The sequence below is a fragment of the Pleurodeles waltl genome, chromosome 8 (assembly GCF_031143425.1).
Source record: "Pleurodeles waltl isolate 20211129_DDA chromosome 8, aPleWal1.hap1.20221129, whole genome shotgun sequence".
Classification (NCBI taxonomy): domain Eukaryota; kingdom Metazoa; phylum Chordata; class Amphibia; order Caudata; family Salamandridae; genus Pleurodeles; species Pleurodeles waltl.
The window spans coordinates 736,485,998-737,600,752 of NC_090447.1; the positions used below are offsets into that span (position 1 = coordinate 736,485,998).

Sequence of the window (1,114,755 nt, forward strand, 5' to 3'; positions counted from 1 at the left end):
TTGGTAGAGGAAGAAATAGAGAAAATGCTATACATGGAAATTATAGAGCCATCAAGGAGTCCCTGGTGCTCCCCGGTGGTATTAGTCCCCAAACCTGATGGGTCAGTCCGTTTCTGCATTGACTTTCGACAAGTCAACGCCATATCCCTTTTTGACACATATCCCCTTCCCAGGGTAGACGAACTCCTATAAAGACTCGGGAAAGCCAAATATATGTCCACCCTCGATTTAACAAAGGGCTATTGGCAAATTCCATTAGCAGCAGCAGACAAAGAAAAAACAGCTTTCTCCACATCCTCGGGGCTTTACCACTTTAACGTCCTCCCTTTTGGATTACATGGTGCCCCAGCCACCTTTTAACGTCTTATGGATTCCCTGTTAAGACGACACACCAGATATGCAGCCGCATATCTGGATGGTATTGTAATATATAACGAAACCTGGGAGGACCATCTGAGTCATCTACATAAAATATTTTCTGGCGGGACTCACAGCTAATCCCACTAAAAGTCGCCTAGCTTATACCAATATCTCCTACTTAGGATATCACATAGGAGGTGGGGTAATAAAAACACAGATGAATAAAGTGGAAGCCATTACTCGTGTAAAAACCCCTACTACCAAGAAAGAAATACGCTCCTTTCTAGGGCTGATCGGTTACTATTGGAAGTTCATACCCCATTATTCAACTCTGGCTGCTACCTTAACAGACCTCTTAAAAAAGGGACAGCCCACAAAAATAGCAAGGTTGACCCCATCCCAACACCATAGTTATATAACTCTACAAAAACGTCTCACGACCAAACCAATTTTGTGCTGTCCTGACTTCAGTCAGCCCTTCCATTTACAAACTGATGCATCGGATGTAGGCCTGGGTGCGGTTTTATTTCAAAAAGTTGATGATGGAACAAGTCACCCCATTGTTTTCATTAGTCGTAAGCTCCTGCCCAGGGAAAAATGCCACCCAATTATAGAAAGAGAATGCTTGGCCATCAAGTGGGCCATAGAAAGCCTACAATACTGCCTTCTCGGATGCCCTTTGTGCTGTATACTGATCACGCTCCTCTTACGTGGCTATTGCGACATAAAGATACCAACAACCGTATATTAAGATGGTTCATAGAACTCCAACCTTTTTCCTTTCAGTTATGCCACCTTCGAGGGGAGCTAATGGGCCAGGCCGACTACTTGTCCCGTTATCCGATTGCTCTGGGACTCGAACAGCCCCAATCGTGGGGAGGGACATGTAACCGGGCGTCCATCGCCGCGGTTACGAACTGTAGCCCGAGCCGGCAGAATCGTACCCCGGGGGCACTCTCTGGGGAATCGCCCACCCGGAAGTATTATCCGCCCCGGATATTCAGGACATGGAGACGGCGAATATGAGAGAGGAGAAGCCAGAGGGAGCGCACGCTGACGAGTCGGAGGAAGAAACGCGCGACGGGAGGGAGAACGAGCGGAGAACAGAGTCGGAAGCAGAAGGAGGAACCAAATCGGAGGAGGAGGACGATCGCAAGGACGCGGGAGAAGGAAGAAGGAAACCAGACTCAGCGGGAAGCCTGGAAGATCCAGAGGAGATACGATCAACACCTCCACGTCCCTGGAGGGGCGTGGCTTACACAGGTACGATCGTACCTTAGGGTAAATCTCTTACCCGAGTGGATGCGGGGTGGGGGTGGGAGAGAGAGAACCGGGAAGGGACTGGGAGGAAGGAATTAAAGGAAGTAGAAACGTTCAGAACATAATTACTTTTGGCACAAGGGGTGTTGGTGAAGATAACCACCCTCCTATAGGAGAAAGAGAGAGAGAGTCTTATGTTCACATTATAATCCAAATAATATTGAATGTTTGAAACTGAATTGTTACTTGCTGGTCACATGGCACAGTTCTTCTGGGAGTGCTTTGTTAGGTCATGCCTAGACAGCGCTTGCACTGCCACATAGTGACCTGTTGTAGATGGTTTGTGAGAATTGGCTCCACCCACTCACTGTGATTTGTACATGCCAGTGTCCTTTAAAAATCCCTGCTTGCTTTTGGGTAATCTTTCTCTTTGTCCCACCTTTTTTAGGCCGCACATAGTAGCGCACATGCGCTGCTTTTTGACCTGTTGTCATCTGTTCTGTGGGTTTTAACCACGCCCACCTCATGCCCATCACTTCCATTCGTTCCTGGGCCTGCCTGTCATAAATCCCTTGATGTCATTGGTAAATGCTTTATCTTTGTCCTGCCTTTGGGCTGGTTGTGTTACGGTCTTGCATGATTGCCGATATAATTCCCTGTGGGTGAATTACTTTTTTTTTTGTCTTTCCCCTTCGCTCATGGTGGCCACGGCGCTGACAGAGCGAAGTCAGTCGGTGCGAACCTGTGAACAGTTGTTCTATCGGGATAGCACCTGTACCAACGCGATGTTTCCTGTTTCTAGCAGGAAATGCATTTCAAGATAGCCATTCAAGGGCTGGGGTGGGATTTTCCTAACTTGTATGAACGGAAGACATTGTCTTTATCGCACACGAGCCTGTCTACTTTCTAATTTCAAAAAGCAAAACTGGCATGACAGCATCAGTGCACACTGTTCTTTGTGGGAGACGCAAAGGAGGCTGTTTGGGGGAGGGGTGTCACCTGGTTGCACAGTGAGACTCCAGGAGCCTCATGGACTTATTGACAGTGTCCAACTGCAGCCGAGACTGCAAGTTTAGTCACTTGCGTGCAGACTTCCCCATGTAGACAGAATATTCTCAGCCAGTCTGAAAATCTTTATTCAGATCTTAATCCATAAAAGAGCATATGTACAAAGTTAATAGGTTAAAAAGATAAGAAAAAAAAATCAATAAATAGCAGAGGAATATGTGTACATAAAATGATAAGTACAATAATTGGAGCCTCTAAAAATGTGCATACCTGATCAAATAGTCATTTGGTCAACTAAAATATTATTTGTAGAACTGTACATCATTAAATAGCAAATGGGATATATGTACATAAGAAGATCAGTACAATAATTGGAACCTATTAAAATTTGCATACCTGATAGACATTTGGTCATCTAAAATATTGTTTGCCGAGCTGTGCAAATTTGTAGCAAGGTGCTTAGCAGTTAGAATCAAGATATTTCCTTTCTTTTATCGCTGCAGCAATAAAGCGATAAATAGCTATACAGATCATATCAGACTGGAGTAACTGCAGATGAAAAATAGTTTCTTTACACCTCCTGATATTTAGTGATTTAAGAAGTGGCATTAAAAAAACCTTCCTCTGCTCTTTGTACAGCTTACAAAATAAAAATTTATGCATTTGCGATTGTTCTGAACTCATATAACATGGACAGGGTACTAGGTTCCTATTGCGGTGCACCTTAGGGGGATAAGCCACTAGAAAGTTGGCCAGGCCCAGACGAAACCTTGTCAAAAAAAATCTATGGTGCCGCGGGACAGTTAAAAGATAAGGTTCAATTTTAGATGTAGTACATAAGGGTTGATAAGCTGTCACCATGCCTTTCCCCAGATCGTGCCTCTCTCTATCAGTAGCCAATTTCTCTTGGAATTCATTTTTTTTACTACTGAGATGTTTTGCTTGCCTATGGCCCCAGGGCTAAAAAAATAAGTCTGATCTGTTAAGGCTGCTCAGGGACTCTTTAATGTACATAACCCAGGGACATCTCTGTACTCCATCCAGCCTCATGTAGTCCATAAGCGGTGTCTGAGTGAGAGCTGCTTCCGGCCTAGTCCAATCAGACATCCAGAGGGCTAAAGGGGCTAACATAATCAAGTCCTGCAGAAAAGGGAGACCTAATTCTGCATGTGGAATTATAGCGGGAACACTCTGTAAAAGTGAGAGTAGACTTCTCAGAAATGTATTTTTCTCTTATTTGCAGAGACGATGCGCCCGTATAGCCCCGTACCCCAGCTCCATATCTGACAATCGAAGTAGGCCTTGCCTTATAGATGGTGGTAATGGGCTTTAATGGTGCGTAGCCTAGTTTGATGATTAATTTGCATAGAGCTGACACTGCTTGGTTGTATTGTGTGACCCTGATTTCTCTGAGGTGCTTCCAGTTAGACCCATTGTTAAAGGGAATCCCAAAATATGTGAAGGTATTCACACTGCTCAGTTGGATACCTTCAATATAAAACTGAGGGGCCCTACTTCTTTGGCGGCCACTAATCATAGTGTATGATTTTGTTTTATTTGTGGACAATCTCAATGCCGCCAAGAAATCCACAATACTGCTTAATAGTTTTTGGAGGCCCCTCCCAGTCCATGCCATCTGAACACAATCATTGGTGTACATTAATACCAGTTGTGGTCTGTCGGCGATCTTAGGGGGATCTGCCTTTTCGTCAATCAGAGCTCCCTCTATACCATTTACATAAAACATAAAAAGGAAGGGTGCAAGAACACAACCCTGCCTTACCCCTTTCCTAACCTTAAAGGGGCTGGTACATTGTTCCTCTTGCCCAAACCTGACATTAGCTTCCACATCATTGTGGAGTTGGGCCAACAGGGACACTATCTTTGGATTAGCACCTTTATCTGTTGGCATCGCTCATAATTTGCTTCTGTCCACATTGTCAAAAGCTGCAGTGAAATCCATAAATGCCAAATAAAGACACCCTTGCTTCGCCCCCACATACTTTTCTCTAATCAGGTGGAGGTTCAAACATTGGTTGACTTTCCCCATTGCCTTCCTGAAGCCAAACTGAGAGTTGGAGATGATGTTATTGTCTAGAGCCCAGGCTTCCAAATGGTCCAGGAGGGTTCTCCCAAAAATATTTGCGTTGGCATCAATCAGCGAAATTGGACGATAACAAGCAGGGTCACTCTGGTCTCCCTTCTTAAAGATCGTTACAATAATGGCACTAGACCATGATGGAGGGAGGACAGACGCTGATGCAGCTCTGAAAATGTTTACCAAAATTGGCACCCAAAGATCAATGTTGTACTTAAAGAGATCAGCTGGGACCCCATCTGGCCCTGGGGCCTTATCTAGCAATGAGCCCTTAATAGCTAGTATGACATTGTTCAGGTGAATGTCCAGTTCCTCAATGCCAGGCATGGCAGGCACATTTACGATGGTCGTTTCGCAGTCATCCGAATGACCTTCATACAGCTTTGTAAAAGGACTGACCCATCTCTGCTCTGGGGTGTGTACCTCAACACCTTTGTTTGTGTCTGAGCTAAAAAAAAAAAGGGGTATTGACAACTTTCCAAAATTCTGCCCCATCATTAATAGCTGAGGCAATGGTCAATTTCTCCCATGCTTCTTCTCTGCATGAGATTTTGAATGGGTGTAAGTGGTTGATTTATCGAACCATTTTACAAATTTGCTTTTGGGAAATTGGGTAGGTAGAGTTAAATGTGTCCTAACTGCCATGCAGATGTCTGCGAAAGCTCCCAGGATCTGAGACGGGGGTAACTCCGTGTTTAGACAGGTTTCAAAGGTGTCCAAGTTTTTCCCCACAACCCTACTTAGGAGAGTTTCTTTGTCTACTTTTTGCCATTTACATAGCGCACCTTTATTCCTATGGTGTTCCAAAGGGCTTCCCATTTTCTGCAGAATTGTCTTTTTGAAACCATATTGGAACTATAGGACCAGTGGATAATGATCACTGAGGCCACTTGGTACAACCTTAAAAGCACCCAGTTTGTCCCGCCAGGACCTTGACATCATTAAGTGATCAATTACAGACCCACCACCCCTCCCAATAAAAATAATGTCAGGGGGTGTAAAGGTCGGTGAGATGCCACTTGCCAACACTAAATCATGAGCCCTCATAAGATTTAACTTGTCCCCCCAGGGGTTGTGGGTAAAGTGGAAATAGTTGCAATCATCTTCATCATTTAATCCACAGATCCTATCGTCCCCTGTGGAACAAAGGGAGACATTGAAATCCCCACCCCATATAATTATAAAATCCTTACCAAGCAGCAAACCATTTCCTCAATGGCCTTCTCTAGGGCGTGTAAAATCTCAGCGTTAGATCTCACAAAATTAATATGGTAAAAATACTAATGGGCTGCCCTTCATAGACAGCAACACTGGTAGTAAGGGGAGTCAGTCCTACATTTAGTTACCTTAGCGCCTGAGATGATGTTGACCAGCGCCATCAACCCCCCATTGCTGCACCTGACAGGTTTTCATGTAGCCAGGGTTGTGACTGACTGAAACCCATTGGTATGAATCGCTCTATTGGCCCATGTTTCTTGGAGGCAAACCACATGCTTGTTTTCTAACAAGGCAAGCCAATCGTTATTGTGGTATTTTTCCCCAATGCCCACTACGTTCCAAAAGAGTGTCTGCCAGTGCTGTGTGGAAAATCTTTCAGCCCCCACATGCTTCAAAATAGAATTGTGCCCCTGTATATCAGAACTCTCAACTTCCAAATTCTGGTTTGAGAGCATTTTCCTCCCTGCATTTGTGTTCACCCACGCTCTCACTAGCGTGACTATTTTGGGGGTGACTGCAGTCATGATTGGCTGTGTCTGCATTTGTCATTTGTGTCAGAGTGAGCGAGTAGGTCAAAGTCGAAGGCCTGTTACTCTCTCTCAGTCAATCAACTTCATCTAGATAATAGCCCAGAGAACTATGGGGGTCATTCTGACCCCCGTGGGCGGCGGTCGCCGCCCGCCTGGAGGGAGCCGCCATATGGCCGCTCCGCGGTCGAAAGACCGCGGAGGCCATTCTGGCTTTCCCGCTGGGCTGGCGGGCGACCGCCAGAAGGCCGCCCGCCAGCCCAGCGGGAAACCCCTCCCCACGAGGAAGCCGGCTCCGAATGGAGCCGGCGGAGTGGGTATGTGCGACGGGTGCAGTGGCACCCGTCGCGTATTTCAGTGTCTGCAAAGCAGACACTGAAATACAAAGTGGGGCCCTCTTACGGGGGCCCCTGCAGTGCCCATGCCATTGGCATGGGCACTGCAGGGGCCCCCAGGGGCCCCACGACACTCCTCACCGCCAGGAACAGGATGGCGGTGAGGGGGTCGGAATCTCCCATGGCGGCGCAGCAAGCTGCGCCGCCAAGGGGGATTCCCAGGGCAGCGGAAAACCGGCGGGAGACCGCCGGTTTTCTTCTTCTGACCTCGGCCAAACCGCCGCGGTCAGAATGCCCTGCGGGGCACCGCCAGCCTGTTGGCGGTGCTCCCGCATCCCCGGCCCCGGCGGTCCTTGACCGCCGGGGTCGGAATGACCCCCTATATCTGTTCTGAGTGGGGACAGAACATTTGGGGGCATTACCAGGGTTGCTGCCGACGCCATTGGGTGGCTGATGAAAATAGCTCAGCAGTACAGCCTGGATGTTGACATTACTTTCCTGCGCAATTTCACACTACTTGAGTATCCATTCTACCTCCTTACATTTTTTTAATTTACTACCACACAATCACCTGGGAGGCTTTTCTTACTGTTACCCAGCCAAAGTACCCTCCTTAATCCAATAATACCACTTCAAAGGCCCTCACTGTTCCACCCCCCCATGTTTTATTTAGCCAATGGACTACTTTATTTTTAAGTTGATCATCCTGCTCGTTAGTATTGAGTGACAGGGGTGGGACATTTTTCAGCACAATTACGTAGGGGCTACTTTGAGGTGGAAGTTGCAGAGTTTGTAGGTTCTTTCCTTTAGGTGAATTATATGCTTTAAACTCCATCAGCCCTGTACTCCGAGGGACCTGTCCTCTCCCATTTTTCCCTAGAGGTGCAGATAAGGATTTAGCTGGAATTCTACTGCTATTGGCGGGCCAGTCCATAGAGGCATTTATCAGCTTATTCGGACCTCCTGATCTAGGATAATGGCCCTTATGATGTACCGCAGCACAATGTTCTGCTGCTGTGCCTGGGAGACAGATCACTGTATCCGGCTCCGTGGTTGGGGTAAGGGCTGGGCTACACTTTGTAGATTCTAGTAAGTGTTTTAGGGAGGAGTCCATACTCTGCAACAGGTTTACTACAGGTTTAAGGGCTTTCTCTAACATGGAATCCATGTAGGCTTTGTCCCCACGTTCGGCCTCAGGATCTTTGGGACCCACATGTTCCACCCTCTGTTTTTTCCCAGCTATAGATGGCTTACAGACCAGGGAATTGCCCCACTTAGACCCGCTGGATTTGGAGGCTTTTGACTTGGACATGCTCGAATTCCCAGGGGTGGACCTCTTCCGTTTTATAGGGGGAGCAGCAGTATCTTCCACACAAACAATGGCGTCTTTATCTATGATGGACATGTCATCTTCTCTACCAGAGGAGATGTTAAGTTCGTCCTGCAAGATGCACCCCTTTTGTATGCTTGTTATCTTGCGCCCATTCTTTGGCCTACTAGACTCCAGGAGGGTCCCGCCCTCCTCTCCTCCCATAGATACAATGTTACTTGACTTGGACATGGGAGGTGGCGAAGAAACAGGTGTTTTCCTTGATACCTCCAGTCTTTCTTCGACCGATTAAATTTTGGTGTTTAATGCGGACATGGCCGTAGTAATGTACAAAACTATGGAAGCTGTAGGGTTAGTATCTTTCGAGGAAGTAATAGCGTTCACTTTTCTGTTGCCCATTTTAACTTGAGTGCACTAGAACCCTGAGGAAGAAAACAGCAATACGATGTAAAGTAATGTAGAACACCAACGGGCCTGCTTGATGATAGATGTTAAGGGGGTGACCAAGCCCAGCCTCCTTCTGGCTCTGACAGGCGTGGACCGGCCTGCCCTTGGCCCAGGCTTTGCCCATGCCGCGGTGTCTCCCTGGCGCTTTATAGTGCTTGCTGGCAGGTGAGTGGGGGCAGCTGGAGCTGGAAATGGCCGCCTCTTAGAGCCCAAAGCAGTCTGGGACTCATAGTCCCCCTTTCAATGTTCACCGCGATCCGCCCTGTGGTGTCCCTCTGGCGCTTTATAGTGATTGCTGGCAGGTGAGTGGGGGCAGCTGGAAATGTCTGCCTCCTGGGGCCCAAAGCAGTCTGGGGCTCGTAGTCCCCCTTTCAATGGTCAGCGTGTCCCCAGAATATTCCATATACAACCATGCAGCACAGGCAGCAGGAGAGATGAGCTATGATAAATTCAGAAAAGTCAGTAAAAAGTATGGGCACCCCCAGTGCTGCCGCAGTGTGCAATGGGAACTTATTAGTAAATCTCAGCCGCCTGTGCCACCCACCCTTCACCCCTGAGAGAACCCACTAGAAATGTTTCCTGTTCGCTTTGCACCAGGTCCTCCCCATTTCCCTACCCCAACCATACAGCGCTTTTCCTTTTCAGGCCCAAGTCACAGCAAGTCTATTACCTGCAATATTGTTATGTTTTTTTTTTTCTGTTTTGCTTCATGTACTGTTGACACCTATGTAAATGCACAGACTTGTTTTAAGGAAGACTTTGGCACACCCAGTGCTTAAAGGTGGCCAGTAATATTCCCGCTCAGCAAGTAGTGCCTGAATAACTCCACAATGTGCTCTTCGCTGGGATCCACTGATTGCTACTATTTTTTGTTCTGAGATTTGTTTGTAGTGATTGCTACTGTAGAAATTCCTGTGTATCGACTTGACTGGCAGAACGAAAATGTCAATTTGTCTGCCTTTTTTCCGTTTCATATATAATGAAGATGACCGCTGTTAGTGTAACCCTGTCTGACGCACATCGACATATGAAGGCGACAGCCTAAAGTTAGCCCTGCACGGTTAGGAGTTTAGGGGCTGCAGACCCACGCAGATGTCAGCGGCACATTTGAGATATTTACTTGTGTTATCGTTATGAAATAAGCGTTGGTAAAGTTAAGTTACTATAGAAACTTTAGGTATTCTTCACAGATTTGTTAGAAAGCAGAGCCTGGTTTGCTGTTAAAGGTGCAAAGAACACCCGAAGAACATATATTACTATTAATGCTATTAAATATATAAGACCCGCATCTTTAGAATTCTTAGGGATAAGCATGCTGGCCGTATAGCCACTCTCATTCCGGCATTCAAACATTTGAAGTTCTTTGGTATGAGGCAAAGCTGCTTTCAAGACAGTATTTCTTTCAGATGTTGTAGGTAAGAAACCGTTTGCCATGTTCTTTCTTTATCCATGGCCGTTCACATTCCAGAGCCTGCCTTGAATGTGCTGTTATATGCAAGGACACTGGAATTATTTGGCATAAAAAGACCAAATTATGAGGCACGGTTGACCAGTTTATGGGGCAAGAAAAGTCCAATTATCAGTTTACAACACCAGTAGCTCTAACTCAAGCAAATGCGAGACCTATTGCATTGCAAATGCTTGTTCTTTTTGATCTCTTCCCAGGGAATTGGACCAACACTGCTCACCATTTTAAGCTGTGTTCAGGGACTACTTTCATTTTAGGAACTGAAGAGGAGTGCTGTCTTTCTGAGGTCTGCTGTAAACGTGTCACATTTGTTATTTTATTGCTGCTTATCTGCACAGTGCCTGCTTCACAGCCGTCATGCTTCAGGTTTCATTATTGCAGGCGCGACTAAATTTTAGCTACATGGGCGCTACTGTAGAGCTTGTTGGTTGAGTTCCTAGGCCGCGCCCATCTTTACTGCGCCTCCTGCTCCGTTTGTTCCACCCCCTCTCTCCCACCCAGCATTCATGTATTGTATTGTATTGTAATCGTATTTATATAGCGCTTACTACCCCTGACGAGGCGTCAAAGCGCTTTTCGATGAGTAGCACGCTACTCCGGAACCCAACAAGAATTAGTGATGGATTAGTATCGTTAAATAATGAGTACAGTTTTAGTATTATTATGAGTTGTCATCTCAGCCGAGCCCCAGTATGATTCCTGTACACTCAGACAATCTCCCAATCTCCTCCTTATGTCATTCATGAGAGCTGGAACTCCCTGAGTGGGCTGACCTTAGGAGAGGGAGCAGAGACACCAAGAGGCAGCAGGAGACAAACTCCAGTGCTGCCCGGCACGGGCTGCGTTGAAACATATGAAGTACATCAGTTGTCCTGCTCCAGTTGAGTGTTACTGGTCCTGGGTCGCACTAAGGTGGGACACAAGTTTGCTTGTAAACAAGTTATCAGGGCGCGCGCTTGGAATCCAGAGGAGAGCCTGCCACAGAAATGTGTTGTATCCTTCACATGGAGAGTTTTGAATGATGCTTAAAGATATGTCTGTATAATAGAACTATTCTGGTAACTAGAGCAAAATTCCATACCATGTCAACATAAATTAACTCTGCGACTGTGCAGGTGTACGTGTTGAATAAGGAATCTAGGATGCCATGAGGATGCTAGTGAAATACTTCACCTGAATATATTAGTTTTATCGGATTTTGCTGCTGTGTTTGGTTCTGTACCCGGAATCACTCTTTTGTTTTCTTTATTGCGATAGCTTCTTTAAAAGTAGAATTTATAAATTAATAAATAGGAACTGCGCAAGAGAGAACTCTGGGGAGAGCTATAACCGTCACCACTGTTAGAATATTTTTCTCCGGTAAATAATCTGCAATATCCATGTATTTCTTAATGAGTTTACTTGAAGAATCTCCAGAGCGTCGCCTTTAGGATAAGGATTCCCATCCAACTGCCCTCAATGGAAAACATAACATTCTGATTACATATCCAGTATTCAGGTACGGAAAGTCACATGCAGAACACTCCTCACTACAGAGCGCTGTATATGGGGTGTTTTGGTTTCTTCTATGCACACTATAGAATAAGTGGCTTCTAAGTCCATGTAGAGGAACATCAAACATCAGCATAAACAGTTTCTTACTATCACCATGAGATTACGTGCATAAAATCAGCAATACGTCATAAAAAGAATCAAAAGAAAATGATAAATCCACTTAAAATATACACATGTAATGTATAACCACACAGAACAGTTTTTCCCAACACACTGCAATAGTAAGAACCTAGGTGGCATGCAGGCAAAATAGAATATTCAGCAGCAGGGCTAGCAACAAAAACATGGCCTCAGTGGCTACTGTTTAATAGCATTATGAGAAGATTGCACAAAATGGACATGTCTCTAGAAGTGTGGGAAAGGACTTCAATAACTTCAAAGGATTTAGATCCAATAAGGAAACATTATCTATCTCCTTGGGCCACAGATGTCAAATGAGGAAACTTTAGAACGTCTTGGTCTAAGGCTGCATAGCCACCTCTTGAACTGTGACGTAGAGCAGTAAGTTGCACTAACTCCGAAATGTTAGGTTTGGACTATTGTTCAAATATTACATTTAAGGCTAATGCCTGCTTGTCAACCTCCCTTGTGCCATGAGAAATCTTAAAAACAATTTCTTTGTAAGGTGGCCAGGCCATAGGTTTAAACTCTGCAACACTCCGCTCTACACCACGCCACTCTACTCTACTCTGCACCACTCTAGTCCACTGCACTCTACACCACACTACTCTGCACCACTCTACGCCACTACACTCTATGCCACTCTACCCTACTCTTCACCACTGCACTGTATGCCACTGTATTCTATGCCCGTGCACTCTGCCACTCTCCTGTGCACCGCTGCACTCTACGATGCACCACTCTAATCAATGCCACTGCATTCTACGATCCTGCATTGTATGCCTCTAAATTCTGTACAACTGCACTCTGTGTCTCTATACTTTGCAACACTGTCAGTGCACTCTACACTAGTCCAATCTACGCCACTACACTCTACTGCACTGCACTCTACTCTTTTTTGAGAGTTTGAGAGATCAAGTTAGTTTGAGAGCCATAATTCTCAATAAACTGGCAATAGAAATTTGCCAACCCAAGGAAGCATTCCTTAATAGAGAAAAGAGAATTGAATTAAATAATGGCAGCCCTGTCTTGGGGTCCATGGCAATTCCTATTGTATTTAGATGGGTATCCCAAATATTCCACTTCAGGCTGATCAAATTCACAGTTTTCAGGCTTGCAGAACAGAATATTTTGGCGTTGTCTGTCAAAGGCTTGACAAAAATGATTGTGGAGGGAGGAGGAATCAGATGAATAATCTAGAATATCATCTAAATATGTTTTACAACACTCTGGTTTAACTGGTCTGCAGATACATGATCTATGAAGCGCTGGAAAATGGATGGAGCCTTGCTTAACCCAAAAGTCATAAAGAAATATTTGAAATGGGGGAGGTTCGGAAAGTGGTCTTCCACCCATCTCCTCCTTTGTGACGAAGTAGATGGTAGGCTCCCCGAAGTTCTAACCTGGTGAATATTTGGGCTTCTCTGACAGACTTTAAAATATCCATATTAAGAGGTAAGGGATACCGTTTTTTTATTGTTGCTTTATTTAATCCTCTGAAATCAATACATGGTTGTAGATCATTGGTTTTCTTGGGTACGAAAAAGAGAGAAGCTCCAGCAGGAGAGGAAGAGCATGTGATGAGTCAGTTTTGAATATACTCCTCGAGATACTGCCTAAGGATCTCCTTTTCGATTTCAGAAAGTGAATCAGTTCTTCCAAATGGGACCCTGGCACCAGGTTCAGGGTGTCTAGAGCAGTCAACTTAACAGTGAGGAGGTAAGGAGACTTTCTTAGGTTTCTGAAGTATACCCACATACTTCTGATAAAATGAACTGGGACTCCCTGTATGACGTTAATGGTACAGCATTCGGTTTCCTTGGTCTTGGAAGTTTCCTTAGGAGTCTAGTAGTCTTCTGTGGCGTAATAAAAATGAAGACTAAATTGAGAAGATAATGATATGGTTCGGGTCTCCCGATTGATGTATGGATTGTGTCTGATCAGGCAATAAAGTCCTAGGATCATAACGTGGTTGGGAGAGGTGATGAGGTCAAAAGATAGGATTGCTTGATGTTTTCCAAAGGTCAGCCTTAAAGGAGTTCTTAGACCTGGCATCCTTGGTGTGGTCTGCCCTGTCTTTTTGGCCTCTGCTTCCTATGTTTTGACTGTGTGCGCTGGGCTCTGTTTTAGCTGTTTTTGGTACTCTGGGCACTTTACCACTGCTGACCAGTGCTGAAGTGCAAGTGCTCCTGTGTAAAATGTATGTGTAATTGTTTTTTTCATGATTGGCACATTTGATTTACTAGTAAGTCCCTAGTAAAGTGGAGTAGAGGTGCCCAGGCCCTGTTAATCAAATGCTACTAGTGGGCCTACAGTACTGGTCGTGCCACCCATATTGGTAGCCCTGTAAACATGGCTCAGACCTGCCACTGTAGTGTCTGTGTGCGCAGTTTTAACCTGCCAATTCAACTTGGCAAGTGTATTCACTTGCCAAGTCCGAACTTTCAGTTTTTATACATGTAAGGCACCCCTAAGGAAGGCCCTAGGTAGCCCTATGGGCAGGGTGCAGTGTATGTTAAAGGTGGGACATGTACTGATGTGTTTTACTGTCCTAACAGTGGAATACCTCCAAATGTGTTTTTCACTGTTGCCAGGCCTATCTCTCTCTCTCTCATAGGTTAACATGGGAGCTGCCTTTAAATATTTTTAAAGTGCAGATTCCCTTTGAAAAGAGATGGAAATGTGGAGTTTGGTGTCTCTGAACCCACAATTTAAAAATGCATCTGCTAGTGAAGCTGGTTTTTAGATTGTTAGTTTGAAAATGGGACTTTTAGAAAGTAGGCATTTTCTTGCTTAAACCATTCTGTGACTCTGCCTGTTTGTGGATTCCCTGTCCGGGTCAGTTTAACAGTTGGGCTGCTTGTAAATCTCCTCTAGACAGTTACACAAAGGGAGCTGGGGTGTAGCCTGCATATCCTGGGCCAGAGTGGAGGGAGGGGTGGTCACTTACACCTGAATGGGCTGTGCCTTACCTCACAGAATGCAGTCTCCAACCGCCTGGTATGTGTCTGGTGCCTAGCCTGGGCAAGGCAGGATCTTGTGAACAACAGAGACTTTCCTTTGAAGTTTGTCTACTTCAAAGGCAGAAAGGGTTATAAGTAGTGGACCCAACACCCCAGACTTTTAGATCACTTTGGGAACCAAGAGGAACCTCTGCCAAAGAGAAGAGCTGAAGAGCTGAGGAGAAGTGCTGCCCCTGCCTGTGACTGTTCTTTGTTGTGCTATCCTGCAGTTGCTGCTTCTGCCTTTGAAAGGGGACAAAGACTGGACTTTGTTGTGCATTCCTGCTTGTGAAGAATCTCCAAGGGTTTGAAGTGAGCTTGTCTCCGGTTTTGAAGTCTCAGGGCCATTAAAGACTTCCTCTGCCAGCACCTGGACTTTCTGCTGAGACTCCTGCCCTGTCAAGTGATGCCCTATCCAGTCCCTGGGCCCTTGAAAGGTGAAGTTGGCAGAAAAAGAGCTGAAATCCACGCATAGAAGGCTGTGTGGGGAAATGTTTGTCATACCATCTGCAGCGCTGCTCATAAACGACGCGCCACCTGATGTGCAGCTAAAATCGACGCTCCACCTGCATCGGGCTGGGAGATCAACGCATCGTGGGTGGAGAAACGATACAACACCCGCTTGTGGCTACTGATAACAATGCAAATCCCGTGCAGCGCGGTTTTCTAACACTGTGCGACCGGATTTCTCACACATCGTCCCTGGGCGTCAAAGGTATTGGGAATCTGCGCGGATCAGAGGTGCCCTGTCTGGAAATCGACGCATCGCTCTCTTGCAAAGGAGAAAAACAACACATCGCCTACCGGAACGGAGAAGAAATGACACACACCCTGGCTTGCGAGTAAGGAATCGACGCATCGCTGACTTTTCCAATGCACACTCGCCCCTGCAGCTTTATTTTTTACGCAAACCAGATAGTTTGTGTAAAATCAACATTTCCATTGTTTTCTATGGCGTAAGACTCTTATTCTTTTGAAAATTCACATTTTGTCTTGGGTATGTTGGATGTTTGTTGTTTTGGTCTTGTTTGATTTAGATAAATATTACCTGTTTTTTTAAACTGGTGTGGTATCCAATTTGTAGTGTTTCACTGTATTACTGTGTGTGTGTTGGTACAAATACTTTACACATTGCTTCAGAGATAAGCCTGACTGCTTGTGCCAAGCTACCAAGGGGTTAAGCAGGGGTTATCTAAATGTGCTTCTCCATTACCCGAACTAGAGTAAGGGTCCCTGCTTGGACAGAGTGCAAACTGACTGCCAAGACTCCCTTGCTAGCAGGAGTGGTCATCCCTTTAGCTGGCCCAGACACCAGTGGTGTTCAATCTATTGTATGGGTCAGTTCAGGGCATTCGTTGGAGACTTGGGATATTTGTTTTTCTTGTGCCTATTTTTCATCCAGGTACAACCCGCGTGCCCCATTGTTCAATAAGGCAAACACCTTGTTGTTCTGTCCATTAGGAAGTTTTAGAAACACGGGCAAGAGGAACAGGGCAGTAACCAGTTCTCTGGAAGAACAAATACAAGGGTTTTATGACTTTCTCATCCTCTCCACATCTGTGGATGTGTTGGACAATTGTGGATTAGATGATAACAGCCGCAGTACAAACATAGGGGGTGATTCTAACCCTGGCGGTCGGTGTTAAAGCGGCGGCCAACCCGCCAACAGGCTGGCGGTAAAAAATATGGAATTCTGACCCTGGCGGAACCGCCAACACAGACAGCCACTTTAACACTCCGACCGCCACGGCGGTACAAACAAACAGCGCGGCGGTCACCGCCAACAGCCAGGCGGCAGACAATGTACCGCCCACACTATCACAACTCACCAATCCGCCACCTTTTCCGGGGCGGGAGCACCGCCGATAAAAACACGGCGGAAACAGACTACGAACGGGAAAACGCTCACCACTACGCACTCCAGGAGGAAGGAGGACAGCATGGAACCCGAATTAAACATCCTACCTGCTCTCGTCTACCTTCTCCTCTACCACGAGTACGAAGTCCGGCGCAGACGACAACGGTGAGTACTGCACCTACGACACACGGGAGGGGGGAGGACGAAAGGTTACGGGCACACACATATGCGACCCTCCCCCCCCCAACTATGTACACACCAATGCAGAGCAACAAGTCACAGTGACACCACCCAAACACCCCTGAAAAATGCTAGGACATAATCAAATTTGGAATAAATATTTATGTACCAAAAAGCTCCTGAAAATTATCGTACAACCATGAAAGATATTCACAAGAAAACAAATGACATACACATCAGTGTATAACTGAAGTAACAAGTCCTGCACATCCTACGAATTCATCATGTCCGTGGGCCAAAGTTTTGAGAAACAAGGGCAAAGCCCACACAGGAGACCTGAGTCCTTTGGAGAGAACACTGCAGGGGCATCAGATGTAAAAACTACAGGCACCTCAGGGGGAAGGGAAGGGGGGGCACCACAGCCACATGAGTCCACGACGCCAGATCCACGAGGAGCCACCATGCCCACTGTACCATCCTGGGGAGTGCAAAGCCACAGTCTCTCAATGTCTCTACAGTGGGTGGGCTGCCCACTGTACCATCCTGGGGAGTGCAAAGCCACAGTCTCTCAATGTCTCTACAGTGGGTGGGCTGCCCACTGTACCATCCTGGGGAGTGCAAAGCCACAGTCTCTCAATGTCTCTACAGTGGGTGGGCTGCCCACTGTACCATCCTGGCGAGTGCAAAGCCACAGTCTCTCAATGTCTCTACAGTGGGTGGGCTGCCCACTGTACCATCCTGGGGAGTGCAAAGCCACAGTCTCTCAATGTCATTACAGTGGGTGGGCTGCCCACTGTACCATCCTGGGGAGTGCAAAGCCACAGTCTCTCAATGTCTCTACAGTGGGTGGGCTGCCCACTGTACCATCCTGGGGAGTGCAAAGCCACAGTCCATCAGGTGGATGACAGTCTCCACTGGTCAAGGAGGAGGCATGGTGGGCACAGTGAACCATAAACAGTGATTGAGACGGCGGTGCCCAGCGGAGCGGTGCTTGAGATGAAGGGCCCAGCGGAGCGGTGCTTGAGATGAAGGGCCCAGCGGAGCGGTGCTTGAGACGGCGGGGCCCAGCGGAGCAGTGCTTGAGAAGAAGGGCCCAGCGGAGCGGTGCTTGAGACGGCGGGGCCCAGCGGAGCGGTGCTTGAGAAGAAGGGCCCAGCGGAGCGGTGCTTGACAGGAAGGGCCCAGCGGAGCGGTGCTTGAGAAGAAGGGCCCAGCGGAGCGGTGCTTGAGAAGAAGGGCCCAGCGGAGCGGTGATTGAGACGGCGGGGCCCAGCGGAGCGGTGCTTGAGAAGAAGGGCCCAGCGGAGTGGTGCTTGACAGGAAGGGCCCAGCGGAGCGGTGCTTGAGAAGAAGGGCCCAGCGGAGCGGTGCTTGAGACGGCGGGGCCCAGCGGAGCGGTGCTTGAGAAGAAGGGCCCAGCGGAGCGGTGCTTGACAGGAAGGGCCCAGCGGAGCGGTGCTTGAGAAGAAGGGCCCAGAGGAGCGGTGCTTGAGAAGAAGGGCCCAGCGGAGCGGTGCTTGAGACGGCGGGGCCCTCTTCAGCGGTGCCTATCCTCACGGCGGGGCCCTGTTCAGCGGTGCTCCTCTCCACGGCGGGCCCTGTTCAGCGGTGCTCTTCTCCACGGCGGGCCCTGTTCAGCGGTGCCTATCTTCACGGTGGGCCCTGTTCAGCGGTGCTCTTCTGCACCGCGGGCCCTGTTCAGCGGTGCCTATCTTCACGGCGGGGCCCTGTTCAGCGGTGCTCTTCTCCACGGCGGGCCCTGTTCAGCAGTGCCTATCTTCACGGCGGGGCCCTGTTCAGCGGTGCTCTTCTGCACGGCGGGCCCTGTTCAGCGGTGCTATTCTGCACCGCGGGCCCTGTTCAGCGGTGCTCTTCTCCACGGCGGGCCCTGTTCAGCGGTGCTCTTCTCCACGGCGGGCCCTGTTCAGCGGTGCTCTTCTGCACCGCGGGCCCTGTTCAGCGGTGCTCCTCTCCACGGCGGGCCCTGTTCAGCGGTGCTCCTCTCCACGGCGGGCCCTGTTCAGCGGTGCTCTTCTCCACGGCGGGCCCTGTTCAGCGCTGCTCTTCTCCACGGCGGGCCCTGTTCAGCGGAGCTCTTCTGCACCGCGGGCCCTGTTCAGCGGTGCTCTTCTGCACCGCGGGCCCTGTTCAGCGGTGCTCTTCTCCACGGCGGGCCCTGTTCAGCAGTGCTCTTCTGCACCGCGGGCCCTGTTCAGCGGTGCTCCTCTCCACGGCGGGCCCTGTTCAGCGGTGCTCCTCTCCACGGCGGGCCCTGTTCAGCGGTGCTCTTCTGCACCGCGGGCCCTGTTCAGCGGTGCTCATCCAGCAGGTCAAGGGAGCTAGACCTGGCCTGGACTCCCTGCTCAGTCGCCCTCGGACCGTGACGTTTCCGGACCCTTCGGGGACGGACTCCTGGCCTCCTTAGTGTCCTCCTTCCCAGCTGGGATGTGACATGTGGGGTCCACCTTCTCCGCGCTCCTGCTGCCCTTCCGCTCCTTTGATGGGGCTCTCGGGCCCTTGCCTCCCCTAGATGGTGTGGGTGGTGAAGTGGCCGCACATTGCTCCTTGGGGGCAGCCCTGTCGGTCCTCGCACGGCGGCCCTTCTTTTTGCGGGTCCTCTTGCCGGGGGGGGGGGCTGGACGTGTCCTTGCTGCTGATCGATGTGTCACTGCTGGCAAAGGGTGGGCTCCAGAACCCATGCACAACAGTGACACCCGAAGCTGGGCTGGTGGTGGCTGCGGTGCTCTTGGGACTCTTTGCAGATGGAGGGGGGAGCTCATCGGAGGGAAAGAGGTCAAGATTAGCCATGAAAAGTTTTTTAGGGCCAAGGTAAAGGGTAGGAGAAGTGGAGATGGAAGTGGAGGAAGAGGAGGTGGTTGTAGGAGAGTCAGGTGTGCTGTCATTGGGTGAAGGTGCTGTAGGCTGTCGTGAGGTGGATGGCTGTTGGGTGGGTGGCTGCCTGCGTTTGTGTGTCTTGGAAGAGGGGGTGACAGACACAGTGGGAGAGGACACAGGGGACGTGTAAATGGCAGTGGGGGTGGTGACTGCACGAGTGTGGACTGTACTGGAGGGTGAGGTGGTGATGGAAGCACTGGCTGATGTTGGGGTGCATGCAGGTGTGAGTGTAGACGTCACAGGGAGGGAGGAGGGAGACGAGGAGGAGGGGGACACAGAGGTGGTTGTGACTGTTGGAATGTCTGCATCTGGGTGTTGCTTGGGTGAGTGTTTGTGGGATCTGTGGTGCTTGTGTTTGGATGAGCTGCTCTTGGGTGTTGAGGTGTGTGCAGGCTGGTCTGATGGTGTGGATGGGATAGGCTGAGGAACAGGAGACAGAGAAAGGCTGGAGGCAGTAAGAAGAGGGAGGCTGGAAACAGGGACAATGGCTGCCGTCAGTGCTGAGGCCAGAGCAGTGAACGCTCGTTGATGGGCAGCCTGACCCGAATGAATGCCCTCCAGGTACGCATTGCTCTGTTGCACCTCCCTTTGCACACCCTGGATGGCATTCAAAAGGGTCGTCTGCCCAACAATGAGCGTCCTTACCAGGTCAATGAGCTCCGCACTGAGGGCAGCAGGGGCAACAGGGGCAGGGGCTGAGGTGCCTGGGGCGAAGGAGACGCGCGCCTTCCTGGGCGAACGGGCACGGAGCGAAGACTGAGGGGCTGCTGGGAGGGCGGGGCTGGTACGCTGGGTGGCGGCTGTACCTGTAGAGGCGGGGGGCATGGATGTTGCCGCCACCGCTAGGGAGCTCCCATCCGAGGATGTGTCGCTGTCGCTGCTCTCACCAGCGGTCCCCGTCGTGGTGCTCCCCTCGCCCTCCGGATCACTGGTGCCCTCGGTGTCTGTTCCTGGGCCCACCGGGGCCTTGTGTCCTGCAGCTCCCTCGTGCTCCGATGCCAAATCTCCTCCGCCTGATAATGCTAATGCACACATGCACAAGAAGATGAAGAGAAAGGGTGGGGGGAGGAAAAAGAAGACCAGGTTGAGTGCATGCAATGTCAACACCGTTGGCGGAGAGGACAGACACAGGAGCCTAATGCACTAAGCCGCGCATTTGGGGTACACTACTCAGTACTACTGACTAGGACAACAGGCCAAGAGACGTCAAACGCGCACATGGGAGATGCTGGACCTTCAATGGCTGTACTTGTCACCCTACAGAGGTGGGGGCCGGGGGCACAGGGCCATGCCTAAGGGAGAGGACTACACTACAGAAAGCGCCCTGGCCTAATGTCACCCACAGCCCTCCTCCCCCACCCAGACGCCTCCACTGCGCAGAAAGATAGGAGAATGTGCTGATACTCACCCCCTTGTGTCTGCTGTGATGTCTTAAAGCGCCCATCCAATTCAGGGTAGGCCACCGCCAGGATCCGGGACATCAGGGGGGTCATGGTGCGACTGGCACCCCTCCTAGGTTGGGAGGCCATCCCCAGCAGTGTTTCTGCGGTCTTCCTTGTTCCGCGGCGGATGTCCTCCCACCTCTTGCGGCAGTGGGTGCCCGTCTGTTGTGGACCCCCAAGTTCCGGACTTCCTTGGCGATGGCACGCCAAATCTCGATCTTCTGATGGGCGCTGACCTATTTGACATGTACAGGGTGGAAAGGAGGAAATCATCAATGACCTACATGTTAGATGTGATTGGCCCCCCCCATGCTCTCATCTGTCGGGCGTTGCACTCCTCATTCGCCCCCCACCCCACCAACTTACATCCACCCCAATCCACACAGGCATAGCCCATTCCATGTGCACCCGGTGTACTCACTTGTTGGTCTGGAGGACTGTAGAGTAGCGCATACTCGGGGAGGACCCCATCCACGAGCTTCTCCAACTCTTCAGACGTGAAGGCAGGGGCCCTTTCCCCAGTCGCAGCAGCCATTGTATCTTCCAGACCGAGGTCACAGCAGCACTTGCAGTATAGGTCCTCTCCTGTGGATGATCAGGTCTCGAGTGATTAATCAGATAGAAAATGGCGGTCACGCCCGCGGCGGTGCGTACCGCGGCGCACATCGTCATTGGCTCCTGAAACCCATAGGGTTCAATGTTAACCAATGCGGCTTTGCGCCGCGGTCTTCGACCGCCTACCGCCACGGTGTGCCCCGCCAGCGCATTGACCTCACATCCCATTGTCCCACTTCACAGGTCAGGCAGCCGCCATTTCAAGGGCCTACCTGGCTTAATTTTGACTGCGACACACAGGCCTAGGCCTTGCATTGCCACACATACACGCCTTTCAACCCATTGCCATTCTTTAACTGTGCAAGCTGTCTGTACGTACCTGTGGTTTGCCTGACTCTGTGCTCCATGTTGTCCTTCCTAGGCACCGTCCGCTGGGACTTGCGAGGAGAAGGACGAATCCTCGCGTGTACCGACCGCTGGTGGACCTGTCGACAATGGAAGAACGCCATATAATACTTCGATACAGACTTGACCGTGCCACTATCCATGAACTGTGTGCCCAGCTGGAGCCAGCCCTGATGTCCCCCATCCGCCAACCCACAGGGATTCCCCCTCTGGTGCAGGTTTTGTCAGTCCTCCATTTTTTGGCAACTGGGTCATTCCAGACCACAGTGGCCATGTCATCTGGAATGTCTCAGCCTATGTTTTCAAAGATTTTGAGCAGAGTGTTGTCTGCCCTGATGAAACTCATGCGGAGCTACATCATTTTCCCAGAGGAGGGTGACTTGCCTACAGTGAAGGGTGATTTCTATGCCCTTGGACATATCCCCAACATCATTGGTGCCATTGATGGGACCCATGTGGCTTTGGTACCCCCAAAAGACGATGAGCAGGTGTACAGAAACAGAAAAAGTTATCATTCGATGAATGTCCAGGTGGTCTGTTTGGCTGACCAGTACATCTCCCATGCAAATGCCAAGTTCCCAGGGTCAGTGCATGATGTGTATGTGATGCGAAATAGCAGCATCCCCTATGTGATGGAGCAGCTACAGAGACAACGTGTGTGGCTAATAGGTGACTCTGGTTACCCCAACCTGCCTTGGCTACTGACCCCAGTGAGGAATCCCCGGACCAGGGCAGAGGAACGGTACAATGAGGCCCATGGGCGAACTAGGAGGATCATCGAAAGGACCTTTGGCCTCCTGAAGGCCAGGTTTAGGTGCCTGCATATGACTGGGGGATCCCTGATGTACTCACCAAAGAAGGTGTGCCACATCATCGTGGCCTGCTGTATGCTTCACAATCTGGCATTGCGACGTCAGGTTCCTTTCCTGCAGGAGGATGGTGCAGATGGTGGTGTTGAAGCAGCTGTGGAGCCTGCGGAGAGTGAAGAGGAGGAAGACTCAGAGGACGACACAGATAACAGGGACAGAGTAATAGAACAGTATTTCCAGTAGCACACAGGTAATAATCACCCATGCCATTTTACATTTCCTGAAAGCCTCCTGCATCTCAACTTTGTCGATTTCCCCCCAGACCTATAAACATGATGTTTGATTTTCCCTTCCCTTTTCTGTGCTGTATGAGCCACTGCGTGACCTCGGCTTGGTTGGCCCATGGACTAATGCTAAGTTACCTCGGTATGTGTAATTCACAATGTTAATAATACGTAATTGATATGTAATGTGTCATACATTTGTAAATAAGACAGGCTGAGTCCTGATTGATTTCAGTGCAATGTGTGATTTATTATTAGTGCATAGATATTGGTACATGATAGTGAAACAGTGATGGGTGGGGGTGGAGTAATGTCCATGGCGGAGTCCAGTTCTCAGTCTCACAGGTGCATTGTCCATATGCCTGTGGCAGGATGGAGCAGGGGCAGTTCAAGGTTTGACAGGGTGGCAATGTGGAACAGTGGGAGGACTTCAGGGGGTATGTGATGCTGGCGGGGGACTTGACATCCTACTCTGTCGGTTTTTTTGATCTCAGGCTCCTTTTGCGAGGCGGTTGTTGTTCAGCAGGAGGTGGGGTTCTGGTGGGCTGTCGTTGTGGTGGGGCCTCCTGTCCACTAGCGCCGGCGGAGGTGGTAGGCTGTTCCTGTTCCTGGCTAGTGACAGGGGCCCTGTGTGATGCCACATGGTCCCGAAACATGTCCTCTATACGGTTCAGGGCCTGGACTATGCTCCCCATAGCGGTTGAGATGTTGCTGAGTTGGTCGCTGAACCCCATGTAGCGTTGCTCCTGCTGTGCCTGGATCTCCTGGAACCTGGCCAGTACCGTCGCCATCGTCTCTTGTGAGTGGTGGTAGGCTGCCATGATGGTGGTGAGGGCCTCTTGGAGAGTGGGTTCCCTGTGCCTCTCCTCCCCCCCCTGTCGCACAGCAGCCCTCCGAGTTGCCCTGTTTCCCTGGGCCTCTGTCCCCTGGACGGTGTGCCCACTCCCACTGCCCCCAGGTCCCTGTTGTTGTTGGGTTGGTGGGTTACCCTGGGGGCCCTGTAGTGGTAGACACACCGCTGCTTGACCTGTCCTAGAGACAGAGGCATGGGCCCGCTGGGTGGGAGCTGTGCTGTTGTTCCCAGAGGGGGTTGGGTCTGCAGTGGCCTGTGTCTGGGTGAGGGGAACCGACTGCCCAGAGGTCCCCGATGGTCCGGGCTGGTAGTCAGGTTCCAGGTCGACAGAGCTGCTGTCATCACTAGGGGCCTGTTCCGGGGGTGGGATGGACATTTCTGGTCCCTCCTGACCGGTGTGTTGTCGTTCGGGTCCTGCATGGGGTAAGAGGGTATGGTTATTGTTTCTGTGTGTGCATTAGCTTGCGTTTTATGGGTGCCCTTGTCCCCCAGTGCTGGCATTCCCTTGGGGGAGGTGTTGTGAGGGTGTTTTGTGGGGGGGGTGATGGGTATGTGCAGTGGTCATGCTTAGGTGATGGGTGTCCATAGTTTGGGGGTGGCATGCAGGGTTTGGTGTTGGGTGGGTTGTGCTGGGGAGACATTCTCAGGGAGGATGTGTGCTGGGGGGTTGGGGGTGAGGGTGGGGGTTAGCATGCTGGGGGGGGGGGGGGTGAAGTGGTTGGCCTTGTACTTACCAGAGTCCATTCCTCCGTGTACTCCAGCGAGGCCATCAGGATGCAGGATGTTGAGTACCTCTTGCTCCCATGTTGTGAATTCGGGTGGAGTGGGTGGGGGTCCCCCGCCAGTCTTCTGCACTGTGATGTTGTGTCGCGAGACCATCGAGCGCACCTTCCCCCGTAGGTCGTTCCATCGTTTGCGGATGTCCTCTCGATTTCTGGGATGCTGTCCCACCGCGTTGACCCTGTCCACGATCCGCTGCCAGAGCTCCGCCTTCCTTGCTATGGTGGTGTGCTAGACCTGTGAGCCGAAGAGCTGGGGTTCCACTCTTATGATCTCCTCCACCATGACCCGGAGTTCTTGGTCCGAAAAGCGTGGGTGCCTTTGTGGTGCCATGGGGTGGTGTGTATGAGGTGTGGGGTGGTGTATGTGATTATGTGTGTGTTGGTGTGTGGTGCTTTGTGCTTCTATGTGGTGTGTGTGATGTTGCGGTGTGCCTCTGTGTGTCTGGCTCTCTATTCTCTGATGTGTCTCTCTCTCTCCTTCGTCTTTGGTTTTTGTTGGTAGGGGTTTGTGGGTGATGTGGGTGTGTGTTTTATATGGTATTGGATGTGTGGGAGTGGTGTGTGTATGTGTTTCAGGTGTGTGCCTTTCAAATTGTCCAATGTGGTAGGGGTTTGTAAAGGTGTGTGTATTTTGACCGCGGCGGTGTGTACCGCCAATGGAATACCGCGGTTGAATGACCGCCGCGTCGATTTGCGGGTCATAATGGGTTGGGCGTATTTCTGTTGGCGTGGCGGTGGAGGTTTGGTCTTCTCCAGTTTACCTCTGGCCGCTGATGTGGCGGACTGCAGTGGAGGGCGGATTTTCGGAGGTTTTGCAGTTGTGGGTCAGAATGTCCGTGGCGGCTGACCGCGGCCGCGGCGGTATTGTGGCGGCCTTCTGACCGGCGGTAAGCGGCTTTTACCCCTGAGGTCAGAATGACCCCCATAATCCTTGCTTTTCTCAATTTTCCAGGTCTGCCTTATACAATGCTCCGCAAGCTAGCCCGACCTGCATAGGCTCCTTCTCTTAAGATGAAGGATTCTCAGGATCAGGCGTGTCAATCTTTCGACCACTGAGACACATTATTCCTGGGGTTCGCTGAACTTTGGCCCTGCGCCTTTCAAATGTGTGTTCATTGATTAGGTGTTCAATGAACAGTGTATGGTCCATTAATTCTGCTATTGTGTCTGCCCAGGCGAATGTACCAGTTCATCTTTCATTTCCTCAAGAAGGCACCGGTAAAAGAGAGTAACTAGAGTCCTTTCCACCCATGTGGTCTCAGCTTCTAAGTGGCGGAAGCGAGTGATGTATTTTAGGACGCCTTGATTACCCTGCAGAATGTCACAAAGAGCTTCTTCAGCTGAAGTCTCTAAAACAGGTCTTTCAAACTTTCATTTAAAGGCAGTGAGAAAGGTTGCATAGTCAGAAAGGCTCGAGTCTTTTGCAGCTACCAAAGAGGTTGCCCATGCTAATGCCGGGCCTTATAGGGCGCTGATTGGAAACTCCACTTTGGCTCTATCCAGAGTAAACTGGCTCGGATGGAAGGCGAAGAATACTACATGGAGTCCAGAAATTCTTTTAATTTGTTTAGATCTCCAGAAAAACAAAGGGTTGCTAGAAAAATGGATAGCACGTCAGATGTTCAGGCAGTAAGCACTTGTAGGGCCAAGTTTTCATTTCACTGTAATTGCAGTTCTTGAGTTTGTTGTTGAACTGTCTGAACCAAAGTTTGTGCTGGAAATAATTCTTGTGAAGCTTCTATGCTTCAGTGGTTCAAGCTGGAAATTGGGTGCTGCAATCTATCAGCTTCCTTGGCAGGCAGATTTTTATTTGAAGCCTTGGAGCTATGGGAAAATCAGCAAGTCTGGGTTTTGACTGTCCTAGTCTGCTAAAGGTAGGGACAACCCCTTCTGATAGCTGCGATGCTGTCGACAATGGAACGTCTAAGCAGATAGTGCCCTCCAGAAAGAGCCCCCAAGAGGAAAATCCTGAATACAAAAAACCTGATGTCGATCAGAGACTCTTGGAAGGCTGATGAGGACTTGTACTGATGGCAGACTACAGCACGGCTCAAGGCTTAGATAAGGCTAGTTGAAATGCCAGAACCAGGAAACTAGAAGGGTTCAGAAGGGAAGCAGGAGGAGGGAGGAGACACCAGCAGGAGCGAGGAGTGTTGCAATGCAAAGAAGAAAGACAGTTTTGCTCCTTATATACAAAAACAGGAAGTGACATAGAGGAAGAAGAAAGACAGTTCTGTTCCTTATATACAAAAACAGGAAGTGACATAGAGGAAGAAGTGAAGCCGCCTTGATGGATTGGAAAATGCTGGCAGGATATAGCCCACATTATGGAGAGGTTAAGTAACAACTCTCCTTCAGGAATTCTGGGAAGAAGAAACTATAGAGAGCAAATATATGGCCCCCAAGGAGAGGAATGCAGACAAGCGAGGCGAAGAATTGTCCTCCTTGGCACCTTGCAGGATTCCCCAGGGTGCAGGTTAGTGTTTAAGGGCATCCTGCTGTATAATGCTGATGCCAGGGAGGCAGTGCAGTGAGCCACGGCTCGTGATGCGACGTGTGGCGTGACATCGACTGCGGTTAAAAGTGTGAGGCTGTGAAACAGACACACCCATGGCAGTGCTGAATGGATGCCCAACGTGCAAAGACCCAAGGGCACATACATAGTGCATGAACCTGCAAACCAGGTTCATGGGATTGGACTAATTTCACATTCATTTCATAGCACGGCCCCACGTATTTTTTTTTTCCCCTGTTTTAGCTACTACCTGCTTTGTATGAAGAATGGCCTGTGTTTCCTCTTTACACTATCCTTGGTATATATGATTGTTTGCTGTAAAATCTGTCAGATGAGACCCAAGTGGATGCGTTGGAATGTTGTATACTGCAAAAAAATATTTGTCTGTCTTAAGGAAACTCTACTTGCATGTCTGCTCTCTACAACCTTCTCTCTTTGTCTCGCTCTCTACTAGCCCTTCTTTACAAACAGCGCAGAGTCAATCTATAGTCCACGGTTTTGCCCCTCCTAAATTTAGAGATGAAATACGCAGCAATAGGTGCCCCAAAAACACTGCCCGAGGAGGGTGGGCGCCATTTGTGACCAGGGAGGCTAGTCTTTGATCTACCTGGTGTTTCCTGGCCCAAAGAGTACTTGTTTGAAGCCATCTCCCCGTTCACTGCAGGAGATCTATTGCCCTTCCTTTCTAAGGACACTACTTGCTCGTGGGCATCTGAAATTCTGAGTTACAAGCCAGATCCTGCTGATAGTCCATCTCAAAAACATCTGCACTCGCCCTTTTAGACTACCAGTGTGTTTTCCAGCAGCCCCATTTGAGATAGCTTTGAAACATTCCTCTTTTGGAAAAAAACTAACATTCTGATAAGTTGCACATAAGCTTGCACCAGACTCATAAGCATTTTAAATATAAACATGACGTAGGGTCTTGTTACTTACATTTGCACTGGGGATATATTAACTAGTTTCATAATGCAATCCTTAACCTGGAATCTATTATGAGGCTAAAGGTTTGGCTCTGATTTGCAGTGTATGAGAATGCCAAAAATGAGGCCCAATTGCATGGAGCTGATTGTACCTACTGTAATCCCCATTGAGTTGAGCTCGTGGATGTTCTTATGGACATGCATAAATCTAGTTTCAATAAGCAAGTGAATTACTCCTAATGGAAACACACAGGCGAAACACTATATGTATTGTTGGGGTTACTCAAGAGCACACTGTGCTTGGGAACGACATGGGGCGGGTGGCAGAGAAGCTTACGAGGGGGACAGCGGGAATAAAAATGCACACTACTCATGGAGTGCTTCAGGAAAATGGTAAAAAGAGTCCTTGAAAAGTAAGCACTCATGGAAGAAACTAAGAAGCCAATCAGAACGGTGGTAAAAAGGCTATGCTCCACAGGAAGGACAAAAATATGCTGGAGGGGCTAAAACATCTAGAGCTAGCAAGTAGAAAAAAGCAATTGTGGGTGACAAAACAAAAAAACAATGGTAAGCGGTGGACAGAAAGCATTCCTAGGTAGGCTTTCAAAATGTCCCCAATATGCCTTTGCAGTCAGACGGCTGCACTGTTTGGTAGTCTTCGAATTAAAAAGTAGTATGAAAGATTTCTTTTTCAAGCTGGGTTATGAGGGGAGCAGCTCCAGGGTAGGGTCATGGTCAGCGTGGAGGACTGGGCTGAATGGAGGGGGGAACAACATGGAGTGCCGGGCTAAAGGGGGGGAGTAACGTGGAGGGTGCAAGTGTGGGGTGGCGGGTGGTGGGCGGAAGATACATGGAGTGTGGGGGAGGAGAGGCAAAGGACGATAGAGGAGGAAGGTGCGGGTGGGGAAAGCAACACGGATGACTAGGAGGGAGAAGCAACAGGCAGGTGAGAGAACAACTTAGAGTGGGCAGGGGAAAAGCACACAGATGTGAAAACAGTGGTGGGGGAGTGCATGAGGATAAGCACAACATGCAGGGGCAGGGAGGACTACACACAAGTAATAAACAGGAAATGGAGGTTGGGAAAAGTACACAACTTGAAGCACTCCAATTGAGTGTGTAACAGATAAGAAATAGATAGTGCTTGAAAAGCAAGCAGTGGAACCGTAGAAGCTAGCCAGTCATCAGAGATGGTAAACTAGCTATGGTCCATGGCAGGGACAAATGCAAGACTGATAAGCTGGGGCGTGAATGAGAAACAGGAAAATGAGTGACCGGAAAGCCAACCAGTTGTAAGCAACGGATAGGCTCCAAGATCATGTATGTTCCTGGGAAGCCCACAGTATGTTTCGTAACAGACAGGGCATGCTTTGGCTTGTAGACTCGACCTAAAAAATAATTTGGTCTTAGAATAAACACAGTGCAGTTTTCTGATCAAGGCTATGCCCACTGATGTACTGAAATCACTGTTTGTGAAAAGTGAAAGCATGCTCCCTTTTTAGTGCTTAAATCGATCTTTCAATAACCTGTTTTCATTACTTTAACGAAAAAAACTATACCCACATGATTATATTGGTTTAACATAGTTGATTGTGATAGAAGAATAGCCTTCTGTATATCTGTGTTACGTTGACTCATTTTAATATAAAAACAAAACACTTGGAATTTTTTTTTTAACATAATGAGCTTTTTACTTTCCTCCCCAGGAAGGTGACACTGGTAATGGTGGGACTTGATAATGTTGGCAAAACTGCGACAGTTAAAGGAATCCAAGGAGGTAAGAGCTTCCCACAATAACATTTTCCAATTTAGAAGATCAGAAATCTCCTGCAGTTCTCAGTCAGTTTATTTGCTGGCGAAATTAGGTACTGCAGTTTTTTCTGTGTGTTTTTAAAATCCATAGTCAGTTTAGGTTTCCCACATTAGCAAGGGTAATCCGTGAACATTCTGCATGAATTACTCTCCACGAGTCCGCTTTTCACAAACCATATTGACAAGAACCATTTTACTAACCCCACTTATCGACATGACTTATGAACCTCCCTCCACTCTAACGATAACTATTTGAACACATTTCTTGTAATCTTTCCTTTTTTTCTTTAACCAAAACAAAATTATATCTGTAAACTTACCATTAGCTTGTATACTAACTAGGATGATGCTTCCTCTTGGCGAAGTGGAGGACATGTATTTGGTGCATGTCATTGTGGAGTTTGGTCCCGGAATATGTACACCTGAACCTTGATCGTAGTACCACAGTTGAAGCACTAAGCATTGCTTTCTTTTGTTAGTGACTTCCTTTGGGTTCTGGTGTTTGGTTGTTCCACTTGCCCAATGAGTTACAAAGCATTTGTGGGGAATTTCAAGCCCAGTTTTCAGGAGCCATAAATTCCCATTGTTTAGACCTCTGCCTATCCATTGCAAAAATGTATAGTTTCTTTCTGAATCACAAAAGCACTAGTTTTATGAGAGAGAAACAGGTGATCAGCCTAGATTTCTGTTCATGTGCCAGTTTCAGCTAAACCTGTCTGTGGTTTTTCCTGAAGATGGAAAGACTGCTGGAATAGAGATAATGATGTGTTTTTTCAAAATGTTTTGTGTTCTTTTTTTCTCCTTATGTAGAAAAAAATGCATGTGAAACAAATAACTTTTCTGGCAAAGTCTTGAAAATGGGGACAATAGTGCATTGCTCATATTTTACAACTCCACTTTAGAACTACTTTAATTAGGTATATTTCGAGGTACTGTAAGTGTGCCGAAGATCATTGCAAATGTGTTTCAGAACTCATCAGTATTTTCAGTATGTAGGTGTAAAACACTTGCACTGGCCATTCGCCTGTGGCAACCCATTCTTTCTCTGTAAATCAAATGAACGACTGTGGGGAAATGTGCAAATCTTGAGGAATGTGTGCTTTTTTAAGTGAAATCTCTGAATGGACATATCAGCATGTCCTGATTCTTTTAGTTGAGCGTCACATTATCGCAGATAACCCTTCTCACTGACTCCACAGTTTAGAATTCCAGACAAGACATCCGACTAGATCCAGAAAATGTCTCCCCTCAGGAATGACTTTCTTATGGCTCTTGGCGGACGCATTACGGCTCCAGTTGCAGATCTGCTTGGTTTTAGCTCTGATCTCTCTAGGTTGTGTACTCTGGTCCCCATCTTGGACATGTGTAGCAATTTCTGAGAAGTACAGCATTCCCTCTGATAGTATCCACCATATGGCTCATAACATTAGTTTGCAACATAAAGAAAGGTCTGCGTATCCCTTGTTCTCTACAATCAGTAATCATGCAAAGATACCGCCGAAAGCACACCACTAGTGAGAAAAGAATGCCCTGTCACTAAACTGGTCCGGGAGATTTGCTTACGGCTTTCCCCCCCGATTCTCCTAATACCAAAGGTACTGGGGAAGGCCAGGAGACCAGGAACAAACCTCATCCTTATAGCCCCTCAATGGGCCAGACAAACATGGTACTCGGATCTACAAGAAACAGAGGATAAAGATCAAAACGGTGGCGTACCCGGAGTTGGATGGGCGCTTGAGCCCTGAACAGACTATACAACAGCACCCCTCCTATGTTGGAAGGCCATCCCCAGCTCAGCCTCCGCCGTCTTCTTGCTCCAGCGGCGAATGTCCTCCCATCTTTTACGGCAGTGGGTGCTCCGTCTGTGGTAGACCCCCAGGGTCCGGACGTCCTTGGCGATGGCACGCCAAATTTATTTTTTCTGGTGGGCGCTGCCCACATGATTTGTACAGGGGGAAGAGAAACTTATTACCAACTGCACCGTCACAGTCATTGGCCCCCATCCCTACCATTGGCATGTGGCACATGCACTCACTGTCGTTTCATGCACGTCGCACTCTCCCCCTTCCTTCTTACATCCACCCCTCTCCATACAGGCATAGCCCATACAGCATGCTCCCAGTGTACTTACCTGTTTGTCTGGAGGACCGTAGAGTAGCGTGTACTGGGGAAGGACCCCATCCACGAGTTTCTCCAATTCCTCCGATGTGAAGGCAGGGGCCCTTTCCCCAGACACTCGAGCCATTGTCTCTTCCAGACTGAGGTCACAGCAGCACTTGCAGTGTAGGTCCTCTCCTGTTGAAGATCAGGTATCGAGTGACTGAGCAGATAGAAAATGGCGGTCACGTCCGCGGCGGTCCGTACCGTCACCACCGGCGTACATCGTCATTGGCTCCTGGGACCCATAGGGTCCAATGTTAACCAATGCAGCATTGCGCAGCGGTCTTCGACCGCCTACCGCAACGGTGTACAACGCCAGCGCAGTTACCTCACATCCCATTGTCCCACTTTAGAGGTCAGGCAGCCGCCATTTCAGGGGACCACATGGCTTTATTTGTAACTGCGTCACACATACATAGGCCTAGACTCTACACACATACAGGCCCCTTTTCGGATTATGAATCGTGTTCTGTGTAAGCTGTGGGTACGTACCTCTGAGTCGGTTGACTCTGTGCTCGCTGTTGTCCTTCATAGGCACCGTCCGCTGGGACATGTGTGGAGATGGTGGCATCCTCCGGTGTACAGACCGCTGGTGGACCTATCAACAATGGAGGAAAGACATGTGATCATCACATACAGGCTTGACCGTGCCACAATCCTGGAACTGTGTACCCAGCTGGAGCCAGACCTGATGTCAGCTATCCGCCATCCCACAGGAATCCCCCCTCAAGTGCAGGTGCTGTCAGTGCTCCATTTCCTTGCAAGTGGGTCATTTCAAACAACTGTGGCCATTGCATCAGGGATGTCCCAGCCTATGTTTTCCAACGTGTTGTCCAGACTGTTGTCTGCCCTGCTGAAACACATGTGGAGCTACATCGTTTTCCCTCAGGTGGAGGATTTGCCTACAGTGAAAGGTGATTTCTATGCCCTGGGATATATCCCCAACATCATAGGTGCCATTGATGGGACACATGTGGCTTTGGTCCCCCACAGGAGTGAACAGGTGTACAGAAACGGAAGAGTTATCATTCCATGAATGTGCAGATGGTATGTTTGGCCGACCGGTACATCTCCCATGTTAATGCCAAGTTCCCTGGCTCAGTGCATGATGCCTTCATCCTGTGGAATAGCAGCATCCCTTATGTGATGGGTCAACTCCAGAGGAACCGTGTGTGGCTATTAGGTGAGCACCTGGAAGCAAGTCAGTGGGAATGGTTGTCTGGGTCTGGGGATATCCCTACAGGTTAGTGTGTGTCTAACAGTTGTCCCTCGCCAGTTGCAGGTGACTCTGGTTACCCCAACCCTTCATGGCTACTGACCCCAGTGAGGAATCCCAGGACAAGGGCAGAGGAACGCTACAATGAGGCCCATGGGCGAACACAGCGGATAATCGAGCGGACCTTCGGCCTCCTGAAGGCCAGGTTCCGGTGCCTCCATATGACAGGTGGATCCCTATTCTACTTACCAAAGAAGGTGTGCCAGATCATCGTGGCCTGCTGTATGCTTCACAACTTAGCTTTGCGACAACAGGTGCCTTTTCTGCAGGAGGATGGTTCAGATGGCGGTGTTGTTGCAGCTGTGGAGCCTGTGGACAGTGAAGACGAGGAAGCAGAAGAAGAGGACATCGACAACAGGGACTCGGTGATCCTGCAATATTTCCAGTCAGACACAGGTAAGAATACAAACCTGCCTACTACATGTACTTTAACATTACTACCTCTCTACTGTCTGTCGTTTTCACCCAGTGTATGGTCACTGAGTTGTCACTTTCCCTTACGATTTCACAGATGTGGGTCCCACTGTGTGACATCTGCTTTGATTCCTCATGGACTAGAGCTGTGTGACATAGGTATGTTGACATTACACATGTAAGAAGTTTTTGCCACAGTAATTGATAATACACTAATTCGAAATTACAGACTGACTCCAGATTGTTTTGTGCTTCAAGGGTGTTTATTTAAGTGCTCAATATTGGAGGGGGTTGCAAAATGGGGAGGGGTGATGTTGGAGGTATGTCCATGGCAGAGTCCAGTCTATTGGTCTCACAGGTGCATTGCCCAAATGGGCATAGGAAGTGGAGCTGGGGCAGTTTGAGGATGGACAGGGTGACAAAGTGGGGCAAAAAGATGACATTCATGGTGGTCTCATTTCTTGGCTGGGGTCTTGGTATCGTTCTCTGTCTTTGTCCTGGATCTCAGGAACCGTTTGCAGGGTGGTTCTCCCTCTGCAGGGGGTGAGGTGCTGGTGTGGTGGTCCTGTGGCGGTGCCTCCTGTCCACTAGCGCCGGTGGAGGTGGTGGGCAGTTCATCGTCCAGGCTAGTGTCAGGGGCCCCTTGTTGTACCAAAGTGTCCCTCCTGGTGTTGAGTACTTCCTTCAGCACCCCTACAATGGTGCCCAGGGTTGAATTGATGGCTCTGAGTTCCTCCCTCAAGCCCAAATACTGTTCCTCCTGCAGCCACTGGGTCTCCTGAAACTTGGCCAGTACCTGGGAATGGTGGTAGACTCCCATGATGTTGGAGAGGGCATTGTGGAGAGTGGGTTCCCTTGGCCTGTCCTCCCCCTGTCGCACAGCAGCCCTCCCAGTTCCCCTGTGTTCCTGTGCCTCTGTCCCCTGGACCGTGTGCCCACTACCACTGCCCACAGGTCCCTGTTGTTGTTGGGGTGGTGGGTTAGCCTAGGTTCCCTGTAGTGGTGGACACACTGCTGATTGACGTGTCCTGGGGACAGAGGCATGGACCCGCTGGGTGGGTGCTGTGCTGGTGTTTCCAGAGGGGGGAAGCTCTGTAGTGGCCTGTGACTGTGTGATGGGAACCGACTGTCCAGAGGTCCCCGATGGGCCGGGCTGGTCATCTAAATCCAGTTGGACAGAGCTGCTGTCATCACTGTGGGCCTCGTCTGTTGGTGGTGTGGACATGTCTGGACCCTCCTGTGCGGTGACGTTGGGTAGGGGTCCTGCAGGGGTGTAAAAGCATGATTATTGCATCTGTGTGTGCCATGGTGTGCAATGTGTGGTTGACCGTGTACCCCAGTGCTTGCATTCCTGTGTGGGACCTTTTGTGAGGATGGTTTAGGGGGTGTATGGGTTTGTGCAGTGGGCATGCTTTGGTGTTGGTTGTCCATGCTTTGTTGTTGCATGTAGGGTTTGGTGTTGGGATGTGTGGTTTGTGATATTGGGACATTTGTGAGGAGTTGGAGTGATGGGGTGAGGGCGAGGGTGGGGGTATGTGATGGCATGCAGGTTGGGTGGGGGGATGAAATAGTGAGAGATTTGACTTACCAGAGTCCATTCCTCCTGCTACTCCTGCGAGGCCCTCAGGATGCAGAATCGACAAGTCCTGCTCCTCCCATGTTGTTAGTTGTGGGGGAGGAGGTGGGGGTCCGCCGCCAGTCCTCTGAACCGCAAGGTGGTATCTTGAGACCACGGAACGCACCTTCCCCCGCAGGTCGTTTCACCTCTTCCTGATGTCATCTCTATTTCTTGGGTGCTGTCCCACTGCGTTGACCCTGTCCACTATTCTTCGCCATAGCTCCATCTTCCTAGCAATGGAGGTGTGCTGCACCTGTAATCCGAATAGCTGTGGCTCTACCCGGATGATTTCCTCCGCCATGACCCTGAGCTCGTCCTCCGAGAACCTAGGGTGTCTTTGCCGTGCCATGGGGTGGTGTGGGTGATGTGTGGGGTGGTGTGTGTGGTGATAAGTGTGCTGATATGTAGTGGTGTGTATCACTGACCTTTGGTGGGGCGGACTTGTGTGGGTGTCAGAATTTTGGCGGATTCCGTGCTGTGGGTCATAATAGCTGTGGCGGATTTCCGCGGGCGCGGCGGTGTGTTGGCAGTGTTCCGCACGGCGGTAAGCGGCTTTTACCGCCAATGTTGTAATGACTTCCTTAGTTCTTTCTGCCTCAGCTCCTTCACATCCCTTCTTCTCAGCAGGGTCTTTCTCGCTGAGGGGCACTTACAGTTCCCATCCTGAGTAGTTGGTCAGCTCCTTACCTCAAAGCAAGGTCACAGTAGCCTCTCCTGGCAGGCTTAGTAGGATTCCTCAGGTTGCTGGTCTCAAATCTGGCTAGGAGAGTTGGAGGGAGTTTCCCCTACCCTGGAGCACTGGTGTGTTAACCCCAGATTCTGTTAGAGAAACTTGACACACTGGCTGGAAGTTTAAATCCCATTTTCTTTTACCAAACTTGCACACAGTATAGTGTATTCTAAGAGTCAACTCTGAGACCAGCTCTGGCCATTATGCTTATCCACTCAGACTGGTCCAGTCATGGCCTTTGTTTTCAGGGACAAGCAGCAGGATGGGTTGGGGTGGGAGATACCCTAAAACAGGGGTACAAAACAAAGGATGGTTAACCCACTCAATTACCTGTTAACCCATGGAACATCGCCTTTCAGTGAACAATTGGTCAGGAGAAACTCCCCACCTTTCAGTGAAGCCCTCCTTGTCCTTTTCTCCACACCCGAAACTCTGACTCCCTACAAAGGAGCTCTGCAATCTCCACTGCTGTCTGCACCCCCTTCAACCATCCCTCTAAGGAACCACTTGTTTGTATGAAAAGCAACATAATTCTAGTGTGTCTATAACCACCTGTGATGCACACGCTTCACACACATCATCTTCACACAGGTGTAATATATCCCTATCTGACACCCATGCCCTAAAAGGATGGACGAAAGAGCTGGTATTAGGGAATTGGCAGGTCAATTTAAAACTGCGGGAGAGGCCAGTAAACACCCCTTCCTGTCAGAGGCAAGTAAAAAAGACATATATTGTGACTAGAGTTTTATCATTACCACTGCTGACATTTGTAAACAGCTTAGCAAACTGACAGTAGTCACGCTTGGCAAGTTGCATGAACATGGGGTGCCTCTCCAGACCACAGACCCCCCCACTCTGAGTTGCAATCCGTGTCAGAAGAAAAGGCGTCCAGCACACATATATGGTTGTCCAGTGGGCTAAGAGAAGACAACAACAATCTACAGTGCTTGTTATGATGACCCAGAGACAGGGGCACATGCTCTGCAGGGCCACAGAGAGGACCTTCCTTAGTCCTGTAAATGGACGTGCCAGTTTTCAAACATTGCATAATTATATTTTGTTTGGAAGAATGCCAAACCGTCCGTTTCACACTTTTGAGTCGTTCATGGTTGCCCCCAGTAGATGAGAGGAAGAATGGAAGGGTATTGTTTTCCCTGGTCTTACATGATACCTAGATATTTGTTTTTAGGGGCAAGGTTTGAGAACTGCCACAGCTGTTTCTCAGACCTCATTATGCCAGCCAGAGCAGACTTGATCAGTTCCCCTAAGCTAGTTGCTTGAAAGTCCCTTTCAGCCAATCACATTACAGCTCCTCTCAGCCAGTGCGATTGTTGAGGTTTAAGAACTTGCTTCTGAGCTTCTTGATCTTCATAGTGGTAGAGGGAATTATGATTTTGCAGCATGAATCCTTTCTGGAGTGACATGCAGTTCATTATTCCACCATCTAGTGGTTGGGTCCGGAATCGTCTTTTCTTATCCTTTTTTTCCTCCGCTTTGGGAGTCATCAACCACCATTTGGTGGTATGTTTAGCCCAACTGTGATGTCAGACTGCGCCCTGAATGTTCCTGTGCATAGTCGCCATCTTCGGATTCTTTTTTCCGCCATTGAGTCTGGAAGCAGCAGAGGAGATTTGAAGGTTTAAAAAAAAATCGAACATTTTGGAAGAAGACCAACCGATTGACCAAAGACTGCAAGAGAAACGACAAAGAGAGTGGAAGGGATCCTTCTCTCTTCCACACAATGGGAGATCCCGTCGTACGAGCCACATGGTTCGAGAATAAAGGCAGGTAGGGGTCATATAAAATAACCCCTTTAAATTCTGCCCCAATTGCCATTTCAAGATTCCCCAGAGTGACCCCCCACGAGGTCTGAAATCGCTGTCTCCTGAAGGACCACAGAGGCGAGGACTAAAAGACCTGTGCTGCGTTCGTACCCAAAACACTAAAGGTACGCCCAAGATAGAGGCCAGAACACTACACCACTATGGCAGCATTCAGAAGGCCCAGGTTTCTCTGAAGGACCTTCGCCTGTCCAGTGACGAGGAAAATGTCGAAGAAGCTGAGACGGCTCACAGAAGGGAGTCTGACGTTGAGATCTATAAGGTCTAGAAGAGGCAGGCAGCGGAAAGGGAAGAGAAGGACGCCGAAAAGAGAAAGCCTAAGGTAACAAAACCTTCAAAAGGCTCTGACCCAAAACCCTTGGACATAGAGTCCTACAAGGCCATCTCGGCGTCAAAACATTCCTCTATCGAAGGTCAGCCGAAACCCAAATAGCCATACAGATTCAGACAGAGGGATTCCCAATGGAGGCAAGATACCATTGAAACTCTTGACAACTTCATCTACTCAAGAGGGGGCGAGAGGGAAGACCAAGGCTCCGGAGTTGGTAAATCCGTTGACGGCAAAAGAGAGACCTTCATCTAATGGGCAAAAAAACACTGAAGGTCAAAAGAAAAAAAAAGAAGGCTCAATGCTGAAATAGCCCCACTCCTGCAAAGGAAGAATAAGTTTGATGACTCTTTAAGAATGTTCGGATCCCGGCCAAGCCTTCGACATCCACCAAGACCAAGGATGATCAGTCTACCTTGGATGCCCCTGCAACACCAGAACCTCATGAAGAGGTTCAGGAAGAGTTCTATGAAATCAAGAAGGCTGAAGAGACAACAGGCTTCAAGGAAGAATCTTGGCACAATCTCATAGCAGAGTCCCCAGAAAAAGGTGTGAACAACTATCCTGTTTTTTCCTTGAAGCATTAATGCCATCCAACAAGGGGAATCTTTATTTACCCATGCTCCCTAGCATATTGGACCAGGGGAAGGAGGCATTCCAGGAACCAGCATCTGAAAGTCCAGGATGCACCCAGAGTAGATAAGAAATGTAAACCATCTACTCAAGATCCTAAGTGCATCCAGGGTAATGCTCCTGTAGATTCAATCATTGTTGCAACTGCCAGCAAGAGAAACAATGCACATACCTCCACAGGCCCACCACCTGAAAAGGAAAGTAAGAATCTGGACCTGGTGGGAAGGAAAATGGAGAGGGAGGCTGCAACCCAGTGGCAGATTGCCAGTTCAAACGCCCAGTTGGCACCAGCAATGGAATGAGATGGAGTCCCTTACACAACACCTCCCAAAGGAGTACAAGAAGAGGGCTAAGGCAGTGATGCAAGAGGGGAAAGCCCCTGCCTGAAATCATCCTTGGACGCAGCAGACACTGCCATCAGGCAGATGTGTACGGGCACCACTTTAAGGAGACATGCCTGGCTCAGTGTCTGGATTCAAGCCAGAGGTACAAGCATCTATAATTAACATGCCATTCACTGGGGAAGCCCTGTTCGGACAGGTGGTGGATGAGTCCCTACAACAACTCAAGAAAGTTAACCAGACGGCAAAGGCAATGGGGCACTACAATTAAGGGGTTCCTTCAGAAGAGAAGGAACAGCACCCCGAAGGCCCACTAAAAGGACACCATTCACAATGGGCCAACATCAACAGGAGACACAGGACAGCTCACTCCAAGCCACACAGCAAACATTGTACCAGCAGTGGTAACACCCTAGTATGCAGCCCTTTCGTGGACAAAGAAGGGGAAGAGGTCAGACCCCCAGAGGAGGAGGAACAACAAGCAAGTGACTTGGTCAGCAGCAATATATACCACCACAAAACACCATTGGGGGCAGAATAGGAGATTACCCGCAGGAGTGGGAAAATTAACCTCAGACAGTCGGGTTTGGAACATAATGCGTCAAGGATACTGCATAGCACTAATCAAGGAGCTGCCACAAATTCCCCCAAAACTAAGGAGGTTTCAAGGTCAAGACATCATTCAGCTCAGAAAAGATATCAAATAACTTTTTTCAAAGAAAGCCATAGAAAGAGTTCCACCAAAGGGGGCAAACAAGGGAAATTGCTCACCTTATTTCCAGGGCCCAAAACAAGATCAAACCCAGAGACCAATTCTGGACCTCAGATTCATAAACAAGTTCATTCATACACAACACTTCAAGATTACAACTTTCCAAGGAGTAATACCACTCCCAAAGAAAGGAGATTATATGGCCACCGTAGATCTAAAGAACGCCTACCTACACATACCTATTAACAAAAAACAAAATATACCTCAGATTTGTATTAGACAAGGTACATTACCAGGTCAGAGTGCTACCATTTGCCATAAAGTCAGCCCCAGGGGTTTTCACAAAGTGCCTCGCAGTAGTAGCAGCACACCTAAGAAGAAAAGGTATCCAAGTCGACCCATACTTGGACAATTGACCGGTAAAGTAACAGTCAAAACAAAAATTCTAAAAAGGCATATTCAAATGGTGATCGCCACACTGCAACAATTGGGCTTCACAATAAACCCAACAAAAAGTCATCAACACATCTGGAACAGGTAAAGGTGTTCCTGGAAGCAACCTTAAACCCAAAAACAGCACATGCATATCCAGTACTAAAGAGAGCAAAAGTGATCACAAAGCAGTCTCACCTCTACCAGAGGGGCTGATCTCTTACAGTGAGGACTGTCATGAAACTAATGGGCATGATGGCATCATGCACACTACTCATAAAACATGCAAGACTGCACATGTGACCCTTATACGAATGGCTCTGCAACAAATGGTCACAAGCCACTGGGGCTCTGTCTGACGTCGCAGAGGGAATGGACGTACCACCAAATGGTGATCGACAACATCCACAGAAAAAAAGTAGGAAAAGAAAAGACAATTACGGACCTAACCACTAGATGGCGGAATAATGAACAGCATGTGAATCCAGAAAACTCTTGAAGCTGCAAAATTACTCCTACTGGTAAGTAACCATTTCGTTAGGTCTTATTTGAGCAAAGGCAGTTATGTACCTCCAGTTTGGGACTCAGATGGTTCAAGAACTAAACTGTCAATGTAACACTATTTTTACTCTTCCATTTATATTTCAAAAACTAAAATCTAGATGGGCACCACATTGCAAAAGGATTTGAAGTTGGGTTAGCCATTCCTTCGTACCAAGTTTGGTGCCAGTCTGACAAATTGTTTTTGCTGTGTGCATGAAAAAATGCCTTATGGCAATTCGGAAAGGAAACACAATTTAATGCACCCCCACACTCCTTAATTTTGCCGTGTTTGATCAATCTGCATGTAGCATGGGAAAATAATTTTAAGGAGGCCAGATACTACTGTGCACATACCTTGTGCAGATTAATCAAACAGTACCTTCATAATGATATTCCTTACAATAAACAAGAACTACAGAGTTCTTATAGTCAAATCTGTGATATGAATTTACGCATTTCCCATAGACTGGAAATATCTTGGATAGGGAGGGCTGATAGAAAAATGGCTCTAGTCTTTCCTAGAAGGAAGTACCTAAAAAGTAAAGATGGACTGGTATTTTGAAAAACAGTTGATCTGAACGTTTGGGTCTTGTTCCCATCTTCACACGGCTTATATGATAGCATTTGCTTAGGGCTTCAGAGCAGATTATCGGGTGTCTCGGATGTATGCCACTCAGCAATTGTTGCATTTGGAGAAGTGGAGAAAGTTCTTAAGACGTTTATAGACATTACTGCAATATTAAATAGAGAAAACTAGCCATAATATAGCACCTTGTTTTTTTTAATCCCTGATGGTCAGGATTACTGGGACACTCACTTCTCATCTTTCCAAAGATAAATATCCCTTGAGTATGGTTCGACCTAGACCTCTCTTTCCAAATACATTTGCAGAAATGTTGAGAGTAACATGCAATAACCAGTTAAAACTGACTGAAACCATTTTCCTCAACATCAATCAGGGACATGTCATCAAAGAAAATGTTTTATTTGGGCTGCAACTTTATATTGTCATTATCTTTTAGAGTGTAAAAAACATAGATATAACACACCAGAGTTAAAAAAAATTCTGGCTTCCAGTGGGAAGTAGATAGATGTCAGTCTATTCTATATTTTTGTACAAAGCTTACCAGGCAGTGTTTTAACAAACAACAGACCTATTTTTCCAAGATATACACATGCATATGTACCTATAACCGCTTTGACCTAAGAACTTTAAAAGAGGGGAGTGTACCCTGGATCTCAAGGGAACATACCTTTGGAATACATTTCCGAAAGAGATTTAGGCTTGATTGGGGAAAATACTTTTCAGTTAGGTCATCATTGGAGGCCATGATGTATCACTTAATCTGACAGTTTGGTAATTCCGTCAGCCAAGAGAACGCTCTCCCATTGCTGTTTAGTGTGTCTGAAGACTGTCTTTTGGAGGCATAAAGCATTGATCATAAGTGTCTGTTAGCATAACATAGTTGATCATTAGGGAGTTCAGGAAGGGGCATAATAATGGATAATTTATTCTAATGGTGAATCCTTTGCTTGTAGACCTTTCTTTTCATTTTCCTAGGGTATTCCTAGACATGTCCCTATCAGATTACATACTCTAGTAACCTCAATGGTGTTAAACATTGAAGATCACATATTACTCTGGGGTATGGTAGGAGAATTTGTCAAAAGATGCCCTAGTGCCTGCCAGTTAATTGGGAGTAGGGGTGCAGGGGCTACATAGGGGTGCCTTAGATTATAGTGGTGACTAGGTGGATGTGATGAACAGAGGAAAAGGGTGAAGGAGACATGAGAGGTAGGATAATGTCAGATTTTTACAAGCACAGCTTAAAGAGCAGTGTGCAAATGAACATGGCTTGCTAATAAGATTAAAGTGCAGTCTGTCACTTCTCCTGTATGAAGTCTACCCTACAGGATGTGTAACATCTTAAATGAGAAAAAGGCTGGAATGTTAATAGGCGGAATGTCAGTGGACAGCAGCATCCAACAAAAAGACTATCTAATGTATCTTCATTCCTGGAGAATGAATCTCAGTGTGCGGATAATGAAGTTCCAAGAGATGCCTTTGTATATCCGGATTGTACGGTTGTTAAACTTTTTAAACCCAAAGAAGTTTGGTCTCTGCCCTAAACTTCAAATTTTGTGACATACATACAGTGTTTTTCAAATCTCTCTTCACTATCTTTGATGTCTACCCATAAGGAGTTATTCTGCTGTCTTGCTTAATCCTTTTTATGCTTTATTTAACCTTTTCAGTAAAACAACTTAAAGTGATCTGCGACATTGTACAACGCAAAAACCAGTAACACATACTGTATGCACGAGTGACAGTGTGGTATCGTGGAGGATTTCAAGGACAATGCACAAAACAATACAGTCCGTTATTAGATGGGGAAAGGCAATCAAGGCTGACAGTGCAATGGATGTAATAGGTTTATTTCTCCAAGGGTAACACTTTAGCAAGCTGCTGGGACATTAAATTAATTGACTAGTAAATGTAGTAAGCCTTGTTCTCCCTCAGGCTAGAGGCATTACTGCTCACTACAGTTTGTGTAATGAAGTCCAAAGAGCCGGGATTTCTTTAGCCTCTGCCATAGGAGGCATAAGGGAGGACCATGATGTGGTGTTTTCACTATATACTGTAACATTACAGCCAGTTCTGGGGTTTGGGGGGGTGTAACGGTGTGGCTTACCGCCAAAGATGGCGGTCTCACTTTGGTAGCACTCCGGTGCTGAGACCCGGAATCTACAACCATTTGCACACTTATGCGGCACTAAACCAGCCTGGAACAGTTCTGCCTGCTGCTCACCTTCCCTGGCCCTAATCTCCAGGCCTGATTGCCACAGGGGAGGTGTGCTGTGGAGTGCCTGGCCAGGGCCAACGGCAGGCGATCTGACCCCCATATCATGAGGCCCTCCGGTCGAGTGGACTGCCTTATCATGCGACGCTGCACATTGGGGGGCTAGATGATGCTCCAACTGCCTGACCAGGAGTAGGCCTGAGCCTTGCAGAGCGGTGGCCTGGCTACTTGCTCCGGGACAGAGGTACGTGACTGCGAAGGGGGAGCCTGATGACAACAGCTGGCCATGCCTCACTGCCGCTGCAAGGCCACGGCTGCCTGCTGCATGGTTTGCCCTGAAGTGTCCCCGCCTACTGCCACTCAATACATCGAAAATTGGCTGAAGACTAAAGTGGCAACTTGTGGTCTATCATAACTTCATGGTCAAGAGGGCGCACAGAGTCCCGATACAGCACCATTCCCCTGCGCCACCCAATCGTGGCCTGCATACTCAACTTCAGAGACCACAATGTCATCCTCTAGCGTGCCAGGGAGAACTCGCCCATCACCATAGACAGTGCTCCAATCCTTCTTTTCCCAGGCTATACAGTACACTAGCACTTTAGTGCCAGCGCACCTCCTTCTAGGTGATTAAAAGGTAGTTGAGGGCAGCGGAGGGCCTAGTGTATTTGCTCATGTTTCCGGCCAGTTTGAAGATAATCCATAACCAATGCTCCTGTCATGACCACACAAACTTGCCAAGTCAAATCAAAGAAGTGCATGAGAAAAGCAAAGAGATATCCTCAGTGGAGACAGCAAAGCCCAAACTGGAAGAAGGTTTGCAGAGTAATCTTGCGCATATTTCAAAGGAAGAATCAAGAAGAGAAGATCCAAGATGGCCGCTGTGAGTCCTGAAGGTTAGTTACAGTTCTAGTCTTGCAATCGGTTGGTTGCTAGGTTACGAGCTCTCCAGCTGGAAGCCTTGCACTTCAACTGAGGTCTGACAGGAATCAGCTGTGTGGAGAGAGAGCGCGCTTCAGAACAGAAACTCCTGTGAGGTAAAATTACATTTGAAGATTATATTACAGAAAACTGATAAATATTGTCAAGGTTTATTGGAAGAGTTTGATAGTAGACCATTCCCGTGGAAGTCAGCAAGGCTACAGAATTATTGTATGAATTAACCTTATGTTTACAAGGTTCTTGTTTAAGATATTAAAGTCAAAGAAAAAACGAACTTTAAAAGAGCAAGTATCTACAAATGTCAAGGTTATAAACAAAGGCCAAGTTTAAAGGAGAAACGAACTGTTAACAAATAAGCATTTACAAATTCAATGGTAATAAACCAAAATAGAGTTTAAAAGAGAAACAAACTTAAATAAACAAGCATTTACAACTACAAGTTATCAACAAATGTCGAAGTAAGAAAGGAGAAACGAACTTTAATAAACAAGCATTCACAAATACAAGTATTGACAGAAGTCACAATAAGACAGGAGAAATTAAATAACATCAGCTGATTTGAAGAACGCATTATCACCAACTATATATATATATTTAGCAACATAAAACCAATCTCTAACAAAGGTCGAGAAGTTCTTCCAGAATCAGTAATAAGCATTTTTTTAAGAAGAGCTATCATTTATAGAGAGAAGCAAGGCTACGGAGAACTCAGGATGAGTGAAGAAATAATAGAATTAAAGAGAATTAAGGCGGTCATTCTGACCGCAGCGGGCGGCGGTAGCCGCCCGCCATGCGGTCACCGCCATCTGTCCGCAGCGCGGTCAAAAGACCGTGGCGGCCATTCTGGCTTTCCCGCTGGGCCGGCGGGCACCCACCAAAGGAGCGCCCGCCGGCCCAGCGGGAAAGGCCCTGCAACACAGAGGCCGGCTCCGAATGGAGCCGGCGGTGTTGCAGGGGTGCGACGGGTGCAGTTGCACCCGTCGCAATTTTCACTGTCTGCTAAGCAGACAGTGAAAATCATGCTGGGACCCTGTTAGGGGGCCCCTGCACTGTCCATGCCAGTGGCATAGGCAGTGCAGGGGCCCCAGGGGCCCCACGACACCCGTTCCCGCCATCCTGTTCCTGGCGGTAAAAACCGCCAGAAACAGGGTGGCGGGAAGGGGGTCGGAAAGCGCCGCCATGGAGATTCAGCCCAGAGAGTGGAAATCCGGCGGGAAACCGCAGGATCCCCTTTTCTGACCGCGGCTTTACCGCTGCGGTCGGAATGGGCAGGGAAGCACCGCCAGCCTGTTGGCGGTGCTTCCGTGGTCCTCCACCCTGGCGGTCGATGACCGCCAGGGTTGGAATGACCCCCTAAGTGTTGAGAGTAGAAAGTGAAAAACTGATGTTGTATGTCCCTAGTAATTGCGACTGTGACTCTTGCAGGTGCTGTATCCAATCTTAGATGTGAAGAGGCAGACTGAGTACTGGCGTTCATCATCTCTGTGGCAGTCTCTCTACCATCCCATTCCCCTTTCCCCCTCCGGGGTACTCAGCACGAAGGATTAATATTCGTTGTGAGTAGCTCGGGTCGGGACTGAGGAGTTATCTTCTGCTTCTGAGGAAATCGAATTGAAGTATCCTGACAGCTCCTGAAACACCGGAGTCTGCATGGAATTGGCTGGAGCAGCAGTTTCTCAGCTCCCAAAGATCTGCTGTGTCTGGGCTTCCGGCACCGAAGCCTTGGAGTTTTTCTCAATGGCATTGTCGTGAGGCAGCCCCCCTTGTGCCATCAGGGGCTGACGAGTTCCTGCAACAGGCACTCTAGGGTAGAAGAGATGTGCTTGCCTCAGCAACCTCTGCTTGGCTCCAGTTCCTCGGTGGATAAAGCCACTGACTCGGACTCCAGTACCAGTGTAGCACTCTTCCTTCGGTCACAACACAAACAGCTGATGAGATCTTTTGATGTACACTGTGAGGTGTGGCTCATTGCACCACGAACAGTATGCTTTGCAGGGTTTGTTGTGCTACTGCCCACCTTCTCAACTCCCCTCCCCAACTGATCGAGTCACCCTTTGGCAGGCTATAATGAACCTTGATGGGATGGTGTGGAAGGAGGGAGTGGGGAGCTATTGGCGACAGTTGTGCCCCTTCTTCATTGTGATGCCCTACTGAAGGCTCCCTGTCTTGTTATTGTCCCATGGGTCGGGCCCGGATGCTGCTATATTAAGATGTGGGGCCCTATTCGTTTTTGGGAGCAATCCCCAATTGGAAACATACTCTTTTGACACCCCATGATGTTTGTTGCCCTTTTTCTCACAAACTTGCACCACAATATAGAGACTGAAGCTACGAATTTGAAGAGGTGAAGCTGTCCTTACTTGGCTCATTTTTCATTTGAACAGGTGTTCAGGCCAATAACCTCTGTGGCTTTTGCACACCTCACAATCCTTTTATAATGTTTCACCTGTTTTGGTCGAATAATTGTTTTTTGCTAGACATAGTGTTGGAGGATTGTTAGAATGTTATTATCATCATCACTTAACTGTTGTTTATAGATTGTTATAATGCTGTGTGCAAGATTTAGGTGACTATTGTATGTTACCTAGTACTGTGTCAGCGGTCAAGTACAGCTATAATGTAATAACTTGGAATGTCAGGGGCGTCTGATCTGTTGTGAAACGTTACCATATTCTGGTCCAGCTCAGACATCGTAAAGCCCAAATAGTTTACTTGTAGGATATGCATTGTTCTGCTGCTAAGGCTGTGAGGTAGTGCAAGAGGTGGAGGGGACAATTGTTTGCTACATTGTATTCAGCATTTGCATGGGGTGCAGGTGGTGCAGGGTAGCGTCTATGCCCTCAGTACGCAGCTGGATGTATTTTTGGTGCATTTATCCTCTGTTATAACTGATTGGGTACAGTATCCTTGGGTGATGGTGGGACTTTAGTTCTGTTCTTAATATTAATTTAGATTGTGCCCACCCTCCCCTCCCTGGCACAGGTTCTGACAAGCGGGCCAAGGCCCTGCAAGGATGGATCATGGGATGGTCCATGTGTGATGCCTGATCAGAAACACCAGAATGCACAAGTACTCCTTCTATTCACCCCTCTTAAATTAATTCATTGCACGCATAGACAGGATCCTTTGCACCACATCCCTACAGGCAAATGTCACCTATGTAGCATTTCTGGGTAAGACGCTGTCAGACCATAACCTCTTGGAGCTTATGTCATCTTGAGGCTGTGGTCCAAACCCATGCCCACATGGCGGCTACAGCCCCAGCTGCTGGAATATGTTTAGAGACACATTAGCCACCCTGATTGACACATACTTTGCTGAAAACACAAACACAGACTTCTCCCCAATGGTGGAATGAGAAGCGTTTAAGGTAGTGATGAGAGGTGTGTTCATTAACGCCATTGTATGGGCCCGCCTTCTTCTCATTGAAAATCTTTTAGGCCCACTAGAACAGGCTGCGGCAAAGGATGATGCCCATAGACAGCAGTTGCGTGAGGTAAGAATAAATTATGCTGAACTCCTAAAAAGACTCTGGATTATCAGTTGTGCTATGTACATACAAAAGACTCACCCTGAAGACGATGAGGCTGGTGCACTGCTCGGTCGGATGATCAGAACGCCCCCACTGCCAGCCCCTGTCTTATCAGTGTCTATGCTAGTCAACCCGCATCACAACCCAACTGGACATTAGTGAAGCCTTAAATCCCTTCTACACCGCTCTATACATGCTCCCCTTCCTGACCCTGCCAACATTAACACATTCCTAGAGGGACTGCGTCTACCTATTATATCTGTTAACGACCGTGAGGCACTAGGCGCTCCGCACGCGACAGGTGAAATACAACTCCCTTTGACAATCTCGCTAGTAATAAGATGCCAGGTTCTGACAGACACCTGTTCAATTTTTCACCACATTCGCAAATTGCCTAGTGCCACAGCTACAATGGCTTTATAAAGCATCACTCTAAGCTGGAACACTGCCCCCCACTACAAGCAAGGCGATTGTCACCTCCCTGCTGAAGCCACGCCGCGACCCAGAGGATAATGACCTCTTACAGGCTGTTATCCTTGTTGAACACTGAATACAAAATCTTGAGCAAAGTACTGGCGAGACGCCTGCTTCCTTTGCTCCCACAGTTACAAATCCAGACCAGTGCAGATTTGCCCCGCACCATAACACCTCACTCAACATTTGCCTTGTATACCAAATCATACATAGGACCAATATCCAGTGGCCCGGTGTCTCTCCTTAGACCTCCAACAGACATTCAATATGCTTGGGTGGGATTTTATGTTCACAGCCCTTGCACGGTATAATATCCTGCTTCCTACATTCAATGGGTCCAACTACTGTACATGGCCCCCACTGCATAGGCCAAGACGGGCTTGCATGTCTCACCGTTTTCTCCCATGTCCTGCGGCACCAGACAGGGTTGCCCGCTCTCACCGCTTTTTTTGTGTGCTGGTGCTAGAGCCATTGGCACAGAGCATAAGACAATCAACATTGGGATGAGGGATCCTGCAGGGACCTATAACACATGCTGAATTGTTATACGCAGATGACATGATATTATTAATCTGCAACCTTTGGACAGACTTGAAGCCTATGTCCAAGGTGATTCACTGGTTTGGTAATTTGTCCGGCCTTTGGGTGAACTAGGGCAAGTCCCATGCTTTCTCCTTTGCAGATACCACTGAGGAGGTTAGACTTCCCTTTGACTCTGATAATTTACAGATAGCCCACTAAACGTACTTGGGTATACAGATATATTGTGATCCTAAAGACCTTGGATAGCAATCTTTTGAGGAATATTTACTTGTTGAAATCTCAAATTGAATTCTGGGTCACCCTGCCCCTGTCTGCCGTGGGATGGCTGACTCTTGCCAAAATAGTCATGCTACCCCGACCGTTGTACTGTTTTGTTAACCTGCCAATGTTTATCCCTGCATCGGTCTTTGCACTACTCGGCTCCTTATTAATTGACCTGATGTGGGGTATCAAGAGATGCAGAATTGGCCAGCCTAAGATTCTGTTGCTGCCTGGCAGTGGGGGAAGGGGAGCCCTGGACTTTAAAGCCTATTGCTTGGCGAGTCAGCTGCAATGGTTGTCTTAATGGTTGGCAGGCCATTACCTGAATGAAATAGGCTATACACCACACATGCTTAAACTTGGTAAATTACAACGCCTACTCGTTCCAGGGATAAGACCACGCTTCCCACAGCCCCTGTTACTTCGTATACCTCTTATATACTGGGAAATTGCTCTACATTACTCGGCCTCACTCCCACTCTAGGCCCTGAGTGTCCAACTCCGAGGCCTCCCCACTTCATTAGGCACATTGACACCTGTTAGATTAGCACATGGGAGCAGGCTAGGGTTCAGACGTTTGGAGACCTCTTTGTGGATTGCCATCTGATGACTCACCAGGACATTGCACAGGCTCATTGTCAACCGGAGACGTTCTTTTTGACACATGCTAGTATCCTCCATTATGTTCGTGTACAGTGGGCAGCACTAGGATCCGAAATGGAGACACATGAGTTTATACATGCGATGCATGTCATAGGGCACAGTCGGCACTTGGTGAAATGGCTGCACAGGGGCTTGCGCTCCCATCTTGCTGCCCCATTAACCACTCTGCACTCCAGTGAGAGGAAGGCCTGTCTCGAGTCCGCCATGATAAAGAATGGCAGTTCATCACTGAGTACCCCTGCAGTTTTTCCCTCAACTCCTGTTTCAAATTTATCCCATTCGCTATTCTGCATAGAGCTTATCTCACACCACATAAATTAGATTCTATGTTTTCCACTGTCTCCTCTCATTGTCCCCACTGCTAAACACAAGAAGCGGATTTACTCCATCTGTTCTGGGCCTGTCCCTCATTGTCTCCTTAGTTAGGGGGGCTTCGGAAAAACTTGGCAGACCGCTTTAGGTCTGAACACTGGGGCCCCATCAAACTCTGTCTGCTGGGCTTATACCCGAGGTCGAAAGGTTCCATGGTCATGGCACAATTCGTCCATCTAGCATTAATATTGGCGAAGCATCTCGTGACAAGGCGATGGAAGTCCCCCACTGCTCCCCATGTCTTCCAGTGGAGAGAAGACGTGATTCGTTCAGGCACGGCGGAGAGTTGTGCACTGCATATAGAAGAGTTGTGAACTTCGCAAGCACCTCATTGTCATGTAGTGGGACATTATTCTTAAGTCTTTCAAATCCCAAGAAGAAAACATTGAATAGACTCTCTGCCCTTCCCCTTTTAAGCAACTCTCAGTCAGCCTCCAGTGCATCTTACACTGGGCCTGCCTCTCTCACACTGCTGTGCCACGGTGGACCATCAACACTCCTGAGGGGCCCACTAATGTTGTCTGCACCACTCCTTTATTCACCATTGTTTGGCTGAATCTCGGCACAATAACGTGACATACACCCTGTACGATTTGCAATGTCTCATTACGTGTATTCCACTCCCACACCAATATCTCTGACCTTTGCAATGAACAACCGCATGACACAGTACTATGAGAGTGGGGGGGAATGGAGAGAGGGGAGGTTTCATGTTGCATTTGCATGGATATGTGTTTTTCCTGTGGTGAGAAGGTACTACTTCTTGCCATAGCTGTCGGCCTTCCATTTATTTGGTATACATACCATTATGTTAATCGTGTTAAATGAAAGATTTTTGTCCTTCCCATTACTGGATGCATAAACCATTATACAAGGCCCAACCCCTGCACAAAATATATCCACTTGTCTGAATAAATACACATATTGTTTTGTGTATCCTTCTCCGCTGTCTCGATAAAATGCAATAAAGTTTGTGTTTTTTAAAAAAAATCACACACCCAGTTTCTCACTTTTGTGGGGTCAGTGCCACCTGTTGCCAGTCTAATACCATGACAAGTGCTACAAGGTTCCTGGCTGGCTTAGGGATGAGGAGAACCTAACCAGTGAATGTAGTCAGAGGTGAACAGGTTGTGTCCACTGACAGGAAGGAAGCGGCGATCAGTGTCTGAAAGTCATGAATTCCAAGGCCAAGCCAGTTTCATGGAGTCAGCAGTATGAGAATGATACTTGGGGTACATCAGGCTGACTGATGCATCAAGCTCATCTAGCTGGCCATATTGTGATGCACAAGGCTGAAATCTATAATGTAACTATCTATATTTACTTTCCCTCTGTGGGGCCCATATCAATGGCCACACCCCACTGCCTCCTCATGGAGTTCAGTGCAAGTCCTGTCATTAAGTGTCATTGTCTTACGACTCAACATGCTGTCTTGAGTCTAGGAAGTATATTATCTGTTTCTGTAATACAGTTTAGTCAGCACATGCCAATGTATATGAAGTTGCCTGCCTACACCAGCCAAGTGAGATGTGTACGAAGAATAGAGAAAACATCCGTATTTAATATGATAGGAATGCTGACCAAGAGGTTATCGAACACTTGGGCGACTTCTTTCCCTTCCTACCCTAGGCCTCATGCACAGCCCTTGATACTGCCTGTTTTCTGTCTGTCTGAACAGACTTATGGCTTTCCAGACATGGTCCGGTCTAAGCAGAAGGTCATTGTGGAGGATGTTTCCTTCTTTGGTTCTCCATCCTCAATTTCAAGGTGATCAGTATAGGAAAAGGTGCAGAAGACATTGTGACGCAAAGGGCTAATTAGCTTGAACAGTGTAGATGAGCGTGATGCCTGCTGAAGCCAGAGCAACGTGGAAAAGTTCACGATGTTCGCTTTCAAGCTTGTTTTTTTTTTTACGACATTCCATAGATAAACTTATTCGCAGCTGCTTGTGTAAGAAACAGGTTGTAGAGGAGATTCAGTCTCAACCTTGAGAACGAGACCACAGTAAAAAGATGGAATGAAAACAATGGCCAGGGAATGGCAGAGCAGCCAGGAGACATGTGCTGATAACATAGCTAGAAAATGCTGGAAGGGAATAGAATCCAAGCTTCAGGTTATTTAAGCACTGAAAGGCGGGTGAGGGAATTGAAGCTCGCAGATGGAGTTGTGAAAACTGTCATGTTCAGACCCAGTGCTGCCTCCCCGTTGTGCTGTTCAGAGACCGTGACGCTCGAGGGGGAGAGAGGTCCAGGTAGGCGGTAGAGGGCTTCCCAGCATTTTGTGGACTAAGTTAAGTTCCACCCAGGGATGAAAGGCCTTTGTTTCTCTGCTCTGTTATTATGATTGATTATTATGCTTGCACTGTGTTTATAATCTGAAGCATTCAGCTCGTTTATATTTTGCTTTCTGAACATCGTAGTGTGAGCCTGCTGCAGTAATTGAAACATGCATTTTGGTATGCAGTTAAGCAGAGCTAATCTGAAGAATTCAGCTTGTTTATATTTTGCTTTCTGAACATCGTAGTGTGAGCCTGCTGCAGTAATTGAAACATGCATTTTGGTGTGCAGCAAGTCAAAGCTTATCTGAAGTATTCAACTCGTTTATATTTTACTTCCTGAACATCGTGGTGTGACACATTTTGGTATACAGTTATTCCAAGCTTACATCGGTCAATTAACTCTTTGCTCATATATATATACATAGATGCTCTTTGTAGTGTACTCATATATATATATAGATGCTCTTCATTGCTATTTTTATCCTGCCATTGTTGATGTGCTAAATATATACATTTCCCTGAAATTCTAGTGAAGCTAAATTGTATTCATAATTGGCGTGTGGTCCTTCATTGAGCGTCCTTATTGACTCATACCGAACAGGTGTCAACCAATCACCTGGATAAGACATTTTGGTACCAGGAGTGGGGTATAAGTCAATAATGCCTCTTTGGGGACATAACAAAAGTGAGGCAGAGAGAGGAAGGCAGCATGGGGCAGAAGCCAGATCCATTCCCGGGTGGTTAGCAACTGACCCGTTCTCTGGAGTGGCAGGACTCCTGAACCGGTGGGCAGCGCCGGTGTTATGGGAGGCATTAGATGAGGAAGTGACTCCTCTCTTAGTGGAAGATGCGGTTGAGAGTGTGAAGCTAAGAGGGGCGAAGCTGGAGCCGAAAGCAGCAGGGCAAGTGGGATGGCTTTTCCTGTCTGCGCTCCGTACGGAATACAGGAAAACATTAACACAAGATGCAGAGATAAGAAAACTGCGGGATGAGGTTGCAGCCTTGCAGGAAAGGCAGTTACTTATGAAAGAAACTATAGAAAGTGCAGTGACTCGGGGTGATCAAATGGAGGCAAGGTGCACCACATTAGCAGTATGAGTAGCAAAACAGAAGAGTAGGCAGAATCCTAAAATATCCTCAGCTGTGCAAGTGAGGGCATTGGTACGCAAAGAAAACTGGGATCCTTATACTTGGGATGGAACAGTCTCGGATAATGATGATGACTGGAATTGGGAGGCTGAGGCGGGAGTATGTGTAGCAGAACTAGTTGGGTTTTAAAGTGGAGAAGGACGTGTAGGTGAAATTGAAGGTGAAAGGGGAAGTGTAATGGAGGTTCGCCCACTTGTGCAAAATAAATCAAAGGGAGTGAATGGTGGGCAAATACAGAATTCTCGTTTGGTAAGAGATTATACACAGAGTGAGTTGTTGGAGATAACTCGTATGTTTAGGCAGATGCCTGCAGAGCCTTTTTTAAATGGTTGGTGAGATTGTGGGACACTGGAGCAGATGGTACATATTTGTCACCAACTGAACTTTTGAAAATGGGATCAGTAACTACACATGCCATGTTAGGGCAACGGTTACGAGGTGCACAGGGGCAACAAGCTTTCTCTCTAATGGGTTGGTTGATGTAAGGAGTGAAGCAATTGTACCCAACTGCTATAGATGTGGAAGAGAGTTGGGGCCCTTGGCATTCGATTTCAGAGGCAAATGAACAACTGCGAGAAATGGGGATGCAGAACGCAGTGTATTCCCAACAGTTTGTAGGACCTGATGTTGAACCCGTGACAGCAGGGATCAGGGCACGGTTAATTAGAAATGCCCCTCCGCATATGAAAGGTGCCTTGTTGGCTCTTCTAGGACCCGCTCAGGGAAGACCAGTGGGGGATGTGGTGTTATTAATGGCACAATTGGAAGGGCTTGACAGACAAAAATCAGCAAGAGCAGTGGGGCAGGACAATAAGTATAAGGGAGGAGAATCTACAATAAAAGTGACCAGACGACAAATGTGGATAGATTTGTTGAATGCTGGGGTGAAGAAAGAGGAGATATAGAGGAAGCCTACCCCTTATCTGCTTAATAAATGGAAAACATTGCAGCGTAGACAGAAAGAGAAGGAGGCATTTAATGAGAAGCAGCCTTCAGCACCACCCATGGAAGAGTCTGAGAAGAAAAAAAACAGAATCAGGGAAAAATAGGAAGGTGCCTGTCTCAACTCTAGATCCCGACTTGTTCAGCGTTGGCTGGGAAGTCCCAGACCCCTTATTATGAAGGTCAGGCCAAACCCCGGGGGTCAGAGCAGTGCAAGAGGTAAGCTCCGGGGACAGGCGGCCATATGTACCTCTCATCATTTATTGGCACAAAGGAACACAACATGTTATGGTACTGCTCGATACAGGTGCGGAAGTAACTTTGATAATTGGAAACCCTAAGAGGCTGCCAGGAAAGGGTGTGATCATTAATGGTTACGGGGGTGCAGAGACAGAGGCCAAACCTGTTAAGCTCAAATTGTCAATTTGTAAAGGACCCCCATTAATGGCAGAAGGAGTAATAGCCAAAGTACCAGAATACATTATTGGCATGGATTTGTCACTAGGCAAAGCTATTGATACGCAATGGGGAACATTTACTTTTGGTGTGAGGAGCGTACCTGTAAAGAAATCTAGGACAGTTCTGGCTGGGCATGCAAAGTGGAGTCCATTACATGTGCCTCCTCCAAAGGAGCCGGTGTGCATTAAACAGTACCGCATACCCGGAGGTCATAAAGAGATTTCAGAAACCATTCAGGGGCTGCTAGATACAGGCGTGTTAAGGCCGGCTATAAGCCCATTTAACTCTCCCATATGGCCCGTGAAGAAACCAGATGATACCTATCGAATGACTGTCGACTATCGACAACTGAATAAAGTGGCTCCACCCTTGGCAGCCACAGTCCCAGACATCATCACACTGGTGGAACAGTTGAGTAAAGATGTGGGGTAATGGCATGCCGTGATTGATTTAGCAAACGCCTTCTTTTCAATTGATATTGATGAGGCCAGTCAAGACCAATTTGCAATAAGCTGGCAGGACAGACAATTCACATTCAGGAAGTTGCCCCAGGGGTACGTGCATAGTCCCACATTGTGTCATGGGCTAATAGCCAGAGATTCAGCCAACTTCTCGGCAGGAAACACCCGACTTGCACATTACATTGATGACATCATGATCACTGGGGAAACTAAAGAGCAAGTCTCATACACACTGGAAAGGTTAATTGAATACTTACAGCAGAGGGGATGGGCTATTAACCCGAAAAAGGTCCAAGGCCCGGCACAAGAGGTGAAATTACTGGGCGCTATTTGGTCAGGACCGGTAAAAAGAATACAGCAGAAAGTGATTGATACGGTACAGCAGCTAAAGATTCCTACAACTAAGGCAGAAGCACAACGATGTATTAGTTTGATGGGATTCTGGAGACAACATATCCTTCACTTAGGATTAATACTGAGACCATTACATCAAGTCACACGTAAAAAGCACCCTTTCCAATGGGGACCAATAACACGGGTCCCCTTACTAGGCTGGATAAGAGAAGGAGGGGTTGGCACTAAAGTAGGCAGGGCGCAGGAGTCTACCATCGTAAAGTGGAAATGGAATCTGCAGCAGAGGGCAAAACCGGGGCCAGCAGGAGTGTCGAAGTTACAAGAGAGATATGCTGGGGGCAGTGGACTTACAGGCAATGTTCCCCTCACCAGAGCCATCTGAAATGGAAACCTCTCCATTTAAAACAGCCCCACCTTTTGAACAACTCACTGAAGAAGAACAGCAAAATGCATGGTTCACAGATGGCACCGCCCGGTACCAGCAAGGAAAAAGGCAATGGCAAGCAGTAGCATTCCAGCCTGCTACAGAAACGCTGTTGCTGCGAGGAGGAGATAATGGATCAAGCCAGCTTAAAGAACTACAGGGGGTAGCAGAAGTGATCGAACAGGCCCCCATTGGAGAGAAAACATTTGTGCACACTGACAGCTGGGCCACTTACCAAGGCCTAGGAAGCTGGGCCCCGACTTGGCGCAAGGATGGATGGAAAATCAAAGGCACCCCATTTGGGGAGGCGAGCAGCTATGGGAAGAGATGTGAGAGAAAGGGCAAAAATGTCAAATCTATGTGGGACATGTGGATGCCCATTGCCCATCGGACACCTCACTTGCATCTCTATTCAATAACACCGCAGATCAGATGGCCAAAATACGAACAGTGGTCATCAATGAGGAGGCTGAAGCTGCTCTAGCAAACTGGGCCCATGCAACATCTGGACATCTTGGAGAGAATGGCACTTATGCCTGGGCATAGCAGCGACAGATTCCAGTTACTAAAGAACAGGTGCAACAAGCAGTAAAGGAGTGCCCCACATGCAACCAGATAAGACAAATGCCCCTGCAAAAGAAGCCTAGCGGCCATATCAGAAGAGGAACTGCAGCTGCTACAGTGTGGCAACTGGACTATATCGGGCCGCTACCAAAGGAAGGAGGAAAACGCTATGTATTGACCATGGTGGACACCTACTCTGGCCTTATGTTGGGTATGCCCTGTAAGTCTGCAGATCAGAAGTCCACTTTGCGAGGGCTAAACTACCTGATAAAACATTATGGGGTACCTGATGAAAGCCAAACAGATAGGGGCACACACTTTTCAGGGAAAACAGTGCAGGATTGGGCGCAGGAACAGGGAATTCGGTGGATTTTACACCTTAGTTATTATCCACAAGCTGCAGACATGATTGAGAGATATAACGGATTGTTGAAAGAACAGCTAAAAAAGTTATCAGCACATCAGACTCTAAAAGGATGGAGTAGTAATTTAGACAAAGTAACAATTGTAATATCAATCCTACATTCCCAAGAAATAAGAAATCTGTCACAAGTGCACAGCGTGATTTTGTCTACGGTATATTTTTCTAAGGTGGTACTATTAACACTATTTAGGAGATATCATTCGATGTTATATAAAGATCACTTGCATGGTTCCCAATATTGGAGATAAGGTATGACACCATGATTAATATTTTATTTATATCTGTTACTGACATTATCATTGAGTTACGGATTGGCTAATGATAGGCAATATTATTGTAGGAGGTCCTGAGGAAGTCAAGGGGGACACCCCGGATGAAACACGTGTTGACCTGTGATCTATTTGATCTGTGACCTTTTTCCTGTGATCTATTCGATCTGTGACCTATTGGGATAATTACGCAATCCACAGGAAGACTAACCAGTAACCTGTATGGACATTTGCCTGATTTTTTTGGATGATTTTCACAATAAAGACTACTAATGAAGATTTGAACTGATGGTGTGGATCAAATGGAGAATTAGAGACTGGGATAAATAAGAGGAATCTGTAAACAACTGGGATCAAATATTTTGAACAAACTGTGGGTTCTGGGTGAATGAATGTTTAATTAATATATAATATTCCCAAAGATTTGCCTTGGGAATGTAGGATTGATATTACAATTGTTACTTTTTCAGTACAAATTGTTGTAAGAGATCTTCACGTGTGCCATAACTTAATGTATATGTTTTATATAACAAAAAATGTTTTGTTATCGAGTGAGGTTTTTGTTGAGGGTGGAACCTTGTTCTGAGCACCGTGTATAATAGAATTTTTGCTGTGATACATATATAGATAGGGAACTTAAGAGCGCCAGTTCACTCTCAAAATTCACCCCCTTAAAACTTACGTGTAGTAATTTAGACAAAGCCTTGTTCGAACAATAGACCAGTTGGGCAGCAGACTCCTTTCATTCGGATGACAGGGCATGATAAAGAAATCTCCCATACAATGATTGTCTGGAAAACAGTCCCTCGAGCTTGATTACCTTTACAGGCTACCTCTGGCAGTATAGGACTGGACCTGTTTTCTCCAGAGGATGGAGAAATACCCGTAGGACAGGTGAAGACTGTTCCCCTAGGAATAGGAGTAAGAGTACCACCTGGAACATATGGTAGAATTGCCCCTCGATCCAGCCTAGCCATCAAGGGAGTGTCGGTGCTAGGGGGAGTCATAGACCCAGATTTTAGAGGAGAGGTTAAAGTAGTATTACTGAACCAAGGAGATGCTACTGTATCATATCAAGCACATGACAGACTTGCTCAATTGATTTGTGAACAAGCGTATACCCCCCACATTGAAGAAAGATCTGCCCCCCGATAACAACCAGAGAGGTGAGGGAGGATTTGTAAGCACAGGAAGAAGAGTATGGGTGCATCATCCAGGGTACAAGCCAGAGGCAGGAGAGATATTGAGTCAAGGGGTGGGGAGTACGTATATTGTACTTTTGAAGCACTCTAATGTACCTGTATTTGTACCTGCAGTGAGACTTACCCCGCGTAAATGATGACATCTGCATCGATGACGTGGTTCCTGTTTGCGGTCATGATTATGACCGGAAGAAGTGTATGGGTCCGACCGAATGTAGCAGAGAATGTCGTTACGGACCTTCATGTCACTTGTGCACCTCAAGCCGCTAACGTAACTAATGACCAGGGAAATGTTTCACTTTCAACGTGAAGGTACCTGGAGGCAAGTGGATGGCTGCCAATGCTGTAACCTGGAAGGTAACTGGACAGCAAATCCGACATGCCAACGGACTGAACGAGTTGCAGGGGATGCCAGCAACAGTACAGGCTTTGAATTATACGCTAAACATGATATGTAAATATTGTGATACCATTGTACCTTTTACAACAGCACAGGTATATCCGTGTAAACCCTTTGATTGTTCCAACAAACAAAATATTTTACCAGGACATATGGTGGTTGTTACAATGAACAATGGAACCAAAGGAGTTCGATACTCCAAACCACCCGCCTTCATGTTTTATGTAGCCGAAAGACGCATGGTTAGCAACTTAGGCAACGTTTCCATAGTTCGATATAGAATAGGATGTAAGCAAGCTTTGCATGCAAGCACAATTAACCATATTGTGTTACAGATAACTATTGCCAAGGGGAATGTCTCTAAGTATGATCCATTATGCACACCATGGACACTACAGTTATGGCCCTTGCCGAAGTTACGCATTAGAAGAGATCTAGGATCCTTGATAGCCAGGGCCACCGGAATTGGGGTAGGGGCCCTGAATGCTTTTGATATTGAAGCCATTAGGAATAAGCTATCTTCTACAGGATATAGTACAGGGGAGGCCATAAAAGTAATTTCACAATGGGGGCCCACACACTCACAAGAAGTATGGAAGGTTCTGCGTGGGTTGTATCGTGATTGGCAATGGCATAACTTCACTTATGAACAATTTGGAAAAAGCTTTCAAAGCACGCAAACAGTGTCCAAAGGCATTCAGTGCATACTATGGCAAAGCATTGTTAATCAACAGTATGTAGACTTCAAAGCGGAATGGGGACAGCTTCAGGGTGAATATTGGAGACAACAATTGCATTTGCCTGAGGAAATATGGGTAAAGCCCATGCAGTTTCATTGTGAGGGAGAAATGTGTTATGCTCATTTTGATATAGCTAGAAGTGACCTTCCTCCTGAAATATGGTGCCCCTTTATATTGCTCCCTGTAGTGATAGGTAAAGAATGGTGGATACCTCACACTTCACAAAAAGTGGATTGATCAAACAAATCACACCGTAGATCCCACTAGATGTGAAGATTAGTCTAAGGGGTGGGTATGTACCCACACTGGACGGGTGCTAGATCCATACCTTCACCCAATACCAGCAGAATGTGAATGGTTACCTTATCCTAATAATGGCACAGACTTATATCAGATAGGAACAGAGAGTATATGTTACTTTACTAATCATCCCTTACTTATTAACGGATTTGTATAAACCACCGGAGAGCAGGTAATGTGTATGTGCAATATTACCAGCATTATTAACATAAGTACTCACATCCTATACCGACCGACTAAGTTCACCACAACCACATTACAGACGCAAATGCAAGCACAGTTAGAATGGAACATCCCGCTTGTTGTGAAGCTGCCTAGACTAGAGGCAATCAGGCGCTACGCACAAATCACATTTGCTAAATTCGACATGGCGGCTAAATATACCAAGGATACCGCCATAGAGATGACCATAGATGCCAAAAAGCTTATGCACACTGCTTCACGCATCCAGCAAGTAACTGAGCACCATTGGTATGACATCTTCTTAGGTTGGGCACCAGGAGCTACGAAGATGCTAAATATAGTGTTACATCCTCTAATTTGGTTATTGATTGTCTGTGTCACGCTAATGATTATACTATGTAGACTATATGTACGCACAAACCAGCTTTATACTAAGATGCAGGCGATTAGAATAATGCTAACAAGTATTCGTAGCAACCTAGCTAGTGAAGCGTCAAAATAAATGATTCTTGTTTCGCATGCATCGCGCTCATCTAAGGGGTGGAGTGCTCAGTATAGGGAAAGGTGCGGAAGACATTGTGACGCGAAGGGTTAATTAGCTTGAACAGTGTAGATGAGCGTGATGCCTGCTGAAGCCAGAGCAACGTGGAAAAGTTCACGATGTTCGCTTTCAAGCTTGTTTTTTTACGACATTCCATAGATAAACTTATTCGCAGGTGCATGTGTAAGAAACAGGTTGTGAAGGAGATTCAGTCTCAACCTTGAGAACAAGACCACAGTAAAAAGAAAATGAAAACAATGGCCAGGGAATGGCAGAGCAGCCAAGAGATATTTGCTGATAACATAGCTAGAAAATGCTGGAAGATAGAATCCAAGCTTCAGGTTATTTAAGCACTGAAAGGCAGGTGAGGGAATTGAAGCTCGCAGATGGAGTTGTGAAAACTGTCATCTTCAGACCCAGTGCTGCCTCCCTGTTGTGCTGTTCAGAGACCGTGACGCTCGAGGGGGAGAGAGGTCCAACCAGGCGGTAGAGGGCTTCCCAGCATTTCGTGGACTAAGTTAAGTTCCACCCAGGGATGAAAGGCCTTTGTTTCTCTGCTCTATTATTATGATTGATTATTATGCTTGCACTGTGTTTATAATCTGAAGTATTCAGCTCGTTTATATTTTGCTTTCTGAACATCATAGTGTGAGCCTGCTGCAGTAATTGAAACATGCATTTTGGTATGCAGTTAAGCAAAGATAATCTGAAGAATTCAGCTCGTTTATATTTTGCTTTCTGAACATCGTAGTATGAGCCTGCTGCAGTAATTGAAAAATGCATTTGGTATGTAGCAAATCAAAGCTTATCTGAAGTATTCAACTTGTTTATATTTTACTTCCTGAACATCATAGTGTGACACATTTTGGTATACAGTTATTCCAAGCTTATATCTGTCAATGAAGTCTTTGCTCATATATATACATAGATGCTCTTTGTAGTGTACTCATATATATAGATGCTCTTCATTGCTATTTTTATTCTGCCATTGTTGATGTGCTAAATGTATACATTTCCCTGAAATTCTAGTAAAGCTAAATTGTATTCATAATTGGCGTGTGGTCCTTCATTGAGTGTCCTTATTGACTTATACCGAACAGGTGTCAACCAATCACCTGGATAAGACACAAGGGCTGTTCATGGATGGGTTGCGGGGGTTAGGGAATATTGTTGTTGCTCCTGAGTAGTCTACCCCTGGTGCCTTGCTGGGAGTTTGGTTGGGTGTGGATGAAGTATTTTCCCCCGTTTGGGTGCTGGCATACTTGGTTCCAGTTTGAAAGGCAGTATGATGTTTGGCCTGGCTCTTAAGTGTGTCAGACCATGTTGGATTGGCCCACTGTACCTGACAAAGCATGCTACCATGGCGATTATAGTTTTCTGGGATATGCTATGGCCAGGAAATCAGTGAGCAGACTGAGTGAAGTGTAGCTGTCCCCTAAATATGGTGGTGCCCATCACGGGTTAAGGGCTAGCTACAGGCTCTAGTGGATTTGTTATTTGTACTTTCTAAAAGCTGTTACTGAGTCTATGGAGGGGAAGAGCGCTGGCAAATTAATTTGTGATGCTTCTTCTGATTTTGAGGGCGGGAGAGTGCTCTTCTGCTGGCACCCGGATGGCAGAGACATTAGCAAATTTAATGACCAAAGAAAGGCCAGGGAAACAGAACTTGTTGAATTCTCCTGTCTCCTCCCCATCATCCTAGACATCCTCAGAATATGAGGAATAATGTGTTACTTTGATGTTGCTTGATCATAGAGGTTGCCTGGTGGACAAAGAGGGATCTTTCTGCAGTCTTTGTGTAGGTTTTCATTACTATGTAGCAGTAGGATGACCCAGTTTGCATCCTACGCCAGAGTCTCTGCCTATATGGTAATGTATGAAAAGCACCCACATTTGTCATAGTCTCACAGGTAAGTTCATGTCACCACTGAACGTGGAGGGTGCCTATCTCCACATTCCTTTGTGGTCTGTCTTCCAAATAGGCATCTGTCTCTTTGGTCTGTAATCTTCCCAAAGGTGTTCTCAACATTGCTTTCCCTGGTGGTCGGTGACCTACAGGACAAACAGGGTGCAACCTGAATATTGAAACAACTGCATGTATCTGGTAGCGCAAGACCGGGACAGAGTCAAACGTTAAGGCTGACCACAATGGCGTGGGGAAAGATACACAAGGTGGATTGGGCCTGGTTTCGACTTACCTTTGGATTTAAAGAAAATTTGAATAAAAGTTCCTGAGAAGGTAAAGTTCAGAGGGGCATAGCAGCTGGTGGTGTCCGAGGAGGAGGCGTTGCCATTGGGGAGCCACTAAATGAAGTGGTGGTGAAGATTCTACCCTCTAAGTTGCTGCTGCAGAGAAGAACATAGCAGGAGCTACTGTGGAGTCAGGCAGACATGGCAATGCACTTTGGGTAGACCAGTGAGCAGGTAAGTCCAAGCCTTATGTTGGTTCTCGGGCCACTTTCTTCTGAAAACATTTTTAAGTCTCAGCTTTCAGGGTTAGGCAGGAGCAGCACCTTTACACCACAACCAAGTGTCCAGGATTTGGGGGGGAGCACCACTTGAAGGGTGGGTGGGGGTTGTTGTGATCCACTCCAGCAGAGGCCAGGTGCAGGATTCAATGTCTCTGGAGCTTATGTCCCTGTAGCTCACACAGGAGGACAGCCAACTAGCCCTTGGAGTTACTCTGATAGTCCTGGGTTCCAGCAGCAAGGCAGGCTTCAAGCAGCAGGACTGTCCGCTGAGGGCCAAGTATTGTATTGTATTGTATTGTATTGTATTGTATTGTAATAGTATTTATATAGCACTTACTATCCCTGATGAGGCGTCGAAGTGCTTTTCAGCGAGTAGCACGCTGCTCCGGAACCCAACAAGAATTAGTGATGGATTAGTATTGGGAAATATGAGCACAGTTTTAGTATTATTATGAGTTAATTTGAGCCCCGGATATGAGAGTTTGTTAGTTAGATTGACTGAAGTAATGGAGGGGTGGAGGAGGAAAGAATCCAGAAGTGTTAATTGGGAGTGTATGGTAATAGGATTTAGGCTTGGGATGAGTAAAGGAGGATGGAGGAGGGAAGAGTCTGTGGAAGGGGTTACGGAGATCATAGTAGCAGGGTGAGATAAATGAGGGTGAATTTAGTAGGGTTGTTTGGGAGGTCATGGTAGTAAAGTGAGGTTTGGTGAGTTAGATGTGGAGGGAAGAGCTTAGGCAAAGTTGTTTAGGAGATTAAAGTAGTAGGATGGATTTGGGATGAGTGAGAGTGGGAATGGAGGATAGATTGATAGAGACATGACATATGATGATGGGTAGATAAGTGTGATATAAGATGAGAGCAGGGATTTATAGATATCTACATCTAGTACATGAGAGCTCTTTTAACATTAGGGTGTGTAGAGCTCTTTCAGCAACTGAATCTGGTTGTGGAAAGAAGACTGGCAATTCCACTGACTGATTGATATGAAAAGGCGAAACTACCTTCTCTAGGAATTTTGTATTAATTCTAAGAACTAATTTGCCTTTATGGATTTGAAAGAAAGGTTCTTCTAAAGTGAACGCCTGAATCTCAATAACTCTTCTCAAAGAAGTTACTGCTTCTAAGAAAGCAACCTCCATGTGCGAAACTGTAGAGTACAAGAATGCATGGGTTCAAATGGTGGGCCCTTAAGTCTTGTGGGTACAATGTTAAGATTCCATGCAGAAGCTGGAGAAACTTTAGGTGGAATGACTATCTTAAGGCACACGATAAAATATTTTATAACGGGAATTCTAAAAATGGAAATATGCTGTCTATTTTGAAGGGAACCAGCTACAGCTGTTAAATGAAGTCTAACAGAGGAGTATGCTAGAATTGCTTTTTGTAAGTGCAACAAAGAGCAGACAATAGCTTGTACTGAAGCCTTAGGTGGATCAATATTTTGGGGTTCACAATAATACACAAAATGTTTCCATTTGGCAGCATAACATTGTCTAGTTGTGGGTTTGTATGCTTCCTTTACAATATTCAAACTTTCAGGTGGAAGCTGTAGGTAACCAAACTCTGTGACTTCAGGAGCCATACCGCAAGATTGAGTGTGTTGGGAGTTGGTTGTCTGATTTGGCCTCTCTTTTGGGTCAACATATCTGGTCTGTTTGGCAGTTTGTGATGTGCTACCACAGACAGATCCAGTCATCCATAGAGCATTGCCCTTGGATTGGGGGTGTGGGTACCTGGATGCTAAGTTTGGCATTTTGAGTTTTCTTTGGTGGCAAAAAGGTCTATGTGTGAGTTTCCCCACATTTTAAAGTATTTGTGAATTACTTGTGGGTGAATTTCCCATTCATGGCCTTGTTGCTTCGCCCTGTTTAATAGGTCCGCTTTTTGACTGTCCATCGGTGGGAGATAGTCTGCCACTAATGGAATGTGACTGTGAATCGCCCACTTCCAAATGGTCTGGGCTAAAAGGGACAATTGAGATGAGTTGTCCATCCCTGTTTTTTGCAACTAATACATTGTCATATTGTCTGTAGTAGTGACACTACTTTGTGAGTAGTTTCTGTCACAAGAGCTTTCAGTGCTAGGAATACGGCTAGTAATTCCCAGTAATTTATATGATAAGTCTGTTAGTTGGAGTCCCATTCCCCTTGTATGGTGAGGCTGTTGAGATGATCTCACAAACCTATCTGTAATGCATCTGTTGTGATAGTGGTCTGAATCACAGGGTCCTGAAAGGGCTGCCCTTTTGAGAGGTTGGTGTGATTTCACCATTGCAGGGAGCGATGAGTCTGGTGGTCCAACAACACTAGGGGCCTCATGTACGTACCTTGTTTCTCGTCCCAAACGGCACGATTCACAGAATCAGGCAGTTTGTGATGAGAAAAAAGCCTTTTGGTATGTACAGACCCATATTTGCGATTCGGTAATCTATTTACCGAATCGCAAAAAGGGTTTGCAAGTCACAATTAAGAAGGGGCGTTCCCTTCCTAATTGCGAGTCACAGTCTGATGTATGATTGTTTTGTGACTGCATTCTCAAATTGGTGCTAACCCATTTGCAAAAAGGAAGGGGCACCCATAGGACCCCTTCCCCTTTGTGAATGCATGCAAAAAAAAAAATTCAGAGCAGGCAGTGGTCCTTTTTCATTTTTGTTTTCGAAATGCATTCCGTTTTCCTTTAAGAAAAACGGGCTGCATTTAAAAATAAAATAAAAAATACCTCTTTATTTAAAGGCAGTCACAGACATGGTGGTCTGCTGTCCCCAGCAGGCCACCATCCCTGTGAGTACCGCCATTCCCAATGGGGTCACAAATTGCGACCCACCTCGTGAATATTCATGAGGTAGGTCAAATGCGACCCCATTGCGAATCGCAAACAGTGTCATTGACAATGTTGTACATCAGGTTTTGCGGCTCGCAAAGTGCGAGTTGCTAAGTCTCGCAATTTGCGAGTCACAAAACCCGATCTTCGTACATGTGGCCCTAGATCCTGAAGTTGATCCTGTGACTGAGACCACTGTTGGGAAAGGCATTTCAGTAGTGGCCATGTGTGCAGTCTTGTTTGGGAACTATGGCTATACACGAAGTCATCATTCCTAATAGTTTCCTCACTGACTTTACTGTAGAAATGTCTGGTTGTATTGTAGTTGAGATATTAAATTGTGAAATGGTTGTAGGTGGATTTTGATGTAATTGATTGTGAATCCAAAACTGTGTAGGAGATCTATGGTAAACTGAGTGTGTTGTTGACAAACATGGATTGTCCTGGCTTTTATGAGCCAGTCGTCTAGATATGGGAATACATGTATGTGTTGACTCCTGGGGAATGCTGCAACTACAGCTAAACATCTGGTGAACACCATTGGTGCTGTTGTTACTCCAAATGGTAGTACTTTGAATTGGTAGTATTTTCCTGCAGTGACAAACTTTAGATATTTGCGATGTGCTGGATGTATGGGAATGTGGAAATAGGCATCCTTGAGGTCTAATGCTGTCATGTAATCCCGATTTTGTAGTAGGGGAATTACATCTTGTAAAGTGACCATATGGAAGTGTTCTGCTCTGAAAGGATGTATAGATTGAGAGGCCTGAGATCTAGAATTGGTCTTAATTTGCCATCTTTCTTTGGGATCAGAAAGTATAGTGAATATACCCCTGATCCCTGTTGGGATATAGAGAGTATCTCTATGGCTCCTTTGATTAGTAGTGATGGTACCTCCTCTTACAGTAGAGTGAGATGTTCCTGAGAGAGTCTGTGTGAACGAGGGGGAATGTTTGGTGGAGTGGAAATGAGTTCCAGACAATAACCATGTTGGATAATGGACAGAAACCACTGGTATGTGGAGATGTTGTGCCACTGTCCCACATGAGATGCATGCGCTGTGGGAATGGTGAGTATGTCACTGTTCAGTTGAGGTAGAACCACCTCTGGAAGTAGATAGTTTGTCTCTTTCTCTATTGTTGGATCCTCTATAGGAACCCCTGAATGATCCTCTTGTGTAGAATTGTGAGGTCTGTTATTGTTGGGAAGTTGATGATTCTGTGGCTGAAGGTTTGATGCCACTTCGAAACTGTGGCCAACGAAAATTTCCTCTGGTGGGTGTGGTGTATAATGCACCCATTGCCTTAGCCGTCTCAGAATCTTTCTTAAGTTTCTCTATAGTTGTGTCAAGTTCTGGGCCGCATAGATGTTTTTTGTCAAAAGGCATATTTGAGATAGCTTGCTGTATTTCAGGTTTGAACCCTGAACATCTTAACCAAGCATGTCTTCTGATGACTACACTGGTGTTGACTCCTCTTGCTGCGTTATGAGCCGCATCTGTAGCACATCTAATAGCGTTATTAGCTATTGCTTGCCCGTCTGTGACACTTTGTTGTCCCTGTTTCTGATGCTCTGGTGGAAGATACTGCAACAGATCTTCCATCTCGTCCCAGCAGGCCATATCATATAAAGCAAAGAGGGTTTGTGAGTTGGCTGTCCTCCAGTGATTTGCAGCTTGTGAGACTACCCTTTTACCTGCTGCATCTAGCTTTTTGCTCTCCTTATGTGGAGGAGGAGGGGCATCTCCTGTTGACTGACTGTTGTCCCTTTTCTTTGCTGCACTAACCTTTACTGAATCAAGTGGTAACTGAGTCCTGATAAAAACTGAGTCTGAGGGTGCCGGTTTATATCTGTTATCCACTCTAGGAGTGATAATTCTGGCCTTCACTGGTTCTTTGAAAATGTCAAATGAATGTCTGAGCGTTCCTGGGAGCATTGCGAGACACTGATATTCCTTGTGTGTAGACATTAATGTGTCAAAAAGGAAATCTTCCTCTCTATGATCTGTATGTATCTGCACATTATGGTAGGCAGCTGCTCTGGCTATGTCCTGGTTATGTGCGGTAGTGTCTTCTGGTGGAGAAGGTCTAGCAGGATATAAGTCTGGATCATTTGAAAGAATAGGATCAGGACAATATAGATCCCAGGGATCTGTTCCTGCTGAACATCGCTAAGATTATCCCTGCGTGGTGATGCTGAGGATGTCTGAGGTGAAAACTGCCTCTCATATGTGAGTGATGTGTGGAAGGAAGAACAGGAGAATGTGGTGGTGAAGGCTATTTTTGTTGTAAAGCCTTTTCTCTCTGCTTTTTTAGACCTTTTTTGGTGAAGGTCCAGCATCTAAGGCCTCATGAAAAGTTAATTTCCTCTTAATAGGCACTGGAGGAGAAGCAATTATACTTCTTGTATCTTTCTGAATATGCAATTTTCACAGTTTAGCTTCCATTACTTCTAAAATGGGTTAAATATCCGATGATTCTTGTGTAGAAGTAGTAGGTTTACTAGTTATGGCTTTGGACTCTGAAGGTTTAGACACCAATGCCTTCATTACAGCCCTGGCGGTCGGTGTTAAAGCGGCGGTAATACCACCAACAGGCCAGTGGAAAGAAAAATGGGATTACGACCGTGGCGGAAACTGCCAACATAGACAGCCACTTTAATACTCCGACCACCACGGCGGTACAAACAAACAGCGCGGCAGACACCGTCAACAGACAGGCGGGAGACAATGTACCGCCCACCCTATCACAACACGCCTATCCGCCACCTTTTCCGGGGCGGAACCAACGTGAATAAAAAAAAGGCGGAAACAGTAGAAAGAAGGGAAAACACTCACCTCTCCACACCCCACGAGGAACCAGGACGCCATAGAGCCCGAATTGCAGATACTGCTGGCAGTGGTCTGCCTGCTCCTCTATCAGGAGCTCCAATGACGCGGCGACGATCACGGTGAGTACTGCACCTACAACACAGGGGAGGGGGGAGGGAAAAGAGAGTGACACACACACACAACACGCAATACCCCCACCCCCACCCTCACCCACAAAACCATACACACAAACACATGTTGCAACATCACACATACACCTCCCCAACCCCCTGGAAGAACGCAAGGACAAAAGGAAATGATTTTAACAAATGTAATCATGTGAAATATCATTATCAAAATGCAAAATCCAGTATATACAATTATGTACACCAAATACACAAGTCCGGATAGTGCACCAATCATTGTCCGTGGACCACTGGGCCCAAAATGCATGGGCGAGGCCCACACTAGATAACTGACTCTAAACGGAGAGAACACTGGAGGGGCATCACATAGAAAATAAGAGTAAGCCTCATGCAGCAAGGCAGTCCTCCAGCGGTCGAACGCAGTCCTTCTGAAGTCTTCCACAGGTCCAGGAGTGTACTGAAGAGTTGCTCTGAGGATCCAATATTTACACCTGGTGCCAGCCTTTGGGGGAATCTTCTAAGCTGCCCACTCATCTAGCTATGAAAAGTTCTTCCCTTCCCCTGCTAAGACGTCAAGAAATCTGGGAAGACAAAGGACTGGTGATGAGTTTCTTTGCGTGTGCTGGAGGCAAGCCCTTTGAAATGTAAATTGGACAGGGAACCTTCCCACCCATCTGTCCTGGCAGGATTGCCCATCCTGCCAACACCTTGTCCCTCTGTGGCTCACTGTATTAAGAGTAATACGCAGAGCCCAGCACCTAATTGATTCATACTCATGTGGCCCAGGACATTGGCAGCAGGCACCAAATTGTTAGGGCAAGAAAATGCTAACTTTCTAAAATTGTCATTTTCAGAATTGTGACTTAAAATTCGACTTTACCATTAGAGAGGATTTTAAATTACAGTTCATTTGAGCCCAAATATGATACTTCTACCTGCTCCCAGTCAAACGTTAGCACTTATTAAATGTAGTCAGGTAACCGAGTGTTATCTAATGGGAATGATAGGCCTTTGAGTAGTGAAAATGAATTTAGGAATTTTTCACTACCAGGACATGTAAAACTTATAAACATATCCTACTTTTTAAATACATTGCACCCTGCCCTGTGGGCTTTTTATGCCCTTCCTTAGTGATGACTCATATGTATTAGAAAGGAAGGTTTATTTTGGCAGTTTTAAAACTGCACTACGGGCTGCAAAGGCAGGCCTGAAACATGTTTAAATTGCTACTTAAATGGGTGGCAGAATGAGTGCTGCATGCCGACTAGTAGCATTTAATTTACAGGCACTGGGTACATGTGGTACCATATACTAGGGACTTATAAGTAACTAAATATGCCAATCAGGCGTAAGCCAGTTGCACCATTTTTAAAGAAGCAACCACTTTAGCACTTGTTAGCCGTTGTAAAGTGCACAAAGTCCTAATGCCAACAAAAGGGAAATTCAGAAAACAGAAGGGGTGAAGGCAAAACGTTTGGGGGAAGGCTACACCAGGAATGAGAGGTATAACCTATGGTTATTATACGTAGTTTAGAGGGTGAATTGCTAGAGTCTCCCCTTGGGGGGCGGGGTGGGGGAAGCTTCAAAACCTCCAAAGCAGGGAGCCTCTGATTATCTCCTTGACCACCACTTTGGAGTAGTATGATACATAATTTTTTTATCTTTTGGGCCATTCTTATGCATTCTGGTTATGAGAGTCTGCCTGTATTGTTAATTTGGATTGGTTACTGAAAATTGGAAATGTTTTAGACATATTTTATAAGTCACAACACTCTATGATGTGTTTTCCTAAGTAATTTTTAAATAAGTTTATAAGAAAGTGCAAGTTTACGTTATAGGTTCTGCACCTTTTCCCTGCTTACTATGTGGAATAAAGGTTTGGTGGGCTACAGGAGCTGTGTAAATGGCAGGGAATGTACTTACCCTTAGTTTATACATTCTGGAACAATGAGACTTTGTGACAAAAAGGGTGAAAGTTCACAATCTGAATCCTAATTTGTATGTTTATTGATTCATGATGCAAAATGTCTAGTTGAGTGGTCAGTGAGATTTGTACTAAAGCTAATCCGAACGAGTGAAGGGAAGTACTTCTGGATGTAACCAGTACCAATATCTCTTGGATAAAAAGCTGGAAGTCTTGTTGTTAAAACAAAACTTATTTTCTAGACATCAACATTTCGAATGTGGCTTTACTGAAATGCTTATTTGATGGTAGTGTTCATTGTTTCTGTTATATCTCTCTCAAAAGTTTTAGAGATACATTCTATGAAGCAATGTTTCACAGTCTTTGTAGAAATGATAGCTGTGACAGAATTGAATTGATGCACTTAAGACAATATAGGGTTCTCCGGACAACGGCTTTCGATCTGCAAAGCTGCACTTAGTAGACCACTACATCACTGAATAAATTCCAAGCAAGACATCTTGAGTTGCATCATCCAACACCCCAAGTATTTAATGTCCAGCGATTGCCAGACCTTACTATGACACGCTGTTCGAGAGTTAATGTGTCTACTGTTTCCCCCTCTGTGTTTGCAGAAAAGAAAACCAACATTCCCCACTGCCCTACAGGAGTCTTTTGCCCTTTGTGTGCAAAATACCATTAAAAGCACAAAGGAATCTAAACCAGCATATTCCTAGCAATTTGTGGAGATTTTACGTTACACTGGAAATAGAGTACTGCCCAAATGGCTAGATGATTTACAAAAATGTTATTAAATGCTAATAAAAACATATTTGCAAAATGAACTCTTCATATTGGAAAATTATTCTAAAATCAAGTGATTCAAAAGATGACAGTGATCTGTAACATGGTCAACTGCCATTGTAACTTGTTTTCTTATAACAAGCCAAATATATGGATTGGATCATCATTGTGTGTTTCATATGATAATTAAGAGCATTTCTCGAGGAATCTCTGAAAAGAAATGGGCGAAACCAAAAAGTTCAATGAACTGTGTGTGTTTTTTTCTGGTAAAGGTTACCCTTTGTCAAATATGTAACATACACACAAGTTGTACCCTACATTGACTGTGGTATAGTACCTACTGTTCTGCCAACATTTCTCATTTTAAACTTAAGATGATTAAATATAAAGTTGGTCGTCATTATCTGAAATTCCTTATTTTCTTCAGTTATGAGGATATATTAAAGTAGTCCGTAAACAATTAAATCATTGACCGTTATTTACCCATTTTCTTCCTATTTTGTTGCTGGGAGGAAACTTTGTCAATCTAAACATTTTTAAACTCTTCCCAATGAAAATTCTTAGGGGGTCATTCTGACGCTGGCGGTTCGAGACCGCCAGGGCCATTCTGACCGCAAGCACCGCCAACAGGCTGGCGGTGCTTTTTTCCCCATTCCGACCGCGGCGGTAAAGCCGTGGTCGGACCGCCGGGGCCGGCGGTTTTCCGCCATTTCTGCCCCGGCGGCTATAATCCGCCAGGGCAGCGCTGCTTGCAGCGCTGCCCTGGGGATTATGACCCCCTTACCGCCAGCCTGTTTCTGCCGGTTTTCACCGCCAGGAAGAGGCTGGTGGTAAGGGGTGTCTTGGGGCCCCCTAACAGGGCCCCGGCAAGCTTTTCACTGTCTGCCTGGCAGACAGTGAAAAGCGCGACGGGTGCAACTGCACCCGTCGCACGGCCGCATTGGCGGCCCATGGCGGTTTCCGCCTGGCGGGCGGCAGTAGCCGCCCGCCAAGGTCGGAATGACCCCCTTAATGTCTTTTGTTTGTTTTCCTTTAGTTGGCTGGGGAACCCCCAAAGTTACTAGACTTCCAAAACTTGACCCACTTGGTGACAGACGTCATAATGGTAATTCTCAGAAGAGCATTTTTCATTGTTTCTTTGCATGCCTAACACATTTCATCCATCTCAACCTTTGGCCCTTTTCACTTCCACTCCCTATCATGTTTTGCTTGGCATTAATCCAGCCTCTACCTCTCAACTTTTCCCTCCACTTTTTTATGAGCTATTTACTGCTTGTGAGTTTTACACCGTTTTACATTAACACTGAAAGGCATGTCAAATGTTTATTTTTGGATGGGCACAGTGAAGTGTCACAAAGCATAGCACTTTAGTTTGAACTCAGAGTAGAAAAGTACTAACAATGCATATGGTATCCTTTTCATAAAGGCACAAAGATCACAAAATAATCTAACCAGAGGGGAAAACGGTTAGATCTCTAAGCTGTCCAAGGAAGGGAGGATGTCACCCAAGAGTAACTGTTATTTTGACATGGGGGATTTCATAGTTCGCAAAAGCATTTACATTCAGAATTCATTTTCGTTTAATAATGCGTTCTTCTGTTTTAGGAAGCTTTTGAATAGTTCTATCCACCTACTGGAAAGTTGTTTTAGGTCTGACTGGCTAGTGCAGCCTACCTGTTGCTATCAATTATTTAAAATGTACATATGTAAGCTTTGGTTCTGTTAAAGAATTCTCTCTCACCACATGCTCTTGGCTGTTCGGTGTATCATTATGCCTCCTGTGAAGTACTTGCATTGCAATGCATGAAGTACTATTTTACACGAAAGTAAACTGAATCATCACGCATTAAATTGTCATGTCATCCATTATAGAAATCCAGTCTCTTTTTGTTTTTGCTTTCTATTTTTACTGGAGGAGGCTTCTTTAATATTTTGTTCAGGACTTGCATAATGCCCACTGGATGTATACACTAATAAACAAATAGTAGTGGCAATGCCCATATGTCTGACTTTAATATGCCAACACAGGCATGCACAAATATGGTTTGCAATCTTTGCCTATTAAAGCCAGACCTCAAGTATTTGCTAATACTGGTTTTTATGTTTTTCAAGTGGCAGAGTTAATTAATTGAGTCTACCTAATGGCGACGTATAGTCATAATCTACATTAAGGATATTTTATTAGTTAGGAAGGGTCTTATGGCCAGTAATCATGAGTGGTGCGCCGTGATCCTGCCAATAAAAATAATAGAAATATCCCCAACACTGAATCTCTTAAAGCAAACACTGGGTTTCATTTGATGTAAATTGGAGCATGTTTTGCCTGCATTTATGTAACATTTTAAACTGCATTAGTATATTGTGCTCAAATGTAGGTGCCGTGAGAACCCATCACTTATACATGCAAGATGTTCACACACTTGAAAATAATTTGCTACTCATGGAGCTGTGTGTATCCGGAAATCATTCCAAATAAGGTGTATCTTGAATTAGTTAAAACTGTGATTGTTAGGTCCAGTGCACTCTGACATGTTGTAATCTATCTGTGGGCTTTAAACCACGCCCACTGCACGCCCATCACTATCACTCGTTCATGGGCTTGCCTTTAAAAAATCCTTTATCATTGGTAAATGCTTTACGTTCGTCCCTCCTTGGGGCAGTTTTGTAACTGCCTTAGCCATCGACTCTGGTACATGGATAATTGCACGTTTGCCAATACGTTTGACTGCGAGCGAACTTCTTTTTCTTTTTGTGCCTCTCCTTCACGCTCATGGCAGCCATGCCGCTTTGAATTGGCTTGCTTAGGTCAACTGTTTTACTTATCATTTTCAGTTTATGTGGCAAGTATAGTTCAGTTAGGGATTTACAACTCTAATAGCTCTAACTCGAGCAAACGCGAGACCCATTGCATTGGCTTGTTTTTGACTGTAAAAAGTCCTAATGTTTTTTCTTTAAATGTGTCTAGAATTTTAATGCATTTGGTTGTAAATATAGGTCCCTAAAGATGTGCGAGATAATCCTCAAATGTTTGTGTACTATTTCAAATTTTTGTACTAAATAATAGTCAATGATTCCTGATGCATTGCCCTTAAAAAAGTCATATTTTCCTATGATAGTATTTAAACGCTCTACTTTAGTACCAATGATTTCAAGGGATTGGGACACAGAGATACAGTCCTTGTTTCTTGGAAGCATCTAACCTGCCTGCACCAGGAATACAGAGACGGGGAACCTTAAGAGTCAAACAAAACCCTCTTAATATACAGAGGTAGCTAGACAGACACACAGACAATAAGGTTGTGAGATACGCAACCCCACACACACACACTCTGCCTCTCTCTGAGACAGAGAGGCAGTCACCTAGCTGAGACTCACAAATTATGGGGTTTGGAGACAGACTGTGGAGCAGAGAGAGACAACCCTCTACACACACTCAAATAGTGAGACAGATGTTATTTATATGCACACGGAGGTTAAGAAGACCTATACATTAATGGTATAAAGCCATGAACATTGGTAGGTCTCGTTTGGGTGGATCGAGTCGACAGCATTCCTTGGTGATTTATAAAGATGGAAAACCCATCACTTCTTGACCAAAGGAGGATGTACGGAGTCATTGATTCATATGGTTATCCTCATCCAAATATGCTTGCATGTGCAGTCACTGTGTGCTGGTGCTTGTACTTCCAGTGCGCCCTCCTGGTGTCCCCACCCCCTTTGGCAAGCACCCCGTCAATATTCTGTTTTTATCAGGGGAGGTAAAAACCCATATATCACACTTTCATTACCTAATAAGGTGGGATTGTGTTCACTGGCTTAAGTGAGGTGATTTCGTACTTTTCTTGAAAACACAAATAGGACTCTAAATACCTCCTTGATGTTGATGTTCAGTTTATCACAATAATTGCACACTCTGCCATTCAAATTCAAGCAAGAGTGCCCAAAGCGTTCTCCGCTTGCACTCATGTATGCGTTGAAACCAAACCCTCACTCTTCCTGGTCGCATTTTTGCAGGTGCCTTATGGACCACAACACTGGTGCAGTAGACTAAAGATTTGGATACTGTTACTACTGGAGAGAAGTCCACAGAGAGAGCAAATTTGTGCATTTATGTCTGCATTTATGTCTGCATTCATGATTGTGTCTGTGGCCCAAGCATTGGACGCATAACTAGCTACTATCTTTATCACCTTTGTCAAACATTTTGGACTGAAATTGGCACAGTTCTGTGCCCTCTATAGAATACTAAATACATTAAAACATGCACACAAAACTGATTGGCCCAGGAACGTCTGACCGACTGAAGCAGTCACACAGGCAAACTCTACAGATCAGGACTGCAGCTCTGGACATCTAGACCCTACCTCCTGGGTTTGGCGAGCCCCAGGGCTTGTCTCATAACAGTTGATGGCCTGCATTCCATGCTTGGATGCCTCGTTTTTCTTAAAACCCAACCTCCTTAGCAAAATAAGTGACTGGCAGTAACCTAGTTCATACATCTTTGGGCTCTCTTTGTGACTTTGTGCTCTTCGGATAAATGTATTGATTGCTCTCCTTGGCATTCTGATCACTCTCGTGTCTGCCCACATGAAGTTCAGATCTGGAGACACCCGATTGTTAACAAAATTTGGACTCTGCTGCTAATTCAGTGGACTGCCACTCGCGTGACTGGCGAGGCCTCCTTCTGGCAAGTTGCTCCTCTGGAAGCCTTGTATGTTTTGTCTGTTTTGTCTCCCTTGTGCCACCCTGGGGGCCTGATTTAATAGGCGCAGATCTCCTGCACCATATTATAGTGTTGAGTGATCTGCTTTTGCCTCAGGAAACCGAGGCTGGGCACAAATCGCAACACAGCCTTGCATCGTGATGCCGCAGGCCGTGGTGGGCCCTGGATATGGATTAAGTTTCGGAATCAAGACTGAGCAATTCTGTTTAAGATAATTTGTGCCCGGCTAGTACTGGTGAATTTGACCCTATTGTGCATTTCTAAAGTGCAGATAGGGACAACTGGACAGTGCCTGAGTAAGCAGCAGTAACTGTAGCTCCCTATAGTTGGTGCCTCATATCACTGACAAAACCACCAATTGCTACCAAAATGCATCGTCTCTTCCTTGTTTCCAATTTTTAATGAGCAGAAAGAAAGAAAAAGGACACAGAAGACCAATTAGAATCGTATGCAGACACACTGACAGAACTATTACACAAAAAATGGTAAAAATTGCAAAAACTTAAAAAGCCCAACAAAAACAGAAAAGCAAAGTATTATTTAAAAAAATGCTCAAAAGGTGTAAGATTTCAATTAAAGAAAGATTTCACAACAAATAACGTACTCAATAGTATAGAGCCAAGTGTTATACCTTGGACAAATTAAGTACAGGGCTCAGAGTCAATATCGTTCCATCTTCTGCTGCTCCTGAAAAGCCTTGTGACAAGTTAATCTTTTACGCTGCTGAACTTAGATCTGCACTTTTGATGTCTGTGGAAACAGTACCACAACACCTAGCCCTGTAGGTCCGGCACCAGATTTGAATGACGAGTTAATGAATAGAGCAGTCGAATTTAGTAATTCCCCAAACTTTTTGACAATTACTGAAATTACGGATCATTCTCAAAAGATAATAGCCCCCTTAACAGATAAAGGATCCTTGGTCCACACTTACTCACAGTTACTGTCACTCTCTTCATCAAAAATAAAGTTTCATTTCCAAAAAAACAGGACTTTTCAACTGTTAAGGTCGCATTTTGGTTCAGTTTGATACCAATAATAATTATGAAGGAATGTGATGTTCTTCATATAAATGGTTATGACATACCTTTTAAATGTCATCTAAATTCTCCAAAAAGCAAGTTTAGTCAAGAACCGGACATGGAGCCTAATTATAGGGCCCCGCGAACAAATTCAATGAATTGTACAACTATTAAAGGATTCTCTAACTCTTTTATCATGAAAGTTAATGAAGATACCACACAAATTAGAGCCCAAGATCAATTCTCTTCTGCTCTTACAAAAAAAAGTTCTCTTGGTCTTGACTCTGTGAGATGATTAACAAAAACAAACCAAATAAAGTTTTCAAATTACTTTTTTAGCAACTATTTGTCACTAGTCTCCTGGAACTTTGCAGGCCTACGTGAAGGGAAAATTAATTTATACCGGATTTAAAGCCTTCGATTACCTGTTTACAGGAGACCTGGTTTACTAAAGACAAATTGCCATACACTCTTGTTATGTAATATGTGTTCTAGCACAGATGGCTATTAATGGGTATGCTGAAGGTGGTGTTTCTATTCTGCTTTATAGACTACTACCAGGACTTTGAGATTTTACATCCAAAAACATACAATGTATCCTCATTAATCTGCTTAAAGCAGAAAACCATCAAGGACATACTCTCCTTTAATTTAATTTGCATGTTCCTCCAGAACAGTAAAACGTTCAAAGCTCTCAAAAGAATTTTAGAGCATGAGCAGCGTTTTCAAATACTAATGATGTGTGATTTCACTGCCAAGATCTCATATCCCTTGCTAAGCTCATATAGAACTAAATATATTGAAGAATAGAATATACCAGAATATACCTTCTTAATTAATCATAAGGCGGATAGGCAAGGAGGATTGCTTGTTGAATCACTCTCTTGCATCAATGGAGTGATAATAAATGGAAGAGTTGATCAGGACATTCTAGCATCACCCACAGGAAGAGGCATCTCAGGATCCTCAATTATAGACTAATGATTTGTTTTGTAGTTTTTCAAAAGCCCAAGTTCATTTTTTTCAAGTTAATAATCATACGATTATTCATATCATCCTTGAGTTACAGCTCCAACAAATTTTGAATTGGTCGCTGAATGCAGGTGATGGCAAAGTAACTGATTCAAAACAAAGCAGTTACTGCCAGCCTGAGTAATCCAATAACTACCTCCTGGGAACTTTGTATAAATAAGGAGGAAAATTTAATTACAGTGTATGAGGGTAAAGTTTTGGATGTCATTAATGAGATGCGGATTGTGGGGGTCATTCTGAGCTTGGCGGGCGGCGGGAGCCGCCCGCCAAGCGGGAACCGTCAGAATACCGCTGCGCGGTCAAAAGACCGCCGCAGTAATTCTGAGTTTCCCGCTGGGCTGGCGGGCGACCGCCAGAAGGCCGCCCGCCAGCCCAGCGGGAAACCCCCTTCCATGAGGATGCCGGCTCCGAATGGAGCCGGCGGAGTGGAAGGGGTGCGACGGGTGCAGTTGCACCCGTCGCGATTTTCAGTGTCTGCTTGGCAGACACTGAAAATCTTGGTGGGACCCTGTTAGGGGGCCCCTGCAGTGCCCATGCCATTGGCATGGGCACTGCAGGGGCCCCCAGGGGCCCCACGACACCCGTTACCACCAGCCAGGTTCTGGCGGTCAAAACCGCCAGAACCAGGCTGGCGGTAAGGGGGCAGCGCCGCCATGGAGGATTCCCCAGGGCAGCGGGAAACCGGCGGGGCACCGCCGGTTTCCCGTTTCTGACCGCGGCTGTACCGCCGCGGTCAGAATGCCCATGGGAGCACCGCCAGCCTGTTGGCGGTGCTCCCGCGGTCGTTGGCTCTGGCGGTCCATGACCGCCAGGGTCAGAATGACCCCCTGTGTCAGCAAGCCATTGAAAAAGAAAGTAAAATTGTCAAAAGATCTCTTAGATGGGAACATTTCCGCAGTAATAAATAAACGTATACAGCAACAACTTTTTGAATACTCTGATCTTGGATATAAAGAAATTCAAGCTCAGCGTAAAAAAAGAAAAAATGTTTTTTCTGCCCTAACATGGAAAGTAGATGATCAGAACTGGTCCGATCTTCATCAAGCAGCTCTTAACAAAAATTCCAAGTTATTCTGGAACCTAATCCCGTCACACAGTGGAACCAATAAAGCACCAACCACTGTTTTGATTCAGTTTTGATAGGCTCCATTTCTAAGCTTTAAACTGGCAACACAGTTACAGAACCCAATGAGGTGGCTGTAGCATTGTTGCAAAGTTCAGTAAATTCTTCTGAGGAGTTAATGCCTCCAACAAGAAACCAGATAGAGGCATTCATAAACAGAGCAATATCCTCTGCAGCAGTGGTCCAGGCCAAATTCCATTAAAAAGCATGAGTGGACCCTGAGGCATTGGGCAAATATCGAACTCCGTTATTTGTGTATTGTTATAAATCAGACCAAATTACTTATCCTTGGAGAGGGGGCTTTGTGATCCCAGTGGAGAAGAAAAGCTCACTCTTAATCCCGAGTAGCCATTGTCCTTCTCAATGGCACAGGAAAGATTTTTGAAACCAGCATTCTGGAGCACCTACAGAACTGGGTCTAAATTACAGGAATAATCCCCCCTGAACAAGCCGGTTTTAGACCCAAACACTCTGTTACAAGCATCGCTCTTGTTCATACTTTGATAATTTGTAGTAACAAAATTGCAGATTCTGTACACTGTTTTATTTACTTTTTCAAAAACATTTGATAGAGTGGACAGGCCTGCTCAATAGAAGAGATTGGCCACGTTGGGTAGCCCTTCAGATTTCCTAAGATTGATCATGACACTAGATTCCTCCAAATGGTGTAGAATTCTGATGGGCAGGAATAAAGGCTTAACCCCTAAATTTCAAAGAAAGGATGGTTGAAACAAGATTGCATATTGGCTCCTCTTCTCTTTGCTATTTTTCTTTAGGGTTTATCTGCCCAATTTGTAAATATTAGGAAGTTTCAACCAAATATCACATCATTAAATGGCCATGTGTTGATGTACGCAGATGATGTAATAATTTTTCGTCTTACTTCATTTGGTCTCCCACGCAACTTGAATGCTTTAAATGCGTATGCAGGAAAAACACTAAAATGTTGGTCTTTAAGGCAAAAAAAACATTGTTGTCCCTTCCATTTGAATCTGGGTCGAGTTTGTCTAGAAATTGTAAAAGCATATACATATCTGGGTAGGGTTCTCAGAATCTAGACATCAAGCTGCACTTCTTTCATCTAGGGAACAAAGCTTCAGCTGAAATTACGGATCATTCTCAAAAGATAATAGCCCCCTTAACAGATAAAGGATCCTTGGTCCACACTTACTCACAGTTACAGTCACTCTCTTCATCAAAAATAAAGTTTCATTTCCAAAAAAACAGGACTTTTCAATTGTTAAGGTCGCATTTTGGTTCAGTTTGATACCAATAATAATTATGAAGGAATGTGATGTTCTTCATATAAATGGTTATGACATACCTTTTAAATGTCATCTAAATTCTCCAAAAAGCAAGTTTAGTCAAGAACCGGACATGGAGCCTAATTATAGGGCCCCGCGAACAAATTCAATGAATTGTACAACTATTAAAGGATTCTCTAACTCTTTTATCATGAAAGTTAATGAAGATACCACACAAATTAGAGCCCAAGATCAATTCTCTTCTGCTCTTACAAAAAAAAGTTCTCTTGGTCTTGACTCTGTGAGATGATTAACAAAAAGAAACCAAATAAAGTTTTCAAATAACTTTTTTAGCAACTATTTGTCACTAGTCTCCTGGAATTTTGCAGGCCTACGTGAAGGGAAAATTAATTTATACCGGATTTAAAGCCTTCGATTACCTGTTTACAGGAGACCTGGTTTACTAAAGACAAATTGCCATACACTCTTGTTATGTAATATGTGTTCTAGCACAGATGGCTATTAATGGGTATGCTGAAGGTGGTGTTTCTATTCTGCTTTCTATAGACTACTACCAGGACTTTGACATTTTACATCCAAAAACATACAATGTATCCTCATTAATCTGCTTAAAGCAGAAAACCATCAAGGACATACTCTCCTTTAATTTAATTTGCATGTTCCTCCAGAACAGTAAAACGTTCAAAACTCTCAAAAGAATTTTAGAGCATGAGCAGCGTTTTCAAATACTAATGATGTGTGATTTCACTGCCAAGATCTCATATCCCTTGCTAAGCTCATATAGAACTAAATATCTTGAAGAATAGAACATACCAGAATATACCTTCTTAATTAATCATAAGGCAGATAGGCAAGGAAGATTGCTTGTTGAATCACTCTCTTGCATCAATGGAGTGATAATAAATGGAAGAGTTGATCAGGACATTCTAGCATCACCCACAGGAAGAGGCATCTCAGGATCCTCAGTTATAGACTAATGATTTGTTTTGTAGTTTTTCAAAAGCCCATGTTAATTTTTTTCAAGTTAATAATCATACGATTATTCATATCATCCTTGAGTTACAGCTCCAACAAATTTTGAATTGGTCGCTGAATGCAGGTGATGGCAAAGTAACTGATTCAAAACAAAGCAGTTACTGCCAGCCTGAGTAATCCAATAACTACCTCCTGGGAACTTTGTATAAATAAGGAGGAAAATTTAATTACAGTGTATGAGGGTAAAGTTTTGGATGTCATTAACGAGATGCGGATTGTGTCAGCAAGCCATTGAAAAAGAAAGTAAAATTGTCAAAAGATCTCTTAGATGGGAACATTTCCGCAGTAATAAATAAACGTATACAGCAACAACTTATTGAATACTCTGATCTTGGATATAAAGAATTTCAAGCTCAGTGTAAAAAAAGAAAAAAAAATTTTTCTGCCCTAACATGGAAAGTAGATGATCAGAACTGGTCCGATCTTCATCAAGCAGCTCTTAACAAAAATTCCAAGTTATTCTGGAACCTAATCACGTCACACAGTGGAACCAATAAAGCACCAACCACTGTTTTGATTCAGTTTTGATAGGCTCCATATCTAAGCTTTAAACTGGCAACACAGTTACAGAACCCAATGAGGTGGCTGTAGCATTGTTGCAAAGTTCATTAAATTCTTCTTGGAGTTAATGCCTCCACCAAGAAACCAGATAGAGGCATTCATAAACAGAGCAAGATCCTCTGCAGCAGTGGTCCAGGCCAAATTCCATTAAAAATCATGAGTGGACCCTGAGGCATTGGGCAAATATCGAACTCCGTTATTTGTGTATTGTTATAAATCAGACCAAATTACTTATCCTTGGAGAGGGGGCTTTGTGATCCCAGTGGAGAAGAAAAGCTCACTCTCAATCCCAAGTAGCCATTGTCCTTCTCAATGGCACAGGAAAGATTTTTGAAACCAGCATTCTGGAGCATCTACAGAACTGGGTCTAAATTACAGGAATAATCCCCCCTGAACAAGCCGGTTTTAGACCCAAACACTCTGTTACAAGCATCTCTCTTGTTCATACTTTGGTAATTTGTAGTAACAAAATTGCAGATTCTGTAGACTGTTTTATTGACTTTTTCAAAAGCATTTGATAGAGTGGACAGGCCTGCTCAATAGAAGAGATTGGCCACGTTGGGTAGCCCTTCAGATTTCCTAAGATTGATCATGACACTAGATTCCTCCAAATGGTGTAGAATTCTGATGGGTGGGAAGAAAGGCTTAACCCCTAAATTTCAAAGAAAGGATGCTTGAAACAAGATTGCATATTGGCTCCTCTTCTCTTTGCTATTTTTCTTTAGGGTTTATCTGCCCAATTTGTAAATATTAGGAAGTTTCAACCAAATATCACATCATTAAATGGCCATGTGTTGATGTACGCAGATGATGTAATCATTTTTCGTCTTATTTCATTTGGTCTCCCACGCAACTTGAATGCTTTAAATGCGTATGCAGGAAAAACACTAAAATGTTGGTCTTTAAGGCAAAAAAACATTGTTGTCCCTTCCATTTGAATCTGGGTCGAGTTTGTCTAGAAATTGTAAAAGCATATACATATCTGGGTAGGGTTCTCAGAATCTAGACATCAATCTGCACTTCTTTCATCTAGGGAACAAAGCTTCAGCTCATGAAAGAGCATTAAACAAATTTTATAATTCTTCAGGAAAGAGACATTTCAAATATTTACTCGAAATTTATAAAGTAAAAAACCTGCCGGCACTTACAGCTGCACTTGAGTATATTCCCATTGATAAATGATCATTCCTGAACTTACATAAAGGCAAGATTCTCCATAAATTGTCTGCAGAAACCCAAGCAATTCCTGTTCAGGCTTTGGAATTTGCACTTGCCAGCTTTTTTGCATTAGCAATGGCAAGTAGTTAATTGGACCTTCTGCGTAGTCCATGCATCAGATGGTACTCTGAGGGAATCGCTGAAGCAGGAAACGTTTACAGCATCTAAGAAGAACTATTTTTTAAATATAAATCTTAGGATTGTTTTAGAAAAACTGAAATGTAAGAGGCTATACTTGAAATCATGGACCCCGGCACAAATGAGAATGTTTTTTAAAGATGCAATCCCTGGATTATTATTCTTCTGATATCACCCACTGTATGAACCTAAAGCTGTGTAAAGCTCTCTCGGATACTGTAGGCTATGTAAAACTACAAAAGTATTTATTTTGCCCCTGGATCACTGTGTAAGGTGAGCAATTCTCGTGCTAACACTGTTGTAACCGGTCGTCTCCCGACGCCGGTTTTCATGAAGACGCGGATACTGACAAAGAATACCCCGGAGCCGCCCGAGGATCTCTGGACGTCATGACGTCAAACGTCATGTCCGTCAGAGAGGAAACCGGAAGAAAAACCGCCGACAAAGAGAAAGGAAAGAACGCCAAGGGGGACGCGAACAGAAACGCTGACCGAGGCGCGAGAGACGCGGCGGAGAGAATCCTGGGGAAAACCTCACGGGAAGGAGCCGAACGGGAAGACGCGCGTCCAAACGAGGCGCGTTCCCAACCGACGGGCGAGCCCCGCCGACAAAGAGAGACACTGAGGGAGCCTCCCGCCCCTGGTCCACCAAAGTCGGGAGACTACCAGGAAGCCGTCCGCGTCCCAGGAGGGGCGTGGCCTCCCGAGGTACGATCACCCCGTAAATGGGAGAGGGGTGCCGGGTGGTTCTTAGGGCTTTGGGGAAATAAGGGAAAAGGGCTCAGCTCCCCTAAGGGAGGGGAAATAGTGTGAAACGGGAGATAATCCAACCTCTAACAGCACCGAACCCCATACCTAATTACCGCTTAACAGGTAGAGGAAAAGGGACATCCACAAGCCTACCGCGATATAGAGAAGGCACGAATAAAGTAGACCCCTCACTCCTACACTCCCGCCAACCCTCACCAACCTACTAAACCTAAACAACCCTTTACAAATATTTAATCTCCACTTACCTGTATTCTTTTCTTCTTTATTTTGGGAGCCTGGGCCGCTGACATACGGGAAGATCGGAACTCCTTAAGCTGGACCAGACACCACCCCGAACCTTATCAGAAGCCTAAAGGAGAAGATAAAACAAAAAGGGGACTTTTATTAATTTTTGGTTGAAAGACTATATCAACCCTGTCATTTGGTGAAGATGATGAATTCACCCTAGACCCGGACCGAAATAAAACTCCTTAAACCCTTGAGCACGCGTCTGTCGCCTTAATCCAATATCCCTTCAACCCGGGATAAAGAACCCATCACAGTGGTGTCAGAAGTGGGATATTGGACCAGGCGACAGACAGTCCCTGACCATGGAGGAGAAACCCACGATATCGGATATGATGCAGCAGCTGGCTGAGGGGCAGAGGCACCTACAAATAGTGTGGGAAGAACAACAGAAGGAGGCTAAAGTGGAGAGGGAGGCCCTACAAAGCGCGCTCAAAAGTCAGGCCACTATCATGGCCAACAATCAATTGGTTCATGAGACTGCCATCAAAAACCTCACGGATACCATTGCTGCTACCCGGGTACATCCGAATGTGCCCAGTTCGGTCTTGCAACGGTACCAGGAAGGTGAAGACCCGGATGCCTTCTTCACCAATTTTGAGCGAGTTGCCACTTCTGCTACCTGGCCCCCGGAACGATGGGGTCAATATATTGCCCCATTATTAACAGGAACCCTACAAGCGGCTTATCAAGCCGTGAACCCCGGCGGAATAACTCCCTATCCGGACATTAAAAAGAGCATCCTAGAACGGGTGGGGTTTGATTCAGAACATTACAGAGTTCGGTTTAGAAAAGCCAAGTGGGGGCCTTCCGAGAACCCCCGAGCCCTGTACTTCCGGATCAAAGATTTGGGCCTCAAATGGTTAGGTCCCATTGGAACCAATAGGGAAGACATCATTGAGGTCGTCCTTTTGGAACAATATTTAGACGCCCTACCCCCCAACACACGTCACTGGATCAAACAACATCCGAATCCAGACACTAACACCACCATCGAGCTAGCCTGTGCCTTTCACCGCTCCCTCGAGTTCAAAACCCTCCCCCCTAGGTCAACGCCTAGCCCCGTTCGTCCCAGTCCCGGTTCATCCTTAGCAGTGGGTCGAAGATCCAACGATGATGTGGGGAAGATGCGAGGATTGGAGAAGCCGTATGTTCAACAACCACAGTGTTTTAGTTGTGGTGAATGGGGACACATAGCCCGGGTTTGCCCCCTAAAAACAGATAAACCCGAACCAATGGAGATAGGAATTACTAGGGGAAGAGTCTTTTATACCGGGGGAAAGGACACCCCCTATAAAAAGAAACTTGTTATTAATGGAAGGCCCACCCTAGCCCTCATTGATTCAGGATGTAGTCAGTCCGTAATCCAGGCTGACTTACTTGACAACCCTACCTTTCCTACAGGTCTTACGGTGTCCATCTGCTGTATTCATGGCGAAACCAAGGAATATCCTCTAAGCTGGACAACTCTATCGTGGGAGGGAAAGGAAAATCCCATAAGGATGGGGGTAGTGGAACAGCTAGTGGAAGAAGCTATAATTGGAACCATTTAACACACATAGGTAGAATCTTTACCGCATTACGAAAGACTGGGCTGACAGCCAATCCATCTAAGAGTCGACTGGCCTTTACTGATATCTCTTACCTGGGCTATCACATAGGGAAAGGTGTACTAAGGCCCCAAATGAATAAAATTGAAGCCATTCTACGCATCAATGCTCCCACCTCGAAAAAGGAGGTCCGTTCCTTTTTAGGCCTGGTAGGATACTACCGACGGTTTATACCCCATTATTCCACCTTGGCCGCCCCCCTGACCAACCTTCTGAGAAAAGGACAACCCAAAACCATCACTAAATTAACCCCGGGGCAATATCGTAGTTATCGTACCTTACAGAGATGCCTCAATACCCAACCAATCTTGAAATGTCCTGAGTTCAATAAGCCCTTCCATCTCCAAACGGATGCCTCCGACGTAGGATTGGGGGCCGTACTTTTTCAGAAAGATGAAGCCGAAGTAAATCATCCCGTGGTCTTTATTAGCCGTAAATTGTTTCCCAGAGAACAGAGATATCCCATTGTCGAGCGTGAGTGTCTTGCCATTAAATGGGCAATCGAGAGCCTACAATATTACCTTCTGGGAAGGTCCTTCCTATTGTACACGGATCATGCTCCCCTTACCTGGCTCTCGAGGTATAAAAACACCAACAATCGTATCCTGAGATGGTTTATCGAGCTTCAACCTTTCTCCTTTCAGGTTTGCCACCTCCCTGGAGATCTTATGGGTCAAGCCGACTATTTATCGAGATTCCCGGGACCTGTGAGGCTCGAACAGCCCCATCCAAGTGAGGGGATGTGTAACCGGTCGTCTCCCGACGCCGGTTTTCATGAAGACGCGGATACTGACAAAGAATACCCCGGAGCCGCCCGAGGATCTCTGGACGTCATGACGTCAAACGTCATGTCCGTCAGAGAGGAAACCGGAAGAAAAACCGCCGACAAAGAGAAAGGAAAGAACGCCAAGGGGGACGCGAACAGAAACGCTGACCGAGGCGCGAGAGACGCGGCGGAGAGAATCCTGGGGAAAACCTCACGGGAAGGAGCCGAACGGGAAGACGCGCGTCCAAACGAGGCGCGTTCCCAACCGACGGGCGAGCCCCGCCGACAAAGAGAGACACTGAGGGAGCCTCCCGCCCCTGGTCCACCAAAGTCGGGAGACTACCAGGAAGCCGGCCGCGTCCCAGGAGGGGCGTGGCCTCCCGAGGTACGATCACCCCGTAAATGGGAGAGGGGTGCCGGGTGGTTCTTAGGGCTTTGGGGAAATAAGGGAAAAGGGCTCAGCTCCCCTAAGGGAGGGGAAATAGTGTGAAACGGGAGATAATCCAACCTCTAACAGCACCGAACCCCATACCTAATTACCGCTTAACAGGTAGAGGAAAAGGGACTTCCACAAGCCTACCGCGATATAGAGAAGGCACGAATAAAGTAGACCCCTCACTCCTACACTCCCGCCAACCCTCACCAACCTACTAAACCTAAACAACCCTTTACAAATATTTAATCTCCACTTACCTGTATTCTTTTCTTCTTTATTTTGGGAGCCTGGGCCGCTGACATACGGGAAGATCGGAACTCCTTAAGCTGGACCAGACACCACCCCGAACCTTATCAGAAGCCTAAAGGAGAAGATAAAACAAAAAGGGGACTTTTATTAATTTTTGGTTGAAAGACTATATCAACCCTGTCATTTGGTGAAGATGATGAATTCACCCTAGACCCGGACCGAAATAAAACTCCTTAAACCCTTGAGCACGCGCCTGTCGCCTTAATCCAATATCCCTTCAACCCGGGATAAAGAACCCATCACAGTGGTGTCAGAAGTGGGATATTGGACCAGGCGACAGACAGTCCCTGACCATGGAGGAGAAACCCACGATATCGGATATGATGCAGCAGCTGGCCGAGGGGCAGAGGCACCTACAAATAGTGTGGGAAGAACAACAGAAGGAGGCTAAAGTGGAGAGGGAGGCCCTACAAAGCGCGCTCAAAAGTCAGGCCACTATCATGGCCAACAATCAATTGGTTCATGAGACTGCCATCAAAAACCTCACGGATACCATTGCTGCTACCCGGGTACATCCGAATGTGCCCAGTTCGGTCTTGCAACGGTACCAGGAAGGTGAAGACCCGGATGCCTTCTTCACCAATTTTGAGCGAGTTGCCACTTCTGCTACCTGGCCCCCGGAACGATGGGGTCAATATATTGCCCCATTATTAACAGGAACCCTACAAGCGGCTTATCAAGCCGTGAACCCCGGCGGAATAACTCCCTATCCGGACATTAAAAAGAGCATCCTAGAACGGGTGGGGTTTGATTCAGAACATTACAGAGTTCGGTTTAGAAAAGCCAAGTGGGGGCCTTCCGAGAACCCCCGAGCCCTGTACTTCCGGATCAAAGATTTGGGCCTCAAATGGTTAGGTCCCATTGGAACCAATAGGGAAGACATCATTGAGGTCGTCCTTTTGGAACAATATTTAGACGCCCTACCCCCCAACACACGTCACTGGATCAAACAACATCCGAATCCAGACACTAACACCACCATCGAGCTAGCCTGTGCCTTTCACCGCTCCCTCGAGTTCAAAACCCTCCCCCCTAGGTCAACGCCTAGCCCCGTTCGTCCCAGTCCCGGTTCATCCTTAGCAGTGGGTCGAAGATCCAACGATGATGTGGGGAAGATGCGAGGATTGGAGAAGCCGTATGTTCAACAACCACAGTGTTTTAGTTGTGGTGAATGGGGACACATAGCCCGGGTTTGCCCCCTAAAAACAGATAAACCCGAACCAATGGAGATAGGAATTACTAGGGGAAGAGTCTTTTATACCGGGGGAAAGGACACCCCCTATAAAAAGAAACTTGTTATTAATGGAAGGCCCACCCTAGCCCTCATTGATTCAGGATGTAGTCAGTCCGTAATCCGGGCTGACTTACTTGACAACCCTACCTTTCCTACAGGTCTTACGGTGTCCATCTGCTGTATTCATGGCGAAACCAAGGAATATCCTCTAAGCTGGACAACTCTATCGTGGGAGGGAAAGGAAAATCCCATAAGGATGGGGGTAGTGGAACAGCTAGTGGAAGAAGCTATAATTGGAACCATTTAACACACATAGGTAGAATCTTTACCGCATTACGAAAGACTGGGCTGACAGCCAATCCATCTAAGAGTCGACTGGCCTTTACTGATATCTCTTACCTGGGCTATCACATAGGGAAAGGTGTACTAAGGCCCCAAATGAATAAAATTGAAGCCATTCTACGCATCAATGCTCCCACCTCGAAAAAGGAGGTCCGTTCCTTTTTAGGCCTGGTAGGATACTACCGACGGTTTATACCCCATTATTCCACCTTGGCCGCCCCCCTGACCGACCTTCTGAGAAAAGGACAACCCAAAACCATCACTAAATTAACCCCGGGGCAATATCGTAGTTATCGTACCTTACAGAGATGCCTCACTACCCAACCAATCTTGAAATGTCCTGAGTTCAATAAGCCCTTCCATCTCCAAACGGATGCCTCCGACGTAGGATTGGGGGCCGTACTTTTTCAGAAAGATGAAGCCGAAGTAAATCATCCCGTGGTCTTTATTAGCCGTAAATTGTTTCCCAGAGAACAGAGATATCCCATTGTCGAGCGTGAGTGTCTTGCCATTAAATGGGCAATCGAGAGCCTACAATATTACCTTCTGGGAAGGTCCTTCCTATTGTACACGGATCATGCTCCCCTTACCTGGCTCTCGAGGTATAAAAACACCAACAATCGTATCCTGAGATGGTTTATCGAGCTTCAACCTTTCTCCTTTCAGGTTTGCCACCTCCCTGGAGATCTTATGGGTCAAGCCGACTATTTATCGAGATTCCCGGGACCTGTGAGGCTCGAACAGCCCCATCCAAGTGAGGGGATGTGTAACCGGTCGTCTCCCGACGCCGGTTTTCATGAAGACGCGGATACTGACAAAGAATACCCCGGAGCCGCCCGAGGATCTCTGGACGTCATGACGTCAAACGTCATGTCCGTCAGAGAGGAAACCGGAAGAAAAACCGCCGACAAAGAGAAAGGAAAGAACGCCAAGGGGGACGCGAACAGAAACGCTGACCGAGGCGCGAGAGACGCGGCGGAGAGAATCCTGGGGAAAACCTCACGGGAAGGAGCCGAACGGGAAGACGCGCGTCCAAACGAGGCGCGTTCCCAACCGACGGGCGAGCCCCGCCGACAAAGAGAGACACTGAGGGAGCCTCCCGCCCCTGGTCCACCAAAGTCGGGAGACTACCAGGAAGCCGGCCGCGTCCCAGGAGGGGCGTGGCCTCCCGAGGTACGATCACCCCGTAAATGGGAGAGGGGTGCCGGGTGGTTCTTAGGGCTTTGGGGAAATAAGGGAAAAGGGCTCAGCTCCCCTAAGGGAGGGGAAATAGTGTGAAACGGGAGATAATCCAACCTCTAACAGCACCGAACCCCATACCTAATTACCGCTTAACAGGTAGAGGAAAAGGGACTTCCACAAGCCTACCGCGATATAGAGAAGGCACGAATAAAGTAGACCCCTCACTCCTACACTCCCGCCAACCCTCACCAACCTACTAAACCTAAACAACCCTTTACAAATATTTAATCTCCACTTACCTGTATTCTTTTCTTCTTTATTTTGGGAGCCTGGGCCGCTGACATACGGGAAGATCGGAACTCCTTAAGCTGGACCAGACACCACCCCGAACCTTATCAGAAGCCTAAAGGAGAAGATAAAACAAAAAGGGGACTTTTATTAATTTTTGGTTGAAAGACTATATCAACCCTGTCATTTGGTGAAGATGATGAATTCACCCTAGACCCGGACCGAAATAAAACTCCTTAAACCCTTGAGCACGCGCCTGTCGCCTTAATCCAATATCCCTTCAACCCGGGATAAAGAACCCATCACAGTGGTGTCAGAAGTGGGATATTGGACCAGGCGACAGACAGTCCCTGACCATGGAGGAGAAACCCACGATATCGGATATGATGCAGCAGCTGGCCGAGGGGCAGAGGCACCTACAAATAGTGTGGGAAGAACAACAGAAGGAGGCTAAAGTGGAGAGGGAGGCCCTACAAAGCGCGCTCAAAAGTCAGGCCACTATCATGGCCAACAATCAATTGGTTCATGAGACTGCCATCAAAAACCTCACGGATACCATTGCTGCTACCCGGGTACATCCGAATGTGCCCAGTTCGGTCTTGCAACGGTACCAGGAAGGTGAAGACCCGGATGCCTTCTTCACCAATTTTGAGCGAGTTGCCACTTCTGCTACCTGGCCCCCGGAACGATGGGGTCAATATATTGCCCCATTATTAACAGGAACCCTACAAGCGGCTTATCAAGCCGTGAACCCCGGCGGAATAACTCCCTATCCGGACATTAAAAAGAGCATCCTAGAACGGGTGGGGTTTGATTCAGAACATTACAGAGTTCGGTTTAGAAAAGCCAAGTGGGGGCCTTCCGAGAACCCCCGAGCCCTGTACTTCCGGATCAAAGATTTGGGCCTCAAATGGTTAGGTCCCATTGGAACCAATAGGGAAGACATCATTGAGGTCGTCCTTTTGGAACAATATTTAGACGCCCTACCCCCCAACACACGTCACTGGATCAAACAACATCCGAATCCAGACACTAACACCACCATCGAGCTAGCCTGTGCCTTTCACCGCTCCCTCGAGTTCAAAACCCTCCCCCCTAGGTCAACGCCTAGCCCCGTTCGTCCCAGTCCCGGTTCATCCTTAGCAGTGGGTCGAAGATCCAACGATGATGTGGGGAAGATGCGAGGATTGGAGAAGCCGTATGTTCAACAACCACAGTGTTTTAGTTGTGGTGAATGGGGACACATAGCCCGGGTTTGCCCCCTAAAAACAGATAAACCCGAACCAATGGAGATAGGAATTACTAGGGGAAGAGTCTTTTATACCGGGGGAAAGGACACCCCCTATAAAAAGAAACTTGTTATTAATGGAAGGCCCACCCTAGCCCTCATTGATTCAGGATGTAGTCAGTCCGTAATCCGGGCTGACTTACTTGACAACCCTACCTTTCCTACAGGTCTTACGGTGTCCATCTGCTGTATTCATGGCGAAACCAAGGAATATCCTCTAAGCTGGACAACTCTATCGTGGGAGGGAAAGGAAAATCCCATAAGGATGGGGGTAGTGGAACAGCTAGTGGAAGAAGCTATAATTGGAACCATTTAACACACATAGGTAGAATCTTTACCGCATTACGAAAGACTGGGCTGACAGCCAATCCATCTAAGAGTCGACTGGCCTTTACTGATATCTCTTACCTGGGCTATCACATAGGGAAAGGTGTACTAAGGCCCCAAATGAATAAAATTGAAGCCATTCTACGCATCAATGCTCCCACCTCGAAAAAGGAGGTCCGTTCCTTTTTAGGCCTGGTAGGATACTACCGACGGTTTATACCCCATTATTCCACCTTGGCCGCCCCCCTGACCGACCTTCTGAGAAAAGGACAACCCAAAACCATCACTAAATTAACCCCGGGGCAATATCGTAGTTATCGTACCTTACAGAGATGCCTCACTACCCAACCAATCTTGAAATGTCCTGAGTTCAATAAGCCCTTCCATCTCCAAACGGATGCCTCCGACGTAGGATTGGGGGCCGTACTTTTTCAGAAAGATGAAGCCGAAGTAAATCATCCCGTGGTCTTTATTAGCCGTAAATTGTTTCCCAGAGAACAGAGATATCCCATTGTCAAGCGTGAGTGTCTTGCCATTAAATGGGCAATCGAGAGCCTACAATATTACCTTCTGGGAAGGTCCTTCCTATTGTACACGGATCATGCTCCCCTTACCTGGCTCTCGAGGTATAAAAACACCAACAATCGTATCCTGAGATGGTTTATCGAGCTTCAACCTTTCTCCTTTCAGGTTTGCCACCTCCCTGGAGATCTTATGGGTCAAGCTGACTATTTATCGAGATTCCCGGGACCTGTGAGGCTCGAACAGCCCCATCCAAGTGAGGGGATGTGTAACCGGTCGTCTCCCGACGCCGGTTTTCATGAAGACGCGGATACTGACAAAGAATACCCCGGAGCCGCCCGAGGATCTCTGGACGTCATGACGTCAAACGTCATGTCCGTCAGAGAGGAAACCGGAAGAAAAACCGCCGACAAAGAGAAAGGAAAGAACGCCAAGGGGGACGCGAACAGAAACGCTGACCGAGGCGCGAGAGACGCGGCGGAGAGAATCCTGGGGAAAACCTCACGGGAAGGAGCCGAACGGGAAGACGCGCGTCCAAACGAGGCGCGTTCCCAACCGACGGGCGAGCCCCGCCGACAAAGAGAGACACTGAGGGAGCCTCCCGCCCCTGGTCCACCAAAGTCGGGAGACTACCAGGAAGCCGGCCGCGTCCCAGGAGGGGCGTGGCCTCCCGAGGTACGATCACCCCGTAAATGGGAGAGGGGTGCCGGGTGGTTCTTAGGGCTTTGGGGAAATAAGGGAAAAGGGCTCAGCTCCCCTAAGGGAGGGGAAATAGTGTGAAACGGGAGATAATCCAACCTCTAACAGCACCGAACCCCATACCTAATTACCGCTTAACAGGTAGAGGAAAAGGGACTTCCACAAGCCTACCGCGATATAGAGAAGGCACGAATAAAGTAGACCCCTCACTCCTACACTCCCGCCAACCCTCACCAACCTACTAAACCTAAACAACCCTTTACAAATATTTAATCTCCACTTACCTGTATTCTTTTCTTCTTTATTTTGGGAGCCTGGGCCGCTGACATACGGGAAGATCGGAACTCCTTAAGCTGGACCAGACACCACCCCGAACCTTATCAGAAGCCTAAAGGAGAAGATAAAACAAAAAGGGGACTTTTATTAATTTTTGGTTGAAAGACTATATCAACCCTGTCATTTGGTGAAGATGATGAATTCACCCTAGACCCGGACCGAAATAAAACTCCTTAAACCCTTGAGCACGCGTCTGTCGCCTTAATCCAATATCCCTTCAACCCGGGATAAAGAACCCATCACAACTGTATTCTACCATTGACTGCTTTTAAATGACATGGGTGTAATTCTAAACATGAGACCAAGTTTATGCGTCTCTTTCAGGGAGGGACCCAGGACTTAAGACACTCACTTTATATTTATTCTGCATTTGCAAAAGCACATAAATGTTACTTAATTCCTTTGTATTTTTAATTTAAAATAACAAGCACTGAATAGCTGATTAACTTAGTCATGTTTTCCATGAATGAGTATGTGTGCTACAAGCTTTTTAAATTTTTTAAATCGTTCTTTTTTTTAAAAACGTTTATTTATGATGTCGGGATTGAATTGATGATATAGAGTTTTTATCATTTTATACTGTTGAGGTCAGTCAATTAATGCATATTTATCGACTACATCTAATATTGAGAGATGAGATCTATATCTATATCTATATCCATATCTATATATGGTAAATTACTTGGGCATGAACGTGATTGGTCTGGGTGTTTTAGGGTAACAGACTTGTAGAGTTGATTGGTGACTATCTTGGCTGTTATTTTGACTTAAGCACTCAAAAGCAAAATTGGCGTATTTGAGTAGCAGTACTCTTGTGGTTACTCTGGTGGCTTGACTATGTCAACTCTGTCTCTCTAACCGTTTAGTCCAGGTGTTTTCCCTGCTTTCATTTGCATGAGTGAGTCGACCAGTTCCTCCTCCCTTAGGGATTCTTCTAACATGTCTTAGTCTTATGTAGACAGCTTTTGTGCAGATAGATCAGTCACAAAGCTGTGCATTTCATCAGTATTGTCACTTTTCATCTTGTTCTGTATATGGTTTGTAGCTACTGCTCAAAGAATTAAAAGGGTTCAATTTTTCCCTGCACTATGCACCATGTTGCTATCCCCAGCTCCATATCCCTTGTGTATTTTATTTAGTCTAAGTAGTTTGCTCAGAAGGTATGGGCTTACCATCTACCAATGTACTGTATTTCTCCCTTTTGACAATCACCTGGTGTTAGACCTCCTCCCTTGGGTCCCTAGAATTCCTCACTGAATCTAGGGGTGATCGGGGTGCAGGGGTGATGAGAAGGGGTGTGGACATCAGCAAGTAGTCTAGTCTTGCATAAGAGTATTGCACATTCCAGAAAAAGGAGTATTGTGAATCTTTCGAGTGTGAGTCTCCCCAGATATCTCTTGTTACATTCACTGTCACAGACTGGTTTAATTTGGATTTTCCCGCCCTCACCCTACCTGCCAAGGTTGATCTGTCCATGTTTTCATCCACAAGTAGGTTGCAGTCTCCATTCTACACAGTTACTGGTATTGCACCCAACTGCCCCAGTCTTTTCTTGAATGGACGTCTGTAATTGAGGGGAGGAGAAGAGGGAGGTATACTGATATGAGCACTAACTTTTCGCCGTCCCTGTTTCCCATATTTGCAGGATAGCATCCCTGTGGAGCTATTCAAGTTTGTTCTAATAGGGAAGTGTTTTCCTAATGCCTTCCTTCTGAGCCAACAGTGAGTTATGAATAGCCAGGTAATTGTATCTGCTTCTGCTAGAAAATCTGCAGTTATTGGGCACAAGATGATTTTCCTGTAGAGACACATCTGGTGCATGCCTATTAAGGAACTGGAGTTGTAATTTCTTTTTAAGCTACTGGCAAAGCCCACTTTTTCATTCCAGGTGCTTCAGCTAATTATAATTCTAGGTAAAGTGCTGCATACGGGTTGACAAAATCTCTAGCTCTATAATGGTGCAATACCACAGGAGTCATAAGATAACTGTCATTTCTATTACAAATACCTTACAAACAAATGACCCTAACTTCCTGCACCCAATAATGTTGTGCGGCCTACAACACACTGCATGACAACCATAAGGCTTTATTTCTCTAAACGTTTTGATTCATCTGAAGTTAGTCCAAAAAATAACACAATCATTGGTACCGTTGATGAACTTAAACCTATTCAGCAGCTAATGCTTCTATATCTTATTCCTTCCTCTCTAGGGCATGAGCTGGCAGCAGTCCTCAGACTTCTATTTTCCTCTCATTTGCTTGTCATTTTGCTAGAATATCAATCAATCAATCAAGAATTTGTAAAGCGCACTACTCACCCATGAGGGTCTCAAGGTGCTGAGGAAGGGAGGGGGGAGGAAGGAGGGGGCTGCTACTGCTCGAACAGCCAGGTCTTGAGAAGTTTCCTGAAGGTAAGGAGGTATTTGGTCTGGCGCAGGTGGGTGGGAAGAGTGTTCAACGTTTTGGTGGCGAGGTGCGAGAATGATCTACCGCCGGTTGTAGTTCTGCGGACGAGTGGGACGGTTGTGAAGGCGAAGTCAGTTGGGCAGCGATGCCGGGTCAGAGTGTAGAAGGAGAGTCGTCTGTTGAGGTATTCTGGTTAGTGTTGTGCAGTGCTTCATGAGCGTGAGTGAGGAGTTTAAAGGTGATTCTCTTGTTGACTGGGAGCCAGTGCAGCTTTTTCAGGTGGTCTGTGATGTGGCAGTGGCGGGGATGTCCAGGATGAGACGTGCAGAGGCGTTCTCGATGCGTTGCAGCCTCTTCTGGAGTTTGGTCGTGGTTCCTTTGCAGAGGGCATTGCCGTAGTCCAGCTTGCTGCTTACGAGGGCTTGGGTGACTGTTCTTCTGGTTTTAGTGGGTATCCATTTGTAGACCTTTCGGAGCATGCGGAGCGTGTTGAAGCAGGAGGAGGAGATGGCGTTGACTTCATGGATAGAGAGGGGTCCAAGATGAATCCAAGGTTGCATGCATGGTCGGTGGGAGTTGGAGTGGTTCCGAGAGTGGCAGGCCACCAGGAGTCATCCCATGTGGAGGGGGTGGAGCCGAAGATGAGGACTTCCGTCTCTTGTCGGAATTGAGTTTGAGGCAGCTGCTGTTCATCCATTCGGCGATGGCCTTCATTCCTTCGTGGAGGTAGGTCTTGGCGGAGTCCTTGGTGAGGGAGAGGATCAGCTGGGTGTCGTCAGCGATGAGATGATGTTGAGGGATCGGGCGATGTTAGCAAGCGGGCCATGTAGACGTTGAAGAGGGTCGGGCTGAGGGTCGAGCCCTGGGGTGCGCTGCAGATGATTTTGGTGGCCTCCGAGCGGAATGGGGAGAGGTGGACTCTCTGGGTTCTGCCGGTGAGAAAGGAGGTGACCCAGTCCAGGGCTCTGTTGAGGATTCCAGAATTGCTGAGGCGTGAGCGTAGGGTGTGGTGGCAGACGGTGTAGAGCACGGCCGAGAGGTCCAGCAGGATGAGGGCCACGGTTTCGCAGCTGTCCAGTATGGTTCTGATGTCATTGGTGGCGGCGATGAGGGCGGTTTCAGTGCTGTGGTTGCAAATGAGCTTCTCAGTTTAACGAGCAAACTGTAGCTCTCATATGGCCGATTTACCAGGTCCATTTGCAGGTGTATCTCGCTTCTGATATTCTCACCATGCATCAGCATCTGAATGCCTCTCCTTCTCCATCTGATCTACTTGACTGCTTCTGTTGGTCTTTCTCCTTGGTAGGTGACAATATAGGCACTAGCTTGCCCAGGTCCTTTCATGTGTCTTTGATTATATCTGTGTTGTTCTTTTTGTGGTTCCTTGCCTGAGGGCTTTGCTTCGAGTTGCCCCCCATATTTTGTGCTATTTGAGAAAATGGTGGAGTTTTCCTTCAGCTACAATGCACAGTTTGGCCAAAAACATCCTCACATGTTTGATACGGTCTACCAAGTTCTCTTTTCACTGCTTGCTGCAGTACTGCTGTAGTAGAGTCTGTAAACAAGTGAATCTTAGAGATAGCTCTGGCTCCTTGGAGGATTGCATCATTATCTCTATAGCTAATATTCAAGCCATGATCGCCCTGGGAGGTGCACCCTGTGGCGGCACTGATATTCTGTTGACCCTCTCTACTGAGAAGAAGTCTCTTAATGAACAGGTCTTCAGCAAACAGTTCAATGCTTTTTCTTGTTCTCTTTTATAGTCTCCTACAATCTGTACCTTGTTGCTTTTTGAATGCCCCTTGGCAGCCTGCTGGATTTAGACTGATTGTTTTCTGGGCACAGTAGCTTTCAGTGTTTTTATGTCATTTGCCGCTTTGTCTGTTTTTTGACTGCTCGTAATCTTTTGCAGATTTTGTCTTAGTCTGCACAAAGGAGGTCTTTATTCTATTACAGTGACATCCATTTTCTATTCTAGTGCACTCCACAGACAGCCGACTAATGCAAATCAGGATGGTGTATATTTGATGGGTACTGTTGGGCTGCCTGTCAAGTATTAAACATCTGGGATTTCCTAGTGCAGCTGTTAGCCATGCCTCCCGATCAGATTAAGAAAAAGACAGCCTTCCAATAAGATTGGGATACTGCATACCTCTTAGCTCCATTGTTCTCAACCACCTGCAGAAGCAGCAGGTAAAGAAAAACAAGGCAGCTGATGGAAGCCCAGGCTGTAGGGGGGTTGCACAAATATTGTTAAGAAGGTGGGCTGCAGAGTTGCGGTATACACTGCGAGATTGGCGATAATTGGCTGAGGTTTACATAATGTTCTATTTCGCTTTGTCTGATCCCATTGTGATCAATTAGTTTGTATAGATTTTAAAGATGTATGGTCCTGAATTATATTCAGATACTCTCTCGTCACCTTAGACTACTCCTCAGCCACCAGACTGGATCTGGAAACATCATAGCAGTGCCTCTGTGTGCTGTTATGTGGTGTAGTGCGTCTCTCTGAAGACTCCACACCGCCTCTGAATTGACAAAGCAGAGCTGCATAAAAACGCCATCCCTGCACACTGACATCATTTCCATTCTGTGGCTTCCAATGTGGATCTTAACCTCTGCTCTGAGTATTCAGTTTTCCAACGTCTTCAAAACAATTTCACCAGTGTGCTATGGAGTGATGTCAACACAAAAGTGTGATGGATGGAGTGCTGAAACTTTTCAAACACTCACCCCCAGTCAAAGATCTGGGTTTAATCCATCGTTCTTTTGCTCACCATGTCACCCAAGTTTGGACCCAGCAATATGCAAATCAGTCTTGACACTGTTCCTTATGGGAACAGTCCAGCCCGAACTGCCAGTCAAGGCCCTCCCTAGACTGGAAACAAGCATCCTTGGACCGGTTTCAGGTTATCACCCTTTATCAGCCAGTCTAGTTTGAATCCAGTGGCAGGGTGAACACGGGACCCACGTCTGGGCATACCCTTCCCACTTAGGCCAACTTTAGCAACACAAAAGGATGACGGACAGAGTGCTGAATCTTTTCAAACACTTTCCCCAGTCATAGATCTGGGTTTAATCCATTGTTCTATTGCTCACCATGCCATCCCAGTTTGGACCCAGCCATATGCAAATTAGTCTTGACTAGGGAGTGATGTCCACACCCAAAACAACAGCCATGCATGACTGCAGTAAAGTGGATGGCATTGAGAGGATGCCGGCATCAGAAGTAGGCAATATTTGTTAATCCTGCTACTTTGTATTGCTAAAGGGCAGAGGCCTTTGTCCTATTTTAGATATTCACCCTCTCAATGCCTTGCTGCGGAAATGACATATTCATGATGCTCACTCTGGCCTAGGTCTGGTCCTCCTTTTATTCTAGAGACTGGATGCTAGCTTTGGACCTGCAAAACATTCATTTCCACATGCCTGTCATGCAGGCCCACAGGCACACTATCTGCAGTTCGTGGTGGGCAGGATCATTTGCAGTTTGCTGTGCTGACTTTAGGCCTTACCATTGCTCCTCTGGTCTTCTCAAAAGTAATGAGGGAGGTTGCAGCACATCTTTGGAGGTCAGTGTTTCCAGTCCTCCCCAGCCTTGGCAAATAGCTGCTGAAGGTGGGCTTTTCCCAGGCAATAGTCACCCTCCTCCATACAACAGAGAACCTCCTCTTTTCATTGAGGTTCAATATAAACGTGCCTACGTCACACCTGACTCCTACACAGTTGCTCCCCTTCATCTGAACCATTCTGGATACAGTACAGTTTTGTGCCTTTCCCCTAGGAATGGGGAATCCAGGATATTCGGGCTATGATCCCAGTGTTTCAGCCTTTGTCCTGGATCACAGTGAGGATGACTCTCAGGCTGCTGGGACTGAGTGCCTCCGGAATCCATTTGGTCAAGCACGCCAGGTGGCATGTGCAGTCTCTTCAAGGGGCACAGTATCAGGGTGACCTCTCCTATCATGTCCAGATTTTGGAGGAGATTGCAAAGACTTGCAGTAGTGGGTGCTGGACCATGATTGGGTTAGCAGCAGACCCCTCACCCTACCCCACCCAGAGCGAACAGTGGTGACTAATACATGTCTTCTGGGTTGTCACAGCCACTTGTGAAAGGTGGACACCAGAGGCATCTGGTATCTGCTGGAGTCCCAGCTCCACATCAACCTTTTGGAGTTGCGGGCCATCCTCTTGGGATTGAATGCCTTCCTACCATCTATCAAAGAGAGGGTGGTGCAGGTGCTCACGGATAACACTGCCTTGTGGCATTACAACAAACCAGGGCCCATATTTATACTTTTTTAGCACCGCAATTGCGCCGCTTTTTGACGCAAAAACGATGCAAACATACAAAATACAATTGTACAATTGTATTTTGTAAGTTTGCGTCGTTTTTGCGTCAGAAAGCGGCGCAAATGCGGCGCTAAAAAAGTATAAATATGGGCCCTGGTTTGTTGTAATGCCACAAAGCAGTGTTATCTGTGAGCACCGCATTTGCGCCGCTTTTTTACGCAAAAACAGCGCAAACTTACAAAATACAATTGTATTTTGTAAGTTTGCGCCATTTTTGCGTCAAAAAGCAGCGCCAATGCGGCGCTAAAAAAGTATAAATATGGGCCTAGGTGCTATCTGATCATTGACCCTATGGCAGGAGGTGCTACATCTCTGGAAGATGCTGGAAAACCAGGGTATATACTTTGTGGGTTACCACCTAGAGTAATCTCTGCCAGGGTGGACGAATTCAGTTGCTGACGCCTAGTGAATGACAGATGGCACTTAGACTCGGAGGTGGTGAAGTTCTCTTCAGCAAATGGGGAGAACCTTGGCTTGAACTTTTCACCACCGCAGAGAACTTGCATTGCTGGCACTTTTGCGTGTTCGAGTTTCCAAGGCATCTTTCCCTCAGGGGTGCGTTCCAGCTAGAGTGGAACTCTGGGCTCCTGTATGCCTTTTCACAAATACCTTCCCTGCCCCGAGTTCTGAAAAGGTTCAGGCATGTCAGGCACGACTGGGCCCAAGTCATCCTCATGCCAGCAGGATGGGCAATGAGAGTGTTGTATCTAGAACTCTGGGCGTGAGCATCTGTCTGGCAATAGGGCTGCCGCTTTGGGAGGATCTTCTGTCAATGCAGCAGGGAATGGTTCTGTACCCAGGCCTGCGCAATCTTCACTTCCATGCTTGGAGATTGAGAGGCTATAGCTTACTTCCTTCGATCTCCTTCCAGAGGTTGTGGATGTCATCATAAAAAAGAGGCATCCCTTGACAAAATCAGTATAAGCCTGCCTTTGGGACATGTTTGTGCTTTTGCACGGTATTCAACAGATTGACCCACTTCAAGTCAGGTTATCTGACGTATTACTCTTTGTGTTGTACCTAGCCCATCAAGGATCTTCTTTGAGCACAGTTAAATGGTTTCTTTGCTCCACCTCACCCCTCTAGGGAGGAGGAGAGGCTCCTTCAGCTGGATCCTAAAAGGGCTCTTAGCTGTTATATGGATCGTACTAAGGAACATCGTGTGGACGATCAGGTGTGGAGTTCGCTAGAGCGAAGAAGGGCAAGGCAGGGCAGAAGAGGTCCATCTCTCGGTGGGTCATGCTCAGCTTTTGGCCATGAAGCAGCACCTGGAATTTTTTGCGATCTTATTCCACCAGAGCCAAAGCTGCTACCACTGCATTGATGCATAGAGTTCCTGTTCTGGATATTTGCTAGGCTGCTTGATGGGCGTCAGTCCGTACGTTCACGAAGCAAGATTGGCTGGATGGTTTGGTACTTCAAGATGGGCATTTTGTCTGCTCTGTACTGCAGGACTTCTTGGTTTCAGCCAATTTAAAGACCAACCACCAGAGAGGTACTGCTTTGGCATCTATCCAGAATCCTTCCAATTTTTTTAACTGGGCTCTTTTCTACCTAAAATGCTCCCAAGTATAGAGATCTGCTCGCTAATCAAAGCCAGTTTGTTTGTTGGGCTGTCCATCTGGGGGGCACAGGCAGCCTAGAAAGCAACTAACGTCAGCTCTTGCAAATTAGCCTATATGTGGATCTGTGTTTCTGGAGCGGAATAACGTAAGCATAGAGCCCCACGAAGCATCCTGTGTCTTGTAGTACTGTTAAAAAAAAAGAAGTTTCCAGATCCAGACTGAAGCCTGGGGAGTACTCAAAAGGTGAGAAATCAATCAATCATTCAATCAGTTGACTTGTAGAGTGTAGCTTGTCACCCTTGAGGGTATCCAGGCGCTGGTAGGGTCCAGAGTCTCAGTCAAAGAGACAGGTTTTCAGCATCCTACAGAACTCCTGCAGAGTAGGGGAGGTCCTGAGGTGCAGGGGGAGACCATTCCAGACTTTGGTTGCAAAGTGGAAAGAGCGCCCTCCTGCTCCGCTGCGTTATATGCGGGAGGTATGAACCAACGCAAGGGAGGCAAAGGGGAGGTGTCTGGGGGGTTTGTGGAATCTCAGTTGCTGGTCGTTGTATGGGGGTCCAGAGCCGTGCCGGGCCTTGAATGCATGGGCGAGGTGCTTGGATTGACATCTTTTCTGAACCGGGTGCCAGTGGAGTTTTTTGAGGTAGGGAGTGATGTGGGTGTGAGGAAGGAGATCCAGGATGAGTCTTGCTGTGGCATTCTCGATGGTCTGTTTCATTAAACTAGGTGGCCCTTGTTTCCCACGTACTGGGTGTTTTTGTAGTCCACTTGACTGATGATGATGGTTTTGGGGAAGCAACTTGAAAACCTTACGTAACATGTGCAGGATAAAGAAGCAGGAAGATGACATTGCGTTGATTTGGGACTTCATATTGAGTTTGCTATCGAGGATGATACTGAGTTTTCTGGCATGCTCAGCTGGGGTTGAGTGGGCCCCAGTTCCGTGGGCACCAGAAGGCATCCCAGGGTGAGTTGTCGGTGCAGAAGATCAAGACTTCATTCATGTCTGTGTTGAACTTGAGGCAGTTATTTCTCATCCAAATGGCGACACTGGTCATGCATTGGTAGAAGATGGTTCTGGCCGCAGTGGAGTTTTCGGAATGGGAGAGGATGAGTTGTATGCCATCGGTGTAGGACATAATGTTAAGTCTGTGGGAGCTGACTATGTTGGCAAGCGGGGGACATGTAGACATTGAAAAGGGTGGAGCAGAGTGATGATCCTTAAGGGACTCTCCAGAAAATTGGTTGGAATTGGGAGGTGAAGGGTGGAAGGTAGACTCGTGTTCTGTTGGTGAGGAAGGAGGCGATCCCTCTGAGGGCGTTTACTTAGATGCCTATGTTATGAAGTCTGGCAATGACCATGTCGTGGGAACAGTGTTGAAGGCTGCTGAGAGATCTAGAAGGATGTGGGCAACTGTCTCTCCTATGTCGAGGAGGGTCCAGATGTTGTCTGTGGCGTGATCAGGACTATCTCAGTGCTGTGGTTGCTGCAGAATCCAGATTGGTGATTGTGTTCCAGGTAGATGGTGAGTTGTCAGTTGATGGCCCTGGCGGGTAGAGGGAGCAGGGAGATGGGTCTACAGTTGCTGACTTTGTTGGGGTCTGATGAATGTTTCTACAGCAGGGGTTTGATTTCTGCCTGCTTCCAGTATTGAGGAAAGGTGACAGGATATTGTCACCCTTAACTTCACCCTAATCTTCAAAAACGGGGCTTCTCATGTTTTTCAGTCTAAAAACTGCTATGATAAAGAAGTCATTTTTTAAAGTTTTTAGAGCATGCCAGATGATGGCATTTGTCTTTCTGTTTCCATCATTGACCCATGGATTGTACTTAACCCTTTCTGTGCCGCGGACGTAATTGTTACGTCCTGCGGCATAGTGCTGCTGTGCCCAGGACGTAACCATTACGTCCTAGGCACACAGCCCAGAGGGAGCGCTAGCGCTCCCTCTGTGGGGTTCCCACCACCCCCCAAGTCAGGGATGGAAGGGGATGCCCTTCCCCTTCCACCCCCGGCCCCCACACCCCCCCCTGTGACGTCAGCTGGCGAGCGCGCACTGATTGTCACAATGCCTCTTCCTTCGCGCTGGAAGCTCAGCTTCCAGAGCGATGATCGAAGAGAAATGCAAAGCATCACGTGGAGGAGGCAGAGAGGCTTCAAAGGGAAGGAAATGTATTTTCTTCCCTTTGAAGTCTCTCTCTGCGTTTTGGCAGCCGGATTGAAAGCAATCCGGCTGTCAAAACGCCCACTAGACACCAGGGATGTCTTTTTTTAAAAGGAAACTGACATAAGGGAGCGACCCCTTGGGCAAGGGTCGCTCCCAGTGGGGACATTTTTTTAAGGCCTTTTCTGCCCCCCTGATCAGCCTATTATTAGGCCGATCTGCCCCCAGGGGGGGCAGAAACCTCTAGGCACCAGGGATAAAAAAAAAAATGTTGTTTATTTTTTTGTTTTAGGTGTGGGGAGTGACCCCTTAGGCAAGGGTCACTCCCATAGGGGGGAAATTATATTTAGGCCATTTCTGCCCCCCTCTGGGGCAGATTGGCCTATTTTTATGAGGCCAATCTGCCCCCAAGGGGGGCAGAAACCACTAGACACCAGGGAGGTTTTTTTTTGTTCGTGAATTTCACGTAAGGGGAGCGGCCCCTTTGGCAAGGGTCGTTCCCCTGGGGGGAAAATTTATTTTAGGCCATTTCTGCCCCCCCTGGGGGCAAATCGGCCGATTTTAGGTGAATCTGCCCCCAAGGGGGGCAGAAACCACTAGGCACTGGGGATCTTTTTTTTTGCGCCGTCACGCAAGGGTAGCGACCCCGTAGGCAAGGGTCTCTCCCCGGGGGGGGGCAAATTTATTTTAGGCCATTTCTGCCCCCCCCCTGGGGCCGGCTGAGCTAGAGGCCAAAATCCACAGGTAGTCACTTTGCAAAAAACACCTCTGTTTTCTGGGAAAATGTGCTGGTTTGCTAGGTTTCCCCAGTTGCCGGCTGAGCTAGAGGCCAAAATCCACAGGTAGGCACTGTTTTCTGTGAAAAAATGTGATGTGTCCACATTGTGTTTTGGGTCATTTCCTTTCGTGGGCGCTAGGCCTACCCACACAAGTGAGGTACCATTTTTATCGGGATACTTGGGGGAACGCTGGGTGGAAGGAAATTTGTGGCTCCTCTCAGATTCCAGAACTTTCTGTCACCGAAATGTGAGGAAAATTTGTTTTTTTAGCCAAATTTTGAGGTTTGCAAAGGATTCTGGGTAACAGAACCTGGTCAGAGCCCCACAAGTCACCCCATCTTGGATTCCCCTAGGTCTCTAGTTTTAAAAAATGCACAGGTTTGGTAGGTTTCCCTAGGTGCCGGCTGAGCTAGGGGCCAAAATCTACAGGAAGGCACTTTGAAAAAACACAACTGTTTTCTGTAAAAAAAAATTAGATGTGTCCACGTTGTGTTTTGGGCCATTTCCTTTTGTGGGCGCCAGGCCTACCCACACAAGTGAGGTACCATTTTTATCGGGAGACTTGAGGGAACGCTGGGTGGAAGGAAATTTGTGGCTCCTCTTAGATTCCAGAACTTTCTGTCACCGAAATATGAGGAAAATTTGTTTTTTTAGCCAAATTGTGAGGTTTGCAAAGGATTCTGGGTAACAGAACCTGGTCAGAGCCCCACAAGTCACCACATCTTGGATTCCCCTAGGTCTCTAGTTTTCACAAATGCACAGGTTTGGTAGGTTTCCCTAGGTGCCGGCTGAGCTACGGGCCAAAATCTACAGGTAGGCACTTTGCAAAAAACACCTCTGTTTTCTGTAAAAAAAATGGGATGTGTCCACGTTGTGTTTTGGGCCATTTCCTTTTGTGGGCGCTAGACCTACCCACACAAGTGAAGTACCATTTTTATCGTGAGACTTGGGAAAACGCTGGGTGGAAGGAAATTTGTGGCTCCTCTCAGATTCCAGAACTTTCTGTCACCGAAATGTGAGGAAAATGTGTTTTTGTAGCCAAATTTTGAGGTTTGCAAAGGATTCTGGGTAACAGAACCTGGTCAGAGCCCCACAAGTCACCACATCTTGGATTCCCCTAGGTCTCTAGTTTTCACAAATGCACAGGTTTGGTAGGTTTCCCTAGGTGCCGGCTGAACTAGGGGCCAAAATCTACAGGTAGGCACTTTGCAAAAAACACCTCTGTTTTCTGTAAAAAAATGGGATGTGTCCACGTTGTGTTTTGGGCCATTTCCTTTTGTGGGCGCTAGGCCTACCCACACAAGTGAAGTACCATTTTTATTGTGAGACTTGGGGAAACGCTGGGTGGAAGGAAATTTGTGGCTCCTCTCAGATTCCAGAACTTTCTGTCACCGAAATGTGAGGAAAATGTGTTTTTGTAGCCAAATTTTGAGGTTTGCAAAGGATTCTGGGTAACAGAACCTGGTCAGAGCCCCACAAGTCACCACATCTTGGATTCCCCTAGGTCTCTAGTTTTCACAAATGCACAGGTTTGGTAGGTTTCCCTAGGTGCCGGCTGAACTAGGGGCCAAAATCTACAGGTAGGCACTTTGCAAAAAACACCTCTGTTTTCTGTAAAAAAATGGGATGTGTCCACGTTGTGTTTTGGGCCATTTCCTTTTGTGGGCGCTAGGCCTACCCACACAAGTGAAGTACCATTTTTATTGTGAGACTTGGGGAAACGCTGGGTGGAAGGAAATTTGTGGCTCCTCTCAGATTCCAGAACTTTCTGTCACCGAAATGTGAGGAAAATGTGTTTTTGGTAGCCAAATTTTGAGGTTTGCAAAGGATTCTGGGTAACAGAACCTGGTGAGAGCCCCACAAGTCACCCCATCTTGGATTCCCCTAGGTCTCTAGTTTTCAAAAATGCACAGATTTGGTAGGTTTCCCTAGGTGTCGGCTGAGCTAGAGGCCATAATCTACAGGTAGGCACTATGCAAAAAACACCTCTGTTTTCTGTCAAAAAATGGGATGTGTCCACGTTGTGTTTTGGGGCATTTCCTGTCGCGGGCGCTAGGCCTACCCACACAAGTGAGGTATCATTTTTATCGGGAGACTTGGGGGAACATAGAATAGCAAAACAAGTGTTATTGCCGATTGTCTTTCTCTACATTTTTTCCTTCCAAATATAAGAGAGTGTGTAAAAAAGACGTCTATTTGAGAAATGCCCTGTAATTCACATGCTAGTATGGACACCTCGGAATTCAGAGATGTGCAAATAACCACTGCTCCTCAACACCTTATCTTGTGCCTATTTTGGAAATACAAAGGTTTTCTTGATAGCTATTTTTTTACTCTTTATATTTCAGCAAATGAATTGCTGTATACCCGGTATAGAATGAAAACCCAAGGCAGGGAGCAGGTCATTTATTGGCTCTGGGTACCTAGAGTTCTTGATGAACCTACAAGCCCTATATATCCCCGCAACCAGAGGCGTCCAGCAGACGTAACGGTATATTGCTTTAAAAAATCTGACATTGCAGGAAAAAGTTAGAGAGTAAAACGTGGAGAAAAAAAGCAGATTTTTTCACCTCAATTTAAAAAAAAAAAAAAATCAGTTGTTATTTTCTGTAGGAAACCCTTGTAGGATCTACACAAATTACCCCTTGCTGAATTCAGAATTTTGTCTACTTTTCAGAAATGTTTCGGTTTCTGGGATCCAGCATTGGTTTCATGCCCATTTCTGTCACTGACTGGAAGGAGGCTGAAAGCACAAAAAATCATAAAAATGGGGCATGTCCCAGTAAAATGGCAAAATTGTGTTGGGTTTTCTGATTCAAGTCTGCCTGTTCCTGAAAGCTGGGAAGCTGGTGATTTTAGCACCGCAAACCCTTTGTTGATGCCATTTTCAGGGGAAAAACCACAAGCCTTCTTCTGCAGCCCCTTTTTCCCATTTGTTTTTAAAAAACGAAGTTTTCACTGTATTTTGGCTAATTTCTTGGCCTCCTTCTGGGGAACCCACAAAGTCTGGGTACCTCTAGAATTCCTAGGATGTTGTAAAAAAAAGGACGTAAATTTGGCGTGGGTAGCTTATGTGAACAAAAAGTTATGAGGGCCTAAGCACGAACTGCCCCAAATAGCCAAAAAAAAGGCTCGGCACAGGAGGGGGAAAAGGCCTGGCAGCGAAGGGGTTAAATTGTCTGCCAAAACGATATAATATGAGATTTTCTTAAATGCATCCACAAATAGCCCAAGACATCTAGTAATAGTGAAAGGTTGCTTCTCTTTGTGCTTAGTGTTGGTTGTGTCTTGATGCTAAGGAATGACACACTGGTCTTGCTATCTTGATGTGAATTATAATCATGGTTTGACAAAGCACTTGATTTCCGAGGACCGCTATAAACAAGTGAATAGAGAATACAAATCAGACTGACCTTCGAGGTTTGGTAGGGGTTGTGATTTTAGCATATCGTTAAAGAACGTTTAGTTTAGCATTGCAGATTGCAAAGTGCTTTTCAACTGTTCTTGTAATCAGAAAGAAATAAGTTGATGAAACAGCACTTGGCAACAAATCAGTTCCACTACGGGCATTTCTTCATTATGACGGAACAGCACAATATTGTAGGTGGTGGACCCTTTTTCAATTGGTATACATTTTCAGAAAATCTTAAATGTACAAACCTGGCAAAACCAAATCATTCATGTTCATATTTGTGTTTGATTATCATTGTGTTGACAGACATTTTTCTTTTCAAATGTATTTTTGTCATCCTTCTTGTGTTCAATTTTAGGCTGTGTACTTGTGTATCTTGACGTGGTTACTCTGTTGGACCTAGAGGTTTGAGTTTACTTTGTGCAGTATTCTGATTATACCATTTTTTTCAGGCACGTCTATTGTTTGCCATCTGCACATTGTCTATCCCTGTTTTTAGGTTGAAGCCTGCCAGACAGTGCAGCTGTTGGATTGCAAAAGACTTAATGGGGATATATCAGTAGTTGACCTGGAAAGGAATCCTGCCCATTTGTTCCCACTGGCATGGCTAAAATCATTGGCAAAGCCAATAGGTCCCAAAGGCGAGGTCTAGTGGCTTTGCTAATGTTTGTTTTTCTATGCACTGTTCCTCTTTCTTTTTTGGTTATGTACAGCATGACTGTCTTTTTTCTCATGCACCTGGTGTAACCTCATGATGTTTGATTCAACGCCAGCACTTTTGTCGCTATTTTTTTAAATTATAAAAAACGTTATCACAGAAAACCTTAAAAACTACAACCAAAGGTGCACCAGACACAGCTGTTTGTTTTACTAAACTCAAGGCTGAGGTGTGTTTTGTAGGGCCTTTGTGGGGGTTGGATTAAATGCGCTAAGTTAGCTCATATACTACATAGAAATGCCAGATATGAATTTCCTCTGCCTAAAGCTCAGTCAGTACAGATGTAATGTCTGAGGTGAAGCTAACCAATGTTTTCACATTTCACCATTCATGTTTTTAAATACTGCTTGCTTTCTTTCTTTAAACTGAATGTTTCTGGATTTTTGTGACCACTTCCATGTCTACTATGCATTGTTTTATGTATGCATTACTAACCCTTTCTTTTTTATATAACCCCTTCATTGTTTGTCTTCAAAAGATTTTTATGGGAAGCCGCTGCCTACACTTGCCCTACGACAGCGACCCAACAGTGATGCTCAGGATGTGATCTCCTAACAAGACGCTCAGTTGTAGTCTTACAAAATATTTCCTTAAAAAAAACAAAAAGAAGCCATCAACTGTGGTGAGCTGGAAGTGACTACCAATATATAAAACTTCTGTGTAATCCGGGGCACCAACTTTATTGAGAAATTCCATGGTAGCCATCCAATGCCTTGAATGAGTCACTGAAGCTAATCCTGACAAACCGACATGGCCTTCTAGATAAGAAGTTAAGACCTGTTTTACCCACCAGTATATGCAGTCACAACAGCGAGATTTGCAGACTAATCCTTCCGTCCGACCATGTTTCGGATGTGTATATCAAATCAGTATTTTTATAGACCACCATTGAGTGGCTTTTGGAATCTACTTGCACTTGCAGAAAATGGTATCCAAGTGTGGCTGAAGAGTTAATAATATGTTGTTTGTTTTTCATTATATTTTTTACTCTAGTCCTACCTCCCCTTGTGGAAATGTAAATAATGTAACTACGTTGTCCAGATAAATGAACTGGTGTGAGCAAATTTATACAGAAATTAACTGTACATCTTGAATAGATCCTATTTATGTTTATGCTTCTGTTTGTTTCTTCTGACTCATATCAGCTTTTTCTCTCAATGTCATCATTGCCCATGTGAAATGTGTTCCCATCAAGATTTGTTTTAGATTCCTCTTCATGATGTGGATTTCTTTAAGATATTTCACAAAATATATACCGTGACATTTTTAATTGATGTGACATTTCACTTTCTTGTATTTTTTAATTTGTCATTTTTAATGCACTTTACAATTAGTTTAGTTCATTGCAACTAGCGCCACTACATTTTTGTCAGAGGTAAACTCTGCAGTGGTCCTCAGAACGGACCCAGTTTTACTGAAAAAGAGAGCAACAAAGGAAGGACAGTGGACCTGGCTCTGTAATTTAATATTAAACAATGCGATAACACAGTTTCTTTTATTCCACCTTATTACACGGACACTTTGAAAGGAGCTAGACAATGTTATTGGTACACTTGTGACAAATGGACTGCAGTGTTGCAAACCTTGCTCTGGTACCCTGTTTAGCAAGGCTATTATTATTATTTTTAAACAGAATGTTTTTAATATGCGAATACAATTTCTGCCTCACTCATAGTCAATTGAATGAGCTTTCATATGAATTTATGAAATGACTAGTCAGTCCTCCAAAGTGCTACCCTTTTCCTAATTACATTCTCACCTTGAACCCTGGTATCTTTCCAGTTGGAGCGAAGCTGTGAAAAGGTGCGGTTCGAGGGCGTGGGTAGAGGAAGAATAAAGTCACAGTTGCTGGATTCTTCTTTTACTGTGTAGAACACAGTGTCACATTGCTCTGTTTCATTATTATTATTAATGAATGGGGAATGTTAATACTTAAATACAGATTGATAGAAATGTAATCCATAACAGAGGGTTACGTGGAGCTTTGACTTATGTTGTAGCTAGAACGGGTGAACAGGGGTTATATCTCCTCAGATGCACAGAACTCTTCGTGGATTACTGGAATGCTGTGCGAAAGTGGAGCTTTGTTTCTGGGATACTAGTGAATCTTCCTCACCACCACTGTCCTGACTTTATTGGTCTCTAAGCCTTCCTTTGTTGGGCAAATACGATTTAATAAATAGTTTGAGGAGGTAGCCAGAATGTGTCACATGTGGAAAAAAATAGCTTTTGCGGGTACATATAAAATATTTGTTTTTTGTTGTTGTTGTGTGAATCTAAAATCATTTTGCACCAAGTTTCTCATAATGTCTTAATTTGAATATCATCTAGAATAGTGATAGTATAAAACATTATAAAGAGAAAATGTACTTACCTTATTTTGGATGAAAAAGCATTGGTTCGGTTTAATTGTACATGGGTAATTTAAACAGTGATTGCCTGTTAAACTTCTCAGGCTTGTCAAACCAAGGCTGCTTGCAGCATCGTGTTTGAGTAAAGGTTTCACTCTGATATTCCATACAGTAAGAGCAATCAATAAATATAAGTTTTCTTTTTACACTCTTAATCAAGATTGAGTGAAGAAATTGTAAACTGTGAAACAGATCAAACTAAATTGCTTTTACCTTTAGCATACACATCTGTTTTTAACCAACGTTTGGGAATTAGAATTTTAAGTTTTCTACATGCTCACTACATTCTTGTACATGCTGGAGCATTGGGCCCTGTTTTTACCATTCCTCCTGCGATAGATCTTTGTAGTAAGCCTGAGTGGTAAAGGAGAATTATCCAGTATTGGATCTTTCATAAATTCACATGCTTGAATCATCCCCGTTGTCGAAGTGGGAGTCGGACGGTACATAAAAAGCAATAAGCACCCAAAAAATAAAAATAAAAATTCATAGGCTATAATGGTAACCCAACTCACTTTTATAGCCTATCTCAGTCCTTTTGTGAAAAGGGACCAAACCTGGCTGCTGGCCAATCAGGCACCAGCACCCTCTAGAATACTCTCCAGAGAGGCTCTTTCCCTCATATTTTCTACCGCACCATAAGGGTAGACTTTTAACATGGCTACAGGCAAAATCCTGTACTTCAGGTGAGGAGAGTGAGTCAGAGAGGCCACATAAAAGGTCCAGATCTGAGGACCTGGGTCAGGCTGAAAGATCCAGAAAGCATTAAAAAATGCATCATAAGGAAGGTGCAAAAGGCGTACAGGGTCAATTTCATCTGAGCCATCCTCTCCTCGACGAAAGAAGGAGTCATCTCCTTCATCTGAGCCTTCTACCTCTAGAAAGGTATCTATAAAAATCAAGTTGACGACAACAACACAGTCGACGACATTGACGACAACAACGGTGTTCACATCTACCGTCTCCACCAACTCATCCACCAGACAGTCATCGGCGACGACTACGTTGACGTCAGTATTAAAGGCTCCTTTAACTTCCATTAAACCACCGTCAACGAAGCCTCCAGAAAAGACTTTGTCGCTCAATCCAACGTTGATGCCATCGTGGACGAAAACATCGTCGTCGATGACATCGTCTACGACAGTCCTGTTGACTGCAACACCGCCCACGAGAGCTCCGTCAGCTACATCACCGTCGTCAAAGACACCGTTGATGAGGCCGTTGTCGACGAGAGCACTGTCGACCACACCACCGTCGACAAGACTGTCGTTGATAGAAAACTAATCCACAATATCAGTGCTGTCGACAGGACCATCATCGTCGATGCCAATGGTGGCTGTGAGTCAAACGGATGTTATTCCTAGTTCTTCTGGGTCTCCTGAGCTTCACGCCACAGTTAAAATCACAACAATGTCCAGATCGATGATCTATCCTCTAGATACTTCACCAAGTAAGGTGACAACTTTGCTACTTAGTCATTTGCTGGACTGGGAAGAGTCAGATGAGAGTCCATTTGGGGATGTACACAGCCCATCCCAATTGCACGTCAAATATCAGGAAGAGGATGATGATGATGAGTACGATCAATATCAGCCTTATTACTTTCATCAGGGATGCTATTATCAACCTCCGCCTCAACCAAGAGACACTGTCCAGATGCCTGCCTCCTTGATCCAGGACTTGCAGTCAGTGTTGCAGGATTATAGGAGGAGGTTCCCAGTTGCAGCGGAGGAACAACCGCCGCCTCCAAATTCTCCTGTTACACCAAGGAGTGTACCTCCACCTCCAGGTACTCCTAGAATGACTCCACAATCGGTGTTAGCCGCTCCACCTAGAGATGAGGTTTCGACATCTGGGGAAGAAGAAGAAGGTGAAATATCAACACCACAGTATCCTAGTGAGGAATGGGATGACTATCTTGCCCCTACTCCTTCTCCACCACCTCCTCGTCCTTCAGATTCTCCACCGGAGGATATAGGTGTTTTTCACAATTTAATGGATAGAGCGGCCACGCGTTTCCACTTGCCAACATCGATCTCGCAGTCTGAATGCTTCCTCCATGACTTTAAAGAACAAGCAAGGAAGTCGGTGAGGGCCATCCCTATCATTGACTTCATATGGAGTGAGGGGGTCAAGATCATGAAGAACCCGGGAACAGTTCCACCAGTGCCACAGAAGCTCGACAAGAAATATAAGGCAACCCAGGACTCTCCGACATGTTTGACTGGCCAACCAAAACCAGACTCTGTCATTTCTCAAGCTGCTCAAAGGCGTTCTAAGAACCCTTCAGCGCATATATCTACTCCTCCGGATAGAGAAGGAAGAAGATTAGATAATGTGGGCAAGAGATTCTCGTCCATGTCGGCCATAACTGTTCGGGCAGCAAATTCCCTAGATATTTTGGGTCATTATGATCGACAAATGTGGTCGGATATGCAGGCTTTCATGGACCTCATTCCGGAGAGCAAACAAGCAGAGGCACGAAAGATCCTTCAAGAAGGAGAGCGTACGTCTGAAGAGATAAATGACTGCGCCCTGGATATAGCCTCCACTGGCTTTTGCCAATTGGCGGGAGCTGCAGTATTACGCTGCCAGGGTTGGTTGAAAGCTACCTCTTTCAGACCAGAGGTACACTCCAGAATTGTTGACATGCCCTACAACGGAGAAACTCTCTTCGGCAAGCATGTAGACGACGCATTGCAGGCCATCAAGACTGACACAGATACTGATCGGTCCCTGGGTACTTTGCAATACCGGAAGCAGCCCTTTTGGGGTGCAAGGGGAAGGGGAGTTACGACATTTTGAGGTTCCTACCACAGGCAGTACCAGCAGCCTCAATTTAGACTGGCCTATCAGGAACACTATAGGCAACAATTGGAATTCTGACCCTGGCGGGAACCGCCAACACAGCCCGCCTCTTTAACACTCCGACCGCCACGGCGGGACAGACAAACAGCGAGGAGGTCACCGCCAACAGGCAGGCGGCAGACAATGTACCGCCCACCCAATCACAACTCACCAACCCGCCACCTTTTCCGGGGCGGGAGCCCCGCCAATAAAAACACGGCGGAAACAGACTACGAACGGGAAAACGCTCACCTCTATACACTCCACGAGGACGGAGGACAGCATGGAGCCCGAATTGAACATCCTACCTGCTCTCGTCTACCTGCTCATCTACCACGAGTACGAACTCCGGTGCAGACGACAACGGTGAGTACCGCACCTACGACACAGAGGAGGGGGGGAGGAGGAAGGGTTACGGGCACACACATACGCATTACACCCACCCCCCAACTATCTACACACCAATGCAGAGCACCAAGTCAAAGTGACCCCACCCAAACCCCCCGGAATAACAAAAAGATAAGATTAAAGTGAGAAACAACATTTATGTAAAAAATAGGTTCATTGAAGTCATGGTAAAATAGGAAAATGAAATAAAAAAATCCAAGTGTAAACATTGCGTAACCGATAAATAGAGGCAAAAAGTCCCGCACAGTCATTGAAATAGCAAATGTCCGTGGGCCAAAGTGTATCATCACATGGGCAAAGCCCACACAGGAGACCTGAGTCCGTTGGAGAGAACACTGCAGGGGCATCAGATGATAAAACTACAGGCACCTCAGGGGGAAGGGAAGGGGGGGCACCTCAGCCACATGAGTCCACAACGCCAGATCCAAGAAGGGGCCACCATGCCCACTGTTCAATCCTGGGGAGTGCAAAGCCACAGTCTCTCAAGTCTCTACAGTGGGTGGCTTGCCCACTGTCATATCCTGGGGAGTGCAAAGCCACAGTCTCTCAAGTCTCACAAGTGTGTGGCTTGCCCACTGTCACATCCTGGGGAGTGCAAAGCCACAGTCCATCAAGTGGATAACAGTCTCCACAGGCAATGGAGGAGGCAGGGTGGCCCGAGTGCAGCGTGAACATTAGCACGACACAGAACCGGCACTGTCAATGGGCCAGCGGTGCTTGAGACGGCGGGGCCCAGCGGAGTGGTGCTTGAGACGGCGGGGCCCAGCGGAGCGGTGCTTGACAGGAAGGGCCCAGCGGAGCGGTGCTTGACAGCAAGGGCCCAGCAGAGCGGTGCTTGAGACGGCGGGGCCCAGCGGAGCGGTGCTTGAGATGAAGGGCCCAGCGGAGCGGTGCTTGACAGGAAGGGCCCAGCGGAGCGGTGCTTGAGATGAAGGGCCCAGCGGAGCGGTGCTTGAGACGGCGGGGCCCAGCGGAGCGGTGCTTGACAGGAAGGGCCCAGCGGAGCGGTGCTTGAGATGAAGGGCCCAGCGGAGCGGTGCTTGAGACGGCGGGGCCCAGCGGAGCGGTGCTTGACAGGAAGGGCCCAGCGGAGCGGTGCTTGAGATGAAGGGCCCAGCGGAGCGGTGCTTGAGATGAAGGGCCCAGCGGAGCGGTGCTTGAGACGGCGGTGCCCAGCGGAGCGGTGCTTGACAGGAAGGGCCCAGCGGAGCGGTGCTTGAGACGGCGGGGCCCAGCGGAGCGGTGCTTGACAGGAAGGGCCCAGCGGAGCGGTGCTTGACAGGAAGGGCCCAGCGGAGCGGTGCTTGAGATGAAGGGCCCAGCGGAGCGGTGCTTGAGACAGCGGGGCCCAGCGGAGCGGTGCTTGACAGGAAGGGCCCAGCGGAGCGGTGCTTGAGACGGCGGGGCCCAGCGGAGCGGTGCTTGACAGGAAGGGCCCAGCGGAGCGGTGCTTGACAGAAAGGGCCCAGCGGAGTGGTGCTTGAGATGAAGGGCCCAGCGGAGCGGTGCTTGAGACGGCGGGGCCCAGCGGAGCGGTGCTTGAGATGAAGGGCCCAGCGGAGCGGTGCTTGAGATGGCGGGGCCCAGCGGAGCGGTGCTTGACAAGAAGGGCCCAGCGGAGCAGTGCTTGACAAGAAGGGCCCAGTGGAGCGGTGCTTGAGACGGCGGGGCCCAGCGGAGTGGTGCTTGACAGGAAGGGCCCAGCGGAGCGGTGCTTGAGACGGCGGGGCCCAGCGGAGCGGTGCTTGACAGGAAGGGCCCAGCGGAGCGGTGCTTGATAGGAAGGGCCCAGCGGAGCGGTGCTTGAGATGAAGGGCCCCTGTTCAGCGGTGCTCCTCCCGGCGGTGCCCTGTTCAGCGGTGTCTTTCTGGACGGCGGGGCCCTGTTCAGCGGTGCCTTTCTGCACGGCGGGGCCCTGTTCAGCGGTGCCTTTCTGCACGGCGGGGCCCTGTTCAGCGGTGCCTTTCTGCACGGCGGGGCCCTGTTCAGCGGTGCCTTTCTGCACGGCGGGGCCCTGTTCAGCGGTGCCTTTCTGGACGGCGGGGCCCTGTTCAGCGGTGCCTTTCTGGACGGCGGGGCCCTGTTCAGCGGTGCCTTTCTGCACGGCGGGGCCCTGTTCAGCGGTGCCTTTCTGCACGGCGGGCCCCTGTTCAGGGGTGCCTTTCTGCACGGCGGGGCCCTGTTCAGCGGTGCCTTTCTGGACGGCGGGGCCCTGTTCAGCGGTGCCTTCCTGCACGGCGGGGCCCTGTTCAGCGGTGCTTGTTCTGTAAGTCAAGGGAGTCAGACCTGGCCACGACTCCCTGCTCAGTCGCCCTCCGACCGTGCATTTGCTGGACCCTTCGGTGACGGTGTGCTGGGCCCTTGGGTGTCCTCCCTCACACCCGGGATGGGGCTTGTGGGGCCCTCCTGGTCCGCGCTCCTGCTGGCTGACTTCTCCGCCCTGCTGCCCTTGCCCTCCTTCGATCTGGCTCTCGGGCCCTTGCCTCCCCTGGATGTTGTGGCAGGTGAAGTGGCAGAACTTTGGTCCTTGGGGGCAGCCGTGTCAGTCGTCCCGCGACGGCCCCTTACTTTACGGGTCCTCTTTCCAGGGGGGGGGCTGGCTGTCCCCTTGCTGCTGACCGATGTATCACTGCTGGCAAAGGGGGGACTCCAAAAGCCATGCACTACGGTGACCCTTGAAGCCGGGCTGGTGGTGGCTGAGGTGCTCCTGGGACTCTTAGCAGATGGAGGGGGGGGGTCAGGGGAGGGAAAGAGGTCAAGAGTGGAAAGGTAAAGTTTTTTAGGACCAGGGTAAAGGGTAGGTGTAGTGGTTATGGGAGTGGAGGAAGAGGAGGTGGTTGTAGGAGAGTCAGGTGTGCTGTCCTTGGGTGAAGGTGCATGGGCTGGAGGCTGTCGTGAGGTGCTTGGCTGTTGGGTGGGTGGCTGCCTGCGTTTGTGTGTCTTGGAAGAGGGGGTGACAGACACAGTCGGAGAGGACACAGGGGACGTGTAAATGGCAGTGGGGGTGGTGACCGCACGTGTGCGGACTATACTGGAGGGTGTGCTGGTGATGGAAGTACTGGCTGTTGGTGGTGTGCATGCAGGTGTGAGTAGAGACGTCACAGGGAGGGAGGAGGGAGACAAGGAGGTGGGGGACACAGAGGTGGTAGTGGCTGTTGGCATGTCTGCATCTGGGTGTTGCTTGGGTGAATGTTTGTGTGATCTGTGGTGCTTATGTCTGGATGAGCTGCCCTTGGGTGTTGAGGTGTGTGCAGGCTAGTCTGATGGTGTGGATGGGATAGGCAGAGGAACAGGAGACAAAGACAGGCTGGAGGCAGTTAGAAGCGGGAGGCTGGAAACAGGGACAATGGCTGCCGTCAGTGCTGAGGCCAGAGCATTGAACGATCGTTGATGGGTAGCCTGACCTGAATGAATGCCCTCCAGGTATGCATTGCTACGATGCACCTCCCTCTCTACCCCCTGGATGGCATTCAAAAGGGTAGACTGCCCAACAATGATGGTCTGTAGGAGGTCAATGATCTCCTCACTGAGGGCAGCAGGGGTAACAGGGGCAGGACCTGAGGTGCCTGGGGCGAAGGAGACGTCCGCCTTCTTGGGCGAGCGGGCACGGAGCGAAGGCTGAGGGGCTGCTGGGAGGGCGGAGCTGGTGCGCGGGGTGGCGGCTGTACCTGTAGAGGCGGGGGGCACGGATGTTGCCGCCACCGCTAGGGAGCTCCCATCCGAGGACGTGTCGGTGTCGCTGGTGTCACCACAGCTCCCCGTTGTGAAGCTCCCCTCGCCCTCCGTATCACTGGTGGCCTCGGTGTCTGTGCCATGGCCCACCGGGGCCTGGTGAGTTGCAGCTCCCTCGTGCTCCGGTGCCAATTCTCCTCCGCCTGATGATGCTAATGCACACATGCACAAGAAGATAAAGAAAAAGGGTGGGGGGAGACATAAAAACTGGTTGAGTGCATGCATTGTCAACACCGTTGGCGGAGAGGACAGACACAAGAGCCTCATGCACTAAGCCGCGCAATCGGGGTACACTACTCCGTACTTGTGACTAGGCCAACAGGTCTAGGGACAACAAACGCGCACATGGGTGATGCAGGTCCATGGATAGCTGTACTTGTCACCCTACAGAGGTGGGGGGCGGGGGCACAGGGACTTGGCTAAAGCAGAGGACTACACGACAGAAAGCGCCCTGGCCTAATGTCACCCACAGCCCTCTTCCCCCACCCAGGCAGCTCCACTACGCGTAAAGATAGCTGAATGTGCTGGTACTCACCCCCTTGTGTCTGCTGTGATGTCCTCACGCACCCATCCAAATCGGGGTATCCCACTGCCAGGATCCGGGACATCAGGGGGGTCAGGGTACGACTGGCACCCCTCCTAGGTTGGGAGGCCATCCCCAGCAGTGACTCGGCGGTCTTCCTGGTCCCACGGCGGATGTCCTCCCACCTCTTGCGGCAGTGGGTGCCCCGTCTGTTGTGGACCCCCAGGGCCCGGACTTCCTTGGCGATGGCACGCCAAATGTCGACTTTCTGATGGGCGCTGACCTATTTGACATGTACAGGGTGGGAATTGAAATATCATCAATTTTCCGCATGATAGATGCAATTGGCCCCCCCACCCCAACCTTGCCATGTGGCACATGCTCTCATCTGTCGTGCCTTGCACTCGTCATTGTCTCCCCACCCCACCATCTCACATCCACCATACACAACCCAGGCATAGCCCATTCAACGTGCACACAGTGTACTTACCTGTTGGTCTGGAGGACCGAAGAGTCGCGCATACTGGGGCAGGACCCCATCCACAAGTTTCTCCAACTCTTCTGTAGTGAAGGCAGGGGCCCTTTCCCCAGTCGCAGCAGCCATTGTATCTCCCAGACCGAGGTCACAGCAGCACTTGCAGTATAGGTCCTTTCCTGTGGATGATCAGGTCTCGAGTGATTAACCAGATAGAAAATGGCGGTCACGGCCGCGGCAGCGCGTACCGCCACGGTGCGTTCCGCGACCGCGGGCGCAGTTAGTCATTGGCTCGTGAAACCCATAGTGTTCGATGTTAACCAATGCGGCTTTGCGCCGCGGTCTTCGACCGCCTACCGCCACGGTGTGTCACGCCAGCGCATTGACCTCACATCCCACTGTCACACTTCTCAGGTCCGGCAGCCACCATTACAAGGACCCACAGGGCTTAATTACTACTGCGTCACACAGGCCTAGGCCTTGCATTGCCACTCATACAAGCCATTCAATGCATTGAGAATCGTGTACTGTGCAAGCTGTAGTTACGTACCTGTGGGTTGCTTGACTCTGTGCTCCATGTTGTCCTTCCTAGGCACCGTCCGCTGGGACTTGCGAGGAGAAGGATGAATCCTCCCGTGTACTGACCGCTGGTGGACCTGTCGACAATGGAGGAACGTCATATAATACTTCGCTACCGACTTAAACGAGACACTATACATGAACTGTGTGCCCAGCTGGAGCCAGCACTGATGTCCCCCATCCGCCAACCCACAGGAATTCCCCCTCTGGTGCAGGTTCTGTCAGTCCTCCATTTTTTGGCAAGTGGGTCTTTTCAGACAACTGTGGCCAAGTCATCAGGGATGTCTCAGCCTATGTTTTCTAAGATTTTGTCCAGAGTGTTGTCTGCCCTGACGAAATACATGCGGAGCTACATTATTTTCCCTGAGGAGGGTGATTTGGCCACTGTGAAGGCTGACTTCTATGCCCTTGGACATATCCCCAACATCATTGGTGCCATTGATGGGACCCATGTGGCCTTAGTACCCCCAAAAGACGACCAGCAGGTGTACAGAAACAGGAAAAGTTACCATTCGATGAATGTCCAGGTGGTCTGTTTGGCTGACCAGTACATCTCCCATGTAAATGCCAAGTTCCCTGGGTCAGTGCATGACGCGTATGTTATGCGAAATAGCAGCATCCCTTATGTGATGGAACAGCTACAGAGACACCGTGTGTGGCTAATAGGTGACTCTGGTTACCCCAACCTGCCTTGGCTACTGACCCCAGTGAGGAATCCCCGGACCAGGGCAGAGGAACGGTACAATGAGGCCCATGGGCGATCTAGGAGGATCATAGAAAGGACCTTCGGCCTCCTGAAGGCCAGGTTTAGGTGCCTGCATATGACAGGGGGATCCCTAATGTACTCACCCAAGAAGGTGTGCCAGATCATCGTAGCCTGCTGTATGCTTCACAATCTTGCATTGCGACACCAGGTGCCTTTTCTGCAGGAGGATGGTCCAGATGGTGGTGTTGTGGCAGCTGTGGAGCCTGTGGAGAGTGAAGAGGAGGAAGACGACGGGGACGACACGGACAACAGGGACACAGTCATTCAACAGTATTTTCAGTAGCACCCAGGTAAGAATCCCCCACGCCATTTTACATTTACTTCTGGCCTCCTGCATCTCTACTTTCTGTGTTTCCCCCCAGTTCCTTTCAACTGAATTGTGACTTTCCCTTGGCTTTTCAGAGCTGTATGACCCACTGCGTGACTTCTGGTTTGTTCGGCCATGGAGTAAAGCACATTGACATTGGTGTGTTGTCATCACAATGTAACTGAACAATTTTGAACCGTTATGTGTAATACATTTGTTAAGAATACAAGCAGACTCCTGAGTGTTTTAAGTGCAATTAGTGATTTATTTAAAGTGCTACATATAGGTCTATGATAGTAAAACGGTGATGGGTGGGGGTGGAGTGATGTCCATGGCAGAGTCCAGTTCTCGGTCGCACAGGTGCATTGTCCATATGCCTGTGGAAGGATGGAGCAGGGGCAGTTCAAGGTTGGACAGGGTGACGATGTGGGACAGTGGAATGACATCCGGGGGTATCTTAGGCTGGCGGGGGTCTTGGCATCCTACTCTGTCTTCCTTTGTGATCTCAGGCTCCTCTTGCGGGGTGGTTGATCTTCAGCAGGAGGTGGGGTTCTGGTGGCCCGTCGTTGTGTGGGGGCCTCCTGTCCACTAGCGCCGGCGGAGGTGGTAGGCTGTTCCTGGTCCGGGCTGGTGACAGGGGCCCTTTGGGGTGCCACATGGTCCCGCAATGTGGTGACTATTAGGTTCAGGGCCTGGACGATGTTCCTGAGCTCCTCTCTGTACCCCATGTACCGTTCCTCCTGCTGTGCCTGGATCTCCTGGAACCTGGCCAGTACCGTCGCCATCGTCTCCTGGGAGCGGTGGTATGCTCCCATGATGGTGGTGAGGGCCTCTTGGAGAGTCGGTTCCCTGGGCCTGTCCTCCCCCCCCTGTCGCACTGCAGCCCTCCCAGTTGCCCTGTTTCCCCGGGCCTCTGTCCCCTGGACGGTGTGCCCACTACCACTGCCCCCAGGTCCCTGTTGTTGTTGGGGTGTTGGGTCAGCCTGGGTGCCCTGTAGTGGCGGACACACCGCTGATTGACCTGTCCTGGAGACAGAGGCATGGGCCCGCTGGGTGGGAGCTGTGCTGATATTCCCAGAGGGGGTTAGGTCTGCTGTGGCCTGTGTCTGTGTGTGGGGAACCGACTGTCCAGAGGTCCCCGATGGTCCGGGCTGGTCGTCAGGTTCCAGGTCGACAGAGCTGCTGTCCTCACTGCGGGCCTGTTCTGGGGGTGGGATGGACATATCTGGACCCTCCTGGCCGGTGTGTTGGCGTTCGGGCCCTGCAGGGGTGAAAGAGTATAGTTATTGCTTCTGTGTGTTCCATGGCGTGCGATTTGTGGGTGCCCTTGTCCCCCAGTGCTGGCATTCCCTTGTGGCAGGAGTTGTGAGGGTGGTTTGTGGGGGGTATGGGTATGTGCAGTGGTCATGCATAGGTGATGGTTGTCCATGGTTTGTGTTGGCATTCAGGGTTTGGTTTTGGGTTGGGTGGGTTGTGCTGGTGAGACATTGGCAGGGAGGATGTGTGCTGGGGGGTTGGGGGTGAGGGTGGGGGAGTGGGTTGGCATGCTGGTGGTTGGGGAGGGGGGGGAGTAGTTGAGACTAGACTTACCAGAGTCCATTCCTCCGCCTACTCCAGCGAGGCCCGCAGGATGCAGGATGTTAAGGACCTCTTGCTCCCATGCTGTGAATTCGGGAGGGGTGGGTGGTGGTCCGCCGCCAGTCCTCTGCACAGCGATGTTGTGTCTGGAGACCATCGACCGTACCTTCCCCCGTAGGTCGTTCCAGCGCTTTCTGATGTCTTCCCGGTTTCTGGGATGCTGTCCCACAGCGTTGACCCTGTCGACGATCCTCTGCCATAGCTCTGCCTTCCTGGCTATTGTGGTGTGTTGCACCTGTGTGCCGAAGAGCTGGGGCTCTACCCTTATGATTTCCTCCACCATGACCCGGAGTTCTTGGTCCGAAAACCTTGGGTGTCTTTGGGGTGCCATGGGGTGGTGTGGATGAGGTGTGGGGTGGTGTTTGTGGTGATGTGAGTGGTGGTGTGTGGTAATGTGTGCGTAGATGTGCTGTGGTTGATGATGTTGGGTTCCTGTGTGTGTTGGGGTTTTCGGTTGCTGTTCTCTCTCTCTCTCTCTCTCTCCCTCTCTCTCTCTCTCTCGCCTTCTCTCCAATTTCCAACTAGTGGGGGTTTGTTGGTGATGTGGGTGTGTGTTTTATAGTTGCTTGGATGTGTGGGGGTGATGTTTGTATGTGTATCAGGTGTGTGTATTTCAAATTGTCCAATGTGGCTGGGTTTTGGAGCTGGGTGTGTATTTTGACCGCGGCGGTGTGTACCGCCAATGGAATACTGCGGTTGAATGACCGCCGCGTGGATTCGTGGGTCGTAATGGCATGGGCCTGTTTGTGTTGGCGTGGCGGTGGAGGTTTGGTCATCTCCAGTTTATCGCTGCCCGCTGATGAGGCGGCCTTCCGTGGATGTCGGGTTTTTGGCGGCTTGCCAGTTGTGGGTCAGAATGACCGTGGCGGGTTACCGCGGCCGCGGCGGTAGAATGGCGGTCTTCTGACCGGCGGTAAGTGCCTTTTACCGCCGAGGTCAGAATGACCCCCAGAGTTCCCAAACCTGTGATCAACCTTGAAAACAATGATTCTTATCAGAAACCGGCTACCTTTCCCCAATATTTACAGAACCATCAAATGGGAGCAAACATCTCCAGTTACCTCCAGAATTGGAAAAGCATAACATCGGACAAATGGGTGCTGGATATAGTGGCTCGAGGTCATACTTTAGAATTTATACAAAAACCAGCACACCATCCGCCAGGAAGTTCCAAACCGCTCCATCTTCGCCTGCTTCAGCAGGAAGTGTTCCTGGTGCTCGCCAAGGGAGCAATGGAGGAGGTTCCGGTTCCGCAAAGAGGACTCTGGTTCTATTCCCAGTTCTTTCTAATAAGGAAGAGGTCAGGGGAATGGAGACCGAGCCTAGATCTCAGGAAGCTGAACAAGTTCCTACGGAAACAAGCCTTTCGTATGATCACACTGGCGGATATCCTACACCTTTTGAATCCTGGAGACTACATGACAACAATGGATCTCCAGGATGCTTATTTCCACATACTGATACATGTAAAACATCGCAGGTATCTCAGCTTTACTCAGGCCGGTGCCCATTATCAATTCAAGGTTCTCCCATTCGGCCTGAAGTCAGCTCAACGAATTTTCACAAAATGTCTTGCCCACGTACCAGATTTTCTCCACAACAGGGGTTTTCAGGTGATCCCATACCTGGGCGACTGGCTGATAAAAGCTCCTTCATCACAACTAGCGTCCAGGCTACAAACACCTGCCTAGAATTATTTCACAGTTTGGGACTAGCAGTGAATTTCCAGAAGTCAGTCACTCTGCCCACATGCAAGATAGACTTTTTGGGTGCAGAACTCGACACCATAGAAAACAAGGCATACCTCATTCCGGCCCAACAGCAGAAACTAGCCAACTTGGCTGTCAGCATCTCAAGAAGAAGGTCCGTTTCAGTGCGACTGTTCAAGTCGCTCCTAGGCATGATTTCCTCATCCATCATCCTAGTTCATCTAGCAAGGTTGAGAATGAGACCTTTGCAGGAGGAGTTACAGCTCCAATGGACCCAGTCGCAAGGATCCTTCGAGGAATTGCTAAATGTTACACCAAGGATAGTGGGGGCTTTGCGATGGTGGTCTCAGGTCAACCATCTCTCTTAAGGGCTCACTTTTCTCACGCCAATGACAGACTTTATCATCACGACAGACGCTTCCTTGGAAGGTTGGGGAGGTCATTTACAGGACATGCGCATTCAGGGAAGATGGTCAGATGCGCAGAGAGGAATGCACATAAATCTGTTGGAATTAAAAGCAGTCTGTCTTACGCTCAAAACGTTCCTTCTGCGCATTGCAGGGTCATCTGTGTTGGTCCGGACGGACAACACAACAAGCATGTTCTATATCAACAAGCAGGGAGGAACAAGATCCCTTTCCCTCTCAAGGGAAGCTCAATCTGTTTGAGACTGGGTCACGCTGCACAACATTTGCCTCAGGGTAGAGCGTCTGCCAGGTGTCAACAACGTCCTGGCAGACTCTCTCAGCAGGACTGACGACAACTGCCACGAATGGGAACTCAACCAGAGAGTACTGGACAACATCCTCCAATGCTGGGGACGCCCGACCCTGGATTTGTTTGCCACCAATCAGAACGCCAAATGCCAATTCTGCGCCAGTCGATACCCACTCCCGTGTTGTGAGGAAATGCTCTTTCGATGAGATGGTCCGGGATCTTTGCGTATGCTTTTCCACCCATCCCATTGATCCCCAGACTCTTGAGGAAGATGAAGTCGGAGGGCTGCAAGATCATACTCATAGCGCCCAGGTGGCCCAGGCAATATTGGTACACTGAGCTTCTACTCCTGCCCATGGCCAATTCCATGCGCCTTCCCGGCGACCACGACCTTCTCACGAAGACTCAAGGTCAAATTCTTCATCTGGATCCAGCATCTCCGCAATTGCACGCTTGGCTCCTGAGTTCCGTGAGTTCCAGGGTATGAACATTGACGAAGAATGCAGACTGATTTTATCTAGGGCACGAGCAGACAGTACAAATAAGACGTACAATCTCAAATGGAAGAGATTTTGTGTCTGGTGTTTGCAGAACAAGTTCCATCCTTTAAAGATTGAGCTGGAGCAAATTCTCTCATATCTCCTCACCCTGTCAAAGGCTGGGCTATGTCACGCATCCGTTAAGATCCATTTGACAGCTATAGCTTCCTATGGGCGCTCAGCTGATATGCCATGACTTGGCTCATCCAGAATTATTAAACAGTTCATGAAAGGCCTCTTCCGCACTTTTCCTCCAGTGCGTCCACCTCCACCAGAGTGGCATAACTCTGCCTAAGCTCTTCCCTCCGCTTCCACATCTAACTCACCAAACCTCACTCTACTACCATGACCTCCCAAACAACCCTACTAAATTCACCCTCATTTATCTCACCCTGCTACTATGATCTCCCTAACCCTTCCACAGACTCTTGCCTCCTCCATCCCCCTTTACTCATACCAAACCTTTGGGATGAGTAAATGAGGGATATACTCCCAATTAACACTTCTGGATTTCTTTCCTCCTCCACCGCTCCATTACTCCAGTCAATCTAACTAACAAACTCTCATATCCGTGGCTCAAATTAACTCATAATAATAATAGTAAAACTGTACTCATATTTCCCGATACTAATCCATCACTAATTCTAATTCTTGTTGGGTTCTGGAGTAGTGTGCTACTCCCCGAAAAGCGCTTCGAAGCCTCATCAGGGGTAGTAAGCGCTATATAAATACTATTACAATTACAATTACAACCTGAATGTAGTCCTGTCCCAGCTAATGAAAGCTCCTTTTGAACCCATTCACAGAGCGGAACTCAAATACATCACATTGAAGGTGGCAACTCTGCTTGCTCTTACTTCCATCAGAAGAGTCAGCGATATACAGGCCTTTACTATTAAGGAACCTTTTCTGGTTTTCTCAGATGACTTTGTCCTTCTTAGGACTAACCTCAGGTACATTCCTTAAGTGCCCTCATCATTTCACCTGAATGAGCCAGCAATACTAAGAACTTTTTTCCCAAATCCGTCGACAATCGCAGAAAAGACTCTGCATTCCTTGGACATCAAGAGATGCCTGAAATGTTACCTTCAAAGTACCAAGCAGCTTAGAAAGACAGGTCAACTGTTGGTATCTTATGCTCATGGACGGCAAGGGGCAGAGGTCACTAAGGCCACCATAGCCCGGTGGTTTGCATCTACAATTCAGTTTTGCCACACGAAAGCAGGAAAACCGTTGACTAAGCGCCAGAGAGCACACTCCACAAGAGCAGTTTCCACATCGGCTGCTCTGTTCCAGGGCATTACTCTGGATAAAATATGTCAGGCTGCGACGTGGAAAACTACACACTCCTTTACGCAGCATTACTGTTTGGAATCATCACAAAGAACTGACTCTTTAGTTAGACAGGCTGTCTTACGTCATCTCTTTCACAAAAAGTGGGATCTTTCCTATAACATGTAGACAGAATTCTATATGCAGTGGTCTATAGTTGCTATGCAATATGTATATTTGTTTTATGCTCATAATACAAGATTTATAAGCTTGTTATTTGGTAATATGTTTTAGACGATTTCTATGCTCGCACCCACCATCCACGGCGGCCATGACGTTTATTAAGAGTACTGCTAGCTATTAAGATTCAAGCATGTGAATTTATGAAAGATCCAATACTGGATAAGAAAACAAGTTAGTATCTGTAACTACAGTTATCCAGTACTGGTATCTTTCATAGATTCACATGCGAATCACCCTCCTGCCCTTAGACGCTTGCATATCCTTCTCAGGTCACGGCCTCTCTGGAGAGTATTCTAGAGGGTGCTGGTGTCTGATTGGCCAGCAGCCAGGTTTGGGTCCTTTTCACAAAAGGACTGAGATAGGCTATAAGAGTGAGTTGGGTTACCATTTTTTGGTGCTTATTGCTTTTTATGTACCGTGGGACTTCCACTTCGATGACGGGGATGATTCAAGCATGTGAATTTATGAAAGATACCAACACTGGAAAACTTTAGTTACAGGTAAGTAACTTGTTTTCTTAGTTTCCGTTCACAATTCAATTAACAGTGTAACCCATTTAGTCCCATATTAAGGACCAAGAAATGGTAAATAAAGTTACATTAATTTTATTACAGATTAAGGGCCAAACTAATGTAGATGAATCTCAAAAACATACTATGTAAGTAGGGGATCACCAAAAGTGAACCAAAATGTTGGATAAGATTAAATCGCAATAGCATAAGGCATACAAGAATTTCAGTTGGAACACCACAAAAGATGAGAAATACAATCTGGTGATCAGTGTACAAGTTTCAATCCTCTTGTCTATGCCTGAATAAATCTAAAGTAGTCTAAAATAGTCCTAAACCAAGTTAAAGTCAGGAAACTCTAGCTATATCTTGGAAAATAGGAAGGTGTCAGCATAGTGGAGATCTCAGTAGATGTTCTTCAATCAAGGTGTTGCATAACATGAAGGCGCACAAAGAGAATAAGGGCAGAAAGCTCCTTACCTTTACCTCAGAGTCCAAGGAAAATCTGCTATCTTGACTTCCAGTCTGAATACCAGCTAAGCCCACAGAACCTTCGAGAATTCCACGTCATCAACACCAGTAATTTTCCGTCTTCCCACAGTTGAACTTTGCAACTTCATTTGACTCTCCCATCCCACAGTTTGAACATCAGGATGACCTCAAGTGCCTTCCTGCTCCTGATACGACATGAATGGGAGTCGTCGTCTTAGTTTGTTAGCGCCTCTTGTCCTTTCCAAAGTTTCCTCCCAGACCTAACTATCTCTAATACACAACATGGCTTTCACTAACAGTGAAATCATATGAATACACCTGCAAGCAAAAGAACATTGCAGCGCAAGGAAAACTTTATGTTGAAGATTAACCGCAAGAAACCAGATGCTTTAAGGCCTTTGGTCAAGCTAACATAGCAAAACAGTCAGTGCACATTTGGAATGCACGATCATGAGTGCACTTTACAATTACAGAATAAATGCAAACATTTGTAATGAAAAAATTAGCACATGAAAGAAACTTTAATAAAGCAACATAATTCAAAATGCACAAATGTGAATGAGAGCTACACAATTTCATGTTAGTTAAACATTAAAACCTGCATATGTGTAACTCTAGTTTTCTACAGTGAACACACCTTTCAGTAATACGTTTTGGTGATTCGCTTTACATTAATAATGAAGGGCACACAGAATATATGACCTCATTACAAATTTACATGATTTCTGTAACGTACAGGAGTGAAACCAAAACTACGCTTCTCCAATCCCCCCTCTGATGGCGAAACAAGCCATAACAATCAAGATAAGATCTTATCAGATGGACCAGTTAAAACCTTGTAGTTCATCATTTTTCCTCTAGACTCCTCCAGACTTTCCATGTTATCATAATATCTACACTGGTTCTCCTCTAACTCCCCATTCGCCCTCATGCGTTGCTCACTTCATGTGTTGATTAAGCTAACACCCTCTATTTAGAAGTTACAGAAGGGTTGGTGAACAACCTGCAGGTGGTCCAAATTGTGGTGTCTTGGTTTCTTTTGCATATTCGCAGGCGTTCTTCCACTCGTCAGCTCTGAAAGCTCTCCACTGGCTGCCTGTCAGGAAATTTATTTTATTTAAAGCACTGGCTCTGGTTCATAGGGCTGTGTACCTGTCCAGCCCTGGATATCTTGCAAAGGGATTTGTACCGTATTTTCCTACTGCAATGGTGCTTTCTGCCTTGGCCTCACTTTTGTTGATTCCACGCTTTATATGGGTTTGAAGGGGAGGTAAAGCTTTCTCCTTTCTGACGGCTAAAGCTTGGAACCGTCTTCCACGTGATTGGCGTCTGATTCCCCTGGAGACCGCATTCTGCAGAAAACTTAAAACCTGACTTTTCTTCTGGGAGATAGTAAGGCTTGTGCTTGGAGGCATATGCCTAAGGGCTTCTCCATTTTAGCGCGTGACACTGCTTAGAGTAGCTGCGCGCTTCATAAAGCCCTCAATCATTTATTCATTCATTCTCCTCCTTTTCATTTCCTGTCTGACTTTCACTCTTGTGTCTTAAAGGCCACAACTAAAGATATTGCATAAACAGAAATTATCAACAATGGTCTCAAGATGTAACCCACTATTCCACTTCCTAGGTTTCCAAACCATATGCCAACTGTGGCAATCCCATTTCCAATTGCTCCACAAACACCTGTTGCTTCCAGCCCTTCCTTCAACCCAAACGCTGCCTTTCTTGGCAAGCAGAATGTGTAATGCAAGAGAAGTCTGCAAAATCATTGATATTAGTGCTACCATTTCAGTAACTACTACCAATAAGGCTCCTCCTAGAATAGTGGACAGTTTATCTACTATGCTAGACGGCTTTCTGATCATCAAATCATTTAAAGTCACCCCTGCAGATGGAATCATTGCTCGAAAAATATCTCCTATCACTTCTCAAGCCCTAACACTTTGTCCAGCTCTTGAATTCATTTCTCACACAGGATTATTGAAATGCTCTACATGTAATATTTTCGGAAAGACTACCCCTAAATAGCATACACTATACCATGCCATAGGCAATTCAAAATATGCCTGACCTCCACAAATAAAATAAACTCCCGGGATAATGAGGTCTTCTCCATCTAAAATCAGCTTCCCGTTCCTCTAACTTCAAATGTGTGATCACGTTCACAAATATAGTAACAACTGTAGATGTATCTGTAAGTATGCATAATCTCCCCTTATGCTTCTCATCTAAGATCAGCGCTTGATGATTCCCTGCCTATTGGGGCTCAATTTCTACCTTGGTTCATTTATGCTGAGTCTTAACGTCTTTGTCCGCTTTTGATTTAGACTGAAAAATGTCCTTGCATTCGTAATGGAAAGTTTCAATTCTATTAAGGACATGGAGGCAACAGTTATTCTCTACTATCTCTCTTTATTTTACCCCAGCAGACTTCAACATACTTGTATAAAACTACCCTTCCCAGCAAACCAATGGAAAGGAATTACAAACCACTTTGAACCAATGAAAAGTCTCTCTCCTTTCCCTCATAACAAGCATCTACAGATGTTGCTTCCCCTTCTTTTACTGTGAAAAGTAAAAGTCCCAAACAAGTACCTTATTCTCCCTTAATGGAATTGGAACCCGGAAAAATAAACATGCGCTGAGACTAGCATCCAAGGTATATTATCTCCATTCCAGAAAAGAACAGACAGTATCAAGTAACACTATAAATACTGTGGCTTCACCATCATAGTGGAAACATAAAACGGGAAGATTACTCTTATCAAACAAACTCAGTTTATACTAATACCTTACGTCAAATTTACTCCTTATTCAGTGTAGCATATTTAACTCACCCCCACCCCCCCAAAAAAGAAGATGGTCTGGGTAGTGTCCTCAGAAACTATGGTGGAAATAATCCTTGCCTCTGTGTCCTTAAAAGAATAGAAACTTCACGTTATGAATGCTAGGAAATTTTTCATTCTATGTCACGACTGGAGGCGAGGGTTATGCTTGTTCAAAGCTTGTCCACTACCAAGGAGGCCATATCCAAGACAGGCTTGAAGTAAAACCTCTTAAAGATGGAGTCCGGCAACCAATCGGACACATTAAGTCCTCCAATCGAGCAACCAGAGTTAATGCCTTTGAGTCCATGGCCCCTCTAACCGAATGAGCACCGAATTGTGACATATCAATACCCACTTCCTGCACGATCCAGCGGACCCATCGGGCAATAGTTGGAGAAGAGATAGCTTTGAAAGTTTTCTTGAGGGATGTTAACAACTGTCTTTCCCCAGGAGAGCAGAACACTTCTGTCTTTCTCTCATAGGCCTTCAGGCATTGCACTACACACAGCTTTGGTGATCTATCGAATGTCGGGCAAGAGAGCACCTGGGAATTAGATTTTGTTTGGCGCCAAATGTGGAAGGTCACTCCTTCCGGGGTAAAAACTTATGATATCCAGAGCTCAGACATCCAAGACTCTACGGCAAGAAATCAGACATAGCAGCATGGCTAGTTTGCCAGAGACCTCTTTTCAAGATAAAAATTAGTTTAGCTGCTATGACTTAAAAAGATATAAGTCCTGATTGACGTCCCATAAAACTGAGTATCTAGGCTCTGGTGGTAACACAAGAGTGATTCCTCTCATTAGCTTGTATACCAGAGGATGTGCACCTACCTGATAGCCTTGAACCGGAATATACCTGCCCAGATGGCTGGCCTAGAAGTATTCACAGTCCTATAAGTGAGGCCCTGTGATGCCAGAGATGCCCAAAAATTCATAACTTGGACAGCATCGGACCCCACTGGATCACTACTTTTTTATACTCACCTACGAACCCATCACAACCACCTGAATTTATATCATTTGGGGGTACTGTTAGCCCATGCTGTGACCAACATCCTTTCAGCTTCCTCTGAAAGTCCTGGGACTTGCCATCTTTCCCTGTAATCCTTCAGGTCATGAGATGTAACTTGCCTTGTAGGACTAGCAAGTGAGGAATCCCTAGACGGTCTCGAAGGAGATCTGGAGCGTGGTGTATAGGGATTGGAAAGTCCCAAGAAAGTTGCAGACTAACTGGATACCACACTTGCGATCTCTAAAAGGGTGCGATGAGGACTAGCTCTGTTGTCTCCGCACCTGAGTAGAAAATCTCATGATCATCGCGAAGGAGGGGAAAGCATACCCTCGTTCTGCTGTCCAATCCTGCAAAAAGGCATCCGTCGCCAGAGGATCTCGTTTCCAGCTAAAATACCTGTCTTTCTGGTGAACCAGTTGTGAATCGAAAAGGTTCACTGTGAACGGACTTCACCGATTTCCGATCGTCCTGAAAATATGAGGCTCCAGTTGCCATAGGCTTCTGTCTAACCATTCCTTTGAGCACCAGTCCGCTACTTTGTTGGATACTCCCAGAAGGTACTCCGCCGTGACCAATATGTTGTTGGAGAGGCAAAATGTCCAGAACTCCTCGGCCAGGTACGCCAGAATATTTGATCTGGGACCTCCAAGATGATTGATGTACTGGATGGCCAACACATTGTCCGTCTTTAGGAGGACACAGCAATTCACCTTCTCCTTGGTCTAACATTGGACCACAAAAGATCCTGCCATTAGTTTCAGGCAATTTATGTGGAGCCGTTGTTCCTCTGTGGACCAATTTCCTTCTGTGAAGGAGTCCCCGAAAATGTGTTCCCCAACCGGATTTGCTGTCATTGAATTTGAGACAATATCCGGGGTGGAACTGAAGATGGCTCTGCCGTCACACTTTTCCATGTAGGCAAGCCACCACACCATATATCTTTCTGGATTGCCTCTATCACAGGGATGTGTTCAGAATACTGCAGCCCCCTGCGGAGAGCAAAAGTCCTGAGCCTCTGTAGGGCTCTGTAATGCAATAGGCCTGGGAATACTGCTTGGATGGAAGATGATAGGAGTCCTACCACCCTGGCTACCAAGCCGCAGCGAAATCGGTGGCTTGGGGAAGGGTCAGTTTGAGTTCTCTCTTAGTCTTTGCCATCTTCCAAGATGGCAAACTGAGGGTCGTGTCAGTTGAGTAGATGATGAAACCCAAGAAGGCTGTGTGTCTGGGCGGGGGGGGGGGCAAAAGGAATTTCTTCTTGTTTATGACAAAACCCAAGCTTTCCAGCAGGTGAATCGTTTGCAGTTGCTCCTGCCACCTGATGGGACATTGATTCATGAGCAGGAGGTCGTCCAAATAAAAGATCATCCAGATACCTTGAGCGCTGAGGAATTCCATCGCTGGTTTGAGCACCTTGGCGAAACATCACAGTGCCGAACAGAGGCCGAAAGGCAGAGTTTTGAACTTGTAGACCTGACCCCGCCATAGGAACTGTAGGAATCTGTGATGGGTTGCAAAAATGGCAACCTTTAGATAGATGTCTTTGAGATATTGATGCACCAACCAATCTTCCAGTTGTAGCAGATCTCGTAGAAGATGGATACCTTCTGTCTTGAAATGGTGGAACACTGCCCAGTAGTTGAATTCTTTGAAGTTTATCACGGACCGTTGACCTCCATCCTGTTTCTCCACCCAAAATATTTTCCTGAGGAAACCCCTTCAAAGGAGAGGAGACGGGGTGATAGCGTCTGTGTGCAGCAAGTCTTCACTTTTTGATCTATCAAGAGGTTTTGGGCATCAGGAAAAAACAACAGGCGCAGTCAGACTGGGGAGACATAGAACTCGATGTGAAACCCCTGTACTGTCTGTAGGACTCATGAATCTGAGATCAACACTTCCCAATTGTGTATGAACAGCCGACCTCTCATTTTTTGTCGGGAAGAAGGGCAAACTCACCTGATAGAGCTCCATGAAACTGTTCTCTGGTGGAGGAGTTGTTTGAGCCCCAACGTCTTTGGCCTCTCCTTAAGATGTAGAATTACCCTTGGCGGGACTGGTCTTGCCAACGATTCTTGTGAAATCCTTGGCCTCGGGGAGGCATGTGTGCAGAAGCAGCCGGTTGAGCGCACCCAGCCACGCCTGATCCTAACAAAAATTCAAGGGTGGAAAATCTTATTAATGGAGGCCTGTGGAGGGACATGTTTGTGAAAACTAACTTTCCCAAATCCTTAATAAAAATGATTCCCCAAACAGTCCCCCTTGTGCCACCCGCCCCTGCCTCTGTAGGAGTTAGGCCCCCCAGCTCTTGGTCTACTTTTATTAGAAGGGTGCAGTTCTTCTCAATGGACAGTGCACAGTTTGCATTGCCCAGAAATATTCTTGCTCATGGTGCCCCCTCCGAGAGGCCCTCTGGCGAGATGGGGTTGCCTGATGACTGCCTTCTCCGCCAGGTCAAGAATTTTGGTCAAAGGTCCTATGACATTGAGGAGTGGGCCCTTGCAGGCATTCCAGGACCCTTCTATGCCCTTTTTAGGGTCACAAATATATTTTGCCAAAAATGTGGCCATTCTGGCATTGATGTCTGGAGTGAAGGCCACTTTTTCTGCCAGGTAAGGATGCGGACATTCTACCTGGAGATTGAGGCACACCTTCTTTTTCACAGGCTTCCGGAGACAGTCCACCGCATATTTGGCTACCTTAGCGGAAGGAGACCATTCCGCTGACCTGGGATAGATGAGATCATCTGGATCCAGCATATCCAATTGACCATCAAGGTCTTTATGCAATGGGATGGGAGTAGCATTAGGGGATGGGCACCATGGTCTTGAAGGGCAAACCTCATCGTTGGAGGCCACATGGAAGTCATTTTCATCCCCTTCCAGGAAGGAGGGGGTGGTTAGGTCACCTGGTGTGGAGCCCAACAGTGCCCCTGGTTTGTCATCAAGGTCGGAAAGGGGGGCCCTGGAAATAAAGGTCTTTTTGAGGCCCTCCACTGCACTTAGATCGACCTTGGCATCTGTGTTGCGCATGAGCGGAAGCTGGGTACCCTGGTCAGGTGTTGTGAGGGACCCCCTGTGGTGTGGTGGATCCATTGACACATGTAGAGACACTGGGCAGGAATAAGGGATTCTAATTATGCACCTCTTAAGTGGTGCGATCGCTGAGGAGACTGTCTGCTTTATAGAGGCATCTGCTTGTGATTTCTAGCTGCAGATTTCTTACCTTTGAATTCTCCCCAGGCGTCACTGGATCAGGAAGATTTTTGTAAGCAGTATCCCTGCATGCCAATAGGTGGCGTCGACTGGCTCTGTGTCAAGCGGCAGAGTCTGCGATGGAAATTAGGTTGCGGGTCCTATGTAGACACCACAGAGACGTGCCAATGTCAGTTCTTTTCTTTCTGCGCTAGCCAGCGTTGATCCGAAGGGAGCTACCCCTCAGTTGTTTTTTGACTGGCTTTTTCTTTCTACTTTTTCGAGATATTTGCTCCTGCTCTGTTGAGGGACGTCTTCTAGGAAGGCAGGTTTCAAGCCCTGTGGATCCTGGCATCGGGCGATGTACGTGACAGATCCTCACCTTGTGTGTTTGTGGTATTGGAGCGTGACCATGATCCGAAGTGTTGCTACAAGTGCTGGGTCATGCATCCTACAGCTTTGAGGGAGTGGTCCCAGAAGCTGAAAGGCGGCCCGGCATGCGACTCTGTGCAAGTCAAGGACTCAGTTCACAGGAAAGTCCTGGGACCGTCGCAGAGTCCGGAGTCATTGTCCTTCCATTCAAGGTCCTTGGGGCGATTGGGCGATCCAAGCGCTCTTCGACTTCTCCTTGTCCTTTCGCCAATGAGATGAGGGAGCATCAGTGCTCTGGGCCACATTCTGCAGAACCTCTGCTTGCGGCAACTCCACACCTCTCAGAGTTTCTGAGAGCCAGAGAAACCGTTGCCCAAGTTGAAGAATTTTATGAGGCCATGCGCCTTATTTTTAGGCACTCCGAACCTGCTGCAGCACCTTTGTGCCCCAAGGGGTCTGAGGGGGCCTCTTTGGGTTCTGTGCCGGTGGCTCGGGCCCTGGCACTGCGGGGCTCACATGGATCCTGTTCTGGATCTGGTCCGGCTCCGGTCATACCACCTCGACCTTCCCCAATACTTCCGGCACCGCCCGTGCCCACCAGCAGCACCATCCCCATTGTAATCCCCAACTCAGACACACCACTGGATGGGCGCCACCCTACACCGACAGGAGATGTCTCCTCGCTTGGATCCTGAGCCCTATTTCTCTGGGCTAGGCCTCAGGGGTGAATGGGAGATGCGCGGACCCTTTAGAATGCCAGCCCTATGACTCTCAAACAGACTGGTGTGAGGACTTCGGTGAAGCCAGCGGACTGGACACTTCTTCAGATACTGGCATGCTTTCTCACCCTACTTTGGCTACGGAGGAAGGAGCTTCTTAGGCTATGGTGGTGAGGAGGGCAGCTGAAGTCCTGAACCTTTAACTACCCTTGGTGGCCATCAAGACTAATCTCTTGACAGGAGTGCTGCAGCCGGGAGCTTCCACCTCAGAAACCCTGTTCCTGTTCAATGATGCCTTCACTGACTTCCTACTGGGTACGTTGTCCAAACCCAGCACAGGGGCTCCTGTGAATAGGACAATTACCCACCGCCTTCACCCCACACCTCGGGACCCAAGTTTCCGAAGCCACACCCCACTCCTGAGAGTATGTTGGTCCAGGCCTCTACCTCCCAAGGCGTGTTCTCTACCACTCCCATGGATAGGGTATCTGAAAGGTTGGATTCATTTGGAAAGAAGATGTTTTCTTCTGCCAGCCTTGCGGTCAGTGAGCACCACATGCCTTTTAGGTCATTATTCCCACCCGCTGAGGGATACGGTTGTGCAAGGGCTGCCACAGGTACTGGGAGAAGCCTGGGCTCTACTCTCAGGCCGATGGGAGAGACACAGCAAAGTTCACAATTCATTGCAGACTTGAAAACAACTAACTCGCTAAGCAGAGCCTGTAAGGAAATGCCTCCTTGGCATGGTTACCCCCTGACTTTTTGCCTTTGCTGATGCCAAGTTATGATTTGAAAGTGTGCTGAGGCCTACTAACCAGGCCCCAGCACCAGTGTTCTTTCCCTAACCTGTACCTTTGTCTCCACAATTGGCACACCACTGGCATCCAGGTAGGTCCCTTGTAACTGGTACCCCTGGTACCAAGGGCCCTGATGCCAGGGAAGGTCTCTAAGGGCTGCAGCATGTCTTATGCCACCCTGGGGACCCCTCACTCAGCACATGCACACTGCTTGCCAGCTTGTGTGTGCTGGTGGGGAGAAAATGACTAAGTCGACATGGCACTCCCCTCAGGGTGCCATGCCAACCTCACACTGCCTCTGGCATAGATAAGTCACCCCTCTAGCAGGCCTTACAGCCCTAAGGCAGGGTGCACTATACCACAGGTGAGGGTATAGGTGCATGAGTACTATGCCCCTACAGTGTCTAAGCAAAACCTTAGACATTGTAAGTGCAGGGTAGCCATAAGAGTATATGGGCTGGGAGTCTGTCATACACGAACTCCACAGCACCATAATGGCTACACTGAAAACTGGGAAGTTTGGTATCAAACTTCTCAGCACAATAAATGCACACTGATGCCAGTGTACATTTTATTGTGAAATACCCCCAGAGGGCATCTTAGAGATGCCCCCTAATAACATACCCGACTTCCAGTGTGGGCTGACTAGTTCTTGCCAGCCTGCCACACACCAGACATGTTGCTGGCAACATGGAGAGAGTGCCTTTGTCACTCTGTGGCCAAGAACAAAGCCTGTACTTGGTGGAGGTGCTTCTCACCTCCCCCTGCAGGAACTGTAACACCTGGCGGTGAGCCTCAAAGGCCCATCCTCTTTGTTACAGAGCCACAGGGCATCCCAGCTAGTGGAGATGCCCGCCCCTCCGGTCACTGCCCCCACTTTTGGTGGAAAGGCTGGAGGAGATAATGAGAAAAACAAGGAGGAGTCACTGGCCAGTCAGGACAACCCCTAAGGTGTCCTGAGCTGAGGTGACTCTGACTTTTAGAAATCCTCCATCTTGCGGATGGAGGATTCCCCCAAAAGGATTAGGGATGTGCCCCCCTCCCCATCGGGAGGAGGCACAAAGAGGGTGTAGCCACCCTCAGGGCTAGTAGCCATTGGCTACTAACCTCCCAGACCTAAACACACCCCTAAATTGAGTATTTAGGGGCCCTCAGAACCTAGGAAGATAGATTCCTGCAACCTGAAGACGAAGAAGGACTGCTGACCTGAAGCCCTGCAGAGAAGACGGAGACACCAACTGCTTTGGCCCCAGCCCTACCGGCCTGTCTCCCCACTTTGAGAAAAACTGCAACAGCGACGCGTCCCTCAGGGTCCAGCGACCTCTGAAGCCTCAGAGAACTACCCTGCATCTAAAAGGACCAAGAAACTCCCGAGGACAGCGGCCCTGTTCACCAAGACTGCAAACTTTGCAACAAAGAAGCAACTTTTAAAGACCACACGTTTCCCGCCGGAAGCGTGAGACTTTCCACTCTGCACCCGACGCCCCCGGCTCGACCTGCAGAAAACCAACACTACAGGGAGGACTCCCCGGTGACTGCGAGCCCATGAATAGCCAGAGTTGAGCCCCCACAGCGACGCCTGCAGAGGGAATCCAGAGGCTACCCTGACCGCAACTGCCTGCTTCAAGGAACCCGACGCCTGGTAAAGACACTGCACCCGCAGCCCCCAGGACCTGAAGGAACCGAACTCCAGTGCAGGAGCGACCCCCAGGCGGCCCTTTTCCTAGCCCAGGTGGTGGCTACCCCGAGGAGCCCCCCCCTTGCCTGCCCGCATTGCTGAAGAGACCCCGGGGTCTCCCCATTGAATCCTATTGCGGACCCGACGCCTGTTTGCACTCTGCACCCTGCCGCCCTGTGCCGCTGAGGGTGTACTTTCTGTGCCTGATTGTGTCCCCTCCGGTGCCCTACAAAACCCCCCTGGTCTGCCCTCCGAAGTCGCGGGTACTTACCTGCTGGCAGACTGGAACCGGGGCACCCCTATTTCCATTGAAGCCTATGTGTTTTGGGCACCACTTTGACCTCTGCACCTGACCGGCCCTGAGCTGCTGGTGTGGTAACTTTGGGGTTGCCTTGAACCCCCAACGGTGGGCTACCTTGGACCCAACTTTGAACCCTGTAAGTGCTTTACTTACCTGTGAACCTAACAAATACTTACTTCCCCCAGGAACTGTTGATTTTTGCACTGTCTAATTTTAAAATAGCTTATTGCAATTTTTGCCAAAACTGTACATGCTATTGTGATGATTCAAAGTTCCTAAGATACCTGAGTGAAATACCTTTCATTTAAAGTATTGTTTGTAAATCTTGAACCTGTGGTTCTTAAAATAAACTAAGAAAATATATTTTTCTATATAAAAACCTATTGGCCTGGATTTGTCTTTGAGTGTGTGTTCCTCATTTATTGCCTGTGTGTGTACAACAAATGCTTAACACTACCCTCTGATAAGCCTACTGCTCGACCACACTACCACAATATAGAGCATTAGAATGATCTCTTTTTGCCACTATCTTACCTCTAAGGGGAACCGTTGGACTCTGTGCACACCATTTCTTACTTTGAAATAGTACATACAGAGCCAACTTCCTACAGAGCTGTTTCCACTACAGTGGCCCTGAGGTGCCAAGCCTGCTGAGGGTGTCTGGCTTTTCAGAGGATGTCCAGGCTTCTTTGATGGAGATCAGGCAGACTCTGCACTAGAGTGCTTCAAGGATAGCCGGACTACGGGCAGGTCCTTGGAAATCACAGCACACTCCTCCCCCACCACCTCCCCGCCCCCACCATCCCCGCTGCTATCCATCCCCTCCCTTCCCTCAATCTGCCTTTCGCCCCTTTTGTGGCTATGGAAGGTGTTCAACCTCGCCAATTCCCAGCCAGCCACAGTGCCGTGCAAGCTAGCCAGCCTCTACGTGGCCGTGGGTGCGTGTCCAACCAACCTCGTGGGTCAGGTGGCCAGTGGTTTGATTGGCCCGCCACCCCCTTCTGCAGAAGCCTCCAGGCCCTCCTAGTCTGGGTCACCCCTTCCGTGAAGGCTGTGGTTGCTATTCCTGCTGATTTCTGGTCCCCAAAATGGACAAGGGCCTTCACCCTATACTAGACCTTTGTCCCCTCAACCTCTTCCTGTAGAAGAAGTAGCTGAAGATGCTCACATTGGCTCAGGTCTTGTCTTCCCTGGACCCAGGAGACTGGATGGTAGCGTTGGAATTGTAGAATGCCTACTTTCATATCCCCATCCTGCCTGCCAACAGACGTTACTTGCAGTTCATGGTAGGCCACAAGCAATTTCAGTTCACTGTGTTCCCTTTTTGCCTTACCAGAGACCTTCGGGTGTTCACCAAGGTAGTGACAGTGGTTACAGCTCACTTGCGGAGATAAAGGGTTTCAGTCTTCCCCTAGCTTGATGAATGGCTGTTGAAGGCACGCTATTCTGGAAAAGGTGCAGTTACGGGCTTATCCTCCCAAGCGGCAAGTCCAGGATATTCAGGCTATGAGACAGATGTTTCTGCTTCTAGCCTGGATTTCGGTGAGAGTGACTGAGGCTGCTTGACCTCATGGCTTCCTGCATGTGACATCCCAGATGGCATATGCGGGCTCTGCAGTGGGACCTGAAGTTCCAGTGGGTGCAGCATCAGAGAAATCTCTCCAACATGGTCCAGAACTCAGAGGGAACTGCAAAAGATCTGCAGTGGTTGTTAACGAATCGCACTTGGGCACGAGGCAGATCCCTCTCCATTCCCCAGCCACATCTGTCAGAAGTGCCCGCTGTGACAGACAGCAGTGGCTGTGGCAGACACTGAAAATCGCGACGGGTGCAACTGCACCCGTCGCACACCAGCAACTCCATTCGGAGCCGGCTTCCTCGTTGCTGGTGCTTTCCCGCTGGGCGGGCGGGCGGCCTTTTGGCAGTGGCCCGCCCGCCCAGCGGGAAAGTCAGAATCACTGCGGCGGTCATTTGACCGCGCTGCGGTGTTCTGGCGGGGGAACTTTGGCGGGCGGCCTCCGCCGCCCGCCGAAGTTAGAATGACCCCCATAGTCTCTACTAGATAAGGCGTTACCGAAGGTAAGTAACTTGTTCATCTATTACCTTGCAGAATTTGTCATCAAGAGGGAGCATCACTAGGGACCCCTCTTCAATGTATTCAATCTCCATTTGTCTTTGCAACCTTTATTTGTCGTTATGTGATAAACCCTCTTTGGGGATACAATATGGTACTGGGTGACACCAGTTTGTATGGGTGCACTAGAAAGCACGCAATGGTACTTTCTCTAGGGCCACCCAACACTCGGTATTAAATTTGGAAGGGCCTAAATATCCTTGCCTGGGTCTGTAACGCCACGCCTCGTCGCAGCGTCTCTTTTTCCTACCGCGGTCGAATCGTGCTGCTGATTGTCAGAGCGCTGTTCCCTGCGTTTTCTTGCCATTTTGGCAACGCGTGCCGGGAAGCGTGTTTTGCGCTCCCGGTCGCGTCGCCCTTACCATATTTAGGGCGTTGTCTTCTCTCCTGTCGGTTGTGGTCTTTTTTCTGGTCTTTTTCTTGTCTTTTTCTTGCTTTCTGTGTACTGCATTCCTTAGTGTTCCTGCTGGTGTCCATGTTGTCTTCTTCCTGTTTTCATTTCCCACCATGCTCTTTTTCTTATATTCTATATCCTTTTTTCCTGTTATTTTCTATGGGCTTTTCCCAATTCAAGATGGTGTTGTTTTCATTTCCTGTGATGTCACTTCCTCTTTTCCAGTATATAAGCCACTCAGTCTTGCTCTACCTTGCGTTGCAAACACTTCCCTTTGGTAGTGCTCTTCGCTCCTGTTCGTTGTTCCTGTTTTCGCTTTTGGAGAATTTTTGCCTTGTTTTTCCTGTTTTCAAGTCCTGTTTTTTCTTCTTTTTCAGGAGTTGCTGTTTGAGGTTCTTTCCCCATTTCTTGGGGTGTTTCCTCTGGGACTCCTTCTGGAGGGTACGGTCTGCTTAGGCGTTCTCTGTCAAGCGGCACTGTGGCTACTAGAAAGGGTCGCCCCTATATGGGATTATCCGGAACCTGCAGAAGACCAGGTGTTTTCTCCAATCCTGCATCCAGAGGTGAGAAGCCTAGTGCAGTTCGTGATAGGGTTGTGCTCACTAGTGGTAGTAATTACTGTGAGTGCTTCACGTATAGCTGAAAAAACATGCTAGTATAGACCCATTTATGAACAGGCAACTTGCCACTCTGATTAAAAAAGAAAAAAAAAAAAAAACTCAGGGTGCTTTTGGCCTTCAGATAGCCCGGTGATGGAAAATGACATGGCACAGCGTCCGTGGGAATAACGGCTCATCGGAATAATCTCAGAGACGCGTAGCATAGAGATGTGACTAGCGCATGTGCGCCCTCTAGTGGGTCATTTTGTCTACTGTACTCATGCAGTTTTGGGCAGAGTAAATACGAGAACAACTGGCCGCAAAAGGAGCGCTGAAAACGTGTTTCCACTGCAGAAACACCCTGCAAGCAGTAATCAACAATCAAAATACTAAAAAAAACACTGCAAACCATGTGAGAATCAAAATGCACAATATGATAGAAAAGTATGGAAAAACACTTACCTGCCTGCTGCAGCAGGAAAGAAGGAGGAAGTGACATTGGGAGACACTTATTATGAGGGAAAGGAGAGAGACAGTTTATTGGTTCAAGGTTGTTTGTAGTTCCTTTCCTGCGGTTTGCTGGGAAAGGTAGTTGTATATAAGTATGTTGAAATCTGCTGGAGTAAAATAAAGAGAGAAAGTAGAGCATAATATTCACCTCCGACCCTGACAAAGAATCCAAATCTCTCCTTCTATTTTTAAATAAATTCAAAAATGTATTTTTAACATCTGTCAAACTACAGGTGAAATTATTTGGATGTGCATCTACAGTATCTAATGCTGTGAAGGACTAAAATAACCATATCCCTATGTCTTTGGGTGCAGGGTGTCTATTCAAATGCTCCAATGTGGGGATCTTTGAAAGGACTGAATCATAATTTGAAAAATAATATTAGAAATGTTCTGTTCCATTAAACAACTCAGGAAGAGACTAAAGTGACATCATAAGTCAAAGAAATTTGATGGTATGTGATACCTTCTGCAGCTTATGCAGGCAACTGAGTGCATACATAGCAGTACCTCACCTCCATTGTGTCAGTGTATTCATAAAGCAAGTTAAAAAACATTTGAAGAAAAATCTCCTCTGGATGCATCTACATGTAATACTTTATCACCTAGTGTGTATAAACTATTACCTTCAGGGTTCAGGGCAAAGGGGGTTCACTAGGTGGTGGTTTAACTACTGTGGAAGATGTAGGTGAGGATAATTCTACAAGGAGAACAATTAGCACTATAACTACAACAATAAGTGTGCCTAATATAATGTACCTACGTCTGTACTGATTTGCACTATGATTAGTGGCTTCAATCACTTTGCTAAAATTAGACAGTTGAATGGCATATAGCAGCAGCAACAGAGTCTTCTCTGTCAATCTCCACTTGTGCGAACTGCAAAACAAAGTCCATGCAATGATTTTATTTACAAGATGTTTGTGAGTCTTCCTCAGCCCTACTATGTGTTCTGGTGCAGGACAACTTTACACTTCTTCAGCAGACTTGGTACTCTTACTTAATTCCCTGACATAGCTACTGCAAATGTCTCTAAGAAAGGCACAGTTCAAAACCACTAATTATCACATCTAGAATTAAATATCTTAGTCTGTCCAACAGCAAAGAAAATTCAAAGTGTAATTCAAGCAAAATGTTCAGTTCAGGAGGTTCAGATGGATCTGAACTTTTATCCCAAAATTCCAAAACCTCGCACCATCATTGACAGCAATGCATGTCCATTCATTTTGATCTCCTTGGTGCAAGCCCTTTGTCCTCACTTTCACTCTGGCCAGAATTCTTGGTGTCCTCTGGGAGAGTTTGAGGTACACGTTCCTTGGGCAAACTCAGTCTCTCCCTTTCTTGTCTCCTGGACCAGCGGTCTCCAGCTCCCACTTGCGCCCTCACAGCACTAGATCCTTTGTCAGAGTCTAAACCTGACTCGTTCACCGCTACAGGATGAGACTCTTCCATCTCAGTTTGGACTGCTGATCTCTCCAGACCCTCCTCAGACCGAGCATGTGCTGTTTCAGGCTATCCTTGGTCTCCGACATCTTGACTAACTTGCTCATGCTGTCTGTCACAGCGGGCACTTCTGAGAGAGGTACTGTCACATCAAGAGGACACAACGCGGCAAGTATGGAAAACGTGTATCCAGTTGGGGAGACCTCCACATTTGACAGCAGTAGTTATTACCAGAATGACTTGGTATGGTTCAAGCCAATGAGGTTACAAACACGTTTTCCTCATGTGTTTCTTCACCAAGACCCAGTCGCTGGAACTGAGGTCCATGACACTGCTCCTGATGTGGTGGGGCTGTGGCCGCTCAAACCTGTTGAAACACAGAACACACCATGTCCGCTAGTCTTTTGCAGTAATCAAGAACCAAGTTATCTGTAATGTTCACAAGCGGAATTGCGGGTATAGCTGGCAGTCTCATTGCTCTGCCCATGATTAATGACTCATGGGGGGACAGTCCTGCCTTCTGATCAGGGACACTGAAGAGAATCATTAATACAAGAGCCAAAGCCTCAGGCCATTTCAAAGATGTCAAAACACACACTTTAGCTAGTCTGGATTTCATTATGCTGTTCACTTGCTCCACAATGCCAGGAGCTTTTGGTCGATGGCTGCAATGCAGTCTCTGCTCCACTTGTAATGCTGCACACAATAGTTTCAGGACCTCATTGTTAAAGTGGGTCCCTCAGTCTGACTCTAGAGAAGTCGGGAAACCGAACCAGGCAATAAGTTCCCTCAGTAACAATTTAGCTACTGTGAGACTGTCATTTCGTCTGGTCAGGTGAGCTTCAACCCAACACGAGATGATGTATACAACCGCCAGGACATATCTTAGTCTGTCGAAGACAGGCATCTCGATGAAGTCCAGCTGCATCCAGTTGAAGGGACCTCCTGTTCTTTCTCTGTGACTCAGTGTTACTGTTGTTATCTTTCCTGCATTGTTCTGCTGTCACACAGCACATCTGTGACACAACGCTTCAGCGATCAATCTGAACCTAGGATTAAACCTAGTCTGCCTGAACATTCCAAACCATGGCGTGTCTCCCTACATATGTAGGATTGTGGAAATGTCTAGCCATTGGGATCAACAAATTATTTGGCAACTCAGGTCTCTCATCCACTGAAACTCAAATGTCATAATCTCTCTTAACGTAACCTTCTCTAACCCAACTTTGTTGTTCTTCCTCTGATATCTTTTCTTGAAGCCTCTTTACCTCCTCCCATGTATCTGCAGTTGTTAAGAAAAGGTTGCAATTGGTCTCATCTGTCCCCTCATTCCTGTACTCTCCATTAAAGGTACAGACATTGTGAGCGCAATACTTTGCAACTTCATCAGCCTACCTTTTGCCTAATGTTATAGTCATCTCCGCTGCGGTGTGCTGAACACTTTACCACAGCAATTTGGGCATGCATTTACAGCACTCCAAGGAGATTTCTTATTTGCTCACTGTTACGGATGGGGGATCCTGAAAAAGTCATAAAATCCCCCTGGGACCATAAAGGTCCGAAATCATGAACAACACTGAAGCCGCACTGACTGTCAGTATAAATCATCACCTTCAGCTAGTCTGAGACACAGTAGGCTCTGGTAAGAGCTATCAGTCCAGCCACTTGTACTGAAAATATTCCTTGAAGCCAGGAAGCTTAGACACCTCCGGACTGTACAAATTGCGTAGGCAGCTCTGAAACTTCCTCCATAGGTCATAAACACGAGTCATCCACAAACAAAATCAGATTCGGGTAGTGGCTCATTTTGTATGTCTGGTCTTGGCTTAGTGCATAGTTCAGTGACACAGAGACAGTCATGCTCCACCTCACAATCACTATGATCATTTTCTGGTGTAGGTAGCAAAGTAGCAGGATTCAGAACAGCACCACACTTTAGAGTGACATTTTCAGCTGCAACGATAACCTGTTCATAGTAAGGCAGTTATTGGTTAAGTACTGTGTTCTAGTTCTTGTTACCAACAATTCAACAGAATGGGGAACAAAAACAGCTGAGTGACCAATAAAAATATTTTCATACCTAACAATGTTGACAGTGGTCAATGTCATTACTGTGAGGTAGCCTGGCAGTGCAGATGCCATGGGGTCAAGAGTAGTAGAGAAGTAGGCAACTGACCTTTGGGGTGTTTCTGTGTAACTGTGCAAGCACTGAGATAGCCCAGCCCTCCCTCTCACTGCAGAAAAGTGCAAAGGACTTATTATACTCAGGCATTCACAGTGCTGGGGACTTTCAGCCCTACAAAGGCAGTCAAGTAATCATTATCCCAGAGTCCCGGATGAGAGACATCCTTGTGTGTCAGCCTCTGTAAATGCTTGGCCACTGGGGAAAAGTTGGGTATTCACTAGCGACAGTCGCCCACCATTCCCAGAAACATTCTGAGTTCTCCGGCGGATTCATTTTTCAGAATTGCAGAAATTCTCTCTTATGACACTTTCCTCCCTCCTTTATGATGTACAAGGTACTGGACCTCTTCCTCATAGATTGCACCTTTTCTTGGGGAGACTTTCTGTCCATTCTTAGCCATGTGGTTCAGCAATGCAATGGTGTGTTGCTTGCAAGCTTCTTGTGTATTTGACGCCACCAACAGGTCGTCAGTGTACTTAACCAAGAATGAATTACAGGGCATAACTAGGGACTACAGATTCTTTTTAAATCATCTGGTTAAAAATTGAGGGGTCTCTTTATATCCTTGTGGGATTCAGCACCATGCCAAAACATGGTTTTCAAACCAAGATGCGAAGAGAAACTGTCCCCATGCAATGGTATAGAAAAGAAAGCCTGACACAAATCAATGACGATGAACCACTCAGCCTCGCATGGAATCTAGGATAAAATCACAGCTGGATTCGGTATCACTGGGCATCAAAGAACAACAATATAGTTCCCCTTTTGTAAATCCTGAACAATGCGGCACTTACCGCCAGACTTCGCAAGCCCATAATGGGTGAATTACTTGGACTCCCCATTATCTCCTTCAAAATGCCTTGCTGTATCATGGACTCAGTTACTGGACAATACCAGCAATCATTTGAAGAGTTATGTTATATTGTGATGTTCTTGGATGATCAGTGCTTGGTTGCACTGTAATACGGATGGGTTCAACACCTTTTATTAAACCTATGTCTTATCCTAAAAAATCCCGAACCTCATACTTAACTGTTTCTCCAAGGTTTGGTGGCCGGTCATGATAGTGAACAACAAAGCATAAAGACCATCACTCGCCAGTTTGAAGGCAATGTCTTCATCGTGAGTTTGCACTTCCACACCTTTCGACGCGCTGTAAGTGACACAAGCTTGTAAAGAAGGTCTTTTCCCATAAGACACACTAGGCTGGAATCACACGCCACAAATTGGTGATTCTCTTCAAAGGACCCTATCTTCACAGGTACTTCTGCTGTTATTGGGGTTGTCATTTGCTTATTCGAAACTTCTATAACTTGGATCATTTTTCCAGAGAGGGGCAAGTTTAGAACTTCCACTGTTCTCATAATAGAACAGGTAGCACCACTGTCGCCCTAAGATGACATGGGGAGGCCATTCACCTCACCATCCACCAATGGGCCTCTGGTCTACCTCCAAGACTGTGCCATGTACACAATCTTCCTCCCCATCAGGCACCGTTAGAGTAACTGATTGAAGCCATAATTCTGGAATGCGTCAAACACAGGATATGGAAGGCATTTCTGACTCGTTTTTGGAACTTGATTAGAGTGAAGTTTAGGGCCATTATGTAATGAAGTCAGGAGCCTGGATACAAGCATGTAGGTCCTTTATTAGGAGTATCTTATCCACAACCACAGGAAAACACCTTCTGTCTAACAGCTCTCCTCCTGTCTAACCGCCCTCCTCAAGAATCCACTACAGAACATCCACTCTTAAACACTCTAATCTGATGTCAAAGTGACATCAGCCCCAGACATAGATTTCTTCCATTCTGCCATCTACCATACACCTTCCCCATTAAAATGACAAAAATATTACAGTAAAGAAAACAATAAATTTAAAAAACAACTGTTACAAAAGAGTACATCCAAAAGTTTAAATCTGTGAACTTTTCTTTGAAATTACCACCCGATTGAGATTCCATACTCTCCCATCTCTGAACTTTACAGCATTTCTAAACAGTTTTATGACTTCAAATGGACCCATAAATTTGCTTCCACTTTTACACAACGTTGGTTGCTTAATTAAAACTTCATCCCCCACTTTCACATAAATTTCACACGTGTTCTTCTTATCATCATAATATTCCTTCCTCCTCTGTACACATTTATTTTCATGCTCATCCCTCTCTCTCATGTCATCCCACAACACACAGTCATCCTTTCCCCAACTTACCCAACCTGGTGCTAACAAAGTATTGGCTTTACGTCATCTAAATAGTTCAAAAGGGACTTTAACAGTCGTAGTATGGGGAGAAAACCTATATGCATGCAGAAAACTTTTTAGACCCTCCTTCCAATTCCTGTTTGCCACAACCTCCAATTGTATGCACTCCTTTACACTTTTATTAAATCTCTCGACTGTACCATTTCCTTCCGGATGATATAGTGAACACTTCTTATGTCGGATCCCTCTTTCTTTAAGATAGGATTCCATTTCCCTTGACACAAACTGTGGACCATTATCAGTCACAATAGCACTAGGATAACCTTCACGATTTAAAATCTCACTTAGAAAATCTAGTATTTTTTTAGTTTCCATACTACAGCTGATGCATAATTCAGCCCATCTAGAAAATTGATCGACTAAAACCAAAATATAGTTACATCCACCTCTCGCATGAATGGGTCCAACCACGTCAACAGCTACAACCTCTCATGGTTTGTGCGACATCTCTCTAACCCCCATAGGCGGTACTCTGGCTTTGTAGACTTTATCACTATTGCAACAATCTGGACAATCTCTGATCTATCTTTCAATCATGAGATCCATGCCTGGCCACCAGTAATTAAGACGGATTCTGGCTTTGGTTTTGCCCATTCTTTGGTGCCCCTTGTGTCCCAAATCCATTATTTTCTCTCTCAATATAGCAGGAACTACCAATCTGGTACCACGCAAAAGCACACCAGCCTCTATAGATAATTCCTCTTTCACTTTCCAAAATCCTCCTAACTCATTATCACTTTTGGCACTCAAACTCCATCTCTCACTGACCTCTTTGCACACCCGTTGCAACACAGAATCCTCTACAACTGCATTTACCCATACCTCTCGACTTACAACTCCTTCCGTTATACTGCACACACTTATTTCACTTTCCAGATTCTTCTCCAAACACACTTCCATTTCTGTACTAAGTCTAGACAAACAGTCAGCCATCCTGTTATCAGGTCCTGGAACATAAAATACTCTGAATTCAAAATCTTGCAGACCAACAACCCACCTACTAATTCTACTGGAAATAGTATCAAGACCCTTACTCATGAGCACTTCCACTTAAGGTTTATGATCAGTGAAAACTCGAAATTCCTTCCCCATAGGAAATTTCTTAATTTGTGAACAGTCCAATACACACTCAAAGCTTCCTTCTCAATCGTGGAATAGTTGGTCACAGCCCCTCGCAAAGTCCTAGAGCAATATACTATTGATTTGAGAACCCTCTCATCTGTTTCTTGCAACAAAACTGCACCTAAACCTTTCATACTGGCATCCGTCATAATGACACTTTGTTTTTCCGGATCAAATGAATTCAAACTCTCAGCACTTGACAAATCCCTTTTTATACTCTCAAATTCTTCCTTACATTCTTCATTCCACACAAATTCACTACCTTTCTTCAGCAATCTACGCATGTGCACCGTTTTAGATGCTACATTTAGTAAAAACTTGGCATGGAATTCTACCATTCCAAGAAAGGACAACAGTTCCTCTTTCTTTTCCAGATCGCGCAGATTTAAAATGTTTGTTACTAGACTTTCTTTCGGACACACACCCTTTGAAGTTATTTTGTGACCCAGATATTCAATTTCGGTTCTGCAGAAGGAACGTTTTTTAAGCTTGAGAGTTAAACCATGCTCCCTCAAAATGGTAAGAACTCTCCTAACACTCATCTCATTTTCTGCCTCCGTTTGTCCATGTATTAGAATGTCATCTTGGAAACACTTTACCTCCGGCTCTGAACCAAACAAGTTGTACATTATGCATTGAAACACTGCCGATGCAGACACCAAACCAAACAGCATTCTTTTAAATCTGAAGGTCCCAAAAGGCATGATAAATGTTGTATAGTCTCTAGAGTCATTATGTAGCATGACTTGATGGTAAGCCGAAGTTGAGTCTAACTTGCTGAAAAACTTTGACCCATGCAATAAGGTGACCATCTCAGTTATGTTTGGCAGAGGAAATTGATCACTGACCACGCACTTGTTTAAATTTCTCAAATCCACACACAACCTGATTTCTCCTGTTTGTTTGCGTGCCACAACAATGGGAGAAACCCACTCGGATGATTCCACTGGTTCAATTATTTCTTCGTCACACAACCTCCGTATTTCTCTTTCAACATCATCCTTCATCGAGATGGGGATTTGGCGTACTTTGGCCACCATTGGTACCGATCCTTCTTTAATCTTTAAACAATGGATATATTTTTTTAAACAACCCAAATTGTCACTGAACACTTCGCTGTATTCTTTAACAAATCCAGGTGGATCCTCTAAACTACCACCATTGATTGAAACTGCACAAACATTTTGACATTTTGCAATGAACTCTTCTTTAATCATAGCAGGTGTGGGAGAATTGGGATCTAGAATGATATTTAGATCCCTTTGACCACCGAAGGCCCCCAGAATGACATCCGGCTCCTTTAAGTCAACTTTGTGCTAAAATGTTCATCAAAGAAGTCACTTGATACTAAAGTTAACCATGCTCCCAAATCAATTAATACTTCACTGCTCACTCCTAAAATGGTAACTATATCCTGTGGGTAACTGTTTTTCTGAGCGTTGGTAGAGACTGACAGTATACAATCCTCAATGACATTTACTGATGTTTGACTTTTTGTTCATTTGCAACATTTGGCGAAATGTCCCTTTTTATTGCACAGTCTACAGGTCATATTTACGGCAGGACATTTCTTATAGGATGCATAATGCCCATTGTTGCCACACCGAAAGCACCTTGCATCCTTGAATTTGGACCATTATTCCTATGTGGCTCTGTCCTCGCCTTTATCACAGTCTCCTTCTTTCTTTACAATGTCTTTTTTCGCAGTAATCTTATTTATCGCCACATTTCTCCCTCTTTCTAATTCTTCAACACAAGCTAAAGTGTGTTCCACACTTTTAGCTAGCAAGATAAGTTCATGCAAAGGCGGGTCATCCTTGCTCCACAATTCCTGTCTTACTTTATCACTCGAACATCTCAACTTAAACTGGTCTCTAATGCGCTCATCAATCATGCTTCCAAATTTGCACGTAGAAGGTAGTTTCCTTAAAGCCGTGATATATTCTTCGATAGTTTCCCCTGGCTTTTGTTCTCTCATGCCAAAATGGTACCTCTCTAATATGGTGCTGATTTTAGGTAGGAAATGCAGATTTAACTTTTTTAAACACATTTCAAATTCATTTAAATCTGTACCTTCATCTCCTGCATCCGGTAAAGTCTCAAAAATGTCCTGACCTTCACACCCTAAACAGTGCATAAGTAAGGCTGTTTTCCTTTCATTGGATAAGTTGGTGCCACAAACTCTAGAATAATGAAGAAACGTCTTTTTCCATTTGAACCACTTGATAGGTGGTTCCCTTTGTACAGTGAGAAAAAAAGGTGGAGGAGAAATATTCTGCATACTGTGTTACTTTTAAGAATCTTTTGTATATTTGATTAATCCGCTTTAATAAACTTCCAGTTTATTCCAGTTATGTGAACAGATAACAGTTTCACTTTTGTAGTCTCTCCTTATTATTATGAAAAAAAAATACACCTTCAGGGTGTTTTTGTTGGGGGATTCCCCTTTTGTTAAAAAAAAATTTTTTTAGTTTAATAACACAATCAAGTCTTCTTGGAAAGTGCAAAGAGAAAAACTCCTCAGCGCGGAGCAGGAAATCCACCTCAGCGCGGAGGTAAGCGAGAAAAGCAAAGGTGTGTGTTGAAACTGATGTACGCGCGAAAGTCGCGTGTAATTTTTCAGTTTTAAAACAGAAGCGCATGCAAAGGCACTCGGCACGGTTTAATGAAGGCTATTACGAAGAAGACTGGTGAGATCCTCTGGTCAGTGCAGTGGAGGCACGCGCGCAGGAGCACGCGTCTGTCTACACCAGACTCGTGCGATCCTCCTGACAGAGCGATGGAAGCACACGCGCAGCGGCACGCATCAGTTCTCACCGGAGTGCATTTTGAAAGTAAACGCACGGTAAAGAAAGTCTATGAAAATAACTTCCCCAAATGGAAATAGCTTAAAATAATTGTAGGTAGAGCTCACGAGTCTACGCAGAAGGTTCACCGTATTAGAAAAAGCAGTCCTTTAAACAGTGAAAGCAGGAAGTTCACAACAGGGAAATAGCAAACCTTGAAAGTTCCGATGAACACATCCAATATCCTTGTGTTAAGATACTCCTTAGCGGTCACTTCGTCGCCAAATGTAATGAAGCCAGGAGCCTGGATACAAACATGTAGGTCCTTTATAAGGAGTATCTTATCCACAACCGCAGGAAAACACCTTCTGTCTAACAGCTCTCCTCCTGTCTAACCGCCCTCCTCAAGAATCCACTACAGAACATCCACTCTTAACCACTCTAATCTGATGTCAAAGTGACATCAGCCCAAGACATAGATTCCTTCCATTCTGCCATCTACCACACATTAGCATTTCGCGGTGCCATCAGAGGTTGTGGAACCAGCATCACTGGAGCTTGTGGCACATTAAAATTCTGCACTCTGTCTCTGCACATTCTTTGACTGTATGGGGGTTATTATTCTGGGGCTGGGCAAATCCTGAATTTTGGACCTGATTAGCTGGATTAAGATGGCATTCCCGATTCCAAAGCCTAAACTTATTGCAATAGTGACAAGGGTTGTTCTTCTTCAAACTGACTGCATCCATTCCAATACTTGGATTAATCTGGACACCTCAACTCCTGCCTTGCATCACTGGAGCTCCCTGCTGATACACTCCTTGCATAGGACTGACATTCCCTACAAAGGCTGATTCTGACTGCTTCTCTGAACAGTTTTAATTTGTGCAACCATCAACTTCTCCTTCATATTCTTCTGCATCATTTCTATTTCTGCATCACTGCAATACTTCTCATATCTCAGGATCTCATCAACTGATTTATTTTGCCAACAAATCAAATGCTGCTGAATTATTGTGCTAATTCCAGATCTGAATCCTGTCACAAACATCAACACCCATATCCTTGGGCTCGAGTCTCCATTCCACTGTACCGCTTGAACACCTGCAACAATCGCTCATAATAAGCATCAATCGACTCTGGGTTCTTGAGTCATTCTTTCAATCTTAACCCATGCAATATCTTTGGGTGACACCTTCGATTTCAGAAATGTCATCACCTGCTGATACTTTTTCATCACTAAAGGTGATAGGCCTTTTGTCACTGGGTTTCTCCTCTGCTCTTTTTCAGGCTATGCTGTGGCTATTTTACATTCTGCCCACAAGTCACTTGGAAACACAATATTGAATAAAGTATTCACACCAACCCACAAAAGTTGTGAAATCTTCACAAATCACTCAACCTGCTTGTACCATTCCACCGGCTTTTCTCTCAGTTTTGGAAAATCATTAATGAATAATGCAAGATCACTCCTCCTCCACAGCACATGGATGTAACCTCCACTGGGTACTTCCCTCAATGGGAATTTGAAAGCACCCGGTCCCTCTTCTAAAGGAAGTCTCTTCGTTTTTTTCTTTCTTGCCCACTTACTTTACAAATTATCTACCTCATTCCATTCCCGAATATTTTGAATCAGTACTTTAATCTGTATTTTCATTCCTGAAGTTCTCATACAGACCATGTCCTCCTCAGAACATACACAGTAGCTCATCTGCAAAGCTTTGGTCTTATTTATATAATCCTCATATTTTTGGGCTAACTGGGATAGTCTGTGGTAAACTTGTCCTGCACATCAGTTGACATCCTTGCACATGAATATAAGTTAATTTTCTTGATAGGAACATAAACGAGCCAATTCAAGATTTCCACTTATTTCATCCAGTTTCAATTTGGCCATAACCCCCAAATGTTCTCTCTCTGGTGACTGAATCACTCCTTGACTCCACTCAGAGCTTTGGCCATCACTCAAAAGAGTATTAAAAACCTTCACCCACTTGTCTGTTTCCTTAGCAGTGAAACTACATTGCACTACAGGGGCATTTGTGATTTTATTTCCAACTGATCAGTTTCTTCAACAAGCCAATTAGCTCTTTTTTACTTTTTCATCACTCTGAGGATGGTAAAAAGATTTCAGATGTTTGATGCCATTCATCTCAAGAAATCTGATAATTTGTGCGAAATAAACTGTACCCCATTATCACTGACTAACTCTTGTGGGAAACCTTTGTGGCAAAATATTTAAGGAAATCAACTATCTCTTTGATGTTGAGCTCAGAAACAAACTTCACCATGATGCATTTGGAAAAGTAGACAATTAATACTTTAGTATAGCTCATGTTAAGAGGAGGCAAACCAAAAGGGCCAAATAAGATAATTCATAGTTTAACGCATGAACCATCTGGCTGTGACACAGATGTCTAGGGGTATTGGCATGTCTTGATGGTTTTCTCAGGAACACTGCGCAGCGCACACCTCCCAACATGCATCTCTACATCAAGATCCATAGATGGCCACTCATAAGCAATGCCAAGGTTTTTTTGTGCCTATCATACCCAGATGTCCCTCATGAGGTAGGATGATAAACTGCTGTGTAAGAATTATTGGGTACTAACTTATCTCATTGTAATGACACTTTGGAGGTTATTACAACTTTGGAGGAGGTGTTAATCCGTCCCAAAAGTGACGGTAAAGTGACGGGTATACCACCAGCCGTATTACGAGTCCATTATATCCTATGGAACTCGTAATACGGTTGGTGGTATATCCGTCACTTTACCGTCACTTTTGGGACGGATTAACACCTCCTCCAAAGTTGTAATAACCCCCTTTGTCTTCTACAGAAAGGTCATCTTTCACTTTTCAAAAAGGTTGGAAACTAGTGTCTTTCCCACAGGGCCGCCCCTTTACCACATTCTCTTTAACCTTTTTTGAGCACAGTGCATGCTCCGTAGATTTAATCCAACATTTTCTTGAGACCATAAATGCAGAATGACTGTCAGACAACCAGGCCACTATCAAATTGTTCTCTTCATTCCATACATTCTCATTTTCATCCTCTTCACATGGAACACGGGACACAAAATCTACAGGGACGTGCTCTTGCCCAGTAATGAACTGACTGAACTTTGAACTGATATTCTTATAATTCTTACCCATTCCTCTTCCTTCTAATAGCCTAATGATTTGTGGTGTGTGCAATTCAACAATTCTTTACTCCTAAGAAAACGTTTGAATTTGTTAACTACCCAGACACAACCCAAAAGTTGCGCTCAATTATAGAGTCCTTGGTTTCAGCACCCTTGAGTCTATGTGATGCAAAAGCAATGGTTTTGTTGGTATCAGCTGTGACTTAACTCAACACCTCAGATCAGTTTTGCTGGCATCAATAGTGACAATACAAGGAAAGTGTTCATAGAAGAATTTGAGAGACAGTGCTTTTTCTAATTCATTTTTTAACTCCTTCATGCTTCTTTCCCACGCTAATTGCTCCACATGAACTCAACTTTTTCTTTTAACAATTGCCACAGTGGTTTAGTTTTATCAGCTTAATTCTTAATAAATTTAAAGTGATATTCATACAGATGGTTGCAAGCTCATCCTTATTGTGGTAGAAGGTGATTTGGATGTTGCAGACACAAGGGAAGGTTTGAAAACATAAACACATGTTCTACCAGGAAAATCTTCAAGTGAATGTTATTTATATGGCTATGGGATTCACAAGAAAGAATTTGCAAGAAAAAGTTTTTTTAGTAAACCACTATCAAAATATTGTTGAGCACAGCAAATAGATACAACTGTAGATACTTGAACATAGGATATATTTTAAGCGTATTCGTGTACGGAGACTAATCTGTTGACTAATGCACAGTGGTTCCTCTAGGGCCCAGCTCCTTTTTTTTTTGGTGTGCCATACACGGCCCATGGTGGGAGACGTGACAAGGCACTTTGCTTCTTTGATGTAGAGTCTTTGTGTTTTTCTTGGATTTGGTGCCCAGCCACGTATTGTGTATTCCAGAGGCACTTATTCTGAGCTGGGGTGGTGAGTTAAGCAATGCACGTAGCCCTTATAAATGAAGCGTTGTCATGCATTCGAGTAGTCCATAGAAACATACACACACTGGTTTCCTTATAAGTGGAATAGTTGCACTTTGGCTCCTTCTTTGTTTTGAGTCATGTTCCTTTTTTTTACAGTGTGCGGTGGCCTTTTCTTCTAACTATTAGTATTAGTGGGATGTTTACTCTTTAAGTGTACGTGTGGTACACGCATGACACTGGGTAGCATGTCTCCTGGTTCTGTAATCTGTTGAATGCTCTTAGGCTTTTTGTGATGCATTACCTATATGCATAATGTGCACCACAGGCTCACTCCTTGTAAGCAGGTTTGGCATGCTATCATTAGTTTTCTGCACCTCTCTGAGATCATGACCATAGTTTGCTGGGCTCTTCGATGCATGTGGAGGAATGGAATTGTCTACTCTCTTCTACACTGGAGGTTATCCTTGTTTAGCCAGGCTTCAAATTAGGGGATCCCGCTGGTTGTACTCTGTGTTTTCCTTTCTTTTTCTCAGTCTTCTTCTTCTTTCCTTGAGGGAGTTTTCTGCATTTTGCATATTCGTATAGGTTTTTATGTATTCTTTCTTCTATAGGCACATCATGCATACATCAAGACTTTGAAGGATCTAATTTACTGTGAGCAAGACTGGCTGTGGTCCGGTAAGACATCTATTGTTGTTATGGCTCATTAGTCAGTCCTAGATGCCTATTTGAGACTGATTCTGGCTTATCTGTTTTGCCCATCTGTGCCTTGCTGTCATTACTTTGTCCTGATGAAGACCACGGACAATTTATTCCACTAGAAGTCGAAACATCGCCTTATATTTTGTTAATCCCTGTTGATTCAGGATTGGACATTAGAATGATTTATGCATTCATCCATTTTTTTAATGATTTTCATGAAGTTCCATTTATAGGCTTGACTTAATTTGTCTGCATATATTGACTATACTTAAGTTTTTTCACTTTTGATGTTTTCTTTGTTTTGGAACATTGGTTTCACTATTCACTGCTCTACCACTTGGACCACCATTTTGTTTGACAGATCAGTTTCTGTACACGAATACACTTAAAATATATACTATGTTCAAGCATCTACAGTTGTGTGTATTTGCTATGAGCAACAATATTGTGATGGCGTTTTCCTAAAAAAACAAAAACAAAAAAAAATCTTGAAAATGTTTTTTGTGACTCTCATAACTGTGTAAATAACAGTCACTTGATGATTTTCCTGGCAGAACGCTTGTTTATGTTTTGATTGTACTACCATTGTTCTCTGGATTACAGGTTGCCCCATTGTTCATGGCTGCACACCATTACTCTTCGGAAAATAGTGAATGCAGAGCTGAGGCCAAAAGGCATCCTGCAGAATTGATAAATCCCATTGCCCCGAGTTGTTACTTATGTAGTGTATTTTCTTCTGTTGTTTTTACAATAAAATAGATTATAAGCTGAGCAGTGTAGAAAGAATCCTGGCCTTGCTGCTCACTGTGACCATGTCATGGATAAGATGCAGTGGTTGGCAATCTGCTACCTTGCAACAATTTAGCTGTCGAAGGTCGATGCATAGTCTGACTTTTCCCGCCTTCTTTTTGGCGACAACTATTCAGAGGTGTAAATCGGTTCAATAACACCTTCCTTGCACCATGCATCCAACATGGTCTTGATTTGTGAAGGAGCAGAAAGGGATATGTTACATATTTATTGTCTGACAGACAGTGCATTTTCCTTCAAGACAATCTTGTACTTAAAGTTTTATAAAAACCTGGATTGTTGCTGAAGACATTTTTTAATTCTTCAAATTGGGTCATGACATCAAAATCATTGACATTGAAAATATATGGTGCTTTGCAAGGGATGATTAACATCTTCAAGTTTGGTTGCTCATCCCAGCCTAAAATAGTGGCCTCATAGTTAACCTCAAATACCTTAGAGCAGGGGTCATCAAACCGGGTGGTGGTGCGGGCCCCCCTTGGGGGCCTCACATGATCCCATGGGGTAGGGGTGCCAGGCTCTGGCCAAAAGAAGCATTATGTTGATAACAGGGCTTTGTTTTAAGCTGAAAAAAATGAGCAGCAGTAAACTGCTCTTTAAGGCCCCATCACTAGCATGTTTTGTCATTTATATCCAAGCTGGGAGTATGTGTCAAAACGGAAGGGACTCCAATTACTCTTCAAAACCCCCACCCTCAGTAGTCACACTGTGGATACTTTTACACATTAGTAAGGCCTGCCTGACCGGAATAGCATGTCTGGCATCATGTATTTGATTGTATTTTTAAAACAGTAACAGAACTAAACGGAACAGTTTAAATAAGTCTAGACATATTTAAACATTGCCACATTGCCAATTTAATAGAATTAATTGTGAAAGATTAGGAGGGATACAATCATTTTTTTTTTCTTACTGGGGTGGGTGGCGGGGAAGCCCGGCTTTAAAAAAAAAGAAGACCACTGCCTTAGAGACAACATGTATTTTAATGTCAGTTAGGCTTGGAACACCCCCTCGTGTTTGATCTTGTGACAGCCACAGGCTCCAGGAATGGCTGCTGCTGTGGAACATACTAGGCAACATCACTGCAAGTTAAGAATAATGATGAACAGATTTGAAAAAGAGAAAAAAGGGAAACAATATACTGGCAGTGTTTTTAAGGCACCTTGACAGAGGTTGGCAGGCTTGAGGTAATGAGCTATGGTTGGTTACATGTGGATTTGTGTAAAGTATCAGAAGTGGAATGGAAGTCTTTGGTATATATAATAGAATAATGTTAAAAGCTATTTTCAGCACATGTGAACACAAAGGAAATGCCTCCCGTAAGTTCTGTTGTGGGTAATGAGGTGCGACAGCAGCTGTTTGACTTCCTTGAAGGGAAACAATTCCCTCACAGGACGGTAGCTCACGATCCGGAGCGTCGTTGAGGTTAAGGATCTGCCTGTAGGTGTGGCAAGCGCAGGGAGACATTTTATTGTTTTTAAAACAAAGCCATGAGAAAAAGATCCACATTACACTTCTGTTACAATATATAGGGGGTCATTCTAACTCTGGCAGGCGGCGGAGGCCGCCCGCCAGAGTTCCCCCGACAGAACACCGCTCCGCGGTCTGAAGACCGCCGCGGTGATTCTGTGTTTCCCGCTGGGCTGGCGGGCGACCGCCAGAAGGCCGCCCGCCAGCCCAGCGGGAAACCCCTTCCCACGAGGAAGGCGGCTCCGAATGGAGCCGGCGGAGTGGGAAGGTGTGACGGGTGCAGTTGCACCCGTCGCGAATTTCAGTGTCTGCTGAGCAGACACTGAAATTCTTTGTGGGGCCCTCTTACGGGGGCCCCTGCAGTGCCCATGCCATTGGCATGGGCACTGCAGGGGCCCCCAGGGGCCCCACGACACCCCTCACCGCCATCCTGTTCCTGGCGGTCGAAACCGCCAGGAACAGGATGGCAGTGAGGGGGGCGGAATCCCCATGGCGGCGCAGCAAGCTGCGCCGCCATGGCGGATTCCCATGGGCAGCGGAAAGTCGGCGGTACACCGCCGACTTTCCGTTTCTGCCCGCGGCTGTACCGCCGCGGTCAGAATGCCCGGCGGTGCACCGCCAGCCTGTTGGGGGTGCTACCGCCGACCCCGGCCCCGGCGGTCCTTGACCGCTGGGGTCGGAATGACCCCCATAGTGTATTGGGGATGCTTATAAGGACACCACCCATACAAATTAAGAGAGACCATACAATAGAAAAACAATATAACATGCCAGGTTGTACTAAGCAAACAGGGTGGTGATGAATCAGCATTTAAACTATAAAGGGAGAGTGATGTAAATCTCTGTAGCTCCAAGAGAGCCGATGAAACATAACAGAAGCATACAATAGTATCTATAAGTCATATCATGAGGAGGAAAAAGGTAAAGAGAAAGGAAAAATAAGAGCCCCTAATAAAAGCGAGAGAGGAATAGTGGAGGATAGAGAGAGAAAAGATATCTGTACTACAATACTCAAATAAGACCACCATTGACTAAATCCAGTAATAACGGGAACAGTGGATGTCAACAAACAGCAATTGCACCATTTGTGTAAGTCACCTTATTGTACAGATTATTGTACAGGAGAGCACCTAAGGTACTTTGCTTTTCTGTAAATATTTATCGGAGAAGCCCAAAAGGCGTTTAGATCTAGAAGCACTGTGCTATTTTGCATACAAAATGTTATCAGCACCTCAGAATGAGCACAGTATATTTCACCATTTCTCAAAGGAGCTCACAGAAGTTAATTTCCAATCTCTTAGTATTGCCTTAGTAGTAGTAGTAGTAGTAGTACAAAATCTTTATTCGACTTTCACCAAGTCACAAAAGACATAACAGTCATAAAAAGATCTCTGGTTATGATACATGTGTTTCAATAAAGAATAAAAGTCAAATAGGTAAAACGATAAAAATGTAGTAAAAAGCAGACAACAATGAAAGAAACCTATCACAGTAGATTATGTTTTGAACGCCTCCCCCATGGATTTCCTTATCTTTAATACCGAACATAAAAAATTCGCTAAAATTCCGCACGTCTCTAAGGAAGATAGTGATTGGAGACAGGCGTAGGCTGTGCGACATTGGGGGAGATTAATTTTCCTTAAAAGTGGAACAACTAAACGTTTCCTCTGGTAGGTGTAAAAATTACAAAATAAAACCACATGTATTGTGGATTGCGGTGTTTTTGCATCACAGGGGCATGGTTTTAACAAGATGGACCAATCATTCATAGTTGGAAATGAAACTAGGCGATGAAACGTATCTAGCCTAAGTCTAGTAAGCACATAACGGTGGCGAGGGGGTACCATATTTGCCAAGTAAGGCTGCATGCCCTCCGCCGTCAAAATTATTTGGTTTTGAATGACTGAAGTTTTTTTCGATTCCACACCCCAGCGTATATCTTCTAGATATTTTAATGCCAGTTTACTCAGGTCCTTCCTAGATATCTTCTGCAACGAGGCTGGATTTGAGTAGTAGTCTTTGTTGCCCAATTTTTCAAAAAAGGTCATGATGTATTTTAACCATGGTACCCTTGATGTGTATAATGACTTCGTGCAGTCGGTAAAAATGGCCTTATTTAAACTGGTGTGTTCCGAGGTCCAGACTTTATGCCATAATAGCAATGGCTGTATCTTTATCAGGTCTGCAATAAAAGGAACCCCAAGTTCCGAGTGCGTAACGTACGATGAGGTGCCTTTTGGTACCCTCAACAGATGTCGTAGGAAATCATTCTCCACAGTCTGAACTAGATCGCAGTTTGTATGACCCCAAATTCCTGCCCCGTACGTAACAGCTGGAATACACTTGGCTTTGTAGATCTTTACCATGTTAGGTGGTGTAATCCCCCCAAGCCTTTTGGAGAAGAGTCGTAGTGCCATCGTTGTTTTGATCAAGTGCACTCTCTTCATCTTCCTGCAGTTGGCCCAGGAACCCGACTTATCAAGCGTTATGCCCAGGTATGAAAAGGATTGTGCGGTTTCAACCTTGCTATCTGCAATAGTGATGTTATAAGACTTGCCCTGCTTCCCACCGCAGTTCATGATGAAAGTTTAGGAGCGGTTGACAGTAAGACCCAGCTGTGTCATGTATGTGATACAGGTTGTTAAGAGTTTCTGGAGAGCTATTGGGGTCCTAGCCATTAGTACTGCGTCATCTGCATATAGTAATGCCGGAACAGGTCGGTTATCTATTTGGGGTAGATCTTTACATTTAGTGGCCAGTTCTTTGTCTAAGTTGTTTATGTACATTGAGAACAGGAACGTAGCAAGAACGCAGCCTTGGCGCACTCCTCTGTATAGACCAAAGGGGCGAGTGCATTCCCCTTTTAGGCCGTACCTCACTCTTGCTCTGCTCCCTGTGTACATATCACGAATAAATTGGATTATGGCCGGTTCCACCCCCATGCTGTTTAAAATATCCCATAATTTATCATGGATTACACAGTCAAAGGCTGATGATAAGTCAATGAAGGCCAGGTACAGGTTGCCTGCTCTGATCTTAGTATACTTTGCAATAATATGACTTAGATTTAGACTTTGTTCCACTGTTCCGATTCCTTTGCGGAATCCATACTGGACCGGGGTTAGAACATTATTTTCCTCTGCCCATGTTTGTAGCCTGTTCAGAATTATTCTCCCTGCTATTTTAGCTGTTGTGTCCAGCAGGGAGATTGGCCTGTAACAGGCTGGATTGAGGCTGTCACCCTTTTTATATATTGGGATTATGTTAGAGTCTCTCCAAGATGGTAGGGGTCCGCATGTGCAGATAGCCCTTAATGTCTGCGTCAGTACAGGCCCCCACAGCTCCATATTGGTCTTGAATATATCGATCGGAACGCCATCAGGGCCTGGCGCTTTCCCTGATTTACTTTCTATTATAGCTTCCTCTACCTCTTGAAGGCTAAATTGGGGGGTTATGACTAAGCACGGACTTTCCTGTGCATCATGGTCGTGAGTATGGTCTAGTGTATCACTCATCAGGGAATATATATTAGAGAAATGTGCTACCCAGTCTTCTTCGGAGATAGCAATTTCCATCCTAGGAATGTCACTGTCCCCTAGCATGGGGAAATTTATTGTCTGCCAGAAGAGTATGTTGTCTTTCTTACGACTTGCTATATGGAGGGTTTCCCACAAGTTTGTTTTTATAGTCAGTTTCCTTTTCTTTATTGCTGTCCTATATTCCTGTCTGCGTTTGCGTATGTCACTCCAGCACCTTTTTGGGGCATTTAGGGCCTTTTTCAGTCTCTTATGTGCTTGGGTGCAATTATGGTCAAACCATCCGCACATCCTTTTTTTCTCTACCTTACTACTTTTAATGGTGAGGGCTTCTTTTTATGGTTTGTGTAATCGTTATAAATGCACTTAGACATTGCCCTGGATGTGGGTTCTCTCTTAGACAGTCTGCAAAAGCCTGTTTACATTGGCGTATTACCAGTTTCAGTAAAGACTTGGGGTCTGTCTGGGCCCACTTCATAGTATATCCATTGCGCGGTGCCAGTTCAATATCATCTGCCAGTATAATACTATCTTCCCTAGCTACTAAGAGGGGAGATATTAAGAGATTCATACTCTGAGGATAGTGATCGCTAATTGCGATGTCATGCAATGAGTAATTTGTAAGATAGTGAGCAAAGTGACTAGACATTAGGACATAATCGATCACTGTGTTTGCGCCCCTTCCATTATATGTTGGTTTAAACTGTGGATCGGCCAAAACTAATTCATTTACAAAGGAGAGGTTATAGGTTTGAGCCAGTAAATTCATTTCCTCTCCTTGAGCATTATGAGAGAAGTGGAGGCTTGTACCTATGCGTTCCGAGTCCCAACCACATAGCGTATCTGAAATTTCTTCACACGGATGGATGTTAAAATCACCTTCCCATATCAATAGTATCTCTCGATTGTTTTTTCGAAATATTTTTTTTAGGTCGTTTTCCATTCCCACTAAAATATTGGAGAACTCTCCTGGAACAGCGTTATTATAAAAATTGATGATGACTCAGTGGGTGTTGTGGTCCAGGTTACTCTCAATCAATTGGTAATATGAACTCGTAAATTGCATCTCTAAATTCTGTAGGGGTACTTTGTTGGAAATATATGTGCATAGTCCCCCTTTGGGTCTACCGTGCCTTGACTGCTCGGCAGGAGTATGAAATGTTTTATAGCCATTTATATGGGCGGGAGTTAGGAGCCAGGTTTATTGTAGGCAAGCACATGAGTAATCTGCTAAAAAGTTGGCCCAAATCTCGTTGGCTAAGCCTGCAATATTCCAGAATAGTAAAGCTAGTTCCGGTTTCTGGTTAGGGTACTGCTTAGGGTTACAGTGCTGATCCTCTGGGGGGGAATGGGGGCAATGCTGTTGGTTGAGTTTAATATACGTTTGGGATCATCGTCCTGGCTTAGATAAGGTAAACTCTAATTTCTTGCAGGAACCTTAGTGTGTGATCTGGCTTCCTTATGTAGGTCCGTCCCTGGTATATAAATTGTTTTGGCTACTCTTTCAGGGATAGCTGACTGCTTCATATCCAGTCAATCTATATTTTCCAATGTTGAAAGGGGGTAAAATCTATTGCATGTTATGGATAAGTCTGGGCTGACTGAAGATGCTACAGCTCGCTGTGGGTGGATGGAGTTATTTTCCCTAGGTCTTTGATAGAAATAACCCAGGGGTAGTAGCGAGATTCCTTGTGGGGTGACTTGTCTGGCTCCTAAGACATGGATAATTCTATGCACTAGGTTTGGTGAGCCAAAAGAAAGGACCACCCAGTCTCCAGTTAGTACTTTCATGCTGTTCCCTATCCATTTAATTCTTCTGACCATTTTTATGTCATCAAAAAGGGTCCTCACTGAGCCAGGGCCCATTCGTGTCCCGATTCAATTGAGGGCCTTGTTTCTCAAGCCCGAACATGTTTCATGTTGTTGATCGTCTATCGGTGGAACATTAGCCAAGACCACAACATATGGTGTGGCCTCCGGGGGGAGATGTAGCAAGTCACTAGGGAGGAAGATGTGATTCAGGGGTTTGTTCCTACTAGTTGTATTTCTCCCTGGATTTGAGTGGTGATAGGTAGTTGCTACCCTATGCGTAGCACTACTAGTTGTCTTGCAAAGTGTGGGGTTTGGAATTTTGTTGTCAGGAGAAGGATTATGTGGTGTAGTAGGTAGGGAGGAGGGTTGGATAGAGTGATACAGCGAGGGAGGTATTGGTTGAATATGACGTTCGGTCTGAGGTTGAATATTTTGGTGTGAACTGATTGGCCTATTGTATGGAATAGGGTGTCTGGTGTTCTCGCGTTCTGGGGACCGCGATGTACTTCTGTGGTCCTTGCTTTGAGTATGCGTGTGTTCCTGTTGTAAGGATTTTATTATTACAAGACCTGCCTCAAGCCTAGACTCCACCCCCTTTAGGCGCTCCGACATAGAGTCCAAAGTGTCCCCGATGGATGATTTCAAATAATTCACTGTCTCGTGAAGATTTATAAGGAGAGACCAAACAGTGTCTCCAGCTGAGGTTAGGGGTTTCTTCCGCATTGATTTTCTTGAATATTTATTAATTGGGGTAGTTCTTAGGTCTATCACTGGCATTGTTTTTGCGGTCTTGTCCACCAGAGTTGCCTCTGGTTTTCTTGGTCGCTTGGCGACAGGGGATATTTCATCCATGGAGTAAATTAGGTTCGAAGAGTCTTTAACACATCCATTTGTAAGCCTTACTGTTGAAAGACCATCCCCCTGTTCACTAGATGGGGAATTGTGTTGCGATGGTGCGGTCCCTAGTGATTCATGGGAGCACTCTTTAGATGATGACATTTTGCCTTCAACGGTAGCGATTTGCTTATCTATCATTCACATCGCCCCAGAGATATATTTTAATATGGATGAACTATCTTTTAAAATTGGATTGTTTAGTTTTGAGTGTTTCCTTTTACCCATGCTTGTAAAATGTAATGTAATTTATTTAATTAATTTAATGGCCTGATTACTCACGGGGCTATATTTAAATATATAAAAATTATTTCTTCAATACTAAAATGTTTAAAACAAGGGGGAACAGGCAAAGCACCAGCACAGTACCTTCAGGCAACCAAACGCATGTAAGGTGCCTAGTCCTGGAGTCCAGAAGGTTTTTTGGAAAAATTTCAGGGGGGGGGGCCCTGCCCTGCCTCTTCCTGGCAATGACGGGCAAGGACGGGCCCGCCCTTGGCCCGGGCTTTGCCCGGGCGCCGCCCGCGCGCGTCCCGTGCGGCAGGAGCGCGAGTAAGATTTAAAGGGCTCCTGCCCTCCACACGATGTCCTGCAATCAACGTGCTTCCCGCGACGGCGGGAGCACGAGTAAGATTTAAAGGTCTCCTGCCCTCCACACGATGTCCTGCAATCAACGCGCTTCCCGCGACGGCGAGTAAGATTTAAAGGGCTCCTGCCCTCCACCCGATGTCCTGCAATCAACGCGCTTCCCCTTGCCTTAGTACCCAACAACAGCAATAGGTTAAGAAAAATTGAGTTCCGGTCACTGAAACCGGATGATTGAGGTTTTGTGTGCAAGCCAAGGTCAATGGTCAAAAAATTGATCTCAAAGGATTTCCATTATGTCTTGAATCAATGATTGCATTTTATTACATAATGGGTGGGCCATCTTAACGGCAAAAAATATATGTACTAAGGGCCCCACATCCTCCTCACATCTCCAGCAAACATCTGTCGTACTTAAGCCAATCTTGCGTAATCTATGTGGAATCCAATGTCTCTTAAGTACAAACCAATTTCTGGTCTGAGCTACAGCCTGTATGATTTTTGCAATAAAGGGAGATTGGCAGATTTTTCTCCATGTGACCTCTGGGATGTTCGAGGGTTGCAAAGCCTCATTGTAAGTATCGCATTTCTCAGTAAGTGTTCTCAGCAGATAGTTTTTGGGAGATCCTAGAATGGCCACCTCTTGTAAAATTACCTAGTATACCTTGTAGGTCAGGTGGGTGAGGAGACTTCAGTATACTAATTATGCTTTTCAATCTCAATTTATGGAAATTGATATCTGGTAAGTCGAATGTCATACGTAGGGTTGAGAATGGAATAGGGTGTAGTCAAGTACCTAAATCTCCTAGAGAGTTTATACCCTTCTTCACCCACAATTCCCGAAACAGTCTTCCCATCTAATTTGATCTTATGATTATGCCACGAGAAGGCCAAAGTTCAGCCAGTCATTTGTTTGTCTAACTGCCTATCAAGCATTAGTGGAGTAGATCGTGTATCCATTATGCATTTTTCAATGCTCCAAAGGAAGTCTGGCTAAGTTGTGAACAGAAAAGGTGGTGCTGAGAGGTAGAAGATATGTTAGATGGGCCCCTATATTAACCCAGGGTGGAGGACAAGTTGCATGTATCCAGGTCCACCAGATACCTTGAGTGATATCATGGGTAATCAGGAAGATTCAAGCCCCCAGAGGTTTTATTCAAACTTCACTGGATTCATGGAAATCCGTGCTTTCTTGTCCTTCCATAAAAATTTGGATACATAATTATCCATGGATTTAAAAAAAGAGGGGGAAAGGGTGACTGTGAGAATACTGCTGATAAAATTGACCGATGGTGCTGTCATTGTTTGAACTGTGTCCACCCGACCCCACCAGGTAATATGTTTGGGAGACCATGTGTTGAGCAGGTCCTTTATTTTGGTAAGGGTTTTGCGTTCATTAAGAGAGATGGTGTGTTTGAGACCTTTACCAAACCAAATGCCTAGGTATTTGAAGGCTTCTGGTTGCCACTCCAAGCCCAAGTCACCAATCACTGATGGAGTGCAGTGGACATTTAAGGGGCAGACCTTGGATTTGTCCCTGTTTAAGGAGCAGCCCACCACTAGTGAGTAGCTCTCAATCTCCTTCATAAGGAGGGGAATGGTGCATGCTGCCTCCTCAGTGAACAATAGAATGTCATCTCCAGAAGCTGCAACCACCTGTCTAATCTGAAATTGATACCTCTAATGTCTGGGTTATCCCTTAGTGAGGAGATATGGACTTAGTGACCAGTAGAAACAGGAGGGGGAGAAAGCCAACAGCCCTTTCAAGTACCTTGGGACAAAAAAAAAGATTCAGATAGATGGCCATTGACCCCGACCTTTGCTGTCGGATTGGAATAAAGCACCATGGTCATACACATAAAATTATCCCCCAAATGGTATTTGTATACAGCTGCTTGGAAAAATTACCAGCAGACCTTGTTGAAGGCCTTTTCTGCATCTAGTGTTAGTGCAGCTGTCGGTGTGTGGGTGAGTTTTGCTTTTTCCAAAATATTCTAATATTGTCTGAGGCGAGTCTACCTTTTAAAAACCCAGTTTACGAGGTAGCGATAAGATTCAATATCACTGGCTCTAGTCTACGGGCTATAACCTTCACATATATTTTACAATCAAGGTTGATGAGGAAAATCGGTCTATAGTTCGGAATGGCCACAATTCAGTAGCGGAGCCCGGAACAGAGCCTGATCTCACATAATGTTGAAACACTGCATGTAAAGGCTTTGCCACTTTCTCCGCATCTAGTTTATAGTATCTACCATAGTATCCATCCGGACCGGGTGCTTTCCCAAGTCTAATACTTTGCATAGTAGATATAATTTCACTTTCCACAAAAGGTGCATTAAGAGTAAGAGTGCCTTGTTGGGAGACCTGAGAAAGGTTACATGAGCCAAGTTATTCATTGGTTATGGATAGATTAGAATTTAGTGTTCTGAAAGCATCAAGGATACACTGTGTTGAGGATAAAACCTCCCCCACAGAGTTACTTATAGCAGGTATGAAAGATTTGTTCTTTGTATAATTCAGGTAGTTTGTCAAGGATTTGCCGGCTTTTTTTCTATTGCATAATTTCCTGACAGTGGATTCCATGTCCCATTTACGGGCTCTTTTACTTAAAATGTTATTGTACTCTTATTCTAAGCTACGTAATTTAGATAACATTTCTGAGCCCCTGGATTGTCTAAGCTATTTGTCCTAACCCTGAATGACCACTTCTAACTGAGATAGTGGTTTGGATACCGATTTGCTTTTTTGAGTGCCATTAGATGAATCATGTGACCTCTAAGTATGTCTTTGAGTGCATCCCATTTCATGGAATGGGAATGTCAGCAATGTGGTTTTCTTCCAATAAGTGATCATTAGCCGCCACAATTTCCTCCCTACTGTTATCATCATCAAGAAGATCATTATTTAGGCGCCAGTGTCTGGGAGGGGAGAGGAGAGGTCGTTTAGGTCCAAAGATATACATGCATGTGGTGATATAACTCTCAGTTCTATTTTGGGGGAGTGAGACATGGGGAGCAAGCATTTACTGACCAATATGTAGTCGATCCTGGAGAAGGAGTGGTGTTGGGAAGAGCAGAATGTGAAATTGCTGCCTGAAGGGTTATAAAACCTCCATATGTCAGTTAAATTATTATTTTTGCAGCAAATTCTCATTTGTTTGTGAGCATTATTGCCCATAAACTTAAGCAATGATATTCTATTAAGATTGCCATCCATTGTAAGAATGAAGTCTCCCCCCAATATCGTCTAAAGTTGACAATTAGATCTGTCAATTGCATATTCAGGTCCTTCCAAAACTCCACTGCATTGTCGTTGGGTGCGAAGATATTGACAACATAAGAGTTCTAAATCTGTCTTCCATACCCTAGATATAAGTCATCTGCCATGTTGGTCATGTGTATGGCATGTCACTGCAATGTCGGATTTTTTAGATATTAAGGTGAGAACCCTATTCTTTTTCTGTATTGCCAGAGAAATGGCAATCACCGCAATCCATGTACTGTAAAATTTTACATCCTGAATGGACTTCATATGTGTTTTCTTGTAATAAAATGATATCCCCTTTCAGCTTATTAAAATAGTCTGTGATCTTTCTACGTTTAACCAGGTGGTTAGGGCCCTTGTTGTTTATTGAGAGTATTTTAATAGGTAAAGACACTATAGTAGTGTGTATTGTGGCAGTAGAATGGAGTAGATAGCTGAGGTAGGTATAGGTAGGGAGGACTCCCGTGATTGGCTTTGTTTACGAGTATGAAAGAAGGTAAGTGTATAGAAGTATGAATAACAAGTACATGAGTGTATTATGTAGGCTCTGTAGAAGACAGAGAGAGGGCTGTTGCCTGGAGTAGAATTGTAGTGCAGTGGTCCTGTCAAGTAGTATGGGAGAAGAGGCTAAGAATAGAAACAAGAAAGAGAAAAAGAAAAAATACCAAAGTAAAAAGAAAGTAACATTATCCAAAGAAAATCCCTAAACAATACCCTCCTTCCACCCCTGCCCTGCAATGTGGCTACAGTGCATCTCCCCATCAATTATCTAAGTAGGACTTGACAGGCCAAAGGCCAACAGAGAGAGAAAGAAAAGAAACAAACAACCTCCCTCTGATCCTCTTGAAAAAGGAAAAAACATAGGCAACCCAGATACAGAGGATCACAGCATTACATAACATTTGATCGTAGAGGGTAATCGATAACAGTAATCTGTAGAGAGTAACCATAAACCTAAACCTGAACAGTTTGGATATAGATTGAGATGAAATCCAGATGTGCAAAGCCCTTGTAGGGAAGGTTTGTATAATGAAATATGAGCTTGCTGGACACTGCGCCTGAGTCAATTATACACATGTACTGTCAGCAGTATGGAGTCAACAATAGACAAATACAGAGAGATTCCCATAGAGGGAGTGCGGGAGAGATGTAGCAGACCATAATTCATTTAATTGTTGTGACATTGTGTGTACCTGGATGAGGCGAGCAGTCAGGATAAATTCCAGCAATAATACCATCGGCCTAGATAGAAACAGCGTAGTTTGTAGTGACAAGATAGATATAACCTCCAGCAATCAAAAAGGCCAACCAAATCAGAAAAAAGAACAGCAGAACGAACTTGGCCAAGTGATCATGTTACCATGCCTGATAGGATTGAAGAGTCCAGGAATGATTGCAGATCAATAGGATCCGTGAATATCATTATTTTCCCCTTAACGACAATGCAAAACTTTGCACATCCCACAAATGCAACAGGGATAGCAATGTCCTTCAACGATTGGCGAAGTGCTAGGAAGCCTTTCCTAATGGATACTATTTCCTTGGAGTAGTCCTTTGCAATGTTTAGCCTCGAGCCATTCCACTGTATGTGTTGGACCTTCCTAATGTGAGCGAGAATCACTTCACTGTGGTGGTATCGTAGACGTCTGAATATCATTGTCCTTGGATTGCAAGCCAGGTTCGCAGGGTTGTTCCATGGTTTTCCCATTGGGACTCTGTGTGCCCTCTCCATTTCGAAGTCCTTATCAAATATAATCCTAAAGTGGTTCTGCTTTGGCCCTTTTAAGTGTTGCTTTGGAGTTAGCATCTTTGGTGTCTAAGTGTCCTTGCCCTTGTGGTCTGCCATTGTAGGAGAACGTGGGATTGGGGGCCATGTATATGTTACAGTAGGCTGGGCTGGAAGAAACAGAGGTGCTCTGATTTGAACTATTGTATGGTGGATCTAGTCACAGCCCACCTGTGTTGGAGGTGGTACAGACAAATGGTATATTATCTCACACCACAAAGCTGGTAATCTGTAATGGGCAAGACAGAATGATATTGTAAGGCTGCAGACACTATCAGTAGGCAAACACAGGACTCAATGGTAATGGTCACACAGGGCCTGTTAGAGCAAAATAGAAGGCCGCTATATATCAGGGCGCCTGGATAAGCAGAGCCGACAACTGCAACAATCGCTGGTGAGCGTGATTCTTTGTTGCATCATGATGTGGACTGTAATTAATCTTGTGGCTGGGAAGCGGTGCACACACAGCAAGCATCAGCAGAAATCGGCACAGGTGGGGCGCATGGCGGGATAGGCAGTGCAGGTACCTTTCTAATGGGCAAACGGTCCCCACAGGGTGAGAGATACAGGTTATGGGTACCCAAGACCTGTTTGATCAAAATAGACTGCCACCGTGTATCTGGGCGTCTGGATGCAACTGGAACATTCGCTAGTGAGTGATTCTTCGCTGCGGCATACCCGTTGACTGTAATTAGCTTTGTGGCTGGGAAGCGGTGCAGCCAGCACACATGGATCAAGATCGGCATCAGAGGGCCACGTGGTGGGAAAGGGAGCGGGGGTGCATTGAAGTAGCAAAAAGTTCCCCTGCATGGTGAGTAAATTAGGATAGGGGCCCCAACAAGCCCTACTACCTTTCATGTTACTGCCCCCTACCGGCAAACGTACCGCGTACTGTGGGGCTGCAGCTGGACGCCATTTTGGGTTTTCTCCTAGCGGCGCTGCCACCTGAGAGAGCCAATGAATTCTCCTGAATCCCTGAGGCACCTCCATTTACAGGCACTTGAAATGAAATGAAATGTAATTAATGGAACTTATAGAGTGCATACTGTAGCTCTGGAATTGAGCATCTTGGTGCTGGGCATGGGGCTGACAAAAAAGCTATGACCAAAAATGTAAGGAAGAATTTCCATCACAGCATGACAGATGGAGTCCAGGGCATCAAAAAGCCAGGTTTTCAGATGTTTGAATAAGGCTTCATTATCTATGAAAAGAGGAAGTTCGGCAGTTGATTCTAAGCTTTGGCCCCAAGAACCGAAAAGGATTTCTCCCCACGCTATTTCAATCTAAAAGAAGGGGACTTTAAAAGATTTGCATAGGAAGATCTCTGGAGCCTTTGTGTTTTGTGGTGAGTGAAGCTGCCCGTTAGATATTTGGTCCACTAGAGTTAAATGCCCTACAAACCAATAGGAGGATCTTAAAGAGGACCCTCTTACCAAAAGGAAACTAGTGGAATGTTTTTAGTGTGCTGCAGGCAGAGCTTCATTTTGGAATTTTCAGACCTAGTCTAGCAACTGCGTGTTAAACCATTTGAAGCTTGTGCAGTAACTGCTTAGAATCGCCTGCATAAAGACTGTTGCAGTAGTCTAATCTAGAGGTTATTAAAGCAAAGGCAACCATTTTCCTAGCAGTAAGAGGGAAGAAATCAAAACAAATTTTTGAGCAATCTTATCATCTTAAAACATGTGCCAGCTACTGCCACAGCTTGTGGATGGAAAGAAAGGGTGGTATCAAACCAACCCCCACATTTTTGGCAACCTCCACAGTGGTTGGGGGAGGAGGGACTAAATTGGTTCACCAGTGGGTAGACGAAGGACTAAATTGGTTCACCAGTGGGTGGACGAAAACAAAATAGGTCTTACCGAATAGGAGAATTTCAGTTTTATCTGAATTACATTTGAGATGATTAGTTAGCATTGAAAGGATGGCACTGGTGAGGCACTTTTGAAAATTGTGCACATAGCCAAAGGAGTCATCGGCGTAGGAAGTAGTGGCTATGCCAAAAGAGATCATCCGAGAAATAAGAGGAGCCATGTAAATGTTAAACATTGCAGGGCTCAAAGAAGAGCCCTGTGGGACTCCAGAAACCACAGTTCTTTTCCCTGAGAGAAAATTCCCTAGGAAGACAATTTGTCATCTGTCTATTAAAGATTTCTACCAGAAAAGTGCCTTGTGTGAGATCCTACAGTCTTGAATCCGTTGGAGAAGTACGGGGTGGGAAATGATGTCAAAAGATTCAATGAGATCAAAAATGCATTAAACCCTCATCCAAAGTCATTTTAATCGTTCTGATACCTCCAACAGGGCTGTCTGTGTTGAATATTTTGGTCTGACACCAGATTGTTGAGGGTCCAATAAGTTCAAGTTGTCCGGATATGAAGTAAGTTGACCATTGAAAATCCTTTCTAACATTTTGGTTAGAGTGGGCAGTAGTGAAATAGACCCAAGACTGGATAGCATAGTAGGAGCTGCTAAAGGCTTCTTTTGTAAGGGTTTCACCACTGCTAATTTCCAAGTTTTAGGGACTTTTGCTGTTGATAAAGCTAGGTTAAGAATTTGATTGATGACGTGGTCCTGAAGCATGTGCTTCCCAGGGAACGATGAGTGCTTGGTGAATGGGAGAAGATGCACTGGATCCCCCTATCTGAGGGTTGGAAGCAGGGCAGTTGGCTCAGGCTGCCATCGTGCTTGGGCTGAGACCACACCCCTCCTCGGAGGTCATAGTTCTTACTCTGCAGTGATGCACTAGAAGGGGCTGTCGAAAGGAGACCAACAGCTCTGGAAGGTGGAGCAGTACTCAAGGTGTAAGGTGTGCACAGCCAGTCTCAGGCTCACTGCAATATTTGTAGACTGCGAAGTTTTCAGCTCCACTTCCCTCATCAGTGCTCAAGGAATCTGGACAGGCCCCAGGAGAAGATCAATCCCATAATTGTCCCCAATTAAAGTTTCCTGTAGTTATGAGGCACAAGTAAGTTGAAACACTTTATTCCTCAAACATTGCTCAAAATGAATGCAACAACTGTCATAAAGAACAAGTTACTTACCATCGGTAATGCCTTACTGCTTGAGACTCTTAAGTAAGCTGCAGATTCCTTACCTTAGAAGTATCCTCAGTTGTCCGACTGGATCTGGAATTTTTTAAGCAATACCCATGCAGGCCAGTAGGGGGCGTTGTTTGGCTTGACATGGGCATCATCCACACCAAAAGTGACATACACAGTGATGTCAGTTCATTTTCGCAACTTTCCACGCCAACCACCAAGACTGACCACTGGTGTGAGTTTCTATGACCCTTGAAGGGGAAGCCCTTTAAGCAGATGGCAGAGCACAGAGCATTACTGAGAAATCTGCGGCTAGATAGCGCCTCTACCAGATTAGGCTTTACTCAAAGTGAGTAATTTGTTCATCTGATAGCAACTTCAATATGCAGATTCCTTACTTTAGAATAGATACCCAAGCAATGCTGCCCCACCAGGGCAGGCCTGAGAACCCAGTTTAGACCAGGAAGTCCTGCAGGACTGAACAGGCAAAATGTCCATCCTGACAGACCAGACTGTCCAGGCGTCCTCAGAGGTGGTGAATAGATCTAACCTAGACTCTCCACACTCTTGGAAGTAACAGACCTTGTACCACTTCTGGATGGAGACACCATTTTTGATCCACTAGCCATCAACTGCTGAGTTTATCTGTCCTAGCATTCAGAGAGCCTGCCAGGTGTTGAATCACCAGGGAAATGCTCTGGTGTTCCAGGCATGTCCAGAGACGCACAGCCTCCTGACAAAGGTCCACGATCCCACCCCACCCTGCTTGTTATAGTACCACATGGTGTTGGTGTTGTCCGTGAATACCTTCAATAGCCTGCCCTAGATGGAGGGTAGAAAGGTCTTCAATGCCAAGCGAATCGCCCGAACCTCCAACACGTTTATGTAGAGTCTGGATTATGCCAGAGACCAGAGTCCTTAAGGTCATTTGTGGCTGAGGAAAGGAGAAGGGTCTGCCGCAGACCCAATCATGATTCTTCAGCCACCATTGCACATCTGTTGCAGTTCCCTCTGAGATCCAGAACTTGTCAGAGAGATTTCCTTGATGCTGTGCCCATTGGAACTTTAAGTCCCACTGCAAAGTCCTCATATGCCAGCGGTCATGCTTTACTAGTAGGATGCAGGAGTCTACTGGACGTAGGAGCCTCAGAATCTATCTCAAAGAAACCCAGGATAGAGGCCGAAAACATTGGATAGCCTGAATATTCTGGACTCGCCATTCGGGAGGATAAGCCGGAAACTTCTCTGTCTCTAGAACAGCTCAGATGAAAGGGAGTGCCTGAGATGGAATCAAGTGACACTTCAGCACATTCATAGTGAACATCAGCGAGTGCAGGAGATTTGATGTAGTCTGTAGGTGAGACACAACTGTCTGGGGTAAGCCTGTCTTCAACAGCCAATTGTTGAGGCATGGGAAGACTGGAACCCCAGAACTCCACAGATGTTCTGCAACCACCACCATCACCTTGGTGAACACCTGAGTGGTGCTGCTGAAGCCAAAGGGGAGCAAGGCGAATTGAAAATGCTCCTGGCCCACCATGAACCACCTGTAACATCTGTGGATGGGCAGCACAGGGATGTGAAAATATGTGTCCTGAAAGTCCAACACCACAATCCAGTCTCCAGATCCAGAGCAGACAGAACATGAGCATTTTGAATTTCTCTTATTTGAGGAAGAGATTGAGAAGGTGCAGGTCTAGTATCGGACAAAGGCCTCCATCCTACTTGGACACCAGAAAACAGTAGGAATAGCAACCTACTTCTGATGCCGGCACCCTCTGTATGGCTCTCTTGGCTGAGTAAGGAAAGATGATCTTCAGTCAACTGGTGGTAAGTGGGTGACATGGGTGGAGGGATAGCCACAAAAGAGATGTTGTAGCCCCTTTATACAATTTTTAGTACCCAACGGTCTGATGTTATTGACCTCCAGTGAAGCAGGTGATTGAGTATCCTGCCCCCCCTGGATGCTCATGATGGTAGGAGGACAAACTAAAGGAGCTTGGAGGCTGCGGCTGCTGCAGGAGTGGTGGACTGGCATGACCTCTGGCTACTTGTCCCACGTGGTCTATGGGAACCGAGTTCTTGGCCACGTAAGGGTGTGGAAGCTTTCCGGCCGTGGTGGCTGAGAGTGTATTGATGAGGCGGGAAATCCCTTCTGTGGCCATGAAAGGGGCCAAAGGCAGTCTGGGGGGTGGCGAGCGTCCATAAAGAGACCCAAGGATATGGCCATCACCCTGGTGTCCTTAAATCTCTCTATCGTTGAATCTGTCTTCTCTATGAAGAGACGAGCCATCAAAGGCCATGTCCATAATTGATGTTTGGACATCTGCGGAAAATCCAATAGTCCTCAGCCAGGTGTGGCACCGAAGGACCACTGATGAAGAAATTGTTCTGCCCAGTGAGTCGATCATGTCCAGACCACAGTGAATGGTGAACTTTGCTGCATCCCTCCTGTCGGCAATAGCCTGAGCGAATATGGCATAGGCCTCCTCTGAGATCATAGTTAGCACTTGTGCAACTGAGTCCCAGATCATGTGGGAGTAACGAACGAAGAGGCACGCAGTGTTCACATACCGCAGAGCTAGGCTTGCGGAAGAGAAAATTCTCTTTGTAAAGGTATCCAGTCTCTTTGAGTCCCAGTCCGGTGGAGTGGAAGGGAACGCAACAGGGTTGATCCTGGAAGTAGAGGTCTCTGTCTCATTGGTGGTACAACTCCAGATCAAGCATCGGATCCAAGGGGCCCGACTGGTGCTGAGAGCGTAATTGTCGGTGGGAATGCTATAGGGGTCCCTCCTGAACCCATGGGTGCGAGAGGGACTGAAGGCGCTCCAAATGGGTCGGGCTGCTCAAAAATGAGGTGCATGGTCTCAAAGAACTCTATTAGTTGGGCAGGGATCGCTCCAGCTCTGAGCAAACCTGGGAAAGTGCAGAGCTGACTATGATTGGGGCTCTGTGGAGGCGCAGGGCCTAAAGTCCTGACACTTTATTGTCTTGTCCACGAATTTGGACGGACGTGAAGAAGTTCATGACTTATTCAACTTCTCAGATTTCTTTTTCATGTACGATTTACCCAATGACTACTTCGACCATGACGACGATCGCAAGCGGTCCCAGGATGATTCAAGCGACCAGGATCTTAACTGTTGAGGAGTCATCTGATATCAGGCAGTGAGGAGCCTGAGGTAGTACTCCCTCAGCGCCTTTGGGTGAATGTCATGACAATACTCACAGGCCTTCAAGTTCTGGTCTTTCTCGAGGCACCATAGACTGACCAGGTAGTGGTCTGTCACAGACATCTGTCTGTGACAGTCAACATATGGTTTGAAACCAGCAGGTTCCTTGTGGGGCATCCTGTCACACATGGAGAAACAATTTCTCTAAAAAAATGTTTGACAAAAAGTCGGAAAAGGGCAGTCAAAAAGTGATAAAGGGTAGCTCTCCGAGGATCTCCATTATCTGGAGCAGAAAGGAAAGAACGGACGTCAACGCGCCGAGGTGGCACCTACATGGGTGCCGCGTACGTCACTTCTGGCGAGGCCGATGCAGAGCTGAATGACGCCACCTACCAGTGTACAGAGATACTGCTAAAAAAATAAACGGATCCAGTCTGATGTTTGAGGATAATTTTAAGGTAAGGAATCTGTGGCTAGAAGTCTCTATCAGATACATTCAGTTAGAATGTTGAAAGGGACCCCTGCACAAAAAAATGGGGTCAAACGGGAAGGACTCAGGATGGATAAGGCATAAGGGATAATACATATAACAAATAACTACATATGAAAATAGTTTCAGATGCTACAGCAGTCTACCCTATTTCAAGGTCTACTGAGTATATTTTCCATACTGTAATGTTGGAGATAACTGAGCAACCTTACCAAATGACTTAACACAGATTGTTTAGAAATAAATATACAAGCATCATTTTGAATGGATGTTTTTCCCCCTATTGATTCTTTGAAACCTCAAAACCTTTTTTCATGCAGTCACAACACACAATAAGCACTGGGTAGGAAAACAAGTAGGTTGTAGCCTTGATGGATATGCTTTAAAGTCTGGGGCATAAGTAAAAAAATAATAGATTAATTTCTTTAACGCAAAGTCGTAAAATGTCTCTAATGGTGGAGAAACCTTTTAGGTTTAATTTCACAGCTGATAGACCAGTCTTGGATGTCTGACGGCAAGTAAGTGTAAATACACATGAAGAAAAAGAACAGAAAATTGGCATTAAATGTGCCTTAAATCTCAGGGTCCAAGCTGTTCTTGAAACCTAACAAGGCTTTTGTCAGGTCTGTTCTGAACTTCAGGAAGTCTTCTTCCATTCCCCAGTGCCTGAGGAAGGGAATTCAAGAGGCAGGGTCCATTGTGAGGGGAGAGCTGTCACCTAATCATTTAGGTTTGAGTGACTGAATTAGCCAAGAGGTTTGAAGAGGATCGTGGCAAGTGCATGAATTGATAGTACAGTAGAATTCACAGTATTTTAAAATAAGCTCTCTCTTTAGTCTGGAGCAAACGTAGTGGACAGTGTGTGGTGGCAGTGTGGTTTAGGCAATAAATTAATCTTGCTGCATGAATCTGATAGAGACTTCTAGCTTCAGATTCCTTAACTGTGAGTTCTCCCCAGGCATCAGACTGGATCTGGAAGATTTTAGTGTGCAATACCCCTGTGCACCAGTAGGTGGCGCTGATCAGCTCTGCGTCAGTGGTAGGTGTTGTCCTTGCTGGAAAAGGACTCACAGGTCCTTTATAGGCGCCACCCAGGCTCACCGACGTCAGTTATTTTCTTTCCGTACCAGCCAGCGCTCATCCAAAGAGAGTTACCCCTCAGTCATTTTTTTTAATGGTCTTTTTTGACATGTTGTCAAGCTTTTTTTGAGAACTTTCTTCTGATGTTTCGAGGATGTCTTCTAGGAAGACAGGTTTCAAGCCCTGCAGATCCTGTCATCGGACAATATCTGATGCGCACCTCAAGTGTTTCTGGTGTTTGGAGCGCGACCATGACCCAAAGTTATGCTCTGAGTGCCATGCCATGCATCCAAAGTCTTTGAGGAGGTGGTCCCTAAGCTGATGGGGGGCCAGCACGTGACTCCATGCAGGTTGAGATCTCAGTCGAGAGGAAGGTACCGGTCTTGCAGTCCGAAGTCATCGTTGTTCCGTTTAAAGTCCTCTGGCAATCAGGTAAGTCAAAGCACAATCCAAGAAGTCAAAGCACTCTGTGACTGCTCTTCGTTTCTCGGCCAATGAGACAAGGGAGTACATACACTCTAGGACCCGTTCTGCGAACCTGTGCCTGGGTCAACACCGCATCTCCCCATATTTGAGGGAACCGGAGGGACCCCTGCCCAACTCAGAGTTTTATGAGGCCATGTGCCTCATTTTTGGGCAGTCTGACCCTGCTGGGGTGCCTTTGAGCCCTGTGGAGTCAGCGAGGTCCTCTTTGAGATCCATGCCAGCGTCTCCCATCCTGGCCCCCAGGGGCTCTTAAGGATTGAGTCCTAGATCTGGACTGGCACCGGTCATACCACCTCAACTGACACCAACGCTCCCAGTGCCGCCCATGCCCACCAGCAGCGCAGTCCACCTTGTAATCCCCAACCTTTTAAACAGAGCCGGATAAGCGTCACACAATGTCGACTCTGGCGCTGGCAGAAGCTTTACCTCCTCGCTCGGATCCTGGGCTCTATTTCTCTTGGCTAGGCCTTGGGATGAATGGGAAGGGTCACTGGACCCTTTAGAATACCAGCCTTACAAATCTGAAGTGGACTGGCATGAGGACTTTGTAGGAGGCTGGCCTGGCTTGTAGTGGGTACCAAGGGGTACTTACACCTTGCACCAGGTCCAGGTATCCCTTATTAGTGTAGAGGGGTGTCTAGCAGCTTAGGCTGATAGAAAAGGTAGCTTAGCAGAGCAGCTTAGGCTGAACTAGGAGACGAGTGAACGTCCTACAGTACCACTAGTGTCATATGCACAATATCATAAGAAAACACAATACACAGATATACTAAAAATAAAGGTACTTTATTTTTATGACAATATGCCAAAGTATCTCAGTGAGTACCCTCAGTATGAGGATAGCAAATATACACAAGATATATGTACACAATACCAAAATATGCAGTAATAGCAATAGAAAACAGTGCAAACAATGTATAGTCACAATAGAATGCAATGGGGGCACATAGGGATAGGGGCAACACAAACTATACACTCTAGAAGTGGAATGCGAACCACGAATGGACCCCAAACCTATGTGACCTTGTAGAGGGTCGCTGGGACTGTATGAAAACAGTAAGGGTTAGAAAAATAGCCCACCCCAAGACCCTGAAAAGTGGGTGCAAAGTGCACCTAAGTTCCCCAAAGAGCACAGAAGTCGTGATAGGGGAATTCTGCAAGGAAGACCAACACCAGCAATGCAACAACGATGGATTTCCAGACGAGAGTACCTGTGGAACAAGGGGACCAAGTCCAAGAGTCACGATCAAGTCGGGAGTGGGCAGATGCCCAGGAAATGCCAGCTGTGGGTGCAAAGAAGCTGCCACCGGATAGTAGAAGCTGTGGATTCTGCAAGAACGACAAGGGCTAGAAACTTCCCCTTTGGAGGATGGATGTCCCACGTCGTGAAGAGTTGTGCAGAGGTGTTTCCGTGCAGAAAGACCGCAAACAAGCCTTGCTAGCTGCAAGGGTTGCGGTTAAGGTTTTTGGATGCTGCTGTGGCCCAGGAGGGACCAGGATGTCGCCAATTGCGTGAGGAGACAGAGGGGGCGCCCAGCAAGACAAGGAGCCCACTCAGAAGCAAGCAGCACCTGCAGAAGTGCCGGAACAGGCACTACAAAGTGGAGTGAACCGGAGCTCACCCAAAGTCACAAAAGAAGGTCCCACGACGCCGGAGGATCACTCAGGAGGTCGTGCACTGCAGGTTAGAGTGCTGAGGACCCAGGCTTGGCTGTGCACAAAGGAAATGCTGGAAGAGGGCACAGGAGCCGGAGCAGCTGCAAATCACGCGGTTCCCAGCAATGCAGTCTAGCGTGGGGAGGCAAGGACTTACCTCCACCAAACTTGGACTGAAGAGTCACTAGACTGTGGGAGTCACTTGGACAGAGTTGCTGAGTTCAAGGGACCTCGCTCGTTGTGCTGAGAGGAGACCCATAGGACCGGTGATGCAGTTCTTTGGTGCCTGCGGTTGCAGGGGGAAGATTCCGTCGACCCACAGGAGATTTCTTCGGAGCATCTAGTGCAGAGAGGAGGCAGACTACCCCCACAGCATGCACCACCAGGAAAACAGTCGAGAAGGCAGCAGGAACATCGTTACAAGGTCGCAGTAGTCGTCTTTGCTACTTTGTTGCAGTTTTGCAGGCTTCCAGCACGGTCAGCATTCGATTCCTTGGCAGAAGGTGAAGAGAGAGATGCAGAGGAACTCTGATGAGCTCTTGCATTCTTTATCTAAAGAATTCCCCAAAGCAGAGACCCTAAATAGCCAGAAAAGGAGGTTTGGCTACTTAGGAGAGAGGATAGGCTAGCAACACCTGGAGGAGCCTATCAGAAGGAGTCTCTGACATCACCTGCTGGCCCTGGCCACTCAGAGCAGTCCAGTGTGCCAGCAGCACCTCTATTTCCAAGATGGCAGAGGTCTGGAGCACACTGGAGGAGCTCTGGGCACCTCCCAGGGGAGGTGCAGGTCAGGGGAGTGACCCCTTTCCTTTGTCCAGTTGCGCGCCAGAGCAGGGCTGGGGGATCTCTGAACCGGTGTAGACTGGCTTATGCAGAGATGGGCACCATCTGTGCCCATCAAAGCATTTCCAGAGGCTGGGGGAGGCTACTCCTCCCCAGCCCTGACACCTTATTCCAAAGGGAGAGGGTGTAACACCCTCTCTCTGAGGAAGTTCTTTGTTCTGCCTTCCTGGGCCAAGCCTGGCTGGACCCCAGGAGGGCAGAAACCTGTCTGAGGGGTTGGCAGCAGCAGCAGCTGCAGTGAAACCCCGGGAAAGGTAGTTTGGCAGTACCCGGGTTTGTGCTAGAGACCCGTGGGATCATGGGATTGTCTCACCAATGCCAGGATGGCATTGGGGGGGGTCAATTCCATGATCTTAGACATGTTACATGGCCATATTCGGAGTTACCATTGTGAAGCTATACATAGGTAGTGACCTATGTATAGTGCACGCGTGTAATGGTGTCCCCGCACTCACAAAGTCCGGGGAATTTGCCCTGAACAATGTGGGGGCACCTTGGCTAGTGCCAGGGTGCCCACACACTAAGTAACTGAGCACCCAACCTTTACCAGGTAAAGGTTAGACATATAGGTGACTTATAAGTTACTTAAGTGCAGTGGTAACGTGGACATTATTTCACTCAGGCTGCAGTGGCAGGCCTGTGTAAGAATTGTCAGAGCTCCCTATGGGTGGCACAAGAAATGCTGCAGCCCATAGGGATCTCCTGGAACCCCAATACCCTGGGTACCTCAGTACCATCTACTGGGGAATTATAAGGGTGTTCCAGTATGCCAATGTAAATTGGTGAAATTGGTCACTAGCCTGTTAGTGACAATTTGGAAAGAAATGAGAGAGCATAACCACTGAGGTTCTGGATAGCAGAGCCTCAGTGAGACAGTTAGTCATGACACAGGTAACACATACAGGGCACACTTATGAGCACTGGGGCCCTGGCTGGCAGGGACCCAGTGACACATACAACTAAAACAACATATATACAGTGAAATATGGGGGTAACATGCCAGGCAAGATGGTACTTTCCTACAGACTAGAGTGAAGCCAGCAAACTGAACACTTCTCCAGATATTGGCATGCTTCCTCCCCCTGCCGTGGCTATGGAGGAGGGAGCTTCTTATGCTATGGTCATGGTCATTGACCTTCAACTGCCCTCAGTGGCCATCAAGACTAATCTCTTGACAGAGGTGCTGCAACCATGAGCCTCCATCTCAGAACCCCTGATCCCGTTCAATGATGCTCTCACTGATGTCCTACTGGGTACCTGGTCCAAGTCTAGCATAGGGGCTCCTGTGAACAGGACGACTGCCTGCTGCCATCGCCCTGCACCCAGAAACATACATTTACTGACTCAGCACCCCACTCCTGAGAGTTTGGTGGTCCAAGCCTCTACCTCCCAAGGTGCGTTCCCTACTGCTCCCCCAGACTGGGAGTCCAAATGCTGTGTTTTCTTCTGCCAGCCTTGCATTACGGTCAGTGATCACTGCATGCCTTTTGGGCCTTTACTCCCACACACTATGGCATATGATTGCGTAAGTGTTGTCAGAGGTCCCAGAGGAGGCCCGGGCTGTATATCTCAGGCTGTTGCCGATTGGAGAGACCCAGCAAAGTTCACAATTCGTTGCGGTCTTGACACCACCGAGTCACTAGGCAGCGCAGTATCAATGACAATGGCCCCTAGGTGCCAAACTTAGCTGAGGACGTCTGGCGTTTCGGGGGATGTCCAGGCTTCTTTGATGGACATGCCCTTGGATGGCACCCGTCTCTTCGGAGACAAGGCAGACTCTGCGCTTGAGCACTTCAAGGATTCTCGTGCTACCACCAGGTCGCAACATCCTCTCATCCCCCTCCCCCAAATCTGCCTTTCGTCTCTTTTGTGGCTATGGAAGGGGTTACCTACCACACCAATTCCAGTCCATCCACCTTGCCACGCATACTACCCAGTCTCTGCATGGCTGAGGCCGTGGGACAAAGCAGCCTTGTGGGCCAGGTAGCCAGTTCTTTGGTCAGTTTGCTGCTTGCCCCCCCCCCCACAGCTGCCTTTAAACCATCCTAGTCTGCCTCCCCCACCGAGGACCAGTTGTGACAGAATTCGTCATCACCTGCCCCACTGGCAATCCAGCACTTCAGACCGGTGGGTCTTGCAGATAGTCCGAAGGGTGCTACTCCCTCCCCTTCGAGATTACCCTCCCATCCGTCAAGTACAAAAGAGGGCCCCTGTGAAAGTTTGGGGTGGACCCTATCTGGAGGAAAAATTATATGCATAAACAAAAGGCCGCCTCACTATTTAATTTGAAAAAATACAATATTACAAAAAAAAATTATAATGAGCCCAAGAATAAGATCCAATACATCTCTTTATTTGAAAATAATATACATCCATATATCTACACCAAAATTTATATATATTTTCTTCCTTTTTAATTAGCCAAATGACACACAATCAACAAGAATAACTAAATATAATGGAAAAAATAACAGAAAAAATAAAACACATAAACCCCCCCTTAAAGCAATGAAACATACCACTTGTACCTGTCACATCACTCAATTTCTATTCATACCCAATCAGCCTTTTCTCACACTGAAATCAAACATCCTTAATGTTCCCTACCATTCAAGCATAAGTACAGCTCACCTGCTTAGGGTGGATTCCCTATATATACTGAAAGTGAATTTTAATAACTTATCAACTTCTAAAATCAAGCATTCTCATCTCTGGGTCAAAATACATACATTTGATGTTACTCATAAACAGCTATCACAGTTTTCCTCCCCCAGTTTCATTGATGCACAGTATGATATTATCTGTCCCTCTATGGTTCCAATACACATTCCATGCTTTTCAAATCCTTTAAAGCCAAATAGAAACATCACCGACGCGCATTTCGGTTTATCTCCAACATAAGAACCACCTTCATCAGGGTGCTTCCAAAACGATGTAAGATGCTCTAGGAGGGGCGGGCAGAATTATTATTTTTATATAAATCTAATTCATCTGGAACAAAGTATCCCAATGTTTCTGAAAGAGAGGTAAAGAAAAAGGCTCAAATTAAAATCACTAAAAACCTCATGGGTTCCAAGTATATTATTACGACAAACACCATCACCATAAGATGTACACATCCACCAGGTATCCACTGCGAAAATAAATATAGAAAAAATGACTACGAGAGGAAAATAACACCCAGTGTTGTGACAAAGGGTCATGTGAGGACAGCAGCAGACTGACCCAGTCCATAGAGTCCACCACCATAATAAAGGCAACCTGATAGAAATCACCAGTGTACCACTGTGATAGATAGAAGTAAGACTGAACCTACACACACACCATAGAAGATAGAAAGCCTCTCTAATGTAATACAGGCAAACTGGCACAATTGCCTTAAAATCCACTATACAGATTATAGACTCCGAAGACTAGAACAGACCATATGTTGGACAATATGGAGGCAAAAACTGAGTGCAGAAGGTCCCTTCTGGATTCACCCGATATGTGAAGGTCCATCCCTAAAGCAATCAATAGACAAGGGTACACAAACCAATCAAAGATGATCCAATATAAAAGGGTATAATGTATAACCCTATCAAAAGACCCCTCCAATACTTACTCCTGTGGCAATACAGGGCTTTCGTATGAACAGAATAGACTGTTCCTAACATAAAGTGTCTCGTTCCTATACTTTGGGCATCACTCCTTAAGGGCAGTGCCCAGATAAACAGAACCTAAAAAGGAAAAAGCGATTATGCAAGTGAATATATATAAACCTGCCATGCTAAAGGGAACCAAAATGAACTATCGTAAGTATCTAAACTAGGGACTGAAAACTATTATAATGAGATAAGATTTTACATCCCAATCTACAGACTCAACCAAATAGACAGCAAGATGTACAACAGTCTTTCCGCAAGGGTGAGGCAATACGTACATATATACTTCAAAGATAATCATGGTCTCATAGAGGACATAGAGGAGTCTCCATATTACGTAAACTTGAACTCCTGAATCCTTCAGAAATAGGATCCATAGTGACAAAACTTGAATACTTGGCATATTACAGAAGCTGAAACAATACATATATATACCACAAAGATAATCACAAGCTAATAAGGAGATCCCCATATTACATTTTGCATGAACACAACTCCAGACTGTCTCCGAATAGGATCTCTGAATGGCTAAAATTAAATATTAGAAATATTACGGAGGCCTCAGAGATGCCTTACCTCATGAAATGATATAAGGGCCCCGCCGCTGATGTCACCACAGTCAGATGCTTTGCTAACGGAGAGAGAGGAAAAACGCTGATAGAGCCCACCATTATGTACAAAACGGGCACTAAAGAAGAGCTGGAAGTGTTGTAACACCAAAAAGCACGGAGAGGAAAATGATCCAACCCAGAGGTGCCGTCTTTAAAGGGATTCTGATAATAGACAATCTTATATATACACAGGTCAGAAAGCACTCTGCCATAATGTGAGGGCATACTGCTCAAGCTGGGGCAATAACAATGATTAACCCTAACCTCCTGCCCTCCAGTATTGTTAACGCGTCCCTCTATGTCAATTTTATACACATTAGGACTCGTTTTAGGCCGATGAATCTTTTGACCCAGTGGTGAGACACCGTAAAACGAGATAACTAATCAATATGTCAAGTAATATATCAATGAGGTCACCGATATTTATTACCACAATACACTTTACTTTGGATAAAGACATTAATCAAATTGTCGACGCAACCATGACCTTTCAGCCATGAATAACCACACCTTGTGATAGCATTTTATGAGTTTTATTCCCTATTGGTTACAATCTACTAGCAAAGTGTCAATCTCAAAACCAAGAAACATATAAGCATAGTCACAATATGGCAACTATAATAAGACTTCAATAATGCAAAGATCATGAATAAAAGGGCATAACATACAGTAAAACATAGATCAGAACACATAGAATATCATATCAGTCTTAGTTCAGCTTGGTATAATGTCAGTCACGTCAGTTTGTGTCAGTCAGGGTGATCCACCTATCCTAGCCTCTAAATAGCATCACCATGTGGGACTTCATGCAAAACAATTTAGAACACCAATTTGGAAAACATCTAACTAAGGTCTCTAATCAAAACACAGCAGTTGGTACCTAGAAAGGAAAAGCAAGTAGACAAATTACAATAGCATTGTCATAATTACCCTCCAGGGATTGAGTCAGCATACAGGATCGGTCTTCGTCTTCAGGACATCAGTCGTATCGCCATCAGTCTAACTTAGTCTTGTGGAGAGGGGACACTTTCCCTCATAAGGAGGAGAAGTATAAAAACAGTCTATGAGTGAGGATAATTTATTAAGTCTCAAAGTCACCAAACAGAGTGACAGAGTTTCTGGATAAAATCGATAGCATTTCCTACCTAATTCTCTCGTCCTTTCTGTGTCATGAGCTTTTATCCCTTTTTCGCAATATCTTCCCCCAAAATTCTATTGGACATTTGCTATACCCCACTGTCTTTAACCTATCAAATTATACATTAGGTAATCCAAATTGTCACCCCACGATAATTTATAACACTTTGATTGGTCTTCACAATTGACTTCTTCGTAGGTGGCACATCCGGGGGTTACTTCATCCTTTGGCACGTTTTTCGGGTCATGAACTTCTTTATCCACGGTTAAACGTCCTTGAATATTTCACTGGTACACTTTTTGTTTCAAATATGTATAAAACTTATACTAAGGCAGCTAGCATGCGGATGGGAACAGGGCAAATCTTGCAACATAAAACAAAGGAAAAGAACAAATGCTGGGTCATGGCCCTCTACGAGTCAGCGCACTGAAAAACAGAAAAATATGCTTTAATATGAGAGCTACACAGCTAAAAATCCTTACCTCATGCTAACTTATGGCCAATGGGTTTTAGTACAAATGCAATACTCGTAAGTGTTAATATATTCAAATAATCATGGTGCAAGCAATTATTTCTTACAGTCGACATTAGTTTATGTGCACAGTAGTAACTTCACACTTATAATCATGTTGAGAATGCACTTAAGCAACTAATATTTATGATCGTTTTTCATATGCAGCATTGTTAGGTATTTATATAAGCATTTTACATTTAGTATATGTAATATCTAAACTACGCTCTCTCAGTCCCTCCTCTGATGACGCTCGTCATCACACAAACCTTTCCCTCTGACCTTTCATTTTCTAATTTTCAATTTTTCACCTTGAGCATAATACGCATTTCAACATCTTGCCCTTTATGTGAACTTTCCCAAATTTAATTGAACATTTTCTCTCTTTCACTTTCTTCATTTTTCCTTGTTCTCTTAGTCCAATTTCTTTTGATTTTGTCATTAATTTTGCATGCCCCCGATAATCCTAATAGACAGACCAAAAGAATTATTAGACCCATCAATATTTTTGCAAGTACCCCATTCCAAATGTTGGTAAACCAACTCCCAACTCTGGCAATTCCCTTTCCAAATTCCTCCCAAACACCAAGTTCCTTTAAGTCCTTCAAATCTATACTATCTCTAGTAAGGTTAGTAAGCATACTTCTAATTTTCTTACTATTATCTGGAATGAATGAACAACAATGACGCTCATTGAGCATCTTGCAGACTCCTCCACTCTTAGCCAAAAGAATGTCTAAAGCAAGCTGATTTTGAAGAGTCATAGCTCTTTCTGCAGCAAGTTCAGTATCCATCAGGAGTATAGCCCCTGTAAAATTTGTCAACATGTTGTCCACTATAGTAGACAACTTTTGAATCTTCATAGAGTTTAGAATAACCCCTACTGATGGGATTATGGCTCCAAATATATCACCAATGACAGCCGCCACTGATTCTCGTTTTTGTCTGGGATGTTGTAATTCAGACGTCTTAGGTATCTGTTTTAAGTCATCAATTTGGTAAATCTTTGGGAATACTATTCCCAAATAACATGTCCCATACCATCCCTTAGGGAGACGGTAATAAGCGTTTAACCCACAGATGTAATAGATCCCAGGAATCGCTGGATCTTGTCCATTTAGCATAAAGGTCCATTTACTCTGAAACAAAAACACATGCCTGCATTCACTTGTTCCCACAAACAAATTATCCTGCTCAGATTTTGGCCTATATATACAAAGCCTACCTACATGTAATGCATCTATAGCTAATTTACCTTGTGTCTTGATTGCAGTGTAAGCATAATCATTTGCATATGTGTGTTTCTCTAATCCTTTTTCTAATCTTTCTTTTAATGCTTTGTGTCTATCATCTGTATGATCTAAAAAGCTTTTCTCTACAGGCGATAATAAGCAAGTTAAATTATTGCGATGGGCATAGGCAGTCCCAAATGTAAGCGTCGGCTCAAAGAATCCCCTAACTATTTTTATATCATGTTCCTTAGCTAACTTATTTAAAAATTCAATCACAGGCACAAAAGAGAACACAACATCCAAGTTCGAATAGAAATATTGCACATGCTCTTGATTATAGAATCTTGTTAATAGCAAACTACAACTAATGCCATAAGTAAGAGGGAGGCTATGATATGTAACTCCCTCCTGTACAGATGAAGGAATTTTAGTACATACGTAACAATCTTTCGCATCCATAGTTTCCACATACTCATTTAGTAAGCGATAGAAGACATTAGTAGAAAGTTCCCCTTTTGCATTAGTTCCCTCATGCATATGTCTTGCATCTTGTTCAAATCTCTCCCATGGTGTTAATGTGGTAGTTTCAGGCTTTGAAGTGGTATTAATAGTTTCTTTCTCTATCCAAGGCATTCCTATAATCACTCCCACAATTATCACTGCACACACAACACCTATTATAAGACCTAGCCAACCACACACTTTACTTCCCTTGCTACTATTTCTATTGTAAGCCATGTTTGTATAGAATCAGATAATGGAGCAACAATCAACTAGAGGATAGTTCAAACTCTCTGGCTTTCGGTGTTTATTTACAGCGTCTTCACTCACTCCAGGACCTCTTTTTGTCAAATCCAGTTAGCAGCTTGTCGTAATCAGGTTTATCAATAATCAAATCTGGTTCTAGTGTCACTTTAGGTAATTTATAAAGTCTCTTTCTTTTCTTTTTTTTTTTTTTTCAATTTCAATTTCAGATTTTTTTATCCAAGATTTCCTCAGATTCGTTCAAGAACCGTAGTATTGGCCTGGTACTTCTTGATCAAAACAGAAAGCTAGGAATTCTTGTTGCCATTCTGATGTTGTAGCATATGACCATTCAGGACCTGTATATCTTCTGTTTGCGATTCTTTTTCGTTTCAGTCTTCGTTCACCCTGTTGTTCTCCTTCACTCAATTCTTCCACTCAAGAGGTATTGTTCTCTTCTATTATTGTGTCATTTGATACGTCTCTTATTTTGAACAGTGGTTTATTAGGCCAATTGTCTCCTTTATGTGTTTTCTCTTGATGTGTTCTTTCAGAACCTTGGACAGCACCCTCCTCTTGTGAAATGGGGTTTCTTTTGATGGACCTGCAGCTGGCTCAGGTGATTCTGATATGTTCTGATTTCTCTCTACAATTTCTCCTTCTTCTTCTTCTTCTGGTTCGGTACCGGGTTCGAGTTCTAACCTGTACTTGTCTACTTCTGGGAAAACATCTTCTTGATTTAATTCTCCTGCTGCCTCTACTGAGATTGGCACTCTATGACCTCTCTCGAACTCATTGACTATTTGAGGGACAAGGCTGTTCTCAGTGGGCTCCCCAGTAATCTCAGTTCCTTCTTGACTGTTTCCTAGTCCTGAGACTTCTCCCTCTAAAGTTGTTGTGCCGGGAACTTCAAGTTCCTCTTCAACAGGACACGCTACCCTTTTTGTGTGACTAGCATGCATCCAGTTGGGAACTCCGGCACACTTTACAGCAGTAGTAGTCGTCAAGATTACTTGATATGGTCCCTTCCAACGTGGTTCTAGACACGATTTTCTCACGTGCTTCTTGACAACCACCCAGTCACCAGCTTGTAGAGAATGGCCTGGATCGCCAATCGGTGGCAATGTATTAGCTTCCACCTGGTGAGAGAAAGAGCGAATCACATCAGCCAAACCTTTGCAGTAATCCAACACCATATCATCTGTAATATTCACTAGCGCATTTGCAGGTACTGCTGGTAATCTCATAGCTCTACCCATAAGGATTTCATGGGGGGATAGTCCCGTTTTCTTGTCTGGGGTGTTTCTCATTGACATCAGCACTAGAGGCAAGGCATCTGGCCACTTCATGTTAGTTGCTGCACACATTTATGCTATTCTCGATTTCAAAGTACCATTCATCGGTTCTACTAGTCCTGATGCTTCGGGCGGTAGCTACAATGCAGCTTTTGCTCGATGTCCAGTGCAGCACACAAGAGTTTAATCACCTCATTGTCGAAGTGTCTACCCCAATCTGATTCTATAGAAACCGGAAACCCGAATCTTGGTATCAGCTCTTTAAGTAGTAGTTTTGCAACTGTAAGACTGTCATTTCTACGTGTGGCATATGCCTCGATCCAATGACTGAAAACACACACGATCACCAACACATACTTCAGTCCTCCACAAACAGGCATTTCAATGAAATCCATTTGCATCTTGTTAAATGGACCTCCAGCTCTCCCAATGTGGCTCAAAGTTACCATGGTTCCTTTTCCTGCATTCATCTGTTGACAGATGATGCACCTGTGACAAGTGATTTCTGCGGCATGTCTGAATTTCGGGTTAAACCAGTCAATTTTGAATGATCTAATCATAGCATCCCTTCCCAAGTGAGCCTGCCCATGATAAAGCCTGGCAAATTGGGATAGAAGGCTGTTTGGCAAAACTAGTTTCCCTTCTTCTGAGACCCATAGATCATCTGCACTTTGTACACATTGCATTCTTTGCCAAGAGCGTTTTTCTTCCTTGCTTGCACGGCTCTGTAATGTGTTTAACTCATATAATGTGTCAACCACCCGCAATGCAAAGTTCAAACATGTGTCATTCTCAGTTTGTGGTAACAATTCCCATTGCTCCTTGAACGATATACAGTTCAATGCGCAAAATCGTGCGACTTGATCTGCATAACCGTTTCCCATGGACACAAAGGCCCTCATTCCGACCCTGGCGGTTTCAAACCGCCAGGGTGGAGGACCGCGGGAGCACCGCCGACAGGCCGGCGGTGCTCCAATGGGCATTCCGACCGCGGCGGTAAAGCCGCGGTCGGACCGGCAACACTGGCGGTCTCCCGCCAGTGTACCGCCGCCCATAGGAATCCTCCAAGGCGGCGCAGCTAGCTGCGCCGCCGAGGGGATTCCGACCCCCCCTACCGCCATCCAGTTCCCGGCGGTTCTCCCGCCGGGAACCGGATGGCGGTAGGGGGGGTCGCGGGGCCCCTGGGGGCCCCTGCAGTGCCCATGCCACTGGCATGGGCACTGCAGGGGCCCCCATAAGAGGGCCCCTAAATGTCTTTCACTGTCTGCTTTGCAGACAGTGAAATACGCGACGGGTGCAACTGCACCCGTCGCACAGCTTCCACTCCGCCGGCTCGATTCCGAGCCGGCTTCATCGGGGAAGCCTCTTTCCCGCTGGGCTGGCGGGCGGCCTGAAGGCGGCCGCCCGCCAGCCCAGCGGGAAAGTCAGAATCACCGCTGCGGTCTTTCGACCGCGGAACGGTATTCTGGCGGCCCCCGACAGGCCGGCGGCGACCGCCGCCGGCCAATGTCGGAATGAGGGCCAAAGTCTTGTGATCTAAGATGAGCACTGCATTTCACCACGGCAATTTCAAGAGGTAACTGAATTGCATGTAACAAATCCCTTATTTGTTCGCCATTTTTCACAGGAGAACCAGATGAGGTCATAAAACCTCTCTGTGACCAAAGTTGGCCGAAATCATGTACAATTCCGAATCCGTATCTGCTGTCAGTATAGCTAGTGTCTTTCAAATTAACAGCTGCGTGGCATGCCTTAGTAAGGGCAATCAATTCTGCCACTTGTGCAGAAAACACCTTTTCGAGCCAGGAAGCTCCAACGATACCAGTTATGGTACATACTGCATAGCCAGCTCTCAGTGTCCCAGTAGAATCTCTTAGACAGGACCCATCAACGAACATAATACAATCATTTTCTTTTAGCTGAGTGTCCTGTATGTCTGGACGGGGTTTGGTACACAGCTCCGTCACTTCAAGACAATCATGTTCAAATTCTTCCTCATTTTTGGTTTCAGTATTCTCATTAGGAAGTAATGTTGCTGGGTTCAATACACTGCACCTCTTAAGTGTTACATTTGGTGACCCCAGTTTGATCGTCTCATACCTAGTGAGACGTGCATTAGTCATGTGCTGAGTCTTAGTTCGAGTCAACAGAATTTCGACTGAGTGTGGAACCATTACTGTTAGAGGGTATCCCATGACTATGCCATCACATTGTGTAAGGCTCTGACCAACTGCTGCGACGGCACGCAAACAACCCGGTAAGGCTGCTGCGACAGGGTCCAAGGTAGCTGAAAAATATGCTACAGGGCGATTTGCATCTCCGTGGACCTGTGTTAAGACAGACCAAGAACAGGCATCACGTTCATGACAAAACAACAGAAAAGGTTTTTGTAATCTGGCATTCCTAGTGCTGGTGCCCTGCACATGCATTCTCTCAATCCATAAATGACTCAAGCTCTTCTTTTGACAAAGTTATAGCATATGGCTCATCCTTGATTTCTTTCCCTGTCAGTTTTATTAATGGCTTTGAAATGATCGAGAAGTTGGGTATCCACTGGCGACAGTAGCCCACCATTCCCAAGAACATCCTGACATCTCTTTTTGTCGTTGGGGGGTTCATTTGCAAGACAGCTGTTATTCTTTCCTTTGATATTCTTCTGGAACCCTTCTCAATCAAATGTCCTAAGTATTTCACTTCCTTCTGACAGTATTGTAGCTTTCTGGGTGACACCTTGTGTCCATTCTTTCCCAGATGATTCAGTAATGCATTAGTATCGTATTTACAACTGTCCCTTGTTTTGGACGCAATTAGCAAATCGTCAATGTACTGCACAAGAGTTGAATTAAAAGGCAGCACCAGTGGCTCCAAATCTTTCTTCAATATCTGATTGAAGATGGACGGTGACTCAGAAAACCCCTGAGGAATTCTGCACCAACTGTACACTTTATCCAGGAATTTGAAACTGAACAAAAATTGGCTATCCTCATGAAGAGGTACTGAAAAGAAGGCTTGTGATAGGTCTACTACGGTAAACCATTCAGCATCACAGGGGTCCTGAAACATGATTACTGCTGGGTTGGGCACCACAGGGCAACATTTTATCACAATTTCGTTTATTTTTCTCAAATCCTGCACAATTTGAACTTTTCCACAGGGCTTCTTTAAACCCATTATTGGAGAGTTGCAAGGACTGCTCAAGACCTCTTTCAGAACTCCCTGCCTGAGGAAGTCTGCGATTATTTGTGACACTTCAATAAGAACATCTTGGGTCATATGGTATTGTGGCACTTGAGGAAACACTGCATCTGGTTTTATCTGAACTTTAACCGGTTCCACTCCTTTTATTAGTCCTACCTCTTTCCCGGTCAAATCCCACACCTTCTCTGTTACTGTCCCTTGTAGTTCGACAGGTAAGTCGATCAAGGTATGCATTGGGAATAAAGTAATCAGAGGGTATTCTTCATTTGTTCTCGTTTCTTCCTCTAAAAACTGAGTTTCATCTCCTTCCTCGTCACTATTTGTCTTTACTTCAATTCCGTCATTGGAACAAGTAATCGAACATTTTTTTTTTTTACACAAGTCTCTTCCCAGTAGGGATACTGGACTTGAGTCACAGACTACGAACCTATGTAGCCCCTGGAAGTTACCGATCTCAACTTGCACTGGATCTATAATCGGGTTAGTCAAATACTGATTTGCTACTCCAACCACTCTTATGGTACGCCCTGACAGAGGTAATCTTGGAACTTCTGCGCTTCTGACTGTGGAACGTGTGGCTCCTGTGTCAACCAAAAATTAAACCTTGTACCCCATCACCTTTCCTTCTACATATGGGCCCCTCTGATCCACCTCTAAGGATGCTGCGAGCCTGCACTCTTCACTATCTGAGCTATCATCTGACCAATCTTCATTCATGCCATTTTCACCTCGTAATGAGAACTGTTGTACAGTATTGTTTTGGTATGTTACCTGGCCTGTGACCTGCTGAGGAAGCATCACCTGTTGCTGTCCCATCGGAGCCATTGGTAATTGCATTTGCTGTCTAGGCACCATAGGAGTCTGCTGCTGTACTGGCTGTAATTGTACTGACTGAAAACGCAGCATTTGCATCTGCTGCATGGGCTGTACCCCTTGCAATTGCACCAGATTGTTCTGGAAGTTCGGGTTCTGATGTCTTATTTTCGGACCTCGTGAATTTTGTAAAACACCAACATTAGTACCTTGCTGAACACCATCCTGCACCATATACGGGCACTCCCGTTTCCAGTGCCCCACACCCCGCACGCATGACATGGTGACATCTTTTTCGCCCCTTGTACGTCATTTTGAACCATAACAGTATTCAAGTCTGAACCCCGATTCACAAACCCTCGACCTCTCGGCTGTGTCTGAAACACACCATTCATTTGCGGTTGTTGCTGTATCATCTGTTGAAATCCATTTCCCTGTATTCCTGCCTATGCAGCCCTTATCTGCATTACCATCACCTTTTCTTTCAACTTTTTCTGCTTCAACTCAATCTCGTCGCTGCAATATTTCGCATACTGCAGCACCTCATCAATCGGCTTAGCTTGCCAACAGATCAAATGATTCTTAATCATCTGGCTAACCTCCGGTCGCAGCCCTTCAACAAAATTAAACACAAGATGGTTCATATCCTTTGGTTCAATTGTCTCAGTACCACTGTAGTGTTTGAATGCCTTCAACAATCTTTCATAATATGCATGTATATATTCTTTAACCTCCTGAGATGTCCAGTCGATTTTCTGCCAATCAGTTACTTTTGGCGACACCTTTTGTTTAAAAAACTCAATCACTTTATGATAGTACTTCATCACCTCTTCTGAAGGTGCCCCAGTCACCTTATCCCTTGCTGGTTCCTTTGTCGGCCAATCAACACCTCTCTTACATTCAAGCCACAAATCGGGCGGAACAATGATCTCAAACAAAGTATTCAAGTCTTCCCAGAGACATTTCGCGAGTTTCACAAACCTGTCTGTCTGCTGATACCACTCGATCGGTTTCTCTCTCAGTCTGGGGTAATCGTTAGTAAAGGATAGAAAATCTCCTCTGGTCCATGGCACATGAACTAGAACACCGCCAGCTGTTTCTCTCATAGGCAATATTTTTACGGATTCCAAATCAGGTGAAGCCTTAGCTTGATTGGATCCTGGGCTATCTCCCTTTCCTTTGTCTCTTTTCTTGGCCCATCTGCCTTCCCACTTCTCCAGTGCCCCCCAAATTTGTGCGCTCTGCAACAACTCTCTCAAGTGTGCTTTCATTCCCGCAGACCTCATGTGTTCAAAATCTTTTGGGTCGAAATCTAATCTATAACTTCTTTTCAAATGTTTGGTGTTTGCGATATCGATATTGTATTTGTCTGCCAAATTCGCTAATCTTTGATGTACCCTGCCTACTTCTTTGGTAATCTTAGGGCGTAAGTTTCTCAATTCTGCCTCCGTGTATGATTCTAATCTATTTACTCCCATTGTACCTTCCACTAACTCAGCAGCTTCCGCCCCCAGTCTCACGAACTTCAGGTATTCATCTTGTTTTTCTTTCTCTGGTTCGATGGTAACCGCTGCAGTCTTTTGCGAGGTATAAGTCTTTTCTAACCATTCGTTTAATTGTTGGACTGTAAAACCCTGCAGCGAAATGTTCCCTGCATGTATCATTGGGGAATGTGAAGTGTTCGTACTCATTGTTTGTGGAGTTAGAACTCCTAACCCTGCTTGACGCATGGCTTCGAGGGGTGCTCCTACCGGACTAAGGTCCATCAAGGGCCTGGGCTGTTCAATAACTTGTTCTCCGGGGGCCATTATCTGTGGAGTTCCCATAGACCCTCCTCTTATCGCCTCCTGAGTCATCACTCCCTGATCACGCATACCTGTTTTGTCTTGTGCATATAATGGTACCGGTGGACCGACAGTAATTGGTAATGATATAGCAGCAGGTGTCTGACTCGGGCCCAAACTCCGTGGAGCAGTAACTCCATATGTCTGTTCTAAGGTACCCGGAACAGGTACTAATGGCGGTTCGGTCACTGGGTTATACCCTGGTATCAGCTGTGGCTGTGGTTGCGAAAGCAACTTCGGAGTTGATTCAACCTGTATTAACTTTGGTTTTGTATATATCGGGTCTGGCGGCACTATTAAATTTGTAGTTGTTTCGAGTACTGGGACATCTGGGTAGATTCTCTGTATCTGCGGTGGAGGCTGCAACTGTATCGGCATGTCTGGTGCAGTGGGTACATTGACACCATTCTGTATCGAGACAGTATCATTAGTCTGTACCGTATCAGTAACTCCCTTCTCCAGCATCTGGTTCCCAGGGTCTGTGCTAGCACTTGGAGCACTGTCGCTCACCGCATAAGGTGGCGGGCGATCATGTAACAGCCTGTCCAAAAATTCCTCATCATCTGAATCATCTTCCTCTTCCCAAGATCTTTTATTCTCTTTAGATTTGCCTGAATCTTTGTCTGTTTTACAGGTGGCTTTCTTTCCCTGTGTCTCTTCTCCCTGTGATATTGCTGGGAATAATTTTATTCCATCGACAATCCCCCTTCTCCACATTTTGTTCTCGCTATCCCATCTAGCCTCTGCATAAGATTTTTCTGCCCTTCTCAATCTTCTCTGAAACTTTTCTTGCCTCTGTTTAAGAGCCATTAGATCCCAAACTGCTAATGCTTCATACTATGCTGGTCTCGGAGGTGGTTTCTGTGTACTTAACATCCACCTCAAGTTTTCAAGAATCCTCGTATTGAACGTTCCATATTCTGGAAACGCTAAACATCCCTCCTTCTCTGTTAACTTGAGCCATTGTTTCATCCATAAACAAGGTGCGACACCCTTCTCTTCCATGACTATATAGGATGGAGTACCCTCGGGTGGTGTAGGCTCCCCATCAGTTGCAACAATATATACACCTCCTTTCAGAGCGCTCTTGAACGCTTTAACAAAATTCATTTTGCGATTTTCTTTTGTTTTGTATTTAATCAGAATTGACTTAGTTCCCAGGACACTCTTCACCCGCCTTTCTCAACCTATTGCCTCTCGGGGAAGGCAGCCAATCCGTGTGCGACCCCTCTCGACGACTGACCTATCTCAGCGCGGCACCACTGACGTCACACTCACATACACACTGCAGCTGACAAAGTCTTGTGGCTCGTCCGCTCCTCACTAAATCCATACAAACCCACACAAACTAATGCAATTATTGTGAGCACCTTAAATGACAACAAAAATCTGCCGGTTTACTACAGGAAAGGTAACACATTTGCTTTAGAACTTTACAGAGATTTCACTCGAAGCCTCGGCCGCTACTCTCTCCTTATCAGTTCCCGCATACGCAAGCAGAATTCGACCCGCAAACTCTACTCTCGACTTGTCAATGACTCCTTCTAGTGCACTTTAGAATGTGTCAAATCTCCATCAAAGGTTTCATACACACATTATGACTCAAACTTGACTTGTCAACTGCACCCGATTGACCTATTAAACCGCACAGATTACAACATAAACCACATCTGTCTTCATACTCCGGAGTCTTAGACCTCAACAGGTCCGTACATAAACAACCAACCACGTGGATAATTTTGAGCACCAAGCGCCACACTCATATGAAGTACGCTGACTTCCCTACTTTCATACTGTGGAGTACGCCCACTCCTACTAAACATTTATTTTGACCTAATTACACACGATCCTTCGCAATCATCTGCAAAAACGCATAAGCCAAGCAAGCGCAAAAACCCTAAACACATACAGTATGGCGCCGAGAACATTCCCAACTCACTTAGGCAGGCTCCGAGATCCCGGGAAAGTCATGGTGAACTTAGAAACCCATTATACCTCCAATTTGCATTCTCACAGAAAAACAAATTAAACAATGAATCTCCGTCCTAGGGCCCCCAAGGGCCAAACCATCGCTCTGCTACCAGAACTGTTAACGCGTCCCTCTATGTCAATTTTATACACATTAGGACTCATTTTAGGCCGATGAATCTTTTGACCCAGTGGTGAGACACCGTAAAACGAGATAACAAATCAATATGTCAAGTAATATATCAATGAGGTCTCCGATATTTATTACCACAATACACTTTACTCTGGATAAAGACATTATTCAAATTGTTGACGCAACCATGACCTTTCAGCCATGAATAACCACACCTTGTGATAGCATTTTATGAGTTTTATTCCCTATTGGTTACAATCTACTAGCAAAGTGTCAATCTCAAAACCAAGAAACATATAAGCATAGTCACAATATGGCAACTATAATAAGACTTCAATAATACAAAGATCATGAATAAAAGGGCATAACATACAGTAAAACATAGATCAGAACACATAGAATATCACATAAGTCTTAGTTCAGCATGGTATAATGTCAGTCACGTCAGTTTGTGTCAGTCAGGGTGATCCACCTATCCGAGCCTCTAATTAGCATCAGCATGTGGGACTTCATGCAAAACAATTTAGAACACCAATTTGGAAAACATCTAACTAAGGTCTCTAATCAAAACACAGCAGTTGGTACCTAGCAAGTAGACAAATTACAATAGCATTGCCATAATTACCCTCCAGGGATTGAGTCAGCATACAGGATCGGTCTTCGTCTTCAGGACATCAGTCGTATCGCCATCAGTCTAACCTAGTCTTGTGGAGAGGGGACACTTTCCCTCATAAGGAGGAGAAGTATAAAAACAGTCTATGAGTGAGGATAATTTATTAAGTCTCAAAGTCACCAAAACAGAGTGACAGAGTTTCTGGATCAAATCGATAGCATTCCCTACCTAATTCTCTCATCCTTTCTGTGTCATGAGCTTTTATCCCTTTTTCGCAATACCTTCCCCCAAAATTCTATTGGACATTTGCTATACCCCACTATCTTTAACCTATCAAATTATACATTAGGTAATCCAAATTGTCACCCCACGATAATTTATAACACTTTGATTGGTCTTCACAATTGACGTCTTCGTAGGTGGCACATCCGGGGGTTACTTCATCCTTTGGCACGTTTTTCGGGTCATGAGCTTCTTTATCCACGATTAAACGTCCTTGAATATTTCACTGGTACACTTTTTGTTTCAAATATGTATAAAACTTATACTAAGGCAGCTAGCATGCGGATGGGAACAGGGCAAATCTTGCAACATAAAACAAAGGAAAAGAACAAATGCTGGGTCATGGCCCTCTACGAGTCAGCACACTGAAAACCAGAAAAATATGCTTTAATATGAGAGCTACACAGCTAAAAATCCTTACCTCACGCTAACTTATGGCCTATGGGTTTTAGTACAAATGCAATACTTGTAAGTGTTAATATATTCAAATAATCATGGTGCAAGCAATTATTTCTTACAGTCGACATTAGTTTATGTGCACAGTAGTATCTTCACACTTATAATCATGTTGAGAATACACTTAAGCAACTAATATTTATGATCGTTTTCATATGCAGCATTGTTAGGTATTTATATAAGCATTTTACATTTAGTATATGTAATATCTAAACTACGCTCTCTCAGTATCCATTATATACAAATCGCACACCAACGTGTAGCCGGAGATGTCATAACGCCAGGGTCCATGGAAAGGAAGCACAGGGAGGAACAATAACAAAATCGGGAGATGTAAAAACTGTACTAAATTGCAGGATTTGAACAGGAATGCAGAAGCTTTACAACAGAAATTAATGGCACATGGGTATCCCTTATAAGGAACTCTTACAAACGAGACAGGACAGAAGAAGAGAAGAGGAAGAAAAACGGGTTTGTATGGTACAGCACTCAAATTTGAACCATAAGGTCAGGCAGACAGTGAATACACATTGGCGTAGTTTAAACACAGATAATGCTATGCCACAGTTGCAGAAACCCATGTTTGATTTTAAGCGAAATCGCAACTTACGGAGTCTTCTGGTAAGTCTGGTCTACCCAAGAGTAATGCATTCAGTCAACATCCATCATTGGCCAGAATCCTGTCCGTGGGAATCACTATTGTGGTTTGTGTCAGGCCTATGGAGGAGCGATTGTGGCTAGCACGTTGCAATGGGGGAAAAAGATCACTTTATCTGACATGACCAATTGTAGAACAGCGAATGTAGACTATCTTATCAGCTGCTCATGTGGATTGGGCTATGTAGGAGAGGCTGGCCGTGAATTTAGAGTACGTTTCACAGAGCATAAATCAGCTATTCATAACAACAGAGTAGGAGCACCATTAGCTGAGCACTGAAAGTTGAGGAAGCATACAGAACAAGACTTGACCTGGACAACTTTGGAGAAGGTGAAAATAACAAAGGAACAGGATGAAACCAAAATCAGAAGGAAAAGAGGTGTTCTAGATGTTTACCTTGAACACAGGCAGACATGGGTTGAATGAGTTTATCCTTTGGGAGAACCGAGGTCAAACAGGATTACTTTAGAAGCCATCCTGTAGTCATTGGATGATCATCCAACTACTTCAGAAGTCATTTTCATGTCATCAGACATCATCAAGCTCTTGAAGTCATCAGCAACCTTTAGAAACTAGACCTGATGATTTGAGGATGACATGAAAATGACTACCTGATTACTTTACAAGGTGGGATTTTTCCTGAGGACTTCAGGATGATTTGAAACTGAGTTTCTGATTACTTCACAAAACAAGACTGCTACTGATTACTGGAGGATGAGTAACTGATTACATAAGTTTGCTAATGCATGCAGAAAGGAATATCAGTTGTTAGTTTGCAAGGCACTACATCGGGAGTCATTACATCGGCGTAAGTACATCAGGAGTTCATTTACTATCGAGGCTGTTACAAAGAAAGTGACTTCATTTTGCATCTGTAAAGGTATTTTTTAATTGATCTCTATTTATGTAAAGCATTATTTCATGCATTAATTCCACCTACTTCCTAATACATGTAAATATATATATATAGATAGTGTAGGAGGCTGGACTGGCTTGTAGTGAGTACCAAGGGGTACTTACACCTTGCACCAGGCCCAGGTATCCCTTATTAGTGTATAGGGTGTCTAGCAGCTTAGGCTGATAGATAATGGTAGCTTAGCAGAGCAGCTTAGGCTGAACTAGGAGACGAGTGAAGCTCCTACAGTACCACTAGTGTCATATGCACAATATCATAAGAAAACACAATACACAGATATACTAAAAATAAAGGTACTTTATTTTTATGACAATATGCCAAAGTATCTCAGTGAGTACCCTCAGTATGAGGATAGCAAATATACACAAGATATATGTACACAATACCAAAAATATGCAGTATAGTATTAGAAAACAGTGCAAACAATGTATAGTTACAATAGGATGCAATGGGGACACATAGGGATGGGGCAACACAAACCATATACTCCAAAAGTGGAATGCGAACCACGAATGGACCCCAAACCTATGTGACCTTGTAGAGGGTCGCTGGGACTGTAAGAAAACAGTGAGGGTTAGAAAAATAGCCCACCCCAAAACCCTGAAAAGTGAGTGCAAAGTGCACTAAAGTTCCCCAAAGAGCACAGAAGTCGTGATAGGGGAATTCTGCAGGAAAGACCAAAACCAGCAATGCAACAACAATGGAGTTCCAGACGAGGGTACCTGTGGAACAAGGGGACCAAGTCCAAAAGTCACGACCAAGTCGAGAGTGGGCAGATAACGAGGAAATGCCAGCTGTGGGTGCAAAGAAGCCGCTACTAGGCAGTAGAAGCTGAGGATTCTGCAGGAACGACAAGGGCTAGAAACTTCCCCTTTGGAGGATAGATGTCCCACGCCGTGGAGAGTCGTGCAGAAGTGTTTTCCTGAAGAAAGACCACAAACAAGCCTTGCTAGCTGCAAGTCGTGCGGTTAGGGTTTTTGGATGCTGCTGTGGCCCAGGAGGGACCAGGATGTTGCTAATTGCGTCAGGGGACAGAGGGGGCGCCCAGCAAGATAGGAAGCCCTCTCAGAAGCAGGCAGCGCCCGTAGAAGTGCCGGAACAGGCACTACAAAGAGGAGTGAACCGGTGCTCACCCGAAGTTGCACAAAGGAGTCCCACGCCACCGGAGGACAACTTAGAAGGTCATGCAATGCAGGTTAGAGTGCCGTGGACCCAGGCTTGGCTGTGCACAAAGGATTTCCGCCGGAAGTGCACAGAGGCTGGAGTAGCTGCAAAAGACGCGGTTCCCAGCAATGCAGTCTGGCGTGGGGAGGCAAGGACTTACCTCCACCAAACTTGGACTGAAGAGTCACTGGACTGTGGGAGTCACTTGGACAGAGTTGCTGGATTCAAGGGACCTCGCTCGTTGTGCTGAGAGGAGACCCAGGGGACCGGTGATGCAGTTCTTTGGTGCCTGCGGTTGCAGGGGGACGATTCCGTCGACCCACGGGAGATTTCTTCGGAGCTTCTAGTGCAGAGAGGAGGCAGACTACCCCCACAGCATGCACCACCAGGAAAGCAGTCGAGAAGGCGGCAGGATCAGCGTTACAGAGTTGCAGTAGTCGTCTTCGCTACTTTGTTGCAGTTTTGCAGGCTTCCAGCGAGGTCAGAAGTCGATTCCTTGGCAAAAGGTGAAGAGAGAGATGCAGAGGAACTCTGATGAGCTCTTGCATTCGTTATCTAAGGAAATCCCCAAAGCAGAGACCCTAAATAGCCAGAAAAGAGGGTTTGGCTACTTAGGAGAGAAGATAGGCTAGCAACACCTGAAGGAGCCTATCAGAAGGAGTCTCTGACGTCACCTGCTGGCCCTGGCCACTCAGAGCAGTCCAGTGTGCCAGCAGCACCTCTGTTTCCAAGATGGCAGAGGTCTGGAGCACACTGGAGGAGCTCTGGGCACCTCCCAGGGGAGGTGCAGGTCAGGGGAGTGATCACTCCCCTTTCCTTTGTCCAGTTTCGCGCCAGAGCAGGGCTGAGGGGTCCCTGAACCGGTGTAGCCTGGCTTATGCAGAAATGGGCACCATGTGTGCCCATGAAAGCATTCCCAGAGGCTGGGGGAGGCTACTCCTCCCCTGCCTTCACACCAGTTTCCAAAGGGAGAGGGTGTAACACCCTCTCTCTGAGGAAGTCCTTGGTTCTGCCTTCCTGGGCCAAGCCTGGCTGGAGCCCAGGAGGGCAGAAACCTGTCTGAGGGGTTGGCAGCAGCAGCAGGTGCAGTGAAACCCCAGGAAAGGCAGTTTGTCAGTACCCGGATCTGTGCTAGAGACCCGTGGGATCATGGGATTGTGCCAACAATGCCAGGATGGCATAGAGGGGGCAATTCCATGATCATAGACATGTTACATGGCCATATTCGGAGTTACCATTGTAAAGCTACACATAGGTAGTGACCTATATGTAGTGCACGCGTGTAATGGTGTCCCCGCACTCACAAAGTCCGGGGAATTTGCCCTGAACAATGTGGGGGCACCTTGGCTAGTGCCAGGGTGCCCACACACTAAGTAACTTAGCACCCAACCTTTACCAGGTAAAGGTTAGACATATAGGTGACTTATAAGTTACTTAAGTGCAGTGTAAAATGGCTGTGAAATAACGTGGACGTTATTTCACTCAGGCTGCAGTGGCAGGCCTGTGTAAGAATTGTCAGAGCTCCCTATGGGTGGCAAAAGAAATGCTGCAGCCCATAGGGATCTCCTGGAACCCCAATACCCTGGGTACCTCAGTACCACATACTAGGGAATTATAAGGGTGTTCCAGTATGCCAATGTAAATTGGTAAAATTGGTCACTAGCCTGTTAGTGACAATTTGAAAGAAATGAGAGAGCATAACCACTGAGGCTCTGATTAGCAGATCCTCAGTGAGACAGTTAGTCATAACACAGGTAACACATACAGGGCACACTTATGAGCACTGGGGCCCTGGCTGGCAGGGTCCCAGTGACACATACAACTAAAACAACATATATACAGTGAAATATGGTGGTAACATGCCAGGCAAGATGGTACTTTTCTACAGATAGTATTAAGTATTGTATAATAGTAATATAAAATATTAGAATATAAAAGAATAAATATATAATATAAAATAATAGTTTACCCATATCAGATGCCTTTGTCTTCTTCACGACCATGACAGTCAAATGTTGCAGGAGTATACTAGCCTAGTTTACAGAGGGACGCCCCCAGGACAGCAAAGCAAACAACTCCAACCATCACATTTGTAGCAAAGTAGCCCCTGTCTTAACTCAGTAGTTCTTCTGCACTTCAATGCAAGACAAAAGCATTATTTTTTGTTAAATAACATTTTGGATAGGGCCTGCTAAATAGGATGTTTATGAATTTTACTCTTAAGAAACATTAGTATTTTTTGAAGTGTTTGGATCGCTCTAGCAAAGTGTGAAAAAATAACAAACTATCAAAATAATAATGTCACATAATGTGCGGATTAATTTGTCTTTTGTAGCCACCTAATATAGTCAACCTTGCCAAAGTTTGTTTTTCCATTATTGTATAATTCAACTGGCTTTTATAATATCTCATATAAGTGGCGTTACAGTTAAAAAAAAAATACAAGTCCATGATAATATGAGTGGATATTATAAAGGAACTTAATTCGAAGTGAAGCTTTGAAAGAAATTTGAGGTTCGAATCCTGACCTCTACTCAGTATCCCGTGATTATTAACTTCCATGTACCTAAAAAAAAAAAGAGAAACTTCTGGCTCCCGTGTGTAAAAATATCTCATTGTCACGAAGAGCGCTCTGATGCCTTTGGGGCAAGTTTGCGCTTTATAAAACTGCACTTAAATGTTTAATGTGCAAAACAAATTAAAATGTGTGCAGCGTCCTTATTGCTTGTACAATAGTTTCCTCCATTACGAAAAAAATAAAATTGGTGTGCAAAATGCAAAAAGTTGTCATTACCAGTGCTTGATGGCCGCCAAGTTGATGACTACATAATGGGTTTGTTGTAGTCCTTTTTCTGTTTCTTCTATCCGAATTTATTCCTTCTGCATCCGAACGGAAACGGAAGTATACTTGTAGTGTGCCCAATCCGAAGGGAAGGGGGAAGAGATGCTGCTGCTTCAGGTAATACGTGGATTCGGTGCTGAGCTCACTAGAGAGGCGAAACATTATTCCATTTCGTTCAGTATTTTTCGAAGGAGTGAGGAGACATGGAAAGTGAGGGGGTTTGAATTCCGGTCTCTTGTCGCCCCTTAAGGTTCTCTGCTAGTGCTGCGCTTTCTTTGAAAGTCGTGAGCCCGCCTTTTAAGTGCAGTCCAAGCACGTAGTGCTGATCAATTTGTGGCAAAAGCGATGTTAGTACTTAATTGTTTAGGAACGGTTGTATTTTGTAAAATTTGTTTATGTAATATTTAGTTGTTCATAATGTAGTACGAATGGCACTGTGAGGACTAGCGATCGCACCTCATACTGCTTGCATCGGTACAATATTTGTGTTGAAATAATGAAAGACGCACTTTGTCAGCCCCGTTTTCGGATGGAAACTCGAGGGGAAGGTCCCGATGAGCATGTTTTTCTTCTCTTTGTCTTAAAGTTTTGGGTCTTCGATTCCCCCTGCAATTAAATGGATTTCTGTTGCGATGTTAAAACAACTATCTTTTTTATGGTGTGCTTAAAGGACGCCCATGGGCTTTCGTAAATTTGGGGCTTTGTTTTGGACCCTGCACACGAACTGGGAAATTAGGCACATCGATTAAGGCGCAGAAGTTAAGACACTGAAGGGGAACCGAGCTAGAGCTGAGAAGGTATGACCTGGCTCTTAGAATCAATGCACAAACCGAGCATGGAAATTCTTGTTTATCTAAATCACGCAGCAAATATCACCCTAGGACATGATACCATATCTTTAAGACCGTTAACATATGAAAACGTTTCACACTGGAATATCAGTTGATATCACTGCATTGATAAGTATTTATTACAATGGCGTGCTGAGCAACATTTTTGCCACCTCTCTGATAACACAACGTTGTTTGAGTGCTAACAGACAAGTCCATTGGCATATGTACCCTATCTGTGACCTACATTCTTATTATAAGAGCAACAACTTGGTTAAATCAAACATTACATATTTTTTTTACAGAACACATCCTGAACTCAGCTATTTGAAGGTTCTCTCTCTCTCTTATATTTAGTAATAAACAGAAAGATGTCTAAAAAAAGAGAAATAAGTATTTGCCTGGGATCACACAATTTGGTCAAGCATGGAAGCCGGGATTAGTCCCAGTTTCCTAATTTCACACTGAGCAATTCAGCCATGATGTCTTTTTTCCCATTAAAATGAATGCATTGCCTTCAATTGTTGCCAGTGATAGGGGCTCGTATGACAGTCAGAAACCACTTTTTTTGGCAGTTTTATATAGAGAAAAGCAAACCGTTCCCAAGGAGACAGGATTACTTCAAAACACACAGACCACGTTACACTTTTTTTCTGTCAACACGGGGACATTTGGAATGATTCGCTGTTTTTTTTAATCCAGGCTGAGATTCGAATCTGGTTCCCAGGGGGTGTAGCTTCCATTAGTGCAACTGCACCGGGGCACATAGGCCTGAGTAATAACATCACAGGAAATCACTTAAAATTGGACTGAGAAAAAAAAAACAAGCATTTTCAATGCACCGGGTCTCGCATTTGTTCAAGTTAGAGCTATTAGCGTTGTAAAGCAAAAAAAAAAACGGTGTAAAATGCTGCGCGATCATGCTGCGTATAAAATAAACAGCTAAAGTCCGGACTCCAGGCTGAAAACATTGAGTTTCTTATGTTTTTGGTGCTTTACCGGTGCTGTGTAGGTGGGCTAAACACTGGGAAAGGCATGGCATATGCATGCCTTTCACAAATGAAAGCAAGTGGATTTTAAAAGGCAAGCCCACGAACCAATATAAGTGACTGACATGGCATGGGCGTGGTTTAAAGCCCAAAGAGAGATTACAAAATGGATGGAGCACTTTGTGCTCGCCCATAATGAGTGTTGCCTCTGATCCCGGGGTCTGACATTCAAATTTCCCATTTGCAAAATGTTTTGGTATTTTAAATTATGATCTGCTTTGTATATCTTATTACTGTGTTGGTGTCCATAGGTATCCGTAGGTACTCTTTGTCCCTACTTGGGTGGTATGCCTTTACTTTATGGCAGTGTGCTTTCTAACTTATCTTTGTATAAAGATGTGGATCAGCAGAACCCTTTAAAGAAGACGTTTCCGATTTGGTTATTATTCCCCTGCTTGCTTCCTTTCCATGCACCCTGGCATTATGACATCTCCGGCTACACTTTGGGTTGCGATATGTATATAATGGAGGGCAGGCGATTCGGGCTATTCGTAGGTGCTCGTTGTTACTGCCGGACTCGAGCAGTATGCCCTCACATTATGGCAGAGGGCTTTCTGACTTGTGTATGTATAAGATTGTCTATTAGCAGAATCCCTTTAAAGATGGCGCCTCTGGTTTGGCCAATTTTCCTCTCCGTGCTTTTTGGCGTTACAACGCTTCTGGCTCTTCTTTGGTGCCCGTTTTGTATATAATGGCACGCTCTATGTGCGTTTCTCCTCTTGCGCCGTTAGCAGAGAGACTTTGACTGGTGATATCATCGGTCGGGCCCTGTAACATTTCATCAGGTAAGGCATCACTGAGGTAGGTTATGCCTCAATAATATTTCTAATGTTTAATTTTAGCCGATCGGAGATCCTATTTTGAGAAGGTCAGGAGTTGTGTTGACACTGAGGGGCATATTTATGAGCCCCTAGCATCGTGGCGCTATGCCCTGTACTGTATTTACAAGGTAGTATTAAGCCACTTTTTGTGGCTTAACGCCACCTTGTAAATACGACTCCTTCACACACAACCATTTGCGTGGAAGGGGCGTGCAATGGGTGTTGCTACAGCAACACCCATTGCATTTTGACGCTGCCTCAGAGTTGCGAGTTTTCAAAACCTGAGCCAGCATTAAAATCTGACGCCACCGCAGGGTTGGTGTTATCAAGGCGCAACGGGGAGGAATACTTTTATTCCTCCTCGTTTTTGCTTTGTCTATGTGCATGCATAGAAAGAGCAAAATGTCAGACATGATTGTTTATGTGCTGGAAGGCGTCTCTTCCTGCACATAACCAATCATTTGAAAATTACGCTTTGGCACTTGTGTGCTGTATTCTGTGAGGGCCAAATTGCCATTACTGATTGTTTTTATCCAGGTGTACCTTCCTGCATATAAACAATCTCACCCCTCAATGCAGACATTTTTGCTCCAAAGAGAGCTCAGAGGACTACTGCATAACCGGGGCAGGTTTGCCTTAACTCACAGCTCCCCAGATGTGAGGGTATGTCACCTAGAGTCTCATTTAAAGAAAGAACTGCCTGACATGTCCTGGTGTCCTGCTGAGTAAGATGGAAGGAGCAAGCCAGTCACACAGGAGGAGGAGAAGCTGATCAATGGTTGTGACATGGTGCAATTGACCCTGGTGCTATTAGTCAATCCCTCAGAGACTCAAAGTCCATATGATTGGCATCATGGAGATAGACCAGTCCTAGAATTCCTCAGAGGAATCGCACCACTCCTGAAGCATTCTCAAGTGGTCTCCACTGTTGTCCTTCCCTTCGGTGCAGCTGTGACACTTGTCCAAATGTCCTCAGTTGGCTTGCCTGACTGAAGCCAGAATCTGCATTGCCGCATGACACATTCTATGTGCTTGTCAATGTGGATTGCGTGACTGCTGCACAGTGGTAACTGTGCCCATACTATCCAGCCACCCTGAAGAAGACTACAGAAGCATGATACCCAACCTAGATCCCCCCTCACCGCTTTGACTGATTGGCAACTACTGACACAGAGACTGCTGAGCAACCTGTTGTGCTTCGAAGCACAAGGTTATTGCCATAAAGCACTGTTTGTCAAAGTATTGCCCGACAACTGTGGTACTGAATAACCAAACGCTTGATTGGACTTATGTCACCTGTACCCCAAAAGCATCTAGAAGCTGTGACGTCACCACGCGACCCCCATGCCTGGGAAATAGGACTGCAATGATGCCCTTCCAAGGGAAGCCCCAACTTGACTACCGTTGAGATTGAAAAGAGTGGAAGACTATGGCCAGGCAAGACTGCACAGCCTGCTTGATGCTGAAGGTCAGCGAAGCCCAAAATAAGCCACTGCCCTCAAACAGCCAGATAGGCCTGCATCACTTAGCTCAACTGTTGCTAACCCCTGTGAACCACCTGGCTGCCTCAACCCTCTAACACCCAACAGAAGATATCTGAAAAACTTTTTAGGCTACCTCACCCAATGAGATACTGCGTGGTAAGAGAGGAGGAGAGTAGAACCAGCCCTGGGACAGTAGATGCAAATGGCCTAGTAGACCCTGATTGCTCCATGGCCCACAAATGGGGTTTGACAATCTGAATCACATGCTTAAACAAAAATCAATGACAACTTTTTAAAGTCTGCCTCTGTGCCACACAAATATCTTTTATTGCTTTGCATGTGGAATCTTCACTCAAACCCTCTCAGACCTTTTTTGAGTAGCCCAATCTTTGCTCTTATTTGTCTTGCTACCATGATGATGCCTTCACAACCATTAGGCAACAACATGGCCCTCTTTATTAAAAACAAATCAATTCAAATGATGATGTTATTGTGTACACACCCACACCCACACATTAGTCAGGTTTACAAGATAGGCATCATCATTACACTCATGCAAAAAAAGCCAGCCTGGATCCTAACGTGATAAAGATGGAGCTCTATCACCCTTCTTCCAGCCTTTTCTAACATATTGGAGCAGTTTCGAGCTGGATGGCTGGCCAAGTTGCTTCAACATCTTGAATTTCTTGACTTATATCTGCAATTAGAGAAGGCTTGAGCACCGAGAAGCTTTAGTTGATAACACTTGAATTCCTTCACTCTATTTGTGCTCCGGGTACCCTTTCTGGCCTTCTAATTGTGGATCACTCATTAGCAGGGACACTCTATTCTCATTAACCAATTAAAAGGGATAGTCCTTGTTGGACCAGCATGGTTGGTTGGGCTGGGCTGTTTTTCATACTTTCTCTCAGACCCAATATAATATTCTTAATGCTACGATTTCGATTTGAAGAGAGGGTAGTGAACTGAGGAGTGCCACAAGGGTCAACCTTTTTTTTATATCTATGCCCAGCCCCATGGAGAGCTGATTCAAAACTTTGGCTTCTAATTAGTATTCTGGTGATTACGTCCAAATTTTGATCATGTTCCATAAAACGTACTGTGGCCCTGTGACCCAAAATCAGATTCTGCACTGGACCAAGGCTACTGTTGTGACTTCGGTGCTGCCTAAAATTAGTAGGACTCCTTCCTGTAGTAACAATTTTCCATGCAAAGTGTAGGAAGCAGGCACCCTCAAGAAATGTTGCAAGTGAGGTAAGACCCCAATGTGTCTTGAATAATTAGACTATTGTATGAGCACTCTTTCAGAACTATTTTTAAGAGTTATGGCTTTTTAGCCTATATAGTTAGAAAATATGTTTTAAAAATATGTTTTAAATGCACTTGGGACAGTCTTCCGAGCGTTTATTCAGGCTCCCCGTGATGAATCTTGGTATCGGGCCCAGCACTGTCAGGCTGAGGTCCTGAAGCAGCCCTCTGGATGATCATTTAGGCTCCCCCCCCCCCCCCCCCTCTTTGGAACAGTATACTGCTGGGCCTGTGAAGAGCGGGGCTCGGGGGCGATCCTGTGGCAGTTCTCAGGACCCAGATTCAGGCTCTGCCATGTTGAGCAGTGCTGCCGAGCCCACGGGGAAGTCAGACGCACAACCCGGTGATTCGACAGGTGGCGTCGGTGCTCACTACAGGCCATGGCTCCGCCCCCTCACTCAGGCCCGAGTGAAAGTGCCAACTCATAGTCGGCATAAGCTCACTGTTACTGGGTGAGGTGCCGTCTCTCCACCAGGTCGGCGACTCCAATCGGGGTGGATAGGGCTCCACCACCAGTCCTCAGGGGCAGGAAAGGGGGATGGCTGCTTCCCTGCCGGCGTAGGGAGCTCGCAGTTCAAACGGCCATCCGTTTTCGTGGCGAAACCACTCCCTCATTAATAGCTTTTAGATTTTTGTGAATATGCTCTTGTTAAAGGTTGTCCAGTATTTCAACTGCTTGAGATTCAAGGACCCTAGTTTTCACATTGAGTATTCAAGGTAGTGAATTTTGCATATTCTTCTGTTTTGATGCCAGTTTTTGGTGTGTGCATGTTTTGTAGCGAAACGCTATGTTCTACTTTTGGATCTTGTGTGGTCTTTTTTTTTTCTTTTTTTTTACATGTTATATTTATCACTAAATATTATTGTTTTCTTAGGTTTGTTTCTCCATATTGTGAAGCATTCTTTCACAATACATAATAATGCATGCATATCTACCGAACCTCTTTGCCTAAATTTAACAATCTAAAAGTAAGCAACAATAGTATATTTATTAAATGGTACAATTTAACTTCAGCTGCACATAAAGTAAGAAAAAAATGCTACTATTCCAAGTTGGCTTATCATTGCAAAAATATCTTTTTGCAATTTTCCCAATATGGTGGTTTTTAGTGCTCTCTATACTCAATTAAAATGGAGGATGTATTCCAAATTGTGTTTGATACTTTTCGCAGTATTGATGTTTCCATTGGTAACATGTTTATGTAATTAAATATACATTTTGCTTTGTATTTGCTTAATGTGTCATTTTATGTAGGTTAAAGAGAAGCCCACTGTCGCAGCTTCGTAATACCTGGTGGTGTCTTTCTTGATTATTAGGTGTGCATTCACCAAGAAAATTGTTGGAAAAGCTACAAATTCAAAATCTCATTTGCAGATGAACCTCGGGGTGTATTATGTTCTGCAAGTGCTAAGCATAATATGCTTACACTGTCAGTGGTAATAATTTCATTTGTTAATATGGTATCTAGTGTTCCTGCTGGTAGGCTGTGTGATCTATCAGAAGGATGGTTCTACATGACTCCCTTACGGCCATTGTCTGATCGCACAACATCATCTCCTATGATGACAACACTCCGCTTGTCCTATCACTCTCTGCCGACCCCGCCACTGCCAAGACGAATTTCCACAACTGCATAAAGAACTTCTCAGTATGGAGGAAGGACAACTGCTTAAAGCTGAACACAGACAAGACGGAAGTTCTCAACTGCAGCAAAAACACCGTCCTCTGGAATGATTCCTGGTGGCTGTTGAAATTCGGCCCCACCCTCACGCTGAAAGACCATGCCCACAACCTCAGCATCATCCTAGGCAGCGAGCTCTGTGGGACGTCATGTCAACTCGGTCTCCTCAGACTGCTTCCACAGGCTTTGCATTCTCCGGAAAATTTTCAAGTGGCTCCTCATCAACACAAGAAAGACAGTTACTCTTGCCCTCATTACCATCCGTCTTCACTATGGCAACGCACTCTATGCAGGCCCCACCACCGAACTCGCGCAAAGGCTCCAATCAAGAACGTTGCCACCAAAGTGTTTCTCAACCTGCCCAAGAGCCACATCTCCCAACACCTGAAAGACCTCCACTGGATCCCAGTCCAGAATAGATGCCACTTTAAGCTCGTCACCCATGCCTACAAAGCCCTCCATGACCCAGGACCCACCTACCCGAACCAATGTCTGCACTTCCACCAGCCCTGCAAGAACCTCCGCTCTGCACACCTGACCTTCGCACGCGCTGCTGCCACACCAGAGGTCGGTCCATCTCCCCTCTCCCCGCTAAGGCCTAGAACGCTCTCCCCCTCCACCGCCATACCCCTCCACCACTGACTGAATTCAGAAAGGGCTCAAGACCTGGCTCATCGAATGAGACCCGCTCCAAGTGCCTGGATACCATCAAGGGTGACAAGCCGCACTCTACAAATACTCCATTGATTGATCTCTAGTTTGTGAAGGTTCACTATTAATTATTAGTCCATATTCTTGAAACATTTTGCTACTTATTGCTAGCCACAGTGCTGCATTTTTGACTTGATTCGGTTTTAAATTTTCGGAACTGTGTAAAGATTTATAAAACAATATTCTCTTTAATCTAATAAGAATTTTTTAATTAGAAATTTGGCTGGGTAATAGTTAACAATTGTCATAACATCAGCGGATGCATTGACTACTGCCCCAGATAATGATAGCTTTGGTGCCTGTGGTTATCTAATTTGTATTAATGGTATTCTAGGTGAAACTAATCTCTATTCTAAATCTTGCAAAAGTAGTTGTGGTGGAATGTTTAGAAATTTCATCCAATTCCGAAAAAAAGTGGGTGGTGTTTTATTTTTGTAATGTAAGTATAGCAAGCGTCACATATATATATATAATTTTTTTTTTGTTTTAATTTGTGTTATATTTCATTGTATAAAACATTGGATATGTTATAAAAATGTGTGATTTTTTTTTTTTTTTTTTTTTTTTACAGGATTGTTTATGCCATAATCAATTACAAATGGTACTAATGTATTTTGGTCCATGTAACTTTTCTTTGTGATAGTGAATAAATATGTGATATGTGTATGTGATCTAATGTTGTAATAATAGTTTTTTTGTTGTGAATGTTGAAATGTTTATTTTTTCTGAACCGTCTCTGTTCAGCAACTATTTCTTCTTCTTAGAAGTGAATGACATAATTTTGTTGATTGTGAATGTGTGTAATGTTTGATATGCTGTGTGTTAATGTATGTTATAGATGTTGCTTGTGATGATAGTGGCAAAGTGATTTATGTTTTTATAGGTAGACTTGAATTAGAAGGTATTAATGTTTGTTGAACAGGTGTGAATGTAATGCTAATTGCATTGCAGTATGTGGATGTTTCATATGTGAATCCGTTTTTTTGTTGTGCTATTTGCCAGTGTCTTCTGTATTTTAGCATTGATGCTTGGAATGTTTATTCTGATTGTATTAAGTTAAATGGAAATAATTCATCAGCAGTATCATTTTAATTTGGAACTTTAATATCATAGTCTAGTTGTTTAATCTAGTGTATTAGTGCCTCAAAAGTTGCTATTTCAACTGTAATACATGCTCCATTGGAAGGAGGCATTCATTTTTGGTGTCACTCATGTAAATTAAAATGTAGGAAAATGTGTAAATATAGACATTGTATTTTCATACATACATTGTATTATCCCTGTTTGTAAATTTACTGTTGCGTTTAAGGCAGTCGTAATATGTCTGGGTACATTGGGCCAGCACAATCTATGATGTGGCCATAACATGGTTTTCCTAGTTTGAATGAGTAGATCTTATTATGTTGTATATAAGAAGGTAAATCATCGGGATTCATATATATTTTATTATTAATAGAATGCATTTTTGATATGTTATCTCCTAGTGCCATAATGTAATGTAGACTGTTTTGTTCCCAAGTATTAGCTGGTTTATAGTAGTTATGTAAGACAGTCAAACTACAGTTTGGTAGCCATTGTTTGCATTTGGAAATTTTGCTAATTGTTTTAGGGTCCTCGTGATATTTCGCTTGTAGGATTGTATTTTTATTATTATTTTGTTTTGTATAAAGATAGTATATTAATAGTCTTTTAATGATCTTTTTGTTTTCTGAAAAATATAAGGTTTATTGTAGTATTTACATAATACATGAATTTGATCGAATGTAGGTGTTTGTACAGAATAAGAAAGTGTTAGATTACTCAACTTTTACTATGTGTATAGGGTTAACCATAAGTAATATATATATATATATATATATATATATATATATATATATATATATATATATATTTATGTACATATCTATTTCTCATTTTCTTTATATATCTATGTACCTTCCATATTACCTCACTATTTATATTATCCAGTGTTGGTTGCTACTGGCTGGTTATAGTTAAGGCTTTGTTTCCATAGAAATGGCCTCTTTGGCGCCGCTTGCAGAATCTTCACAAACCCTACTAAAATTGCTCTTTTGTTTTTTTTTTATCACAGCTCCTTCCTGAAAAGTTTCAGTTGCCAAGGAAGGGGCTGAGAAAAAGGGGGGGGGGGGGGGGGGGGTCCAAAAAGGCATTTTCACCGTGGCATTCCCCTGGAATTTTTGAAAAGTGCTACAGTCAAATTGGCTGAACAGAATTACACCAAATTAGGCACACTGCTAGCTCCCCGCCTGCTAGAGTGAGGGCGACAGCATTGATCCCACCTGGTGAGAGCAGAAAAGCTCCTGGCAGGCGGGATCACAGATCTTTTTCCCTGCCTGCACTGTGATGGGCATGGAACTGAGGTCTGCTCCCCGCAGGAGCAGCAGAAAAGCTGCTCCCACCATGGGAGCAAACAAGAGAAGACAGCTCCCCCAGCACCAAAAAGGGTGAGCTTGCAGGGCACAGGGCCATGGGCCTCCCTGTCTCCTGGACCCCCTGGCAGTGCAGGAGTGGGTTACACATGGCGCCGTTATATATCTACACACAGACGCCAGTGTGGGAGAGGGAGCCAGGGCATAGCAGTGCATAAGAAATTAAATGAGCGGAGTAGCCGCTCATTTCATATTCACTAGCACCCCATAATGCCCTGCAAGGGCTTTAAACAGTTATTTTTGGTTCCTGGTGGTGTCCCAAAAAGGGACTAAGGTATCTCCAATCATTTCTTTAAGGGTTTAAAGGGCTGCAGTACGTCTCCTGGGTCATTAAATCGATGACACCAGAATAGCTTGCCATATTCTATATATTATTGTAAAAAAGACTCGAAGACTTGCTTTTTTCAATAAAGTTTTATTAAAATATTTTTAGGACAATAACTTTTGAAAAAAAAATTCTATGTGACAATTAAAAAAATATACATTTGAATATAGTTCTTGGTGAGCTTATAACAGAAACAGTAGGTATGCTTTGCATATATTGATGTGATGACCTCATACAAAAGACAATAGGTCTGTCTTACTTAAAATTACATCCTTTATATGTTTACATCACACAAAAACACCCTCTAAAATTTTACAGCTCACAGTCAGCCATGCACTCCCACGTGGGTTGAGTGCCTAGGGCCAAGCCCTGCGGCCCTCCCCAGGCATTCAATGGACATCTTACTGCACATTTAAAAAACAAAATAGAAACTGAGAAAACAAAGGTTAAAGTGATACAAAAGTTATGAATCGTACTTATATCTTATCTCAAAAATGCCTTAGAAATTCACTGAAAAAAACAAAGGTTAAAGTGATGGTATAGTATTGTGAAAATGGCAGTTTAAACATACTGTTTCAAACTAATAAAACCACTTCTTACCTCACCATGTACTACCAGTTACCTTCCATATAATCTCACTCATGATAATGTTCTATGACATCATTGATAACATAACTGCAACATCTGAAATAACTTCATGGATGGCAACGCTGTGCATAGTGAGGGCACAAGTTATAGTTATTTTAGGGCACGAGTTATAAGTACTTGAGATAACTAATTGGTGACTTCAGTGGTTTGTTAGTTTGAAACGGTATATTAAAACTGCCATTTTCACCTAAGTATAATGTCACGTTAACCTTACTATCTTATTATAATTATAGTTATGATGTTTGTAGCTGAAAGGATGGGAATTTTGTAGAAATGCTGGCGCACATGGTGTTGAGCTGTGAAACTTTTTTTTCACAAAGATTTATTGTTTATATTGTTGTTCTTAGCTATATGTACATGTTAAAATGATTGTAATGATGTGCAACATTTGCTGAGACAGTGAGGAGGAATTCTAGTAAATAGTATCATAATTTGTGTTGTTTAATTTTCCTTTCGTTTGTGCATAATATTGGTAACTGTGCTGCTTATTTGTGTTCTTTGATGCTGCATACATTTAGTGGGCCTGGCTATAGTCCTACAGTTTTGGGAGTGCTGTGAGAAAAAACTTGCATTTTAAATGTACCAAAAATATAGTATTTAGTAATTAGAGAGAGAAATGTAGGAAGATTTAGAACTGTCAAATCTTTCAAATATTACAATTTGTATGTGATTATCCGTATAATGTTGTGAACCATAAATTCTTCATGTTGTCATGTGTTTATAGTTTCATTGTTTATGATAGAATACTTACATGTAACCAGTAATGTATATCAATTGTAATGCTTTTCTGCAAAGAAGGCATGTATTAAGTATAAATGTTATTAATTAATGATAAGTGTATTCTGTAAGTATTTATAATTATTTGAAAGTGGTAGATATGAGAAGCTAGCTCACCAAAACACTTGAATTTATTTGTGGAATAAATTTACCACAAGCAAATATTTGTATTGTTCTTAAATGTAAACATAACATTTGTCAATAATATTGGGCACAAGGTATCTTTGGATTTTGCTATATTGTATTCAAAGGATTAATATTATACATGTATAATGGTAACTTCTGAGCTGTACTTTCAGTTAGCGATGTTGAAGATTAAATTAGTGTCACTTTGGTCAATATATTTTTATACAATATGTAGGAAAGTTAGACTTGTTAAAAATATCAGTCTTAATTTAAATTTCGCAAAAATAATTTAAACTAACGTCACAAAATGGTATTTAAAATTGATACATTTGCTAAGGGTATTGGAGATAAAGAGAGGCGGGAGCACGGAGGGGGATGAACATAAATTAGAGCTTAATGGACACATGAATTAAGCCATTGTGTGGAAAAGATTATATAAGTAATTGGGTTAATGTGAAGGAGTTAATATCAAAAATAAACATAATCCTGACAAAGTTAATTGACCAGTGTTAAAGAAGGTGGAAGGATGCAGGTGTTGATGGTAGAAATAGAGTAAGATTAAAGAAGAGAAACTGTCTGAAAATGTTCTAAACTTGAAGTGGAAGGAGCACTTATTGTTGGTGTACAGATATGAACTGTTAAAGGCGAACTTATGCCTTTGCTGGGCTCCCATGGCAAAAAAGAAATTAAGGCATTACCTTGTCCCCCTCCACAAACCTAACAGCCATGGAGACCTGGGTGCTCTGAGTGTAGTGAAGAAGCAAGCCAGACGCATAAGATGAGGAATGCTGTGTGCTACTCAGAGGAAGGGGAGAACTAACCGTCTGCCTTGATGTCAAAATCGATTTTTTTATTTTTGTTTTGTTGCAACTAATTGTGTATATGATTGAATATGAACTCTGGAATATAAACCCATGTTATGTTAAGTAAACAGGTTATGTTCGGGGAAAAGGGTCTAAAAGTACATGTGCAAGGGTTATTAAAACAAAGGACTGGGGCACTGTGGTAATGGATCGCAAAACCAACACAGAGGACATAGACCTAAAAGGGGATGCTTTGAAAATTGGGCTGGAAGGCCACAGCCATGAACAGCCTGTGTGTGTAAGTTAAAATGGTACACAGCCTAGTGTAAAGGCACACTACTCAAAACAAGCATGATCTTGAGAAAGTGAATGGTCATGTGTCAAAGCAAGAAGAATGACTAGGGCTTTGAGGGAAGAAATGGTGTACAAATAAAGAAGAGAAAGAGCCCAGCTATATTTGTAAAAAATTAACGTCTAAGGATCACACAGTCAGCATATGTGGTTAACTTATAAATATGCTTTGATGACTGCCATCCTTGGCTAATGTTGGACACCAATGACCTAAAGGAAGTGAAGATATTAATTTTCCCGATCAATCCTCCTAATAGCCATGGAAAGCATAGTGTTCTGATTGTAGTGAAGAAGCAGCCCAGATGCAATAGATGAGGAACGCTGTGTGATACGCAGGAGAAGTATAAATGGCAGTATGCCTTGATTTAGGAATTTAGAAATGCTTTATTTTTGGTTAACTTTAGAAAATTGGTTTGCTCTTGAGAATAAACCGTGGAATGCAAAGGAATTTTATGTGAAGTAAACATGCAGTCAATGTTATTGGCTAAGGATTCAAAAGTAGGCTTGCGTGGGTAATTTAAAAATGGACACTGGACTAGATGGGGATGAGTAGAAGATAGAGCTTAAGGGACATAGGGGGTCATTCTGACCCTGGCGTCGACCACGGGAGCACCGCCAACAGGCTGGCGGTGCTCCCACGAGCATTCTGACCGCGGCGGTTCAGCCGCGGTCAGAAGCGGAAAGTCGGCGGTCCCCCGCCGACTTTCCGCTGCTCGGGGGAATCCTCCATGGCGGCGGAGTTCATGGCGGGAAACCCGCCATGAACAGGATGGCGGTAGGGGGTGCCGCGGGGCCCCTGGGGGCCCCTGCAGTGCCCATGCCAATGGCATGGGCACTGCAGGGGCCCCCGTAAGAGGGCCCCGCAAAGTATTTCAGTGTCTGCTTTGCAGACACTGAAATACGCGACGGGTGCAACTGCACCCGTTGCACCCCTGCAACTACGCCGGCTCAATTCTGAGCCGGCGTCCTCGTTGCAGGGGCATTTCCTCTGGGCCGGCGGGCTCTCTTTTGGAGAGCGCCCGCCGGCCCAGAGGAAATGTTTGAATGGCCGCCGCGGTCTTTTGACCGCGGTGCGGTCATTTGGCGGCGGTACCTTGGCGGACGGCCTCCGCCGTCCGCCAAGGTCAGAATCAGGGCCATAGTCATGGAGTCGTTGTTTGTGGACAAGATGGTAAACACATACAGGTTAAAGGAAAGGAGTAATATTAAAAACAAACATAATCCTGTGAAGTACATTGGCTGGTGTTAAAGGAGGAGGAAGGACGCACCCGTTGAGGGTCGAACTGAGGAAGAATAAAGAAGAGAAACAGGCTCAAAATATTCCAATAAGTGAAGTGTAAGGTCTGTGAACCGCATGTGTTCTCAACTTATAATATGACCTACTCATGTTGGTCGTAGACCTACATTGGACATTACCTTGTCCTGTCTACGCTCGTAATAGCCCTGGAGATTGAAGTGTTCTGAGTACAGCGAAGGAGCAGCCTAGAGGCATTGGATGAAGAATGCTGTGTGCTATGCAGAGGCGGGAGATAACTGAAAATCTGCATTGGTCACAATTGTTTTCTTTGTGTTTTATTGTAAAACATTGGGTTTGTGCTTGAGAAGGAACTGTGGAATGCAACCACATATTATTTAAAGTTAACTTGTACGTTATTTTTTGGGAGAAGGATCGAAAAGTATGGGTGCAAAGGTAATGAAAACAAAGGACAGGGACTTGGAGGCAAAAAGATAGCAAAAACAACTCAAAGACATGGACATAAATGAAATGGGGATGCCTTGAAATTCTAGCTGAAAGGACACCGGCATAGATGTGTGTGTAAAACATTTTAAAAAAATAGTATTTGTCGTACTATAAAGGAACAATATTCTAATCAAACATTGAGAAAGTGGATGACTGTGTGTGTCAAAGCAAGAGGATGGAAGCTTGTGTTGAGGTAAGAAATATAACAGGAATACGTAAAAAAAAAAAAAAAGGCCAAAAACTTTAAAAAAACAAAATGGAATAACATAGTGCATATCTGGTTCACTTATAATTATGTTTTTCGCAATAGCCCTAGTGGGGCAACTTTGACACCTATGACATAAAGGAACTCAACATATTATCTTTCCCCAGTCTATGATGCTAATAGGCCACCAGCATTCGATGTGCAATGTTGTGTGTTATGCATAAGCGGGAGAGAAATTGCTGTCCATATTGGTCACAAAATGTATGTTTTTTTTCCTTTTATTTTTTTTACTTTTCAAAAGTTGTATTTGCACCTGCAGTTAAATAGTGTAATGCAAACCCATTTTATGTGAAGTAAATATGACCTACATGTGAATGGCCTAGCTTAGTATGAGAAGAGGGTGTTAAATAATTGTTGGTTACATTCAAGCGAAATATGAACGGCAAAAAAGGACATGAAAGCTAAATAAAAAAATTGAAACTGCTCATACTTACCAAATTTACTGAGTGGATTCGAGGTTGTAGGTTTTAGAAGGAGAGCGAGGTTTAGTTTGCGAAGCATAGTAAATGGTGTCAGTGTGTTTTTTTTATATATATTTGTAGGCTATAGAAATAAGGATAAATGTAGTATGTAGTTCTAAACAACAATGGAGAGGTAAGCCTGATGAATAAGGACGTACTAATGACAGTTTGTAGTTCACTGGCTGTACGGAAAGGGTAAACAAAAACAGTTGCTGACATTGGTTATCTGAATTGAACAAATTGCGGTTTGTTCAAAGCTGGAATATAGTGTTAGAGTACATGTATGTGCTATGGCATAAACTTTTTACGTTAGTCCTTGAATGTTTTTTGACAACATATTTATTGTGATGTTTAAAGGTATTTGGAGGTAATGTCTGTTGGTGTTCTAGAAGGTGCCAAGTGTGTGTGCAAATAAACCTAAAGAGAGAATAGAATGTGAGCTGCATAATGTTTCCTAAGAAGAAAATATTTATAGTATTGGTGCAGTAGATTTCAATGTTTAAGGTGTTAATTTTGTACACTGCTGGGTTATAAAGGTGGTTGTGTTTGTCTTTAACCCTTAAAACGTGGGTTCCTGAATGCCAGAAAACTCCTAATCGGCTAGAAGATGTATTTTTTTTTTTCTTCAAATGAAAAGACCACTATGGAAAAGTGCCCAGTAGAACAAAATTAATTTGAAAGTAAATAGTATTACAGTGACAAAAGATAGGAAAATGAAGTAAGGGACTAATGGTTAACCCAGTAGTGTGTAACTGAAATAGAAACATATTTGTAAAATGTGTTATTCAAACATGAAGAACATGCAAAGCAAGTCAAAAATTTGTACATGTAACTATACAATCAAACAAACAGCAATGTTATTTATTGACTTGTTATGTAGTGATCACATTGGTATGTGACCAGTTTAAGAAATATTTCAAATGTTCTCCTACCAAAGGAGAGAAGGATGACATTTATTCACAGTGGCGGCCAGTTGGAGCTCAAAGCAACTTTAGCAGTGTATTTAGCACCGCAGTGTATTTAGCACGTTTGTGAACTTTCTTCCACTCACCAAGGTGAAATTAGCAATCAAAGAAAATAAGAAAAAATATCATCCTTCCTTACAGTGTTTTAGTGTTCTAATTGTAGTGTATAGTTTTAAGCTGTTGTCAGTTTAGCTAAAGTGATGGGAGACTCCACTGTGTGTAACCTTTGAAAAATTCAAATTTGGGTATAACGAAGAATTTTAAAGTAATTTTATATAGTTGAAGAGCTACTTCTTTTGCCTTCAAAGAAGGTGCCAAAGCAAGATATGTTGTTAGAAGTACAAGTGTGACAAGGACTTTCCATGAGAGGATTCAGAACAACCAAAATGGCGCATCAAAGGAGAATAATGGTGTGGACTTTATTTTGATGTGTACTCTGTATCTAATAGGAGAAATAGTGTCTAGGAAATCTATGTTTGTGAAATAGTAGTAGTTTAATATAAATTGGAAAATAAATGCAACATATTTATAACAAATTAGTTGTATAAACCATTTCTGGCCCTTGCTAATTAAGTGTGTTACCCAAACAGGTAGGCCGGCCATACAAGCATTGTGGCTGTAAAGCAAGGGGACTGGAAATTTAACATGAAGGACAGGGGCATGTAGGTAATGTACGGGGGGAAGGAAGTAGGCAGAATAATGTAAAAAAATAAATACAGAAATTAAACCTATTGAGAAGAAAGAACATGTGAATGTTCAAAAGGCAGATTTTGTTGATGGGGTAGAGGGAACAAATAGAGGACACATTGAGAAACAATCAGGCCACAAAAGTCTAACGTTTTAGATACAGAGGCGCCCAGCAGAAAATGAAAGCAAGCATAGCAGTGTAAGTAGCCAGGATGTATGTGTGAACCCCCTTTCAACCTTTTAGGGTGGTGCTTGCAATTGAAAGGAAAACTGTGTGAAAATTACAGTGCAGTGTTAATGACTGTTATAAGTGAACTTATAGTCATTGTTTACAGCAATGTCTGTAACCCTTTTAATTTCACAGCTTTACTTTAATAAATTATAATAAAAAAAGTGCTTAATTGACTTGAACAGTTAACTGTTTTGATTCAAGAGAGTCATAAAGCAACATATGTTTGTAGCTGTAAATCTGTCTCAAATGGTTTCCCTGAGAGGATTAAGGACAAGCCTGGTGAGTGAGTGGTAGTTAAATTAAATGTTTACTGTTTAACTTAAGTGAGGATTACTGTGTAGGGAATGAATGGTTGTGAAAGTAGGATTACAAGTATAGTTAGCAACTCAAATGTGTGTAAATCAAGTGTGGCATTGTTAAGAAATTTAATGTTTCATTAAATTTACAACTGTAGCTGTGATAGCTAAAGGGAAAGTGCAAGGCTTTTTAGAACGTTTGAAAACAAGAGAACAGAGTGTGGAATTAAAGCAGACAGTATGTAAATATACCCTGTAAGCTATGCAATGGGGAAGAAAGAAAAAGTAGACGTAGGGGAATATGCATTCAAAATAAATAATCGGCCAGGCAGAGAGAGTCTGTAAAAGAACACATAAACAGCATGGCTAAAAAAATATCAATCATTGTCAGTCAACAGGTTTCACCTACATGAGTGCTATTTGCTTTGTCAAGTTTTATCCGTGTATTTAGCCATGGAGCATTGCTTAAATTTTGACAAAAAAAGTGCTATGACTCATTGCATCCCTGCATTTCTTTCCTGTGCCGATGGGAGTGTGTAAGCTTCAATGCCACCGGAAGGGGTGCGAAGAACCGGGGCAAGCAACAACACTGGAACGGTGGGGAGGGGGGGTACTTATCAGTGGTATGGAGAAAAGGGTTTGTGGGAGCAAGGTAAACAACAACAGATTGCTAGAGGATGTTGGAGGGAGGGGATTAAGCAACCATGGAATGCAAGATGTGGTGGAAGAGAGGGACGCAAAAAGAAACAGAACATGTGGACATGGTGCAAAGGATGGTAGCAAGCAATAAAGGAACCCAGGAAGGGGTGTGATCAAGGAGAGCAATGAAAAACAAAACTTGGCGAGTGTGTGCTGGGCCCAGTTGCAAGCAAGCACACCGGAACGCAGAAGAGCCATGGAAGGAGTGGGCAAGCATAAAGAGGGATAATTGAGGAAATACATCCTAAAGGACACAAACATGAAAGAGACCTGAAGGAAGAAGAAAGTAAACAAAATAGGCAGTCTAAAGCAAAGGGGGTAATGTCCAAAATAAAGATAATCCTGAGTATGCGGGTGGGTGAATGTGCAAAATATGCACCCACAGGGAGCATTTCCTGAAAACTAAGGACTCTGCTATGAAAATACATAGTAAGGATGTGTGTCTTTAAAGGGGCATACTTGTAAAGAGGCAACATAACAGACAACATGAAGGTATTTGCTGTCATTGCTTCCACAAATTTGAGAGCATGTGTGACTGACAGTACTGTAAATGCTTTTTCTTTTGCAACGTTCAGCAAAATGTTAAATTATAATGTGATTTGTTGCAGTAAAGTCATTTGTTGTGTAACATTAACTTTGATCTCTCGCATCACATTAACATGGCATGTTGTAACTTTTTACAGCCAGATGTCTTTACTACAGGATAAAGATAAAAAAGAATGTCTATTTGCATACATATTTGTGCACTGGAAGGAATGGTTTACTTGAAGCTCATCACTGTGTTGAAATGACACTAATGTAATCCCTTGGAAGCAGAAACACAAAGTGTGATTATCATCTTAAAATGAAATATCTTTTGGTGCTTGTTTTTATTTGTCATCTAGCCTCCCTCCCCAATATATCCACACATGCAACTACATCCATTAAACCAAGCTTCTAACCTTGTGTATACATCCATTGATCTGATCCATCCTTTCTCACAAACATCTATACATCCACCATGCATGTTCATGTGCTGTTTGAGGATACCTATATATGTGTTGTTTGTATGTCTAATTGTGAGAAATTATGTTGTAGGTCAAGGAAGATGAACCCCTACTCAAGCAGCAGGCACATATCTGGTCAGAATGAAGCACAAAAAGTGACTAAATTAACCTGTGCTTACCCCTCTGGTAGCTTGGCACAAAATCAGTCGGAATTAACTTAGAGACAATGTGTAAAGTATTTATGCATCAAATAAACAATACTAAAGTGAAAACACAACACAAGAATAATCCCACACCAATTTAGAAAAAGAGTAAAATTTAATAAATGATGTGACCTCAAAACAACAAAAATACAATCACTAGATCCGGAGATATGCATTTTCAAAGATTTCAGGTATAGGGCCTAAAGACACTAAGCTACACTTGCAGCTGTCTGGTCGTGCAAGACCATGTAAAAGTAACAAGTTCAAACTGACTGTGATGAAGCACGGGCTGGATACAGGGACTGGGTTAAACCCTCTAAAAAAGTTACCTTCTAAAGTTGAGCATGAAGAATTCCGTTTATGGTAGAGGGGGCTGCGAGGAGCCGGGAAAGTGTGGTGGATGGTCATTGCTGTAGCACAAAGATTAGTCATGGCGTTGCGGGCAGCTGCCTTCTTGTGTTAGTACCTTGCTAGGTGCCCTATTCTTGAAACTTACATCAGACTTTCTTGCTCACTAGTATACTCGACCTTGTTTATACTGCCTTTAATCACAAATAAACTGAGATTGCTCCCTGTCCTTAATTTAATCTTGATGCTTATCTAAAAAAACGTCCTCTAAGATAGCATAGTTTTTCTTGGTGTAAGTTTCAAGAAAGGGGTGCTTAAAATCACCAAATGAGTGCCGGTAAGTAAAAAAAAATATAACCAACGGGTGCTGTACCCATGAGAAGACTAGATAGGCGAAGGATGGCCACAATGCGTGGGGCAACTATATGCATCCCACGAAAACCCCCACATTTGGAGTCGAGCGGTCTAGGTAGACCACCACTGTCAGGAAGGAGAAAGGGCTTCTTCCTGACATATTCTTCTCACGGGGACGGCACCCGTGAGTATATATTTGATTACCAACACTCATTTACTGATTCTAAGCACCAATTCACTCGGAGCCCCTAGTTGTCCAGGCTATCCCTTAGTCCTGATGAGGCCCTCATATTTCTTGATTGGTCGAAACGTCATCAACACTGTTTGGAAACAAACCCTCTGATACACCATTAGACTGTGTAGTTAGGCAACTGTTCCTAATCTAATAAGACATCTTTGCTTGGTTGTTTGCATACCAACCTACCTACAATTTTCACTTTGGTTGTAATTGTTGGTCGTGGAGGGCTCACTTTGTACACATTTTATTTCAAACATTGACTACGTAATGCAAATGTAATGATTTATGATGTAAATAAACTTGCGTTGATACACTGGAAACCAACTATCCGAAATGTCATGATATTATACTACAATGGATGCAGTGATTTTTGCTGTCTATATTCAAGAATTTTGTATAGAGATAATTGCAGTAATTTTCGCTGTATTTATGATGTAAATAAATGTGCACTGCTACATTGGAAACTTTTTATCCGAGTTGTCATGATATTATACTACAATGGTTGCAGTAATTTCTGTTGTCTATGTATATCCCAAAATTTAGCTTAGAATGAATTGAAGTAACTTTTGCTGTGTGTATCCAAGAATTTTCTATAGAATTACTTTCAGGGGATCCATTGTTGTAATTTGTGCTTGTGCTCTCAGGCTTGTGTGAACAATTGGGTTGCTCTTGTTGTGTGAAATAAATGGTTGGCCTGAGAGGCATTGCCTGGGGCAAGCTTCCTCTGGCCCCAATGGATGAACAAGGATGCCCTTTGAGGTGTGATCGGGGTGCCCGAGAGCACAAAGCACACTCCACTTTTGCTCAGGGTGGCTGGTACCTTTGAACTGGATACTAACACTGAAGACGTGGGGGAATGGCATATTTGCCAGATGTACAGCTGTTGTGTTTGTCAGCCTTTGCTAAGGTCGGGCTCTCTGAATACCGCTTGCAGTGGTGGTGTGCTTCGGTGCTTGCACTGGACAGTTGTTAACAGATGGGATTGCCACCTTGTTCGAAGACCTCCCGGATGCCTAAGATATAACTGTGGGGTCTTTTTTCACCCTTGAGGTGCTTAAACAAGCTATTGTAGCGAAGTGGGGGACCGGGTCTGCCGCTGACCCTAAGCTGCAGGTACTGCTGACATGTAGCCCCAAGCGCCCACTCATAACTAATGTTTACATAGTGATGGGCAAGGCAGTGGGCCTGACGCGGCTCAACCTGAAAGATAAATGGAGTCACAACTTGCAAATTGCTCTTACTGGGGCAAGATCCTGGGATATATCCTGCGGGTCCTGAGGAATGCATGCTCAAAATGACTATGTGCATCACACATCTTACCCCCGGTACACCTCCATAGGTTGTTAACTTGAGTTGTCCCATTACTTCCAAGGTGTGAAACTGAATCTCAAACTTCTACGTACAGAAGATTGCCAAGATCTGCAACATATTCGACCCGCAGCATACCGATATGAACGCCCAGCAAGGACACCTCCCTCATCCCCAAACAGCAGTTAAGCAAATAGAAGCCCCTTTCAAAGACACTGCTTCCCTGATGAATACCAACTACTCAGGATCCCCCTCAGACCAATGCGCCCGCTTCATATACAACCTTGACAGAACCATCATCGCCCCTGCACGTACTGCTATCATCAGCACCTCTGTAACGACTGCCACCTTCCCATCTTGCTGAAAAAAATGCAGAAGTTAATGCCCTATTGAAGAAACCAGTAGCAGACCCCTACACCCTCAGTAGCTGCAGACCCATCTCGCTCCTGTCTTTTCCAGCTGAAGTAATGGTGAAAGCTATCAATACCCAACTCGCAGACCACCTAGATGGCTCTGTCTGGCTTTTGCAAAAACCACGGCACAGGTCTCATTGCGGCCACCGATGTAACCATAACTCCACTTTAATTGCAATGTTTTTTTTTTTGTTTTTTTTTGTTTTTGTTTTTTAATGTGAATTTCTTTTTTCATGCGTATGTTGAGGTATTATTACCAACGCTAACCATAACTTCATTCAGCCATTGTTTTTTTTTTTTTTCAGTGAAGTTTTGAAAGTTTTTTTTTTTTTTTTTTTTTTTTCCCCATCTACAACACCCGAGCTCTGTGTCCCTAACCCTCTACGGGCAGCCGTTCCAAGCTGTGCTTTTTAGCTGTCTGTAGTGGGGGTTGGCCACAGGCTCTGGGCCCAACCAGGCCCTAACACCAGCTCTCCACGGGTGGTCAACAACCAGAGTGCAAAGCCTTTGTCTCTGCCCACTGTGAGTTGGCCAGCCGTGCCCTATATCCAGCAATCTGTAGTTGACCAACCGTAACTGCTCAAGGCTGAAGGGCGTGCATGTAAGATTGGCCTAAGGGCGTGCCTTCAGGGCACAAACTACTACCTTTTGCAGGGGGGCAGCCACTGCTGTACACAGCCTTTAGCCTAGCTCCACCCTGCCCAGCACCCTTCTCATCACGGGTGGCCACCGTCCACAGTGCACAAGCTTTGGCAATGTTCCATGGGACTGGTCAAAGAGCCTTCTTTCTGGCCAGACACCGGACCCAATTATCTGTAGGCAGCCAAGCTGTGATGAGCATGACCTTTGGGGGTTGACTTTGTGTCCTGAGCCCAGCTGCAACGTGACCACCATGCCCAGGTTGACCTCTTGAGCGTCCACCTGTTGTCTGTACACTGAAACCCTCCCCACCCCCCCACCAAGGTATTGGATGGTGTAAGTAGCTACTAGTATGCCAAAGAGGTTTACATATCTGAGAGGGCGGCCACAACCCAGTCCGATAGCAGAAAAAGGCATACATTTGTTACATTCATGCACTGACCCAATAAGTTGTCAAACGGCACCAGTGTCCGCATGATGCATGGCACCATGGTGGTGGTGCCATGTAGGTGTATCAGTACATTGTCTGTATAGAGGGATATTACGTGCTATAATGTTAGTCTGTTCCTGATTTGCTGAGGGGGTACTTTGATCTGCCAGTTGAGGAATCATGTTAATTACTCAGCTAGAAATGCCTGTTCAAAAACTGCTTTCCAGTTTCTGAGCCAGCGACTTGGTCTTTCCTTTGCTGTTTGCAGTGCCCACATTACTGGTGCACAGCTGCTTATTGACCTGTGCAGTGGTGTGCATGACAGTCACCAAAGATGCTGGAAAGTTTAGGCTTGCATGTAGGTTGTAATAGGGTTCTTTGTACTAAACTCTCCCACTCCTCATCACTACCGGTGATTACATCTGTCTCATCATGGACAATGGGGATGCTGCAGCAATCATTCTACTAAACCTCTCGGCAGCATTCAACACCATCTCCAATCTCATCCTCATGCAACACCTCCACAAGGATGGAATTCATAGCCTGCCACTATGGTGGATCACTTCCTTGGGATGCACCCAAGTGGTCAGCCTAGCCCCTTACTTACCTGGTACCTCTAGCTTGCTCTGCAGAATCCCACTAATCTCTTCCCTGAGCAACACACTATCCATCATCTACCTGACTGTCTTGCCACCATTATTCTGTCCCATGGATTCATCCTCATTTTCTCTGGAGACAACACACAGCTACTTCCACTGCTGACTTTGCTGGCTGCGCATCCTGAGTTGCCGACTGGATGAAAAGAAACTGCCTAAACTCAATAGTGACAAAACAGAGGTGATCCTTTTCGGCAAAGACACCTCTCGCTGGTCCCCATACTGGTTGCCCACCAAGCTAGTCCTGACTCCCTGCCCATCCAGTGCTGCCAGAAACCTGCTCATCAAGATTGATAGCCGAATCTCCATGACCAGTTAAGTCAAAACCGTTGTTTCCACCTAATTCCACACTCTCAAAACACTCAGGAAATGTCTTCAAATGGCACCTTCTGGACACCCGCAGATCCGGCACACATGCACTCATCACCAGCATGCTCAACGATGTCAACGCCCTCTACATTGGCATCACTGCTCAACTCACCAAAAAAGACTACACGTTATACAGAGCACAGCCACAAGACTCACAATGAAACTGCCGCACTGAACTACCAAAACACCACAAAGACCTCCACCGGCTTCATTAAAAAACAAAAAAAAGCTCACTTTTCAAATTCATATACATTTACATAGCACTACTCAACCAAGGTCCAGCATACCTCAACAACTGAATCCTGTACACACCTGGGCCAGATACCTCTGCTGGCTAACCTACTCCTCACCCTAGTCCCCGCATCCGTTAGGCCAGAGCCAGAAATAAAGCTTTCTCCTAAAGCCTGGAACAAACTCCCCTACCACACCATAGCTGCCAGTTCCATCCTTGAATTTCAGAAGAAATGAAATTGAAAATATGTCTCTTCCAGTTGTCCCCCATACAGGCCAGCCCCACACCCTTTACATGTGCAAGAATACCTTTCTGGGTGATATGTGCACCCTACAAATAGAAATAGCATAGCAGCAGTGCAGTGGACTGCTGTGCCTAGTTTTATGACAGAAGATACTCTGAGTAGGAGTGCTGGAGGCCACAATATGATATGCTTGTTACAGATCGTTAGGAACAGTTCAAAAGTGCAAAGGATGTAAGCCTGGGATTGGCAACTACAAGAGCCAAACAAAAGGGAATGTTGGAGTGCATGGATTGATATAAACTCAAGTTAAACTGCAGTAGTATTGGAACTGAATGTAGAGGATTTGCACTATATATTTAAACACAGTAATGAAACGCATTCAAAGCTAGCTGGCTTGCCTCTAACGAAAACAGCTCGCAATTAATTTGAGCATGAAAAATAAGGGAATTGCTTGTTAGGTATTGTAGATAAGACATAAACTACACATGACATAGGTTCCCATATCTGCAGTAAATCAATACTTTTGTGTAACCTGTGCATGGACCTTTTTCTAGCATCAGCAATTATTGTTACATCGTTACTTTTTACGTCTTTTCACAGCAAGCTTTAAAACGTCACTTCCAGTTTTGTTGTTAATTTGAGCCTTTCATACTTCATGTCCGTTTAACAAATTGGCCCCTTTGCTGCCAGTCAGTCAAAAATTATTTATTCAGATCTTTTGTAGCTATCCATATAGAGCATATGTACAGAGTTAATTAGTTAAAATGATAAGACATCAATAAATAGCAATAGAACATACGTGCATAAGATGATCACAAAAAAAAACCCAACAAATAAAATTTACAGTAATTGGAACCATTTAAAATTTGCATGCCTGGTCATATAGTCAATAGGTCATCAAAAATGTATTTTGCCCAGCTGTGCAAAATTATAGCAAAAGTGCATAGCAGTTAGATTCAAGATTTTTCCTTTCTTTTATCGCCGCAGCAAAAAAACGATAAATAACCATATAGATCATATCAGAAAGGAGTAACTGCAAATGAAAAATAGCTTCCTTACACATCCTGTTATTTAGTGATTTAAGAATCGGCATTAAAAAAAACCTTCATCTGCTCTTTGTACAGCTTACAGAATAATAACATATGTATTTGTGATTGTTCCGAATGCATATCACATGGACAGGGTATTAGGTCCCTATTGTGGTACACCTTGGGGGGGGGGAGATAAGCCACTAAAAAATGGGCCAGGCCCAAACAAAACCTTGTCAGGAAAAATCTATGGTGCTGCGGGACAGTTAAAAGATAGGGTTCAATTTTATATGGGGTACATGAGGGAAGATAAATCATGCCTCTCTCTGTTGTTAGCCAGTTTCTCTTGGAATTCGTTTTTTACTTCTGGGATGTCCTGCTTGACTATGGCCCTAGGGTTAAAAAATAAGTCTGATCTGTTAAGGCTGCTCAGGGACTCTTTAATGTACATAACCCAGGTGCATCTCTGTACTCCATCCAGTCTCATACAATCCATACGCAGTGTCTGTATGAGAGCTGCTTCCGGCCTAGTCCAAACAGACATCCAGAGGGCTAAAGGGGCTAACTTAGTCAAGACCTCCAGAAAAGGAAGACCTAACTCTGCGTTTGGAATTATATCTGGAACACTCTGAGAGAGTGAAAGTAGACTTCTCAGAAATTTGTTTTTTCTTATTTGCAGAGATGGTGCGCCTGTGTAGCCCCATACCCCAGCTCCATATCTGACAATTGAAGTAGGCCTTGCCTTATAAATGGTGGTAATGGGCGTTAGTGGTGCACAACCTAGTTTAATAATGAATTTGTGTAGAGCTGAAACTGCTTGATTGTATTGTATAATCCTGTTTTCTCTAAGGTGCTTCCAGTTAGACCCATTATCAAAGGGAATCCCCAAGTACTTGAAGGTATTCACACTGCTCAGTTGGATACCTTCAATATAAAACTGAGGGGCTCTAGTTCTTGGACAGCCACAAATCATAGTATATGATTTTGTTTTATTAGTGGACAGTCCCAACACCGCCATAAAGTCAACAAATCTGTTTGAAAGTTTTGGAGGCCCTTCCCAGTCCGTGCCATCAGAACACAGTCGTCGGCATACATTAGTACCGGTTGTGGTCTGTTGGCGATCTTAGTGGAATCTGCTTTTTCGGCAATCAGAGCTTCCTCTAGGCCATTTATATAAAACGTAAAAAGGAAGGGTGCGAGAACACAGCCCTGTCTTACCCCTTTTCTGACCTTAAAGTGGCTGGTGCATTGCCCCTCTTGCCCAAATCTGACCTTAGCTTCCACGTCATTGTGAAGTTGGGCCAACAGGGACACTATCTTTGGATTTGCACCTTTATTGGTTAGCATTGCCCATAATTTGCTTCTGTCCACGTTGTCAAAAGCTGCAGTTAGATCCATAAATGCCAAATAAAGACACCCTTGCTTCGCCCCCACATACTTTTCTCTAATCAAGAGGAGGTTCAAACATTGGTCAACTGTCCCCACCGCCTTCCTGAAGCCAATCTGACTCAGAAATTATGTTATTGTCAAGAGCCCAGGCTTCCAAATGGTCCAGGAGGATTCTCCCAAAGATCTTTGCGGTGGCATCAGTTAGAGAGATTGGACGGTAACGAACAGGGTCATTCCGGTCCCCCCCCCCCTTTTTAAAAATTGGGACAATGATGGCACTACACCATGATGGAGGAAGGACAGGGGTTGACGCATCTCTGAAAACGTTTACCAAACTTGGTGCCTAAAGATCAATGTTATACTTTAAGAGATCAGCTGGGACGCCGCCTGGCCCTGGAGCCTTATCTGACAATGAGCCATTTATTGACAGTATGACATAGTTAAGGTGTATATCTAATTCCTCAATGCCAGACGTGGCAGGGCCATTTACAACAGTCACTTCACAGTCATCCGAACGACCTTCATACAGCTTTGTAAAATGACTGACCCAGCTCTGCTCTGGAATGTGTACCTCAACACCTTTGTTTAAATCAGAGCTATATAAAAAAAGGGGGTATTGACAATTTCCATAATTGAGCCCCTTCGTTAGTTGTTGAGGCAATGGTCAATTTCTCCCATGCCTCTTCTCTAATCACTTTCTAGCTGAAACTGCCTTGTACTAAGCCCTGCATCTCGTGACTTCTGATTTGTTTCTCGGTGTGGATTTTAACACCCGTATGAGATTGGAACGGGCGTGAGTGGTTGATTTATCAAACCACTTTACAAGTTTAGTTTTGGCAGATTGAGTTAGAAGAGTTAGATGTACCCTAACTGCCATGCAGATGTCTGCAAAAGCTCCCATGACCTTAGATGGGGGTAGCTCGGTGTTTAGGCAGGTTTCAGAGGTGACCACATTTTTGCCCACAACCCTACTCAAGAGAGTTTCTTTGTCCACTTTTTGCCATTTACATAACACACCTTTAGTCTGATGGTATTCCACAGGGCCTCCCATTTTCTGCAAACTTCTCTTGAAACCATATTGGAATGATAGGACCAGCGGATTATGATCGCTGAGGCCACTCGATACACCCTGCAAAGCACCCAGTTTGTCCTGCCAGGACCTTGACATCATTAAGTGATCAATTTCAGACACCCCTCCCCACCCTCCAGTAAAGGTGATATCGGGGAGAGTAAAGGTCGGTGAGATGCCACTTGCCAGTATTAAATCATTAGTCCTGATAAGGTTATTTAGCTTGTCCCCACAGGGGTTATTGGTAAAGTGGAAATAGTTGCAATCATCTTCATTGTATAATCCACAGATCCTATCGTCCCCTATGGAGCAAAGGGAGACATTAAAATCCCCACCCCATATAATTATAAAATCCTTATCCAAGTAACATATCATTTCCTCAATGGCCTTCCCTAGGGCTTGTAAAATCTCAACATTAGATCTCCCAAAATTGTTGTGGTAAAAGTTAACTAAGAGCATTAACAGGGCTATCCTTCATAGACAGCAACACTAATTGATAGTAAGAGGAGTCAGTTCTGCATTTAGTTACTTTGGCGCCTGAGGTGATGTTAATCAGCATCATCAATCCCCCCACTGCTGCGCCCAACAGGTTTTTGCCTTGCCAGCGTCGTGACTGACTGAAATCCATTGATATGGATCGCTCTATTGGCCCATGATTCTTGGAGGCAAACCACCTTCTATCAAAGCAAGCCAATCATTGTTGTGGTATTTTTCCCCAATAACTGCTACGTTCCAAAAAATCTTGCCAGTGCTGTGTGGAAGACCCTTCAGCCCTCACAGGCTGCACAATAGAATTTTGCGCCTGTATAACAAAGCTCTCATATTCTGAGTTCTGGTGGGGAGGTCTTTCCTTACTGAATTTATTATCTCCCACACCCTCACTAGTGGCACTATTTTGTGGGTGACTGCAGTCATGCTCGGCTATATCAGCATTCATCATTTGTGTCAGGGTCGAAAGCTCATCACTCTTTGAGTCAATCAACTTCATCTAGATAGTGGCCAAGAGAACTATATTGATTCTGGGTGGGGACAGAAAATTTAGAAATATTACCAGGTTGGCTACAGTCGACTATGGGTGGCTGGTAGAAGGAGCCCAGGGGTACAGCCTGGATGTTGACATTACACATTTCACACTGGTTCAGTATCCATCCTACCTGCTGTGGATTTTTTACATTTACTACCACACAATCACCAGAGAGGCATTTCTTACTGTTACCCAGTCAATGTACCCTCCTTACTCCAATGATACTACTCCAGAGACACTGTTTTCCCCCCCAGTATTTTGTTTAGCCAATGGACTACTTTGTTTTTGAGTTGATAGTCCTGCTCATTAGTTTTGTGTGACAGTGGTGGGACATTTTTTAACACAATTACGTAAGGGGTGCATTGAGGTGGAAGTTGCTGGATTTTTAGGTTCTTTCACTTAGGTGAGTTATGTGCTTTAAACCACATCAGCCCTGTACTCCCAGGGGCCTGTCCTCTCCCAAATTTAGAGGAGCAGATAAGGATTTAACTGGGATTTCACCGCTATTGGCGAGCCACTCCATAGGGGTGTTTTTCAGCTTGTTCGGTCCTCCTGATCTAAGATGATGGACCTTATGATGTGCCACAGCACAGTGTTCTGCTGGGCCTGGGGGGCGAGGACAGATCACTGTCTGGCTCCATGTTTGGGGTAAGGAGTAGGCTATACTTTGTGGATTCTAGTAAGTATTTTAGTGAGGAGTCAGTACTATGCAACAAGTTCACTAGACGTTTAAGGGCTTTCTCTAACATGGTGTCTATGTAAGCTTTGTCCCCACAGTTGGTCTCAGGATTTTGGGGGACCCACAGGCTCCACCAACTGTCTTTTCCTAGCTACAGTTGGCTTACAGACCAGGGAATTGCCCCACTTAGGCCCGTTACTTTTAGAGGCTTTCGGCATAGACATGCCCAAATTCCCAGGGGTGGGCTTCTTCCATTTTATAGGGGGAGAAGCAATATCTTCCACACATACATGGTGTCTTTATCTTTAGCGGACAGGTAGTCTTCTCTACCAGAGGAGATGTTTAGTTCGCCCTGCAGGACACACCCCCTTTGAATGCTCGAAATCTTGCACCCCTTCTTTACCTTACTAGCCTCCAGGAGGGTCCCGCCCTCCTCCCCTCCCGTAGTTGAGGTGTTACTTGTTTTGGACATGGGAGGGGGCGAGGAAACAAGTGATTTCCTTGTTACCCCCAATCTCTCTTCAACCGATCCGATTTTGGTATTTAATGCAGGCATGGCTGTGGTAAGGTATGATACTATGGAGTCTGTGGGGTTAGTATCTTTAGAGGAGGTTATAGCGCTCACCCTTTTTTTGCCCATTTTGACTTGTGCGCAATAACAGCCAGAGGGGGAGAATACAGGGGTAAGAGGGCTTGAAAAATCCACAGAAAACTAGATCACGAAACTGGGCCCGGCCCAGCCCAGCCTCCGGGCGTGGACTGGCCTGCCTTTGCCCGGGTGTGTCCCACGCTGCGAAGTAACCCCACGTGCTTTATAGCGCTCGTTCTGGTCAAGTGGGTGCAGGTGCTGGAGAAAATGGCTGCCTTCTGGGGCCACAAAGCAGTCTGGGATATGTAGTCCCTTGTCGAAGCTGCTAGCGCATCCCCCCTTTACTGGCTTGTAATCCTTTAGTGTCCGCAAGGGATGCCTTGTTTTAATTTAGATGGCTTCTGCAAGTTTAGCAACTTTGTTCTCACTCCCTTCCCCTCTACCCCAAGAGGTGGTAACCAATTTGGATTTATGCTGCCATCTTCTTTCACATCCCAAAGTTAGTCTCCTCCTTTTCCCTCCTCCCCACTCGCAGAATACCTCTCACTAATGTCCAAAAGCCCTAATTCTCTGCCCCTGCAGGATTTTACAGTTATTCTTTAGCTATGTTTGTGAATAAGTCATTATGTGTGTAGGTATTCAGGACCTGCATATCACAAACCTAGCTGAAAAGCAGTGCAATGCTGTACAGGGTCCAAGATAACAACACAGCCAACACTAGAGTGATAGCTGGGTTCTGCGAGTGGACATGGACTGTTACTTCGTTTTGATATAGTGTGCTTTAAATAGATGTGCTTTGAACTCTTTCCTAAATTGAAGCAGGGTTAGTGCAGCCCTGATCAATATAGGGATGTTGTTCCAGATCCCTAATGTGTAGATAGAGAAGGGCTGTTGTCTTGCTTTTGCTTCTTTCCATCCTGGACTCCAGTTTGATTGTGACTTGGTTGTGTGGGTGGCGAGAGCCACAGGTTGGGGAGTGCTTGCAGCCACATAGGTGGGGGTACCCCTTTTTGATTTTCAAGTAGTTGGCACATTGCAATATGTTAGAAATTAGGTTATTGAGGGGTAAGTCCCACCTGAAGTAATAATCACAATGCTTGTCAGAGTGAAGTCACTAAATGGACTTGAGCTCAACCTCCTGGCAGCTATGGCTCAGAGCAGACAGGCTATTCTTAGAGGCAAAGTACTTATACAGCTCTAAAAGAGTAATAAAGTTGAAATTCAAAACGAATAAAAATCACAAAATGAATTAAAAAAATAGAGTAAAATTGAATAAACAAAATGTCAGCAAACTGACACAAACCAAATAAAGGGAACCTGAGATATGAGTACTCGAAATGTTAAGTAGATATAGTGCTAAGAAGTGAAAATGCCAACTATAGTCCGTGGCCGTGGTAGAGCAGGACCTAGACACAGTTTGACGCTAAGCACAATGGAATGCAGCTTAGATTCACTAACAAGGTTTGTCCTGGTCAAATATCTTATCCTCTGCCTTTAGTCCTTCAAGTCCCATCTCTGTGAGAGCAAGGTTTCCTCTGTTTCCCTGCCTGCAACTCTTCGGGCAGGGGAACAGGAAACTTCAGCTCACAGTGAGGGAGAGCTGCTTGACAGGCACCCCAAGACACACCAGGAGCCCTGGGGGTGGCGGTCCCCAGGACCATCAGTGGCTCTCCAAGGGCTGCAAGGGGGCCGGGCTGTCCCTCCGCAATGTAATTGAATAGAACCCCGGAGCTGTGAGGGAGGTGCGCAGCCCCCCCTTTTTGTTTTTGACTAAAGCCCCAGGGAGGTGGCGGTCCTCAGGGCTGGGGGGGGAGGGAGGGGCAGGCGGCCCCCGCATTGATAATTTCAAAACCCCCGGGGGCCCGCACTTGTTTTTTTGCGACTTCTGCTGAAAATAAATATAAATGCTTTTTTGCTCGGGAGGGGGGTGTTCCCTCTGACACCCCAGCACCAGAGCTAAGGGCTCAGGGTGTCTCTACCCTGGCCCTTTTCGTGTTTTTTTCATCTTTGTTTTCCAACATGACTGCCAACACTTCCTTGTTGAAGTGTTGCCAGCGAATCAGATCTCAGCATCATCGGAATCGGAAGTGTTCGCGGAGCCTTCGCGTCCCTGTATATACAATTTTTTTTTTCTTTATATATTTCAAAAACTACTGAACGGATTTACACCAAATAACAAAGAGGGCGCTTTCTAGAGCAAGAGCTACCTTTGTATCAAATTTGGTGTTTTACCGTCCAGTGGTATGGGCTGTAGACCTGTTCAAAATCCCTATGGGAAATAACATTAGAAACACACCTTTTTTTTTTTTTTAACCCCCTTTTTCTCAGCCCCCGCTTGACAGATCACCCCGAAACTTTCCAGACAGCAGTTAACATGAGCGTTAAATTTCTTTGGAAAAGATATAGGTAAGTAACTGCTTTTCTATAGAAACTAGGTCCTAACTAGAATTAATATTAATATAAATAAATATATATATATATATATATATAATGTCTCTGACTAATTCACTTACCTATGGTGTTACTTTAACCATTGTTTTATATATACATACATATATATACACACACACACACACACATATATATATATATATATATATATATATATATATATACACACATATACACACGTGTGTGTGTATATATATTAAAGTTTACAGGCGGTAGGTGTATAGGGTGGTAAGTATATTTTTGGTGTTTGGTGTTGGGCAGAGCTGTAGAGTGGTAGCAGGATTTTTAGTGTTTAGGGGTGGCTAGGGGTATAGGATGGTAAGGGTATTTTTAGGATTAAGGGCTGTGTAGGGTTATAGGTTAGTAAAGGTAATTAAAAAGAAGAGGTTTGGTTGGTTAATAACTTTGGAGCCATTTGACGAATCCTAACAAAACTTTCCCAAAAAAGTGCTCTTGTTTACCTAGTTTGTGCATGGAAAGTTTTGGGGTTATATGTCAAGTGGGGGCCGAGAAAAAGGGTGTCCCAAATCTAAAAATCCCCATGCATTTTCCATATATTGTTTAAAACGCACTACTGCAAAAACTGCTGAATGGAATTACCCCAAATTTGGCAGAAAGCTAGATTCTGGTCTGGAAAGGTTGGTTTTGTAGGTTTCTCCTGCACAGCCCTTGCGCTGTGCTTGTGAAACCTATTTATTCAATATAAATCATAAAAGGGTCTTACATCCCGCCCCTTGCATTTAATTGGTTCCTTGCTTGCCACTTACTTTTCCTCCGTTTCGGTTGGTTGTAGCATAGTATTTCCTGTTGTTCCCCATTTGTTTTTTTAACATATAGGTTTTTATTCACATTTAATCAACATCCAGTTACATCATGGAAGACCAGTAAGATGAAACAGTAGCATGGTAATACAATAGTACAATCAGACAACATTATACTTGCAGCAGACTCCTGATTCCCCAGAATGTTTGTCCCTATCCCATCCACATCGAGCCAGTCATTCATGATCGTATTAACATACATTGTCAGTAATTTCCCTTTTAATGTTGTGACTTGGATCCATTTTACCGTCCCTTCCCCCCGGTCGGGCGCAAACTCACTCTCACTATTCAGATCACGGGGTGCTCTTTGGGGGAGGGGGGTCTAGCAAGGTAGAGATCATCGCAGCCCAGGCCCACAGATCTTCTAATAGTTTATCATCTCTCTGGGATTTGCACATATTGCTTTCTTCAGCAGTCGCTCATTCAGCCATATCCCTTTTCCAGTCAGTGTGTTTAGGGCAGATGGGGACAGCCAATAGATGGCTAGCCTACGTTTCACCAGCGTGAGCCCAAGAATAAGAAACCATCTACTTAACTTATTTTTCTTTTCAATAGGGACCCTTCCCAGCATGCACTGTCCTATTTCTGAGGGTGTGTCACATCCTGTAGCATCTTTTAGTGAGGTGAGCACCGCTTCCCAGTATCCCCGCAGGTTAGGACATTCCCATATCATATGGATGAAACCTGCTTTTACATACTGGCATCTGGGGCATGTTGCAGGACGATTTGGGTAAATGGTGTGTAGCGTACTCAGAGTGAGATACACCTGATAAACTACATTATATTGCATCACCTTAAAGCGGGCATTAGAGGATGCTGTTTTGACCCGTTCATATATGGTCACCTAGTCCTTAGCCTGTAGGGGAGCACCCAATATATCATGCCATCTAGCTTGCACCGGGAGCTCAGTACATGGCAAGTCCTCCTCAAGGCTCTATATAAATGTGAGATCAGTCTGTGGCCCCTCCCAGTGTCAGTAGGACTACTAGAGTACGAGACTCAGATGGGGCCTCAGGAAAAGATTGCCAGATACCACAGGCCATAGCTGCTATTTTGGAGTACTTAAGGAATTGTCCCTCACTTAAGCCAAAAGGGGTCCATCGAATCTGCAAGTGTGATAAAACATTCATCCAGATACAAGTCCTGCAGGGTTTCACATCCTCCCTCTCACCACCTGCTTATGGACATTGACCGTGCAATCACCGAAAAGGGTCAAAGGACCCAAACTGGCATATCAAAAGCGAACAGGGCCCTCCGCAAAACCATCTTGATCACCCTCTTCCAGGATCTGCACACCAGCCTCACTATCACCGGCACCGATGTCGGAGCCTTGGCTCCCATCAACAGCAACTCTGGGAGGGAATTAGTGCCACAACGATTGCGTAGCAATCTGGTTTCCCAGATTTCACCCTAGGCCACCCAATGTACTGCATGTTGCAGTTGGGCTGCAAGATAGTACAGTTCCAGGTTAGGCAGTTTGAGTACACCCCGCCCCAAGTGTGATGGAGGGTGGATAAGCTCACTCGTTTTCCCCCCAAGGCCCACAGTAGTTCTGTGATTAGTCAGTCAAGTTCCTGAAACACTATCCTGGGAATTTCGTACAAGGTGACCTGGAAGACGCATAGGCAATGGTGGTAATATGATCATTTTTACTATGGCTATTTCCCCCATCAATGACAGTTGTAGGGAGTTCCAAAACTTTTTGGATGATTTCAATCTTTCCATTACTCTCCCCATATTAGCCGCCCTGAATTCAGCCTCGCCATGTGTCAGTCTAATCCCCCAAGTAACTAATAGTACCCGTCTCCCATATAAGGGTGTGGAGGAAGGGTCTCTGCGGGCACACCCACCAGTCCTCCCACTGGGAACAGTCTGGATTTAGTGTGATTAACTGAGAATCAAGATCTAATCGTCAGCGTACAGGGAGACCACGTGTGTTTCCCCCCATTTATATAAATCAGCCTTGAATGGCAGCCCTGAGCATCCACGCCAGCGGCTCCTTTGCGATTGCAAAAAGTAGAGGAGACGGGGCCACCCTGCCTAGTCCTGCAGTGCAGCGAGAACTATAGCAACAACATGCCTCCCACCCTCACTTTCGCTCTGGGTTGTGCATATAACAGAAGAACTCATTTCAGGGATTTAGCACCAATGCCTATCCGGCAAAGTACCTCCCACAAGTATTCCCATGAGAAGGAGTCAAATGCATGCTCTATGTCAAGTAGATCCAATGCATAAAGGCCAAGGGGTGCCATATCAGCGATTCGGCCTATATTACAGAGGGTATTTCTCCCAGGAATAAAGCTGCATTGGTCCTCATAAATAAGGCAGGACAAATATGGCAGAAGTCGTGTTCCAAGGACCTTGCTCAAGATCTTTACATTGCCATTCAACATGGAATGGGGACGGTAGATGGTAACTTCCTTAACATCTTTATCGGGCTTAAGTAGCATGACAAAGATGGCGTCCCACATAGAGGCTGGGGGAACCCCCCTTCCCACAGGCTTCAACATAACCTTCAAGGAGCTTCTCACATACTGTACCCGCCCTACATTGGTAAAACTCCACAGGCAAACCATTGCCTTCAGTAGCCTTTGCTGTTCTTAACGTCCTAAGAGCCACCGCTTTCTTGAGTTTGGTTAGAGGGGCATCCAAAACATCTCTCTCTTCTCTTGTGAGGGCCGTAATTTCCAAGTGGGGGAGCATTTAAAGCTTGTAAGTGAGTCTCAAGTGCCTCAGCTATGAGACTTGTGCACCATCTATAGAAGGGATCCACGATAAAACTGTGAGATTGATTTGTACTCAAGGAGGCCTCCTTGAGTACAAATCAATCTCGCAGTTTTATCGTGGATCCCTTCTATAGATGGTGCACAAGTCTCATAACGGAGAAGAGTAGCAAGCAATCTGCTCGCCTTATTACCCTCCACATGAAGGTCTGCCTAAAGCTGGTTCAGACAAATTTATCAAGCTGATCCCATGTCTCCAGAAGTTTGTGCCTACATTTGTTCTATTCCCAAACCCCTGTGGTTGGTCCACTGACTAGGCCTCAAGGCCACTCAATTTCAGTTCCAGGGCATCAAACGACCAACATAGTTGCTGTCTTACCCCAAAAGTAATTTTCAAGCATTCCCCATGGAGCACCACTTTCATGGCGTCCCACTCTATTGCTCTTGGTGACGCCCTACCCCAGTTATCAGTGAATTAGTGATCAACCACCTCCTTTACAGACTCATTGAAGGTGAGGTCAGCCAGGGCCTCCTCCGGCACCTCCCAGGTCATTCGGAAGGAAACCAGCAACGGGGAGTGATCATATATATAACGTGCAACAAAAGAAGTAGCCTCCACACACTGAAACAATGCCCCCGATGTCAAACACTAGTCCAGATGACTATAAGTGCCTGACACCGGCACATAGCAGGAGTATGCTTCATCATTAGGGTGCCTAACTCTCCTGACATCTATGAAACCCAAACTCCGCAGAACCTCCCCCAGGGAACTCAGCATCCCTGGCTTAGTATCTGTCCTAGGTGGGAGATGATCAACCTCCCCATCCAGTACCCAATTTAAATCCCGAGCCAAAAGGACGTCCGTGCCGAGGTGTGCTGCCGCCACATATATTATATTGCCAGAAAGGCCCCATCGTCCATGTTTAGTGCACAGACATTGATCAAACGTATATCTACCATCCAAGGCTCCGGAAATGATAGTGTACCTCTCATTAGGATCCAAGGCGACTCCCTTAGCCACAAAGGGAACACCAGGGGACAACCACGTCAAAACTCCCCTCGTGCACCTACAGTAGGAGGTCGCAAAAGTCTGACCCCTCCTCTGCGTCTCAGGCTAGTAATACAGTCTCCCCATGTATGAGTCTGTTGCAGAAATGCTGCTGTCACCCCATATCGTCGGAGGTAGGAGTACACACGTTGTCGTTTGTCAGACTGACCCAGTCCCCTCACATTCCAGGACACAAACTTCCACTTGGAGGCCATGTGTCTTGGTCATCTGAACTGGCATTAACTTTCACTTCTTGCCACCTATTCCAGTATCCCCACTCCACAGTCTCTCGTCAAGCAATTGAGCTAAAAAACAAGCATCCATGCATTTTGATGCCTATACCTATAAAACAGTTAAACCACAACACCCATCAAGCTTAACAGTTAACAATGCCCCTCATCCCCACCAGGCAATGAGCCCAACCAACTGTGGCCTCCAATATCAGGTCACCTACGCAGTCCCACCACCTCACCCCTCCCCCGGAGGCTGAAGCCTCAATTGTAGCATCTTGCTGTGAGTTTTGTATCCCCTGATTGGCGAGGCCAGAGGCGCTCTAACCACAGGAAGTGAGACCGTCTCCCACAGTGAACTCCCACCAGCAATCAGCCCATCAGACCCCATTGCAACAAGAATATGCAGTAATGCTAAAAATATATGATGTAATAGAAAACAGGGTGGGAATTAAACTAATGAAATCATAATGGCATGCTACCCATCAATAACCTGTTGAAGAAGAAAGTCTAGTCATGCACGGGTGGAGCTATAATACCATACCACATATTTTGTGGTCCATTATCGGTATATCAAACTGCACAGTAAGGAACCCTAGCCACTACGCCACTCCCACCTTCCAGCATTGCTCAATCAGTGCCATCAGTTCGGTAATCATCACCTTCCCTGTGCGTCTGGAAGCATTCATGAGAGTCTGGTACACGGTTCAGGTCTGTTAGTGTGCTACCAGGGCAGACATGTATCTTTCCAGTTGGGCCAGAATCCAAGCTACATCCAGAGTCTGTGCTAGGCTTCCATTTCATCTTGCTCTATGGGGTGCTCCAGAAGCACCCAATTTGCCTGCGCTGGGCTGTTTGCCTGATACATGGCCCAAGGAATCAACCCAGTCATTAGCCTCCTCTGGGGTAACAAAAAAGTAGGTTTCTCTAGAAACAAAGGATATATCAAATGCCCAGGTCTCAAAGTTGTTTTTTGGTCACCATATAATCCTTACGAAGATCCTGTAATTTCCTGGTGTAGTCTGGAAAAATCATGATGTTATTGTTCTCAATTGTGGTAGCCCCCTTCACTTGTAGATGCTGCAGGATTGCATCCCTATCATGAAAGTTGAAAAGACGAGTGATGATGGCCCGGGGCAGCGCCCCTCTGCTAGGCACCCGAATCACTATACGGTGTGCTCGCTGTATGGTGAGAAACTTGGAGAGGCGTCGGGGCTTCAGTGCCTTAGTTATCCAGTCCTCAAGGGATAACTCAGTTGATTATCCCTCTGCTCTTTCCAGAAAGCCCACAAATGTTATTCCCCCACAAAGATTATTCCCCCGGGACTGAACTTCCAGGTCCTCCATCCGATCATCTAGGTGACTCATGAGTGCCTTAAGTTTTGTTACCGTTGTCTGAAGTGTGGCCACTTCCTGCTGGAGCTCGGTAACCTGCCCCTCCGTTTCTGTGACCCTTTCAGACATTTTCCTGACATCCATTCGAAGTAGGCCCATCTCCAGTGCCACGGTGTATATTTTGTCCAACATGAGTTCATGCGACCCCTTAATTTCCATCAGTAGATCAATCATGGTAGGGGGCTTAGTATCTCCTGGGTGAGGCCGTACAGATTGCTTACCCCCATTACCCTCAAGTGGCAGGGGGAGAGCATACTGGTCTATTTTGTTTGCCTGTACTTGCTTCTGAGGTTTGTCCTTCAACATAATTGTGAACCAGGGAGCACAGGTCAAGGCTTTTCAGCAGCCATCCCTGTGAACCAGCTGATGGGAGAGCTGCACAGTGTCCGTCCCTCCCTCAATCCTACGTGGGCTTCGTCTCAGCCGTGGGGCCAGGATTTCTCTTTCATAAAAGCCCCCAGTATCACCTCAACACATCCGTGGACCAGCGGGTAGAGGATGTTTCGGGCAGAAGGGTCTTTTACAGTGGATGAGGCCTCATGCCACTATGTAGGGCACAAGATATCAAGACCCTGTCCAAAGATCTCAGTCCAGGCCCGCTAGCAATTATTTTTCAGATGAGCAGGCCCACTACACTGATCTCCTCAGTTTGACCAGCTTCAAGTACATGTGCTCACATACCCTCACCGTAGGTCATCGCTCTGGGTATCAGGGGCATACTGAGGTGGCACCAAATTTCTGCCCGGACCGCAGCATTCCCGGAGCCAGTGGCAGCGCTGCACCTCCTTCAGACCAGCCGTGCAGTGTGCCTCCACAGGGAGCATAGAGCTCGCCCCTGTCCGCAATCTCCCCTTGCCGATCCAGCCACAGGCACCGTGAGCCACTGGTGAGGTGTTTCAGCAAGGCCTCTGGCGATAGCCAGCAAAGGCATCACACCTTACTACCGGTCCCAAGGGCAGCCGCAGTACAGATACTCAGTGGCAGTCCTCCGTCTCAGGTTCACGATGTCATGATGGTTTGACGCCATGGCGTTGGTAGTGAGCCCCGCAGGCCCAAATGGGCCTCTATCCTCCAGCCACACATGAGGTTGCAGCAATCCCGGATCAAATGGCAGTCCGGCCAGCAGTTGTTCACTTTATGTGATACGGGGGGCATTGAGAGGCTAGATTCTGTGTGGATGCCTAAGTTTAGGGGCATAGAAGCAGGAAAAACAACAGATTATGTTGGGGCAAGCAGGGAACTCTATGGAGACGTTACTGCTTGGCCAGCATGCCCGGCCACGCCTCCTATGTTTCCTCTTATCAGTGTCCCGAGGCCCAAGTACTCCTTTTCATTTGCCAAACTTCTTTGTGAGGCTGCTATCTTGATGTCGACAAAGGTCAGCGTTCTGGTGTTTTTGTTCTCCAGTGTGCACCTCAGCTGCACAGCACTTCCTGTTTGTTCAACCCTCGTAATCTCCCCATGGCTGCACAACAGTAAAAGCCTCAGTGAAACCAAGAGTTGCATGCTCCGATCGCAGTGGCACGCACCAGTCCCCCCAGGGCAACACTCAGTCACAGGAACGTTTCATCAATGTTCTGCAATGATTACGAAGAAAATGCTACTTCCCATGGTAAACAAAGCTTCAGACAGCTCGACTCGGGATTGCTTTGTCCTTATTAAATAGGGTACATATACTGATTAGCATGCTTTAAAAACAATAAGCACTGCATCAGATGTAGAGCACTTAAAATACAAACAAGTATTCTGGAATATTTACATCGATACAGCTTTCTAGTATTGAATGTTTCACAAGGGCTCAGTACTTTTAAATATTTAATTTTAGTCGAACATGAAATTGCCTCGTGAAGTGAATGAGAAGTCACACATGCCGAACCACTAACCCCGTATATTATGGTGTGCCTGAATGTTGTCTTAACGTTTCATCAATGTCCTACAGTGGTTATGAAGGAAATGCTACTTCCAGCAGTCAACAAAGCTTCAGACAGCTCTACTTGGGATTGCATTGTCCTTACTAAATAGAGTACATGTACAGATTAGCATGTTTTAACAAGCATTGGCAATAACGAAAACACTATACCATGGCCAGCATTGACCACATTAAAGTTTAGAGGTGACCATTTTTTTTTTTTACTTTGACATGCTGTGCAGCAGCTAGTGCTGCTGTGTGACATGTCTAAAAACACTGACAAAACCAATAAATTTTGTAGAGGCAAAACCTATTCCCTTTGCCAATGCTTGTTATAATCTGCCGGAAATCCATTAAGTAGTATTGTAGATAATAAGCTTCAAAACTGGATGGTTGGGTTCAAGAGACTCTCACGTGCAATGGCTCCCCTGAGCCTTACATGGCCTGGGGACTCCATCCTCCAGGTGTGGGTCTTTACTGTGTCCCAGGGAGCCTACCCTCGGGACACAGTGGTTTTCCCTGCCCATAGAAGCGCAGGCAGGTAAAGAAGCAGGCTCCCACCCAGTTTGAAAATGCTCCCGCCAGGTGAGAGCACACTTTAGTTTCCCTGTCCGCACCCTTATGGACAGGGAAACTCTGATTGCTCCCACCTAGAAGGAGAAAGGAGAAGCACTTGCATCTACCTGGCGGGAGCAATGTTGGCTGGGGCCGCGGTGATCAGGGCTCCCCGCCCAGCTATATCATTATTTTTTGTGGGTGCCTCAGGAGGGCACTGAGGCACCCACTTAAAGGGAAAAAGCCCAGAGGGATGGGGTCCCTAGGGCGTATTAGGACTCGCGGAGGGGGGGCACATGCTCCCTTCCCTATAATTAATTTATGGCCCTGGGGGGTGGGTTCCCCAGGCCGTATTGTTCTTGGGGAGGGGGGCTGCTTACCCCCATCCCTTAATAAACTTATTTTTGGCCTTGGGGGGATGGAGTGCCCATTTGGGCCCCGGGAAGGGGCTGCACCCCCCCTCCCCTATAATCAGTTTATGGCTTTAGAGGTTGAGGTCCCCGGGGCCCCTAGGGGCAATGGGAGAGGGACTACATGCCCCACTCCACTAATGCAAATGTTTTTGGCCCCAGTGGATGGGGCCTCCAGGCCACCCAAGGCTTGGGGAGGCAGTCAGTACACCCCTCTACCGTATAATTAGTCTTTGGGCAATATAAATGTATTCAGCCCTGGGGATTGGGTCCCCGGGGCCTCTAGAGGCTTGGGGAACGGGGGCGGTCCCACCTCCCCCAGTAGTATATATTTATTGGCCCCTGGGGATGGAGCCCCTGTGACCAACCCTGGGTTTGGGAGGGGGTCACACCCCCTCCCCTTTTTAAAAAGAGAAGGCCCTGGGCATACACAGTTTTCTCTACAATAATTTTACTGCAAATATTGCAGAGATATTATAAATTATGTCATATAAGACGTCATGACTGATGTAATATGTGGGGTAATGAGCAGTGCATGGCGAGGCCACCAGTTATAGTTACCTTAGGGCTTGAGTTATAATTTCTTGAGATACCTATAACTATTGAATTTCTTTGGTTTTGTACATGTACAGTCTGAACCTAACTACAGCGTCCATGTAACCTTTGTTTTTTTTAGTGAATTTCTAAGGTTCTTTAAAGTTTATTTCCTAACTATAGCGTCCTTGTAACTTTTTTGTTTTTTTTTGTTTTTTATGAATATATATTCACTGAAAAAAAACTAAAGTTACAGGGACATTATAGTTAGAAAATAAAATGTAAAGAACCTTAGAAATTTATAGCTATGCTCACATTTTATAAGTACAAAACCATAGTCACCTGTTATAGAGTTATCTCAAGTAACTATCAATCGTGTCCTAAGGTAACTATAACTCGTGCCTCCACCATGCACAGTTTTTTTCATCACAAATTTTACTGCAAATATTACATTGATATTATCATTCGTGTTATCAAAGATGTCATGAGTGCTGTATTTTGTGGGGTAATTAGCAGTGCATGGCGAGGGCATGACTTACAGTTACCTTAAGGCCCGAGATACAGTTATTTGAGATAACTCTAACTTTAACAGGTGAATTTCTGTGGTTTTGGCTGTTTAAAATGTGAGCCAAACTATAACCTCCCTGTAATCTTTTTTTTTTTTTTTAACATTATATAATTTTTATTACTATATGTTAATCCAACCACAGTGGGAATTGGCCGCAGCCTATCTCTCGGTGTGAAAATAGGTGTGAGAGGGTGTATCTGGAAGTGAAAGCGGTGCGTCAGTGTCCTAGTGTGTCTGTGAGTGGGTTCATCAGTGTGTGTGAGTGTATCTGTGAGTGGGTGCATGAGGGTTTCAGTGGGTCTGTGAGTGGGTGCGTTAGTCTGTGTGGGTGGGAGAAAGAGATTGAAAGAGAGAAATTGAGAGCAAGAGAATGCGAGGGAGAGAGACAGTTTTTTAGGCTTTGATTAATGATATTCTTAGAATTAGATATTTCTGGACAAACTGATTTTTTTTTTATTTGTCAATTAAAAAGAGTGAGATGATCGTTGACTATGAACCATAAACTTTTGAAGTTTAAAAGAAATTAAAGAAGGAAAATGACCAAAGACACACCTGAAGTAGAACCCTCAAATTTCAGTGTGAAGATCTGTGACCTTACCCTTTATGCCATTGGTGACTCCTTACTGTGATGCTTCCAGAAATACCTTGGCCAGTCAACCCATGCAAGTGATTGGAAAGAAACGTGAATGTTCCATCACTAGGAAGGTTTAACAGTCAAAACACTAGTAAATAAACACACACATACTGCCAAACGATACTAGGACTTGAACCGTCAGCCTACTGAGTGACAGCACAAGACCTTGACCATTAGGCCGGAAGTGGCTCTGTTCTGCTCTGCATCCAAATGTAACCATAACATTCGTACCAAACATCTTGTTAGCTAACTCTTTTTGAAGTCATTGTATGAAGATACCATTGCAATAAAAATCTCTCTTCCATCCCTTTATGGGATGGAAGAGAGAGAGAGAGAGTGACAGGACCATAGGGGCGCCACAAGGCCCCGGTGGTCCTAGCTGGCTCCCCTCATCCTATGGGAGCCAACATTGCTCCCACTTACAGGGAGCTGATTTAAATAGCAGCTCCCTACTTGCAGGAGCAATGTTTTCACCTATTTCCCTGCATGCATATTTGTGTGTCAGCCTAACAGGGAGCTGATTTAAATAGTCGCTCCTACTTGCAGGAGCAATGTTTTCATCTCTTTCCCTGCATGCATATTTGCGTGCAGGGAAACAGAGGAAAATTCTGCTTTCTGCAAGCACGAGCTGGGTGACAGCACCTGCTTGCAGAATGCAGACTTTGTTTGCTTTTGCTTCCTGGTACCTGTCAACTCCCACCAAGCAAAAGCAAACAGCTATGTCCTAGGTAGCAGTTGTCGGGGCTGCGAGGAAGGGGAGAACACCCCCCCCAACACACACACACACACACATTTAATTTGTAATTGTGCCCCAGGAAGGTGGCAGACCCTGGGGTGCTGGGTGCCCCTCCCCCTTTCAAAATTTTAGTGCCCCCAGGATTTGGACTACCCGGAGGGCTTCACTGAAACTAGCACATGAGCCCACGATTGTTTTGTTTTTTTCAATTTTCAGCGGATCCAGCCACAAATTTTTGAAAAAATGCTTTTTTGCTCTGCGCGGTCCCTCTGGGGCCCCAGCACCAGAGCTAAGGGGTCAGGGTGTTCTTACTCTGGCCCCTTTGTTCTATTTTTAAGTCTTTTTTTCAGGGACGTGGCTAAAGCTGAGTTTCAACATGGCTGCCAACACTTCCTGGTTGAAATCTTGGCAGCCAGTCAGATGTCAGCACTAGATTGGGGAGGTTCGCAGAGCCTTATTGTCCCTATATATATATATATATACAAATTTGTTTTTCCTTTAATTACTCAAAAACTACTGAATGGATTTACACTACATAACAAAAAGGGCGCTTTCTGGATCAAGAGCTACCTTTCTGCCAAATTTGGTGTAATTCCATCCAGTGGTCGGGTGCTATTCCTGTTCAAAATCCCTATGGAAAAATGCATGGGGATAAAGCATTTTGGGACACCCCCATTTTCTCTACCTCTTCTTGACAGACGCTGAAGTGAGCATCATATTTACTTGGAAAATGTTGTGAAGATTCATCAAACTGCACCAAAGTAATTAGCAAAACAAAAAATGCTTTTTCTATAGAAACTAGGTCCTAGCTATAACTACCTAGTGGCGACCTCCACTAGGCAATGTATCTATATATTAAATAATATATATATATATAAATATATATATATATAACTATATTTCAACTAACTATAACTTGTGCACTAAGGTAGCCATAACTTGCGCCCTTGCACTGCTAATTACCCCAGATATTACGGCAATCATGACATCTTTTATAATATCACTGTAACATTTGTTTTTAAATTATTAATTAAAAACCTGTGCATGGCAAGGGCGCAAGTTATCGTTATCTTAATGCGTGAGCTATAGTTACTTAAAATAACTCTAACTATAACTGGTGAATCTCTAAGGTTTTGTATGAGTAAATTGAGAACCTAAATTTAACGTCCCTGTAACTTTTTTTTTTTTTTAAGTGAATTTCTATGTTTTTTTAAATTCTGTTTCCTTACTAACCTCCTGTAATCTGTTTTTTTAGCTACTAGTAGTCGCCACTAGGTGGTTACAGTTAGGTCTACTTTTCATTAGGAAGAGCGTTTTTTAGTTTGCTATTAACTTTGTCCCCATTTGATTAATTTTCCACACAAGTTGTTTGGTTCTGCAGAAAATGTTTTCAACAGGAGTAAGATTCTACATAACTTTTGTAAGCAGTCTTGAGTATTTGACAGTTTCTACGTAACTTAAAAGACTATGCGCACCAGGTACTAAACTATATACATTTGCTTGAGAAGGTGGGCTATCTATAAAGTTTTCACCACAGCATAAAGAGTGCAGGTAGTAGGATCTGTAGCACCTTTGGAGCTTGGTTATTTTTGAGCAAATAGTGTATTTTCACAACTGTTGATTAGAGTGTGCACTGTTATTAGTAGTTACATTTTAATACTCTGGGGTGTGTTTCTTATGAAAGGTTCATTCTTTGCAAACCGTATGGTATAAATTAAACTCTCTCCATAGAGTAAGCACTGTTTACAGTACCCATTTCTCTACTGATATCAACTTCATTTCTCATAGGTTGGGTGAGTTTCAGGTGTTTGATATAGGTAAAAGCTGTCCGTAGTAGGTCATTTGTTTTGGAACTGACATTGACTATTTTTAAGAACTCGGCTTTCTTTGAATAGGTGTATATAGATTAAACACCATACTCAATGAGGGTTTCACATATATATATGTGATTGATAGTTCCCATTAACAATGCTAGCTGTAAAGTGTATGGTAAAGGCTCAATGCTGCACATAATGCATGCTTTTTACACCTAAGGGAGTTCTATCTGTGATAGAAGGAATGGTGGCAGATATTCTCCTAAGCTATTTTGTACTTACTGGCAGGCCTCAAATTCCATTGTAATTTATAGACCAATATGAAGGAATGTGAAGCTTGGATGATGTTATCAGTGATGCCATCTGAGATGTCATTAGGGATGTCATAAATGATGCCATACAACATGTCATGGGTGATATTAAATATGAGATCTAACTGTAACGGTTGAATTTCAGTGTTTTTTTTAAAGTTCAAAACCTTAATGTCTCTTATCTTCACTTACCTATAGTGTTACTTTAACCATTGTGTATGTATGTGTATGTGTATATGTATGTGTGTGTGTGTGTGTAATATATATATATATATATATATATATATACATACATATGGTAAAAGATGCAAGATAAAGGCATCCCTGGTAAAGGCATGCATTGTAAAATCCACAATGAATGGATGGATTTAAAGGGCTTCCAAAATTCGGATTACTACCCTCACAATGACGATCATTCAAACACCCAACCCCAGCTTAATTCACAATATTTCTTTGTAAATACACCGAGATCTCAGGCTCAACGCCCCCAAGAATGTCACTGATTAAGCTATGCCCCTCAATGCACCCCCCAGCTGATGCATGCCCCATTGAGAAGGTGTAGCAAATTTGCTGACAGCCACAATGTAGTGCTTCCCAGAGCCTGCACCCCCTCCCAATCCCCGTTGAGACCCACTGTCTTTTTAAATGAATTAATTTGTTCTCTCTCTCGCCTGCCCCCACACTGTGAAAGTGCATATGCAAAATCATATTTTTTTCTAGCATTGGATCGTGGCTATGTATACAGCAATGTTATAAACGTGCTTTGCAATGACCCCCAATAAACTGGTGAGTCTGCAAAGGAACTTTTACCTAGAAAGGCTGGGGTGGTACAAAGTGTTAATAATGCGAAAAATAATGCATATGTTCCATACAACACATTTGTGCATATTAAGGATCATACAAAGGACCCACTCCTACATTCAATTAAGTTTTAACACCACAATGTCGGAGAGTATTCTCCAGTTAGAGAAGGAGCACTGTGCACTCTAATCCAGAATATAAAGTTATGGTGAATAGGCCAGAATTGGCAGCAGCAGTTATCACCAATATTAGCAGGAATTACAAGCATATTTAGAAGCTGTCAGGTAAAAGAGGGAATAACCAGTTGTATCATTGTTATAAAACATTGATGTAGTCTTTTACGAACATTACTGTTTTTTTGGTATAAATTGGTTACCATACATTTCTTGCAATCCTTAGCATTATAGTCGGTTCATAATGATCCCCTATGATAAGTCTATGACCTGCATGTTTGAAGAGCTATCTTCCCTATTGTCAGTGCATAACTTGTATAAACAAATAGGTGCAGGAGCCCAGTGTTTTTCTTAGGAACGTTTGGGCTAATTTTCATTCCACCTCATGTCTGGTTTCTGCCACCAGCTATCATTTCTTTATTCTCGCTCCTGTATGTTCTTTTTCATCCCTGCTTTCTCTCTTTGTCACTGTTTTCTAACATTTCCCTTCCTTCTTCTCCCCCATTTTTCTGCTGTTTTTCTCATGCCCATGGTCAAAGTCTGATGATGAAGAATTAGCCCTGGTCAACAAAAATGAGTGGCACACTATACACTATGTACATGTGAAGCATGAATGCAGCATGTCTAAAATGAATGCCGCAGGTGTACAGTTTAGTAGAGTCTGAGGTGAACAATGAGTGAGAAGCCCAGAAGTAAGCTAAACAGTGTGTCTTTGATCAGGAAGGAAAGATTAAGTAAGCAGATGTGTCTTATGCCTAGTTTAGTGATAACTCCTTCAGAATTGTGATTTGTGTATTTCTACAGGGGACTGGCTTGTTTGAACGAGTATGTAATGTCTGGAAGTTTCCAGAGAGAGTTAGAATTGGAGCCCATCTGACAGGAGACAGGATTAAGGTGCGAATGGGGAGCTTCCTGCGGTACAGCCCTTCAGTACCTGGTCCTAATAAATTTTGATTGGGTGGCGGATAACACAGAACTCGATTTGGAAGAATACCAGACTGGAATGGACCCAGCTCGTAGAATACCAACCAGGCCTTTGGAAACCCAATGGCTAAATGGTGTGGCACTAGGTGAAATTCAAGTCACCAGGAAGAAGATCCACCAAGGCCATACATGTTGGATCCTATCCTCAACGAATGGCAGGGCACTGTTAAAACAGGGGAGTTCCAAAATTCAGAACCTTTGATTTTTATATATGTAGTTAATGGGTAATGTTCTGGGAGTCGCCATTTTAGAACCCCAACACAATCTGGCTAGTTTGTGACTCTGGGCACAATGTTGATTTACTGTCCATGGTGTATAACCTACTCATAACATTGAGCTCCAGATAGTGACTGAAGTGTCATGCTTTTTGGAAGGGAGCTGTACGCATAGGCTTCGTCTTCTGTGGGAAATAGAATCACTTAGGAGGGAGTGAGCTTACACCTACTCACAAACGAGCAGGTGAAGGGCACATCTGAGTTATAGACTTACAAACGAGGTGGTGCCCTAGTCCATGGTGAGGAAATAATTCAGCAGTGTGAACTCACATTAGGATGAGCTGAACCACTATGGCTATTATGAGATGTACCAAACAAATATGTGTTTCCTGAGTGATTGTCTTTAGGTTTACATAGCTTTCTGGAGAGCCTCACTGTTGATGACAGTTGTGCTGCCTATGTCCTGCTGCAACATGGCTAGTACAACTAAACTTCATGATATGGCACTCAGCCAGTTAAGTACATTTGCTCATTGCATCACTGTGACACTTTGGCTATAGAATATCTTTGGCTCCAATGACCAGGATGGATGCACCAAGTATGTTCATGAGTATGCCCTTGATTTCCGTCCCTGAACTGCACAGGAGACCAGAACCTGAGCTAGCTACAGTATAAATTTGTGTCAAACCGAAAAGGGGGTAGCTATTGCAAAAGTTGGAAATCAAGGACTTCAGGTTCAAGAGACAACTCTTTTAAACCAAATCCTGACCGACTGAATGTACACGAATGAAGTATGTTAAAGCACCTGCTGGTTCCCTTCTTATAACACTATTACTAGTAAGTGGTGTCATTGTTCAGTTCTCTGGATACACTGATTATGATGGGCACTGTGTGATATGAGGCAGCACATTTGATTTCAACTGGACATTGCTTCAAATTCACACGTACTAAAATCTGCACCTCAGAACATTGGCTCTGGATTACAGCTTTGTGCATATTGAAAAAGGTCTATTTGACCTGGATGCATCATGTCAGAAATCATACCAAGGCAGAAATGGAGAGGTGCCCGACCAGCAGGGCCCTTGATAAATCATGTGAAACGTTGAATGTGGCTGTTAGTTAATTCTGCAGAGCGAATGGGTGGGAGAGTATCAGACACAGCTTGATCAATCTAAAGCAGCTGGAAAGCTTTAGTAGCAATGTGTGCACCTCTCCGTGAAAGGAATGGTGGTGTTCTGAGCCAACTTATGGACAGCCATGGTGCTAGCAGGCTGCAAGTGAAGTGAACAAACCTTTTTGGGGGGGAGCTGCCCTCGGACGTCAGCCCGCGGGTGGCGTGGCAGGAAAGGAGATGAGCTTAGAGATGATGGAAAGTCCACACCCAACAACGGCGGGTGGCAGTCAAAGTTGCTTACCGTGGGATGCCTTACGGTGGGGTAAGACAGTCAGTGGTGTGGGGGTACCCGAAACATGGCACTCGCAGCCCAGGTTCGCCAGAGTGCAGGACACAACGAACAGTCAAAGGTAGGGAGTTAAGTCTACAAAGGGTTAACGGAGTACCCCCACAATCAGAGTAATAATGCCAGCTCAAAGCCTCCATTTCCTCCTAAACTGTTATAATGATTTACAGCATGAAGATTTATGACTACCAGGCTATGATATGTTATGATGCAAATGATTTAGGACTTGATTTATAGCTCATAACTGACCATGTGTCTTCAACTGTCAAGTGATTTATAATATGCCTGTCACAAAAGGTTTATGGCTCCCAATAAAGGTTATGACGGGGCTCATGCTGTGAATGAATGTATAATAAGCTGTGGCCAATGCTTCCAACCTACAAAAGGTATGAGTTTCATTCATTTGATATGGAGTGGTCCATTTTTGTTGATGTGGTTGTGGTCCATAGAAGAGATGCAGGAGGGAGGCGACCTAGGCAGCGGAGTGAGGACAACAGAAACAAAGCTCCTATAGAAATTCGATTAGGTCCTTTCGCTGAGAGGGGCTGCTGATTAGTCTTCTTGTAGCACTACAACTTGGTGAGTGGTAGTAGGGGAAAGGGGATGCAGTCTTTGTTGTTCAGAGCAAGGGCCTTTTAGGTAAAACCACCCTTTTGTCTCCTTCCTGGTCACTGTCTTTGTGGCTGTTCATAGCGCTGTGCAGACAGTCGATACCGCTTTTTGCCTCTGTTGTAGGTGCTCCAGGTTGGACACTGGCCTGGTGAGTGTTGTGACTTTTAAGAGTAGCACGGCTGTAGTGTGCGGAACGAAAAGACACACTCGGACAGCGTAAGTCGGGTAATCAACTCTTGGCTCCAAAACGCGTTCACTTTATTGCCTTCGCTCCTTACGTCAGGAGCAAACCAAAACCGCCCGAACACAAGGGGGGGTTTAAATCATTATTTATGCAGTACAAAAAGACACCCCTGCTGAAATGAAACAAATGGTCAAACATAACATTCCTCCTCAACCTTAAAGAAGAATAACATAAAATTCAGACGCACCTAATTTGGATATGAAAACAGGATCATCACCCCATGAGGAATGCATAGCAAAACATTGCTAAAATACCTCCTCAAATATTTATCTACTTTCACACATAGTCTTTCAGCTTCAGAGTGGCAGAGGGTCAAGGATGCAGATTGTATCGGTCCAAACCTCTCCTCTTCACAGTGTCAGTTACGGGACTACCTGAGGGAAGATTGAGTCACCAGTTATTCATCACCCACCCCATCCATTCTGATAGGTGTTCCGATGGCACCTGTGAATCACCTGGGGACCTCACTGGTCCTCTGACATTCCTCTGAGGGTACAGCCAACTCCTGTCGAACACAGTACAACTAGGACAAAGTTACACTCGCCTCCGCAGTTCTGCGAGATAGATTTTGTTTTAACAAATGCCACTTCCTATTACTGACACACGATATCACCAGCTGTAGAGCCTCATCAGCTTGGGTAGCTTCTTGAATTCCTTTAATGGATATAGAAAGTGGTCTCGATCTCTCCACCACTAGCCTCACGTACTCCTCGTCATCATCTGCCTCATCATCTTCCTGGGCCGTGACTGGTCTAGCATGCCTTGAGAGGTAGTCTGCTGGATTTTGTGCGCCAGGTCTGTATACCACAGAGAACTGGTATTCCTGCAATTGGAGAATCCACTTCTCTATCCGGGGTGGTGGTTGAGAAGCAGATTTGTTAAAGAGTGGTATAAGTGGCTTATGGTCCGTGTGTACGACAAACAGATGACCATATATGTACAGGTGAAAATGACGACAGCCCCAGTGTATGTCTGTCGCCTCTTTTTCTATGTGTGAATAGCGCTGCTCCGTTGCTATTAAAGCCCTGCTGGCATAAGCCACCGGGGCCCACTCTCCATCATCTCCTTTTTGAGATAGAATGTCTCCAAGTCCGACTGGGCTGGCATCTACAGATATCTCAGTGTCTTTGGATGATTCGAAGTATACTAGTGTGGTATCAGCTGACAATGCTTGTTTTGTTGCATGGAAAACAGCGTCATGATCGAATTCCACTCCCACATGGTGTGGGCCTTCGTGAGTTCCCTCAAAGGAGCCGTGAGGGATGTCAGATTGGGAATGAACCTTTTGCAGTAGGTAACCATCCCTAAAAAGCTGCGGACACCTGTAACTGATGCGGGAGCGGGTGCTGATCAAATGTCTGCCACCTTTTCAGGATCAGGCCGAACCCCTTTTTCAGAAAAAAGATATCCAAAATACGCAATGTCCTGTTTAAGAAATTCACATTTCTCCCGATGTAGTGTCAGCCCATTTTGGTGCAGCCTGTGGAAGGTGGCGCAGAGTCTCTTGAGGTGCCCCTCAACCGTGAGAGCATGCACCAGTATGTTGTCACTCACGTTGATGACACCTTCAAGTCCAGCCAACACCCCCGTATAGTGTCCTGGAATACCTCAGCAGCGCTAGCAATACCAAAACGAAGACACTTATATTGTTTCAGCCCCACATGTGTGGAAAAAGTTATTGCTCTGGATTCCGGCGCAAGGCATCAGTTGGTGATATCCTGCACGAAGAGCCATCTTGGAAAACCACTGCGATCCGCTGACTTCCGCTACAATATCATCCACAGTGGGGGTGAGATGACGCTCTCTTTGAATAGCCACATTTGGAAACCGCATGTCAACACAAATGTGCACCTCGCCCGGTTGCTTTGGCTTGCGACTGATGACAATAGTTGAAACCCAGGGGGTTGGCCCTTTGACCCGCTCAATGATGTCTGCCTCTTTCAACTTTTTTAGTTTAACTTCCGCTTGAGGGCGGAGGTGAAACGCTATGCATCTGTGTTTCAGTGCCACTGGTTCAATGGACTTGTCAATGTGTAACTTCACCTGGCGTTCCTTTAGGCAGCCATTACCCTTGAAGAGATCTGAGTATTCCTCTTCCAAGTTCTCCAGAGCCCCCAGGTGTATTCTGAAAGCAAAAACCATCAGTTTAAGTTCTTCTGCTGTGCAACAACTTTGTAGCATTCCTGTGCCTACCTTTGTGACATATATCTTGGCGTGGGTGGTTACATCTCCATGCGCTATGTCTGTTGTGAACACCCCCGCTACGGAATTGGGGTCGCCGACCCGAAAGCAAACACTTGTACTGTGGTTGGGCGAAGAGGGGGGCGAGTCAGTAGCTGCCTGAACACCGACTGAGCTAGAATGTTTATTGATGCTCCAGTATCGATGAGGGCTGGTACCTGGTGACTTGCGACCTTTACTCAGCACTTTGGAATTCTCTTCCTGAATAGACTGCCTGGTTGGGTGGTATGAATGACGTACAGCGCCCCCTCTGGTTCGTCATCATCATCCATATCTTGTGTATCTTCCTGGTGATGGATTGCTTGCGCGGCATGTGCTGTCTTTGGTCCATCTAATTTTGGCCTAGGGGTCAAACAGAAAACCTTGGCAAAATGGTTGAGTCGTTGACAGTTGGTACATTGTTTTCCTACCGCTGGACATTTGCCTTGGTGCGGGTACGCCCCTCCACACATGTAACAGGTACGACTAGCACTTGCTGACTTAGTTTTGTCTCTCCGTTTTGCTGTTGCCCATGCCGTGATAGCATTGACAGGTTCCGCCTTTATTGGTTTTGTGAGCGCTGATTCCATGTGTGCCGCCCGCACACTGGACAGTTCCTTGGATCGGCCCATTGTTAACATGTCTGCCATTGACATGTCAGGGATTTGCAAAATGTGTTCCTGCATTTTAGTGGAGTGACACCCTTGAATGAACTGCGCACGTATTTCATCCCCTGGGTCTGGCAGTGTGCACATGCTGGCCAGGTCCCTGAGTCTAGCATAAAAAGCATCCACTGACTCCTCAAGGAGTTGCCTGGCTTGCCTGAGAAGGAAACGTTCATAGTCCGAATTTGCCAATGGTTCAAAGTAGGCTGTGATTGCACGTTTCAGAGTCTGGTATGAAAAAGGAGGGCCCTCTTCGACCACAGACTTGCTGATTTTATGGATTGCGGCCCCACCCAAGTGCCGAAGCATGGGTCGTTTCCTGTCTGCGTCTAGCGCCATTGCTGCAAAATGCGCTCCACCCACATTTTCCATTTAGCCGCTTGGGCTGACGGGGGCCCATCCACAAAGAAAGGTTCCAGCGTGGGGAAGGAGGCCATAGTGCAGCAGTGAGATTGTATGCCAGTGACAGATGCACCAATACAGATGGAGCTCCACACTTCAACACCTGATGCAGCGGTAAGTTATGGGTCTTTATTAGCGCTGTGTTCCTTTTGGGTTGTATTTATTATTTATGAATTTTTTTTTAGTTCACCTCGCGGTTGTGTCAGTGTGTTGCTCCTGCAGACCTCCAGTGATTTTTGCCTCCCACAGCACTGTTGGAACATTCAGGACCCCTATGCAGTGTCTTGATAAATTTACTTTCCTTCTGATGCTGACCTCCGACTCACCGTGTGTCAGAAGCTTGTGTTGCCTGGCAGCAGTTGTCTGCGCTCCATGCGCTGTTGAGATTGATGGGGGCGTAGCTACCGCCGAGAAAGGCTGACTCTGTGCGCTGAGTGCATGGAGCACCGATGTGTCTCCAGATACCTGGAAGCCATGTGTGTTGTGCGCATCGGTCTCCAGCCGCACGAGAGGGGCCGCTGCAGGAGATTCCCCTCAGTGCCGTGATCACAGCGCACCGCCGGTCACAGTTCCATCCACTCCGACAGCCGACACAGCTGCTCGTCGGACTCGGCAGCGTCACGCTGGTTCCTGCGGCAGCCTGCACCAACACCACGGCAGCAAAGAAGGTGCGAGAGCCATCTCCCCGTCCTCGTCGTCAGTTTTGTGACTTTTAAGAGTAGCACTGCCTGTAGTGTGCGGAACGAAAAGACAAACTGTGGCCCACGTAAGTCAGGTAATCAGCCCTTGGTGCCAAAACGCGGGTCACTTTATTGCCTCCGCTCCTTACATCAGGAGCAAACCAAAATCGCCCGAACACAAGGGGGTTTAAATCATTATTTATGCAGTACAAAAAGACACCCTTGCTCAAATGAAACAAATGGTCAACCATAACAGTGAGAAGCATCAGTCTATCACACAAAGGCTATGTCTGCAAAACAGGGTAAGGAGGCATTGTAGTCGTAAGAAATATCGTGTCATAGCCTGAGATAATCTTGCAACATGTATCTACATTTCTGATGTCACAGCGTGTGTCAGTTACTTAGGGAAATGTCACAGTCTAATTTCACGATCATGGCATATTTCATGCTGCCATTTCTGTTGACTGATATTGCTGTCTGACATAAAATTCTTCCGATGTGGCTGGTCAGATTCTGCTTTTCATCGCGAACAAATTCTCATCATTTACAACGGAAATCCTGCGAAAAACCTTGCTATGAGGTCAGCTTAAAACTATAAACAGTTCTAGACAGGATTGTGGTTGACCTTACTTTAAATTGTAACAATCTACCAAAATGTCCATGCGCAATAAAAATGAAAGCGCATTGGCCCCTGTACGAGTAAAAAAAAAAGTCTACCTAAACATCAATACAATACTGAGAGAAAACAGAAAAGCCAACAAGTTCTGAAGAAAACACCAGATCTAGGATCGTTTACTTCTGTCTGTTACCATGGGGGAGGATTTATTTTCCACAAAAGATCCATTGACATGATAAAAACATTTGCTTTCTCGTGATTTTTCATTTAACTGCAGTGGAACTGAATGCGGCGTCCAAAACAAAGAAAAATCCGGTGACCCTTGAGAACCGAAGGTGAGTTTTTGTGACACTAACTTTCCAACAGGTCTGTTGTGCGTCCTGCTGCCGAAAGCCACGCGGTTTATACCTACGTCACGAGCGTGAAAACTCGCATTTAGCGCTCCATCCATCCCTCTGCAGCAGCTCCAGAGCCTGCTTTTCCACACTCTTTTGGCCCCACCCTGCGTGCCGCCTCCGAAGACTGTCTAAAGTGTATGTATGGTCAGGTCTGGCCTCCCCGCCTGCGACTAGGTGGCCCTGGCCTTCCCGTACAGGATTTGCTCCACTGCGGATTGCGGCGTCCTCACTGGTCCACTATGAAAATGGTAAGTAGACACCAACCTTTCCAGAGGGCTGCACGGGACGAGGTGTTCTGCACCCAGTAGAGCTCTGGGATTGTGGTTCTTGATCCTTCTATAACCCTTTCTGAGACAGGATGCGCTCTGGTGTCGACTGCCAGGCTCCTATCACAACACATTGAAATGTGTCGGAAGCAAAGGTACATTCGCGCCCTTATTTTGAGTATAAGTTCTCACTTATAAATGTGCTCTTGTACTTTGCTCATTAACACGTTTCTTGAAAATTAAATTTAGCTGGATACTTATTATTAGGTTTCCTCTCATTATACCTCAATGGATAGTGTAGTGGGGGTTTGAACAGTTATTTAACTGCACTAAACTACAGCAAAATGTGTTTTCTGGGTTTCATTGTGAGTAAAGTTATTTAGTATTGTCGCTGACAGTGTGGGTATGGTTGTTATGGAAACAACTTTTCCAACCCTCCTCACAGTGACACAAACAAAACAAAAACACCACACAAGGCTCCGGAACAGATGAAATGTTTGTTGAGGTACCAGGGGTTATTGGCATTTTAAGGCAGCCGCACATCCTAGTGTTACGTCTTGCAAGGAAGCATCTTCTGCCCTGAGACATTTAGGTCAGGCAGTTATATATGTTTGAAAATGCGGTCACATCAAAACCCCAAAAGGGGACATAGTCCAAACATGGGCAAGCATATACAAAATAGAATTGCTGCATATACACAAACTTCAAGAGTAAAATCGTACATAATTCAGTGTGGGCAAAAACCAGTGGACAACAGGAAGGACTGTAGGCAAGAGGGGGCTGGGTTGCTGATAGGCTGAAATTAAAGTGTGAGACCGAGCTGAACTTTACAGCATGGCTTGGAGAGTTGTGTTTGCACAGCTGGCGTAGGTGTCCGAGTGGTCATGCGGGAAGTCTTGGGACAGTGCTAAAATAGTAATGTGGATAAGTGGAACCATTCTGTGAATGAGAGGGGAGCAATTGAGCAAGCATCTTGGTCAGAGGAAAGAATAATTAGCTTAGTGCGATTCAGATAATGGCAGAGAGAATTGGAACTATAGTATGATATCTATAGGTACATACATACATATTTATGTATTTTCGTAATTATTTTTTTCCTCAACAATTGTGCACTCTCGTGCAACTGACAGTAGGACAGATGCCAGTGCTTTGGGTGTGGCGGAGGCGCTGTCCCCACCTGCAGTGTGGTCTGCCTCAGAGTCTTTTTCCCTAGGGGGTATGGGGCATCGGGACTAAAGAATGTCTAATCTAACCTTCTCCCCATAACCCCATTGCTTTTAATTGCATGGTATGTTACAAAAATTAACGCCCCAAGATGTATGCAGTAATTGCGCTTTGAGATGCTGTTCCACCACTACGTTTCAGCCCCATGTCCCTCGACCCCTTTTACAACATTGAAAGGTAGAGACCTATATCTCTTATTTGCATCCCCTGATTAAACTGGTGCATGTAGTTATCTGAAAGTATCCTAGCCGGTTTACAAGGCTCACACTAACTAGCTGATACACAGCAATCTGCTAAATTAAATATAGATGAGCTAATCAAAGATCCTTGTACTAATTAACTTGTAATGTTTTGGTCTATACACTAATACTGGTATCTTGTTTCTAGAATGGTGTATGCTACCTAGCACAAGCTGTAAATCGTTGACTGGCATTGTTGCCTTCCTGTCAAGGATCCCTATCGAGAAACCAAAAGCAAAATCTTCTGCCAAGAGCCGTAACAAAGTGCAACACCTTAATCAACTGTCAGTGACTCCACACTGTAGTTCCGTCTTCACGCCATCCAGAAGCTATCCACCCGCAACAGCTTTCTCCGGTAGGTACAACACAAGGCCAACCGGGGCTAGTCAGTTTATTGTTTGTTTATTAAAATAACCTCAGTTTTGCTCTTCTACCAGAAGTGCCTTACACAAGTTCAGAGACGGCACAAAAAAAAGTATCATGTTTAGGTGGTTACATAACACACCTTTGAGATATTATTAGTATGGTTGGGATGGACATTGACTGCAAAAACGTAGGTATTCATGGTTTTCTATAGCATAGACCGTGTTAGTTACTTTAAAAGTATTTTACATTGCAATATTTTTAAAGCACAACCACTCTTGTATTTAAGTTAGCACTTTGCAAACACATAAAGTGCTTTAGAGTGTGGTGTGTGTGTCTGTGTGTGTGTGTGTGTGTATATATATATATATATATATATATATATATATATATATTAAAGTGCATTGATGCTGTGTTAATTTTCAAAATTCTCGCACAGGCTGATATAATACAGCATGTGTTTTTATTATCCCAAGATTTTTAGCTTTTGGACTTTGGTGCACTGGGAAGATCTCTGAGGGTAATACCGGCTGCTCATAATATGCAGTAGCGGTTTGCTTGGGAAGCCAGCTTAGTGATCTAATTACTAATTGTTGTGGTCTGACCACTTCAAGCTGGAGAACAAAGGCATTTCTGAATCCAGCATTGCTTTTGGAAGAGTCCAGCTTTCTTTTGGTAAACCAAGCTTGGTATGGGACCCAGCATGGATTGTTGTTGTGGAGTCCCGAAGATCATTTTAAAGGGTTTTCTTAAGGTGAGCATTCCTATGCTTTCAGTAGACTTTCCCAGAAATAGAAGGGCAGTTAATTGACTGATGCTGTAGATAACTTATGTCTCTAGAGCGACTCAGAGAAGGGAATTTACTTGCCCTGTTTTGAAATTGTCTGGGGAAAATCCAGTTTTCAGGGAGATATTTACAATGTATTATCAGTATAAGATGATGTGAGGTAAAAAGTTCGGTCATGCCAGCTGGTAAAGGGTCAACTGACTAGGAAGAGGACCTTAATTTGTTTAGATTTGTTGACCGCTTGTTAGCAGAAATATAAATTAATTTGACGTACTCGGTTATTACATTTGTTTTTGGAATTATTATAAGGTGTCATGTTTTACGGATCCCTCTGAATTTCATTTGACTAAATGTGTTTTGTTAGTCAAGAAATAACCAACTTCTTGTCCTTTTTTTAAAATGTGTTTTTATTTTCTGAACTATCGGAGACCGTGAGATGTTTCCAATGGTTTTGCCAGTGATTTTGATTCTAGGTCAACCCATTTCTGAAATAGACTTCTGCTGTTGTTTTCTGTGATATTTTATGATAGTAATGTATAGGAAAGCCTTGATTGTTAGTCTTTATTCTGTCTTACGGCATTGAAAGTGTTAGAAAGCAAGTTCTCCTATTTTACATTTTATACATTTTCTCTGACTCCGTGGCACACCACCCAAACACTTTGTTCTCTGATATCAGAGTTGGAGAATAAAGGTATTTTTTAGACCTACATATTCACAAATCATTAATAAGTGGGGGAGGCGATAGTTCATCATTCTGGTTCTTATTTAATGGCTCTCTGACCCTCACCTGTTAGCTTTTGTAGCTTTCTTGAATTTTGAGAGTGCCGTGGTATTGGATATGAGTGTAGAGGGCATGGCAGTGGAATGGGCTTAAAAGCTAGAAGCAGTGGAACCTTTATAACTTATTGACGAGAGGTTAAGATTGTCTGACCGGATTTTGGGCTGGAACGTAGTGTGTAAGCAGTTATGGGCGACAGGAGAAGGCTGCATTAACCCCACATTATCTCAGTTTTTGGTTGTTAGCTAACCGTCTTGTGTTGGATATCAGTGGATTGCTACGTTATGTAATATACAAGTGGGCAAATTAATTATTCCATCAAGGAGAGTGAAAGTTTACATTGCGGAAGAGCTAATACCAGTCTGTTGCATAGTGATTTGCTGATGACTAGCAAATTGATAATGGATTTATTTAGCTGGAATGCTAGCTGGCTAGATTTTTCCGATGGAAATTGTTTAGCTGTTGTAGCAGAGGTGGTGAATTAAATGAACCTCATGCTCTTGTAGAGAACACTTATGCTCCTGGCAGAGGACGTGGGTGTCAGGATGCTTCGGCGGAAGGCACGTGATGAAGGGGATCTGGGATGATTGAGGAAGTAGGGTAGTCGATTGTAAGATCTCCATCTTTGTAGGGTTGAAAGCAGAATGCCATCTAGTGGCAAATTTCTATAAGGTAATCAGATTTTTTTGATTGGAGGAGGCAGCATTGTCTGAGAAAAAGAGATGAAGATCTGTGCATAAGAGGTTATGAGAAGCTGATGGTATTGCCAAGCAAAGTGGTGTTGGGATAGAAGAGCAAAAGGCCCAGAGCAGACTGTGTGGGCCACTGATGTGTGAAACTGTGGCGTGCCTCAAGGTGGGCAAAGATTGGTTTGTGAGATATGATCTAAATCAGTCTAAAGCTTTTGCCATAATGGTAAGTGAGGTGACGATTCAAAGAAGATTGGGTGATCGAAGGCCCTGAACAATGTCAAGTGATCAAGAAGTTTAAGGGCCAAGGAGCAGTGGAGGCATTTTGCAGAGGTGAGGATGCTGGGGTAATGTAACAAAATGTTGCGAGACAAGTAGGTAGTTGGAACTGGAGGATAGGTCAGCAGTGGGCTTTGTGTACCAACATGAGGTTGGCTACCTATTTGATATTTTAGGATAGGGGTCATAGAGCCAGAGAGGAGGGAAAGGTTGGAAAGAGAGCACTGTAAATTATAGCACAAGAGGTTTGAGCTGTGATGTGTAAAGGTCAGACAGGATATAGGTCAGCTTGACTGTTTTAATTGTTCTAATGAGTTGCATGGGTGGGTTGAAGCAGTTTAGGCAGTTGAAGTTAGTTAAATGTGAAGGGTAGATGAAAGTGAAGTAGGGGCCGCAAGTGAGGTTTATTTGTGTGCATGTGTGTTAGAAATGGCGGTGGTTTTTAATTGGAGAAATGAGGCACAATCATGGATGAGGCATCATAGCGTGGGATACTGGTATTCTTCAAAGGGCTTGTTTAACATTCAAAAGATGCAGTGTCTTTTCTTAGGGTGGGAGGGGGGTTGGAACTTTTGAGATTCTCGCTTTAAAAATTTAAAGTGGGGACCCTTTTCAGGAATCCTGTGCTATCAGACTCCAGAGCAATAAATAATTTTATACAACCGTTCTTGAAACTTAATCACAAATCTTGCACTGACACACTAACTTCTTTGTGCTAGGGAATTTCAGTATATGGGCAAAAGATAGTACACTCACCCAGTGTAGAAAACTCTTAGGCTTGTGTGACATTGTAGGTCTGGGACAACTTGTAAGAGACCCAACACATCAAGGGGGCATACACTTTTTTTTAAAATAATATTTTATTAAAGTTTACAACATAACAGTAAAAATGATATATTGATTACTCTACTTATATAACTAAACCCCCCTCCCTCCTCTCATGCAATTCTAATTTTGTGATATAGTTCTCTGTTGGCGAGTCTCAGTGGTTTCGGCTGCTGTATTCTTTTTTTTTTTTTCTTTTCTTTTTTTTTTTTTTTTTCCCTTTCTTATCATTCGCAGAGCTTTATTGTTCGGGTTCTGCATTTGAGTCTGTGTCAGCGTCCGAGGTAGTTACAGTTGCTTCTATGGTGGATGTTTCTGGTGATTTTAATTTCTCCAGAATTGAGTCCCATTGTATGGTGTCTTCCCTAGGTCTTTGTTCTCGGATTGCTTCGCGCATTAGAACTGATCCTTCCACCTCCTCCCATTTCTCGACTGTGTTTTGCCAACTGATTAGGTGTGGACCCGCTGGGGATTTCCAGTTTGAGGTGATTTCACGTCTGGCTAGAATTAGGGCTAGATCTATGAACTTGTTGGATATTTTAAAAGCTGATGGCCTTGGGAAATCCCCCAATAAGGCCGCAGTTGGAGAATTATGCAGTGATCTTTCAGTGCAGGCCGATATTTTTGCAAAGATCCCTTCCCAGAATGCATTTAGGTGAGGGCAGTTCCAGAGCATGTGTAGAAAGCCTGCTGTAGGTTCAGCGCATCTAGGGCATTTTGCATTATCTGTACCATAGATTTTAAAGATCATTTGTGGTGTTAAATAAGCTCTGTGGAAGATGTACAGATTTATTAATTTGAACCTGGCATTTCTGGATACTGGGTAGATGCGTGATATGATCTGGTCCCATTGAGTTTCATCCCACGTGATGCCTAGGTCTGTTTGCCACTTGGATTTAAGTTTTACTAATGGTAGGCGCGTGTTAGCTTGTAGTGTTTTATATATTCCTGATACTACTCCTTTTTGGTCCCCTATTGTACAAATGATTTTACAACTGTTATGGGCGGGGGGTTCGAGGGTCCCTGTTTTCCAAGCTTTGTGGGCAATTTTAATGATGGCATTGTGGGTGATGAATAAGCCGGGGGGAAGGTTGTATTGGTTCTGTAATTCAGCGTAGGTGAGCATTTTCCCCTCATTGTATAGGTCTCCCAATTTAGTAATGTTATTAGACATCAATTTGTTGAGACCTGGGATAACTTGTTTCCCTGAAATATTAGACAAGCAAGACAGTGGGATTTCCGGTGTATATGGAGTTTTGATGTGTGCATGTTTTAGGTATTGGGACCAGCAGTGTTTGGACGACTCCCATTCCATCAGTAGTTTATCTTTGGATTTGGATTTCCAGGGGTTCAACAAAATTCCCATTATTTTGTCTATAGGGCAGTTTAAAGGGATGCTCAGTTCAGTGGTGTTTGGGGGGTTGCATAGCAGTTTTGCAATCCATTGTAGTTGGCCTGCCCAGTAGTACATTTCCATGTTCGGGGCTGCTAAGCCACCCTCGGCTTTGGGTCTTTGGAGAGTTTGTATTGCTATTCTATGTCTGCTCTGGCCCCATATGAAGGTGGTTGACATGGTCTCTATTTCTTTGAATGTTGATTTCGGGATTATAAGTGGGATTGTTGAGAAATAGTATAATAACCTAGGCAACACTATCATTTTGAGGAGGGCAATTCTGCCCGTGACTGTTAATGGCAGTGTTTCCCAGAAGCGCATGCTAGATCTAATCCCTCTAAGAGCTCTCTGTATGTTCCCTTCTAGGAGGTCGTTTACTGAGTGATAGATCCTTACTCCTAGATATTTAAAGGTGTTGGGGGACCATGGAAGACCTCTTGTGTTGGTGGGTTCTGAGGTGTTAGCGTGCAGTGGAAAGATGGCTGACTTCCTCCAGTTAATCCAGAGTCCGGAGGCAGCTCCATAATTATCTAGCATACTCATGTCCCCTTGTTGTTCCGTCTCTAAGTTTTGTAGGAAGAGTAGCATGTCGTCTGCGTATAGAGCGATGTAATGGGTCCAGTTGTTAATTTGGATACCTTTATAATAGGAGCCGGTTCTGGCCATTTGAGCTAGTGGTTCTATTGCAATTGCAAAGAGAAGGGGGGACAGTGGGCACCCTTGGCTAGTACCCCTTCCAACCTGTAGTGGGGGGGATATATAGTTGCCGGTTCTTACTCTTGCAGTGGGATTAGTATATAGTAGTTTGGTCCATTTTACGAACCCTTCCCCTAGTCCCATTTTCAGCATGACTTGTTCTAAGTAGTCCCACCTCAGACTATCGAATGCTTTCTCTATATCAACCGAAATGATTGCTGCTTTAGGTATGTTTGGGGGCAAGCAGTGAAGTATTGATGTTAGGCGTCTAATATTCTGGGATGTGCTGCGTTTGGGTATAAAGCCCGATTGGTCTTGATGTATCAATGAGGTCATGTGTGGGAGCAGTCTGTCTGCTAAGATACGGCTAAGTATTTTGTAGTCTATGTTAAGCATGGATAAGGGGCGGTAGGAACGGACGTCATTAGCGGGTCTGTCTGGTTTCAGCAATGGGATCATAATGGCTACGTTAGTCGATTGAGGTAGGGTATTGCTATTCCATGCTTCTGCGTATAGTGTGCAGAGGTGGGGGGCTAGCAGGTCTTGATACTGGCGGTAAAATTCTAATGGAAGTCCATCTGCTCCTGGAACTTTGCCCCTTGCCATGCTTTGGATGGCTGCTTTTATTTCGGAGATTGTTATATGTAGCGCTAGGGAAGACTTTATTTCTGGAGTTAGGCTGGAGGCAGGGAGGGCTTCCAATTCGTGTAATTGGGTGGTGGTCAATGTTTCTAAGGGGGGCGCATAGAGATTGGCATAGTAATCATGGAAGACGGCGTTTATCTCTTTTTGGGTATATATCTGTGTGCCTTGTGAATTTTCAATTTCGACTATGGTGGTTTGTTTTTTGGGGGGTTGCGCAAGCCAGGCTAGTAGAGCGCTAGCTTTGTCCCCTTCTGTGTGTTGTCTAGTTAGATATTGTTTGTAGTCAAAGCGAGCAAGTTTGCTACCTGCTGCGCCGATTTTTGTCCTGGTTGTCACCAGCGTGGGGTGTAGGTCAGGTTGTGTGGGGTACCTTCTTTTTAGATCTCTAAGAGCTTCTTCCAATTGCAAAAGTTCTGTTTCTATTGATTTTCGTACACCTATGTTTTCGACAGTGCACTTGCCCCGGATCACTATTTTAAAAGTCTCCCATTCGATAGATCTAGTAGATGCGGTTCTTCAAGCATTTCTGCTCTAAGGCGCCATGTTGGTATTGTGGGCTTTTCTCTGCCCCAGGATAGAGTGGTTAACAGGGGGTTGTGGTCTGATATCGTTCTACTAAGGTATTCGGCTGCAGTCATGTCGCTCTGTATTTCGGGAGACACCAAAATGGTGTCGAGTCTAACGTGTAGGTCGTGTACTGGTGAGTAGTATGAGTAATCCCTTGACTGAGGGTTAGTTGTTCTCCAGCTATCTATTAATTGCCAGTGCTGCTGCCATTCTACGAAATGCTTTGCAGTTTTCAGTGATTGGGATTGTGATATTGGAGGGTGTGATCTGTCTAAGGAGTTGTTAGTTATGCAGTTGAAGTCCCCCCCTATTATAGTTTTGCCAGCCAGTAGGGGGCCTGTTTCTAGTGACAGTCTGTCCCAAAATTTACTTTGGTCATAGTTTGGCGCGTATATACTTCCTATAGTTATTTCTCTTCCCCCTTTATCACCGCGTACCTTCCCTCTTTGTCAATGCTCTTGTGAAGTATTTGCATGGGAACTCCAGGGCGGATCCATATCAGTGCCCCCCTAGCGTAAGCGGAATAGTTAGTGGCTATTATTTGGCCCCTCCATCTTTTGTTAAGGGCTTTGACTTCTTGTTCGGTGAGGTGGGTTTCTTGTAGCAGGGCTATGTGGATTCCTCTACGCTTGAGGTAGTTGTGAACTTTGTAATGTTTGGACATGTTATTTAGACCTCTTACATTCCAGGTTATTATTTTATACTGTGTCGTCATCGGCTAGATTGATCTGTATTACTTTGACAGGGTTAGATGTGTGCTCTGCAGAATGTAAGATCATGTTTAGTGGCCTATGTTTGGTTTGAGTTCCTCCAACTATTGTGGTTGTGTGTGCATGAGTTATTCCCTCCCCGATAATAACAAAAACTTTCCCCAACTCCCTCTCCCCAGGACCGGTTATTAAAACTTTCCCCGTCCAAACCATTTAACTTGTCTTATCACCTATTGGTGGTGGGAGGTGCGCCAGAGCCGAGAGCTTACACTCTAGATCGGTCCCGGGGCCCGGTAGAGGTATATCTATAGCCTTTGGTGGATTGTTCAAAGTTTATTATTTACTTATGGTTGCGTGACGAGTTCTTCTCGGATAAGGCCGTTTGCTATTGAAGATCAAGTGGTAGATTAAAAGTTCTGTGACCAATTCAAGAGTTACTAGATTATTTCTTCTGCTGTTCTGGGGGTGACTTTTGGGAGGTTAGTGCAGGTGTCTTGTGAAGAGACAGAGAAGCTCCCACAGCTTGAGTCGTGGTCTGAGGCGTCTCCTGATGCTTGTGAGTCAAGTGGTTTTTTTTGTTGCTCAGGGTTGCTGCTATGTCTATCGCCTCACGCATTTCCTGTAAGGATTGGTGTCTGGGGGGTGTTGTAACCAATACTCTATTGGAGGACCTTCCTCGTCTCTTGCTGGCTGCGTGGGAGGGCTTACTCTGTGTGCTTGATAGTGTGAAGTTAAGAGTTTCCATCCAGTCTCCTGCTAGCTGAGGGGTTGAGAAAAAGTGTGTCTTGCCTTCGTGTTCGACTCTCAGTTTAGCAGGGAATAGCATTGCATATTTAATGCCTTTTTCGCGCAGGATGCGTTTACAGTCATTATATGAGGCCCTTAGGGACAGGGTTTCCCTGGTGAAGTCGGGGAATATCATTATGCGCTGATTATTTAGTGTGATTTCCCCTATTTCGCGGGCTTGCGAGAGGATATAGTCCCTGTCTTTAAAGTGCAGTAGTTTGGCTATGATTGGGCGAGGTCTGGTTCCTGGTGGAGGGGGTCTGCCTGGGACCCTGTGGGCTCTTTCGACTGCAAAAAAAGGTGATAAGCCTTCAGAAGGGATGGTGTCTTTGAGCCAGTTTTCTAAGAAAATTTCCATGTTTGCTGTGGAAGACTCCGATCCCTCCGGCACTCCGATTAGCCTCAGGTTGTTCCTGCGGGAACGGTTTTCCGCATCCTCTGCTGTGGTCTCCAGTGTTTTGATTCTAGCTGTGAGCTCGGCCGTCTCTATGGTTGATGTTTTTTGAGTTGACGTCACCAATTTTAGTGTTTTCTCTGCAGTTCCTACCCTTTCTGTTAGTTTGCGATGGTCGTCTCGTAGTAGTGATAAGTCCACGGTTCGATTATCTATTTTTTGTGCGAGGGCTTCACGAGATTCTCTTATGGCCTGCAGGAGCGTGTCCAAGGTTGTTTCTTGTTGAGTTGGTGTGGTCTTGGGATCCGGATGAAGAGGTTGTCCGGGCGTCTTATTGGACATCGGCTCCTCTTGGTCTTGTCCCTCTCGTTTTTTGGGTTTGCCCATTTTGCTGTCTTTATCGTTGGGTGGCGTGTGGGAAGAGAAAAAAGGAAAGGTCCCCGGTCAATGCAACTGTCCAGGACCCAGGTGAATGGTTGCTGCTGCCAGGTGATTCAGTTGTGGTGTGGTTTTAGGCCAGGGACTATTGGTCAATGATTTCAATCTATGTCGGGGAGAGCGTTCTGCATCCCGTTCCTTGCCGCTGTAATCTTTGCCGTGTTCAGGCACAGTGCAGTCCTCTGGAGGAGGATAGCTTTCTGCGCGTGAGTCTCCAGTGGTCCAGTGGGCGATGGTCGCTGCGTCCCTCTGGTCTCTAGTTGATTGTTGGTGTTTGCGCGTTAACTTGGTTCTTGCTCGTGGAAGGCCTCTGTGTGTGAGTCTCCGGTGGCCCGGGGATGATGGTCGCTACTTCTATCCTGCCCCGGGTTGATTGGCGAAGCTTGGTGGGTGGGTATGCGCGGGGTAGGGTTCACGCTTAAGTTTCCCTGATGTGGCTCCTTGTGTGCGTTATGGAGGGCGTTTGATTATGTCAGGGCATTGACAGGGTAAGTGTTCTTGGTTAGTGCTTTCGCTGTGCTAGTTGTTCGCAGTGCGAGTCTCCACCCCGGCGTTCAAGCTCTTTTCCCCCTTGCTTCTGGCTCCCGATCTGCCTGATTCTGTGCTCTCACCTGGATTTCATAGTCGTTCCGTAATTCTTCTTTCGCCGTTTCTATTATTCCCCGAGTCGAGCCACCTTTCCTTATCGTTGAGCGGCGTGTGGGAGGAGAAAAAAGGAAAGGCCCCTGGTCAATGCAGCTGTCCAGAACCCAGGTGAATGGGTGCTGCTGCCAGGTGATTCAATTGTGGTGTAGTTCAAGGCCAGGGACTATTGGTCAATGATTTCAATCTATGGCAGGGGGGGCGCTCTGCATCCCGTTCTTCGCCGCTGTGATCTTTGCCGTGTTCAGGCACAGTGCAGGCCTCTAGAGGAGGATAGCTTTCTGCGCGTGAGTCTCCAGTGGTCCAGTGGGCGATGATCGCTGCGTCCCCCTGGTCTCTAGTTAATTGTTGGTGTTTGCGCGTTAACTTGGTTCTTGCTCGCGGAGGGCCTCTGTGTGTGAGTCACCGGAGGTCCGGGGGTGATGGTCACCACGTCTTTCCTGCCCCAGGTTGATTGGCGAAGTTTGGCGGGCGGGTATGTGCGAGGGAAGGGTTTACGCTTTAGTTTCTCTGATGTGGCTCCTTGTGTGCGTTGTGGAGGGCGTTTGACTATGTCAAGGCACTGACGGGGGTAAGTGTTCTTGGTTAGTGCTTTCGCTGGGCTAGATGTTCGCAGCGCGACTCTCCGCCCCGTCGTTCGAGCTCTTTTCCCCCTTGCTTCTGGCTCCCGATCTGCCCGACTCTGCGCTCTCGCCTGGATTTCATAGTTGTTCCGTAATTCTTCTGTTGCCGTTTCTATTATTCCCCGAGTCGAACCACCTTTCCTTCTTCAGCCGGGGAGTTGGTGCAATGTAAGTTTCTCGGTGCGGCTGCCATTTTGAGATCTGCGCGTGGTGTAGCTCGTAACTCTTTTCCTTTCCGTACGACTGTTCTTGGGCGATGGCACCTCTTAGACTTCTACACAGGGGTCCCCAATTGTTGGGGCTGCTTTTAGTTAAGTTTTGGGCTTTGTTTAAGGCAGGATTCTTCCCGGGCCCCGTTCTCGGCTCCGGAGCTCCGCTCTCACGCGTGCAGCTTCATCGGCTGCTGGCCACGCCAAGGGGGCTTGCACTTGATTTGACATTTGCCCCAAATGACCAGATCAAAGTAGAATACATCCCACTAAGCTGGTCCGACCATGTGCTGATAGCCTGTGAAATACAAAGGCCCAAAGCAACTGAGGAGGAAAGCAGTTCAGGGCAGAGCATGGTATAAATTCAAGAAGAAAAAGATATTTGAAACCAAGACATATTACCAGGAAGAGGCCACAGTCAATGAGAATTACAAATATTTAGAGGAATCATTCAAAGGAACCCTAGATAACATCTGATACAGCGGCTTAAACCTTCAGCACCCTGGTAAACGTTAACCCTAAAAGAGATTAAAACCAAATGTAGGAAACTTGAAAGCCTGTGGCAGAAGGCATACCCAGAAAATGATAAGATGCAATTAACAAATGCACTGAATAAATATAAACATGAAATCAGAAAAAGCTCAAGAAAATGACTACTCTAAAACAATCACAGAAGCAAGAAATAGTATGAGAAAAATATTTGTCATAGTAAGGGATCTAGCAAACCCAGGCTGTATGAAACGAACCGTAAAACCCTCCCAAGAACTATACAACAATCTGTCAAAGTTCTTTATTAAATATTGAGCTAATCTTAGAAGATCTAAATAAAGATACATTGATGAAAGACCTGCTCAGATAAGAGGAGACCACTAGAGGGATACAAACAGAGGTGATGGGAGCAAAACTGGAAAGTATAGAGATATTGAAAGAGGAGGAATTCAGATCCCTGGCCCTGACGATCTCCATGGGCTCCCTACTAGACCCAATACCACCTAATATGTGGAAGATATGGGTGGATGAATCCTATCCAAGCCTATTAATAATCTCTAATCTATCCCTTGTGATGGGCACAGTACCACATGTCTGGAGGAAAGCTCTAATCACCCCGCTATTGGAAAAAACCAACAGCAAACTTAAATGATCCCAGTAATTATCGCCCAATCTCACAACTACCCTATCTGGTAAAAATAGTGGAGAAATAGGTTAGCACAAATGAACAAGCCACTTGGAAAATCACAACGTCCTGGAGAACGAACAGATGGGCTTTAGACCCGCGCGTGGCACAGAATTGGTATTGATTCTGATCATGGATGAGCTGAAGAGGACGTAGACAATGGTCAAACAGCAGGTCTGATAGTATTAGATAGGTCAGCTGCGTTTGACACTGTCAACCATCAAATACTGACATCCAGACTGATGGAAATAGGGGTGGAAGGAGTATTTTTGGAATTAATTGGGTCCTTTTTTAGCAAACAGGACCCAAGCAGTCTCACTCCTTCCAATCTGCTTGGAGTTTAAGAGGACCGAATACAGAGTACCACAGTGCTCAGCATTGAGCATAGTCCCTCCAACATATATTTGCGCCCACTGCTGACTCATTAGATCACCTTCGTAAACTATGCAAATGATAAAATAGATGGCAAGGTGGCTTCAATCAATCAATCATCAATGGAGGAAAAACTAAGTTATTTTGGTGCTCACCCTTCAAAGATCCTTATTCACTCCTGAATAACTTCTGGCTTGGACCAGTACAAATAACCTAAAGCTATCTCAGTATGAAACCTATGAGTATATGTGGATGATAAGTTATCCATGGAGAACACATATTAATACAACTGCAGCCACGTGTTTCGGTTTACTCTGGAACCTTAGAAAAATTGTGCCACTGTTGCCCCAGCCAGCAAGAAAACTAGTGGTTCAGTGTGCTATCCTGAGCAGAATTGACTATTGTTGTGCACTCTTATGGGTGCACCAGATTACCTACTTAAGATTACATGAAGTGCAAACAATGGTGGCAAAAGTTGCACTGGGCAAATTCAGATATGATCTCTCTTCACCCTCCTTGAAAGAGCTACACTGGCTTCCATTAAAAGAGAGAACAGTTTTTTAAATCAATGTGTGTGTTCTGTAAGGCTTTAAATAGGAGAGCGCCTTTGCTGTTACAAAGAAAGTTCAGTCATTACAGGCCACAGAGGAACTTGCTGTCCTCGTCTGCTAACTTAATCTGTGTACAGAAATTCAGGAAAGTGGAGTTTTGGGGAAGGACCTTCAGATAAGGGCAGCTAAATTGTGGAATACGTTTCCAGGTCCCCTCAGAGCTAGTGAGACTCTCACCTCCTTTAGGAAAAATTTAGACATGGCTCCTTCTGAAAGAGTAATAAGGGTTATAGAAAGGACTGGTCAGAAAAGATGTTGCAGAAGTAAGGGTATTTGTGGTTTAGTATCTGGCAAGGTTGTTATAGTGCCAAGATACGTGCAAGGTGCACGTCGTGCTTTACAAACGTTCGTTACTTACTATTCCGAAGGTGGGGAAGAAAAGAAAGTAGGTAAGAACATTTCCTGTTCTTTATGTAGCTTTAATAGAACCTTCAGTAGAAAACCAGGATAGATCTTAATATCACATCATCTTCTAAAGTAGAAAGAACAAAAGATTTACATAGAATTTCTCATAATTCGCATAGCAGAAGTGTCCACTACTGGCAAAAACCCCTAATAGTAGGGTGCTCTATGCCTTCTGAAGCAAAGGGTTCGACAGGAGCACCTTGCAGAACATGTAACAGCAAGGGAAGATCCAAAAGAGAAACAGGAGTTATATTCACCGAGCAATAGTAAAATTTCATAGTAATCTTATTACTAGATGATCATCTTTACCAAAACCTCCCCGAGGTCCCCAGTAGGCTTTTATAGCAGACCATTGAGATCTTAAAGAGATACTGCCAAATTCTTATTAAAACCATTGATCAGGAAGTGAAGTACTGAAGAAATATTACAGGAAAGAGGAATTTTCCAGTGATCTGTTATTACCATTGCTTACACCAGAGGAAACCAGGAGTGCAAGTCTAAAATGGAAGCATTATTAACATATCCATTACTTATTCCTGGATCTTGAGAGTACCTAACTAATATGAGGAAAAGGAGGAAATGCGTAGGAGACCTGATGAGGCCAATGTAGAGATTAGTCGTCTAATGCCAGTGATCCTGGTGCAGAAATGCATGAGAAGACCGTCAGTAGGTGAGCGTCTTCTTGGCAGGCAAAAAGGTATATGAAGGGCCTTCCCAACTTTAGGCATGTATAGACATTGAGATGAGAGGAAACCACTGTCCTGAGAAGATCTGTCATTGTGTTCTCCTTCCCTCTGATGTGAATGGCTCTTAAAGATAGCAGATGACTTTCTGCCCAACCTACTATCTCTTCAAGCCAACAGTTGGAGGGGACCAGATCTCATTCCCCCCGTTTACATAAGACATCCCACTGCATTGTCCATCTTGATTAACATACTGGTTGCAGATGGTTTCCTGACTGTGCAACAGTGCCTTGTAGTTGACTGAGATCTTTCTCCAGTTTGATGACTGGGGTATTTCCAGGATTGACCATCTTTCTTTAATCATCCTGGAAACACATATTGCTGCTCATCCCTCCTTGCTGGAATCTGTCATCAATACCAAGGGAGATTGTGAATGGAAAGGAATGTCCCTCATGAGCGATTGTGGTACTGGCCACTATTTTAGTTGCATGATTTGAGGAGTTACAGGGATCATTTGTTCCCAGTCCATGAAAGAAGGTGTCCACCATCTTAGAAAACACCTGTTTCTTCTGTCTGACCCTCACTAGGTGGACTTTGCTACCTCTGTGTGGAGGGAAAAACACCCAGTGTCATGAGAAGTTCAGGGAACCCTTGAAAATCTGACTCTTCAGAACCAGACTTCTTTAGTCCCCTTCCAGACTCTCGTCCTCCGCATGTTAGCTCATTCGGCCCTTTGTTAGAGCTGAGACTCTCATCGGGTATTTGTATAGCTCTCTAAATAAAAAGAAAAACTCAGTAGCTGTGTTATTTGAAAATAAATCTCTTGTCCCTGAAAGCATGCTACACAGTAGTCTTCAGCACTGGAAATGAGGGGAGTCACCTACCACGTTTCTTTATCCCTATTCATTTTTCCTTGCGATGCTTTATTCAGGAGCATGCACATTTCCCCCAGTTTTTGTACTCCTGTCACTGTATGACATCTTGCTCTTTCAGTGTTTACTATCTCTGTTACTCACCTATTTTCAGGATATTTGCACATTTTCAACCTAGCCAAAGACAGCAGAGTGCTGCACAGTTCTTGCTGGATATAGGGATGTTTATTTTCTGATCTTGGGAAAATATTCTGTTATCTTGTTTTGATGTCACTTGTCTTGCTGGATTTCTGATGATTGGGACACTTTCTGCCTACCAGGCTCAGCTCACTTTTTTTCCAAAACCTAACATGTCAGATACCCCTCCACAACAATTGAAGCTTGCATCTCTTTTCCTGTAGTGCATGCAAGAACTTGAGTCTGATAGACTGGTGCAAAAACTCAAACCATGTTGATGGGTTCCCCTTTAACCACAAGCTTGTATAAAACATAGGGACTGCTTTTAAGTTTATATGTGGGGAAATTCTTGCCACCTGACAAACTCTGCCAGCATCTATTATGTGATCAAGCAGAAAAATTGTGCTGCACAGCCACTTTTAAGGCCTGTTATATTGTTTTTTCTTTTGAGAACAGTGAACGCATTTAATGATTTTCATAACCTCTCATGGCTATTGTGAAGCCACCATGGGCCGCATCCGACTCACTGCCCTAAATGATCACCATTTGTGATAATAATTGTTTTTTGTTGGGTGTTGAAGTAACTTGGTGTGTCTTCTGGTGCAGCAACATTGGCTAGCAGGCTTTTGATTATCCCCCCTCTTTTCCCTGATGTGTCTGGGATCCTCAAGGTAAATGTGTCACACTCCATACTGAATCCTGTTCATGCAGTCCACTTCAGAAAGCAATTCAGTATTTTGGTGAATGCAGTTTGTACTGAACCACTCATGGGCATGAGTTTATAATAGCATGCTTTCACTGTGTTGGGCACCCTGTAGGAGTAATCTGTCTGATATAGTTGCTAGAAGAAGGCAGTTGGCCCTTCCATTCTATTTTCATGCGAAGTTTGGTGTGAATCTGTTCAGCAGTTTGGGTTGTAATCGTGAGCAAAATTTCCCACAACAGCTAAATTGAAAAAAATGTTTAAAATTATTATTCCCCCTTCCCCCCACCCCCTTTTGTCCCCACAATAGATCTTCATGCAACTTGGCATGCCCAACCTTAGTTGACTAAGTTGAAGCAATTGCCAAATATCATGTAGCTATCTTTACTGGATCAAACATTATAGGCAAATCAAAAAATGCCTTTTCATCGGAAAGTGCCAATGACCCATAACTACATAGTGACAATTGCCAAGGAAAAGCATTTTTAAATTGCAGCCTACCAGACAGGGCAGCTGTCTTGGTTGCTAAAGACATCTTTGCGGATTTCAGAAAGTTGACTTAGGAATGCATTCTGCTAGATGATTACCATTTACTTTGTGGTTTGTAATTCACACATTCTGGCTTTCCATTTGCTGGCTTAGGCTCTCCAGGTTCAGTTCCTCCTTCCTGTTGCTGAAACCATGTTTTCTGTATCCTTCCACTAACTTGTTTTTTGTTAACAGGCCTTTAAATCTTGTTCTTATCTCATCATTGTTGCTGTGCACTCAAAGACTGAGGGCACATGTCAGGCGCTGTCTTCCAAGGATGCTTGTTTACTTTTCTTTCTTTGACTTCAAAGTGAGAGGTTTTATGTGACAATTTTGCTGGATACTGGGGGTAGGAAAGAGTTTATTTCTAGCACACAACAATGTTTAAATGAACCGTGTAAGTATTTCAGAATCTATCAGAATTATGAACACACAAATGAAAACCATTTTTTGTTATTTCTGAAGTGTGCTGGAAACAAATACTTTATTCTGATCAAAACAAATATTTAAACTAGATGATGCCATTTCCACACGTTTCCGACTGTGCAATGTATAGTTTTATTAGTAAAACGTTATGTCTGTGCAAATGTAATGGTCATTTCAATTGAAAATGTGTTGTCTGCGTTTCAATTGAAAATGTGTTGTCTGTAATGGCAGTGTGCTACCATAGTATGAATACTCCACTCTACGTCATTCCACTCTACTCTGCACCACTCCACTCTGCACCACTTCAGGCCACTGCACTCTGCTCTGCACCTCTCCACTTCACACCACTCCATGCACTGCACTACACCACTCTATGCCACTTCACACTACGCCTCTTTACTTTACCCTGTACCACTCTAATCTGTCAATGCTCTCTTCGCCACTGCACTCTACACCACTCCTGTCTAGGCCACACCAGTCTACACTGCACAACTCCAATCTACGCTACTCTGCAACACTGCACTCTATGCCACAGCACTATGCCAATTCAGTCTTCACCAATGCATTTTACTCTGTAACACTCAACTCTAGTCCCCTGCACTCTACGCCAATCCAGTGTATGCCACTCTAATCTACTCTGCACCACTGCGCTCTATGCCACTGCACTATACACCACTTCATTTTACGCCATTACACTCTGCCACTCAATGTAACTGCACTCTACTCTGCTCCATTCTACACCACTTCACTCTATTCTGAAACAATCTATTCTATGCCTCTCTACTCCATTCTGCACCATTTCACTCTATTCAGTTGGACTGTATGCCACTCTACTCTTAACCACTGCACTCTACTCAACTGCACTTTGTCACTACACTCTACTGTGCATCACTGTACTCTACACCACTGCTTGCTACTCCATTCTGCACCACTGCACTTTGACACTCTAATATGCAACACTGTACTCTCTGCCACTGAACTCTACACTACTCAACTCTTTGCCACTGCCCTCTATGGCATTTTACTCTACTCTGCACCACTCTGTGCTACTCTACCCTGCACCACTATACGCCACTGCACTCTGTGCCACTGCTCTTTATGCCACTCGATCCTGCTCTGCGCCACTCTGCTCTACAGCGCTGCATTGTATACTGCTGAATTCAGTGCTACTGCACTCTAAGCCACTATGCTCTGCAATACTCTACGCCAATGCTCTATATAACCGTCCAATCTACTTTATACCACTCCAGTGTATGCCACTCTACTCCACACTATGCCACTCCAATACATAACACTCTGCCAGTCTACTCTACAACACTCTAATCCACTCCTTGCCAATCCACTCTGTGCCACTCCACTCCACACCACTCTGCTCTTTGCCACTAACCTTTAGCCATGTTGAACAGCAGCCATGCTTGTGAACCACATGGCTCAAGCACATTGGCAAAGCCAGTAGCTCTTGCACATGTGAGACCCGTTGGTTTTGCTAATGCTTGTTTGTTTTCCTATTAACTTTAACGTCATTAGAGGAATCTTCATGAAACTTCCCCCAAAAATCTTCCTTCCACCTCATTTTCCTCGAACGTTTTGAGGTGATTTGTCAAGCGGAGGCTGAGGAAGAAAACGTGTTTTCCCCATTTATTTTTCCATAAGAGATTTAGACACAGCGACAGCCCAAATGGCTGATTGGATGGCTGGAGTGGGCCACGGCCTGGAGTGGGGCGGGGAGTATTGTGGCACTATTGATTATTTGGGGGAGTAAGGATGTGGCTTCCCCTCCTCGAGCCTCTGGGAGACCCGGGTACCCATCCTTCAGGGCTACATTTTAAACAAGAATTTGCAATGCAACGGGTCTCGCGTTTGCTCGAGTTAGAGCTATTAGTGTTGTAAATTCTTAACTGGACTTTTCTTGCCACATAAATTGAAAATGAAAAGTAAAACAGTTGACATAAGCGAGCCGATTCTAAGTGCCACCGCCGCCATTAGCATGAGCGCGAAGGAGAGACACAAAAGGAAAAAAGTTTGGTCACAGTCAAACATATTGGCAATCATGCAATTATCCATGTAGCAGGGTCGGTGTCCAAGTAGTAGCAAAACCACCCCATTGAGGGACAAAAGTAAAGCATTTACCAATGCTAACAAAGGATTTTTAAAAGGCAAGGCAAGCCCATGAACGAGTGATGGTGATGGGCGTGCGGTGGGCGTGGTTAAAAGCCCACAGATGGATTACCACAGGTCAAAACGCTTGTGCGCTTGACCTAATAAAAGAGGAGGCGGCTTGGCTCTCACCCTTCCCCTTTTTGAGCTGTTTTCAGAAGTAAGTCTTCTGGGCCTTTCATGACCCCCAGTAAAACTTAACATTTTTTGTAAAGCAATCCGAGATGGAGCTCTGTGGTCTTCAGTAGGACTTCAGGGCCCTCTTGTGGTTGTTTTTATGGTTGCTTGTTGTTGTGGACTGAAAAATGTTAAAAGAAAGACTTGGAGACATTTTGGTTTTCTTTAAAATAAAAAACAAAAACAAAGTGTGAGTCTTTCTCTAACATTTTTTTCATCCCACAAAATGCAATCATAAAAACAATGTTGAAAGAGACTCCCAGACATGGGTGTCGGCTTGGCTGCCCACAGGGGTTGGATTCTAGGCCTGGCTGCAGGCCAGCACCAACCCCATGCCATGCACAGCCAAAGTGCATTGATTTTTTTCGTATGGTAATAAACGATTACTTTGTTAAAACCTTAGAAATTCACTTTAAAAAAAATTCTAAAGTTTAAAGTGATGTTATAGTTAGGTATGGTAGTAATATCTTGCCTTGCATTAAGAAAAGAAACAAAACCTTAGAAATTAACTGAAAAAAATATATATATTAATGTAATAGGTAAAAATGTTAGTTAAAATATACTCTTTTAAATAAAACCACTGAAATTCATAAGTTATAGTTCTTAAGTAATTATACCTTGTTTCCTAAAGTGACTATAACTTGTTTTCTCACCATGCACTGCTAATTACCACATATATCACATTACTCATGACATCATTGATAGAATGACCTCAGAAATGACATAATTGATGACAAGATTGTGCATGGAGGGGGTGCTTAGGTCACAACTGTGGAAAAGCAATTGCAATGATAACCTGGTATGTTAGTGCTGCTATTTTAATCTAGGTCTACCATCAATCTACTGCTTGTGATGGGCCTTGTTTTTCAGTAGACGGGCCCAGCCCCATCAAGAGTTCTGCTTAAGCAGCGAGCTGCCACCAGCATATAAAACTGCTACCATTGTGAGTCACTGCCAGCATTTTCCCTTGCAGAAGCCCAGACTAGCTGGGTTGATGAGACGGTTAAGACCTAAAATCTGCGTTCGGTTTTCAGGTTGAATTTCGCAAAACTTTAATGGTTTGTCAATGGGCAGTTTAAAAAAAACCAGCTTTTTAAAGCGCACATCAGAAACAAACTATGGCAAGCCTCGAAAAATCATAAAAATACTACTAGACCTACAGGCCGAGTAGCTTGAATAATCTACTAGACCTGACTGTAATGCACTTGACCCAGAAACGGGTCTCAAATTGTGTGATCCCAGGCAAATATTGTATTTTACAGTCGCCTTTTCTTCATTCTCAAATGAGTGCACCTTCAAATATTAGAGTTCAGCATCTCTGCTGTAAAAAAAAAAAAAGAAAAAAAAAAAAAATTAAATCCTCTTGTTTGAATAAATACACTAAACACTTGCTCCGTGCATAATAAATCTAGCTATAGGGTACACATGATCCATTCATGACTTGCCTCTTAGTTTACTAATAGCTTTGCCTTCAGGGAAGGAGTGTTTCTCAATTTATGTTTAAACACTCACTTTTCATAAATATATTACTAAAGCATGATGTGATAGCGTACTGTCATTTACAGACAGTAAATTTCCAATAAATGTCCAAAAACCTTCCCACTAACTTGCAGCTTTACTGACAAAACTATATAGTTTATTAACAATAATCTGTGAAAATTGGGTTTCAGAAAACATTTATCATTTGCACATCACCAAGTAAAGTGTTCTGACTTTTTTTCCCATTCTATTAAAAAAAATATTCATCACACAGAAGTAGAAAAAAATGGTCTTTCACAGCTACTGATATATATTTTGAAATGTTTGTAAAGTTGAGTTAGTTATATAAATGTTGTGTGTTAGGAAAATCCTGAATGCAAAAGCCTTTTATTTCACATAGGTCAGACAGTTCACCTTACAAAATCCTGAAACTGTGCAGTCACAAGGAAAAGTATTTGCATTGCAAGAAGACAAACTGACTTTTGACCTCTGTCTCTGAACACAGAGCAAATGTGACAAGGATAAGATTTAAAGTCATCTTAATTGAACACCTGTTCTTTGTCCACTGCCAGAAAGGTCGAGTGGAATCTAAAAATAGCTAGACCTAAAAAAAATAAAACTCGCCAATGTGGTCCAATGTGGTTGAGTACATTTTTCGAGCCCTGTATGCCATTACAGCCTCTCTGCAATAATAACTCCCTGCTCTCTATAATTGAGGCAAGATTGTTGAAGCATATCATCTGTGCTTAAACATTAAGGAGCATCTTGAGTAAGCAAAAGTGATTATGGGAAACAACTGGCGCAGTGGCAGGATATGTCCGCATTAGGTTATGGCTATTCCAGTGAGCCTGGCCTATCCCAGGTAGGCCTGGCAGAATCTGGAGAAGGGGGAACACAAAAGGACTCTGGCATTGGATTAACTTTTAAGTTAAACTGTGAATTCTAATTTGGGGTGGGGTTATTAAAAAAGGTATATGTTTATACATATGCTTGAACAATCTAACACTGACATTTTAATTCAGGAGACTTGTCTGATAGAGGAGCATACGGATGTACTAATTATTTGTGGGCACAGGAGCCCCATTATTCTAATGCCACGCAGGGGTTTGGAATTTTTAAAAATAATCTACATGCCCAAGGGACAAAATGCTACAGAAATCTACATGTCCTGTAAAATCCACTTGCCCCACCTAGTCCCTGCATTAATTATACAGGCAGACAGAGAAACATTATTATATTTTTTATTTAATGCTGATAAACCAAAGCAGTATTTATTTAGTAATATTGCTAAAGCAAAAATTGATAAAGTGATATAGTCAAACATACAGAAAAGCGACAATAAATGAGTTCACATAAGTGGCAGCTCTAAGACTATACTGACATTAGTGAGCCAGCATTTGATCACTGTGTGCAGGGTTGTGGAGGGAACTCGGACCCTGGCTGCCCAGGGCACCGTGGTCCTACCCTGGCAGTGACAGAAGGTTTTTGACACAGGAGCAGTCGCATATGGCTTGATTACCAGTCAATTGTGAGACAGACTGAGAACCATCGGCTGCAGCACAGACAATGCCTGTCATGTTCCTGGCAAAGCCTAACTTGAGCTTTCTGCCCTGAAAAGTCCAGAATCAGGCACACATACTTACCTCTTAGAGGCAGTAGCTTGCCTAAAAAATGAACTTCCAAACAGAACTAGAAGATGATTCAGCAGAAGCCATTCTACATATGTCAGACCAGAAATCTATCAGCTAGGTGTTTTCAGAATTGGGATGGTTCTATTGTTCTAGGCTCTATGGCAAAGATGCGTAGGTCCGGGAAGGCCGGATCCATTCCAGACTTTCAAATAACCACTTGCTTTGTAAAAGAATTCTAATTTGATTAATTGTATGTAAAAAAATGTAATGTGCTAATTAACTGAAAATCAGAAATGGAGTTTGTCTTCCAGGGCCTGTGTTGGACATTATTGAAACACCAGTCCAAACCCATACTACCACACACTCCTCCAGTGCACCAGAGGCACTGCTAGTTTTTTTATCATGTCCTTGAGCATCATGCTGAACATGACTCCAATCAAGTAACAGGCACATGCTACTGATATTCCAAATATGGATTTATTAATTAACACAGGGTGTAACATCCAGTTAAACTAGCAAACTGAAATTCATAAAGCTCTGGTCTGCAAACTCAAAAATAAACAAGACGGTGCTGTTGGCATGGAGAAATAGTTGCTACTCTTTTATTGCATAAACTTATAGTGAGTACAGGTTTATTCAGTAGTTAGCTTCTGGCCCAAGTAGTTCTGATGCCAGCTGGCACCTCATCTGCACCAATGACCGCCTGGACTACAGTCACTCAGGGAGCTGGTCATCCAATCTAAAAACTTGGCATAGGGTGCCTGCATTATAGTGGTATGAGTAAACCTCTTCCCTTAGATTGTCTAGAGATTACATGTGGAAGATATGCTAGGTTTTCTTTTTCCACTGCGAGCAGGCACAAGGGAAGGGATATATTGGAGGAACTTAAGTAAAATGAAAGCATCCATTTAAGCCGTATGTTTTACATTCAAGTGTGCTGAAACTTTTCTGCTGGACAGGTAGTATTGATGACAGTTTTGGAAAACACCATTTATGTGATTTAAACGACATGATGGTCTGAAAAAAGAAATAAAGGACAATACTCCTCACAAGTAAAAATCTTTTGGATGAGTAAAATAACCCTGTATGCCATGAATTCAGCTTTATTTCCTAAGGGCGCAAATTCCAAAATCACATATATAGAGAGGAGAGGCTAGAACGGGTATAAAGTCAGTCCTTGAAGTGATCCTACGGAGACCACTGTTTAACTGTTAGCCTGATTATGATTTGAGCGTAGCTGTGTGGTTTTGTGCATGCATGGTCAAATCAATGAAGGAAAGAAAATGAAGCACATGAAAGAACACTCTAAGCCTCTGTCCAAGCTTTATAATGCCAACCCTGACAGCTGGTGGTATAGGACAACGAAAGAGATGTGTGTTTTGCTTGAAATTGCACTGAGTTAGCGATTTGCCATAACAGCAGATTGTGGCCTAACACAACAGCCATATCTGTTGAGTCTTGCATTTTAATCGTTCTTAGAGTAGCACAACTTGGAAGTGGGATACTACAAAGTAGTGCATTTTTAAAGTGTTCTAAAATTGTGGCAAAAGTCACATTCAAATTTGGCACCTGAGCAACTTACAGAAGCCTCCTACTATTAATAGTGTTTACAATCCACATTTTGCAGCATTGTATTGTAGTTGTTGCTGCCACAGTGGGCTAAAATGTGCTTTACTTGTCACACATTGATGAAATGGAACATTGAAGGCTGAGTCCGGCAACCGCAAAAACAACAAGTGATGGACGGAATGCTGAACATTGTCAAACATTCACCCCCAGTCACAGATCTGGGTTTAATCCATCGTTTTTTTGCTGCCCATGCCATTCCAGTTTGGACCCAGCCATATGCAAATCAGTCTTGACCCTGTTCCCTATGGGAACAGTCCAGCCCGAACTGCTAGGCCAGGTCTTCCCTGGACTGGAAGCAAGCATCCTGGGACCGGTTTCGGGGTTTCACCCCTCATCAGCCAGGCTAGCTTGAATCCAGTGGCATGGGAAGCACGGGACCCACGTCTGGGCATACCCTTCCCACTAGGGCGACAAATGCAAAAACAACAAGTGATGGACGGAATGCTGAACATTGTCAAACATTCACCCCCAGTCACAGATCTGGGTTTAATCCATCGTTTTTTTGCTGCCCAGGCCATTCCAGTTTGGACCCAGCCATATGCAAATCAGTCTTGACCCTGTTCCCTATGGGAACAGTCCAGCCCGAACTGCTAGGCCAGGTCTTCCCTGGACTGGAAGCAAGCATCCTGGGACCGGTTTCGGGGTATCACCCCTCATCAGCCAGGCTAGCTTGAATCCAGTGGCATGGGAAGCACGGGACCCACGTCTGGGCATACCCTTCCCACTAAGGGCGACAAATGCAAAAACAACAAGTGATGGACGGAATGCTGAACATTGTCAAACATTCACCCCCAGTCACAAATCTGGGTTTAATCCATCGTTTTTTTGCTGCCCATGCTATTCCAGTTTGGACCCAGCCATATGCAAATCAGTCTTGACCCTGTTCCCTATGGGAACAGTCCAGCCCGAACTGCTAGGCCAGGTCTTCCCAGGGCAACCACCTGCTCTTACTCTCTCACACATGAAGCCTCGTCTGCTCCACGCCCTTCACATCAACTCACTGCAGCATAAGAAGTGAGAGGATGAGCACATAGCCAGAGTAATATGGCCAGTCACAATGCAGATTCAAAATAAAGATGCTAAATGACTGCATATGTTGTTCTTATTCCTGCTACGAGCTTCCTTTCATTTCAGGGTCTGCAAGGGTTGCATCTCAGGAAAACTCAACCCACTGCCAGCTAATGCCGATGATGGTTTCATTTTCTTGAATACAGAGATTGAGAGTGATATTCAGATGTATTTAGCAAGGCAAAACACCTCAGCACCAGAGAACAGGGGACTGCTTTCTCTGTGACGCTGTTCTAGGAAGCAGCCCAAATTCTGGCAGGCAGAAATATGAACACGGACCAGACTGACGTGCGAACCCGAGGGCAGAGTGCCTTGATTTCACTTATGAAACAGTATGCTTAATGGTCTCTTGCTGCAGCAAGAGAACAAATAAAATCAAGGTTTAAAATATTAAGGAAATACAGATAACCGCACATCTACATTTACGGACATGTAGCTACTCAAAGGCCTCCTGTTGTTTCCCATGTTTATTGGATTTCTTTCAGCCTTCCCGATTTGGTGTGAGCTCGAGCATGCCACAGATCTTACATAGTTTACCATAATTTAATGTCTAGTTGTCCATCGGACAAAATGGACATTTGATTTTCTTGTCTTCAATAAAAATCAACATGTGTCAGGCAATATGAATCCCACATCCCTGCCACTGCAGCAACGAGGGACGTTGTAGTGGTGAATAGGGAAAATGAAAACGAACACAGGAGAGCTTGAGAAGGAAAAAATACCTGCTTACCTTCCCACACAAATCATAATCAAATCAACAAAAGGCCATAATGCTTGTTTTCATAGCGCATAGCACAGTGTGAAACTACAAAATTACATAAGACAGGTGGACAGAATCCTGGAAACTTGCTGACCCTCTCCCTCTCCATCCCCTTAGGGTCCTCTCCACCCCTCTTCTTCTGTTAATCTCCCGAGTCTCTAAACGACGACCATCGCAACCATACTTTTTCATACTTTCTGGGACAGCCCCGACTCTAATACACTACCATCTCGGCCCTTTGGCACCAGTCCAGATCTCTCTTCCATTGGAGACCCCCAGGTGTTCTGACCGACCCCTCACAATCGCGCTATATTCTGTTTCACCACTCCTGTTGCTACATTTAGATCTGTGAAAAGTTAATTCTGGAATTAGCAAAAGTAAGTATGGTGCTAGGTGGGAGTTTAAGGTGGTAATGCTTGAAATGGATCTGGGAACTTCAGCAGACATTGGGGTGCCTGAGAGTGACCAAAACGAGGGAGACTATTGTAATGCTGCAGGATAATTATAATCCGTTAACCATCTGGAAGAAAAGGCAAAATATGAAAGAAACTGAAGTAAATAAAATGATGGGTGGAATGCATCACCTAATCTCAGCCAATGGTCATTATTTTCTCACTATGCCACCTCACATTAGACCCAGCCTCGAGCAATTGGGCCTTGATCCCACTCTAGAAGAGCAGTCCAGCCCAAGCAGCCATGCCAGCCTTTTCTAGACCAGAACACAAGCAACCCAAGGCCAGTTTTGGTCTAGCTGGGCCTCTTCAGTTCAGGTGCAGGTTGTGGTTCGATTGGAACAGTGAGCACTTGACCCACATCTGGGCATACCCATTGCACTTGGGGCACGTCAGTGAAATAAACAAGAAAGGTGTTTCGTGGAATGCTTGAATTAATCTGAGCCACTGGTTATCACTAGGGCGACATCCCAATACATTATTATATTGCCTGAAATAGAGCTGCTTTATCTTACCTGCCAAGCTTTCATTTATTTTCTGCGTGGTTTACCCTTTCCCTGGAGTCCTTTTTCTCAGTCAGCCTTATTAAAAAATATCCTGAGACGTGCTGTGACGAGTTATGCTGCAAGTTTCAAGGGGCAAAATTCTTCCAAAAAGATAAATGTAAAAACTTGAGGGCTATATACAGTATATGTTGGTGGGCATTTAGGGTTGCTATCACTTAGCCAGAAGAAGTAGCAAAGGACATGAATAGTTTACAGGAGTGGGGCTTGTGGGACCTGGAGCAGTTGTAAGAACAGAACGGTTTTGTTCTATTTACTGTACCACAAGAACCGTTTGGAATTGATTTTAGGGTCAGTTTTTTAAATCGCCCCAATTACACAGCTATTTTGGCGTGCATAAAAAAAGTCTGATTTGGTTGATGCAGTGTTTCGTAACCCTCCCCACAAGGGCTTGATGACCCGGTTGTAATTTGTTGTTGATATAATAAGGTCAAACTATGTTATTTAATTAGAGATTCTTGGCAGACAATTTAGTATCCTTTTTTATAGAACTTTTCATTGGAAGACAGTCAGACAAGTGTTGAAGTCATTTCAGCAGGACGTTAGCAGTCTTGTATAACAATCTACAGAGTACGGTACATGACGTGCCATCTGCATGAGAGCTTATGACAACTGGGCACTCTCTCACCATGGTCCCTAGACCTTTTTATACTTGCTAGCACCTCCTCTCCATTTATAGACCAGTTATTCGGCTTTGGTGCAATAATCCACTCCCCTGTTCCACTCACTGGGCCCCACTGAGTGGGGAGCGGCCACTGCTCCTCCACTGTCATGTATTGCAATCAAGAAACCTATCAGTGGACAACAGACCTAGAGCTACCCCAGTAATTTATCACTCCTAGCTGGGCCATGTTGTGGTAAAAAGGAATGGGCCTCTGAAGGAATCTGCCCATTCTTGCATGCATCTGTCGACAGTATTTATTAATCCTGGGGCAATCTCACACAGTGGTATAAAATGTGCCATGCGCTGCATTACACCCAAGGCAATTTGGATTCAAAGCCTTTTCCCATTCTCCACTGCCTTTCTGGGGTTTAGTACACCCTGTGAAAATAGTTAAACTGGATAAATCTGAGTCTAGATGAGCTGGCTAATCAACGAGCTTCCAACTTTGCCTCCTGCCATTCACCGGCCTTCATTTTGCTGAGATCTTGTTTACATTTACACATTGTTTTATATAACTGCAAGAAAAACAGATGATGGACGGAATGCTGAACAATGCAAACATTCACCCCCCAGCCTCCAAGATCTAGGTTTAATCCGTCGTTTTTTTGCTTATCACGCCACCCCAGTTTGGACCTAGCCATATGCAAATCAGTCTTGACCCGTCCAGCCGAACTGCCAAGCCAGGTCCTCCCTGGCCCGGAAACAAGCATCCTGAGACTGGTTTCAGGGTATCGCCCTTCATTAGCCAGGCTAGCTTGAATCCAGTAGCGCAGTGAGCACGGTACCCACGTCTGGGCATCCCCTTCCCACTTAGGACGACAAATGCAAAAAGAACAGATGATGGACTGAATGCTGAACAATACAAACATTCACCCCAGTCACAAAGATCTGGGTTTAATCCATTGTTTTTTTTGCTCACCACGCCACCCCAGTTTGGACCCAGCTATATGCAAATCAGTCTTGACCCTGTTCCCGAAAACTGATGGATTAAACCCAGATCTGTGACTGGGGGTGAAATTTTAATTTCTTCTGCATTCCGTGCATCATCTGTTGTTTTTGCATTTGTCGCCCCAAGTGGGAAGGGTATGCCCAGCTGTGGGTCCCGTGCTTGCTATGCCACAGATTCAAGCTAGCCTGGCTGATGAAGGGTGATACCCTGAAACCGGTCCCAGGATGCTTGTTTCTGGTTCATGGAGGGCCTGGCCTGACAGGTCGGGCTGGACTGTTCCCATGGGAACAGGGTCAAGAGTGATTTGCAAATGGCTGGGTCCAAACTGGAATGACATGGAAAGCAAAAGAACTGATGGATTAAACCCAGATCTGTGACGGGGGGGGGGATGTTTGATTTTTTTTCTGCAATCCATCCATCATCTGTTGTTTTTGTTTTATATAACTGGTCAGGAGTATAAAGAATTGGTAAGCTGTGTATCCTGGAGATACCTTTCTAAGTGTTGGGTCTACTGCTATTTTTGGTTTAGGGGGTTTGGTGGGGGTTAAACTCCGGGACCGGTCAGAACCCCACTGCATGCCTCTGAGGCATAACCTAATTTCATATGTGTATAATGCAGCTCGAACTTGTCAGATAAATGCTTAAAGGATTTTATGTCAATACATCTCCTGCTTTTGATATTCCAATCCGATCCCAGACCCTGAAACCTTGGCTCCTTGTCACCTGTGTGAATTATGTCCTGTGCCACAAAACGTGTCTTTGGCCAATTTACCCATTGGTTTGATGTGCTTAAATACTTTGTGCCAGCAAAGGGGGGCAATTCAGTGATCTGTGGTATACAAGAGGGCTGTCACCCCTTGCCCCCCCCCCCCCCCCCCCCCCCCCAAAAAAAATTATGATGGTATCCCAGGGTTCTTCAACAGGTTTGACTCTAACAATATCAGGGTAGCAACCCTGTGCAAGACTGGGAGTCACTTGTTGCTAAACACATTTCCAGATCCCCTGCTCCATAAAGGATATCAAAAACCCAAAGAAGTAAAGTAATGGTTTGCAAAAGCTTTAAGAACAGCAAAACACAGTATGAACCGCTTACAATGAGCAGCAAGGAAGTCTCATGCTGATATGGTACAGCTAGAGAAATTTAGACAACTCAGACAGGGGTATACAAAAAGCCATATGGGCAGCCAAGAAGGAGCACATTGAAGACCAGTGGCCAAGAAGACTCCATAATTGCAAAAGCAAATATCTAAGCCAATTTTGGACAATAGTTAACAAATTGGAAAGAGGCCTATACAATGCTAAGCACACCAACATCAGTGAGTCAACTTGGGTCCAGTATTTTTAGCGCACTGTAATATCCATCTGAAAGAATCAGTAATAACAATTCCTTACATGAACATACCTACATCTGCATCAGCGACGGACAGGAACGACTCGAAAGGAACAATTTTCCACCAAGACAAATCGAGAAGTTGGTAATAAAAAGTAAATCAGACGGTGCCCTTGGACAGAGTGGCCTGCCCAATGCACTCTTTAAATCAAGCTCAGAGAAATGGGCAAACTTTCTAGTCCCATTGTACAATTACTGTGGTACCTTCAATCTTATTCCAGACTCTTGGTGTGGTGCAGTCATCCACCCGATCTCTAAAGGCGGACAAAAAAGCGAACCTTCAAATTACCATCTGATTGCTTTGTTAGATAATGAGACTAAATATTGTGCAGGACTTCTACTCAGTGATTACAACAGTTGGGCAGAAGATTATTCCATACAAGCAGATCAGCTTTTGCCTTGGGCTAGGCACTCTGACCAATCTGATAGTATTAGTTCGGACAGTAAGAAAAGGTCAGAAACTTAACAGTTCCTTGTATGTTTGCTTATTGGATAGGAAAACTCTGGATTAAACTTGCAACCTGGGGCATCCTAGAGAAGTTACTAAAGACTATTCAGAAACTCCACAACGATACGTGGATCTGCATAAAAATAGGAGGTGGAACAAGGGTCTCCTGTAAAATCCAGACTCCAGCCAGCCTTAAACAGGGATGCCTGTTAGCCCCAACGTTGTTCAACTTCTTTCTGGCGGACCTCACAGAAGCCTTGGATAAGACACATGCTCATGCACCCAAACTAAGGGGGAACCAGTTATGAGTATGCAGATTATATAGTTCTTCTCAGCAGGACAACGGGCGCCCTACAAAGTCTGGTGACCAAATTAAGTAACTATACTCTTACAAATAGCCTTGACATTAACCTTGCAAAAACAAGTGTTGATATTCAATAAAAGAATTATGAAAGCAGGACCCTGGCATTAAAATAATTGCAAACTAACCCAAGCTCATGCCTACAAGTACCGAGAATGGTAGTCAATAGAAATGGTGCTTTTTTATGGCAAAAGGAACAAATGAAAGTGAGGACAGGGTCTTTGGCAGCTGCCTTTCTATCCCTTCAGAAGAGCATTGGTGGCAGTTTATTTCACCCCATACTTGAAATTATCAGAACAAAGCTATTACCCACCATAGCCTATGGTTGTGAAGCACTCTGTGGCCACGAGTCAGAATGGCTCGGATCGCTAAACCTTAACACCTACAGGCAGCTCTTTCCACTACCCTGGAATGCTTCCCCAGCACATATTAGGATGGAGTTTGGACTTGTGAGACAAAAATATGCAAGACAAAAAGCCTTTGTCAAGTTCAGCCACAAACTGAGAGTAGCACAGGAAGACTCATTAAATCAAAGGCTCTGTATTGAATTGTCTAAAAACACAGGCCCAAACAGTGACTATTTACAGTCCAGCATTGAGTCTTTACAAAGAAACGACTTGTGGGAAAGACTAACCTCATTTCAAGTCTTTAGGAAACATGTTAACAAAATCACATCACGATTTTTCACAGTTGGAGGATGAAAGAATCTTCTCATAGCATGCTCACTCATGGACAACCCTGCAGTCCTACCTGACTTCAGCACATCAGAAATACCTAAGCTCCATCTATCCACTCCACACAAAAAAAAATGCATCTGCGATTAGGTGATTTCCCAACTTCAGACCTCTGTCCAAAATGAACCGTAAAGGGAATTAATAAATCCTGTAGATGCTGCAGTCAAGTTCTTGAAACAATTACTCACATCATTTGCACTTGCCCAGCTTTTTTTCCAGAGCGACGACAATTTTTACGGCAATCCTGTAACACACTGGCAGTGCAGACCTGTAGACAGGTAGTTATAGATTGTCTTAACTGGAGCAATATAAGGCTAAGGGCCTAATTTAGAACTCAGCAGACGGGTTACTCCACAACAGTGGCATCTGTCCCGTCTGCCGAGATCTAAATCCTATTGGATATAATGGAATTTGGATTTCAGCGGATGGGACATCCGTCACCGTTGTGATGGAATAAACCGTCCGCCAAGTTCTAAATCAGGCCCTAAATCTGGAGACTCACATTTTTGAGACAAGTGGTGAACAAATTGTCCAAAAAAACAAGCTAAATGAACTCTAAAATAAGGTTGACAGCAATGTAGACGGGGCATTAATGTTGATACTTAAGTCTTTCAAATGCACCTTGTTTATGAGTAAATTCATTATTGCATTGGTCGCATGATACTATCTCTCATCTTGGAGTTTAAGATTTTTTTCTTGACGGCACTCTTTTTTAAATTTTTTTTTATAAAGATTTTTATTCATTTTGTCTGAATGGAACAGCATGAACACGTTACAACAGTAAGGGGGGGGGGGAGAAAAAGGGGAAAGAATAAATATCAACAGTTACCGACAAATTGACACAATTTTCAGATAAACCATCTTCTGCATATTAAGTGTTCCTCTTAGCGGTCTTAGTGACTTTGATAATCTTGATGGCCCTGTCCAGTTCCTTTGGTCTCGGACGTGGATTATAGACTGTGCTCGGTCCTATCACTCGAGTGTGGGGGCTACAGACTTCGCTACTACCTTCTTTTTAGGGTTCCGCTTTGCCATCGCACCACTCTTTGTGGGTCTGGTCCCTCTTTTATCACTGATCAGGGTGTGCAGCCCGCTACGTCTCTTCCCCCAGGGTTAAACGGTTTGACCAGGGGTTCTCTGGGGGTTCTGCTCTAATAGGTTATTCAACTGTCTAGTTGATTGTCCCAGTTCCCCCATATTTTGTTGTATTTGTCTGGGCATCCCCTCACTTCATATATCAGCTTTTCGCATCTTGCGCACCAGTCCATTCCTCGTCTCCATTTGGCGAGGGTCGGAGCTTTTGCAGCCTTCCATTCTGACATGATGTCCCTTTTTGCCACCAAACAGGCTCTCCCTAGGAAAGTGCGATTCGCTCTGCCCAGCCCCAATCCGCCCATGGCCCCCAGCAAAATCGGGATCGGGGATGCCTCTATTCTAGACTGTAGGGTTTCAGAGATCTCTCCCAGGACTGACCCCCAGTATGACTCTATAACTGGTCAGGCCCAGATCATATGGAAGAAATCAGCACCTGTCTGAAGGCATCGGGGGCACTCATCTGTGGGGCGGAGGTTAGCTTTATGGAGCCTTTTAGGGGTGAGGTAGGCTGTGTGTAAGTAGAGGGTTTGTAGCGCTTGAAATCGTTTAGATATGGCCAGTGTTCGGGGTGCGGCCAGCGCGTCTCTCCAGTCTAGTTCTTCCAGGGGGCCCACCCAACCCTCCCATTTCCGGCGAAGCTTCTCAAGGGGGGGAGAGGTGTTTGTTAGGATGACTCGATATACCTGGGAGATCCCTCCTTTTTTTTATGTGTCCCATCATTACCTTTGCTTCGAGAGGGCTGTGCTCCGGAATGTTGTCCCCCGGTTGCAGGTGTACTGCTAGGGCGTGCCTTAGTTGAAGGTATTTGTGAAATTGGGTCTTATTCAGATCGTGTGACCTCTGAAGCTCCTCAAAAGTTCGGATTTGTGAGTCTCCCCAGATATCACCCAGTGTGGATATCACTATGATGTCCCACTTCCGGAATCCCGCCAGCGTGGAAACCTCCCTCAGCCACCTCCCCTGCCAGAGAGGTGTTTGTTGCGTTAGTCGGGGCCACCACCCCATAGTCTTCTGTGTCGCTCGCCACCCCTTCAACACCATTCCAGTGACTTCAGGGATAGTTTGTGGTATCGTTCCCCCATATAGCGCGTCAAAAACCCCATTGTAGCCCAGTGCTTGGAGCTCTAGTCTATATGCGGGGTCCGTCCAGCCCCCCGATAACCAGTCATTTATCACCTGTATTCGCATGGCTAGGTAATAAAAATAAATGTTGGACATCCCTAGGTCCCCTTCATATGTGTCCCTTTGACACGTGGCAAGGGATAGTTTGGTACAGGAGCCGTACCATAGGTATTGGCGCACAGTCGATTCGACTTCACTAAACCACTTCCGGGGGATTGGGTGTGGGAAGTTCTGTAGTTGGTATAAAAAACTAGGGAGTATCATCATCTTATACAATGCGATTCTTCCCAGTATGATGAGTGGCAAATCTCGCCAGCGTTGAAGTTCTTTTTTGGTCTTTTTAAGAAGTGGTGTGATATTAAGCTCCCACGTTAGTTCAGGAAGCAGCGCTATATGGACTCCTAGATATTTAAAACTGTTACGACGGATTGGGATGTTTTCCTGCCAGTTTATGCAATCTCTAGAGGGGTGTAGGGGGATCAGCAAGGATTTACTAGGATTTAGGGTTAGACCCGAAGCTTGCGAGAAGAGTTCCAGGAGTTCCAAGACACAGGGGCCACTCCTCGCTGGGTTGGAGAGGTAGAGGAGAACATCGTCAGCGTACAATGCCACACGGTCTTCCGGGCTCTCTGGCCATGCCCAGCCCGTCACCAGTGGGTCCTCTCTCACCATTGTGGCCAATGGTTCGATTGCTAGAGCGAAGAGCAGCAGTGACAGCGGTGACAGCGGGCATCCTTGCCGTGTCCCGCGACGGATGGGGAATGGATCAGAGGTCACACCATTTATCTGAACACGGGCTGTTGGATTGGAGTAAAGTAGTTTAACAAGGCTGCGGAACTTGGGCCCAAAAACGTTTTTTATAAGGACTTGCTCTAAGTACGACCAGTCCACCGTATCAAAGGCTTTTTCAAAGTCTATTAGGAGGAGAGCAAGGGGGGATCCAGTCAGGGTGCTACGTTGAGCCATCGCGACATGCAATCTCCTTATGCAGTGTCTCGTGCTGCGGGAGGGCATGAAGCCGCACTGATCTGGGTGTATCAGTGTGGGAAGTACCGCTTTCAGTATTGTGGCAAGTATTGTTGATAGTACTTTGATCTCCGCATTTAGCAGGGAGATTGGTCTGTAGACTGATCTATTCGGTGATGGCGGTTGTGACTTTGGGATCACCACTATAGTGGCTTGGTCTATCCCAGCGGGGAAGTGGCCAGCCCTCTCTGCCTCATCAAACATGTTGAGTAGGTGGGGGGCTAGGATATCTCCGCATCTTTTATAGAGTTCAGCCGGAAAGCCATCTGGTCCGGGTGTTTTACCCGATGTCAGGGCAGCTATTGCCGTTGTAATTTCGGCCAGGTTTATGGCTTCATCTAGGCTCATTCTGGTCGTGTGCGAGATCCTAGGGAGAGTAATATCGTTCAAGAGTGGGGACTCCCTTTCAGCTAGTGGGCGATGACGCACCTCATATAACTTAGCGTAATAGGAGGCAAAGCTCCTCGCAATTCCACTAGGGGTTCTCTCAACCAGGCCTGTCTCATCCACTACCTCGGGGACAACTCTGTTGGCCAAGGGGCTCGAGGCCAGCCAATGAAGGAGTTTGCCGTTTTTGTCACCCCATCCATAGACACGGGCCGCCGATGCCCTCCAAGCGTGTTTCGCGGCTTCAAGTACCGTCTGCTTTATTTCCTCCCTAGTTGCCGTTAGGCGTCTCAGAACTGAAGCCGAAGCGGCAGTGGTCATAGATCGCTCTAGAGCGAGGGCTCTTATCTCGAGGTCTGTCACTCGTTGATCCCGAGCTCTCTCTCGGGCGCGAACGCGATGCTTCGCGTAGCCTCTAAGCGTGGCTTTACATGCCGAACTGAGCCCACGTTGTGCTCAAAATATTGGGTAAGGTGCTCCCTTATTTCGGAGGTGTAGTCCTCGTCCTGCAGATACCATGCATTCATGCGCCACGTAGGGCGCTGATTGGAGGTTGCGCTCCCCAATCGGATGCGTATTGGGGAGTGATCTGAGACTCCTCTAGCCAATATCTCTGCGCCAGTGACTCTGGAGATGTCCAGTGCGGGCATGAACACCATGTCAATTCTTGCCTGAGAGTGGTGAGCCGCCGAGGTGTGGGTGTATTGTCTTGCCCTAGGGTGCCATGTCCTCCATACCTCACAGAGTCCCATTTTAGTAGCCCATCCGTTTAAACTGGATGCTCTCCCAATTCTGACAGAGGAGACGGGACCGGAAACATCTAGGTTGGGGTCTAAGACAGAGTTGAAGTCTCCCCCTATGAGTGTGAGTCCCTGTGGGAGGTCAGTAAGCGTCCGGCGTAGTTTTAACAAGTAGTTGTCAAAACCAACTGGGGGGGCGTAAGTACACACCAAGTTAATTGTCGATCCGTGTAATGTTCCAGTCACTGTTACGAATCTACCCTGTGGGTCTGACGTGGTAGATGTGATTACTATTGGAAGTGAGCGATGAAGTAGGATGGCCACCCCCCTAGAACCCCTAGTGAATCCTGCGTGGAAAACCTTGTCAAAACCCCCTCGCGCTAGGAAGGGGCATTTGGTTCCAAGTAGGTGGGTCTCCTGCAGGAGGACCACCTTCGGGGCGTATCTGCGCAGCGTGCTATACACTGCGGATCTTTTGATCCTGTCTAGAAGGCCGTTAACATTCCAGGATAGGATCTGTGTCAGTGGGGGACCAGTTTGTGCCATGTCTGCGTGGTAGGGATTAAAGGACTTGACCTGGGAACCAGAGATGGGCTTATTGCCTGAGGAGAGTTTATACAGTAGGTGTCGGCGTTGTTACGGTAACTTATCTTAACCACTATGCTAAGCCCTAACGTGAGCTTTAAACATCCCAACTTCCCCCCACCCCATACTTCTATCCTTGAAGCATCTGTCGCCCTAGAGCCCAACTGGGGCAATACAGTTGCGTCGACTGCCATTGAGTGGAGTGGTGGACCCCTCCTGTGTGTCGGATCAGTTGCAATTAGTTAGTGCGAAACCCCCACCTTTGATAACGTGTCCGGGGTGTACAACAAGTTTGGAAACTTTGTGCCCCCTTGTCTCATTGATGTGGGGCGGCGTCCGAGACTGCCGGTAGGTCCAAGCAAGCCGGAGCTCGGTACATGCGGGGGCGCCATCAGCCAAGTTCAGGGGATTGGCTCAAACGATCCTCCAGTTTGTCCTCTCCCCCAGCTCCGTCGCTTGGGCAATCAATCGGGTCTCCCCCTGGCGAGGGATTTCGGTTAAGATGCGGTTCCTCTTCTACTCGGTGGCTGGGGCTTCCAGGCCTACCCCGCCTGGATCTGGTTCGCTTCCGACCCCTTCTCGTGTTCATCCGGGTAATCTGTTGTGTCCCACCCGGGTTCCTTGGCGGGTCGGTTGGGCCCCGTCGGTTTCCCAAACCCTCCTCCGTCAGCCAGTCCCATGCCTGCTCGGGTGACTCGAAGAAATGCGCCCTGCCCGCTAGGATTACCTTCAGGCGTGCTGGGAAGAGGAGCATGTATGTGAGCTGCATCGCTCTCAGTTTCTGTTTCACTTGTTCATACGAGCGGCGTTTCGTTTGGACTTCACGGGTGTAGTCCGGGAAGACCAAGATTCTCTGGTTGTCCCAAAGGAGGTTGGGTGTGCGTCTGGATTCTCTGAGGACGGCATCTCGATCTTTAAAGTTAAAGAAGCGTGCAATCATGGGTCTTCGAAGGCCCCCAGGCGGGGGTCTCAGGGCCAAGGCCCTGTGTGCTCGTTCTATTGCAAACCACGGCGAGAGAGAGTTCTCCGGCATCCAGGATTTAATCCATGCTTCTAGGAATTCGGCGGGCTTGCCATCCTCCGCTCCCTCTTGTACTCCTACAAAGCGTAGGTTGTTGCGTCTGGAGCGGTTCTCGGCATCTTCGGCTCTGCGGTGGAGTTCTCCAGTCCGCGTCTGCAACTGGGCCACTTTGGTTCTTAGATCCGCCAGTTCATCTTCAGTTTGCGAGACACGGGCCTCCACCTCTGTGATGCGGCCCACCGCATTTCTAAGGTCTTGCCTCACCAGGCCCATTTCTTCCTTCACCTCTCCAATTTTGGATTCCACTGCCCGCTGTGAGGTTTGAATCGCAAGTAGGATGGTGCTGACTCCTTCTGTGGTCTGGTCAGAGGACCCGGTGTCACCTCCGGCCCGGGGAGCCGCCGGCGTGGTAAACTGGTCTATTTTCTGTTGGGATGCTTGCGTTTGCCTGGAGGCTCTGTCTTTCCCCATGCTGTCTATTCTGAGGAGTTACGCCTTTATGTGGGTGAAGTTCAGTTGTCTCGGGGGTTTTCGCGTCTCTTCTTTCCAGGGCCGCTTCGGGTCTATATGATCACCTGTGTGGGGGACTTGGTCGGCAGGGGGCTCGTTAGTCGGATTCCATCCAGTGACTTTAAGTTTCCCATTAGTCCATGTGAGGGGACCAGGCTGGGCGGCGGGGGGGGGGCGGCCGGCCCTCCCTCCCCGACCGGAAGTCAGGGGTCTTGGCGTTCTTTTGGTCTTCTTGAGCACCTCAGACTCTCTTTGGTCGGATCTCTAATTATCTTTGCGCCCCCGAGAGTAGCACCTCACGGCCAGCTCCAGGCGCCAGACGTCTCACTCGGTGCAGGCCACAAGGCAAGCCCCCCAGCGTCCCGGCCCCCTCTTCTCTGTCCCCGCTTGGGGTGGCACAGTACCTCTCACGACTTTCTCTTTCTCCTCCGTGGACCCATGTCAGTTGGGACTTTTACATTTGCGCGGTGTCTTGCGGTGGGCCTCAGGCGTTTTCTCACCTCCCCTTCACTTGCTGCAGGTTCTCCTTACAATCGCCTGCCTCTATGAGTCTCCCAGGCTCCGATCAGTCAATGTCGCGGGACTTGTGGGCACTCCGTTCCTCAGACTGCCTCTGCCCGGCCTGCCACTCTGCTCCCTCAGGTTTTCCCGCAGCTTCAGGGGCTCTGGCCCCGGGCCACTTCCGTTCCTACCTCCCGGTCGTTGGATCTTCTCATACCGCTTCCGGCGGTAATTCGTTGCCTCTAGTGTGGGGCCTCGGGCGCTCGTTCCCCCGAGCCTCTAGCTCCCGCCCGTTCTCAGGCACTCTGGCCACAGAGCTCCGTGGCGCGTCGTCGCATTCCTCTTTGTGGATTCTCGCGGCCTCCGTCAGCCGCGGTTCCCACTAGGCACGCCTGGGGGGGGGGGGGAAACGGGGAACGGGTACCTCTCTCCTCGCTGCTCCGTCGGCCCCAGGAGCTCCCGGTCGGCAATGTTCGCCCACCCTCAAGGGCATGCTCCGGTCCGGAGCGCCAGACTCCTCCTCTCCGCTGCGCGGCCTGGAGTCCGCGTCAGTCTCTTTTCTCTCGCCGATCCGGCGTCCTCGGATCTCGGACTCGGACCCACGGGGGTTCGGAAAGGACCCCCACCGCCCCCGGGACTCGGCTAAAGACTCGAGGGGGTCAGTTATGGTGGCAGGATTCGGGCGGATGACGGAGGGGTCCTGAGCACTCTTAGAGTGCGACCGCCATCTTGACCCCGTGGCCACGCCCCCTCTTGACAGCACTTTTAAAAAACAAAATGTCACTGTGTTCTTTTTTTGTACATGCAATGATTTGTATTAATTATGGGATCAATTTAAGACTCAGTTTACAGATGATCAAATCTTTGTGACAAATCATAAGCAAACTGCATCAAAAAACAAGCTAAATGAACTTTAAGCCCTCTTTGCACATTGCTGTCAGTCTTGTATTGATGTCAGCATTTTCTGATGAGCTCTTTAAGAAGCCTTTACAAATGCACTTTTTTTCATGAGTAAACCCATTGTTAGCACTGGTTGCATGAAAATGCCCTTCCAAAGGGCATTTTAAAATGTTTTTAAAATGTGTATTTTATGTGGTGTTAAGACAATAGTTTGGATCTTTTAAGCTGTAATATTTTATCTTTCCCTATATTGTTTTGGTCATTCTATTGTTGTTTATTTTAATTAATGAAACAATAAATTATTTGAGGACTTCAGCAGTATTGTAGGGTCCTGTTTGTGGCTGAATAGCCAATCATTTATAGGCAGTATCTGGGAATCTAGATAGTATAAGTGAATATCCACAGTTCCCACCACCACCCAGTACGTAGTTTGGGTTCATTTCGCAAATGAAATTCTAGGTAGCTTACCCGCCCATCAGACCATCATTTGAATCTCCATAAAAAAATTGGCGTGACTAAAGGATGGGTAGTTTTGCAATTTATAGAGGAATTGTTGGGGGGGCGGTGGAGTTAATGGGGAGGCCATCCATATTGAGCAGAGCTGACCTACTCATTACAGAGAGTGAACAATCCTTCCAGTTCCCTTTTTTAGCGATGTATCAAGGTTTCAGAGTTCAAATCCCAACTTTTGTTCTAGTCTAAAGTTTACATTAATGTCTAGGTATTTAAAGTGATCCCTGACATTTGTAGTTGGGTGCCCCTCAAACTGAACGAGAAGCACTAGTGACTTGCACATAGGTTGACGCTTGCCAATTTACCTACAATCGTGATGCCCCCCCATAGGCCTTGTAGCATCTGTCGCCAGGCAGGTTGCATGCTGTCCTTTGAAAACATTCTTGTTACGGAGAAGGACAGGTGAAACTTAAACAGGGATATGCATGGCCTTCCCATACGTTCTGCTTTGACTAATACAGTTTTTCATTATTTCTCGATTCATCTGCCTTACTATATACTGGAAAGCTTATATTAAAACAAGGTAAAGTATAGCAAACCACGACAACTTATAAGAATAATATCGAAATGTTGATGTTAGAAATATCTGAGATTCAAAGCTTTTGGATTTAGGTATACAAATTTATGGAAAGTGGAATTGAATACTTATATTTCCCTTTTGGCAGTGGACAAGATCTTGCCCGAGAATAAAGTCCGTTGTTCTTTGCTTCATTAATTGCCCAAAATTGCAGAGCCAATGAACTGTCAGTTTATGAAGAATGGATACAGGAGATAAAAATATTGGATCTGTCCACAATTAGTGACTGGGTTGAATGTATTCCCTTCAGTGCAGTGGCACAACGCAAGATTAAGGCATCCCCTGCATTGTGTGATGGACGACCCCCTGAGTCTCCCATATCTCACAAATATTCATTGGTCTTGGGCTGAATGGGCTCCCCTCCCTTGCGCTGTAGGATCTGCAGGGACCTGCTTCATGCCCCTGCTTCGCTGATTGTGAATTTTTTAGCTGTGTAAACATTTCAATTTATTATTAACTGTAGGCCTGCCTTTTTCATTTTTAATAAATCATTTGTCGTGTTTTAAAGAAAAGAACCCCAGTATGCCTGCAGTAACTGCATGATGGGTAGTTCAATCACAAACAAGGTTTCTGCAGATTTGATACTAGGTTACCATAGTAGCTCTGCACAACGTGGAATTTTGTCTTAAGGGTGCTTTTAACTTCTTTCATCATTAGCTTTGATCCATATGTCAAGTGTTGTTCCTGCTCTTACCATGGACTGTGCCCAATTCCTCTTGGGTATAACGGAAGGGTCTGCAAATGCTTGAACAGCATCTTCTATTTTATGGAACACACAGGTTCAGAATTAGTGTGATGTGAAGCCAAGGGGTGTTCCCTCACTTACCTCTAGTCATAGCCACAGGAGAATTTTGGAAGTCCTTTGGTACTGCTCCCATGAAGTTTGTTTGGAGGTGCATCGATTGCTTAACACATATAAGGTGGTGCACAGTCAGTGAGTCCCCTTAGCTATCCATTGTAAGAGGAGCATGGAAGCCCTAGGAACCATCAGACATCGCTGTGCAAGTGGGTAGAATGCACCCACCTAAGGGGCGATCCTTGGCCCTATTAAAACTCCCGCTACCAAGCCCTGTGCATTGAATAGTGGACCGATGGCTTCAAGCTACGTGTCCGCCTTTTGTTTTGTGCTTTCCATAGGGCAGGCGTGGAGGATGTGCATCTACACTGAGAACCGTACATTGTTTGTAATATGACTCATTGTCCCAATCTGCATTGGATGCATCCTTACGATTGTCTGACTGTTGCAGAATGGAACGCAACACCATTTTACGTATTACAACCTAGAAGTCTCCAGTGTGTCAGTCACCGGCTAGCAGCAAAATTGCTCCTGCAGCATAGATCAGTTTTTTTTATTTATTTTTTCTTGATGCTGGCACACTCTGTGCACACTACATATGCACAACTAGTGGTACTAAAATGAGAAACCGGTGAACGGTAAACTACATTTGCATCCGACATATGGCACCATGAGAGCCCTAATAATATGAACTCTTAATCAAATTATATTATGAGGTGGTACTTGGCTGAGGCTCGTAGGCTACAGGACTCTGCTCTTGGGTTTTCCTCTTTGGTTTTTTTATCATATTTTCTTTAAAGTACTTTCTCTCATACTATCACTGCTTCTGTTCATTTAGCTGCCTTCTCACTTCTGTTCTTTCTTTCCTCTCATACATCCTTTTCCTTTCTCTGAGTTCATTTCTTCTGTTAATATCTTCATTCTTACTTCTGGTCTCTTTCCTATCTTTCGTCTTTCTGTTCTTTCCTATATCATTCTCATATTCTTTCAACATATGTTGTCATTTCCCTCTGAGGTAAATGCAGGCCATTAATGTCTTAGATCCTTTTTTCCTGCTCGGGAGTGTCTTTACTCACCCATTGAAAGTACTGCACCTCTAATGAGAAGTGCGGGTTGATTTTGTTTTTAAATAAAATATCTCCAGGTACTCTAAGTCTTAACTGTAAAGTCTGTTGAGTGCTCTGACTGGAAGAATTTTGAATACTCCTATCGTACTGTTGTAAGTAAACTTCATGGTTACTGCAAGTCGTGGAAAGTTATGAGGTTAGAATTTAGAATGCACAGTGTTGATGGAAGATCAGTTGTGGTGCCTCTTGTTTGTTGGTGGTTGTTAAGATGCTTTCATTTCTTCAATTAACCTACTACTTGGATTCATGTTGCAGCTGTCTTTACTACATAATTTGGCAACGAGGATGGCTATAAGAGCAAAATTAACCTGGTGTTTACCAAAGCCTCTGTTTGGTTTGGTGATTGTCTCTGATGGGACTTAATACGCAGCAGTTGGTCTAGCCCCAGACTAACAGGAATTTGCCTGCAGACACTGGAGAGTGTATCGCTTCTCATTTTTTTTTCTGCACCTCTTTATTCAAAGTTGCATTGGCATTAATCAAATTGGAGGACTACTCGCGCAAGGGGTGAGCTTGCAGTTTTCCCAGTCCATCCTGTGATGACGCTTCTTTCAGTTCAAGCTGTGGCTTGTTTTTAAAACTGAATTCTGCGTGTTACATAATTCTCTGGGAGTGTGAGACATCACACGTGAGCGGATATCTTTGATTGGGAATTCTCCCTTTGGATGGAAAGTACATCGAATACTGTTGTGTATGTGTGTGTGTGTTGTTTTTGTACAATTGATTTTTTTCACCCATACAATATATATTCAAAAATTATTTTCTGTTGTTGAAACTGTGATTGACAATTTGTTCTTTTTTTCCTGTTGTTGGGATTTAATTTCACTATGACCAACACTGCTGCTCTGTCTCCTCTTCTGTAAGTGGCTGGGGAACCGCCAATTGAATGAAAACTGCGGTACCCAGTATTCATGGCGTATGTTGATATACTAGAAGGTGAAGAGTGTTCAGCACAAAGAAAATTGCCCAACCCATTCACATCCATTCCACACAATCCAATCCACCCCACTGCAATCCATCATAACCCTGTCAACTGAAACTCAATCCACCCCACTCAAATAAATTCCCCCTTAATCCACCCCACTCCAGGCCACCATAATCCACCCAATCCCATCCCATCCCAATCCAGTCCACCTTAATCCACCCCACTCCAATCCACCATACTGAAAACCAACTTAATCCACCCCACTCCAGTCTAATCCACCCTACTCCAGACCATTTTAATCTACCGCACTCCAGTCTAATCCACCCCACCCCAGTCTAATCCACCCACCCCATGCCAGTATAATCCACCCCACTCCGTCTAATCCACCCCACTCCAGTCCATCTCACCCCAATCAATCCACTCCCCACTCCAATCCACCACACTCCAATCAATCCACTCCCCACTCCAATCCACCACACTCCAATCCATCCCACTTCAATCTAATCCACCCTTCTGTAATCCACCCCATTCTACCCCCGACTCCTCCACTCTAATCCCCCAATTCAGTCCACCTCACCCCATTTCAATTCATCCTACTCCAGTCCACCCCAATCCATTCTATCCCATTCTACTCCAATCCAACCAACCAGACTACCTGAGTCCACTCCATCCTATTCCAACTCACTTCACCTCACTCCACTCTGCCACTCTACTCAACTCTGTCACTCTACTCCGCCTACTCCACTCTACAACACTCCAACAAATCCACTCTACAACACTACTCTCCCACTCCACTCGGACACTCCACGCCACTAACTTTAAAAAAAAAAAATTTTTAAACAAACTTTGTTTTTCACAAAATACCAAAATATTACAGCCATTATTATTCCAAATTTCAATTTTGCAGTCTAAATGCCATTAATCATAAATACTGTTCTGATACCGAATCTGGGAACTTCTGGTATATTCAAAATAAATAAGATAGTGCAATGTATTAGCATATAACAATCAATAAAAACAAACCCTTCCCACCCCCCTAAAACCACATTGTTATTGCTGCTTTACATGTACTTAAATTGTCGAATTCAGCGGTTCATTTATTAATGGAGGTAGAAACAAACCGTGGTGTAACTATAGTTTTGTGTGATGTGCGTTAACAGATTTTTTGAGTGTCATCCTCAAACGTGCATTTCAGGGAGAGGACACCTTGTTGTCAGTACTGTATGTACAAAGTGGGGTTGCTACATCTATAATGAGTATTAGATCGATGTATGGCTTCAAATGTGTCTAAATCTTTAAATGATTCTAATATTGCATCCCATTCAAATGCTATGGGTTTCTTTCTTAAACCTCTATATTATTCTCGGCGCAGAGTGGCGCTCTCCGCCTATCCTCAATTCTCCACCTCCTCTCGCCACATCACAACTGAATCCGCCTTTGGCGATTGCCAACGACTGGTTATAAGGTTCTTTGCTAGAATCAATGTGAGGTCTACAAAGCGAGTCATCACTTTGGCATTTTTTCTGTCTATGGAATAAGCCTAAGAGGTAGTACCATTGTTAGTACGTTCTGTGAGTGCCCTGGCTATTTGTGTCCAGTAAGGATGTAATTGAACGCAGTCCCATAGCATATGTAGTAGTCCATCTTCCAGTGACTGACAGCGGGGGCATATGCTTGAAATGGTGGGAAACATGGTGTGGAGCCTATGTGGCGTGAGATGGGTGCTGTGAAGAATGGAGAACTGTATAAATTTGAAGCATTAATTTCTTGATACTATACAGTGGTATTCGAGCATGAAATCACATTCCTTATCCCGAAGAGTCCTACCCATATCACTCTCCCATTTGTCTCTCACTGTGAGTGAGGGAGGTAGAACGGTGGGCTCGGGTGCCCCTAAATGTCCATCGTACTTAGTGTTGTCCCGGACCCATAGTATGTATCATTTATGTCAATTCATGGGTGTCAGGTTCCACTCTGTCGGACACCCAGTGACGTTTAATATATTGGACAATGCTAGTGTGTGTGAGGAACACTCTTGAAGCCCTTAGAGTTGTACAAAGTCAATATGGTTCAGTAGCGTTTTCTCAGTAAATAGGTCGCCCACTGTGATAATCCCTTTCCTGAGCCACAGTTGTAGGCATTTGGTGGATAATATTCTTGATGTGGTGGCAAGACCCACCATAGGCATAGTTGGGGCATATGGATGGGGTGTTTGGTGTATCAGAGCACCATTTTCCAGTAGGTGAGTGCTATCCGGAGCAATAATAGGCTGTCTCTGGGGGTCTTGGAGCCTGGGCACAGTAAAATGTGTAATCTGCCTCAATTCAACGTGTCTTGAGTACATTCAATTTCTGAGAGGTGATGGCCGGCCAACCAGTACACGAGCCACTGTAGATGTCCATCTATGTAATAGGATTTAAAATCTGGGTTGTCCATTCCTCCTTTATAAGAGGGAAGCTGAAGCTTGAGTAAACAAATTCTGCAATGCCCGCGTGCCCATAGCAGGTCAATCAACTCTTCATTAATCAGTTTGAATATATTTGCGGGAACAATTATTAAAATATTAACAATGTGGTACAGTAAATGTTGCAACATAATCATTTTGGTGAGCGCCACTCTGCCTGCCACCAGTATCTGTAGCGCCTTCCAAAAGGGGATTTGAGATTTGTAATTGTTTTGGTGAGGTTCCCATCCAGTGAGTCCAGTGTCTATTTGTATACCAAGATGTCGAAATGTATGAGGTGCTACTTGGATGACGCTATTTGCAAAGGACACATGGGGCAAATCACAGTGATCTTTGAAAGAAATGGCGTAAGATTTATTAGTATTGACCTGCAGCCAAGATATGGACTCGTGATGAATAGATGGGCCGCGTCCGTGATATCATGACGTAGCTCGCTAATATATAGTATAATATCTGCAAAGAAAGTGATATTTTGTTTGTTGTGTATCCGATGGGGATACCCCAATCACCGACGCTTTGACGCAAATGTTGTGCCAGGGGTTCCAAATCTAGAAGAACAGAAACGGTAATAGCGGGCAGCTTTGTCTGGTTCTGAGGTGCATTGTATATGGTTGTAACATAAGAGGGCCCGTCCTCATTTTTCCCACTGAGTTTTAGCCATGCCGAACAGCAGCCACACTGGTTTACAACATTTCCTAAACACATTGCCAAACCGATAGCTGTTTTATAGGCGAGACCTGTTGGCTTTGCCAGTGCTTGTTGATATAGTATTATTACCCTGGTTCTTAGGGTGACCGGGTTGACCCTGTTTTTTTGTAATAGAAAATAAATGAGGCCCTATGTTAAGTGTTAGAGGTTTTGTCATTTTGTTTCTTTCTTCCAAATTTCTGAAAAACGAGGCATGGGAAAGAGATGCGTTGCGTTGTATGTTACCTTCATGGTTACTTTAAAGGGGTGGGATGTTATGGGGTTAGAATTTAGAACGTGCAGTGTTGTGAGACTGTAAGGCAGAGATCGGTTAGGGCGCTTCCCATGTTAGTGGTTATGTAGCTGCTCTCCTTTCTTCAATAAATTTACTACTTGGATTCATATTACACGTTTCTATACAACTCTTACCGCTAGACATCTTCTGAACCCCTGTTCTGTCAGGCCAAGGATTGAACCCCTTGCAGTAACAGGCCTCCACTTAATGCGATAATGATCCAAAGATGATCGCAGGAAACACCAGGTGAGGAAGAGTAAAACGCAGGTTTATTCGTAATAAGAAAAACCCAACGACCGCATCAGCCACCAGCAGGCTCCGAGTCCTTCAGGCAGACGACCCCAGAGTTCCAAAACCATCCGATGGCACATACATAGCAGTTCCAACTAGAACACAGAACACCCACATACAAACAAGCATTGTAAAACCCAAGTGAAGCATATAGTGAAAACCTAAGTGATAAATAAAACTTACTACACCCCCACCTACAATTCTGACTCTTGTGAATGTGACCTGATTTTTCACCGCTTCAGCATTCAGTTGTATGACAGTCTCCTGCATCGCCTCATGGTCATGTTAGAGAGTGTACCTCTCTATGAATTACTTGGTTTGCACAACTACCCACAAAAAAGATGTGTGGCGCTAGAGACCAAAGAGTGATGCACAGACCTTTAAGAGGTGGAGAACAGACAGGTTTTTAGTAATTTATGGAAGGTAGGTGGACCACAAGATGCCAGAATTAAGTAATCCGGTCCTTCCAAGCTTTGAACTTCACCACAGCAAGGACATGACCGCCAGACCTTGAGATTTTTTTATCTCAGAACTGTCACGTTGTGAGCATTGATGGAGCGACGCACTCTAGCAGGTTTGTAAAATGGGAAAAGACTGTACATGGAGATCAAAATTTTTTGGTGAGGCAGGAGTGGTGGGTAAGTTTACTTATTTACTTTTTTTTTATCAGCAAGTTGTGTTTTTTTTCTATGAGTATTAGTTGCTGAGCTCAAGTATTGTATCCAAGAGGACAAGCATGTAAGGTTTATGATATGTGCTGCTGCGTTGGATAAAGTTTAGGTTAGTGAGTGCACTATACATCATGAGTAGCAGTTACAATCAAGCAGTGGCTGGATGTTGGCTAATTGGTATCGAGCATTTGAGTCTGTCCACGTGCCCCACTAGCTTAGTGAGAACGCTAAAACTGTTTCCAGCCAGGCCTAAAAATATTTTAGCACTAGGCAGATGTGGGGAGGAACCCTTGGCATTTAAAGGGTTAATCTATGCACAGAGCTGTTAACTTTGACCTGCACACATGAAGTTTGCTTTATTCTAATTTCTCCTATTTAATTTCACCTACATGTGTGCTTGAACACTTCTGTGATTAAATCAGTTTTACTTTTTTTTCTGTAATTATTTAAATGTTATTTACTATCTTTAAATATTTCCTATTTATTTTGTTTACTTAAGGTACATACAAAGCGTGCGTTTGCTAAAAATAGCATCCTGGCACTGTGACGAGGCTGCGCAATCATTGCAGCTAAACCACAGTAACAGGACAAATACATCAAAAGAAGAAAAAAAATAAGAAACAGAAGTCTTCTCTCTAGTAGAATACATACTGACACTAACGGCCATCATCTCTCAATATAAACATATTATTTTCCAGAGGGGTTTTTATCTGTTTTCCAAATTCTAGTAAATGTATCTGATTGTGAAAAAACCGTGGATGCCCATTTCACTCTTTAGCTTCTTGATAACAATGGAACAACCACCTTGAAGTACCTTGACAGACATAGGTGCTGGAAAAAGATGTGCAACAAAGTGGTCTAAGAGGAACGTAGTGAGGGAGAAGGTGGGCCTAGATTATTACAGACCTTAATACGCATACAAAGGCTTGTAAACCAAAATGCCATTTTGAATCGGTAACCAGTTGTGCTAGTGCTGGGAAACAGATTGACGTGCCAGATTCGGATGTAAACGAGCAGCACTATTCCAAATCCGATGCAAATTGTGAATTGCGTGAGCAAGAAAACCAAGATAAAGTGCACTGCAGTGATCTAATTGAGCTCCTGCTATATGTCGATAACTGAGGAAAATGCCTTGGCAGCAGAGTTAGAATTTTTCTTAGCGCTTCAGTTGTTTGTAGTAAGAGGTTGTGAGTTTGTCAGTCTAGTTCTAAAAAGGAGAAGAATCAAACGTAATACCTACTTTTTAAAAATGTTTTAATTCTCTTTGACCAAGAACAGTAATCAGGCAAAGAATGTTGGACCACAGATCATTAGTCCAAAGAGAAGAAGCTCCTAAAGCCATTACCTGCACCATACTGACCTGTGAACCAGAAGCGCTGCGAATCTCTGCGTTCTCAGCGCTGCGAATCTCGGCGTTCTCAGCGCTGCGCGCCTCCGTGCCACCTGTCGCAATCGTCGGTGAAATCCATCACGGCTCTCTCGCAGATCTCCTACAGAAGCAGCCCAGGTCTGGGTGCGGATTGTGGGGGCACTGGGAGTCCCGGCTCACCGGCAGCAGTGTGCCCTGACTGTGCGAGGAACCAAGCTCCCCCATCCAGTGGCAACAGGCCCCCCGCCGGGATCTAGGAAAAGCAAATCTGGGAGGCTAAAAAGACCGGAAGTCTGGGTCCAGAGGCTAGGAGTCAGACAGCCGAACCTGCTTCTCCCTACCGGGGGTCAAGGACCAAGGATCACGATAAGAGGTGCTCCTCAGCGCACCCTAGCCCCTTCCCTCCCCCTACAGAGGGTCCACGCACTACACTCTCCATAGAGTTTGGGAGGAACTGGGTGCAGGAGCTGGGGCAGCAGGGAAGAAGCAGAGGGGCGAAGAGGGTGTGAAGAGGCAGGTGGCATCCCAAGGGTAAGGTAAGAGCAAGGCAAGTGGTGTCCGCGCCTGTGCCACTCACCATCCCCCTTCTCCCCCCAGTCCTCTACGCTCTTCACCTCACCAGGATAGATCTATCAAGCATCACTCCCGCTCCAGAGGGCGTGTTCGTGCCCCTCCACCGCACTACCAGTGCTAGCCCCAGCCAGCGGGCGTGGAGGGGAGGCGACGCCCAGAGCACAATCCAAGACTGGACAAGAGCACCAGGTGCAATAGGCGCCAGGGGCATCAGGAGCAAAACGCTTACAGTGGGACAACACTGCAACTGGGACGCCTATAGCACGTGAGGAGCGGAAAACACAAACACCACCAAGTGTATCAAGCTCCTTAGCTGCCCCTTGCAGTCCCAGCTGACGATGCCAAAAAGGAAATACAATACACGCCGGCAAGAGATGGGGGATTGCTCGACCCCGCAATCAAAACACAAGGGGGGATGCACTGCTCACCCACTGGCTGTTAGGGCGCTTGAAGAAGCAGAGACATCCTGCTCCCCCAGACCACACAACAACACATGTCCGACCCGAAGGAAAGGACTCCATAGTCCGATTCCTCTGCAAACCAGCAACAGAGGATTCAGAGTGAGGTAGAGCGCACATACGGCCGCAAGTAACGAAGGAGGAATCAGACGCCCAATCCATCAAAGTGGGGCAAACCCCCTCACATAGCACGATCTCAGAAGAAGTTTCTACAGGGGGGGGATCATCATCCATTGACCACTCTCATGCCCGCTTCAATAGTTGGTCATCAACAGTCCTTCGCCTTCAGATTTTCCCCTCTTCAATCAGTGATCGCATCATCGCCACCTCTGAACAGAGACCTCTCCACTATAGCAGACCGTGCCGCTCAGTACCGTAACACTTCAGTAGTCTGCTCCCCTCCAGGGATCGTATCATCAACACTTCTGAACAAAGTCTTCACCACTACAGCAGACACTGCTGCTCAGCACCTTAACACTCTCGTGGTCTGCTCCCCTCCGGGGTTGGTCATTAAATGCACAAACTGACGACCATTGCCCAAGTAGCCTGCGAACTTGAGTGGTCCCCGGTACAAGGGAAGTTGGTGGAGGTATCTAACCCCGTAGGGATATCGCCTACACTTGGGGACGAACCAAAATCCTTGCCCACCAACAAGGGCAGGTTGAATCTCACAGATCAGGAGCTCAGGACACTGTCCGAGCAGTTCCGCAATAATCTAGAGGAGCAGATTGACAGAACGCTCAGCCTCACTATAGCAGCAACACCAACAGCACCAGCACCAAAGATATACTTGGGTGAGGAAGGAGGCGGACCATCTCCCAAAACAACTCCAGGGTGCTTCACAAATGCATAAGAGTTGGCTGCTATCAGAGCCTCGCAGGATATCATGGCAAGGGCGCTTCTCTGTCAGTCAAACAAGATGGAGCTGCAACTTGACTTGTTTCAGTCCTTGGCCACACACCTACTTGAAATCAGAACAAAGGTAACACCCATGGAGAACCACCTCACCACCACAAGGAAGGGAGCTCAATGTTCTTGCCTCCCAATTCTCGACAAGCTATGCTCCCTACCAAATATTCTGAGTGAGCTATTTGGAGCAGTCAAGGTGACAGCAAGAAATGACAAAACCATAGTGGCAACCCCCCCCCCCCCCCAAAAGGTGCCAATTTGCCCAACCAGCTCTAGTTCAAGGTCAAAATATTGCTGTATCAATGGCAACTCCAAGCAGCTCATCCCATACATCTCCTGGGGTTACAGCCTAATTTCAGTCACCTTCCCCTGCATAAACAGGGACACAAAGTCCTGCACGTGCGGAAAACCGGAATCTAAGCCTGAAGCTGTGACCATTATCGTCGGTGAAAGTTTCATCCACTGCTCTTACAAGGAGAGCGAGGAAGAAACAAAAAAATCAAGCCAGGAAACATAGATGCCAAACGAGATCAGCCAAAAGGCTCAAAATAAATGTTGCCCATGAAGTATCGGAAGCTAGTGGCACAGCAAAGTTGTGCCCCATTTTTCAGGCATGCACAACATAAACAGGCCAGCAACAAGATCAATCGGCTGAACTGATGTCGGCCCCACAATGGAGGGAAGGGACAGCCACATCCAGGGCACAGACACCAACACCTGCCACACCATGGTCATGGCTACCAGCTCAATCACAAGAACACACAGTAGCGACAACAAAGCTGGCTCCCAGGGATCATGATGCAGCAGAAGCCACTGGGCTGTGTCCGACATCAGACAATAGTAGAAGCGGCCTAGTCCTAACACCTGGAAGCCCAGGGGCTCAGAAAGCCTCCAAGGATCACAGAACACAAGATCCAAGGGCCTGTCCGAAAAACAACCCCAGTAAGGACCACAACAGCTCTCTCCCACAAGGAGGGCGCAAGGGAGCACTCTAGTGCACACAGGATAATCATTACGAGTTGCAAACGGGCACGAGGAGGGCACAACAACCACAGCACACAGTCAGCAGGTACCACCTGCTTTGTGAGCGATAGAGAGCTGGCCCGCTACTCCGTGGTAAACACAATTCATCATGCCCCTACTGGTAGGGATTCCACTCATTGGGCCAGATCAGAATCACTGTCAGATGGACATGCTACACTAGATCCAGTAGAGCAGGACTCTCTGGACCTTATGTTCATCCCTCATTACACCTGAACAGGTCTCATAGACATTCTAAACACAATGAATTTATTGCGCTTATTCTTTCAGGTGCCTGCTCTTAGGCACATCACTTCGGAAGACATGGAATGGGTTAGGTTTGAGCAACCAATGAGATCACAAAAACAACCTGGAAAAGTGCATCACAGAGAGACGCAGTTTGGGACGCAAGGGAGTCCTTTGCAGACTGGGGCATTAAATTAAATATCCCCCCGCCTGACAAATACCCGTTCATCCTTTTAAATACTGTCCCTGCTCAAAGGCCGAAAACTGTCCTAAGAGGCTCATGTGGGGGGAGGAACCACGGGACCCATACAACAGTGACCCTGCAGACCATAACCATAGTCTGTGCACAAAACAGAAGAGATGTCCACACAGTCACACAATCGTTCCCACAAAGCAAGAAGAGGGATCGGAAGAACCAAGGTATCAGTCCTAGCACTAAGTGGACCATAGAGCACCAGCTTTTGCGGTCACCCAAATCCCTGTAATTCTTGCCATGAAACGTGGCAGGCCTCAGGAGCATCAGCAAATCTAGTGATGCCATGTCCTACTTAAACTCCAATGCAAGACACCTGGGAATGCGCTCCATCTCTCCTGCCAGGCTAATACGAGATCTTCCAGCTAGCCAGGAGCCCAAGTATTTTTGGTCGGCCTTCAGGTGGATAATGCATCTTCATCAAACATGCAGTCCATTTGGCAACCACAGAGTTCATTATCAACAGTAAAATGGCCCAAGTAATCACCATTAGCGGTGTGAACATTGTTCGACCAAATGTAGATCTGATACTAATCAACTGCTAAATAAACGCCCCAAGGAAATCAAAGGTAGTAACAATTCTTGAACTCCTAGAGAACTTGGAAACAGTCATCTTCAGCCACCCCGGCCACAAAATAGTTATGCTGGGTGATTTCAATGTAAATGCGCTTGACGCACAAACAAAAAATGTGCGCAAGGCGGGCACTTCATAGAGCCTTACGCATGTACAAACAAAAGCCCACACAGGACACAGCGGCACAGGTAACAAATAGCAGAAGATCCCTCAAGAGACAGATATGAGTGCTTAAGGGGGAAAAAGATAGGAAAGAATGGGACACCTTATTCCAGCTCCTAAAGGACCCAAATCACACCTGCTTATGGGACCATGTAACAAGCTAAGGAATGGCCATAAGACAAGAGAGAATGGTGTATCAGAGTCAGCATGGGTCTCTCATGTTACACTCTTGTACACGACCACCAAACCAGTACTAGACTTTGCCAGTAATAGGCGGGACAATATTCATTGTCCATCCCCTCCCCACAGTGATACCCCTCTTCAACGGCCAAGAAACAACAAGAGAGTGAAGCAGATCAGCCAGCCACACCGCACGATGCAAAAGCCACGGTTTTGACTCCTTTCTCCATTATTATGACACAGGACGCCATAAAGAGGTTTAGGAAGGACGGCGCCCCAGGGCCTAACTGCTTACCTGCTTCTCTGTTTAAGTGCTCTCCATCGGACTGGGCAGAGAGGCTATCACAGATCTTTAACATCACGTATCACCTGACCACTGTCCCGGAATCCTAGAGAGGGTCTATACTGTGCCCAATTTATAAAAAGGGGGACCGCTCAGTAGCCGCAAACTATTGATTAATTGCTCTCCTGGATGTGGAGGCAAAAATGTACGCACGGCTGCTGTTGGACCAACTGCAAGCCTGGGTACAGGAGTGTCCAATCCAGCCATTCTTCCAATTTGGCTTTAGACCAGGGGCCTCAACAGTGGACAACATCGTGGAACTAGCATACTTGCAGCACCAAGCAGCTAACATCGACCATAGGCCGCTATTTTGCTGCTTTGTTGATTACAGTGCAGCCTTCGACAGGGTAGATCATGAAACTTTGGGAAGAAGCTGTCATCATGGGGCATTCCCATACATCTCTTAAAAGCCATCATTTCACTGTACTCCCATACTTGGGTCCGGGTTCTTACAGGGCCAGGATCATTATCACGGAAAATAAAAACTAACACAGGCCTAAAGCAGGGATGCGTCTTGGCCCCACTACTTTTTAATATCTGAAGGCAAGCAGTCTGGTCCTACCCAAGATTGGCCCTACAAAACTCCAAATCATCCAGAATGCTATTACATCATGATAATGGACTGCACAAAAAAACGGACTACAGCGAGCCCTAAACACCCTGGACACTTTCAACAAGGCTAATCAGTTGAAGGTTAATCAGGAAAAAAATAAAGTCCTTATATTTGGAAGGTACAAGAACAAAAACATCACAATCTGGCAACTGGAAAGCCAGATAATTCGCACAGCCAGGAAATATAACTACCTGGGGGTGTGGTTCACATAAAACAACACAGTAGGGGCACAGAATAGCGTAATCAGACATAAAGCTGCTGCCATCACATACGGAATCGCCCAATTGAATAACCAACTCAGAAGTGCCTCTGCTGCCCCAATACTGAGGGTAATCAAGGCGACCCTACTTCCTGCTCTGCAATATGGCTACCTGGCATTTCCAGGGTCTTTAGGATCCACCATAGAACAAGCTCATTGCAGAGCATACTTAAAAATCCTGCAGCAACCAAAGTACACCCGTCGCACCAGGCTCAGACTGGAAATGGGCCTAATGTCACAGTAGATAGACTGTCAAGCCGCCACCCTGAAATATTACATCAGCCTCAGGAAGGCCCGTTTTCTCACTTAAACCACCACCTGAGAACGATTTTCGAATCGATTTTCGAATCTCCCGGCAACCCGTGGTACACGCATTTAAGCAAAGCACAGAAAGCCTTTGAAACTGGTGACTCCATTTAGCTGGCAGACACAGTGACTTCCAGTGCTTGGAAAACATGAATTAATAGAAGAGCAAAGGAACTCTCAAGGGAGCTCGACATACTGTCTGTTAAATCACCATCAACAGTGCCAGTGCTGAACGATTCCTATTTGATCGGAGCCCCTCAACCATATCTTTAGGAAGCAATAAAGGCAGGAAATCTGCACCGGATCCTATATATGCGAACATTAGTCCTCCCAATTAAGGACTTAAATCCTTCCTGGCCCGCACATAGGTACAAAAGCGCCTGCAGGTTCTGCTCTTACCACCAAGAAAGTTGGCCACACCTTCTGTGCTGCTGTCCCAAGCTAGTAGCCGAAAGAAGACAGTTAATAATTCCAGTAGCTTTGGCTCACGGGCGCGGTCTTGTATGGAGATATCCAATCTTTGTTTTTCACACTATGCTGCCTGGGCCTTGGCAAGATGTACAAAATATGTGAAAGTTCTCAGGTGGCTGCTAGCCCAGTCAGTTGGGGCAAACAGCAGAGCACACAAGGGTTCAAACGTACGGAAGCGTCCCTCGCTGCAAATGGAGACAACACTTAACCCATCTTAATTGCTTTTTGTTTCGTTTTCTTTATTATTGAACTTTTAATGTATATAGTATTCATCTTATTTTTTATTTTCGTAATGGTTTTAATTAACTGATCAATAAAATTGACAATACAATACATTACCTCTGTCTTATTCTCATTTAGTCTGGCACAGTCAGTCCACATCCAGTCAGCCACCCCTTTAAGCCTTATACCAAACTTTTTGAAGCTTTAGGTATAGTGCTATCTAATTGAATGAATTGTCATCTGTGTAACATACAGAACAACTGGAAGTTCTTCAATAAGGCTGCATTGTTATGCTCTAATATTGCTACATAGTTATGCCTTACTGAACACAATGTATTAATTTAGCTTTTGAAAAGGCAACTGTGTACACATCATCCTTGGAGACAACTACAGCCATGCAGCCCCTGTAGCTGAATTCAGAACTGTGGACATTAAACCGTAACACAAATGCTAGTGTTTCCACTTGACCAAATTAAAAGTGCTAAAATCCTTGAAGCACTGCCTCAATCCTCAATGTAGTTTGTATGCCAAGGCACCACTTGTGCTCCAAAAGCATTTGTGTGTTAAACAAGCAATGGCAAATCAATAAGCCTTGACTATACAAGAGTTATTGGCTTGGCAATATGTTTTTGCCATGTTGTACACCAGTGTGGCTGCTGTTAAGTATGGCCGAAAGTTTGTGGCGTGGAGTGGATTTGTTGAAGTACAGTGTCGTAGACTGGAGTAGTGGGGGGAGTAGCTTGTCAGAGTTGAATATAGCTCACTGGCAGAGAGTGTTGTAGAGTGCAGTGTTGTGGAGTGGATTGAGGTGAATTGGGTTGGATTGAGATGGATTGGATTGGATTGGAGTGGGGTGGATTGGATTGGGGTATAGTGAGGGTGGACTGAAATGAATTGGAGTGGGTTGAATTGGAATGGGTGAGTTGGATTTAAGTGGATTAGTGTGTGGTGGATTAGTTTGGGGTGGGTGGATTGAACTGGAGTGATAGGACTGGGGGAGGGTGGATTTAATAGGGGTGGGGTGGATTTGGAGTGTGGTGAATTGGAGTGGGATGGAATAGATTGAACTGGAGTGTGAGGGATTGGATTTATTTGATTGGAGTGGGTTTGATTGGACTGGCTTGGGGATTGAAGTGTGGATTTGATTCAGTGGGTGGGGTGGATTGAAGTGGGGTAGATTGGATTGGAGTGGGCTTCACTTGGGTGAGGGGAGTGGGATGGATTGAAATGGGGGGTTGGGGTAAGGGGTATTAGTCGGGTGGGGTGGATTGGATTGGAGTGGATTGGACTGGAATGGGGTGTATTGGAGTGGGCCTCTAGTGGAGTGGGGCAGATTGGAGTGGGGCGGATTAGATAAAGGTAGTTTGGCATGGGGTGGATTGGATTGGAGTGGGGTGGATTACATTGTACTGGATTGGACAGGAGTGGGGTGGATTAAATTAATCTGATTGGGCTGGAGTTGGGTGGATTAAGGTGGACTGGAGTGTGGTCGATTGGGTTGCACTTGGTTGCATTGGTATGGGGTGGAATGGATTTGAGTGGGTGGGTTGGGCTGGGCTGGATTTGGTTGGTGTGGGGTTGATTGGATTGGAGTGGGGTGAATTGGGATTTAGTGGGTTGGATTGGAGTGAGGTGGGTTGAATTTGAGTGCACCAGATTTGAGACGGTCAGATTGTAGTGGGGTGGGTCAGATTGTTTTGGAGTGGGGTGGGTCAGATTGTTTTGGAGTGGGGTGGGTCAGATTGTTTTGGGAGTGGAGCGGGTCAGATTGTTTTGGGAGTGGAGCGGGTCAGATTGTTTTTGGAGTGGAGCGGGTCAGATTGTTTTTGGAGTGGAGCGGGTCAGATTGTTTTTGGAGTGGAGCGGGGCGGCTTGTTTTTGGAGTGGAGCGGGGCGGCTTGTTTTTGGAGTGGAGCGGGGCGGCTTGTTTTTGGAGTGGAGCGGGGCGGCTTGTTTTTGGAGTGGAGCGGGGCGGCTTGTTTTTGGAGTGGAGCGGGGCGGCTTGTTTTTGGAGTGGAGCGGGGCGGCTTGTTTTTGGAGTGGAGCGGGGCGGCTTGTTTTTGGAGTGGAGCGGGGCGGCTTGTTTTTGGAGTGGAGCGGGGCGGCTTGTTTTTGGAGTGGAGCGGGGCGGCTTGTTTTTGGAGTGGAGCGGGGCGGCTTGTTTTTGGAGTGGAGCGGGGCGGCTTGTTTTTGGAGTGGAGCGGGGCGGCTTGTTTTTGGAGTGGAGCGGGGCGGCTTTTTTTTGCAGTGGAGCGGGCGGCTTTTTTTTTGGAGTGGTGGCAGATTGGGAGGATTGGAGTGTGGATTGGTGTGGGGTGGGTTGGGAAGATTGGGGTGTGGATTGGTGTGGGGTGGGTTGGGAAGATTGGGGTGTGGATTGGTCTGAGGCGGGTTGGGAAGATTGGGGTGTGGATTGGTCTGGGGCGGGTTGGTTAAACGGCAGTGTGGATTGGTCTGGGGTGGGTTGGGAAGATTGGGGTGTGGATTGGTCTGGGGAGGGTTGGGAAGATTGGGGTGTGGATTGGAGTGGATTGGTCTGGGGCGGGTTGCGAAGATTGTGGTGTGGATTGGAGTAGATTGGTCTGGGGCGGGTTGGGAAGATTGGGGTGTGGATTGGAGTGGATTGGTCTGAGGCGAATTGGGAGGATTGGGGTGTGGATTGGTCTGGGGCGGATTGGGAGGATTGGGGTGTGGATTGGTCTGGGGTGGGTTGTGAGGATTGGGGTGTGGATTGGGGTGTGGATTGGTCTGGGGTGGGATGGGTAGGGAGGATTAGAGTGAATTGTTCTGTGGTGGGTTGGATTGTTCTGTGGTGGGTTGGATTGTTCTGTGGTGGGTTAGTCTGGGCTAGATTGGTGTGAGTGAAGTGGGGTGGATTTGGAGTCGGGCAGATTGGAGTGTACTGTATGTTGTGTCAAAGCATCATTTCGGAAATTAGACATAAGAAAGAAACAATCTCTCTTTGCAATGGTTAGAATAAGATAATGATCATCTTTTGAGACACACAAGCAAAAACAAGAGTACAAAGTGAGAACAGAAGACTTGGCAAAATAAAAGAAATGAGTTAACTATAGAAAATAAAACTTTTCAGTTTTGTTTGTCCTGCTGGGCACGTTTTGCCAGCCACGCACCTTCTTTTAACAGGGCCCTAGAAATTAAAAAGAAGTTCCTCAATGACGTGAGGAGCAGCAGATAGGCACTGATAAAGCTGAATCAGTCAGTGCTTTGTCCCTGCTCCACTTATAGGAATGGAAATGTTGCTAGGCCCGCAGTAGCCAATTACGAGGCTATAAAGATGAGTGCCACGCAAGTCAACAAATGGAAAGGGACGAGCAGGCTGTAACCCCCATTGTAAGATTACAATAGTCTTGAAGAAACCGTGCATGTGGTGTCTAGCTGAGACCTAAAAGCGATTACTGTAACGAGTTGTCATATAGCTCCACATTTCAGTAGTGATTTCAAACAGAGGTTTATTTAAACTTTTTTTCTATTGTTAAATGGAAGTCTCCTTCAATTACATGGAATATTGATAGTTGTAAATATGCCACAGGTGGAAGTAAGTCTCCTAGTATGCTGAAGCTGAAAAATCATTTAACTCTTGATGGCATATTTTTCTGCTTTGTACTTCACAAACGTTGCAACCAGCATTTAGTGAAATGGATGTATGAATCTGCTTTGGTTCACATACCTCTTTTGTTAATCGACTTGAAGGAGATAGGTTACCGCATGATGAATTTTTACTCTTCTAAGAAAGGCAAATTTAAACTACAAGCAGAATTGATCTTCTAGGTTTTTTCTCTTTGGCCTCCAGACACAGGCTCCACCAAGCACTGAGAATGAATTCTGTGGGTTCTTAATTACAAGCACTTTAGAAAACGAGTCCAGGTCTACAGAGACAATTAGTAACGGGCTGACTCAATGAAGGTGTAATGTGATCTTGTTAATTGCTATAGAAGTGCAATACTGTAATGAATATGTCAGGATCCCGTCAGAGTTTGTGTGCACTACACTTTTTTAAATAACTCAGTAGTATATAAATATATGTTCAGTATGAATAGTACGTCTGTTCATTTTAAGTACATATTTCAGTACACTATGCAATCAATCCATGGTGCTAAACAATAAAGCAATAAAACCAGGGCTCTACAAAAGTGCAGTGTAGAATGGAGGACAACCTCCGCACAATCCTGCATCCTGCAGTGAAAATCACAGTATTACCAGGAATGCAGATATGAAACCATTGTTAAAGCTAGAAAAAACACCAAAAAGTAGTTGATTGTTGTAGGAGGCTGGACTGGCTTGTAGTGAGTACCTAGGGGTACTTGCACCTTTCACCAGGCCCAGTTATCCCTCATTAGTGTATAGGGTGTCTAGCAGCATAGGCTGATAGATAATGGTAGCTTAGCAGAGCAGCTTAGGCTGAACTAGGAGACGAGTGAAGCTCCTACAGTACCACTTAGTGTCATATGCACAATATCATAAGAAAACACAATACACAGTTATACTAAAAATAAAGGTACTTTATTTTTATGACAATATGCCAAAGTATCTCAGAGTGTACCCTCAGTGAGAGGATAGGAAATATACACAAGATATATATACACAATACCAGAAATATGCACTATAGTCTTAGAAAACAGTGCAAACAATGTATAGTTACAATAGGATGCAATGGAGACACATAGGGATAGGGGCAACACAAACCATATACTCCAAAAGTGGAATGCGAACCACGAATGGACCCCAAACCTATGTGACCTTGTAGAGGGTCGCTGGGACTATTAGAAAATAGTAAGGGTTAGAAAAATAGCCCACCCCAAGACCCTGAAAAGTGAGTGCAAAGTGCACAAAAGTTCCCCAAAGGACATAGAGGTCGTGATAGGGGAATTCTGCAGGAAAGACACAAACCAGCAATGCAACAACGATGGATTTCCAGTCGAGGGTACCTGTGGAACAAGGGGACCAAGTCCAAAAGTCACAAGCAAGTCGGAGATGGGCAGATGCCCAGGAAATGCCAGCTGCCGGTGCAAAGAAGCTGCTACTGGACTGTAGAAGCTTAGGTTTCTGCAGGAACGACAAGGGCTAGAGACTTCCCCTTTGGAGGACGGATCCCTCACGCCGTGGAGAGTCGTGCAGAAGTGTTTTCCCGCCGAAAGACCGCCAACAAGCCTTGCTAGCTGCAAATCGTGCGGTAAGCGTTTTTGGATGCTGCTGTGGCCCAGGAGGGACCGGGATGTCGCAAATTGCGTCAGGAGAGAGAGGGGACGTCGAGCAAGACAAGGAGCCCTCTCAGCAGCAGGTAGCACCCGGAGCAGTGCCAAAAACAGGCACTACGAGGATGCGTGAAACGGTGCTCACCCGAAGTCGCACAAAGAAGTCCCACGTCGCCGGAGAACAACTTAGGAGGTCGTGCAATGCAGGTTAGAGTGCCGTGGACTCAGGCTGGACTGTGCACAAAGGATTTCCGCCGGAAGTGCACGGAGGCCGGAGTAGCTGCAAAAGTCGCGGTTTCCAGCAATGCAGTCTGGCGTGGGGAGGCAAGGACTTACCTCCACCAAACTTGGACTGAACTGTCACTGGACTGTGGGAGTCACTTGGACAGAGTTGCTGGATTCGAGGGACCTCGCTCGTCGTGCTGAGAGAAGACCCAAGGGACCGGTAATGCAGCTTTTTGGTGCCTGCGGTTGCAGGGGGAAGATTCCGTCGACCCACGAGAGATTTCTTCGGAGCTTCTAGTGCAGAGAGGAGGCAGACTACCCCCACAGCATGCACCACCAGGAAAACAGTCGAGAAGGCGGCAGGATCAGCGTTACAGAGTTGCAGTAGTCGTCTTTGCTACTATGTTGCAGTTTTGCAGGCTTCCAGCGCGGTCAGCAGTCGATTCCTTGGCAGAAGGTGAAGAGAGAGATGCAGAGGAACTCGGATGAGCTCTTGCATTCGTTATCTAAGGAATCCCAAGAGACAGAGACCCTAAATAGCCAGAAAAGAGGGTTTGGCTACCTAGGAGAGAGGATAGGCTAGCAACACCTGTAGGAGCCTATCACAAGGAGTCTCTGACGTCACCTGGTGGCACTGGCCACTCAGAGCAGTCCAGTGTGCCAGCAGCACCTCTGTTTCCAAGATGGCAGAGGTCTGGAGCACACTGGAGGAGCTCTGGGCACCTCCCAGGGGAGGTACAGGTCAGGGGAGTGGTCACTGTCACGGTTTCGGGCGGGTCTGATCAGGACTTTGGTTGGGACACCCCTTGATGTCACCGAATATCCTAAAGAGGTAGTACACTGGGGCAGAGGAGCAGCTAAAGGCATACACGGAAAGGACAGCTATGGAAGGCACAGGAAACAGGAAAGTAAAAGCAGAGCAACCCTTGTGTGAACAAACAGGAAACGGATTACCAGTGGACAAACATGCTGGGGTTGTACACAGAGTAAGGCGCAGAACCTCCCACAGTGACAGGGAATCTCAATGCCTCTGTGCAGTTTGCTCTTACAGATAGTCACCCTGCCAGCCCCATAGAAAGGAGGCAGCAGAAGTTAATCTGTCTCTGGACCCTAGAGCACAAACAAGGTTAGTACTTACATACACAGGACACGCTCTTGTGGGTCCAGCTGGAAACACAGTGGCGATTCCTGAGAAAACAGCAATAGCACACTGTCACGGTTAGGCACGAAATACAACGTATAACACTGGACAAGGATGGGGGCTGGAATTGCCTCCTGGAAACCAAGAGCCAACCCCAGTGCACAGGAGGACACGTATACACTGGTGAAGACTGATAGAACACTTACCAGACACAAAGAACCAAGAAGAAACAGAAACAGAAGGGAACAAACAAAGAGGCAGAGGCAAGAACTAGGAACAGGCTCAGGCTGAAGCAAAGGCGGGTCTAGGACTTGAAAACAGGGCGCAAACGTCTGGCTGGGAGAGACAGAGACAGGACTGGGAAACTGAGAACAGGCTCTTGCTGGAACAGGCAAGGACAGGACTGGAATACAGGGAGTAGGAAATGAGCAGTAAACAGGACTGGGAAACAGAAAGAAAGGTTCAGGCTGAAACAAGGCAGGAGCAGGGCAGAGAAACAGGGAGCAGGCTTTGGAAGAAACAAACCGGTACAAGGCTAAGAAGTAGGGAGCAGACTCTGGCTGGAACAATCAGGAGCAGGGCAGAGAAACAGGAAACAGGATCAGGCTGGAACAGAACAGGAACAAAACTGGAACACCATCCGACAAGGGGTCTGTAACACAAAGGAATTGAAGTCCAATGCACGACAGGGAGCTTGAGGAAATGGCTGCTTATAAGCAGTTCCCAGCTGGGCTGCACAGGAGAGGTCACAGGTGTGTGTAGTTTCGGACACTTGCAAGTCCTGGAGGAGAGGATCCAGTGAAAAGGAGCAACTGGACTTCTCCCATAGAAGACAATGGGAAACAGAATCCGGGTTTTCCTGACTACCAAACTGTGCATTATGGGATTTGCAGTCCCAAGAAGCAAATGTAGTCCTACACAAGTGTACCATGGAGAAAGGAGAAACAAACAGGAGTCAGCAAGGGACTCTAGATAGGTGTTCAAGGTGATTCCCAGGCTTCTGACAGTCCCCTTACAGCGCCCCCTGGAAATGGGACGACCGAGTCGTAACAGGTCACTCCCCTTTCCTTTGTCCAGTTTCGCGCCAGAGCAGGGCTAAGGGGTCCCTGAACCGGTTTAGACTGGCTTATGCAGAAATGGGCACCAAATGTGCCCATGAAAGCATTTCCAGAGGCTGGGGGAGGCTACTCCTCCCCTGCCTTCACACCATTTTCCAAAGGGAGAGGGTGTAACACCCTCTCTCAGAGGAAGTCCTTTGTTCTGCCATCCTGGGCCAGGCCTGGCTGGACCCCAGGAGGGCAGATGCCTGTCTGAGGGGTTGGCAGCAGCAGCAGCTGCAGTGAAACCCCGGGAAAGGCAGTTTGGCAGTACCAGGGTCTGTGCTACAGACCACTGGGATCATGGGATTGTGCCAACTATGCCAGGATGGCATAGAGGGGGCAATTCCATGATCATAGACATATTACATGGCCATATTCGGAGTTACCATTGTGAAGCTACATATAGGTAGTGACCTATATGTAGTGCACGCGTGTAATGGTGTCCCCGCACTCACAAAGTCCGGGGAATTGGCCCTGAACAATGTGGGGGCACCTTGGCTAGTGCCAGGGTGCCCACACACTAAGTAACTTAGCACCCAACCTTTACCAGGTAAAGGTTAGACATATAGGTGACTTATAAGTTACTTAAGTGCAGTGTAAAATGGCTGTGAAATAACGTGTGAGTTATTTCACTCAGGCTGCAGTGGCAGGCCTGTGTAAGAATTGTCAGAGCTCCCTATGGGTGGCAAAAGAAATGCTGCAGCCCATAGGGATCTCCTGGAACCCCAATACCCTGGGTACCTCAGTACCAAATACTAGGGAATTATAAGTGTGTTCCAGTAAGCCAATGTAAATTGGTAAAATTGGTCACTAGCCTGTTAGTGACAATTTGAAAGAAATGAGAGAGCATAGCCACTGAGGTTCTGGTTAGCAGAGCCTCAGTGAGACAGTTAGTCATCACACAGGGAACACATACCTATAGGTCACAAACTTATCAGCACTGGGGTCCTGACTAGCAGGGTCCCAGTGACACATAACAAACATACTGAAAACATAGGGTTTTCACTATGAGCACTGGGCCCTGGCTAGCAGGATACCAGTGAGACAGTGAAAACACCCTGACATACACTCGCAAACAGGCCAAAAGTGGGGGTAACAAGACTAGAAAGAGGCTACTTTCTCACAATCGTGATCACTACCTGACTGTGAGGAATACACTTCAAAATGGAGAGTTTGGAATCCTCAAACCAAAAGGGTTACACAAAGGCCTACCTCATGGATTTAGGGTAAATGATATTGGGTGCCCAGAATGATGATATCCTGGTATTGGGAGCCCTAGATGCACTAGGTCAGTGTCCCTATACCCTTGGGGCTGGAGGCTAACCTCGATGATCTGAGGTTTCAGGCCACTCTCTAGTGCACAGAAACTGAATAGTCCACAAGGATTGTAAGGAAGTCCCTATTTTTGCATGATCACCTTCAAAGTTTTGGATTGATGCTGCTGGTCTTTCGACTCAGTGCACGGGGTCCTGCTGACTTGAACTCTGTGCCAGAGCTCTGGCCCTTAAAAGTATATGTTTGGCTTATACCCAATTGGAATAACTTTTACTTACTTATAAGTCCCTTGTATATGGTACCCAGGGCCAGTAAGTTAAAGTGTCCTCCGTGGGTGCAGCACTATTTATGCCACTCTGGATATGACAACATGAAAACATATCTCCCAGCCTGTCACAGCAGACTAGCAGAGCAGTTTTAAACAGCTTACTCCTCTCTGCCATTTAAACTAATGGCAAAAACCAAACTTCCCTTTTTTGGGTCGAGCTTCAAGACCTGTTGTATATACTTTGTGAGCTTCAAGTCCGCCCATTGCCTTTCATTTGTCTATGTCCGTGTCCTTTTAACTCTCCTTGCTTGCTAATGGTCAGTCCTTCCTCCTTGTCCCTCCTTTTTGTCTTTTGTTTCCTCCCACAAAGCACCGGCCAAGTACTGTATCCTTACACTTTGGTTGTTTATCTGTTCATTTGGGAGATTATATTATTATTTATTTCCTGCTCATTTTGCAATGTGGGTGCTTGGTCAGCTTAGGCGCTCGTGTTTTATTTCCTCTTACAATTACATGCATGCTTCATAAAGAAGAAGCACAGTGAAAGGTCTCTTTGAAAGTGCACACACCTAGACAGTTTTTTCACAACACAGGGCAATTTGTGTTCACTATACGCAAGACTTTCAAGCATATTGACTTGAGACATACTATGAAGGTGGGATCCTCTATGCCCTAATGCCCCTTTCATTTTACAGGATTAAATGTCCATATAGCCGGCATGTGTAACAGGGGTCCGTTCCATAACTAACTCAACACTGGAGGTTTGCCCTGCTCTGAAATGTCAAAGCGATTGAGAGACGGTCGCCACCTGAACCCACGCCCCGAGAGCACGAGGAGATTAAATAATCTGCCCCACTTCACTCTGCCCCTCTCCAGTCCAATCCACCTCACCTCACCTCACCCCAGTCCATTCCACCCCACTCCATTCAACTGCAATCCAGTCCACTTCACACTACACCAATCAAATACAACCCAATCCAATCTACCCCACTCCAATCCAGTCCAGTACAATCCAGTCCACTTTAATCCATTCCACTACAATCCAGTCCACTGCAATCCACCCCAATCATTCCACTACAATCTAGTCCACCATCATCCACCCCAATCTAGTCTACCGTAATCCACCCCACTCCAGTCCAACCCCCTCCAGTCCACCCCACACTAACCCAGTCCACCCACCCCAGTCTAATCCACCCTACGCCAATCCACCCACCCCAGTCCATCCCATTCCAATGCCCTCAATCCACCCCACTACAGTACCATCCAGTCCACCTTAATTTAGCCCAGTCCAATCCAGTCCACCCCACTCTAAAATCCATCCCACTCCAATGCACGCCGCTCCAATCCAGTGCATTCAATACACACCAGAGCAATCCAGTGAATCCACTCCAGTCCAATCCACCCCACTCCAGTTCAGTCTAATCCCCCTCACCCCAGTTCACCCCCACTTCAAACTAGGCAATTGAAATCCAAACCATCCCACTGCAGTCAAGCCACTCCACCCCCTGTCACTCCAATTCATCTACCCACCCCAGTCGAATCTGATATACCCCACTCCAATCCACCCACCCCACTCCAATCCATCTCATCCAGTCTACCTCAATCCACCCTACCCCATGGCACTCTGCCACCGAACCACTGAACTCTGTTCCCCACTACTCGACTTTATGGCACTCTACTCTCACGACTCCACTCTGATGCTCTACAAATCTACTCTACAACACTACTGCCCATTCCACTCTGACATCCACACCACTACCTTTCAGCCATGGTGAACAGCAGCCACACTGGTGTACAACATGGCAAAAACGTGTTGTCATGCCAGTAGCTCTTGTATAGGAGACACCTGTTGGCTTTGTCATTGCTTTTTAATATATTATGTCACTGATACAGTAGGCCTATCTAGTTGTAAGGCAAAGTGTTGTATATTAAAAAGTAGAACACGTTTTTATGTGTCCTTCCAGTAAAATCCCCAAATTGTTGTTTTTACTGCAGAAAAGCTAGTAGTCTCATTGGTGAGTACTGGGTTACATGCTGACAGTTCAGCTATGCTAACTGCTGAGTGGGACTACTAACGTTGGCGCTGCTTCAATGTATTCACATAATCATTACAGTAAACCCAATTGAATGCCGAAGTCGAATTTGATGTAACTTTTAAAGAAATGCAACTTTAAGAAAGTTGCCACTCTATTGCCCAAGTTTTCCAGTGGCCATTCGCAAATGCTGTGCACAAGACAGCCTTCTGCCTTCTTGGGGAGAAGTGTGAATGACTCCCGGGAGCGGAAATAAAAGACTTGCCTTTTAAAGAGGCGTTATTTCTCCCTGGCAGGAAGCCACTGGGTGTGAGCTCAAAAGGCAAGCTTCAAAGGGGAAGTCGCCTTTGAAGGGCAAATGGAAGACCCACGCGAGATGGGGTGCTCTTTTGTTCAGGTAGATGGGTTGGCTTCGGGGACAGAGGGGCGACCAGTTGCCAAACTGTTTTTTGGGTGTGTAGCCCTTAGGTACCTACACCTCTACTGTGGGATGAATGGGCAGAATAGTGCACTCTGGGATGGCTAGATGCCACTCTTTGCAGGAAGTCTTCAGACACGAAAGGTCTTGGTAGCTAATAACTGCAGAATCCCACAGGGCACTTTCTGGACATAATTATGGCACTTAGAACTCAAATTACATCTGGACTGGTGAAAGGATCGAAGGACTGCCCTAGACCTGGCTTGAGAGGCTGCACAAACCGCTGGACTGCACCTGATGATTCTTGAGCTAGCAAAGAAAGAACTGTGCTTTTGATGCCTGGCTCAAGAAAAAGTAGCTTCTCGGCCCTAGACCGACGTAGTGAACTCTGAGTCAGTTGGCAGACTGCCTGTTACAGCACCATGGCTAAAAAAGCTGTGGACGCCCGTCCTGGCTAGTCAATAGCCACAATAGCATGATCGCCATTGACTGCTGACATGCAGCCGGGGAGACCATGTCCCAACGCTGAAAAGTTGCACCAGAGTCTGCTGGACCTTGGAGAGTCGTCAGAATGCAGTTTGGTTGCCCAAGGCATAAACTAGCCTTCACCAAAGTGATATATAAAAGACAATGAGGCCAATACCATCTAACCCTTATGACCAGGGTAATAATTGCGGATAGATTATTGGTCAAACCAAGGGGGAAGTAACCTTGGCTTCTGCGGAATCGAAGTACTAAAGTAATTCTATGTGTACAAAAATTGTGACATCAATAGTAATTTATTGCATTTATATATTTATTTGAACATGTTATTCCAGACATTAAACGTATATTTCGTTGGATATATTATTCTGAATGCTAAGTTTGCATTCATCTAAAAAGCTGCTCCTAATAAAAACAGTGACGGTGATAAAGTGCAGGTAAGTGAAGGTGATATATATACAGTATGTACAAAGGGTGATTTTAAGATAATTATGAACTTCTAGTGGCTCCTTCTGTCCAGGAAGCCCTGAAGTATCACAAGGTGTCTTTATATTTATATATTCCACTCTTAGAGATATTTTGACGCTTCGACCCGGTTGTAAAGAAGAATCAAAGAGGGGTCATCGTCAGGACAGGGAAAATCCAGTCTGTAGCACCTATGGGTAGTGTAAATATCTAGATTACTAAAGGTCTAATTATTCTGTGTATAAACATTAATAAGTGCAGGGATTCAACACTCACCTATGCTCCATTGTAACATGACAATCTGGTGGTAAGGGTCATCTTCAAGCAATGGAAGGTGTCCCAAGGTCTGGGGGTCAGCTGTCATCCAATGGATGGTATATAGTCAGAATTCCACAGAGCGCCAATCACTAATGATATTGGGGGCTCTAGTTATCTAAAATAACAGTAGTCTGCGATCATCAATGTATATTAAGTATTAATAAAAGAAGATATTTTGGGATTGTAAAAGGACTTACTCGTCAGATAAAACTGAGGATATATCATTCAGGATGCCAATGGATGGTGTATAGTTCCAAAGGGCGCCGATCACAAATGGTATCTGGGGCTCTAGTTACCTAAAACAACAGTAGTAAGTGCTCATCAATATATGGTAAGTATTACTAAAGGAAGATAAAAAGGAGGAGTGTGCATCACTTACTTATCAGAAAAAACAAGTATATGTCATTTAGGGTGCCAGGGTAGGTCGTCAGCACACTCCTGGGTCAGTTCACGATGTATTGTGTGAATAAGTATAGAGCCTCACGTATTGAAAACGTTCCATTTTGGGGCGAGCATTCAATTCAGTGATTGGTCCATGGAGTGACCAATCACAATGCACCGTCTTTGGTGGCAGCGCGGCATTATTATTATGTCGCTGAATTCCGGCTGACAATGAAGGGAAAGTTTCCCTTCAGGTCCGCTATTGCCGTATGTATGTGCACAGGCAGCCGGGTCACTTGGAAAACTCCGTAAGGCCGATGTACGAACAAACAACACTCACGGGACACTGTGGGGTGTATAATAACTTGAGTAGAATAGTGGTAATTACATATGTCTCTGTGTGAGTCAAAATTAAAATAAAATAAATGGTTGAACCGTACCGAGTAGTGTGTAATGGTAACCATGATGGAAGATACTAATCATAAACATGATGAAAAATATTAACTAATCATAATGGTGATTACATGTGACATTAAAGATAAACATGGTCGGTCCTAAATACATTACTGATGTGCATGGTTAACGAGCGGTACAATATATAGTATTGTAAAACACATCAAGGAGTGTGGTCGCATTATTATTCATCATAAATTTCAACTGGGCAGTTATATATTGCTAAAAAACGAATATGGAGATAATAGAAATGTGACAATACGCTAGGTCTGTGTATGTGTATTTATTGCCAAAGTATATCAAGGGAAGAGTGACGCCAATCCTCAATAGCGTTAATTCCATGTGACATTATACAGGGAGTGCAGAATTATTAGGCAAGTTGTATTTTTGAGGATTAATTTTATTATTGAACAACAACCATGTTCTCAATGAACCCAAAAAACTCATTAATATCAAAGCTGAATATTTTTGGAAGTAGTTTTTAGTTTGTTTTTAGTTTTAGCTATGTTAGGGGGATATCTGTGTGTGCAGGTGACTATTACTGTGCATAATTATTAGCCAACTTAACAAAAAAAAAATATATACCCATTTCAATTATTTATTATTACCAGTGAAACCAATATAACATCTCAACATTCACAAATATACATTTCTGACATTCAAAAACAAAAACAAATCAGTGACCAATATAGCCACCTTTCTTTGCAAGGACACTCAAAAGCCTGCCATCCATGGATGCTGTCAGTGTTTTGATCTGTTCACCATCAACATTGCGTGCAGAAGCAACCACAGCCTCCCAGACACTGTTCAGAGAGGTGTACTGTTTTCCCTCCTTGTAAATCTCACATTTGATGATGGACCACAGGTTCTCAATGGGGTTCAGATCAGGTGAACAAGGAGGCCATGTCATTAGATTTCCTTCTTTTATACCCTTTCTTGCCAGCCACGCTGTGGAGTACTTGGACGCGTGTGATGGAGCATTGTCCTGCATGAAAATCATGTTTTTCTTGAAGGATGCAGACTTCTTCCTGTACCACTGCTTGAAGAAGGTGTCTTCCAGGAACTGGCAGTAGGACTGGGAGTTGAGCTTGACTCCATCCTCAACCCGAAAAGGCCCCACAAGCTCATCTTTGATGATACCAGCCCAAACCAGTACTCCACCTCCACCTTGCTGGCGTCTGAGTCGGACTGGAGCTCTCTGCCCTTTACCAATCCAGCCACGGGCCCATCCATCTGGCCCATCAAGACTCACTCTCATTTCATCAGTCCATAAAACCTTAGAAAAATCAGTCTTGAGATATTTCTTGGCCCAGTCTTGACGTTTCAGCTTGTGTGTCTTGTTCAGTGGTGGTCGTCTTTCAGCCTTTCTTACCTTGGCCATGTCTCTGAGTATTGCACACCTTGTGCTTTTGGGCACTCCAGTGATGTTGCAGCTCTGAAATATGGCCAAACTGGTGGCAAGTGGCATCGTGGCAGCTGCACGCTTGACTTTTCTCAGTTCATGGGCAGTTATTTTGCGCCTTGGTTTTTCCACACGCTTCTTGCGACCCTGTTGACTATTTTGAACGAAACGCTTGATTGTTCGATGATCACGCTTCAGAAGCTTTGCAATTTTAAGAGTGCTGCATCCCTCTGCAAGATATCTCACTATTTTTGACTTTTCTGAGCCTGTCAAGTCCTTCTTTTGACCCATTTTGCCAAAGGAAAGGAAGTTGCCTAATAATTATGCACACCTGATATAGGGTGTTGATGTCATTAGACCACACCCCTTCTCATTACAGAGATGCACATCACCTAATATGCTTAATTGGTAGTAGGCTTTCGAGCCTATACAGCTTGGAGTAAGACAACATGCATAAAGAGGATGATGTGGTCAAAATACTCATTTGCCTAATAATTCTGCACTCCCTGTAGATAAACATGGTCGGTCCTAAATACATTACTGACGTGCATGGTTATCAAGCGGTACAACATACAGTATTCTAAAACACATCGAGGAGTGCGGTCACATTATTATCCATAAATTTCAACTGGGTAGTTATGGAGATAGTAGAAATGTGGCAATACGCTAGGTCTGTGTATGTGTATTTATTGCCAAAGTATATCAAAGGGAAGAGTGGTGCCAATCCTCAATAGTGTTTAGTCCCTCTCTGATGGTGCCACATTTCTCTATCCAGAATAGCTCCCGTTTCGATAAGATGTAATCTTTGTCTCCTCCCCTTGGTCCCAAGGAGATTTGTTCCACTGTTTGCCATTTAATATCCTCACACTTATGTTGTAGTGTTCAACCAGCGGAGCGCATGGCTTTTTGCACTTAATCCTACTTTTATGTTGTAATATTCTGTATTTAACTTTCTGCGTAGTCTGTCATATATATTGCAGTCTGCAGGGGCACTCCACTCTACCCAGCGGTACTCCACTGTGCACAACTTCATTCTGCTCTGAAATAATCTACTCTACAGCACTGCAGTCAGTGCCACTCTACTCTATTCTGTGCCACTGCACTCTATACCACTTTACTGAAAACCAGTGCACTTTACACAAATGCATTCTATGCCAACTACTCTGTACCACTGCACTCTACGCCCCTATACTCAACAACTCTATGCCACTCTACATCATTGCGCTCTACATCCCTACGCTCTACACAAAACTATTCTACTCTGCACTAAACTATTCTACTCTGCACCACTGTACTGTACACCAATGCTCTCTACAGTACCTTACTGTGCAAAACGATGCCACTGCAGTCTATGCCAATGCACTCTACACCACTGCAGACTGTCACTCTACACCATTGCGGTTTGTCACTGCACTCTATGCAACTCTGTTCTACTCTGCACCACTGTACCGTAGGCCACTGCGCTGTACAGCATTTACTCTGCAGCACTCTATGCCACTGCACTCTAAAACACTCTACTCTGCAAGACAGTACTCTCTACCATTGAACTTGACACTACTCTGCACCACTCATCTCTGCGCCAATGCAATCGAATCTACTCTGCACTACTGCACTCCACGCGACTACGCCACTCTACTCTACACCTTAACCTGCACCACTTCACTGTACTCTGAAACAATCTAGTCTATGCCACTGCACTCTACTCCACCCTGCTTCACTCCACCCTCCGTCACTCCACTGTGCGCCAGTGCACACTACACTGACACTCTACACCACTTTACTCAAAACCAATGCATTCTAAGCTACTGCACTCTGCCAATCTACTCTGCACCACTGTACTTTATGCCACTTCTTGCTAGGCCACTCTACTCCACTCTCCAGCACTCCATTCTATGATTCTCTACTCTAGTAAACTCTACTCCATTATGACACTGCACAACACTCTACTCCACTCTATGCCACTACTCCAAAACACTCAATGCAACTCCCTCTACATTACTACATTACTCCATTCTACGTCACTCCACGCCACTGTTTGCCACTCCACAACACTCTTGTCACTCTATGCCTTTCCACTCTACTACATTACTCCACTCTGCCACTCTACTTTATGCCACTCACTGTATGCCAATCTTCTACACTCAACACCACTTTGCTTTACAACACTCTACGCCATTCCACTCTACTACACTACTCCACTCTGCCACTCCACTTTATGCCACTCACTGTATGCCAAACTACTCCACTCAGCACTATTACACTATACGCAACTCCCTCAACGCCACTCCATACCACTTTACTCCACTTTATTCATGACACACTTCTCTACTCTACTCCCAGTTCTCCATTCTAGGCCACTCCATACCACTCTACTGACCCTCTATGCCACCCCACTGTATGCCACTCTGTGTCATTCCACTCTACTCCACAATATGCCACTCCACTCTCGGACAATCTACAACACTCTACTCCACCATTCGCAACTCCATCTATGCAACTTCATTCCACTTTACTCCACTCTATTTATGACCCACTACTCAACTCTATACCACTTCTCCACTCCAGTACTCCAGTCTACACCACTCCATGACATTCTGCTAACACTCTATGCCACTCCACCGTATGCCACTCTATGCTGTTCCACTCAGCTCCACTACGCCACTACAATCTGACAATCTACTCCACTCTACACCACAATACTCTACTCCAGTGGTTCCCAACCTTTTGATTTCTGTGAACCCCCACTTTAACATTAATGGAATCCAGGGACCCCCACTGAATCATCATTGGAATCCAGGGACCCCCTGCCTGAGTCATTACTGGCAGCTGGGGACCTAATTTGTCAATATTTGTTAATATTTATTAATGTTCTAATCAGTCGCGGACCCCTGAGAAGGCTTTGCGGACCCCCTGTGGTCCCCTGACCACAGGTTGGGAACCACTGCTCTACTTTACACAGCACCCACTTTGCCAACACTGTGCCACTCCATTCTAAAACACTGTATTCTACTTTGACATTCTATTCCACTCTACACCTCTCAACTCTACCACACTACTTCACTCTACTCTTTCATTCTGAGACACTCTACTCCCTCCACAACACTCTTCAACACTGTGCCAATCAACTCTACTCCATGCCACTCCACGCCACTCTACATCACACCACTGTACCTCTACACCACTCCATGTCGCTCCACGAGACTCTACGCCTCTCCGTAACATCCCACTTTACTCCACGACACTCTGCTTTATGACACTCCACAGCACTGTCCTTTATGCCAGTAACCATGCTGAACAGCTAACAGGCTGATGTACAACATGGCTAAAACAGATTGGCAAAACTATTAGCTCTTGCATAGGCAAGACCTGTTAGTTTTGGCAATGCTTGTACTATATAGCGGTTCACTAGTAGAGCCAGGAACTGGACCTGAGACTGCTCTGGTGAGAAGGTAAATGTCCTGTATATCCTTACTGGCCCCCTTGAACTCCTCCCTGCTGGAGTTGGTTGCCCCAAGCAGGCCGGAGTACCTGCACACCCCTTTTTAAAAAGTTTTACAGTTTCCAAAGTTTCTGTTAACAGCAGTAGTTGCCAATGTTTGTTTGCATTTGAATGAAAAGCTGTTTGTTTTACTTAAAAATCAATATCTTTGGAACCCTCCGGTCGATTTTGTTCATTGTGGTGTTTAAAAATTCATAAAAATAAGATGTATCTTTATAAATTAATATTGGATGGATTTCTTTCATGTTGTGTGACTTTATTTCGTTGATTTGGTACATCTAAATGCTTTACAGTTGTTCCTTTGTTTAAACCTGACTGTTCAAAGCCACAGCTACCCAGGAATGAGCTAACATTTAACAAAAAGGCCTGACTGGGCCCAAGTCTGTATTGTGAGTGTAACACAAAGTGAGGTCACACAACTTATAGTACACCACCTTTCTTACAAGGGTACAAAGATCTCCTCAGACCTCATACGTTTCTCTTGATCTATCAAGCCTGTCCAGTTTGGGACCACGGCTACAGCAGGGTCAATGGAGAAGACAGAAAACAAAGGTGGTTCGGAGACGGAGGGGGCTTGGCAACAAAGTTGCACTCATTTCACCTGCATTTGTAGTTGTTTCTTGGGGTAGTTCTCCCCAGTCACAGGTAATGGGTGGAGAGGGGCACTGGGCACTATACCAACACATCTGGACTCGTTGGACTGCTTGGGGCTAACATGCAGGCAGAGTAAGCAACAGGGCAGGGCACTAAAGCTCAGAAAACCTGCTTAGAGGCTCGTTCACAGAAAAGAGGCAGTAGACATTATTTGGCTCTGTGCTCTGGATTTGCAAGGGTCTGTGCAGGTCCAGGGCCAACAGGTGTTGAACAAGCAGGAGGAAGAGCCACCTGCTTATTCGTACAATTTATACAGTTGGGCAGCAGGTCACTGGCAGTCGGATTTGACACATTCACAAACTTTCAAAATCCATCCAATCAGAATGAACACAGAATATGATGCAGTGGTCATTGTCTCCTTGTAAATGGCAAAGTACACCTTTCATGGGGCTACCCTGGCAGGAAACCAAATATATTCTCCACAGACAAGAATGAAAATATAATAGCGGTTGGGAGAGGAGGTGTGTAATGGGTTTGTACTCTGTGGGTAGCATCTATCTTTTAACTTGCAGCCAACATTCCTACAAGAAATAAATGTTTAAGATAAGGAATGAGTAATTTGATTCATTTGAGCCAGTGGTTGCAGGTGGGGCCACCAGCACTTTTCATAGCATTTTTCTACCATTAGACTTTAGCACAGAACAAGAGAGAGAGGCGGAAAAGGGGCAAGAAAGTAAGTGGAAGAGAGTGCTGGAAAAAAAACGGTGACTAAGGGAGAACACGGGTATGAACAAGATTCTGATTGGGTGACATAAAGGGCAGAGAATGTAGGGTGGTTGGTGAAAGAGCATGAGGTGGAAAAAGATTAGATAGCCTTGGTATTATGTAACTCCAACATTCAGCAGCATCCGTCGCAGGCTTCTGTGGAAAAGGTTTGATCACTGGCACTTATTATTTTGGAAAGTAAGCTCTGGTAACCCCAACACCAAGTACGTTGGTATGATTTGCAGCATGTTTACCTTGTGCACATGTTTCCATTATATCAAACACTTGTTTCAGAAGATATGGACATAATTATCACAAGCATCTCAAATGTTCAGTAAATAATAAACATGCAGCTCAGTGTGGTCTACTCCAATCTTTTAGATAAAGGTTACATGGTGAGTCTAGCAGGCAGTACACCTTGGATCTAACAGTATGCTGCCCCCAACCAGGGCTCTTGCAGAGAATGTTTGGCGGGGATACCCTTTGTTATTGCAGGGTTCGAAGACCGGTTTGGGTATGTTTGGAAACTGGTTGTGGAGAAATCCTAAGGGAACTCGCACTACAAATTGGTGTTCCTAAACAGTAAAAATACAGGGGGCTTTTAGGGACAAGGTTTCAAGGGATGACCAAGCTGTCAGGGCTTTTTATCTTTACAGGAACTGTTTGCACCAACAGTCCTCTTTATATAAAAAAAAACATTCTGATGTTGACTGAGGTACTGTGTAATGTAAACAAGAGTACAGACTTCAGTAGGCTTTGTTACATTGCTAGGGCTAGTGGGGGGCTGCCTTATTGCATGGTTATATATGTTGGAATTACAGAATACCACCCCCTCTGCATTGACTCACTGTGAGACATGGTGTTATTAGTTGAGAGGGGTGGAAGCCCCACTCAAATAATAAACACAAGCCTTTTCAGTGTGAACCCCAAAAAGTCACTAAATTAACCTGTGCTTAATGTCCCTGGTACCTTGGCACTAAAGCAATCTAGCTTAACTTAGAGACAATGTGTGAAGTATTTATGCAGCACACAAACAGCACTAAAGTGAAAACACAACACAAGAAAAATCCCAAACCGGTTTAGAAAAATTGAGTACATTTTATTAAATAAAATAGGAACCGGAGTTATGGTTTTAAAAAAAAAAACATTTTAGTGAAAAACAGGACCAAAAATAACAAAGCACCAACCAGGGGTACCTGGTGGTATGAGACCTGGTCAAAGTCGCAAGTTAAGAACAACTGCGATGGAGGTGAGGTTGGCTACAGGCACTGGAGGGTGGGAGGCTTCACTTTATCAGAGGCCTCTGGAAGCTTGTTGTGTCCCTGTAGCTCACACAGGACGGTAGCAACAAGTCCTTGGAGCCGGGCCAGGCTTCCTTCTTTAGGCAGCAGAGCAGCCCTTACAGCAGGGCAATCCCTTCAGCAGCAGGGCAGTTCTTCTTCTGAATCTTCCACAGGTCCAGAAGGGATCTGATTTGGGGCCTGAGAGTGCCACCTTTCATCCCCCAGGGCCTGTAGGTGGGCAATGCTTGATTTATCTCTCCTTCCTCCATCCTGAGCTTGACTCCATACTGTCTAGGGTGACAGTAGCAATGGCAGGCTTAGTGTCAGGTTCCTTTGTGTGTGCTGGAGGCAAACCCCTTTGAAGTGTTACGTGGAGCTGGCTACAGGGCCCCCAGCCATACTGGCAGGATGGCCCATCCTGTCCACACCTAGGCTTCCTTTGTCGCTCTGTCTGACAGTATACTGGTAGAAAGGCACAGTGAATATGCACACAAAATGCCAACTTTCTTTAAAAATAAATAAAAGGAATTTTTATTAATTGCAGCTTTAAATGCGACGTTACCATTAAAGCAAATTTTGAATTACTGTTCAGATGAGCCCAAGAAGTATTTTTCTACCTGTTCTCAATCTAAAGTTGGCACTTACTAAATGTAATAAGGCAGCCCAATGTTAGTCTATAGGAGATGTAGGCCTTACAACAGTGAACAAAAACAACTTTATGAGTTTTTTACTGCTAGGACATGTCAAGCCACGTGTCCTACTTGTTAAATATCATGTACTCTGCCCTATGAGCTTTTAGTTGTAATTAGCTGAGCAACACGCTCCGCTGAGATGTTTTCATGCTCTCCCTCAACTTTCACAGGTAATTGAGAAAAGTACAAAATGTAATTCACATGAGTGCTCAATTCAATGCATTTTTTCTAATTTTCCATATGTTTAGACTGTACTGTATTTATTGAATACCTTAATAGTAAATGTTTTCTGTCACGTGACAATATTGGCCTCCATGCATTCTTAGGCTGTACCTCCAAAGGCCTTGTAGTTCATGAACTGTGGATACAAAGAAGCAAAACATGGTTATTTATATTCACCCAGAGAACTAAACTGTGAACATTTTATACAACTTGATAATTGCGTCAAACAATCTACAAAACAAGTTACTTAGTATTTACAAAACACGCATTCCTTTACAGTCTTCCATTTCCAGTACACTATAAGGCCCTTTATGAGTCTTATGTATTAGCTTCCGGCATATGCCCGAGGTTTTCCACTTTATACCAGTCTGTATGTTTCCAGGCCATTTGTAGATTTCGCACTTAGTATGCCAGATATGATTGCACGCTCTCTGAAACTTTACTCTTCAGCAACCTTCGTGTAGTGTCCCAAAACATTTCTCAGCGATTCCCTTAATAGCCTTGGTCTCTCCCCGTTGCAAAGCATTTCTTGGCGGTGCCTCGATATATCAACGATATTGGTGTAATTTAGTCGGATAATTATGATGCCCACGGTGTGTGTATCGAAATTAAATAATCAGTCTTTTGACGAACAGTAGTAGACAGAGGGTTTTACTGCTTTACTGTCCTTAGTTGTCAAAAGATTAGTCATTTAACCTGCTTCCTGTACTATAAGAAGTTGCAGAACACGCCACCTAATCTATTTAAGATTTAGCGGATTATATATCGAGACTCTCCAGTATGCCTCAGTATGTATAGTTTATCTTTATTGATTGATTCAATGTGGGATTAGAAACACGGGGCTAGAAGAACGTTTCCTCGTCCTTCTTTGCAAGTACTCGATCTTCTACCTAACATCCAGAATGCTCGAAAATAGGGATCGAGCACACTGGTACATCTTATCTGGAATGTGAAATATAATGATTGAGCTAAAATGGAGATTCCGGAGATGTCCTGAAAGTTTGACGGACTTTGAAAGCCCTGTGAAAAAAACGGAAAAAACTAATGACTTATTTTGCTACCGCTGACTGTAAAGGCAGCAGTTTAAAGTGCGAAAATCTCGTCTCTGATAATCTTTCCGCTGTTGAGTGCACACAGCAGTAAATAAAGTATTTGGTCCGTTTTTCGCTAAAGGAGTGTGATTTGTATAAAAGAAGAAATACAATTGTCGCCCAGCACCCAGTAAAAACTCGTTTTCAGGCATTTGAAACAAATGAGATTACTTTTTGTTTATTTGATTGGAAACAGCCTGGCAACCCACCTGTAGCTCTTAAAAATCTGCCCGTAGATTAAATTACTCCCTGTTGCTGTTCACAGTTGAGTGATGGAAATACTAAAATAAAAATTGGGAGCCTGCATATACCAGAATGTACTGGAGTTTCTTTCAAGGGTAGCTGCTGACTTTTGAGTACTGCCTTTGGAGAGCGCGACTGGCTGAGTTTTCCCAAAAACAAAACTACAATGTGCGCCTAAAGCACAATAAGAAAATTAACCAATTACATAGGGGAGTTTTTTTTTTTTCTTTTTTGTTGCATGCATGCGTGCATGCCAAACAGAAGTAACATCATTTGTGTAGAGTGGCACAATACCGCAGTGTATTGCGTCGCCTCCGGTATCTACGTTTTATGGGACTCTGAACAGAGGAGGCAATTACAGTTTCAGTCACGGGGATCGGTCGCAGTGGATAGCTGTGAAATATTTAATCTACTTTATCGAGGTATTTGAACACGGGAATGTGCGGCCTTAAGACCAAGACTCGCCCATCGACTCGGGTCAGTGGGAGTGGTGAGTGTGGGAGTACAGTTGCTATAATTTTGGAGGTAGGACTCCTGCATTCAGACAGGAACGAGAAACTGCAAGTATCCGAGTGGAAATGCAAAAGCTCAGCTCGGTGACCAGTTAACTCATGATCCCCGCGTTTCTCTCTCACATTTCAAGTCTACCAGAAGATACGAATGCATCGTCTTCTCTCGTGTTTACATTCTTGAGGCTCTCTCGGGAGCCGTGCCCGAGGTGACTGTGTTTTGGTTACAGCCTGTATGCTGATTTTGTTTCTTTCCCCATTGCCAGTGACAACAAGAAGCCTGGGGATCGGCAGCCGCAGTTCTACCTGGCCGTCGACGTGCCGGGTGGAGGAGGAATGTTCAGCCTGATGGCGAACTGCTGCAACTGGGTGAAGCGATGGAGAGACCCTGTCAGGTATGGCCTGGGAATACCAGAAGTCTGGAGACAGACACAATGTCCTTTCTTTTCTTTGAAGGGTTGTAGCCTTGTTGGTTCTGTAAATAATTCTGTATGTAACTGTCTGTTTTCGTTCAACTGACAAACGAAGTTAAAAAAACTAGATAGCAGGCTAACTTGGAGTCTAAATGTCATTTCAGCGAGGCATGTAGTTGTAAAGTAAGTTTTCCTGTACCATCTTTATTTAGATATGATAACCCACCACAGCATATTTTGTCTCTTAGACATTTTTTATTTCTGTTTTTTTCTGTTACTTCCCATCTCTCACTTTATTCTGTCTGTAGATACCAAGTTGTTTATTTTAGTTTTCTTTTTACCTTTGTTCCTTCAGAGCCTTCTATAGTGTGCACATGCACAGCTTCTGACTGCATTGGTTCTGTACCCCATGCCTCGGAGGGCTGCTAGTCTATTGACGATATGCATGAAGCTATTTTATTTTCAGGCATTTCCACAGTTCTTTAATATATATATTTTTTAAATGGCTACTTTCTGGTGATTTTCTTTCATCCATTGAAACCATTGTATGTTTTCTTTTGTAAATTAAGCTGACTGTCACACAGTTTGCGCCCGATTTCTGACGATGCAAGACATTTCAAATTAGGGCCACAGCTGTTAATAGATTTTTTTTAAAGAAGATTGTTGTTTTTTTAAAATAATAAATAAAAACAAAAGAGACTGTTACAAAAAACAAACAGGCTTTGCAGTTTCATAGTACACACATTAGATCTGGCTGAACAGTTCTTTGCATTGTAACACGTCACCCATTGCAAGACCCGCTTTTGTGGCACACCTTTTAAAGCAGGAGGGAATCAAACTCCTAATCCAGATAATCATATTAGGTGGTCCCAGCCAAGAGTTTGTAGGGGCATTACCATTCAGAAGTTCACCTTTGTTCGGGGACTGAGTCAGGGAGAATCGGTCAATCATGTATAAACGCTCTATTGCTGCCAGATCTTTCTCCAGTATGTCATCTCTTAACCTCTTTCATACTCAGTGCCTCTTACTCAAACCACTCCCCAACATCTCTCGTCCAGCCCTCCTCCTTTAAAGCCTTCCACCGACTCCACCTAAGGGCAATCCTTCTGTTGTTCCTATGCATTTATGGTAAATGTTTACAGTGAATTGTGCATTCAGTGTAAATTGTACTGGGAATGGTTTATAATTACGCAAAGTGGAGTAATTTCTTGAATTTCAGGCAACACGAAAGTCCCATAATTACGTAAATTTAGTTGCATAAGTTAATTTTGACGAGGCCTACAATTATGATTCTGAACCCAGCACTCGATAACTAGTGCTTCGTATGAGACAGTGCTTTCTCCGCTCCTTGGAAGTACTCTCCTTCCGACAGTACCGCACTCATCTCTTCTTTGTTGTGCCAGGATGCTTTTGTTTATCAGTTCTCAGTTCCCTATATTTAGCAATAATGGCTGTGGAGTCAGAGTTCATGTTCAATATTGTGACCTTTACTCCAGTAACCTAAGAAACTTGGCTGAAGGGTGAATAGGCAACGCTTTCTGCCTTATGGATTCTGGTGTCCTGCAGAACATGTTCCCCAGGGGTGTCTAGAATGCACTAAGCGACGACTAAGGTCCGGAAGGTGCTATTAAGAAAAAGGTCACTCATAAATGTTCATTATTTATTTTTCCAGCTGGTGAAATCTGTGCCACTCATTTCCTTGGCAACAAGTGAAAGTCCCCACTGACACCTGACCTATATGATGAGGTAAGGGACTTCACAGTACTCCTTATGGGACCAAACTGCTCTGCTCTCAAATCTGCGATAGCAGACTTATATCTGTACATGGGATCCCAGAGACCCAACTTGTTATGTCCTGCAGTTGCACACCTAGATAACAACTTTACTTGTCAGTGTGAGCACATCCTAATCATGCTTCAGTTTCGGGACCTCCAGTCGAACACCGCTGCTCCAGCCTCACCGCACCAGTCGGTTTAAGTATCTGTCCTGTTTCACAAATACAGAAGTAGGATATTGCGTCTTGCATCCCTCAAAGATGTTTAAGCAGCACAGTAGTGCACCATTTTTGCCACTGCAAGTCCTGAAAATGAGGTGGCTATCAATAAACAAAACATGATGAGCTTTTGTAACCCTGGTGGCACCCTACCTAGAAAATGGATCTCATTTTTAATTCTCAGACTTGGTTAGTTGTAATTCCAAATATCCAAAATACTTCGTTTCCCACTGTATGTGTTGAACAAGGATGATTGCAGTGGTTTTAATATCTGGAGGCCTTTGAGGAACGAGGAGTATATGCCCCTTTTTTTTTTTTTTTAAACATTTAATTGCTTTTTTGCACAGCAGAGGTAAGCCCAGGCAGTCATGCAGTATAACATTTCAATAGTGGTACATTCTAAACGGTGAAACTTTCCACTTGTAAGAAGGTCAAGGAAATCAACGGGAGTGAAGGGGAGCAGAACAGGGGGAAACATGGAGAGAGCAGGCTGTTGAGGCTTAGTGTGGGATCGGCTCGGCACAGCAAGGCCAGAAGCTTGGCCGGGAGGCCAGAGGCACGTTGATGAGAGCACACAAATTATGGTGAGCAAATTATAAACTTTGCACGTTGCCACTCCCACTCAAAAATGCCATTGCACATACTGGATACGTTTGCAAGTTAACGGCCGAAGCTTTATTCAATATTGTCGTACCAATGCCCCCACCCTGCTTCACCTTAAAGGGGAGTCATCAAACAGTAATCACGTTGGTGATTTGACTCAACATAAATCACCAAAATGAATAATTTACAGTGGCATAAATCAAGATGCCATGTCCTGTCATAAATCATTCAAATTGGTAGGTATCCATAAATCAAATACCACATTGAAACCTGCTCGTGAATAACATCATAACTCACTCCATTGTCATAAATCAAATGTACAGTCAGTTGTGTGGTGAATGAATAGTCCTAATATGTCCTGCATTATTCCAACGTTAAGTGCTGTTGACTGGGGGTCCTTGAGCTGGAGCTTCACCGTTTTGTGTGGGGGAGGGGTATTTATATCTCTTATTTTTAGGCCTAACTCAGGGGAGGGCTTTCAGCTAGCTAGCTAGCTGGCGGGCAGAGTTGCAAGTGCCGTGTACTGTGCCCCTTCACCTCTCTGACCCTCTTAGCCTGCCGTGAGGCATCCCAAGGTAAGTAACAGGTCTGCCAACCTTACGGTGGCCTTCCAAAAAAACTCCTTAATCTCCATACAACAAACTGCCACGCTGCATGTGGTCTTGCGTCCTTAGGCAGCTCCCCCTGCAGACACTGTCAGTTGAAGTGGCAACCTGTTAACACCATGGCCGTCCATATGTTGGACCAGAATACCTCTAGTCCTGTATCAGATAGGTGCACTCCGTCCTTAGCAAAACATTCCGGGCACCTCAAGTTGATCAGGCCGTGCCTGATAGTATCCCAACCATTCTCCCTACAGAACTTTGTCACTGCAATGTTGAGCTTTTTTCTGGATTTCTCTAGGGCTCTGGCGGACCAGGTCCCCTTCCATCTCTGCCTGGGTACGGTCTTGGACCCCATAGTAAGCCAGCGCTGCCTAAAAGCCTAGCTGTTCTAATTAGCCCTTGCCTGATTCTCTCCAGTAGCTCCTTCCTTCCCATCTGGGCTAGATTGCTCCCTCTAGGTTTACCACCTACAAATCCGATTTCCCCCGGGTATTTCCGGTGCAGTGTGCCCAACACATCTTCCAACTGGTCCCAGCACAAGCCATTTGTCCCTGCCCACCTTAATCTTGTGCTGACCGGCTTTGCTTACTTACCTTCACCCCTTCCAAGTGCCGCTAACCTTTCATTGCCATTTTCAGTTAGTGAGATGGGTGAGGTCCACCCCACTGGCCAGCTTAGCGAAGTGGGTTATCGCTGCCAAACGTGCCTGTGCCCTGGATCTGGATTTGCACTGGTCAAATGTCCACTTCACAAAATTTTCTGCAGCTCGGGCTGCGTTTTGTTGAATGATTGCAAACCTGTAACTTCCTGTACTGTTTTTCTGTAAGTGGCATACCTCATCGTTGTCCCATTTGCCAATGCGTTCTCTATTAGTAGGGACAACACACATCTGCTAGGTACCATAGCTCCGCCGGGGAAGGGGTTATGACTCTCTCCGCTATCGGGGCCAGCTCCTTGAATTTCTCCATCTGGAAACGAGCAAGTGCATCTGCTTGAGCATTACTGATCCCCCTGAAAGTGCCTCGCCTTTACCTCCAGGTTGTTTGCTGATTGCAGCTGTACAAGGCTTCCAGCAATCTCAGGACAAGTGGGCATTTGGCCACCCCCGTATTGATGTCGTGCACCACTGCTTGATGATCTGACCATAGGGTCAGCTTCATATTACGCAGCCTTGCTCTCAAGATTGTCAGTGCACCTATTATGGGAAACAGTTCCAGAAATGATATGTTCCTCGTTATCCCAGTCTCTGCCCACTTCAGGAGTCACTTGTCTGCACACCAATTGTCTCCCAGAATCGCCAGAAAGCCCAGGCTGCCCGCGTCGTCTGTGTATAGAGCTAGCTCCCTGTTGGAGACCAAACCATCCCTCCATATGAGCACCCCATTGAAGCCTTCTAGGAAGAATGACCAAGTCCTCAAATCTTGCTTCACCCCTGTACTCCTCCTGACATGGTGGTGCGTCTTCTTCAATCCTTTGGTCAGCTGTGTCAACCTTCTTGCGAATACTCTCCCTACCAGAATGACCCTTGCGGCAAAATTCCATTTACCAGTCCGCTCCTGCAACTCACCTAATGTGGCTTTTTCTTTCTTTGAATCCCTGATCTTGCCTCTTACGTCTTGAACTTTGTCCTCAGGGATCCGTGAGGTGCCAGTAACGGAATCTAGCTCTATTCCTAGGAAAACAATTTTTGTAGCAGGTCCCACTGTTTTTTCCGTGGCCAGTGGCACTCCCAATTCAGATGCCAGCCTTTGAAAGGCGCTAAGCAGGCTCCCACGCCCCTCTCTATCCGGCTCACCTACAAATAAGACATTGTCTAGGTAGTGGAGTTTGCCACCCTGTCGGTGCCTTCTGTGTAGGGTCCATTCCAGAAAAGTGGAAAACTTCTCAAAGTATGTGCAGGATATTGAACACCCCATGGGAAGAACCTTATCAAAGTAAATCTCGCCATCAAATTGAAAGCCCAGTAGGTGGAAGCTGTTGTGTTGTACTGGTAAAAGTCTAAAGGCTGATTCAATGTCTGCCTTTGCCTTCAGTGCCCCCTTTCCAGCTGTGCGCACTAGACCAATTGCATCTTCTCCTGATGCATAACAAACTGCACAGTCCTCAGAGTTGATCCCATCATTAACAGATTCTCTTTCAGGGAATGACAAGTGGTTAAATATTCTGTATTTGCCCTGCTCTTTCTTCAGTACCACCCCAAGTGAGGAAATCACTAGTCCTTCTGGTTTCACAAACCCAAGGGGCCCTCTATCCTGCCCAACACTTTCTCTTCCATGATTTTCTTGCGCACAACTTCTGGGTGCTGAAGAGCTGAGCTCAAATTCTTGGATTCTCCTGACTTGACGTGCTTTTTCACTGGGATTCTGAAGTCTCTCTCAAATCCTTTGCATAATATCTGTGTCTCTGCCTTATTAACATATTGATTCGCTGGCAGTCGTAGCCTGTGCGTATTGATAGGGGAGCGCGCTAGCTGAAAGCCCTCCCCTGCAGTGCCTGTCCCAGGCTGCACCGGGCTTCTTTTTTCTTGTCTTTCTTTTCCTTTTCTCTATCACTTCTCCCTTTCTTGCAGTCGACTGCTGGGTGCACCCCCCCCCCCTGCTGAAGGTTGAGCACATATGCCTAAATTTGCAAGCCAGGTCCCAGTTGCATTCACCCCTGTCATATTTGTAACATACTGCTGTGGCGCTCTTCCCTGAAGCCCCCCCCCTTCCAGCTTTGAAAGTGCTTCTGCTTATAGAAGGACTTTTGCTCCTTTTTTAATTGACTCTTTCGAAAGGGGTTACCCACCTCCCCGACCCGGATCTGGCTTCCCTAACTACAATCATTTTATGCATATAGCTTGATAAATCTTCTTCATCCCACTCTGTCTGGGTGATCCTGCATCTTCATCCTAAAGCTCTTGTCGTAGTCCAACCGTGCTTCTCCTGCAAACTGTCTATAGGCCTTGTGAATTTATGACTCGTATAACCATAGATCTTTTGCACAGTGGGGGAATATCGCAACATTATCACACAGGTCATAATCCTGAAGATGTCCAGCCAATTATCGAAGTTACACTCCTTTCTCACTCGTACCCTCTCTCTCCCCTATCCTCCTCTTTCTTGTCGCACATCGCAAGGTCTAGACCTTCTATCTGGATTTCTAGCAGCGTGAAGATGTCTATAGACTCCTTGTGTCAGATGTGCTCTTTTATTGCCTAAGGTATCAAGTTTGCTAGGCCTGTGGCCCTCGTTACCATAAAAAGGTGACCCAATGAGCCCCTCCTATAGGCCTCTGGCGCTAATCCGCCCCCCTCCTGGCCTTGGACTCAACCCCAACCTATTACCCCATGTCTCTATTGGTACTGGTTGGGCAGTGCTTGTGGATGGAGCTTCTTCGCTAGCATCTGCTCTGCCTGTGGTCTGTATGGTTTTTAAGCGTGTCGCTTGCCTTTACCCTGTCCCCCCCCCCCCAGTGCGTCTGTCCACCCCTTTTTGGCACACAGAAATGGCACAAAACATTTTAAAAAAGCCTCCACAATCACAATTATGTGAACACCGTTTGCAGATTTTGCCTTCTTGATGGCGCTGGGTGCAGCCTTATGGGGAGCCCCTACTTTCTTTCCCTCCTCTCTCTTCTTCGCCGCCTTTCTGCCATCCTTGCTGGCGACACGCTGTCATTTCTTTGGCTCCTCTGGCCCCTCGCTCTCTTCCTGTCTGTCACCATAGCGTTCTTTGCTTTTGTCACTGGGTTCCTCTGGGCTGCCGTTACAGTCTTGACCTCCTCTTAATTGGGCCAGCAGCCATACTTTGTTATGCATGGTAGCTGCCTATCTTGCTGGCTTTATTATTTCTTCAATATCTTCTGGCTGCAGACCGTTGTCTGGTTCTGTCATTTTCACAGACCGGTTGCGTCGCCAACTGGCGGCTGTCCCTCCTGTTAGATGATTATTTTTGGGTGCCTCCCCACAGCCTGGGTCACGTCACCCCTCTCAGGGCTGTTTCCAGCAGTCTCCTGGCTTTCGCTTCCACCCACACTTGGCTACTGCCCACAGCCTGGGTCGCGCCACCCCTTTCAGGGCTTTCCCCAGCTGAATTTGACCTCAAGCAGGTGAGAGTAGGCGGGGGGAGGTTTAGACGTGCTATGAATATCCCTGTCCACAAAAGCTTTGGATGAGAGTCTGAATACTAGTGCCATCTGCCTCCTTACTGCATTGTTTTGTCCAGAGGTGCTGTCTGTCTATTGCCATTAAGCAGCAGTCTTTTGTTCCAGGGATGCGCCCTGCCCTGATTAACTGTGCGCGCTCAGTCGCTTCTCCCCTACGAGTGCAATCGACTCTGCCCTTGGGACGCACTGAAATGCTACGTGTCCTCAACAAAATCCCTCTGCTTTTTGTAGGAAAGTACCATCTTGCCTGGCATGTTACCCCCATATTTCACTGTATATATGTTGTTTTAGTTGTATGTGTCACTGGGACCCTGCCAGCCAGGGCCCCAGTGCTCATAAGTGTGCCCTGTATGTGTTACCTGTGTTATGACGAACTGTCTCACTGAGGCTCTGCTAATCAGAACCTCAGTGGTTATGCTCTCTCATTTCTTTCAAATTGTCACTAACAGGCTAGTGACCAATTTTACCAATTTACATTGGCATACTGGAACACCCTTATAATTCCCTAGTATATGGTACTGAGGTACCCAGGGTATTGGGATTCCAGGAGATCTCTATGGGCTGCAGCATTTCTTTTGCCACCCATAGGGAGCTCTGACAATTCTTACACAGGCCTGCCACTGCAGCCTGAGTGAAATAACGTCCACGATTATTTCACAGCCATTTTACACAGCACTTAAGTAACTTATAAGTCACCTATATGTCTAACCTTTAACTGGTAAAGGTTGGGTGCTAAGTTACTTAGTGTGTGGGCACCCTGGCACTAGCCAAGGTGCCCCCACATTGTTCAGGGCCAATTCCCCGGACTTTGTGAGTGCAGGGACACCATTACACGCGTGCACTACATATAGGTCACTACCTATGTGTAGCTTCACAATGGTAACTCCGAATATGGCCATGTAACATGTCTAAGATCATGGAATTGCCCCCTCTATGCCATCCTGGCATTGTTGGCACAATCCCATGATCCCACGGGTCTGTAGCACAGACCCGGGTACTGCCAAACTGCCTTTTCAGGGGTTTCACTGCAGCTGCTGCTGCTACCAACCCCTCAGACAGGTTTCTGCCCTCCTGGGGTCCAGCCAGGCTTGGCCCAGGAAGGCAGAACAAAGGACTTCCTCAGAGAGAGGGTGTTACACCCTCTCCCTTTGGAAAATGGTGTTAAGGCAGGGGAGGAGTAGCCTCCCCCAGCCTCTGGAAATGCTTTCATGGGCACACATGGTGCCCATTTCTGCATAAGCCAGTCTACACCGGTTCAGGGACCCCTCAGCCCTGCTCTGGCGCGAAACTGGACAAAGGAAAGGGGAGTGACCACTCCCCTCACCTGCACCTCCCCTGAGAGGTGCCCAGAGCTCCTCCAGTGTGCTCCAGACCTCTGCCATCTTGGAAATAGAGGTGCTGCTGGCACACTGGACTGCTCTGAGTGGCCAGGGCCAGCAGGTGACGTCAGAGACTCCTTCTGATAGGCTCCTTCAGGTGTTGCTAGCCTATCTTCTCTCCTAAGTAGCCAAACCCTCTTTTCTGGCTATTTAGGGTCTCTGCTTTGGGGATTTCCTTAGATAACGAATGCAAGAGCTCATCAGAGTTCCTCTGCATCTCTCTTCACCTTCTGCCAAGGAATCGACTGCTGACCGCGCTGGAAGCCTGCAAAACTGCAACAAAGTAGCGAAGACGACTACTGCAACTCTGTAACGCTGATCCTGCCGCCTTCTCGACTGTTTTCCTGGTGGTGCATGCTGTGGGGGTAGTCTGCCTCCTCTCTGCACTAGAAGCTCCGAAGAAATCTCCTGTGGGTCGACGGAATCTTCCCCCTGCAACCGCAGGCACCAAAGAACTGCATCACCGGTCCCCTGGGTCTCCTCTCAGCACGACGAGCGAGGTCCCTTGAATCCAGCAACTCTGTCCAAGTGACTTCCACAGTCCAGTGACTCTTCAGTCCAAGTTTGGTGGAGGTAAGTCCTTGCCTCCCCATGCCAGACTGCATTGCTGGGAACCGCGTCTTTTGCAGCTACTCCGGCTCCTGTGCACTTTCCAAGGGAATCCTTTGTGCACAGCCAAGCCTGGGTCCACGGCACTCTAACCTGCATTGCACGAGCTCCTGAGTTGTCCTCCAGCGGCGTGGGACTCCTTTGTGCAACTTCGGGTGAGCACAGTTTCACTCCACTTCGTAGTGCCTGTTCCGGCACTTCTGCGGGTGCTGCCTGCTTCTGAGAGGGCTCCTTGTCTTGCTGGGCTCCCCCTCTGTCCCCTAACGCAATTGGCGACATCCTGGTCCCTCCTGGGCCACAGCAGCATCCAAAAAACCCTAACCGCACGACTTGCAGCTACCAAGGCTTGTTTGCGGTCTTTCTTCAGGAAAACACTTCTGCACGACTCTCCACGGCGTGGGACATCCATCCTCCAAAGGGGAAGTTTCTAGCCCTTGTCGTTCCTGCAGAATCCTCAGCTTCTACTTCCTAGTAGCAGCTTCTTTGCACCCACAGCTGGCATTTCCTGGGCATCTGGCCACTCTCAACTTGGTCGTGACTTTTGGACTTGGTCCCCTTGTTCCACAGGTACCCTCGTCTGGAAATCCATTGTTGTTGCATTGCTGGTTTTGGTCTTTCCTGCAGAATTCCCCTATCACGACTTCTGTGCTCTTTGGGGAACTTTAGTGCACTTTGCACTCACTTTTCAGGGTCTTGGGGTGGGCTATTTTTCTAACCCTCACTGTTTTCTTACAGTCCCAGCGACCCTCTACAAGGTCACATAGGTTTGGGGTCCATTCGTGGTTCGCATTCCACTTTTGGAGTATATGGTTTGTGTTGCCCCTATCCCTATGTGTCCCCATTGCATCCTATTGTAACTATACATTGTTTGCACTGTTTTCTAATACTATACTGCATATTTTTGGTATTGTGTACATATATCTTGTGTATATTTGCTATCCTCATACTGAGGGTACTCACTGAGATACTTTGGCATATTGTCATAAAAATAAAGTACCTTTATTTTTAGTATATCTGTGTATTGTGTTTTCTTATGATATTGTGCATATGACACTAGTGGTACTGTAGGAGCTTCACTCGTCTCCTAGTTCAGCCTAAACTGCTCTGCTAAGCTACCATTATCTATCAGCCTAAGCTGCTAGACACCCTATACACTAATAAGGGATGCCTGGTGCAAGGTGTAAGTACCTCTTGGTACTCACTACAAGCCAGTCCAGCCTCCTACATTGGTTGTGCAGCGGTGGGATAAGTACTTTGTAACTACTTACCACTTTTGTCATTGTACTTTTCATAAGAGAAAAATATACAAAACAAGTTCAGTGTATGTACACCTAACCAAAAAGCTTTTCTTTTCTTTTCTCACTTCTTTTCTAAAGTGCTGAAAAGTACCTCTAAACTTTCTAAAAAGTTCTTAAAAAGTAAAAGTTTTTTCCTGTCTTTCCAAAAGTTCTGAAAAACTTTTTTCTCACTTTATTCTCACTTTTTCTATCACTTAAACACTTTCTAAAAATGTCTGCCACAGGCCAAACTGTTGATCTGTCCAAACTTGCTTATGATCACCTTAGCTGGAAAGGAGCAAGGAGTCTCTGCATAGAAAGAGGTTTAAGTGTAAGGAAGAATCCCTCTAGAGAACTGTTGGTTAATATGCTTGTTGAACAGGATAAGGCCAGAGGTGCCACTTCTGTTGAGAAATTAGTTGATGGTTCCCAATCTGACCCTGGGGCACCCCTAGCAAAAGATTTAGAGAAGAAACTTCCTCACCTGCCCATTATCAGACAACCTAGCATAGCTGGTACTGATGTAGAGTCACACCATACTGATAGTGTTGTCTCACATCACAGTAAGAGTATTCCTTCTCATCATAGTAGAAGTGATGTTTCTGTTAGCCAAGCTGTTAGGGTGCCATCTGTTAGGGACAGGTCCCCTTCTGTTCATTCTCACCATACTTCTGTTTCAAGGCATGTCCCACCCACCCACCCTGATGAGAGAGTGTTAGAAAGGGAGCTCAATAGATTGAGAGTGGAACAAACCAGACTGAAGCTCAAGAAGCAACAGATGGATTTGGATAGGCAGTCCTTAGAAGTGGAAAGAGAAAGACAGAAATTGGGTTTAGAAACCCATGGTGGCAGCAGCAGTATTCCCCATAGTCATCCTGCAAAAGAGCATGATTCTAGGAATCTGCACAAGATAGTTCCCCCTTATAAGGAGGGGGATGACATTAACAAGTGGTTTGCTGCACTTGAGAGGGCCTGTGTTGTACAGGATGTCCCTCAAAGGCAGTGGGCTGCTATCCTATGGCTATCATTTAGTGGAAAGGGTAGGGATAGGCTCCTTACTGTGAAAGAAAGTGATGCCAATAATTTTACAGTTCTTAAGAATGCACTCATGGATGGTTATGGCTTAACCACTGAACAATACAGGATGAAGTTCAGAGAAACCAAAAAGGAGTCTTCACAAGACTGGGTAGACTTTGTTGACCATTCAGTGAAGGCCTTGGAGGGGTGGTTACATGGCAGTAAAGTGACTGACTATGAAAGCCTATATAACATAATCCTGAGAGAGCATATACTTAATAATTGTGTGTCTGATTTGTTGCACCAGTATCTAGTGGACTCAGATCTGACCTCTCCCCAAGAATTGGGAAAGAAGGCAGACAAATGGGTCAGAACAAGAGTGAACAGAAAAGTTCATACAGGTGGTGACAAGGATGGCAAGAAGAAAGATGGTGAAAAATATCAAGATAAGCATGGGGATAAGGGTAAAACCAAAGATCCCACTTCAAATCTTAAACACTCTTCAGAGGGTGGGGGTAAAACAAATTCTTCCTCTTCTTCTCAACCTGCACACATTAAAAAGCCTTGGTGCTTTGTGTGTAAGAACAGAGGCCATAGGCCAGGGGATAAGTCCTGTCCAGGTAAACCCCCTGAGCCTACCACCACTAATACATCAAGCTCTAGTGCCCCTAGCAGTAGTGGTACGAGTGGTGGGACTGCTGGCAACAGTCAAGTTAAGGGTGTAGTTGGGTTCACTTATGGGTCCATAATAGAAACTGGGGTAGTCAGTCCCAAGACAGTTTCTGTCACACCTAGTGGCATTGGCCTTGCCACACTGGCTGCTTGTCCCCTTACAATGGATAAGTACAGGCAATAAATGGTGTTGAGGCCTTGGCCTACAGGGACACAGGTGCCAGTATCACTTTGGTGACTGAAAACCTAGTGGCTCTTGAACAACACATCATTGGACAACAGTATAAAATTATTGATGTCCATAACTCCACTAAGTTTCTTCCCTTAGCTATAATTCAGTTTAGTTGGGGTGGAGTTACTGGCCCTAAGCAGGTGGTGGTATCACCTAGCTTACCTGTAGACTGTCTCTTAGGTAATGACCTAGAGGCCTCAGGTTGGGCTGATGTAGAGTTTTATGCCCATGCAGCCATGCTGGGCATCCCAGAGGAATTGTTCCCTCTCATTTCTACTGAAATGAAAAAGCAAAGGAGAGAAGGCCTGAAAACTCAGGATCCCTCTCCATCAACAGGTAAAAAGGGTATCACAGTATCCCCTAACCACCCTGCCATTCAGGATACCATTCCTGTGGTGGGAGAAACCTCTCCTGGGGTGGCACCTGTTCCAAGGGAAGCATCAGCTGGAAAAGCTGTACTCCCTGAGGTAGAAGTACCTCTCTGTGGGATAACTAACATTGGTGAGAAAAAGAGCACCATTTTCTTTAACATGGAGCATCCCTCCAACCCTCCCAGAGGAACTTTAGTGCAGAAACTCTGCACTGCCTCACAACACTTAGGACAGCATCCCTGCCCTAGTGTGGAGCTCATAGGACAGCATCCCTGCCCTGCTCCAACTCAAGAGAAACAGCATCCCTGTTCTCTCTTCCAGCCATATGGACAAAGTTTTTGCCCAGCCATGGCTTTTCTGAAACAGCATCCCTGTCTGGCATTTCCATCACTACAAATAGGTTCAGTGGACAATTCCCACTGCTCTAAACTAAAACTTACTGATAGAAACTCTGAAAATACATCTTCACATTGTTGCTTAGCTAAAAAACTTCAAACAGGGTGGTTTACATCCCCACAGGGATGGTAATGGAGCACAACACCCAAGATAATCCCTGCTCACCACCTTAGTAGCTTGGCCAGAGTAGTCGAGCTTATCCCAGAGGCAACATGTAAGGTGTTTGCACAACACACACACACACTTCAATGACACAATAAATACACCACAGAAGAGACTCCACACAATGTTATGCAAACAATAAGGTCTGTTATACATAAACCACAGACATGCCACAAGTTTGGGGAAAGGAGATCTCACTGGAACCTCTAGCTTGAAAAATGAGCAAAGCGGCTCCTGAAACAATGGGTGGTGTCGTAAGGCTCTAAAATGTGTAAAGCAACACGTTTGAGCCCCTTCACAAAGACAAAGAGAGGGGAGACAAGCCCACAAGCCCCTGGAGAGAACTGGGTGGGCACCAAGGGCAGGGAAACAAGCAGAAGGTCAGCACATAAGGTAGCACGGGCAAAGTGGCAGCCTCTGCCTGTCTCTTTCTAACATTGTAAGCCAATCTATGTTAGAATGGCACATTAAAGATTTACACCAAGGTGTGATACTGGAGTTGTTACTGAGCATTTTGTCTCCTGCATTAACCTAGTAACTTGAGCCTTAACCTGAAGTGCATCGAAATATATGTTCCTATTGTTTGCTTGCTGATTCCTAATACCATATGTTTCTTTCCAACCAAGCCATCTTTTGAGATAATCTATGGAATCAATTGTCAGTCTTTCCTTGATAATTTAACTGGTTATCACACCCCTTACTGTGACCTTCATAGCATCCAGTTATATAGCGGTAGCCAAGTAACAATTAAAATATGCAAATTCTTTAATCTTATCTGACATTTATTTTCTAAACTCTTCTTCTAATACTGCTCTGGGAAAAGTCTACCAGTTGTATTTGGCAATATAATCTGTTGATGTGATAGTATTAACAGATTATGGAAAGAACTCATTCTTGAAATTTTTTCAGTACTTCTGACCACAACTAATTATGTAGAAGGGAAAATATAATCCATCCTAGAGTATTACGTGTGTGTGTGAATAAAGTGTAAAGTCATTCTTATTCTTGTCCTTAGGGTAAATGAAGATTAAGATTTTAATTAAATTTTTAAACACTGCTTTTAGTTTGGGTAGCCTCACTGATTGTTATATATTAGTAACACCAGTTAGCCAATTTGTAGGGCAGGTAAGTCTCTGCATACTATGTATGGTCTCTGCCAATTGGCCAAATCAAGGTTCAGAAAATTAAAAAGTGAGGGATTGTCATTGTTTGTACCATACACTGGGCAAACATTGTATTTCTGCCCACCAATTTCTATTCTTCTAATAGCCATCTGACGAAGTTCTGACTACCCTGACTCCTTTTGTTTTTCTAATAGGCATTGCAATAACAACCCCTTTAGCCAACATTGTGTTAGAGGTGCATAGAATTATACTCGGACCTAGTTGTTTAAGCAATAACTGTTCTGCATAGGCAAAATAAGTTTTGTTATGACAGATAATAGTGCATGAATATGTATCAAGTTCGCTCCTGACCAACATTCGCTTACACTATGTATTTAGACTAATGAAACTCCAGCTAAGAATTTGTATTCATGCCATATCTGTTATTCAAAGACAATAGCAAAGAAAGTGAAGTGATTGTTAAGCATCTGTCTGTTTGTGTCTATCACCCTGCTTTTACTAAACTTAGTTGGGATTCTCTATCATTTCACATTTTCTTCTACAAATCTCCACAACACCCTAGTTCCTGCCTTCCAGTCACAGATCCACCCCTCCTCCATGGTGAACCCAGTCACCACCCAGACTCTGAATAGCTACCTCCCGGCGGGCTAGGGAGAAGCCATATCGCCTCCTCCCCTTTGGACCTTTGGATGCACAGGTTTGCATCCTTTTATGTAGATGGTGGATCTAGTGATCATGTCTTCAGTAGTGGACCCCAAGATTGTCATGATGTACCGCATAAAATTAAAATCACAACGCCTTCATTTTAGACACAAATGCACCAGCCTCTTCGACCTCCTAGACAAGGGTATACTTGCCTTTCACCAAAATCTTTAGAGTGTATTGTTGCATAGTCTGTGCTTGCCCATGCATTTTCTTTAATACATTTTTTTATAATAAAGTAAGGGAATGACCGAACATGTGATCAAACAAAGTCAAGATAGCCACTTACTTAACCAGTGCCTAGCTCTTCCCATGGGAATAATCTGTAAAGTCCTTGAGAAAGAGATACCATGGCCTATGGTAGAATGCTGACTTGACTAAACCAATGGTTTCATGCTTGTCTGTCAACTTCAAAAATAGGCTGCACTCATTTGAACAGGCAAGTTAAATGTGCAGTGTGTGCCACGTTTAGCACAAAATGGCACTACGTTTAAAATGCATTCTCTACAATGATTTCTTAAATTGTACAAAATACTTTGTAAGGCCCTTTTGATAGACATCCTGAGATGTCAGCATGGGGATTAAAATAGATGTATTGAGTAGTACAGCAAGAAACAGTTTAATGTTTAAAATGCCATGTTTTAATTGATGACTTGTGGGAATGTTTAATATCACTTTGCACTTAGTGGGCAAATAGCCCATATTGTCTGAATGTAAATGTCTATGTATATTTGTGTGTGTGTGTGTGTGTATGTGTATATGTATATATATATATATATATATATATATATATAGCTCATGGCACTGGAGCGCAGTCGAGAAGAAGGAAAAAGCCCACGAGGGATCCCTAAAGAAGCCAGGTTTTGAGGTGCTTCTTCAAGTGCACCAGATCTGGGCAGAATCCAACATACAGGGGAAGTTTGTTCCAAAGTTACAGGCTGAGATAAGAGAAGGCCCGGCCTCCACATTTTGTCAGCCGTACCCTCTAGGAGCAGAGCAGTAACAGATTTATGGAGGGTAAATTTCTAGCTGGACAGAAAGAAACTAACTTTTGTCTAAAGTAGATGGCGCTTAACCCCCAATAGCGCGTAAATACAATACATAAGAGTTAAACAATGGCTCGTTTTTGATGAGAAGCCAGTGGAGAGATCTTAGAATGGGTTCCGAGGGAGTCCGAGAGGGGAGGTTGCAGACCAAATGGGCTGCAGTATTCTGCACCACCTGCAATTTGGCTTGGAGGGGTTCATTTGCCGCTGCCTGGAGGGCATGGCCGTAATCCACACAGCTGACTACCAGTGCCTGGATAAGGGTCTTTCTTGTGTGAAGTGGAAGCCACTAAAGCACATTATGAAACGTTCACAGGAGACCGAAACAGGAGCTGCAGGTAGTGATAACCTGCTCTTTCATGGACAAGCGGTCATCGATAATAATACCCAGGTTCTTGACCAACGGTTTGGGTTGGCGGAGGTGGTGGTGGTGGTGGTGGTGAGGGTCAGGGGAAAGGTGGAGTGCTATTTCTAGTGGCCACCGATCATCAGACGAAAAGTCCTGAGCTTTCCCGAAAAGCACTATTTCTGTCTTGTCACCATTGAGTTGAAGGCAATTCTTGGCCATCCAGAGTGCAATTTTCTGTATACATTGCTTAAATTTGATCTTGGTGTGAGTTGAGTTGGGACCCAACGAGATGAGTGTTGTCTGCATATGATATCAAAACACAGCCCCAGGATCTGACAATCTGGGGCAGGGAAGCAACATAGATATTAAAGTGGGGCTCAGTGATGAGCCCTGGGGTACTCCCTTGTCCACAGGCATACTACGAAATTTATATGGGCCAAGATTGATGGTTTGCGTCTGTCCACTTAGGAAGCTTTAGAGCCAGTCCCGGGCCTTGCCCTCAGCACCAAGCTCTGTAAGTCTTTGTATCACAATGGCATGAGATATGGTGTCAAAGGCATCTGACAAATCTAAAATCACTAGCATGGCCGGATGTCCATTGTTTAAAGTGATATGAATATTGTCGAATACTGCTAGCAAAGCAGTCTCAGTACTATGCGTGGCTCTAAAGCCGGACTGTAACGGGTCTAATAAATTGTTGCTTTCAATATAAGCAAGAAAGCTGTTGGTTAACAAGACGTTCCAGAATTTTACTCAAAAAGGGGAGAAGCAATATCAGCCGATAATTGGCAGGATTTGAGGGGTCTAAATGAGGTTTTTTCAGAATGGGCAGAACAGATGCTCCTTTCCAAGTGTTGGGAACTACCCCTTCACTTAGAGAGAGGTTGAGCAATGCTGTGATCTCTTCTGACAGAGTTCTGGCGAGAGAAGTCACGGGTGGGTGCAGTGTCAGTCGTGGAGCCTGATTTGACTTTGGCCAGGGCATTCAAGGCTATTTCCAAGTAGATAGGTGTGAAGTCTTCCAAAATGATGATTGGTCTACCTTGGAAAGAAAATATATCAGTTGTCTGGTCATTTTACAAAAGTGTGGCTAGACTGGTGTAAATTGACTCGATTTTATTGTGAAAGAAATTGGCCAGCGAGTAACACAAATGTTGGGAGGCTGGAATGGGTGAAGAGCTAGCAGCGGGCCTCAGTGATTTAATTACCACTTTAAACAATTTCTTAGATGAATTGCCTGCTCCTTCAACACAGCTAGTAAGACAAGTTTTCCGAGCCAGTTTAAGATTTTCTTGGTATTTATTTAAAGCTAACTTGTAGTCAAATTCCAATTTAGACCTGCACCAATTTCTTTCTAATTTTCTACAAGCTTGTTTCTCCTGGCTCAGCTCATCAGTGAACCAAGGAGCCTGAGACCTCATAGAGGCAGCCCGGGCAGGTTTAAGAGGGGCTGTAATATCTAATGAGTGGGTTGGTAACTTGTAGAAATTATGCAGCACGCGGTTAACATCTGAAGTTTTTGGTATAGAAAGATGAGAAAGTAGAGGCAAAAGGGGCCACAGCAATATTTTTCCGCTGTCTAGTTTGTTTTATTTAAGTCAGAATCTTTAGTGCTTCCTTGAGTCGTATGTGAAGGAAGCTGAAAGCTAAGCATTGAATTATCGGTCCAAGTCAACAGAAAAGGGGGATCCATTAGGAGATCACCCACATTGGAAAAAATAAGATGCAATGTATGGCCCGCAGTGTGAGTCAGGCCTGCTATACTCTGGGATAGGCCAAGCATTTTAAGGTCAGATAATAGTAAGAGTATTGACGTCTGAGCTAGATCCGGCATGATAATTAAAATCCCCATTTAGAAGAAAGTTATCTGCAACAAGTACTTGGGGAGACAGGTACTCTATTAGTTTCTGACTAAAATCCTTTTTAGACACTGGGTGACAGTAAATTAAAGCTCCCTTTTAGAAGTTACCTGGGGAGGTTTCTAGTTTAAAAATGCAGCTCTCTGCCCAATCAACTTGCAGAGACTCTATTATAATAACTGATAAAAGTTCTCTGACGCAATGGGAATTTCCACCGCCCCATTTATTCAATCTGCCACACCTTAGCAAAGAGTAATTAGAAGGTATATCCTGTAAGGATACAGGGAGCTGACAACGAGTTAAGCCACGTTTCCATAAATAATCCTATATCACGCTGGTAGATAGTAATTAAATTACAGATTTCTGAAGTGTGCTTAGAAAAAGAGCGTACATTACAGTAGAGACCTTTTACAGCATCAAAAGAATTATCAGTGCCAGAAATGGTCTGGTTACCTTGCCTCATATCTAAATTTTTCTGGATGTGGCAATCAGTGGTTGTGTTCAGTGAGCTCTCCGCCTTATTGTAAATCGCGTTATGCTGGTAGATGACGAGTAAAAGCAAAATTACATGTTTGGCAGGAAGAGGGGGTGTCTCGTGTTGGGGAAAGTAAGCTGTGGCTTGACGGTGCAACGTGCATTAGGGGCCATGACCTGGTATCTATCTCCAGTAAGGAATCCCTAGTGTAGCCAAGCCTTGTGGCGTCCCTTGCTTCGGCGAAGAAAGATGCACATAATCCCTGGCAGAGGTCTGGCCCCTTCGGTGTGCCTGCCGCACGCCGTTGCATACATCCGTGCCATACTGAGAAATAAATAAGCTCGCAAGGATGCAAGACTAGAATGCTAAACGCTGCAAAATGGCAACCCATGCGGGGGAAACTGTATAAAATACCAAACTTCCCTCCACTCAATCGGCACCAGCGGTGGTTATATATATATATATATATATGTTCGGTGGCATGTGTAGCTGCAGATACACATGCTGTGCATAGTCCGCCGTCTGGTGTTGGTTTGGAGTGTTACAAGTTGTTTTTCTTCGAAGAAGTCATTTCGAGTCACGAGACCGAGGGACTCCTCCTCCTTTGTTTCCATTGCGCATGGGCGTCGACTCCATCTTAGATTGTTTTTTTTTCCGCCATCGGGTTCGGACGTGTTCCTTTTCGCTCCGTGTTTCGGGACGGAAAGATAGTCATAACTTCGGAAAACTACGTCGGTATTGTTTTGTTCGGTATCGGGTTAGATTAGAATCGACACCGAATCCTGAAGAGCTCCGGAAGCCCTTCGGGGTAATTTCGATCCCCCGTCGGGGCCTGGTCGGCCCGACCGCGTGCAACATCGACACTGATGGAACGGACCCCGTTCCGATTCTGTCCTAAATGCCACAGTAAATATCCCTATACAGACCAACATTTGGTCTGTAACTTGTACCTGTCACCCGAGCACAAGGAAGAAACGTGTGAGGCCTGTCGAGCGTTTCGGTCGAGAAAAACGCTCCGTGACCGAAGAGCCAGACGGTTGCAGATGGCATCCACGCCGACAGGACAACGAGGGTTCGAGGAACAGGGAGAAGAAGAAGAAGCCTTCTCCATCCATGAATCGGACTCGGAAGAATTCGACGTCGAAGAAACCGTGAGTAAGACGTCGAAGCAAGCACCACACGGTAAAACAGACAAAGCCCAGGGGACGCCACTGCCAACAGGCCATGGCTCAACCCATAAAGTAGGTGACCGTCCATCGGCACCGAAAAAAGGCGAACTGGTGCCGAGGTCGTCCGACTCGGGTCGAGACACAGGCACGCAGCAATCTCGGGACCGAGAAAGTGCTGCAGAAAAAGGTCGACACCGAGACAGCACCGCCGAGGCTGCTCGGCACAGAGACAGCGGCACCGAAGATGGTCGACGCCGAGAAAGTTCGACACCGAAAAAGAGGAAAATCTCGTTGGAGCCGAAAACAACAAAAGACACGGTTTCGGTGCCTAAACGACCAGCAACCGAGCCAAAAGTCAGTTCGTACTCAGAGGAACAATCACTGTCCTCCCAAATGCGCAAACACAGGTTTGAGGAAGATTTACAAACCACAGATGTAGACCACACCCAAAAGCGGATCTTCATACAAAGTGGTACAGGGAAGATCAGCACTCTTCCCCCAATCAGGAGGAAAAGGAAACTCGATTTCCAACCACAAGAAAAGACACCACAAGCAAAAGTGGTAAAGAAGGTAACTCCACCACCCTCTCCACCACCGATAACTCATACATCACCGGCACAGACTCTGTCACATTCACCAGCTTATACCACTATGAGCCAAGATAACCAGGATGCGTGGGATCTCTATGATGCCCCAGTATCAGACAATAGCCCTGAGTCGTACCCTACTAGGCCCTCACCACCTGAAGACAGTACAGCGTATGCACAGGTGGTAGCTAGGGCAGCAGAGTTCCATAACGTGTCGTTACACTCAGATCCTGTCGAGGATGACTTCCTTTTCAACACCCTCTCCTCCACCCATAGCAATTATCAAAGCCTTCCTATGCTCCCGGGAATGCTAAGGCACGCTAAACAGATCTTTAAAGAACCTGTCAAAAGCAGAGCAATAACTCCAAGGGTGGAGAAGAAATATAAAGCACCGCCCACAGACCCTGCTTTTATCACATCACAACTGCCACCAGATTCAGTTGTCGTAGGAGCAGCTCGTAAAAGAGCCAACTCGCACACATCAGGCGACGCACCACCTCCAGACAAGGAGAGCCGCAAATTCGACGCAGCTGGGAAAAGGGTTGCAGTACAAGCTGCAAACCAGTGGCGCATCGCTAACTCGCAGGCGCTCCTAGCGCGATATGACAGAGCCCATTGGGACGAGATGCAGCATCTCATCGAGCATCTACCCAAAGAATTTCAGAAACGGGCAAAACAAGTGGTTGAGGAGGGACAAAATATCTCCAACAACCAAATACGTTCCTCTATGGATGCAGCGGATACAGCTGCAAGAACAATAAATACCGCGGTAACCATAAGGAGGCACGCATGGTTGCGCACATCCGGCTTCAAACCTGAGATACAACAGGCAGTGCTCAATATGCCGTTCAATGAACAACAATTGTTTGGACCCGAAGTGGACACGGCAATTGAGAAATTGAAAAAAGATACTGACACAGCTAAGGCCATGGGCGCACTCTATTCCCCGCAGGGCAGAGGCACTTTTGGCACGTTTCGCAAAAAAACCTTCAGAGGGGGGTTTCGTGGTCAAACCACACAAGCTAGTACCTCACAAACAACACCGTCTACCTACCAGGGACAGTACCAAAGGGGAGGCTTTCGGGGCCAATACAGAGGGGGACAATTCCCTAGAAACCGGGGAAAATTTCAGGGTCCCAAAACCCCGCCAACCAAACAGTGACTCACAAGTCACTCAACCCCTTCACACAACACCAGTGGGGGGAAGACTAAGCCAGTTCTACAAATTTTGGGAGGAGATAACAACAGACACTTGGGTCTTAGCAATTATCCGGCATGGTTATTGCATAGAATTTCTCCAATTCCCTCCAAACGTCCCACCAAAAACACAGAATATGTCAAAACAGCATTTAGACCTGCTAGATCTGGAAGTTCAAGCATTACTACAAAAAGACGCAATAGAATTCGTACCAGGTCCACAAAGAAACACAGGAGTTTACTCACTGTACTTTCTAATACCAAAAAAAGACAAAACACTGAGACCAATCTTAGATCTCAGAATACTAAACACCTACATCAAATCGGAACACTTTCACATGGTCACGCTACAGGACGTATTACCACTGTTGAGACAGCAAGACTACATGACAACCTTAGATCTAAAAGACGCGTATTTCCACATACCGATACATCCCTTGCACAGGAAATACCTAAGGTTCGTATTCAAGGGAATACATTACTGTTGGAAAATGGGTTATTGGTAGGGCAGGTAGGTACCTACACCTAGCAACAAGCCACAAACCTCCACATAAGTACAGTTAGGTCTCAGTAAATTAATCCCAGCTCTACCCTTGCTAGCTTGGCCTCGAGCGTCAAGGCTTAACTTAGGAGACAAAGTGTAAAGCATTCAAATATCACAAAACAGTAATTAAATAAAACACAGGAAACAGTTTAAAAATCCAAAACCAATTTATAAAAAATAGCTTATATTTTTATCTTTAAAATGATACAAAAACGATTAAAATCGGTTCAGGGGAACCGGAGATATGAATTTTTAAAGTATTATTATTTTCTAGCGCTTAGAAACAAAAAGCGCCAATCGGGTCATCTGGTTGCACCAGGACCGGGGCAAAGTCAAACTTTCAGGCCGACCGCGATGGAGCCCTGCTCGGCTACAAGTCGCAGGAGGCCTCGGTTAAAAAGTTACCTTCTGACTTAGTCTCTTTTTTGATGTTTTTCTTCCCCGGGACGAACGTGCCAGTTGGATCCGACCTCCTGGAGCCCTTGTCCGGATACGCGAAGTCGGTTTCCTCGGTGGTGATTTTTACCTTCGGACTTAGTCGTTTTTTCGAGATGAAAATCCTTCGACTGGGGTAAACCTGGATCTTGATCCGACGTCCGTGGAGCCCTTCTCGGATACGATGGCTGGAAGGTCCCGGTCAACTTTTTACGTTCGGACTTAGTCTCTTTTTTGGATGTTTTTCTTTACCGGGACGAACCACGAAGTCAGGCCGGGTCGCGGTTGAGGCAAGCCGGCTAGAATTTCCGCGTCGGGTCGGTCACTTTATGGAGCTTTTTTTCAAAAATTCTCCAATCTTTTCCAAACTTCTGGGGCTTCCCCCAGATGTTCTTTTAAGGTTCTTTTGGGGTCCACAGCTAACCCCAAGGGTCCAGAAGTTCTGTGATGGTCCTTGGGAAGTGCGGACTTCAACTCCCAGAATACACCTGGCGCAAACTCCTTTTTGGCCACTGGACAGTGGTCAGCTGGTCACTTTTTCAGGAGTTGGTGCAGGGGACTCTGGATAGCAATTTTTCACCTGTAGCAAACAGGGAGTCCCTCCTTGAACCAGTGGAAGCCAGGCAAAGTCCTTCTTGTGGTGAAGCCCAAGTGTGCAGCTGGTGCAGTCTTTCTGAGTGCAGGGTCCAGGTGCAGGCCAGGGGTCCAGCAGGGCAGTCCTTCTTCTCCTTGTAGTTCCTTCTTCTTGAAATTTGGTGGGGATCTGAGGCGTGGGTGCAGGTCTGCCAGTTTTATCCTTGCTCCTGGGTGAAAAGCAGGGGGGCCCTGGTTCTCCAATCAGGGACAGGGTCGTCCCCCTGTGATGACCACTTCCTGGGAAGTGTGGCAAAAATCCATCCCAGAAGGCAACAGTCTCTAAAAATCCAAAATGGATGAATCTGATTTTTGGAGGAGAGATCTGGCTGAGCCCACCCACTGGTGTGGCTAAAAATCATAAACACACCCCTCTCCTGCCCTCTCCTAATCTAATCAAGGGGGCACCTAGCTGTCTGGGGTTGCAGGATGTGGGGGTGTTGCTGGGTGCTCCAGATGTCCTTCTCTGCCTTTGAAGACCAGTTTGGCAGCCCTCCCCCTTCCTGCCTCACCATCTGCTGAGGGGAGATTCTCTCCCCCAAGCACATTCCTTTGTGTGAAGCCAGGCCACTTCACACCTCATTAAAATAGCCTGGCAGAAGCTGCTGCAGGCTGGCCAATCAGAGCACAGCAGCAAAAACAATGCAGAGCTGAAATTGGCAACTTTTTAGGTAAAGTCTAAACTTTTTACCTGGACAAGTTATATTAAATCCAACAACTGGAAGTTGTGGGATTTATTATAACAATCAATTTGATACCAAATTCTTGGTATGTAACATTTAAGGAGACTTTAAAATTTAAAATAAAGTCTGCCCATTCTAGCCTATGAAGGCCATTTACTTCAATGAGGGAAAAACGAATTTGGCTGTTTTTACCTCACCAGGGCTTATAAATCTATTTTTATAAAGTCCCTGCTTATAGTTACATGGCACCCAGCCCTAGGGGCACATAGGGCACACCTTAGGGGTGACTTATATGTAAAAATAAGGTAGTTTAAGACTTTGGAAGTACCTTTAATTCCAAAGTCGAATTTGCATATAACTTTAATTTAAAAGCAGCCAGCAAGGCAGGCTTGCTTTTAAAATGACACTGGGCACCTCAGCAATGCACCTAGGTGTGCACCACCTATGCTGTGGTCCCTAAACCTACATGCCCTACCATATACTAGGGACTTATAGGAAGGTTAACTTAGCCAATTATAATTAGCCTAATTTGCATATCCATTTTACACAGAGCACTGGCCCTGGGACTGGTAAGCAGTACCCAGGGCACAGCCAAGAGTCAGTAACCACCAGTACCTATCCAGAAAGAGTGGGGGTGATCAGGCAAAAAAAAAGGACTTTCCTACAATTACCAATTCAAAGTGTTGCCGTTCGGTATAACAACCGCACCATGAGTCTTTACAAAATGTCTAGCAGTAGTAGCTGCACATATCAGAAGGCAGCAAATACACGTGTTCCCCTACCTAGATGATTGGCTAATCAAGACCAACTCCCTAACAAAGTGTTCAACCACACAGATTATGTCATACAAACCCTCTACAAACTAGGGTTCTCCATCAACTATACAAAGTCACACATTCTGCCGTGCCAAACACAGCAATACTTGGGAGCGACAATCAACACAATAAAAGGGATAGCCACTCCAAGTCCACAAAGAGTTCAAAATTTTTACAAAGTCATACGAGCCATGTATCCAACACAAAAAATACATGCAAAGATGGTGTTAAAACTTCTAGGCATGATGTCCTCATGCATAGCCATTGTCCCAAATGCAAGATTGCACATGAGGCCCTTACAACAGTGCCTAGCATCACAATGGTCACATGCACAGGGTCAACTTCTAGATCTGGTGTTGATAGACCGCCAAACATCCATCTCGCTTCAATGGTGGAACAGTATAAATTTAAACAAAGGGCGGCCTTTCCAAGACCCAGTGCCACAATACGTGATAACTACAGATGCTTCCATGACAGGGTGGGGAGCACACCTCAATCAACACAGCATCCAAGGACAATGGGACGTACATCAAAAAAGGCTTCATATAAATCACCTCGAATTGTTAGCAGTATTCCTAGCGTTGAAAGCATTTCAACCCATCATAATCCACAAATACATTCTTGTCAAAACAGACAACATGACAACAATGTATTATCTAAACAAACAGGGGGGAACACACTCGACACAGCTGTGTCTCCTAGCACAAAGGATATGGCAGTGGGCAATTCACAACCACATTCGCCTAATAGCACAGTTTATTCCAGGGATCCAGAATCAGCTAGCAGACAATCTCTCTCAGGATCACCAACAAGTACACGAATGGGAGATTCACCCCCAAATTCTAAACTCTTACTTCCAAATTTGGGGAACACCTCAAATAGACCTATTTGCAACAAAAGAGAACGCAAAATGCCAAAACTTCACATCCAGGTACCCACACCAGCAGTCTCAAGGCAATGCTCTATGGATGAATTGGTCAGGGATATTTGCGTACGCTTTTCCCCCTCTCCCTCTTCTTCCATATCTATTAAACAGATTGAGTCAAAACAAACTCAAACTTATACTAATAGCACCTACATGGGCAAGACAACCTTGGTATACAACACTACTAGACCTGTCAGTAGTGCCTCATGTCAAACTACCCAACAGACCAGATCTGTTAACACAGCACAGACAACAGATCAGGCATCCAAACCCAGCATCGCTGAATCTAGCAATTTGGCTCCTGAAATCCTAGAATTTAGACACTTAAACCTCACACAAGAATGTATGGAGGTCATAAAACAATCTAGAAGGCCATCCACTAGACACTGCTATGCAAGTAAATGGAAAAGATTTGTTTGCTACTGCCATAATAATCAAGTTCAACCATTACATGCATCTCCAACGGATGTAGTAGGATACTTACTACATTTGCAGAAATCAAATCTGGCCTTCTCTTCCATAAAGATACATCTCGCAGCAATATCTGCATACCTGCAGATTACTCATTCAACTTCACTGTTTAGAATACCTGTCATTAAAGCATTTATGGAAGGCCTAAAGAGAATTATACCACCAAGAACACCACCTGTTCCTTCATGGAACCTCAACATTGTCTTAACAAGACTCATGGGTCCACCTTTCGAACCCATGCATTCTTGCGAAATACAATACCTAACGTGGAAAGTTGCATTTCTCATTGCCATTACATCTCTAAGAAGAGTAAGTGAAATTCAGGCGTTTACTATACAGGAACCATTTATTCAAATATACAAAAATAAGGTAGTTCTAAGAACCAGTCCAAAATTCTTACCAAAAGTTATCTCACCGTTCCACTTAAATCAAACAGTAGAACTACCAGTGTTCTTTCCACAGCCAGACTCAATAGCTGAAAGGGCACTACATACATTAGACATCAAAAGAGCACTAATGTACTACATTGACAGAACAAAACCAATTAGGAAAACAAAACAACTATTTATTGCATTTCAAAAACCTCATACAGGAAACCCAATATCAAAACAAGGTATAGCCAGATGGATAGTTAAGTGCATCCAAACCTGCTACGTTAAAGCAAAGAGAGAGCTGCCTATTACACCAAAGGCACACTCAACCAGGAAGAAAGGCGCTACCATGGCCTTCCTAGGAAATATTCCAATGAACGAAATATGTAAGGCAGCAACATGGTCTACGCCTCACACATTTACTAAGCACTACTGTGTAGACGTGCTATCTGCACAACAAGCCACAGTAGGTCAAGCTGTACTAAGAACTTTATTTCAAACTACTTCCACTCCTACAGGCTGAACCACCGCTTTTGGGGAGATAACTGCTTACTAGTCTATGCACAGCATGTGTATCTGCAGCTACACATGCCACCGAACGGAAAATGTCACTTACCCGGTGTACATCTGTTCGTGGCATTAGTCGCTGCAAATTCACATGCGCCCACCCGCCTCCCCGGGAGCCTGTAGCCGTTTGGAAGTAATCTCCAACATTTGTACATTTGTAAATATATTACCTTAACCTTTATTTTGTACATACTTATTCATTCCATTGCATGGGCACTATTACTAACATACACAACTCCTACCTCACCCTCTGCGGGGAAAACAATCTAAGATGGAGTCGATGCCCATGCGCAATGGAAACAAAGGAGGAGGAGTCCCTCGGTCTCGTGACTCGAAAAGACTTCTTCGAAGAAAAACAACTTGTAACACTCCGACCCAACACCAGACGGCGGACTATGCACAGCATGTGAATCTGCAGCACTAATGCCACGAACAGATGTACACTGGGTAAGTGACATTTTCCATATATAGACACACAGACACACACACATATAGATATACATAAATAGACATTGGTGAATATATATTCTCACCACAAACATTAAGGATTTTCCTCACAAGGTATGAATATAAAGATCCATAACAAATGTAGTGGTTTCAAAGGGTTATGCACATCAGTTACCCATAGAGACAATAGTTTGTTTACCGCATTGTGGCCCAGCCTATTTTTTGGGTTACAAACAGCCCCCTTGTTTTGATTGTAAGAGAGGTTTTATTGTGCTTTAAATGTAAAGTGAATAACAGCTAATAATGTTGCTCCCTGCAGGCAGAAAAAATATTTAGATATCTTTCTCTGCCCGTGGCACTGTTTCCTCCCACTTGCCGGGAGATTTAAAAATGTTTCTGCTAAGTGAGAGCAAACGCACTGCTGCAGGTGGGGAAACTGCTATGTTCCTGGGGTGGGCTCCGCAGGGGCATTAATGGCTCAGGGAGGGGGGCCTCGCAGCCCCCTCCTTCCTTAAAGGAATCTGCCCTGAGGGTGGACTCCCCAGTGCCTCTCAAGGTTCAGGAAGGTGAGCTGCAGGTTCGGGAAGGAGGGCTGCATGGCCCTCCTTCCCATAGAAATTAATGTTGGTCTTCCCTGGAGCCTCTTGAGGCATGGGGAGGAAGGGCCACATGGGTCCCCCTCCCCATAAGTATTTCAGTCCTGGGGGTGGGCTCCCGGGGCCTCTATTGGCTCGAGAAGGGGGCCGCGTGTACTTCCTTCCCATAAAAATTGTTTTGGGCCAGGGATTAGGCTCTTTGGAGCTTATCACAAATGCAGCTCGACCATTTTTTTTTCTTTTTATATCCTGCAAGAGTCTCCCAGCATTTTTTTTCTTTTTTTGGACCCAGGGTGCAAGAGTCTCCTGGCATTTCTTTTGAGGTTTTTGTTTCTTTTTTGGGATGGGGGTTGGGTGTGGTGTTCCTCAGGGTGCCCCAGTGGGCCTACGGGGACAGAGTATCCCTACTCTGCCCCATATATCTTTTTTGTTTTTTTCCATTTCATGACTGGAGACTAATTCCCCAAGTCCTGTAATGGCTGCCAACACATTTTTCTCATGTTGCTGGCTGCCAGTCATAGCGCTCGCAGATGTCTAACTCTCGCGGAAGTGAGATGGCTCAAGGTAAATAAAGCTCCTTGGGCCAATCAGAACGCTCTATTTTTAATTTGGCGCTCTTGCAAGTGTCTCAGAGACTCTTGCGAGCCCAATGGCCAAAATAGACAATTATTTTTTACCCTTAATTTCTCTAAAACTGCTGAAGGATTTACACCATATCACAAAAAGCGCAATCTGTGGACCAAGATCTAGCTTCCTGCGACATTTGGTGTAATTCTGTTCAGCAGTGTTTGCGGTAACCTGTCTTAAAGAAGTCTATGGACAATGTATGGGGATTTTGCGTTTTAGGACTCTTCCCCTTTTTTCTCAGCCCCTGCTTGATGGATCATTCTGAAACTTTCTAGTAAGGAACTGAGGTGGATGAACTTTTTTTAGAAAGTTTTTTGAAGATTTGTCAAACTTGGCCAAAATTATTAGCGAACCAAAAATGCTCTTCCTCTGGTAAATCAACTACCTAGTGGCGACCCCCCACTAGGGTGGGGGGAGGGTATGGGGATGTGTGTGTGTGTATATATATGTGTGTGTGTGTGTGTGTGTGTGTGTGTGTATATATGTGTGTGTATATATATATATATGTGTATGTGTGTGTGTGTGTGTATATATATATATATATATTTCACAAAAACAGAGAAGACGCTGCACTCTCGTGGGCTTTGCATAGATTTAATTTCCATGAATACTCCACCAACGCGTTTCAGCCCTCACAGCCATGATCACGGTGTCAAGTCTGATTACAATTGCAGTACAAATAACTCTCCCCTTTAACCTCCACTAGGAATGCTGGTAGTTGTAGTTTCGTTGTTACTTCACGTTAGAAAAGTGAGCTACATGATTATTGTAGAAAGCTCCAAAAACGTGGTGAGTCTTTCCTGTGCACACATCTCATCAACTGTGTAATTACATATTTGTCCATCACCAGTTCATTGTTTGGGGTGCTCTGCAATTGTAGAGAAAGTTCACAAACCTTGTTGCATTTTAGAGTCGTATCGGCATGACAGGCATATTTTGACCAGAGAAATACACTCAACCCTTGTTGTGAGGACGTCCCTGGTACTGCTTTATACCACAGGAGAAACACCAAGGCTACTTTGAAGTCCGTGCCCATTCAGGCTGTTATCATCTTCAAGTGTAACTACACATGCAGGCAACTTGTGTCCCTTGTTTCAATCCTGTAATTAGCTTTAGATTTCTCTTTACCTCCTTTGATGCAGGGCGTTGCTGTTAAACATAAGGTTTATACAATGCGTTCCAAACAGCGCACTCAAACTACTGGTGCCAGTGTTAGGAAATGACCAGTACCCTCGATATGTTTCACAAAAACAGAGAAGACGCTGCACTCTCATATATATGTCTGTGTGTGTTGCCAGTAGGTAGTTAAAGGACGTGGTTTCCATAAGAATAGCGTTTTTTGTTTTACCAATAACTTAGGTGCCATTTGATGAATCGTCATGAATATGTCAAGAGTAGTACGCCAGTCACTTCAGCTGCTGTCTTGAAAATTGCAGGGTGATTCGTCAAGCGGGAGCCGAGAAAAAGGGGACATCCAAAAATGTGTGTTGCCCAGGCAGTTTCCTATAAGGATTTTGAACACACCTACAGCCTGAACCACAGTATTGCACCTAATTTGGCAGAAAGATAGCTGTTGGTCCTGAAAGAGCCCTTCTTGTTATTTGGTGCCAATTCGTTAAGTAGTTTTTGAGTTATTAAAGCTTAAAAGAAATATAGATATTTATGGACGTGGATCCTCCACCTGATCCAACAGTCCCTGTGCTGATATGTGATTGGCTGCCAACACTTCAACCAGGAAGTGTTGGCACCCACTTTGGGACTAAGACTCAGCTGAGTCCCAAACAATAAACTTAAAAATAAAGAAAAGGGTGCAGGGTAGGAATACCCTGTCTCCCTAGGACTGGTTCTGGGCCCCTCAGGGACCACATCAGCCCAAAAACCATTTTTTGTTTAAAAAAAAACAAAAATCCTGTGAAACCGCAGAGGAGCTGCGGATCCTGGGATTTTATTTTTTCAACTGCAGTCTCCTGTGCTTGTTTCTCTTTGAGGCCCCAGACTCACTCCATAGGCTTTTAGAGGCCCCGGGGACTGCCATCCCCCCGGGGCTTGCCTAGGAAATAAGAGTGGGGCTGTAAGGACCCCCTCCTGGTTTTCAGATTGCCACATCCTCAGGGCCTGCGGCCAACGTCTGCTGTGCGCGGCCAAAGGCCGTATGTGGCATGGGGTTGGATGCCTACAGGGGGGTTGGCCACAGGGCTGAAGTCCATGCCCAGCAAAGGTTGGATTAATGTAAGGTAATTTAATATTGCTTAACATTAAAAAAAAAAAAAAAAACTTTAAAATTCACTGAAAAACCCAAATGTTAGAGGGACTCTTGATGGATCACCTCAAACTAGTCAAAAATTGGCATCTTTTTGGAAAGCTTTGTTGAGACTCATCAATTGGGGCCTAAGTTATTAGCATCTCAAAAAAACAATTCCTATAAAAATACTGACTTAACTATAACTACCCAGTGGTGCCGCCCACTGGGTAACACACAGATAGAGATCGATATATATTGAAATATAATATATTTCCATTTGCAGCATAGCATTTTAAACAAAAAATAAAATTAAATTCAGCAGTTAACGTAACTATATACTAGAACTTGTGTCCCTGCCATGCACAGTGTTGTCATAAAAGATGTAATGTCAGATGCTGTCAGTGATGTTATCAGTGATGTAATATGTGAGGGTATAAGCAATGCCTGGAAAGTGGGCAAGTTGTAGTTATTTCAGGGCTTATACCACATTTATTATTTATTGCTCTGACAAAGTGCACCCCATAATGCCCTACAAGGACTTTTTGGGCATATTTTTGGATCTTAGTGGTGTCCCTAAAAGAGGCAGGAGCACCACCAACCATTTTTAGGTTGAACATGCTAGCGGTTTGACCTTTTTTAAGTGTTGTGGGTTTTTAAGCACGCCCACAACTTTCACCCATTTGTGGACTTGCCTTTCAAAAATCACTTGATGTCATTGGTAATTACTTTACATTTGTCCTGCCATGGGCTGTTTTTGTCACGCCTTGCAGACTGCCAGGGTTACATAGATTATTGCACGATTGTCGATATACTTCAGCGTAGGCAAACTATTTTTTGTCTCTCCCCTTCCTGCTGCATGGTGGCCACGGCGTGCACAGTGCGAACAGGCACAACAGCATGAACTCAATCAGCGGTATTGGTGTGCTAGTCATATTGTTCACAGTTACCTAATCAGAGTGATTTGTTGTGGCTCCCCCCTTAAAACACTTTAAATTGGTAAATGCTTTAGGTAAAACAGAAATCCTCAAAGCGAAAGCTGTTGTCCGGGCGCAGCGGGAGAGTCTATACTACTATATACACTGCACTCGATACGGAAAGTGCGTTCCAGTCCCACAAGCAAAAAGTTTATGAGGCGAATAACTTCACGGGCAGATTCCTGGCCTGGCTAACACGAGATCAAGCCACTCGTAAAATGATCCATGTGCCAACGTGCCCGATTACAGGGGAAAGATTCACTGAGGCTAGCACAGTGGGGGGTGTGATGCTGGAACACTATAGGCAAATTTATTCCCAAACCAAGGTAATTGACTGTACGGCCATGGGGGATTTTGGGGGGAAATTAAACATTCCCTCATTATCAAGGGAAGAGGGTGCTACCCTCTTCCAACCTTTTACTAAGCCAGAATTAGTGGTGAAAACTTTACAGAATGGGAAAGTCTGTGGTCCAGACGAGACTTCCAGCAGAATTCATTAAAGAATTCATCGTTGTCTTTGCAGACGACTTTCTGGGGCTTATCAATAATATGCTAGATGGGGGAGCGACCCCTAACTCCTGGCGCCTGGGAAATATAGTCAGCTTTCCTCAAAAAGATAAAGATAAAGAGGATCCAAATTCGTACCGCCCAATCACATTACTAAACACTGACTATAAAATTACCATGAAACTCTTGGCTAATTGATTTAATACGATTGCTTCTACCTTGGTGCACTTAGACGAAAACGGGCTTATAGCCGGGCGGCAACTTGCAACCAACACACACTTTTTGGTTGAGGCGCTTGACTACTTTGCTATTAATAAAATCCCTGCTGTTATTCTTCTATTAGATGCAGAAAAAGCCGTTGACTTATGGTTTGGGATACATTGTTTGAGATTCTATCCAGATTTGGGAACCCCTCCCCCCCAGGTCGCAGGGCTGATACAAAGGATGTATCAAAATACCGAAGCCAGCATTATAATCAATTCAGTTAATGTAGGCAATTTACAAGTACGGCGAGGCACCCGGCAGGGGTGTCCCCTTTCACCTATCCTATTCGCTCTGTTCATTGAACCTTTAGCCATCACAATCACACAGAATAAAGGTCTTCATCCTCCACTAGAATCAATGGGTAAGATTAAACTGTACGCTGATGATGACATTAATATGTTTCTAGATGATAATCAGGCAGCATTTGAAATATTTGCTCAATTTCAGCATATTGAGGGCTACAAGGTGAATAGGAGTAAAACATAAACTATACTTTGTTGGATGCGCACCCAATAAACTACTTGCCGAATTGATTCCCTGTATGAATCCAAGACCTAAGAGATATCTTGGGATTAGATTTTCGGCAGATATTCGAGATCTTTGATGTCAACTACGCCCCGCTGTTATCTAAAGTACAAGCATTATTAGCACAGTGGGGGACACTTCCTCTGACTATCATAGGAAGGGTTGCGTTAATTAAGATGTCAGTCTTGCCACTGTTCGTCTTTCTGTTTTAGCGTCCTCATTCTTCAGGAAAGTTGACTCACTATACACCTAATTCATCTGGAATAATAAACCCGCACGTATTGCATTTAGTACGTTAGCAGAAGATCGAGAGAAGGGAGGCCTAACTCTGCCCAATCTGAAAGATTATTATGTTGCGACTTTCTCTCAATACATGTCAAAGTTTAAAGCTGTATCTTTTCCGGGTGCCCCTTTCTCGCAGGATTTTTGCAAAATAATTTGTGGGGAACACGTGATAGCGGACCCTGCACTACTGGTGAAATCCCCCCAAAAAGTACGATATAAGACTCTTGTCTGGTTCCTCAAAAAAAAGTCTGATCTCTATCAAAGGTATACAATCCCGTATGTGAACTATTCTACCCCGCTTTCTCAATTTGTAATGAGGTCTGGGGCCCAGCTTAACCCAGAGACAGTCAGGAAGTGGAAAAACGCAGGCTTCAGGAAAATTGGAGACTTCTTGGTTGGTAATAGATGGGCAAAATGCTTGAATATAGGGGCCACAATGCGGAACGATTTTTTGCTGCTGGGATATTATAGGAACTTTCTCCACAGTTTTGAGGAATTAGAGATAGACCAGATTTTAGATACCCAGGAGATAGTGGAAGAATTGATAGGTTCTGGGGGGAACAAGCGCTTAGGGGGGGAATGGAGAAGCTTACTCGGGGATCGGAAAAGCTCTGATCTCTGGGTTAAGGCCGCTAGGAAATGGGAGAAGGACGACAATTTGATTCTATCTAAAGAGAGGTGAGAGACAGTAAACCGATTACATTTTAAGGCTCTAAAAGGTGCTAACTGGCATCAAATACTATATTTTACTAAATGGTTACTCTACTGTACCCTGCAAGCTTGGTCACTGATTAATCCCGGCCATTCAGACTTCTGTTTCCATTGCCAAACGGACAGTACAGGTAACTGGACGCACATGATTGGTACTTGTCAATTTGTCCAAGAATTCGGGGGAAGATCGTCAGGTTTCTAAATACGACTTTGCAGATTAAAATAGTCCTTAGCATTTGGCTTTTGATCCTGGGCTATGACCCAGAGGTACAACTTTCCCCTAGATGAGTAAAACTAGTTTTTATTGCACAGCGGTCGCTCGATCTCTTTTATTGAAAAATTGGTACTCGACGCAGATTCCAGCTGTGGAAGATTGGCAAAACAAAATGGCTCTGGTCAGAATGCAGGAGTGGAAATACGCACTGAGACTTGGTGGGCTTAAGAAGTTTGGTCAAACCAGGGGTATCTTCTTTAAGACATGGGATACTAAGGATGTGTAAGTAACTTGAGACGAACCACTGAAGTCTGAGATGTGGACGCAGAGCTGGTGGGGATATAGGCGAATACAATGTAACTGCTTCATGCGCCAGTAGTACATGTACGTTACTGTGAAAACTTGTGTCTTGAGTGGAATATGTTTTATTGGATTGGATGTCTCAGTAAAAAAAATATTCACTGCACTCTGGAAACTCGACCCATAATGCTAAGCAAGCATTCTTTTTCACAACATTTTTGTCCATAACTCAGCCTGTGGTGGTCTTAGGATAGTGGGACCACCACCAAAATGTTAAGCATAACATGCTCTTTCTGTCTAAGTACACTCTGGGTCCTCGCACTATGTTAATGGGGGCTCCAAAATAATCCTTCCACCATTCAATGTCTTAACTTTTCTCATGGCTAGAACTTTTGTACTACAGCTGGGAGGAGTTTTGTTTTAAAGGCCTGTTTTGTAATATCATTGCAGTAGGCCTGCTAGTCCTAAAATGCTCTCTTAAGGGCTAAGTATATAATTTTATATTTTTTCATAATCTCTCCTTATTACAATTATAACCATAATTCGGGCCAGTTTAACATCCTTATTAGACTATGACTGTTTTTACACTCTTGATATGTTTTGGTGACCCTTCTAGTTTATTTCTCCTCTGTGGCTGTCTTGTGTCTGTTTTTGGGGTAATTGCATTAGCCAGCCAGCAACTCTGATGGAGGGGTGGTGAAATTGGTATTCTATTGGAATTAGAATGGCAGATTTAAATTAGGATGCTAAATGGCAACATTTTCATTTTTGCTGCAGATAGAGGAAGAGGGTAAATGGAAGTGCTTTAGTTATATGCAGGGCCACTGGAATTATATATGGCAGGAAAAGACGAAATTATGAGGCAGGGTAGACCAATTTATGTAGCAAGAAAAGTCTAGTTATGAATTTACAATGCCAAGCAAATGAGAGACCTATTGTATTGCAAATGCTTGTTTAAAAATGTTGTGGGACCCCCACAGGGAGCGCAGCAGCCCCCCAGCAACTTTAAAAAACAAAACAAAAAAACACAAAGAATCCGTGACCTCAGATTACCATATTTTTTAAAAGCACTCTGAGCTGGATCTGTATGCTCTTAAGCTGCAACCAGGGACCTTTAGTGGTTGGCTCTGTGGCTGAACTCTGTGGCAGGAAAAATGTTTAAAAAAATTACTGACATTAATGTTTTCTAGAAAAGGGATTCATTGAAAACATTTGATCACAATCACTCTTATTAAACATTTCAGTGTGTGAATTTATAAAATACACATTTGATTGTGGTTATTGGTGACTTTTTACAAAACCAATAGGTTTGCTTTATATATGTTGATGTGGTGGCCCATTGATAAAGCCAATAGGCCCTTTTCTGGTGTTCTGACCCTTTGAAAAAGTCAGTGGGTCTGCATGACTTAAGATGACACCATCTATACTGTAGCATCACATACTGAGCCACGCACACCTGCATGGGTTGGGTGCAGGCTCTGCTCCCAACACCACAACGCAAACGGCGATGAACATCTTATTTTACGCAAAAAAAGACACTTTAACTTTTATGTTATAAAGTTCATTAAAAAAAAAACAAAGGTTAAAGTGACAGTATAGTTAGGAACTGTTATTATATCGTTAAATGGCAAGAAACGTAGCAATTCACTGAATAAAACAAAGGTTTTAGCTGTATATGGTTAGGTGAAAATGATAGTTAAAACCTACTATTGTAAATGAACAAAAGCACTAAAATTCACCAGTTATAGTTATCTCAGGTAACATTAACTTCTGCTACAAGTAAGTAACTAAAATCTTGCCATGCAGTTTTCATTACCTTGCATATTTCATCACTCATGACATGTTCTATGACATCATTCATAACATCACTACAACTTTGAAATGACATAATGGATGACAACACTGCATGGTGTGGGTGTGAGTTATAGTTCTTTTGGACACAAGTTATAATTACTTGAGATAACTATAACTAGTGAATTTCATTGTTTTTGTTAGCTTTAAACAGTATATTTAAACTGACATTTTCAAATTTTCACCTAACTATGACATCCCTATAACCTTTTTTTTTTTTTTTTACTAAGATGTATAGAAATTAGAGAGCGAAAGTGTTTGTTATGGGTTTTCACAGAATCCAGTTCTTTGGTGACGTTTGGATGCTAGAATTCTAGCTCACAGTTTTGTACATTCTTTTCCACAAATAAGATTGTTCTAATTTTTACTGATTGGGATAAACATCTTCATTATCAGCAAGTAGTAATTCAAAAAGTGTGCGTTCCCTTCAGATCCACTTGATTGGGGTTTTCCTATTTTGGCTAGCATGCGCATAACAAGAGAAATGAGCAGCAATCCTTTCTCCACCCTTAAGAACATCCAGCCCTACCTTCTCCTGCTTTGACATTAATTATGAGAGAAAATATGTATAGCTAGATTTAAGAAGTGACTCATAGTGGCTCATGTTGGGTGCTTCAGTAGTGACCAGAACAAATGCCATGGTTTATGTTATTTAACATTTAGCTTAAAATATTACCACCATACATATTTTGCATTCAGGTCAAGGAGGACTCTAATGCTCCGTGTTTTTAATAAAATCTCCATTTTATTACAAACACGGAGGCTCCTATTATGCTTGTTCAAAGCATAGAAATTAAACGAACTGGCCACTAGAGACCGGTTTACAATAAAACATTCTGAAAGTTGAAACATTTGACCAATCCGCCGATTTGAGAATGTCAACTAAACTGAATCCTGCCAAAAAGGCCTTGCGTGCCAAGGTCCTCTGGTGGAATGAGCCCCAAAAACAGAAATGCCAATGCCTGCCAAATTCATAATCCATTTTACCCAACGGGCTAGAGTAGTGGAAGAGACGGGGTTGTGAGGTGGACCTAAAAGAGACGAGGAGTTGAGTTTCAGATGGCCTTCTCAAATCATTGGTTCGTGATATATACTCTCTCAGACAACTTCCCACACATAAATTGGGATGATCAGGAAAATACGGGTAAAACACAGACATCAGTTTAGTTTTTATTCTTCTTTGTACCTAAAAGAGAACACCTGCAGCAGTATACTGTACAGAGGTCATATCTAGAGCTCTAACATCTGAAATACGTTTTAAAGAAACTAAACAAAGAAGAATAGTAAGCTTAGCAGAAAGGAATTTGAGGGATAAGAGAGAGTTAGGTTGTTGAGATAGTAAAAATTGCAAAATGACATTAACATCCCACATAGCACTGTACGTAGGTAAAGGAGGCTTAGCAAAACGTACTCCCTTTAGAAGGCGGCATATTAAAGGAAGTTCTCCGACTGGTTTATTGTTAATTCGAACATGTTCAGCGGAAATTGCAGACCTCTACATATTGACAGTCCTATATGCTGTACCCCAAGCTGCCAGAGAGGCTAAGAAATTAACAATCCGAACTATATCTGCTGAAAAGGGATCGACACCCCTGACCAAACACCAACTATGCCAAGTTGACCAAGCTGACTTGTACGCCTTGGTTGTTCTGGGAGCCCAGGCCTGGCGGATGAAGCTAGCAGCTTCCTGCAAAATTCCTGGGGTTCTCCAGGAAGACCCGAAACCATCCATGCCACTAGTTGAAGGGAATGATTGATTATTAGCTCATGAAGCTGTCCCATTGGGTTCAACAGAAGGGAGGGAAAGAGAGGAAGGAGGACTGGGAAGTCTATTAACAATTCTAGAGCTGAGGGGAACCATGGTTGACCTTGCCAAAAAGGTGTGATTAACAAGATCCTGGTGGATTGGCGACGGATGTGCGCCAAGACTCTGGAGATCATAATGAAAGGAGGAAAAGCGTAATTCGTTTGATTGGACCAGTCCTGTTGAAAAGCGTTGGTAGCTAACGCCTGAGGATCTGGTCTCCAGCTGTAGAAGAGAGGGAGCTGAGAATTCAAACGAGAGGCAAAGAGGTCTATAGAGAAAGGACCGAATCTGGAAAAAAGATTTTTGAAAACCGAAGGGTGAAGATGCCAATCGCTGGAGTCCTGAAGATATCTGGAACACCAATCTGCGATCATATTCATGTTTCCCGGAAGGTATTCTGCTTGCAGGGAAATCTGAGTTTGGAGACAAAACTCCCACAGACTCTTTGCTATCTCGGCCAGAGGTTTTGACTGTGTACCTCCTAGATGATTTATATATCAGACTGCTGAGAGATTGTCCATCCGGAGGAGAATAGAACAGCTTACCTTGTCTTTAGCAAATGTTTGGATTGCAAAGAAACCTGCAAGAATCTCTAGTTTATATGCAACAACAACTCCTCTTTTGACCATAGACCTCCATTCGAGAACTGACCACATCTTGCGCCCCACCAGTCCGACTTGCATCGGATTCTAAGACAAGAATCTGGTGCTGTCGAGAAACTTTCTCGGCCGTTCCAGGCATCTAGATGATCGAGCCACCATTGGAGTTCGACGTGAGAATCGTGGTCCAGCGAGACCAAGTCCTTGTACCCAAAACCTCCACGAAGATGTCGAATTTTCAGTCTCTGGAGCGCCTGGTAATGAAGGGTACCTGGAAAAAATAGCTTGGATAGACGAAGCTAGAAGACCGATTGTATGAGCTAGGCATTTGATTGTAAGCTGTGATTTGTTCAAAACCAATAAGATTTCTTTCCTTATATGGGAGATCTTTTGGGTTGGAAGGTGAAGGGTGGCCTTGACAGAATCTATGAGGAAACCTAGAAACGCCATCTGAAGAGACGGAATATGATTGGACTTTCCTTTGTTGATGAGAAAACCTAGGCTTTTGAGGAGAGAAACAAAATTCTCTAATTGCTCTGTTAGCATAGATCTGTCCTGGTGTAAAATGAGAAAATTGTCTAAATAAATCATGATCCTAACACCTTGGGCTCTCGTGTGTCACCACTGGCTTCAACACCTTGGTAAAACACCATGGAGCTGAAGAAAGACCGAAGGGGAGGCATTTGAACTGGAAGAATTGGTCCTTCCATTGAAATTGAAGACATTTTCTGAAAGATTGATGAATTGGGATGGAGAGATACGCATCTTGGAGATCTAGACGAACCATCCAATTGTTTTCTATTAACGAGTCCCAAAGATGGAGAATAGTTTCCATCTTGAAGTGATTGTATACTACAAACTTGTTGAAAAACTTTAAATTTATGACCGGGCGATATTTTTTGTTCTTTTTTTGAACTAGAAATAAAGTACTGACAAAACCTAAAGGACGAGGGGAACATACTTCTATAGCTTGTTTGAGTGTGAGGGAGTGAATCTCTTGAGAGAGAAGTTCCTCTTGATCCTTGGAAAAAAACAAAGGTTTTGGACGACAGTGTTGGATCGGAGTGGAATAGAGCTTTATGCAATAACCTGATACAGTTTGCAGTACCCACGGATCTGTTGTAAACATCTGCAAATTTGCTAGAAACAAAGCTGTCCGTCCTCCCACCAACAGTGGACCAGAAGATTGATCTCTTGCCTGAATTTTGGAAGCCTCTAGATCTGTAGCCACGCCTGAAAGAGCGATTCCTCTGGGGCTAAAACTGTGGCTTAAACTCTTGTTGGTATGTAGTGGAGCCTCTGGTCTGATTGACCGCACCTCTGTGGGCAAATCGGCCGGCAAAGCGACTCCTGCCTTTGCCGGCCCTGCCAAAAGCAGAGTGGAAAATCTTCTGCATGGAGGATTGCACCTTGTTTATAGATGTGAAGGTGGCTACATATTTACAGAGCTCCTTGATGAAGGAGTCCCCAAAAAAGTAAACCATTAGCTTCTTGTCCCATTTCCTTGGCAGCGAGATTGCTCAATTTGGGATGCATTTTTAATAAAAGACTCTTCTTTCTTTCCTGTGCCATGGAAGCATTAGTGTTGCCTAGAAGTCAAATCGCCCTTTGGGCCCAATTTGATAAAATAACCAGGTCGACTTTGGTACCCTCCATTCTGGCCTCTTCCGCCAAATCCAAAATTCTTTTCAATGGACCAGAAAGATCCAATAATCGGTCCTGGCAAGTAGTCCAAGCCCTGTCCACATTTTTTTGGGATCTTTGCCAAGTTTTGTGAAGAACATAAGCATGTTCAGGTCAATCACTGGAGTGGCAGTAACATTGTTGAAAAGGGAAGGTCTGGGACATTCAGATTTTAATCTGTTACGTGCCAGTTTATCTAAGGGTGCGCGTAATTTGTTGGAGACATATGATGCAACATGCTCACAGGGAGTCCACTAAGTGGAATTTGGGTGACGGATAAGAGCAGGATCAAACATTGGTTGACCTGAGAAATCCAATAAGGAATCAATAGTGTTAACTGTTTTTGAAGAGTCTCCCAGTAGATTAAGAGAAGTTTTACGCCTCTTCTCCACAGGCCCTGACCAGATCATTATGTCTGGGTCCTCCTTATCCGTATCTGATTCACCCATATCATCGTCTGTATCTCCCAAGTGAGAAATATGAATGGGAAAGGTTAGATTAATGGAAGTACCTGGTTCAGAAAGGGAATTTTTTGAAGGAGAGTCTGTATTAGGGGCCACATTATCTGCCCTTCGTTTTTTGGGTTTCTTGGAACCAGAAGAAGAAACGTCAAAGGTCAGTAGTTTCTTGACCGAGGCTTCAAAGGACTTAGAAATATCACAAATAGAGCTCTAGACAGCTTTCTGGACTGAGTCCTTAATAAAAGAATCTAAATTGGTGTAAGGAAATGCCTCCTTGGCATGGTTGCCCCCTGACTTTTTGCCTTTGCTGATGCTATGTTTACAATTGAAAGTGTGCTGAGGCCTGCTAACCAGGCCCCAGCACCAGTGTTCTTTCCCTAACCTGTACTTTTGTATCCACAATTGGCAGACCCTGGCATCCAGTTAAGTCCCTTGTAACTGGTACTGCTAGTACCAAGGGCCCTGATGCCAAGGAAGGTCTCTAAGGGCTGCAGCATGTCTTATGCCACCCTGGAGACCTCTCACTCAGCACAGACACACTGCTTGCCAGCTTGTGTGTGCTAGTGAGGACAAAACGAGTAAGTCGACATGGCACTCCCCTCAGGGTGCCATGCCAGCTTCTCACTGCCTATACAGTATAGGTAAGACACCCCTCTAGCAGGCCTTACAGCCCTAAGGCAGGGTGCACTATACCATAGGTGAGGGTACCAGTGCATGAGCATGGTACCCCTACAGTGTCTAAACAAAACCTTAGACATTGTAAGTGCAGGGTAGCCATAAGAGTATATGGTCTGGGAGTCTGTCAAACACGAACTCCACAGCACCATAATGGCTACACTGAAAACTGGGAAGTTTGGTATCAAACTTCTCAGCACAATAAATGCACACTGATGCCAGTGTACATTTTATTGCAAAATACACCCCAGAGGGCACCTTAGAGGTGCCCCCTGAAACTTAACCGACTGTCTGTGTAGGCTGACTAGTTCCAGCAGCCTGCCACACCAGAGACATGTTGCTGGCCCCATGGGGAGAGTGCCTTTGTCACTCTGAGGCCAGTAACAAAGCCTGCACTGGGTGGAGATGCTAACACCCCCCCAGGCAGGAGCTGTGACACCTGGCGGTGAGCCTCAAAGGCTCACCCCTTTGTCACAGCCCAGCAGGGCACTCCAGCTTAGTGGAGTTGCCCGCCCCCTCCGGCCATGGCCCCCACTTTTGGCGGCAAGGCTGGAGGGAACAAAGAAAGCAACAAGGAGGAGTCACTGGCCAGTCAGGACAGCCCCTGAGGTGTCCTGAGCTGAGGTGACTCTGACTTTTAGAAATCCTCCATCTTGCAGATGGAGGATTCCCCCAATAGGGTTAGGATTGTGACCCCCTCCCCTTGGGAGGAGGCACAAAGAGGGTGTACCCACCCTCAGGGCTAGTAGCCATTGGCTACTAACCCCCCAGACCTAAACACGCCCTTAAATTTAGTATTTAAGGGCTACCCTGAACCCTAGAAAATTAGATTCCTGCAACTACAAGAAGAAGGACTGCCTAGCTGAAAACCCCTGCAGAGGAAGACCAGAAGACGACAACTGCCTTGGCTCCAGAAACTCACCGGCCTGTCTCCTGCCTTCCAAAGACCCTGCTCCAGCGACGCCTTCCAAAGGGACCAGCGACCTCGACATCCTCTGAGGACTGCCCCTGCTTCGAAAAGACAAGAAACTCCCGAGGACAGCGGACCTGCTCCAAGAAAGGCTGCAACTTTGTTTCCAGCAGCCTTGAAAGAACCCTGCAAGCTCCCCGCAAGAAGCGTGAGACTTGCAACACTGCACCCGGCGACCCCGACTCGGCTGGTGGAGATCCAACACCTCAGGAGGGACCCCAGGACTACTCTGATACTGTGAGTACAAAAACCTGTCCCCCCTGAGCCCCCACAGCGCCGCCTGCAGAGGGAATCCCGAGGCTTCCCCTGACCGCGACTCCTTGAATCCAAAACACGACGCCTGGGAGAGACCCTGCACCCGCAGCCCCCAGGACCTGAAGGACCGGACTTTCACTGGAGAAGTGACCCCCAGGAGTCCCTCTCCCTTGCCCAAGTGGAGGTTTCCCCGAGGAACCCCCCCCTTGCCTGCCTGCAGCGCTGAAGAGATCCCTAGATCTCCCGTAGACTAACACTACAAACCCGACGCTTGTTTCTACACTGCACCCGGCCGCCCCCGCGCTGCTGAGGGTGAAATTCCTGTGTGGGCTTGTGTCCCCCCCGGTGCCCTACAAAACCCCCCTGGTCTGCCCTCCGAAGACGCGGGTACTTACCTGCTGGCAGACTGGAACCGGGGCACCCCCTTCTCCATTGAAGCCTATGCGTTTTGGGCACCACTTTGAACTCTGCACCTGACCGGCCCTGAGCTGCTGGTGTGGTGACTTTGGGGTTGCTCTGAACCCCCAACGGTGGGCTACCTTGGACCAAGAACTGGACCCTGTAAGTGTCTTACTTACCTGGTTAACCTAACAAATACTTACCTCCCCTAGGAACTGTGAAAATTGCACTAAGTGTCCACTTTTAAAACAGCTATTTGTCAATAACTTGAAAAGTATACATGCAATTTTTATGATTTAAAGTTCCTAAAGTACTTACCTGCAATACCTTTCGAATGAGATATTACATGTAGAATTTGAACCTGTGGTTCTTAAAATAAACTAAGAAAAGATATTTTTCTATACAAAAACCTATTGGCTGGATTTGTCTCTGAGTGTGTGTACCTCATTTATTGTCTATGTGTATGTACAACAAATGCTTAACACTACTCCTTGGATAAGCCTACTGCTCGACCACACTACCACAAAATAGAGCATTAGTATTATCTCTTTTTACCACTATTTTACCTCTAAGGGGAACCCTTGGACTCTGTGCATGCTATTCCTTACTTTGAAATAGCACATACAGAGCCAACTTCCTACATTGGTGGATCAGCGGTGGGGTACAAGACTTTGCATTTGCTGGACTACTCAGCCAATACCTGATCACACGACAAATTCCAAAATTGTCATTAGAAATTGATTTTTGCAATTTGAAAAGTTTTCTAAATTCCTAAAAGACCTGCTAGGGCCTTGTGTTAGATCCTGTTTAGCATTTCTTTTAGAGTTTAAAAGTTTGTAAAAGTTTGAATTAGATTCTAGAACCAGTTGTAGATTCTTAAAAAGTATTCCAACTTTTAGAAGCAAAATGTCTAGCACAGATGTGACTGTGGTGGAACTCGACACCACACCTTACCTCCATCTTAAGATGAGGGAGCTAAGGTCACTCTGTAAAATAAAGAAAATAACAATGGGCCCCAAACCTACCAAAATACAGCTCCAGGAGCTTTTGGCAGAGTTTGAAAAGGCCAACCCCTCTGAGGGTGGCAACTCAGAGGAAGAGGATAGTGACTTGGAGGAAAATTCCCCCCTACCAGTCCTATCTAGGGAGAACAGGGTCCCTCAAACCCTGACTCCAAAAATAATAGTCAGAGATGCTGGTTCCCTCACAGGAGAGACCAACACCTCTGAAATCACTGAGGATAACCCCAGTGAAGAGGACATCCAGTTAGCCAGGATGGCCAAAAGATTGGCTTTGGAAAGACAGATCCTAGCCATAGAGAGGGAAAGACAAGAGATGGGCCTAGGACCCATCAATGGTGGCAGCAACATAAATAGGGTCAGAGATTCTCCTGACATGTTGAAAATCCCTAAAGGGATTGTAACTAAATATGAAGATGGTGATGACATCACCAAATGGTTCACAGCTTTTGAGAGGGCTTGTGTAACCAGAAAAGTGAACAGATCTCACTGGGGTGCTCTCCTTTGGGAAATGTTCACAGGAAAGTGTAGGGATAGACTCCTCACACTCTCTGGACAAGATGCAGAATCTTATGACCTCATGAAGGGTACCCTGATTGAGGGCTTTGGATTCTCCACTGAGGAGTATAGGATTAGATTCAGGGGGGCTCAAAAATCCTCGAGCCAGACCTGGGTTGACTTTGTAGACTACTCAGTGAAAACACTAGATGGTTGGATTCAAGGCAGTGGTGTAAGTAATTATGATGGGCTGTACAATTTATTTGTGAAAGAACACCTATTGAGTAATTGTTTCAATGATAAACTGCATCAGCATCTGGTAGACCTAGGACCAATTTCTCCCCAAGAATTGGGAAAGAAGGCGGACCATTGGGTCAAGACAAGGGTGTCCAAGACTTCAACAGGGGGTGACCAAAAGAAAGGGGTCACAAAGACTCCCCAGGGGAAGGGTGATGAGACAACCAAAACTAAAAATAGTAAAGAGTCTTCTACAGGCCCCCAAAAACCTGCACAGGAGGGTGGGCCCAGAGCCTCTTCACAAAACAATGGGTACAAGGGTAAAAACTTTGATCCCAAAAAGGCCTGGTGTCATAGCTGTAAACAGCATGGACACCAAACTGGAGACAAGGCCTGTCCCAAGAAAGGTTCCACTCCAAACTCCCATCCAGGTAACACTGGTATGGCTAGTCTCCAAGTGGGATCAACAGTGTGCCCAGAGCAAATCAGGGTCCACACTGAAGCTACTCTAGTTTCTGAGGGTGGGGTGGATTTAGCCACACTAGCTGTCTGGCCGCCTAACATGCAAAAATACAGACAGCAACTCTTAATTAATGGGACTAGAATAGAGGGCCTGAGGGATACAGGTGCCAGTGTCACCATGGTGACAGAGAAACTGGTTTCCCCTGGCCAATACCTGACTGGAAAAACGTACACAGTCACCAACGCTGACAATCAGAGAAAAGTACATCCCATGGCAATGGTTACTTTAGAATGGGGAGGGGTCAATGGCCTGAAGCAGGTGGTGGTCTCCTCAAATATCCCAGTGGACTGTCTGCTTGGAAATGACCTGGAGTCCTCAGCATGGGCTGAGGTAGAACTAAAAACCCATGCAGCAATGCTGGGTATCCCTGAACTGGTGTGTGTGAAAACAAGAGCACAGTGCAAGGCACAGGGTGAACAAGTAGAGCTGGAGTCTGGAAGAATGGCCCAACCTACCAAGAGGAAAGGAAAGTCAGTTGGGAAACCAACTGCAACACAGCAAAAGAAAGGGAACCTCTCTTCTCAGGAAGAAGTTCTGCCCTCTGAGGGAACTGAGCCTTTGGAGCTTGAACCTTATCAGGTTGAGCTCTTAGGCCCAGGGGGACCCTCAAGGGAGGAGCTGTGTAAGGGACAAGAAACCTGTCCCTCTCTTGAAGGCCTTAGGCAGCAAGCTGCTGAAGAGTCCAAGGGCAAGAAAAATGGAACACATAGGGTCTATTGGGAAGATGGACTCCTGTACACTGAGGCCAGAGACCCCAAACCTGGTGCCACTAGGAGAGTGGTAGTGCCTCAGCTGTTCAGAGAGTTCATCCTAACATTGGCCCATGACATTCCCCTTGCTGGACATTTGGGACAAACCAAGACGTGGGAGAGGCTAGTCAACCACTTCTACTGGCCCAATATGTCCAACATGGTTAAGGAGTTTTGCCTCTCCTGCCCCACCTGTCAAGCCAGTGGTAAGACAGGTGGGCATCCAAAGGCCCCCCTCATTCCACTTCCAGTGGTGAGGGTTCCCTTTGAAAGAGTGGGTGTGGACATAGTTGGTCCACTAGAACCTCCCACAGCCTCAGGAAATATGTATATCCTGGTAGTAGTGGATCATGCTACCAGGTATCCTGAAGCTATTCCCCTTAGGTCGACTACTGCCCCTGCAGTAGCCAAGGCCCTCATTGGTATCTTTACCAGAGTGGGTTTCCCTAAGGAAGTGGTGTCTGACAGAGGTACCAACTTCATGTCAGCATACCTGAAACATATGTGGAATGAGTGTGGAGTGACTTATAAATTCACTACACCTTACCATCCACAAACTAATGGCTTAGTTGAGAGATTCAACAAGACATTAAAGGGCATGATCATGGGGCTCCCAGAAAAACTCAAAAGGAGATGGGATGTCCTCCTGCCATGTCTGCTTTTCGCTTACAGGGAGGTACCCCAGAAGGGAGTAGGGTTCTCACCCTTTGAACTTCTGTTTGGTCATCCTGTAAGGGGACCACTTGCCCTTGTTAAAGAAGGCTGGGAGAGACCTCTTCATGAGCCTAAACAAGACATAGTGGACTATGTACTTGGCCTTCGCTCTAGAATGGCAGAGTACATGGAAAAGGCAACCAAAAACCTTGAGGCCAGCCAACAGCTCCAGAAGTTTTGGTATGACCAAAAGGCTGCACTGGTTGAGTTCCAACCAGGGCAGAAAGTCTGGGTTCTGGAGCCTGTGGCTCCCAGGGCACTCCAGGACAAATGGAGTGGCCCTTACCCAGTGCTAGAAAGGAAGAGTCAGGTCACCTACCTGGTGGACCTGGGCACAAGCAGGAGCCCCAAGAGGGTGATCCATGTGAACCGCCTTAAGCTCTTCCATGACAGGGCTGATGTGAATCTGTTGATGGTAACAGATGAGGATCAGGAGGCAGAGAGTGAACCTCTCCCTGATCTTCTGTCATCAGACCCAAAAGATGGCACAGTAGATGGAGTGATCTACTCAGACACCCTCTCTGGCCAACAGCAAGCTGATTGTAGGAGAGTCCTACAACAGTTTCCTGAACTCTTCTCCTTAACCCCTGGTCAGACACACCTGTGTACCCATGATGTGGACACAGGAGACAGCATGCCTGTCAAAAACAAAATCTTTAGACAGTCTGACCATGTTAAGGAAAGCATCAAGGTGGAAGTCCACAAGATGCTGGAATTGGGAGTAATTGAGCGCTCTGACAGCCCCTGGGCTAGCCCAGTGGTCTTAGTCCCCAAACCTCACACCAAAGATGGAAAGAAAGAGATGAGGTTTTGTGTGGACTACAGAGGGCTCAATTCTGTCACCAAGACAGATGCTCATCCAATTCCAAGAGCTGATGAGCTCATAGATAAATTAGGTGCTGCCAAATTCTTAAGTACCTTTGACTTGACAGCAGGGTACTGGCAAATAAAAATGGCACCTGGAGCAAAAGAGAAAACCGCATTCTCCACACCTGATGGGCATTATCAGTTTACTGTTATGCCCTTTGGTTTAAAGAATGCCCCTGCCACCTTCCAAAGGTTGGTGAATCAAGTCCTTGCTGGCTTGGAGTCCTTTAGCACAGCTTATCTTGATGATATTGCTGTCTTTAGCTCCACCTGGCAGGATCACCTGGTCCACCTGAAGAAGGTTTTGAAGGCTCTGCAATCTGCAGGCCTCTCTATCAAGGCATCCAAATGCCAGATAGGGCAGGGAACTGTGGTTTACTTGGGACACCTTGTAGGTGGAGGCCAAGTTCAGCCACTCCAACCCAAGATCCAGACTATTCTGGACTGGGTAGCTCCAAAAACCCAGACTCAAGTCAGGGCATTCCTTGGCTTGACTGGGTACTACAGGAGGTTTGTGAAGGGATATGGATCCATTGTGACAGCCCTCACTGAACTCACCTCCAAGAAAATGCCCAAGAAAGTGAACTGGACTGTGGAATGCCAACAGGCCTTTGACACCCTGAAACAAGCAATGTGCTCAGCACCAGTTCTAAAAGCTCCAGATTATTCTAAGCAGTTCATTGTGCAGACAGATGCCTCTGAACATGGGATAGGGGCAGTTTTGTCCCAAACAAATGATGATGGCCTTGACCAGCCTGTTGCTTTCATTAGCAGGAGGTTACTCCCCAGGGAGCAGCGTTGGAGTGCCATTGAGAGGGAGGCCTTTGCTGTGGTTTGGTCCCTGAAGAAGCTGAGACCATACCTCTTTGGGACTCACTTCCTAGTTCAAACTGACCACAGACCTCTCAAATGGCTGATGCAAATGAAAGGTGAAAATCCTAAACTGTTGAGGTGGTCCATCTCCCTACAGGGAATGGACTTTATAGTGGAACACAGACCTGGGACTGCCCATGCCAATGCAGATGGCCTTTCCAGGTTCTTCCACTTAGAAAATGAAGACTCTCTTGGGAAAGGTTAGTCTCCTCCTCTTTCGTTTGGGGGGGGTTGTGTAAGGAAATGCCTCCTTGGCATGGTTGCCCCCTGACTTTTTGCCTTTGCTGATGCTATGTTTACAATTGAAAGTGTGCTGAGGCCTGCTAACCAGGCCCCAGCACCAGTGTTCTTTCCCTAACCTGTACTTTTGTATCCACAATTGGCAGACCCTGGCATCCAGATAAGTCCCTTGTAACTGGTACTGCTAGTACCAAGGGCCCTGATGCCAAGGAAGGTCTCTAAGGGCTGCAGCATGTCTTATGCCACCCTGGAGACCTCTCACTCAGCACAGACACACTGCTTGCCAGCTTGTGTGTGCTAGTGAGGACAAAACGAGTAAGTCGACATGGCACTCCCCTCAGGGTGCCATGCCAGCTTCTCACTGCCTATACAGTATAGGTAAGACACCCCTCTAGCAGGCCTTACAGCCCTAAGGCAGGGTGCACTATACCATAGGTGAGGGTACCAGTGCATGAGCATGGTACCCCTACAGTGTCTAAACAAAACCTTAGACATTGTAAGTGCAGGGTAGCCATAAGAGTATATGGTCTGGGAGTCTGTCAAACACGAACTCCACAGCACCATAATGGCTACACTGAAAACTGGGAAGTTTGGTATCAAACTTCTCAGCACAATAAATGCACACTGATGCCAGTGTACATTTTATTGCAAAATACACCCCAGAGGGCACCTTAGAGGTGCCCCCTGAAACTTAACCGACTGTCTGTGTAGGCTGACTAGTTCCAGCAGCCTGCCACACCAGAGACATGTTGCTGGCCCCATGGGGAGAGTGCCTTTGTCACTCTGAGGCCAGTAACAAAGCCTGCACTGGGTGGAGATGCTAACACCTCCCCCAGGCAGGAGCTGTGACACCTGGCGGTGAGCCTCAAAGGCTCACCCCTTTGTCACAGCCCAGCAGGGCACTCCAGCTTAGTGGAGTTGCCCGCCCCCTCCGGCCACGGCCCCCACTTTTGGCGGCAAGGCTGGAGGGAACAAAGAAAGCAACAAGGAGGAGTCACTGGCCAGTCAGGACAGCCCCTGAGGTGTCCTGAGCTGAGGTGACTCTGACTTTTAGAAATCCTCCATCTTGCAGATGGAGGATTCCCCCAATAGGGTTAGGATTGTGACCCCCTCCCCTTGGGAGGAGGCACAAAGAGGGTGTACCCACCCTCAGGGCTAGTAGCCATTGGCTACTAACCCCCCAGACCTAAACACGCCCTTAAATTTAGTATTTAAGGGCTACCCTGAACCCTAGAAAATTAGATTCCTGCAACTACAAGAAGAAGGACTGCCTAGCTGAAAACCCCTGCAGAGGAAGACCAGAAGACGACAACTGCCTTGGCTCCAGAAACTCACCGGCCTGTCTCCTGCCTTCCAAAGACCCTGCTCCAGCGACGCCTTCCAAAGGGACCAGCGACCTCGACATCCTCTGAGGACTGCCCCTGCTTCGAAAAGACAAGAAACTCCCGAGGACAGCGGACCTGCTCCAAGAAAGGCTGCAACTTTGTTTCCAGCAGCCTTGAAAGAACCCTGCAAGCTCCCCGCAAGAAGCGTGAGACTTGCAACACTGCACCCGGCGACCCCGACTCGGCTGGTGGAGATCCAACACCTCAGGAGGGACCCCAGGACTACTCTGATACTGTGAGTACAAAAATCTGTCCCCCCTGAGCCCCCACGGCGCCGCCTGCAGAGGGAATCCCGAGGCTTCCCCTGACCGCGACTCCTTGAATCCAAAACCCGACGCCTGGGAGAGACCCTGCACCCGCAGCCCCCAGGACCTGAAGGACCGGACTTTCACTGGAGAAGTGACCCCCAGGAGTCCCTCTCCCTTGCCCAAGTGGAGGTTTCCCCGAGGAACCCCCCCCTTGCCTGCCTGCAGCGCTGAAGAGATCCCTAGATCTCCCGTAGACTAACACTACAAACCCGACGCTTGTTTCTACACTGCACCCGGCCGCCCCCGCGCTGCTGAGGGTGAAATTCCTGTGTGGGCTTGTGTCCCCCCCGGTGCCCTACAAAACCCCCCTGGTCTGCCCTCCGAAGACGCGGGTACTTACCTGCTGGCAGACTGGAACCGGGGCACCCCCTTCTCCATTGAAGCCTATGCGTTTTGGGCACCACTTTGAACTCTGCACCTGACCGGCCCTGAGCTGCTGGTGTGGTGACTTTGGGGTTGCTCTGAACCCCCAACGGTGGGCTACCTTGGACCAAGAACTGGACCCTGTAAGTGTCTTACTTACCTGGTTAACCTAACAAATACTTACCTCCCCTAGGAACTGTGAAAATTGCACTAAGTGTCCACTTTTAAAACAGCTATTTGTCAATAACTTGAAAAGTATACATGCAATTTTTATGATTTAAAGTTCCTAAAGTACTTACCTGCAATACCTTTCGAATGAGATATTACATGTAGAATTTGAACCTGTGGTTCTTAAAATAAACTAAGAAAATATATTTTTCTATACAAAAACCTATTGGCTGGATTTGTCTCTGAGTGTGTGTACCTCATTTATTGTCTATGTGTATGTACAACAAATGCTTAACACTACTCCTTGGATAAGCCTACTGCTCGACCACACTACCACAAAATAGAGCATTAGTATTATCTCTTTTTACCACTATTTTACCTCTAAGGGGAACCCTTGGACTCTGTGCATGCTATTCCTTACTTTGAAATAGCACATACAGAGCCAACTTCCTACAATTGGTTTTAAAATTTTGAGCCTCTTCATCTTCAGAGTAGTTTTCCATTATAAGGTATTAAATATATAAAATGTCGAGAAAAAAATTGTAATTTTAGGTTAAAAAGTAGCCCACTCCAGTGAAACAAAGACAGAACGAGTAATATAGGCAGGAAAGGGTTAAAACTCGAAAGGGCATAACCAGGAAGTAATGGCTCGTATAGAAAACACAGCTGAAAGGAATAGGAGGCATGGTCAGGCACTCCGGTGCCACAGAGCGTTGAAAAACATGCAGCGGGAGCAGCAAAGGGGATTCCCCGGGGAGAGAAGCTGAGAAACAGCTGATAAAATGAAGCACTGTGTCGAGGAGAAATGCCGGTAAGAGCCTCACGGTCCTGAATGACCGTTACACAGCGCGCGCTGGAGGCGCTTCGAATAGAACGTTGGGACTGTAAAGGCAAACACGGCTGAAAAACCAAACAATGTAAATAGCGATACAAACATATAACTAAGAAATAATTAACCATAAAATAAGATACCATAGAGTGTCAAATAGATATATAAGCAGGAATAATGAACGTAGTACTTATCTTGACTGCGAGCAGCAAGAAAACAGGACTTGTTGCTGTCACTCAAGACGTTTATACCTACCTGTTATCCTGATTGGTTGTTTCTTTGTGACATATTTTCTGTAGTCTTCCCAGCTAGGAATGCTGGGAGTTGTAGTTTTTTCTTGGCTGCTGTTTGAATTAAAGCAAGAGAAGATAGCATAATAGGAGCCTCTATGTTTTGTAACTAAATCTCCTTAAAAGCCCATTTTTCTGCCTGGAAACTGTTAGCTTTTTTTCCAGGCGGAACTTTTCAAGCCATCGTTCTCATGTATTTATCAGGCTCGATGGCACTGTCAGCAGGTGTGCTAATTCTGTTAATCTGCTTTAGCCTCTTTAGTAAGCCGCCGACAGGTCAGCAGTTTAACTCCCACAACCACCCTATATCTGTTTGATCCAGAAGTCAGCCAAATGTGTAAAGTGTGTGTATGTTTTATCTGTGACGTGTTGTACTAGTGAGCAATTATTAAAGGTCTTTCAACGGGTTGGTCATTTGGTAGAATGTTGAAAATGATGGAATGTCAACAGGCTGTAATTGCTTAATATCCATGAGTGCATCAGCAGTGCTCAATGTCCTCATCAATTTGAATAGTTATTAATTGTTCTGCACGCTTCGCATTTTTGCTGAATGTTTTTCCAGTAATAGTTCAACATTTTATTTTGAATGGATACATTTGCAAGGTTATATTCCTTAATGTCACTGTGACATTCAGTGTCATTTCTCATTTTGTTTTGGTGGCCTCTGTAGCATGAATATGTTTCTTTATAATACTTTAATGTTTTGTTTGGGGAGAATGTGTAATTGTTAAAGCAACAAGACTTTTATTTGTGCCATTGTGGCAATTAGTGTGGGGAAAACTCAGTACCATTATGGCTACTTCACTGCCATAGTTATGTCAAAGTGATATTTTTGTTTTTCCTCATTCTTTGACCTGACGTGTGGTGTAGTGGGTTGTTTTGGATTAATTCTAGGAACTTGAACATTTAGGCTAACATTATTTTATTAATTTCCAGGAGCCTATTGAACTATTTATCTCGGGGTGTGGAAGTGAGACGCTCCCAGGGTTTTAAGACTCATATCCTAGGTGCTGAGTTAGTAGTGTTTTATGCTAAATGTTAGTGCCAGGGTTTTTGATGTTTTACCGTTTCTGTTTCAATGAAATACCTTGCCCTTTGTTCAAAGTTAATAACGTTGGTTCCCACTGTGTATGGAATGTCTTTGGTTGTCCAGTGAGACCTGCTAGTAGTTGGACTTTACGTGGAAAAGCTCTGCCAGTCATCCTGACCCCAGTGAAACTGGCCAGTCCTCTGTGGCAGTATACCCCATTTACTCCCTTGGTCTCATTTGGGGTTTCCTGTTCATTGGTTACTGCTCTGAAATGGAAATAGGTTCTGCGACTACCCTTCTACCAATTCTCCAGTCTACTGATGATTGGATCCCAACATTTGATGGAGAGCTGGAAGAAGCTGCTGACAGGTTTGCAAAGGCCTTGGACCCGAGTAGAAATTGTGGAGTTGATGAGGATGAGGAGGAAGAGGTGGAGAGGCCTGATGGACCAGAGTGACAGTCTGAAGAATGCATCAAGGGAGACTGTTAAAATAAAACCTAAACCTGTCAGGAAGCCCAAACTCCTAGTGTCTTTAATGCAAAAATAGTAAGCAGTACAGCGAGTAATCAAGACACCATTATTTCAACTGACTAGAGATCTCGCCTAAAGCAGCCAGCTGGAGCACGTCATGCAATTCATGTAAAATGCTTGCAAATTTGAATGTTTTTGCATACATTTTTGTCAGTACGACTATGGAGTGTAAACGTGATAGAAACTTGTTAATTCAGTGAAACTTAGCTAGTGAACAGGAGACAGGATCTTCGCTCAGAGAAAATTCAAGACATTCTTCAAGCTAAGATTGAAATGCATGAACGTACTGCTGAAATATTGAATTTCCTAAAATTGTGCTTCTGGTTGCTAACATTACATGTAAGGCTAATATTTACTACGAGATTCAAGAAATTTGCAAATATACTACCTCGTATATACTGGTTTCCAGGCCTACTTGAAACATAGCATGCTAACTAAAGCTAAAGGGCACTTCAGGTGAATCCAAAAACAACATTCGTATTTGATTATAAAATGTATCAATGTACACGGTGATATAAATGTGCAAGGGAACATTGACGTATAAACAATAGGAATACAAGATTATGTTTTCACACGGCATAGGGTGCTTGAACTGAGGAGGGAGACCACTGAGAAGCGAATGGTTTTCACTGTACCAACTCAATCATTCCTCCAAAGGGCAAAACCACGTGGAAGAGCTGAATGCTGGGACACATTTGGCCGCAATCCAAGAGACATGGTATCAGGCAGGTGCTGGTGTAATTTCGTAGTTCTAGAGAGGATGCTTGAGATGAGGGAAAGGAGTACTAAAAGCAAAGTAAACTGGAATTTCTGAATTTCATTGAAGAAAGTGGAATGCGTAAAATGAGCACAGTTGGTGTAATTGCCATCGTTTTTACCAAAACATTGATGCCTTGCCTAATGAGAACAAGTGGCAAAGCAAAGCCCTCAAAAGGCGTATTGTGGGTGGATGCTAAAGGGTAGCATGTTAACTGCATCTGATTTTCTAGAAGTTCTTGTTGGAGAGTAGGGATGCACTGTATTGTAATCCTAGGTGGACGTCTGACTCAAACTCCTTTTATTTGAGGTGACAGCATGGCTTCTCCCAGGGGATGAAACTCACAACATCCAGAGAACCACAAGAAACTGACATCCTGTTCAGCTCTCAGACAGAAACCAAGAAATCACTAATGACTATTCTGTTTATAATGAACAATACCATATCCTTATTCTTCTGACAATAACTAACAATTGATGCTCGAATAACGAAAGACTACTGTAACCAAGTGATTCTGCCTTGAACCCATACTTCTTGAAGTTACTTAGTACATTGTGTTTACAGCCTGATGTAATGAGCAATCTGGTAAGCAGCCCCTGTACCAGTTGACGCCTCTTGGCTTCTAGGTCAGTAACAGTTTTTCATTTCTCATGTTTGCTTTATTTTACTAAATTTATCCAGTCATGTATTCCAGTTGTCCTGCATTTTTTATGTCTGAATTTAAAATCGTAATTCTCGCATTCTTTCTGAACTTTCATGTCCTCCATAATTGCTCCCATCAGCTGTTGTACTAAACTCATTAAGTTTTAATCGGAATCTGCACTGCTGATAATCAAAAGCTTGTTTCCTGGCTACAACCAATGTAATTTTTATAATTTGACTAGTCTTTCAAGCTTCTGTTTCTTGGCTGAAGAATTAGTCAAGTTGAAAGGAAATGACAGCTACTTGGGATAGGGAAAGCTTTCCTGGCCATTCTTTGCATCCCTGCTTTTCTACCGAATGACGGATGAAGAAGTTGCTGCACGCATTGGTTTGCACAGCACCACCCAAAACTGTCATTCTTAGAAAAGTGGGAGCCTCATTGAGTTTTGTTGCAGCAGCTGCCAAGAGCTTAAGGTGCGTTTTATAACCTCCTAAACCCTCTGAAGGAGGTGTTTGTATAGAACATTTTACACTTTGAGGGGAATAATGTAAATTCATTGTTGTCTTTACAGTGAGCTATACCAGCCCGTAATTCCTGGTTCCCTTGATACTCGCCCTTGATTTCTACTTGGCTAAATATGGCTTCTTAAGTTGGCAGAGAGTTGCGGGACTTCAGCCTATGTTTGGAAGTGTATCTGTTGATGTTCAAGTGCCTATCTTATAGGAACATAGAGATTAAAAAATGGTGGCTTCCTGTGGAACACTGCAGGTGGCCCTTCTATTATTCGCACCTAATGCATACCAAGGTGGGATAATTTGGAGAAGAGGAAATAATTGATTTTAGGACCATGCCAGTCTTTCATGTTAACTCATTAATTCTTTTCCATAGATTCTGTTGGCTCACAGTGTCTTCTGCAGAAATATTAAGATTCATTAACATGGCTTCCTTGCCATCATCGAAGTTGATGAGATAGTATTTGTGATGCTGGCTAGTGTGGTCTCTACATTTGAATAAAGCACGTATCCTGTAGTAGTTAGCCCGTTCTCCACCACTACTTGAGTTTGCCTTGTTAACGCTTCCATCAGAGTTTCGCTGAATAAGGCAGATTCGAAATTGGTTGGTAATTTGCGAGGTTTTGAAGGTTTGCTGTTTCTTTTCTCAGGATAAGAAGGGTGGCTTGTTTCACTGAGCTGGGGTCAGTTCCTTTTACGCAGTTGCATTAAGTAGATGGTGGTGCCATAAGCCAGTGTTGGAAATAATTGCTTAAATATACGCGATCTGCTACTGTAATTACTGTTCCTCGGGACCATAAATACCTACTGCTGGTATTGGGCTAATTTAACTGTGCTCCCTTTATTAACCCCAAAAATATTGAATGTTCGATATTGAATTGTTGCTTGCTGGTCACATGGCACCGTTCTTCTGTGAGTGCTTTTGTTAGGTCGTGCCTAGACAGCGCTTGCACTGTCACATAGTGACCTGTTGTAGATGGCGTGTGAGAATTGGCTCCACCCACTCATTGTGATTTGTACATGCCAGTGTCCTTTAAAAATCCCTGCTTGCTACTGGGTAATCTTACTCTTTGTCCCACCTATTTTAGATCGCGCATAGCAGCGCACATGTGCTGCTTTTCGACCTGTTGTCATCCGTTCTGTGGGCTTTAACCATGCCCACCTCATGCCCATCACTTCATACGTTCCCGGGCCTGCCTGTCATAAATCCCTTTATGTCACTATTAAATGCTTTGTTTGTCCTGCCTTTGGGTCGGTTTTGTTACCGTCTTGCAGGATTGCCGATATAATTCACTGTGGGCGAACTACTTTTTTTTTTTTTTGTCTCTCCCCATCGCTCATGGCGACCACGGCGCTGACAGCGCGAAGTCGATCGGTGCTAATCTGTGAACAGTTTTTCTTTCGGTATAGTTCCTGTACCAACGCGATGTTTCCTGTTTCTACCAGGAAATGCATTTCAAGATAGCCATTCGAGGGCTGGGGTGGAATTTTCCTAACTTGTATGAACTGAAGACATTGTCTTTATTGCTCCACGAGGCTGTCTACTTTCTAATTCCAAAAGCAATACTGGCATGACGGCATCAGGGCACACTGTTCTTTGTAGGAGAAGCAAAGGAGGCTGTTTGGGGGAGGGATGTCGCCTGGTTGCAAAATGAAACTCCAGGAGCCTCATGGACTTATTGACAGTGTCCAGCTGCAGCCGGGACAACCATGCAGCACAGGCAGCAGAAGAGATGAGCTAAGATAAATTCAGAAAAGTCAATGAAAAGTATGGGCACCCCCAGTGCTGCCGCAGTGTGCCATGGGAACTTATTAGTGAAGCTCAGCCGCCTGTGCCACCCACCCTTCATCCCTGAGAGAACCCACTAGAAATGTTTCCTGTTCGCTTTGCACCGGGTCCTCCCCCATTTCCCTAACCCAGCCTTACTTACTGCGCTTTTCTTTTTCAGGGCCAAGTCACAGCAAGTCTGTTACCTGCATTAATGTTATGGTTTTTTTTTCCCGTTTTTGCTTCATGTACTGTTGACACCTATGTAAATGCACAGACTTGTTTTAAGGAAGACTTTGGCACACCCAGTGCTTGAAGGTGGCCAGTAATATTCCCGCACAGCAAGTAGTGCCTGAATAACTCCACAATGTGCTCTTCGCTGGGATCCACTGATTGCTACTATTTTTTGTTCTGAGATTTGTTGGTAGTGATTGCTACTGTAGAAATTCCTGTGTATCGACTTGACTGACAGAACGAAAATGTCAATTTGTCTGCCTTTTGCCATCTCAAATATAATGAAGATGACCGCTGTTAGTGTAACCCTGTCTGACGCACATCGACATATGAAGGTGACAGCCTAAAGTTAGCCCTGCACGGTTAGGAGTTTAGGGGCTGCAGGCCTCATGCAGATGTCAGCGGCACATTTGAGATATTTACTTGTGTTATCGATATGAAATAAGCGTTAGTAACGTTATGTTACTATAGAAACTTTGGGTATTCTTTACAGATTTGTTAGAAAGCAGAGGCTGGTTTGCTGTTAAAGGTGCAAAGAACACCCGAAGAACATATATTACTATTAATGCTATGAAATATATAAGACCCGCATCTTTGAGAATTCTTAGGGATAAGCTTGCTGGTTGTATAGCCACTCTCATTCCGGCATTCAAACATTTGAAGTTCTTTGGTATGAGGCAAAGCTGCTTTCAAGACAGTATTTCTTTCAGATGTTGTAGTACGGCAACCGTTTGCCATGTTCTTTCTTTATCCATGGCCGTTCACATTCCAGAGCCTGACTTGAATGTGTTGTTATATGCAGGGACACTGGAATTATGTGGCAGAAAAAGACCAAATTATGAGGCATGGTTGACCAGTTAATGTGGCAAGAAAAGTCCAATTATTAATTTACAACACCCATAGCTCTAACTCAAGCAAATGCGAGACCTATTGCATTGCAAATGCTTGTTCTTTTTTTATCTCCTCCCAGGGGATTGGACCAACTACCATCTAAATACAGTGCTCATCATTTTAAGCAGGGACTACTTTCATCTTAAGAACTGAAGAGGAGTGCTGTCTTTCTGAGCTCTGCTGTAAACGTGTCACATTTGTTATTTTATTGCTGCTTATCTGCATAGTGCCAGCTTCACAGCCGCCGCCTATGGTAGGCGCGCGCCTAAATTTTAGCTACATGGGCGCTTCGCTTTCTTGTTCTCAAAATAGATATCGTAGAGCTCGCTGGTCGAGTTCCTAGGCCACGCCCATTTTTACCGTTTGTTCCACCCCCTCTCTGACTCTCTCCCACCCAGCAATCATGTCTTCCCAGCCCCAGTATGATCCCTGAACATACCAACCTCAGACAATCTCCTCCTGCCATTCATGAGAGCTTTAACTCCCTGAGTGGGCGGACCCAAAGAGAGGGAGCAGAGACACCAAGAGTCAGCAGGAGACAAACTCCAGTGCCGCCCGGCACGGGATGCGTTGTAACATACAAAGAACACCAGTTGTCCTGCTCCAGTTGAGTGTTACTGGTCCTGGGTCGCACTAAGGTGGGACACAAGTTTGCGTGTAAACAAGTTATCAGGGCGCGCGCTTGGAATCCAGAGGAAAGCCTGCCACAGAAATGTGTTGGATCCTTCACATGGAGAGTTTTGAATGATGCTTAAAGATATGTCTGTATAATTGAACTATTCTGGTAACTACAGCAACATCCTATACCATGTTTTACAAGGGCAAAGGGTTCAACATAAATTAACTCTGCGACTGTGCAGGTGTAGAGTGTTGAATAATGAATCCAGGACGCCATGAGGATGCTAGTGAAATACTTCACCTGAATACATTCGTTTTATCGGATTTTGCTGCTGTATGGTTCTGTAGTACCCGGAATCACTCTTTTGTTCTCTGTATTGCGATAGCTGCTTTAAAAGTAGAATTTATAAATTAATGAATAGGAACTGCGCAAGAGGGAGCTCTGGGGAGAGCTATAACCGTCACCACTGTTAAAATATTTTTCTCCGGCAAATAATCCGCAATATCCATGTATTAATGAGTTTACTTGAAGAAACCCCAGAGCGCAGCCTTTAGGACAAGGATTCCCATCCAACTGCCCTCGATGTAAAACATAACATTCTGATTACATATCCAGTATTCAGGTACGGAAAGTCACATGCAGAACACTCCTCACTACAGAGCGCTGTATATGGGGTGTTTTGGTTTCTTCTATGCACACTATAGAATAAGTGGCTTCTAAGTCCATGTAGAGAAACATCAAACATCAGCGTAAACAGTTTCTTACTATCACCATGAGATTACATGTATAACAAATAATCAAAAGAAAACGATAAAACCACTTAAAATATACACGTGATGAATAACCACACAGACCAGTTTTTCGCAACACACTTCAACAGCAGGAACTTAAGTGGCAAGCAGGCAAAATAGAATATTTAGCAGCAGGGCTAGCACAAAAACATAGACTCAGTGGCTACTGTTTATTAGTAACATAACAAGATTGCACAAAATGGACATGTCTCTAGAGGTGTGGGAAAGGACGTCAATAACTTCAAATGCTTTGGATCCAATGAGGAAAAATTATCTAGCTCCTTGGCCCACAGATGTCAAATGAGGAACCTTTAGAACGTCTTGGTCTAAGGCTGCATAGCCACCTCTTGCACTGTGACGTAGAGCAGTAAATTGCACTAACTCTGAAATGTTAGGTTTGGACTGTTGTTCAAATATTACATTTAAGGCTAATGCCTGCTTGTCAGCCTCTCTTATGCCGTGAGAAATCTTAAAACCGATTTCTTTGTAAGGTAACCAAGACAGGCCATAGGTTTATCCTCTGCTCTACACCACACCACTGTACTCTACTCTGCACTACTCTATTCCCCTGCACTCTACACCACTCTACGCCACTACATTCTATGCCACTCTACCCTACTCTTCACCACTGCACTGTATGTCACTGAATTCTATGCCAGTGCACTCTACGATCCTGCATTCTATGCCACTGCACTCTGTCGCTATACTTTGCAACACTTTCAATGCACTCTACACTAGTCCACTCTACCCCACTACACTCTACTCTACTGCACTCTACACCCCTATACACAACTGCTCTGATACTATTGTGCAACACTACACTGTATGCCACTGAACTCTACCCCACTCTACATTACTGCATTCTGTGCCATTGCACTCTACGCCACTGCACTCTGCAGCACTCCACTGTGCCACTGCACTCTGCAGCACTCCACTGTGCCACTGCACTTTGCAGCACTCCACTCTTTGCCACTGCACTCTACAACACTATTCTCTGCACCACTTTACGCCACTGCAGTCTGTGCCACTCCACTCTGCATCACTGCACTCCATGCCACTCCACTCTGCATCACTGCATTCAATGCCACTCTACACCACGCCACTCTACTCTTGTCTGCGGCACTCCACTCTTCACCACTGCACTTTACTATGTACTATTCTAATCTACACTACTGCATTGTATGACCCTGCATTGTACGCAGCTGACTGCTGTGCCGCTGCACTCTGTGCTACAGTACTCTGCTACTATACCCTACAAAACTCTAAGCCAGTGCACTCTACAACAGTCCACTATACTTCACGCCGGTGTATGCCGCTCTACGCAACTCCACTCTACCACACCATTACAGCAACACTCTGCCGCTCCGTTCTAGGACACTCCACACCACTCTCCACTACGACACTAACTTTTCACTATGCTGAACAGCAGTCAAGCTGGTGTGCAATAGCTGTTGCATGGGTGCGACCTATTGGCTTTGCCAATGCTTGTTTTATACTTTGGTGTCGTCCACAAGGATCTTTCTTAAGGCTTTGGATTGGTGTTTCCTTTGACATATCTCTACAGTCTTATGGCGTCCCGTGTGTTCTGATGGCTTCATGACACTGTAAAAGCAGCCTGTTTACGAGGTGTTCTAATGTAGGTTGATCTTGCTGGTGACCATTACCACGCATTACTCTTGCTGCTGTGTGGTAAAGACAAGCACAGAGTTTGGCAAAGCTGCCTCCATGCTTCTAAAAACGAATTCAGGGCTGTGGCTGGTGTCCCAGTACTGCTGAACCTCCGATTCCTGCAGCTATGATGAGGCAGCCAATTCTTTATGAAAGTGTTGTATAGCCCCTTTTTAGCACACAGATAGATTTTTTTTTTCTGTCTTACCCTGAAAGCTACCCTTGCTCTATGACTGTGGAAATGCACAACTTAACCTTTTTTTTGTCCCTCCAGTGACCCTCTTTTGTACTTCCACCTTCTGTATATTACAGTAGGTGAGTGATGAGATCAACTGCTTAATGGTGGACTATAGAGCTAGGAGAACTAAGTTAAAATCTGCTTTGGCCATAAGGGCATGGTCCCAGGCAAATGTTTTAGCTTGCTGTGCTTCAACTGTGGCAATTCCTCAGCGGACGGATTTCTATTCGCAGCTTTAGAGTAATGGGAAAATACATGAGTCAGGGTTTTGACTGTCCTTGTCTGCCAAAGGTAGGGGCACCCCTTCTGGTAGCTACAATGCCGCCAACAATGGAACTTCTAAGCAGATAGTGACCTCCAGAATGAGCCCCCAAGAGGAAAAACCCCAAAGGGAAAAAAACCTCTGATGACGATGGGAGACTCCTGGAAGGCTGATGAGGACTGGTACTGAGGGCAAACAACTAAGGTTACCCCAAAGCTCTGAAGGCGCATATAAGGCTAGTGAAATGCCAGAACCAGAAGAATAGAAAGGTTCAGAAGAGAACCAGCAGGAGTGCATAGACACCAGCAGGAGTGTGGAGACACCAACCAGCAGGAACGTGGAGCCACCAGCAGCAGTGTTGCAACGCAAAGGAGAAAGAGTTCTGCTGCTTCTATACCCCAAAACAAAGTGACATAGAGGAAGTGAGGCCGGCGTGATGAATTGGAAAACGCTGGCAGGAATACATGATAGAGCCTCCTTGATGGATAAGTTAAGTAAAAATCCTCCCTCATGAATTCTGGGACAAAGAAACTACAGGCAGCAAGAATATAGCTCTCAAGGAGAGAAATGTCTCCATCCCACCCGACAAGCAAGGTGAAAATGGTCCTCCTTTGCCCCTTAAAGGATTCCCCCCGTGTGTGCGGGTAAGTGTTTAAGACATTGCGCTGTATAACGCAGGATGTCAAGGAGGCAGTGGAGTGAGTCGGGGGTCGTGCTGCAACCTGTGGCGTGACAGTATGTCCCCCTCCTGAGGCTCCAAGCTTATTAGGGAATTGCCAAAAAAATCACAAGCCAGGATAGGAGCATGAACAGAGGTAGCATCTTCCTAAGATCTCTCGCTAGGAGGATTCCCTTTCCAATTAATCTAAAATTGTAAATGGTTTTGAAAGAACAGAGCGTCACAAATGTAGCCAGACCTTATCACCCACATGATAGAATGGGGACTGTTGCCAGAGAGCATCAGAGGAGGCCTTAATTCTCTGCTTGGACTCCCATAGGTAGAGGAAGACTTTCTGCCTTATCTTTTGTAGGTGTCTGATAAAGGAAGCAGCTGCCAGAGCAGAGATAGTCTGTAAGCCTGATGGAAAAGAGTTTGGATGATATCCGTATAAAACAAAAGAAGAGTGTTGTTTTTAAGGCACTACTAGCCAGAGACCGATAAATAGTCCATCCGTTTTGGGCTGTGTTTAAAAAAAACAATGAAGTTATTGTTCTAGACTTTGGTTTAAGTGTTCGGTCTGACCATTTGTTTGCAGATGGAATCAAGAAGATAGAGCTACCTCGATATGTGAGGATTTACAGAAATGTTTCCAGTATTGGGACATGGTCTCAGATAATGGTTTGAGGAAGACCACTGAGATTAAATATTTCGTACATAAACATCTTCACCAGTTCTTTAGCAGAAGGCAACTTTCTTAGGGTGGTGAAATGTGCCATCAAGAGTCTACAGTCCCCATTACGACTCGATTACCTGAAGAACGGGGTAAGGCTTAAATGAAATCAGTGTACACTGTATGCCAAGGTACAGGAGGTACCGATAGAGGATTCAACAGTTGAAAAGACTGGGCATGAGACGACTTAGTTTGAGCACAGATTGGACAAGAAGTGACATATACTACAGTATCTTTACATACAGATGGCCACCAGAAAGCTCGAAGGATTAACACTGTGGTGGACTTGACGTCTCGATGACCGACTATAGCTGAGTCATGACACATCTAAAGGGCCTCGAGCTGGAATTCCTTGGTTGGAAGAAATGGGGCCTTGTCTTGCAGTAAAGTTTGTCTTGTTCATGGACCTTGTTTGTTAAGGAGGCCCAGTCCTCCCTTGTTAGCTATGTGTATCCTGCCTCAACTCGTATCTTTAAAAAAAAGACTGAGTTGTTCCAACTATGCGTTGTGGGTTCGGGATAGTCTGCTGAAAAGTAGTTGGACTCTTAGGGTATCGTCAGGAAAGAGCATCAGCTATTACGTTCTGGGATCCTGGAATATAGGTTATAATGAAGTCTTATTAATTAAAAAAATAAGCCCATCTTGGTTGGCGACTGTTCCGACATTGCATGTTGCAAAGGCTCTGTAGATTCCAATGATTAGTCCTGATTTCAAAACATTCTTTGGTTCCCAATAGAAAATGTCCCCATTTACAATAGGTTAATTTCGTGGCCAAGAGTTCCCATTCTAGAACTGAGTAGTTCTTCACTGAATCGGATAAGACATGTGACAGGTAAAAATTGGATGCTCTACCCCATCACCCTCTTGTTGGTGAAGCAAGACTGTCCCAACTGTTTTATCAGAGGCTTCTGTCTCAACTATAAACTTTTTGGAGGTATCAGGAGGACGTGGACTTGCTTTTTTCAAGTTTTGAAAGGCTGTTTCAGCTTGTTTTGTCCATTTGAATATGTGTTTAAAGTTCTCTTTCTTGAGAGTTTGAGAGATCAAGCTAGTTTGAGAGGCTTAAGTCTCAATAAACTGGCAAGAGATATTTGCCAAACCAAGGAAGCATTCCTTAATAGAGAAAGGAGAAGGCCATTCAAGAATGGCAGACACTGTCTTGGGGTCCATGGCAATTCCTATTGTATTTAGACAGGTATCCCAAATATTCCACTTCAGGCTGATCAAATTCACAGTTTTCAGGCTTGCAGAACAGACTATTTTGTCATTGTCTATAAAAGGCTTGACAAAAATGATTGTGGTGGGAAGAGGAATCAGATGAATAAACTAGAATATCATCTAAATATACTACCAAACTCTGGTTTAACTAGTCTGCAAATACATGATCAATGAAGCGCCGGAAAATGGATGAAGCATTGCTTAACCCAAAAGTCATGAAGAAATATTTGAAATGGGGGAGGTTCTGAAAGTAGTCTTCCACTTATCTCCTCCTTTGTTACGCAGGAGATGGTAAGTTCCCCGAAGTTCTAACTTTGTGAATATTTGGGCTCCTCTGACTGACTCTAAAATATCCATAATAAGAGGTAAGGGATACCGGTCTTTTATGGTTGCTGTATCCATTTTAGGGTTGCTGCTTCTGCCTTTGAAAGGGGACAAAGGCTGGACTTTGTTGTGCATTCCTGCTTGTGAAGAATCTCCATGGGCTTGAACTGGGCTTGTCTCCTGTTTTTGTAGTCTCAGGGCCATCAAAGACTTCCTCTGCCAGCACCTGGACTTTCTGCTGAGACTCCTGCCCTGCCAAGGGGTGCCCTATCCAGTCCCTGGGCCCTTGAAAGGTGAAGTTGGCAGAAGAAGAGCTGAAATCCACGCACTCAAAACGATGTGCGGGACATTTTCTGCACAACATCTGCAACGTGGCTAATAAACGACGCGCCACCAGCGTTGCGGCTAAAATCGACTCTCCACCTGCATCGGGGCTGGGAGATCAACGCATCATGGGTGGAGAAACAATGCAACACCCGCTTGCGGCTACTGATCACGACGCAAACCCCAAGCAGTGCGGTTTTCTAACACTGTGCAACCGGATTCCTCACACATCGTCCCTGGATCATTGGAAATCGGCGTGGATCAGAGGTGCCATGTCTGGAAATCGACGCATCGCTCTCTTGCGAGGGAGAAAAACGACACATCGCCTACCTGACCGGAGAAGAATGACACACGGTCTCACTTACGAGTAAGGAATCGACACATCCCTGACTTTTCCAACGCTCACTTGCCCCTGCAGCTTTATTTTTGACGCAAACAAGGTACTTTGTGTAAAATCAATGTTTCCATTGTTTTCTATAGAGTAAGACTCTTATTCTTTTGAAAATTCACATTTTGACTTGTGTATGTTGGGTTTTCGTCTTGTTTGATTTAGATAAATATTACCTATTTTTCTAAACTGGTGTGGTGTCCATTTTGTAGTGTTTCACTGTTTTACTGAGTGTGTTGGTACAAATACTTTACACATTGCTTTTGAGATAAGCCTGACTGCTTGTGCCATGCTACCAAGGGGTTAAGCAGGGGTTATCTAAGAGTGCTTCTTCACTACCCTGACTAGAGTGAGGGTCCCTGCTTGGACAGAGTGCAAACTGACTGCCATCCAGAGACCCCCTTGCTAACAGGAGTGGTCATCCCTTTAACCGGCCCAGGCACCAGTGGTGTTCAATCTATTGTATGGGCCTGTTCAGGGCATTCGTTGGAGACTTGGGGTATTTTTTTGTCTTCTGCCTATTTTTCATCCAGGTACAACCCGCTATCCCCACTGTTCAGTAAGGCCAACACCTTGTCGTTCTGTCCATTAGGAAGTTTCAGAAGCATGGGCAAGAAGAACAGGGGAGAAACCAGTTCTCTGGAAGAACAAATAGAAGGGATTCCTGACTTTCTCATCCTCTCCACTCTTACAGTGGATGGAATCTGTGGACGTGTTGGACAATTGTGGATTAGATGATAAGAGCCGCAGTACATACATAATCCTTGCTTTCCTCGATATTCCCATTCTGCCTCATACAAGGCTCCGCAAGCTAGACTTACCTGCATAGGCTCCTCCCCTGAAGATGAAGGATTCTCAGGATCAGGAGTGTTAATCTTTCGACCACTGAGACACGTTATTCCTGGGGTTTGCTGAACTTTGGCACTGCGCCTTTCATATGTGTGTTCATTTAGTCGGTGTTCAATGGACAGGGCCTGGTCCATTATTGCTGCCGTTCCCCAGGCAAATGTACCAGTTCATCTTGTATTTCCTCAAGAAGGCACAGGTGAAAGAGAGTAACCAGAGTCCTTTCCACCCATGTGGTCTCAGCTTCTAACTGGCGGAAGCGAGTGATGTATTGTAGGACACCTTGATTACCCTGCAGAATGTCACAAAGAGCTTCTTCAGATGAAGTCTCTAAAACCGGTTTTTCAAACTTTCATTTAAAGGCAGTGAGAAAGGTTGCATAGTCAGAAAGGCTCAAGTATTTTGCGGCTACCAAAGGGGTTGCCCATGTTAATGCTGGGCCTGATAGGACGCTGACAAGAAACTCTTCTTTGGCTCTGTCCAGAGTAAACGGTCTCAGATGGAAGGCGAAGAATGTTGTCATGGAGCCCAGAAATTCTTTTAATTTGTTTAGATCTCCAGAAAAACAAAGGGATGCTGGAGAAATGGATAGCACGTCAGATGTTCAGGCAGTAAGCGCTTGATGTAGGGACAAGTTTTCATTTCACTGTAATTGCAATTCTTGAACTTGTTGTTGAACTGTCTGAACCAAAGTTTGTGCTGGAAATAATTATTGTGAAGCTTCTATGCTTCTGTGGTCTAAGCTGGTAATTGGGTGTTGCAATCTGTCAGCTTCCTTGGCAGGCAGATTTTTATTCGCAACCTTGGAGCTATGGGAAAATCAGCAAGTCTGGGTTTTGACTGTCCTAGTCTGCTAAAGGTAGGGACAACCCCTTCTAGTAGCTACGATGCTGTCGACAATGGAACATCTAAGCAGATAGTGCCCTCCAGAAGGAGCCCCCAAGAGGAAAATCCTGAAGAGAAAAAACCTCATGACGATCAGAGACTCTTGGAAGGCTGATGAGGACTGGTACTGATAGCAGACTACAGCACGGCTCAAGGCTAGTTGAAATACCAGAACCAGGAGACTAGAAAGGTTCAGAAGGGAAGCAGCAGGAGCGAGGAGACACCAGCAGGAGCGAGGAGTGTTGCAATGCAAAGGAGAAAGACCGTTCTGCTCCTTATATACCCAAAAACAGGAAGTGACATAGAGGAAGAAGTGAGGCCGCCTTAATGGTTTGGAAAATGCTGGCCGGAATACATGATAGAGCCTCCATAATGGATAGGTTAAGTAAAAACTCTCCTTCAGGAATTCTGGGAAGACGAAACTGTAAAAAATACAAATATGGCCCCCAAGGAGAGGAATGCCGACAAGCGAGGCGAAGAATGGTCCTCCATGGCCCCTTGCAGGACTCCCCAGGGTGCAGGTTAGTGTTTAAGGCATCCTGCTGTATAATGCGGATGCCAGGGAGCCAGTGCCGTGAGCCACGGCTTATGATGTAACGCGACATCGACTGCCTTTAAAAGCGCGAGGCTGTGAAACGGTCACACCCCTGGCAGTGCTGGATGGATGCCCAAGGGCATACAGTGCATGAACTTGCAAACCAGGTTCATGGGATCGGACTGTTTTCACATTCATTTCATGGCACGGTCCCACCGATTTTCCCTGTTTTAGCTACTACCTGCTTGATATGAAGACTGACCTGTGTTTCCTCTTTACACTATACTTGGTATATATGATTCAATTTGCTGTAAAATCTGTCAGATGAGACCTAAGTGGATGAGGCGGAATGTTGTATACTGCAAAACAATATTTGTCTGTCAAGGAAACTCTACTTGCATGTCTTCTCTCTACAACTTTCTCTTTTTGTCTTGTTCGCTACCAGCCCTTCTTTACAAATAACGCAGATTCAATCCATAGTCCACGGTTCTGCCCCTCCTAAATGTGGAGGTGAAATACGCAGCAATAGGTGCCCCAAAAACACTGCCCTAGGAGGATTGGTGCCATTTGTGACCAGGGAGGCTAGCCTTTGATCTACCCGGTGTTTCCTGGCCCAACGGGTACCTGTTTGCAGCCATCTCCACGTTCACTGCAGGAGACTTATTGCCCTTCCATGCTAAGCACACTACGTGCTCGTGGGCATCTGAAATTCTGAGTTACAAGCCAGATCCTGCTGATAGTCCATCTCAAAAACATCTGCACTCGCCTTTTTAGACTACCATTGTGTTTTCCAGCAGCCCCATTTGAGATAGCTGTGAAACATTCATCTTTCAGAAAAATACTAAAATTCTGATAAACTGATAAGTTGCACATAAGCTTGCACCAGACTCGCAAGCATTTTAAATATAAACATGACGTAGGGTCTTGTTACTTACATTTGCACTGGGGATGTATTAACTAGTTTTAAAATGCAATCCTTAACCTAGAACCTGTTTTGAGGCTAAAGGTTTGGCTCTGATTTGCAGTGTATGAGAATGCCCAAAATGAGGTCCAATTGCATGGAGCTGATTATACCTACTGTAATCCCCATTCAGTTGAGCTTGTGTATGTTCTTATGGACATGCATAAATCTAGTTTTAATAAGCAATTGAATTACTCCTAATGGAAGCATACAGGCGAAACACTACATGGATTGTTGGGGTTACTAAAGAGCACACTGTGCTTGGGAACGACATGGGGCCGGTGGCAGAGAAGCTTACAAGTCGGACTGCGGGAATAAAAATGTACACTCATGGAGTGCTTCAGGAAAAAGGAAAAAAGAGTCCTTGAAAAGCAAGTACTCATGAAAGAAACTAAGAAGCCAATCAGAAAGGTGGTAAAAAGGCTATGCTCCTCAGGAGGGGCAAATATATGGTGGAGGGGTTAAAACATATAGAGCTAGCAAGTAGAAAAAAGCTATTGTGAGTAACAAAACAAAAAAACAATGGTAAGCGGTAGGCAGAAAGCATTCCTAGGTAGGCTTTCAAAATGTCCCCAATATGTCTGTAGTCAGACGGCTGCACTGTATGATAGGCTTCGAATTAAAAAGTAGTATGAAAGCTTTATTTTTCAAGCAGAGGTTATGAGGGGAGCAGGTCCAGGGTAGGGTCATGGTCAGTATGGAGGACTGGGCTGAACGGGGGGAGCAACATGGAGTGTCCGGTGGGGGGAGTAACATGCAGGGTGCAAGTGTGGGGTGGCAGGTGGTGGGCGTAGGATACATGGAGGGTGGAGGAGGAGAGGCAAAGGACGAGAGAGGCGGAAGGAGCGGTGGGGGAAAGCAACACGGATGGCTGGGAGGGAGAAGCAACAGGTGAGAGAACAACCTAGAGCGGGCAGATGAAAAAACAGTGGTGGGGGGTGCATGAGGATAAGCACAACATGCAGGGGCAGGGAGGACCACACACAAGCAATAAACAGGAAATGGAGGTTGGGAAAAGTACACAACTTGAAGCACTCCAATAGAGTGCGTAACTGATAAGAAAAAGATAGTGCTTGAAAAGCAAGCAGTGGAACCGTAGAAGCTAGCCAGTCATCAGAGATGGTAAACTAGCTATGATCCATGTCAGGGACGAATGCAAGATTGACAAGCTTGGGATGTGAATGAGAAACAGGAAAGTGAGTGACCGGAAAGCCAACCAGTGGTAAGCAATGGGTGGGCTCTAAGACCATGTATGTTCCTGGGAAGCCCACAGTATGTCTCATAACAGACAGGGCATGCTCTGTCTTGTAGACTCGACCTAAAAAACAATTTGGTCTTAGAATAAACATAGTGTAGTTTTCTGATCAAGGCTATGCCCACTGATGTACTGAAATCACTGTTTGTGAAAAGTGAAAGCATGCTCCCTTTTTAGTGCATAAATCGATTTTTTAATAACCTATTTTCATTACTTTAACGAAAACAACTGTACCCACATGATTATATTGGTTTAACATAGTTGATTGTTATAGAAAAATAGTCTTCTGGACATCTGTATTGCGTTGACTCACTTTAATATTAAATCAAAACACTTGGAAAAACATTTTTTAATTTAATTAACTTTTTACTTTTCCCCCCAGGAAGGTGACACTGGTAATGGTGGGACTTGATAATGCTGGCAAAACTGCGACAGTTAGAGGAATCCAAGGAGGTAAGAGCTTCTGACAATAACATTTTCCAATTTAGAAGACTAGAAATCACCTGCCGTTCTGAGTCAGTTTACTTGCTGGCGAAATTAGGTACTGCAGTTTATTCTGTGTGTTTTTAAAATCCAAAACCAGTATAGACTTCCCACATTAGCAAGGGTAATCCGTGAACATTCTGCATGAATTAGTCCCGACGAGTCTGCTTTTCACAAACCATATTGACCAGAACCATTTTACTAACCCCACTTATCGACATGACATATGAACCTCCCTCCACTCTAACAATAACTATTTGAACAAGTTTCTTGTAATCTTTTCTTTTTTTTTTTTTTAAACAAAATTATATCTGTAAGCTTACTATTAGCTTGTATACTAACTAGGATGATGCTTTCTCTTTGCGAAGTGGAGGATATTTATTTGATGCATGTCATTGTGGAGTTTGGTACCGGAATATGTACGCCTGAACCTTGATCGTAGTACCACAGTTGAAGCACTAAGCATTGCTGTCTTTTGCCAGTGACTTCCTTTGGGTTCTTCTGGTGTTTGGTTGTTCCACTTGCACCATGAATTACAAAGCATTTGTGGGGAATTTCAAGCCCAGTTTTCAAAAGCCATAAATTCCCATTGTTTAGACCTCTGCCTATACATTGCAGAAAAGTATAGTTTCTTTCTGAATCAGAAAAGTACCAGTTTTATGATAGAGAAATAGGTGATCAGCCTTGCTTTCTGTTCATGTCCCAGTTTCCTGCCTGTGGTTTGTCCTGAAGATGGAAAGGCTGCTGGAATAGAGATAATGATGTGTTTTTTCAAAATGTTTTGTGTTCTTTTTTTCTCCTTATGTAGAAAAAATGCATGTGAAACAAATAACTTTTCCTGCAACGTCTTGAAAATGGGGACAATAGTACATTTCCCCATATTTTACAACTCCACTTTAGAAATACTTTACGTAGGTGAATTTCGAAGTAATGTAAGTGTGCGGAAGATCATTCCAAATGTGTTTCAGGATTCATCAGTTTTTTCAGTATGTAGGTGTAAAACACGTGCATTGGCCATTCGCATGTGACGACCCATTCTTTCTCTCTAAATCACATGTCCGACTGTCGGAAGTGTGCAAATCTTGAGGAATGTGTGCTGTGTTAATTGAAATCTCTGTATCAGCATATCCTGATTCTTTTAGTTGAGCGTCACTTTATCATGGATAACCCATCTCACTGATTCCACATTTTAGAATTCCACACAAGACATCCAACTAGATCCAGAAAATGTCTCCCCTTAGGAATGATTTTCTTATGGCTCCAGTTGCAGATCTGCTTGGTTTTAGCTCTGATCTCTCTAGGTTGTGTACTCTGGTCCCCATCTTGGACATGTGTAGCAATTTCTGAGAAGTACAGCATTTAATGGCCAGAAACACAACTGCAGGAGTCCACGATTTGTAAACATTGTAAATCCCTGGAATGGTCTTCTCCTTAACATAGTTCCATCGCAGCACAAGTAAATCAGCCGTAGTCACCCTTCGCCCTATTGCAGGTCAAGGATCTAGCAGCAAACATGAGCAAAAGAACTGTCACGCAGTTGACCCAGATGCATTTAGTCTGTGATGTGAGAGGCAGCCCCAATCGACCACAAGTGCATTGAGGCCTAGATCAGCAGGTGAGGCGGTTGAAAGGCAGCTGCTTAAGACTCGGCTGAACGTTGGCCTTAGTCACCCCACCACTGATGACCCCAGGCCACCATGAGAATTATTAGGCCATTGTACCCTCGCCAAAGACTTTAATACAGATGCTAGTCTGAGTGTAGCAGTCCATGCACCACTGTCAGTGATAGATGCCACTGCCATCTGATCTGCAAATGTTGCAAGAATCTGATCCTGCAAATCCATCACTTTGTCACATGGGTCATTCTGGAGATTTGCAGATCTTCAGGGCCACATTGGCCTGGACAAGAGGAGCCAAACCACCGGTATACTGGGTGCTGAAGTTTTCACATCATTCCCTGCAGACATCACAACACTCTTTTCCTCAGAGGTGAGTTATGCGGTGTTGATAATGGCTCTTTTTGCAGGGTTATCCCCAAACCTTTTGCTTCGTTTTTGCTTGCTTTAGGGTTCTGAGCACTTTACACTGCTAACTAGTGCTACGGTGCAAGCGCTGTCTGACTAAATGGTATTGGTGATTGGTTTATCCATGATTGGCATATTTGATTTACCAGTAAGTCCCTAGTATAGTGCACCAAGTGTGCCTAGGGCCTGTAAATCAATTGCTACTAGTGGGCCTGCAGCACTGATTGTGCCACACACATGAGTAGCACTGTAAACATGTCTCAGACCTGCCACTGTAGTGTCTGTGTGTGCAGTTTTAAACTGCCATTTTGACCTGTCAAGTGCACCCTTTTGCCATACCAAATCTTACCTTTTTACTATATGTAAGTCACCCCCAACGTATGCCCAAGGCAGCCCACGTAGTCAGGGTGCAGTGTATTTAAAAGGTAGGACATGTATGTGTTGTACATGTGTTCATAGTGAAATACTGCTAAATTTGTTTTTTACTTATGCAAGGACTATCTCTCCCATTGAGTAACATGAAGATTGCCTTGAAATCTCTTTTAACTGTAATTTTCCACTGGGAGCAGGTAGAGATAAGGAGTTTGAGTTTCTCTGAACTCACAATTGAAAAGGACATCTTTTGGTGAAGTTGGTTTTTAAATTGAAAGTTTGAAAATGCCGCTTTAGAAAGTGGACATTTTCTTGCTTAAACATTCTGTGCCTCTGCCTGTCTATTTACTAAACACGTCTGGGTCAGAATGACAGTTGGGCTGTATCTGAATTCACTCTTGGCAGTCACACAAAGGTGTGCCCTGCGTATCCTGATGGGTTTTCCAGAGCTAGAGTGGTGGGAGGTGCTGATACTTGCACCTGAATAGGGCTGTGCCTGTCCTTACACAAAGCAGTCTAGCAGTCTCCAACCCCCTGGAGTGTCTGAGGCTAGGGCAAGAAAGGCAGGGTATTGTGCACTACAAAGCCTTTTCTTTGAAGTTTGCCTACTTCAAAGTAAGAAATGGGAATAAGTACTGCACCTCTGACCCCACAAAGTTAGAATCCTTTTGGCCTGAGGATATAGGAGGGACTACCACTCTGCCTGTTGCTTTGCTTTGCTGTGTTGGCCCGCGGCCTGCTGCTTCTTTCCTGGGATTGAAAGGACTGACCTTTGCTTTCTACATCCTGATTCCAGAGGTTCTCCAAGGGCGTGGACTGAGCTTGCCTCCTGTTAGAAGTCTCAGGGACATCAAAGACTTAATCTGCCAGCACCTGGATGTTCTTGCTGATAGTCCTAGTCCTAGTCCAATCAAAAAGACTCCAGAGCGACTTCGAAACCGTCGCCACTGTCTGAATCCATGCAGATGCCTGCACCGGAGCTGTGGTTCCCGCTGAGTGCAATGACCACGACCGATGCCTCAGCAGCTTTAAAGTCCCACCACAGTGTGAGTCCCAAGTGTTGTGTCACCGATGTCTGTGACACCCGACTCTGCCGCAGCACCCGTGGTGTGATCGTGACAACGCTAAGTCGATGCCTCACATCTTGACCTGCTGGATTCATCAACCCTGCCTTGTCGTAAGGAACCCACGCCTCGCCACTGACAACGCATTACTTCCCCTGCAACATTAAGGAACCAACACCTCACTCACCTCCACTACCTCGTAGTAAGGAACCAACGGCCCACCTACCCAGTACCAGTAAGGAAATTACGCCGCACTGGGTGCATTGATACCTCACGTCTGTGACTCAATGCAAAGTCTTTATTTCCTCATTGTTTTCCAAGGTACTGTACCTGGGGACGGTGCGACTCCTTGACTGGCCCGTACTCCCTCGCGAGTGGCATCGGTCTGTTGGGAACGACTACGTCACGACATCACGATAGCCCCAGTTGGAGCTGTTGTGTTTCTAAGCACTATACTGAGATTTTATCTTTGAAAATGTGAATCTTTGCTTGCATATATTGGATTTTTGTCATTTTGTTCTTTTTTTAGTCAGATAAATATTGTTTATTTTTCTAAACTGATGTGGAGTACTTTTGTGATGGTTTCACTATGTTACTGTGTGCACAAATAATTTACACATTGCCTCTGAGATAAGCCTGACTGCTCGTACCAAGCTACCAAGTGGTGAGCAGGGGTTAGCTTAGCTGTGTGACCCCCTTATCCTGACTAGAGTGAGGGTCCCTACTTGGACAGGGTGCCAACCACTGCCAACTAGAGACCCAATTTCTAACATGCAATAACTGGTGTTGGCAGCAGTGGGTTCGATAAAGCAGTGGAGTTTGGCTCCAAGATGGATACTGTAGTTGCTGCAGTCTGCTTCACAAGAAATAACTACAAGCTGGCTGCTTGGGAGCTCGCAGCTGAACTGCCAAGGAAGTTGGCAGGCAGATTAACGCAGCCTGCACAGTAGTGCACCCTGGAACACTGACATCTAATCCTTTCTCCTCTAGCAAAGGGGGCACATGAAGTACGAATGATCCATGCAGTGGATCCAGCCCTGATGCTGTGCCAGTACCACACTTGAGCAGGATTGCTCTTGTGTGATAAAGTGGGTTTACTCAGGCCACAAGGATAATTCAAAGTGTCAGTCTACCTGATCCAGGAGCTGATTGAAAAGCATGTCCACCTACAACTACAGCTGGTCCCATTCCTCTTATGGGGTAGTGGGTTAAAGTAAGGTTAGTGACTGTACTGGAAACCAATGTGAATCCTATTGTTCACAGTTTCCAGGGAATGATTCATTAAGTGTTGATTTTGGATTGCGATAAATGGAACAATTTTTAAAACCGTGTGGCATTTGTTGCAGAAACGTAGTGTGGTGTTTTCACTTTCTAAGCTTCATCGACGAAACACACTAAATTCTGTATTGTGCTTCTTCTGCATTGAGTGGGTCCATATGTAAGCCACATGTTCATGATATGGTTAATGTGAATATGTAAGCGAAAACTAGTTTAGGCCACGGTGTGTTGGGATTGCAGTATGGTGGTGATGAAAAGGACGTTTGGGTCCTGTAAGATTACGCATATCAAACATTCTTGTCATATTGTCAAGGTATTGTGTAAACCCCTAGCCCACAGTAATGTAAAATACCTCAAAGGTGAAATGTGGAAAAGGTTGCTACATGATAGAAGCTGAAATTGACAGTGTTGAAGAATGAGGTGAGGGTGTATTGATGATAAAGTAATATGAGGTGGGTTGTTAGAGAGCTGTATTTGCTGAAATGAACTCATAAAGTCATGCAGAAATGTGTTTAGCACAAATTAAGCGAGTCACAGCGTAACAAAACATAATTGACCTAATTACATTTGGTCAAGATAGCTCTCACTGCCCAAGTTCACTGTAAACTGCCAAGATCAGCAGAGGCTAAAACCTTATCCATGCCTTTAGCCCAATCATGAGTTTTCATTATAGTGATATTACACTTTGTAGGAGAAAGCTTTCACTTTTTTAAAGGGAGGCCCCAACTATCCACATCGTAACATTCTTAACACAAGTTACCCACAACTCTTACATCTTCAACAGTAGCCATAAATATGAATGCATTTGGATCACTCCAACTGCAAATACGGGCAAATAGAATCTTTGTAGTTCCAAATCGAACTTTATGCTCTTATCGCAAAGTTTTCTTTGAAACTGAGATTGGAAGATATCACCATAAAGCATCCCCCTGTTATTGCTTCAACCACGTACATTATAGGAGATGTGAGCCCATACGCCTTACATATTTATATCTTAAACAGAGCATCATGTTGCTTCTGTGTTCTATTTCTTCGGTCTGGCATAAGAAGAGACCTTTTGCTTTTAGTAAAATTATATATAGATATATGTGTGTACACCACACACACCCACACCTAGAGTGGTGAAAGGCGGCTTTTGTCATTTTACAGCTCGATGAGGCACTGTGGCAAGTCTATGCTTAAAGATTTGCTGTACAAATGGCAAAATACTTTGTCCCTTTCTAGATCGGCATGGATGGAACAGTGCTAATTCTATGCTTAACAACTTTGCTAGAAAAACAGACATTTGAGGTGAGCAAATCTAGAGTTTCGCTAGTGTTGCAGGGTTATACTTACTGGCGCTGCTCTCCACCTAAACTTGGGAACTACCTAGAGCTCTCTACTTTTTTGCTGAAATATTATCTAGTGCCAGTTGGCAGTAGGTAGTTATAGTTAGGACCTAGTTTCCATTGGAAACGTGTTTTTTGACTGTCTATATCTTTGGCGTCGTTTGACAAATCTTCATGAAATTCTCCCAAAAAGTGTCAAGTTGGAGGATGGGAGGTTTAAAAAAACAAAAAAAAAAACTGTTTTTCATGTTAATTCCCAGAGAGATTCCCAAAGAGATTTCAGACACAAACCGCTTGACGGAATTGCAACAAATTTGGCAGAAAGGTATCTCTTGGTCCAGGATGCAAATTTTTTGTTATTTAGTGTAAATCTGTTCAGTAGTTTTTGAGATTTGGACACCCCTCCCACCTCCCAGGACTGGCTCCTGCTATCTCCTGAGATCAAGCTGTTTGCTTTTGCTTGGCGGAAGCTGTGTCAACTTCTGCCAAGCTGGAGCAAATACGTAGTCTGCTTCCAGCAAGTGCGAGCTGTCAAACTGCTCCCGCTTGCTGGAAGTATGGTTTTCATCTGTTTCCCTTCCCGCTACCATGCGGGTAGGGAGACTAATGAAAAGATTGCTCCTGCATGCAGGGAGCTGGATTTCTAGCTGCTTCCTGCATGGCGGAGCAGTGCTGGCTCCCACAGAAGGCAGGAAGCCAGCTGGGACCGCTGGGGGTTGGGGCTCCCCCGTGGTCTCAAACGATGCACACTGGGTACCCTGAGTGGGCCAGTTGCTAGTGGCCAGGCCCCAAGGTATGGCCTCCCCCTCCACTTTTTAGTTAATGTATTTGGCCCTGAGGAAGTGGGGGTCCCAGAGGCCATGGGGCACCGCACAGACCCTCTACATTCTTTTGTTGCTTGAGCCCCAAGGGCCACCCCCCCCCCAGGACTAAAGAGCTCAATGGATGGGGGCCTTATTCGCGCCCCCTCCTTAATAAGAATAAATCCCCAGGGAGGTGGCGGTTTTTCGGGGCTCATAAGAGCCAAAGGAGGTGGGCCTATGTACCCCCCCCTCCTTTAATTTTTGTGGCAATTGTCATGCCCCCAGGGCCTGGCTTACCCAGTGCTTTGTTAAGAAACGAGCACGGGGGTGGCCAGCCATCATGGTTGTGTGGACTTGAGCCACAGTGGATATGATGATTCCTCCTGCCAGAGGTAAATAGAGGTGGTAACTGACGACTGGCAGGAACATTTGGGATGAATTTTATGCAGCATATGGTGATGAGGGGCGTGCTGACCAAAAAGGAAAACAAGGATTAACTCGCCCCAACCTCCGTCTCTTCAGTCTCCGGGAACTCTGCACATTTCCTGCCGGGAACCCCTGCCCGAAGATAGCAGCTCTATAGACTATCTCAGATGCCACGTGAGGGACTGTGCTTCACTGCTAATTGTCTGATCTTCATATCCACTTCGAGAGTGGTGCGGACCCGGGTGAATGGTTCCTCCGTCTGCTGTGATCGACACTCATTTACCACCTAATTGTAACAGCCTCCTTAAACAAGCCGCTCTGATTAGCATCAGAGGCATTGTCTAATGCACCTCCTCTGCCAGAGGACCATCGGGGTTGCAGGAGCTGCCTCTCCTTCGGTGGCCCCCTGCTTGGTGGCCCCTAGTTCCTCGCAGCACTCTGCCTTTATGCCACCTAAGGAGTCGCAACCCAACAGGGTCTCCAGCTACATCTCCCACACCACAGCTAAATCCTCTGACGCAGCTCCACAAGTTGTCGAGACCATGGTCTTAGTGAAGGATGACCTACATTCCTCTCTCTGGGATTTTAAGAAAGAACTCAGCAGACATTACTACTAAACTTAATTCACTTCAGGCTGTTGTTGACTCGGTTGGGACACGCACACTTGATCTCGAGTCAGTTTCAGGAACTGGATCAGGTGTCCACACTGGCAACTGAAATGGAATCTCTATGAACGCACTTGCGATCAGCTCTCCTTAAATGCAAAGATCTGGAGAACCACTCCAGACGAGGCAACATCTGCTTCCAAGACTTGGAAAGGGGAGTCGGGGGACCAGATCCTAAAGGTTTTGGTGGTAGGCCTTTTCCCACAACTCCTATGAGATTACTACGTGGAAGTGAAGGTGGAGAGAGTTCACAGAGTGGGACCCCCGTTAACTCGTGAGGGGAGACGTCCCAGAGATGTGATCATCAAGTTGTATTCTTTTAAAACAAAAAAAATGATTCTTCACTTGAAAACATGACACAGTTGCATTTCAGTGCGCCACTTGTACTCTTTTCCAAGACATCGCTCCGGCCACTGTTGCTCAACGTCTCCCCCTAAAACCTGTGACAGATTGCCTTCGCAATGAATATGTAAAATATCGCTGGACCTGCCCTTTGGTATAGCTTTCGAATATCGAAACAAACCGCTCCATTTCACTGAACTAGAGAGCGTAGCAAACCTACTGGGCCTGTCTCTGACAACCCTTCAGACCGCTGGGAACGCAGATGGCTACATCCCTGCAGATGGGGGACAGTACAATATCAGTGGCTCTTGGCAAACACAACGTAGTGGAAGGTGCACTGGGAAATGACATGCCCAGGGAGGCTCATTAGCTTCCTGTGTGGATCTTTGGGGAGACTCCTGAGAGACTGACTGCCAAATTCTGCAGAGGACGAAAAACACTGACCTAGACTACTGGGCCTACTTAGCTTGGTCCGGTCCTGGATTTAAGGGAGGGGACCTGCAGGATGCCCCATGGTCTACCCCGTTGCTGTCCTCCAAAGGTGCACGGCATCTCCAGCCTGAATCCTTCTACCAGGCTCACCCAAAAGCACCTGCAGAACATGGCCGCGGACATGGGCCCTAGACCCCGATTTTCATGCAATTAGCTGATTCTTTTTTCTATTCTCGGTAACATTGGCTCCCATATCGTTCTAGTTCTGATTTCTTTATGAGATTAAGGAAGGAAGGAGGGTGGAGGGGGAAAGAAATGAGTCATGGGTGGGTACTGACATGGCTTAGACTGGCAGTGGCGGACTAAAGGGATGGTACAGGATTCTTTTGACGTAATGTCTCAAACACTTTATTTGCTAACCTGGTACCTGTGGTTTTAAATACAATCACTTGGAATATTAAGGGCCTCAATTCGCCGGCTATACACCATAAATTATGGAAGTACCTACTTGATTGTCTCCTTGATGTAGTGGCATTACAGGAAACCCACCTGAAAGCAATGAAGACCTTAGGTTAAAACATAAAACGTACCCACTGATTTATAAATCCTCTGCGATGACAAAACATAACCTCTCCTTTCTCTGCCTAGTTGAGGAATTTGTGGATGGAGATCTAGTGGTATTGGGGGACTTCAATCTCATCCGATACCCCAGCCTTGACAGCGCCCATTCCAACCATACACCAGCTGGCACATTTTACAAACACATGAAGCCGAGGCTGCGGAAGCTTGGCCTCCTCGAAGCCTGCAGAGCTCTCCACCAAACGTCACAAGACTACACGTTCTTCTCTCACTCTCATCGTACCTATTCTAGAGTTGATCACATCTTTATTAGTCAGACCCTACAGTACGTCGTCACTGCCGCCACCATGCACTCATCACAGTATCATATCATGCCCCGGTCGAGCTCACATTAGATTGGCAGACCCAGAACTCCTCCTTCCACAGGTGGTTTTTCCCGCAACCCGTAAATGAGCTAGAAGATATTTCCATTTAAACAACACACAAGATACTAATCTATCTATGACCTTGGACGCCTTTAAGACAGTTATACGGGGCAAATGCATCTCACTTTAGACTACTCTTACCCAACAGAAATCCAATGAGAGTCTAGAGCTAGAAAAGGAGAATCAGCAGACTGAACAGTCACACAAGGACATCCAAACTTTGACTCTTCATCATAAGGTGACAGATATTTGGGTAAGCTTAACACCATTTACACAAACAGGGCTGAATTGTCCCCACTGCACCTATGAAAATGGCAATTAGGTAGGCACCCACTTGGCTACACAGCTTCGGGCTAAGCAGGAAAAGGAATATATAGGCCCTATCCAAGGGTTAGATGGAGAGATGCTCCACACCGAAGATGGTACAGTAGGAGTGTTTCGCTCTTTTTACAGAACGCTCTACACTGCTGGTTCTACCACAGATTCACTACAATTACAGTGTCTTCCAGAAGGACCTCTCCCTGGAATGACATCTATGCAGCAAGAACCCTAGGATGCAGCAAGAACTCTATGATGGACCCATTACTGTAGAGGAGGGTTAGGATGGAATAGACTCCCTCAAATTGCACAAAGCCCTGGGACCCGACTGGTTTACTTCTCAGTTTTAAGACGTTTATCTAGGATCTGGAGCCAAATTTTACTACCCTGTTTAACCATATAGCCAAAACTCTGGAGGTGACCTCCCTCGATGGGTGAAGCCCTGATAACTGTAATTCATAAACCAGGGAAACCTACCAGCCAGTGTACATCTTACTAACCGATTACATACATTAATAAATATGTGAAACTGTACACTAAAACACTTGCTAACCAGTTGGCCTGACTTGATCCACCCGGACCAATCCAGATTCATCAAGGGACAGCAAACCCACAATAATTTAAGACTGGTGATCCACCTGATCAAAAAAACAAACGAAACCGATCCGGCAGTGCTTCTGGCGTTGGATGCTGAGAAAGTGTTTGACCTGGTGGATTGGAGCTTTATCTCCCTTACCCTCCGCCACTTTGGTTTTGGGGAGAAATGTGTTCAAGGGCATGTGTGACTGCAGATACACATGCTTTGCATGAGCTCACCATCTAGTGTTGGTCAGGAGTGGGACACCTTTTTTTTTCTCTTCGAAGAAGCTTTTTGAGTCATGGGATCAAGTGACTCCTCCTCTCTGTGACTGTAAACAATGTGACCTGCGCTCCCAAACCACAAATGAGTTCACCCTATTGTGTATGTTCACGATGTGAGCGCCATGGCCGCCGTGCAACACGAAGGGGAGAGATAAAAATAAATAGTTTGCCCACACTGAAGTGTATCGGCAGTTGTGGAATAATCCATGTAACAGGGGCAGTCTGCAAGGCGTGACAAAAACAGCCTAAAAACTGGGCAAACTTGAAGCATTTACCGATGATTTCAAGTGATTTTTGAAAGGCAAGTGCTTGAATGAGTGCTTGCACGCTCGACCTAAAAAGAGCTCTAATGTATTATATTGACATAGCTAACGAGTTTCATAAAACCAAACAACTCTTTGTTGCTTTCCTTTTCGCCACCTCACAAAAGAAAGCCCATATCTAAATCAGGCATTTATAGATGGATAATTAAATGCATTCAGACATATTACATCAAAGCTAAATTAACTTTGCCCACAACCCCCTAGAGCACATTCTCCGTGTGAGATAGGAGCTTCTATGACTTTTTTGGGCAATATCCCAATAGCTGAAATTTGTAAAGCAGCTACATGGTCTACACCACACACTTTCACTAAACATTATTGTGTCAATGTGTTAGCACGCCAACAAGCACATGTAGGACAGGCAGTGCTACATACCCTTTTTTCAAACAACTGCAACACCTACAGGTTAGCCACCACTTTCTGAAGGGCACTGCTTCACAGTCAATGCAGAGCACACACATGCCTCAAACGGGAAATGTTACCCTGTAAGCATATGTTTGTGGCTTGTAGTAATGTAGATTCACATGTGTCCGTCCTCCTCCCTGGACACCTGTGACCGCTGCAGTTCCTTCCTAGGGCTTTTTTATTTTTTGCTTGGACATCTCTTTACTGATGCTTACTCACCCTCCATTCTCACCTGCCTGTGGGAAGACGGTCTTACAATGGAGTCGATGCCCATGCACATGATCACCAAGAGGAGGAGTCACTTTGCCTCATGACTCGAAAGACTTCTTCAAAGAAAAACATCTTGCGCACATCTGGACCCAGCACTATTTGGCGGAAGTACGCAGAGCATGTGAATCTACAGCACACATGCCACGAACAGATGCTTACAGGGTAAGTAACATTTTCCTTTCAGAAAGTGACTAGCAACAGGACTAATCTAATTCTACTTTAAACTTAATTCAAAGATTACTTTTGAGTGTGCAAAATTCACCTAATATGCTTCTGCAGAATTACGCAAAATTTCAGGAAAATAATGCATAATTATACGAAATGAAAAACCGGCATTCACTATGCTGTATTATAGCTTGAAATACGCACCCACAATCATTTTAGGTGCAAGGGCTCAATTCCCTCTAAAAAAATAACGCTAGTGCCGCAAATAGCAGCTCCTCTTTTCTGGTCATTAGCATTGTTCCCATGCTCTCATAGTACATTTTTGCTATGAATGGTGCACTATTTTGCACCATATCCTAATTTTGGCAATTTGGTGTATGAAGCTTAAAGCAAAATTACTGAGATTACACCAGCAGAATGGAAATTGTGCCTGGGTCCAGTTATAATATTCTGTTACTTAAGTCACAATCAAGACTCATCTATAGTCTTCAAATTCACCTCCATGGTGGCATTCTTCATTATGCTAACCATTCCCATGTGGGCTTTTTATTCTGACTGGTGCATATTATGTAGACAATTTTGGAACTAGTTCTGTAACTCAGGTGTGCCTGTTAACCCCTCTACAGCTGGATTTTGCTGTATCATTAGTGTAATTGCTCTCATCTCTGTGGCATTTCACCCTGAAATATTTGATTGCTACCTGATGAAATGCATCTACGGCTAAATGAATGGTGATGACTATGTTGTTTGATCTAATATTAGGATGGGTCATGTAACTGTACCTATTTAATCTAGATGGTTTGTTTGCCATGTATTCCTTATTGTGAAGCAGGTTTTTTTCTTTTCCTCCCTGAATTGCTTTAGTGATAATTGCAAGTGTACATGGAGCAGCAAAGCCAGTTTTTTAAAAATAATTTCCTTCACAATATCATATTGTTTGTGATTGCACTATTCATTATTTCAGTTGATGCCATATTATAATGTGGGTGGAGTGTCTTTGGATTCATAGAGTATTGTTTCAGAGCCAAAAGCGCTTAACAAATAGAGGACTACGTAGATAACTTTTAGTTATTTGAAACCCCTCTAGAATAATGTGGGATAATAATGAAGAACAGAGTGCCTGAGTTCAGACATTAATACGTATGGTGGCCATTGTCGAATCCTAGCCTGTAAAGGATTGAGAGTGTCATGAACATTAAGTATATTTCAATGGAAAAATAGTAATGAACCAAAATGTGGTTTGCCTTATATAGTTTGTGTTGTTACTCCACCCCTCAAAATTTGTATTGGACATGCTATTAGCCTTTCACTGTCCTATGTTTTGAAAAATATCAAACACCATGCCTGAGGTAAATTAATATTCCAAATGTATCTTTGTTTTAAAGTTTCACTGCTGTTACTTTTTCCCCCAAATATTAAACAGAGTCCCCTGTAGATGTCACTCCTACTGTTGGATTTTCAAAAACTGAATTGAAGCAAGGAAGGTTTGAAATCACTATCTTTGACCTTGGTGGCGGGAAACGAATACGCGGTATCTGGAAGAACTATTATGCAGAGTCTTTTGGTGTAATCTTTGTTGTGGACTCTAGTGATTTAGAGAGAATGGAAGAAACAAAAGAGACAATGACTGAAGTTCTGCGACACCCAAGGATATGTGGAAAACCTGTATTGGTGTACGTAATTTCAAATTTATATACTACATATGAAAATGTGTTATTCGTTAACGATTGATTGATCACTATTAATCATTAACTCATCTTTCCCTAAACAGAATGTTCCTGGTACAAAATGTAATATTGTTTTGTTTTTTTTGTTTTTTTGTAAAGTATGTCCTTACTTTGGCTTGTGACGAGCAAGAATGTAAAATATATTGACCTACACTGCAGTACATGCGAGTATTTTTCAAGTACAAGAACATCTAGGTGAAGATGCTTGCATACATTTGGACTCTAGGAATGCTAACCCTGAGACTTCTTTACAAATGTTTACACTCTTATGTGGAGGTGAACATTTTAGTCCTATTGACAATTAGATACTTCGAGTAATATTGAACTACTAGAGAACTAATGTGACTCTAACATTATTCACAGATGCTTAGCAAGATATTCAGTTTTCTTGGGCAACATATTTTAATTAAATATGAAAGATGCGTTTGAAGCAAAGGACTGCTCAATCGGTGGCTCTTCGATGGGAGGAAAGATATGAAGATTCTGTGTTAGAGCCCTTAAATGTTAATGGCAAAAATCCAGCTCTGCAGGGACAGGGTCAGATGTAGATCCTTTCATTAACAGTGAATGTGATCATATTAGATCATTTAGTATAGCAGAGAGTGATTTACATCTGCATCACACTGTTACATGTTAGGTATTATATATTCTTTTTATTAACATGGCCTCATTACTAAGAGCAGTGAAAATCTCTGTTATGTCTCCATTCCATATAGACTCATGTCTAGTTAATGGGTAATAAAACTCGAAATACTATTGATCCATACATGTTATGTTGCTATATTTGCAAAGCACATCGTCCACCCCGAGGGGTATCCTTGAGCTAAAGAGGGAGCACAATGAGAAGAAGGCCAACTAGAGCAAAATAACAGCACTACTATCCCACTAGGATTAATTGAAGCAAACATTTATTCTTAAAAAACCATGTCTTCAAAGCCTTGCTGAAAATGAGGAAGGGAGAGGCAAGGTGCAGGAAGCTGGGAAGCTCATTCCAAAGCTTAGCCACTTTAACTGAGAAGACTTTGCCACAAGACTGACTACATGTATACTTTAGCAAAGCAAACAGTTAAGGTGGAGATGAGCGTAGAAAATGTGATGGATTATAGCTGTTGAATTTCTGCACCAAGTAATTTGGACCGCTATGTTGAACTGCTTTAACCCCATCAGAGCGTGCGTCGGCCAGTAGCGCTATCGCATCCCTCCCCCTGGGTTAAAAATTAAATTAATAAAAAATAAGATAAAAAAAAAAAAATGAAACTGACAGGGGGTCGCCCGTGAGCAGGGTTATGGGGCAGTTTACAAAAAAAAATAGCTGCATGGTTTCCTTGGGTCCCACGATCACCCCGAGAACCCCCCACACCCCAGGGAAACTATACAGCTTTAAAAAAAAAAAAAAAAAAAAAAAAAAAAAAAAATATATATATATATATATATATATATATATACATATATATATATATATGTTCGATGGCATGTGTAGCTGCAGATACACATGCTATGCAAATCTCGCCATCTAATGTTGGGCTTGGAGTGTTACAAGTTGTTTTTCTTCGAAGAAGTCTTTTTTTTTTTTCTTTTTTTTTTTCCGAGTCACAGGATCGAGTGACTCCTCCTCTCGGTGATAGTGCGCATGGGCATCGAATCCTTTGTTAGATTGTTTTGTTTCTGCTGTCGGGTTCAGACGTGTTCCCTCTTGCTCCGAGACATTCGATTCGGAAACTCTGTATTAACTTTTCTCATATCGTCGGTATTAGTTCAAACGTGGTTTCTTCTGCACTCGATCAGATAGTACCGTTGGGATAAAAAAAATGCCCTTTCAAGTGATTGCACCCTTCTTGGGCCTGTCTGGGCCAACTGCGCCATTGCCTGATGAATCGGACTCCATTCCGATTCTGTCCTCGGTGCCACGCTAAATTTCCGTATACTGACCAGCATTTGGTCTGTAATCTCTGCCTTTCTCCGAACATTGTAAGGAAACCTGTGAAGCATGTCGCTCGTTTCGATCGAAGAAAACACTTCTCGATCGAAGGGCACAAAGACTGGAGATGGCGTAGAAACACGCAGAGTCCACCACCGACACCCTCGAAGAGGAGCAGGCACAGATGCCAATTTCGATCCCAGATTCCGACTCCGAACAAGGATCAGAAGACGACAGCCAGCCAATTGCAGCGGTATAGTATGTGAGTACACCTGCCCCAACACCTCACTTTAAAAAAAAAAATCCAGCAAGACCTTGGGTGCATCCCTGCTGTCAAGCCATGGTTCCACCCGAAAAAAAAACAATCGTCAACCGACCGCCGAAAAAGGGCAAAACACACCACGCCTGTTTCGGTGTCGGAGTCGAGCAAGACAATGCGAACCTCAACCTCCGAACCGAGCCGACACCTACAAACTTCAGATCCCAAAATAAAGTGTTCGGCTTCAGAGCCGAAACCTTGGCTAATAGCTTTGAGACCAAAACACCTCGGATCCACTTCGGAGTCAAAAACATCATGCTATATGGAAGAAACAGGACTTTCGGCCCGAATGAAACTTGTGCCCAAAATGTCCATTGAACATTCCTCTGAATGCACAAAACCAACCTCTGAGCATCCATTAGAGAAATCTGACATTCAACCAATTTTGGAGGTTATGGACAGCAAGCAAAGAAGAATACAAATCCAGAAAGAGACTGGGGAAATTATTACTTCTCCACCTCCACAGACTAAACGAAAGCTAGCATTTCAAGAGACTTGATACTGCCCCACCACTGGCAAAAATGTTCAAGTGGAAGGAAAAGCCGACACCTCTTTAGCTTTATCCGCCACATTCACCGCAGCTTTCTGTATCACCACAACCTATCACTCCACCACCACTGCCATCACCATCACACTCCCATACTTATTCACAGGGAGACACTGTAGACCCATGGGATGTGTACGATTCGGATCCTATACCGTCTAATGATCCAGATCTCTACCCTACTAAACCATCCCCACCAGAGGATAGTATGGTTTATAACCAAGTTATATCTAGGACAGCTGCATACCATGGGGTCCAAAAGCATGTAGAACCTTTAGAAGAGGATTTTCTTTTTAATACACTATCCTCAACCCATAAGCAATACCAGTGCTTACCAATGCTTCCTGGTATGCTTAGGCACGCAGAGGAAATATTTAAAGAACCAGTTAAAGCTAGGGTTCTAACTCCAAGGATTGACCAGAAATATAAGCCTGCACCAACAGATCCAATCTACATTACACAACAACTACCATCAGATTCTATTGTGGTCAGTGCAGCCCGGAAGCGTGCTAATAGTTAGTCTTCAGGGGATACCCCACCCCCTAACAAAGAAAGCAGAAACTTCGATGCTGTGGGGAAAAAGGGCAGCAACGGGCAGCCAACCAATGGTGTATTGCCAATTCCCAAGCCCTGTTGGCAAGATACGACAGGGCACATTGGGATGAAATGCAAGAATTCTTGCAATACCTACCCAAAGAACACCAGAAGAGGGTGCAGCAAATTGTAGAAGAGGTTCAGACCATAACAAATAACCGGATTAGGTCTGCTCTAGATGCAGCTGACTCTGCAGCTAGAGGAATTAATACCAGCCTCACAATCAGACTGTCGCGTAGGCTCTCATTCTTCTAATGAGACTACTGGATTTTGAGCGGCAGAATCCCCTGAGGTGTGTGAGACTGAGTCTAACCCACTACAGGTGACACGTGTTGCACCAATCCGGATTTTGCTCTGTGCCTCATCTTCACCCCACGGTGGGGATGATTGGGCAGCCGAGCTCATGACATAACTGACTTCTCAGGGAAACCGTGGTCACTCAGGTCTCATCCGTTTCTCTCAGTTACATTAGTCTCACATGCACAATGACAAACAGAGGCAGTATATGTTCCAATAAGGTTTTAATGAAGCGACTGCATCTTAGATAATAAAGCATGTACTGCAATAAGCAGACACCAAATATTCCGCCTCATTCTCACTGACTCAATCCAGAACACACTGTTCTACTAAAGAGGTACGATCTCTATTGCTCAAGGGGACAATAGAAATGGTACCCATCTCACAGCAAGGGACAGGAGTATACTTGCTATACTTCCTTATAACAAAAAAGGACCGTACTCTCAGATTCATTCTAGATCTACATATCCTGTCAGAACATTGTCACATGGTCACTCTACAAGACGTCATTCCCCTGCTACAAAAACAAGATTACATGACCGCGTTAAATCTAAAAGATGCTTACTTCCACATTCCCATACATCCAGCTCACCGCAAGTACCTAAGGTTTGTAATATCAGGCATCCACTACCAATTCAAAGTACTACCCTTTGGAATATCAACAGCACCAAGAGTGTTCACAAAATAGCTATTATTAAAATAATAGACTAAGCTGCTAAGTTAAAGTGCACAGTGGCAGGCCTGGTGTGTTAAAATAATGTGCAAGAAGCTATAACTAAAATGGCTACACAACAAGACAACATGCATTGTTAAGGTCCCCAGGTTTTAAACCTGAAATACAACAGGCAGTGCTTAACATGCCATTTGATAAACAGCATCTCTGCGGACCAGAGGTAGATACTACAATTGAAAAACTCAGGAAAGACTCTGATACTGCAAAAGCCATGGGAGCCCTTTATACCACACCTTTTCAGGGTTTCTTTTGGAAACAACAGTTTAGGGGAGGTTTTAAAACACAAACTGCAGAGGCTTCCACCTCCCATCCAAAACAAGCACAGCAGTACTATTCAAGAGGGTCATTTAGAGGTTCTTACAGAGGACACAATCTCGGGGCCAGAGGAAAATTTGCAGCCTCAAAGGGTGCTTCCACACCCACTAAACAGTGACTTCCCAAACATCCCACAATCCCATACGTCTCCTGTGGGAGGAAGACTGCAACAATTCCATTCTCACTGGCAGAACATCACCACAGATCAGTGGGTACTCTCAATTATCCGCAATGGGTATTGCCTTGAACTCCTCCACTCCACCAAATATTCCCCCTCATTCTCACGGACCCAATCCAGAACACACTTTTCTACTAAAGAGGTACGATCTCTATTGCTCAAGGGGACAATAGAAATGGTACCCATCTCACAGCAAGGGACTGGAGCATACTTGCTATACTTCCTTATACCAAAAAAGGACGATACTCTCAGATCCATTCTAGATGTATATATATCCTGTCAGAACATTGTCAAATGTTCACTCTACAGGACGTCATTCCCCTGCTACAAAAACAAGATTACATGACTGTGTTAAATCTAAAAGATGCTTACTTCCACATTCCCATACATCCAGCTCACCGCAAGTACCTAAGGTTTGTAATATCAGGCAGCCACTACCAATTCAAAGTACTACCCTTTGGAATAACAACAGCACCAAGAGTGTTCACAAAATATCTAGCTGTAGTAGCGGCATACCTCAGAAGACACTATATACATGTCTTCCCTTATCTAGACGATTGGTTAATAAAATCCAGTAGCATTCTACAATGCCAACAACACACACAATATACAATAGATACCCTACACACAATAGGGTTCACAATCAATTACCAGAAATGTCATTTTCAACCAGCTCAAATTCAACATTATCTGCGTGCAATTCTCAATACCCAAACAGCATTAGCATACCCAAATCCACAGCGGATGCAAGCTTTTCGGTACCTTATAGCACAAATGCAGGTCAACCAAACTTACACAGTAAGATATGTCATGAAACTATTGGGAATGATGGCATCATGTATAGAAATAGTACCAAATGCAAAACTAAACATGAGACCGCTGCAACAGTGTCTCTCACAACAATTGTCTCAGGCACAGGGACGGTTACTGGATCTAGTGTTAGATTGGCAAACTTACAAATCTCTGCAATGGTGTGGAATCACAACATCTTAACAAAGGGGTGGTCCTTTCAAGACCCAGTGCCACAGACCATAATCACAATGGATGCGTCAGTGACAGGTTGGGGGGCCCATCTCAACAATCTAACGATACAAGGGGAATGGGACTCAAAACAATCAACTTACCACATAAACCATTTGGAATTATTAGCTGTGTCCTTAGCCATCAAAGCATTTCAACCTCAGATCATACACAAAACAGTCTTAATAAAAACAGACAACTTGACAACAATGTATTATCTGAAAAAAACAAGGGGGGACACACTCATCCCAATTGTCCCTTCTAGCTCAAAAAATATGGAAATGGGCAATTCACAATCACATTCACCTACTAGTGGAAAATATCTCAGGAATACACAACCAGCTAGCAGACCTTCTAAGCAGAACGCAGCAACAAATGGACGAGTGGGAGATTCACCCACAGATACTTCAATATTACTTTCAGATGTGGGGAACACCAAACATAGACCTTTTCGCAACAAGCGAAAACGCAAAATGCCAAAACTTCACATCCAGAAACCCACACCCTCAGTCTAAGGGCAATGCTCTATGGATCAACTGGTCAGGGATATTTGCTTAAGCTTTTCCCCCTCTCCCGTTAATTCAGTTTCTGGTCAACAAAATGCGTCACACCTCTTTCACCACGATACTCATAGCTCCCATGTGGGCACGCCAACACTGGTACACAACACTCCTAGATCTGTCAGTAGTGCCCCATCACAAGCGTCCCAACAGACCAGACCTGTTAACTCAGAACATAGGTCAAATCAGGCATCCCAATCCCAGTGTGCTCAATTAGCAATTTGGCTGCTGGAGTCATAGAGTTTGGATATTTACAACTTCCGTTAGAATGTATGAACGTTCTAAAACAAACACGTAAACCAACGACCAGACAATGCTATGCAAATAAATGGAAACAATTTGTTTACTACTGTCAACCTAAAAATATAGATCCACTTAAAGCATCAGTACAAGATATTGTGTGCTATTTGCTTTATTTACAAAAAGCAAATCTTGTTTTTTCCTCTATTAAGATTCATCTAACGGCCATATCAGGCTACCTACAAAAAATACAACATAGCTCTCTCTTTAGAGTGCCTGTCATAAAAGCATTTATGGAGGGACTTAGACGCATTATTCCACCCAGAAATCTACCAGTTCCTGCATGGAATCTTAATATTGTGCCCACAAGACTTATGGGTCCCCCATTCGAACCCATGCACTCTTGTGCTATTCAATTTCTCACATGGAAAGTTGCTTTCTTAGTAGCAATTACTACATTGAGAAGAGTAAGTGAAATTCAAGCATTTACTCTAGAAGAACCCTTCTTTCAAGTACACAAACACAAAGTAGTACTTAGGACAAATCCAAAATGTTTGCCTAAAGTGGTTTCACCTTTTCTAATTGGTCAGTCAGTGGAATTGCCGGTCTTCTTTCCACAGCCAGACTCTACTGCTGAAAGTGCTCTACACACTCTTGATCTTAAAAGATCTCTAATGTATTATGTAGACAGAACAAAAGACTTTAGGAAAACTAAACAGCTTTTCATTGCTTTTCAACAAACCTATCAAGGTAATCCCATTTCAAAACAAGGATTAGCTTGATGGATCGTAAAATGTATTCAAACATTCTACCTTAAGGCAAAAAGGCAGCTATTAGTGACTCCAAAAGCACATTCCACTAGAAAAAAGGGGGCATCCATGGCATTCTTAGGAAATATACCAATGGCAGATATATGCAAAGCTGCCACATGGTCCACACCACATATATTCACAAAGCATTACTGTGTAGATGTGTTATCTAGACAACAAGCTACTGTTGGACAAGCAGTGTTAAAGACACTATTTCAAACCACTTTAACTCCTACAGGCTAACCACCGCATATTTGGGAGGAGAACTGATTTTTAGTATATCCAACGCATGTGTATCTGCAGCTACACAAGCCATCGAACGGAAAATGTCACTTACCCAGTGTATATCTGTTCGTGGCATGTAGTGCTGCAGATTCACATGCACCCTTCTTCCTCCCCAGGAGCCTGTAATCGTTGTAGTACTCACTTGTACATATGTATATGTATATATGTATATATATATATATATATATATATATATATATATATATATATATATATATATATATATATATATTTTTATTTTTTTTTGCATGAACATCTTATTTACTTCTTATAACTCTATAGTTGTACATACACAATCTTTCACTACTTCCTTCACCCTTCTGTGGGAAAAAAATCTAACAAAGGAGTCGATGCCCATGTGCCGTATCAACGAGAGGAGGAGTCACTTGATCCCGTGACTTGCGGGGGAAAAAAAAAAAAAACTTATTTTAAGAAAAACAACCTGTAACACTCAGAGCCCAACACTAGATGGCGAGATATGCATAGCATGTGAATCTGCAACACTACATGCCACGAACAGATGTACACTGGGTAAGTGATATTTTCCATTTAGATCGATATATAAAGATCAATATATTTATATATATATATATATATATATATATATGTTTCCAACAATGACCTCCAGACAGGGGCCCCCAACCCTGCAGGGCAGCTTCAGCTTTCAAGGGCGGAGAAACCCATATTTAAAGTCCAAACAAAATTGCCAAAGCCATGACCTGCTTGTCTCCGTTCAACACAAGGTATTTTACCAGAATAATTTGAACACGGAGGTGAGAAAGGGATGAGGGAGAGGTTTTACCTCTCTTTCTGCAGTTTATAGATTTCCTTGCATTACAAATATAATTTTTGGCAGCAGCAACGAGTGATATTTTTAAGTGATTCACATGAACAAATGAAAACTATTAAGCTCGTGGCCATTTCATTTACTCTTTACAAACTGTATGCACTGTTACAACTGTGAAATATGACTGTGGCTTTTGGACACTATGAAGCAGGATTATATACTAAGCTACAGTGCATTGCATCATTACTGAAACATTATCAGTGCATTATGGGAGATGTATTTTACTACTACAGGGTCACGTGACATTTGATTGATAAACACCTGTGTTGTGTGCACTTTGAACCACTCACCTGTGATCAAGGCATTCAGCCGAAACGCGTCAGGATTTTAAGATTGCTGCCATTTCAACTGAGAATAAATGCTCAGATGTTTCTGAAACTGAGGCTTTGGCAATTTTGTTTGGATATATATATATGTATATATATATATATATCTAGATATAGCTCTAGATATATGTATATATATATATGGAGATCACTTTTGTCCGTGCGTGTGTGGTTTCCCTGGGGGCTGCGATCGGCCCCCAGGGAAACTATACCTGCATATAAAAGTGATCTCTTTACATATACACACACACACACATATATATATATATATTCGCCACCAGTTGTCTCGCAGCTCGCGTCTTCAAAGCAATGCACATACTCCAACTAACACGTTTCAACCGTAGCTTTTAGGGAGCAATAAAAAAGTCAAGCTAACTCTTGTGATTATATTTCCGCTAGAAAAGGATCTGAATTTTATCCAGTGGCAGTTTTGATGCCATAAAGTAGCCCAGAAGGTTTATATGCCTACTGCAAAGATCAAATTTGTATTTTATGTGAATAGCTGAGTGGATTAGTAAAGCCAGCCATTACCTGCGCTATAATACAAATTAAATGTATGTGCGGGGGGGGTATGGAGAGATGAAGGGCACTTTTGCTGGGTGGTAGAGAGGGAATCCGAGGAGGTGGTCATGTGAGTGGGGGTACCAATAATGATTGTTTGAATGGGCGCCAGAGGTGCTAAAGACTGACAATTTGTATGTGACAAGGTGAAGTAATAGTGTGTCTTTTTTGTTTTTTTGAGTGTCTTGAGAGAACATGCTGATTGAGGGAAGAAGCGAATGTAAGGTGACCTTTACTGTTGCACGCATCACACGCACACCCATCAGCAATTTTGAGACTGTCTATGTAGTGTTTTAAAGGGACAGTTTATCCAGTAGCAGAGGTGGTGTCTCGTTGGATGACTGCAGATACTGAGACATCATCTGAGGGATAGGACAGTGGCGCAGACTCTGTGAGTGATTTTTCAGTCGGAGGAGTCCCATCCAATAACTCTTTTTCCAGTGATTCTGAGGGAGGTGATGAGGACAGCCGTACTGTCCCTTTGCAAGCATAGTCTGTTCAGCGGGACAATAGCTGGTTAGCCTAACCCAGAGAGCAGGTGGATGCGGCAGCAAGCACAGAGAGAGTGCTCTCTTGGGAGCTCCCCAATTTAGTTCAGCCCAGAATTCAAATGCCCAAATCGTATTTTGGAGACATCAAAATTTTCTATCACAAAACAACCTGGTTTTGTAAGGCAGGCACCTGTGTTTTTGCTCCTGGGCTCGGCGGCCTTGTAGGGAAACCTACCAAACCTAGACATTTCTGGAAAATAAACAGGCGGAGAAGTCCACGGAGGTGTGGATTCCCCAAAGTTTTCTTACCCAGAATACCGTGCAAAAGTGAAATGTTGAATAAAAACTCTATTTTTTTTTCTTGCATTTCTGTCACACAAACTACAGGAATATGCTGGGATCCACAAAATTCGTACCACCCAGTGTTTCCCCACCTGTCCTGATAAAAATGGCACCCCACTTGAGTGCCTGTACCTAGTGCCTACGTCAGGAATGGATCTCCTTAAGGTCAACAATTGCCCTCATATAAGGACTAACATTGACCGGTGTGTGATCCATTCCTGACACGGGCACTAGGCCTACCCACACAAGTGAATTACCATTTTTATCGGGAGACTTGGGGGAATGCTGGGTGAAAAAAAAAAAATGTATGGCTCCCTTAAGATTCCAGAACTTTTCATCGCCAAAATGTGCAGCAAATGTGTTTTTTTTTAAGCCAAATTTTGAGGTTTGCAAAGGATCCGGAGTGACAGAACCTGGTGAGAGCCCCACAAGTCACTTTCCATAAATGTATGGTAGGTTTCTCTAGGTGCCGGCTGAGCTACAGGCCAAAATGCACTTTGGGAAAATGTGATGTGTCCACGTTGTGTTTTGGGGCATTTCCTACCACGGGTACGAGGTCTGCCCACACAAGTGAGCTACCATTTTTATTGGGAGACTTAAGGGAATGCTGGGTGGAAGGAAGTTTGTGGCTCCCCTAAGATTCTGGAACATTGCAGCACCGAAATGTGAGTGTTTTAGCCCAATTTTAAGGTTTGCAAAGGATTATTGGTGACAGAACCAGTCAGAGCCCCACAAGTCACCCCATCCTGGATTCCCCTCGGTGTCTACTTTCCATAAATGTATAGGTTTGGTAGGTTTCCCTAGGTGCCGGCTGAGGTACAGCCCAAAATCCAGAGCTAGGCACTTTGCAAAAAACAGGTCAGTTTTCTTTGGGAAAATGTGATGTGTCCATGTTGCGTTTTGGGGCGTTTCCTCTCACGGGCACTAGGCCTATCCACACAAGTGAGGTACCATTTTTATCGGGAGACTTGGAGGAACACAGAATGGAAGAACAAGTGTTATTGCCAATTGTTTTTCTCTACGTTTTCGCCTTCCAAATGTAAGGCAATGTGTAAGAAATAAGTCATTTTGAGAAATGCCCTGTAATTCACAAACTGGGATGTGCAAATAACCACTGTTTCTAAACTTCTTATCTTGTGCCCATTTTGGAAATACAAAGGATCTTTGTTTTACCAAATTAATTGCTGTATACCTGGTATACAATGAAAACCAATTGCAAGGTGAAGCTCATTTATTGGCTCTGGGTACCTAGGGTTCTTGATGAACCTACAAGCCCTATATACCTGCAACCAGAAGAGACCAGCAGACGTAACGGTATATTGCTTTCAAAAATCTGCCATAGCTGAAGAAAATTACAGAAGAAAACGTGGACAGAAATGTCAATTTCAATATTTTTTTATTTCAGTTATTATTTTCTGTAGGAAAACCTTGAAGGATATACACAATGACCCCTTGCTGAATTCAGTATTTAGTCTATTTTCAGAAATGTTTAGCTGTCCAGGATCCACAATTGCTTTCACACCCAGTTCTGTCACTAACAGGAAGGAGGCTAAAAGCACAACAAATAGTAAAAATGGGGTATGTCCCAGTAAAATGCCAAAACTGTGTTGAAAAATATGGTTTTCTGATTCAAGTCTGCCTGTTCCTGAGAGCAGAGAAGATGATGATTTTAGCACTGCAAACCCTTTGTTGATGCCTTTTGCAGGGAAAAAAACAGGTACTTTCCCATTTTTAAAAAAACCCACAGATTTTAGCTGTACTTTCCCATTTTTTTGTAAAACACAGATTTTAGCTGTACTTTGGCAAATTTTTTGGTGTCCTCCAGGGGAACCCACAAACGCTGGGTACCTTTACAATCCTGAGACTGTTAGAAAAAAAGGCGCAAATGTGGCGTGGATAGCTTATGTGCACAAAAGGTTATGGGGGCCTAAGCACGAACCAGCCCAAATAGCCAAACAAGGGCTCGCCACTGGGGAGGGGGAGGGGCAGCATCAAAGGGGTTAAACACCAGGCAGAAGGATTTAAAAAATAAACCTGTTTTCCACAGGAAGCCTGTGCATGGATTTCAGGTCCTCCTATGTGTAGGAGAATCGGAGAAACCCTAGCACCAGCATGGCCGTGGCATTTTGTGCCCTCTGCATAGTCTAGCCCTAGAAAAGGAGCTACAGTAGTCAAGGAGACTACGTATGGTTATCTGGATCACCCCTTGAAGGACAGCCTTAGGAAGAAAATGTAGAATGTTCCTGAGCAACTTTAGGAGTAAAAAGTAAGTTGCTGCAACATGCTTTACCTGTCTCATAAGGGAAAGATCCAGTTCCAGGCAAATTCCCAGATTTTTGACCATTTTAGCTGTTGAGGGCGACCAGGTGCTAGGCCAAAAATCCAATGGCAGCTATCTGGGATACAACTGTTTTTTACAGCACCTCAGTTTTGACTTTGTTACATTTGAGAGAATTAGTCTGCAACCATTCTGACACTGCTGCCATACGGAGTTGAAAAAGTGCTAGATAGTAAGACCTCCCTCTGTCCCCATGCTTAATTAACTGTGTATCATCCACGTAATTCATCAACTTGCAACCAAAAAATGTAATGAGTTTCACCAGCGGTGGGGCTGAGTGCTGTACCCTGAGGACCTCAATGCCTCAAGATCTTATGGGCAGACATAAATGGCAGTAAAACTACTGCCTGGGATCTGTCATCTATGTAAGAGCTACATCAATCCAATGCCTTGCCTCTGAACAGATCTAATAGTACCAAGGCAGACCAATCTGACTTATCAGTCTGCATTCCAAGATCATCCATTATGGCTGACTGGGAGGTCTCTATGCTTTGTCGTGCCCGAAATCCTGACTGAATTGCATCAAAAATGTGTTTGTTAGCTATTCATTTAGACAGGAGTTGGTTCACATGTTTCTCCAGTATTTTCCCGGCAAACGGCAACTGTGAGATTGGTTAAAAAAAAAAAAAAAAAAAAAACTGACAGGATTGGCATTAGCATATTTTCAGTAAAGGCACTTCCTGGGCTTTTTTCCAGTCACCAGGAACCAGTACACTCTTTAAGGAATTATTACAGATCTCCAATATTAAAGGCCCAATGAGGGAGGAGGCAGGGGATCCAATGGAAATACTAAGTTCACAACAGAAGCAATAGACATAAATTTATAAAGAGTTATCATCTCCCGCTGTCTCAGACGGGTACTGAGGACACTACTATCATCTTCGAGAAGCCATCCGCCTTCCTTCCTATCCCAGTAACACATAAACATTTCTGCTCCTAACCCTAGGTTACAGAGGTCCCTAGGCGGGGGACAAAGATTTCAAGATGATGGATACCTTCTTCAGAAGATTTCACTCTGTCTGCCACCTCCTGAGAATTCTCAAGTTTGTTTTCAGCACATTTAGGGAGAAAAAAAAAACCTGAACAATCTCAAATGTTTCCTTAGCTGAGTTCTCTACCTCCAAAATGTAGCAGTGATGAAGGCTGATTTAGAGGCGAACACCACCTCTTATAATCCTTCAGGGCACACTTTAATGTGTATGCAGCCCATGGAATAGTTCCTCTTCCAGATCCTTTTCCATTTTTTCACAGCCCGGTTTCGGTTCCCTCAAAGCAGGTGAATACCATGGAGAGGTAGAACTAATGCTTCCATTTTTAAAGGCCGTTTAGGGCAGGGTTCTGTCCATAGCAGACTGTACCCATTTTGTGTATCTTGCATAGTCATGAACTACTGAAAAAGATCCAGTTGATGGCTCAGATTTCCTCAAGTTCTGCACCAGGTCTGTGATAGGTAGCTTGGACCATGGATGATTTTTTTTAATTGTAGCTTACCTAATGGTCTTTTTTTCTCTGATAGAGCTGCAGATTCTTTACCTTAGAAATTCCCACGGGTATCAGACTGGATCTGAAAATTCTTGAGCAGTATCCATGTGTGCCAGTACGTGGTGTCGTTTGGGTTAACGTCCTTTGCATCAGAAGTGACGTACGCGGTTCCTATATCGGCCCCACCCAAGGCGCTGATATCATTTATTTTCTTTATGAGCCAGTCAGTGCACATCTGGAAGAGCTAGCCCCAGTTTCTTTTTGACTGAGTAGTTTTCAACATTTTATCAAAGACTTTTTTGAGAAATACTTTCTCCTAGTGTGCGACGGGTGTCACCCAAAGCAAAACGGGTTTTAAACCCTGTGGTGCCTGTCACAGGCAGATGTTTGTGACAGAGCGATGCTTGGTTTGTTTGTGGTACTTGGAGCGAAACCACGACTCCATGGCCTGCAAGTACTGTCACACCATTAACCCGATGGCGCTGGGGAAAAGTTCTCTGAAGCTCCTCGACACTCAATGTCAGACGGTCCCAGGAAGCTTTGGATCCAAGTTGCACAGAAGGTCCCGGAACCACTTGCGGATCCCTCCCGACTCTTGTCATCCCAGTTGAAATCATCAGGTCAGTCCTACAAGAAGTCAAAGAAGTTGAAGTGTTCTTTGACTTTTCTGCGCCTGTGCAAGTCCTCTGAGGTATGAGAATAATGGCTCTGCTCTAAGCCTCGTTCTCTATGTAGTCTGTCCCTGGGTCTGCTCCATGCCTCCCAGAGTTTCACTGAGCTGGAGCAACCCCCGCCCAACTCAGAGTTATAAGTCCATACAGCTCACATTTGGGTGCCCCCACCATTACCGGAGTGCCTTCAGGTGCCATCGGTTTGGAAGGTGACCCTAATGCATTCCCACCAACTGGTTCATCCTCTGCACAAGTCGACCCCAATGGATCCAGTGTTGTATTAGGAGTGACTTCACCCTTGAGACTGTGACCTTCCACGGAGCCCGCTTTAGTGCTGTTGCTCCCTGTGCCTCTGAGCCCCCACCCCCACCAATATTAATTCCCAGGGTCAGATTGGCATTGCCCAGTGCCTATTCTGGAGCCAGCTGGGACCATACCTTCTGCGTCAGAGCCTTTTTCTTATGATAGGCATTGAGAGGGTTCTGAAGGTCCTTATGCATTTCATCACCCCCTAGATGAACCAGAGGACAACTGTAAGGACGAAATGGCGGATGCCAGTGGGTTAGACATCTCACTAGACATGGGCCTGGTCTCTTCTCCCACTGTGACTATGGAGGAGGAAGTCTCCTTTGCAATGCTGGTGTGGAGGGTGGCTGAGGTCCTGGACCTTCAGTTGCCTTTGATGGCAGTCACAATGAATGTTTTAATGGAGGTGCAGGAGCCAGGAGTTATCCCTCCAAACCTATACTCCCTTTCAGTGAAGCCTTTACAGATGTCCTACTTAGGGCCTGGTCCAAGCCTTGCACAGGCGAGCCTCTGCATAGGACAATTTCCTGCTGCCATTGTTCCCGCCCGGGAGTCTCAGTTTCCCCACCCAGCACCTCACCCCAGAGAGATTGGTAGTCCAAGACTCTACCTCCTGAATCAATCCGGGTGTGTTCCCTCCCACTCCACTAGATAGGGAGTTCAAAAGGATGGACACCATTGGCAAGAGAATATTCTTTTTCACTATCCTGGCACTCCCACAGACCACGAGGGACCACCAGCCAGAGGTCAGGCCAGTCAACGCCTCCTTGGCAGACGCTGTCCTTAAGCCCCTTTAATTTGCCCTCATACCAGTGCGGGCTCCCAGTGGTAGGTAGGATTCACCATCACATGCACCACTGGCAGTCCATAACATCAGACAAGTGGGTCCTTCAAATCGCCTAGAGGGGCTACTCCATCCCCTTTCTGACCACACCCCCGCCCCTCCAATGCCACCTTCTCATGCCAGTATGACGGAGGACTATCTCTCCTTCCTCTGTCAGGAAACTACTAGCTCTTTTGACCAAAGGAGTCATCAAGAGGGTGCCGGCATAAGAAGTAGATATTGGGTGCCATTCTCACTACTTTATGGTGCTTAAAAAGAATGAAGGGCTCTGCCCTATTCTGGGCCTACACCTTCTCAACTTCTTCCTGAAGAAGAAGTTCAGAATGCTCATGTAGGCTCAGGTCCTATCCACCCTCGACCCGGGAGACTGGATGGTCGCACTGGACTTGCAGAATGCCTATTTCCACATCTCCGTCCTGCCTGCCAACAGGTGTTACCTGAAGATCACAGTAGGCCACAAGCATTATCAGTTCACTGTGCTGCACTTTGTCCTTACCAGCTCCCTTCGGGTGTTCAGCAAGGTGATGTCAGTGGTTGCAGGACATCTGCGGAGGTCAGGGGTTCCAGTCTTCACCTTCCTCGACAATTGGCTGTTGAAGGCAGGCTTGCCCTAGGCAGTCACCTCCCACCACCAGATTGCGACGGACTTCCTACACTCACTGGAGGCTCACTGTCTGTATGCCAAAGTCACACCTCACTCCCTCTCATACGCTCCCTTTCATCAAACGTGTTCTGTGCGCATCGAAGTTTTGGGCCTTTCCTCCCAGATGGCAAGTCCAGGATATTCAAGCTATAATTCAGTTGTTCCAGCCTCTGCCCAGGATTTTGGTGAGACTGACTCTGAGGCTGTTGGGCCTTGTGGCCTCCTTCATCCTGCTGGTAACACATGCCCATTAGCTCATGCGAGCTCTGCAGTGTGAGGTCCCAGTCTGGACAGCATCTGGGAAATCTCTTCGACATGGTGCAGATCTCAAAGGGTAACAGCAAAAAGACCTGCACTGGTGGTTGACGAACCGCTGTTGGGTCCAGCGGCAGACCCCTCTACCATCCAGAAAGGACTGTAGTGACATATGCGCCACTCATGGGTTGCGACGGCCATCTGGGGGAGGTGTAGATTAGAGAATTCTGGTCTCTGGTGGAGTCCTTGCCCCATATCAACCTGTTGGAGCTGTGGGTGATTTGAGTGCCATTAAAAGCCTGCCTCTCTTCGATCAAGAGAAGGCTAGTTCAGGTGTTCGTGGACAACACCGCTGCCATGTGAAACTGCAACAAACTGGTCGGGATGGGGTCATTGATACATATATAGAGAGATATCTATATATATATATATATATATATATATATATATATATATATATATATCTATATATATATATATATAGAGAGATATATATATATATATATATATATATAGATATATATATATATATATATATATATATATATATATATATATATATATATATATATATAGAGAGAGAGAGATATCTATATATCTATCATTTCCACAGCGGCACAAGAACAAACGGCTCCCTTTCCAACTCAAAACTTTTATTATTGTTCATCTTTGGGCATTGTGATATTTAGGTTGAACAAATTACGAAACAAATTCAAAAGAAAAGTAAACGCCCTATGTGTTTCGGCTACACCTTCAACAAGGCCTCACGGAAACTCCCAATAGGCTCCATTTATACTGTCCTTCATCCATTTTACCAACCCCAAACACTAGAACTGTGTTGATTGCTATCACGATTGAAATCACGTACCACTACATCCACCATTTTTACTCCTGGTGGTGCGATTTAGCAACAAACAGTTAGCTGACACTTAATCCATTAATGTAGTTGACATTCTTATACTTCATATTCCTTGTGTTTTGCATCCATTTGCTAAAATAAATGTTGCACCCTCCGTTTTGACTCATTATGTATATTTCAATAAAACTGATCCGATTCTGAGGGTTTTGCACATTAATATAGTTCTCCATGAACAATCCCGAATGAGAAAATAATAGAATCCCAGATCATATAGGACTATATTGCCCATCAAAACATTACTACATATTATAGTTCAAATCAATAATATTAGGAGTTCAGATTACAAAACTCTTGTATCCATGTACATTCGAAGGTGCTCATGCTAAACATAAAATGGAATACTAGTGTCAATCACAGCAAACTAAAGTGCTAATGTGCTGGTATGAACAATTAGAATACAAATGAGAGGACTACATTCAGTTCCCTTCCAGTGCCATGGGCTATGATGATTAAGAGCGACAACTCCATATAATAGGTACATGTATATCCCATCATTCATGGCACGCCTGTCCCAAATTGGTATCTCTTTATATATTATATAATGTTCAGTACATTCCAATATGACTATTTTTCCTGGAATTGCAGGTCAAAATATTTATACCAACAATTAAATACATTTGCACTAAAGTGCTCCAAAAAGTACTATCAGGCACTAGAGTGCGGAAGAACGGGTAGATCGATACTAAAATGTCAAGAATAGTGCAAATCACGCAATAAAGTGTCCAGAGCAAAGTGTGTTAGTGCAAAAGTGACCAAAATAGTGCAATTCATGCAATAAAGTGAACAAGGTCAAGAACTTTGAAATTAAAGTGTCTACGACCTTGAAAATCATGCAATGAAGTGCTGAGAATCAGATACTGCAATGTTAATAGTCAGGATGGTACAGATTAAGCAAGATAGTGCCAAAAGCCGGTTATACCTTCAATTGAGTGGTCTGGGAGATCCAAGTCGAGCAATACAGTGCCATGGAGTAAGAGCTATCACATTGAGGTGGCCTGTCCATTACACATAGGGCAATATCATCATAGATGTACATCAAGTTCAGCATCCAAATTATGTCCATATGGAGCATCAGTTCCCAACAACAATATGTCTGGATTCCTCCCTTCATAGTGTTTTCTCCCTATCCCCTCCTCTTGGGTGTATCCTAATATGTTTTATACCAAAATATGCAAGGGTATTTGAGGATCGAGCATGGTACTTCTCAAAGTGGACCACCAGCGGGTAGCTCCTATCGCTGTTTACAATTGCTCTCATATGTTGGAGGATCCTAACTTTTAACTTCTTGGTAGTACTGCCTAAGTATAATATATTACATCCACATTTCAGAGCATAGACCACGTAGTCAGTACTACATGTGATATTTTCCCGAATAGGTATAGAACCTTTGAAATCTAAGCCATATTGGCATGATTTACAAGAGTGGCATTTGTGAAAACCAAAGGCCTTTTTGGTCAACCAAAACCTTTTGTACTTGTATCCAGAAAGGTGGATGTTAAAATATTCCCTAGAGATTTAGACTCCTTAAAGGTTATCTGTGGCCCTACGTGTGATATTGCTCTCAAGTGCTTTTATATATATATATGAAGGGGCTAAGGAAATCATAAATTGTTGATTGAAGAGGAATATGTTACCTGTTGGATTTAAACATGCAACTGTTGCTGTGCTTGTAAACAAGACATTGATTATTGCTGTTAATCTAGCCACTACAACCAATCTCCCATCTTTGTTTTTTGGTTTAAGTGATCACTGTGTTCCCTCTTTCCAAGCTGGGGCATAAAGGTCATGAACCTGCTGTAGTGTCCTAATGTTTTGAAGGTATACATGGCCAGCTCAAAGCCACTGGAACCTTTTGAATATAGTGTGAGTTTTGCCTAGTGGTAAGTTCACCCCTTCCGTTCTCTGCTGTATGCCTCACAGTCTTTAGTGTTGAATATGTTTGTCCATTTGCCACTTTGATAGGGTAGACCTTATAGTGCTTTTCAAGTTACTGGAGACCCTGATGGGTATGTATTTTACAGCTATAATTTGCACTGACGGTGAGGACGGGGTAGGTAATGCCCCAAAAAGTTTTTTTTTTAATGCATGTTCAGCACTCGCCACTTTCCTGATCACCGTCTATTTATCTGCCTTGGCATTCTGACTTGCTCCTCAATTTTAGTACAACGTAGAGCTTCAACTTTTAAAGCAAAATGTGATTCTTGTACCTAACATAATAAATGGGATACTGCAAAACCGGTATAAATGTATGTCTCTAATTTTCTTATTACTGTCGACTTGTGACATCTCTAGTCATTTGTAGTTCAGAACTGACGTAGATACTGAACTGTAATACGTTTTTACAGTTGATTTCCGACGTGACAGTGCATGCTATCAGAGCCAGCTGCAAGGTTGAAAGGCAGGTCACAAAGCTTAATTACAGTTGCACTTCAAATCATGGAAAACGGGAATTGTCTCTTCCTTCTTCTTGAAAAAGACACCATCCTGATCTTCTTTTTCAAAGGTTTATTTTCCAATCAGCAAGATGGTACCAACCCTGGCAGTTCCAGCAGCTAACTGTCACTTCTCACAATCTCCCACATCTCTACATTCCACCCCGCTGCTTAGCAATACATTTCATGTCAAACATTCTACAACATAACCCAACATATCTCCCTCCCCTAACAAAATAAAATACAGTAACTGATAGTCACAATAAACGAAACTTCCAAACATATAGATTGAAACGAAATATTACCCATGGAATAAATTTCAGACTCTAGCTGACTATAAACGTTGCACAATCCTTCAAATAATCAGGTCTTTCACAACTCTTTTTGCCTTTTCCACCAACACCGTTCCCCTCTCTACTTTACCACGCTCACACGCAACATGCCTCCACCTTCTTACTTCCACCTCATTACATTTCACCACACTATCCACATTCCATCTTCTTCCATCCTCCAAAACCACGCTATATCCACTCACATTCGTTATGCGTTTGGGCACAGACCACTTGAACAAGCCTTTCTTCGTCTTTTCCCAATTTTTTGTTCGCACCCAATCACCAACCACCAAATTACGTTCCACCACACCACCCAACCCTCCGCCTTCATATTTCCCTTTCCTTTCTGCGACACAACTCATCAGTCTTCCCTCATTCACACTCAAACTACCAGCCTTGCCCATCCACCCTGGCACAACTTTGGTACAAGGTTTCCTCCCATTCAATAACTTAAACTGAGTCTCCATAGTAAGAAAATGTGGAGTGGTGCGATAATTCCATAACTTATCCTTAATTTCTTTCTTCCAATTCAACCCATTTTGCACACCCCCCTGTACTCAGTTAAACCTTTCCACTAATCCATTTGGGGTGTGAAACAGCAGTTTTGATATGCTTAACACCACAGTTCTCCAAATAATTTTTAAACTCACAAGACAAAAATTGCGGACCATTATCAGTCACCAACACCTCGGGGTAACCATCCCGCCTCCCATAACTCTTCACAAAATTCAATGATCATACTCGATCTGACATCACGCACTAGACTGACCTCTGGCCATTTGGAATGGTAATCCATCATCACGATCGCATAGATTTTACCACATCCATCCAATTCAAATAGACCGCACACGTCCATACCCACTTTCTGCCATGGCTCACGAGGAAACAGTATAGGGATTACAGGAGTGCTTTTTTCAACATGTGTTTTATCACTGCATGCACAACACAAACAATTCCTAACTAACCTTTCAACTTCACGATCCATGCCCGGCCACCAGAAATCCTCTCTAGCTTTCCTCTTCATGCCAGACATTCCACCATGTCCTTCATGCAAAATCCCCAATACTTTCTCTCTCAACTTGCACGGTACAAATTACTCTGTCACCTCTTCTCAAAACACCATTTTGTTCCGATAATTCTGACCACACACTCTTGAACTCTGACAACACAGCTAACACATCTTCCTTTAACTCCCACCAATGTTTGTCCAAATTATCCTTTAACAATTTCATTTGCACATCTTCTTTCATCTCCATTTTCCATACACTCTCTTCTATGGCTTTAGTTTCAGTAGCCTGTATGTCCACCACCATCCAATCTTCATCTTCTTCACCCACAACTCCTTCAGTTGGTAATCTAGATAAACTGTCAGCATTCACATATGCTATCCCCGGCACATACTCAATTACAAAATCATATTCCTGCAATCTGTAGAGCCATTTTGCAATCCGAGGGGAGGCGCGATTGGCACCCTTCATTGTAAAGATGTCCACCAAGGGCTTATGGTCAGTTCGTAGTTCAAACCTTCTCCCCCAAACTTAATTTCTAAAATGTTGAACCCCCCACCAACAGGCAAGAGCTTCTTTTTCAATTGTAGAGTACGTACTTTCTGCACCTCTAAGCGTTCTTGATGCAAACGCAATCACATGCTCTTTCCCTTTCCTCACTTGCATCAACACTGCGCCCAAGCCATACATACTCGCATCTGTGGATATAATCATACGGTCATTTGTTACAAATGGTTTCAATTCGACTGCTTTGATGATTTTGCACTTTAAAGTATCAAATTCTTGTTGGCATTTTATAGACCACTCAAATTTCTGATTCGTCTTCATTAACGCCTGTAGTGGTTGAGCAATGTCAGCAAAGTTCTTTACAAACTTTGCATAATATTCAGCCAAGTCCAAAAATGATCTCAATTGATCCTTATCCACAGGGTTTGGTGCCTTTACAATTGCCTCCATTAAATCAACTCTTGGCTTTATACCATCTCCAGACACAGTATGCCCCAGGTACTCTACTGTACCGCATTCAAACTTGCACTTTTCCATCTCGACCATCAAACCAGCTTCCTCCAGAATCGAGCATACCCTTCTTAACAAGTTGTTATGTTCTTCCACATTTTCTGCCCACACTAACACATCATCTTGAAAGAACTTTACAATCTTAACATTTCCCAACAAGCTCTGCATTACCCTCTGGAACACTGCCGAAGCAGACGCCAACCCGAATGGCATTCGCAAAAATCTAAATGCCCCATCAGGTGTAATACAAGAGGTGAGATGCCTTAACTCAGAATGTAACAAGATTTGATGATACGCATTGGACAAATCCAGCGTGGAAAACACCTTTCCACCTTGAATGTTGGTTAACAACTCATTAATGTTAGGAATAGGATGTCTGTCAATCCATATCTCATTGTTAAAATCCACACACATTCTAATTCTGCCATTGGGTTTCCGCGCCAACACCAATGGACTCAACCATTCGGACAATTCCACATCCTCTTATCACACCCAACTGCAGTAATCTTGCCAACTAGGCCTTCAATGCATCCCTTAACACCAATGGTACACCTCTCACTTTATGTACCTTAGGTACAGCACCTTCTCTAAATACAATCTTATGGTGAAACCTCTTCAGACAACCCACTTTTTCTTCAAACAACCTTGGAAATTCCGCTTTCCATCTCTTCGCTTTGGGATCATCCCGCAACACAGTCAAAACCTGTTCTTCAGTATTTGGATTCAATACAATATCCAACGCCCTTTGCTCATTCCACCCCAGCAAACACGTTCCAGTTTCTACTACATACACAAAACATTCGATTTCCCCTCTGTTTAAAACTCACTGTTCCATGGAAACATCCCATAACAGGTATCTTGCTACCTCCATAACCAACCAAAACAACCTTGGAAGTAGCCAATTCCACCTTACCCACTCTACCCCACATATCTCTATCGATGAGTGTATATGAGGAACAAGAATCTGCCCACATGCCAATGGGCACACCATTTAAACTCAGGACACATTTTGGGGGTCTGTAACGATCATTGTCTAATGATAAAATATTATTCTCTAACAATTCTTCTGGAGTGGCATCATCTAGCATGAACACTTGTACTGTATGTGGTCAACATCTTCATCCGAAGACATTTTATCCCCCTTATTACCATTGTTCTGCAAGCAATTTATACTTTTCTTCTTAGTCATACCTTTCTTCTGGTTACATACTTTCGAAAAATGTCCCACCCTGTTACATTTGAAACATTTGGCATTCACCGCCGGGCAATTCCCGGAGAATGCCAGACACCTCACACTACTGCATATGTAGCATTTCTTTTTCCCTTCAATTTTACTGTCACTTTTGCTGTTCTTGACTCTATCAACTTCCTGCACCGAAACCTGCTCTGCATCACTTTTTCCCAATTCCTTAATATATCTTAAAGTGGCTTCAATACGTCGTGCAATGACAATTGCTTCCTCCAATGATGGATCCTTTAAGCTTAAGAGCTTCTCTTGAATCTTTAAAATTTTAGTGCGGTTTATTAGTTGGTCCCTAATTATTTCTTCGTGCAAATCCCTAAACTTGCACGTATTTGCCAACGTCTGTAATGCACTTACAAATTGATTTACTAGGTGCTTGTGTTCTAGAAAAAGATTTGTGACGTTCTACTACAATGCTTACTTTCTTACTAAAATGATTTTCCAATGCTCCCATGGCCCTAGTATATACATCATCACCATCTACTTCCTCGTCAGACCCTTCACCTTTCACAACAAAGCTATCACATGGTAAGGTTTTGAATACTTTCCTGTCTTCCACTCCCAGATTATGTTTTAATAAAGCTAATTTCCGTTTAGCAGTAAAAATAGCTCCACCTAATGCCTCCAAATAGTTTTCGAAAGCTTCTTGCCAATCTTCCCACGGCATATCCAGCTCACCAGGTAGAGCCAAGAACGTGGGAGGAGGCGTTATCGACTGCATTGCATTTAGATGAAAATGACAAAACAAAACAGTATATTATACCCAGCTAAAATTTCGTTCATTAAATAGTTATAATTGCATCAGTTACCGGTATCTTCACTTTTCTCTTCTTCTTAATGAGGACAAAATGCTTCCCCCTTCCTAAATGTTATTTTTATTTCTTTTCTTTTAACCACAACATGAGGAAATGATAAACAAGCAACAGCACTATTTCTCCAGTGCAATCAGCGTCAACTCGAGGATACTTGTTTCTTTCTTTAGGGATGGTTGCCCTTATACCGGCAACGTGAAACGTTTCCATGTTGGTTGCCTTGGTTACGGCAACGTCACGCCTTGTCGTCCACTCCACTCGATGCACGCGGGGCACAGAATAGACCAGCGCGATTTGGTTCACCATGCGGAGCGACGGCTCTCTTGCATGAGCCCCTCCGCGGCACAAGACCTCGCAACGGTTGCCATCCAAAGGTAAATAGGCTTTAAATAAGCCGGCGCGCGGGACGCTGTTCCAGTAACAGTGTTTGTGAATAACACTGTTATGATCGTCACTGTTCACACAACATTTTACACCGACGTTTACCGCACGGGAACCTCAGCACGTAAGATCCTCGATCCTCGTTCTTCAGTGCGCTCCTCCTTCTCTTCTCAACTCACTTTTCTCACGACACGTCCGGTCCTTTCCCAGGTCTTTTTCCACAGTACACACTCCGATTCCTGGTCAGCGGCTTCTCACAAATGTCATTACACGCTGAGCACGATGAGGCACGGCTGCCCGTGTCCTATGAAACCACAACACTCCTGGGATCCACTTCTTCATACAAAAAAAGGGTGTTGCTCTGCCAGGGTTGGTTACATGTGGGATCCCATCCTGATCTTCTTTTTCAAAGGTTTATTTTCCAATCAGCCATTTGGTACCAACCCTGGCAGTTCCAGCAGCTAACTGTCACTGCTCGCAATCTCCCACATCTCTACATTCCACCCCTTTGCTTAGCAATACATTTCATGTCAAACATTCTACAACATAACCCAACATATCTGATATCTTTTCTAACAAGAAATTGATCAGCAGAAAGGAGATATTTATGACAACATGTTTATTTTACCACATGGGTAATTCCAGGAAGGATAAAATCTCTGCTTGTTTTCACACATTGTGGTTAAGTATTTTTCTTAATCGGACTTGCATTAAACTGATTCTAAATTTTTTTGCAAAAAAATTCCTAAATTTGGTGTGTGTAATTTCGCACTACACATTCTGCTTTTATTCTTCTTCTTAGCTACGAACATGAAATAGCAAGATACCAAAGATTTATGCGATATAAGGGAAGGAAAATGGTGTAACCATGTAATTATAAGCAGGGCCACTAGAATTTTGCAGCGGGGGGACCAAATAATGTGAAAGCGTTGACTAAATTATGTGCCAAGAAAAGGCACTTAATGTGGCGTAGTGCGGCACATTTTGTCATAGCATTACTAATTGTCTTGTCATTTTTATACTAACATTGTCTGGGAAAAGCATTCACCTAAATAATGCCAGTTTGTCTTTTGATCTGTTTGAGCTAAAACAAACTTTTTTGTTAAAATGTGCATACTATGCAGCAGACGATGGATTAAGTGACAGAAGCAGGTGATCAATAGTTATGTGGAAAATGCAGTTGCTGCAAAATCTCATAATACCAGCAGTCCTGAATATAAGGAATAAAATACCTTATGCCATACACTAAAAGGATAGTGCAAGCCACCTCAGAGTTCAATGGCCCAGTAATGGAACTCCCCCTTGGGCGTCGTTCCTCTGTATGGCCACAGAACTCCTTGGTGACTTGCAGTATACTTACAGTGTAAATCAGGGGGTAATTAGTTCATATATTTTTCCACAGGTGTATTTCGGTAGTGCCCAGTTTCAACAAATACACACTTTGCTTAGTTATAATTGAATGCATTTTGCACATGCTGCAGCACGCAGAAATCCTAGCTAATATCTCATACTAAATAGTGGATTACGCGCCGTAGGCCAGTGGACCGACCAGACATTGAATTGAGGGGATTTCAATGATATATCTCATAATTACCACATAAATAATAATAAACAAGAATCAGACAATCTAATTACACTGCAGTAACCACACCTGTTTATTAGTAAGGTTTGTAAGTTTATTTCCCTATATTAACAAGGCTAAAGTCCCAAAAATAATTCTCAAACACAAATGATACTTATAAAGAGTCATCAACGGCTGATTAGAAGGCCTTCTATATCTGAGTTTAATCAAGGCAAGTACACAAATGAATTCAAGAGTTATGACACAAAGTAATAACACCAATATCTGCGCCAACGTGATGGTATACATTAAAACAATAAAATCAAAGAACATCAACACGAATTATGAGCATGTGAAGACAATCTCCCTCACTAACCACTAATTAGCATTAACATGTTGGGCTTCATGTAAAAGATTTAGAGACACAAATTTAGAAAACTTACTAACTCGGGTTATATCAAAAATCATATGCAGCAATTAGTTAACGAGTTGCAGCTGGTACCTGGAAAACAAAAGACACATAACAATTCACACTCTATAAATTACCCATGGACAACAACCGGAATCACTTCAGCAGGGGGACACCATCAGCCACCAGTAACAGGATACAAGATAGGGTAGGGGTAATGGTTTAGGCTTTGGACTAGAAGATACACTAAACCATTTGCATAGAAGGTGCATAAGCACAATGGCATAAATCAAAGATTGTCTCAGGAAAGACCGCATCAAGAGTGCATCCAGAGTGACCCTAAGAATAAGAGACAGGTTGTTAAATAAAAATTCCCAAAGCTCCCCATTGGTCAGGACATGGGGTGTTATACAAACAACCACTTACAACGTTGTTAGATATCTAAAAGTAACACATTGGTAGTACACTAAGGGGGTTATTCTAACTTTGGAGGAGTGTTAATCCGTCCCAAAAGTGACGGTAAAGTGACGGATATACCACCAGCCGTATTACGAGTTCCATAGGATATAATGGACTCGTAATACGGCTGGTGGTAAATCCGTCACTTTTCCGTCACTTTTGGGACGGATTAACACCTCCTCCAAAGTTAGAATAACCCCCTAAGTTATGATTTGCTACCATCCCATTGACAAAATCACCAACTAAATACAATTTAAAATAATTAAGGTTTCTCTTCCGTCTCGTCTGTGGATCCATTGTCTAAAGTCGACAAAACTTCATGCTCAGGAAGAAACTTGTAATAATGTTACATCTACTTCCATCCTCGAGGGAAAAACACACGTTAGTAACATTTTCTAAACAATAAGACAGTCAAACTCAAGCAATGATTTCATAAATCTGTCCCTGTAAGGTCTAATATAACATTCCACTAGGGGTAGCTGTACACACATCTATAAACTATTAAACACACTCATTTTGAGTAAGCATTGAATAATGAAAAACAATTCCATTTATAATTAAGTTAGCCTAAGTAGAAAACAAAGTGGATTATGGTGGCCTTTTACAAAAAACACCCGTTTTGTTAGCATCTTCATTAAAACCACACATTAGTTCATCAAGATCAGTACATATTTATTATAAATTTCATCAGTAAAATCTCTGTTCCTGCACACACAATCACATATAGGTGACCAATAAATAGGTCACTTGAAAGAAACAGAGGAATAGATTAGAAATATTGGTAAAGCGAACTAGCAACTAAAATGGTTTGGTGAATTATGTTAATATATAAACCACCAACCATGGATCACATGACCTACAAACAGGTAACTACTAAGAGTATGGCATATACTCTCACCGAGCCCTGCTTCCCCAAATGTTTATGTGCCCCTTACCAACTAACTTCTCCTTCACTAGTCCACCAGTTCATAATCATGATGGTCTTCAGATAATTTCAAGCAGTGTTCCAGACTTAAAGAAATGTAATTATTTCAATGAGTGCCATCATTGAGCCATTACTCAGATCACCTACCATGTTTGCATCATCCTGTGCCAGCCTTTCACCCGCCTTTCTTTTCAGGTTTGAGCAGAAACCAATGAATTATGGTCTTGAGAGTTAGAAAAGGTCCTCTGTTCAACTGATTTGACATTCAGAAAGGACAGTCATGTTGCCTGGGTGGGCGCTAGGTATTCCTAATTGCACACCCCAAAAATAACACCTCAACAACACTTCTACGGGCGGGTAAATCAGAGGGAGTGCTAGACCCCAATTTTATGAGGCTATTTGTCCACAACATAAGGTATTATACAGTATATCAAATGCACAGTAAATTAGGAACAGCCTCCGCAATTGACTTCTAGAGCAGAATTAGAAAATTCAGAAAGGTTTCTTACCAAATTCTAAAGATACGGTCCTGAAAATTGTCAATGCAGATGCATAAAGTCATTGCCATGAGGGCTCTCAATATTACGGAAAGAGAAATAGGCATAAATCAAAAAAATATTCTAAACTGCAAAGGAGCAGCAAAATGAATTTTAAAAAACTCAGACACCATCCCTAGTACCATCGGAGAGACTTCTGACTCACCCTCAAATTGAAGGGTTTATATACAGTTTTCTTGCATAGAAAAGCATTAATTTCTGCAAAATCTAGCAAATCATAGCACTGTTCTAATAACATCATATTGCCTTACCCTCTAAGCACTATAGCACTACAAAAAATATTGATTCTGCCCACTCTATGCTAATGTCATCAGGAGATGGCAGGACAAACGAGTTAAACAAAATTACAGCAAGCTATTGTTACTGTATGCCGTACAGTGAGCTGCCGGAAGGGCTTCGGGTAACTGCAGCATTACAATGTCCATGTTAGAAAGTTTTTCTCTGAAAACTGCAAGAACAACGTTAATGGAAATAAATAAACATGACTTCACTACGTGCTGCAGAAATAATAAACAGTGACCATGTAGGAATATACATCTATTTTGAGCATGATAGAATTGAGGCCCATATAGCATAAGCCAGAAAAATACACTTTAACAAGTAATAGCAAATTTATTTCAAAAGCACTAGCACCATATCAAAAAATGCACATTCAAGAGTAAATCCCTTTTCTGCACGTTGTTGGTACTGCACAAAATTATAAATGCACAAAATCTCCTACACTTGTTTATACTTGAAGTTATTTTTCATAGCATATTCTATTTCGTTTACAACAAAACCAGCAGGAACGTGTACACCACTCTCCCCACCCTACTATTGGGCTGCAATCTCACTTGAAATACAGCAAGGCCTTGGCAGCCATTCTGGATGTGAACCACTACCGAGGTTTTAATTCATATATGCAAAATTTAACCTGCACCCCTACATGCAACCTTTTAGTGTGAGCTTACTCCCTGCAGTGCCACCTCATCCAGCAGCCCAAGTACTAACTTTGGTAGTGACTTGCCATTTGCGTTACAATCAGGGTTGTAATTAAATTGCCACATTATTATGTACACATAATTCATAGATAGCTCAATTTCTTCATTATTATTGAACATTTTTTTAAACTGCACTATTTTCTTGTAAGTAGGCCAGCTAGGCAAATGGTTCTAATACATTTCAATTGACCTGGAATAGGGCATTTACAAATATTTTTAATCTTAAAAACTCATGTAGTGTGTTACACCTGGGAAAAAGCTTGACTGTCGGCATACATGAGGACAGTGAACACATCATAGTCTCAGTATCTACTGGCCAGGCTCTTCAAACAAACGAGTCAAGTCAAACTTTAAGGTGCCATGACCCAGAGGTAAGAGTAGCACTGTTTGTACATGTGTCCCAGTAGAACATTGGGCTGTGGTGATGGCCTACTAAAATATGAAAGTGTCAGTTAGTGATCACCGTCCTCAGGGAATTTCCCCCTTTACGGCAAAACCCTATAACTTGATTTGAAATTGTTTTCAAACTTTCTGAAAAGAAATCTACTTTTTTGGGTTAACAAAAAATAAAATATTTTGAGACTGGGAAGACATGTTTAGCGGTGCGATGGTTGTAGAATTGGAGATGGAAATAAGATTTTGATAGAATCGTAAAAATGTTTGTAGGTTACAGGAATGTAAAAAATCAAAATAAGTCCAAAATGTGGTTGCTCTAAATAGCATGCAAATAGGAAAAATCGCACATGGAAAACTTATCTGAATCTTTTTTATCTAGGAATTGTATTCGGAAAGTTTTTGTTTTGGATCATGAAAACTTTAAACTTAAAAAAACGTTGCCTAAATGGTAAAACTCAAAATGCATAAAATAAAACTATTGGACAATGTAGGAAATAATGAATCTAAAATAGGCTGTTGTGTTGTGGGGAAATTGGTGTGAAAAACATAGTTCTAAGTCATTTTAAAGTAGTGTATGAGATGACAGGAGAAAAGTAGAGTCTTTAAAAACTTGTTAGCGTGATAATATGCTCTGGGCATGTATGACGTTAGACCATTTAAATAATTTTGATCGTGCCACTATTGTCTTTCAACCATAGAGGGCCCTTGGTTTGTGTGGACTCACAATTGCTTTGATTTTCTTTTTTTTAAGTGACTGCTAAATTGTTTACGCTGTTATTTAATACTGTTCTTAATAAATTGCTATATACTGGCTTTAAATGGAAGGTTACAGTCCTGTAGTTTAAATAAATAAATAAGGTGACCTTATTAAAACTAGTTAGTATATATAAATCCTCCTTTGGAGTGATCCCAAAAATGTTAGCCTAAGTAATTGTGTATGTGTTGATGGAATAGGTGAAAGAAGTTAAATGAATGCCAAATTGTCAGGGAGGATGTAGGTGTGAATGTTTCACCATGGATCATTGACTATCTGTACACTCATTACACATTCAGTTTGCCAGATAAGAAAGCCACCTTAATATTGCTGTAACATTGAAATGAAAGCTGTCAGTCATGCAGTTGGAAATTGGATGCAGTTCTAATGGTGAATGCGAATTCATAAGCAGTTATCTCAGATTGCATGGTTGCACCATCATTTTTTAATTTGTTTTTTGCTCAACGTGTTTGGCATCATCTGGTCACTATAATGAGCTGGAAAAAACACCAAGATTACAATGTACAGATGCTGCCTCAGTCTTGTCTCTGTCCCCACTGGGATAAAAGTAATTGAAAATAATCTTGAATTCAGTGCACAAAAAACAAGGCCGACAGTTGATCACTGATGTTATGATGGACAATAATCACAGTTAATTCAAAGTTTTTATTTTCTGAGTATGCTTTTCTGAGAGAATCTGTTTTTTTCATTCTTTTATTATGGTGTTTGTAGAGGTGTGGTTTATTGACTTACAGCCACTTGACTTCATGTCACTTGTCAGTCTCTCCCAGTCCCACTTAAAGACTATAATCCATAAAGGATCATCATTGTGTTCTGAATTAACTTGGGTTTTGAATTGCTTCCTCCCGGTGCTTTTCTTTCATGTTAAATCACTCCATTAGTCCCATTACATTCTGCTTGTATGATCCTTCCTGAGCGACGCCTTCTCTGAAAGCTTAAAAAAATAAACACTTGCTCTGCCCCATTCCACCAATCACTTCCCTAGTCAATTTCTACTGCATGTCTCATCACTCTCCAGCTTCTACATCTAACACATATCCTCTAGATCAATGGTTCTCAACCTTTTGACTGTTGTGGACCCTCACTTAATCATTACTGGAACCCCTGGCCCCCCACTGAATCATTATTGGAACCAGGGGACCCTAGCCTAAGTAATTTCGATAATTTGAACCACAAAACAATACACAACAATATGTAACCAAGCTTTCATCAAACAAATATGCAGATGATCAAATGTTATTTAATTCACAAATATTAAAATACAAACATAAATCAACATTTTAATTTGAATAGGAAGGTTGGAGCTTTTCTAAATTCAATTGAGGCAACCCACAAGACCATACCATATTGTGTTTGATGCACTTTCACTGGTCCGCCAAATCAGTAAGAGGATAGGGACATCATTTTTAGCCTCAAAGTTCAGATACTCTTATATTTACGGGAATTTTTATTTTCTCAGTTTTAACCCCTTCAGTGTCACAGATGTAATGGTTATGTCCCGCGACACAGTGCTCCTGTGCCGAGGCTGTAACCATTACGTTCTGGCACTGGAGCATGGGGGGATCGCCTCCCCTTCCACCCCCGCCCCTCCCCAATCGCACGCTGACCTCATCAGAGGTCGCCCCCATTGCACTGGAAGCTGAGCTTCCAGCGCAATTGGTAGAGAAATGCTTTGCATTTCTCTTCCGATCGGGGGGTGGGGCAGGCAGAGGACATGAAAAGAAAGGCCTTTCCTTTACATGTCTCTTTGAGCATTTCTGTAACCCAATCGCGAAGCGATCGGGCTGCAGAAATGCCCACTAGACACCAGGGAGTTTGTTTTTCGACCCCTTAGACAAGGGTTGCTCCCCTGGGGGCATTTTTAAATTAGGCCTTTTCTGCCCCCCTGGGGGTAGATCGGCCTATTTTAATTAGGCCAATCTGCCCCCAGGGGGGGCAGAACCCACTGGACACCAGGGCTAAAAAAATATTTTTACTTTTTACATGTGGGGAGCGACCCTGGGCAAGGGTCGCTCCCCTGGGGGCAAATTCCTTTTAGGCCCTTTCTGCCCCCCCCCCCCCTGGGAGCAGATCGGCCTATTTTTATTAGGCTAATCTGCCCCCACAGGGGACAGAAACCACTAGACATCAGGGATTTTTTTTTTTCACAACAATTTCACAAAAGGGGAGAAGACCCCTTAGGCAAGGGTCGCTCCCCTGGGGGCAAATTCTTTTTAGGTCATTAACTTTACAGATGGGGAAGCGTCCCTTAGACGAGTCGCTCCCCCGGGGGGCAATTTTATTTTATGCCATTTCTGCCCACCTTGCGGGCAGATCGGCGTAATTCTTTTTTTTTTAGGCCCATCTGCCCCCAAGGGGCGCAGAAACCACTAGACACCAGGATTTATTTTTTTGCGTCAATTTCACACAAGGGGAGCGACCCCTTAGGCAAGGGTCACTCCCCTGGGGGGCAATTTTATTTTAGGCCATTTCTGCCCACCTTGGGGGCAGATCGGCCTATTTTTCTTAGTCCAATCTGCCCCCAAGGGGGGCAGAAACCACTAGGCACCAGGGATTGTTTTCTTTTTTTACAGATGGAGAGCGACCACTTAGGCAAGGGTCGCTCCCCTGGGGGCAAATCTATTTTAGGCCATTTCTGCCCCCCAGGGGCAGATTGGCCTATTTCTATTAGGCCGATCAGCCCCCGGTGGGGGCAGAAACCACTTGGGCACCAGGGATTGGTGTGTGTGTGTTTTGTTTGGGGGGGGGCAGCCCCTTGGGCAAGGGTCGCTCCCCGTGGGGGCACATTAATGTTGGCCATATCTGTATCAGACTATTTTTGTAAGGCCCCTCTGCCCCCAAGGAGGGCAGAAAGCCCAGCAGAGACAAGGGAAGAATGTTTTTCAAAAAAAGAGGGTGGGGGTATGGGCATACTCCCACCCCAAATAAATGGAAACAAAGTTGTTCTGCCCACCGGTGGGCAGATGGGGCAATTACCCCCAATCCACTCCCGGGGTGGGGCGGGGGGCAGAAAGCCTACTAGATACCAGGGAATAAAAGAAAAAAAATAGTGGGGTGGTAGCTACTAACCAGTATGGACTTGGTTATGCCCTCATCCAACTATGGGGGGTAACCGTCTTTCAGCTCTCCCCCCTGCACACTAAAAGATCTTATCCCAACAGCAACCAAGTGGACATTTGATTATTTTGGGTTTTGGTTCTACATTTGGGCCATGAGAGCTTGGCTAACTCTCAAAATCGTCCCACTTGGAATGGTGAGGGCGCTGCCATGTAGAGAAATCTGATACCTAGAAACATCTGAAAACTAAACATTTGGGTGAGTACAGGGCAGTGTGCTTCACATGCACCGGCACCATTTTCTTACCCACAATGCCCAGCAAACCTCCAACTTTGCTTGAAATCAAACATTTTCCACACATTTTTGTGATGGAACTTTCTGAAATGTTCTGGAATCCACAAAATTCCTACCACCCAGCATTGTCTCATCTACACCAGTGAAAATTCTGCCCCACTTGTCAGCCTAAAAACTTAATTTTTCGAACTACCCTTTTAGACCCACTTTGGTTCCCCCTCAGTTTTGGCATGTTTTTGGTTCTTTCCTGTCATAAGCACTTGGCCCACCTACACAAGTGAGGTATCATTTTTATCGGGAGATTGAGGGGAACGTTAAGTGGTAGGTAATTTGTGCTGGTGCGGTGATCCCACACAGAAATGTGAGAATGTTTTTTTTTTTTTTTTTTTTTAGCTAAGTTTGAGGTTTGCTGAGCATTCTGGGTAAGAAAACGCTGGGGGATCCATGCAAATCACACCTCCCTGGACTCCCTCTGGTGACTAGTTTTCAGAAATGTCTGGGTTTGGTAGGTTTCTCTAGATGGCTGTTGAGCCCAGGACCAAAAACGCAGGTGCCTCACCCCCCTGCAAAAACAGGTAGTTTTGTAATTGATAATTTTGATGTGTCCACATAGTGTTTTGGGGCATTTCCTGTCGCAGGCAATAGGCCTACCCACACAAGCGAGGGACCATTTTTATTGTGAGACCTAGGGAAACGCTGGGTAGGAGGACGTTTGTGGCTCCCCTCAGATTACAGAACTTTGCAGCAACGAAATGTGAGGAAAAAGTGTTTTTTGCCAAATTTTGAGGTTTGCTAAGGATTCTGGGTAACACCCCTCCTGGGTTCCCCTAGGTGTCTAGTTTTCAGAAATGTCCAGGTTTGCTAGGTTTTCCTAGGTGCCAGATAAGCTAGAGGCCAAAATTCCCATCTAGGCACTTTGCAAAATACAGGTCAGTTTTCTTTGGGGAAAATGTGATGTGTCCATGTTGTGTTTTGGGGCATTTCTGTCGTGGGCACTAGGCCTACCCACGCAAGTGAGGTTCCATTTTTATCAGGAGACTTAGGGGGATGCTGGGTGGAAGGGAATGTGTGGCTCCTCTCAGATTCCAGAACTTTCTATCACCGAAATGTGAGGAAAAAGTGTGTTTTTTGTCCAAATTGTGAAGTTTGCAAAGGATTCTGGGTAACAGAACCTGGTGAAAGCGCCACAAGTTACCGCATCCTGGGTTCCCCTAGGTGTCTAGTTTTGAAAAATGCACAGGTTCGGCAGGATTCCCTAGGTGCCTGCTGAGCTAGAGGCCAAAACCCCAAGCAGGCACATTCCAAAAAACACGTCAGATTTAAATGTAAAAATGTGATGTGTCCATGTTTTGTTTCCTGTCACGGGCCTTAGGCCTACCCACACAAGTGAGGTACCATTTTTATCGGGAGACTTGGGGGAACACAGAATAGCAGAACAAGTGTTATTGCCCCTTGTCTTTCTCTACATTTTTTCCTTCCAAATATAAGACGATGTGTAAAAAAGACGTCTATTTTAGAAATGCCCTGTAATTCGCATGCTAGTATGGGACCCTGGAATTCAGAGATCTGCATTCCTTTTAATTAGGTACCGTATGCTGCTGGTCTCTGGCGTTATGCCATATGCGTCAGCTGGTCGTTGCAGCAGCATCCTTGGTCTTGGGAACAGCCCTTCATTGCATGTCTGATCTATGTGGGTTATCATGAGCACAAGATCATTTCAGAGCAGGCTTGCGTGCATACAGAGGAAGGGTTCACCTATTCAGAAAGAAGTTGGATGCCACCATTGGGAAGAAGTCAGGAGTTGTGTTTATATGGCACCTCCCTATAGGCAAAGTACCAAGCTCCCGTTCTACCACAGAAATCGACTCAGAACAGAACATTGAGGCCTCCTGTTGAGGTTGCTCTGCTGGAAATCCCCCCCTCAGTGATGTCGGGTGGTCATCCAAACATCAGAGGTGCACCATAACCAAATTTATGTGCCTCCACTGCTTTGCCGTTCCACTCTGTGTAGAAAAATTACTCACACTGGTTTGTCTAGCACAGCAATTGAGCTCTCAGTATTCCTGCCAGGTACATCAGTGGTCAGAGCAAAGTTCCCAGCACCAGTCCCTCCTTAATGGGTCGTGGACTCCATGATGAACCATTCAAGTCTCTTTAGATCTGAGCATGAGAGACCTCTGAGGTGGTTCTGCCCAAGGTCCAGGTGCAGCTGTCACCTTCCTTGGTGGAGTTTCCCAGTATTTCTTTATTTTTTATTTTTAAACTTTTTTATTGGTTTTAACAAACAGCTCCCAATAGTGGCACAGAGTTGGTGGCACAAGATACATTTCTTATGACATGATAATGAAACCAAGATACAATAAAGTAACAAAGCATAGAACCACAGCGCAGGGTTACAAAGCAGTTTGTATGTCCATTACCCTGGATGGGAGCACATGCATTCAGTCTATGAGATTATTCATCCTCAAGAGTGGACCATGGTCTGGCCGTGTGTGGTTCCAGGTGTATGCCCATGTACCCAGCCCATTCCTTCCAAACTTTGTAGTGTTTCTGAAGGCAACCGCTTGCCAAGTACACCACGCATTCTGGTCCCATACAGTATTCTATGCCCTAAGCCCATGTCTCCGTGGAGATAGTCCACCGCCTCATTTCAGGCGCGTGGAATATCTCATTTGGCTACTATTAAGCCCAACCATAGAAGTGCCCTTTGGTATCTATTGCCCCCGAGGTCATTTGTGAAGGGTAGAAGTAATAGTTTGAGGTTCCTGTGGATATTCAAACCCAGTACTCCCTCCTGCCTTCCCAAGACCCCATTTCAAAAGTGAGGGAGTACCAGGCAATGGCAAAATGTATGGGGTAATTCCCCTTGGGGATCGTCGAACCTCAGGCAAATCCCTGCAGGTATCAGGCCATTGTGGTGTAACTTTGCTTTAGTGAGGTAAGTGTGATCAGAGAGGCCCCTTGACAGCAACCTAGCATCCAAGACTCTGTGGCCCTTGCATCTTGGCATGAGACAGTAGTCCAACTAGGAAGAAAATCGATGGGCCCCTGAGTACATCGTAGACTCCGTGTTTTCCCATTGGAGCGCCTTCCACACGTCGACCAAGGACAAGTTATGGATAAAGGCCCGAGAGGAGATGGACCACAACCCCTAGCTGCAGGAGCAATCTAGACCCGGGTTGCATGTCCCGTTAAGGTCACCACCCAGCAGCCATGGAGCTGCCAGGAGTTCATTTATGAGGCCTCCCAATTTCGTGAGGAAGTCAGATGTAAGGGGTGGAGGGGCATACACATTCCGTTCAGTGCCACCAGCCCAAACTATCATGCCATACATTGGAGACCCGAAGGGCATGCACCTCCAGATTAAAATGGCTAGTCCCCGAGAGCCCCTATGGAATCCCAAATGATAGACCTGGGTGTATCCCCTGCAAGCCAGAAAGGGGCATCTGTTGCCCAGGAGGTGCATCCCCTTTAGCAGTAATACATCAGCATCAATCTTAGAGGCCGCCTGAAGTATTGTGCCCACTTGATTTTGTCAAGCATGCCATTAACATTCCACAAGAGTATTGTAAGTTGACCTGGGATTGCTTGTAGCTGTGTATGAGCTTTGGCCTTAGGCGAGTTAGCTATTCTCTAATTGTTTCGATGAACTGTATAAAGTGTCTTGTGTGCCTGCCGTGCATGTGCACCTGTGGCCACCATTGAAAGAAAAAAGCAAAAATAAAACACCTGAACACCCCTCACTCATCCACGATTCCCATCTGACACTTCGAGAACCAGAAGTATCTGTCATGGTGCAACTAGGTACCTTAGCCAACAAGGCTTACGTGAGATGTACACCCTCCTTCCCCCCCCTCCCCCCCCCCCCTTCTTTGCATGATCCCACCTCAATTAAAACCAGCCCCAACTTAAGAGTGTGAAGGGTTAGGCTGTGACTGTGCAGAACTTCTATGCTGCTGTTGAACACTATATTAAGGTTCTCACAACCTGTACCTGTATTGTCACCTCATGGATTGTCTGATAGGGCCTGCAGATGATCGCCACAAGCAGTCTGTTCAGCGGAGTCGTCCGTCGAGGTGGTTGAGTTTTCTCATGGGTTGGAGCGTTCAAGACTCAGGGATTTAGATCTCTGCTCCCTGTGGAGCGTATTCTTCCTCAGAGATGTACTCCATTCTGTGGAGGGACCCCCAATGTCACCCCCCTTCTCCCTCACCCAAACCCCCTACCCCACCGATGGGAGGACATGCCAGCATGCAACATGAGGTGCTTCTCTATCCAGTCCCAGACCGCCATAGGCGGTGTCCAAAAAGAAAGTCTTGTCCTGAAAGATGACTTTAGGCGAGCAAAGGAAGCATGTAGGTGATCTCCATAAGCCTCAATTTTGGGTTCGCTTTTTGGAAGGAACACCGTTGCTGCTAGACTTTCAGAGTATAGTCTGGGAAAATCATCACAAGGAGGACTGATAAGTCAATGAGCCTGCTTTGCATGCTGTTCTGAGAACGGCATCTCCGTCAGCATAGTTGAGTACCCGAGTGATAAACAGACAAGGGGGGTACCCACCTGGGGTTAAGTGATCAAGGCTCTGTGCACTTATTCCACAATGAAGCAGTTGGATATTTCCCCTGGGGTACCCAGCTCAGGAACCATTTATGGATAAACGTGCTCTGTGCGAATCCATGATCCACAAGTTATTGTGCCTTTTTCTGGCATCTGCGTCTTCTGCGTGGGCCTCCAGCTGGCCCACAAGACATTGCAAAATTACCAGGTGGTCCTTGTGGGATTTAACAGTAGTCTCGGATTCAGATAGACTACCCTCAATCTTCGTAACTCTGAGTAGTATTTTGAAAATCTTTTCAGATGAAGGCCAGGTCGACTTTAGTTCCACTATGTTGCCCTCTATCGTGTATTTAAGGTCTCATATTGCATGGCATTATGGAGGGGGTTTGTGCATTGTCCTCCGCAGTGGAGCTGCCCCTGTCGCTCCAGTCGCCCCATAGGCATTTCTGCTTGGTAAATTTGTTGATCTTCTGCTGGGAGACGGCAGCTGCTGGCTTATCCCTCGCCATGGTGTAATTAGGGTGAAGTGATGGTTGTCAGGATGTGACTTCAGGGGCCTGTGGGGTCCAGCAAGCTCCTTTCTACTCCCACAGCACTACAAGGCAGTCACTGTGTCTGCTGGAATCTGCAGGCGATGTTCAGCCAGCGAGGCTCTCACTGCCCCACCTCATCTGCCCTGCGGAGGTGGCAAGGTGGCACATAGGTCATCCCAGGTGGACAGTGCAAGGCCAATGTGCAGGAGACCCTCCTCCTCCACCAACTGTCCATGCCGCCTTGAAGAGTGGGGGGGAGGGGGAATCCCTCTACAATAAACTGGTGCGAATGAGATCAAGGACCAGTGCAGCCCCAAGTCGTGCAAGGCAGAGTCTGTGGTTGTCCATTAAGCCAGTATCTTTCCACTTCCTCCCCCTCTGTGAGTGTTAACTGTCCAACCCGCGGGGGGAATCAAATGGGCCAATAGGGAAGCAATGATGGGGTGGCGGGGAGGTTAAAGGATAACCCCCTGTAATATTGCAGCACCCGCTATTCAAGTCCTTGTAGCCTGTTTCAGACCTCTGGGCCCTTGCAGCATTCAGAGCCCAAGGTGGGAGGACAGATCCCCCTGCAGCAAATGTGCCCTCAGTTAACTCCCAAAACAGCCTAGGCAGTTGGTTTATTCATCACTCCTCAGCATCCCTTCCTGGCCCCAGGCCATCCGTCAGGTTTCAGGCGGTCCAGTCTGGGCATGCCGCTACAGTGCAATATCAGGTCAGAAGCATGGCCAAGACCACACCTAGGGCCCATCATGACACCTCATTATCGGCCTATGTCACATGTCTCTGCAGCCCCTATGATCTGTCCCCAGATGCTTGGCGTCTCCTCCCTGCACTACCAGAGGAGCCCCTGGCCCGTTTCTAGGCCAGTAGAAGGGCGTTACAGCTACTCCTGAAGGATCCCCGGGTGCTCATTTGCAGGCGGGCCACACCGCCTTCACGTGTGCTCTGCTCACTGCAGCTCTCCTCGCACCATGGGAATCCAAGTGTCTCCTCCTCCCCACGTGTCATTCACTATGGTTGTCCTGCCACTTCGACTGCCCAGACGCCACCATGGAGCACTCCACTCTCCACCTCAGGCTTCAGGTCTCGACTGCTCGGTCTCCATCTCTTAACACCATGTCCTTCACCACTCCGTCAGGCACCAACTGAATGCGGCGACAGCTGGTGCCGACTTGGAGGACCAACCCGGCAGGCGGCTTCTCGCAGATCTCAGCCTGACCACTGCCTCCGCAGACTCTCAGCTTCACCAGGACCAGTCCTCTCCATCTCCCACTGCTAGTCTTTGGCTGTAGCGGCACTCCTCCCCCGCCACTCGTCTCTCCGCTCTCATTGAGAGATCGGATGACCACTGCCAGTAACAGTTCGACCCGGGCGCAATTGCTGCAGTAAGCAGCGGAATATGTGAAGATCACCTGCGCAAATCGACGGGGCTCTTCAGAGAGTGACTGCCATGTTTGCCAGCTTAGCCACGCCCTTGTTTAGTACTATTTCTTATGTTGCTTTCTAGGCCTGTTGAGCCATGCCTACTGACTCGACTGGCCCTGCCAGTAACCTGCCCAATCTCAGTCCTGGGTGCCCTTGTTGGTCCTTCTGTTGTGGATGATTGATCCGGAGAGCTGAATGCCAGTCCCTCTTCCCGCAATGGTGCCTGCTTGGAAGATGCAGACATTGACCCCGACAATGGTAGTGGTGATCACACAAACCTACATCTAACCAAATTACTACATGGTCATGGGCAAGTATTTAGAGTTGCTGTGCTTTTCAACAAAGCACCCATGCCAGAGATTGGGGTATTTATGCCCAGCTTGCAGGAGCTGGAACCTAACCATGGTCAGATTTGGCCATTGATGCCCCAGCTACCAGGATAGGACCAAGGCATGTAGAGGAAGCCCAAGAGATGTGATGGAAGACCCCCTCTGAGATTTAGATTTTTGGAACATTGGACACCAAGGCCCTTGTTATGACTTGGCGGGCTTTTTGAAAGACTGCCAAAGCTGCAGACGCCAGAAGTCTTCCGCCCACGATATTAAGAGTACTGCAAGATTTCTGCCACATTTTGGGTGGAAATCCTGCAGTAGTTGTGCTGGCGGGCAGGCGCCTGGGCGGTTCCACCACTGGCCTCGCCAGAAGGACTCCACCAGCCGTATTACAAGCAGTAATATAGCTTGGCGGTGTCCGTATGGCGGGGCGCTGCCGGTGGGTGGGGGAAGCGCCCGTTCCCTGCCATACTACTTCCTCGCCGGATAAGGTAAGTCGGGCGTCAGACAGGGGAGGAGGGTGTGGGGTGTTGTGTGAGTGGGTGTACGTCTGCGTGTGTGAATTGAAGTGTGTATGCATGTGTGTATGTGTGTTTGAATGCATGTTTGAATGCTGAAGTGAATGGTGTATGGATGCATTTGAGTGAATGCTTGTATGTCAGTGTTGGTGAGGGGGTGTATGCGGGGTACGTGTCTGTGTACGTGTGCATGTATGTGGGGAGGGCGCTGTACCAGAAAGGGCGGGTCTGGTACGGAGGGGGGTTGGGGGTGGTTGTACTGTGCTTGCTGGGGGACGGGAAGGGGAGGTTGTCTGCCGGTGACAGGGAAGAAATTCCCTGTCACTAGTAGCCTTTCTGCCTGGGTTTTTGTGGCAGTGCTACCGCCGCGGAAACCCTGGTGGAAAGTCGGCTCATAATACCGCCGGCGGTCTTCATTGGAATGCCGGGTCAGAGATGCTCATCTCTGGCCCGGCAGGTCCAACCATCCTGGCGGTCTGAGTGGGGATGTGGCGGATTGGCCCACACTCATAATGTGGCGGTCTTCACCGCCAGCCCGTTGGCTGGGAAACCGCCACGGTGGCCCAGGCGGTCAGTAGACCTACAGGGGTCATAATGATGGCCCAAGTGTAGAGCCAGCAATGGCTGTCTATTCTCTGTCTGGGAATTCCCCAGATCAGTCTCTGACGTTAATGACTGCTGCCTTAAAGTGCAAAGTAATGTCCTCCCACATGGATAAAGTACTGAAATGCATGTGAAGATCTTCCAGTTCCAGGTGGATGGTATCTTCCTGCGCCAGCCCAGTGTCGGTGTCAAACAGTCAATCACGATTTATAAAGCACGGCTAATCACCTGTTAGGGTATCCAGGCGCTTGCAGGCTCCCTGAAGCTTATTCGAACAGCCAGCCTCAAATGCAGCCAAGAAGTCCATTCATGTCCACCAAAATTCTCCATTTGTGGCACAAGTTTCCTCAGTATTCCTTATTACTCTCTGACTGTGTCCAGGAGGAGTACAGTTTTATTCTCAACTTGGGCAGGGAAGCTTTAGAGCAAGGACTTAATTGACATAGCTTTGAGGACCAGAACCACAAGTTTGTCCATGTGGGAGTCATTATGGCTAAATTCTTCAAAACTGGAGGCCTAGGTGAAAGTCATTGATCCCTTAAAGAACTTGGTCAATCCCACAACAATGGATGACATTCTCAGTCAATATGATACAGGCTCCGCAACAGCAAGATGTGCTAGGTGCCATAGAAGGGTTGCCAGTCAGCTTCCCCTCCTCTCTTCTAGTCATCAAAGCATTAGCTGGGGAGTCCTTTCGACCCAAGACCCTAACTGGGCCCTCTTCGTGGGAAGCAGGCAGCTGAAGAGACATTTCAGCGGAAAACAAGAAGGTTGTTTCTCAGCCTCAACTGCAGCCAAGAAATCCAGTGAATGCTTTTGTGAGCACGCCATCCTCCAGGGCACCATCAGAGGAAGTCTACTCTATGCATTTGAGGGAAGGCTTTGATTCCATGTCCACAACTGGACCAAAATAACGAAAGATGCTTTGATCCTCTCAGTAGTGAAATTATGCTCTACATCTACTGCAACCTTGTTTAGCCTGGCCTCTTTTGCCACAGTTGGTTTCTCAGGAATGCTTGCAGGAGGACGAGATATTTCTTTAATTAAGAGTGGTCGAGCTACCCCCACCTTAGAAAGAGGGGATAGGTGCATAAAGAGGGTACAAGTAGTACTTGATTTATGCTATTTTTTGCTGCAGCTGAGAGCACTGTTTCTTGGGGTGGTGCACTTTCTGATGGTGGACATTTAATGAATCACTGCAGTTTCACAACTGCTGTGAGAGAGGTTGGGCTGAAGTGTGGTGCCCTCTGACACTCCAGTCTTACCTTCCTCATGGAAAAGAGACTGCTAGGGCCTCTGGTGCGTGACCATCCATTCCTTCCTCCCAGTGTTTTCTGCATTCAGGTGAGTTGGAAAAGCTAGGTCAGGCATGAAATTGTGCATGCTCACCTCACTTAGGGCCAGATGTAGCAAGCCGTTTGCATGAAGCAAACTGCGAAAATCGCAGTTTGCGCCATGCAAACGGCCGAACGTGATGCACATTCACAAATTGCGATTCCGTACCGACTCGCAATTTGTGAATGCGACTCGCAAATAGGAAGGGGTGTTCCCTTCCTATTTGCGACTCGCATCGCAATTCAGACTTGCTTTGTGACCGCGAATGCGGTCGCAAAGCAACTCGCAGTTACCACCAGTGTCACACTGGTGGTAACTCATTCGCAAAAGGGAAGGGGTCCCCATGGGACCCCTTCCCCTTTGTGAATGTCGACAAAAATATTTTTTCAGAGCAGGCAGTGGTCCTACAAAACCAAATGGTTTCGGTATTTTTTTCATTTTGCAACTCGTTTTCCTTTAAGGAAAACAGGCTGCAAAATGAAAAAAAAAAACTGCTTTATTTAAAAAGCAGTCACAGACATGGAGGTCTGCTGACTTCAGCAGGCCACCATCCCTGTGAGTGCAGGGACTCGCTATGGGGTCGCAAAAAGCGACCCACCTCATGAATATTGATGAGGAGGTATGCAAAAGAAGGGTGGTAAAGAGGCTTAATGGTCCAGTGTATACCCTCCAATGAATATAGTGATATAATCTAATACACTGTTCCAAAAAATGATGAAGAAAACAAGGGAGTCCTAATTAATAGGAGCAAGAGTCCTCACACACCCTATTGAGTGTCATGCTTCATCATCGCACGGCTCCTCGTCAGACCGGCGCTGCAATGTCTGACAGGCTCCCCCCAGAGGGGGGCTCTTTGCCGGAGATCTTTTCTCGATGATGCCACAGAACCCAAATCTGGGTCTGGAGGAGAGAGGGAGAGATTAATAGAAAATAAAATTGGCTCAGAACCCGCACTGAGTATTCATTTATTCATTGATGTTGGGTAATGGCCAAGATTAAAAGAAAAGTAGGAGTGAAATGGAGATAATGCTCCAGTACTCACTCAAAAATACAATAAGGCGAAGAGGAAGTCAGTGTTTGTCAGACATTCCTCAAAATGAGGTCGATATGTTTCGTGTCTCTTTTGGTCCAAAGGGATCCTATGACGCTTCTTCAGGACCTAGTTTATCATTACACTTCTCTAATAGAAAAACAATAATTAGACTCCTGCACTATGATATTCACGGTCAAAACGTCAGCAGTCACTTACAAGAGTTCAATTTAACCCGGACTTGATGTTCCTAATTAGTCACCTTGGGGATATGAAGGAAAAGAATTAACACTGCATGATTTCTTCATCGGTACTTCATTGTCATAATAATTGCTCAATCAAATCAATCCAGCAAAATATCAAGGCAAAAGGTGGCAAACCGTGCAACACAAAAAGTGGTGAAGTGGATGGTAGCAACCCATGCTAAATGAGTACAGGAGGGCTTACCATCTCAACTTGAGAACGGGCTTCCTGGGATCACGCAGACTAATAGTCAAGTCTGCCGCACGTCAGGTCATATAATAAACAAAGGTAAAACAAGATAGTACTTCTATTATCATTTGAAAGAATAACTAATATTAAAGACAGTTGCATTTCAACTCTAGAAAACACACTGCTGTAGTCATTAATATTGCTAATACTCAAAGAACACATCCAGTCATGTAATGGTCATAATTCAAATGCGTGTAAAAAAGTTCCAAGGTACATGTTGTGACTTCTACTCAGTAAACGCTAGCGATTAGGGAGTGTGCTATTGATCATATTGCAAGTACCCTAGTCAAATCTCAAAATCACAGGAAGCAGAATGGAGTTCAAATAATTTGACCTGCGTATCTACATTTACGCCATTATCAAATACTGTCAAGAAAATAATTAATAAGAGATGGGCCGTTCTCTGCAGTGGAGGTGAAAATATCTCTAAACCACTCTTTGCTTTTAAAAGGACTAACAACATTAAAGATATGTTGGTCCATACTAGACCTAGACTCCCCATAACTTCGGCCAGACAAAGGCCCTTGTGGGACCTTCCCCCAGTTAAAGGTCATTTCCCTTGTGGAAATTGTAATGTCTGCTCACTCACTAAACGGACAGAGAGCCTTGATTTAGAACCCATACTGACATGGCGTCTGACAAAACATACCAACTGCAATACTCGGAATTGCATCTATTTGATTACCTGCCCGTGCAATTTGCAGTATGTAGGGATGACTACAAGAGCAGTCAAAGTAAGGATAAATGAACACCGCAGCAATATTCGATGTGGACGCGCTACAACCAAACTTAGCATCCATTTTATAGAGGCTAATCATACTCCAGACGATATGTGGTGGGTGGTTTTACAAACGTGTACAAAAAGAGACTCGTCTACTTTTCGAACTGGAACAACGATGGGTCTATAGACTTAACACCCATCTTCACGGGTTAAATGATGATATCCCTTGGTTTAACCTGTCCACTTAAACTTTTGCAAGGCCACACAGTTTCCCCTCTGCACCTTCATGAATTATGTTGTATACCATCATGTAGACTCGAGGATTACCATGGGAGTCATTTTCACAACATACAGTTGGGTTGGTGTTCCAACCGGTATAATATCTTGATTGACTTATACATTTAAATTGCCGTGTACCAAGCCTTTAAGCCTGCGCTTCCCACTTATATCCTTCACACGACTAATGACTTGTGAACTTTCTTTGTCGTTCTGATGAACCTAAGATGGCCGCCCGATTCCCTGGAATAGCTATTGCTTTTTAGTTTCCCTTTTCTGTTTTTACGATGCCACGCTTCGGCTCCAATCCGCTGCGCGTACATTTATCACCTAGCAACGGTAATGAGAAACTGCTGCTCACGCGTTTTAGCCGTGCTATTTATATACCCCCCGACAAGCGGCTCCCAGTATGTTCGGGAGCGCAGCCAGGGGTAGGTGATACACGCCACACCAGGTCATTAAAATGTGAGTATAAACGATCTGCTTGAGTTGTTGTACTGGCTTGAGTGTTGATGATTGGCACGGATCCCGAAGTCTGGGATCGGTAGCCCGCGCTTGTTTATTACTCAGTCCACAGGGGAAATGCCCAGGATTCGGATCCTGTACCGGGCCTGCAACCACTATTTGAACTCCATTCTGCTTCCAGTGATTTTGAGATTTGACTAGGGTACTTGCAATATGATCAATAGCACACTCCCTAATCGCTAGCGTTTACTGAGTAGAAGTAACAACATGTACATTGGAACTTTTTTACACGCATTTGAATTATGACCATTACATGACTGGATGTGTTCTTTGAGTATTAGCAATATTAATGACTACAGCAGTGTGTTTTCTAGAGTTGAAATGCAACTGTCTTTAATATTAGTTATTCTTACAAATGATAATAGAAGTACTATCTTGTTTTATCTTTGTTTATTATATGACCAGACGTGCTGCAGACTTGACTATTAGTCTGCGTGATCCCAGGAAGCCAGTTCTCAAGTTGGGATGGTAAGCCCTCCTGTACTCATTTAGCATGGGTTGCTACCATCCACTTTACCACTTTTTGTGTTGCACGGTTTGCCACCTTTTGCCTTGATATTTTGCTGGATTGATTTGATTGAGCAATTATATGACAATGAAGTACCGATGAAGAAATCATGCAGTGTTAATTCTTTTCCTTCATATCCCCAGGGTGACTAATTAGGAACATCAAGTCCGGGTTAAATTGAACTCTTGTAAGTGACTGCTGACGTTTTGACCGTGAATATCATAGTGCAGGAGTCTAATTATTGTTTTTCTATTGGAGAAGTGTAATGATAAACTAGGTCCTGAAGAAGCGTCATAGGATCCCTTTGGACCAAAAGAGACGCAAAACATATCGACCTCATTTTGAGGAATGTCTGACAAACACTGACTTCCTCTTCGCCTTATTGTATTTTTTAGTGAGTACTAGAGCATTATCTTCATTTCACTCCTACTTTTCTTTTAATCTTGGCCATTACCCAACATCAGTGAATAAATGAATACTCAGTGCGGGTTCTGAGCCAATTTTATTTTCTATTCATCTCTCCCTCTCTCCTCCAGACCCAGATTTGGGTTCTGTGGCATCATCGAGAAAAGATCTCCGGCAAAGAGCCCCCCTCTGGGGGGAGCCCGTCAGACATTGCAGCGCCGGTCTGACGAGGAGCCGTCCGATGATGAAGCATGACATCCAATAGGGTGTGTGAGGACTCTTGCTCCTATTAATTAGGACTCCCTTGTTTTCTTCATCATTTTTTGGAACAGTGTATTAGATTATATCACTATTGATGAGGAGGGTCTTTGCGACCCCATAGCGAGTCGCAGACTGTGTCTGAGACACCGTTCTGCATCCTGAATTGCTACTCGCAAATTGCGATTCTCACTCACTCGCAATTTGCGAGTCGCAATTCATGGATTTCTTACATCTGGCCCTAAATGTCCATCTGTGCATTTTGTAGTGCCAAGCCCAACACCCCCGGGCTCCATACTACTTCTGTTTTGTTGTTGTTAGTGTACGAGGGGACACACCCTTGAACCAAGACAGAAGACATCTTTTGTGTCACCTGACACCAAAAGAGTGAAATCAGCACTAGTGATAGTCACTGCTTCCACTATGAAACGACTTCTGTTTTTTGCGTAGTTTCTCCTACAGTGAATGTCAGTGGTGGGAATAGTAGGGAGGTCTCAGGCTGTGTAGTGGACAGTGATCGCTGCCAGAACAGGGAAGCTGAGGGGGTGGAGGGTCGGGAGGTGGGGGGGTTAGTCCCTATTCCAAACATGTCCGTACTGATAACAGATATTCTGTTTCACATCAGCCAGCATATTTAACATAAAACCTGGCGGTAGCTGTTTATATTGCTTATTTTTAACAGGGACCCTATAATGAAAGTACAAGATCTACTCCTGCTCCCTCCCCCGCCATCAGTTGTTACTTGTTTTTAAAGTTAAGAAACACACATTTAGGCCAGCATACGCTGTCCTGGGTATGACTTTATATGAGTTCTGCTTTTCTACCAACATCCTTTCTCAAAAAGAAAGCGAACTACATGTCACAGAATGCATCCTACTTTTTCGTTAAAAAGTCAGTTCATAATGAATCTGTCACTCATGACGGGGTTATGTTTGGTTAGGGGCGCACCTGCCTAATCCTAATTTAACTCTGCCAGTTGAGTTTCAACTCATTGTGCAAATTAGCAATATATTTCTTGTGATCAGACCATGCTACAAGTTGAAAGCTGGTTTGATAAACGGTCCAAATGCTTGGCATAATAGGTATTTTTACATATATTAAGCTCCTTTTCTTCTCGGAGGATGGATAACTTTATTCATTGTTTTTTTTTATGTGTAGTTGTCTGTATGTTTGTGTGTACCTGTCTGGGATATTTTAACATTGAAAATTGGTCTTCACACAAATATCTTTGGATGTATTATTTGAAAGAGCTTTGTGGCATGTGGCTTAAGACGGTATATAAACTATAATCCACTCTGATTGTAGTGTCCTGTTTTCTGGTCGAACCAATTATAAATGTTAAAACCCTACCATTGAATATTTGCTTCTAGTATAAACCAGAAAACATTACATGTTATTGCACTCACACGTCTTTGACACCCTATAGTGTGAAATTCATGGAAATGGAACCTGCATTTAAACACCTTTCAGTGATGAATGATCTGCTGCTCCTGACTTGAGCCCATGGTAAACCATGCAACAAGCCTTGTGACCATCACCACGGTCTCTAAACTCCCAGGACTTACTTCCCCTCCCAGACCTGACACTTTGGGTGCTTGGGTCATCTCATCTAGCCTCGGCTTGCTTTTCTCTATCTACTGCTGTGTGGAGGCTAGCAGGTTCACAGTATAACTTTAAGCTGGATCTTAGCTCAGGTCAAGCAGAAACCCTCTGATGCCATCCTTCACTGAAAGTGGACCCTATTTTGGCATATATTTGGTGTCTGTTTTTTCATAATTTTTCAATTTGTGAGAATTGTTGATTTTATAAGTTAATTTATTAATTAGAAAGATTACTCCACCTTTTTTCTATTGTGTAAGATAAGTTTCTGTTTTGCCAGAAGAATGCAGTCAAGAATGTTCTAGATGGCAACACGCCACCCTGTTTCAGTGATGCATAAAGGACATTGACCAAAAGTCAATGAAAGCCTAAAAAAAAAAGTTCTTCATTCTTGGTCTGGTTTTAAAAGAACAGTTAATGAGAATGACTGTTTTCCTAGGTTTACTTTCCCGTAGTTCTGTCCTGTAACAATTACATGAAGAGTAAGTTAGTCCATGGCAACGCACAATTTTCATTAAGGACTTAAGGTAAAATGTAGCAAGGGCAAGTTTGAAATGTTAGGCAACTGTTTGAGAAAATACACTTCTGGTAGCATATGATAAAATAAGCAATAGTGCAATTATTTGGTTAGGACTCAAAGTACAATTCTGCAACTCTCTGGCAGTTTTTGCAATAATATCATATGTGCATGCAATATAATCAAATTAAGGTCTCAATAGCATGATATTGAACTTATATGTTTATAAGTTGCAGTAATGCCTTTAAAAACCGATAAAGACCTATTAGGCTGCCATTTTTATTTTATGTTGTTAAATACATGGCGAGAACTAAATAGACATTCAGATGATTACAAAAAAAAGTATGACAAAACAGCATTCATATAAATACAGATGGTACAGTAAAAAAAGATGTAAAAACAAATTAAACAAGGAAGCAAGTGGCTGCGCTGGTGGGGTTGCAATGCAAAGCAGGAAAAAGAAAAAAATTAAGCACTTGGTCTACTCACAAAATGTTATTGCTGATTGGCATGTCACAATCAATCTGTAAGACAATCTACTTTGAGTTGTAATTGCTTTATCTTGCGCTTTATAACATTGCTTTCCATATAGGTTCTGAAGATGTTTCTTAGATTTTCATGGACTACAAATCTGCCTGGTATTTACTCTATACCACATAGCAATGTGCAAGGATTATGCCTTTATGGTTACATCTGGCCCACAATATTTTATCCGAATATGACACAAACTATGGAGCAGACCTTCTTTGTTCTTTTACTTTTGCTAAAACGTCTCTAGGCATCCCCCTCTCTTTGAAGGACTAACAACTTATATTTCAGCTTGGTAATTGAGGTTTTTACCACACGCCCTCAAGTATAAATAAGGCTCTCCAACTCATGTACTTCTGTTGGTTTCAGTTTTTTGAAAACCCAGAAACATTTCCATGTACTGTTACTGCATGTGGGCTTTGTTTTTTCTTGTGAAATCTTTTCAGGTTGTTTGTTCTATTACAGTTGTGGACTTCTATCACTTATGTTTTTGTTTCGCCATTTCAATTCTTGGACTGCCTTGGGTGTCATTTTAAAGAAAAAGGTTGTATTTAATATCAAAATACAGTGTAGCTTACTCACAAAGCCATGCCAACAAAAGTATGTTACTTACCCTCTTGTTAGGAATAGATTTCCAAATTTGTGAGAATGCCAAGGCTACTTCCGGAAACCAGACTGTCCTCTTAATCTTATTTACAAAAATGTACACAGAGATTTTCCAGTTATAAAAATCAGCTTGAGTAAATCATGTGGATATATACTTTTCCATATTTAACTTTTATTTCATTTTTTTTATCCATACTGAAATAGTTTTTCTTTGTGGCAGAACACCTTGTTCTATCCCCTCAATGATGTTAGGGTGTTAGCTACTATTTCCTGGACCTAAAAGCTAACAGGATCTGTTTTATGTGTGCTGCCAGGATAGGGAAAGTACCTACAAAATGGTTGTAAATTTCCGCAAACTTGAGTGTTTGTGAGTTCCCCCTGCATTTTACATGTCACCGCACCCTTCTCAACCCCCATCGTTCTTGATTCTCCCACACCCTATGGTATCAAAATATGGATATTTGAATGACTAATTACTTTTTGGCACCTAAATTGCACAAAGTCAATTTGGACACAGAGATGCCTTTCTTACCAAAGCTGCATTTTATTAAGTAGATGTATTAAGATGTTGTATTATTATTTTAAGAGTCATATGGTGTTTCTTATATTGTATTTTCTTCATCTTAAGCCTTCAGCAAATGTGTGTAGTTAAGAAGAATAAATAATTGATTTGATGCAACTAAAATTGATGTGATACTTCTTTTATGTTCTCGCAAACTGTAGTTTTTAGATTTCAGACTCAATCACCTATTTGTCTTCAGAATGTAGTTATGGTGCGGTGAAATATTCAGTGTGCACCCTGTCACTTTTGCATATGTAGTTTGGTAACTTAGAAACTCAAAGACCAGTATTACGGATATATTTTGTGATGCTTCAGCTGTTTTCCTATATATCTAAAAGGGTCTTTAAAGCAAGAGTAAGTAAAAAAGACGATTTGCTTTTTGTTCGGACTCATCTGCCATGGAGAAAGATAATCCTCACAAACCCCTTAAATATCTGTTAGGATATGGAAAATATTACTATAAAGGTAAGACTTGTGCTGAGGTCACTTTTTATTTAACCTTTTGTATGTTCATGGCATTAAATGTATCCTGGCGCTCTGAGGGATCATTATTAGTTTTAACTAGGATCTTCTTAGTCACAACATGGGCAACAGCAGCAGCAAAGCACCCTGCAGGGATGCTTTTTCTTGTATTTAACAGCTAACTTAATTTGCTCTGTAGTTTTGTGGATATACTCTTCTGTATTAGCCGTATTCATTTCAATGTTATTGATTACTTCTCCCTGTTCTTCCACCATCAGAGAAATTTGGAGAAAAAGATCCCTTAATTCCTTCATTTGCGTTTCCAAGTTTAGAAGTTCCTTTTGTCTCTGCTCAATTGCAGAGAGTTGCGTTTTTGTAATCTTTACATCTGTGAGCAAGTTTTCATTGAAAATGTCCCATTTACCTTGTTCAACCATTTTTTCCAGTTCTTCCTCTGACACTTCCTTTCCAGCAACCTCAAGCTGTCGGACAATGAACTTCTTACAAGCATCTTGCTTGGTTGCAATTGTGTTGTTGTACAGAAACATAGTCTTCTGAAAATGACTAAACAAGGCAGCATGTTGGGACCTAAGTATCCTTGCGAGACCAGATGAGGCTCCATTCTCTCCTTCTGTCTTTTTTGCCTGTTTACTTAAAACATCTAGTCGCCGGTTGATATTTTCGGCTTGAATTTTGATTTCTGTGGTAATATTACTCTCCGTTTTCATAACACTAAACCTTCTCATTGAAGACACTAGAGTTCTTTGCTGTTGCCCGAATGTCTCAACTTCTTGTTCCAAATTGTTAATGTCCTCTCGTAGTTTCTGAATTCCATGCATATAGCTCTCAACAACTGGCTCTTTTTCAAATACAATTGCGTGCTGTTGGAATTCTGGTTCAACCTCGTCATTTGCACTGGGATCATTATCAATCTCTCCAGATGCTTCCAATTCCTTAGCCCTGAGCTTAAGTTCTTGCAGGCGGTCTTTCATATTTCCACGTCAGAGTGAACAGAAAGCAGTGTTGAATTTTCTTTTCCAAACCTAGGAGAACACAAAATATTAGTAATTATTTTGAAATAAAATGTAATCATTGGTAACATCTATGATTACTGTAATAGCTGGGATGGCATTTATTTTGAAGCCTCACAGAAATGTTGGTATTTAAAAATGGTGTCCCAGTTGTAGTAATGTTGTGAAATACTACACAGTGCATTGGTTGGTATGCTTATCAGTGTGTGTTTATTTTCTCTGTTCCATAGATTAAAAAGTTAATTTTTAGAAAAGCACAAACAATACATTTCTAAGTGTCGATCTGTGTATAAAGATGTGTTACACAGTGGCAGTTGCCACCGTGTCTTCATGGTTCAGCTGCACTTTTTGTCTTTATTCAAATTTTATGGAACCAGGATTACTGTGCTTTCCAAGATGGAAGAGGTGGCAAAGGAGAAATAAAAGAAAACAAATGGTACAAGGAGCCAACATAAAACAGGAATAGTGTCCCAATATTAATGTTTGAAAATCTAGCACATATTTGTTTATGGATTGCTTAATATAAGAGCCACTTAATCCCAAATTTGCAAGCTGAAAAATGAGTGAGGAAATGAAGGAAAATTACAACAAAAAAACACGCTTGCAGTGTAGGACTCAATACTAGTAACCTCTCACTAGACAGCATACACTGAAACAGGATGCTTACGAGTAGGCAAAGAAAGTGAATTTACCATTACCTATCTAGAAGTACTCATTCCAAACTCATGAAGCCCAACACATATTTAACAATTAGACACTCAACCAGGCATTTAAAAATGTACAGCATCGAAAAGTGTTGTTTACTTCAATTACTTTTGCTACGACTACTAAACATGTACAAAAAAATAATAAAATAATCATACTTTGATAGAGTTCCAAAGTGAGGCTGAAGCAGGTTCAGGATTGCATTGGTGAGAGGGATCTGGAACGAGATTTAGACCGAGATCTTTCTGGTGACTTGGATAGGGAACGCAAATCCGATCTGTCACCTGCATCTGACCTAGGATTTGACCGGGACCTGGTACGTGATTCTTGGTGTACACCAAGGTCAGATCTAGGATTAGATCGAGAGTGTGAACGAGAGGAAGCATGCTTGTCATGATCAGACCTTGGTTTGGAGCGGGACTTAGAGAGTGAGATCGATTTGGCCAGTTGTTCAGACCTGGGATTGGAGCGGGACCTAGAATGGGAACTGGATCTCACTTTTCGGTCAGATCTAGGATTGGATTGTGACCTAGATCTAGATGTGGAGTTTACTTTACGATCAGACATAGGTTTGGATCTAGACCTGGAACGAGAAGTGGATTTCTTTTTTTGCTCAGACCTAGGCTTGGACCTGGAACGTGAGGACCGAGAGCGTGAGGTGGACTTCCCTTTACAATCAGATCTAGCTTTTGATTGGGGTCTTGAACGGGAAGTCTTGGAACGTGTGTTGGACTTCACTTTACGGTCAGATCTAGGTCTGGATCGGGATACCTTGGAATGAGATGTGGATTTAACTTTATGGTCAGATCTAGGCTTTGACTGGGATCTGGACCAGGAAGCCTTGGAAAAGGAGATGGACTTCCCTTGATGGTCAGATCTAGATTTGGATCTGGATCTAGAGCGGGAGGTTGATTTTGCCTTTCGTTTGGATCTGGATTTTGACCAGGACCTGGAACGAGACTTGGATTTTGCCTTGCGTTTGGATCTAGACTTGGAGCGAGACCTAGAGTGAGAGGTAGATTTCGCTTTATGCTTGGATTTAGATTTGGATATAGATCTCGAACGGGATTTCACCTCCCGATCAGATCTTTGCTTGGACCGGGAACGCAATTTCATCTTCTGATCAGATCTTTGCTTTGATCTAGACCTAGAACAAGATGCTGACTTTTTCTTATGGTCCGACCTGTCTTTGGATCGAGACCGTGAACGAGAGGATGTAGGTTTCACGTTTGTAACAGACCTAGATTTAGACCAGGATCTGGAGCAAGATGGTGCGTTCGCTTTGGCGCTCAACTTAGGAGCAGAGCGGGATCTGGAGCATGAGGTGCGGCTTGTTTCCATGTCTTCCCCATCACTTTTTGCCTCTTTGTCAGGACTCCGGCACCAAAGGCTCCTGAGACTGGGACCTGGATTTTTTGCCTTCCTTCTTTCTGCTTGATTTGCCATCCCGCTTACTTCGCATTCTGCTTCTTTCACCCCTGCTGCGACTCCTACTATCCCGATCCTCTCTGCCCCTCTTTCTTCCTTTCCTCCTATCCCTACTTCTCCTTCTACTCCTTTTCTTGCTGCCTTCTCTCCCTCTTTTATCATTGCTTCTGCTCCTTCGGTCCTGCTTGTCCTTGCTAGTATTTTTACTTTTATCTTGACAGCGACTCCGGCTCTCAGCTGCTGCACTGTTATCATTTGCCTCTGCAGCTTCTTCATCCACAACATTGTCAACCTTTACTTTCTCTTTTTCGTTCTCCTTCTCTTGTTCTTTCTCTTGTTCTTGTTCCTTCTCCTCTACGCTCTTACTATGCATATGTTCATCACTTCTGCTTTTCTCTTTGCTGGGAGTCCTCTTTTTACTGCAACACTTGCTTCTGGAACGTGATCTGGAGCGCGAGCGGCTCTTGGAACGACTACTTCTGCTGCTTCCACTGCAACTTCTGCGAGAATCTCTGGAACTGCTGCAGCTTCTAGAATAGGAGCGATGGCGCCTAGAGCGGCTTTTATCTTCCACCAATCAGATCTTTCGACCATTCACTTCAGTACCATCAAGCTTATCCAAAGCTCTTCTCATATCAGAGTAAGATTTGAATTCTATTACACCCTTGCTCTTTTTTGATTTGTGTGCATCTGCGTAGGTCACTTCTACAGCCTGGCACACATAATCCTTCAGATCTTGCCAACTGCACAGACTAGACAGATTTTCCACAATCAGCCTGTACTCCATACGGGTAGGCGGTCAATATTTGTCTCAACCGCTTCTTCGATAACCGCTCGAGCTTGAAAGGCCACGTCCTGACCCGCGACTTGGTGGGGAACCCGGCGAGACAACAGAGCGGTTGCGGTCAGAGGCATAGCTGCCATCCCGGCGCGGTCCTCAAGCATGTTCCACAATAACGCGCTTGCCACACAGGTCTTTACCATTGAGTTTGTAGACTGCATTGTCTGCATCACGTAGATCATCAAACTCAACAAAGCCATAGCCGTTTTTCAGATCCACCTCCACAATCTTGACGTAACCTTTGAAGAAGCGCTCCACATCGCGCTCTCTGGTCTGGTAACTGAGGTGCCCGATGTAGACACGCGGCATACCGTGACGATCCAGGGTGGCGGCAAGCTGAACCGGTCACTACCGGGTCTCACACACGGTCTGGTGTCAGTCATCTGACTACCGGCGACCAGCACTTTCAATTAAAAAAGGCGTTGCTTGTTTTGCCTGCAGTATTGTTACCCTTTAACAGCTCTGCACCAAATTTAACATTCGCTTAGCGTATGCAGCTGAGGTCTGGCATTCTGTTTTTTGTACAGTGGCAGGGGAAAAATTTGAATGGCCTGTATTGCGGGATGTCAGAAAAGATGCATTTTTCCATTTTAGCTTTCACAGGAAATGTTGCTTGCAGCTTGGAAAAAATCGCTGAATGAATTTGCACCAAACCAGGCATGAAAGTGAAATTTGGCTCAAAGTGTGCTTTTTAGGTTGATCGCGCAAGCGCTTTGACCTGTTATAAGTATTGTGGGCTGTTAACCACGCCCACCTCGCACCCATCACTTTAACTCGTTCATGGGCTTGCCTCTCAAAAATCACTTGATGTCATTGGTAACCGCTTTACATTTGTCTCACCTTAAGACGGTTTTTATTGCACCTTGCAGACTGCCCCTCTTACATGTGCATGATTGCTGATATACTTTAGCGTGGGGGAACTATTTATTTTGTTTCTCCCTTTCGTGCTGCATGGCAGCCATGGCGCTCACAGCACAAACAGGCACAACAGCGTGAACTCCATCAGTGCTATTAGAGCGCTGGTCATATTGTTCACAGTTACCTCATCAGAGTAATTTCTTGTGGCTTTCCCCTTAAACCACTTGAAACTGGTGAATTCTTTAATAAAACAGAAATCCTCAAAGCGAAAGCGGCTCTCCCAGCACAACGGGAGAGCCGATACTACAATATCCACTGCACTTGGAAAACTCATCCCATAGTGCTTTGCAAGCATTCTTTTTCAAAACATTTTTGCTCATAACTCAGCCTGTGGTCGTCCTAGGACAATGGGACCCCACCACCAAAATGTCCACAACTACATGCTCTTTCTTGTCCACATCATCTTTGGGTCACCACAATAGGTTAGTGGGGACCTCAAAATAATAACCTCGCCCACCACTGAGTATCTATTTAACCTTACTCATGGTTGGAATTTTTGTTTCCCATCCGAGTATGGGTTGTGTTTTAAGGGCCTTCTTTGTAATATTGCTATAGGCCTGTTAGCCCTGAATATGTGTAATGTAATATGCCCTCTAGGGGCTAAATATGCGGTGGCACTGCATTTCTTTCTGCCATTTTTTGTGTGGTTATGCTCTCTAGGGGCTAATACAGTTAGGTGACCATGTACCTTACAAATGCTATTTTCGTTGTGGGATAATCTAGGGGCTGCTCCAAGCATTACAGTCATATCAACGTATTAAAATATTTGTGGCACGGAAACTTGTCTCATAATGCTTTGCAGGGCATTACTTTTACAAAACATTTTTGCTCATAACTCAGCCTGTGGTGGTCCTAGGACAATGGGACCACAACCAAAATGTTCACAACAACGTGCTCGCTCTGCCTCTGTACTTTTTGGGTCCCTACAATAGGTTAGTGGGGACCTAAAAATAATAATCCCTCCCACCATTCAGTATCTGTTTAATCTTTCTCATGGCTGGAACTTTTGTTTTACAGCTGAAAGTAGGTTGTGTTTTAAGGTCTTTCTTTGTTATATCATTGCTATAGGCCCGTTAGCCCTGAAAATGTGTAATGTACTATGTCCTCACTGCATTATGTTTCTGCCATTTTTTTGTGTGGTTATGTCTTCTAGGCCTAACTATACAGTTACATGACCATGTTTCTTACAAATGCTATTTTTATTTTGGGGTCCTCCGTAGGCTGTTCTAAGCATTACAGTCATATCAACATATTGAAATATTCGAGGCATGGAAACTTGTCCCATAATGCTTTGCCGGGCATTACATTTACAAAACATTTTTGCTCATTTCTCAGCCTTTGGTGGTAACCCCTCCCAACAATTCAGTGCCTGTTTAACCTTTTGTTATGGCTGGAACTTGTTTTACAGCTGAGTAGGTTGTGTTTTAAGGACTTTATTTGTAATATTGCTATAGGCCTGTTAGCACTGAATATGTGTAATGTACTATGCCCTCAAGGGGCTAAATATATGGTTGCACTGCATTACTTCCTGCCATTTTTTTGGTGTGGTTATGGCCTCTAGGGGCTAACTATACAGTTACATGACCATGTTTCTTAAAAATGCTGTTTTCATTGTAGGGTCCTCAAGGAGCATTAGAGTCATATCAACATGTTGAAAAACCTGTCCGATAATACTTTGCAGGCATTACTTTTGCTAAACAGTTTTGCTCATAACTCGTACTGTGGTGGTCCTAGGACAATTGGACCACTTTCAAAACACTGACCACAATGTGCTTTTTCTGTCTGTCATCTCTGGGGCCCTACACTATATTAGTGAGGGCTACAAAATAATAACCCCTACCACAACTCATTATCTTAAGTTTTCTCATGGCTGGAACTATTGTTTACCCGAGAGAAGTTGTTTTATGGGCCTTGTTTGTAATATCATTGTAATAGTTCTGCTAGCCTGGAAAATTTGTAATGCACTATGTTCTTGAGAGGATAAATATATAGTTATATTGCATTACTTTCTCCCTTCTTTTTTTTCATGTGGTTATGATCCCTAAGGGCGGACTGTATGGTTACATGACTTTTTATTGTGGTGTCCTCTAGGGGCTGTTCTGAGCATTGCAGTCAATATACTATAATATTTGCTGCACGAAAACTCGCTCCATTATGCTTTGCAGGGCATTACTTTTACAAAACATTTTTGCTCATAACTCAGCCTGTGGTGGTCCTAGAACAATGGGACCACCTTCAAAATGCTCTTTGTGTCTACATCATCTCTGGGTCACCACACTAGGTCAGTAGGGACCCTAAAATAATAACCCCTCCCACTATTCAGTGTTTTTTAAGCTTTCTCATGGATGGAACTTTATTTTTAAAGCTGGGAGAAGTTTTGTTTTAAAGGCCTTGTTTGTAATATCATTGCAGTTGGCCTTTTAGCCTTAAAAACGCCCTCTAGCGTTACACTGCATTTCGTTCTCCTGTTTAGGTCGAGGGGAAGTGTTTTGACTTGTAAGTATTGTGGGCTTTTAACCATGCCCATCTCACGCCCATCACTTTCATTCGTTCCTGGGCTTGCCTTTCAAAAATCCCTTTTTTTCATGGGTTATTCCCTCTAGGCGCTAACAATATGGTTACATAACCATGTTTCTTACAAATGATATTGTTGTTATGGTGCCCTCTAGGGGCTGTTTTGAGCATTACAGTCTAATGCCAAAAGTTTATTTCTGATAAAGATTTATTTGATAATTGCATATGTTTTAATAATCTCTCCTTATTGCAATTATGACCATAATTCAGGTCAATTTAACATCCTTATTACACTATGACTGTTTGAACACTTTTGATATGTTTGGTTAACCCTTCTAGTTTATTTCTCCCCTGTGGCTGTCTTGTGTCTTTTTTTGGGTAATTGTGTTAGCCACCCAGCATCTCTGATGTTAGGGTGGTGAAAGTGGTATTTCATTGGAATTAGCATGGCAGATTTAAATTAGGATGCTAAATGGCAACATTTTCATGGCTGCAGTTAGAGGAAGAAGGTAAATGGAAGTGTTTTTGTTATATGCAGGGCTACCGGAATTATAAAACAGGAAAAGACGAAATTATGAGGCCAGGTTGACCAATTTCTGTGGCAAGAAAAGTCCAGTTATGAATTTACAATACCAATAGCTTTAACTCAAGCAAATGCGAGACCTGTTGCATTGCAAATGCTTGTTGTCAGAGTCCCCCATTCAGTCTCCGCATTCCTCACACAAGCAATGGCCTTTTGGACTCTTTCGCAGGCAGCAGCGAATGTTTAGTGCCTTTCATTCTAATCTGATGTTACAGACTTTAAGGATTTGTGTGTGAAGAGACTGGTGGAGGATTTGGGAACCTTCCCCTACCCATCCACATTTTTAGGTATGAGTCCCAGCATAGATACTTTTTTCAGTGTCCTGCAGCAAACGCACATGATGGGTATAAAGGTCGCTGGACAGAAAAGATGTTGAGGTGTGAAATGTATTACCCGTCCTACTCCTCATATGCCAGCGCTTTATTGATCTGGGTCAGACCTGTAGTCCCATTTGTGAACACTTCTGTTGACATTGAGATAAATAAATAGTGAGTGGGTGATTGATTTGTGATTATTTTTTATGTATTTACACACCCTCAGGCACTCACCCCCATATCCTCGTGTAAATGTTGACCATTAATACTATGTGAGAAGCCAAGATCCTGGGTTGAGTTACATCTGATGTATGAGCTCTGTATTTAGGTACCGCCTTCACAGATGAAGGGAGAGAAAGATTTGCGGCCTAACCAGCAACAATTTTATATAGGGCTTATTTCATACTCATTAAATATAACTAATGCCAGCACACATACTTAACACTGGCACAACTTCACTAAATAGATAACCTCACAATGTCGCCAACAGATCTGGCTCAGGAGTTACTGCGCTCATATGCTTTTGGTATGTTCAGTCCTTCTCTTGTTATATACGGGGCACAAGTATGGTGACCGCATTTACTGATAAGGCTGGCTTGCCTAAATCGAGTGCTTGTGTTTTAGGTTTAATGACTCACCCGAATGTCGTGAGGCAGGTATACAGATTTGTTAACCTGGCTATGCTTTAAGCCACCTGCAGATTTGCTATGGCATGGTAATCTGCATTTGTCCTCAGTGTTTGAGGTTGGATGTGCACACAAGCACCACTGCACAATGTACTCGCCTTAAGAGCTGTAGTTGGCATTCTGGAAACCATGGGCCTTACTGATACTATACTACTTGATCTCTTGAAATATTATAATGACAGACCTTCATGGACAGATATGAAAGCGCAAATCTCTGGGGAATCAGGCTCCCTTACATCCAAATTTTGTTTCTTAATGGGGATGTCGGAAGCGGTGTAATTTGGGGACATGGACTGATAACTCTCCAAGTAGTATTTCTCTACCCATATTAATTGATTTTTTTAAAATTATTTTTAATGTGATATATTAGTGGGTTGAGTGGCTAGTCACTTGTTGATTTTTGACCTGTGATCGATATGCTGTTTCATAATTTATTTGATTGTTTAATAAAACAATTACAATATAAACACGGTATCTTATTCTTCACTCAGCCATGAAAGCTGAAATTTCAGATGCTTAAAGACAAATTATTCAGAGGGCCATGGGGGACATCACCATAAACTGTAAATTTTAACACAGTTAAAATATAACTAAAAAAATCCATCATTAAACTAAACTACCTTACATGCTATAGTAGTAAGTTAACTTCTTGTAAAAAAAAAAAAAAAAAATTAGTAGCACAAAGTTAATAAATGTGATCTACTGTAGTTCAAAGTTATATCTATTGCCTATTTGCAAGTCCTAATTTAAAAAAACTGTGGGTAAAACAACTTTTTATGGAGGCTTGTTAAGGTAGTACAGACCACGAGTCACATTCTCTCTTTTATACAAGTACAGTCCCCGCATTGAGTCATGCCACCTTTTTCCCTGATGGATCAAATTCATTTAGGCCAAACAGATCAAACGATATACCTCTTGTATATTGTTACGTTATAGAAGGTTTCTTTATTATCTTATTTTGTGTATTCTGATTGCTAGTATGTACCGTCCCTTTCGAAAACAAATACGTTATTTACCTTGTAGTCACATTTTTGGATGATAACAGTGGGTAAAGAAAGCAGTGTACGTCAGCAAAATAAAACAAAAAACAATTTATTCTATGATTCGTAGTCATGATCGCTGCAATTTCTGTGCCTATAAACGCAAATCTGCAACTGCTTCCCGCTGAAAAGTATAAATTTTTACCCATATAAATCTAAGTCCCTATCCAAATCCTGGTGTTTTGGGGATGCTGTTGTTAGGGAGTTAAGAGGTTAGTGCTGGGATGGGCCAGGCTCCGCTATGAGCGGCCTTGCCAAACAGCTGAATAAAAATGTGGTTTAACAATAGCCAAACCTTGTAATGCCCTGTTAGTAAAGCTGTCATAATTTGTTCGTGGCAGTTCATTCATCTGCCTTTATTCATTGTACATTTTATTTGCCATAAATCTAGTTTCTTGATCCTCAACATAACAGTCTTGAAGAGTGGTAGCGTGTGACAACCAGAAGCCATAGTGAAACTGCATTAAAATATGTATATATTTACATTTTGTAGAAAGCGTGGGTATAGTGAGACCGGTCTCAGAAAGGGGTTGAAAATCTTTCTCCCTTTAGAGTGATTCTGCCACACTGGATGTTAGTGAGATGACTTGTCGGTGCCAGGATACCTTGGGTTTAAGGTACCTTAAAAGTGTTTTGATTTGACTATCCTTGTGTGTGGTGGCAGTTAAATCTGTTCTTACAATACTTTAATACGTTATTGTTAATGCACGATAATAAGCTCCTTGTTATTAGGTATTCAACAATCTGAATTTTGAAGAAGCAACTTTTGATTACGAGAGTATGTCATACAGCTTAAAAGCTATTTTTAAATCTGTATTTAGAAGTATTTAATGAGCGTAACATCTACCTTGCAGTAGTTCGTTCTGGTGTAAGTCAACTGGTTATTGCAGCTTAGCATTTTGGGGAGCTACAGGAGCAGTGATGTCATTTACCTCCATGAATTCGGTTGTGGCGGTTGTCAGTTGCCCTCGGGGTACTCTTATAAAAGGAGCAGTGTAAAGCAGTGGAAACCTGAAAAACAAGAAATAAAGTTCCAACATTTCATATTTTCTCTACTGCTTACGTCACTTTGTTACTAGATGGGCAGTGCAATGGCAGGTTTTGAAACTGTACTAAATAGCTGTAGCAGTGAAATATAGTGTGCTGTTTTTGAGCCAGTTTAAACATGTAATTAGTGAGGGTTGTCTTTCTTATCCCGAAATTCTGATTTTTCCAGCTTCACGATTGATAATTTTGGGAAATTGTATTTGCTTGTTGAGTTACTTCCAAATATGAGCTAGCTTTATTTAGCTTTCGCCATTTCTTTCATTTTATGTTACCATTTATAAAACATCTAAAACTACAGTAACAAACTTTATTTCCTTTACCTTGCCAAAGGGGTACAAATTATGTTGCATTTGTGTTTATTTTAGTTCACTTCTTGTACCGCTACCTTTACGTTATGTGGTTGTCACATGACTTCTTGCCGGAGCTCTTAAGACTATTGGTGACGGCCAAACATATTTCAAAATTCCATAGTATAGCTGCATTCATTTTATGTATCATCTGTCAAAATGTAGGCCTAGAATTTACAAAAGGCCGGCCTTGCGTTTACAAAAGGCCATGCTTTGTCAACCTCATTTCCAACTTTTGCAAATGTAACTTTGCAGAATTTACTGTTAAATAAAAATATTTTCCTATTTAAAATTAGTACATTACTTAGATCGGCTGAGTGCATTACTCGGGGTACTTTACTGGGACCAATTTTAATCATTCATATCACATGTCCCAATTCCTCAGTTTACGATTGCAGACTGCAGTTAATACCCACCTGGTACGTCCCTGTTTGTTTGTCAGAGGCACCATTCCTCTTGTGGCCAGAAGTAGCAGTAGGAGAACTGATATTAAGATGATGCGGGACACAGAATTGTTTATTAAAACTATTCCCAATCCAGTGTGAGGCCGGTGGGGGCAGAGTGTTGTTGAGCTCTGTAGGAAGTTCTCTCACCCCAAAGCAAGAGCCGAGAACCTGTCTTAAAGAAGGCAGACTTTAATCATCTAAATATTAGTTTTGCTAATCTTTGCTAACATATTTGAATTCTAGTCTTTACTTGACCGTGAGCTGGTGCTGTGGTGATAAGGGTTATTGGTTTCTTTCAGGAAACCCAACATGGTTCATAGCTCTGTACTTTGTAGATCGACCTTCGTTTTGGCTGGAAGGCCTTACTAGATATTTTCCAGGAGTTGATGATGTAAGAACTTATGGCAAGATTTGTATGAAGCGTTTTTTAAATTCACAAGTGTTCCCTTTAAATCAAAGACAGGAACTTTAAAGTCTAAGGCCCTCATTCCTACTCTGGTGGGCGGGAACCGCCAAACAGCCGCCATCCGGTCAAAAGACCGCTGGCGGCATTCCGACCTTCCCGCTGGGCCAGCGGGCGCTACCTATGTTAGCGCCAGCCTGCCCAGCGGGAAGGTGGCCTGCAACACAGAAGCCGGCTCTGAATGGAGCCGGCGGTGTTGCAGGTGTGCGACGGGTGCAGTTGCACCCGTCGCGCTTTTCACTGTCTGCTAAGCAGACGGTGAAAAGCTTCATGGGGCCCTGTTAGGGGGCCCCTGCACTGCCCATGCCAGTGGCATGGGCAGTGCAGGGGCCCCAGGACACCCGTTCCCGCCAGCCTGTTCCTGGCGGTGAAAACCGTCAGAAACAGGCTGGCGGGAAGGGGGTCAGAATCCCCAGGGCTGCGCTGCTTGCAGCGCTGCCCTGGCGGATTCGCCCAGCCGGGGGAAATCTGGCGGGAAACCGCCGGACCCGGTTTTCTGACCGTGGCTTTACCGCCGCGGTCAGAATGGGCCAGGAAGCACCGCCAGCCTGTTGGCGGTGCTTCCGTCATTCGCGGAAACCGCCAGGGGTCGGAATGACCCCCTAAATCTGGCAGCTTCAGATATTACTTCACATTGAGTGCAGTTCTCAGCCACTTCTTGCTCTCAAATCCCTTACTCCTTGTCTCCTGACTCCAGCTCGCACTTGGACCAACCACACCTTTATCTATTTCTCCATTAGGAGAAACTTCAGCACAAAAGCTGGGGCATCTGTCCATATCAGATTAGAGCTGTGGACTTGAATCTATAGCCATAGTGAGAGAGACACTTTTTATTTTAAGACTTCTTGCAGTGTCGATTTATGAGCTTCCAGTTCTCTTTCAGACATTTTTGCTATGATTAATGACTGGTATTCCTTGAAATGCAACATGGTACACTGTCGACCTCTGCCTCCTAAAATGTTTATGAAGGAAAACTGAAAGAGGGTTTAAAGAGTCTCAAGAGGCTGCTTGTCTTTCACATCCATGACTCCTTCCATTTGAGGTTGCCTCAGTCATTCAGTGCTTGAAAAACATGAGCTTTGTAAATATAATTCTTGACTTGACTGAAACACGGAGGTGAGAAATATTTGAACAGTGTTTGAGAAATATACATAAAATATTGATGTCCGATGGCATGTGTAGCTGTAGATACACATGCTGTGCATTAGTCCGGCATCTAATGTTGGGCTCGGAGTGTTAAAAGTTGTTATTCTTCGAAAAAGGTTTTCAAGTCCCGAGATTTTGTGACTCCTCTTGATAATACTGCGCATGAGCTTTGAGTCCTTTGTTAGATTGTTTTCTCTCCGCTGTCGGGTCCGGACGTGTTTCCTGTAGCTCTGGTGGATCTCGGTTCGGGCCTTCTGAACCTTTTCTACCTTTCTGTAATACTGTCGGTATTGTTTCAATCGCGTTTCTATCGGTAGTCTATCCGATTAAAACCGCTGGGGAAATTTCTTTTGGCTTTAAAACGGTCCTTGCCCTTTTAGGGTCCTCTTCAATGTCAGGCTGATGGAACGGACTCTGTTTCGATTCTGTTCTCTGTATCTCGCCAAGTTCCCGTACACCAATCAGCTTTTGGTGTGCAATCTCTGCTTCTCTGGAGACCATCGAGAGGATACTTGTGACGCCTGCAGGACGTTTAGATCGAAGAAGACTCTTCGGGACCGAAGAGCCCATCGACTGGAAATGGCGTTCGAGTCTACAGAGGACACACCAGACATTTTTGGTGAGGAACATGCGCAAAAGGCGGAAGAACAGAGTACGGCGCTTTCCATTAAAGACTCAGACTCCGACGATGACTACAATGACTCCGATACAAACAGCCACTCTATACCTCCGGTGCAGTGTGTGAGTATACCTTCCCCTGTCACACCACCCAACGATATTGAAGAAATCTCCAGCACTGGTCGTCTGTTCTCCACTGCCTTCCGGCCATGGTCAGATTCGAAAAACGAGTCTGGATGACCAACTTCCGGGTTCAGTACTGAGACTCAAGACCAAAGTGCTTTTGACACCGGCAAAACAGACTGATCCAGCTGTTTCGTTATTCAGCCGAAAATTACAGTCATCTGTTTCGGAACCGAAAAAACATTCATTTGTTTCGGAGCCGATAATTTTGGTCCAAGTAAAACATTCGGCACCTAAGACTTTGGAACCGAATGTTCCAAGTGGGAAAATTACTACTCCCACACAAGAAACCTCAGAAGTACAGCCAATTCTAGAGGTTGTGGATACTTGGCAGCCCAAATTACAAATACAAAAGAGCACAGGAAGGATAATTGCCTCTCCTCCACTGACTATCAAAAGATAATTATTCTTTCAAGAGACCCTAGATGCTGGACCTCCACCAAAAAAGGTTTTAAAGGACAAGGAGAGAGAGAAGAGGGTGCAGAAACAACCTTCGCCACCACATTCTCCTCTTCTCCCCCCCCCCCCCACCACCACCGTAACCCACATACCAGATGCAAGTCTCTCCACAGACATTCTCAGCATCACCACACAGGGATGATTTCAGTGGCTTTCAACGGGACACAGATCCATGGGATCTTTATGACCCTGAACCCATTACATTAAATGAACCAGATTTATACCCTTCTAGACCTTCTCCTCCAGAAGACACTGCAACATACAATCAGGTCATAGCGAGAGCAGCTGCATACCATAATGTGCAGATAGATGCACACTGACCCCATAGAGGATGATTTTCTCTTTAATACTATCGCATCCACTCATAAAGAGTATCAATGTCTCCCAATGCTACTTGGGGTGCTCAGACACTCAACCAATATTTTTAAAGAACCAGTGAAGGCCAGGATTACCACTCCTAGAGTTGATTTAAAAAAATATAAACCAGCTCCATCAGACCCAGACTTCATAAGAGCTCAGTTACCACCAGACTCCATAGTGGTTGGGGCAGCTAGAAAAAGGGCTAACAGCAAGTCAAAAGGGGATGCTCCTCCTCCAGATAAGGAGAGCAAAAAGCTAGACACCTTAGGGGGGAAAGGGTTGCTTCACAAGCAGCAAACCAATGTAGAATAGCATATTCTTAAGCTCTTTTAGCTAGGTATGACAGGGCCCACTTGGACGAGATGGAAGAATTGCTCCAATACCTTCCACCAGAGCACCAGAAGCGTGGACAACAGATAAGGAGGGGCAAACCATTACAAATAATGTGATTAGATGCACTACAGATGCAGCTGACACTGCAGCTAGGGACATAAATACCACCATAGTTATTAGAAGACATGCATGGTTCAGATGTTCAGGCTTCAAACCTGAAATTCAACAGGCTGTTTTAAACATGCCATTCAACATAGAGCATCTGTAAAGAAAGATTTGGAAACAGCCAAGGCAATGGAGGCATTATATACTACACCTGCTAGAGGTACCTTTCGCAGACCACAATTCAGAGGTGGCTTCAAGCAAGCAGCCCCAGATTCAGAATCCACTTCACAACAAAAACAAACCTTACAATTCTATTCAAGAGGTTCCTTTTCGGGGCTCATACAGATGGTCCAATAATAGAGGAAGAAGCAAGTCATCCTCTTCTAGAACTTCCTCTACTGCACCCAAACAGTGACTCACTCACCATCCCCACAGCATATACATCTCCTGTGGGAGGAAGGCTGGTAAATTTGTATCCACTATGCTAAAACATCACTACAGAAAAATGGGTTCTATCAATTATCCAATATGGTTATTGTCTGGAACTCATTACCACTCCACCAAACATTCCCCTTGGTTCACACATACTTCTTGGGACCAGCTCAAATTACTGAAAGAGGAGGTACAGGCACTACTGCTCAAAGGAGCCATAGAACTAGTACCCATATCTCAACAGGTATCAGGAGTATATTCACTATACTTCCTAATACCCAAAAAAAGATGGCATATTAAGGGCAATTCTAGATCTCAGATAACTCAACCTGTACATTCATTAAGAACACTTTCACATGGTCACTGTACAAGAGGTCATACCCTTACTGCAAAAGGGAGATTACATGACCGTATTAGATCTCGAAGATGCATATTTCCACATTCCCATACATCCAGAACATCACAAGTACCTAAGATTTGTCATCGCAGGAAAGCACTGCCAATTCAAGGTACTACCATTCGGAGTAACAACAGCACCAAGGGTCTTTACCAAATGCTTAGCGGTAGTTGCAGCATTCCTCAGAATACAACACATACATGTCTTCCCATACCTTGACGATTGGCTAATAAAAGCCAATATAAGCCAAATATGTCAACAGCACACTCACTACACAATAGATCTTCTTCACAGGTTGGGATTTACCATCAATTGTCTCAGATTCCATCTAAAACCATCACAAATACAACCGTATTTGGGAGCAATTCTCAACACTTACTCAGGATTAGCGTATCCAAATCTAGTAAGGATTCAAGCATTTCAACATTTAACAACTCAACTGCATCACAACCACACTTACACAGTGAAATTAGTGATGAAACTATTACGAATGATGGCCTCATGCATAGCCATAGTTCCAAATGCAAGACTGCACATGCAACCATTGCAGCAGTGCCTCTCACAACAGTGGTCTCAGACACAAGGTCAACTTCAGGATCTAGTGTTGTTGGACCACCAGACTTAAAACTCGCAATGGTGGAATCACGCCAATATATAAAGATGGTGGCCCGTTCAGGACCCTGTGCCTCAGACCACAATCACAATATATGCGTCACAAACAGGTTGGGGAGCTCATCTTAACAACCTTACTATACAGGGACAATGGGACTCCATCCAGCAGACCTACCACATAAATTACCTGGAATTACTAGCAGTATTCCTAGCACTCAAAGCATTTCTGATACAAATTTCACATAAAGTAGTGTTAATACGTGCAGACAATATGACAACAATGTATTATCTGCAAAAACAGTGGGAGACACACTCATCCCAATTATCCAGAGTAGCACAGTCAGTTTGGAGATCCGCATTCAAATAGTTGCAGAATATCTCCCAGGGATGAACAATCAGCTAGTGGATCTGTTAAGCAGGATGCAGCAACAAGTCCACGAATGGGAAATTCACCTCAGAGTAATTCAGAAATACTTTCAAATGTGTAGGAACACCAGCCATACATCTGTTTGCCACAAAAGAAAACTCAAAATGCCTAAGCTTCGCATCCAGGTACCCACACCCCCAATCCAAGGGCAATGCTCTATGGATGAACTGGTCAGGGATACTTGCCTACACTTTTCCACCTCTCTCACTAATTCCAGTACTGGTAAGGAAGATGACACAAACCTCAGTCACCTTGATTCTCATAGCCCCTACATGGGCACGTTAGCATTGGTACACAGCACAGCTGGATCTATCTGTGGTATATCATCACAAGCTACCAAACAGACCAGATCACTTGACTCAAAGCAGAGGTCAAATCAGATACCCCAGTCCCAGCACACTCAATCTTGTGATATGGCTCCTGAAGTCATAGAGTTTGGTAATCTTAAACTTCCATCTGACTGCAAGGATATTTTAAAAGAGGCACGCAAACCCACAACTAGACAATGTGTGCTGCCAAATGGAAACGTTGTGTGTACTATTGCCAACCCAAAAATATAGACCCACTTAAAGCTTCAGTACAGGATATTGTACGGTATTTGTTACATTTAGAAAAAGCAAACTTGGCATACTCCTCTATTAGACTTCATTTAGCAGCTATAGCAGCCTATCTTCAAAATAGACATCTTGTTTCACTGTTCGAAATTCCTTTTATAAAAACCTTTTTGGAAGGAGTCGAGAGTAATTCTACCCAGAGTTCCTCCAGCTCATGCATGGAACGTAAAAATTGTACTCACAAGACTTTTGGGCGCACCATTTGAACCCATGCATTCTTGTTCTTTACAGTTCTTGTCATGGAAGGCTGCTTTCTTAGTATCAGTAACTTCTCTAAGAAGAGTTAGTGAAATTCAAGCTTTCACCCTGGAAGAACCGTTCTTTCAGATTCATAAAGACAAACTAGTTCTCAGAACAAATCCAAAATTCCTACCAAAAGTAATTTTACATTTTCATATCAACCAGTCTGTGGATTTGCCAGTCTCCTTTCCACAGCCACACTCAGTTGCTGAAAGAGCCCTACACACTCTTGATGTTAAGAGCTCTCATGTACTATATAAACAGAACAAAAGACTTTAGAAAGTCAAAACAACTTTTGTGTTGCATTTGCACAACCTCTCAAGGGTAATCCTATTTCAAAAAATGGATTAGCTAGATGGATAGTTAAATGTATTCAGACTTGTTATATTAAAGCCAAAAGACAGCTACCAGTAGCTTCTAGAGCTCATTCCACCAGATAGAAATGAGCTTCATGGCATTTCTAGGCAATATACTAATAGCAGACCTATGTAAAGCTGCTACATGGTTTACACCACACAAATTTACTGAACACTATTGTGTAGATATGTTAGCTCGCCAACAAGCAAATGTTGGACAGGCAGTACTTCGAACACTATTTCAAACTATTCCAACTACTACAGGGTGACCACTGCTTATTTTGGAGGGGACTGCTTTTCAGTCTATGCACAGCAATGTGTGTCTACAGCTACACATGTCGTTGAACAGTAAAAGTTACTTACTCAGAAGACATCTGTTCGTGACATGAGTGCTGTAGATTTACATGCGCCCACCCTTATCCCCGGGAGCCTGTTGCAGTACTGTAAATATGTATATACATTGCATGGACATCTCATTTCTTAAATCTATTTATAGGCACATATATACTCTCTTTACTTCACCCGCCTGCAGGAAAATAATCTAACAAAGGACTCAATCCCCATGTGCAGTATCACCGAGAGGAGGAGTCACTCGATCTCGTGACTCAAAAACCTTCTTCAAATAAATCAATTTGTAGCACTCCGAGCCCAACACTAGATGGCAGACTTATGCACAGCATGTGAATCTACTGCACTACATGCCACAAACAGATGTCTACTGGGTAAGTAACATTTACCTTTTATATTCAAGCAACTTTAGGTTTCGTATCTCACCTTGCACGCATTAATTGCGACGTGCGCAAAAAAAATAGCAGATTAAATTGGTTCCCTTGTTACAGATTAGCTCACAACAAAACAAGGCTGCAGTTAGTTTTTCCATTTGCTGTCGGAGGCACGACTAATGTGCAGTACATGTAGGTTCTTCAGACATAGGGGTTCCAACTAACAGTTTAACAGAAATAATAAAATGTGTTTTCTTCATAGTTCACGCCCTGCTTCATAATGGTTTGCTTCTAATCACCATGGAAGAACCTCCGCCACCATGTAGTCCATTCACTCCAGGGCTCAATTGGACCTCTTCCCTCACCACACCAAAGGACTTCTACCTATTAGCATGGCATTCAACCAGATCATGAATGCCTCCTCTGCCTCCGCCATCTTCGCCTTCCAGATACTTGGAAACAAGCAATATTTCTCTGGTGCTAAAAAAACATTCTGCAGACACCTCAACACTCGCCAATGACAGACCCATCTCCCTCCTGCCACACCTGGCCAAACTCCTAGAGAAGCTTGTCAATAAACATCTCACCAACCATCTCAACCAACACCAACTTCTTGACATCCCATAGCCACTTCAGATCCAACCATAATACAGAAACAGCCATCATCGCCACCACAGGTGACTTCCATATGCTCAGGGACGGAGGAGACACAGCAGTCCTCATACTCCTGCATCTCTCTGCGGCATTCAACATGGTATCTCACCCTAACCTCATCCAACGCATACACAAGCTTGGTACATCATTGACAGCAATCTCAACATGGCTTCCAGGTCAGCGCTGTGACAACTTTATGTCTCAACACACTGATGCTGAGGAAAATCCTCAAATGGCTCCTGACAAACTTGTGCAAAACCATCACTCACGCTCTCATCACCAGCAAGTGGAACTAAGGGAACACCCTACATACCATGATCAGCAAACAACTCACCAGACATCTACAAACCATTCTGAATACAGCTGCAAGGATCACCCTCAATCTCCCACACTCATCAAACCACACCACAAGGAACTCCACTGGCTCCCTGTACACAAAGGAACACAGTTCGTAGTCCTAACTCACACCTTAAAGCATTACACAACACCGAGCTAGCTTACCTGAATAGCTGCAATTCCTTTCACAAACCATCCAGACGCCTATGCTCTGCCGGACTCTGACTTTCACACATCTCACTCATACGCAGGATCAAAGATGGTCTGGCCTTTTCCAACATCGCCCATAAAGCCTGAAATGACCTGCTGCCCGATATCAGAGCCTCCTCTTCATTCCATGAATAAGGCTCGTCGAATAGTACCTCCAGCGGTCCTAAGCAAAATTAGAATCACACCTGCTTAACCCCGGGCTTCACTCTTGGGTAATAGAACAATCTACAAATACGCATAACCTAACATAACAAGGATGTCGACACCAGCTGGTAGCTTTGTGTTCTTCAAAAAATGTAAACTTTTTAGGGACTCAGAACCTAACTTAATAGACTCAAGACAAAAAAGTGTGCAGTAGGCTGAAAAATAAGTGATAGTTTTTCCTCTTCCCCATCTGTTTCTCACTTGATGATGTCTGGCCCTAAAGACACCGTGGTAACAGCCCCAGATGACATAATTGTATCCTTGCAACCCCATCATAAAAAGTTTCAACCGTTTGGTGTGAGGTGAAATAGAGCATTTCAGGATGGTAGTTTGTTGCTCATAGTAGCTGATTTAGGAATTACATTGGCTAAGTAAAATTGCACATATAGATGTCCCTTCAGTGTTTCTCTCAATTGCAGAAAGAATTAGGAACGGCATATTACTAAGCATCTGATCACACGCTCCAAGTATGTTGGTGTTTTGTTTGTCACTTGAAGTGGGATCTTGGAGGCCATTTTTTGGTGTTTGGACTTTGAGAAAGTCACCATAATACGAGTAGCAAGTAAAACACTTTCTTTGCGTTATGCTGCTTACTACAGAACACAAGCATCTGATATTTGTCACTGTACCTATCGCTAATGCTTATAACATCTTAAATTAAAAATATAAATCTTGATTGAGATAGGTTACCTTATGGCTTCACTAATGTTTAGATAACTTCTCAGTGTAAAGGGCATAAAAGGAGGAGTTGGGTTCATGAGATGGAACATTAATGTGATGTAAAACAACGTTCATCCGCCAGGTAATGGAAATTATTTTTGTTTCCACCAACGACTTCTCTGTCTAAATAGAAAGCAGCTCTGTTGATGGCTGCTATAGCTACACTCAATGAGAGCATTTGTCGACTTGCCGTTTGTGAAATTGATGTCTAAATGAATCATTTGTGGCACAGGAAATCTTTATACCAGTTTGCTAGAACCAAATGTATCCATGCAACATAAAGCAGGTGATTGCTGTGTAGGATGACACAACTGATTTCAAAGTAAGCTTGGGTTCAATGGAATGAGTAGTTTTGCAACTCTGGTCTCAAACAGCCTGCTATTTGCAAAATCCAATCTATAAAGGTCAGAATGTGGGTTCTAACATACGGTTTGTGGATATTTTTATCACTGACCATTAAAACAACAATGATCTGAAAGTCTTGTGGACAATTCTGCTGGCACCTGGAGCATATAGTCTTTTCAGAAGTGCTGCATCCTCAGTCCTTACCACCTGCTGGGCCTCTACATACTTTAGGTGTTATCTCACTGACCACTAGTGCATAACAAAAGGCTACCTATGGATGAGTTTTCAAAAAACATTTGTAAACTAATCTCTGCATAACAAGTGGGTAGCTGTGAACCTACTATGTTGCTATGTTTAATTAATTGAAATAAACATTAATGGTTATAAGTGTACTATGAAAAGCAGAAATGAATGTGGAAACTCAGCTACTAAAGGTGTAGCTTTTCTGCTATGGAACTGCCATAGACCGTGGTGTTGAATGCCTTGTTCTTTGTGATCAATTGGAATTTAAGCAATTGCAGGAATGCTGCTGAAGTCTGCCCCAATTCCTTTGTTTGCTGATCAATTATTTTAGGAACAATACGGATATTTGTGCACAAGCAGACTTCCATTTTTTGTCTAGCAACATTTTTCTTTCCTTGTAAGTGAATGACCTTTCCTTCTGCGGTTCACGTGAAGCATGGTCATGGGCTTGGGCTGCTTCTTCGAATTCTTTGGCGGTGGCATGTTGAATGCTATCTTCTTCGTTATATGGACTTTTCTACACCTTTCTTTTAACCTCCTGTCTACAGTATGGTTTGCTGCTACCAACACAGAAAAGCCTCTTATTCCCTAGTTTGTCTTTCTGTGATTTTTGAGCTGATTGGAATAGAGGAAGAACTATGCCTAAATGTAAATTTATTGTTTGCATGTTTAGGTTACTTTATTGTTGTCACTTAGATATGTGTGCTACTTTTCCAGATCATATTTCACTCTTACTTTTTATTTTCTATGAATATCCTCTTAGGTTGAAAATGAGAAGAAATCCTGTATTTGCCATTGCTGTTGGAGTTTAGGTCATATTGCAGGAAGTTTACCTCCACCATAGCAGCACAGGCTTCTGGAATAGCCTGATGCAGAAGGGCTAAAAGACTATTCGGACACTTCACCCATTAGGTAGAATGTTCTAGATTAAAAAAAGAGACAAACAGAAAGACCAGCATTGGAATATGGGAGTAGAAGGCCTTCACCAGCCATATTACCTTCTACCACTCCACTTCGACTGCCAGAATTCTGTTCTCTAGAGTAATCGTGGGGGAGAATTAGTATTCATGCATGCAATTTTTTTTTTTCTTACTGTGAAGAAATGTTACACTACCAGAAAATATATGCATACTCTAGTATTTTCCGTACCCACTTTGCACATTTACTGTAGTCTTCGATAGCCCGTTATGTGGCTTACAAATTGGTTTTAAGAAATCTTGGGTAGATTGGAGTTTTTTCTTCCATCCCAGTGCCACTTCTGTTCCTTTCCTGGGAAGACTTAACGTTTATTCTGTTACCTTAAATGTATGACTATAAAAAAATGTATAAATCATCCCCATTAGTTAATGGAATTTATTATAAGAAATGTCTTCTGTGGATAGAGACTCAGAGAAACCAGACTAGCAAATTTTGAATGCAAATTCAATTTCTGGACAGAAAGCAATACTCGTGTGTGCCAACATCTTTGTTTTATTCAATAAACATTAGATTGAAAAGGCATAATGCCTTATAAATGATTAGTAAACTGTGCTAGTATTTACTATTTGGAAGGGGTGGGCCCTCAGGCGTTTCCCACTAGGCAAAAAAGAGGAGGAAGAAAAATTTGAGGTTGGTGGCTCAGCTGAGAGGCAGACAAGAGGCCTTGGTGTACTCCTCCATTGAGCAAAATGATTATCACACTTTGGGTCTGTTTTTTAGGTCGATCGCGCAAGCACTCTGATGTGTTGTAATCTATCTGTGGGCTTTTAACCACGCCCACCGCAAGACCATCACTCGTTCATGGGCTTGCCTTTCAAAAATCCTTTGTTATAATTGGTAAATGCCTTACGTTTGTCCCTCCTTGGGGCAGTTTTGTCACTGCCTTGGCCACCAACACTGTTAACATGGATAATTGCACGTTTGCCATTACGCTTGACTGCGAGCGAACTTCTTTTTCCTTTTGTGTCTCTCCTTTGTGCTCACGCTCATGGCGGCCGTGGCGCTCTGAATTGGCTTGCTTATGTCAATTGTTTTACTTTTCATTTTCAATTTATGTGGCAAGAAAAGTCCAGGTAGGAATTTAAAACGATAATAGCACTAACTCGAGCAAACGTGATACCCATTGCATTGCAAATGCTTGTTTCAGATAGTCTTGCAATCTTCGAACATAATCTCTGTTCAGGGTGCTAAGTGATAGAAGCCCTATTCAAAGTGTGTTATTTACTGCTAATTGCAAATGGAACCAGAGGCAAGGTGTCATGAGGTGAAGGGAAATCGAAGTGTTAAAGCCCAGTGACAACATTTGGGAAATGAATCTATTAGCACCCGTCCCTATTCTTCCCCAGCACAGGCTAGAAAAATATATTCTCCATCTACCTGCCACTGAATCTAGATTGCAAGCAAACAATGGGTAGCACAGGCAATTTGACTGACTGGGAAGGGAAACATACATTCTCATCACCTTCTTAGCTGACGCTTGTCTTGAAGCTGAGTGGTAGATTACTCTTCAGCATCTCTTTTAACGCCACAGTCCTTAACTGATATCCTAACCTTCTGGAAATATCTTGATGTCCAACAATAGTTCTAGTGATAGTGATTTGTACATTGCTTATGAAGAAGAAAGACCTCCACAGCGTTGAGAGGGGATTAACATACCCACTGTATTAGGAAAGGACCCCGTAAAACACATTTATTTTTAGGTTGTGTAAAACGTGGAATGACTGGAGTTTATATCTCATTACTTTTTATTAGATCAGAATACCTGAACCAGTCTCAAGATTCTGAAGAACAAAATATTCATGATAGACATATTTGCGTAAACAGTCCCAAATGTCAGGTAAAGGGATGTTTTGCTGCTCTGAACGTTGGCAGCTATTTTTCAATACTATAATGCCTGCCCAAAGGCAGCGTGTGAAGATGCATCTCTAGCAATTGAAAGATTTCTTTGGATACATTTTGTCCTTTTGGTGATGGGAATTTTATTTTGTGATAGCGTACAATGGGTGATGGTTATAGTACCCTTCTTCGTGTTATCATTTTAGCCTGCTCTCCTGAATATCTTTGGCATAAGCCCTCTTTACGAGTGGAATGATGAAAGAGTTACTTCCATGCCCCAGAATTCGCCGATATCGGGTTACCAGTAACACTGGAGGTGGGGACATTTTGGCCTTTACAAGTTAGACTCTGAGTGTCCCCTAAGAAATGAGAAATTACCTGGGAAATTGGTAATTCTGGGTCCGATTCCGTTTCAGCAGCATTAACTCCAGATTAAAGAAAAAAATAATTCTGATTAAGCCAGTAATCAGTGGCGCTGGAACAATTTTCATTGTGAGAGTGCTGGCCATAAACAAAACCTGACTTAAGTTCCTCTGTTGCACTTTCGATGCATAAGGTGTAATTGTCAATAGTGCACCACATGCAGTAGCGTCAGGGTGATGAGAGGCACTTTGCAACACAGTCAAGATAGTTCTTCTCCACCAAACCATGGCCTATGATGCCTGTTTTCTTGCATCCATTAGGACCCATGACATCCTTGCCACGGCATGGCATCATGCTTCTGATATACATTTTGTGATATTTGTTCTTTATTTTGTAAAACCAGTAGGTGTCTTTATTTATGTGTTGGAAGCAATCTGTAATAAGTTCACCTGTACCTCTGCAATAGTGTAATTAGTAATTATAAAATAGCTACAATTTGCAATTGGAGCGCTCTACGTTTAAAGAATTAGTAGCACTTTGTCAAAGGACATTGCCTGTCATGTGACGATCTGTACGTGAATGTATAGTAAATACTACAAGATTAATCAATAATGGCCTTTTTTTGTTAATTATCCAAGTGAACTCCTTCAAGAAAATCTGCACCCAGTGCGCCCCCACTTCCAGCGCTTCTATGGGTAACTGCTATTATCGGACCCATTAGAATTAAGTGGCCCCGTGTAATGAGCGCCAGCCTCCATGTGGGAAAGAAGATCCGTTAACCTTGTAGACACAGCATTACAAGTCATAATGTCTACATCAATAGTTAGTCAACGACCAATATCAACCACTTCAATCCGTTTTTACCACTCCTATAGCTTCACACCACTCTCATACCACTTGGTCACAATAACACTATCGCTTTTTGTTGATAATAGATTTTTGACCTTCTCCGTCTTGTCTTGCCTTACTTTACAGTTCTACCTTGTACACACTTAAAAAAAATCATAGTTTATTAAGTGCATTTGTATTTATAGAGGACCAACGGATTCTCTAAATCATGTTTTGGCCTTTGTTGGTACTCCAAACAAGGCATGTTTGATTTATTGAAGATAACTGTTTTGGAATGTTCCATAAAATCTTGTGAGCAACTAGATTGTACCTGGGGAAAGTTCAGAACTAGGTCAAGTGAAAAACAATTCCGTAGATTTAAAGTTGTGGAAAATAACTTGCCCTTTCAGCGCTGCTTAACCCACATGATCACTCTTAATCAAATGAGTTCATCCATCTTTACCTGTTATTAAATGTTGTTAAATGAAATCGAATGTGTTGGGAATGTCTTTTCTTACATGAACACGTGTAGCAAGCAAAATTAAATTAGACATTCCATGTTTAATTCTTCCTATAGTGAAGCTCTTGCTGTACCTGTTCTTAGTGTATTCCACCTGGAACTGTCAGTGTAACATTGATAAGTTTGGTGATTTATTTGTTTATTTTTTAATACTGCGTTTGTGGGATTTTTTTTTTTTTTTAGATTATGAGCTAGTTGTGCATGGAATACAGATTTATACCCTCTACTCACTAACTCCTGAAATGCTTCATGCATCTTTGCCTATACTGATTGGTATTGTTAATTCATGAATATGACTTGATGGGGATAGAAGTGGTAACAGTTGGATGAAGCTAACTTGTGTTTCAGTAGCTCACCCTCTCCAAACCACAGACCCGAAATTCAAGAATTTTCGTAGACACACCTTACAGTAAGGTCTGAGATCTCAGCATTAAAGATCTGCACACTTCTGCATCACATCTGCATGCTTTTGTTTTCTATTTAATTCGTTTTACTGGCCATGGTACCAGCTGAGGAATGTAGAATAAACCATTTCCCCACCTTACAAATGCTGTATGTGCATAGTTACCATTTGGGAAGGGAGACTAAACAATTATGAAATATAACTACTTGAGGTAGGAGTCTTGGTTATTACAGAATGCACTCGCTTCTGTGATAGGATTTTTTCGCTCTGCTTTTGTGGTACACACTAGCTAGCTTTACCGTTTTGGAATAAAGTTCAGCTTGACAGAGCTTCTAAGATCTATGTGCGTCTTGCTAGCTCTTCAGGTCTGTTTACGGCTCGTGGTTGCTGGTAGATACAACTCGTGATGGTCCAACAAAATATTATTTTCTGAAATACGTGGCATTTCTTATGGGTAGTGGCCAGGCGGTCTTGTAGCTGGTTGTGAAGACTGCACAGGGTTTCAAGACCTCTGCCTGAGCAAGATGTCTCTTCTCTGTCCCCTTCCCTTTTGTATAGTTTCTCCATTGTTTTGTAAGAGCCGTTTTATTTTCTCTGCTATTTATTGCACATTAGGTAATGTTTTCTGTTTAGTATTTTGAAGACAGCCCATTGGAGGTGGAAATAGACTACGAAAATTGTCGAGGTTCCTAAGTTACGGGTTTCCGACTTTGGTGCTCTAGAGGATGATTTTCCTTTAAAAGTATAGAATTACAAGCTTTGTGTAAATTAAATGTGAGAGCAACCTTAGAGCATCAGAAAGCTTGCTGACACCCAGGTTTCAGTTTCTCCCCGTAATATGTCACTGACAACATCTGATCTTGCGGGGAAATATTTTCATTTTTGTCAGACTAGTTATCTGTTTGCATTAAAAGGTTTAGGAGACTGAGTTAAACACTTAGGGCCTCATTACGAGTTTGGTGGAGGGGATTACTCAGTAACAAACGTGACCTATACCTCGTCCACTGTATTACAAGATCCATAGGATATAATTGAACTTGTCATACAGCAGGTGTGGGTGTCCATCATGTTTGTTACGGAGTAATCCCCTCCACCAAACTCGTAATAAGGCCCTTAGACACTAACATGTAGGTGAGCCCTCACTCGTAACACATCTGCTACATCCCTATTTAAAAATATATATCTAAACAAATAAACTAGGTCATAGGATCGTCTTTATTGCATGCCGAAAATTGATAAATTGTTACTTTGAATACTGGATTGAACGACTCGGCCATGCAGTCTCTTGAAATTAATGTTTCAGTGCATTATATGCCCTCTTTATGAGTGTAATGATAGTTGTTATTTTCATGCCCTGGATTTACCAATACTGGGTTACCAGTAGCACTGGAGGTGGGGAAATTTTGTCCTTTACATCATATAAAAGGTACAATTTTTATCTTTGACCTATAGGGTTGGGTTGTAGTGACCCTATAATTACAGTACTTAACTCCTGTAAGAATTTTTACTAGTTCATAAATCCAGTTTTAAATATCCTGAGTAAACGAAGAAGCTGTAATGCTGGTTTACCAGCCTATGTCTTGGTTTGAAATCTCGGTTTCTTGTAATGTAATGCAACTGTGGAGATTTGCATCAGCCTCAAGAACATTTTAGTAAAGATGTAAGTTACTATGGTCCTCCTTACGACTTTGGCGGTCTTTTACAAAGACTGCCGAAGCCGCGGGCGCCAACATACCACCAGTGCTGGGGGTATGTTTGGCTCCCTATTATGAGTTTTCCGCTGGGCCAGCAGACGGAAACAATGTTTCCGCCCGCTGGCCCAGCGGAAAACTCACCACAACATTGAAGCCAGCTCGTTATCGAGCCGGCGGCAATGTTGAGGTGCGTCGGGTGCAGTAGCACCCGTCCTGCATTCCACTGCCTGCAATTCGGACAGTGGAATGCGTGATGGGGCTGTGCATGGGGGCCTCTGCAGTGCCCATGCCAAGAGCATGGGCACTGCAGGGGCCCCTCGAGTCTCCGATATTGCCAGCCTTTCCATGGTGGTAAGGTTGGCGGATGGGGACTCGTAATCCCCAAGGCAGCGCTGCTTGCAGCACTGCCCTGGTGGATTACAACTGCTGGGACCACCAGGCTGCAGGCTGGCGGTATCAGCGGTATTACCGTGACTGCTCAGCCATGGTCATGATGGGAGGGGGGGGGGAACGTAAGTACCGTCAGCCTGGTGGCGGTACTACCGCCACATCATCGCCTACCGCCGGGGTCGTAATGACCCCCTTTGTGTCTAAGTGCTACATAGTGCCAAGTTTGATTCACTAGTAATCCCTAGATTGTCCTGTTCAAACTATAGGGATTAGGTATCTGTAAACATGTCCTGGAGCAAACTGTAACCACAAGGTTATTCTGGCACTTAATTTTGTAAGTGGACAGTTATTGTCTCTTATCAAATTGTGGATAGTCGATATTTGGAAGTGCCAAAATAGCTTCAAAATGAAGCTTCTGTAGTCCACTCCTAAGAGGCTTGTTGTAGAATTGGAGCAATAATCTCTTACTTGCAGCATCCAGTGACCCAATAAACAGACATTTAGGCAAGTGGAACTTCTCTTATGATACAAGCAAATCAGTCAGGCTACAAAGATCTATCATTATGAGCTCAAGTGGTCAACTGTTTCGAACGGTTTCTGCAAGGAGACCACACAGCAAGCATTCCTAGAGTCATCATTGCTGCATGAATAGGCTACTGTACTTTCTTAATTATTGCAATTATAAGCAGCTAGACAACTAAAAGTTTGAATTATCATTCCTCCACCCAGTGGCATACAGCTCCAGCGCCTCGAGACCCTCACATGTGATTTGCCACACTCTATAAATGCTTGATTGATTGAAAGGTGAAACGCTTTGCAGTACATATTAACACTAAAATTATTTAAGGGGCTCCCACTGCTCAGACCTTCAAAAGCCTTCATTTCCTGGCAGTGAGTGCCAGAATTACATGGCTAAGTTTAGCTATAATTTAAATTAACAGCCAGTGCTTAGAACATCTAAAGTATCGATTACGCCGTGCATTGTCAGAGGAACCACCCAACTTTGGAGTCAAAGCAGAGCGCTTGCTCTTCATTTTTAAAAGGAAATACAAAAGTGAACTGCCCCCCTCACTTTTGAACTGATCTCGATCTTGAGCTACTACGGAAGCAAAGGTAAGGCAACCCAGACTCCCCGATACCAGGATCCTCACAAGACATTAATTAGGCTGTAGGAGCTTAAAAGATCTATATGCAGTCACTCACTGTGGGTGCAAAATGCTTGCATGGACAATCCATTTACCACAAGGCCGATGGACTAGATTCTTCCAGACCCACCACCTAGTTTAGAAAAAGGATGGAGCAGTCTGTTCTTCCATAGCTGTCAACATGATCGACATCTAAGGCTCTGAGCAAAATGAGGATAAGAACTCTCACATCCAGGTCCGTCCAATAAGCCACCAATTACACTGTATCTGTCTTAAACCAACATGACGCTGTTGAGGGGCTGGACACACCCTAAATGAAACCTATATATTACAGAGGACCTAGTGGGGATGTGGTCCAATATTTGTAACTTTAGAAAGTAGTGATGGCTTCTGTAGAGCTGTAATCTGTATCTGCCCCTAAAACAGCTCATCCGATTTCTTAAACGGGGTGACACATGTAAGAGTTGGAGTTGAACATAGGTGGTCAAAGGGGAGTTTTGGAGATTTCCTTATATTACATTAATGACTTGACTGAATGTCCACTTATGACTGAACCAAATGAGCAAGCCTTTTGTTAAGTCAGTTGTGTTAAGTTAAGAAAGGGTATAGCCAATAATGGCATTTCTCTCAGTTCGTATAAGGGAACAAGAGCATGGGTAATCGCCACTGGACATCCTCTTTATCTTCCATTGTTTCACAATTAATGGTATATCAATGTATACTGAGAGGGACCGCAGTGTCACTTGTCTGTATCTATATAATTGTGCTCTTGCCAAAGACCTAGCTACCGTTCCAGAGCCTAGTGGTGGTAGTATAACTAAGCAATAAAGGTTATTCGTTGGCCAGACAGTTTCTGTTGTTTTTCCAGTGGATTCCAGCTGTTCTTCTATCTAGTATAATCAGTGCTAGTTTCATTTTGATGTTTTTTTTTCACAGTCACCAATGTGTACCTTCCCTGGGACTCCAGGTCTAAATTGGTGAGGCAGCTTTGGAACAACCATTCATTTACCGTCCACCATAACTTCAGATTTTGCCATCCACTGTCACTCTGTGCTCCTGCGAGGTGTGTAACTTCTGGGTTTCTTCTGTAAGCCAGACCCATTGCTGTTACTTTTCTGCTACCGATCTTCTTTTTTTTTTTATCAAGTAGAGACAGATTTCTTCTTGATCACCTCCGAGGATAATGTGATTTTGATTGCCAGAAGTATTTTTCAGAAAGAAATGGGTTGATTTGTTGCTTCACTGCATGTTTCCTCCGTGCTTCTTATTAGTCGATCTCACTTTCTACCCATCCAAATGAGCAGATGGATGAGCTTGTCTTATTTTTCCCCAGCCCATTTCTGGGTGACAATAGCCATAAGTATTTTATTGGTTCAGGAGGATGAATCCTGGCAGTAGATCACTGGTATGCAGGAAGTACTTCATGACAAATGTTTCAGGTCCACCTTCTTAAATGCCATATTGCTCGCTTACAACTTTGGGATTTTGATGCGCACATTTTTCCTATAGTTACTACCTCAGATTTGTCAGGGATTATCTTCTTATTTTAGTATTTTTCTTTTTTTGGATCACGCTTGTTACCACATTAAGCCACTGTTTTTCAAAGCTGTTGGAATGTTTACTTGCAGCTCTCCCATTAACTTGCCATTCAACTTCGTGACATTAACATTTAGTTTGCCAAACTTATTGTTCACTAGGTAAGACCTTGACAAAATGCCACTCGTCCAGAGAAGTTGCTCTGTTATGATATGAGCAAAGTAGATTCATGCGTTTACGAGCTGAGACTCACTGTAATTCCCTAAACATGGGAATAGAGTGATACGGTTTACATTGTAAACTGTGCCAATAACCATAACACACTCCTTCATCACATTGGCTTGTTTCTGAGTAGTTTTTCTCAAATAATGGGTGCAAAGACCAAGTGGTACTCATGCAATAGTCTATTTTTAACTGCATTTGCTTTCTTATAATATGTGAGTTCTGCACATTTGTTTGTGGGTACAAACTACGCTTGCTGATCTTTGCAGATTACTTACACTTTACATAAACAAAAGACCTATGTCTACTAGGAGATCGGAAGTTTTCAGTTAACTTGCAATGTTACTTTCCGGTTACTGGCCCTCAACTTTACTGCACATACTTTTTATTTTTTTAAAACCTGCCTTCATATCGGTTGCACGAAGAAGAGGCAGCGTAATTAACGGCTGACTGCAGCGCCAAGGTCTTTCCATTACAGATCAAGCTTGGGGACTCTGGTGTCCTTGAAAATCCTTTATAAATCGTAAGAAAAACTAACAGCCGCCCTTCAAATATTCAGAGATTTACAGTATAAAGAGAACAACAAGATAAGTGTCCTTTTCAGACATAGAACTAGAAGCATAGGTAGGAGGGTGCCATAGAAATGACTGTTTGATTGAAACCAGGAAATTACTGATCTTGGCTTCAGTGCAGCAGAAGTGGAGGAAGTAAACAGACCAAACGTTCCACGCAGACAACCTCCGCATTGTTAGTTTCAAAGCAGGATGGCAGTTTTCTTTCTACACTTATGGCTTTGTTGCTAGTCAGCCCTCAGGACAGAGCGATGTACTTCTTTTAAGCTTCCTATAGACTGTTTCTGCCAAGTTTTAAGCAGTTTTTTCTAATATAGTTCAGAGACCCCCTTGGCGTGGTGTACTGAACATTCTGTCAGCCATTGGATATCTCCTAGTTAGAAAATGTTGTGTAACCTACTTTTAAATGTTTTAGCACTGAAAGACATTCAGCCAATGTGATGACTTGCTTCAAGATATGCTGCACCATGATGCTTCTCCCGAATTGCCTTTTTTGAGTAAATCCTCTGCATAGGTGGGAGTTGAGTACAGACGGCACTGGACAACCATCCCTTTCAGCTTGTCAAAAGGCTATGAAACAGTTTATAGCAAAACTGAGGCTGGGCTGGTGTGAGAGTTTATGGGGCAAGGGCGGCTCAGGGGAAGCAGCTTTTTCACCTGAAAACCCCAGAGGAGAGGTCAGTCTGTCTCACTGTTCTATGTGTGCTTGCTTCCGCCATCTCCGACATGTGTCTGTAAGCCGTGTTCCCCTCCCTCCAATCTCTACATATTGTAGGGCCTAGAGGAGAGGGAGGCGATTCTTCATAACCTGGAAACTGTTTTGTATTTTACTTCAGTCGTATTTTGGGGAGAGGTAGATTCATGACTTGGAAACGAGTAGAAGCCATTAAGATCTCCCACCATACGTAATGGTTATTTATTTTTTTTACCCAAGTTGCAGGCCTTGGATGGTTCTTTGTACCAAAGGGTTGGGGAAGGAGATGGTTGCTTATGCGGATGTTCAAGACCTATGCTAAGTACTTTACTTTATTGGCCATTGGGGTAGGGTGAGATGGGCATGTGTCAAAAGACCTAATTATAGCTATTTCCCAGGCACTTCTCTTAAAAGGGTGTCAGTGCACTCCTTGTTAGGGAAGCAAAGTTAAAAGAAAATTTGCAAGGCATATGGTTTTCATAAAGTGGCAGAGTATGTGTTAATGTTCTGGAATACCAAAATCAGAGAAGTGTAATGTATATATTTTTGCACGTGTTGAGATTTGTACCTGCTGATTGTGAAATGTACTCTTGTTATGATTGAATAAATGCACCTCAAGAGGTTTCCCGTTCCACAAGCACTGCCTTTTGTCGCATCTTCATTTTGGTCACTGCTCGGCAGCCTCTTCTGCTCGCCTGGTCCCCCTTCTATTGAGGCATTCAGTACTTTGTCACATTGTCTTCCCTGTTATTAATTTGTCCCATTTTATCTTTGATAATGTAGAGGTATTTAATACCTTTGTTCCATTTAAATGCTCCTTCAGTTGAACTTGATTTGAGGCAGCAACATCTCTTGTAATTTCCTGTGTCACTGTCTGTGCCCCAACCTCATGGAGCTGATTCGCCTGAAACAGCTTCAGATGAATAATAGCTATATTCCTGTCCATCCGAATTCACCCAAGCACACTTTAACTCAGTGATTGGACCCTCTGTTATCATGTTTGTGCTTTCCATATTGCATTGTAGATTTCCCATTGAAAGTCAACACCCTCTTGCTAGACTGCATCCTGAGACCCTTTTTGCTTTGTTGTAACCCGCTCTGATCTCATTTATTATTATGTTGCCTTACAAGTAAAATATGGAAATTATGAATGAAGCTGTTGCGACTTTAGGCCATATTTGGCAATGTTTCGACTAGAAGCACAAAAACAAACATTAGAAAGTGTTCCCAACATAGACTATGGCCTTCTAATTTGAATATTTAGTTGTTGAAAATAGGAGACTCAACGAATCTGCTGCACCAGTTCTTGAAACAGCACGATTTCAAATAATTTATTGGAGAAATGTGAAAGGTTTTGTTTTATAGACTTGCACTGAATTTTTTTTAGTATTGTGGACATTCTATTTACATTTTATCTCACCTCCAGCACATGCTTTTAGAGTTTGACTAAGCAGAATTAAATATCTGCTTCCTGTGGCGTCTGTTTAATCAAGTGCCTTATTTAGGTTTCACTGCTGTATGCTGTCTCCTCCTTTATCCCCCTTCCTCACACTCTGCTTTTACATAGAACAAATTCTAACTTCTTGGCTGTAATCTCTTGTAGGCTTCTGAATCCTTTGTTAGCCCAGGATGGTTTTGGGGAGATCTGGATCCATTTTCTCCTTTCATCCGTCGTTCACACATAAATAATCGATCCTTAAGATACTGTGTTTGTCTAGAGTTTAAAACAGATGAACCTTGCATGTGTTTCCAACACAAGCGATTCACCCATGTCCCTCACATATTCTCCTCTTGCTCCATATTAACATGTTCACGGCTCATCAGTCTTTTGCCATCGTTTTGGCCATCTCCATGTACCTGGGGGAACAAAGCCGGGCTACAAAAACTAAATATTAAGAACAAGCCTATATTTAAACTGATAGATTTAGAATTGTTCACATTATTACACTATTTTAGGAATTAAGATAGAAGTATGAACCTTATTAGGAATCTTGGCGTGCAACTGTACTTTGCTCTGCGATATGACATGCCAAAAACAACACTACTTAGCTTTATGTATGCATATTGTAAGGAGTTGAGCCCTGCCTGAGTAGAACATACTTGTTTTGGTGTACAGCAAGTAACTGTAGAAAAATACATATTGAACAGTAAGTTGTGTAATGTCTCTCTCTCTTGCTCTCTCTCTCGATCAGGGATCATATAGAGCTGATACGTGTGATGGCCATTGTTTCACTATGCCAGCAAGAAATGTTGCACAAAACTGGCAGGTTTGGCAGTAGTCATTGTGGCTGGAACCTGCACCCATTGGGTGCCTGAAAGCAATTGTAATAACTTCTGTGTGTGTACATATATATATATATATATATATATATATATATATATATATATATACACAGGGAGTGCAGAATTATTAGGCAAATGAGTATTTTGACCACATCATCCTCTTTATGCATGTTGTCTTACTCCAAGCTGTATAGGCTCGAAAGCCTACTACCAATTAAGCATATTAGGTGATGTGCATCTCTGTAATGAGAAGGGGTGTGGTCTAATGACATCAACACTCTATATCAGGTGTGCATAATTATTAGGCAACTTCCTTTCCTTTGGCGAAATGGGTGAAAAGAAGGACTTGAGAGGCACAGAAAAATTAAAATTAGTGAGATATCTTGCAGAGGGATGCAGCACTCTTAAAATTGCAAAGCTTCTGAAGCGTGATCATCGAACAATCAAGCGTTTCATTCAAAATAGTCAACAGGGTCGCAAGAAGCGTGTGGAAAAACCAAGGCGCAAAATAACTGCCCATGAACTGAGAAAAGTCAAGCGTGCAGCTGCCACGATGCCACTTGCCACCAGTTTGGCCATATTTCAGAGCTGCAACATCACTGGAGTGCCCAAAAGCACAAGGTGTGCAATACTCAGAGACATGGCCAAGGTAAGAAAGGCTGAAAGACGACCACCACTGAACAAGACACACAAGCTGAAACGTCAAGACTGGGCCAAGAAATATCTCAAGACTGATTTTTCTAAGGTTTTATGGACTGATGAAATGAGAGTGAGTCTTGATGGGCCAGATGGATGGGCCCGTGGCTGGATTGGTAAAGGGCAGAGAGCTCCAGTCCGACTCAGACGCCAGCAAGGTGGAGGTGGAGTACTGGTTTGGGCTGGTATCATCAAAGATGAGCTTGTGGGGCCTTTTCGGGTTGAGGATGGAGTCAAGCTCAACTCCCAGTCCTACTGCCAGTTCCTGGAAGACACCTTCTTCAAGCAGTGGTACAGGAAGAAGTCTGCATCCTTCAAGAAAAACATGGTTTTCATGCAGGACAATGCTCCATCACACGCGTCCAAGTACTCCACAGCGTGGCTGGCAAGAAAGGGTATAAAAGAAGGAAATCTAATGACATGGCCTCCTTGTTCACCTTATCTGAACCCTATTGAGAACCTGTGGTCCATCATCAAATGTGAGATTTACAAGGAGGGAAAACAGTACACCTCTCTGAACAGTGTCTGGGAGGCTGTGGTTGCTGCTGCACGCAATGTTGATGGTGAACAGATCAAAACACTGACAGAATCCATGGATGGCAGGCTTTTGAGTGTCCTTGCAAAGAAAGGTGGCTATATTGGTCACTGATTTGTTTTTGTTTTGTTTTTGAATGTCAGAAATGTATATTTGTGAATGTTGAGATGTTATATTGGTTTCACTTGTAATTATAAATAATTGAAATGGGTATATATTTTTTTTTGTTAAGTTGCCTAATAATTATGCACAGTAATAGTCACCTGCACACACAGATATCCCCCTAACATAGCTAAAACTAAAAACAAACTAAAAACTACTTCCAAAAATATTCAGCTTTGATATTAATGAGTTTTTTGGGTTCATTGAGAACATGGTTGTTGTTCAATAATAATATTAATCCTCAAAAATACAACTTGCCTAATAATTTTGCACTCCCTGTATATATATATATATATAGATATATATATATATGTGTGTATATATATATATATATATATATATGTGTGTGTGTGTCTGTGTGTATCTCTCATTCGTTAATGCTGGCCGCCGCTCTCCAGATCAGAGGGTGTGTCGGCTCTAATGCAGGGTCAGCACTCTCCGCTTCAGATAATCCTCAAGTCTTGCAAACATTCTCAGCAAGGACGCAGACACTGAAGGTGCTTGCAGTGCAACTTTTATTAAAGTGCTCACTGACTTTGACGCATTTCGGCTGTATCCACAGCTTTGCCCACAACAAAGAGGCGCCATTTTCCTACTCATTATAAAGTGCATGTGACATGGATACAATAGGCAGCAACGACAGACTATACACTTCTGAGAGTGTGTTCAAAGTTCTTGTTTCATACAATGTACTTTTCAACAATTAATTCAAATTAGAATAATCCATTTACAATTACAATAAATAATTACTAAAAAATATATATAAAAATCTGTTGCTTTCATTCTTAACTTTTTCAAAAATCCTCGTTGTGTTTGAGGTACAACCAACAGGAATGTTACATCCAAGATTACAAATTATTTTCTGATGTATACTTGTATTCAAATTACAGTACATCACATTAGAGTCCTGGCTATCTGCATAGCCCATATTTAGAGTGTCTCCTCTTCATGTGTGTGTATATATAATCACACAACTCTCCTGCTCTTTGCACCGTTCTGTGGCGGCCTGCCATGTTAATAGAAATTTGAAAATAAAACTTCAAATGACGGCACCGAAATTGGACGTAAGGCTCTTTTCTCTGCAAGGAGCAAGACAGTGATGTGATATTTTAGCGGGGGTCTGTTCTCGCACGCCGAGGCCACAGTGTTAGAGATAGTAGCCTCCCACAAACAGAGCCACGATGTTTGAGATATGTATAGACATACATGCACACACAGACATAAGTGCATATTACCTATTGGCGGTCACCAGTAGATAGTTATAGTTAGGACCTAGTTTTCATAGGAAAAGTGGTTTTTGTTTTGCTAATAACTTTGGCGCCGTCTGAAAAATCTTCTCAAATTTTTTTTAACTAGTGTGCCAGTCAATTTATCTCCTGTCTGGAAAGTATACTGGTGATTTGTCAAGCAGGTGCCGAAAGAAAGGGGGCTCCTAAAACGTGTTTTCCCCAAGCAGCTTCTCATGAGGATTTTAGCCACAACTATAGACTGAATTGCTGTACCGAATTTCACCAACTTTGGCAGAGAGCTAGATCTTGGTCCATACATTTTTTTTTTGTAAATTGCTGTAAACCCGTTCAGTAGTTTTTAAGTAATAAAAAAAAAAATATATATGTATATCTAGGGATGTGGAGGGTCATACTGAGATCCGATGGGTGCCACCACTACAACCAGGTTATGGTGGCAACCATCTTGGGACTCTGGACTCATCCTGAATCCCAACATAAAATTTAAAAAAAACACAAGGACTAGTGGTGGAGTCCCCAAAGGACTCCTCTGTGTGCCAAAAACGTTTTTTTTTACTTTGCTGTGAGTTTGTCTGGGATCCACTGCAAAAATGAAAAAAAAAGAAAGAGAAAAACTTGTTTCCTCTGCCTGTGTTGTTTTCGGTCCTAACCCCCTTCCCTTGAACCCCTGAGTTCCAGGTCCCAGGGAGAATACTTTATATTATTATGGGGGGAGAGAGGTGCATTTTGAAAATGGGGTGATGGGTGGGGTGGTGGTTGGTGGAGCTGAGCAAAGAAAATAACAAGCATTTGCAATGCAGTAAGTCTCGCATTTTCTTGAGTTAGAGCTTTTGGCATTGCAAATTATTTAATTTTTTTAATGTTTTTATTATATCACATATCAAATAAACATAAAGGAAAGATACAGGTGATTATAATACGATGCAAATGGTGACACATTCTGCTCAACCCCTGTCAGTCCCATTTACCATTTCCGAGTAGATGCACCCACCATCGCCCGTGCACCCATGCGCAGGAACACCAACATGGGTGCGCGCCGGGCCGGTGGGACAGAGCCCGGGAGAGCATTAGTCTAATCAACCTTGAAAAATTAAGAATCTGCAAACAGGGGGGTGTAAGGAAGAGCCCAGAGCGAGGGACGGGGGAACCCAGTGAGCGCGCGCAAGGGAAAGGAGGGGGGACAGGCGAGGGGAAGCACAGAGACAGCAGAACATAGACCCCCGTCCCCTCCCGGCGACCGACCCCCAGGGCGTCAGCCGCGCCGCCCGGCGCGCCAACCCGGGGCAAGCACAGATCCCCAGGGGGAGCCAAATCACAGGCGGTCAGGGGTAAGGGGGGGGGACCCTCGGCCAGACAAGTACGGGCAAGGTCACAGGTCCCTCTGGAGGGCAGGCGAGCCCGGCGCCAGCGCACGCGTCAAACTGGTACGTTACCAGTACTATCTCTACGTGTCCCTTTTTTTTTCTTTTTTTTTTCTGTGTTATGTATTTATTTGCCGGTAGTGTGACTGGGCATCCGCGTGTGCCCGTGTGATCTTGTGTGCGTTGGAGTGCGTCCTTGTAGTGTTTGTAGTGGTATTTGGTTATGTTAACGTATTTGTTATCACTTACGCTCGGGGTTGTCATTTAGTTAAATATTCATGGCGGTCGTTCGTCGTCTTTGCTTTCTATGGTTGTTACAAAGGAGCTCCAGGTGTTTAAGCCCTTAACCGGGATCCCCCTGGCCAATAGGATCTGCAGCGTATGCGCCTCGGCCTTGGCCCAGCGCAGCAGCTCAGCACGCCACAGATCAATCCCAGGGGCGACCGGGGCCTTCCAGTGCATGGCTATGAGGCGCCTATACATCACCAGCGCCAAAGCTATGCATCTTAATGATTGCTTCCGGTTTTTAGGACAGGGGCCTATATCCAATAGGCACAATTCAGGTGTGGGGGGAGCATAATGGCCGTCCATTCTGTCAGCAGTGTTATGTCGTTCCATATTGTTCGAATTGGGGGGGCAGTCCCAGGTCATGTGGAAAAAGTTGGCATCAGGAGTAGAGCATCTGGGGCACGCCTGCGTCGCTTGAGGGAACATGCGCGTGATGCGGTGAGGTGAGAGGTATGTTTGGTGCAAGTAATTAAACTGGGTATAGCGGAAACGTGGGTTGCGCGATACTTCTTTTATCATATTCATAGCCTGGCTCCGTGCATGCTGTAATAGGGGTTCTGTCAGCATGCTATCCCATCTGTTTTTTGCTTGTTCTTGTCTGTTTTCTAGGTGGGAGGCAAGGATCGTGTACGTTCTGGATACATTTAGTGGGGCGGCTATGCTACCTAGTATGTCATGAAGCGTGGGAGAGACGTTGGGTTCTAAGTTGCCGCATTTCCAGCAAGAGCGTAATACCTGTCGCACTGCTCCGAATGCTATGAAGCCACCTTGCCCCAAATTATATTTGTCAGTAAGAGCGTTGAATCTTAGGAGGTGCCCTTCATTGTATATGTCGCCGATTGTGCGTATGCCCTTATCGTACCACCCACCTAGGCCCACTTTGGAAGCTATACTGGCGAGTTTCGAGTTGGCCAGAAGTGGAATCTTGGGGGGGTACGGCGGCTTTTGGTCGCTGGCTAGGACATAGCGGCCCCATATCCAGTGCGCGGTTTTTTGTAATATATTTTGTGGATGTGTGGGGTACTCGCGATTCATGAGGTAATTTAGTACTCCCAAGTTACCCAAAGTGGAAAGGATCAGTTGTGATTCCGCGCTATTGGGGCACCCAAGCCAGGTAGATATCCATTGTAGTTGGGCGGCTGCATAATATAGTTCGGGCATTGTAAATTAATAACTGGACTTTTCTTGCCACCTAAATTAGTCCACCCTGCCTCATAACTTTCTTTTCCTGCAATATATCACCAGTGGCCCAGCATTTAACTAAAGCACTTCCGTTTACCTTCTTCCTCTATCTTTAAACATATACAATTATCATATAAACCTTTATTAGAAATAAACTTTTGGCATTCGAGTGTAATGCTCAAAACACCATAACAAAAATATCAATTGGAACGGATTGGAGGGTGAAAGAAAAGAGGGAGTCTGGAGTAAAGATGGTGAGGACAAGTGGCGTAGTAACTGTGTCATGGGCCCTGGAGTACGAAAGGAAAACGATTGACTGCAATTTTGGTAGGAAAATACAGAAGTAATTTGAGTTGAGGGAGGTCCATAGGTCTCTGGGCCCCGGTGCCACTGCACCTATTGCTTCATTGATAACTACGCCTCAGGAGAGAAAGCGGATTGGGCAGAAAAAGAAGTGAAAAGAATACAACAGACAAAAGGAAGAAAGAGAAGGGGTCGCAAAGAAATAAAAGAAAGAAGGGAGAGAAAGAGCGATAAAAAGGAAAACACAACTAAGAAGAGAAAGTGCAAACGTGTGAGACAAAAGTAAGAAGGGAAGGAATCTAGCAAGCAAAAGATAGAGAGGAAAAAATAATGAAAGAAGTGTGAAAAGAAAGAACAATGAGCATTAGAGAAAAAAAGAGAGATGGTGAGAGAAACAAGCAGCGGAAGAACCAGGGCATGTATGTACTGACACATTTCCCACAGACACAGAATAGGAAAACCACTTTGACATTTCGGATCCCGACAAGTAACTTGTGGCTTCCACATACAGATGGGAAAAAAGGGTGATTTATAGTAAAATGTGAACTGACAGTTTAAGATAAGAAAAACACCAGAGAAAGGATGAAAGAAAGATCTAAAAAAGAAAAAAAAAAGTCAAGGGACACATACCGAGTCAAAGGAAACGGCAAATAAATCAAAGAAAAAATTAAGGGAACAGAAAAAATAGTGAAAGAATGAACTCCTGATGAAGGAAAAAAGAGGAACGAAACAAGAAAAGAAATAACCACGTTTTTGTGACTTTAGAAGAGGAGGTAGCAAGAGGAAAAGAGAAATAAAAAAGGGAGAGAGGAGTAGAAACAAACAGTTGAAAGAAAGAGCGAGACTGTTAATATGTGGAAAGAGAAAAGTGGAGGAGAAAGAAAGCATTGAGAGTAAACAGAGTAAAGGAAAGAACAGAGTGAGATAGGTGAAACACACCCTCCCAAATAAAGATGGCAGCTAAGAATAGAGTTCATTGCCCCCCCCTCCCCCCCCCCCCCCCCCCCCCCCCCCACGTCCTCAAACAGAAGTCAGAGTGTGGAACAGTAGGGGCACTGCAGAACAGCAGGAGGTGCATTCGCAGAGTTGTATGTGAACCCCGGTACAGCAATATTGGGGCGCTTCAGATCAGAATTGGGGGTATAGACAGAGCTGTGTCCCGGCCCAGTGCTGAAATAACAGAAAGGCAGCATGTGAGGAATGAGAAACAGAGCGCAGTGTAATTCCTGGTATTGGAATGATATGGGCGCTGCAGGCTAGGGTTGAGGTGCACTGACAGAGTTGTATGTGGGCTGCAGTACTGGAATAGTAATGGGCACACAAGGCCAGGAGTGAGGTATGTTAAGGAAGCTATGTGTGCAACCTAGTATTGGTGTGCCAGTGTTGCCGAGTGTTAGCCTGGAGGTGCCCTGGTGAAGCTGCGAGTGGGGTCCAATATGGGAGTGGCATTGCCTCTGAACCACAGAAGCGAGGAGTCCTGAAGGGCGTGTGTGCCTTAGTACTGAGAAGAAGTGTGCACTGAATGTTAGAATTAATGGATTCTTAAGGAGCTGTGGTGCTTCCCATCAGCAGTGGGGTTGATTGTTAAACTTGAGCTGCACTAGCTGAGCTGTGTTTTGCTCTTTTGAGTCCAATATTGGCTTGGCAGTGGGACTGAATATTAGAATTGAGCTGCTGTAGTGGAACTAATGGGAGCGGGGTCCCAAAATAGGAAAGGAAGTGACCTTGCAGGAGTAGAACTGAGGTGCATTGATGGAGCTGCCCCGGAGGTCCCGGTACTGGAGCAGCAGAGTGTACGGACTGTGAGAACTGAGGTGCTCTGGCAGACAGTGTATGTGGGGTTCCTGGCACGGCTGAGGGCTTGGAGTATGTGAACTGAGGTGTACTGATGGAGCTGCGAGTGAGATCCCAGTATGGAGAAGTGGGCACTGTCTAAGGATTGCAGCAGCCGTGGCCCATCCTTTAGAGCGGAGGGGCCACAAACCCCCCCCACCACCTTTTGCCCCTCATTAAGAGTGCCTGTCAGGCTGAGCAAAGGTCTGCCTGACAGACACTCTTCATGTTCAGCTCAGGCAGCAAGAGCAGGACATGCACAATTTGCGCAGACTCCTGGCTGCCTGAACTGAACTTTTCCGTGCCGAAATGGTCACAGCTCCAGGGGCATGACCTCCTCGGCTCAGCAAGGGTGCCTCGAGGCCCTCCCCCTCGGTGACTAGAGGAAGCGTCACCCATTGACTCCGACCTGGGCGCTTCAGGTTTAAGCCCTGAAGCGCCATGGGTGAGTGTCAATCAGTGACACCTCGTCACAGAGTGGGATGGGGTCAGAAGTCTCACTGACCCCATCCCACTCTGTGACAAAGTTGGGACTGCTGTCTTCCCTCATTGGCTGACCTAAGGTCAGCCAATGAGGGAAGGCAGCAGTCCCAACCCTCCTGGGACCTCCGAGCTGAAGGTAAGTGTGTGTGTTTTTTAAATTAATGTTTGGTGCACGCGTGTATGTTTGAATGTTGATGAGTGTTGTGAATGGATGTCCGCGAGTGTGTGAATGAATGAGTGTGCTTCCCACCCGCCCCCCCTCCCTCCTAAAATTACCACACGCCACTGGATTGCGGATCAATTACAAGCGATCCTCTGCCCTTGCTCTCAGCACACAGGTCGGCACTCTTGGTAAAGAAAATCCAAGCCAAGGAAGGGCGGGAGCTAGGCAGGTGAGAGAGGGTTCAGAGAGCCCACAAAAACCAAATGTGGCCTAGATAACCTGATTTTTATAGCCTTGTCTAAAGCTAAGCTCAAAGGAAGAATGCTCTGCAAATGAAAAGGGAAGCTTCCCTGGACATGAGCAGAAAACAAAGTAAAAAACAAAAAAGTCCCCTACAGACCAGATAAACAAGACAAAGTGTAATTATACAGAAGTTGGTCCCTCCTTCCACAAATGAGAAGGAGGGACAGAGAGGCATGACTGACCACTAGCAAGCAAGGATTTTTAAATGACACTGAAACTAACAAATGAAATAGCTGGAAGCCCACAGAAGTATACTTAAAAGCATACAAGAGGTTGTACGCTCACGCTCCACCTAAATAGCATTTGTAATGCAATGGGTCTCGCGTTTGCTCGAGTTAGTGCTATTAGCATTTTAAATTCCTAACTGGACTTTTCATGCCACATAAATTGAAAATGAAAAGTAAAACAGTTGACATAAGCAAGTCAGTTTAAAGCGCCATGGCCGCAGTCAGCGTGAAGGAGAGACACAAAAGGAAAAATAAGTTTGCTTGCAGTGAAACATATCGGCAAATGTTCAGTTATCCATGTAACAGGGTCGTCCCCAAGACGGTAACAAAATCGCCCTTAAGCGGGACAAACGTAAAGTTACCAATGTCAAAGGATTTTTGAAAGGCAAGCCAACAAACGAGTGAAAGTGATGGGCGTGGTGTGAGTGTGGTTAAAAGCCCACATAGATACCAACACGTTGGAAAAGCAGTGCTTGCACGCTGCTATGCTCAACCTAAAAATGGCTGAAGCTTGGGATATTGGAGTACATGAATCGTGTGTGTGTGTGTGTGTGTGTGTGTGTGTGTGTGTGTGTGTGTGTGTGTGTGTGTGTGTGTACTCTTCTGTTTTTAACTAGTTTGGGCTGCTGAATTCCAATACAGTCTGGGGAAGACCCAGTGTACCTCATAATGTAGCTCAAATATGTCTTTAAAATAGCTTTTTGGCATATGTGTCATGCGTGGCAGAAGGGGAGGACTACAGAATAGATGCTGGAATATTTGCTATAGTGTTTGAAAAAGCTGCACGTACTATGGCATACTTAGCTACTGGCTAAATGGTACATTTCATTAAAAAACGACATTATGATCATTTAGAAACTGCGTACAAAAGCTATGAATGTTCATAAGGCTAGATTCCATGCAGTCTTATTTGTGGTTAAAACTATGGTGGCCCAACGTCTCCTAGTCTTTAATTAGCAGTAAAGCCTTGTGTGTAAATGTAAATGCCAACTACCTTTAGGCATCACACAAGTTATTTTTGGCTGAATCATGTAACTAAGGAAGTAGGTGTCAAGTCCTAACTGAATAATGGTAAAAGCATGCACTTTATTAAATATATTTGACAGATACATCTAGCAATGTATGTTTTATGCTGGAACGTAAAGAGTAGAAACAATACATTTAAATTCCCCAAACTTTCATTAGATTTTTCTGCATTCATTATTTTGTAAATGACTTAGTAATTTTTATTTCATTTTTTAATAAGGCAAGGTGTTTGTCTTATTTTGTGTTTATAAGCTCAGACACCTTACCACAAACCAATTTGATAGCTGTTTTTAAGCCTTGCATTTCGTTGTCTTTGTTTTAGTCTGTTTCTTTTAATGCAGGGCCGTTTTGAACATTTTAAAATCTTTCTCACCCTGATATGATTTCGTTTTCTCATGAACTTATTTATCTTTTTGCTTTTCCCATTTTCTTATTTTCCATCAAATGTGTACCTCGCAATTAGTAATGTCACCTTTTTTCTTAATCATCTAAATAAAGAGACCTTCAAAGAAACTAAAAGTCGGGGTCCGAAAGCAGATCTCGGGCGAGGTCAAAGCAACAAAATTTGAATGCAGTGAAATAGTCACTCAAGTCAGCTGCGCCTTAAGAAAAGGAAATGTGGTGCAGAGTAACAAAATCAATGCAGGATAAGGTGAAGATGGGTGTGGACTGAACAGAACAGTGCTGTAGACTAAACAGTTCTTTCTTTGAAACCTACGATTTAAGTCCTACTGTCTGGTAGGTAGTTGAGTCACTTTGATACTGCCTGAGAGGAATCCGGAATATATTTCTTAGTGGGGGGTTTTGTTCTATATTGAGAAATCCTTTAATTCCAAAGTAAAGACAAAGTGGATGTATGCTGCCACTGTCTACTGATGTACTAGTTTCTAATCTCCTTAGACATAGGCTTTATTTTGGGATTTAAGTTATGTGGCTGTCTTTGTTTTGGGTCAGATATTATTGCTTTGTTCCTATGAAATGCATATGTGCAATCCAAACCTATGAATACCTTCAGTATGTCACAAAATAGTGAGTTTGGGGATTGAAGATCTCCGCTGTGCGCCTTATAAATTAAGATAGCTATAGAATGTAGTTTTATGTATCCCTTTATACCACACCTTTGAAATTTGGAAGCATTAAAAGTAACAGATGTTACTGTCGCCCAATGTAATGGTATTCAGTTTACATTCCTTAAAATACCTCGGAAGTGTGAGTTGACTTTTCTACGATTCTAATTTGTTAATTACACAACACTTCATGCACTTCTCAGCGGCGAGAATGTAAATATTGTCTTGTGCCGGTTACCAGAATTCAATTGATTGCGTCCTAATTGGTATATTGCATCTTGCCAATTCATTAGTTTAATATTAAGCGCTGGAACGCGGACTATGAACACAACTAGTTTATAAGAATAGGGTAAGTCAAAAGCAATTAAGCTGATGGATGTAACATACAAACTTAGTCCTTATACAAATCCCTTACGACACCCATTTAAGCGAAGCATCACAATAAAAAAAAAAAAAGATACATATGAATTGTCATGAAAGGCAAAAGAGGCACTTTTAAGAGGATATAGCCATTTACACTTTAGTGTGAACTAGTCCATGTAGCAGAGAGAAATATAGGAAACCAACAGAACACGGTTGAGAAGCAGAAAACAAACAATGCAGTTAGGTAGAAGGAAACCAGTCCTTCACGACATAAACAAAAGCCTTAATATAGAAAACTAGAAGGAATGCGCGGCTTAGCAGCGCAGGCCAGAGAACCAATTCAAGTAGTAGGAGGTGCTCAGAGGGCGCCTTCGCATTCCTCTCTGACCCAGTTTGGATTTGACACTCCTTGTTTTTGTACTCAGTCAGCGCTCTTTTTGACTATAAAACTCGGGGCTCACGTGTCTTATATTATAGCTATAAGTTTTTTTTTTTTTTTTTTAAATCGACGTTAGCTCATTAACCAATAATTATTACAATTGAGTTGAATTAAAGTTCCCAATATTGCTTCTTCACGGTCGCGTCACTTGTTCAGTACATTTTTTACATAATTGACTTAGCACACGATGCTTGGCGCAATCATTTTTTATCTCGCTAAACAAAACTAACCTAACTAGCTACTTTCACCTCAACTTAACTTATTGGACAGAACAGCCTCCTTGCACGCATGTACTAGGAGAGCGCGTTCGCCCTTCTGGTTCGGCAGAGATCATGTACCTGTGTTTTGCGGCTCACTCCCTGAAGCAGTTGTAGTGCCCCCCGAGAGCGCAGCAGGTTAGTTCTCTCCACTCCACGCTGTATTTATTCATCGAAGCCTGCAGCTCCAGCGCTGCCTGGAGACTGCCGGGCTGAAAGGATTCAGTGCCTTTTGGCGGGAGGGCGGAGTCGCACTAATGTACACACAACAATCCTTCCCTCTTGTGAGGCGATGCCCGAGAGATAACACGCGGAAAGGCTCGAGAGAAACAGGATCCAGCTGTGTCCCAAAACCAAACAGTCTGGTCGTCCTTTAACACGAGCGCAACTCTGCCTTCATAGTACATCCATCTTTGTTTTTAGTATTCCTGTGTTTGTGTGAACCGTTTGCACTTTCTGCGTGTACAGTAATGGTGCAATAAATAGAACACCGCCGACACGTGAACGTGCTGAGTGGCACACACAGTGGAAGGTGGCTCACCCGTCTTAGCCTTTAAATATTTAAATTACAGGTTGTGTTCTCTACTTAATTTAATTTATAATTGTCGTTGGTTGTTTGCAAGATACCAGTGTGACCCACTGCTTCGTATTCGTTGAGAATATATAACTTGTTCTGGAGTTTGAGTACTCTGAGTACAAACATGCATGAAGTATTTCCCACCCAACACCCCTCACCAACATTATCTGTATTTTTCAGACAATTTGCCCTTGGTTACAGTTAGAACTATCCTGCGACACTTATGTAGTTAAGTCGAGCGTCTTATACACCGAACGTAAACCCAGCCTTACTTCTGGTGTCACTTGAATGTAAAAATGTACACTTAAGTACACAACAGAAGGGGCATCAATTGAACGTCATGGTTCGCTTTTAATTCTACTGCCATGTAATTCTACCGCCAGTTTTTCCCTTTCTTCTTTACTCCTTACCGTTTCCACATAGTTAAAAACTCACCGACGGTTCCAGAAGACTTGCGCAGTTTTACTACACGTTTTGTTTGAACCACTGGAAAGAGGCTCATTTGAACACTGTCTTGGTTAAAGTGTCCTCAGTGATCAGCATTCATTGCGTAATTAACTTCTCCCCTTCTTTCTCCATTCACCGCGCCGGAGGAGACCCTCCAAAGAGTGTAGGGAAAAGCTATTGACGCCTCGCCTTCCAAGAGCTGCTGGGCGAGCAGGTTGTTGACTTACCTTTGTGGAGACTAGATTCCCTTCCTTCCGCTCAGAGGCGGAGTTTTTTTTTATCTAACCCGTTTCGCTGTTAGCAGGATATGCGCCAAAGTTGAAATTGTTGTCCAAAGAGCAGCCCACACCAAAGTGTGGCATTTACCTGCTGAGCACTTATTTAAATCAGTTATTTATTTTGGTTGCGTTAGACCTTGACACGTTGGTAATAAAGTAATTGTGTGTTTTATGCGAGCTCGAATAACCTGAACAACTGGTCAGCTTGGTTTCTGGTGAGTGTACCTTTTGTGATGTGTTGGTGGCAACCATGAAAAAAGAGATTGGAGGCTCTTAAAAAATGATTGACTTCGTGTGACGGGCGGGTTGTAAGAGCAACATTTGAGTTTTGTAATTTCTCTTTAGATGCCAGTGCTTGAGCTATTTATTTTTTGTAAACCATTTTTTTAGTTTGTCATACAGTTTCTTCTATTTAAAGTCAGTAGACATTTGAATCTCACGCCCACCTCAAATTTTTTCATAGTTGCGTGCAGTTTTTTTGATCTGGTCCTTTCAGCAGTTAGGTGGAGTGATTCACAGGCCAGCAGTGACAGCGAGTCTCCACTCACTGTATACTCCTTGCTGCACATGCTCGCCATTGTCACTGATTTCTCTTTGATTTTCATCTCACTATCGTTATATACTTCGTGAGCTTTTTAAGGCAGACATAAGGAGAGCTATTGGCCAGTATAAACTGCCTATGAAAAAAAAAATATATATATATATATATATATATATATATATATATATATATATATTTTTTTTTTTTGCAGAACAGCTCTTGTGATCAAAGGAAGAATGGTGCACATGGAGAAGACTGCATTTATCTTAGGGTTTGAATTGGAATCCCATACATTTGTCCCACAACTTAGAATGCATCATCTGGGATGACATAAACTAGATAAATGCTGTTGAATAGGGGTACAGTATTAGCGGTGGGAAGTGCTTTTCATACTTGACCAGTTTGCACTGTCAAACTCAGTAATTCATTCATCCAGCAACAAGTGGATGGGGGTGTTAGGAACTTATAATTGAGGTGGTAAGTGGTCTGGGATGCGATGGTCTTGTGCACATTTTAATATGTTCTCTTTAAAACAATAATCTACTCTAATCTGTATATAAACATGGCATCTTTACCCCTATAGTTATGTACAGTATGATTTACCCCACATATGGTTACAGGTTGCACTAACTCCATTGGTTATTCTCACATCTACCCTTTCTGCCTTCCCTTGGCCTCCACAGATCTAGCAGAGTTTGTTGTAAGTATCGTTCTTTTAGTTACCTGATGTCATCTCTCCTTGTTAAGGGGGTCAAGCGAAGATGATCTTTTAACAGAAGGTGGCAACTGCACCATAGGGATAGTTGGTTGAAAGGGCTGATGTGTATTAACAAACTTTCACAAGAGCCTAACTTTGTCCAACATTTGAGCAGTTAAGTCTCTAGAAATGATTTAATGATTTTTCAAGGAGCCTATATTGCACCCCAGATAATACTGAAAGATTACACTTACAGTAGGCAACCATAATGCTTTTTTTTCTTCTATTTTTTTTTTTTAAACAAAAGGCCTAGTTGCATTTGGTTTTATTTAGCCCAGTCCAATTTTTCATCAATCAAAAATATTGAGAGCCTTCTCACTTAGCACGAAAACTGATTTGTAAGATAATCAATCTTTCATTTTCAGCAGTAGTGATTTACAACGTATATAGAAGTGACTTACCTTTCCTCCCAGCTAGTTGTATTAAAGGCCTTTTTTTATGTGGGCAAGAAATTATACTATTGTAAGCAAGAGTTGCAATAAATTAAAAATTAACACACTTTCCTGGGATAGTTACATTGTTTCTAATCATAACCTTAAATTTTAGTTACTCGCTTCAATCATCACATTATTTATACCTCTTTCAAGGCGTTGATTTTAAGCGAAGAGGAAATATGAGTTTACTAAGTAAGACTAGTAAACTTTCTCCATTTTAAGTTATGCGGACTAACGTCCAAGTAAAATAACCCACCAGTTAGTGGAGATCAGTTCCGTCAGCCCAACATTGAATCAGGCGCTGGTCTTCTTTGTGGTTAAAAACTGTCTCACAACATAAAAGTAGCTTAAATACCAGGAAGCCGTTTTCAATGTACCAGGTGTTCATGGCTGATTTTCTGGTTTCTCCATGGTTGCTGTTATCCACTTTTATTTAAACACCCAAATAGTAGAAATCCTCCATTATACAATAAAAACCTCTCTCGATATTCCACAGTGACAAAAAGATTTTATTCACTGGATGACAGTATAGCATAAAACGTGTCTTGAGCCAAGATTTCGAGTCTAATCACTGATGGGAAAATATATATGACATTTTTTATGTAAAAGGCAAATTCTGTAATATCAGTTACAAGCCATTCATCATTAAACACATTATCAAAGATATTAAAGTCCTCATCAAATGAATACCTAATTTTAAATAACACAGAGTAGAAACAAAAGTCTGTTTCAAACCTGAATGTCCTTGGGTGTGACGGGTTTATGCTGAAAAAAAAGCTAAAGTCCTATGTGTGATCATAATGGAATTATCATCAAGTTATCCAATTTTTAATGACTGTCCTAAACCACAAAAAACAGTTCCGTTTCAAGCCCGTATGTTCTTGAACATAAAGCACCTTAGAGCTTTAATTAACTAAACTTTTATCTCTGATTATCAAGTTAGCTAGCATTCAGGATAATAAGAATGATTGCATTACAGTGGGCCATTATGATGAATTATGGCCACCTTCAGAGGACTAGTTGTATAATACCAAATGTAGGCTAATATATTAAAAATAATTGTTCTTCAAGAGTTCTCATACACCAAGAATGCTGCATCTTAAAGTTAACAAAATAAGCTTTTTTTATGACTCTTAATTCAAAATTGTTATTATTTTGAAGTTGCCTAGGTCAGTGGCAAAAGGCAAACTACTTTTGTGTATAAGACACCTTTGAGTTAAAACGAGAGAGACTCGGATTCTCTCCAGTCATCTGTTACCCTTCAGAGTAGATAAAAGATTGTCATTACATATAGTGATTCAGTTGGTAAGAACCTCTCATAAGTGTTCTTTTAACTAATTTACTGCCGTCATTACATAATGAACATTGAAATTATAAGGGAAACCCGCCGCTTGACCAAAGTTCAGTTCCAAAACCTTAAACTGTTTTAAGTTGATTTAATTTAAATAGGGGAAACTAGATTAGTATTTAGTCCCGGGGTCAATTTTATGGTCCTTTATCGGCTGTTGAGGAGCACTGTTTACTCAAAGGTGGCTGAGATGGTAAATAGCCTGTACGAGGGACTACCTTTAACATACATATATTAGTATAATGTATTTCACTTTCTAAATGGTTAACAAATACATATTTCAGTGATGCACCATTGCGTTTTAATTGGAGACTTTGATGGATTGTGTATCTATGCACATTAAATATATTTCATAGGATGGAACACACACAGTCCACAGGAGGTGATGTAGAGTTAGGTTTCTACCCATTAAGACATTACATTCTAAATAATACAAACACCTCATGAGAACCTTGAGTGGCAAAACTCTGAATGGTTCGGTCAAATGTGAGTCGCATCTACTTGAAAATGTGTTCTCTGTCAGGGAGAGTCGACTAATCGCCAAAGAGCTGCTGCCAGTGTAGAGGATAAAAGCTCACTCTGGCAGTTGAGAGGAAGAATAGGGAAGGGTGAAAGGGGGCATGCACAAGGAGAGAATGGCTTTGAATTGGTGAAGTTCCAGTGCTGGGCCTGCTCTTTTATAGCCGCTCCTCGCTCATCCCATTTCTATGTCTATGCACACTAGCAGTGCATCATCCATACCACTTTAGTTTTGGCATCAACACAGCAGATTCTCTCTTCTCCTGGCACCTGGGCTCATGGCAGCATCTGAACTTTTCTGCCGAAGCAGAACAACTGGTGCCAGCACTTCAGTGGCTGCAGATCCTTGGCCAGCAGCACCCACGTGTGATGAAAGGGGGCAAAACCTGGAACTGCTGGTTCCGCCGGCACCCCGTCCTCTGCAGTGCAGCTCTTGGGTTGGTGAGAAGATGGGCGGCGATGCCCCACCCCCAACTTCTTTATCAGGGTGCAGGCACTCTCACTCTGGTTGCACTTCCTTTGCAGGGAAAGTTGCTTTCTTCTTCTCCTCTCACGTCCTGGGGCACAGGGGCCAACATCTCTTTCGCTCTGACTCTTCCTGTGCAGTCATATATGGGTGTTAGAGCTTTGTAAATTGCTGCAGCTTTGCCTTAATGTCACACAGTTGCTTTAGCGAAGATTTCAGAGCAGCAGTTCGGCCACTGCAACAACAAAAGGGAGGCGGCTTTTACTGATGCAGTTGTGCATCTGTCTTCTACCACCTTGTCACATTGGGGGTTAGTTGTGGTTGCATTGCTCACCATAATGTGAGTGGTTTTAAGAATTTTATCTCACTTCAGTTTTAGATTTCTGAGGACATTTTGACGTTTTCCTTATTTAATTTATTCCTTATCTATATTTGGTTTTCTGAGTTCGGAAACTAAAGCTACTGTTTCAGGCTTTAAACAACCAACGAGTGAACCTATCCCACCTCTCAGCCTTTTGCTGTGTTCAGGAGGTAAGAGTGTAGAGCTTGTTGGCCTGCACTGGTCCCCAATATGAACATAAGCCCCTGTGCATGACCTTGGGCCACATGCAGCATGGGTTCAACACTGAGAATGAACTTAGGTTCACAGAGGTAATGGGTGCCGAGCTGAACCCTCTGGTGTACAGTTGAGGTTCAGCACAGGCCAGTCCCTGTGCCCAGGCCCCTTATGGACATAACCAACAGGGCATATACCCCCTTTGACGACAGCACAGTGCATTGAATGCATATCCTAGCCTAACGGTGTTCCCTGTAGAAAGCATCTATGTGTCTATTGCCCAATAGGCATGGACATAGCAGTGCCACTGGGGGAATGGAGGTGTGTATCTCTGCCGTCTCATTGGCCGTATCCTCTGCTTTATCTTGCAATTACCTACTGGAGGCAGGACCTTGGTGGAGGTAGGATCCCCGTACCCACCTGCCAAAGATTAAATGGAAACCAAAGTTTCCTTCTTTAGCCGTAGTTTTCTTCCACAATACATAATTGCATACCAAACCGATAATCAAGAGCATGAATAGCCATATTAAAAATGGTTTCTACCTTTGAAACAGTAAGTACTTCAAGTAAACAAATTATAGACACAAGTAAACCACCAATGCACTAAACGCCTGCTTGAAAAGAAATATAAATTGATGTATCTCTACTAGAAGCAAAAAAGAAAACGGGATATATTTTGACTGCTACTGTTATGGATTTTGGACATCCTTGATTGACATTTTTTGTTGTTTCAGCCTGCTGCGGTACTGGAAGCATAGGTTTGCAATGTGTGTTACTTTAATGTTGCTAACAGCAAATACATTTCAGAAACACAGTAATATTCTTTTGGTTTTTATTGTGGGCTAATTAATTTGGACGTCAGGATAATGTCACAAAACCACATGGGTAGGTTCTTAATGTTATTTTTTGTGCTGAACAAATTAGATCATCTCCTCCCCCATATGTGCTTAACGTTCATTACGAAAGATAAACGCAAACTATTTCTGCCTTTCTAACATAAGTTTCTTTGCTTGAAAAAAGCAAGACTGCCTTGTGGGCTTGAGGGCATATTAAAAAAAAAAAAAAAAACTATTGATTGTTGTCTCCAAAGCTGATACTCGATTTGGAAGAGCAGTCCACCAGTACCTGTCACTGCTATAGACTGGGATGTGTCCAGGTGGTCTTCCTGCCCCTCCCTCCTACTCCAGCTAGACTATTACACGGAAAAAACTCTAAATGTTGCGTTAGCGCTGATATTTATCCCATGTATTTGTTACATAAAAAAGTTTTCCATGGACAGTCTTAAATTTCGTTATTTTAAAAACAACTTTCATATTTCAGCACATCGAATGTAACATATTTACATTTACTGCAGTTCAAATTGGGATGTCCATTTCACAACACCAAAGATCTAATACTGCCTATCCATTCTATCCAGCCACACATGCAAAACCATCAATGTGATAACTATTGGGGGACGATCTCAAGTGACCACCCAAGTAGGTGGGAGTCTCAGAAATAATCCCTGCTCTCCTCCTAAACCCCAACGTGACATTTCAGGGGCCAACGCTTTGCAGTAGGACCAGAGGTTAAAGTCCTCTACCCCTGACTATCTTGATTCTTTGAGCCCACTGGTGGAAATACACAGAATGAAAACGTACCATCCTCATTGTCATCAAATATTGGTTAGCAATTTTGTTTCTGCAAATACACGTTGTAGAGTTTCTTCTCTGCTATTAGGGTGACCAGGGCAATCTGGTCCTTGCCCTCCTCACTCTGATGAAGAGATCCTGCAGGAGCCCACAATGTACTAGAGCAAGTATTTGTAATGCAGTGGGTCTCGCGTTAGCTCGAGTTAGAATTATTAGTGTTGTAAATTCCTAACTGGACTTTTCTTGCCGCATAAATTGAAAAAAAAAGGTAAAAAAGTTGACATAAGTGAGCCGATTCAAAGCGCCACGACCACCATGAGCATGAGCGTGAAGGAGATAGAGAGACAAAAGTAAAAAGAAGTTTGCTCGCATTCAAATGCGTCGGCAAATGTGCAATTATCCATGTAAAAGGGTCAGTGTCCAAGGTGGTAACAAAACCGCCCCAAAGGAAGGACAAATGTAAAGCATTTACCAATGATAACAAAGGATTTTTAAAAGGCAAGCCCATGAACGAGTGATGGTGATGGGCGTGTGGTGGGCGTGATTAAAAGCCCACAGATAGATTACAACAGGTCAAATCGCTTACGTGGTTGACCTAATGAATAAGTTAGACACGTCCAACTCTAGCCTCATCATATCGTTTTGTTCCCAAAGCATTGATAAAGCAAATAAGTCTCACCTTTGCGAGACCTATTGGCTTTGTCAATTGTTTTTTGCCATGTTGTACAGCTGTGCGGCTGCTGTGCAGCATGGTTCAAAATAAAATAAGAAAGCGCTATGATGGAGCAAGCAGTGACCGCGCCATAGCACTTTTTTTTTTTTTTTTTTTTTTTTTAACTTTCAGCCATGTTGCATAGCAGCCACACTGCTGTACATGCATAAGAAATAGATTAGACAAAGCCAATAGATCTTGCATAAGTGCGACCAATTGGCTTTGCTATTGCTCGTGGTTTTTAGGCTAGGACTGATTAAGTGTTTTTCCCAGGATCGCTGGAGGTTAATTGTGCGGGATTCAAACTTCATTCTCCAGTTTCAAAGTCTGCAGCTAGACCGTGGCATGATATAAATATATGTAAATTTTACATTGTAGTGGATCCTTTTGGATGATATGGAGCGTTTTGTGCAGCATGCGTCCTTCTTGAATGTATGTCGGAACAATGCATGCTGGAATCACGCATGCCAGAACAACCCGGTCGGAACGACTGTGTTGTTAACACTAACTACTGCCTTTACCACGAGTGCCTTAACAATGATTTAAAAGCATTCCTGGGAAAGGCATTAGTGTACGGCATGCATGGTTCCAGCATGCGACCCCCTGGCCCCCCACCCCGCCCTTAAAATTACTGAGACCCCCCCACCCCTAAAACCACCCCATCCGTGCCCCTAAAACCACTCCAACCCCCCCACCCCAAAACTAAAACCACCCCAACCCGCCCACACCTGCCCCTAAAACCTAAACGACCCCACCCCTAAACTAAAAATACCCCGAACCACCCCTAGAACTAAAAATGCCCCGACACTCCCCCTCCCCCACCCTAAACCACCCTACCCCACCCCCTAAAACTAAAAATACCCGACCCCCCACCGCCTCCCCTAAAACTAAAAATACCCTGACCCCCCGCCCTTAAAACAGCTCCACTTACCTGATCATGTTGTCCTGAACCAACTCCCTTCTTCTGTGCCTTAACCACGCATGTGCGTGGTTCAGCACATACATGGTTGAGGCACCAAACAAGGAAGTCGTGTTAATAAAAGCATTGTTCCGCTTTCGTTGTCCACGATTTTGTTGTTCGGGAGTCGTGGTTAAGGCCGCTTCCTGTTCTTCTTATTTGTCATGTAACAGGGCTATAGGTTAATTGGGTCACAGTAAAAATCACTCCCCAAATGTCGCACTTGATAACCCAGCAAATAATCAGTCTGTCCACTATGTAGTTATACTTTCGTTTACTAGGCATCGCCTTCAAAAATTGAGTGAAACTCTTATGTTCCTCTCCACAGAAATCTTTAGTTAAAGGCGAAAGATTTATTTGGTTTGAAGAGAAACCATGTTATACGTTCCGTGGCTGCCTTCTGTGGCACCAGGAAATACAGTTCCACATACTGTAAGTAGTTTACTAAGTTAATCTTAGGAAAGACATTTAAAATAAAACCAATTTATAATAATTTTTGTAATCCGTTACATTGCTATAATAATTGTTGCCACAAAAATGAAACAACAGGGGGACTCTGAAGTGACACACAATTATGGGTATGTAAATTTAGTTGTAGGTCACGTGACAGGAAAGGCTGCACCACAATAGTTTCCCTGCTCTAGTCATAATGTGGGCTTCCTTAAGTCTGCACATTTTGAATGGTGCTTCACACAAGCTTTTATGAGGACCTGTGGCACCCAAAAAGAGGATTTTTATATGTCTACGCAAAAGCATGCTTAGTGGCTCATTGCCATTCTTTCAGAGACAATGAATGAGTCAGTGTGTTTTGTACTTGAAACCTATGAGGCTGCAAGAGCTGCTGTAACAAAACAAGTATTGGCAAAGAGTAACAAGTTAGAGCAATTAGCTTTGTAAATTCCTAACTGGACTTTTCTTGCCTCAGAAATTGAAAATTAATAGTAAAACAGTTGCTGTAAGCGAGCCGTTCCAAAGCATCATGGCCCGCATGAGCGCGAAGGAGAGAGACAAAGGGAAAAATAAGTTTCCTAGCAGTCAAACGTATCGGCAAAAGTGCAATTAGCCATGTAACAGGGTCGGTGTCCAGGCAGTAACAAAACCGCCCCAAGGAGGGACAAACGTAAAGCACTTACCAATGATAATAAAGGATTTTTGAAAGGCAAGCTCATGAGCGAGTGATAGTGATGGGCGTGGTTAAAAGACCACAGATAGATTACAACAGGCCAGAGCGCTTGCACGCTTGACATAGAAAGGATCTGTGCGCTACACTGACAAATTAAATCCATCTTGATGGGTTATTTCAGGACCTCTGATGAATTTATGCAGAATGTCTCAAGTGCTCAAGCCCTCCACGGAACTGTGCCAACTCTGCATTCAGATTTCTTCCTCCTAATCTCTAGATCATATTCCAGTTCGCTAATTATTTTTTTGGGATCATATGGGACTGTGCAATCATTGCGTTAGGTAAAAGTTTTCCAATCCAGGAAAATTCATGGAAAAGGAGTTCATGAAGTGCCTTTCTGCCTAAAACTGCCAAGTCCTAAAGAAAGAGTCTGGAGCACCTAGTGAGTTCCTGCTTTGGCCAGCGTTTCCTATAGCTGTATAAGACTCAAACCACTGACACTGAGCCACTTGAAGGTCACCCCCAAACAGCACCTTTGCTTTAAGTTTTTTACTTTGCATAAACCTGGATGTAGCAGTCGGAAAAAAGGAGAGTCCAAGGCACCCACCACACTTTTGGACACCATGCTCCCCTACAATAAAAGAGAACAAATTATGTGAGGAACACCGATATTGACTAAAGCAGTTTGAGGCGTACATATGAATTGTCACAGTTTGAAGACCTACATCCCTAGCTCCTTCAGCAGGCCTGCTCTACAATATGAACAAGCAACACCACACCGGATTTCGCCTATTTAGTTCTTATTAGTGTGTCCTATGGCACAATGATCACAGGATGTATCACACCTGTGCAACTTAAGCGGTCGCCTGCAACAAACAGCAAGGTGATGGAACTATGATTGAATTGATTTTAGCAATCTGTTTTAGACCTGCAGTGATATGGGCGATAGATTTGGAGAAGGGGGTGGTTGTCGGTATAACGCAAATCGCCCCACCAGGATTTGTAACTGATGCATTGTAACTTTTCTCACACTCAGTTAAGTTTCAGTTGGCGGTAGAAAGGCCCGTTTTTTTTCTTGGGTATACTGCTAGCACGTGCCAGAGAATAGATTTTGTAAAAAGGAGATGAAAGTAGCTGTTGTATTCTTGTGCTGGAAGTACACCTACCACTGTAACCGTGCTAATGAATCCATGTATGGCAACTGCACGCTCCTTGGGTGCTGGAACCCTTAAGAGTAAGAAATCATCAATGAAGATGCAGAATTTTTCAAACTAGAAGCAAATATTGCACATTACTTTGAAATTCGTTTGTCAAGCTAGGAAGCGTGTTTACGTAAGAGGTTGACACATGCCACAATTATTCTACTTTTAACATGTAGTAGAATACACTTAAAATAAAGCACAGTGGGGTTATTCAGACACATTTTAAATCTGTTCCTCGCAGGATATTTTTAAAATAAGGCCGAAGGCAGACATACCAACAATCTCTCATTAGTCTCCTCCACAGAGTGAGGGAGATTAAAAAGTGATAGGCCAAAAGTGCAGGTTGTGCACCACCATTACCATACAGAGTTTAGTGAGGGATTACCAGAGACAGAATAAATGTCCACCCCTCTGATACTATTCAGCCCTGTGGACAAAAGGGAGCACACCAATGATGAGGAACCTGGGACACTGATACCAAGCTCGGTGTCCCGCCTTTTAGCTCCTGTGTGGTGCTGTCGTCATTTTTTGGGAAGACCGAGCCATCAATCTAGAGTAGGTAGAGTCTAATCTAGTTCAGTCAGCCACAGTAGTATAAAATAGCTCCCAGGTGAGAAGCTGATAGTTTGCTCAACTGACTTTTAGAGAAGAAAATGTTTTCTCTTGGCAAACCGCAAATCCTCAGGAAAGTGAGCATGATTTTTACTTACACCTTTACCAGGGCTTTCTTTTGTACATAACAGAAAGCACCGTTAAAAATGGAAGCCCAGTAGGTGGTAATCATTTAAGGGAACCTGGAGTACATGAAGTGCTGACTCTGTCTGCTTTCGCTAATCAAGCCTCTGAGCACATCATATGGGTTTCTGTAGAGCTCGAGCGAGGGATGTGTAGTGCACCGTGCGGGTAAGTGAGTTGATGGGATTGTGAACATAGGAGCCTGTTTGGGGGGGAAAGGTTGTCAATTGGGCAGAATTGTCCCTACTCCTTTTTGGTGCAATTCCTAATCGGAAACTGAAAAAATAGTCTTCAAGAGGGTCTATGAAGAAGGCGTGTATTCAACGTAATGCTTGCTTCTTTTGAGTTTTTGATCTTACGACCTCCAGATGGGGGGGGGGGGGGGACTCTGACAGCAGCTTTCTACAAATTCTGTTACTTCCACTGATTGCTGGAATCTTGAAACCTTAAAAAATGTAACAGTTGTTGCACTGTCTGGGTAATTACTAAGTCATTGCAAGCAAACTTCAGTACTGATAGGAAGTGCAACTACTAATTGACCGGTTTGGTGGATTCCTTGTCCTTCTCGTTTGCTTTCTTGACATACTTTCGCTCTGGGTGGGATGGGAGGTTTCCGAAGGAACAGACATGCTAGAATTTGCAGGCGCCTATGGTTTTGTGAAAAGGAACAGCCTGTCCAGTTGAATGCCAAACAAGTCCATGTCCTCTCCACCTCACTGACAAAGCCGAAAGGACTGGTGCTTGTAAGTAGATTTCCTGTCGGACGCTGAATCCAGCTGTACTGCAACCTCAGTTTGGTCCCACTTGATCCCCAGGACAGTCACTTTCTCCCTTCTTTGACTCATACCAAAGAAAAACTTTAAACAAGTGTATCGTTTCTATCTTCTGTATTACCTTGCTTGAATAGACTGTGACCCACCCGCCTCTTTGGGGCTCTTTTGATCTCATCTTGCTCCTCTGCCACTTTCTTTCTTCTTAATTTCTTGCTCATTGCTACTAACCTCTGCATTGCCCAATTTAACCAGTTGATCAAGCTTTTCCGCTGTTTGGAATTCCCCACTTCCCAGTCCTTCTTCTGAACAGTCAGCGTGTCTGTAGAATTTCTGACACCAGGCTAAAACTTGAGGTTGCTGGTTAAGACTCTTGCTGGGAATAATATACAACAGGCAATAGGCTTTAGCCGGATTACTGGTAACTATAAACATACCATAGTCCAGTGATTGTTCCTTGGGCATACGCAGATACTGCTATTTCAGTAAGATGGCTAACCTGTTAAGCACAGCAGGCATATTAACCGAGGAAGATGTAACAACGCTAGCAACTAGGGCACCACCATCATCATTCTTTTTAACTGTTGAGGCTGTACCATTATTTATAACTGCTAGTGTAGCCTGATTGGCATCTCGTGGTAAGTCATTACCAATATTGGGGTGATTACTCTCCCTATTTCCAGAGCCTAGGGTTGCCTTAGTGCACTCCCTCAGAGCGTGGCTAAAGAGATCCACTAAATTTAAAGCATCTGCAACATTGATTTGTGGGGAAAGAAAAACAACCTTAACTCTTGCAGAACTCCCCTCAGGTATGCTGGCACTATCAGGATGAGTATAGGGCCCCTACCAGGAGGCCCCTTTTTCTATCTTTGCCAACCAGTTGCATGGAAGGCCCTTCTCCTGAAGGAAATCCTAACCCAGGAACAACCCCAAGCACCCATAGTCCTCTACTTCTTACCATTCTGGTTCACTTCTAGAATATGTTTCATTATTTTGATGCCCTTTCCTCAGACTGGTGCACACCAGCTTTAAAAACTGTGCATACTCTGGGTCCTTTGTCTTTCTTTTTTCCTGACCTCGCGGGCATTATTGTGCTAATTCAAGCAAAAATGTAACTGTCACAAAATTAGTCACAGATGCTGAATATTGGGTGCTGGGCCTTGAACCAGCTACCAAATGCTCTAAGACCTTAATCGGTTGTGCCTTATGCCCTTACAGCTGAGAAGTCCCCACTTTTCAGTAAGTGCCTTGCAGTACGTAGAAAAGGGACATACTTGAAACCGATTCTGGCAATTAAAAGGAGCCGTCCAAAAGAAGAAGAACCCATTGGCTCTACTGCCTCTGAAATATCTGCCCTTCCCCAATTGCACTGCTGGTGGGAAGGGAGGGGTAGGGCGGGTGTGATGACCAGGCGAGCCCAGGAATCCCTACAGTGCACCCCGCAATGGAGAGAATGCTGTAGTAGGCATTTCTACTTTTTAGTTCTTGCCTGCGACAGTGCATGCGCTAGCACTTGCAAGAGATATTGTTTTCTACAAGGGGCTTGGAGCTCGCCGGTTGCTTACCATTGTTGGGCTTCATTGTCACTCACTTTCGGTCTCCTAATTGGGCGGTGCGTGATGTCTTCCCTTCCTCTTCTTTTCGTCTGCAGCGTAGATCAAGTACTTATTGCTTCATCTTAATTAGGGTCCTTCTGCTGCTGGTAGTGTGATTGAGGTACTATTTCTTTCTAGCTAGTGCAATTGGCCATGTTGCTTCTTCCCTCCCACTCCCATGTCTGTCTTTTCAGAGTTGCTTCTTCCCTCCCACCCCCACCACCCTGTTCTTCCTTCCCACTGCATCCCATCCGTTGTCTGTTGTGCTTCTTCCCTCCCATCCCCCGCACTCCCGTTGTCTTGGTTGTGCTTCTTCCCTCCTAACCCTCACCCTCCAATTGTCTGTTCCCCCTCACCCGCCATAAAAACATATTGATAGGACACAGCAGCGCTGGCTGTGTCTAAGCCCTTTTTGAATTTTTTTGTTTTGTTTGTTTTTCTTAGCTTCTTTTTCTTGAGTCATAGCGCTTTTTTTCATATAGCTTTTTAGCATGCTGCTCAACAGCATGTACATTGGCAAAGCTAGTAGCTCTCACTCAGACGAGATCTATTGGATTTGCCAATGCATGTTCAAAAAAGTTGTCGGAGGAGGAAACAGCTACTCATAAAACAAATATCAAGAGGTTCCGATCTTAAATGAACATTTTTACAACAGCGGTAAAAAAAATCTCTTTCCATAAGACGTCTCCGGATGTAAATTCCAAAGCGAGACAATCCTAGACGTAACAAGCTGTTTGTGTTTCTCCAAATAGCCAGTACTCGAGGTATCTGCCAGAGTATTTCTCTACAGCCCTTTTCGTAACTGCCGAGTACTTCACGGCATACTTTTGAGGAAACTTCCCGAGCCACTCGTCAGACCCTTCTTGTCCTGAACAGTAAAACCCGGGCTGCTTGGGTGTGCTCGCTAATTGACTGCAAAGAAATAAACGTGTATAACGTTTTAAACTACCAGTTAAAAGAGAAAAAAACAACGTGCAAGTTTGAAAGGATACTTTTTAAAGCGTACAGATATTTCAGATATTTTGTAACAAGATTTTAGAACCACAACGGTCTCTCACCAGTATTTTCATTTGCACAAGACGTGGGGCAAGCCAAGAACACTTTTGTCTGAAAGAGGAGTTAGCTCACTCTAATTAAATGTTTGCTTTTGGTTGTAACTTATATGACCATGCCATTGTCAAGTTAGCCACAGGCCGCTGACATTCAACCGCTAATTGCCCAGACCACACCCTGCAAATGCTGTTCTCTTGGAAGCAAAGTCAATAACTGAGCGCACTTTGAATGGAAAGGCGGGACATTATCACTTCCTTTGCCTGTTGCTTTTGCAAAACAAATGGCTGTTCGACCCCTTTGAAACTCAAGTACTAAGGCACTATTGGCATCATAATCTTGTCACTTGGGGCACCAGCCCATCCGGGATTTGTCGGAACCCTCATTCGATTACCTCAGTTTCATTCTTGGATCTCTCATATAAGAATGTCTAACACGCTGCCAGTAAGTGCCCATAATTAGTAAATATAATGTTGGTAATGTGCTATTATTGAAATACAATGCCTCCACTGGATTCTTTTTTGGTTGCACGCATGCTAATTAAACTGTTGAAGTGTGGAGTCTCTGTGCCTCCTTAAGCCTGCTTTCTGAGCAAAGCCAGAAATTGCAATTTTGAGGGTTAAGGTTCTTCAAGTAGATAACAGTAAATGAGGAGAACTTTCAGTCATTACAGATTGGATGCTGCTGTCCACTCCTCCCCAGTCACTGCATGTGCCCCTTACATTGATCGAAGAAGAATGTTTTGTGAGGCCTATTAGGTGACATTTCTGTACGGTTTTCTAGTAAGGGCAACTCCCCAGATTCGTACCTTAGAGTTCTCCATTGCCAGCCTGACACCAGAAAGACAACCAAACCACCTTTTTAGTATTTTGCTTCGGTCTTCCTCTTCTTTTGAACCTTTGTCAAAAGTAATATAATGTGAAAAACGGAGCAAATCACTGCAGATGTCAGTTTCTTTAAGATTTTTTTTATTTATAGTGATGGGGCTAAATTCAAGACGAGTATCAGTCCCCAATCAACCATTTTGCCTCAGTTCTTTCTCCGCTTAACAGAACAGGACCTTGGAGTAACCTCTTGTTTTGTCATACATTTTAAGCTCCCTGAAGATATCTTTTTTTTTTTTTTACCATATTTGGTTTTATGTATATCTTGTCATGCTCTCTCACTTATTGAGGTTAGACTACTTTCTGATGTCTCTACGAAGATTTCTTGTCCTTTTTAAGTACTGATGTGTTTGTGTTAGGAAAATATCTGGAGAGCATGGGCACCCAAGGAACCTGTGCTGCCTGTCACCTGAGTATGGCAAGTTGACTTGCCAGAGTCTGTCTGAGAAGGACAGACACTTGGAGCCAAATGGTCACAAGCTTGCTTGATACTACTGTGTACACATGTAAGCAGTCATCACCGTTTTAGATGTCTGTCAAGCCAGAGTAGATAAGTACTTCGTTCATTGGGTGCCCCATGTGCTTTCTATTGTGTCTCTTTGTTACCCTAAGTGTTTAATGAGATCCTAGTGGATGCACCAAATGAGAGGCAATAGTGTGTAGAAATGTGTTGACCCCGCTTTGCAAGTATGTGCAATATTATAGATTTAAATCAGTGGATTCCCAGGAAGAGCCTGTCCAAAATATTCAAAAACACACAGGACACTTGCACCACAGCATTGTAAATCCAAGGGGGTAGCATAAAATTGAAGACATTGCAGTGCAAGTCTGCAAGTCTAGTGCTTTTATCCAAAAGTAATATTGGTCTATGAATCAGCGATACAGATAGTGCTGTATAAATTAAATATGCATGCACTGTGTTTGGACAGGAGAACTTGGCACAATATTAAGTCCTTCTCGCAGTACTGACCCTCCATGTGAAGCTGTCCTGATTGAGGGTCAGGTGACACCTAACCTGCTGATTGACACTTTTGCAGCTGTCACAGATTCTCTCAGGCTCCTTTTTGTCTCTTCTGTCTTTGGCTTCCACACATACAATTGGATGCTGAGGAAATCAGTGAAAAAGTGAGAGTAAGGTAGAGGAAGGGGGAGAGTTTCCTCTGTCCCTACTGCTCCCAAGATCATCAACCAACACAAAGACTTGTTTTTCAGAAGGAGGCAGCACAGGAGGATCCTCTTAGGACAGGTGAGCTGTGCACTGTCGCTATTTTCTGTACGAAAGAAGGTATCAAAAGAAACAAAAAATTCTGTTACAGATTTAAAGTATCTAAACAGTCTTTTGTTAAAAAAAAATTCAGGATGGTGACCTTAATGTCTATCGCCCCTTTTCTCAATTGAGAGGATTTTTTGGTCACATTAGACCTTAAAGTTGCGTACTTCCTCATTTAAGTCAGAAGAGCACACCAAGTACCTTTGATTCACAGTAGGGGATTTACTTTTCCCACTCAAAGTGCTTCTTTTCAGCCTGAAGTTGAGTTGAGGGTTTTCAGCGCCTGGTGGTAGTGGCCACTCATCTGTGGGCAGGACACATTCATGTCTAACATTATCTGGACAATAGGCTGATCTCAGAACCACTGAATTAAAACCATTAATTGTCTCCTAACTGCCATTTTGCTTCTACATTCTCAAAAGGCTTTCCTTCAAATGAGAGAATCCTCTCCTGTGTCCTTGACAATAATTTACTTCATAAGAGCTATGTTGGACACAATTATGAGTTTTCGTCTACTGAAAGGCGTATCTCGTTTCAGAAATAAATTTTAGAGACCAGGAAGTGAGAAATACACTCATATCACAGGCTGCTTCCCAGATCTTTCTTGCATTTCTCTGACTCTTTACTCATGCCTACGTATGCAGCCTTCCCAGGAATGTCTGAATTTGCAGTTGATATATCTGAAGACAATCATTTTTTATGTCCACAAAGTGGTTCATTGGCAATACCTCTGTCTAGGCAGACTCCGAATTTGAAACATCGGGCGATTTGGTAGAGTGTAAGAGAGATGATTCAGCATCTTCTGGGGACATCTAAGTAGCAGACTGACACTTTGAAAAGGTGTTGTGCGGATGAGCATGAGTGGGAGCTATATTCACTTTCTGGGTCGGCGAAGATCCTCTGACGAAGATGTTTACAGTAAATGAAGACAGGAACTGTCTGATATATACCCTCTCACCGTTGTTTGTGTTGCTTATTTTCTCCCACACTACCCAACCGTTGGTCCCACCCAGTATTAAAAAAAAAAACACTTTGAAACTCAGAGCGCTTGCCTTCGACAGCTTATGTCTATAAGTAAAAGCTTCTTGTTCACACGGACAAAAACTTACCTCAGTATTAGAAACCACTCAGTACTTACAATTGGTTGACTTTCTTGGCAGCCTTGTTTGCTTCCTTCTTATTTGCTGGCTTTTAATGCCCTTATTGTGTTTGTCCTTCCTCTAGAGAATAGCTTCTCTCCATCCTTTTGATTGGCTGACTTGTATGCCTCTGTTCTCATTCAGGAAACCACTTTTTAAAGTTTTGCCTACCAGACAGCACAACTTTTCTCTAAGTGAAACACCTATTGTGAGCTTAGTGGCCTCACAGCTAATTTATTGCTTACCATTGTTTGGCTTTATTTTCAGTCGTCTTTGTTTGCTTTGTTATTCAGTGAGTTTCATTGTCCCATCTTGTATTTGTTCTTCGACTGGAGCACAGCCTCTTTATCATCCCTTGGCTGACTGGTATCCTTCCACTGATCACTTCTTGGGAACTCCATTTTTTTTTTGTGGTTAAGCACTTATGAGAGTGCATGTATTTTCCAACTCTCTCCTCCGTGTGCTTCTCCCTCGCCATATCCCTCCCCTGTGACCTGTATTACTCTTTCCCTCGTTTGCTTCCCCTGCTCTCTGTCCAGCTCTCTCCCTTATGTGCAGCCCCCCCGCAAAAACACCCCTGCCGTCTGTGTTGCTTTCTAAGCATGTGTTTCTTCCCCTCAGAAATCATACCTGTGCTCTGTATTGCTGTCTCATGTGTGTGCATAAATGCACTTTTGCCCTATTTAATTTTCTTTTTTTTTTCTTCATTTTTTTTTACAATCCATCTCTGATCAGTAAATAAAAAATGCTCCTTGCGTCTTGACACATGCACAAGAGCACACATCATGATGCATCCACTCACCTACAAAATGTTGCTCTTGACAGTGGCTGCATCATTGCATATATTTGTAAAAAACATTTTCAGGCTACACAACATCTAATTCTGATGCTGTGCAGCATAACAAAAGGCATTTACAGAGCCAGTGGATCTCAAAGGCGAGACCAATTGGCTCTGCAAGTGGATTGACTGGCGACGGATCCTAATGGACTTTGTAGAATGAGAGGGGTAATGAAAGAAAAGTAAGTGACACACACACACTCTATCTTTGCCATATGTGTGCCCCACGTTACACAACACACCACATTCACACAATAACCCATTGCCACTCCGAGACAACACAACCTGTACATGCCGAAAACATATTGACATACATCTGACACAACACACAACCCACCATTGACACTGAACCCACACACCACACAGCCACAACAAACACAGCTACACACTTAGCTGCACACACTCCACACACTCACAATCACACACATCACAACAACATCCGCCACACAACAACCACACTCACCTGAATGTGTCACATGGCAACTCAACATACACATCGGTCTCACATGCAAGTGACGCACATACAGACAAAACCACATCACCCACTCCAGTTCCCTCCACCTCAATCAGCCAATCTCATACACACATAAATGTACTGAATTGCACAAACACAACTCGCAGCACAACATGGCAGGTCCCCTGGATACTGTTGACATGAATGTACTGTCATTGGGGTGCCAGCATTCATTTGCCATTTAATACTGGCACCATAATGACAGGTGTGTGTGTGTGATGTGTTGTGTACCAGTGTGTCCCCATCCGTGTCTGACCCACTTGTGTCCCTGACATATGCATGTCACAGTGATTAAAAAAAATTACTGTAACATATATATGCCTGCAGTGACTCTGACCTCCTGTGTAGTTCCCACCCAAAGTACTCTGGCAGTGCGGCGCCCATGCCCTCAAGTCCGGCGGCAGAGTAGGAAGGGGTTTCATGTTTCTTCCGTTGGCCGGTGACAGTAGCAATGGCAGGTGTTGTCCGGTTGTGTCCAGTTGTAAAAAGGGGTGGATTGGGGGCAAAAAAGGTGAGTTTTCACCCTCTTTCCCCTCCAATCTGCCAACTCAAAAATGGATGTCTGACCTCCACTTTTTTCTTGGCAACATGGTATTTCCAAATCTGCACGGCAGAAAAGGTGTCTGGGGCCCCATCAGCCACTTTCCCCTATTGCGCAGTCGATGCAGGCGGTGTTTCTTTACGGGGACGGCTGTTCGAATGCAGGTTTTCTTCTATGGGACCGCCAACATCTAAATTCACCGGGCGGACTGTTGCGGCGGCGAATAGGTTTTCAGTTGAAAAGTCGATGGCGGGTTAGTGCCAAGATCTAAATCTGAACCTTAGTGATCTAATTGCACACAATCCAAAATCATTGCAAATAGGATTAGCTTTTCTTTTAAAAGGTAAGTTTAGCTTGTTGGTCCAGCTCCATAACCTCACTACTAATATGCATTTCTGTATACAGCATGCACTTAGCATTCAGAAATTCTAAGCTCTTTGATAAGTAATTGTTTTTGCAAAATTTGTATTGTCATTTCAAATACTTGTTTTCTAGAGCTTTGAAGTTGTTTGTTGTCATGCATAATTGTGTTTGTCTGATGTTTTTCCCTTTTTTTTCTAATTTGTAGTTCCTTTGTTTTGTTTAGGTTGGCAAACAAACAAGACCGGGAGGGAGCTTTAGCAGAAGCAGATGTAATCGAGTACCTGTCCCTGGAAAAGCTTGTGAATGAGAATAAGTGTTTATGTCAGATCGTAAGTATTTTCTTAGGTTTCACCCTTGAAAATGTGCAGGTTAAAATTTATTTACATATTGATGTGATGTGATGTGATGTGAAGTGTTGCGCGTGTGCGCACACACAAACACACACATCTTTGTTAAAACTGTTATGTAGTTTTGCAGCATGAATCCTTTTCTAGATTCACATGCTATGCATCATTCCACCATCTAATGGTTGGGTCGGAAATTGCCTTTCCCCCACCCCCCCTTTGGGCATCGTTGACCACCATTTGGTGTTTAGTCCGTCCCCTGCATGACATCAGACGGCGCCCAGAAGTTCCTGTGCGTGGCCGCCATCTTCAGATTCTTTTTTCCGCGATTGGTTCTGGAAGCAAGGGAGTAGCTCAGAATTTTTTTGAGACCATGCTGAACCCACAAAGAAAAATTCAAAAGTTTTTCCCCGGGATAGTAACTCTGAAACCAATGGCAGCTGGACCAAGGAGAGAGCTGAACACAAACCCCGGCCTACGAAATCCACAGAGGAGGAGAATGAAGCAAGATAGGGGTCCTAGGAAACACAAATAAAATCTGCCTGAACTGCCACCATAGGTTTGCCCAATGCAACCCGCACGAAGTCTGCAACCTCTTCTTCCCAAGAGATCACAGAGACAAGGGCTTCAAGGCCTGTGCCGCTTTTGTCCCCAAAACCGTCGGAGCATGCCGAAGCAGAAGGAGGAACACCACGCAGCAATGCAATGAAGAAGAGCAAGCGGAAGGTGCAGAATTGACACACATGGGTCGGACGTCTAATTCCGCGAGGGGGACGCAGGGAAAAAATACCCACTGAAGACAACAAAGGACATCGAAAAGTGACCCGAAAAGGTAAAGAAGTCACCAAAGGCTTGGAAGGGAAAATCCCTGTGAAAAAATACCACAAGGCAGCCCAGATGTCCAAGAAAAGGACGATTGAGGGCCAACTACATTCAAGAGAGCCCCATGGATCCCAGAGCGCCAAAACAGGCGAAACCCCCCCTGACCACCCCCCGCTACATTCAAGAGAGCCCCATGGATCCCAGAGCGCCAAAACAGGCGAAACCCCTCCTGACCACCCCCCCCCGCTACATTCAAGAGAGCCCCATGGATCCCAGAGCGCCAAAACAGGCGAAACCTCCCCCTGACCCCCCCCCCCCCCCCCCCAACCACCACCACCACGGGGAAAGAAACCCCACAGCCATTAGGGAAACATACGCTGAAGAAACAACCGTAGTCGGAACAGGAAGTCGAAAAGGCATCAGAGGTTGATACAGAGGTGTCGTCTGGAGACTGAAATGGCAGCACTCCTGCAAAAGAAGGAGTTAGACGATGCACTACAACAATTCCGAACTCTACCCAAACCTGTGACGGCCTCCGCGGATGCTAAAGAGAAGGCGACCACCCTCGAGGCCCCGGCAACCCCAAACCGCACGAAGAAGAGGCAGAGGTGGAGTTATACAACCCCGAGGAGGACGCCGCTACGGGGAGTTTTGAGTACAGTTGGAATGACCTTGAAACAGAGAGCCCAGAAGAGGAGGTCAACACCTACCCCTCATATTCTTTGCCCCGACGACATCACATGCTGCAACAGTCTGGAGTGAGGGTTCCATACATATATTGAGTACCCCTGGAAGAGGAGAAAGGAAACTCCTACTTCCTAATAGAAACCCTCATGCTCAAGCAAGGGGAACCTATACCTATCCATGCTACCCAGCATACTGGACCAGGGTAAAGGAGGCCTTCAGGGAATCTCTGGCAGCCAAAGGGGTTACACCAAGGGTGGAAAAGAAGTATAAACCCTCTTCAAAGGACCCCAAATACATTCAAGGGAATACGGTGGGGGACTATATCATCGTTCCAACAGCAAGGAGTAGGAGCAATGCACACTCCTCAAAGGCCCCCTCCGTAAAGAGAAAGCAAAATGCTGGACATGGTGGGGTGGAAGATGGAAAGAAAAGCAGCAGCACCGTGGCGTAAAGCCAACTCCAACCTCCTCCTCAACAGATACAGCCACCAGCAGTGGGACAAAATTGAGGAACTCATGAAGAAACTAACAGAAGGAGATAAGAAAAGGGCAAAAGCAATTTTACAAGAGTGAAAAACCATCACCAACGCAGGTGTAAAATCCACTCTGGACCCTGCTGACACAGCCAGAAGGCAAATGTGCACAGGGACAACACTCAGAAGGCACTCATGGCTTAGAATAATAAGTTTCAAACCTGAAGAAGTCCTCCATAATAAACAAGCCCTTTACTGGAGAGACCTTGTTTGGCCAAGAGGTGGACGAGTACTTACAACAAATCAAAAAGGACAACAATACAACAAAGGCGATAAGGGCACTGCAATACAGAGGCAACTTCAGGAGAGGGAACACCAACAAAAGGCCCACAAGAAGAGGAGCCTTTACCTCAGGGCAACTGCAACAACAGCTACCAACCCAGGGTAGCACTCTGAAGGGTGGCAAACAAACTGGGTACCAACAATTACAGCACCCCGTTAGACAGCCCTTTCGAGGTAGAGGGAGAGCAAGGGGCCAACCCTCCAGAGGAGGGGGAGCAACCAAGTGACTCATAGATACACCCAAGCCCGCCCTCACACAACACCGGTAGGGGGCAAAATAGCTCTGTGCCCACAACAGTGGGAGAAAATTGCTACAGACAATTGGGCACTAAACGTGGTATGCCATGGCTACTATATAGAACTCTCAAAACTACCACCACCAAATCTACCAAGGAAGAAGATATATCAGAGAACAGAACTGGTACAACTAAAAGGAGAGGTGAAAGAACTCTTTCTAAAACAGGCAATAGAAAGAGTACCACAAAAGGAATCAAACAAGGGAAACTACTCACCCTACTTCCTGGTGCCAAAACAAACCTTACACTAAGACCAATCCTGGACCTCAGCTCATAAACAAATTTATCCGCACTTGGCATTTCAAGATGGCAACTCTACAGGCAGTAATACCACTCCTGCAAAGAGGAGACTACATGGCAACCGTAAACCTTCAGAATGCCTGTCTGCATGTACCAAAAAAACAGGCACACAAGAAGTATCTAGGATTCACACTCAAAGAAATGTGCTAACAATTCAAGGTCTTACCCTTCAGAATAAAATCAGAACCAAGGCGTTTCACAAAATGCCTGGTGACAGTCATGGTATCCCTAAGAAGAAATGGAATTCATGTATACCCCTACCTGGATGACTGGCTTATAAAGGCACATCCAAAGAAGAAATGTCAGAGACACCGAAACGGTTATCACAACCCTACTAGAGCTAGGGTTCCGTGTAAATCACAAAAAATCATCACCAAAATTACAAGAAAACAGCTTCCTAGGAGCCAGACTCGATGCAAGGAGAACACATGCTTACTGTTAGACCTGACAGCCTTAGGGTGGCCACCCCCCAACTTTTTGCCTGCCTCCCTTCATTTTTCTGGCATTGTTTTTGCTGGTTTTAGGACTCTGCGCACTTTACCACTGCTAACTAGTGCTAAAGTGCTAATGCTCTCTCCCTTAAAAACATGGTAACATTGGTTCATACCCAATTGGCATATTTGATCTACTTCGAAGTCCCTAGTAACATGCACTACATGTGCCCAGGGCCTTTAGATTGAATGCTACTAGTGGGCCTGCAGCACTGTTTGTGCTACCCACATAAGTAGCCCCTTAACCATGTCTCAGGCCTGCCATTGCAAGGCCCGTGTGTGCAGTTTTACTGACACTTCGACTTGGCATTTAAAAGTACTTGCCAAGCCTTAAACTCCCCTTTGTCTACATATGTCACCCCTAAGGAAGGCCCTAGGTAACCATAGGGCAGGGTGCTGTGTAGGTAAAACTCTGGACATACACCTGTGTGTTTTATATGTCCTGGTAGTGGAAAACTCCTAAATTCATTTTCCACTGCTGTGAGGCCTGCTCCTTTCATAGGCTAACATTAAGTCTACCCCCATAAACTGTTTAAGTGGTAGATTCTGATCAGAAAAGGGGACACATGTTGTATTTAGTATGGCCAGAATGGTAATACAAAATCCTGATTATTGGTGTGTTTGGATTTTATATTACTATTTTAGAAATGCCACCTTTAGAAAGTGAATATTTCTTTGCACTTAAAATCAATCTGTGCCTTACAACCTGTCTCCAGTCCACATCTGAGCTGGGCTACTTCATAACCCCCTTTTGCATTTCACCCAGACAACCACAAACACAGGATACACAGTCGCACCTGCACTCATCTGCATACTGAATGGGTCTTCCTGGGCTGGAAGGGTGGAGGGGCCTGACACATGCCAAACCTCCTACTGGGGCCCTGGCTGACAGACCTGTACTGAAAGGGGACCTTGTGCACTTCAAAACCACTCTTTGAAGTCTCCTTTACTTCAGAGGCACTTTTGGGTATTTAAACGGTGTCCCTCACCTCACCAAGTCAGACACTTCCTGGGGCAGACACTTTGAACCAGATTCTGCAACCTGCCACGAGGAGCTGCCTGGCTGCCCAAAGGACTCACCTGGCCTGCTTTGCTGTGAAGGACTGCTGCCTTGCTGTTGCCCTGCTGCCTTGCTGGCCTCTGCTGAGAAGTGCTCTCCAAGGGCTTGGATTGAGCTTGCCTCCTGTTTCTGAAGTCACGGGGCCAAAAAGACTTCTACTATTCTTCAAGGAAACTCTTTATGCGGCAAAAATCGATGCACAGCCTGCTGGAATCGATGCACACCCTGCCCAACGGTGAAAGAATCACTGCATTGCTGAACCGGAACAAAGCTGCCCAGCTCCCTGAGTGGAGATCGATGCAGCGTCTGTGTTGTGACTGGAACTTTCATGCACAGCCCTACCGCAACACACCATCGCCAAGCTGGAACAACGCAGCCTGACTTACTGTGTGAGGAATTGACGCAGTGATTGCCGTGCAACAGAAACTCTGACGCATCACCACGCTGGATCGACGCAGCACCTGTGACTTCGTGCTGAACGCCCAGAATTTCCACACGTCGCCCCTGGGCATCAAAAGACTCCGCATCGCAGTGAGGATCTAAGACTGCGTGCCGGTAATCGATGCAAAACCCTTGCCGCATGGAAAGAATCAACACATCGTCTGTACGCCTCAGGAAGTCCAACGCACACCTTCCTTTTTCCACGCATCTCCTCCTCTGCAGTCTTCATGCTTGTAATTTTGAAGCATACCAGGTACTTTGTGCACAAGAGACATTTGTTGATTTCTAAAGACTTAAGACTCTTCTTATCATTGCAAAAGTAAAGTGATATTTCAACTGGTGCTTATCAAATCTTGATTGTTTTCACATTAATTCACTCAGATAAATATCTTATATTTTTCTAACCTGTGTGGTGTATTTCTGTGGTGTTTTATTTATTGCACAAATACTTTACAGATTGCCTTCTAAGTTAAGCCTGACTGCTGTGGGCACAGGACAATTTGGGTTGTGTGTGACTTACCCTGACTAGGGTTGTGGTCCCTCTTGGATAACGGTGTATACCACAGCCAACTAGAGACCCCATTTCTAACACTTACCCTACCCAAAAGAGAGTACTTGCAATCACAGAGCAAACTCGCCTTTACCAGAAGGGACAATCTCTGATAGTGAGGGCAGTCATGAAATTCATGGGTATGATGGCATCTTGCATTCCCCTATTGCCACATACAAGACCACACATGCGACCATTCCAAGAATGGCTAACCAATAGTTGGTCACAAACTAACAGGATTGTGGAGGATCTAGTGGTTGTAACAGAGGAAATACAATGGTGGGCATCCAAACACATAACCAAGGGAAGACCTTTCAAGACAACAACTCCCTCTGTGACCATCAATACGGATGCAACCCAGAAGGGGTGGGAAGCACACACGGACAATATAAGAATCCGAGGCCAATGGCACAAGATGGATGCGATAGAACGCATCAGTTTCCTAGAAGTGAAGACAGTGTTACTGGCCCTGAAAGCATTCAAAATATCAGGGAAAACTGTACTAATACACACAGACAAAGCAACAACAATGTTCTACCTGAACAAGCAAGGGGCTACAAAATCATTCACCCTAAGCAAGCTAGCCCAAGAAATATGGAAGTGTGTGATAACTCAGGGATCAGCCTACAAACAATCCACCTACCAGGAAAGGACATCATAGACCAGACTAAGCAGACAAGAAAACAGCACCCACGAATGGGAGATAAAACATAGGAGCCTAGAAAAAATGTTCAGCATGTGGGGCACACCGGCAATCGACCTTTTCGCATCAGCAGAAAACAGAAAATGACAACACTTCGCCTCTAGGTTTCCACACCACTAGTGAGAAGGGAATGCCCTGTCACTAAACGGGTCTGGGAGATTTGCTTATGGCTTTCCCCCGATTCCCCTAATACCAAAGGTAGTGGAGAAGGCCAGGAGATCAAGAACAAACTTCATCCATATAGACCCTCAGTTGGCCAGACAACCATGGTACTCTGATCTACTTGAACTGTCCAAGAAACAGAGGATAAAAATCAAAACTGAATAAGACCTACTTACAAGTCAAAGGGGGCAAGTGTTTCACCTGGAACCAGTAACACTCAATCTTGCAGTATGGCACCTGAATAGATAGAATTCATACACCTAAACCTACCACACAGAACCATGGAGATACTAAAGCAGGCTAGGAAACCAACAACAAGGAGATGTTTTGCATCAAAATGGAAAAGATACCACCTATGGTACACAGGAAATAATAACCTACAAGCAATATCTAGGTCGGAGATAGTAATAACCTATCGCATACACCTGCTAGTCAGCGGAATGAACTTCTCTTCCCTCGAGGTACACTCTGTGGCAATTGTGGCCTACACCAGAGGAGCATTATATAAAAGTTTCTTCACAGCATCTGTGTTGTAAAGGTTTCCGGAAGGTTGCAAAAGAATTGCCCCTCCAAGAAGGGCACCAGCCTCGATTAGGAGCTTAATAACATTGTTAACACAAGTCATGACAAAACTATTTGAACCTGTGCACAAGGCCGAACACCGGTTTACCACACTAAAGACCGCCTTCCTAATAGTGATCACGTTGCTGTGGAGAGTACGCGAGATTCAAGTACTAACAATACAAGAACCGTACATGCAAATCAATAAAGACCAGGTAGTTTTCAGAAGAAACCCACAATTCCTACTCAAGGTGGTCTCCAAATTACACGTCAGTTAAAACATACAGCTACCCATTTTCTTTAAAAACCCACAAACAGAAATAGAGAAAAAACTACTTACACTGGATGTAAGAAGGACACTAATATACTACTTGGAGGAGACCAGCGGTTACGCAGAGGGAACCAACTGTTCGTAGCATATGCTATATCCAAAAGAGGAGCCCCCATCACAAAGGGGATTATCGTGGGATGGATCGTGGAAACAATCAAAATGTGCTATGGAGCAGCAGGCAAACAGCTGCCTCACTGCCCAGAGGTACACTCAACAAGGAAAAAGGGGGCACCCTTGGCATTCATAGCAAACGTGCTATAGACACTATCAGCGCAACAGCAACCTGGGTATCCCCACACACATTCACAAAACACTATTGTGTGGACATCTAGATGCATAAGAAGCCCAAGTGGGACAGAAAGTACTACTGCACCTGTTTGCAAGCTCATTTCAACCCAATAGAAGGGGAAAAGTGCTACGCAATCTGATGCACAGTGTGTGAATCCAGAAAAGGATTCATGGTGCAAAACGCAATGATTACTTACAAGTAGGAGTAGTTTTGCAGCCTGAAGAGTTTTCTGGATTCACATGCGACCCACTTACCTCCCCAGAAATAAGAACAGGACAAACAGATGGCAAAGAGGTAAATAAAATACAAAAAGAAAACAGGAGACAAAAACACAAGAAAAAAACAATCTGAAGATAGCTTCCATGCACAGGAACTTCCGGGGCGACATCCTGTGGGATACAGGCCAAACACCAAATGGGTGGCAATGCCCAAAAGGAGAAAAAAAAAAACGAAACACAGACAATTCCGGACCCAACCACTAGATGGCAAAATGATGCAGAGTAAGTGAATCCAGAAAACTCTTCAGGCTGCAAAACCACTCCTACTGGTAAGTAACCATTTCATTTTCAATGGGTGAAATTAATTAGTCTCATTTTTAATACCGTGTACAGCAAGTTCACCAATAATAGATTGGTCCTTATAAACCAACTACCCTAATTTTGTTGAATGATCTTATTGAAAGATCTTATTGAAGTGAATTGAAAATTTGTAGAAAGAACGGGTCAGTAAACATATAATTTTTGGAAATGTGGATTGTTTCGCAAATGCTCATATTCCTTAATAGTGTACAGTACAATAACTTATTTACTAAATAGAGCTTTACACAATCTGAAAGTGATGCAAAAAAGCAGAATTAACCACATTGGAAGAATGGGAGGCTCAGTCAGCTTTGCTGGGATTCGAACTAGTGACCTACAAATCGCTAGAGGCCACAGAGATTGTTAATTCAATAAGTCATCTTGCTGGCTCAATTAACTGTCTTGTACAATTTATTGCACGCCCGAATATGCAAAAATTCTGTAAATGGTATGAATGTCGATGTGTGCATCCTGCTGTCAGGTATGAATTCGGCCTCATTAATGATGGTATATTATTGTTAGCATGGTCTCCTTTGTATTTGGTCACCTCTTTTTCTTCATGTATCTGCCTAATTAATAACGTCTAGAAAGCAATGTATTTCACTAATGCCCCAACACTCTGCCTTTCATTCACCTGTTAACCTACATAATAAATCTACCCGCATATTGTCCACCAGGAATCTTCAGTATTATCTCAACGGCGGTTTTAAAAATTTTTTTTTTTAACTTATGACCTCTGGCCTCTCTGGTAAGCTAAAAACTTGCCATCCCCTGTTCTCACTTTCCAACCATGTCATCTTTGGAAAATGGATCATATCCCCAGCCTTGTGCAAGCCTCATTGCTCTCAAACGTCCATAATACTGTGTTCATTTAGCCGACATTTTAAAGATAATTCTGGTCTTGGTTGAAGTAGTCAAAACTATTTGATCTAAAAAAAAAAATACAATTTGCCATCATTTCAAGAGGAGTGAAATTTGCAACTAGCAAATGAGATCCAAATCCTGGTTAGCGTTTCCTGTTTACATTGAAAAATGATAAATAGACCTACCACTTATCTGATGGGTTTAATTTTATTCAACCTTCCCTGTAAGGTGTCTCAGATGGTGGTCTCAAGCTGTAAGTTGAAAGCGTTTTAGGCATATCTTTGAAGTTAAGAAGTGTTTGTCTCTAGGATACTCTTCCAGAAAATCTGAATTTTCGCTATTTCATGTGTCTAAACAGCTCCTTAAAAACTGCTTCGTTGCGCATGTTGCTTTATTTTATGGGTTGTAAAATTAGAGGGCATACTCTCTGTTAGCAGTCCGTGTGCTGTGTTTCGTTTTTTTCCATATGTTGCACCTTGCAAGCTGCACTAATAATTTCCTTGTTGCCTGGTTTTGATCTGTGCTTTTACAAATAATACAGTCTGCACATCGTTTCTGGCCTGTCCTGTATAGTAGGATAGACCATTGGTTTCTTATTTCCTGGCATAGCCCTGCATATAGGTTATTTTACCTTGTGTTTTATTTATTTATTTTTTATTATTATTAGCCTTTAATGTGATACCATGTACAACACAAATAACGGTTTACTCTTAAGAAAAAGCAAAGCGTTTGTTGCATAGCTTATCATACAACATGCACCAGAAACCAAAACTAAAAATGTTTAAAAGTCAAGCATCCCTGTGTCTCGAGCAGGGTGTCAGAGGGCCGTTTACTTCTGTATAATCAAAAATAATTTTTCATCCTATCAATTATTATATCCCGCTTATCTAACAGGTACTATGACAGTTAGTACGCCCTACTCAGCCTAACAAACCCCAGAATCAAGGGGGCAAAAGCTTTGCTGAAGTACCAGTAATATCAAGGAATACTTGTCAAGCCCTTAAGGAATATTACACTTGTATTCCCTCAAATCACAGTTCTGCAGTTCCTCATTGAAACTCTTCAACCTAACCTGGCTAAAAAGAGAGGTCCAGTCACCAAACAGGCTATGAAGAGATGGTAGTGGCCTAAGCCCAACCAGCCAAAAGTAATTTCTCTGTTCCAGCATTCACTTTGCCTCTGTAGTATCTAGGCTGAAGTCAGACAAATCAAAATTCTGTGGCTTGGTTAAAACCAAACTTCATTACAGCTGTCCCTTACTTTACTTCCTGTGTATCCACTTTTCGGAGCACTGCTAGGATGGTACCTGGATCAGTGCTAGGATTTTCGCTTGATCTCTAGCCCCTAAAACCTACAGTTCCTGTGGGCATATCTGTATTCCAGGGGATAACCCTCAGTCTTTGAGGTCTCCTCTTGTTAAAGGAAGGCTTCAATAATGTGTCTTCATCAGACTCCAGTCATTGCGGAATAATTTGATTCTTCAAAATTCACATATTCTCCAGGCTTTCCACCTGGCACTCCTCCGGTGCAACAGATATCACTACACACATCTAACATTTTGTGCCGGTTGGGTTGTTAGCCTTTAGCTGATTTCTCTCTGATTTCACTGTGCCACTTTTTGTTTGTGCAACCTCTTTCTATCCACCTGGTCGATATGGCCTTAAACATTACCATCATTTTTCTTAAAACCATATTGATTTTTGCTTGTATTTCCACGATCAATGGTTAGAGGTCACTGTCCAGTTTAGTCTTATCTTCCTTTTGTGGCTGAGACCACTCTTGAAAGTTTTTCTTATGTGGTGGAAAGGCTCCCTGGAGGTAGACCCATGAGCCACTATTGGTATCTCCCTCTTTAATTTGCCCATGTTTCTTACTGAAGTACATTCCATTAACCTTAATAACGCACACACTTCCCAGGAACAATAGAATGCCTTTGAGTTGGTCTTCAGCCCCCTCATTCCCTGAATATATTCACTTGGGCCGAATCCTCTGAAGCCCGTTTGTTTAAAGTAGGGGAATGAATGAACCTTTTCCACATGAGAGGAATATGGCAGCCTTCAGAGGCCATCCCAGACCGCTGCATCTAAGCCTGCCCAAGGTGCAGCATCTTTTGTCACAGGTGTGAGACATTGCAGGATTATTGGCTTAGCTATGCTGTTTTCATAAGTAAAGGCATCCACCCACTAACGTTTTCACCTTTTTCTGCCAATGGTGAAGACGGACACAGCCTTCCTGTCCTCCACAGCGTCAGAGTCATGTGCACCTGTGGTCACCTGTTTCTGTGCCCCCACCTGCCAATGTCTCTTTAAGGACTGAACTAGACCCATGGAGTCTTAGACAACTTCCCCGGCAGGTTGTGGTGTGAGACGAGGGGTTTGGGGAAGGGTAGTGGTATGGGGGCCTGGTGTACATCTTTTGCTCTTGAGTAGGTGCAACACATGTGCAAACTGAACCAGGAACCATTAAGGGAGCTACAGGAGAGAAGTATACATATAGATATATATATTTAGGTAAAGAAACAATAACTCTTCTAATTATTCTCTCATTTCATGTATTTGTGGCAAGGAAAGAATTAAAATCTTTCTACGGTTGTTTGCTTTATGCATAACATACACCAGAAAATAATATGGTTTCTCGGAGCAAAGGAGGGGAAAATAAGGAAATGGGAGAGAGCCTGGAAAATTTGCGGAGGAGAGAGAATGGAAGAATGGATGTTATAAACTTTTCACAAGACCATTAGGCATCAGGAGAGAGCCTGTTAACAAGAAGCCTTTTCAGGTTGGACTTTAAACCTTTACAGTTGGAGTATTGTTGCACCCTGGAGACAGTTTGTTCCCTAATTTCCCACTGGGTGTGGCGAGTTGTCTCTTTTTTCTCCATTTAGTTATGGAGATCTTAGTGTCTTTGTGGGTGCATAGGTTTCTTTCAGAGTTGATCTGTATGAATAAATCTGTGTGTTATTTGGAGACTTCTTGTTGTTTTTCTAGACAGCTGATACTTTGTGTTTATATCTAAGTTGCTGTTTGGTTGGCTTGGTTCAGATGTTAGGTATAGAGGTGCCTTTTGTTTCTCATGCCAACGATTATTCTGATAGCTCTTTAGACCACTTGTAGTTTTGTCAGTGTCTTCAATTTGGCGTTAAGGAAAATGTATGAACAATAGAGTAAATAGCATGAATAAAACTAGATCTTGAATGAGGAGGATCTGTAGATGTTGTTTATAGAGCAGAGTTTGGAGATGTTCCAGAGGACACAGTGGACCTTTTTAGCTCCTGTTTGGGCTTGTAGGGTGAAGGAGAGATCGGAGTCGAGCATTGCATGCTGTTTTGACAGGAGCAGCAGAATGTTAAGGCCTATTATCCATTCCAAAGTGAACACTGAAGAATTCATTTGTACCAAGCATTAGCATTTCTATTTTTTGATGTAAAGGCAGAGAAAATTTCCAAGATTTTGCAGCAAGCAAGCATTTGTCGATGACTGAGATGTCATGACTTGATGGAGGTCGATTGGAAATTGAGTCTCATAAGCGTATGTTTGGAATTTTAGACCAACAGAGGTAAATACTTCATTTAAAAGTGGCATGTACATATTGAACAGCAGTGGGGAGAGATGATCCTAGAGGGACCCCGTGTCTGATGCTGGTGTGCTTTGATGTGAACTATGGTGGGAACTATCCAGGCTTAGATTTTTCTGTGAATGCTGAAATCATTGTGTTAGTGAGCAAGTATCTGCTCTTGATCCGAGGTGTCAGACGACAAATGAGTCCAAAAAGATTAGCATTGTATTAGTACTTTTTTCACGGATACTGTGTAGTTGCTCTCTGCTTTTTTTTTTTAATTCGTGCAATTTTCTTAACCTGTGCAGATTCTCAACGACGTGACTATTGAGTGTACAAAGGATTGGAGGCAAAAAAGCATTTTCCAAAAATATTTGTGAATTCAACAAATTTGTGTGTGTCACTTCCAAATCTTGAAGATAATGCAAGTGGATGCCTGGAAGTTTTGCAAACTCGGTTTCCATTCATAAAGCTACACAATGCAAAGGACTTCACCAACACATCTAAGAATATACATTTTCTTTGAGTAAGGCCAGTAGTGTTTGTTAGAGGAAAACAAGTAAAGGCCTGGTGTCTGGGCACCTGCATAGAAGGCCTTTCTAGCCAAGTCTAGCCCATCTGGAGTATCTGAGCCTGAAAGCATATATATTTGTTTGTGTTGTTGCAAGCGATATAGTCAAGTACTCACCAGAACCTTTCTTTCAGTTGTCCCTGATTTCTTGCTTATATTTTTCAGGAGCCTTGCTCGGCAACCATTGGCTATGGTAAGAAAATTGACAAATCCATAAAGAAAGGTCTGACGTGGCTGTTGCAAATCATATCAAAAGATTTTGATTCACTAAACGATCGAATACAAAAAGACACAGCTGAGCAAAAGGCACAAGAGGAGCAGGAAAAGAGGGAGCGAACAGAGCGAGTTAGGAGACTCCGGGAGGAGAGGTAACATTTGCTACATAGTTTGCAGCATAAGGTTCTCCAGTAACAAGCAAGCAAAGGAATAAATCCCTCAACAAATATTTATAACATTAACTATAAAATCATGTTTCCTGTGATTGCTGCAGAAAACGGATGTCATTCACCATTTATTTTCTCACAAACGTCACAAAACCTTGTTCACCATTTATTTTACATGCAAAGCATATAAAGCCATACATTGTGTATGTTTGTAAACTGTTTTAAAATATATGGGTTTACCTTATAAATTGCAGCATTCACGCTTTCTGCAGCCTCGACATGCTTCAATGGGAGGGAGGAAGATGTACAAGCTGTTTCATACTTTGGATAGTTCATACCCTTGCTCTCCAATTCCTTTGGGTACCTGATTTTAGTTGAAAATTCAATAGAAAGGCCTACAGTCTAGTTGTGGTGGAAACAAACATCTGCTTTCTGCGAGCTACAAAATAATCACTGTCTATTATTGAAACATAAAATTCCTGTGAGACAGATGAGTGGATTTGTGGTGGCAGCATGATGCTTCCAGCTTGGATGCAAAGTGAATGAAGTCTCTTCAGACCTCTTTGATTTCTCTCTTAAGATTTTGCAGATGGGTGTTCATAGATGGAGGTTGAAGGAGCAAAGCCATACTTGTACAGAGATCTACCACAAATTATTTTTTAACATGGTCAGTTGCAGGGTAAATAAGATCATGGACGTTGCTGATAATAATTTGTTTTTCATATAACAATTGTCCCATCAGGTTTGCTAGCACCGTAAACAACTGGTAGTATTGTTACCTAATTTAATGGAGGCAAAGAGTTTGAGTTTGCACTGCTGTGAATTTAGAACTGACTTCCAGGCCTCCCAAAGGTATCATCAACAAGAACGTAAGTCGCAAGGTAATGTGGATGAGTTTGGCATTTGGGAGATTTTAGAAAAATATCCTTAAGTACAGCTCTATTCCAATAAACCTTGATGGAAGCTACCACTGTAAAGGCTAAGGCAGTGTTGTGAGATTGGTTATGAAAGAAAAGAAAATCCTGTAGCATGTTTAAATGTTCATGAGGTTTCTGGTTGAAGCTAGGATAACGTTTAAACTAGGATATTTAGCCTACATAGCTTTCCACTTTATCTTGACGTACCTTCTGATCTTGGGCCAAGTGAGCTTCCAGGCAAAAAGAGATGTGACGTGTGCAGAATATTGGTCGTGTGATCATTTAAGGAAAACTAGTTTTGCCACATCCATGATCGGATTTTACAGTGTACTGTCATAACTATAATGTTACCTCGCTTCATTAGTTTGTGCTACCCTGTGTTTTTTCTACATTAGTTTTGCTTGCTTGATTCCATTGATGAAGCAACACTCTGGGTATTTTGCCCCTTTGCAGAGTAATTAACTCTGGTAGTTGAAGAGAACACCCTAATTGTACCCCATCCTGGGATATCCACTCCTCACCACAGTACAGTGAAAGTGAAAGCTGCCAGTGGTGATGATTATAGGGAAATACATGGATGCCTGTACGTTTTCAATATGTGGTATTGCTGTATGCACAACTTGGTGGTTGCATGTTTAAGGGCACATCCCAATGCATACAGCTCTTCTTGAGTAGAAGACCCTAGTAGCTTCTGTGATAAGTGTTGGTTGTACAATAGTGATTTGGCATGATGCATAAACTTTAAATTCACTCCATCTAGGTTCCACCTCTGAGTAGAAAGCTTAGCAACTGCCGTTTCTTTAAACCATCTATGCCGGTTTGCTATTTGCTTTCAATTCAAAGGAAGGATTTAGTCTGATTGGGATAAGGCTGCTCGCCAGCTCCTACAACACTGAAGAAGCGCCGCACCAATGGAACCAGTAAATTCTGGACTTTAAGATTCTACAGGCCAAATGATGGTGAGTATGCACAAGGAATGACATGGTGTTGTCATACCCCATTAAGTTGGAACTTAGTCTAAAAACCTGTGGAAATTGTGGGCCTTCTAAGCCCTTCTGCAGGAGAAGACTCTTTTGAGAGTACAGGAGCTTGTCTGCACATTTACCACTAGACAGCATTGTGCACTAGACTCAATAGAAAGCCACCTACAAACTAGAAGAAGTGTGGTTCAGCTGACTATGATCAAGACAGGGATGTGAAATAGCGACCTAAAGCATGCAGGTAATTCAGTGCTTGTATGGGTGTTGACTGCTAAGAGCTTACTCTCATGGTTGTACCTTTCCTGTTTTTTGACACATTACTTTGCCTGGAAGAGCATTGAGCATGTAGGGCCTTTTACCATTTGAGTTTAAGACACTGGCCTGGCAGGCACTTCACCCCCTCTGCTTTATGTAAGGTACTAATATCAGAGTCACCCTCAGCTTACATTGGGTTCCCTATATGACTGTCAGTTGACATTACAGAAACCAAGCCATCCCCTCCTTTTGAAAGACCTTCTTTGGTGCATATTTTAATGAGTTCTGCCCATCTCTATAGTGGCAGTATTGAAATCATGTCCATAGGATCTTTCATTTCCAGGGTACAGCTGTTGAAATGTTTTCTGTCACCCTGTTCCTAAGCCGAGTGGTCTCTCCAACTTAGTAGATACTCCTATGTGGTGCGCCCCCCTGGGGTTTTGTGGGTGCATTCCTAGGTGGTATGGCAGGGCGGGTTGTGGAGGGACAGAGAGCAGGTGGGACGCAAATGCCTCAACAAAGAAGTGTAAATGAAGATGGCCTGCAAGTGTGACCTTCTTTATTGGTATATTTCCAGGCAGTCTTCATTTACAAACAGGCATTTTTTTGTATCACAAGTCTTTATTGAAATTTTCAAAATTACATAAACAAACATTTTCACACCGCTTCACCAAAACAGAAAAACAAGTTGTTGATAAAAAAGTATACGGTAAAAGTAAAAAAAAATAAAAAGGAGGAAAAATTAAGGAGAATATACTTTTATCAAACATTTGCAATAGCAATATATGTTCAGAAGGAATAAAGAAGTTGATGTTCAAGAATCAAATCCCTAGTGTAAACCCATTGACATCAAATGTGTAGAACATGACCAGTCATCAACATATAAAGGAGCCCCATACATGCTTGAAATGAACCAAGTTGTCAGTTTATAAATAATTTTTTCAAAATTAGCCACATCAAACATATCTTCAAGCCAGGATTGAAGAGTTGGATTAACATTTGTCCTCCAAAAATGTAAAATAATATTTTTTGTTAAAATAAGAGCAGTAGAGAGTCATTTAAAGGCATGAGCGGACATGGGTGAAAATTCTGAAATATCATGTAAAAGTGACAGACTATTTGAGAGGGAGATATTGATAAGAGTGTGCCTTCAAGTAATTTAAAATCTGTAAGCAAAATATACGAATGTTGGGACATACCAACAATATATGAACAATATCACAATCCGAAGTCCCACATCGCCATAGATAGTGAAGTCCAAGTCAGATTGGAGGATAGATCGTTCCAGTGTAAGCCATAACGGTGTGTTCCCAGGAGACGCGTGCCTCGTACAAGGAAAGTAGGTGGAACCACTTAAAGGGTCTATCAGCACCCCACACAAATCGGGAAATCATGGATGTTAATTATTTCAAGTTAGATCTTGGAATGGAAAGTGGAATCATTCTAAAAACATAATTAAATTTGGGATTCTTATTCATTTTTATAATCTGTACCCTACCCCATAATGGCAAGTTTAATATTGTCTAACGTTGAAAGTCTCTTTTAGTTTGGTCAATTATAGGATTTAAATTATCTGCAATCATATCCTTGAGGCCGCTATGAATAAAAATCCCTATTTAAATGGGAGGCCATCAATAGTTGCTGTAGTAGTAACAGCAGCTGTATTAACATGAGTTATTGGTAGGGCTTAGCACACATGACCCAATTATTTTTTTAACCAGAAAAAGTAAAAAAAAAAATGTATTTGATAGAGAGATTAAAGCTTTTGTTGACGATTTTGGGTGTGAGAGTCAAAAGTATTTAATCTGCATGATATAAGGCTTCAGTTTCTCCAGCAAGAGTGTTAATGCCCTTGATATCAGAGTTATATCTTATGGCTATAGCTAATGGTTCCAAAGCTAGTAAAACAGTAATGGAGAAAAAAGGACAACCTTGTCTGGTAAATGTTAAAATATGATGACGTGAACCCGCCAGGTGATACAGATGCAGTGGGTACGTGATACTTACCACTTGTTAATGTGAAAAAGTCTTTGCCAAAACTGATCCTTTATATTGTGCAATTGTGCAGAATAAATATCCCCATTCTGCTCTGTGAAATGCTTTTTTCGATATCTAATGTAAAAGAACATTCACCTCGTTACCATTTTTTACTAGCCATAATAAGTGCAAAACAGAGCAAAGATGATTAGTAGAGGATCGACCTGGGACAAACCAAACTTGAGATGGATGTATCAAAGAGGTGATTACCAAACCCAGACGATGTGCCATTACTTTAGCTAAAATTTTAATGTCTGAGTTTATTAACACGATTGGTCTATAACTAGAGCGTTCTAAGGGGTCTTTACCTGGTTTAGGAATAACCGTAATTCAAGCTCTTAAGAAATCAGAAGGTAAATGTCCTGGACGCTAAGCTTTATTGAAAACAGAGACCAATAATGGGACACTTTGTGTGTTTGTAATTTTATAGAATTCAATCGGAAGTCCATCCTCTTCAGTGGCCAATTAATCAATCGCCCCCATTACTTATTCACTGGTAACCTCGCCCTCCAGTTTAAGTCTCTGTTTTTGTCATTTTTGGGAGATTAAGTTTGAAGAAAAAGGCATTTTCTTCAGAATGATTGTAGCAATCCATCGAAGCTGATAGGGTTTCATAAACTGTATGAAATCGGAGGGATCCTCTGATGGGAGTGTAAGTAGGGCACCATCTGAATTTCTAATAGCTGGAATTGTTTAAGAAGATTCTTGTTGTCCAGTTGATAAGATAGTAATCTCACAGCCTTCTTTCCACATTCGTAATGTAGTTGATGAATAAGAAAGAAATTTTTCTGCGTAAGAGGTATAACGCTCATTAACCCCTTCGCTGCTAATCCCCCCACCCCCATGCCCCCCCCCCCACACACACACACACACACACACACACACACATGCTGAGCTTTTTTTTTCTTTTTTTTTTTTTTTTTTTGCTATTTGGGGTAGTTTGCGCTTAGGCCCCCATAACTTTTTGTCAACATAAGCTATCCACACCAGATTTGCGTCCTTTTTCCCCCAACATTCTGGGCATCGTAAAGGTATCCAGTCTGTGGTTCCCCCCTAGAGGAGACCAAGAAAGTAGCTAAAATAAAGCTAAAAATGTTTTTGGAGGGGAGGGAGAATAGGAAAAAGTGCTGCAGAAATAGGCATCTGTTTTTTTCCCTGCAAATGGCATCAGCAAAGGGGTTGTGGTGCTAAAATCACCATCTTCTGAACTTTCAGGAACAGCAGACTTGAATCAGAAAACCACATTCTTCCAACACATTATTGGCATTTTACTGGGACATACCTAATTTTTTACTATTTTTTGTGCTTTCAACCTTCTTCCAGTTAGAGATAGAAATGGGTGTGAAACCAATGGTGGATTCCCAGACAGAAACATTTTTGAAAAGTATATAAATTCTGATTTCAGCAAGGGGTAATTTGTGCAGATCCTTCGAGGCTTTCCTACAGAAAGTAACAGCTGAAATAAAATAAAATATTGAAATTGAGTTGAAAAAAACAGCCATTTCTGTCTACATTTTACTCTGTAACTTTTTCCAGCTATGGCAGATTTTTTAAAGCAATATACTGTTAAGTCTTCTGGACTCTTCTGTTTGTGGGGGTATGTGAGGCTTGTAGGTTCATCGAGAACCCTCGGTATCCAGAGCCAGTAAATTAGCTGCACCTTGCAATGGGTTTTCATTGTATACCGGGTATACAGCAATTCATTTGGTAAAATATAAAGAGTGAAAAATAGGCATCAAGGAAACCTTTGTATTTCCAAAATGGGCACAAGATAAGGTGTTGAGAAGCAGTGGTTATTTGCACATTTCTGAATTTAGGGATCCCCATATTAGCATGTGAATTACAGGGCATTTCTCAAATAAACTTCTTTTTCACACACTGTCTTACATTGGGAAGGAAAAGAATGTAGAGAAAGACAATAGGCAATAACACTTGTTGTTCTATTTTGTGTTCCCCAAAGTTTCCTGTAAAAATGGTACCTCACTTGTGTGGGTAGGCTTAGAGCTTGCGCCAGGAAACACCCCAAAGCTCAACATGGCAACATCACATTTTTACATTGAAATCTGACGTGTATTTTGGAAAGTGCCTAGCTGTGGATTTTGGCCTCTAGCTCAGCTGGCACCTAGGGAAACCTAGCAAACCTGTGCATTTTTTAAAACTAGACACCTAGGGGAATTGGGGATGGGTTGACTTTTGAGGCTCTCACCAGGTTCTTTTACCCAGAATCCTTTGTAAACCTCAAAATCTGGCAAAAAAAACACTTTTTTCCTCACATTTTGATGATGGAAAGTTCTGGAATCTGAGGGGAGCGACAAACTTCTTTCCACCCAACATTCCCCAAAGTCTCCTGATACAAATGGTGCCTCACTTGTGTAGTTAAGCCTAGTACCCGCAACAGGAAACACCTCAAAATACGTGAACACATCTTATTTTTCTAATGAAAACGAACCTGTTTTTTGTGAAGTGCTTAGCTGTGGATTTTGGTCTGTAGCACTTAAGGAAACCTACCAAACCCACACATTTTTCAAAACTAGACATCTAGAGGAGGCCAAGATGGGGTGACTTGTGGGGCTCTCACCAGGTTCTCTTACCCAGAATCCTTTGCAAACCTCAAAATTTGACAAAATAAAACACTTTTTCCTCACATTTCGGTGACAGAAACTTCTAGAATCTGAGGGGAGCCACAAACTTCCTTCCACCCAGCATTCCCCCAATTCTCCCGATAACAATGGTACCTCACTTGTGTGGGTAGGCTAGTGCCCCCGACAGGAATGGATACTGGGGCCAATGGTAGTCCTTGCCATGAGGGCTACTGTTGACCCCTAAGTGATCCATTCCTGACCCAGGCACTAGGCGCAAGCACACAAGTGGGGTTGTGTTTTTATCAGGACAAATGGGGAAACACTGGATGGTAGGAATTTTGTGGATCCCTGCACATTCCTGTAGTTTCCATGATGAAAAAGCAAGGGAAAATAGTGTTTTTAATCAACGTTTCACTTTTGCAGGGGATTCTGGGTAAGAAAACTTTGTGAAATCCAAACACACCACTCTTCTGTGGACTGCCCCGGCTGTCTAGTTTTCAGAAATGTCTGGGTTTGGTAGGTTTCCCTATATGGCTGCCGAGCCCAGAACCAAATGCTCAGGTGACTGTCTTACAAAACCAGGCTTTTTTGTGGTAGGTAATTTTGATGTTTCCTCAATCCGTTTTGGGTACTTCCCTTTTGCGGTCACTTGCACACCCACACAAGTGAGGCAATTTTTTCTCTGGAGACTTAGTGGAACGCTGGGTGGTAGAAAATTTGTGGCTGCCTGCAGATTACAGGACTTCACCTCACTGAAATAGAAAGCAAACGTGTTTTTAAGAAAAGTTTGCGATTTCAAGGGGATTCTGTGTGAAGGAAAACTGGTGAGAGCCATGCAAGTCCTGCACCCTTGGACTCCCCCGGTACTAGTATGTTAAAGTTAATCCACCACTCACACTGGTTGGTTTTAGCACCTCCAGAAATTATGGTTTCAAATCATGAATACCTATCACAGTGTCCTTGTGTAGCATACATAAGTTCCCTAACAAGCACTTCAAAATTCAGTCATGCCTTTAACATTTTGCCGCACAGGGTACTCCGTGACAATGTGGCATATGTTCCTTCCACTAGAATGTGCAGTATGAGGACTATAATGCACGTTAATTGAACAGAACACCTACCACGTTCTGACGGTGGATATAGGTGTCAAGCAGGCCATAAGGAAGTTCATGATTTCCTGAAGTAGATAGAGTAAAATTGCATGGCTGCTTGCATAACAAAGCTGTGGCCCATAGAAGTTCGGTATCCATGCACTGCCACTGAAAGGATTACCAACCTCAGTCTATTTCCCAGAACTTTGCTTTAGTATGATACAATATAAAGCAAGTAGGGACACAGAGGCCTGGTTGAGATGGGCACTGGGGACAGTAATACCGGCTCTCTTGCCGCTTTCCATACTTCGAGCACACTTTACAGCGACGACATGGATGATCCCTTTTGGGTGTTTTAGGAATGCGATCAGCAAAGTGTCAATCCTGCAGCCTTGCCACATCCTCCAAAACATATGAGGTGGAGGCTGCTGCTTCTGTAACAGCAGTGAGGCTTTCAATTGCAGATGACTGGAAGTCAAGGAAAGTCGTGAGTTTTCCTGTAGTTGTCTGACAATAAACAACATAGGCATTGTATGTGGCCATCTGGATCAGGTGGGTAAACAGTTTCTTGTACCAAATGCAAGTTTTACGACACACATTGTATGGGTGAAGAATCTTGTCGTTCTTGTCCACTTCACCCATGTCCTTATTGTAATCAAGTATACAGATGGGCTTGTGGACTTCAGGCATCTGACCGTAAACCGTGATGGGCAAGAGCTGTCATCATGAATTGTACTGAGCACGTATACATCACCCCTATCCAAGAACTTGACTGCGAGCAATGCAGTAAACTGGGATTTCTGGAGCTTCTTGCTAATAAGCTCCTGCGGGAATCCTTTACGGTTACAACGAACTGTACCACAGGCCACAGTGCAAGTTTTGTAGAGCTCACTGTACAGCTCTACTCCTGTATATAAATTGTCAACATAAAGGTTTTATCCTTTGTGAAAGAGTGGCTGGACAAGTTCCCATACAATCCTACCTGTGACCCCTAATGCGGGAGGGCAACCTACAGGGTTTAGGGTAGAGTCCTTCCCTGTATACACTCTCAATCTGTACACATAACCAGAAGAGCTCTGACACAACATGTACAGCTTTATGCCATAGCAAGCTCTTTTGCTCGCAATGTACTGTCTGAACAGCAGCCGTCAGTTTTACAGGATCAAGGGCCCATCGACTGCTATGTTCTTTCCAGGAGTATAGATCTCTGGAAACCTGGCAGACAATTGTTCCACGACAGGCCAAACTTTTAACAACCTGTCATGGTCTGGATGGTCCCGGGGCAGTTTAGCAGAATTGTCATTGAAATGCAGCATGTGCTGCGGTAGCAAAAAACGATCTCTGCTCATGTATGGTGTGAAGATGGGGGTTACCCAAACCGTGCAAGTCGTCCAGTAGGGCTCCAAGGTGGGTTTCTGCACTAACCCCATTTTGAGCACAATGCCCAAAAATATCTTCAACACTACCGGCAAAGTGGGAGTCCACTGGCTTGGCCCAGAACTCTGCCCTAAGGTGCCTCCATGCTCCCTCAGGAATTGGTCTGCATGCAAATTAGTTTTCTGTACAATTTTCTAAAGGAAGTCAACATCCAAAAATTATATGGACGTAGTCGACTTGCAAAAAGTTGGCCGTATCGAATTTACATCCAGCGTCACTAGTAAAAGGTGGAATTTGGGGCTGAACTAAATTGGGGGGTTGCCAAGAGAGCACTCTCTCTGTGCTTGTCGCCGCACGCACCTGCTCTCTGAGTTGGGGTAACCCGCTGTTGTCCTGCTGCACAGACTGTGCTTGCGAAGGGACAACATGACTGTCCTCATTGTCTCCCTCAGTCACTGGAAGAGTTGTCGTCGGATGGGACTCTGCCGACTGAAAGTCACTCCCAGACTCTGCCCCATTGTCCTCTCCCTCAGATGCTGTCTCAGTCTCTGATCCTGCCTCAGAGCTATCCTCCATTACCTGAGTTAGGGCTTGAGCAGCAGTCATCCAACAAGACGCCATCTCTCCTGCTGGCTAAACTCTCCCTCTAAAGTACTAGCCTACGTAGAAGGAAGATAGAGTCACAAAATTGATCGTGGGTGTGAGTGATGTGTCCAACAGTTACTGTTGTCACTTTACCTTTGCTTCTTCTCTGATTCAGCAGATTCTCTGAAGGCACTGAAAAAAAACAAAAAAGACACACTATTACTTCACCTTACACATACCCATCATCACAGCCTTTAGCACTAGTGGCACCGAGTGCAACAGTCATTTTTGGTGCTCTGCCTCCCATGACCTCCTCTTCAATTCCCTCAGTACCACCCAGCAATAGTGCCCCTTATATCACCATAGCCCCTCTCCACATACATTTCATTTGTTTTAAGCACGGGTAACACCTGGCTTTATATATATATATATATTTATAAAATCACTTTTATATGTGTGGTTTCCCTGGGGGCCGGTATATATATATCGATGTAGAGAGAGAGAGTGTCTCTCTCTCTCTCTATATATATATATATATATATATATATATATATATATATATATATATATATATATATATATATATATATATATATAAAAAAGCGATGTAGAGAGAGAGTCTCTCTCTCTCTCTCTCTCTCTATATATATATATATAGAGAGAGAGAGAGACACTCTCTCTCTACATCGCTTTTTTTTTCTCGTGACCCCATGGAAAAGCACACATGTATAAAAATAAAAACATGCCCCTAGAGGGGCTGACAACAACATTTTCATCTTTTTTTTTTTTTAAATATTCCCTGGGGAGGCACGATCGCCCGCAACCCCCCCCCCCCCCGGAGAAACCATTTATTATAAATAGAATAAATTAGCCCCCTAAGGGTTGGCCCGCGTAGGAAGGGCCGACCCGCCATTTTGTTTTTTTTGTTTTTTGAAAAAAAACATTCATTTTTACATCTGACGGCGCGATTGCCCCCCAGGAAAACTCCAATTGTTGGGGTTTTTTGTGTTTTTTTTAAAATTATGGCCCCACTGGGGGTTGGAGGGGGAGACTGGCATCTGGGGAGGCTGTTTTAGCCTTTTTTCCGCCACTGGAGTGTTAAGAGGACGCTTACCTGCTCCTCTGCTGCTCAGGTGGGGAAAAATGTGAAATCAGCGTGCCTTGTGGTGCGCTGACGTCAGAGATGGGTGGAAGGGGGTGCGAGTAGGAGATGCGGAAGTTCTTCCTGTGTCCTGGGATGAAAAAAAAAAAACCCAGTGCATCGCACCAGAGTATTTCTAAAACCCCTCCCTGGCGTCAGCCAGTGGGGTGAAGGGTGAATTTTGTTGATAACTGTCTGTAGTAGTATTGGGCATTGTGTTTGAGAATAGATTGAGGTTATGCATGAGATTTCCTTCTCTAGGTCAATTCTAGCAGCATTTGTATGTTTCTTTAGAAGTGCATTATCCCTCATTATCATCCCTCTTAATACAGCCTTCCCAGCACCCCAAAGTGTATGTACAGTAGATACCGAATGGTTGTTGTCTTTCAAAAACTGTTCCATGTATGAACATAATACTTCTTTCTCTTGTGGAGTTGTAAATGAGGAAATATTGAGTCTCCAAGTAGATTTTGAGGGGGTCGTGAAAGTCCTAAATCAATGCTAATGTCAGTAAGATCATGTTAAAAAATGCTACCAGGGAACAATGTTCGCGTGAGTTATCAATTGCAAAACAGAAGAGGAGACCAAGAAATAATTCTTGTTCATATTGAATCGGGACGTAAAGTGACAGTCTTATCCTTTTCATTTGGGTGCAGTAATCTCCATGATTCTTGTAAGGAATAGTCATTAATGAATTATTTTAGCATATACCTATCCTAATTATGTTGAGTATAGGGTTTACCAGGTCTATCAATAAATGGATCAATAATGATATTCCAGTCTCCTCCAATCAGCACACGAGGTTCCAAATACCGCTAACTATATACTGAGTTGGGAAATGCAGGTAAGTTTAGAATCTTTAGGGGTATATATTGATTCCACTATAATAACATTTTCCTAGATGGTGTGTATGTATCATCAGAGGTCTTGTTTTCATTTTTTGCTTTCTAGAGGAGTAAGATGGGTCTCTTGCACTAAAGCGATGTCCGGTTTGTTGTTACCAATATAAGTTAATGTCTTCTTCCTTTTAATAAAGTATGTCACACTGTGTCCATTTAGGGAAACAATTTTCAAAGGTTTCGATTGAGTGGATTACATGGGATATAACGATTAATTGAGAACAATAGGTAAAAAAAAAAGCGTGAATGGATGTACACTTATTGGAATGGTAGAACAAATGTTAAATGAATTTGAAGCAACAAAATTCATTGTTGAGGTGATTTTAAAGTAGATACGGTATAAAGCTTATGCTATAACTGAAAAAAGAAATGTAAAACTAGTAACCAAAATCAAATCCAACAGCGAATGTTCAGACTAAATTGTATACACTTGAACTTTATAGCTTTTAACAGGGAGGCACATGTGAGGCGATGTGAAAAGGAATACAAGACCATAAGCCTGGTAACGTTACATTACCAATATCTAGCATGTAAATTGGTTCAATAAACATATGTAGTAAGTAGGTGTGCATGGCAAACCTATTATATTCAAATTTTATAAACAAGACATTAATAAAGAAACAATAATAGGCACGTCAAATATAATGGTTACAAAACATAAAAACGCATGTTATTGAAAGACAGAAAAGGGAAAGGAAAAAGATTAGAAGAGAAGGAAAGGTAGCAAAAGATGAAGACGAGATAGAATAACAGTATATCCCAATCAAGAGAAACAACATCCAAAAAAAAGGGGGAAAAAAAAGGATATTGATTAAGAACGTGATCAGGACTTCAGTGGCGATCTTGGTTTGTCCATTTTTTGTGAACTCTTCCCAGTTTTAAAATTACTGCCTGAAGTCCATTTTTGCTGCACAGTTTCCCATCCACTTTGATCAGGTGGAGCTGAAAAGTTACCACTGTCTGAGTCAGGAAAAACCGAGGAAGGTGTAAAGTTGTGCTCCGTTCTCAAGTTATCTTTCTCTGTCATTAAGAAAAGACTCTAGATCATGAGGATCATAGTACTTCTTGGTTGGAATTTGCTAAGTTATAATCATGGTCACTGGTTCCAAGAGTCCAGAATTTAATATCTTTTTTTATTTAACCTTGAATGTAAAGTCAGTTCCTTTTAAGATTAGTAGCAGTGTATAAGTCAGCAGTAATAGTCTGTGTACCATTATAGCTATATGGACAATATTTCCTTTCTGCAGATGTGGTTTGACGAGCCAATTGACTCGGGCAGCAAGCCAGGATATGCCTGGGGGGGAGGTGCAGCGAGAATCTTTGGAACGCGCACCCTATGATCATGTTGGAATTCAAGTTGTGGGGATAAAGTTTTGTTTTGTTACATTGGGCATCAGAGTAGTGAGAAATTGTAGCATATCGTTGTTCTCCAATTGTTCTGGAAGACCATTAATTCTAATATTATCCCTCTTCTAAATCAGTTGACTTTTGTTGGAGGAACCTTGTCATGACTATGTTCCGGTAACTTATCAATTTGAGATTTCACCTCGTATGGTGACCTTCTAATAGTTGCCCACTGGAAAGAAATTGAACATCCTCACCCCTTAATGATTTTACTTCCTAGGTATTAACTGATACCACATTATTTACCTATGGTGTGGAGTTTTTAATATCGAAAAGTTCTTGAAGTAAAGTATCCATCGCAGTTGCAGGGATATCTTGTGATTCCACCATAGTGGAAAGGTTAGTGTTTTCAGTTGGGGTGCCCGTTAAAACATCACTGTATGTCAGTTGATAAATATGTTAACATTTTGACATACAGATGTAACTTGCGGCAATGAAAATAAAATAAAGGGAGAGGAAAGGAAAGGAAAAAAAGGCTGAATGCTTTTTAGAGGATCCCCACTTATGCAAGAATCATACCAGAATTAAATAATCAGCTCTTTCTTTTCCTGTAATGCTATTTGATGCCCCCACATAAAATGCCATCAGACATGTCCATGCAGGTGTTGCATACCGATCTATATCAAAAGGTAACATGATGGCATAGAGATCAAATGGGTACAAGCCTTGGCTATTGTTTCTATTATTGAGGAGGTTTCCAAGAAAGAAGAGTCAATATGAAGAAATAATACACATTTACTAATCACCTCCATAGAATTTGTTGAAGGACAGAGTTTCCAAGCAGCACGGTGATACGATTATAAAAGTCATGTGCTCATTTTCACACGCGTCTCCTGTTCAATAAAAGCAGGAAGGTGCGCATGTTAATATCAGGGCCATACCTAGGGATTGGAGCTCCAGTGAGCCTGCTTTGAAATGCATTAAGCTGTGGAGTAAAGTCTAAGAGATAAACTTAGAGTACTGGCCTTCTTTAGAAAAGGGAAGTCCTGTGTCTTCCCGTCAAGATCATGTAGGCACCAATCCACTCGTAAGCACGTGTTTTGGTCTTTCTGAACGAGTTGTTGGAACAGCCAATTATTGGGAGTTGTGGATCAAATCTAGCAGTAATTTGGCATGCTAGTGGCCCCAGCTAGATTCCGAACAATGAATCCTGCATTTGAAGATGGCCAAATGTGATATTCAGATGGTAAACGGGTTTGGCGTTGCTCCATTCCTCAGCTTCACAAAGGAGCCGCTGTTATCCTCGGTGGCTAGCTCCCCCTCCTTACAGACCTTGAAGTGCATAAAAAGAATAGGAACTGTGATCTAGAGTGCCATGGGAGCAGGGCTCATTGAATGTCATGCAGGGTCAAAGAGGTGGCTAAAAACAACAAAATATTCTTTGTCTTTTGCTATATTTTTGCCTTCACATAACTGCAAGATAATGCTGACACTGAAATAAAAAGTAAATGTAAGTGAAACATCCTGTGATTCTGGACAAATCACTTGTGCTCCCCATGCCTAAAAAAGGAATGCAAACTTGTATAATGCCACTGGTGCTCATGTAAAGCACTGCAATACTTCGGGTCAAGTTTGCGCTTTATAAAACTACAAAAAAAAAAACGCATCATTGGCAAATGTGAAACTTTAGTTGGTTAATGTGATCACTGCTGATTGTGTGTGTGAGACAAGAAAAGCACTTAATTGAATCCTGGGTGGCACAATGTGGAGTGTATGTACAATGCCATGAATTCCCAGTTTCTGGCAGAAAGCACTGTGAATACATAAGTCATTGTATTAAAAAAGTATTACACACAGTATAAGTAAGACTACCACAAATCTTTTTACAGTTTTATATAGCACATGCTCAACCCAAAAGTATTGGAGTGCTTTACATGAGCACCAGTTAGATTACATAAGGTCATAATTATGTTTTTTAGGCACATAGAGATTAAGCTGTTATTTTTTTATATATTTTTTTATTTAAATGACTACAGGGGGTGGCAGAGAAGAGGCAAACGGGGTTGCATTCAATAATATAGCCCAATAATTCTGGGCCATATCACTCCAAGACTTAATGAGTTTTAGCAATTGCTACTGTTTTGTAATTAATATAATTCGGGAGAAAACTAAGACTTTTTCTATTCAAGATTCTCTTTTATCAGGATAAGTGTGTCATGAGTCTGGTAGAATTTAATAGGAACCGGCTTAAAATAGTTAGCGTCTCAATTACATCAAGTATAACTTCTAAAGAAGAATATTTATTAAAAATAACTTCTGAGGCAAAGAATTTTGAATTATGCACAGGTTATTCAGAGTTTGGAATATGAAGTATGCTCGCTGACAGGACTGCGATCTAGCAGTGTTCGGTCCATGTAGGCGAGTTATAAAAGAGTTAGAGAGGGAGGATTGAAATCTCTTAATATTTGACCAAAAATATGTAAGGAGCCGACTTGCCTCAAAAAGTGCTCACTATTTTCACATATATTTAGTATTTTTTTAACAACCTCTGGCTACATTTGCAATGCGACCTATGAATTTTTGTCATGTAGCAAAATCACTACAAACACAGGGATGGTGTTCTGCAAGGAACATCAACCCGGTGTTTGGATTCCTAAAAGGAAAACTTTTTTTTTTTTTTTTTAATTGGCCTTTGCTTCTTCATAAGAGCAGCCATCCGATAGCTTTCCATTTGCAAATAGGTGATCTCTTTCCTTGAAGAGTCTATAATTTTTCAATGATTTTGGACCTCAAGATAAAATACATTGATAAGGTGGAGATGTCTTTGTCACACCACCTAGTATTTGCACTACAGAATGAGTCAGTAAACCCATTTGGTGAAACAAGAAGGCTTTACTGAATCATAAAACAGATCTAGAAGATGGCAAAAAGCCATTTTGTGGTTTGAATCATTGTCTTTTTTATGACACGCTGGGTCTGCAACCCCAATATAGCTCCATGCATTGGTTTTGCATTTGCCCTTCCTCAATTCTTTTTAGTTCCTCTCTAAATTTTGACCTCATCTGAAGAGGAACGTGCACTGTTTTCAACCTTCTGACTTGCTCATTAATCAAACATTTGGGCTGGTAAGAAGGTTGAACCAACAATGTCATGACCCTTAACAACCATACAACACAGGACTGTCTTTTTACATTGCTAACATGGTTAAATCAGTATTTTAAATTCTTATATGGCCCCTCTTTTGCAAAGTGGAGACGTACATGGTGTAAATAAAACTATGAATAAATAAGTAAAAATCTTTTAATCTTGGCTAGAATTCTCCAAACAGCAGCAAAAATTACTAATATCTGTGATTGTTCCTTTTCTGAGGAAATGTTCTGTGCTTGACCTTTGAAGTGCAGAGTATAATCAAATCTTTGAATTGGCTGACCATGGCCCACTTACATTTGGCTCCTTTTTGACTTGTACGTAACTATAGACATGGTGCATCACCACATATATCTTCACTGTATGTAGTTGGTAGCCCTTGTCACCGCCTGCTTATTAAACTGATTTTGAGCCTCTCTCCCAGACCATTCATAAGAAAATAGACTTGAGTGAATTTTATGTCTAGTGTCATGGGGTACCTCAAGGGTTCCCTCGGCCAGTCACCCGTATTGTTCCACATAAGTGTAAAATATTTATACACCATCTTCACTTCCACTCCTCTGCTGACTCAACTCGTTGTTAATAAACAGATGGGAGAGAATAAACTTCAATGAAAGAATCCAACAAAAGCATTTATTTGGATGTTAGGAGTCAATGATAGTCCAGTAATAGTAAACTTTGTTTAAAAAAAACAAAACAAAAAACTAGAATTTCAAACCTATAGATACTTCTCTTTGACTTCACGGCACAAAAAGAAAAAATCTTTAAAGATAATTCTGCTGTTAGTTTTTCATGTAGCATCCAAGTTGGCCTGGCGCTAATGATTTATACAGTGGATTATGCCAATGAACCCTCTACTGGGATCATAGATTGATATTTTTTTAAACGTAGCAACCAATAGCTAAAGGTGGGAGCCACATAACACCAGCTCTGCATTCCCTCTATTGGTTTCCAATAAAATAAAATATTTACTTACAGATGTTGCATATTGCTCCCGAGCTCTACAACATAAAGGGTTGTCAGAGTTGGCCCATATATCTTCAGGAAGGCGAGAACTGTCAGCAAAGCTTTCTCTGTGCAGGGCAGAAAGACCACAAATGGCATTTTTATATACCATAGCAAACTGGAAATCATATATATCATGTTGTGTGTGCCGCAACACCCTCTTTATATTATAATCCTGCTGCGCTGTTTACCCGAGTGGGTGAAATTTTTCACAAGGAGATGAAAACTGCAGAACGTAACACATACGGCTTAACACCTGAAACTTGCTACTGGGGCCCTGCTTCAGAACTCTTAGTTTTGGGATACTGAAACAGAACACCGATTAGGGATGTGATTGACAATGGGAGAGATCCTGTTACTGGGTTACAGAAGGAGTGCCTTGGCCAGTGTAAGCATTTTTTTCTTTAAAAGTTGCTCAAAGTATAAGCGCTCTGGTAGCTAGGCATATAAAAAATCATGAAAAGGCGTCAAAACATGGCACAAAATTTAAAGCTAAACTAATGCACCAACGTACGACATAGAATTGCCATACCTCGTAATATCTCTCAACTCTACCATTTTTCTCAAGTCACCCTTACGTCCATATCTGGTCAGAACCAGTTCACCTTCCTATTCTAACCTGAGCCCGTTCCCTTTAATTTTTTCCCTAATGATGCTCTTCTACATTTTGCCAATTAACCAAAATGTGCCAGACTTTCCCATCTGACAATTTGGCAGAACAAGCAAAAACTTGTAGAAAATGAAGAGGTTGTGAAAAATTCTATTGCCCCTTTATACTTTGTAATCCAATTTAACACCTACCCGTTAATCTTTCTGCAATGAAACTTCTCTTGCACCTTTCCTTTTATCATAGCTTTCTTTGTTTAATCTTTGCCCCAATGTCAGGTTCTCCATAACTACATTAGGAGAAATTGTCCTTCCCATTTCCAAGGTTCATTATCCTTCGTGAATGGTTTGTGCCCTCTCAACACTTCAAATGGACAGTAACCTGGCACTGTGGGAGTGATTCTGTAAGCCCAGGATAATTGATTCACTTCTTTTTCGCTATCCCTCCTAGCAATTACCTCATCTTGCACACTTACCATAGTAACACGATTAAACCTTTCCACACAACCATTCCCTTCAGGATGATACACTGCTGTGTGCACAGTATGAACAACATTCCTAGACAGATTTCTTTTTTTCTTTTTTTTTTTTTTTAGTTCATCAGCCTTAAATTGTGGACCGTTGTCACTTAATAGGGTCTTAGGACTACCCTTGTTTAGAAATGTTCCTTCCAAAAACTAAACCACCACGTCAGCATCCACTTTGAAATAGAACCCACTTCCGGCTATTTGGAATATAAATCCATGAGTACAATGATGTGCTTCGGAATTCCCTCTTTATCCCTAATTGGACCCATAATATATATAGGTAAAGCGTGCCATGGACCTTCTGGAATTTCTGTTAACCCCAAAGGAGGTCTCAGAGTCTTTTGGGTTTATCAGCACCTGAACAACTGCTACATTGTCTCAAAAATCTTTTCCAGTATGAATTCTTAACTCTATTCTTAGATTAACATATCCCTAAATGCCCTCCATGCATTAGCTCTAGTATCCTTTCACTCAACTGACTGGGAAGAACTACTTTATGCCCTCTAACTAAAAATCCTTTGTCAGAAACAGATAGCTCCTCTCTAAGTTCCCAGTAGTTCTTAGTTTCCTCATTTAGTTCACTTTTTACAGGCCACCTCTCTCACACAAATCTCATATTCTCCTTCATAACATTATCCTTTTTGTAACCTTCAATACACTCACTTTGGAGAATGGCTTTAACTTTTTCTCCAATCACAGACACACTGTATTCATCCCTCTCATCCTGCAAGGGGACTTCATCTTTCAAAGGCGACCTGCTAAAACAAATCAGCTGCTTTATTTTTTCTACAAGGAATGTACTCCAGTTTAAAAGTATAGTTCAATATATTGTGTCACTTTTGCCAAATGGGGAGTAGCGCATGCAGACCCTACAGTTTTCAAAACTTTTAATAAGGGTTTTCGGTCTGTCCGCCCAATAAACTCCAAGCCCCGTAAGTAGTGTCTAAACTTCCCCATTGCCCAGGCACACACCAATATCACCTTTTCAATGATGGAGTATCTTTCCTCCATAGGAGATAGTGAACATGTAGCAAATGCTACTGTATCCCTATCTTTTACTGTCTTCAATGGATATTTAGCATTCATATCAAGTCCCTGTAAACGGAGTGCAGTACAAATGTCCGTCTTGATACTCTGAAATTCTTTATTCAATTCCTCATTCCATTCAAAGGTTTTTCGTTTATTTAACAATTGCTTCAGACCAAAGTTTTTTTTAGTGAAGTTATATACAAATTTCAAATAAAATTAAAAAAGGACCTAACCTCAACTCTGCATGTTGGCGCTGGAGCATTACTCATCGCTTCCTTGATTTTCTTTTTGGGAAAAATTCCATCTTCAGTGACTACGTGTCCAAAGTAAGTCACAGATTTCATGCAGAATTTACATTTGTCCCATTCTGCTGTTAACCCATTCTTCTTTGAAATTCCCAAAACATCCCTCAGTTTACTATCATGCTCTTTTTTACTCCTTCCCATCACTAGGATGTCATCCTGGAAGTATAGAACACTACTTTGGTCCTTAACCAGTCTATGCATTAGTATCTGGAAGACCGCTGCCACTGAGACTAGCCCAAATAGCATACATTTGAGTCTGTAGCAACCAAAGAGTGTGGTAAATGCAGTAACCTTCCTACTAAAATGGTGAAGAGCAATTTGATGGTAAGTTGAGGAACGATCTGTGGTAGAAAATCATTGTACACCTTTGGTCTCAGCTAATAATTCATTGATCTTCGAAAGAGGAAATTTCTCTACAACTATATTTTTGTTTATATCACAGAAATCTATACATAGCCTTATAGACCCATTAGCCTTTCCGGCAAAAACCAATGGAGATAGCCATTCTGCTCTCTCAATTTGTTCAGTAATACCTTTTAGTTCTAATTTGTTGCGCTCACTAGCAAATTCATCCTTTACTCTCAGGAATATTCCTTGCTTTGTGACACCTTCTTTCAGCACAGTTGTATGTACAAACCCCGTCTGTTTTCCAATGTCAACAGAAAATACTTCTGGGAATTATTTTTCCCATATTTGTTTTTTCCTCCAAATCATGTGTTTCCAAAATTAAAACTTGATCCTTGTTGTTGGGGTCTAAAATGATTCCCAATGCTTTTTGGTCCTATCAACCCATAACTGAAAGTCTTATTTCAGACGCATATATCTTCCCCAAATGATGAGCTCAGATTCTAGCACTTTGTACCCCAGCATGTTTTTTTTTTTTTTGTCCCGTTAACATAAGAGGTTGAATGTTAGATTCAATCAAATCATTACCTCACACACTCACAAATCTATCACCCCTACCAATCCTTGTTGACAATAGTAAATGGGGAACCAGAGTCTGCTACTATATAAATTTCCACTTCACCAGTTAACATGTTACATTTAGGTTTGTTCACTGATGAACTGTCAAAATTTAAAAGAAGATATTCCACAATTAACACTCCATCATTCTCACTCTCGTCACTGTTATCCGACTGATCCGTTTGTTTTATCAGGCACATACCTAACAGCTTGAAAATGTTTCTTAATCTTCCTCCTGCAGACTTAGGCAAAGTGGGCAATCACCCCACAAAATAAGCATTTAGCTGTTATTGCTGGACAAGACTTATCCCTAGCTAAATGTTCTTTACACCCATACAATAGTACTTCACCTTTACTTTCCCCTTTTTAGTGCCTTGTACTTTGATTAGCTCGTTCTTTTTCTTAGAGGACGCAACTTTGCACACTATTTCATTCTCTTTACTACTGGTAGAAACAGTTGCAGCCATAGCGCACCTCTTAGATAGCTCCCCTTTTTTTACTCTGGCCACCACTTCTTTTAAGGATGGGTCACTGCTAACCCACAGTCTTTCTTGCAAGTTGCTATCATTAGTGTGGTCACAAATCAGTTTGTCATGAAGTGCCCCAAACTTTCAAGACTGCAATTTTTTTTAATGAAGACACTTTGTCTTCTATTGGTTCATGTTTGCCTTGAAAAAATTTAAAATGGTCCATTGTAGCACATAGTGCTGACTGATAATTATCTGAATATTCCATTGAATGTTTATAAACATCACTATCAGTTGTAGATCTTACTTTTTTCTCCATCTCTCTATACACTCTTAAACCATCCGGTCCCATATTGAGAAGTAATATTTTCTTTTTCCTAGAAGCAGAAAATTCTTCTGAACCTTCATCCTTTATTGCCGACATTTAATTCATAAAGTACTCTTTCCACTCCGCCAATTTCATTTGGGGTTCACTCAGTAGTGGTAAAAATGATAGGGGTGGAGTGAGCAAGAATGTTTGAGCATGCATCACTAAATTTATACGATTCAATAATAACCAGATTGGAAAACACTATTATGAATACTAATTAAAATGTACACATTACTGGATAAAAGTCTAAAATTAGTTACTTAAGCAACAGTCAAATATTTCATGCGGTATCCCCTAAGAAACTGGTTAAATAGATCACCTAAACAAAATTTACCACCTAAGGAATTTATAAAATAATAACTAATTGTCCAATAAATGCACTAAATATTACTTAGGGTGTGCACATTACCTTTGCAGTGCAATAAGTAATTATCAGTTGCTTATGCAGTTGTACTAATTTAAGGTGTGCAAACCACCGTTGGTGTGCATGAAGCAATTGCCAGTTGCTTCTGCAGGTGTGCACATCACTGTTGATATGCATGAAGTAATTTCATGTTGCTTCTCTCCATCCTAACAAGATGCCAATTTGTTGTGTGCCGTGTATACAAATTCTGTAAGCTGAGCCCTTCACAGTAATACTTAGGACACCAAAGGATATCCAGAAGTTGACTTACGGACACCAAAACATATCCACAAGACTTTTTTTCTTTTTAATTAAATTGCTTTAATATAAGGGTGATTATTCGTGCATATAGAGCACCTTCTACCAATGTGGTTGTCTTCTTTTAGCAGTGAAGGCTATTTTCTACTGTGACATTGCCGCATATGTGTCAAGACATGCACCATGCTGGAGACATGAGCATGTACTGCCTATAGCTCGAGAAAGAGCTTGAGCGCACTCAAAGTTTGAATATGAATTAAATAATGTAATTTATTTTAAAAAGCTACCTCAGCTGGTGTGCGCCACCTGCTGTCCTAGCATGTCACCCTGGCTCAAATAAAAAGCATCTCACGTAACACACTGTGACACCAGCAAAATAAACAGGAATGCTGCAATGCAGTATAAATCAGGAGACGCATGTGAAACTCCAAACTCCGTGGATCCCATCCTCGTCGCAAAATCTGTAGTGTTGATCCACCACGACAGGAGTCACAAGTAAGTTAACTATATTTATAGTGGAAGATCAGGCAGCAAGGTCTGTTACTCTTCATGTATCACCAACCGCTTCCCCCTCATCCAATTCCAGAATCCTCATATCCATAGTGATCGTTACTCTTTTGCATGGATAACAGTGACGCCACACCAGCATATTGGAAATGTTCCATTGTGCTTTGCAAGTGTGAGTTTGCTTGACTTTCTCATCAGCATTGTTACGATGTACAAATGTCACTCTGGAATCCATGTGGCAATAAGACACTGAACGGTGGCAAACTCAAGGTTTTTTGGCAATAAGTATGTATGTATAATTATGATGCCACATCAGGATTAAGACCAGATTCACTCCATAGCCTCTCACTACTTCTTCCAACACACTTTCATTCTCAGTTTACAACCCAAACGTTTCTGCTTGCTCACAGCCACATGTTGGGCAAGATTTACTTACAATATACAAGTAGAGTTGGTGCAGTGTGTGTGTTTCTATCTTCATTTATTTAGCTGACCTCGCAAGCGACAGGGAAACGTTGTTCGAATGTCTTAAAGAGTTGCTTATAATGTGAGAGTGTGAGGCTGTCAAAGTGGAATGAGGTGTGAGGAATCTCAGTAGGCTGGTGACGGTAGGCAGGGAGATAAATGAGAATATGTAAGAAATGGGGTTATTATTTGAAGAGGGTGAGAGCTCCACTCAAATATTAAACACAGCCCTCATCAGGGTGAACCACAGCAGTCACAAAATTAACCTGTGCTTAACCTCTGGTATCTTGGTACAAAAGCAGTCAGCCTTAACGTTTAGGCACTGTGTAAAGTTTTCATGCAGCACTGAAGGAGTAATAAAGTGGAAACATAAGGCAGGAAAAAAATCCTAAACCAATTTAGAGAAATAGAGTACATTTTAATGAATAAAATGAAAAAACATCAAAAATCCAAGAAGTAGAGCCGGAGGTTTTTATTTTTAAAGTTTTAAGTAAAACTAGTGCCAAGAAGCACAAAATGCGAATTGTGGGTATCTGTTCATGTTGGACTGGGCCAAAGTCAAAAGTTCAGGTCGACCACACTAGAGAAAAGCGTCTGATACAGGGACCAGGTTCGTTCCAGGGCAAAATTTACCTACTAATTTAGCTCAGTTTTCATGTGAAAAGCACTCTCAACAAGATCATCGGTAGTCAAGCTGCAAGCTGGATCCAGACTGGGAATCACCGACAGCGGATTACTTATGTCTTCGGTGATGGTTGGAACTTTGCGTTGTTGGTGTGGTCGTCAGGGCGAAAAGCGGATCGATGATCAGAACTTTGTATTGGAGGGAAACAGGCCTGTTGTTGTTAATGCTGAGACCTCCAGGAGGTGAAGCCCACGGTCTATAGGGAAGATCACGTTGGCAGTCCGATGAAAGTCCGTTTGCGTAGACACCGGTGACCTGTTGTTTTTTTTTAGCGCGAATAGCTCAGAATCTCTGTTTTTTTTTTTACCTGGAGTCCAGTTCTTCCAGTTTTGGGGCTGGAGGAGTACACTCAAGCACCAGCCAAGGGTCCAGGACCTGGACGGTACCTCTTTGGGTGTTAAAACTCATTCCAGTAGAGGCCAGCATCAGGGTTTAGGCAGATCCACTTGGTGCAGGGAAAGCCTTTGGAAGCTTATTCTCTCCCTGTAGCACAAGCATGTGTCAGCCAACTAACCATTGAAATCCCCTGTGGGGACTTGGGTACAAAGCAAGCATGTCTAGTTTTCTTTCAGTTAGAAAAGGAAGGGGAGTAGGGAAGCCATTATTCTGAGTCTCATCAAATCCAGGAGGTTTCTGATCTGAGGTTTTTATGGTGCCAGTTTTATACCCAGTGACAGCCTGTGTAAAGGGGACACCCCCTTTCTCTAACTTTAAACTGGTTCTGGTCAGTTTTTCCCTTTTCCCAAGGTTTCGCCTTAATTTGTGTAGGGAAACAAAGAGCAGGTAGGCCAAGGTGTGTGCTGCATTTGCCAGTGACAGTGCAGGCATCTTCAGATTTCAGGAAGGGGCTGGGTACAGCCCTGCAGGGTCCCCTTTGAGGCTCAGGAATAGCTGAGTGCAACCCCTTATGCCATCCTGCTCTGGAAAGGACAACCTTCTCTACACGCAAGTCCCCCTTGTCCTCTGTATGGGAAGAACTTAATGAAGTTACCACTTGTGTAATCTGACAACCCACTGTTAGTCTGCTGGAGAGCTAGCCTTGGTACAGTGAAAACGAGTTTGGGTATATTACACTGCCAGGACATGTAAACCTACTTTTTAAATACCATGCATCCTGCCCTATAAACCTTTAGGGCCTACTTAAATGAGACATATATGTATTAAAAAGGAAGGTTTTGGCCTTGCAAACGGTTTATATTTCCAGGTCAATATGGAAGTTTTAAACTGCACCTCGGGTTCCAGTAGCAGGCCTGAGACATGCTTGATAGTGCTACTTTAGTTGGTGGCACATTGAGCTCTGCAACCCACTTGCAGCATTTAATTTCTCTTCCAAGGGATCCTCATCAATAGTCATAAACATTGAATATTCCCGCCCCCGTGCGGGGACCCCGGAGCATATACAAAATACACACATATTATACATGTGTAAAAACAGCAATGCAGGCTATAATGTTAAAAACAGGCTATAATGCTTTATTTCTATGAAGTTTTTTTTTTTTATATTATAAAACTACAATAGAGCATAAATATCTACCAAGCCCCCACAACTGGGCTTAGGGAAGTAAGCAGCAGCAAACTCTAGAGAAAAAAGAGAAAAAACTGCATTGAAAAACAATGGAGCATTCTTAGCCAATAGGCTGCATGCAGGTTAACACAGGAGAACCATAAAAACTTTGGCACCGTGCCTTTAAGACCCTGAGCACCTCCAGTATCCCACCATGCCTCAGGGGTGAAGGAAAGGTGACAGTTGGTTCACAGTTAGGTCAGTTCTTTTTTCCGGCTTCTTCTGAGAGGATCCTGGAGCATTGAGCTCTCAGTTTTTCTGGGTTTTTCTCAGAACAATTCTTTAAAAAAGCGTTTTTTCACTTTTCATTCGACAAATAACATCTTTGTCTGAGCTAGGCAGTTTTTTCCTGCCAGAAAAATGCCTTCACTTTTTGTCAAATGCCCTGCTTGTGGGAAGAAGAAGGCCCAGTCAGATACCCACTCTCTGTGTATAGTGTGCCTGCCTCAGAGTCACTGCCCTGACACTTGTAAGTACTGCAAGAATATGTCTAAGAGGACTCTGAAAGACAGAGAGAAGATCCGGCTACATGGGCTTCAGGAGAGGCAAAGAACATCGTCCTCCTCACTTCCCAGACAACCAGCAGGCCATTCTCAGGAGAGAATGGCTCGGTCGACGTCAGCAGGTAGGAAAGTACCTGTTTGTTCACCGTCGACGTCGTCGCTACCACCGTCCCACCGGCACAGATCGCCGTCGACGGCAACACACCCGACGTCGAAGGAAACGGCGTCGAGGGAACATCATCGCAGGGGCAGGTCTCCGTCGACGGCAGCCCGCCGATCTACGTCGAGCCATCGCCGGCGTGCCCGGTCGCCGCCAAAGGCTGTGCGCCCCCCGTCGTCAGAACACACGACGTCGAAATCACCACAACAGCATGAGAGACATCCGCCGTCGAGCTCCCACCGCTCCACGTCGAGGCACACGACGGCGAGCAGGTCGAGGTCCAAGGATCGCCGTTCAACGTCAAGGCACTCTACGTCGAGGCACTCAACGTCGAGACAAGAGCAACCGGCTGGGCGCCCTTCGACGTCGACACAGCCATCGACGTCGACACAGGTTTTACCTGTCCCACAGGGAGCAGAGCATCGCCCCACGCCAGACAAGGCCGCGCCATCTCCAGTGGTCTCCATACCGAGCGACTCTTCTCGGTCAAGAGCAGCATCATCTGGGCATGTCTCGCCCATCAATCTATCTCCGAGATGGCTGGAGAGCCTTAACAGACCAGCGGCCTTCCCAGATTCGCAATATTCACGAATGTATTCACCTACTGCCTCCCTGCCAAGAACGCCATCACCGACAGCCAGGGCAGGACGGGCTCGTTCTGCTCCTCGCCAACCGGCCGCGAGGCCTAGGCGCTCTGCTACAGCGTCTCGCAGCAGGTCTCGTTCTCAACGAAGATCCAGGTCTCGTTCAAGAAGACGATCACCCTCTTGGTCTTCATCAGGTTCATCTGTGGGGCGTTACTCACCCACCCTAACAGATTCACCACCTGCTAGAGTCTCACCGGTGGATGACATTACCACGTTTAACGAGGTGCTGCTAAGAGGAGCGCAGAAACTCAACATAGAGGTTCCAGAGCCATCTACCTCCTCATCAGTCATCTTTGAGACTCTACAACAGAGATCAGCATCAAAAAAGCTGCTGCCTCTAGTGCCTGGTTTGTTGCAGCCAACCATGGCCACTTTTCTGGCCCCAGCCTCGCTTAAATCTGCCCCGGCTAGGATTCTCAAAAAATACAAGGCTTCCGAACAGGACCCTTTGTTCCTCAGGAAGGATCCGCCACCGGACTCGGTTATAATAGCTGCCGCCCGAAAGACCCACTCGGTGGCATCTTCATCCACGGTACCCCCGGATAAAGAGAGCAGGCATCTAGACTCTCTGGGGAGAAAGATATGCGGGACGGTGGCTTCGGCAATGAAAGTCTCCAGTGCTTCTGCGCTCCTGGGCAGGTATGATCGTTCTCTGTGGGACTCTCTCAGTAGATTCACAGAAAAATTGCCCAGAGAGGACAGACCAGATTTCCAGGAGATACTGCAAGAAGGATGCCTGGTATCCAACCAGGTTATCAGCGCGGCAGCAGATGGGGCGGATTTAGCTCCTCATGGGTACGCACATGGAATCTGTGCAAGGAGATCTTCCTGGCTGAGACTCACTGGTTTGAAACAGGAAGCACAACCACGCATCCTGAATCTCCCATTCGCCGGGAACTCTGTATTCGGTGTCCATGCAGACGAAGAAATGGCCCGCATGAAGACTGAGGTGGATACCATGAGGGCAGTGGGCCTGGAAAGAAAGAAAGATTTCAGGCGGAGGTACAGGCCGTATGACAGGCGCCCTTTCCAGCAGAGGGTTCAAACCCCTCATTGGTCTCAAAGGTCACAGCAACGACAGGGACGCCCTCTTTTTCAACGGAGAAACACAAGGGAGCGAGGGTCAAGTAGACCTCAGCAGTCCACTCCGAAAGCACCCACCAAGCAATGAAATCTCGCTTCCCTCGACACTGTACACCACTCCGGTGGGGGGAAGTATTACAGCTTATCTTCACGAGTGGCACTCTATCACAAGAGACAAATGGGTGCTCAATATTGTCGAACATGGCTATTCTCTTCTTTTCAAACAGCCTCCACCACACTTGCCGCCAACCAAAGACAATCCATCTCATCTCAGCTTGCTACGCAAGGAGGCTCTCGCCCTCCTAAAAAAGAATGCCATAGAAAAGGTTCCACCTGCACGCAGAGGACAGGGGGTCTACTCCCGTTACTTTCTGGTGGCGAAGAAGGGTCGAGAGGGCGTTTTCAGGCTAATTCTGGACCTACGGCTGCTGAACAAATACATAAGGAAACAGAAGTTCAGGATGCTAGCGCTTCACCAGATTTTCCCTCAACTACATCAGGGAGACTGGATGTGCTCCATCGACCTGCAGGATGCGTACTTTCACATCCCAATAGCTCCCAAACATCGAAAATTCCTGCGCTTCCGAGTAGCGTTACAGCATTACCAGTTCAGAGTTCTACCCTTTGGCCTGAAATCTGCCCCAAGAGTTTTCTCGAAATGTATGGCAGTGGTGGCGGCGCATCTTCGAAAACAAAGGATATACATATATCCATACCTAGACGACTGGCTACTGAAGGCTTCTTCTCCGGAGCAGGCGAGAAGCCATCGGGACATTGTACTCGGAGTTTGCGAAGCTCTAGGTCTTCAGGTCAATTACCAAAAGTCAACCTTGATTCCAACACAGAATCTTCACTACCTGGGAGCTATCATAAACACAGAGCTCCAAAAAGTGTATCCTTCGGAGGAACGACTATCCTCAATAGGCAGGAAGTGTCAGGACCTGTTGAGAGCCAACGCACCTACGGCACGTCAGGTGACATCGCTGCTGGGCTCCATGGCATCATGCATTTTTATTGTCCCAAATGCCAGACTCCACATGAGACCCCTCCAAGAGGCATTGGAGACCAACTGGAGCCAAAGGACAGGTCGTTGGGAGGACACGGTGCAGTTACCGGCGGTAGCACTTCAGTCATTGAGATGGTGGATGCACAGACCTCACCTGTCAGTGGGTGCTCCGTTTCACCAGTTGTTTCCATCCGACACCCTAGTAACGGATGCGTCTCTTCAGGGATGGGGGGCTCATCTGGGTCCTTTTCAAGCGCAGGGTCTGTGGTCAGACAAGGAAAAGCAGTACCACATCAATCTGCTGGAACTCAGAGCGGTCCATCTGGCTCTCAAGTCTTTCATACCTCTAATTCAGGGGAAAACGCTCTTAATACAGACGGACAATACAACCACGATGTATTACCTGAACAAACAAGGGGGAACGAGATCCCTACCCCTATCGCGAGAGTCCCAAGCGATATGGCATTGGCTCCTGGCCAGAGGAATGTCAATTACAGCGGTGCACCTGCCAGGTCAGCAGAACGTGGAAGCAGATTTTCTGAGCAGACACCTAGAGGATGCTCACGATTGGGTCCTACACGGCGAAGTCGCAGAATACATCTTCGCGCAATGGGGTCGGCCTCAACTGGATCTCTTTGCAGACGAAGTAAACAAGAAATGCCCAGACTTCGCATCCAGGTTCTACCGTCCGGGATCTCGAGGGAATGCCCTGTTGATCGACTGGTCAGGGATATATCTCTACGCTTTTCTGCCGATTCCCCTCATTCCGGCAGTGATCAGCAAACTTTACAGGTCCAGGACCAGAATGATTCTTATAGCGCCACAATGGCCCCGTCAATTCTGGTACACAGATCTCCTCAACCTGTCGGAAAAACCTCACAGGAGGCTGCCGTGCAGACCGGATCTTCTGAGCAGAATGGAGGGCAGAATTCTACATCCCAACCTACTCTCTCTGAGCTTAACAGCATGGCTCCTGAATTCCTGCAGTATGGGCACCTAGGGCTCTCACAGGAGTGTATGAACATCTTGAAAGAGTCCAAACGGCCTTCCACGCGGCGTTCTTACGCTTTTAAGTGGAAGAGATTCTACATATGGTGCTGTCAGCAAGGTCATAATCCCATACGGGCTCAGGAGGATGTCATACTGTCCTATTTGCTTCATCTAGCGAAGTCCGGTCTGCAGGTATCATCTATTAAGGTACATTTGTCTGGTATTACAGCCTATCGCAAGTCACCTTCTCAGGAATCCTTCTTTACGAAACCTGTAGTCAAGGATTTCTTAGAAGGTTTGAAGAAAGTTTTTCCGCCCATTCGGAGACCTTCTCCTCCATGGGAACTGAACATAGTCTTGGCAAAACTTATGGGCCCTCCTTTTGAGCCTATACATAAGGCCTCTTTACAACACCTTACGTGGAAGACGGCTTTTCTAGTGGCCATTACTTCAGCGAGGAGGGTCAGTGAAATCCAGGCATTGTCTTCCAAAGAACCGTACACGGTTTTTCATGACAATAGAGTGGTTCTACGAACTCACCCATCTTTCCTTCCGAAGGTGGTGTCAGAATTCCATATCAATCAGACCATATCTTTACCGACTTTCTTTCCCAATCCGGAGACTCCGGCAGAGAAAGCATTGCACTCCTTAGACTTGAAAAGAGTGCTGAAATTTTATCTGGATAAGACAAAATCGATTAGACACTCTAACCGCTTGTTTGTAAACTATGGTCATTTGAGGACAGGAGAGGCAGCATCTAAACGAACAATATCAAGATGGATAGTTTCTTGTATTGTTAATACTTACCAGATAGCTAATAAACAATTACTAGCGCGGCCTAGAGCGCATTCCACAAGGGGAAAAGCGGCTACTACTGCCCTCCTTAACAATGTTCCGATATCTGAGATTTGTAAGGCTGCTACATGGAAGTCTGTCCATACGTTTACTAGACATTACTGTTTAGACTCAGATGCAAGAGCGGATGCCCAAGTGGGGCAGGCCTCTCTAAGAAATCTATTTGCGTAATACCTATCTATTCCTGCACTTCTATCGGACAGTCCGCTGGATTTAGGGATGGGCTTGCTAATCTATTCAATGTTTATGACTATTGATGAGGATCCCCTGGAAGAGAAGGATAAGTTACTTACCTGTAAATCCTAGTTCTCTTCCAGGGGTATCCTCATCAAAGTCATAAACAACCCACCCTCCTCCCCGGACGCACGTCTCCTAGAAGTGCAGGACAGACTGTATTTTGAATCAGTTATACAAATTGTCACCGTAAAAAGAAATGACCTAACTGTGAACCAACTGTCACCTTTCCTTCACCCCTGAGGCATGGTGGGATACTGGAGGTGCTCAGGGTCTTAAAGGCACAGTGCCAAAGTTTTTATGGTTCTCCTGTGTTAACCTGCATGCAGCCTATTGGCTAAGAATGCTCCATTGTTTTTCAATGCAGTTTTTTCTCTTTTTTCTCTAGAGTTTGCTGCTGCTTACTTCCCTAAGCCCAGTTGTGGGGGCTTGGTAGATATTTATGCTCTATTGTAGTTTTATAATATTAAAAAAAAAAAAACTTCATAGAAATAAAGCATTTTAGCCTGTTTTTAACATTATAGCCTGCATTGCTGTTTTTACACATGCATAATATGTGTGTATTTTGTATATGCTCCAGGGTCCCCGCACGGGGGCGGGAATATTCAATGTTTATGACTTTGATGAGGATACCCCTGGAAGAGAACTAGGATTTACAGGTAAGTAACTTATCCTTACAGACCACAGGTACTGAGTAGTACCATTTATCAGTTAATTAAATGAGTCAATTAAGTGTGTACCAATGTTACCACGTTTGGAAGAGAGGGTTCAAGCACTTTACCACTGGTTAGCAGGAGTAAAGTGGGCATAGTCCTAAAGCCAACTAAAACGGGTTCAGCAAAAATAGGGTAATGAAAGAGAAAAAAACTGCTGGAATAGCATGCAAAAGAAGGTCATTTTCGAAAGAACAGAATGAACATGACACACAGGGTAAGTTTGAGTACCGTACTCCTGGAATTCCCTAGTGTGGTGAAGGGGCATCAAGTTATTTTCTTGTAGTCAAAATGTATCCAGTGTTAGAAACCACAGTCTACGTGCCGGGTCAATCATTGAAAGGTACTGTTCACGTAGAATTCTTGGGGGACTGGTCATTCAGCGCAGCTATTCATAATTCATGCAAACACTGCAGAGAGCACCAGTCACTTAGACACAGATTCACAATTGATAGAGATATATTTAGAGTTATAGCACCTATTTCTGTGGGTAGGTAATATTTGATAAAGGAAGAAATATAAATATTTGAATGCACCTGAAATAGGGTAGGTGTCCTGTGCCTCGCGACCAAGTCAAACCATCTGCATCTCATTTCCTCGTTTAAAAAAAAAAATCTCTTTATTATGTGATATGATGTACAACAATGTATATCACTGAGCGTCAAAAAGCTGTCTTCATTGCAGCGTAAGCAGATTAATCAACAAAAAAGAGAGATGACAGTAAAAGGGAAAGAAAAAAGAAATAGAAAAACTAGAAGAAAGAGGTAAGATAGTGACGGCTTGGGAGAAATCTCTGGCGAGGAGGGAGAAGGAAATAGGGGGGTACACCCATTGCAACATGATAATTGACGATTTAAATGATTCTATCTCTGACATAGACAATTTACAGTTAGAGGCAGGCAGCCACAGACGGCTCATCAGTGCATGTCACAGCAGTTGATAGCACTCTATGTGTTATTGGTCCAGGTGTCAGACGCCACAGCAGGTACATGGTGTTTCCCAACCCTTTATATGTGCACATGATGGTGTAAATGTGGGTAACGATTGTGTTTATCACAGGTTGTATACCTCAGGTCGCCCGAAGAGTTGTGTAAAACCCCGATGTGTGGAGTGTTTGTTCCAGTCCAGATGCCCCCTGTGCATGCCCTAGTGAGACTTCATCTGAGCTATGGTTCTGATGTGTAAGACATACATGTCTGGTGAAATCACTAATGGTTTTGGGGGGGCGGGTGTCGTCCTTATTCTCGAGTGAAATGATAAGATTATCCCATGTGTCTAATCCTTTGATCGTCATCCCTCTGTTTCGGAGTGAGTGTAGCTCCTATGCCTCCACCTTTGTGTGTTCGGTGCTTTCCATTGGATTGCCAAAAGGCGTTTAAACAACGTGAATGCCAGTTCAATGTACCAGTGTACCTGTTTCCCCCCCCTTGGAGCCCGAACGGATAGCAAGTAGACAGGATTCAGGCATGGGGGACAATGGGTGCTCCACTAGTTTAGCAGTTAAAGAAGTTATGGCGTGTTAGGAACGTAAGACTGGCAGACAGTCCCACGTCATGTGGTAAATGGTGACATCTGACTCACCGCATCGCGGGCATTCGTGACTAGCCTGGGGGAACATGCGCCGGAGCCGGTGTGGGTATAAGTAGGTTTGGTGCAAATAATTTAATTGTGTGTAGGGGAAACTTGGGTTACGCGACACCTGTCTTGTCAGGCTAAGCGCAGTGCGCCATGCCTTTTGCGTAGGGAGTACCAGGTCCCATCTAGCCTCTTGCTTGAGCCACGTCAGGGCTCCCAAGTAGAATACCATACAGTTGGGATATGCTGCAATGAGTTTGGAGGCCGGCTAACAAGTTGTGTAAGAGAGGGGAAGTTAGGGGTTCGTTGGCCCCACTTCGCCATGTTCTCCCTGTGAGCTGTTGTAGTGCGCAATAACTAATGAACTGTCCCGGCCCCACATCATGTGCAAACATGAGCTCAGTGTAGGTCATGAAGCGACTCTCTTTGAATATGTCCCCGATTGCTTCTATGCCCATTTCTGGCCATGATGTTAGTTTGTGATGTTCAGCCAGTTTCCACACCCCAGGGATGTCCAGCAGTGGGATCCTGGGTGAATAAAGTGGATCCGGGCACCCATCCAGTATGTAACGGCGCCAGCACTTGCGTGCCACTTCCAACAGAATGTTCTGTCGCCGTGGGGAGCTATTGTGGTCTAATAGCCATTGCAGCACATTGGTGTAGCCCAAGTAATCATGTATCGACTTTGTCTCTGTGTAAGGGAGGTTCTGCATCCAGTGCAATGTCCAATATAATTGCGCATCTGCACAATACAGCTCTTAGTTTGGTGTGCCTAGGCCCCCCTGCGCAAGCGGTAAGTGTGCGTCGGCGAGCGCTATGCGCTGTCGACCACTGACATATTAAGTAAGTCAGCAGACTGTTCAGCGTTGTAAAAAGGTATGGGGGATTACTATTGGCAGTGCGGATAAATGGTATATTAGTCTTGGGAGTATTATCATTTTCGCAATCGCCACCCTTCCCATAGGAGAAAGCGAACGCCAAAACGTCAGGGAGCCCTTAATCAATCTAACCGCGCGACCCACATTGCCTTCTCTAAGGTCAACTGCATTATGATATATTTGAATTCCTAGGTACTTGAATGTGGTATAATACCACAGTAGCCTGTGTGTCGTGAGAGTGGATCGTAGACACTCGGGAACCGGTGTCAGTGGGAACAGGCAGGATTTTGACCAGTTCACATGCAAGCCAGAAAGGTCCCCAAATGGATCCAATAGTTGCAGTAGGTCCGGAAACAATGCTGTGCATTTGTGCAGATATAACAGCGCGTCATCCACGTAGAGGGAACTGATCTGGTGTTTATCTGGTATGCCCCACTGTTGCGCTCTTTGTCTAAGCTGTGCCGCCAGGGGTTCAGTAGCTAACGCGAATAACATCGGCGATAGTGGGCAACCCTGCCTTGTCCCCCTCTCGATAGGGACACTTTTTGATATAACCACGCCTGTCTTAGCCCTAGCAATAGGGTTAGAATACAGGGTGCTAATCCATCTCAGAAATACATTCCCGAACCCCATGCTCCTCCGTGCTTCTGTTAGGAAAGGCCAACGCAGAGTATCAAAAGCCTTCTCTATATCGAGGGACACCGTGACCCTATCGGCTCTAAGTCCGGGGCATCCGACATGAGCCGTAGCAGACATCTGATATTTAGAAATATGTTCCGACTGGGTATGAATCCTGACTGGTCTTCATGTACCAGAGAGGGCATTAGTGGGAGAAGTCAGTTTCAGAGGATCTTACTCAATAGCTTGCAATCCAGATTTAACAGTGAGAGGGTACGATAGGACCGTACATCCAGAGGATCACGACCTGGTTTGGGGAGGACCACTATTAATGCCTCACGCTGGGAATCTGGGAGCTGCCCTCTCTTTTGTGCTTTATGCAACATTTCCATGTATGGTTTGATTATCTGCGTGGAGAATGTGTGGTAATATTCTGCCTGGTGCTTTGTTACGGGCTAATTGTCGCAATGCGGACTGAATCTCATCTGCATCTATGGGTTTCTCTAATTCCATCTGCTGTGTTGGAGAGAGGCGAGCAAGGGGGAGTGAGTGAAAAAAGTCAGCCATCAGTGACACTGAGGGGGAGGGTTTCGCCGCATACAATGTACTGTAGTATTGCTTGAATGCATCATTTATATCTGCCTTTGAGTTAACCACTGCCCCGGAGTCTAGTCTAATGGCCCATATGGGAGAGCGCTGTTGCTCACCACGTACCAACCATGCCAGTAACCTGCTGGTGCGATCACCCTCCGAATGTGTCCTAGCAATGTAATGTCTGTAATCGTATTTCCCCAGGCGCAAGTCAACCTAATTTCTGCATGTGTGTGGTTCACGTAAGGCGTCTGGAACTGCGGTGGCCAACGCTTCCTGCAGCTCTGTTTTTATCTGTAGCAGCTTGCGGGCCAATGTATGCCGTACCCCCCCTCCCAACCCCCATCCCCTGCCACAGACAAACAGAGGCCCCTCCCCACCACTTTATGGGCATCCCATTCTGCCCCGTGCAACGTGGCTGTCCCCCCAATAATTTCGAAATATTTGGAGATGCACCCTGCCAATTCTTGCCGGAATGGAGGATCCAGTAGCAGATCCGGCTGCAGACGCCATGTGGGTATGCAAGCGCTCACCCTGCCCGATTGAATGGAGGCCATCAGTGGCAATGGTCTGATATTGTTCTAGCCAGATATGACGTCCCAGTGATGTTACTGGTCAGCCCTGTAGAGCTGAGCAGCAAGTCTATGCAGGTGTGTAGGCGGTGAACCGGGGAATAAAATGAGTATTCCCTTTATAGAGGGTGAAGGAGGTGCCACACATCGCAGAGTCCCCTCTCCAACATCCACGTCCTCAATACCTGGGAAGTTTTCCTACTGGGAGCACCATCCAGTGGTGGGTGGGATCTGTCCATAGCTATGTCTGGTACACAGTTTAGGTCACCACCCCATAAGCTGTTGGAGGTAGGGTCTTGGAGGAGATTGGGCGTGGTTGACTGGAGAAAGTCCCCTTATTTCGAATTAGGAGCATATAGCCCTACTATGGATAGTGGCTTGCCATCTAATGATCCTTCCAATTGGACGTAACAGCCATCTACATCGGTCTTGTGTTGCTCTACTGTGTATGGAACCTCTGGGGCGACCCACAGCATCACACTCTTGGCAAATGCTGATGTCGATATGCCATACACTAGTCCCCGCCATTTGCTTTTGAGGCTGTGTAAGTCCGCTGCTGTGAGGTACGTTTCCTGTAGTATCGCTATGTGGGTTTTGTGCCTTTTGAGGTATGAATATATCCTGCAGCGTTTGGTGGTATTGGCCATGCCTCTCATGTTCCACGTTAATATGTTGTAATTGTCAGTGCCCATGTGATTACGTGGTCGTGTTATAGTGTATGTGTTGGCAGTGCTTGATGTTGGGGTGGGGACAGTGTAGAGAAGACCGTTGCCAGCCGATTTCCCCCCCCCCCCCCCCTGTGTAGTCACCCTCCCCCTGTGTAGTCACCCTCCCCATGCTCTCCCATAGGTACAAAGAAAATTATGCTACAAGAACAAGTTTGAACAAAATAGGAACTTAATAGGCAACGCCCAACTCATAACATGGTGGCACAACAGGGGCCACAGATAACAACAGTCCTAACATTGTCCCTTTGCTAACGCATAGGGTTATGAGGAGGCGTGGAAGAGAAAATCAAGAGTAGCATGGGCCACGGCCCGATCCAGATAATCTTTACACCCATCCTGTCCAAGCTGCCCTACCGTTCATTCAGTCTGCGACGTGGGGGCCTGCTACAGGGGGGATGTCCGAGCAGGCTGGTGAGTGATGACAGCAGTGTATGAGTGCCGAATCTTGTTATGCTCGCCCCCTATTGCAAAGCCAGTTACCACCACTGCTATGTAGACCGCTGTGCCGCATATCAGACCCTGGGGGATTGAGTAATATGCCCAGAACCAGTGGTGTTGAGCAATTTTTAAATATCGTCTGCCATGCGCGGAGTGAGTTCTGGTCCGAATAAGGAGAGGGAGGTGGAGGCATTGGAGTGGCCCTGCGATGAGTTTGAGTCCATGTTCTTGCCCTCGCGGTGGGTGGCGTACTGTGCAGATGTGAACTGATTAGCGTCTTTCAAGGCCTGTGCCTGACTCTCGGCCGCCTGCTCTCTCGAGGGATGTATCCAGATTCTGGGTTTCTCCCGACGACGAGATTGAGGTGTGATCCATTCATCCGGTTTGGAGTCATCGCTGTTTGGTTTGACCACCACCTTGGCATGTAACCAAGCCCAGGCGTCCTCCGGGGACGGGAAAATATGGGTTCTCTCCCAGTCTATCACCCGAAGACGTGCCGGGAACAGCAAAGAGTAGGTGAGATTGCTGTCTCGTAAGAGTTGTTTAACCCTTGTGAAGGGCGCACGTTTACGTTGCATATCCATGTCAGGATAATCCGTAATAACAATGCTGTCCAACTGCCTAGGGCCCTATGACCTGAAGCTCTGGAGGATCTGGTCTATGTCACGGAAGTTGAGGAGTCTAATAATCAGAGGTCTGGGTGGAGCCCCCGAGCGCAGTGGTCTGCTCGGGATCCGGTGGGCACGTACAACTGTGAACGAAGGCGATGCATTATTTGTCAATACCGTGTCCTTCTACCATTGTTCTAAGAATGCCTCGCCATTCGGCATCTCCAACCGCTCCGGGAACCCCACGAATCTGGCATTGTTCCTCCGCGACCAGCCCTCCGCATCTTCTGCTCTACGTTGCAGAAGAGTAACCTCCGTTTCCATCTGCTGTAGTTCTTTGATTTCAGGCCGAACTGTGATGAGCGTGGTTTCATTGTCAGAGACTTTATCCGCTAGTTTGTGGTGATCCTCTCTAAGTAGGTTTACTTCTAGTGCCACTGAGCCTATTTTCCCCTCCAGGTTACTTTGGTGTCCATCATGGCTTGTAGTAGCTTGTCGAATTGTGCGGAGTAGACCTGCAGTGTCTCGTTCATTTGATGGAGGGCAGCAGTACGGTCTCCTGCAGCATTCTTGGGGGGCGGCAACGCTCCCTACGCGGTCGGTGGCGGCCTGATCAGATTCAGTTTGACCATGATTGTGTGTGGTTCTATCCCACAAGTAGTCACGCTGACCGCACACAGCCCAGTCTGATGGCTGCGCACCGTGTCACGTTATGGTGCGTCTGCCACCGTGGGTGCTGAGTCAGCCACGGGGTCGTGCGCTGTTGGTTGGCACGAGAAGTCCCACTGAGCCCTCCTCACTGTCCGAATGATTCAGTCAGCGTGACACCCGATTATAAGATCTGCTCGCCAGCCAGAGCGGATCGCCGAGTCCCCCTGTACTTCCCACAGCCTTGGGCGTATTCGTTGCGAGTATTCTTCGAGCTGGGGGCTAAAATACTCTCTCAGGTAGCCATCTGTCACAGTACATCTAGCCCCTTGATAGTACAGGGAACAGCACGCACGGAGGGGTCCTCACCGCTGTTCTGCTGTCTTTTAGGGCTGGTCCCTGGGCTGTATGGGCGACCCGCGTGGAGATCACTTCTGCCGCGGTTGGGCAGCAAGTGCGAGCTCCGCAGACCACACTAGTTACACACAGCCGTGTCCCTTTGCAGTACGTTTGCTGCCGTGGACACTGTGTTAGTACCTGGGTCCTGTGCTGTTGGAAGGTACCAGGAGTCCCACGAGGCCCACCGTACATTTTTCTTGGCCCAATCATTGTGCTGCCAGTCGAAAGTCTGCTTGCTGGTCAGGGCGGCCCGCCCCAGCCCCAGCCCCCTAGAGCTCCCCTCAGCCCAGGACGTGTTCGCTGCCAGTGTCTTTCTTGTGGTGGGTGGCTATTGTCTCCCAGGCAGCTATCTGCTAAGGTACAGTAAGCCCCCAAATGGTAGAGGAACCAGCACGTCTGGAAGGGACCTCACCACAGTTCTGTTGTCGTCGGTCTTGGGTAGGCCCCCGGGCCGTGTGAGCAACACGCTCGGAGATTACTGCTACCGCGGGCTCGCGTCCCGCACTCGTCCCTCAGCGTGCCGGGCAGCAAGACGGTCTACCTGTGCGCCTCTCTGTTCCCGCCGTGGGGCCCGCAAGCAAGCCGGGACCGCGCGGTCAAGTTCTAGGACACCGCAGCATTCTCACGTGGAGCACTCCTCCGCTGGCTGCACTTCTATTTTGCGGCCAATGCCACGACCCTCCCGGCCTAAGTGCTCTGCCACGTCTGCTCTCGCGGCTAGTTGTCTGCGCTCCGACCGCTCACTCCCCAGCACCAGGGGACCACATGGGACACAATGGCAGGCACCTGGGCAGTCCAGGTAGGGAGAACAGCAGGATTATGTTCGGGCCACAAGCGGGGCTATCTAGCTAGCGTCCGCTGCCATCTTGGCCCCGCCCCCTCATCTCATCTAATTTCATCATATTGGTCTGCAGTGTCATCAACTGATTAATGTCCTTGCACTGATGGGTGGGAGGTGGACATTCAAGGCTTCTGATCCCTGCTTAAGTGTTTTCTGACATTGGGCCACCTGAAGATAATCTTCACAACGGAGTGTGACTATTCAGGATAACAGTTTCTGAACAAGCCTAATGTGAGGTTTTAAAGCAAACCAATTAAGACTTTCCTAAAAGGCAGACTTTGCCTTGCTTAACACCCACTTGATTCAGTATATGTGACTGGCAGCTTGCATACACTGTTTATGTAGTTTGTGGTACAGTCTTGCCATTGGGCAAAATGCCACCGCCCCAAATTATTCTGGCTGTCTATGCTATCAGCCCCAGTGTTTGTAAAAGATCATCTCCCACATGAGTTCTTGGAAGCTGTAAACAATAGTACATCCATTTTTCTCCTCTGAGCATGCACTATCCTCTCTGCACTAACAGGTGAGTAGAACAAACAGCCGGGTGATTTTCAGTTTGTGATTGTGAACTTGCTCTTTTTCTTGTTTTGAACTCTTAGAGATATTTGTTTGTTTGTCTCTGGGTCACTTGTCAGTTATGCTTGAGACCTGACAGCATTTGCTCAATAGAAATTTCTCATTTGAGATACTGGACAAATGTATGAAAAAGAAAGGAATTTCTGTGGGAAATTTCTCCTGCTGCTGGACAGGCAAAGTGACGTTTACAACTCTGTGCCATGTCACACTTTTCTCACTATATCCCCAGTCAAACCCTTGTCCTAGATTTGACTCCTAGAAAATACATTCTTGAAGGAAATCCTCCACTCTGGCCTATGCTCATTGGAGCCCTTGCTGCCCTTTAATGAGATGCTGCTGAACGCCATTAAGTATGTTAAAAAATAAAAGTCTGATCTCCGCTTGTGTAGTAAGTTGTCAGGCCACACTGCATTATGGCAAGGCTCCTGGTGATCCTAATTTGCTGTCTTCCAATCCGGGGCCTGATAGTCTTGTCTGGAGATACACCTTAGGTCATGATTTTATCAACAACACCCCTTCTTCGTCTTTAACCCTTCTATGTGGTATGTGGATTTCAAGCAAATCATACCATGGGGGAAGAAAGGTTATTTTCGTGCCTGGTGTGGTCATTCTTGACATGCTATCTGCCTATTGAGCTCCTACTCCCATGCTCTTTGGGAGATGGAAGATCACGTAAGTACGTGCTTTGTTGAGATCTTTCATGATGGATTTTTAGCTTTCTAAATAGCTCATTAGGTCTGGCCACGGCAATGTGGATTCGGTGTCAAGATGCATGGTCTTCTCTGTATATCGAAGCTTTAGTGCTTGGATTGGTACCTCTGGTCCCCATGGGCTGCCCTGGCTGACTGTTGGACTTTTCCTTTGGTGGGTTCCGTATTTCAGAGTGGGAACTAAGCAGGTCCTGGAGAGGCCAGTTGGGGTATGCTATTTCCCATTCTAAATTGAAGGCTTCTTCTGTGAGTAAGTTGTTTGAAAGTGTGCCGTAAAAGAGAAGCTAGTCTTGTGAAAATGATTAAATCTTAATGAGCACAAAAGGGACGGCCTAGTTGCTTGTGCTGCTTCTGCCTGGTGCTCTTGGGTCCCTTGGCCTTTGTCCCTGCCAGCCCGCTCCCAGTGCAGCTTTGATCCACAAAAAGGGGGGTGATAAAAACAGGCGGACGTACGTAGCACACAACTTTTAAAAACGTCAGCACCTTGTCCACTTGATTGAAACTGAGAACGGGAGAAAGTATCGAAGATTGGCCAGGTCAGTGTCTAGTCTAAGGAGTCCAAGTTCCTATGGGACGTCTTAAAAAAAGACAGAAACCACTTAGGAGGGTTGAACCCTGCCAACAAATAAGCCAGCAAACCGTCATGCCTGCCCCGAGAGGCTAAAAATCTTGAACTGAAAGCTGAGAGGAACAAACAGAATCCAAAGATCCCTAGATTCTTCAGACCAATAAGAGTAACCGTTCCAACTCAGCATCAGTCAGTGTGCCCAAAAGCCGGCAAAAGAACCCAAGAGAAAACAGGCAGGGGACCTGCTTTAATAAAGGTGTATGTACTGCCCAATATAAAATTGGAAGCCAAGCAAATAGCGCAAGCAAAGCAGGCAACGCAGAGTGAAACGAGGCTCCACAGCCCACACATCACCACGAATATTGCTTCACAAAGAGCGGGTCTAAAAGAGGGCTATTTAATAAATACAACTAAAACAATCCTGCGAGAGCAGGACCAGGCAACTAATATCCAAGGAAACAACAAAAGAAAAGACCAGCAGACTGTCAACATGCCTCTTCAAGTTCGGGTTCCGACCTAGAGCTCCCCAGCCAGCTGGCAAGCACAGATCCAGGTCATGAATCAACCAAGCAAATGCGCAAAAAGGTTATGCAGGGTCACAGTGCATCAGACAGGAGTTGCTGCAAAGCTGATTATTCTCTGGGACTGACTGCAGTGAAATACCTTCCCCTGGGAATGGGGAGCATGAAGAATCGGTCACCAAATTTAACATTAAACATCCCTACGACAGACAACTGTTGGCCGATGCTGTTGTCAACACGTCTATTGTTCAATCACTAAAATTTCATTCTGGGAAACTAGAGGTTCAAGTAGATTTACTAAACAGTTTGATTGTATTTGCTCTCTCATTGAGCAGCAGCAATAACAGAGGCACACCTGCATTCCACTGGGGCACCCTGATGTTGCCAACGGTGGATCCATCGATAACGGGCCTAAAAATTGTTCCACCAACCACCACATGTGTTCTTACAATGTGCCCAGCCGAACCACTAACAAAATTGGCTTTAGGGCATACCAAGGACTCTAGTTGCTCAAACAGCCTCAAGGAGTCGCAAAAAATGTAATCTCTTGGTGAACCCAAATCCACATCTGGTCCTCACATGATGAACGATACTGAAATGCACTAAACCAGCCCCTAGGCACTTTGTATTCTGCAATAAGATTGCAGACATTGGTGATTCCTCACCAGGAACATCAAAAGTCACACATGAACCAGTGAGCACCCAACCCTACCTGCACGGTAGTCCGCCCGGAGAAGTGCATTTTAATTCAGTACTCGTCTCCCAATGGAAGCCCCTTTATAAACATGGAAGCGAAAGACTAAGGAAAGCGAGAGAAAAACAGACCTTTAGTCTACCAACCGCTGTTGACCCCAGGTTGCAAAAAATGTACCTAATCATTGAAACAATAAAGTGGAGTGTATGGGCATTTCTTTACACTCATCCTCCCTCCTCCTCTCGGTCGATTCAACTGTGCACACACTTAGTACCCCTCCATTCACCATCAAAACTAGGTGAGTTCGTTCAACATATGAGGCACATGATCATGCTAATGCAAGACCTCAAACAAGCAACGTCCCACTCATTAAGAAACACAACACACTATTTGGGATAAGTAATGCCCAGGACGACTTCCCATCAAACGGGCGGCTGGACAAGGCAAATGCAAGTACCCAGCGAAGGCCCAAAGCACCAAACTAGTACAACTGCCAGAAGAGAAGTAGCCAAGGATAACAACACAGTTTTAGTTGGTAAAGATAACCAATATTTGTTAGGAGGCATGCAGCACTGTGTGACACAAGAGCAATTCTCTGCTACAGTTAAAAATCTGACACTGCACACCAACCTCGCATTGGGGGAAAGAAAGCCTGGCCTGAAAGGCATTGGAAATACGGTTTACAGTAATGAATTCACATCCAAAAGAATCAGCAAAAATTCCTTCTGCAACAACTTATCCAGTTCACAGCCCTCAATGACCAAGGGGCCATATCGATAGGCCCACTGGTGACAGGCAGATTATGCAGAGGGATCCTACTGGGAACTCTCAACCCTTAGACCAAAGATGATCTCAACCCAAAGCTGGTTGTATTCCCATCTCAAAATTCAGGAGCTAGCGTTCTGCGAGGTTATAAGATTCTACTTGATCCGGGATGCATATCAGAGGGCAGCACAACTTACTAAACGGGGGCAATATAGTGAAGTTTTTAAAGAGCCATGCGCCACTGTTGCACTTAACCAGTGCAGATATACAAACTAATATTTCATTTCTTCCTCCCCGAGGCACACAATCAAACTTACACTAATTACACAGTCTGCTAGTGATCAGGCCTATCAAATGTGGCAGGAAAAATAATCTTTTAGCAATTGGGGAATATAACTATCAAGGCTGCAGCATATCCAGCACAGCTTTGTGATGAACCCAAGGTCTGCCATCCAAATAGAAGCCTCTTGAATGTGGCAATCTCAATCCTCAAACGCAAAAGGCACCACCAGTAATTCTAAATCCCTTGTATTAATGCAGCGAGACCCACCAGGGAAGCAAACTACAACCAACCAGTGTGGTAATAAGGAGGCAGACTGGCTATGGCAGCTAACTGTACTATCCAATCGATCCGGAAATTGATTACCCGCTAAACAAACACCCACCTCCACTGTCAGCCTTAAGATGTGTTCGGGGAACGTGAGTAGTCTGAGCAGCATAAATCATGATGTAGAAGTAGCTGTTTTGTGGCTCAAATTCAATGTAATAATTCTGCAGAAAACGTGGAGTAGATCTGTACCACTGATTGGGTACTTTAAGTACCGAACTGATGTACAAAAAGACACAGTCAAAGGGCAAACCCAAAGGGGATCTAGAATTGTATCTTTCATCAACTTTGGATGTTAAAAGGGAAGAAATCCCACTACAAGAATCCTGGATTCTGTCTGTCTTAGTTGCCAACTGGGCATGTGAATTCAATGAACTGCTTATAATTATGAACACCTACATTCATCCACGTCATCAAGCAAAATGATAGATCATTCCAAAATTAGAGACATTCATAACAGACTTAAGTCAAAAGTATGTTGAATCTCACATGCTCCAAAGATGTGATTTAAATTTTAACCTTTTTTTACAGTTGTCTTCAAGATTATTTGGTGCCTTTTCACCGTGAACTTTGGAATATACCCCATCAAATGAAACCACCTCCCAAAAGATGTGACCCCCTCAGAGAGCAGCTACTGGGTATATGCACACACGCTAGTCTTCGACTTGTGAACGGTAGGGCAGGAGAGGACTAGTCACTGGTGCCTACGCACACTTCTTTGGATCTTACTCTATCCTAGACTACACCTTTACGAGCTTTGCCCTTTTTAGGGTAATTTAAAATAGTCTCCCGCACTGTAGGTGATCACAACCTGCAGACCATGCAGCTATGCAACAAACGTTCTCTACAGGTTAAGTCTGGACACATGCAGATTAAGGAGGTTAAATTGGAATGGAGCACCACTGAAGGACAAGGAGGATCACTGCCACCTGGTAATGAAAACTTTGGCCAAACGGAAACTGGGCTCCTCCAAGACTTGGGAAATGGAAACCAAGAAATTCGTTGATGAGCTCTGTCCAAAATGCAGAGAGCCCATGTCATGATGCAAAACAAGAGGCCATGTCGTAGACTCCCCCCTTTTATTAGGTCCATCAAAAAGAGCTCCACAAACAGCTATGAATTCTCAGATATAATCGAACCGAGGGCAGTATCAGACACAAAATTGCAACGGAAGACCTCTAAAAAATAAATATGGGCCACCAGATGCAAATAACGTAATTTCTGGACGTGCCTCCTTTATGCCAGCAAGTCAGGAAATGCAAATAAAATTCCAAGGAATGGTAAACAAAAGCGACACTGTGTCCAAGAGTGCAAAAATTGTTGTGCACCAGTGGGTGAACCTTTTTCCTGAGTGCCAAAGTGCTTGCCCAACAACACAAACAATAACCAAAGTAGAGAGTAAGTGGGAAGCAGGAACCATTGCCCTGAAAACAATCCTTGACATAGGTCAACCAAACTCACCAACCCTGAACCGCATCCTTTAAGCACAGAGTATGTAGTCTTCACCAGTAAACAGATCCTTGAAGTAATCAACAGCAGTCTGAAAGACAGGGCTCGAGCCGCAAATGGCCTACTCCAGCATCTTTTCAAAGCTAACCCCAAATTTTGGGTGACACTCCTAACCTCTTTATACAATCATTGCATTGCCACAGAACAGATTCCGGATTCCTGCAAAGGCGCAATAATCCACCCGAAATACAAAGGAGGGAAAACCTCGGACCTGGTCAATTCCCGGCAATTCTCCTTGCCAGACAATGAAGCCAGCTATTACGCAATAACCTTCTTCTTAGTGAGCTGGAGTCTTGGGCAAATGAGCCCTGCATTGTCCCTCCATATTCAGAGAGGAGATGGTGACTGATCAAGTGAATAAAACAAAATCCATAGTATACCTATGTTTTGCAGAATTCAAAGCTGCATTTGACTCAGTCCTACGTAGCATCTTATGGCAGAAATTAGCAGCAAAAAATATCCCGCCCCTCCTATTGAAGAGTATTGTCACACTGTACTCAAATACTTGGCTCCAAGTCAGACTTGGAGATGGCTGCTTATTAACCTGTAAGATAAAACAAGCATTTGCAATGCAATAGGTCTCACGTTTGCTCAGGTTAGAGCTATTAGTGTTGTAAATTCCTAACTGGACTTTTCTTACCAGATAAATTGAAAAGTAAAACAGTTGACATAAGAGAGCCGATTCAAAGCGCCACGGCCGCCATGAGCATGAGCGCAAAGGAGAGACACAAAAGGAAAAAAGTTTGCTTGCAGTCAAACGTGCAACTATCCATGTAACAGGGTCAGTGGCCAAGGCGGTAACAAACTGTCCCAAGGAGGGACAAACGTAAAGCATTTACCAATGATAAGAAAGTGTATTTGAAAGCCAAGCCTATGAACGAGTGACAGTGATGGGTGTGTGCTTGGTGTGGTCAAAACCCCACAGGTCGGCTGCAACAGGCCAGAGTGCTTGTGCTCTCGACCTCAACATGGGCATGCTTAGAACAAGGCTGCGTTTTATCCTCATTGCTTTTCATCCTCATTGCTTTTCATCCTCATTCTGGCTGATCTTCTGATGGATTTAGAAGTGAATGCACACGCTCCAAGGTTTGGAGGTAAATCAATCAGTTGCCTTCTCTACACAGATAATGTCCTTTTAATATCTAAAACCGGGGTGGGACTACAATGGCTACTGGACAAACTGCATGATTACACTTAACGCATTGGCCTTAATATCGACCCAGAGAAAACCAGAACAGTGATAATGGGTAGAAAGATAAATAAGCCCCCATACAAGTGGCATTTTAATGGACTTCATGTTAAAACAGTGCTGGAATATAACTACTTGGGAATGTTTGTGGACACTCATGAAGCCTTTCTCCCCATGAGGAGTCCAAAAAACGAAAAACAGCTTCTTTACTACATGAGTTCTTGAAGCTTTAAAAAAAAAAAAAAATTATCTTGAGCCCCTAATGAAAGTTATACAAGTCCAATTACTCCCTACCGTAGCATATAGTTCAGAGGCCATGTTTAGAAGAGGTTCCATTTAATTGTACAAACTCTTAGCACCAATAGGAGGGTCTTCAACCTTCTAAAGGATGGTTCCCCAGCACAAATATGCTTGAAATTTGGCCTTTCTAATGAAACTGGAAAGATGCAGGATCTTTTGGAAAACATGTTTTAAGTTATGCTCCGCAAGAGAAGACTCATTGAAAAGCCAACTGTGGTTAGAAATTGGAAGTTCAGGTCTGGACCAGTCATTTCAGATTTTACAGACAGCAGCACCGGTCACCTTCACAGCCTTTAAAAAGCTTCTGTCCAAAGTTGTGCAACAGAAATCTCGCTTGGATGATTTTAAACAACTATGAGAAACTGAACCCGCAACCAATTTTAAGGGTTTACATGTCGAAACAAGTCAAAACGAAACTCATCTAATATAGGCCAAGTAGCCTAAGGACACAAGTACGTCCTAATAAAAAAGTAGGGGGACTAACCAAGCTAGACAGTAAGCAAGTGACATCATGACGCGTGATATCACAGCATGTGACTTTATGACGCGCATGGCATGTCATAAGTGGGATCACAGGACTTGACATCAACAGGATGTGGCATTACAACCTATAACCAGACAGGAAGTGTTATCACAAGAAGTGACATTTGTTTGAAAGTCCTCACACATGTTTAGCAGGTCTGTAAGGGAGTTCATTTGAGTGAATGACCAGATTTAACAAATAAGATTTTGCATTTGGGTTGTGCCAAAAAAGTGACACAACCCGGATGCAAAATCTGGGCCACAATTTCAGCATTTATTTTTTAAATCTCTGCCACAAAGAAGCTGACTCAAGGAGAATGTAAAGATTCCGCTGACACAATAAGGAATGTCGAAGTGTAATTTATTCCTTAAAGGCATAAAATTACACAAGGGAGACGTGCAGTTCTCCCGGCAGCTCCAAAAACCGTTTCTCAACTGTTGCCGTTCTTGAATCCCTCTATATAAAAACAAGAGCATGCGACATCACGAGCACGAGGCATTCGAGAACTGTGACAACCACGTTCTCTGCATACACTACATATCTTCTCTCTTTACAATGGAAAACAATATGAAAATAAACAACATAAAACATAACATATTCCTATAAACAAAAACAGTTGAACATGTTTCAAATAAACTGTTTCTAAGAATAATAGTCATCGAACTTCTTTGGTTTCACAATTCTCCTGCCAGATCTACTCCATCTATCACTCCTACTGGGACTTCCTTCCAAGCCGCTAGAGCCACTAGAACTGTTAGATGACCATAGGTCACCCGTTGGAAGGTAACGATCACCACCAGTGCTCCCCGAATCAACTCTATTTTGACACTGATAGTCATGTTCTTCTCTCCTCTCATCCTTTCCTTCTAACCATTCTTTCCACTTATAACTCTTCAGAATACTATTCTCTTTTCCAGAGTCAACTCTGGTACCCTTACACATTGACAATGCAGATACATGCCACACTTTACCATCATCGAGTCTCACTGAATTATTGTACACTGCAATTACTCTCAAGGGAGAAGAAAAATTACTTTGACCTTTAATTGTGTGTTCATTGCTCTTGACTCTCACAGCATCGCCCACACATAACATAAACTCCTTACACTTGTGGATGTCATCATAATACTTCTTATATTTACCCTGAACTTTCTCAATATTCGTCCTCACTTCCTCAGGACACCATTCTACCCTTTTGGCAGCTTTGAGCCAACCTACATTATCCTTTGACATGGGAGTCCTACCCCTCATGAGTTCAAATGGACTTGCGTTTGTGCTAGTACATGCGGTAATCCTAAAATCCCACAAGGTTTTCCATAATTCTGTTTCCCAAACTAAATGATTGCAATTAGATAATTGAATCATCCCTTTGAGTACGCAGTTAAACCTTTCGACAGTACCGTTACTCGCAGGATGGTAAATCGAGGTGCTATGATGTTTGACTCCATTCCTCCTCACATAATCTTGGAAAGCTGATGACGTGAATTGTGGCCCATTGTCAGACACAATACATTTTGGTAAACCCTCTCTTACGAAAAGTTTATCCAAAAATGTAATGATACTGCTTACATCCACTTTCCTTACAATTCCTACCTCCGGCCACTTTGAGAAATGATCCACAAGTACTAGAAGGAAGGTCTGCTCATCGCCTTCACCTATGGGTCCCATGACATCAATACCTACTCTTTCCCAAGTCATGTTGGGGGAAAGAATAGGATGTAAAGGCGGTCTTAACATCACTTGCGTCTTGTCAGCATTCTCACAAACATGGCAATCTCTCACCATCCTTTCTACCTCCTTATCTAGCCCCGCCCACTAATACCAATGCTTCACTCTACTCTTTGTCTTACCGATGCCTAGATGGCCTTCATGGCAAATCTCGAGAATTTTCTTCCTTAAGGTGAAAGGTGGTATTACCTTCCCATTTCTAAGAAACAGACCTTCTTCTATGGATAATTCATCCCTACCTTCCCAGAAGGGTAACAAATTCTTGTTAACCGTTTTCTTTAATGGCCACCCTTCAGTAATCATGACACCCAATTCTTTCATCGCCTCTTCCAAGTCCTGTTCTGTATTCCATTCATCCCGTGTGATGCCCCGGCATATACCTTCATCCACAATAGCCACCCACATGTCTTCTTTCACATCTTTGGTATTCTTGGATGGCAAGGGCATGCGACTTAAGAAGTCTGCAACTATGTTCTTCACTCCCGGTAAGTATTGCACCACATAGTTGTGGTCAAACAAGCATATAGACATTCTCGCCAGCCTTGGAGAAGCCTTATACAACTCCTTTGTGGTTAAAACTTTCACTGGTGGTTTGTGGTTACATCTTAAGATGACTGTAGTACCCCACACATACTGTCTAAAGTGTTCCAGCGCCCATACACATGCGAGTGCTTCACGCTCAATAACTGAATACTTCTCTTCAGCTGGAGTTAGTGAACGTGAGGCAAAGGCAATAGTATCCTCATAGCCTTTCTTATTAATTTGGGTAAGAACTGCCCCAATTCCCTTGCAACTGGCATCAGTTTTAATAACGCATTTCAGACTTGTATCGAAACCTTGCAATGGTGGTGCATTGCAAATATCATTTTTTAACATGTCAAAAGCATTTTGACACGCCTCTGTCCACAGAAACTTGTTTCTTGCTTTAAGCAATTGTCTCAAATCATACGTTTTTGTAGAAAAATTATTGACATATTTGGAGTAGAATTCTACCAAACCCAGAAAAGCACGGACCTCATCCTTGTTCTGAGGATTAGGCGCCTTACTTATCGCAGACAATAACTCCTCCTTTGGTTTAATCCCTTGGGCAGATACTACGTGCCCCAAGCAGTTGACATGGTCACATGCAAATTTGCATTTACTAAATTCTGCTGTCAACCCTTTTTCGTCCAACACATTTAATACTCTTAACAAGGTCTGATCGTGATCATCCTTTGACCTCCCCATTATAAGGATATCATCTTGAAAGACCATTGTATTATCAATTCCCGCAAGAATTGAACTCATTAATCTCTGGAACATGGCCGCCGCTGACGCCAACCCAAATGGTACCCTCCTGAATCTGTAACACCCAAAGGGTGTAACGAAAGCAGTCAAGTCCCTACTACTGGGATGTAACCGTACCTGATGATAAGCCGCTTTTAAATCAATGGAAGAGAACCACTTCATTCCTCTAGTGTGAGACAGCATTTCATTAATATGTGGTAAGGGGAATTGATCAACTAGTATGTTCTTGTTAAGATCTCTCAAGTCGATGCATAATCGTAAATTCCCATTGGCTTTCTTCACCACAACTAATGGGGTTCTATAATTTTCTCCTCCTGCAGTTTATCCAATTGCAATTTGACATCTTCCTTTAAAGGAATGGGAATGTTTCTTACTTTATGCACCTGTGGCACAGCATCCTTTTTTAAATGAATAAGATGCATAAAGCCTTTCATTTTCCCAATCTTTCCTGTAAATACGTTAGAAAATCTCTGTAGAACTAGTTGACCAATTCCTAACCCTGTTTGTACAGACAATACTGGTTCAGGATTGTTAGGATCCAATACCATGCCCAATTTTTTCTGATCGATCCAGCCCAAAACAGAGGGACCTGTTACTGCAATATACAATTTTCCTGTCATTTGTCTGTCTTTGTATTGGAATTTCAACTTCTTGAAACCTAACAATTCAATTATTTCACAAGTAAAAGTCTTAATTGTTCTATTTGGCAAGCTTAACTCCTCACCCACAATATGTTTGAGATTCCTCTCCCACACATTTTGATTAATAATAGTATATGGAGACCCAGAATCTACTACAGCGCGTATAGTCACTCCTCCCAAAACGATCTCACAACTTGTTTTTTTCATTCTATTTTTCTCTTCTTGCTCCATGCACAAAATGGTGTCTTCATAACTCCACATTTCGAACACTTATGCTTTTTTGCCGGACACCATTTATCATTCACCAATTAGTCATAACTACCACATCTGTAACACTTCCTTTTATCATCTGACTTATAATTTTTCTGTTCATTTCCTGTTTTCTCTGTGCCTTTCTTTTTAAATTCTCTGGTGAATTTTTTTCCTTTCACTCTTGCGATTATGGTTAAGTCACTTTTTATTTTCATTTAAAACCTCCTTCGCACACCTTCCAGTCAAATCTGCCCTTTTCACAATATCGATGACTTCTTGCAATGAGCTTTCTCCTTTGGCCCACCGATTGTCTTGGATGTTCGAGTTAGACGATTGCATAACGATCCGATCACGAATAAGCTCATCATGTAGTTCACCGAATCTGCAATTAATTGCTAAATTCTTTAAGGCAGATACATAATCCTCTACGGGTTCATCCTTCCCTTGTTTCCGAAGAAAGAACTTGTAGCGATCCACCGCTGTGCAGACTCTAGGTCTGTAGTAGTTATCTAAGTCTTCAAGCGCATTCACATACAAGTTGCCTTCACACGCTTGCCTGGGTTTTTTATTAATGTTTTTGAAAATCTTCAAACCTCCTGGTCCTAAACAATGTAGAAGGATCCTATACTTTTTCTCAACAGAAAGCTCCTCTTCGTCCTCAATGGCAAAGATATAATTTTTGAAATATTCACACCACTCTTCCCATTTTAATATAGGTGTGCCAGAAACAGGAATAAATGGTTGAGGAGGTGACAGGTTCCATGGGTTGTTCGAAGCCATTGTATCTGCACTGTCTCCCTACTTGAAATGTTTCCAATTGTGTAAAAATAACACCTAATTAATATTACAGTATTAGTTTTATTATTATCAAATATTGGTAGAGATGAGTCAAATGACGTGTTTAATTTCCAATTAAAAATGGATGCTTGGTACAGGTAAGTCAAACGACGTGTTTAAATTGCTTACAAGTCACTTTCCAATTTCCCAATTCAAAATGGCTGCCTGGCCTTGGTGAGCGTCAAAATGGCGCGTCAAAATGACGTGTTTCTGGAGTATGCCGATTCCCAAATCAAAATGGTTGCCAGCTACACGTCAGAGTGACGTGTTTCCGCTTCCACGTCATGCAGTCTTCAGGGCTTAAAAAATATAATAACTCCGAGTGACTCACCGGAACAGCGGAGGATCCAGAGGGAAAATCGCCCGCATAACAGCCTTTGTACGAAGAGGCTGGTGCGGTCTTGTTCTACGTGAATGCGCTGAGGAGGCTGGTGTGATCTTGACGCGATGGGTAGGTGGTTAGATTCGCCGCTCGTCGCCAATTTTTTAAAGATTCCGCTGACACAGTAAGGAATGTCGAAGTGTACTTTATTCCTTAAAGGCATAAAATTACACAAGGGAGACGTGCAGTTCTCCCGTCAGCTCCAACAACCGTTTCTCGACTGTTGCCGTTCTCGAATGGCTCTATGTAAAAACAAGAGCGTGCGACATCACGAGCACGAGGCATTCGAGAACGGTGACAACCACGTTCTCTGCATACACTACAGAGAAACTTGGTAAATAAATCTGTTCTGCTTAATTGGTTTGCAAAGAATGCATTCAAAAAATCTTATGGGGTTAAGGCACCTGCTGCAGAGAGCTTTGAATGCCTTGTACATCTCAGAGAATAATAATAGTGCTAAGATAACTCTGGTGGTTATCACGTTTGCTGGAGAGATGTGTTGTGTCTAGTCCCAGTTCTGAATCAAAGTAGCATAGAGGATTAACGTGTCTCCTGCAAAGCACATCATGACAAATTTGTATTTTAGGTAAGTGGGCTACTGCTTTTAACACGGAAATCCTTTTGTTACTTACAGTTCATAAATTGTAATCCTACTAATGTAGCACAGTGAGCTATGACGGACATGTGACTTCTACACCCTGTAACCCTCAGTATCCTATGTGTAACATCCTATATATAGATTCACACATATATGATTTATTGTCAATGTATAATGTGTACATGTGATGTAAAGCGCTCTGAAACCCTGCATTGGGTTAGGTAGCGCTATATAAGAAATAAAACTAAATAGTAATATCTAAATTGCTGTTTGCTTAAATACAGGAACAGACCAACGCATCTTACATTCTTACTGTGCATGCATATCTCTCATATCCAGGGACTGACCAAAGTCCAAATCATGCCTTTCTTAAGTACCTGTGAAGTGACAACAAGTTCCATTGTATTACATTTGCAGGTAGGTGTGAGGCTCCAGGGAGAACAAAAGGAGGCCTGATGGCTGCCTAACATCGTGCCTTTGTTTTGGCCCCTCTCCACCGCCTGCACGTTGCTGCTCTGAAGGAAAGACGTGCAGGCGCTGCTGAATGCTTTACCGTGTTTAAACATCACACCAGGACGAGTTCAGCATAATACAGCGCGGCATGGCACAACTACTTGGCAGGGTGGGTGGCGTCCACCTTCTGAAAATAGTGGGTGGACGCCGTGTACCCCCTACTTGTGCCCTGGGTGGCCTTTCAACTTCAGAATGTATACCTGCCAGGAAAAGACCAAGTGCTAACACAATCTGCAGTCTCCGCCAGTCTTACAGCGAATCCATTTTGCATATTGTCTGCATTTGCCCAGTCCTGTTAATGGAAAGGCATGTATTATTAAAACCTCAATTTCAGCTACTAGTCATACGCTCCTGTAGACCCTCTATAATGGCCTGTGTCAAAGCGGAGTATCCCATCCTGGCAGCGAAATTCATTTCATACTTGCAGTCTGCTAAAAAATTACTGAATTGCGCTGCTCCATATGAAGGATCGTATCATTACAGACCTTATTGTGGACAGTTTTCTTCCTAACAACAGACACACTATCCCCCGGCACTGTACAATTTAGGTGTTCTTCACCATCCAACAACCAATTGATTAAATTGGTGGCTTTATTGACTGACAAACTTCCATCTTGGTACCAGGCACTTTAGTTCTTTCCCACCGCTCACAAATTCCAATGATGAATTGGAGGGACCATCTACCAGACCAGCACGAATAATTTTAGACTGTGATGAGACTTTGAGACGATTGATTTCTCTTTTGTTATAGTATTTACTCATGTTTAATTTATATTTTGTATAGGATAAAAGCATGGGTTCCAAGAGAACCTTTAATACTAACTGACGTTTGTGATGCTTGTCCCTTCTTTTACTTGTATGTTTTTAAGTAACTAAGAAATAATTGAACTTGAACTTGAGTACTGTTGTAGGATGGGCATAAAGTTCCCGTTGGTTCAGGGTTTTCTTTTGTTTATCCTCCCAGGGTATCACTGTTTTTTTAATTTTATTATTATTCTGTTGCTTTTGAGTGATAGCCTGCTTGTGGGTGTTGTTTGAGGGTTCGGAGACTTGTGTGCCTCTGCTTTAGGTTACTAATTGTTGCTGAGGCTGTGACACATTCTTGCTTTGAGATCTGTGCTGCCTTTTGATTGCACCCCTAGTTTTACTTGCATGTTATGTCTGGCTATAGCGAGAGGTGCACTTTGGCATGCTGCTTGCCCATTCTGGGTTATCTGCTTGTTCATAATCTTCTACAAATATCTCGCCTTTAGTGACTTTCTAAGGCCTTATTTACTTTCCTCCCTTAGGAGCCTGGACAGGTGTAGCTGAAGGCCAAGGCTGCCTGTTACGGTACTGTTAGACAAGACAGTGTGGAACTTGCTGCCCTACCTATATATGCCTCTCCTGACGTCTATTAGACACCTTTTCCTTCATTCTTGGTTAGCACCTTCCGTCTTGGGAACTTGTGGATTCCAGCAGTCTCACTCTCCAGCATGTCATCCACTCCTTGTGGGAATGAAGTGAGTTGGCTTTCAGAGCTCCAAACATTCCTGTTCTGAGATAGATTGATGCTCCTGCTGGCAAGTGGTGGAAACCCATTTTTTCAGCTTTTCTTTTGTTCCTTTTTACTAGTTTCTGTGTGCCAGTGCCCTTCATTCTGGACGAGAGCCGAGTATGGGCTAAATTTAGCTGTTTATACATCATGGTATACAAGTGGACAGTTTCTGTCTGTTCGCTCTTGTGTTCAATTTTCACTCCTCCGAAGGTCTGTCTAACACTGTCTTTGATGGTCAAGCTTTTCCTAAGATGTCTCTTGGTGTTTTCTCCAATTGTAACAGTTTTCTCCTTCCTCTGTAAACTTTGCGGCCATTTTGGCTCTAGTGTGCATATTCCTTTACATTTTATGGAGGTCAGTGGAAGTCCCCTTTTAGGTGCGAAATGGAGAGGATGGTTGCCGTGGTCCTGCTCCTGATGGTTGCTTAAATTGCACAGTTTACAGACTCTGCTTGTGAGTAGTAATCTTCCTTGTTCCATCTGCCTCTGCTTGGTGATTCGGTTTACAGCACCTTGTTCTGCTGGTTGCTCCATTGCGTCTTCCTTGTGGCCCTTATTGTTCCTTCTATGGGTATGCTCTGTACTTTGTTCAGTAGGTGCTCCAGTCTTCCTTTTGTTGTTGGGTGGCTAGGACATTTTGTGTGCCATTGATTACTCCCTTCTATTTGTATGACATGGTGACATGGTGTACATCTGGTGTATATGGAGGTAGTGCTTATGTTTTGGTAACTTTTTTCCGTCCTAGCCTCCGTTTCATTCTGTTGATGTGCTGGCTCAGGAACCCAGCAGCATAATCAAGATTTTATAAAAATATATAGTGTGATCCCAGTGTATTGAGTAAAACCTCTTAAATTGCAGCTATACAGTACAGTTAGCCTAACACTGGCCTCACCCTAGGTGAGAAAAAAAGTGTCTTTGCCAGGATAGATCTATGGATATTTGATCTGGTTTCAGGTGGGTTTCATCAGCCTTGATTTTAATAACTAACGCAGTGACCATTGTTATGGTGCACATTGTCACGCTCAAAAGCCCCCACTGACTAAAAGGTAGAAAGCATTGACGCCAGTTCCCCGAAATGCTTGGGGTAGCGGAAGTGACATCACATGCCCTTTGGCTTCCACTTTCACTCTCTCACACACATACTTATTCATATATACAAATTCACCCTTACATGCACTCTCTCTCACATAAACACACTCCCACCCACACTGATTCACACAACATTTACTTACCTCTGCTGCCATGGAACGGCATTCACCAGCTAATTGTACTCCATTGTTATTACACCAATAGGGAATTATATATTATTATTCACAGTTAGTTTAATATACAAAATTGACAGAAAACAAAGAGAGTGGAGCTGCAATCGACATCCATAAGGACGAGCTTTCACTTTGTTTCCTGGCACTGAATTTGCCACATCTAAGGCCAGGTGTGCAGGGGCAGTGCCAGAGATCGCAAAGGGCAGGCCAGAGGTCACAGCTGCGACTTCCAAATGATATCCATGAAAGAAAGATCACAATTCAGCCTAGATTTTATAACAAATCTTTGTGGTTTCTGCATCCCTAATGCAGTTCCTAATGAAATAGTGATGAATCCCAGCAGTGCACAGTGACCTGTTGCAGTAAACCAGGGTTATAGTTTCACTCTTTAAAATATGAACCAGCTGATCACGTAACAAGAGTTATCTTCTTACAGTCCTGTTATTTTAACCACCATCAGATAGTTCCATACTTGAAGTGGAAAAAGAGACTCTTGAAATGCCAAAATTCAAGAATTGGCTACAAGTCAGGAATTTAAAATGTCAGTTATTTATATTTTTTTATGATTTGGCAAGACACCACAGCTTTCATCAGAAAATTATGTGAGCATCACCAGGAGAGGGGCTTTGGCTCCACCCACATGTTGGGACCAATGAGTACATGTTTGATTGGCCAGAAAGTGTGTGCTTCCATTAAAAGAAAAGTGCTTCCCCTCCACACAGCTGTGATCATTTGGTTATTTATCCAGGTGCTTGAATTTGAGCTTTCAGGGACACACACACATGACTAGGTAATACTATTAAAGTGTCTGAGAGAACTAGCTAATTTATGGTGTTTTTCTCTGGCAGCAGTACAGATGGGAAGAGTGCAGTCATTAGCCTACATGGATTTTCAGTTCTGGATTGGCAATCACCTGACATTGTAACCTACATCAGCGGTCTTAATCTTTTGGCTGCTGTGGACCCCCACTGAATCATTACTGGAATCCAGAGACCCCCCGCCCTCCCACTGAGTCATTATTGGAAGCACCCCCCCCCCCCCAGCCTAAGCAATTTGTAAGATTTGAACCTCAAAACAGTGCACATAAATACAAAACAGGTATACACCAAATAAAGGGCTAAATATTGGAAAATGTGGTTTAATTCATAATCAGATTTGGAAAGTTTTACAATGTTTAGTTTCTTTTATTCTTTATTTGTATATTCTGCATTAACTTTAATTTAGTAACTTTAATGCTATTTTATTTTCTAAAACAGTCATGGACCTCCTGAATAGACCCCGTGGACCCCACACGCTGTGGTCCCTAGACCACAGGTTAGGAACCACTGACCTACACTAATATTTTTTTACAGTTCTTTGTTTCCATACAAATACAAATCCATTTCCATGCTACCTACTTGTAATGCTTCACATTACCAAACCACATTCCTTTAAAGCCAAACCTGTTGGCATTGACAGTGCATGTTTAACTCATTTGAAGCACACGAGGAACCTCCAATATTAGATCCTGCCTGTTTTTTATGGCACCTTGTAAAGCATTAAAAGTAAGCTCTTGAACTTTGCTTGAGCTGTAATGACTGAAGCAGTTTTACATCCTGCCTCTTTTTTTTTTATAAACACATTTTCATTGCTTTTAATAAGAAACATAAATAACAAAAAGAGAAAAACCTCAACACAGCCTGCACAGGTATGAACAAGTACTACCGGTTCTGATTTGCATCCAGAATGATGCAGAACATAAAGGTTGTTAATGGTGCCACTTAACAAAAAAAAAAGAAAGTAAAAAAAACTCACACAGGAACGCACATCCACCGAAAAGACTTCAATCAAGTAAGCCCATCCATTTCCCCCACACCTTCCCATGTTTGTGGGGGCACCCTCTAGACTCGTACACCTCTTTTTCTTGAGTCGCGCACCAGTCCACTCCACGCCTCCATTTCCAGAGGGAGGGACCCGTGGTGGAGTTCCAGGCGGCCGCAATGTCCCTCTTTGCCACTAGCAAGGCCGTTCCAACAAAAGTTCGATCTGCTCTAGAGCCCTCCAACTCTTCCATCGTACCCAATAAGACCAGGTGTGGGGATAATAGTTGTTCCTTTCCCAGGACCTTGTTCAGCTCTTGATTTATCTTTCCCCAATAAGCCTGTATCACAGGACAAGACCACACCATGTGAAAGAAATCGGCTGCCTCCGGCACATCGCAGACATTGGACAGATACCTGGAATCCCATCCGGTGCAGTTTGTCGGGAGAGAAGTATGCCCTGTGCAGGAAATAAAATTGTATCGCCCTCAGCCTCGCCGACACCGCCAACACTCGAGGAGCCATCAAGGCTTCTGCCCACTCAGTTTCGTCAAGCGGCCCCAGCCATGTCTCCCATCGGCTCCTAAGTTGACTCAGGCCACAAGGAGTGTTGTTTATTAACGTTTTATAAACTTGAGATACACCTTTCCTCCCCAAGTTACTCATAAGCAACTTAGCCTCAAGTGTGCTGAATTCCGGTATCGGGTCAGCGCCAGTCAAGTGAACGCCCAGGGCATGCTGGAGTTGAAAGTATCTAAAGAATTGCGTTTGAGACAGTTGATACTTGTTCTGTAATTCTTGAAAGGACTTCAGTGCATTCCCTCTCCAAACATCGCCCACCAGAGAGATGCCCATCGTGTCCCACCCTGTGAAGCCTACTAGTGCGGCTGTTCACTCAACCATTTACCTTGCCACAGTGGGGTTTGTTGGGTGACAATATTGTTCCATCTGGTATGCAACAGCGCCGCGCGCCAAGCAAGAAAGACCACTTCAGTTACTGGTTCTAAGTCCTGGGGGACTGGCATGCTGTATAGGAAGTCCAGGATACGAGGAAAACCCAGCGATTCTAATTCTATCTGATAAGCTGGGTCCGCCCATCCCCTGTTGAACAAATCACGAACAACGAGGAGTTGAGTCGCCAAGTAATACAGGTACGGATCGACCATACATAATCCCCCATCATACACCCCTCTAAGACAGCATTGTGATGCCACCCGGTGCCTCCCTCCATCCCAAAGAAATGAGGTGGTGGTTCCCTCTAGCGTCCGGAACCAGGAGCGTGGGATCACAAACGGTAAATTTTGGAGCACATATAGAAATCGAGGCAATACCTTCATTTTATATAGGGCTACATGGCCCAAGACGTTTAGTGGCAATGCTTGCCACCGTTGTAGATCCACCCTGATGCGGGACATGAGCGGTGCCAGATTCAGAGCCCTTGAGAGCTCCGGAAGGAGTGTGACCCACACTCCAAGGTATTTAAACCTCAGCCGGCGTAGGGGCACCACTTCTTGCCAATCAAAGCAATATCTTGGCAATGCCAGGGGGACCAATACTGATTTGGTGGGATTCATTTTGAGCCCCAAGGCCTCCTCAAAACAACGAAGAAGATGAAATCTCCGGGGACCCGTCACACTAGGTTCCTCCATATACAGCAGGACATCATCTGCATGTAAGGCCACTCGGTCTTCATACGAAGGACCCCAATTCCACCCACAGTATATTGGGCTCGATGACCAGGACAAAAAGGAGAGGGGGCAATCCTGGATAGAATAAAACGAAGACAAGGTCCCATTCACCTGCACACATACGGTAGGATTAGCATACAAGGCCTGGACCATGCAGTGAAATCGCGGTCCTAAGCCTGCCTGCTGGAGTATCAAGAAGAGAAACCCCCAGCCAACGGTGTCAAAGGCTTTCTCAAAATCGACAAATAGGAGGGCCAGACTCTGGGGCAACCGGTGATGCTTCGCAAGGGCCACGTGGAGCCATCGTATACAATGGCGCGTACTGCGGCCGGTCATAAATCCACACTGGTCTGGGTGTATCAGTAGTGGCATCACCTTCTTAAGGCGGGAGGCAAGAATCGTGGCATAAACTTTCACTTCATTGGGAATTAGGGATATGGGCCTGTAGTCAGCACAGTGAAGAGACTGGGGTTGGGTTTTTGGTAAAACCACAATGGTGGCTAAATCCAGCCCCTCCGGGAAGGAGCCCAGGTGGCCCACCTCTGCGTACAAAGCCACAAGGTGCGGCACCAGGTCGTCCCGAAATACCTTATAGTACTCTGGCAGAAACCCATCAGGCCCAGGAGTCCTACCCACTCCCGTCGCAGAGATGGCCTCACTGACTTCCGTTTCGGTGAAAGGTTCATCCAATGCCTGGACCTCTCTCAGAGGCAATGCCGGGAGGGGGACATCTGCCAAGAACTGCTCGGCATGTCCCGGAACAATCGTAGCTGTAGCCTGGTATAAGACCCTGTAGTGTGAAGCCACCACTTGGAGTTTGAAGACGTGCTCCCCTTGATCATTACAGATTTTGGGGATGATTCTAGAGGTCTGTGGTGGGGTGCCAACCAGTACAACAATTTCCCGGTCTTATCTCCCCAACCATACACCCTAGCAGTAGATGCTCGCCAAAGGTGCTTAGCCACCTCTGAAGAATGGTTGCGAATCTCCTCCTGTATCAGCAAGAGTTTTCTGGTTACCCTCTCACTAGGCTGGACCCCTTGCTCTGCCTCCAATCTCAGAGCCTGTGCCTCCAGGTTGACAATGTGGGATGTCAAGGAAGGCTCCCGAGCGCGGACAAGGCTCCCGAGCGCGGACAAGGCTCCTGGCCATCCCCCTCTGCACCACCTTACTCGCAGCCCACAGGACCCCGTGCGACGCCACTGAGTTCTCGTTAATATTGAAGTACTCGTGCAGCGTCTTTTGTAACTGATTTGCATAAGCCTAGTCCTGCGGGTACCACGCATTCAAACGCTACATGGGGCGGACCACCGAATATGCAGGACCTATAATGAACCGGAGTGGAGCATGGTCAGAAATCCCACGCGGTAAAATTTCAATGTGTGTGTGAGGTGGCAGAAGTCGGTGGCCAACACGAACACGAGGTCAATTCTAGATTGCGTATTATGGGCCGCTGAGATATGCGTAAAGTGCCTGCGCCGCATGTGCCATATTCTCCAGGCATCACAGAGCCCTGCCGTCGATAGCCAGCCAGATAGGCTGGCAGCCATTGCCTGTCTGTGTGCCGACGGCACCCCAACTCGTTTCCAACCCAGGGTCAGGAACTGCGTTAAAGTCACTACCCAACATTGTGACCCCTGGCGGCAAGTCCAGCAGTAGTTGAGTCAGATCCCCCACGGTCCCGCGCACCACTGTCGGCGGGGCGTACACACTAACAACATGTATTGTGCGACCCTCTATTGTCCCGGAGATCAGGTCTCTCCATACTTAGACTACCACCATGGGCAATGAGCGGTGAAGCAGTATCGCCATGCCCCGTGACCCCCTTACAAACCCTGCGTGATATACCCTGTCATACCCCTTACGGGCCAGAAAGGGGCAGTGGTTCCCTGGGAGGTGTGTTTCTTGCATCAAAAGCATATTGGGTTTGTGGGGGTGGACATATGCAAACACGGCTGTGCGTTTATTCTTGTCTAAAGGACCAATAACGTTCCAAGATAGGATATGTGTCGTACCCATTCGTTTCGTTTGTGTGTGCACGGTCACCTCGGCCCATCAAGCGCGCCTCCTGCAGTATTGCGTCTCTGTCTTTGAAGAGGCGGAGAATCACTGGCCTTGGCGGGGAGCCCGGCGGCGGCCTGGCCTGTAGGGCCCTATGGGCTTGTTCGATCGTAAACCACAGAGTGAGGCGGTCTCCGGGCATCCAGGATCGGAACCACTCCTCTAAGAAGGTGGCCAGGGAGGAGGTCGCTGTATTCTCCGGAAGGCCCACAATATGAAGGTTGTTGCGCCGAGACTTATTCTCAGCGTCCTCAGCCCTACGGTATAGTTCTGCTGTACGGGCTGTTAGTGTAGACACTTGTGTTTTAAGGGCAGCCAGGTCATCTTCCACAGTGGAAATTCTAGATTCCGCCTCTGTGATCCTGGCCGTTGCGTTGCGGAGGTCCTGGCGCACTAATGTCACTTCATGAAATTCATCAAGGTGTCCACCTTCAAATAGTAAAGAGAATCTGCAAAAGCAGTTTTTAACTGTTTGTCTCCATGAACGACCTTTCGCATGCCTGACAAGCGTTAAAAAAACAAACAAAGTAATTGTCTGATGTTAGTCGATTAAGAATCGAGTGTGTTTATCAAATATCTGGCCAAGAATTCAACATTCTTGCAAAATTAACCAAGCTCAAACGGCTAAATGAAAGTAAACTTTATATTTACTGGGGATAAAAAATTGCTTTTGATGTTTAATTAGACTTTATTTTGATTTGATATTAAAAAAGATAATACTAAACAAAGATAGAAAAATGCTTCATTCTTCCTGAACATAAGCGCAGATGAATTAGTTTAAATTTCCTCTGGGCATGAGAATATATTTTAGGGGATCTTCCATGTTGAAAAGGTTGGGAATCACTCGTGTTCTCAGCCTGCCGACATTGGTTTGAATAAGAGGTGAAATAATAATTTTATTTTTAATATGCTTGTTTTTGAGCTTCATAAATGTGAGATTTTTCGTATTTTATACTAATTTTTAGATTTTAATTTGATTGTGAATTTTATAAATGTCATCATTGTTGCCTGTTTATTTATTTCTTCCACTCTTCATTCAACATCTGTATTGCAAATTAGTCTTTTAATGGAATATTCCCTTCTAATACTAGAGATCATCAAGAGAAAGAAGAAGCCGAACAGGAAGGAAGAACTGTTATGGGGGAGGAGGATGCCGAACCTGTCATGGCAAATCCTTTTCAGCCCATCACTGATGTTTTATCAGAGGTAGGAAATTGACTATTTCTATTTGTATGGCTTAAAATGGACATTGTCATACTGAGCTGGCAAACTACTTTGAAAGAATGCTATGAGGAGAAATTGTTTTTTTTCCTTTTGAAAACTGTACACTTTTGTGTATTTACAGATATAAGCAAGATGAGCTTAGCCAAACGTTATTGTCTTCTGTAATAGATATATCACAAAACGACATCTATATTAGCTATCAGTTCTAATCTATCACATAAGCACAACGTTTACTCTGGATCCCGTTTCACTTTTATTTCCTTAAAGCAATATTTCTGTGCACATTTTTTTTGTGTGAATGAAATACCGTTTTTTTTTTTTTTGTAACGTACATTTGTAACTTGCATTGAATTGAAAATAATTGTTGTTTGTTTAGAGAAATGTAATACTGTAGAGTAATGGAATCGGGTTTCATTTACCATGAGTATGGTGCATGGAGGCCAGTGAAATGTTTGTATCTATCAAAAGACATCAGATAGCAAAAGGAACAGATTGTTTCTAATGTCCAGCCTGCGAATGTGTATGCTGACCTTGAAGTAGCAAATTACTTAAATTATGCTTGCATGTGTACTTGCTTCACAACGCTTCGAAGCTCTTGAGTTTAATCTGAAGGAGACTGAAAGCTGATATAAAAAAACATTGATGTGCTATTTGTTGTAGAACCAGTGCCTTGTGCTTCATTAAAGGGAAACCCATAGCACATGTTCAGTTGTTGAGCAACTATAAAGTGAGAGCCTGTGGAGGAAACGTATGGAAGAAGTAACTTAAACAAATGTAAAATCTTGGAGCTGTGTGACTTCTCTGCAGAATTCCTGTTTTACATCCCATTTCTAACTTCCTCTGAGCCCACTGCTGCTCAAAATGCAGAATTTGTCAAAGTAATTTAGACCTTACCAGTGAGCGTGGTTTGGGAGACACTAGGAAGACCTTTAAGAAAAGGTTCTGTGGCACCCAGGCACAATTTACTCTACAGGCCTTCAGCTGATTTTAAACTGATGTGCCTGTTTTTGTACACTGAGGGAAAGCAGCGGCAACAAGAAACCAACTACAGACATAAACAGTAAAGTAGCGTATGTTACAGAAGTACTAGGAGCCATAAAATGCTTGAATGCGGTTTTTTGAAAGACAAATTGAAACATTGGGCAGAGTAGTTAATCTTATTAAAACAAGAGTTAGGGAAAATTGTATATTTTCAGCTATGGTGAGTAAGGCTCAATAGAACTTTTTCAGGATGGAGGAAAAAAGTTTGAAATCTGCAAGCCTAAAAAGCTGCAGTGATGAGCAAGACACACGCAGTCTAATTTAGGACAGATAACCCTGAAAGGAAGTCAGTAAGGAACATCATTCCTTGTCTGTGCCTATCGGAAAAGCCGAAGGTGACACATGAAAGATCAGATTGAGATAGTGACTAAAGTCTGCCAAACTATGTCTCAGTTTCTCGCTGCCTTGGTTCTTCATACTCAAAACTGTTCTACAACCGACCGCTAGGCTTATCTCATAGTCTAGAAATTTCAACCACATCATTTACTGGCTTCCCTTGAGGGAAGAATACATTTTAAACTGTGATGCGTGGCCTACAGAGTAGTCCACTCCAACCCTCAATCCTAACTTTCTAACCCCCTCAAATTATCAGGTGGTACATGAGGTCTCAAATGCAAAACCAACCTACTGCTGGAATGGCCTTACAAATTTTGAAGGTTCCAGTGTGCTTATATTCTCAGACTATACACAGCAAGTTAATTTTTTATGTATATGGAGTGTGGTTCTTTTTGAATTCATATGAGGCATAATATTTGCCAGAAAAGTGGAAATATCAAGGAAAGATCAGAGACAACAGAACCTCAAATGAAAGCAGTCAAAAGAGAAGCAGACCTGGGAACAAGAGATAAGATAATCTATTTGAGAAGGATGGAGAAATTGTTGATGGACTGTGATCACTGAGAAAGTTTCAGTGGCTTTTGAATTGTATGCAGTAGGTTACAGGGCCCAGGAAAACAGAGGGCCCTACTCCCACATTGAAATACACTGTCAAGTTATTGTGGCGAATGACAGAATTGTAGTAAGTCTTGCCTTCCGTAAGATGAGATGCTTACTAATGGGTAATACTCGGAACACAGCCTGCTGAGGGAGGCATCTGATTGAGATGGAGTTGTTACCACACTTTTATGTATTGATAAGTTAGAATTGTATGCTTCAAACTCTTTTTGGAATCTGGTGTATGCATGCCTTTCACAAAGGTGTTTTTACCAGAGTGACCTTAAGGGGAATGATTGGTCAGTTGTAACTACAGTGGATGCGGAGCATGGAGTGCCTGATGTGTAGACCTGGTTTTAAGACCTGGTTTAAGGTAGACTTAATTTTAAGAGACAGGTTTTTTTTTAGTTTTTTTTTTTAGCTATGTTGTGTTGTTCATGTACTTAAAGTCAACCTTTTTTTTGTTCTCATAACCATCAAAGGTAGGTTTGCTGACTCATATCTATCTGTGCCAGACCCTTATGGTGTACAACTTACATATATTGTGCGGTTGGAAGCTTTTAGACTGCTGTAGCCATGATATCCAGCATCTACCCATCCATAATCATAGGACGTTTTCAATTTTAAAATATATACTTTCAATCCAGGTGGCAATAGATTTCCAAAAATCTTGCTTTTTTGTAAGAGGAACATTGGCTATGGAACTCAAAAGTGAAAATTATCATCTGAAGCAGTAAGTTAATAAGGGCTGGTTCAGGAATTGCCAATAGAACCAAATAAAATAGTAGTTCCATCTTCCACACATCTGCGTTCAGATATTCCAGCTTCCTTGCATCGGTACCAAAAAGAATAAGCTACAGGCTTATATCACTACTGTAGAACTGCATGGCTTTCCTCTTCAGGCTTACCTTGGTAGTCTGTACAAGATCATAGAAAGTACTTCACTTATTGCTTCGAAAATGTATGTTAGCTCTGGGCAAGTTATAGGCATCTGCAGATTGTATACTGCAGGGGTGTCACATTTCCTACAAAAGACTATTTCATTTTTTTCACAGTTGGATGAGATTTTGTGGGGTCAGATATTTCCTGTGCATTGTAAAAAGGTGATTATTTTTTAATGTAGCAGAATTGACAACGGAATACAATGTGCTTGAGGATAGTTAACACAGACTTTCCAAACCTTGTTCCTACAACCATGTTTCTCGGCTCGCATGCAATAAATGGTCTTGCCTTGCTTTCCTCCGCGGCACAAAAGTATCTCATAATTTGGTACTTCCTTTTTCCTTGTATTAGTATCCTGAATCTCCATTTCAATGTCCTGGAGATCTTGTGGATTCCAAATGTGTGTGGCGAACCATGATAGCTGCATGAAGTTGAACATCAATATTTTTCCTACTGTTTTCCTCTATTAACCCATTAACTGCTGGACCTTCCCAACCCAGTATTGAGCCCTTTCGTTGCTATTTGAGGTATTTCGTACTTAGGCCTCATTAACTTTTTGTCCAGTTACGGTATCCACACCAAATGTGTGTCCTTTTTTTTCCCAACATCCTGTTTATTCTAAAGGTACTTGGGATTTGTGGATCTCCCTGGGGGAGGCCCAGAAATATTTGGGGAAAATAGGAAAGAAAGTGCTCTGTATTAAAGTGTCTTTCTTCTTAAAAGTGACATAAGCAAATGGTGTGCTGTGCTGAAGTCAGCATCTTCTCAGCTTTCAGGAACTTGCAGAGCTGGATCATTTTGTTCCACTATTTTGGCATTTTTAACAAGTTAGCCCATTTTTCCTATTTTTGGTGCTTTTGACCTACTTCCAGTTTGTGGTGGAAACCAGTTTGAAACCCATAGGTGATCAAGGAAAGTTATAGATTTCTGAAAAGTAGACATAATTCTAAAACCCAGCAAGGGGTCATGTGTGAAGTTCCTAAAGGTTTTCCCCAAGAAAGTAACTATTGAAAAAAAAGAAATATTGAAAAGGAGTAGGAAAAGCAGCCATTTGTGATGTTTTCATCTGTAACTTTGTACACTTACATCAGCTAGACCTTTCTGGTTGTGAACTTTTTAAGTTCTCCAAGAACCTGAGGTATCCAGAGCCATCAACTGAGGTGCACCTTATAATGCTTTTTCATTGTGTACCAAGTATAGACCAATTCATATGGTGAAATGTGTAGAGTGAAAAAAGGGGTATCAAGGAAACAAACCTATGTATTTCTGAAATGGGCACAAGATAAGACGTTTATGAGCAGTTATTTGTAGATCTCTGAAATGAGGGTACCCATACTAGCATATGATTTAGAGGCTATTGTTTCAAAATGTCCTCTTTATTACATACTGGTTTACATTTGGAAGGCACAAATGCAGTGAAATCCAATTCGTAATAAATGGTCTACTAGTTTATGTGCACCAAGTCTCATTTTAAAAATGCTGCCTCACTTGTATGGGTAGGCGTAATGCCCAAAACAGGGAACCTAAAAACGCAACATAGATGCATCATATTTTTCCACTGAAAACTGCAATTTTAAAATTGTATTTTATTTTTTTTGCAATGTGGGTTCCTGTGGATTTTGGGTCCTAGTTCAGGCTGCACCTAGGGGCACTAAGCAAACCTGCACTTTTTTTATTTATTTTTTAAAACCAGACATCTAGGGTAATCCAAGGTAGGGTGGCGTGTATGGCTTTCCAAAGGTTGTCTTACCCAGGAGCCCTTGCAAACTTCAAACCCTGGCTAAAAAACATATTTTCTCCACATGTCTGTAATAAAAAGTTCTGGAATCTGCAGGGAGCCACAAGCTTTATGCGGCCTAGCATCCCCTACATCTGATAAAAACTGTACCTCACTTTTGAGAGTAGGCCTAGTGCCTATGACAGGAAACAGCCCAAAACGCAATAAGAACACATCACATTTTTCCACTGAAGTGAGGGGTGCAGGTGTTGCCCGACACGCGCACCTAAGGGATTAAGATGTTCCAGTATCTTAATCCAGCACCTTGTATCCAGTTTTTGTATTTCTGCCACTTTTAATAATATGCTTAATTGATCCTTCTAAAATTAGTCATTTTACTGTAGACTATATACTCCATCTAGACCAGCAGTCTCCAAACTTTTGGATGCTGCAACCCCGCCCACCCCAATATCCCCCTCCACCCCCCCACCCCCACCCCACCCCGCAGTTGAAAAATAAAAATCATTGGGCCCCCCTCAGAATTTTTCACAATTACTTTAAAAAAGTGTCTGGATGTATTTAAACATTGCAGTTAAGTAATGTTACCTTTTTAAAGGTGCAATAACATGTTTCTGCCTAAAACAAAACACTATTATCTGTGTAATGCTTCTTTTGGCCAGAGCCTGGTGCCCCTCCTGGGATCACTTGAGGCCCCGCTAGGAGGGCCCGCCCCCGAGTTAGAAGACCCCTGATCTAGACCTAATGTTATACAATACGTTGTCACTTAGCTGTGGGACTTTCAAGCATGCATTCTTAAAATATTTTGGTGCTCCAGATTTCTATTAAAAATAATTTTTATATATATTTTTTTTAACATGACTTGGAACATTCATTCCATGTATGTTTGATCTGGGGATGAAATTAGCATCCTGCAATTTTTTAACTGAAAAGCCAAGCAATATAATAATATATCTAAAAGTTGTAACCCTCCTTACTCCAGCTTTCTCCTGTGTTTCATTCCTTTAAAAGCCCATGTAAAGATATATTAATATTACTTTTGGATTTTATGTATGCTCTTTTTTTAAATTAGAATTCTGAGGAATGGCCCTAATTTGGGAGGCCAACTTCAACCATATATTTTTAATGCAGATTTGGCCATTTTAGGGTCTTGCATGTGCAGTTTCTTGAGATACCTTTTGTTACCTTACTGTGGGCTTAGAGGCCTCCCATTTCCTATTGTTAGTTGGCTTCATTGTCATTCTCATTGGGTTGCTTATTTTTTGTCAGCTTCCATAGGCTTTCCTTCCTCTGTCTGGGTTTGTCTTTCGGCTGGATCCTGGACACGTTACTGTGCCCTTACACTGCTTTCTTTTTCAGGCTACTTTTTCTTTTTATTTAGCACTAAACAAAAGTGCATGTTTTGCTAGCCCTCTCCCTCATGTGCTTCTCCTTTCATGTTCCTCCCCCACTCAAAACCCATCCAACCTCTATTGTCTGTGTGCTGTCCAAGTAACCATCGTCCATCCAGTGTTGTCGACGTGCTGGATCTAGCCCCTCCGACCCTCTGTTGTCCATGTGAATGCCTCTTTACCCCCCCAGCCACCCTCCACTGTCACTGTGCTTGCCCCAGCACTTCTCACCCAACCTCCATTGTCCGTGTGCATGCCCCAGCCCTTACCGTACACCCTCTGTTGCCTGTGTTCTCCCCATCCACTCCTGCCTGTCTTTTCCCCATCCCACGTCCTCCTCTCTTGACCTTGTTCTCTTAGTGTTGGCTTGTCCCCCAAACTACTCTCATTTCCACAAAGGAGTGGGCAAGCAACACAGAGAGTGGGAAAGAGGGTTGCAGGTGTGGGCGAGGTCAGTGGAGAAGAAATTGGAGAACACTGCTAAAAATAAAAGATAGATAAAAAATTATGATGTGGTCAGCGCTAATGTGCTTTTGTTTTTAATTTCATGAGGAAGTCCTATTGACTTCACCATTGCTTGTTTTTTTTTTTTAATTAGGTATCACTTTCTTTATAAATCTTATTTGGGTTTCTAAATAGCATATTATGAATATTCTGGGTTATAACTATCCTCAGTTAATTTTAGTGATGTTGCTTCTACAGTCTAGAACAAGTGTTCCCAACCTTTTGACTTCTGTGAACACCAACTTTCTCATTACTAGAATGTGGGGACCCCCACTGAATCATTATTGCAATCTGGGAACCCCCGCACTGAGTCATTACTGAAAGCTGGGTACCTAATCTGTTAATATTATTGAATTTTCTAAGCAGTCGCGGACCCCCAGGGGTCTCCGGTCTAAAGGTAGGGAACCACTGGTCTAGACGTAGATTCCATGCTGTGGCCTCAGTCTAGTTTAGTTCAGATTTTACCCAGAAACCACCCCAAAATTCACAGACGGCCATCTAAACATATGTTAATGTCTTGTTTGGCTCTGGAGTACATATAACTAGGTCATCTGCATATTGTATTATTTTCAATTTATATCACTGACATTCAAATAATGCAATTTTGAGGTCCTTCCTGATTAGATGGGCCAAAGGTTCTACGTATACATCAAAAAGTAGTGATGATAGGGGCAGACCCCATCATGCTTTGTTATATACTTTTTTTTCCTGTTGAGTTCCCATTGACCAGAATCTTAGCACAAGGAGCTATGTAGAGTGTTTGAATTGCCTTAAATACAATTGCCAGTGATTCCAGGTTTACTTTCCACACGAGTAGATATACCCAGTTAACTTTGTTGAAGGCCTTGGCTGTGCTAAAATGTATCACAGCTATCAGTAATTTGTTGGTCTCCCCCAGGTCAACTGAATCAGTCCTGAGGCCAGCCCCACACTGCACACAGCTGAGGTCTGCATACAATTGGGTTTGGCTTTATTTAGGGTAATAAAATATTACTTTACGATAAAAGAAACCCTATAAACTCACTGCAAAAAACAAAGGGTAAAGTGACTTTGCAGTTAGGAATTGTACTTATAGCTTACTGTACATTAAAACAAACTTTGAAATTTCACTAAAAAAAACGAAGGTTAAAGTAAAGTTATAGCTAGGTGACATTTTCAGTGACAACCTTCTAAACTCAAACACTGAAATTCATTCATGCCCCCATGCACTGCTATTTACAGTGATCACATATTACGTCAATCACCATATGCCCTATGACACCATTAATGATGATGGCAACATCTGAAATAACGTCATTGATGACAACATGGCTGGATGCAAATTGTAGTTACGTTAGGGCATGAGTTTGTATCTAGAGATGACTATAAATGGTACATTTTAATTTTTTTAAAGTTTAAAATGTTACATTGTAACTACATTTTTCACCTAACTAACGTTGCTTTAATCTTTTGTATTTTTTTCAGTGTCTATTTGTTTATATTCCATTAGGAATACCATTTACTCCTGTTGCTTTTCCTTTCTTAAATTTCATTATTTCACTATTTATTTCATCCTCCGAAATCTCTTTGAGTAACGATTATTTGATTATCTAATTTGTCTAATCGGGGTAAATCGGTATTTTGTAACCATTTGTTACGTTTTATCAACGGGGATTTTAACCGCTTCCTGACACAGATCTTGAAAGAATTTATAAAATGCATGCTTGATATCCGCACTCCTGGTAGTTTGTCACTTCCAGATTATCCTGAATGCATTTAATGTGATTATAAGTTATCTCAACCCTTTTTCCTAGGCTAACAATTTTCCTCTTTTCACCGCATATTCAAAATTATGCAGTATGCTTGCTTCCCATCTTATTCTACATTTGTGATCTAGTCTCATCTAAAACGTGTTTTCAGGAGTTTCCAATTATTTTATTAACATCGCCCTTTCCTGATTTAAATCGTGCAGCCGTAATTGCCGCTCTCAGTTTTGGTGTTTACTACTAATAGCAATTTTTCTTAATTCTTTTGTGATTTTTCTGTCGATCATGCATTTGTAATTCCTCTTAAAAACACTTTATAAGCGTCCCAAACATTGTTCAAAGCACATGTTGCACGTTTAAAAATGTTTCAATTGTCTGTTGTCATCTGTGTTATATTATTGCCATAGATTGTGTCCATTGGAAACCTCACGCAGTTAATCTGAGTCAGGAATGATAGTTCCATCCAAACCGCTAAGTGATCTGATATAGGTGCTGTTAGATGTTTAATATCTTCCACCTTACCTTTCAGTAGTTGTTCTAGAAACAAATAGTCCTTGAAAATGGCTTGTTTTTTTCTTCTTTCCCTATGGAATACGTTGCCCCTTTGCTAACCTGCCTCTTTTCTCCAAATATCACAAAGACCCAGGTCTATGATTATTTTAAGTACTTAGACAATTTTGGGGAGTTTATGCGGGAGCATTTTGTGGACCTAGCCAGCTCATTGTCAAAACAATTCTGTGTCAAAACGGCCGTCCATAGTAATGGGTATTATGAATTGCAGCAAGTTCGTAAACATATATTTCAAGGCTCTAGGCAATCAACATTCGGGCCATAAGATCCTGCACACATTAAGGTCATACGGTACTGTTATGTTTTCTGTCTCGGATTCAAGCACATTTATATTAGCAACTTTCCTTGTTACAATGGCAACACCTTCGACAAGCATAACTGGTCAGTGCAGCCCACCTGTTAAACACAACTTTGTGTTTTTTTTAAACCGAACCTTGGATTCCCAGCTTGTCATGTGGAGTTCTTGCAATAGTATCAGTTGGACATCACAGTTTCGTAAATATTACATACTTACTTTTAGCTTTTCTTTTTTAATATTTTTTTTTAACATGCAGTGTGTCCTTATTTCAAGTCACTGAAGTGATCTTTCTCCTCTACAGAGTGGCCAACCAACTTTTACAATCTTATTGCTTTTTATTTTGCTTAGGTTGTCTGGTACAACGTGATTGAGGGCCATTCGTTTTTTTTCTCCAGATGCTCCCCACCCTATGTAACTCCCCTCCACCCAACCTACCTAAGCGACCTCTCCAACCCTTCTTTTGGCAACTATTTGAGTGTTCATTAAGTGCTCATTGATTTCTCGATCTTCATCATGAGAATACTCAGCTGTTACCACATCCCCTTTACCTAGAACGCTGCCAGCTGGATGTCATATTAGGAATATTAGGAATTTGTCATTGTTTTTTCATTAGATCATCTTCTTCATACACTTTTCTCCTGTTATACATTTTATTGTTCCACGTTGTTCTCAGCGTAGCAGGGAATCTCAGCTGAACGCTTTCCTTCAACTTGTGTAGTTCCCTTTTTCTAAAGCTCACTGTCTTTTTGTTTTTTTATGTGACATGGCAGTTTTCTTATCTCGCAATAAAGCCCAAATGTTATATATGGCTTAGACTATTTGTTCTTTAACTGCATATGTTAAGGAGTTACCTTAGATTTGTCTATACTCCTTGCGATTCTGGTTTTACCTGAACAGGTCTAGATGTACACGTTGGAATGCTTGCTCCAGATTGTTGTCCAGGTCGCCTTTAAGCACTCCTTCCTTAAGGTGCTTTATCTCAAAGGACTTTATATCGCCCTCTTACGCTCTCTATGGTACATTTACTATCCCTACATTTTTTATTCAAGAGTTTCTTACATCGTGTTATCTTGAGCTTTTGACAAGCCAATCTCTTTCTTCTTTTTTCCATCTCGGTGGTTGTCTTGTTATGCCTTCTAAAATTCTAGTCCTGAGTTACAGGTCATCTAGCTTTTTTCTAATGACTAACCCTTGGATGTCTTTCTGAATATTTTCAGAAGTTTGGAATGTTTTTGTTTATCTCAATAGATGATTCATTTAACATGCCTTCAAGACCTCCATGTGTGTCTCCAGAATGCTGCTTACTTCCTTTAAATTCTTCATGCCTGTCTCTGCGGACGGATCTGCTCTAATTTAGAGGTCTTTGACCTGTTAACATTTCACCACAGCTATCCCCTACACTTAGTTTCATGTTCCTCAGATGTCAACCCATCAAATCTATTGCTCATGGTTATATTGGATTTGTTTCATTCTGCTTGGGTAGTTCCTTACCTGTGTGCGGTCAACGAACTCTTGTGCAAGACGGGGATAACCGTTTTAGTTGTTGTTTGTGTAGGGGTTTGAAGGGTGTGGAGGTTGTTTTTCTTACAACTCTTGTATCTGCCCAACCAAGCTCATAGCTTTCATCCCTTCGATAGTTGCGTAGTTACGGTCTGCTTCCTTAATCGGCGTACTAGTAGGAGTTGGGGTTCGCACATTAAGTCCGAATATTTGATTTTCTGCTTCTATAATAAGTACGACCTTAGTGCGAGGGTATAGCAGTGTGATTTATTTTCTATTTGTTCACACTCTTGGTTACACGTTTTATAAGCCCCCTTCTTTCTCATCTTGGTATATGTTTTTTTCCACCTTTATTGGGGGTTGCAGTTATCCTGGTAGGTATTTTCCAAATTGTTATGACTTATTGTCCCCAACCACAGAGAGTACCTATTCATTTGTTTCTGGCCCCTTCAATGTGACTTTTGGTAGGGGGTTCTATGCCACTACTTACCCTCCCTTAAACGCACAGCAGTCTGCTTCTTTTTGGGGAGTGTTATAAAGTCACTTACATTAATGTAAGATGTTTCACCCTCTTCATGTCTCATGCACGTTCTCTCCTTGCCGACATTGTTCGACATAGCACTCCACTCCATGCAATTCAACGTCTCCCAGTTCCACCCCCACGCCATACAATTCCATGCCACACAGTTTCACGGCATTCCACATCACATAATTCCAAGGCATGAAATTCCACGGCATGCAATTCTACTCCACGCCACATAATTCCACTCCACTAAATGTAACCCAATTTCAAGCCGCAAAATTTCACACCACCCCTCCTAATTCCACTCCACCCCTCCTAATTCCACTCCACCCCTCCTAATTCCAGTCTACACCACATAATTCCACTTCAAACAATTGCACTCCACACCACACAATTCCACATTCACCATTCCACTTCACACAATTCCACGCCACACAACAAAATTCCACAACACATATTCCCCTGCATATAATTCCACCTCCTTGCCACATAATTCTGCACCACATATTTACACTCCATGCCACACAATTCCAGGATACAGTTCTGCACCAGATACATTTGTCATGCCGCATACTTCCACACCATGCCACAGATTTCCACACCACATAACTCCACTCCAATCCATGCCATATAATTCTACTCTGCTCAACCCCAGTTACACGCCACGCAATTCCACACCCCATTATTTTACTCCACACTACATAATTCCACGCCATGCTCATAATTCCACTTTTCACCATACTTCCACCCCACTTCACATAATTCAACTCGACTCAGACCACACAATTCCATTCAATTGCACTCAACGCCACACAATTCAGTGTTTCACAATTCCACTCCATGCCACACAATTCGGCGCCATTCAATTCCACTCCTTATAATTCTACTCCATACTGTGTAACATGCCACATAATTCCACTCCAACACATAATTCCACTCCACTAAGGGTAAAGCGCCCCCAAACATGGGGAAGCGTGAACCGTTAGGGGACGGGGCCTCCGAGGCCCGACGCTCACCTTACGCACCAGTGGTGCGAGGGACTGGCCATGGACTTCCGCCCTTGCGAGGCGTGAGAGCGGAAGTCCAAGGAATCATGGTGGCTGCGTTGGCCGCTAACCGGTTCCAGCCTCTGCGTACCGGCGGGGGGGGCTATTTAAGAGCCCCCCAAGAAGGCTCGTCCTTCTTTTTCTGGACGCGGCGGCTGGGGCTTGCGGGGGCCTGCAGCTGACTGGAGCTGCTGCTGGCTCTGCTCGGGTGGAAGCTAGACTGCAGTGACTGACGATCAAGCTGCACAGCAATGCCCATTCCAGGCTGGAGTCCTACTGGCCTGAGTCAGACCTGAGCCGGAGGGGGGGGGGGGGGCCACGGGCTGCAACCCGCAGCACATCAGCGATCGGGAGGACATGGTTAGTAAGAGGAGAAACACTTAACACCCGCCCACAACTCCATGTTGGGCCGATCGAAGGACCGTGTCATTGTGTTCATGGTATGTATGTGATGGGTAACAGGCATGTATTCCGACTCCATTGATGGGGTAGCAGTATATGCTTGGGCTCTCCTGGGCTGCGCTCGAACTGTAACCCATGTTGGAGGGAAGGGCGGGGAGGTCTCAACTTACATTATTGTACTGCTCAGATAGTCGTGTGTCTGTGCACTATGGTCAGTTGGCTAATTTTGGGCGTGTTTACGGGCTGTGCGTTTCCATTAGAAAGGCCTGGCTGGAAGTGTCCACCCTTGTGTGTGTCTTGTGGGTTGGGCTGTTTCTTGGGACAGGTTACTTGTGATCCGGCTATTTGTCAGGTAGTTTGCTTGTATTGTACAATGTTCAGAAGCATGGATATTCTTTATTAGTTAGGTGTGTATATGAGGGGATCATTTAAGGGCCATGTGACCATGGGACACAAGCTTTGTACTGGCCTGGGACTGTAAAGGGCCTGGGGTTCGTGGCCTGTTCTGAGCTTTTTGCATGCTAGGTTACAGTCATGCTGCAGTGACTTTCATATTTGCGTGCCTGGGGGCTTGTGGCCTTGCTTAAAGGTCCATGCGTTGCTTTAGGCATGACAGCGTTTATCTGCGCTAGGGTGTAGTATTAATTCGGTAGTATAAGACCAGGGACAGGCTTGTATGCAAGCATGTTCGTACAGCACACGTTTTATTGCACATGGCATTGCGGGTCTAATCGTTATTGGTGAGAGTCCTGCTTGTACCCGGTGGTTATTGGGCCTTGATGTAAACAGTTAGGGAGAGCGTGTGTTGGGTTTTGAATATTCAAACGGGCTCCGTATATCCTTCCCTATTATATTAAGTTGGTTGCTTGTGATAAATCAGTACATTTCTTCAGTTGCAGAGCGAGGGCCCCGGAATTTGGTGAAAGGATGGGCGTACAGGTTCTGCACGCTAGTGAGGATCGTGACAACGCTTGTCCGAGCGTTCATCCAGTAAGTGCTTTTGTGGTTTGGGCGAAAGGTGTCGGGCCTTAGATATGAGCTGCCGAGCTCGTTTGCAAAGCATTCTCTCTATTTTATTAGCCACACATTGGGCTGATGCTCTCATACTAATCCGCGTTTTCTAATGGCAGGAGTAACATTGCCCCCTGTTTGTTTTTCTTTAACTGTTTTATTAGTTAATGGCTGCCTTTGTCTAAGCTCAAACATCATTTTTGGTCGGCTGATTGTGACATTTATCATTGCATTGCACGCATCTCGGGGCATAGCAACGGGGCATGCACAATTTGCTTAGTACCTCACTTCTCCATGGCGGCCTTTAAAGTTGGGAAGATGCTTTCGGAGTACCTTACCGGCGTATGCTACAAGTTAGAGAACCGCTGCCTATAAAATTAGCAAGCAAGCAGCGTGTTTCTGGAAACGTTGATAAATGTATTTGGGTAATGGCACGAATACAGTATACTGTTGGCGGCTAGTATTGTCAACCATAATTATACATATTTACCACACATTTATAGATTAGCACCCTTTATGGAAGCGCAGGGCAATTAGAAAGCTTAGAAAGCTGGCCCCATCCGCTCTGATTTTCCTGTATGTGAATTCGGCTAGAGCGCGACGCAGGTACGAACTGCAGGCAGAGTCGGGGTTGGCCCGTTTCCGTTTTACTGGGGCTGGTACGACTAGCCTCCTTGCCAATATGCTTTCAAGCGTTAACAGCAGCTATGGTCTTTCCCCGCATTGTGCACTCGCGAGTTCTGCCCAGGCCATAATTGCGGATGGACAGTAACGGTGGTAAATGCTCTCTGGGGAGGCTATTAACCTTCTGTAAGAGTCTGAGCAGCTGCAATAAGGTTTAAATACCCACAGCATTAAATTCTTTCAGTGTCCCATTTAAATGTTATGTATATATAGATGAGAGAGCTGCATGACCATGTATGACTGGTCAAATCATTATTAAACCACTTTTAAAAAGTGACACGGTTATGGGCATCTCTGGCAATCATTCGAAAGCACTAAGCAGATGTAAGAATATGAGACATCGCTGAGCATAAGGTAATTTTGACCGATATGGTCAACAGAACTGGTGGATGAAAGGTTCATATTGGTAGTTGGCAGCGTTTCCCATAGCTCATTATTGCTTTTTAACTACACTCTCGGGGATTACTGCTGTCCTCAAGGCATACCGACTTGCCTTTTGTAGTTGTAATTCGATCCAAAAAGACTTTGTGTTATGGAATTTCCTGTCTAGTAATTAATGTGAGGAGTATGAGCCTATAAATCACAGCAAGCAATAGCTGTTGGTTACAAAACAGGAGTTTCTGAGGGCCGTTTGCCAACTAGGGTAAAGCGCCCCCCAACAGCCGACCAAGCCTTAGAAACAGTATGGGCCTTAGGCCACGGGGCTTTGTTGGAAAAACCGACATTGAGTCACCCTTCAGACTGCTCACGGTCCACCCCGAGGTTTACCACCTACTGGGTTTCTAATTCCAGGGTGGGTTTTTGGATGATAAGTGCATGCCCATAGGTTGTAGTGTATCGTGCAGTTATTTTGTGCAGTTCAGCACCTTCCTACAGTGGACCTTTTCGATTCACCTCGGACACCACGACGTCATTCATTACTTGGTTGATTTCTTAGTATTGGGTCCTCCCAGGTTAGAGAAATGCGGGTGGGTACTCTGTGCCTTGATCACGTGGTTTGAAGTCTTTGGGGTCCCTTTGGCTCCAGATAAGACAGCTGGACCCTTTACAAGCATTACCTTACTAGGGATACAGATTGATTCTGGGGCAGATGAGTGTCCCCTGCCGAAGGATAAGATACAGGTATTCTAGGAGTCCATACAAGCAACCTTATGAAGGAAAAAAGTCACCTTTCACCAATGTCAGGTGCTGGTGGGTCAGCTGAATTTTGCTCTGGGGATTATTCCCATGGCCCACCTCCCCCCCCCCTTTTATAGATCCATCACTAGGTCAATGGCCAAGCTGTCTGAGAAGCTCCATCACTCCCGGTTATCACAGGAGGTTAGGGAGGATTTACAGTTGTAGGAGGTTTTTCCTGCAAAACTTTAATGGGGCGATTATTTGGCCTCATCCGGTGGTTTCCAGCCCTACTTTGGGCCTATATGCTGATGCAGCTGGTAGCATGGAGTGTTGGCGCAATCTTGGTGGTGCAGGGCGGATTAGCCATCTGAATGGGTCAGCTTGGGCTGGGCAAAGAATATAGCTTGTTGGGAGCTCTCCCCTATTGTTGTTGCGGTCACTATCTGGGCGGAGGAATTTAAGAATAGATTTGTAAACATTTGGTCTGACAACATGGCTGCAGTAGAAGCCATTAATCGTCAAGGAGCTACGGCCCACTGGTTCTCTGCCTAATAAAACATTTAATTGTTTAACATGTTCACAATACAACATTACATTCCGGGCTAAACATGTACCAGGGATTTATAACAATGCTGCTGACGCCCTGTCTCGCTCATTAATGCAGGGCTTTCTGCAGTACCCCTCAGGCGAAGGAGAAGATGGCGGAGTTCCCAGTATCTCTGTGGAAAATTGGTGTCCCGCCCTCCCAGGCTTAGTATCATCATCTTTAGCGGCGCGTATTAGTAGGGCTTAGGAGTACGAATTTTACCAGTACAGGCGGTTTTTGCAGGCGCAGCAAATTCCAGATTTATTATCTGGTTCTGCGATATGCACTTTCTTACAGCATTTGAAGGACAAGGGACGACCAGTTTCTTGTGCAAATGCTTACCTGAGCGCTCCCTGGTGGTCCAATGGTCAGGATTTGGGGCTCTCATTCACCGGGCCTGGGTTGGATTCCCGGTCAAAGAACGGGTAATTTTCAGCCCTCTGTTTGCGGTGATACGTTTTTTCGCTAGAATTAAGAACATGGAGGTTTCACTGAACACCTTTTATTATTAAACGGGCTCTAGCAGGATGGGCCAGGGCTGTCGAGGTTAGGTCAGACTCTAGGTGCTTGGTAACAGCCACCCTGCTAGAGAATCTTCTGAGAGCCCTCCCAACAGTTTGCTCCTCGCAGTTTGAGTCAGCACTATTTTCGGCAGCGTTTTCGATAGACTTCTATGGGGCATTTCGCATCAGCGAATTGGTGGGGCTCCTCCAAGGGCGATCACGCAGGAGGGTTGCAGAAGGGAGAAGTGGTAGTCAGTGCAGAGTTATTACCAATAGTCCAGCGCAAGTCAAAAACGGTCCAGCTTCAAAGAGGAGTGCGTATTACACTTAAGTGCCGCTATTGAATCCCCCCCTCGCCCTGCGAATCTGGCGAGAGCTTACATCTCGGTCTGTCCACTTTCAGGCTCTTCTGCCTTGTTCGCTCCCGCTAACGGGGAGGGTCTTTCCCGCTACCAAGTCTTGGAGGTATTCAAGATAGCGTTAGGGCGACAGGGGTTGACCAACAAGGGTACTCCTCCCATTCCTTTCGAATCGGGGCAGCGACGCTGGCGGCTACCGCGGGCCTGCCGGTATCCACAGTGAAGGGTATCGGTCGTTGGTCATTGGATTGCTATAGGCAGTACATTAGGCCAGAACTGGTATAGTCCCAAAACTGATTTCTGAAATGTGATCTCCTCATGCTCTTTTCTTTTATTTCAGTGCTCTGTCACAGCATGTTGGATGGTCTTGGGGCATTGGTTTGTTCAGCGGGCGGTGTACCGGGTGCAACAGCTTCGTGGGCCGAATCCGGTGATGGTGCAAAGGCGTGGCTTCTCGTTGGTGCGGAGTGGGAATCGCCCAGCTCCAAAAGTTGGTCAATCGAGCAAGAGGACTTGAGGGGCTCCAGTCCCCTGTTCTCATCATTATTCATTTAGGAGGCAACGTCTTGGAGCGAATGGGTCGCAAGGCACTAAGAGAAACGATATTCATTGAGATCACAAAAATTTGACAATTGCCGGATCCCACTGGGTGCCTTGACGCAAGTGTTCTAGGACAATCAACGTCTCACTACGCCGTCTTAACGCCGATATGGCCAAACTATGCCCTGGTCCAGGGAGGTTATGGAACATCCCTCACAAACTTTTAAAGGGACCTCACATGTTTCACAAGGCAGGGTGCATCTGTCGGATGCTGGTACCGTTCAGTTCATTCTGGCATGTTGTTTTTGCTCGCAGTCTTTTTTGCAGGTGGGGAGGGCGAAGGACCTTTGGGGCCCTGGTCGCCCTTGTGGCGGAAATTGAGGTAGTAAAGTGACCAGAAACAATAGGGGGGTCCCCAAGGTTATGGCCCCGGGAGGACACCAGGGATAGGATCCTGAAGTTCTGAGCCAACCTACGGATGTACACACCAGATCAAGGGGTAAGAGAGCACAGATTGCTAGGGGGGGCCATGGGGCTCCAGCTCTTGGCCGCCCCGTTACACCACAAGACTGATTGGTGTTTGGAGGGGGGGTGGAACCCTGAGCGTGAGGACAAGGAACTGTGTAGTCGGGGTAACCGCCCCTCCTAAGGATACAGGTGAGATATGGGTCACCTGTGTGGTCCAATGGTGGTTCAGGACAGGAAGGGATCCTGTTGGGAAAGATTTATGGTCACTAATTTGATATCTCATGACTTGTAAATATTTGTGTAATGTTTTTATGAAAATGATTTATGACTTTATGCAATGGGAATACTAAAGTTGTTTTTAATACAAACGTCTTCCAACAAGTAAGTTTGTCGGTCTGCGTATAGCTGGTGGGGGGAGTGTGAGCTGTCTGGAGGCCTCCAGATCCTAACACAGCAGAATATCCATGCCACGCCACATAATTCTACTCTAACACATGATACATCTCCTCCTGATTGCACACCACGCAATTCCACATCTCATACTGTCACTCTGCCTATTCAACACTGTGCACCATAATTCCACTCAACACCACCTAATTGCACTTCAAGCAACACCATTGTACTCCTCTCACCCCAACACAATTCCATGCCACACCACACAATTCCACTTCACATCACATAATTTCACTGAACACCATGTAATTCCAGGCCATGCCAATTCAACAGCACATAATTACACACCACATAATTCAATACCGCACAGTTGCACTACACTCTACCCAATTCCACATCTCACAGTTCCACTCCATGCAACACAATCCTATGCAACATAACTCCACTCTACATAATTACTCTCCATGCTGCATAATTAAAATCTACATAATTCCACTCAGTGTCTTACCACATAATTCCACACCATGCCAGGTAATTCCACACCACATGGCCCTTTATGCCTCACCACGCCAGACAGTGCTAATCCACACCACATTGTCACTGTACTCCACTGCACATTACACGCAATGCCTCTTCCCTCCTCGCAGTGCCTCACAATGCTACTCCTTACAGTGCCATTTCACGCCACACAATGCCACTCCACAATAGGTCCTGCATGGGAGAACTATTGGCTTTGACAATGTTTTGTAGCCATGTTGTACAGCAGCATAGATGCTTTGGAGTGTGGCTAAAACATTTTTTTTTTTAAGCGCTTTGACGCAGCTAGCAAATATGTTTTTTTTGGTTTTGTTTTTTTTAATTAAAAGTACATTAGCGCTGGATGTATTAGTTTGTGTTTTTTAGTATTTTTAGACATGCTGCTATACAGCATGGCTGTATCAAGCCACAGTCGACAATGCCCATGCTGTACAGCAGGAACAGAAGGCAGTGCCAGAGGCAATAGTCTCAAAGGTGAGATATATTGGCTCTGCCAATGCTTGCTTAGTGCTGGAAGGCACTCTTGTAGTATTACGTGACTCAAACACTTCGTACACTTCTTCAGGGCTTGTGAAGAGGTGTTTTGTGTAGTCATATTTTGTGTGGCAGGAAATAGAAAGTGCTTGATGTCTGCCTGTTTAAGCTTTTGTTTGACAAGAAGACATGATGCACAGGAGTATTGGACTGCTAGCGTAAAATCTTGAAATATTAAAACGTTGTTGTCCACTGTGTAGTGTCCCACTCTTCGGGCCTCCTGAAGTATGCCGTCTCTGTCCTAATAGTGGATAACTTGCCCACCACTAGCCTAAGGTCTGCCATTAATTCTCCCCTTTCAACCCTTCCCTTGTCCTTCAGCCTGCTACTCTCTATCTAAATACAATTTATTTTTACCAAGTTAGCTTTTTTCTGATGTACTACTGGTGTTTTTATTTTACTTTCACATTCTCACAAACCGAAAACCGAATATGAGAAACTGCGAACCCCCAAAAACCATTGGTGGAAGAAAGATATGGTTTTTGCAGTATGGCGTTTTGCTTTCGTTATAAAAATCTGCTCCATTCTTCACTCTGGCAGTAAGATATGAGAATGGCGCTGGTGGTTTCTATAAGAAAAGCAATAACAATTATTACCTGTTATGAATAAAAGCAGAACAATATTTTGATTCACAAATACTTGTTTAGCAATTGGTCTTCAAAGCGCCCTACTTAAATGTAATGTTCTTTCTTAAGATACTTTGAGGGAGGAAGGTTGTTGCTGACGTATTTTTTAATAGCCTTTTGTTTCAATTAGAACGAGGACAAATTGAGGAAAGCGAAAGAGAAGAAAAGACAGAAACTTGAGAAAGTACAAAGCGTTCCGTTAGTAGGAAAGGACGATGAAGCAGAAGAGGACGAGGGCCAGCGAAGCAGTACTGCCTCTGAGGGTGGCTTGATGGATACATACAATTCAACGTTAACAGAGCAACTGGAACAAGAAGACTTTGACCAACGGAGAGAGGGGCGTCCAGATGCTGGTACTTATTTATAAGGCCCAACTTTATGGGAGCTTTTCATATAATAGGGTTGTGCCTTTTTTAGGTCGAGCATAGCAGCAGCACCTGTTGGTATGTATTTGGGCTTTTAACCACGCCCACCTCACGCCCATCGCTACCACTCGTTGCGGCTTGCCCTTCAAAAATCCTTTGACATTGGTAAAGGGCTCACGTTTGTTCCTCCTTGGGGAGGTTTTGTTACCGCCTTGGTTATCGCCCCTGTTACACTGCTAATTGCACTTTTGCCGTTAAGTTTAACTGCAAGCGAACTTCTTTTTCCTTTTGTCTCTCTCCTTATCGCTGATGCTCACAGTGGCCGTGGTGGTGTGAATCCTCTCGCTTATGGGAAACTGTTTTACTTTTAATTTTCCATTTATGTGGCAAGAAAAGTCCAGTTAGGAGCTTACAACGCTAATAGCTCTATCAAATGCGAGACCCATTACATTGTAAATCCTGGTTTTGTTTTACAGTTAAAGCAGTTACGTTGGCACTAGTCTGTCTCTTCTAGGCTGAAGTGTCTTGTGGAAGTATTATCAAATGTTGCTGCAACAGTGCAAAAAAGTGAAGGTAATCACACGCAAACACATTGCAAAAAAGAACACACAACCGCACAGCTAATTGCTGCTTTCCAGGCTACGGTTTGTAATGAAGGACTAGAAAGAAATATTACATCAAATATACCGCTTGGAAATAATGCCGCTAGCTTTCGAGAAAGCCATTTATTCTCTAAAGATGTGCAGCAACTCTTTATTTTGCCAAGTAATTGATATGGGTGTTTATTTAGAGGGAGTGGTTATGACGGAAGCCTATGTATATAGTGCACTTTCAAGGAACAATACAGTTTCCGGGGTTTCCAGTTTTGTACTCTTGATAGCGTTATTGTGCATGGTATCTGTCTCTGTTCAACAGAGGCCAGAGCAGCACCTCCTTGATGAACCCTTATGTCCTCGCCTCCCTTCCTCTGTCCTTCCGCTGCTTCTTTTATCTTGCTTGTGTAAGAGTGTTTTATGTGCTGAACTTCATTCGTAACAAGTAAGACCATGTCCTTGCTTCTAAAGGGAATGTATGACTTTACAATGTCTGCAATTATCAAGCATACCTCTTCCTCGCAGCCTTTACCACAGGTGATAAGTATATAAGGTAAGTACACACATCTTTTATTTTTAAAATAACTATTTGTTTTGGGAGGTGAGCCCCCAACCACCTATGTATTCAGTTCACTACTAACCTCCCTTTACCACTACCCACCACTGAACGCCAAAAGTACCCTTAGCTCTTTTTACCTCTATTCACCTGTAAAACTTAAATTACCCTTACCCTCCTTACCACTACCCAACCCTTAACCCTAAATTATTTGTGCCTCCCTTTACAACTAACCACCCCTAAACCTTAAAAATATCCATACCCAAAACCATGCGATTGTTACCTCCGTTTACCACTGCCCACCCATAAACCCTTCAATTACCCTTACCTTATCTTTACCACTACCCACACTTAACATCATAATAATGTTATTTAAAAAAAAAAAAAACACTTACCCGCGTGGTGAAGGTACAAATTCTTATCTAGTTGGTGAAAGCATTTCATGGTAAAGACTGTATTGTAAAGGGTATTTCTTTTATAAAGGTAGCTTTCTCGTTGAGGCATAAGGGCACATCCCCAGTAGTAAACCAGAACGTTACATTAGTCCCACCATCCCCTATATATTGAATGACTTCTCGATTTCACCAACTCAAGAATGGATAGTTCTGTTCAGTGAGGGAGCTCCTTGAGTTATCGTTTTATATATGTTTGGTCTAAAATACAGCGTTCATCTATCCTATTGTTATCACCTTCTTGTCACAGTGTGGTGGTACAATGCCCTTTCTGCCTTTGCAGCTCCCACTCAAGACACTGCGCTCCTCATACAAATCTATGTGCAGTTGTATTGCATTGATGAGACCTGGGGCATATACTAGCATAGATATAGGATACACATGTAGTTCCTGAGCAGACCTTGTTATATGCCAAAATAAGAAACATTTTTCTCTGCAGATATACAGTGAACACAATTAGTCAGGAGCTCTTGGCATTTGACTTGATTCATGTGCCATTTCACTGACTTAAGTTCAAGTTTGGACATCCCTCAGCTGAATTTGAAAGGTAAAGAAGCATTGGTGCCCCCCTACTGAAGAGTAGCAGTGTGGCACAAGAGATTACTTTTCACCAGGCCCCCTTCTTTCTCAAGGTATTTATTTTCTACACAGTGAGTGAGCACACTTTGCAATTTATGTACCCACAAATTAAGAACTGGACTAATATTAGTCCACAGCTCTCCACCAACTGATCTTTCACAGATTTATTACTTTAGAGTATCAATTCTGGAGCCAGCAATGACCTTGGACCGTTTTGTTAATATACTAAATCTTATAGAGACTTCTAGCTACAGATTCCTTACCTTAGAATTATCCTCGGGTGTCAGACTAGGGGATCCAGAGATTTCCTATGAGAAGTACCCCAGTGTGCAAGTAAGTGGCGTAATTCAGCTCCGCGTGGCGTTGCCATCATCCGTCCTGGAAGTGACTTGTGTGGTGCCTCTATAGGCTCCATCCCAGCTCTCTGACATCAGTTCTTTAATTTCCACTTCATTCAGTGCAGGTCTTGAGAGAGCTACCTTTTATCAAATAATTTTTTGAGACATTGGCACTTGGTGTGGCAGGGATGTCTGAGGAAGGTTGGGTTTAAGCCATGTGGCACCTGTTGTCAGCAAATGCCGATGACTGACCCACGCCTAGTCTGCCTCTGGTGTCTTGAGTGTGACCATGATGCCAAGACTTGCGTTGACTGCCATGCCATGCATGCCAAGGCCTTAAAGGAGTGATCCCTCAAGCTCCTTATTGCTGGACGTATGATGCCGTGACATTCTCGATCCCCGAAGTAACAAAGGCCCGGGATTGGTTGTCGAGCCATTAATTTTCATTGTAGTCAAAATCCTCCCACTTGTGAAAGTCCAGCAAGAAAAAGAAGTATTCAAAGAGGTTTTTCACTTTGTCGCATCCGCCAGTCACCTGACAAGAAGAGGTAACATCTGCATTCGATGCCTGGCTCCCAGTTGAGCCTGTGCCTGGGCTGTCTCCATGCCTCCCTGAGTTTCTCAGAGCCAGAGTGACCCTAGCTTAACTCCACATGTTTTATGAGATCATCCACCTCATATTTGGGCTGCCCATCCCCAATGGCACACTGTAGAGCCCAAGGGTAGGTCGCTCCCCCTGCCGCTGCAGCTCCTCCAGGTTCCTGAGTTCCTGAGACCCACCTCACAGTAAGTACCCCCCACCTCCCAGACCCTCGCTCTGCCCTGCGCTACTCACCCTCTCTCCTGCTCCTGCTTCTTTTCTTCTTCTCTGTTCTTCTGTTCTTCCTCCTCGCTCCTCGTCTGTAATCTTCTTCTGTACTCTTCTTTCCCCCGTCTTCACTCTACTTCTCTTCTTCCTCATCTTCTTCTGTGGTCTTCTGCCCTCTGTTCTTCGTTTTCTGTATCTTCTTCTGTATCTTCTTCTGTATCTTCTTCTGTATCTTCTTCTGTATCTTCTTCTGTATCTTCTTTTGTATCTTCTTCTGTGTTCTTCTGTGTTCTTCCGGTCTTCCTTTCTTCTCTCCTTCCGGTCTTCTGATCTTCCTTTCTTCTCTCCTTCCGGTCTTCTGATCTTCTGATCTTCTGTTCTTCTGTTCTTCTGTTCTTCTTGTCTTCTGTTCTTCTTGTCTTCTTGTCTTCTGTTCTTCTTGTCTTCTGACTTCGGCTCTTCTGCCTCCTCCGTCCTCTTCTCCCCGCGCCTGCCCTCCTGCTCCTGCCTCATCCCCCTCCCCCACTCGCATCCCCCTCTCTATCTCCCCTATCTAACCCGTTCACTATCTACCTCCCCCACTCCTCCTATCTACCTATCTCTCTATCTTTCTATCCCACTATCTAACTCCCTCACTCTCCACCTCCTCCTATCTTCCTATCTCTCTATCTATTTCCCTATCTATCGATTTCCCGATCTATTTTCTCTATCTATTTCTCTATCTCTCCCCCCCTCCTTCACCCCCTCTATTACCTATCTTCCTATCCTCTCACTCTACCTCTCACCCTCACCCACCTCTACAACCCCCCCCCCCTATCTTCTCAACCCTACTCCTATCTTTCTCCCCTATCTCCTAAACCTCCTAACACTCACCCCCTCCACCCTTAAACCCCCCTCCCTCAGCTCTTCTCACTCTACCTGTCCCCCCCCCTCGCGCTTTCCCGCCGCGACCTCCTGCACGCCCCCAGCTCCCATTCGCCCCCACCTGACCCCTCCTACCTCATATGGCGGCCGCTGCGCGACAGTGGTAGCGACCCTTGACCCAAGGGTAGGTCGCTCCCCCTGCCGCTGCAGCTCCTCCAGGTTCCTGAGTTCCTGAGACCCACCTCACAGTAAGTACCCCCCACCTCCCATCCCCTCGCTCTGCCCTGCGCTACTCACCCTCTCTCCTGCTTCTTTTCTTCTTCTCTGTTCTTCTGTTCTTCCTCCTCGCTCCTCGTCTGTAATCTTCTTCTGTACTCTTCTTTCCCCCGTCTTCACTCTACTTCTCTTCTTCCTCATCTTCATCTGTGGTCTTCTGCCCTCTGTTCTTCGTTTTCTGTATCTTCTTCTTCTGTATCTCCTTCTGTATCTTCTTCTGTGTTCTTCTGTGCTCTTCTGTGTTCTTCCGGTCTTCCTTTCTTCTCTCCTTCCGGTCTTCTGATCTTCCTTTCTTCTCTCCTTCCGGTCTTCTGTTCTTCTGTTCTTCTTGTCTTCTGTTCTTCTTGTCTTCTGACTTCGGCTCTTCTGCCTCCTCCGTCCTCTTCTCCCCACGAATGCCCTCCTGCTCCTGCCTCATCCCCCTCCCCCACTCGCATCCCCCTCTCTATCTCCCCTATCTAACCCGTTCACTATCTACCTCCCCCACTCCTCCTATCTTCCTATCTCTCTATTTCCCTATCTATCGATTTCCCTATCTATTTTCTCTATCTATTTCTCTATCTCTCCCCCCTCCCTCACCCCCTCTATTACCTATCTTCCTATCCTCTCACTCTACCTCTCACCCTCACCCACCTCTACAACCCCCCTCCCCTATCTTCTCAACCCTACTCCTATCTTTCTCCCCTATCTCCTAAACCTCCTAACACTCACCCCCCTCCACCCTTAAACCCCCCTCCCCCAGCTCTTCTCACTCTACCTGTCCCCCCCCCTCCCTCGCGCTTTCCCGCCGCGACCTCCTGCACGCCCCAGCTCCCATTCGCCCCCACCTGACCCCCCCCCCCCCCCCCCTACCTCATATGGCGGCCGCTGCGCGACAGTGGTAGCGACCCTTGACCCAAGGGTAGGTCGCTCCCCCTGCTGCTGCAGCTCCTCCAGGTTCCTGAGTTCCTGAGACCCACCTCACAGTAAGTACCCCCCACCTCCCAGCCCCTCGCTCTGCCCTGCGCTACTCACCCTCTCTCCTGCTCCTGCTTCTTTTCTTCTTCTCTGTTCTTCTGTTCTTCCTCCTCGCTCCTCGTCTGTAATCTTCTTCTGTACTCTTCTTTCCCCCGTCTTCACTCTACTTCTCTTCTTCCTCTTCTTCTTCTGTGGTCTTCTGCCCTCTGTTCTTCGTTTTCTGTATCTTCTTCTGTATCTTCTTCTGTATCTTCTTTGTCCTTCTGTGTTCTTCCGGTCTTCCTTTCTTCTCTCCTTCCGGTCTTCTGATCTTCCTTTCTTCTCTCCTTCCGGTCTTCTGTTCTTCTGTTCTTCTTGTCTTCTGTTCTTCTTGTCTTCTTGTCTTCTGTTCTTCTTGTCTTCTGACTTCGGCTCTTCTGCCTCCTCCGTCCTCTTCTCCCCGCGCCTGCCCTCCTGCTCCTGCCTCATCCCCCTCCCCCACTCGCATCCCCCTCCCCCACTCGCATCCCCCTCTCTATCTCCCCTATCTAACCCGTTCACTATCTACCTCCCCCACTCCTCCTATCTACCTATCTCTCTATCCCACTAACTCCCTCACTCTCCACCTCCTCCTATCTTCCTATCTCTCTATCTATTTCCCTATCTATTTCTCTATCTCTCCCCCCCTCTCCCCCTCTATTACCTATCTTCCTATCCTCTCACTCTACCTCTCACCCTCACCCACCTCTACAACCCCCCCTCCCCTATCTTCTCAACCCTACTCCTATCTTTCTCCCCTATCTCCTAAACCTCCTAACACTCGCCCCCCTCCACCCTTAAACCCCCCTCCCCCAGCTCTTCTCACTCTCCCTGTCCCCCCTCCCTTGCGCTTTCCCGCCGCGACCTCCTGCACGCCCCCGCCCCCCAGCTCCCATTCGCCCCCACCTGACCCCTCCCCCCCGCTACCTCATATGGCGGCCGCTGCGCAACTGCGCAGCGGGCGCGCCGCTGGCACGCCAGAGGCAAGCCCGTCTGCGCCCGTCCGCGCCTGTCCCGCGCCCAGCGCCACGACCCCTGGTCCCCAGCTCTCCCAAGCCCCGCTGACCCGCTACGACCCCACCACCCTCCACGCCCTCAACCCAGGACGCTCCAACACTTGCTTCCAAGCTCACCCCAAACGCACCCATCGACCCTTCGCCTGCAACTCCTGCAAACGCACCTTCCACCACGCAACAACCATGACCACCAGCCCACGCGCCATCAACCACCTCAAGTGCATCCTAGTCAACGCTCGCTCCGTCCACAAACACGCCGTTGAACTCTGGGACCTCCTGGACTCCATAGCACCGGACGTCGCCTTCATCACGGAGACCTGGATGAACGCCTCCTCGGCCCCTGACATCGCTACTGCCATCCCCGAAGGCTACAAGATCTCCAGAAAAGACCGCACCAACCAGGTAGGAGGAGGTATCGCCATCATCTTCAAAGACTCCATCGTCACCACCTCCACCGAAGACACCCCTCTCGCCGCTGAACACCTGCATTTTCAGATTCGCACCGATCCGAGGACCACCCTCAGAGGATCCCTCATCTACCGTCCTCCCGGGCCACGCGCCCCTTTCAGCGACGCCATCGCCGACTTCATCTCCCCGCACGCCCTCGCCTCGCCGGACTACATCCTCCTAGGTGACCTCAACTTCCATCTGGAACAAAACAACGACCCCAACACCACCACCCTGCTCGACAACCTCGCCAACCTCGGCCTCAAACAACTGGTGAACACCGCCACCCACATCGCCGGACACACGCTTGACCCCATCTTCTCCGCCAGCAAACACGTCTTCTTCAGCCACGCCTCCGCCCTACACTGGACCGACCACAGCTGCGTCCACTTCACATTCCGACGTGAGACCCGCCACCTCCGCACCCATCCCATCCCTCGTCGACAGTGGAACAAGATCCCCGAAGAGCAACTCTTCTCCGCACTCGCCGCCAACCAACCCACCCTCACCACCGACCCCAACGACGCAGCCCTCAACCTCACAAACTGGATCTCCAACTGCGCAGACATCCTTGCTCCCCTCAAACGCACGCATCGACAGACCAACACCAAAAAAACCTCTCTGGTTCTCTGACACACTCAAAGAATCAAAGAAAACTTGTCGCGCCCTTGAGAAAGCCTGGCGCAAGGACTGCACCGCTGACAACATGACCGCCCTCAAGAACGCTACCCGCGAACACCACCACCTGATCCGCGCCGCCAAAAGGAACTTTTTCACCGACAGACTGGACAAAAACAGACACAACAGCAGAGAACTCTTCAGCATCGTCAAGGAGTTCTCCAACCCCAGCGCCAATGCCGTCACACCCTCACAGGATCTGTGCGAATCCCTCGCCACTTTCTTCCATCACAAGATTAGCGACCTCCACGACAGCTTCGGACACCAGACCCAACCAAACACCACCGAACCGGCATCCACGGCCATCACTCTCAACAACTGGTCCCACATCAACACGGAAGAAACCAAATCCATCATGAACTCTATCCACTCCGGCGCCCATTCGGACCCCTGCCCGCACTTCATCTTTAACAAAGCCGACGACATCATCGCCCCTCACCTCCAGACCGTCATCAACTCTTCTTTTTCTTCTGCTACCTTCCCCGAATGCTGGAAACACGCCGAAGTCAACGCCCTACTAAAGAAACCTACGGCTGACCCGAGCGACCTGAAAAACTTCCGCCCCATCTCTCTTCTGCCTTTCCCAGCCAAAGTAATAGAGAAGACCGTCAACAAACAGCTGACCACCTTCCTGGAAGACAACATCCTGCTCGACCCCTCACAAACCGGATTCCGAACCAACCACAGCACTGAAACCGCCCTCATCTCAGTCACTGACGACATCAGAACCCTGATGGACAACAGTGAAACAGTCGCCCTCATTCTGCTCGACCTCTCGGCTGCCTTTGACACCGTCTGTCACCGCACCCTAATCACCCGCCTCCGCTCCACCGGAATCCAAGGCCAGGCCCTGGACTGGATCGCCTCCTTCCTCTCAAACCGTTCCCAAAGAGTTTACCTCCCTCCGTTTCGCTCAGAACCCACCGAGATCATCTGCGGCGTACCCCAAGGCTCATCACTCAGCCCGACACTCTTCAATGTCTACATGAGCCCCCTCGCCAACATCGTACGCAAGCACGACATCATCACCTCCTACGCCGACGACACGCAACTTATACTCTCCCTCACCAAGGACCCCGCCAGCGCCAAGACCAACCTACAAGAGTATATGAAGGACGTCGCAGATTGGATGAGGCTCAGCCGCCTAAAACTGAACTCTGAAAAAACGGAAGTCCTCATCCTCGGCAACACCCCGTCCGCCTGGGACGACTCCTGGTGGCCCACAACCCTCGGCACCGCACCGACCCCCACAGACCACGCCTGCAACCTCGGCTTCATCTTGGACCCTCTTCTCACCATGACCAAGCAAGTCAACGCCGTGTCCTCCGCCTGCTTCCTTACCCTCCGCATGCTCTGCAAGATCTTCCGCTGTATCCCCGCCGACACCAGAAAAAACGTGACCCACGCCCTCGTCACGAGCCGCCTGGACTACGGCAACACCCTCTACGCCGGGACCACAGCCAAACTCCAGAATCGCCTGCAACGCATTCAAAACGCCTCGGCCCGCCTCATCCTCGACATACCCCGCAGCAGCCACATCTCCGCACACCTGAGACACCTGCACTGGCTCCCAGTCAGCAAAAGGATCACCTTCCGACTTCTCACCCACGCACACAAAGCCCTCCACGACAAGGGACCGGAATACCTCAACAGACGCCTCAGCTTCTACGTCCCCACCCGCCTCCTCCGCTCCTCTGGCCTCGCACTCGCTGCTGTCCCTCGCATCCGCCGCTCCACGGCGGGTGGGAGATCTTTCTCCTTCCTGGCGGCCAAGACCTGGAACTCCCTCCCCACCAGCCTCAGGACCACCCAGGACCACTCTGCTTTCCGGAGACTACTAAAGACCTGGCTGTTCGAGCAGCGATAACCCCCCCTTTTCCCCTAGCGCCTTGAGACCCGCACGGGTGAGTAGCGCGCTTTATAAATGTTAATGATTTGATTTGATTTGAAGGGTTCATGAGTGGCCCCTAATGGTTTTCCATTGGCACATTCATCCCCTAGTGCCATTTGGGGTCCCTAGGATTGATAGAAGGATCCAGACCAATGCCAGTTGAGCCACCTCAACCTTCCCCAGTGCTGCCCCCACTGCCATAGTCACCAGCAGCACCACCCCAATTATTATCCCAGACTCCGACAAGGAGCTGGATGGGTGTCATCGATGTGGACTCCAGTGCCGACTGAAGCCATTCCCTCCAGGCCGGAGCCTTATCCCTAATCCTATGTCCTAGGACTTGGGAAAGAAAAAGAGGGGATACGAGACCATTTTGAATGCCAGACCCAACATCCCAATGAGGACACTTACGGCCTGATTACAACTTTGGCGGAGGTGGTTAATCCATCCCAAATGTGACGGATATCACGCCCACCGTATTACGAGTTCCATAGAATATAATGGACTCGTAATACGGCAGGCGGGATATCTGTTGCATTTGGGACGGATTAACCCCCTCCACCAATGTTGTAATCAGGCCCTTAGTGTGAGGATTTGGCAGATGCCACTGGACTGGACACCTCTCTAGATACTGACCTGGTCTCTCTTCCTACCGTGGCTACGGAGGAGGGAGCCTCATTTGCTGTGGTGGTGAGGGTGATCAAGGTCCTTGACCTTCAGCTGCCCTCCCTAGGGTCAAGACTAACATTTTGACAGAGGTGCTTCAGTCGGGAGTCGGCCCTTCAGAACCGTTTCTCTCATTTAAAGAAGCCCTCATGGATGTCCTGCACAGGGACACTTACAAAACACCATTGCCTCACCCCAGGGGACACCAACTTCCTCACCCAATCCTGGAGAACAATCCTGGCCCATTCTCTACCACTCCATCAGACAGGGAATCCAAGGGGCTAGATACCTTAGGCAAGTAGATGATTTCTTTCGCCAGCCTGGCACTATAGCCGGTGAACAGCTTGTGCCTTTTGGGCAGATACTCCCACTTACTCTAGGACTCGGTTGCACAGATGCTGCCTATGGTCTTGGAGATTCAAGCCATACTCTCCCAAGCTATTGATGATGAGAGAGATGCAGGTAAGGTTGCCATTTGCTGTGGGCTGGACACGACTGACTCACTAGGCAGAGCAGTTTCATTGTTGGTGGCCATTAGGGGCCACACCTGGTTGAGAACCACTGTCCTTTTGGGAGATTTCCAGATTTCACTGATGGATATGCTCTTTGATGGCTCCTGTCTCTTCGGAGACATAACAAATTCAGTGCTCGAGCAATTCAAGGACAGCAGAGCTACAGCCAGGTCCTTAGGCCTTTCCATGACCCCTCCCCAAATCCAGTCTACATTTTGCTCCTTTCGTGGCCACAGAATGGGCTTCTAGCCTTGTCTCTACCTTCCCAGCCACCACAGCACGCAAGCTTCCCAGCTCCTCTGTGGGCCGAAGACACAGTACCCACAGAGCCTTTCGGTCAGGTAGCCAGATGTCGGGCCAGTCCACCACCCACCCCTCAGCAACCTTAGCCTTCAGGCCTCTTTAGTTTGCCCTCCGAACATCATGGGCTACCAGTGTGAGGCAGGGATACGCTACCTCCTGCACCAATGGAGGTCAATAACATCCAATTGCTGCATTCGCCAACTTGTCCAAAGGGGCTACTCCATCTCCTTTGTGACTGCCCCTCCACCCATGCCTCCCACTTGAGACAGGCTACAGGCTGATGAAGGACCATATCTTATTACTCTGCCAGGAAGTGGCAACTCTCTTGGCAAGGTAGCTATAGAGTGGGTGCCTGCAGCAGAAGTAGGTTGTGGATGTTATTCCCACTACTTTCAGGTGTGCAAGAAAGACAGAGGTCTTTGTCCTGTCGTAGACCTGTGCCCTACCAATTCCTTCTTGAAAAAGGTGAAATTTAAAATGCTTTTGGTTGCTCAAGTCTTTTCTGCCCTAGACCCAGGAGACTGGATAGTGGTGTTGAACTTTCAGGACGCATACTTCCGCATCCTTTTTCTCCCTGACTACGGCGTTACCTGCGGTTCACAGTAGGTCATGAACATTTTCAGTTCACTGTGCTCCCTTTCAGCCTAACCAATGTTCACCAAGGTGATAGCGGTGGTTGCAGCTCAACTGAAGAGATCAGGGGTACCAGTCTTTCCCAGCCTCTGTGCTGGGTTTCAGTGAGACTGAATGTGAGGCTGCTGGGCCTCACAGGCTCCTGCATCCTACTTGTGACACATGCCTGCTGGCAAATGCGGGCTCTGCAGTGGTTCCTGAAGCTCTAGTGGGCGTAGCATCAGGAGAATCTCGAACACATGGTCAGGATCTCAGAGGGCACTGCAAAAGATTTGCAGTGGTTAACCAACCGGGACTGGATTAGCAACAAACTCCTCTCCCATTCCCAACCAGATCTGACCGAAGTAACAGATATATAACTCCTGGGTTGGGATGGCCATCTGGGAGAGGTGGATGTCAGAGGCCTCTGGGTTCTGGCAGAATCTGGACACCACATTAACCTGTTGAATCCCGGCGTGATCTGGCTGGCACTGAAGGCCTTTCTACCATCCATCAAGGGAGGAGTAGTGCAGGTGTTCACAAACAACACCAACACAATCTGGTACTACAACAAACAGGGTGGTTGGGGTAATGGACCCTTTGTCAAGAGGCCCTTTGGGTCTGTATGTGGCTGGACCATCAGGACATTTACCTGGAGGTTCAACTCCTGGCGAGCTCTCTGAATACCAGGGTGGACAAACTCAGCCGGAGATGCCTAGTGGATCACGAATGGCATCTCGATTTGAGGGTGGTGCAAGGTCTCTTTCAACAGCTGCGAGAACCTTAGATAGATCTGTTCACAACTGCTGAGGATGCGACATGTCCGCATTTCTGCATGCTGGAGTTTCCAAGGCATCTCTCGCTTGGAGATGCTTTTCATCTTGAGTGGGGCTCTGGCTTCATGTAAGTCTTACTGCCCATACCACTCCTGTCCAAAGTTCTCAAGAAGAACAGGAATGACCTGGCCCAAGTCATCCTTGTGGTTCTGGACTGGGGTCAGAGTTTGGTATCCTGAGCTGTTGAGCATAGCCATCGGTCCTCTGATCCGGCTGCCCCTAAGGGAGGATCTTCTGTTGCAGCAGTGCGGGGTCGCCACACACCTTCATGCGTGGATATTGAGCGGCGACAGTTGACTGCTTTTGATTTTCTGCTCAAAGTCTGCAGTGTTATTTCGGCAACCCAGCATTCCTCCACCAAGATGGTATACAGTGGCTGTTGAAACATGTTTGTGGCATGGTTTACAGCCAAACAGGTTGAACCCTTATCTGCACCCCTCTGCTCAGGTCTTGACCTGAACCAGCAGGGCTCTGCCTTGGGCACATTGAAGGGTTATTTGTTTGCCATTTCTGCCTCCCTGCGGCTGCCAGATCAGCTTTCCTTCCCCAAGTCCACTATTGTAAATCAGTTCCTTAATGGTTTGCAACACTTGTGCAAGGTAAAGATGTTGTCAAATAAGTAAAATGATGTCAAATGAGCTCGAATGAGAGTTGATGACATGAGCAGTAGCCATGTACCTTTTTTAAAGACGGAGATCACTTCCGACTGCTTTACAAAAACACCTCATAAATGATAAATGAATTGGTAGAGGAAATGAGCTTGACATCTTGAGCAGAAATTACAGACATTGAAAGGTTCAGATTTTGCGTTCTCCTGATGAGCTGAAAAAGTCCAAATTTGAGGTGTTCACACCTTACGCTCCTCTCATGCTCCCAAATGTGAGTGATCCCTTATCAAGTCATGGCTGGGACCCTAGCCAGACCAGTACCCTGCACATGCAAACATGAGGCAAGAAAAGCTTGGTAGATTGCACATCTGACAGCACAAAAACAAATCTGCATCCCGTGTTACCCTTCAGTCTTCACCCCTCCAGACAAGCCCACTACTTGTTCTGAGATCCCAGTGGCCCTTCATCTTTCCTGTAATCTTTCTAGTTTTACAAGAAGAGGCATCCTCCAGTCTTTCTGGAGTTTCCAGCCAGACAATTTAGTTATATTATTATTAGAAAATAACATTTCCTGGTAAAAAAATAGTCATTATGTTGAAAGTATACTTGCGGTACTTCCTTTCCATTAACTTAGAACAGCACCATTTGGAGCAATCCATTCCCACTATTTCACATGACTCTAGATCAGCAGAGGCACAAGAACAGGTTTTCGTAACCCACACTCCAGCTGAGAAGAGGTGACCAGAACAGACAAGAGCAGCATGGGGTGAAAAACTACATTCTAGCACCTTTAGCAACAGAGCATAGTTAATATAACCTGAGGAGCGTCTGCTACTGTTTTTCTAAATGTCCCTGAGGTCAGCAGAGGCATAAATGCTGCATTCAGGCTACAATGTGAAAATTACCAGCAAGCCACTCCTTTTGTAAAAAAAAAATATATATATATATATATTTTTTTTATCACTACTTCAGATTTTGAGCGCGATGGCCTTGTGTGCCTTTTTGGTACCTCACACACACCGGTATAAAAGACTGTACAGTGGCACTTAAGAGACCATTGGAATCAGTTGTGTAGCAGTCTGTTGTAATACACAACTGTCACTCACTCTCATCCACACATTTCACTGGTAGTCAAACCAAGTTACATATGCCTGCCTTATCCACAATTCATAGTGTTGATAGGTGCTTCTTTCCTCCATTGGGGAACTCACCTTTGAGACAGGTAGCAGAAAGGCCTAGAAGCATAAATCTGCAAAAGCGACAAGAAGTGTTTCTGGCAATGGTAGCCTTTGGATGATTATTTTTTTTCATCAGTTCACAAACAGGTCTCGAGAGGCAACTCCATTGCGAAACATTACATAAAATAGTGGCAAGTAGCCTTACGACCACTTTCCATCAAGCCTTTCATCCTTTGACATGTGCCATAGAGGAACTGGCCATATCAGCAGCTTGTATTGCAGGTGTTAGAAACCTGAGAGCGGATACCCAGTGTATGTTGCTCATGGAGAGTTAGAAATTGAATCTTCACAGTCACACTTTGAACAACATGCTTTTTGCATGATGGATTCCAAACATGGCTATCTTTGCCTTGCGTTTCAATAAAAAATTTGATTTCTTCTGTTCAGTACTTTCCACTCTTGCATCAGCCATGGCGAGCAGCTTCATGATTGACTTGATGTTTCAATTGCACTATAGATTTCCATCAATTTCCCTCATTCCCAGGTTGACACAAAAGATCATATAACATGGTTATTCTTTTTACCACCTGATTGGACAAAGAGATTCTCCTATCTGGACCTGGTAGACACTAACTCAGTGTCTCTTGCCTCCTGGTAGAGGCAGAGGGTGGTAGTCACACCAGTCTGCTTTAAGCCTGCTGCCAAATGTGAAATTTGTGAACCTACATTCTTGGAACTTGAACAGATAACATTCTTACAGCATTCACATCCTTCTGATGTAATATAAGTTGTTATCCTCTAGTCTAGGTAGTCTTCAACCAGGGCTGTTTTTTCAGAAAAGGTTCTTTGTGGGGCTCTTCAAGAAAACAAATTGTTTTGTCAGCCAGGAGTGCCAGCTGTGTGTACTACCCTAGCAGTGAATTTCCTCCATGTCAGAGCAGTAAAAGTTTATCTTGCCACAATTTCATCAATTAGTTGGATCAGATCACGGTTCCCTTTTCCATCTACCAATTGTATCATAATTGTTTTAAAAAAAACTTAAAGAATCTCTACCCTCCTTAGCCTTTGATGGCCTCTTGACATGACCGAGATGTTTTCCTTTTTACTGCGTTCCTGTCCTATTACAGACATTACAGCAAAAGCCATTTTCCTGATAGTGATTACCTCTGCCATGTGGTGAAGTGGATTACAAGCTCATTCTGCCTCTCAACCTTATACTACTTCTGCCAGCACCCTTGTAAACGTTAAGTCGACTTCTCTTCAGAAAGTGGTTTAGGATTTCCATATGTCTCAAAATGTTGCTTGTGGCCTTCTTCCCTCGTCCTCAGCTTTTTAAGTAAGCAGGATGGCGATACAAGTTGGCCCTTGAGGGGGCTGAGTTTTTGCTTACAGAATAATCAGTCTGCCATGGTAGATGACCAGTTATTTGATGGCTTCTTTGGTGTTAAAGGATAAAGAGGTTTTACCAAGCACTCGAGATTGGACACCATGTACATAACCGAGTTAACGTCTCTGACAAAGTAAGTCGCTGAAATTTTGAGTGCTCATTCGACAGGGGGAGTGAAAGCTACTTTGGCTACTTCCAAACCACTTTCTTTTGATCCCCTTTGCAAAACTTCACTTCCGACCATGAGGATGGAATGTCCTCATTCAAACACGCATTGGACATCCAATAGGTCTGGCTTTAAAAGGATGTTGTATGGTAATGTGCAGTATTAGGAGACAGTGTGGAAATGGATATGTATGTAAAAGCAAAGAACTGTAGAATAGTATTGGGTTAGGCTAAAAGGTCCAGATGACAGTTGCATTGTCAAGCAAGACCTAAAAATCCATGTAGGTTAATGACTGCCCTCCTCCCGTATGGGCTGATGCAAGAGAAAAACACTATAAATTACCTAGTTCTCTAAGACAATTTAATAGTATGTATGTGCTCTTGAAAGTTCAACCTCGGGCAGCCTGATAAATAAACACAATGATCACGGTTGTATGGAGAGCAGGCACTTTTGTGGACGCACACAACCTCTGCCCAATATGTACTCCTAGCTCCCGGCATGTGGGCAGAGCCAAAGCCCCCCATGGAGTTATCACATAATTGTCTGGTGACAGCAGTGCTGTCAAGCCAGACCATAACAAGCATTTGCAATGCAATGGGTCTTACGTTTGATCGAGTTAGAGCTATTAGTGTTTTGAATTCCTAACTGGACTTTTCTTGTCACATAAATTGAAAATATAAAGTGAAACAGTTGACATAAGCAAGTCAATTGAAAGCACGCAAACATATAGACAAAATGCAATTATACATGTAACAGGGTCGGTCACCCATGAGGTAACAAAACCACCCCAATTCTCACTCTGTCGAATTGCTTTACTAGTTTTGCCAACGACCAGGGAGACTTGGAAGATGCTGAAAATGTCCCCTTTACTACCTCTTTCTGTCCAGTGACACTGAACACCTGGATGATTGAGAGGGAGAAAGCTTGCTGTGTTCCTTGGCATTCTGCTTCTGCTTCTCATGCTCTTGCGCAGTCCACATATTTTGGGAGGTAGACGAGGGAAGAATTGCATGCTTTAGATTAGGGTATCATAATGTTGACAACAGTAGGCCTGCACCCATTGCTTAGTTTGTAGATAAAGCGTACAGGTGCCCGAAGGTCTACTCAGAAGCCCACGGCCGGTGCAGGTAAATGTTGGCACCTTGAATACCAAGGTTGGTGGCCTTAAAGTACCTCACACCTGTTTAGTCCACAACCAGACCCTCCATGCACTTTTCTCACTGTTTCAGGTTCCTAATTTATCTTTGTGATGATTTTGCACTCTTTCTCTTCCTCCGACTTTCCGAACTGTTTTTCCCTGTCTTGCGGTTGGTAAGTAGCTCATCCGGAAAAGTAAGTGCCGGTCCCCAAAAATTGGTGTCGGCGGCCGCCACCGCCAACCAGCGGCTCAAACTGAGCACAGCCTATACATACCACTGTTAATACCACTGGTGCTCAATTGTTTTCTTTAGAGCTTTTACCATCCTGCATTTTTAATAAGGGAGAACATTTCACAATTTGGGCTTGCTATCCTGCAGAATTTGGTGCATGATTAACTGATTCCCTCAGCCTTTCCCTTTGCATGACGCTACTTTGTAAATGGTTCTAATTGAGGAATCCACAGTAATCTTGTGTTTGCTACTCTTCAATCTGGCCTTGACGAGTCACAGACAATGAGTCAGAGTTGACGTCACTGATGGCAATCGATTTGATGTTGCTGTGTCATCACTTACTTTTGGCATCTCATGACGTGGCTGAAGCTGTAATGGCGCCACCTGGCACCAGTGACAGAGAACTGCTCAAACGTTTCTCAATCCAGCCGGAGGACTGGTAACAGGTCAAGATGAAGAATGTGCAGGCAAATGTATATTCATCAGATCAGAAATAACCTTTCTGAATGTAAGCAACTTGTGACGTAGGTCTGTTTCTTTTTTGATGAGCATCAGTTGCTGATTGAACAGTTAATACGATAAAATAATGTATTGCTACTAGGTATTCAACTGTAAGCCAAAGCACAACTTAAAATTATTGATTTCTCTAGACGTCAACAGAAAGAAGACAAAGAAACTTAAGTTGAAAAGAAATCACAGAGTGGAACCAATGAGTAGGGATGGGGACGATTCTGTTCAAAGAAGTCCTACTCCTCCTCTATCTTCTCTGCCAGGTGAGTAGATTGAGACAAGGTACCGACTTGTTAGAAACGATGTTGCTTGGTTGACAAAGTAGTTTAGTGCTTAGCTTTTCTAGCCAGTCACTCTTTACTGCCACCCACTCCTGCTATGGTTGCTCTTTAGGTGCTGCATGTCTTTGGGTCTTCAGGCACTCGAAACAAATATTTATAAGTATTACAGGATTTTGGGAATGTCCACTTGAAAAATCATTTGAAATTCATGTTCGATAAGTACAAGTAAAAAGAAGAACATAATCCTGCAGAAATAAGAAAAACTATTCACATGGAATTCGTTCCAGAGCGTTTAATGGTTCAAGTTGCCTCTAACTGAGAAGATCCAGATTAATGCAACGTTGTGGCTTGATTGTCAAATATTGTAGTACTCTATGTATCACTGACTGCCCCTTTGTTTAAACTAGTTTAAGATTCACAACTTGATATCAAAGCTTAAAGCAATATGATCGCTAAAATTGATACATGTTGCGGTTTCACAATGTGGACTGACAACCAAATGTCTTTTTTTTTCAACATTTTCCTTTCTGCCGGTGAAACAAAGGCGATGGAAATTAGGTAACCACACATAGAGATATGTGACAAACATTTTACAAATGTCTATAATGTTTGTGTTGCTCTTGTGAGTTATTAGGAATGAATAGCTCTTTCTCTCTTTTTCATATTTTTTATGGAGAGGAACATTCTGGTGCTTAAAATGGGATACTCTTTTATACCAAGCTAACATCTATTTCATATAAAACTGCTGCTCTTCTTCTCCCACTGAAAGTATACAGATGTATGCAGTTCTTGTGATGCAGTCGGCCATACCCTGCACTTCCTGTGCCAGCAGTGCCATATCATATTTCAATATTGTACCAGTCACTAACAGTCTGACTTGAGGAACCGGTGAGGGATGGTAAGGTTGCCTACAAAGAAAGATTGTGAAGAGATAGATGCCTAAAGATTTGAGGCATACTTAAATCAGTCTGTCTATGCTACTTATGTTATCGTTCCCAAGGCACTACTACTCACTTGCTGCTTACCCAAAGCCTCCCACTTCCCTAAACCCTCCCAATTCCCTGTCTAAGATCCATGGGCCAGATGTACAAATTATTTTACTGATTGCAAAAGGCCCATCGGTACGTTTGCGACCAGTAAAATGCTTTTTGACATGTACAAAAGGCAAAATGCAACTCTGTAACTTGTTACCGAATCACATTTTGCTTTTGCAATTTGGCATTAGGAAGGGGCATGTTAAGGGCTTCCCTTCCTAATACTGAATCAGACTGGTATGTATGAATGTTTCGCAACCAGAATGCGGTCACGAAACATTAGCAGATTACCACCAATTTCACATTTATAGGAAGCCATTTTCAAAGAGGAAAGGGTCACCAAGGGACCTGTTGTGGGTTCTTTCTATGATCACGGCGGAGACCTTGGTAAAATGTATCTCCCAGCTTTATTGTAGTACACTACCTGGTGTTGATCCACACCAGGGAAGCAGGAGCAAATGCCTTTCCCTGGAATGCATATCCGCTTCACATTCTCCTTAGAACCCACTCGTGCCAAGCTTATATCATAACACATCCCCCTCCCTGCCCCATATTAGTATAACAATAATCAAAATAAAACAACAAAATAAAGGAAATCTACAATTCAATATATAAACAAAAAGACAACTATTAATTAATTTGCAATATAAATACATGTGTAGATTCCCTTGAAGGTAGAACGATAAAATAAGTAAATAGTACACTAAGACCTAATGCTAATTATTTCATGATCTTACATAGTCAGCCAAATAGGATGGTGGTCTACAAGTTCACAAACCCCTAGTAACCTCGGAACTATCTAACACCCTTTCAATGACCTTATGACTCATGTCAAGAGGTTCATTGGAAGTCTCCTGAAAGACCTCCTTGCAATTAGGTACATGAGTGACACCTATATCTTTCTCACTCTCTCACAACCTTGTACCAGAATATTTATTTCTCTTATCCGCACACATTATACCAGGACATCCTTCATCCTCCTCCCATCTACATTCTCCACCCTTCTGATACAAAGCCATGTTCCTAAAATTCCATCTTTCACCTCCTTCCAACACTACATAAAACCTACTGACTTTCAATACACAAACTGGCCCCTTTAATTTCGAAAGACCTCCACTCACTCTTCCATATTTTATCTTGATCCGGTCACCTATTCTTATTCTGGAAACATTCAGTGGCCTTGCTACACTAACCACCAAATTGAACCCACTCTTTACGCCATGATGGGACAAATTTGGTGCCCGTTAATCGTCCCCTCATCAACTGGAATGGGCAGCTGTCGAAAGTAAAATGTGTAGTGGTGCGATACTCCCATATCATCTCTGATAACATTTTTGTTTTGTTTTTTACACTGTAATGATTAGTTATGGCCATCTGATTGGTACATTTGATTAATCTATTGGCCCTTTCAACAATGCCATTTCCTTTGGGGATGTATAACGAAGTACGAGAATGTCTCACCCCAGACAACTTTAGAAATCTAACCAATTCATTAGAAGTTAACTGAGTCCCATTATCCTCCTTCCTCAAAAATTCCCTCCAAAACTTCTATGTTTATTGTTTTTGTAGAAATAGCCCTCATGAACTTTACTATGAGCCAACTAGCAATTCTGACATTGGTCCAATAAAATAAAGACAAATGGTATGCCACAGTCTCCCTGGATCTTCAGTATGACCACCCTCTGTTTTGTCACTCACTCTCAAACTTTTTTTCTCTTTCCTCACATATGTTACATCTTTCCACCCAATCCTTTATCTGTCCATTCAAACGTGGCCACCAAAACACTTTTGATCCTTCTGCTAGTCAGTCCCTGGCCTAACTGCCCCTCATACACGAGGTTGAACAATCTGAACCTCAAACCACTAGGTGGAACATATTGATCACCTCTCATTACTATGTTTTCTCCACAGACTGACAACTCATCCAGTATGTTTAGGTGGGTGTCATGGATACTGGTAAAGAGCTTTCTCTCCTGGATCTTTTATGAATCATCTTAATAACTTCATTAAGAAAATGTGGCCTCATTTCCTCTTCACACTCCCACTTCGTAAAAACCCCCGAACCATCTTCTATAACATCCTGAACAGCCCATTCTTCATCTAAGTCCTTCACTGACTGACCATCCACCATTTCTCAACCAGGAAATAATCTGGATAAACAATCTGCTTGTACATTCTTCCATCCTTGAACAAATTCCATTTTGGATTGATACTCCTGCAGTCTTGCCGCTAATCTATCCAGGCTTGCTGACACTTTACCTGCTCCACCTGATGACAACATTTTGGACAAAGGCTTGTGATCACTACGTAGGATAAATTGCAAACCCCACAAATACACCCTGAAATATTCAGCGCCCCAGACTACAGCTAAAGCTTCCCTCTTTATGACATAGTAGTTTCTCTCTGCTTGTGTCAGTGTATGGGAAGCAAACGCAACTGTTTTCTCGTTGCTTCCATGTACTTGGAATAGTGCTGCTCCTAAACCAGTTGCACTGGCATCTATCATCAAAATTGATTTTAGCTTTATATCAAAAGCACTCAAAATCCCTGCATCATAGATCTCATTTTTAAGATTGACAAAGCATTTTTGTTACTCACGCCATATAAATTTGTTTCCTTTATGTAACAATTTCCTTAACATCTCTGTCTCATCAGCAAATTTGTTTACAAATTTTGAATCATACTCTATCAAACCTAAAAATGATCTTAATTGATATCTATCAATAGGAGAGGGTGCCAGTCTGATTGCCTCCCACAAACATTTTTTTAGGTTTGATATTTCCAATGGATATTGTATATCCTAGGTATTCAATATGTTCAGTTAAAAATGTGCATTTTTCCCAGTTCAAACACAATCCAGCTTCTCCCAGAATTTTCAAAACTTTCTTAAAAATGGCATTACACTTTTCAGTTGTCTCCCCATGGCCAAAATGTCATCTTGGAAAAAACAACATTCTCTACTCATCCAAACATACTTGTCATCATGCTTTGAAATACACTTGCTGCCGATACAAGTTTGAACAGCATTGGAGTAAATTGAAAAGTTCCTACTGAAATCACAAAAGCTGTCAAAGGTTTGGAACGTTCATGCAACTTAATTTGGTGGTAAACACTCCTCAAATCAGTTTTTGAAAAGTACTTACCCCCCTTCACAGAAGGGAACAATTCATTAATATTGGGAAGAGGATACTTGTCAACAACAATGTTCTGGTTCAGCGATCTTAAGTCAACACAGAATCTTATACGACCATCAGATTTTCAAGTGATCACCACAGGAGATATCCATGGAGACGCCTCAACAGTTTCAACGATGCCTTCCCGTAACATACCTTTAAGTACCTTTAAGTATCTCTCACTACCAGGGGTACCCTGCAAAGTTTGTGTTGACTAGGTATAGCATCTTCTTTGAGCACTATTTTGTGCACATAACCCTTTCAGCATCCCAATGTTTTCCCAAACACCTTTTCAGCAGCATTCAGTATATCATCCAATTGAACATCCTCCGCAACCAATATTTAATTTGGCCTTGGATTAATTATGATATTTATGTCAAACTGATGCATCCATCCTAAAATAGAAAGTCCATCCTCAGACACATATACTTTCCCTTCAATAGACCTCGTACCATATTGTATTTCCACCACAATATACCCCAAGATATCAGTTTCTTCCCCCTGGTACCCACCTGGTTTAATATCCTTGGGCAATAATGTTACATCCTTGCAATGAGCTTTGAATACCCTTTCTGGGATTATGTTATAAAGCAAACCAGAATCAACCATGAGTTTTAAGTCATACCCATCCACCTTCAAATTAGCCGTAGGTCTGCATATCCTTCCCTTGTCTCCCACTCCTGTCACATTTATTTCTTTTACCAGACTTTCCCGTTGATCAATCACTGAGATTCGTTCCTTGCAAATAGACTCATCCATCACTTCTACTACACTGACCCTGGACTTTATTTCTTTGCCACTTTTGCTACTATCCCTACGCATCCTTGCATAGTGGCCTTTGCGACCACAAGTTCTACCTTCTTTATTTGCTGCAAAGCATTTCTTTGAATCGGACATATGGTTCATGCTCCCACAGCAAGTACATTCTCTCACTTTATTCTTTACAATGGTAGAAGTACTCCCTATCTTCTTGGATACTACATGGACCTCCTGTTCTACATTCTGATTTTCAATGACTTTTACTGACACTTCACATGACTTCTCTCTTCTATTTAATTCTTTTATGCAACACTGTGACTCCTTTGCCATTTCAATAGCTTCCTTCAATGTGGGATCTTTTGCTGCCCATAATCTCTCCTGAATTTTCTTTTCACGTCACTGCACAATAAGTTGATCACTTATAACGTCATGACTCCAAACCGACATTTAACAGACAATTCTCTTAATTTTGCTACAAATTCATCAATTGTTTCATGATCACCTTGAGGTTGTGTGTAAAATGTATATCTAGGCATTACTACATTGACTTCCTTCGCAAATCTATTCTCTAACCCCTTAATAGCTTCTCTGTAAACGTCATCCATTGGTTGACTAGGTGGTCCCAACGCAATGGGTAAGTATTTAAAAATGTGTTGTCCCTCACAGCCCAATGTACTTACCAACACAGCCTTATTTCGCGCTGAAGAAAAATTTTGTCCATCCAGTGCCACATAGCAATTCTCTAACATTTCCACCCAATCCTCCCAACGTATAACGGGTGGTCCTGGTTGGGATAAAAAAAGCGTTGGAGGTAAAATGTTGCCTAGAGACGCCATACTATAAATAGCAAGTTAGACAAGTCAGAAGGAGAAAGAAGAAAAAGGATCACACCCACCACAAAGTTCCATTTAAATTGCAAGCTGAACCAGACACATAATGGTGTGCAGACCACCGAGTGAAGTCTGCACTATTAACAAGAATTGATGATCCGATAGTAAGAAAAAAACTCTGTAAATCACAGAGAGTCTTTAAACATGTAAATAGGTGTGCAGATCACCGAGTAAGATCTACCTAATACACTTCACAAAGTAAGGTTTACTTCTTGTACGTCACTAGCCTCACTTATGACAGGAGAGCGCGTCATATACATTGCACTTCAGTAAAAACATCATATACCCTGATGTGCGATCCTCTTGAGGACAATGTGCAGCTCACTGAAACAGACCTGCTTCACTTAAGAAGGCATTGGAGTGCATCAACACACGCTGCATTTCAGTGACATGCAACGTGAGCTGATGTGCAACCCTCTGTTCCTCTCTGCGTATGAGAGTACAATAGACATAATGGTGTGCGTGAGACTCTCCTCTCACTTCTTAGATTACGAGGGCAAGATAGTCACCATGTCATGCTGGAGCCACTGGCAATTACTTCTCCATCGTCCTTATCTCACCACCGCGGTCCGAAAGAAGTCGTGAAAACTCCCTGTTGCAGTTACCCCTACCCCCCACCCCCCAACCCCCACACATTTTGCCTGATACTGATACTGATGCTAACTTGACTGAGAAGTGTGCTGGGACCCTGCTAACCAGGCCCCAGTACCAGTGTTTTTTCACCTAAAATGTACCATTGTTTCCACAATTGCACACAGATAAGTCCCTTGTAAAAGGTACCAGTGGTACCAAGGGCCCTGTGACCAGGGAAGGTCTCTAAGGGCTGCAGCCTGTGTGGTGCCACCCCTAGGGACCCCTCACCTAACACATGCACACTGCCTTTGCAGATTGTGTGTGTTTGTGGGGAGAAAAAGGCAAAGTTGACATGGAATCCCCCTCAGGGTGCCATGCACACAAAATAATGTCTATGGCATAGGTAAGTCACCCCTCTAGCAGGCCTTACAGCCCTAAGGCAGGGTGCACTATTCCACAGGTGAGGGCATAGCTGCATGAGCAATATGCCCCTACAGTGTCTAAGTCTATTCTTAGACACTGTAAGTACAGCGTGGCCATATTAAGTATATGGTCTGGAAGTTTGTCAAAATCGAACTCCACAGCTCCGTCATGGCTACACTGAATACTGGGAAGTTTGGTATCAAACTTCTCAGAATAATAAACCCACACTGATGCCAGTGTTGGATTTATTAAAAAATGCACACAGAGGGCATCTTATAGATGCCCTCTCTATTTCACCCAATCCTTCAGTGCAGGACTGACTGGTCTGTGCCAGCCTGCTGCTGAGAGACAAGTTTCTGACCCCCTGGGGTGAGAGCCTTTGTGCTCTCTGAGGCCAGAAACAAAGCCTGAACTGGGTGGAGATGCTTAACACCTCCCCCCTGCAGGAACTGTAACACCTAGCTGTGAGCCTCAAAGGCTCAAGCTTCATGTTACAATGCCCCAGGGCCCTCCAGCTAGTGGAGATGCCCGCCCCCTGGACACAGCCCCCACTTTTTGCGGCAAGTCCAGGGGAGATAATGAGAAAAACAAGGAGTCGTCATCCACCAGTCAGGATAGCCCCTAAGGTTCCCTGAGCTGTGGTGACCCCTGCCTTTAGAAATCCTCCATCTTGGTTTTGGAGGATTCCCCCAATAGGATTAGGGATGTGCCCCCCCCTCCCCTCAGGGAGGAGGCACAAGGAGGGTGTGGCCACCCTCAAGGACAGTAGCCATTGGCTACTACCCTCCCAGACCTAAACACATCCCTAAAGTCAGTATTTAGGGGCTCCCCAGATCCCAGGAAATCAGATTCCTGCAACCTTAACAAGGAGGAGGACTGCTGACCTGAAGCCCTGCAGAGAGGACGGAGACAACTGCTTTGGCCCAAGCCCTACCGGCCTGTCTCCCAACTTCGAAGAAAACTGCAACAGCGACTCATCCAACAGGGACCAGCGACCTCTGAAGCCTCACCCAAGGACCAAGAAACTTCTGTGAACAGCGGCTCTGTTCAAAAACCTGCAACTTCTCTGCAACATAGAAGCAACTTTAAAGACTTCACGTTTCCCGCTGGAAGCGTGAGACTTCCCACTCTGCCCGACGCCCCCGGCTCAACCTGCAGAAAACCAACACGTCAGGGAGGACTCCCCGGCGACTGCGAGCCCATGAGTAACCAAACCCGACCCCCCCCTGAGCCCCACAGTGACGCCTGCCGAGAGAATCCAGAGGCTCCCCCTGACCGCAACTGCCTGTAACAAGGGAGCCAACGCCTGGAACCAACACTGCACCCGCAGCCCCCAGGACCTGAAGGAACCGAACTCCAGTGCAGGAGTGACCCCCAGGTGACCCTCTGCCTAGCCCAGGTGGCAGCTGCCCCAAGGAGCCCCCCCGTGCCTGCCTGCATTGTTGAAGTGACCCCAGGTCCCTCCATTACTTCCTATATAAAACCCGATGCCTGTTTGCACACTGCACCTGGCCGCCCGTGTGCCACTGAGGGTGTACTTTCTGTGCCTTCTCTTTTCCCCCCCCCCCCCCCCCCCCCCCCCCCCCCCCCCCCCACCTCACCCCTCCAGGTGCCCTACAAAACCCCCCTGGTCTGCCCCCGAGGACGCAGGTACTTACCTGCTGGCAGACTGAACTGGGGCACCCCTATTCTCCATTGAAGCCTATGTGTTTTGGGCACCTCTTTGACCTCTGCACCTGACCGGCCCTGAGCTGCTGGTGTGGTAACTTTGGGGTTGCCTTGAACCCCCAACGGTGGGCTACCTATGCCCCAACTTTGAGACTTGTAAGCCTAACCTTTACCTACCTCCCCAGGAACTGTTGATTTTTGCACTGTGTCCACTTTGAAAATAGCTTATTGCCATTTTACAAAGCCTGTATATGATATTGCTTTTATTCAAAGTTCCTAAAGTATCTAAGTGAAGTACCTTACATTTAAAGTATTACTTGTAAATCCTGAACCTGTGGTTCTTAAAATAAACTAAGAAAATATATTTTTCAATATAAAAACCTATTCGCCTGGAGTAAGTCTTTGAGTGTGTGTTCCTCATTTATTGCCTGTGTGTGTACAACAAATGCTTAACACTATCCTTTGTAAGCCTACTGCTCGACCACACTGCCACAAAATATAGCATTAGAATTATCTACTTTTGCCACCATCTTACCTCTAAGGGGAACCCTTGGACTCTGTGCACACTATTTCTTACTTTGAAATAGTATATACAGAGCCAACTTCCTACACAGCCCCCGACTCACAGCGCCATACATCTCATCAAACAAAACCAGAGTTCCATGGTAAGTGCGCAGTGCAAAGCAGCGTTCAAATAAGTCTCCATGTCTGCTGCTTCGAGTCTCCTGAAGTAACGGCTTCTAATTACTGCCCCATTAGTCCTAAATCGTATTGCAGTGCTGGGCAGATTCAGAGTGCACCAGGGGACTACAGCATAACGCAATACCACGATTGCTCCACTGGGACCATCCGGGTCGTGTACAGGCTCCAAGCTAGCAGGATCAATCATCACCCAAATGTTGTGGGTTCTTTCAGTGATCAAGGCTGAGACCTTAGTAAAAATGTATCTTCCAGCTTTGTTGTAGTACACGACCTGGTGTTGATCCACACCAGGGAACCAGGAGCAACTGCCTCTCCCTGGAATGCATCTTCGCTTTACATTCTCTTTAGAGCCCACTCGTGCCAAGCTTACATCATAGCAGGACCCCTTCCCCTTAGTGAATGGGTGCGCCAACATTTTTTCAGAGCAGGCAGTGGCCCCTGGGACCACTGCCTACTCTTACAAAATTAAAACAAAACTTTTTTTTGTTGTTGTTTGAAATGCATCCCATTTTCCTTTAAGGAAAATGGGCTGTATTTTAATAAAACTGCTTTATTTAAAAAGCAGTCACAGACATGGTGGTCTGCTGACCCCAGCCTGTGAGTGCCTGCCATGCCCAATTGGCTGCAAATTGCAACCTGCCTCATGAATATGAATTAGGTAGGTCCCTTGCCACCCATTTGGAAATTGTAAACAGTGTCTCAGACACTGTTGTACATCAGATTTTATGACTCGCAAATTGTGAGTCGCTAAAAATTACAATTCGTGAGTCGCATAATCTGACGGGTGTACATCTGGTCCCATATCTCTACATGTCCTCTAATTTCTTCTTTCCACTTTATTCCCACCTGGAACCTTTATCAGTCACCATTCTTCCTCACCATTGCCCCTCCAAAACTATATCAGAGTGTCTTATTCTCACTGTGCACTCACTCACCACTCTTACTATTCAAAACACACAAACACATTCACTTTTGTTTTCAATTGACTCCCTGATACCCTCATTCGCTGACAATATCATTCTTTTAATCTCATTCCCTAATTTTCCCTCCTCACACTAGATCTCCACCGAAGGAAACCTGTACCCACGACCCTTGTACCCTATCAGCCGGCCCACTTTCAGACTCCTCACACAAAACAATCACAGATTTCTTATACTCGTTCAATGCTCACTGAATTACACACACCCTCCTCCTCTGACACCATGTTCCAGCAATATGTGAACAACTAACCTCAGTGTAGCTGGCCCCATATCAGCCAGTGTCACACATTATCAGAAACTCCCTCAGATTCCATACATTTTTCTTTGTCCTTGTCAGTTTTCTTTGCACAGGCCGTGCCTGTGGATGTTTAGACCAGTGAGGTAGCACTACTCCGGCAGGTGTGTCCTGCACTGGTCACTGAGCAGGGATAAAAGTCTCTTCACCAGCCCACCAACTTCGTTGGAGCCTGTGTTTGTTGCACTTGAACCCACTGGATCAATCAAGCCTTGTCAGTGTGTGTACCTACTGAATAGATGGCTACACCTGGGTCCGTGGTGCTCTCGGTCCTAAGGATCTTTCTACTTTTGTGTTCCTTCATCTTAGTTACTTCTGGCGTTCTAGGCCATTGAATATAACCAGTCTGGCTCCTCAGCACTGTAAAACATCTTGATACATGATTACAACTGCAGAACTCAAATGGAAGCGAGTTTCATGGAACGTTTGAAATTCTGTCCTTGCTGCAGGAATGATTCAGGGTTCTTCAGAACTCACACTCAACCTGGGTTTGCAGATCCCTCTCCGAATTGCAGTGGGCTTAGTTCTTCATGCCTCAGCTCCTTCACATCCCTTCTTCTCAGCAGCGTCTTCTTCGCTGAGGGGCACCTAGAGTGCCCATCCCGAGTAGTTGGTCAGCTCCTTACCTCAAAGAAAGGTCACAGTAGCCTCTTCTGGCAGGCTTAGTAGGACTCCTCGGGTTGCTGATCTCAAATCTGGCTGAGAGAGTTGAAGGGAGTTTTCCCTACCCTGGAGCACTGGTGTGTAAACCCCAGATTCTGTCAGAGAAATGTGACACCCTGGCTGGAAGTTTGTATCCCATTTTTTTTTATTTATTTTTTTTACCAAACTTGCAGACAGTATAGTGTATTTTAACAGTCAACTCTGAGACCAGCTCTGGGCAGTACTGGCCATTATGCATATTCCACTCAGACTGGTCCATTCATGGTCTTTGTTATCAGGTGCAAGCAGCAAGATGGGGTGGGAGATACCCTAAAACAAGGGTACAAAACAAAGGATGGTTGACCCACTCAATTACCTGTTAACCCGTGTAACATCGCCTTCCGGTGAACAATTGGTCAGGAGAAACTTCTCACCTTCCAATGAAGCCCTCCATGCCCTTTTCTGCACACCCAAAACTCTGACTCCCTACAAAGAAGCTTTGCAATCTCCACTGCTACATGAACCCCTTCAACCATCCCTCTTAGGAACCACTTGTTTGTATAAAAAACAACATAGATTCTAGTGTGCCTATAACCACCTGATATGCACACGCTTCACACACATCTGCACACAGGTGTGATATATCCTCATCTGACACCCACTACAAGGAGGCACCAAAGAGCTGGTTTTAGTGAATTGACAGGCCAATTTAAAACTATTGGAGAGGCCAGTAAACAACCCTTCCTGTCAGAGGCAAGTATAAAAGGCCTATCTTGTGACTAGAGTTGTATCTCTACCACTGCTGTCATTTGTAAACGGCTCAGCAAATTCACAGTAGTCACGCTTGGCAAGTTGAATGAACATGGGGTGCCCCTCCAGACCACAGAGCCCCCACTCTGGGGTGCAATCCATGTCAGAAAAAAAGGCAGCCAGCACACATGTATGGTTGTCCAGTGTGCTAAGAGAAGACAACCAAAATCTACAGTGCTTGTTATGATGACCCTGAGGCAGGGGCACATGCTCTGCAGGGTCACAAAGAAGACCTTTCTTAGTCCTGTAAATAGATGTGGCAGTTTTCAAACATTACATAATTTTAATTTGTTTGGAGGAATTCCAAACAGCCCATTTCACACTTTTGAGGCGTGCATGGTTGCCCCCAGTAGATGAGAGGAAGATGGGAGGGTATTGTTTTACCTGGTCTTACATGATACCGAGATATTGGTCTTTAGGAGCAAGGTTTGAGAACCACCACAGCTGTTTCTCAAACCTCATTATGCCAGACAGAGAAGACTTGATCAGTTCCCCTAAGCTAGTTACTTGAAAGTCCCTTTCAGCCAATCACATTACAGCTCCTCTTAGCCAGTCCAATTGTTGAGGTTAAAGAACTTGCTTCTGAGCTTCTTGATCTTCATAGTAGTAGAGGGAATTATGATTTTGCAGCATGGATCCTTTTCTGGTGTCACATGCTGTTCATTATCCTGCAATCTAGTGGTTGGGTCCAGAATTGCCTTTTTCTTATCCTTTTTTCCCCTCCCTTTGGGAGTCATCAAACACCATTTGGTGGTATGTTTAGCCCCTCTCTTATGTCAGACTGCGCCCCGTATGTTCCTTTACGTAGTCGCCATCTTCAGATTCTTTTTTTCTGCCATTGAGACTTGAAGCAACAGAGGAGCTTTGAAGGTTTTTAAAAAAATCCAAAATTTTGGAAGAAGACCAACCGATTGACCAAAGACTGCAAGAGAAATGACGAAGAGAGCAAAAGGGATCCTTTCCTCTTCTACTCGATGGGGGAATCCCCTAGGTACGAGCCACATGGTCCGAGAATAAAGGCAGGTAAGGGGCATAGAAAATACCCCCTTTAAATTCTGCCCCAACTGCCATTTCAAGTTTCCTCAGATCGACCTCCCCCCACGAGGTCTGCAATCGCTGTCTCCTCAAGGACCACAGAGGCAAGGAATACAAGACCTATGCTGCGTTCATACCCAAAACACTAATGGTACGCCAAAGATAGAGACTGGAACACTACACTACTATGGCAACATTCAGAAGACCCCGGTTTCTCTGAAGGATCATGGCCTGTCCAGCGACAAGTAAAATATCAAAGAAGCTGAGACCGCTCACAGAAGGGAGTCTGATGTTGAGATCTCTGAGGTTGAAAAGAGGCAGGCAGCGAAAAGGGTAGAGAAGGATGCCAAAAAGAGAAAGCCTAAGGTAACAAAACTGTCAAAAGGCTCGGACCCAAAACCCTTGGACATTGAGTCCTACAAGGCCCTCTTGCCGTCGAAACATTCCTCTATCGAAGGCCAGCTGAAACCCAAAGAGCCATACAGATTCAGACCGAGGGATACCAATGGAGGCAAGATACCATTGAAACTCTCAACAACTTCATCCACTCAAGAGGCAGCGAGAGGGAAGACCATGGCTTGGAGATGGTAGACCCGTTGGCAGCAAAGGAGAGACCTTCATCTAGATGGCAAAAAAAAACTGGAGGTCAAAAGAAAAAGAGAAGGCTCAAGGCTGAAATAGCCTCACTCCTGCAAAGGAAGAATACGTTTGATTATTCTTTAAAGAATTTTCAGATCCCGGCCAAGCCTTCAACATCCACCAAGACCAAGGATGAGAAGTCTACATTGGAGGCCCCTGCAACACCAGAACTATGAAATCAAGGAGGCTGAAGAGACAACAGGCTTCGAGGAAAAATCTTGGCACAATCTCAACGCAGAGTCCCCAGAAAAAGGTGTGGACAACTATCCAGTTTTTTTCTTGAAACATTAATGCCATCCAACAAGGGGAATCTTTATCCATGCTCCCTGCCACTGAAAGGCCGGCTACCCCCAGAGTAGATAAGAAATGTAAACCATCTACTCAACATCCTAAGGGCATCCAGGGTAATGCTCTTGTAGATTCAGTCATTGTTGCAACTGCCAGGAAGAGAAGCAATGCACATACCTCCACAGGCCCACCACCTGAAAAGGAAAGTAAGAATCTGGACCTGGTGGGAAGCAAAATGGAGAGGGAGGCTGCAACCCAGTGGCAGATTGCCAGTTCAAACGCGCTGTTGGCACCAGCAATGGGATGAGATGGTGTCCCTTACACAACACCTCCCAAAGGAGTACAAGAAGAGGGCCAAGGGAGTGATGCAAGACGGGAAAGTGCCTACCTAAATCAGCCTTGGCCGCAGCAGACACTGCCATCAGGTAGATGTGCACGGGCACCACTCTAAGGAGACATGCCTGGCTCAGTGTCTGGATTCAAGCCAGAGGTACAAGCATCTATAATTAACATGCCGTTCACTGGGGATGCCCTATTTGGACAGGAGGTGGATGATTATCTATAACAACTCAAGAAAGATAACGAGTCGGCAAAGCAATGGGGCACTACAATTTAGCGGTTCAATCAGAAGAGAAGGAACAGGATCTTGAAGGCCCACTAAAAGGGCAACATTCACAATGGGCCAACATCAAGAGGAGTCCCGGGGCAGCTCATTCCAAGCCATGCAGCAAACATTGTACCAGCAGTGGTAACACTCTGCTAGGCAGCCCTTTCGTGGATGATGAAGGGGAAGAGGTCAGGCCCCCAGAGGGGAAGGAACAACAAGCAAGTGACTTGGCCAGCAGCAACACATGGCACCACAAAACATCAGTGAGGGGCAGAATAGCAGATTACCCACAGGAGTGGGAAAATTAACCCCGGACAATCAGGTTTTGAACACAATGCGTCAAGGATACTGCATAACACTAATCATGGAGCCGTACAAATTCCCCCATAACTTAAGAGGTTTCAAGGTCAAGAGATCATTCAGCTCAGAAGAGACATCAATGAACTTTTTCAAAAGAAAGCCATAGAAAGAGTTCCACCAAAGGAGGCAAACAAGGGAAATTGCTCAACTTATTTCCGGGGCCCAAAACAAGATCAAACCCAGAGACCAATCCTGGACCTCACATTCATAAACAAGATCATTCATACACAACACTTCAAGATTACAACCTTTCAAGGAATAATACCACTTCTAAAGAAAGGAGATTATATGGCCACCTTAGATCTAAAGGGCGCCTACCTACACATACACATACCTATGAACACAAAAACAACATATACCTCAGATTGAAAAAGGAGGAAAAGACAATTACGGACCCAACCACTAGATGGCGGAATAAGGAACAGCATGTGAATTCAGAAAACTCTTCAAGCTGCAAAACTACTCCTACTGGTAAGTAACCATTTCCTTAGGTCTTATTTGAGCAAATAAAATTTTTTACCTCCAGTTTGTGACTCGGATGGTTCAAGAACTAAACTGCTAATATAACACAATTTTTATTCTTCCAATTATATTTCAAAAACTAAAATCCAGATGTGCACCACATTGCAAAAGGATTTGAAGTTTGGTTAGCCATCCCTTCGTACCAAGTTAGGTGCCAGTCTGGCAAATAGTTTTTGTTGTATGCATGAAAAAATGTCTTATGGCAATCCGGAAAGCAAACACAATTTAATGCACCCCCACACTCTTTAATTTTGCTGTGTTTGAACAATCTGCGTGTTGCTTGGCAAAATAATTTTAAGGTGGCCAGATAGTACTGTGCACATACCTTGTGCAGATTAATCAAACAGTACCTTCATAATGATATTCCTTACAACAAACAAGAACTACAGAGTTCTTGTAGTCAAATTTGTGACATGAACTTACACATTTCCCATAGACTGGAAATATCTTGGATAGGGAGGGCTGATAGAAAATTGGCCCCAGTGTTTCCTAGAAGGAAGTACCAAAAAAGTAAAGATGGACTGGTATTTTGAAAAACAGTTGATCTGAACGTTTGGGTGTTGTCCCTGTCTTCTAAAGGCTTATATGATAGCATTTGCTTAGGGCTTCAGAGCAGATTATTGGGTGTCTCGGATGTATGCCACTCAGCAGTTGGTGCATTTGGAGAAAGTTCTTACAATGTTTATAGACATTACTGCAATATTAAATAGAGAAAATTAGCCATAATATAGCCAATATACTAGCAGTGCTTTTTGGAGCAAGCACCTTGTTTTTTTTTTTCATCCCTGATGGTCAGGATTACAGGGACACTCACTTCTCATCTTTCCAAAGATATAGATCCCTTGAGTATGGTTCAACCTAGACCTCTCTTTCTAAATGCATTTGCAAAAATGTTGAGAGTAACATGCAATTACCAGTTAAAACTGATTGAAACCATTTACTTCAACATCAATCAGGGACTTGTCATCAAAGAACATGTTTTATTTGGGCTGCAACTTTATGTTGTCATTATCCTTTAGAGTGTGAAAAACCGATATAACACATCAGAGTTGACATTTTTCTGGCTTCCAGTGGGAAGTGGATAGATGTCAGTCTATTCTGTCTTTTTGCACGAAGCTTACTAGGGCAGTGTTTTAATAAACAATAGACCTATTTTTCCAAGATATACACATGCATATGTACCTATAACTGCGTTGACCTAAGAACTTTAAAACAGGGGAGTGTACCCTGGATCTCAAGGGAACAAACTTTTGGAATACATTTCCAAAAGACATTTGGGTTTGGGTGGAGAAAACACTTTTCAGTTAGGTCATCATTGGAGGCCATGATGCATCACTTAATCTGACTGTTTGGTAATTCCATCAGCCAAGAAAACGCTCTCCCATTGCTGTTTATTGTGTCTGAAAACTGCCTTTTGGAGGCATAAAGCATTGATCATAAGTGTCTGTTAGCATAACATAGTTGATCATTAGGGAGTTCAGGGAGGGCATAATAATAGATTATTTACTCTCATGGTGAATCCTTTGCTTGTAGACCTTGCTTTTCATTTTTCCAAGGGTATTCCTAGACATGTCTCTATCAGATTTCATACTCTAGTAACCTCAATGGTGTAAAACATTGAAGATCACATATTACTCTGGGACATGGTAGGAGAGTTTGTCAAAGGATGCCCTAGTGCCTGACATTTAGTTGGTAGTATGGGTGCAGGGGTTACATAGGGATACCTTAAAGTGTAGTGGTGACTAGGTGGATGTGATGAACAGAGGAAAGTGGAAAGGAGACTTTAGGTTTAGAATCATGTCTGATTTTTGCAAGATCAGCTTAGACCAGTGTGCAGAATGAGCATGGCTTGCTAATTAGATTAAAGTGCATTTTGACACTTCTCCTGTATGAAGCCTAGCCTACAGGATGTATAACATCTTAAATTAGCAAAAGGCTGCAGTGTTAATAGGTGGAATGTCAGTGGACAGCAGCATCCAACAAAATTACTATCTAATGTATCTTATTTCCTGGAGAATGAATCTCAGTGTGCGGATAATGAAGTTCCAAGAAATGCCTTTGTATATCCATATTGTAGGGATTTTAAACAATTTAAACCCAAAGAAGTTTGGTCTCTGCTCTAAACTTCAAAATTTGTGACATCCCTACAGTGTTTTCCAACTCTCTCTTCACTCATTATGATGTCTACCCATAAGGAGTTATTCTTCTGTCTTGCTTAATCCTTTTTATGCTTTATTTAACCTTTTCAGTAAAACAACTTAAAGTGATCTGCAATGTTGTACACGGCAAAAACCAGTAACACATACGGTATGAATGAATGACAGTGTGGTACTGTAGAGGATTAGAAGGACAATGCACAAAACAATACCATACGTTATTAGATGGGGGAATAGTAATCAAGGCTGACATAGTGCTATGGATGTAATAGGTGTATTTCTCCAAGGGTGACACTTTAACAAGCTGCTGGGATACTAAATTCATTAAGTAGTAAATGTAGTAAGCCTTGTTCTCCCTCAGGCTAGTTGCATTACTGCTCACTACTCTTCATGTTCGTGTAATCAAGTCCAAAGAGCCAGGATGTTTTTAGCCTCTGCCATAGGAGGTATAAGGGAGGACCATGACTTGGTGTTTTCACTATATACTGAAACATTACTGCCAGTTCTGCGGGTTGGGTGCAACGGTGTGGCTTACCGCCAAAGATGCCGGTCTCACTTTGGTAGCAGTTCCAGTGCTGAGACCCGGAATCTACAACTATTGGCACACTTATGTGGCGCCAAACCAGCCTGGGACAGTTCTGCCTGCTGCTCACCATCCCTGGCCCTAATCTCTAGGCCTGATTGCCACAGGGGAGGTGTAATGTGGAGTGCCTGGCCCCGGCCTAGGGACCACCAGAGTCTGCGTGGAATTGGCTAGAGCAGTAGTTTCCCAACTCCCAAAGATCTGCTGTGTCTGGGCTTCCAGTGCCGAAGCCTTGGAATCCTTCTCAATGGCATTGTTGTGAGGCAGCCCCCTTTTTGCCCTCAGGGGCTGACCAGTTCCCCCAACAGGCACTCTAGGTGTAGAAGAGATGCGCTTGCCTCAGCGACCTCTGCTTTCCTCCAATTCCTCATTGGATGAAGCCACTGACTCGGGCTCCAATACCGGTGTAGCACTGTTCCCTCGGTCACAACACACACAGCGGATGAGATCCTTTGATGTACACTGTGAGGTGTGGCTCATTGCACCACGAGCAGTATCCTTGCCAGGGTTTGTTTGGCTACTGCCCACCATCTCAACTCACCTCCCCAACTGATTGAGTCACCCTTTGGCAGGCTATAATGAACCTTGATGGGCTGGTGTGGAAGGAGGAAGTGTGGAGCTATTGCCGACATGTATGCCCCTTCTTCATTGTGATGCACCGTTGAAGGCTCTCTGACTTGTTATTGTCCTGTGGGTCGAGCCCGGATGCTGCTTTATTAAGATGTGGGGCCCCATTCATTTTTGGGAGCAATCCCCAATTGGAAACGTACTCTTTTGACACCCCCTGACATTTGTTGCCCTCTTTCTCATAAACTTACCCCACAATATAGAGACTCAAGCTACGCAGCCGAAGAGGTGAAGCTCTCCTTATTTGGCTCATTTTTCATTTGAACAGGTGTTCTGGCCTATAACCCCTGTGGCTTTTGCACACCTCACAATCCTTTTATAATGTTTCACCTGTTTTGGTCAAACAATTGTTTTTTGCTAGACCTAGTGTTGGAGGATTGTTAGAACGTTATCATCATCACTTAACTGTTGTTTATAGATTGTTATAATGCAGTGTACAAGATTTAGGTGACTATTGTATGTTACCTAGTACTGTGTCAGCGGTCAAGTACAGCTGTAATGTAATATCTTGGAATATCAGGGGCATGCGATCTATTTCGAAACGGCACCGTATTTTGGTGCAGCTCAGCCATCGTAGAGCCCAAATAGTTTACTTGTAGAATACACATCGTTCTGCTGCTGAGAGGCTGTGAGGTAGTGCAATAGGTGGTGGATACTATTGTTTGATACATCGTATTCAGCATTTGCATGGGGTGCAGGTGGTGCAGGGTAGCATCTGTGTCCTCCGTACTGAGCTGGGTGTATTTTTGGCGAATTTATCCTCTGTTTTAACTGATTGGGTACAGTATCCTTGGGTGATGGTGGGACTTCAGTGTAGTTGTTGATTTTAGTTTAGATCGTTCCCACCTTCCCGTCCCTGGCACAGGTTCTGTCAAGCGGGCCAAGGCCCTGCAAGAATGGATTATGGGATGGTCCCTGTCTGATGCCTGATTAGAAATGACAGAATGCGCAAGTACTCCTTCTATTCACCCCTCTTAAATTAACTAATTGCACGCATAGAAAGGATCCTTTGCACCACATCCCTACAGGGAAATGTCACTTATGCAGCATATCTGGGTAAGATGCTGTCAGACCATAACCTCTTGGAGCTTATATCATCTTGTGGGCTGTGTTCCAAACCCATCCCCACATGGAGGCTGCAGCCCCAGCTGTAGAAATATGTTTAGAGACACATTAGCCACCACAATTGACACATACTTTGCCGAAAGTACAAACACAGCCTCCTCCCCAATGTTGGAATGGAAAATGTTTAAGGTAGTGGTGAGAGGTGTGTCCCTTAATGCCATTGTAGGGGCCCGCCTTGTTCTCATTGAAAATCATTTAGGCCCACTAGAACAGGCTGTGGCAAAGGATGATACCAATCGAGAGCAGTTGCGTGAGGTAAGAATTAGTTATGCTGTACACAAAAAGACTCGCACTGAAGGCGATGAGGCTAGCTCACTGCTCGGTCGGATGATCAGAACGCCGCCACTGCCCACCCCTGTCTTATCAGTGTCTATCCCAGTCCACCCTCATCACAACCTAACTGGACATTAGTGAAGCCTTAAATCCCTTCTACACTGCTCTATACATGCTTCCCTTCCTGAGTCAGCCAACATTAACACATTCCTAAAGGGACTGCGTCTACCTACTATATCTGTTAACGACCATGAGGCACTAGGCGATCCGCATGCGACGGGCGAAATATGGCTCCTATTAACAATCTTGCTCGTAATAAGACGCCAGGTTCGGAAAGACACCTGTTAAATTTTACGTTACATTCACGAATTGCCTAGTGCTACAGCTAAAGCCGCTTTATAAAGCATCACTTGAAGAGGGACACTACCTCCCTGCTGAAGCCACGCCGCGACCCAGAGGATAATGACCTTTTACAGGCGGTTATCCTTGTTGAACACCAAATACAAAATCTTGAGCAAAGAACTGGCGAGACGCCGGTTTCCTTTGCTCCCACAGTTTACAAATACAGACCAGTGCAGATTTGCTCCGCACCACAACACCTCACTCAACATTTGCCTTGTATACCAAATCATACATAGGACCAATATCTAGTGGCCGGGTGTCTCTCCTTAGACCTACAACAGACATTTGATACGCTTGGGTGTGGGATTTTATGTTCACAGCCCCTGCACAGTTTAATATCCTGCTTCCTACATTTGATGGTCTGACTACTGTACACGGCACCCACAGCATAGGCCAATAAAGGCTTGCATGTCTCACCGTCTTCTCCCATGTCCTGCGGCACCAAACAGGGTTGCCCGCTCTCGCTGCTACTTTTTGTGCTAGTGCCATTGATACAGAGCATAAGACAATCAGCATTGGGATGAGGGATCCTGCAGGGACCTATGACGCATGCTGTATTGTTATACACAGATGACATATTTTTCATCCGCAACCCTTGGATGGACTGAAGCCTATGTCCAAGGTGCTTCACTGGTTTGGTAATTTGCCCGGCCTTTGGGTGAACTATGGCAAGTCCCATTCTTTCTTTTTTACAGATACCACTGAGGAGGTCAGTCTTCCCTTTGACTCTGATAATATACAGATAGCCCCCTAAACGTGCTTGGGTATACTGATATATCGTGATCCTAAAGACCTTGGATGGCAATCGTTTGAGGACTATTTACTTGTTGAAATCTCAAATTGAATTCTGGGTCACCCTGCCCCTGTCTGTCGCTGGATGGCTGACTCTTGCCAGACTGGTCAACCTACCCCGACCGTTGTACTGTTTTGTCAACCTGCTGATGGTTATCCGTGCATCGGTCTTTTCACTACTCGGCTCTTTATTAATTGACCTGATGTGGGGCATCCGGAGACGTAGAATTGGACTGCCTAAGATTCAGTTGCTTCCTGGCAGTGGGGGTAGGTGAGCCCTGGTCTTTAAAGCCTATTGCTTGGCAGGGCAGCTGCAATGGTTGTCTTATTGGTTGGCAGGCCATAACCTGAATGAAATAGGCTATCCACCACACATGCTTAAACTTGGTAAATTACAACCCCTACTTGTTCCAGGGATAAGACCACGCTTCCCACAGCCCCTGTTACTTCGCATAGCTCTTATATACTGGGAAATTGCTCTATATTACTCTGCCTCACTCTAACTGTATGACCTGAGTGTCCAACTCCGAGGCCTACCCGCTTTAGGCACATTGACACCTGTTAGATTAGCACATGGGAGCAGGCTAGGGTTCAGACGGTTAGAGACCTCTTTGTGGATTGTCATCTGATGACTCACCAGGACATTGCACAGGCTCATTGTCAACCGGAGATGCTCTTTTTGATACATGCTGGTATCCTCCATTATGTTTGTGTGCAGTGGGCACGACTAGGCTCCAAACCGGAGACACATGAGTTCATACATGGAATGCATGTCATAGGGCACAGTCGGCGCTTGGTGAAATGGCTGCACAGGGGCTTGCACTCCGATCTTGCTACCCCATTAACCACTCTGCACACCAAGTGGGAGGAAGGCATGTCTCGAGTCCTCCATGATAAAGAATGGCAGTTCAGCATTGAGTACCCCTGCAGTGTTTGCCTCAACTCCCATTTCAAATTTATCCCATTCACAATTCTGCATAGAGCTTTTCACACCACATAAATTAGATTCTATGTTTTCCACTGTCTCCTCTTATTGTCCCCACTGCCAAACACAAGAAGCGGATTTACTCCACATGTTCTGGGCCTGTCCCTCATTGTCTCCTTAGTGGGGGGCCCTTTGGAAAAACGTGGCAGACCGCTTTAGTTCTGAACACTGGAGCACCACCGAACTCTGTCTCGTGGGCTTGTACCCGAGGTCCAGAGGCTCCAAAGTGACGGCACGATTCGTCGATCTAGCATTGATATTGGTGAAGCATCTCTTGATAAGGCGATGGAAGTCCCCCACTGCTCCCCATGTCTTTCAGTGGAGAGAAGACGTGATGCGTTCAGGCACGGTGGAGAGTTGTGCAGTGCATAGAGAAGAGTCGTGAACTGCGCAAGCACCTCATTGCCATGTAGTGGGACATTGTTCTTGATTCTTTCAAATCCCAAGAAGAAAACATTGGATAGACTCCCTGCCTTTTCCCTTTTAAGCAACTCTGTCAGCCTCCAGTGCTTTTTACCCTGGGCCTGCCTCTCTCAAACTGCTGTGCCACGGTGGACCATCGACACTTCTGAGGGACCCACTAACGTTGCCTGCCTTACTCCTTTATTCACCAGGATCTCGGCACAACGACATGACTTAAACCCTGTATGATTTGTGATGACTCATTATGTGCATTTTACTCCCACATCAATATTGCTGACCTTTGCAATGAACATCTGCGTGCGTGACACAATAGTATGAGAGTCGGGGGGGTGCATGGAGGGAGGGGAGAGGGGAGGGGAGAGGGGAGGTTTCATGTTGCATTTGCATGGATATGTGTCTTTCCTGTGGTGAGATGGTACCTCTTCTTGCCATAGCTGCCAGCCTTTCATTTATTTGGTATGCATACCATTATGTTAATCGTGTTAAATGAAAGATCTTTGACATTACTGGATGCGTAAACCATTATACAAGGCTCAACCCCTGCACAAAATATGTTGGCACAAAATATGTCCACTTGCCTTAACAAATACACTTATTGTTTTGTGTATCCTTCTCTGTTGTCTCTACAAAATGCAGTAAAGTTTGTGTTAAAAAAAATAATCATACAGCCTCACTTTTGTGAGCATGCCATACATCCGGTCAGTGCCACCTGTTGCCAGTCTAATAAGTGCTACAAGCTTCCTAGCTGGCTTAGGGCTGAGGAGAACCTAACAAGTGAATGTAGTCTGAGGGGATCAGGTTGTGTCCACTGACAGGAAGGGCACTGGCAGCGATCAGTGTCTGAAAGTCATGAATCCCCATGCAATACCAAGCCAGTTGCATGAAGTCAGCAGTATGAGAATGATACGCAGGGTACATCATGCTGACTGATGCATCAAGCTCATCTAGCCTGCCATATTGTATGCACAAGGCTGAAATGTATAACGTAACTATCTATATTTACTTCCGGTCTGTGAGGCCCATATCAATGGCCACACCCCACTGCCTCCTCATGTAGTTCAGTGCAAGTCCTGTCGTTAAGTGTCATTACATTATGACCCAACACGCTGTCTTGAGTCTTGGAAGTATATTATCTTTTTCAGTAATACAGATTATTCAGCACATGCCAGTGTATATGAAGCGTCCTGCCTACACCTGCCAAGTGAGATGTGTATGAAGAATAGAGAAAACATCCTTATTTAATGTGATAGGAATGCTGACCAAGAGGTTATCGAACACTCGGGCCACTTTTTTCCCTTCCTACCCTAGGCTTCATGAAGGGGGCACAGCCCTTGATGCCTCCAGTTTTCTGTCTATCTGAACAGACCTATGGCTTTCCAAACATGGTCCGGTCTAAATGGAGGATGTTTCCTTCCGTTCTCCATCCTTGGTTTGAAGGGCTGTTTATGGATGGGTTGCGGGGTTAGGGAATATTGTTGTTGCTCCACGGTGCCTTGCTGGGAGTTTGGTTGGGTGTGGCTGAAGTATTTCCCCCCCCATCTGGGTGCAGGCCTGCTTGTTTCCAGTTTCAAAGGCAGTGTGATGTTCGGCCGGGCTCTTAAGTGTAGAGGACCATGTTGGATTGGACCACTGTACATGATAAAGCATGCCACCATGGCGTTTATAGTTTTCTGGGATAGGCTATGGCCAGGAAATCGGTGAGCAGTCTGAGTGAAGTTTGGCTGCCCCCTAAATATGATGGTGCCCAACACGGGTTAAGTGCTAGTTTACCGGCTCTAGTGGATTTGTTATTTGTACTTTCTAAAAACTGTTACTGAGTCTATGGAGGGGAAGAGCACTGGCAAATTAGTTTGTGATGCTTCTTCTGATTTTGAGGGTGGGAGGGTGCTCTTCTGCTGGCACCCGGATGGCAGAGACATTAGCAGATTTAATGGCCAAAGAAAGGTCAGGGAAACAGAACTTGTTGAATTCTCCTGTCTCCTCCCCATTATCCTAGACATCCTCAGAATATGAGGAATAATGTGTTTCTTTGATGTTGCTTGATCATAGAGGTTGCCTGGTGGACAAGGAAGGATCCTTCTGCAGTTTCTGTAGAGGTTTTCATTACTATGTAGCAGTAGGATGATCCAGTTTTCATCCTACCTCTGAGTCTCTGCCTATATGGAAACGGATGAAAAGCACCACACTTTTGTCATAGTCTGACCTGGACATATCTGATGGATGATCTGGATTTTTGGCAAGCTGTTCTGGTTGATTCTGTTCCTTCAACTTAGCCAGGAATTCCACTGTGGTGCTGGAGGATGCCTCCATATAGGGTGAAGTTAATAAAAAGGTTGCAGGTCTACTTTGGAATGTTGATTCAGGCCTCGGTTACCCTTGACAAATGTGGTCTAGAGAATGCCATTCCATCTTATCTACTAAAAGAGGGGGAATAGCGTTTTCAGACAATCCACTCTTGTTTGATCATGCCAGTTAAGTTCATGGCACCACTGAACGTGAAGGGTGCCTGTCTACACGTTCCTTTGTGGTCTGTCTTCCAAATAGGCATCTGCCTCTTTGGTCTGTAATCTGCCCAAAGGTGTTCTCAACGGTGCTTGCCTAGGTGATTGGTGGCTGATCACGATGGCGTGGGCTAAGATACACAAGGTCGATTGGGACTGGTTTCTACTTACCTTTGGATTTAGAAGAAAATTTGAATTAAAATTCCTGAGAAGGAAAAGTTTAGTGGGGCAAATCAGCTGGTGGTTTCCAAAGAGGAGGCATTGCCATTGGGGAGCCACTAAATGAAGTGGTGGTGAAGATTCTACCCTCTAAGTTGCTGCTGCAGAGAAGAACGTAGCAGGAGCTACTGTGGCGGCAGGCCGACATGGCGATGAACTTTGGGTAGACCAGTGAGCAGGTAAGTCTAAGTCTTATGTTGGTTCTCAGGCCACTTTCTTCTGAAAACATTTTTAAGTCCCAGCTTTCAGGGTTAGGCACGAGCAGCACCTTTACACCACAACCAAGTGTCCAGGACCAGCCAACTAGCCCTTGGAGTCGCTCTGATAGTGCTGGGTTCCTGCAGCAAGGCAGGCTTCAAGCAGCAGGACCGTCCCTCAGGGGCAAGTAAGCCTCATGCATCAAGGCATTCCTCCAGCGGTCAACCGCAGTCCTCCCGAAGTCTTCCATAGGTCCAGGAGTGTACTGAAGAGTTGCTTTGAGGCTTCAATATGTACACCTGGTGCCAGCCTTTGATGTGGGGGAATCTTCTAAGCTGCCCGCTTAACTAGCTATGAAAAGGTCTTCCCTTCCCCTGCCAGGGCTTCAAGAAATCTGGGGTGACAAAGGACTGGTTTTGAGTTTCTTTGTGTGTGCTGGAGGCAATTTGAAATGTAAATTGGACAGGGAACCTTCACGCCCATCCTGCCAACACCTTGTCCCCCTGTGGCTCACTGCATTAAGAGTAATACACAAAGCCCAGCAGCTACGTGATTCGTACTTGTGTGGCCCAGGACATTGGCAGCAGGCACCAAATTGTTAGGGCAAAAAGAGCTAACTTTCTAAAAGTGTCATTTTCAGAATTGTGACTTAAAATTTGACTTTACCATTAGAGAGAGGATTTAAAATTTACAGTTCATTTGAGTCCAAGCATAGTACTGCTCCCAGTCAAACATTGGCCCTTATTAAATGTAGCCGGGTAACCAAGTGTTATCTAATGGGAATGATAGGCCTTAGAGTAGTGAAAATGAATTTAGGAATTGTTCACTACCAGGACATTTAAAATTTATAAAATACATTGCACCCTGCCCTGTGGGCTTTTTAGGCCCTTCCTTAATGGTGACTCATATGTATTAGAAAGGAAGGTTTATTCTGACAGTTTAAAAACTTCACTACAGGCTGCAAAGGCAGGCCTGAGACATGTTTAAATTGCTACTTAAATGGGTGGCAGAATGACTGCTGCATGCCAAGTAGTGGCATTTCATTTACAGGCACTGGGTACATGTGGTACCATATACTAGGGACTTATAAGTAAATTAAATATGGCAATCAGGTGTAAGCCAATTGCAGCATTTTTAAGACAACAAGCACTTTAGCACTTGTTAGCCGTGGTAAAGTGCACAAAGTCCTAATGCCAACACAAGTGAAATTCAGAAAACTTAATGGGTGAAGGCAAAACGTTTGGGGGAAGACTACACCAGAGATGAGAGGTATAAGCTATAGTTATTATACGTAGCTTAGAGGGTGACTTGCTAGAGCCTCCCTTTGGGGGCTGGGGGAAGCTTCAAAACCTCCAAAGTAGTGTGCCTCTAATTATCTCCTTGACCACCACTTTGGAGTAGTATGGTTCATACATTTTTAATCTTTTGGGCCAATCTTAAGCATTCTGTTTGGTTATGAGAGTCTGCCTGTATTGTTAATTTCGATTTATAATCAATCAGAAATTTGTTAAGCGCGCTACTCACCCGGTAGGGTCTCAAGACGCAGGGGGAGGAGGTGCGGGGGTGCTTCCTGACGGACAGGATGTCCTGGGTCAGACGTAGGTTGACGGGGAGGGAGTTCCAGGTCTTTGCGGCAAGGTGGTAGAAGGATCTGCCGTCCGCTGTGGTACGGCGGACGCTGGGGACGGTGGCGAGGGTGAGGTTGGCGGAGCGAAGCTGACGTGTCGGGGTGTGGAAGTTGAGATGCTCATTGATGTAGGAAGGTCTGGTGTCGTGGAGAGCTTTGTGAGCGTGGGATAGGAGTTTGGAGATGATCCTTTTGTTGATGGGGAGCCAGTGGGCCGAGATGTGTTTGTGGCGAGGGAGGTTGAGGATGTGTCGTGCGGAGGCGTTCTGGATGCGCTGAAGTTTTCTCTGGAGTTTGGCCGTTGTTCCTGCATAGAGTGTGTTGCCGTAGTCCAGTCTGCTGCTGACGAGGGCGTGGGTCACCGTTCTTCTGGTTTCAGTGGGGATCCATTTGAAGGTCTTGAGAATCATGCGGAGGTTGTTAAAACATGAGGATGAGATGGCGTTGACTTGCTGGGTCATAGTGAGCGATGAGTGCAGTATGAAGCCGAGGTTGCGTGCGTGGGTGGTGGGCATTGGGGCGGCTCCCAGAGTGGCAGGCCACCAGGAGTCGTCCCATGCTGGTCTGTTGGAGCTGAAGACGATGATCTCGGTTTTCTCTGAGTTCAATTTGAGGTCGCTTGCCTCCATCCAGTTGGCGATGGCGTGAAGGCCGGTGTGGAGGTTGGTCTTTCCGGTTGCGGGGACCTTCGTGAGAGAGAGGATCAGCCGAGTGTCGTCCACGTAAGAGATGATGTTGAGACCATGGGAACGGACGATGTTTTCCAGCGGTGCCATGTAGACACTGAAGAGGGTGGGGCTGAGTAAGGATCCCTGGGGGACTCCGCAGATGGTCTTGGTGGCTTTTGACAGGAACGGGGGAAGTGGACTCTTTGGGTTCTGCCAGAGAGGAAGGATGTGAGCCAGTCCAGGGCTTTGTGGCGGATTCCAGCATCGTGGAGGCGTGTGCGAAGTGTGTGGTGACAGACGGTGTCGAAGGCTGCCGAGAGGTTGAGGGCAGAGGTTTCCCCTTTGTTGAGCCTGCTCCTAATGTCGTCAGTGGCAGCAATAAGGGCGCTCTCAGTGCTGTGGTTCTTGCGGAAGCCAGACTGGGAGATGTCGAGCAGGCTGTTGTCCTCTAGGAAGTGAGATAGTTGGCAGTTGTCTATCTTCTCGATGTCTTTCGCAAGGAAGGGGAGTAGGGAGATCGGCCGGTAGTTTTTGATGTCTTCTGGGTCAGCTTTGGGCTTTTTGAGCAGGGCGTTGACTTTGGCGTGATTCCAGCCCTCCGGGAAGATGGCGGTCTCGAAGGAGCTGTTGATGATGGTCCGGAGCTGGGGAGCGATGATTTGGCTGGCTTTATTGAAGATGTGGTGAGGGCAGGGGTCAGCGGGTAAACCGAAGTGGATGGTGCTCATGGTTGTGGTCGTTTCCTCGTCATTGGTGTGGGTCCGTGCACTCAGGATGGTTGCGTTGGCGTCGGTGTTGGCGGTGGTGGGGGACGGTGGTGCGAAGCTGCCATGGATGTCTGTGATCTTGCGGTGAAAAAAGGTGGCGAGGGAGTCGCAGAGGTCTTGCGACTGTGGGTGTCGGCAGAGCAGGAATTGGGGTTGGTGAGTATTGGAAATGTTTATACCTATTTTATAAGTCACAACACTCTAAGATATGTTTTTCGAACTCATTTTTAAATAAGTTTATAAAAAAGTGTAAATTTACGTTATAAGTTCTGCGCCTTTTCCCTGCTTACTATAGGTGAAGGTTTGGTGGGCTACTGGAGCTGTGTAAATGGCATGGAATGTACAAACCCTTAGTTTATACATTTTGGAACAATGAGACTTTGTGACAAAAAGGGTGAAAGCTCATAGTCTGAATCCTAATGTTGTATGTTTATTGATTCATGATGCAAAATGGACAGTTGAGTGGTCAGTGATGTTTGTACTAAAGCTAATCCAAACGAGTGAAGGGAAGTGCTCCTGGATGCAACCAGTAGCAATATCTCATATGATAAAAAGCTGAAAGTCTTGTTGTTAAAACAAAACGTATTTTCTAGATATCAACATTTCGATTGCGGCTTTGCCAAAGTGCTCGTTTGATGGTAGCATTCATTGTATCTTTTCTCAAAAGTTTTAGAGTTACATTCATTGAAGTAATGTTTCACAGTCTTCATAAAAATGACAGCTGTGATGGAACTGAATCGATGCACTTTAGACAATATAGGGTTCTCCAGACAACAGGTTTCGATCTGCAAAGCTGCACTTAGTAGACCACTACATCATTGAATAAATTCCAAGCAAGACATCTAGAGTTGCATCATCCCACACCCCTAGTATTTAATGTCCATTGCCGGTTTAACCAGCGATTGTCAGACCTTGCTATGACACGCTGTTCAAGAGTTAATGTGTCTACTGTTTCCTCCTCTGTATTTTCAGAGAAGAAAACCAACGTTCCCTACTGTCCTGCAGCAGTCTTTTGCTCTTTGTGTGCAAAATACCAATTAAAACTCAAATGAATCTAAACCAGCATATCCCTAGTAATTCGTGGAGTTTTTACATTACACTGGAAATGGAGTATTGGCCAAATGTCTAAATGATTTACAAAAATGTTAATAAAAAATTATTTGCAAAATGAACTTTTCATATTGGGAAGGGTTTCTAAAATCAAGTGATTAAAAAGAGTAAGGTGATCTGTAAAATGGACAACTGTCATAGTAACTTGCTTTCTTATGACAAGCCAAATATATGGATTGGATTTTCATTGTATGTTTCATATGATAATTAAAAGCATTTCTTGAGGAATCTCTGAAAAGATATGGGCGAAACCACAAAGTTCATTCAACTGTGTTTTTTTATTTTTTTGGTAAAGGTTACTCTTTGTCAAATATGTAACGCACACACACGTTGTACCCTACATTGTCTTTGGTAATAGTACCTACCGTTATGCCAAAATTTCTCTTTTAAAATTTAAGATTAATAAAAAATATAAAGTAGGTCGCCATTATCCGCAATGACTTATTTTCTTCAGTTATGAGGATATATTAAAGTAGTCCTTGCGAACGTATAAACAATTAAATCATTGACCGTTACTTACCCATTTTTCTTACTATTTTGTTGCTGGGAGGAACTTTTGTCGATCTAAACATTTTTAAACTCTTCCCAATGAAAATTCTTAATGTCTTTTGTTTGTTTTCCTTTAGTTGGCTGGGGAACCCCCAAAGTTACTAGACTTCCAAAACTTGACCCACTTGGCGACACACGTCGTAATGGTAATTCTCAGAAGAGCATTCTTCATTGTTTCTTCGCATGCCTAACACATTCCATCCATCTCAACCTTTGGACCTTTTAACTTCCACTGCCTATCATGCTTTGCTTGGCATTAATCCAGCCTCTGTCTCTCAACTATAAAGTTGATTCTCCCACTTTTTCCTCCACTTTTTTATGAGCTATTTAATGCTTGTGAATTTTACACCGTTTTACATTAACACTGAAAAGCATGCCAAATGTTTATTTTTGGATGGACACAATAAGGTGTCTCTAAGCAGACCACTTTTGATCTGATAGAGACTTCTAGTTGCAGATTCCTTACCTTAGAATTTCCCCTAGGCGTCAGACTGAATCCGGAGATTTTTCTTTGAGCAATACCCTTGCATGTCGGTAGGTGGCGTCAGTCGACTTCGTAGACGTCGGGTGTAGTACATAGACGCCGGTCTTGCGCAGTGACGTCAGTTCTTTAATTTCCGTGCCATGCACTGATCTGGAGAGAGCTGCCCTGGCTATTTTTTGGGCGAATTCGACCGTTTTGTCGAAGTTTTTGTGTATGACTTTGGTGCGTCGAATTGTCCCCGAAGACCGGGTTCAAGCCTTATGAGGACTGCCATCGGACAATGACGGTGACGGATCCTCATCGCATTTGTCTGTGGTGCCTCGAGTGCGACCACAACCCGAAGTTGTGCTCCGAGTGTCAGGCCATGCACCCGAAAGCTTTGAGGGAGCGGTCCCTAAAGCTAATGAAGGCCCGGCACTGGACTCCGCGTAGGTCCCGGTCTCGCTCGAGAGGAAGTTCTCAAGATCGTTCGAAGAGTCATCACCACTCGTCTTCTTCGAAATCCTCGGGTCAAGGTAAGAAGAAGAAGTCGAAGTCCCAATGCTCTCTGACTTCATCCCGTCGCTCGGCCGACGTGACACGAGACGAGCATCCTTGCACTAGGCCTCCATCCTCGGAGCCTGCGTCTGGGTCGACTCCGCGTTTTCCCGAGTTTCCCGGAGCCAGAGCGACCCCCACCCAACTGAAGGAGTTTTACGAGGCCATGCGCTTCATCTTTGGGCGGGCCGACCCCGATACGGTGCCTTTGGGCCCAAGGGGTTTGGCTGAGGGGCCTCCAGGTTCCGCGCCGGCAGCTTCGGCCACCAAGGTCACCTCCCGATCCGTGCGCGGATCTGCACCGGTCGAACCTTCGAGACCTTCCCCGGCGCCAGGTCGATTATCGACGCTCCCGACGTCTGTAGTGCCCACTATTGACGTCGACCCAATTCTTATCCCCGACAACTCGGAGTGGCGTCGGCCAATGCCGCCATCAGCTTCGGTGGGGCCTATTCGCCCGAGGTCAGATTCTGACCCTTTTTCCTATGGGTACGAAAAGGGGAGGAATTGGAGGGGTCACTGGACTCTTATCGATACTAGGATGACCCTGCTATGGACTGGGCACAGGATTTGGGCGAAGCCAGCGGTCTGGATACTTCTCATGACGCTGGCATGCTGTCTCCTACTGTGGCTACGGCGGAGGGAGCAACTTACAGTATGGTGGTCAGAAGGCAGCTGAGGTCCTCTGCCTTGAGCTACCTACTGTAGACGTCAGGTCTAATCTCCTGGCGGCGGGGCTTCAGCCTGGGACTTCTACTACAGAACCCCTTTTGCCATTTAATGAAGCCCTCACAGATGTCCTTTTGGGTACATGGTCCAAACCCAACACAGGGGCTCCTGTGAACAGGACTATTGATCACTGCCATCGGCCCGCACCAAATGACCCAAAATTCCTGTCCCAACACCCCACACCTGAGAGTCTTGTTATCCAGGCTTCCTCTAATTCAGGCGCGTTCCCTTCCGTACCCTGGATAGGGAATCCAAAAGGCTGGAACAATTTGGCAAGAAGTTGTTTTCTTCCTTGAGCCTCGCGCAGTGGTCTGTGAACACCGCATGCCTTTTGGGCCGTTATACCCTCTCCCTATGGGATACGGTTGCACGCGTCCTGCCGCAGATACCGGAGGAGGCCCGTGCTATCGTCTCCCAAGCAGTGAAAGATGGGAGAGGCGCGGCGAAGTTCACTATCCGTTGTGGGCTGGATACGACTGGCTCTCTGGGCAGATTGGTTGCAACAACAGTGGCCTTACGGCGCCACGCCTGGTTACGCACTTCTGGCTTCTCGGGGGATGTCCAACAGTCACTCCTGGACCTGCCCTTTGATGGCACCCATCTCTTTGGTGACAAAGCGGACTCGGCCTTGGAGAGGTTTCAAAGATTCCCTGGCGGCTCTGTCCCTTGGTCTTCCCTCTGCCACTCGCCCACCACAGTCCGCTTTTCGTCCCTTTTGTGGACACGGAAGGGGCGCCCTGTCGCGTCCTCTACCCAGCCACCGTGCCTCGCACGCTGGCCAGCCTATGTGTGGCTGTGGGACAGGGAACCAGAGGTCTGTCCAGTCCACCTCTGCCCCTGCTGCAGTCTCCAAATCCTCCCCTCACTCCCACCCAGTTGGTGGCAGGATCTGCCATCACCTGCCCCACTGTGAACATATCACCACATACAGGTTTGTTTTGCAGATCATTTGGAAGGGCCACTTCCTCCCTTTCAAATCTGCACCACCACACATGCCACCATCCTTCCATCATCTTCCGGATGATCATTTGGTGCTTCTCCGCCAGGAAGTCGCAGCTCTCTTGGCCAAGGGAACTATGGAAAGGGTCCCTGTGCCAGAAGTAGGTTGTGGTTGTTATTCCCGCTACTTCCTGATACCAAAGAAGGACAAGGGCTTATGTCCTATCCTAGACCTTCGGCACCGGAACTACTTCCTCAAGAAGGAGAAATTCAAAATGCTCACCCTGGTTCAGGTTCTGTCTGCCTTAAACCCAGAGGCTGGATGGTAGCTTTGGACTTGCAGGACACTTATTTTCACATCCCCATACTGCCTGCCCACAGACATTACCTATGATTCGTGGTAGGTCACGAGCACTTTCAGTTTACCGTGCTCCCTTTAGGCCTTACCAGTGCCCCTCGGGTGTTCACGAAAGTGATGACTGTGGTTGCAGCTCATCTGCGCAGGTTAGGGGTCTCGGTCTTCCCCTACCTCGACGACTGGCTGTTGAAGGTGCCTTCACCCCAGACAGTTGACTCCCACCTTCAGACTACAGCAAACCTCCTGCGCAAGCTGGGGTTCACTATAAACGTACCAAAGTCACACCCGACTCCCTCTCAGACGTTCCCTTTCATAGCAGCTGTTCTGGATACATTGCAATTTCGGGCCTATCCTCCCGACAAGCGAGTCCAAGACATTCAGGCTATGATTCCAATCTTTCAGCCTCGGTCTTGGGTTTCGGTGAGACTGACTCCGAGGCTGCTGGGCCTCATGGCCTTCTGCATCCTGCTAGTAACACGTGCCAGATGGCCTATGCGGGCTCTGCAGTGGGACCTGAAGTTCCAGTGGGCGCAACATCAGAGAAATCTCTCTGACATGGTCCAGATCTCGGAGGGGACTGCGAAAGACCTGCAGTGCAGTGGTGGCTTTCGAATCCAAATTAGGTCAACAGCAGATCCCTCTCCCTTCCCAACCAGATCTCTCTATAGTGACAGATGCATCACTTCTGGGTTGGGGCGGCCACATGGGAGAGGTGGAGATCAGAGGCCTCTGGTCTCCGCGGAGCCGGGGCTCCACATAAATATGCTGGAGCTCAGGGCGATCAGGCTTGCGTTGAAAGCATTCCTTCCCTCTCTCAAAGGGAAAGTGGTGCAGGTGTTCACGGACAACACTACCGCCATGTGGTACTCCAACAAACAGGGTGGGGTAGGGTCCATTTCCGCCTTTCTTAGACTACCTGATCAGCCCTCACTCTTTAAATCTCCTATTGAGAGTAGGTTCTTAAAAGGGCTCACCCACTTATTTCCTCTCACTCCATTTATCATGCCTCAGAGGGATCCTAATCTTGTACTTACTTATTTGATGTGTACCCCCTTTGAGCCAATGCATAATTGTCCCTTGCAGCTCCTCATATTCAAAACTGTCTTTCTGGTCGCTATCACCTCTGCTCGCACGGTGAATGAGCTTCAGGCCCTCTCTTCACAACCTCCATACTTGTCTGTACACCCTGACAAAGTGGTGCTACGCACTAGGACTTCCTTCCTTCCTAAGGTCATTGTAGGCCAGTCCATCACTTTGCGTACCTTCTACGCACTCCCACATTCTTCCCATGAGGAGGAGAGACTCCACCGTCTGGACCCAAAAAGAGTGTTGGCGTTCTACCTCAGTCGTACTAAAGATTTCCGGGTGGACGATCAACTCTTTGTTAGCTATGTGGGTGTGAAGAAAGGGAAGCCGGTGCAAAAGCGTACCATCTCTCGGTGGGTGCTTCTTTGCATCAAAATGTGCTGTGCTTTGGCTAAAAAGCAACCTCCTGAAGGCGTGCGTGCTCATTCCACCAGAGCAACTGCTGCTTCCACAGCGTTAGCACGCGGAGTTCCTGTCCTGGACATCTGTCAGGCAGCTATGTGGGCGTCCCTGCACACGTTTGCTAAGCATTACTGCCTAGAGAGTCTGGTCCGTTGAGACGGCTTCTTTGGGCTTTCGGTCCTGCAGGACTTTCTAGTATGATCTTGGTTCGCAGCCCACCACTGAGAAAGGCATTGCTTTGGTATCTATTGTAAGGTAAGGAATCTGCAACTAGAAGTCTCTGTCAGATGTACAAGTTACTTACCTGTGGTAACTAAATATCTGGTAGAGGCATATTACTAGTTGCAGATTCCTTACAGCCCACCCATCCTCCCCACTTGCGAACTGATTTCTAGGGACAGGGACTCCCCCTTTCAGGTCCTTAGCTCTGGCGCACCAATCTCAGTGTTCTTAGCGGCTCTGCGCTCTAGTGTGGAAAGTCGGTAAAAGAAAGTGACATCACTGCGCGAGGGCGGCTTCTATGTACTACTCCTGATGTCATCATGGCGACCACGATGCCTGCGAAGGCACCTCCTGACGTGCAAGGGTATTGCTCGAAGAAAAATCTCCGGATCCAGTCTGACGCATGGGGGAAAATTCTAAGGTTAGGAATCTGCAACTAGAATATGTCTCTACCAGATATTTCGTTACCAAAGGTAAGTAACTTGTACTTTGAACTCAGAGTATAAAAGTATTAACCATGCATCCAGTATCCTTTTCATAAAGCCACAAACATTACAAAATAATCTAACGAGAGGGGAAAGCGGTTAGATCTCATAGCTGTTCAAGGAAGGGAGGATGTCACCCAAGAGAAACCTTTATTTTGACATGAGGTATTTCATAGTTCGCAAAAGCATTTATGTTCAGAATTAATTTCCGTTTCATAATTCTTTCTTCTGTTTTAGGAAGCTGTTGAATAGTTCTATCCGCCTACTGGAAAGTTGTTTTAGTTCCGGCTGGCTAGTACAACTTTCCTGTTGATATCAATTATTTAAAATGTACGTATGAATAGCTTTGTTTCTGTCCAGGAATTCTCTCTCACCTCTTGGTTGTTCGGTGTATCATTCTGCCTTTATTGCAGTGCATGAAGTACTATTTTACAGAAAGTAAACTAACTCATCTCGCATTAGATTGCCATATCATCCATTACAGAAATCCAGTCTCTCTTTGTTGCGGTTTTCGTTTTTTTCCTGGCGGAGGCTTTTTTAATGTTGTATTCAGGACTTGCATAATGCCCACAGGATGTAGACATTGATAAACAAGTAGTGGCAACGCCCATATATCTGACTTTAATATGCCAACACAGGCATGCACAAATACTGATTGCAATCTTTGCCTATTAAAGCCAGACCTCATGTATTTGCCAATGCTGGTTTTATGTTTTTCAAATGGCAGGGTTAATTAATTGTGTCTTCTTAATGGAGACATATAGTCAGAATCTACATTAAGGATATTTAATTAGTTAGGAAGGGTCTTATGGCCAGTAATCATGAGTCTGATATGTATATGGTCGCTGGGATCCTGCCAATAAAAATAGTAGAAATATCCCCAACACTGAACCTCTTAAAGCAAACGCTGGGTTTCATTTGATGTAAATTGGAGGACGTTTTATCTGCATTTATGTAGCATTTTAAACTGCATCAGTATATTGTGCTCAAATGTAGGTGCCTTGAGAACCCATCACTAATACATGCAAGATGTTCACACACTTGAAATTAATTTGCTACTCAGGGAGCTGTGTGTGTAATCATGAAATCATTCCAAATAAGGTGTATCTTGAAATAGTTGAAACAGTAATTGTTCGGTCGAGTGTGCTCTGACGTGTTGTAATCTATCTGTGGGCTTTTAACTACGCCCACTGCACGCCCATCTCTATCACTCGTTCATGGGCTTGCATTTCAAAAATCCTTTATCATTGGTAAATGATTTATGTTTGTCCCTCCTTGGGACAGTTTTGTTACTGCCTTGGTCATCAACTATGTTACATGGATAATTGCAGTTTGCCAATACGTTTGACTGTGAGCAAACTTTTTTTCTTTTTGTGTCTCTCCTTCCAGCTCATGGCGGCCATGCCGCTTTGAATTGGCTTGCTTATGTCAACTGTTTTACTTTTCACTTTCAATTTATGTGGCATGTGAAGTCCAGGTAGGAATTTACAACTCTAATAGCTCTAACTCGAGCAAACGCGAGACCCCTTGCATTGGCTTGGTTTTCACTGTAAACAGTCCTAGTGGTTTTTCTTTAAATGTGTCTATAATTTTTATGTATTCGGTTGTAAATAGAGGTCCCCAAAGAAGTGCGAGATAATCCTCAAATGTTTAAATTAATAATACTCCATGATTCCTGATGCATTGCCCTCAAAAGAGTCATATTTGCTCATGATAGTATTTAAATGCTCTACTTTAGTACCTATGAGTTCAAGGGATTGGGACACAGAGATGCAGTCCTTGTTTCTTGGAAGCATCTAACCTTTCTGCACTGGGAATACAGAGACGGGGAACCTTAAGAGTCAAACAAAACCCTCTTAAGATACCGAGGTAGCTAGACAGACACACAGATAATAAGGTGGTGAGATACGCACCCCCCCACACACACACACTGTCTCTCTCTGAAAAAGAGAGGTAGTCCCTGAGCTGAGACTCACAAATTATGGGGTGGGGAGACAGACCGTGGAGCAGAGAGGGACAACCCTCTACACACACAAATAGTGACACAGGTGTTGTTTATATGCACACAGAGGTTAAGAAGACCTATACATTAATGGTAGAAAGACATGAATATTGGGGATCAAGTTTGGGTGGATGTGAGTCGACAGCTTTCCTCAGTGATTTATAAAGATGGAAAACCCATCACTTCCACAACAAGGGAAGATGTACGGAGTCATTGATTCATATTGTTATCCTCATCCAAATATGCTTGCATGTGCAGTCACTGTGTGCTGGTGGGTGTACTTCCAGTGCGCCCTCATGGTGTCTCCACTCCCTTTGGCAAGCACCCTGTCAATATTCTGTTTTTATCAGGGGAGCTAAGAACCCATAGATCACACTTTCATTGCATAATAAGGTGGGATTGTGTTCACTGGCTTAAGTGAGGTGATTTTGTACTTTTCTTGAAAATACAAACAGGACTCTAAATACCTCCTCGACGTTGATGTTCAGTTTATCAAAATAATTGCACACTCTGCCATTCAAATTCAAGCAAGAGTGCCCAAAGCATTCTCTCCTTGCACTCGTGTGTGCCTTGAAACCAAACCCTCACTCTTCCTGGTCGCATTTTTGCAGCTGCCTTATGGACCACAACACTGGTGCAGTAGATTAAAGATTTGGATACTGTTACTATTGGAGAGAAGTCCACACATAGAGCAAATTTGTGCATTTTTGTCTGCATTCATGATTGTGTCTGTGGCCCAAGCATTGGACGCATGACTACCTACTATCTTTATCACCTTTGTCAAAGATTTTGGACTGAAATTGACACAGTTCTGTGCCCTCTATAGAATACTGAATACATCAAAATATGCACACAAAACTGATTGGCCCAGGAACGTCTGATGGACTTAAGCAGTCACACGGGCAAACTGTATTTATCAGGACCATACCTCCTGGATTTGGCTAGTGCCAGGGCTTGTCTCATAACAGATGATGGACTGCGTTTTTAAAGCCTGGATGTCTTGTTCTTCTTAAAACCCAAACTCCTTAGCAAAATAAGTGACTGGCACTAACCTAGTTCATACACCTTTAAGCTTTCTCTGTAACTTTGTGCTCTATAGATAAAAGTATTGACTGATTGCTCTCCTTGACAGTCTGATCACTGTCGTGCCTGCCCACATGGAGTGCAGATCTGGGAACACCCGATCGTCACTAAATTTGGACTCTGCTGCTATTTCAGTGGACTGCCACCCGCTTGACTGGCGAGGCCTCCGCCTGGCAAGTTGGTCCTCTGTAAGCCTTGCATGTTTTTGTCTGTTCTGTCTCCTATGTGCTACCTTGGGGCTTGATTTACCAGGCGCAGATCTCCTGCACTATATTATAGTGTTGAGTGATCTGCTTTCGCCTCAGGAAGCCGAGGTTGGGCAGAAATCTCAATACAGCCTTGCATTGTGCTTCCACAGGCCGTGGTGGGCCTGGGATATGGAGTACGTTTGGAATCAAGACTGAGTAATTGTGTTTCAGATAATTTGTGCCAGGCTAATACTGGGGAGTTTAGCCCTATTGTGCATGTTTAAAGTGCAGACGGGGTCAACCGGACAACTCCTAAGTAAGCAGCAGTAAGCGGAACTCTCTATAGTTGGTGGCTCATATCACTGACAAAACCACCAATTGCTACCAAATGCATCATCTCTTCCTTGTTTCCAATTTTTAACGAGCAGAAAGAAAATAAGCCACAGAAGACCAATTAGAGCCCAACAAAAAGAGAAAAGCAAAGCTAAGCATTATTTTTAAAAAATGCTCAAAAGGTGTAAGATTTCAATTAAAGAAAGATTTCACAACAAATAACATAATCAATAATACTCAGTAGTATAGAGCCAAATTGAGCCAATAGAGCCGTGAGCAAATTTAGTGCAGAGTTCGGAGTCATTATCCTTCCGTCTTCTCCTGCTCCTAAGGAGCCTTGTGACGAGTTAATCCCTTACACTGCTGAATTTAGATCTGCACTTTTGATGTCTGTGGAAACAGTACCACGACACCTAGCCCTGTAGACCCGGCACCAGATTTGAATGACGAGTTAATGAATAGAGCAGTCGAATTTAGTAATGCCCCACTCTTTTTGACAATTACTGATATTATGGATCATTTTTCAAAAGATAATAGCCCTCTTAACAGATACAGGAGCCTTGGTCCACCCTTACTTACAGTTAGTCACTCTGTTGGTCAGAAATAAAATTGGTTTCATTCCAAAAAACAGGACTTGTCAATTGTGAAGGTCGCATTTTGGTTCAGTTTGATACCAATAATAATTATAAAGGAGTGTTATGTTCTTCATAAAAATGGTTATGACATACCTTTTATTTGTCATCTAAATTTTCCAAAAAGCAAGTTTAGTCAAGAACCGGACATAGAGCCTAGTTATAGGGCCCCTTGAAAAAGTTCAATTAATTGTGCAACTAATAAATGATTCTTGAACTCTTGTATCATGCAAGTTAATTCAGATACCAGACACATTAGAACCCAAGATCAATTCTCATCTGCTCTTACAAAAAAAAAAAATAGGTCTCTTGGTCTCTGTGAGATGATTAATAAAAACAAACCAAATAAAGTTTTCAAATTACTTTTTTTTAGCAACTATTTGTCACTAGTCTCCTGTAACATAGCAGACCTACGTGAAGGGAAAATTAATTTATACCGGATTTAAAGCCTTCAATTACCTGTTTACAGGAGACCTGATTTACTAAAAAATAAAATTGCCATATGTAATATGTGTTATCGCACAGATGGCTATTAATGGGCATGCTGAAAGAAGTGTTTCCCTTCTGCTTTCTATAGACTACTACCAGGACTTTGACATTTTACATCCAAAAACATACTAAGTATCCTCATTAATCTGCTGAAAGCAGAAAACCATCAAGGACATATTTCTTTTAATTTCATTTGCAGGTTCCTCCAGAACAGCAAAACGATTCAGTTTTGAATCAAATGTTCAAAATTCTCAAAGGAATGAGCATGAGCAGCGTTTGCAAATACCAATTGTCCTTCTCAGTGGCACAGGAAAGATTTTTGAAACCAGCATTCTGGAGCAAAATGAAAGGAATAATCCCCCCAGAACAAGCTGGTTTTGGACCCAAGCACTCTGTTACAGACATCGCAGTTGTTCATACTTTGATAATTTGTAGTAGCAAAATCGCAGATCCTGTGCACTGATTTATTGACTTTTTAAACAGCATTTGATAGAGTGGGCAGGCTGGCTCAATAGAAGAGATTGGTCATATTGGGTAGCCCTTAAGATCTGCTAAGATTGATCATGGCACTACATTTCTCCAAATTCTCTGTAGAATTCTGATGGGCAGGAATAAAGGCTTAACCCCTAAATTTCAAAGAAAGTCTGGTTGAAACAAGATTGCATATTTGCCCCTCTTCTTTCTGTAATTTTCCTTTATGATTTATCTTCCCAACTTGTAAGTATTAGGACGTTTCAACCAAGTATCACATCATTAAATGGCCATGTGTTGATGTCCACAGATGATGTAGTCATTTTTCGTCTTGGCCTTCCACACAACCCGAATGCTTTAAATGCATATGCAGGAAATACACTAAAATGTTGGTCTTCAAGGCAAAAAAAACATTGCTGCCGCTACCATTTGAATCTGGGTCGAGTTTGTCTAGAAATTCTAAAAGCATATACATATCTGGGTAGTGTTCTCAGAATCTAGACATCAATATGCACTTCTTTCAACACATTTTATAATTCTTCAGGAAAGATTTACTCCAAATGTATAAAGTAAAAAAAACTGCCTACACTTGAGTGTATTCACCATAGACAGCAGAGCCACCTTTCACCCATCAAAGAGGTATCTTGCATTACTTACAGACAGCAGGGCTATACATTACTCAGCTGAGTTATCACTGGATAGTTTTGCATCTGTCTGCATATCTGGTGTCTGTTTATTGGAGTGGAGGGGGGCACGTGCAGTAGCCCTTGGGAAAAGAGTTTGAGACCACTTGGTGGACGAAAGGCACCTGAGAGGCGATTTTGAAAAAGGGAAAATGAGGAGGTAGGGATACTAAGGCAGAGGAACGCTCACAAATGAGCGACACTGGGCCAGGAACACTCACTCGCAACAACATTGGGGGGTTGCACCCGAGAGCAACAGAAACAGATCTTTTGGAGCCATTGAGGAGCAACCACAAAACCTGCGTCTACCACTATATTTGCTCATATAGAAGTGAGAAAATATAGACTTAATTTCCAGGTGTGCAAATCCCCTTTCAAAGGGGATTTGCTCACACAGAATCTGGGTTCTCTCATCTATAGATAGGATTTTGTGTCAAGCATGTTAGGAATCTAAATACCATTTTGATTTGGGCCTACAGTCGAGACAGTTTAGTTTGTGGCATGCTCCTTAGGAATGGCCAGTAATATTATATTTGGATTATATTATTAAGACGCACCTGTCGTTCCCAAGCAAACCTTCTACCCTGCCTTCAGCAGTCCATCATTATACTAATGCTTTCATTAAAAAATGTTTTACGCTGCTAGTGGAACAATCCTTCCTCTCTCTCTCTCTCTCTCTCTCTCTCTCTCTCTCTCTCTCTCTCTCTCTCTCTCTCTCTCTCTCTCTCTCTCTCTCTCTCTCTCTCTCTCTCTCTCTCTCTCTCTCTCTCTCTCTCTCTCTTTGATCATTTTTCATTTACAGCCTTTAAGGATATAGGTCGCTGTATGACAGATTGGGACGGGATGGGTTAAGGGAGCAGAATAGGAGCGACAGCTGGCACGACTGTTTTATGCAGCACTGTGCAGCTTTGCCTTAGATGCGAAGTATGGACCTATACTGCCCTGGAAAAGGCGGGGGGGTGTCTAGGAGCTTGTGATGTGGAAATGTTGATGCGTCCTGAAGTCTAAGCTTATTAATTTCTTTTGCGAGAGACTAGTTGTAATGCTGTGCATTGCAGAGCATTAGTTCTTTTGTTTTTCGAACTACAGTTGTCTTTACTTATAAATAAAGATATAGAGAAAAAAGTCAAGGATTATCCTTTTCAGATACCTTTAAAACAATGCTCCCTCAGTGCTGGAAAGCCTAAGGATTTAAAGTTACGCTAGTCACAGTACAACTAGATGTAACCCACAACCTACCCAGGAGATTCTTGTCTATCAAAAATGCTGAGCAAACGTTGACTCCCTAGCGCCAGCAGTAACTTCTTTAGTCTACCATCCCCTCAAATGTAAGACAAGTGTGGATCAATTAACTCACAAAAACCCAACCCTGACGCTAGCAAACAGATCAACTACTGTCCAGACTCTCACTCAGCTTTGGGAGCTGGTGCTGTCACTATTAAAATGGCTAGTAAAGAAAAACCTAAAAGAATCTTGATGATTACCTTTTTGCCTTTTTTTTCATGAACCCTATAATCACCATTTTCAGCCATACACTAGATTCATGCTCTTTTAAACGCATCATTTGGTTTATAGTAATTGTTTCATAGGTGCCAAGAAGTCCCAAGTTAAATGTGATACCCTGGGCCGCTCCCAGTTTCTAAGCCAACGAAATGTTCCACACCTTTGGCCATTTATCCAAGCTATGTCAAGTAGCACAGATCCTTAAATCAGCACCTCATTTTCTCTGATGTTCAACACCCAGTACCCTAAAAGGCATGAAATTGACACAAGTCTGGCATTAAGTTGAGAAGTGTGTTTTTGTGTGTGTGTGTGTATATGTGTGTATATATATATATATATATATATATATATATATATATATATATATATATATATATGCATAAAAACAGCTACTCTACTCAACATTACAATTTAAATAATGAGGACAGAGGAATATGATAACAAATTGTAGTGTTCAGTAGAGTAGCTGTTGTTATGCTTGTGATATTTAGTTTTATTAGTGGCTGTATGTGCAAGGTTTTCCTATTTTTTAGTTTCTTTTTTTGTGTCAGTAGGTTACACTGGGGTTAAGAAGGCTATTGGTGTGGTTTGTTTAATAGCATATACTGCAAAGACTACATATCCCAGAATGCCACATAATGGCATGGCTTAGAGGAGAAGTATAAATAGTTCATGTAATGGATTGAATAATTACCGTGATTAAGACCGGGAAGGTTGAAACTCGTTGGTGTCAGTTTGTTTGGGGTCTTTTCATGAAATAAAAGAAGGTTAATGAAATCCTGTGAGTGCTGCATCCTTGACTTAATTGTCAAACTGGTGTGAAGATATATATATATATATATATATATATATATATATATCTAGAGAGAGATACAATCCATCATTGTAAATGTATGTGTGGTAAACACATGAGCTGCAATGTCAAACAAACCACCTACAGCTGTCAGATCCATGGAAAGAGATCACCTACCTTGATGCTTTCTCTCTCTTTCTGTTGGTAGACCATCCCTCTTTCAATCCCTGGAGAGTAACTTGATTAACTAAATTAGTGTAAAAATGGAAGATACTCTAAGGTTCTTATGTAGGTTTCCAAACTGGCAGTGGCACTCTGCTCATTATACATAAAGATTCTCTGTCCACTGTCCCTTTGAGATGCAAGGAACTTATTGAAGTGGGTTCACTGATAATGTGGTCATCGAAACTCCAAGATTTTTCTGTATCCTTTCTGACTCATGTAGTATGTACCGCACTTGTGTTTCTTGATAGTAATGCTGCAGGTTCAGGACCCCCAGTTTCCTTTGCCTGGGTTTAAGCATAACATATATTAAATGTGTGTTTGTCTGTTACAGCAGTCAATTCGCTTTCCAAGGGTGCTGGGGTACCCTCTGTGCGACAGCATTATGGAGCCGAGGCCAATGCCACTGCACAGTTTCCACTGAGCTGACCGGCGGAAACCTCAGATTTCTAAGTTTATGCCTGTCAGCCCAGTGGAAACCTTGTAATTGGCCTGAGGGAGACAACCAGCTCTGCAGCGGTATTCTGTCCACTGGGGTGGCAGGCTGACGGTCAGCCTGCCAACCTCATAATGAGGCCCAAAGTCTTTAGGGCAAATTGCAGTACAAGTGCAAGGAGTCCAAGCAGAACTCATCACACTTTCATCCCTCCCACCCCAGGGACATGCAGTAAACACACGAGACCATCTTCCGACTTCTAGCCTCTTTAGAGGCCGGTTCTGGCATTTCCTGAGTTCTCCATGCCTTTGTCAACTCTGCAGAAGATAGAGAACTTCAGGGAGGCCATGCTGCAACTATTCAGGACGATTCTGACTCCCTCTGGGACACATATAGTCCCAGTTGATCCTTTGCGGGGGCGCTAAGGGGTAAATATACCCTGGCACTGACTGACCCCCAATATGCCTTTCCCTGGCTTCTTGCCAGTTCAGGCTCATGTCTCCACTCCACGGCCTGGGGCCTCGTGATTGTAAACTGCCCTGGCGTCAACTTCGGAACTAGTGGGCCCAGCACCAGATCAGTCCAGTACATGCCTTTGTCTTGGTTTAAGATTACTACTTGCAGCCCCCAACCTTGGAGGACCCACAGCCTCTCCACTATGCCAGTGCTACAGGAGTCTGGAAGCCTTGTTTGGACCAGATTCTGACTCAATTTAAGGGTTTCAGAACACAACATAAATGACGATGAGGAGGCAGATATCTTACTTTACCCTCAGATATTGGCCTTTTCCTTGATCTGCAGAATGCCAGTGAACTTGAAACGTTCCTTGAGAAACAGCTGAACTTCCCATCCAGACCCCTTTACTGAGAAGGGTGTCTCCTTGGTGGTAGTAGTCTGCTGAGTAACAGAAATGTTAAACTTAAAACAACCTACACTAGAAACCTGGAAGAATCTTTTATGTGAGATTATAGCCTTGGCCTATTACCCTAGAGCCTTTGCTGGCCTTCAGCAAGGCCCCGGCAGAAACTTTGATGGCGACCTGGTCTAAGTTATGTTCAGCACCACCTGTAAATTGTCCTTTCGCTAGGTGTCATAAGCCAGCCCCTGGCAATTTGGCCTTTCTTACCAGGACCCGACTCAAGAGAGCTTGGTAGTTGAAGCATCTACTACTAAGATGAATCCAAATGCATTACCTGCTGCTCTAGAAAGGGAATAAAAATGTATCAGTGCTTTCGGGCAAATAGTTTTTTCTTAAGCCAGCTTAACCTTGCTGTCCCTGAATGCCATTTTCTTCCTGGGAGATACAAACATGCGCTCCTGGACATGGCCAGCAGGCTCTTGCTGGTCATCCACAATTAGTATTGAAACCACTTTTCTCACACGATCCAAGACAAACAAGATACAGACAAATAAGTTTTGAGAGCTGGTCTAAATATGACTGACTGTGTTGGATGTGCCATGTGCACCAGGGTAGTGATGACATCCATGCTTGAGATTTTTCTAGGGAATATGAAAGCATCCCTAGTGGACATGCCTTTGAATGGCTCCAATCTTTTCAGTGAAAAGGCTAATTCTGCGTTGGGGCGCTTCAAGGAGTCTTGCTGCGACATGCTGTATGAGTCAGAGTTCTTCAGCTCGTCAGTTCCTGCAGCATTACCGTTCTAAGGATACTGCTGGTGTCTTACTTACCGCCAGTTGTAGCTCTCCCAACCTTTGTAGCTGCCAGTACAACCCTTTCGCAGTTCCACACCTGCGGCTAAGCCACTGTGATCTCTCTTACAGTTGTTATGCTTGGCTAGTTTGGGGGAAGATTTTGATTTTCCTAGCCGGCTGGTGTGTTATGAGATCAGTGGGTGTTGTAGATTGCTGAGAGACTATGCCCTGCTCTTTACATCCTTCCCTTTTTATATCTACCAGTTTCACTCTAACTTCAGCAGATCATGACTCCGTTCTTGTGTAGGAAGTTCAGTTGCTACTGAACAAAGTTGCCATAGAGAGTGCATGAAACGTAGACAAAGGAGAAGGGTGTAACTACTATTTCTAGGTGCCTAAAAAGATGGAGGGACAAGGTCTTTGAATACCTTCCTGCAGAAGATGCTGACTTTGGCCCACATCCTTTCTGCCTGTTTTTAAACCAAGCACGCAAAGGAGTACCAAGTAGAAGGCCAGCTCTTTGTCTCCTTTCAGGTGCTTAGAAGGTAAGGGAGGTGTAGAAACAAACGCTCTCCATGTAGGTAGTCAAATGTATACAAAGTAAGCTATGCCGTCGCCAAGAAGGAGCTTCTGTAGGACATATGGTCTATTCCTCTAGGGCCAAGGATTCCACTACAGTATTAGTTAGAGGTGTTCCAGTACTAGACATCTGTCAAACTGCTGCATGGGCATCTGTGTATACGTTCAGCAGGCACTAATGCCTGGATAGTCAGGTCCGCCTGGAGGGCCATTTCACACACTTCTTTCTGTAGGACTTCTTTCTGTGAGTCCACTCCTGAGACCTTCCACCTTTTGGGAGTTACTGCTTTGGTATCTCTTCTAAAGGTCAGGAATCTGTGGTTAAACGTATCCATCAGAAGAACAAGGTACTTAACCTTTGATAACACTATTTCTGGTGAATACCCTTATCTATACCACAGATTCCTCACAGCCCTCCCTCTTTCCTCTTCTGTGGAGTGGAATCTTGTGATTCTAAAAAGGTCTAAAGTTAGATTCAGCCTGCTGTCATCTCCAGTCTGTCATGTTTGATCCATGTATCTTAGCCCGTAATACTTCAAGACGAAGTGACGTTTGTGCAGGGGCAGCACGTAGATGTGACTGCACATTTGCTTCGGAGGTGGTCGCCAATGTTTTGTGTGTCGCCTACTGCCAGATTGTGTCAGCAATTGCTCTGACAAATTCCATATCCAGTCTTATGGCCTTATGCTTGGATATTCAAAATGTGAGGATTCTACAGTATTTATCATAAAGAGTGTTACCAAAAGTAAGTTATTATATTTAGGAATAGCCATCTCACTGTATGCTAATATAAGGGTAATATAAGGGTAGATCTCCCCAGAGAATCCGCAATGCATTTCTCAACCTGTTCTAGATGGAAACCTCTGGGCACTCTTTCATGTATGAATAAATGTCTCTTCTAAGTTGCTGTCTTTCTGTCAAATGCTACTTGTGGCCATCCTGATTTTTAACTAACTGGGTTCATGTGTAATATATTTGATGCAGGATATTAATTTAGATGGAACTGAAGCCTACTCTAATGGCAACTTTTCACGGATTCACAAAAGGCGCCTCCTCAGAGAGTTGCCCAAAATGTGTATATAATTGTGAGTTAGTGATAATTCTTCATGCAAAGCTGCAAATGCTTTGTTTGCTCTTACATTTCCTATGTCTTCTACCTTTGAGATCATAATATTGTCCCATCTGCAGACACATAACATTACACGTTGCTCTTGGCCAAATCGCAGAGTGATGTCTCCAGGATCAACAAACCTTCCCAGCCTACCTGGAAAGTCATCATTTTCAAGGTGCAAACAACTGCCTTGGCAATATCTGGTAGAATGTCTGGCATCCTGCTTCATATATCACACTGGGGAAGCCCATGATGCTTAATGCATGTGTGTCTACCATATTTATCGACTATGTCTAATATTGAGAGATGAGATCTTCCTGTTCCTTATATCTTGTAACCTACTTGGGCATGAACGTGATTGGGCTGGGTGTTTTAGAGTAACTGGCTGTGTAGGGTTGATTGGTGACCGTCTTGGCTGTTATTTTGACTTAAGCACTCAAAAGCAAAATTGGCCTATTTGAGTAGCAGTACTCCATGGGTTACTCTGGTGGCTTGACTGTGTCAACCCCGTCTCTCTCACCTCTTCTAATAATATCAGCATGTTGATTTTCACTTTAACAGATAGTTGTTTAACCACTTCGGCCGGAAGGCCATTTAGTCCAGGTGTTTTCCCTGCTTTCATTTGCATGAGCGAGTCGACCAGTTCCTCCTGGCTTAGGGATTCTTCTAACATGTCTTAGTCTTGTGTAGACAGCTTTTGTACAGATAGATCAATCACAAAGCTTTCCATTTCATCAGTATTGTCGCTTTTCATCTTGTTCTCTATGTGGTTTGTAGATACTGCTCAAAGACTTAAACTGGTTCCATTTTTCACTGCATTATGCACCATGTTGCTATCCTCAGCTCCATATCCCTTGTATACTTCATTTAGTCTAAGTAGTTTGCTCAGAAGGTGTGCCCTTATCATCTACCAATATAATGTGTTTCTGCCTTTTGACAGTCCCCTGGTATTAGACCTCTTCACTTGGGTCCCCTGCATATTGCTGTTCCAACTTCAGATTTTCTTCTTCAGTACCTAGAGTCCTGACTGAATCTAGGGGTGAGCAGGTTGCAGGGGTGATGAGAAGGGGTGTGTGTATCAGCAAGTAGTTTAGTCCTGCAAAAGAGTATTGCACATTCCAGGAAAACGAGTATTGTGATTCTTTCGAGTGTGATTCTCCCCAGATATCTCTTATTACATTCACTGTCACAAAAAGGTTTAATTTGGATTTTCCCGCTCTCACCCTGCTTGCCAAGGTTGGTCTGTCCGTGTTTTCATCCACAAGTAGGTTGCAGTCTCCATTCTACACAGTTACTGGTATTGCACCCATCAGTTGTAATACAACTTCCCCAGTCTTTTCTTAAATGGATGTCTGTAATTGAGGGGAGGAGAAGAGGGAGGTAAACTGATAGGAGCACTAACTTTTCGCTGTCCCTGTTTCCCATATTTGCAGGATAGCATCCCTGTGGATCTAACCAAGTTTGTTCCTTAGGGAAGTGTTTTCCTAATGCCTTCCTCTTGAGCTAACAGTGAGTCGTGAAAAGCCAGGTGATTGTATCTGCGTCTGCTAGAAAATCTGCTGTTATTGGCACAAGATGAGTTTCCTGTAGAGACACATCTGGTGTATGCTATTAAGGAACTGGAGTTGTAATCTCTTTTTAAGCTAATGGCAAAGCCCGTTTTTTCATTCCAGGTAATAAGCTTCAGCTTATTATGATGCTAGGTAAAGCGCTGTTTGTGGGTTGACAAAACCTCTAGCTCTTTAATGGTGTAATACCACAGGAGTCATAAGAAAACTGCAATGCCTTGCTGCGGAATTGACATATTCAGGATGCTCACTCTGGCCCAGGTCTGATCCTCCTTTTATTCTAGAAACTGGATGGTAGCGTTGGACCTGCAAAATGTTTGTTTCCACATGCCCGTTGTGCAGGCCCGCAGGCACACTATCTGCAGTTTGTGGTGGGCAGGACCATTTGCTGTGCTGACTTTAGGCCTTACCATTGCCCCTCTGGTCTTCTCAAAATTAATGATGGAGGTTGCAGCACATCTTTGGGGGGGTCAATGTTTCCAGTCCTCCCCTGCCTTGGCAAATAGCTGTTGAATGTGGTCTTTTCCCAGGCAATAGTCACCCTCCTCCATACAACAGAGAACCTCCTCTTTTCATTGAGGTTCTCTATAAAAGTGCCTGAGTCACACCTGACTCCTTCACAGTTGCTTCCCTTCATCTGAACCATTCTGGATACAGTGCAGTTTTGTGCCGTTCTCCTAGGAATGGAAAATCCAGGACATTTGGCCTATGATCCTGGTGTTTCAGCCCTTGCCCTGGATTGCAGTGAGGATGACTCTCAGGCTGCTGGGACGGAGTGCTTCCTGCATCCTTTTGGTGAAGCATGCAGGTGGCATATGCAGTCTCTTCACTGGGCACAGTATCAAGGTGACCTCTCCTATCATGTCCAGATTTTTGAGGAGACTGCAAAGACTTGCAGTAGTGGGTGCTGGACCATGATTGGGTTAGCAGCAGATCCCCCCCACCCCCCAACCACCTGACCCAGAGCGAACAGTGGTGACCAATACATATCTTGTGGGTTGTCGCGGCCACTTGTGAAAGGTGAACACCAGAGGCATCTGGTCTCTGCTGGAGTCCCAGCTCCACATCAACCTTTTGGAGTTGCGGGCCATCCTCTTGGCATTGAAGGCCTTCCTACCATCCATCATAGAGAGGCAGGTGCTCACAGATAACACTGCCTTGTGGCATTACAACAAACAGGCTGTTATGTGATCGTTGACCCTATGCCATGAGGTGCTACATCTCTGGAAGTGGCTGAAAAACCAGGGTATATACTTTGTGGATTACCACCTAGAGTAATCACTGCCAGGGTGGACAAATTCAGTTGCTGACACCTAGTGAACAACAAATGGCACTTAGACCTGGAGGTGGTAAAGTTCTCTTCAGCAAATGGGGAAAACCTTGGCTTGAACTTTTCACCAACTTGCATTGCTTTTTTTTGGGTGTTGGAGTTTCCAAGGCAACTTTCCCTCAGGGTTGCGTTCCAGCTAGAGTGGAACTCTGGTCTCCTGTATGCCTTCTCACAAATACCTTCCCTGCCCCGAGTTCTGAAAAGGTTCAGGCACGTCAGGCACGACTGGGCCCAAGTCATCCTCATGGCAGCAGATTGGGCACTGAGAGTGTGTTATGGAGAACTTCTGAGCGTGAGTATCTGTCCGGCGATTAGGCTGCCGCTTTGGGAGGATCTTCTGTTAAAGCAGCAGGGAATGGTCCTGTACCCAGGCCTGCACAATCTTCACTCTCATGCTTGTAGATTGAGAGGTGATAGCTTACTGCGTTCAATCTCCTTCCAGAGGTTATGGATGGCATAATAAAAAACAGGCATTTCTCGACAAAATCAGTATAAGCCTGCCTTTGGGACATGTTTGTGCCTTTGCAGGGTATTTGACAGATTGACCCACTTCACGTCAGGTTATCTGACGTAGTACTTTTTGTGTTGTACCTAGCCCAGCAAGGATCTTCTCTGAGCACAGTTAAATGTTACCTGCCAGCTCTTTCAGCCTTTTTGCGATTGCTGGATTTGCCGCCTTTTAGTAGATCACCCATTGTGATGCATGGTTTTTTATTGTTTGTTACATTTCTTTTAACTCTTTCCCTCTATTATGCCTCAGTGGAATCTTAACTTGGTCATCAACTTCTCAATGTGTATTCCTTTTGAACCACTGCATAGCTGCTCACTAAGGCTTGTCACCCATAAGATGATGTTTCTCGTTGCCATAAAATTGGCTTGACGATGGAGTGAGCTGCAAGCGTTCTATTTTCTTCCCAAACAAGCTGGTCCTTAGAACCCGCGCTTCCTTTATTCCCAAGTAGTAACTACTTTTCACGTCAGGCAAAAAACCTCACCCAATTGGTTTCTTTACTCCACCTCACTTCTCTAGGGAGGAGGAGAGGCGCCTTCAACTGGAACCTAAAAGCGCTCTTAGCTGTTATATGGATCGTACTAGGGAACATTGTGTAAATGATCAGCGGTGGAATTCGCTAGAGCGAAGAAAGGCAAGGCAGGGCAGAAGAGGTCCATCTCCGGTGGATCATGCTCTGCTTTTGGCCATGAAGCAGCACCTGGAATTTTTGTGATCTTGTTCCACCAGAGCCAAAGCTGCTACCCCTGCATTGACACACAGAGTTCCTGTTCTGGATTTTTGCCAGGCAGCTTGATGGGCATCAGTCCGTATGTTCATGAAACAAGATTTATCAAATTACATGGTACATTGTTCCAGAGAAACCACAAAAACACCAAAGAACTACAGGTGTTTCAGGTATGGATCAATTCAGAAGCAGAGGCCCTCATGTGTCATCATTGGGCTTGCTCCACATCAGACTCGCGCTGCAATGTCTGACGGGACCCTTGGGAGGGCCTCTTTGCCTGAATTTCAGGGAAAGATAAAGAGCTGAAAAAAGACTAGAGAGAAAAAAAAGTGTTTAAATTTGGCTCTAACACTCCCAAAAGAACCACTTTTATTAGAACAAGGAAGTGTAGGTCAAGATTAAAAACAAAATTGGAGTAGTGGAGACGATGGTCCTATACTCTCAACAAAAGGAATGGCTATTGAGGGTATTGCTTATACCACTCCAATAAGTCACCATGTTTCGCACCTTACTGTGTCTATTCGGATCAATTGGTGGTTCTTCAGGACTAGATAAATTCTTCTCCAGGAATTAAAAGAGAATTTATCAGTCAAGAAAAAATTCAAAAATGTGAGAGACTACTCACACCAGTTCCTTTTGATTGTCAACAATGTTGATCGCATTAGATCGTATCCAGGTGCCGTCAACTCGGTACGTCGAGTTGACGGCACCTGGATACGATCTAATGCGGTCAGAGAGGTCTTCAAACCCAACAAGAGTTTGTGAGTCTGAATTACCAAAGTAAACCTGTCCTAAGTTTAGGCTGGTGTGGCTCAGTTCTGCTGACAATCAACAGGAACTGGTGTGAGGAGTCTCATAGTTTTTGTGTTTTTTTGACTGACTAATTTTCTTTTAATTCCTGGAGAAGAATTTATCTAGTCCTGAAGAAGCACCAATTGATCCGTATAGACACAGTAAGGTGCGAAACATGGGGACTTATTGGAGTGGTATAAGCAATACCTTCCATAGCCATTCCTTTTGTTGAGAGTATAGGACTATTGTCTCCACTACTCCAATTTTGTTTTTAATCTTGACCTACACTTCCTTGTTCTAATCAAAGTGGTTCTTTTGGGAGTGTTAGAGCGAATTTTAAACACTTTGTTTCCTATTTAGTCTTTTTTCAGCTCTTTATCTTTCCCTGAAATTCAGGCAAGGAGGCCCTCTCAAGAGTCCCATCAGACATTGCAGCGCCAGTCTGACGTGGAGCAAGCCCATTGATGACACATGAGGGCCTCTGCTTCTGAATTCATCCATACCTGAAACACCTGTAGTTCTTTGGTGTTTTTCTGGTTGCTCTGGAACAGTGTACCTTGTAATTAGATATATTATGAAAAGGGAGTACGTACACTGGACTATATAACCTCCCAGTCCCTTCTTTTTCCAAAATACATGAAATAAGATTACCTAGATGGTTTGGTACTTTAAAATGGGCATTTTGTACACTCTGTCCTGCAGGACTTCTTGGTTCCATCCAATTTAAAGACCAACCAACAGAGAGGTACTGCTTTGGCATCTATCTATTCAGAATCCTCTCAATTTTTTGAACTGGGCTCTTTTCTACCTTAAAAGTTCCCAAGTATAGAGATCTGCACGCTAATCAAAGCCAATTTTTTAGTTGGGTTATCCATCTGGGGGGAGCAGGAAGTTTCCAGATCCATACTGAAGCCGGGGGAGTATTCAAAAGGTGATCAATCAATCATTCAATCAGTCGACTTTTAGAGCGTCACTTGTCACCCTTGAGGGTATCCAGGCACTGGTAGGGTCCAGGGTCTCAGTCAAAGAGCCAGGTTTTCAGCATCCTACAGAACCCCTGCAGAGTAGGGAGATCCTGAGGTGCAGGGAGAGACCATTCCAGACTTTGGTTGCAAAGTAGAAAGAGCTCCCTCCTGCTCTGCTGCGTTATATGCGGGTGGAATGAACCAGTGCAAGGGAGCAGAGCAGAGGTGTCTGGAGGGTTTGTGGAATCTCAGTTGGTGGTTGATGTATGCGGGTCTAGAGCCGTGCAGGGCCCTTAATGCATGGGTGAGGAGCTTAGACTGGCATCCCTTCTGAACCGGGTGCCAGTGGAGTTTTTTGAGGTAGAGAGTGATGTGGCTGTGACAAAGGAGATCCAGGATAAGTCTTGCTGTGGCGTTCTGGATGGTTTGTAGCCTTTGAACTAGGTGTGCGTTGTTCCCCACATAGTGGGTGTTTTGTAGTCCAGTTGACTGGTGATGAGGGCTTGGGTGATAGTGTGTCTCACATTTTGGGGAAGCAACTTGAAAATCTTATGTAATGTGCAGGATAAGAAGCAGGAAGATGACATTGTGTTGACTTGGGACTTCATAGTGAGTTTGCTATCCAGGATGAGAATGAGATTACTGGCATGCTCAGCTGGGGTTGGAGTGGGCCCCAGTTCTATGGGCCACCAGAAGGCATACCAGGGAGGAGTTGTCGCTGCAGAAGATCAAGACTTCAATAATGTCGGTGTTGAACTTGAGGCAATTATTTCTCACCCAACTGGCGACTCTTGTCATGCATTGGGGGAAGTTGGTTCTGACCACAGTGGAGTTTTCAGAGTGGGAGAGGATGAGTTGCATGTCGTCGGTGTAGGACATAATGTTGAGTCTGTGGGATCTGACTATGTTGGCAAGCGGGAGACATGTAGATGTTGAAAAGTGTGGGGCTGAGTGAGGAGCCTTGAGGGACTCTCCTGAAAATTGGTTTGAATTGGGAGGTGAAGGGTGGAAGGTAGACTCATTTTCTGTTGGTGAGGAAGGAGGCGATTCATCTGAGGGTGGCTCCTTGAATACCTATGTTGTGACATTTGGCAATGAGCATGTGGTGGGAGACAGTGTTGAAGGCTGCTGAGAGATCTAGAAGAATGAGGGCAGCTGTCTCTCCCATGTTGAGGAGGTACCAGATGTTGTCTGTGGCGTGATCAGGACTATCTGGGTGCTGTGGTTGCTGCACAATCCAGATTGTGTTCCAGGTAGATGGTGAGTTGTCAGTGATTGCTTTTTTTATGGCTCTGGCGGGGAGAGGGTGCAGGGAGATGGGTCTACAGTTGCTGACTTTGTTGGGGTCTGCTGAAGGTTTCTACAGCTGGGGTTTGGTTTCTGCCTGCTTCCAGTCTTCTTGAAAGGTGACAGTATCCAGAGAGGTGTTGAGTAGGTGGAAAGTTCGAGACCAATGCTGAAGATATGGTGGGAGCGTGGGTCTGACGGATTTTCATGATGGTGATTGTGTCCTGAGTGGTGAGGTGGTTCCAGGTAGTTAGCCTTGGGATGGTCGTGTGTGTGGATGTATGGTCATTGAAAAAAGTCTTCAGGCTTGAGTTGGGAGTTGAAGGTTGTGTAGATGTTGGCAACTTTGTCATGGAAGAAATCTGCATGCGCTCTGGGAATGATTGAGGATCATGAGCATCTCCAGCGCACTTTGTCTTCATTGGCACCAGGGTCTTAAGTTATCCCTTTAGAGTCAAACTGCCACTTCATCTTTTGAAACTGGCTCTGCCTACAATTCTCTTCTGTCACCCTTAACTTCACCCTAATCGTCAAAAACGGGCCTTCTCATGTTTTTCAGTCTAAAAACTGCTATGATAAGTCATTTTCAAAGTTTTTAGAGCATGCCAGATGATGGCATATGTGTTTCTGTTTCCATCATTGACCCATGGATTGTACCTAAATTGTCTGCCAAAAACATATAATATGTGATTTACTTAAATGCATCCACAAGTAGCCCAAGACATCTAGTAATCGTGAAAGGTTGCTTCTCTTTGTGCTTAGTGTTAGTTGTGTCTTGATGATAAGGAATGACACGCTGGTCTTGTTGTCTTGATGTGAATTATAATCATGGTTTGACAAAGCACTTGATTTTCGAGGACTTCTATAAACAGGTGCATAGAGAATACAAATCAGACTGACCTTGAAGGTTTGGTAGGGGTTATGACTTTAGCATATTCTTAAAGAAAATTTAGTTTAGCATGGCAGATTGCAAAGTGATTTTCAACTGTTCGTGTAATCAAAACGAAATAAGTTGATGAAACAGCACTTGTCAACAATTCAGTTCCACTACGGGCATTTCTTCATAATGACGTAACAGCAAAATAGTGTAGGTGGCAGCCCCTTTTTTGATTGGTATACATTTAAAAAAAATGTTAAATGTACAAACCTGGTAAAACCAAACCACGGATGTTCATATTTGTGTTTGATTATCATTGTGTGGACAGACATTCTTCTTTTCAAATGTATTTTTGTCATTCTTCTTGTGCTCAAGTTTAGGCTGTATAGTTTTGTTTCTTGACTTGGTTACTCTGTTGGACCTAGACGTATCAGTTTCCTTTGTGCAGTTTTCTGGTAATACTATTTTTTCAGGCACGTCTGTTGTTTGCCATCTGCACCTTAAGTCTATCCCTGTTTTTAGGTTGCAGCCTGCCAGACAGTGCAGCTGTCTGGTTGCGAAAAACTTATTGGGGATATATCAGTAGTTGACCTGGAAAAGAACCCTGCCCATTTTTTTCTACTGGAATCGCTAAAATCATTGACAAAGCTAATAGGTCCCAAAGGTGCAATCTAGTGGCTTTTCTAATGTTTGTTTTCCTATGCACCGTTCTTTTTTTTTGTGGTTATGTACAGCATGACTGTCTTCTTTCTCACGCATCTGTTTTAACCTCATGATGTTTGATTCAGCGCCAGCACTGTTGTCGCTATTTTTTTTTAATTATAAAAAAACGTTATTACAGAACACCTTAAAATCTACAACCAAAGGTGCACCCGACATGGCTGTTTGTTTTTCTGAACTCAAGGCTGAGATGTGTTTTTGTAGAGCCTTTGTGGGGGTTGGATTAAATGCGCTAAGTTAGCTCATATACTACATAGAAATGCCAGATATTAATTTCCTCTGCCTAAAGCTCAGTCATTACAGATGTAATGTGATACATGAAGCTACCCAGTGTTTTCACATTTCACCATTCATATTTTTAAATACTGCTTGCTTTCTTTCTTTAAACTGAATGTTTCTGGATTGTTGTGACCACTTCTCTACCATGAAATGTTTTATGTATGCATTACTAACCCTTTCTTTTTTATATACCCCCTTCCTTGTTTGTCTTCAAAAGATTTTTATGGGAAGCCACTGCCTCCACTTGCCCTGCGACAGCGACCCAACAGTGATGCTCAAGATGTGATCTCCTAACAAAACGCTCAGTTGTAGTCTTACAAAATATTTCCTTAAAAAAAACAAAAAGAAGCCATTTACTGTGGTGAGCTGGAAGAGACTACCAATATATCGAACTTCTGTGTATCCAGGGCACCAACTTTATTGAGAAATTCCATGGTGGCTGGACAATGGATGGAATGACTCACTGAAGCTAATCCTGACAAACTGCAATGGGCTTCAAGATAAGAAGTTAAAGACCTGTTTTACCCTCCAGTATATCCAGTCACAAGAGCGAGTGTTGCAGACTAATCCTTCCGACCGACCGTGACTGTCAACATCAGAACCATGTTTTGGTTGTGTATATCAAATCAGTATTTTTATAGACCACCATTGAGTGGTTTTTGGAATTTATTTGCACTTGTGGAAAATGGTATCCAAGTGTGGCTGAAGAGTTAATAATATGTTGATTGTTTTCATTATATTTTTTACTCTAGTCCTACCTCCCTTTTTCTAAATGTAAATAATGTAACTACGTTGTTCAGATAAATGAACAGGTGTGAGCAGATTTTATACAGAAATTAACTGTACAGCTTGTATAGATTTTATTTATGTTTATGCTTCTGTTTGTTTGTTCTGATTCATATCCGCTTTTTCTGTCAATGTCCTCATTTCTCACTTGAAATGTGTTCCCATCAAGATTTGTTTTGGTGTGGAATTCTTTTAAGATATTTAACAAAATATATACAGTGACATTTTTAATTGATGTGACATTTCACTTTTTTGTGTTTTTTAATTTGTCATTTTTAATGCACTTTAAATTTAGTTTAGTTCATTGCAACTAGCGCCACTACATTTTTTTTCAGAGGTTAACTCTATAGTGATCCTCAGAACGGACCCAGTTTTACCAAGAAAGAGACCAACAACAGAAGGATTATGGACCTGGCTCTGTAATTTATTATTAACCAATACAATAACACACTTTCTTTTATTCCACCTTATTACACAGACACTTCGAAAGGACCTAGACAGTGTTATTGGTACACTTGTGACAAATAGACTGCAGTCTTACAAACCTTGCTCTGGTACCCTGTTGAGCAAGGCTGCTGTTATAATGGTTTTTAATAAGTGAATACAAGTTCTGCCTCACTCATAGTCAATTGAATGAGCTATCATGCATTTATGAAATGACTAGTTTGTCCTTCAAAGTGCTACCCTTTTCCTAATTACATTCTCACCTTGAACCCTGGTATCTTTCCAGTTGGAGTGAAGCTGTGAAAAGGAGTGGTTCGAGGGCGTGGGTAGAAGAAGAATACAGTCACAGATGTTGGATTCTTCTTTTACTGTGTAGAACACAGTGTCACATTGCTCTGTTCCATTATTATTAATGCCTGGGGAATGTCAATACTTAAATACAGATTGATAGAAATGTAATCCTTAACAGAGGGTTACGTGGAGCTTTGACTTATGTTGTAGCTAGAACGGGTGAACGGGGGTTATATCTCCTCAGAGGCACAGAACTCTTCATGGATTATTGGAATGATGTGCGAAAGTGGAGCTTTGTTTCTGGGATACTAGTGAATCTACCTCACCACCACTGCCCTCTCTTTATTGGTTTCTAAGCCTTTCTTTGTTGGGCAAATACAATTTATTAAATTGTTTGAGGAGGTAGCCAGAATGTGTCACGTGGAAAAAAACAGCATTTACTAGTATATATAAAATATATATATATTATTTTTGTTGTGTGAATCTGAAATCATTTTGCAACACGTTTCTCATAATGTCATAATTTGAATATCTTATAGAATAGCGATAGTGTAAAACATTATAAAGAGAAAATGTACTTACCTTATTTGGGATGAAAAAGCATTGGTTCGGTTTAATTGTACATAGGTAATTGAAACAGTGATTGCGTGTTAAACTTCTCAGGCTTGTCAAACAAAGGCTGCTTACAGCATTGTGTTTGAGTAAGGGTTTTACTCTGATATTCAATACAGTAAGAGCAATCAATAAATATAAGTTTTCTTTTTACACTCTTAATCATGAGTAAAGAAATTGTGAACTGTGAAACAGATCAAACTAAATTGCTGTTACTTTTAACATACACATCTGTTTTTAACCAACGTTTGGGAATTAGAATATTCTGTTTTCTACATGCTCACTACATTCTTGTACATGCTGGAGCATTGGGCCCTTCTCTTGCCATTCCTCCTGCAATAGATCTTTGTAGTACACCTGAGTGGTAAAGAAGAATTAGTTTCTGTTCAAAATTCAATTAACAGTGTAACCCATTTAGTCTCATATTAAGGAGGAAGAAATGGTAAATAAAGTTAAATTAATTTTATTACAGATTAAGGGCCAAACTAATGTGAATGAATCTCAAAAACACACTGCATAATTATGGGATCACCAAAAGTGGACCAAGATGTTGGATAAGATTAAATCACTATAGCATAAGGCATACAAGAATTTCAGTTGAAACAACATAAAAGATGATAAATACAATCTGGTGATCATTGTACAAGTTTCCATACTCTTGTCTATGCATGAATAAAACTAAAGTAGTCTAAAATAGTCCTAAACCAAGTTAAAGTCAGGAAACCCTAATTAAATCTGGGGAAATAGGAAGGTGTCAGCATAGTGGAGTTCTCAGTAGAAGTTCTCCAGTCGAGGTGTTGTATAACATGAAGCTGCACAGAGAGAATAAGGGCAAGAAGGTCTTTACCTTCACCTCCAAATCTGCTCTCTCAACTTTCTGTCAGAATACCAACTAAGCCCACAGAACCTTCGAGAAGTCCACGTCATCAACACCAGTAATTTTCCGTCTTCCCACAGTTAAACTTTGCAACTTCATTGAATCTCCCATCCCACAGTTTGAACATCAGGATGACCTCAAGTGTCTTCCTGCTCCTGAAACGACATGAATGGGAGTCGTACTCTTAGTTCGTAGCGCCTCTTGTCCTTGCCAATGTTTCCTCCAGGACCTAACTATCTCTAATACACAATATGGCTTTCACTAACCATGAAATCATATGAACGCACCTGCAAAAGAACATTGCAGCGCAAGGAAAACTTCACGTTGAAGATTAAACATAAGAAACAAAATGCTTTAAGGCATTTGGTCAAGCTAACATAGCAAAACAGTCAGTGCACATTCAGAATGGACGATCATAAGTGCACTTTACAATTACAGAATAAATGCAAACATTTGTAATGAAAAAATGAGTATATAAGAGAAACTTTAATAAAGCAATATAATTCGAAATACACAACTGAATGAGAACTACAAACTTTCATGTTAAACATTAATACACACGCATATATGTAACTCTAGTTTTCTACAGTGAACACATCTTTCAATAATACGTTTTGGTGCTACTCTTTACATTAATAATGTAGGACACACAGGATATATTACCTCATTACAAATTTATATGATTTCTGTAACGTACAGGAATGACACCAAAACTACGCTTCTCCAATCCCCCTTCTGATGGCGAAACAAGCCATAACAATCAAAATAAGATCTCATCAGATGGACCAGTTAAAACCTTGTAGTTCATAATTTTTCTGCTAGACTCCTCCAGACTTTTCATGTTAACATAATATCTACTCTGGTTCTCCTCTAACTCCACATTCCCCCTCATGAGTTGCTCACTAACACCCTCTATTTAGAAGTTACAGAAGGGTTGGTGAACCACCTGCAGGTGGTCCAAATTGTGCCGGCCAGGCTTTTTAAATTTTATTTTTTTACACCTTCACAGGTGTTCTTCCATCTCGTCGGCTCTGAAAGCTCTCCACTGGCTGCCTGTCAGGAAATTGATTTTATTTAAAGCACCGGTTCTGGTCCATAGGCCTGCCTACCTGCCCAGCCCTGGATATCTTGCAAAGGGATTTGTACCATATTTTCCTACTAGATTGGTGCTTTCTGCCTTGGCCTCACTTTTGTTGATTCCCTGATTTAAACAGGTTTGAAGGGGAGGTAAAGCTTTCTCCTTTCTGGCAGCTAAAGCTTGGAGCGGTGTTCCACACGATTGGCGTCTGATTCCTCCGGAGACCGCATTCTGCAGAAAACTTAATACCTGACTTTTCTTCTGGGAGATAGTAGACTTGTGCTAGGAGGCATGTACCTAAAGCTCCTCCATTTAACGCGGGACCCCTCGTGGCGTAGCTGCGCACTTCATGAAGCCCTCAAACATTTATTCATTCATTCTCCTCTTTTTCATTCCCTGTCTGACTTTCACTCTTTGTGTACCTTAAAAGGCACAACCAAAGATGTTGCACAAACGGAAATTATCAACAATGGTCTCAATATGGAACCCACTATTCCACTTCCTAGATTTCCAAACGATCTGCCATTTGTGGAAAACCCATTTCCAATTGCTTCCTTCAACCCAAACTCTGCCTTTCTTGGCAACCAGAATGTCTAATGCAAGACGATTCTGCTGAACCATAGATCTTATCGCTATCATTTCAGTATCTACCACCAATAAGGCTCCTCCTATAATAGTGGACAGTTTATCTATTATGCTGGACAGTCTTCAAATCGTTTAAAATCACCCCTACAGAAAAATGTCTCCTGTTACTTCTCCAGCACTAACACTTTGCCTATCTCTAGAATTCATTTCTCAAATAGGTTTATTGAAATGCTTTACTTGTAATATTTTTGGAAAAACTATCCCTAAATTGCATTCACCATACCATCCCCTAGGCAGTTTAAAATATGCATGCCCTCCACAAATAAAATCAACTCGAAGGATAATGAGGTCTTCTCCGTCTAAAACCATCCTCCAGTTCCTCTAACTTCAAATGTGTGATCACGTTTACAAATATAGTAACAACTGTAGATGTATCTGTAAGTATGCATAATCTCCCCTTATGCTTCTAATCTAAGACCAGCGCTGGATGATTTCCTGCCATATGGGGCTCAATTTCTACCTTGGTCCATTTATGCTGAGTCTTAACCTCTTTGTCCACTTTTGATTTAGACTGAAAAATGTCCTTGCATTTGTAACGAAAAGTTTCAATTCTATTAAGGACATGGAGGCAACGATTATTCTCTACTTTCTCTCTTTATTTTACTCCAGCAGACTTCAACATACTCGTATAAAACTACCCTTCCCAGCAAACCACTGGGAAGGAATTACAAACAACTTTGAACCAATGAACAGTCTCTCTCCTTTCCCTTATAACAGGCGCCTACAGATGTCGCACCCCCTTCTTTTCCTGCAACAGTGAAAGTCCCAAACAAGTACTTTATTCTCCCAGACAATATCAAGTAACACTATACTATGGCTTCACCATTGTATTGGAAACATAAAACGGGAACAATACTCTTAACAAACAAACTCAGTTTATACTTATACCTTACATCAAATGTACTCCTTATTCAGATTAGCATACTTAACTTCCGTCCCCCCAAAGAAGGTAGTCTTGGTAGTGTCCTCCGAAACCATGGTGGGAATAATCCTTGCCGCTGTGTCCTTAAGACTAGAACATTCACATTACAAATGCTAAGAAGTTTTTCAATTTATGTCAGGATGGGAGGCGACGATTATGCTTGTTCAAAGCTTGTCCACTACCAAGGACGCCATATCTAAGACAGGCTTGAAGTAAAACTTCTTAAAGATGGAGTCTGACGACAAATCAGCCACATTGTCCTCCAATCGAGCAACCACAGTGAATGTCTGAGGCCATGGCCCCTCTCACCGAATGAGCACCAAATTGTGACATATCAATACCCACTTCCTGCATGATCCAGCGGACCCATCGGGCAATAGTTGGAGAAGAGATAGCTTTGAAAGTTTTCTTGAGGGATATTAACTGTCTTTCCCCAGGAGGGTGAAACCGTTCTGTCATTCTCTCATAGGCCTTCAGGCATTGCACTACACACAGCTTTGGTGATCTATCGAATTCCGGGTAAGAGAGCACCTGGGAATTAGATTTTGTTTGGCGCCAAATGTGCAAAGTCACTCCTTCTGGGGGTAAAAACCTGTGATATCCAGAGCTCAGACATCTGCGACTCTATGGCAATAAATCAGACATAGCAGCATGGCTAGTTTTCCAGAGACGTCCTTTCAAGATAAAAATTCATTCTGCTGCTATGATTTAAAAAGATTTAAGTCCTGATTGACGTCCCATAAAGCTGAATATCTAGGCTCTGGTGGTAACACAAGAGTGATTCCTCTCTATAGCTTGCATACCAGAGGATGTGCACCTACCTGATAGCCTTGAACCGGAATATACCTGCTAAGATGGCTGACCTAAAAGTATTCACCATCCTATAAGCCAGGCCCTGTGATGCCAGAGATGACACAAATTCATAACTTGGTCAGCGTCCGACCCCACTGGATCACTACCATTTTGTACACACCTACGAACCCATCGCAACCACCTGGATTTATGTCATTTGATGGTACTGTTAGCCCATGCTGTGGCCTACATCCTTTCAGCTTCCTCTGAAAGTCCTGGGTCTTGTCATCTTTCTCTCTAATCCTTCAGGCCATGAGATGTAACCTGCCTTGTAGGACTAGCAGGTGATGAATCCCTGAGAGTCTCGGAGGAGATCTGGAGCTTGGTGTATAGGGATAGGGAAGTCCCAAGAAAGTTGCAGAATAACTGGATACCACACTTGCGATCTCCAAAAGGGTGTGATGAGGACTACCCTTGCCTGTTGTCTCCGCACCTGAGTAGAAAATCTCATGTTATCGTGAAGAGGGGAAAACATACCCCCGTTCCACTGACCAATCCTGCAAGAAGGCATCCGTCGCCAGAGGATCTGGTTTCGAGCTAAAATACCTGTTTTTCTGGTGAAACAGTTATGAATCAAATTTTCGATCCTCCCGAAAATATGAGGCTCCAGTTGCCAAAGGCTTATGTCTGACCATTCCTATGCGTACCACTCTGCTACTTAGTTGCATATTCCTGGAAGGTACTCCGCTGTGACCAATATGTTCTTTGAGAGGTAAAATGTCCAGAATTCCTTGGTCAGATCCGCCGGAATATTTGATCAGGGACCTCTAAGATGATTGATATACTGGATGGCCAACACATTGTCTATCTTCAGGAGGACACAGCAATTCACCTTCTCCATGGTCTAACATTGGACCACAAAAGATCCTTCCATTAATTCCAGGCAATTTATGTGGAGCCGTTGTTCCTCTACGGACCACTTTCCTTCTGTGAAGGAGTCCCCGAAAACGTGTTTCCCAACCATATTTGCTGGCATTGAATTTGAGACAATATTCGGGTTGGAACTGAAGATGGCTCTGCCATTCCACGCTTCCATGTAGGCCAGCCACCACACCATATATCTTTCTGGATTTCCTCCATCACAGGGATTTGTTCAGAATACTGCAGCCCCCTGCGGAGACAAAGTCCTGAGCTTCTGTAGGGCTCTGTAATGCAATAGGTCTGGGAATACTGCCTGGATGGAAGATGCTAAGAGTCCTACCACCGTGGCTGCCTTGCTGCAGCGAAATCCGTGGCTTGGAGAAGGGTCTTTGAGTTCTCTCTGAATCTTTGCCATCTTCCAAGATGGCAAACTGAGGGTCGTGTCCGGTGAGTTGATGATGAATCCCAAGGAGGATGTGTGTTTGGGCAGGGGGGGCAAGAGGAATTTCTTCTTGTTTATGACAAAACCCAAGCTTTCCAGCAGTTGAATTGTTTGCAGTTGCTCCTGCAACCTAATGGGGCATTGATTCATGAGAAGAAGTTCGTCCAGATAAAAGATCATCCAGATACCTTGAGCGCGTAAGAATTCCAGTGCTGGTTTGAGCGCTTAGGTGAAACACCACGGTGCCGAAGAGCGGCAGAAATGCAGAGTTTTGAACTTGTATACCTGACCCCGCCATAAGTACTATAGAAATCTGCGATGGGTTGCAAAAATGGCAATCTTTAGATAGACGTCTTTGAGATATCGATACACCAACCAATCTTCTAGTTGTAGCAGATCTCTTAGAAGATGGATATCTTCAATTTTAAAATGGTATTACACTACTCAGCAGTTGAATTCTTTGAAGTTTATCATGGACCGTTCACCTCTATCCTGTTTCTCCACCTGAAAAATGTTGCTGCGAAAACCCCTTCAAAGGAGAGAAGTCTGGGTGGTAGCGTCTTTGTGCAACAAGTCCTTCACTTTTTGATCTATCAAGAGGTTTTAGGCATTGGGGGATAAAATCACAGGCACAGTCAAACTGGGGAGGCATAGAACTCGATGTGAAACTCCTGTACCGTCTGTAGGACTCACGAATCTGAGGTCAACACTTTCCAATTGTGTATGAAGAGCCGACCTCACATTTTTTGTCGGGTAAAAGGGCAAACACACACCTGATTGAGCTCCATGAAACTGCTCTCTGCTGGAGGAGCTGTTTGAGCCCCAACCTCTTTGGCCTCTCCTTAAGAGGAAGAATTCCCCTAGGCGAAACTGGTCTTGCCACCGATTCTTGTGATATTCTTGGCCTTGGGGTAGCTTGTGTGTAGAAGCGGCCGGTCGAGTGTACCCAGCCACACCTGATCCTAACAAAAATTCAAGGGTGGAAAATCTTCTTAATTGAGGCCTGTGGAGGGACATGATTGTGAAAACAAACTTTCCCAGTTCCTTAATAAAAATGTTTCCTCAAATGGTCCCCCTTGGGCCTCCCTCCCCTGCCTCTGTTAGAGTCCACCTCAGATTTGGCTACCTTGGCGGAAGGAGACTATTCCGCTGACCTGGGATAGATGAGATCATCTGGATCCAGCATATCCGACTGATCATCAAGGTCCTCATGCGAGGGGATGGGAGTAGGGTTAGGGGATGCGCACCATGTTCTTGAAGGGCACACCTCATCGTTGGAGGCCCATGGGAGTCATTTTCATCCCTTTCCAGGAAGGAGGGGGTGGTTAGGTTGTCTGGTGCGGGGCCCAACTTGGTTTGTCATCAAGGTCGGAAGGGGGGGGTGGCCTGGAAAGGACGGTATTTTTTAGGCTCTCAACTGCACTTAAATCGACCTTGGCATCTGCATTGCGCTTGTGCGGATGCTGGGTACCCTGGTCAGGCACTGTGAGGGACCCCCCCTGGGGTGGTGTGGATCCATTGACACATTTAGAGGCACTGGGCAGGAATAAGGGATTCTAATTATGCGTCTCTTAAGTAGAGCGATCACTGAGGAGACAACTTGTTTTATTAAGGCATCTGATTGTGATTTCTAGCTGGAGATTTCTTACCTTTGAATTCTCCCGAGGCGTCACTCGATCAGGAAGATTTTTGTGAGCGTTATCCCTGGTAAGTCGAGTCACATGAAAAAAATCCAAGCCGTCCAAGCGCTCTTCGACTTCTCCTTGTCCTTTCACCGATGAGACGAGGGAGCATCAGCGCTCTAGGCCACGTTCTGCGGAACATCTCCAACTCCACACCTTTCAGAGTTTCTGAGAGCCAGAGCAACCCCTGCCCAAGTCAGATTTTTATGAGGCCATGCACCTTATTTTTGGGCACTCCAAACCTGCTGCAGCACCTTAGTGCCCCTTGGGATCTGAGAGGGGGCCTCTTTGGGTTCTGCGCCAGTGGCCCGGGCCCTGGCACGGAGGGACTCACATGGATCCTGTTCTGAATCTGGTCCGGTTCTGGTCGTACCACCTCAACCTTCCCCTATACTTCTGGTACCGCCCCCGCCCACCAGCAGCACCATGCCCATTGTATTCCCCGACTCAGACACAGTGCCGAATGGGCGCCGCCCAACGCTGACAGGAGATTTTCCTTCTTGTGTGGATCCTGAGCCCTATTTCTCTGGGCTAGGCCTCGGGGATGAATGGGAGGGGCACTGACCCTTTAGAATACCACCTTTATGACTCTGAAACTGACAATGTGAGGACATCGGTGAAGCCAGCGGACTGGACACTTCTACAGATACTGGCATGCTTGCTCCCCCCTACTTTGGCTACGGAGGAAGGAGCTTCTTAGGCTACGATGGTGAAGGGCAGCTGACCTTTACCCTCTGTGGTCCGCAATGATGCCCTCATTGACTTCCTACTGAGTACCTCATCTAAACTCAGCACAGGGGCTCCTGTGAATAGGACAATTATCCACCACCTTCATCCCGGGAAGCCACACCCCAATCCTGAGAATGTGTTGGTCCAGGCCTCTACCTACCAAGGCATGTTCCCTACCGCTCCATGGATAGGGTATCTGAAAAGTGGGATTCATTTGGAAAGAGGATGTTTTCTTCTGCTAGCCTTGAATTGCGGTCAATGAGCACTGCATGCCTTTTCGGTCATTATTCCCATGTGCTTTGGTATACGGTTGGGCAAGGGCTGCCACAGTTACTGGGAGAGGCCTGGGCTGTACTCAGGCTGTTGCCGATGGGAGGGACGAAGCAAAGTTCACAATTCATTGCAGACTTGAAAACAACCAACTCGCTAAGCAGAGCAGTGGTCCATAACAGTGGCCCTGAGGTGCCACTTCTGCAGAGGATGTCTGGCTTTTCAGAGGATGTCCAGGCTTCTTTGATGGAGATTAGGCAGACTCTGCACTAGAGTGCTTCAAGGATAGCCAGACTATGGGCAGGTCCTTGGAAATCACAGCTCACTCTCTCTCCCACCTGCTGCTCTGCCCCAGTCTGCCTTTCGCCCCTTTCGTGGCTACAGAAGGTGTTGAACCTCACCAATTCCCAGCCAGCCACTGTGCAACACAAGCAGGCCAGCCTCTGCATGGCCACGGGTGCGTGTCCCACCAACCTCGTGGGTCAGATGGCCAGTGGTCTGATCAGCCCTCCGTCCCCCTCTGCAGCAGCCTCTCAGCCCTCCTAGTCTGGGCCAACTCCTCCCCCATCTGAGTAGTCTGTGGTTGCTGTTCCCGCTGATTTCTGGTCCCCTAACTGAACAGGGCCTTTACCCTATCCTAGATCGAGTCCCCTCAATCTCTTCCTGTAGAAGAAGATGCTTGTATTGGCTCAGGTCTTTTCTTCCGTCGACCCAGGAGACTGGATGGTAATGTTGGACTTGCAGAATGCCTACTTTCATATGTCCGTCCTGCCTGCCTGCCAACAGATGTTACTTGCAGTTCACGGTAGGCCACAAGCAGTTTCAGTTCACTGTGTTCCCCTTTAGCCTTACCATGACTGGCTGTTGAAAGCAATCTATTCTGGACACAGTGCAGTTTCTGGCTCATCCTTCCAAGCGGCGAGTTGAGGATATTCATGCTATGATACCGATGTTTTTGCTTCTCTCCTGGATTTCGGTGAGAATCACTGAGGCTGCTTGACCTCATGGCTTCCTGCATGTGACACATCCCAGATAGCCTTTGCGGGCTCTGCAATGGGTCCTGAAGTTCCAGCAGGTGCAGCATCAAAGGAATCTCTCAGACATGGTCCAGAACTCAAAGGGAACTGCGAAAGATCTGCAGTGGTGGTTAACGAATCGCAATTGGGCCAGAGGCAGATTCCTCACCCTTTCCCAGCCACATCTGACAGTAGTGATGGACGTGTCACTCCAGGGATGGGGCGGTTATATGGGAGAGGTGTATATCAGAGGCATCTAGTCTCCACTGGAAACGTGACTCCACATCAACATGCTGGAGCGTTGTGTGATCCGGCTGACATTGAAAGCCATTGTCCTCTCAGGCTTCTTCTGTTGAAAACAGACTTCATTGTGGCAATTACATCTGCCTGCAGGGTGAGCAAATTGCAGACCTTATTATTTAACCTGCCCTACTTTTCTATCTATCCTGACAAGGTGATGCTTCACCCTAGGGCCTATTTTCTGCCAAAAGTGGTCACATCCTTTCATGTAGGTAAATCCTACTTTTTATGCACCCCCACATCCTTCTAAGGAAGAGGAGAGACACCACATCCTAGACATAAAAATGTGGGGTGGATGAACCAACTCTTTGTAGGGTATGTGGGTGCGAAGAAAGGTCGGGCTGTGCAGAAGCGGACCATCTCCAGATGGGTTGCCAACGTTGGCATCTCTGCATGTATTTACCAAACATTACTGCTGGACAATCAGGTCCGTGGTAATGGACAATGGATGGTGTTGCTTAGGTATCTATTCTAAGGTAAGGAACTTACAGGTAGAAGTCTCTGTCAGATGGACAAGTTAATTACCTTTGGTATCGCCTTCTCTGATAGAGACTATTAACTAGCTGCAGATTCCTTACCGACCCAGCCATCCTCCACTCTCTGCAAACTGATTTCTAAGGGCCAGGACTCCCCTTTCAGGGCCTTAGTTTTGATGCACCAGTAGTCTGTGTACTTCATGGCTCTGGCTCTGCGCTTCTGGCATGGAGTGTCATGAAAAGAAACTGATGTCGGCATATATAGGACCCGCAACCTAATTTCTGGTGCAGATGACAAAAGATGTGGAGCAGACCAAAGCCATCTACCAGTGCACATGGGTACTGCTCACAAAAATCTTCTACATCCAGTCTGATGCCTGGGGAGAATTCAGAGGTGAGGAATCTGCAGCTTGATATAGTCTCTACTAGATAAGGCGTTACTGAAGGTAACTAACTTGTCCATGTATTGCCTCGCAGAATTTGTCGTTAAGAGGGAGCATCACCAGGGACTCCTCCAATGTATTCAGCCTCCATTTGTGTTTGCAACCTTTAGTTGTCCTTATGTGATAAGCCCTCTTTGGGGATACAATATGGTACTGGGTGACACCAGTTTGTATGGGCGTGCTAGAAAGCACGCAATGGTACTTGCTCTGGGGCCACCCAACACTGTATTAAATTTAGAAGGGCCTAAATATCCTTGCTTCGGTCGTGCTCACTAGCGGCTGTAATTACTGAGTGCTTCACATATAGTTGAAAAAACGGCTAGAATAGACCCATTTATGGACATGTAACTTGCCACTCTAATTTAAAAAAAAAAAAACAGGGTGCTTTTGGTTTTCAGGCAGCCCGGTGGTGGAAATTGACATAGTACAGCGTACGTGGGAATAATGGCTTGTCGGAATGATCTCTGAGACGCGGAGTATAGAGATGTGTATAGCGCATGTGTGCCCTCTAATGGGTCATTGTGTCTACTGTACTCATGCAGTCTTGGAAAAAGTAAATACGAGAACAGCTGGCTGCAAAAGGAACACTGAAAACGCATTTCCACTGCAGAAGCACCCTGCAAGCAGTAATCAACAATCAAAATACTCACAAAACCACAGCAAACAAGGACAGAATCAAAATGCACAATATAATGGGGAAGTATGGAAAAACACCTTCGTCTGGAGCAGGAAAGGAGGAGGAAGTGACATCGGGAGACACTCATCATGAGGTAAAGGAGAGATGGTTCTTTAGTTCAAGGTTGTTTGTAGTTCCTTTCCCGTGGTTTGCCAGGAAAGGTAATTGTATAAAAGAATGTTGAAGTCTGCTGGAGTAAAATAAAAGGAGAAAGTAGAGCATAATTTTCACCTCGCCCTGACATAAAATCCAAATCTCTCCTTCTACAACTAAATTAAAAAAAAAAATCTTTTTAACATCTGTCAAACTACAGGTGAAGTTATTTGTATGTGTATCTACAGTATCATCTAATGCTGTGATGGACTAAAAGAAAAACACTATTATCCCTATTTTTTTGGGTGCAGGGTGTCTATTCAAATCCAATGTGGGGATCTCTGAAAATGACTGAATCATAATTAGAAAAATAATTTTGGAAATGTTCTATTCCATAAAACAACTCCGGAAGAGACTAAAGTGACACCATAAGTCAATGAAATGTGATGCTTTCTGCAGGCAATTGGGTGCATACATAGCAATACCTCACCTCCATTGTGTCAGCAAGTTGAAAAAACACTTAAAGAAAAATCTCCTCTGGATGCATCTACATGTAATTCTTGATCATCTAGTGTGTACAGCCTATTCCCTTTAGGATTAAGGGCAAAGGGGTTTTACTAGGTGGTGGTGTAGCTGCTGTGGAAGATGTAGGTAAGGATAATTCTAGAAGGAGAACAATTAGCACTATAACTACAACAATAAGTGTGCCTAATAGTATGTACCTACGTCTGTTCTGATTTGCACTTTGATTAGAACTGGCTTCTATCACTTTGCTAAAATCAGACAGTTGAATGGCATACAGAGGCAGAATCTTCTCTGTCGATCTCCACTTTTGCAAACTTCAAAACAAAGTCTGTGCAATGATTTTATTTGCAGGATGTTTGTGAGTCTTCCTTAGCCCTGCTCTGTGTTCTTGTGAAGGACAACTTTACACTTCTTCAGCAGACTTGGTACTCTTCTTTAATTCTCTGATAGAGCTAATGCAAATGTCTCTAATAAAGGCACAGTTCAAATTCACTAATTATCACATCTAGAAATACATTTCTTAGTCTGTTCAACAGCAAAGAAAATTCAAAGTGTAATTCAAGCAAAATGTTCAGTTCAAGGAGGCTCAGTTGGATCTGAACTTTTATCCCACAATTCCAAAAACTCTCTCCATCATTGACAGCAAAGTATGTCCATTCATTTTGATCTCCTTGGTGCAAGCCCTTTGTCCTCACTTTTACTCGGGCCAGAATTCTCAGTGTCCTCTGGGAGAGTTTGAGGTACACGTTCCTTGAGCAAACTCAGTCCCTCCCTTCCTTGTCTCCTGGACCAGCTGTCTCCAGGTCCCTTTCGCGCCCTCAGAGCACTTGATCCTTTGTCAGAGTCTAAATCTGACTCATTCACCGCTACAGGATGATACTCTTCCATCTCAGCTTGGACAGTTGATCTCTCCAGGCCCTCAGACTGAGCATGTGCTGTTTCAGGCTCTCCTTGGACCCCAACAACTTGACTAACTTGCTTACGCTGTCTGTCACAGCAGGCACTCCTGGGAGAGGTACTGACACATCAAGAAGACACTCAACTCGGCAAGTATGGAAAGCGTGTATTCAGTTGGGGGAGACCTCCACATTTGACAGCAGTAGTTGTTACCAGAGTGACTTGGTATGGTTCACGCCAACGAGGTTCCAAACGTGTTTTCCTCATGTGTTTCTTCACGAAGACCCAGTCCCTGGGACTGAGGTCCATGGCACTTCTGATGTGGTGGGGCTGTCACTGCTCCAACCTGATGAAACACAGAATGCACCACGCCTGCTAGTCTTTTGCGTTATTCAAGAACCATGTCATCTGTAATGTTCACAAGCGCAATTGCGGGTATAGCTGGCAGCCTCATTACTCTGCCCATGATTAATGACTCATGGGGGGACAGTCCTGCCATCCAATCAGGGACTCTGCAGAGACTCATTACTACAAGAGGCAGAGCCTCAGGTCATTTCAGAGATGTCGAAGCACACACTTAAGCTAGTCTGGATTTCATGATGCCATTCACTTGCTCCAAAATGCCAGAAGCTTCTGGTCAATAGCTGCAATGCAGTCTCTGCTCAACTTGTAATGCTGCACACAGTAGTTTCAGGACCTCATTGTTAAAGTGGGTCCCTCAGTCTGACTCTAGAGAAGTTGGGAACCTGAACTAGTCTGTCGAACACAGGCATCTCAAACTCCAGCTGAATCCTGTTAAAGGGACCGCCTGATCTTCCTATGTGACTCAGTGTTACTGTCGTACTCTTTCCTGAATTGTTCTGCTGCACACAGCACAACTGTGACACATCGCTCCAGCGATCAATCTGAACCTAGGATTAAACGTAGTCTCCCTGAACAGTCCGACCATGGCGCCTCTCCCTACATAAGTAGGATTGTGGAAATCTCTAGCCATTGGGAACAACAAACTATTTGGCAACTCAGGTTTTCCATGCACTGAAACTCAAATGTCATCATCTCCCTTAACGTAACCTTCTCTAACCCATCTTTGTTCTTCTTCCTTTTCCTGAAGCCTCTTTACCTCCTCCCATGTATCTGCAGTTGTTAAGAAAAGGTTGCAATTGGTCTCATCTATCCCCTCTTTTCTGTACTCTCCATTAAAGGTACAGACATTGTGAGCGCAATACTTTGCAACTTCAGCAGCATACCTTTTGCTTAATGTTATAGTCATCTCTGGGGTGTGCTAAACACTTTACCACAGCAATTTGGGCATGCATTTGCAGCGCTCCAGGGAAATTTCGTATTTGCTCACTGTTATGGATGTGGCTCCTGACGAAGTCATAAAATCCCTCTGGGACCATAACGGTCTGAAATCATGAACAACACTGAAGCCGCACTGACTGTCATTAAAAAATGTCACCTTCAGCTGGTCTGAGACACAGCAGGCTCTGGTAAGAGCTATGAATCAAGCCGCTTGTGCGGAAAATATTCCTTGAAGCCAAGAAGCTTCGACTCCTCCTGACTGTACAAATTGCGTAGGCAGCTCTGAAACTTCCTCCATAGTTCATTAACACGAGTCATCCACAAACAAAATCAGATGTTGACAGTGGTCGTTGCCACTACTTTGAGGCAGCCTGGCAGCGCAGAAGCCTTGGGGTCAAGAGTAGCAGAGAAATAAGCCACTGACCTTTGGGCATTTCTGTGTTACTGTGCAAGCACTGAGAGAGCACAGCCTTCCCTCTCACTGCAGAAAAGTGCAAAGGACTTATTATAATCAGGCATTCACAGTGCTGGGTACTTTCTCTCAGCTATACGAAGGCAATCAAGCAATTGTTATCCCAGAGTACCGGATCAAAGTCATCCTTGTGTGTCAGCCTCTGTAAAAGCTTGGCAACTGGGGAAAAGTTGGGTATCAACCAGCAACAGTAGCCCACTGTTCACAGAAACATTCTGACTTCTCTGGTGGATTCATTTTTCAGGATTGCAGAAATTGTCTCTTATGAAACTTTTCTCATGTGTATTTAACACCACCAACAGGTTGTCAGTGTACTTAACCAAGAATTAATTATAGGGCATAACTAGGGACTCCAGATTCTTCTTAGATCATCTGGTTGAAACTTGAGGGGTCTCTTTATAACCTTGTGGGATTTAGCACCATGCCAAAACGTGGTTGTCAAACCAAAATGCACAGAGAAACGGTCTATCCCTATGCAATGGTATAGAAAAGAAAGCCTGACACAAATCAATGACAGTGAACCACTCAGCCTCACATGGAATCCTGAATAAAATCACAGCTGGATTTGGTATCACTGGGCATCAAGGAACAACAATATAGTTCCCATTTCGCAAATCCTGAACAATGCGGCCCTTACCGCCAGACTTCTGCAAGCCCATAATGGGTGAATTACATGGACTCCCCATTATCTCCTTCAAAATGCCTTGCTGTATCATGGACTCAGTTACTGGAGCAATGCCAGCAAACATTTCAGGAGTCATGTTATATTGTGATGTCCTTGGATAATCAGCGCTTGGTTTTACTGTAATACGGATGGGTTAACACCTTTTATCTAACCTATGTCTCTCCAAGGTCTGGTGGCAGGTCATCATAGTGAACAACACAGCATAAAGATCATCACTCGCCAGTTTGAAGGCATAGTCTTCATCATGAATTTGCACTTCTACACCTTTCGACGTGCTGTAAGTGTCACAAGCTTATAAAGAGGGTCTCTTCCCAAAAGACTCACTGGGCTGGAATCACACACCACAAATTTGTGATTCTCTTCAAAGGACCCTATTTTCACAGGTACTTCTGCTGTTGTTGGGGTTGTCATTTACTAATTCGCAACTCCTATAACTTGGATCATTTTTCCAGAGAGGGGTAGGTTTGGAACTTCCACTGTTCTCCCAGTAGAACAGGTATCACCAGTGTCGACCTAATATGACATGGGGAGGTCATTCACCTCACCACCCTCAAATGGGCCTCTGGGCTACCTCCAAGAATGTGCCATGTACGCAATCTTCCTCCCCCATCGGTCACCATTAGACTGACTGATTGGAGCCATAAATCTAGAATGTGTCAAACACTGGATATGGAAGGCATTTCTGTTTCGTGTTTGGAACTTAATTAGAGTTAGGTTTGGGGCCATTAGCATTTTGCAGTGCCATCTGAGGATGTGGAACCTGCATCACTAGAGCTTGTGGCACATTACAATTCTGCACTCTGTCTCTGCACATTCTGCGAATTGTTGGTTATTATTCGGAATTTTGGACCTGATTAGCTGGATTAAGATGGCATTCCCGATTCTAGTGCCCACACTTATTGCAATAGTTACAAGGGTTGGTCTTCTTCAAACTGACTGCATCCATTCCAATACTTGGATCAATCGGGACACCTCAATTCCTGCCTTGCATCAACGGAGCTCCCTGCTGATATACTCTTTGCAAAGGACTGACATTGCCTGTAAAGGCTGATTCTGACTGTTTCTCTGAGCAGTTTTAATTTGTGCAACCATCAACTTCTCCTTCAGTTTCTTCTGCTTCGTTTCTGTTTAATCACTGCAATACTTTGCATACCTCAGAATTTCATCAACTGATTTATTTTGCCAGCAAAGCAAATGCTGCTGGATTATCATGCTAATTTCAGGTCGCAATCCTGTCACAAACATCAACACCCATATTCTTTACTTTGAGTCTCCATTCCACTGTACTGTTTGAAAACCTGCAACAATATCTCATAATAAGCATGAATTAACTCTGGGTTCTTGAGTCATTCTGTCAGTCTTAACACAAGCAATATCTTTGGGTGACACCTTCGATTTCAGAAATGTCATCGCCCGCTGATACCTTTTTATCACTAAAGGTGATAGGCCTTTTGTTACTGGGTTTTTCGTAGGCTCTTTTTCAGGCTGGGCTGTGGCTATTTTACATTCTGCCCACAAGTCAATTGGAAACACAATATTGAATAAAGTATTCACATCAACCCACAAAAATTGTGAAATCTTCACAAATCACTCAACCTACTTGTACCATTGCATTGGCTTTTCTCTTGGTTTTAGAAAATCATTCATGAATAATGAAAGATCACTCCTCCTCAACAGCACATGGATGTAACCTCCAGTGGGCACTTCCCTCAGTGGAAAATTGGAAGCACCCGGTCCCTCTTCTAAAGGAAGTCTCTTCGGTTCTTTTTTAATTGCCCATTTACTTTACCCTTTATCTACCTCATTCCATTTCCGAATATTTTGAATCAGTACTTTAATCTGTATTTTCATTCCTGAAGTTCTCATACAGACTATGTCCTCCTCAGAACATACAGAGTAGCTCATGTGCAAAGCTTTGGTCTTATATATATATATATATATATATATATATATATATCAACCTCATATGTTTGAGTTAACTGGAATAGTCTGTCCTAAATTTGAGTTAACTGGAATAGTCTGTCCTAAACTTGTCCTGCACGTTGGGTGACATCCTTGCACATGAATACAAGTTCATTTTCTTGATAGGAATATAATGAGCCAATTCAAGATTTCCACTGATCATTTCATCCAGTTTCAATTTGGCCACATCTACCAAATTTTCTCTCACTGGTGACTGAAACACGCCTTGACTCAACTCAGAGCTTTGACCATCACTTGAAAGAGTATTAAAACCCTTTACCCACTTGTCTATTTCCTTAGCAGTGAAACTACATTGCACTACAGGGAAATTAGGTGCAATCCCTTCTCTGTGGGTGCTACTGTTAGCATTTAAAGGTGGTTCCCATACAGGCGTTCCAGGACTTGGCATCCTCTGGGAAGTCTGTAGGACCACATTCCGTCAGACTCTGAGTCGAATCAGCACTTGCAGCACACAGAGAACTTGTGATCGTTGGGATCAAAGGAACAAATCCTCTTCTGTCCTGACTCACAGCAGTATTACCTAAGGTACTTACTCCACTAGGGACAACCAGGTGATACGTTGTGTTTCCTGATGAGTCAGGGTTGTACATAGGAACCACAGGACCAATAGTGACTGGGACAGTAAGAGCATCCGGAGCATTAAGGGCTGTGGAGTGAACAGGGGCACACATCCCTGAGCTCTCTCCCATTAGATTATGGTTCACAGTCACTTGGGTGATCCCACCGAATCAGAATTTGTGTTTACTGGTGCAGTAGCCACTCCAGAGTTCCCACCAACACTGGCACCACTTCCTCCCTCCACTCAGGTCTCATTATACGGAGGTGGGCATCCAGACAGCAACGCATCCAAAAGGCTATCATTAGAATCACTATCAGTGATCTCTTATATCTTCTGGTTCCTTTGGCTTTCTCTTTTCTTCTCCTCCCTCTCTGAGGTTTCATTCGTCAAGACTGGATACAGTCTAGCTCAGTCTATCATGTCATTTGTCCATTTCTTTTGTTCACCATCTCATCTAGCATCAGCGTGAGTGTGCAGTGCCTTTCGGACCTTTCCCTGATAATGTTCTTTTTTCCTTGTATGAGCTGCAAACCCCCAAGCATCGAGCACTTAAAACTGTGCAGTTCTAGGTGGCGGATTCATCTTGTATAATATTTTCCTAAAATTTTCAATGATTCTCAGAATAAATGTGCCGTAGTGTGGAAACCTCAATGAGCCGTCTTTCTCTATGATCTTGTGCCATTGACCAAGCCAAATACATGTATGAAGCCCTACATTTACCATCATATAATGACTTGGGGTATCCTCAGGTGCTGACTCTTCTCCCCCTCTAACCGGTATTGTTACATTTCCTCTAATTAGATTTTGTATGGCCTTAAAACACTCATTTTCTAACAAAAATATTAGTAATCACAGATAGAATTTTGTTCCGGACCAGGAAATAACCCACCGTTCTCATTCAACAATAACAGTGAGATGCCTTGTGATGTAGACAATCAATACCAGTGGAGTACTACACCAACTGTCCAATACCAGCGTAGCACATTGTGACGCAAAGCACACTCCCTGGAGAGCCTCACCTTCATTTACAATTTTCACACACACACACACTTCTCAGCATCAAACATGCATACCAAAATCCAAAACATGTATTAGGTCTGCTCCACTAAAGAATCAACAGTATTCACTCACACAAGAGGCAATGCAACCAAGCACTTGAATGAAACATAAACCTGCAGGGTATCACTTGGATCGGTACAGTTTCTCCCTGTGCACTAGGATTCACTATACCAACCACATCTCACAATCACACAAAGATAAAGGTCCCTATCTCGATTGTCCCTTTGACAACATCTCAAAACAAGCACCACAAAACTGGGCAGACAATTCCAATACAGTGTCTTCTACAGTTAGGTCACGTCGGACCCGCTAACATCTTCAACTTATGTGCACTAAACTCCACACTCAAGCAACATTTAAAACATCTCCGCAAAACACCATACAATCTCCACAGAACAACGCAAGCTAAGTGTAAGCCAGTGCAATATGTTACCCTATTAATACTCACTCTTCCACTGTTGTGACTCTGCCTGGAAATCACTGCAACCCCGCCAATCCTTTAAGCCAAGACATGAGTAGTAGGGACTGGGCTTTTGGAACTAACTAGTCTACAGTGGAATATTCTAGCTTATCTTAAGTTAGTAACTAACTACCCTCACTGTACTACATCTGCTGGAGCACTGGGCCCTGTTATTATCATTCTTCCTGCTGTAGATCTTTGTAATATGCCTGAGTGACGAAGGAGAGTTAGTTTCAGTTCACAATTCAGTTAACAGTGGAACTCATTTAGTCACACATTAAGGACCAAGAAACAGTAAATAAAGTTAGGTGAAGTTTCTAACAGATTAAGGGCCAAACTAATGTAGCTGAATCTCAAAAACATGCTATGCAAGTACAGAATCACCAAAGGTGAACCGAAACGTCGGATAACATTTAAATGGCAATAGCATAAGGCATACAAGATTTTCAGTTGAAGCAATATAGAAAATGAGCAATAGAATCTGATGATCAGTGTACAAGTTTCATTCATCTTTTCTATGCATGCATAAATCTAAATACCAATTAAGCCCATAGAACCTTTGAGAATTCCACATCAACACCAGTAGTTTTCAGTCTTCCCACAGTTGAAATTGGCATTTCTATTTGAGTCTCCCATCCCACAGTTTGGACATCAGGACAACCTTGAGGTCTCCCTACTCATGAAACAACATGATTGGGAGTTGTATTCTTAGTTTGTTCGCTCCTCTCATCCTTGCCAAAGTTTCCTCCTGGACCTCACTATCTTTACTATAAAATATGCCTCTCACTAACTGTGAAATCATATGAACTCACCTGCAAGGAAAAGCACATTGCAGTGCAATCAAAACTTCATGTTGAAGGTCAAACACAAGAAACCAAATGCTTAAGTCCTTTGGTCAAGCTAACTTAACAAAACACTCAGTGCACATTCAGAATGCACGATTATAAGTGCACTCTACAGTTACAGAATAAATGCTATGTTTATATTTAAAAGATGAGTACATAAGGGAAACTTCAATAAAGCAATATAACTTGAAATGCACAAGTGTGAATGAGAACTACACATTTTCATGTTAAAGTTATAATTTAAAACATTTACATATATGAAACTCTAGTTTACTGCTTTGAATGCACCTTCCAATAATACACTTTGTTGCTTCACTTTACATTAATAATGTTAGGGCACACGGAATATATGACCACGGTTACAAGTTTATGATTTCTGTAACATAAAGGGGTGAAACCAAAACTATGCTTCTCTATAAACAATTTGAATGAAACTTAAAAGAATAAGTAATTTTCAACCAGTACATTTGTTAATAGGTCACGACATGTCACCCCAACTCAGATGTCAAGAATCATGTTTGTATTTAGCCATACAAGTGAATTTTTTTTCTGGAGGAGCATGTGTTCCTTTAAAGAGCTTGTTGCTCTGCCTTTGATGATGTAGTAATGAGACATGAGTTAGTCAAAACACTTTATTCCTCAACCAATGCTCCACAACTGTCCTAAAACTGTTTACAATGTTCATGTAATGCATTGTGTGCCAGAGACAAGCACACACAAAAACAAGACAAAAGGGTAGGACTGGGAAGAAATAAGGGATAAAACATATAACATATAACAAAAAGCAACATATGACCATAGTTCTACACACTAAATCTTCACCCAATTGAAGAAAACTGTTAGACCAAATCATAGTCTTTGAATCTCAAAGGTGATGCAGCATTTCTTCTAGAACGACTTTCTGGAGATAGAATCTGGCTTTGCCCTGGAGTTCCTCCTCCACCAGGCACATTACTATCCAAGACACACACATCAGAAACAAAGGTATTGAAGGAGACTTTTGTAAAGCAATTGGTTCCAGATGAAGAAAGTACAAGGATATTCAGATGAACTAGGTTTGAACAAACTCACACTAGAACCATTGCACCACTGACATTCTCCAGTGAGAGGTGCCCTTTCTCTTAACCATATGCAAATGTTCGCTCTCAGGTCACTTGTCACATGCATACTTAATTGTTACTTGGTCCCTTTTGGAAATGGCCCTTTTTGCAGGGTTATCCCAAAACCTTTTTGCCTTCTTCCTCCTATTTTCTCAGGTCTATTTTTGCTGGTTTGTTGTCTCTGCACACTTTACCACTGCTAATCAGTGCTAAAGTGCAAGTGCTCCCACATAGAAATTGTACTGTTGATTGGTTTATCCATGATTGACATATTTTATTTACCAGTAAGTCCCTAGTAAAGTGACTAAAGGTGCCCAGGGCATGTAAATCAAATGCTACTAGTGGGCCTGCAGCACTGGTTGTGCCACCCACATTAGTAGCCCTGTAACCATGGCTCATGAGGTAGGGTGATAAACTGCTTTTTAAGAATCCTTGGGTACCAAGATATCTCATTGTAATGGCACTTTATCTTCTACAGAAAGGTCATCTTTCACTTTCCAAAAAGGTTGGAGACTAGCGTCAAGAACTTTCCCACAGGACTGCCTCTTCACCACATTCTCTTTAACCTTTTTTTTTTTTAGCACAGTGCATGCTCCATTGATTTAATCAAACATTTTCTTGAGAAAATAGATGCAGAATGACTGTCAGACAACCAGGGCACTATCAAATTGTTTTCTTCATTCCATGCATTCTCATTTTCATCCTCTTCACATGGAGCATGGGACACAAAATCTGCAAGGGCGTGCTCTTGCCCAGTAATGAACTGAACTTTGAAGTGATATAATTTAATTCTTACCAATCCCTTTTTCTTCTAGTAGCCTAATGACTTGTGGTGTGTGGAAATCAATAATTCTTTACTCCAAAGAAAACATTTGAATTTAACTGCCCAGACAGAAACCAAAGTTTTGCGCTCAATTATAGATTACATGGTTTCAGCACCCTTGAGTCTATTTGAAGAAAATGTATTGTTGGTATCAGCCGTGAATTAACTCAACATCCCAGAACAATGTTGCTGGCATCAGTAGGGACAATACAAGGAAAGTGTTCATAGAAGAATTTGAGAGACACTACTTTTTCTAATTCATTTTTTTAACTCCTTCATGCTTCTTTCACACTAATTGCTCCATATGAACTCAACTTTTTTTTTTAGCAGTCACCATATTGGTTTAGTTTTATCAGCTTAATTCTTAATAAATTTAGAGTGATATTCATACAGATGATTGCAAGCTCGTCCTTTTGTGGTAGAAGGTGATTTGGATGTTGCAGATACAAGGGAAGGTTTGAAAACATAAACAAGTGTTCTACCAGGAAACTCTTCAAGTGAATGTTATTTATGTGGCTATAGGATTCACAAGAAAGAATTTTCAAGAAAAATGTTTTTTAGTCAACCGCTATCACAATATTGTTGAGCACAGCAAATAGATGCAACTGTAGATACTTGATCATAGGATATATTTTACGCATATTCGTGTGCAGAGACTGATCTGTTGCACAGTGGTTCCTCTAGGGCCCATCCCCATTTTGTAAATTTGTTTTTAGGTGTGCCACACAAGGCCCATGGTATGAGACGTGATAAGGCACTTGGCATTTTTGATGTAGAGTCTTTGTATTTTTCTTGGATTTGGCACCCAGCTACGTATTGTGTATTCCAGAGGCACTTATTCTGAGCTGGGGTGGTGAGTTAAGCAATGCACCTAGCCCTTATAAGTGAAGTGTTGTCATGCATTCAAGTAGTTCATAGAAATATACACACACACTGGTTTCCTTATTAGTGGAACAGTTGCAATTCTGCTCCTTCTTTTAGAGAAATGTTCCTTTTTTTTTTTTTTTTTTTTTTTTCTACAGTGTGCGGTGGCCTTCTCTTCGCTCTAATAGTATTAAAGTGGGATGTTAACTCTCAAGTGTACACGTGGTACACGCATGACACGTGAGTTAGAATTACTTCTTGTTGTGTAATCTGTTGAATGCACTTACGCTTTTTGTGATGCTTACATATACGCATAATGTGTACCACAGGCTCACTCCCTGTAGGCAGGTTTGGCATGCACTTGTATGTAAAATTGTGATATCCTTAGTTTTCTGCACCTCTCTGAGATCATGGCCATAGTTTGCTGGACTCTTCGATGCATGTGGAGAATGGAATTGTCTACTCTCCTCTACACTGGAGTTTAGCCAGGCTCCAAATTAGGGGATCCCGCTGGTGGTCCTCTGCGTTTTCCTTTCTTTTTCTCAGTCTTCTTCTTTCCTTGAGGGAGTTTTCTGCCCGTTGCATAATCGCATGGGTGTTTATGTATACTGTATTCTGTAGGCACATCATGCATACATCAAGACTTTGAAGGATCTGATTTACTGTGTCCAAGATTGGCTCTGGTCCGTTAGGACATCTGTTGTTGCTATGGCTCATTAGTCAGTCTTAGATGCCTATTTGAGACTGATTCTGGCTTATCTGTTTTGCCCACCGGTGCCTTGCTGTCATTACTTTGTTCTGATGAAGACCCCAGACAATTTATTCCACTAAGGGTCAAAATGTCACCTTATATTTTGTTAATCCCTGTTGATTCAGAATTTGACATTAGAATGATTTATGCATTTTTTAAAAGATTTTCCTGAAGTTCCTTTTATAGGTTTGACTTACTTTCTTTGTACATATTGTATATACTCACGTTTTTTTTTTCTTTGTTTTGGAACATTGGTTTCACTCTTCACTGCTCTACTACTTGGACCACCGTTTTGTTTGACAGATCAGGCTCTATACATGAATACACTTAAAATATATACTATGTTCAAGCATCTACAGTTGTGTGTATTTGCAATGAGCGACAAAAAAGGAAAAAATCTTGAAAATATTTTCTTGTGACTCCCATATTTGTTTAAATAACAGTCACTTGATGATTTTCCTGGCTGAACGCGTGTATATGTTTTGATTGTACTACCCTTGTTCTCTGGATTGCAGAGTGCCCCATTGTTCATTGGTACAAGAGAAGGTTTGGGCAGCTAACCATTACTCTTCGGAAAATAGTGAATACAGATCTGAGGTGAAAAGGCATCCTGCAGAATTGGGAAGTCCCAATTACCCTAGTTACCTATGCAGTGTATTTTCTTCTGTTGTTTTTGCTATAAAATTGATTATAAGTTGAGCAGTGTGGAAAGAAATCCTGGCCTTGCCGCTCACTGTGACCATGTCATGGATAAGATGCAGTGGTTGGCAATCTGCTACCTCGCAACAATTTAGCTGGCGAAGTTCGATGCATAGTCTGACTTTTCTCGTCTTCATTTGTGTTATCACCACAGGCGACAACTATTCAGAGGTGTAAATTTGTTCAATAACACCTTCCTTGCACCATGCATCCAAGATGGTCTTGATCTGTGAAGGTGCAGAAAGGGGTATGTTACGTATTTATTGTCTGACAGCCAGTGCATTTTCCTTCAAGACAATCTCATACTTAAAAGTTTATAAACAAAACCGGATTGTTGCCGAAGACATTTTTCAATTCTTCAAATTGGGTCATGACATCGAAATCATGGACATTGAAAATGTATGGTGCTTTGCAAGGGATTATTAACATCTTCAAGTTTAATTGCTCATTCCAGACTAAAATGTTGAACTCGTAGTCAACCTCAAATGCCTTGGAGCAGGGGTCATCAAACTGGGGGAGTTGGGTAGGCCCCCCTTGGGAGCCTCAAATCATTCCGGGGTGGGGAGGGAGTGCGCGCCAGGCTCTGGCCAAAATAAGAATTATGTTGATAACATGACTTTGTTTTAAGATGAAATAAATGAGCAGCATTAAACTGCTCTGTAATGGCCCATCACTAGCATGTTTTGTCATTTATATCCAACTGGGAGTGTACTATTCAAAACCCCCCACCCTCAGTAATCACACTGTGGATACTTTTACACATTAGTAAGGCCTGCCTGACCAGAATAGTATGTCTGGCATCATATATTTGATTGCATTTTTAAAACAGTAACATAACTAAACTGAACTGTTTAAATAAGTCTAGACATATTTTAACATTGCCAATTTAATAGAATAATTGTGAAAGATTAGAAGGGGCCTGATAATTTTCTTTCTTACCTGGGAGTGGGCGGTGGGGAGGAGGGAAGGGAAGCTCGGCTTTAAAAAGTTTGAGACCACTCCCTTAGAGACAGCATTTCTGTATTTTAATGTCAGTTAGGCTTGGAACACACCCTCATGTTTGATCTTGTGACAGCCACAGGCTCCAGTAATGGCTGCTGTTGAGGAACATACTAGGCATTCCCTCTTACCGCCAGCCTTTCCATGACTGTGTTTACCGCCATGGACAGGCTGGCGGTTGGGGACTCATAATCCCCAGGGCAGCGGTACTTGCACCGCTACCCTGTGGATTATGACTGCCTGGGCGTCAAGTGGAGGGGCCGGCGGTATGGCCGTGGCTAATGCGCCATGGTCATAATACACTGGCGGAACACTGCCAGCCTGTTGGCGGTGTTAACGCCAATGTACCGCCAGGCTCGTAATGAGGCTCATAGTGTACTGCGGATGCTTAAAAGAACACCAAGTACATACAAATTAAGAGAGATCATACAATAGAATAACAATATAACATGCCTTATCAGGTTGTACTGAACAAACAGGGTGGTGATGAATCAACATACAAACTATAAGGCAAGAGTAATGTAAATCTCTGTAGCTCCAAGGGAGCCAATGAAACATAACAGAAGCATACAACAGTATCCATAAGTCAAATCATGAGGAGGTAAAGAGAAAGAAAAGAGCCCCTAATAAAAGCAGGAGAGGAATAGTGAAGGATAGAAACAGAAAAGATATCTGTACTATAGTAATCCAACAGGACCACCATTGAGCAAATCCAGTAATAACAGTAACAGTGGTTGTCAACAAACAGCTATTTCACCATCACCTTATTGTACAGGAGAGCACCTAAGGTACTTTGCTTTTCTGTAAATATTTATTGAAGAAGTCCAAAAGGCGTTTAGATCTAGAAGCATTGTGAAATTTTGCATACAAAATGTTATCCGAACCTCAGAGGGAGCACAGTATATTTCACCATTTCTCAAAGGAGCTCACCGAAGTTAATTTTCAATCTGATAGTAATGCTTTAGTACCCAGCAACGGCAAAAGTTCAAGCAACATTGAGTTCCGGTCACTGAAACCAGATGATTGAGGGTTTGTGTGCAAGCCAAGGTCAATGGTCAAAAAGTTGAACTCTAAGGATTCCCATTATGTCATGAATCAATGATTGCATTTTATTACATATTGGGTGGGCCATCTTAATGCCAAAAAGCATGTGTTCTAAGAGCCCCACATCTCCAGCAAACATCTGTTGTACGTAAGCCAATCTTGTGTAATCTATGTGGAGCCCAATATCTCTTACGTACAGACCAACCTCTGGTCGGAGCTAGAGCCGGTGTGATTTTTGCAATAAAGGGAGATTTACAGATTTGTCTCCATGTGACCTCTGGGGTGTTCGCGTGTTGCAAGGCCTGAGTGTAAGTATTGCATTTCTGAGTAAGTGTTCTCAGCAGATAGTTATTTTGGAGATCCTAGAATGGCCACGTCTTGTAAAATTACCTAGTACAACCGGTAGGTCAGGTGGGTGAGGAGACTTCAGTATACTAATTATGCTTTTCAATCTCAGTTTATGGAAATTGATATCTGGTAAGTCGAATGGCATGCGTAGGGTTGAGAATGGAATAGGTTGTAGTCGAGTACCTAAATCTTCTAGAGTGTTTATACCCTCCATTATCCACAATTTCCAAAACACCCTCTTCTCATCTAATTTGATCTTATGATTATGCCACAAGAAGGTCAAAGTTCAGCCAGTCATGTGTTTGTCTAACTGCCTATCAAGCATTAGTGGAGTAGATAGTGTATCCATTATTATGAATTTTCAATGCTCCAAAGGAAGTCTGGCTAAGTTGTGTACGGAAAAGGTGGAGCTGAGAGGTAGAAGATATGTTAGATAGGTACCTATATTAAGCAAGGGTGGAGGTCAAGTTGCATGTATCCGGGTCCACCAGACACCTTGAGTGGTATCATGGGTAGTCAGGAATATTCAAGCCCCCCTGAGGTTTTATTCAACTTCACTGGATTCATGGAAATCCTTGCTTTCTTGTCCTTCCATAAAAATTTGGATAGATAATTATCCATGGATTTAAAAAAAGAGGGGGAAAGGGTGACCGGGGGAACACTGTTGATAAGATTGACCGATGGTGCTGTCATTGTTTGTACTGTGTCCACTCGACCCCACCAGGTAATATGTTTGGGAGACCATGTGTTGAGCAGGTCCTTTATTTTTTGTAAGGAATTTGTGTTTATTAAAAGAGATGGTGTGTTTGAGACCTTTACCAAACCAAATGCCTAGGTATTTGAAGGCTTCTGGTTGCCACTCCAGGCCCAAGTCACCAATCACCGATGGAGTGCAGTGGACATTTAAGGGGCAGACATTGGATTTGTTCCTGTTTAAGGAGTTGCCCATCACTAGTGAGTAGCTCTTAGTCTCCTTCATAAGGAGGGAAATGGCCCATGCTGCCTCCTCAGTGAACAATAGAATGTCCTTGGCATAAGCTGCACAACCTGTCTGACTGATCTGAAATTGATACCTGTAATGACTGCGTTATCCCTTAGTGAGGAGATATGAACTTAGTGACCAGTAGAAACAGAAGGGGGAGAAAGCCAACAGCCCTTTCAAGTACCTTGGGACAAAACAAAATTATTGAGATAGATGGCCATTGACCCCGACCTTCGCTTTCTGATTGGAATAAAGCACCATGGTCATACACATAAAATTATCCCCCAAACGGTATTTGTATAAAGCGCTTGGAAAAATAACCAGCAGACCTTGTTGAAGGCCTTTTCCACATCTAGTGTTAGTGCAGCTGTCGGTGTGTGGGTGAGTATTGCTTTTTCCAAAACATGACAAAACATTCTAATATTGTCTGAGGCGAGTCTACCTTTTAAAAACCCAGTTTATGAGATAGCGATAAGTTCAATATCACTGACTCTAGTCTACGGGCTATAACCTTCGTATATATTTTACAACCAAGGTTGATGAGGGAAATCGGTCTATAGTTCAGAATGACCACAATTCAGTAGCGGAGCCAAGAACAGAGTCTGATGTCACATAATGTTGAAACACGGCATGTAAAGGCTTTGCCACTTTCTCCGCATATAGTTTATAGTATCCATCCGGACCGGGTGCTTTCCCAGATCTAATACTTTGTATAGTAGATAGAATTTCACCTCCTACAAAAGGTGAATTAGGAGTAAGTGTGCCTTCTTGGGTTTGAGGGAGTTTACACAATTCAAGTTAATCATTGGTTATGGATAGGTTAGAGTTTACTGTTCTGAAAGCATCAAAGATACCCTGTGTTGAGGATAAAACCTCCCCCACAGAGTTTCTTATAGCGGGTATGAATGATTTGTTCTTTGCATATTTCTGGTACATCATCAAGGATTTGCCAGCTTTTTTTCTATTGCATAATTTCCTGACTGTGGAATCCATGACCCTTTTACACTGGCTCTTTTACTTAAAATTGTATTGTACTCTTATTCTAAGCTATGTAATTTAGAAAACATTTCTGAGCCCCTGGATTGTCTATGCTATTTGTCCTACCCCTGAATTACCGCTTCTAACTGAGATAGTGGTTCCGATACTGATTTGTTTTTGAGTGCCATTAGATGAATCATGTGAACTCTAAGTATGGCTTTGAGTGCATCCCATCTTATGGTAGGGGAGTGTCAGCAATGTGATTTTCTTCCAAGAAGTGATCAATAGCCGCCACAATTTCCTCCCTACTGTTATCATCATCATCAAGAAGATCATTATTCAGGTTCCAGTATCTAGGAGGGCAGGGGAGGTCGTTTAGGTCCAAAGATATACATGTATGAGCTGATATAACTCTCGGTTCTATTTTGGGGGAGTGAGACATAGGGAGCAAACGTTTACTGACCAATATGTAGTCGATCCGGGAGAAGGAGTGGTGTGGGGATGAGTAGAATGTGAAATTGCTGCCTGAAGGGGTATATAACCTCCATATGTCAGTTAAATTATTATTTTTGCAGCAAATTCTCATTTGTTTGTGAACGTTATTGCCCATAAACTTAAGTGATGATATCCAATTGAGATTGCCATCCATTGTAAGATTGAAGTCTCCCCCCAATATCGTCTAAAGTTAACAGTTAGATCTGTCAGTTGCTTATTCGTGTCCTTCCAAAACTCCACTGCATTCTCGTTGGGTGCGTAGATATTGACAACATAGAGTTCTAAATCTCTTTTCCATCCCCTAGATATAAGCCATCTGCCATGTTGGTCATGTGTATGGAATATCACTGCAATTTTGGATTTTTTAGATATTGAGGTGAGAACTCTATTCTTTTTTTTGTATTACCATAGAAATGCCAATCGCCGCAATCCATCTACTGTAAAATTTTACATCCTGAATGGACTTCAGATGTGTTTTCGTATAATAAAATGATATCCCCTTTCAGATTGCAATAGTCTGCGATCTTTCTATGTTTAACCAGGTGGTTTAGGGCCCTTGGTGTTTATTGAGAGTATTTTAATAGGTAAAGACACTTTAGTAGTGTGTATTGTGGCAGCAGAATGGATTAGATATCTGAGGTAGGTATAAGTAGGGAGGAATCCCGTGATTGCCTTTTTTATTTTACAAGTATGGAAGAAGGTAAGTGTATAGAAGTATGAATAAAAAGTACATGAATGTAGTATGCTGGTTACAACCAAGACAGGCTGTAGCCTGGAGGAGAGTTGTAGTGCAGTGGTCCTGTCAAGTAGTATGGGAGAAGAGGCTAAGAATAGAAATAAGAAAGAGGTAAGGAAAAAATACTAATGCAAAAAGAAAGTAACATTAGCCAAAATAAATCCCTAAACAATGCCCAATATAATAACAATACAATATTTCTTCACTGATATAAATAAATCTTCCAAAGTACCGATTCTGGATTTCCGCCTCAGTGATTCTACTCGCTAAGCTCTTGAAGTCGCTGCACAACAAATATATATCCTGATCCATGACATCATTATTAGCTTTAGAATCCAGAGGTAGATCATGTAGGGCCCCAGGTCTTTGCAGGATAATGTCCAAGCTTGCTCCTGAATAATTTTTCGGTTTTACCTGTGAATCCGGTAAAGGTGGTTCTGCTTTGGCCCTTTTTTAGTGTTGCTTTTGAGTTCTTAGCATCTCTGGTGTCTAAGTGTCCTTGCCTTTGTGGTCTGCCATTGTAGGAGAACGTGGGATTGGGGGCCGTGTATATGTTACAGTAGGCCAGGCTGGAAGAAACAGAGGTGCTCTGAATTGGAACTATTGTATGGTGGATCAAGTCACAACCCACCGGTGTTGTAGGTGGTGCAGAAAAACAGAGTATTATCTCACTACGAAGCTGGTAATCTGTAGTGGACAAGACAGAATGATATTGTAAGGCTGCTGTATATCAGGGCGCCTGGATGTGCGGAGTCGACAACTGCAAAGGTTGCTGATAAGTGTGATTCTTTGTTGCATCATGTTGTGGTCTGTAATTAATCTTGTGGCTTGGAAGCGGTGCACACACAGCAAGCATCGGCCGAAATCAGTGCAGGTGGGGCACATGGCGAGATAAGCAGTGCAGGCACCTTTCTAATGGGCAAAAGTCCCCCACAGAGTGAGAGATACAGGTTATGGTTACCCAAGACTAGTCTGGTCAAAATAGAATGCTGCTGTGTATCAGGACATCTTGATGAAACTGCAACATTCGATAGTGAATGATTCTTCACTGCGTCATACCGGCAAACTGTAATTAGCTTTGTGGCTGGGAAGCGGTGCACCCAGCAGGCATGGATTGAGATCGTGTCAGTGGGCCACGTGGTGGGATACGGAGTGAGGGTGCATTGAAGTAGCAAAAAGTTCACCTGCAGGGTGAGTAAATGAGGATAAGGGCCCCAACAAGCCCTGCTGCCTTTCATGTTACAGCTTCCGCCCGGTGAACGTACCGCGTACTGTTGGGCCGCAGCTGTGCGCCATTTTGGGTTTTCTCCTAGCGGCGCTGGCATCTGAGAAAGCCAATGAAATCCCCTGAATCCCTGAGGCACCTCCATTATCAGGCACTTTAAATTAAATTAATGAATGGAACTTATAAAGTGCATACTGTAGCTCGGAATTGAGCATCCTGGCGCTGGGCAAGGGGCTGACAAAAAGCTATGACGAAAATGTAAGGAAGAATTTCCATCAGAGCATGACAGATGGCGTCTGGGGCATCAAAAAGCCAGGTTTTAAGATGTTGTTTGAATAAGGCTTAATTATTTAAGAAAATAGGAAGTTCTGCAGTTGATTCTAAGCTTTGGCCCCAAGAACCAAAAAGGATTCCCCCCCCCCACACTATTTCAATCTAAAAGAAGGGGGCTTTAAAAGATTTGCATAGGAAGATCTCAGGAGCCTTTGAGTTTGTGGTGAGCTGGCGGTTAGATATTTGGTCCCCTAGAGTTAAATGCCCTAAAAACCAACAGGAGGACCCTCTTACCGATAGAAAACCAGTGCAGTGTTTTTAGTGCGCTACAGGCAGAGCATCATTTTGGAAGTTTCAGCACCAGTCTAGCAGCTGCGTGTTGAGCCATTTGAAGCTTGTGCAGTAACTGCTTGGAAGTGCCTGCATAAAGACCGTTGCAATAGTCTAATCTAGAGTTTATTAGACCAAAGGCAACCATTTTCTTAGCAGTAAGAGGGAAGAAATCAAAAAATGTCTTGAGCGATCATATCAGTTTAAAACATGTGCAAGCTACTGCCAGAGCTTGTGGATGGAAAGAAAGGGTGGTATCAAACCAACCCCCACATGTTGGCAACCTCACACAGTGGTTGGGGGAGGAGGGACTAAATGGGTTCACCATTAGGTGGATGAAAAAAAGATTGGTCTTACCGAATAGGAGAATTTCGGTTTTAACTGAATTACATTTCAGATGATAAGTTAGCATTGAAAGGATGACACTGGTAAGGCACTTTTGAAAATTGTGTTCATAGCCAAAGGAGTCATTGGCGTAGGAAGTAGTGAGTATGCCAAAAGAGATAGAGAAATAAGAGGAGCCATTTAGATGTTAAGCATTGCAGGGCTCAAAGAAGAGCCCTGTGGGACTCCCGAAACCACAGTTCTTTCGTCTGAGAGAAAATTCCCTAGGAAGACAATTTGTCTTCTGTCTGTTTAAAGATTTATACCTATAAAGTACCTTGTGTGAGATCCCACAGTCTTGAATCCGTTGGAGAAGTATGGAGTGGGAAATTATGTAAAAAGATCAGAAACGCATTAAAAACCCTCATCCAAAGTAATTTTAATCACTTCTGATACCTCCAACAGGGCTGACTCTGTTGAATATTTTGATATGACACCAGATTGGTGAGGATGCAATAAGTTGAAGTTCTCCAGATATGAAGTGAGTTGGCCATTGAAAATCATTTCTAGCATTTTGGTTAGAGTGGGCAGTGGTGAAATAGGCCAAGGTTGGGATAGCGTAGTAGCATCTGCCAAAGGCTTCTTTTGAAGAGGTTTCACCACTGCTAATTTCCAAGTTTCATGGACTTTTGCTGTTTATAAAGCTCAGTTAAGAATGTGATTGATGACGTGGTCCTGACGCGTGTGCTTCCCAAGGAACGATGAGTACTTGGCGAATGGAAGAAGATGCACTGGGCCCCTGTATCTGAGGGTTGGAAGCAGAGCAGTTGGCTCAGGCTGCCATCGTGCTTGGGCTGAGACCACGCCCCTCCTCGGAGGTGGTAGCTCTTACCCTGCAGTGATGCACTTGAAGGAGTTGTCGAAAGAAGAGCAGCAGCTCTGGAAGGTGGAGCAGTACTTAAGGTGTAAGGTGCGCACAGCCAAACTCAGGCGCACTGCAATATTTGTAGACTAGAACATTTTCAGCTCCACTTCCCTCATCAGTGTACGAGGAAGCTGGACAGGCCACAGGAGAAGATCAATCCCATAACTGTCCCCAATTAAAGTCTCCTGTAGTTATCAGGTACAAGTAAGCTGAAAGACTTTATTCCCCAAACATTGCTCAAAATGAATGCCACAACTGTCATAAAGAACAAGTTACTTAACTTCGGTAATGCCTAACTGGTTGAGCCTCTTAAGTAAGCCGCAGATTCCTTATCTTAGAATTATCCTCAGGTGTCCGACTGCATCCTGAATTTTTCAAGCAGTACCCATGCAGACAAGTAGGGGGTGATGTTTGGCTGGCATTGGGCATCATCCGCACCAAAAGTGCCATACACAGTGATATCAGTTCATTTTCACAACTTTCCACTCCAACCACAATGAAGACTGACCACTGGTGTGAGTTTCTATGACCCTTGGAAGGGGAAGTCCTTTAAGCAGATGGCAGAGCACAGAGCATTACTAAGAAATCTGCAACTAGATAGCGCCTCTACCAGATTGGGCTTTGCTGAAGGTAAGTAACTTGTTTATCTGATAGTGACTTCAAAATGCAGATTCCTTAGCTCAGAATAGATACCCAAGCAATGCACCCCCGCCACCCGGGGCAGTTCTGAGAACCAAGTTTAGACCATGAAGTCCTGCACAACCGAATAGGCAAAATACCCATCCCGGCAGTCCAGGTGTCCTCAGAGGTGGTGAACAGCTCCAACCTAGACTCTCCCCACTCTTGGAAGTGACAGACCGTGCACCACCTCCAGATGTAGACACCATTTGTGATCCACTAGCCATCAACCGCTGAGTTTATCTGTCCTAGCATTCAAAGAGCCTGCCAGGTGTTGAACCACCAGGGAAATGCTCTGGTGTTCAGCCATGTCCAGAAACGCACAGCCTCCTGACAAGGGTCCACGATCCCACCCCACCCTGCTTGTTGCGGTACCACATGGCGTAGGTGTTGTCCGTAAATACCTTCACTAGCCTGCCCTTGATGGAGGCTAGAAAGATCTTCAATGCCAAGCGAATCGCCAAACCTACAATAAGTTTATGTGGAGTCTAGATTCTGCCAGAGGCCAGAGTCCTCTGCTCTCTCCCTCCCCCAGATGGCAGCTCTGGCCCAGGAGTGACCCATCTGTCACCAAGGTAGTTTCTGGCTGAGGAGGGGAGAAGGGTCTGCCGCAGACCCAATCATGATTCTTCAGTCACCATTGCACATCTGTTGTAGTTCTCTCTGAGATCTAGCACTTGTCTCAGAGATTTCCCTGATGCTGTGCCCATTGGAACTTTAAGTCCCACTGCAGAGTCCTCATATGCCAACAGGCATGCTTTACTAGCAGGATGCAGAAGGCTACTGGACGTAGAAGCATCAGAGTCTGTCAAAAAAAAAAACAAGAGAGAGGCTGAAAACATTGGAGAGTCTGAATATCCTGGACTCGCCGTTTGGAAGGATAAGCCTGAAACTGCTCTGTGTCTAGAACAGCTCAGATGAAAGGGAGTACCTGAGACGGAGTCAAGTGACACTTCAGCATATTGATAGTGAACACCAGCGAGTGCAGGAGATTTGATGTAGTCTGGAGGTGTAAGACAACTGTCTGGGGTAAGCCCAGCTTCAACAGCCACTTGTTGAGGCAATGGAAGACTGGAACCTCAGACCTTCACAGATGTACTGCAGCCACCACCATCACCTTGGTGAACACCTGAGGGGTATTGGGGAAGCCAAAGGGGACCACAGCAAAGTGAAAATACTCCTGGCCCACCATGACCTGCAGGTAACATCTGTGGGTGGGCGGCAAAGGTATGTGAAAATATATGTCCTGAAAGTCCAACACCACCATCCAGTCTCCAGATCCAGAGCAGGCAGAACTTGAGCATTTTGAATTTCTCTTGAGAAGGTACAGGTCTAGTATCAGACAAAGGCCTCCATCCTACTTGGGCACCAGAAAATAGTAGGAATAGCAACCACAACCTGCTTCTGATGCCGGCACCCTCTGGATAGCTCTCTTGGCCAAGAAAGCCAACACTTCCTGGCAGAGTAAGGCAAGATGATCTTCAGGCAACCACTGGTAAGTGGATTGCATGGGTGTAGGAGTAGCCACAAAGGAGATGTTGTAGCCCCTTTGTACAATTTTTAGTACCCAACGGTCTGATGTTATTGACCTCCAGTGAAGCAGGTGATTGAGTATCCTGCCCCCCACTGGATGCTCGTGATGGTAGGAGGACAAACACAAGGGGATTAGAGGCTGCTGCTGCTCGGGGAGTGGTGGACTGGCACGACCTCTGGCTACTTGTCCCATGTGGTCTGTGGGAACTGCGTCCTTGGCCACGAAAAGGTGTGGAAGCTTCCCGGCTATGGTGGCTGAGAGTGTATTGATGCTGTGGGAAATCCTTTCTGTGCCCATGAAATGGGCCAAAGGCAGTCTGGGGGTGGCAAGGGTCCATAAAGAGACCCAAGGATATGGTCGTCGCCCTGGTGTCCTTAAAGCTCTCTATCGCTGAATTTGTGTTCTCTGTAAAGAGACCAGAGCCATCAAAGGGCATGTCCATAATTGATGTTTGGACATCCCGGGGAAAGCCAGTAGTCCTCCGCCAGGCATGGCACCGAAGGACCACCGACCAATAAATTATTCTGCCCAGTGAGACAATCATGTCCACACCACAGTGAATGGTGAACTTGGCTGCATCCCTCCCATTGGCAATAGCCTGAGCGAGTATGGCATGGGCCTCCTTTGAGACCATAGTTAGCACTTGTGCAACCGAGTCCCAGAACATGTGGGAGTAATGGACGAAGAGGCACACAGTGTTCACATACTGCAGTGCTAGGCTGGTGGAAGAGAAAATTCTCTTTCTAAAGGTATCCAGCCTCTTTGAGTCCCAGTCCGGTGGAGTGGAAGGGAACGCAACCGCTTGATCCTGGAAGTGGAGGCCTGGACCACCAAGCTGTCTTGCTGAGTAAGGAAATTAGGATCTCCTGGTGCTGGCAGGTTGTGGCGGGCAGTCGTCCTGTGCACAGGAGCCCCTGTCCAGGACTTGGACCAGGCCTGAGGAGGATGTCATTGAGGGCTTCATTAAAGGGAACTGCCACTGAGGCTCTGACCCAGAAGGTATGGCTCTGGGCAGTGCCAGAACCGGTGTTGTACAGCACCAGTCCTGCTCTGTCTCTGATTCGAGAGCCATCTAAACAGGAGTGGGAGCCAGCAAATGTCTCGGTCTCAGTGGTGTAACAACTCCAGCCCGAGCACCGGATCCAGGGGGCCCGACTGGTGCTGAGAGTGTAATTGTCGGTGGGAATGCTGTAGGGGTCCTTCCTGAACCCATGGGTTGGAGAGGGACCTAAGGTGCTCCAGATGGGTCGGGCTGCTCAAAAATGAGGTACTCTATTAGTTGGGCAGGGATCACTCCAACTCCGAGAAAACCTGTGAAAGTGCAGAACTGACTATAATTGGGGCTCTGTGGAGATGCAGGGCCTAAAGTCCTGACACTCCATTGCCTCGTCCGAGGATTTGTTGATGACCTATTCAACTTCTCATATTTCTCTCGTAGGGGATTTCCATGTATAGTCATAAGCACTGAATAGTTCCGCGCGCCTGCGGGGACCCCGGAGCACTGTTGTGTAGTATATTCTTAAGTGCAATCATCAGCTCCTTGACAAAAAAGGTCTGTGAAAAACACTTAAGAATAACAATGTGCAGCCTATGTGAACAGCTACACAAGCCAAAATTGTTAGAAGAAAAAACAGTTGTAGTGTAAATTTCACGTTTAAACCTCTATTTATTCTATAAATACATAAATAAATACATTCTCATATTTTATTTACACCTCTCATGAGAATAAAACAATGTAGGGCAGTGTAGCCCATAGGCTGCCATTATACAGAATGAAAATAGAGCTGTGCCTTTAAGAAAGTAAAGTCTTCCTGTTTCCCATCATGCACAGCAAAAGGCAGTTGCCTCAGTTCTTTTTTCCGGCTCCTGCTGACAGGACCCTGAAGCATTGAGCTCTACCTCACAAAAGCTTTTGTGACAGAAATTCATTGAAATATCTTCTGAATTTCATTTTCACTCGACGTTTTTACCTTTGAGTGATCATTTTCTACTGATTTCTGTTAAATTCTGACAGAATTTGGAGGTTTTTTCTAGTTAGAAATGCCTTCACTTTTTGATAAATGTCCTTCTTGTGGAAGAAAGAAGGCTAAAACAGATCCACATAGGGTCTGTATAATTTGTCTTCCATCCAGCCACAAACCGGAGTCGTGTGACATTTGTAAATCCTTCTCTAGAAGAACCCTTCGTGATAGAGAGAAGATCCGACTTCAGGCGAGAGAGGACAGGAAAAAAAGTGGCCATTCCACTACAGAGCGAGGAGAAGGTCAGACTTCTACCAGGGCTCAACCTGTTTCCTCCATGACTCCTTCCAGACCTGCTGAAAAACGACATAGATCTCCGACGACGTCGAGAGCGTCGACGTCGAAGCAGGGAACGGCGCCAACATGTTCGCCGTCGAGGAGTGCTTCGCCGGCGAGAAAAAGGCATCGTTCGCCGTCGACAGCTATTTCGCCGTCGAGGCGGCGAAGACACCCGACGTCGAGAGGATCTGGGTCGCCGTCGACACGGCGAACACAGTCAACGTCAAGGAGATCCGAGTCGGGCTCGCCGTCGACACGGCGAGGGAGATCGCCGTTGAGAGAGAGTGTTCGCCGTCGGAGGCGTTCACCGTCACTGCACCGACGTCGAGGTTCGTCGTCGAGAGGTTCTCAGCGGCGAGACGAGTCGACGTCTAGAGGCACTCGCCGTCACCGCAGTTCGACGTCGAGGAGTGCTTCGACGTCGAGAAGACCATCTAAGAGGCCTAGAAGGGTTTATACAACCTCGGAATCCTCGGCCTCGCTTATCCTACTTCCAGCATCGCCACAGCTCTCGCAAAGGCAGTCGCCGTTACCACAGACGCCGGTAACACCTACGGCTCCTCTTCCGGCGCCTCCTCCAGAACCTGTTCCGAGGACTCCAACGCGATCTGCAGGGCGTTCTGGTTATTCCTCGAGGCGTACATCTACCTCTAGGCACCGTCGTCAGGAATCACATCATGGACATTCTTCATCGTCCACACGAGACTACTCTCCAACCTTATCGGACTCACCGTCCCCAAGAGTGTCTCCCATAGATGATGTCAACACATTTCAGGAGGTCTTAGTAAGAGGGGCAACCAAGCTGAATATCCCGCTAGCAGCTCCGGCCCCATCGACATCAGTGATCTTTGAGACCTTGCATCAAAGGACATCTTCACGACCTTTACTTCCACTGGTTCCGGGTCTTATTGAGCCAGCAATGGACATTTTTCTCACGCCGGCTACAACAAAGTCTGCTCCTTCCAGACTCATTAAAAAGTACCGTCCACCAGAGCAAGATCCTCTATTCTTGAGGTCGGACCCAGTACCAGACTCGGTAGTTATAGTGGCAGCGAAGAAATCGCATTCGACGTCACCGTCTTCCTCTGCTCCCCCAGACAAAGAGAGCAGAAAGATCGATGCTGCAGGAAGAAAAGTATGCTCGACGGCATCCATCACCATGAAAGCAGCCAGTGCCACTGCTTTATTAGGGAGATATGATCGATCCCTCTGGGACTCTATACTGCAGTTCGCGGAGCATCTCCCTAGGGACAAAAAGGAAGATTTCCTAGAGGTCGTGAGCGAGGGAGCTATGGTTTCTAACCAGATTATAAGTGCTGCGGCGGATTCTTCAACACTATCCGCACATAACTATGCTCATGGTATAGCGCTCAGGAGACATGCATGGCTGCGGCTTACATCGCTTAAACCCGAAGCACAGTAGAGGATACAGAACCTGCCTTTCTCAGGCTCCACTTTGTTCGGCTCTCATGCCGATGATGAGATGGCCAGAATGAAGTCGGAGCTGGATACCCTGAAAGCGGTAGGCATGGAGCGACCTAAGGAACAGCGAAAAGGATTCCGCCCATATCAAAGAAGACTGTTCACCCACAGGTATCAGGCTCCACATTGGACGTCTTCACGCCCTCAGCAACAGCAACAGCAGCAGCATCAGAGGGGCTTCTCCAGAAGGTCGACAAGGGGTCGTTCAACACCTCAGACCCAGACACCTCGACAAGCTCCCACGTCTAAGCACTGAATCTTTGCTTCCCCCTCCTCCGTTACCCACTCCGGTAGGGGGAAGTATCGCAAATCATCTGGACGAGTGGCAACGCATCACAACAGACGCCTGGGTATTGAATATTGTGAGACATGGTTACGCTCTCAGATTCACCAGTTCTCCACCATCTGTTCCACCCAAAACAGCCAACCACCATCTCGAAGCTCTGCAGTTAGAGGTCAATATCCTATTGCAGAAAAGAGCCATAGAACCCGTTCCCATCAGCCAACAAGGGAAGGGGATTTATTCGAGATATTTCCTTGTACCGAAAAAAGACAAACAAGAGTTTCGTCCCATCTTAGATCTGAGGACAGCAAACAAATGGATTCGCAAAGAAAAATTCAGGATGTTAGCCTTACACCAAATTTACCCACATCTACGTCAGGGCGACTGGCTATGTGCGATAGATCTTTGCGACGCTTACTTTCATATCCCAGTAACCAAGAAACACCGAAAATTCCTAAGGTTCACCGTCGGAAAACGCCATTACCAATTTGCAGTTCTACCTTTCGGCCTAAAATCAGCGCCAAGAACTTTTTCCAAATGCATGGCGGTAGTAGCCGCCCACTTGAGGAAACAGCGAATATTCGTCTACCCCTATCTAGACGATTGGCTCATAAAGGCCTCCAACTGTCTCGAGGCACAGCACCATTTCGAATGGACTCTACAACTGCTACAAAAACTTGGTCTTCAAGTCAATCTTCTGAAATCTACAGCAACACCTGTTCAGAGGTTGCATTACTTAGGGGCCATTGTAGATACCAGGCTAGGAAAGGTGTTTCCTTCGGAGGAACGACGGTTATCGATTCTCCAAAAATGCAAACAACTGCAGGAAAGACCTCAAGCCACTGCAAGAATAATAGCTTCTCTACTGGGCTCGATGGCGTCTTGTATCCATCTGGTTCCCAATGCTCGCCTCCATATGAGACCATTGCAGGAAAATCTAGAGGATCAGTGGTGTCAACTGAGGGACGATTGGGAGAACAAAGTCCTTCTTTCTCCTCACACCCTACAATCCCTGAAGTGGTGGTGCTTACCCAGCAATCTCTTGGTGGGGATTCCGTTCCAACAACGGCCTCCATCTCAAACCATCGTAACAGATGCGTCACTGCTCGGATGGGGGGCGCACATGGAACATCTTCGAGTCCAAGGCGAGTGGTCACAGAGAGAGAGTCTCTATCACATCAACCTGCTGGAACTTCGCGCAGTCCACCTTGCGCTCAAAGCCTTCCTTCCCTCTCTGAGAACGGAAACTCTCCTTCTTCAGACAGACAACGTGGCCACTATGTACTACGTGAACAAACAAGGAGGCACCAGGTCCAGAATTTTATCCAGAGAGGCTCAGACAATCTGGCATTGGCTTCTAGCCAGGAACCTGTCGCTAGTGGCAACTCACCTGCCCGGCATCCAGAATGTTCAAGCGGATGCCCTCAGTCGGGTAATGAACGAGAACCACGAATGGGTACTACACGACGACGTCGTTCATTCCATTTTCGCACTCTGGGGTACCCCCTCTACAGACCTATTCGCAACCCCAGAAAACAAAAAATGCCAAAACTTCGCCTCCAGATATTACCATCCAGGGACACTGGGGAATGCCCTGTGGATAAGCTGGTCAGGAGCATTTCTTTACGCCTTTCCACCGCTTCCCCTGATTCCGGCGGTCCTCCAGAAGCTGTCCAATGCTCAGACCAAAATGATCCTAATTGCTCCGGAGTGGCCACGCCAGTGGTGGTTCCCAGACCTTCTTCACCGGTCACTCAAACCACACATCAGGCTACCATATCGTCCGGACCTTCTCACGAAGTTCAGAGGGCAGATATCTCATCCCAACCCCTCATCGTTGAGTTTGGCAGCATGGCTCCTGAGCTAGTGCAATATGGACACTTGAACCTACCTCAGGACTGTATGGAAATTCTGAAGGAAGCAAAACGCCCTTCCACACGATCAGCCTATGCAAGCAAGTGGAAGAGATTCTGCATTTGGTGTTTACACAACAACATTGACCCGGTTTCCTGTGGAGAACAATCTATCCTGCCATACCTGTTAAGTTTGGCAAAATCGGGCTTACAACTGTCGTCAATAAAAGTTCACTTGGCGGCGAGAACGGCATACAGAAAGAGTCCTTCACAAACGTCCTTTTTTCGGATGCCGATTATTAAGGATTTCCTAGAAGGTTTAAAGAAGGTTTTTCCTCCCATTAGAAAGCCTTCTCCTCCATGGGAACTGAACGTTGTCTTATCACGTCTGATGCTGACGCCATTCGAGCCGATACACAAGGCATCGCTGCAGCATCTCACATGGAAAGCTGCTTTTCTAGTGGCAATCACTTCAGCGCGTAGGGTCAGCGAAATCCAGGCCCTTTGCGCGCAGGAACCCTACACGGTTTTTCATTCTACAAAAGTGGTAATGAGAACTCATCCAAAATTTCTACCTAAGGTAGTCTCCGACTTCCATGTGAACCAAACAATTTCATTACCGACTTTCTTTCAGAATCCAGCTACTCCTGCTGAGAGAACTCTGCACTCTCTGGATGTAAAGAGAGTATTGAAATTTTACTTGGACAGGACAAAAAGCTTACGAAAATCACAACAGCTTTTTATTAACTATGGCCCAATCAGAACAGGTTTGGGCACATCTAAACAATCTTTATCCAGGTGGATTGTTTCATGTATAATGTTATGTTATCAGTTAGCAAACAAATCCCTTGGTGGTAGGCCAAAAGCCCACTCTACCAGAGGGAAAGCAGCTACTGTAGCCTTGATGAGAAATGTCCCTTTGGCAGAAATATGCAAGGCTGCCACTTGGAGGTCGGTCCATACCTTTACTAAGCATTACTGCCTTGATACAGACGCTAGGGCAGATGCTCAGGTTGGACAGGCTTTGCTCAAGAATTTGTTTGCATGATTCATGTTTTTTCTCAGTATTCTTATATCTACTCCACCGCGGTTATGGGGATGGGCTTGCTACTCTATTCAGTGCTTATGACTATACATGGAAATCCCCTACGAGAGAAGGAATGGTTTCTTACCTGTAACTCCAGTTCTCTCGTAGGGGTATTTCCATGATAGTCATAAGCAACCCTCCCTCCTCCCCGGTGGAGTTGACATAGAATATGAATATTATGGAGGTTGGTACTCCAACAAATGTTTTGTTTTTCTTCATGTCAGGTTAATAGCCTCCAAAAAAGAACTGAGGCAACTGCCTTTTGCTGTGCATGATGGGAAACAGGAAGACTTTACTTTCTTAAAGGCACAGCTCTATTTTCATTCTGTATAATGGCAGCCTATGGGCTACACTGCCCTACATTGTTTTATTCTCATGAGAGGTGTAAATAAAATATGAGAATGTATTTATTTATGTATTTATAGAATAAATAGAGGTTTAAACGTGAAATTTACACTGCAACTGTTTTTTCTTCTAACAATTTTGGCTTGTGTAGCTGTTCACATAGGCTGCACATTGTTATTCTTAAGTGTTTTTCACAGACCTTTTTTGTCAAGGAGCTGATGATTGCACTTAAGAATATACTACACAACAGTGCTCCGGGGTCCCCGCAGGCGCGCGGAACTATTCAGTGCTTATGACTATCATGGAAATACCCCTACGAGAGAACTGGAGTTACAGGTAAGAAACCATTCCTTCTTTCTCATGTGTGATTTACCCGATGACTACTTTGACCGTCACCACAACCACGAGCGGTCCCAGGATGAGTCAAGCGACCGGGATCTTAATTGTTGTGGAGTCATCCGATATCAGGCATGAGGAGTTAGAGGGAGTACTCCCTCAGCGCCTTTGGGTGAATGTCATGGCAATCCTCACAGGCCTTCCAAGTTATGGTCTTTCTCGGGGCACCATAGACTGACCGGGTGGTGGTCTGTCACAGACATCTGTCTGTGACAGTCAACATATGGCTTGAAACCAGCAGGTTCCTTGTGGGACATCCTGTCACACATGGAGAAACAGTTTCTCTAAAAAATGTTTGACTAGAAAATCGAAAAATGGCAGTCAAAAAGTGACTAAGGTGTAGCTCTCCAGGGATCTCCACTATCTGGTGCAGAAAGGAAAGAAAGGACGTAAGCGCGCCGAGATGGCACCTGTATAGGTAACGTGTACGTCACTTCTGGTGAGGCCGATGCAGAGCTGAATGACGCCTCCTACCAGTGTACAGGCATACTGCTCGAACTTACAGATCCAGTCTGATGTTTGAGGATAATTTTAAGGTAAGGTATCTCTGGTTAGAAGTCTCTATCAGATACATTCAGTTAGAATGTTGAAAGGGACCCTGCACACAAAAATGGGGTCAAAAGGGAAGAACGACTCAGGATGAATCAGACATAAGGGATAATACACATAACAAATGACTACATATGAAAATAGTTTCAGATGCTACAGCAGTCTACTCTATTTCAAGGCTTACTGAGTATATTTTTCGTACTGAGATGTTGGAGATAATTGAGCGACCTTTACAAATGACTTAACACAGAAGGTTTAGAAATAAATATACAAGCATCATTTTGAATGGATGTTTTTCCCTCTGTTGATTCTTTGAAACCCCAAAAACGTTTTTCATGCAGTCACAACGCCCAAAAAGCACTGGGCAGGAAAACAAGTAGGTTGTAGCTTTGATGCTTTAAAGGCTGGGGCATAAATCAAAAAATAATAGATTAATTTCTTTAACGCAAATTTATAAAATGTCTCTAGTGGTGGAGAAACCTTTTAGGTTTCATTTCACAGTTGATAGACCACTCTTGGATGTCTGACGGCAAGTAAGTGTAAAGACACATGAAGAAAAAAGAACTGAAAATTGACATTAAATGTGCCTTAAATCTCAGGGTCCAAGCTGTTCTTGAAACCTAATAAGGCTTTTGTCAGGCCAGTTATGAACTTCAGGAAGTCTTCTTCCATTCCCCAGTGCCTGAGGAAGGGAATTCAAGCAGCAGAGTACATTGCAAGGGGAGAGCTGTCACAAAATAATTTAGGTTTGGGTGACTGAATAGCCAAGAGATTTGTAGAGGATCGTGGCAAGTGCATGGATTGATAGTACAGTAGAATGCACAGTATTTTAAAAAAAGCTTTCTCTTTGGTCTGGAGCAAATGTAGTGGACAGAGTGTGGGGTCAGTGTGGTTTAGGCAATAAATGAATCTTGCTGTATGAATCTGATAGAGGCTTCTAGCTGCAGATCCCTTACCTTTGAGTTCTAACCATGCATCAGACTGGATCTGGAAGATTTTAGTGTGCAATACTCCTGCGTACCAGTAAGTGGCTTTGATCAGCTCTGCGTCAGTGGCAGGTGTTGTCCTTGCTGGAATGGACATCACAGGTCCTTTACAGGCTCACCGATGTCAGTTATTTTCTTTCCGTGCCAGCCAGCGCTCATCCAAAGAGAGTTTCCCCTCAGTCATTTTTTGAATGGTCTTTTTTTTAAACTTTTTGTCAAGCTTTTTTCGTGAATTGTCTCCTGGTGTTTCAAGGATGTCTTCTAGGATGATAGGTTTCAAGTCCTGCAGATCTTGTCATCGGGCAATATCTAATCTGCACCTCAAGTGTTTCTGGTGTTTGGAGCGCGACCATGACCCCAAGTTATGCTCAGAGTGCCTTGCCATGCCTCTGAAGTCTTTGAGGAGGTGGTCCCTAAAGCTGATGGGGGGGGCTGGCGCGTGACTTCATGCAGGTCGAGATCTTGGTCGAGAGAAAGGTACCAGGACCGGTCATGCATTCCAAAGTCATCGTTGTTCCATTCAAAGTCCTCGGGCGATATGGTAAGTCAAAGCACAAGAAAAATTCCAAGAAGTCAAAGCATCTGTGACTGCTGCTCGTTTTTCTGCTGACAAGGGAGCATCTACGCTCTAGGCCTCGTTCTGTGGAACCGTGAGCCTGGGTTGACTTTGCATGTCCCCCATATTTGAGGGAACCAAAGTGACCCCTGCCCAACTCAGAGTTTTATTAGGCCATGTGCATCATTTTTGGGTAGTCTGACCCTGCCTGGGTGCCTTTGAGCCCCGTGGGGTCAGAGAGGTCCCCTTTGGGATCCATGCCACCGGCTCCCATTCTGGCACTGAGGAGCTTCCAAAGATCCAGTCCTGGATCTGGACTGGTACTGGTCATACCACCTCGACTGACACAAATGCTCCCAGTGCCGCCCACGCCCACCAGCAGTGCCGTTTCCCTTGTAATCCCCAACATTTTAAACAGAGCCGGATAAGCGTCACACAATGCCGACTCCGGGCGCTGGCAGGAGCTTTGTCTCCTCACTCGAATCCTGAGCTCTATTTCTCTTCGCTAGGCCTCAAGGATAAATGGACCCTTTAGAATACCAGCCTTACAAATCTGAAGTGGACTGGCATGAGGACTTGGGTGAAGTCAGCAAACTGGACACTTCTCCAGATATTGGCCTGCTTTCTCCCCCTACCGTGGTTATGGAGGCAGGAGCTTCTTATGCTATGGTCGTGGACCTTTAACTGCCTTTAGTGGCCATCAAGACTAATCTCTTGACAGAGGTGCTGCAATCCAGAGCTTCCATCTCCGAACGCCTGCTCCTGTTCAATGATGCCCTCACTAATGTCCTACTGGGTACCTGTTCAAAGTCTAGCATAGGGGCTCCTGTGAACAGGACGACTGCCGCTGCCATCGCCCTGCACCCAGAAACCTACATTTCCTTATGCAGGACCCCACTCCTGAGAGTTTGGTGGTCCAAGCCTCTACTTCCCAAGGTGCGTTCCCTACTGCCCCCCCTGATAGGGAATCCAAATGTTGCATTTTGTTCTGCCATCCTTGCATTGCAGTCGGTGAACACCACATGCCTTTTGGGCAGTTACTCCCACATGCTATGGGATACGATTGCGTAAGTGTTGTCAGAGGTCCCAGAGCAGGCCCAGGTTGTATCTCTCAAGCGGTTGCCAATTTGAGAGACGCAGCAAAGTTCACTATTTGTTGCAGAATTGACACAACGACTCACTAGGTAGAGCAGTATCAATGACAGTGGCCCTGAGGCGCCATGCTTGGCTGAGGACGTCTGGAGTTTCATGCGATGTCCAGGCTTCATTGATGGACATGCCCTTGGATTGCACCCGTCTCTTCAGAGCCAAGGCAGGCTCGGTGCTCGAACACTTCAAGGATTCTCATGCTACAGCCAGGTCCATAGGCCTCGCAACTGCCTCTCATTACCCCCCAGTCTGCTTTTCGTCTCTTTTGTGGCTATGGAGGAAGGGCTTACCATCCACGGCAATTCCAGTCCATCCACCTTGCCACGCATACTACCCAGTCTCAGCATGGCCGAGGCCGTTGGTCACACCAACCATGTGGGTCAGGTAGCCAGTGTCTGGCCAGTCCGCTGCCCCCCACAGCGGCCTTTAAACCATCCTAGTGTGCCTCCTCCCACCAATGACCAGTTGTGGCAGAATTCGTCATCACCTGCCCCACTGGCATTCCATCACTTGAGACAGGTGGGTTTTGTGGATAGTCCAAAGGGGCTACTCCTTCCCCTTCAAGACTACCCTTCCATCTGTCAAGTACAAAAGAGGACCTCTGTGAAATCTTGGGGTGGACTCTATATCAGGGGGAAAAACTATATGCATAAACAAAAGGCTGCCTCACTATTTAATTTAAAAAATACAATATTACAAAGAATTGTTATAATGAGCCCAAGAATAAGATCCAATACATCTTTATTTGAAAATAATATACATCCATATATCTATACCAACATTTGTATATATTTTTTTCCTTTTTAATTAGCCAAATGAAACACAATCAACAAGAATAACTGAATGTAATGGAACAACTAACAGAAAAAATAAAACACATAAACCCCCCTTAAAGCAACCAAACATACCACTTGTACCTGTCAAATCACTCAACTTCCATTCGTACCCAAACAGCCTTTTCTTACACTGAAATCAAACATCCTTAATGTTCCTGCCATTCAAGCATAAATACAGCTCACCTGCTTCGGGTGGATTCCATATATATATATATATATACTGAAAGTGAATTTTAATAACTCATCAACTTCTAAAATCAAGCATACTCATCTATGGGTTAAAATACATCAATTTGGTATTACTCATAAACAGCTATCACAGTTTTCCTTCCCCAGTTTCATTGATGCACAGTATGGTATTTTCTGTCCCTCTATGGATCCTATACACAGTCCATGCTTTTTAAATCCTTTTAATCCAAATAGAAATGGGGCCGACGTGCATTTTGGTGTATCTCCAACATAAGAACCACCTTCATCAGGGTGCTTCCAAAACGGTGGAAGATGCTCTAAAAGGGGTGGGGAATTATTATTGTTATATAAATCTAATACATCTGGATTAAGGTATCCCAATGTTTCTGAAAGAGCAGTAAAAAAAGAGGCTCAAATTAAAATCACTAAAAACCTCATGGGTTCAAAGTATATTATTATGACAAACACCATCACCATGAGATGTGCTCATCTACCAAGGTATCCATTGCGAAAACAAATATAGAAAAAATGACTACGAGAGGAAAATAACACCCAGTGTTGTGACAAGGGTCATGTCAGGACAGCAGCAGACCGACCCAGTCCATAGGGTCCACCACCATAATTAAGACAACCTGATAGAAATCACGAGCGTACCACTGTGTTAGACAGAAGTAAGCGTGAACCTACACACCATAGAAGATAGAAAGTCTCACTTATGTAATACAGGCAAACTGGAACAATTGCCTTAAAATCCACTATACAGATAATAGACTCAGAAGACAAGAACAGACCATATATTGGACAATATGGAGGCAAAAACTGAGTGCAGAAGGTCCCTCTGGATTCACCCGATATGTGAAGGTCCACCTCTAAAACAATCAATAGACAAGGGTACACAAACCAATCAAAAATAATCCAATACAAAAGGGTATAATTTATAACCCTATCAAACGACCCCTCCAATACTTACTCCCGTGTCAATACGGGGTCCTCGTATGAACTGAATATACTGTTCCTAAAATAAAGTGTCTCCTTCCTATACTTGGGGCATCACTCGTTAAGGGCAGGGCCCAGATAAACAACCTGAAAAGGAAAAAGAGATTACGCAAGTGAATATATATAAACCTGCCATGCTATGGTGAACCAAAATGAACTATCGTAAGTATCTAAACTAGGGACTGAAAATTATTATAATGAGATAAGATTATACATCCCAATCCTCAGACTCAACCAAGAAGACAGCAAAATGGACAACAGTCTTTCCGCAAGGCTAGCACAATACGTATTTATACTTCAAATATAATCACTGTCTCATAGAGGAGTCTTCATATTACGTAAACTTGAAAAACTTGAACTCCCGACTTCTTAAAAAATGGGATCCTGTTGTATTCACGCACGCGAATGGAATTGTCAGCACGCGAATGGAATTGTCATCGCATGCTCTGTGATGACAATGACATTCCGTAGGGGAGGGGGATTCGAGCAGAGGCAGTTGGGAGAGATGGTTGAGGACGGAGACGCTGGTGTAACCTTCGCAGCATGTTTGTATTGTTCTTCTGATCCGAAATAAATCAAGTGAAAGACTCTTCACGTTATCGGTCTTTACTTACCATACAACATATTTATGGCGACGAGTGTCAAACACCAGCGATCTGGAAAAGAACTTCAAGCAAACACGGGCGAGAGGTGATTACCGGATCCACGGCATACAACCAAATGATAAGGTATTGGAAGGTACTGTTCAGCAATTATTTGGTAAACTTTGGCGTTGCGAATTAGTTGTGGCACGAGGACCTCACTCTGTGTTAACAACCCTGGCACCAGGCTTAACGTGCACGCGTACCTTCATTGAGGCATTGGTTGCTGGGATACTATGCGACGCTAAGCAACGTTAGAGACGCGCTTCCTGCACGGGGAAACTGTTGCTAGGAAACAAGACGATTAACAAACAACGAGGAGGCTTTCAGCACGCGTGTGCTGCGTGACGAACATATTACTCTACGGATCTTGATCAGTGGAATAAAATTAATTGGTAGAGAGTTACTCCACTTATCCCAGAATGGCCACAAATAACCAAAACATAATACCGCCACCACAATTTTTATCACAACCAGGATCTCCATGCATCCCATGGGAAGAATGGATTGATATTTTTAAAAACTATTTGGTGGCACTTGATGGACAAGATTTAAGACCTACTAGAAAGAAAGCAATTTTACTCAGTGCCTTAGGTCAAGAAGGTCAACGTATATTTAAGTACTTACCTTCCATAGTTCAACAAGAAGATCAACAGCCGATGGATGTTTTCACGGAAGCAGTGAAGGGATTGGAAAAACGTTTTGCGAAAGAATTCAATGTTGTTATGATTAGACATAAATTTTATACACAACCGCAACAGTTGGGAGAAAGTATTGATGATTTTGTCTCCAGATTGAGGGAACTAGCTACGAAGTGCCAATTTGGAACAATGACTGATGAGTTAATTCGTGACCAATTAATTGTACAATGCCGCAGTAAAAAAACGCAAGAGAGACTGTGGGCAGCGAAAAATCCCACCCTACGAGATGCTGTAGAAATTGCTAAAGTAGTTGAACAATCTGAGTATTGTATGAGGGAAATGGAGAGGAAGGAAAAAATAGATGCTACCAACATGAGTGCAAATATTAATGTGAATGCGGTGAACAAAGTAGTTTATGAGGATAATGAAGTATTAGCGGGTGCAAGCTCTACACGCAAAAATATGAGCAGTACCGGTATGGGTGGGAAAGTTGAAAATAGACCGTGTACGAGATGCGGTAGCAAATTTCATAACTCTGAATGTAAATCTTGCTTTGCAATAGGAAAAGACTGTATGAAGTGTGGGAAGAAAGGCCATTTTGCACGTATGTGTAAGACCATGTCCAACAATTATAGCATAGGTGTGGTGAGGAATGATGCTGTTGGTGAAGAAGGACGTGATAGAGTATTAGCATTGGGTGATAGTGTGGCATCACATAATGATAAGCCTCCGAGACCTACAGCAAATTTTATGATAAGAGGCAAAGGAGTACAGCTGATGATTGATTCTGAGTCATTATATACTATTTTACCCAAAAAACTATTTTTACAAGAGTGGCCAGCTGTCAGTCTTTTACCAAAAGATATTAGTCCAGGCGGCTATCAGGGAGAGAAAATTGACATCCTGGGATATATGTGGGCTAAAACTGAGTTTGGGGAAAGGCATATCAATGGGAAAGTATGTATAGCCGACAGTGGTCCACCAATCTTGGGGTGGCATCATCAGTATGACCTTGATATTAAGATTGATCCACGAGCCCATGAGAATGTTATGTTGGTGGGTAGTGATAGTGTGGATGGGATTTTGGAGGATTACAAGGAAGTTTTTAAAGATACCTTAGGAGAACTTCATGGCTATGTACATAAGATTAAGGTGAAGAAAGATGCTATCCCAGTTCAACATAGGTTGAGACGAGTACCAGTTTTGGCTCGTCAAGAAGTGGGGAAGATGATTTCTAAAATGGTACAGGAGGGTATTATTGAGCCAATAGAAACTTCCAGTTGGATTTCTCCGGTTGTAATTACGGGAAAATCAGATGGAAGTCTCAGATTTTGTGTCGATCTCCGCACACTCAATCAGAACATCGTAGTGGACAATTATCCATTACCCAATATCAATGAGTTAATTTTGTTGCTGCAAGGAGGGAAGTATTTCTCCAAGCTTGATCTTAGAAGCGCGTATCATCAGATTAAATTGCATACGGAGTCTAAAGAGCTTACGGCTTTCATTACTATGGAAGGAATTTTCCAATTTACAAGGATGCCGTTTGGCCTTGCATCGGCTGCAGGAGTCTTCCAAAGGTTGATGACAGGATTGTTTAAAGGGGTAGAGAATGTTATATATTTCCAGGATGACATTCTGGTATTTGGAGACTCAATAGATAGGCATAATGAGGTTTTGAGGTGTGTGTTGGATAAGATCATGAGTTCTGGGTTAACATTGAAGAAGGAGAAATGCAGATTTTTAGTGAATGAGATTGAGTATTTGGGGTATACATTGTCTGAACAAGGTGTTAAACCAAAGAAAAATTTGCTGGATGCTATTGGAAATGCACCCCCCCCCTCAGGATAAAGATCAACTCAGGTCATTCCTTGGTCTAATAGAGTACTATTCAAAGTTCATACAAAATTTTGCGGACAAGACAGAGGAATTAAGAAAATTGTTACGTAAGGGACAAAAGTTCGTGTGGGGTGTGGAACAAAATATTGCATTTTTTAATATTAAGAAAGAGATGTGTGAGGCGCAAGTTTTGGTTCCATTTGATGTTAATGCTAAGACATTGATTACGGTCGATGCGAGTGCCATTGGTTTGGGTGCAGTGTTGTCACAAATGCATGGCAATGCAGAGAGGACGGTGGCATTTGCTTCCAGATCATTAACCATCTCGGAACGTAATTATTCTGTCATCGAGAAAGAAACTTTAGCTGCAACCTGGGCGATGGAGTACTTTAGAACATATGTGTGGGGGCGCAAGATTATTCTTCGCACCGACCATAAACCTCTATTGAGGATATTGCTACCAGGAGGGGTGGGCAAAGTGTCAGCAAGACTGGCCAGGTTGGCATCACGGTTACAGGAGTATCAGCTTGAGGTACATTATATTCCAGGTTGGCGTAATGTTAGAGCGGATTATTTGTCTCGCTTGCCACAAGATTGGCAGGTGGTGGATAAGGAAGGTGTGCAAGAACGTGAGGAAGAAGGGGCAGTGGCGAGTATTGAGGATGCGATGGAAGGTTCTCAAGGTGCAATTTCCCAACAGGAATGGTGTAAGTGTATGGAGAGTGACATCGCCATGAAGGGGGTGGTTAAGTTGATCAAAGAGGGTGGTAGGAGCGAAAGTGCTCTTAATGTTAGTATTCGCCCTTTTGTGAAGGTGTTGGAAGAATTATCATTGACTAAGGATGGGTTTGTTTTGAGAGGGGACAGGTTTGTGCCTCCTGAAGAGTTAAGGGTTAGACTGTTTAGGTTAGCCCACAAAGGCCATTTGGGTCAGACATTAACTAAGAAAAGGTTGAGGGAGCAATTTTGGTGGCCTGGGCTAGATGCTGATGTAGACATATGGGTTGAGAACTGTAGTGATTGCAAAGAGGGTGAAAAGAGACTTAAAGTAGGGAAACAAAGTGTGATTGGGTCGATACCTGACCCTGGGAAAGGGTGGCATACAGTGTGCATGGATTTCATTGGCCCAGTTGGCGGAGTCAGTCAGGATGTTAGGTGTGCCTTGGTCATGGTAGATGTGCATTCACGTTGGTTGGTTGTAAAGTTTTTAAGGGATATTACCACCACAAACACAATTAAAGCAATGAAAGAAGTGTTTTGGGAACAGGGGTGTCCTGCAAAAGTCATCACTGACAACAGTACGCAATTGACTTCGTTTGAAATGGACCATTTTTTGAGGTCATGTGGTATTGACCATTCTTGCACCTCATTGTACAATCCCCAAGCAAATGGAATGGTGGAAAGGTGTAACCGTATGGTGAAAGGAATTATACAGATGGCATTGAATAGCAGGAAAGATGTACGAGAAATGGTCAATGATCTAGTTTGGGCCTATAGAACAACTGTGAATGGAGGAACGGGGGAAACACCTTTTATGTTAATGAGAGGCAGAGAAGCTGGGACAAAATTGAACCCTGTATGGATGAATGAATTATTTAGGAAAGTTGAAACACATGTGGACGTTTCACTTCCTGTACAAAAAAATGCGAAGGTGATTGAAGTTGGGGATTTGGTGAAAATACGATCAGGACGTGTGTGTGGGGGTCTTACAAAATTTCGAGGACCTTGGAAGGTGAAGGAAGTACATAATTTCCATGTAGTATTGGAGAATGGTCAACGTTGGAACAAAAGGAGAATAGCTTTATATTGCAAGGCTGGTGGAAGCCATGGTCCTGAATGGGAAAATGGAAATGTGGGTGGCTGTAATAGTTTCTTGTTCATGTCAGATGAGGAATTGACGAGGAGTGATTGTATACATGATGAGGAACAATTATCGAATGGTTTGCATAGGCCCCCTACTGTTGATTTGCATAGGCCCGTTTCCACCAGTAACACTGCCATTAGTGATGGTTCCCACACACGGGGGTGGGTCCTAGATGCCGGAGGATTCCGGCTTATTTAAATGAATATGTCATGTATTGTGATGATATCTAGTGTGAAATCAAATGCACTATAGTAGGGCGTATCATTTTAGTCGTATCATTTTTATACGTTTTTCATCTGTATGGTAGTTTGCTTTAACAATTTGTTATTGTAGTTGTATTGCGTTTTCTCTTATGTTTTGTGTAAAGGGAGTGGATATGTTGTATTCACGCACGCAAATGGAATGAATGGAATTGTCAGCACGCGAATGGAATTGTCATTGCATGCTCTGTGATGACAATGGCATTCCGTAGGGGAGGGGGATTTGAGCAGAGGCAGTTGGGAGAGATGGTTGAGGACGGAGACGCTGGTGTAACCTTCGCAGCGTGTTTGTATTGTTCTTCTGATCCGAAATAAATCGAGTGAAAGACTCTTCACGTTATCGGTCTTTACTTACCTTACAACAGATCCATAGTGATGAAACTTGAATACTTGGCATATTACAGAAGATGAAACAATACATATATATACCACAAAGATAGTCACTAGCTAATAAGGAGAGCCACATATTACATCTAGCATCAAAACAACTCCTGACTTTCTCAGAATAGGATCTCTGAATGGCTAAAATTAAATATTAGAAATATGACGGAGGCATACTGTGCCTCAGAAGATGCCTTACCTCATGAAATTATATGAGGGCCTGACCTCTGATGTCACCAGTCAGTCGCTCTGCTAACGGAGAGAGAGGAAAAACGCTGCTAGAGCCCGCCCTTATATACAAAACAGTGCCCAAATAAGAGCTGGAAGTGTTGTAAAGCCAAAAAGCACAGAGGAAAATTAGCCAAACCAGAGGTGCCATCTTTAAAGGGATTCTGCTAATAGACAATCTTATACATACACATGTCAGAAAGCACTCTGCCATAATGTGAGGGCATACTGCTCAGGTTAGGGGCAATAACAACGAAGAACTTGAACCGCCTGCCCTCCAGTATCCATTATGTACAAATTGCGCATCAAGGTGTAGCCGTAGATGTCATAACGCCAGGGTCCACGGAAAGGAAGCACAGGGAGGAACAATAACCTAATCGGGAGATATATAAACTGTACTAATTTGCAGGATTTGAACAGGAATGCAGATGTTTTACAACAGAAATGAATGGCACAGGGGTATCCTAGACGCCTTATAAGGGACTCTTACAAACAAGCCAAATATTGCAACAGAGTATGTTCCAGAACAGAAGGAGAGAAGAGGAAGAAAAACTTGTTTGTATGGTACAGAACTCAAATTTGAACCATAAGATCAGGCAGATAGTGAATACACATAGTTTAAACACAGATAATGCTATGCCACGGTTGCAGAACCCCCTGTTTGCTTTTAAGCGAAATCACAACTTACGGAGTCTTCTGGTTAAGTCTGGTCTACTCAAGAGTAATGCGTTCAGCCAAACATCCATCATTGGCCATAATCCTGTCCATAGGAATCACTAATGTGGTTTGTGTCAGGCCTGTGCAGGGGCGATAGTGGCTAGCACGCTGCAATGGGGGAAAAGGAAGATCACTTTATCTGACATGACCAATTGCAGAACGGTGAATGTAGTCTATCTTATCAGCTTCCCCTGTGGACTGGGCTCTGTAGGAGAGGTTGGCTGTGAATTCAGAGTACGTTTCACAGAGCATAAATCAGCTATTCGTAACTACAGAGGTGGAGCACTGTTAGCTGACCACTGAAAGTTGTTGAAGCATACAGAAGAAGACTTGACCTGGACAATATTGGAGAAGGTGAAAATAACAAAGGAACAGGATGAGACCAAAATCAGAAGGAAAAGAGGAGTTCTGGATGTTTACCTTGGACACAGGCAGACATGGGTTGAATGAGTTTATCCCTTGGCGAGAACCCAGGTCAAACAGGAATGCTTTAGAAGCCGTCCTGTAGTCATTGGATGATCATCCATCTACTTCAGAAGTCATTTTCATGTCATCAGACATCATCACGCTCTTGAAGTCATCAGCAACCTTTAGAAACTAGACCTCATTATTTGAGGATGACCTGAAAATAACTGCCTGATTACTTTACAATGTGGGATTGTTCCTGAGTACTTGAGGATGATTTGAAAATGAGTTTCTGATTACTCCACAAAACAAGACAGCTACTGATGATTTGAGGATGAGTAACTGATTACATAAGTTTGCTAATGCATGAAAATAGGAATATCACTAGTTAGTTTGCAATGCACTACATCGGGAGTCATTACATTGAGGTAAGTACACGAGGAGTACATTTACTTTGTAGATTGTTACAACGAGAGTGACTATTTTGCATCTGTAAATGTATTTTTTAAATGATCTCTAAGTATGTAAAGCGTTATTTTACGTTTTAATTCCATCTACTGCCTAGCACATGTGTGTGTGTGTATATATATATTCATATATATATATATATATATATATAGTATTATGTATTGAATAATAGTAATATAACAAATTAGAGTATAAAAGAATAAATATAATATAAAATACTAGTTTACACATATGAGATGTCTTTTTCACGACCCTGACAGTCGAGTGTTGCTGGAGTATACTTGCCCAGTTTACAGAGGGACGCTCCCCAAGACAGCAAAGCAAACAACTCCAACCACCACAGTTGTAGCTAAGTAGCCCCTGTCTTAACCCAGTGGGTCTTCTCTACTTCAATGCAAGACAAAAGCATTATTTTTTGGTAAATAACATTTTGGTTAGGGCCTCATAAATAGGATGTTTATGGATTTTATCCTTAAGAAACACTTGTATTTTTGAAGTGTTTCGATCTCTCTAGCAAAGTGTGTTAAAATAATAATGTCACAGAAAGTGTGCATTCATTCGTCTTTTGTTGCCACGTAATGTAGTCCACCTTGCCACAGTTTGTTTTTCTATTATTGTATAATTCAACTGGCTTTTATAATAACTGATATAAGTGGCGTTACAGTAGAAAAAATATACAAGTCAATGATAACGAGTGGCTATTATAAAGGGACATAATCCGAAGTGACACTTTCAAAAAATGAAACATCTGGCTCTCGTGTGTAAAACTATCTCATTGTCGCGAAGTGCTCTTTGATGCATTTGGGGCAAGTATGCGCTTTATAAAACTGCACTTAAATGTTTAATGTGCAGAACAAAATAAAATGTGTGCAGCTTCCTTCCTGTTTCTACAATAGTTTCCTCCATTACGGAAAAAAAATAATTTGCTGTGCCTAGCTGCAAAGAGTTGTCATTGCCAATGCTTGATGGCCGCAAAATTGATGACTACACTGTGGATTTGTTGTAGTCCTTTTTCTGTTTCTTGTATCCCAATGTATTTCTTCTGCATCGGAACTGAAGCGGAAGTACAATTGTAGTGTGCCCGGTGCGAGGGAAAGGCGAAAGAGTTCATGCTGCTCCAGGTAATTAATGGATTCGGTGCTGAGCTCACTAGAGAGGCGAAACATTTCGTTCGGTATTTTTTGGAGGGATGGAAAGTGAGGGGAGTTTTGAATTCCGGTCTCTTGTAGCCCCTTAAGGTTCTCTGCAAGTGCTGCGCTTTCTTTGACAGTCCGGAGCCCGCCTTTTAAGTGCAGACTAAGAATGTACTGCTGGTCAATTTAGTGCGAAAGCGATGTTAGTACTGTTTAGGAACCGTTGTATTTGGGAAAATGTGTTTATGTAATATCTAGTTGTTCATAATCGAGTACGAAGGGGCACTGTGAGGACCAGCGATCGCACCTCATGCTGCTTGCATCGGTACAATGTTTGTGTTGAAGTCATGAAAAACACACTTTGTCAGCCCCGTTTTCGGATGGAAACTCGAGGGGAAGGTCCCGATGGGCATGTTTTTCTTCACTTTGTCTTACAGTTTTGGCTCATCGGTTCTCCCTGCAATTAAATGGAAGAGGTGGACGGAAGAGTCCGTTTTTCTGTTGCGATGTTAAAACAACTGTATCTTTTTTTGTGGTGTGCATAAAGGACTCCAACACCCGTGGGCTTTCGTAAATGTGGGGATTTGTTTTGGATCCTGCACAAGGACTAGGAAATGAGGCACATCAATTACGCCGTAGAAGTTGAGACACTGAAGGGGAACCGAGCTAGAGATGAGAAGGTATGGCTCCTAGAACCCATGCACAAATGGAGCATGGACATTCTTGTTTATCTAAATCACGCAGCAAATATCATCCTACGATATGAGACCATGTCTTTAAAACCGTTAACATGTGAAAACATTTCACATTGGAATATCAGTTGATATCACCGCATTGATAAGTATTTATTACAAGTGACGTACTGAGCAACATTCTTGCCACCTCTCTGATAACACAACAGTGTTGTTTGAAGGCTAACGGGCAAGTCCATTGGTATATGTACCCTATCTGTGGCCTACATTATCATTCTGCCCGTGGCAGCCAGTAATTTTAGGAGGGAGGGGGGTGGGCGGGAAACCCACTCACACTTATTCATTCACAAACGCACGCACATCCATTCGCATCACTCCTCAACATTCAAACATACACTCATGCACCAAACATTCATTTAAAACACACACACCCTTACCTTCAGCTCTGAGGTCCCAGGAGGGTTGGGACTGCTGCAGCAAGAGAGGGAAGGCAGCAGTCCCAATTTCGTCACAGAGTGGGACGCGGTCAGTGAGACTTCTGACTCCTTCACACTCTGTGACGAGGTGTCACTGATTGACACTCGCCCTGGGCGCTTCAGGGCTTAACCTGAAGCGCCCAGGTCGAAGTCAATCGGTGATGCTTCCCCTTTCAAGCCATGATGTCATTTTTCCCCATTAAATTGAATGCCTTGCCTTTAATTGTTGCCAGTGATAAGGGCTCTTATGACAGTTAGAAACCACTTTTTTTGGCAGTTTTATTTAGAGAAAAGCAAACCGTTCCCAAGGACACAGGATTACTTCAAAACACACAAACTATGTTACACTTTTTGTCTGTCAGCACAGGGACATTTGCAATGATTCTCAGGTTGTTGAACCATGGCTGAGATTAGAATCTGGTTCCCAGGGGGTGTAGTTTCCGTTAGTGAAACAAGTGCAAGTGCAGTTGCACCACAGCACATAGGCCTGAGTAATAACATCACAGGAAAAAAAAAATTGTTGCCTCTGATCCAGGGGTCTGACATACAAATTTCCCATTTACAAAAAGTTTTGATATTTTATATTATGATCTGTTTTGTATGTCTTATTACTGTGTTGGTGTCCATAGGTATCTGTAGGTACTCTTTGTCTTCGTCCCTTCTTGGGCGGTATGCCTTTAGTTTGACAGTGTGCTTTCTAACTTATCTTTGTATAAGGATGTGGATCAGCAGAACCCTTTAAAGAAGACGTTTCCGATTTGGTTATTGTTCCTCTCCGTGCTTCCTCTGCATGCACCCTGGCGTTCTGCCATATGTATATAATGGAGGGCAGGTGGCTGTGGTGGCTTGTTTTCAAGGCCTAACGGGCTGCGCCCCTAGCCTTTTCTGGCCTCTCTAGTGAAGCATACATTTTAATTACATGATGAAAGTAAAACATTTTCTGCACAACATTTTCGGAGTGAAAGTTGTGCACTTTGAAAAGCCCCACTGCGCCTGCGTCAGTATGTGGCTGAACGCTGCACAGTAGGGCTGACAAGGCTTGCCCACGCAAAGCCCTTACGTTTTCTCAGAACGCAGTGACGTCCCTGCTTATCTCCTCCTCCACCAGAAGCCCTGATTGTAAACAGCCTGGAGCGTTGTTTTTTCAGCCAGGGTTTCTTAAAACTTCATGTCACTCCGTTATTATTCTCCATCCTTTCCTATTTACTCAAATGGTGGGGTGTGATCAGAAGGGTCTATGTACCAGAGGTCACATTTTATTAAAAGAATATGGCATTGTGCAAAGAAAATCCCCAGTCTGTGGCAGAGAAATGGAATAAATACAATAAATAACTCCATCCAGAGCTCTCTGGGAGACAGGAGTGTGACCTGAAGACCTCAAGTCATAAATAGGCCAAAGACAACCCTGCACACAAGTAAGTTGGAGCTCTATCTGTTTTACAGACAATAAGAAAATAATCTGTTATCTCAGCTCTCCTCTCCTTTCACTGCCTCTGTAGGTGATTTCATCTCTCAAAGGCAGTAATGGTTCCAGTAATTTATCATGGCTAGTTATTGTTTTATTTCTTCTGCAGACTAATGACGTGAAATGTCATATTAAACATGTAATCTGCAGCTCAAATAAACGTGTACCTTTTATCACTGAAACTGCTGGATACTGGGTGGGTGAGGCAATGTATGTTTGTTTGAATGTGTTTGCAGGGCTTGACAGAGTGGCTGAGAAAATGTGGGTGTCTGTGTATAAGAGTTGTGTGAATGGCAGTGGATGACAATGTGGATGAGTAAATTGGTAGGTGACCAAAGGCAGTGGGTGAGTAGGTGAATGGAAATACGTGGGTAGTGAGGCTCTCTCACAAGGTGCAATTCCGTCTTGTATTTGTGCCCCACCACTGCTTTCAGTCACCAGCCACCACTGGCGGGCGGTTCAGGCTATTCGTAGGTGCTCGTTGTTACTGCCCCGACTCGAGCAGTATGCCCTCATATTATGGCAGTGTGCTTTCTGACCTGTGTATTATAAGATTATCTATTAGCAGAATCCCTTTAAAGATGGCGCCTCTGGTGTGGCTAATTTTCCTCTCTCTGCTTTTTGGCGTTACAACACTTTCGGTTCTTCTTTGGTGCCCGTTTTGTATATAATGGTGGGCTCTATGTGCGTTTCACCTCTCGTGTTGTTAGCAGAGCGACTTTGACTATGGTGATATCAGCGGTCTGGCCCTTATACCATTTCATCAGGTAAGGCATCACTGAGGTAGGTTATGCCGCTAATATTTAATTTTAGCCATTCAGAGAACCTATTTTGAGAAGTTCGGGAGTTGTGTTCACACTAGGGCATATTTATGAGCCCCTAGCGCCACCGGTGCGTCACTTTTCACAAAGCTCTGCCGGTGCTATGCCATGCGCCGTATTTGCAAGGTGGTGTTAGGCCACTTTTTGTGGCTTACTGCCACCTTGTAAATACGACCCCTTCACATGCAGCCCTTTGCGTGGATGGGGCATACAATGGGTCTTGCTGTGGGCTTGCTACAGCAACACCCATGGCATTTCGATGCTGCCTCAGATTTATGAGTTTTCGTAAACCTGAGGCAGTGCCAAAATCGTGGTGTTATCAAGGCGCAACAAGGAGAAATACTTTTATTCCTCCTTGTTTTTTGCTTTTTCTATATGTGCTACATTCTGCAGCACGCATAGAAAGAGCAAATGCCAGACATAATTGTTTATTTGCGGGATGGTGCCCCTTCCTGCACATAAACAATAATTTTAAAATGACGCTTTGGCACTTCTGTGTGTGCTGCGTTCTACAGCACACAGAAGTGCCAAATCGCCATTAGTGATTGTTTATGTGCCGGAAGGGACACCTTCTTGCACATAAACAATCACACCCCGCAACTCAGACATTCTTGAACGATGGCGCAAGGATGCTTGCGCAGACAGCTACATTTAGTGCCAGCGCAGGGTGCAACACAGGGGTGCGCCGTATTTAATTAAATACGGCGCATTCCCTGCGTTGTCAAAATGACGGAGCGCGGCGCTGCCAATTTTTTGTGCAGCGTCGTGCTCCGTCATTTTCCTATAAATGTGGGCCTTAATGTAATATGGGGATCTCCCTATTAGCTGGTCATTATCTTTGTAGTATATCTATGTATTGTTCCATCTTCTGTAATATGCCTATTTTTCAGGTTTCATCACTGTGGATCCTATTTTTGAAAGAGTCAGAGTTCAGTTTAGGTAAAATGTAAAATCCCAGGTCAAACAGGATTACTTTAGAAGCCATCGAAGAGTGATTTCGTGATCATCCAACTACCTTAGACGTCATTTTCTCATCTGTCATCAACAAGGTCTTAAAGTCATCAGCAGAGTTTAGAAACTGTGCCTGATGACTTGCAGGTGACTTGATAATTAGCACTGATGACTTGCAGATGACTTGAAAATTACCATAAGGCTACTTCTCACGGTAACATTGTTCCTGATGAATTGAGGATGAGCACGTGATGATGTAACATGGAGAGATTGTTCCTGACGACTTTAAGACAGCGTGAAAATTAATAGGTGATAACTTTAGAAAATTAAAATTTTGTCTTCACTTGAAATGTTTCTAAATAATTAAAGAATGATTTGCTAATTACTTCAAAAACAAATGAACCATTTTGAGTTTACGTTACCAAAATAAAACTTGTGCAGATTTGTTTTAGAAATACCTGGAGACATTTTGCAGCAGGAGCGTAGCTTTTATTGGTGCAGTGTCACCAGGCACAGAGGGGCCCACTGATCACTAATTATTGCTGTACTTCACAGTTCAAACAGCTGCCAGGGGGGCCATTTACATCCTTGCACTCGAGCCAATTACACACTGGCTATGCTACTGCTTCACAGCTTTTAGGAAATTATGCAAAATAAAATGTACTTTTAAAGTCTGTGTGATCGCGCAGCTCGCAAGTTGCAATCGTGATTTAACACAATGGGAACAAATTCATCTCAACAAGATAGCTCAGTGTCTTGAGTGCCTGCTCTATTCATCTGTGCGTATCCTGCAGGGCTGGCTTTAGGACAGGTGTCGTCCTGTGCAATAGTTTATTTTGGCACCCCTTCCCCCCTTATATCCCCTATAACCTCCTCCTTGGTTTCACTCACTACCACCCGGCAGATGTGCCCCTCATCTCTCCCCCGCTGCCTTTTCGCATACATTCATGTGTTTTAAAGCACTTGTAGAGGCTGGCTTTACTAATCCACTCAGCTAGCCACATAAAATATAGGGGCATATTTAAGAGCCCCTAGCGCCATTCTAACGCCACATTAGTGTCATTTTTTTACACTAATGTGGCGTTAGATGGCCAAAAACGCCGTGCCATATTTACTAAGAGGCGCAATGCATGCATTGTGCCACTTTGTAACCCTTTGCTCTACATTATGCCTGCACTAGGCAAAATGTACGCAAAGGGGGCATCCCCCCATTAGGGATGCCAAAAAAATGATGCAAAGAAATCTGTCAGATTTCTTTGCATAATTTTTTTCCGGCACTTTTAACACCTGCTCAGAGCAGGCATGAAAAGGAGGCTTCCATTGGTTGCAATGGGCCTCTGGGTGCTTTGTAAGATTAGCATCATCATTTTTGATGTAATCCTGCAAAGTGCCGGATTAGGGTAAAATATTCTGACGATAGTCTACTAACTACTGCCATGGTGTGCCGTATTTTAAATATGACACACACATGGTGGTATTAGGGGGGGCACTAAGGGGTGCAAGAAAAGTGGTGCTGCACTTTTCTTAAATATGCCCCATAGTTCTGTTTTTTGCAGTAGGCATATTAGCCCTGTATGCTACTTTATGTTGAGTCAAAGCTGCCACTAGGCAAAACTCTCATCTCTCTCTCTAGCAGGAACATTAATCACAAGAGCTATCTTGACATTTTAATTGTTTCCTGAAGTCTGGACGCACAAGTAACTTTTCAGCAGGTGCTTTTAAATTGCAAGTTTCAGAAGTTATTGCTAAACACAGCACCCTCCCCCCCCCCACCTCCTGAGGTCAGCACCTGGTGCGGCCGCACCACTCGCACCGCCCAAAAGCCGGCCCTGGTATCCTGCATTCACTTAGTCCAGTTGCAGAAAGGCTAATTACATATGTTCTAGAGGTCTGTTTTTAACCTGCATGCTGTCTTCCATCCTCAAGAAGCATTATAAATGAATTGCGAGTCTGCTTTAGAAATGTGTGTGTTACCTGCAAATGAGAGGTACCAATCACCATCAGTGGGTCATTTAACTCACTGCAGAGATATATTTGTATGTTATTGGCACAGTTCAACCTCGTTACAATACCTATGTGCATTGAGTGTCTGCTGCAGAAATCGCCAGGTAACTTGCATACACATCTTTCTGACTAAAATAGATGGCAGGATAGATGCATTTGACATAGAAATCAGTCTGTAACGTGCAGGTCCCTTTCCCATCCTAACATGACATGAGTTGATGAAGTCTCTGCTACCCCTGTTCCATTGTTAGTATGCTAGTTCTGTTCATCAACACACCCCTGAATAGATGTAAACAAGCTGCAGTTCATACTCGGTCAACAAATGCCTGTAAATGCAAAGGAAGCTGCAGAGATTTGTAACCTGTTTGATTCAAATTAGAATAACATACCTAGTAGTCCTTGGGTTGGGGAGGGGGGTGTTAGGAGAGAGAGAGAGACTATGCTTGTCCTGTTTGCCTTGGTGAGTTCCTGTCTTAAATTAAATGTAGACAATCTTATACCAAAATTGGAGTAAAAGTGTCTTCCTGTGTATTTTACAGCAACATTTAGCACAATAGTAAACTGTCAAAAATAAAGCAGTTTTAATTGTAAATCATTTAAAATGAAAATATAATCAGTGTGCCACTGGGTGTAGTTGTAAAATACCAATTCATGTTAGGCCACAATTTGTTTTTTTCATAAAGTTGCTGAGAGGGAGCAGTTGCAAGCTCTCTAAAATAAACTATGGTGCCTTCTGTATTTCTGTATCTCTTAGTGTTAGCCTGTAGGTTAAAAGAACTTAAACATCATGAATTACCTTTGCTGCATTGGATATCGGAACACTGCATTTGTATCCCAACCACAAAAAGACATGATTACATTTAGGTGAGATTATTATTATTTTCTTTTTTTTTATCATACAAGGTTATTGTTTCACTTTCCTTCTTGGACAATATATACATCAATGAACATTTAATAGATACTAGTTGAATGTCCTTGCTTTATCTGTCTTTAATCCAGTTACCAATCCCTTTCCCCTTCTCTCTGCCACTTATTAGTGAATTCTTACATTCTCTCTTTCGCTATCGGTCTCCAATTCTCTCTGCAACTATCTAGCCAGGCCGCTCCCATACTGCATATTTTTGTCATCATACCCCCGTCACCCTGTATTTTGTTTGTGGCTATCTTCCTCTTACTCGCCCATTTTGTCACTATCTCAACTTTCTTGCACCCTTCCTGTCATCATGCTTGCCAGTCTAACATTCTAGGTCCCTGTCTTTGTCATCATTCTTTCTTTCTCTCTATTAGGGTCACTCAAAATTTATTTTTGTCACATACTATTTGTTCTCCATTTCTTTTCTATCTCTGCATTATTTACTTGCTTTCTGCTCCTCTGTGCATGTCACTTACTTGTTCTCTCTCCAATTCTATCCTTTTCTCTGCAGCCCATCCTTGCTTTTATTTCTGTTACTCATAGTTCCCATCTATATCAGAGTAGGTTTATTACACATTTTATGTGCAGATTTTTCTGTGAAAAATGCATCTTCTGTCTGCCGTCCCTTTATAAGAGTGGGAGCTGCTGCCCCCCTCAATCCAGATCCAAGATCTTTTGACCAAGGAGGGTTGCTCCAAAGAGAGCTCAGAGGACTACTGCATTACCAGGGCCGGTTTGCCTTAACACACAGCTCCCCAGATGTAAGGGTACGTCACCTAGAGTCCCATTTAAAGAAAGAACTGCCTGACATGTCCTGGTGTCCTGCTGAGCAAGAGGGAAGGAGCAAGCCAATCACGCAGAAGGAGGTGGAGCTGATCAACCGTTGTGACATGGTGCAGTTGACCCCTCAGAGACTCAAAGCCCATATAATTGACATCATGGAGATGGACCAGTCCCAGAATTTCTCAGAGGAATCGCACCACTCCTGAAGCACTCTCAAGTGGTCCCCGTTGTCCTCCTTCCCTTCGGTGCAGTTGTGACACTTGTCAAAATGTGTTCAGTTGGCTTGCCTGACTGAAGCCAGAATCAGCATTACCGCATGACACATTCTATGTGCTTGCCAACGTGGCTTGCATGACTGCTGCACTGTGGTAACTGTACCCATGCAGTCCAGCCGCCCTGAAGAAAACTACAAAAGCATGATGCTCAACCTAGATTCCAACTTGCCCCTTTGACTGATTGGCCATTACTCACACCGAGACTGCAGAGCAACTTGTTCTGCTTCAGAGCACAAGGTTGTTGCCATAAAGCACTGTTTGTCAAAGTATTGCCCGACAACTGTGGCACTGAATAACCAAACGCTTGATTGAACTTTTGTCACCTGTACCCCAAAAGCATCTAGAAGTTGTGACATCACCATGCCTGGGAAATAGGACTGCAATGATGCCTTACCAAGGGAAGCCCCAACTTTACTACCATTGAGACTCAAGAATGAAAGACCATAGCCAGGCAAGACCACACAGCCTGATTGATGCTGAAGGTCACTGAAGCACAAAAGAAGCCACTGCCTGCAAACTGCCAGAGAGGCCCGTGACACTTAGCTCAATTGTTGCTAACCCTTGTGAACCCACCTGGCTGCTGCAACCCTCTGACACCCAATAGAAGATATCTGAAAAACCTCTTGGGCTACCTCACCCAGCAAAATACTGCGTAATAAGAGAGGAAGAGAGTAGAACCAGCCCTGGGACAGTAGATGCAAATGGTCAAGTAGACCCTGACTGTGCCATGGCCCACAAATGGGGTTTGACAGTCGGAATCACATGCATAAACAAAAACCAATGACAACTTTTTAAAGTCTGTCACTGTGCCACACAAATATTGTTTATTGCTTCGCATGTGGAATCTTTACTCGAACCCTCTCAAATCTCTTGTGAGTGGCCCAATCTTTGCTCCTATTTGTCTTGCTGCCATGATGATGCCTTCACAAGTACTAGGCAACAGCGTGGCCCTCTTAATTCAAAACAAAATCAATTCAAATTATGATGTTATTGTAAACACACACACCTTACTAGTCTCCCTCAGGGAGAGAAGGCCAGAAACCTCTAGGATATCTCGCTGAGCCAGCTTACTGATATGTCGATTCCAGAGATAATCTCAGCAATCTCCAAACTAAAATCGGGATCACTATATAGTCCATGTCCTCCCTATACCTTAAGATCAGTGATGCCTGCTCTTGCCACAACTCTATGCACTTCTATCAACTACTCCTTTAAGTTGAACATTGTTAGTCAGGTTTACAAGATAGGCACCATCATTGCATTCATGCAAAAAAAAAAAGAAAAAGCCAGCCTGGATCCTAACGAGACAAAGATGGAGCTCTATCACCCTTCTTCCAGTTTTTTCTAACATATTGGAGCAGTTTAGAGCTAGATGACTGACCAAGCTGCTTCAACATCTTGAGTTCCTTGACTTATCTCTGCAATTAGAGAAAGCTAGAGCACTGAGAAGCTTTAGTTGATAACACTTGAATTAATTCACTCTATTTGTGCTTAGGGTACCCTTGGTGGCCTTCTAATGTTGGATCTCTCATTAGCAGGGACACTGTATTCTCATTAACCAATTTAAAGGGATAGTCCTTGTTCGACCAGCATGTTCATTTGGCCCTGGGCTGTTTTTCATCCTTTCTCTCAGACCCGATACAATATTCTTGATGCTGCCATTTCGATTTGAAGAGAGGGTAGCGAACTGGGAGTGCCACAAGAGTCAAACTTTTTTTTTTTTTTTTTATATCTATGCCCAGCCCCATGGAGAGATGATTCGAAGCTTTGGCTTCTAACTAGTATCCTGGTGATTACGTCCAAATTTTGATCATGTTCCCTAAAACATCCTGTGGCCCTGTGATCCCATATCCAGTTCTGCACTGAACCAAGGCATCTATCCTAACTTCGATGCTGCCCGAAATTAGTATGACTGCTTCCTGTAGTAATAATTTTCCATGCAAATTGTAAAACGCAGGCACCCTCAAGAAATGTTGCAAGTGAGGCAAGACCCCCAATGTGTCTTGAATTGTTAGACTTTTGTATGAGGTCCCCTTCAGAACTATTTGTAAACGTTATGACTTTTTAGCCGATACATTTAGAAAATATGTTTTAAACGTACATGGGGCAGACTTCCGAGCGTTTATTCAGGCTCCCCCTTGATGAATCTTGCTATCGGGCCCGCGACGCTGTCAGCCTGAGGTACTGAAGCAGCCCTCTGGATGATCATTCAGGCTCTCCCCTTTGGAATAGTATACTGCTGGGCCGTGATGTGCATGGGGGTGGGGGGGTTACCCTGTGGCAGTTCACGTGACCTACATTCAGGCTCCCCCATGTAGAGCAGTGCTGCCGGGCCCACAGGGAAGTCAGACACGTGGCCCGGTGATTCAACAGGTGGTGTCGGTGCTCACAGACCATGGCTCCACCCCCTCACTCAGGCCTGAGTCCAAGCGTCGACTCATAGTGTGCATAAGATCACTGTTACTGGGTGAGGTGCCGTCTCCATCAGGTCGGCAACTCCAGTATTCATCAGGTTGGGTAGGGCACCACCACCAGTCCTCAGGGGCAGGAAAGGGGGACGGCTGCCTTGCTTTGTTTTTTTTTTTATTGTTTGCATGTTATATTTATCAATAAATGTTATTTTCTTAGGTTTGTTTCTCTGTATTGTGAAGCAGTCTTTCTCAATGCATAATAATGCATGCATATCTAGTGAACATCTTTGCCTAAATTTAACAAGTTAAAAGTAAGCAACAATAGTATTTATTAAATGGTGCAATTTAGCTTCAGCTGCACATATAGTAAGAAAACATGTTCCAAGTTGTTTTATCATTGCAAAAATATCTTTTTGCAATTTTCTCAATATGGTGGTTTTAGTGCTTTCTATACTCCATTATAATGGAGGATGTTTTCCAAATTGTGTTTAGCCCCTTAGCTGCTGGGCCTTTTCCCCCCCAGTGCTGAGCCCTTTTTTGGCTATTTGGGGTAGTTCGCGCTTAGGGCTTCATAACTTTTTGTCCACATAAGCTAACCACGCCAAATTTGCGTCCTTTTTTTCCAACATCCTAGGGATTCTAATGGTACCCAGAGTTTGTGGTTTACCCTGGAGGAGACCAAGAAAATAGCCAAAATACAGTGAAAATTTAGTTTTTTCCAAAAAAATGGGAAAAAGGGCCGCCGAAGAAGGCTTGTGGTTTTTTCCCTGAAAATGCCATCAACAAAGGGTTTCTGGTGCTGAAATCACTATCTCCCCACCTTTCAGGAACGGGCAGACTTGAATCAGAAAACCACATTTTCCAACACAAATTTGGCATTTTACTGGGACATACCCCATTTTTACTATTTTTGGTGCTTTCAACCTCCTTCCAGTTAGTGACAGTAATGGGTGTGAAACCAATGCTGGATCCCAGAAAGCTAAACATTTCTGAAAACTAGACAAAATTCTGAATTCAGAAAGGGGTCATTTGTGTAGATCCTACAAGGTTTTCATACAGAAAATAACAGCTGAAATAAAAAAATATTGAAATTGAGCTGAAAACAACAGCCATTTTTCTTTATGTTTTACTCTGTAACTTTTTCCTGCGATGTCAGATTTCTGAAAGCAATATACCGTTTTGTCTGCTGGACTCTTCTGGTTGCGGGGATATAAAGGGCTTATAGGTTCATCAAGAACCCTAGGTACCCAGAGCCAATAAATGAGGTGCACCCTGCAGTTGGTTTTCATTCTATACTGGGTATACAGCAATTCATTTGCTGAAATATGAGGAGTGAAAAAGAGGTATCAAGAAAACCTTTGCATTTCCAAAATGGGATCAAGATAAGGTTTTGAGGAGCAGTGGTTATTTGCACATCTTTGAATTCCGAGGTGCCCATACTAGCATGTGAATTGCAGGGCATTTCTCAAATAGACGTCTTTTTTACACACTCTCTTATATTTGGAAGGAAAAAATGTAGAGAAAGATAAGGGGCAATAACACTTGTTTTGCTATTCTATGTTCCCCCAAGTCTCCCGAAAAAAATGATACCTCACTTGTGTGGGTAGGCCTAGCGCCCGCGACAGGAAATGCCCCAAAACACAACGTGGACACATCCCATTTTTTCACAAAATACAGAGCTGTTTTTTTGCAAAGTGCCTACCTGTGGATTATGGCCTCTAGCTCAGCCGGCACATAGGGAAACCTACCAAACCTGTACATTTTTTAAAACTAGAGACCTAGGGGAATCCAAGATGGGGTGACTCGCGGGGCTCTGACCAGGTTCTGTTACCCAGAATCCTTTGCAAACCTCAAAAAGTGGCTAAAAAAACAAGTTTTCCTCACATTTCGGTGACAGAAAGTTCCGGAATCTGAGAGGAGCCTCAAATTTCCTTCCACCCAGCGTCCCCCCAAGTCTCCCGATAAAAATGATACCTCACTTGTGTGGGTAGGCCTAGCGCCCGCGACAGGAAATGCCCCAAAACACAACGTGGACACATCACAGAAAACAGAGCTGTTTTTTGCAAAGTGCCTACCTGTAGATTTTGGCCTCTAGCTCAGCCGGCACCTAGGGAAACCTACCAAACCTGTACATTTTTGAAAACTAGAGACCTAGGGGAATCCAAGATGGGGTGACTCGCGGGGCTCTGACCAGGTTCTGTTACCCAGAATCCTTTGCAAACCTCAAAAAGTGGCTAAAAAAACAAGTTTTCCTCACATTTCGGTGACAGAAAGTTCTGGAATCGGAGAGGAGCCTCAAATTTCCTTCCACCCAGCGTCCCCCCAAGTCTCCCGATAAAAATGATACCTCACTTGTGTGGGTAGGCCTAGCGCCCGCGACAGGAAATGCCCCAAAACACAACGTGGACACATCACAGAAAACAGAGCTGTTTTTTGCAAAGTGCCTACCTGTAGATTTTGGCCTCTAGCTCAGCCGGCACCTAGGGAAACCTACCAAACCTGTACATTTTTGAAAACTAGAGACCTAGGGGAATCCAAGATGGGGTGACTCGCGGGGCTCTGACCAGGTTCTGTTACCCAGAATCCTTTGCAAACCTCAAAAAGTGGCTAAAAAAACAAGTTTTCCTCACATTTCGGTGACAGAAAGTTCTGGAATCGGAGAGGAGCCTCAAATTTCCTTCCACCCAGCGTCCCCCCAAGTCTCCCGATAAAAATGATACCTCACTTGTGTGGGTAGGCCTAGCGCCCGCGACAGGAAATGCCCCAAAACACAACGTGGACACATCACAGAAAACAGAGCTGTTTTTTGCAAAGTGCCTACCTGTAGATTTTGGCCTCTAGCTCAGCCGGCACCTAGGGAAACCTACCAAACCTGTACATTTCTGAAAACTAGAGACCTAGGGGAATCCAAGATGGGGTGACTCGCGGGGCTCGGACCAGGTTCTGTTACCCAGAATCCTTTGCAAACCTCAAAAAGTGGCTAAAAAAACAAGTTTTCCTCACATTTCGGTGACAGAAAGTTCTGGAATCGGAGAGGAGCCTCAAATTTCCTTCCACCCAGCGTCCCCCCAAGTCTCCCGATAAAAATGATACCTCACTTGTGTGGGTAGGCCTAGCGCCCGCGACAGGAAATGCCCCAAAACACAACGTGGACACATCACAGAAAACAGAGCTGTTTTTTGCAAAGTGCCTACCTGTAGATTTTGGCCTCTAGCTCAGCCGGCACCTAGGGAAACCTACCAAACCTGTGCATTTCTGAAAACTAGAGACCTAGGGGAATCCAAGGAGGGGTGACTTGCGGGGCTCGGACCAGGTTCTGTTACCCAGAATCCTTTGCAAACCTCAAAAAGTGGCTAACAAAACAAGTTTTCCTCACATTTCGGTGACAGAAAGTTCTGGAATCTGAGAGGAGCCACAAATTTCCTTCCACCCAGCGTTCCCCCAAGCCTCCCGATAAAAATGATGCCTCACTTGTGTGGTTAGGCCTGGTGCCTGCGACAGGAAAAGATCACACAACGGTCAATGTTGGTCCTTACGTGAGGCAGCTGTTGACCCTGGGGTGATCCATTCCTGACACAGACACTAGGTGTAGGCACTCAAGTGGGGTAGTGTTTTTATCAGGACAGGTGAGGAGTCACTGGGTGGTAGGAATATTGTGGATCCCAGCATATTCCTGTAGTTTGTGTGACAGAAATGCGAGAAAAATTTAGGTTTTTTTCAACATTTCAGCTTTGCAGGGTATTCTGGGTAAGAAAACTTTGGGGAAGCCACACAAGTCACACCTCTGTGGACTCCCCCGAATGTCTAGTTTCCAGAAATGTTTGGGTTTAGTGTGTTTCTCTATATGGCCGCCGAATCCAGGACCAAAAACACAGGTGCCTGCCTTACAAAACCAGTTAGTTTTGCCATGGATAATTTTGATGTCTCCACAATATGATTTGGGTGGTGGAATTTGGGGCTGAACTAAATTGGGGCGCTCCCAAGAGAGCACTCTCTCTCTGCTTGCCGCCGCATTCACCTGCTCTCTGGGTTGACCTAACCCACTATTACCCAGTTGCACAAACAGCTTGTGAAGGGACAGCAGGACTGTCCTCATCACCTCCCTCATAATGTACTGGAAGAGGAGTTATCGAATGGGACTCCTCTGACTGAAAAATCACTCCCAGAGTCTGCGCCATTGTCCTATCCCTCAGATGCTGTCTCAGTATCTGATGTCTCAGTCTCTGATCCTATGTCAGAGCGGTCCTCTATAACCCGAGTGTAGGCAGCAGTCATCCATCAAGATGCCATCTCTGCTATTGGCTAAACTGTTGCTCTAAAACACTAGCCTACGTAGACAGTCACAAAATCGATGGTGTGTGAGATACGTGCAACAGTAGAGGCCACCTTACCTGCGCTTCTTCCCTCAATCAGCACGTACTTTCAAGACACTCAAAAAACACCTTGTAACATACCATTCGTCACAGTCTTTAGCACCTCCTGCGCCCAGTCCAACAATCATTATTGGTGCTCCCACTCCCTCCTCCTCGGATTCCCTCATTACCACCCAGCAAAAGTGCCCTTCATCTCTCCATAGACTTTGCTAATGTACTCAGCTATTTACATAAAATACAGATTTGCTCTTTGCAGTAGGCATATAAACCTTCTGCGCTTCTTTATGGCACTAAAACTGCCACTAGACAAGTCGGACCCTTTTCCCCCCAGGGAAACCACACACATATTGACAAAAGTGATATATATATGACAGCCAATCACCTGAAACTCAACTCAAGCAAAACCGAAATAATCCTCTTTGGCCCACACAAAAACACCTGGGACCCCTCATGGTGGCCCACCACGCTAGGCCCTGCACCCACCCCCGCCAACCACGCACGCAACCTCAGCATCATCCTAGACTCCTCCCTCTCGATGACCCAACAAATCAACGCTCTCACCTCCTCATGCTTCAACACACTCCGTATACTGAAAAACATTCAAATGGATCCCCACAGAGACCAGAAAAACTGTCACTCACGCACACATCAGCAGCAGGCTTGATTACGGAAACGCCCTCTACGCCGGCACCACTCTAAAACTCAAGCGCAAACTACACGCATCTAGAACTCAGCAGCACGACTCATCCTCGACCTCCGCCGACACGAACACATCTCTCCACACCTCAAATCCCTCCACTGGCTCCCCATTGACAAAAGGATCACCTTCAAGATCCTCATCCTCGCACACAAATCACTCCACAACACAGGCCCTGCCTACCTCAACGAGAGTCACCTTCCACACCCCCACACGAAACGTCCGCTCAGCTGACCTCTCTCTCGCCTCTGTCCCCCGCATCAAACACACCACCACCGGGGGCAGATCCTTCTCCTACCTTGCACCCAAAACCTGGAACGCCCTCACAACCCACCTTCGCAAGACCCAAAACCTACTTCTTTTCAGGAAGGGCCTCAAAACCTGGCTTTTCGAACAGTGAACCTCCCAGCCCCTTTCCCTCCCCCACCCCCCCCCAAGCGCCTTGAGACCCTCACAGGTGAGTAGCACACTTTATAAATCTCTTTGGTATATATAGATCTACCTCTATATATATATATATATATCTATGTACATAGATATATCTATAGATATATCCATGTACATAGATATATCTATCTACATAGATATATAAATATAGATCTATATATAGATCTATTTTTTTTAGTTGTTGTATGGTTTCCTTGGGGGCCAAAATGGCCCCCAGGGAAACCCTACAACATCTAAAAAAAAAATTGCCCCCACAGGGGGTCACCCTGCCCACGGGCGACCCCCTGTCATTTTTTTTATTTATTTATTTTTTTAAAAACAATCCCCTGGGGGAGGGAGGGGCGCGATCGCGCCCCCCCCCCCCCCCGGGGGCACCTACCTTTTTTTTTTTAATTAATTATGCCCCCGGGGGGGCGGCCCGTTTTCCGAGGGGGCCGCCCCCCCAAAGTGAAATCCCTGGCGTCTAGTGGTGTTTCCTGGCCCCCGATCGCAGCTGTGCTGCGATCGGGGGGCCAGGAAACACTTTGAGAAGGCCTCGTAAGAAAGGGGAGACTCTCCCCCTTTCTTACGAGGCCTTCTCAAACTGTTTCTGGCCCCCGATCGCAGCACAGCTGCGATCGGGGGCCAGAAACAGTTTGAGAAGGCCTCGTAAGAAAGGGGAGAGTCTCCCCTTTCTTACGAGGCCTTCCTGAAAGTGTTTCCTGGCCCCCCGATCGCAGCTGTGCTGCGATCGGGGGGCCAGGAAACCTGAAAGTGTTTCCTGGCCCCCGATCGCAGCACAGCTGCGACCGGGGGGCCAGGAAACACTTTCAGGAAGGCCTCGTAAGAAAGGGGAGTGTCTCCCCTTTCTTACGAGGCCTTCCTGAAAGTGTTTCCTGGCCCCCGATCGCAGCTGCGATCGGGGGCCAGGAAACACTTTCAGGAAGGCCTCGTAAGAAAGGGGAGACACTCCCCTTTCTTACGAGGCCTTCCCGAACGTGAGAAAGGCCGTTTTCCCCATCAAAGCAGGAAGCGGCCGCAAGGCTGCTTCCTGCTTTGATGGGGAAAACACCTTTGCAACGTCAGCGCGCTGACGTCACAAAGGGGCGGGTGGGGGCGGGGGGAGACATGGAAGCTTCAGTGTCTCCCGGGGGGGGTTTAAAAAAAAAAAAAAATCCTCGGGTGCGACGCACCCGAGGATTTATTGATACCCTTCCTGGTGTCGGCCACTGGTCGTGACCCGCACCAGGGAGGGTGTGTGGGCGTCGGCCAGTGGCCGACGCCCGCACCTAACAGGTTAATACTTTTCCCAGTGTTGATGTTTCCTTTGGTAACATGTTTATGTAATGAAATATAAATTTTGCTTTGTAATTGCTTAATGTGTCATTTTATTCAGCTTAAAGAGAAGTCCATTGTTGCAGTTTCGTAATTCCTGGTGGTGTCTTTCTTGATTATTAGGTGTGCATTCACCAAGAAAATTGTTGGAAAAGCTACAAGTTAAAAATCTTATTTGCAGATGAACCTCCGGGTGTACTATGTTCTGTAAGTGCTAAGCTTAATATGCTTACACTCTCAGTGGTAATAATTTGATTTGTTAATATGGTATTTAGAGTTCCTGCTGGTAGGCTGTGTGATCTATCAGAATGATCATTTTACATGACTCCCCTCACGGACATCGTCAGATCTCAAAATCAACATCATCTCTTATGCTAACGACACTCAGCTTGTTCTATCACTCTCTGCCGACCCCACCGCTACCAAGACAAATTTCCACAACTGCATAAAGAACGTCTCAGTATGGAGGAAGGAGAACTACTTAAAGCTGAACACAGACAAGACGAAAGTTCTCAACTTCAGCAAAAACACCATCCTCTGTAATGAATCCTGTTGGCTGTCGGAACTCGGCCCCACCCTCACACTGAAAGACCTCGCCCGCAACCTCAGCATCATCCTAGGCAGCGAACTCTGTAAGACGTCGGGTCAACTCTGTCACCTCAGACTGCTTCCACAGGCTTCGCTTTCTACGGAAAATTTTCAAGTGGCTCCTCATCGACAGAAAAAAGACAGTTACTCATTCCCTCATTGCCATCAATCTTCACTATGGCAACGCACTCTATGCAGGCACCACCACAGAACACACGCAAAGGCTCCAATCAAGAACGTTGCCACCAAAGTGATTCTCAACCTGCCCAAGAGATCCACATCTCCCAACACCTGAAAGACCTCCACGGGATCCCAGTCCAGAATAGATTCCACTTTAAGCTCCTTCCCCATGCCTACAAACCCCTCCATGACCAAGGACCCACCTACCTGAACCAATGTCTGCACTTCCACCACCCCTACAAGAACCTCTGCTTAGCACACGCTCCTGCCACGCCAGAGATCGTTCCTTCTCTCCTCTCGCCACCAAGGCCTGGAACGCTCTCCCCTCCACCTCCATACCCCTCCAATGCTGACCAAATTCAAAAAGGGCTCAAGACCTGTCTCTTCGAATAAGACCTTCTCCAATTTCCTGGACAACCTCATGGGTGATAAGCCACACTCTACAAATACTCGATTGATGGATCTGTAGTTTGTGAAGGTTCACGATTAATTATTAGTCCATATTCTTGAAACATTTTTCTACTTATTGTTAGACACAGTGCTGCATGTTCGACTTGATTTGGTCTAACATTTTTGGAACTGTATAAAGATTTATAAGATAATTTTCTCTTTGTTCTAATAGGAATTTTTTATCAGAAATGTTGCTGGGTAATAGTTAACAGTTGTCATAACATCAGCAGATACATTGACTACTGTACCAGATAATGATAGCATAGAGGCCTGTGGTTATCTAATTTTAATTTGTATTACTAGCATTCTATGTGAAACTAATCTCTGTTCTAAATCTTGCAAAAGTAGTTGTGTGGAACTTTTAGAAATGTCATCCAATTTAAAAAAAGAAGTGGGTGGTGTCTTTATTTTTTTATTTTTTTGTGATGTAAGTATAGCAAGCGTCACTTTTTTGTTTTAATTTGTGTTACATTTCATTGTATAAATATTGGATGTTAAAAAATGTTTTAAAGGATTGTTTGTCATTAGCAATTTCAAATTGTACAAATGTATTCTGGTCCATGTAACTTTTCTTTGTGAAAGTGAATAAATTTGTGTTGTGTGATCTAATGTTGTCATATTTTTTTTTTGCTGTGAATGTTGAAATGTTTATTTTTTTATGTTTTATTTTTGACATGTTATCTCCAAGTGCCATAATGTAGTGTAAATTGTTCTGTTCCCAAGTATTAGCTGGTTTATAGTAGTTATGTAAGACAGACAAACTACAATTTGGTAGGCATTGTTTGTATTTCGAAAGTTTGCTAATATTATTTAGGGTCCTCGTGATATGTTGCTTGTATAATTGTATTTTTTTATTTTATTTTTTTGTATAAAGATAGTATATTAATAGTCTTTTCTTTATGGTATTTTTGTTTTCTGAAAAATAAAAGGTTTATTTTAGTATTTACTTAATAAATGAATTTGATAGAATGTAGGTGTTTGTACAGAATAAGAAAGTGTTAGTAGAAGCTATTGAAGTTGAGTAATCTTTGTGTATAGGGTTGACCATAAGTAATATATGAATGTGTGTGTGTGTGTATATGCATATATATATGTGTGTTTGTGTGTATATATATATATGTATATATATATGAATGTGTGTGTGTATATATATATATATATATATATATGTGTGTACATTTCTATGTCTCATTTTCTTTCTTTATCTATGTATCTCCCATATTACCTCACAATTTATATTACCCAGCGTTGGTTGCCAGTGACTGATTATAGTTAAGACTTTGTTTCCACAGAAAATGGCCTCTTTGGCGTCACTTGCCAAATCTTCACAAACCCTCCAAAAAATTGCTCTTTTTATCTCGGCTCCTTCCTGAAAAGTTTACAGTGTCAAGGAGGGGCTTTTCACCATGGAATTTCCACAGAGATTTTTGAAAAGTGCTACAGTCAAAACAGCTGAACGGAATTACACCAAATTAGGTACACTGTTATGAACACTGTTAGCTCCTTGCCTGCCAGTATGAGGGCAACTGCATTGATCCCTCCCAGTGAGAGCAGAAAAGCTCCCACCAGATGGAATCACAGATCTTTTTCCCTGCCTGCGCTGTGATGGGCTTGGAACTGAGGTCTGCTCCCCATGCAGGAGCAGCAGAAAAGCTGCTCCCACCATGGGAGCAAACAAGAGAAGCCAGCTCCCCAGCACCAAAAAGGGTGCAGGCAGGTGAGCTTGCATGGCACAGAGCCATGGGAGCGGGTTACCCACGCTGCCATTATTTATTTTTATATAGGCACACACACACCACACACACACACACACACACACACACACAAAAGCACATGGCCGTGTGGGAGAGTGAGTCGGGGCATAGCCACTCATTTCATATTCACTAGCACCCCATAATGCCCTCCAAGGGCTTTAAATTGTTATTTTTGATTCCTGGTGGTGTCTCAAAACGGGACTTGGGTAACTCCAATTATTTCTTTAATGGTGTAGACGGCTGCAGTAAGTCTCCTGGCTCATTAAATCGATGACACCAGAATAGCTTGCCATATTCTTTTAACCCCTTTGCTGCCAGGCCTTTTCCCCCTCCTGTACCAGGCCTTTTTTTGGCTATTTGGGGCAGTTGACGCTTAGGCCCTCATAACTTTTTGTCCACATAAGCTAGCCAAGCCAAATTTGCGTCCTTTTTTCCAACATCCTAGGGATTCTAGAGGTACCCAGACTTTGTGGGTTCCCCTGAAGGAGGACAAGAAATTAGCCAAAATACAGTGAAAATTTCGTTTTTTTAAAAAAAAATGGGGAAAAAGGGCTGCAGAAGAAGGCTTTTGGTTTTTCCCCCTGAAAATCGCATCAACAAAGGGTTTGCGGTGCTAAAATCACCAGCTTCCCAGCTTTCAGGAACAGGCAGACTTGAATCAGAAAACCCCCAGGGGGGGCAGAAAAGGCCTTAAAAAAAAATGCCCCCCCAGGAGCGACCCTTGCCCAAGGGGTCGCTACCTTATGCCAATTTCCGTTTTCAAAAGAACTCCCTGGTGTCTAGTGGGCGTTTCAAAAGCCGGATTGCTTTACAATCCGGCTTTTGAAACGCTGAGAGAGACTTCAAAGGGAAGGAAATAGATTTCCTTCCCTTTGAAGCCTCTCCGGGCCTCCTCCACGTGATCGGAAGAGAAATGCTTTGCATTTCTCACCCGAGCGTGCTGGAAGCTGAGCTTCCAGCGCGAAGGAGGAGGCCCCTGATGTCACAGTGGGGATGGGGGGGGGGTCGAGGGTGGAAGGGGAGGTGATTCTCCTTCCACCCGCGACCGGGGGGTGTGGGTTGGGGGCCCATGGGGGGACCCGGTTCCCAGGTGCAGGACGAGGTGATCTCTTCCAAGGCACCCAGGAACCGGTGCCTTGGACGAGATCACCTCGTCCAAGGCACAGAACCGGTTAAAGCACTGCAAGCTCGAGCTCTACGATCTAAAGCTGAAATGCAGAGCCTCCTAGTGGTGGGTTCTATGGCTCCATTTGGTGGCCAGAAAAATATTATAAAAAAAGCCTCAAAGACTTGCTTTTTTTCAATGAAATTTTATTTTAAAAATTTTTTAGGTCAATAACTTTTGGAAAAAATTTTAATGTGTCAGTTTATAAAATATACATTTGATTATAGTTTTTGGTGATCTTATAACAAAAACAGTAGGTATGCTTTGCGTATGTTGATGTGCTGACCTAATGAAAACGCCAATAGGCCCACTGATCAGATGACAAAGCCAAAGGTCTGTCTTACTTAAAATTACATCCTTTATATTTTTACATCACACAATAACATCCTCTGAATTTTTACATCTCACAGTGAGCTATGCACTCCCATGGGGGCTGAGTGCCTATGGCCAAGCCCTATGCCCCTCCCCACGCATTTGATGAACATCTTACTTCACATTAAAAACAAATAGAAACTGAAGAAAACAAAGGTTGAAGTGACGGTATAGTATTGTGAAAATGGCAGTTTAAACATAATGTTACAAACTAATAAAAACACTTCTGCCCTCACCATGTACTGCTAATTACCTCACTCGTTATAATGTTCTATGACATCATTGATAACATAACTGCAACATCTGGAATGACATCATTGATGGCAACACTGTGCATGGCGAGGGCGCGAGTTATAGTTGTTTTAGGGCATGAGTTATAAGTACTTGAGATAACTATAATTGGTGACTTCAATGGTTTGTTTGAAACTGTATATTAAAACTGCCATTTTCACCTAAGTATAATGCCACTATAACTTTATTATCTATATATATTTATAGTTATGATGTTTGTAGCTGAAAGGATGGGAATTTTGTGGATATGCTTGCGCACACAGTGTTGAGCTTTGAAACTTTTCCACAAAGATTTTGTTTTTATGTTTTTGTTCTTAGCTGTGTACATATTAAAATGATTGTAATGAACTTCAACATTTGCTGAGACAGTGGGGAGTAATTCTTGTAAATAGTATCATAAAATGTGTTCTTTAATTTTCCTTTCATTTGTGCATAATTTTGGCATCTGTGATGCTTATTTGTATTCTTTGCTACATACATTTAGTGGGCCTGGTTATAGTCCTACGGTTTTAAGAATGCTGTGAGAAAAAATTGCATTTTAAATGTACCAAAATATAGTATTCAGTAATTAGAGAGAGAAATGTGGAAATATTTAGAACTGTCAAATCTTTCAAATATTACAATTTGTATGTGATTCTTGGTATAATGTTGTGAACCATAATTTCTTCATGTTATCATGTGTTTATATATAGTTTCACTGTTTGACATAATACTTAAATGTAACCAGTAATTTGTATCAATTGTAATGCTTTTCTGCAAAGAAGGCATGTATTAAGTATAAATGTTATTAATGATAAGTGTATTCTGTATGTACGTAAAATTATTTGAAAGTGGTAGATATGAAAAGCTAGCTCACCAAAATACTTGAATTTATTTGTGAAATACATTTTGTAAATTTATCACAAGCAAACCTTTGTATTGTTCTTAAATGTAAACATGAAATTTTGTCAATAAAATTGGGCACAAGTTATCTTTGGATTTTGCTGTATTGTATTCAGAGGATTAATATGATACATGTATAATGGTAACTTCTAAGCTCTACTTTCAATTAGCGCTGTTGAAGATTAAATTAGTGTAACTTTGGTCAATGTATTTTGTATACAATATGTAGGAAAGTTAGACTTATTAAAAATCTCACTCTTGTTTTAAAGTTTGCAAAAATAATTTAAATTCACAAAATGATATTTAAAATTGATACATTTACTAAGGGTATTGGAGATATAGTGAAGGCAATGTATTGTAATGTGGCTGAGTAGTTTCTGGGTAAAAATGAAAGATTTATTTTTCTTTATAATAATGATTGAAAGTGTCTTTGCCGTGTTAAAATGATTTCTTTTGACTTGTTTGTATTTCTTACATTGCTACAGTAGGGCTAGAATGGTGATAAACGTATGTGGGTTAATGTAAAGGGGTAATATAAAAAAAGAACATAATCCTGACAAAATATATTGGCCAGTGCTAATGGAGCTGGAATGACAGACATAAAGGTTTGATTTAGAAAAACATAAAAGAAGAGGAACAGGGCGAAAATGTTCAAAAAAATGAAAGTGCAAGGACATCTTGCATTCGTAGCTTATAACTATGAAAAGATTCATGTCTGTAGTAGGCCTATGTTTGTGGGGTAATGTGAAGGAGTAATATCGAAAACAAACATAATCCTGAGAAAGTGTATTGGCCGGTGTTAAAGGGGGCAGAAGAATGCATATGTTGAGGGTTGAAATAGAGGAAGATGAGATACCGGCACAAACTTTCCCCAAAACATTTACAGTGCATGTTTTCTTATCTTATACGTATAAACTGCTCGTGTCAGTTATCGGCCTAGGATGGACGTCCAGGATATAAAAGAGGTTAAGGTATTAACCAGCCCCCATCTACACTTTTGATAGTTGTGAGGACCGGAGTGTTCTGATTTTAATGAAGGAGCAGCCCAGAGGCATTGGATGAGGAATGCTGTGTGGTACGCAGAGGAGGGAAAGAACTGAAAGTCTAGATTGGTCACATTGTTTTTGTGTTTTATTGTTGAAAAAAAAATGGTGTTTGCCATTGAGAAGGAGATGTGGAATGCAAACGCCTAGTATGTGAAATAAACATAGAGGTTATTTTTTGAGAGAAGGCTTCAAATGTACTGATGCAATTTAATGAAAGCGAAGGGGCATTGAGGCAACAGACAGTAAAAACAACATAAAGGATGTAGACATAAATGGTGATGCTTTGAAGATCTAGCTGAAAGGACAGGCTGAACAGCCTGTGTATAAAAAAAAGATAAGAACAAGATTTAGTCCCAATGTAAAGGAGCAATATGCTAAACGTATATATTGAGAGAGTGCATAATTATGTGTAAATCAAGAGGAAAGAAGCGTGCATCAAGGGAAGAAATAGGAATGAGAAGCAAGAAAAACAGGCTCAACTGTTTTTAAAAAGCAGACATCTGAGGAGCACAGAGACCACCTGTGGTTTGCTTGTAACTATGCCTTTTTTTTTTTAGGATGGCTCGTGTGGGACAACACTGGCCACCTATGAAATAAACTCAAGATCTCAGTGATCTGAGTGTAGAAGGTTACATCATTCAGTGAGAAATGCTGTGTGCAGTGGTGGTGGATAAATTACTACCTGCATTAGACACAAAATGTGTTTGTTTTCCTTTTTTTTTCTCTTTTGCAAAAATGAGTTTATGCTTGCAGCTGAATAGAGTAATTCGAACCCATACTATGTAAAGTAAACATGTATGTCATGTTATGGGTGAAGGATTCAAAAGTATGTGTTAAACAAGCTAAAGGAATGAGGCGTTGAGGCAACAGACAGCAAAAGGAGCACAACAGATGTTGACAAATGGGGGAAGGATTTTAAAATTGAGCTAAAAAAAACACAAGCATGGATGGGTTGTGTGTCTAAAAGATTAAAAAAGGAACTTGCCAAGTGTATTAAAAAAAAAAAAACACTATTCAATAAGAACATGATCTTGAGAAAGTGCTTGCCTGTGTGTCAAACGAAGAGGAAGGAAGCAGTTGTCACGGGGAAAAACTGGAGGACTAATAAAGAAGAGAAAGAGACTGAATAGTTTTGTCAAACAATAAAGCTTATTGAGTACAGCAAGCAAGTGTGGTTAGCTCATAAATATGCTACGATGATGGCCCTTATGGGCTAACATTGACACCCATGACATAAAGGAAGTAAAGGTATTACCTTGCCTCCTTGTCTCTTAATTATCAGAGGAGGTGTAGGGTTCTGATTGTAGTGAAGTATTGGCCAAAAGCATTAGATGAGAAATGCTGTGTGCAACTGTGAGGGGGGGGGGGGAGAACTGCCAGTAACTTTGCTCACAAAATGTGTTTTTTAATTTTTAATTTTATTTTGAGATTGAATAGTGTAATGCAAATCCATATTATATGAAGGAAAGATGTAGGTCATGTTGTGGGAGAAGGTACACGTTTGAGGATAAGTAAAATAAAGGACAGCTGCATCAATACAGTGGATACCATAAGTAACACAAAAGACATGAATATAAATGGGATGATTTTAAAATTAAGCTGACATGACACAGGCATCAATAGGCTTTGTGTCTAAAAGATTAAAAAAATAAAATCAAACAGAACATGATCTTGAGAAAGGGCATTACTGTATGTCCAAGCAAGAGGATGGAAGCAGGCTTTGAGAGAAGAAATGGAGAACAAATAAAGAGAAAGGATGAATAAGACGAGGAAGAGACAGATTATGTTTGTCAAAAATTTAAGTCTAAGGCTCACAGCAAGCATGTGTGGTTGGGTTTTAAATACTTTTGATGATGGCCTCATGAGCCAATATTAGACACCCGTGATCTAAAGGAAGTGAAGGTATTGTATTATCACTGTCTACACTCCTAAGAGCAGTGGAGAGCGTAGTGTTGTGGACGTAGTGAAGGAGTAGGCCAGGGGTATTAGATGAGTGCAGTGTGCTGTGCAGAGGAGTGAGCGAGCTGGCAATCTGTATTGGTTTAAAAATGTAGAAATATTTTGTTATTGGTTAATTGTTGAAAAATATTTTGCTCTTGAAAGTAAACAGTAGAATGTAACGCCATTTTATGTTAAATTACATTGTAGCCAATGTTACCAGTGTGTTTTGGGAAGGATGCAAAAGAAGGTGTGCAAAGGGAGTTCAAACAAAGTACGGAGGTATATAGAGGGGGATGATTAGAAAATAGTCTAAATGACACAGGCATGGAGGTGTTGTGTGTGTAAAAGATGATAAATGTACTTGGGCTAATGTGAAGGAGTAATATCAAAAGCAAACATCATTGTTAGAAAGTATATTTGCTGGTGTTAAAGGAGAAGGAAGGATGCAGGTTATGAAGCCAAAAATGTTCCAAAATATTGAAGTATAAGGAGCATAGAGAGCATGTGTTCTCAGTTATTAAGATGAACTGCTCTTGTCTATTATGGGCTATGTTGGACACCCCTGATTTAAAAGATGTTAAGGTATGACCTTGTCCCTGTCTTAACTCCTAATAGCCATGGAGATTGGAGTATTCTGAGTCTAGTGAAGAAACAGCCCAGAGGCACTGGATGAGGAATGCTCTGTGCTACACAGAGGAGTGGAAGAATAGACATTCTGCCTTGGTTACTAAATAAAGACGTGTTTTTTTTGGTTCAGTTCAATAAACTTGTTTGCTCTTAAGAATAAGCAGAGGAATGTGAAGCTATTTTATGTTAAGGAAAAATGTATTGAATATTATTGGTGAAGGATGCAAAAGTGGGCCTAAGAGGGTAAATTAAAGAGAGGACGGGGCACAGAAGGGGATGAGCAGAAACTAGAGCTTAATGGACACCTACATTAAGCCATTGTGTGGAAAAGATGATATAAGTAATTGGGTCAATGTGAAGGAGTAATATCAAAAACAAACATAATCCTGTCAAAGTTAATTGGCCTGTGTTAAAGAAGGTGGAAGGATGCAGGTGTTGATGGTAGAAATAGAGGAAGTTTAAAGAAAAGAAACCGTCTGAAAATGTTCTAAACTTGAAGCGGAAGGAGCACATATTGTAGTGAAGAAGCAAGCCAGACGCATTAGATGAGGAATGCTGTGTGCTACTTAGAGGAAGGGGAGAACTAACCGTCTGCCTTGATGTCTAAATGTATTTTTTTAAATTTTTGTTTTGTTGCAATTAATTGTGGATATTATTGAATATGAATTCTGACATATAAACCCATGTTATGTTAGGTAAATAGTTCTGTTCTGGGAAAAGGGTCTAAAAGTACATGTGCAAGGGTTATTAAAACAAAGGACTGGGGCATTGTTGTAATGGATCGCACAACCAACACAAAGGAGATCGACCTAAAAGGGGATGCTTTGAGAATTGGTCTGGAAGGCCACAGCCATGAACAGGCTGTGTGTGTAAGCTAAAAGGGTACTCAGCCTGATGTAAAAGCGCACAAATCAAAACAAGCAGGATTTTGAGAAAGTGAATAGCCATGTGTCAAAGCAAGAAGAATGATGAGGGCTTTGAGGGAAGAAATGGTGTACAAATAAGGAAGAGAAAGAGCCCAGCCATATTTGTAAAAAAAAATAAGGTCTAAGGATCACAGTGTGGTTAACTTACAATACGCTTTTGATGACTGCCCTCCTTGGCTAATGTTGGACACCAATGACCTAAAGGAAGTGAAGATATTACTTTGTCCCCATCCATCCTCTTAATAGCCATGGGAAACGTAGTGTTCTTATTGTAGTGAAGAAGCAGTCCAGATGCAATAGATGAGGAACGCTGTGTGATACGCAGGAGAGATATAAATGGCAGTATGCCTTGATTTAAAAATTTAGAAATACTTTATTTTTGGTTAAATGTAGAAAAATGGTGTGGGCTTGAGAATAAACAGTGGAATGCAAAGCCATTTTATGAGAAGTAAACATGCAGTCAATGTTATTGGCTACGGATACAAAAGTAGGCTTGCATGGGTAATTTAAAAATGAACGCGGGACTAGAGGGGACGGACTAGAAAATAGAGCTTAAAGGACACAGTCATTGAGTTGTTTGTGGACAAGATGGTAAACACATACAGGTTACAGGAAAGGAGTAATATTAAAAACAAACATACTCCTGTGAAAGTACCTTGGCCGGTGTTAAACGAGGAGGAAGGACACACCCATTGAGGGTCGAACTGAGGAAGAATAAAGAAGAGAAACAGGCTCAAAATATTCCAATAAGTGAAGTGTAAGGTCCGCGAACCGCATTTGTCCTCAGCTTATAATATGAAATACTCATGTTGGTCGTAGACCTACAATGGACATCCATGACATAAAAGAAGTTAAGGTATTACCGTGTCCTGTCTATGCTCGTAAAAGCCATGGATGTTCACAGATAAACTTAGATCGCTCCCTGTCCTTAATTTCATCCTGTTGCTTATCTAAAAACCTCCTCTAAGATAGCATAGTTTTTCTTGGTGTAAGTTTCAAGAAATGGGTGCTTACAATCCCCAAATGAGTACTGGTAAGCCAAAAAAATATAAATATATGGTTGCTGTACCCATGAAAAGAATAGATATGCGAAAGATGGCCGCAATGCATGCATCCCATGAAAACCCCACAGTTGTAGAGGAGCGGTCTAGGTAGATCATCACTGTCAGGAAGAAGGAAGGGCTTCTTCCTAACTTATTCTTCTCACAGGTGTGGCACCCATGAGTATATATTTGCTTACCAGCATTCATTTACTGATTCTAAGCACCACATTAACAGTAACAGTAACTGCTTGCCTTCCAATTCACTCTGAGCCCCTAGTTGTCCAGGCTGTCCCTTAGTCCTGATGAGGTCCTCATATTTCTTGATTGGTCAAAACGTCATCAACACTGTTTGGAAACAAAGCCCCTGATACGCCATAACATTGTGTAGTAAGGCAACTGTGCCTAATCTAGTAAGACCTCTTTGCATGGTTGTTTGCATACCAACCTACCTAGAGTTTTCACTTCGGTTGTGATTGTTGCTCCTGTGGGGGCTCACTTTGCACACATTTTGTTTCAAACATTGACTACTAAATGCAAATTATGTAATTTATGATGTAAATAAACTTGCATTGCTACACTGGAAACCTACTATCAGAAATGTCATGATATTATACTACAATGGTTGCAGTAATTTTTGCTGTCTATAGTCAAGAATTTTGTATAGAAATAATTGCAGTAATTGTTGCTGTATTTATGATGTAAATAAATGTGCACTGCTACATTGGAAACCTTTTATCCGAGTTGTCATATTATACTACAATGGTTGCAGTAATTTTTACTGTCTATGTATATCCAAAAAATGTGCATAGAATTAATTGCAGTAATTTATGCTGTGTGTATCCAATCATTTTCTATAGAATGACTTTCATGGGATCCATTGTTGTAGTTTGTGCTTGCATTCTCAGGTTCGTGGCCCCAATGGAGGAGCAAGGTTGCCCTTAGAGGTCTGATTGGGGTGCCTGAGAGAGCACAAAGCACACTCCACTTTTTCTCAGGGTGGCTGGTACCTTTGAGCTTGCTACTAACATTGACGATGTTGGGGAATGGCATATTTGCCAGATATACACCTGTGGTGTTTGCCAGTCTTTGCTAAGGTCGGGCTCACTGTATACTGCTCGCAGTGGTGGCGTGCCTCGGTGAATACACTGGGCAGTTGTTAACAGATGGGACTGCCATCTTGTTCAAAGACCTCCGGGATGCCTAAGATATACCTATGAGGACATTTTTGACCCATGCAGTGCTTAAAAAAGGTATAGTAGCTAAGTGGGTGACTGGGACAAAGAGTCTGCAGCTGACCCTAAGCTGCAGGTACTGCTGACATATATGCCCAAGCGCCCACTCATAACTAATGATTACATAGTGATGGGCAAGCCAGTGAGCCTGGCGCGGCTTAACCTGAAAGATAAATGGAGTCATAACTTGCAAAGTTTGCTCTGACTGAGTCAGTGTCCTGGGACATATCCTGCGGGTCCTGAGGAATGCATGCTTAAAGTTACTATGTGCAGCACACATCTTACCACAGTATGCCTCCATAGGATGTTCACTGAGTTGTCCCATTACTTCCAAGTTGTGGAACTGAATCTCAGACTTCTACGTACAGAAGATTGCCAAGATCTGCAACATATTCGACCTGCAGCATACCGATACGAACGCCCAGCCAGGGCACCTCCTTCTCCCCAAACAGCAGTTAAGCAAATAGAAGCCCCTTTCGAATGAAGACACTGCTGCTCTGATGAATACCAACTACTCAGGATTCCCCCTCAGACACATGCCTGACTTCATATACAACCTTGGAAGAACCTCCATCTGCCCTGCAGTTACCGCTATCGTCTGCACCTCTGTAACCCAAATTGGTTACCACCTCTTGGGGGAGAGGGAAATGGAGTGAGAATAAAGTCGCTAAACTTGCAGAAGCCATTGAAATTAAAACATGACATCCCTCACGGACACTAAAGGAGTACAAGTCAGTAAAGGGACCAATTTACTAAACTGACATTAAGTCTGAGAGGCTCAAATTCACAACAAAACAAAGTGATGTTTTAAAGCTTGTTGTGAAAAGTTGTCTGTTAGAAATGGGGTCTCTAGTTCGCAGTCGGTTTGCACCCTGTCCAAGTAGGGACCCTCACTCTAGTCAGGATAAGGGAGATACCCGCTCAGAAAACCACTGCTCACCCCCTTGTTAACTTGGCACGAGCAGTCAGGCTTATCTCAGAAGCAATGTGTAAAGCATTTGCACATAACACACAGGGGGTGATTCCAACCCTGGCGGTCATGGACCGCCAGGGCCGGGGTTGGAGGATGCACCGCCAACAGGCTGGCGGTGCATCAAGGGCAATTCTGACCGCAGCGGTAAAGCTGTGGTCAGAAAAGGGAAACCGGCGGTTTCCCGCTGGTTTTCCCCTGCCCCTGTAAATCCTCCGCGGCGGCGCTGCAAGCAGCGCCGCCATGGGGATTCCGACCCCCTTCCCGCCAGCCTGGTTCTGGCGGTTTTCACCGCCAGAACCAGGCTGGCGGGAACGGGTGTCGTGAGGCCCCTGGGGGACCCTGCAGTGCCCATGCCAATGGCATGGGCACTGCAGGGGCCCCACATTGACTTTCAGTGTCTGCCTAGCAGACACTGAAAATCGCGACGGGTGCAACTGCACCCGTCGCACACCAGCAACTCCGCCGGCTCCATTCGGAGCCGGCTTCCTCGTTGCTGGTGCTTTCCCGCTGGGCGGGCGGGCGGCCTTTTGGCGGTCGCCCGCCAGCCCAGCGGGAAAGTCAGAATGACCACCGCAGTCTTTTGACCGCGGTACGGTCTTCCGCCGCCCGCCAAAGTAGGAATCAGGCCCACAGTAATAAGTGAAAACACTACAAACGGACACTACACCAGTTTTAGAAAAATAGCCAATATTTATATAAAACAAGACCAAATACGATAAAAATCCAACATACAGTAACAAAAATATGAATTCTGCAAGATTTAATCAAAAATACAGTTCCTTGAAGTCGATAGCTCCACCTGGGGCTATGACGCGTCGTGATCAACAAAACCAACAGTTCAGGCCGGCCGCGGCGTTGCCGGCCAGCTACGGTGTCGGGAAGACCCACAAACAGTATCTTGGATTTGCAGGGTGTCGTGATCCTCGCGGTGAGCTCCGGAGAGCGGCGTCGCTGATGTCGCAGTGTCGGTTTCGGAGTCTGTGCAGGAGTCGTCGGGCCCTTGAGGTCACGCGTGTTGCGGATCGCGTACCAGGCTGATGAAGTCAGGTGCGCTGCCGTGAATTGCGTCGGGCTGCGTTGTGAAGCGGGACGATGCCACTTGCGGTGCCCACAGGTCACAGTGCAGACAGCGGCTCAGTGACGGCGTTCAGCGAGGTTAATGAGACCAGGGATGTGGTGTGAAACGGGGCAGTGGGGTGTGACGTGCAGTGTCCACAGGCCACGTGCAGGCAGTGGCGACGCCGTTGCTGAAGCGCTGTCTTCGGTAGGCCCAAGCCAGCGGTACGGGACGGGATGGTGCTTCGTGACCCTCACAGGCCACGGTGCAGGCAGGATGCCTGGTGACGACTCTGGAGTCGATGCTGGCGTCCGTGGACCGGGTCTGCGGTGTGGGACGGGACAGTACTTCGTGTACCTCACGAGTGGTGTCCACAGGCCACGGTGCAGGCAGCGACGTCGGTGTCAGCAGGAGCGTCATCGTCGGCACTGCGGTGTGAGCAGGCGATGCCGGAGTGCGGGGCCAAGGTGCGAGCAGCTGCTCTGTGAAGTTGTCCGATGTCGGTGAGACCAGGGTCACAGTGCGAAGCGGGGCAATGCGACTCTGCGCGGCATTGGCAGGTCGCAGTGCAGGCCAGCGGCGTCGCAGTGATTTCTCCTTTTGAACAGCACAAAACACATAGTTCCCAGTGCTGCAGGTTGAGGAAACTGAAGTCTTTGGTGTCCCTGAGACTTCCAACAGGAGGCAAGCTCTACTCCAAGCCCTTGGAGAATTTTCCCAAGCAGGACACACAGCAAAGTTCACCCTTTGCAATCTTTTCAGGCAGAAGCGGCAACTGCAGGCCAGTCCAGCAAAGCAACACAGCAAATTGACAGTACTCCGCCTTCTGTTCTTCAGCTCTTCTCCTGGGCAGAGGTTCATCTTGGTTCCAGAAAGATTCTAAAAGTCTGGGGTTTTGGGCCTTCTTCTTATACCCAGTTCTGCCCTTGAAGTTGGCAACTTTCAAAGCAAAGTCTCAAGTGTTTGCAAGATCCTTCCTTGGCCAGACCAGGCCCCAGACACTCACAGGGGGTCGAAAACAGCATTATGTGAGGGCAGGCACAGTCCATTCAGGTGTGAGTGACCACTTCTCCCCTCATCTCTAGCTCAGGTGGCTCGTCAGGATATGCAGGCTACACCCCCACCCCCTTTTGTGTCACTGCCTAGAGAGGTGCAAAACAGCCCAACTGTCAAACTGACCCAGACAGACAATCCACAAACAGGCCAAGTCACAGAATGGTATAAGCAAGAAAATGCCTACTTTTGTAAAAGTGGCATTTTCAAACAGACAATTTAAAAACCAACCTCACTAAAATATGTATTTTTAAATTGTGAATTCAGAGACCCTAAACTCCACATTTGTATCCGCTCTCAAAGGGAATCTGCGCTTTAAGGATATTTAAAGGCAGCCCCCGTGTTAACCTATGCGAGAGATAGGCCTTACACAGTGAAAACCGAATTTGGCAGTATTTCACTGTTAGGACATATAAAACACACTAGTCCCACCTTAAACATACACTGCACCTTGCCCATGGGGCAACCTAGGGCCTACCTTAGGAGTGCCTTACATTTAGTAAAAGGGAAGGTTTTGGCCTGGCAAGTAGGTACACTTGCCAAGTTGAATTGGCAGTTTAAAACTGCACGCACAGACACTGCAGTGGCAGGTCTGAGCCATGTTTATAGGGCTACTAATGTGGGTGGCACAACCAGTGCTGCAGGCCCACTAGTAGCATTTGATTTACAGGCCCTGGGCACCTCTAGTGCACTTTACTAGGGACTTGCCAGTAAATCAGATATGCCAATCATGGATAAACCAATCAACAGTACACTTTACACAGAGAGCATATGAACTTTAGCACTGGTTAGCAGTGGTAAAGTGCCCAGAGTCCTAAAGCCAACAAAAACAGGTCATACAAAATAGGAGGAAGGAGGCAAAAAGACAGGGATGACCCTGCAAAAAGGGCCATTTTCAACAGTAGTCAATAAGGTCACAGTGTTTAAGACTTAGCCACTCTGACCCTATTAACTATGGACAATTGATTACGGGTGCAGTTGTGTCATGTTGATGATATTTGTGACTCTGAACTTTTGTGTATTTTTTGTCACTTATTGTTGCCTTTGTGTCCATTTGGTACCTGTAGAGGTGTGCCCCGTGGGAGTGGCTACCCCTACAAATTATTTTAATTGTATTATTAAATGAATTTATTCAAACAGTTGATTGAACAGAACCTGGGTATTAGTTCTTTCCCTAGTGTATCACTCATTATATAATACTGTTTTGTGGCCTCTGTTCCTTATGCTAGTAGTTTACCTTTGGTCCTTAGCTATCCTTGGGTTTCCCTTGTGAATATGAAGCAAGTGAATGTACAATAAGCAAGTGTGCCTGCAATCGTACATTATATGGAGGACCTTCGTTTCCATTTTAGGAAGCCAAGGCTTGCCTGGTTGAAGACATGAGGAGGAAGAGGAGGGATATCCCCCCCACCAAACATTTGTGTATTGTTGAATGCCTGTGACCTGAGGGGTGCACACACTGGAAGGAACAAAAGAGACAACTCCATTTTCACTGCTCCTCGATTGAGTGGTAGAGCACAAGGAAGTGGCCTGGACACATCTCAGGAAGAGAGAAGGGGATGATAAGGGAATCATAAAGACTAGGACTGGGATTAATCTTTTGAAGCACAAATCACTGTGATTGACGTTCAGGTGTGAACTCTGGTCACTTCCATGACTGGTGTTGTGGGACAATCAGCTACAGAGTCTTGCCTGCTGTTACAGACATCTTTCATGAGGAAAGAAGAGATAAATGCCCACTTCTAGCAAAGCAGAACCCCAATACAAAACTTTGAAGACTCCAACTCACATTTGGTGTCTGGTAAAGGACTTTAAAAAGGGGAGGTTTTGTCCCCAAACATTCGTCATCTGCCAAACAGCCAGACAGGCCTTGTGAGAAGGGAAAGCCCTGCAAGACTCTGCCTTTGAGCAGGACTTGGGGACAAAGCCTACTAGTCTCCCTGTTGGATGAGGGGACATCATCTACGACATCAAGATCACCTGCTCTGGAGCACCATTGTCTGCCTGCTTGCCAAGACCAGTGTGCATTGTGAAAGAGAGAAGGGTGTTGGAGGGAGAGAGTTCCAGTGCAGAGCCCTTCACGAGGTGTGAGGCTGTGTATTGATTGGGCTGTTGACAATCTGCATATTGTCTCCGTGACCCCCATATGCCAGAGGACAGCTGCCTTGTTTTGAGCCATATTGGAAGTGCTGTGCCGGGAAACATCAGGCCACACTCCTGCACTGCAGTGACTGTGTAGGCCTAAGGGGGTCACCGGTGAACTGATTTTGGATCAAGAGCGCATGAGTTGTGACTGCTGAAATCTGTGACCTCATAAACTGGGAGAGGCTGCTGTAGGGAATGTGGTCGCATAAGGAGAGCTTGCTCCTGGATTGTGATTACCGTGAAAACACCGTATTCCAAAAGGGGCTACCAGCACCAGTTTGGCCAAGGGTGCGGATCACTGCACAGACTGAAGGAATACTTCTCTGACCAGTGGGTTGAGCCGGCATGCTGTGATCTGCACCTGATGGATTCCCTGAGGATCACCAGTTGCCGCAGAGGATGTTGTACCCTCACAGGAGTTTTGGTTGGGAGCTGGAGGATCACACTAGCACGACCTCACTGCCCTCTGCCTGGGGGAAGAGCAACTTACCTTTATGTCTGTCTAGCGGGAACAGCTATGATCGCTGGAACGAACTGGCAGCGCTGGGCATCAGAGAAAACTCGCACCACCGAGTGCTGCCGCATACACTGTGAGTGCCAGACTTTGTCATACAGGATCCAAACTTGTGAGTGCCAGAAGAGAGAGCAGCCGCTGATCTGCTGAGCACTGCCACACACCACTGGGGAGGGGGCGGTAATGCTGGAATTGGACCTATGGGGCCCCGCGGTCTTGCTAAGGCCCCATAACCACTTTTGACTAATTCTTAAAGAGTCAAAGCACGAACTCTTGAGCATGGCCTAATAGTTTGCATTTCCTGGATGTGGTCATCAGTGAATTGATAACCTCAAACACATTACACAAAGGAGGGTGGGACAGGGATTGGCTTGACAACTACTAGAGCCCCGACCTCTAGGGTGATTGTGTATAGTTTCTGAATGTCGTATACCTTACATGTGTATCGTTAGAAATAAAATACTTATTTTTTCTATAAAGGTGAGTATTGGAATGGACATTATTACATTGCTTGTACTATTTGCACTTTGAGTTATGAGTCGTGTCCACTGACCTGTATCTACTTCCCCCGCCCCCTGAAGGGAGCCTTGACTTTTCGATCACAGCTACCTCTGAGAGTAGAGTGAAGAAGGGGTATACTTGGCCCACTTTCTCAGGATCCATAGTAGGTCAGGCCCCAGTACATCAGGAGTAAAAGGCCTCAGCCAGCACTGTTTGGCCCAGTAGCCCCAGCGTGTCCTGTGGCTCCCTGAAACGGGTTCTGAAATATCAGTTTTTCTTTGTCTAAATATTGTGAATTCACAAGTAGCTCATTTGGGAGTGAATTACAGTTTTTATGGCAGGGGTGCGAAATCTGGTTTATGTAGTATTTGATTTAGAACGATAACATCACTTTAACTGTGGGTTTTTTTCTCATGTGAATGTCCTTGTTTGCTCCACCTTAATCAAAAAAATTGTTTATCTGTGGTTTTTTATTGAGTTTCAGATTTTTATTTTTTTATTTTTAAAGGAGCATTAACAGTTGGACATTTGGCCACTGCCTGAATTTCCCGATGCTTCAGCCATGTGTTTTCGGGGTATTCCTGCAGGACTAGGCTCTGTGACAAAACACCCATGCATCCCAAGAGGCTTGTTGCTTTTTCCTTTTGTTTTTAATTCCCAACTTTTTTGAAACCCAGGTTACTGATTTTTATTTTATTTATTAGTGAGCTTGTGAAGTAAATCATTGATCCATGCTTTTCTTCACCCACTGGCATTCTCTCATCATTCAGAGTTTCTTGCAGTGCTGGCATATATGTATACCTGGTTCATGTTCGCAAACTTTGCAAGTCACTTAAATTTGTGAACTCAAGAAAATATTGAGCTTTTGCAAATATAAAAGGGTTACCTTTTTCATTTTTAAATTCATGATTTTACCCTTGTCTACCAAAACGTTTCAGCATTTTTTAGGCAATTTTTCCACACCTTGTGGGACATGTCTCTCCCCCAAAGAACCAGACAGCCTCCCGTCAGCGCTCTCAGACTCCATAGATTCTTGACTGGCTGGAAGGGCACCTAGGAAGGCATCCAGGTTTTCCCCTAAATGACTCGGGCCATAAGTAGGCCAGCGCCATTACCCCTGGAGAGACTCATCTAGTTCTGGGGATCAGCTGGAAACGGAGACCTTAGCTTTTCAGCTGTCCATTTCTCTGCTGTTGCAGTCTTCCAGGCCCAGGGTCCTCTTCTCTGTCTTGCTCTTGGCAGGGCGTTTTAAGGACAGGTGGAAAGTTCTAGGTGCCAGGCATCTCTGGCCAATGTTAGAATGCCACATCATCCCTTCAACCTGCCTGCATGGCAATCTGGACAATCCTTAATGACTCAGTCAAGGCTTCTGTGAAAAGAGCTCTTCGGGGAGCCTCAGCTCACCTCTAGCTGACATTACTTCCAGACACCTTACCACAAAAACTTCCAAGGCAAATCCCTCCTGTGTTTGATCCAGATGTCAGATCTTCCTTGTTTGTTCAGTGGGCTTCAGCTGTGCCAGCCCAGGTACAGTATGACAAGCTAATTATCAAATGCAGATTTACTTCCAATTGCTTTCCTCTGCTAGAAATTGGGTCAGTGACTGATATTTGCTCCTCTGCTTGGGAGAAGAGTAATTAGCTTGACCAAGCAGGTGGGACAAAGGACAGATTATGAGCTAAAACAGAGAAATGTGATAATCCTTGACATACCTTAAGTTGTACATTTGTAATTGGGACCTGCATAAATATAACATGCTGTGTATGTTTCATCCAGTTTGACACCTTGCTTGACCGTGAAGGCCTATGTGGGGTAAAATTGCACTCTGAGGCAAATTTAACCAATATGTATATAATACAATTAAATCTCTACAGATTTTCCAGTAAACCCCACAGACCTATCTATGAATGCCCACTAATATTATAAGGTGTACCCCAGATCAGCACCTGTGCTTGCAGAGTCCTTTGTAACCCAGGCTACCAGGCTGCTCACAAAGATAATTTCTCACAAGCAGCCAACACATGTGGGCACACGTGTTCACGTTGAACCACCTCAATGCCTCTTACCTTAGCTGACCGCAGAGGCCTTATCTTAAAGGGAGGACAGAGGTGGTTGAGACACTTTTTCTAATCACAATGAAATTATGGTGGGTGAGACTCAGGTAGTGAGACTCACCCACAGTAAAAGTCCAGAGACCGGGTGATCAGAAGTGAGATATATATATATATATATATATATATATATATTGCATCACATTATCCAGTGGCAGCCGCCACTGGTTAGCTATAGTTAGGAATGCATTTCCATAGGAAAAGCATTTTTTGGTTTCCTTATACCTTTGCAGCCATATGTTGAATCTTCACAAAACTATAAAAAAAAAAAAAAAAGTCTCATCCACCTCAAATCCTTCCTGGAAATTTTTGGGGGAACTGAACCATCAAGCGGGTGTCGAGAAAAACTTGGGGTCTGAAAACATGTTGTCCCAGTTAATTTTTCCATAGGAAAATTGAACAGTGATACTGCAAAAACTCTTGAATGTATCATATTTACACCAAAGTTGGCAGAAAGCAAGGCCCAGAAAACACCCTTTCTTGTGATTTGTTGTAAATCTATTCAGTAGTTTATGAGAATTAAGCTTCAAAAACTTTGTATGTATCATGCTGCAGAGCCAATCGATCCCAGGTTGAGATCTGTTTGGCTGATATAAGGAGGCAGGGTATGGACACCCTGTCCCCTCTAGGCCTGGATAGGGGGGTTACAAAGGGCCCCACCATACCTTGGGCCCCCAAAACATTTTTTGTTAATTTGCCTAAAGTTTGCAGTGAATCTGCACCCATTTAAAAAAATTTAAAAAAATGATTCCTGCTCTAGGTAAAATACACCCTTAGGGTGGGCCTGGTTGGTGGAGGGTGGGTCGATTGGGGGAGGGGGTTGAATGACACATTTACATATTTAGGGGAGGGTCACTTGACCCACCTCCCCGAGCCTGTAGGAGGCCACGCTGAGCACATCCCCTGGGGCTGTGGTTAAATTAAAAGAGAGGGAAGCACAGCCCCGGGAAAGCACTCCTGGGACCAGATCACAGACAGTTAAAAAAAAATGTGCACTCTAATCCGGAGGGAGCTCTAAAAATGCTCCAGCTGGGTAGGAGTACGCTTTTTTTTTCTTCCCCCCTGACCCTGTTTTTGTGTGGCACCGGAGCACCCTCATTAGGCCCCACAGATGGAGTCCCCAGGGCCTGTAAAGGCTCGGGAAGTGGGGCTGCACACCCCACCGCTCATGAAAAATAGACAACTTAAAAATGAAAAACAAGTTGCTCATTTCTTATTTACTCTCCGTAATGCCCAGATAGGGCTTTTTATACATATTGTTTGCAACTTGAAGGTGCTCCTAGAAGGGTTAGTGGCACCAGCAAGCATTTTTATAGTGTTATGGGGAGCTGCAGTAAGAGCAGCAGACCCCCGGCAACATGAAAAAAATGATAAATCTCCTGGGTCATCAAATCCATGACCACAGGAGAGCTTACCATCTCTTTTTTTTTTTTTTTTTACTTTCTGCCTGGAGTTCAGTGCTCTTCAGTTATAGTCCAGAGCCCCCCTGTGGTTTGTTGCAGACTGGCCCTGCGTCAAACCCCACACTTTGCACAGATGAAGGCTGTGTGCAGCTTTGGGTTTGCTCCCTGCTGGGCTGCAGCCCTGCGTCCAATCCCAACCAGAGTTGGACATAGGCCTGGTCTAGGCTAGGTCTTGCAGCCAACCCAATTCTGCACACAGCCTTTAAAGTTTGCGTATTACTTTTTTTTTAAAAACTAGAAAGTCACTGATAGACACCAAAGTGACGTCATAGTTGGGTATGGTAATAATATCTTCCTTTGAATAAAAAAAAAAAAACTTAGAAATTCTTTGAAAAAAACAAAGGTTAAAGGGACATTTTGGTAGGTAGAAATGTCAGTTGAAACATATTCTTTTAAGCAAACATAACCACTGAAATTCACCAGTTATAGTTCGCTCAAGTAACTATAACTTCTGCCCTCTCCATGCACTGCTAATTAACTCACCTATTACACTATCACTTATGACGTGTTCTATGACGTCATTGATAATATTGCAACAGTTGCAATGACATTATTGATTACAAAACTGCATGGCGGTGGCACAAGTTATAGTTACCTGACATAATTATAACTGGTGAATATAAGAGGTTTTGGTTGCTTAAAACGGCTTTTTTTTAACTAACATTTTCACCTAGCTATAATGTTCCGTCCCTTTGGGGGGTTTTTTCAGTGAAAAAAAAATTAAAAAAAATATATATATATGTCTGCTGTTCCATAGGTAAAGTGTTTTTGTGTTGCTAATAACTTTGGCACTGTTTGACAAGTCTCCACAAAACTTTCCAAGAAGGTGCAACTTTTTGACTTGTTTGCACATGGAAAGTTTCCCGGTGTTCCATCAAGCGTGGGCAAAGAAAAAAGGGGTGTCCGAAGATGCAAAATCCCCATGCATTTTCCATAGACTTCTTTATACTTGGCTACAGCAAAAACTGCTGAATAGAATTACACCAATTTCGGCAGGAAGCTTGATCTTGCTCCGCAGATTGTGCTTTTTGTGATTTAGTGTAAATCCATTCAATAGTTTTTGAGAAATTAAGGTTGAAAAATATTTGTTTCTCTGGGCGGTTGGGTCTGCAAGTTTTGAGAGACTGTCGGGAGTGGCAGTTTAAAAATAGTGTTCTGTCCTTGGGCCATCAGACTCCGCGAGAACGAGCACTCTTATTGGAACATTTTTCTCATGTTTTTGGTAACCAGACAGCCAGTACAGGACTCGGGGACTTAGTCACTTCCCTTAAATTGAAAAGAAGAAATAATATAAGGGCCTGGGATAGGAATACCCTAACCCCCTAGGCCCATGGGAGGAATCAGTGGAACCCCACCACCCCATGGGGCCACAAAGAAAACAAAACATGCTGCGGGATCCAAACAAAAAAAGGGCTGCCAGACGCATTTATTCTATTTATGCCCTGGAGAGCCCTCCTCCTGGGTGTGTATTCATAAAGGGGAAGGGGCTGCATGGTCCCCTTCCCTGAGCCTACAGAGGCCCTGGGGGAACCCACCCCATGGGCTGAAATTACTTTATATGGGGAGTGGGAGCCGCTCACTGATGAGGGCAGGGAAGCAGGTCAAAATATTGCTTCCGTCCAGAGGGAGCAGCATTAGTAGCTTCTCCTTGCAGGTGAGAGAAATGCTAGCTCCCAGTGCATGTGTGAATCCAGCTAGGGCCGTGGGGGTCTTGATACTCCCCCGAGTGGTAGCCAGAAAGGGTATGGTGGGTGCCCTGAGTGGGCACCATGGCCCCCAACTTTTACAAATGTTGGGCCTGGGAAATTGTGTTCCCGGGGCCATTTGCGCTGGGTATTTTAGCTGGGGTGCAATGTTGCAACAGGGTATATAATTCAGTGATAAGGCAATGGTCATCCCTCTTGAATAAGAGACAGGTGTGAGCAGTCTGTGTCCTCTCCCCGATGCCTGGGTGAGTTACCCAGTGGCACACCTGTAAAGTGGTGGATTGGCCTTTGTTCTGGTAGCCCAAAATCTGCTTTGAGCTGCTTGAAGGAGAGATGGCCCATGGCATTAAACATATGCCTAACAGATTGGCATCTGGCTGCCTGCCAAGCTACAAAGGCAGTGCAATGCAAACCCAGGGTAAACTCTGTGTTATTCAAGATAGCAGGGGCAGGGATGTTGTCAATGCTTTTCGGGTAGCCACTCTGTCTCATACCCCCAGGGTAGCCCTGTTCACAGGTAATTAATACAATCCTCAGGCCGTCTGTGAGCTCTTCAAGAAAGGCACACTCCAGAGGTAGTCGCCCACAACACCCCTATCCATGAAACACCAAAGTTTCTTGGATTCCTCACATGTCTACTCCACCATGTAGCGGAGGTGCGCTGCTTGGTAATATAGCAACAGATTAGAGACCCCCAAGTCCCCGTCTCGGGTTGACCAGTAAAGCAGTTTGTGATGTATGCAAGTCCCGTTACAGCCCAGATTAAAGCAAATGACTCCCCTTGAAGGGATTGGAGCATGCCCACTGGGATCTCCAAGAGAAGGGAGTGAAGAATGAAACAAGAACAGAGCCCACAGGAGAATGGTAATTTTCAGCGGTGTTACTCTTTCAATTGATGAAAGCTGATGGTGCTTCCATTGAGAAAGATCCACTTGCTCTCGCGGGGCAATGCTTGATAGTTAAGGTCTGCTGTCTGGTGCACCGTGGATGCCAACTAGACACCTAAGTGTGGTTTTGCAGAGGCTGCTCACTTCATTGGATGTTGGGCTGCCAGTGTCGAATTCATGTGGAGCAGGACGAAGAGGTTGAGAGCCTGTGACTTTTGAATAGTGATGGGAAGGCCTGCCCCTTCCCAGAACCTCTCTCTGTTCCTCCAGGAAGGCTGGCGGGGCCTTCAATGGGTCATCAAGTGTAACCATCACATCATCTGCATATAAGGAAATGGTACATTCCTTCCCTTCAAACTCACCCCGGTAATATGTGGGTCATCTCTGACCCCTTGGGCCAAGAGCTCTATGTAAAGACCGAATAACAACGGGTGCAGTGGGCACCTCTGCCTTGTCCGCTGCTGATGAAAAAGGGGGATGATGCCCGGCCATTCACCCTCACTGTAGCTCATAGCGATCCATAATTACTGAAAACCCAAGAATTAAATCTCTGTCCAATGCCTTAATGGTGGAGCGTTGCTTCCAAATAGAGCCAGTGCACCCAGTCAAATGCTTTCTCTTCATCTATAGAAGCAAGCATAATTTCCCTCCGAGAGGGTTAGCATTGTCAACAATGTGGAGAATCCATTTAGTATTACAGCCATACTGGCTGTGCGGGCTGAAGCCCGGCTGGTCTGGGTCCACTAGGCCTAGCATATAGGGTACCAACCGTGCAGTTAAGATATTGAAAAATAACTTAACATCTACATTTATATGTGAGATGTGTCAGTAAGAACGGCATTGTCACTTATCCCTCCCAGGTTTTTTGAATAACCATGATTGAGTCCTAAAGCATGGACGGTGGCACTGTCCCTACATTCGCAAATGAGTTAAAAAGTTGCTCACAGATCGAAGCCTGTGTGCAGGTAGGGTTGACTGCCTTTGGTGGAATTGGCCTCATGGCCTAGCCGCAGGCCAGTCCTTGTGGCCAAACCCTCTCCGTGCACAGATGAAGGCCAGGCGGAGGGTGGGGTTGGCTACCTTTACAGAGTTGGCCACAGGGCCTGGCTGCAGGCCAGGCCATATTTTTGTGTACCAATTATTTCATTGGCATAAATTAAGTACCAAAAAAAAAAGAAATTAGCAAATTAAATGAAATGCAAGTCCAATATAAATCCGTAGAAGGATACAAATGCTGTTAGCAATACATGCAGGGCATTGCTCGTGTCTAACCCTCACACAGTGCATGACCGTGTGCATACGGAGGTTTCATGCACGCAGGTGGATGGCCACAGGCCAAACCCTGTGGCCAAGCACGACCAAAGGTTGTGCGCAATGTGGGGTTCGCTGCCTTTACAAGGGTTGGCCACAGGCCAGGCCTTGTAGCCAACACCCCACTACGCATGGCCAAAGGCTGCGCGCAGCATGCGGTTGGCTGCATATGGGAGATTGGCTGCAGGGCCTGGCTATGGGGGTTGGGAGGTTAGATTTACGTATAATAATTAAATAAAATTTTGTTTAAAAAAAAACTTAAAAATTCACTGAAAAAAACAAAGGTTAATGTAATAGGTGTAATAAAAAGATTTGCTTTTGTTTTAAGGAAAACCTTAGAATTTCTCTGAAAACTCCAAAGGTTACAGTAACATTATAGTTAGGTAACAGCATTAACGTTTTAAACTAAAAAAAAACAAAAAACACAGAAATTCACCAGTTAAAATTAGCAGATCTAACTGTAACCTGCGTCCCGCCATGCCCTGCTTATGACCCCACATATGACATCACTCATGACATCATCCAAGCTTCTTTTGTACACTCTACTTTATATACTGGTAGATCAATAGAGCTATCACAGTAAGTGCAAAATAGCTCAGAATAATATGAAGCGTCTAAACTGTTATCATGCATACAACCCCCATAGGTAAATCAGTCTTGTGTTATTTGCAACCTTGACTTTGTACCATACACTTTATGGGTAGCAGGTTCATGTTGACTATGAACCACAGATTAAAGGGTAACCTTTTCTGCACACTAACCAATCTGTATACAACTGCTCAGGAAAAAACAAATTCCTCCAGATTCCGAAGCCCTGCTACATAAGGAATGCCCTACTGCACTCAGTCTTTGCCTGTATCAAACCGCTGACAGTCACTGACCTACACTGAGAATGCATTGGATATGAGTAGAAAAATGTGTACTGTTAACACTGTTTACTCTGGAGAGAGCCTGCTCTGTACCATGCGCTTTCAGACAGTAAAGCTCTCATGAGAAATACACCACAGAGTATTAAAAAAGTATCTACGAAGTACAGAGTACACTCTGCAGAACTTGTCCAAAGAATGATTATTCACTTACAATGAGCAAGATCTGAAGATGCTAAAGATCATACTATTTGCAGCCTTCATATTGTGGTGAAAACCCTACAGATAGCTCATTTTCTGAAGCAAAGCAAACACATATGCATCAGTTAGTACCTGATGCACACAATCTTCTATGTTAAGTAGAAATCATCATGATGAGACGATTTTGTCTAGTTTCTTAAGGCTGCTTTCAGTATTTAGTATGTGGTACGTAGAATCTTCTCCCTGCTGGGACCCTTTTCTGCAGAACTGAATAACTTGGCGGAACATAGTGAACACAAGTCAACTGTCACCTGCACACAGAGTTACTCTTCAATACAAAGATTTATAATGTGTGTTTTGTAAACATTTATATTGATTAGCTGGTCACAGGCTGTTCAAAAGTAGGTAGAAAGGTAATATGGCAATTACCAGCTAATATGTAAACTATAAATCAAACTAATACACTCATTGGATGATGTAATCAGTGATGTCATCAATTATATTGTTTGAGATGTTGTTCTCTCAGAGCCACAACGTCTGCCTCCACTGCCATCGTTCTCTCCTCCATTGTACTTCATTTCTCTTCAATTTCTATACATGACTTTACCACCTTGCGAACAATTCCTTGTAAACGTTTCGTGGCCATCCTCGCCCGATGACTCTCTGCCCTTGTCTCAGTTTGCAGCTCCTTAATCGAGTCGTATATAGACTGTAGCATTTCTGAGTCTGTATTCCTAGTGCCAATACTAAGATCCGAGCTACATACCGGTGCATCAGCCCTCTTTTCAGCCTTGGCCTGAGCCTCGGGGATATGCGCCTCCGCTGCACTCATCAGATTAGTTCCTGAGTAGTCCCATTTAAGTGTCTTTCTGCTCTGGGCGGAGAGCTCCACACCGTCTCTAATGGGAGCCGCACCTTTAACCCCTTACTTTCTCGTCGTCGCTGTCACACTGTGGACTCCGCTAGTGATGAAAAACTCCCTGATTCGGAGGATATACTAGCTCCAGCTTCACTCGAGCTTTGGTCACTTTGGTCACTGTTGGTGGATTCTGAATCCTGTATATACAGCATATGAGAATGCGGTTGAAGGAATTTCTGGATTTTAATATGGGAACCGCACCAATAGAGATAGTGTGGGACACATTAAAGGCAGTTATAAGGGGAGAAACCCTTGGATTCAGCGTAAGGCGACAAAAACAAGCAGCAGCCCAATTTCAGGTACTCATGGGGGAATTACAGGTAGCAGAAGAGCAACTTATCGGTGCGATCAAGAATGATGTAGGGGTCGAGGACGTTTACACAAGGTATCGATAGCCAAAATGTTATTAGGAAAATATTCAACGGGAAGGACAGCTGAAAAAATTCTCAAGGCGAATGGAATGCTATGAATTTAGTGAGAAAGCAGGGCATATTTTAGCAATGCGGACTCATCAAAAGGTTTCTTTCGGCTCACTCTTGAAAGTACAGAACAAGGAAGGTTTGATAGTCACTGGACCCGATGCTATCAGGGAAGCCTTCTGTGAGTATTATATAGAATTATAAAGTGCTGCTAATATTGGTCAGGAGCACACCAATAGTACCTGGTTGAGGGTGACTCTGGGTGGTCGGATCACCATAGAGGATTAAACAGCATTAGGACAGGAGGTAACAGTGGAAGAATTGGCAGATGCGCTTGAAGTGCTTCCAAATGGGAAGACTGTAGGGCCGGATGGTATTCCTTTAGAGTTATATAAATGTTTTAAGAATATGCTCTTACCAGTGTTGTTGAAACTGGTGATTCATGTACAGCAAGGGGGTAACCCCCCGCCATCCTGGGGTTCTGCTAATATTGTAGTATTTTTAAAGAAAGGTAGGGACCCGCTTAGCTTAAGCTCGTACCGCCCAATCGCCCTTATAAATAGTGATGCGAAAGTCTATTCTAAAATATTTGCGACCCGGTTGTCTGTTTGTAATAGTAAGTTGGTCAGTCATAATCAACATGGGTTTGTCCCTGGTAGGGACACAACTGATCATATTAGAAGGTTGATAGCGCTGTTTGATGCTACACATATAGCAGCAGAGCCCATGGCTATGATTCTTCTGGATGCTGAGAAAGCATTCAACAGATTCAATTGGGAGTATCTGTGGGACACTTTGCAGGTATATGGCCTAGGGGGAAGATTTATTACAGCTGTCAAAGCCCTATATAAGAAACCAAGTGCTAGAATAGAGATCGGTGGAGAGTATTCAAATGCCTTTAGGATTGAGAGGGGTACACGGCAAGGATGTCCATGCTCACCCTTATTATTTGCAATATATTTAGATCCCTTTCTGCGTTTCTTGGAAATAAATGTTAATGTTCAGCCAGTTGTCCGCTATGGATGGGGAACAAAAATTTTGGCTTACGCTGATGATGTGGCAGTTATTACCGCAAACCCGGATTTAGCCCTCAAGGAAATTGAGGGGGCTTCAGAAAGTTTTGGGGCAGTCTCTGGTTATCTTCTTAATAAAGATAAGACTCAGATAGTTTTGAATGAACACTGCAGCTCGTCGGATGCACGAAAGGTAGAACACGCGGTTTATCTAGGGATTGATTTCCGACCTCAGGTAGAGCAGATTGTCTGGATTAACCTTCAGCCTATTATAGATAATGCTAGGCATAATTTTGGTAGATGGAATAACTTACATTTGACAATTGTGGGGCGGTGCAATATGATAAAGATGATGTTCCTCCCTAAGGTGTTATATCGGTTTCGGGCTATCCCATTAGAATTTGAGAAATCTTGGTTTAGAAAGCTGGATCAACTCATAATGCGGTTTGTTTGGTCATATGGTAAGATACGTAGAGCTAGTAAATATATGACATTATCAAGGGAAAAGGGCGGATGATCTCTTCCCAATTTTAAATTGTACCAGACGGCAGCTGCAATGCAGTATATGCAACCTTTGTTTAAAAACAGATGTCTGGTAAATGATAGGGACTACGTCCCAAATATTTATGAGGTATTAATCGTCCCTGCTGCAAACAGAGCATTGCTCACACTCTTGGAGCCCAGCTATTTTAAGAAGTTTCGGTTTAAAGTTCTAAATGCTGCTTTTAAAGACTGCGGTCCTTGGCGGAAGAAATTTGGGCTCGGTAGATATAATTACTATACTTTGATTAAGAATAATACTTTTCTCCCTGAGATTTTTTGAGATAATATCATGGCAAGGTGGAATCAACAAGGGATACAAAGATTAGGTGACTTTATTGAGGGTTCTACAATCACTACATTTGAGAATCTTCATGGGAAATTTGGTCTAGCCCAAAGGGGCTTTTTAAAATATCTACAAGTAAGGAACTTCAACTTTTGGAAAACTGGTGGGGCAGCAGGGTTTGTGAAGAACCCTTTGCTAGAGATGATGATCTCCTGTGATAAGATTACGATACGGTCAATATATGCTAGACTGACTGACGATTTACCTGAGGATCTGGTTAAGCATAGTAAAAAGTGGCATGATAAGTTGAATGTGGAAGAGGAGGATTTGTATATTATGCCTGGGAAATTAGTGCAATGGGGCCGGGTAGAGGAGGTGCGCTGCCCAAGATGTCAGTTGTATGGTGTGGATGTAATTAATATGTTTGCCACCTGTACAAAGCTGGTGATTCTGTGTGATAAAGTTGGGCAGTTTATTAAAGAGGTTGCCAAATTAGAAATTGAATTAACACCTAGGGTTGTGATACTCGGGGTCCCGGAGTTAAGCGAGTCATCTGTTTCTAAGTTTATCTTCTTAGTTATGTCAGTGTATCGATTGTGTATTTCCTTCGCATGGCTGGATCAACAACCCCCTACATATCAAAGTTTGCTAAATCGCCTCTTGGTAATATACCAGTTGGAAGAAGCACTGTATGATTGAAAAGGGAAGAGAGGGAGACGTAAAGGGCAAGACATATGGGGGGTATTGGGTGAATGGTTAGCTAATAGGAAATGATTGTATAGCGGTATTGTACAGTAGGGTAAACGCTTCTTTGCACATTGTGATATATTATGATTGTCCATTCTGATGAATTATATTTGTATTTTCTTGAGTACTGAGACTAAAATAAAATAAAAAAAGGAATGTGAAACAAAAAAAAAAAAAAAAGAAATTCTGTGTTTTTAGAATTTAAGCTGTAACGTAAAGTAATATTTTATTACCATAACTAAGAAGGTCTCTCCCGTGCAGCATGGGGTGGACGCTGCACCCAGCCAACCACAAGGGGCCAATCCTTTGCTGTCCACAGAATCTCTGCCAGTGATCAACCACCACCCCACATGTCTTGGTAAACGCCCACAGTTGCAAAACAACCCATTGACACCAACCCAGGTGGTCAGAGTTCAAACATAACATTTAAACTTAACACTGAAATTTACTACCTTGCGCTTTTGCCATGCACAGTGTCAGTTTTGTTGTCAATTATGTCATTTCAGATGCTGTATTAATGTTATTAGTAATGTGATAGCATATTTTACGAGTGATGTCATATATGAGTTTATAAGCAGTTCATGGTAAGGGTGTGAGTTATATTTACTTGCAATAAATAACACCTGAATTTCAGAGTTTTTTTGTAGTTTAAAATGTTACTCTTAACTGTAACGTTTCTTTAACATTTGTTTTTTTCACTGAAAAAAGATGTGTAAGCGTATATATGTACATATACAGACACATATATATGTATATATATACAAATATGTGTGTATATATATATATATATATATATATATATATATATATGTGTCTGTATTCACTGAAAAAATCAAGGGATGAATTGATGCTACAGTTAAGTGTTGAAATGACATAAGTAGTAACGTTTAAAAAACAATAAACTCCTTTAAATATGCCAGTTATAGTTTAGTGAACCAACTGTAAGTTGCACCCTGTCATCACTGCTTATGACCTCACCTCACTCATGACATGTTAAATGACATCACTAATGACATCTCCAATGACGTCATTGAGGACTTCCCTGATGACATCATGGAGTCATTGTGACAACGCCCTAAAGGGTTTGTAAACTAGTAATTTACCAAGTTACACCTGTGCTCAATTTTATGTCAACAGTTAGGTAATAATGGATGTAACATGCCTCGAAAAATCAAAAAAGGGTTTCAAGACCTGGAGATCTAATGACTTGAACAATCTGCTTGACCTACCTGTAATGCCCTTGACTCATAAACTGGTCCCAAATTGTGTGTTCGAAGGAAAATTTTATTTCACTGAGCTTCCTTTTTCCTTAATATCACATATGAGAGCACCTTCAAATATTTTAGCCCAGCTTGTCTAATCTACGAAAAACTCTTTTGTTTGATTTAATATACTAGATGTTTTCTCTATTTATAACTGACGTGCCTCTTAGTTCACTAACAGCATTGTCGTTAGGGTGTGGGCACGAATGTTTCTCAGTTCATATTTAAAATATCTCACTATTAATTAGTGTATTAATTATGTGGTGGCGTACTGTAATTTACAGACTGCACATTTTCCACAATATTTCCCACTGACATGCAGTTTTACTGCTAAAACTGCATAGGGTACAAACAGTAGTGTGTGGTAATCGGGTTTCAGCAAATATTTATAATTTCTATATCACTAAATAAAGTGTTCTGATTTGTTTTGATTCTATTAAAATCTTTGTTTCCATCACACTTCAGAATTATAAAAAATGTGTTTGCCTAACTGCTGATCTATTTTGAAATGTATGCACATCTCATTTACAACCAAATGTAATGACTTCTAGCCTTTCATTTAATTCCCTTTGTACTCCAGTATAAGTGTTAGACAATTCACTCTGTACAATCCTCTAACTTTGCAATCAAAGAAAGAAAAGTAAACACAAATCTCCAGTATAAAACCAAGGAACAAGAAGGCTTATACTGACATCTAACCTGTCTTTAAACTCACAGCAAATGTGACAAGATAAAAACAAAATTTAAAGGCACCTGTTTTTGCTCATCCACTTTCTGAACACCTGTTGTTTGCCAGCTCGAGACGTCTCACGAGAACAGGGGAGTATGCCATAAAAATAGCTTGCCTTGATAAATTCTGACATACCATTAGCTAGTGGAACAGAGTAGATGTTTCGAGGTGTGCCTAACCTTTGACCTCATGTTGGACATGTAACTTATCTGTCAAATCACCCACATTTCATGGCTGGTACCCTCTTTTTAATACTGTATTATCCCACCTAATAAAATTACCCCATTGACTTTAATTAGGTGACCCCTTCTTTTTAAACCTTGAACATCTGCCATTAAAGAGTTTGTACTATATTTACCTTAATGAGATCACTCAGTTGAAATCTTCATATGATCCCAATTTTAAGTCATGAGGTTGACAGGTATGCATTTGCCACTGATAAGACTCCTTCTGCCAGACTCTATAGACAGCCCTCCACATCTTGGTAAAATGCACTACAGTCATTCCTGAGATGAGCTTAATGGCGTACAACCTTAGAGCTAACGTACAATCCCAAAGTGAGTTAAACCACCTCTGTTTGTTTCACCCCTACCTTCAACATTATTCAACATTGCCTCAAAATCTTCAGTGAAGGTCTGTAAGTAAACATCCACTATTTAACATGGGCAAGTACCTAGACATCTACTGGTGGATAAACTATTGAAACAGAAATATATCAGATTTTTTTTTCTCCTTATTTTTACCCGGATCCTGAGTGGTGGTGAGGAGAGGCTCCCAAGAGAACCTCCTTGATTGGTTGGCAACAACATGGGCAACGTAATGTGGCAGCCATTACAGGACCCTGAGTCATGGTCCTAATTGAAATGCATTGTAGTGAAAGCTTGTTTTTGTAGGTCATAGAAAAAAACACATATGAAGGGTAATATCAGATTTTAGTCACAGTATAAATCATTTGTTGATGGTGTTATACTCATTTTAGGAATTCCCATTCACAATGGCACAAAGCTCTGACGAACTCCTCAGCGGGTGCCTCCATAGTGCAATCTGGACTCACAGCAACAATTTGAAACACTTACCTCCACACGGAACCAGTTGGGGCACTCGCGGGCTATAACCTTGAATTTATTTCTGTGATTCTGACGACGCATTTAGGCAACACTGCCTTAATAGTGTCATGTCAATTACATCAGAATTGTCACTTAAAGCTGCTTTCGATATTAATGAGCTGTCACATCATGATGAATGATAGTGAAAAAGAACTCTCCGTTCTCTCTTCACGTGGCTTGTTGGTCAAACGCCACTACAGAATATGTATTACACCATTGATTTTGGTCCCAATGCTGATGCCCATATATTTATTTATACATCACAAGTTGTATCCTCTCACATTGAGGGTAGAACAATCATTCAATAGTTGGAAAGTACGCCAAATAGGTCATTTCTCATTCTCTCCTCCAAAAAAATGACATTTTCCATTCATTAGTATCATTTATTCCATCTTGTTTAACCGCATAACTTTCTGCTATTTGGTAACGTTTCCGTTGATGTCCGTCTCAGTGACTTCCATCTATCCATTTAGTAATGTTCCATTCTCTCACTGCAGATCATGTACCAATGCAGACACAGTGGTTCTGGCAGTGTATTAACAATTCCCATTCACAATGCCACAAAGCTCTGCTGGACTCTTCAACTGATGCCTCCGTCATGAGATGTGGACTCGCGGAAACAATTTAAAACAGTTGGCTCCCCACAGAACCAGTCGGGGCACTCGCAGGTTGGAAATTTATTTCTTTGATTCTGACAGCGCGTTTCTGCAACACTGTCTTAACCATGTCAATCACATCAGAATTGTCACTTAAAACTTCTGTAAAAACGAGTTAATTAGCTGTTGCATGATGTTTGATAGTAAAAAGGGACTCTCTTCTCCCTTCATATGGCTTTTTGGTCATTTGCCATTACAGCGTATGTATTTAGGAATTCTGGTGTGTTCTAAGGTGATTTCACACTGTGAAAAATGCTAACCCTATACTGGAATCTTCCTCGGCCATGTCAAAATAAAGCCTGATATTCTGAGCACAACATGCACTTCAGTTGATTTCTCAGTGTTTTACTGCAGCCTCCCACATTATTCTAGTGAACAACGAGACCGCTAACATCAGTCCCCAATTATCAACTGCAGTGTCAATACAGAGTTCTAATGAACAGCTGTAATACCAACATACTGATATCAGGACAAAAGTGAGGCACTCCTGAACACCATTTTGTTGAAAAATTGGCTGTTTAGTTTGAAGTCCTTCCTGAGGATCAGACTGAAGTAAATGATGATTGAGATGTTACTGTAGGTATGAAACCAGCGAGTTACAAATACGATAGAAGGTATGGATTCTAGTAATTTGTGGCATAATGTATTTTTAAAAGGGATAATGACAGAGAGATGTCTGCATTAAATACAGCATCCCATTTCCCCATGTTTACTCAGCCTACCCATCTTCTCACTTGCTTAACAACTCTGTAATTTTAATATAAGTAATTTTAATTGACTGTAATATGTGTGGGTATGTGCACAAAGGTTACAGCGACGTTTTACACACACACACACACACACAACTTTGCAATTCAGCAGTTATAGTTATCTCAAGTAACTATAGCTCATGCCCTAAAGTAACTATAACTCGCACCCCATAGTGCACAGTTTTCTGATCAATAATTTCACTGCAAGTGTTGCAGTCATATTATCGATGATCTGATAAAAGATGTCATGAGTGATGTAATAGGTGGGGTAATTAGCAGTGCTTATTTCAGTGTGAGGAGCAACTACGTTCATCATTGCACGTAACTCAATCAGTACATTTAAATTTCTTGTTGAAGTCGCGTGCACATAGGGTTGGCGTATTTTAATTGTGGAGCGGCTAATTCAGCGTGGTAAAGAAATAAACATTACCTGCAATCTGCTCATAAAGATCTTCTCTACGCCACTGCAACAGCTATTGGAACTTAAAAGTGGAACAAGGAAACACTTCCAGGGGAACAATTGATGCTTAGAGGAAAGGCCCTACTGAAGGGGAAGCTTAGAGAAAAGGCCCTACTGGAGTGTACTGTGGGAGCATACGTTATAAGGTGGTTTAACTGAACTGTGCATGGACTGTGGTACTAATGAACACTTCCTGTTACTCTATCGTTGTTTAAGGGAAGGTTCATATGTGGTTGTGCTGTGGGAGTGGTTATGAATTACTAGTAATATCAGTGTATTGTTGGGAACAGAACTGAAGTAGTAGTTGAGATTTATCTTTGTTTTTTATTTTTTTTATTTTCTCAAGTTGTTTTGATTGTATTACTCTGTATACAAGATTGATATACACTCTATTACAGCACCACCTCAATTCCTACCTCAACCGGGGAGCCGTCTGTTGAATGGGAAGAAAGGGTGGACATGTTTGATAATTACCTAAAAGCAGTGGGTGGCCATAGTTTTCCTCCCAACCGAAAAAGAGACATTTTGCTGAGTGCATTAGGGAAAGGACAGCATATTTTTAAATACCTACCTGCATTACCCATTCAGGAAGAGCAACCTGACATGGATGTTTATGTTGAAGCACGGAAAAAAATGGATATCAGGTTTGCAAAAGGTTGAAATATAGTAATAAGGCGTCATACATTTTATACCCAGCCACAACGGGCAGGAGAGTCAATAGATGATTTTGTTACTAGATTGAGAGAATTTGCCAATTTGGTTCTATGACTGATGAGATGATACGTGACCAGTTGATCGTGCAGTGTAGAAGTCGCAAAATACAAGAGAGATTGTGGGCTGCGAAGAATCCTACTTCAAAAGAATTGCAAAAGTAGTTGAGGAATCTGAATATTGTGTGAGGGAGATGGACAAGAGGGAAGCAAAGACTGAAGTGACGTTTGTTCAACAGCATGCAGATAATGCAGTTGTAAGTCACAAATGGGGAACAGTGGTGAGTTAAGTGTACAAAATGGGTCAGTTTATGAAGATGAACAATAAGATGTGTAACAAATATGGCAGTTTTAGTCATGGTACAGGGGCAAAGAACTGCTTCGCAATTGGAAAAGAGTGTAGGAAGTGTGGACAAAAAGGACATTTTGCAAGGATGTGTCGTTGTTTAGCAAAAACAAAAGTGGCAGTGCTGTCAGATGATCTCAACGAAACCTTGAGTTTAAATACAGATAGGGTGTTAATTGTAGAGAAACAGGAAAACAGGAGACAAATGCCAACAGCGGAATTTCTTGTACGGGGAAAGGTGATTCACCTTATGGTTGACTCAGGGTCGTTATATACTATTATTCCAAACAATTTTTTTTACAACTGAATGGCCAAATGTCAGGTTATTACCGAAAGACATCAACCCTGGTGGCTATCACTGTGAGGAAATTAATATCATAAGGTATATGTTTACTGACATCACGTTTGGAAAAATAAAAATAAGAGGGAAAGTATATGTTGCAGAGACTGGTCCACCGATTCTTGGATGGGTTCATCAATATGATTTACATACTGTAATAAATCCACATGTGTCTGATCCCATCATGGTAGTACAGGAAGTGACGGTGGAAGATACTATCAGAGGTGCAGATAAGGTCTTTCGTGATGAGATGGGAGAGCTAAAGGGGTACTCGCACAAAATCAGATTGAAACAAGGGGCAATTCCTATTCAACACAAAGTTAGAAGAATACCTATTATGGTTAGAGAAGAAGTTAACAAACTTTTGCAAGAAATGTTGAAGAGTGGTGTAATAGAACCAGTAGAGACTTCGAATTTGATAGCTACAGTAGTTATAACTCGTAAGGCTGATGGCAATTTGAGATTTTGTGTTGACTGGAGAAGTCTGAATCAAAGTGTGATTGCAGATAATTTTCCACTCCCTAATATAAATGAGCTTTTTACTTTGTCAAAAGGTGGACATTTTTTTACTAAGTTGGTTTTGTGGCACGCTTATCACCAAATCAGGTTGCATGACGACTCCAAACCTCTCACAGCGTTCATAACCATGGAAGGCACTTTCAATTTACCAGAATGCCTTTTGGGTTATGCTCAGCTGCAAGTGATTTCCAAAGAGTAAATACAGATGTTTTCTGTGATTTAAAGAATGTCATTTATTTTCAAGATGACATTTTACTTTTTGGGGATACAGTGGAAGTCACAATTTCACATTGAAACAAGTATTCAACAGAATTTCAGAAGCTGGTTTAACTTGGAGAAAAGAGAAATGTGTATTTTTGGTTAGGGAAATTGAATATCTTGGTCATACTCTGTCAGCAGAAGGTATCAAACCTAAAAAAAAACTTATTAGATGCTTTAAAGTTAGCCCCACCACATCAGGACAAAGATCAGCCGAGCTCTTGTTAGGGATGATTGAATATTACTCTAAATATGTGAAGATTTTTGCCTCCAGAACTGAAAATCTCAAAGTATTGTTAAGAAAAAGTGCAAAATTTTCTTGGTCCAGTATACAGCAATGAAGTTTTGAAGACATTAAGAAAGAAGTGTGTGATGCAGGCATGTTGACTTCTTTTGATACGGGAAAAGAAAATCTGTGGTTACTGTGGATGCACGTGTGTGTGATATAGGAGCTGTTCTTTCGCCAATTAATTAAACTGGTGAAAAAACAGGTGTATTTGTTTCTCATTCCTTGACAAACACTGAGCGCAATTATTCTGTCATCGAAACAGAAGCGTTGGCGGCTGCATGGGGTATGGAATATTTTAGAATATTGATAAAGGGAACTCAAGTGATGTTACGTTCTGACAAAAAACCTTTGATGAAAATGTTATCTTCGGGAGGAGCTGGCAAGGGTTAATCTAGGCTGGCTCGATTAGAAGCAAGGTTGCAAGAATATACCTGTTTTGCAATACATACCTGGTTAGAAGAATGTTCAGGCAGACTGTCTATCACACCTGCCTTTAGATTGGAAATCAGTTGACCAAGAGGCTGTAAGAAGGTGTGAGAGCGAAGGAGCTGTTGCAAGTGTTTGTGATGTAGTACAGTGGACATTGGGGGCTGTGAGTAAGGAAGAGTGGGAAGATGGTATGTCACAAGATGAAGTGTTGAAAGGAGTATTCAAAATTATCTTGAAAGGAGGAAGAAGAGACAATATGCTGCCCAAGCTCTAAGGACATTTGGGAAAGTGACGGATGAATTGTCTATATTATGTGACAATATTTTGGTACGAGGTGATAGGCTGATACCACCGATGGTGTTAGGAAAAAACTATTTTATGTTGCTCATGAAGGTCATCTTTGAGCAGAATTTTGGTGGCCGGGAATAGATGCCGATGTGGTGAATTGGGTAGAAAGGTGTTTAGAGTACAATGAAATTGAGAAAAGATTGACAGTGGGCAAGCAAACCTTGTGTGGGAACATACAGTTTCCAGGTAAAGCATGGCACACGGTGTGTGGAGACTTTATTGGTCCGAATGCAGGAGTTAATTATAATCAGAGATTTGCTTTTGTCTTAGTTGATGTCAATACTAAGTGGCTGATTGTGAAGTTTATGGCGGAAGTGACAACCACATCCACAATAAAAGTCTTAACTGAAATCTTTAGTGAGGAGGGATATCCGGAATGTATGACAGCGGTACACAACTTACTTCGCTTCAGATGAAGCAGTTTTTAAGCGAGAGTGGGGTGAAACATTCACGTACTGCTCTTTACAATTTCCAAGGCAATGGTATTGTAGAAAGGGCTAACAGAATGATTAAGAGTGCCATTCAACTAGCTTTAGCGAATAAACTGTGTGAGAAAAGTTGTGAGTGATTTGGTGTGGGCGTATCGGACGGCGGAAAATAACATGGTGACTTCTTCACCTTTTTGGTTGATGTGTGGTCGAAAACCTAGCAGTAAATTGACACCGTCTTGGTTGAAAGCTTTGCTAAGAGGGAATGGAGGAGTACAGGAGTGTCAAATGTAGACAGGGAGAACAAAAACAAATTGTGCCTGGGGATTGGGTAAAAACAAAATCTGGACGTAATTCTGGAGGATTAAACAAGCTTCGGGGGCCTTTTCAAGTTAAAGAGGTTCATAAGTGGCATGTTGTATTAAAAAATGATAATGGAATTTCAGAAGAATAGTAATATTCGGTAAAGAGAACCCTGGGTGTAAATTCGGTACACAAGAGGGTGGATGTGATGGGTTCATAATGATGGAAGACGTAGACATAATTTTATCTTCTCAAAATTCTGAGGTTGTTCAGCCCAATACTGAGGTTGTTCTACCTAATTCTGAGGTTGTTTTACCTAATTCTGAGGTTGTTCAAAGTTTAAACAAAGGGTGCTTTTCAGATGTAGGGAACAAAAGGAGTGAGAATACTGTGTCTATAGAAGATAATACGTCTAGTTTAAGTTTAGCAAGAGTTCAATGGCAAAGGTGGCCTCCCTTGTATCTACAAGATTTTGTAGGTTAATTATGTTTACAAACCAGGTGTAACCATAATTAATACCTTGGTTTTTTTTCTTCTTTGTTTTATATCAAATTATTTTGCTTTCTTAATGTTGTGTACTTATGTTGCTGTAGGAAAGGAGGAGGATATATTGTAATGTGATGTGCCGTTAATAAAAAAAATCTGTGAGTGTTGTCATGGAAGCCGTGGCATTCTCCCGGAGAAGTTGTAAGGAGCTGGCTGAGGTAGAGGTCACAACCAATTTACTGGCATATTAAACCATCTTTAAAATGAAGATATGGCGTTTACGTATCCTTTACCACAGTTCCCATGTATATTTATAAGACATTTGTAGACTTTGTAGTAAATGAATGTTGCTTTATATATCACTGCCATGGCATGTGTGCCTGCCCTTTTGCCACTGGCCAGAGGGAGAGGAAATATTTTTTGAGAAGGAGAGAGCGCTCTGAACAGCGCTGTGCCTAGGTGTGCAGTGTTTGGTTTGGCATCTGCTCACTGTGTTATGTCTTTTGCTATTTATTAATTGTTTAGCTAATTGGATACAGACGTGGTTATATTGGAGCACAAATACCAATATTTTGTACTGGTAGAAAAATCTTCCTCTTTGGCAGTCTCCTTATAGTGTAAGAAGGTGTTTTGAATGTGTTGTTTTGTCTTAATCACACGATTGGGCTATAATTACTTATTCTTGACATGTTTGTCAACTTATTATTTGTTCTTTGCCCCAAATTATTGTTTTGCCCTAATATTTTAGTGACTAAGATCAGTATCGTAGTAGGGGTTCCATGAGCCACTATTGGAGCAAGGAAGTGTTGAAGATAGCCATAATTGAAGTGTTGAGGGTACCCAAACCCCACCCCCACCACCCTGGGGCCCTGATCCACACCAACGTGCTGCACTAATGAAGGATCATTGTGATGATTAATAAATCACATTGGACATAATCTGTTCAGTCGAACCCAAAATGTATTTTTAAGTACTTTCTTGCTTTGGACTCAAAGAACAAACATACTTCTGAATTCCATTCTGGTTCCCATCTTTTAAAAATACTGCTATTTTTGTTTCAGACAAGAACTGAGTCGAATGGGAAAGCTTCAAAAGCAGATTTGCCGATTTATTTTGGATCATTTTGACCAGAACTATGCAAAGGATCTCGGCGAGACTTGGATTACAGCCAGGTTGTATAATTAACCTTTTCTAAAAGAGAGATGTTCTGAGGATGATGTAAAATAAACAGTTTCTTAAATTCGCACGTTCATGCAGCGGTATAAAGGGACTGTTCTGCAAGCCAATTCTTCCTGGGCAAAATACAAACTAGAGTTCTGAGAATGTTTGCTTTGTTGTGACCATTGCCCTGAATTCCATTAAGGAACTGGTTCTCGTGTTCTTACGGAAAAGTCCGTAAAAGGCAGTTCACAGTTAGGGCTAGGAACACATGTCAAACCGAACGCGCAAGGCTGATACAGACGAGTGTGTTTTGGCCATTCATTTTCCCACGTCAGGTACCAGCCTTAGCATTTATGTTATTAGGAATACTATAGACATCACAGACACAAAGTTTTGCATCACACTACGTTTTTGCATTAAGGGCAGCTTTGAAATTATTTTATTTTGAGTTTTGTCATGGATACATTCATTTTTTATCAGTTCTGAATATTGTAGGTGAGTCTGTACTAACACTGAATTCCCTTCTATTTCATTGTAATGCTATCTGTATTTAACCAATTATTTTCTTTGCTATATGTCATAATCATTCTTATAATGGAATCTTTATTGTCCTTTGGATTCGTTCAAAATTTAATCTCTCGTTTTAGATCTGGCTTTACATTCTCCCAAGTTTATGGGGGTCATTCTGACCCTGGCGGCCGGTGACCGCCAGGGTCACCGACCACGGGAGCACCGCCAACAGGCTGGCGGTGCTCCCGAGGGCATTCTGACCGCGGCGGTTCAGCCGCGGTCAGAAAGGGTAAACCGGCGGTCTCCCGCCGGTTTACCGCTGCCCCATTGAATCCTCCATGGCGGCGGAGCGCCGCCATGAACAGGATGGCGGTAGGGGGTGCCGCGGGGCCCCTGGGGGCCCCTGCAGTGCCCATGCCAATGGCATGGGCACTGCAGGGGCCCCCGTAAGAGGGCCCCGCAAAGTATTTCAGTGTCTGCAATACGCGACGGGTGCAACTGCACCCGTCGCACCCCTGCAACTACACCGGCCCAGCGGAAATGTTTAAATGGCCGCCGCGGTCATTTCACGGCGGTACCTTGGCGGACGGCCTCCGCCGTCCGCCAAGGTTAAAATCACCCCCTATATCTTTCAATTTGTATTTCCTTTGTATACATCTTTGTCGGGTTTCTCTGAATTTCGATTCCATTTCATGTTCTGTAGAGCAGTTACGTTTGATCCTGATAAACTCCATACGGTATGCTTTTCTTCAGAGATGTCGGGTGGAAACTATCTTCATGTAATATACTGTTTGTAGAGGTAGCTTTACGATGTAGTGTAGTTTCAATCTTATTGTTCTCAAAAGATTATGACATATAGCAAAGAAAATCATTTGATTCTGAAGATACTCAATAAGTACTGGGATATTATAAGGAAAGATCCCGGCATTGGAAAACTTGTTGGGGAAAGACCTATGGTAACATATAGGAAGGTATCATCTATACAAGATCTTCTGGTGAATAATCTCGTTCAGCTAACCAAACCTTTGAATTGGTTACAGACTCAGACAATAGGCTTTATATGTTGTGGCAAATGTAAGGTCTGTCGGATGGGTGTGAATACAAGAGAATATCCAGATTCCAAAGGAAAATTTATAAGAATCACAAAGAGAATCACATGTGATACTACTCATGTAGTATATATAATTGAATGTGACTGTGGTCTTCGTTACGTGGGGAGTACAATCTGTTCTTTAAAAAAACATATACTTGAACACATTAGAGCCATGCAAAATAAGGATGTAAGCTATGCTATAGTAAAACATCTACATACACATGAAAATAAAAGCTGGACAAACATGAAGTTCTTTGGGATCGCGACCATTGAGCATAATGAAAGAGGAGGGAATCGTGAGCTCAGGCTGAGACGTTTGGAATCTAGACTGATAGTACAACTTAAAACAAAGATTCCGAGGGGACTTAATGGCGATGAAGAACTTCATTATCACTTATGTGGGACAAACTATATACATTGGGGTACGGGTTGTGGTTATAAAAGCAATCAGTGTAATTGGTGGCCATCTTAGGAAGTGATATTATCAAAGGACAATAGGTACTGAATGGTTATGAGGTAATAGACACTAGGTCAATCTTATGATGGAAAAAAGGCTGAAGGTATAGAGACCGAATGTATTCACATGTATTAAGGTGAGTATTATGTTTACATTAGTCCTCAAATATATAGAGGATGATAAATACGTGTGAGATAATGATTATGTGGTTTTGAGAACTATACCAAGTATAAACAGCAGATTGATAGACATAAGGAAGAAAAATGTCCCGGGAACTTGGCTAATACTATTACTCTCACAACGCAAGTACCTTTCATTAATGTATTAATGTATGAGATACAACTATTAGTCCAATATCCTTTACTTGTGAGAGATACGGGAACAGTTATCCCACTAATTGAATACACATATTATCCGTTTCTCTATATATGTAAATTACTATTATTAGTATTACTAATCTCTGTTGGCATTACACATATTTCCGTATTTTATCATATAATTATAGTTTGGATGTTCAATAATATTAGAAAAGCTTAAGCAGGGTTTTTATCATGTTTTGATTGTCACTAGATTTTTTTAGGGTGACTGCCTGTCACAGTGTGCACTTGGGTGGTTGTAGGAAAATGAACTATAAATAGAGACTCATGGGAAGGTTTTCTTTATAAACTGTGATCAAGACCGAGAGGTTGAAATGCGTTGGTGGTGTCCTTTTACAGTCCTTTTGATAGAAGCAATAAAACTCTCCTGGAGTGCAACGAATTGTTTGACAATTGTTGGTGTTGGGGCGATTTTTATATATATATATATATATATATATATATATATATGTTCGCTGCATACATATTCATTGTTGATGCTTTGTACTTTTTATGCCTGACATTGTTTAACTGCTGTGAGTATTTTAGCATTTAAACATGTTTTACTGCATTAAAGTTAAATGCTCATGTTCATATTTTCGTGTGCTTTTATTTTGATAACTGGGAAGTGTCTTAATAAATTCATTACTCAAGCTAGGAGGACTGCATTCCTTGGAATTGTTTTCCTCTTAGTTTGAAGCAAAGCACAACAACTATGTTTTGTTGCAGTAACACCATGATAATGTGCCTGTGCTGCAAACAAAAAAAAAATATGTTAGTAACTGAGCTTCAGTATGAGTTTTTTTGGGGGTAGGGAGTGTGTGGCGGTTTACTTTTTTTGCCATAGGATCTGCTCAGTTTTTACGTCTCTGATAGAAAGTGCATGAGCAGTCTCTTCGAGACATTTTATTTATATCATAAACATCTCATCATTTGTTTGCTTCAGTGTCCTTCTCTTTTCCTTTGTCACCGTATGTCAAGGCATGTCTTCGTTATGCCCTCTTCTTGTGTTTCACCCTCCCGAGGAGCAAGGGCCAAGTACTTATATTTTTCCGCTGCTCTTTTTTTTGGGGCTACTTTTTTTTTTTTGTGTTCAAGCACTCCATCTGAGTGCTTGTGTTTACAGGCTCGGCCATACAGCAAACAAGTTACAGTGGCTTGAATGGTGCTGGTTGTTCCTTCGAACCACTGTAAACTGCCCATTAAGAGGTCTGGAGGTGCAGCGGTTGCTAGCACCTCAACTCTTCCACCACTGTATCCTGTTCTTCGCTGCCACAAGAGAGCTGGGTGATAGTATGCAGGTAGTGTGGGCAGTGACATATTGCCTTTTGTGGCTTGCGCCTTAACTGCAGTGACCATCTGTGGGTGAGGGAGGGTTTTCTCCTCTCCATTCTCTGCTGCACAGCTTAATGGGCCACACCACCAGGCTTATCACCTTTTCTGTGCTCTGCCGCTGTTTCCTTGAGAACAGAAGTGAGCTCATACAGGAGTGACAGGCCTCAAATTTTTAATGCTGCTTTGGAGGCTCTCACCTCCCTTACCATTAATCGCCTCATTAGGGCCACTTCCTATTCATCTGCAAAATGGCTAACTCCACTTTGCCCCCTAAATTGCAAACACGGACATCAGGAATTCATTCGACAGAGGTGGCCATGAACGTTGATTCACCAAAATGCCAGGGATAGCGGAGGTGACATCACACACCATTTAACATTTACTTTCAGTCACTCATACACACATTTACACATACACACACTTGCTTGCACATAAGCACATTTTCACCCGCAAGCGCGCACACAACATACATTTAAAATCATTTTTTACTTACCTCAGCTGCTAGGGAAGGTCATATTGCAGCAAATTGTAATTCATTCTTTATTACACTAATGGTGAATAATAACATATTATTCACTATTAGTGTAATAAAGAATTGACTGGGACTGATTTTGCCACCTCTGAGGCCAGGGTGTCCCAAAGGCAGTGGCAGGGGTCCCAAACGCAGTGCCAGGGGTCACAAGGGGCAAGTCAGAGGTCGCAACTGCGACCCCTACATGACGTCCACGGCGGTGGCTCGCAAGAGCCGGCAGGTCTGGGGAAGGGTCAGTGTGTGTTTGACAGAGGATAAGGGGCTTTACCAAACGTTTTACATTTGCTAGGGGGAGTTTTTCTAGATACTTAACAGGATTTCCCATTGTGTTTATTGCCCAAGAATCTGTAAATGTATGCCTTTTATTTTACTAGTGCCAAGAAGCTCTCAGGAGCTTGCAGGCGCCACACTTTTATTTGTTCTCTTTCTCGTCGTGGGGTAAATTAAAAAAGAAAAAAACTACTACAAGGGATTAGCAGATAACCTGCGGTGTAGGACGTAATTTTAAAACTTTATCTCTGGTTTTCACAAATGGTGGCAACCGGAGAATGCCAGCTAACAGGGCCCTGTTACTTTGTGCATCTTTTCTCCACTAACGGCCTTATATATAAAGGGACCCATTTCGAGGCACAGATTATAATTTTGGCAGCCAGTTTGCAGTAGTTTAAGTGGAAGGTCATGTTTCTGCTGCGACTTTGTTTTAAAGGTAATAAGTTTGAAATGTGCAACTTTACTTTACAGAGAAATGCACAGTGTTTCTCCCGACCAAGTCTTTCGCTTTCCAAGGGTGAACGGTACCTATTTCTGTCGAGCTGTCTAAAGATTCTTATTGTTGTTACTCATCCAGACTCTTTGGCATGAGCGCTGTTTTTAAGACTTTGCTGCTTTGCGCGTAAGGTGTTGTGAGAAAGTAGAATCTTTCTAGCATGGTTACCCCTATTTTTGGCCTGTTTGTCAGTGTTTTTACTGTCTCACTGGGATCCTGCTAACCAGGACCCCAGTGCTCATAGTTTAAACCCTATTTGTCAGTGTGTTTTTACTGTCTCACTGGGATCCTGCTGCCAGGACCCCAGTGCTCGTAGTTTGTGGCCTATGTGTGTTGTCAGTATGCTTGACAGTGTCACTGGAGTTCTGCTAACCAGAACTCCAGTGCTTATGCTCTCTGTATGTATCAAATTTGTCACTATAGTTTAGTGACTCAATTTTCCAATTCTGATTAGCACACTGGACCCCCCCCCCCTATAAGTTCCTAGTAAATGGTACCTAGGTACCCAGGGCATTGGGGTTCCAGGAGATCCTTATGGGCTGCAGCATTTCCTTTGCCACCCATAAGGAGCTCATACAAACCTTTCTTCAGGACTGTCACTGCAGCCTGAGTGAAATAGTGCACACACTATTTCACAGCCATTTTCACTGCACTAAGTAACTTATAAGTCACCTATAAGTCTACCCTTCATTTACTGAAAGCTAGGTGCAAAGTTACTAAGTGTGAGGGCACCCTAGCAAAGGTGCCCCCATGTTGTCCAGGGCCAATTTCCCAGACCCCCCAATCCAAATCTGGTATATGGGGGCCAATCCCATGCACCCTGGGGGCTCCACCATGGACCCCCAGTGCTGCCAAACCAGATCTGAGGTTTCCACTGCAGCCCCAGCTACTGCCACCTCACAGACAGGGTTCTGCCCTCCTGGGGATTGAGCAGCTCAATCCCAGGAAGGCAGAACAATGCATTTCCCCTAAGAGAGGGGTGTTACACCCGCTCCAATTGGAAATAGGTGTTATTGGCATGGGAGGGGTATCCTCCTAGAGCAGGGATACTCAAAGTACGGCCAGGGGGCCTCATGCGGCCCTCTTGACCTTTAGTTGTGGCCTCCTGGTTAATGGCAGCACTGGGCTGCTGTACACATGACAGAGAAGGAACATTCAGAAAACCGTGAAATGCACATCATTTATTTACAGGTTAACTAAAGTAATAGGAAAGAAGCAAAGATGGTGTCCTAGCCAACTTATCTTTGGGAACACCTTTAGTTTTAAAGACATCTTGCACTAAACATGTAGAGACATGATAAACGTCTCTGCAAACTTAAAAACGTGTGCTTTATTAACATGCATGAGTGTTTTTCCTTAGTACATCTGGTGATGGCACTGCATTGAGAGACATTTATTAGCAGTGATATTTTTCAAACATGATCTTGGAAACAATCATGCTGCCCATATTCGGAAATCAGTGGCATTATTAAAAGAAGCGTAATTTGTCAGGTGCACCTGGTGCATAGTCCTGGTTGTTATATAACTGGAACAACATTTTAGTTTATTAAATAAACTACAAGAAAGGGTATTGTACAGCACACACCTCGAACTTGTACATTTCAAGGACTCTCGTGATAATGTAGAAAAATGAGGCATAGTCAAATTAATCAATTGCCTAGGATCACACAATTTGGTCAAGTGGGAAGCCAGGATAGATACCAGGTTTTCTGGTTTCACATTTTGCAATTCAGCCATCAGATGAGTCTCTCTTTTCCTCTTGTGTTTCACATGAGAAGTTTATGCTTTGACTTTAATTCTTGGTGCATGAGAATAGAGCATTGGCAAAGGCTTGGTTTGTTGTCCGCATCTGCTTCGCATCCCCCTACTCCCACCTTTCATCACCTGAACCCTTCCCTGCTGGTTTAGGTGCGGCCCTCTGGCAAGCCACAGAGAGTTCTTTGTGGCCCTTGAGAAAATGTTTGTGAGTACCCATGTCCTAGAGCCTCTCAAAATGATTTGAAGGGCACAAACGGTGCCCTCCTTGCATAATCCAGTCTACACCAGTTAAGGGACCCCCAGTCCCTGTTTTGGCGCGAAACTGGACAAAGGAAAGGGGAGTGACCACTCCCCTGTCCATCACCACCCCAGGGGTGGTGCCCAGAACTCCTCCAGAGTGTCCCTGGCATTATCCATCTTGGATTCCAAGTTGTGGGGACCCCCTGGAGACATCTGAGTGGCCAGTGCCAGCAGGTGACGTCAGAGACCCCTCCTGATAGATGCATACCTGGGTAGCGAGCCAGTCCCTCTCTCAGGGCTATTTAGGGTCTCTCCTCTGAGTGTTTCCTCAGATTCGGTTTGCAAGATTCCTCCAGGACTCCTCTGCTTCAGCTTCAGACCATCGGATCAACCGCAGACTGCTCCAGGAACCACATAACTGCAACAAAGTATCCAGGGCGACTCCTGTGATCTGCAACATCAGCTCCAGCCAGCTTTTGTAGTTTCCAAGGTGTGCACACTCTGAGGATTGCCTGTCTTCACCCTGCACCAGCCGAACCAAAGGAATCTCCAGTGGAGTGTAGGAGTCACTTCACTGCTTCAACAGGAACCCTTCTGCGATTACAACCAGTACCTGGGACTCCTCTCCTGTCGACAAGCGTGATTCCTGGAACACAGGTGGTGGACCGAAGTGACCCAGACTGGCCAAAGGTCCAGTTGTCCAAATTTGGTGGAGGTAAGAGCTTGCCTCCACGCACTGCGACAGTACCCTTGTGCACCGGGTCTTCTGGAGCTCCTTGGGCTTCCGTGCACTTCTTCCAAAAGTTCTTGGGGCACAGCGTAGCCCAGGTCCCCAGCACTCCATCCTGTGATGCACAGCTTCCTGAGTTGTTCTCCGGCGGCGTGGGATCCTCCGGTGTAGTGCTGCGATGACCGCACTTTGCATCTCTTTTGTCCCTGTGTTCTGGGACTCCCGTGGGTGCTGTCTGGTCTTCTGAGGACTCTCTTAAGTGTTGAGAGCCCCCTCTGTCTCCTCAGTCCGAGTAGAGCCCCCTAGGTCCGGGCAGCTCCTCTTTGAAGCAAACCGCATACTTGCTTGAACCAAGGCTTGTTGGAGGAATCCAGCGATGCAAACAGCCTGCATCCAACAACTCTACATGGGACATCTCTTGCACCAAGCAGGAACCCGCAGCTATCTTCTTTGGTGCATTTCTGTACTTTTCTTCCAACCGGAGAACCCACTTTTGCACCTTCTTCCAGGTTGGCAGGGGCTCCTGTTCTCCCTGGACCCTTCTTCGACTTCTGGACTTGGTCTATTTTCTCCACAGGTCTTCAGGTCCAGCTTGCACTTGCTTGGTTCTTGCACAATTCTTCATCACAACTTGTAGTGTGTTCTGAGGAAACTTGCTGAACTTTACTCCTGCTTTCCTGGGCTCTGGGGTGGGGTATTTTAATTACCTTTGGTGTTTTCTTACACTCCCAGTGCCCCTCTACACACTATACCTGCCTAGGGGAGAATTTGACATTCTCATTCCACTATTTTAGTATATGGTTTGTGTTGCCCATAGGCCTATTGCAATTTATTAAATGTATACATTGTGTATAATACTTACCTGCAGAAGGAGTATTGCCTCTAAGATATTTTTGTTCTTGTGTCACTAAAATAAAGTACCTTTATTTTTGGTAACACTGAGTATTGTCTTTTATTGTGTATAAGTACTGTGTAACTATAGTGGTATTGTAGGGGCTTTGCATCTCTCCTAGTTCAGCCTTGGCTGCTCTGCAACAGCTACCCCTAGACAGCCTAAGCTGCTAGAACACTGCCTACATTTCACTAATAAGGGAGAACTGGACCTGGTATAAGGTGCAAGCACCTTAGGTACCCACTACAAGCCAGGACAGAATCTTACAGGTGTTTACTGATTGCTGTTTTCCGTGGGCTGTAGGTGGAAACCTATGGTTCGATGGCATCTGTCGCTGTAGATACGCATGTTCTGCAATAGCTCGCCATCTGGTGTTGGGCCGGAGTGTTACAAGTTGTTTTTCTTCGAAGAAGTCTTTCGAGTCACGGGACCGAGTGACTCCTCCTTTTGTCTCCATTGCGCATGGGCGTCGACTCCATCTTCGATTTTTTTTTTCCGCCATCGGGTTCGGACGTGTTCCTGTCGCTCCGAGTTTCGGAACGGAAAATTAGCTAATTTCGGAAGATTTTCGTCGGTATTGTTGCGTTCGGGATCGGCGTACTTAGATTCCACACCGCATCGAAGATCGAAGAGCTCCGGTGCCCTTCGGGGTAGTTTTTCGATCCTCTGTCGGGGCCTGGTCGGCCCGACCGCGTGCTGAAGAACGCCGATGGAACGGACCCCGTTCCGTTTCTGCCCCAAATGCCACAATAAATACCCCTACACAGACCAACACTTGGTCTGCAACCTGTGCCTGTCACCTGAGCACAGCGAAGACACCTGCGAGGCCTGTCGTGCGTTCCGGTCCCGAAAAACACTCCGAGACCGTCGAGCCAGAAGACTTCAAATGGCGTCCGCACCGACAGCCCAACGGGAGTTCGAGGAACAGGAGGAAGAAGGTACCTTCTCGATCCAAGACTCAGACTCCGAAGGATTCGACGATACACAAACCGTGAGTAAGACGTCGAAAACCACACAAAGAAACATTTACAAGGCCCAGGGGACGCCACTGCCACCAGGCCATGGCTCGACCCATAAATTCGGTGACCGACCGTCGGCACCGAAAAAGGCCCAAACAGTGCCGAGATCGTCCGACTCCGGTCGAGACACCGGCACGCAGCCTTCTCGGGACCGAGAAAGTGCTGGAGACAAGCCTCGACACCGAGATGCCGGTGTGGACACGGCTCGACGCCGAGACAGCGGCACCGAAACAGATCGACGCCGAGAGGTTTCGGCCCCGAAAAGGAAAAAAGTCACCTCGGAGCCGAAAAAACACGCAGACAAAGTTTCGATGCCGAAACAAACTGCAAGCGACCCAGCTTCAGGCTCTTATACAGAAGAGCACTCGCTAACCTCCCAAATGCAAAAGCATAGGTTTGAGGAAGAGCTACAAGCAACTGATGTGGACCATACGCAAAAGCGTATCTTCATTCAGCAGGGGACAGGAAAAATAAGCACCCTTCCCCCCATTAGGAGAAAGAGAAGGTTGGAGTTCCAGGCGGAACAAGCACCACAACCAAAAGTGGTGAAAAGAGTTACACCACCACCCTCTCCTCCGCCCGTGATTAACGTTTCACCAGCACAAACTCCATCACACTCCCCAGCTCACACCACCATGAGCCAGGGTGACCAAGATCAGGACGCATGGGACCTATACGACGCCCCAGTGTCAGATAACAGCCCGGAGGCATACCCTACAAAGCCATCTCCACCAGAAGACAGCACCGCGTACTCTCAGGTGGTGGCTAGAGCAGCACAATTTCACAACGTAAGCCTCCACTCAGAACAGGTCGAGGATGATTTCTTGTTCAACACACTCTCCTCCACCCACAGCTCATACCAAAGCCTGCCTATGCTCCCTGGTATGCTCCGGCACGCAAAAGACATATTTAAGGAGCCGGTCAAAAGTAGGGCAATCACACCAAGGGTGGAAAAATAGTATAAGCCGCCTCCTACGGACCCGGTTTTCATCACTACACAGCTGCCACCAGACTCTGTTGTTGTAGGAGCAGCTAGGAAAAGGGCCAACTCTCACACATCTGGAGATGCACCACCCCCAGATAAAGAAAGCCGCAAGTTCGATGCAGCTGGTAAAAGAGTCGCAGCACAAGCTGCAAACCAGTGGCGCATCGCGAACTCCCAGGCACTACTTGCGCGCTATGACAGAGCCCACTGGGACGAGATGCAACATCTCATTGAACATCTGCCCAAGGACTTCCAAAATAGGGCAAAACAAGTGGTTGAGGAGGGACAGACCATCTCCAACAACCAGATACGTTCCTCCATGGACGCTGCAGATACAGCTGCACGGACAATTAATACATCTGTAACTATCAGAAGGCATGCATGGCTCCGAACGTCTGGATTTAAACCAGAGATTCAACAAGCAGTTCTCAATATGCCTTTTAATGAAAAAGAACTGTTCGGTCCAGAAGTGGACACAGCGATTGAAAAACTCAAAAAAGATACGGACACTGCCAAAGCCATGGGCGCACTCTACTCCCCGCAGAGCAGAGGGAATTACAGCACATTCCGTAAAACGCCCTTTCGAGGGGGGTTTCGGGGTCAAAGCACACAAGCCAGCACCTCACAAGCAACACCGTCCACTTACCAGGGACAGTATAGAGGAGGTTTTCGGGGACAATATAAAGGAGGGCAATTCCCTAGAAATAGAGGGAGATTTCAAAGCCCCAAAACCCCTACTACTAAACAATGACTCACATGTCACTCACCCCCTCCACACAACACCAGTGGGGGGAAGAATAGGTCATTATTACAAAGCATGGGAGGAAATCACTACAGACACTTGGGTTCTAGCAATTATCCAACATGGTTATTGCATAGAATTTCTACAATTCCCTCCAAACATACCACCAAAAGCACAAAATTTAACAACACACCATTCCAATCTCCTGGAGATAGAAGTGCAGGCACAATTGCAAAAGAATGCAATCGAATTAGTGCCAAACACACAAATAAACACAGGAGTTTACTCACTGTACTTTCTGATACCAAAGAAGGACAAAACGCTGAGACCAATCCTAGACCTCAGAGTAGTGAACACTTTCATCAAATCAGACCACTTCCACATGGTCACACTACAAGAAGTATTGCCATTGCTAAAACTACACGACTACATGGCAACTTTAGACCTCAAGGATGCTTATTTCCATATACCAATACACCCATCGCACAGGAAATACCTAAGGTTTGTATTCAAAGGAATACATTACCAATTCAAGGTACTGCCTTTCGGATTAACAACCGCACCAAGAGTCTTTACCAAATGTCTAGCGGTAGTCGCTGCACACATAAGAAGGCAGCAAATACATGTGTTCCCATATTTGGACGACTGGCTAATCAAGGCCCATTCGTTCATACAGTGCTCAAATCACACAAATCAGATCATACAAACCCTCTTCAAACTCGGGTTCACCGTCAACTTTACAAAATCCAACATTCTGCCGCGCAAGGTACAACAATACCTAGGAGCCATAATAGACACATCAAAGGGAGTAGCCACTCCAAGTCCACAAAGAATTCTAAATTTCAACACCATCATACAACGCATGTATCCAACACAAAAGATACAGGCAAAGATGGTATTACAACTCCTAGGCATGATGTCATCATGCATAGCCATTGTCCCAAACGCAAGACTGCACATGAGGCCCTTACAACAATGCCTAGCATCACAGTGGTCTCAAGCACAGGGTCACCTTCTAGATCTGGTGTTAATAGACCGCCAAACTTACCTCTCGCTTCTGTGGTGGAACAACATAAATTTAAACAAGGGGCGGCCTTTCCAAGACCCAGTGCCACAATACGTAATAACAACAGATGCTTCCATGACAGGGTGGGGAGCACACCTCGATCAACACAGCATACAAGGACAATGGAACGTACATCAAACAAAACTGCATATCAATCACCTAGAACTTCTAGCAGTTTTTCAAGCACTAAAAGCTTTCCAACCAATAATAGTTCACAAATACATTCTCGTCAAAACAGACAACATGACAACAATGTATTATCTAAACAAGCAGGGAGGGACGCACTCCACGCAGTTAAGCCTGCTAGCACAGAAAATTTGGCATTGGGCAATTCACAACCAAATTCGCCTAATTGCACAGTTTATACCAGGGATCCAAAATCAACTCGCAGACAATCTCTCTCGAGATCACCAACAGGTCCACGAATGGGAAATTCACCCCCAAATTCTGAACACTTATTTCAAACTCTGGGGAACACCTCAAATAGACTTGTTTGCGACAAGGGAGAACGCAAAATGCCAAAACTTCGCATCCAGATACCCACACAAACAATCCCAAGGCAATGCCCTATGGATGAACTGGTCAGGGATATTTGCTTACGCTTTTCCTCCTCTCCCTCTCCTTCCTTACCTGGTAAACAAACTCAGTCAAAGCAAACTCAAACTCATATTGATAGCACCAACTTGGGCAAGGCAACCCTGGTACACAACGCTGCTAGACCTATCAGTGGTACCCTGCATCAAATTGCCCAACAGGCCAGATCTGTTGACACAGCACAACCAAAAGATCAGACACCCAGATCCAGCATCGCTGAATCTAGCAATCTGGCTCCTGAAATCCTAGAATTCGGGCACTTACAACTTACCCAAGAATGTATGGAAGTCATAAAACAAGCCAGAAGGCCATCCACCAGGCACTGCTATGCAAGTAAATGGAAGAGGTTTGTTTGCTACTGCCATATTAATCAAATACAACCATTACACACAACTCCAGAACATGTAGTGGGTTACTTGCTTCACTTACAAAAATCTAACCTAGCTTTCTCTTCCATTAAGATTCACCTTGCAGCAATATCTGCATACCTGCAGACTACCTATTCAACTTCCCTATATAAGATACCAGTCATTAAAGCATTCATGGAGGGCCTTAGGAGAATTATACCACCAAGAACACTACCTGTTCCTTCATGGAACCTAAATGTTGTCCTAACTAGACTTATGGGTCCACCTTTTGAACCCATGCACTCCTGCGAAATACAGTTCCTAACCTGGAAGGTGGCATTTCTCATCGCCATTACTTCCCTAAGAAGAGTAAGCGAGATTCAGGCGTTTACAATACAGGAACCTTTTATACAACTACACAAAAATAAAGTCGTCCTAAGGACCAATCCTAAATTTTTGCCAAAGGTTATTTCACCGTTCCATCTAAATCAAACAGTGGAACTTCCAGTGTTCTTTCCACAGCCAGATACCGTAGCTGAAAGGGCACTACATACATTAGATGTCAAAAGAGCATTGATGTATTACATTGACAGAACAAAAAACATCAGAAAGACTAAACAACTCTTTATTGCCTTTCAAAAACCTCACGCAGGAAACCCAATTTCAAAACAAGGTATAGCCAGATGGATAGTTAAATGCATCCAAATCTGCTACCTTAAAGCTAAACGACAGCTGCCCATTACACCAAGGGCACACTCAACCAGAAAAAAAGGTGCTACCATGGCCTTTCTAGGAAACATCCCAATGCAAGAAATATGTAAGGCAGCCACATGGTCTACGCCTCACACATTCACCAAGCACTACTGTGTAGACGTGTTATCCGCACAACAAGCCACAGTAGGTCAAGCCGTATTAAGGACATTATTTCAGACTACTTCCACTCCTACAGGCTGATCCACCGCTTTTGGGGAAATAACTGCTTACTAGTCTATGCAGAACATGCGTATCTACAGCGACAGATGCCATCGAACTGAAAATGTCACTTACCCAGTGTACATCTGTTCGTGGCATCAGTCGCAGTAGATTCGCATGTGCCCACCCGCCTCCCCGGGAGCCTGCAGCAGTTTGGAAGTTACCTTCAATTATTTATATATGTATCATCTCAACCTTAAATAGGTGCATACTTAGTCACTCCATTGCATGGGCACTATTACTACAATTCAACTCCTACCTCACCCTCTGCGGGGAAAAACAATCGAAGATGGAGTCGACGCCCATGCGCAATGGAGACAAAAGGAGGAGTCACTCGGTCCCGTGACTCGAAAGACTTCTTCGAAGAAAAACAACTTGTAACACTCCGGCCCAACACCAGATGGCGAGCTATTGCAGAACATGCGAATCTACTGCGACTGATGCCACGAACAGATGTACACTGGGTAAGTGACATTTTCATTCACTTCGATCTGCAGTTTAAAACTCGATATGGAGACCTTCTTTCAAACATATTTCAGGTTAGTTTCAACAAATGAATGCGTTCATTATTTTGAGAGGTTCACGATTCACTTTAATCTCTTATTTCCACCAGATACAGTTGACACTTTCCTGTCGACTGTATATAGAAGCCGTCAGCCATGTATTTGGGTTTTCTAAACCCCATGTGTCCATTTTCTTGGGTTGCAGTACTGTTCATGTTTAAAACCAGCAATTCATTTATTCTGGACTCAGGAGTAGGTTATCTGCAGGATATACAAAGTCAGATACTTTGGGGCTAAGGGGTATACGTCTACAGTGAGACAATTACCGGGGTCAGATTGTGACAGAAAATAGGCCCGGTATCAAATTAAAAGTAGCCCCCATTGGCAAATCAGACACCTACAAAATTGGTCCGCATTGGAAAATCAGGAATTTTTTAACTTGCAAAGTCAATGTGTATAAGTGTTTTGCAAGGTACGGAGGCTGCATGCAGTTGTGCTTGCTGCTGCAGACAATGTTTGTGGTATTTACAGAGAAATCCGCAGTAGAAGCCTGCCCAGCGGACCATAAAACAGACCCACAAATAGCCCATACACCCATCTATGAGACCAGCCCCTGGGCAATGCTAGTTTGCCCAGTAGGCCTGTCCGAACTAGACCGTTATCTCTAACTGTATCATTTTACATTTAAGTTGTTAGTTGCAGAGTTAATTGGTATTGCTGGTTGTTCGTCCAACATTTAGGACACTAACAAAGGGGACACAAACACAAACCAGTGAATTAAATGCCAAGCTAAATATCATGGTTTTGGCAAAAAAAAAAAAATATATGAACAAAAGTGTGACCAGTTCATGTCAAGCAACCTGCTTGCACTTAACTTTATGCCTGTACAGGCAGCCGAATACAATACAACAGTTTACACACAGTACGATAATGTTATGGTACAAACCCTAAATATATCTGTTTCAGTCCAATGTATTTCTTGGCTGCCTTCTTGCGCATCAATGGGCTTGATGTCACAACTCGTAAGGACGGTCACTCACAACTCATGGTTGTCATTTATTCTCACTCGTGCCTTTGAATCTAATGTCTTATATTGTGCACATTTATATTGCAACATTTTGTAAGATGCTAAGAAAAAAATGGTTTCATCCAGTTAGTTGTCTTGACATAAGACGCAGCCACACGACTAACTCCATACTCTGTGCATGCACAGGGGTTTGCGCAGATGCATAAGAGGCTGGCATCAAAAGGATAGTTAATCAAATACAATAAGCACTTTGCAGTGAAGCTCTCGGTCAGGAAGGAATTCGATAAAGACTTTTCTTTATGGCAAATACGTCTCCAAAGGCACACCTAATCTTAAATTCCATAGGACGTTGCAGTATTTAATATTATCATTGATTTACAGATGCATGTTCATGTCAAAGGACTATACTGCAGGCGTAACAAAGCCTTTTTTGGATAGGTCAACGTGACTCCCAACATTTGTGGAACCTGGTGTTCTGTAGCCTCAGAGGACAGACAGACAGCCTTGGTAAGGCTCTTGGTAAGCATGACTAGTTGTCTTCCATTTAAAGTCTTTATTTCTCAAGCTGAAGGTCAAGGATACAACTCCCTTTTAAGGTCATCGTCTTTTAGGGTACCAGCTTAATAGTTCGCAATGTCAAACTTAATTTTTACACTCCAGAAACCAAATCAATTAGTGGTTTGATAAGGGAAATAAAGCTTGAAAAGAATCTGTTCAAATGCACTTGGTTGCCACAACACACACTTGACTCTTCCCCATTAACAAACCCATCACTAAATAATAGGCACCCTCCTTAGCTTCAAGAGCCACTAATATACTACAGTGCAGCTGGGTCTGGTGGCTCTGTGAGCTGAGAAATTGATTGCAGGGAACACATTTTCTTCTTCACAGAGCATAGGTTTTGATCTTGGCAGGCCCACTCAGCCTTTTATCCTTATTGGATTCATGAAATGCATGTCATGAGTTGACACACAATAAACCATTTTAACACATCTACAATGGCCTCCTCATCCTTCGTCACACTACTTAAGACTTCTTTGCCGCATTGTCACTTGTGAAAAACAGACCAGCACTCACATTTGTACAATTGCATGCTTACAGTTGTGTGCAGACAAATACCTGTAGGTGTATTTTTCTTTTTTAGCTTCAATGGCACAGGTCCTCAAACTCATGGCATAAGGTTGAGAAGGCTGCTTCTGCAACAACAACAATCATTTAATCTTAAACAATTGCTATTAACTTCATTGGGCAGCCTCTGCCACGATAAAAAAAAAAAAAGGTTGCAGAAACTGACAATTAATAAAGGCGAACCACATGTGCCATGCAGTGGCAGACACTTCTGCCTCCTCCTTCCCTCTTCTTGTGGAGGTTGATTAAACACTTCTTTCTCACTGATTACAGTATTCAAGTGTTAAAAATGTACTAATCACTGAAAATTCTTGCACATAGAGTATTTATGTGTTGAAAGGGGTGAATGAATACTGCCAGATAGTGTGCTATAAAATTTGCACAGGCTATGTCTCTTCAGGATATTTTGTTTACACAAAGTGGACTGACAGCCAGCTGATAACTTATCATTGGTTAACTTCAGCGGTGCTCTCATTTGCTTTGTTCCGGTTTGTCATGGCATGTCTGCATTATGTCCTCTTTTTGTGTTTGACCCTCCCCTGGAGCATGGACTATGTACATGTGTCCTTCCACTGCTCCCGTTTTTGGAAATACTTATTTTTTTGTTTTTTTTGTTCAAGCACTCCATATGAGTGCCTGTGTTTTCAGGCCATCTCCCATATCCCCTTCCATGTTGCTTCTTTTTCCCTCCCACCTGCCCCTTCCATGTTGCTTCTTTTCCCCTCCCACCCGCCCCTTCCATGTTGCTTCTTTTCCCCTCCCACCCGCCCCTTCCATGTTGCTTCTTTTCCCCTCCCACCCGCCCCTTCCATGTTGCTTCTTTTCCCTCTTACCCACCCCGTCCATGGTGCTTCTTTTCCCTCCCACCCCTTTCCTGGCCATTTCTTCTCCACCCCCATACTGCGCCCCCCCTTTTTCAATGTTCAGCTCTACCCCTGTCCGTACGCTTCCTCCTTTTGTGTTGGATTCTTCCCTCCCACCCATTTCCCATGTGTTGCCCCTCACACCTGTTGTCCCAACCACCATAACAAACAAAAGCGATAGAACACGGACATCATTAGCTGTGCCCTAGCACTTTTTACCCTCTCCCCATCTGCCCTCCACACCCACCTGTGTTGTGTTGCTAGACAAGAAAACGTTATGACGATGCAAGCGCTGGCTGCGTCATAATGCTTTGTTGCATTGCTTTCATCCATGCTGCTATACAGCTTGGCTAAAAGACATTGAAATTGTCAAAGCCAATAGCTCTTGTATCGCCAAGACCTATTGGTTTCGCCAATGCTTGTTGATTGTAGTAGTGGCCTTTTTAGTGAGCTTGAGTGCCCCAGGTTTTGGTGTTTTGCGTGCCCACTGAAAAATTGCAGTCGGTTCAGTAGTACCCACCAATTCCAGCCCCCCACCCACTCTCAGATGTATGGAGATATTTCTTTAAGTTCCCCATAAAGTCAGACTTTGTGAGAATTGACATTTAAATCAATTGTTTTCTTAATATCAGGGGTGTGGAATTTATTAAAATATCTACTTGTCCAGGGGACAGGTTGCTTCTCAAATCTACTTGTCCTGTAAAAAGATCTACTTGTCCCTTTGGTGCCATGTAGTGTGGCGACAAATTATGGCAGCAATTAATAGCCTCTCTGATTATGCCAGTGCTACTACCATAGTAGGGCTTGAATACTTGGAGTTTCAATCCCTACTGTAGCAATTTCCTTATTTTGCCACCTTTCTGCAGATCTGCATACTGGGGCTGGAGGAAGCAGTAAGCAATAGTTCCAGGGCTGGAATGCCTTTGAGTCTGCAAACCTACTAACCTGCATGTTTTAAAGATTTTTACCAGCTTCTCTCTAATATTTTCCCATAATAAGAAAGGTTGGACATTTACTCCTGACAATGGCAGAATTAGAACTTCTTCCAGGGTTGGGAAGAAAGTGGCTGGAGGGAAAATGAACTTGCAAATTCTCAATAGATTTTCACATGAGCAAATCTACACATCGTATTTACCCACGCTAAAATACAGTTCACAAATATTTTATAGGGGTACGACATATACCAAGGGTGCACTTTTGTGACTTTCTTTAAGAATTTCGGGCCACAAGTAGGTAGGTTCAGATTTGTGACCTGCAAATTGCGAGTCGCAAATCCGAATGTAGGATGGTGTCCTTGACACCATCTGTGATTCGCAAGGGCTTCGCAAATGCCCACATCATGAATAATCATGAGGTGGGTCGCAATTTGCGACCCCCTCACGAATGGTGGCCTGCTGGAGACAGCAGACCAACATGTCTGTGACTGCTTTTCAATAAAGCAGTTTTTTTTGTAATGCAGCCCGTTTTCCTTAAAGGAAAACGAGATGCATAACAAAAACGAAAAATGAAACGTTTTCGTTTCATTTTTTCAGAGCAGGCAGTGGTCCACAGGACCACTGCTTGCTCTGAAAAAATGTTTACAGTGACATTCACAATGGGAAAGGGGTCCCATGGGGATCCCTTCCCTTTTGCGAAAGTGTTAGCACCCATTTGAAATGGGTGCAAACTGCGATTGGTTTGCGCCTGCGGTCACAAAACAATCCTACATTGCACTGCGAGTTGCAATTAGGAAGTGAACACCCCTTACTAATTGCGAGTCGCAAACCCGTTTTGTGATTCGGTAACCAGGTTACTGAATCGCAAAACTGGGTTTGTGCATCGCAATGTGCTTTTTGCACGTCGCAAACAGCGAAAGTCGCTGTTTGCGACATGCAAAAAGCTACCTACATGTGGGTCTTGGTCCCTAATTAGGTCTGGTGTTAACAAAGACATTTTGTTTTTATTAAACTTCTATTTCTCTCTCTTTCGGCTGGCTTTACTGTGAGAGATCGCATTCTGCTCTTCCACAAGGAGCATATTGCCACACAAAGTAGTTTTGTTCAGTGTCAGGAACTACAGTGGCAATCAGTGACGTAACGAAACTGGAGGGTGCCCCTTTGCAAAGAACATGGAGGAGCCCCCTCTCCAGACTCACTCAGGGCAGGTGCTGTGCTGACGGGGCCCCCTGGAGGGCGGCTGCGGGGCCTTTAAGAGTTCGAAAACTTTTTGGGGGGGTTTTGCCAATGTTTGTTACAATGTTGAGGGCCTGGTAGCTCCCACAACAATAAAGTGTTACAAAAGCTATGTCAAAACAAGACACGCATTGATGAAACTAAAAGACTTATAAAAATATGTCAGATCAGTTGGCTTTGTCAGTGTTTGTTTATTTTCATGCTTCCCATAATCGTGTTGAAAATGGTTACACTGATTTCCCATTAGAAATATTTTTGGGAAATACTAGCATGCATCAACACATTTTACTAAATGACACTTCATTTGCATATAATCAGAGAGCATTCTGGGAGCATTATACTTAGCCTCTTAGCCTAAACTTTTCAAACATGTGTGTACACGTTTTTTTTTTGTACTGGAACCAACGTCAGTAGTGAAGTGTGACCTTAAAACATTTATGTTCGATGGCATCTGTCGCTGTAGATACGCATGTTCTGCAATAGCTCGCCATATGGTGTTGGGCCGGAGTGTTACAAGTTGTTTTTCTTCGAAGAAGTCTTTCGAGTCACGGGACCGAGTGACTCCTCCTTTTGTCTCCATTGCGCATGGGCGTCGACTCCATCTTCGATTGTTTTTTTTCCGCCATCGGGTTCGGACGTGTTCCTGTCGCTCCGAGTTTCGGAACGGAAAAAATAGTTAATTTCGGAAGATTTTCGTCGGTATTGTTGCGTTCGGGATCGGCGTACTTAGATTCCACACCGCATCGAAGATCGAAGAGCTCCGGTGCCCTTCGGGGTAGTTTTTCGATCCTCCGTCGGGGCCTGGTCGGCCCGACCGCGTGCTGAAGAACGCCGATGGAACGGACCCCGTTCCGTTTCTGCCCCAAATGCCACAATAAATACCCCTACACAGACCAACACTTGGTCTGCAACCTGTGCCTGTCACCTGAGCACAGCGAAGACACCTGCGAGGCCTGTCGTGCGTTCCGGTCCCGAAAAACACTCCGAGACCGTCGAGCCAGAAGACTTCAAATGGCGTCCGCACCGACAGCCCAACGGGAGTTCGAGGAACAAGAAGAGGAAGGTACCTTCTCGATCCAAGACTCAGACTCCGAAGGATTCGACGATACACAAACCGTGAGTAAGACGTCGAAAACCACACAAAGAAACATTTACAAGGCCCAGGGGACGCCACTGCCACCAGGCCATGGCTCGACCCATAAATTCGGTGACCGACCGTCTGCACCGAAAAAGGCCCAAACAGTGCCGAGATCGTCCGACTCCGGTCGAGACACCGACACGCAGCCTTCTCGGGACCGAGAAAGTGCTGGAGACAACCCTCGACACCGAGATGCCGGTGTGGACACGGCTCGACGCCGAGACAGCGGCACCGAAACAGATCGACGCCGAGAGGTTTCGGCCCCGAAAAGGAAAAAAGTCACCTCGGAGCCGAAAAAACACGCAGACAAAGTTTCGATGCCGAAACAAACTGCAAGCGACCCAGCTTCAGGCTCTTATACAGAAGAGCACTCGCTAACCTCCCAAATGCAAAAGCATAGGTTTGAGGAAGAGCTACAAGCAACTGATGTGGACCATACGCAAAAGCGTATCTTCATTCAGCAGGGGACAGGAAAAATAAGCACCCTTCCCCCCATTAGGAGAAAGAGAAGGTTGGAGTTCCAGACGGAACAAGCACCACAACCAAAAGTGGTGAAAAGAGTTACACCACCACCCTCTCCTCCGCCCGTGATTAACGTTTCACCAGCACAAACGCCATCACACTCCCCAGCTCACACCACCATGAGCCAGGGTGACCAAGATCAGGACGCATGGGACCTATACGACGCCCCAGTGTCAGATAACAGCCCGGAGGCATACCCTACAAAACCATCTCCACCAGAAGACAGCACCGCGTACTCTCAGGTGGTGGCTAGAGCAGCACAATTTCACAACGTAAGCCTCCACTCAGAACAGGTCGAGGATGATTTCTTGTTCAACACACTCTCCTCCACCCACAGCTCCTACCAAAGCCTGCCTATGCTCCCTGGTATGCTCCGGCACGCAAAAGACATATTTAAGGACCCGGTCAAAAGTAGGGCAATCACACCAAGGGTGGAAAAAAAGTATAAGCCGCCTCCTACGGACCCGGTTTTCATCACAACACAGCTGCCACCAGACTCTGTTGTTGTAGGAGCAGCTAGGAAAAGGGCCAACTCTCACACATCTGGAGATGCACCACCCCCAGATAAAGAAAGCCGCAAGTTCGATGCAGCTGGTAAGAGAGTCGCAGCACAAGCTGCAAACCAGTGGCGCATCGCGAACTCCCAGGCACTACTTGCGCGCTATGACAGAGCCCACTGGGACGAGATGCAACATCTCATTGAACATCTGCCCAAAGACTTCCAAAATAGGGCAAAACAAGTGGTTGAGGAGGGACAGACCATCTCCAACAACCAGATACGTTCCTCCATGGACGCTGCAGATACAGCTGCACGGACAATTAATACATCTGTAACTATCAGAAGGCATGCATGGCTCCGAACGTCTGGATTTAAACCAGAGATTCAACAAGCAGTTCTCAATATGCCTTTTAATGAAAAAGAACTGTTCGGTCCAGAAGTGGACACAGCGATTGAGAAACTCAAAAAAGATACGGACACTGCCAAAGCCATGGGCGCACTCTACTCCCCGCAGAGCAGAGGGAATTACAGCACATTCCGTAAAACGCCCTTTCGAGGGGGGTTTCGGGGTCAAAGCACACAAGCCAGCACCTCACAAGCAACACCGTCCACTTACCAGGGACAGTATAGAGGAGGTTTTCGGGGACAATATAGAGGAGGGCAATTCCCTAGAAATAGAGGGAGATTTCAAAGCCCCAAAACCCCTACTACTAAACAATGACTCACATGTCACTCACCCCCTCCACACAACACCAGTGGGGGGAAGAATAGGTCATTATTACAAAGCATGGGAGGAAATCACTACAGACACTTGGGTTCTAGCAATTATCCAACATGGTTATTGCATAGAATTTCTACAATTCCCTCCAAACATACCACCAAAAGCACAAAATTTAACAACACACCATTCCAATCTCCTGAAGATAGAAGTGCAGGCACTATTGCAAAAGAATGCAATCGAATTAGTGCCAAACACACAAATAAACACAGGAGTTTACTCACTGTACTTTCTGATACCAAAGAAGGACAAAACGCTGAGACCAATCCTAGACCTCAGAGTAGTGAACACTTTCATCAAATCAGACCACTTCCACATGGTCACACTACAAGAAGTATTGCCATTGCTAAAACTGCACGACTACATGGCAACTTTAGACCTCAAGGATGCTTATTTCCATATACCAATACACCCATCGCACAGGAAATACCTAAGGTTTGTATTCAAAGGAATACAGTACCAATTCAAGGTACTGCCTTTCGGATTAACAACCGCACCAAGAGTCTTTACCAAATGTCTAGCAGTAGTCGCAGCACACATAAGAAGGCAGCAAATACATGTGTTCCCATATCTAGACGACTGGCTAATCAAGGCCCATTCGTTAATAGAGTGCTCAAATCACACAAATCATATCATACAAACCCTCTTCAAACTAGGGTTCACCGTCAATTTCACAAAATCCAAAATTCTGCCACGCAAGGTACAACAATACCTGGGAGCCATAATAGACACATCAAAAGGAGTAGCCACTCCAAGTCCACAAAGAATTCAAAATTTCAACACCATCATACAACGCATGTATCCAACACAAAAGATACAGGCAAAGATGGTATTACAACTCCTAGGCATGATGTCATCATGCATAGCCATTGTCCCAAACGCAAGACTGCACATGAGGCCCTTACAACAATGCCTAGCATCACAGTGGTCTCAAGCACAGGGTCACCTTCTAGATCTGGTGTTAATAGACCGCCAAACTTACCTCTCGCTTCTGTGGTGGAACAACATAAATTTAAACAAGGGGCGGCCTTTCCAAGACCCAGTGCCACAATACGTAATAACAACAGATGCTTCCATGACAGGGTGGGGAGCACACCTCAATCAACACAGCATACAAGGACAATGGAACGTACATCAAACAAAACTGCATATCAATCACCTAGAACTTCTAGCAGTTTTTCAAGCACTAAAAGCTTTCCAACCAATAATAGTTCACAAATACATTCTCGTCAAAACAGACAACATGACAACAATGTATTATCTAAACAAGCAGGGAGGGACGCACTCCACGCAGTTAAGCCTGCTAGCACAAAAAATTTGGCATTGGGCAATTCACAACCAAATTCGCCTAATTGCACAGTTTATACCAGGGATACAAAATCAACTCGCAGACAATCTCTCTCGAGATCACCAACAGGTCCACGAATGGGAAATTCACCCCCAAATACTGAACACTTATTTCAAACTCTGGGGAACACCTCAGATAGACTTGTTTGCGACAAGGGAGAACGCAAAATGCCAAAACTTCGCATCCAGATACCCACACAAACAATCCCAAGGCAATGCCCTATGGATGAACTGGTCAGGGATATTTGCTTACGCTTTTCCTCCTCTCCCTCTCCTTCCTTACCTGGTAAACAAACTCAGTCAAAGCAAACTCAAACTCATATTGATAGCACCAACTTGGGCAAGGCAACCCTGGTACACAACGCTGCTAGACCTATCAGTGGTACCCTGCATCAAATTGCCCAACAGGCCAGATCTGTTGACACAGCACAACCAAAAGATCAGACACCCAGATCCAGCATCGCTGAATCTAGCAATCTGGCTCCTGAAATCCTAGAATTCGGGCACTTACAACTTACCCAAGAATGTATGGAAGTCATAAAACAAGCAAGAAGGCCATCCACCAGGCACTGCTATGCAAGTAAATGGAAGAGGTTTGTTTGCTACTGCCATATTAATCAAATACAACCATTACACACAACTCCAGAACATGTAGTGGGTTACTTGCTTCACTTACAAAAATCTAACCTAGCTTTCTCTTCCATTAAGATTCACCTTGCAGCAATATCTGCATACCTGCAGACTACCTATTCAACTTCCCTATATAAAATACCAGTCATTAAAGCATTCATGGAGGGCCTTAGGAGAATTATACCACCAAGAACACTACCTGTTCCTTCATGGAACCTAAATGTTGTCCTAACTAGACTTATGGGTCCACCTTTTGAACCCATGCACTCCTGCGACATACAGTTCCTAACCTGGAAGGTGGCATTTCTCATCGCCATTACTTCCCTAAGAAGAGTAAGCGAGATTCAGGCGTTTACAATACAGGAACCTTTTATACAAATACACAAAAATAAAGTCGTCCTAAGGACCAATCCTAAATTTTTGCCAAAGGTTATTTCACCGTTCCATCTAAATCAAACAGTGGAACTTCCAGTGTTCTTTCCACAGCCAGATACCGTAGCTGAAAGGGCACTACATACATTAGATGTCAAAAGAGCATTGATGTATTACATTGACAGAACAAAAAACATCAGAAAGACTAAACAACTCTTTATTGCATTTCAAAAACCTCATGCAGGAAACCCAATTTCAAAACAAGGTATAGCCAGATGGATAGTTAAATGCATCCAAATCTGCTACCTTAAAGCTAAACGACAGCTGCCCATTACACCAAGGGCACACTCAACCAGAAAGAAAGGTGCTACCATGGCCTTTCTAGGAAACATCCCAATGCAAGAAATATGTAAGGCAGCCACATGGTCTACGCCTCACACATTCACCAAGCACTACTGTGTAGACGTGTTATCCGCACAACAAGCCACAGTAGGTCAAGCCGTATTAAGAACATTATTTCAGACTACTTCCACTCCTACAGGCTGATCCACCGCTTTTGGGGAAATAACTGCTTACTAGTCTATGCAGAACATGCGTATCAACAGCGACAGATGCCATCGAACTGAAAATGTCACTTACCCAGTGTACATCTGTTCGTGGCATCAGTCGCAGTAGATTCGCATGTGCCCACCCGCCTCCCCGGGAGCCTGTAGCAGTTTGGAAGTTACCTTCAATTATTTATATATGTATCATCTCAACCTTAAATAGGTGCATACTTAGTCACTCCATTGCATGGGCACTATTACTACAATTCAACTCCTACCTCACCCTCTGCGGGGAAAAACAATCGAAGATGGAGTCGACGCCCATGCGCAATGGAGACAAAAGGAGGAGTCACTCGGTCCCGTGACTCGAAAGACTTCTTCGAAGAAAAACAACTTGTAACACTCCGGCCCAACACCAGATGGCGAGCTATTGCAGAACATGCGAATCTACTGCGACTGATGCCACGAACAGATGTACACTGGGTAAGTGACATTTTCATTACAGCACGCACCCTAATAATGAAGGCTTTCAAATAATGAACCAAAAATACAAGTTCGAACAGCATTATCCTTTGGAAACACATTACCTCAACTGCAGAGAGTTCAACTCTCTGTAAACAGGCAGCCAAAGGGTTTGTGCTGCAGGGGGTTGGGCCTACTTGTCCCAAGGACAAAGTAAACATAAAAACTTGTTGCCCTTGACCCCAAACAAGATGTCCCGGGCGTCGGGCGATAGGAATTCCACATCCCTGAATATATTAGAATGAAATACATTCTCATACAAGGCTAGGTATTTTTGCATTCCTTGAAATGTTACTTACGTTCCAAACTTTTTAGTTCAGTGTATAACATACATTTTAATTGAGTGGATTTTATAGTTACATTTAATCTTTTGGTGTTTCCATTATTTACTCAGGGAAGTGCTTACGTCGCCGCTCAGCTGGCGGTATGGTATTTTACTCAATAAATTCAACTTTGCCTATGAACTAGAGACACGTCTGCAATCAGATGGATTTCACCCCCTCTTTCAAGGAACTCCATTGCCCTCCTTGCCTGGCTCACTTAAGTGTTATATAAGAAAGGCTCCCGGGAGATTTCCGGCACAGAAGCACCACTTTGGTCGCCTCAAGCAGTACTACCTCCTAAATGCTGCGTCCCTGTTGCCTGTATACGCCTTAGAAGCAAGAGATGGAGACACCATCTTGGATATGTGTGCCGCACCAGGTGGAAAATCTGTTGCACTCCTGCAAATTGCTTCTCCAGGTAATACTATAATATACAATGCTGTTGACTTACCACTGTAGTTGTGCACTTGCTTTTTAATGATGTTTATTGATTTTATTCACAAACAGCTTATTAAACGTCGAGTGATTACGTCAATATTTTGGCCTAGTGGTGTCTTGTGCCCATATTTATCAGGATGTTGAAACAGTGCCACTTTATGAGTTGATTTTAATATCTGCAGAGCTGGTTTGCATTCATGTCAAGCAGGTGGCCCTTCATCCACGTGTGTCGCATACATCTTTCCTCAGATAACATTTTTGTTCTGTTACCTAGTACAGATTAGGAATGCTCTTTACAGATTAGCAATGCTCTGCATTGTTATTGTTAGTGAACTTCAGTACAGAGGCTTTCCTCTTCAACTTGTTCATGCCAGTTTTGTTTTCAGAGGTATGCAACTTCCAGTTGCGCAAACTACCTCTTCTCTGGCTTCACTGTCAAGCCAGAGTTCTCAATTAGGTTAAGCATTTCACACTGTCCCCATACGGATCAGGTGGGACCTGTGCGACAATCAGTGGCTCTCCAAATGAGACTTCATTGAATTGGGCATTCTGAGGGCAACAAATAATGCTATAGTCCTCTAAGTCACTGCTCAGATATAGATTTATGGTTGATAACAGTGAATAACGGGGATGTTTTGCACCAAGGGGTTCTGGGTGACATCAAATGGATACCTAGAGTGAACATTAAATTGTCTCTGATGTAACTCTGAACCTCAAGTTATCATCTTGTACCCATCTATGAGTTTACATTATGAATGACTCCCAAAATCATCTACCCATGCTTTCACTTGCTACATAGAGGCAGAAGAGTAATGGGGGAGGCATACATAACATGGTCTTTCTCCCCTGTTGCAAATGACACCCACCCCGGCCACCTTTTGTGCTTGGCTTCACTTCCCCTCCACATCCAAATCTGTGTTTTCTGCTCACATTTTAACAGAATGCTAGAACTGTACTTACATGCTCCTGAAGAGCCCTGTCAGAGTAGCTTAGACTTCCTTTGTGACATAGCAAAAGTGGGAAACAACTTTTCTTTCTCACAGTTGTAGTGTCTTTGCAATGAATTACAAGGTTTGGAATCTGATGTTCACACTAGTGGCTCTCAATGGGAGCCAAATACAACATAAATAATTATAGATTGGTACCAGTGAGTTACAGGAATGTTTTCTTAACCAAAAACAGACGTTGCAATCGACTTTTAGGGCAAATAATAAGCCTTGGCCCGAGTGGCCACCTATGATTACCTGGGCTGCAGATTAGATGAAAAACAGACATGGAAACCACAAATCTACAAAAGCAGAATTTCCTTGGCCCAACAAGCCGGAGCAGTACTCAGATTTGCAAAAGCTACAGGCAATCACTCCGTGAGCTCTGCACTGCTTGCATACAAAACAAAAACAAGAGCCGCAGCACTTTACAGCGCAGAGATCTGGGGATTCAGAAAGATTCCATCAATACAAGTAACCGAGAACAAATTCTTACGCCGATTACTTTGTCTAGGTAATGCTACACCAATGAATGCAATAAGAATTGATTTACAGATGAGAAAGGTTGAGGACTACATTGCTCTGGCTCCAGTAAGATACTGGATCCGTATTTGGACAAAAGAGGCTCTCAAACCATTCAGAGACGTACTTAAGGACATCATGAAGTTGCAAAACCATCGGAAACTGCCCTGGTTCAAACATATCTCAACTATCCTGGCTGCTATCGGCCAGGATGACTTTTGGTTCCATCCAGAAAAAATCGGAAGGACTAGTCTAGCTGTTATAAAAAAGGCATATTGGGAGAGAAAGACTGAGATTATGTGCGAGTCATTTAGCCCTTTATTCAAGCGGTATATTTTGTTTAACCAAGAGCTTACACCAGCAATATTCATAGACAGTATTTATCCGGAGGAAAAAAGGGCTCTCTACTTTAAATTCCGTATGGGCACACTACCAGTGACAGCGGTGGTCAACAGATGGCAATCCGCTCCTCCGGGTAGATTAGAATGCTGTCCATGCCTTCATGGTGGTCCGGAAACACTTTCCCACTTCCTTTTATTATGCCACTTTACGCTCAAACTCCGTAAACTGTACCTTCGTCCACTTTTCAGATCTTACGGAGTTAGGAGGCGGAAGCGCTATGTATGCGTTCAGTTGAGAAATACATTGTGACAAAGGTCTCAACTTATATCTTGGAAGCATGGAAATTACGTCTATCAATGCACCCACAGTTGGCATAGGCACAATAGCCTATGTTATCCCGTAGCTATTTAGCTTGGGAAATCGGTGCAGGGTAGTGTAAAACTGGGTTAGGCCTCGGGCTTTTATTAAATGGTTGGAAGGCACTGCAAGGTCCCAAATGATTCGTTCCAGAATAAGACATTTTAAATATTAGATTTATAACGTTTTTCTAGAATAAGTTAAGTTTTTATGTAAATTATGGTCAAATCAGGTTTTACGATATGTATGGTAAATTGGACACATTTTGGTACATGTTAAATCAAAAATTCAAGCATAGTTTCCTTTTTACTGAGATGTTTTATTCAATGTGATTTTTATTGAGTTTGATGGATTGATATCTATTGTGTGATTATTGTTAAGGCCGGATAGGCTAATAACAATTAAATAAATGGTAAATGGAATGTTTTTCACTGAGGGCTTCTGAGTGACAAATACATGAGAGTGAAGTTTGAGTTGTCTATGATGTCACTCGGAACCCTGAGGTGAAAAAACATTCTTGTAATTCACTTATTACGTATGACCCCCAAAGTCATCTGCCCCTATTTTCAGTTGCAGAGGAGTAATGGGGGAACCATACATAGCACAACCTCTCCTCCCTGTCCTGAATTCTTTAAAAAAAAACAAATGGCCTTCTGAAAATCACTCCCACCACTTCCTGTGCCTTCACTCACTCCCATCCACAATTGTGCGTTGTACTTTCCACCACTGCACTGACAGGTCCTCAGAGAACCGAGCCAGAGGAGTCATGAATTCCTTTATGACTTAGCAACAGTGGTTAACAAGTTGTTGCCCACAGTTGTTTTGTCATAGCAGTTAATTACTGGATTTAAAATATAGCCATTCACTCAGATTTCTCTCTGAGAGCTGTGCATAGCATATAGAATTATAGATGGATAACAGTGAATAACGGGTATTTTTATAACTGACGGGTTTTGATGGCATTAAATAGACAATGAAAGTGAAGCTGAAGTTGCCTGTGATGTCACTCATAACTTTGAGGTGAAATACATCCCTCTTATTCACTTTTTACCCATCTCTAATTTTATGTTATTTATGCTCCCAAAAATCCTCCACCCCTACTGTCAATTGCCAAACAGGGGCAGAGAAATAATGAGGGTGCCATACATAACATGGCTTTCCCTGTGCCACCCACCAAAAAACCCTCTGTGCCTTCCCTCCTCCCCGCTCGAAGATGGGTTCTCCGATTTCTCGCCCTCTGTTAAATAAAAACTTGCATACTCTCACTCACTGAACTCTTTGCCTTCCTTCCCTCCTGTCTCCATCAGAAGTTGTGCTCTCTTCTCTCCACTGAAGCAGAGAACCAGTGCACTGACGGACTGACTCTCAGACAGCCCTGTCATAGCAGCCTAGAGTTCGTTAAATGATGTAGCAACTGTGGGAAACAGCTTTTGTTTTCCATTGTTGCTGTAGTAGTGAAAAACAGATTTACAATCTGGTATTCACAATACCAATAGTGGTTCTTAATGAGAGTCATATGTAACAAAGCTGTGGAGTAAATTGCACTTGCCAGACTATATATTGATTTACATTGGACGAGTGCTCCATGCTGGGGGAATATTGATTGTACATAAGTATACCAGGTAATCTGTTGACAAACATGTTAGTCTTACAGAACTATATTTTTCCCAAAGGCTTCTGACTCTGGGGACACAAGCGGATATTTCCTCTTGCTCTGATTGTCAGACTTATCCTTTGATTATGGACACTGACTTGGATGGAAAGATGCACAAAGTGATACTGTATACAACCAGTGTTATTCACAATCTATGATACAGTGTGGTGGTGGTGGCAGCTCTGAGACTATTGTTGCTTCTACATTTATGTGAAAAGCTATAAGGTGTCTGGAGTATTTAAATGTTCATATTTCACTTCAAACGCACAAAAGGTGACAAGCGGAATTCTTACAATAAGTCCAACCAATGGCAATCACTCAGGCTAGCACCCAAACCCATTGTTCTTTTGCCCACCATGCCACCTTAGATTATACCTAGCCATATACAAATCAATCTTGGTCCTGCTCCAAGAGAAACACTCTATCCTGAACTGCCAAGCCAGACCCTTTCTGAACCAGAAATCAAGCAACACAAGACTGCTTTCGGCTTGATTGGGTCTCTTCAGTAGGGTGAAGCTTTGTTCCAGTAGCACAGTGAGTTAGTGACCCATGTGTGGGCATACCCTTGGCAATTTAGGGCATTACATCAAACACACAAAAGGAGATTCGAAGAACGCTTGAAATAAGTCTAACCACCGCCAATCACTCATCGTTCTTTTGCCCACAATGCCACCTCAGATTAGACAAAACCATATACAAATCAGTCTCGATCTTCTTCCAATATGAACAGTAAATCCTGCCAAGCCAGGTCCTCTCTGAACCGGACCACAAGCAACACAAGACTGGTTTTGGCTTAGCTTGGTTCCAGTAGCACAGTGAACAAGTGATCCATGTGTGGGCATACCCTGAGCCACTCAGGGCATTACATCAAACACACAAAAGGTGATTTGAGGAATACTTGCAATACGTCTAACCACCACCATTCGCTCTGGCTAGCACTCCAACCCATCGTTCTTTTGCCCACAATACCACCTCGGATTAGACAAAACCATATACAAATCAGTCTCGATCTTCTTCCAATATGAACAGTAAATCCTGCCAAGCCAGGTCCTCTCTGAACCGGACCACAAGCAACACAAGACTGGTTTTGGCTTAGCTTGGTTCCAGTAGCACAGTGAACAAGTGATCCATGTGTGGGCATACCCTGAGCCACTCAGGGCATTACATCAAACACACAAAAGGTGATTTGAGGAATACTTGCAATACGTCTAACCACCACCATTCGCTCTGGCTAGCACTCCAACCCATCGTTCTTTTGCCCACAATACCACCTCAGATTAGGCCGATCCATATGCAAGTCAGACTTGAGCTTCCTTCAATATCAACAGTCCATTCTGCCAAACCAGGTCCTTTTAGAACCGGAACACGAGCAATCCAAATACGATTTTGGCCTGATTGGGCCTCGTCTGTCAGGTGTAGATTGATTCCAGTGGCACTGAGAGCAGGGGACCTTCCCACGTGCACCTTTCCCCCTGGTCCCATCCCACCAGCACTGGTGTAAGAGGAGGCACTGGAGATTCATGAGAACCTTTCTGTGGGGCAGACAGCATTATACTGCAAGCCATCTTAAGTGTCAGTCAGCAACTGGCTCAAGTGATTGCCGTACTGGATGACATGGGCCTGCCATGCCTGCCACTTGGAGAGATCCTGTCTCTCATAATGCCTCCTCTGACACCAGTGCTTACAGCATACCTGCCCTTCTTCTCCTTCTGACCCCATTCCAACACCTGACACCGTTCCAACACTCAACCCAATTTGCTCTGCTGACCAAATTCCTCAACTTTTCCACCTATCCCTAAATCACCCCATAGCCCTAAACAGTCCCATACTAGAAGTCCCACCCTTCCTTTCCCTTCCCTTCCCTTCCCTATTCGTCCCCAGACACCTGAGACTCTGTCCCTCCCCCCCCCCCCAACCCCACACCTCCCATTCCCGCCTTTAAAAAAAGTCTTAACGCCCCACCAAGGTCCAAAAAGCATGTGCCCAAACTAACATCTGCTCCAGCAGGGTTGAGACCACCCTCAGGAGGGCTTTACAGCAAATGCTGGGATGCAAGCACTACACCTGCAGACAAAATAAAACTGATAGTAAATTATTATTCCCCATCTCTCTGGATTTTTATTTTTATTGATTTGTTGGGACATTAATTGAAGTACTTAGAGGAAGAGAATTCGTGTTGTCCCTTTCTTGGATTGAATTTATAAAATGTTACAGTTCAACCTTTTGTGTCTGTGTTTCACTTGCAGATATTGGTTGTTGTTGAAAATGTTATACACTTTGTCATATGTCACTGCATATTTCAATATTTTGCTTATTTTAACAATTTAATTCAATTTCCAGGTTTTTCCTTAGTGTTGCGTTGCAGGAGATGTAGTTCATTCCTTTTCCCATTTTAGGTAAAGGAACTGGGAGTAGTGTTGTGAGTGGGTAATGTGTGTGTAACTGCATTTCCATTATTATTTGGGCAATGCATGAATCATTCTTAACCACAGTTCTTTATTCAGGACAGCATCCCATTACATCGTATTTTTAGGTCGAAGCCTACGTCTGGTTTGTTTAAGACATCTTGGGGACATTCAGAAAGATTTCTTGTAAATGCATTTCGCCGGTTACCATTGGCTCTTTAGTTTGTAACTCACATTTTCTGGCTTTCTATTTGCTGGCTTTATTTGATTTAGGCTGTCGTGAGTGAGTTCATCCCTTCCAAGGAGCAAAGCCTTTTCACACTGCCTCTTCATGTATTATTTCACCTGGTCCTTTCTGCATACAGACCTGTAAATCTTGTTCTTATCTTGTCACGTTTGAGGTGCATTCAAAGACAGGTCAAATGTCAGGCTTTGTCTTCTGAGGGAGCTTGGTGTTTACGTTTCTTTCTCTGACTTCAGAGTGAGTGGGTTTATGTGACAATCTTGCTGGCTACCGGGGGTAGCAGAAGGTTGTTTTTTCTAGCACCCAACAACATTTAAATAAACTGTGCAAATATTTGCAAAGTGTATAGTTTTATTAGGCAAACTGTATGTCTGTGCAAATGTAATAGTAATTGCAGTTAAAAATGTGTTATCTGTAATGGCAGTGTTCTACCACACCATACACACCCCACTTTACCCCACTATACTCTGCACCACTCCATGCCACTGAACTCTACTTCACTCTGCACCACTCCACTCTACGCCACTGCACTCTATGCCTCTCTACTCCTCTACACTACACTCTACTTTTATGCCAAGGCACTCTGTACCACTCTACTCTACATCACTGCACTCTTTGCAACTGCACTCTACACCACACCTCTCCTGTCTAGCCCACTTCACTCTAATCTGCACAACTCCACTCTACACCACTCAACTCTACGCCACTCTGGCACCACTGCACTCTGGCACCACTGCACTCTACACCACTGTACTCTACGCCTCTCTACTCTTCTATGCACCACTGTACTATATGCCAATGCACTCTAGGCCACTCTACTCTACATCACTGCACTCTATACCACACCACTCCAGTCTAGGCGACACTATGCTGCACAACTCCACTCTACACCCCTCAACTTTATGCCACTTTTCAACACGGCACTCTATCACTCTGACACTGCACTCCTTGCTATTACCTTCTACGCCAATGCACTCTACTCTGTGCCACACAGCTCTATGCCGCTGCTCTCTACGCCAATCACCTGAATGCCACTCTTATATACTCTATACCACTGCACTCTTCGCAACTGCACTCTACACCACTCCAGTCTAGGCCACTCTAGTAGGCACAACTCCATCCTACACCACTCAGCTACATCACTTTTCAACACTGCACTCTATGCTGCTGCACTCCATGCCAGTACACTCTCAGCCAATGCACTCTACTCTGTACTACCCAACTCTATGCCCCTGCTCTCTAAGCCAATCCACTGTATGCCACTCTGATCTAGTCTGTGGCACTGTACTGTGTGCCACTTTACTCTACACCACTTTACGGCATTACACTGTACGCCATTACACACCACTGCATTCTACCCAGCACCACTCCACTGTGCTCTAAAACAATCTACTATATGCCTCTGTACTATACGCTACAACAGTCTATGTCTTTCTGCTCTACGCCAGTGCACTCTATGCCACTCTACATCACTGCATTCTACGAGCCTCTACTCTGCAACACTGCACTCTACGCTGCACTACTGCATTCTAAGCCAGTGCATTTTTTGCCACTCTACTGTACTCTACTCTTCACCACTGCACTATAAGCCATTGTACTCTACGGTGCTGCACTCTATGCCACTCTACTCTGCACCACTGCATTCTGCCCCACTACACTCTACTATGTACCACTCTAAACTATACCACTGCATTCTATGACGCTGCATTGCATGCTGTTGAATTCTATGCTGCTGCAGTGTCACTGCACTCTACGCCACTATACCCTGTAATACTCTATGCCAATGCACTCTACACTGGTCCACTCTACTCTACGCCACACCACTGTATGCCACTCTGAGCCACTACAAACTACTTTTCTCCACTGCACTCTGTCACTACTCAACACCACTCTTCTGTATGCCACCACAGTCTGCACCAATGCGTTGTACGCCACTCTATACCACTGCATTGTATGACACTCTGTAGCACTCTACTCACGACTCTACGCCAATGCACTATGTCACTCTACTCTGCACCACTCTACTCCACTTTACTCTGCACCATACCACGTCACTACACCTTGTCACTCTACTCGGCACCACTGCACTGTATGCCACTCTACTCTGCTCTTCACCACTGCACTCTACTGTGCAACACTCAAATCTAGGCCACTGCATTCTATGATGCTGCATTGTATGCAGCTGAATTCTATGCCCCTGCACTCTACAACATTCTATGCCAATGTGTTCTACACCAGTCCACTCTACACCACTTTACTGTATTCTACTCTATGCAGCTTCACTCTATACCACTCCTTTCTACTCCACTCTGACACTCCATGCCACTCTCTTCTACACCACTGACCTTTAGCCATGCTGAACGGAAGCCATGCTTGTGTACATGGCTGAAACACATTGACAAAGCCAATAGCTCTTGCATAGTCAAGACCTATTGGCTTTGCCAATGCTTGTTTAAGCTTGACACTGCAGTTACAGACAGGGAGAGCCTTACTGACTGCTGCTTACAAAAAAAACATCTTACCAGTTGCTTCTTTATCCTGTTTTGTTCTATCCAGTGCATCAAAGCTGATTTGTTTATGCCTTCTGAGCTTTTTTTCTATCCCAGAAATAGCAGGGGTAAACTTTTACCATGTAGTGTTGTGGGCACCCCTTCCCAATTGTGAATCACTACCATATGCATCATTGATTTGAGACTGGAATTTCAGTTGCAAACCATTGAAAAGTTACTGACTCCTAAGTTGGTGTAGTAACTATGCGCAAAAAGGAAAAGGCCCAAAGGTAAATGAGGTGAAAGTTTCAGAGGTAGAAGGCAGTGTGTGGTGATATTGAAAGCATACAAATACAAATGAGTTGTACGAAGAAGATGAGTCTTTATTGGCCACAGTTATCCATTGCTCTCCACAACTGTGTAAAGCGCGTAATGTAGCTTCCACAGTATCATGTAGAATGTAGGATGGCTGAGATCACCACAACATCTCCCTTCTCTATATTAAATGATACATGAATATTATTACAATGTCTCCTTAGGATAGATCTAAACATAACCTGCTATGCTCAACCATTTTTTTTAACCAAAAAAACCAACGAAATGTAAATGCATTTCAAAATACATAAACTTTCCCAATGAACGAAAGCCTAACCATCACAATATCTAGCAGGTTTCTTACCAATCCTTTTGCTTCTGTGTCTTGTTAGTTCCTCGTTGTTCACTTTCAATCTACTTTCGTTTTTTGGTTCTTGCTCACCATTATCTTCAATCCTACTTGTCTCTTTATAAAAATTGGGAATTTTCCCTTCAGTGCCTTTCATAATCTCCCTCAATTTTTACTATTCCGCTTTCATTCTTCCATTCATGACCTTTAATGCGTATCGCGTTCTTGGAAACAGCATCCACCCTCTCAGGATTTCTGAATTTGGACATACCCTTAACCACATGAGTGGGATCTTTACTTGTACCCTTTCGCCTATCTTAATTTCAGTTCTTTCCTCATACACGCAATGCTTTGCATCATAGTCATCTTTCATTTTATTTTTAAACTCCTGAACACGAGGTCTTATGATCTCATCTAAGGGCTTGACTTTATCAGGGTTAGCTTGAACTACTCTCAGCCATGCAGGAAACAGCTTAGAGGCTGAAGTACGACCTCTCATCACTTCAAACGGACTCACGTCAGTAACAGCATTTGGAGAGGAATGATGTGACCACAACATGCCCTCCACCGCTTCATTCATTTCTGTTTTATTTTGAACTGCCCATTGTATGCACTCAACTAGCGTGCAATTCATTTTTTCAACCAGACCACCACAAACGCAAATCTGGATCTTCTTGCTAGAGTGCTAAATGGACCAATAAAATCGATGGCCAGTCTAGTCCAAGGTACCACAGGCAAAATACTTGGTGACAAAGGTGCAGGCTGAGTGTTCATCACCTTATCACTATTAGCACAGATCACACATCTTCTAACACGTCACTATTTCAAGCCACCAGTAACACTCTCTCATCTTCCTCTTAGTAATAGTTTGTCCTAGATGTCCTTGATGGCCAATCGTAATGATTTTGTCTCTTGATCCTCTAGGTGGAATGAATTTTAATTTCTCATCAGCATACCATTGTTCTCTACCGACAATTCATCTGCCACTTTAGTGTAAGCTTGTAGAATTGTTGGCAGCAAGCTTTCTTTAGGCCAACCATGAGTTACATAGTTCTTTATATGTACAATATCTTCATCTTTCAACATTTCTTCGTGCCATTCAATCTATGTAAAAGTGTTCCCCTCACACACATCCACAATAGCATTCAAACATTCTTCATCTTCCTCATCCACAAATTCTGTTTTGTCGTCTGTTCTAACTGGAGAACGAGACAAATAGCTTAATATTTTTCCCTCCAGGTATATACTCTACTTTGAAATCATGCTGTAGTAGTTTGGAACTCAATCTAGCAATTCTCAGAGTGTGTTATTTGATAACATCTCTCCTAAGGATTTATGATAATTCTTAAGTGTGAACTTTCTGCCCCATATGTAGTTCTTAAAACGCTCTACAGCCCAACAATAAGCCAGTAACTATTTTTCTATTACAGAGAAAATCTTCTCGTTGACTCAAAGAACTGGGATAATGTTACATCCAAACCATCGTTGATAGCGTCTACAGTGACAGTGCAATGTTTAGCAGGATCAAATGGCGCTAAAATTCCTGACTTAACTAAATAATTTTTTAAGTGATCTAAGTTCTTCTTGTGAAATGTGTCCCATACAAATGCTTTATTTTTCTTGAGAAGTTCCCACAACTTTGCTGTTTTGGTGGCAAAATTCTTAATACATTTTGAATAAAATTCACATAGTCCCAGAAAAGATGCCACATGGTCCTTTGTTTTTGGTTCTGGTGAATTAACAATCTCTTCTACAAACCCTGGCCTTGGTTCCACCCCATCTTTTGAGATAACATGACCTAAATATTCTAGGCTGCATTTAGCAAACTCAATTTTTTTTTTACATTTGCTACCACACCATATTTTTGTAACCTTGTAACAATTTATTCATTGCTTTATCATGGGTCTCCTCATCCTCACCTGCAACCAGTATATCATCTTGAAAGGTTACAACACCTTTAGCACCTTGAAGTATCTTTTTCTAAAACTCTGAAAAAGAGAAGCGGCAGAAGCCAATCCAAAAAGTATCCTCTTGAATTGAAAAGTGCCAAAAGGTGATACAAAAGCTGTGTAATGCCTTGAAGTTTCATTTAACTCAACCTGATATTATGCTGAGGATAAAAATCTATTTTTGCTGGAATTTATTTTCCAGCAAATGTAGTTGTGATGTCATCAATACGTTTTAAAGGATGTGAATCAACCCATATCACCTTGTTGAGACTACGCAAATCAATACAAACTCGTAACCGTCAATTTGTTTCCGTGCAAAACCTAATGGAAACAACCAAAGTAACAACTCTATTGGTTCTATGACACCATCTACAACCATTTGTTTAAAACTACCCTCTCACTCCTCACGGACACTAAAAGGTAAATTTCTCAATTTGAGCTTTACCGGTGTGGCACCATATTATATTTTGATCTTATGTTTAAAACTTGTGATCCTACCTAAATTGTTACTGAATACTTTATTAAACTTCTGTAACCAAATATTCCTGGGTTGTTCGTCACCATGAACTTCCAGATCGACATTTGCCTCATCATTAACTAACGAAACTTGATCTTTCCTCCCTGGTCTCAATGTCATACCGAAAAGACCCTGGTAGTACTACCCAAGTATATTCAAACCTTTCTTAGCAACATAAACCTTCCCAAGAATAGCTTTGTTTTTATATTTCATATGGCCTTCGAAATAACCAATAAGGTCTATCTTTTTTCCATTGTACGACACAGGGTTTCTGTCAGAGGGTAATGAATACTTTTCTCCATATGTTTGTAATAACAGTTCTTCTGTAATTATGGTCATCATTGCTCCTAAATCTATTAAGAGACATAGGTGGTCATTCTGACCCTGGCGGTCTTTGACCGCCAGGGCGGAGGACCGCGGGAGCACCGCCGACAGGCCGGCGGTGCTCCAATGGGGATTCCGACCGCGGCGGTAAAGCCGCGGTCGGACCGGCACCACTGGCGGGGTCCCGCCAGTGTACCGCGGCCCCATTGAATCCTCCGCGGCGGCGCAGCTTGCTGCACCGCCGCGGGGATTCCGACCCCCCCTACCGCCATCCAGATCCCGGCGGTCGGACCGCCGAGATCCGGATGGCGGTAGGGGGGGTCGCGGGGCCCCTGGGGGCCCCTGCAGTGCCCATGCCACTGGCATGGGCATTGCAGGGGCCCCCGTAAGAGGGCCCCTACATGTATTTCACTGTCTGCTGCGCAGACAGTGAAATACGCGACGGGTGCAACTGCACCCGTCGCACAGCTTCCACTCCGCCGGCTCGATTCCGAGCCGGCTTCATCGTGGAAGCCTCTTTCCCGCTGGGCTGGCTGGCGGTCTGAAGGCGACCGCCCGCCAGCCCTGCGGGAAAGTCAGAATTACCGCCGCGGTCTTTCGACCGCGGAACGGTAACCTGACGGCGGGACTTTGGCGGGCGGCCTCCGCCGCCCGCCAAGGTCAGAATGAGGGCCATAGTAATTTCCCATCAACTTCAATATTCTCATAAGAGTCAATGCAATTGGGTTCATCTCCTTGGACCACTAGTATTACATCTTTCTTGGTGTTAACTTCATCACTTGAACTTTCATTGACATCAAAATCTTCAATCACATTCCATCTTTCCACATACTCTACATTTCCCATATTTGGCTGGACATGGACCAGTGTTGTTTCCATGTTAAGGATTACCGCATCTGAAGCATATGTTCTTTCTGTTGAAAAATTCATCTTTAGCTTTGTTCTGTGTTGATCTCTTGGTTTGTTCTTTAGTGTAGTCACTGGAATTCCCTTTAATTTTGACTGCACTTACTCCAGTGTGTTCTTTTTGTGATAACTCCTTGCATGCTTTCTGGGAAATTTCTATATTTTTTACAATTTCTATTGTTTCTGTCAACCAAGGATTTTTTTTAATGTTAGAAGCTTTTCTTGAACTTTTTTATCCCAGCAGTGTACCACTGTTTGATCCCGAATGAGTTGAGACGTAAAGTTTTCAAACTCACATTCGGAAGCAAGCACGTGTAACATTGCTACATAACTGTAGATTGATTCATCTTGACATTGTAATCTTGTGAAGAATGTATGTCTATTTACTATCAAACCTGGTTGAACATCAAACTGCTTTTTGAGTTTTCTTACTGCTAGTTGATACTCATCAATGTCATCTTCTTCACCGTCTGGTAATTTGTAGGTTGGTAAATGCTTATAGACAGACTGCCCTTCAAAGTGCAAATTGTGTTCTAATAAGAATTTCTTTCTCTGTGGGCAATATCTGTTACCACCAGAAGCTCCTAAATATTTAGTGAAGGCCCTATACCAACTTTCTCCAAGGTATCAGTGGATCTCCAGGTGTTTGTAAAAATCGTGACTGAGCACTGATGCTCTGCATATTGTGAAAATTGATGAAAAACAATCAAAATGGATAAGAAACTATTAAAATATTTATAGTTGTAGAAAAAATTAGTTAATATATTTTCTCTTTTTTTATTTTTTATGAATAGTTCTTCTGTTTATTCACAGCACAAGCGTGCAAAGCACTCAAAACCTCCTTTCTACAAACCAAAATTAAATTAATGTTAAATAGTAGCGTGCAGATCGCTGTTTGGGTGATGTGTTTATGTGTAACTTCTGATCTGCAATTTGAGTACTGATAAACGAGCGTGCAGATCGCTGTATATTCCCCTCTGCGATCTGCAACTTGAATATTGTGACACTTGTGGATTGAGTGGGCAGATCATGGAGCAGAACTCCCAAAATATGGCCGCCATACGTACTTGAACATGCTCTACGTATTGAAACGTACTAGTCCCAATGCGTGTGAAACAGTGCGTTTGTAATGATATGGACTCCTACATTTGTGTAGACAGCTTATCACGACAACTGCAGCGCGTGGCAGAAAACGGTGGGGAGCGAAAGGATAAAATATCAGTTTAAGCCCCGTCACGGGCTAACGTAAAGTATGCAACTGGCCTTGGTCGGATAGTCCAAAATCTCCTATCGTGATTTAATTGCTAAGCGCAAAGTAAAAAAAAAAAAACATAACTGGCCTAACAAACTGCAAACGGGCCCATATGTTCATGAAATGCAGAGACCGACTCACGAAATCCGGATAAGTGGAATGCGGGTACTTGACTGGGGCCAGCTCGTCGCCAATTTTGTGGTGATATTGAAAGAATACAAATACAAACGAGTTGTACGAAGAAGATGTCTTTATTGGCCACAGTCATCGACCGCTCTCCACAACTGTCAACTCTGGAATCCCCCCAGGTCTCTCTCAGCCTTCAACATTCCACAGTGTAATGTAGATTCCACAGTGTCATGTAGAATGTAGGATGTCTGAGTTCACCACACAGTGGTCCAAGAGACCATTGCCAATTCTCTTGGAAGCTTGTAAAAAAACAAAACCTTTTTTAATAGCAGCTTGGGAAAATCGGGCTGCTTTGAAAAATTGAAGTTTACCTTATTTAAAATCAGGCACAGAAATGGCGGTCTCCTTACATTTCCAGGCCACCATCCCTGTGATTTTGATCAATCAAAATGAGTCGCAATTTTCGACCAACCTAATAAATATTAGACAGGTCGGATAAGACTCAAACCTTATTTTGCACACTAACCTATCAGCATATATTCGCAAAAATACATTTATGGACACAAACTGTGACTGCTTTTTGCGACCTGAACAATAGTACATCTTATCCTTAGTCTGGTGCCAAAAACTGCAAACGGCAGACATGTTACTGGTTATTTTGTAATATCATTCTTCATGTTATCTTAAATATCAAACGTATGCTTCTTGACTAAACGTAACTGCCTTTTTCGTTTTCTATTAACTATTCATTTTCTTTTGGCGTTGTGTTTAGCTCACCTTCACTGCAATGAGTATGATAATCTGAGGTATCGATGGCTGAAGCAAACACTAGACTCATTCATACCACCACATGTGATGGACTCCGTGACAACCACAGACCTAGATGGAAGAAAAATAGGCCATCTCCAGCCTGAGATGTTTGACAAGGTACGTGCTGTGATTTTTCACTAGTGTCCTTTGCCTAAATGTACAATTGTTTATTTTAAAGCATTGCATTTTATGTCTCCAGTGAGGGGGTAGAATAGTTTGAATATAGCAAAAAGTGTACATTATGTGCCTTGTGCTAACTAAACTCTGTCTAAATATTCTTTCAATAAGCAAAAACATCAGTTTAAGTGTATTTATTTTATTGATTTTTAAAATCAATGTGGGATAGTTTCTGGTGGTCCTTCATAAGACTTTCTGGAGAATCTGGTTTCAGCAATGAGATTTACTTTGCTTGATATGAGCCTGCAGAGGAGCATGTGAGGCAGAGCTAGTTTTTGTATGAATGTTGGACCATATTCCCCTGTACTTTCAGAATTCAACAGAAGAGTTTGATCTTGAGCCTCTGCCACTGGTAAGCAGTGGCGTTATTTATGGCTTGGGTGATATGGCCAGATTTCTTGAGGTTAAGGCAGAACCTAGCTAAACTATAATCCAGTAGTTGAGTTAGGATAGGATCTTTGGTTTAGTGAATTTGATTTGATGTCTCTGTTGAAGAAAATTTGTGGCACTTATTATCATCAAGTTGATCGGTGCTTTTGATGATTGTTGCAGTCTGGTGTGTACATGAGAGGTCTTTATTGAAACAGATCACAAGATTTTTCTGGACAAGCTATGGATGGTATATCTCCTAACTCCATCAGCCACTCGAACAGGTGACCGTTTGTTTTGTTATGGGGATTTTGTTCCATTTAGTTAAAGGTAGCCTGTCTTTATCAACTGATAGATGTGTTTCAGGCATGTAGTCCCAGCTGTGTCCTGGCCTCAAGGGTCCTGAAATTAGGGGTAGAAGGGCAGATGGGGTTGAAGGGTCAATTGGAGGGTTTTGAATGTTTTCTGTGTATATTAGTAATTCTAGTTAGTAGAGAGAGATGACATGTGCCAAGGGTCTCACACAGACATTTAAGAGTACCAGAGAAAGGGGAGATCCTTGTTAAGTATTTGCATCCAGTGGCTTTTAAGGTCAAGGCTTGGGTCTGACAGAAATGAGTTACCACATTGGTGTGGCATTCCATTTATCTCAGCTCATATTTTGGCCAAGAAGGATCTTGTGGTATGCTATGTTTTATGCTGAAGATAGGTCAAGTAAGATCAGAGTTTCTGATAAGTTAGCATTAGGGAAGACAGTCTTTCTTTTCTGTCTACGGCAGCAGTATAGGTGCTCCTGGGTGATCTGAAACCTAATTATGTATAGGGGAAGAAGTTGATAGATTGAAATTTGGTAGTGCCATGTGACTACACTTCCTAACATTTTCCTTTGGAAGTGGGTGGCTGGAGACAGCATCAAAGTATCAGCAAATTGTTTCATTTGTAGCTGAGGTATAGCATCTTGTTTTACCTTCATGGGCACTATTTCAGATTGTAAAGAGTGTTTATGATACTTGTGATGTTCTTTAATAATATGTTGAAAACAGCTCGGCTCGTACACACAGTGAAAGTGTTTAACCCTTTCGCTGCCAGGCCTTTCCCCCTTCCTGTGCCAAGGCTTTTTTTGGCTATTTGTGGTAGTTTGCGCTTAGGCCCTCATAACTTTTTGTCCACATAAGCTATCCACGCCATTGTGCGTCCTTTTTTTTTCAACATTCTGGGGATTCTGAAGGTACCTAGAATTTATGGGTTCCACTGGAGGAGACCAAGAAATGAGCCAAACAACATTCAGAATTAGGTTTTTTGGGGAAAAATGGGAAAAAGTGCTGCAGAAGAAAGCATGTCATGTGGGTTTTCCCTGCAAATGGCATCAACAAGGTGTTTGCGGTGCTAAAATCACCTTCTTCCCAGCTTTCAGGAACATGCAGATTTGAATCGGAAAACCAAATTTTTCAACACAGTTTTGGCATTTTACTGGGACATACCCTATTTTTACTATTTTTTGTGCTTTCATCTGCCTTCCAGTTAGTGACATAATTGGGTATGAAACCAGGGGTTGATCCTGGACAGCTAAACATTTCTGATAAGTAGACAAAATTCTGAATTCAGCAAGGGGTCATTTGTGTAGATCCTTCAAGGTTTTCCCACAGAAAGTAACAGTTGAAATAAAGAATATTGAAATTGAGTGAAACAAAACAGCCATTTCTGTCTACGTTTTCTTCTGTAACTTTTTCCAGCTATGGCAGATTTTTTAAAGCAATATACCGTTATATCTGCTGGACCCTTATGGTTGTGGGGATATATAGGGCTTGTAGGTTCATCAAGAGCCCAAGGTACCCAGAGTCAATAAATGAGCTGCACCTTGCAATGGGTTTCCTTTGTGTACCTGGTGTACAGCAGTTCATTTGGTAAAATATAAAGAGTGAAAAATAGGTATCAAGGAAACCTATGTATTTCCGAAATGGGCACAAGATATAAAGATTAGAAGCAGTGGTTATTTGTACATCTCTGAATTTGGGGATTCCACATACTAGGGTGTGAATTACAGGGCATTTCTCAAAATGACCTCTTTCTTACACACTTTCTTACATTTGGAAAGCGAAAGTGTACAGAAAGACAATTAGCAATAACACGTGTTCTTCTATTCTGTGTTCCCACACGTCTCTCAATAAAAATGGTACCTCACTTGTGTGGGTAGGCCTAGTGCTCGCGACAGGAAAAGCCCCAAAACGCAACATGGACACCTCACATTTTTCCATTGAAAAGAGGAGTCTGGGCAAGAACATTTTGAGGGATCCACCCAGGCCAAACCTCTCTGGACTCCACCGGGTGTCTAGGGTTTAAAAAAGGTCTGGGTTTGGTAGGTTTCCCTAAATGACCGCTGTGCCCTGGACCAGGTGCCCCCCCTTCCAAAAACAGGTAGTTTTGTAATAGATCATTTTGACGTGTCCACGTTGTGTTTTGGCCCCTTCCCTCTTGTGGGCACTTGGCCCACCCACACAAGTGAGGTAGCATTTATATCAGGAGACTGGGTGGTGGGGGGGAGAGGAGTGGGTTGTAGGAAGTTTCTAGTTCATTTTTGCTCCTGGAAGAATATGGCACAGAAATTCGAGAAAATGTGTGATTTTAGTCACACTTTGAATGTTTACAGAGCATTGTGGCTAAAACCTTGTTGGGATCCACAAGAGACGCACCACACTGTACTGGGTATCTAGTTTTCGAACTTATTTAGAGTTGGTACATTTTCCCTAGAGAAGAAGCGAGCATGCTACCAAGACTCTTACTTCTGCAATGTTCAAAACACTCAAATTGTGAAAAGAAACACCCTTAGGTTTTGTTAACAAAGACCCCTCACCCACCAACCTAGTTGGTGGCATGCTTCATCATTGGGGTCCCACCCGAGACACCTAGCATGTCACAGGTGTGGTTTGACGCCTGATTACAGTGGAGTGGATTTTTTTATTTTACCAGACATACTGGTTGGATTTGGCACAAGGGTGAGTGATGGTTCAATAGATCAAATTTTATTAACAAGAGGTTTCACAAAAATGAAATGCACTGTTAATAACTCAAAGGCCCAAAAACTGAACCAGTGACTCACAGCTCGTGAGCTGTCAAGCCACGACAAGACACCAACTGCTTTACAGTCTGTTCACACACCTTTCAAACGTGACATGCACAAGACCATTCACGTCGTCATCCACAGGCCCAGCACATTGCAACACTCACATCAACGGACCGCGCCATTCAACGGCCCATCACTTTCATACGCCCACATGCCTGACACAGCAATCACACTAGCTAATGGAGTCTGTGGACTGGCGTTTGGCCAGCAGCGTGTTATAGTGACCAACAGCAAGTTACTATTTACACCGCCAGCCAAGCGCCGGCTAACGTACAGAGCCAGCCAAGCGCCATTCCACGCACATCACCAGGCAAGCGCCACTCCACGCACACCGCCAGCCAAGCGCCACTCCACGCACACCGCCAACCAAGAGGCACTCCAAGTTTACAGAGCATTGTGGCTAAAGAACTTGTTGGGATCCACAAGAGGCACACCACCCTGTACTGCACTGGGTATCTAGTTTTCAAACTTATCTAGAGTTGGTACATTTTCCCGAGAGAAGAAGCGAGCATACTACCAAGACTCTTACTTCTGCAATGTTCGAAACACTCAAATTGTGAAAAGAAACACCCTTAGGTTTTGTTAAAACGGACCCCTCACCCACCAACCTAGTTGGTGGCATGCTTCATCATTGGGGTCCCACCCAAAACACCAGCATGTCAAGGGTACATATGAGTCTCCTTCCAGATACCTCTTCGGGCACATACTCTACATTTCTTATAGGGAAATTATTTTTTGGGCGTGGGAGGAATGTGATAAGGAAAGTGGCGATCTTTCATTCTAGCCACATCCTCCACCACTGCTTCTCTAGGAACTCTTGCCTGTTCTACCACAACAAGGCTCTCTATCACAGACTCCTGAAACTTAACAAATGTCATCTTTGACTCACGGGAACAATCCTTGAACACAATAAAAGTATTAAAAGTTTCTAAATGGAAGAGATGTATAGCCAACTTATTATACCAAACGTAAGCCTTACGAACAGCAGTGTAAGGTTACAACCTCTGATCTACTTTAGCTATACCACCATGTGCTTATTGTAGTCTAAAATGCACACAGGTTCTCCACACCTCAGCAACCTGACCCCAAACAGTCACAGGGTAAGTATGCTCATCATGGATGGTAGTCAGCATGTAGACATCCCTCCTGTCTGCAAATTTCACAGCTAGCAGCTCATCATTACGCAAGGCACTGCACTGTCCCCTCTCATTTTTTATTTTTTTACATACAAGCTCCCTTGGATAGCCTTTACGGTTAGAGCGGATTGTGCCACAAGCAACATTGTCTACTTTGAACAATTCCCTGAACAATAGCACTCCAGTGTAGAAGTTATCTAGGTACAAATGGTGACCTATGTTAAACAGTCGTCTACCAAGTTCCACCCAATTTTCTCACTAACTCCAAAAGTGTCCGGACAACCAGGGGGGTCAAAACTGGAATCCCTTCCAGTGTAGACCTGGAAATTATAAACATATCCTGTACTACTTTCAGACAGCATATATATCTTAATTCCATAACGTGCCCTTTTGCTAGGAATGTACTGCCTAAAAACCAAACGGCCCTTAAACAGGACCAAACACTCGTCTACAGCAATTTTTTTCCCTGGAACATAGATCTCTGAAAAACGATCTACAAAGAGATCAAGGACAGTCTGAATCTTAAAAAGATGGTTAGAATCATGGTGATCTTGTGGCAACGCTAAAGCATTATCCACAAAATGCAGCATCCGAAGAAGAAGCAAATACCGATTACGACTCATGGTTGCAGGAAATATAGCCATTGCCATCAAGGGACTAGTAGACTAATATGAAGACAGTTATGGCTTCCTTATCAGCCCCATCAAAAGAGTTAAACCTAAGAACTTCTTCAACTCTTCCAGATTTGTGGTGCGATCAGGCAGAAGAAATGCTGAAAGAGGCATTGAGGGAAAAGAAAAGCCTTTCCTCCAATGCCTCTTTTGAACAAAACTCCGGCCGCAGGAGAAACTTAAGTTGTTTCTCCTAGACACGTGGGAATCAAATGGCTTCCTGTGCAGCCGGCTGCTTCTAATGATGTCAGTGCTTGCTGATGTCATTAGATTTTTTTTTCGTATTTGCAAAAGTTTCATGAAATTCGCAAAACTTCACAAATTTTTGTGAATATTACACCTGGCGGCAAATAATTATTCCAAACCCATAATTTGCCCCTAAAACACACCTATGTCACACCTGTGGGGTCAGGGTACCTTCACCTTGACCACTTATGCCACTTTCAGTTTGGAATTTCATCCCCAAGGACTGTGAAATAAAATGGCGGCTGCAACTTTCTTGTCAGGTTGCGGTCAGCCAATTACATTGCTTCTTTTCACGTGAATTATTTGCGAAATAATCGCAAAGTCGCCGTGGCCAGAGATATAGAAATTTAGATTTCTCTAACTTTCTCAAAAACTACTGACCGGATTTACACCAAATAAGCGAAAGCAATATCTGCAAACTGAAAGCTACTTTTCTGCCAAATTTGGTGTAATTCCATCTAGTGATTCAGGCTTTAGACTTGTCTGAAGGTCCTATGGGAATTAACATGGGAAACAACTTTTTTCACACACACCAGTTTTTTCTCTGCTCCCACTTGACGGGTCACCAAGAAATTTTCTGTGCGTAACAAGAATCACTGCGACACATACACATTTTGGGGAAAATTTCATGAAGATTAGTCAAACGGCACCAAAGATATAAGCAAGTCAAAAATGCTTTTTCTATGGAAATATGGTCCTAACTTTAGTTACCTAGTGGCGACTGCCATTGGGTTATTTATATATAAATATGTCCCCTAGCTGCAGTCACTGGCTTCTGCGGTGCTCCATACCAAAGGGGCTTGTCGGGCTCCGGCACCAGTAGATTTGTTAAAGATGTAGTGAGTTTGCCTTATTCAAACAAAACGTCTAAGGCTACAAGGGTTGAGTGTGAATTAATGTATTCAGTTTAGTCTCCATAAGGCATTTCAGCCGATACCACAGCCTTGATCACATACTGAGCGGCATTTTGGGTCGTACCTTAAAATTTATCATACCATTTGCTTAGCAAAAACCATAACCACTAGCGTTGGAAATGAAAAAAAAAGATGTTTTATTTCGGATGTGTTTTGTCAAAGTATCCTTTAGCCCTGATAAAAAAGTAACAAACATTTGCAATGCAGTGGGTCTCTCCTTTGCTTGAGTTAGAGCTATTGGCCTTGTAAATTCATAACTGGACTTTTCGTCCCACATAAATTGGTCAACCATAATTTGGTTTTGTCCTGCCACATAATTCCAGTGGCCCTGCATATAACTAAAGCACTTCCATTTACCTTTTTTCCTCTAACTGCAGCCAAAAATGAAAATGTTGCCATTTAGCATCCTAATTTGAATCTGCTGTGCTAATTCCAATAGAATACCACTTTGACCACCCCACCATCAGTTGCTGGCTGGCTAACACAATTCCCAAAACAAGACAGCCACGGAGGAGTAACAAGAGAAATAAACTAGAAGGACCACGCAAACGTATCAAGAGTGTCCAAACAGTCATAGTGTAATAAGTATGTTAAGTTGGCCTGAATCATGGTCATAATTGCAATAAGGAGAGATTAGTAAAACATATACAATTATCATATAAACCCAATAAAAACCTTTATTAGAAATAAACGTATGGCATTAGACTGTAATGCACAGAACAGCCCTAGAGGACACCACAATGAAAATAGCATTTGTAAGAAACATGGTCATGTTGCCATATAGTTAGCCACTAGAGGGCATAACTTCATGAAAAGAAAATAACTAAAAGTATTGTAGTGTAACCATATATTTAGCCTCTAGAGAGGGTAATGCATTACACATTTTCAGGGCTAGCAGGTCTACTGCAACGATATTACAAACAAGTCCCTTAAAATACGAACTACTCTCAGTTGTAAAACAAAGGTTTCTGCCATGAGAAGTTAAAAAGACACTGAGTGTAGGGAGGGGTCATTATTTTGGAGTCCCTACCAACTTAGTCTGGGGGACTCGGAGATAATAGACAGGCAGGTTGTGGTGAACGTTTTGAAGGTGGTCCCGTTGTCCTAGGACACCCACAAGCGGAGTTATGAGCAAAAATGTTTTGTAAAAGAATGCCCTACAATCATTATGGGACGACTGAGTGCAGCAAATATTGTGAAATGTTCACTGTAATGCTCGGAACAGCGCTTAGAGGACACCACAATTAAAATATATTTTGTAGGCAACATGGCCATGAAACCATATAATTAGGCCCTAGAGAGCATAACCACATGAAAGTAGAATGGCTAAAAGTAATTTAATGCAACTATATATTTAGCCCCTGGAGTGTGTAGTGCCTTACACATTTTCAGGCTTATCAGGCCTACTGCAATACTAAGGCCCTTAGAACACAAACTACTCAAAGCTGTAAAACAAATGTTCCAGCCATAAGAGAGGTTAAAAAGGGATTGAATGGTGGGAGTGTTATGATTTTGGGGTTCCCACTAACCCAGTTTGGGGACCCTTAGATGACCTAAACAGAGTGTGTCATGCTGAATGTTTTGGTGGTGGTCACATTGTCCTAGAACCACCACAGGCTAAGTTATGGGCAAAAATGTTTTGAAAAAGAATGCTTGCAAAGCATTATGGGTCGAGTTTTCCTGAGTGCAGTGAATATTGTAGTATCAGCCCTCCCGCTGTGCTGGGAGGGCTGCATTGGGGATTTCTGTGTTTTTTAGTAAAGCATTGATCAATTCTAAGTGTTTTTGGGAAAGTTATGGAGCATGAAGGGGAGAAGCGAAACAAATGACTCTGATTAGGTAACAATGTAAACAATGTGACCAGCACCCCAATACCGCAGATGAGGATTGTGCTGTTGGTGGTGTTACGGCCATGGTTGCCATGGAGCATGAAGGGGAGAGACAAAAGAAAAAAATAGTTCACCCTCGCTGAAGTATATCGGCAATCGTGCAATTATCCATATAACAGGGTCAGTCTGCAAGGCGGTAACAAAACTGCCACAAGGTGGGACAAATTAAAGCAATTACCAACTACATCAAGGGATTTTTGAAAGGCAAGCCCATGAACTAGTGAAAGTGATGGGGTGAGGTGGGTGTGGTTAAAAGCCCACAATACATACAACAGGTCAAAGCGTGTGCACCTTCGACCTAACGAATGCTTGCAAAGATTTATGGGGTGACTTTTCCTGAGTACAGTGAATATTGTAGTATCAGCTCTCCCGCTGTCCCAAGAGAGACGCATTGTGGATTTCTGATTTATTTATTTATTTATTTTTTAAAGCATTTATCACTTATGAGTGTTTTTGGGAAAGCTATGGAGTGTGAAGCGGAGAGCCAAAAGAAATGACTGATTAGGTAACAGTGTGTGAACAAAGTAACCGCGCTCCAATACCACTAATGGAGTTTGCGCTGTTCCCACTGTGAGGGCCACGGCTGCCATGGAGCACGGAGGGGAGACACAAAAGAAAAAAATAGCTCATCCACGCTGAAGTATATCGGCAATCGTGCAATTATCCAAGTACGAGGGTCAGTCTGCAAGGCGGTAACAAAGACGTAAAGCATTTATCAATGACATCAAGGGATTTTTGAAAGGCAAGACCACGAACGAGTGAAAGTGATGGGTGTGAGGTGGGTGTGGTTAAAAGCCCACAATACTTACAACAGGTCAATGCGCTTGCTTTCTCGACCTAAAAAAGTGTGTGTTTCTTTAACATCTAATTCATCTTTCAATACCAAAGACCCTAAGTATGATTATCACATGTATTCAAAAAAGTGTATACCAGTCACACAAGTAAGATTGCAATTACTTTCAGTGATGTGAGTCAGTTAATGTATTTTCCTCATTTGTTTTTACATAGGTGTTAGTGGATGCACCCTGTTCAAATGATAGAAGCTGGTTATTTTCCTCTGACCCCCAGCAAGCTGCACTTCGAATAGCCGAAAGAAAGGACCTTCCAGTTGTCCAGATACAGCTGCTCAGGTGACATATGTAAACATTGTTGTTGGTGAAACATTTGAATCAAACCTTTTTGTACAGTTATTCCTGAGTGGACTTTAGTAGATCTGTCATGTGGATAGCAGACACCTGTGTCACAGTCACTCCCCAAAACCTTTAAAACAAATCTCCTTCAGATATTCTGTAACCCATCAACATAATTAAAGAGGGTCTTCATTTATATGTTCCTTCAACCAGGAAGTCCTCCAGTACAACCTTAATTTAATTTCTTCTCTTGTGAAAGCAGGATCCCAGGAACAGAAGATTTTATGGGCCAAATCTGTTTATTAATTTCCAAGTATAAAAACATTGCATACAAACCACATCTCAGTTTGCCATTAAGCTCATACTTAGCTTACTTCATGCAAAACAATAAGAAAAAACAAGAAAGATTAAATACAAAATACAACAGCATTTCCCCACGACTGGCTATTAGAGCAAAAATCGGATAATCTCAATCTCTTTTATAATATAATCCTGGTCATGTGTGGGCCTCCGAACAGAAGATTTTATTGTACATCTATGATATTTTGTCCCTCTTACACATTTTTGATCATCTATATTAAACCACTCTTCATGTTATCCTTTATTTTCCTTTCCTCGCAGCTGTTTTTCTTTTTCATTTTAATTTTCTTCGTTATTGGATTTTGGTTTGATCTTTATTTTGAGATTTTTCATGACTTGTGCTTTTTTACCCTTACTTTTTTGGTTTCTTTTAGTACAAGAAGTCATTTCAGAGTTTCCCCTTGAGTACAACAGTAGTAGACTGATTAATATGATGTTTTTGTGCAATACCTCTTCTCTAAACATTACAACTCTTACTCTGTCGCCTATCCGAGGTATTTTGCCCGGAATATTAAATCCCAGAAAAATCAAGATTGTGTGTGCAAAGCTGTTAATGCTTTACTAAGAGTCTCATCTCTGTTAAGACTCTGAAGGCTCACCCCACTGCGCTGGTCAACTGTGGGGGCTTTCTATCAGACCCATTCCTTATTAGTAGGAGAATGCGGCAGGGTTGTCCTCTATCGCCACTCTTGTTTCTGTTGGCAATGGAACCCCTTGCGGCTAACATTCCAACACTTTCAACAGATTATAGGAATACCCCTTGCAGGTGGGACCTCGAAAATCTACCTTTATGCTGATGAGGTATTGCTAACCCTAACTGATTTGACGAGATCATTGCCGGCTTTACTGGAAACCATAGACGGTTTTGCGATCCTGTCTGGATACTGGGAGAACCGGGACAAGAGTGAGGCGCTGCCTCTCTCGCTGATGACGACGAGGGCCGCGATCCATGGCCTCCCATTCCACTGGACCCTGAACCGCCTCAAATATCTGGGGATCCTAGTTAACCGGGGTCTGGAGGGCATGGTTGCATACAACCTGGACCCTCTTGTGGCGCGTATGAAAATGGACTTCGCGAAGTGGTCACTTCTGGGCCTCTCCATGTGGGGCTGGGTACAGGTGGTAAGAATGGTCACACTCCCTCGATTTACATATGTTCTTGGCATGCTTCCCCTGCAGGTGCCCCTCTCAACACTTCGACTGATAGACGAAACGCTGAGGGCCTTTGTATGGGGTTCCACACGCCCCCGATTGACGCCGGCAAAAATAATTGCACCCCGATCCTGCGGAGGTTTAGGACTCCTCTCAGTGGAGCATTACTCCCTTGCTCTCCAGCTATCCCAACTGACATATATGCTACTGGAACTCAGGAACAGCCGCAATGGGTGACCACAGAGAAGCTTCTGCTGGCCCATTGTGGCAGACTTGGAGGCCTGTATTGTGCAGGTCCCTTACAGACCAATTTAGCTAACCCGATCCTCACGGCAATGCGCACAGCATGGCGAAGAGCCCACCGTTTACTAGGTATACACCCCTCTCTACATGCCCAGGCCCCCATATGGGGTACGACAGTCTAAAGATAGGGGGAACTGGCCTTAGATGGCCACAATGGAGCCTAGCTGGTATTGATTGCATAGCCCAATTCATAGACGAGGGACTGCCCAAATCATTTGACAAATTAGGAGAGGAGTACAATATACACCACAAACAAGAATGGCGTTACTTGCAACTCAAGCACTGCCTTCAACACTCTATGGGGGCTTCCCCTTGGGAGCTCAAGACCTCACCTATCGTTGGCTATCTGCAAATCTGGGGCCGCCACAAAGGCGTAATGGCAGGCCTCTACAACGTATTAGTGAGCCATCTTTATTCACAACCCCTCCTCGAAACTCTATGCTGTAAATGGTAGACTTGACTAGGGACAGATTACACCGTGGAGGACTGGTCCGACACCCTAGACGCCCTAGACAGGCACTTGAGAAGCCCGACTGAAGTTCTGTCTCTCTAAGGTCATACATGGCTGGTATTGCACCCCGCTGAAACTGCATAGGGCAGGCCTTCTGCCGCATGCGAACTGCTGGCGATGCGTGGAGACTAGATGCGATCTACTCCACATCCTATGTGAATGCCCATCGCTCCAGCCCTTGTAGGAAGGGGTGTGCTATACTTTGAAAGATTCTCTGCCGCTCCAATCCCTGATCTCCCCCTCGCTCATCCTCATACACGACACAGGACCTCTACCCACCCTATCACGCCCACAACAGAGATTGCTACATAGAGCGCTTGCAACAGCAAAGATTTGCATTCTTAGACACTGGAGGCCAAGTAACGCCCCTACCCCAGCAGAGTGAATGACTGAGATGATCCAAATAGCTGCACATGAACGAGTCATTTACAATCTACAGGACCAAGTGGCCCGATTTAATAAGGTCTGGACCTCCTTTCTTGCAGGACCGCCATAGTCATAACTCACTCATCGCTGCCCGGTTTTCCTCTCCACCCCTCCAAACCACTACCACTGCTGGTAGGATGTCAGCACCCACCCTCCCCCCTTTCTTACTCCCTAGCCTATATCTTCTCTTATATCTTCTCTTATCCCCCCTAGAATCTAACAAAACAATCTTATCCTGCTGTCCTAAGCCCTTCTTCCCCTTCCCACCCACACTCCGTACACCCCATGCGCCATGCTACAGAACTACAGAATACCAATCATAGTCTCATCATATTCCATAGCCTCTAGCCTACGACCGCGTTTATCTCCTTATTTACCCACCTGCCCACTGGCCATCTCTCTCTCGTCAATTCTCTCCCTTCCTCTCTTTTCTCTACCCTCTCCCAATCCCTTCCCAATCTATCAAGTGCTATCCATATGCCCAGTTCAGGATTCCCTGCCCTATCAACCAGGGGGCATTCTCTGATGGCACGCTCTGACTTGGGCCATTCCTGACCTCCTTTACATCTCTGCTCGGGGCTAGCATTAAGGGTTTGTGATGGCGGTAGGTCCGACCGACCCACACTCAGCCTACTAGAAGGCAGCTACGTAGCCGTCCGTCATTGTTACTCTCCTTACTGCCGTGCAGGAAAACAATGTGTCAGGACCGGCCAAAATGCTCACACTTGATAGTCTTCAGGACGTGCTACATCTCACAAAGGTACCCACTTTCAACAGCTTACGATTATGTATCCTCACATGTTAGCCCCCTCTGAGTACTCTGACTACCATAACACATTGCCACATTGTTACCAGTTCCCCCACCCCTCCCTTCACTCACCCATCTCCCACCCACTCCCCCCCCCCCTTTTTTTCCCTCTTTCTTTTTCCAAGCTTTGTCTTTTCCCCATTGGTTTGAACAGTAATAAGCTTTAATATGTCTCCATCACAGTTGTAACCATTGTGGTGTACCTTATCCTCTGATACAGGCTGCTTAGCCTTTCTTTGTACTGTTATTTGACTTATAATAAAGAATTGCAATAAAAAAAAGACTCTGAAGGCTAAGCTGTCTATCTGAGTTTTGACATCCCAGTAGATCATGTATGTTGTTGAGGGGATTCCTATTTTTCCAGCTACCAAACAGAAATAATCTACCATGGCGATATTATCCCATTCCTAACGTTTTTGGTGGTTTTGTATAAAAGTTTATCTCCGCATTGTCGCTGAGCAGCTTGTCTTCCTTATGCAATCTATTCTATCAGTTTCTCAGCATAATGAATGTGGTCAGTTTTTCAGTTTGCCTTAGTGCTTCGAGTTTTTTAATTGACGGAATTCCATACCAATTTGAAGCCTCCTAACAAGTTTCAGGACTATGAAAGAAGACACGTTTTTATCCTGAATTTCAGTTTCCACATCAAGCGGGTTATATGTTCACTGTGAACTGGTTTTGACAGGCTATTCAGGACCATTTATTTTATATAGAACTATAGATATTTTACTTAACAAACAGAAAAGAAGGTCTATGTTGGAATACATTTCTGAAGCAGTGACTCCTTTATGGGGCGTTCCCAAAAGTGTGCCTTTGGTTCAAGGGCAATTTGGCCCACTGCCTGTGGACCTGTTGGACTTGGGTCATCATTTCCTTATAGATACGAAATAATTACTGCACTCTGACGGTCTAAACAAGGGCATCCCAGCTCCGTCTGCCCAGACAGCTATTCTTGGTTTTGTTCTTGTTTTTAGAAGGGCAGGGATCATCTGATAGAGAGTTCTAGTTGCAGATTCCTTACCTTAGAATTTCCCTCGGGCGTCAGACTGGATCCAGAGATTTTTCTTTGAGCAGTACCCTTGCGCGCCGTTGGGTTGCGTTGGTCACCTCGGCATGCATCGTTGGCGTTGTGGTCGCTGTGATGACATCACGGTTGTATATAGGCGCCACCCCAGCGCGCTGTCAGTTCTTTTCTTTCTGTGCCATGCACAGATCTGGAGATGAGCTACCCTTAGTAATTTTTTGACTAGCTTTGACCTTTTTGTCATTATTGTTTACTTTTTGGTTCGTCGAGGGATGTCATGAAAGACCGGGTTCAAACCATGTGAGTCCTGGCACCGAATGTTGTCGTTGACAGACCCGCACCTCGTGTGTTTGTTGTGTCTGGAGCGCGACCATGACCTGAAGTCATGCTCCGAGTGCCGGGCAATGAACCTGAAGGCTTTGAGGTAATGGTCATGGCGGCCCGACTCCGCATCGCTCCCGGTCCTATTTGAGAGTAAGGTCACAAGACCACTTGCGGAGTCATCCCCACTCTTTGTCGTCCCATTCTAAATCTTCGAGACACTTGGGTCGTAAGAAGATGATGTCGAAAAAGATGACAAGTTTTTTTGACTTCTCCCCGTAGCTCGTCCGATGCGACACGGGAAGAGTGTTGACGCTCTAGGCCTCCGACCTAGCACAGGGGCTCCTGTGAATAGGACAATCGCCCGCCGCCATAGGCCCACCCCAAACAACCCTAAATTCCTGTCCTAACACTCCACGCCTGAGAGCCTTGTCCTCCAGGCTTCTTCTTCCTCTGGCGCATTTCCCTCTGCTCCCCCGGATAGGGAATCCAAAAGACTGGATCAACTTGGGAATAAAATGTTCTCTTCCTCCAGTCTTGCATTGCGGTCTGTGAACGGCACATGTCTTTTTGGCCGCTACACTCATTCATTGTTGGATACAGTCACGCAGGTATTGCTGCTGGTCCCGGAGGAGGCCCGGGCCATCATCTCTCAAGCCGTTGCTGATGGGAGGGATGTGACTAAGTTCACGATTCGTTGTGGACTGGATACGACCGACTCACTGGGCAAATGGCCACTTACGGGTGGATCTGGCACTTCTCCACAAGGAAGTCACGGCTGTCTTTGCCAAGGGAGCCATAGAGAGGGCTCCTGCACCAGAAGTAGGTTGTAGTTGTTATTCCTGCTACTTTCTGTTGCCCAAAAAGGACAACGACCTAGGTCCTATCCTAGACCTTTGGGCCCTCAATCTCTTCCTCAAGAAGAAGTTCAAAATGCTTACTCTGGCCCAGGTCCTGTCTGCATTGGACCCAGGAGACTGGATGGTAGCATTGGACTTGCAGGACACTTACTTCCCTATACCCATCTTGCCTACCCAGAGGCGCTTCTTGCGATTCATGGTAGGTCACAGGCACTTCCAATTTACAGTGCTCCCCTTTGGCCTTCGCCCCTCGGGTGTTCACGAAAGTGATGGTGGTGGTTGCTGATCATCTGCACAGGTTAGGGGTTTCAGTCTTCCCCTATCTTGATGACTGGCTGTTGAAGCCGAATACGCCCCAGAAAGTCATCTCCCACCTTCAGACTATGGCAAACCTTCTGCTCTCACTGGGGCTCACTATAAACATAACAAAGTCACACCTAACTCCTTCTCAGACACCCCTTTTTATGTGAGCTGTTCAGGAAACAGAGCAGTTTCAGTCCTATCCTCCTGAAAAGCGAGTCCAGGATATTCAGGTTATGATTCCGATGTTTCAGCCTCTATCCTGGATTTCAGTGAGAATGACTTTGAGTGTTCTGGACCTCATGGCCTCCTGCATCCTGCTGGTGACACATGCCAGATGGCATATGCGGGCTCTGCAGTGGGACCTGAAGTTCCAGTGGGCGGGGCATTAGGGGAATCTCTCAGACATGGTCCAGATCTCGGAGGGAACTGCGAAAGACCTGCAGTGGTGGCTTTCAATTTGCGATTGGGTCAACGCAGATCCCTCTCCCTTCCCCAACCCGATCTTACAGTAGTGACAGATGCGTCACTCATGGGATGTGGCAGCCACATGAGAGAGGTGGAGATCAGAGGTCTGGACTCCACATCAATCTTTTGGAGCTCTGGCGATCAGGCTTGCTTTGAAAGCATTCCTTCCCTCTCTAAAAGGAAAAGTGGTGCAAGTGTTCACAGACAACACTACCGCCATGTGGTACTGCAACAAGCAGTGCGGAATGGGGTTGTGAACTCTTTGTCAAGAGGCTCTGCGCCTCTGAACGTGGCTGGAACATCAGGGCATAATCCAGGTGGTTTAACATCTATGGGGCTCTCTGAACGCCAGAGCAGACAAACTCAGCCGTCGATGCATAGTCGATCACGAATGGCTTCTCCATCCGGAGGTGGCGCAAGGCTTCTTTCAGTAGTGGGGAGAGCCTTGGTTAGATTTGGGTATTAAGGAGTGAAATGAGGGGGGGGGGGGTTATATCTCAAAAACCACTAGTCATTGTCATTATATTATGGTGGTAGGTGTAGGAAAGTACCATGTTGCCCATCATGTTACCCCCATATTTCACTGTATATATGTTGTTTTAGTCTATGTGTCACTGGGACCCTGCCAGGCAGGGCCCCAGTGCTCATTAGTATGTGCCCTGTATGTGTTCCCTGTGTGATGCCTAACTGTCTCACTGAGGCTCTGCTAACCAGAACCTCAGTGGTTATGCTCTCTCTGCTTTCCAAATTTGTCACTAACAGGCTAGTGACTAAATTTACCAATTCACATTGGCATACTGGTACACCCATATAATTCCCTGGGGGGCGTGGCCAGCAGTCGATGAAGCTGCACGCATGAGAGCAGAGCTCCGGAGCCGAGAACCGTGCCCGGGAAGAATCCTGCCTTAAACAAAGCCCAAAACTTAACTAAAAGCAGCCCCAACAATTGGGGACCCCTGTGTAGAAGTCTGAGAGGTGCCATCGCCCAAGAACAGTCATACGGAAAGGAAAAGAGTTACGAGCTATACCACGCGCAGATCTCAAAATGGCGGCCGCACCGAGAAACTTACATTGCATCAACTCCCCTGCAGAAGAAGGAAAGGTGATTCGACTCGGGGAATAATAGAGACGGCAACAGAAGAATTACGGAACAACTATGAAATCCAGGTGAGAGCGCAGAGTCGGGCAGATCGGGCCAGAAGCAAAGGGGAAATGAGCTCGAACGCCGGGGCGGAGAGTCTCGCTGCGAACAACTAGCCCAGCGAAAGCACTAACCAAGATCACTTACCCACGTCAGTGCCTTGACATAGTCAAACGCCCTCCACCACGCACACAAGGAGCCACATCAGAGAAACTAAAGCGTGAACCCCACCCCGCACATACCCACCCGCCAAGCTTCGCCAATCAACCCGGGGCAGGAAAGACATAGCGACCATCACCCCCGGGCCACCGGAGACTCGCACACAGAGGCCTTCCACGAGCAAGAACCAAGTTAGCGCGCAAACACCAACAATTAACTAGAGACCAGAGGGACGCAGCGACCATCGCCCACTGGACAACTGGAGACCCACGCGCAGAAAGCTATCCTCCTCCAGAGGACTACACTGTGCCTGAACACGGCAAAGATTACAGCGGCAAGGAACGGGATGCAGAACGCTCTCCCCGACATAGATTGAAATCATTGACCAATAGTCCCTGGCCTTGAACTACACCACAATTGAATCACCTGGCAGCAGCAACCATTCACCTGGGTCCTGGACAGTTGCATTGACCGGGGACCTTTCCTTTTTTCTCTTCCCACACGCCACCCAACAATAAAGACAGCAAAATGGGCAAACCCAAAAAACAAGAGGAACAAGACCAAGAGGAGCCGATGTCCAATAAGACGCCCGGACAACCTCTTCATCCGGATCCCAAGACCACACCAACTCAACAAGAAACAACCCTGGACACGCTCCTGCAGGCTATAAGAGAATCTTGTGAAGCCCTCGAACAAAAAATAGATAATCTAACCGTGGACTTTTCACTACTACGAGACGACCATCGCAAATTAACAGAAAGGGTAGGAACTGCAGAGAAAACACTAAAATTCGTGACGTCAACTCAAAAAACATCAACCATAGAGACGGGCGAGCTAGAATCAAAACACTGGAGACCAGAGCAGAGGATGCGGAAAACCGTTCCCGCAGGAACAACCTGAGGCTAGTCGGAGTGCCGGAGGGATCGGAGTCTTCCACAGCAAACATGGAAATTTTCTTAGAAAACTGCCTCAAAGACACCATCCCTTCTGAAGGCTTATCACCTTTTTTTGCAGTCGAAAGAGCCCACAGGGTCCCAGGCAGACCCCCTCCACCAGGAACCAGACCTCGCCCAATCATAGCCAAACTACTGCACTTTAAAGACAGGGACTATATCCTCTCGCAAGCCCGCAAAATAGGGGAAATCACACTAAATAAACAGCGCATAATGATATTCCCCGACTTCACCAGGGAAACCCTGTCCCTAAGGGCCTCATATAACGACTGTAAACGCACCCTGCGCGAAAAAGGCATTAAATATGCAATGCTATTCCCTGCTAAACTGAGAGTCGAACACGAAAGCAAGACACACTTTTTCTCAACCCCTCAGCTAGCAGGAGACTGGATGGAAACTCTTAACTTCACAACACACAGAGTAAGCCCTCCCGCGCAGCCAGCAAGAGACGAGGAAGGTCCTCCAATAGATTATTGGTTACAACACCCCCCAGACACCAATCCTTACAGGAAATGTGTGAGGCGATAGACATAGCAGCAACCCTGAGCAAAAAAAAACCACTTGACTCACAAGCATCAGGAGACGCCTCAGACCACGACTCAAGCTGTGGGAGCTTCTCTGTCTCTTCACAAGACACCTGCACTGACCTCCCAAAAGTCACCCCCAGAACAGCAGAAGAAATCATCTAGTAACTCTTGAATTGGTCACAGAACTTTTAATCTACCACTTGATCTTCAATAGCAAACGGCCTTATCCGAGAAGAACTCGTCACGCAACCATAAGTAAATAATAAACTTTGAACAATCCACCAAAGGCTATAGATATACCTCTACCGGGCCCCGGGACCGACCTAGAGTGTAAGCTCTCGGCTCTGGCGCACCTCCCACCACCAATAGGTGATAAGACAAGTTAAATGGTTTGGACGGGGAAAGTTTTAATAACCGGTCCTGGGGAGAGGGAGTTGGGGAAAGTTTTTGTTATTATCGGGGAGGGAATAACTCATGCACACACAACCACAATAGTTGGAGGAACTCAAACCAAACATAGGCCACTAAACATGATCTTGCATTCTGCAGAGCACACATCTAACCCTGTCAAAGTAACACAGATCAATCTAGCCGATGACGACACAGTATAAAATAATAACCTGGAATGTAAGAGGTCTAAATAATATGTCCAAACGTTACGAAGTTCACAACTACCTCAAGCGTAGAGGAATCCACATAGCCCTGCTACAAGAAACCCACCTCACCGAACAAGAAGTCAAAGCCCTTAACAAAAGATGGAGGGGCCAAATAATAGCCACTAACTATTCCGCTTACGCCAGGGGAGCACTGATATGGATTCGCCCTGGAGTTCCCATGCAAATACTTCACAAGAGCATTGACAAAGAGGGAAGGTACGCAGTGATAAAGGGGAGACTAGGGGGAAGAGAAATAACTATAGGAAGTATATACGCGCCAAACTATGACCAAAGTAAATTTTTGGACAGACTGTCACTAGAAACAGGCCCCCTACTGGCTGGCAAAAATATTATAGGGGGGGACTTCAACTGCATAACTAACAACTCCTTAGACAGATCACACCCTCCAATATCACAATCCCAATCACTGAAAACTGCAAAGCATTTCGTAGAATGGCAGCAACACTAGCAATTAATAGATAGCTGGAGAACAACTAACCCTCAGTCAAGGGATTACTCATACTACTCACCAGTACACGACCTACACGTTAGACTTGACACCATTTTGGTGTCTCCCGAAATACAGAGCGACATGACTGCAGCCGAATACCTTAGTAGAACGATATCAGACCACAACCCCCTGTTAACCACTCTATCCTGGGGCAGAGAAAAACCCACAATACCAACATGGCGCCTTAGAGCAGAAATGCTCGAAGACGAAGCGTTTAAAAACACACTACATACAGCCATAGAAGAATTTTTTAAAATCAATGAAGGAACCGCATCCACTAGATCCATCGAATGGGAAACTTTTAAAATAGTGATCCGGGGCAAGTGCATTGTCGAAAACATAGGCGTCCGAAAATCAATAGAAACAGAACTTTTGCAATTGGAAGAATCTCTTAGAGACCTAGAAAGAAGGTACCCCACACAACCCGACCTACACCCCACGCTGGTGACAACCAGGACAAAAATCTGCGCAGCAGGTACCAAACTTGCTCGCTTTGACTACAAACAATATCTAACTAGACAACACGCAGAAGGGGACAAAGCTAGCGCTCTACTAGCCTGGCTTGCGCAACCCCCCAAAAAACAAACCACCATAGTCGAAATTGAAAATTCACAAGGCACACAGATATACACCCAAAAAGAGATAAACGCCGTCTTCCATGATTACTATGCCAATCTCTATGCGCCCCCCTTAGAAACATTGACCACCACCCAATTACACGAATTGGAAGCCCTCCCTGCCCCCAGCCTAACTCCAGAAATAAAGTCTTCCCTAGCGCTACATATAACAATCTCCGAAATAAAAGCAGCCATCCAAAGCATGGCAAGGGGCAAAGTTCCAGGAGCAGATGGACTCCCATTAGAATTTTACCGCCAGTACCAAGATCTGCTAGCCCCCCACCTCTGCACACTATACGCAGAAGCATGGAATAGCAATACCCTACCTCAATCGACTAACGTAGCCATTATGATCCCATTGCTGAAACCAGACAGACCCGCTAATGACGTCCGTTCCTACCGCCCCTTATCCATGCTTAACATAGACTACAAAATACTTAGCCGTATCTTAGCAGACAGACTGCTCCCACACATGACCTCATTGATACATCAAGACCAATCGGGCTTTATACCCAAACGCAGCACATCCCAGAATATTAGACGCCTTACATCAATACTTCACTCCTTGCCCCCAAACATACCTAAAGCAGCAATCATTTCGGTTGATATAGAGAAAGCATTCGATAGTCTGAGGTGGGACTACTTAGAACAAGTCATGCTGAAAATGGGACTAGGGGAAGGGTTCGTAAAATGGACCAAACTACTATATACTAATCCCACTGCAAGAGTAAGAACCGGCAACTATATATCCCCCCCACTACAGGTTGGAAGGGGTACTAGGCAAGGGTGCCCACTGTCCCCCCTTCTCTTTGCAATTGCAATAGAACCACTAGCTCAAATGGCCAGAACCGGCTCCTATTATAAAGGTATCCAAATTAACAACTGGACCCATTACATCGCTTTATACGGAGACGACATGCTACTCTTCCTACAAAACTTAGAGACGGAACAACAAGGGGCCATGAGTATGCTAGATAATTACGGAGCTGCCTCCGGACTCCGGATTAACTGGAGAAAGTCAGCCATCTTTCCACTGCACGCTAACACCTCAGAACCCACCAACACAAGAGGTCTTCCATGGTCCCCCAACACCTTTAAATATCTAGGAGTAAGGATCTATCACTCAGTAAACGACCTACTAGAAGGGAACATACAGAGAGCTCTTAGAGGGATTAGATCTAGCATGCGCTTCTGGGAAACACTGCCATTAACAGTCACGGGCAGAATTGCCCTCCTCAAAATGATAGTGTTGCCTAGGTTATTATACTATTTCTCAACAATCCCACTTATAATCCCGAAATCAACATTCAAAGAAATAGAGACCATGTCAACCACCTTCATATGGGGCCAGAGCAGACATAGAATAGCAATACAAACTCTCCTAAGACCCACAGCCGAGGGTGGCTTAGCAGCCCCGAACATGGAAATGTACTACTGGGCAGGCCAACTACAATGGATTGCAAAACTGCTATGCAACCCCCCAAACACCACCGAACTGAGCATCCCTTTAAACTGCCCTTTAGACAAAATAATGGGAATTCTATTGAAACCTGGAAATCCAAATCCAAAGATAAACTACCGATGGAATGGGAATCGTCCAAACACTGCTGGTCCCAATACCTAAAACACGCACATATCAAAACTCCATATACACCGGAAATCCCACTGTCTTGCTTGTCTAATATTTCAGGGAAACAAGTTATCCCAGGTCTCAGCAAATTGATGTCTAATAACGTTACTAAATTGGGAGACCTATACAATGAGGGGAAAATGCTCACCTACGCTGAATTACAGAACCAATACAACCTTCCCCCCGGCTTATTCATCACCCACAATGCCATCATTAAAATTGCCCACAAAGCTTGGAAAACAGGGACCCTCGAACCCCCCGCCCATAACGGTTGTAAAATCATTTGTACAATAGGGGACCAAAAAGGAGTAGTATCAGGAATATATAAAACACTACAAGCTAGCACGCGCCTACCATTAGTAAAACTTAAATCCAAGTGGCAAACAGATCTAGGCATCACGTGGGATGAAACTCAATGGGACCAGATCATATCACGCATCTTCCCAGTATCCAGAAATGCCAGGTTCAAATTAATAAATCTGTACATCTTCCACAGAGCTTATTTAACACCACAAATGATCTTTAAAATCTGTGGTACAGATAACGCAAAATGCCCTAGATGTGCTGAACCTACAGCAGGCTTTCTACATATGCTCTGGAACTGCCCTCACCTAAATGCATTCTGGGAAGGGATCTTTGCAAAAATATCAGCCTGCACTGAAAGATCACTGCATAATTCTCCAACTGCGGCCTTATTGGGGGATTTCCCAAGGCCATCAGCTTTTAAAATATCCAACAAGTTCATAGACCTAGCCCTAATTCTAGCCAGACGTGAAATCACCTCAAACTGGAAATCCCCTACGGGTCCACAACTAATCAGTTGGCAAAACACAGTCGAGAAATGGGCAGAGGTGGAAGGATCAGTTCTAATGCGCGAAGCAATCCGAGAACAAAGACCTAGGGAAGACACCATACAATGGGACTCAATTCTGGAGAAATTAAAATCACCAGAAACATCCACCATAGAAGCAACTGTAACTACCTCGGACGCTGACACAGACTCAAATGCAGAACCTGAACAATAAAGCTTTGCGAATGATAAGAAAGGGAAAAAGGGGAAAAAAAAAAAAAAGAAGAATACAACAGCTGAAACCACTGAGACTCGCCAACAGAGAACTATATCACAAAATTAGAATTGCATGAGGGGAGGGAGGGGGGTTTAGTTATATAATGTAGAGTAATCAATATATCATTTTTACTGTTATGTTGTAAACTTTAATAAAATATTATAAAAAAAAAAAAAAACATATAATTCCCTTGTATATGGTACTGAGGTACCCAGGGTATTGGGGTTCCAGGAGATCCCTATGGGCTGCAGCATTTCTTTTGCCACCCATAGGGAGCTCTGACAATTCTTACACAGGCCTGCCACTGCAGCCTGCGTGAAATAACGTCCACGTTATTTCACAGCCATTTACCACTGCACATAAGTAACTTATAAGTCACCTATATGTCTAACCTTCACCTGGTGAAGGTTGGGTGCAAAGTTACTTAGTGTGTGGGCACCCTGGCACTAGCCAAGGTGCCCCCACATCGTTCAGGGCAAATTCCCGGACTTTGTGAGTGCGGGGACACCATTACACGCGTGCTCTATACATAGGTCACTACCTATGTATAGCGTCACAATTGGTAACTCCGAACATGGCCATGTAACATGTCTAAGATCATGGAATTGTCACCCCAATACCATTCTGGTATTGGGGGGACAATTCCATGATCCCCCGGGTCTCTAGCACAGAACCCGGGTACTGCCAAACTGCCTTTCCGGGGTCTCCACTGCAGCTGCTGCTGCTGCCAGCCCCCCAGACAAGTTTCTGCCTTCCTGGGGTCCAGGCAGCCCTGGCCCAGGAAGGCAGAACAAATGATTTCCTCTGAGAGAGGGTGTTACACCCTCTCCATTTGGAAATAGGTGTGAAGGGCTGGGGAGGAGTAGCCTCCCCCAGCCTCTGGAAATGCTTTGATGGGCACAGATGGTGCCCATCTCTGCATAAGCCAGTCTACACCGGTTCAGGGATCCCCCAGCCCTGCTCTGGCGCGAAACTGGGCAAAGGAAAGGGGAGTGACCACTCCCCTGACCAGTACCTCCCAGGGGAGGTGCCCAGAGCTCCTCCAGTGTGTCCCAGACCTCTGCCATCTTGGAAATAGAGGTGTTGGGGGCACACTGGACTGCTCTGAGTGGCCAGTGCCAGCAGGTGACGTCAGAAGCTCCTTCTGATAGGCTCTTACCTCTCTTGGTAGCCAATCCTCCTTCCTTAGTAGCCAAACCTCCTTTTCTGGCTATTTAGGGTCTCTGCTTTGGGGAATTCTTCAGATAACGAATGCAAGAGCTCACCAGAGTTCCTCTGCATCTCCCTCTTCACCTTCTACCAAAGGATCGACCGCTGACTGCTCCAGGACGCCTGCAAAACCGCAACAAAGTAGCAAGACGACTACCAGCAACATTGTAGCACCTAATCCTGCCGGCTTTCTCGACTGTTTCCTGGTGGTGCATGCTCTGGGGGTAGTCTGCCTTCACCCTGCACCTGAAGCTCCAAAGAAATCTCCTGTGGGTCGACGGAATCTTCCCCCTGCTAACGCAGGCACCAAAAGACTGAAACACTGGTCCTCTGGGTCCCCTCTCATCCTGACGAGCATGGTCCCTGGAACACAGCAACTCTGTCCAAGTGACTCCCACAGTCCAGTGACTCTTCAGTTCAAGTTTGGTGGAGGTAAGCCCTTGCCTCCCCATGCTAGACTGCAAAGCTGTGTACCGCGTGATTTGCAGCTGCTCCAGCTCCTGTGCACTCTTCCAGGATTTCCTTCGTGCACAGTCAAGCCTGGGTCCCCAGCACTCCGTCCTGCAGTGCACAACCTTCTGAGTTGTCCTCTGACGTCGTGGGACTCCCTTTTGTAACTTTGCGTGGACTCCGGTTCACTCTTCTTCCAAGTGCCTGTTGGGATACTTCTGCGGGTGCTACCTGCTTCTGTGAGGGCTCTCTGAGTTGCTGAGCACCCCTCTGTCTCCTCCTCCAAAAGGCGACATCCTGGTCCTTCCTGGTCCTCAGCAGCACCCAAAAACCTCTGCCGCAACCCTTGCAGCTAGCAAGGCTTGTTTGCGGTCTTTCTGCGTGGGAACACCTCTGCAAGCTTCATCGCGACGTGGGACATCAGTCTTCCAAAGGAGAAGTCCCTAGTCCTCTTCTTTCTTGCAGAACTCCAAGCTTCTTCCAACCGGTGGCAGCTTCCTTGCACCTTCATCTGGGGTTTCCTGGGCTCCTGCCCCCCCGGACACTTTCACGACTATTAGACTTGGTCCCCTTGTCTTACAGGTACTCAGGTCCGGAAATCCGTTGTCAGTGCACTGCTGGTGTTTGTTTTTCCTGCAGAATCCCCCTATCACGACTTCTGTGCTCTCTGGGGGTAGTAGGTGCACTTACTCCTACTTTTCAGGGTCTTGGGGTGGGGTATTTTTCTAACCCTCACTGTTTTCTTACAGTCCCAGCGACCCTCTACAAGCTCACATAGGTCTGGGATTCCATTCGTGGTTCGCAATCCACTTTTGGAGTATATGGTTTGTGTTGCCCCTATACCTATGAGCTCCTATTGCAATCTATTGTAATTCTACACTGTTTGCATTACTTTTCTTGCTATTACTTACCTAACTTTGGTTTGTGTACTTATAACTTGCATATAGTACTTACCTTCTTACTGAAGGTACTCACTGAGATACTTTTGGCATATTGTCATAAAAATTTAAAGTACCTTTATTTTTAGTAACTCTGTGTATTGTGTTTTCTTATGATATTGTGCATATGATATAAGTGGTATAGTAGGAGCTTTACATGTCTCCTAGTTCAGCCTAAGCTGCTTTGCCATAGCTACCTTCTATCAGCCTAAGCTGCTAGAAACACCTCTTCTACACTAATAAGGGATAACTGGACCTGGCACAAGGTGTACGTACCTCTGGTACCTACTACAAGCCAGGCCAGCCTCCTACAGTAGGGCACTCTTGGGTCAGGGGCACCTCCAAGCGTCCACAGACTGCATGCATTTACGCATCCTCTATATGTCCTCATTGGTCTTCAGTAGGTCCCACACACGCTGAACACCAAAGACTTAATTTATGGGGGTTTCAATGGGTCTTTTACAGGGGTTGCCATTACACAGTACCCAATAGGGGTACAGATAAAAAGGCCTTTACCCCATCACTGTCCATGAAGCAAGCAGTAGACCCTCTCCCAAAAGGATGTACACTTTGGGTGCCCCTCTGACAACATAGAAGAGTTCTGATGTTAACAAAAATAGTAAAAAGGAGAAACTTATCTCTGGCTTTCAGGGGTGTGAATTGTGGATGTCCAGACGTGTACATAGTGAACAACGTATAAGGCAGAATATACTTTTCCATATCCCCTTTCTTATTTACTGTATATTGTAATCCCTTGCTATGTTATACGACCAGACGACCTGCTGTTTAACATTTGTAGTTAACAGCGAATTTTATGTGGTGTTGTCCCTTGAACCTTCACAGCCCTCTTTTATTCTCGGCTCTATTTTCCAGAATGTTAACACACCGAATTCTCTGAGGTTCTGTAAGGTGAAACTGTAGCTTGCAGCGCACGTATTATAGGAGGTTTCATTTACGGAACGTTCACAGGGGAAATGCAACCCTTTTTTCTCCTAGAATTCCTCATTGGTTTCAACAAGCTTATTTTAAAGTCATGCCACTTTTGCATGGGTAGAAGTTGAAATGGTTATGCTGTGACCTTAACTATTCTCAATGTACAGTCCCATTAATAAAAGTCATAACAGCTTGTCAGGTGCAATCTTTGCTGTGTTATGCTCGAGTAAGCACCCAGCCTTCTCTATTTTACTTGAAATTCTGTCTACGGCTGGAGCGATCTGCGAGGCTGCCACATAATGATCAACATTTGGTGCTGCTAGCTTACTGCTGTGTGTTTACAAGGCTACATTCCGGAATGCTCTTCTGAAATGGGAGATAGTGGATGTATTTATATTAATTGGTACAGCCCTGACAGTATAAAGGAAACTCCATAAAATTATGTTTTAGACTAATAACTCTTTCAACTGGTGAGACCTCTTGATTCCTATAAAGAACTGGCACTCAAGTCTTAGGTTTGTACAGGGAGTGATGCATATTCATGCTGAAGACCACCGGATATCCTAAATTAAGCTGTGCAGTTGGACGACTTTTCTCTGAAATAGCGAGGGTAGAATATTCGCCACTTTCATTTAAAAACCAGCTACAAGGTGTAATGCATCCACCCCCCACCCCCATAAAAACAGAGGGAGTTTTCTTAGTACTTCTCAGTTTGTACACGATTTCCCCAGCATATAATACCATTTCATTTTCGCCATTATTATTGCTCATTCTCTAGTCACGTTATTAATCCTCGGGAACACAAGTTCCCCTGCATGGGCAAAAATTATTGGGGGTAAGGGGCAGCACTAATGCTAGACTCTTCCACGTTGTATATCTGCAAAAAAACTCCAATCAGATTGTTGTAGACGTTTTTTTCCACTACTATTATCATTCCATACCCTTTTCATCACGATTAAACAGGATGAGGAGCCACCAAAAGCAATAATTTATGCATGACTGCATAAAAGTTGTTTTATTAACGTCTTGAGGTCACTAAACATATATTCCAAATATAACAAATAATTAAATACAATGAAAGTGCTCCACAAAGGACAGTAGAAATATATGGCTTACAGCCGGTGGTGTGACAAGTCCATAAAAGAGGACAGTCCCAAGCAACCAAATAAGGTGGGCGTACTCCCAGGAGTTTCGGGCTCTCGCCCCATAAATATTTCAGTATAGTGTGTCTCAAGATGCTGAGCAGCATTGGAACCAGTTGTGTCTGCATCCTCTATTGCCGGGGACCACAAGGACGTGGCTGGCTTGCACCTTGGCTATTTGTGCTTGGTGTTGCAGCAGTATTTGAGAGGACTGTAGATGGAGAAGGGGTTGGGCCACCACTGCCTAGAGGAAGCACTGGAGATGCCGGTGCGCTGAAAATAGATGCAAAGTCGGAGTACCACATCATCGGTGCACACCATTGAATGCTGCAGAGACAGCTGTGAGACATGAAGTAAGGGTCTGGCTGGGAAACACAGCCGGTGACAGCCAGCCTTGGAGGAGTTAGAGAACGGCAGAAAGAGTCCTGAGGCCAAGAGCCCAGTATCCTTGGCCTCCTTACAACACCAGCGAGAGACGACAGTAAGGCCTGATTAGGTGGTTGAGAAGACTGGGCTCAGCTGCCACATTGACTGACTGGGATGAGCTGGGAGGCAACCAGGTGGTTTTGAAGGGGGACCCTCCCGCAGTCTGACCTTAAGCTATCCCCCTTATTTTAAAGCCCCTGAATGTTTGGCTTACACTGTTCGTTTGAATTGGTTAGTAGTGCCAACCGTGTCTCCCTGGTAATTGAAGGGCCCACTGGGTGGTGAGCGATTGAGGGTGGAGAAAGGGCAGCCCGAGGAGATGGTACCCACCATGCAAGAGTAAGGAGGTACACCTCATTAGTAGTGAGGTAGTCACGTTCAAGCATTCCACATTGTAATTTCCGAGGTGCTGCATCCACAGGAACCACAGATCTTGATTCGAATACTGGTCAGCGGGGAAGCAAACCAGGCAGAACAGAGTATCAGGTGCAACCCGATGATATTACAAACGTTCCTGAGGAGCTGTAGAGAGATTTCAAGCCTTGTATTGGTCAAGCAATATCGAGCAGAATGAGGTGAGGGGTCCTGAGTGATAAATGAGGCGCTTGAGTTGGCCAGAGACAATTATGCTCATTATAGTTGTATAATAAGGCAGGGTCATCGAAACAAGTCACAGGGCATCCTAATTTTCTACTTGCTGCAAAAGTGGTGAAAGACAAACTTACAGGTTCATATGAAGAGACTAAAATGGAGAAATACATAAAACCTACCAAGGGCTTCTTTCCCTAAGTGCCCCTCAGGAGTTGAGTGCAAGAGAGGCCCTGACTGAGGAAACAGGAACCACTGCTTCCATCCTCTATGCTATTACCACCTCCAGAAAGTCTTGACAAAATAAAATCGGCAAAGTGGCTGTGGATACGTCTGTTCTTTGCAAAAATATTGTGGATAGAATGACCTTGGCAGAATGCAGGATCTATGAGACTGAAGATACGCTTACATCCCAAAAGACACTTTGGCGGATTGGCAGACTTAACAAAGCACCTAGAAGACCCCCTAGAAGATGCAGAAGGCCATGAAGGCCAAAATAATCTGATGATTCTTTGGATTTCTAAAGAGGTGAATGGTTCCCATCCCGAGCACTTTATACACTCCTGGCTTCCCTGAAGAAGAGCTGTTGTGTTTTGGTGGACCATGCTTACAGATCGTTGGTGCCGAGGCCCCATTTATGACCACCGCAAAGAATCACCATAGTGATACTTTTGCATAATACAGGTAGAGGCCCCCTTCTGGGCAGCCCAACAAAAAGGAGGAAGTCTCTGAATCCAGCACAGTGATGACTTTAGCAGACTACACCAAAGACGTCCAGCAACAAAGGAACACATTTATTGTGGTTTATACACAAAATTAAGGCCATGACACTGGATTTTAATCTGCTGTTCCCTGCCATATTAAAAGTAGTCCTGCACTGCAAAACCTATTTCTTCAACTTCCCCAAATCTTTGTGGAACAGGGTTGATGAGAGGTAGGCACTGAGGCCCTCAGTCCAAGACAGTGTGCATCGGATCCCTCAGATTGGATGGCTTCACCCATCTGGGGTTGGGTGGAGGAAGGGTCAGCCACAGCAGGAGTGACAGAAGGACAGCAAGGCCTGACGAAAATTGATGGAGACTGTACTGGTTTATCCAAGAGACACAGCCCTCTGACCAAGGGCATGTATCCGAGTACGCACCATATACACTCCATGGTGCTGATGTTTTGGCAGGGGACTTGTGGGATGAATGTGTGTCTTTCTCCCATTACTCTATTTACTGTCCTGGGTGGATACTATAAACCTTATGCTGTCCCTCTCCATTCTTACTCAAATGTCATTCCTCTGCTGTAAATGTTACAATGGCAGTGAAAACTTCAACTTAATAGCAGCAAAGGGATGGCAAAAAGCTATGCTGTTCCTACTTGAGTAGCAGGACTGCTTGTTTATGATGGCAGAACATCCCTGTGTGGTAACCTAGTTCATCTATACCATTAGTAAATGTCGGCCTAATTCCTGGCTAGCTCACAGTGCTCACACTAACCTCAAACTGACCGGGGTGGAAGGTTATTATAGCAACCTGAACATGACACTTTGACTTCCCACGGAATCCGTGGAAACAGATTTTACCCCTTTCGTACTATTACTCATGCATGCCATGGCGAGACACAAAAGATGCAAAATAAGATTTCAATACATTTATTGAAACAATCACAATCTGGCATATATAGAGTGAGCTGCAAAAATTAAGAAGATGAAACAAAGCAAAGCAATCTGCATTATGAACATGGTAAAAAAAGATAAGCAACCCAACCATGATGTATGTGGTTTTAGATGTTTTAGAGTTTCCTACTTAACCCCATGTCTACACTGAGCTTAGCAGGTGTACCCTTCTGCCAGGCCTGATCTAAGGGATTAGCTCCACTCCCATACCTGGAACAGTGTCAGGAGTTAGTGATCTAGATGGTAACCCCCTAGGAGGCTGGTAGATCAGCGCCAGTCCGACTGAAGTCGCACACTATGCGTCCCAGGATAATCGTGGCCAGAATGCCCTCTATTCCTTCTAGGTCAGTGCGTCGTTTATATAATAAATCACTCCGTGTTGGAAGTACAGTTCTGATGCAATGCTATGTCTAGGTGGTAGTAGTTGTCTCCTGAAAGGGCGACACAAACCAGTACATTGTGTACAGAGTTCTTTAGCCTTGGACAGAAAGTACTGATTATATGTTGTGAAAAGGCTAACTAAACCAACAGTTTTTTCTTTTCTTTCCTATAATAAATCCAGCTGATAACGAATATGTAAGAATCAACACTAAAAGCAGCTTTACTAAAATGAATAAAATATGTACACTAAAATGAAGCTAAAACGGGGGAACCAACCTGGGTCCTAGAGGGCCTCACAACAAAAGCAGAGGTTGTTGGAGAGCAGGCACTGAGATTATTAGTTGAAGCGTGAATGCGTGAGTTCTACTGGCATGACACCAAGTGGATCTCTTTCCCTTCCAAGATGCCTTGGGGATTTGAGAGAAAGTTAATTTTCACACATGGCATGATGCTGCAGTATCTGGGCTTAGATGCTTTTGGGTTGGAAGTGTAGAGTGAAGGGTAGCGTTGGGGGGGGGGGAGCCTTTAGAGTTGTTTTCAAGTTTGACAGTTCAGACACAAGGTATTGTACACATGCACAGTTAGAGCTACAAACAGCAGAGGAAGGATACCCTCTTTACCAGATGGAGGTGACTTCTGAGTCCCTGAGGCTGTGGCAGCGTATTGTCTATGATTTCAGGGACAACAAAACTATACTGCTGGCTAGCATCCAGGGAGAAACCTGCTGAGCCAGTGTTTGAGCTGTACTCAGACTGAGAAGAGAGAATTTCTGGCTTATTTGTGGTGTTTGTGGAATATACAGTGAGTTGTACAAGGCACTGCTGTTAACACATCCTGTGGCATGAGTAGAACTGGTGGCAGAACATGCAGTCCACCATCTCGGGACAGTGTTTAGGAAGAGTTGGACTTTCCGCTGATAACTCATGGTTTGTCCAAAGCTTTGTCATCTATGAAGAATGACCGGGCTCCTGGGTCCTACCTGTTTCTCAGCTGAACTCTTTAAGGGCCTACCTTTGATACAAATGGCACACTCATGTACCATAACCAAAGAGGAAATGCATACAGGTATTCGCTAGGAAGATCTTTGCATGGCTACCATCACAGCCATCTCGAAACCAGGTTGCTCATCAGACAACTTTAGATAATGCCATCCCATCTCTTGGATCAGTGTTGGGACAAAGATTTGTGCTAAAGGCCTAGCACAGTGCTTGGTGAACTTGATGTCCACATTGATGCATCTGATCAAAACGGTTTCATTCCGATGTGTGCAATCAGACAATAATCAGTGATGGGTAAACTTGGCAACAAAGCAGGCATCCAATTTATTTGGACCATCTGAGATCATACTAGTAGATATTGAAAAAGCATTTGGCTACTTGGGCTGGGCCTATCTGTTCCGGATCCTGGGGCAGATAGTCCTGGGCCCGAGGTTCCGTACACATATTACATTTCTATAGACAGACTGAATGGAGCATTTGTACATCTGTTGAGCGCTATACAAAGAGGTAACTATCAATACTGCTTTTCATGTTGGCCACTGGGCTGCTCACAGCTTCGGTAAATGATTGGGAAGAGAGCATTTCTTTGTACGGGGATAACCTGCTGCTCTATGGTGAATATCCCCAATAAACAGGACAAAGATTGATGAAGATCCTAGATAAGTTTGGGTAGGTTTTAAGCTTGGAAGTTGTTTTGCTTTCACTAAAGACCGAGCTGAAAACAATCTCTGGAATGCACTTCTTAGTTTAAAGAAGACATTTATTATTACTTCCCCACGAGGTTCCTGAGAGAGGAGATTAGTAGGTTGGAGGCACACGTTTAAAAATAGTCACAGCAATGAAAGGAAAATATATCAAAGTGATTCTCAATTGCAATGTACACAGCAAATATATGTGATTATATTATAGCATAACTTCAAAGCAAAGAATAAAAGTCAAAATTCATCACCGTAGTAGGGCCCACCAAATGCTTCATCTTTCTCATGCCAGCAGGAAGAAGGGCTCCTTGTCAACTGCGAGAAAGGGATTTTCCACCCCCATGGGACAGGTTAGACAGCTGTCGCCCGCTCCTGACTGAAGTCTCGGAATTCCACGCTACTGAACAGAGTCATCTTTTTTATATCTTTGAATAGTTACGAGAGAACTTTCTAGAAAGCCCTCCCCCTTAGAGGAGAATTATACAAAAAAATGCTGGCTACTGTAGGTCAAAGTTGGAAAACAAACAAACAGCGAAGGTTGGCCAAGTCCTCGAGGCTTGCCTCTTCCCATGGCTGCACTAGAGAAAATACACAAAAAATATGCGCTCCCTTATCATGCTAAGGTCCGGTGAGAACAAAATACAAAAAACACAGCTTGGTTTACCATGTGGAAAAACACAGCTCATCTGCAATGTCTCAACTGCAATGTCTAACGCCACGATAAAGCCAATAGGCAGCTAACCTGCATACAAAATGTAATGTCTAATGCCACGTTAAAGCCAATAGGCAGCTAAACCGAATACAGAAAGTAATGTGCTACTGGTGAACTAATATGCACAGTGGAGAAACACAAAGTCAGTGGTCAAACATAATTATTTTTACTACAGAAGTCAATTGGGATAAATTCAACATCTGCTCTCTTCAGGATGGAGAATCGGCGATGGTGTGACAGTCCCAGCTGAAGACAGCTGGTGACAGCTTTAAATACTTAGGAATGCATGCCACCAAAGACCCTTAGCGGGAATGGAGATTTTACACTGGCACCTATTTTGCTGTATCCACCAGAAAGTATCTTCTCGGCTGGAACTCTTGATTATAGGAAGAGTGACTTTATTCAGCATGGTCACTGTTATAAAATGGATATACACTGTGACGAATTATCCATTTTAAATCACCCAGCTACTTTATCAGACGATCCAGGAGTATGCCTGAACTTTCATTGGGCACATAGGCCCCAGAGTTGCATATGACAAATGCTTCTAAACCTAGTGTAGACTGGCAATGGGAGATGTACCACTTTATTATTGGGCAACTTAATTACCAGTGATTAGTGACATGTTATTTGGGTGGAGAGACAACCTAGTAATTAGAGTGAAGGTGGCAGACCTGATGGGATGCTGAATTTTGATCTTTCATAGAGACCCGATTCCCTTAGTCCCACTAAGTTCGGAATTGATTACTTGCACAAGGCTTTGCATTGGGTGTTATGGGACCCACAGGTAATCCAGGAGAATCCGATTGACGAAGAACCTGGATGACATAGGAGAGGTAACTGAGCGGCTTTTTCAAATGGGATACTATCAGAATATCTACGGTAGGAGATGTGTGGGAGCACACCCACATGAAGTCCTTCTCGCAACTCACCAGGGAATTTGCTTATTTCCCAGTTCTTTAGTCATCTCCTACTGAGACATGCGCTAGACAGACTCAAAATGTAGCACGCTGACCTGCCCGAATACAGCCCACTGGAAGTCAGACTAACCACGCGCCACTGGGAGCAAAGAAAACCTAACAAATTTAACATACCTTGGTATGTAATGCCCTGGACAGAATTGTTAAATTGCAGCAGGCTTTGGAGACAAATGTGGGCCCACTAGATGATAACGGATTGCATCTATTGAACTGACATAATTGGCTCTCTAAGCCTGATCTAAATTACATACCTAGATAGGCTTTACTTCACACGTGACCACCTCCAGATAATGGGTAAATTATCCTCCCTTGAACTGTTACAGATGCCAGATCCATAGGGGAATTTCTTTGATGTAATCTGGGAATGCAGGGCCATTCATAAATATTGTGAAGAATATTGTCAATATTGATTTGTCCCCTAGACTAACACTACTGGGAATCGTAGAGGAGACCTAATTCCCGCATGGGGCCCAAACACTTCTAGGCTTATGTTTTCACTTCTCTAAGAGGAGATTGCTGGACTTTGCAATTCTAGTGCATCCCCACTTTTTCTTCAGTGGCTGCAGGAGATAGAAGGATGTGCTGTGTTGGAAAAAGCCTATTTATCAGGCTGGGGAGGGTCCTTGGAAACATATTTAGCTTTGAAAACCTCACCTGGCCCAATTTGGAACTTTTTTTAAATTAAATACTGAGATTCGACGGTACGGTCTTAAGTTTTCCATGGCAAATGTTGACTATTTGGTCACTCAGTACTTGGTGATGTGCTACCTGTTAATTTTAAGAATGTGTTTATTGAGAAACAGCAATACAAATATTTATCAAAAAAGTCTATAGAAAACATTGTAGATAAATAACACACATAGGCCCTCACTACGACTTCAGCGGTCTTTTTGAAAGACCGCCGAAGCCGCGTGCGCCAACATACCGCTAGTGCTGGCAGTATGATTGGTGCCCTATTATGAGTTTTCTACTGTGCCAGCGGACGAAAACAGCGTTTCCGCCCACTGGCCCAGCAGAAAACTCACCACAACATTGAATCCGGCTCGTAATCGAGCCCGCAGCGATGTTGAGGTGCGTCGGGTGCAGCAGCACCCGTCACGCATTCCACTGCCCGTAATGCGGGCAGTGGAATGCACGATGAGCTGTGCATGGGGGCACCTGCAGTGCCCATTCGAAGTGCATGTGCGCTGCAGGACCCCCCCCCCCCCCGAGTCCCCATTCCCGCAGCCTTTCCATGGCGGTGTTTACCGCCATGGAAAGGCTCGCAGATTGCAACCGCCAGGATGCGGGATCGGCGGTATCACCGTGGCCGCTCTGCCGCAGTCATAATGTGGCGGTAAGTACCGCCAGCCTGTTGGCGGTACTACCGCCACATTATCACGGGCCGCCGGGGTCATAATGACCCCCATAGTTTTCTAGGCCTTTTAATGTACCGCACCATTCCCTACTAATTGGTTTCCTTGGAGATTTGCAGTAGAACTCCTTGCTTTGTAGGCTGCCACTGTCCACCTTCGTCTCGTTCTGTCTGAAGGAGTCTGAGCAGCCTGCATGGGACAGTCCAGCACAGCATTCACTGGAACATGCTGCAGGCCATTACGCCCCCTCTACCCTTAAGCAGATCTGTCAAGAACCCTGATTCCCTGCAAACCCAACCATAGTGAGGCTGCAGGAATTAATAATTCTTGTGTAGAAGGGTTTTGGGGGCTCACAGAGGAACAAACCTGGGAAATGAGGGGGCAGTCATGCAATACGTACATAAGCCTTTAATCACATTGTAGAGATTCAATAGTAGCAGTAGACTACATGAATATATTCAAGAATGATTACAGCGGTAATATGTACTTATCATCACTAGACCTTGGGACTGCCAGTTCAAGACTGGTCAGAAACGTTAAGCATAGAAACTGAAAAATAGTGTAGTTGTCATTCTAACAGTAAAAACTCTGCATAAAGAGTTCCCAGGAAGGGAAATTTTAAAAAACTGTGAAAATGCTCACGGTGGTAGAGAGCTGGGTACGAACTAAAAGACATTGAAATTACCACCAAGACACAGACATGCCAGGCAACACCCCTGAGGTAGGACTCACATTAAGTAGGGCTGTGCAAAAATGCCCTTGCAATGAATGTCATCCAGGGACAAACCAAGGCATATAGATGAAAGATGCGATCTTGGATTGGGTTGGTGATGCTTGGGGAACATGCTACAACCTGTCATCTTTACATGGGCACGATGCCGGCTTCCAAAACACCTAAGGCCAGGTACATGTTTCCAGGTAAGCGTTGCTGCAAATGTTTCTGCTGGGCTGGAACCCTCGAGTCCCAAGTGCAAATCTGTTTGAAGATTATGCCACACCACCATCCTCACATTAGCAAAGGATTGTTATTGTTGTGCCAGCGAGAGGACAGCTTATTTCAGAGAGAGCTAGGACAGAAGACGTTTAGTTTTCTTCCAGGCATGTTACTTTAATCAAAGTGCTAGAAGCTGTAGTTAGTTTCAGCCCCTCACATAATACTTCTTATTGTCGAACAATGATATGAATTATTGGGAAGAAAAATACTCCCCAAAAGAGCAGGGTTTGAATTGTATGTCTAGGTACCATGCATGGCCACACCATATTGATGTTTTTTTATTGATAACATTGATCCAGTTTGTTTTTCTGAGAGGCCATCCCAACCATGGATCAGCTGCAGACGTTGTCCTACCATTTAATTTTCTACCTGGTGTTATAAATATTTTTTGAGTACTCGCTGTACTAATTTCCTTTACAAAGTGGCAATATATGCTGCCTGTAAAAACAGATTCCAGACCCCTTCCAACTCAATCAATCAAAGTTTTTTTTTTTTTATGTGTATCCAATAACGTTTGTTTGTTGGCAGGAAAAATAAACAGGGCGTTTCAATGTTAAGGTATCAAGTTTTTTTGGTGAAGAAATGCAGTTCCATGTTAACAGTGGAGTGGCTTTACGAAAACATATTTTGTTGGATTTATGTGCATAACATACAAACATGATTGCGCATTATTGATCAAAAATTGATATTTTCCAAAAACTCTCATACCTCTGTAGCCGTGCCATGGTGTCTCCCAACAGACATCAACACAACATATTATGAAAGGATTTTAACAAGTGCATGGTTTGCTCTTCAGTCTCATCGTCTTTCTTCAGCCTCAGTCCGTTCCTCCTGTAGGCATTTTTTGTGATCAATCTTTGTTTTTCACATATTAAACAATGGCTAATGGCAAAATGACATTCCATTTGTGCCTTGTGTATATCAAACCGGTCTACCGCATGTTATGTGGCTTCCGTTTTACCTATCTTTAATATGATTTTCTGTTAGACTAAACCACATAAATAGCAGCTATTAAGCCCATCTCCCCCACTCCATGTACGCTTCTCCTACAAGCATTTACCTATCGAAGGACACCTTTCAGATTCATTACGATAACCGGTCATGGTGGGTATTGGTAATGTGGGCACAATTATGATTGTAGGACCATCTTCCACTCCAGGAGATCCTCATCTACTTTCTCGTCCCCATGAATCAGCCTAAAATAGATTGAAATATTGAAATACCTTGAATAGTCCAAGAGCATCAAAAACGATAATAATTCCCAAAAAATAAAAATAGTTTTAGTGTGAGGCAATTTCATAATTTTTGACTAGCTTGTAATTCTCTTATATTGGAAAGGGTACAGCACCAAAAATGTTTGTGAACTGCATTGTGATTTTTATTTTTCAGTTTGAGTTGCAAATCCTGTGGATGCAAAGATTCTGAGCCTTACGGTCTAAAACTTGTGTTTTGTATATATTGTGGATTAATATCAGATCACCTTTGCATTACGTTCTGCCCAAGATTTGTCATTCTGATCATTTGTAGTACTTTTCATTACATTACTGTCTACATTTTCATTTAATCTACTAAAGTTGCCACCGCCTTCTAAGGACCTCTTTGACTGTAACCTGAAATTATTTGAGTTTCTTCTAGTGTTGCATCGTTAACATTTTTACAGGTAGGTCAGGCTAGGCAGTTACAGTCTTTAATTTCCTTGCTGTCACTGTACGTGTTAAACTTTACACCATCGCTGCCTAACATTTGGCAACATTGTCTTTGACCCAGATGTTAGTTTCAATAAATCTAATATTGAATGTTGTGTGTGATTTCTTACAGCTCTGCTATTGAAGCGTTGCGACCAGGAGGGTCACTGGTCTATTCAACGTGCACTCTTTCAAGGGCTGAAAACTGTGATGTTATTGCTGAACTTCTGAGCACCTTCAACAGCATTTTACCTGTTGATCTAAGTGAAATTGCCAGTGCAGTTTCACGCGAATTTTCTTTTGCCGCAGGTATGCGGCATGGGCTCTTGGTGATTCCGACTAGAGATAAGCCGTGGGGTCCAATGTATCTAGCGAAAATAAAGAAAAAGTTATACTCGTAAAATTTTAACCGGTTATTTATTGTAGATATATGTTAAAGATGTGTGAAATTATATTAATCTCCATGATTGACGTACGAAGGAAGCCCATTCATTTTCAAAACATTTATTTATACCTCATTTCATTTTATTGTACTTATTTATGAACTTTATACAGTACTTATGCCAAGGTTGTTTTAGATCACAGTGGTAGTCAAGGAAGGAATTATAAGGTATAGAATATAATTTATGAATTGTACATCTTGCCCAGGAAATCATGAGATGCGTGAAGTTGGGATCTAAAAAAAACAGATGCTATAAAATTACAGTTGTGGCAATAGACACATATATCTGTAAAAGCCATTTTAAAAAGGTATTTGATATCAGTGCGAAAGTCCTGCTGAGAGTAGGCATACGTTAGGGGTGGTTTCTAACATTAAACTGAGTAACTTGGGCTATTGCCAGGGAGATCTCCCATTCACCCAATTGGCCTATGCCTCGGTTGTTGCCCACCATCCTTTTCTTGCCTGGAGCTGACTTCAGCCTATCTGGTGTACACACCATCTGCATATGATAGGCCAGACCAATGCTCCCCAGTTTCTCTATAGTATGTGCAGATTCTAGCAGGTTTGGGATTGCAATGACCAACTGTGCATGCTTGCTGAAACCTGTCTTATGGCACCAGAGCAGGGGCCCAGGTGCACAATTCTCCTGCCATTCAACCAGCCTGGCATGTCGTGGGCCCACAGACAGCACTGTTGGGGCTTTGAACACCACAGAATGCCAGGGCCTGGCCACATACTCATTCAGACACCCACAGACCTCCACGTATCAGGCCAGATATGCCTGTATGGATCCACTAGTAAATCACTAGCTAGGGCTTACTTCAGATTGACAAGGGATACAGCCCACAAAAACAATGTCTCAGTCATCAAATTGACTAAATTACATTATCCTGAACGTATTCCCTGCCATTATGCTTGACAGGTTGAAATCACGTGAATATGAGACAGTGAGTCTGTTGCTCAGTGTGTGAAGGTTTGAATGATTCAGTTGCTGAGTTGAAAAAGGGACATGTGAATTGACTTGGAAATTACACACTATGTTTTGGGTTTATTACCTACTGTTATTTAGTAAAAATGTGTGAAGTTGATGACATTGTGCTTAGGTTTCTTTGTATGCCGATGGCATATCATCCGACGGTATTGAATTTTACCTGTATGGCACTGTGATTGTACTTGGGGTATTGTATGCTGCTGTTCATTGTGTTTTCTAATTTAATGTAGCGTTGAATCCACTTGTAAACATTAGTGATATTATTATTAATATTATGGATGGTGTAATGTGGTACTATATTTGATGTTATGAAGAGTGGATGGTGTAGGTGGGAGTGAAGCCTGAACTATCTTAACTGGTCAGTTTCACATGTTCGAGGTTTTTTGTTGTAGGCCATAGCCTCCGTTAATCTAAGCAAACCTTAACCAAAGTATTTCCATGAAATCTTGTTTTATTTTTAGTTTGGAATACGAACGTGTAGCGTAAGTGGATCCACTCATAATGAGGTACAATGTGTCCTAGCAGGAATGAACCTTAATGCTGTAAGGTAGTAATAAACATCAAAGTCTACCAGTGTTCATGATTTTATTGTCCACAGGCAGGAATGAACCTGAATGGCTCCAGGCTTTAAACCAGATCAACGACTCGAGGCAGCAGTGAGCATTCCTAGTAGCCCCCGCCAATATTAGATGGGCAATAAAAACCCTCCTTGGTCACGAAAATGAATACGTTTAAATGGTCCCAGGCACTAAGAGTTTAAATTTTCCCATACATTAAACAAAAAATAAAAAAGATTGAGCAGTGTAGTAAATGTGTGGGACTTACGCTTCCCATGTATTATTTGAAGTGTAGAAAAAAATAAATTGGCAGAGATTAACTAAATGCATAGGGGTACAGGGCACGGCGTACCAGAGCCACCGACTTCTGTCTTGTGTCCTGTTTGAAAATATGAGCACTTCTTGAGACTCCCCTTTCAACTTTGCCATACACTGATTGACCAATACTGTTTGTGAGGACAAATGATGGTGGGGTTGTTGGAGTATGACCGTATGTGTCTTTTAGAACCATCAATGTGTACCAAATTTGGCAGTATGAAGTTAACCCCATGTAATCATATTCCTCAAGAGGACGGGGCATAGTTATTTACCATACAAAACAGATTTTTCAAAGTAGTATTGTGTCAGCCTAAATTATAAAGGAGTGGACGTCACCTCTGTAATATGTATAGAGGATATACAACGGATAACATTGTAATATGCCTTTATATTGTAATCAATTATATCTGGATAAGGGATACCTGCCAGCATTCAGAGTGTACGATTCCTTACTTCTAATGCAGACTTGAAGCATTTGTGACAAATGGTGCACACCTGTTGGTGGTGCACCCGCAACATCAGGACTCCCCACCCTGTACTGTGGGATCGAGTCAGTATATATTCTCTAAAAGTAAATAAAGGTTGTTAAGTATGTTTATAGTGGCTCCCATTCACTATAAACATTATCAAAATGTACTTTGTGTACTTACCCCACTGTGTTAAGCCAGTCTTAATTCCCACCCCCTTTATTACTTGATGAAAGGTTCTATGATGACTTGATAAAGATGTTGAAAATACTGTTGACCATGGTACATTGGTAGCTGTGTGGATGTATGATGGTTGGTTTATTGGTATATAATGGTGGTTTTGCAGGTGTTTATTAGTAGATGTGTATATGTACTGTTTTGTGTGTGTTAATGTATGGTGAGAGTTGTGTTGGTCTATAATTGTTGCTGTGGCATATATGATGGTGCAGCATACCCTCTGTGTTACTTGAGTAAGATTGCAATGTGAAGTCTTTGAGCCATTTGCTTATTATGTTTGTAAGTGTGTAAGATGATGGATTATTTATTGATAAACTATAGTCGCACTGTGTAGCAGTGGTAAATGATGGCAATGTGGGTATATGACGATTGTTTGTCAGCATATGATAGTGCGTGTGTTGTATTAAGATTGTTCTAAGAGTGTACTATTGAGTGTTTTGTTGAATGAAGGTAGGTGTGTTGGTAGTTGTGTACATGGGTATATATGTTGGTATGGGTGCGGCCATTTGATGGTGGTTATATAGACGTATGTTGCTGGTGGTGGGGATGTGAACATAATTTTGTGGTTGTGGGGTCATATGCTGATGTGTTTGTGCAAATAAAATGCTGCTTCTGGGCGCATATACAACCTTGGGTTGATGTTTGTGTTGTGATATGATGCTGGGCGGAAGCAAGTGTGGAAAAAGTTGGGCTAATTGTGTTAAAGAATATATGCTTTATAATGTGATGTGTATTATTTTTGTTTGAACAGGTGTGAGATGGACAGAATACTTTATGCTTGACATGGCAGTTAAGATGGTCTAAGGTGGGGTTTGGACAAGCGGTGCAGGTAGCCCTATAACTTGGAAATTATTGATCTATTTGTATGGCGTAGCCAGTATAAACATTTGACAACCTCGCTCCCCTTTCAACAACATTTTTATGACATTTCTTTTGAGTTTCCATATACAATTCTTTAAAAAACACCTTTACCTTGTGTCACCCACTGTAGTAAGTTAACCTTAACTCTCATCCCTGTTTTTTACTTGAGAAAGCTTAAATGGACATGTTTTTGAAATTATCATTGATTATGTTTACAAGTACGTAAAAGGATGCATGGAGTACCACTGTAGAGCATTGGTAGATGCTGGTTGTGTGTGTGTGAGAGATGGATGGTTGTTGTCATAAGACCATGAGTAGGTAAAGGGATGTGTGTGTGTGTGTGTGTGTGTGTGTGTACAATGGAAATTGTTTGGATGCCCCATGGTGGTGTCAGCATATGACCGTGGCAGTGTGAATGTATGACGATAGCTGTTTGAGCGTTTGATGTTGGATGTATGTACATATGTTGGTGGATGTTGGGGTATTAATATGGATGTGTGGTTGACTAATAGGGAGTGGGTGGGTGTATACTGTTGGACGTGCATGCAATCAGTCAATCAAAAAGATTTATTTGGACTTAATATAAGACCACACAAGTAAATAATAAAAATAATAGATTATGTAATAAAATGCAATCTTATTTTACACAATATTAAACACAATTCATTGCTCAGCATGTCACATTTTTAAAAATCTCCTGGACATCATAATCCGTGCCCTATTAAACCATTGTCACAGCAATAGAAAAAACACCATTAAAATATAGGGAACATTATGGGTTCACTCTGGTGATGTACAACTCACAATGTATATACAAAAAAGGTAAAGAACAGATACGTACGAAAGCAAATCCTCAAACTGAGGGTCCTCTGTGGTTTTTAATTCACTAGCCATAAAGCCCATCTCTAAGAACAGGATTAAGAATTGCAGGCTGAATCTAAGGTTTCAAGGCTACTCCCCTCTCCAAACGATTTTCTCCGTTATACATAACGCATTATAAAAATTTAACAAAACATTACCAGCTGCAGGAGAGCTAATAAGAAATGCCTGTACGTTTGGAGAACTTGTTGCCAGTTCCTTGATTCTACTATTCAGAGACAAGGCGACTAGAGTCAACAATCCCTCCTTGGATGTCCCCTTGGCGATGGGATGGTGGGTTTAAATATGATTTGTACTCATCCAAAAAGAAAGATTCATCTGCCTCCCATGTCTCCTGCAAACATATTATGGCAAATGAAGTTAAGTACATTAACCATTCAGGGTCACGTCTTTTATTATTGATGCCTGCCACATTCCAGGAGGCCAATAGGGATTGACTTGCATTATACTCCTTTATAGCTAACTGGTCATTGGGGCTATTAGGCAGAAAAGAGAGGTCACCATCCACTGCACTTGTGGGTACTGCGGTCTATGTAGCCCCCATATCGGCCAACTGAACTGGTCACCACTAATGTTTGCCGTATTCCCCAACCCCTCAATATCTAGTGGCCTGTTATGGTTAGGATTATTCAGTCAATCTAATGATTCTGCCCCCGGCACCTGAAAGCTGTTATAGGGGCATATGGCAAGTCCCCACCTATGACTACACTGGAGGCTCCAGAACTGATACCCAAATCCCAGTCATTGACCTGGGGACGACCCTGGGCAGCCATCGGATGGTAAAAGTATAACAAAGGAAGTGGCCGAATGTTTGTTTTATAGGAAGACCTTCCTGCTAAATTCAGCATCGATAGAGAAGCTGTAGGGAAATTAAAACCGACACCATGACAGACCCCTAGGAGGTTTTTGGATTTGTTCCGATCCAGTCCACCCTCCAGGCCATAATAACCCTATTTGCCAGGGGTCTCCCTCCACCACCCAGTTGTGTTAGCCAATGACTGACCTTATTTCTCAAACTCCGATAGCATTCACTTGTCATCATAAATACTTTATTTTGGCAGAGTTGCCATAAAAGCATAGCTGAGTAAAACATATGCATTCATGAAATACATAAAATCATGCAATAAAAGCAGTAAAAGATAAAACCAGACAAGGCTGGATGTGTCACACAACCATGAACCATCTCCAAACCCCACCATGTCCAAGTTACTAGAATTACACTAGAAATAAATCGAGCACACTATTCATATTAAGGAATAAAGATTAAGATGGTAACACATACTGCCTTCTCCTGATCTTCTAGACTGTCAGCAGGAAATGCAAGAAAGCATAGACCAGGCTGTGTCTATTATCAGATTTCAATATCCTTCGTGCAACATGGTACTCCCTCACCTCTAGAAGCCTGCACGCAGGAACAATCCATTTTTTCCTGCTCTTGAGTAAGCCGGACAGAAAAAGATAACATAATCTTCTGTCTCCCTGTCTGCCCCACACAGATCGCACATAGTCCTGGCAGTCTGGGTCTTAGCAGCCCAGGTGCCAGTAAAAGCAGCAATAAGCAGGCAACTATATCTAAATTGGAGGTACAATTTTCGACCAAGAGGGGGTTCAATTTCATCAAAGAATTGTTCAAACCTGAAGGCATCCTTGACCTGGAGGAAAGAAATAATCAAAGTTCCATGCACTGGGGGAACCACAAATTGGGCCAGCTTGAATTGCCATTACAATGTTTTAATTTTTGCTTGCCAATAGCAGGGGCTGCCTCCGGTTTCTTCCACAATGAACCACATCCCAATTCCATAAATAGATCTTACACAAACCTTAGCCACTGGATGTTACTAGAGCCAGGTATGGCTAGCACCTCCTTGAGTCCAACACGATATGAATGAAGCTCAAGGGAGGCCCAGAGTCCACACCAATAAAGGATTGACTTGATCCCCACCCCTATTGTAATGGCCTTGAGGTCCAGCTCCAATCTAAGCAGAAGAAGGGGAGTACTGCCTGTGAGCCCTAATAGTAAACAAAGAAAATGGTTCTCCATTACTAATAATTTCAACAGATCTTTAGTCCCCCACAGTTCAGCCCCATAGAGGGTCTCTCCCAAAGCCTGTGATTTATAGACTTGCAGAGCATTAGTAACAGGTTGGTATGTAGAATTATGAAATACCCTTAGGAAAGCCCCCATACATTGCGTTAGTTTTAACCTCTACTTTTCTAGGTGGCACCTCCAGTCTAGATCTTCTGTAAGGGCCAACCCCAGATAGTCAAACACTCGAACCCTGTCCAAAGGGATACCAGCTAGTTTGGGGTTTGGTATGGATGAGCGACTCAGATTAAGAATCATAAACTTTGTTTTATTCACATTAATTTCTAAGCCCTGCTCTGCACAGAAACACTCAAAGTGCTTAAGAATGGGAGATTTGGAGATCAAAAGGGTGTCATCCGCAAATAATAATAATGCCGGGATCTTAAGGTTGCGCAACCTGGGAGCACCCCCCTCACTTTTATTCAAATAAGCCCCCAGATCGTTAACATAGAGCAAGAAAAGGGTGGGCGCAAAGACGCAACCCTGCCTGGCTACTTAAGCCACAAGAAAACAGTCCGACAACTCACCACAACGCACTTGAGTAAAATTATCACAGTGGGCTCTAATCAAGTTGGTCAACAGATGGGCAGGGACACCTATCTTGGCCAAAATATGGCATAGCCTGTGGTGCAGAACAAAGTCAAAGGCAGAACCCAGATCAACAAAAGCAATGTATAGGCTGCCACCCTGTAGTGCCACAGTTAACCAATAAATTAGCCGAAACCTAAAGACTTGTTCTACGGTACTAATACCCTCCCTAAAACCCACTTCAAGATCAGTTAAAATGTAATTCCCTTCCATCCACAGACGCAACCAATCTAATATTATAGAGCTGAAGAGTTTTTGGGAGCAATCATTTGGAATTTTGGCCTGTAGTTGCAAGGATCAGCAGAGGAGCCCTTTTTAAAAATGGTGACAATCTCTGCCCCAGCCCATGTGTTCGGGGTGGGGGCTCCTGACAAAATATTGCTAAATACATCCGAGAAATAAGGTCCTCAAACAACCTGTTCACTTAAAAAAGGTTCCCAGGAACTTTGTCCAGGGACATCCACCTTCGAAGAATAAAGGGAGGAGAAGTGGGTAACCCACTACGCTGCTGGTACGTTGGCCCCCTGGAGGCAGTTATCCTTCGTGGTGCCTGTTGAGACCAGGTTCCAAAACCCATGCTGATAGGCCTTCCTAGCTGCATCCATCAACCCGTCCCACTTGGCGATTTCCCATTCTCTTTTGGCAGCTGAAATGGTCTTCTTATTGAAAGCCCTCAGGATTTTAACTTCACCTCAATCTTGGTTTTTGATTGCATATACCAGTGCAGACCTCACTTTCCTGCACGCACTATTGAACCAAGTTCGGCTAGCCCTCCTACTCACAGTCACTCTCTTCCACATAAAAAAGGTTTTAAGACTAGCAAAGAGATTGTTGTGGATGGAGCTAATCCTCAAAAGATCCACCCCCTGGCTTGAGCAACCCCCCCCACCCCTCCACCCAGGATGTCACTCAAACTGTCAGCAACCAAGTAATAGATTTCCCCCAGTAGGTTCTGTGAACCTACCAAGCAGCTCAATCTGACTCTGCGCATGTTACTAGACAATAGCAACTCATAATCAGGATAGTGCCACCTACACAAGTAGCCCCTTAACCATGTCTTAGGCCTGCCATTGCAAGGCCTGTGTGTGCAGTTTCACTTCCACTTCGAATTAGCATTTAAAACTACTTGACAAACTTTAAACTCCCCCCCCCCTTTTTTTTGTTTACATGTGTCACCCCTAAGGTAGACCCTAGGTAGCCCATAGGGCAGGGTGCTATGTAGGTAAAAGGCAGGACATGTACTTATGTGTTTTACATGTCATGTTAGTGAAAAACTCACAAATTTGTTTTCCACTACTGTGAGGCCTGCTCCTCTCATAGACTAGCATTAGAACTGCCCTCATATACTTTTGAGTGGTAGATTCTGATCGGGAATGAGTGGCCCTGTCATGTTTAGTATGGCCAGAATAGTAATCCTGGGTACTGGTGAAATTGGAATTAATATTACTATTTTAGAAATGCCACTTTTAGAAAGTGGGCATTTCTCTGCACTTACTGCCATCTGTGCCTTACAGCCTGTCTTCAATCCATGTCTGGTCTGTGCTGGTTGACAGCTCCCCTTGTGCATTCCACCCAGACAACCATAAACACAGGACACTCAGTCACATCTGCATACTGAACGAGTCTCCCTGGGCAGGAAGGGTGGAGAGGCTCTCTCTTGCACTTCAAATGCCAGTGGCCTGCCCTCACACAAAGGACTGATAGCCCCCCACAGGGATCCTGGTAGACAAGACTGGGCTGAAAGGGGAACTTGTGCATTTCAAAACCACTTTTTGAAGTTTCCCCCACCTCAAAGGCATTTTTGGGTATATAAACCCCACCAAATCAGACATTCTAGATCTACACCTGCACTCTATCAGAGGAACTGCCTAGCTGCCCAAAGCACTCATCAGGACTGCTCTGCTGAGAAGGACTGCTGCCCTGCTGCTTGCTGACCTCTGATTTTGCTGGAAGGACTCTGCCTTCCGCAGATATACTCTGCAAGGGCTTGGATTGAGCTTGCCTCCTGTTTTGAAGTCTCAGGGACAACAAAGACTCACCTACTGGCCTTTAGCTAGTTTTCTGACTTCACTGACGCCAGGAACTACTTCAGCAATGCCAGCACCGACGCCGCAGCCAGCTCCCACTCCATGGACATCGCTGCACGCAACGACTGTGGCCTGCAACGCAAGTCCGACGGTTGCCACAACAGCGCTGACGTCACGCAGGGTCATTGCGACACTGCGAAGTCGACACATCAAGTCTTGACCAACTGGATCCATCGACCCCGCCGGGTCACACGGAACCAACGCATGGCCACTAGCTGCCCCTGCAACCAGACAAAACCGACAGCTCATCTCCCCGGATGCCGTAAGGGAATGACGCTGCTCCGGCCCCAGCGATGCTTCATCTCCCCGACTCCGTGCAACATTTTTGTTTCTTTGTTTATAAAAGGTACTGTACCTGGGGGTCCGTGTGACTCCGTGACCGGCGCCTGTGGCGTCGGAATATTGGGAACGACCCCATCAACGACGCAGTGATAGCCCCAGCTGGAGCAATTGTGTTTCTAAGCGCTTTGCTGGGATTTAATCTTTAAAAATTCATGACTTTGCTTGTGTACATTGGATTTTTATCATTTTGACCTTATTTTATTCAGATTAATATTATCTATTTTTCTAAACCTGTGGGGTGTATTTTTGTGATTTTTTTCACTGTTACTGTATGAGTTATTGCACACATATGTTACGCATTGCCTTCTAAATTAAGCATGCCTGCTCTGTGCCAAGCTACCGTAGGGTGAGCACAGGATAATTTGGGTTGTGTTGTGACTTACCCTGACTAGGATTGTGGTCCCTACTTGGACAAGGGTATATACCTCTGCCAACTAGAGACCCAATTTCTGACATTGGTGATCAGCGGTGAGGATGGGACTTTTGTTTGTGCAGTGCCATACAATAGCTACATGTACACTACCTACCCACAGTTTAAGGTCAATTTGTTTTAGTTTCTTTTTGCTACAATTTCCCTGCTTGACATTTTCTAATCAATCCTATACATCATGTCTCTGGCTGGGTCCACAAGTGGAGCTGGAGAGTTTGACCTGGCTAAGCTGGAGGATTACACAGTCCCCCAGTTGAAGGGCTGTTACAATGCTATGGGGGTACCTGCCCATGGAGCTACCAAGATCGGAGAATTTCAAAAGGCGTTGAGGGCCTGGGCAGAGTCCCACACACAAGAGAATGATGAGTTGGGGGAGCAAGAGAATGGCTCTCCTGAGGAGTTGCCAACAGCAGTTGGGAATGACACCCCTGGATTTGTGCCCCTTGCGAGACCAGAGAGCAGTGTCTCAAGTCACAGCCTGATCACAGAGGAAAGGAGAGAGGAAAGAGAATTCAGGCTGCAGTTGGCAAGATTAAAAATTGAGGCAGAGGAGAGGAGGGCGGAGAGAGAGGCTGAGAGAGCCTTGGCAGAAAAGAAATTATTTCTGGCTCATGTACTGAGTCTAAAAGAGCTGGACCTCAAGGCTAGGAAGTCTGAGTCCAGCAGTGATGGTGGCAGCATGCTTACAGTACCTGATGGAGACAAGAAGGTTAGTATACCCCCAAGGATTCAGTGCCCAGTTATATGGTGGGAGATGACATTGACAAGCGGTTTTCTGGTTATGAAGTTGCACTAAAGGCCCATGGGGTTCCTGAAGAGCACTTGGGGGTGGGTCTGTGGAGAAACATGCCTGCACTTGGGAGGGACACACGTCTGACATTAGAGGTGGGGGACCAAAACAAGTACACTCCTATGAAAACCATTTTATTTGTCAAACTTGGATTGACCCCTGAGAAGTATCACCAACGATTTAGGGACTTTAACAAGCTCCCCAACCAGTCCTGGGTAGACTTCATTGATTTGTCCAGTAAAGCACCAAATGCCTGGGTGCGGGGCAGCAAAGTCAGTGATTATGTTAGGTTGTATAATTTAATCCTGAGAAAGCACATGCTTAGTATTTGTTTTGTAGAGTTGTGCCAGCACCTAGTTGACAGGAAAGCTGACTGAGCCCAGGAAGCTTGCTGAGGAGACGGACCTCTGGGCTAGCACCAGGGTGTCCAAGAAGGTACCTTAGAGTGACCCCCCAAGAATGGTGGTTCGGGTTCCCCCCAGCAGAGTGAGGGGGAAGTTAAAGATGACCCAGACAAGTCCTAGGGTAAGGGGAGAGGAAAGAGTTCACATGCCCCATCTGAGAAACAGGGTGGTGGTTCAGGTGGGCGGGTGCCGAGGGCACCCCATTTTCAACCCTGCTGCTTTGAGTACCCCCAGTTGGGACATAAGCAGGGGGACTCGGTCCAAAGAAACCACCCACTGGTGGGACCTCTATAGTTGTGGCCAATGTGGCCCTAGGGGAAAGTAGTCCCCAGGGGCAGGTCATAGACCATGCCATAATCTCCCTCAGTTGGGAGGGACTCAGAGGGTGAGCTGGTGATCCCTGGGGCTGGGAGTCGTCACTTCCACCAGGTGGGAGTGAATGAGGTCCCAGTCACTGCTGTGAGGGACAATAGGGCTAGTCATACCATGATCGTGAAGAGACTAGTTTCCCCAGAGCAGTACACCGGCCAGGTGTGTAGGGTGACTCCAGCCCATAGGGAGGATTTTTTCCACACTATGGCCCCGGTATCTCTGGAGTGGAGTGAAGTGGGGAGGTGACCCTGAGGAGGGTCATAGTTAATCTCCAGATGCCCATAGACTGCATTCTGGGGAATGAGTTACCCCTGGTGGCAGGAGAACTGGGAGGGATGGCCCCTAAGGGCACTTTGACTGTTCAGTTGTCTGGAAGTACCACTCCCCAGAGGAGGGTACGAGAGCCCAGCTGTAGGGTCAAGGTGAGGGAGGGCTCACCCCTGTCCCCTGTTCAGCCTCAGGGTACAGACCATGGGTTGATTGACTAGTGTCAGGATATCACCCCTGAACTAGTGGGAGGTAGAGTGAAAGAAGGGTGCAAAACCCCTGGGGCTACTGCCCCCCTCACTCTGAGACACCTCAGAGGTCAGGGAAACCTCAGGAGCCCATAGAGAACTATCTGCCAACCCGAATGCTGGAGGAGAAGCTTACCAAGTGGCCCGCTCAGGGCCTCCACTTAGCAGTGGATGGCCTGGGTCCTGGCTCTTGACTTTGACAGCTGTCAGTTGTCTCTGTTGGTTACTGTCCTTATAGACAGAGTTTTCCCTGGGTTGGGGACAGAAGTCGGACCCAAGGAGTGGAATGAGCCACATCACTTTGCTGGCCATGATAGTCCCATCTGCCTACTGGGGTGCATCTGTGAGCAAAATAAGGCTAGGAGATTCACAGATGGGGTCCACAGATAAGGAGAAGGGTTCCCCTATGGGTCAGTTCAGTGGCCCCACAGAGTATAGACAGAGGAGCCCAACTGAGTTCAGAAAGGTTTAGAACTGGCAAGTGCCCCTGCAGTAGTGCGCCATTTTCCATGTGCTATCGCCCTAAGCAGATAAGTCCATCAAGGTATTGATTAGTCTTCCCTGGCTTTAGGTTGGAACGGGGATACGTTGGAAAATGGCCCTCTCTGAAGGGTCACCCCAAACCTTTTGCCTTCTTCCTCCTCTTTTTCTGACCACGTTTTTGTTGGCTTTAGAACTCTGGGCACTTTACCGCTGCTAACCAGTGCTAAAATGCATGTGCTCTCTCTCTAAAACATAGTAACATTGGCTCATACCCAATTGGCATATTTATTTAATTTACTTGTAAGTCCCTAGCAAAATGCACTACAGGTATGTAAATTAAATGCTACTAGTGGGCCTGCAACACTGATTGTGCCACCCACTTGAGTAGCCCCTTAACCATGTCTCAGGCCTGCCATTGCAAGGCCTGTGTGTGCAGATTCACTGCCACTTCGACTTGCCATTTAAAATGACTTGCCAAGCCTTAAACTCCCCTTTTTCTACATATGTCACTCCTACGGTGGCCAGTAGGGCAGGGTGCTATGTAGGTAAAAGACAGGACATGTACTTATGTATTTTATATGTCCGGGTAGTAAAAAAACTCACATATTCGTTTTCCACTACTGTGAGGCCTGCTTCTCTAATAGACTATCATTATAACTGCCCTCATATACTTTTGAGTGGTAGATTCTGATCTGAAAGGAGTGGCCCTGCCATGTTTAGTATGCCAGAATGGTAATAGAAAATCCTGCTTACTGGTGAAGTTGGCTGTAATATTACTATTTTAGAAATGCCACTTTTAGAAAGTGGGCATTTCTCTGCACTTACTGCCATCTGTGCCTTACAGCCTGTCTCCAATCCACATCTGGTCTGTGCTGGTTGACAACTCCCCCTGTGCATTCCACCCAGACAACCATAAACACAGGACACTCAGTCACATCTGTATACTGAACGGGTCTCCCTGGGCAGGAAGGCCTGCCCTCACACAAGGACTGATAACCCGCCCACAGGGATCCTGGCAGACAGGGCTCTGCTGAAAGGGGAACCTGTGCGCTTCAAAACCACTCTTTGATGTTTTCCCCACTTCAAAGGCATTTTTGGGTATATAAACTGGGTCTCTGACCCCACCAAATCAGACATTTCTGGATCTACACCTGCACACTGTCGGAGGAACTGCCTGGCTGCCCAAAGGACTCATCTGGACTGCTGCCCTGCTGTTGCTCTGCTGCTTGCTGGCCTCTGACTTTGCCTTTCCCAAGAGTGCTCTCCAAGGGCTAGGATTGAGGCTGCTTCCTTTTTGAAGTCTCAGGGACAGCAAAGACTTCACCTACTAGCCTTAAGCTAGTTTTCCGACTTCAGTGATGCCAGGAATAACTTCCGCGATGCCAGCACCGACACTGCAGCCTGCTTCTGCTCCGTGGACATTGATGCATGCAATGACCGTGGCCTGCAATGCAATGCAAATCCTACGTTACAGCTACCCCGCTGATGTCACACAGGGTCATCGCGACACTGCGAAGTCGACACATCACGTCTTGACCCACTGGATCCATCGAGACAGCCGGGTCCCAGGTAACTGACGCATCGCCACTGATGCTGCACCAGCTCCCCCTGTAATCGGACGGAACCAATGCCTCACCTCCCCCTGCTTCGCAGTGCGGAACAGACGTCTCATCTTCCCGGGCGCCGTAAGGGACAGACACCACACCAGCCCCAGCGACGCTTCATCTCCCCGACTCCGTGCGGTCTTTGTTTCTCTGTTTCCAAAAAGGTACTGCGACTCCGTGACCGGCGCGTGTGGCGTGGGATTATTGGGAATGACTCCATCAATGACGACCTGATAGTCCCAGTTGGAGCTATTGTGTTTTTAAGCGCTTCAGTGGGATTTAATCTTTAAAAAATCATAACTTTGCTTGTGTACATTGGATTTTCATCGTATTTACTTTATTTCATTCAGATAAATATTATCTTTTTTTCTAAACCTAGTGGTGTATTTTTGGAGTGTTTTCACTGTCTTACTGTATCAGTTATTGCAGAAATACTTTACACATTGTTGCCTTCTAAGCTAAGCATGCCTGCTCTGTGCCAAGCTACCAGAAGGTGAGCACAGGATAATTTGTGTTGTGTTGTGACTTACCCTGACTAGGATTGTGGTCCCTACTTGGACAAAGGAAATTGGGTCTCTGCCAGCTAGAGACCCAATTTCTAACAGTGGGTGTTTAAATGCAGTTGTGTGAGTGTCTGATGGGTATGTGTGGATCAATATTGGTGGTTGTGCAGACTTTGATTTGTAATGGTGTGTGCTATTGTATGTTAGTGTATGATACTGGTTAGGTGGATGTATGATTGTGTGTGTCCACCACATTTCTGCAGTCTCTTTGTGTGCCTGCATTTGCCCAAACGTTGCAGCATCTTTTTGTGGCCCCCTAACTTCCTGCAGCATCGTCATGTGCCATCCACCTCCCCTACGTCGTCTCTATGTGGCCTTATCTCCCTGCCGCTCCACTGTGTCCCCGCACCTCAGCAACCTTTGTATCTCGCACCTAGCGCACTTCTGTCTGCCTCTGCATACTTTCTGCTACTCCTTTCCAAGCCACCCTCTTGTGGAAGTTAAACGAAAAGCACTAGTGTCCGTGATGAGAATGTGTTTTTTCTGGCCTAAAACTTGTTCCCCCATGACCTACTGATCTCTTTCCTTATTCCCAGCACCAAGAATGTCTACGCAGACCAGCTTTCTCCCAAATTCTGACCTCAGAAAATGTAAAGCAGCCATTTCTTCCTTTTATAAGATAACTGCCTTCCCTGCTTATTACTCGCCTTGTATCATAGCCTTTTTTGATTTATGCCGTTCACCTGTCAAGCTGTAAAAACTATGTTTGTACAGGCATCAATCTAAAGGGAAACTAAATGAACTGCATGAAGATGGGTATAAATACTGGTTGCTTTCAGTTTCAGCAGAAGCCTGGAAGCTGGCAGTGGATCCCTTCGTCAGCTGACACACTGCTCATCCTAATTTAAAAGTAGTCGTGTGTTCTGGTATTTCCTGCAGAGCTGCTGGAGGTATGTCTTTTCTTTGACACTCTGCAGGCCCTACATGGCATGTTTCCCTGCAGCCACTTCGTGCTACCTTGCCCACCCGTGCTCGACTGGCTAGACTTTTAAGTGTCCTGCGCTCTCCAGCAAACCCTTTCTTTACAGCTGCCCTTCTGTATCCCCTACGTGCTCCTCTGCTGTGACACTCCAGCCCCTTTATATGCACCTTCACCTGCCATAACTCCTCTGCATTCTCCTTCACTGTGTGTGCTTCCTTGTATCCCCTTCGTGTGCCCCTGTCCCGCTTGCATACACTTTACGCTGTAAGGTGTCGTCTTATATATTTTTCCCCCAAGTTTGATGCAGATTGTACAAAGGGAATAAACATCTAAAGTACTGGATTGAATGCATGAACTAATCTAAGCTTCCGGAGATCGCTTGGGTCGCATCCCAGTCCACCGTTTCTTGCCCACTAGAGAGACAAGCCATAAGCAAATCAGTCTTGGTCCCGCTCCTATAGGAACTGTTCAGTCTGAAATGCCAGGCCAGGTCCTCTCCAGATGGCAGTCCCAGCCCAATTCTGGGTTACTTAGGCCTCGTTTTTTAAGCATAGCTGGGTATAAACTCCGCACTTACGGCATATACATACAACGAACAACAATCTGATGGAAGGGATTGCTTGAATGAACCAGACCGCTGGGTATCCCTTCGGGCCACATAACTTTCCATCGTTTTTTCTCCCACTAAGCCAGGCTAGACAAAAAACAGGTATATGCAAATTAGTCTTGGGCCTGCTCCATTGGGAACAAGTCCGATTTGATAGGCCAGCTACCTTCCACACTGGAACTTAAGCAACCGAGACTGGCCTGGTTGGCCCTCTTCATTGAAAGCTAGCTGGAGCCAATCCCAGCCAGTGGCGACTGTTCGTGGCTGCATCTCAGTATTTTGGGAGTATTTTGGCATTCCTGGGTTAGTGGAGATTTGTCAAAAAAAAAGATAATTACGTTTTGAAACAGATGTATTTCTCATTTTAGTTTCCGTAGGAAATTAACTCCCACTTACAACAAAATCACTGAATAAATTTATACTAAACTTGACAGGAAAAATAGGTTAACAACACCATTCAGAAAGGATTGTTTTAGTGGTTTGGCGAGAACAGCAGTTGAATAAGATGCTGGGCTGGCACCAGAGCGTTACAATTTAGAGAGCTATAGGTCGTTAATCTTGTAGGTTGGACATTTCTGAACTGTCAGTCAAATTTGAATTTTAATGTGATCTGTTGATGAAGGGCTTTTTTTTACATTTTTTTATTGTTCGAACATCTTGAAAATCGCAAATTTCACTAAACTCTTGTTCTAGAGGAGGGCTAAACACCGGAAAAGGCATGACGTATACATGCCTTTCACTAATGAAATAAAGCTAATTTTAAAAAGCAAGCCCACAAACCAACGAAAGTCATAGGTGTGGTTAAAAGCCCACAGAGAGATTACAACAGGGACAGAGCGCTTGCGCTCGACCCTAAAAAGCAGCAGAAAAAGAAAAAAATAGTTTCACATTACACTAAACTTTCGCATTTTTAAAATCGAGAGTACGCCATTTTGCTGTTATTAGAAATTGACTCCTTTGTAAAGCTCTGGAATTTCTGAAAAATCGTGAGTTTAACGAGTTGAAAAGTAAAAGCAAATGCAGCATTTATAGCAAGACTGAGACTGAGAGAGTGATGGGGTGTGATGCGAGCCTCAACAAAAAGGTTGAGCTTAAAACAATAGAGAAGAAAGAGCTTGTGAATAAAAATATATACATGCTCAAAGTCACCCTCACACACACATGAATGCACGGATGCATATAGCCGGGGCGGTTTCTCTTTTAGGGCTGAGGGGCTGCGCCCATCTGAAATTCCTACACATTCATATAAAAAAATATCAAGTAGATCGATTTGTTTACAGATTCAATTGTATCTCTAAACAAATCGCTGCATTTAAGTCTAGGCTGTCTTTACCAGGCTGCCTGGCCTGCCTTGCTTTGAAGCACGAGACGAAAGCAGGCAGTAACTCAATTTTCTACACTGTGACACATGACGCAGGACTGACTGCTCTAAAGCCCTTCATTTCCTTTGTGGTCTATGGCACTATCCACCATAGGCCAGTGATGCTTTTAGCATCATGATTTTGGGCGTCGGAGTATTGATCTCTGCATGAGGGTAGCTATCTGTCATTAACAGGCATAGATCCCACCCTTTCCCCATTCGTCATGCAATCGGAGTGGATGAAAGCACGTGTGATTTAGTGCCTTGTCTTCGGTAACAATAACTGTTATAATGCTAATCTTGTGTTATTTCTATTGTACTGAGACCCCTTGTCACACTAACCTCCCCCACTGTGACACCCTAGGTCCTGTTTGCAGATCACTGGCTCCTTTAGAAGTGGAGCTGCTGTACTTTCCTCATGAAACTGTTCTGAAAGACGAGCTGTGTTCTTGCTTCTTTGCGAAATGGATCCAAATATCGAGTCAAGCGCAAAGGGGGCATTACGTGCATACAGTAAAGACAAATATCTGCTGTATGGTGTTAAAAATGGCTCTATCTTCATGCACTTCAGATTAATGCCACAAAAATGGCTTGCTATGCGATGTGTGAATGTTAAAATGTATGTAATGTGTGTCAGTTCCTTATGTTTCACATATTTTACTTAATGCTGCACTCCCCAAGAGAGTTAGCTGTTCCATCATGCTGTGTTTCTGTGCATTGTATTACTCTTGCATAGTGCATACTTTGGCTCATGCCAGATATTTGAGAGGTTTTGATTGAGAGCGCTGGTGCTGAGGCTGAAGGCAAAGCAAAGTGCCTGACAGTGGGTTGGTCTCTCTGCAGAGCACACAGAATAATGGTCATGTATTCCAGTTGCAAATGAAAATTGGTGTAAATGTGTGTGAAGGGATGCGTAGCGGTCAAACTGTTTAGAAGCCAAAGCAAAATTAAATAAAGTGCTTAAATGTGAATGAGTGCAGTGTATTTTTGGGGTGATGAGGGAGATGCGAGGAAGTGCATTCAGGGGAGAGGAAAAAAGGGCGCTGAAGAGGAAATACAGGAGGTTGAAAATGTGCAGATGGATGATATGTGAAGAGAAAAAGGGCATACATATCTAACATAAAGCACACATAACTGAAGGCCATACTCCTTCCAAAGGCCTCAATAATATTTAATTCACAGTCTCACAATTTTAGAATTGAAACATTTCCAATGTTAATTATTTATAACTAATCGTTGTTACTCATTTATCTTAAACAGCTAACAACCATTGACAAAGCCAGTAGTACCGACCAGGTGTTAGGTGTGTCAGATGTTGTGTTATATTTCTGGGTACAATAATATCTCAGAGAGAAACCAAAATAAAGGCCGGGTGGCCCACTATGGGAATCACAGAAGTTTATTTTATATGTTCCCTTTTAGAGAGCCCCCACTTTTTTCATCCTACTTAAAAATCTGTCTACAAATATTTCTGTATGATTGATAGCTGCTGGCTGCAGTGGGTGCTTCCTTATGTCTGGTTAGAGCATTTTCTTCCAAAGTTGATGCTGCATGCAGTGCAAAACACTAGGCAAGCACACACTTTAGTTGTCACACTGTGGAATTTGCACATTAAAGTAACTGTTGAAAGAATTAAAGCAGTAAGATATGGGGCAGTTTTTAATGTGTTTAGTATTTCAAGACAGTACTTTCCCACTGCCTTATAAACCTTGCTTTCTCACTAAATTCATTTTCTTTCAAATGCACCATTTGTCAATCTTTTTTCAATGTTTTCCTGGGAGAAGGACTCACCTTGGACCCCACGTTTGTCCATTAAACTTGCTAGGTTCACTCGCTACATAAGTCATACCCACCTTTTACGCCCCACCACTTTCAAATGTCACCAGCCACCACTGTAGCAAAAATACACACATATTTACAGAAACAAAACTGCCAGTCATACATACCTACGTGTGCACACCAGGATAAGGAAGCACATATACAAACACACAAGCACATACGGACGCATGCAACCACATACAGAAATGCTTATCACTTATACGTACATGCACATACCTATGCAACATGTAAACACTGATGCACACTCCATCCTTTACACTTGCATAGAAGTACACACCAACACATGCAAATACAAACACTGGCACACACCTGTGCATCCAGAAGCGTAATATCTCACCGTTATGCACATAAAGACACACACACTGGCTATCACATTAACACACACACAATCCCACACATTCACTCAGGCAAATAAATGCATACCTACATTTAAGCATACACACAAACTCGCACAGCAGCATACATGAAAGCGCACATGGCCTCAAACACCTTGCCTCCTCTTAACTGTAGCAATATCTTCTTCACAGCATTCATTGTGACAGCTTCTCTTTGGGCAGTACATCTTAACCAACATTGCTCACCTCTATGGTTGGACCCTTAGGGCCCTCGGTCGAGCTGCTCTCTGTATTTTTCAGGAGCTCCAACTACTGCTCTGAGCGCAACATAGTGAACACTGCACATTCTTAGACTTCATCTGGATGATTAATGTCTCATGATCGTGCACTTACATCTCATCTTTCATCCTGTTCGATTTAAAGAAATTCCCCCTGTGTGAAACTGCCTAACCGTGGGTCCTCTCTTTCATGTATTTTATATGTGTGTTGGATATGTGGTTTCAAATGTGGTGTAAAAAAGTTTTGTTCCTCGCCCTCTTGTGCTTACTCTTTCTAGGCACCTTGACAGACAGCTCACTAAAAAGGTCACGGACAGTAATCACCCATGTTCAGCGAAATGGTGAGATCTAGAAGTACTCCTAATCACCAAGGTGTGCTGACATCAGGTTAGCTGCGTGGATATCTTCAGATCCATGAGACCTGATTTTACACCAGACCCTCATAGCACAGAATCTCTCCCAGTAAGTCCCTGCACCACATCGATGAAGCATTTTCAAGTCTTCCCATGTAGGCGAGTTCACTGTAGAGGTCACAGTTTAATACATGGGAAGGTCTTGTCAACTCAGTTTCCGGGTAGAAGCTGTCCACTTAGAGGCACACTCCTGGAGTGATGTACGGACCTGTTGCTCAACTGTTTGTGGCTGTCTCCAGTGCCTTCTTGGCCTCTTACGTGAGAGGAGAGAGATGACGAAACTGATGTGTCTGCTTGAGAGCTGCAGCAAGCACAGCAGTACAGTCGGAGAGGTGACATAATACTTAAGGAGTTTGGTGCTATTCGTTAAAGATGCCTATGCTGGATTTGGAACTTAGTTATGATTACATGACAGGTGGGTTCAAACTTAGGTGCAGGAATGTCAGAGGGCTGAATGACATCCACAAAAGGAGAAGAGTGAGAGATTATTTAAAGAGACAACAGTTACACACAGCTCTTCTTCAGGAGACACAATTGGTTTCACAAGAACTTCTTGGACAATGTCTGCATGGCTGGGGAGGAAGTAATCAGGAGTATTGTGCTGTCAATCGTGCATATGAGGGATCAGACCAAGCTGCCTGACACATATTTCTGGCATGATCTTCCCTGGAGAATGCCGATTAACCTTGATGGTATGTGCCCTGACAGGGTTGAGGTTGGTCTGCTCGCAGCATGTAGCTATTGCTAAGCCATGATGTTATCCATCTGGCAATGGTGGTCTTAGCAGCAGCATGACTGTTATCACTGCCCCCAAAGACAACAAGCAGTTAGTCTAATAACCGTAGATCCCTGCTACGATTGAGATAATAGTGCAAGGCATGCTTCATGTCCATATTGTGAAGCATCTCGTTTAAGCAGAAATGGGGAAATCTTTTGGAATGAAGGCTAGTTAAGTGAGGATCACAACACTCAGTGTACTGAACAAAGTGAAGGTGTTGGGAAAAGAAACGTACCTCTAATGGTGATGGATGTGCATCCCTGCTGTAGGGGTCCCAACGGTACTGATGGCTGGATCCCTAATGCTGATTTTTGTTGACATGGGAGAACATGGATCATGCACGAGTGCCTTGACATAGGCCTGTCTCGCGATTGTGGTCTTTTTGGACCAGTAGTGGCGCTATAAGTGCTACCCTCATAGTGGTGAAAGCTACTGCCTTTGCCAGGAGTTAAGCAGCACAAGCGCTGTGGTGGCAGAATACCAGGTAGTTAGTAGTGGAGTGAGGCTTACAGGTTTGCTCACCTTTTTTTTTTTTTTTTTTTTTTAAGTTGAGCTGCTCAGTGCTTACTCACCCTTGACATACACTGGTTTTGTGTGTAGTGCCTCCCAGTTTGTGTGGTATACATGTGCTGGGTGTATGTGTGCCAGTGAATGTTACAATACAGGGATAATGCAGTGCTGAGCAGTGCGTGTATATTATATGCATGTGGTGGGTTTATGTGTGCCTATGAATGCATACAGGATATAGTGCTGTGTGTGTGTATGCTATATGCATATGCTAGGTGTATATGTACCTGTGAATGGCATAGTATATGGAAGACTTTGGATTCCATTTTGGGAAACCGAGGGCTGACTAGAGGAACGTGAGAAAAGAAGATAAAGGAATCTCTCAAGACAGAATTGTGCATGGTTGCATTTTTGTAAGCTGGGTGTTCTGGTCGAGACCGTCGATAGAGGAAGGAGGCTGGTGTGGTTACCCAAGCGGGCCCACGCTGTCTTTCATGAAAAAAACGTTTAATTCAAAGGATGTCATTGGCTATCCCCCTGTACCACTGGTTCAGCCATGTGGCGCAAACATCACCTCAAAACAGCTGCTAAGCAAAGGAGCATATTAATGTTCTTCACCAGCGCATAATGATAACACTTTGGAAATTTGCAGTTCTTGTGGGATCTAGTGGACAGGTTCCTGGCAGTTGTAGGATCTCCAGGTTCCTTGGACTAGGTTTGAAAGGTCAACTTCTCAGGAGACTATGCGCTCAAGCTAAGTAATAATAGGGTTTGGAAGAGTTTCCCTTACACCATGGACAAGGAGGCTCCTCCTTTGCGAAGGTGGATGTGGTCCCTCTGCACAAATCTGAGTAGGGCCAAGTACCAAAATTTGCAAGAGCTGGGGATGCCTCAAGAATCAGAAAGCATCCTGTGCTCTCCCCGATTTTCTGAAGGACCCTTGAATTCAGACTTGTTTGGGAAAAATCCTATGAAAATGCCCTCAATTCCAAGCTAAGACTGTCACTGAAAAATATGCAACCCATTTCATACCAGGAGCAAACTTATAACACTTAGAATTCAGGTGAGTTGCAAAGATGTCTATGTGTGGACCATCAGACCTTGAGGACATTCTGGGGAATCACGCCTTCATGTGATGAGTGAAGATGCCTGCTTAGGGTGTCCATGGTGGTGGTGGTGGTGTTGATTTCACAATGTGGGAGACCAGCTGCAGCATGTTGTGTTGCAGTTTGCAAGCTCCACACTCAGAGATACTTCCAGCCAGGGCAGGTCTGTTGACTGGGTACTCCCTTGGTTACTAAAGTAGAAGAGGGCTGTAGTATTGTCTGTGTAGACCAAACCTACCCTGGATCTCAGCACTGATAGGAAGATTGCCTTCAGCTCTAACAGATTTATGTGCAAGGAAGTATTTGATGTGCCAAAAAGGGCAATGATGGAATGTTTTCTGCAGTGTGGTCTCCACCCATACTCAGAGGAGTTGGAGGTGATCAAGAATTATAAACAAGGCAGAAGGAAATGGCATGCCACTGAGACGTTAGGACTTTATCCCCATCATTCCAAGTTCAGAACCATGTAAGTAAGACCTAAGCATGTTCTTCCCTCAGTTTACCTCAGTCCTTAAGCAGATGGAGAGTAGGCGAACACGTGGAGCTTGGCGTTATCTATTGCAAGATTGAGTGCTGTCACTCTTGGCGAACGAGGAAAGGCTGTTGCTTTGCTGGAGTCCAGAATCACAGTTGTGAGCTGAATTCTTTTGGATGGACCAAAACATTTGGAGAAGATCACTGAAAACACAATCCTTCTTAAGTATGCAACTTACTATTCACCAGCTTAAAGGAAACAGCCATCTAGGTGTTTGTAACAGTAGACTTTCTGCTGGCACTGGAAGCTCGCCGTTGGGGCTAACATCATGATAAAGTCTTGAATGCACTATGTTGAGTCCAAAAGGCAGTGCCTCTGCTGTTAGTTCTGAGATATTTCCTACTTTCCTTCAGTGTTGGTAAGTGAAAATAGGCATCCTGAAGGTTCACGATCAGTTTGTTGCTCTGAATAGCTGCCAAAATCATAGTCAAAGACAGGATTTTGAACTTCTGTAGAGGGAAGAATGTGTTTCCATTCGGTAGTCCTAAAGTGGGGCAGGTGCCAATTTTATTTTTATTACCTCACAAAGAAATAGAGGGGATAGAAACTCCGTCCCCCTTATTGTATAGGTGATTGCTTTTAGGAGAAGCTGATCTACCTCTTGGGATACTGAGTTAAAATGAGGCCGCCTGGATGCTGGGGTCAGAGGCAACTGCAGAGCATAGTAGGTTTTCTCCTTCTAGAGGACCCCTGTATCTTTGGTGATCTGGGTCCAGTTGAGGCAATGAAGAAGGAGAGGAAGTAAAAGAAAAATGGATGAAAAATATGGTATTGAGTAAAGACCCTTCATGAAACAAATCACGGAGCGCCAGAGAGGGCAAAGTGGAGGATGCAGAGGGGAGGTCCTATCACAACAAATTGCCTTTTCTTGAGAGTGGAGAGGCCATCCATGGATTTATGTTTAGAGAAATGGGTACTATAAGCATTTTGCCGTAGGAGTGTCTGTCAAATTTGTTTTCTTTTGAGCGTGCACCGACATCCTGGACCCCATGCCCAAATCTGGCAACGTCTCCCTACAGTTATTGCTCGCCACTAAATTTTAGGGGAATAGTCCATTGCACAAGAATGAATGGGGGCTTCCAAAATGAAGTACTTGCAATTTAAAAATAAAGCAGCACAGTGCCAACTGAAGACATTCAAAGTAGTGAAGCATATACAGAGAGACTGATCCTAAATATATGATTCTTTTCCCTCCCAGAATACGAGTAATAGCTATTGGGAATGACGATACTGGTGCACAAATCTGCAACTAGGTTGACTGTGAAGGACGATGGTACATTGGGGGTGCATTTCATATTTAGTCTACCCAGTTCCTTCATACACTAGAGTATGTAAGCTCATCAACATATTATGGGTAATTGAGTTGGTATGCCCCTCCCCCCTGGTCTCCGAATGTAGGATCCGTCCATGTTAAGGGGACCAAAATTCGCTTTAAGGATGACTTTCTGTTTCACTCTTGTTCAGTTGGTATTTTAACGGGCCTGATTGACATTTTAAAGTACAAACATTAATATAAGAACCTAAGGCATGTGTTGTTTTCCCTTTTATACCTAAAACAGTACATATAATCATACATTTTAAAATGTGTTTGCAGTTGCACATACGACCTTATTGATAATTAAACAAAATCAGAAAGGGACTGTTTAAAATGAAAGCTAACAATTTTACATTAAGCTCTATTTATGGATCATGTCTAAACCTTTGCAGAATCTCAAAAATGTTAACAAATGGTTAGTATTTTTCTGTGGGCAAGTTGCCAGCCCGACCCACACCCCTCCACAGCATGTTCCTAGCTACTTTGAACTTTAAAATCAAACTTTGCCTCACAGCACCGTCCGATAAAATAGTAGCTGCAGAGCTCAGGAAAGGTGCGTAGCTAGACATCCATCTCACCCAGTGTGAAGATAGAAAAGGATTTATTCCCCTCGTTATGCCCCTAATGTACCTGTACTAGTGGGTGAAGCCCAACACTTTAAAATGAGATGCTTGATTGGGTCTCCTTCTAGACAGAGACTCTGGCTTGATCACGCATCTCCAGTACCAGCAAAAAGGAACTAAGAAAACACCACAACGTTCAGCCGACGACACAGAAGTTAGAGAAATTAAACAGGTGCATTTTGCGTTGGCAATTATGCAGTGACTGGAAGGGCCAAGGGTCAGGTTTGGGTGGGCCCGGCACACCCGCTAAAGCTGGGTCGGGGTACGAATTAACTCAGAGTTTACATGCTAAGTTTGTTTAAATACTCAGTGCTCCTAAGCTGGCAAAAGGTCTGAACCTCCTATAGAACCAAAAGTAAATAACCTGTGTGGCCCCCACATGGTAAGGGAAAGACTATGGCTCCTCCTTCGTTCTATTGTCTACAGAGTCAGCTATCATTCTACGGTGCAAGGATAACGGAAAACTGGCCAAATGATAATAAAGAAACCCCATAGTGCCACCGGCAATGGTTTAAATACTCACAAAACCCATAATTAAGTGTGAGTGTGTGCTATGAAGAAAAATAAAAACGAGGATTAGACCAATTCTGGAATCGTCTCCAAATGGCGTGCTGTACAGATAAATGCCCCCCCCTGCACAGGCGGCCATCTTAGGCAGGTTACGCACTGCTCAAAAGTTCCATATTATATATAAATTCCTTACTCCAGGCACCCAACGCTCCGCTAAAATTTTCTACAAAGGAAAATTATCAGATATACTAATACGAAGGCCTATTTATTGCATGACTCAGCTTACCCAAAATAACTAACCTACATGTGTGCTACCATAATGGAAATACCTACTTAATGATGGCTAACAATTATCCCGAAAAACATGCTATACATAAATGATGCCCGAGGTGCCTATTATGCCTGATCGCCAGAAACCTGGCAGAAGGGAAAAATATGAGGAAAGACCTCAAGGAGCTTTCAATCCCGAAATCTAATTTTTAATTTTTTATTAGTTGCTCTTGTGTTACGACCTGGAAAGTAACTGATTCTCCAATAAAGTTGTATTTGCTGTCTCGTGCCCCTGACCCCCGCTCACGCTGCTGCTAGCGTGTTCGAGGCCCGTGGCTTCTGCCGCTTTTTCGCCGTTCCTGTAAGTGTTTTTCCACTTTTTCAGTGCCTGTCTCCTTGCGCTCTAGACCCCACTTGTGCCCCTTCTGATTGCCGTATTTCAATTGTATTTTGTGCCATTTAGTGTATTTTTGTGACTGTTTTTTTAATTGTGCCTTACTCTTGTTATTGTGCCTTGTTTTCTGGTCTTTTTCGCCCCTTGTGCGCTCCCTGCCGCAGCCTCCCTGCGGTACCGCCCCCTCGCGCCACCTTTCGCCGCTCGCTCCCGCCTCCCAGCTGCTCCTCCCTCTCCCCTCCCTTCTTAATGGCTGGCGTCGCGAGTGAGCGACCTCTGACCTGTTTTTGGTCCAGAGCTCGCCCCCCACGTCCGCAGCACCACCCTGCTGTCTCGTGCCCCTGACCCCCGCCCACGCTGCTGCTAGCGTGTTCGAGGCCCGTGGCTTCTGCCGCTTTTTCGCCGTTCCTGTAAGTGTTTTTCCACTTTTTCAGCGCCTGCCTCCTTGCGCTCTAGACCCCACTTGTGCCCCTTCTGATTGCCGTATTTCAATTGTATTTTGTGCCATTTAGCGTATTTTTGTGACTGTTTTTTGAATTGTGCCTTACTCTTGTTATTGTGCCTTTTTCTGGTCTTTTTCGCCCCTTGTGCGCTCCCTGGCGCTGCCTCCCCGCGGCCCCGCACCCCTCGCACCCTCATTCGCCGCTCCCTCCCGCCTCCCAGCTGCTCCTCCCTCCCCCCTCCCTTCTTAATGGCTGGCGCTGCGCGTCGCAAGTGAGCGACCTTTGACCTGTTTTTGGTCCACAGCTCGCCCCACACGTCCGCAGCACCACCCTGCTGTCTTGTGCCCCTGACCCCCGCCCACGCTGCTGCTAGCGTGTTCGAGGCCCGTGGCTGCTGCCGCTTTTTCGCCATTCCTGTAAGAGTTTTTCCACTTTTTCAGCGCCTGCCTCCTTGCGCTCTAGACCCCACTTGTTATTGTGCCTTGTTTTCTGGTCTTTTTCGCCCCTTGTGCGCTCCCTGCCGCTGCCTCCCCGCAGCCCCGCACCCCTCGAGCCCCCATTCGCCGCTCCCTCCCGCCTCCCAGCTGCTCCTCCCTCCCCCCTCCCTTCTTAATGGCTGGCGCTGCGCGTCGCGAGGGAGCGACCTCTGACCTGTTTTTGGTCCAGAGCTCGCCCCCCACGTCCGCAGCACCACCCTGCTGTCTCGTGCCCCTGACCCCCGCCCACGCTGCTGCTAGCGTGTTCGAGGCCCGTGGGTTCTGCCGCTTTTTCGCCGTTCCTGTAAGTGTTTTTCCACTTTTTCAGCGCCTGCCTCCTTGCGCTCTAGACCCCACTTGTGCCCCTTCTGATTGCCGTATTTCAATTGTATTTTGTGCCTTTTAGCGTATTTTTGTGACTGTTTTTTTAATTGTGCCTTACTCTTGTTATTGTGCCTTGTTTTCTGGTCTTTTTCGCCCCTTGTGCGCTCCCTGCCGCTGCCTCCCTGCGGTCCCGCCTCCCAGCTGCTCCTCCCTCCCCCCTCCCTTCTTAATGGCTGGCGCTGCGCGTCCGCGCCGGAGGTGCACCAGAGGCAAGCCCGTCTGCGCCCGTCCGCGCCTGGACCGCGCCCAGCGCCACCCCCCCTGGCCCGCACGCCCCCCGCACCACCAGACTCCGCTACTCAGCCAGCGAACTCCTCACCCTTAACCCTGGCTCCCCCACAGCCTGCTTCCAGGCCACTCCGAAGCACACCAAAGGACCCTTCTCCTGCCGCTCCTGCAATTTCACCTGCAACAGAACAAGGAAGCCTACATCAACCAACACCAACCACCTCCACTGCATCCTCCTCAACACACGCTCTGCACGAAAGCACGCAATCGAGCTCTGGGACCTGCTCGACACCACCGCCCCAGACGTAGCCTCCCTGACCGAAACCTGGTGGAACGACTCCTCGGCCCCGGACATCGCCATCGCCATCCCTGACGGCTACAAGATCACCAGAAGAGATCGCACCAACGGAATCGGTGGAGGAATAGCCATCGTCCACAAATCCACCCTCAAGATCCACACCCACACGGACGACACCTTCAAGACAGCTGAACACCTTCACTTCCAGATCCACACGGACCCCAACACTACCCTCAGAGGAACTCTCATATACCGACCACCAGGACCAAGAGCCCCCTTCAGTGACACCATTTCCGACCTCGCCAGCACCCACGCCCTCGCCTCAACGGACTACATCCTCCTTGGAGACCTCAATTTCCACCTGGAGAACAACAACGACGCCAACACCGCATCACTGACCACCAACCTCTCCAACCTTGGACTCAGACAACTGGTCAACACACCCACCCACATCGCCGGTCACACCCTAGACCCACTCTTCACTGCAAGCAACCACACCACCGAACTCCACTGGACCGACCACCACTGCGTCCATTTCACATTCAAGAAAAACACCGAACATCACCGCACCCCACTACCACCACACCGCCGCTGGGGAAAAGTCACTGCAGACCAACTAACCAGCACCCTCGCCAAGAACCCGCCGTCCGACCCCACCAACCCGGATTCCGCCGCCATCAACCTCCAACAGTGGCTCCTCAACTGCGCCAACACCCTCGCACCACTCAAGAGGCCCACCATCAACCAAGAAAAGAAAAAAGCAGCCTGGTTCACAGACGAACTCATCACCTCCAAACACTCCTGCCAGAAACTCAAGAAAAAATGGCTGCTCGAACGCACACCCGACAGCCTAGCAGCCCACAAGGAAGCCACCCGCAAGCACCACCAACTTATCAGACTCGCCAAACGCTCCCACTTCACAGAACGCCTTAACAACAACGCGCACAACAGCAAGGAACTCTTCTGCATCGTGAAGGAGATCTCCAACCCCAGCGCCAACGACATCCCACCATCCCAGAAACTCTGCGATGCACTCTCTACTTTTTTGTACCAGAAAATCGCCGCCATCCACGACAGCCTCAACTCCACACCTCTGCCAGACCCCACCCCCGAAAACTCCTCCTACACCGACCGCCTCACCACCTGGACCCACGTAGATGACGCCGAAACCCGAAAGACCATGAACTCCATCCACTCAGGATCCCCATCAGACCCCTGCCCACACCACGTCTACAACAAAGCTGACTCCACCATCGCCCCCCAACTTCGTAAAATCATCAACCTTTCCTTCGACACCGCCACCGTCCCGGACAGCTGGAAGCACGCCGACATCCAAGCTATCCTCAAGAAACCAAAGGCTGACCTCAACGACCTCAAAAACGTCCGCTCGATCTCCCTCCTCCCCTTCCCGGCGAAGGTCATCGAGAAGATCGTCAACGCCCAGCTCACCCACAACTCCATCCTAGACCCATCCCAATCCGGATTCAGACGCAATCACAGCACCGAGACTGCACTCCTCGCCGCCACAGATGACATCAGACAGCAAATGGACAACTGCAAAACTTCAGCCCTCATCCTCCTACACCTATCCGCCGCCTTCGATACGGTCTGCCACCGCACCCTACTAACTCGTCTCCACGAAGCCGGAATACAAGACAAAGCACTCAACTGGATCTCCTCTTTTCTCTCCGGCAGAATCCAGAGAGTCCGACTCTCATCCTTCCGCTCCGAAGCCACCAACCTCATCTGCGGCCTTCCCCCAAGGATCCTCGCTAAGCCCAACGCTATTCAACGTTTACATGGCACCCCTCGCACAACTGGCCCGTCAGGACAACCTCAGCATCCTCTCCTACGCCGACGACACCCAGCTCATCCTCTCCCTTACTAAAGATCCACACACCGCCAAAGCCAACCTCCACGAGGGACTAAAATCCATCGCCGAATGGATGAGAAACAGCCGCCTGAAGCTAAACCCAGATAAGACGGAAGTCCTCATCCTCGGACGCTCCCCCTCGGCCGGGGACGACTCCTGGTGGCCGACCGCACTGGGACCCCCACCTACTCCAGCCAACCACGCACGCAACCTCGACTTCATCCTCGACTCCACCCTCACCATGTCCAAACAGGTCAACGCAGTCTCCTCCTCCTGCTTCAACACCCTCCGCATGCTCCGTAGAATCTACAAGTGGATCCCGACGGAAACCAGAAAAACGGTGACCCAGGCCCTCGTCAGTAGCAGACTTGACTACGGCAACGCACTCTACACAGGCATCCCAGCAAAAGACATCCAACGACTCCAACGCATCCAGAATGCATCCGCCCGCCTGATCCTCGACATCCCCGCCGATGCCACATCTCCCACCACCTGAAGGACCTCCACTGGCTCCCTGTGGACAAGAGGATCACCTTTAAACTTCTCAACCACGCGCACAAAGCACTACACGACGCCGGTCCCGCCTACCTGACCAACAGACTCAACTTCTACGTCCCCTCCCGCCAACTTCGCTCTGCCAACCTCTCCCTCGCCATCGTCCCCCGAATTCAACGCAAGACCTCCGGAGGCAGATCCTTCTCCTACCTCGCCGCCAAGACCTGGAATTCTCTCCCGACTTCCCTGCGCCAGACCCAGGACCTCCTCACCTTCAGGAGACTCCTCAAGACATGGCTTTTCGACCGATATCAGCTGCCCCCTCCCCCCCAGCACCTTGAAACCCTAACGGGTACATAGTGCGCTTTATAAGTATAATGATTGATTGATTGATTGATTTATACTCTCTCTTCTGCTAGATAAAAATACAGTCACAATATTCTGGAAACCTGTTCTCCATCACAGTGCATTTTCCCATGGTATCCTATCATTAGATCCCCTTTTCTCTGTATTGAAAGGATAATGTAGATTTTCCTAGTAATTTATGACGGAAAGTCTTAATTTTATTAAAGACACGGAGGCGAGTATTATGCTTCTCAGTCTTGCTTTATTATAGTGAGCAGCAGTCAAAGGAACAACTACAATTCCCATGTGGCAAAGGGAAAAACCAGAGCCAATGGGAAATAGAAATGTATCACAGAAGTAACCAATAGGAGCATGTAACATCATATAAACACTATGCTTGACTGCGACCAGCCCTCTTTCTTGATGCGGGAAGGCTAGTTAGAGTGCGAAAACATAGGAAAAATAGCGCAAACAATGGAAACTGCCAATATTAGAGAACAGAGTTTTTGAAATAGGTCCATCCAGTACTTGAAACGTAGAGATATCCAAGGCGAGGAATGAGGATGAAATTTGAAACTGGAAAGTTGGAACGACGAAGATGGTGTTGGTTGGTGTTCAGGTTGAATTCTGTGGTTGAGTACATGATACTGTTGGGAGGGAAAAAACATCGAGAAACAAAGTTAGAGACTGAGCGGAGGGATAATACTCGCCTGCATGTCTTTAATAAAAATTAAGACTTTCCGTCATAAATTACTAGGAAAATCTACATTTTATGGCAAGACCGGAGGCTCTTGTTATGCTTGTTTAAAGCATGTTAATAATAACAGAAGTAGCTGTATGAACTGGTTTACAATAAAAGGTTTGAAAAACATTGTAATTTGACCAATCAGCCAATCTCAGGATGTCTTCTAGTCGGAACCCACGCAGAAGGCTTTGGAAGCCATAGCACCTCTGGATGAGTGCACACCAAAAACTGAGGTGTCAATACCCGCTAAGGACATGACCCAACAAACCCATATAGCTAAGGTAGCTGAGGAAACTGGTTTGTGAGGTTTGCGAAAAGAAATAAGGAGCTGGGAACATGAAGATGTTCTGAGATTGGCTGTACGATCTTCATACACTTTAAGGCATTGACCTACACATAGCTTGGGTTGATGTGGAAAGTAAGGATAAAACACTGAACATATGTTGGTTTTGGTGCGTTTATTGATGGAAAAAACAACCCCTGTATGGGAGAACTGACGAGATGAAAAGTCAAGAACTTTAACATCGGACACTCGTTTAATAGAAACCAGGCAAAGCAACATGGTAAGTTTAGCGGAAAGCATTTTTAGTGCAAGTTTGGAATTATCCCGCCAGGATAGAAACAGATTTAAAACAACATTAACATCCCAAAGTTTCGAATATTTGGGTAAAGGGGGAAAAGAAAATTTTACTCCCTTAAGAAGACGACAGAGTAGCGGGTGTTCTCCGATGGGTTTCCCGTTGCTGTAAGCATGATGTAAGGAAATAGCTGATCTATACAGATTAATTGTTCTGTACGACTTACCTGCACTAGCTTGGGACGCTAGGAAATTCATGACATAATTTATATCGGCTGAAACGGGATCGAGATTCCTTGCCACATACCAGCTTGTCCAAAGAGACCAGGCGGAACAATAGGCTTTCCTGGTGCTGGGGGCCCAGGCTTTATTAATAAAGTCTGAAGACTCTGTCGAAATAGCAATGGAAGATTGGGAAGACCCGAAACCTTTCAGGCTGAAAGGGTGAGAGAATTGTTGAGGAGAAGGGGATGTGGGTGGCTAGGGAGTTCCGTAGAAGGGACGGGAAGTTTGGAAGAAGAGCCGGAAAGTCTGCTGTGAGCTCGAGGAGTGGAGGGAACCAAACTTGAGTTTGCCAAAAGGGAGCAACAATTATTATTGTTGCTTTTTGTCACCTGACCTGGGCTAGAACCCTGGTAATCATAATGAACGGAGGAAATGGGTAATTGAGCGAAGAAGACCAGTCCTGGAGAAAATCGTTGGAGGCTAGGGCTGAAGGATCCGGACGCCAGCTGAAGAACAGAGGAAGCTGTGTATTGAGACGAGAGGCAAACAGATCTATCTTGAAGGGGCCCCATTTGTGGAGTAGAGATTGGAATACTGAGGGATGAAGTTTCCAATCGCTGGAATCTTTTAGGAAGCGAGAATGCCAGTCTGCAATCTCGTTGGAGTAGCCTGGTAGGTATTCTGCAGAAAGAGAGAATTCTTTGAGGAGACAGTATTCCCAAAGGCTCTTTGCTAGATCTGCTAGGGGCTTTGATCTGGTTCCCCCTAAATCATTTATGTAGCGGACAGCAGAGACATTGTCCATACGGAGGAGGATCGTACATTGGACTCTGTTTTTGTGAGGCTTTTGATTGCAAAGGAGCCGGCAAGCATCTCTAAATAGTTGATATGCAATTTGGACTCCTCTAAAGACCAGGAACCGCCAGTCGAGATTGGACCACAGCGGGCACCCCAACCTGTCAGACTTGCATCTGATTCTAACACAAGATCTGGGGCTGATGCAAAGATAGTCTTGCCGTTCCAGGCATCTAAATGGTCTATCCACCATTGGAGTTCTGACCGAGACTCTTGGTCCAAAGAAATTGTTTCTGAGTATGAAAGCCCCGTTCGGAGATGACACATTTTTTGTCTTTGAAGGGCGCGGTAACGGAGGAGACTGGGAAAAATGGCTTGGATTGAAGAAGCGAGAAGGCCTACGATTCTGGCTACATATCTGAGAGAAATCTGAGAGCTGTGCAGGACCTTCAGAATTTCCACTTTGATAGATTTTACTCTTTGAAGGGGAAGGTGTAAAGTAGGGGAAGAGGAGTCGATTACGAACCCCAGGAACTCTATTTTCTGGGAAGGGGTCGTGACAGATTTTTCTTTGTTGACCAGAAAACCTAACTGAGAGAGAGGGAAACATGTGATCTGGAGATGGGATTGAAAGGAGGGATAATCCTGGTGTATTAGGAGGATGTTGTCGAGATAGATTAGAAGTCTGATGCCCAGAGATCTGAGATGGGCTGTCACTGGTTTCATTATCTTTGTGAAGCACCAAGGTGCCGATGAGAGACCGAACGGAAGGGACGAAAATTGGTAGATTTGATTTTGCCACTGAAATTGAAGATACTTCCTGTGGCTTGCGGGAATCGGGACGGTTAGATACGCGTCCTGGAGATCCAGACGAGCCATATAGTCAGAAGAAAGGAGAATATCTCGAAGATGGACTATAGTCTCCATTTTGAAATGTCTGTAAACCATGAAGCGATTGAAATCTCTGAGATTGATAACCGGTCTTAGTTTTTTGTTCTTTTTCTGAACCAGGAAGAGAGTGCTCAGGAAACCTGAAGGGTCCGGACGGGCGACTTGTATGGCTTGTTTGGAAAGAAGAGATTGAATCTCTTGAGAGATAAGAGAAGTCATCTCTAGAGAAAAATGTAGAGGCGGAGGCGGAAACTTCTGGTGGGGAGTTGAATAAAGTTCTATTGAATAATCCTGAATTGAGTCGAGAACCCATGGGTCGTTTGAAATTGTGCACCATTTTGAAACAAAAAGACGAAGACGACCTCATACAGGAGGAAGGCCAGAATTGAGGCTTACCTTGTTGGTAGTTATGTTTGGCATTGCGTCATCCACGGCCACAGTAGCCTCTGCCGCGCTGGGGATAGAACTGGGGTTTGTATGATTGCAGTTCATAGCTGGAATTGAAGGAGCTTCTGTATCCTTGGGATCGGAAGGAACGGCCGGTAAAGCGGCTCCTCCCAGTACCGGCCTTTGCAAAAACCCGTTGGTTGAACACTTTCTTTATGGATTGTTGAGCCTTGTCTATTGAGGCAAAAGTGGAAACAAACTTTCCCAAGTCCTTGATGAACAAGTCACCAAATAGTAGTCCGTCTGCTTTGATGCCTGGATCGATAGAGGCTAGGTTAGCCATCTTTGGGTCGAGTTTTAACAGCAGACCTTTCCTTCTCTTGTGTGTGATGGCGGCATTTGCATTGCCCAAGAGGCAAAAGGCTCTCTGTATCCACAAAGAGAGCTCAGACGGATCAATGTTGGAATTGTCCATTTTGGCAGATTCTGCCAAATCAAAAAATATGGGCCAGCGGCCCCACCAGGTCCAGGAGTTTATCCTGGCAATTCGACCAGGCCAAACTTTGAAAAGAAAGTCAGGAGGGGTTGGTTTATAGAGGGAGTTGACGTGATATTAGAACAAAGGGAAGGTCTGGGACACTCAGATCTCAATTTGCTTCTAGTGGCCTTATCTAATGGGAGTCTCAACTGGGAAGCTATGTAGTCATCTACATGGGAGGAGGGAAGCCAATCGGTGGAGTTGGGGTGGTGAAGTAGGGAAGGGTCAAACATAGGGTTGCCCTCTGCATGTAGGATCAATTTGGCTGCAAATGGGTTGGAATTATCAAATTTTGTTTTTTTGGAAGGAAGGGAGGACTGGGATATAGATGTAGGAGGCTGGCCTGGCTTGTAGTGGGTACCAGAGGTACTTACACCTTGTGCCAGGTCCAGTTATCCCTTATTAGTGTAGAAGAGGTGTTTCTAGCAGCTTAGGCTGATAGAAGGTAGCTATGGCAAAGCAGCTTAGGCTGAACTAGGAGACATGTAAAGCTCCTACTATACCACTGGTGTCATATGCACAATATCATAAGAAAACACAATACACAGATATACTAAAAATAAAGGTACTTTATTTTTATGACAATATTCCAAAAGTATCTCAGTGAGTACCCTCAGTATGAGAAATATACACAAGATATATGTACACAAACCAAAATTATGCAAGTAATAGCAAAAGGAAGTAATGCAAGCAGTGTAAAGTTACAATAGATTGCAATAGGAGCACATAGGTATAGGGGCAACACAAACCATATACTCCAAAAGTGGAATGCGAACCACGAATGGACCCCAAACCTATGTGAGCTTGTAGAGGGTCGCTGGGACTGTAAGAAACATTAAAGTGCACCTACAACCCCCAGAGAGCACAGAAGTCGTGATAGGGGGATTCAGCAAGGAAAACCAACACCAGCAATGCAACAACAGTGGATTACCTGTAAGACAAGGGGACCAAGTCCAAGAGTCGCGATAGTGTCGAGAGTGGGCAGGAGCCCAGGAAATGCCAGCTGAGGGTACAAGGAAGCTGCCACCGGATGGAAGAAGCTTGGTGTTTTGCAAGAACGAAGAGGACTAGGAACTTCCCCTTTGGAGGATGGATGTCCCACGTCGTGAAGAAGCTTGCAGAGGTGTTCCCACGCAGAAAGACTGCAAACAAGCCTTGCTAGCTGCAAGGGTCGCGGTTAGGGCTTTTGGATGCTGCTGTGGCCCGAGGAGGGACCAGGATGTCACCACTTGGGTGAGGAGACAGAGGGGGCACCCAGCAAGTCAGGGAGCCCTCACAGAAGCAGGCAGCACCCGCAGAAGTACCTGAACAGGCACTTAGAAGAAGAGTGAACCGGAGTCCACGCAAAGTCAAAAAAGGGAGTCCCACGATGCCGGAGGACAACTCAGAAGGTTGTGCACTGCAGGTTAGAGTGTTGGAGACCCAGGCTTGGCTGTGCACAAAGGAAATCCTGGAAGAGTGCACAGGAGCCGGAGCAGCTGCAAATCACGCGGTACCCCGCAATGCAGTCTAGCGTGGGGAGGCAAGAACTTACCTCCACCAAACTTGGACTGAAGAGTCACTGGACTGTGGGAGTCACTTGGACAGAGTTGCTGAGTTCCAGGGACCATGCTCGTCGTGCTGAGAGGGGACCCAGAGGACTGGTGATGCAGTCTTTTGTTGCCTGCGGTTGCAGGGGGAAGATTCCGTCGACCCACAGGAGATTTCTTCAGAGCTCCTGGTGCAAGAAGGCGGCAGGCTACCCCCAGAGCATGCACCACCTGAAAACAGTCGAGAAAGCCGGCAGGATGAAGCGATACAAGGTTGCTAGTAGTCGTCTGGTTACTTTGTTGCGGTTTTGCAGGCGTCCTGAGCAGTCAGCGGTCGATCCTTTGGCAGAAGGTGAAGAGGGAGATGCAGAGGAACTCTGGTGAGCTCTTGCATTCGTTATCTGAAGAATTCCCCAAAGCAGAGACCCTAAATAGCCAGAAAAGGAGGTTTGGCTACCTAGGAAGGAGGATTGGCTACTAAGAGAGGTAAGAAGAGAAGGAGTCTCTGATGTCACCTGCTGGCACTGGCCACTCAGAGCAGTCCAGTGTGCCAGCAACACCTCTGTTTCCAAGATGGCAGAGGTCTGGGGCACACTGGAGGAGCTCTGGGCACCTCCCCTGGGAGGTGCAGGTCAGAGTTTCACGCCAGAGCAGGGCTGGGGGATCCCTGAACCGGTGTAGACTGGCTTATGCAGAGATGGGCAGCATCTGTGCCCATCAAAGCATTTCCAGAGGATGGGGGAGGCTACTCCTCCCCAGCCATCACACCTATTTCCAAAGGGAGAGGGTGTTACACCCTCTCTCAGAGGAAATCCTTTGTTCTGCCTTCCTGGGCCAGGGCTGCCTGGACCCCAGGAGGGCAGAAACCTGTCTGAGGGGTTGGCAGCAGCGGCAGTGGAGACCCCGGAAAGGCAGTTTGGCAGTACCCGGGTTCTGTGTTAGGGACCCGGGGGATCATGGAATTGTCTCCCCAATGCCAGAATGGCATTGGGGTGACAATTCCATGATCTTAGACATGTTACATGGCCATGTTCGGAGTTACTATTGTGACGCTATACATAGGTGGTGACCTATGTATAGTGCACGTGTGTAATGTTGTCCCCGCACTCACAAAGTCCCGGGAATTTGCCCTGAACAATGTGGGGGCACCTTGGCTAGTGCCAGGGTGCCCAGACACTAAGTAAATTTACACCCAACCTTCACCAGGTGAAGGTTAGACATATAGGTGACTTATAAGTTACTTAAGTGCAGTGGTAAATGGCTCTGAAATAACGTGGACGTTATTTCACTAAAGCTGCACTGGCAGGCCTGTGTAAGAATTGTCAGATCTCCCTATGGGTGGCAAAAGAAATGCTGCAGCCCATCGGGATCTCCTGGAACCCCAATACCCTGGGTACCTCAGTACCATATACTAGGGAATTATATGGGTGTTCCAGTATGCCAATGTAAATTGATGAAATTGGTCACTAGCCTGTTAGTGACAATTTGGAAAGCAGAGAGAGCATAACGACTGAGGTTCTGGTTAGCAGAGCCTCAGTGAGACAGTTAGTCATCACACAGGGAACACATACAGGGCACATACTTATGAGCACTGGGGCCCTGTCTGGTAGGGTCCCAGTGACACATAGACTAAAACAACATATATAGAGTGAAATATGGGGGTAACATGCCAGGCAAGATGGTACTTTCCTACAATAGATCCCCAAACATCTGGATCGTCGTCCAGGTCATCCATGTCACCCATGTCATCATCGGTATCTGAGATGTGGGAAATAATGATTTTCTTCGGGGCGCTGGAAATATGTTTAGTTTTTGACAATCATTTTCTCTGAATATTGTCCAATTTCCCCTCCTTTAAAGGAGGCCTGGGAGGAGACTCGTCCTCTTCCTGGGGTGAAGGAGCTTCACCAGTCAAAGCAGTGCCATCAGTGGTGACATTAGATTGGGCTTTTTGGGCAGTTAAATCCTTAATTTTTCGTTTTCTGCTTTCCCCCGCAGGATGGGCCAATAAGGATTTTGAGACCATATTCTTCACAGAAGACTCAAGGTTTCTGGTCATTTTGTTCATCGAAACAGAAATGGCCTTAGATACTGCCTCATTAATAAAATTGCCAAAATCCTTATTAAATACATCATCCTGGTTGGACATGTCAGGGAAATTGTCAGTATTCATTGTTACAAATAGGGAAAAAACAGTAAGGTGAGTGAAGGGTTAATAAAAAATATGCCTGGACGAAGAGTGCGAGAGAACACGCCCCCGGGGCGTTTCCAAAGAAGTTAATTGCTGAGAGCAACATCTGTAGAGGATAGGGGAAGGCGTGGAAGTCAGAAAAATGAGGGGAAATACGAGGAGTCTTCAAATGGCAGCTGTCTAATGAGCAGGGAGCTGGATAACTGAGGTGATCTGCTCGTGCGTCGTTAACGAGCCTGAAATGGCCGTTAAAACGAGACACAAGCAGGAAAAAGACAGCACGAGCGCTCGTGTGTGAAGGAGGAAGAGTCGGAGGGCCCTGGGGCTGAAAGAAAGGTGTCAGAAGAAACGACACTATAACGCAGGCATAGTGAAAGAAATCAATGATAAGAAATACGGGCTAAAACACAAACAAGACATTCAATAAACTCGACATTTCAAAAGATAACGATAAATAATGAAAATGGGCACTTATCCTTGACTGCGAGCAGCAAGAAAGAGGGCTGGTCGCAGTCAAGCATAGTGTTTATATGATGTTACATGCTCCTATTGGTTACTTCTCTGATACGTTTCTATTTCCCATTGGCTCTGGTTTTTCCCTTTGCCACATGGGAATTGTAGTTGTTCCTTTGACTGCTGCTCACTATAATAAAGCAAGACTGAGAAGCATAATAAGAGCCTCTGGTCTTGCCATAAAATTCTAATATACCTCTCTTTTGTTCGGATAGCAAGTACTATGATTGTCTTTCATAGTCCAAATCTTTTCCAAAACGGTCCATTTTCAACTACTATCCGTATGATGGCACTCAGTGCAGTATTGGACCATGGGGGATTGTAATGTCTTGTTGTGTATCCCTGAACATAAGATGAAACTCCCATCCTGTTTCGCCTAAGTTGACCAGACCGCATGGGCACAGTATGAGGTACACTATATTCATTGATCTAGGTTTGGTCATTTCTTTCAATTCTCTGGAGACAGTGACAATGGCGCCTTCACACGCATGGCAGTGACCACACCAATGATTACTCTTGATTGGAACATCCCCAGTGATGGATCTCTGGATAAATGTGGATTCACATGGAGTTCTTGCTCTCACAGATTGATCTCTCAAATTATACTACCTACGGAACACAAAAAGAGATTTCAGAATTTTTTGCTCTTCATCATTTGTGTTAAGGATATGCCACTGGGATTTTATATGTCTCACTTTCTGATTATGGCTTGAATGACGGATAACACAAACTGAGGTATCTTTTGTTTCTTTTTGCTTAGACTGAAACAGAGCATCTCTGTTGTAATAGCTTTCTCTTTTATATGAATCATGTACAAGGTGTTTTGGGTACTCTCTTCTAAGCATCTGCATTATGGACATACTCCTTTGTAGTAGAACAATTTCACCTAATCTGGAGAAATTGACTAACTAGGATACCTTGTGTTAGAACTGGGGTCTCTGTTTGGCAGTCAGTTTGCATTCTGTCCAAGCAGGGACCCTCACTCTAGTCAGGGTAAGGGAGACACACAGCCCAGATAACCCATGATGACCCCCCTGGGTGGCTTGGCACAAGCAGGTCGGGCTTATTTCTTAGGCAGTGTGGAAAGTAGTAACACACACACCTCCCACCACCACCACCACAACAACAACTTAGAAAACTAGCCAATATTTATCTGAGTAAAACAAGACCAGAACGACAAAAATCCAACATACATGTTTGAACCTTTGACTTGTTTGTGTAGTTCTCACTCCATACAATTTGTAGGCATTACAAAATTAAAGTGATTGGGCCATCCGGAATCTCTTGTGTCAATCAATAAAATACTGACAGATAGGAGTGCCTCTTTTAGAGTTATGTTTCTACAGAGTGCCTCAATGTCCATTGTATTAAAAATTATTTTGTGTGTTTTTAATTGAATACCTCCTACCTTCAAGATCATATGTCCTGTGTCCTTCATGTAAGAGGTGAAGGTTGCCACCAAGGGTTTCAAAAAAGTGTTGATATATTTGGAAATGGGCTTTATGATCTGAGATGGAGCCAACAGCAGACACTAATGGTCGGAGTGGGAGGGGGGTGGGGAGTCACTTATGTCCTTGTGTATTTTAGGTACTCTATAATTACTCCAGGAATTTCAGACTGGCCACTGGTATTCCACCACCTTTTTGGTTCTGAGTCTGATTGGAGTCAGACAGCCTTTGGAGATGACAAAGTAGGTGATATGGATGACTTGCTCGCTTCTTATGATGCCATCAGTCTCTTCATGGACTTGTAGGGAGCCAGTGGGCTGAATTATTCTCTTGATACTGGGTTGACCACCAATGAAGCAAGTGCTTATTTTTGCTTTGGTGATTAGACATGCAGCTGAGGTTTTGGACTTACAACTCCCTTCTGTGTAGGTATAGACTAATGTCCTTCCAAGGTGTTATACCCTGAGCCTTTGCTACCATTCAACAAAGCTGTTACTGAGACCTTGGCGGGCACTTGGACAAAGCATTATTCTTGCCCTCCAGTGAACAGACAGGTTGCTAGGCACCATAAAAAGGCACCAGGCGACCCAGAGTTTCTGACACAACACCCAACCCTGGAGAGTCTGGTGGTTCAGGCTTCCACTATCTAGGTAACAGGGAGTCAAAGAGAATTGAGCATTCAGGGAACAGATATTCTCATGGCTAGCCTAACCTTGAGGTCTGTCAGTGCCAGAAGCCTACTTGGCAATTATACCCATGCCCTGCGGGCATGGTAAGGGGGACCTTGCTGGCAGTTCCTGAAGTTGTTGGCCTTCCTGGCACAAACCACTGAGCGTGGTCAGGATGCAGTAGAATTCATCATAGGTACCAATTACTTTGGTCGGGCAGTCTGCACCATTGTACTGTTTCGTTGCCTAGCTTGGATAAGATCCACAGTCTTCTCTGAAGATGTCCAGGCATCTCCTATGGATATGCCTTTTGAAAGGTCTAGCCTGTTTGGCGAGAAGGCAAATTCATTCCAGGAACACTTTAAGGAGAGCTGATTCACACCCCATTAAATGGGCCTTTCAATAACTTATAGGGAGTTTCCATAGCATTTTCATCCCTTTCAATGTTACTCCAGTGGGCTGGCATACGGCAAGAACTAGGCCCCTCTTCCCCTGCGACATCACCCCAGTCCTTTCGGGGTTAGTTATGGGGTCCAGGCAGACAACGTACAGCTCACCAGTGACAGCAATCGCTCCAATACCACCAACTTGGAGGTGTTGGCCTCCTAGCCACAGTAGCTTGAACTCAGTGGCACATGACCACCCTGAAGGAAGCTGGATACAATACTTTCTTTGAGGGTTGCAAAGGATCAGATCTAACTGATGGGTTCTCCAGATCATTCAGCAGGACTATGTCCTTCCACTCATTTCTGACCTACTGTATCGTCCACTCACAACACACAGGTTTCACAGGATCACTTGGCCATTTTGTTGCAAGTGATGTGGGCTCTGTTGTCCAGAGGGCTAATATAGACAATACTAACCTGTGACTTAGGGGACTGGTTTTTGTCCTGCTAGTTGTTCGTGCCGAAGAAGGACAGAGGCCTTCGTCCTATTTAGATCACTGCTCTCTGAATGCCTTCCTGAGGAGGAAGAGATTCAAGATAATCACACTGGCTCAAGTTCTGTCTGGTCTGCATCCAGGTGACTGGATGGTAGCCCTTGACCTGCAGCATGCATATTTTTATATACCCACTGTTAGAAATGGGGTTTTTGGTTGGCAGGTAGGTTGCCCTCTGTCCAAGCAAGAACCCTCACTCTAGTCAGGGTAAGTCACACACAATCCAAAATCAGCCTGTGCTCACCCTCCGGTAGCTTGGCACGAGCAGTCAGGCTTAACTTAGAAGGCAATGTGTAAAGTATCTGTGCAATAAATCATACAACACCATAGCATAACACCACAAAAATACACCACACAGTGTTTAGAAAAATATAGAATATTTATCTGGATAATTGTAGGTCAAAACGATCAAAGTTGCAGTATGAATTTGTAAAGATATCACTGAAAAGTGATATTAAGAGTCTTTCAGTCTTTAAAAAAAACAATAAAGTGTCTTTCAAGCACAGAGTACCTGGTTTCTGGTGGGAAATCTCCTCAGAGGGCCACAGGAGAAGAGATGCGTGGAAAAAGGGGTGTGTGCGTCGTTTTCCGCTCAGCACACACAGACTTGCGTCGTTCTTTTCCACGCGGGGAAGTCGGGCGTCGTTTTCCGGCGCGCAGACAGTCTCTTTTTGTGGATCGCGGGGATTACCAGATGTCCCGGGTCTGTGCGTGGATTCTCCTGCTTATTTTCCGGCTGCGCGTCGTTCTGCGGGGCTGCGCGTCGAAGTTTCGATCTCACGGTAGGCGTCGCGTCGATTTCTCCTTGGAAGTCGGGCGTCGTTTTCCTTGCGAGGCCGTGCGTCGAAATTTTGGTCTCACGGCAGGCGTCGCGTCGATTTCTCCTTGGAAGTCGGGCGGCGTTGTCCTTGCGAGGCCGTGCGTCAAAGTTTCGCACTCACGGTAGGCGTCGCGTCGATTTCTCCTTGGAAGTCGGGCGGCTTTGTCCTTGCGAGGTGGTGCGTCGAAGTCTCGATCGTCCCGAGGGTGTCGCGTTGGTCAGCGTCGGTGTGCGGCGTTTTTCTCGCCGCGAAACAAGCTGTGCGTCGAAATTTTCGGCGCACGGAGCGTCCACGTGAAAGGAAGAAGTCTTTTTGGTCCTGAGACTTCAAGGAACAGGAGGCAAGCTCTATCCAAGCCCTTGGAGAGCACTTTCACAGCCAGACAAGAGTTCAGCAAGGCAGCAGGGCAACAGCAAGACAGCAGTCCTTTGGAGAAAGCAGACAGGTGAGTCCTTTGAGCAGCCAGGCAGTTCTTCTTGGCAGGATGTAGTTTCTGGTTCAGGTTTCTTCTCCAGCAAGTGTCTGATGAGGTAGGGCAGAGGCCCTGTTTTATACCCAAATGTGCCTTTGAAGTGGGGGAGACTTCAAAGAGTGGCTAAGAAGTGCACCAGGTCCCCTTTCAGTTCAATCCCGTCTGCCAGGGTCCCAGTAGGGGGTGTGGCAGTCCTTTGTGTGAGGGCAGGCCCTCCACCCTCCCAGCCCAGGAAGACCCATTCAAAATGCAGATGTATGCAAGTGAGGCTGAGTACCCTGTGTTTGGGGTGTGTCTGAGTGAATGCACAAGGAGCTGTCAACTAAACCTAGCCAGACGTGGATTGTAAGGCACAGAAGGATTTAAGTGCAAAGAAATGCTCACTTTCTAAAAGTGGCATTTCTAGAATAGTAATATTAAATCCGACTTCACCAGTCAGTAGGATTTTGTATTACCATTCTGGCCATACTAAATATGACCTCCCTGCTCCTTTCAGATCAGCAGCTGCCACTTCAACAGTGTATGAGGGCAGCCCCAATGTTAGCCTATGAAGGGAGCAGGTCTCCCAGTAGTGCAAAAACGAATTTAGGAGTTTTACACTACTAGGACATATAACTACACAGGTACATGTCCTGTCTTTTACCTACACAGCACCCTGCTCTAGGGGATACCCAGGGCACACATTAAGGGTGACTTATATGCGGAAAAAGGGGGTTCTAGGCTTGGCAAGTACTTTTAAATGCCAAGTCGAGGTGGCAGTGAAACTGCACACACAGGCCTAGCAATGGTAGGCCTGAGACAAGGAAAAGGGGCTACTTAAGTGGGTGGCACAATCCGTGCTGCAGGTCCACTAGTAGCATTTAATCTATATGCCCTCGGCACCTGGAGTGCACATGACTGGGGACTTATAAATAGATTAAATAGTTCAATCAGGTATGATCCAAAGTTACCATGTTTACAGAGAGAGAGCATATGCACTTTAGCACTGGTTAGCAGTGGTAAAGTGCGCAGAGTCTAAAAACCAGCAAAAATGAGGTCAGAAAAAGAGAAGGAGGAAGGCAAAAAGTTTGGGGATGACCCTGTCAAAAAGCCAGGTCCAACACCCACCCAGCAGTCCCACAAGAGTTACCTGCTGTTCAAGGTAGGAAAGGAGCATTTCAATTTTCTGTGCTCCCCTTTGGCCCCACCAATGCCCGTCGGGTGTTCACTGAAGTGATTGCGGTGGTCACTGCACACCTTTGGAAGATGGAGATACCAGTCTTCCCTTACCTTAATAACTGGCTTTGGAAGGCAAGCTCACCAAAGTCAGTCGTAGACCGCCTCCAGGCATTGAAGAACCTCTTGACATTGTTGGGGTTCAGTTCACACATAATGTGCCAAAATCACCCCTAATTCCTTTTCATAAGCTCCCTTTCATTGGAGCTATTTTGGATCGGTACAGTTCCAGGCCAACCCTCTGACTCAAATCCAGGACATTCATGCTATGATCCTGATGTTTCAGCCTCTGTCTGGGGACTCAATGAGAGTGGCTCTGAGGCTTCTTGGCCTTGATGTGCCAGGTGCCAAATGCAGACTTTTCCCCAGAACCTGAAATCTCTGTGGGTCTAGAACCATGGGAACTTGTCAGATTCCATCCAGTTTTTAGAGGAGACTGCAAAAAATCTGCAGTGGTGGCTGCTCTGTCAACAGCAAGCACTACTTCCTTCCTTTGAAGTCATTACTGATGTGTCACTTCTGGATTGGAAAGTATGTCTGGGTGAGGGGGGGATCCGATGACTCTGGTCTTTGGCAGCAAACAAGTTTCACATCAGCCTGTTGGAGTTGCAGGCCATTTGCCTGCTACTGAAGACCTTCCTACTATCCAGCAAATGGCTGCTGGTAAAGGTCCTCACAAGCAACACCATCACCTTGTGGTACTGCAACATGCAGGGTGGTGTGTGGTCCTGGTTTCCTTGCCAAGATGCTCTTTGCCTCTGGAGGTGGCTGAGACGTTGGGCATTTCCCTGATCACAAACCACCTGGTGGGATCTTTGAAATCCAGGGTGGATGATCTCAGCTGGCAGCGCCTGGTAGATCACGAATGGTGGTTACACCCCTAGAGGTGGCACAGGCCATCTTCCAACAATGGGGAGAACCCTGGCTGGCAATTTTCAGCACTGCTGAGAATATGCATTGTCAACACTTTTGCTTGTTGGTGTTCCCAATAAGGCGCTCTCTGGGAGACTCATTCCAAGTAGAGTGGAGCACAGGACTCCTATACACCTTTACAGCCCTCCCTCTCCTGCCCTGAGTTCTGAAGATCAGAAGACCGCTAGGGGCCCAATGCCCAGCCCATTCTAGAGCCTAGTGGCTCCAGAAGGAGATAGGACAGCGTAGTGTCTGGGGCTTGTGGACATGCACATTTGTCCCACTATAAGGCTTCTGCTTTGGGAGGATCTTCTATCGCAGCAGCAGGGTGGGATTGCGCACCCAAGCCAGCAGAATCTACGCTGCTATGCATGTAAATTTAACATTGGCAGTTGACTGTGTTAGATCTGCTGGTTTATTGTCTGCGCACTTTACCACTGCTGATCAGTGCTAAAGTGCTCCCCATGTAAATTGTATTGGTGATTGATTTATCCATGATTGACATATTTGATTTACTGGTAAGTCCCTAATAAAGTGCACTAAGAGATGCCCAGGGCCTGTAAATCAAATGCTAGTTGTTGGCCTGGAGCACTGGTTTTGTCACCCACATTAGTATCCCTGTAAACATGGCTCTGACCTGCCACTGCAGTGTGTGTGTGTGTGCAGATTTAAACTGCCAATTCGACTTGGCAAGTGTACCCACTTGCCAGACCTAAACCTTCCCTTTTTCTACATGTAAGGCACCCTAAGATAGGCCCTAGGTAGCTCCATGGGCAGGGTGCAGTGTATTTAAAAAGTAGGACATGTACTGGTGTGTTTTACATTTCCTAACAGTGAAATACTGCCAAATTCGTTTTTCACTGTTGCAAGGCCTATCTCCCTCATAGGTTAACATGGGGCTGCCTTTAAATAACTTTGAAGACGGATAGAAATATGGAGTTTAGGGTCTCTGAACTCACAATTTAAAAATGCATCTTTTAGTGAAGTTGATTTTTGGACTGTTAGTTTGAAAATGCCACTTTTAGAAAGTAGGCATTGTCTTGCTTAAACCATTCTGTGACTCTGGCTGTTTGGGGATTACCTGTCTGGGTCAGTTTGACAGTCGGGCTGTTTACACATCTCCTCTAGACAGTGACACAAAGAGAGCTGGGGTGTAGCCTACATATCCTGATGAGCCATCTGTGCTGAGAGGGAGGGAAGGAGTGGTCTCTCACACCTAAAAGCGCTGTGCCTGCCCTCACACAATCCTGTCTCCAACCCCCTGGTGTGTGTCTGGGGCCTGGCCTGGACAAGTAAGGATCTTGCAAACACGTGAGACTTTGCTTTGAAGTTTGCCAACTTCAAAGGCAGAAAGAGGTATAAGAAAAAGACCCAAAACCCGAGACTTTATATCACTTTGGAATCAAGAGGAACATCTGTTCAGGAGAAGAGCTGAAGGAGGAGTACAGTCCCTTTGCTGTGTGGCCTGCAGTTTCTGCTTCTGCTTCACAAGAGTGCAAAGTGTGAACGTTGCTGTGTGTCCTGCTTGAGAGAGTTCTCCAAGGGCTTGGCGTAGAGCTTGCCTCCTGTTGGAAGTCTCAGGGACACCAAAGACTTCAGTTTTCCTGACCTGCAGCACTGGAAACTGTGTTCTCTGTGCTGTTCCAGAGGAGAAACCACTGCTACGCCGCCAACGAAGCCGCTGGCCTGCACCGTGACGTGCTGACGCTGCACGGAGCCGCACAGCCCCGCTTCGCACTGTGACCCTGGTCTCACGGGTGCACCATCGGACGACTTCACTGAGCCGCGGCTCGCACCGCGAACAATAGGCCCCGCACTCCAGCATCGCCTGCTCACACCGCATCCTGGGCATCTCCGACACCGCTCCTGCTGACACCAGCACAACTGCTTGCACCGTGGCCTGTGGACACAGCTTGTGAGGTACACAAAGCACTGTCCCATCCCGTCCCGCACCGCAGGCCCAGTCCACCCACGGCAGCACCATTGACTTGAGTGTCATCACCAGGCATCCCCGTCTGCACCATGGCATGTGGACACCGCTTGTGAGGGTCACGAGGCACTATCCTGTCCCACACCGCCGGCTTGGGCCTACCGATGACAGCACTTCAGCAACAACGATGCCGCTGACTGCACCTTGACCTGGTGACACCGCAAATCACACCGCTCCGCAGCCTGTGGGCACTGCACGTCGCATCATCCCACTTTGCACTGCAGCCCCAATGCTATCCACGCCAGTGCTCCTGACTTCATCAGACCGGAGTTCGATCTGCAAAGTGTGTGACTTCAAGGGCCCGACGACCCCCGCACTGACTTCGAAACCAGCCCTGTGATGCCAGCAATGCTGCTCCACGGAGCTCACCATGAGGATCACGACACCCTGCAATGCCAAAGGTAGTGTTTGCGGGTCTCCCCGACACAGTAGCTGGCTCGCGATGCCATGGCTGGCCTGAACAAATGGTTTTGTTGATCACTACTCTGTGATAGCCCCAGGTGGAGCTATCGTCTTCAAGGAACTGTATTTTTGAATAAATCTTGCAAAATTCATATCTTTAGCACTGTATGTTGGATTTTTATCATTTTGTGGAGTTTTACACAGAAAAATATTGGCTATTTTTCTAAAACTGGTGTGGTGTACTTTTGCAGTGTTTTCACTTATTACTGTGGGTTATGAGTAAATGCTTTACACGTTGCTTCTAGGATAAGCCTGACTGCTCGTGCCAAGCTACCAAGGGGGTGAGCAGGAGTTATCTGAGCAGGTATCTCCCTTATCCTAACTGGAGTGATGGTCCCTAATTGGACTGGGTGCAAACAGACAGCCAACTAGAGACCCCATTTGTAAAACTCCCAACAATCTTTGCTCAGTCTTGCCCCTCGAAAAAGGAAGAAAGTATCCTTAGCCTGGACTCCAAAAGAGCCTGGAGCTTATGTCGCTCACACCGACAGCCACTGAATGGACAACCAGCCTTTTGTTGTGTTTTTAAGGTTAAACAAAGTCAAGGAGATGCAGAAATGGACTTTTCAAGGTGGAAATTCCTCTGAATCAAGATCTGCTACATATTGGCCAAGAAGCAGCCCCTAGAAGGACTACCATTAATTCTACCAAGACCAAGGCTGCTACCACTGTCTTGGCACATGGAGTGTCGGGCCCCAACATGGGCGTCCATCCACACATTCACAAAGCGCTACTGCCTTGAGAGCCAGGTCCGAAGGGAAGGGCATTTCGCCAGTTCAGGCCTGCATGACATTTTGGTGTTAGTCCATTCAATTGACCCTCCACCTTGGGAGCTACTGCTTTGGTAGCTGTTCTTAGTGCAAGAAACATACAGCTAGAAGTGTCCATCAGAAGTACAAGTTACTTGCCTTCAGTAATGCTCCTTGTGGTGGATACTCAATTAACTGCAAGATCCCCACTGCCCTCCTGCCTCACCATTGTGTTGAATGGTTTATTTTTTCCCAGAAAAGGTCCCAAGCTAGAGATCTTTACAATTGTACTCTTATTGGTTTTGGCCTCTGCATCTGAATGTGCGAACAGAGGCACAAAAGATAATGTGCGAGCAAGGGTGGTGCTTATATGCGGCTCTGTTCCTCACTTCCAGAAAGAACAAAGTCAGTACAGAGCTTTCTGGCACCTACTGGCTCGTAGGGGCACTGCTATTTAAAAGTTTCCAGATTCAGCCTTGCTATTCTAAATGTGAGAAATCTGCCACTGGAGTATCCATAGGAAAGAGCCTTACCGAAGGTAAGCAACTTGGCCTGTAAATGCCTGTGTGGCCATCAAAAAGAACCAGAACTACATCTTTAACTATGGTTTAGTGGTTGAAGAGCATTCATTTCACAGGAATGTTTTTTGATTCACAAAGGTAAACTTAGACCTAAAAGCTTCAAAACAGATTCAGCTCAGATTCAACACAAAGAGTCAACTGACAATTATATGCATGCAATATGAATAGAACATTAACTAAAGGGAAATGAATAAACCACAAGTTACGTCTTGTCATGCTGGAACCAGTCGCACACTATGGTTTAAAATGCACTATCCCCCACATATTTTCCAGAAAATTGACATTCTATACTAGACAGTGTTCCAGAACAGTAAAAGGACTCCCCCCGTAAATCTGACTAGACTCATAAAATGGCTCTGCCGCTCTTATTAGCATCCCTGAAGTCAGGTTCTAGTTGCGCCCCTTTTTGCAAAAATTCAATGGGCCTCGTATGATATATATGTACAATGTTCTATATTAAAACGACCACCGAAACATTTCCGGTCCCACCGCAAGGTGGCAGGAATACTCACAGGCTGAGAACGGGAACGAGCCGGGAGGTAGAAGCAGCAAGTAATTTGTTTGGGCATATTGGGGAATTTGGTTGTGAGATGGATACACTTAAGCCTTGGAACGCGGAAGACGAAACTAAAATGAACTCAATGGTAAAAAAAAACAAAAAAACAGCCACGCATATGTCGCATAGCTGGTAAGAAGACCAATGTAATGAGTGACGCCCTCAACTGGGACTGGTTTAGTAGCAAAAAGCACTTAGGGTACATGGCACCCTAGTCTATGGTGACCAGATTTTGAGTAGCAAAAACCGGGACAGGTCAGACTTAAAAGAAAGACTAAAGACTTTACTCTCACTTTCATATCTGGCATGTCCTGTTTTTTTGCGTAGCTTTGTGAATTAGCTATGGCATGACCTGCACCCCCAACCCGCCCCCACCCACCTCTCTCTGCTCCCCACTCACTCTCTCTGCTGGGAGTAGACAGGGGACTGTGTTTCATGACAGTCACAATTAAATTACTTTAATTATTCATACTTTGCAGGTATCTGTTAAAGGAGACTATACCTTCAGCTTATGCTTTCATAGATGATCTGACTTTTGTCCCAAAAACAGTGACATTTATTTAATAATCTACCCTTTGTCCCAAAAACCGAGACATTTATTTAAAATTAAGAGAAGCGTCGGGACACCGGGACAGTCCTCTAAAAACCGGGACTGTCCGGGGAAATCCGGGACGTCTGGTCACCCTAGTAATGGGACCAAGAAAACCACAATGCCCAGAAGGCAAAGTGCTGCAGGTTAAAGTGTCACTCTTGACATGACTAATCTTTCATCAGCTCACCTACTTGGCGCTCTGAAGTTGCTGAAAGACGGCTTGCTGGCACTTCATAAAATATTAATTTAATAATAAAAAATGTACAAACACTTGATGATAGAAAAACAAAAGCATAATTATGTTGATGACTAGTGAACACATCAAGCAATCATCGCAAGACTGGGAACGCTAATAATTAGTATCTTTGAAAGCAGTGACTCAGCAACATCAAACCTAAAAAAAATCCACTTCCTCATTCTTTCGAGCTTGAGTTTTCCAATCCGTCACCGGAGCGTTTCAGCCTTAGGCATACGAGATGTCACCGATGGGATGGGACTGGTTACTGGTGATACTGGCGGCTGCACAGCTATGGAGTGGGAGGTAAAACTCACAGCACTCCTTCCGGCAGGCACGGCAACTGCTTGTCATTCTCGAGTGCGATGATACGCTTCCCCTGCTTCTCGGGCATAGCTCAATTAGCCGGCATTAAAGGTAGGCGCGGCGCGATCAGCTTACCTTTCAGATGAAGAATGCAGCACGTCAGCCGAGTTTCTATTTGTGGCCCTGTAATCATTGTAATCGAGGCTGGGAGCCTCGGTGAGGTTATGCCCTGTCTAGTCCCTCTGCATGAAATTAAAACAAAAAAAAAGGAAGTGGACGGGTGGGTTGAACAGATTATATCCTGCCAGTGTGCTGCTTCCCAGAGTGGGTAGATTGCTACGCTTCTAGAATGGATGCACAGTGGCAACTTCAAAATATGACACAAACCACGCCGAAGCAGGAGGGCGCGCGCTCGTTTGACAGCTGACACCGGACCTCTCAGGCTTCGTTGTGCTTAAGAGCAGGGAAGGAAACAAGACTGCTGCGCGCGACATGGCGGGCACCAAGATATCCGGGGACAGCACCTCTGACTGGATGGGCTCCCTGCCGCGGGCCCTCAGTATATTGCCACTGTCAAATTTGGCAATCCCAGGTATTTTCCTTTCGTCGCATCTGAGTTATTTCTACAATTACTGTTTGTAACAATTTAGCATTGCTTGGATTGATGTACGATTTAGTTTTGGGAATATGACAGTATCTGTTATTGATGTGCAGCTAACATCGCAGGCGGAGTTCTGCACTGGATTTGTATAATCATAGTCGCTACAGTGTTGATCTATGAATATTATTTTTACGTCACTACATTGTGTGGACTTTTTAGAGCATACCCACAAAATGTCACCTCCTGCTTTGCACTGTTGTTTACAAATAGGTACACAAACACATAATCAGAAGCAAAACCTTTAAATTCATAAGAGGTATCAGCCCATGCTTGTAAAGAAACGGCTCTGTGCAAAAGATTAAAGGAGGATGTACTTGTCTGCTAGTTGCATCTTTAGTGTAGCACCTGCTGTTGTACTACTTTCGATCTTGAACTAAAAAATAAAAACAGAAATTCACCAGCAGCGCTAACTAAAACTCATGCCCGCGAGGCACTGTTTATGACCTCACATATGATATCACTCATGACATGTTCTGACATCATTCATGACAACATCAATGACATCTCAAATAACATAATTGATGACATCACTGATGACATAAGCCAATGAATGTGTTTGTTTTATAGTTTACATAGCCGCAGGTAACTACCATATTACTATTCTATCTAATTTTGTACAGCCTGTGTCCAGCTAATCGGTATAAGTGTTTACAAATTGCCTGTGCCTCTAATGCATCATGGGTGTATAGAGGTATTGAACACGTTATAAATCTTTGTATTGAAAAGTAACACTGTGTGCAGGTGACAGTTGGCTTGTGTTCATTATGTTCCACACTTGGTACTTGGTACTGCAGAAAAAGTTTACAAATTACATGCTAAGTATTATAAGCAGCCTTGAGCTATTAGAGACAATCGTCTCAGCACAACAATTTCTACGCAACATAGAAGACGGTGTGCTCCAGGTAGTAACCTGCTTGTTTTGCTTCAGGAGATGTACTCTCTGTATGAAGACTGCAGGTAGTATGATCTTTAGCACCTTCAGACGTTGGTTATTTTAAGTGTATAGTCACTGTTTCAACAAGTTTTGCATAGAGTGTACATTGTGCTTAATAGCTACTTTTTAATACTCTCTGGTGTATTTCTCATGTGAGTTTCACTGCCTGTAAACAGTGCGGTACAGAGTAAACTCTCTCCATAGACTAAACAGTATTAACAGTACCCACTTTTCTACTCAAGCCCTTGATTTCTCAGTGTAGGTTCAGTGACTTAGATGTTTGATGCAGGTAAAGACTGTCTGTAATAGGGCATTAGTTATGTAACAGGGCTTGAGTATCTAGAGGAACTTGGTTTTCTCTTAACAGTTGTCTAAATCTTGAGCACCACATGCACAATAGGTAGATTATCCTTTCATCTGTGATTCATAGTCAACATGAAATTGGCTACTCTTGAAGTAAATATCATCAGGTCAATGGAGCAAATAATACAAGGTTGCTTTACCTATGGGGTGTCGTATGCATGATAGCAATAAAGCCTCTTCATATTATTCAGAGCTATTATTCCTGTTTAAAGCGCAATGTGTACCAAAGAATATTGGATTATGTCAGCAGTGATGTTATCAGTGATCTCATCAGCGATGTTATTTGAGATGTCATCAGTCATGTCATGAAACATGTCATGAGTGATGTCATTTGTGGTCATAAGCAGTACATGGCAGGTGTACAAGTTATAGTTAGCATTGTTAACTGTAACTGGTGAATGTCTGTGTTTTTTGTAGTTCAAAACGTTAATGTTATCGCTGGCATATTCACCTAACTATAATGTTATTTTAACCTTTGTTATTTTCTGTGAATTTGTAAGTTTTTTTTTTTTAATAAAACACAAATCTTTTTATCACTCCCAACTATAACATAACTTTAACCTTATTTTATACTTAGTTATCATACGTAAATGCAATTGCTGCCGCGCACAGACTTTGGCTATGCATGGCATGAGGCTGGCTGCAGGCCCAGGCCGCATGGTCAACACCCCCCATACAGCCAACCCCACCATGCGCACAGCCTTTGGCCATGCACAGTGGGGAGTTGGCCATAGGGCCTGGCCCTTTGGGAACCCACCCCCCATGGCCATTTGTAAAAATAAAAGGGAGGGGGGCCACCCTCCCCGAGCCATTCTCAGCCCCAAGAACACCATCCCTAAGCCCCCTTCCCAAGTCTCTTAAGGCTCTGGGGACCCCATCCTCCAGAGCTTTTTTTTTTTTTTTGTAACTCTCCCCTTCTCCATGCACTAGTTATACCCCTGCAAATACATGTCAAAGCATGTGAAATCACAGCATTGATAACAACACTTATATCTAAAATCACGATTTGTCAGAACACAGTGCATGGTAGAGTGATAAGTTATAGTTAACATAGTGTGGCAGGTGAGGTGATGACTGTGTACAGAGGTTTGTGACTTACAGTAATTTGTCGATGGTGCGTAAGTATGCATTTCAGTGAAATATTTCTTACTTACCTGTTTTGTCCTGTTGAAAGTAGGCTGGACAACTCAGGTCCTCCTAGACACTCATTTTTTCTTAAAATCCTTCAATGGCAACTTCATTCTCAGCAGTGTCAAAAGGTGATGAAAGAGCCAGTAAAACAAAAATGAATCATTTACTTCATATAGGTTCTCCCACATGATCTATACCGTCCAGAGTAACATTTAAGACATGATGACTACCAAGTATTCTGGGAGTGATGACCTTGATTTCGGAGGCATCTAATTACCAAATACTGTATGTCACAGAGTGAGCACTTACATTGTCCACCAAGCTACATTTTGTGATTCCTAATAACTGAATGAAAAAATGATGATGCATGCAGGTTGCAGAATTTCCTAAAACTTTCCTATTGGATGTGGCCTAGCAGTTTGAACTATACTGCTTCGATTCGAGTAGAGTCAACACTGATTTGCATACGCTTCAGTCCAAAGTGAGGTGGCGTGGGGAGCAAAAGAATGATGAGTTGAAATGGTACCTTGAGTGATTGCCAGTGATGACAAATTGCAGGCTGTTCTCTCATTGACTCTTTTGTGTGTTTGACTTACCGCCCTATGTAGCACGGGTATACGAAGGAGGATGGGGGCGATATCAAGAACATTTCAAGAAAGGCAAAACTGAGGTAGTTCCCAATGGTAACTCATTTAAACATATCATGACAGAGCAGCCCCTACTTCCCATACAAGTTGGAATAAATTAACCATAAATCAAATAATCACAAAGAAAAGTTTTTATTGCTTTATCTCCATATATTTTTTAATCAATCCCCAAAATCAAGTCATTAATTTTAAACAAAAAATTACTAAAAAAAAAAACATTATTCAATTAATAATCTATTGTTTTTAATCAAGCCCCCCCCCTCACCAACACATTCTTAATCAATGGCAATTTTAGTTCATGCATTCAAAACAAATCCCCTGTTGTGTATATCAGTCCCAACTTGCAGGAGTGAATAATATAATATGTCCTCCTTAAGTGCCCCCCATCAGTAGACAGTTAAAAGATGATTAGGTATTTTTTGGTGGACCTTACACAACTCTTCCTCCACCTTCATCAAGACCAACAGTTGCAAAGTTAAAATGTGAAAATCTTCTATTAAGTAACCAAATCAAAGGGGGCGGGGTCTGACAAAAAAGGCAAGTATGAGTATATTTTAACATCTACTTAAAAGATGCAGCATATCTGTTGTTCTCTTGTAATTACCGTACCATGCTTTAACATTTGTTGAATCACAGTAGGTTAGGGCAGATGTTTGTCCTTTAAGAAATTCTTCTCATAATACAATCCATTTGACTTACTCAAATGTATTGGGCAATATTGAATTTTAACCACAGGACTCCATTTTTTCTTTCATATACTTGAAATAAACACCTTACCCATCCTTAAGTTTGAATTCATTATAGAATTTAATCAAATGTGAAAAATTGGCATAAACTGGTTTACATTGTAGAAGTCCCATACTTGCAAATTTGTAGTGACCCTTAATAATTGTCTACCCAGTCATAACTTTGCCTAACTCATACTATTCTCTGCTTCATGTGTCTTTATGCACAGACAAACAAAAATTACACACATCCATGCCCATTGCTTTGGACAATAAACCAACTACTAACTAATAACCAGTGTTTCTAGTTTCTTCCGGGATTGATCAAAAGGTCCTACTGAAACGGCAATATTAGAAGCACACTCTCCAGTCTAATCTGAATGAAACATCCAGATACTAGTAGCAATGCAACCGGCTCACCTAGGAGTCAAGAAAGAAGATAATGGCTTTTGATTCAGATAAAAGAAGAAGAACAGCCCCTCTCCATCAGCAAAGGAAGGGCTCGGAACATCCAAGTAGGATGGGCCCACAGTGTCTTAGTATAAAGAAGGCACAAAATCTAAAATAAAGGCAGCACCTTAAACAGATTCCAGAGCAGATCTCTAGAACAACTAAAATGTACTTGCCAAGGCATAAACATGCTGCACATTGAGGCAACAACCGGCCGAGCCTGGGGGCCATGGAGTCTAATGTATCAGCTCTGGCCTGGGAACAGAAATTACTCCTGCTTGGGAAGGCAGCCCGATGGTAAAACACTCCCTGCTCACTGTGCCATTGAAACCACGCTACACCCTATTGAGAAGCCACAACCAGGGCGAAAACAGTCTTGGACGCTTGTGTTCCAGTTCAGGGAGCACCTTTCCTGACAGTTTTACCTGGACTGCTCCTGTTGGAGTAGGCTGAAGACTGATTTGCAAATGACTGGTTCCAAAGTGAAGTGGCACAGTGGGCAAAAGAACAATGGGTTGGAATGCTAAAGCGAGCAACTGCCAGTGGTTAGACAAATTTCAAGCAGTCCTCTCATCATCCTTTGTGTTGGTAATGTACCACCCTAAAAGACAAGGGAATTCACGGATGTGGGTATCATGGTCACTGTGCACTCAAGCCAAGCTACACCTGGCTGACAAGCTTAAGTCAAGGTAAAAATGGTATTGGGTTGCTTGTGTTCATGTTCAGCAAGAGCCTGACATTTCAGTGGGGACTGGACTGCTCCTACTGCACCAGGATAAAAAATGATGTGCATATGGCTGGGTCCAAAGTAAGGTGGCATAGTAGGCCAAACAACGACGGGGTGAAATGCTACCCTGAGTGATTGCCATTGAATAGACAACTTGTACGCATTCCTCTCATCATCCTTTCTTTGTTTGAAAAGAATAAGGCAACATTTTGTATCCTATTTGTATTATTTGAACCAGCAGCTAAGTTCTGAAAGTACTTACAGTATAGGCGTACTTCGCTAAACATGTATAGCAATAAGATAATAATCCTGGAGCAGGTTATGACTACCCAGCAGGACAGGTGCCGTGGTGTGTCTAAGGACAAGAACTTGCACATTCTCTCTAGAAAACCAAGATGGAATTCAACAAGGGTAAACAGATTCTACTGTGTATAATGAGATGTCATTGCATTAATTAAGTCTTGCCATCCTGCCTGAATAAAGTCTGTTAATTTATTTTCTTTGTAACAAATCAAGGCATGTTAAGGTTATGTTCCTTCATCACAATCTGTTCCAGTATGCCCCACATTTTAGCTTGGCTTGTCCTTCCTATAGACATCAAATTACAAGGGCTTTTGGTGCAGTATACGAGGTCCCAGAGCTGCAATACTCTAGTGGTGCTCACAGTAATTGTGCATGAAAATTTACATTTACAGATGTCATGTGGGGGTAAAGTATTCGTAGTGGGTGGTGTTTGTTGGGGTTCAGCCAGAGGAGTCTGCATTTGTCCTGTTTTGCAATTTTACTTGCAATTTGCATTGTTAAAAAGATTCTTGAGAATTAATTTCTTTAATGTGTTATTCATTGTGCCAAGGGGTGATACACCAACCGGTTTGTCTGACAGTGTTTTTATCTTTGATTTAAATCAGGTAGTTCTGATCAGAAATCCAAGCATGATTCATTGCCTGCTTAAGTAGTGGATAATAATATCTTCACTGAAGGAGTTCAGTCCTTAGGATATTTGCTTCAATATTGTGTTTTTTTTCTGATGGATATATCTTACATCTTGTAAGAATCCAAAGGACTAGGGTCCTGACTTAGATACTGGCGGACTGGTTACTCTGTCACAACAGTGACGGACATCCCGTCCATCAAAATTCAAATCTCATAGGATTTAATGAGATTTAGATTTTGGCGGGCGGGATATCCGTCACAGTTGTGACTGATTAAACTATCCGCCAGTATCTAAATCAGGCCCTACCTTTGTTTTGCTTTAAAAATTATTTTTATGGACATGTTCAAATGTAGCTCATTACAACAAGTCGCACGTCGGAGTAGAGTTACATTCAGCTTGTTTGAGTCGGTATGTATCTGGAGGCAGTGCTGGGCAATCTCTGTGTCGCAGATTAGAATAATGGTTGGCGTACATTGAAATGCCGGTTTTTGGTTTATGGTGATGAATGCAATTTATAGCGCGTACAGCTACTCCCAAGGCTGTTCTGGCATGAAACGGCGAGATCATACAGAAGAAATTGCATAGGTTATTGCAGCACAAAAGCCAAGTTTTGATTTTTTTCCTGAACACTGTTGTATCAGTCACTGCATGCAGCTCCAGCGGTAGCTGATTCCATAAAGTTGAACTCAGATAGGTGAGAGATCTTTCCTCTGCTCTAGCTTGCTGGATTCGAGGAATTACTGTCATCATTTTAATTGCAGATCTCAGGTTTCGCAAGGGATTATAGAATTTAAATCTGGATTTGAGAAAAGATGCACCAGTTTGGTACAGGGAATCATGGACCAAAACGAGCACTTTAAACTGGATTCTCTTCCTAATTGGCAGCCAATGTAGTGTCTGTAGGTATGGGGAGATGCATGTTCTGACTGGGATGTTTAACAGGAGACAGGCTGCCACGTTTTGGACCACTTGGAGCCTTTCCAGAAGCTGCCCTGGTAGTCCCAAATACAGGGTGTTACCATAATCTAATCTAGAGGTTATTAAGGCCTGCACCACCAATTTGTCTGGATTTGAGGGACAGATAGGGGAGTACTTTTTTTAAAGACTTCTTAATTCCAAAACAGGAGCCTATCAATGCTTTAATCTGGGGGTCAAGCAATTAGTTACCAAATTTGATCCCTAGGTTTTTTACTACATCCTTCTGGGTGCCTGGAGGGGAGGCGTCTTCTGTGTAGAAACGTTGCCAAGAGTCTGGAGAAATATTCCCAAAAAAGAGAATTTCTGTTCCATCTTCATTGTATTTTGGTTCATAGCAGGCAAGCCAATGAAAGACTGCTTTTAGGCAATATCTGATCTTATTCTTAATGCTATCCAACTCCTTGCCTTTCCCCCAATAGAAGAGCAATTGAGTGTCATCCACATAGGAAACCACTTTTGCTCCTAAAACTTCTGCTAGATGGGCCATAGGGGTGAGGTAGATATTGAATAGGGTAAGGCTTAAAGCGGAGCCCTGAGGGACATCCACTGCCAGTTCCCGTGGATTCACAGAACAAGGCGGAATCCAAACTTGTTGTCTCCTTTTTGTCAGAAAAGACGAGAGCCAGCTCAGTGCTAAACCTGTAATCCCAATATCATGAAGTTGCTGCAGCAGTTTGTCATGGGGACAGTATTGAGTGCTGCTGAGAGATCTAACATAATCAATACAGCGCAGCCTCCAGAATCCAGGGTGCCTTTAATATATTCTGAGATCTGCAGTAAAGCTGTTTCCATGCTATAGTGTGGCCTCACTTCCAAACAGTGTGAAAGCTGTTTATTCACCTGTTTTTATAAGATCTTCGACAGGGCTGTTAAAAGAGAACTATGCCTCTAATTTGAAGGAACCTTAGGGTCTGCTAACGGCTTCTTCACTAAAGGTAGTATTTTTGCCTGCTTCGAACAGCTAGAAACCATAGCAGAAGATAAGGAAGCATTGAGGATCATGTGGACAGTTGGACTGATAATGGGAGCCTCCACAGCTAATAGGTTGGAGGGGCATGGATCTGCTGGAGAGCCTGATTTAAGCACCTTCAAAGCAGGCAACGAGCATTCCATGGAGGCTAGCTCAAATTTAGTCAACTTTATCATAGATTCCTTAGCTAGGCTAATTTGCAGCTTGTTTTGTAGCTCTAAATCCAGCTTTGTACATGATGCAAGACTAGCTTGAATTCTTGAGATTTTTGTTTAAAAAAAACTAGCTAACTGTTCGCACCACTCCGGGGAAGCCTGGTGTAAGCAGACACAAGCTGAAGGAGACATTAACCTCTTAACAATAGAGAAATTTTATTTGGCTTTATTACTTGCATTTTCAATCTTGTACTCATTAAAGGTTTGTTTAGTTGTTTCTATCACAACTTGGTATTGTTTTAGTGCCAATTTATATACATCTCTATCCTGAGGATTATATTCTGTTTTCCATTTTCGTTCTAACACCTTACAATGCTTTTTACTCACTTTAAGATCCTCTGTGATCCATGAATTATATGGCTCCTTATATTTGATCTTTTGGGTAGAAATGGAGCTAATTTTGTGGTTCAAATCCAACTATTAAAGCTTGAGATATCCTTCACCACCACACCAGATATCACTGGGCTGTTCTCCTTCAATGTACACAGAAACTCTGAAGGCTTTATTTTATGGTAGGCTCTTCAACTGCCTGCCACTTTGGTACTGGAGGAATCTACCTTTATAGATCCCTGCCAGGAGAATCTAATTAAATATTGATCTGACCAGACCCATGGTAGGCGTTCCTCAATATGTAAGGCAGCATTGGAGAATACATGATCCAATATATGGACAGCTTGATGGGTTGGCTTAGTTACATAATGATGTATTTCTAACAAGGTCATCATCACTTTTAGTTCTAAGGTGTCTCTGTCATCTAACTTAACAAGATCAATCTTAAAATCTCCTAAAATCATGAACTGTGAGTATCTCGGTGAAAGGTGGGCAATCACCTTATCTAGAGAGTTCAGCAGTGGGCCGGGGGGGGGGGAGGCAGTTGGCCTTTAGATCACTGCCCCATCTATTGACTGCTGTTTTGATGGAGAGAGCCAGAAATCCACACCTTCAGCTCCCAGCAGATTGAGCACCTCGAAAGTTTGACAGCTGCAGTCTTCCCTCAAAATTAGGGCAAGCCCACCTCTTCTCCCCCACAAGCGACCTTCTCATGGATCTTAAAACCACCAAAGAGATAGCAATCAAAGAATTAGATAGTTAGGAGAGTCATGTTTTGATCACAGATAATAAGACTAAAATGCCTTCGCTTTGTAAATCAAAAATGTCATAGGCATGCTTCTGCATAGAGCGGGCATTGATCAGCGCAGCTTGGCATACTGTGTTCCTTTCCTTGACGTTCACTGTCTTTGAATGAGACAGTGAGCCGATAGCCACACTTGGGGCAGCTAGATCCAGACCAGCCCTGGGAAAGTCAGTGTTTTCTTACATCTACTGGCTGATGCAAAGCTTTTCAGTTGATAATTATTATAAGAGATATGAGCTATAGGTTTGAAGGCCCAACGGGCAGCGTGGCTGGCGCTTGCTGCCTCTGAGACACTGACTGGTGCAGGTTTATATTATGTAGTCAATCCCTACGACAACAGAAGAGATCAGAAGAGAACTAACATCCATTCCCACAACCCCCATTTACCCCCTCTGGAGTATCACCATGCTAACTTTATAGAGGACCGTCTAGTTTGTCGGGATCTATTTCCTGGGCCAGGATGTTGAGGAGGGGAAGCTGTGGTATGGAAAAATATTTTATCTCTTAAAGTTTTAAGAAAACAACTAGCGGATCCTTCTTTCATGTGCTTGCTGCATCAGGTCTATGTATAAAACTTTGGTTTATCCCTTGAAGTCTTCTGCATGTACACACCATACAAAGATGCGCAGTTTAAACGTATATCAACATTTAAATAGTAAATGCAACTCCTGAAGCAGTACATTTCTATAAATCAAAGACCATTTACCACGTGCTTCACTCACTTATCAGTTCTATTCTGCCCCACTCTCTTTACCCACTTGATACAGTTATTCTATAAAATATTCTCCTGGCTTTCTTAAATCACAATTGCAAAATTTTCAATTCAAGCAGTTGCTTAGTTAGTTATTATGTTAACTAGTTGTTTGCAGACAATCCTTTGTATATTCTTACTTTTCGTGCCACAGTCTCCATCTCATCAGCTCTAAAGATTACATTGACATATTCAATTCGAGTTGCAGGATTGGGTGAAGGATACTGTGAGAGATTATTTATTTGGAAAACCTGCATGCCAACTCTATACGACAGCCTCCTGAACCATGCGAATACCTACCCTATTCTCAATTAAATAAGGAGGATTTGGTTTTATGTAAAGACCCGAAACGACTGCTTATAACGTTCACCACACGAGGAGTCATTTGTGGTTAATTAGCGTTTTAGCATTAGTAAGATTATTTTCTGAGATCTAGAGCCGTTAACACCTACAGGGTCATTGAGCACATTAGCCCGGTTGAAAAACAAATACACCAGCACGAATGCAAGTTTGTTACAGCATGAGAAGGAGACAAATGTTGAAAATACCTTGGTCCAAGAAAAGGCAGACTAAAATAATTTAAATAGCATAAAATCCTACACCGCATTTAGTTTTGCATTTCAAAAATCTTTATTGTTGTTATTTGTAACTAGGAAAAGGGAAAACTTAGGATTCACCTTTTATATGGCCCAGTGGTTAAACATTCTAAAGAATCCATTTTTGCATGAGGATTACATGCTTTCATTATTATACGTAGAAAATTCCTCTCCATAATTCCATGGCAATGTGATGAGAAATCGCAAACATAACTGTCAGCTCAACAAAGATAATTATACATTAAGATTTAAATAGCCTTTTTAAGGGCATGTTATAATACAGCTTTAGTCCCTGGTGTTCTAAACCGATACAACTGTCATCGCTCATTCAGCAAGTCATTGAAGAGTTATGCTTGGCACATTAATAGTAGTTTGAGAATAACAAAGTATATCACAAGCGACAACATTCTAATGGTGTACTCAAGCCTGCATCCCAACTCTGAACATACTCATCTTATATTACGTGGCAATTATCACATTACAATCAATTCTGGCAAGCAAATCAAGTGTGATAAATATGTGAAAAATGGAAGTAAAGAAAGTACATCTGAATGGCCATAGTGTACAATGGTGTGAACTTGCGGTGGTGAAGTGGGATCCTTCCCAAGCTTTTGTTCCAGTAGTAAGTGTCAAGGAATGTACACTTATTTCAAGGCCGTTCTAAGTGCTATAAGCAGAAGTCAAGCCTGCCTTACAGATGATCAACATCCATGTTCCTTGGGTTAATATAATTCTGTATTATATAATCACATCTCAGATCACAGCAAACCTACCATTTATGTACTAACAGTCCTTAGCAGTGTGTTTACAGGAAGACGTAATGATCTCAGACACAATAGTAAGCATTAAGTTTGGTAATAAGCCACGTAGGACCAAGTCTCCTCTCTTCAGCCGAAACTCAGGTTAATAAACTCGATAGACCTGCCGATACCAATTACGTTTTCTTTTTTTTTTTTGCTTTAAGAATATTGTTTAACTTTGAATTAACCCCAGTCCAAACTAATTCGACTTTAGCACTTTCGAACCACATGCCCATTAATGAACCATTCTTTCACTCACAATGCCATCTTAATTCAGAAATGATCAATCCAGTCGTGCACATTTAATGTGGAGTCCGGTGTGTACATTGTATGAGAAGATTTCTAAGTAGAACAAACATCGTAGATATTTTTGGAGTTTATTGAGTTGTGAAGATGTCAACCAATCATGTCCCATTATAACCACATAATGACTGCAGAAACTACAGGATACTATGACCCTTGCCATGTCGCAAGTAAATTAAACAAATGGTTTGTACCCGGGGGCCTGCTGTTCCTACATGGAAACTTGCAAAGGATCCAAAACACAGCAGCAATACAACTTCTACGCCTATGCCTTTGGTAACACATCATAGAGTGTTCCAAGATATTCAGTGGCTCCCTAAAAGCAGATTTTCTGTCTTCAAGGCACTCCACATCGCCCACAGCCGCATTCAAGGCAAAGCCGTTGTTCATCCAAGCCAAGTTCCAAGCTCTACTGACTTGTAGATTACAAGCTCAGCTGCTCATCTCCCCTATGCTTCCCCACCACAAGTAGAAGCACTTTGTTGATTCTACAAAAAAATTATGGAACTCCCCGAGGCAAATATAAGAAACTCCAATATCATTTCAAATTAAAGAAGAAAGTAAAGATGCAACTCTACCCTAACCAAGGATGTAGATTCAGGCAGAACAACTACTTTTTTGTTAGACATCCACAGTTACGAGATTACCTCTCAACAAACACAAGAAACATCCAAATGCTGCTCAAATGTCAGGACGATAGCAGAGAGCAGGTTTTTCCCTTACCATCTGTATAGAATGAATCCCATTGATCAGTAAACACCTCTGCTGTCTGCAAGAGTTTTGAAAATCAAAACTTTCGTCTCGTTAGAAAATCTTAACCTCTTGATTGCAAACCTATGAGTTCCTCCTCTGTTCCTCTTAGATGAACGCCCAAAACCTTTCTATGGCTGCCTACATGCATGAGTGCAAGCAAGGGTGTTTGTCTCTGGTTGGACTCAAATAGCACTTGCCGTTTCTTCCTCTCTGCTGTGCATGTCCTGCCGAACCCGGGGTGAAATATAACTCGTTCTCCATAGGCGCTTGCATCCAACGCATGGCGGTGATGTTTTGCCTGTCACGCCTAAGTCGACCCTTCAGATCATTTGCTATGACTGTCTGTACGAAGTGCATGCCTATTGAATTGCTGCGCCGCCACTTCTGATTTGGCTCTTCGGATCATTTGTCTCAGCTACGTGTAGGTATTGCATCCATGCTGGTGGCTTTCTGTTGCCTCTGGGTGGCGAGCGCTCTGATCCATCGGACTCTTAGGAGGCAGAATCAGCCACAGTTAGTCAGACAAGAAAACCGGCTGATAAAGGCTGCAGAGGTCGTGCCACTGAGGTGATTCTTTCCAGATCTCTAGAAGACAGAACTGGAACGAGTGAGCTCAGGACTGACTGCAGACTGCTAGAGCAGAGAACCTGACTGCAGTGATCAAGAGCTGGATCATGAGAACACAGCAGAGAACTAGGTCACTAGTCGCCTGCAAAAAGCTCGATCACAAGATTGAACTGTTGATAATGGAATCAGGAAACACATCTGCAGAGAGCTATAGCAGAACACAGAGCTCCAAGAGCTCCAAACTTAGGATAAGTTGACCATTCTGGTCAATGAAGCATGACTCCAAACATTTACTACATAGGCCACATCCCAAATCACCACTTCCAATAAGCACCTCCTCGTGCTGTAGCATGTTACTTGTTCACTAATATACATCACTCACCAGTGGTGCTGTCTGTGCTATACCTACACTAGCTACCTCTGCAAAACTCAACCTTAACCATACTGCTTATAACATTCAAATAACGTTTTATTTATTTTGTAAAGCCTTTTCGGCCTTTGTAAGCACTGAACGTAACAGGTATTCATATTACTCTTTTTACTGGTGCTCAATTTATACCTAACTATGTATGAAGCCTTTTCCTGCAATCCTTACTTATTGCCTAGGATCCTGCTTCCTGTACAGCACCCATGCGAGTTATTTGAACAAGATTTTTTAACAGGTATCACTTACCTTTCTGTTCTTTCTGTCATGTACACCCCTGCATCATAGCATTGCCTGGTATCAGCTTTATTGTTTCTCTGCCAGATACCACTGTTTGAAGTATACCAATGCCAGGTTCTCTCTGCACCCCAACTTTGCTTAGTACCCCCTTTTACCTAATACTCTCTTTCTGCAACATACCTAGGCCCAACTAGCCTCCCACCCCTGTACTTTGATTCTTCCTGTTATCACTCTTGTCTGCTGTCCATTACATGTAATGACGAGGCTCCCGTTCTGCACCACATCCAGTACCTTTTCTGTTGAATCCCTCTGCTAGGCCTCCAGCCTGCAATATATATCTAGCAGGTGACCCTTGCATTTTCTCTTTATCAGGTCCCACCATGGTCTGCACAACACTTAAGCTGCAAAGGGTCCGTACTTCTTGTTTCTATTATTTTTATTGTATTTTGCACCAAATTGCATCAGTAATGTGGACAACGTATGAAAAACGAGGTCATTCCTCCAAAAGTGGCCTCTAGTCCATGAATGATGTAGCAAACCCCCCTTTTCTCTTGTGTAGTAGTTTTGCCAAGTACCCATCACACCATACCTTCACAAGTTACCTGCATCTCAACACAGTGCTTGTGCCAGGTACTTGTATTTATTTCATTTGTAAGGTACAGACAAATATCGGTCCCAAACCTACCTCAAGACGGCATACACAACAGAGCAATCATTGTAAACAATATGATGGTACAAAACATCAATAAATAAAGGCACCATCAGCGTACATAATTTAAACAGTGCAGTCAATGGAGATTGTTGTCACAATACAGTTGCCATCAAATCACGTCCCCTATCCTTATAATTATTCCTAGGTCACCCCATAGTGTGTTCACTGGCAGTGATCTGTTTTTCCTAACTTTTCTTGAGTGAATCCAATCAGTCTTTTGTTGGCAACTGGAAAACTTCCTTAGTGGCATCCCTGGATAGCACACTTGAAAATCCAGTGGACGGGATTAGCAAAAGTGATTAATTAAAAACCCTGTAAATTGATTCTAAGTTTGTAGTCGGTTTGTCACCTCTGTTTTAACAAGAGAAAATATGCAGCTACATCTTTGCTTGTGAAGAATCCTGAGCTAGTGCAAAGGTACTTAATATTTTATTTTTTCCTCCACGTGGTATTTTTACTAGTGCAGAAACTCCTTCCACCACACTCCAGCAGTTTGTGGGGTTTCCTGTTGCTTTCCAGCCTAGATAGGGATTATCGTAATGAGTACTCCAACACAGTATAGATAAATCCACTTCCAGCTTTAATTGAGTTGGTTTCGTTACAACAAGATGTACTTCCCGCCCTGCCAAAGTCTGCAATCCCCGTTAACATTCTATCCCCACTTATTATGTACACGTTCCAAAATAACATTCGCTAACAACATTCTAGGAATAGGATAACCGACCTCAACACAACAATCAAACTCTGCCTTTTCCAGGAGTGGATATCCAAATGTATTTGAGGTGGGAATGCCCAGATTTACATAGCATTTCTGCCCTGGAATTTTCACTCCCCACCCCGGAAGTAGATTTAACCTTGCAAACATGTTTGTGCAAGTAAACCTTTTTGTGAGTGTCAAACCACTTACTGTAAAAATCAAAAGTAGTTTTATACTCATAAAAAAGGCTTTCTATGTGCAAGCCAAATTTACACACGTAAAAGCCATGATTGCCAAAATGGTTGTGACCCCAAAACCATGTCATATGAGCTGTATCAAGGCAAGACTATGTGCAAAGTGAGCAGTCCCTCTACTCCACATAATTCCATTTCCTAGCCCAAATTAAAAAGTTTCAAGTAGGCATTTCATATCATACAGAAAAAGAGAAACCTGGTACGACAACTTCCTTTTTTTCATTTCTACAATCTACAATATATAAGTAGCTTTCTTTGCTAATCGTTTATAAATGGTTTATGTTTTCATGTCTGTGTTTTTCTCTTTAGAGACTTGCTCTAGTAATTTCTATATATAGTTTTAGGTGCTGAGCATTGGAGACCAATAACAATGTCTAACATTTGGAATGCTGAGCGCTAATTTTATAAAATATTTGCGGAATTATAAATTCAACTGCTGTTACACCATCGAGCGCTTCTCTGCGGCTTAGGTTTCCCTTGTTCAGCTTCAAGGCGTGGAACACTTCTGTGCAGTTACTGTTTCTTTTGGTTTAGCGTACCTAAATAGGGCATAGTCAGGACACTGCCTGATTTTAAAATGGCAGATCCCACAAGAGTTCAGGAGCCACCTTTCCTCAATCACTTAGTAATAGGGAGAGACAGGAAGTAGCTGTGTCCTTGCGGCGGTCTTTGCATAGTGGTCGGTGTGTTAGCAAACAATGAAGGAGCTGTCTGGCTCTTCACCCGCAGCCCTGCGGCAGATTATTTAGGCAGCTGTGGAGGCTGCCTTCAAGGTTCGCCATAATGCTGGACCTTCACCAGCAAAAATTCTGAGGCTCCAGAATGAGGAAACTGCTTTAGATGACCCGGATGAGGAGGATCAAAGGGGACATTTTGTACAAGAGGCTCAACTCTCACTACTGTATCAACATTTAAGAGATAATTTAGAGAAACCTCCAACTTTCAGGAGATGAGGAAGAGGATTTCTCTATGCAGTACCAATGCCCATATAGGGAATCATTGCCACTGCACAGTGCATTACATAGGGTGCTCTGTATGAGTGGAAGGACATTGATAAAACATCTGTCCCCAGATTTTTATCTAAGTGTCACCCTGTCTAAGGATTTTCAGGAGAATTTCCTTGCTCAGTAAAGGAGGACAGTATGGCTTGGTTATCCTCCCAGGCAACACGAATCTCAGATAATGCTTACCCATCAATCAAGTAGAGAAAAAAATGAAGGGGGAGTAAAAAGAGCCTATTTTGCTGCAAAATCTTCTATTATTGCCTATAAGACATACATAAAGCCTTCCTCAATGGAATCCAACTTCTTCTGGAGAAGTTAACAACTATTGCTCCCGGCGCAAGGCATCTGTTTTTTTATTCCATTCTTTTTCTGACGCAGGAGATAGGTATGTGGGGACTTTTGTCATGTGTTGGACCTCAAGGGGGTGAACCGTTATGTACCTCGCAAGCCATTCAAGATAATAGTGCAGAGTATTCTTCAATTGATCAATCAGGGAGACTTTCTAGCGCCCTAAGATATGCTGGATGTTTAACTGCACGTTTCCATCTACGATGGTCTCCAGAAGCTTCGTCTACTTTGTGGTCGAAGGAAATCATTACCAGTTTTGGGAGTATCTGTTCGGCTTCTCAGCGCCAAGAGTTTTTACCATACTCTTGGCACTATTGGTGGGTGTTTTACATTTCAGAGGGATACAGGTCTACCCCTGCCTTGATGACTGGCTAATTGCTTCTTCTTTTGTTAAGGAAGATTAGCACGTTCAACAAGTCTGCAAGCACCTGATCAGCCACGGTTAACCCAGCATTACAGAAAATACAATCTCAATCCAACACAAATGATACAGTTAATCTGAGCTTTTTTTCAGACAGACATAGGGGAGGTGTTTCTAACAGACGAAAGGAAGGGCAAGCTGACATCTCATCTTCCTTTTCTCCTGTCAAGATCCAAGGCTTCAGCAAGACTTTGGCTGAGAAGCTATGTTGAGATGGCCTCAGCATAAGCGATTGTTCCCTGGGGTCGCCTCATTCTTAATCCCTTAGTGCACTGTCCTCTCTGTTATTGGAACCACATCTCTCAAGAGTATGACACAATGGTTCCTGTCACTCTGGAGATTCATCAAGATCTCCAGCGGAGGCTAACTCTGAGGAATCTGAACAAGTGACCCTCTCTGAATCCTTCCCAGCCACAGTATTTCCAATTAATGCCATCAGTATTGATGAGAGGGGATATGGGATGGTTCGAGAGCCCATAACTATTGGAAGGGCTCTCCCCCTTTCTTCAGAAACATTCTGTGTGTAACAAAACAATAAGGTAGTCAGAACATACATCAACTGCTAGGGTGGAACGTACCTCTTGCTCTTTCTCCTTTCTCAGTAGTTATAAGTGTGAGCCGAGAAAAATCTTTTTGCTCTCTTGGCTGTGTATTTTCCAAGGAGGGAGAATGGGTCTGTTGACTACTTGAGTTGGAAGTTCCCATCCTTGATCCCTCTCTGCCTCTTACCCCTTCTATTTCAACAGACTGGACTGACATTCAGGCAGTCATGGCTGAACCTATTTACTACAGAGGAGAACGCCTTGCTCTCACATTTTTGCAGTTTTACCCCCTCCAGGAAAGCTTGGGTGACAGAATCCCTCTTTACAGGTTTCTTCCTTTTCTCCTAATCCTCAAAGTACTGAGAAAGATCCAGCAGGATTGGTCAGATATGCTCTTAGTTTGCCAGAGTGTCCGTAGAGCATGGTTGCCTCTTTTGTTGGAACTGGAGAAGTGTCCTCATTGGCAAATTCTACTTCATCCATCCCCTTTAAGAGGTCCTCTTCTAAAGCTGGACTCCCTCAGACTTCTAAGGCTGGAGTTTTGGCACTTGGAAGGTTAATTCTTGGTGGCCCAAGGCTGCTTGGCTGAAGTGGTTGAATCTATCCAACATTCAAGAAAAACCCTGCACATTGAAAGTTTATTCTCATCATTGGCAAACTTTAGAAACCTGTGCAAAGACAGAGGCTTGTCTCCTGATTCTTGTGATCTCATCAGATTTTAAGGGATGATTTCATGTTGTGGCTAGCAGTATGTACAATCCTAGCCAAATAGAAGTTGGGTCATGCTTTCTGGGGTGTTCTGATGTTGCCACAGTGGCTCAGCTGGCCTCTCGGCTACTGAGGAGCTTCTTTCAACAAAGATCAGTTAACCATTATCCTGTCCCTACCTGGGATCTGCCTTTATTCCTTCATGCTTTGCTGTATTACAGTCAGCAGAACTAAAATAACTATCAGCTAACGTTTTTTTTGGCTGCCATCTGCTCGGGATGTAGGATTGTGGAAATAGGAGCTTTGCTCTAATCGCCTCCATTTTTGAGACTTTGTGAGGATAAAGTAAGTCTTAGACCAAGTACTAAAATGAAAAAGTCTTCTCTCATATGAATAAAAAAACCTAAACAGAAATTACGCTTTTCCTTCCAAGAGAACACAAATTTGCAACACAACTTTGTGACTGAAAATAGCCGCCTTGCAGTGGCTTCTTTGAAACTAGGTGTACCAGGCAGGTATTTTCAGTGATAGTGATAACGCGTCAGAACCTGGAGAAGTAAACTTACCAGGAGACACGTCTAGGCCAATGAATCTTTTGACCACGTTTGGAGACTTCCCAGAACGAGATCTCCTTTTAGCATCACAATCAATATGTCAATAACTCCTTTAATATTCACAATAAAAAATCATTAAGCTAATCAATAACATTTATTAGAACATTGGAATGTTGGCAGCTCCATTGAAAACAATGGAGTGCTGCGGGCTTTTACTGGCCGGTAAAAGCCCGCAGCGCCAACATTCCAATGTTTGCTTTGTTCACAGCAACAGCTGTGAACAAAGCCTCATGGAGCCCGAGGGGATTTTAATCCCCTCGGGCTCCGTGAGCAATTTGTTTTATTGCCCTGAGTGGCAGAATGTTCTAATAGCCTTAGAACACGCCATAGCCGGCTCTACCGGTTATTAAAGGCCCTTTCCCTTGTTAAAAGCCCTCGTCTTCGGCTCGGGCATTTAATGCGGGAGCGGGCCTTTAATAGCTGGTAGAGCCCGCTACGGCGGGTTCTAAGGCTATAATATAGCTCAATATAGTGAACGCACCATGACCTTTCAGTCATGAATAACCACACAAATCTAGTAAGTGTTAGGGTATTTATTCCCCATTAGTTACAATCTAATATCATATTTATTAGATTCAACAATAACAAGCACATCAAAACCACTATGACTTGGCAATCAGCGCAAAACTTTATCAAAGCATAGATCATGAACATTCAAAATGAAGCAAGACATTAATATGAAGCAACTTTAACAGAATACCAATAGTACATTATTCAACAAAGCAAGAATCTTGTCAGTTGTCTATTTGCGTCAGATTTTGGTAACACCCTAGCTAACCTCGAATTAGCATCAGCATGTTGGACTTCATGCAAAACAATTTAGTGAACACAAATTTGGAAAAACATCTAACTATGGCCTCTATCAAAAGAGCAGTTGGTACCTAGAAAGGAAAGGCAAGCAGACAATTTAAATTTTCATCAGATAGTTACCCCTCCAACATATCAGCAATCAGCGTCACTCTTCGTCCTCAGGACATCAGTCGATTCGCCATCAGCAAAGATAGGACAGGCAAGTCTCAGTAGGGCATAGATAAAGAACAAGGCTCTTCCCTCATAAGGAGGAGAAGTGTTTATCGAACAAAGAGTAAGATGAGGATGGTTTAAAGTATCAGACGACTAAAGACAAAGTCTCTCAGAAATGCAAGGGATGATGAAGAGTGGCGAAGAATGATCTCAAAAGTGGATCCCTTCTCCTTGAGTCATGCGGTTATATTAAAACAGTCTAACAAGTCTCTAATTTCCCATTGGGCAATATTTAGTGCATCATTATCTCTGTCCAATAATTCTCCACACACCTTACTAGAATTTTCCACAAAACACAGTTCTTATGCAATCAATTGGCTCCTGTGATTGACGTCTTCATCGGGTGAAATGTCAGGTATGAAAAGTTACACTTTACGCTCCAGTCAGTAGTTCCATTGTCTTCTAGTCCAGGCGACCTTGCACCTGTTGCGAATTACACTGTTGCATTCCTGAGCAAGTCGGGTCCCATGAGAAAGAATTTACTACAGCTACACACACATATCCCTAGCTTCTGGAAAAGTACAGCTTCATGTCCTTCAGGAAAGCAGCACATTGCACGTTAGCAAAATACAGTTAATATGATACCAGGCAGCTAGGCCCAGACCTTTGCTAAGGCCTAGTAATTAATTTAGCAAAACCGAATACATAACTCTTAACGCCAATACAAAGTCATACATTAGTACATTGTTAATCCATCATTAATCAGTTTCATTAATCATCGTATACATTGTGGCCACTCCCCGTGGGCACATTTCAAACGGGTACATTACTTTTCTATGCTAACACATTTTCTATGCAGCTTCATTACACATTATATTGCAAGCTTTTCATGTTAATATTAATTTTAAAGGTCCCACTCCAACAATAGCACCTTTTTTGTTTTAGTCGACCATGAGTCTCAATGTGCAGGCCGTTGCGACTAGTACTGTTTAAGATCATAAGGGTCTGCTTCGACCCTGTTCCTCCAGCAGACGTCTTACTCCTACCTACAATTTTATTCCTCATATTAGCTGACTTCCGTTGTGGCATTGTAAAGGGTGGGATTGGCGTCAAATGGTGGGATTTCTTCCAGCCTCTGAGGGCCCCCTATAATTTTTTTCTGGGGTTGAAAATCTGTCAGGGATATGCTTCATCCCAGATAGGGCTTATCAAGTAACATGGGAGCCCTCTCAGGCCCCAGAAGTTCCTTGAAAGCAGTTATCAGTGCTACTGCCATGGCCTTTATTTCGTTAACCTGGGCCCGACGTTCTTTTACTATTGAGTGTGTGGCTGTTGCCAAATCTGTGTCGTTTTGCAATATGGTATTAGTACTCCCCTCCCCACTATGCGCAGCTGGGTTGCTATCTGTTGTAGGTAAATCATCTGATAAGGAAGCATATCTGTTACTGAATACCATAGTAGTTGCACAAGTGTTATACCATCGGTTCGTGGAATTCAATTAGTGGTTGTGCTTCCTGCAGTCCTAATATCGTGATTCATTAGAGCTTGGGGTTGAGACTTCCGCCCTGGTCGGTTAGCGGGATGGTTAGCAGGTTTTATTTGAAATATTTCTGCATGCTTTGTCCTTCTTTTCTTCGTTTAGTTACTTTACCATAGGCCCTGTCTGTATTTAACATTGATTCCACCTCCTCAATAAGAGTATCGATCTTTCAGCGTACAATTCATTTGTCTTTAGTGTGGAACTTTTTTTTCCCAATCATACCTTGGAGGGTTTCAGCTGCTTTATGTTTAACCATTTTCTGTTGTTTAATTTCAGAAGAACCTTGATTAAATAGCGCTTCTTCTACTGATGAGGAGTTACCTTATAGGTTACTCCTCACTGAAATTATATGTTCCAATTGTTATCGAAAACTTGTTCTTCAAGTTAAACCTTGCAGCACTACGGGAAACTTCCTGCTGACGCTATTTTTGTGTCCAAGTCCGTGATTAAAGAGAGAGCTAGGTCTGCCTAATGGGGTGAGGAACTACGCAACTATGAGTTGGACCAGCTGATGACTAGTTTTTTAGATCACAAAGCTATGCCATCTTCTGAACCGTTCCTTGATAAGATTTTACATACCTTGGCTAAACGGTTTAGGCATGGAATGTTACTGGTTAACGGCTTTTGTATTTGCTGAGGTGACAATTATTGCATCAACACTTTATGTCCATCATGTCATTAAGAGTCTGAATTCCTGCACTATTTCCTCTTGTTTTACAATGCACATAAAATACCCTACAATAAGTGGATTAAAACAGTGTGTCTTGTTTTAAGAATCAGACAGTGTGAAATTGCACTGAGGATCATGAGGACTGAGTCGAAACAAATTATCTTTATTACTGTTGCTAAATATTTATTTGCTGCTTGAATTATACGTAAGAAAATGTTAGATTTCAACCATAGTCAGTTAACTAATTTGTTAGATACTTAGTTGTGGCTTTTATCTACATTTGCACTTTATTGTTACCATCTTACAGCACTTTATTATGTATGTGTAATATTATTGTTGATCCACGATGTTTGCGAAGGGACAGATAATATTGGCCTTACCTCCTTTCCATGTGAAGTTAGAATTGGCATTTACAGTGTTCTAGCACTTTTGTTGGCTGTTCTGCTGAAGTGTTTTTTTGCTACTTCTGTTGGTTTTTTGGGTTCTGCCGAGGTGTTTTTATTGATTGGACTGTGATGCTGGATCGTGTATTTTATTCTCTCAAGTTTTTCTTATACAATTTTGACTGTGATGTTTTTAAACTTGTATGTATGTTTTACGGATATATGGATCCGAAATAAAGTATAATTGAAATGTTCTCCAAGCCGTTACACCAGGACAACTAGCCAAGGCTAAAATATTCCCCACATCAGGCACTCTCGTTATACAGCGATCAAATGTGGATGATGTTAATTTACTTTCCAGATGTCTGAATCCCACGAATACTCCTAGATAGAGTCCAATATTATGCCAGACTTATTATAATAAACTACCTTCTCCAAAATGAAACAACTCAGCGGCAACTATAGTCTTACTCTGAGGAGCACAAATATAGTCCTCATATCCCAGTGACTTTACCCCACCAACAATCCTTTACCTCCAGTGAGGCAAGAGGGCCCTGGCAGAGCTCTTCACTGAAAATAATCTGTCACAGCAGGGAGACCCCAGGGAGACCCACCCTTCTCAGCCATGGAGTAAATAACTTTATAACTTGTTCTCTATTCCTACTTTTAGTCATGGAACGACCGGTGGCCATTATTCCTACACAATTAGAAGCATAAGGTACGGCAATTACTCTATTGTATTGTATCACAGCCTGGCTGGAAAATATATGAATTAATACACTGCTCATATCTCATAACCCCGAGCAGGTAACTTAGATATGATTAAACCTGTGAGTGTTTCATGAAAAACTGCACTTGAGGATGAACTACAAAGTCACTGGCTACCACTATTAAAGAGTTGGGGCTATAAGTTTGTAGTTAATTATTTGCAATATGAACCACACTGCAGTAAACTGCCAGTTTGCGCTATGATGTACTTATTAATATAAATAAATATAATTCAGACCTTGACTAGGTGAATACATAATGTTTCCTGTTCCCGTAGCAGAATATATTTCAACAGGGTAGACTTAATGCACCGTTGACAGTTCAGGTACATATGTCAGTTATACACCATTGCGTTGCAGGTTAGAGTTCAGACCCACCATTGGAGCAGACCCGCCACAGAAGGGGATTCATTTGAAGTGATGAAGCTCTCATTTTCGCAAAGCCCACAGAAGCTGAGTCTTCTTGGGTACCTAAAACCCCACCAGACGTCCAACTAGAAACTCCTTCCCAAAAAAGAACCTATAGTATTTGCGACAGATACTGAAAACATGTCTAGTTTGATTCTTCTCCTCTTTGAGTCCTTAAAGCGCCAGTGCACCTTGGGGTTTTAGGAGTTTGTAAACTCTTGATGATGGTAATGATGACTATTTACATTGATGGCATTTACATTTGACTGCAGATGCAGACATGAAAAGTTCCATTTCACTAGTTCTGCAAATGGATGTTCAAAACACAAGACACTTGCTGCCCTTTTTAGCATCAGGTAATGTGCTACCTCACTGAAAAGAGTTTTGCAAAGGTTGGATGTATTCCTTACAATATACCTCCGTCCCTGAAGCATGACTGCAGCGTACCTCTCTTATACAGTGCACCCCACAGCCAGCGCTACCACACAGTGCACCTAAGTCCCTTAGTCGTACTATTCCAAAATCTGTGTGCTACGTGCATGCAGCAGCCCACTTTCATAAAGCCAACTCTGAACCAAGAGGGCGCATCAAGGCGGGCGGTAATATGCAGGCAGTCATTTTCAAATCCCTCTTGGTCCTCTGCACAATCCATCGTGCTCGCTTTATGGCCGAGGTGCTTCAAAAGCGCATGTGCTGATTTCACAGTGAACAAAAAGGCACGTCCTCGCCTGTGTTTCATGAATGCTTGATGGTGCTATGTCCCAGGGGTCCATCGTCAGCCTGCAGCCGGGGTTTCAAGCAAAACTATTCAAAGTCGTTATAAAGGTTGATTTAAAGCTGAAACTTGCAAAACGGGAGTGGACAACACCATCCATAAAAGGTAGTGGAATGAGCAATGTCAGATTCAATGTGTCAAGCAGGCAGCATGCTTAGAAGTCTCTACCAGTGGAGATTCAAATGAACCCATCGACCATCGTTTTCAAAGAAGAGGTAAAAAAACCTCTAGTGGACAAAATCCTGTTTGGCTGATCTTATCCAGGGCCTTTACTCGGTCCGCCTGACTCACAAGCTTACTCTTTTCTCACACAGCAGTACAAGCCAAATGTTAGCAGACTAACCCACCAGTTACGAGAGTTCATGGAATATGAATATTTGGTGTTACAAGTAGTGTTTTATATATGTCTCTGTTTTTGACGTGTGACGATATTTGTCACATGATGGACATTTACATATATGTCTCTCTGTACAGCTCTATGATACCCTTTAGTCATGTTCGCGCTTTATAAATCTCTGTAAATAAATAAATAAATACATTTAGGCGAGTGGTTGAGATGTAAGCTGGCGTCAGAAGCTGTGATTAGATATCTGAAAGGACCCTAACTCATCTCCTTTCCACCCCCACCCCCCCATTTCTCACCAGTCTTCTAGGACATTTCGAAAACTCTGTAGGCAGGAATACTTCTTAGACTTTTGGGCAGAAAAGTGTGTGTATTATTGAACCCACCGAATATAATACATCACACAGCACAACTGAGTCTTTGTTTTTTCCAAGGTCGATAAATTGAGTGCCAATAATTAGTCATTTGGAATTACCCCAGAATCAAAGTCCAGAACCAGGTAAAGATGATTTATGACATTTCATCATAAATCATGATACATTGTAAAGAGTCTCCCTTTTCCGTTATACTGATCGTTTTATGTTTTCTTTTTCTAATAGGTTCACATGATTCGTTCAGCTTTTGGGTGGATGAAAAGTCTCCTGTTGGACCTGACCAAGCCATGTCAATTAAACGGTTAGCGAGAATTTCTTTGGTGAAGAAATTGATGAAAAAATGGTCTGTCACTCAAAGCTTGACCTTCAAGGAACAACTTGAATCAGGAATACGGTACTTTGATTTACGTGTGTCTTCCAAACCAGGCGAACCAGGGCATGAGGTTTATTTTATCCACGGATTGTTTGGGATCAAGGTTTGGGATGGATTAATGGAAATAAACAAATTCCTAGTACATCACAAAAAAGAAGTAGTGTTTTTGGATTTTAACCATTTTTATGCAATGAACTACGAACATCATGCACACCTCATCAGTATGCTGCAGGAAATATTTGGAGCACAAATTTGTGAAACAGCGTGTGTAGAAAATGTGACACTCAAATTTGTATGGGAGATGAACTATCAGGTACGTACATTAAAGAGGTAAATATGTCAAAGGAGGGGGAAAGCAAGAGGCTGATAATTATAATCACAAGGTATGATGTCATGAATGCGGTAGTTTAGTTAAAGCAGTATGTTGACATAAAGCACCCACACTTGAGAATCATACTTGTCTTAGAATGTATAGATACTGCAACAGAAAAGTGTAAAACTTTCTTAGATGTCTTTGCAGTGAAATTTTTTTCTTCTGTAAAATGACTCTTGAGAGTTCAGCACATGTGCAGAGATATGTGAAGCTGTGCTTTTCACATGTTCAAAGCAAGGCCAACTCCTTTCATCCTTCTGTGGTCAGTAAACGTAGTACCATTACACTGCGTAAAAGTAACGCCTGTTTATGTACAGCATTCTAATGAGAAGAGGTGCGGTACGGTTATCTATTGGACTCCAGATAACAGTATGTACCTGAGAGAGAGCACAGAGTGACATCTGTTTATGTTACCTTTAACTTCTTTAAAACAGGTTTTCTTTAGTTTATTTGCATACAGAAATGTACATCACATTTTAATTAGCAATTCTTAAGTGTGCGTACTATGATACATACCTCTTAGGGATATTTGTGACATGTTATAAATTACCTCCCTTCGTCAACTGCAAAGGGTGCAAAATGCATGTATCGAGAAGGCGTTGGAAAAAAACGTTTTTACATGTGAGTTTTGTGGCGTGGGCATCCACAAAGTATAATATTCAGAAACATTTCCAATATCCTTTGCACACATAAAGCACCTTACACTAATACAATAGGAGTAAATTGAGATAGTATGAGTGGAAACGAGCACCTAGCACCCGATTTCCAAGGGTTTATGCGTGTAAAGAGGAACAAGTATTGTACAAATGCACATTTTCTGTAATTCTGCTCGTTTATGCTTTTCCCTGCTGACAATCTGCAGGAGTCGATAAGTCATAATAAGCACGCAGCTGGAAAACCGTAGACTTCTTTGTACTACCCATGCAACTTTTGTGACCAGAGAACAAGTCATTGATATCTGTAATAATATGTTAGGACTACACTTGAGACTATAGCCTTGTCTATTGATGAAAATAATAATCCGTTTAATTTACAGTTCCTATGTAATTTCACTTTTGTGTTTTTGGTTAATATGAGTTGGATTACCTCAAGGTATTTTCTCAAATTAAATATACAAGGCAAACATTATAAACACTTCAGACTCACATTTGTCCTATCACAGTCTCTCTTGATTTGTTTGAAGTCACCTTTTACACGGGTGTTTTTTGGTCATAATGCCAACATTTCCTATAACAGGTGTTAGATGTTCTCATCATTAATGCACGTGTATTTGCTTTCTAAATTATAATCCGTGCTAACTAATGCCTTTATTTGGAGTTCATTTGCATAGCACAACGTAATTAATCTGCGCCTACGTCTCTTTAGTTCTATATCACTTCACCCTTTTCGACTTCCACTCATCTCAAATTAAAGCACATGAAAGATAGTAACATGACTTGACGGTTTTATTTGGGAAGTCTGAACAGCGTAAGTGCACTATAGAGCACAACTGCTAAACTTGGATTGATATTCCAGATCAGAATGCTGCGATGCAATTGGATTCTTACTTGCCATGCATGGGTTTGATACCAATGCACTATTTTGATTTTGTGTCAAAAGAGGAGGAATATTTGAAAAGATAGAGGATTACCCAATTGGAACTTTGTTTAGATACCTATCTGCAGGAGTCGGAACATTCTGCACTGGTCAAGTCAAGCCCCCTTGTCAATGGGAGCTTTCACCACTCAGGCAATGTCTTGGGGAGAAAGTATCTGAACTTTATTTCACATGTCTTAGTTTAAATATTTTGTAAATTTGCTTTTTAATGATATTCCGACCTACCCATGGACATTTATGATTGCTCTGACATGAACTTGTTCTATGAAAAGCCTATCTTCCCTATCCTGATTAGCAAATGATCTGAGGTTACAATGTAACACGGATTATGCTGGGTCTATTAATAATAATAATGATAATAATAATAATTAGTGGAAAAGGAGGGATAAATGGTGAGGAATCGATGCAGAAACCCAGAAGAAGTTGACTGAGATATTCCCTGGGATAAAGACCAAGATTACTGCATTTCATGGCCAGATGCTCCCAGCCCTTGGTGATGAGAAAGGGGTATGAGTGGATACAGCCCTTGGTGATGAGAAAGGGGTATGAGTGGATGCAACCCTTGGTGATGAGAAAGGGGTATGAGTGGATGCAACCCTTGGTGATGAGAAAGGGGTATGAGTGGATGCAACCCTTGGTGATGAGAAATGAGTATGAGTGGATGCAACCCTTGGTGATGAGAAATGAGTATGAGTGGATACACACACAAATCAGAATTAATACAGGCCTTCTATTGGAATGTTTGCTATTTCTTATGAGTTTAGGACGGCAGGAAAGCATGATTCAGATCCAGTGAGTGAGATATATTATGCTATGCATACAAACACCATGTGCTGGGTTTCAATGGGTTTGGGTGATCATCTTCTTGCTGGTCCTTATTCGTATGGGCTGTTATCATTCTCTGCTCTAGGCAGGGATTCGTGAGATCACTGGATGGCCTCTCTGCTTCACCTATTACTGGTGTTTGGAGTAACAGTATACATATGTGAATAAAAAGGGGTGACTGGCCTGAATATGACAAAATTAAAAGCAATACTATCATTAAATATTTTGCCAAGATTTCTCCCAGGTAATTACATAAATCTTGTTTTTAAATATCAAAACAGTTAACTTTCTAGAGTAAGGGTTGTTCAGGTTGCTTGCATATGCCTAAAGTTCCAATTATTTCAGCATCAGTTACTCGTCATGTTGTAACCTCAGAAACCAACTAAGTGCAGACAATTCACTCTACAATATTTTGCCTACACAAACATGAAAAAGCAGTAGTTGCCAACCATATGAACAAAATATGTTTTATTACACAAATTAACCTGAACAGCAAACAGAGAGTACACTTTATGAGAAGAAGCCACTTGGGGTAATCAGAATATACTGGGGCACTACATTTAACAAACTGCCAGAAAAACAGAAATATTCTCTCTTTTCAGATGAAAATATAGTTTTTGGTAAGAACATCGCCTAAGACCTAGGTGAAGTGATAAATTGATACATACCAGACAAAGGGCCAAATAAAGCTTGTTCCATAGAGTTGTAAGTTGAGTTAAGCTTTGTGGAAGTCATTCAATATCAGGAGCAGACGCAGCACGTGATTGAATAATCTTCGCACTCACCTTAATGACCCACACATCTAATTCTAGGCTAGATCACACCTTGGTAAATAAGTCTCTCAAATAGCCTTTAAAGAGACAGAAATGGAATCAGCATGAACAATGTATCATAACCTTATGTTCAGTTAACTTTTGCAGGTTGAGGCTGAGAGCCTGGAGAAAATGAGTCTGAGAGCCTGGAGCCGAATGCACTTAGAATATCTGCTAATAAGCTTAACAAAATAACGTACATCTAGGGGAGATTTTCCATGCTCGGCAAAAGGGGTGGTGACTCCGAAAATATGAAAAACTATTCATTAAAGGCTATTAATAGAGGGCATTGATTATTCTTTTCCCAACTGGAATGCAACCAAGAAAAAAAGACCTGGACAAACACTAGAAGGAGTTAGAGTGCCTTAAGAGATGAGGTAAGGATGGTGGGTCTGAAAGAAGCTTTTGGAATTTAATTGTGAACAATGACAGGTTCCTCACTGAAATGAAACCTGCAGGAGTGAATCTTCATTGCATGGTTATTGCAATTTATGTGCACTATTTAATACATTTATTCTTATTAAAAATAAACCACAATTAGATAATACTACTTCAGGTTCACTGCAGATGATGCCAACCTAAATAAAGTTATAATGGCAGTTGTATCACGAACAGCCTGCATCATTAACATGCACTTGATACATTAATTATAGATGATAATTCATTCTAGTATGGTTATAATAGTGCTGACCTATTTTTATAGACACTTTAAAATTCTGTTATTAGGCAGTAGAAGTCTGTGGATGAAATAACACCAAGTTATATTTACCCAAACCCTATATTTTTAACCTTCATGAAAAAGTTACTATGTCAGCAGTACCAAATTCGTACTATAACACAGAGATTCACTTGATGTAGTGATATAGATAATACTTTCTAATATGTTTTCACTAATGCAGACCTATGATTTTTCAGGCACGTCATAATGATGCTATAATGGAGTGGGAGTCAGTGAATTAAATAATAATACTGAACTTCATCTTAATAAAACATATGCTAATACAGAAACTTTAAGAGGACGTTATTTTGCCACCAACACAAAGCATATCCTAAATCACTAAGATTCAAGAGATGCAGTGTCATAGATAATAATACTTTTGAATATGCTAGTACTGTTATATACCTATTGTTTTACACACACTTCAAAATGATGTTATGGAGAAGTCAGTGTATGAAATAATGATGAACTTCACATAAATAAATTACATATCTATGATCGTGTAGATGTTAGGTATTAGTAAGATACATTATTCAAGCTGTCCCTCTTTACTTGTTGAATTGATAGTCAGCATACTTTTGTTGTCTGCTTTCACTAAGGTTGGGCTGATACAAAGTTTGTGCCCTGAGCGTCTTATACTAGTGGTACCCAGTGAACAAGTCAACACTTTCTCCTTGTTACAAAACCAAAAAAAACTAATTTCTTAAACCTTAAAATCCTTGCAAAGTTTATAAAGCAAAGATTAAAGTGATTTATCTGTGAGGCTTTGGGTTTCTGTGTAGATGGTTGACACAACTTAACATGCTTTAAAAGATGCATTCAGTGCAATCCTTTGTCAAATGAGATGTCCTAGTTTAAGATATTAGTACTGCTCTCAACTGAAAGAAGGATATTTCTGACAGTGTGGTTGCAGCTTCTGACACTTCAGGCCTCACGTTAGCTCCACTGTTTCCACTACTAAGTCCAGGATGATTTTAGAGATATACCCACCCTAGGAGGGAGCTGTTGCTACAAATCCCATGGTTTGCTCATACTCTTGCTGCACACAATTTGCGTGGAACTCAGTTCCAAAAATGTATTTCTCACATAATGCATGTCACCAAGGCACACAACCATGACCTGCTGCATTGCGTTTCCTTTGCAAAGGTCAAGAAAGCAAGGCCATTATTAAAATATATCAATGTAGGCGGAAGACATCTAGAGAACTCAATGTACATGGAAATACATGTACTGTGAATGTTGACATATAATTCAGTGCCAGTAGTTTTATATTGCAGTAAAGCAGTTGGAAATATAACGTATCTATGTGATTTAGGACTGAAAATATGTGGTTATGCTGTCCCTGCTGCCCTTATTAAATTTTGTTTAACTGCTTAGACGCCATTAAACAATTGGGCAGAGTGGGGAATGGCATCCTTATATAGTCTTGAATCGCTGGAGACTCTCAAACCACAGGAAAAATACACTGGCAATCCACATAGTCTGACAATGTCTGATAGGGAAGAATAGTCCACATCAGATCTAAAGGCGAGTGTGCATTCTTAAGATAGCTAGAAAATCAAAGCAGAGAGAATAGAAAAGGAAAGTAACATTATAATCATCGTACATTAACTGCTGCCATAACCTACTTTGATATTTGTAATCACATCTGTGAGAACTCTTCTCAAATAACATTACAACTGTTTAGGTATAAACTCTTTATTGTGTGTTTGTTATTAGAGGCAGCTGTAATAAAATGTAAAGTTTTCTTAAATCTCAAATGTACACTTTGCAACCAAAATCTATATTGTTTATTTATACAAGAAGTAATATTTGATAATATTGACACTGTGGGTCCAGAACCTCCACACACTAAGGGGGTCATTCTGACCCTGGCGGTAAAAACCGCCAGGGCCAACGACCGCGGGAGCACCGCCAACAGGCTGGCGGTGCTCCCATGGGCATTCTGACCGCGGCGGTACAGCCGCGGTCAGAAACGGAAAACCGGCGGTGGACCGCCGGTTTTCCGCTGCCCTGGGGATTCCGACCCCATTACCGCCATCCTGTGCCAGGAACAGGATGGCGATAAGGGGTGTCGTGGGGCCCCTGGGGGCCCCACTAAGATTTTCAGTGTCTGCCTTGCAGACACTGAAAATCGCGACGGGTGCAACTGCACCCGTCGCACCCTTCCCACTCCGCCGGCTCCATTTGGAGCCGGCTTCCTCGTGGGAAGGGGTTTCCTGCTGGGCTGGCGGGCAGCCTTCTGGCGGTCGCCCGCCAGCCCAGCGGGAAAGCCAGAATACACGCGGCGGTCTTTTGACCGCGCAGCGGTATTCTGGCGGTCCCAGCCAGGCCGGCGGCTTCCGCCGCCGGCCAGGGTCAGAATGACCCCCTAAGTCTGCACCCAGGAGTAAACATTACCCGTTAACTCTTCAGGTGCAGACACAGGGACATTGTGAGGCAACCCTGAGTTTCCACTGAGAAATGGGGAATTACGAGGCGCATTGGTAATTCTGGGATTGATTCACCTGGCAGTTCTCCATTCATGCCAAATTTACATTTAGAGTTTTCAATGGTTTCGAGCTGCCAAAAGCTCCAGGAGGAACAATACAGATTCATGGTTTGTCTGCAGGTCTCATAATTCCAATGGGCCCATAAATCCGTTACTAGGCCAATCGTAATTAACAGGTTATCATTGTGTCAGAGGAACAGGCAAAGGCCATTAGTGAGGGGGACATTGTTCAAATCACCATAATCTACCCTGAGTTCAACAGATCAGTATCTCACATGGGGGGAATGGAACCTAGCTCGCACTAAGAGCACATGTAATTATACAATGTGTAGTTTTCTGTGCAACTAAACTTTCCATATATGTTATTTTTACACATTAGCATGTTACTGCTCATCCAGGGGCATGAATTCAGACTTTGCAGCACCAAAGCAAAGGTACAAGGAGGCTACACTGTGACCTGTCTCAAATCATTAATAACTTTTTTTTAAACTCACACTCTCCAGGTCAGTAGACCCTTTGATTGCCAATCACAGTGTGTGAAAACGAGTATTTCATTTGCAGTGGACATTAGAAATTAGAAATAATAGTTGTTGTTGGTACATTGTGATTTGCAATGATTGAGAAATACACATATCAGTTTAATTTTGCAATGGATGATTGCCTCTAAACCCCCTCAGCAATTATAAATTATAAATTCTGGAAAAAAGAATAAAAAAAACATGACATGCCACCTAATGTGCACAAGTGTACTAAATGTTATTATTTTCTACTCATAATGTATGCCACTGATAATGTCTTTTCTGCTTGTACACGCATATTCATTTACTGACTAAAATCATTTAGAGCCTTAAGTAACAATTATATTAATCCTTAGTATATGAACAGTAATTATCGTTTGGATATCAACAATGTAAGAAAAATGTGAACTGGTTATGAATTTTAACACTTTTCTTTCTTTCTGTTATTTAGGTTCTTATTTTCTACCATCATTCATTAAGTCATGACCATACTTTTCTGTGGCCAGGAAATAAAATGCCAGCACCGTGGGCTAACACAACAAATGTATTCCAACTAATACAGTTTTTAGAATCAACTCTTGAAGAGCGTTCGAAGCACGGAGCCTTTCACGTGTCACAAGCAATCCTCACTCCCCGCGTAAAGACAATTTTTAGAGGTCTAAAAGCTGGTTTAAAGAATACACTAGTTCACAGGTAAGCAGTTTTGCAGAAAATTCGTATTATAGTAACTGTTTAACTCTGAGATGGCTGACTCATGTTGTTAGGTCTCCCACCTACCTTTAACCCGAGGTTTTAGGCATTCCGAGCACACCCCGTGATACATTTTTTTAACATTTATTTTTACTCAAATTTCAAGCGATACGATCCAATATACTTTAATATACCACAGCAACAATGCCATATTATATTTGGACATCCAAAAGTAATATCTGGACATTTGTTGTTCATCATCTACATTTCAATTAAACTTAGGTTATCTCAAGTAGATCATCATTACTTAAAACAAGCAACTCGGTTAAACAGCCAACTACAAGCCATTTAGTTATAGCTAATGTATAACTGATGAGGCCTGTACCCCAAATTCACAATTGTGTCTGCAATCCCAGATCTTCTCCGTGCACACAATGGATGGCCGGCAGAAAATGCCTGTTGATGCCTTCGGTGCCTCAGGGGATTTTGTCTCCCTTGCTAATGTATTCTGCCTAAGTGTGATATTCCAGTCGTCTGTTTTGGGGTCAACGGCCCGTAGCTGGTGCATCCATTTCAGCACTGCCTTTCGTCTACTTTTTTGGTACAGCAGCCTCTAGTATCTATTTTGACCTGTGCAAAGTGTCACAAATCATGTATCCATCTTCTGTATTCTCGGGGCTGTGGAAATCTCCAGTTCATTAAAATTGACCTCTTTATGAGAATTGGCGCCAGGTCGATACATTTGCAGTTGGGCTTGTCCATTGTCATTCAAGGCATGAGCCCTAACAGATACACTTTAGGGTTACCTATACTAAATTTCCAGTCCAATCATTGAATCATTGTGCAACCTCGGTCAAGCATTGCCTGATTACAACAGAGAACATACCATATGGGGAAAGGCAACTTCAGTCTCCTTACAAGTGTATGTGATGTGGGAATATGGCCTCTAATCTTGTTAGGGTCAGGTATGTACAGTGGACATAGTTAATCTGCAGGAGTTTAAGTCCAGCATTTTTGGAAACTATGAATTGAAGAGCTTATGCCCATTGAGCGTCCATAAGATCCTCTCACTGATTCCCACTCCACTTAGCTCTTAGGGTGACTGAACTCGCTGTCTTCATTCCTACAGTGGCCCTGTATGTTGCAGTAGTTAAATGACTTCCCATCTCAAGTGAAAAAAGTCTGTGTCATACCTTCCACTTTCAAATCCACATCCACATAGCCCCATGTGTGCTTTAGTGCTTTGACCAGTGCTGTTTGAACAAGAATCTGCCCCAAGGTCACCATATTTGTAGCATTCAGCTCCTCAAACACCACAAGATGTGTAGAATCATACAGCTTGCAAATTGAGGTTATATCAGCTTTATACCACGTTTCTGTCTGCCACCACAGCTATCTATTTGAATCTGTGTAATGCCCACGCAGGTAATTCCGGAGTGTATGTGGTGCCTTTTTCTCTCTGCCTCGTGTATTGGTTCTAATTGTATTTTGCAGCCTGTAGGAGGATCTGAGTGTATAAGATGTATTCCAAGGCAGTGTATACTCGATTGCTGTATGCACAAACGTCTGCTCTGTTTAATGCACTGTTTCAAACCACTGTGGAAGGCATTGTAGCTGCTCTGCCAGGTAATACGACTCAGTCAGGGCTACCAATCCTCCTTCATTCAGGACCAGGTCCAGCTTCTCCAAGACCACCTGCCTTTGACCCACTTCACATATCAGGTCCATCAGTAATGTGGATAACTCCTGAGAAAAGTGATCTCTTGAGTTTCACTGGAGTGTTTGAAAAAAAAATACACCAATCTAGGCTATACAACAATTTCGGAAAGAGCTTCGGGTCCCACCTCCAAGTATGGTAACTTGCTTGAAAAGGCTATCACTGATGACTGGGCCATAGTCACCACGTGGATCAGTGTCCTAAGTGTTACATCATCTGGATGCCTATATATTCTCATCCCTAAGCAGGAGCAGCTTGTGGTGCTAACAGGGGGCAGTGCGGTGTGCGGCGGGTGGGTGAAATTAATAAAAAAATACAAATAAATGTACCTTCATTGTCACTACCGCCGCCGTGCCGCTCCTCCAATGCAGGCAGGCTGCATGCACAGGCTCCCAGCCTGCCCTGCAGCCAATCCTGACGCTGCTCAGAGCAGCGTTAGATTGGCTGGGAGTGCCCAGCCAGGGCACTCCCTGGCAGACTGGGAGCCTGTGCCTTCTCTCTCCAGCCCTGCAACTGTGTTGCTGGGCTGGAGAGAGCCTACTGCGCATGTATGTGTGGTCGGCCCGAGACTGCCGGCCAATCACACGTGCGCACTGAGGGGGAGTGCTGTGTACTCCCCCTCATTGCTCATCACAGCCCGTGGCCCGCCCCTTTTACTAAAAAACAATAATAAACGTAGTTTATTGTTTTTTAGTAAAAGGTTTGCAGCAGCCGCTGCTAGCGGGGTGGCGACGCTCCTGCGCCCTAGCGGAGGAGCCACACCTGCCCCTAAGTACTTAAACACCTTCTTTTCCAGTGATAGGCCTTGTGTGCAAATCAGATTTATGTCACGAGTCCCTCTGCCAGCTAGTAGGACTAGGCACAACTTGGCCCTGTTAACAGTGAGCCCTGCTGCCTAGCTAAACCTATCCAGTTCCTGTAGTAACAACGGCAGCTCCTTTCTCGTATCTCTCATATATAACATTTTGTCATCTTTGTATTATGAGATGACATGGAAGTAATTATGTATCTGTGTGTCTACTTGTTCACCACATTGTCTCGCATAACATGTTAGAGGCTCAATTTGCTAGTAAGAAGCCAGCGGGGGAAAAGGGCAACAGGAGCTCGTTCTCCTACTTGATGGCCAAAGCCTCAGACACCATTCTGCCAAGTTTGATCCATGCTGTGGGCAGCGTATATAAAAGCTGTACTATTTTTACAAAATTCACACTGAAACTCATGTGTTGCAGTACTGTCCAAAGTAAATCTCAGTCCAGGGTGCCAAAAAGCTTACTCCAGGTCTATGGAAGCTGCTGAGGCCCACTTCCACAGTGAGGGAATGCTACTAATGTGAAAACGCCTAGGAACGTTAGGGGACAACACGCCTCCCTCGGACGGATCCACTTTGATCGTAGTGGAAAAGGCATGGCAGGACATGGAGTATCCTATTTGGTAGACACTTTCCAGAGCATCCTGTGATGTCTGCTCTGTGATACTGCATTATTATAAGAAACAAAGGCCCCTAATAGGCAATAAAGTCAGTAATACACTGGGAGCAAAATAATAATAGTGCCCAGATTATGTTCAACCAACTGTTAAGAGCACATTTATTCTTGAATATAGTAAACATAGAAGTGTAGAGTAACCAAACTCTATATAGTGTATTACTGACTTTATTGCCGATTAGGGACCTTTAGCAATACCCATGGCCCCTAATTATCCTTGGGTTTCCCTTGCATTTTGAAACACTGATAATGCATAGCACTTTCATCATGTAAAAGGCTAACGGGGGGCCTTGTGACACTGGCCTGCAAACAAGTTTAAGGTCAAACATTACACTGAAACCACATAAATCATTTAAAATGGCAGAAGCACGATGGCGCCACAGGTGGGTGTACCTTTTTCATTCATAGTGCAGCTTTATTTCTGATAATGATGTTCATAAAACTACATTAATAGAGTTCAGTGATTTCCCATTTTTCGCTTTATTCAGCAAACAGATTGTCTACCTGTGTCTGAGCTGAAGAGCGAGCCAAGAATAAATAACTGGGAAGGCCTGCATTTATTCTCACTAATGGAGAAGCTTGAGGAAACCCTTACTGTTATGAGTGAGAGATGAGTGACTGATGAGCTATCTGTAGCCAAAAGTACATGGAGGCTTAGAAACCACTCGTCTTCATCTTACAGATAAGAAGAGGAGATATACTGTAGTATATTTATCACTCTCCCACCCTGAAAAGCACGAGAGATGAAACGCTGAAAAGCACGAGAGATTAAATGTAAAATGCTATTACAAATGCTAGAGTACTACACTTTTACACAGATCAACCCTAGTTTTTAATGCCTCACGTGTTTATCAACATCAGAGAGATTATAAAACTTTTTAAAAATCAAATTTTTATTTTATGAAACATTTACTGCTCTTTATACAGGAGAAGCCACAAAGAAGCATTACATTTTCATTAAACATATTTGCTTTACAATGTACAGCAATGTCACGCCAACGTACACAAACAGGCATAATAAGCCTGGCCCTGTACAAGTGCTAGGAGAGTTGTTTGTGCCTCTCTAAATGTTTTGTCTTTAAAACAAATGTTACCGTGACAGGTGTGCAGTGTTTGCAGTTGCGACAACGGCGTTGGGACGGTTGTATGATGGACTAACGCATGCAAGAACCACACATGCCTGAACAATGCAGTCGGAACAATGACTGCGTTATTACCACAAATGCCTTTACAACGATTTTTCTTTGTAAAAGCATGCCTAGTAAAGGCATGTGTGGGAACGGCATACGTGGTTCAAGCATGCCGCCCCCCACCCACTCTAAGGCCCAAAAGTACTCCACCACTGATACTAAAACTACCCCCACCCTAACACCCCTTAAATACAAAAGTACCCCAACACCCCTCATCCAACCTGAGCCCTAAAACCTTCCCTGACCCTCCCCCAACCCGGCCTAAAAACAACTGACCCCACCCCTAAAAACAAAACTGCCCGAACCTCCGCCCCTACAAGGAAAACTACCCCGAACGCCCACCCCTAAAAGCAAAACTACCCCGATCCCCTCACCCCGCCCCTAAAAACAAAACCACCCAGACCCGACCCCTATAAACAAAACTACCCCAAAACTACCCACCCTGAACCCTAAAACCTTCCCGACCCCCCACCTGACCTAAAACAACCGACCCTCCTCCCCGCCCCTAAAAACAAAACTACCCCAACCCCACCACCGGCCCCTAAAAATAAAACTACCCTGACACCCCAACCCACCCTGAGCCCTAAAACCTTCCTGAGCTCCCCACCCACCCTAAAAACAACCAACCCCCCACTTGTGCCCCTAAAAACAAAACTACCCCATCCCCACCCCCAAAAACAAAACTTCCCCGATAACCCCCCACCCACTCTGAGCCCTAAAATCTTCCCTGACCCCTCCACCTGCCCTAAATTGACCTGCCCCACCCCACACCTAAAAACCAAACTACCCCGACCCCCGCTCCTAAAAGCAAAACTACCCTGATACTCTCACCCACCCTGAGCCTTAAAACCTGCACCGACCCCATCACCCCCCAAAACAGACCTCTCATACTGCCCCTAAAAATAAAACTACTGCAATCCCCTCACCCCCGTCCCAAGCCCTTAATCCACCCCACCCCTAAAAACTACCCCCAGCCTCACCTACCTGACTGCGTCCTCCCACCCTCCCTAAAAACAACCGACCCCCCACCCCAATCACAAAACCACCCGATCCACCCCCACCCCAAGCCCTTAATCCACCCCACCCCTAACAAATACCCACCAACCCTGCCCCAGGCCCACTTACCTGAGTGTGTCCTCTCCAGATCTGCTCTGCCTTTTTCTCTGCCAGGCATATGCATAGTTCAGCACATGCATGGTTAAGGAAGAGGAAAAGGCAGTTGTCGTTCTGGCAAGCATGGTTACGCTTGCTTTGTAAATGCAATCGGTGTTAGAGAGTCGTGGTTCAGGACTTTTCCCCGCTGGGACAGCTGTCACCTGCACCGGTCCTATTCACTTTCAAAAGAAGGGTGTTGTAGAATGAGGGTATGGCGAAAGAAAACGCTGCCCTGGTTTCTGTTCACAAGTGGGTACATGGGACTATGGTTTCTATCTGCTGTCCCACACCTCCCCACCCTCATTTCTATTTGTTGTATTATGTTTTTAATGTTTATTGCTTAATTCCTTTGCTGCGGTCTTTACTGGCAGGTGAAGCTAAAATACTCCACGTAGTTGACTGCTGCAGGACTCCAAGGTGGGGAGAGGGCTGACAGCTCTTAGGAAGGGTCTGGAGCTGTCTGTTAACCACTGAGGTGCTGGCTGTGACAGTATGGGAGAGCTCCTTTCTGTCCCAATAAAAGGGAGCAGATTGCAACTAATGTGAGGAGTTGAGAGTGTTACACAATGGGTGAGTGTGTTCTACCAGATGGTTACTGTTTGACCATTGGATGCTTGATGTAGCTCCCACTATTTGACAAAAAAAACAGTCTGTGGTTCCCATGCAATGGAAGGATTGTTTTGTCGCCCTGTGTTGGTGGACTCTGTTCAGTCTCAGAACACAGTACGTGATAGCTACGAGGCTAAAGGCTTGAATCGAAGATCATCACAGAAATTGTAGCAGTCATGGCAAAAGGGCAGGTTGTCTACTATTATCTTACTCTGGTGTCTCAGGCCTCACTCAGGATTTCTCACACTAGCTCAGCCTGAGACTAAGCATCAACTTGGAACTTTTTGCAAGCATGGCACCCTGCCATTGCCAGTGGGAACTGCCCAGCAGTCCCGCTGTACCTGTGCTCCCACATAACTAGTGTCATCTTGAGGACTGCATTGCCAGTGACCTAGTCCTTGCTTTCACCCTAACTGGGGAGTGGTGGACCATTTTCAGCATTAATCACATAGCTCAACTGTGCACATTTTGTACACTTGCAGATAATGTATAATTTTTGAAAACCTTATTATAATATACTGCTTCACTACTCCAAAGACCCCACCCACGCCGTCATTGTGAGATTCCCTGGTTCATCCACTGTATACACTTTGTAATTGTAATTTGTTCCCTATTGTCTATCTCCATGCCGTTTCCATCCTTCTGGGACTCCAGTCACAATGCACCATTCCATCTAGTACACCAATATATCAAGTGCACCACAAAAGTGAATAGCATTAAGTGCTGTGCTTTCCATCATCTGGACAGGGGATCTGTTATGTTCTGATTCTTGTTGCTGTTCCTAAGAATGTAGGCGGCTAAACATTCTGGAGAAGACAGTTACTGCTGCCTCTCCAGAGTGGCTGGACGCTAGGTCGCGTTGAGGAATAAACCTGTGAATCGTACTTACCTCTGTGGTGGACCCGACTTCTTATTCACAACAGTTTTGGCGACGAGTGTCAGGAACGTGGTAACGCAACCTAGGTCAGCCCTGCTCTTTGTTGTATCTGGTTGGTGCCATTCCCAATAGCACTTTCCAGTGCATTGAGTTCTTCGGGACGGCGGAGTACAGAGCTATTTTGTTCCTCACTAATATGCGGGAGTGGTGCTGGCCTTGATTTCTGGTTGGCTGGCTGGCACTTATCTGGATCGCCTCTGGATTTACTCCTGGGTTCTCTGCGCGCACCCGTCACTAACAGGCGCTTCTGTGTCTATTTCACGTTCTCAGCGTGGACGGGCAGCCGTCAGTCTTTCTTTTTCTGACACCGATGCTGACCTTCGCACGCCTGTATTGAGGAAGGACTCTGTCTGTGCTTCCGGGGGAGCAGGCTGGTTTACGTTACACCAGCGCTCCCATTGGAGGAAGCAGATTTTGGGGCTGGCACCCTTGAAGTTAATAGGAAAAGCATTGTGTTTTAAAAAAGAAAACGGCGCACTGTTGGAACTTTGTTGTCTCACAGTGTTGTACACGAGCACGGAGACGCGAGTTAGAGGCATCTTTCGTGTACTGGAAAGGAATTGGCTTGGAAAACAGGGCATAGTGAGAGGAGAGTTTCGGAGAAATAAGATACTGTCCACATCCAGTTATTTGGGTATCGTGTTCTAAGGTTGCACTGTATTATTTAGTACTCTATTGCATTTTTTTTTTGTAAATATTTTTCTGTGCACAGGTGTTATGGCTTCCCAGACCAATATTTCTCCACCACCATTATTCTTACCACTTCCTGGTACGCCAACTCTTTCTTGGGAAGATTGGATAGAAATGTTGGATAATTATATTGTTGCGTTGGATGGACAAGGTTTTATGCCTCAAAGAAAAAAAGGTGATTCTTCTAAGTACTTTGGAGTGTGAAGGGCAAATAATTTTTAAATACCTTCCCCCTTCCATGGGGCCCAATGGACAGCCTATGGATGATGTTTTTAAAGAAGCCATTAAAAGGTTGGAGAACAGGTTCGCTAAGGAGACTAATTTGGTACTGGCTAGATATAAATTTTATACCCAACCCCAAGACCTTCATGAATCTATTGATGATTTTGTGTCAAGGTTGAGAGAGTTATCGGTCAAGTGCAGGTTTGGAACCATGACAGATGAACTAATACGGGATCAACTCATTGTTCAGTGCCGTGATAAAAAGATTCAGGAGAGGTTATGGGCGGGAAAGGATCCCACGTTGCAAGAAGCAATTGACCTAGCAAAAGTGATGGAAGAATCGAGACGCTGCATAAAAGAATTAGAAAGAAAAGAGAAAACCGATGTTATGACTTTGTCAAGCGAGTCTACAGGATCTCAACAGGAAACTGGAACTGTACCAAAGAGAGCGGGGTATACCAGAAGCAAGGGGAAGGAGTGCTTTCGCTGTGGCAGTACTTTGCACTTGGGGGACCCCAAGAAATGTTTTGCTGCCAATAAGGAGTGTCGCAAGTGTGGTCGTAGGGGGCATTATGCTCGGGTGTGCAGGGAAAGTAACCGATTTGTTAAAGAATCTAAGCTGAATATAAATATAGTGGAGGAATGCGGTGAATCTGCTTGTGAGGACAGAATACTAGCAGTTGAGAACAATGTGAGCATGAGGGTGAATGGGAGTGACCGCAGATGCTCTAGACCTACGGCTCTCTTCTCCATTGGGGAAGTTCAAGTAAATCTCATGGTGGACTCTGGTTCATTGTACACTATAATCCCTGAGAGCCTTTTTCCGTTATTGGTGGAAGGAGAAATTGTTACCAAAAGACATATCCCCGGGTGGGTACCAAGGGGTGGAAATTCAATTACTGGGTTATATGTTGAAAGAAATTCAGTTTGGAAAAAGAAAAGTGCTTGGGAAAATCTATGTGGCAGTTGAGGGCCCACCCATCCTAGGATGGATGCATCAATTTGATCTCAACATCGTCATCAGGCCCAGAGCGTCCAGTCAAGTTTTGTTGGTAGATAATATGCAGTTGGAGGACATTTTGGAGGGGGCCAGGGATGTTTTTAGGAAAGAGTTGGGATGCTTAAAGGGTTACGTTCATAAGATAATGTTGAGGGATGATGCTCACCCAAGTCAGCACAAGGTTCGCAAGATACCATTTGTGGTGAGGGATGAAGTCAAAAAAGTGATAAGCAACATGTTGGCTGAGGGTACTATTGAACCTATTGAGGTTTCTTCGTGGATTTCTCCGGTTGTCATCATGCGGAAATCAGATGGGAAGGTGAGGTTGTGTGTCGACTTGAGGTCTGTGAAACAGAATATAGTGGTGGATACTTACCCCTTGCCTAATATTAATGAGTTGTTGACCTCAGTCAAAAATGGTAGTTTTTTTTCTAAATTAGATTTGAGAAATGCCTATCATCAGATTAGACTTCATCCTGAATCCAAACACATTACGGCATTTGTCACTCCGGAAGGTAAATTTCAATTTACTCGCATGCCTTTTGGTCTGGCATCCGTGGCGAGTGTGTTTTAACGGATGATGGCCAAAATGTTTGGAGATGTTAAAGATGTATTATTTTTCCAGGATGATATACTTGTGATGGGCGAAACATTTGATGAACACAATATCACACTCAGAAAAGTACTCAAGATCATTGGTGAAGCTGGCTTGAGTTTGAATAAGGAGAAATGCACTTTTCTTATGGAGGAAATTGACTACTTAGGGTACTCTATTTCTAAAGGGAGTATCATGCCAAAGAAAAGTCTATTAGAGGCCATTAGGTTGGCACCAGCACCAACTGATAAGGAACAGTTGAGGCCCTTTTTGGGACTTGTGGAATACTACTCCAAGTTTGTGGATAAGTTTGCAAGTAAAACTGAGGATCTACAAAAATTGTTGAGGAAAGGGAGTAAGTTTTGTTGGCCTGGTGAGCAGGTGATTTGTTTTAACAAGATCAAGGACGAAATTTGTGGAGCAGGTATCTTAACAGCTTTTGACATTAATTTGCGCTCTATCTTGACTGTAGATGCCAGTGGTACTGGTTTAGGAGTGGTGCTGTCACAAATGCATGGAAGTCGAGAGAAAACGGTGGCATTTGCGTCTCGAACTTTGACCCAGACAGACCAAAACTATTCTGCTATTGAATGGGAGGCCTTGGCGGCTGTCTGGGGTACGGAATACTTCAGAACGTATTTGTGGGGGTTGGAGTTTACTTTGAGGAGTGATCACAAACCATTGCTAAGGATACTGTCTGCTGGTGGTGCGGGGAAGGGGTCAGCGAGGTTGGCCAGACTTTCTGCAAGATTGCAAGAGTATTTATATTGTGTTGAATATGTCCAAGGTTGGAAAAATATCCAGGCTGATTGCCTGTCCAGATTGTCTCTTGACTGGGAAAATGTTGATGCTCAATCGTAAGTGTTGCGATACGGATGATGCAGTGGCCTCCATTTGTGATGTGGTCGAGTGAGGTTTGGGTACATTTACGCTGGAGGAATGGAAGAATGAGATGGCTGCAGATGATTGTCTTAAGTGTGTTATAAAACTAGTTTCCTTAGGTGCTAGAAGGGAGAGTTCTCTTCTGCTGTCTGTAACTCCATTTCTGGATGTGTTGGATGAATTGTCATGTTGTGGGGACAGTGTATTGATGCGGGGAGAACGTTTCGTTCCACCAGTTGGGTTAAGGTTTAAATTATTTTCCCTAGCTCATGAGGGTCACTAGGGTCAAGGGATGATAAGCAGGAGGTTGAAAGAGTTTTTTTGGTGGCCGGGCTTAGATGGTCAGGTTAAGTGTTGGGTGGAGCAGTGTAGGCTGCGCAAGGAGAGTGAAAAGAGGTTGAAGGTTGGTGTGGGCAAAGTGGAAGGACACATTGAAGATCCTGGGAAGCCCTGGCACACTATTTGTTTGGATTTTATTGGTCCGTTATTGGAACTTCCTCTTCAGATGCGTTATGCAGTGGTGGTGGCGGTGTATGTGCATTCAAGATGGTTAGTGGTTAGGTTTGTACGTGGTGTGACCACAACTACTACCATAAGAGTTTTAGAGGATGTTTTTATGGAAGAAGGTATTCCACTAGTTTTGATCACGGACAATGGGACTAAACTAACTTCAAAGGAGATGTGTGCGTTTCTGACGAATTGTGGTGTGCGTCACGCCAGAACGTCCCTGTATTACCCTCAGGGTAATGGTATTGTTGAAAGAATCAATAGATTGATCAAGGGGACAGTGCAGTTAGCTCTTCGTAATCATTGTTGTGTCTGGAAAATGATGGTTGATGTGGTACGGGCCTATCGTTCCACAATTCACAGTGTTACTAGAGAGTCTCCTTTTCGTGTGATGAGGGGGCGACCCATAGGCTCGAAATTGATTCCCTCCTGGCTGCGAGTGGGTTGCCAATGGTGTTTCTGAAGATGTAACCTGTGAAGAGGATGGACGGGTTGAGGCACAAGGCACAAGTGCAGTTCAAGAAGGTGTGTTACAAGGCACAAGGGCATTTCAAGAGAGTGAGAAACAAGGTGCAAGTGCACTGCAGACGGGGACGATCATTCGTAAACAACCGATAAGGGTGCATAAGTGTCCTAATTATTTGAAGGACTATGTGGTGAAGTAACTTTGTTCTAGAATGTTGCTCTACTGTTCGTTTATTAATTAATTGAAGAACTATGCTATTAGTAACCTGTATGCTTAAGTACAACATGTTTTGTTTCTCTTCTTGCTTTTTTAAAATTATTTATCATCTCTTATTTGTTACTCAATATGAAGACAGGAGGATATGTTATGTTCTGATTCTTGTTGGTGTTCTTAATGTAGGCGGCTAAACATTCTGGAGAAGACAGTTACTGCTGCCTCACCAGAGTGGCTGGACGTTAGGTCGCGTTGAGGAATAAACCTGTGAATCGTACTTACCTCTGTGGTGGACCCGACTTCTTATTCACAACAGGATCCTTACTAAATAAATGCCCCAAGTTTACTTAAATCTACCCATACATATTGAGCACTGAGGTTACCTAACTCTTTCCATGCCAGGTAACCCAGGGGAGTAAGAGTTATCGTGCACGTACCATAACCCCACAAAACCTCTGTAACATGAATATGTACATTTTTTTAGTCCTATGGCATTCTCCTGACTTTCACAAGTTGATGAAAAAGATAACGTGGCATTGTTCAGAAGGAATTGTAATGGTCAGAGCTCTTTCACATCAGATATAAATACTACAAAATAATTCAGATCATTTCTCAATCTAGAGTATTGCGTGCATCATCACCTTAGCAAATTGTATTTTACGCTCCATATGATTTGGGATGTGTTACATTACATAAATAAAATACAAGCAGTTTACTTCACTAAATGAAGAAGATGCTGATTAATATACGTACAAGTTAAAAATATTGTCACACAGGCCATTTGGTAGAAGTTTCGGAACACAAGCTCTCAGTAAAGTTATTTAGTTCCTTCCCTGAACATAAAGCTTGAGGGACCATTACGTTTACTATGTAACATTAGTATTAAACTTAAATCATTGCTCTGTTGCAGTGACATGTTCCTTTTTTGTTCCCAGCTTATTTCTTATTCTCGTTCCTCCTTTTCGTCTATTCCCAGTGTTCCCACTGTCCTTCCCCCTATGCTTCCAGCAGTATTTCGTGTATGCTTGTGTCTCTGTTTTCCTCGAGGGCTTGCCCTTGGTCTCATGCTTACATCCTGTTTACTTATGCACCGATGTCCTGTGGCTTAGAGGCACAATCTTCAGGGGGCTCGTTGAATAAATCCTTACTCCTCACTAACATCTTAACCCGGAAGTGTGATCTGCTGTATGTTAGATAAAAAAAAAAGCTACCCTGGAATGAAGGTTAATAGTTTTTGATGTTCAATCCCATACTAATTGTTTCAAAGGTTGCCAGCCTAATCTCGCTGTGCTTTGGCCATTACATTTCATATTTAAACCACCAAATAATATAAACAGATACAGTAAGAGTACAAAAGACTGCCGTACACGTGTCATTTTATTTACATTTCATGTGGTCAGTTATATGAGTTTGGGGTACAAGTTAATTGGTTAGAATTGTCAGTTAGTGATGAGTCTTTCGACTCAAATTGATAGGAGGAAATTGTATTTGTAACGTCAAATATATCAACAAACCCTGTGAATCTAGATATACAATTGTAGACACAGTGGCCCCCATTACAACATTGGCGGTAAAAGGCGCTTACCGCCGTACAGAAGACCGCCAAAACACCGCCGCGGAATTCCGCCACAGCTATTATGACCCACATCTCGGAATCTGCCGAAATTCAGACACCCACACAAGACCGCCACACCAAAGGTCAGTGATAAACTGGCAAAAACAAAACCTCCACCGTCACGCCAACAGAAAGACGCCCATGCTATCACGACCCACGAATCCACACGGCGGTCTTTCAACCGCGGTATTCCATTGGCGGTACACGCCGCTGCGCTCAAAATACACACACATCTCCAAAACACCGCCACATTGGACAAATACACACACCTGATACACATACAAACAACACTTCCACACACCCAACACAATATAAAACACACACCCACATCACCCACAACCCCCTACGACCACAATTCACAGACGAAGGCCAGATAGACAGAGAGCACAGCAACTGAGAACCCCACCACACAGAGGCACACAACACCATCACCCATACAACATTACACGCACAAAACACCACACACCACTACACATCAACACACACATCAACACTTACACCACCCCACACATCACCCACACCACCACATGTCACGCCAAAGACACCCCCGGTTTTCCGAGGAGGAGCTCAGGGTCATGGTGGAGGAAATCCTACGGGTACAGCCACAGCTATTTGGCTCACAGGTGCAGCACACATCCATAGCCAGGAAGATGGAGCTATGGCAAAGAATCGTGGACAGGGTCAACGCTTTGGGACAGCATCCAAGAAATCGGGAGGACATAAGGAAGAGGTGGAACGACCTACGGGGGAAGGTGCATTCAGTGGTCTCCAGGCACAACATCACGGTAGAGCGGACTGGCGGCGGACCCCCACCTCCACCCCCACAACTAACAACATGGGAGGAGCAAGTCTTGACCATCATGCATCCAGATGGCCTCGGAGGAGTCAGTGGAGGAATGGACACTGGTAAGTTAAATCTCAACTATCATATCCCCCACCCTACCTGCATGCTGTCACACACCCCCACCCTCACCCCCTCCCCTATCACTCCAACTCCTCACTAATGTACTTATAACACAAACCACCCATCCCAACACCAAGCCCCGCATGCAAAAACAAAGCATGGTCACCCCTCACCAAATCATGCTCACTGCACATACCCATAACAACCCCCTAACCATCATCACGCAAACCCACACACAGGAATGCTTGCACTGGGGTACACAAACACCCACCCATTGCACACCATTACACACACACATGCAATAATCATGCTCTTATATCCCTGCAGGACCACTACGGAACGTCACCACACCGGAGGGTCCAGACAACTCCACTCCACCCACAGAAGAGGCTCACAGTGACGACAGCAGCTCTGCCCTACTGGATCCTGATGACCAGCCTGGACCATCGTGGGCCTCAGGACAGTCGGTTCCCCTTGCACAGGCACAGCCCAACACTGACCTTCCACCCTCTGGTAACACCAGCACAGCACCCACCCAGCGGGCCCATACCTCCGTACCCAGGACACGTCAATCAGCGGTGTGTGCACCACTACAGGGAACCCAGGATAACCCACCACCCCAACAACAACAGGGACCTGGGGGCAGTGGTAGTGGGCACACGGTCCAGGGGACGGAGGCCCAGGAACACAGGGGAACTGGGAGGGCTGCTGTGCGACAGGGGGCGGACAGGCCAAGGGAACCCACTCTCCACGAGGCCCTCTCCTCCATCATGGGAGCATACCACCACTCCCAGGAGACGATGGCGACGGTCCCGGCCAAGTTTCAGGAGACCCAGCGCCTGCAGGAGGAGCAGTATTTGGGGTTCAGGGAAGAGCTCAGAACCATCAGCTCCGCCCTGGGCACCATCATAGGGGTGCTGAAGGACATACAAAAAACCATGAGGGACACCGTGGCACTCCAAGGGGCCCCTGACACTAGCATGGACGATGAACTGCCCACCACCTCCGCCGGCGCTAGTGGACAGGACGCCCCGCCACAGGACCACCACACCAGCACCCCACCCCCTGCAGACGGACAACCACCCCGCAAGCGGTCCCTGAGATCCAGGAACAGGACAGAGCAAGATGGCAAGACCCCCGCCAGGAAATGAGACCACCCTGATTGTCCTCCCACTGTCCCACTTTCTTACCCTGTCCATACTGAAACTGCCCCAGCTCCACTTCCTATGCCCATATGGGCAGTCCACCTGTGTGACTAATGGACTGGACTCTGCCATGGACATTCCTCCACTGTCCCCCATCACCATATTACTACCCCCCTCCATTTTTGAGCACTTAAATAAACACCCTTGAACCACAAAACAATCTGGAGTCAGTCTGTGATTTGCTAAATATGTATAATCAATGACAGTGTCAACATGCGTTTCCAATTGTAAAGCCAACATACCTATGTCACACATCACAAGTCCTTGAAGGATGCAAGCAGATGACACACGTTGCTAACCACACCTGTGAAACCGTAATGGAAAGGTACAACTCAGTGACCAAATACTGCTATGAAATGACAGACAGGATAGAGGTAGAAGTGTGAAAGTGAATGTAATGGTTAAAAGAAAACTGTTCTCACCTGTGTGTCACTGGAAATATTGCTGTATGACTGACTCCCTGTTGTCTATGTCTTCTTCCTCAGCGTCCCCCTCATCACTGTCCACAGGCTCCATAGCTGCCACAACACCGCCATCTGGACCATCCTCCTGCAGAAAAGGCACCTGGCGTCGCAAAGCAAGATTGTGAAGCATACAGCACACGATGATGATTTGGCACACCTTCCTTGGTGAGTAGAATAGGGAACCACCTGTCATATGGAGCCACCTGAACCTGGCCTTCAGGAGGCCGAAGGTGCGTTCGATCACCCTCCTAGTCCGCCCATGGGCCTCATTGAAGCGTTCCTCAGCCCTGGTCCTGGGATTCCTCACTGGGGTCAATAGCCAGGACAGGTTGGGGTAACCAGAGTCCCCCAATAGCCACACCCGGTGCCTCTGGAGTTGACCCATCATATAAGGGATGCTGCTATTGCGTAGGATGTAGGCGTCATGCACTGAGCCAGGGAACATAGCATTTACCTGCGAGATGTACTGGTCTGCCAAACATACCATCTGTACATTATTCGAATGATAACTCTTCCGGTTCCTGTACACCTGTTCACTCCTGTGGGGGGGGGGGACCAGAGCTACATGGGTCCCATCAATAGCACCTATGATGTTGGGGATATGTCCAAGGGCATAGAAGTCACCTTTCACTGTAGCCAAATCCTCCACCTGAGGGAAAACGATGTAGCTCCTTACGTGTTTCAGCAGGGCAGACAACACTCTGGACAACACGTTTGAAAACATAGGCTGGGACATCCCTGATGCCATGGCCACTGTTGTCTGAAAAGATCCACTTGCAAGGAAATGGAGCACTGACAGCACCTGCATGTCAGGGGGGATTCCTGTGGGATGGCGGATTGGTGACATCAGGTCTGGCTCCAATTGGGTACATAGTTCCTGGATAGTGGCACGGTCAAACCTGTAGGTGATGAGTAAATGTCGCTCCTCCATTGTCAACAGGTCCACCAGCGGTCGGTACACTGGAGGATTCCGCCATCTTCTCAAATGTCCCAGCTGACGGTGCCTAGGAAGGACAACAGCGACCACAGAGTCAACAAAATCCCAGGTATGTACCCACAGATACACAGAACTCGACACCAAATACAAAAATCTTCCTGTATGTGTGTCGAGTGTAGGCCTAGGTATGTGTGACGCAGTTGTAAATGAAGCTATGTGGGCCCCTGAAATGGCGGCTGCCTGAACTCTAAACTGGGACAATGGGATTTGAGGTAACTGCGCTGGCGTTGTACACCGTCGCGGTAGGCGGTCGAAGACCCCGGCGCAATGCTGCATTGGTTAACATTGGACCCTATGGGTCCCAGGAGCCAATGATGAAGTGCGCCGGCGGTGATGATACGCACCGCCGCGGACGTGACCGCCATTTTCTATCTGTTCAATCACTCGTTACCTGATCTTCGACAGGAGAGGACTTACACTGCAAGTGCTGCTGTGACCTCGGTCTGGAAGAGACAATGGCTGCTGCGTCTGGGGAAAGGGCCCCTGCCTTCACTGCTCAGGAGTTGGAGAAGCTTGTGGACAGGTTCCTCCCCCAGTACACGCTACTCTACGGTCCTCCAGACCAACAGGTAAGTACACAGGGAGCACGTTGTATGGGCTATGCCTGTGCGGAGAGGGCTGGTTGTAAGAGGGAAGGGGGCAGAGTGCAGTGAACATGAAGTACTGTGAATGCATGTGTCACATGGCAAGGGCAGGGATGTGGGCCACTCACTTCGACGGTGCTCTTGCTAATGACTTCTCTTCTTCCCCTGTGCATGTCATGTAGGTCAGCGCCCACCAGAAGAAGGACATTTGGCGTGCCATCGCCAAGGACGTCCGGACCCTGGGGGTCCACCAGAGACGGGGCACCCACTGCCGGAAAAGATGGGAGGACATTCGCCGCTGGAGCAAGAAGACGGCGGAGGCTCAGCTGGGGATGGCCTCCCAACGTGGGAAGGGTGCCCGTCGCCCCATGACCCCCCTGATGTTCCGGATCCTGGCGGTGGCCTACCCTGAGTTGGATGGGCACTTGAGGGCATCACAGCAGAGACAAGGGGGTGAGTACACCCTCCTTCTGGGGACTTTGCACGCAGTTGAGGGGTCTGGGTGTGGGAGGAGAGCTGTGGGTTTCCCTAGGCCAGGGCGACTTCCATAGGCTAGGCCCCTCCGTAATGCAGGCCATGTGCCACTCCACCCCACCGCAGGAGAGTGCCAAGTACAGGTATACATGCCCCTGTGGCATCCATGTGTGCAGATGTCCACCATAGCGATGTAGGCCATATCCCAGGAATTGCATCTGTAGAGGCCAAGAGCACGGCCTAGTGCATGGGGCTGCTGTGTCTGTATTGTCCGCCAACGGTAGCGGTAAGCCATGCACTCAACCTGTCTTTCTTCTGTCGTCCCCCCCCTTTTTCTGCTCTCCCTCTTCTTTTGTGCATCAGCATCATCAGGCGGAGGTACAGTGGCACCGGAGCGCGAGGGAGCTGCATCCCACATGGCCATGGAGGGCCACACCACGGATTCAGAATGCACCAGTGGGACGGAGGGCGAGGGGAGCTACACGTCGGTCACCGGATCACCAACCAGCGACACAGACTCGTCCGCCGATGGGAGCTCCCTTGTGGTGGCGGCACCATCTGTGCCCCACACTTCTACAGGTACAGCCGCCACCTTCCCTACCAGCACCGCCCTCCCAGCAGCCCCTCAGCATTCGCCCCGTGCCCGCTCACCCAGGAGGGAGGGCATCACCTTCGCCCCAGGCACCTCAGGCCCTGCCCCTGTCACCCCTGCTGCCCTCAGTGAGGAGGCCATTGACCTCCTCAGGTAACTCACTGTTGGGCAGTCTACCATTGTGAATGCCATCCAGGGTGTAGAAAGGGAGTTGCAACACACCAATGCATTCCTGGAGAGCATTCATTCTGGTCAGGCTGCCCATCATCGAACCCTGCAATCTCTGGCCTCAGCACTGATGGCAGCCATTGTCCCTGTGTCTAGCCTCCCCCCTCCAACTTGCTCCACCCAGACCCAATCCCCTGTACCCCAGCCCATCTCAAGCACACCATCAGACAAGCAGGCATACACCTCAACACACAAAAGTAGCTCAGGCAAACATAGGCACCACACATCCCACAGCCACTCACACAAGCATCACGCACATACAGACACACCAACATCCACTGCCTCCACTGTGTCCCCCTCCTCGTCGTCTCCCTCCTCCCTCCCAGTGTCGTCTACACACTCACCTGCATGCACTACATCTACAGGCACTAGGACTCGCACCAGAACACCCAGCACCACACCCTGCTCACCTGCACTCACCACCCCCACTACCATTTACACGTCCCCTGTGTCCTCTCCCAGTGTGTCTGTGACGCCCCCTCCCAAAGTACACAAACGCGGGCACCCACACACCCAACATCCATCCATCTCACGACAGCCTCCAGTACCTGATCCTGCACCCAAAACACCTAAAGTGACACCTCCTACAACCACCTGCTCTTCCTCCACTCCCAGACCCCCTCCAGCTACCCATCCCAGTGTTCGTCAGAAACTCTCCCTCAGCAACGTTGACCTCTTTGCCCCCATCCCCACCCCTCCAATTCATAAGTCCCGTAGTAGCGCCTCAGCCAAAAAGACTCCAGTACCAGTGGTGCGTGTTACAGGTGCGTGGAGTGCACCGGCCACCAGGGCAGGCAGTGTGACACAGAGCCAAAGCACTGCCAGTCCACCCCCTGTAAAGAATCTCAAGTTGGAAAGTTGCCGACGGGACTGGGTGAAGACTCCTGGCGGCAAAACTGCTCACAAGGGTCCCAGGGGGATTGCAGAGTCAGCTGTGACTCCTCCAAAGGTGGTGAAGTGCCAGAAGAAGTCTGCACAGTCTGGTGAGAGCAGCACGGCGGAGAAGGGCGCCATCCTCCCCGGCGGCCGGGACGCCACCGCCAGCACCGTCGTCACTGGTCAGGAGACCACCGCCAGAGTCAGTGCCCAGGAGGGCAGGAGTATCGTCACTGGTCAGGAGACCACGGCCGGAGTCATTGCCCAGGAGGGCAGGAGTATCGTCACTGGTCAGGAGACCACCGCCGGAGTCAGTGCCCAGGAGGACAGGAGTATCGTCACTGGTCAGGAGACCACAGCCGAAGTCATTGCCCAGGAGGGCAGGAGTATCGTCACTGGTCAGGAGACCACCACTGGAGTCATTGCCCAGGAGGACAGGAGTATCTTCACTGGTCAGGAGACCACCGCCGGAGTCATTGCCCAGGAGGGCAGGAGTATCGTCACTGGTCAGGAGACCACCGCCGGAGTCAGTGCCCAGGAGGGCCCCGGCTGCCACAGCCCCGCTGGGCAATGAGAGACCGTCATGCCACACACCAATGCACAGGTCAGAGCCCGCCATGGCAAAGCACCACTGAACAAGGAAATCACCGCCATGGTGAAGACCTCTGAACAGGGCAGAGAACCGCTGAACAGGTCAGAGCCCGCCATGGCAAAGCACCGCTGAACAAGGAAATCACTGCCATGTTGAAGACCGCTGAACAGGGCAAAGCACCACTGAACAGGGCAGAGAACCGCTGAACAAGGAAACACCGCCACATCAAGCATCGTTATCCCATGTACAGCTGGGACTGTGACGGAACACGAACCGTCACGGGGAGCCTAATGCAGTGTGGGCACCATTCCCCCTCCAGAACCAGTGGAGACTGTTATCCACTTGAGAGACTGTGGCTTTGCACTCCCCAGGATGGAACAGTGGGCAAACCACCCACTGTAGAGACTTGAGAGACTGTGGCTTTGCACTCCCCAGGATGGAACGGTGGGCAAACCACCCACTGTAGAGACTTGAGAGACTGTGGCTTTGCACTCCCCAGGATGGAACAGTGGGCAAACCACCCACTGTATGGACTTGAGAGACTGTGGCTTTGCACTCCCCAGGATGTAACAGTGGGCAAACCACCCACTGTAGAGACTTGAGAGACTGTGGCTTTGCACTCCCCAGGATACATCAATGGGCATAGAGCCCAGTCGTGGATCTGGCGTGGTGCTGTAATCCGGCTGAGGTGCCCCCTCTTCCCTTCCCCCTGAGGTGCCTGTTGTATTTCTATCTGATGCCCCAGCAGTGTTCTCTTCGTTTGTGGACAGGTATCTATTGTGGGCTTCGCCCATGCATTTTTGGACCAGTGGTGCACGGACATTGATATGTGCATACCTGCACTACTTCTCGTAATGTATATACTTTTGAATGTGTATATATATATCTGTATATATTTGGTAACTGTATTTTGATACATTACAATTTTTGAACTGATTTCCTTTGGTCTTTGCATTCTTCCGGGGGGATTGTGGGTTGTTACTGTGATATTTTGAAATGCATTGGTGTGTGTGTTGTAATGTGCGAGGGTGGGGGTTTTGCGTGTGTCCCCCGCTGACTTTTGCCTCCCCCCTCCCCTATGTCGTAGGTGCAGTACTCACCGTTGTCTTCGCCGCCGCCGTTGCTGGTGTTGGTAAATGAGCAGGAAGACAAGGGCAGGTAGGATTTGTAATTCCGGCTCCATGGTGTCCTCCTTCGTCGTGGGATGTGTAGAAGGTGAGCGTTTTCCCATTGCAAAAGCTGTTTCCGCCGTGTTTTTATCCACGGTGAATCCGCCCCGGAAACGGTGGCGGATTGGCGGGTTGTGATACTGTGGGCAGTACATTGTCTTCCGCCTGTCTGTTGGCGGTGACCGCCGCGCTGCTTGTCTGTACCGCCGTGGCGGTCGGAGTGTTAAAGTGGCTGTCTATGTTGCCGGTTTCCGCCACGGTCATGATTCCCTTTTTTTTCCGCCGGCCTGTTTGCGGTATTACCGCACCTTTAACACTGTCCGCCAGGGTTGTAATGACCCCCAGTGTAATTTAAATGTGTAATTTTCTCTCACAGACAAGCAAGCTCATTCATTGTATTTTAGGACCGAGGGTGCTTACGCGTCACTACATTACACAAATATCAAAGGAGTTAGCAATACTTGAACAAGTGAGCACAGTGAGATACCTAAGAGCGATTCGATGTATTTTCTAGCCGTGTTTGGAAAAAGGGAGTTAAGTAGGTGAAGCCCCTTTTCTCGAAAACTACCTTGTTTAAAATGTTATAGGTTAAGAAGATAGCACTGAAGGGGAACAGCTTTAAGCTCCTGCTAAATCAACATTTTCAGTAGCCCAAGCATAATAGTGTTCTGGAGCTTCTAAAATATGCATATGCCAATTAACACTTTTTGCCCTTTTTAAACCTGATCCAAAAAAGGACAATGTTTTTCTGCAGAAACTGTTCATAAGATACATTGCGCACCAGCACTTTCTATTGTGCCAAGAGAAACAAATACCATAAGGGATATTGTGCCCATATTGTCGCATATGAAATATTGTTACTTAGACTAAATGTGACATCGTGGAATAGCTAAAAATGGTAGCACCACATTACTTGCAATGTAGATCATGTTGTGCAGTGGTAGAATGAAGACTGGAATATTCCTTAGGGTTCAAGAAAAGTGTTTTTTGAAAAGTTGCCTGTTTGCATTACCTATGTAGGGTTTGAGATTTTATCTGTAAGGTGTGCACCAACAGAGACTGAGGCTGTCGTGTTCTTTGCTGTAGATTTTTAAGTCTCTGATTTACTACAGATCATATCATAAACGTTGATGCATACCGTATTGAATACTTTTTGTAAATAACTATAAGCACAGCATACAGTTCTGAATTCCAAGCCTCTTTCCCTTGTAAAAGCTTTCTATGGACAGAGTAAGCCTCTGAAGTCTTTTTTCTCAGATACATGAAAGGCTCTGAACTTTAATAACTTTCTTTGGTACATTTAAGATTCTAAATGTGAACTGACTTTCTCTCGGAAATTTTTGTTCTGAGCCTGAAGATAATTCTCCCTGGAGCACTTAAGAGCCCTTGATATGGGGAATTTAATTCTGTACATTATTGGGTTCTTTGTGTAAGGTAACTGTGTGCCACATGCAATGCTTTCTGCTTGAAGTAACCTCCTCTGGCACATTTAAGATTTAGAATAGGATATTAATATTTCTGGAAGCTGTAGGGCTCTGTGTTTTAAATATCTGTAACTTTCACTTGTACATCTAGGGTGCTGAGTTTAAAGTTAATTTTACATAAGTAACATATACATTAAATTTTTTTCCTTCGAAGATTCCCCCATGGCCACTTCCATTTCTTCCAAACCTGTTGTATTCCAATAAAAAAAACTATTTCTATTTACATTCAGTGTGTTACAGCCCTTCATATTTATTGTAGTTTCCTTTCTGGTTGTTACTGTCACCTTGTCTTAATAGTGGATACAAATACCAATCTGTTTTGTTGTGTCTTGGTTTTTGTAGTAAGGATGATTTGGGTATTTTATCCACTGTTATTGTAGCCTTGCATTTGATGTTATTGGGTTATCCCCACTTTGAATCTGTCAAGCATATTTTCAGAGTTTTCAGACTGTCAGTCATAGTCATGAGGGTAGCTCGATATTCTTTTAACTGTCTTGTGTTGACTGACTGGTAGAATATTTTTGAGCATTGCAGAATGAAATCCTTTACAATGCAGTAGTGGCTTTTGTATGGTGACATAATCAAACAGTTTGGGGTGATGGTTATCCACACATCTTAACCCGGAAGTGTGATCTGCTGTATGTTAGCTAAAAAAAGCTACCCTGGAATGAAGGTTAATAGTTTTTGACGTTGTCCTCAAATTAATCCATTTTAAGAGAATGCAATCAATTAACCTTTTATAATATAATAATTTATTCTGTCACAGTGTGCTCATCAAAATCATTCTCCAATTTGGCAATAAATAAATTTGGTGCTGCTGCTAACCAACTGAAATGCCATAGGATGCATCACACTATGATATGAGATAAAATTCAGGAGTTGCATTAAAAATTAAATAACCTTAGGCATAGTTCCTGAGGAGATGCAACTCAACCACTTTCAAGCCATCACAGAGAAGTATGGGTGTGTACAGAACTTTAATGTCAAATGTACACAAGAAAATAGTCTCTTGGTCCACTATAGTGATGTTGTATAGGATGCTATGGAGATGGGTTATATCTGTCAAGCATGAGGGTTGTTCTTGTACAATTCCCTTAAGGTAATGATGGATGTGTTTCCCAATGTTAGTATGGATGGAAACAAAGTTGGTAACAATGGGGTTTAGATGGGGAATATTAGCTGGCTTTGTTCATCTTACGTAATAAGTACATTTGTCGACTTTTAGGGTATTCTGCAAGTAGATGTTCCCTAGTACCTGAATTAATTTGATCATATTGCTCAACAGCAATCAATATTTTTCTAATTATCTTTTTGAATCCTCATATAGGATTAAGTTCCAGTTTGAGATGCATTTTGGAATCAAATAGATGTTCAGGGGATTTTTTTTTGTAAAATGCTATATCAGTGTGCACTATAGTTACCCCTTTATCAGCAATCTAGGACGTATTCATTATGATCATCATTTATATTTTGAAGGATTGTTCATTCTTTTATATTTAGGTTGGCACAAAGTGTAGACTTGTATTGAAACTTGAACGGTTCGTTTCATACCATGACCAAAGGTATCTATTAGTATGACTGGTTGATGTCTGGTATTTCAATTGAGGTTGTAATTACTCAGATTTTCTTTATCAGCAGTCTCAGGTGTCTCTGTTTACCCCCTTTTCAAACAAATGTTTCAGTCACATCACTCACGAACTTGAAAAATTAGATCAGGGTTTGGAATGCGTTGGAATAATATCTGGAAATAAACGAGGTCCTTTTCTTTAATACTTGTTTTCAACTGCATTGAATCCATTCTTAGAACAATGATTAGTAATGTATGCTCTTTGTTATATTGCTGTATCAACAGACTCCAGCGAATCTGGGATAAAAATGTTGACCTAACAAAAAAGAAATCCAGCAGCACGTCTAAAATATTTTTGGAGCAACATTTCTTCACAATATGTTCTTCACAATCTGTCAATGTATTTGTTAATAACCACCACACTGTAAAAGAATATTTTTAAAAAATGAAAATATATTTTGATGCCATTTAGTGAAGAACATACAACACTTTGCTATCTGGGACATTTCATCTTTTTAATCATAAGTCTCATTATCAATTTTTCAAAATACAGATATTATGTCACACATGCAAGGACAACAATTTGCAGTTAAGTATTTGATTAATTATTCTAGACGTGTGTTCTTTAGTGTCAGAGTTGGTTTACACAGCATACTTCCATAGATTCTATATTATTTTAACAAGTGGTTTAGCCTATTTTCCATAAATTTCTATTTAAACCTGGTGGCACCCTGTGTATTTTTCATCCCGTCTAATTGTTGTTGTGCAAGACTGGAGAAGGAAAGCAGCTATTGATCAGAAGAGTGTGAGAGGGTGGGGGCTGGCAAAGCTTGTTCCGCAGTGCAACCCTCTCTAGTTATTGTGCTACCAGGCCACCATTTTCGAAAAAGGGTCACAGTTTATACATCTAGGCCAGTAAAAAAAAAGTGGCAAATGCAATAAAAACGGATATTTACTTACTCTTTGTAATATGAACTTAAAGCATCTAAACAAGAAGAAATCACTTAAAAAGCTTTTAGGGCTGTCTACAGTAATCACAAATGGTTATCAGTGCCAACAGAGGAAGGATTGACAAAGGATTTTCGACAAAATTCTGTCCCATTTACAGCTCCTGGCGTTCCTTGACATGAAATCATAAGCAATCCCCCTTTACAGTCACACTTCTGATGCACAGGAACATGGGCCAGCTATTTTATTGTAATTTTAAAATGATTATCGGCAAAGAAAGTGAAGAGGGAGTTTTATTTATAAGGAGGATTGATTTTGCCGTTATATTTCTGTGAAAGATGTGTGTAGTTTGAAGGAGGACTGATAAGCAAGTCAAACGCAAAAAGAAAAACATTTGTCATTTCTTGATGTGTCATGCCCCGCTTTTTTAATTATACAGCTGTTTACTAGAACGAAGAAATGCAGGCGATGATATATCACCTTTCAGCTCTTGCTCTGACTAGATAATAGAAAGTACGTTTCCGTTTTCCGACAGATACAGCTCTGGTCTGAATCTGGCAAGAATACTGTGTACTTATTAGGGTATGAATTATTCGATAAATGAGCATTTTCTTAGTCATAACATCATTTCTTGCTTCTTACCACTTGTTGCTACAAGCAAGAAGTTGCTGTTTTATGATTGACCACTAACAGCACCACTAGCATTCAATAGTTTTGCTATAACCGTGAAAGTTCATTATTTCCAACTCAGTTTGTTGATCTTATGCTCACTCATTACTGGTTTCGAGTAGTTGGGATCCTCAAAGTGAAAGGTACCCGAGTAAAAAAAAAAACAATTTCAAATAAACATGTTTCTTTTAACAGGCAAGCTGGCTTGTTTGGCACGAAAAGTCATTAACGACAATATAAATTGAAAGTAATTTTAAAGGAATATTATTTTGTTTTCTCTTAGGAATCTGCCGGTGATTTTAAATTGGGTAAAAGACCAGAAACCAGGAGTTAAGGGCATCAACATCATCACTTCTGACTTTGTGGAGCTGGCTGACTTTGCAGAAACTGTGATTGGCCTAAACAACCTCCTCTTAGAAGAATGACGGCATCACAAGATTGTATGTGGTGCCCTACACTTACAAACATGTTGATTGATATTATATCTCAATGTCGTGGGTGACTTATCACTGGAAAACACGTGGTCGACCCAGAACCCTGAAGTATGGTAAACTCCTGAACTTTTCTGGTGTTAAGTTTAAAATGTAGTCTAATAAAGTATATGGTTTGGGAGATTGAGGCACGTGACATGGCCGTGTTTCTGTCGTAGATTATGCACTATTGTGCTCTACTGCAGTATTACAAGGTACTGTAACATTGTTGATAACTTCAAAGGAGGGATTCGACCACCGAAGAATAAATGATCACGAATGTTTATGTAGAAATATTTATATATTCTATGCATTTTCTTTCTATACAGCACTTAAAACGGATGATTTACTCAATTCAGGTCATGTGTTTTTTTAAATCTACCTCTTACTGATGCAAGTCTTCGTGGGAAAGCTTCAACGGTGAAGTCGAACGTGTCAAACGTGGAAATTCTAATCCGAGCTATTCTCCAGTGCTAATCCTTCAACTGGTTTAAGCAATAGGGTTAGGCAAGTTACAAATGAGGCCCTGCTAACGCGAAATGAACAAGTGTGCGAGTCACGAATGTCAAACTGAGCCAAATAAGTGTCTGAGTTCAGTGCTCTATGAATCGGCATCTCTGTCGCTTGTTGGCTTCACCCTGGTGTATATAATTTATGTTGTGCTACAGAAAAGAGTTATCCTGCCTCATTGTGAATCCTCAAAACTGTTTTATTTGCTAATGTATGATCTAACATTGTGTGTCGCATCATAGTGCCTTCAAACCAACACTTGATCCAATTTTGACGGAACTGGAATTGTATGGTGTGCTTATAAGTTATCCTGTACCTTTAAGGGTGTTCTTTCTAAATGTTTGATTAACCTTGTAGTTCATGTTTCCACCTACTTCATCCATGAATGTCTGCAGTTTTAATGTTAAGCCAGTCATCTGGCCCTGAAGTATTTTGCATATGCATTCTCATGTGGATGGTTGTCTATAGACTGGTTCTAATTGGAGAGTAGTGTATAGGGTGGGCCATTTGTGGCAGCATTCATGGTAAAGCTGGTGGGAAAGAATGAATGCATTTGTGGGATTTAACATTATTTTCACTAATCCACCTTTGGTGTGGGTTTTTGCAAGTGTCATTTCTGCTCTAGCAGCTGTTGCTCAATCTTTAAATTAACTGATGAGCTTTATCTCTTGAAAGTTTGTATATATGTATATGGTATTTTCATAGTGTGATCCTAGCCAAAAGGCATCCTGTTGCTACACAAGACCACAGGCAAAGATACAGTCAACACGTGGCTGGATGGGTAGCTGGGCTTTGGACTATCACCCAGTCATGTTGTAGTAGTCATTCAAAAGGTGCATCTTCAACTCTTTCCTGAATTGGAGCAGTTAGTAAAGTTCTGGCCGTAGATGTTGTTCGTGATCATGGGTGCATAGATGGAAACGGGCTTTTACTTTTTTTTTGCAACCTTTCTTTGTTTGCATTTTGGGGGTTGTCCTCCTTGCTAGTTTACTGAGAGCCTCCATCTCCCAGAGAGAGTGATCTTGTCAATCAGATAGATGAGTGCTGATTGTGATGGCTTTGTAAATGATACCCCTGTTTTTAAAGATGGTACAGGCCGGCAAGGGGTGGCAGTGGAGTTCCATCAGGAATATCCCAAAATATCCCTCCTCAAAGAAGAATGCACTGTTGATTACTCTATTTTATACAGAACTCTAACCTTTTTTTTGTATTTGACTGTGGTACTGGTGAGTATAGGATACTCCATTCTATAGAACTGTTAATTAATATTGCAAAATTCACTAATAATTTCTTAGGATTTCAATTAGCCTCATTTATTTTCAGCATCTATTTTACTTATTGCAAATGGTTTAGCAAGTGTTGTCCCTACATTAATCAAACCCCCTTCTTCTTATTTGGACATTGTCAAACCACCTACAAACCCCAAGATTCAAACATGATATTTTGGAATGAGCTCCCACACTTCAGTCATACATGACTATGTTTTTCCAGATGTAATTGAAGTAAAACAGGAAATATGTGGCCCACTCTAAAATTTCACTCTCCTATACTATTTGTATTTTTTTTTAATGTGTGTTAAAGATTCACCATAATGCTATTCTGATAATTCACAGCAACATTTTCCAGAAGATGTACTTCCATATTTTGTCATGGGGCACACTTCATAATAGTATCTGGTGATACAGCATGAACGAAATAATTGTGCAGGTTCTTTAATGTGTATGGCATTAAAAGGCACCCTATAATGTGAATACTTCCTTATGGCTAGTTGGCTGTGCTGATTATTTCCTTCAAGTTTTAATATACATTTCCATGTTGTTTACATATTTTTAGGTTTCTCCTTTTAATAGGGGTTTCTCTTCTAACAGAGCCAATGTTTCTTCACACAGTGTTTACCTTTGACACATTAATTGGCATTTTGTATTACTGTGCTTATTTATGGAAATCCAATGTGTCTTCTACAAAAGATTTGTGCTGTCATTTGTATTTCTAATGTTCCACCCCCGTGTGGATTCCTTTTAGTTAATGTTGTGTGTGTTATCCTTTCTGTAATGCTAAATAAACTTTCAGACCTGGGTGATCTGTCTGCTGTATCAAGTGGTATGTGTGTACCTAACTGGAAAACATAAATGCTATTGTTACGGAGAAGTCTTTTTAGTCCAATGAATTGTGCACCACATTCTTTTTCCCTAGTCTTTAAAGGCAGTTAATCTTTGTAGTTTCACTAGGGAGTAACTGTCACATCCTACAGTAACGGAGCATGGACTTTGTGAGAAAAAGTAATACTTAAGCATAGAAAGTGGGTACAATATTGTCTCTGTTTAGTCAAATCTCAATGTAAGTGTGTTAGAAATGGGGTCTTTGGCAGTCAGGTTACCTCCTGTCCAAGCAAGGACCCTCACTCTAGTCATGGTAAAGGAGAATCATACTCAGTTAACCCCTGCTCACCCCCTTGGCAGCGTGGCACGAGCAGGCAGGCTTAATTCAGAGACCATGTGTTAAGTATTTGTACCAACACACACAGTAATACAGTGAACCACTACAAAAGGACACAACACAGGTTTAGAAAAACAATAAATATTTTATCTTAATAAACAAGACCAAATACAATAAAAATCCACAATACACCATTAAAAATATGATTTTAGCACTTAAAAACACAAAATAGTGCCTAGAGGGACAAATGCTGCAATTTGATGTTAAGCGGCATCGTGACGAAGTCGTTTCCCACACTGCGACGTCACTGGTGCCGTTTCCGGAGTCGTATGGACCCCCAGGTACAGTACCTTTGTAAAACAAGTAGAAAACAGGCCGGTGCGCAGACACTACAGTGGGAGGTTTTGAGCCATGTTTACAGGGCTACTCATGTGGGTGGCACAAGAAGTGCTGCAGGCCCACTAGTAGCATTTGATTTACGGGCCCTGGGCACCTCTAGTGCACTTTACTAGAGACTTATTAGTAAATCAAATATGCCAATCTCAGAAATGCCAATTGCACATACAATTTCACATAGGGAGCACTTGCACTTTTTAGCACTGGTCAGCAGTGGTAAAGTGCCCAGGTTAACAAAAACAGCAAAAACAGAGTCCAGCACACAGACACAACCTGGGAAGTAAAGGCAAAAAGTTAGGGGAGACCACGCCAAGGATGCCAAGTCTAACAAAGTGCCTCAACAGCAATTGGTAACCTTAGCAGAATTGCAATCAATATATGACCTGCAGATGCTATATGTTTCACATTGTATTAAAACATTTTTAACCCCTTGGGTGCATGGTACGAGCATGTGTCGTCCTCTGCCACGGTCCCCATGTGCTGAGGACGAGACCAGCTCGCCTTGCTCCAGGCCCTCAGGGGAAGCGCTAGCGCTTCCCCCGAGGTCGTCCCACTCCCCCACAGTGATGTCATTAGAGGCCGCCCCCATCACGCTTGAAGCTCAGCTTCCAGCACGGATCGGAAGAGAAATGCAAAGCATTTCTCTTCTGATCACGGCTAGTGGCGGGAGAGGCAGCAAAGGAAAGAAAAGGCCTTTCCTTTCCTTTTCTTTGATGTCTCTGAGCATTCTGCAGCCCGATCATTAAGTGCTTGGGCTGTAAAAATGCCCACTAGACAGCAGGAAGTTATTTTGTTTTATATTAACAATAAAGGTGAGCAACTCCTTTGGTCAGGGTCAAAGGCCTTTTCTGCTCCCCTGGGGGCAGATCGGCCTATTGTAATTAGGCCGATCTGCCCCAAGGGGGGGCAGAAACCTCTAGACAGCAGGGATCATTTTTTGTTTTTGTTGTATTTTTTACACATAAGGCATGACCCCTTAGGCAAGGGTCGCTCCCATGGGGGGCAAATTGTCTTTAGACCATTTCTGCCCCCCCTTGGGGCAGATGGGCAAATCGGCCTATTTTTAGTAGGTCAATCTGCCCCGAAGGGGTGTAGAAACCACTTGACAGCAGGGATTTTTTTAGGTCAATTTCAGCAAGGGGAGCGACCCCTTAGACAAAGGTTGCTCCCTTGGGGGTGGGGGGGCAGAAACCACTAGACACCAGGGATTTAAAAAAACTTGTTTTACAGATGGGGAGCGACTCCAAGGGCAAATTTATCTTTAGGCCATTTCTGCCCACCTTGGGGGAAGAAACCACTAGACATCAGTTTTTTTGTTTTTTTGCGCCAATTTCACATAAGTGGAGCGACCCCTTATGCAAGGGTCACTCCTCTGGGGGACATATTTATTTTAGGCCTTTTCTGTCCCCCTGGGGGCAGATCAGCCTATTTATATTAGGCCGATCTACTCTGGGCGGGGTGTGGGGGGGGCAGAAACCACTTATGCAGCAGGGATTGGTGTGTGTGTGTTTTGTTTGGGGGGCAGCCCCTTGGGCAAGGGTCGCTCCCCATGGGGGCACATTACTGTTGGCCATTTCTGCCCCCCTTGGGGGCAGATCGGCCTTTTTTTGTGAGGCCCATCTGCCCCCAACGGGGGCAGAAAGCCCACCAGGGACCAGGGACCAGGGACCAGGGAATATTTTTTTTCAAAAAAAGAGTGTGGGGGTACAGCCACCCCAAATAAATGGGGACAAAGTTGTTCTGTCTACCTGTGGGCAGATGGGGCAATTACCCCAAATCCACTCCCTGTGGGGGCAGAAAGCCTACTAGATGTGAGGAAATAAAGAAAAAAAATAGTGGGGTTGTGGCTACCAACCAGTATGGGCATGGTTATGCCCCCACCCCAACTGAAGGGGTAACAGTCTTTCTGCTCCCCTCCTGCACACTAAAACATCTTATCCCACGGCAAGCAAGAGGACATTTGATTATTTTGGGTTTTGGTTTTACATTTGGGCAATGAGAGCTTGTCTAACTCTCAAAATTGTCCCACTTGAAATGGTGAGGGCTGCACTTTTTAGACCTTGGGACGCTGCCATGTAGAAAAAATCTATGAGACCTAGACACAGCTGAAAACTAAACATCTGGGTGAAGCCAGGCTGGTGTGCTTCACATGCACCCCACACCATTTTTTTTACCCACAATGCCCTGCAAACGTCCAACTTTGCTTGAAATCACACATTTTTCTAACATTTTTGTTATGGAACCTTCCGGAATCTGCAGGAATCCACAAAATTCCTATAACCCAGCATTGTCACATCTATATCGATAAAAATTCTGCCCCACTTGTCAGCCTAAAAACGTTTTTTGCCAAACTGCCCTTTCTGGTTCCCCCTCATTTTCGACATGTTTTTGGCTCTTCCATGTCACAGGCACTTGACCCACCTACACAAGTGAGGTATCATTTTTACCGGGAGACTGAGGGGAACGTTGGGGGGTACGAAATTTGTACAGGTGCAGTGATCCCACACTGGGGGATCCACACAAGTCACACCTTCCTGGTCTCTCTTGGGCATCTAGTTTTCAGAAATGTATTGGTTTGGTAGGTTTCCCTAGATGGCTGCTGAGCCCAGGACCAAAATGCAGGACCCCCGCAAAAACAGGTAGTTTTGTATTTGATAATTTTGATGTGTCCACATAGTGTTTTGGGGCATTTCCTGTCATGGACACTTGGCCTACCCACCCATGCGAGGTACCATTTTTATTGGGAGACCTGGAGGAACGCTGGGTAGGTGGAAGTTTGTGGCTCCCACCAGATTCCAGAACTTTGCTGCACTGAAATGTGAGGAAAAAGTGTTTTTTGCCAAATTTTGAGGTTTGCTAATGATCCTAGGTAACAGAACATGGTGAAAGCACCACAAGTTACCCCATCCTGGGTTCCCCTAGGTGTCTAGTTTTTAGAAATGACTAGGTTTACTAGGTGCTGTATGAGCTAGAGGACAAAATCTACAGCTAGACACTTTGCTAAAAACAGGTCAGGTTTCTTTGGGAAAATGTGATGTGTCCAAGTTGTGTTTTGGGGCATTTCCTTTCGTGGGCACTAGGCCTACCCACACAAGTGAGATACCATTTTTATCAGGAGACTTGGGGGAATACAGAATAGAAGAACAAGTGTTATTACCCCATATCTTTCAATACAATTTTGTCCTTCCAAATGTAAGACAGTTTGTAAAAAAGATGACTATTTGAGAAATGCCCTGTAATTCACATGGTAGTATGGGGACCCCGGAATTCAGAGATGTGCAAATAACCACTGCTTCTTAACATCTTATCTTGTGTTCATTTTGGAAATGCAAAGGTTTCCTTGATACCTCTTTTTCACTCTTTATATTTCACCAAACTAATTGCTGTATACCTGGTATACAAAGAAAACCCATTGCAAGGTTTAGCTCCTTTTTTGGCTCTGGGTACCTAGGAGTCTTGATGAGCCTACAAACCCTATATATCCCTACAACCAGAAGAGTCCAGCGGATGTAACGGTATATTGCTTTTGAAAATCCGACATCGCAAAAAAAAGTTAGAGTGAAACGTGGGGAGAAATGGCTGTTTTTTCACCTCAATTTCAATATTATTTTTATTTCAGCTGTTATTTTCTGTAGAAAAACCTTGTAGGATCTACACAAATGACTCCTTGCTTAATTCAGAATTCTGTCTACTTTTCAGAAATGTTTAGCTGTCCAGGATCCAGCATTATTTTCATGTCCATTTCTGTCACTAACTGGAAGGAGGCTGAAAGCACAAAAATAGTAAAAATGGGGTATGTCCCAGTAAAATGCCAAAATTGTGTTAACAAATATGGATTCCTGATTCAAGTCTGCCTGTTTCTGAAAGCTTGGAAGATTGTGATTTTAGCACCACAAACCCTTTGTTGATGCCATTTTCAGGGAAAAAATACAAGCTTTATTCTGCACCCCTTTTTCCCATTTTGTTTTAAAAAACGAAATCTTTGCTTTATTTTGGCTAATTTCTTGGTCTCCTGCAGGGGAACCCACAAACTCCAAACTTTCCCTAGGATGTTGGGGAAAAAAGGACGCAAATATGGCGTGGGTAGCTTATGTGGACAAAACGTTATGAGGGCCTAAGCGCAAACTGCCCCAAATAGCCAAATAAAGGCCTGGAACCTGAGGGGGAAAGGGGCTGACAGCGAAGGGGTTAAACGTGCCAGTGATACTCGTTCTCTTACCTGAATAACTGTATTTGTATTTAACAATTACATTTCCCTACTTTTAGCATTACTATATCTTGCTATTTTTCTTTTCTTTTACTAGTAAATGTGTAGGTTATTAATATTTTAAAATGTAGAGGGGAAATCATGCAAGCCTTGCAAAAATGCAGTTAGTGCCTCTGATAAGGAGAAACATGAATTAATCTTCCAAGTGTGATGAACAGATTAACATGTTTTAAATTGCTAGCATTCAGAGCCATGCAATCCCCCAACATGTATAATTCAAGTAAAGATTACATCCCCTTTACAGTATCCTTATGCACATGTGAATCAATACGAACCTTACATGCACAACAAGCACTCCATTTAGATTGTCATAAAGTGTATTGGCGCAGACTTATTCTTCAGTAGCACATCATATATATAGCTCAGTGCAAAATTGACCAAATATACTTATTAGTGTCATACCTATAATGTGAATCAATTCATTTTGAGTGACTGTAGGAGATAGTCTCCATACAATGACACACCTTTGAATAGTTTCAATGTAAAGTGCGCACATTTATGTCGGATTGTGAGCCTTTCTTGTCCTACTTACGAACAACTACTTCTTTACAATATTATGATTTTATATATGTTGGTTAATTATTGACCTCTTTTTTCACTGAGACATTGCTCATCCTCCTTGTGAGAACCCAAAGTCTTTAGAAGATTACTTTAATACTCTGAGTCCATTTATTCAGTTGATTATTTACCTCGCTTTTGTTGTGTGCAGAATAGCACAATGAGGTAGTACTACAAACTCTACATGCTCTCTTTGCTGCATTGAATGTTGTAAGAATATCTGATATATAGCCGACAGAAAATATCTTTTTCGATACCTATATGTAAAAAATGTAACCATTTAAATGACTAACTGGAACAGAACAAAATGCAGATATGCAAATATGAAGACATAGAATTCAAATTCAAATTTGTACATATTTTTACATTTTAATACAAAAGATACCAAAAGCTGGTGTGTTTGAGAAAGTCATATAATTATCATTTCGAATTGCTGGCATGTAACAGCACCAAGTAATATCCACTAACTCCATTGAATCACGAGTAATGCCAGTAACAGTATCAATTGCACTAAAGACAGTAATGTGCTTTCAGCATGCAGTGACCACAATTTAACAATAGAGCTAAAATATTATTGCCATTTCCCTCAGCTGGTAGCTTTGCAATGTATTATGTTTTTAGAATAATATGGGGACGCGCTGTGTTGCTGGTGGTGCCGCAGGAAGCTGCAATCGGGCAGGAGCCCTTTAAAAACTTCAAAGCGCTCCCGCCTCGCGGGACGCGCTGTGTTGCTGGTGGTGCCGCAGGAAGCTGCAATCGGGCAGGAGCCCTTTAAAAACTTCAAAGCGCTCCCGCCTCGCGGGACGCGCTGTGTTGCTGGTGGTGCCGCAGGAAGCTGCAATCGGGCAGGAGCCCTTTAAAAACTTCAAAGCGCTCCCGCCTCGCGGGACGCGCGCGGGCGTGCCCGGGCGAAGCCCGGGCCAAGGGCGGGCCCGTCCGTGCCCGTCTGAGGCCGAAGGAGGCCGGGCTGGGCCACCTCTCTTGGTCCTAAGGCACGGCAATTGTCCCTCCTGCATAGGGAAGTACTCCAATTTCTCCTCTACTTTGTGACATAGTACCATTCGCCAATGGGGAAGCGTAAGGCCAAAGACAGCCCGACTTTAGGCTCTGGCAAATCCAAAATACTCAAAATCAATAAGACCATGTTACCCCACACTAGCCATGTCGCCAAGGAAATAGATGATTTAATAGAAGAGGTAGAACAGATTCTAAACAACAAGGAGAAGCCTAGTCGAAAGGGCTCAAAATCTGGCACGCTTATTCCATTTCTAACATCTAGTTCACATACTGCTGTTAACTCTCATTCTGTCGCCTCATCTTACCAACCACTCCAACAGTCGTTGCCTTGCCAAGACCCTATTGCCCTCCCTACACCCTATTCCGATGTAGATGCTCTTAGAGCTTGCACACCTCACCCTTCAATTTCATGCTCTAATCGTTTTTCTCCGCTGGCATCCATTGACTCGGACAATCAGCAACCAGCCGTCTTAGCTCTGCCATGTATAGTGAGTCCTCCTTTACAAAATGATTTGTTCACATTGGTGTGTAGCCTTAAGACTGAAGTTAGCGAGTTGAGAGCATTATTGCTTGAGATCACCACCCTTCTTAAAAGCAAATATCCTTCCCCTATTAGCGAGCCTAACCCAAACCTTTTGCCTACTAAGCATCCACCTGCAAAAGGCGTTTTTCCAAATGGGCCTCTTCTGCCACTAGCTTGTGCTGCAGGTCCCATAGACGATCAGTGTCCTGCAAAACAGCTTACGTCCTCTTTTGGAAGAACTACCCCGCTCCTTCCTAATGTTCCCTTCAAATGGGATACTACCAAAGCTTTATACCACAATCATAAATTAATTAGTAACAACTACATATACATGTGCAATGTTCCACCTTTGCCCCCAAACGTGAGAGAAGACAAAGCCTCACTAACAAACAAGGTCTTGCACTGGGTGAGACATACCAGGGGTTGTGGCTCAATCATCCATGATGACATTGTTTCTGTCAAGCGATCTAATGGTTCCCCTGGTCTCTCTGGTCCTAGTGACTTTATAACACTTAGTCTTAAAAGCCCACATTTGGCAGTAGGCCTCATGGAAATGGAAGCACGGTCTATACGCAGGAAGTCCTCAGCAATTACTCTTTCAGCTAGCTGTCCTATTGCTAGCTATATGCGTGCGAATCCTTCCACTAGATTAGCCAATTTGGCCCCGAACCATTTTACAACTACTCAAGACACAAGACCAACAGGCCATCAGGTCCAGAGAGATCCACTCCCTGATTTGGCCCCTAAGTTCTGTTTTGGCCCTGCTTCAAGGGCCCAACTAACCCACGATCCTGGGGCTACCTCGGATATTGACTGACTATGTTTCACCAATCTTTGCACAGCCACAGCAGCCATGAACTTTCCATCTAATTCACCCTGCCCAGCCTCTCTTCTTTTATCGGACTCACAACCTGGAAATATTAATAACACCACAAGTTTATTCAAGGCGAATCCCGTTGCCAGTTACGTCCAAGTTGATACTACCACGAACTCAAACATTTCTTGTGTCCAGCACACAGCAAAACTTTTATCCTGGAATGTGGCTGGCATTAACAGCAAACTTGTTGACACTGAGTGGGGGGCACTCGTTGGAAATTTTAACGTCTGCATGTTCCAGGAAACATGGGCAACGCATTGTACATACAAACAAGGGTATAGTTCCTTTTTCAAGCCTGCTAAGCCATCTTTAGCTGGCAGGGCGGCAGGGGGTTTAATCACATGGGTAAAATCTATAGAGGGGAGTGGTACAAAGGAGATATATGTGGATTCTCATGATATTTTGGCCGTTGCTATCTACCCAGCCTCAGGCACTCCTGTCCTTTGTCTAAATATTTATAGCAGACCGGGACCCTCAAATCACCGATCTCCCATTGTCGAGCTACTGAATATCTTAATCCCAGACCTTCGCCTCAAATATCATATCATAATAGCTGGTGACTTTAACGTTCTACTTGAACTTAATGCAGATCACACAGAGGTCATGCAGTCTGAAGATAGTGTATGGAATATCCCTCCTCCTGTGACTTTTCATTCTACCCAGCAAAATTCATATAAACCAAGCGTTAGGGCCTCACAGATAGTGGACCTCATGATATCCCATGGCCTTCGTTTGGGTAATGGCCGCTTTCCAGCGGACATTCCGGCCAGACCAACCTTCTTCAGGGGCTCATATAGTAACAAATTGGATTATATCCTCTTTGACTTAAGACTATGGCACCATATTCTAGACTTAGAGGTGGGTCTTCCCCATACTAGTGATCATGCTCCCCTCCAGATCACATACAAGAGTTCTCTCCTAGTAGGGGTCGCACTTCCCCCTGTCTCCTCTACTGCTATGGAGCTGTCCAGCAATAAGCGTACAGTAAGGTGGGACTCCTTTGTGCAATCAAATAAGCTTCAAGGAAAATTGCGTGCCCTAACCTCTTCTCACCAGTTATTTGATACCAACTTTATTCTGGCTCCATTAGAAATATTGCCTCTTCATTTGGACCTTTTTTCTACTCTGAAAGAGCTGTTTACTAAACGTCCAAGGCCACTGACTATTTCCTGTATTCGACCACATACTAAATGGTTCAACAAGAGGTGTAGGGAGGCCAAAAATACTTTGGCCATCGCGCTAAAGACCAAAGACAGATCAGGCATCATCACTGCTAGACGTCATTATGCTTCCACTTGCAACAAAAGTAAATTCGAGTACGAAGAGGGGCTATGGAGCAATTTACTTGAGGCAGCTACCGTCCATGATTCAAAACGGTTCTGGCTCCTAGTTTCCTGTGGTGATCAGAACCGCGCATCTCACCTGGAGTCTTATATTTCTCCTGACATCTGGCTCTCCTACTTTAAGGAATTGTATGGACCATTGTCGGCAAGTCATATTTCTGACATAATTTCGGAGGAGCCAACAATTTTTAACGAGTCTATGGCTTTCTTGCCCCCTTTTACACTGAACGAAACTGTGTCGGCCATTGCAGCCCAGAAAGCAGCAAAAGCCCCTGGGATGGACGGGATCCCCTCTGATATGTTTAAAGTGGACCTGAACATCTGGGGCCCATATATTAACAGACTTTCTAATGCCATCTTGACTAGCAGAATTTATCCTGACTCATGGAAAGAGGCGATTATAGTGCCCATCCATAAGAAAGGAGAGAGGAACAACCCGGGTAATTATAGACCCATCAGCCTCCTCGACAACCTTCAAAAAATTTTCTGTTATCAGTTGTTGAGCAGGCTGAACAAGTGGCTAGTTGAAAATCAAATCTTAAATCATCTACAAGCGGGCTTCAGAGAAAAAACTAGCACATTAGATCAGATATTTCGTTTTACTTCTATTAAATGGAAAGTTGTCGATGTTGACTTAGGCCACCTATATGTAGCATTTGTAGATCTAAAATCGGCCTTTGATCTAGTACCCCGCCACAAATTGTGGGAAGTTCTGTCTAAAATAGGAGTCCCGTGCTCTATTTTAAATATTATCAGGGATCTTTACACTGGCAACTATGGTAGAATTAGATGGGGCCCACAAGGTGAATTAACAGAAAAATTCCTTACTGCCCGAGGTGTAAGACAAGGTTGTGTTCTTGCCCCTACCTTATTCCTTCTCTTCATAAACGCATGCATCCCTTATCTTATGGAGTGTTCTAACGACTCGCCTAAAATAGGAGGGCAGAAGATCCCCTGCCTTCTTTTTGCCGATGACACCCTGCTGGTTTCTCAAACAGCCACAGGCCTTTCAACCCTGCTTTCAAGATTCATTGACTATTGCAATGATTATGGGCTCGAAATCAACCGATTAAAAACCAAGTGCATGGTGTTTGGCGATAGGAAAGGCAGAATGAGACGACCTATCTATTTAGAGGGTGCCGCGCTGGAAAGAGTCAGCGATTTTGATTATTTAGGCCTGAAACTAGAAGACTCGCACAAGTGGCAGTGCCACATCCAGAAGGCAACTTTACGATTGCAACAGCGAGCGAGTGGCATCGCAAGATTTGCAGCTAGATCTCCTAGCTTTGCCATGACGCCCGCAGTAGAAATTTATAAACTACAAGCAAGAGGGGGAGCAATCTATGGAGCTGAACTGTGGGGCCACTGTTGCCTGGATGATTTGATAAAAGTGGAGAACTCTTTCTTGAGGTCATTGCTAAGAGTTCCTTCCAGTACCCCAATGCTCCCAATACGCATGGACCTAAATCTCCCTTTTATTAGCCAGATCGTTGCACTCAAGCCCTTGTTGTACTGGATTCGCCTATGGTCATCAGATTCTCTTGTCCATTATAGATGTGCGCTAGCTAACTTGATGGCCAACAACACTAGCTCCAAAATCAAGTGGTGTGCATATGTAGAAAGGACCCTCTCGCTTCTTGGTTTGGGGTCCTATTGGAAGGAACCATTATCTATCCCTAAGAACGCAACCCAGACTCTAAAGGATGCTTTCTGGCTCCACGTTCAACTTTCCCAACTGTCCGCTGTCTCGTCATCATCCATGACGGGAAACTTTTTATATTTTAAATGTCATTATGAATTTGCACAATATATGGATATAGTATCTTCCCCGTTTGCTCGTTCATTATACATTAGATTCAGGGTGGGCTCTCTTCCTTTGCGTTCCCTCACTTATAAATGGTCTAATTTTAGTTGTTCTTCTAAGATGTGTCCGATGGGCTGTGCCAGAGAAGAATCAGTAACTCATATTCTCTTCCAATGCCCCGCATACTCCAAACAAAGAGCCCGTTGGATTATTCCTCTGTGTAGAAGTAAGGGTTTTAAAAACTGCTTGCTAGCTTTGAGAATTTTTAAATCTGATTCATCGGTTTTAGTGGTTTGTTGTTTGTCAAAATATTTAGACTCAATCTGGCGTATCAGACTGAACACGCTTAAAAAAGCAGAGGGAAATTTAACAATGAATGTGGTAAACAACAATTGATGGATTTATCATTGCATGCACATATCTCTTTTATTGGTTCAGATGCATTCCCTACCTGCTGTTTTTATTTTTCTTAGATATTTTTTAAATTGAAATGTCCTTTTTATCTGATATGGTTTGTCAGGCTTGTATCTTATTCTTTTACCTATAATGCGTTTTTACATAACTATAAGGTGCGATTTTCCATGAGGGAACTGCTTATGTGTAAATATTTCTCTTCTCTTTTTTTTTTCTCTTTTTCAATCTTTTATGACTTAAATTGTTTATCATGTAGCTTGCCGTTCCTTTTTTGTGTGATGCGCTTTTATGGTATTTATATTTACCGAAATAAAGCTAATGAATGAATGAATAAAATCATGTGACATGTATAGTATATCTATAGTTCTGTCACAGCACAGTAAATTGTTTGAAATCGTCTGCATGCATTTTCGTTTGTTTTAAATTTCAATCAGGGGGCATCTGTACAATGCAATTGCAAGAGTGATGTAACTTCAGTGTGTCTGAAGCACTAAACAGTAGGATAACATTGCTTTTATGAGAACCAAATATTGTATATTACTGCATAGTGGTGTATTTATTTCTAAAGCAACATTTGAAACCTATATGAAGCCATTATGTCTAGAAGTACAATCATATTGTACAAAATAATGGCATGCTGATATTTCACTGTCTTGAAACAAAAAATATATTGAATTCAAAATGTTTATTTCAAGTGAGGGATTTTATGTACAAAAAAATATCCTTTATTATTTTTAATTCTATACTCATTTTGAATACTGATGATGAGAAGTGATTTCAAGGCGAAGTATGTGCATGTTATGTATTGGATATTTGACTTTTAGGTTCACATTTAAAAGGTAAATATCCTCATTTTAAAATATTACACATAAACAACCTTCAAATACATACATAGCACATGATCAAACTGCTGCAATATCTACCCACTTTGATAAACCAAAGTTTGACTTCTGTTAAGTATTCATTGTAACATGTTATTATGACTGGTGAGTAGATGCCTGATGGACCTGGCAGGGTTATCCCCAAATGTTTTGCCTTGTTCCTCCTATTTTTTTCTAACCTGTTTTTGTTGGCCTTAGGACTCTGGACACTTTACCACTGTTAACCAGTGCTAAAGTGCAAGTGCTCTCTGTAAAAATGGTATTGGTGGTTGCTTTATCAATGATTGGCATATTTGATTTATTAGTAGGTCTCTAGTATAATGCACCATGTGTTACCAGGGCCTGAAAATCAAATGCTACTAGTGGGCCTGTAGCACTGATTGTTCCACCCATATGAGTAGCACTGTTAACATCTCAGACCTGCCACTGCAGTGTCTGTTTGTGTAGTTTTAAACTGCCATTTCAACCTGGCAAGAGCACCCACTTGCCAGGCCCAACTTTCCCTTTTGCTACGTGTAAGTAACCCCTAAGGAAAACCCAGGTGGCCCAATGGGTAAGGTGCATGTATCTAAAAGGTAGAACATGCACTGGTGTGTTTTACCTGTCCTGATAGAGAATTACTGCTAAATGTAGATTTTCCGAGTAATTTATGAAGGAAAGTCTTAATTTTATTAAAGACACGGAGACAAGTATTATGCTTATCTTTCCTTGCTTTAATTCAACAGCAGCAGTCAAGTATAACAACTACAAATACCAAGTGGCAAGAGAAGAGAGCCAAAGGGAAGAAAAAGGTAGTTCAGTAACAGTAACCAGTCATGAATGCATACACGTATTATGATGTCACTTGACTGCGAACAGCCCTCTTTTCTTGCTCGAGAAGTTTAGTAAGAATGAAATAAAGGCAAAATAGATATGACAATATACTCGTGTCCGGCCGGGTCTGGGGGCTGGGGACCATGCCCATTCTCAGACCACTCTTACTACCTGCCCTCATTTTCTTCACTCGCTCACAGGCAATTCCTGCCAGCATAAGATGGTGTTAGAGCATCCTACTGTATGGGATTGTAAGCAGTGTAATTCGGCGATTCAGGCAGCCAAGACCTTAGGAGCGGCTAGAGCCTTGCACAGGGACTTGGATTCAGTAAGGGGTTAGCAAATTCAGGACAGAACCTCTACTAGGGGGCCATTAATAAATGCCCACTCTTTAATTAAACACAAAACAGAAATTGTAGAATTAATTGGACAAAAGAATATTGACTGCCTTGTTATCACAGAAACTTGAACAAAAACAGACTCCAATCCTGACTTTATTGAAGCAACCCCCTTGGGGTTTGCTTTTCACAGGTTGGATAGAATAACTGGTAAGGGAGAAGGTTTAGCAGTCATTTGCAGAGTTGATCTTACGTGCCAATGGAATGACCCAAACCCCCCATCCGAAATTTGCGAGGCCATGAATTTTAACATTTATCAGAATAATCTTTTACTTCTTGAAGGACTGTTAGTATATCGACCACCTGGTCCTACTTTGAATTTCCTACAGCACTGGTCAGGTTTGTTAAAACCGTTAATTATGTCTACTAAAGCTATTATTTTAGGGGATTTTAATCTCCATTTTGATAATATTCAAAACTCTTATATCAAAAAGTTTATAAATTCAATGGCAGCTTTAGATTGGGAGCTGAAAGTTCAATCTGCTACACACAAAGCTGGACATCTGCTTGACGGAATTTTTGCCCGGTCTGAGGACCAGTTGGCATTAACTAACACTCCGCTCAGCTGGACAGACCATTTTCTTCTAACTTTCAATTTTTTGCAGATTCATCCATCTCAGCCATCCAACTGTAAAGGAAAAATGAATAGACACTGGAATCGTATTAAGAAGGAACAGCTAGTACCTGCATTGGAGGCAGGTTGGGAAAGGGCTAAGGACTTGTCCCTGTCTTTGGTAGATAGTTTCAATCAGGGAATTTATGTTGCCATTAACCACCTGGCCCCTCTTAGGACCGTAGATTCACTGAAATTGAAAAAGCCTAGCCAGCCCTGATTTACAAGGGATCTTAAGCTGCTTCAAAGAAAGTATCGCCAACAAGAGCGGCAATGGAAACTGAGTTCTAATCTTATGGAGAAAGAGAAATTAAGAACGGCTCTCAAAACTATAAAGAGGCAAGCTTTCAAGCTAAATCTGAATATTATACTCATAAAATCAAGGAGGCCTCCAATGCCCCTACAAAACCTTTTAAGATTGTTAGTGCGTTAACTTCCCCCTTGCCTCTCCAAGAGCTAGAGAATTCTCAAGATTTCTGTAATAAGGTGGCCGCATACTTCGAAAATAAAATTTTAAAAACGTATGCAAGTTTTAATCACTCGGATGAGAGGGATGGGCAGTCTGATGTAGTTACCATGGACTCAAATATTAAACACCCTCTGTTAACTAATTTCCAATCCTTACCTCCTGAAAGAATAAAAAATCTAATGTTAGAAATTAAATCTGGTTCTCCCTTGGATCCTTGACCTCCTTCATATCTTAAATTAGCCCCGATCCTGTTTCGACAGCCTTGGCTCCAATTTTTAGTGAGGTCCTCACTTATGGAGTTTACCCTCCTTCTTGGAAGGAGGCTATAGTAATTCCTCTAAAAAAGAAACCAGAGAGAATTAGACAAGATTTGAACAACTTACGCCCTATCTCCTTACTGTCTTTCCAGACCAAGATTTTTGAGAAACATATTAATAAGGAACTAGCCAACTTTCTTACTGCTACAGGAGAAATAGATACCTCTCAACATGGTTTTAGGAAGTCTCACAGTACAGAATCAGCCCTCATCACCACTTCTGATTCAATTCGGAGAATGGTAGATGAAGGACAAGGGGCTATGTTAGTCTTACTGGATCTATCTGTGGCATTTGACACTATTTCTCCTCAAATTATGATATCCCGCCTGTAACAAGCAGGGATTAGAGATGTAGCCCTAAAAACATTGGAATCCTTTATGATGGATAGATGGGCCACGGTAAGCTCTGGTGACTATAAGTCCTCTGCATACCATTTACCTTGTGGCGTCCCTCAGGGATCATCGATTAGCCCTACCTTATTTAATTTATACGTTGCACCGCTGGCCAGACTGATTAGCACCTTTGGCTTTAGGCCAACTTCGTATGCTGCTGACACCCAATTGATCATCCCTGGGAGGAAGTAGCAGATCGATTGAATGAATGCATGCGAGAAGTAAACGGGTGGATGAATGTAAATTGGCTTAAATTAAATGAGGACAAAACGGAAATGTTATGTTTTGGATCTTGGAAAGAACTGTGGAGCTCCCGTTAGTGGCCGACAGAGTATGGAACTCTTCCGGTTCCTCAACGGCCACAAACAATTTGGGGGTCGTGTTTGACGACTGTCTCTCCTTCAAATCGCATGTTAATCTTATTATCAAAACTAGTTTTTGGACACTGAAAATGCTTAAAAAGATTTTCCCTTTTCTTCAAAGAGAATGGAGGGTTACAGTGACTCTGGCATTAGTTATATCCAGGCTAGACTACTGTAATGCTCTGATGCTCAATTTGGATAAGGTATCTCTGAAGAAACGTCAGCTGATTCAGAACGCTGCTGCCCGGGCCATCTTAAATCTCCCTCATGAAGCCTCGCCCAGTAGCAGTTTAAAACAACTGCACTGGCTACCTGTGGCTAAACATATAATTTTTAAGACGTTATGTTTGACTTATAAAGCAGTACACGGAAATGGATCTAAATATCTGGCTTCCCGGCTATGATGGTATAATCCCAATCGGCAACTCCGTTCAAGGGGAGCTTTAAGCATTCAGGTTCCCCAGACCCATAAAGTAAAATGGGATGACAAAGCATTTACTGCTGCTGCGCCTAAATCCTGAACTTGCTCCCTCTGTTTATCAGGAGGGAGCGTAACTTCTTGGCCTTTAGGAGGTTGGTTAAAACCTGGCTTTTTCTGTGTTAAGCTGTCTTGATTCTCCGGCACCTCACTTTGCCTCTGAGCGCTTTGATGCCTAGGCCGGAATGTGCTATATAAATACAAAATACACATTTTCTTTATCAGATGCATCATCATCTGAATCCACACTGACCAAGTCATCGTCTGAATGGAGGAGACCAGAATAGGGGAAGAAATATGTTTCGATTTTGATGAACACTTGGCCGAAATTTTTTGTTTTACATGAACATTATCCTCCTTGGAAGGAGGCTTGTGAGGAGCCACATCCTCTGCCTTGCGTGAGGAAACCTCACCAACCAATAGCTCCACCTTTTGTTTTTTGGGTTGATCATTTGTTGCCAGGCGCTTACTGCTTTCCCCCGCAGAATGGCCCAACATTGTCTTGGACATAATGTTAATGACAGAATTTTCCAAGTTCTTTGTAATTTTATTGAGTGAGGCAGAAACTGCCTGTTGTACAGAGGCTTGAATAAAAGTATTCAACTCCTCTTTAATATTGGATTCCTCCTCCATAGTCTCCTGAATTGAAGGAGAGCTATCAATCTCCATTCTGACCATAGCAGAGAGAGCAACAAACATGAAACCAGGGAAAAAAGGGTTAAGAAACCCAGGGGAGTGATTGTTTAAGCAAGCCCCGCCTATGGGCGTGAATGCGGGAGGACGAGGGCGTGGCGGCAAGCTGAAAGAAGGAAGGAAGAGGAAGTTGGTAAGGAAATACCAAACAGAGTAAACGGGCGGACAAACGAAGAGAAAACCTGGCTATGACACCATGGTGAGCGTGCAAGCAGTTCCTCAGATGCGGCGTGAAATGGCAGCCGCTGTGAGAGGAACGTTTATAACCGTCGCAGGAATAAAAGGATGCGCAAGGGAGACATGCTCGAGGCAGAGCGGCAACGTGCCGACTGGAAAAGCCTCAGACCAAGCAGCGCGCAGCGCTAAAACAGTAAATTGAATAAGTAATTAAATACACACACATAAATAAATATGAATACTGAAATAGTAACGTAAGCATGCGAAGTAGTAAGAAAAGAGGGCTGTTCGCAGTCAAGTGACATCATAATACGTGTATGCATTCATGATTGGTTACTGTTATTGAACTACCTTTTTCTTCCCATTGACTCTCTTCCCTTGGCACTTGGGATTTGTAGTTGTTATATTTGACTGCTGCTGTTGAATTAAAGCAAGGAAAGATAAGCATAATAGGAGCCTCCGGTCTTGACATAATTTTTTTTTCCACTATTGCAAGGACTGTCTCTCCCATAGGGTAACATGGGGACTGCCACTCTGCCTGTTGCTTGGTTGTGCTGGTCTGCAGCTTGTTGCTTCTGTCCTGGGAATGAAAGGACTGGACTTTGCTTTCTACATCCTGCTTTTCAAGGTTCTCTAATGTCATGAACTGAGCTTGCCTCCTGTTAAAAAGTCCCAGGGACATCGAAGACTTCATCTGCCAGTGCCTGGGCTTTTCTGCTGAGAGTCCTGACTTGCCAAGTTGTGCCAACTCCAGTCCCTGGGCTCTTGGGAGTGTAAGCTGGAACTTGAAGGAGAAAATCCATGCACTGATGCAAAAATCGAAGCAGTGCTTGTCCCTCAGCTGGAGAATCAACGCAATGCCTGTCTCGTGGCTGCAGAATCAACGCAACACCTGTTTTACCGCAGCTCCATCAACACAGTGCGTCTGGATTTTCCACGCATCGTCCCCGGGGTGTCAATTTCTCATTGACCCCTCACAGCAGTAAGGAACAGAGGCTGCATGTCAGGAATTCAACACATCGCCTTTTTTCCTGCAAGGAAAGAATTAAAGCTTAACCTCCTCTGTGCAGTAAGGAACTGATGCATCACTCTGCTTTTGTATGCCTTACCTCCCCTGGGGCCCACATAATCTTTGTTTTTAACTCATCCCAAGTACTTTGTGCCAAAAAGTTACAATCATTGATTCGTATGGATTAAGATTTGTTTCCACTTTTACAAAGTGATATCCTTATTTGTGCATGTTGGATTTTTGTCGTTTGGTCTTGTTTTATTCAGATAAATATTGGCTATTTTTCTAAACTGGGGTGGAGTCCCTTTATAGTGTTTTCACTGTGTTACTGCATGTATATGTGTGTATACAGATACTCTAAACATTGCCTCTGGGATAAACCTGACTCTGTGTGTCAAGTTACCAAGGGGGTGAGCAGGGGTTACTTTGGCTGTATGAATCCCTTACCCTGACTAGAGTGAGGGTCTCTACTTGGACACAGTCCAAACCACTGCCAACTAGAGACCCCATTTCTAACATTGGTGATCAGCAGTGACAAAGGACCTGTATTTGTACTTAACATAAAGTGATTGGTATACACTACTTCCATATCACAGACCATTACGTACCAGCATACTGTTTTTCTCTTTCTGTTTTTGCTGTTGCGAGCCCATCACCTGAACTTGAGGTGGGTCCGATTGGATGACGATAATCTTCGAATCCCAATGAGAACTGACAGGGCAGAAATGAAGGACACACTGCAACCCTAGTAGTTTCCAGGAGGAAGGGCAGGTTGGGATGAGAGAGAAATACCAGGACTTCTGCGTATTCAGATTTATCTACTCCGGGCACTGCTGGGCTCAAGGATGTCTGGATTATGATTCTGGATTCAGGATACTGGCAATCAAGATTATTCAGATACAAGGGTCTGGACTTGGATGTCTCTGTAATGAAACCACACTTTAAAACAGGAAAAACTAAACAGATCTTTGCAATTAACTAGCATCAAATCAACATACCAATACTTCACACTAGAAACATTCCCCAGTGTGATTTAAGAATTATCCCGGAATTATCATGAACTGGAATTATCATGCACAAGGACTTCCACTGAACGAAAATAACTGGGCTAATCACAACAAAACTACTTAAAATTCTTCAGTAGTTCAAGAGTCTCAAGAGTTCAAGGGTCATATGCAAATATGCAATGGAAATCAAATTATAGTTCTCCATTGTCCCAAAAGTCTTTTGAACGCTAACATCAGATTCTGATCGAGAAAACATGCATTGAAAACCAATTATGAGCACAAGATCCAGGAAGGCGCAGCTACTACAAGAAATAGGACTTTCCTCTAGTATCTTTTCAGTCACAAGATTGATCGGAATATTACTGCTGGCTTTACATAAGTTTGATTAATCAGAGCTGATCAAGATCCCAAATTAAACAGAAAAACTTGTGTTATCTTATTTGGGATGACTCAGGTCTTTTTACCAGCGCAAGAAAGCGCGATGCAAGAGATGAATTGCAAGCTGCTCGCCTTTTACAGGTATTGTGGTAACTGCGGAGAAGATTAGAAATACTAGGTCGAAACTCAGGAAGTGCATCGCTGCAAGGAGAATCCTGTTGCTGTGAAGTTATGGATGCCATTGCAAAGAGAGGACTGCCACTGTGAAGGGAAGGCTGCTGAAAGCTGGAGACAGGTAGGCGTTGCTTCCAAGTTAAACAAGGCTAAACAGGATCTGGGGCCAGATGTAGCAAGATACGAACTTGCGAATCGGAAATTGCGAGTCGGTGCGACTCGCAATTTCCGATCCGCAAATTCATATGCAGAATGGTGTCTCAGACACCTTCTGCGAATCGGAAGGGGGTCGCAAAGACCCACCTCATTAATATTAATGAGCTGGTTCGCAATTTGCGACCCCCTTGCAATTCCCTGCACTCACAGGGATGGTGGCCTGCTGAAGACAGCAGACCTCCACGTCTGTGACTGCTTTTTCAATAAAGCAGTTTTTTTTTGTATTGCAGCCCGTTTTCCTTAAAGGAAAACGAGTTGCAATACAAAATAAAAAATGAAACCATTTGGTTTTGTTTTTTCAGAGTAGGCAGTGATCCATTGTGCGACATTCACAAATGGGAAGGGGTCCCATGGGGACCCCTTCCCTTTTGCGAATGAGTTAGCACCCACTTCAAGTGGGTGCTAACTGCGAATTGCTTTGCAACCGCTTTCACAAAGCAATTCTGCATTGCGGTGCGAATCGCAAATAGGAAGGGAACACCCCTTCCTATTTGCGACTCGCTAAATGGGAATGTGCATCGCGATGGCCGTTTTGCTTGGCGCAAACTGCGATTTTCACAGTTTGCGCCATGCAAAACAGTTCGTACATCTGGCCCTTAGTCTGAAACGCCAGTTTTGTAGCCATCCCAAACCAGGTGCAAGGAAACACATTGGGAAAACAGAGGAGCTCGTTAGTCATTATTGTAATTGCACATGTTTCTCAACTGTCTTTTTTCCATTAGGAGGATCAATTAAAGAGCCAGCAGTTGTCGACAGTTGACGTGCTTCCTGGATTACCTGGATGAGGCCCAGGTGGTTGTAAACAGTTGATATGTGCTTCCTGGATTACAGGTGGTCAGAAGTTATCTTGACAACATGCATTGGTCTAGATCTACTTTAAACATTACCATTATGTTAATAACTGAGTTGCCGAGTTACACAAGGTTTCAAAAGCATAACATGATTCAAACTGGTACCGTGATGAAAAGAAAATAACATCTCTGATATCACTCATAAGGGGGAATTAGGCATGACTAAGCCACCACTAGCCCTGCTCACAGCTGGGACAATGACACCTGCAACTCTTGAGTTTTGGCCACAATCATGTCTTAGTCTGGTGAGCCATCAGCTGTAGCTGCAGATTTGGTGTTTGAGCCAGAGATGTTGAAAACTGATATGGGTCCTCAGCTGAAAAATTTCCGGAGGAATTGTGAAAGAGCTCTCTCCAGAGCTGGTGGCAATGTTTCCTCTCTAGGTATATCTCCAGAGAAGTTAGAGAATAGGCAGAGAGCCAGAAAGCTTGAGAGGGAGCTGGTAAAGCTCAGGTTAAAGCAGAGAGAAAAAGCATTGAAGGAAATGAGACTAGCCCTTGAGGTGAAGAAAGGTCTTTTAGAACAGGAGCTCAGTGTTCAGCTCAGTTGGTTGCAGTGAAAGCACCATGCCCAGTAATGAAAAAAAAGTCCACATATCCAGTGACTTGGTTTCTAAGGAGGAGGGTGACATACACCAGTGGGCTCAGGCATATGAGGTAGCTCGAGAGGTGCACAGGGTTCCTGAGGTGGATTTGGGAACTGGCACAAATAGTCATATTCCTGGTGGTGGGAGGGACAATCTACTGTCTCTGGAAGGGAGTAACAGGGAGAGTGTACCCCCAGGGGCGAAGGCCTGGTATGAGAGTATGGAGTCATTCCAGAGGAAGATAGGTTGAGTTTGAAGGGCAGTCAGATACTGTCTCACCAGATGGGGATGATGTAGGGTACTTTTATTTTAAAGTACTGGCTGGTTGGGTGAAGGATTGTATGATTAACACATGTTGGGGGCTATACAATTTGACTGCTGGAGAGCATATGTTCAGTCACAGTTTTCCAGAGCTATGCCTTCACCTGGTGGAGTGTGAGTTCTCTGACCCCAGGAAACTTACACTGGAGGCAGACCTCTGGGTGAGTGCCAGAGGGTCTGAAGAGGCACTGAGAAGTAATCCTCAGGGGAGTGGTCAGGGTTTCCTCATCAGAGCGAGGGGGAGGGTTGCAGTACCCCAGGCAGATCACAGTGTAGTAGGAGAAGGGCCCCACATCCTTTCCAAGAATAGGCGGGGGGAGTGAGCAGAGGCCAGGGTGCTCTATCTTCACCCCCAGTGCTTTGATTGCTCTCAGAGGGCGCACAGGCAGGGGCAACTGGTCTGTACCAAGAACCATCCCCTGATGGGAGTCCCGTAGTGTCAGGAGAATGTCGGGGGGAGGAGCTGCCGCAAGCATCCCACATGTTCTGGTATCTGGCGGCACCACTCTGGAGAGGAAGGTGCAGAAGTACAGATAGAAGGGTGAGAGGGGAGAGACAGTCCCCAGAGAGAGAACCAGTGGGTCAGGGGTTGCCAGCTTTGAGGTCAGAGCATCCCAGGAATGACCCTGGTGGTGCCACTTTTAGCCTGGGAGGGCTTGATGCTCTGTCTGATGGACAAGGTCAGTAGACCTGCGCCAGGCAGACTCTCACACAACACATGGGGAATGTGTTTTCCTTTGTGGATGTGATTGACTCCCCCAGAAGTCCTGGCCTGCCAGGCACATGCTTAACCTACCTGCTACAGGCGCCCTGACAGTTTTGGAATCTGGGGGTACTGCTTCCAAATGGAGGGTACAGGGCCCCGGAAATGAAAGCAGAGGTACACGGGACTCACCCCTTACTCCTCTCCAGCCTAAGGGTACAGACCCTGGGCTGGAGTACTAGTCTGAGGATACTACCCCTGAACTGGTGGGAGGGAGAATGGACATAGGATACCAGTCACCTGGAACCTGGAGCTACCGTCCCCCACTTGGAGAAACCACAGAGGTTAGAGAGTCCTGGAAGGGCTGACGCCTGGCTCTCATCACTGGCAACTGTCAGTGACCACTGTGGGGTTGCTGTCCTTGTGGACAGAGTTGCCCTTGTGTTAGGGACAGGATTCACACCCCAAGGGTAGAATGAACCACAACCCCACATTGGCCCTGGTGGTACTTTCTGCATACTGGGACACATTTGTGAGCAAAATAAGGTTAGATGCTGGACAGATGGGGTCCACAGGTGAGGAGAAGGATTTTCTATGGGTTAGCTTAGTAGGCCCTGAGTTTATGGACAGAGAATTTCAACTGGGGTCAGAAAGGTGTAGAACTGGAGCGTGCCCCTGCTGTTGCGGGCCAGTGTACATGTTCTGTTGCCCTTAGCAGGGAATTCCATCAAGGTATTGATTGGTCTACACTGGCATGAGGCTGGAAGGGGGTTGTGTTGGACCTGGCCCTTTTTGCAGGGTTATCCCCAAATGTTTTGCCTTCTTCCTCCTATTCTTTCTGACCTGTTTTTGTTCTCCTTAGGAGTCTTGGCACTTTACCACTGCTGACCAGTGCTAAAGTGCAAGTGCGCTCTGGTGATTTGTACATGTCCTGATAGTGAAATACTGCTAATTTTGTTTTTCACTATTGAAGGGACTATCTCTCCCATAGGGTAACATTGGGAGTGCCTTGAAATGTCTTCTCAGTATAATTTTGGAGTTTGGGGTCTCTGAATTCACAATTTGGTGAAGTTGTTTTTTGAATTGTAGGTTTGAAATCCCACTTTTAGAAAGTGAGCATCTTCTTGCTTAACAATTCTGTGCCTCTGCCTGTCTTTGAAGTACACATCTGGGTCAGGATGTCAGTTGGGCTGTTTGTGAATTCACTCTCGACAGGCAGACAAAGGGAACTGAGGTGTACCCTGCATTCTCTGATGGGTCTTCCTGAGTTAGAGTGGTGGAAGGAGCTGACACTTGCACATGAGTATGGTTGTGCCTGTCCTTACACAAGGTAGTCTCCAGCCCCCTGAAGTATGTCTGGGGCATGAGCAGGGAAAGGCAGGGTCTTGTGCACTACAAAGACCTCGTTGAAGTTTGCCTGATTCAATGACAGGAATGGATATAAGTGCTGGACCTCTGACATCACATAGTTAGAACACTTCTGGACTAAGGACATTCTGCTAGGAAGCTGGATGCTGTAGAAGGGACTGCCACTCTGACTGTTGCTTTGTTATGCTGGCCTGCTGCTTCTGTCCTGGGAGTGAAAGAATTGGACTTTGCTTTCTACATCCTGCTTTCCAAGGTTCTCCAAGGGCTTGAGCTTACTTCTTTTTAATAAGTCTCAGGAACATCAGAGACTTCATCTGCTGAGAGTCCTGACTTGCCAAGTGGTGCCGACTGCAGTCCCTGGTCCCTTGAAAGGGTAAGCTGGTGCCCTGAAGGAGAAAATCCACGCATCAACATGTTGCGGCATAAAAATTGATGCAGTGCCTGTCATGCAACTGGAGAAACATTGCAACGCTTGTCTTGCGGCTGCAGAATCGACGCAGCGCCTGTTTCATAGCACCTCCATCTACACTGTGCATCTGGATTTTCCACGCATCGCCGTTGGGGCGTCAATTTCTCATTGACCCCGCACCACAATAAGGAACCAAGCTGTGTGTCCAGAAATCAACGCATCGCCTATCCTGTGAGGAAAGAATCGACAAATCACCTTCCCTGCGCAGTAAAGGAACTGACACATTGCTTTGCTTTTCTGCACCTCCTCTCCCCTGTAGCCCGCATCATTTTTGTTTTTAACACATCCCAGGTACTTTGTGCTAAAAAGATACAAACATTGATTCCTATGGATTAAGACTCATCTCTACTTTAAAAAAGTGATATCTTTACTTGTGTAGGTTGGAGTTTAGTCGTTTAGATCTTGTTATATTAAAAAAAAATATTGGCTATTTTACTAAACTGGTGTGGAGTCTTTTTGTAGTGTTTTCACTGTGATAGTGTGTGTGTGTCTGTGTGTGTCTGTGTGTACACAAATACTTTACACTTTGTCTCTGAGATAAACCTGACTGCTAGTGCCAAGCTACCAAGGGGGTGAGCAAGGGTCATCTTCGTTATATGACTCCCTTACCCTGACTAGAGTGAGGGCTCCTACTTGGGCATGGTGCAGATCACTGCCACCTAGAGACCCCATTTCTAACAATGCCCGAGAATTTTGGTAAAATATTAAATAATCCATCTCTGCAGACAGAAAACCTCACTGTTGGCATAATTTTTTTATCTGAAAGAACTCTTTAAGATACTGTCACTCATATACTATCAAGTTTTAGAATGTAAGGTGAGCCCTGTACCTTTCATAGATTCATACACTTTCGTAATTTCTCTCCTCAAGACTGAAAACCCTCAGTACTCTCAAAATAGCAATAAACAATCTCAAAATGGCCATAGGACCACAAACATTGCTTGTTTAGTGATATAACCAACTCATTTGAAAGGACCCAAACTTCAGCCAGTGAGGTAGAAGTGAGCGTGGTCCCTCTCTCCCTCTAGGCGTCACCATAGCCCAGATTTTATTTGCACGTCAAATGAGGAAGTGCCTTAAAGAAGCCCTGTTGATTTCTTCTAAATATCAATTTTATTCCATTCTTAAAACCTTGTTCACTTTCTCAGAACTACAGCCAGTCATATCTTCAGCTTCACTAAAATGTGAGTTGTGGTTTGGTTTTTTTCATATCTTTTATGGTTCAACTACTAATGTGGAAGATAAGGAAAATATATCACTCTTCAAAACCTGTTCAGCCTGCTGAAAAAAAAGGTCTATTTAAGCGCCCTGCACTCACAGTGTGTTTATTGACTTCATCCTAACCATAAGGCGTCTTACTGTGACATGCTGTAGCATTTGTAAGACATTTTTTTACAAGACCTTGAAGGAAAGTGAAATAAGGCTGTCTTTGTATCTTCTGGAGAAGTAGAGATTTTCCACCTGTGAACTACATCCCCACCCCTTCATCAGGTGATAATTCTGTGTCATCTTCCATGAAGATAGCACATAAAAGGAAGCTTGTGTTAGCTTCAGAACTGGAATTCTCCAAGGAAGTGTGGGTTCCAGCTGTCTCCAAGGGAAAATCAAAAGTTACCTTGGAAAATGTATCAAATGAAGGGCCTCCACACAAGATGGTGTGAAAACTCAATTTTGATAAGCCCCTGACAAGTTTCCTGTCTAAACCATCATTGACAGGGAGCTTCCTGTTATTGGCCAAGATGTTGCCACTGTAGATGGTCTCCTCGTCAGTGGTACAGATGGTGATAGCATCATCGATGACCTCATTACCTGTGGCTTCACAATCGCAAACGCACCACCAACAGCCATCCAATTGTTGAGCAAGAAGACTCCTGCAACAGCATTGAAGATGACTCTGTTGATAGTGAAGACTTAGCTGTTGAAGACCCAATCAATGGCAACATCTTCTGTTGATGATGACACCACATCTGTACATAGTACTAGAAATGGTACCATCGATGAAATGGTACCATCTACAATAGCAGAGGTCATCTTTTTGCCATTGTTGGAAGTATAGCCACTGCTGAAGGTGTCATCACACCCACCAGGAAATATCCTGTATCTGAAGGTAGAAATGAACTTCAGTGACCAAGTGCAACCCAACTGAACAACCACTACATGCAGAAATATGATGAGGAGGAGTATAGAAGATAACTATGCAGATATACAAAGCAGACCATTTCCTCAAACCCCAAGATTATGATGATTATATCACAAATCACATTCCACCAGAAGGTTGCAGAAGAGACTGTGTTATGGACCTATGTATCACCACAGAGACTTGCCCATGATGCAAGTTCCATGCTTCTTTCTTAAATGCCCTACAACAGATGATAGAGACCTAAGTCCACAGCGGTCTCTTCTGCCACACCACCCCAGCAACAATCTCAGCACCAGTCGTACCCTACTTTACAACCTCATCAAGAGTCCCCTGCACAGCCCTAGGCACCACAAACTGTTTTTACTACTCCTGAGGACATGGGAGCTTATGGACATCAGATTACTGATGGAGATACTGATCCGGGGGAGGAGTTATGTGAAGTTCAGGACTACAAATCCTCCAGAAAGTTAAGAATTGGGGTATTTTGTAATACCCAGAGAGGGAGATAAAACATCACTACCAATGGATACTACATCTGGCGACATCACCTAGTTCCACTCCTGAATGGAAATAGTGACTAAAAAGTTTGGATTGACAAAGACAACAGTAGAACAGCAATTTTAAAAAGGCAAGCAAGACTATTAAATCAACTGCTATTTTGGGCTATATGCGTAAATAAGGGCTAAAACCAATTATACCACTGGACACAGTTTAGGTAGTTGTGCCGCATCTTGAGAACAAATGCACAGCTCTTGACTTGCCCCTAGCGTGCTCCACCGGCCAGCCAAAACCCACTCCATCAAAGTTGCAGCAGCTCTGATTAGGTCCAACACCCTAATTACATAGATTCTGCTTCTCCTGATAAGTACGGAAGGCTAATCAAAAATCAAAACCGTAAGGTTGCCACAATGGCATCAACTGCAATAGAACAGCCCTGGCCATACTTGTATGGTACAATCATCAAATGTGGCAAGCCTATTTCCCCAGTGTTTGACTTTATCCCGGAGGATGGAGAAGAAGAGGTTAAACCCTTGGTCAAGATAGGAGCTAGAACAGATGCATCATCGGTGCTGTCTTGGACATTTCAAATGCAGGTGTTAATCAATAGGCCAGCACTGCAATGCTTAAAGGACAAATCTGGCTTATATCTACCTCCTTCCATTGTGAGGCGTAGTCTAAAATCATTTACATATCCTTCAACTGGCAAACAGTATTTGGGAAACATGTGGATGAGCCTTGACAAACTATCTAAAATGACACAGACACTGCATGCTTCCTAGGCATTCTCCAACACAAGAGTCCCCGCAACTTCCTTACATGGTTCAAGATGACTACAGGCATACCAAGGTGCTTGCAAGCAATATGGAGGGCCGGGTGATCTGTACCATCTATACGGACCATAAGGGTGTGACCTAGGTCATTTCTCTAGCAAAAACCAAGGCCTCCAATATTACCAGAGACTGCAGGCAAAAAGAGGGGTGCATTTCACTTTTGCTTCCCAGATAATGGCAAACATGCTAACTTCCCAATTCTGCCTTCCTCACTAACTCCATAAGGCTTTATGGCAGAATATCAGCCTTCACCCTAAATTGGTCCATGTTCACCACAACCGTTGGGTAGTTAAGATTGTGCAGTATGGGCACACACTGGTATTCGGAGAGAAACCCACCTATCATCCAACCAGAAAGGAACCCCACCTACATCCATGTGAACTTTAACAGGAATTTCTTCTGCTTCTACTGAACAGGGCATTGCGAAGGTGCAGAGGGCCCGATGAAACCCGGGCTTCTACTCAGCATTCTTACTAGAAAATAGCAGATTGGAGGCCACTCTTGGACCTCCGAGAACTCAACAAATTTCTAAAAAGGTTAATAAACACCAAATGAAATGGATATTTACCCTGCAAGAGGTCCTTCTGTTATTGCAAGTAGGAGAGTTCCTAACCTGCCTGGAATTACAGGACACCTCCTTCCACATCCATTTATACCCAAATGACAGACTGTACCTGCAGTTCCCTTTGGCAGTGTGACTCTACCAGTTTAAGGCTCTCTTTTCTGCCTGAAATCTGACACCTGGATAACATTTATATATATTTATAATGTAGTGAAACATTATTTAAAGGTATGTATAGATTTATTGAATAATATTTTTAAAGTTTTTTGTATTCCAAACAACCAATATAGCAAAACAACCTGTTGTTATGCAACACATGAATAAAAAAACAAATTAGAAAGGAGTACTATGATATAATCGAAAATACAAATAGAGTTCTAGATAATCAAGAGCTGATCTGCTCGCTGGAGAAAGAGAATGGGAGTTAATGAAAAAACAGGGTGATAATGTGTGAATCCTGATGTACCACTAGTAATAATGGTGACTAACAAGAATTGGGCAGAAAGGGGAATGTTCGTAGGGGTTGGAAGCAATGAGCACATGATTGCAAGAAGGTGACGCCGGAATGGTTAATAATGGTATATTTATGCCAGTATCAGGCTAAAATCAGGTAGGTCAGATGATAAGGTGGATGGAGGGTGGGGAAGGCATGAGGTAGCCTCTCCTGGCAACTGCTCCCTCCTCAAGGCAAAGGTGAGAGCATCAGGTGGGTGGTGATGAGTTAGACATGTGGGGGGTCATTATGACCCTGGCGGTGAGTGGTAATGTGGCGGCAGTACCGCCAACAGGCTGGCGGTACATACCGCCACATTATGAGAATGGCGGGTTGGCTGCAGCCAACCCGCCACTTCTCCACTCAGACCGCCATGGCGGTAGCAGAACCCGGGCCGGAGATGTCAATCTCCAGCCCGGCGGCCGGCATAGTACCGCTGGCGTCATTTTGAGCCAGCCTACCAACTTGGTTTTCATGGAGTCAGCAATGCCACAAAAACCATGGCAGTAGGCCGTACCAGTGACAGGGAATTCCTTCCCTGTCACCTGTAGGTGGCTCCCCAACCCCCTAACACTCACCTGACGCCTCCCGCCCCCCAATCCAAACTCCCCCCTTTCCAATCCTCTCACCCTCCATACACGCACACACCCGCAGACATGCACCACGCATGCACCCACTCACTCACACTGGCATACATGCATTCATACACACATACATCCAGTCATGCTCGCAGACATTTGTACACACATTCACACTGACATGCAGACACGCACTCACAATACCATCCTCACAGGAATTCACACACATGCATACAACCACGCAAAAAACACTACACACACAGACGCATTCATGCACACACTCATACATTCATGCACACAGCCAAACACACACACACATACACAACACCCCCCCACTCTCCCCACTCCCCTCCCCTGTCGGAATCCCAACTTACCTTCGTCCAGGTGGCCTTCCGGAAGGGAACGGGAAGGGGCGCTGCTACTGCCAGCAGCGCCCGCTAGCAGAACACTGCCAGGCCGTATCACAGGTCATGATACGGCTGGTGGCGTTATACTGGTGTGGCGGTGCTGGTGGTAGCGCCAGATTACCACCATCTGCCAGTATGATCACTGCCGGATTTCCACCCTTCTTGTGGCAGAAGTCCGGCAGTGATCATAGTATGGCGGATGGATGGAAGCCGTGGTGTCAGTATTTTGGCAGCCATCACTGCGGCGGTAGGTGTTTTTTACAGCCAATGACAGAATGAGGGCCGTAGTGTCTTGAGTCTCTATTGTGTTTAATATGTTAGAATGTTCGCCTTTGCATGGTATATGAGAGTTCATCTTGCTTGACTAATTGGAGGAATTTAGTATATAAGGTAGCCCATTATGGGGAGATGGGACGTTTGCGAAGATATCATATCTCTTCATAGCGAAGGGCATCTTCCTTTGCGCAACCCCATTTGTGCAGTGCTCCATGCCAGGCCTTCAACAGCGGGGCTGTTGGTAACCTCCAGTGGAGGGTGAGTCTACTCTTGGCTTAGAGGAGTGCCAGCACAGCAAAGTGGATTTTATATTGCTTTCGGTGCCTGAAGATGACCAGGGCAGTCGACTCCCATGTGTGGAGGTCCGGGCGTTCTGTGACCTCCTGTAAGGTATCTTGCAGTGCTTGCCAGTATTGATGCAGGGCCTGACATGACCACAGTATATGTTTAGGCTTCACGTCTGGCATGTGACATCAGGGGCAATTCACCTGTGCATTCGGGTAATATCGGTTCAGTTGTGCAGGGGAAAGATAACCTTTTGTAGTATGAAGAACCGCATGTTTTTGAATCTGGAGTTACGTGAGACCTTTTGGGAGTGTTCAAACCCCTGTGTTCACTCTTTGACATGGAGTGCCCTCCCAATATCATCCTCCCACTTGTGCTCTAGTGTGGTAAGTGAGGTCACGGATGGCTTCATAAAGCCATATTCATTTATTGACGGCGTCGCCCATAAGGAGTATTGCTTGTAATTCCAGGTGGGTAGGAGGCTTAGTGTCAGGTGAGCCCCATAGGGCTCAAAAGATGGCGTGGAGTTGATGGTGGAGAAGAAATTGGCCCAGGGGAAGGCTGTAAACTGCAGACAAGTTGTTCAAAGGTGAGTAAGTGGCCCTCTGAATACTGGTCAGTCCAATGCTGCAGGGCTCTGGCTGTGAATAACCTGGGAAATGGGGGAGGCCGACAAGGGGAAGCGGTAGCATATATGCAGGAGTTTCAGTCACAAGACGGCGTATTTGGATCATTCATGAGAGTGCTACTGCCACATGTAATGGCCTTGGTGAGGGAGGTACTGCCTTAGGTAAAAGAAACCCACGAACGGTGGCTACTGGGATTGGTCCTTGTTAACTGGTAGCCTCCCCCATAGGTCTCCGTGCTATCCAGCATGAAAGCCATTGTAATTGGGCACCTGGAAAGTATGCTTTGAATGAAGGGAGACCGGGTCCTTCTTTTCCCACTGGGAGTTGGACCATTTTAAAGGCGAGACGGTGTCACTCACTACCCAATATAAGTGTACCCAGGAGTGAGTCAAGCTGGGAGAAGAACGCCCTTGAAAGTATCACAGGTAAGTTTGCAAAGAAGCATAGGAGGCGAGGTAGAAGGACCATTTTTGCCAGTGTAATTTTCCCGATCGGCCCAATGGTATTGATTGCTAGAAGAGTACCAGAGAGTGGATTCCAGGTAAGTCACTACGGTAATTACCGTTGTAGAGCTAGAAGGGGGGTTTATAAGCGCAACCCTGAATATCGGATCTCCTCTTGGCACCAGAGATGCTGTGCTTCGCTAAGATATATGTCTTGAGGGGGATGATCTAGAGAAAGAGGGTATAATGCAGATTTTGTCCAATTAACATGTAATCCTGCTGCTGAAGCAAAAGTGTTGAGGGTTTCATAAAGAGATCATCTGCGTATAAAGATACAATGTATGTTCTGTCTTCCAGGGGAATGCCCCAATCATGACCCTCCCTGCATAGTCATATAGGTAGGGATTCCATTGCAAACAATGGTGGGGAGAGTGGGCATTCTTGTTGGATGCAACGTTTGATTGGGGAAGGGACCCGAGATAAAGCACCCTAGCTGGATCCGAAAGGAGGGATTGGTCTACAGAGGTTTGGTGTACGCGAGGAGTCTTTGCCCTACATCCATACGAGCCAGCACCTGGAAAAGAAACTTCCAGGACAATGAATCAACCGCCTTCTCCAAATCTAATGTGAGACAGGCTTCTTGTGGATAGCGGCCCGGTGCATGATCCTATATATTCTCTGAGGTACTCTGATCTGGGACGAACCCGTTCTGATCCATATTTATAAGTTCCAAAAGGATCTGCATGTATCTGGCTGCTAGAACTTTCCATAGGATTTTATAATCTGCACCGAGGTTGGCAATTAGGTGGTAGGACCATAGGAGCGTTGGGGTCCTTATCAGGTTTAAGGATCATGACTAAGAGGTACTCTCATGGGGTGTACAGGAGCTCACCTAATTGGAGGACCGCCTCAAACATTTCAGTGGAGCGAGAAGCAAGAAGCATGGAGAACTGCGCACAGTATTTGAGAGGTAACCTGTCTAGTCCCGGAGTTTTATTGTGCAATAGATCCTTAAAGGCCTGGACAATCTCAGGTATTGTTATTTCCGTGTCAAGGGCGAGCCTAGTGGAGTTGGTTAATTGTGGGAGGGGAATGTCCCATAGGAATTTGTATCGTGCTTTAAGGACGTGGAGTATCGTGCCTTATAGAGGGAGGAGTAGAATGTATGGAATGCTTGTAGTATCTCATCTTGAGTGCGTATCATGGTCTCAGGTGCAACAATTATCTCTGTGATGAGATTTACTTTATGATGTAGGCTGGTGAGCCATGCGAGGAGGTGACCAGATTTGTCACCTTCTCTCTGAACTTTAGCTGTGTGGGCTGTAATGCTGAAGCACCGTAGATGGTCCTTCAAAGCAGTGTATTCTGTCTGAGCTGCAGTATATGCTAAGAGCGACGCAGGGAGTTGGTCAGCTTTCTTCCCTAGATCCACTAAGTGGCACTCTTCTGTTGATATTTCTCTATCTAGCATTATGCAGACTCCATTTATTGTATACATGCACTTCTCCTTATCACCTTATAGGCGTCCCATTCGAGGTTTCTAACAGTGGTGGTTCTCTGATTCTCAGCAAAATACCTACCGATATGCGTTTGCTGTGTTTCTTGGAAAGATTGGGTCCTCCAAGCTGTCCCATGTTGGTGTGGGAGGTATGGGGAGGCTGCCAATGCAAATCAATGATGTGGGCATCGCTGCTGGAAAGTATTCGACCTAGGTAGTCTGAGTGCTAGACAAGGGGAATTAAGGAGGCAGAGCAGAGAAAGCAATCTAGGCACACATACAGGCGGTGGGTGGTTGAATAAAACAAGTAAAACTTGTCCCAGAGGTGAGGGCATCTCCAAGCATCGGAAGGACTAGTGATGGACCTGTTGAAGCAGATATGCTAATTAAGAATATTAATGATGATATATGTGTGTTTTTACTAATAAGAAAAATGTGTAAAGAAATTAATTGCAGAAACTTATGTGCACGTTTGAAAATGTGCCCTCGGGGAGTGATCACCATGTGTGCTAAAATGACTGAAATGTGCAAAATAATGAAAAAATAAGAGAAAAATATAGTAATATGTTATAATGAGATGCATAACCTCTGTTTTGTATTATTAAGTTAGCTGAATTAGAGACCTAGTTCCACTGGGCCTTGCACACTCTGAACATGGAGAAACCGAACGCCTCACAAAGGACTGGTAATCGGGGACTGCAGCGTTGAACCGCTCGAAGTTCAAGTTACTTAGCTAGAACATTTTGCAATGTACCGACGGACAGGAGATGATTAAGTCAATTTGATACAATTATGTGTAGAGTAGGCTAAATGTACTTTCCCAGGACTTGAACAATAGAGGCACTGACTGGAGAGCCATATGCAACAATTTTGATACCTGAAGAGCCGGATGATGTCCTCATCGCATGAAGAATCAATCAGCTTTCTGTGATTTGAACTGTATGAAAATTCGGAGATTTGGTAAACAAAACTATAGGTTAAAGTGACTGACTGGCCAATTAGTAATTAGTCGGATGGACTGGGAGACCCTAATAAAAAGTCATAACAAGGGGCTAAGACTTCAGAATTCGGGGAGAAATTGATGACGTCAGGAGAAGCTGTCCGAGGTGCTGATATTGGGTTTATATTCTGTGAGTCTGATCTGTAGCTGACTGATTGATGACCTGAAGACGAAGACTGACTTGTTGCTGATCCATCTTGGGTAGGTAGCTATGAAAATGTGACTGACGATTTTGTGCCTTTTCTTCTAGGTACCAATTGCGCTGTTTTATAGAGATTCTCACTTAGGCAGAATTTTTGTGCACCAAACCAATGTCTATTTATGCCCAAGTTCTCCTGGGATTGTCCTTTGGCTATTTTAACACTGTTTATTGCTTCTTTAAAGGAAGTGGGGTTGCCCAGCCTGACATCCAGGAATGTTTGAAGCCAGTGAATCTATGAAAGATACAAACACTGAAGAGCTGAAGAAACTAATGAATAGTCCTGGTTTGGAACCTTGCAAAAACGTATGTTTATATTACTGCCTACATGTCTGTAGAGAGATGTCTGTAGCGAGAAAGAGTGGTTACAAACTCACAAGCAGCGCTTTTGGCACCACTGATCATGATAAATGCAGAGCTTAACTTGGGAAAGTAAAATGATGGACATGATAATGATGGGCAAAACTCCACTAGAAGTCACCTACACAGTGTGCTACATGGAAATCCATTCTGCGCTTCCGTATAGATTGATTTCAGCTTGAATGAAGCAGGTAGCACCTGCAGTGCACTAGTTAGTTGCCCTTTATTTGGTAAAAAAGTTATACTTTATTATTTTTTAATTCAGTCCTATCTACTGAGGATCCTCAGTTCTATTGTCACGTTGCTGCTGCTAGCAATTTATTTAATTATTTAGAATGCTTCAGTACGGTGTATATTAGGTTTAAAATATTTTAGGGACACTGTGTACGTGACGGAAAGGTAATGCAAAGCCTTTCAGGATTTGGGCGCTCTTCATGCCTCTGGGGTATTCATTGACCAGAGTGAAAAAGTTCGACTTCCACTCTATTTCGGTTGCGATTCATGTTGTTTAGTGGTGAGTTTTTTTGGAAAGTGGCCGGCGAGATTAGAGTAGGCCAGTCTATTGTTTGTTGGGTGGCCAGCTCATACTTGCCGAGCTCTGTCTCCAGTGTAGGATTCTACTCATATGTAAACATATGAGAACGAGCATTATAATCTTTGTACATTCACAGACTAGTGTATTTCCAGAGTCACATTAGTCAACTCACTGATTACTTATTCCAGGGTAAGTTGGACTTCTGAGTCATTATGTACCTATAGGAGCGTTTCTGGTAATGAGGAATTGAGGTGTGCAATAATATAAAACAATGAGCCATGTTCATGTTATGTTTTCCCACGTAACGAAGACCCTTTGTGGGACGCCAGTTGTCAGAGCAGTATTCAATGTTTCCCTTTATGTCTTAGACCTAATCACAAATGCATACTCCACTTTTCGAATTCTAAACTCGCCTCCACATGTAAGTTGGTTCCAAGGCCGCCTCCAGACCACTACACCGTGCTAAAATGGGCAACTTATCAGACTATGGGGCTGATTTAGCTATTGATGGACAGGTTACTCTGTCACAATGGTGATGGATATCCAGTCCACCGAAATCTATATCCCAGTGGATATAATGGGATAAAGGGCCTGTTTTAGAGTTTGGAGGAGGGGTTACTCCGTCACAATGGTGACTGATATCCCGTCCAGGGCCTGATTTAGAGTTTGGAGGAGGAGTTACTCCCTGTCCACTGCAATCTAAATCCCATTCTGTCTTTTGGGATTTAGATTTCGGTGGACGGGATATCTGTCACTGTTGTGACGGAGTAACCCCTCTGCCAAACTCTAAATCAGACCCTTAGATTTTGGTGCTCAGGATATCTGTCACCGTTGTGACGGAGTAGCCCGTCCGTAAATATTTAAATCACGTCCTATGTCACTGTACGGACATTAGTATTTTGCTCCATTCACAACAAAGTGCGACACAGAAGAAAATAAAATAAAAGTTAATCAAATACACAAAATGCTGTAAAAACGCACTTATGTGCTGTAAAATTGTGAATCCATGGCACAGTATCCTTCAGGACTTGAAGTATGTGATTTAAACTATCAGTCTGGGTAGTATTACTAAACAAGTACTCAACAGTAATTTCATGATATACATTCAGTAGAGACATCATGAAACAGTAGTATTTTACACTCTTAGGCCCTGATTGAAACTTTTTTTGCACCGCATCAGCATCATGTTTTGACACCAAAGTGGCATTAACTTACAAAGTACAATTGTATTTTGTAAGTTTGCGCCGCTTTTGCGTCAAAACATTACGCTAATGCAGCGCAAAAAAAGTATTAATTCAGGGCCTTAGTATTTTAGTAATACTAGTATTTTTTAGTGACTCTCTTTGTTCTTGCCCTTTCAAACCCACATGTGAAAAAAGTATCCTACCATTGACACTGGAGCACAGCAGGTACAAAACATGCGCAACACAAATAGATTATGTGGAACCCCTGAGAAAATGGGGCTGTTAGCCCTCTGCCCTGCTCACTCCACATCTATTCGTGAACCAGTGGCCAGCTGTACAATGAAAGCGAGCTTAGGATAAACTAGAGGCTTACATTTTGTGAACTCCTTGGCACTGTGACTACATCAGTCCTCTTTACTGAAGTACCTGCAATTTCTAAATCTCTACTAGTAAAGCTTTTATTGTGTTATTATTTCCCCCTGCTGCTGGCAAGAAGAACACGCTACTTACCTTTAGTAATGCCTTATGTGGTAGAGACTATATCTAATCCAGATTCCTAACTTTAGAATTATCCTGAGGCATCAGATTGTATCCAGAAGATTTTTTGTGAGTAGTACTCCTGTGAGGAGGGTGGGGTTCGGCAATGTGTGGCATTGTCTGCGTCTTGTGCATCAGAAGTGGCATTTACGGTGCCTATATAGTTGCCACCCAGGCACCTTGACGTTAGTTCTTGTCTTTCCATGTTAGCCAGTGCGGACAAAGAGAAGAACTACCCCAGTCATTTTTTTTACTATCTTTTTTGGATGTTTTGTCAAGTTCTTCTTGAGGTTTTTCTCCTGGTGTGGCAGGAATGTCATTTAAGAAGGCTGGCTTCAAGCCCTGCGGCACCTGTCATTGACCGATGTTGGTGACGGACCCGCCTCTTGTATGATTTTGGTGCCTCGAGCATGACCATGAGCCAAACGCCTGCACTGACTGCCACATCATGAACCTGAAGGCTTTGAGGGAGAGATCCCTCAAGCTCCTGGTGGCTTGGCGTGTGGCGCTGCAATGATTGGGGTCCTGGTCAAGAGGAAGGTCCTCAGAGGGCCTCGGAGTTAGAGATCTTCATCACACTACAAGTCGTCCGGCCACTTGGGTACGTCTCGCCACAAGAACAAGAAGAAGTCTTCGACTTCTCTGCGTCCATTGGCCAATGAGATGTGGGCATGTCAGCATTCGAGGCCTGGCTTTGCGGTAGAGCCTGTGCCTGTGCCGTCTCTGTGCCTCCCCAATTTTCCAGGAGGTGGAGCGACCCCAGCCCAACTTAAAGAATTCTATGAGGCCACGAGCCTCATATCTGAGCGATCTGACCCCTTTGGTGTATTCTTCTCCCCAACTCCAACAAGGTGCCAGAGGGGCATCACCATAGCTATAGCCATCTGGAGCCATGCCTTCCAGGCCAACTCCTGTGCCCTATTCTTATGGGCTAGGACTTGGGAAGGAACAGGAAGGGTCGTAGGACCCAGAAGAATACCAGCACTATGGAGAGACTAACATGGAATGGTGTGAAGATCTTGGTGAAGCAAGAGGACTGGATACTTAGCCAGATACTGGTATGCTTTCTTTCCCTACCTTGGCGATGGAGGAGGGAGTGTCCTTTGCGGACGTGGTGCGGAGGGCAGCTGAGGTCCTGGACATTAGCCTACCCTCAGTGGTAGTCAAGACTAATGGCTTGACGGAGGTGCTGCAACTGGAATTCTCCCCTTCAGAACCACTACTTCCGTTCAACGAAACCCTCACTGACGTTCTACTGGGGACATGGCCCAAACACAGCAAAGGGGATCTATGAATAGGATGATTACCCATTGCCACTGCTCACCACTGCCCACTCCGGGGGACCCAAACTTCCTCACCCATCACCCTACCCCAGAAAGCTTGGTGGTCCAAGCCTCTAAGACCCATGTATATTCCTGGTGCATTCCCTACCGTACCCCAGACAGAGAATCCAAGAGGCTGGACACATAGGGAAGATGTTTTCTTCCACCAGCCTGGCATTGTGGTCTGTGAACACTGCATGCCTTTTGGGCTGCTACTCCCACACCTTGTGGGACATAGTTGTGTAGGTGATGCCAGCAGTTCGGGTGGAGGCCAGGGCCACACTCTCCAAGGCTGTTGCTGATGGGAGATATGCAGGGAAGTTCACCATATGTTGTGGACTTGACACAGCCCACTCACTGGGCACATCGGTTTAATTGACAGTGGCCTTGAGATATGATGCCTGGTTGAGGTTGACTACCTTTTCGGGGGATGTCCAAGTGTCTCTGATGGACATGACCTTTGATGGCTCCCATCTTTTCAGAGACAAGGAGGATTGAGCGCTGGAGCACTTTAAGGGCAGTCGGGCTACAGCCCGGTCCTTGGGCCTTGCTATAGCATCTTGTCACCTTCAATCCACCTTTCATTCCTTTTGTGGCCACTAAGGGGCTTTAAGCCCTGCCCTTACCCTTCCAGCCACCATGCAGCACTTGCTCCCCAGCCTCTGCATGGTTAAGGGCACGGTACCCACATGCCTCATGGGTCGTGCATCCAGCAGTCAGGTCAGTCCACCACCCTTCCTGGCAGCTGCAGTCTCCAATCCCTCCTAATCTGTCCTCATACTATCATGGGCATCCAGCTGGCGGTTGGATTCACCATCACCTGCCCCACTGGTAGTCCATAACATCAAAGAGGTGGGTTTTGCAGATAATCTTAAGGGGCTACTCCCTCCTCTTTGTGACCACCTATGCCACCATCTTACGACAGGCTGACAGAGGATCAACTACCCATTCTCTGCCAGAAAATCACAACCCTTTTGGCCAAGGGAGCCATTGAGAGGGTGCTGATGCCAGAAGTGGGTTGTGGTTGCTATTCTCGCTACCTTCTGGTGCTGAACAAGAGCAGAGGCCTTCATCCTCTCCTAGATCAGGCACCCCCTCAATTACTTCCTCAAGAAGGAGAAGTTCAAAATGCTTGCACTAGCTCAGGTCCTCTTTCCCTGACCTAGGAGAGTGGATGTTAGCGCTGGACTTGCAGGACGCATACTTCAACATTCCTATCCTGCCTGCCCAAAGGCATTACCTGTGATTCGTAGTAGGCCAAGAGCATTTGCAGCTCACTGTGCTCCCATTTGGCCCTACCAGTGGCCCTCGGGTGTTCACCAAGGTGATGGCTGTGGTTGCAGCTCATCTTCGGAGATCAGGGGTGATAGTCTTCCCCTATCTGATAACTGGCTGTTGAAGGCAGGCTTGCTCCAGTCTGTCGCCTTCCACCTCCAGATACAATGGACCTCTTGCATTCGCTGGGGTTCACTATCAACATGTCAGTCATGTCTGAGCCCCTCTCAGATACTCCCTTTCATCAGAGTTGGTCTGGACACAATGCTGTTTCAGACTTATCCTCCCGAACAGCGAGTCCAGGATATTCAGGCTGTGATACTGATGTTTAAGCTTCTATCCTGGATTTCGATGAAGCAGACTGTGGCTGATGGGGCTCATGGCCTCCTGCATCTTGCTGGTGACTCATACCACTGGCATATGTAGGCTCTGCAGTGTAACCTGAAGTTCCAGTGGGCACAGCATCAGGGTAATCTCTCGGACACCATGCAGATCTCAGAGAGTACCGCAAAAGTTCTGCAGTGGTGGCTAATGAAGCGTGATTGGGTCAGGGGAGGGCTCTTCTCCCTTCCCCAACCAGATGTGACTGTAGTGACAAATGTCACTCCAGGTACGGGGTTATCATCTGGGACAGGTGGAGAAGCAGAGGACTCTGGTGGAATCTGGACTCCAAATCGACCTTTTGGAGCTATGGGCGATCTGAATGGCATTGAAAGCCTTTCTACTCTCCATCAAGGGAAAGACAGGGCACATGTTCACGCCTATATGGGCACCGTGAAAATCACTTCCAGCATGGACGGTGCCAATGATGCCACACAGAGCTGAACTACACCACCTACCAGACCAAAGGGACCAGACCTATCAGATGTCCCACTTTGTAATTACCAATCCCAGACTGAAGAACTTTTTCAGACACTGATGAGACTCTACATCCTCAAGAAAAGATACGCCGCTGCATCCTCAAGAAGACCGAGAATCGCATTCATAGGGACCAAAGACAGTGTCCATCCCACACATTGGATGGAGGTTCAGCAACCTCCTTCTTGATTAAGTTGACAATATGACATACAATGAGAACAAACCATCACCACCAGTTAGGGGAGTGATTGTGTCTCATGTTCCACAAACCCCCCCGGTGTAATAATTCTTCTGCAGACAGTCAAATTGTACCAGCCTGACCTTTGTTGAGATGGCTATGTCATCAAAAACATCCTTGCATCTCTCCATTCCTCCTCACTAGGTTCACCTACATCCATCTCCCAGATGTTATGCAGCCTCAAAATAAGTCTGGTTAATTACCTTGAAGTGACTCATTTGGAGAAAAGTGGTTTATTATATGGTGTAGTTGTACGACACAATTCCAGATCAGATTCTGTCAGGATCATTTGTAAAACATTTGCTCAGTCCGGGATATCTGTGTCTCAGAGAAGTCAGGCTTTATTGAAGGAACAAACGTAAAGCATTTGGAAATACCAAAAGAGTTGAATAAGCAGAAAATACAACAGAATAAATATCCTACACTAATTTATAAAAATGAGTGGTATTTTATCTTTAAATAAACACCTCAACTGCAAAATCCACTAGAGGGTTCAGAGATATGAATTTTCATAGATACAATAAATCCCACATTTGCACTTAGTGCAATAAATCATTGTAATCTTCCTCGGCTTGCGGTCTAGGATTAGTCATGATAAGTAACTTGAAAACAGCCATAAACATTTAAACTGCAACCAACTCTGGCAGGGAGCCAGTCACAGGGACCAATAAATTCCAGCTGAAGCATTCCCTTACAGATACAGCAGTCTCCAGTGCAGTTCTAGGGTCCATGGGCAAACTGCCATCTGAATCAATGTCGTGGTCTTGATGCAAGGGATGTAGGATGCTGAAGATGCTCAAGGACGCACAGTGCCGCAAATTTGGCTGCAGGGGTCGATATCCCTTGAAGTCTGGGTGAGGTTCAACCAAAAACTAGTTGCCACTTGTCTCCTGTTGCAGTGGAACCAGCGGTTTCGTTTAACTGGTATTAACTTTTTTGCTGGGCAACCAAACTGCACTCTTGTGACTGTCTCGGGTATAGCAGACTCAGGTACAACTTTTGACGGTCAGGACTCGGTCCTCCAGGCTGCACTTTGGCGGTCAGTGGTGATCAAGCGGTCTTGGCTACCCAACTCACTGAACCAGGCTTCTTCAGCTTTTATGACCCTGTGGTTGTAACTGGGAGTTAGCCGAATGACTCTTGGAAACACCTCCTCTGTCTAAAGCTCAAGGATGACTTTTTTTGGAGTGGGACACCACAAGTGTAGTCCTCTCTTTTGTAGCCCAAAGTGCAGCAGGTGCAGTCCAGCCTTTTGTGCAGCTTGTCTTTGCTGAGTCCAGGGGATAGCAAGGCAGTCCTTCTTTGGTCCTCTCTCTAGTACAGATGTGATCCCAGGGTTGCCATTTTTATGCTCAGTTGTTGCCCTTGGGAGATGTGGTGACTACTAGCCAATGGCCTACCATGTCCCCGCCTACCTATTAATGACTTCCTGTGAAGTGTGGCACCTAGCTATCCCAGGATTGCACCATTCTTCCCACTCACATAATGGCAGAATCCTTCTCTTGGTGTGTGGAGCTCCCTAGCCCATCCCAGAGTTGTGGCTGCATGGGGGCAACATATCCACCCCAAAAAATAGTCTGGCAACAGCTTCCCTGTCCTTGTCTGAGATGCCAGCCTGGCTGCTAGAACAAAACGGCAGCCCCCTCTTGGGTGTGGTTCAATTTGCCCTTCAAAGGCAGCTTCCCATTTGAAGGTTGCCTTTTGGGCTTACACCCTGATTGGTCATACTGCCGTGAGGAAACCACACATCTTCCAATGGCAGATCCTTTGTGTTCCTTCCAGAAAATCTCTCACAACTCTTTCCAGGAGGGCAGAAGGTTTCTCGAGGACAACAGCTTGTGTGAAATCGTACTGGTGACTGGAAAAATGTGGGCAACCAAGTGGCAACTTTCTAAAGTTGCCAATTGTAGGAAAGTTACGTTATATTAATCGAGCAACAAACTGGCTTTAATGCAGCAATTCTTTTGATACCTTGAAATACTCTATTTACTTTTTAACATACAGCACCGTGCAATAGGGCTTATTAGGCCTGCATTATGGGTGATATATATATTAAAAGGGAAGGTTTGGGTTTTGCCATTTCTTCAAAGTGTTAGCAGTGTAAAACTGTTATGCCAGCCTGAAATACGTGTTGCAGTCAACTAAGGACACCTTACAGGCCCTATGTACCCCTACCATATGTTAGGGACTTATAAATAAGTTACCTTACACCAATTAAGGTTGAGCCAATTGGACATATACCTTTTTGGGAATCAGAGCACTGGCACTGCCGCAGCCCGTCCGTATGTGCGAAGGGGCCACACCTCTCACATTTTTCCAGACATCAAGAGTGTCATCAGGCTGAGCAAACATCTGCCTGACAGACGCTCATCTTGTTCAGGTCAGTCAGCCAGGAGCTAGATAGGCTCTAAATGTGCTGGCTCCTGGCTGCCAGGCTGAGGATTTCACAGCCCTGTGAGCATGACCTCAGCCTGGCAAAAAGTGCCTTGAGCGCCCCCCTTGTGATGAGGGGGAGCATCACCAATTGCCTTAGACCTGGGCACTTCATTTTTAAGCCCTGATATGTCCAGGCCCAGTGTCAATTTGTAACACCTCGTCACAGTGTGGGGTGGGGTCAGCAACTCTCACTGAACCCATTCCACTCTGTGACAAGTGACAAACTGCTGCTTTCCCTCACTGGCTGACCCAAGGTCAGTCAATGACGGAAGGCCACAGTTTCAACCCTTCTGGAACCTCAGAGGCTTTCCTCTATGGGAACTGTAGGATAGATAAGTTTAAAGTTTTTGAATGTTTGGTGAGTGTCTGTATGTATATATTTATGAATTTGTTGCAAGTGAGTGTTGTGAATGTCTGTGTGTGTGTGTTTGTGAATGCGTGGGTGTGAGTGAGTGTATATGTGTGCATGTGTGGCCCCATGCCAGTCCCCTTCTCTGTCAAAATTACTGCCTGCCAGTGCTGGCACTAAGGCCTGTTTAGCACTAACAGAGTCAAAATACCAGCAATATCAGTCCAGAAACTTGGGGGTGATCATGCAAAAAGATACAATACCTTACACCTATATAAAGAGCTCTAGCCAGAGGATCTTCATCCGCATGTCCAATGGACTGCAGTCTGGGAGTACTTCTGTCCCTTTTAGGTAAAGGCTAAGAACTGACTCTTATGTGGATTGAAGTAAGTGTGCATTTCTACAAGTGCCATTAAATGTCTATGTAACAAACACATTACCCACCCTAAAAATACTATCAAACGTCCCTTTGAATCATATTGCTGTGGACGTCCCTGGCACCCATTCTGGCCAAATGAAAGAATGGAGTTGACCAGTAAGCTGTTATATCCATTACCTACTCTGTGAGGATAGGTTTGGAGAGAGTATAGTAGATGAGGAAGGGCCACCCTTGTTAAGACAGTAATTCTGTCCCTTTTGGATAATTTCAGTGTTCCATTCGAGTATATCAGTTATGTGAGTTCAATTCTTAGTTTCAACTGACAGATACATTCTGAACCTTTTTCTCCCTTTGCTCCCTAAATGGGGAATATGCTCGATTTCAGATGATTAATATGATGACTAGACTATTTCCCAAATAATTTCAGTCTTTGAACAGCTTTGAGGCTGGATCATATAGGGGTACCTATGATATAGGCGCATGTATGAGAGCATCTATTCTAATTGGCACCCCAAGAGGCTCTATTGCCAGAGTGAAAACTTAGCGGTGATAGGAACACCCTTTACAAGTGCCCCTTCCAATATGAAATGTACCGAATAACATGCCATTTAGGAGCCCAAGCCTTCAGGTGCTCATGAGGTTGCGTGACACAGTTTGTCAAAATAGAGCCAAAATTAATTTTGTGTATGGCTGGGAATAAGTATTGTCATTCAAGGGTGTTAGAAGCTGTCTGATGTCACCAAGCATGACAATCAAGGAGACTGAAAGGGGGTAGCCAGGTGACATTGGCTGTAGTGGGTAGAACATCTGAGCGTCAAAAAGCCAATTTGATCCGGCTGGGTCAGTAAACCAATATTATTCAATAGCCTATTTGTCAGAATCATAACAAATATCTTGGCTTTTGCATTAATCAATTAAATGGGCCTGCAAAAGTAGGAGAAGGATGAGCTGTGTTTTTGTGGTGCTTTATGACTTTCTTTCAAGTCTCTAGGTAACATGCTTACTTCAGTATTTATTATTTCCACAGATGTGGATAAGTCACTTTCGTAAGTGAAATGACTTAAGGAAAGAATTGCGGATTTGTTCTTAATACCACTCTATCTTTATGCTCTTGAATCTACGATTTCTGTATAGTGAGTGCCTGTAATTCACTTACTCTCCTTAAGGATGTCATTGCCAATAAAAAGACTGTGTTAAGAATTTTAATATTGCTTTGTGGATGGTTCAAATGGTTCTTTCATTAGTTGGGTGAGAACCACATTAAGGTTCCATGTGGGTGTTGGGGCTTTTCTGGGGGTACTATTCTTTTGGCACCTTCTAAAAAATCTTTTAATGACTGGTGCTGTGAATAGGCTTCTTCCAATGCAGCCTCTTGTGTATGCTACAAATGCTGTCAGATGTACTTTAAGTGATGTGTAAATTAAACCCTCTTCCAGTAGGCATGTTAGATATTTAATTACTGTAATTTCTTCTGTTCTGGGTTGAAGTAAATTTTGTATTTTACACCAAGCTATGAATATTTTCAATTTCTCTGTGTAACATTTCCTTGTAGCTGTTTTCCTTGCTTTTGTGAGAACTGCCATTGTCTTTTCTAGGAGTCGGAAATGACCACATTCTATATCTTCAAGAGCCATACCGCTAAACTCAAAGCCTTTTGCTCTGGGTGTAAAACCTTTCCCTTTTGCATGGAAAGTAGGTCCTGTGACTTTCGCAACTTCATCATATCTTGTACTATCTACATGAGTTCTGAGCACCATGTTTGTCTTACCCACTGTAGAGATATTCATATTAGAGTCAGATGTGATTGCACTTGTTTATCACTCTTGAGATTGGCGGTGTCGGTGAAAATGCATAAGCAAATTTCTTTGACCAATTTATCAAAAGTGGTTTCCCTATGGAATAGGGGTATGGATGTCTGGATGCGAAGTATTGGCATTTTGCATTCTGTGGAGTTGCAAACAAGTCTATTTTTGGAGTTCCCCACTTTTGGAATATTGCTTCCAATACTACTTGTTTAACTCTCATTCGTGTGAAATGGATGCTTGTCTGCTCAGTTTGTCTGTTATTGTGGTGTCCACTCCTGGTAGATATATTACTGTTAATGTCATCTGTTTCTGAATTGTATATCTCCAAATTTTGGCGCCAACTTCGATGGAGGATATCATTTTGTCCCTCCCTTGTTTGTTCATATGGAACATTGTTGTTGTGTTGTCCATTTGTATTTGTATTAATTTGTTCCACAATTGCTGTTGAAAAGTTTTTAAGGCTAGGAACACAGGTTTTAATTCCAATATTTTTATGTGTTGTACAGCTTCTGTTGGGTTCCACACTCCCCTTACTTTGAACTTTCCCATATGTGCTCCCCATCCTGTGTGCGAGGAGAATGTACTAATGGTCACTGTTGGAGCTGTCATCAAGAATGGTCTTCCTAACGTTATATTTGTCTTGTTCTACCATTTCATCTCCTCCTGTACCTTTTGAGTTACAACCACTTGATCTTCCCAGCTCCCTGTTGCTTGTGACCATTGACTTTACAGCCATTCTTGGATGGGTCTCATGTGCAGCCTCGCATGTGGAATTAATGGTATGCATGAAGCCATCATTCCCAATAAGACTGCCCCTTCCAGTAGAGGTGAGCTTTCTGAGTTAGTGCTTGTACTCTCTTGCTGCATGGGAAGGTTTTTGCTTGGATTGTGTCTATTAGTGCTCCTAAGAACAGTTTCTATTGTTCTGGAGTGATTTCTCAATGTTTATCGATAATCCTAACCTGTGTAGTGTTGACATCACGTTTTTTACTTATTCCTTGCATTTTTGTTTTGTTTTCGCTCTCACCATCCAGTCGTCTCGATATGAGTAGACATGTATTCCTTCCCATCTTAAATGTGCTGCCACTACTGCCAGGCATTTGGTGAATGCCCTTGGTGCTGATTTTATTCCAAAAGGTAACAATTTGAACTGACAATGTATTTTGTTTAGTTGAGGCTTAGGGGTGAGTGGTGGTTCTAATGCCCAGAGGGTGTCCTCTGTTGATTCTTCCATCATGGCATCAAAAGAGTCTTGAACACTTTCATTGTTTCATCAAACTCCTTATTTTTTTAGATTACGGCCTCCATTTTGGCCTCAAGTCTTTTCTTTTTATGCTCTACTTCGAGTCCAAGTTCTTCTGAATTGAGAGTCTTTTGTGTTCTCTTTTTCAGCCTCAATGTTGAGGCTTTGGCTGCTGTTGTTGCAGCTGCTGACTTCTTCTCTAGACTTCAATTGTCTTTCGATGTCAAAATATTTCACTCCTATGGTATCCACATGAGGAAGCTATACTGCCTTATCTCCTCTATTTAACAATCTCTGGTATACAACTCTCTTCTATTAGGGTACACCTCACAGCGATTATTGCGTACACAAAGTTCCCTGCATAAAGATAATTATTCCAAATAACGGTAGTAAAGGATTTTTTAGAGCGTCTAAAAAGGTTTTCCCACCTGTCCACAAACCCTCTCCTTCTTGGGAATTGAATGTGATGTTTTTAAAACTCATGGGTCCGCCTTTCAAACCAATACACAATGCATCTTTACAACATCTTACCTGGAAAACTGCTTTTCTGGTAGCCATTACTTCGCCATGCAGATTAAGTGAGGTTTAATCTCTTTGCCAAAGAGTCTCACACCGTGCTCCATGCCAACAGGGTGGTGATGAGGACTAGTCCGAGTTTTCTTCCCAAGATGGTGTCCGACTTCCACATTACCCAGACAATTTCACTCCCTACATTTTTTCCCAATCCCTCCACATCAGCGGAAGGAGCGTTACACCCTTTAGATATGAAAAGAGTATTGAAATTTCATTTGGAGAAGACCAAAACTATCAGACAATCTGACCGTTTGTTAACTATAGCCCTATAGGGACAGCCATTGCTGGATCTAAGCAGACCAGATTACAAGAAACTATCCATCTAGAAATGTTCACTTACCAGTTAACCAACAAATAGGTATCCTGTCAGGCCCAAAGCCCACTGTACAAGGGCCAAGGCGGCAACAGCAGCCCTGCTAAAGAATGTTTAAATCCCTGAAATCTGTAAAGCTGCTATCTGAAGACTGGTGAATACTTTAGAAAGGCATTACTATCTCAATTCAGACACTAAGACAGATACCCATGTAGAAAACTTAAATATGGCAACAATGACCTTACAATGGCCGTATACTCCTGTATTTTATAATGGATATAACAAAGGTGCTCATACACAAATAAACATATTTGTTGCCAAATATGTATACTGGGATAGGACCGGACCTACACCAGTTAATATAACTATACAAAAAGCATCATGTGGAGCACACAAGTATACAAGTAATTGACTATCTAGTTTAATGGATTCAAAAACTCTATAATCAATACCAAATTTCGCAAACCGATTATCAAATATGAAATGTAAGCAAAAAGATAAATAGATGATACAACTAGTATGTGGCAAGTACACGTAAAGATTCTTTAATTGACATAAATATTTACATTACAAAATGCATCCCATGTTGACCAATATTTCAACAATGTTGAGATGTGTTAGTATAAAAGCCAACCTATTTGAGCAAATTGCTCAACAATTGGGCCATGAACCTAATGTTACACTTATGTACACAAAATTTAAAACAATTTGCCCCCCAGGGGAGCGACCCTTGCCTAAGGTGTTGCTCCCCATACATAAAAACGTAAAGTAAATAAAAATATATATATATCTCCCTGGTGTCTAGAGGTTTCTCCCCCCCCCCCGGGCATTTCTCAAACAGACATCATTTTTACACACTGTCTTACATTTGGAAGGAAAAAATGTAGAGAAAGACAAGGGGCAATAACACTTGTTTTGCTATTCTGTGTTCCCCCAAGTCTCCCGATAAAAATGGTACCTCACTTGCGTGGGTAGGCCTGATGCTCGCGACAGGAAACGCAACATAGACACATCACATTGTTACATTGAAATCTGACATGTTTTTTGCAAAGTGTCTAGCTGTAGATTTTGCCCTCTAGCTCAGCCAGCACCTAGGGAAACCTACCAAACCTGAGCATTTTATAAAACTAGACACCTAGGGGAATCCAAGATGGGGTGACTTGTGGGGCTCTCACCAGGTTCTGTTACCAAGAATCCTTTGCAAACCTCAAAATGTGGCTAAAAAAACACTTTTTCCTCATATTTCGGTGACAGAAAGTTCTGGAATCTGAGAGGAGCCACAAATGTCCTTCCACTCAGCGTTCCCCCAAGTCTCCCGATAAAAATGGTACCTCACTTGTGTGGGTAGGTCTAGTGCTCGCGACAGGAAATGCACAAAAACACTATCTGGACACATCAAAATGATCAAATACAAAACTACCTGTTTTTGCGGGGGTGGTGGGGCACCTGCGTTTTTGGACCTGGGCTCAGCAGCCATCTAGGGAAACCTACCAAACCCAGACATTTCTGAAAACTAGACACCCGAGGGAGTCCAGGAAGATGCAACTTGTGTGGATCCCCCAATGTTGTCTTACCCAGAATCCTCAGCAAACCTCAAATTTAGATACAAAAAAACACATTTTCCCACATTTCTGTGTGGGATCACCACACCAGGAAAAATTTCCTACCACCCAACGTTCCCCTCAGTCTCCCGGTAGAAATGATACCTCACTTGTGTAGGTGGGCCAAGTGCCTGTGACAGGGAACAGCCAAAAACATGTTGAAATTTAGGGGGAACCAAAGCGGGTCCAAAAGGGCTGTTTGAAAAAAAACATTTTTAGGCTGACAAGTGCAGCAGAATTTTCATCGGTATAGATGAGACAATGTTGGTTGGTAGGAATTTTGTGGATTCTGCAGATTCGGAAGGTTCCACCACAAAAATGTGGCAAAAATGTGTGATTTCTAGCAAAGTTGGAGGTTTGCAGGGCATTATAGGTAAGAAAATGGTGCGGGTGCATGTGAAGCAAACCACCCTGGAATCAACCAGATGTTTAGTTTTCAGATGTGTCTAGGTATTGTGGATTGCTTTACATGGCAGCGTCCCAAAGTCCAAAAAGTGCAGCCCCCACCATTCCAAGTAGGACGATTTTGAGAGTTACCAAGCTCTCATGGCCCAAATGTAAAACCAAAACCCCAAATAATCAATCCTCTTGCTTGCCGTGGGGTAAGATGTTATAGTGTGTGGAGGGAAAGCTAAAAGACTGTTACCCCCTTCAGTTAGTGTGTGGGCATAACCAGGTCCATACTGGTTGGTAACTACCACCCCACTTTTTTAATTTTTTTAATACCCTGGCATCTAGTTGACTTTCTGCCCCCACCCCCCCACCCTTAGGGGTGTGGATCAGGGGTAGTTACCCAAACTACCCACTGGAGGGCAGAACAACTTCAGCCCCATTTATTAGGGGTGGAAGTATGGCCCTACCCCCACCCTCTTATTTTGAAAACAAAAATCTTCCCTGGTCTCTGATGGGCTTTCTGCCCCACTTGGGGGCAGGTGGGCCTTCCAAAAATAGGCCGATCTGCCCCAAAGGGGGGGCAGATATGGCCAACAGTTATGTGCCACCATGGGGAGTCGCCCTTGCCCAAGGGGCCGCTCCCCATATGCATAAGTATGAAAAAAAAGAAATTCCCCGGTGTCTGGTGGTTTCTGCCCCTCCCCGGGGGTGGCAGAAATGGCCTAAAAATTATTTGGCCCTTGCCCATGGGGTAGCTACCCTCTTGACAATTACCTACAAAAAATAAATCCCTGGTGTCTAGTGAAATGCCTTTCCTTTCCTTTTATGCCTCTGCCGGCCCCCTACTCCTGAGTGGAAGAGAAATGCTTCCAGCGCGATGGGAGATGACCTCTGATGAGGTCAGCACGCGACTGCGTGCTGATGTCATCAGACTTCACTGTGGGGGCTCATGGGGTCGGGGGCTGGAAGGGGAAGCGATTCCCCTTCCAGCCCTGACCTAGGTGTTTGAGGGGTGGCCCTCGGGGAGCGCTGGCGCTTCCCCCGAAGGCCGTTACCTGGACGTAATGGTTACGTCCGTGGCGCCTGAGGGGTGCAGCCACGGTTGTAACCATTACATCCATGGCTGGCAAGGGGTTAAACTGATGCAACTCCAGCAAAGCGAGGAGTCTCCCAAAGGAAAAATCCCTGCATCAATTTTACGCCTGCTCAGAGCAGGCAGTAAAATTTTGATGCAGTGGAGTCGCAGAATGGTGCAGTGAAATGTTGTAAATTTCACTGTGTGGTTTTTCCAGTGGGAATGCCTACCCTGCATGCATTATACCTGGTGCAGGTATACTGTGATGCATGGATTTGCAAACTGACGTATTGGGCCCAATGCGTCAGTTTGTGAAAATGCAGCAGTGTAGTGCACTGATAGTGCCACCACAGCATCTATAAAAAAAAAAAAAAGGATGCACGGGTGGCACAAAGGGCTTGTAAATGAGGCCCTGTGTGTCATTCCTTATGATGTCACTTTAATTATGGAAAGTGACTTCAATCTACCATCTGACAAGTAGTACAAGAAGGTAATCAAAATGCAAATGCCATCCTTCAAATTGTTGAAAACTAATGTGTAAACTTAGCAAAGCAGGAACTTAATGACGACTGAAGGATACAACAACCTGACACCTGGGGGTTTACCTTCATTTAGTTCCGCCTTCACACGTAATAAAGAATAGACTACTTCATGATAGATAGCATTCATCTGAATCAAAATAAATAGATACATATAGAGCCCTTCAAATCTCACACCATGAGCGCATGAATGAATGTATGAAGAAATGAATAACAATCTATTGATAATTACGACAAAAAAAAAAAATAATTGCAATTTAAAATTCAGAATAATGTCTCACCTTTACAACTAATTATAGATAATATTAAAACCGCCATAGTATAACTGAATCCTATTTTTGTGCAAATTTAGTTCAAGCTGATTTAATTGTGTTCATGACCTTTTTTGCAAGCCTCTGTTGCATTGTAGCATGTTTCCACTTTTAAGCAAAGAAATGATCGTGCTAAAACAGGCACTCATTCAAAAATGTTGGACCACAGCAGAGTACATGAGCCTGAGTTTCCTTCTTATATTCACAAGAGTGGCAATACATGTTTGGCCTCTTGAATTTCTATGTGTGTGTGACTTCTAAATCATAGATCAAAATAGAGTTGAAGATGTTGAATTCTTCATTGCCAAGGCAGGGGCACTTGGGGCCATATGTACGAACACATTTTCCCATTGACACTGAGGCCCATATTTATACTTTTTGACGCTAAACTGCACTAACGCAGTTTAGCGTCAAAAAGTTTTGCGCCGTCTAACGCCATTCTGAAGCGCCATGCGGGCGCCGTATTTATGGAATGGCGTTAGACGGCGCAATCAGACCGGCGCTGCCTGGTTTGCGTGGGAAAAAACCACGTAGACCAGACAGCACCGGCGTAGGGGGAAAATGGCGTATGGGCGTCTTAAAATGGGGCAAGTCAGGTTACGTCGAAAAAATCGTCGTAACCCGACTTGCGCCATTTATTTTCGACGCCCATCCCCCATCAACATGACTCCTATCATTGTAAAGATAGGAGTCATGCCCCCTTGCCCAATGGCCATGCCCAGGGGCTTCTGTCCCCTGGGCATGGTCATTGGGCATAGTGGCATGTAGGGGGGCACAAATCAGGCCCCCCTATGCCAAAAAAAATTATAAAAAAAAAATAAAAAAATACTTACCTGAACTTACCTGAATGTCCCTGGGGTGGGTCCCTCCAGCCTTGGGTGTCCTCCTGGGGTGGGCAAGGGTGGCAGGGGGGGTCCCTGGGGGCAGGGGAGGGCACTCTGGGCTCATTTTGAGCCCACTTGTCCCTTAACGCCATGCCTGACCCAGGCGTTAAAAAGCGGCGCAAATGCGCCGTTTTTAGCCACGCCCACTCCCGGGCGTCTCTTTTGCCCGGGAGTATAAATACCACGTAAAGGCCTGGGAGTCATTTTTTAGACGGGAACGCCTCCCTTGCATATCATTAACGCAAGGAAGGGGTTCACGCTAAAAAATGACGCACATTCCGGGAACTTTGGCGCTATACGCCTCTAACGCCATAGTATAAATATGGCGTTAGTTGGCGTTAGTTTAGCGTCGAATTTGCGTCGAAAAAAACGACGCAAATTCGGCGCAAACGGAGTATAAATACGGCCCAGAATGGGAAAAACCCTTTGCTACATCTGGCCCTTGATTCCATAAGTAAATATCATTTGAGACACAGCTCGGAAGTACTATCTTACTATGAGTCCTTTGTTTAAATTTATTAACATCTTCTATTGTGGATTTCAAGTTGATGCATTTTTTAGTATTTATTAATGCTTGATATGACATACTTAGCTCCCATGGTGGGTTCATGTTAAGATCTTTAACTGTCTCATTGACTATTTGATGTGGGGGGGTTATGTTTTCAAGAATAACGGAGTCAAGTTCTTGCCTTAAAATAGCTTTAAAAGATTTTTTCGGCAAGTTTTTGTTTGAACAAACAACTGAAGATCTTAAGATGCTTGAATGTTGTGCCACAGATTAGTTTATATTCTAAGCAGATTTGTTATTGAGTGCTTCAATTGGGTAATAGAAAAATAGTTCTATATAAATTGTTGTGAGCCTTATAAAGCCATGTATCAAACCTGCACAGAAATGTGTTGAGTCTATAGATGAGTGTTCACAAAAATGTTTCTCTTATGATTTTTTGGTTCAGCTAACATTTTTGGTAGTTTTAGAAAAGAAAGTTTTAATGTAGTAGCTTTAACTTCCAAAGTTTGTAGATGTTTACTAAATTATACAGTTGGTTCAAAATCTACCCGAGCTATTTGTATTCAGCTTTGATTTGGTTTGTCCTAAAGGAACTGCATCGTTTTGTATGTGGGTGAATCAAAAACAATACTGCCTTAATTGAATCATGATTTATCTCCAATTTATTAAATATACAGTATGTATTTAAGCTTTAATGTATTTTGGAGACCTATGCTGGTTTACCTTGGAGCAGGGCTATTAGCCTGGAATTTGAGGGATCTGACTTTCAACCATATTTGTAGCTTGGGTGGAAACTTGCTCCTTGCCATGACTCTGGAACCATACTGGTCAAACAGTAGTTATTAAATGTGCACAATGGCTTAAGCCAAACATATGTATTAGGTTTAAACATTGCAAGGAGCCCATTGGGTCTGGGGCTCCATCTTGCCTCCCTGTGCTTATTATTCATAAGACGTTTTCAGCAGTAGCCCAGAGGGCTTTTATTGAGTCAATTCTCTGAAAATAAGTTGAACATTTTGTAACTCAATACTTTTCCTTGCTCTAAGCTCTATTTGGTGTTACATACTTTGCTTCTTGCTGGCAGCTACTCAGACTACTATTTTCCTCTTTGATTATGTATAACAAATTCATTTACAACATCCATTTGCTGGCTTTTACATTATTACCCAAGGAAATTGTTTGGAAGTTGTTTATTCTGTTTATACAGAGCCAAAGTTCCTTTGAGGTGTGTGTTATACTGGCCTTGCTGGTTTTGCTGTTCTTTTTGCTTCCCAGTTAATTTATTGTATTGACAACCAAACAACTAAAAGGAGAATCATATTTGGACACAGGAATTTAAAAACAAGATTAACCTCCTTATATGTCAAGGCCTCAGTGTAGAAGTGTTACAAACTACCCAAGATGGATACTGTTTCATTGCGAAAGAGCTTTTGTACTACTACAATGCATATAAGTATGCCTCTGCATTGGATCAATGGGCCATTACAACCTCTACTCTTACTGCAGAAAACAAAAAGTATAAATTCCAATATGGCTCTAAGCAATATACTTGGACATAAAGAATTCACTACAGTGATACAAGCAAAATCATCTATCTCAACACTCAGTGACTCTTTCAATTGTGAATACTATATTTAGCAAGAACTAAAGTCATGGGAAACCGTTGAACAAATTCCTCCCATTACAACCATATTGACTTATATGCTTCCTCCATACGAAGTCCTCTGTAGGTACTCTTAGACATGAGCTTACAAAATTGAACATCCAGCTATGGAACTGGGATAGCCATGATGACAGCTTTAACAACAGGTTGTGTGGTAAAGCTAATGAGTCAACCTCAGAGTATGAGATGACAGCAGCCATAAATGTTATGATCTCCGCTTATTAGAAATAATATCTTTATACCTAGAAAACAAGCATCAATCTTAAAAGTGTCTTTATATCAATCAATCGTGAAATGAGTAAATTACATTCCTCGATAATTAGGGTGCAAAATGAGACCACAAAAGCATTATACCCAGGTTCTAAAACCCCTGTGTGCAATATTGAGTCCCCCTTTGGTTAGCTTGGACTTTACTGTTGATGTTAAGAACTGGTTCACACTTCTTTAGTGCTCCTGTTTTGAATAACTCTTATTTAAGTGTAGTTATCAATCAATATAATTGGTATGGTACAATGTTACTATGAAAAAAGATAGTAGTTTTTTTTAATCACCTACATATGCCAGTTCTCACTCAGTTTTCACACCTACACACCAGGAGTTGGCAGTCTACATTAAGTGGAATTGCTCGATTGACTCGTTGATAAGGCAGCGGGCTGATGTATAGCACCAGTTTTCGTATGTGGTTAGTATATAAAGATGAATCAAAGGTCTCACTGCTTTTCATTGGTAACTTAATTAATAACCACTTAGTTGTAATCGTCTGTGTTAATGTATTTTGATAGTTATGTCCTCTGGGGTTACTTTTTTTGACTGTAAACTGCTCATACCTGTCGTGGCATTTGAGTATGGTGTTCAGCCTTTACAGTTGCTGTCTTCTGTGCCTCTCTTTGCATTGGCAGGCTAATAAATTATCTTTCAATGTCTGGAATTCAGCAGCATTCAGCGGTGTTCATGGGGATCTGGCCATTGTGACAGTTCTGAGAAGGCAGTACAGGAATGTGGACCGAGGAAATCATATGAGGTGGGGAAAGGTTGCAAAGAGCTACTTCAGCAGATCAGCATTCTGGGTTGTGAGTTGAATTACACCATTTGTTCTTGTGTGGTCCCTGCATGCATCTCCATGCCAATATTGTGGATCATTATCCAGCCAGAACATAAAGTTTGCAGATTAAACAGTGAAATACCTGGAGATCAGAAATTGGTATTGTAATTGGAAAAAAACCAATAAATGATTATTTGACCAAGAATGAGGACATTTATATTTAGCCCCAAACCCTGTGTGATGCATTGAAAGCAGTGACAGTGCCTCCATTAGGATGGAGGCGATTCGCCCCTCCACCGCGAGGGCAGCGATCATAAAAAATAAAATGGTACTAAAACAAATGTATTACTATTCTATTTTTCATGCTGGCAGCCGAGTCTGAGGGCAGGGTCAGTAGCAGAGAGAAACTGTGTGCACTTCAGTTTAAAGGAGACTGTCTTGTGACGGGCACCCTGACATGTGCACTTTAAGCCCTCCAACCTCAGCTGTCTTAGACACCTCTAGACTAGGAGTTCGAATTCCAACAGGATCATCTCCGCCTTTCCACCTTCCAAGGAAGGTGAAGTTGGTATTGTTAAGTGGTTACTAGTAATGGAAAGCCAGGAGACAGAACTGCTGAGATTGTGGCCTGCTGCTAGAAGGGGAGGTCTGCGGGACCGACCTGTACTTTTGTAGTAAGCAGAGCATGGCCTCCTGAAAGATTGAGGCCAGGCCGAGGTCGATAGCGGCCTGGGCACGAGGATAGACATCATATTGTGGGGAGTGCCAGAGCCCACGACGACTGCTGCTTGCGCAGAGTGGGGGGGCTGGCTGACATCTAGGCCCTCATCTACCCTTATGTTGTGAGATGGATTTTAGACCCCCACCTGGCGTTTGGCGTGCAGGGCACCCCTAAGCCCCACACTGACACTGATCAATTAGCTGGAGCACTTGCCTACGACTATAGCTCTGAGTGTTGCAGACCGCCGTTGCTGGCTCCTACCCATTGTGGACGTACCCATAGAACATACTGGAATAATCAGATGCTGCAAACTATAAGTCGCCATACGATTGGATGTTGGCCACTATGGGCAAAACAGAGAAGTCGCAAACCTGGCTCACTTTCGAGCCCAAAAGAAGCACGCGTGACCTGCCAGAGGCTGAGGTGGACAAAGAGGTGGCGAGTCGTGACATGAGCTCCCTGGAGAGCACCCTAGTCACCATGCAGAAAAGACTACAAACAATTGACAGCAAGATTGACAAACTGAACCTCTGCATGGATCATATTTCCTCTAAACTGGATCAGCACACAAAGCAACTGACTGAAGCGGAACAGAGACTCTCCAGTACGGAGGACATTATCCACACAATGTCAGGTAAAATGCTAAACATGGCGAAGGTCTTTGCGGTCATTAAAGTAAAGAAGCAATTTATAGAGGTGCGATCACGGTGCAATAACCTGAGAATTATGGGGATCCCGGAATCAACCAATATTGGAAGCTTGGAGATATACGTGGGACGTCTCCTCACTGAGATCTTTAGACCTGATGCTCTGTCCCAGATGCTTATGGTGGAACACACCCACAGCCCTCTGGTGCTGTGGCCTCCCCCGGGGTTGACTCCGCGTCCCATCGTGGCTAGGCTCCTGAACTACAGAGGTCGAGATACGATCCTTAGCCTGGCTCGGGAGAGGGGAGAAATCACCCACCAAGTAAACAATTTATCCCATTTTCCTGATTTCATGCCTGACGTGCGGGCTGCCCCAAGAGAATACCTCCCAGTGAAAAGGAAGCTTCAGCAGGCGGGAATTTCGTATGCTATGCTCTACCTAGTGAGGCTGCGGACTGAATATCTGGGCAAAACTGAATCTTCAACTTGCCGCAGTTTGCAATGGAAGCTTTTCAGCAAGCTACTCAAGAAACATAAAAAGCAGCGATCATCAGAGACCGAAAATGCCACAGACTCCACCTAAGAAGATGAAATTTCAACCTACCACGAGAAGGCACCATGGCCAGGTGACTACCTGGAATAGACTATTAGGGAAATGGCCCTGAGGCATAGTGGCCTGCTGAATTGAGGTGGTAAGAATGCTCTGGGGGCTGCGGGTGCGGTACCGAGGAAGCTGGAGAGAGTGGCAGGTGACTGACAGGTGATCGGACTGAGGTTGGTCATGATGTAGATCGCTGTGGTCCTCCCCATGGCTGAACTCTACCGTTTATCAAATGTTGAAAGGCCTGTGCCAGAACTAAGAACTATCACAGCCACCCCGTACACTATGTGATACTGGGACTCTGCGCACCCTCCTGACAGTGCACCCCGAGCTGAACTGTAGCTAGCCTTTCGTTAGAGACGCAACCTTGTATGGGGTTAAATATGTGGGGACTACATGTTCTACTGTTTGGCAGGAATTTCTTTAGCGTAGTTGGGATGCTGAAGTGGGTGGGGGAAAAGTGCAGGTTGTATTATGTTGTTGCTGCAGCTGTACAATACACCAACATAACACTACCTAGTTTTACACATATGCACACAATAGCCTCTCACTTTTGCTCTGGGGCACAAAAAAGACAATCACATAGGTCCTGAGCCACATCACTCCTGATTTGGAATATGTGGGGCCTTAACAATCCCAACAAAACACTACAAGTCCTAGTGTACGTTGACAGACACCATATGCAGATCGCTTTCCTCCAGGAAACCCACTTGACACACAACTCAGAGGGGGCGATTGGTGCACGATGGGCTGGTATACGGGTGGTATCATTGAACTCCTCATACCCCAGGGGGGTGAGGATACTGATTTAAAAAAGATACACCCTCCACTGTCACCCACACCATAGCAGATGACCAGGGCCGATATGTCATTCTTCAGGGAACCCTGATTACGCTGGTAAACATTTACGATCCAAATGCGAACAACCCTGCATTCTACACTAACCTATGCCAGCTGAAATCCTATGGGGAGGTGGCCTAAATGCAACCGTTCATGTAACGCAAGACAGATCAACAGGGATGCCTAGACACGATCAGCACACCGCCACGGTGCTATGGCATGGTATGGAGGAGTTCAGTGTGGTAGGTGTCTGGAAGCTGCGCAACATGGGAGTGTGAGAGGACACTTTTGTGTTCACTGTGTATCCTGCCTGGGCCTGGTTGGACTACTGGTTGGTGTCAGAATGGACATCACCATTCCCATGCTCCCATTCACCTGGCACTTTCAGGAGGCTGCCCTGCTCGATCAGGCTTACAGGTTTACTACTGGCCATGCCATACACAACTACTTTGAACTCAACAAAGTCTCAGTAGATGTAGCTGGCACCCCCTGGGAAGCCTTCAAGGTGACCATATGGGGCATCTGCATCAGTATGAAAGTGGGGATCCTCTGAGCTATCTGTACTCAACTGAGCAAGGTGGAACAATCTATACAGCAACTAGAACAGGAATATGAGAGCACAGAAAACCAAGCAGTGCTGGCGTGCATAAGAACCCATATCACTAACTATCAGGAATTGGCTAACAGAGAGCTGCATCACAGATCCCACCATCATGTGGCTCGGGAATATGGGGAAGGTGGCCGCCCGGGCAGATCTTTAGGTGCCAAAATAAGGCCTGCCAGGAACACTCAACAAGTAATTAAAATAAAAGATGAAGCTGGTAGGGACTGTTGGGATGCGGATGGGATCTTGCAGGCCTTCTCGACATACTCCGGCACTCTAGACGCCTCCTCCGAAACAGCTACCCTGTGTGACATAGGAACCTACCTGGAGGATGTGGCCCTGACATAGCTGTCTACTGCACAGTGTGAGTACCTCTCGAGACCAATAGAATTAGAAGAAGTGTAGGATATGATATAGGCACTTCCAAATGGAAAAGCAGATATCCTTACTGGTTATAAGTAGGGCTCCTGGTTTTATGGTATTTATTTTTTTAACATTTCCATCTGTATTTATCCAGATTTATTTTTTGCCCATTTTATCTGTATTTATCCACGTTTTATTTTGTCGTAACAAAAAAAATCTGCTGCAGCTGGTATTTTTTCAAATTTCTTTAAATAGGCAATGAGTGCTTTTTTTGTTATAGGTTTAGATAAAGTTATGTAGATGGGTAAATGGGTTACTGCTTTTCACAAAGAGATCCTTTTTTTACTAGCAGTTAATACATTACTACTATAGCACGGTGAGCTGTGAAAGACCTTGTAACCATCACTGTCTTATGTAACATATCCTACACATTGATTTACACACATATGATTTATTGTCAATATAACGTGTGATGTAATCGCTCCGACACCCTAAATTGGGATGAATAGTGCTATAGAGGTATTTAAATTGCTATTTGTGTAAAGACTGGGACAGACCAACACATCTAACATTCCTACAGCGCATCCATATCTCTTGGATCCAGGGACTCTTAAGTATCTGTCAAGTGATAAGCTGTGTACATTTGTTTTGGTTTTAGTTGTGGGTCTCCCCACGCCCTCCGCATAGCTCCCAACCAGGATACTTAAACAAAAGGAGGCGTGATGGCCCCTTAACATTGAACTTTGATACTGGCTCATCTGAAATCTGATATGCCCTCTCCCTGCCTGCGTTCGGAAAGGCTTGTTTTCTCCTTGCAAACAGCAGCAAAGTTGAACATATTTAGTGCCATTTTTCTATTTCTATTTATAAATAGAGACAAAGGAAAAATATTTTTGCATCTGTATTTATATGAAAAAATCAGTTTAAATGGAAAAAACAGGAGCCTAATTTATAAGTCATATGCTGTGCAGGTGGCACCACACCTTCACGCCATGTACACCAAAGCATATGCAAAGCAGACACTCCCGGCAACCTTGCGAGAGGCCCTCGTTGTCGTCCTATTGAAAAAGGACAAAGCGCTGGATCAATGTGGGTCATATCGCCCCATTTCACTCATAAACAATGACGTCAAGATATAAGCAAAGATTTTGGCGAACTGCCTGCAGCCCCTCATGCTAAATCTTGTGCCCCCTGATCATTCCGGTTTCATTCAAATACGCTCCACCATGCATGACTTCCGTACGATTATTTCTCTACTTTACTGCTGGAATCCACAGCTGGAGGCGTCAGTGGCTGTACTGCTAGATGCCGCCAAGGCCTTCGATTCTATTGAATGGCCCAATATATTCACCATCTTGGAATGTTTGGGACTACGTGGTACGCACTTGAAATGGATCACGCTATTATATAACAGCTCAAGGGCGCATGGTGCTAAAGAAGATTGTGTTGCTTCGCTTTCTTTATTTATTTGACAATATCCCCATTACTTTTCCCAGCGGATTTTTCAAGCTCCTCAGAACACAGCTGAACACCCTAGTTTGGGTGGGCAAACAGCCTCGGCTGGGGTGGCAACTCCTGACTCTACCGTAGGAAAGAGGTGGCTTCGCAGTGCCTAATCTCCAGATTTATTATCTATGTGCACAGGCGCAACACCCTTGTCATTGGTATAAACTCTGTAAGGAAATGCCTCCTTGGCATGGTTACCCCCTGACTTTTTGCCTTTGCTGATGCTATGTTTTGAATTGAAAGTGTGCTGAGGCCTGCTAACCAGGCCCCAGCACCTGTGTTCTTTCCCTAACCTGTACTTTTGTTTTAGAACAATTGGCACACCCTGGCATCCAGGTAAGTCCCTTGTAACTGGTACCCCTGGTACCAAGGGCCCTGATGCCAGGGAAGGTCTCTAAGGGCTGCAGCATATCTTATGCCACCCTGGGGACCCCTCACTCAGCACAGACACACTGCTTGCCAGCTTGTGTGTGCTGGTGAGGACAAAACGAGTAAGTCGACATGGCACTCCCTCAGGGTGCCATGCCAACCTCACACTGCCTATGCAGTATAGATAAAACACCCCTCTAGCAGGCCTTACAGCCCTAAGGCAGGGTGCACTATACCATAGGTGAGGGCACCAGTGCATGAGCACTGTGCCCCTACAGTGTCTAAGCAAAACCTTAGACATTGTAAGTGCAGGGTAGCCATAAGAGTATATGGTCTGGGAGTCTGTCAAACACGAACTCCACAGCACCATAATGGCTACACTGAAAACTGGGAAGTTTGGTATCAAACTTCTCAGCACAATAAATGCACACTGATGCCAGTGTACATTTTATTGTGAAATACACCCCAGAGGGCACCTTAGAGGTGCCCCCTGAAACCTTAACCAACTACCCGTGTAGGCTGACTGGTTTTAGCAGCCTGCCACACTCGAGACATGTAGCTGGCCCCATGGGGAGAGTGCCTTTGTCACTCTGAGGCCAGTAACAAAGCCTGCACTGGGTGGAGATGCTATCACCTCCCCCAGGCAGGAGCTGTAACTCCTGGCGGTGAGCCTCAAAGGCTCACCCCCTTTGTTCCAGCACCCCAGGGCACTCCAGCTAGTGGAGTTGACCGCCCCCTCCGGTCACGGCCCCACTTTTGGTGGCAAGGCCGGAGGAAATAATGAGAATAACAAGGAGGAGTCACTGGCCAGTCAGGACAGCCCCTAAGGTGTCCTGAGTTGAGATGACTCTGACTTTTAGAAATCCTCCATCTTGCAGATGGAGGATTCCCCCAATAGGGATAGGAATGTGATCCCCTCCCCTTGGGAGGAGGCACAAAGAGGGTGTACCCACCCTCAGGGCTAGTAGCCATTGGCTACCAACCCCCCAGACCTAAACACGCCCTTAAATTTAGTATTTAAGGGCTCCCCTGAACCTAAGAATTTAGATTCCTGCAACTTAAAGAAGAAGAGGACTGCTGAGCTGAAAAACCCTGCAGAGAAGAAGAAGACACCAACTGCTTTGGCCCCAGCCCTACCGGCCTGTCTCCCTCCTTCAGAAGAAAACTGCTCCAGCGACGCTTTCCCCAGGACCAGCGACCTCTGAATCCTCAGAGGACTGCCCTGCTTCCAAAAGACCAAGAAACTCCCGAGAACAGCGGCCCTGTTCAACAAAGACTGCAACTTTGTATCCAGAGGAGCAGATTTAAAAACCCCTGCAATCCCCGCAAGAAGTGTGAGACTTGCAACACTGCACCCGGCGACCCCGACTCGACTGGTGAAGAAACAACACCTCAGGGAGGACCCTCCGGCGACTCCGAGACTGTGAGTAACCAAAGTTGTCCCCCCTGAGCCCCGCAACACCTGCAGAGGGTATCCCGAGGCTCCCCCTGACCGCGACTGCCTGACTCTAAAATCCCGACGCCTGGAAAAGACCCTGCACCCGCAGCCCCCAGGACCTGAAGGATCGGAACTCCAGTGCAGGAGCGACCCCCAGGAGGCCCTCTCCCTTGCCCAGGTGGTGGCTACCCCGAGGAGCCCCCCCTTGCCTGCCTGCATCGCTGAAGAGACCCCTTGGTCTCCCATTGATTCCTATCACAAACCCGACGCTTGTTTGCACACTGCACCCGGCCGCCCCCGCGCTGCTGAGGGTGTACTTTTTGTGTGGTCTTGTGTCCCCCCCGGTGCCCTACAAAACCCCCCTGGTCTGCCCTCGGAAGACGCGGGTACTTACCTGCTGGCAGACTGGAACCGGGGCACCCCCTTCTCCATTGAAGCCTATGTGTTTTGGGCACCACTTTGAACTCTGCACCTGACCGGCCCTGAGCTGCTGGTGTGGTGACTTTGGGGTTGTTCTGAACCCCCAACGGTGGGCTACTTTGGACCCCAAACTGAACCCCGTAGGTGGTTTACTTACCTGCAAAAACTAACATTACTTTACCTCCCCCAGGAACTGTGAAAATTGCACTGTGTCCACTTTTAAAACAGCTAAATGTGTTTTATGCAAAAAGTATATATGCTATTGTGATTATTCAAAGTTCCTAGAGTACTTACCTGAAATACCTTTCAAATGAGATATTACATGTAGAATTTGAACCTGTGGTTCCTAAAATAAACTAAGAAAAGATATTTTTCTATACAAAAACCTATTGGCTGGAATTGTCTCTGAGTGTGTGTTCCTCATTTATTGCCTGTGTGTATGTACAACAAATGCTTAACACTACTCCTTTGATAAGCCTACTGCTCGACCACACTACCACAAAATAGAGCATTAGTATTATCTCTTTTTGCCACTATCTTACCTCTAAGGGGAACCCTTGGACTCTGTGCATACTATTCCTTACTTTGAAATAGTGCATACAGAGCCAACTTCCTACATTGGTGGATCAGCGGTGGGGTATAAGACTTTGCATTTGCTGGACTACTCAGCCAATACCTGATCACACAACAAATTCCAAAAATTGTCATTAGAAATTGATTTTTGCAATTTGAACTATTTTTCTAAATTCTTAAAAGTCCTGCTAGGGCCTTGTGTTAGTCCCTGTTAGCATTTCTTTTAGTGTTTAAAAGTTTGTGAAAGTTTGAATTAGAACCTAGAACTAGTTTTAGATTCTTAAAAAGTATTCCAACTTTTAGAAGCATAATGTCTAGTACAGATATGAATGTGGTGGAACTCGACACCACCCCTTACCTCCATCTTAAGATGAGGGAGCTGAGGTCACTCTGTAAAATAAAGAAAATAGCAATGGGCCCCAGACCTTCCAAACTACTGCTCCAGGAGCTTTTGGCAGAGTTTGAAAAGGCCAACCCCTCTGAGGATGGTATCACAGAGGATGAAGATAGTGACTTGGAGGAAAATTCCCACCTACCAGTCCTAACTAGGGAGAACAGGGCCTCTCAAGCCCTGACTCCAAACATAATAGTCAGAGATGCTGTTTCCCTCACAGGAGGGACCAACCTCTCTGAAATCACTGAGGATAATCCCAGTGAAGAGGACATCCAGTTAGCCAGGATGGCCAAAAGATTGGCTTTGGAAAGACAGATCCTAGCCATAGAAAGGGAAAGACAAAAGATGGGCCTAGGACCCATCAATGGTGGCAGTAACATAACTAGGGTCAGAGATTCTCCTGACATGTTAAAAATCCCTAAAGGGATTGTGACTAAATATGAAGATGGTGATGACATCACCAAATGGTTCACAGCTTTTGAGAGGGCTTGTGTAACCAGAAAAGTGAACAAATCTCACTGGGGTGCTCTCCTTTGGGAAATGTTCACTGGAAAGTGTAGGGATAGACTCCTCACACTCTCTGGAAAAGATGCAGAATCTTATGACCTCATGAAGAGTACCCTGATTGAGGGCTTTGGATTCTCCACTGAGGAGTATAGGATTAGATTCAGGGGGGCTCAAAAATCCTCGAGCCAGACCTGGGTTGATTTTGTAGACTACTCAGTGAAAACACTGGATGGTTGGATTCAAGGCAGTGGTGTAAATGATTATGATGGGCTGTACAATTTATTTGTGAAAGAACATCTGTTAAGTAATTGTTTCAATGACAAACTGCATCAGCATCTGGTAGACCTAGGACCAATTTCTCCCCAAGAATTGGGAAAGAAGGCGGACCATTGGGTCAAGACTAGGGTGACCAAGACTTCCACAGGGGGTGACCAAAAGAAAGGGGTCACAAAGCCTCCCCAGGGGAAAGGTGTTGAGACATCCAAAAACAAAAATAGTAAAGAGTCTTCTACAGGCCCCCAAAAACCTGCACAGGAGGGTGGGCCCAGAGCCTCTTCACAAACCAATTTTGGGTAGAAGGGTAAAAACTTTGATCCCAAAAAGGCCTGGTGTCGTAGCTGTAATCAGCCTGGACACCAAACTGGAGACAAGGCCTGTCCCAAGAAAACAACCACTTCTAACTCCACTCCAGCTAACACTGGAATGGCTAGTCTCCAAGTGGGATCAACAGTGTGCCCAGAGCAAATCAGGTGTCACACTGAAGCTACATTAGTCTCTGAGGGTGGGGTGGATTTAGCCACACTGGCTGCCTGGCCTCCTAACATGCAAAAATACAGGCAGCAGCTCTTAATTAATGGGACAAGTGTAGAAGGCCTGAGGGATACAGGTGCCAGTGTCACTATGGTGACAGAGAAACTGGTTTCCCCTGGCCAATACCTGACTGGACAAACTTATCCAGTCACCAATGCTGACAATCAAACTAAAGTACATCCCATGGCTATGGTAACTTTAGAGTGGGGAGGGGTCAATGGCCTGAAACAGGTGGTAGTCTCCTCAAACATCCCAGTAGACTGTTTGCTTGGAAATGACCTGGAGTCCTCAGCATGGGCTGAGGTAGAACTGAAAACCCATGCAGCCATGCTGGGTATCCCTGAACTGCTGTGTGTCAAGACAAGGGCACAGTGCAAGGCACAGGGTGAAAAAGTAGAGCTAGAGTCTGGAAAAAGGGCCCAGCCTACCAAGAGAAAAGGAAAGTCAGCTGGGAACACAACAACAAAAAGAGAACCTCTCTTCTCAGGAATAAGTTCTGCCCTCTGAGGGAACTGAGCCTATGGAGTTGGAACCTTATCAGGTTGAGCTCTTAGGCCCAGGGGGACCCTTAAGGGAGCAGTTGTGTAAGGGACAAGAAACCTGTCCCTCTCTTGAAGGCCTTAGGCAGCAAGCTGCTGAAGAGTCCAATGGCAAGAAAACTGGAACACATAGGGTCTATTGGGAAGATGGACTCCTGTACACTGAGGCAAGAGATCCCAAACCTGGTGCCACTAGGAGAGTGGTAGTGCCTCAGGAGCTCAGAGAGTTTATTCTGACCTTAGCCCATGATATTCCCCTTGCTGGGCATTTGGGACAAACCAAGACGTGGGAGAGATTAGTCAACCACTTCTACTGGCCCAACATGTCCCAGGAGGTTAAGGAGTTTTGTGTCTCCTGTACCACCTGTCAAGCCAGTGGTAAGACAGGTGGACATCCAAAGGCCCCCCTCATTCCACTTCCAGTGGTGGGGGTCCCCTTTGAAAGAGTGGGTGTGGACATTGTGGGTCCACTTGAACCTCCCACAGCCTCAGGAAATATGTACATCCTAGTAGTAGTGGATCATGCTACTAGTTATCCTGAAGCTATTCCCCTTAGGTCGACTACTGCCCCTGCAGTAGCCAAGGCCCTCATTGGTATCTTTACCAGAGTGGGCTTCCCTAAGGAGGTGGTGTCTGACAGAGGTACCAACTTCATGTCAGCATACCTGAAACATATGTGGAATGAGTGTGGGGTGACTTATAAATTCTCTACACCCTATCATCCACAAACTAATGGCCTTGTTGAGAGATTCAACAAGACATTAAAGGGCATGATCATGGGGCTCCCAGAAAAACTCAAAAGGAGATAGGATGTCCTCTTGCCATGTCTGCTTTTCGCTTACAGAGAGGTGCCTCAGAAGGGAGTAGGGTTCTCACCCTTTGAACTTCTGTTTGGCCACCCTGTAAGGGGACCATTAGCTCTTGTTAAAGAAGGCTGGGAGAGACCTCTTCATGAGCCTAAACAAGACATAGTGGACTATGTACTTGGCCTTCGCTCAAGGATGGCAGAGTACATGGAAAAGGCAAGCAAAAACCTTGAGGCCAGCCAACAGCTCCAGAAGTTTTGGTATGACCAAAAGGCTGCAATTGTTGAATTTCAACCAGGGCAGAAAGTCTGGGTTCTGGAGCCTGTGGCTCCCAGGGCACTTCAGGACAGATGGAGTGGCCCTTACCCAGTGCTAGAGAAGAAGAGTCAGGTCACCTACCTGGTGGACCTAGGCACTAGCAGGAGCCCCAAGAGGGTGATCCATGTGAACCGCCTAAAGCTCTTCCATAATAGGGCTGATGTAAATCTGTTGATGGTAACAGATGAGGACCAGGAAGCTGAGAGTGAACCTCTCCCTGATCTCCTCTCATCAAACCCTAAGGATGGCTCAGTGGATGGAGTGATCTATTCAGACACCCTCTCTAGCCAACAGCAATCTGACTGTAGGAAAGTCCTGCAGCTGTTTGCTGAGCTTTTTTCCCTAACCCCTGGTCAGACACACCTGTGTACCCATGATGTGGACACAGGAGACAGCATGCCTGTCAAAAACAAAATATTCAGACAGTCTGACCAAGTTAAGGAAAGCATCAAGGTGGAAGTCCACAAGATGCTGGAATTGGGAGTAATTGAGCACTCTGACAGCCCCTGGGCTAGCCCAGTGGTCTTAGTCCCCAAACCTCACACCAAAGATGGAAAGAGAGAGATGAGGTTTTGTGTGGACTACAGAGGACTTAATTCTGTCACCAAGACAGATGCCCATCCCATTCCTAGAGCTGATGAGCTGATAGACAAATTAGATGCTGCCAAATTCTTAAGTACCTTTGACTTAACACCAGGGTACTGGCAAATCAAAATGGCACCTGGAACAAAAGAAAAGACAGCATTCTCCACACCTGATGGGCATTATCAGTTCACTGTTATGCCCTTTGGTTTAAAGAATGCCCCTGCCACCTTCCAAAGGTTGGTGAATCAAGTCCTTGCTGGCTTGGAGTCCTTTAGTGCAGCTTATCTTGAAGATATTGCTGTCTTTAGCTCCAACTGGCAGGATCACCTGGTCCACCTGAAGAAGGTTTTGAAGGCTCTGCAATCAGCAGGCCTCTCTATCAAGGCATCCAAATGCCAGATAAGGCAGGGAACTGTGGTTTACTTGGGACACCTTGTAGGTGGAGGCCAAGTTCAGCCACTCCAGCCTAAGATCCAGACTATTCTGGACTGGGCAGCTCCAAAAACCCAGACTCAAGTCAGGGCATTCCTTGGCTTGACTGGGTACTATAGGAGGTTTGTGAAGGGATATGGATCCATTGTGACAGCCCTCACAGAACTCACCTCCAAGAAAATGCCCAAGAAGGTAAACTGGACTGTAGAATGCCAACAGGCCTTTGACACCCTGAAACAAGCTATGTGCACAGCACCAGTTCTAAAAGCTCCAGATTACTCCAAGCAGTTAATTGTGCAGACAGATGCCTCTGAACATGGGATAGGGGCAGTTTTGTCCCAAACAAATGATGATGGCCTTGACCAGCTTGTTGCTTTCATTAGCAGGAGGTTACTCCCCAGGGAGCAGCGTTGGAGTGCCATTGAGAGGGAGGCCTTTGCTGTGGTTTGGTCCCTGAAGAAGCTGAGACCATACCTCTTTGGTACTCACTTTGTAGTTCAAACTGACCACAGACCTCTCAGATGGCTGATGCAAATGAAAGGTGAAAATCCAAAACTGTTGAGGTGGTCCATCTCCCTACAGGGAATGGACTTTATAGTGGAACACCGACCTGGGACTGCCCATGCCAATGCAGATGGCCTTTCCAGGTTCTTCCACTTAGAAAATGAAGACTCTCTTGGGAAAGGTTAGTCTCATCCTCTTTCGTTTGGGGGGGGGGGTTGGGTAAGAAAATGCCTCCTTGGCATGGTTACCCCCTGACTTTTTGCCTTTGCTGATGCTATGTTTTGAATTGAAAGTGTGCTGAGGCCTGCTAACCAGGCCCCAGCACCAGTGTTCTTTCCCTAACCTGTACTTTTGTTTTACACAATTGGCACACCCTGGCATCCAGGTAAGTCCCTTGTAACTGGTACCCCTGGTACCAAGGGCCCTGATGCCAGGGAAGGTCTCTAAGGGCTGCAGCATATCTTATGCCACCCTGGGGACCCCTCACTCAGCACAGACACACTGCTTGCCAGCTTGTGTGTGCTGGTGAGGACAAAACGAGTAAGTCGACATGGCACTCCCCTCAGGGTGCCATGCCAACCTCACACTGCCTATGCAGTATAGATAAGACACCCCTCTAGCAGGCCTTACAGCCCTAAGGCAGGGTGCACTATACCATAGGTGAGGGCACCAGTGCATGAGCGCTGTGCCCCTCCAGTGTCTAAGCAAAACCTTAGACATTGTAAGTGCAGGGTAGCCATAAGAGTATATGGTCTGGGAGTCTGTCAAACACGAACTTCACAGCACCATAATGGCTACACTGAAAACTGGGAAGTTTGGTATCAAACTTCTCAGCACAATAAATGCCAGTGTACATTTTATAGTGAAATACACCCCAGAGGGCACCTTAGAGGTGCCCCCTGAAACCTTAACCAACTACCTGTGTAGGCTGACTGGTTTTAGCAGCCTGCCACACTCAAGACATGTTGCTGGCCCCATGGGGAGAGTGCCTTTGTCACTCTGAGGCCAGTAACAAAGCCTGCACTGGGTGGAGATGCTATCACGTCCCCCAGGCAGGAGCTGAAACACCTGGCGGTGAGCCTCAAAGGCTCACCCCCTTTGTTCCAGCACCGCAGGGCACTCCAGCTAGTGGAGTTGCCCGCCCCTCCGGTCACGGCCCCACTTTTGGCGGCAAGGCCGGAGGAAATAATGAGAATAACAAGGAGGAGTCACTAGCCAGTCAGAACAGCCCCTAAGGTGTCCTGAGCTGAGATGACTCTGACTTTTAGAAATCCTCCATCTTGCAGATGGAGGATTCCCCCAATAGGGATAGGAATGTGTCCCCCTCCCCTTGGGAGGAGGCACAAAGAGGGTGTACCCACCCTCAGGGCTAGTAGCCATTGGCTACTAACCCCCCAGACCTAAACACGCCCTTAAATTTAGTATTTAAGGGCTCCCCTGAACCTAAGAATTTAGATTCCTGCAACTTAAAGAAGAAGAGGACTGCTGAGCTGAAAAACCCTGCAGAGAAGAAGAAGACACCAACTGCTTTGGCCCCAGCCCTACCGGCCTGTCTCCCTCCTTCAGAAGAAAACTGCTCCAGCGACGCTTTCCCCAGGACCAGCGACCTCTGAATCCTCAGAGGACTGCCCTGCTTCCAAAAGACCAAGAAACTCCCGAGAACAGCGGCCCTGTTCAACAAAGACTGCAACTTTGTATCCAGAGGAGCAGATTTAAAAACTCCTGCAATTCCCGCAAGAAGCGTGAGACTTGCAACACTGCACCCGGCGACCCCGACTCAACTGGTGAAGAAACAACACCTCAGGGAGGACCCTCCGGCGACTCCGAGACTGTGAGTAACCAAAGTTGTCCCCCCTGAGCCCCGCGACACCTGCAGAGGGAATCCCGAGGCTCCCCCTGACCGCGACTGCCTGACTCTAAAATCCCGACGCCTGGAAAAGACCCTGCACCCGCAGCCCCCAGGACCTGAAGGATCGGAACTCCAGTGCAGGAGCGACCCCCAGGAGGCCCTCTCCCTTGCCCAGGTGGTGGCTACCCCGAGGAGCCCCCCCTTGCCTGCCTGCATCGCTGAAGAGACCCCTTGGTCTCCCATTGATTCCTATCACAAACCCGACGCTTGTTTGCACACTGCACCCGGCCGCCCCCGCGCTGCTGAGGGTGTACTTTTTGTGTGGTCTTGTGTCCCCCCCGGTGCCCTACAAAACCCCCCTGGTCTGCCCTCGGAAGACGCGGGTACTTACCTGCTGGCAGACTGGAACCGGGGCACCCCCTTCTCCATTGAAGCCTATGTGTTTTGGGCACCACTTTGAACTCTGCACCTGACCGGCCCTGAGCTGCTGGTGTGGTGACTTTGGGGTTGCTCTGAACCCCCAACGGTGGGCTACTTTGGACCCCAAACTGAACCCCGTAGGTGGTTTACTTACCTGCAAAAACTAACATTACTTTACCTCCCCCAGGAACTGTGAAAATTGCAGTGTCCACTTTTAAAACAGCTAAATGTGTTTTATGCAAAAAGTATATATGCTATTGTGATTATTCAAAGTTCCTAGAGTACTTACCTGAAATACCTTTCAAATGAGATATTACATGTAGAATTTGAACCTGTGGTTCCTAAAATAAACTAAGAAAATATATTTTCTATACAAAAACCTATTGGCTGGAATTGTCTCTGAGTGTGTGTTCCTCATTTATTGCCTGTGTTTATGTACAACAAATGCTTAACACTACTCCTTTGATAAGCCTACTGCTCGACCACACTACCACAAAATAGAGCATTAGTATTATCTCTTTTTGCCACTATCTTACCTCTAAGGGGAACCCTTGGACTCTGTGCATACTATTCCTTACTTTGAAATAGTGCATACAGAGCCAACTTCCTACATTGGTGGATCAGCGGTGGGGTACAAGACTTTGCATTTGCTGGACTACTCAGCCAATACCTGATCACACAACAAATTCCAAAAATTGTCATTAGAAATTGATTTTTGCAATTTGAACTATTTTTCTAAATTCTTAAAAGTCCTGCTAGGGCCTTGTGTTAGTCCCTGTTAGCATTTCTTTTAGTGTTTAAAAGTTTGTGAAAGTTTGAATTAGAACCTAGAACTAGTTTTAGATTCTTAAAAAGTATTCCAACTTTTAGAAGCATAATGTCTAGTACAGATATGAATGTGGTGGAACTCGACACCACCCCTTACCTCCATCTTAAGATGAGGGAGCTAAGGTCACTCTGTAAAATAAAGAAAATAGCAATGGGCCCCAGACCTTCCAAACTACAGCTCCAGGAGCTTTTGGCAGAGTTTGAAAAGGCCAACCCCTCTGAGGATGGTATCACAGAGGATGAAGATAGTGACTTGAAGGAAAATTCCCACCTACCAGTCCTAACTAGGGAGAACAGGGCCTCTCAAGCCCTGACTCCAAACATAATAGTCAGAGATGCTGTTTCCCTCACAGGAGGGACCAACCTCTCTGAAATCACTGAGGATAATCCCAGTGAAGAGGACATCCAGTTAGCCAGGATGGCCAAAAGATTGGCTTTGGAAAGACAGATCCTAGCCATAGAAAGGGAAAGACAAGAGATGGGCCTAGGACCCATCAATGGTGGCAGAAACATAACTAGGGTCAGAGATTCTCCTGACATGTTAAAAATCCCTAAAGGGATTGTGACTAAATATGAAGATGGTGATGACATCACCAAATGGTTCACAGCTTTTGAGAGGGCTTGTGTAACCAGAAAAGTGAACAAATCTCACTGGGGTGCTCTCCTTTGGGAAATGTTCACTGGAAAGTGTAGGGATAGACTCCTCACACTCTCTGGAAAAGATGCAGAATCTTATGACCTCATGAAGGGTACCCTGATTGAGGGCTTTGGATTCTCCACTGAGGAGTATAGGATGAGATTCAGGGGGGCTCAAAAATCCTCGAGCCAGACCTGGGTTGATTTTGTAGACTACTCAGTGAAAACACTGGATGGTTGGATTCAAGGCAGTGGTGTAAATGATTATGATGGGCTGTACAATTTATTTGTGAAAGAACATCTGTTAAGTAATTGTTTCAATGACAAACTGCATCAGCATCTGGTAGACCTAGGACCAATTTCTCCCCAAGAATTGGGAAAGAAGGCGGACCATTGGGTCAAGACTAGGGTGACCAAGACTTCCACAGGGGGTGACCAAAAGAAAGGGGTCACAAAGCCTCCCCAGGGGAAAGGTGTTGAGACATCCAAAAACAAAAATAGTAAAGAGTCTTCTACAGGCCCCCAAAAACCTGCACAGGAGGGTGGGCCCAGAGCCTCTTCACAAACCAATTTTGGGTAGAAGGGTAAAAACTTTGATCCCAAAAAGGCCTGGTGTCGTAGCTGTAATCAGCCTGGACACCAAACTGGAGACAAGGCCTGTCCCAAGAAAACAACCACTTCTAACTCCACTCCAGCTAACACTGGAATGGCTAGTCTCCAAGTGGGATCAACAGTGTGCCCAGAGCAAATAAGGTGTCACACTGAAGCTACATTAGTCTCTGAGGGTGGGGTGGATTTAGCCACACTGGCTGCCGTGCCTCCTAAAATGCAAAAATACAGGCAGCAGCTCTTAATTAATGGGACAAGTGTAGAAGGCCTGAGGGATACAGGTGCCAGTGTCACTATGGTGACAGAGAAACTGGTTTCCCCTGGCCAATACCTGACTGGACAAACTTATCCAGTCACCAATGCTGACAATCAAACTAAAGTACATCCCATGGCTATGGTAACTTTAGAGTGGGGAGGGGTCAATGGCCTGAAACAGGTGGTAGTCTCCTCAAATATCCCAGTAGACTGTTTGCTTGGAAATGACCTGGAGTCCTCAGCATGGGCTGAGGTAGAACTGAAACCCCATGCAGCCATGCTGGGTATCCCTGAACTGCTGTGTGTCAAGACAAGGGCACAGTGCAAGGCACAGGGTGAAAAAGTAGAGCTAGAGTCTGGAAAAAGGGCCCAGCCTACCAAGAGAAAAGGAAAGTCAGCTGGGAACACAACAACAAAAAGAGAACCTCTCTTCTCAGGAATAAGTTCTGCCCTCTGAGGGAACTGAGCCTATGGAGTTGGAACCTTATCAGGTTGAGCTCTTAGGCCCAGGGGGACCCTCAAGGGAGCAGTTGTGTAAGGGACAAGAAACCTGTCCCTCTCTTGAAGGCCTTAGGCAGCAAGCTGCTGAAGAGTCCAATGGCAAGAAAACTGGAACACATAGGGTCTATTGGGAAGATAGACTCCTGTACACTGAGGCAGGAGATCCCAAACCTGGTGCCACTAGGAGAGTGGTAGTGCCTCAGGAGTTCAGAGAGTTTATTCTGACCTTAGCCCATGATATTCCCCTTGCTAGGCATTTGGGACAAACCAAGACGTGGGAGAGATTAGTCAACCACTTCTACTGGCCCAACATGTCCCAGGAGGTTAAGGAGTTTTGTGTCTCCTGTACCACCTGTCAAGCCAGTGGTAAGACAGGTGGACATCCAAAGGCCCCCCTCATTCCACTTCCAGTGGTGGGGGTCCCCTTTGAAAGAGTGGGTGTGGACATAGTGGGTCCACTTGAACCTCCCACAGCCTCAGGAAATATGTACATCCTAGTAGTAGTGGATCATGCTACTAGTTATCCTGAAGCTATTCCCCTTAGGTCGACTACTGCCCCTGCAGTAGCCAAGGCCCTCATTGGTATCTTTACCAGAGTGGGCTTCCCTAAGGAGGTGGTGTCTGACAGAGGTACCAACTTCATGTCAGCATACCTGAAACATATGTGGAATGAGTGTGGAGTGACTTATAAATTCACTACACCCTATCATCCACAAACTAATGGCCTTGTTGAGAGATTCAACAAGACATTAAAAGGCATGATCATGGGGCTCCCAGAAAAACTCAAAAGGAGATGGGATGTCCTCTTGCCATGTCTGCTTTTCGCTTACAGAGAGGTGCCTCAGAAGGGAGTAGGGTTCTCACCCTTTGAACTTCTGTTTGGCCACCCTGTAAGGGGACCATTAACTCTTGTTAAAGAAGGCTGGGAGAGACCTCTTCATGAGCCTAAACAAGACATAGTGGACTATGTACTTGGCCTTCGCTCCAGGATGGCAGAGTACATGGAAAAGGCAAGCAAAAACCTTGAGGCCAGCCAACAGCTCCAGAAGTTTTGGTATGACCAAAAGGCTGCAATTGTTGAATTTCAACCAGGGCAGAAAGTCTGGGTTCTGGAGCCTGTGGCTCCCAGGGCACTTCAGGACAGATGGAGTGGCCCTTACCCAGTGCTAGAGAAGAAGAGTCAGGTCACCTACCTGGTGGACCTAGGCACTAGCAGGAGCCCCAAGATGGTGATCCATGTGAACCGCCTAAAGCTCTTCCATAATAGGGCTGATGTAAATCTGTTGATGGTAACAGATGAGGACCAGGAAGCTGAGAGTGAACCTCTCCCTGATCTCCTCTCATCAAACCCTAAGGATGGCTCAGTGGATGGAGTGATCTATTCAGACACCCTCTCTAGCCAACAGCAATCTGACTGTAGGAAAGTCCTGCAGCTGTTTGCTGAGCTTTTTTCCCTAACCCCTGGTCAGACACACCTGTGTACCCATGATGTGGACACAGGAGACAGCATGCCTGTCAAAAACAAAATATTCAGACAGTCTGACCAAGTTAAGGAAAGCATCAAGGTGGAAGTCCACAAGATGCTGGAATTGGGAGTAATTGAGCACTCTGACAGCCCCTGGGCTAGCCCAGTGGTCTTAGTCCCCAAACCTCACACCAAAGATGGAAAGAGAGAGATGAGGTTTTGTGTGGACTACAGAGGACTTAATTCTGTCACCAAGACAGATGCCCATCCCATTCCTAGAGCTGATGAGCTGATAGACAAATTAGGTGCTGCCAAATTCTTAAGTACCTTTGACTTAACACCAGGGTACTGGCAAATCAAAATGGCACCTGGAGCAAAAGAAAAGACAGCATTCTCCACACCTGATGGGCATTATCAGTTCACTGTTATGCCCTTTGGTTTAAAGAATGCCCCTGCCACCTTCCAAAGGTTGGTGAATCAAGTCCTTGCTGGCTTGGAGTCCTTTAGTGCACCTTATCTTGATGATATTGCTGTCTTTAGCTCCAACTGGCAGGATCACCTGGTCCACCTGAAGAAGGTTTTGAAGGCTCTGCAATCAGCAGGCATCTCTATCAAGGCATCCAAATGCCAGATAGGGTAGGGAACTGTGGTTTACTTGGGACACCTTGTAGGTGGAGGCCAAGTTCAGCCACTCCAGCCTAAGATCCAGACTATTCTGGACTGGGCAGCTCCAAAAACCCAGACTCAAGTCAGGGCATTCCTTGGCTTGACTGGGTACTATAGGAGGTTTGTGAAGGGATATGGATCCATTGTGACAGCCCTCACAGAACTCACCTCCAAGAAA

General features: G+C 44.4%; 4 protein-coding genes, 1 non-coding gene and 1 pseudogene across 18 annotated transcripts; 3 read left to right on the forward strand and 3 right to left on the reverse strand.

The window, feature by feature from the left end:
• Positions 1–207,489: 207,489 nt before the first annotated feature.
• Positions 207,490–726,432, forward strand: ARL13B (ARF like GTPase 13B). Of its 5 annotated transcripts, XM_069204925.1 has the most exons (12): positions 207,490–207,561; positions 265,840–266,046; positions 345,459–345,587; positions 416,929–416,999; positions 430,533–430,782; positions 552,055–552,160; positions 565,416–565,618; positions 628,867–628,981; positions 649,120–649,342; positions 667,116–667,238; positions 697,739–697,807; positions 724,355–726,432. In XM_069204925.1, the coding sequence occupies exons 3-12, from the start codon at positions 345,529–345,531 to the stop codon at positions 724,429–724,431; spliced, it is 1,296 nt and encodes a 431-aa protein (XP_069061026.1). In that variant the 5' UTR covers positions 207,490–207,561; positions 265,840–266,046; positions 345,459–345,528; the 3' UTR covers positions 724,432–726,432. The 5 variants fall into 5 exon arrangements, with proteins under 5 accessions (XP_069061026.1, XP_069061030.1, XP_069061027.1 ...); XM_069204929.1 differs by lacking the exon at positions 697,739–697,807; XM_069204926.1 differs by lacking the exon at positions 265,840–266,046 and having other exon boundaries at positions 207,539–207,561.
• On the reverse strand, positions 481,213–531,830 carry STX19 (syntaxin 19). Of its 7 annotated transcripts, none has more exons than XM_069204923.1 (3): positions 531,596–531,830; positions 494,098–494,176; positions 481,213–484,148 (listed from the first exon to the last, which is right to left on the reverse strand). In XM_069204923.1, the coding sequence occupies exon 3, from the start codon at positions 484,095–484,097 to the stop codon at positions 483,216–483,218; it is 882 nt and encodes a 293-aa protein (XP_069061024.1). In that variant the 5' UTR covers positions 484,098–484,148; positions 494,098–494,176; positions 531,596–531,830; the 3' UTR covers positions 481,213–483,215. The 7 variants fall into 7 exon arrangements, with proteins under 7 accessions (XP_069061024.1, XP_069061020.1, XP_069061023.1 ...); XM_069204919.1 differs by having other exon boundaries at positions 494,013–494,176; XM_069204922.1 differs by having other exon boundaries at positions 494,013–494,176; positions 531,571–531,830.
• Positions 485,012–487,545, reverse strand: LOC138249150 (serine/arginine-rich splicing factor 6-like; annotated as a pseudogene).
• On the reverse strand, positions 540,077–540,188 carry LOC138252454 (U5 spliceosomal RNA). Its single transcript, XR_011195201.1, has one exon. It is a non-coding gene; the product is annotated as a U5 spliceosomal RNA (small nuclear RNA).
• Positions 726,433–783,016: 56,584 nt separating the features above from the next.
• NSUN3 (NOP2/Sun RNA methyltransferase 3) lies at positions 783,017–924,274 on the forward strand. 3 transcript variants are annotated; one of them, XM_069204932.1, is made up of 8 exons: positions 783,027–783,099; positions 790,275–790,384; positions 835,538–835,708; positions 842,423–842,533; positions 869,356–869,702; positions 885,235–885,389; positions 894,804–894,925; positions 924,005–924,274. In XM_069204932.1, the coding sequence occupies exons 3-8, from the start codon at positions 835,644–835,646 to the stop codon at positions 924,270–924,272; spliced, it is 1,068 nt and encodes a 355-aa protein (XP_069061033.1). In that variant the 5' UTR covers positions 783,027–783,099; positions 790,275–790,384; positions 835,538–835,643; the 3' UTR covers positions 924,273–924,274. The 3 variants fall into 3 exon arrangements, with proteins under 3 accessions (XP_069061034.1, XP_069061032.1, XP_069061033.1); XM_069204931.1 differs by lacking the exon at positions 790,275–790,384 and having other exon boundaries at positions 783,026–783,099; XM_069204933.1 differs by lacking the exons at positions 790,275–790,384; positions 835,538–835,708 and having other exon boundaries at positions 783,017–783,099.
• Positions 924,275–975,455: 51,181 nt separating this feature from the next.
• Positions 975,456–1,038,890, forward strand: PLCXD2 (phosphatidylinositol specific phospholipase C X domain containing 2). Of its 2 annotated transcripts, none has more exons than XM_069204935.1 (4): positions 975,456–975,670; positions 1,001,612–1,002,072; positions 1,009,544–1,009,785; positions 1,036,101–1,038,890. In XM_069204935.1, the coding sequence occupies exons 1-4, from the start codon at positions 975,619–975,621 to the stop codon at positions 1,036,240–1,036,242; spliced, it is 897 nt and encodes a 298-aa protein (XP_069061036.1). In that variant the 5' UTR covers positions 975,456–975,618; the 3' UTR covers positions 1,036,243–1,038,890. The 2 variants fall into 2 exon arrangements, with proteins under 2 accessions (XP_069061036.1, XP_069061035.1); XM_069204934.1 differs by lacking the exon at positions 975,456–975,670 and adding an exon at positions 975,836–976,151.
• Positions 1,038,891–1,114,755: the final 75,865 nt, after the last annotated feature.

What these genes read in the sequence shown, in the direction of transcription:
- NSUN3 (XM_069204931.1), top strand. Translation starts at nt 835,644, where the DNA reads ATGTGGACTCGCGGAAACAATTTAAAACAGTTGGCTCCCCACAGAACC. An exon ending in GAGACTTGGATTACAGCCAG is followed by an intron (nt 842,534 to 869,355) that starts GTTGTATAATTA and finishes TTATTTACTCAG; the next exon opens with GGAAGTGCTTACGTCGCCGC. An exon ending in AGCCTGAGATGTTTGACAAG is followed by an intron (nt 885,390 to 894,803) that starts GTACGTGCTGTG and finishes GTTTTTACATAG; the next exon opens with GTGTTAGTGGATGCACCCTG.
- STX19 (XM_069204924.1), bottom strand. Translation starts at nt 484,097, where the DNA reads ATGAAAGACCGCCTGCAAGAACTTAAGCTCAGGGCTAAGGAATTGGAA.
- PLCXD2 (XM_069204934.1), top strand. Translation starts at nt 976,052, where the DNA reads ATGGCGGGCACCAAGATATCCGGGGACAGCACCTCTGACTGGATGGGC. An exon ending in TATGGGAGATGAACTATCAG is followed by an intron (nt 1,002,073 to 1,009,543) that starts GTACGTACATTA and finishes TCTGTTATTTAG; the next exon opens with GTTCTTATTTTCTACCATCA. An exon ending in AAGAATACACTAGTTCACAG is followed by an intron (nt 1,009,786 to 1,036,100) that starts GTAAGCAGTTTT and finishes GTTTTCTCTTAG; the next exon opens with GAATCTGCCGGTGATTTTAA.
- ARL13B (XM_069204925.1), top strand. Translation starts at nt 345,529, where the DNA reads ATGTTCAGCCTGATGGCGAACTGCTGCAACTGGGTGAAGCGATGGAGA. An exon ending in AGTTAGAGGAATCCAAGGAG is followed by an intron (nt 417,000 to 430,532) that starts GTAAGAGCTTCT and finishes AATATTAAACAG; the next exon opens with AGTCCCCTGTAGATGTCACT. An exon ending in AGAGGGGCGTCCAGATGCTG is followed by an intron (nt 649,343 to 667,115) that starts GTACTTATTTAT and finishes TGATTTCTCTAG; the next exon opens with ACGTCAACAGAAAGAAGACA.